At 43.4% G+C, this 1038103-nt stretch overlaps 8 protein-coding genes across 13 annotated transcripts; 6 read left to right on the plus strand and 2 right to left on the minus strand.

Moving 5' to 3' along the window:
- The first annotated feature begins 79123 nt into the window (after positions 1-79123).
- Positions 79124-706781, plus strand: TENM4 (teneurin transmembrane protein 4). The gene is made up of 32 exons (XM_065629610.1): positions 79124-79209; positions 171910-172052; positions 280306-280396; positions 334470-334758; positions 339524-339793; positions 427801-428010; positions 483905-484157; positions 489259-489357; positions 491403-491638; positions 515564-515734; positions 520620-520834; positions 526925-527135; positions 545956-546057; positions 551107-551301; positions 555476-555676; positions 575903-576088; positions 590920-591066; positions 607623-607839; positions 624519-624638; positions 631654-631915; positions 638310-638577; positions 641239-641382; positions 642390-642639; positions 651973-652205; positions 661370-661524; positions 665683-666560; positions 676916-677088; positions 682045-682280; positions 689142-689438; positions 690721-692335; positions 696727-696869; positions 705379-706781. The coding sequence occupies exons 4-32, from the start codon at positions 334536-334538 to the stop codon at positions 706135-706137; spliced, it is 8469 nt and encodes a 2822-aa protein (XP_065485682.1). The 5' UTR covers positions 79124-79209; positions 171910-172052; positions 280306-280396; positions 334470-334535; the 3' UTR covers positions 706138-706781.
- A 76735-nt stretch (positions 706782-783516) lies between these two features.
- On the plus strand, positions 783517-841775 carry NARS2 (asparaginyl-tRNA synthetase 2, mitochondrial). 2 transcript variants are annotated; one of them, XM_065637860.1, is made up of 14 exons: positions 783517-783716; positions 787366-787475; positions 788345-788465; positions 789723-789863; positions 793545-793625; positions 803206-803306; positions 818293-818425; positions 825636-825734; positions 826172-826209; positions 828252-828318; positions 829563-829700; positions 831344-831441; positions 833887-833913; positions 840976-841775. In XM_065637860.1, exons 1-14 carry the CDS (start codon positions 783594-783596, stop codon positions 841118-841120), a joined length of 1422 nt encoding a protein of 473 aa, XP_065493932.1. In that variant the 5' UTR covers positions 783517-783593; the 3' UTR covers positions 841121-841775. The 2 variants fall into 2 exon arrangements, with proteins under 2 accessions (XP_065493932.1, XP_065493940.1); XM_065637868.1 differs by lacking the exon at positions 840976-841775 and adding an exon at positions 834719-834764.
- A 13510-nt stretch (positions 841776-855285) lies between these two features.
- Positions 855286-964030, plus strand: GAB2 (GRB2 associated binding protein 2). The gene is made up of 10 exons (XM_065651591.1): positions 855286-855538; positions 918481-918781; positions 942905-943145; positions 946809-947395; positions 948456-948550; positions 949297-949579; positions 950502-950592; positions 953962-954064; positions 954946-955071; positions 956863-964030. The coding sequence occupies exons 1-10, from the start codon at positions 855467-855469 to the stop codon at positions 957004-957006; spliced, it is 2043 nt and encodes a 680-aa protein (XP_065507663.1). The 5' UTR covers positions 855286-855466; the 3' UTR covers positions 957007-964030.
- A 4295-nt stretch (positions 964031-968325) lies between these two features.
- Positions 968326-984926, minus strand: USP35 (ubiquitin specific peptidase 35). Its single transcript, XM_065652934.1, has 10 exons — positions 984245-984926; positions 983594-983729; positions 978786-978915; positions 977487-977588; positions 973818-973976; positions 973206-973399; positions 972991-973084; positions 971291-971397; positions 969495-970710; positions 968326-968496 (listed from the first exon to the last, which is right to left on the minus strand). The coding sequence occupies exons 1-10, from the start codon at positions 984924-984926 to the stop codon at positions 968326-968328; spliced, it is 2991 nt and encodes a 996-aa protein (XP_065509006.1).
- Positions 984927-995872: 10946 nt separating this feature from the next.
- On the plus strand, positions 995873-1009439 carry KCTD21 (potassium channel tetramerization domain containing 21). Its single transcript, XM_065641097.1, has 2 exons — positions 995873-995920; positions 1003581-1009439. Exon 2 carries the CDS (start codon positions 1003611-1003613, stop codon positions 1004391-1004393), a length of 783 nt encoding a protein of 260 aa, XP_065497169.1. The 5' UTR covers positions 995873-995920; positions 1003581-1003610; the 3' UTR covers positions 1004394-1009439.
- A 2631-nt stretch (positions 1009440-1012070) lies between these two features.
- ALG8 (ALG8 alpha-1,3-glucosyltransferase) lies at positions 1012071-1023967 on the plus strand. Of its 5 annotated transcripts, none has more exons than XM_065629530.1 (13): positions 1012071-1012172; positions 1012759-1012837; positions 1014396-1014589; positions 1015295-1015404; positions 1016319-1016392; positions 1016944-1017070; positions 1017652-1017755; positions 1017867-1017987; positions 1018286-1018425; positions 1019230-1019369; positions 1021059-1021156; positions 1022138-1022210; positions 1023354-1023967. In XM_065629530.1, exons 1-13 carry the CDS (start codon positions 1012093-1012095, stop codon positions 1023583-1023585), a joined length of 1572 nt encoding a protein of 523 aa, XP_065485602.1. In that variant the 5' UTR covers positions 1012071-1012092; the 3' UTR covers positions 1023586-1023967. The 5 variants fall into 5 exon arrangements, with proteins under 5 accessions (XP_065485602.1, XP_065485610.1, XP_065485628.1 ...); XM_065629538.1 differs by having other exon boundaries at positions 1016319-1016386; XM_065629556.1 differs by lacking the exon at positions 1016944-1017070 and having other exon boundaries at positions 1015295-1015412; positions 1016314-1016392.
- Positions 1023968-1028040: 4073 nt separating this feature from the next.
- NDUFC2 (NADH:ubiquinone oxidoreductase subunit C2) lies at positions 1028041-1031115 on the plus strand. The gene is made up of 3 exons (XM_065647709.1): positions 1028041-1028236; positions 1030086-1030229; positions 1030931-1031115. The coding sequence occupies exons 1-3, from the start codon at positions 1028098-1028100 to the stop codon at positions 1030978-1030980; spliced, it is 333 nt and encodes a 110-aa protein (XP_065503781.1). The 5' UTR covers positions 1028041-1028097; the 3' UTR covers positions 1030981-1031115.
- A 3408-nt stretch (positions 1031116-1034523) lies between these two features.
- LOC136001644 (thyroid hormone-inducible hepatic protein-like) lies at positions 1034524-1035568 on the minus strand. The gene is made up of 2 exons (XM_065656177.1): positions 1035110-1035568; positions 1034524-1034830 (listed from the first exon to the last, which is right to left on the minus strand). Exon 1 carries the CDS (start codon positions 1035530-1035532, stop codon positions 1035128-1035130), a length of 405 nt encoding a protein of 134 aa, XP_065512249.1. The 5' UTR covers positions 1035533-1035568; the 3' UTR covers positions 1034524-1034830; positions 1035110-1035127.
- Positions 1035569-1038103: the final 2535 nt, after the last annotated feature.

Genomic DNA, 1038103 nt, shown 5'->3' on the forward strand with positions numbered 1-1038103 from the left:
CCACAAACATTTAGCCTGGAGTCTCAGCATTGTCCCTGGGTTGGAGTCCCAGGGATGCTTTCATGGGGCAGATTTTCTGCCTAGTGCAACAACAGTGATTCACTGGGAAAAGGAAGGGAAACAGGAGCTTTTCACTCTTATTCTATCTTTTTTATTTCTCTTTCCCCAATTCCATAAATCTCTGTCCCACTGAGAGTGTTCCCCTTGTCATTCACACAAAGAAACGAACATTGAATCAATGAGGAAAAGGGAGGCGTCTTAGACCAGTAGCTCTTCTTGGAGTAGCAGATCTCTTGAGTGCACTCCTGGGACTGGCTGGCTGGGGAGACACTGCAGTTTAACAATACATTTTGCGTGATGTCCTGTACGTCTTGAGCTATTAAACATTATAGGAATTCGTACCTTCTTCATGACACTCCATATTTTACAGAGTTCTATACTGTTCTTTCGTCTCAATGGCCTGTCTTCCAGTATCCATCTTCCAGCTGGTGACCGAAGTACATCACCTCTTTTTACCAGTAATTACTGTGAGAGCTGACTGCTGAGTTGAAAACACAGCACTCCTCTATACAAACAGTTCTATAGGAGACCCTGGAAACTACAGGCTGATAAGTCTGACCCTGGAAACTACAGGCTGACAAGTCTGACCGTTGTCCCTACTAATTTGTAATGAGGAATAAAATCAGTGAGCATACACATAAGCACCACCTGTTGGGAAAGAATTGGCACAGTTTTTGTAAAGGGAAATTCTGTCTTACTACATGCTGGAGTTTTACCATTTATCTGTAAGCACCTCAGTAAAAAGGATAGAGTGGTCATAAGGAATTCAGATATTGGAAAAACAAACAAACAAACAAAAAAAAACCACCCACAACTTTGATGGGTCTTTATGCCAAATATTAAAGCAATTCAATTACTATGAAAATGGAGGAAATAATTTCTTAAAGTTAAATAAAAGATAGAAAGGGTTATTATTATAGCTGCTTTTCAGGATGGAGACAAGTCACTATTCAGTTGCCCCCAGGACTGGTATAACCATCAGTTTTATTTGATGTTGTCATCAATGCCCTAGAGAAAGCAAAGAAGAGTGAAATCTTTAGGCTTAAAAATGACATTTAGCTCTACCAGGTAGTCAAATGCTGAAGCTTTAATGAGGAACTGCAGAAGAACCTAACAAAACTGAGCAAAGAGGCCCATACCTGGTAGATGAGTCCCTAGGTTAAAAAACACAAGGCAATGAATGAATCTAGAGAAAGAAGTCTGAAGCACAGAAACATGATGCTGAACTCAGAAAAAACAGCTTTAAGAAGGAGATCTTGGAGCTGCTGTTGATGTTTCCCCTGAAATAATCATTTGAACATGTACTGACACCCAAAAAAGTCAATAAAATATTGTTATCATGAAGGGAACAGAAAAGAAGACAGAGGGCAATATTTTGCCACTTTATAAAGCTGGTGTGCACCCACATTGTGAACGCTATGTACAAGTCTCATTTCCCCAGATCAAGAAGGGTATAGCCGAAGTGGACAAGAAACAGAAAAGGACAACTAAAGTGATCAGAGAAATCAAGTGACTTCTTCATGTCATGAAGATAGTGGGTAAAGTGAATTTAGAAACGTTCCCATCCAACAATACAGGAACTGAGGGATGCTTAACCAGGGCTTGCAGGAGAGGAGTTTAAACAGAGATAGAAACCCTTCTTGAGCCCCCAGGCAACAAATTAATGCAACTTCCTTCATGGGAGGTCATGGAGGCAGACGGCAGCATCAGAATCAAAAAGGGACTGGACAAATTGACATGAAGTTCATGAACAGATATTAAGGGGAATAAGCATAGATACACCTTCCAGCTTCCTTAGTACAGTGACTGCAGGTGCCTGCTAAGCCTGGAGAAAGTTAATTATTATCAGTGGCCAAGTTTGTGTGCTCTCTTTATTCAGCATCACCTATCACTCGTCAGGTTTCCTCATCAAAGACCTTTAAAATATTAAGTCATCAGAGTATTAAAAGCAGCAGGTATAATTATACGCCTCTAGAGTACATACTTGTACAATTGAAGATTGCTGGCTCCTCACCTGTACTAGCACATAACTTGATTAGATACCTCATGAAGTCCACTACTTTTGCACCTCTTAGGCAAGTTACCAAGGTCTTCTTGGAGATCCTAAAGTGCGGACAACGACAAAACTTCACTCTGTTGCTGCCTCTTTCTTCCTACCCTGGAAAGCCTCCAATATCCTCTTTTCTGTGTACTCCTCAGCAGAAGATTACTCTTCTCTCCTTGTCCTCTACCTTTATTAAGATAGTTAGCAGGAGGTGAAATATAATAAAAGATGTCTTTTAAAAACCCTTAGGAAATGACAAGAACTCTAACAGATTTGGAAGGCACAACTTCCCCTGCAAAAAAGACTTGTCTTTTGCCACTGTCTCCCATTTTCCATGTGGCTCCTGTTTCTATTCTTTGTTATAATTTCTATCAAATTGGCAAGTATGATTTTATTGATCTGTGGTTTACACTACCTCTTCTGAAAAAAAAAAATCGACATTGGCATCCCATTCTTATAGAGGACACTCTTTTAGACAAAAGATTACTCAGCGTAATTAATAGTTTAGCAATTTTATCCTTGAGTTCTTCTGGAACTCTTGGGTGAATACCATCTGGTCCTGGTGATGCAATACTGTTAATTTTATTGATTCAATCTTAAGACCTTTTCACTGATACTCTAACTTGAAACAGGTCTTCAAATTCATCTCTTTCTATGGAAAATTTCTGGTGTGAGAATCTCCCTAAACATATCAATATTGATCATGGAGAAGATTTCTTTTTTTCTATAGCCTTCTTTTCTGTATATGATCTTTTTACTTCTTGATAATCTCTCAGTCCTACAAACTGTCTGGTATATTTCCTTATTCTGGTGCTGGGAAAAAACTTTTCATCTTTATGGTTTTAGCAATATGTTCTTCAAAATGATTTTTTTTTCCTTTTGTCCTGCTCTATTATGCTTTTATATTTAACTAGTTCTCTTCTGTTCCCCTTTTTTGGAAGGTTTCATTCAGCTTTCTGAGGGATCTCTTTTCAGTTCAAATAGGTTTTTTTCCCCTTGCTTGTTTAACCATGTCATCTTTAGGGTTTTGGTCTTTTTTTTTTTTTAATCTTTCTAGTCTTTTTGATGGGTTAGCCCTTTCACAACGGTGTCTACAATTCACCCCCAACCACGATGTGAAAGGACAAAAAATCCCACATCCAAAATAGTGTCTGCAGCCTGACACAGATACATATAAAAAGCTCCCACTTTCAAACAGAACTCCTAGGCTGTACAGAAATTCCCTGCTGAGCTTTTAAAATGATTCTCACACTTGCCTTACTATGGAAATCATAATCTTCCAAGGACCAAAATTAAACAGTAATAGGTTCCCTTTTTAGTTGTTTAGATATTTGATGGAGGTGCTGTTTCTATAAATGCACACCGCAATTGCTTTAAATTGATTCCATTGCTTATTTAACAACTTTAATTTTCACTGAGTACAGAGCCTAAAATGCTAGCACATGTCCTGTTCGTCTGGGTCAATTTTAAGGATAACTTGATCTTCTGTATTTGCTGCCTTGTTAGTTTAGCTTTGCCGGTGCAGGTTGAAACCTGCCCTTGAAGGTGTGTATGGCTCCCATTGATATTAATGGGAGCCATGTGTGCGTGCTGGAGGACTAAATACTAAATTTACCCCCTAAGCACCTCCCCCATAGTGACTCAGTGTCCTGTTAGAAAGTCATTCTTTAATTACTATTTTTAGCACAAACTTTTTCTTTTAATATATTCTGACGGATGATACAATTAAGTCACTGAAGTGCCATTGCATAGTAATTGGAAACACCGCTGGTATTTTTATGCACTTTCCACAGTCAAACAGCTTTACAAATATTTACTTACTTTTTCTCATAGCGTTTTTTGGACTGCGATGATGTAGCTAGGTGAATATTTCTCAATTTTATATTTTAATACTTGCCTACGGCTAGCGTTTCAGAAATATGTCAGAATACATAATTTTTCATTGCCTGTAACTTTTTCCTGATTGAAGTGGGTTTTGACTCTTTGTGTTTTACAGAGCTACGCCACAGCCACATCTGTGTTTTCATTTTGAATTGGATTCCTTCACAATCATAGACACTGCTTGCAATTAAATGCATAGAACCTGCTGCTTTAATTGAGTTCAGTCCAATTTGTCACTTCAAACTTCGGAAAATTATGTGTAAGGAAAGATTTACTTGCCAGTTTGATTCAGCTAAAGTTGATGGAAAACCTTTTGATCACTCAGCCATTAAACACATTTCAGAGTTGTGCCAAGCTAATTGCTTGAGCTTGCTTGAGTTTATTTGTATTTAAAACAATCTAAGCTGATATTTTCCAGGGCTGCTCAAACCATTATCTTTGCATGCACTTGTATTTCCTTCCTTAAGAGTTTTGGGGGTCTGATTTTGCTCCTACGCACCCACCGGTGTAGATGAAGCAAAACTCTGTTCTCTTTGGGAAAACAAGGAGGGAAACGGTGCAGTAGTGGGTGCCAACCTGAATTTGTGTGTCCATCTGTTAACGGGTGCAATCAGAAACTGTCAGACCCACAGCAACATTTATTCATTACAGAGCACCTGCTTCTGGTTATGACAATAAATCTAATGGTGCCTCAGCAGCTGAAGTGTAGACATGGCCTTTGGGATCTTACTGGACCAGGGTGGAAGGGTCCACTGGGAGCACAGCTGTAGATGGCTTTAGGAGGCTTTAGGAGGCCACGGTCAGCATTGCTGCTGCTTTGCTTCTAAGAAATACAATGTTTGTTTTTAATTCCTTGATTCTTGGATAAAACCAGTAATAGGAACTGCAAATTGATTTTGCTTTGGTCTCAGTACTTTAAATAGAGGAAAAGCCGATGTCGAATTCAAAGTTTTGGTGCAGGGACACAGTCTTTACCTTTAAGACATCACTACAGAACATGCAATGGCAACTTTGTGATATTTTGTTGAATGGTATGAAAAAGATTCATGTAGCCAGGCCAATTCCTTGAAGAGAGATAATAAAAAATAAAACTTCAATACTTAAAGTGTGTAAATCTCACAAGCAGGTCGGAGCTTCTGGGTATTACAGAAATACACAAGATAATCTTCCAGGTTGAGATAAGGAGGTGTGAAATCTGTATGCAAGAGAAGGAGGTGGAGGGGACAGTCATTACTCTTCTATGTATTTCCATTAGATACGTTTCTGAAAATAAGGACTGGAAACTACCATCACTTACCTAAATTTCAAGGATGGGGATCTGGTCTGCCTCTTATCTGGTAGTGGGCTACAGGTCTTAGAGTAACTAGAAAAATTAAACTCTCAGTAGAATCCCTTAGAATAACTGACTTGCATGAACAGAGACTGAGAAAACAGGTCCAGCTCTCCTCTGTGTGCTTTTTAGTTGATCACTGGATTATGTATGTCATATAGGCCTTTTATTTGTAGAAGGAAAATAACACCACTTCCTTACCTTGGAGATTTCTTCATACGGTATCAGCAGGCCATGGAAAATTTCTCAGGTATCTTGATAATTCATAAGGTCATTCAGACCATTCATGTAAGCACTTCTTACCTCAAAATTCATTTTTTGTAAAACTGACAGCAGCAACACAGATTAAGGCTCTGAAGTTCAAGAGATGCTGTCTCGACCTGATTCACTTGCAAAGTTATTTAATCTCCACTAAGAGATAAGCCATCTCATTGTCTTTTTGGTCCACAGATGACACACAAGCACATTGACAGACACATTAGATCTCAGTAATTCAGCAACTGAACTGACAGTACTCCCCCCGACCCTTAAAAATTCAACATAAAGGTATCATGTAAAGAGAAAGATAATTCTTGACAGTGACACTTCTGTGTTTCCCTTCTCCTTCCTTGATGAAATATGAAGGTGTTTCATTAGAATTGCAAGTAGTCATCCTTTGGCATAAATATTCTCCAGAGCGATGCTTTCTGTTCAGGGACCAGTGTAGTTGAGCAAGCTAATAGGGGTGGCACAAAACCACCAGTTTTAGTCAGACTTCCTGAAACCTGTTAGAAAATATACAGCAGTTTTTAGATCACACCTGCATACCCAAAGATCTGTGCAGACATCTCCTTTCATTTGTTTTTATGGATGTAAAAGCACAAATAACACAAGACTGAATTCTGTATATTATTTCAGACTGGCATTTACACTGTGTTCTCATTAAGGTTCTCTTTCTATTATTTTACATTACTACAGTGTCTATATTTATAGTCTTGATTTCCTGGGCATGATCTCTTAGGGTACAGATGACCTGGTGCATATCAGTTAGAAATGAAGTTTTGAGCATTTAACTACTATCATGTGGGTTGTCTAAATTACCATAAGCAGAATAAAAGGCCCAAATGCAAACTCTAAAGGCAATTCTGTTTTGAACCCAGGGAAGCATCTGGTAAAATGTTCTTAACAATATTTGCATCTGAACTACATAAGCAAGTGTTTACTAGGCAAAAAAAAGAAGGAAAATAAAATTCTGGCAGCATCCCAGATTAGCAGTCAGCTCAAACTGCTGAAGATAAAATAAAAATATCTTGGTCTGGAAGACTTGCAAAAAACAGCCTCTCATAGTATTTTTGTATTCCTCCGAATATCTCACAATCTCAAAACTGTCCTCGTTGTCATAATTTCTTGATGTCCTGCTTGCCTTTATTATTTTCCTTCCTGTTCTTCTTTATCTTCTGTTATCCTTTATATAAAATCCATATCAACAAAGTAGGAAATTTCTTTTGCTACGGTAGAAGAGCATTTGCATGCACCTACATACCTGGACTAGCATCACTTTTCTTTAAACTTTCCTTGGTACAGTTCTTTTCTTAGTCACTGTGGTAAGGCTGTTTTGGTGGGAGAGCTGGTATCTCACCTACTCAGAGCAAAACTAGGCAACAGTTAAAATGTGGATCTGTCTGCACAATAATCCTACTCTTATGACTGTGATTGTATCTTGCACTTAGGAAGGTTATAACAGAAAGCTTGAATAGAACAGTAGTTTGGAAAGTGTCAAATAAGCTCTATTAAATCTAAGTGCTAATCAGACGAGCTTCCTGGCACTTCAGCCAAAGTACATATCCTGGAGGGTTCCCTTGTCTATCCCCTTCTCATGGAAGGCCTTGCTAGAGGATAAGGTACTGGCTCTGAAATGTGGCTTGTTCATCTTCTCCAGCAGTAAATGTAGCCCAAAACCAAATAAGATGGAGCCGTAGCTACACAGCTCCTATATGACGACACAGGAGCCTATCCCTCACTGCCCACAGTTGGTGGGAATGTTCCCCAACTTCTTCATTACTTCAAGTCTACACTTTATGAGTTACTACAGGTTTATTTCTGTGTGTTTGTACTAGGAAGTATTTTATCGTGTATAGAAGGGGAAGAAAGAGTTCTTTGTTTTGTATGGTGTTTTTAGTCATGTAAAGAGCCTCCCTAGCAAAGTGCTACCTTACACAAAAATGATAGGCACTTTTATGTACAAAGAAATAGAAAATACAGAGTGAAAGAACCAGCCTAGGGGATCTGATATAAAGAATTAGCTCACCGTTCTGGAAAATTCAGCAAGTGTATCTGCATGTGCATGTGTGTGAGTGCATAACTGTACGCAGGAGTGGTGGTGGCTGTTATAGCGTAAGTCTCCTAGAATATGCTCTTCTCTGCTTTTGTGTTTAAGAAGTAGGAATAATTAAAAATCATCATTGTCTCCAGGCACTTGGCTCCATTGGCACACTGCCTGAATGAAGAACAGGGGATGTGTTATTCTATAATCACCCACTTCCAAGTCCTCCAGTGGGACTGGAATCCCATCAGCTATCCAGAAAGTTTTGTCTCTTTCCTGTTAGCCTGGAACAGCCTGTAGCAGCAACTGAGCCTACACTGGTACAGTTTCCTCCTGGCCTTCTTAAACAACAAGAACAGCTTCCACAGGAGCTTTCCTACTAGTAGGAGAAGCTTCATGACCATGTCAGTCAGCATTCCTATTAACAAAGGTTTTTGTGGAATCTGTACATCGTACAGATTTCAGTGTATCCCTTATACCCCTGGGTAGAGAGAAAAGACCCTAATGGAATCTCTGAATACACAAATGAAACTTTCCTTCTTCCAACCCCAAAAAAAGGCTTTCTTCTGCAAAAGCAGTTTTAGTGGCTTCTAGGCAAGTTTTTCTTGGAGATTCTGTGACACAGATGACAACAACACTATGAAAAAATGTCAAGATAACAGCTTTTCAAAACAAAAACTGTCACTAATCCTAAGGATAGATGTTTGGACAAGGAAAATCCTGGCTTCCTTACACTGCTCCTTGAACGTCACTAATCCACAACAGAAGAGGTAGTCCATGCTCTCTGTAATCCATACAGTTGGCTGAAAATTCACCATATACTGAAATTATAGCAAGGATTAAAATGCTAACAGTGTAGGAGATGCAGAGAAAGAAAAGTGAAGAAGTCAGCAGCAACATAACGTGGGGTTTTTTGTTTTGAGATTGTTGGTTAGTCGTTTTCATATTTTCAAGATTCAATTAATTTGATATATACATATATTAATTTATATGTATATGCAAATAAATTTTATGCACATATGTAAGATAGAGGCATGAAATGCCTAATTCCACACCATATTTAAAGCTGTAAAGTTATTTCATGATCCATCAAGAATTATAAGAATAGGGCTAAAGTTACATCTGTGACTTTCCTGTAGCCACCCTGAAATGCATGTTAAACTAACCTGTTAATTCACATTTCAAGATTTATGTATGGAAGTGTTTCTGAAACAGCATCATTTAGATTTTCCAATTAGCTTCCTCAGAGGGGAGTCTGATGGCATGTATCTGCTTCTTAAATTATTTTTTCTCATAAGAAGAGTGTATAATGGGACTTGTGAAATGGTAGTTAGGAGTGCTAGAGAGCACCTCTAAACAAATTAGACCTTAAAACCACAACGACACAAACCAAAACAAACAAAACAAAAACCAAAAACCAAACCAAAACCACATTAGCATCATTAATTTCATAACATTCCTGAAATAACTGACGGTAGCAAAGAGACCAGCACTGACGAAGTATTGCCCTAACAAGGAGCTTAAAAGACATGTTGCAGAGAGACCTGAAAACTGAATTTATCATTTTCTTGTTTGGAGAAGGAAGCGTGCAGCTGCTCTCTTCACCCCCGTGGCTAATTACTATAGCCCTAAATTGAGGTTACAAGGAATAAGGAAAACATGTCCAAGAGAAGAGTCTGGACTGCAGAAAAGAGGAGATGGATGGATGGATGGATGGATATGTAGACGTGGATAGATAGATAGATAGATAGATAGATAGATAGATAGATAGATAGATACAGCACTTGAATGCCAAATTCAGGGAGACGTGGGTAGAAATCCTGGCCCTTATGAAGTGTATTGTATTTAAATGGCAAGGTTTTGATAGCAGAGGGGGCTGCAAGGGTGGCTTCTGTGGGAAGACACCAGGAGCTGCCACCATGTTGGACAGAGCCAGTTTCACCTGGCTCCAAAATGGACTCACCGCTCTCCAAAGCTGAGAAAATGAGCAACTCTGGTGGTGTCCCTGTGAAAACATGCATAAGAAAGAGTCGACAGTGCTATTCAGTAGCTGTGAGAGAGGTGAGTGAGAAAAAATGTGAGAGAAACAGTTCTGCAGACACCGAGGTCAGTGAAGGAGTGAGAGGAGGTACTCCAGGTACTGGAGCAGAGTTTGCCTTGTATCCTACAGAGAATAGCCTGGTGAGACAGGTTGTCCATCTGCAGCCCCTGGAGGACCACACTGGAGCAGAAATTCACCTGCAGCCTGTGGAGAGTCCATGCTGGAGCAGGGTCTTGGCAGGAATCGTGGCTCATGGAGACGAGCCCAGCAGGAGAAAGTTTTCTGGCTGGACCGGTGGCCCATTAGGAACTGGCCCATGCAGGAGCATGTCTCTTCCTGAAGGACTGCACCTCATGGAAGACAACCCATGACTGAGCAGTCCTTGAAGAGCTGCAACCCATGGGAAGGACCCATGCTGAAAAGTTCATGAAGTTCATTGTATTTTCTCCCCCTGTCCTGCTGAGGAGTGAGATGGCAGCTTGGCGGTCATATGGAGGCAAACCACGGTCAATCCGCCACATAAAGTCAGTAGAAATCTTGCCATTTGGTTCCCAGAGGTCTGGTCTTGGTGTACAGAGAAGAAACAATCTGAAGGATAAATTGTCCATTTGAGTTAGCCCATTGGAAAAGCCAAGCAGGTAGGAAGCCCCGACCTTCCTGTCCCTCTGAAGAGAACCTTCATGAAGACAGTCCTGTGCACTCATTTAGACCTTACTTCGCACATACACAAAGTGATCACAGGGAATGTCTGTACTGCTACATATCGAGACTACATCCTAAGAGCAGACTTGAACCCCTCCTTTCTGCCCTGGAAAGGTTATTGCGTCCTGCAAAGGGCAAGAACTTGGGCATGTTTGTAGACCTTTTGACAGTTCCTGCTCTGCAGCAAGTGCCATGGATAGAGGCAAGGCTCAGAGTGCTCCAGAAGGGTTGCACAATTTGGTGAAATTTGAATTTCACTGAAAGACTCTTTGGTCCGTAACTAGCAGTAGATGCTGGGTGCTGAGGGAAAAGCAAAAGGACAAGGCAAGCATGGAGCCGTGTTTCCTCCAGCTACAAATGATCTGTAGCTCAGGAAATACCTGAGCCAGAGGCAGTTTCTGTAGGTCTAGCACTCTTCAAGGTTCCCTTTATAGCCAACAGAAATAATTAGGCTTTTCTAAGGCCTAATTATCTCACCATAAGGTAGCTATTTGAAAACAGCCAAATGAATCATTCCCTAGGAGGACTTATTTCTTTCCTGTGACTGTAAGGAGGAGAAGGTGAAAACTGGCTTGCATGCAAATATCTACCTTGGAGATGAGTGAAGTGTGGTGAGAAGACTCCTACAGGTGTAGGTGTGCAGTCAGGAGAGTGGAGATAAACCTTCTTGAGACGTGGAATATTTAGATCAGAGCAGAGCTTGCAGTGTAGCAATTGCTGATGGCCTCCCTACACAGGTACAAAATGTCAAGGAATATTTTATAGCCATCCTTGCCCTGAGCACATTGGAAGAAGGCTGGTAAAAATAGGTCTATATTGTCTAAGGAAAACATATAAAATATCTCCCTCTGTAAAGTAGGTGGAGAATAAGTAGCAGATTGGCAGAGTACCCAGTGAAGAGTACACAACTGTGCTATGCCTTGAACTTTCAGGGGGCATGATAGGGCTGTGTGTTTCATAATTCATCTGAGAGTTTGTCTGCAGTCAAGGCAGAGTAGAGATCAGACGTCTTCAAACTCTTCTGTTCCATTAGTAGTTCCTCTGATCAGTATCAGTTTCCCCGCACTCCCTCCCTCTCTCTGTATACTTCATGTGATTTAAAAAGTAAAATTCCTGTTTCCTTAGCTCAGAGCTGCAGGGGGGCTCACTTTCCCAGCCAAAGGATGCACAGTATGGGGATGTGCTTTGCCGATCTTTTCCTTTTGAACGGGTTTTGAAAACTGATGATGTGATTTGAGCAGATTTTCGCTATAGGACCTTCCAGGGTCTGCTGTCTGGTGAGTTTTTTATTTGGGTGATTTGAAAACAAATATTTGGAGCCAGGTGGCTTGTTGCAGAAAAAATGTTGACATAAAGGAGGAAAAAGAGCAATTATTTTAAAGTTTGCTTTCTCTCCTGTGGTTAATTCACCCAATTATAAGCTGATGACTGTTTCCTTGGTTCAGGAAATGGGTCAATGAAAGGTTTCCTACAGGCACAAAGAAAAACTTGCACTTACTTTAGATAAAGAAAAACAAGCAAAACCAAAAATAGTTACAGGCTGTTCAGCCAGCAAAGTCTTAACAGAGAGAAGTCCAGAAAGATGAGCACTGTTGTCCTCCAGAGATCTCACTTGTAAAATAAGCTCTTGAAGTTTGAAACTATCCTTTTATTACGTGTTTATAAAATGTCTAGGATTCTGAATCCCCAGCCCACATGTGAACTTTTAGGTAGTTGCGGTACGGGAAAAATACGATAACAAATCAAGTATCTGCATTCTTGTTGGACAGCATAAGTGAAGTTCAATTAGATGAAGTGAGACTTTTGTTTGCCTTCAGCTTCGGTTGGCAAAGCAGGACTAACTCGATTAGTCCAGAGGCAAATGCCACTCTGGGGTGTGTGAATAGGATGAGTGGCTTTGAGTTGAAAGCTTGTTCATATTTTCTTGGCTTCGTTCAAACCTAAAAATCCAAAGCCATAAGAAAGAGCAAAAAATGAAAATAATAATTCTCTGGCATGATTTAAAAAGCTTGGCCTGTTTTCAGGTGAATGCAAGAAAACAGTGATTTAAGCCAATACAGAGCTGAGAGGAGAAGGAACCAAATGTGAAGAGGCTGAGAAACAATGTGCTCCCTCAGCATGATCTTAGCTGCCACCTTTGCTCTCCCCTGTACCACCTCTTGCTCTGGAAACTCACAGGTCACTGTTAAGTTTGTCTCAAGTCTATCCACCTTTGTAAATGTCATGTGCACAGAATTAAACTATTGCAGTTCATTAAAGCACAAGAAGGTGAAGGTAACTATAATTAGTATATAATTAACTTTTTTTTTTCCTCATTCCTTAATAGTTGAGATTATGGATCTTGTTTCCTCAGTTTGCAGTAATGAGGACTCAACTCTCACTTTCTTAAAAAAAACCAGAGTATAATAAGGTAGCTGCTAGATCATTTGTAAAAAAATACATTCTTCTACATGTCTGTGTCTTTGCAGAAAATTCCACTCTGTAGTGGGAGGATTTCTTCTCCACAGCTATAATCTGCAGAGTAGACCCAAATTGATCATGATGAAGCATGGGTAGGTCAAGCAGTTGAATTTACTTAAAATTACTTAAAAACTACTGCATACACCTCAATGTGTCAAGAAGTCATGAGGAAATCCTGGAGCTAATACAAAAAAATAAGTAAGAAAAGGAACCATAGAAGGTGTTAGTTCATTGTTGCGTAATTATTTCAGGGTCCAACTAGACTAAGCCCATTGGGAGGGCCTAGAGCACAGATATTTTTGTTGCCTGTAGGTGTAGGCACACCCTACATCAGTGTGCCTGATCTTTTAATTCATGGAATCATAGAATCATAAAATGGTTTGGGTTGGAAGGGACCTTCAAAGCTCATCCAGTCCAACCCCTGCCATGAGCAGGGACATCTTCACCAGCTCAGGTTGCTCAGAGCCCCATCCAGCCTGGCCTGGGATGTCTCCAGGGATGGGGCATCTACCACCTCTCTGGGCAACCTGGGCCACTGTCTCACCACCCTTATTGTAAAAAATTTCTTCCCCATGTCTAGCATAAATCTCCCCTCCTTTATTTTAAAACTATCAACCCTTGTTCTGTCGCAACAGACCATGCTAAAAAGTCTGTCCCCATCCATCATTGTTATCACAGGGTACCAGCTTCAGAGCAGCAGAAGCTGTGGGAGATGGTCCTCTGAGCTCAGTAACTGGCCAATTTAGATAGCTTGGCTTCTTCCTGATCCTTCTCAAGGTCTTTTAAGTGTAAACAAGACCGTTAAACATTTAATTTGACATTTATTACCTTTAAATATTCATAAGCAATTGAATATTAAGGACACACCTACTGCAGAATTCAAGCCTGATTGAACCTCTCATTGTATGTATGTGAAAGCCAAGGCATGTGCACCAGCAGAGCTGTGGTGTGTGTTGTGGAAATCTCTTGTGTGACTGAAAGAAATTGACTTTTCTTCTTCTGGAAGGGCTGAAGGGGCAGCTGGAGTTCTGTCCTTTCCCAAGGAGGTTGTCTTGTGGTATCCAGCTGAGATCCCTCTGACCTAAAGAGTTCATTTAAATATGACTAAAACCATAACATACTTTGTTATGTTGGGTTTGGATTTCCAATGCACAAGGGTCTTTCGGCCAGCACAAAATCTGAACCACAACATAGTCTGGAATCTGGGCATAGGAAGCTGTGTATGAACTAGAGCAGCCTTAAGGCTGCTCTAATTTACGCTGGCAACCAAAGGAATTGCTGGAGTACAAATGTGGCATTAAGCGTAATTTGCCTTGAATCCATCCCCAAGCAAGCCATGCCAAATGCTGTGATAAAATCAGGACAGAATCAAGGTCTGACTGTTGAAAGCATCTCTCTGGCATTTTTGCAACATTTTTGTAAGAGTATTTCTCTGCTATGTTTTTCTGTTATCACTCTTTGAATGCTCTCGTATTATATACACGCTTAGAAAGCATTTTGCCTTCATCATAAAACTAGCACTCACATGACCAATAGCTTTTTCATTTAAAAAAAAAAAAAACAAACCAAACCAACCAACCAAAAAACCCTAATGCAAAAGGTTTTCTTTCCCTTGGATAGTTGGAAAAAATACATGAAATAATATCCCCTAACTTTTTTTTTTTTTTTTCCCTTATGAGCAGGAGACTGTTTAAATGAGTGAGATGATATTCTATAGATTAGGAAATGTGAGTTCTTAGCAGTAAAGATGTTGGATGCATACTAGAGTGGGCATGTAAACTGAAAATGATTAATCCTGAAAGCTGAATACAGCAACAACACAAATCCAAAAATATTCCACTTTAAGAGTTGTTTGCTGTAATCAGATTACAGGATTCTCTGTAAGATTTCAAAACCTTTTCAAAGAAGCACTTCTGCAAATGAAGCTCTATAGAATCCTGGTAGGGAGGAACTTACAGGCAGCTATTTTGTTTTAGCACATAATTATATGCAATTTGTCTAAATATTTTGTTAATTGCTTAAGTTCTTAACATATTGCAGTGTGTGTGTTCCTTTTCAGTGCTTTCTCATTCACTTTTTAAATAAGACAGAAAATGTCATGTCTGGGTTCCTCTTTAAAATATACTCCTTTTGTACGTGATAACTTGATTTCCTTGGCTTAAAACACCTCGAATTACAAAGCATGTGCATTCTTCAGGAAACATATACACCCCCACACACAGAGTATATCAGATGAAATTGCTTTAAAATAATCCTATAATTTTTCCTGAGCAATGACAGATTTAAAAAAAAAAAAAAAAAAAAAAAAGAAAAAAAAAAGAAAAACTGTTCCCAGGAGACGTTTTTGATAAGAGCTTTAAGTTGATTACTTTTTATATCCTGTGTCCTGTTTGGCTGATAAGCTCCCAATCTCCATCCTTTCACATTGTTTTTATCTTCCTGTGCTGAACCCATCTACTCAATGTCATCTTTCAGTTGCCAGCGTGAAGGTGGTGGTGGAGCGGGGGGAGAGAGGAAACATGAGAGTGGCACAGTCCTGCACCCAGTCAGAGATTAGGGGCCAGTCTGCCTGCACAGATAACTGCTACACTCTCAGGAATTAAATTTGTTAATCTTTGGAATGCTGTTCATCTTTCATTAATCATATAAGCCATACCAGAGTCTTTGATCTAAATGCAGCGTGGCCAGAAACCTCCTGCTTCTTTTGGCTCTGATCTCTGAAATCTGAGTTATTGAGAGGAATACCCTCCCCAAGTCTTTTAAACTTGTCTCCCAACGCTCTCCTACTCCATTTGCAGAGAAATGGGATGGTTTCATAGCTGAGTCGTTGTGCTGGACTTTCAGCAGCCTGGGTTTGGTGCATGTCCCTTGGCAAACGCTGTCTGCCACTATCTGATCTCTGCTGTACAGTATCTGAACTAATTTGTTTGGTAGACCCACCTCCATTAACTTGGCTCTGCCAAAAGCATGGTCTTCCCAAAAGAGGAGAGAAGTCCTGTCCTGTTACGCCAATACCAATATGCTTTGATGCAGACAGTGACTTGCTTCTTTGGTGTAAGAGGGCACTGAGATATTTGGAAGGACCATGTTGTATGAGTACCTTATTAATTTAATCAGGCTGGTTCTTTTTCTAACCAGGAAAAATTAAAAAAGTGATCGACTATGAGGTTTTACTATTTAATCTAGCACGGGTCCTTGGAGCACAATTAAAATTGTTTGCTGGTCTGTTTTTTGTAAATGTATGATATGAAAGCACTGTGAAATTATATCACAAGTTCTCAAACACTGCTGGCGCTCTGAGATACTGTCATTATGCTGTTATGAATTGGGTGTGGATTATTCACACAACCAAAATAGAGTTAAATTGGGTAGCTAGTAAAAAAAAAAAAAAAAAAAAAAGAAAACAACCAATCTCATAATATATGCACCTGTGCTGCAAAATCCCTGCAGGTAGTATCTTGGTCGAACTTCACCGACTTCTGAGGGACTCAGAACTTCTTTTGAGGGATCATGCATCTGATTTCAGTCCCATGGTGGATTCTGCTTTCTTGAACTGCGCAATACACATGGCAGGATGATAGGGTCAAGGAGATGGAGTGACAGGGAGGGGAGAAAAACTATCACAGAAACTTGACAGAGAGGAAAAGTAGCATGGAAAATTTGTGGCAGAACCAAATTAACTGAACTGGTGCCTTTCAACATAGATGCTCTATGCCGTGTTCCAAACTCTCCTCTGCAAGCTATTCTCACCAAAGTTTTTCTCTCTGATCTTTGCTGTATAGATAGAAGTGCTGTCCCTCTAGGAAGAATGACTCTTTATATTTAATTTCATACTTTGAACTATTTACTTTACAGATTCACTTCTTTGATCGTGTTCAGCAGCTATAATAAATAGTCCTTGCTAGAACACTGATTCACAGAAAATATATATATGTGCAGTCTCTTACATTTTCAAGTAATATAATCGATATTAATTGTTGCACAGTAAAGTAAGATTCATTCTTCACTATGAATGGGGTGGAATATGAGTTTCACTAAATCTTGTCTATTTCAGTGCAATACAACAAAAGCCAAGTTAAACTGCAGTTTGAGAATTTCTGCAGATGGTACAAATGAAATATATAAGAACCTAGTAAAAAAAGTCATGTTTCAAAATTGTCAAAACATAATTCAACATGTTTAGAGTGTCCTTGTAGAAAGACAGCGAGAGAGAAAATATAATCAATTGATTCGTGATAGAGACAGAGTTGAGACCATCAGGTTTACCCTTGGCTCTGCCACTATTTTCTCTGAGTGACTTCTGGCCAAGCCATTTAGTTTCACCATGACTCAGTTTCCCAGTTGTAAAACAAGGAGTAATTGTGTGCCTACAACACCCAGCTGCTGTGAAGATCATTCCTGCAAAATGCTTGGATAAGCGCAGAGTCCTGTGAGGTTGGCAGTGAGATTTTTGCAGTTTGCCTGAATTGAGGAGACACAAGATGATATGAAGAACAGAGGTGTTAAACATCCTTCCTGAGGGCTGGTTCCATTCTGCTTCATGCGTTTATGGCACATTTAGATTTGGCAGAATCTAAGGAATTTTGGGTTTTTTTAAATATCTGAAGAATATTCTTTAGTTGTGAAGAGCTTCCCAAACATACAAAGCCACTGACTCAGTATTTATTTTACTGGATCAACAGCCTAAAATCATGTCTTTGCTATAGGCATATTTCTTACTTTTCTTTGGGATGTTGTGCTAGAGTCTAAGACTTTCTTCTGTAATCATTCACTACGAAATGATTAATCTTTCATGAGATAAAGGTAGAGCCCAAGCTGGGAAACTATGGGTTGCTATAATAAAGAAATGTGAAAGAATTAAAAAAAAGGAGAGAGATGAGGAAAGAGAAGAAAGGCATAAACAGAAAAAAGAATATAAAAGCTGTGATTATAAAGGTGAAAATGCTTTCAAAAATTGAGGTGATTAGTAAGATACATTTGTTAGTTATTTGGATAATGTTTTATTCTTGGTCTTTACACAAGCCTTTCATTTGCAACAGGGGATGACTGACACCCAAAGCCAGCATGGCTAGTGTTAATGCCATGTCACCCTGGTTCACAGAACCCCAGTGCAGAAATATTGTTCAGCCTTCCCTAACAATCAGTTTAAAATTGCTGACAAAGAATAAGTTCCATGAGCCAATGAATTGTATTGAATTCCACCGCTGTTTCTACTTCAGAAAGATGGAGTCAAGCATTCCTGATTAAAATAATATTTTAAATGCTATGATTGGGAAAAAAATCACAGCTGTGAACATTTTGGAACAACAAAAGCCCCATCAGTCTAGGTTGTGATGCAAAGTACCCACAGACCAGGGCAATGCATCAGAATATATGAATCTGTTGCTTATATTTACAATATCTTGTTATTTTTTTCTTCATATTTGTATATGCAAGAGGACAATGTAAATCATTCATATTTTTCAACATAGCAGGCATATTTTTATTATACTTTTTGTTTTGAAAAGAAAATTAGCTCTTTGTTTCTTTCTGAATTTTCCATTTTCCCTTTTTGCATACCACTTAGGTGGCTATCTTGTTGTTTTCAACTTCATGGAGAGGTAGAGCTTAGTAGTCTATTCATGGAAATGACAGAAAGCAATGCCTAAATCTCTTCCTCCTGCAGCCTCCTTGTTAGACACTGGGAAATTCACTCAATCTCTCTTTCAGTATGTTATAATACATTGGATGATCAGAGGTGAAGCCTAGAGTATTACATCCAGAAAAGATTCAGGCACCTAATACCTACCTTACACTGAATTTTAGTGCTGACATCCCTCTGAGCCATCCAGAAATCAAATTAAATGACAAGCCGTCTATGCTGCACAAAAGAGAGCGGCACAGGGAAACCTGACTTGGGAAACTGCACCAAATCTGAGATTTCTGTAGCTGCTTCAGCACTGTGTCATGCCCAAAGTAATGATTTTTTTTTCACATGTAGCACAGCCAGAAATGCATTGATGTGACTCATTAAACCAGAACAGATACTGGAACCGGGGGCTCCTCTCTACAATAAAATGTTCATGTCACTGAGTGATGTGTTTTACTTCTGGTCATCCAAAACTTGCTTTCTTCCTACCTCTTGGTCTACCTTCAACAGGGAAACATGGCAGACCTTCAATGGCCTGTTAGTACTCAGGGCATGCTACAGATCTATGATTTGTGTTTCCCACAAGCTGAGAAGGCCATTTAACGCAGCTTTCCTGCTTGCTGAACCAGGCTGAAGTTGGACATCACCCTTGCTCATCCACTTGTCTACAGCCAAAGAAATAACTGAGGTGTTAAGTGTTGGACACAGTTTTGGCACCAAATCTCAGCCTCATATTGGCTCAGGCCAGCAGTGACATGCCCAAGAGGCAGGATTTGAAATCTTCCATCACGCTTTCCTTTTGGTTCATACAAGCCTCTTCTGGCTCAAAGCTGTGAATTGTGTTATCATGGGCTGAACTCTTCCTGGCATTGTTTGAGATTTTTTTTCTGTAACACTTTTAAGATAAATCAAAGCTTTGAAAAATGAATAGCCAAAAAATATCACGGCTCATTGCTAATACTTCTTAGAAATTATTAGTGGTTCTCGGCTTTTAATGCTGCTTCTTATGCTGATTATTTTTTTACTTCAGTCCCGGTAGTCACTGAGCTGAAGTGCTGAATGAAACACAAAATAAGAGGAAACCTGATGGAAAAAAAAAAAAAAAAAGATTATATTCAACAGGATAAAAAAGGGAGTCAGAAGTTGGTCCTTCCATGTGCTGAATGCCTTCCAGAATTATCATTGGAAGGAGAATGGGGCACTTCCATTAAGCCTACTGACAATGGAGCTAGAGAAGTGCCTGACTAAATAGAGTTAGGTGGAAAGCTGTGTTGTATGGAGACTGAGCAAACACAAAAACAAAACAAAGCTCTGGGAGGTCATCTTAGAAAAATCCAGTGATTAAGAAAACGATTATCAGGAATGAAATACTGACATTGCATTGCTGTTGAAAGCTGGATCAGAAAAGGAGGTAGGAGATGTGTTCTTCATATACCGAAAGTATTAAAAGGGATTACCATTGTGACCTGTAGCTGAATATAGTCTTGTCCTCTAAAATAAATGTGCAGACTCCTGGAAGTTAAACTGAAATGGCAGAAGGCTTGTTATTACTTGAATGAGTAAAGGGTCTTCATGATACTACCCTTAAAAGAGCCTGTTACATATAAAAAAACCACATGGTAAAGATTTTCTCTGAGCTGAACTGCAGTGTGCAGCCCTGATCTGTTAGAATCATAGAACCGAAGAGAAACTTTTTGGTTGGAAGAGACCCTCAGGATCATCAAGTCCAACCATAACCTAACCTACCTCTAGCACCAAACCAAGTCCTAAGAACCTTGTCTAAATGCCTTTTAAACCCCTCCAGTGATGGTGACTCCACCACTGCCCGGGGCAGCCTGTTCCAATGCCCGACAACCCCTTCCGGGAAGAAATTTTTCCTGATATCCAATCTGAACCTCCTCTGGCATCACCACGTGAGGCCATTTCCTCTTGTCCTATCACTTGCTACCTGGGAGAAGAGACCAACCCACTCCATGCTACAACCCCCTTTCAGGCAGTTGTAGACAGCGAGAAGGTCTCCCCTCAGCCTCCTGTTCTCCAGGTAGAACAGCCCCAGTTCCCTCAACTGCTCCATGGCACAGTTGTGCTCCAGGTCTCTCACCAGCTTCGTCACCTCCTCTCCACTCTCTCTAGTACTTCAATATCTTTCTTATGATGAGAGCCCCAAAACTGAACACGGTATTCAAGGTGTTGTGTTATAACAGCTGAGTTAGGGACATTCACTAATCAGCATAACTCTGTGGAGTCCGAACCTGATTTCATCTGTTTAATAGACACATTAAAATTGTAGTGTGGGCCAGCTCCTGTGGGTTCATTGTAAAATACTTTTCATTGCTTACCTGTAGCAAGACAAATGCAGCTTCCTTTGCTTGATTTATGAGGGATTTATGATGACATAAGAAGTATCTGAGGCTGACAAAACTAAGTTACCAAAGGTCTAAATTCTTTCTTACATCAAGATCCAGTCAGCAGAAGGTGAAAGCAGGCTGAGAAGGAAGTGTGAGGGCAGTAGAGAATCTTTTGAAGCACAGTCTGCAAAATTAATGTAAAGATTAATGCTTCTTATGACAGCTACTGTTGGCCTCTCAGGAATATTTTATGGATCATGGTCTTATTTTACCCCATTTGCCCTCACACATTCACATGGATTTGGTCCTATGTGGGACACCAGACTTCTTAGGCTGATTTTATAGTAGCTTAAAATATTTACCTCTCCTGCCTGTTCTGAGAATGTTTTTATAGAAGTTAAACACACTTAGGAAGAAGTGTGTCTTTAATTAAGTCAAGATATAGTCATGAGTGTGAAAATTGAAATATTTTAAAACACAGAAATGCAACATATAAATGAGGTGTTAATATATTTATACGGGGTTGTGGATTTTAGTGTTGTTCCAGGTATCTGTAAGCACTGCTACTAGGGACTGCATTTTCAAAACAACTAGTTATTTTGAGTACTCAGACCAAAATACTTCCTAAAAGCCACTATATTTTATCGGAGCCAAAAGGAGTTCTGAAAATCACCCTCTAATTGTTTCATCCAAGTTCATCAGTGTTTTGAAAATGTAACCTCAAATAATCAAGCCTTACTTTTAAAGTCCTACTTTTTTAGCTCTCATTGAGATGCATCCTTTGTAAGAGAGGAAGGGTGTAGCAAAGATAAAGTGAAACTGCTCCACATTCCTCGAAACATTGTGGGATAGAATTAAACTGAAATCAGTTGTTGGTTCATTGAACCATAGGAAGACATCGAGCCTTGGGGATTTTTTTTCTTTTTTCTGTCTGTAGCCACATGAAATTTAAGTATCTTATCTAGTCAGAGGAGATAGAGGGAGAAATGTAACTCCACAGGATGATATCTCAGGATGGACTCAGTGGTTGTCTGTATGTAGCTATCTCTCTCCATTGGCCAATTTGGATTAGGTCATTTCTCTGATAAGTATTTTCAAAAATTTGGGGTCTGTTGCCTTGAGATGCTGCTGGGGAAGTATCAGAAGCTACCAGGCATAAGATTCACCTCCCCTAACTTTAGATATCTCTAGGGTAGGTGACTGTACATAAGCTGGTTGACTGGACTCCCTCCAGCCAAGAAAAACAAGATAACATTCATCTAACTTATTTCAGAAGTTTGTTTTAAGATAGAGTGATTCTGTTTCTGGAGGTATATTTGCTCTACATGAAGTCAGAGAAGCACAAAGGAAGCCCAGGTTGCCTAACTCAGATGAAGACATCTACATGTTGCAGAAATTTGTGTCTGGGCAAATATTCCTCCTCCCTAACCATATCTATTTCCTTTAGATAACAGACTACAATAGCTTCCCTACCTTTAAATGCTAAAGTTAAATAACTTGTAAATTGTGCTTGTTTTGGTAGATCAATAAAGCTGTTATCCTTTGTGTATTTGTATGCTTTATCATGTAATTTTTAAATTCATGCCACTTGTTCAATAGATTGTAACATACCTTGTACTGCTATTACAACCAAAGTCTATACAGAAGTGCATGTAAGTATACAATACCCAACACACAGGCCCGGCTCTGGTTTAACAGACAAACAATGTGAATTCTGTATGTTACCATTTCGTAAAATGCGATTTGAACAGGGTGGTTTTTTAACAATGAAAATATTCCTAAAAACATGTACAGACAGTGTCTCAGAGATATTTCTTCACTGTTTTCATGTCAATATGAAGGAAGAAGAGTTATGGTATTTCTTGTACGTGGCATCAAGTGTAGAAAAAAAGAAACAGAGTTAATTACATCTGTATTCAGAATTATTTTTCTTAATTTTGTCTTACAGCTGTACCAAATATTTAGAACATTCAGGAAAAAAAAAAAATCTCCAAATGTTCCGCTTGACAAAGTGGCCGTGTAAACCAGGGTACTCACTGTGGCCAGCATAACAATGGTGGGAAACCATAGATAAGCGTTTTAGATGAGCTTTTTCAGTATAGTCTACAGAAAACCACTTTGGGGTGAAGTTCTGGCTTCACAAAAGTGATCTAACCATTACCGAGGTCAACGGGGCCAAGACTTCACCTTCTTCACCTCTCTCCCTGTCTCTGCAAGTGGACAATCGTTAATGAATGTGTTAATTAATGTTAGCTTAGGGCTTTGGAGAGGCAGTGTACCACCAAAGTGCTCATAACTGGGGTCCCCACTTCTCGCCATGGAAAGCACAGCCCTTCTCACTTTTCATCCCTCGACTTTAAACTCTGCACTATGCTCTGGGTCATCTGAGTTGTCCAGCAGCAGCAATTCCATCAAATAAAATTAATTATCCTATGGTAGGTATTAATCAGAATCCTCCTGCCACCCTCATTTCAAACTTCAAATACAATTTAATCTGGTTTTGCTTCTTATGCTGTAATGGGAGGGATAAGATTAAAGAAAAATACACAAGCTGTGCAGAAAAGGGGCACAAGTGAATCGAATTCTGTGCCAGCAGGTAATAATTATGCCAGTAAAATATATTTCTAGATGAACTGCAAGTTTAAATATTAGGTTTGGGCATAACCAGAAGCCTCTGCAGCCATGTTCTGAACTCCTGAGAAGAGAGATGTTTGATGGAGTTGCTCAGGAAGCCCGTAGCTGGAGCAACACTGGTGGGAGCTGTACAGCGTGCCTGCATTCCCCCCAGCACCTCCATCTCTTTCGATTCCACGTAGGGTCTCGTGAAGTATTTGAGTGAGAAGTACTGGGATGGAGATGACACAGTAAAATGGGAAGAGGTAGAGAGAGAGTGTGCCAAGCTCTAGGGAGTACATAAATATATTATAAAGCCCTGGAACACTCAATAATTAATCTTGAGCAAGAAGACTCTCTCACTTTCTCTTTTTTTTTTTTTTTCACTGTAGAAAGAACAACAAAACAAAGGCTTAGGAATTCACTTCCTCCACTATCCTCAGTCAATAAAGCAAAAAAAAAAAAAAAAAAAAGAGTTTCGTTTAACCCTTGACACACACAAAGTTGTCTTATCTGCTATTTGCTCACACATCTTTTTACTTCTGTTCCCAGATTCCTTCTCCTTAGCTCTTGCAGCTTTTTTTAACCCATGACAGGAGACTAACCTGCCTCCTACTTTCTGGTTTCCCTCACACTGTGCTGTGCAGGTTTTTAATCAGAATCTCGGAAGCAATCCCAAACGCCGCTTGTCCTTGTTTCCTCGTGCAGTTTAACCTTCCTCAGCGGCTCTGGCTTTCAGCAACGCATGCCGCTGGTGATGTCTGCATCAGCCTTTTTTTGCTGCTGAACACTCCGCGTTGTCTCATTTTCTGTTCTCCGTCTTGGGCTTTGTCCTCTTAATTTGACTGCGAGGTGATAAGGCTGCAGGAGGTGTCTTAATGTAGCTGCTCCCAAGGCAGGTCCAGACGAGCCGATGTGGTTATGTGACCCTGGGAGATTTGTCAACCACGATGCAGTGGCGAGATAACGGTGTCTGGTGTCCCTGGGCTGGCGCTGGCTCGTCTTCTGCTGGTCCGTGCTGGCTAACAGGAGATGCAGACTTGGGAATTTGGTTGGATTTTTTGAGAGATTTGTCTCTTGTACTGAAATATAGTCACCCCTTCCCAGAAAATGCCACTTGGGTCTCCTAATTTTCTTCCTGTGTTGTTTCGCAAGTAGCTTGTTTGCACCCATATGCATCAGCAGAAAGACTTGCTGATAGTTTAATCAAAAGTATAGATAATGGAGCAGCTCTGTTAACTGTCAGATCTTCCTCCTGAAAATAAGCTCCTCTTAATATTGGCAGTGTATATAATTTCCTTTACACTAGAAAAACACACTGAATTAGGTCTCTCTTATGTTAGGCAACAAGAATAAAAATCCTTGACCTGGAAAAAAGATCTTCGCAGGTTAAATAAATAAAAGCCAAAAGAGGCAGGAGGAACGCCTGCATAAATGAGCAGAAGGAGGAATGTTTCTAATGTCATGTTAGATTTACAATGCTGGTACCTCTCATTTTTGCTCAGTCTTTGTTGAATCTGTCTTTCTTGTGTTTGTTCATATTAATATATTCAATTGTGTGTTGTCAGCTGATTCAGAATTGGAGGGAAGGCTGAAACCCATGGAGTTATTTTAAGACTCAGATTCATGATGGTTAATGGAAAAGGGGAATTACTCAGTTTTGTCTTCAAGGCAGTCCTGTGGTATGGCTCTGTCAATGTAACATTTGCCAAATAAAAACCTATGTATGTGAGGCAGTTTAAATACTATAACACACCAAACCAAACCAAACCAAAAATAGGAAAATAACATAAATAAAAATAAAGTAAAATAAAATAAATCCAGAACAGCCTATTATTGCTACACATCTCAAACCAGTCTGTCTCATTCGTGATACTGAGAGTAATACCTTTTTATTTTACCTACACAACAAGAATTTATACAGAAAACCTGGTAATAACTAAAGATTTTCTTTCTTATAGTGATGCTAATGCTGAGTATAAACATTACCTTCATTGTCAGGCAATAGAAAAGTAAGTTGAGAATAAGCTGATGCATTAGTCTATTCAAAACTAATCATAGCATGATGGTATTTATTATTACCCGAGGTATTTCCATAGCTAATTTTTCTGCAAAAGCACATAGAGTAATGATCCTCGGTTTCACTTGGTTCACACCCTTTGCCTCATCTTCCCCATCCATAAAACATCTCTAACGACTCATTATTTTTTTTGTGAAGTACTTGGAGATTTAGTGATGAAAAGCACTAATAAAAAAGGGGTAATAGGAACAGAGCATAGGACCTAAATTTAAAGAAGTTCAGAGAAGGAAGAAAAATATTGCCATTGATTGCCTTACAACAAATCCGTCAGGAAGTAAATGTAGTGTGAAAGAAATTTAAATCACTGAGTTGAAAATTCAGCCTTATCAAAAATGATTATGTCTGACTCAGACTGTTGGGGTTTTTTCTCATCATGATAATATGAGTAGCCCTGTAAAATGTGCAGCATTGGCCAAAAAGTCTTCGTTAAACCTTGCAGTGAAGCAAATAATTTTGCAAGTGGCACCTTGACTTTGCTAATTATTCAGGACATGGCAAGAGACAGAAAAACAGGGAGCTGTCATAAATCAGAAGGAGAGCTGGAACAACGTGTAATCCTTGTTTTTACCAACATAAGCTCTTTAGGGATTAGGAATTGTTATTATATTTGTGCCTTGTTAAACTGAGTACCCTGGCTGTACTGTATAAATAATAAAATAATTAAGAACAGCAAGCATCTAAAAACATGAAGAAGAGCAGAAACTGCAGAAAGTAAAGGTTTTGTTATTCAGTCTTGTGTGACTCGTGAACTTTTAGGGTTTTCATATATGCAAACTAAAGTGTAAATGTTTGATTTGGGCCACCAAGGGTGCTTTCCCTCGTCCTGTGTATTCAGCTGAGTGAACGAATGAAATCAATAAGTGTGAATATTTGTCAAATTACATTTGGACCTAATGAGAGAGAAAGCTGATCATCATGCTCGAGAGAGAGCAAAGGATGAAGACTCCAAAACATGATGGAAAAAGAAAGAATTATGTTCTGCTCTGCTTCATACCCAGTCTTTATCACTGCACGATCTGACTGCTTTCCAGTAGCACATTAAGCAGTATGACTAACATCTGTCACATCAAGATCTTTTCTCCCTGTCATTTTTTTCCATCATCACCACTCCCCTTGAAAAGTGGGAGCATTTGATGTGCAGGAGACAGTTTCATTTTGGTTGGTTTGGGGAGGGGGTTTTGTGTGCTTTCCTTTTTCCTCTCTCTTTTTTTTTTTTTTTTAATTTTTTTTATGTGTAAATGGCTCTCTGTTTAGGTTGGAGAGTGCAGTGAAGTCATATTTAAAACAGAGATGGTAAGGTCTGCAGGAGTCCTGCAGAGGTTTGTTAACCTCTCATCAGTTCCTAAAGGTAAAAGGCTTCTCTGTGGACTTTGAGAGAAAAGGCCAGATTTTGAGTCTGACCCAGGAGTCTATGGGAGGGTGTCATCCACAGATCGAATTACAGAAGTGTTACAAACCTGAAAGTCCCATCAGTAGGGTTGTGCAAGGACTTTGGGGAGACTCTGAGGATGGCTGAGACCTTGAGGTTCAAATTCTGCCCTTAAGCCCCACACAAGTCAGGAAGAGTTTTGCTGCAGAAGGAAGAGACTAAAGATTTCACAATTTGGCCGTGTTAATGACAACACTGATAAAATTCCAAGGCTTGTAGACATCAGTTCTGTTATACTCTGTTCTCCACAGATGATAGTGCTGATGCTGATTTGAGCTGCATTAGTATTCATAAAGTTATTTCTCATTTTAACACTCAGATAACTGGAAGCAGGACCAGGACATCCGGATTTCAGATTTGCCCTGAAAAGTGGCTGCTGGGATTTGTGTTGTTGGTTTTTAAAAAGAACAAAATATATTCAGTCAGACTGCTAAAGAGAAAATAAACAATTCCAGTGATTTCAAACCTTTTTTTTTTAAATTTAAGAATCATTAACATCTTCAGTTGGAGCTATTCCTCTCTAAGAGATGTCACCTATTTGTATTTCACTTGCTTTCTCTCAGTTTTCTTTTGCAGATCTGTTAGAACTTGTCTACATCGTGGTCTGTGGACTGCTGCTGAAAATTATTGATCTGTCTAAATTAAGACTTGTATAGAGATTTCACAGGCAAGAGATCCACTTTAACTGTTGTGATTCTATTGAAAATTTTGCTTTATTTGGGGTTTTTTTTTGGTAATTTGCACCTTCAGAAATTATTACTTCATGTGAGGACCTGAGCTTTCAGTTATGTATAAAAGGAAAATTTGAAAATATGACCCCAGTACAATCTTTTAATAACTTCTGATATCTTCAGGAGAATAACTAATGATTTTAGAATATTCGGGGTTAACCATACTGCAGGTATTTGCAGCAATTATGAGGAAAAAAATGCAGCTTCTACTCTCCCCTTCCAGAACTACCAGGAAGGTTTGGGACAAGTAAGGCAGAAAGAGTAGGTGACAGTATTGGCACAGAAAAAGAGGTGTGAGCTGAAGGCATTCAGGAGCCCAAGGTATATCTTATGGTTCCAGTCCCCCAAATCCTTTCAGAGTACGTGACTTAATTCCTCATTATTACTGATATCAGGCTTGAAACTCAGAATGTGTTAAGGTGAAGAATGGAAAATTAATGTCATACTAAATGATGAAGACTCAAATTGAAGTGGTGGAGGGAAGAGGGATATATAGTGAGCTGCTGCAATATAACTGGGCTAGCAAATAGTACTTTAGAGAAGCACATAATTATTTCTCATTGGGCATTTTCATTGGAGGGAGAAAGGTGGCTACACCATCTGGCAGCTTTTTGTGGTTTAGTCCCAGCTGGTTCTTCTAGTGAGGGCTCCCAAAGAGACCAGAAAGCTGGCCTTGTTCAGTAGAAACTGCTGTGAGTTGGCTCATGTGCTCAAAGTCAGAAGAGGCTGTTCAAAAAGCAAAATTTTGGAGTCTCACACAGCAAATTTTGATAACTTTCAGGCCAAATCTCATGTACTTGGCAGTTCAGCTTATCAGTTCTGGAGTTCATGGGACTGCTAGTCTTCCTGCCCTGGCAAAGCTTAAACACAAGCTTACTGCTATACGCTGCATAAAGCCCTACAAACATTATGCCATGTATAGACATACATCTGTGAGTCTTTGCAGAAATGATGTCTTAACTATAAAGTCTTCAACAGAGGTGCCAAAAGTTCGAATGAGATCATTTATTTATATGTTTATATGGACAGAATACTGAAAAAAATGCATTGTAAAGCATACGTTTCCATTATTTCAGTTATTATTGTTTATGTAGAATTTTTTTGTCCATCATTGTGTCTGATTCTTGTCATATCAATGTGGTGGAATAAGGGTTCATCCTCCTTTGAAAAAGAAGCAACCAAGTTTCATTGTCTCTGTGGTTAACACTCAAGTACCACCTTTCCAGTTCAGCTCCTGTGATTTCCACTTTACTTTTAGCCCCTCGGAATTCTGTCCAAGCTGCTGCAAATAGAACAACCATTGTTGCTTCTTGGTATAGACCACCCCCTTTCTTCTCCCTTCTCTTTCATCCCTAAAATCATCTGCAGGATCCAGATCCTTTGCATCAATTTGAAGCACATTCTTCAGGAGCCCACATGGCCCTCTCTGGCAGCATCTCATTTCAGCTCGTGTTATCTCATGTGCGCTGCCTCTCGCGGGTAGTTTCACTCTCATGTCAGACCAAGCTTCAAGCCTTGCATCTCCCTCTCTTCTTTCATTTGCCTGTTTTCAGGCTCCCTGCTTCAGAGAAGCGATCACTCTCCATCTTAACAATCCTCCCTCAGTCACTGTTGATATGGTAATAATTCAGTACTGCAACATTTGAATATAAAAGTTAAGGATTAAAAAAAGATTAAGAATAGCAGCATAATTAAACTTGTCATCTCTTGTTTCTCTTACCCTTTCCTCTCCCATTTTTCCAAGAACCACTCAGACCGCTACTCTCGCATTGCAAGGCAGAATTCAGTATGAGAGCAATAGGAGTGAGAATGTGTGTGTGTGTATTGCAGGGGGACACTCAGAAACACAGCATCAAGCCCTGAGAGCTAGAATCTGGAAAATTATCTATAAGAATATTCCTTTTTACATCCTAAGAAAATTATGACAGTGCCTTCTCACTTAGAGTCCCCAAATTCTTGTTGAATAAGAGTCATTGCTTGTCCATCTGTTTGCTTTGTTTTTAATTAGTTAGACTGACAAGAAGCTGCCTGCCACATTTTTTGTTGAATTCATTCTATTTAGCATGGGTTGGATGCAAAGCAACTCCCTTCTTCAGTCAGATGGAGAGACCTGGCAGATGGGACATCTTTCAAGGTCGTTTTTGCATGTGTCTGTGGGTACATGTGGCCAGAATAACCTTCACTGTGTCACTTTTATTTAGACACTTTTTCCTCCCCCTCTTTGGCTGTAATATATTAAAAATATTACAACTTTAAAATATTCTGCAAATACAAACTCATTTTCATAGCCTTGGCGTCTTTTAAATATGTCATCGGAGTTTATTTTGTTAGCAGTAAAACCATAAAATGTGATAATTTATGGAAGTACTGGTGTCAGTGTATGAAATTAAGGAACAAGTGGTGAGTGGAATCAACAAGAGAAACAAGTAGTAGCAAAGACCCCAATTTTTATAATTCACAATCCCATCAGGCTCTGCCCTTAGGCTGTGACACAGCAGCAGCAGCTACTCAGTAAAGCCGAGACATCAGCTGGTTTGAGAATGTCCAGTCCGCCCAAAGGCTTTCGTCTTAGATTCCTCTCTATTGATACAATTCTTCCTTCATGCAAGATGTTTGAGCGAAGTTTTCCACTTGACTATATCAAGTTTTATGTCCTTGGTGAGGAGCATTGGGTGGTTTACAACCTGGGATCCTTCATCATAGAATCATAGAATCATAGAATCACAGAATCATTTCAGTTGGAAGAGACCCTCAGGATCATCATCCTCCCTTAATGACTGTCCAAACTTCGATATACACAAGGTCCTTTCAGGGATTCAGCAGAAGAAATCTTTCGATATCTACAAAATACATGAAGGTGATTGTGCACATATGCACACGTCTACTCACAGTCACATGGCGCATCTGTACATATGTGCTCTACAAAAAGGAAAAAAGGTAGTGATTGCTTGTAAAGTGTATAGCAAGTATAGAAGCAGAACAGCTTTTCCATTCAGAGCCAACAGAGAAACAATGCAAAATCCACGCAGTTTATGTGATTGAGCAGGAAGCTGAGAGATCATCACTTTTTTTGAAGTGCAGATGTAGGTAAAAGGTATAAAGATAAAGACTATATCATCTTGAATCTCTGAAAGGGAGTCGGGTTGCAGCTGACCTGGAAATCCCAGGGTGATTCTCTGTGTCCCCTGGAAGGTCAAAATCTTCTGTGCTATTTTCATCTTGTGCAATAATGCAGTATTTCATTTTAACATGGTGACTTATGTCTGAAACAAAAAAAGTTAACATATTTGTTCATTATTAAAAGTGTTTCCAATTATAGCAGGTTCTATATATATACAGCATTAGTCCTTTTTTGCTGTTCTGTTTTTAAAACATACACATCATTGTTGAATCTGTTTTTAACACATCAAAACAAGAAAACCCAAATTAATCAAATGGATTACTGAGGATTAACTAAAGTGGATAAGGTCCTTTTTACAGGTTCGTAATCACTTCTGGTTGCATAATTTACCTATTATGCTGTACCAAAATAATTTATTCATACTTAGAGAGTTTATAAGATTTTGTCTGAACATCTTCGTTCTATCCAACAAGAAAAAAGAAACACGCATTACTACTTAGTAAAACTTGGTTTTACCACAATGTATGAATGAAAAGAGTAATATGCTATTTTAACACTACTAATAGTTACAGGCCTGAAAAAAGATCTGTGTATGAGAAATAGCATCTTAGGACTTACTGGAAGTAAAATATGAAATTATGTATGTGTACACATGTATATTCATACACACGCGCACACACACACATTTACACAGGTTTTTTTTCCTTTTTGTCTTCCAAACACATAGTGGAGAAAAAAAAAATTACATTTGAAATATTTCTGATAATACTGAAAACTCCGTAACTAAAAACATCCAAAATTGCTCAGTGTAGCTATGCTCTCCAGAGAAGATTCTAGCTACAACTGAACTTGTTTTGGATACCTCAGTCTGTAAGAATAATAGTGATATAAAATCTGACAATATCTATGTGTCTCTAAAGTTCATTCTGTAAACGTAACTTGAGATGGGGTTTCTTCTAGACTACAAAACCAAGCTGATTGTAGTAGATAATTAACGTATTTCTAAACACTGCTTTTTACTGACTAAAGGTGAAAATTGTATTATTTGAAAATGTGTTATCTGCTGTGGTTAAACAATATGTTTTCAAGATGTACTAATCCGTGCCAATGCTAAATGGATGATGATGAAAAAAAATGAGCATGAACACATCAGGTAGTTTTCTGAATAGACGTGTTTCTCTAGTCTGGGCTGAATCATGAAGTGTAAACCACTCCACATCTCAGTAAAAGAAAAAGGAGCTGAATTGTAATTTTTAAAGATGCAAAATAGTGGTGAATGAGAATCAGTATGATTCTCTGCTGTGACTTTCCAACAAGGGAATGTGAAGATGAGGAGCAGTCATGCATCATGTGGGCGGTGGGAGAGCTGAGTATCTTCTCCCTCATCCTTGTGTGACTTGGGAGGATGCTGGACAAGGCACTGGGACAGGGAATTTCCCCTGTGCACCCTCGGACAGCAGAGGTGGAGGTGGAAAGAGGCACAAGTCCCTTGTTTTTTGCAGTGGAGAAGGTTCTCAGCCACTGCAGGAACCCATGAGTTAGGACCAGCTATTTTCTTGATGAGCTGTGTCTGGAAATGTGGGTCAAGGACTTGGAGGGAGTCCACAGTCTTGTGCTGGGGGAATGCATGCTTCAGCATCAGTATGGACGCATAGAATCATAGAATAGTTTGAGTTGGAAGGGACCTTCCAAGCTCATCCAGTGCCACCCCTGCCATGAGCAGGGACATCTGCACCAGCTCAGGTTGCTCAGAGCCCCGTCCAGCCTGGCCTGGGATGTCTCCAGGGATGGGGCATCCACCACCTCTATAGGAAACCTGTTTCAGTATTTTACCACCTTCATTGTAAAAAATTTCCTCCTCATGACTAGCCTGACACCCTCGGTTCCTTCCTGCTACATCATTCAGTGGTATAGTTGTCCACAGGGGGCATAATGCTCTGGCAGGTCTCCTCCAGTTTCGTGCAGTCCCGTAGCATAGCAGTTACTCAGAAATTTCTGTGCCAATTCTACAACCTCTGCCTGTGTGTTTTGGTTTTTCAAATGGGTATGATGTAGTTCAGTCTGAAGTTAAACAGTTTAACTGATGAAGAACTAACATGAAATCTAGATGCACTGTTTGAGGAGCTAATCACACTAATGGGTTAGCCTGAATTTATCTAGTTTGATCTTCCAAACACTGGCTGGTACACTTCATTTGTTTTTACTTCTTCTAAATTAAAGATTAGTTTACAGTCAGAAAGCTCTTCCTTCTCTAAGCGCGTATCACCCGTGACCAGGTCAACTCCCGGTCATCTGCAAGTATACTAAATAGTTTGGGAAACGATGATTTGCCCTTAAAGGCATATTTCCTCATTGTAGATTATCCTTTTAAGATAATTTCCAAAATCTTTCTTAATTAATATCTTTGTTGGAAGTGTGATTACTGGAAACAGTCCAGGAGAAACCTCACAAGTCCTATCACTAATAGCGCGTCTACACTTCAACTTGCTGCTTAAGCACCCAAAGGTTTTATTTGCATTATTTGTTACAGCATCACAACTTTTTTACTCTTTTTTTTTTTTTTAATCATTCGGTTACCTAGGAAGAAGCCTTAGATCTTGTTTCAACATAGCATATCCCTGCCTTTTATATATGGTCTGTATCCCTGGTTCCTAGATGGAGGACCTTGCATTTGTCTGAATTGAAATGTGCTTTTTATTAAATAAGTCACTCTCAATAAAATACTCACAAGGGTCAGGGCATCTAGAACCCTCCCTCTTTCATAGTCTGCTGATTTTTATCCATAATGAAACTGAATGAGTGGGAGATGAGCTTTAATGTTTTTTTAGTAACTTCTTAAATTCATTTCACTATTTTTAAACAAATGCTAAACTTCATTTCCTCTCCCTAAAATGATGTAATCAGACTGTCGAGTCTATGACTTGTTTTGATGGTAGATAGTCCTTGATTATTATTAATGCAAATGGTTTAATATCCCCCCAAGCCACAGCCAACCTGCGTGAAAAGAAATGTTCCCTGGCTATAATGTCAGGAAAGCAAACTGAGCTGGCCTCCTCATTGTTAATTTGGAAAAGAAAACAAAAAGGCTTGCAGCTGGCCACAAATTTCTCATTTGTACACCAAGCAATGTTTGAATGTTCAGTTATTTTTATTTTTAGAAAAATTTAAGTGTGATCTGTTAAATACTCAAACTTCTTTTGAAACATATTTATCTTTTGAGAAAGGCTTTTTATTTCATAATAAAAATATTATCCAGAGGAAGCAGAGTTACATACATTCAACAAATTTACAAGGTGATATTGTTAACATAGATTTTACTACCAGAGGTCTTGCCAAGGGCCATACTTTTTCTCCCTGATTATATGATTTCCTCCCTGTTTGTTCAGCACACTCTGGTCCGTTCTTCCTCCTGGTCTCTCTCCAGCCCATTTCTCATGCTGCTGGTCTGCTGCGTGAGCTCCCATTTCAGGCAACATAAAACCAGTCACAGGCCATGTGCTCGGTACTTTCCTGCTCTATGGAGTGACTGCCCATGCTGGTACCTGAGCCTAGAGGATTGTAAGTCTTTATTTTTCCTCCTCAGTGAATCCATTTTCTGCATAGCTAGTGTTTTCAGAATAAAATCCCACCTTTGCTCCCCCTGCAGTCAGCCCCTGTCCTAAGGAACACAGGAAAGTGCTTAGGATGATGCACCAACGTTTCCAGAAAACCAAGAGAGACCCTATAGCTGGTCATCACTTACAGAGTCTTCCCTTGCTTTTTGCATGGTTTCACCAACACATTCAGGATTTTTTGAGGGGTTCCTGAAAACAGTGTAGATGCTGTGATAGATCTAGTAGGACATAAAGGAAGTATACAAGGGGATTAAGGGCTTGCTGCTTTTAGAGAATCAAACACGGAGGAGACCACCAGCATTGGTGTGGAGAGTCTGGAATGTCACTGGTGTAAATGTTCTAACAAGTCTGTACTGTTTGTCTGATGTGAAACAGAGAGAGGTCTACAGCAGCTCTGCTAACTTAGCATGGGAGCTGTTAACTTACCAGGCTCTAATTGCTTAATCACTACTCCTTGCTTAGGGTCCACTTCCATGCAACCCAAACAGATGGACTGCTTTGATATCAGTGTGGAGAAACTACATTTTTTTCTCCTATAAAATATTTTTAGAAGACTCGTGAAATTTATATTTCAGTTCTCGCTTACTACGTTTCTGTGCCTCACCATTTGTCTATTTCCTTCCTTCTGCGTTCTCCTTCATGTATTTCTTTGGAAACAACCACTTTAATACATTACACACATTATCCAGAATCTCCACAAAGAATAAAAGAAAGCTAAGTACTGTAAGAAGGAGAGACACAACAGACACTTTGTAACGTGCACGAGAACTAGGGCTAGCAATCGTGACACTTCTCCCAGCTGCTTATAGAATATCTCATCTGCCTTTTCATCCTGGTTGGGTGGTTTATAACAGACTCCCACCATGATATCTACCTTTTTGACCTTCCCCCTGATTCTTACCCATAAACACTTGGCCAACCATCACCATCATCAAACTCTAGACAACCAAAACATTCCCTGATATACACATACAGGGCTACTCCACCTGCTCTCCTTCCTTGCCCATCCCTTCTGGAGAGTTGATAGCCATCCATTGCACCACGCCAGGTACGGGAGTCATCCCAGCATGTGTCCATGATGGCAAGTACTGCTTAGTCTTCCTGATGCATAATGGTTTCCAAGTCCTCCTGCACGCAAAAGGAGACCAACATATTTCTATATTAAAATAAATCTATTAAAATATTTCTGTATCCAACACTAACATTCTGTATCATTTGCTGCAGTGTCAGAAGAAAACTTGTGGCTTTACTTACAGGCTTCCGGGGAATAGCAGCTTCTCAAGGCTAGAAATGCCTTATTGCCATCAACATGATTTCTCCTGCTCTCAGGGTTTTTCTGAATCATATAAATAAGGATCAATGCTGAGAAAGGCTCCATATCTTCAGTAGTCATTGACTCTTGTTGAACCGGGAGCCCTCGGGTCCTTGCAGGATCCAGTTACTCACTAATCATTAAGCTGATAACAACTGTCTCTTCTTAGAGGTGGTCATTTTTCTTGTAATGCTGACTCTCCAGACAAAAAAAGAAACAAAACATACACCAATCAATTAAAAAAAAAAAAAAAAAGATAATAAATCTAAATTGAAAGAAATATTGAACTAGATTTCCTTCCTATGACTCCTCATTATTCATAATTTAAATATTTGGGGTGTTTTGGGTAGGAGTACATAAACAATGGATAATAGAGAGGCAAAAGATGAGAAATGGTGTGGCACTTTTTCACTGAAAAGGTCAGCAGTTCAGATAATGTGCAGCTCACTTTTCATCAGATGCCAAATTCACCTCCATACATAGAAGACAAACTTTCCCATAATGGGATGTAAGACACAAACCTCTCAAACCTGACCTGCAGCTATATGTTTATATTTTTATATTCAGGGATCTTATCAAAAAGTCATGCCCCTTTTCTGCCTAATCCAGTAGGAAAGTGTACTCCACGGTAGGGCCTACCTGCATGTTTTTGAGGTAAAAGCACTTGCACCTTTCAGTATTTGCTCTGAAGCTTTGACAGTGAAAGAGGACCTTCTGGTTTTGAAGATCTCTTGTTTTGGATATACTTGGGTCAGAGGGCTTGGACTTGCAATAAAGATAACAAACTGGAATCTGGACTTCAACTCCCACAATCAACTGACATTTTTTCAGAGCCCTGTCCAGGCTCATCTCCCAGGACTAGGAAAGCTCAGTTTCCAGGCTATGTCATGTCAGTTCTTCATACTTTTTCCGCAAGTGAAGTTAACTTAAAATGATCAAAAGGCATATTCTGTTCCATGGGATTGTTCCACTCATTTTCTCTTCATCATCATTTACCTGTTATAAATTCTGACATTTGAGGAAAGTTCACTTCTATTTTTTTCTTTTCTAATTCCACCCTAGTTCTGTTCTGTGGCTAAATATTCTTTTTCCTTTGCTTTTTTTTTTCACACATTTTGAACATTTGCCATTGATTAGCATACCTTTGTCCATCAAGTTCCCATTGAAACCTCTGCAAAACCTCCCATAAAAGTCACAAAGAGCCAACACAGTGCCTTAGTCATCACTTTCCCAAGTTATTCAGAGGCTGTTTCCTCCCAGATCAGTCCTCCTACCTCTTTAATTGTTTGAGTCAATGCCTCTGAAGTGCCTCCAGCTCTTTCTGGTAATGAGGTGTTTCAACTGAACACCTTTCCAGATGTTGTGTCACTGGCACTAGGCACAAAGGGGAGGTTGTTACCACCTTACAGAGAAACATGGTGGTGCTTCTGTTTACGTACTCTGGAATAAAGTTTTGATAGGGCTTTTTGGGGTTGGGTTTTGTTTGATTTTGTGTGTGTGTGTGTGTGTGTCATGTATCAATTGCAAATTTATGTCTAACTTACACGCTAGAATAAGCAAATTACTTGAGCACATTTTTGGCAGCTGCAACCTGCCATTTGAGGTGGTGTTATTTAATTCCAGTGTTGGTTGTTTCTCTTCAAATTGTCGCTTGAGTTTCTGTTTTAGAACTGCATGTTGCCCTCAGTTTTCTAGTCACCATTTTGAGGATCTGGCCAAAGCCCTTAGCAGGGTGAAATTTGCTATTTTCTGCCCCATGTTGATGCTTGTGTCTGCTTGTCTGGTTTTTCACAAATACTTGACTTATTATTTGACCTAGGTGACTAGTACAGATCAACTCTGAAATAAATGTTTCATCAGTTTTAAGGCCAGAAGGGAACATTTTGTGCATCTAATCTGACATTCTACAAGCAAAAGGCCATGGAGTTTGACAGGTAGCTCCCATCTTCTCGCTCAGCTGAAATATGTATTTTAGAAAGCCTTCTCTCAGAGATTTGCAGGAATAGGCAGTCTGCCTTATCTCCAGATAAGTTATTCCAATGAATAATTGCCCTAAATGTTCTTAAAAAAAAAAAAAAAAAAAAAGGCAGCGTATTCAGAGACAATTAACCCAGCTTTAGAGTCCAGTCATTAGATCTTGTTGTTTCTTGATATTTTAGATTGCTATAATAAATCTTTTCCTCATGTAACAAACTGCACTTGCAAAGAAAATGACAAACTCAGGGGTTTAGATATATTGTCTACAGATGTGTGTTAGGCAATAAAAAGAAGATTTAAGCTGAGGAAAAAAATATATATTAAAATTTTGATCTGTTTGTGGAAAATGCATTTTCCCCATAAGAGTATTAAAAAGAGTGGATAAATTGCTCATCATAAATAATTGCAGAAGTCTGACTAATGACCCAAATTTCCTTTGGCATTTCTGATTTTCTCCTCCTCTTGGAAGACATTACTTCAAAACTTGGGTAGTTGTTGTTTCATGGGGTTTTTTATTATTTTCCCCCAGATATAATTCAGTTCAGTGATGACTTCCCAATGAAAGTGTTTTTGTTTTGAAAAGGAATTGTGAAAGAGGAAAAGAAATTGTGAAAGAGAAAAAGAAATCAAATGTTAATTTCTGTTCACGTAAACTAATGGCATCAATGAGAAGTAAATTTGAATAGAAAGTAATTCAGAAGCACAGCAGAGGTCTGGTTTTCTGTCACTGTGGAATGTAATTAAAATGGAGCTTTCACAGATATAAATTTGGAGCAATCAGAATTTTCCATCTGTTACTGCATCCATTTCAGAGTGGTTGCAGAGCTGGGGGATCTAGCTTCTTCCAAGACAACTGTTTCTTGACTAAAGCAAGCTGCCCAAGCAGTGGCCATTTCAATTCAATTGCAAGCTACACAAAAAAATTATCATTTACTTTGAGATGGATTGTTAAGGTAGGTCTTCTCTGCAATAAATGGGGTGAATGTGTGCTGTGTTTCCTTACAGTTTAGACTTTCATAGCTTATTCTGGCTCTGTAGAGTTCCTCATATTTTGGAAAACAGCAGAGCTGTCAGCCTCCAAACTCCATGCCAGCATCCTGTGCCTGGTCTGCCAAAAGGCAAATGATGGCTTGAAGACCAGCAAAGTGATGCAGAGCTGATCCAACTTCATGATTCCTTTGGGCAGGAGGGAAGACTGCTTTGGGTTCTTATTCGTACTAGCTCAAACACATGCCCTAAAGCCCTGGCGGGAACATAAATATGTGCTCCACTAATCAGAACAGCTAATTAGTTACGAGCCTCCTGCCATTTGTGCACTGGGCAAGGAGGGCAATGGTGAGCACCCTGTCCTTATAAGCCCACATCAGACATTAAAATATGAACAAGAAGAAAAAGACAAACTCATGAGGAATTCAGGGAGAGGATGAGAATTGCTGGAGAGGCTGGTGGTACAAAAGGTATCAAGACCACAGACCATAAAGACACAGCTCCTGTGCTATAATTAGATTAGGTGTCTGTGGTTTCCATATACCTGCAATGAGTCATTAACAGTCCCTAGATAAAGCAACATTAATTTGATCCCATCACGTCTGGCACCTTTCACCAGACCATGAGATTAGTTTGGGACAAAACACCTGGAAAGAGATTTGATGAAAGCATGCAACGAAAATCCTTAATGGGTGGGATTTAAACTCAATGGATTATAAGCCTTTATTAACAGCTCACCTGTAAATCCTGATAATTTTCCTTTCTGCGAGTTTCCAGTGTAATATTTGCACACCCTGATTATAAATTTTGAAGAAATAGCTTATAACTGTGGTTAAAATGCAGCATTAAAGCAGTTAAACAGTCTCCTTATTAGCATTAGAACTATAGTCAAAACACATTATACTTGGCTAATAAATTTATTTTTTATGTAATGGAAATGCCATCAAAGCATAGTTAATCTGAATTGAATTAGATTATAATTGGAGCTCTTGTGCACATGGAATGAAAATTATTCTTTATTGTTGCAGACTGACAATGCAGCATTTGTTACTCCCTCCTCACTACCCTTCTAAGTGGCAGCTGTAATACTAGTGTGCGCATCTCGTAAGCTGTGTATATAATATTACTGTGTCTCTGAGCATGGAGTTTAGCAGTAAGACAGAAGGAAATGTATGGCTCTGGATGGAATTCATCACACTTTCACCGCAGTTATTCAGAGGGGCATACACTTGAGAAACAGTCTTGTGCATAAGCATCCTCACTTTTTGCCCGCACAGAAAATCACAAAACCACAGAATGTCCTGAGTTGGAAGGGACCCCCAAGGATCATCGAGTCCAGCTCCTGTCCCTGCACAGGACAACCCCACAGTTCACACCGTGTGTTTGAGGCCGTTGTCCAGTCTCTTCTTGAACACTGTCAGGTTGGGGCCGGGACACCTCCCTGGGGAGCCTGTTCCAGTGTCCAGCACCCTCTGGGTGAAGAACCTTTTCCTCATGTCCAACCTGAACCTCCCCTGGCACATCTTCCTGCCATTCCCTGGGGTTCTGTCATCGGTCACTAAAGAGAAGAGCTTGGCACCTGCCCCTCCTGCTCCCCTTGTGAGGAAGCTGTGGCCACCATGAGCTCTCCCCTCAGTCTCCTCCAGGCTGAAAAAAACAAGTGACTTCAGCTGCTCCTCATACGGCTTCCTCTCCAAACCCTTCACCAACTTTGTGGCCCTCTTCTGGACACTCTTCAGTAAGTTTGTATCCTTTTTATACTGTGACACCCAGAACTGCACATCTGGCTATATATGTTAGTGCAGGTGGTGTGAATCTGAGTTCCCAGGACCCAGAGGAAAGTCTCAAGTCCTATTTTACAATGTTAAAGGTTGAGTGGTAAATATGGACCACAAGGCTTAACCACACACATCAGACCCACTGCTCACCCAAATAGCTTATTTCCCCAAGAATTTATATGTGCAACTTACCTCTCTAGTGAACACAGCATGATAAAGGGATGTTCATGTCATGGTGGTTTTGGTGTCTTTTCACCATCTGCAGGGCACCATGGAAGGATCCATACACTACTGTAGTGTGCACAGGTTCACCCTTACACTGACAAACCAGTAGACTCACTGCAAAGAGGCGACGGAGCAAGGGCAGGATGTGCAGTGCTCTCCTAATGAGGAAAATTTTGCCTAAGAACATGTGTATCTGGTGAGGATAGAACGTCTCTGCTATAGGAGGCACATCATCAAGGAAAGGACCTTTCTAGCAACAACTGTCACTAATATAACTCTTCTCCTGGTGTGGGTTTGAGGTCTGTGAAGGAAGAAGAGGAAAGCAGCAAGACGTGATTCTCTTTTTCCCTTCTTTTTTTTCTTGTTTCCCTACGCTAGACCAAAACAAATGAGTAAAATGTACTTTACCCACTCATTAAACCAATTGGTGCTGTAAACAAAGAGAAAGCAGGATATTAATAAAGTATAACACAGCTGAGAGCAAAGGGAATATCCCCAGTAAGTCTATTTGATTTCTGTGTCATCTATCCCAAATTTACAATGTATCAGTTTCTAGTCGCTTATAAACCATTAAAATTTGTAGCACAGTAAGCTGCTAATGTAATTTTGCCTGCGAGTGGTATCATATCTTGGATCCGCAGGGAGATGAGCATACTCGTGTCTTATCATTGTCTTCTGTGGTAGGTAAAAGTGCCCAGTGCTGTTGGGCTTAGGCCCAGTGTGAGTCAGTTGAAGTTCATTACTGACAACCTGGGGCTCAGTTTCATTTATCTGCAAGTTCTCATTTAGCTCGAATCATCACAGTATCAGAGCATCTTCCAAAATCACGTTAAGCAAGCAGATTAATACCCAGCACATCTGGTTTTATCTCTCTTTTCTCTTTTTCTCCCCAATAGTAGCACAGGGCAAAGAGGCATTTTACTTAGAAAGATGACATTGTTACCAAAAAAACCAGAATATATCCCAAGCCAGCCTGGCAGAATGTTGTTAATGCTTCAAAGTCAAACGCCAAAAAACATAGAAAATCTAAAATGAAGGCTGCCTGTGAGACGTTTATTGTCTCTTTCGTTTAGTATTCATTAAATACACAGGGTTTGTAGGTAGGGGATTTAGTTTTTTGACTCCTTATTTCATTCAGAACTGTAGGTGGAGAGTTCTAGGGTATTTTTTTCTTTATGATTTTACTTTCTTATTTGTATTAATTATAATAAACATATTATGTACATATATATAAAATTTTCACTTTTTTGTGGCTTATTGACTAGAAGCAAAGAAATTAATGCCTGTGTTCTTTTCTGAGGTGTTCAGCAGTTTTGTCCCCTTGTCCTTGAGGAAAGTTAATTAACTGATATTTATATCTTTCTGAAAGGCAAAGTAGAGGTGTTAGCTCTCATTTTCCCTTCCAGTGCCTGGCGTTTCAAAACATGATGTCACATACTTTGGCCCAGATTTACCCTATCTGCCTTGCCAGTCCCTGTTTGCTCTTCCCACCATCGAGCCCAGCCATATCAGATTACTGTTTTCTGCTTTACTTCTTTCTGGTTTGGCTTTTCCCCATTTTGCACTTCAGCCTTACGGTTTTGATGGTGGCATGGGGGTCAAGATCAACATAGCTCCTGACCTCAACCTGGAAAAACTGAGAATAATCATTACAGCGGAAAGTCTGGCTTTACTCTGTAGACCAGTTTTGAAAATACTTAGCCAATTTGCCCAATGTCATGTCACAAATCTAGACAGTGCTAGGAGCAGTGAAAGGACTCATTTGGGGCAGAGGTGGATTTTTTGGGGCAGGACATGTATTTTTATAAACTAGAGCAATATGCAGTTCACCAGTAGCACTGAGCCTGAATATCTGCTAGATTGTGCTGAATACCTTGGATTATTGCTCTCGACTTCAGTTAATGCAGTATTAAGCTCTGATTGTCTTCGGCTCCCACAGACATGCATGAGAAGTGAATTTGCTCAGCATCTTGCAGTCTCTCACCATAAAGAATCCATTTCCAAATGCTGTATTTTATTTTCTAGAAACGATTTTACAGTGTGTTTAAACACCTTCATTAAACTATTTTCTTCCCAAGTACTTACTGCTGATTCAGTGACTGGCATTGATTGCCAAACCCCTTTTCTTTTCTTTTCTTTTCTTTTCTTTTCTTTTCTTTTCTTTTCTTTTCTTTTCTTTTCTTTTCTTTTCTTTTCTTTTCTTTTCTTTTCTTTTCTTTTCTTTTCTTTCCTTTCCTTTCCTTTTCTTTCCTTTCCTTTCCTTTTCTTTCCTTTTCTTTTCTCTTCTCTTTTCTTCTCTTTTCTTTTCTTCTCTTCTCTTCTCTTTTCTCTTTTCTTTTCTTTTCTTCTCTTTTCTTTTCTCTTTTCTTTTCTTTTCTCTTCTTTTCTTTTATTTTCTCTTCTTTTCTTTGTTTTGCTTTGTTTTCTTAGTACACCAAAGTACAGAGGAATGAAAACAGACAGAAAAAGTAAGACTAAAACCAAGGTTGATTCCTGGTAAAGACAGAAAATAAATAAATAAATAAATAAAAGTTTAAAAAAATGACATGGACTTCTATTGAAGAAGAATGGACCTGTGGAAAACTACACCATGCAAATCCTACCTCCAGCTTGTTCATATATCCCCAAGTTACATAGCTGCCCAAAGCAAGAGGACAGCTCAAAAACTCATGGAAGCAAGTGCTCCACATGACACCCTCCTATTCCCAGCAGTTGTCCTGTGTCTGCATGTCTTGCTGCAGGGCTGCAAACTATTCAGCTAGAAAGTCTGTGCTGACAGAGATAGCTTAAAAATACTCAAAAACATTTAAAGTTCAATTAGATCTCTCAAATTCATTTCAAAATGCTTCTTCCTGTTGCAAAGAGCTGGAGTGAGAGAGTCTTAAGAAAACTTGGGTGGCCACCTGGGAAAGTGTGAGAAGAAAGTTTCACCAGCTCTAGTGCTGTCAAAGGAGATGTGCAGAACTTCATATTGTACATCTGCTTTGCTCCTCAGAGATAAACTTACACTTGCCTGGTTTCTCATCCTATGGAACACTAGCAGCAAAGAATCCTGAAGCCTAGTTCGGTCTTGGCCGCAACCATGAACCTGGGAGAAGCTTTGGCAGGAAACTTCATCTCAGCTGTGCTCCTGCCCCTGAAACCTCCTGCAGCACAGACCCCATCCAACCTGAGCTTCTGCTGAAATATGTTTAACCTGCTGTTGGATATGGGTCAGACAGAGCTAGTCAAGTGATAGCAGCCCCGCACCTGCAGCCATGTGGTGTTGCAGCAAGAAGGATGCTGAGATGGAGTCGTACAGTGGGTGTCAGCAAAACAAGTCTCATACATCACTTCGATAAGTTAGTAGGGGTGGGGAAGTCTGGAAAACCTCAAATCTCTTTGTGGCCTTCACTTTTCAGTGTTTCTGTTTAACCACCCCCACACACTACTACTGTCTGTCTTGTCTAATTTAGAGTGTAAATTCTTCAGGGCAGGGACTGTCTCTCACTGCGTGTTTGCGTGGTGAGGTCCTGATCCTGACTGGCAGCTCCGAGTACACTACAAATCTATTTTAATATAACCCCAAATTGAAAATTCTGTATATCTGAGCCTTAGGGGATGTAGGCCTGTATTCAGGGAAAGCAGAAGATCTGAAAAAATATCGAAAGGTCATTGCAGACAATGTACTGAATATGAACTGTGAATGTGGAGCTAACGGCTAAGAGACAAGGCTAATTTTGCTCTTGGTCAAATGCAGGCGAGTTGAATAGGATGATGGAGGCATTGCTAACCATATATTGGGAGACTGAGGGAAGCTGAGGCTGACACGTGTCTCCATTTCTTAAGTCTATCCTTCTGAAAAGTTGTTGAGAAAATGGAAAGGATTTCAGAAAGAGATAAAAGATAATTTAAAGGCTGGAAATCTCACTAAATTTCAGTCACTTAAATGAAGTATCCAAGTGAAGGTCATAGTTTCCCTGGAATAGTTAAATAGTTACTGGAGACAGACAGACACCTTCAGGGCATATTCACATTGAGGTTAGTTAAACTGCCTTCTGGAGAGGCTTCCTCTGATTACAGAGGGATGCTCAGGCAAGTAGGAACAGGTACTTGCCTGAGCTGGGTACCATCAATCTTCCCACCCCAAGAAAGAAAAACTTTGACACGGAGTGTATTTAGTTGGTTGGAAAGAAGGTTAAGAGGAGACTTGCTGACACTGTGTAAGTACTTACACAGGAAGATGGTTTTCAATAGGATAGGGCTCTTTCATCTCTCAGACAAAGGTATAACAAGATCCAGTGACTGAAAGTCAAAGCCAGACAGATTCAAACTAAAGATAAGGTGGAAATTTTAGCAGCAAGAGTAATGAACCTCGGGAAGAATTTATAATGGAGGTGTTAGATTTTCCATGACTTGAAGGCTCTAAATCAAGATGTGATGTCTCTCTAAAAGATATGCCGTTAGTTATGAAACTACAGAAATTGCTAGGTGATATGTATAAAAAGTTACATTAGATGGTCATAAAAGCACCGTCTGGTGATAAAATGCACTAATCTAAATAATGATATTAAATATTCCATCGTAACAAATTGATTTTGCATATATTGCACTGGCTCAGTGTTACTCAGTTGATACTGCCTGCACTTTTAGGGCCTGATGCAAGGGGACATGGCTTCCTCAGCACCTCAAAAACAGTTGTGTATTCATCCCTCCCCACAGACTGTTTACAGCCTAATCCATCATCTCCCCAACTCACCATTTCTCAGCCTAAAGGCTGTCATATTGCTCATTCATATCCATATAATATAGATATACACACACATACATGCATCAAGAGTGTCTTATGGAGTTTAAAAACCACATTTAGGCTCTTAAGAACAGTTTTCAGAACTGAGGTCCCTCTGGTCTGAAGGAATTGCCCATTTCCTAGAGATGCTGTAATTCTCCTGGACTGCACTGTCCACTCTTGATGGAGTACATGAGAACTTAGAGAGCTGGAGCTAGTGAAACACTAAAGGTGAGGAACATGCTTTCCTGAGCTTTTTTAGTTGATATAGCTAAAGGAGAAGCATAATCACAGGAACTACTGGTAATATTTCACCCGCTGCTGCAAGACCAATAGCTATTGACGGTTTTCATTGCCCAGGTGTCTGGAGATGAACCTGAAAAGCCCACTGAAGTTGAGACAAGTTGGTGTTTGCTCTAGAGGGCACCTCTTCTAGGTGGATGGCATTGTGTGCTGCTCAGCACTGAAGCTGTCAAAGTACATTTGTCTGTGATATGGGGGATTAAACTTTGTTTTGCTGTGCATGCAGGACAGCTGTCAATCATACGTGCCTGAAAGGTGTACAAGGTATTCAGATAGGAGGAAGCCACAGCCAGCTGCAGAATGAGAACAGGATTTCAGGTGCCAGGACACTCTGAATATTCATTACTGTGGTTTTGGGTTTGGTTTTGTTTTTTAAGAAAATGATGAATTTGAGGAAAATTGAGCAAATAATTGCTGTCTGTGACAGCTGCAATTAATGTGCTAATAAGGCAAGGTTTCTGAAGCCCTTCTTTTCCAGTAACTCAGAAATTTCAGATACTTACGCCACTACTTCGTGTTGTCAGTGATCATTCTGTAGAAAAAAAGTTATTTGGGGAGCGTGAATACTCTGAAAACGAAAACTTAACCATGAAGAAAAGTTTCCTGGCAATGTCTATTATTATTAATCCATAAGGACATTATAGCAGTCAGGAAAGAAGTTCTTGTGGTTAATTCACTAACCTGGAGACCAGGACACCTGAACTTCATCACAGCTTCTGAAACATCTGACCTTGGTGAGGCAACTCAGCTTTTTATTGCCCTCAGTTTCTGTGGATATCACTTATTTTCCACCGCTCTGTTTTGACATATCTTTAATGTAAGCTGTTGTGCTGCCCATCATTGCTATGAGGCTGTATGGTACTCAGTCCCAGAGAGACTCAATCCCAGATGTTGTACATCATATTTCTGAAAAACTGTAGGAAACGGTGCTACCGTCAATGCAAATGAAAACTCAGACACTGCAACCAGCAGGAAAATGTGTTTGGGTTTACACTCCTGGAAGCAAAGGAGCTTCTCCCCATGGAGAGTGTGAAAACGATTAGCAGTCACCATAATTTTCACCCCTACATCACAAAAGCACTTTACAAAAGCCGATAAGTATCATTAACCCCATTTTACAGATGGGTGGGAAACAGCATCTTGGTGCAGCAAAGTGAGTTGCTCAAGGCCATGTAGTAACTCAGCAGAAGCTATGCAAATAGAAACCAGGTCTCCTGATGCCAAGCCTTATTCCTTGGCCCACACGGCTTCTGCACAGGAGACCTGACCTAATTTGAACATCCGCGAAAGCGGCATCCTCCTTTGCAACAAGCCTAAGCAGGTATATGGAATGAATGAATGAGCTTGCTTCTCCAGTGCTCACCATTCTTATGCAATAATTGCTCCGCAGACGTTTTTGTGAGCTTGATAAATGTTTTATTTACATGGAAATGTCTCAGCTAACACCCACAGTAAACATGAGGCGGTAGTCAAAACGTTCCTACATCTATTATCACAGAGAGTGGGCTAAAAGATACGCCTGCATCTGCTGTGAGCAGGCCTGATTTTATTAGCGCTGCGGTACTTCGGTACTGGTATGGGAGATGAGCCATCCACTTTCACATGATGGTGACCATGATTTAAGATCTCCCACCCCTTGAGGCTGCTTATTTCTCTGCTGTTTATCTGAAACCATTTTTAAATGACATTTGCAATTAGGACTCTAAGGCGGATGCTTATTGGAAGGGATGGTGCATAGTAAATCGAGTGTCCGGGTTTGGCAGCGGTTTGAGAAGTGCTGCAAATAACTGGTGCATGGGTCTCTCATGCAGGCTTTGGCCTGCTGGAAACATGGTATGATCATTACAATGGTGGGCAGGGAGCCAAGAGGCTGTTTCTAGTCCTGGCTTTGCCACCATGCCTGCATGAGTCATGTAAGGCTGGGTCCACCCTGCTTAACTTCAGGTGTTTCACCAAGCAGCATGATTTTAGAGTCTCAAGGTTATTCTGTAGTTGAACGGATCCATAAGATCTCAATCTCCCATTGGAGCTGCCTGTCTATATTGACCGGCAAACAAAGCTTTTACACTCATAGTTACTCTGTTCCTTTACAACTAATTGGTTTTGCGCAATTCCAGTCTTCGACGCTTATTTTTTGACTGCATAGTGTAATGTTACTAGGTCTCTCTCATTAAATGTGAAGATCATCAGCCTCAAAATTTCACAGACTGACTACTCAAAAACTGAGGTCACTGCGACTACTTCTTTGGGACTTCCTCTATAGATTGCACACATAAAATGGGCATAATGACATTCTGTCTAATTAAGTGGAGACTGCAACACAGAGGAACTGAAGCCTACATTATTGATATATTTATTCTAACACATATTTTATAGCCTGCTTCATATTAATGGTATTTCTGCAGGATAAAATTGGGTCTGGTAGTATCTTATTTAATAATGACCAATACCACATGCTTCAGGAGACCAAAGGACAATTAAAGCGATCAGGATTAAGGGCATAGTGCTTTCCTGCACTGGAGAATACCAGCAAGAAAAAACATGGATGCACAGAAACCTGCTGCCAAAGTACAAGTCCATGATGGATGGAAAGTGCTATGGAAATGCTAAGTAAAATATTATCATTTGTTATTACAGCTGCACTGTAATGTGGCCATTTTTTATAGCTGAATATGTCATCTTTTTTCTTCTTTTGTCTCACTGCAACTTTCAGGAAGCTATAGCTGGTCTGCTGGCTGCATATCTGTGTGCCCGAGTATGTACATGCATAAGTACAGGTTCTGATTTGCATGAAAGAACACAATGGAAGTCTTCTATATTTAATGTAGGAAATCTAAGGAGGGACTGCTTTGTCAGCAGTCTGAAGTCCTTTGGAATCTGGCTATTCAAGACAATTTCTAAACATATTCTCTGAGACACACACACAAAAAAACCTGCACACTATTCCCGAATAAAGTAATACCTAGTGGTGATAGCCTGGGGTGAGGATAAGGTGTGGAGATGGCCTAAAATGACTTGGAAAAATTCTCTATTAATGAGAAATCATCTATATGACTCTTTCCTAGTCTGTTTGATTTTTATTTGTGGATTTTTTTTTTCCCACTGACTAATACCTATCCTTCTCTCTCATTCTTGGTTTAACATTATCAACACACCTGGTACCTGATGCTGCTGTTTCACAGAAAATACCTTCCTTTGCAAAATTCAAGAGCTTAAGAATGTTTTGATATTTTAATAGTACACCATTTGAGCACTATTATTTACCTCAATAGTGATACGTATGACCCGCCTACTTTGCTTACCAGTTATAAATGTGGGTGGTACAGATGAACACAAATTTGTCAGAAACAGGAGAGTGTAAACATAAAGAAACAAAGGAGTGATGAAAAGAAAACTGCTGGGTCAAACTTCTGAACATTTTACATGGTTATACTCTAATGAAAGATGTATGGGGAATAAACCAGAAGAACTGGGAATCCTAATACTTAATTAGAATTATGTCTTAATTGGCTTAGCAGAGGTTTGCTATACTGATTCACATGACCGGAATATTGATGTAAAAAGGTACAGCTTGTTCAGAGAGGACAGGAAAAAAAAGAGAGAAGATGTGGTTTATGGATCAGGGACATAACATTGGCTCTGACAGTCAGAATACAGTGTGAGATGGACTTGCTGAAACCATCCTGCTGAAATAGAAAGGAAGCCAACACAGCAGTGGGATGAAATCGTGGTGACCATCAAAGCAGGAAAGTGAGACAGATGTCTTGAACAGTTACTGGACTATTTCAGACTGGGGGGATGTTGTCAGTGCAGAACATTGATACCAAATACCAGCGAGGACAGAAGCACAGAAGGAATAGCAAATTCTTGGGTTGCTCTGGGAGCTGCCTTCTAGCCCCCAAAATTGGTATGGTTGATGTGAGAAAAAGCTCTTGTAGGTTTTCTTTCCAATAGATATGCATTGGTTGAGGAAGTAAAATAGGAAGATAAGAAAGAGAGAACCAGAAAGTAAAAAACAAAGAAGATGTAAGAAAGGAGACATCAATAAATCCACCTAATTGGTAGAGGAGATCTCATGGGAAGAAAGTCTAAGGGGACAGAGTTCCAAAAATCTGATTGAGACAACGCTGGGGCTCAAATTGTCATATGAAGGTGTGGGAAAGTTAATAAGAACTTGTCTGATGTAAGATCATCTCCATTCTACAAAATTTAGGGAAAAATAACAGAGAAAGTGGAAGGTAGGTCAAATCAGTGGGTAAGTACAAGCATATAGGGACAAAATCAGAGAGGACAAAATGTTATGCAAAGGATTTACAGCAATATAAAAGCATATTGGGTAGGTGCGTTAGTAATAATAAGAAGAGGAAGGAAAGAGAATGAAGAAATAACCCAGGAAAACATGTTTATTTTTAACTTGAATCAGTTAATTTGTTCACCATGCGGTCCTGCAAACTGTCGTACTGGCACAAATGAGTGGTAATGCAAGAGAAAGAGGGATGGCAAAGGGAAAGGAGCAGGAGGGGCTGGGAGCTGCCTAAAGCAGTTCTGTCACTAGAAGAAATGTAAGTACAGGACCATTACTCAGTGTACAAAGAAAGAAAATAACTGATGACGGGGCTGAAGCATCTAATGCCTTTTTGCTTTAGTCTTTCCTAGAAAGATTAGCTGTGATTTAAAGGACTAACAAAATTAATATCAGGGCTGAAGGAGTGAAACAAGGAAAGTATTGTAAGAAATTATTTGGACCAGTTAGATGTTTTCAAATCAGCAGAATCTGATGTAGTTCCTCATAGAATATTTAAGAAATCAGCAGAAGGGGTCCGTTAATACTTATCTTTGATAATTCTGGGACCATAAATTCCCAGTGCAAACCTTATTCCTTGACTTCAGCAATGCTTTTGAAAGTCTCTGAGACATCAGTCTTTTAACATAGCTAGGCTTAGATGAAACCACAGTAGAAGTAGGTGTGCTAGAACCATTTTCTGTTAGTGAAAAGAGGTTCCACATGAGGATTTGGTCTTGGTCTGATTCTGCTAAATATTTCACCGATAACTGGGAGGATGGAATAAACCCCCTTTTCTAGTCTTGCAGATCACACCAAGCAAGGAGAGCTTGCAAACATGTAGAAAAAAACAATAGTTTTGTAGAATTTAAATTAATCCTCATAGATACTCTGAAATAAGAAAGGTAAGTGTGAAAAGCCAACTGGGGAGCAACCAGCTGCACTATTACGGGGAGCAGTTCTGCCTATCTGTGTCTGAAGATCATAGCAAGTTTAGGCCTAAACATGCAACAATATACTACAGTGAAAAAAAAATCGTATTGGGATATGTAACCAGATAGACGTGCATGTCAGGTGCATCAGTTACTCCTGATCAATACCTTAGCAGAGGTATCATGGCTGCTTAGGCACACCATACATTTGAATAAGCAGCAAAAATATCCAGTGAAAGGAAATTAAAATTATCAGAGACCACAAAATTTGTCCACGGAAAGACGGTTGAAGAAGTAGGATTTGTTCAGCCAAGAGAAGTGAAGACTGTGGAACGGTTTTACAGTTCATGGTGTGAAAATACTGTTGCAAAAAAGGACATGAATACATACAGTACATGATCACCACAGACAATACAAAGCAACTATCCAGGTGAAAAAACCTAGTTTAATAAAGTTTTATGCAGCTAAGTGTAGATAAGCACTGGGTAATTTTCCTAAAGAGGTAAAAGACTTTTCTAAGAACATGCATCTATGTGGAATGGCATAGGCATGGCTCAGATGGGATGTATTAGATGGCATCTCAAGGCCCCTTCCAGATCATTGTTCTATCACACCATAGATTGTATCTTCTGAGTTTAGAAAAAAACAAGACATGGAGTTCAAAAGAATTATAAAAAGTTACATATTACACTGTATTTTTCACTTGGTCGTTTCCAAGCCCTTTAGAAAAGAGACGAGTATTACTGGGTATGGACAGAACAGAGAAGCAGTACCCTCCCAAACAAGTAAAACTGGATTAAAGTCTGGACCAAACTGTAAGTCCCTTAAATCCTCAGGTACTTGAAACCAACACTACTTCTGCCAGGATAAAATGTATTTTGGAATAATTGCCAATTGGATTTATCTCAGGGAGGAAAGGCTCATCTAATACATCCTGAGTTTGCAAAACTGGCTAGGATGCGGAATGTGTTTTCTAGTCCATGCTGCTTTCAGGAGGATCCCTGAACAATGTCCAAACCATCCTTCATGAGATACTTGGCAATCGTGGCCCTAAACCTGACAAGAAGCCAAAAAATCTCATAAATTAAGAATTTTTTTTACCTTTTTTTTTTAACAACATGATGTACTCTGCTGATTTGGACCAAATCACTTGATCTGTTCTTTAATGATAAAAGTTATTTATCTCTCTAAGTAGCAAGATATGGGGGGGGGTTGGTGGAGGGGAGGGAAGGATCGTAAAGATGAACACCTCTACATCGTGCAACAGCAAAACTCTGTTGAAATCCAGAACTATTTGAGCTGGGCAGTAAGAGAATCTCCTGGCAAATACATTACGGCATGGAGACCTTTTTGCCAGAAAACACATATGCAACCATTCGCAGCATGTTAACAGGCAGGAATCCCCAGTGCTACCTATCACAAAAGCAACGGTGTGAATTCCACCTTCCTCGAGCCAACCTGGCTTGCCACCACCTATACAACTGGCATTGCTGGGAAAACATTTGCCTCCCTGGGTCCATACACAATCCATCTGTCTGGTCTGAAAAAGCCAAGACTTTTTCAAGGAGAATATTTATACCTGCAAGAATAACCACTGAGGCTCTCACTACAGTCAGTAGAAAAGGATAAACTGTAGAAAGTCAGGGAAGACTCATTTAAAGGGAAGGTCTGAATATTTCCTCACATGTATACCTGCCATATCTTTGTATATTTGTGTATGTGTGATAGTTGTCATCATGAGTAAAAGAGGAGGGGCAGGCAGGAGATGTCTATGAAGATACCTACCTACGATAAAAGACTGGGAACAGAAGGACCTGGCAAACTGCAAAACAAACCATTCTCAGGGAATTGCTAGCCCTGCTTTGCCAAAAGGCTTTTGCAAAGCAAAAAAATCTTGGGTCTGAGTTAATTTGCATGTATCTGGGACAGGTATGACCCTATAAACCCTGATGCTATTGGCCCTGTTTAAAGTTCTGGTTTTGACGTAGCTGTTGCAGAAGCAGAGTAACATGCTGGTCCTGTGAGATTCCTGAAAATCCCAGAAGTTGGCATCTTTCACAGCACGCTATAAGACTTCTGTTTTGGTTTGGTTTATTTTCTGAAGTTTCAGCCTATGATTAATTGGCTTAATTTTGCTTAGCAAAGTTCAATTTGTGCTTTACAGGCACCATTAGTATTTGAGCGCCTGCTTCTGTGGTCACGGATGCCATGTAGAGTTGGGTGGGAAATGATTTTCCTGTCACCGCAAAAAATCTTCTGGATTTAAAAAAATGTTCATACTGAAGTCGTACCAAACCTTCTTAAGAAGAGGGAGGAAAGGAGCAAGTAGGTGTTGTGCCATTAGTAGTGATTTGATTTTCAGAAAAGCCACTTTGGACATCAAGATCCTCCTGGGTTTCCCTGAGGCGAGTCTCTCCCTCATCCTCTGGTGCCCAAACTCTTTTTGTGAATAAATACATGTTTATTAGAGTAAGGACTTCGATGTGCAGATTTCTCAGATCCTAAATTTGTTTTTAACCACGGGACTAAAGAGCTTGTCTCTTTTCTAGCCAAATGAATATTTCATTATCTATATAGCTGTAAGAGGACCTCTCTGGTCACCAAGTAGCCAGGTCTTTTGGGGTGAGTAACTTTGTGCTTCACAACCATGTAACTGTAGCTAGAAAGCTTTTTTCTGACAAATCTTTAGGCTGAAGCTGGTGAGTTCTTTGTGATTGGTTCCAGTTTTGACAAGCTAATATTTTCACATGAAGTACGGAAAAATAGGATTTTATGAAAAATTGCAGGCCAGCAGTTGTGTTAAGTAGGAGGTCTCATGCAAATTTACAGTGACCACGGTTGATTGTCAAAGTGTTATAATGTGGATTATCTGGAAGTACAATGGACATGCACAAAGCTCCTGATAGCCAAATCTAGCTGCTCTGAGGCATTTGAGAATTGCTGTTCTAGAAAATCCTGAAGTGGATTGGATGTGGCAGGCTCCTGGTTCAGCCTCAGCCAGCTCTGTGAGCTAAATCCTGTTAACTGAGGAGTAGAGTGCTTGCTCTTTAATTGAGAAAAGTAGTTAGGAGATTATCGTATCTCATAAATGGCTAGAATCCTCAAGTGGCAAGATGGTTGGGTGAAAATATGTTTTATTTTTAGTACATTGTTACTGTGCTCCAGTAATAAAATGCAAAGTGCAGGAAGGCAGCAATTTCAAGGGGAGCTTTTAGAAAGAACGGAGAGCTGCTATTCACACCATTACTAAATTCTTGTTCCTGTCTGAAACAACTTGATCTGAAATATGGTGGGGTTGCTCATTATTTATCTATTTATTTACTTGTCATGGGACTCTCGAAGCTTTTATTTTTGCACAAAATGATTGACTTAGCACAGCTGACTGCAAAGTTTTGATTGCAGAGTCCTGCATTGCATTAACACTTAGAGGCATCAGTTGAGATCAGGACCGTATGTGCATACATGGCTATAGTGACAGTCAAGGCTTGTCTGATGATTTATTTCAGCCAAAAAGGCAAGAATATGTTTAAATACTATTTTTTAAGTTGAGGAAACTGCTAGCATTTTCCTTCCCTTCTGTCTTAAAAATAAAAGTCACATTTCCTTTTATATTTTTTTTTTCTTTCCAGTGGGCAAACCTACATTTCAGGAATGAAGAAAAGACACTTTTGAAATATTTGTGGCCTATTAAAATGACCTGAGATAGTCCCAAAGCTATCTTTTTGCAGGACATAATAATAGGGAAAACCTAGCAGCCACTTAATTTGATTTAAAATAATTAGACTCATAAGTGTAAACATGTTTCATATTGTGAGGTGTAGGAAGATCTAAGCACTGTGGTTTAAAATACCGATAGCTGTGCAAATCACAGAGTCTTTCATGGGGTTCATTGAGTCCTTAATCATACAAACTCCCAGGGGTTTAAGAGCCATTCAGTCTGGGAAAACAAAGCTGAGTCTGAAGGACAGAGATTTCCTTGGTAAACATCTCTAACCTTTCTTTATGATGTGTGTGAGGAGGTCAGCAAACCAAATCAGGAGATAGAGACTGGGGGATAGGGTAATACCCGAGGAGTTTAAGGAATTTTGAGATGGTTGTGGTGAACAAAATGCGCAATAAATCCAGGGGAACTCAGCTGAGACCTAGGCTTTTCAGAACAAGGGGTGCAACTCCAGGCAACGAGACTCGTGGGATTAAGGAAAGAACCGAGGAACAAAATTTTTGCTGTTGATTTCACTGAGAGAGAGAATTTCATATTAGGGCTCCTGAGGTTTACTCCCTTCTCATCCAAGTCTCATGTCCCGTGGGGGTGTCTGGCAGCAGGGAGCTGTCAACTGCTTCAAGGAGAGGAAAGCTCTAACAGAGAAGGCTTCATTAAGAGGATCTGAGGAGGTGGTGCAAAGGCAGTCTCAGTAGCAAACACAGTCACAGGAGAAAGTTGGACACGGCCAGTATCAGTGCAGGAGGAGCCCCAAGGAAAGAAAGGAACTGAGACATAAGCCCATGGCAGGATCTGAGGATGGGCTGCTGAGAACATACAAGGCAAACATAAGGAGCCAAGGGCTCACAAGATTGATGTCAGAAGTTAAAAATGTAACCTTCAGAAACCTAGTGAGTCTGCAAGTGCCTTCTATGTCCCCTACACCCTTCTGCCCTTCTCCCCACGCAGGAACTGTGGGTCAGGTGACAGTAAGTGCTGCCCGTGAGAGGGATGGGTCAAGGACCCAATAAGTCAGGACATGCCAGCTGTTCCATAAAGTTCTCCATGGTTTGCACCTTTATTCCTGGTCCTACTTCATGGCAAAGCCACACCGTCACTAAAGACCCAATTAGGTGCAGTGGCTTTCAGGTTACAGGACAGGCCAGTCAAAAAAATATCCCTGCCCCTGCCACAGACTTGGGCTAGGATCTTGAGAAGTCTCCTAACCTCCTCATGCCTCTGATGATCCATTTATAAATTAAGGACAATAATATTTATCCCTCTGATAAGATGATGTCATGAAGTAGAACTCATGAATAGTTATCAAGTCTCCTGAGCTCCTTAGAGCAGAAGCTTCATGACAGTCTAATTGTCACTCTGGGTTCCTGAAGCCGTATGCAGTTGTTCTGTCTGTCCATCTGTTGATCAGTCCCCTTACTAAAAGCTGAAATGATTGTTGAATTAATCATGTCAGACAAGGACTACAAGTCTCCAAGAAGATATAATGAAGTACTGATAAGTTTCATGAAAATTGATGGGACAGTGGGAGGAAAAGGCTGAAATTAAAGCCCTCCAAATGTGGGAGCAACCCTCAGCATAGAAAGTCTGTGATAAGATTTTTTTTTCTGCTGGGTCTGGCTCTGCACAATCAGCCTATACGTGGTGACCAGCCAGTTACCACATGTATATTTTGGAACCAGGCACAGCATGCAGTGCCTTTTGTCAGGTGGTAATTGCTGGAATTAGAAAAGAGCCCAGAGGCACAGAGGGGAAATTATTATCTACAGGATATCTGCAGGCTTTGGAAGTGGGAGCTGAGATCACAGGGAAATTGGGAAAGAAGGAAAAAAAATGGGACTGTTGTGGTGCAGGGAGGCTGTAGATAGAGTAGAACAGAAACCTGCGGGTTTGAAGGCTCTATTAGTTCTCCTACTTGCAGAAATGTTTGTTAATTATTATCAGAACATCTGTTTACTATTTCGAATGGTTGATTTTTAAAGAGTTTACAAAATGACAGGAAATGAAACAGAAATGCGAAACAACTTTTTTGGTGACACTCAACGTTTATTTCTTAAAACACTCATTAGTAAGGGAAGCCTCAGAAAGACATTTCAAAAATTTATATTTAACTCAAAAGCCCAAAATATAGAAATTAAATCAGCTTCATCTTTGATACTGACATTCAACAGACAACTTTGAAACCGTGTTATAGAATAAATCTGAAAAGCATAATATTAATAGCTGCTAGTGGGTTTTTTTCAAGGAATGAAGCCATTGTAGCTGTGGGATCAGGTACCGCTCCTGCTTTGACAAGGAAAGATTGGGGATGTCAAACATTCCACATGCTGCAATGCATATCACATGTTCAAGTGATGTTCAGTCAGCAAGGAAAGGTAATTGCCAGCAGCTTTATAACCCTGTACCTCCCTTTGTGCAGTGCCAAAAAAAGATCAGTATTGATGTTGGCTTCAAATAATTCTACATGCTCACTACTGTATGATAAGGGGATAAGAAGTGTTTCGCATGAAAGCTGAACATTAGCTGAGATGAAGCTATGTGGTGATGGTAGTGGTGTTTGGATGGTAAGGTTTAGTTTTCAGGATCATAAATGATGTTTTATGTCCAAGATCACAATTAGAAAAGGAGGGGGTTTTGTGTGTGGACTCATTTTTTTTAAATTATTCTCTCTATATATAATATTTCAATCTGGCAGAAAGGTGATGACAAGTCAAAACAACCAAATAAACTGAGACACTAGGAAGTTTGCTATGAAGGTCAGATATCACAGATTAAACTGAATTTGAATAATCTCAACCTCCGTGAAAAACAGGGTGTCCTATGCTTTGTTCAGATACATCTCTATTCTAAATTCAGATGCAGATGTAAGTCCAAGGTAACTTCATCTTTTTTACACCCAAAAATAAAGAGGAATGGCAGGGAGAAAGCCGGTAGTACAAACTATTTGTCCGTCCTTGGCTTCATTTTGACAATGTGAGGAAACTGTCCTCTAAAATATGCACTTTGTGCATGTTTAGCCTAATGTCATGTCATTGACTGCTACTCATGCAATGCATAAATGTTTACTTCTGGGAAAAACACCACTCCTGGTATTAGGAATTTGGGTTCAGCCAAAACACTTGTGGTTTTGTCTGTTTTGGGTGTTTGTTTTCTGTTGTGGGTTTTTTTTTTTTTCTTTATGCAGTAGATCAACCAACTTACTACCTATGTGAAGAGACAGGTGTAAGTGCAAATTATTTTAGGTTAGCAGACTAGCAGATTCCTAAATGCTGTTAACCTGCTTGTTTTCTATGAAGCAAACTGCCTGATCTCTATAATTTCCAATAACAAGAGTCCAGTAATAGAAGAAAAATGACAAAGAAACAATTACTCTACTACCTATGTTTGGGGGAAAGAAAAGTTTTATGATTCAAACTCAATGGGAATAGGTGGAATATGTTTATGTCTTGAATGTTCCAATTTGTTTTTGTATCATGGAATGAAGGAAAACTAAAAATTAGCCTCTCAGAGAAATGCTGTGTTTTGTTCCAACAGAAGAATTGCTACTGCCCAGTTTGTGTCCTAAATCTTTCATAGAAACATAGAACGGTTTGGGTGGAAGGGACCTTTAAAGATCATACAGTTCCAACACCTCTGCCATGGGCAGGGACATCTTCACCCAGATCAGGTTGCTCAAAGCCCCGTCCAGCCTGGCCATGAACGCTTCCAAGACTGGGGCATCCATAGCTTCTCCGGGCAGCCTGATCCAGTGCCTCACCACCCTAATAATAATAAAAAAAAAAACCTTAATCCACAAGTCTAATCTAAATCTACCTTATTTTAGTTTGAAAATGTTACCCCTTGTCCTGTGACTAAAAGTCTGTCTCAATTTTTCTCAAAAGCCCCATTTAAGCATGGAAAGGCCACAATAAGGTCCCCCCAGAGCCTTCTCTTCTCCAGGCCAAACAACTCCGACTCTCTCAACTTTTCTTCATAGGAGAGGTGCTCCAGCCATCTGACCATTTTCATGTCCCTTTTCTGGACCCTCTCACACAGGTTCATGTCTCTCTTATGCTGGGGTCCTCAGAGCTTGTCACAGTAAGCCAGATGGGGTCTCATGAAAAAAAGAGACACAAAGCACTGTCCTCTTTAGCCTTCCACTAAAACTTTTTTTTTTTTTTTTTGGTAACATACCAAATACTCTCTTCCTATGAAGTTCACAGACCTTCCCATCCCTTTAAGGTTCTTCATCCTTGTGTTTGCCTCATTCATAGACTATTCCTACTATTTCTCAGCCAATTTTACCCTTTCACTCCATTTTTCCCAGGCTCTCCCTACCAAGGAAATTTGTCTGAAAATGCTACCAAAAGAACAAAGATCTTCAGAGAGGTCCTCTTTCAAGAATATCTCTTCTTCAAACCTTTTTACAGCCTCCATACATTCAAGAAACAATAACTTCCAGAATACCCTATATCTTGGTCAAGAACAGGCTCTGCCTTCCAGGTCTTCACACAGTGAAGATCTACACAAGCCCTCTATTTGCATGAACAAGTGCAAGGGCAGCTTTTTGCACAGAGTTTTCCATTCAGCCCTGCCAAGCAATTGAGTGCTGCCATGCCCCAGAGGGATCTACGCAGGAACTTTTGTGTCATCGGGTCTTTCACATCCGTAAGCATTTCCATGCATAAAAAGGCTGAGGTGCACTGTTGAACTAGTCTGGGGGAGTTTCCAGTCCCAGTGCTTGTACACTATTTCTTTTGAAGACATAGATTCTGGGACTATCATTCTAAGACGTTTTCAACATCTACTTTTATTTTAAATTTTATTGAAAGGGAAATGGGTAAAAAATAGGTAAATCAGCTAGAAATATAATCCAATGAGGTGAATTGGAAAATTATACTTTAGACTTCATACCTTAGGGCCGTTTGAGATTAGCAGATGAGTTTATCTTGTAATCCTGTGTGCATAGTTTGCATGCATGTATATGTGTGTTTGTGTACATATGTGTGCATATATATATATGTACAACTACATAGAAATCCTCAGGAGTTTATACAGCGATTTTACTTCATCTAACCAGGCTGTTTTTCCCTTCCTATATTTAAGCTGTGTTTCTTCAGTTCATGAATCCAAGTCATCCTCAGAAGTATCTGCATGTGAACTTGAGCCAAGTCCTAAGGGAGGCTTGCGTGGCATTTGCACACCCTGTTGACATTTAGAACAAAAGTCAAGCCCTGAAAACATAACAAAATTATGGGTTAGCTCTCTTTTCAGCTTCTGCATAAATTAGGAATACTGTCATCCTTGTCATTTAACACTATGGCTGCATCAACATAGAAATTCATATTAACAGCACTGACCCACTGGTCATCGAACCTTAAGAATGGGGAATAGATTTCACAATGGGTTGCAGTGACTTTGCTTCAGAACTCTTAGCAGAGCTGCAGCAGCTACCACATATTATGGACTTTTCAACCAGAAATCACTGGTGATGAAGAGAAAGAAAAAATACTGGGCTGTTCTATGTAGGAACTCATCTTTACTCTTAATTTTATTAGTAGCCCAAAATCCTTGTTGAAGTTCTAGATCTCTGCTAGATCATAGAATCATAGAATTGTTTTAGTTGGATCCCTCAGGATCATCGAGTCCAACCATAACCTAACTCTTGCACTAAACCATGTCCCTAAGAACCTCATCTAAATGCCTTTTAAACCCCTTCAGGGATGGTGACTCCACCACTGCCCTGGGCAGCCTGTTCCAATGCCTGATTTAACTTTGATATAATGTTTAATATCAATCCTCCCGATTTTAGTGGCCAAAGAGAGCTCCGCCAAGGCCACCTGCCTTTTTGACAGTAGTCCCTTCCTTCTTGAATTATCTCACTGAATTCAATGCAGATGATTTGGCAAGCTTCGAAAGGATTCTCGCTTAGATAGAGAGCCTGAGATTTTCAGCATCCTTAGTTTTAAAATGTGCTTTTGAAAGAGCTTGGCTCCAGCCCCTTTAGCTGCCCAAATTATATTTATAGTCATGCTTGGCATCTACCTGACACTTCCCAGCCACAGATCTCAAGGCAGTTTTACAAATCACTGCTCGCCTCAGTTTACAAGGAAGTTGCTCAGTAGCAGTTGTCCAGACTCCTGGTCTGAAGAGTTATGCTCTGAACCACAGTGTCCCTGCAATCTTAGAAACTATATGGTCTGCAACAAAACTAAACAAAGCTATCTTGATTCAGTTTGAACACTACTGTGGTAGGTCTAAAGAAAAAAAAAGAAGGTATAAATATAAATGCAACTGGTCCTATGGTTTGAATGTCAGAAAGGACACTTTAATACTATAGACAGAGAAAGTGTATATATATAGTATTAAGAATATAGGTGTATTTCATCGTCTGTCAATGCATAAATCTGTCTGAGTGTAATAATAATTCTCATCTGGGCCTACCTCTGCATATATTGCTTACAAATCATTGCAAATGTTTGTACAGAGCAAAACACAAGACACAGATTAATAGAAAAAAGCTGAAAAAAAAAAAATAGAAAAGCTCAGTCCTGAGGAGGGACATCCCTGGAGAGACCCTTACTGCATAAAGCCAAGATCCACAAGAATGGTGAAGTCATGATTATCTCCATAATATTTCCTGTAGTTTCCAGGTCTGATAGAGCTTTACAAAGCTGAGAGTCAAGTGTTGCAGCTCCTCTGAAAAAACTCTTCTCCTGTGGATGGGAAAATATTTGGTATTAAATATTTCAGCAAAATTGGCCTTTATAGAAGAGGATATCAAACAACTGTGAAAGGTTCGGAAAGCATGTATTATTTAATTTCTTTGGATGAGGGAAACTGAGGCTCAGAAGTGCCTTGTGTAAGGACTGAAACTTCACCATGGCATCTGCTGCTCAGAGCCCTGTGAGCTTCATTGTCTTGGGAGACAAAGAGGCCATGGAGGTTACAGTTCCACTCTGCCTGTGCATTAGTATATACAGACCAGCATAGCTTCAAATTATATATGCTGTATTATTTTGTATTTCACTTTTACAAAAAGTATTGTGCTTTTTTTTTTTTTTAATCAACTTAAGGAATAGCATCTTTGGAAGCAAAATTAAGGTCAATGTTTCCTCCTTCATCAGCCTCATGGCCTCATTCTTTCTCCAACAGGATGATGGACTGGTTGTAGCCCTGCCAAATCTCTCTGTCCTCAGCCAAATGTGACAAACCCTGGGAAGCTCCTGGTCCAGTTCTTGCTTTGCCTCAGGTCTGCCCCTCCATCACTGTCCCTGCTCAGGCTCACCCTGTTGCAAACAATCACTCTAATGAGAGGAAGATTATTTTCTTTTTCCTTTCCTTTGCAAGGGAAGTGAACTGCATTCACCCTCTGATTTTATTTACATGCCTGTTGTTTTTCTAGTCAAGGGAGAGTAGTAATGGCAAGGAATGCTTGGAAAATAGGATGGAAACAATTTTAAAAGTTATTTATAGATATTTAAATGTTAGTATTATTTCCAGTAGCATACCTAACTGCAGGGACATTCATTGACAGATTAATGAATATACTGGGAGATAATCAGGGATATCAGACATAGAACAAATCCTATTGCAAATAAAGCATCTGTACCATGGTCAGTATGTTCTATCATTTACTTATTTTTCTTTGGCTGGAGTAGGAAAATCAGAATTTCTTTATCAAGATAAAAGAAGTAAGAGTAAAATCTGTTGTTTCCTATTCATTCAGAGAGCAATCCTTTTAATGTACGTCTTAAAACATTCTGGCTACCTTTATCTCTTTCCTTTTCCTTCCCCTTTCCATTTTCCTTCCTTTTTTCCTTTTTCCTTTTTCCCTTTTCCTTTTTCATTTTTTCTTTTTTCTTTTTCCTTTTTCCTTTTTCCCTTTTCCTTTTTCATTTTTTCTTTTTTCTTTTTCCTTTTTTCCCTTCTTCTCCTCCTTCTTTATCTTTTTTTTGTTCTTTTCTTTTTTATTATGAATGGAGTGCCCATGGAGGTTGTCATTGATTTGACACAACAAGTGCAAGCCTAATTTTACACACTTCCAATGAGATTTCAATCTATCCCAAAGGCATGAATGACCACTGCAGATTAACCTCATTTCTCTAATTTGTTTGGCTTCAGTGCAGTTGTACATGGGATAAAAGTAGTCGTTATTTTCAAATGTGAGCTAATAACTCATACTTCCTGTTTTGTACAACTGTCATCGTGTGATTTCTTGAAATTCAGTTGCAAAGCATTTAGCTGTAGGGACAGTGCTTAGATAGATCATCATCTTCTTTCCCTAATTTTTCCACTTCCATTTGATAGCTTTTTTATGACAACTCCTGTCTGTGTCATAGATAATCAGGAGGAATTACACCTTACTATCTAATGGTTAATATCTTTATAATAAATGTAGATCTTTCCTCTCCAACTGTGTATCCTGTTGTGAAACATGCGTCTCCTTGCAGTAGTGCTCCGGCTCTTGAAAAAAAGATCTTTACAGGGTTGGGTGTATTGATGGTAAAGTGCTACCAGGTTACAACTCCTCCTACAGGAAAAATCATAGAATCATAGAATCATTTTGGTTGGAAGAGACCCTCAAGATCATAGAGGCCAACAGTTAACCCAACACTGGCACTAAACCATATCCCTAAGAACCTCACCTCCACATTTTTTAAACCCCTCCAGGGATGGTGGCTTTACCAGTTCCAATGCCTGAAAACCCTTCCCATGGAGGAATTTTTCCTAATATCCAACCCTGGTGCTTGAGGCCATTTCCTTTTGTCCTATTGCTTGTTCCTGGGGAGCAGAGCCCGACCCCCCCTGGCTCCAAGCTCCTTTCAGGCAGGTCAGAGATCAGAAGGTCTCCCCTCAGCTCCTGTTCTCCAGCTGAACCCCCAGCTCCCTCAGCCGCTCCCATCACACTTGTGCTCCAGCCCCTTCCCCAGCTCCGTTCCCTTCTCTCAACTCGCTCCAGCACCTCAAGGCCTTTCTCGGTGTGAGGGGCCCAAAACTGCCCCCAGGATTTGAGGTTTGGCCTCCGCAGTGCCCAGCACAGGGGGACAGTGACTGCTCTGATCCTGCTGGCCACACTATTCCTGATACAAGCCAGGATGCTGGTGGCCTTCTTGGCCACCTGGGCACACTGCTGGCTCATGTTCAGCTATGATGATAGGGATGATATCAGCAAAATGGCAGAGTATCAGGAGGCCACCCACGGGAGATGCAGAGGCTGCTGGCCAGCCCCAGCTCACCAGGACTTTCCCACTACCTGTACTTTAAAAGCTTGCGGAGGTCAGTGGGTTTCCAGGGGTCATGGTCCACTGGGGTGTGGTCCCACAAATCTAATAGAGCAAGTCACGAATATTTATCTAAGGGGAAATTTAGCACTTTAAACATTAGGAAGTGTTCTGCATACTTGAAATAGAAAAAAACCAAACCAAACCAAACCAAAAACCAGTTTCTATCTAGGCCTATATATTTCTACAGCCTATAGCTGGCATTGGTCATAAAAACACTGATGTTTGCAAGCTATAAGTAAGGGATAGGTGGGGAAAGCCATCAGTTACGCAGTGTCACCCTAGATATTTTAATGCCTGAAGATGATGCAAGAAGGGAGCAGGGAAGATGGCTTGCAAGCAGATTCTTCTTCTCTCCACCAATTTATTCTGTCTCCCACATTCCCTCGACCTGCAATCTTGCACAAGCCAAACCTAAGCCTGATGGGTACGTGGTTATATGGATGTCAATATACTAAAAAACCCCAAAGTACTCCCTGACTGATACTGCAAAGAGTGTTGCGGGGGGGAGTGGGTGGGTGTGCATGGCTGTACAAAGCTATGAGCAATCAGGGAGTTCATTCTTCATTTAAGTGTTACATGTCCAGGCTGTGGTATTTCAGCTCCTTTCGAAACGTGTCAGCTTAAACAATCTCTGCAGCACACATCCCTTCCCTCTAGTCCTATTTTTCACGCGTGCTGTAAGAGCTGTTCTGTTCCATCCCACAGTCAGCACCGTGATTTTCATGGAAGCGAAAGTTACTGAAATGATTCGTGGCCACTTTCGTTATCGCTGCTGTGCTGGACGATAGGGGTTGGAGCGTTTTTGGTACCTATAGAAATATCCTCAGATGGAGGGAGGCAGGTAACAGTCTGGGCTGCCTCCAGCAGAGGGAAGTGGTACACACGCACTTCCCAGCGTGCTACATCCCTCCGCTGTGCAAAGCAGACGGGAAAAAATGTCAGGTCTTGTGTTTGCAGAGCTGAAATTTTCTCTCATCAACACAAACGCCTAATTTAATCTCCTTTGGGTCCTCATCGCAACGGTCTTGCTCCGTTTCCCCCAGACTAAGAAATGACATGTCTCATGTACACCCCCCGTGCAATAAGACTTAGGTAGACAATGGATTTTAAGTCCCAGAGTACAGGCTGGGAAAAACAGGTGCAGCCAGGGCTCCAAACACAGTTTTGATTTTAAGTGTAAGGTTTTAGTGTCATATCCCAGAGGCTACTTTGAATTTGGTTGCCTTTCCTCTGGAACTCAGCAGGGATGACAGAGGGACCCCCTCCAAGGGTCTTGGGCTCCCAGCAGCACATCTGTGTGTGGATGTACACTCATATTCCTGCACACCAACACACAGCTGAATACTGCCCAGGTACCTCGTTATGGCATTTTTTCCCTCTCTTTTTGCTTGTCACTCATTTCTTTGTCACAGGATCCCTTTTGGGTATACATACACACACACACATATGCCTGCACAAACTGAACAATAATGCACTTCTGTCTCACATGGAATAAATCCTTCAATTACTTCTCCTTGACAGTTACACACTTCTAAAACATGTTGGACTCTTCCCTTAGCTTCTGTGCCTTTAGAAAGAGTAGAAGCCTACTGCAGATTAATTTATAGGGGAGATAATGTCCTTAGCCTACACTACCTTAACACTGTTTGCAAAGCAACCAGATGACTTTGTCTCTCCCTTATCCCATCTAGAGCTGCAGGGAGGCAAGTTTTGCCTCAAGCTTTCAACCTTTTGATGCACAGATTTTCCACACTGAGCTACGGTAGGTGGGTAACAAGAAGATCCTATTAAAGTGAAATCAAGTAGGAAAAGGATTGTCAGCTCAGCAAATCAGAAACATATAGTACCTTTTGTTCCTTCGTTGCATTCCTTCCAGCTCATTGCAAGAAAGAAAGAAGGAAAAAAATAGAAAAGGTGGTAAAAGGGGAGAAAAGAACAACAGAGAGCAATAATAACACTGGCATGTCTTGATTTTGAATGCAGGAAATTAATTGTTGCTGCTAAAGTCACAGTCTCTTTAATGAAGAGGCTGCTGCAATATCATCGCAACAACTAGCAACCCACATGTTCGATTACAACAGGTTGAGCCAGTGCACGCTCCCCTGTGCCACACTCAGAAAAAATAAATCAAATGTCTATACCTGAGGCTCCTTCATTTCCTACGCAGAGATCTACTTTAATGCAGGCTTTCCACAGTACCTTTCTTTGCCAAGAAGGGGATGGTGATGGCTTATTTACCTACTTACCTGCCCTTGAACTATGTGGCTTTTATTTGAAAAAATTAAACCGGCTGTTTCAAGCGATGCTTTTAGCTTCTGGAATCTGGATCTAATTCTCAAAAGAGTTTTTGCTTAAAACCTGATTTTCAAGTTTTCAACCAAGTAGTGATGGTCTGCAAGATGCAGCTCTGTTAAAGGACCTTGTTGCCTATGGGTAAGAAAAATATCACCCTATCTTGCTACCTTGCCTGCTTTTAGGTTTGCTATATATCTATGAAGGAATGAGGACTTGTTAAAACAGGGAAACTTGCCCTTTTTTTTTTAAGTTGCTTTGCTTGTTTGCTGTGCGTGACTATGGGACAAGATTTTCAGCTTCTGGGAATTATTTTCAATCCTCTGCTAGAATATATGTTTATTTTTTAATGCTGTAATAGTACTTTTAATATTCCTGAGTGGATACATATATTTACTTTGCTTTGTGAGACCGATTCTGTCTTCCAGGACATCAATGGCAAATAGCTGAAAAATTGATTATAATATTTAAGCAGAGCAAAATCTCAATTTCTGCTTTTGGCAGGGGAGGATGGGGTGGGGTGTGTAATTTATTTTCTGGGATCTCAACAGCAGCAAAATTTCAGGGGCGAAATGCTCAGCTGTGTAAGCTGACATTTCTGAGGCAAGGAAACATGTTGTTCATCAGAATATCTGGCTGTTGTTATGGACATGGGGTGATTTTTTTCTTCCCCTGGGTGCCTAGGAGAAGAAATAAAAAACCCCAGTGTGAAATAGAAAAACATGCCTTAAAAATATGTGTGAGAAGATGCCTTTTCTTTTTAATACATTGTGGAAAGTTTTAAAGGTGTTGACCCAAACACACTAATACATAACATTAAATCTGGCATGTTTCTCTAGTGAACTGGTTTTTTTCTCTGTAGTTTAGCATTTGGTTTTTTTCTCCATGCTATGCATTATCATGGTGTTCAAGCATATTTTGTTTTCACATGTGCACATACATTTGAAGGGGGGAGAGAGGAAAGCGTAAGGATCGTAGGGAGTAAAAAAAGAGGAGTTCCTTTTGTTGCTAGTTACACATTCATCAGGACCAGGTACAGTAGATGCCATCAAAGTTCTTAGCGGTACTCAGGACGCAAGAACAGAGAAATATCCAAGTTTAGGCCTTGCTTCAGAAACGTTGGCTCACTATTTACTACTGCGAGTAGCTAGAGCTCATTGTACACCATGCTGGGCTCTTCAGCATCTGCAAAATAGTCTCTGACTAGGGAACCGCATGCTTCAGCCCACATAAATTTGGGATAGCTCTGTTCCAGGCAAGCAGTTTGTTCCAAATCTGGTCTGATGCACCTCATCTCAGAATTTAGACCTAAATAGAATAGGCATTATTAATACTATTATCATCATTGCTGCTATTATCTCTGTGTAAACAAAATACCACATACCATGACGAAACTTATGCTTTTATCTCTCTTTGTAATGCTCCAAATCCTGTAATCTAATTGTTACACATCCTTGCTCAAAAGAAAGGCTCAAATATTAGCTTAAGGTTGTAATAACAATTAGCACTGCAGAAGCTTAAGCTATCTTTGTAGATCACAGGGTTTGCTTACCACATATTTTATCGGTAGGTTAGCATGGGCACCTTATCATCTGACACTGGAAATCCCGAATTCAGCTGATTTTTTAGATGTCTGTCTGTCCCAAATATTTCTACTTTATGTTTTATGCTATGGGTGAACATGCATTAAACACAGAAAGGACCATGAGGGGTAAGAGGAGGCAGGGGAGATGGTGAAAACCAGGTGTTCTGGGAGGGCAATGGTACTAAATAATGCCAAGAAATATTTGAAAGAGGAATGACAGTGAGATCTGCTTCACTGAGAGCAAGACCAAGCCAGAAGTAGGTTTTCACTCTCCATTGTCGGACCACGGGTGGTAATTCACTCCCGAACACCGTGTCTGTCATCTGAACGCCGAGGTGCGCAGAGCAGCCCGGCTGCCGCTTCCACCACCGCACCAGAGATGCAGAGACTGGATGCTCCGACTTTGACACTGTGGCAAATTTACTGCATGCCTTTACTAAAAGCATTTTAAATTGAACTTTCGAAATGTAATCCAATTTGTCTTCTGGCGCATCTGTTTATTGGCTGTGGGGAGGGAACAATAAGGCTCCTTCCATAGGTTGTTCTCTGCTCACGTTGTGTTTTTCTGCTCTTTCCTTAACCTCTCCCTATTGGTAACCATCTCAAACAAGGTATAGGATTATAAGGACCTCTACTTTTAACCAGAGTGGTTGTTCTTAGGCTCTGAAGATAACAGAGAAGGAAAGTCCTCACTGGAGAAGCTCAGTCAAATCCTGTTCACTAGCACAGGAGGAACAACCAAGTTGTTCCATTAGCAATTTAACTCACAAATGCCTCCTCCACAAAAATCATACCCTCCACCCTTTTTTTCCTTTGACATTTCAATAACACTGTTTTCTCTCTGACCTCAGCCCTCAACGCATCTTCATTTCCATGTTTTATCTACTCTCACACACACATATTCCTTCCACAAAGGTCTCCTCTCCTCCTTTGCTGGCTGGCCAGATGCATCGTGTGGAGAGCCAAGAAGTCACTAACAGGTAGCTGAGCTGGCCAGTTTACACGTGATGACTGGCCAGCTGGCAGCCCGAGCCAAGCAATTAGCTAACGAGCTTATACTGCCGCCTTTCACTCAAACGAGCCATGCTTTGCTGTTCTCTCCCTCACCGCTGATTTTCATAAAACATGTGGGAAATTTATACCTTCTAAGCTTTTGCCCCTCTAGAGAACAGGGTGAAATTAGCCACCAGCTTCAGAATATATTGCTGGGTGCAGGACTGACAGATGGGGAGCCAGATGGACAGACGGCACTTCTATAAAAGCCTTATTTCCTTAGTAAAAGAGGCTGTCGGGTCTAAGCACTACTAGTTTGGGGTTACAGAATGGGGGGATTATGACCCTCATTAACAGATGTCATGTGTCAGGCACTTTTGCAGAGAGATGCAGTGGCCAAGTAAGTGAAGTACCTTGTTTTGTTTTGCAGGTGTGAGTTTAAATCCTGTTCTGTCTTTGGTAAATTCACAGCAAACTAGGGTAGCAGCTCCTTCAAGAGGGAGAATAAAAATAAGGCAGATTTGTCACTAGCTCCATTACTCCTTTGTGTATTGTCATTTAAAGGCATTCGTGTGGCTTTTCTTAATCCGACCCAATAGGCTCATGAAACCTTTCCTCATGCTTTTCTTTACCCAGCCCAATAGGATAAATTAAATAGCATATTAAGACTGTAGTCTCTCATCCTGCAAATGACTGAACCCATCCGCTGACCCAGTTGCACTCTGAAAATGGCTGGATCAGGCATGATCAAGCCTAACAGGCAACACAGCCTACATCTGGGGATTTAAAACCAAGAAAAAAGAGTGTTTCAAAATCTACTGTCTATTGAATCCTAAACCTACCTCTTAAACATCACTCTCTAAAGCTATAGTCACTAAGTGTGAAAAGGCTACAGCAAAAATTCAACCTCTGCAATCCCCTTCTGGGGTTTAGTAGTAGTGGTGCACAGTAGAAGTTTAGGTTTTGGACTCTTTAGTCCCTGTTAGACTCACGATTTCGTAACAGTCTACAGGATCAACCACTTATTCTATTTAGCCTCTTAGATACAGATGGCAATTTTTGTAGCGTCCCTCCTTTAGTGGCATCCTCTGGCCCCTTGTGAGCTGGCATGTGAGGTGGGCAGTGTAAAGGAAGCATAAGGTGAAATGCCATCGTTGGGAGGATTATCATATGCAGAACTGATATGAGAGCAAAATCAAGCTCCAGTGGTCATGAGATTCCCCCAGGAAAGTGGGGGGAGCCCTTGGCCTTGCTCAATTTCCCGCTTGAGGAACTGTTGATAAACAAGGATGCTTTGAGTTGTCCTCCCTGCCGTGATTATCTGAAGTCTGGATCCTTGTTTGTAGATGCTGACTGCAGTGTGGGGCAGGCCTGAAATGGAGAGAATAAAAAGTTTCAGAAAGTAATGTCACTCGCAGCATTTTTAAAAGAATGGTATTACTTAGAATTTTATTTAAATTTGTAGAATAGCTATGAAAACATCTCATGTTCTTTATGCTATGTCATCACAGCTAAGGGTATCCAGTACAATAAAATAACCACAGATGCTGCTGGAGCATTTCAGAACAACTTTCACTCTACATTTTACGGTAATCTGATGTGCCTTCAGTATCACAAGCTTTGTAATCATTCTCGTTTCTTTTCTTCCAGTGTGAAAGTTCCTCTTAAAACAAAACAGGTCCAATCTTGAAAAATATTCACTGACTTCTGGGGGATGTTCTCATGTCTCTGAGAAGTTAGTGCAGAAAATTTACTTATGTGGGATGGCAGTCCAAATAATCTGAAAGTGTATAAAGGTCATATCAAAATTTCGTTGGAGCTCCATCCTACGAAAAAGAAGTTGCTTGCTTATGAAATTCTATTATAAATGAATTTTGCATCCAGTCCTACAAATGTATATGATTATTTTTTTATGACCCCTCGCAATGAATAACGGCAAGAGATGTGAATAGTGATGTACAGGATTAAATCTGTTTCTTTTAATTTTTTTTTTTCCTATGGCATTTTAATGATAAAAGACCAATTTCTGCCCTTGCTTAACCTCCAGCAACCCCACTGATTTCCTTGTTCATTCCAAATTGTAATGAATGACTTTACACACTGGAGCCCTTTTATTCTTTCTTTTCCAGATTGAGTGTCTCAACCCAGACAATGGGCTCCTGCCTACATGAGTGTACAACTGGGATAAAATCACTGGCTTTAGCGGACGTGCTCCATCGTGACTGAGAACCGAAGCTGGTCTGTGATATACAAACATTAATGGAGTGTAAGCCAGGGAAAAGCATGTAAGTAAGCATCATTTTTAACTCCTTAGCAAAGTTTGTGTTTGTATCAGCCCTGACTCATGGTTTATATACATAGGTTATGTATTAAATATCACTGTACTTGCACTACATGTATCTATTTGAGATAATTGTGACTATTGTAATACTGGTGGGACTTGCAGTCTTTAATGCATTTATCCTCACAACATCTGATAAAGTGAGGAAGTATTTTTATCTGTATATTAGACAGAGGAAACTGAAGTCTAGATCATTTTTTGCTACACCAGGGAACTGAACCTGGACTTCCCGAGTTGAAAGCTTGCACTCAGACTGTTGCTCCGTCTTGATATAAGCAGTACAAACAGGCACTGAGAACAGCGCTTCTTGTAAATTGGGGATACTGAACTACTTGGTCGTGATACATCAGACATGATAAATTGCTTACTGTTAAATAAAGTGTTTGGGAATTGTCACGTAGCTACAGAGAGGCCACGCTATTATTAATGATGCACAAGGCATATATTTCAGCTTATTCTTCCATATCCATATTGACTCTGAAGTGTAAACAATAGCACAAACTAGATTTTGCCAGTAAACTAACACAATTTATCTGGAAGACAGAGCAGAAAGTGAGAGAAGAGCCAGATTTCTCCCTGTTTGTGTGCAGTGGCATGTCTGCTGATGGAGGCAGCCCAGGGAGGGAACAGAGGAAATATTGATGCTATTTACTTATCTACTGAGGATTCATCGAGACAGGCTCTTGGTTGAGCCCTAAGAGATGAAAATGTGTATCAGAGCCAGTAATCGTACTCAGATCTGCTGTGCCGGTACCATGAGCTCACCTTTTCCCTCTGTAATCATACAATAATGTGCTTACTTTGCCATCTCAAAGGTCAACGATTGGTTCAATGCATGGAAAGGAGATGCCTGAAGTGAAGGTGGTGGGGAAGTGGGGGCTTTATTTTGCTGTCTCAGAGGTCGTTCTTTAAAGGGGAAAGGAGATGTCTCCAGTTCAGACCTGCTCTTTTATTAAGGCCAGGGCTGTCTACAAGTGAAATAACTGGCTTTTCATTTCCCAAGAGCATCTAGCATGTGAATGCAACTATTCATACTAATTTTGCTATTGCACAAGCATAAATCTGGAGTGAGTCATTTAAAGTTAGTCAAGGCAGGTGGCCTTATTGGAGAATAAGGAAATATTACACAGTTGTCTAAAACAGCAGATTTCATCAGAAAAAGTCTCCTTCCCAATGAGATTATGGCTTGAATAGGAGTGCAGATTTGCCTTCCAAGTTTTATTTGATTTCAAATATTGTTTTATGTGCTACAGTATTTCATTGCAATTTAACAGCAATTTCCATTCACACAGCTATTCTAAATAGGTTCTTATATGTACCTATTACCTTAGTATCCAGGTTTCTATATCAAATCCTGAACATTTCATTATTATTAAAAAGATAAAAGTCATCTATTCCATCCATTTTTATGGTGAGGTGAGCAAAACTGGATGTGAAGTCACAGTGCAGTAATAGAGTAATTATTGTTTGGAGGATCTTCTAATATACTTATGGCTAGTTGTATTGAAGATGTATTATATTACAGTTGTTCGTGGCTGTTTTATTATGCACTGTGGATTAAGAAGTATTCTATCCTATCCCATGGCTTAAAAAAAACATACTTTGCATTTTTGGCGAGGAAAATGTCTATGAAAAAAAATTGATCCTCTCGGCAATTTATTCTCTTCTTGACATGATATGCACCTTCTTGATGCAGAGCTTCTTCTTTCATAAGACATCAGTGAAATTCCTGGAGACAAAAGAGTCCTTGATCTACTTTATTAGGATGAATGAACCAGTATCTTATTCGAAGTTTGCCACATATGGTATATGCAGCATGTTTACACAACACCAGAGCACTTACTTGAAGAGCAAGTGTCTTCCATGAAAGCAGCCTCCTGAAAAGCTTTCCATACTTTAAAAAAAAAAAAAAAAAAGATGCATTTACAGTGTTAAAATATAAATGATTCATAGGGAAAAAGAAAACAATAAGCTTAGAGAAGGGAGAATAGAGACCTGCACACTTACTGAACCTTCCATCTAATTGCCTATAAATAATTATCTTGTACATATTACCCACAACAGAGCATGGTCTCTGACAGTATTATCAGCCTGGATGTCAGCTGCAGAGCTCAGCTGCTGTTTGTAAATGGTCTTAACTGTGCTCTTGATTTTTCTGTGCTTACTGTATATAGTTTTGTTTTATTGGCACTGTACTGTAAGCATATTCTGCACTATGCAAATATAAGAGCTGAGAAGCATATGGGCCGAATCCTGCAACACTCACTCAGGCAAATGTCCAATTCACTTGATGGGAACTTTTCCTGATTAAGCAGGAGGAGCAGACTCTCAAATCCAGCGTATGGCCCCGCTGATTTCTCAGGTGTGAAAACAGACACTGGTGTTTTGCACACAAGGAAAGGAAGGGTACAAGATGGTACTGCGGGTGAATGCTCAGCTCTGTCCTCCTTGAGCCTTGAGATGCGCTGGGATGCTACAAAAAACATAGTCAAAATAGAACGACCCTCTCCAGCCTTTAGCATCCTGCTAAAAATCAGCTAATAAAAGAAAAGGCAATTTTAAGTGATAACACTTCTCTGTCCCCGCTCTTGCATCCACCTCATGGTACCAGCAGTAGATGTGTCTCTCTGAGTCAACGCAGACAGAGTCAAGGTGCAAATATCCTTGGAGTGAGGAGGAAGAGGAAGGAAATCCTACTTTTTATACCGACCCCCTGTTATTTCTGCTCCTCCACTCTGCTCAAGAGCTTTGGCAGAGACACGTAACATAGCTCAGAGTGGGAACTTAGGATTCAGCTCTGCATCAGGCTCTGGTTCAGCCCTGCTGTCCATCACACAACAATGAGTTTTCAGCCCTCAACTGTGCAGGTGGTTAAAAGCTCAGTCCCATATCCTGACTCTGGGTTACATGGTCCATTCTGCAGTGACAAGGAACGTATTGTGGACTTCAGGTCCGAGTCCCATAAAAGCTCACACATATCCTTGACTTCTTATTTAACTCTAGTATTGTCTACACTGCCCATGACAGCCTGATATATGTCAGAGAAGCTGGATTTCTTTGATTTAGCTACCATGGGAACCAGCGCACCAATGTTGCCATAGTACAGCATGAGTCCAATGGGGACCCTGGCTACACACCTGAGACTGATAAAGTGACCTGAGGGCTGGGCTGTGTGTTTTCAGTGCTAATGTCATCCCTAATAGATGGACTAACATTAGCAGTGGTACCCATATCTTCCTTTGTCCTGCAGCCATATCCTTTCAGCAGTGCCTGATTGGAAACTTAAGCCCTTACTCACATGCCTCATCCTCATCCTCATGTGACTATAAGCCATAATGACTAATTCAAATAGAGGTTTAAAGGTCAAACCCTCCAGACCTGGTTTTGCAAAACCTTTTGTACATGGCTTTTCCCCCTGTCTAAAAAAAAAAAAAAAAAAAAGCTTTTCTCATCAGGAAATGTTGGCAAAAAGGGTTTAATTACAGAAATAATTTTGCTCCCTATGGAGAAAGCAAGAAGAATGGCATACTTCCACATTTGAATTGCACATTCATCAAGAAAAGAGTGATTTCCCCTTAAGAATGTTCAGGAGGAGTAGGAAAGAGCATTGAACCCTGGGGTGTGTATTATTTTATAGTCTCTGAAAGGCAAATGGTTTCTCTTCCATTGATTAAAATATATGAGTTTTTCCCTCTGGATTACTCTCTTGGAAGTAGAAAAAAAAAAATCTTTAGCAGTGACTGTCAACTAGTGCAGCACCTCTTGGCACAGGGCTTACCTAACCAACCAAAGACACTTCTCCGCTGAACTTCATCAGCAAGAAACCTTTGACCGCAGCAGATGTTGCTACTTTTTTGCTTGTTGAATGGGGACTTTACGATAGGTGTTTTCATTGTTTTGTTGGAGCAAATGTCAGTGTGGAAACACAACCTGACATCAGGACTATTAAGTGCTAATTTGAGCAGCAACTCCAGGACTTGCTCTCCTTGTCTCCTAGCACACAAGGTCTAATAGGCTCATGCATTAGTCTTTTCAATCACCTTCTTGTTCCACAGATGTAGTTTCTCTACAAATTCTGCAAAAACACTATTTGGAAGAGAGTTGGACTGAGTAGTCTCTGTTCACAAGGAGCATTTCAGCTGTGCAAAGCTACTGTGGTGCAGGACACAGGCACAATATGGCAGGCTGGTGAATATTGACATTTTGAAATGTATATCTTCATAAAATATGCTTCAAATTAGCCTGTGGCACACTTCTGCAACCATGGTAATTCACTGTGAATTGAAATGGGGATTTTCCTAAGCAAGGCTGTTTTTTTCCCATTAAATTACGGTTTTTTTCTTATTCCAAGAGCATCGTTGTCTACTTCAGGTAACAGGGAAATGCCAATTACACAAACAGTGTTGTTCTGTTAAACCCAGATTTACTAACCGGAATTCAAACAAACAGTATTCTACTCTACACTTGAGTTTACTAGTTTTCTTTTAATAATGTTGCTGGAGTCGAAAAACAAGTAAATAAATGGCTGGAGTGAACAGGCAGATCAAATGGAAGAATTTCCAAACTGCAGAAAACTACCTCAAAGAAGTAAAAGCACTAAGAGCAAGAAAAAGCAAAAGTTATATGCAATTGGAAGTGAAGATGTTCCATTTCCTTTCTAAAATCAAATGCAAACTGCTCATGTGACTGATTTAGTATTGAACAAGAGAGGGAAAATTGCCTCTTGGCATTTAAATGGAAATGTTTCTTGTTCAGAAATTTTGGAAGCTTGCATACTGTATGATTTTTGAAAAGCTTATACAATTACCATTGAATTCAGATGAGGTCTATTCCCAACAATATATATACATTTCTCAATTAAACTTTGTCCTTCCAGAGACCCAAATTACCTTTGTCTAGAGTCTAGATTCCTGATGTGGAATATATTCCAGAGGCAATAAGGCCAATGCAAATATATTTCATTTTTTAATATGTATGACCGAAAAAAACAGTGAACAGCAGCAGCTATTTTGCAAAGCAGACCTTTATGTTGAGAACTCTGCTGCTGAAGATTATGTTCTGATTTGCTGTGTACCATTTTACCCTGATTTCTGGGACTGGAATAAAACACAATCTTACCTCTTGCTTTTCACAAAGGCTGGAAAATTTAGGACAAGGGGGGAAAAAAAAAGACAGAATATAGCAAACTTGCACCTGGCTGATTTACAGGTATGCCGTGAAGAGGACAATTCCTGCGTAGCTCAAAGTGCTGCATGGAGTTCTGCAGTCTGTTATGTTCAGCAATTTTCTTGCAACGCAGTTTTAGGGCCTAATCCAGCATCGCTCCAAGATTTGTGATGTCAACGTAAACCACGTAGAGACAGTTGCTGAAAAGTTTTGTAAGACTAAATTCTGAGGAGGGGCTTGAAACAGGAAAGTGTGATTATTTGGTGAATGAGAAAATGATAGGTTGAGTGGAAACGGCAACTGGTGGTGAATCCTGGCAGGGATAAGCTATCGGGGACTCGCCCAAGGTCAGGCAGTGAAGCAGTAGCAGGGCCCGACACTCAGCAACACCACAACCCTTCCTCCCTTCAGACCACACTGAGCAATAGCATTAAATAGCTCTAATTTCCTGTCGTCTCGGTTTAAAAAACAAACCAAACCAAACCAAACCCCCACAAGTATTCAAAAGGCAGAAACTGGTAGCATTGCTCTTCCTCCCAAAGAAGTAACCTTAGGTTTTGCAACTGAAATCTCACAGGCCTTCTTCCTGAGAATTTGATTTTAATTATTAAACAACACTAATAATAACAATAATAATAATAGTAGTAGTAGTAATAATAACAACAACAACAACAACAACAACAACAACAATAATAATAATAATAATAATAATGGAAACTCCTGACACCACTGCAGATGATGCTTCCTGACCCCAAAAGCAAGACATTATGCAACTTGTCCAACTAGGGGCAGAGGAAGAACAGAGGTTTCTCCATCCTTACCGCATGTGCTGAAGTTGGAGCCCACCCGATCTTGGGAAGAGAGAGGCTCATCAGGGCCAGAATATAAAGGCACCACCCAAGGCAGCTCTCCATCCCGTCCTTGTCCCCATCCCACTCACATGCTGAAGTCAATGCCCATCTCATCTCCATGCCTGCTCCAGGCCTATGCTCAACCTGTGCCCAAGCCCACTCCATGCCTATTGTGTGCCTAAGCACAACCTCTCTCCTCCCTATTACCTTCTAATGCTTATGTCCATACTCGGCCCATCTCATCATCATGTCTGTACCTATGTCCATGCCAATGTCCAGCCCTCCTCATGCCCCCGTCCATCCCTTCTTTGTGCCATGCCCATCCCCTCGCCACACCATGTGCACATCCACATTCTCTCCACACCATGCCTGTGCCCGTGCCTGTGTCCATCCCCTCCCCATGCCTAGGCCATGCCCATCACTTACCCATGTTGATGTTATACCCATGCCTTCCCTATGCCCACCCTCTCCCCATGCATATGCCATGCCCATGCCATGCCCAGTGGCACCCTATGTCCATGACATGCCCATGTCTATGTCCACTCCTGCCACATGACTATGCCATGACTATGGCATGACCATGCCTATGTCCTTCACTGCCCTGTGCCTATGCCATGCCCATGCCTCACTCCTTCCCTTCTCTATGCCAAACCCATGTCCATTTCCACCCCTCCCCCATGACTGTGGCATGCCCATGCCTATGTCCTCCCTGCTGTTCCATGCTTATGCCCATGGCCATGCCCATACCCAGCTCCTCCCCATGTCCATGCCATGCCCATGTCTATGTCCACCCCTGTCACATGACTACAGTATGCCCATGCCCATACCTATGTTCTCTCCTGTCCCATGCCCATCTCCTCCCCATGTCCATGCCATGCCCATGTCTATGTCTACCACCGCTCCATGCCTATGCCATGCCCATGTCATGTCCATGCCCATGCCCATACACAGCTCCTTCCTATGTCCATGCTATGGCCATGTCTATGTCTACCTCTTCTCCATGCCTATGCCACGCCCATGCTATGTCCATGTCCATGCCCATGCCCATGCCATGTCAATGTCCATGCCCATGCCCGTACCCATACCCAGCTGCTTCCCATGTCCATGCTATGGCCATGTCTATGCCCACCCCTGTCACATGACTATGGCATGCCCATGCTTATGTCCTCTTCTGTCTCATGCCATGTGCATGCCCATGCCAATGCCCATCTCCACCCCATGTCCCTGCCGTGCCCATGTCTATGTCTACCCCTGCTCCATGCCCATGCCATGCCCATGTCCATGCTTGTGCCCATACCTATGTTCCCCCTGCCCCATGCCTATGCCATGACCACACCATGCCCCTGTCCATGCCCGTGCCCATCTCATGCCGATGCCCACCTCCTCCCCATGCCTGTGTCACCCCAGTCCCCTTCCCACCCAATGCCCATCTCCATGCCATGCCCATCCCCTCCTCATGCTGTCCTCCATGCCCACGCCCGAGCCATTCCCGTGCCTAGCCGAGCCAAGCCTAGCGCAGCCATGCCCAGCGGAGCCGAGTTTAGTGGAGCCGTGCCCAGCCGAGCCGAGCCGAGCTTAGTGGAGCCGTGCCCAGCCTAGCTGAACCACCGGCGGTGCCCAGCAGCCGGCCGCATGTGCGCCTGTCATTCCCAGCCCGGGAGCGGCGGCTCCTGCCTCCCATTCATGTAACCTGTGTGTGTCTCTCTTTCTCTCTGTGTGTAACAGAGAGAGGGAGAGAGAGAGCGAGGCAAGGAGAGGAGGAGGAGGAGGGGGGAAGCTTTAAATAAAGCCTTTGGATTGCAGCTGCTTATTTTGGGCAGTCCTACCAGGGACGATTCCTGCCAGGAAAGAAGCTGGACCGGTCTTTTTTTTTTAAAAAAAAAAAAAAAAAAATTATTTATTTTGATTTTGATTTTTTTTTGGGGGGGTGGCGGCGGTGTGTTGCCGAGCTGACTGCTGAGATGAGCTCCGGTGCCTGGCTGTAGTTGCCCACTTTGGGATCGCTGGACACATAAGTGGCATTTCGGTGGGGGAAGCCTGCAGACATGGTAAGCTTTGCGTTTTGCTCTGAAAAGTGCATTTCTGCGATCGCCTCCTTCCAGTTTTCCCTTCCCCCCTTTCCTCTTCCCACCAAGCAGACAGGCACACGGGTTGGGGTTGCGGAGAAGCTCCCGGAATCCCTGTCTTTTTTCCTCCCCACCATCCCTCCCTTTGCCCAGCTCGTTTTTCCCCCCTTCGCATCCCAGCCCTGCTGCTCCCTCCGCACACAGTTTGCAGCAATTCAGCAGGAGGCAAAGATGCTGCTGGAGGCTCCTGCCTGGGGCGGTGGGGACCAGCCACCCTCAGCCTGGCAAGACCTTGCTCCAGGATATGTTTGGGGTGGCTTCTCTCATCTGACCCCCCCCTTCCACCCCCCAAACCTTTCCTCTGCACCCTGAGCGGTGCGGCTGTACTGAGGAGGGAGGAGGGAGGCAGAAGCGCAGATTTGGAGGCACTGGAGCAAGGATGCAGCTTAAAGATCAATCGGTGTTATTTATGTAATAGTAAAAGCGGGGTGGGGGGGGAGCAGAGGAGAAAGAAAGAAGAAAATAAAAGAAGTGCCTGGGTATTTCTGAGCTGCACAAAAGCTCCTTTTGCTCTGTCTGAACCCTCCGCCCCGTCCCCATGTCCTGCTGCAGGGTGGTGCGTGGTGGGAGTGTGTGTGTGTATGTTTACATTCGGATCTGCCATAGAGTCAGGGATGGGGATGGAGAAGGGGTCTCCCATTTTCCACTGAAGGGTGGGTTTGCCTCCGAGAAAAAAAAACAAACAAACAAAAAAAAAAAAACCAAGGAAAATACGCTCGACTGCAACTTGAGTGACAATTCCGTAATTCTGTTTCTCAGGCATTAAATGTTAAAGCCCTGCTTCAAGCCATGCCCTGCCAGTACTAAAAGCTCCCCCCAAACAGTGTGTGGCGTTTGAGAAAAGATGCTAGAGTGCCTGGAAGAAATGCAGTGGTTCATACTCGTGCTCACATTCTCAGCAATTTGCATTTTGAAATACAAATTTTGGCTGGTGAACATAAAAACCAGACTGATACCAAAGGGCACTTATATCTCTGTAGTTATGTTGGCTAGAAATATATTCTTTTTTTCTTGGTCTAAAATATCTGGGGTTTTTTTACTTTGAAATAAGTAGTCATTAAGGACTGACAAATTTTTAAATAATAATATTAATTAAAAACTTGAAGTCTTAATGAGGCAGTATGTATTTACTTTTTCTTACAATGACCATGCTTAGAAATTTGCAGTAGTTACAACCATGTAAGCACATGACTTGAAAAAAAGATTCATATTTATGCCACAGTATTTCTTGTCTTATGGGATACACAGTCTGCAATACATTTTTCACCCAGCCAAAACAGAGCTAGCTAAATACTAATCGAGTAGATTGGCAAGACCTTTCCTTGTTTTGAATGCATTTGCTGATGGCTGTTCCAAGAAAGTTCAATTCTTTATGATTAAAAACAAAAAAACACAAAAACCCAGAATCAAACTATAAAATAACCTCTGCACCACCACCCCATCCTCCTCCTTAACTTTTTGCAGTTACGTCTCATCTTGGATTTGTAGCTTATCTATTTATTTATTTATTAGAAAACTCCCGTGTGAAGGGAGGGACAGAAAATGAGAAAATGAGAGCAAAGCTTTGAAGTTGGAAGTTATGTGGGTTTTTTTATAGGTAAACTTCTGCTGGAGCCTGGCGAGTTTTTCATGTGCTGCTCCCTGCTCTGGTGCGCAGGAGTTGGGCAGGGGAATTTGGCAGCTCCCAGCCTATCCCAACCCAATTTCTTTCTGCTTCGCTGACCCTAATAAAATTGCTTACTAGTAGGGTGGCCCCTCCTCTCCTACGGAAAGTTCTCTGCTCCCAGCATGTGTGCCATATGTGCCCACAATACACAAGGTTTACCATTTACGCCCATACTACGCCAGCAGCCCCGCTGGGTCCGGCAAGGGCAGAGTATCGGCCATCGGAAAGCCTGACATCGTCTCCCCGCTTCGCTGGGGCTGAGCCAGTGATTTGTATTTAATTTATTTCATTGGCCTCTTCAGAGCCAGGCGCCTCCCACTTGGTGTCTCAGCCTGTAGCACTTTTATAGGATTGAGTGGAAAAAACAAGGAGTGTATAAATATATATACATGTTTAGTGTGGTGTGTGCATGGTGGGGGGGCATAAAAGTAGGAAGACGCATCTCTGTTGCACTGTTTTGCAGTGAGACAAACCTTTAAAGCAGCTCGCTTGGCTCTGCCTATGTTACAAGGCTGTAGGAATTTGCTGGTTTGTGGCCATTGCGAGCTGCCCTTCCCTGCTAAATTCCCAGCTCCCAGCCTGTGCCACACTGCTGGACCAGTCCTTGCTGGTGTGGGGTGTTTCATGGACATGAGGATTCCCTGCTGCCACCACCCCGTAAGAATGTGACTCCCAAGCCAGCGCATGGGCAAGGAAAATTAGCATCTGTGCTGGTTTCCAGCAAGTTTGGGGATGGGGAGGGGACCGTGAGGTTGTGGTGTGTGGTTTTCCAGGTACATGGAAATGTTACTCCAGGGAGCAGAACCCCCGCTCTGCACTAGACCACCCTGGGAAGAGGGTCTGCACCCCCAGCTGGGGCAAGGACAGGAGACAAGGTGCCTTTGCAGACAACCTGTTCCAGTTTTTTTCCCCTTTCCCCCCAAAAAAAGACCTCACCAGAATAGGGAGTTATTGCTACTGCACTTTGTTTCTGCATGGACTCCTGCCTCTTTGCTTCACCCTCCTTTCCCGTACACACGTGTGATAAAATAAATAAACCCAAACATGTTTTGGTGGAGAAAAAGGGTCTTTGGTGTGGAAATCAGTTCTCAGGCTGGTCTTTGGCAGGGGAAGGGGGGGAAAGGTAAAAGGGGTGCACAAGTCAACTTCATAGTTTCCTTTTTTATTAGCAAGGGGTCCTGCTTTAGAAAGGCTTCTCTGGGGAGAATTTGCTTTCTCTGATTTTAAAGGATAGGGAAAAGTCATGGAGAGAAGAGAGTAAAACTGCTCCTCTGGTTTTGGTTGGGAGCGAGGGAATAGACCCATCCACTCCCCCATGATTTATTTTACTACATAGATGGAAAAAGGGAGACATCACTCTGGTTTCAGTGGGTCTGGCGACGAGTGAGATTTGCACTGAGAAGTCTGTGGCTTTTTGAAGTTCTCATAGCTTAATTATTTTCTTTGACTCATTTAAATTAGATGCTTTCCTTTTGTTTCGGTGAGGAGATAGTATGTTGGCAAGAGAAAATGTTGTTCCCTTTTGTTTTACAAAGTGAGAAATTTTTTTGCTTTCATTTTGTTTGATTGGTTTCCTGGAGTGCATAATAACTAAAATGTTATTTCATTCCCTCTACAACATGTACACTACTGCAATTAAGAGCCCGCTCTGATTATTTTTAACCTGGTAGTTTACCATTTCTCTGCTCAGGAGAATAAAATGTTGATTTCTTGCACTTTAAAATAGCTTAGATGCTTAAGCAAAACTGTCTTTTTCCTGGGAAAGTCATTTCCAGTTCTGTTCGAGTTCCTGCTTCACTGGTTCGTTTTCTGACAGAATCACATCCTTGCAAAGAACAGAACTAGGATCTTACGTAACTTGATGTTTCCAGATCAAAAGTTACAAATACTACGGCAATAGCACAATGAGAGAGATTTGGCAGGATGAATGTTGCATGACATATGTGACTTCTTGCTGGGATTTCAAATCAAGGCGGTTTTAAAAATTTAGCGGGGGTGGGGGGAAGAAGAGTTTCAAAAGATGAATAAACAAAACTCATTCGATATCTTCTTTGATACCACTTTGTCCTTTTATTTTATCTCTGTAGGCACTTGAGGCTTATTTTTTTTCCTTTTAAAGCAAACTCTTCAGTGTTTAAGAAACGCGTAACTGTAATAACAAAAAGTGAAGCGGCTTGAAACTCTCTCAGATTTAATTCAAAGAGATGAAACTCTGAAAGTCAATGTCAATTCAGATTTAAAGACTGATTGTTACCTGGCCTGTTACAAGGTCTATCAGCACAACTTATTGTAACAAAAAGCTAAAATATTCTGTTTCTGCTTTGAACTGTCAGATTGGCATTGCTGGGCACATTGACAGAGTAACGTGTGCCACTTCTCAGTGAATTGGGTTCTTGTGGATCCCTAACCAATACGTTTCAGAGGAAAACTCCTGTAATGAAATACTTGTAAAATTATAAATATATATTTCCTCTTTGTTGTAGATTAAAAGGAAAAAGAATCATAGATAAATGTTATATCTTAACTAAATCAATATAGTTTGAGGAGCAGTGCTGTAGTATGGCTATAGGACTTATATTTTCACTCAGGAATAAATGTATAGTTTGCATTCCTCTGTGTCATTTCACTGTTGCTGCACTGATAGTCAAATAATTTTCCTAGAAATTTATATATCTAAAGGTAGAGCTGAAATCTGAGTAGGAGGGCACGTTTCCTTGGCTATGTGGAGCGACAAACACTTCTTACAGAAAGTTCAAGTTTCTAGGGAAGTTTGAGCCTAACTCACTGAAAACCTTATGCCTATATACCAAATTATTGTGAACGAAGCTGTTTGTGCTGTAGGGGGATTCAAACTTCATCCCATATTGTCCTGCTGAGTATCAGCAGGGTGATCTTTTGGATATAAAGATGTCCATGAAAGCAGCAGACACAGAAACCTATGTTCTTCCAGTATGTTGGCAAAATGCACCATGAAATGGAATAGGGCTGGCAGTTAAATTTCCTATTCCAAGTAAGACTTTCTTTCTAGGATGCAACACATCCTTATTTTTTTTTAAAGGGGGGAGGAAATAGAAAGAGAGGAGTTGCTGATGGCATATTTAGGTGGAGGAGCTTGCTGAATCGCATTTATCAGTCCGTTTAAATGGGGATGATTCAATTAGATTTCACTGATATGTCCTCAGGCTTTAGTGCAGTAGTATTTGCTACAGTCTAGGAAAACCACTGCAGTCCACAATCCTGCTTCACCACTGTAACTGCTGCTAAGGCACCGGTGGCAGATGTGCTACCCAGGCAGCAATAATAAACGTGAAAGCAGGAGACATCTCATTGTCCAGTGATTAAGGTTTTAGATGCCGGTTTATTCAGTGTAGTTTATTCTTTAAGCACTGAGCAGAACTGTCCCGCTCATGTGTTTGCACACACTGAGTCTTCTAGCATTCTGGAGGTCAACCAGTTGAACAGTCAAAAGTTAGAAAACAGAAGGATTAACTCTTATTTTACTGTTTTGATTCAACACTGTGCTATGTGTGTAATAAGGGCTCATAGTCTGTCTTCTCCACCTTGAAGTCCAATAAGTGCACTGAAAATCTTAAGAATGCTTAAAACTTTCAGTCTAGGGCTGTGCCTTGTGGGCAATATTTGGTCCATGTTTAAAATTGATCTTCTATATCGTGCTGTATGGAGGGAAAGAGAAGCCAGAATTCCATTCCAGAGCAGGAGTGTCTTCAAATACAACCTGTTCGCATGAAAACCAAGTCCCAGAAGCCACCAAATCACAAATCATCTCTTCCATTTGGTCAATTAAATCTTATAAATGAATTGAACTCCCGAATATGATAATGGAAATTTTTCAGCATTCTGCCAATTCCTTTTGAACTGCCTCTATGTCTTTGGGTGCCGAAAACCATTTTGTCCTCACCTATGTAATGTAATGAAGAACAGGAAGGGAGAGTTTGGTTAGTCAAAAAGCCTTCAGAAAGAATTGCCAGAAGCAGTTGGAAAAACTGATGGAGCATGAGAGACAGTGGAACTGGCTTCCTGCTTGTTGATACCCACAGTAGTGGCTGGTTGGGCTTGGTGCAGCACAGATCGCATCAGCTGGGAACACGCAAATGCTGCTATTTCTAGAACATTGCCCTTTGTGCAGTTGGGTTTAAGGTGTGATCAGCTTTTTGGCATTGGCACAGATTTTTGTACTAGAAAGCACAGAGCAAACTCAAGAAACAATTCCACGATGCGTTCCTGCAAATAAAGCCATGATCAGGGGTTACTTACGGCACTAAAGAAAAGTAAAGTTCACACGGCCTTTAGCTGCTGGTGTGGGCGTTTGACACGTAAGCAGATCAGACTCTGAGCTATCAAGATGATCATCCAGAGGTTGCAACACACTTAGATTTGACACAGTTACGAAATGTTGGGTTGAACTGACTTGCCCAACATTGCCCACAGTCTTGGGCATCGTTTGGCTGCCTTAATCTGAAACATATTTGTTCTCATTCCTCTTTCTTCTGCTTAATCACTACAAACCTTCCAGCACTGCAGTGGGTGAGACAGGGATCGTAAACCTCATCTTCTTCTCCTCATTCTCATTTTTTCATCTCCAGGCTGGACTGGGTAAAACACAGTCTTGTGAATAATGGCTGCATCATAATGAGGGCCGACAGGGAGCTTGATTAAGGCAACATTCATTGTGTTTTTTCTTAAATTCTGGGTCTTCAATTTATACTTTGAAATATTACTGTTGGCTTGTTAGTCTAGCCTTTGTTGGATTTTTTTTTCTAAGTCCTGCAAAAGGTATTAGCTTTGTCACTTTGCATCGTTTGGGTACTTGTATGTGTCTATAGCTTAAATTAACAGATCATCATTGCTTGCTTTAATAGCATACTCTGCTCCCCTGAACAGACCCCTCTGGGTCCACCTCACTCAGTCTGGTCCTCTCTTCATCTCCTGCCTCTTCCAGCTCTATTCTGCAATCCCATTTTCATCCCTCTAATCCCTGCTCTGCAGGTCTCCCACCCCAACCTCGCTCAGCTCCCGCCGGCTGGGGATGATGCCGAGCACCGGAGAGAAGCTCCGATTTCAGTTCTAATACTCGGATGCAGACCTGGCAAGTCCCAGAGCACAAAGCATCTTCTTTAGTCCCACACAGGTAGAAATTTAAGTGATGGAAGCTGGCAAATATGTGCAAATGCACCCAGGAGCATGTAGCAACAGTGTTTTTATCAAAGATGTCTAAACTTGGCCGAATTCACACAAAACTCATTAAAAGAAAAACAGACCTCTCCCAGGCAAATTTCAAATCTTCCTAGAGATCCCAGAGGAGGTTTTAGAGAGAAGGCTAAAGGCATTTTTTCTAACATGGGTAAAACAACATATTTTTCCCTAGCCTTGTTCTCAGAATCTGCTGAACTGTTTTGACTGAAATTTTCCAAAAAACTTCAGCCTGAGGCAGACAGCTGGCATGGAAATTTTCAGCCCAAACAATTTGCTTAGTATAGTTATGAGAAACTGCGAATGCCATTTTATTATTAAAGCTGCCTCGCTCTTCCCATAATTGACAGCACTACCAACTTTGCCTTTCCCTAATAAACAGATAACTTAAGATTTTGTTACAAACTAATTTTGTGTTTGTGTGTTTTATAGATATTTTTATATATTGGAAATTTATTATAAACTGACACATGCATTTCAGCATGTGTTAGCAGATGATGAAATCTCAAGCTTCCTGGAAACAAAAGTGAATACAATTAATGAGAATCCCACAAAGCCGCATCAAAGCGATACAACATTGCAGGATTTGTAGAATGAGATTAAAGCCAAAGAAATCTCAGGAGATGTTGCATTGACAGAGCAATCACACAAATTCTCATGTATCCCACCTTCAGGCTCATGGTCCTTCTGAGAGAATTTGCATTTAATATAACAACATTCTCTTTTAGCACTAACTTTTACTGCAAATCACAGAAAGGAAAGGAAAAAAAAAAAAGAAAAAAAAGGGTGGGGAAAAAGGAAACTCCCACGTCTTATGACCCAGGTGATTTTTCCTGTGTTACCAACTGTTTAGAGCAGTTGTATTGTGCTGATATGAAGCCTATTTTTACTCATATTAAAATACAGATTGCATTTTTCATTACACTCTTCTGTCTTCAGGACAAACTTTTGGACCATCCTGCTCAGTAGGCACTGAAGCTGTTGTCCTCCATCAATTTGCTGGATTGTTTCTGATCCCAGTATATTGTTGTGCCTGCCGCAACGAAAAAGTTTCAGCATTTAAAATCATGCGATGAGTGAAAAAGCCTTCCTTTTTTTCTGCCTTAAACTCACAATTTGGTAATCTCATCAGATGACTGCTACTTTGTGGGTTATAGGCATCACGATTTAATAGAGGTCTGCTCCTGTCGCATTTTGTTGTTCTTTTGTAAGCTAAAAATCCCTACTCTAGTCCATCTCTCCTGCAAAAGACTTTGCACGTTCCCAATAAGCTTTGCAGTGATTTTCTCCATCTTTGTTAATTCTACTATATATTTTGGAGATGAGTTGACCAAAAATGCATGTGGCATTAAAATAGGAATGCATCATTAGCTTATACAGCGCTGTCCTGATATATTTTTCTTCTGTTGTTGTCTATTTTTTCCCTAACATATCCTATGATTTTCCCTGCATGTTTGAGTGGCACAAACAGAGAGCCAATATTTGCAAAGGACATCCCATGGTGAATCCCCAGCCACCTTCTTGTGTGGTAACAGCTAATTTAGAGCCCACATTGCGTATGTATTGTTAGAGCTGGTTTTCCTTTTATGCGTTACTTTGCTTTTATTGACAATGAATTTCATCTGATGGTTTTATCACCCAGCTAGTTACTCAGTATTGTTAAAGTAGGTTATGGTGTAATTATTGGATGCTTTGGGAAAGAATCAGAAAGCCCTGCAATGAAAAAGGTTCTCATTTCGACTTTCATTCTTGTCCTGGGGATAATAGGAACAACAATATAACCAACAAAATATGCTTAATATCAAGTAAGAACAATGAGCCTGCCTATCTTGTGGCATCTGACTGTGAAGTTGTCTATGGCTCAAACTTTTTTTTTTGCTTCTCGTCGACAGCATCTAGCAAAGTCTTTTTTCTTAGACTCCTTTCTAGCCAGCACCTGCTCTTCCCTCAAACAGCAAACTATACCCCTCACTTCATCCACGCTGGAGCATCTGAGTCCTTAACCAAGAGACAACTTGAAGATCATCTGCTCATAGCCTGACATGTTTCTCTTGCATGTCCATCTCCTAAATTTCACTCCTTCCTGTCCTAAAATCCGTGTTGTGTTCATGATGCCCTGCAAAGTCACCTAGGATTCAGAAGCCTGCAATACTCTCCTGTTTTTGTTTTTATCTCACAAGAAAGTGTGAGCAGGCAAAGCTACCTATCTGTCACTTAAAGCCCTGCTTGTTGATGGGCATTTGGGTCTACCTGAACAGTACTTGCTTTAGGGCTTGGGGTTTATAGCTTATTATTGCTGGTGCTGTTCACCACATTCCTCAGGACTGGAGGGATGCACAAACGACTCATAGAAGCTACGAACCATTGCTTACATCCCTGCATACTCCCCATATGCTTTAAAATGTCATCTGTTTGCGGCTGTCTGTGCCAAACACTGCTGATCAGAGGCTCTGGAGAGCAACGCTATCGTACACCTGCATCATTTAGTTTTGTATTATTTTATACCTTCTGCATAATTAATGTTTCGTTGAATTTTATGGATTTATTTATTTTGGCCTTTTATGTCTTCTCCTGAGATTGTCAGACAGCAAGTGTCAAGTTGAGAAGATGGTAACAGGGGATGTTAGAAGCTGATACCAGGGAAGAAAAGTAGATCTTTTTAGGAGGTGGCATTGGAGGTGAGGAAATGGGGAATACCAGGAACGGAGGGATCTGTGCCAGCTCTTTAAGTGCTAGAGCTGGGTTGCTGCAGCTGGTGCTCTGCTGTGTTCTGTGCTGTAAAGACATTTTGATTTTTTTTTCTTTTGGGATTTTTTTCCCCCTTTCAGAACAGCGAAGGCCAAAAATTCTGTAGCATCTCTTCTGCACATGAAATAAGTTAAAAAAAAAAAAAACAAACCAGGCTTCTTTCTATTTGTCAGTCACTATTTCATTTCCCCACAGCCAGCCCCAGCAAAGCTGCTGATCAAATGTGTGTATGTGGGGTTAAATATTCTTCATCTGTAAACACTCCTGTTTGTTTCTGTCTCTTTCCCTCTGTTCAAATGAAAATACCTTGAGTTAACTTTACATGGACTATACGGTAGCTCACCTTGCATCATGTTTCCTTGAATATTTCATGAAGACCTTTTTTAAAAACGTGCACAGCTCTTGCCGACTGAGCATTTGCAGGTGGACATTCCCAGTGACAGAGATTTTTGGAGATATCAAAAGCTGGTCACATCCACTCTTGCTTGAATCCCCAAAGCACTGCAACACTTTGACCTAAACCAGGGCCAGATCCAAGAATCATTACTGTTAATTCAAAGGCTCCTGTTGGTTTTAATGGGCTCTGGATCAGACTTTTTAACTCCTGCTGTGGATCTGTGCTGACTCCCCCAGTGCAGAAACATAAAATGGCCATGAAATTTGAAGGCTGGTTTGGAAATTAATGTTGTTTCAACTGCCAGACTAATTGAGTGTATGAGGCTGGGAGGGTGATGGGTTTGGGGTTTTCTTGATGCTTCCAAGTAAGTCAAAGTTCCTATAATGAAAACATGTAGAGTGGCGTTTTGTAACTATTTTTATATCTACATCAGACTTGCTGTTAGTGGCTTTGAATTATTTAACGTTTTTCTTCCTCTGCCATCCTCTCCAGTGAGTTCCCATTGCAGGGCTTCATGAGTTGTGTAAGGAGCAATGCAGCAGCCTGACGTTGTCTGCTGAGGGAATGTTGCCTGTTTTCATTTCTTTTTCATTCCTTTAATCCTATTTTGTCTTTCCTCTTGCTGGTGAGAGGGACATCATGCCACGTAGTATGAAGTAAATGAAGTACATGCAAGCTAAAGACACAAATGGGGAGTTTTCTGCTTAAACCACTGAGCGCTGATGTCTGTCACATAGGAGGAGCCAACTATTTAACATTCAGTCTATTCAAAAAACATTATTACTTCCCAATGGTAATTTAAAACCACATCTGTTAGGACCATATGTGGGGGAAGTATACCTTTTATTTTTTTATTTTTCTTTTTTCTTTTTTTTTTTTCTTTTTCTATGTCCCTAGTTATCCTGCTTATATGGTTATCTTCAATGTGGGCCTCTTACAAGATTTCATACTGACAGCCATGAAATGCCTGGAACAAAGGAACTAAAAGAATTGAACTCTGATCTTTTTACCTTTGTAATTAATGTGTGGGCTTTTAGTGGATATCTGCAAGTAGACATCCAGCTTTGAAAAGAAACCTTCTATAGATCAGGATCATGTCTCTGTTGTCTATCACCTGGTATTGTTTTCCATCTGAGATATTAGATATTTCGCAATTTTCTCCTTGCTGTTACTCCAGCTTTCCATTAACAATGTATGTGACCTTTGAAAATAGCTCTTTTGGTCAGTCCGAGCATCTAAATTTTACTTTGTGGAATTGCCATTAGACTATTCTGTTCTTAGATACAGAAGATAAAGGTTTGTTTTCAAAGCATCCAGTCATTACTATCTGACTAGTACTAACTGGCGTAATCTTAAGATCCTTAAACCTAAACAGTGCTAATAGCTTATCTGACATGGCTAGAGGAAGCTGGGGGCACAGATCCCTCACGTCGAAATATCTGCTATAGGTCCCTCATTATACGGTGGGGAAAATGCTGTGTGTCACTTCTACATTGAGCGTAACAAACTTTGCCATGTCTTTGCATACTCAAGTCCCGATTCATTCCAGCTAAACGTAAGCACCTGAATGAATTGCTTTGAGCGAGGGCAATTGGTGGCAAACAGTTGCACCTCCAGAGTTCCAGCTCAGAATTTAAAGAAGTTTCTTATTCCTTCACCCATGTCACCTGCTCTCTGTATCTGAGAAGGGTCTGCAATAAAATCTGGACAAAGCTGAATTCCTGAGTGGCCGGCAAACACTGACTTTGTCCCTGTGCTTGTTGAGACTACACACTGGGTAGTGGTAGGGAACAATCCCATTACATTGCCTCTCTTCTCAGATATGCAGTTTTGGATGATGATGATGGCGAGGAGAGTTGTGCTTCCGTTATGATGGTCAGGCTGGACCATCCAATACTAGTGTTCAAGCTGTGATCTCCTGTTGTTAACTAAAATTGTACCTGTTAAGTGATGAATTTGAGCACTCTCAGACCTCAAGATAACACTCTAAATGTATACATTGTCTAAATTGTCTACAACTAGCTGAAAGGAGATTGTAGCTGGGGGGTGTTGGTCTCTTCTCCCAAGTAGCAGGTGATAGGACAAGAGGAAATGGCCTCAAGTTGAGCCAGGGGAGGTTTAGATTGGATATTAGGAAAAAATTCTTCATGGAAAGCGTTGTGAGGCACTGGAACAGGCTGCCCAGGGCAGTGGTGGAGTCACCATCCCTGGAGGGGTTTAAAAAGCATTTAGACAAGGTTCTTAGGGACATGGTTTAGTGCTAGAGTTAGGCTATGGTTGGACTTAGTGATCCTCAGGGTCTCTTCCGACTGAAAGAATTCTATCATTCTATGATTCTAAGTATCCCCCCAGAATAAATAGCAAATAACTGCTCTTCTGAGCCTTTTATATAAGTGCCAAATGCTCAGTCTTGTGTAGAGTACCATAGACATCTTGGCCCTTTCTTGAAGCAATGGATTTCACCATTAAGTGCATCCACATCTGTTTGCAGCATTGGACTTTCTACTGTTTGTCCTTTTCAAACAGGCTGAGTATCTCAAAGAGAAATAATCAGAAAGTAAACAGATAAGAGTGCGAGTTGTATTCATGAAACCACATCTTCCCATTGGCATTTACAGCATGGCATATTGTGCATCTCCCTCCAGCTGTGTTTTAAGCACTGAGCGATGAATTTCTTAGCTAAACAGGATGTTAGTGATCCCAATGTACAGAGCACCTGAGGACCGAAGAGTTAAATATGCAGCTCTAACTAACGTGCCTACTTTGATGGCATGCACTGTAATGCAATTTTAACTCTAATTAAAGTTTGGTTGTAGGCATGAAATATCTCAGCCTTTTAGGAACACGTGTAAATCTCTGAAATGAAGCTGGGGTTTTTTTTGTCTCAATGTTTTGGCACAATTGTGCCATTGCCTATGAAGTTTTATGAGCAGCAATACAATAAAGATGGTTTTGCATGTCAATGAGCAGCATTTTTTGTTTCATTTTGTGTTAATCAAAGTGCTAAAGTTAAATCGGAATGCGTTAATTTGTTCTTGGTTTAAAATGGAACTCCTCTGTGTCCTAAAAAACTTGTGCCTTCCTGTAGTGAGTTTGATGTTGAAAAGGCTTTGTGGGTTGATTGCTTCCAGATAAGTGGGAATGTAGCTATGCTGAAAAAACCCTTTAATTTGAATGATGTGTATGGAAAATGTGGGGGAAAAAATGAAGAAAGCTACAAGAGAAACAACACTTCTTTGTTTTTGGCACAGTATATTTCATATTCCTACTCTCTGTCCTTGTGTGATCCCTGAGCACTTGATGGATGAGAAAGATAATTGTTGATCATTTCATGAAGCTCTGCTAGTAACACATACCAAATACAATTAAACCTCCAATTTTATGCTTTTAAATACATTTTTCACCAAATATGGCAATTAACCACTTCTCTGTCATAACAGGAGGAGACAAGGTGTTTTCAGTCCTGCTTTTTAGCCACACTTAGCGTCACACACTGTTTTTCTTTTTTCAGAACAGGTCCCCATTTCTTTTAGATCATTTCACCTTTGGGGTTTCATGGGGGTCATCCTGGAACTCCAGGAAAACTGCCACAAATGATGCTTTTGTTTATTAGACTTCTTTGCATGGTGGAGTTGAACCTGGTCCAGCAATTCTTGTCTCAGGAGGTAACTCACTGCAAGACTCCCACAGCTGGGATGACAAACAAGGGAAGTTTAATGTTGTTCATCTCTATACCTCTGGTGTAGATTTCTTGGAGGAAGGCTTTTAACAATAACTGTTGTTAAGCTGATCCACCCCATACAAGGTTACCTTTCTTCTGTTAATGGTATAGGCAAAAAAATCTGATCATGATCAACTTTGACACAGCTGTGGTCTTACTCAAAAGGAGACTAGATGTTATCCTTTTCTCTAATCATAGAATCACAGAATCATAGAATAGTTTGGGCTGGAAGGGACCTCCCAAGCTCATCCAGTGCCCCCCCTGCCATGAGCAGGGACATCTGCACCAGCTCAGGTTGCTCAGAGCCCCGTCCAGCCTGGCCTGGGATGTCTCCAGCGATGGGGCATCCACCACCTCTCTGGGCAACCTGGGCCAGGCTCTCACCACCCTCCTTGTAAAATATTTATTTCTCATGTCTAATCTCCCCACCTTTAGTTTAAAACCATCACCCCTTGTCCTATCACAACAGGCTCTGCTAAAAAATCTGTCTCCATCTTTCTTATAAGCCCCCTTTAAGTACTGAAAGGCCAGAATAAGGTCTCCCCAGAGCTTCTCTTCTCCAGGCTGAACAACTCCAGCTCTCTCAGGTATTTCAGCCCTTGGGTCATTTTTCTGAGAATACTCAAGGAAGTATCATTTTGGAATGACAAGCCTCAACCAGAGGGATAACCTTTAAGGGAAAACAAGGGGGAATGACAGATTGATATTGAAATTTAACACCTGATGGACTCTCAGCACAGGTTGTCTGCGGCGGTTGGTCTCCGACTCTCCGAAGCCTAATTCCACCGGGAGATGCAACACGATGCACTTTGCTCTCTCCTTGACCGCGAGGGCATGCTCCATTAGCTGAAACTTGTTTTTACAGCAAATGTGCTAGACAGCTTGGGCAGGAGCCGAACAACCCCCAGCCTGCAGATCATGTCCCAGAGGGCAAGATAGCCGATCCATTTTCTATCACTATTTCTTGATCATCGTAGAGATATTTCTTCCTGTTGCTTCATTAAATGACACGTTCCCCAGCCCTCTTTTCCCAGTTCCTGGGCCTTTAGCACTGGATGAACCTGAAGTTTGAATCATAAATATAATGCAAGTCTAAATGTCCTGATTAAACTACATACAGTTGTGGTTACACTAATTAGTCATTGAAGAGAAATTTTGGCCTTAATAAGTAAATTAAAGGAGAGGACATGGGGACTTCTGTACACAGAAAAGATCTTCTAATATCTTCCTAGTTATTTTTTCTCAGCCAAATCATTTTGGTGTCCTGGCAGCTCGTCTCTGATTCTCTGTTCCTTTAATATATCACTGCGGTGTCCTGACAGCACTCACTTTAGGCTACAGAAATTCAGTCCATCATTCTTCATACAAAATTATTGAATGGGAATCACATTTGCAGTCAAGCTGGGAAGTGGAAAGCTACTTGACCTATCTTTTGGGGCATTTGGTTTTATTAGGTTTCTACATGTGTTTACTTTGATCTCTTCAATGCTATCCCAGAAGATGATTCCAGGCCAGATTGTAAAAATGTCAGGTTTTTCAAACATGTGCACAAAATCCTTTCTAAGTTTGTCATATCTCCTCAATTACAAATCCATTGTTCTGTGTGAGGCACAGAATTGTTCCTTCCACTTGGAAAAGATTAGCCATTCAGCTGTCAGGAGCTCTCAGGGTCCAGCACTGTCTATAACGCGCTGCGTTCAATACAGATGCATTCCCAAATCTATATCATCCCAAATGTCAGATTTAGAAATGAGCTGAATTCTACATTGTGACAAAAGAGCTGAATCCTGGATCATCCCAACGATACATGCATAGATCCCATTTTCATCAGAGATTGATCATTTCAGAGCATGAGCGTGACCTATGCTCCAATATATTTGGGTGGGCCCTTTCTTGGCTGGAGAGTGTCCTGTCTTCTAGGAAAGAGAAAAAAAGGAGATTAAGAAGGGAACAAAAGCAAATCAGACCTGGGTACAAAATCACCCTAGCTACTGCCTTTGGCTATTGGATTTTCCACCTTCTCATCCCAAGTATAGTCTTGAAAGAGAAATGTTTCAAAACTATCTCAGATCCAACATTAGCAGAGTGTCAGGTACCTATCCCATTAAATCAGTTTAGATATAGTCTCCTCATATAGGATGTTGATAGGTGGTAACGATTTGGTTAACTTGTTTTATCAGCAATGACTCAGCTTTTTCTAACACCTGAAAACTGGGGGAGAGACAAAAAATGCCAAATGAAACTGGCTAGTTAGAGTGTAAATAGAGAAAAGATCCGCAATGAAAGCATGTCTCTTTGTTGCTTTAATTTAGCCTCATTGGTTTGACAAAAAGACCGTGTGAAGGACAAAATCAAAGCATACAGTTATCTCAACTGTTTGCTCAAATACCACTCATTCCCAGGCTGCTTTTTTGTCTTTCTGAATGAAGGTGTTGGGAGTAGTATGTGGCTGGGAGGTGGAGAAAGACTCCCCAAGTCTAAAAGTTTCAGATTGGTCAGAGGAACTGAAGTACTAAAGCCACACAAATTGGGTAACATATAAAAGGTCCGTACAGGACGGCTTAGATTCATTCATATGAAAAGAAGATCAGCTCTTCAAACCAAAACACAGGGAAGCGTGAGGAAAGCAGGATCCCAAAATAAGTCAATAAAACCCGAGTATTTTCAAACCCTGCTCATAACAGTTACTGTTAGTTTAGACATCCTTTTGGGGAGCCATCCAGAGAAGAGGAAAAGAACAGGAAAACGTTTTTAAAAAAGATTAACACGAGCAACCTCCATCTTTTCTTACAAGCTGCGCTGGGAGACACAATGAAGACAGATTACGAAAATCCCCTGAGGCAAACATGCCAAAATATTTTTCAGTATCTGTGCAGTTAAAGCATCTATTTCGTGAGCTTATCCAAAGCAGATGCTGCTTTTCTCTTTGATAAAGGACAGTGCAGGAGCTCTTGATGGGGACTATTACCTTGTGGTCACCAGGGAGCTGCTTGCAAATAGAAATTAAAGTAACCACCACAGCCCAACAGGTACCAAATCCCTTTTTTCCTCCTCCAATTCAGCTTAGGGTGGACATGGTGAGAGAAGGTTCCTTGTCAAAACCCGCCGTAGTAAGAGTCAGAAAATCCTGCGGGTAAGGTTCCTTTCTTCTTCAGATCTCCTTAGCAGGACACTTACATTGGCCAAGGCCCAGGGATTTTTAGCTAATAAATTATTATGTTGCAGGGAGTGCTCACCCTGTAGCCACGCTAATTAGGCTCTTACCAGCAATTCAGGTCGGTTTATATTCTCAGTATTAATGTAGGACAGGCAGGTAGGACCATATGCTGTAGGTTTTTTTTCTTATTTGCAAAATAAGGCAGAGTCACAGTTTGTAAGGAAATCCCTGTCAAATTCTAGGTTTTCAAAGTCTCTTTGGGGCAAAATTGGAATATCGGTAGCTCCCTGTCATGTCTCATTATTGGCTCTGTACCTTGATGTTCCTAATTAGAAATACTTAATGACTGATAAGATAGCTAACATCTAGGTAGGAAGGTATTGGAATGACATGGATGTCCTTGGTATATATTCTTCACACCCCAACTACTCTTTGAAAAAGTTCCATATGATTATTAATAACTCCAAGGCATATTATTTCCCACTTGAGAAACAGTGACTGAAAGTCAGAGATAAAGACGGAGGAACTGGCAAATAATATTTTGCAGGAGGACACGGAGTATATTTCAACCAAAAAAAAAAAAAAAAAAAAGAAAAGAAATTCTACAAAAATGTTTTACAGTAAAGGGTGTAGTTTTTAGAGTTGTCACAGTATCCAGTATTGCCAAGGACTTATGATGACAGGAAAACTGCTTTAGTAATCAAACTATGTTAGAAGAAAACTAGGAGGTTAAAGACCCCTCTGTGAGATGAGTAAGTGTATAATGGTTTCAGTATTCCTGTTACTTGTCTTTAGTTATCTGCAGGTGTCAACTGACCCTTAATAACCCTAACACATTAATTCAAAATGGTTTTTAACCTTCATAAAACAGATTAACTAATCCCTATCTGTATAAGAAGGGCTATTTCTGACTTAAGTTTTATTTGTAAATGGAATTGATCTGGTACAGTATGTAAGTCTCTCTCCATAAGTTATTACTGATATTTTTACTTTCTTATGTGTCTTTCCAAGTAACATTTTACAAGATTATGAGACACTATTTCCAGGACTTATGTTGCTGTCCATGTTTATCAGTGGCCTGGGATAAAAAATATGGTCATTGCCAATGGTTTGCAGGTGATATAAAACTTTGGGGGAGTTAGTGATGAAAGAGTAGGAGATACTGGTGGAAATTTAAATACCTTAGTAGGCTATGCACAGACAAGTAATCTCTTCTTTAATGTAGTGAAACATAAACTCATATATCAAAGAAAAGAAAAAGCAAGGCATACTTGCCATTGGGGCTAGTCTATCCAGACACTCCAATACTGCAAAGCACTTCTCTGGCACAATGGATAATTAAGTAAAAAATGAAGGTTTTAGTTTAACACTGTGGCCAAAGGGTTAATATGAACCCTTACTCATGTACATGAACAGTGACATCTCATGTAGGCAAAGTGAAATCACCTCAGTGTTCGGTATGGGTTAACTGCTGTTGAAATGCTTCTTTAGTTTGGTAACCATGGTAGAGGAAGGATGTTGATAAACTAGAGAAAATTTAGAAAACAGACATGAGAATGATTAAATGCTTGGTAACATCACACAGTGAACAAGAAGAAAAGCTCCAGTTGTTTACCTCCTCAAAGCACTAGTTAAGGATCATTTTGACTACTTACAGAGGCGATAGAAATTCACTGGCAGAGGGGTCTTCGTAATGTGTGTGACAAAGATGCATCAGACAGAAATGTCAGGAAGCTGAAGCTAGGCAAAAAGACCTGAAGCAAGCTATGTATTATTTACTGTGAAGGGAAGAACTTGAGGAGGAATATAATGATTCTCTAGACACAAAATATATTTTGCTTTTTAGTGGTTTTAGTACATATTTTCATTCAAGCTGGAATTAACTCAGCCACATTCTACACTTCATGTTACATGAAGGGTCTGGCTAGTGGTCCCACTTATCTGTATGACTTCTGAGTACACAATACGCATATATTTTTATATTCAGCACCTCATTCTTACAATCTCCCATGTAGATAGCATTGGTCTTCTTTGTCCTCTGTATATTTTTAAAATAGTGACAATTGCATTTCCTGAGCAGAGCTCTGATTTCCAAAATCATTCAGGTTTTTCTTTTTCTTTTTTTTTTTCTTTCTCTTTTTCTTTTTCTTTTTCCTTTTCTTTTTCTTTTTCTTTTTCCTTTTCTTTTTCTTTTTCTTTTCCTTTTTCTTTTTCTTTTTATCAAGAGCTTGATTAGGGGTACTCACATGTCCAAAATCTGAATTAATGAAACTGAACATGTAAGAAAGCTAGTTTTCTTATAATCATCTGGATTGTTTGCCATTCTTCACCTTTTTCAGTAATCTACATCTGTACAAAAATTAATGCAAATCTCTTACAATTTGATAGCAGTTTACACCCCTATATACCACAGATATGACAAGAGATAGAGAATGTGAAGCAGCAGAGACTCATTTCTGCTGCTGGATCTAAATTGAACTGGAATTTATGAATAGATAAAAAAGTGAAATAAATCTTCTAAAAATGGTCAACTCTGGAAGTAAAACATGGTTCTTTTCTGCTTTTGAGGGTTTTAGAGTGGAGAAAACATGGATATGAACACACAGCATTTATTTAATCTGAAATTTGTTATCTGTTGCTAATTCAGAGAAACCTCAGTACAGACACTTGGGTCCTATTATGCACCAGATTTGCTTTTTGCAGCCTAAGGTCCACTCTTAGTTTTCTGACTGGGCCCAGCCCACAACACTGCTTTCACATCATATAGAGATGTGTTTCGGTTTAAGAAGAATAAGAAACAAATCTGTTGACCTTATTACCAGCCAAAAGAAGAAGTAAGGAAAAGGGAAAACTACGTTCTCTCTTTGAGTGGCTGAAATGCAATTCAAGCCTCTGATCTGCTCCTAGCATCAGTCCTTACCACCTACGTATCTCTCAGTGTAACTATTTATAATAACATCAAAGTTAAAACAAGGATCACTGAGACATAAGCACCTGGGAATGGCTGTGAGTAAAATTGTGGACAGGTCTGGAGGCAGAAGTGGGTGCCAGCTTCTTAAAACTACTGGGCCTTGGTTGGAGTTGCTCATTTATTCATTCCCTCAAACTGCAACCAAAATAAGACAAGATCAAGCTGAAAATATTCGATCCACCAAAGGGTTTCCCTAACTTGAATTGCTAAAAGTAGATGCAGACTGGATTAATGTGGCCTATGGATGGAGGAAATCTTTGTCGTTCGTTGGTCTTGCCAGTTACACCAGTGCAAAGTAAATTCTGACAGAGAATACTTGGTCAAAGTAACTTCATAAGGCTTTGGACTGTATGGATTCAGTCCCCTTTGTGTACATATGGTTGAAAAGCTTTATGAAGTGCAAGCCAAATGGGAAGGTAGATTGTGGATAGTGGCAATGAATTTGCATGCATTTGTCCCTCGACGTTTTTCATACTTTGAAGTCAAATAGAAAGAAAAGAAAAAAAACCTTAATAAGCTGGAACACAGAGAAATAAAGATTCCTGCCCAGTTTGTACTTCCAGCTGTTATGATTTCAGTCCTCCCTGGTAGGGCAGAGATCAGCAACATTTTGTTTTCTGTCAGAAGAGGGGAGAGAGCATGACGAGGGCTTTGGCTTTATGGGAATGAATGGGAATGGATAGGATTTTTGGAAACTGAGGTGGCAGCGGCAAACTCAGTGTTGTGAGACCATGTCATTTTGTTTCCATAACATTGTTGGGCTCTGCAAACTGTAGCAGACCGTTGGTTCATGAATATGACTACAGGTAATGGTAACTTATCAGTGCAGCCGTGTTCAAGACCTTATTCCTTTTTTTTTGGGTGGGTTTTTTTTTTCAGTGTTTGCTTTGGCAAGCGATAGCTTTCATTGCAGCTTGAAACTCCTGACAATTGATTATTGAACCAATAATTGCAGCATCGTAAAATACCTTCTCCTTGCACAAAGCTTTCCTTATCACATTCCAGGTTTTGCTGACATGGAGCCAACTTTATGTACTTACACACATTCTTTCAGTTTTTCTTCACTGCATTCCTGATTTAACAGATAATTCCCAAAGCACTTAAGGAAGTGCAGAATTAATGAAGAATGATACAAAAGTTTCCTCCTTTTCTCAGGGACTCCCAAAAATTGGGACCCAAAATGCCTAATATGTTGATTTTAGAAACACTCTATTTTTTGCAACAGAGTGCCACTGGCAATTTAAAAAGGGGATGGTTAGTCTGAAAAGTAATTGTTTCTCTCTGATACCTTCAGCCATATTTCTCATTGCTTTTATCTTTATCATTTTCCTTTGTCCCAAGAATTGATTCTTCCACATGAAATTTAGCCTCTCCTCGCCGTGTAAAATTTCCCATGAGTAAAAGTAATAGTAAAGGCTATTACCCAACCTATTACCCAAGGCTGAGATAGTTATTCTGACTGTCTATTTTTATTTAATACTATATATCTTTTTATCTTTACTCATGGGATGGGTTTTCATTCCCATTAGTCCAGTTATAACCTAGTGTGACTCCACTGACATCACTGCAATCATGTTCTCACTATCAGTGGTATTATCGAGTGGTGAATTTCTATACCCTGAAAACTTAGGTTTGATCCATACAGACCCATCTGTGTTAAACAATGCAATACAGCCTCTTGTGGAGTTGCTTATGAGTCTGCTATAGCAAATGAGTAACAAGATCCAGATTCATAGGTGCTCTTTTCATTTGTCAGAGATGATTGAAAAGAGAGTTGCATTGAGCACATGTTATCAAATCACTGACAATCATTCTCTGCAGTCTCTGTCCCTTGTGTGAGAAACACAACCATGCCACAATTTCTTTGCAGAGTGACTCTGCCTTATGAAGAGAAGAAGATCATTTGGTGGACCTGGTATTGACAGCTGTTGAAAGGGAGTCCTTAGATTTGTTCAGTGCTTGTACTATAATGACCATAAAGTTTAAGGTTATGAAGAAATGTTTTGTAATCTATGACAGGCCTGTAGGACCTTCTTACACAGGAAAGATAATTTTATCTATGAAGCTCTTGTGGGTTAGCCCTGGCAGGTAGCTTACTCCCATGCAGCCACTTGTTCATTCCACTTCGGTGGAATGGGGGAGAGAATCAGCACGGTAAATCTGAGAAAACTCATGGGTTTCAGATGAAGACAGTTTAATAGATAAAGCAAAAGCCATGCACACAAGCAAAGCAAAACAAGGAATTCATTAACTTGTTCCCATCGGCAGGCAGGTGTCCAGCTTTCTCCAGGAAAGCCAGGCTCCATCATATGTAACTGTTACTTGGGAAGACAAATGCCATCACTCTGAATGTCCCTCTATTCCTTCTTCTTCCCCCAGCCTTTATTGCTAAGGACAACATCATATGGTGTGGAATATCACTTTGGTCAGTTGGGGTCAACTGTTCCAGCTGTGTCTCCTCCCAGGTTCTTGTGCACCCCGAGCCTCCTCACTGGTGGGGTTGGGTGAGAAGAACAAAAGGCCTTGATGCTGTTTAGGCACTCAACAATAACTAAAACATTCCTGTGTTAGCAAAACCATTTTGGTCACAAATCCAAACCATAGCACCATATGAGCTACTATGAAGAAAATTAACACTCTCCCAGCCAAAACCAACACACAAACTCAGAGATAAAATGAGTGGAGAAGGGAATCGAAGTAAGGGTGGAGACGGCCTTAAAATCTGAATCTCAAATGGCTTGGATCTTGATCTCTTACATATGTCTACAAACTTTCATTGACTTCAGAAAAGTTGTCTGATATATGTCCAGCTAAAATCTGGCCAGAAATGAATACTGCTGTTAGCTTGAGTAGTCTGGTTGTTGGGACATCTGTGAACTTCCATTATATGGTAGTTTGAGGTGCAGTGCAGCACAGTCCTGCAGCACGTGATGTTAATCATCCATTTAAAATTACCAAAACACTTTATTACCCTAAAAAATGGGAACTGAATTCTGCATCATGACATCTTAAGTCCAGAGGAAACACTGAAGTTAGAAGGGTTTCACTCAGTTTGTGCAGAGCAGAATACATTCCAAAATGTTTGTCATATTAATCTCATTTCCAAAATCTCTGAAATACAGGGCTGAACAGCAAAGAAAAGTGCTGGGGCTTGTACCCTTCCTAAGTTGCATTGTACATCAGAGACCTGCAAACAACAGCCATTGATCCAGAAGCTTGTGCAATATAAGTGTGTTTGTGTCACATCAACTGTGGAAGGTCACATTTAATTTTCTCCCAGAAGAGCACCCTCTGGGCTGACACACGGAGATAAAGATGCTACTCATTATAGTGGTTGTGATTTTTCTACCCAAATAGGTTCTGTGGGAAGGAGATCAGACTCCAGTCCCTCGAGTGCAGAACAATCTATACAGCAGCCCCTCAGCTGCTGAAGCAGCAGAGCAGCTCCTGCTTGCTTCCTAATTTCAGATAAGAGTTAAGCATAAATAATAATAATACCAAAAATTCTGATTATCTTGCAAGACAGTTTAAGTACTGCATATAATCTTTGGGAAAATAAAAAAAAAAAAAAAAAAAAAAAAGCTCCAAACTGAGTGTTTAATTCCCTGGTACTAAAGTATCCAGAATTTAGTCCTCTTTATATCTAAATTAAAGATGCAAAATACAAACCAGGGCATTTTTAAAATATGTGGGATGATGTTGACTTTCCAGGTATATTCAGTATTTCTATCTCAGGGACAGATCCTAGAGTGGCAGATCCTTGACTGTCTTCTGAAAGAACTGGTACAACTGATCTTGTCACGTTAGAAAGCATCTCCTGTGATTTTCCTAAATGAGTCGTGTAGTTGTCTTATGGCTTGCCACCAGGACTTCCCCGATGTCTACTCATTCAGGCCACTTTCCCTTTATCTGCAGGCTTGGCAATAAATAATTGCCTATCAGATTCCCAGCATGAATTCTGGAAGGCTTTTGAAAGGGGGATATAGGTGGGAAGAAGGGAAGAGGGGGTAATTAATACGGTATTCTTAGGGAAAAGAAAGAGAGTAGATATAGAAAAACAGGCAATGGAACCAAAGAAAAGAGAGTAGGAGAGATGCTTCTGTAAGTGGGGAACAAATTAGGACATCTCCAGGATGGGAAGATTATCTATTTGAGGCAGGTTCCTGGAGGCAGCAAGAACGTGCTCAGCACACAGGGAAGGTGACAGACAGCTGAGAAGAACAATAGGGATCCAAAACTGGTGAGGAGGGACTGAAGATTGCATTTCAGAGAAAGCTTGTGAGCAGACGAACCTCAAAAGTTTTCATTCTTAAGCGTGCAAGTGCCAGGACGTGGCACAATTTCCAGCTTTACCTGAGAGCCTTTACACGGTGTGTCACAAGGCACAGTGTTAGACCTTGAAGGCCAAGTGACTAACTGCTTGAAAAAAATGCAATAATACCCTGAAATGAGCTGCCTGGGGAATCTCATTGCCTTTGTAAAATAGAATTTGTACACAAAAGACAAGGAAGAATAGTCAGACCCTACATGCCCAGACCAGAACTGCTGAGGTGCGTAGGCAATGAGAAACAGAGTGGTAGGTACAAGCTACCTTCTGTGTCTGTAATGCCGGGAAAATAAGATCCTTATCTTTCTTTTTGTGCTTCTTGTCTGTATGGAGGAAGGAAAAACAAAACAACAACAACAAAACAACAACAAAAAACCCACAACAAAAAAAAAAAACAGAGTGTTTTTGGGAGACTTTAAAGTTTCACTTTCTCTTGGTCTGTTCCTTGGGCCCCTTTGACGATCTTTCATGGGCTACTCAGATCTGCAGACCTAAATGAGAATGAAGAAACTCCAGGGCTCAACTTCATAGAATCATAGAATACCAGGTTGGAAGTGACCACAAGGATCATCTGGTCCAACCTTTCTTAAGGTTGGAAATGATCTTCTAATTAGAAGGAGACAAAACTTTTCTTTCCCTTGAAGGCAAAGACATTTTTCAGTGGGAATGGTGCCATGTTGGGTGCCAGTGATGTGGTGATACCATGGCTGTGGTCCCGTGACAGCCTCCTCCTCCATTCCCAGCACATGAAATTCTGCAGAACCAGGAGCCGTGTCCACCCATCGCTGCGTTTTTTTTTAGTTAAGCGCTAAAATACAGAATTGTTTATGGAACCAGCACTCTGCTCTCACAAGGCATGTGTGTGGAAAACAGAATTATAGTTTTTTACATATTGCCTCTCTTTTCACACTCTGGGGAAGAGGCTTAGGAAGGAGAATGAACAAGTGAAGTGATTTTTTTTTTTTACTCTTTCATTGCTATACGTGGGGATGATTCCATAAAGCAGAGTAAAGTGTTTTGGATTCAGAGCAGTATGAGAGTGGGTTTCACTGCAATATCTTTGTTTCATTATGTGTATTCTTACCTCTGTTCCCTTTCAAATGGAAATGCATTTTGTTTGTTTTATTTTTAAATGCTTTTTTCAAGGTGCAATTTTCAGTTATATATATGCTAGGCTTACGGTAGCAATCATCTGGTTTTCATTTGCACTTTTAGTATGGATAGATCTGTATGTACTTTCTTTTTCTATTTGCACATAAAAAGAATAGTGTTTAAAATGGTAAATGCAATAGATTTGCTCTTAGGAGTCTTCAGGAAACGAAACCACTATGATGTAGCAAAATTCTGCTTTAAGCTGTTCTCTCTAGTCTGATATTCTGTAGCGTGGAATTGACAATCGTGTTCACTATGTATGATTAAAGAACGAGCACTGAAGCCTGGAGAAGGAAAACAAAGGAAGGCTTTTTTTTTTTTTTTTAATCCATGAATGGCCACAGCAATGAGGAGAGGAGGACCTTTTTCAAACCAGAATGTTTCTCAAAGTTTTTCCATGAGATGGCAGCTCTTTAAAACATGAGGATTGATGAGGGGATCATGGAGACAAGAGATGCTTATCTAAAAGACAGGAAGAGTATTGCTAAGCAGGGAGAAAAGTCAGCACAAAGCCGTCTCTAATCCTTTCTGGTTCTTTATTTTCCAAGATGGAGCAAATGTATGTTGCCTTCCCACTGCAAAAGAACAATAGAAAGGTATGGTTTAGATTTTATTTGTTTCTGATAGTAATGCCTCAAGTGTCTGAATAGAAAACATTTAGAATCATAGAATCATTTTGGTTGGAAGAGACCCTCAGGATCATCAAGTCCAACCATAACCTAACTCCAGTACTAAACCATGTCCCTAAGAACCTCGTCTAAATGGCTTTTAAACACCTCCAGGGATGGTGACTCCACCACTGCCCTGGGCAGCCTGTTCCAATGCCTGACAACCCTTTCCATGAAGAATTTTTTCCTAATATCCAATCTAAACCTCCTCTGATGCAACTTGAGGCCATTTCCTCTTGTCCTGTCACTTGCTACTTGGGTGAAGAGACCAACACCCTCCATGCTCCAACCTCCTTTCAGGCAGTTGCAGACAGCAATAAGGTCTCCCCTCAGCCTCCTTTTCTCCAGGCTGAACAGCCCCTGTTCCCGCAGTCACTCCTCATCAGACTTGTGCTCCAGACCCCTCACCAGCTTCATCGCCTCCTCTGCACTCTCTCTAGTACCTCAATGTCCTTCTTATGATGAGGGGCCCAAAACTGAACACAGAATTCAAGGTGGGGCCTCATCAGTGCTGAGTACAGTGGCACAATCACTTCTCTAGCCCTGCTGGCCACACTATTCCTGATACAAACGAGCATGCTGGTGGCCTTCTTGGCCACCTGGGCACATGCTGGCTCATATTCATCCGGCTGTCAATCAACACCCCCAGGTCCTTTTCCACTGGACACTTTCCAGCCGCTCTTCCCCGAGCCTGTAGCCTGAGGTTGTTGTGACTCAAGTGCAGGACTCAGCACTTGTCTTTGTTCAACCTCGTACAATTGGCCTCAGCCCAACAATCAAGCCGGTCCAGATCCCTCTGTATGGCCTTCCCACCCTCCAGCAGATCAACACTCCCACCCAACTTTGTGTCATCTGCAAACTTACTGAGGGTGCACTCAATCCTCTCATCCAGTTCATTGATAAAGAGATTAAACAGAAGTGACCCCAATACTGAAGGAATTAGGAATTAAGAAAAATACCAAGTATAGTAGGTCTAAGTAGGGGGAGAACATGCTTTTTCATTGTGATTAATATCCCGCTGTTGCTTACATGTGGTCCACATTGAGTGAATGGGCAAAGGCAGTCAACCTTGAAATCAGTATGCAAACGTAACCTTAATTAGATGTTTCAAATGTTCAATTTGCCTGATTGAACTTTCTTAGAAACTCAAGGGATAATACTAGCAGTGTTGTATATTTGTGCGGTATCCTAGAAGTACCAGGTGGCTTTTAACCAGAAAGCAAATAGGGGAACCCAAAGCAAAAAAGAAAGGGTCTATCAACTGGCTTACTCATTAACCGTTATAATGTCTTGTTTCTGTGAAATAAAGGAGAAGGTAATCCTCATGGGTACACGCTGCCCACAGAATATCTGAAGTCCCTGTTGTTGCTGATAGCTCTCTTCACAGATTTCCCATGGGGAGTGATGCTGAAAGCCAAGGGGGAGGTACTGGGGCAGGGGGGCAATACTGGGCACTGTCACCAGCCTACTTGAAGGAAAAATGTCATTTGTGTGTCTGTAAAGGACAGATGGGATTTAACTGTGATCTTTTTGTGGGCACTTCGTGTTTATCATAAATCCTAATGCTTTCCTCCATCACTGAGCTCCACTAAACCCGGAGATCTACTAAGCTTTCTCTCAAACACTTGCCTATGCTTAAGGATATCACTGTAGCTCTTTTTCTCCCCTTCTTTTCTAAGCTCTGTATCCATACTTTGTGGGGAGGACACCATAAACTTATTTCTCTTCTTCTCTCTCTTAGTATGTTAAAAATGAGGGCTGAGGAAAAAAACTAGAAGAGAAAAATTAATATACTCCTTCAACCGAAGACACGGTGGAAAACAAATCACACATACTATGCTTAAATTCATTCATACATAACTTTTTTCTGTCTGGTACCTTCTGTTTTCTCATTTATAGGAAGAAGCACTATTCCCTCTAGTCCCCAATACTTTTCAAACAACAGCAGTAATGCAATAGGTATTGCTTTCCTTTGATCTGCAAGCTTTTCTTCTAGATGGCTTTTTGTTTGACTAATTTTGGTAAAAATGAACAACCCAGGATGCCCTTTTTTAGGGATGAGGATAGTTTTTTTCAAATGTTGTAGCATGCACTTATCTTGTGTTTCAGCGCAATAAAGGATAGAACTAAAATGAACATAGTTATGCCCTTAATTCTTTGGGGGATTGGACTAGATGATCTTTCGAGGTCCCTTCCAATCTCTAACATTCTGTGATTCCGTGATTCTGTGAAAAAACTGAAAATAAGTATAATTTGAAAATAATGTTCCTGGCTCAGGCATTGACTTCAGACGTTCAGCAACTCATTTGTCTGACTCTGTGCCTTCTGCAGAGCACCCTTTCTGCAGCATAGTGATGCAAAATAAACTGTTTGCTAAAAGAATTTGAGGTCACCAGAGAAAAAGCGTCATGTGAATGCATCATATTGTGAGACAGGGAAATATTCATGAATGGCCAAAATGACCTGGGAAAAATTGTACCTCAGCAGTTAGACCAGTAAGAAAGTAGCAGATCTTTGGCACCACTGACTTCAGTGCATCTTTCCTGTTGAGTGATGGAAGTTGATAAAGATACAATGAAACATAAAACACTCCCCCCACAGCTTCTTTTGTTTGGGGAACAATGACTTTCAGATGCAATTAAAGGCAGCGGCCTGGAAATTGTGTGCTTGTACTGTGTTTCTGTGGGCACAAAGTTTTGTGTCTCCAGTATAGCTCCCTCCACTTAATGAAATATTCTTTAAAAATATTGTAAAAGTGACTTTTTCATTTTTGTTTTAAAGTAGTCACTAAATATGGACTTTCTGGCACATTATTGCTATTATTAAACCACTCCTAATCACATGTATTACAAGGCAAAGCCTGAGAGGAGATCGAAACACGATATAAAAGACACTAATTTGATAATGAATGGTAATCCACAGTATGTCTTCTGTGCATTTTTCTCATATAATTCCTCGTGATTCCTTGGGATATCACGTGACATATGAAGCAGATGAGTTAATTTTAATTCCCCATATTCTCGTGTGATTTTTCTTTTGGTCTTCACAGAAAATTTTAACTGTGGCTGGTTTTGATTCTGTAACAGCGGATGTTTCTTGATTTACGCTGTGGATCAGAACAGTGGTTTAGGCTGTGTACATTGTCCAGCTCATCACTAGAAACTCTGGACCCTGGAGCTTTCAGTTGGTGTTTGAGCAAATCTTGTAGACTATGTACCCCAGGAGGCAACATTTCTACTTTATTCAACTTCACAAGTTAAAGATGAAGGTGGCTGTCAGATGGGCTACTGAAATGCAGTGTCTCTAGCAAATCACTCTTGTATGTTTTAGAAGTGCAGAATTGTCTGTCCTGCTTTTTCTGTCACTATTTGGCTTCCGGCAAACTGTCAGCACGATCCACATTTGGGTAAAAATCTGGAGTCTGACGAGTAACTAAAACTCTATAACAAGCTACTCTAAAGTGTAAGTGAAGGCAATACCAGGAAAAGGTTTTCTCCACTGAATTGAAGGCTCTATGTTCCTTGCCAGATTACTTGCATCCCTACAATTGACTGACATGGGACAATCTCCAAAAATGCAGGAGATAGCCTCTAGGCCCTGCCTTGTGGAGAGATCTTTAATTAAAAGGTATCAAAAATACAATGGACCTATGCCTTAGTGTGGCAAGTTCTTAGGGCATCTCCTGTCTTCGTTGTATGAGGGCTACTCAACTGTTGTACAAATATTGCCTGGTATTTACAGTCTCTGATCACTTGTCCCTCAGTACACAGGGGCAAGGACTGCCATTGCTTGGGAGTATGTTCTTAAATTTGGTGGGAAAACACACCACTTAGACTAGACTCTTCATCTCGCCATCCTGCAAAGCAAATTAGATAAAGCCTCACAGACTGGTGGTAGCGATGTGGATGCCCCTCCGTATTCCCTGGTGGTTCTATTTGCTCATAATTGAGAGCTTGTCAGTGAATGTGTGGGAATTTTTTTTTAGCATGTATAGGAGGCACCCTTATTGCCTTGGGAAGAATATTTGAGCTTTTGTAAGAATAGACAAAATTTAGAAATACTGAAGAAAGTGAGAAGTTCTTTATCATTAGAATTGCAATTTGTCATTGTGTATTATGTTGACAACTATGACACTGTGATTCTTCATCCAAGACTGTGCCTCAAAATCATGATCAGGGCATTGTGGATCTTAGAGAGACCAAATCAACTGCACAGAACTCAGACATCCCAACTTAGGGATGTTTTATTCAAGCCAGTCAACGGGTCCTCTTAAAGGTTCACAAGCTTTTTGTGTGAGCACAATCTTATTAATACGTTCATTGTAACAAATCGATAGCAAATGAAAGAAGGGCTAAGATGAAGCAGGATGCATGGTATGGTCTGAGGAGGTGGCAGCAGACTGGGAAGTACCAGCTTTTGTTCTTGATTGCGCTTCTTAGTCAAGTAGCAAAGCAACAGTAATGAGAAGTCTTGCAAAACAGCCTTGGCATCAAATGTAATGATTAAGTTTCCATTCCAAGGAATGAAACCCCGGGAAATCACTAACCAACTGAACATACACAGTAGGTAATGCAAAACAAAGTATCGTAGCAATTTTATTTTGTACAGCTATTACCATTTGGTGACATGTGTGAGCCATACTTTATCCCTAAATATTGAACATGCTAAATTTGTTAAAATCCTGGCCTCAGTGGAGGGTCAGGCCAAAGCTCCCTTTCCCCTCAGGAATGCCAAGATTTTACTCATCCAGAACCTTGATCTACAAATGTTCCCCATGGAGCAGCAAGACTTGATGAGGAGTCAGGTGCAGACATTGCATGTGGCCCGAGTGCAAAATGGACAATAATTGTTGCTTATTATCAAGCGAAGGTTTGCAATGCTGTGGCAACACCTCTAGTGGCTCTGTCCCGTACTAAGAAAATATTGTCCGAACTTTGGTTACAACCTATTAAAACATTTCGACTTCAAATTCTTGGACATTTTGCAGCTTCTCTTATTACCCATTTCACATAGAACAAAGTCTAATGGCAGGCATGAAGACACAAGAGCCAACTATGCATCAATATAGTGTGTGTGTTCTTGACTGTAAGAAGGATGACAACAAAAAAGATTTGATCTGCATAAGCTAATCCCATCAAAATCTATGTGCAAAGGGTGCTTATTTGTTTAAAAAACAAATATAAAACCAAATTATTCGTGTAGGATAGAAAGCGAGGCAGAAGAAAACACTGAATAACATTCTGGAGAATATTTCCCTCCATGGCTATTCAAAAGGTGGAAGCAAAAGGAAAATATAGGTATGACCTTGCCCATTTTTCACCTAAAATTTTATTCTTTACTCTAGAAAGAATAGATTCTCAGGTAAGAATTCTGACTGGTCTGACATCCTTCTCCATCCTTTGCAGTCTTCAAAATCTTTTTGTTTCTTTTCCCAAAATCCATTTGAACTACTGAAATATTTGGGCCTGTGCTTAGACTGCCCTATGTTTCAGTAACTATAGATTTTCTTTCTGCCTTTTAGTCCTTCCATCTCCATAATTACCCTATCTAAAATGTCTCACATAATCAGAGGGTCATGCAGGTTGGAAGGGACCTCAGGATGTCTCTAGACCAACTTCCCAACCACAGCTGGGTCAACATTGAAATCAGACCAGGCTGCTCAGGGCTTTCTCCAGTTGGGCCTTCAAAACCTCACAGGATGAAGGCCCCACGATTTGTCTAGGCTTGAATATCTCAGACTGGATTTTATTTTATTTCTTTTTATCCAGATGGTTCCTTCCCTGTCATGCAACTCAGCTTGGCTCTGTCTTCTTAATAACTTGCTCACAGGTGCTGTAAGGCTGCTATGAAGTCCCTGCTGAGTATCAGGGCTGAACAAACCCAGCTTTCTCAGCCTTTCCTTGTCCATCATGTGTTCCAACCTCCTGACCACCTTGGTGGCCTATGCTGGAATCCCTCAAGTTAGTCAACAAGTTTCTTTTGTTGGGGACCCAGCTGGATACAGTATTCCAGATGTGGCTGGATGAGTGCTAAGTAGTGGGAAAAAAGTATTTCTCCGGAAATATTCATTTTCCCTTATTCCAATCACCTTTTTTTTTTTTCATTCTGGTTTCAAATCTCTTTTTTTTTAGGAAAAAAAGAAATCTAGTAGGCATTTCACCTACTCCGCACATTTGCTTTTATTATACCTTATTTGCATTTTACATTCATTTTGTCTGATTTCTCTTGCCACTATTTTTCTTCCTTTTTATATTTCCTCCTTTCTTCCACTGCTTGTCAGGTATTTTCTTCTGTGTTTTTTTTTCTTTTTAAAATTATTTTTCATTTCCGTATCAACCTTAGTACCTTTAAAATAGTGAACTTCAGAGTAGCTATAGGAACTGTTAAAGCATGAACCATCCTCTGTCTTCCAAAAATCTTGTTTATTTCTGAGTATTTACCTTCTAAGTTTAAATATTCTCAGCATCCTTCAACAACCAGCGTCCAATTCAAAACATTCTCAGTATGTTGAGAAAATAAATACTCATTTGTATTTTCCTCCTCAAATCCCTGGGTCTCAACAGTATCTTGTGGAAGGAGTTCCATGTGGAGCTGCCTATGGAAAATGTCAAATTTCTTGATGAAAGCAGAAGGCTGTCCAGTGGAGAAGAGAGAATTCCAGCTTTCTACTCAGCAGAAGGCTTGGGGATTGCAGTTCCTAAGCAGACATGGGGGTTTGAAGTACTATGATTTCTCTCCCCCAAAACACTGTCGAAGCAGGCAGGAAAGTAATTAGGCCTAGCATGCTTTAATTACTTTTTCCATTTTTTAATTTTTCTGAACTTCAGGGGTGCTGGCAACCACTGTAATAAAAGAAAGTAACTTGTTCAGCAGCACATCTTCTTCCATGTGTCACCTCATGGTATACAGATGAGGAGGTAACCAAATACTTGCTGGGATAGTGCTCATTATTTTGTTTTTAGCTAAATTAAATATAACATATTTCCAAATCAACACGATCATCATAATGGCCTCAGAGTCAGAAGAGTATCTTAGTTATCAAGGAGATTCTTGTATTTGTTAACTTTATAGATTCATTTTTAAAATTGCAGCATCTTAGTGAAAGAAACATCTGTAGATAAGTGATGTATTTCAGTGGTGAAACCAAATTTTGACCTGTCTTTTCCATGATTTGTTTGATTTCCAAAGCTTAGCTCAACAGGAGTCAGTGAGAACACACTGGGCAGCAGAATGGCAAAACTCAATGTTGAGTTTTGATTTATGTTTTTTAAGTGAACTTTACTGTTGTACATCAATTCAGCTCTGACAGAAGGAGGCTGAAGACACTTTCAGTGGCTATCTTCTAGCTCACTAAAATCATGTCCTGTATCTATTATTGTCATATCGAACCTATTATTGTTAATTGCTTTTTGTGCTCAATGAAGGACACAGCCTGGAAGGATCCTGTTTACTTGTTTATTATTCTGTCACCACATGTTCTCAAATTCCCTGCCCCTTTGCTTTCCCATTTAGAAAACAATGATAAAGAAGCCTGCCAAAACGTGAGATCTGCAGCTGAAAATCTCTGAATATTGGTTTGATTTTTGCCTATCCTGTCCTGCTGCCAAGGGGATGATCTAAGTAGAGAGGCAGAACCTTTGCATATGCTCTGAACATGCTTTTCTTGAAAAGATTCCCAATTAACTGGTAGTTTATCCCTCTACCATTTTGTCTCATCTTCCACCATTTTGTCTTACAAAAGACAGAATTGGGAAAGAGAACTCTAAAGGGAAGTGTAGACAGGGAAAGAAAAAACAGGTTAATTAGAGTTGTTGCAGGAGTGGATATTTTTGTTCCTTTTTCTCTTTCAAAGTAGGACACTTGTTGAGCTGTGAAGCTTAACAAGGAGCAAGTGGGAAAAAAATAAGAAGCCTCTCTTCTTTCTTACTGGTTCTTTCAGTATTCTACTCAAAGTTCAAGTGGCTGCTGGAGAGAAGCACTTCACTCTCTTCTTCCCTATTTCTTTGTGCCCCCATTTGTCATCACCAGGGAAAGGGAGGATAAAGACTGAAAGAAAGGATGAAAAGCAATTGGCGATCACAGGGATGAAACTTTCAGACTGCACCTGCAAGACCAGATTGTAAACACTGGTTTCATCTTCCCCTGCAGTTTGGGATGACAAAACACATACACAGAGATGGAGTCAGGTTATGTGCCTGCAAACCTTTTGATTAAGTTTCTAGCATTGCCTAGCCTGGAAACTGGTTCTTCCCTTTCCCTCCTGCTGTTTCAGCACCTTTGGTTCTTGGTGACCAAAATTGCTGTCAACATGCCTGTATTTTACTTTGTGAAAAGAAAAAAAGCCTATGAGGAGCTTCCCTGTTGTATCCTTAGAAGAGGAGCTTGGCAGAGATTACAAAACGTGAAGAGAGAGAAGTGAAAAAAATTGGTGAAGACATGTTCTGGAAAAAAGTTTTGAAAAGCATTTTAGTGATAGCAAGGGCAATAAACACCTTGAGGCTTAGGCACATGTGGGAACAGGGGATGTGCATTCGTTTTTCCCAGGCCCTTTTTTTCTCCCTCTATTCAGCCTCCCACATAAAAATATTCAATTTTCTCCTATTGCTGCAGGGGGAGAAGAGAGAGCTGAATTTCCAGGATCTGAACATAATGCTTGTTTTTCTTTGCAGAAGCGATAGAAATTCTTTTCCACCTCCATTATGTCTTATTAGGGAAAGAGACTCAATCATTACACATATTAATCTTACACAAAAGCATCTGGGAATCTGTGAAACTAAGAAATACAAGAACCCTCCAAAAGGAAGCTTGATGTCATCACAAATTGTTGGTTTTGCAAAGGCTTCAGCAAGGAAGAGGGATCTTCATTACAAGTAAACTATATTAATTTCATTCCTTTTCTGTAATCTCACTCTTTTTATAGTCTGTCCTGAGCTTTTTGACCAGATAAATTAGATAACAGTTCAGATTAAAAAAAAAATATGTATTGTTTTCTTTGCAAACTGTTTCACCTAGCTGTTTTTCCAAAGTTTTGCTTTACTGAGTTATTGCCAAAAAATCGATCCTAACCCAAATTCTTCTGTAAACTTGGATGGTATGTATAAATTACTGGGCACGTTTCTCTGTTTTCAAGCTGTCCCAGTCATGAAGCAGCTGATCATCCTGTAGTGTCTGTTTAATAGACACCTATTGGGAAGAGCGAGTTATGTGCTGAATTTATTATCCAGTTTAACCCCATTCTTTGTAAATACTTGCTCTTCGTCAGACTCCTGTCGGGATGCAATCTGTAGTAGAGAAGGGCTGTGTGCTGAGGGCCCCTGGACTGACAGAGCTATGAAATTCAAGGGCTCTCTTCTCTTTCCCTATCAGCTTTTCATCACTGAAATTTCACTGGTGTCGGTGAAACTGTTCATGATTCACGCTATTTGAGAGAAGGATGGGGTCAGTAATTTCTCCCTGGTTCTACACAAGGCAGAGACTCCCACGAAGTGTCCTGAATAGTAAAATAACTTATAGATAGGTACTTGTGAGTGGATAGTTTATAGGCAGATATCATTATGCCTTCCTTGCAACAAATCAAAGTCTAATACTACTGGTAAAATATGCAAATATCCATTTCCTTCTGAGAAAAACTTAGTTAAGAGAAATGATCCTTCTTAACTCATTGACCAGATCATCTGGTGGCCCCTGAAGTTCTTGTAGTAAGGACATGATTCCACGAGACACACCAGCATGAGCTTCTCAGCCGCAATCTCAGCTGAATCGCTAAGTAGCTCAACTGCTTTGCAGGCTTGAGCAAGATAAATCAAACCATCAGATGAGGGATTCTGCTAAATCTAAATGTTCAGGATTGCATAAGAGGAGATAAAAAAAAAAGATATTGTAGCAGCCTTCATATCTGCAGCTCAGTTTGAAACTGGCTGCAGCCTTGCTTCTGGTGGAGTTAATTTCTAATTTTCTTTGGTGTTAACGAGAGGACAGAAAATCCTGCTGACTCTGTCCCACGTAGTCCAGTCTTAAACCACAGACATAAGTGAGACAAGATACCAGTAAAAGATGCTTAGTGGGATGGTGCGAGCAAAGGAACTATAATAGTCTCAAGCTTGCTGGTATCTCTGCACGGCCTAGATAGTATGTTGTACTGAATCAAAAAATGTCAGAGCACTACTCAAGCCTTGACAAAGGCTTAAAACTTCCATGTGATTAAGTTATTATTTCTGCTTTACAGATGTAACATACAGACTAATTGGTTTGTCCAATGGGGAGGAACACGACCCAGGTGTCCATCTCCGTATTCCTGTCCTATAATTATTAGGACACTGCATATGTTTCTAATTAGATTAGGTAATATGCAAAATAGGACCCTTTACAATGTTTTTCAGCTATGTTAGCTTCTTAAAGCTGCCCTGCCAATACTGTAGGGATGACTTATTTCACAGTCACCAAAACAACCCCCCTCCACCCCCCGCACAAAAAGCTGCACTGACACAGTTTAAAAATTCAAAATAAATCATGAGTTTCTGTCATGTGGAAACAAAAAACTAATGATACAGTGAAAGGCTACATTTCCATAACTCTGACTCGCATCTACATATTTCCCATTTGAAAGTCAATGGGAACCGTGTGGCTAAGTGCGATGTGACTCCAAAAAAAAAATATACAAAAGCAGCCTGCCTCTTCCTTGGCAGCCCCAGCTCTGTCCTCCCGCAGAGGAATCACCTATGTGATTTGCATCTGATTTCCTCGCTAACCTGCAAAAGAACTGGAGCCAAACAGTAGGAGATGCACCAACGGAATCTGAATATTTAACAGCATGGGAATGATAAGTAATTGATTCCCATCTTGGGCACGCTGAGGTAGCTCCCCTTTGCATAGTCAGGAGGGGAATGGAGTTGATTTGAGCTAATATATTCATCAGCTGTTTGCTGCTTCAGAGAAGGAGACTTTTAACCTCATAAAGATCTTCACCTCAACCCTTCGCATATGGAAATAATCTATTTTTCCATCTATAACAGGTTGGCCAAAACTACACCTGGATGGTGGGACAATGTTCTCTAAAAACAGACAGTTAAATAATAACATGATGGCTTGGATGCATTTCTAGTGAATATAGCTGATTTTGTCCCACTGGAGTCCCTTCACGTCTTTAAGATGTGAAGAAGATGATCAAGTGGTCAACATGTAGATAAGCAAACTAAAGCCACAATTTGTTTTTACTCTCTGCGAAATCTTGTCAGGTAATGTGAAGCTGGTTCTTTGAAGGTGCACTCTCAACTTGTTGAGTTTTTTTATTCATTAAAGGAAAATCAATTTCAGACTGTGCACAATTTGTCCTGATTTCTTCAGTACCATTTGATTAAAAAAAAAAAAAAAAAAAAGAAGAAGAAGTAAGTGTTTAAAGCTTTTTCAGTTCTTTTGAAAGCTCTGTTCAATGAGGGAGAAATACATTAAATCCCTGTTGCTGCAGTGAGAGCAGAGCAAAGACTAACCAGCCACAGACGTGTCCAGTACAAGACTCTGTTGGCAAGGACCACATTCGAGTCTTGCAGTCTATCTGGTTGCACTACAAGAAAATGGAAAAAAAAAAAAAAGCCCGAATTTGTGAAATGCACAAATAGAAAGCAAGAATTATGTTTTTAAACTTTATTTCTTAAAAAAAAAAATGAGGCTTATGTGATACCACTGCTCTTCTCGTATGTGTGCCGTTTCTCTTTTTGTGTGTGCCCCTGCTGCCATTCTCAGTCAATGACACCTTTCTAGACACACTGGTAATTAATTACAAGACGCAGCTCCATAGAAAAATAGGTTTCTATCAGTTTCTATCAAAATAAGCTTTTCTGGCTTCAATCCTGCCTCGTACTGCAGTGGACCTGGTGGCAGGATACAAACCATCAGGTTTGTGTTAATGTTGTGGTTTTCACTTCTGCAAAACGCAAATGTCTGATTACTTCCCAGGGTGTTCTGAGCGATGGTAAATTAATTTTTGTTTAAATGTTTTGAGATCCCAGGAGCTACACAGATGGGAAACCTTTTCATTCATCCTGGAGGGCCCCTGACTCAGAAAACCATTCTCCCCCATCCATTTACTAATTCATCATCATTACAATTTCAAAATCAACATGCATTTATAAAATAACCTGAGTGACAGTCAGCAATCAGGACTGTTATGGACTTTCAGGTTAGCAATTAGGGAATTATTAGCAATGTGGATTTAGTCATTTAAGTTGTTTGTGGTTACTGTTATTTTTTTTTCCTGTGGCTAATTCAGCAGATGTAAAAACAACAAGTGTTTAGCCATCAAAAAGGGAATTTGAGGTTCCTGCTTGAAAATCCGCACAGTGACTTCAACTTGTACTGACTGATTAAGCTGAGCTGCTGGAGGACTGCTGGATTAGCATGTCGCAGGGCCTCCTCTTCTAAGGACCCTTGTAGGGCCACAAAAGATTAAAAGAAAGCCGAGCGGAGGGCAATTTCACTGCATTTAAACCAGTCTGCTTTATTCATTATTCAAGTAGCCGTGTTGTCCGTGAAAATTTTCAAGTAGTGATTTCCTGGGGAAAAAAATAAATCATTCCTTTTAGCCTTACAACCTGATTTTTCATTTTAACCTTCTATTCTTATTTCCCTTGATTTTAAAGCATAAATACGTACTTCCTTGCTTCTTTGGGAGTGAAGTGCACCTCACTCTTAAAACACTCCTTTAATGCATTTACGGATGATCAGAGTTACCATTAAGGCTTCCATTATTAATTTTACTTTAGCACTGAAGCCCTTTGCTGGTGAACATGGGAGGTTAAGCAAGCGAGGATGGTTGCCTTGAGGAGCAGGGGATCTGTCTGCTAAGCCGAGGAGGGAGTGCCCAGAGCAGCAAGAACAATATTAATTGCAGCCTTGGGATCTGGGTGGGCATAGGATGGTGGCCTTTGTGGCAAGTACTTCATTATTAATTAAGCCTGCAGCTGGTGGTATTGTCCATGAAGGCGCTGTACTGCACTCAGGTCCTGTCATGGGACAGGAGATTACCCAGCACCAATGAGAAAGATCTGGGGGGGTTGGTTCCCTTGCGTATAGCTGAGGTTTTGTAAGATTTGTCGTTGCATGAATTCCACTCGTATATTTTTTTGGCAGTAAAGGAAAGGCTCTGCCTTTTGGCAGTGTGTTCAGAGTGCCAGAGAGTTCATCTTTCTGTTTAGTACCACATATTGCACCATCAAAATGCCTTCCTGAGGCTCAGCGGAGAAGGTGCACGGGGAACTATCGCAAGGAGCACATTTCACTTCTCATAGGGCTGGCGGCAAGCAGAGGGAAGAGTCTGGCTTCTGCGTCACCTTTTCCTTTGATGAACTTCTTTCAGGCTTAAAAGACATCACTTTCAGGTGAAATGGCCAGTAAAAGCATTGAAAGATAACTCCACGCTCTGCCTTCATTAGAGTCCAACAGTTCACATGTGCATTTGATGAAATTGAAACTCAAAATTTGTGAGCAAAAAAAATAGCCGGAGGAAAAGCTACAGGAACACTGTTGATTCAGAAATCCTTATCATTGTACAGAGTTTATATAAAGAAAATCATAGAATCAGAGAATGCCCTGAGTTGGAAAGGACCCACAAGGATCATCGAGTCCAACTCCTGTCCCTGCACAGGACAACCCCAGAATTCACACCATGTGTCAGAGGGCGTTGTCCAAATGCTTCTTGGATATTTTCAGGCTTGGCACCATGAAAAGGTAAAGGTGGTTGGCTGCTGTATGGATTTGAGGTCCATGCAGGTGGAGATGCCCATGGAGGGCATTCCATGAGCCATGATGCATCCATGTCCTCTGTACAGAGGGACAACTGAGAGAGCTGAAAGTCTCAGCTCCCAACAGAGCAAACCATCACAAACTGACGGGGTTTCCAAAGTGGTTCAGAAGAAACACACATGTTGCTGGCTAAATCTCAGGGAAGGACAGGGAAGAAAGAATAATATGGGAAAGCACATGCTGAGGTCTGTCAGGATTGGAGACTTTCTGAAAGACACAATTGGGCTGTTGGGCCCACTTCAGAAAGGATGTGTAAGAGGATCATGTGGTGGTGCTTACACCATTCTTGTCCTCAGGCTGCAGGCCTAATCGGGGTTATTTTGATTTTGCCCCCACTTTTCTTTATATGCAACCTGCCATGGTAGAAAACATACATTTGGATTTGATAATTGCCTTATTAAACATTTGAATATGGGAAGCGTTTTGTTCCATTTGGGATACTTTCATCTTTCTGCTGCCAATCACAGGGTGTTATCACCCATCTGGGACAGTCCAGGAACCGCCTATCTAAAGAGTGCAGTATTCACCTCAAAAATTCGGGTCTGCCTTAAGCCCATGATCTCCACAGAGGTTCTCATAAGCTGATGGGTTGGCTTCCAGTATTTACGTGAAATGAAGGGAAAAAACAATTCCAGTGGGTTGGCAGAGGGTTATTTTCTGAACATGAATGAAGATAGACCACTGTTCCAGCTGCTTTTGAAGGAGCAGAGGCAAATAAAATTATACTATAAGCAAGTAGCTTTCTTAATTTTCTTTAAAAATAACCATGATGGTTATTAAAACTTAAAAAATGCCAGTTTACATGTTTACTTTCTTTGTTTTTGACTGAACTTGGAAAAGAATGATGTAGTAAATAAAGGAAAGCAACCAAATAACCTTTTCTTTGTGCTTTGTAGCCAACTTATTTTTCAGATTTTTAGAATTGAGAAGTCTGGCTTTCCTATATTACAGGGAAAGACAGTTTAAATAACTTCTGTGGATATATGGGAACTTTTGTTCTTTTTATATTTGAAAAAATATTAATATTACTAAATATATCAATAGAGTTTTATTGAAATGGAATGTTTCCATTTAGCAGACCTTCGTAGCAGTGTAAAACTATACAGTACAGACTGTGTCTCACAGTGTCTCCTCTTTCCCCTTTCACAGGGTGCCCTGTTACAGGAAATTGAAATTAAGTTTTGTTATGTACCATTTTTTTTCAACGTGGGCATGTTGTACGATGCAAGCAGAGATATGTTCTTTGCTGTCTTGTTCTCCAGATCTTGTTTACAAGATGGAAACAAAATAATTAGCTGATGAGTCTATCCATAGTCTTTGAAAGGGGAAAATAGCAAAGGTATAAAACCTCTCAGCAATTCTGTGGTTTGGAAAAAAAAAATACCACACACAAGCAAGGCTAAAGCTCAATTCCTTTTAAATTTTAAAGACGTCCTGAGCAGTGTTTCGGTCTACAGCCAGAAATACTGCAGACCAAAGCTTCATTGGGCTCATCTTCATAAAGCTCAAGATTGAATACAATTCCCTGGGAAGCTCAGGAGACAAGGGCAAAGCAATTCAACAGCAGCACGTACATTTTTAGAAGCTTTTTACAGCCCTGTCTATTCTGACCTCTGCAGTGGTCTTGCAGTTGTTTAGGATAGAGGAGGTTTCTTTTTGCTCCCTTTCAGAAAGTTGTTTATGCGACATGCTGCTTTCTTCTGTTCTGGACCATCTTGTTCAAAAGCATTTCCTCTGCCCTGCAGAAACCGTGGGTCTGTGAAGGAAACGAGCTTGCCAAAATCAGGGCCAGCCACTCTCACAGGTCATTTAAGTGTATAACCTCATCTCACGGAGGGCAGATGAGTCCACACACTTCTTCTGAGGACACAGATATACTTTGCTGCAGTTATTTCTCACAGCCTTATTCCAGTTAAGATGCCAGCCAACACCAGAACCTCCAAGATGAGCTCATTTGAGCATGGGTAATGGGAGCCGTTTGCTATTCCCAACAGGTGAACATGAGGCTACACATGAGGAAGTTCAGGCTAGACGTGAGGAAGAAATTTTTTATAATGAGGATGGTGAAACACTGGCTCAGGTTACCTGGAGAGGTGGTAGATGCTGCATCCCTGGAGACATCCCAGGCCAGGCTGGATGGGGCTCTGAGCAACCTGATCTGGGTGAAGAAGTCCCTGCTCATGGCAAGGGTTGGACTGGATGAGCTTTGATTAAGTGGCATGACAGAGGCTCTACTAGACATCAGTGGCAGGGCATGAAGTGAGTCCTGCATCTCAACGCATGGGATACTCAGCACCATTGCTACTACACTTGGAGATGGTCACTGCAAAGGGGGTGACAGAGATCATGGGGCTTGCCCAGCTCTTCCCAAAACATTGCGGCCGCACACAGCCTGAGAATCGCCATAACCCCTCCGTGTTGCTTGACTTCTCTTTGCTGTGCTTCAGGACATGCATCTAACAGTCGGTGAAAGCACCTGGAGGCAAGGAACCTGTTGGTTTTGTATGGTTAGACTGTCAAGTAGCCTGCATGCTTTAGGGTTCTGTGGCTGAGGCTTTGAAAGATGCCTGTGGCAATTAGTTGTCCAGATGCCATTGAAAGTCAATGAGAACTGGGTGAAATCCTGAGAATGGGTGAGCAGCCAAATGTTACCATATGCTCATAAGATTTTCTTCCGTCTAGCACAGTGATCAGCACAAAATGGCAGCTGGAGTAAGGCTTCAGACTGTGAATAGCAATTGAGATAAGCATAATAAATACAAAAGCAAGTGCCTTTCTCTAATTCATGTGTAGCAGGCTAATGACATGATTTTCAGTTCAGAAAGTTATGCATTAACCCTACATTGGAGCTGAAGAATTAACAATATTACTTTTTTCCATTCCTTACTTTGGTGACAGTGAAGGAAAAAATAAAAAAAACCACAAGGGGGACAAATTAGAACTTGGTTTGTACTTCATCTTCTCCCTGCTTGGGATCAAGAACCAAATCAAAGCAGAAGAGAAGTGCACAAGAGACTTCTCTCACTGTCTCCCATTTCCTCCTCAGATGCAAAATTTGGTTTCCATTGAGATGATGCTAGCATTTATTCTGTTTGTTATACATGCAAAAGCATGGAAAAAGAAAACATCTGAAGGTAGAAAAAAATAAAAAGATAAATTGTGGATTTTCCAGATTCCTTGCTATCCTGTTTGTTTGGGGAGCATTTTGGAAAAACCCCAATGAGTTTAAGATTAAGAGGAACTACAAGAAACCTGATCTCTTTTCTCCTTGCACATATGTCCCACAGCAGGGGAGGGATGCTTCAGTACTCCGTAAACACCTTGCTTTTGTCTTGCATTGTTCTGTGAGGGGTTGCATCATGCCTTGTAAAAGTGACACCACTGGAACTGTGCTGTACAAGTACAAGGGAAAACAAAAACACAACCCCAAGCTTTAACTGCACATGTCTGACAGCAGCTTATTAAACTCAGAGCAGTCATCAGAAAAGAGACAACAAGCGTGTGGATGAAAAAGAAAGCTTGTTTCTCTCAGCGTGAAGGAAAAATATTTTCTACTAAGTGAAAGAAAACAAGGCAGGGAAAACAATTCCTGTGCTGGGAGAAGGTTCTTTTTTTTATGGAACTCAAGTTGGGGATGTCACTTGCTAATATGGTCTCTACAATTTAGATCTCCATCAAGCTCATCAACCCAAATATTTGCACATGCTAATTTGTTCAGCTGAGGCCCCTTGATCTGTCATATTCCTGTGAATCATGCTTTCTGTTGGCTCATTCTTTGGGACAGCTTGCCTCCTTTTGGATTTGTTATTAAAAGATAATATTGACTTAGTTTCTTTTACACTGAGCAACAGCCTTGTCTCCTAAAGCCTGCCTTGGCTTGTGAGTGCATGCATGCATGCGTGTGTGTGAGACAAGCTGCTCATGAAGACTCATTTCCTGCTGCTCTTAATGACAAGAATAATTAGCATCATCTTCCCAGGACTATGTGGTGCCCTGTGTCCCACTGGCATGTTGTGTCTGTCAGGATTTCAGCCTAGATTTGAGCATCTGCCCAAACTTCGGGACGTCAAGGAGGAGTTTGCTTGATCTTACTCCTCCTGATACTGACTTCTGCTGGATGCCACCCAGGGTAACGAGACCACCAGTGCTAAACCTCATTGCACCACTGGCCACCAGCAGGATAAATGCCACGAATCACAGTTCAGCAGCCCTCTGCACGCAAGGTCTAGCTCTGTAGCCACCTTCTGCTCCCAGAAACCACAGCTCTGGGGAATGCTTCAGCTGCCTCTTCTTGATTGTACTCAGCTCTCCTGTCCTGAAAATCCCTCACTGACCATCAAAATTGCTGCTGGCTGCTTGCTGCCCTACGCAGCTCCAGGGCTGAGTGCTGCTTCTTTGACTTCATTGTACATGAATACGTGCAAGGGCAGCACTCCAAGAAAGGAGTAGCAGGATCTTTCACTGTTCTTCTCCCCATCATTTGCCTGCCCAGGGCTGGGCAACCAGGAAAGGTTCATGCCTTAGCTGAGAAGCTAAAGCATGACCTTCCATGGCTTCCTGGTCCTGGGATAATGGTTTTAAACTAAAATAAAGGAGATTCAAGCTAGACATGAGGAAGAAATTTTTGACAAGGAGAGTGGTAAAATACTGGCCTAGTTTTCCCAGAGAGGTAGAGGATGCCCCATCCCTGGAGACATCCCAGGCCAGGCTGGACAGGGCTCTGAGCAACCTGAGCTGGTGCAGATGTCCCTGCTCATGGCAGGGGTGGCGCTGGATGATCTTTGAAGGTCCCTTCCAACCAAAATATTCTATGACTCTATGATTCTGTGATTCTACGGTTCTAAGCATCAGTGTGTACTACTGCCTGTGCTCAGCTCCCACTCTCACTGCAGACCTTGAAGGCTGTAAATTGTGAGACTGATGAGTAATGATTTTTTTTTTTTTTCATTTCTATGCTTGTACCGGTGCACTTAGCACCCATTCTCTCTCTGAGATTTCTTTACGTTGTCGTAGAAAGCATCGGAGGGGAAAGATTTAGGATTGCCTCTCCCTCTGGAGCTGTGATGATGGACAGCAAGCCCTCCCTCTGTATAAAATACGTGCAGGCACAGCACACTCCTCTCTGCTGTGCCCCATGGATGCTGCCACGTGCTCAGCTATGGGACCAGCAGTACCCAGATGGGGTGCAGATGGGGATTTGGGGAGTTTGAGGGGTGATAAGATTCTTTACTTACCTTTATTTTAAATTTATTCACTTCCTTTACCAATGACGTTAGATAACGTAAGATAAGTTTTGAAATTCTGTGATCTGTTGTCATGTTTATTTTTTTTTCACTTAATTTCATCCAGTTTTGACCATAGCTTCAAGCCCAGTTAATTTCAATTCTGTTTCTTATTGCCTCCTGCTTATATCTGGGAAAATAAAGTTAAATTCTCATCTAGACCAGAGTATGTAGAATGGATTTTCAAAAATAACATAGATCTGGATAGTCAGGAGCCTTTTTCTTTTTTTCTTTTTCTCTTTTCTCTTTTCTTTTTTCTTTTTCTTTTTCTCTTTTTCTCTTTTCTTTTTTCTTCTTCTTTTTCTCTTTTTTCTTTTTCTCTTTTTTCTTTTTCTTTTTCCTCTTCTTTTTCTTTTTCCTTTTCTTTTTCTTTTTCTTTTTCTTTTACTTTTTCTTTTACTTTTTCTTTTTCTTTTCCTTTTTCTTCTCCTTTTTCTTTTTCTTTTCCTGTTAACTTTTTCTGGGACAATGACAAAAGCACTTATTAATTTGGAGAGTGGTTTCAGTATCCACTTAACCACACAGAGGATTTGAGTTATCTCATGGGCTCACCCCCCCTTCACACCCTCCCTCCTTCTCCTAGGGAAATCAGTAGTGTCCAATGGCTTAAAAGACAATTCAAAGGAATTGCACAACTTTATTCACTTATCAAAGAAATGTGATGAAGTTCACACTCCTCTTTTAAAGCACAAATTCTGAAATTGAGTTTCTCAGGCTGCATAGGAGTGAATTTCATTAAGCAAACAGCACAGAAATTCCTCAATAACAGTAGGATTTATCTACTTTCTTCAGCTAAAAAACACAGATTCAAGCAGAGAGCTCAAGAGGTCATATTTACATCTTGCCTAGCAGCTTGCTTTTCCTGAGATACTGTAATATGCTTCCCGCTTTGTAGAAATCCCCCTCGTTCTCCAGCTTCTTTTCCTTTACTCCCAGACTCCAACAGAAAACCAGCCCACATAACACAAATACAATTGCTGTGCTTCACTGAATGCAGAAAATAAATAACTTGTCTCCTGCACCCGTTACTTATCCTTGCTGTGTGTTTTTAGCCTACCTCCTATAAAAAGACGAAGCTAATTTATAATCATGTTGTTTGTCGTGAGTGTTTGTTCACATCTGTCTGTCGGCAAGTTTTATAAATCAATTAGCCCCAGACAGACACACTCTGTAGCTTTCTGTGTTCCCACAGATGTCACCTACTCATCAGCAGAAAAAACACTAGCCTTCACTGTCTCCTAATTTGGGTGCACATGAAAAACAATTAAGTATGTCTTCTGCACATGTATATCAAAAATGTTCCAGTTACCTGGCAACCAACCGACAAACTACCCTGGAAATCCAAACACCTGAGTACAATACTGTACCTATTTGCATTTATGTGCGTATATATGCCTGAAGAGATATATGTGGAGCTATTTTAATATTAAAGAAACAGGACTCGGGGAATTTCTTAAAACAACTGAGTTAGTTTACTGCCATTTCTGCCGATGTGAACTCAGCGGTAAGGTGGGGGAAAATAAAGCTGTGTATGAGATGGGGAGGGATTTTGGAAAGCCACAGGGTGCGCATAGCAGCCGCAGTGGTGTACTGCAGTCGGACGGATTTACGGGGAACGTGGAGGTGACAGGTAAAGTTTACAAGCTTTGCGCAGGAGATAATTGCACTCAGCTGGTGCTTTACAGTCCTACTAACTTCTCTAGTTTGCTTGAGGACTCATAGCCATATATTCTGTTATTTCTCAGTACATACGGTCTCAGATTGATCTCTCTTTGGTTGCAAAGTACTCGCTATGAAAATCTTAGGCTGGTCAGTCCTTCTGCTCCATCTTCTCCTGGAAACAAGAGACGACAGGAGTGGGCAAGGTATGGACAAAGATCTCTGTCTGATGTAACCACAGAAAGAAAAGGATTGGATTAAAACATTGGTTTTCTTGAACGTGTGTAAGTGTGTGGTTTGAGGCAATGGCAAAGAGTGGGATCTGTGGAGAAGAGGACAGACAGCAGGTGAGATACAGCTGAGAGCAGGTATGGAGAGGTGTGGGTGGAGGAGGAGGAAGAGGAACACAGTGGGAGCATGAAGAGAGGAGAGGCTGCTCACTGGTAGATATGCATCTTCAGCTTTTGAAACTCCTGCCCACAGACGAGGTTAAAAAAAGAGGGTAGAAACATGGAATTATAGAATAATTTGTGTTGGAAAGGATCTTCAAAGCTCATCTAATACAGCCCACTGCCATGAGCAGGGACATCTTCACCCAGCTCAGGTTGCTCAGAGCCCCATCCAGCCTGGCCTGGGATGTCTCCAGGGATGGGGCATCTACCACCTCTCCGGGCAACTTGGGCCAGTGTTCCACCACTCTCAGTGTAAAAAAATTTTTCCTCATATCTAGGAGATGGGTATAATGTGGATTGAGCCCAGGTAGTCATCTCCAGACCAAGCAATACAATTAGACTGTGAACCTTGGACAATTACAGCACATAGTGTGATGAAAAGAAACAGTTGTAGTGGTCATTCCTGTGTGCTCTTTTATTTGGTTTTGTAAGCCGCCTATTTCCTCACCTTAACCTTACTACTTTATTTCCCATAGACCAGTGGAGGGGTTAATCTTTAATACCTTGCAGTAATAAAACTGTTTTAATTAGCATGAGCTTGGAATGACAAGACTACAAGTAATTAAGTTACACTGGGATCTAGTTGGAATGAAATTGATACCAGGGGATAGCATAAACATAAATCAGCATTTAAATAAACTTAAATCAGATTGCTGTAATTAAAAGGAAAATCCATTGGCATTAAGACATAAAAATAACAGATACAGATTTAATAAACATAGAGAAGGAGGGGGACAGAGCCTGGAAAAATGTAAATTCTTCCTGCCCACATACCCACCGTCAAAAAAAGAAAAGAAGATAAGAGATCACTGTTTGGTTAGTATTAAAGAAATACAAATACATTGCGATGGGAGAAAAGTTAGAAAACAGAGAGAAGATTATGAGCACTTGTACAGAATGCCATTAACATTAACCTGATGCATTGCAAGTGAGTTCTAGTTATAAAAGTAATTACTGGCTACCGAACCCATCTGGAATCTGCAATCAAAGGACAAAGAGAGAAGAACGAGTTGAGGAGAAAGTGATTACTTCCCTGGAGTAAGGCATGTGCAGTCAGGAGCCAGCAGCAGGCTGATGCATTTTTTTCATGCTACGGAAAGAGCAAGCCAGCATATGCCTACCAACTCCTACTGTTTTCTTTAGGCTGCTTACCACTATAAGACATGGCATTTTTGTATGATTAAAAATGATTCATTAGCCTTTTGGATTGAGGGAATCATGTATCTTCTTTAAATGTTATGGTCATTAAGATATACTAGATGAAGTGCTCTACTTTTTTTTCTTTGGAAGACAATAATCTCCTTTCAGAGAAGATAAAGCATTTGGAGGAATTGATGTAGGCAGGAAGATTTAGAGAACTCTGCATGAAGTGATTCCTCTTCAGTTGTGACCTCTCAGGTAAGAAACCCCTACCAGAGCTGTGAGTAACTCACTGGGAGCAGCCAGGCAGGTTACGGTGACAGTCACAACATAGTAAACACTGCTTTATGCTCTGGGTCCTGGTCGTGCCTTCGGCTGCCAGGTCACACAGAATCACAGAATGGTTGGGGTTGGAAGGGACCTCTGGAGAACATCCAGTCCAACCCACCTGCTAAAGCAGGATCACCAGAGCAGATCACACAGGAATGTGTCCAGGCGGGTTTGAATGTCTCCAGAGAAGGAGACTCCACAACCTCTCTGGGCAGCCTGGTCCAGGGCTCTGGCATCTCAAAGTAAAGAAGTTTTTCTTCATATTCAGACGGAACCTCCTGTGATTCACTCTGTGCCCATTGCCCCTCATCCTATCATTGGGCACCACTCAAAGAAGTCATCCAAGATGAAGTCATCCAAGATGAAGTCATCCAAGATGAAGTTGTAAATGCCAGAGTGGATCAATGTGGACAGGGCATAGAACCAGGATATTATTTAAACACTATTCAACAGAAAGCATCATGCAAGCTTTATAGGCAGAGCAAAGATGTGGCTGTTTCCAGAGCTGTGCTAGTTAACGCGAAAGTTTGTTCAGGGCAAACTTCTCTCTGGGGTATTTCTAGTCTGTGCCGATGACCTGCAAACAATGTAGAGACCTAGCCCATTACATCCATTTCAGATTTACTAGTTCTACCTGGTGAAGACATGGGAAGTCCATGTTTCACAGGACTGAAGTATTTGGGAACCTTGAGATTCGCTATACCACTGATTGTAGATATGTCTAGTAAGTCTGATATCTACTATTTACTGTTAACACGAGTGGGCTATTCAAGGTACGTGAGGAATGACAGGGGCATCCCGGCTGAGTTGCATTCTTTGTGCATCCACCAAAGAGTTGACCTGCACTATTTCAGAAGACATTCAGTTGGGATTTCAAGATACTTTATAGTCATAGAACCGCTTGAGTTGAAAGGGACCTGTGGAGGTGAATTACCCAACCTTTTTTTTCTACTCAGACATGTTTTTCCAGTCATGATAGTGGACATTTTGAACCCAAAATAAACAAATCTTCAAACTGTATCTGTTAAAAAAACCAAACCAAACCAAACCAAAAAATCATGAATAAAATAAGAAAGCATGACTAGTGAATTTTTTGAGGTTAAGACTAACTGGTTTATTTAAGCTAATGTAAAAGGATGTGTGCATGCTCCTATTCTGGGTCATCGTTGGCTTAATTTCTTTATGATATTTAAGAAAAGTATAAAGTCAAAGAAAGAGGAGCAATTTCTGACCCAGTATAAGAATCTGAAGCAGCATTTGGATCACTTAAGTATCATGGTACATGCATGTTGTGGGCAGAACCATGGCTGGATGATGGTAAGATGGGGTGAAAAACAGAGAGATCTGATTTTTAAAATTGAGGCCAGAAAAGAGAGGGGTTATAGAAAAAGGAGAAATAAACTCTTTGGCAGCAGCACAACCTCATTTCATTTTGCTTTCTCAAATGTTAAAAACAGTGAAATTAGTGCATTTTTATAAAAGTGAACAATACTCATCTCATTTTAGTTACTGGGAGTTTTTTCCATTAACTTAATGCAACTGAGATTCCAGTTCCTGTATTTAATCATCAGAAATATAATTTTATTGAGTAGTAACATAGCAATTTTGCACCACATATTAGATGTCACTTGCATACATCAAAGCTGTTCCTTCCACGATGATCATATTACTTAGCCTAGAATAATTAACATTAATAATAGTGTTGTCATTTGCAGGGAAAGAGTCAGGATCAAACAGAGAAATTAACAGAATAACGTTTTGACATAAAACAAGCAGGTGTTATCGAACCTTTCTTGACCACACATTCACCTCCTCAAACTAAATGACTGCTCATAATACAGACCTGTACTTTAATATCCGAGCATCAGACCTAAATTGCTCTTTACAGATCAGTGGATTTTTCTAGACATGTTTTTGCCCCTGGGTAGAAGGGAACAGAGAAGTAGTTCCATGAGGGTCCTTCATTTGGTTTTAAAATGACAGCCCGTGGAGCCATCAGCTGGCAAATGCTAATTGGGATGGTGAACTGAACAATCATACCCTGGTTATGATGACTGTGATCTTGCATCTGTACAACCCCGTCTGGAACCTGCCGTGTTTTACAGACATCGCTGGCTGTGAATGTATAATGTGTCGTGTTCAGTAGCGCAGTCACCTTATGGGTGAATCGCAGCAACTGATTTGACAGCATCCTGCCTCGTTACATGAGAAATTTGGAGACAGAATGAGAAATTCTCCTGCCAAGTGGCAATACAGGGAAAACTTACTTAGGTCAACTGTAATTGCTAAATGCAACATCAGATTGGGACAATTCAATGAATATCATTACACACAGTGAGAGAGTGAATGAACCAGCTCTTTAGTTTCTAACCCCCTTTTCTTTCAAAGGAACTTGTTTACAGTATGAAATTGTCTCCATCAGAAGGAACCAGAAATGATAGAGGACAGATATTCAATTTCTTACTTCACCTTTTGTTCCTTGCTCACCCAGCGTGAACCAAGGGATTGACTCTTGTGTATCTTCTGCAGTATCCTTGTTCTTTTTATACAAATCCTTTTTTAAACCAACCATTGTTTTCTTGGGGAATTTCACCGAACCACAGCTTGCAATGATAAAGTTGCAAAATGGATGGAATTATCATTTGCTGTGTTTTTGTAGCAGGGAAAATCAGATGGAAGCTTTCTGCTAGGCTACTCCTGCATAAGAGGGTCAGACTGTCATTTACTGCAACACTGCTATCTCATCTGGACAGAGTTTCTGTCTTTCTCCTCATGTCAGGAGGCAGTAGCACAAGTTTACCACTACCTAGATTAAAAAGTCGAAGCGAAAAGTCACATTTCATAGCAGAAGACACAGAGTCTCTAGAAGACTGGGGACCCAGTTCCTTCCTGATGCCGGGTTCTTCTCACAATATTCTCTCCCTGTTCGTTAAATGTCTCTTGCTGTTCATTTTTTTTTAATTTATATCTTGAGTCTATCCAAAATATAGAACAAAGCATCCTGCTGAAATCACTTGCATTGACAAAGTGTCAACAATCCTGAAATAGTGTTTTCATCCCCTATCGTGCCAAACAACAGAGTATGTCTAAATACACTGACAGATCCTGAAGTACACCCTGATGGATAATAAGGACTTGTTGCATGGAAAAGCAATTTTTTTGCTAAAGTCGAGACTTACTTGTCTGAGAGTTCCCTGCCTTATAATAACATACATCTAGAAGTTATCAGCAGATTGTAACTTTTGAACAATAATAAAAGCAGGCAAGTGATCTTGACTGTCACTGGAGCACAAACCATAATTCTAAGCAGTATGAAAAAAATGCATTGAAACCTGTCCATGGTGTTTTATCTTGATAGATACATAAAATACTGTTAAGGAAAGTGATCATTAGACTTCCAGATCAGATGAGGTTTCTGGGCAAACTTTGGGTTTAGACCTAAATGGAGTGCAATGCAGGTATCTAGCCTCAAGGCCAGAGAGGATAAAAATCTTCACAGAAGGAATGACACCACCAACACACACATATTACAGTCAGTTGGCAGTTCAGTAAGACTGGAGAACAGTAGATGGGCTTTGCTATGTTAAATGAAAGCAGCATGTCTGTGCTTTTGCAGATCATCCACTTTGTTTCCTTCTTACTTGAGTTGAGCTTCTTTGGCCAGGTGGGAATGTCCTCCCCTCTCCCTGTTCTCCATTCTCAGCCTGAGGAGTGACTGTCCCATCCAGGTCTAGTGAAATAAGCAAGGGTGTCTTGTTACATTACATCCCATATCTTCAAATAACTCTCTGTGCACATTGGGAGGAGCAATGGAACCTCAGAGAATCCCGTCTATGCCACAGCTATGTTGTGAACAACAGCACTGCAAAAAACATCCAGTTGTTGATGTCAACAAGGCTATCAACGATGTTGCTGAGTGAGAGGTTTTTCTTCAAGCGGTTGGCTATTCCCAGCTTTGCCATCAGTACATGACCTTGGTGAACTCACTACACTTCAGGGTGCATCAGCTAGTCAATGTGCAATACGGGGATAACCATACTTAAAAAGCCTTTTTGAGTTTCACGGCATTCGCAGAGGACAAGTGAAATAGGCAAGCTGGATATTACTCATCTATGGTAAGGGGATATGATAAGAGGAGACCTTATCACATTCTATAGCTACTTGAAATGAGGTCGTAGCACGGAGGGTGTTGGGCTCTTTTGGCCTCAAGTTGCACCAGGGGAGGTTTAGGTTGGATATTAGGAAAAATTTCTTCACAAAAAGGATTGTCAGGCATTGGAACAGGCTGCCCAGGGCGGTGGTGGAGTCACCATCCCTGAAGGGGTTTAAAAGGCATTTAGACAAGGTTCTTAGGGACGTGGTTTAGTGCTGGAGTTAGGCTATGGTTGGACTCAATGATCCCGAGGGTCTCTTCCAACCAAAATTATTCTATGATTCTATGATATTACTGGTGATATTAGTAGCATTTTCTTCTGCATGCTCAGGAAAATCCTGCATTTGATTTTGCCATCTCTAGAGTTGTTTTGTGCTTATTTTGATATGCCAGTCCCTGGAATTTTCCAGTTACCCCATAACTTCAGTTCAACTAAATGAGGTTCCCAGGGAGATGGCAGTGCTAGGTTAATGACTGGAGTCGATGATCTTAAAGGTCTTTTTCCAACCAAAAGGATTCTATGGTCTTACGGCTGCTTATCTCAAGGTGTTGTATGATTGAAGCATGCTATAGCTCCTGTTTGCCTCCGTTTCCTGCTGTAAACACGATGTGTATGGTCAGCACTGGGATCTGACCTCTGGCATCTTCCCGGGGACAACAGAGCTGTTTCTGTTGTCATAGGGTTTTCCTGAAGGGTTACCAGACCTTTTGGAGAAACCTATGGCAAGGACGCATCTTTCTCTCTCGTTCCTGCTGTCTTGCCCACTGTGTGAGTTTAACCACAGGGCACAATGTTTTCTTCCTTGCATCTTGCTGATGTGTGAGAAGTGAGTGCCTTGTTAGAAAATGGCTGAGCAGGTATCAACAGCCTGAATGCAGGAAAACAGGTTCACTGTCATCTTTCCTATAGAGTGCATACACGGCAGGGAGAAAAAAGGAAACTCCACACCTTTTGGGAAATCAAATTAAAATTTCATTGACATGTGCAAGCTGTTCGTTGAAACAGTCTGGTTTGGGGGCGTGGGGGAGGAGACGGTTGGAGGGATGGAAAGAATTAAAAAATGACATGTCCAAAAAACCATTTCAGTTGAACCACAGAATTCCTTTGCCAGGATGGAAAAGTATGAAACCTAGCCTTGCTCTGCTCTTGTAAATCTCTGCCTGTGGAGGCCATGATAGAGGATGAAGTGTTGTGTAGTGCTGGCTCAGAGCTGAATCAATTTCTCCATGTGGATTTTATGTCCCGCTATGTGAAATTGAAATATTATTTCTTTAAGATTTCAGTTTTCTGGCCTTTTCTCTCAGGCTTATTTAGGAAAAAACAGCACTGCCCCCACCTCCATTAGAAACTCTCACCATCAGGTGGATCTGGCTCTGCTCCCAACTCTCAAGAAGTAAATGTCCCCAGCCAGGCCTGCTGACTAGCTCTTCATTTCTTTTCTGCATGTTGTTGTTTTCTTGTTGATCCGCGCCGTGGGATGGAGCACAATTAAATGAAGAAAAATGAAAACGTGGTGCTATGCTAGACAGTTTTGCTGCTGTCTTGCTGATTATGAAAGATGAGTGTGATTCTGGGCAAACAGACAAGAAGGGATAATGCTGTGTCCTTGATGTACTCAACCTCGAGCAGCTTCTTCAGAGCTCTGGTCCTCCCCCAGAACCCATGAGAAGAGTGGCAGTGCTGATGTAGGCAGGAGATGCCCTTGTCCCTGGGCTTGTTTCTTACAAACTTTGTCATAACCTAAAGTGCATGATGGTTTGGTATTCCTAGACAGGCATTATTTTGAGATCTATCTTTGTATAGGATGTAAATCTAACCTGTGCTGAAAGAGTCCGCTGTTGCTTTGCACAAGGATTTTCCTGTCATAAACCAGCCCATCTTCTTCTACTGAACCTAAAGTATCTCGTTCCCACAGCAAAAAACACAAACTTGCACATAAGATCTTAGTACTATTATTTTCTATTACTATTTGCACATCGGCTTAGAATTTATTCCCATGCCTTTCCTTCTTCAAGGCCTCTGTTTTCTTCCTCTCTCATCCTCACTCTTATTTGTACCCCTCCGTCTGTCTCCAAACACAGCCATTAGTCCATCCTCTGAGATCACTTCATTCTTCAGCTGCCTTCCTCTGAAAGTTTCCTTTTCCAGGTCTCTGATCTTCCACAACTTCCACTACATTCTTCATTCTCCATTCTGAACCCATCACTCATGCACCCATAAAGCCATGAATCACAGAATGGATGAGGCTGGAAGGGAACTCCAGAGATCATCTTGTCCAACCTACCTATTAAAGCAGGTTCACCCAGAGCAGATCGCACAGGATTGCGTCCAGGCGGGTTTGAATGTCTCCAGAGAAGGAGACTCCACAACCTCTCTGGGCAGCCTGGTCCAGGGCTCTGGCACCTCACAGTAAAGAAGTTTCTCCTCATATTCAGATGGAACCTCCTGCATTTCAATCTGTGTTTGTTGCCCCTCATGCTGTCATTGGGCACCACTGAACAGAGTCTGGTCCGTCCTCTTGACACCCACCCTTGAGATATTTATCAACATTGATGAGATCCCCTCCCAGTTTTCTCTTCTCCAGGCTGAACAGATCCAGCTCAGTCTCTCCTCATAAGAAAGATGGTGCATGTCCTGAAGTTCCATTTGCCTGGGCTCCTGCCCTGTAACCAATATCACTAACCTCTCAGCCTGCCTTTGATGCCCGTCTCCTTCTGGATGGCTAATCAGGGGAGACAACCACAAGATAAAAGTTTAGTCGAGTTATCCCTGATTGACTCATTACAGTGTCCTAACATCATTCAAGGTAGAGGGCTTCCATGGAGAAGCCAGGTTCTCACAACTCTGCCTTCCCAGGAAAATTTAAGTCAGCATTCAGCACCTTATTATTAAAGGGCAAGTCAGACTGGGAGGACTGTTTGGCCACTCTGCAATTTCGGGGCGGGGGGGAACGGGTAGATGTGGCCTCTGGGCTGCTTATTGAGAAAAAGTGCCCAAACAATCTTGGGTGTGGGGTACTACCAGATTTGGAACTGGGTCTGCTGGTTACCACAGTAGGACCTGCAATTCTGAAGTATTTTGGCAAAATTATTTTCTTTATTTGCAAAATGGCAATGCTTCCCTTACCAGAAAACAAGCAAAGGAGACTTTAAAACTTTGGACAAAAAAAAAAAAAGGGTAAATGTTTGGTAGCAATGATCTGAAGTATTTTGGGGATTGCTCATCTTGTGACACACTTTGTGCGTTTTTTTCTCCATCTCTCCCAATATTACTATCGCTGGTACTAGCTGAAAATAAGATATTTCAACTCTAGAGAAACCAAGACACATACATCAAACGTAACAGAAAATACCAAGAAATCCAGATTATTTTTTGGTCTAGTAAAGTAGACTTGTGATCAAATATTGGGACACATCTTAGCTAACAAGGCAAGTTTTTACTACTCCGAAAAATTGCTTAAAACCCAATCTGCTGAAATTAATCATACTTTTAATCATTGTGTTCCTGTGGAGAAATGGCAAACTTGTAATGATGACGCTTTGCCTGTATGTCCTTTTCAGGTTTTTGGGCAACTCAGCTGTTTTTTCTGATCTTGTATTTCCCATCTGTAAATGATGGATACTAACACTGGTGGCATGTACAAAGACTTGGAAATGAGGTGGTGGCTGTAGCTACACTTTGTATTTATTTGGCATAGTTGTTAAATGCTGGTGGGAACGAGACAGGACAATGGAGGAATAGCGAGAAACCATGTATTTCTTCAAAAAATGCATCATTTTACAGCTGCAAATATTGTAGTAAATCTTGGCATGACACTTTTGAGAACAAACCCTCCACTGTTATTATCAAAAAAATACAGATCCAGAACTCACTGAGCAGAAATTAGGGGAAGGAGAGAATAGAGCAACCCAACAGACTGCACCTTGATGTTATAATTGTAGCCGTGGCAAAGGAAAAGTAGGTAGGAACAGCTGTATTCGCACTGCCGTCAGAGGTAACGCTGTGGTACAATATTACAGTGTGTAATTGTATTATCATGCTGCCAGGGAAGTCAAGGGCTTTGCAGAAACTTCTGGGTATGTTTGCCTCATGTCCTCCATCAATGCAGCAGTTGCCATGACCAAAAGGAAAGGCAGAGGATTGCTTTTCAAAACAAGGGGGATGAGGAGAGAGTGAGTCTCAGGAGAAAAAGGAGGCGAAGAAAATCTCATTTATATTCCTGGTGAATCATTTCCTGCTACTTCGGGCTCACTCAGGCCCTGCTGTCGTTTTGACTGTGCAGGTGAAGGTGTTTGTATTTTCCTTCAAAATGCCACCTCCCACAACAGACGATTAATCTTTAAATAATGTTCTCTAATGCTTTAACTTGGCTTTGAAGCTTCCATCTCCATGTGATTTCCGCTGCAGTCACAGCCCTGCCACATGTAGGATTACCCACCACCCGTCAGTCGACATTCTTAGAAATGATAATAGGAAAATTGGGTGAATTTACTGATGATGGAAGATATTAGTTAGACAGCTGCTGTAACTGGAGTCGTTTGTGCACTGAGCAGGTACAAGGTGATTAACGCATTTTCCCTTTGCTCTCCATCCTTGCGCTTCAGTGCCAATCTTCAGACCAGTGAACAGGGATGATGGAACAGATTAAGGCTGTGTTTAATGAGAACCGGGTGCAAATCCATGGCAAATGCTTTTGGATATTGGCAAGTCACGTAGGGCTGGATGGAAAACACAATGAAATCCCCAAAGCGGAGGGCAGAGCTGAGACCATCCGACACAGTGCAGGCTCACCAGATGCTATCAAAGTAGGGCACCATCCATCCCACTCACTGGAAATGTCTAAGCTTGGGCAGGATCACTGGTGTCCCAGAAGCTTCTTTTTCTCTGCAGTGACTATAAAAAGAGCTGGGTGACTATCACAAATGCAGACACCTACGCTGCCGGTGGCTGACATGAGGTGCAAGGAACTCAACCCAGAGGGGAGAACTCGCTCAGGATTTCGACTCTGCTACAGAAAGCAGTTCACTTGGCTGCTATGCCCAAATAACAGTATTTTGCTCCCTGTGCCATGTGATTTTTGGGAAAAAAAAAAAAGCTCCTCTGATCTGGATACAGTCATAATTGTGACTTTACTTGCAGTTGTCTACCCTGATGAGTATCTTGTGACTCCTTGGTCAGAAACCCCTCGAAGCAGCTTGGCTTCTGCACTTTTCTGTTGTAGCATGAAGGGCTCTCAGCAAAGATAAACTGGGGTAGAGGGGGTAGAAAAGTGAGTTGTTTTTTCCCCTAGTTTGCTCACAATCTCTGACCCGGATAGAGTGCAACCAGTGGATGAAATGGAGAAACTGATAAATCATCACACAGTAAACAGAGTTTAGAATAAAAGCAAATTTTTCATTTCAGCTCTGCTTAAGCAGGATCGTATTCACTCGTGGATGTTAGTCCAGGCATTAGTGGGAAGTCTTTGGAAATCCTATATAACTGTTTGTTGAATGTCTTTTCTATTTATTTAGTATTAATTTTATTTATGCTATTTAATGCTTTCCAGCCTCATGCGTGTATCCGAGTGTCATCGGGAACTTATGTACATAAGAAACACACACAGCTTCCAGCCAAAGTCCTACTTGATCAGGCATAAATTACAAAACCAAAATGAATGCGATTACAAACCCACCTATTTTTAAAATTATTTGGAGTCAGAGAGACTTGCAGGCACAAGTAAAGTTTTAAAAATGGGCTTGTAATGTGTTCAGAAGTACTATCTACAGCTACCTGACAGTTTTTACTTAGCATTTGTTATCTGGGAGATCAAGTCCTTTCCAGCCTTGAAATCTGTGAATTCCTTTGCTACAGCGGTTCAAAAACATAAGGCCTCTGAATAGGGTTATTGCTTCTGCCTCTCCTTCAATACCTACACTGTTTTATTAATTTTAAAATAACACTTGGAAGCTGAGCTTTCCCTACAGAAACTCAAATTATTTAGCTCAGAGAACTCTCTAAACCCCAACTCATTTCCTGAAAAGTAGGCAGTAACCCCTTCAGAGACGGAGAACTGAGGATGTTCAAATGACATCAAAGGGAGCAGATATAAAGCTGGTAGAAATTTGGGAATAGGATCTTGGGTACTTGCCTGAGAACATTGTCTCAATCCAAAGACCATTTTTCCTGGCCTTGCAACCCAGAAAAGCCCACCTCCAGCAGGTAAGCACAATCTGCTTGCAATTGTCAGCCTAAGTAGTGATTTCAGTCAGATTTTTCTCACCCTTGAAGATGTGTTGCTGTTGATCCCCGTGCTGGCTTGGGATCTGACCAGAATAAAAACATAGCCTTGTCTTCTTCCTCTTTCCTGATGTTTCAGCTGAAATTTGCATGGAAACAGAGGATTTACTGAAACTCAGAATAGACTGGTCATTTTTCTTTTTTCTCCAGATTGTAATTTCTGTTGCTTCTAGGGCTTGGCTATTCACTGTGTTCTATGTCATCAGAGGCTTTTTGTACTAGAAAGCTCTATAGAAATGAGCACATCCTAAAATATGTTAAGACAGGAACTTCTAAATTCTGTTTCTAGCTAGTGATTTAGTTTGAAATGAAGAAAACACTAATGGAGGACCGGGTGTAGAGCAGCTTTCTCATGCAGGGTGACAGCAAGGCTTGCAAGACACAGCCAGGTGCATGCATCCAGCAACTGACCGGCTTAAGTCTTCTGGAAATAAACCCACATGAGTCAATTTTCATTTTTTTCCATGAAAGGGAGAGGCATGGATTTCCATTTTTAAATGCCAGTTGGGTTGACTCAATAAAGTGGAGTGAACGGGTCAAAAAAATGACTTCAGCTTTCAAGTGATGGGTTTGTACACATCGGTGCAAACAAATTCTCCATTGTACTCACCACAAACAGACTTTTCTTCCCATATCAGCCTGCAAGGGTCTTTTGTTCCAAGGATTTTTTTTTTTTTTTCTACCATAGAACAAACATATTTATTGTCAACACTGCAAGAAAACCCTGCTTTCCTTATGTCTGAGTTCCCATGTGTCTCTTTTACACTACTCCCGTGCATTGATAGACGGTAGGGTCTTGTTCCAGGACCTTATCTGGTTTTTATTTCAGTAGTCCTTTTTGAGTCTATCCCTATACAGCAACTTACTGTGTATCTGTCTGACCTCTGCACTAAAAGCCACTCTGTCCTTTAAGCACTGAAATAGATTTCTCTTCTTTCATCAGCCCGCCATGCAAAGCCCCAGAATTTGCCCCTAGCCCCAGCTCTGTACAATTTGTATCAACATCGCCAGCAAAGGATGTCGAGGCAATGGCTTTCCAGGTCTCAGCAGTGATATTATCAAACCATTAACCTGAGTAAGCTGTATCTCTATGCCTGCGTATTTTGACACCTCTGAGTTACTTTGCGCTCTCTCTTGGAGCAAACAGTTTCTTCTTTGTAGTCTAGTAGCTGCTCCATGCACTGGCTCCACATTTGCCTTTCAGGATGTGTAAAGCTTATCTGCTTCCCCTGTGTACGTTTTTTTTTGTTTTTTTTTTTTTGTTTTTTTTTTTTTTGTAAAGCCAGTCGGTGTAAATGCAGTCAGTGGAACTGCAGTGATTTACAGGAGCTAGCTCCACAGCCCCTATTTGGAGAGCTGTTAACCATTTGCTATTCTTTGGAAACAATTAAGTATTCTAGGTAAAACGCAATAACACAACACTTAGAGCAAACCATGCATTTAACGGAGTGCGTTCCTAGTAATGGGTGAATTTTAATAGGATTAAGAAAAAATATTTCTTCACGTGTCTGTGCATCTTAATTACTGTTTGTAGGTAGGTGGGAAGACTGTCATTATGTCTGAGACACTGCTTTGCAACTGATTTCTTGTGTGCCTCTAGGTTAACCACTTGAGTCTATTATATAGTTGAATCTAATACATATCTCCAAATGGGCTCAATTTTTAGAGTTAAAGGTGACCCATATGAAACAACTTTTAATAGAACTATGCAGTCAGGTATTTTTTGTTTTTTCTTTTGTATTTTTTTAAATTTTATATCTTAAACAAGAATAGGCTAATTCTTGCTCACAAATCAGTAAGCCATTTTAAATAATGTAAACCTTACTTATTTGTATGAGATCAGACTGATTACTATCCATTTTTAATTTAGGTGTCATGGTTTCTTTTCTTCTGTCAATGGATTGGATGGGTCAGGATCTGGATGCCTTTAGTACTGATGATCTGAATTGCTTGCTGCTGAGGCATCATAGTAGTTACTACCTGGAAGAGAAGTGTTTAGAGTAGTTGCTGTGCATATGGACTTTGGCCTCTAGTTTTAGTCATCAAAAAAGGCACAAAACTTTCCCTCTCTCTACCAGAGGTTGTAGGATCATCAGTGTACAGCTTGTGTCTTGCTGGGCATTTGTGGATTGTGGAGTAGGACTGGGTTCCCCAAGGGCTCTATAACAGAAATTTTGCTACATAGTCCAAAGGTGTCTTTGTTCTTGTCCTGCTGGATGGATTTAAATCCCTCATCACTAGAGACACAAGCAGTTTTTGTCATACCAAGAGCGATCCTGGATACATGATGTTAGATCTGAAAGGTGACTCTGCTGTTTGATCTCAGCAGATACATGGTTGATCTGAAAAGGATGGTCTCCTGCTTAGGCAGGCAGCACTCATCATTTGATGATCAAAAGCAGGAGAGCTGGTCAATCACCGAGTAAAGTTGCAGAGAGCTACGGAATTATCACAGAGCGATGTGTTGCTGCAATCCAGTAACTTTCTTTACAGATTCAATGCTGTGATGAAAACATTGCTGCACGTATCAGGATATTAATTTTGACCATTTTGTGGTTCCAGTGCCCTTTATATTACAGACCAGCTCTCTTCTTCCAGCTGCAAGGATACAGGGAAGGATCATGCGCAACACCGCTAACTGATGAACACAAATAGACCAAATGCTGATCTGTTCACTTGAGCTATTATTCTTCTTCCCTGCCTGTGCCTAAACTTTATGAGGTTGCAATATTTTATCTACCCTAAAGCCAGTCACTTTCTTTTTAATGTCACTAAATGTTCAAAAACATGTTGATTGAATTTATAAAGGCTGTACTTCACAGCTGTGGAGCAACTTTTTTCTTTCAAATCAGGCAGAATTTGCTTACATGAAATCAGTTACAACTGCTGCAATTCTGGGATACGCATTTTGGCACACAGATAGCTCTCTCAGACGTATTTTCTCCTGGATCCTGTTGCATGTACAGGTTAGAACAGCCTGTGATCTTCTTCAATGTATATCCATACATCGTGACATTCAGATCTGCCAGCTGAAGACAGCATTTTCCAACCACTCTCTGACTCTGAATTTATGAGCTAGCTCAACCAGGCTGCTGATGAACATCTGGAAGGGTGGCCTCACATCTTTCTTTAGGATGTTAATGTGTCCTGAGTGCAGCAGAGAATATCTGAAACTCTGAATCCAAACCCTCAGATACTGAGAAAGTGTGAGCATCTTTCTGTATTGATCTCCAATCTGAGGTGTGATCTGGCTCTCAAATGTGTTTTTGGAAGTGTTTTGAATATGGTTGATGTGATGCTAATGACAGATCTCCCTAAAAGGGCATTTATTATGGCAACTTCGGAGTATCCCTAATATTTCTGCTACAGTTGTATTGAACTGCTAAAAACCAGCTCTATGAAAAAGAGCATTTTTGCCAGTCTCCAGGGAAAATCTTCCAAGATGAATTTTGCTTCCTACTGCATGCTGCGGCAGTCCAGATGTTTTTTCTCAGACAGATGCTGCTTTGCCCAACACCAGGCATCATCGCTCCTGAGCTGCTATTTTGTGTGTACACAGCGTCTGTTCCTGGAGCTGCAGAAGCTGCAAGTCAGTGGGGTTTTTTGTCTCTCTTTGTCATTTAGACTTCCTGCACAATTCAAATAATCAAATGGTTTCCTATTTAGGAAACACAGTAGTTAAATGATGAGATTTGTTTAAAAACTTCTGCAGGACTGAAGCCTTAGATAATAAATGCTCCTTATTCTATTTTAATAGACTTCTTAGTTCCACAGCATAGCTGCCTGCTGTGCAGTGTAGTTACATGCACACAAATCCCCTCCCTTTGGTTTCTACTTGCCACCTGGCTTAATTTGCTATTTGCTAAGTCTAGTATTGAAAAGGACCATGAAAACATCCAAAATCTGGCTCAAGCATAGTCTCTCTCAGCTGTATCTGGCAAGCTGAAGAACCTCAGTATATTTAGATGGTTCTTGTGTGCAGGCTCACCCATTCTTTTGATCATCTGCATTTCCCTTACAATTTCTGGTCTTCACATGTTTTTGGCATAGAAAATTCTGCTGTTTGTCAATCTTCATTTTTATATGTGAGGACTGGACATACTGTGACTTCATTCTATGACATAATAATACTTTTTCTTTTTTTTTTTCCCTCTATTATTTATGGATCTGACATTCTGTTGCTTTCACCATGTGAGTAGCCACAGGGTCATAGAAGTAGTCATCATTACTCCCAGGCATTTTTTACATGTTCGAGGTCATCCTTGTGTATACGAAGAGGATTTCTGCACAGGGCAGCTCATATCCTGGCCTGATTTGCCCTCATGAAGGGTAATTACTTTCCATATACTCTAGTGCACAAAGGATCAAAGATGGCCATTTCATAGGGTGCTTCGTGTTACATAGGATGAATCCGGATCTACACAGTTTAGCCAAACTGAATTTTTGAAATTAAAATGGTGTAATGCTTAAATGTAATGGCTTGTGACATGCATGCAGTCAGACAAAATGATCTAGCATTCTCTTCTGCCTTACAATAATGTGTATATGTGATTACCAGAGTAGTTTTTAGACTGTGTTTTCAGACCCTGCTTCTGAAAGGGGAGGCAGGTATCTAAACCAGCTAGTGACAGTGAAAAGAAGAGCAGTGCCTGAATCAGTGCCAGTCAAAACATACACTGAACAGCCACTCTTGGATAACAAATACTGTTTCTCAGAGGATAAAACTAACAGGACTGAAAACACCATCAAGAAGCTGACAGCCATCCCCTGTCAAGCCAATACATGACTTGTGGGTCTCCTTGAAGGGATATAAAATTTTCATCCAACAAAGTTACAGGAATGGTTCACAAATCTACTGCACCAGCTGCTAGGAGGAAATAAATTAAAAATAGAGGGAGTCTATCAACACAAAAGTCCATGCCAAGAAATAGTCTCCATATCTGACTCATACTTCTCAGATTAAAGATGCAGAGCTGGGTTGAGCTGTTTTCATGAAGGGGATCAAACCTCAAGAGCAGAAAACTTTCCCCCTAAAAAATATTTAAAGGAATGGCATTTTCCTCCTAATTTTACATAGTTCGGAAAATAGTAGAGATGTAAATATTTCATTTTTTTCATATTAGATACCTGCATGTGTACAGCTTTAATGATTACATCTAGTTAGGAAAGAACATTTTCTATAGCCTTTCGGTTAAAAAAAAAAACATACTCAGGGAACGCTTATATACCAATGTCATGTGTCTGTGGAACTACAGTTCTGCCAGTCTGACCTTGGTACCAGGGACAGTTATGGAGCAGGTCATCCTGAGTGCCGTCACACAGCACATATGGGACAACCAGGTGATCAGGCCCAGTCAGCATGGGTTTGTGAAAGGCAGGTCCTGCTTGACTAACCTAATCTCAGGGTAGTTACTTTCCTCAGATCATGTATGATATCCCAATATGTTTCCAAGAAATAGAAATCTAAGTGAGGGGTTAGCTGTCATACAAAAAAATTAAAAAAAAAACCCAACTTGTTCTTTCATAGAAAATTTCCAGCTCTGTTTCAAACTTATCAAAGATTATTAGCTTGATTTAAAAAAAGTAATATATATTAGGAGAATGTGGATGGTTTTTTATGTAGTGATACTTTAGACAAGCACTTGAAATGATTGCTTCTGCACATAACTGATCAAAACAGAAAATGACAACTAAACCTCAAACATACATGGAATGCAATAAAAAGTGAAAGATTTAAAAAAAAATCAAAAATCAGGTGCATAGGTTTTTGGAAGAACCTTAAACTTCTAGACATTACAGAAGAATAAAAGTACATTATGAAGCAACAATATCCACTTAAATTCCAGGAAACCTTCTAAAAGCAAATTTCCAGGACGGGGCAGATTGAGCATTGACTTGTATAAACCTTCATGGCAGCCTCTGGTGCCTCAAACATTCCAAATCTTATAACACTCCATTGAGCATGGAAGACTGCCCGATTCCCTCTTGGAAGCCAACAGAATATCATTCTCTTAACCATTATCATTAATTAATCCAGGCAATAAAACACGACAAACATCTTAGCAGACCAGCTATCTCTTGGCATGCAACTACTAATTTACACTGAACCAGTATGACTTTATTCTAAGTTTGAGCTACAAATTCTTGTCTTTTGTAAACATCAAGTATCATTAATCATATTAAGTGAAGCAGCCTTTTCCTACTATTTATTTATATCTACACATATAAGTATACATATATATGTATGTATACATATACATATACAAACACACATAAATTCAAAGTGGTTTTTGGAATTCTCTTTTGAAGTTATAGAGTCTGGGCTGTAATCTCCAACAAACTGTTTAGCAGTTTTTAAAGTGTATTTCCTTGAGTAGCTTCTGAGCACATATTTTCTTGTTAAGGACTAATACAAAATATTTTTTGTTACCTCTTCTAATTTTTTCAGTCCTGTTACAGATCCACAGCAGCTCACACCTTTTTCTGTAACTTCAGTCATGACATTACAGTTTGCAACCTGAAATATAATATTGCAAACATAATGCAGAAATGGTATTGATTTAAGAAAGACATGGACTTGTTGAAGTGGGGCCAAAGGAGGGCCACAAAACAGACAGAAGGATGGAACACTTCTCCTATGAGGAAAGGCTGAGAAAGTTGCGGTTGTTCAGCCTGGAGAAGAGAAGGCTCCAGGGAGACCTTACTGCTGCCTTCTAATACTCAAAAGGGGCCAATAAGAAAGAAGACAGACCGGTAGGGCCTGTTGTGATAGGACAAGGCGTAATGGTCTTGAACTAAAAGAGTGGAGATTCAGGCCAGACATGAGGAAGAAATTTTTTACACTGAGGGTGGTGAGACAGTGTCCCCGGTTGGCCAGAGAGGTGGTGGATGCCCCATCCCTGGAGACATCCCAGGCCAGGCTGGACGGGGCTCTGAGCAACCTGAGCTGGTGCAGATGTCCCTGCTCATGGCAGGGGGGGCACTGGATGAGCTTTGAAGGTCCCTTCCAATTCAAACTATTCTATGATTCCATTATTATGGTAGCTTTGTCAGAATTCAGCAGTTTTTGCAGTAGCCTTTGCTATGATACAGGAACGAATTGCTTCTGTCAGGAAGATCTGTTACTCTGAAGTCCTACAGGTCTCAGCCTCTAGGACATTTTGTTTGTTTGTCCATGTGAACGGCTCGCAGAATGTTAAGAGGCAGTAAAGGCTGATATCAAGCATTGACTCCTTCTTCATACAAGTAATATCTTAGATGGATTTCATTTCCTCAAATGTTGGGCATTTGAAGGTTTAATATTGTAAGTTATTGTTCGTTATGCTGTCTTTTACTCTTGTTCTCCTCTTGTCCTGCAATTTATGGAGCTGGTCACATTCCAGTGAACATCCCTTTCTTTATCTCTCATTAATAATGACTGAGGCCCTGCACTCTTTGAGTCTGCTTTGTTTCTTTTTTAAAAAATTTTTTCTCTTGTGTTGATTAAATCAAAGGATATACTAAAAAATATTACTTAAGGTAACTTGTAGCATTTAGGATTTTATTTCTAAATTCTCTTCTCTTTTAGATAGAGTTGAACATTTGCACGCTCCCTCTTAGGAACGTTCCCTTGCCCATACAATCCCAAAATATTCCCCCAAATTAGTTTTAAGTAAGTGCTGGATCAAAACTCTGCCAGGGGCCATATCAGCAACTTTCCAGTGGGGACAATCACAGGTTAATGCTCGTACTTTCAGCACTCTTTAATTTATCCGGCGTAGCTGTATCTTCTGGTGATCAAATCCATGAAGCTACTATCTCAATTGAGTTTTGCTGACTTAGATAAAACCTTCTGGGTTCAGTGAGTACCCTTTATGCCAGAACTGTGTTCAGTGACTGCATGCCAATGCGTATCCCACCTTTGGCCTTTTAAGTCAGAAATAGATCTTCATCTTGCAATGGCTCTGAGCAATAAACTGATGGGTCTTCTAGCTCAGTTACATCATCCAACAATCAGGCGTTCAGCTTTTTTTGCAAATCCTTTGCCAAAAAGCATTTCTGATTCTTGTAGAAATATTGCATCACTTTCCAAATGGTCCCTTGTAAAAATGCTTGACATAAAAGGCCAGATCCTAGACTATACTATGTTGCTTTTGTGCTCATTTATTTGCTTCTTCAATAGTAGATAACCCCATAGAAAGTATGGGATTGCCCCAGGAAGAATATACACTCTTTTAATAGTGATTCTCTTGAGCTAGTAAAAAGATGTGGCCAGCACATGCCCTGTCAGGATACAAAAGCTCCATAAAAACAATTGTAAATTGTTTCATTGCTTATTCTATGTACTTACAGCATGTTTTTTAGAGAAAAGTATCATTACCATTGTTTTACAGAGAATAAGACCTTAAAAACTAGATTCATAGACACAAAGGATAAAAAAAAAAGTAATTAATTGAGCTTTCAACACCATGTCAGCTGCTTTTCTCTCTGGAGCTACCTGGTCCTCTGTAATTCTCAGTCAGATGCTTCATGCAAGTGCTCAAAATTCAGGGTGAATCTGTGACTATCTGTCTTGTCCAGATATGTGGGAACTAAGCAGATCAGAGGGTCACCACTGGGTTGCTGGAGCGCTTAAAAGAGCAGCATCCTGAACCCCAGACCATCTTTGCCGGGTGGCTTCGTCCTTGGAAGTTCATTAGCACGGAGAAGAGCTGCTCACTCACAGTCACAGCTCGTGCTGATCTGCGACGGATAAAGCTCTTGCCCTAAGTGTGGCATTATATGTTGTTCACACAGAAAGAAAGCGCTAGAGATGCAGTTTGTGTTTTGATAACTTGCGTAGTGGGAATAATCCTGATTAACAGCCTTTTGTGATGAAATAAGCAAAATGAATGTTGGATCACACACTTCCCTCAGCTCATCTTATTTTTTTATTTACCATTCTGCTCCCAGTATTTTGCTATTCCAGCATTTCAAAGTCCATTGTGCAGCCGGTTTTTTTCTTTTTTTTCCCCTAGTGTGAGCAGTAAAGCACTACGAGGGAAACCTTCTTTGTAGACACTGTATTCTGTAGGTGATTAAACAACTTTAATGTGTGCTGTGCCTTTCCCACTCCTCTTTTTACTTGTCACAAGTTGTGAATTTATCACTATTACCTGCAACTAAGGAGAGCCATCAAAGACAAACAAATTGCAAGTTGTTTTCCACACCAGACGGGTTTCAAGTTTCCTGAGGGCTCTGAGTGTTTGTTTATTTCCTGGAAAGAATTAGATAGTTAACTCCCCAGCATTTCTTGCTGGTCTTTTACATCAGCTTCTTTGATAAATCATTTGGGACATCATATAATCGAGTGTTGTCATAAAACCTTTATACAGATCTATAAACTAGATTACGTTGTGTGGGAAATCATTAACCTCCTCTACTTGAATAGTGCTGTTTATACTAAAAAAGTACAGATAAGCATGGGTACAGGACAGCAGCTTTCACATTTATCCTCTGGCTCAAGGGTTAAATCCACTCAACAGCATAATCAGAGAGAACATCTGGAAAGAAACACCTGGTGATTCTAAATTCCCTGTTGGTTTTGCTGATGGTGCTGGTGGTGCGGTTTTAATCTCAATTTTCCCTGCCAAGCCCTTGTCTTTCATCTGTGACAATGGCGGAGTTGTTCTGAATAATTAAAAAACGGTGCATTACTGGTTGGCAACTACTTTAATTTAATATTCCCAGGCCATCCTGCAATGACATAGTCATGGCATGTATTGAATAATTTTTTGCTCTACAGTGGATGTTAAATCTCATCTCACTGATGGGAACAGTAAGACCATCTCCAACAAGTAAATTAAACAGCATCTGGGAACAGTCCCAGGCAGTAGAATACAATCATCTCTTCTGCTGCACTGTTAGAAGCATCTGCGACATGGTGTTTGCGTACATCTAGTGGTGCTCTCCCAAATAATTTCCAAGTCTGGCTCAGGAATTATTAAAAACTAAAGATCATTCCCACCAGGCTCTGTTTATGCATCTGTGTTGTTCATGAGGCTAAGAGAGGTTACTAGCTTGGACACTTACTGCTCCATGCCAGTTGGCCTCAATTCTCTCTAATGTTTTTTGTACATTTAAATTGCCTCTGTAGGTGTAGCCTGATTTAGTACAGCCCTTATGAGACCAGCATCCTTGGGGCCAGGCGTCACAGCTGTGGTAAGCAGAGTTCAGATGTCACCCTTCTCCATCAGCATAGACAGGGCAGAACCTTGGGCGTATCTTCCCAGCCTCACAGTGTAGAGTAGTACTGAGCAAGTGAACAAACAGGGCTTAGATTCAGTACTGTTTTACACCAGGTTTACAGCATTATTTCTGGTGGAACTCTTTGTAATCTGTTACATCTAATTTATTTGATAAATAATGTCTCCGTCTTTGGGTTTTGCACTGGTATTGATAATTTTAACAATTTCGCCATCATACTGGTGCAAAGTCTTGACTGATGGAAAACTACAGTTACATGGATGTTATAAATGTCTAGCACTCACCCAGGAAAAAAATTCTTCCAACATAACATAAAGTTTGTTCAAAAAAAGGACATGCCCTCTACTCCTCACAACTGTGACTTGAGTAAATCAAATAATGGCAAAATAAATTAAGTTACACAGTAAAATCAATCAACCATCAAAACCACAAATCAAAGCAAAAGCAAAAATGGAAAATTCTCCCTTCTAAAACCTAAGAATTATTGCCAAAGAGAGACACCATAGCAGCACCTTGAAGTCCCAGATCTTTTCTAACACTCTTGGTTGTTCATGAAATATTATGTGGGATTTTTTTTTTTCAGATACTGTGATGATGGAGAATAGGATAATGTAATGCGTTAAACAAAGGCAGATTATTGCTATGTTGAATCCAACTATTAATATTTATGTTCTTCATGAATAATTTCATGTACTCTTTTGAAAACTTTGCATACATTTGCCACCCTGTGGAAGAAACAGCTGTTTTCCTCATTTAGTAGCAGGGAAATGGGGAGAAAGAATATATGTCTTGCTCATTCTTTCCAGGTTAGAGTGGAAGAGGCTTTCTCCCACTTCTAGATCCTGAAAGACACTGGTTGAGCTTCTTGATAGATGGTATAATAACAGTGTAGCACAGCATCCCTTTTGATGTCAGATCTACATGGAAATACCGGCCCATATAAAGTGAAACATTGTTTTGTATATACAATAAAATATTTCACAGGTATGACATATTGGTAAGTGCAGAGCAAGGCTGGCAATTTATATCCACATGTGGAATATAAAGATAGGATTGTACATTCAGAACTGCAAGCAACTGCTGCTGGAATTGTGTTTCCAAGCAGATTGGTTGTTTATCCCCATTCCTGTGCAACTTGCTTTGGGAAAACATCATTCTTTTTCTTCTAGGTTCTCCTGTAGCCAATCCCTATGCAGCACCTAACACTGAAAACACTTAAGCAGCTAAATCTCATTTTTCAATATTTATTTAAATAGAGGTCTGAAATTAAAACAAAAAACTGTCAGCTCCTTATTTGATTTATCATTTCTCAATAAAAAAGGAAGAGAGAAAAGTCAGTTGTTCCCTTTGCAAATAATTCTTGTACTCCTGTTGAGAAAAAGTCATTGGAACTGTTATCTGCTCCTCTAGATCATATGGCTTTTTCTAAACTGGAAAATGATTAATCTGAACTTTCAGTTCATTTTTACTCCTGAGTATTTTCAATTTTAAAAAAGTAGGATCTTTTGTTTCTTCTTCTGATTTCATGATTACAGCATGAGACAGACCAGGTGAAGGTATTAGATGTTTATGGGAGAAGATTTCAAAAGTACATTGGTTGATATCTTAGAGGAAACTCTGTTTTGCAAAGGAAAGAATAAGGGTTTATTCTGTCTACTTTTTGGCTTCTAACAATGGTAATTCTGTTAAAAGTTCAGTTGTTCTAGACTGTCTCTTTAGCCAGTGGACAGAAGCACCTTCATCTGGTAATGGGTTATTTTCATTCACCAAAAGGATTATACTTTTAATTTAGCAGCTCAATTAAGTGTTTGAAGTCAGGCTGGGAGGAATCTGTCCCCCAAAATCCTAAAATGCCAGGCTTTAGCTGGATGTTGAGCTATTCATTTTGGTAAATCGTGTAGAACCACCTGGAAAAAGTCTTGAAATGTGCAGAAGGCCTCTGGAGAATGTTAACCTCATCCCTGGACTGGAAGAGCTCCACAGTTTAGGAGTTTATTGTGATTTTCCTGCTCAGCTCGTGTAGACTGTGCAGGCTGGAACATTTTCAGTGGATGGAAGAGGATGTGTGCATGCCAACATGTAGTATGTGAATCTTCTTTTCTCTAGTGAGTCATAAAGCTTTATGTGGACTATTCCCACCTGGAAGCTGCTCTATTGTTTCCAGTAGGATGCTGGCATCACACTGTTCCTGGGATTTTTCAGTGCAAATTTGTCCCCTCATACTTGACTAGAATAGGCTGGTCCTCATTCTGTCCAAAGTGCCAGTGTTCACAGTAATGGTGCTTTCACTGTTACATCCCTTTTACGTGCAGAATGTTGCTATTTGGGGAGTATGGGCAGGAGTGGATGAACACTCATAATGCCACCATCCATCCAGTCTTTCGAAGGTGATTATATTCTCCACAAGGCATAATGCTCTTGGCTTTTTCAGTTTTTCTCTACTGTGCTGAATTGTCAGCAGGGTAAATATTCACCTTTCTTCGTAAACAAGTAGTGGCATTATATCAGACCTAGGTCCAGACACAGACCAGTAAAGCCTTCAATAGCACTGGAACAAGGCAGCTGCACAAATCTGAGCAGCTCATGCAATTTCTTCTGGTTAGGGTTCACTTTGAGGTTGTTTACCCACCCTTAAACACAAATAGGGAAGGTCCATTATTTGATCAGACCCGACTCTCAAACAGAGATCTCATTATAGTGGCTTTCAACAGCACAATTGTGTTTTCAGGCTTTGAGAGGTGCAGCAGCTCTTCATTATTACCAAAATGGGGGGGAGGAGTGGGGTGGAGGAAGATGCTCATGTCCCTTTCTTTGTCATGCCTGGTCAAAGACTGATCCAGAAAGATGCTTCACGTCCCACCATGCTCTGGGAGATCAGTGGATAGCTTCAGATATTCTGGCTGAACCCTATTTTTCCTGAAACTACATACCTGAATTATGATCCGAATTAACAAAGAAGAAGAGCACTTGGCACTTTAGCGAATACAGAGAAGCCTACAGTCACAAACACAACCAACGCTTCCCTGGTACTACCTTAATTTTCAAATCAATCATATATAAATCTCTGCCCAAATCTTTCTTTCCTTTCCATCCTTTCCTTTTCCTCTATTCCTGATTCACTTTTGCAGATGAGATCGGGGTCTTTGGGAATAAAATCTCATTTGAATTCAGAAACCAACTTTTAAAAGTAACTCAGTACATCTAGTGAGACAACATCTGATCTGTTCAGTCTTTAATCGATTTAATAGGGGCAAGGGCATAGGCAGGCAGGACTTAGGATTTTTCTTCTTATTTCCACTGAGCCCTTCTGGGTATTTCACAAAGCTACTAAAGTTCATGTTCTAGGACAAGGTAAAATGTCTTTGAGGCATCGAGTAGCACACATTTAATGAAGATAGAAAGCCAATCACTTAACATCAGATGAGGAACAGCAATTTCCTTCAGTCTGGCACTTTGTGTATTGAACAAAATTGCATGAGAGCTTTGAGCACTAGGAGAGCTGTCAAGCGGCCGTTTGTCTGGGAGCTGGAGCAGTCCCCTTGGAAACAGCTTAAACCTTTTAAATGAAAGCATTACAAAATGTACATCTGTGTGCAATATATTGTCCATAGCCTCAACTGTCAAGGGCCAGGCAACACCATGTATATATATACATATATATATGTATTGGGTTTTTTTTTTCCTGATAGTCATTTTCACGCTTTCACATGTAAACAGAACCTCTTTAAAGATTGCAGAGCACTTGGTTGCTCAATAAGCAAGCATCTTACAAAACATTTGCCCTTAAAACTGGTTCAGCTGGGTTATGTGACCTTATAACATTTACCTCAGAATTTGTGATACTCCCTGGGCTTTTTTATTGCAAAAACATAGAGACTTCTTGTTAGATAAGGCAAAATGAGAAATTTGACAGTCACCCTCTGAACATTATGGTGGGAATTAGTGTTTGGGGCAGGAACCTGTTAATAGACATACTTGTTGTCATATGTGATCACCTATATGTAGCACTGGTCCAAATTAAGAAGGCTGCATCATAAGTGATGTGTGAGTGCGAACTCTGGGGAAATATGTTATTTGTTTTATTTTTCTGTCTTTTTTATAAAACATTGTATTTGCTTTACTCCTTGTATTTTTTCTGGCAACTGTGAAAATGGCTAACAGAAAAGACAGGAAAAAAGAACACCAGTGTGATACATATTATAAAATATATTCCCCTGGAACACAGTTCATCTCGCAGTCTCATACTGCTGTAAATGTGGGGCAGCCCTTCTGAAATCAACTGAGTAAAACTGCTTTAAGTGAGAGAAAAATCAAGTCTGGTTTTTTTCTAGTCCTCTCTTTCTCTCTGAGATTTTCTTGATCCTCTCTCTGCTCATCTTCTCCTCCAAAGCCTCCTTGCAACTTGTACACCCATCAGCCACTTTCCTTAATGAAAAGTAATGCTGAGCACCGAGCAGATTCCACTTCAGCTTTGAAGCTTCGAAATGGATTTAAAGTATCTGACAGAGCTGCAAACTACAGCTGATTGGGCATTTTGGCAGTGTAAAACTATTGCTTTTCTTTCTTTTTCTTGCCTTTGGTGTCTCGCTTTTTTCCCCTCACTACTCCCATCTCTTTCTTTTAGTCCCCACAGCACATCTTCTCCAGCTTCCTCCAGAATTATTTGGTAACAGATATTCTTGGTCTTCAGCAGTAAGACCCTCACCATGCCCTGCTCAGAATTCATCCCATCAAAAAGATATTTGGCCAACAGGATCCTAAGTCTATACAACCAGATCACAAGGTCAACATGAGCTGGTGTTTCATCACAAGGTCCTTCTCAATGGCTTTTGGGTAAGGGTTGCAGGGGTTGGTCCGCCCAAGTGCATGGCATTGACCGTCCCCACACATATATATTTACAAGTGAGAAAAATGAGGGCTGGCCAAGCATCTTGATGAAGAATCTACAGTGGAGTTCTCATCTTCTGTTACAAGCACAAAGACATATTTTCTGTTGAATTATATTGAGCTTGATGCAAAATAGTAAAGAAAAACTATGCTTCTTAAAGAAAATCCCATTCCATCTCTCTCCCTAGAATAACTTTAGAAAGTGCTTACACTGTTATGATCTTCATTGTGAAATATTGACTGTTTATTGGCACTAAAAATCCAACTCTTCCCTCATTTTCCAGCAGGGCTTTCCTGTTGTTTTCCTATAATCACGGGGAAAGTGATGCCAAATTTGGGAGAAAATGCGATGAGAATTGGTCCAGTAGTTCACAGAAGAACAGGAGAGCTGTACTGCTGCTTTCTGAGAGTTTTTGTGATGATAAATGGGATTGTGGTTGCTGTTCTGAAGGTGTTATTCATGCCACGACAGCATTCCATTGGGATTAAAATAAATCCACAGCAGCAAAATAAACAAGCATAAAACAGGCCTATTGTAAGCAAGTGTGGGAGAAAATAGTAATTATATGACAACTGGGTAGGTTTTAGAAGTTAAAAATTGGGAAAGCCTCCAATCCATGATTTAAAAGACAGCTACTGTATGGTGTAGAAGTTTATAGATCAGCAGAACAAGCTATCAATTTTCAATAAAATATTAGGAGTAGTTTAATGAGATTAACCTCCTAGGAAGCGTGGTGGACCAAGTTCAGAGGTGCGCTTGGAAGAGACTCCTGGCTCCAAGCCACACCTGGAAAGTATGGTTGTTTGTTGGGTAGAAAGAAACCACATCTTTTTTTCATTCTCCTTACCCCTCAATTCATTCTCCAGCCTTTAATCTTCAGTTACTCTGCTCTCCCTGCAAGTAATCTGACCACACGACCCAGTCTCTCCCAGGGAAATATCCCACCATCCTTCCTCGCAGAGGGCATTGAGTAGTATTCAGGCTGACAGTTCTTGTGACATCGTGGCTTTCTTGTCCTGCAGAAGAAGAGGGGACTGTCCAATTCCATCAGGAGTAAATAAGCAAAATTACTCTAGAACACTGATAAAATACAGGTGTTAGAGAGTGAGTTGCTTCTTGCTAATATTAGCCATCTAAAGATTAATTATCTAGCAGGTTGTGGTTTTTTTAAAACACCTTCATGGAGAAACATCCTTTGAAAGCTGTTAATCACAGCATCTCTTTCCCTGACAGAAGAGGTCCCTTGAGTCACAATTTGTGGGGGTCTGGGAGAATATTCATCAGACTTAACTCTTGGTATGCTTGCCTGTTTTCTTACTGTTTTTTTAGACGTCCATGTTGGTCACTTGACTTGATGAGTCACTGGTCCAACCCAGTGCAGTCATTCCTAGGGGAATCACTTGGGCCTCTTGTATCAATAATAGAGAGAAAGAAAATTATTTTCTGGAGGTTGTTCTCAGTGCTCAATTATAGAAGCAGCCCAGTGACTAAAAGAGCAGAAACACCCATCTCTGAGAAAGTTTTGTCTACTACTGGCTCTGCGTCATGAAAAAGAGCTGTTAAGTGGTGAAGCTCTTCAGATGTTGGATGCTGGTAGCTGATGGAGCACTAGGGCAAAAGAGATGAGCAATGAGTTTCTGAGAGTCATGATCCTTTCACTTGTAGATGGTTAATTCCTTTTAATATTGACAGTTTTCCAGGGGTGTAAAGCTCTGGGAAGTGATTGTGTTTATTATTGAACACTTACTGTCAGTCCACCCAGTCTATTTGAACAAATCTGAAGGAAGTAAATATCTAGTTCTTCCCTGGGAAATGGTTTACAGTTTTCTGGATATGACTGGATTAACTGTCTATACTTCTTCCTTTTCTAATTTCACCCCATCACATTTAATTCTCCACCCTCGAGCAACCCTAAATAATTCCTACATGAACTACTATTCAGTAATCTAATAAGACAGTAAAGTGTGCCTTGACATCCTAACCAAGATAGTAAATATTTAATTTAATGCACTCTCTGAGAAGCAAAGTAAAATTAAATGAAAAGTCAGATAAAATGAGCTTAAATGCAATAAATACCAGCTACTATTCAGTGCCGAGAAGTTGCATGTGTGTTTGTTTCCTCTCACTTAGCACTATTGGCAGCCTACTTCTTTGTGGTTTTGAAATGGCAACAGACACCCACTTGCAAGACTACTTCATCATGTCTGTTACAATAATTACTGACATTATTGGCTTTATTGTTTGGCATCCCAATTTTTTTTTTTTTTTCCAGTTAGCTGCAGGAGTTCCAAAAATCTGTGTTGCTGGTTCTTTTTTTTTTTTCCCGTTCGTTTTTTTGGTTTGCCTGAAAAAGAAGCCATAGAAAAATTGCAATAAATATTGAGAAATTACCCATTTTTATAAAATATATTTGGAAAACAGAAAGTAGATTTAATCCAATTCTATCTTTAACCCACGAGGTAGAAATATTCAAACACAGAAAAAATTGCCCTTACGCTCTCGTGCCCACTTTCAGTTTGGTAGAGTATTATTTATTTATGGTGCCATATGGTTATGTACTCCTCACCAAACATTGTGCTCCACCCAGAACCACCTATGCTTTACCACTTTGCCATTTTCTTTTGGGAAAAAAAATCATTTTTATCCGCTCATCATCTAAATCTGAGAAACCTTTAATTGGAAGAGGAATTTCCTTGTTAGCATGTGAAGAAGCAATGCTAGTTAAGATCCAAATTAAGGACTGTACAATCATATCTTCAAAGCTTCCTAGAACAACTCATGAAGATTACTGCAGGCGTCCAGTCTTTAGTTTTCAAAATTTTTCTCTAACCTTGATTATTCAAGATCAACTATATTTAGATTTTACACCTGAGAGAAAAATATTGTCTACAGATATATGCATTTTTAGGTCAGAATCTACAATTAATGAGCATGTCCTGCTGTCCAATGCAAGTACACTAGTTGGTTTAATTATTCTAATTTTAAAAGCACTGAAACATCCCCATCTTTTATGCTTTATTCTGAAACATTTGCTTGAAAACTGTTGAATTCTTGTATCAGAAATTTAATCCAAATTGTATTTTTCTATGTGATGATATCTCTCGTATCACACTGATGTTGTTGGGAGTTTCAATAGCACAAGAAGGGGATATAAACATGCTCTGTGTATCCTTTTAATGAATCCCACCAAAGTCTTAGTCCCGTGGGACATCATGGCCTTTATTCTGGTCTCCAGTGATGTTCGCTCCTAGAGAAAAAGCCAAAGTCTGGAAAAACTTGTCCCTTTAATAAAATTCTCATAAGTCTGACTGACTGCCCACACCACCCAATATACACTAGCATTAATGGGGAGGTGCTGGGATTCACTCTCACATGGAAAATTTTGAACTACTGAAGTAGTTTCCTACAGAGTGGCCACTTCCAGTAATAAAAGCATTGTTTCTAAGATACTATCAGTGATTCTACTGTTAATTAATTCAAGGAAATGTCCTGACCTGCCTTTGGATGCCTTGCTCAGTCATTAATTTTGCTTTAGAGTTACAATTAAATTAAAAAAAATGAACATCACTGCTTTCGCTTGGTCCTATACTTTTCATTTCGAAGGTCAGTCTAGTACAGACTCATAAACTGGCCTAAATTAGGGACCTTTTTCAAACATGGCAGGGTGTCTCACAGTAAAGCAGGAGTCTTCCAATCTTTCTGAATGAAAGATGCTTTAAAAGGATAATTTTCCCTTGATTATCCCCAGGTAAATGCTTCCTCTTGAAATGATGTACTCATTGATAGATAGTCAACCCCCTGCACTGCAGACTGGTTTATATCAGTACAATTATTTGGAGCATAATTAACAGTTATTTTGAGGAGGCATACACAGGAACAGAGTCTAGTTTGCATCCATGTTGAAACTGCAAAGACAGATATACAATAAAGATTATCACTGAAATCAATAGGAACACAGTGGAAAAAAAGAGGGAACAAACCTGCTAAATAAGGCATTGTTTCTGCATAGTCTTTGTTCATTTTAACACCACATATTAATAAGTTATTTGTTGCTGTCACTGCAACTTCTACAAAAATATTTTGGATATTAAAAAAATATGCAGCTTACCTTGTAAACATAATTTTTTGAGACTAGTGACAAAACAGGATCCCACTGGCTTGTAGAGCTACTTAATACATGGGATTTGATTCCTTCTAAAAAGTATGGGTGGGAAATGGCAATAGATAACAAAAGGCCCATGGCTAGAACCAGAAGAAGAGGATTTAAGATTCCATTCCAATGAATTCCCTTGAGGATTAGGTAGAGGAGTGTAATTAAGGTTTCTGATCTTTATGGAATGTTCCATGTTGTTAAACAAACAATAAAATTCATAGTTATTTCTATAATAAAAGTTAAAGAGATTTCTGCTGTTGAAATAAACTTGATGTACAGTATCATATGGTGGGCAAGTATCTTCATGTTTGGTAGATTTAATTGGATTCAGGGATTATGGCATGGCAGTGTTTGAGAAGCCAGGTTGCAATTAGAATTTCACCTCAACTTCTTAAGTTTGTTATAGATTAATGAAGCTTAAATTCGATAATGAATAACAGAATAATGGAATACTTTGGATTAAATTACAAAGGCTAAAACACATCAGTAGGCACCTGTTGCAGGCCTTGAAATGAAAGAAATTTTAAATTCCTTAGACGAGTACTATACAGGATATAGTATTCGTGTAGTACTTAAACTTTCTAGACATCTGCTGGGTAAAATCCACTGTTAAACATGGACCAGCAAAAATATCCCTAAATTACACAGAGGAAAAAATTTATGATGTGGAAGAAAAGAGAACTGAATCTAAAGAAGCCGTTACACTTTTACATTTTAGCAGTTAGAAAAAAATGAAAGTGGAAATTATGAAGCCAGTCAAACAAGATGTCCACAAGGGTCTACAGTTGTCTATAGCTGTTTACGTATCTACAACTACATCTAGTGGGCTCTCTCCATGTCCATTGACAAGAAACAAACACTTCCAGGGTGTAGTTTGTTAAACTGGGTTTTGATGTCTGTTTCAGGATGAGACTAGTTTTAACCTGAACACATCCATTTTTAAAAATTCCATTGACTATAGGAGATCTTAGGCTGGTTCTAGTGTGGATTGTCTATGTTGTAGACACCAAAAGTTAGGTAGAAGGGTTACATTTGTCTTTCTGGCTAGTGTGAGAAGACAAAAGAGTGTTCCAGGGCTGCCTTTTGGCACCTGTACAGTCAGCCCTACTGATAAAAAAATCAATGTCCTAGCAGTGAACAAGGGTGTAGCACTCAGTAGGATCAAAGCAAGACATAAAAGGATAAAAGGACTGAACTACTCTGATCAATTCTTATCCAAATCTTAATAAAGGTCTTCCAGCTTGTGCCTCAAAATAATAAGCTTTTTTTAATTACCAGGAAATAGAAGGAGAACGGGAGATGTCAGAAATACCTGCTTCAAGTAACAAAACGAGATTTGACCTAGAAAAATGTAGGCTAATAAATCTGAGAGGGAAATAATCTAAACCACAGTTATTAAGTCAGACAAAGATACCTGGAAAGCAGAAATGTCAAAGGAGACCTTGGGGTTTTAGCAGACAGCAAATAATGTATATGCATGCTGGAATGCTAGAGAATGATAAAAAGGGGTGGTGTGATTTGCATCTGTACGTGCAGAGTCTTCATTCCTTTGTCCACAGGGAGATGATTTTCTTGCTATACACCAGTGATGAGATTGCACCTTGAATCTAGTGTTGGATGTTGACAAATTGAAGGGAATTCCAAGAACAGCAGCAAAAATCATTAAGGGGCTGAACAACCTGACTTGGTAGGAAGAAGAAAGTCATGCACTCAAAGGATAAAGGAAAAAGATTGTTTCTCTTATCCCAAGGTGAAAAAGACAGGCAGGATGGGATTATGTTAAACAAAAGAAAATTTGATCTGCAAAGCAGGAAAAAATTCCTGGTGCAGCGTGACTTAAAGAATTTCCCAAAGTATATCATAAAAGACATTTACATAATTATAAGGGGATGTCAGCATGAAAAAGTTAATCAGAACGTAATTTGTTCTGGCATTTGTTACAAGTAACTTTTGTCATTATTAGAATGAAATTAAATGAGATTCAGTAACCCATGTTTTCAGATACTGTGCATTTTGTGCATTTGATGACATGCAGTTTCCTGCAAGTGTCACTGGTTTATTGCTAGTTGTATTACACACATCATGATGACCTTGCATGAAGTTATTTTTCTGATCTGCTCTGGGGAATAAACATTAACATTAACTCCTTGTGATTTTCTGCCACCTTCTACTCATTGTTCAACACAGAGGTTTATGAATTGCCTTTTAGCTGATGCACTACACATATACAATTTTCTATTCAGCAGAAAAGTATTCAAGAATCCTAGAGTCAGATATCTAAAGAACGTGGTTTGAACAAGCTCCTCAGTATTTATTGAATAAAGTAGCATCAATGCTAAAAATGAGAAGGAAGCAGTTAGCTGTTTGCATTGAGAAGAAAGGATAAGCTCTGTCACTTGGACTGAGTTCAAATGTCTTTCTAATAGAGAATATATTTCTTATTGGGTATGGATATATAGCAATCAATACTTAAAGACTCCTTGCTGAGAGGTTTCACTAAAAAAATAATTTAGTCAATTAGCGGTAAAACATTCTAAATCACTGAGTCACTTTAAAGCTTGTTTGAGTGGGATACTTCATCAGATACTCCATGGTAGAAAAGAATTTGGAGTGGCAAGGGTACGGATTAATAAGGCTCTTCCAGCCATAATTTCAGTTATCTCTTTTTCACTGTTTTACATTGGCCTCCCTTCACAGCTAGAGTGTATGGCCAATAATACAGGAATCTCATTTCTTCCGCTATTTAGCTATGAAAAATTAATGGCAATTAACTTACAACAAGTTGACAGGAAATAGAACCTTAATGCTATTAGAACCTTTAAACTATGGAAGCTCCATTTGCTTTTTTATCTCATAATCTGTTAATCTGCTTTAATATTTATGGGTAATGATAGTTATATTAATTTCTCATTATTTTCTCTGCCTCCCTCCTTCCCCTTGTTAACTGAATCTGTTTCTTAAAGAATAAACATACTCATTTCTATAGTCATTTTCCAAATGTGTGCTTGACAGAATCATCACATTGATGTTCGTCATGACATAAATTTTATGTGTGAGCATCTCAGGAATTTCTTTACCCCACTGTCATATGCGAGGCTGAGATCAGATGTGATCTGGATGGGAAGGAGGAAAAAGATGAGGACGTGCTCCATGGCTTCTCTGCAGTCACACAGGCAATAACTAGGGCTGCAGTGGTTAATGCTCTAAAATGCTTGCCCACTTCCTATACGTCGTAGTAAACCTGCTACTTTACAAAGAGATCTCACAGTGAAAGGACTTTGAGTCAAGTTCATCAAGTTATATCAGTTTTCATGTAAATGTGGTCTACAGTTTCCAGTGTATTGTCTTTATTGCCAGAAGGATTCACTGTGAAATGGTGTTTCTCACATTAGTTAGATTACATTTTAACTGAAAATTTTCTGTTTATCCTAAGAGAGGGAACAAGAGGTTGTGCTTAGAATGTGCAAAGTGGCTCTGCAGCCAAGTTGGCTAGCACAAATTTAGTGGACCTTTTTCATTAGTTGTGGAGCTCATATCCCATTGACTTCCGTGACACTGCACCAACATAATTGAAAGCACAATTTGTTCCAGTAAAGTTGGATTTGATCTCCAGTTCTGGCTTTTAAACTATTTAGTAGTGTGAAGTGAGTGTAAAAGTTTTGGTGGGGTGATTGGTTGTGATTTAAGATTTTTTATGCATTTACTTTCTGGTTCATAAATGATTATTCAAGGAAGGCAACAGAGGAAAAGCTCTTTAATTCCATTCATTTGATCATTGCTTGATTCTATGCCACGTTAATTCCTAGAGGAACGTTCCACATGTCTGAAAATATTTAACTTGAAAATATTTCCTCCATTTTACAATTTGAAAAGTGTTTGAATCCACATCTTGGATTGCTAGGCTCCCTCTGGATACTAGTTTGATTTAGCTCAGAATTTACATTTCACATGTAAGACAAACACCTTCAGGTGGAATTAAGGAGCAACGTGGCTTTTCATTGGTTTGGCCCAGTTTATATAATTTTAGATAACTATACCCAAACAGTTCTATAACCCACAAAAGGCCAGTTTATGCTGATGAGATGAATTCATCTAACAAGAAGAAGAGCAGGTTGCTGCTCTGGACTCCTGTCTCCTAGGGCATATCTCTGCCCCATGTCTCTTCACTGTAGAACTGTGGGACTGCCAGCACCTTATATACTTATATTCAAATGCCATACAGGATTTCCTAACTGAAAAGCTAATTGATAGATTTTTTTTTTTTAAATGATACACTAGTTCATCCAAATTGTATTTTCTAGCCACTGCTGAAGAACTATAAGGCTTTGAAGAACATTAAATAGTCTAAAAAAAATCTAGTAACAGTGAGTTAAAACACCTTGTTGATATCTGGTGCCAGAAAAACAGTGCTGCCTGTTATATTCAGCTACAGACAGATTGGATTCTTGTAGCTGAACAAGTACGATGTCGTTCTGCCTCCTTGTTTAAGAGGCAGACCAGCTCCTTTTTTTTGTTGTCGTCGTTACATTAACATCCAGGACGATTTCTTTTGTTGCTGGCCTATTCCCCAGATGATTGTTTTCAAGTGAAGGGGAGGTAAATCTGACAAGAAAGCAATAATTCATAGAGAAAATGACAGCCATAACGAGGTGCTGCAGTGATGGAAATATTTCCCCAGCAGAAACGTACAGCCCAGCTCACCTGCTGGAAGTTCATTGACTTCAGTGTGTCTCCTCCAGACTTGACTTTGCCCCAATGCATTTTCTTAAGCATAAAACGCATTTGCGATTTGAGAGCTCTCACTCACTGGTAAAGTTGATCCGAGTCTTAACAATTGTTGCATGAATCAAAGCATAATACCTTATTACCCAAGTACTGTTCTATGAATTTGCTGCCTGATGAATTGTATTGTGTATGGCGAGACGCAGTGGCCTTCAAATAAAAACCATGCGTGTGAATTGCTTGTTTGCATGAGCTGATCTTTTGGCAACGTTACAGAAAAATGAGAAAAGCACCTCCTTAGCAAGGACTTAAAGACACTTGCCTCTCCCTGTCAGGCCATTCATTCTAAAGAAAGAAGTAGAGAGTCATAATTCCTCCATGAAACCAGGTAACAACCTTTTAATAAGCATCATTAAGTCTTTAGATTGAAATAAGAGGCTATCTACCCTTTTATCCCATATTATATTGCCCAAATTCCTCTTTGCCATCCTCACTGTGGTTAGATGAAAGCCGCCTGTTTTCATATTGATCACTAAAAGCACTTTCCCCTCGTACCAGTTCACTGCGTCACTTCTAAATGCAGTTCATCTGATCTCTCTTACTTTGGCTGCTGCTCATTTACATCTACAAAAACTGTAGTTTCAGGCAGGTCTTGGAACCAAATGATCATATTTCTTACCTCATTCCAGGGGATAACATTAGGATCTTTGTTTAGGTGGGATTCAGAGTAAAACTAAAGCTCACTTTGCTTTCCCATGCATGCCCTCGCACGTGCACACCCATATATATATATACAGCACTCTTTCTCCAGAAGGATTATTTGAAGCCAGAACAGTAGACATCTGTGTGTGTTAGTGTCATTTCTTTTCACTAACACACTTTACAAATGCAAGATACTGGGGAGGTGTAACTGCACTGAAATGTTACCCTAGGTACAAACTAAGCTCTTTGGAGCTGTGGATTGAGTGGTTCTCAGAGTTATTCTTTTTCACTGGCAAAGAGGGAGTTGCTCTTTGACAAGGAAATTAAGTTATACAGGCAACAAAGTTATTGGTTTAGGGGGTATAAAGAATGTGTTTGTTAACAGGTCTTAGCTTCAGTTGCAGCGTTTCCCTGCAGTCACTTGCGTGTGGCTGTAGCTCTTTTGTCCACTTGCAGTTTTTGTGTGTATGGAATTTTACCAGTGTGAGACTCAATGGAGCACTTCCATGTCTATTTTGCCGCCTTCTCTTTTGTCCCTGTCGGATCAGCACAAAAAAAATCCATATTCTAGCTTGAAGGAAAACCATCCACAATGATAAGAACCAACCTCACATGCCAGATAGACTAGAAACTCAGACCAGCATTTTAGGAGACTGTTCCTCAACTAAAGTAAAATGACAAGCACAGACCCACACCGCAGGCTGTATTTTATGGACATACATCAACAGGGTATCTGCTGTGTGCATAGCAGTCTGCAAGCTGCAAACAAACAAAACAGAACACACAGAAAACTTGTTTTTTTAAAATAATTCAACCTTTCCATAGCCCAATTCCTACCAGTCTGAGGCAGTGCATGTCCCCATCCTGTTTACATTAATGTTCATCACTGTAATGATCCCCAGCTTCATTTTATGATGACACAGGCATCACTTTCTCTCCTGTGTTCCTCATGGGCAAGTAAATTTCCGTATGTGTCTGATGCCTTGGATTAGGTTGTCAGTAAATGAGAACGCTAAGTCCTGGCCAGGCTTCACCCTCCCTTTTCTTCCCACAAGATTTAATTGATCGGTTTCATCATATGCAGCTTAACCTTATGCAAGAACATGAAATGGCATATGGTTTCCATCCCAGCAAGATAATTGATCCCCAGGTGATTTCAGTCAAGTGTGAAGAAAAAAAGGCATGGTGGGGTTGTTTTTGGAAGGGACAAGAAAAGGAAGAAGGAAGGGAATGATTTCACCTCCGGTAGCTTTTTGAACTTTGAGCCCTGAAATCTCAGGTTTGATGAATGCACTCAATCCACTCATTACGGGAAAGCTGAAGCAGGTCTTAGGGTCTCCTGATCATGAAATCAATGCCCCAGGGCGTCGGTGTGCACAATGCTTCCTGCACCAGAAAACCCAGTTGCATATTCAGCAAAGAGCTCTCTTGTTCTTGCTGGCCTGATGGCAGAAGCACCATCTCTCAAACAATGTTTGCGTTTAGAGAGATAATATTGTTCCTGGCTTCCCTTGCATCCTCTAGGGAGACTAACTCCACATTGGACCTTCAGTATAAATTGTTTTACTTGGGCTTCTCTTCCCCATTTGCAAGTTATAAGCTAGTTTTTATGTTTGTTCTCTCTCCTTTATGCTTTCCTTTCTGTGACATTGCATCTGTGCTGTACTGGCTGATGTATGATAGGAGAAGAGCTGTTACATTTGTACATCAAATCCTATATCCGTAGTCTGCCCTACACAGTCAAAATATATTTGTAGGCTTTACATCTGATAAAGGTCATCTTCTGAAATGCAGAGGTGCAGAAGAATCTTCCTGAGTCTGAAGACAGATTAGCTGCAGTGATCTTTGCTACAGTTCATTTTTTTTGTAGGAGGAGGCTCAACATGTTCTGGACAGGTTCACCATTGCATGACAAGAAATGTGAATCATGTCAATACATTGCAGTTGCAGCATAGAGAATTTTGAGCAGCAACAGGAGCAAGTAACGGAAAACTTCACAGGGAAGAGAATTAAAGAAAACAAATTAACAGTGTGGCGCAAAGGCCTCTAGCCTTCCTCCTCTGTCTTCTACCAAATTAAAGAAGGAAAGATGCAGAAAACAACATTTTTCTTTAACAAATTCAGATGGGAGATAGAACTCCAAGTATGTCACTTTCCTGCTAGAGGTAGGATGACAGGAAAGATGAAGCTGTCATGCAGGGAGCAGGACTGATCCAGCTCTGACAAGTCTAACTGAGCTCAACAATCTTGACTCCCTCTTCCCCAACCCCATCAGCAAGGGTGACATCTCAAGTGTTTATGCAGCGCTGCACCATAAACTGTTGTGCCTCTCTTAAAAAATGGCCCCTGGCATCAAATGCAGTGGAGTGGCAGATGCTATGGTCCTGGGGATCCATGCTCAAAGGAGACCTGTTGTGTAATACATCTCATATTTGAGTTACTGTTTCATTTGATGTCGTATGTTCTCATTGCTCCCCCTTGTTCTCACAGACTGTCCTGCTTTGAGTCCTGGAAGGTAAAATGCTGGAGAGATCTGTCCTCTTGCTATCAGAAAGTAACAGAGCCAAGGTTGGAGATGCTGTCCTACACCAGGCGGTTGCCCTCAGATCTCTTTGTAAGAGCATCTCACACTCATTTGCCGGATTTTCTTCTGGCTTGGAGACTGAGCCTTTTCAAGTCAGTGAATCCTGGCAAACATTTCAAGCACCTGCCTTGCTTCTGGCTGAATTCTGAGCAGAGCTATGGTTGGGCTGCTGCACAGCATCTTTTAGGCTCTGAAATTCTGGATCTGTTGAGACAGTTCTCCTGCAGCTCCATGGGATGCTCCTTTTGTCATCAACCATCTGCCGGTTCCTTTGGCTCCACAGGTATAAGCATGTGTGCCAGCCTGACATGGTGTCAGCACTGAAATTTCCCCAGTAGTGTATGTTATGTGCAAATAAAATGCATCATTCCAAATATGAAGCAATTTTTTTAACATTCGGAGATAAAAGGCTCCAAGATCCCTGGAGAGAGTGAAAAAAAAAAAAAAGAAAAAAAAGTAATTCTCTTTCTTGACAATATCAAAAGATCAGGTGATAAAGGGACGGGGGAAATGTAATTTGTGATAGGATCAACTCATAATTAGTCAACAAGCTATATGAAGGGGGGTTGATAACATCAAAATCTATGTGCATCAAGTGGCGCCATGCTAGCAACACATGACTACCAGGTAGAAATTGTGTGCCAGTGCAAACTTCATTAGGATTGACAAAATGGACCTGACCTAACTGGTCCTTTCAGAGTCTCAGGAAATGTTAGAGTATTACTTTTGAGCTCTTCCCCCAACAAAATGTGTCACAGCCATTTATTGCCAACTGAAATAAAAGTAGGGGAAAGTCACACTTGAAAGAAGCAGTTTGCTTCCACTGCTTACAATGTGTGCTTGATACTCCAGTAAAATTATCGATGTTTTGCTTTGCCCATACTGATGCAGAGCTACAGGATTGTATCCTTGCATCTGGACTAACCAAGGTGACAAAGATGACACGCAAAACCATTACTCCAGCATGCCTGGAATGATACATGATGTTTGCATAGCAGCTGTGCCTGATCAAGTGAGGTAGTTCCCATTTTACATAAAACTTCACTTAATTGCAGGGAATTCTGCAGATAAAATATCAAGCAATGGCCACTGGCTCCTTTTTCACGTGCCCAGGTGACGAGTACCCCAGAAAATCGGTATAAAAATCTCTCACTGTGAGATTTCTCTTGCCGTAGTGAGGCAGGTGACAGCAGTGGCCATTTATGAGTATTTCGGTTTTTGTGTGGGTACATGGAAGAGCCAGGGACAGAAACCTGGGAATCCACTTGTGTGGCTTCATCTTATGGACTCAGAAGTACGGAATACCATAGAGGCTGGAAGGGACCTTGGAGATCATCTAGTCCAACCCACACTACTCAAAGCAGGGTCAACTACAGCAACTCGGGACTGTGTCCTGTCAGGTTTTGACTATTGCCAAGGATGGAGATTCCACAGCCCCTCTGAGCAGCCTGTTCCAATGTTCAATCACCTTCCTCCAGTCCAGAAGCTTTACAGGACTCAAAGGTTTTTGTTTCTCTGCTGTTGATTCCATAATGCAGAAGATGCATATGTTCAGAATAATAATCTTTATTCAGTGGACCAAAAAGTTCTCTTTACAAGGCTTAGTAACCTGTTGGTGCCTTAATGAGTGAAGCACCCATAAATAATTGAGCTTTCTCAGCTGAAGCAGGGTGACCCTTGTCCTCAGTATTATTCATCTTATTTAATAAAGGATGTTCTGGTAGTACATTCAGGATCAAGAAGAGTTTTGTTAATGCTGGAGGACGGCACTGGTATTGTAGCCAATTAATGTGCCTGTTCCTGCTAATGATAAATGGGTCTGTCGTCAGTTCATCTGGCATTCCGCCTCTAGCCTTACATAACTGTTTGTGGATATACCCAAGGGTTTTAATAGCTAATGTTTCAGCTTTTGCAGGTCATCAGAATACATGAAGAAACACGGATTGGGTAAATAGTAGTCTGAGGCAGAAAACAAGAGGTCAAAAAAATAATAAAATAAAAGTGTTCAGGTGATGGTAAGCTCTGTAAAATGGGCCAAAACTTGTCCGAAGTGGAATCTTTTTGCTTCTATTTCAGTTAAAGTTCAGGGACAAGAGGAGGGGAGAAAAGGAAAATGCATCTAAGGAACACTGGTGGGTCCAGGCTGATTTAGCCTTCGTGGGCTAATAGCTCATTCAAAACTGGTGTTTTCAGTGGTTCTCAAATTGCAGGAAGTGGTCTGAGGCTCAGAAGGAATAATGACTGGAGGAGACATAATTTCTAGGGAAGAACTGAGGTCCTGCAGTTCTGCTTTGAAGGGAACACAAGCCACAGAATGAAATTCCCCAAATTTCAAGGTTAGCAGAGGAGCTGGTGGCTGGAGGGAAGAAATCTGTAGAGGGAAGCAGAAAATATGAAACAATCTTCGTGTGTCTGTGTGCGAGTGATGTTGTGCCACGTAGCCAATGCCTTTTGTCCTTTAGCCAGGAATCTGAGCTGAAAACCCCTTTTGCAAGGTCCTTGCAAGATGCATAGCAGCTCTCCCATTCAGGGTAATTTGTGTTAACTAACAATTCCATGTTAATTTATAGAATCATAGAATCCTTTCAGTTGGAAGACACCCTCAGGATCACTGAGTCCAACCATAACCTAACCTAACTCTAGCACTAAACCATGTTCCTAAGAACCTCGTCTAAATGGCTTTTAAACACCTCCATGAATGGCGACTCCACCACTGCCCTGGGCAGCCTGTTCCAATGCCTGACAACACTTTCCATGAAGAATTTTTTCCTAATATCCAATCTGAACCTCCCCTGGTGCAACTTGAGGCCATTTCCTCTTGTCCTATCACTTGCTACTTGGGAAAAGAGACCAAGACCCTCCATGCTACAACCTCCTTTCAGGCAGTTGCAGACAGTGATAAGGTCTCCCCTCAGCCTCCTTTTCTCCAGGCTAAACAGCCCCAGTTCCCTCAACTGCTCCTCATAAGACATGGAAATGTTGGGATCTGGACTTTGAATTGTTTTAATGGTTACCATATTCAGTTAGATAAGTGAGCAGTGGAAGAAGGAGGTAGGGATATGCTCTGCTCATCTTGACATTCCACCAGATGAGAAGACAGTGATGGCCATGCCCAGCTTGCACCGCTCTTGTTGATGCTTCTGATGGTTTTCTATCAATACACTCACATCTGAGAATTATGGGACCAGCTGTTCACAACGACCAAAGCACACCATTACAAATCAGCCCCACTAAATTGGAGAGGCACAAAAGTTAGCTCTAGCCTAAATTTAATCAGCAAATCTCCCTGGAGTCAATGGAGAGACGCACCTTTGGAGAGCAATTCAGAGTAAGAACCTGACTGCAAGGGCAGCATTAACCTTTATGACTGTTCTCCCTTTGCCGAGAGTCAACGGGATCAATTCGTAGCTGAGTGGAGAAGACTTAAATTGGCCAAGAAGCTGTCCCAGTATCAATAAAGCTACCACAGTGTGCTTTCTGTGTCACAGAACTACCATATGTCTCCACTTATGGGGACTGGGCATAGGGGCTGTGAAAGGAATTGCTTTCCTGGGCGGGTTAATGTAACAAAAACCGAGCAGCTCTGCAGCCCTTAATCTCCCTAAAGCCCATAGTCTCAGCCCTCCTGTGCTTTACTCTGTCCTGTGCTTCGTTACAGAGTCTTTAAACACATAAGCTAAAAATAGAGAAAATAATTTCAAAAGAAAACACAACTTTTACTCCTTTAGTTCGATGTTTGGAGAAGAAGTAAGGTTCCTCTTGGGTTAAACTTACCAGATTTTTATAATTTTTTTTATATAGTATTATGAAGCCCAAGCACTATGGAGTAAGCACCCAAAATTTATACCCAACTCTAGAATATTTAATAACTCAAGATAAATTAAGGTATTTAGTATTGAGAGTTTTAAACATTACATGATTTTTGTTCTTTTTTCTTCCAAGTGTGGAACTCCTGTTTCCAATTTAATAACAAGATCTGACAGTTCTGCTGTTGTTTTTAATAATAATCTTACTTACAGTACTCCAGGAACTGCAGCTTCAAGAAGAAAACATAAATGAATGTTTGGAGTATATAAAAATACTTTCATTTAATACCTTGGGGTTTGGTGGAGTTTTTTTGTTTGGTTTGGTTTGTTTGTTTGGAGGGATTTTTTTGTTTGTTTTCTTTCTTTTTTTCTGTTGGTGGTGTTGTTTTTCTTTGGTTTTGGTTTTTATCATTGAGAGGTATCTGATACCAATTTATTTTATTTTAATCCTGTCTGGAATATACTACTCACTGGAAACAAAACACATAGTTACTTAACATGCAGATTTTAGCTCAGGGATTTGAAGCAGTCTAGTGAGCTAAGACACATACTCTATATTTCCATTAACTTACTCATGGAAGTTTGTCGGGACTCACCAGATACCTTTGAATAATTTCAGCTTTTTTTTTTTTGTATTGTGATTTTTTTTTTTCCTTATTGAATTAATATTTTAAACACATTAATGGAGCTGTTGGTGGAGAGAAGATGCGCTGTTTTAGTTCCTTCACTGCTGTAAATCAGCACAGTGCCACTTAAATCAGTGAGGCTAGTATTTACCCCAGCTGAACATATCCTCCTTCGGTTCTAATATTAACCCAGTTAAAAATAGGAGATTTATATTTAAACCTCTGCTTCCTGAAGTGACAGTAGGTGGGCCAACTTGTAACATGATCAACATTTACAGCATTATCTCTACTGGAATCCATTTATGCCAGCTCCTAACAATCAAAACATAATGGCTTTTTGGAATTGCCACCGCTTTAATTTTTACAAAAAAACGCAAAAAATGTTAGTTAAAAAAAAAAAGCCCTGATAAAACATGCATTCATGTGCATAAAGAGCATAGAATTTGAAAATTTTTGCATCATCATATGCAACCAATTCCCTGAAGCAGTACTTAGGGAAAGGGATGGTGTTCTGGCATTTACATGGGAAGCAGCAACAGTGGTGGGGGACGATCTCAGAGCCCTGTTGTCAATGCATAACTCGTAATTTAGTGCATGATTTAGTTTTACAACGAACTTAGAGACATTTGAGATGCCCGGAGCCATTTGAGATGCCCAAACTTATTTAAGAGAGTGGCAGAGAAGACGCAGGATCTGCAGGAAAGCCATGTCTTTCTAAATGGCAGCTGAAGGACAGTCAGGATAACTGCGGCATCTCTAGTGGCACTGGACAGCTGAGCTGGGTTGTGTCTTATATCTGCAGTCACAATTTCTCAGGTTATTTTTTGATAACACGGAGGGGCATGCAAATCGTGACCTATCAGAAGCTGTTGGCCTTTAGCGAGATAATATATTGGCTCATTTTCAGTGCTGTGCCACATACTACACCTGTGAGTGCTGTCACTAAACTGAGTGACATTACCCAAACATGCTTCATGGTAAATTTATGTATAGATTTAAGTGCCTACAAAATCAAATTTGGGTTCAAAACTCCATTAAATATTGAGCTGCTAAAAAAAAATTCTCAAGCCATAACCAAATTGGATTTAAAGTGTCTGAACACTGTGGATCACAGGGCTGAGACAGTAAATTTTATGTACGTTGAAACAATTGGACTTGTCCAGGTGTTGGACACGGGTCTCTTTCCTCTTATATCTTAAAAAAAGACCAACATAAGTCCGTAAAAACTACAATATTTTAGTGATATCTCTAGATAACAAAATATGCTGTATTAACAGCATTATGCATGAAATCTAGCCAAAAAAAACCCCAAAACAACTGTTGTCCTTAGAAGGTTTGTTCCGTGGAAAGCATATTTTCTCTTTCTCCAGATTTAACTATGTATGCATACTAACTCAGGTCCAATTTCATCCCACTCAGCTTGAAGCACCTCTCATTTGCTCCTTATCCAGCCTTTGAGACCACAACTAAGTTGTGAAGCCACCCTGTATATCTTGGGCAGGAGCGACCCTGGAACATGCCACATCTCTGTTTTGGTTGCCATATCTACAGATAGCTAGGGAATTATCAATTTCTCTGTATCAATACAGACATAAAGACAGATACCTGTTGCTATCTGATGAGGTGGTAGCCTGGGGAGAACATGCTTCTGTTGTAGGTACTTTAGTTAAGTGCTCACAGATAGTGAGAATCTGAGTCTTTGAACTTACGATCTTACATGGACAATCCTGATAGCTGCCATGCAAACAACCTTTACAAATCCTCCTAGTCTTTTCTGACGCCCAACACCTGGCTCCTTTTCTGTAGTGAGAATGGCTGGACCATTGCAGTGGCGAACTGATTTTTGTGGATGGTGAACACAAGAAAGGGATTGAGAAGAGACCACCTGAGTCATTCTGACACATGACTTGAGTGCTTTCTGTTCTTAAACAGATGAGGATCTGAAATATGTAAGTACACTATAATTGGTTTTTAGATTTATTTGTAAAAATGAGAGAAAAAATAAAATTCTTAACCTATAATGGTTACGGGATTTATACATTTGTCATTTTCTTTCAATGTGTGTTTATACTGAAGTGGAGCTGATAAATCAAGTTATTTCTCGTGATATTTTAAAGCATCATTATTTGTCTCTTGATTCCATCCTTGTTTTTCCTAAAAGAAATGAAAATAGGAAAAAAAAACCCACTAAATTATGTTTGCAGTGTCATTTCAAATTTATTGTCTAATAAATAGTGATCACTTGGAAAATCCATTTATTTTCTGTATTGTTAACAGGAGATTTAACCAAAGTGATTGAATCAAGATGAGAAATGATCCTGGGTTCCTGAAGCTTGAATAAATGACTTTGTCAATGTCAATGTGCCGTTTTGGAAGTTCATTTGAAGTATAAAAACTAACCTAAATATAATTTCATGGCAGCTCGTATACTACTTAGCATAATTTTTTCTTGACTACAGAGCCTCTGTTCTCTGTATTTCACCAGTATTTCCAACTCTCCAACTACTCTCTGACACTTTTTACTCTTCCACAATCCCAGTACAAGCAAAGATAACACTTCTTTTTTTCCCAACAAATACAAACTCATGTTGACTTCCAAACTGACAAATTTATCTTGACTTCCACTAACACTTTTGCTGAATGAGTGTAACCATGATTTTATAAAATCGTGTGGAACAACTACTTCTGACTCATTTAATGATGCTGCATTTTTGAACTGCATTTTCCTCCATAGAACATTATGTGTGCCTACCAAATACTAAATAGAACTTGTCAGCCACAGAATACTGTACCTCAGCTTTCCAAATGAGTGCACATTCCCAAGTAATTCAAAAAGGACAAAAGAAAATCAGTAGAAATTTGAAATGTTTTTGAAGTGCTACATATACCAAGGCTTTAACTAGACATATAAACAGATTTAGAAACACAACTGAGTTTATTTCTACAACTTCCTGTCAAGAATTCCATATTTCAAAGTACAGAAATTAACCAACAAGAGCTGTAATGGCCTGACTTGTACAGACAAAGCTAAGACTCATGACATTTCTGGGTTTGAAATCCAGCACAGGAGAATGTCTTTATTCAGATAGGGTTCAAAGTGTAGCTTATGTTCCAAAGATGTACGAATTTCAAGTTGGTTTTAAACTATAAGCAAATGCTTATATTCTTCCTTTGGTCCAGGCTATAATTATGCATCTCAGATTATAGTGTTTACATAGTAATGAGACTAGCCTGAATTCTTGCAACTTTTGGGAAGTTCTTGAAAATACAAATTGTAACAGTGACAGGCTGATTGTTCTTGATGTGTCTTTATTAAAATAAACGTGTTTTAAGGAAAGTTTAGATTTCTGACTGTAGCTGACTGATTTGGTAGAGATTGGTATAGCAATAACGTCATTATACCAAGCATATTTTCTTTTTCTTTTAAGGATTCTCAGGGATATTTAAATAAAAGGAAACATAGCGTGGGCATCTCCACTGTGTTAGAGGGAGAAAACAAGGTTTACCAGGACAAATGAAAACTGTGGCGAGGCAATCGTGAAGCATTTTAATATCTTTTCAGAAAATAAAAGAAATGAAAGCCTCCGAGTGGCAAAGTGGAGCAGTTGGACTTTTCTTAGACATGCAGATATGCAAGGGACATTGGTGATACTGTGAAATATCTGCATATCTCCAGATAGGGGCTTTTGTATCATAATTTGTTCAGCAGCTATTAAAATACCTCATTCTTGGAAGAAAAGACCCTTATAAGTATCAGGACTTTCCTAAAAGGAGAAACAAAACTCAGTTGCCACAAATTGTGCTTTTTCCTTTCAAGAAATCTATTAACCTAACATAGAGTTTTTGACAGCTATGGAAACAAGCCAAGATCATATTAAAAATTGGTATTGTGCTGGGGGTAACCATTCCCTGCCAGATGTATTGTGTATACCCTGCTGTGTGCGTGGATATTTATGGATATGTCTATAAAACATATCCAGTTAAGGAAAAAAAAATATTTATGGGAATGTGGGCTATTATAATATCTGGTTGTCCATGGTTAAAACATACAATGTTAATACATTGTCCTAGCAAATGAAAGTGAAGGATGTACATTAATGGTTATTCCCATAGTGATTCAGTTGTTCAAAGTCATTAATCAGTACTACATATCTCCTGGAAAAGAGTGAATGGAGGATCCATTCATCCTGGTTCCCCATGGTTATTATCTGAGAGTAAATTGTGTCCATCGCTACCTGTATGGGGAACCCTGACAACTTGGGGGATATTATCTGAACCATGTGTCTCCCCACATGCCATCAGGATGGGAATTTACATTTGAAATAGGAATTGGTTTCTAACCTTGCAGAAATGCACGAGAGTAATAAATGGAACGTATCAGTATGTCTAGCCAGTTTTGAGAAATGTTGCCACAGAAGGATCTCCTCTGAGGTACTCAGATATCAGTGTGATCAGCCTGGCAGACAGACCTCTGTATTGGGGAAGCAAGGTCAGTGCTCCTGGGACAACAGGACACATAGAGATTCAATAATAATGTCTTATTATTGTATCGAATGATGTCTGCAGAAGACTTTAAAATCACCATGTGAAGGACAAAAGATGCAGTACATATATGTAAGGTAAGGGCATAAAGGCTGACATTTCTACAGTGCATTTAATTAACTGAATTCTGTACAAGCCTGGCCTTTGGAAGAAAAATAATCTTTGGTTGCACACTGGGCACATTGAGCTTCCATAATAAGCACAGAGGGAACCCCTGTAGGGCATCTATTGCATCAAGGCTATTGTTTTGCTGGTGCCATGTCCTCAAAGACCCCGAGGTTGAAAGACCTATAAAAGTGAAATCTGTTTTGCTTACTACAAGTAGGGGGTTGATGGAGACAAGAAACAGCAGCAGTAATAGATCATTTTTATTAACGGTACTTCTCAAGCTGTTGGAGCTCTTGACATAGCTGAATTTCAGTGAGGAAACTGAATATGTCTAGGTAGGAATATTTTCCCCAAGCCAGTACACGCAGTGTTCATAGGAAGTGTTGTGGTTCCTTTTGATAAAGAGTGGTCAGACAAGCACTAGGTAGCACATTTTTGTTAGTTCCTACTAAGCAGTTGACAGTTTCTTCTTCTGCTGACAGTTGCCATCCCCTGCCTTGAGACATGGTGCTTCAAGGTACTGAGACTGCCAGATTAACGAACTACAAAATAATGTCACTTATTACTGCATATCAGGGTTTACCACTGTTGTTATGGAAGAGGGACATAGCCAATGATCAGAAATTATTATCAGACCATACCCTTAGTTCACACATTTTATCCCATATGTTTTGCTCTCTTTACAATCACATTTCAGTTTTGAATCCTGCAGCAGAAAATGAAGGGAAGTGGTGTGGCTTACTGTGGAGGCCACAGGGCTGAGATGTGATAAAGCAATCTTACATCTACTCTAGATTTACAAGAGTTCGATACATTATATCAGTCTATCTTGCCCATGTATACGATGAAATTGATGAGATTGGATGATATTCGTAAAGGAAATTGAGACAAATAAAATAGAAATACCCTTTAGTAGTTGCGTGGTTTTATATTTTTTTTCCTTAATCATAGAATCATTGAATAGTTTGTTCATCTAGTCACAGATCATCCAGTGCCACCCCTGCCATGAGCAGGGACATCTGCACCAGCTCAGGTTGCTCAGAGCCCCGTCCAGCCTGGCCTGGGATGTCTCCAGGGATGGTTCATCCACCACCTCTCTGGGCAACCTGGGACAGGCTCTCACCACCCCCATTGTGAAACATTTCTTCCTCATGTCCAGCCTGAATCGACCCTCTTTTAGTTTAAAACCATCAGCTCTTATCCTATTGAAACAGGCCCTGCTAAAAAGCCTGTCCCCATCTTTCTCATAGGCCTCTTTTAAGTACAGAAAGGCCACAACAAGGTCTCCCTGGAGCCTTCTCTTCTCCAGGCTGAACAACCTCAACTCTCTCAGCCTGTCCTCATAGGAGAGGTATTCCATCAATCTCATTATTTTTGTGGGATACACTCTTTCCAAAAAATGAGTCCAGGATGGGAATAGGTAATATACTCAGACCCTCGTAGCCTCCACTGTATAAATTGATTTCCAGCACCCTGTCCTTTAGTTGAAAATATTAAAGTACACTACCTCTTTCATTAAACATGGATCATTTCTATAGCGCGCTGTTGACATTGCTGCATGATAATTTATCAGAAAGGCTTGAGAAAGGCATATAATGCCACAAAGCCAGCAAATAAAGCTGATTCTGTTTTGAGAGGTGGGACAAGAAAAAACATTTTTGCTGATGTGCACAGTAATTCTCTTCCTCAGATATAAACCGGTTGGGATAACGACATTATGTAGAGTGAGGCATAGAGCTCTTCTAGAAACCAAGAATATTTTCAGAAACTGAACATTTAAAATGGAATTAACAAAACTGCCACTGTGGTAGCTTCAGGTTAGAAGTCACTATCATTGCTAGTATAAATTGAGAGTATAAATTGCATAATAGGTGCAAGGTGGTTAAAAAATAAAAATTGCCAAACAGTTCTTTTAAAACTTTTTTAATATGAATGTGATCAGATGTTTGAACAGGTTGTCCAGGGAAGCTGGGTAATCTCCATCCTTAGTGACTTTCAAATAGTGGGACAAATTCTTGAGCCACCCGATCTAACTGGACTTGCTTTTGAGATGGAGGATTGACTATAGATCTCCAGAGGTCGTACTCAAACCCAAATTATTTTGTAATTCTAGGAAAGGAGGCCATCAAAGAAGAAAATTCAAAGAATAATCTGGGAAATTCATCTTTGTCATAATCCAAAGGCATATCTATAGCTACAGATGTCTTAGTGGGACAAGGAGTTTTTCTGTTTAGATATTTCTCAGAGAAAAGTACAAGTCCACCTTCTCTTACATCTCTTGGAAATGGTGTGAGGAGAGGTGACTGAATTTGCTGATACCGCATTTAACTTCAGCTAGATGTTAGCTTAAGTTTCCTTCCCGATGTCATCACTTTTAAAGCAGGAATTTAGCACTGTGTATTCTGCACTAGATATCCCTATGCAAAGAAGTGAGGTGAGATTCCTGGCTGGAGACTTTTCCATCCTTGTAAGTTGCCTACCTATGTAATGCCATCGCAGTTGCTGTATATGAACAGTAAAGTGAACTGTTGTCAGCCACTTCAGAATATCCCTGCTAAGGAGGAGGTTAATCCTTCTGGGTCCTTGACTAAGGTTTGTCATAACAGCAATATGAACAACAGTAGGATTCCTGTATTGCGTTTTCTCCTCAGGTTTTACTGAACCTGGATCTAGGCAGACAGACTGCTCCTCTCTTGGTCACTGCTCTGAAGAGAACTGTACATTGTGTTGTCCTTTCTGTATCTAGATCTGTGACATCTTTGGTTCCTCCAACCACTATGGCTGTGTGAGATGCTCCTTGAAAAGTTTTCTTCCACCTCTCAAAATCCATGCTTGATGCATGAGTCCCAGGTCACCATGTTTTAGTAAAACATCTACAAACTTGGTATGAATAGTAGAATCATAGAATGGTTTGAGTTGGAAGGGACCTTCAAAGGTCTTCTAGACCAGCCTCATGCAATGAGCAGGGACATCTTCAACTAGATCAGGTTGCTCAGAGCCCCGTCCAGCCTGGCCTTGAGTGAAGGGTGTTTGTGACAAAGAATTGCTGTGGAGCTTGCAAAATAGATTTTTTAAGCAGTTTTCTGAAGCCTCTTTCCACACCTGTGTGGCCCAGATATCACAGTCCTCAGTGTATCAGCAGATAAAGCAATTATGTATTTTAAGCTGGTCTTTAAAAGTGCACCCAGCCCTGTACAAATACCTTTAATCTTTCCATATAATAAGGATGCAAGACCTTTCCACCTGCCTCTTATCTTCCCATTGCAGATAGGGCAAGAGGGAAAGAGGCCTCCTGCCACGAGAAGGTGAGCTCTGAATTTGGTACGTGATCTGCAGGACAGAAACAGTTAATTCCTCTGAATGCATTCTTTTAGATAGAGATAGCTTTTGAAAACAGAAAGTAATGAATTCCAGCATCCTTTTCATAAAATATTTGAAGGAAGTCTTGTTTGCTAGCGCTTGTCAATCAATCCTTTGCTATTGTTAGGGTTTTTTTGCCTCTCTCCTTTTTTTTTTTAATTGGCATCTGTCTGGAAGGACGCAAACAAATCCCAGGCTGGTATCTTAACTAGGATATTCTGGAAATGTTCTCTTTCAGGCCTTGAACTTCTCTGCTGATAGAGATAAATAAATTGAGAAGTCTGTATTAATAGGTGCAAAGCCAAAAGCATAAGAAAAGCTTTGAAAAGCTTCAAAAATCATGTGCAAAAAAATCCTTGAGTATGTTGAGAGGATGTTTTTTGAAATCATATTTACCCTATTACTATTAACTTGTCAAAATATATGCAAGATTCTGCAAACTCTAAAATCATGAGACAATTAACTTGTCTTTTCTCTAAATAAGTCAAACTTAAAATAAGCAGATATTTAACCTTTGGTTATTTTATGTTCCCTTTCTGTTAGTTATGGTATTACTAGCAGTTTTCAAAGATTTAGTAGAACTGGTTTATTTATTTGCTTATTACTTTTCAAAAATCAGGCTTAGAATATGTATAAAAGTCTGTAGCAATGCTTCCTACAGACTTTGCCATTCATTTCCATTTCACCGCATTATGAAATATTAACCTATATTGCATTTGCTGTTTTTCCTGTAAACAGGTGTACTGCATTTATGGTTTAATTATCTGGGACTTCTTATACTTCATCATACTCACTTAACCTCACATTACTACATACTGGGCTTCAGCTGCTATTTAAAACCATTGGTACACAACTTAAATAGTTCATAAAGATTCAGCTTAAGTACATCAAGCAGGCTGTTGTAACAATAAGTGAAAGTATGTATATGTCCAAGGGATTGCTGAGCATCTTTTCTAGCAGAATAATTATTACGCACAAGAAAACAATTTTCTTACCAGCCTGTGCAACAGTATCTTTTATAATGGCATTTTCTATCAATAATCATGTAAGATAGAAAGATACATTTTAAATTCAAACACTGCAACCTGCTAGATTAATAAACCATATTTATGAAATAATAATAACCTCCCTGGATGTGTTTTTTTAACTCAGGAGATTGAACACTGATATTGAAGAGGTGTCTTTCTTCAGGATCTGCACAGTGATATATGGCACGATGTTTGCTGTGATATTGATGTACCGGGAGCCAGACTGAAGAATAGGGTCAGCACACACAAAACCTGCGTGTTTCTGCTGCAATGTAAAGTATCACAGCATGGACAGATGATTTGCTGAGAGTTTCTCAGATCCACCTTTTCTCTTTGTTCGTGAGTGGAGATGCAAATGAATCCAAAGTCTCTAGAATGTCTTTAAGAGCCCACACAAATGTACACAAGTGCACAAAATCAAAACCACAAAAAACTTAAAATTTCACCAGGTTTAAGTACGAGCAGGGACAGATAACTAGGCATCATCAGTTTCTGGTTTGCTCAAGGAGATCAAGAAGGTAGAACTTTCTGCAGGAAAGAAAAACAACCAATCAAACAAACAAAAAAAACTGTCTTGAGAAAAGTTTGTGACGAAATATTTTTAAAAAATGGTTTCAGAGTGAAGACTATAACATCTTTTTTTCTAGCAGTCACATGTTCAACTTTTTAATATCAAGATGGAATTGCGACTAACAGGTTCACAGTGACCCTAGCAATTTTTGCTGATCTTTAGACTTTGTTGTAAAGTAAGTGGATGGTTTGAGCAGAAAAACTTCTAGTTGTGACCTCGATTAGTGCATCTTGACTGAAGGCTTCTCTGTACTTCAAAGGTGTGGTGCTTTCGTGGTACAGCTGTAGGTGAAGAGATGCGTCTCTTCCTAGTGGGAATAATTGGCTACCAGTGTAAATACGCCTTATGCCACTGCTGCTATTCTTCCTCTGTTGCAAGGGGAATACGGTGTAGAGAGTTGTGACACTTTTAAATGGGTTTAATTGAAAACTGGGTTCTGTATAATTATAGCCATACAGGTAACTATCTGCCCTCAAAAATGACCAAGGTATGTCGGTAAATAACTGTGGTCTTGGATCGTAAAAGCCTGAAACAATGGTTCTGAGTGATGCAGGAAAGCAATGATGGGAATATGCAGCCCTGTCATCTCACCAGGGAGCTTCAGCTCCACATCCATTTTATAATAATTTAAAACCACAGCTGTCTAATTGTTTTAGCAAAATTAAAGTGCTAGGTCTTTCAGAATTCAGGATGAATATTTGGGCTGAAGTGGAACACCACTGTCTCTGGAGGTCTCCTAGCAGACTCCCCAAGAGACTAAGATGCTTTTAGCAAGACAACAGATCTTTCGTCATGGAAATACATAGAGCCACATGCCTTTTCTGCTGTGCTTAGGGAAAGCACTACACAAGTATGTCTAAAGAACAAAGTGATCTTGAAATTTGATTGGTTGCAAACTATCACAAATCTGAATCTGAATTAGTATTAAATTGCGTCAAACCGCTGCCTGGCAAGGCTTATCAGCAAGTTTGTTTTTATCTCATCAAGCTTCATCTGGTAATACTGATGACAGGCAGGGAACAAAGTGAAAGGCAACAGATCCCCAGCACTGCTGGCCACCAGAAAATGAAGAAGGGAGACTTGAGAGAGCTGAATTATAAAATAAAAGATGAAATAATACATTCGAGCATGAGGAACAGCACAGAAAAGGGTAAGGGACAGAGCAGTGAAAAAACGAGAAAGAAATAGCAAGGAGAGCAAAGCCAGTGCTGAAATGAGGGAGATCAGAAGGAGATGGTAAAGTACTGTGAGACCCCAGTTGTGCGGTCAAAGTAAAAGAGCAGCTGAGTTTCTTCGCACATTTTGCAGCTGCTTTTTAATTAAAAAAACAAATTATGCCAAAATAAAGTGATGGAACACCTACTTTCACCTTCTGTGTAACAGGATCTTGTTGGTTAATCCTGTGTTAAGCCTGGCTGTTCATGCCGTTGACCTTTTCTCCCAGCCTCTGTCTATTCACCACTCTTTGGAGCCAACGTCTTGCTCCCTCACTCTACTCACAGCTCTTCCTTTGGGAAGGTGTGGAACCAGTACAGCAGCACTGGTGATAGAAACTGATCCCTGAGGAAATATGATTAACACAAGTGATAGGACAAGAGGAAAGGCCTCAAGTTGTGCCAGGGAAGGTTCAGATTGGATATTAGGAAAAAATTATGTAAAGAAAGGGTTGTCAGGCATTGGAACAGGCTGCCCAGGGAAGTGGCAGAGTCACCATCCCTGAAGGGGTTTCAAAGGCTCGTAGATGAGGTTCTCAGGGACATGGTTTAGTGCTAGAGTTAGGTTATAGTTGGACTCAATGATCTTGAGGGTCTCTTTCAACCTAAATGACTCTATGATTCTATGCTGTGGGAGAGGTGCTCAGGCTGAGGGCATCTCAAATTAGAGCAATTTTGTTGATCTTTTCTAACTTTCTGTTTTACTTATGCACTAAAATGAGCAACAGGCCAGCACGAGAAGACAATATTGATAACTCAGATGCTGCTCTGTCATGGAGCAGAAGTAAATGTACTCTACTTGATCTAATTATTCCAATCACGCCTTCCTTTCACACTGACAAATAAATTCTCAAAGGTGAACTGGCCTTGACGATCAAGAAAATTGGGGTAGTTTGGATTGTTGTCTGACTTAAAGAGCTGTTTGATGATTTAGTAATCTTGAACTCAAGATCTAAGTCTTAATTTCGTAGATTGGTCTCATTTTTCATGTCTGTAGAAAAGTTTATGTACAACCAGATTTTCCCTAAAGGTTCAGTAGACCATTATGAATAACCTCATATCAAGTCTGTCTAAGATTCCTTAAAGAGTTGTTTTCATTTATTTTTTACTTTGTTTTTATGAAACATCTATCCTAAAGCCAGATCATTAAAGAATTTTGTATCCTTGCATTCACTTGCTTAAGCCACAACACATATCTCTGCAAGAGTGCTCTGCTTTTCCTGCATCTGCAAAACCCTTGGTGACAAGAATTTTTGCTGGATGGATTGCAGAGAATGAATTTAGCTTTAAAAAGGCAAGTAAAATTAAACTTACAGCACTGGGAAGAATGCCAATCTTTAGTATTAATAATAATTCCATTGTTTTTAATTCAGTATAATTACATAAGTTGATTTTTCTTTATTGCTGTCAGTTAACAAATATTTAATTGATTCAGTAATTCACTAATGTTCTTGATGACAAAATATTTAAAAGAAGATGCTGTGTAGAGAATGGCTTTAAGGGATATCAAAGACTTTTTTTTTTTCACATTGTAGTTACTGAATGCCAACCAGCACTTACAATCTACAAAAACTGCTTGTTTTTAGAAAAGCTATGTCTTGAAAAATAGCTAAAGGTTAATTATTGTCTCTATTTCAACTATAGTAACTCATATGCAATATATTAAATTAAAAAGCCGATACAAAATAACCCCACAACTCCCAGTGACCCAGACAATTAGATCAGCAACCTAATAGTTTCATAATTTCAAAGATTTTTGAGGTCAGAGAAACCATTAGCTCTTCCACCTTGACCTCCCATTTAATGGGGGTGACGGAATTTCATTCATTCCCAGTTGGAGCCTGGCAGCTTCTGTGTGGACAACTCTTATCTTCCAGAGACGCTGAGCACATTCAGAGGTAGATCCCACCCTGCCTATCACAAGTGTGCTTAAGTGATTAAGTGCATTCACAGTTAAGCATCTGTACCTTTTTTTCCTGGTGCGCATTTGTTTAGCTTTACCTTTCAATCCTCAGTTGGTGCCTTTTGATACTAAACAGAGCATGCTCCGGTGTCTGTCTCCTCCTCTTGAATTTATTTATGCACCCAAATAAATTTTTCTCTTCGCTGTCTTTGCCAGGGCTTTTATTTTTCTTTGCATTTCATTTACCTGGGACAGAGGAAGTTAATTGATCAATTCTTCTATTGATTTCAGTCTGCTTCTCATTTTCTAGCACAACAATGTCTGGTAAATTGTGGGGACTTTATATTTTTTAGAATTTTTCTTTTTTCTAACATGAGAAAATCATTTCAGTTTTTCCCAGCACCCCTGTTTTCTTTACTACCATCTGTTATTTAATTTTGAAGTCCCGGACAATATCTCTATAAAGTTAAAATGAGACTCTTCTTTCATGACACAGTCACAAACAAAAGCCTGTCATTTAAAAAAAATATATATATTTATGGGTCACCTGCTTTGCTCCTATAACTGCTGATAACAAGCAGATGGTAAGGAACTTACTTTAGCCAACTTTTACCTTCAGCCCAAGTGTTTCCCATTATTGTCTAGCTACTGACCCTATGTGAAAAGAATTCTTATCTGGTATTTCTGTGTTAGAACCACAAGAGCCATGATTTAATAGAAGTGCTTATAGCACATTATACGTCACAGGCGTCTTTTCAAAGATTTCAAAGCCACATCTTGACAGTTTCATTTTTTTTAAGAGATGCCTTTAATAACAATTTCTTGCTGACTTAAGAAATGAAGGAGGAAAGTGTAACTTCAAAGTGTTGGCAAAATAATATGAATTATCTAAATGTACTTGTAAAGTTGTTTCCAGTTACAGCAGTAGTAACTCAAGACTGATAGCTGATTTCCCCTTTCCCAACTGTTTCCAATTTAAAACGATATCTTTTGGAGTTTTTCCATGTGATGTTGCTACTCTAGAACAAACTAGTTCATTCAACTGTATTTTTTAAAAGTATCAGAAGCAAAACAAGAAACAATACAAAAAACCCCCCACTAATTAGTATAGTAAGTAGGTATGATACTTCTGTTTCTTTTAGCTAAAGAGCTGAAAGATATAATTAACATAAGTGGAATTAAAGAGATCATAAAAATTTGAATCAGAATATGAAGACCTATGTGTCTTTCAATACAGGGTTGAAAATCTACCAGCAACTTTTATATGTAAGCTATTATAGGCATAGATTTTTTTCTCCCTCTATGAAATCAGGCAAAATAAGAGAAAGTAATAAAAGATATTAATAATTAAATGATTAATCATACATTATTAATAACATTGTAAGTGGCATTAATTAAGATACTTACATACCTTTTCCCATCCTCTCTCTATGTTGCTGTCCAGACTAATCATGTAACCTTACTCTACTATTGACCTTTGACCAGATGCATAATTATTATTAATTATTATTCCTACTGCTGGCACTGGGCCCATGTCCTGGTTTTGTTACAAACAAGTTTCTCTTTTAGTGAATTTCCCTGTCAGCTAAAGTCTTCTTACTAACTGCAGTTTTCCTCAGTTAGGTACATGTTTTGGTAGACATAGCAATGAAATGCAAGGTCATTGATAACGATGCATCCCGCGAGATGTGCGAGCAGGAGGTGAACTGAAAAATTGACCAACTAAAGTATTCCATCCCATTCATGTCATACTTCATATAAAAGTGGGAGATCACGAGGATCTCATCCCTTTTCCTTATGGCCGACATTGGGAGAGGACCTTGCGAGTTGTCCCTGCGAACTGAGGCCCAGTGACAGACTGAATCCAGCTCCGGTTGGCTGCGGAGTCCAGTCCAGGACTTCGGGTGCCGGCCCCACATCTGCCGGGACTTTCTAGATTGGTTTTGTATATTTTGTATTATTTTCTCTATTTCTATTAGTAGCATTAGTAAAACATTTTTAATTTTTCCAACTCTCTTCTCTCTGTCCTTTTCCTCCCAATCGCCTGTCCTTAGTGGGAAGGGGGGAGATGGAGGGGCTGAAGGGGAAAGGTGGGGGGAGAGGAGGTTAACAATACATCTGCCACGGTTTTATTGTCGCCCTGCAATCAAACCATGACAGCCCACTAAACTTTCCCCTTCAGTGATGCTTTCGAAGTTGCAAAATTTTGAACTATTGTAGATCAGCCTAGGGATCCTGGTAGGTTTTTTTTCTTTTATTCCCCTTTTTCTCCCCTGGATATTAATTTTTTTCCCCTCATACATTTTCTTGCATTTGATCTGTCCTTCTTCTTGTCTTACAACAGCAGTAGTAGATTTATAACACTGGGAAGGAAAGATTTCTAGCGATGAGGACGCTAAAGACCAGGCACAGATTATCTGCAGTGGTTGTGGAGTTTCCATCATGATGAGAGCAAGTTAAACAAACATCTGTTAGGCATGACCTCCCTGTAGTTAAGCCTACCTCGGGGCAAGGGGGTAGACCAGATGACCTCTGGAGATCTTCTATGGCCCTAAGTTTCTCCGAGGGGAATAAAGCAGGCTATGATCATTCCCATGCATGGTTGTGACCTGGTCCTGTCCCACGCACATGCTCACGTGCCTCGTGCTGCTCTAGAAGCCCAGGGAGCATCCTGACCCTGTCTAAAATACATCACATATCTGACTCCTGCCGCTGGGTCCTAGAAGTATATTTGTCTTGACAAGAAGAGGAGCAATGATTTTGTAGTAAATAATCTTCTGAGATCACTTTTCAACATGTCTATTTTTCCTCTTGGTCACCTGCAGTAGAATTTATAAAGAGAAAGAGTTTGCTCATTTTCAGACTAGTAGGATACAAATACAAACACACCAATCTCCTCACAGTCTTGTAAATACTCTAAAATATGTGTTCCTTTTAATGGTTAAAGATGTGCGTAATCCTATGGACAGAAGAGGATGATATGCTATAGTAAGTCCCATTTGTTAGGGCATTTGGGCTAGCAAATATTTTGTGTATTCAAACCAGTCCCCTTCCTTTCTCCAGCAACACCTGGTACTGTTGCATGACATGAGAATTTGTGTGTTCTGCATTTTTACATAGTCTGTGAGAAGTCTGCTGAGTAACTAAAATAAAATCACCCCATATTCTCTATTGCCAAATGACTTTTCCCTTATTCTCCCCTTTTCTTGCTTCCATCCTCTGCCCTACAAAAATTTTAACAAATAGACCAAAGAAGAGGTAAAGCTCAGCTCCCCGTCCCTGAGGTCTCATGACAGAGGCAGGTGTTCCATTATGCAAGGAGAGTGTGTTCCTGAGTAATATTATCCTGGGAATTATCTTAGGGAGATTGACCTGTGAATAATAGCCAAGGCTCAGGATTAGCCCAGCAGTAATTATCTGCTAGACGTTTTCACTAGCCGTATCCTTTCAGGTCAAGAGGCAAACATGAGGACTCATACCCATGCTTCACGGCAAATTCTCATTCAGTTACAGTGACTTTTGAACCCCATCAAATATAAAATGAATTTTCCTTTCTTTATATTTTTTGGTATGAAAAAATCCGGGGAATTTAAAATGCAGGATACATATGCAGCCCAGACTCTATACAGATCTGGGACTGTAATGAAATACTTTAGAAGTTTTCCATCCAAGCAGTTTTGGAGGGGTCTGTGTGATTCACAGATACAGGCTGTGCCTTCATGGTAACTTGAGTTACTCAGTGTTAAACGTCCTTCAGCAAGCCAATTCGTGTGAAAGGAATCACCCCAGTACAAGCATCTTCTTGCACAGAGATATATTAGGAGACAATCACAGAATCACAGAATGGTTGGGGTTGGAAGGGACCTCTGCTAAAGCAGGGTCACCTAGAGTAGAATGCACAGGAATGTGTCCAGGCAAGTTTTGAATGTCTCCAGAGAAGAAGACTCCACAACTTCTCCGGGCAGCCCGTTCAGGGCTTTGGCACCTCAAAGAAGTTTCTCCTCATATTCAGATGGAACCTCCTGTGTTTCAGTCTGTGCCCATTGCCCCTCATCCTATCGTTGGGCACCACTGAAAGGAGTCTGTTCCCATCCTTTTGACATCCACCCTTGAGATATTTATAAACATTGATGAGATCCCATCTCAGCTTCTCTTCTCCAGGCTGAACAGATCCAGCTCTCTCAGTCTCTCCACATAAGAAAGATGCTCTAGGCCCCTCATCATCTTCGTAGACCACTGCTGGACTCCCTCCAGTAATTCCTTGTCCTTCTTAAACTGGGGAGCCCAGAACTGGACACAGAACTCCAGATGCAGTCTCACCCGGGCAGAGTAGAGGGGCAGGACAACCTGCCTCGACTTGCTGGTCACACTCTTCTTGATGCACCCCAGGTACCATTGGCCTTCTTGGCCACAAGCGCACATTGTTGACTCGTATTCAACGTGTTGTCAACCAGAAGTCCTCTGCAGTGCTGCTTTTCCAGCAGGTCAGCTCCTAAACAATAGTAGTAGCTTATTTCCATCAACAATAAAAGGACTTTAGGGTGTCTAGCTCACAAGAAGATGTCCTCAACATCCAAAGTTTAATGAGAGATGAATCCTACCCTATGCGTTTAGTTCATGGTACATGTCTCCTTGCATATACCTGGCCTGCTCTCAGTTTTTGCCAAAACTTGCTAGGCTAAACCCTAATTGTGAGTCAACTCTTGGAGTCGGAGCCCAGATGTGGTGAGGTATCATAACTCAGTAAGCTGGAAGTGTGTATAAAAAGCTCGGGAAAAAAGGGGTTAGATGTTGGATTAAGAATAAGAACCTCATGGTAGCTCCTTTTCTGTGACAGAAAACATTTTACCATTAAGATACACAGGCAATAGAGCATTGTACCTGGTTAACAGCTTTCAGGCGATATAACTTCCTTTGTTCCATTGAGGTCATCAGCATGAAAACATATTGAAATGAACCCTTAAATGGATATAATCCACTGCAAATCATAACTTGCAGCTATCTTTCTTAATCTGAATTATTGCAGGAATGCCTTAGACCATGTAGAGGGAATTCATTTGAAAACACACTCGACCTGTTGTTAGTTATTGATATTCTGTGTTTGATTTTGATTTTGCATGCAGCTTAGCCTGCATGGGGAAAAATCAATAAAATCTGTTTCAGTTTTGTTTATAGTCTGTTTCTCCCTCTGGCTGCCCAAATAGTGGTGGTTAGATTTCAGGGTCTATTCTGGGACATGAATGTCTAAAAACAGGAGGTTTCAATTTGATTTTTTTTTTTTTCATCCTGGATTTTACAGAAGTTTTGTTTTGAGATAGTATGAAAGAGGTTACTTAATGAAATGAAAGTTTTGTTTTGAAAAGAAGATGACAAAGTATACAGAAAACCAGCCTGGATTAGGTGCATCTGATCAAATGTAAATATTTGCAGCTGAGACAGTTACCACAGACTGGTTTTTTTAGTCAGTGGAGGGAAACAGGCCCATCCAGGGTACAATATTTTCATTTTAAGAACACACCTAAAATAAAAACACATCATATGTGTTCACTCTGAGGATTAAAAAAGGAGCCCAGGGTGACTAATTTGGATGAACAATGGAGATGACTGAAGCTATATGAGTTTCCTTCCTCTGTATGGGATGTGTCTCTATCGCTCATGCTGAGATTTCTCCACTGTGCAGAAATGACACTTCCTTAGGTGAGAAATCAGGAATGCAGATTAGTCTTCTAACTACTTGGCTACAAAGTGATGATCCCGTTCTTTCAGGTAGCTTGGCTGCCTTGAATTCTTGCCTGCAAAGGTGAAAAACTTCAGCGAGAAGGAAAAAGACCATTCCCTTCTACACAACCTTTAAACTGGTTCTGAGATCACTTGAGAACAAAGAAGTGAGGTCCTGTGTTAGCAGAAACCCTTTCTCACCTCTGCTTGCAGAAGCAAGTTTTGAACCTACATCTTCATTTCTTCTGTGAAAGTTCAGGTCAATATGTTACTGCATAAAAGCGTAGGGAATAGGGCAACATGTCACTATCCATGTCTTGGAAGAACAGAGTTACCAAGAGGTTGCAGATACTCAGGCTGAGGAGGGCTGGCCAACCTGTGAACCTCAAGTTGTGATGAACCAAATAATTTCAGTTCTTAAGCCACGAATGTGGGCAGAGCCTAAGTGACGTACTCTCTTCAGTGACATCCTTCTGCTCTCTTTCTGGAGATGACTGGGAGTCTGTAAATCCTGGGAACTCAACAGGTAACAAAGAAAAAATAAGAAAACATTTTCAGTGGACTTTTAGACATCACACAGAAGTATTTGCTGCAGTGGAAAATCTGTAGGAGGATAACAGGATAACAAAGGTTGAACATGACTGTTGCAGAGAAAGTATAAGAAGATGCCTCTCCTACCGTAAGTTCATCCTTTCTCTGACAAAAGATAGGATGAATTTGTACTGAGTCTGTGTGAGTCTTAGTTCCTTGCTGCTGCTGGTGGTATGTTCCGATCTTATGGTTAAATGGCTGTAAAAACAGTATTGGGTATAATACTTTGGAGTAGTTTGTTTGCTGTGTAGTGTGCTGTGACATCCACGTATTTTAACAGCTCTCTGCCTGAGAGAAGAAAAAATGAAAATTAGGAAAACATTGACATGAAATATTTCAGTGGCTTGCTAGAAACTGTTGGTTTAAGCCTGTTGGCCTAAAGAAATAATAATGTAAAATAAAGAAGGCAAACTCCAACCTCCACAAATGAAAACATGGTATTTCAGTCCAAGTAAAATGTTTCAGTTGATCCCACTCCTTTTTTCTTTTTTTTTTTTTCTTTTCTCCCTGTGCAATTTTGTAGCTGCTTTGTTAGTAAGAAGAAAAACAGTAAGAAAGCTTATTTATCTCAGCTCAAGATATAGTCACTCCTTTTTGATTTTTGGGGTTCAGCTTGTGAATAAAAAGGTGAAATGAAGGCAGAGAATTGCAAAACTCCTTTAGTAGCATAAACCAATAGCCATAACATGCATGACTGAGGTAAGATCAAATAATAATGGTAGTGTTTTGTATTTATTTTAATTTTGCAGTGAAATATGTTTCTACTTTATTTTAAATTTGAACCCAGGCATATCCTCATGCGCAAACTTACACTGGTTGGAGTGGCTGCTTGAATGAGGTTCTCTGTATGAGAATGCTGCTCAAAATATACAGGGAAAACTGGGAAATGAAAAGACAGTAAGGACAGCAATGACAAAAAGTCAGCAGAGCGGAAGTCAATAAGGTGTCCACTGTAGAATATAGTTTGATTAATAAATTTGACTAAGTGGTGTAAGACTATATATTATTACCCATAGATATAGAGAATTCTTGCTGCAGAAAAGTTGAAGTAGTAATAATAATAAGTCCCACCAGGAATTTTGTATTCTATTATAGCGTAAATATTTTCTCTTGATAATAATAATAATTAAAAATGCAGTCATCAGATACATATCCTGGCTAGATTTTTGTGAAGTTAGATGATTTAGTCAAATTTCCACTGGAATGATGTGTAACTGTGCTTTTGAATCAACATTTACAATTGTGATTTAAAAAATAATTTAAAAAATGTTTTGGCTTTCAGTGGTAAGGAGAGTAGAACTGCTTATAATATTTAGCCTTCAGGTAACTTGATTATTTCTTTGGTTTTTTGTGTCTTCATTAGTAAATAAAATAAATTCTATTTCAATGAAGAAAAAAGTAAATGGAAGGTTAAACTTTACAAAGTAGTATGTGAAAGCTAAGAAGGGAGAAAGAAAGCATGATAGCTGGGAGGTTTAAAAAAGCCTCATTGTAAGCTTCACTGGTTAAAAAAATTGAATTTTTGTAATTCTTTGGCTATGTTATCAGACAAGGCTTATAGTAATCCTCCCAGAAGGTAGATGATCTATAGGCATTTAATGTATTCATGGAAGTTGTGCAGGGTATTGGCAGAATTCAGAGCCTGGAGTGGGGAGTTCCCAAGTGAGCGTTGCTGAGCCAGGGCTCCCGTTGACTTACAAATCCAGCCTACAGAAATACGTGCAAAGCAGCATCTGTGCTAGGTAACTGCGCTGTGTGTATCAACACATGTCAAAAACTAGGCTTTTCATTAGTTCCCACCTCAAGCTGTGTTGGACACACATGGAAATACGTGTCCAAAAGTTGGACGTGACTCACAAGGAAGCAGGTGAACAACCCTGATGCTATCGCTGCCGAGCATGGCAGGAAATTTATTCTGCATGACATTAAATTCCTTTTGCCCTCTGCAGCAGAGCGAAGGCAACTCTTCCACCCACCATGCCATTTCAGCCAACCTTGCAGCAATGTAAGAAAACGTTGCCGAAGTTTGGCAACTAATGAGATGGCATCTGTTTCCATTTCTGTGCTCTGAAGTTTTTTGCCTTTTGGTTTTTGCTGTGCATCGAAGGGATGAGACACTGTGCCCAGAGTGCAAGACCCTGGGCTGAGAGTCAGGAGATGGAAGAACTGCTTTTCTTGTTCTTAATACAGATCTTTCCAGTCCTGCAATCTATTTGACATCCACCAGTCCCTGAATACACGAAGGCTCTGAGAACTTAAATATTTGATCTTACCTTGATTTCTAAATTACTATTTAATTGCTTTATTTGCAAGCCAAGAAGCTGAAAAACTCTCCTATATTCTCAACATATAACTAATTTGAGAAGCTGTGAGGTTTTCCAGTCAGAAGTTTATTGAGATAACTACACTGAGATTCGTAACTCCTATACAAGTAAACGGTCCTTCTTCCATTGATACCAAGAGTGGTGAAGCTGATTCAAACCAGCTGGACCTGGTCTTACAGTTTATTTAACAGTAAACTATCTAAAAATATTGATTTGCACTGTCTGTGCTTCTGCTCTCTGCCTCTGACCCGTGGCCTCCTCTTATGTAAACACACATTCTTTGGTTGGTGAGAGACATAATGATGGTCTGGTTCCATAAGCTGAAATCAGGTTTGTTTAAAAAGCCTCTCCAAGGACACTTCACCCACTGATGGTCCTTATAAATCTGATGCTAATAACAACATTGTGACCTGCCTGGCGATGTGGTAGTGCTGACCGAAAAAAACAGAGGCTCGAACTACACGGAGATCATTTTAACACATTACCATTTGGATGCCAAGAGGTTTTTAAGTTGAGAATGCAATAGAAAAACTTCTTCCACGCTGTGGACCTGCAGTGGAAGGGGCTAGCTCAATATGGAGGACCAGCACTTAGCTTGACCATTTTATGTCCTCTGAAGTGATGGTGTACCAACCTTAAAAGGATGATGGATAAATTTTGAGGGGCCTGTTCCTCTTCATCTAAAAAATTCAGGACCTGAGTGCCCTGGTGGAGCGACTGGCCCTTTGATGACTCAGATCCAGTCCTGCCAAGAGACCCAGACTGGGACAGAATAACTGAGTGCCATATGGGGAAGAGCACTAATGCATGTCCTGGCTTACAGATATTTAGGAAGATTTGGGAAATATTTATTTGTTTGCTTCACAGATGAATCTAGGTCTTGGTGAGACAGTGTACAACGGACTGAGGTTGGAGTTGGGGGCACCCAGCGCTGCTGGCGGAGAGAAGGGAGGAGGGAGATCATTAGTCACAGGAGAGTGATTTCTGTGCTCAGATGAGCCTTTCCCAGATAACATCATCAAAATCTTCCATCCCCTTTGTTTCTAGGAAAAAAAAAAAAAAGTACTTTCTTCTGTTGGATAAGGCCAGAAGGGCATTACAGGATGTGTGAGGACTGGGCCGTGGTCTGATTTTCTTTTAGCCTTCGGTCTGGTATCTCTGCAGAGATACCTGTAAATCATCCCAGTCCATCTTGTTTGCATTCCAGGTCAGGCTGTGCACACATTTCAATGCTTGCAGAAATAATCAGTCCCTCCAGATTTTATTAATGAAGAACTGTACATCAGCCTCCTGCAGGAGCTGGTTAACATAACCTGCATGTACTTTTCTACCTGTGAGCCTGGATCTGCAGTGGCTTGTCAGAGACACTCCACAGTTTCTTGATCGAAAGCACAATGTGATGTATTTGGGCACAAAGAGCCTAACACGTTGGGGAGGAGCTACTGCATAAACCCAGGCACTTAAAAGAGGTGCATCTTAGATCAGTTACCTTCTGGAGGTGTCTATTCCCACTGGTTGCAAAGTAAAGCCAAGGAACACTAGCTTATACTCAGGTGTCTAATGCGGGATGGTCAGCAATCTATTAAAAAAAATATTAATATACGCTATATTCATAACTTTGTTATAAGAGACAGGTTCAGGGTTTAATGCCTGAAACCATTGCACCTTTCTAAAAAGATCAGCTGAATTAAAAAATAAGGAGAAGTAACATGTCAAATTTCTGGAAGCGAAGGAAGTTTAAGGGAAATGTCCACTAAACTAAATTCTTAGGTATTAGGAAAGCAGTAAAATTCTGCAACTGTGGATGGAAATACAGGTGGCTTCATATGTTAATTTTAAGCTGACCAGTGAAAAGCAGAACTAACATCCTTGTAGCCTGCTACAGAGGCACTGAGATCCTTGTCACTTATTAAAGTTTTATTTTGTTCCCCCACGAACAAGGCAATTAATTATTTAGAATACCAATCAATCAGGGGTTAGATGTACTAATCAAACACATTCCAGCTGCTAAGTATTGCTCACTTAAGACATCGATCAGCTGTAGGATGCTCTGTAGACCATTTAGATGAGTATTTTCTGACAACGTGCTTTAAACCCCCTTGAGGTCAAATCTTTGACACCGTCTGCTGGACCATGTGGAAGGTTGAATGCCAGACTGTCTGACAGACTGTAATTATTTTCTGTCCTGATGCCCTTTCTGTAGTCATTAGGGGATCAAATTTCTGAGAAAGCCAGAAAAGTTCCTTGTACTGCAAGCAGCTAATGGCCTGAAAATGAGTCTCTTTTGTTATGTTGATGATTTGCCACTGGATGTTGTTTGAAGCCCAGGATCGATGATTTAGGGCTAGTTCCACTCATATCATCTATTCTTGGTCTTGTGTGGCTCTATGCTTTCTTGCCATTTCCCTCATGGTGAAAAATATATATGGCCCGTATTGAATTGCATTGGGTTTGCTGGTAGTACCTTCGGTTGCTCTGGTAAGGATAGATGTCAGTGGGGAGTCAGTGGGGAGCCCCACAGGAGTGCTGATCCAGGACTCTCCAGCTAGATGCTGAATGAGCATGATTTTCTGTCTTTCAGGACAATGCCCTGACTGTTCGGAGAAACAGCTAAGAGAAATTAAGACGACATTTCCCAATAAATAATTGAAGAATGAAACACATTGTTTGCAGTTGTAACATGACTGCAAATTTAAGCTATTGCCTAGCAAGTTACTATACGAATTCGCCTTATGTTGACCCCTGTGGTAATTGGAATTTCAATTATTCATTTTCAATTACAAGCATGGCATGATGATCACAAATGTCATTAAGTATTAAATTACATCTAATGATAGATGGATGGAAGGATAGATAGATGCCTCTCCAGATCTTTTCTTTATTTAATGCCAGTAAATCAAGCCCATGTTTTTTATGGAAGAACTTTTTAAAATACTAAAAAGATGGTAAAGTGGCATTTATTTGTACCAAATAAAACCTCTTTAACGCACATTACTTGAGTGCAGTGCAAGTTTTCATTGTCTGTGTCATTAAGACGAGTGGTACCCAGCGTGTGTGTACACAAAGGTGAGTACTTTGGCTTGCAGTAGTGGGGAGAAGAAGGCAGGCCATTTGCTTCCCGCCTTATTAGAGATGATAGCCCAGTACTCATAATTGGGATCTTTATTTAAAAGCCTTCTCAGGGTCTTTCCATCGTGCATTTGCATGTAGACTGAACTCAATCACATGCTGGTTTTTAGCATCCTAGAAGTCTGGGTGGGGAAATTATCAGGGGAAGGTGATGCCATAAATATGTTTGACCTGTGCTAGGTGACCTGTGTTCACCTGTGTTAGTCCTTGTGGGCAATTTTTACACCCGCAAGCAAAAAAGAGGTTGAGAACAGGGTGTTTAGGCCAGATTTTGCCCTGAACCAGCTTTAGAGCCGTGGGGGGGTGGGAGGTGGGAGACAGAAAACCACAGGAGTGCTCTTCCCTTGAAGCACGTGCAAAGGGGCACTTACCTCACGCCTTAGGTACATTCTGCTATTCTCCAGCCAGAAAAATCTGCAAAAAGACTCTGGGCAGATGAGAGAACCCAGGACTCATTCTGGCTGTCTGGGAAACGTGGACATGAAGCGTTGGCTTTTGGAGTCACTGAGGTCAGTGAGCTTTGGGAGTACTGGGGAGAGGCTTGCAGCTCAAATCCAAGCTGGTTAAGCTCCTGCAGGAGGCAATGGATATTGGCAGTGATCAGAAAGATGCAGTGTCAGACTATGATCACTTATGTTAGAACTACAGAAATTCCTAGTTTACATTCTTGGCATTTTTTTAAATAGAGCACGAACCCCACTTTAGGGAAATCCTGTTTCTACCCTATTGCAATGAACTCCCGAACAATTAGGCAACCAGTCTAAATTAGAAGTCTTGAACTATTGACTTTAAAATGTGCATGGATGTCAAATTTCTGATCTTATATTTCTTGTGCCTTACTTTCCCCATTACTAAAAACAATGATACAATTTACTCCCCGTGCTGTCATGATGCTTAATTCTCCCATAACTGTCTGTAAACTGCTTGATGTGCCTGACATGGTTCTCTTTTATGCAAAACAGAAATGAGACTCACAATATTAAAATAGCTTTCCCATGGCTGCATATTGGCAGAGGCATTATCATGGTAAAGAGAGAAACTAGATCTTTTTCTTAAATATCCCTTTTCTACCAGCCCTTATTTTCTCATTGTCCAATGTGGATTAGACTATTCTTACCAAATCTAGATATCCATCATTTACATATACCACTTTTACTGTTTACCCATGACCTTTCTACAGTCGTATCTCTTTTTTTTTCACAAACACCACTCCTTCTGATACCCTTCAAATATTTATTTCTTTGTTTTGTTTTTCCATTTCCAGTGGCATCTTAATGTTTTCCTTCTCCCCTCTTACCCCTTTCCTCTTCTGCACATGACTGGGAAGCATTCTTTTGCCACTTATAACCACTTATAACCTATAACGCCACTTGGTTATCAGTTCCTCTGCCTGTCTTCCTCAGGTTTTATTTATATATTTATCCACTGTCTCCTTTTTCATCCCTCCCCTACCCACAACCTGCTTCCTGCCTTTCTGAAACCCTTCTTGCAGCGCCTGTAGCAGCATTTGGGGAATCATCCATCACTGCGGTCACGGTGTTGCTCCTGCAAGGCACGCCTTTCGCAGCATCGCCCACAGCATCACGAAGCTGATTAGAGTTGCAGGGCCCCAGTCAGGTTTGTGTTGCTGCCAGCGCTTCCCAGGAATTGCTACTGTGTAGATTTTGCAGATGCAATCTCACCTGAGCTGATGAATAATTTTGTCAGGATTTTTTTGCTTTTCCTTTTTTTCTTTCCCCCTTGCTCATGTCGGTGGCAAAAATGCTAGAACTGGCACCCCTTTCTTATGCAAAAATACCCCTTCTTCCCACCTTATAGAATCACAGAATAGTTTGGTTTGGAAGGGACCTTCAAAGCTCCCCCAGTGCCCCCCCTGCCATGAGCAGGGACATCTGCACCAGCTCAGGTTGCTCAGCGCCCCGTCCAGCCTGGCCTGGGATGTCTCCAGGGATGGGGCATCCACCACCTCTCTGGGAAACCTGGGACAGTGTTTCACCACCCTCATCATAAAATGCTTCTTCCTCATGTCTGGCCTGAATCTCCCCACCTTTAGTTTAAAACCATCACCCCTTGTCCTATCACAACAGGCCTTGCTCAAAAGTCTGTCCCCATCTTTCTTCTTGGCCCCTTTTAAGTCCAGAAAGGCCGCACTAAGGTCTCCCCGGAGCTTCTCTTCTCCAGCTGAACACCCCAGCTCTCTCAGCCTGTCCTCCCAGCAGAGCTGTTCCAGCCTCGCATCATTTCTGGGGCTCCTCTGGCCCCTCTCCAGCAGGTCCACGTGTGTCCTGTGCTGAGGACCCAGAGCTGGACCAGCAGTGCAGGGGGGTCTCACCAGAGTGGAGCAAAGGGGCACCACATATCTATATCCATGCTCTGATGTATCATTTCTACAGCCTTGCTGCCACTGGTTTCATAATTTAGTTGCAACCAAGGCTAAACTTCAAAGCTCTTAAACAACCTGAATATGAGAAAGCTGATTGCAGGGTTTTTTTGAGTTTTCCTGATGTATTACCTGATTGCTGAGTGACTGCACACCTGCACCCCAGTAAAAAAAGTTCATTCTGGTTGTACAGAATGAAAACTTCTATGCATAATAGATTAATGGCAGTCAAAAAGGCAGGCAAAATATTACATGTTATGTTTGCTATCTATAAGAATAATACTTAAAAATTTTTGAAATAATGGTATAATTTTGCATGTGTTCAGTATTAACTTCAGACAGATGCAGCAGAAATAGCAGAGAAATTATGAAATTTGCTATAGTTGAGGAGAGACTTTCTACACAAGAGAAAGAAGATTGAAACTGTAATTCAGAGAGAGAAAAGATGTATGATTAGCTAGTCTTGTATAGGAAAAGTTTTGTATTGAGAAAATGAATCAGGTTTTTCCATTTAACCTGGCAGGAACCATATTAACAAAACAAAACAAATGAATTATCCAATGAAATTGTGTGACAGTAAATTTAAGCCTGATTTTTTTTTAAATCATACAGTGTAACAATTAGCCTCTGTATCTCAGAGGGAAAAAAAAAAAAGTAAGTACAGTTAAAATCGGAGAAAGAGGCAGTGAAAAAATCAGAGACTTATATGGAGAGCATATAACCTACTCTAAAATAAACAGAACGGTGTGGTTCAACTAGAGAAGGGCAGGTCCTAATGAGGCTTGAATGGAGACAGAAGAGAGTTAAGCCAGCAAGTGAAACCCAACAAGCAAGTTTAGTTCCCGTTTGGCACATTAAAGGTCAAACTCTACCAGACCCACCTGATCCCCCACTGTCCCAAGCCCAGTCATCCTGTCCATCTCTCCTCCTTTGGGGTGGAGAACAACGGAACACACCTTCAGAGAATTGAGAGGAAGCTCAAAAATAAGAGCCGGGGACACATCCTATGCAATACAGAGGTTAAGGAGTTCACCGTCTGCTGTTTATCAAAGTACAGATTGACACGGACTTGGTTTCTGTATGCAGACACCAATGCCTAAACAAACTTTTACACGGGGAGGTCTTTTTTGTCTTACAAACTATGGCACAAAAAAGATTCATTGGCTGGAAAAAGAAGTTAAACAAATTCAACCTTGAAGGAATGTGTAATTTTCTAACAGTGAGCGTAATTAAGCATTGCAACACCATACCAAGAGAGGTGGCAGACTCATCATAATTCTGGTTCTTTAAAACAAGATTAGCTATCTTTCAGAAAGTCTTAATCCACCTCCTGGGAATAGCTGTTTGTCTGTGTGTTGGGAAGGACTACTGAGAGATCCCTCTGGCCTTAGAGTCTGTGCCTCTCCGAATCCTTTTGCAGATGATGAGCTGAGGCACCAAGGGTGAAATACACCCTGCTGTACAATGATACAGCTGCATTCGTGTACTACTTAAAATCCTCTCTGTCCTCAAACTAGAAGTGATGTTGCACTCCTGGGATGTAGACACCCTGCTTGGTACTTACCCGAGGAGATGTTCAAATCCCACGTGTCTGCCCTGTCCCTGGAGGCTGCCTGAAAGGCAGGTCCCAAATGGCTATAGGTTACATCTTAGTTATTAGAATTAGTAGAAGGTTGATTTAATAAGCTGAGCAATAAAAAGAAGAAATTCAAACAGTATTGTATATGGTTTTTGGTTATTCCTGCACGTGAAGCTGTGAGCACTGAGGGACAAGTCGTAGTCTGGGATAGTTTGGCTACCAAACTTACCCACCTGCTGCATAGGTCATTCCACCCATCTTCTGGGTGGGCCATGTCTTATGTGGCCTTCATTCTCAAAGGCTGGGGTTTATCTTGCTTAAACTTAGATGTCTCCATCTAAGCTGGGTACTTTGGGCTGTATTTATGCTTGGTGCTAAGGCCAAGGCACTATTAAAGGAGTGATCGGTCACAGCTATTGTGGATGTTGCCTTTAAGGATGTGATGAATCATACTTTAGCAGTGCCTCTGTTTCTCCACGAATTAAAGAGGGAACCTAAGGCAGAAGCTTGGTGGTCTTAATTTGGTCATGTGAACCTATCGATAATATCTCAACACCTCTTGAAATGTAACATTTACTTTATGTTTGGTTAGCTAGTTATTATAGATTAACGATAATAATCAGCTATGACTCACATTATTTATTCATTCTCCTGCTGCACTGCCTGCAACTGATTCCTGCCTGGAAAATGAAGTGTTTGGATGCTTAAGATTCTCTGCAAATACTTTGGTTTGGTTTTTGAGAAGGGTTTTAGTGAGATACAGCTGTGCCAAAACTAGGTCTTCCTCTTGGCTGTCTCAGTATTTTGCATCATTGTGTGGCACATCCAGTTATGTCCTGAACTTTAAAGGGAATCTGTCATTCATTGTTACCAATTAGATGCCTTTACAATATGACCTGGATACTGTTTTCCCAAAAACTTGGTGTTATTAATAACATGCACTACAGCTGGGGCGTGCCAGTAGTTCAGGAGTCACAGAGCAGCATGACGGTTTAATTTGGTACCTAGATGAGATTTCTGCCTGCAAAGTTGCACAGAATATAAAAGACTCCACCAGTACAACATTGGTGGGAGCACTTTAAGGGATTTCCAGACTGTCCTTACTTATTTGAAAGTATTCACACTGAACAATTTAAAAAAGCGTGTATCATAGATTAGAAAACTGTAAGGGACATAAAAATTATTATTTGTTTGTTGTTTGCTACACATACATTTTTTGACTAGTCAAAATAGTTCCATCAAGGCAAGTAAGAACCATTAATTCCTGTGGTTCCCAGCACTGATGGAGTCCTCTTCATGAAGTTCTAGTCTTCTAAGCTTATCAAGTCTAGTATGCAGAGCTGAAGAGCTGTAGGTATACCAAAGCACTGGCTAAAGTCCATCACTGGAGCAGAATATGGTTTAAATACAACTATAAGACACTGTCTACAACATATCCCAGATTCGGCAGATAAATCACAGGTTTGCTCTTTCCCCTCCAGACTGTCTTCTGCTCTGGTGCCAATCCACATCAATCTCACAGCTTTGCTGTGGGGAGCCCTGTGGCTGGAATCCTTACTGTGGTTGTACTTTAGGACTGCAAACCCACTGTGGTGAGCACCGAGCAAAGCAGAAAGCAAATCTCTGCTAAGACATTTATCAACTTTCTAAAAGATACACAAAAAACCTCATACAAAACTCCCATCATTGCTGTTCGCATAATCAAATATAATTTCAATCCAGTTAAGGACAAAACGAATGGACGTCTGGCCTGAACCACTTATGAAGAAGCTGGGAAAAGCTGGAGCATTGACAGATTTTTGTTTAACTGTTCACTACAGACTATGCTTTAACAGTTGGTCTGTCCATGTCTGCACAAGTCTGCAAGAAACTCTGAAAGACTATGGAGTTGCTCTCACTTTATTGCAATGTATGTCAAATTCGAAAACTAATTCAGCACGGGACTTTTTTAAAAGCTTGAGGAGACAGAGGTGTCTAACTCCATACATCAATGTTATTAACTCTATTACGAATAAGTAGAGTAGCAGAAACAGTTGTGCAATGACTATCATCTCTGAATATTATCTAGATATTTTCTATAGCATCACAAGATAATCAAGCACCCTAAGAGCTTATGAAAATCTCAGGGAAAGTACTGATGGTGCAGGAAAGTGTCATCATGTACCAGCTTAGAAAGTTTTCTGAAAGTTTGCAGCTTGCAGTATGTCAAAGTAAACACAGAAAACGAGTGAACAAATGAATCAATGGGCAGATGAGCTCTCCTTTTTCCTCTCTTTTCTGAATGAAAGCAACTACTGTACTTATTTTCCAGCTGAGAAATGAAATTAAATTGTCTGGGTACTTGATGGCCCACTGTTTTTAGAAAGCTATTAAGATGCTGCTATCAAGTAGAGGACAGCCTTCTTGACCCTCTTTAGCTGGCTTATCTAGTGGCCCCCTGGTGACTTTATCACTGTGCAGAAGGCAGATCATCAGAGGTGACCATGTTTAACAGTGTCTTCCTCTAAGTGGCAATTTAGTGAGCAAGGGAACACACCAGCTCCTCAATCCAAGGGAGGGGAGAGTGGACGTAGGTGAGGAAGAGAACATTTTGTGCTGGTTATCTCGTCTCTAAGGAGCACAGTGATACAATGGTTTTTCAATTACTCCAGCTCATGCTTTGGCTGGGACTGTGAATTAGAAACACTAAAGCTATGAAGCCTGTCTGGAGTCTGAAGGGTCTAACTCTTTCTTATAGAGGTTCTGAAGTGAAAATATGGTCTTATATACTATGGGCTCTTCATGAAATATATAAGTCCTGGATCATCACTATCAGCAGATCCCTGTGATGCTGGTAGTGGACAACTTGATTTTACTAGTGAGGTCAGTCAATTGGACACATCAGTCTAAGTTCTGCTCACTTTGCTTGTCTCTTTATTATCCTTCAGTCAAGGGAAACCTATTTTTTTTTTTTTTTAACTGAGAAAGGACCGTATGTATAAATAGCAAAGCAGATTTAATGCTCAAAGCGTTTTTTTTCAGTCACGTCTTTGGCAAGAACATTTCGACCTGACCTCGTTTCAAGATCCCTGGCAGTCTGAGCCCCCCACATCCATGTTACCCTCTTGCCAGGGGTGGTGTTTCCCATCAAGGTTCTTAAGCAAGGGAAAGCAGCTAGGTGGGCACTGGATCAGACAGCATCTTACATTTTGGGTCAGCAACCAGGATACTCAGATGTGGTGTGAGGTCTCTGCTCACACAAATACCTGGGATCTGGAGAGAGCTGCTTCTCGGGTCACAGATGCATCCCTGCCAAGGCAGCGACTACTCTGGCACCTGCCTCCACATGTTAGTCAGGCAGAGATTAAATGTGATGCTTCAGGGGTGTTAAGGGCATGGTCTTGCGTTTTCAATAACTGATCAATGACTGAGACCCAGGTTTTCTCTCCTGGACATCCAACACTTTCTGCCAGAGGTGCTTTCCCTTTTTTCTTTTATTTTACTTGCCGGTCTTTACTCAACGTTGAAAGGGCATAAAGGTTCGCCTTAAGGGGAACGGTGGCAGATAGCAATCATTCATCAAAAAGAATCCTTGCAGAGACAGAGGGAAACCGAAAAGACAAATGGCAACAAGACCCTCTAGGCAAATTTCTGGTTAAATACTTCTGGGGGCCCAAGTTCAGGCACTTGTTCTGGGAGCAAGCAGCCCTTCTCACATCCCGGCTTTCGGTGTATTTGTTTGCTCACAAGCCACACAAGAGCCCGAATTTTTCTGATCGTGGAATGGATGAGTGATTATCTTCTCCGTCCAGCTCTGAACCTTTCACTCAGGATTTCTGAACTGTTCTTTTGCAAAGAGCAAAGCTGCCCATCAGACAATGTCAGCAAATGAGCCAAAAGGAGAACTGGTTTCACTCTGAAGTGAACCTATTGTGTGGGCACTTTAGAGCACGGTGACAGCGGCTTAAGATGCTCCTTTATTTTTCCTTCTGTAGATTGTTCTTTTTAGAAAGCTGCCCTGCATCCGATTATTTTTTTATGATCTGAGAAAAGCCTATGGGAACTGTTTGTCTTTTTGTGTTTATATAAGTTCTCTAATCTAAATCTGACCACTCATCCAGTCAAAAACAAAAGAGACTTTTACGGTACTCTGAGAAAGATCATCCACTTGTAAATCTGCATATCACCATTGAATCTCAATTAATTTCACCCTTGGCTAAATAGACTGCAAGGGATCTAGGTAGCTGAGTGATCTGGCTTTTTGGTTTAGTGGATTGTAATATACAAACTTGTAGGAAATAAAGGAATGGATATAATTATGGGGCATTACTCTGAGATAACATAGCTGTATATTTTATTTGAGCTATCCAAGTATATTACTCCACAGCACAAATTCTTCTTTCTTCTTCTCTCTCTCTTTTTTTTTTTTTTTATTTTTGGTAAAAGTCATTACAGATCCAGTTTAAGAAAGGTAATAAAAATGAAGAAGAAAATTCTTTCCCTGTAATTTTATAGGAATGCAGCATTTGAAGCAGCAGTATTCTTCAGACTCAGAGGACTACCTTGCACCAACACAAGTTGCTTTCACAGTGAAAATATCCTTCAAATGCTTGGCTGCAAAATAAAATAATCATCAACTTGTTGAAACCATGCCTCCTTGCTGCTGCACAAAATCTAGCTTTAATTGCCCAGAAGTAAAGGGAGGAATCTTATTATTACGGGCAGTCAAATGCAGTTTCCAGTTCTGTTTCAGTTTTCATTCATTAAATGGTTGTAGGATCAGACTTGAGAAGTCTCTGAGCTGTGCAGATGAGTACAAACACAAATAAGAGGGGAAAAAGACTAAGAAAGATGATAAAAAAGAGTGTCGGTCCTATGTGCCACTGTCATGCACAGCTTTCACAGATGTGTGCAAGGGAACAGTGTTTGCAGGATGCACAGACTTCAGATAATTGACATTAAATTTGGAGGGACTTTTTTTCTGTAGACCAGTGACCTTTTGCCTCTGTCATGGTCCTTATACCTGCTGCTGTAGACACCCAATCCAAACACCTGTGTTAGAGATCATGGTTATTCACTGAGGTTTCCATTTAGGGGAAGGGCCCTGGGGACTTTCTGACGTGATGTGGCACTTAATCCTGCCCAAACCCCACCTCAGAATCCTCTCCTGGCTGGAAATGACAACTTTTGTCTCCTTTCTCCTTTTCATAAATTAAATTGAGGGGGAAAAGGTTACATTATAACTGAAGTCAAGGGGAAAATTGGTCTTTGTATTCTGTATAACATCCGCACATGTAGGTGCATTAGTCAGAGCCTACTTCTAAAAATTAGTAGTAATAATAACTAAAACAGTAATAATGTGCAGGTGAGTTGATCGCCTTCAGCTGAAAACTAGGTAGTTTCCATGGCAGTTAATGATGTTTAGTGGGGCTCATCATGAAAATGGTCTCAAGTTTCACACAGAAAGATGAACAACCAGAAAAATAAGGAAGGCTTTAAGCCAATGCATACTGAGAGGATCTCAGAAGTGGTACTTCTGCATCAACCCTGACCACGAAAACAGAAGTCCAGATGTAGTTGTCAATACCAGCATCATTTTCTAACAAATTCAGAATAAGTGTCAGTAGTTTGAAGTATCTCCTGCCACACAGACCCATCTTACTGGGGACAATCCATAGCCCAACATCCTAAACCCCACTGAAGTCAAGCAGAGTTTTCTCAGCGACATAAGAGAAACGAAGATTTTTCTCTGGTCTTCTGACTCCAGCCCTGGTTCTATCCAGGAGACTAGGCTTTGTTGGTTACCAGTGTGCCACATTCAGGACAAACTTGTTGAACTCAGGACAACTATGAGCAGTTCTCAGGTGTATTTTCCCCACCTAAATACAATTTTCCAGCAGTTGGGAGTCTGCTGTTACTGTATTAGGGAAGCTCTGTTTCCTGTGTACATCCACCTTGCTATCTTCTTGAAAAAGAGATAATGGCAAACCATTTAATCATCTTTAAAACTTTTTTTTAACTCTATGTCCACTCTCCTTTTCCCACTAAGTCTACTAAACTTTGCCTTGCTAGCTCTTCTCCATTAGTTCCTTTCAAGCCATGCCCACAGTTTCTGACTTTCCCTTTGGCACTCTTGGTTTTTGATCAGAGGTCCAAGGACCTTCTCACTGGTTTTGGTGCCTGGTAAAAGAAACAAAGGCACAATCAGGAAGATTAGGGCAGGAACTTGGGATCTGGGATCTTTAGTTCAAGTCCCCTCTCTGTACTTTTCCACTGCAACTTTAAACACATTCTTTCCTTTCTTGACACCTTTTTTATTGATTTGAAGCAAAGAATTACAGTGATTCCTCTATACACTGGAGTTGAGAGGCAGCTAGCTTGTCTAGGAGCAGGGAAAGGAGAAAATGAGAGACGTTTACATGCTATCACATTTGATAAGGGAAATCATACTTCTGTGCTGCTACTGGAGGATGACAAGAAACGCATTCCCTCCTGTTTTCTAACGAATAATCAAAGCCAGTTCACTTGGGGATTCATCCCAGCTAACACATGAAGCAACAGCACAGTGGATTTTTTAATGACCCAGAGAGGAGGACAATGACCCCAAATGCAGGTTGGGAGCACAGCCTTATTGTCTTTTTTAAAAAAATTCAGCCTCCTTAATCTCTCTCTTTATTTTTTTAAAGCCTTTGTTCTCTGCCTTTCAACAGATAGTTCTGTTGTGTGGTTATAAATAACTTTACGGGCTGTTTTTACTTACACACACACACACTACATTCTGCCAAGTGAATGGCGACACCGAAATCAAGAACCATGCTCCTCCAACTCTGAACAAAGGCGTTGCTACTTCTTGGCAGCACCAGGATTTGACCTGGGGGTCCTCTGGAGCAGAGACTACAAAAGATTAACATTTCAGTCTGCTGAGCCCACCAGTGCGGTCTTGCCTTATCTCGTAAGCTCTGCCGGAGGAATGAATTACCCTAGTTCATTAAGACTCGTTTTGAATTGTGGTGAGAGGTCATCACATAAGTCACCTCCAGTCTATTTTGCGAATAATATGGATTATGATAAAAGCCGGCTGGGAGGTTGAAGTCCAAGGATTTTGTTTTCTTTATTCTTCAAGGTGGGTAGAATACAGGGTGGGGAAACCCTGATCTGGACATTTCCTAACACTGCATAGTAGACTATAGAAAAGTCTTTTTTGTTCTTTTTTTTTTTTTTTTTAACCCATGAATGAGTGACCTCTTGATCTCTCTGACCCCTTTATTTTTACCATGAAAGAACTAAAACTAGCTGTGCCCATACAAAATCTTCTTTCACTTCAGTTTTCTCATAATTAAATTCCCTGCTGTGTTTTTGTTTAAGTGCTCTGATGCTGCCCTTTGGAATTGGGCAGATGTTTGACTCTTTGAAATGGCTTTTTTTTTTTTTAAATTTAGCAGTGGTCTACAGTTAAGGCATGTTCACCTACGTCGGAATAAAAGAGAAATGTTTCTGTAGTGGCATTCATGTCTCACCATCTAAAAGTACTTTGCAAGTGATACACTGGGTTACAGTGAATTATAATTTGCATGAAAACATACTTTGATGCACAGAATGCTGTACACAATAAAACAAAGGCTCTCTCCATGATGGGTAGATTACTGGGAATACATCAATTACAGTTGTAGACCTCTTCAAACCTAACCATGTCAAACGTAGGTAATGGAGGTGAAGGCTGAAGGCAGATGGCATATGATCTGCTTTAATAACTTATGTAAAAGTGAGTGGAAGCCAGTCATCAGGGAAAATATGTGAAAATATTGAAGAAAAGGGATATGTTTCAAATATTATCAGTGCATGCATAATCCCACTGGCTTTGTGAGAGCTGTGTTAATTCTTTACTGTTGAAAGCACAGTCTTTAAGAGAGGAAAGGTAAACTTGGATAATGTTTAAAACTGGTATTGAAAACACAGTTTTATCAGGGTTGAACAAAATCCAGATTCTCTTTTACCTTACCGTTTGTCAGGCCTCCATAGACTATGGTTATTAAGGATGAGCATTCATATAGCATTAACAGCTAATTGAGATCAAGGCATCATTTTGCTACTCGCTATACAAATAGACTGAATTTTGCCCCAGAGGAAAGACAGGCTTAAGATTTACCAGACGCCAGTAATATACTGGCTGAGGTAAATGATTCAATGCTCAGGTTCTGCAATGTTGGACTTAGAGTTGCTCTGAAAAGACCTATGAATCCAATAGATCTGGGCAGAACTTCCTACATTCCTCACAGAAGCAAGCCAAGCCCTCTGGCATCCCTCTCTTGGCTGCATTTCAGAGGTGCTCTCCATCACACTATTAAACCTAATGTCTAGGTACACCCTTGATCAATTTGGGGACCCAAGACTGTGTATGCCTCTGCCCCATCTTTCTTACCCATGTAAGTAGTCGGTATAACTTTAGGTAATGCCTGTTACCCAATTTACTTTCAATTCCATGCACTCAAATACAAGCCAAATAAACCTGAAAGAAATAACACACAATCTATTAAATAGACATGTACTGGCAAACAACTTGCACTAAAGGCCACCCCTCTTGGGGACAGTCTGGTTTAATTATCCACTTGAAAACATGTCTAAGGTTTCCAGCACAATTTTTTCAATCTTGACTTGAAAAACAAATTCTGCCAAAGGACTGATCTTGTTCTTATCCCTCAGGAGGGTGCTTAGGATAGGTTTCAAAATGTAAATATAGTCCAAATATTTTAACCAAGAAAAAGTAGGTTTCATATAAAGAAAAACCTCTCCATCTTCAGTCTTGGTATGACTTGTATTCAGGTTCGTCTTCCCATGGGATGCTATTACTGGCAATATTGAGTGTAGGCAAAGTGAAGCACAGGGAAGGTTCAGATCTCAGCAGACAAGGCAAGAATAGCTCCTGTTCACCTTATACCTAGGAAATAATGGCAGTGAGATGTGGCTGTGAGTGAGTTGAACAGTTCTGTAATCTCCTTCTTCCTCCCCATATTTTTCAAGAAGGAGGATCATTGTCCTTTCTCCAGCCCTAGCTTACAGAAGGATGGATATGTGGGAGGGGAGGGAGAGAGAGAGACTTAAATGTGTCAGCTTTAGCCTGGGAATGGCTGCACTGAAATAAATTATTGCCTAGCAGTGAATTATCATTTTTGTGAGATCTTAAAAACCAACAGCTGTGAAATTGACTTCTAACCGATTTTAATTGAGATGGGCCAAAACTTAAAATATCAGAAATAAAAAGTCTGGATGCTTATTCCCCTTGTTGATGTGTGAATTTCTTTATAGCGTTTACTGTATGCCCATTTCTTCCAGATATACAGAGAACATGCAGTTTGTTATGAAGTGGTACTTTAGACATCCTCAGACTGTGCTGAAGTTCAGAAACATTCTGGCCACATTATACGTAGCATTATATCAAGATATCTTTTTTCCTCATCTGAATTCTACACTGTTTACTTATTTACTTTTCTCTGCTTGCTTGGAAATGTCACATCCCAAGAAGTAGTTCTTGGAATACCTGACCACGCAGAAATTTTTAAAAATGGTCACATAAGAAGTAGATCAGAATAGATCAGAAAGAGTGTGGCCAGCAGGCCCAGGGCAGTGACCGTCCCCTGTACTGGGCACTGGGGAGGCCAAACCTCGAATCCTGGGGTCAGTTTTGGGCCCCTCATGACAAGAAAGGCCTTGAGGTGCTGGAGCGAGTTGAGAGAAGGGAACGGAGCTGGTGAGGGGCTGGAGCACAAGTGTGATGGGAGCGGCTGAGGGACCTGGGGGTTCAGCTGGAGAACAGGAGCTGAGGGGAGACCTTCTGATCTCTGACCTGCCTGAAAGGAGCTTGGAGCATGGAGGGTGTTGGTCTCTTCTCCTGGGTGACAAGTGATAGGATGAGAGGAAATGGCCTCAGGTTGAGCCAGGGCAGGTTTAGATTGGATATTGGGAAAAAATTCTTCATGGAAAGGATTGTCAGGCATTGGAACAGGCTGCCCAGGGCAGTGGTGGCATCACCATCCCTGGAGTTGTTTAAAAGACATGTAAATTAGGTTGTTAGGGACCTGGTTTAGTGGTGGACTTGACAGTGCTGGGTTAACAGTTAGACTCGATGATCTTAAAAGTCTTTCCCAACCTAAAAGATTCTATGATTCTATAGCATACATAGTTTACATTGTCTTTTCCTCACTCACCAGGTATCCAAACTAGAAATTAAATCAGTCCCTCAATTATATAGAATCATAGAAAGGTTTGGGTTGGAAGGGACCTTCAAAGATCATCTAGTCCAGTGCCCCTGCCATGGGCCAGCACATCTTTCACTAGATCAGGTTGGTTGAAGCCCCATCCAAGCTGACCTTGAACACTTCCGGGGATAGGTTATCCACAACAGTGCTGAATAACGTGTGCCAGTGTCTCACCACCCTCATCATCAAAAATTTCTTCCAATCTAAACCAAACTTATTTTAGTTTAAAAACATTTCCCCTTGTACTGTCAGTACAGGCCCTGGTAAAAAGTCTCTTTCTTTTTTATAAGCCCTCATCACGTACCAAAAAGCCACAATAAGGTCTTCCCGGAGCCTTCTCTTCTTCAGGCTGAACAACCCCAGCTCTCTCAGCCTTTCTTTATATGGGAGTTGTTTCAGCCCTCTGACAATTTCTCTGGACCTACTCTAACATGTCCGTGTCTTTCTCGTACCGGCAGCCTCAAAGCTCACAGGACAACAAAGCAAAAAGTAGCTGGCTTCCCAAAAACCAACCCTTGTCTTTTTAGAAGAAAATTACAAAAATTCTATGAAGAGCATCAGTGATCACGAACTGTGACAGGTAACTATGGCCTTTCAGAGCCTTGGAGGTGACCACTGGCCATGCTGGACATTGTTGGGGCTACAAGAGCTGATGTGAACCCAGAAGGAGTGTTACCTGCCAGTAAATGACCACTGAGCTTGAGCTATTACTGGTCTGAGCTGTAGCTAAAGCTATAGCTAAAGGCTAGGTGTTAAATGTTTTCTTTCAGGCAATTTATGATTCCTTTTACTTTCTATGTAGGTATATATTTTTGTAGAAAGAGCTGACATGTGACAAGCAGGACCCATTTCATTTTGGTAAGTTTATAGATGTATGGCTGTTTACCTCTTCCATAGTCATACTTGTTCAGTCCTCTTTCAAGTGACGAGAATTGCTTGATCAGGCTCAGCTCATCTTGTTCTGCATCTTGGGATATGCACCATTACCAATTGCTTCCTTGGAAATTCCGACATTATTACTGTAGATGATTATAAATTAGCTTACATATAGGGGGAATTATTTTCATACCTGAGTCTGTTAAATGATGGATTATCTTCACTAACATCACAAGTAAAGCTTTTTTTTGGTGACAAAATTGTGAATATTAAAACTTTTTTTTTTCTCAAAACCGTAAAATTTGAGAGAAAATACTTAATCTTAGCATAGTTGTTAAGACATCTGCATGGTAGCTACAGCAGCTATTGAGTGTAAACACAAAATAATAATGATAAAAGCAGGGTCATAATTTTCACAGGTTAATGACACAATACACGTGTATATTCAAATTCATTTATTAACTATTTTCTGTTCACAAGACTTAACTTTGAAAAGCAGGTTTCCTGAAATTCCAAGCTGATTGGTTTTGTTTTGTTTTGGTTCTTTGTTGTTGGTGGTTGTTTGGTTGGTGGTTTGTTTTTTTGGGGGGGTGGTTTTGTTTGGTTGGCTGGTTGGTTTTCATTTGTTTTTCTTTTCTTTTCTTTTCTTTTCTTTTCTTTTCTTTTCTTTTCTTTTCTTTTCTTTCCTTTCCTTTCCTTTCCTTTTCTTTCCTTTTCTTTCCTTTTCTTTTCTTTTTTCTTTTCCTTTCCTTTCCTTTCCTTTCCTTTCCTTTCCTTTCCTTTCCTTTCCTTTCCTTTCCTTTCCTTTCCTTTCCTTTCTTTTCCTTTCCTTTCCTTTCCTTTCCTTTCCTTTCCTTTCCTTTCCTTTCCTTTCCTTTCCTTTCCTTTCCTTTCCTTTCCTTTCCTTTCCTTTCCTTTCCTTTCCTTTCCTTTCCTCTTTTCTGAACATCACAGAAAAAAATTCACTAAGTGAGAAGCACACAAAGTTGATAGTGCAGAAAGACACCTGGATTGTATTATTCAGGAGTTAGTAAATTGAACTGAAATTTGGATGGCATCCTCTGTGGAGCTGTAGGCTTCCACACAAGCACTAAGGTTTGTCATTGCATTCAAACCGAGTTCGCCATTCTTGCTACCAAAACAGCTCCCCTAGGGATCCAGATGGCTATGGCCACTCTCCGTGAGACACTTTCTGTTTTGGTTTCATAACCAGAACAAATGACGAGAGTGTAATAGAACACAGATGGCAATTCAGAAATTACAAGCAATCTATTAATCTTTGGGGGCTACTATCACAAAGTAAGGAGTGTAACACTACTCCCAATTTAATTGAAAATGCTCTGCATAAAGGACAATTAATGAGAAATGAACAATTTGGTGTTTCAGGAGAGACAAAATGATGGAACCTCGGGGTATATCAAAGATTTAAGCATTGGATTTTACTCTCTCCTGTGACAGGTGGGAAATTACTTAGTTGTACAGATGTATGCAATATCTTATACTCTGTGGTGCTGTTCTGCAAAACAGGCCTAACTTCTCCCACTTGTGCTTTTGTTTTCCCCCTAGCATACCCTGATGTCAGTGGAAAAACAACAGGGTTGTTAAAACCATTGGAACTGACGCCATGAAGAAAGTTGGGTTTTGCAAGTTGATTACTAGAGCTAACAATGTCATTGCTGTTGTTTCGCAACTCACCGGGTTTAATGGGTTCCATCTCATATCAAAAAGGGTGTATTTGACCTCCTTTATAAAAGTACCTTGGAAGAAATAGGACATAAAAGTGATCAGTTGGAGAAGGCTATTTTTTTTTTTTTTTTTTTTAGTGATTTGAATGCAGATTTGAATGCAGGAGCTCCTGAGATTTTTATCTCGCTCTCTTTTAATTATTACATTTGCTCTCAGTCTATATAATTATAGGACGGAGTACATAAGAGCTCCTTTTACCAGAACACGGTGGTGTGGGGATTCATTATTTTGTTTTGATAGCTGCAAAGAGTTTGGCACGTTTCAAAATTTTAAATGTCAATACGATGACCAGTTTTGGCCCAAGTTTTGGCCTTTTTTGTCTTCAGTAAGAATGCTGCCTTTGATTCTATGTAATCAGTGCCAAAATGCATTGGCGTGGAGACTTTACAGAAACAAACAATTTTATTGAGCGCAGTGCTTTCTTGCTAGCAGTCTGTTCAAGGACAGCATAAGCTTTCAGAAAAACTACAGACAATTTCCATTAATTTCCTCCTGGTGTACTGTTCTAGAGGAGGTCAAGCAATCTGTTTGGACATCATATGCTCTCACTTGAGATTTTTCTGATTCAAGGTGAGGAAAGATGAAAAGCTGTGAGTGCAGGTTATTTTGAATAACATTTGTTTGGCAGCAGTTGCTGCTTTTTGTTCTTTACAAAGAGATTTCTCTTAAAAAAAAAAAAAAGGGCAACCAAATAAAATAACCCTTAACATACAATAAAAAGTGTTTAGGTTGTTGTAAGGTGCGTTTTATTGATTGTGTTAGATGTTTGCTACAAGTTCTGGAGAGGTACTTGTATTTCAGTACTCCACTTTCATTGCACTGGCCTTGGTTTAGTATCTCAGATCTATATATTTGTAAGTGTGCATGGGAGGAATTTCATTAAAGTGCGATAAGCTGGGAGATGAGTTTGAAGGAGGGAGAGAGCACTATCAGAATGAGGAGAATGTAGGAAAGGGGGAAACGTTTTTCTGTTTGTCAAAAATGTGTTGCTTATTATCCTCCTGAAAGCCTGCAGTTGCACAGCAATCAAGGCAGCGTGCAGTTTTTGACTGCCTTGTAATATCGAGAGAGGCACCTGTAATATCACGGTGAGAATGCTGCTTTAGGTAAATGTCTCAGGCATTCTGCACCTGAGCCGTTTCATTGCTTCATCTTAATACACACATGCAGATGACCTGGGAATTGCCACATTGAAATAAATAAATATATATTTTTGTAAAAAAGCATTAGGCAGAATTCATCGGCATGTTCGAGCACATGAATTTTAGTGTCTTGTCAATCGAGTTGTGAGTTCGATGGCAAAGCTGCCTTTAAACTCGATCTATTCGATGCAGGCAATGGAGTCTAGAGAGCTATTTATCTGACCCTGAGGTAGACACCTGCATTTGACCAGCCAAATGGCTTTCTGGACTCTGCTGACTGTGCTGATTAGGTCTCCTCTGACTGTAATTGAAGTGTGGACAGACACCTGCCTCTTGTCTAGAGGTCTAATTCCAGGTGTCTGAATCTGAACCTCAACCCACCTTTGCTCTACCAGAGCTGAAACAACAACAGCTACACACTTCAGACGAAAAGAAAATGATTTATATTTCATGATGGCCCCACTAGTTTTTCCTGACTTTACCTGGTGGTCAGTGTACCACCCCAATCATGAAGATCAGTGATTTTTAGCACTATTCTAGTTGCTGGTTTGTCTGAAAATTAGCCTCTGATGCTGTTGACTTTTCCTTATTGCCTTTGCTCACATTCAGTTTACCTGAGATGTACTGGGCTTCTCTACAACGTTAGCAGATTCAGCAATAAGATTAGAGCACCTGCTGGGATTAGTCCAGCAATTAATAGCTAAAATATATGATCAGACTTTGCTCACTGATCATGATTGCCATTTTTAGCTCTTTCAGTGGCAGTTTTACAACAGACAAAACTATTTTGTTTCATTTCTTTGCATTTGTGTGTGTGTATATGCAGGTATGTATGTGTCGTCATCATTACCCAGGGCTTTACGTGGTGGGGAGAATAGATTGTGAATCATGCTTAGAACCATTAGGCTTTTCCTTAAAACCTTATCTCTTTCTTCCGTACTTTTACTCGCAGGCTCAAACTTACGACTTATTATGTTAAGCAAAAATTGCTACTGTCTGTTGCTTCTGCAGTTGATCTGTTCACTAGATCATTAATCCGAAATTTGCACAGGAAGACAATTGAGATTTTTCTTATGGTAAGATAGAGCTGCTAAAAGACAAGAAACATGGAAACTATACAGACAACAGGATTTTAGAAAGCTGTTACTTTTAAACCAGCATAGAGTTGTTATTTACATTTCTTGCTTGACAGCTGTAGTCAGGAACTTTGTAAAATGTGGCTGCTAATACAGACTGCATAGTGTTTTAAAAAGAAAAAAATACTGTTTGTTCTGTACCCTTCTGCAAGTCTGTGCACAAATCAGATGATTTTTTATGTTATGGTGGCAAGGATACACCAGCAAACAAAAAAATATCTACTGGGCTGATGTAGGTTCACTGCCATAACTTCTTCCCCAGATCAAGGCCCAAATTCACCTAATTTGTCTTGAACCACTTTAAGATGTGATGACACTTTTTAGGCAGGTATTTGACTACTTGATAAAAAGTTCAGTATTGCTGTGTTGGACTCATGATTTATGTGTCCATAGGTCCCCATGCTAAAACATGGTTAAAAATTAGGTCATCTAATGAACTAGAACTCAGAAGATTTTGATTAGTGCCTCTCTAACACCCTAATACAGTGCAACAAACTTTGGGGAAGACTTTTAATAGAGGATATTGAGCTCCTTGTGCTCTGGCAAGCAAGCAGATGGACGTTCATGCAGCCAGTCTCCAAACACCTTCAAATGCAAAACGGGAGCTTGCATCTCAGAAGCCACAAAAGGCTTTATCTTCTTACCAAGATTGCTTGTTTTCAGCTAACTGAGCAGTTAGATGGAGACAGGAAATTTATAAGAGCCAGCTTGGAAAGAGAAGCGAGGAGTCTATTTTAAGAACTACTCCATAGAGTAGGCCCCCTTCGCCAAGTATATACAGATTTTCCTGAGTGTTATATATATTAGATAGCCATCTACTGGATACTAATATCAATAATCATGACTTATCTACTTAAAAAGGGGATGGAAATGCTTATATGAGCTGTGTGATGCCGTGAGTAGAAATTCGCTTTAGTCTGTGGATGTCTGTATTGAGTGCTATTGAGTTGTCAGTATAGCTTGCAGCAGGATCCAGGTTATTTGCATGCACTACTTAACGAACCTGAGCCTGTTAGCTCCAAGTGAGCTCTCATTACCTCAAATGGATTCTTAGTCATCAAGAACCTTCCCCTTTTAGGAATCATAACATACAAAAGTTAACCAAATGCTCACGGCTGATGCACTCTTGGCTGTGAATACCGGTGCATAAAGCTTTTAGCTGTAACCTGACTCACATCTGCTCTCAGCACTTAAGCTGATGAAAAGTGACAAGCCTGAACCACTGCCACTGACCCAGCCTCTTTCTTTTTGTTAAGTAAAAGGCAAAAAATCATACTAATTATTGATAACAATCTGTAGTTTCCCAACTCTTTGCAGCATTACACAGACCATTTTCTGTGTGTTTCTAAGCACAAAGTACTGGCTCCAAGGGTCATAGTCCAGTTAGTCAAGAAAAAGCATCAGGACTCATTATGGGGATATATGCCAATTCGGAGAAGGTCATATTTGTTCTCTCCTGGCAGCCCCAAAACCAAAAAAAATGACCCCTAACCTCCTCCTCAGGCTTGAAATGGTATTATTTACTATCTGATATTACTGTATTATTTACTATCTGATGTTTGAAAAAGTTGGGGTTACCTGAAATGTGCACATGAACAGCCTTCCAACCGCATGGATAAAAATCTTGCAATAAAATCTGTGCATCCTTCAGCTCATACATGTGCTAAATGCTCAGAGACCTGCCAGTTGGATGTGCTGCCATATAGCAGGTCACTGAAACCCCACAGAGAGTGGATAAACATAAATATATTCACCTGGACTGCAAATCTGCAAGATCCTCTTTGCTTTTGCTCTTCTCTTAAGGCTTTTTCTCGGGTATCTCTTGATTTTGGAAACAACTCTGATTTTCTTTTCCAAAGGGATGAGTATCCGTCACTGCACATCATCATGTGCCTCCTGGTGTTCTCTATATGTAGAAGAGATGACTCCTAATTTAGTGCCATTTGGGAAGCATAAATCTTCTATATACTCTGGTGCCAGTTCTGCTCCCTGGCTGTAATTCTCTCTGCATTATGGTATGTGGTGGGTTGATGTGTGCACCTGGGGTTTGCGTTTCCAAGCCAAGCAGAAGCTGTGTCACCACGTAGCACATGGCCAAACTCATACTAACAGGTATTAATGGAATATATTAGCTGAGAGTTGTGGGCTTGTCAACACAGTCACACTTCTTGACCTGGAGCTGAGCTGAGTTTGGACTCAGTGATCTCAAGGGTCTCTTCCAACCAAAATGATTCTATGAATCTGTGATTCTGTGATTCTGTGATTCTATGACATGGCAGTATGATGTCTGCTCACAAGATATTGCCAGATCTATGAACACTATAGAAGTTAGTGACTGAAAGCTAAAAAAGGATTCCCTTTTACCTAGAGTCTCTCTTTTCCCAATATATATGTGTAAAAATTGAAAAAAAAAATGCTATTGGAGAACATTGAGGAGCAATTTCCAAAGTTAAACCCTTTAACTACTCCGACTCTAAGAGTGAAAAGCATAAGATGCTTCAAGGGAAACCCAAACCAGTCAGCTGGCATGACTTACAGAGCCATGAATTTGCTGTCACTATCAGTTGGAATAGCAACAGATTATGCTACCGGACTATGAAAATATAGCCTCAGTTCAGATCAAATGATTAACAATCGAGACTGACAAGAAAGATTTTTAAGCCACTTAGGATATTTGAGGACCTAGTCCATGCTTTTCATATATTTGGACTTAGGGAGGTGATGGCATTTCTTTTAGCAATCACAGAACGGTTGGGGTTGGAAGGGACCTCTGGAGATCATCCAGTCCAACCCACCTGCTAAAGCAGGGTCACCAGAGCAGATCACCCAGGAATGTGTCCAGGCGGGTTTGAATGTCTCCAGAGAAGGAGACTCCACAACCTCTCTGGGCAGCCTGGTCCAGGGCTCTGGCACCTCAAAGGAAAGAAGTTTCTCCTCATGTTCAGATGGAACCTACCGTGTTTCAGTCTGTACCGGTTGCCCCTCATCCTGTCATTGGGCATCACTGAAAAGATTCTGGTCCATCCTCTTGACACCCAAACTTGGATGCACATAGAGTCAACAAAAGTTGCCAACAGTTTCAAAATACTCCATTTCTAATATCCTGGATTCCTGCAGCAGTGAGTTCCACCAGGGATTCAAGGCTCCTGTGTTCAAATGACATTTGAGATGAGTACTGGAAATTAGTCTGATGCTCTTTACTTGGCTGTAGGTCACATCTTTCTGAAATCCCTACTGACCATTAAAGTTAACAGGATGGGAAGAGTAGGAATGTTGTTTATGGAGTCTGTGACATATCTTTAGCAGTAGCAAGGGAGTATTTAACTACTGCCATGTGGGTGTGCATCCAGCTCTCTGCACTGCTGCTGTGAGCGCAGACGGCAAATAAATATAAACAAAGGGGGAAAATAAATTAAAAAGGAAAACTTCATAAACCTGGTTGGATGCTGTAGCTGAATGACATTCTCTATGATATAAAGGCAGAAAGTCAGGCTTCCCTAACAAAGACAGTAACTTTCTGTTCTCTGTAAATGTACCCTGAGTAGTTGAATCTACTGACAAGGCACCTATTTTGGATAAACCATTTTATCATCAGTATTTTGATGGCTTCCTCCCCCAACAGCCCTAGTATTTTCATTTCTTTAAAACATTCTTTTGCTTCAAATATTTTGTACCATTTTAAACAACTCCCTCGTCTCAAAGATGCTGACATCTCCCAAAGCCTGTGTGCTCTTTAGACACCTTCTTTGTCATCATATACTCGTATTCTGTATATTTACCTTCAGAAGTCATTCCTCATTAGTGAATCCTTATACTTTCCTGTGAATAAAGTGCTACCACAGTGACAACATTTAATGAACCCCTGCTGTTTTGACATATCTTAGACTTCATGAGACTTGTGGTTATGAATGCGGCAATAGTCCCAGAAAGCTGCGGTCCTCACGATCTTCTGTGGATCATCAGAGCAGGATTGAAAGCTGACAATGAAACTTTGACAAATATAATCTTGGGAGAAGAGACTCCCTTCTTGCAGGAAATCCTTGAAGTTTTTCATCTCTTACTCCTTCAGATGTCAAGGATGGATGAATTCCTGCCATAGCTTGAACCAATTATTCACTGATCCAGAAGATAAAGATGCACAATCTGTACACTATGATACTCGTACTATGTAAAATGATTACACTTTCATCTTAGATAAGGAGCATCTTCAGGATAATCCCAACATGTTTGCCACTCCAATAAAAAAATAATGGTGATTTTAATAATGATTAGAGTTTTCTGAATAATTTTATTTTATTATTGTTATTATTTCTAAAGCTTTCTTTTTTGCGAGCATCTAATAGGCAAAGTCTTCCATTGTGATCTGCCCTGCATCCTGCAGTTTTCAGGCTTCTGTTGCACAAAGCCATCTGCTTGCACGACCAGCAAGCTGTCAGTGAAACAGTGAAATACGCTGCGGAAAAGGGAAAGAGGGGACTGGTGTGCAAGCAAAACACGTTTCACAAGAAATAATACTGCATCCAACCTAAAAATAATATAAAGAGCTTCATTTATGTACTACTGTAACTCAGATGCTAATACTATTACATACATCTCTTACGCTCAGACTGTATCTAAGTAAAGGGTCTCCAAGTGCTTTATATATAAATAAAGAATGGCAGTCCATTTCATATGGGGTGAAGGAGGTGGTGGTAATTTAAAATAACTAGAAAAGTGAGTGGCAGAGAATGCACAGATGAGCTCAGCATACAAGCTTTTCCTCCCATACTTGAAATATATTTTTCAACCATGTAAAGGTGGTTTGGGAGGAGAAATAAAGCTCTATCCCTTTTCATAGAAAATCTGGGTGTTGGGGTTCTTTTTGTTTTGTTTTGTTTTGTTTTGTGGGTTTTTATTTTGTTTGTTTTCTGTATCACTGGATTTATGGTAGGCAAAAGGTTGACTTTGTAGTGGTGAATAGTCTCATGAGTTTGTGTGATATTTTAGACTGAATTATTTTCTGTTAGTGGCTACACCAGCCAGGAAAGAGAAGTCTTCATTTTCCTCATAAATGGAGGACATAAAATAAATCTGACTCTTTAGTCTCTTTAAAATAAAAACTCTAAAAAAGTGAGTTTCACTACGGCTTGTGCACAGGACCTTAAAGTCAGATATAAAGAAAACATTGCAAATGTGTAGGCAAGAAAGGATGTGATATGGTTGTTTTTATCTGCCTTTGGCTAAGTCTTTGGACTCCCTTGGATCAGTTGTACCAGTTCGTTATACATTGCTTTTTCTGAAGACCATGCTGATTGCTTCCAAGCACTGGAGCCTGCCTGTTAATTGCTTCCTTTTGCTTCTTGTCTCTGTAAATTCTTGACACCCTCTGGCTGTATGAGGCCCATGTCTATACGGCAAATGTCATTCTCCTGTAAGTGCAGAATAACTTCAGAATTATTTCTGAATTATTACTGCATTAGTGCCAGACTTACACCACTGTAGCAAAGAAGAATTGAGTCCATAGTAAGCCCTACGACAAGATATTGGTAAGAGCAGTGATGTTTTTGCAATGCAATCCAGCGCTTAGATCTAAATCAGTAATAGCTATCACTCTCTTCAGGCGCAATTGCATGGAGCTACATCCTCGTATGCATTTATAATTTAAGCTTCCATGTGTAGAGCTTGATATTTGGTTATGATTCATTCTAATAGTAAAAGCAAATAAAGCCCCATGAGGGAGAAAATCAAGGTGCTTGGGGTGTATAGGACAGATCTCACAGGAGACCTCTCCAGATTCAATTCAGGGATCTGCAGGTAACACTAGAAAACAGAGCTTCAGATAATCCACCTTGGGATGAAAACTAGGATCAAATCTCTCTAATGTTATTGGGTTTTTCTTCCATAAGCATTTAGAGAGTAAGTGTAATACAAGACAAAGACAATTATGAAGTAGGAGCATTTGAGGGTGGAAATGCTCTTTTCAGAGGAATGGTTTCAGTGCTGGAAATGCTAGCAAACATATTGCAAGTCCAACCATATTTGGGATTTTGCAAGTCCAACCACATTTGGGATTCTTCAAGTCTTAGGAACAGATAATTAGTCAAAGATCTCACCCCTCATTTAAAAAGGAAAAGGTCCCCAGATTTTCAAGTCACAAAGAACTAGCTTGAAAACATCTGTTTGGCCCATAATTGCGATTACAGAATGTGTCAGCCCTTTTGGATGGCAACACCACCACAAATGGTCTCTTCGTCTCTTCAGGTTTTCTCACCCTGTCTTCTCAGCTCTCCTGTCCATTTGGCTGAGAAGAACATTACAGCAGGTCATCCTTAATGGATAACAAAGAAGTTTTGCCTTCTGGATTTCAAACTGGCACAGCATCCTGGCTTTTTTGCTGGCTATTTAGCAAGTTACCTCCTTCTCTCTGATTCTGTGTCTTCCTCTGTAAAATGGCCTCCTTCCTAAACCACTTTTGAGTTCCACTGATTGCTGAAAAAGGTGAATATGAAGAGTGGAGCCGACACGTTAGAAAGAGAGGGCAGCCACTTGGAAAAAAAAAAAGTGGGAAAAGCAAGGAGTTCTTAAATGTAGCATTAGAAAAACTGAGTGACAGGATAGGGAAGGAAGTTGAAAGCAAAGGAAATGGATGAATGTGAGAGGTCAGTTTAATGTGGGAGCATTTATGGGGTGGTAGCTAAGTAACAGAGGAATCTCTATTGATCAGCTCTGAGGCTATGCTAGCAGTTAATAATAAAGGAATCACCACATCATAAGTCTGGAAGGGACTCAAAAGACCCCAAGGCAGGATCAGCTGTATCTCTGTCATTTCTGGCACAGGTTTCCATAATTTGTTTTGAAGATTTCCTTTGAAGGAGACTCCACAGTCTCTCTAGACAATCTATCTCAGTATTTTCCTTCACCTTAGAAAGTTACCCTTAAAGTCACATCTGAATCTTCCTTGCTTTATTTTAAAGCAGTTACTTATCCTCCTGGCCTCAGTGGATGTGAAGAAGAAATTATTCTTTTCCTCTTTGTGGCAGCCATGTAAGCATTTCACCACAGTTACAATGCTCTTCTTCTAGCAATTTTCTGAGTCTTTCCACAAAATACTATCTCCCGGAACCTTTCCAGGTGATCCACATCTTCTTTGAAGTAGAAGGCATAAAACTGGGCAAGGGTTTTTTCAAACCTGCTCCCATGTTGAGAGTCATCTACCATCTGGTGTTCTTAGATACCAGCAGATGCTCAGATATCAGTTCTTTAGGAGGAAATCTCCAATATATCATCATTGTCCTTAGCTGGACCTAGGTTCTCACACCTGCTGTTGTTTGGACAGAGACAAGAACCACAGAGCTCAATCCACCAGCAGGGCCCCAGGATAAATTTCTCCTATGCAAAACCAAGTTATTTACAATGCAGTGTACAATGTATATCTACTCTTCTGGAACTAGCGATGCAGGCAGAAAACGAATGTCAGTTAAGGCGGAAGTAAATTCCTCCTGATGCCCTGCATACTGACAGATGATATGTCAGGGAGGATGGTCAGCATATATCATCCTTAAGGATGGACTTTTAGAAAATAAAATTGTCTTCTTTCTTTCTTTTTCTTTCTTTCTTTCTTTCTTTCTCTCTCTCTTTCTCTCTCTCTTTCTCTCTCTCTTTCTTTTTCTCTTTCTCTCTTTCTCTCCTTCTTTCTCTCTTTCTCTCTTTCTTTCTTTCTCTCTTTCTTTTTTCTTTCCTCCCTTCCTTCCTCCCTTCCTTCCTTTTCCTTCCTTCCTTCCTTTTCCTTCCTTTTCCTTCCTTCCCTCCCTCCCTCCTTCCTTCCTTTCTTTCTTTCTTTCTTCCTTTCTTCCTTCCTTCCTTCCTTCCTTTCTTCCTTTCTTTCTCTTTCTTTCTTCCTTTCTTCCTTTCTTCCTTTCTTCCTTTCTTCCTTTCTTTGTCTTCCTTTCTTCCTTTCTTCCTTTCTTTCCTTTGATTTTGGGAGCACTTTGCAAGAAAAGAAGTGTAGGAAGCTGTTTTTATTATACTTATGCAGGACTTCACAGAACCCTCATGTCCTGGCATGTCCAGAGGAGACCAATTCATCCATCCTGCTCATACATCCCTTTGTTTTTCCAGCCACGAAACTGTGATGTTTAAAGTCAAGAATACAAGCCAAGTGCCATCCACACTAGCATCTACTGCAGAGCAGTCTCACCTGCGCTCGCTGCGGCTTTAAAGTACTGCATGCTTCATGCTAGCAGGCTTTAGCCACAAAGGACCAGTAAAAAAGCTCTTTCTGTCCGACATGAATCAGGACGCTCAGTTAAAAATTCATAGGAAGATTACATAAAACCATATGCTGCCTTTATTTTCCCCCTTTTGCATTAAAAATGTACAGCTGCTCTGCATTAGACATTCCATTAGCCTACAAGTCTCACAATCTGGACTTTGTAGTTAATGATGGGGGGAGGACTAACAGAAAGGGGAGAAGGGGGAGAATGAAAGTGTCTTAGGCACAATGTTCAAGACTTCCATAAAAAAAGGCAGCACATAAGGTGGATTGAGAGTTTAAGTGTGGGAGTAGAAGGTTTGCTGAAGAGGAACTGCATATTAGAAGAGACCTGTTTTCGGAATTATTGGCTTGCCCTCAGAACCTCTGAGCACCATCAGCAATAATTAAAATGATATAACCTGTTTCCTGTGGTCATTTGGGAAGAAAATTTTTTAAAAAATCTATATTACAAATGGACACAGGAAATGTTTAGACTTATCTAACAGTGTTAAGTCACAGAGAGTTTTATGGCCACTCCGTTTCTTCTGCAAGAGACCCTTTAATTTAGTTGGAAGACTTGAAGGGTCCAGTTTTATTATTAGATAATTGACTGTGTTGGGCAGTTAATTGCTTGGGATTGAATATGTGACCACTTAATGTACTGACAAAGTGAATAATTTTGCAGTAATCTTTCTATACTTTATAATGAGATGCATTCCAAAGAGTCGTCTTCATGATGTTGTGTCAGGAAGTGTCCTAGAAGGTTGTATAGGAAAGCCTGTGAAGATACTGGTAAGGTATAGGTGTGCACAGTGTGATGGCAAGCTCAAAACTAGGTGATTTAGCTATATAGTATCTAATAGTCCACTTACTTATTTACACACACTAGGCCTGAGTCTGTCTTTGTCCATGGGGCAGAAGAAAGAGGAAAACTGGGAGCTTCTGGATCTGTCAGAAGCGATGGGTCTTATTTACACTGTGAACTCAGCTACATGTATTCAGTCATTCCAGGTGCCATGTGCCATCCCCATATGAACAAAAAAAAACCCCCAACAAACCACACACACACACACACACACACACACAACCCCCACAACCAAACACAGCAGGTTATCCAAACAGTATTTAAAACATCCTCAGCAGCCAAAGAAAGGAGTATTTTGTTAATAATTTATGAATTATGAAGGGGATGTCTCATTTCTAATCTAGTCATATTTGAACGTCTCTTTTTTAATTGTTTTTCATTAAATCACAGAATCACAAGATGTTAGGGATTGGAAGGGACCTCAAAAGATCATCTAGTCCAATCCCCTGCCGGAGCAGGAACACCTAGACGAGGCTACAAAATATAAAAACAAAGTATAACACCAGAGCCTATTCTCTCCCTACATGGTCAATGCCCAAAGAACTGTCTTGTATTTTCAGCATATGCTTTTTTCTTCTTGGTCTTGTCCAGTATTAAACACCATAAACATTGCACTTTCTTGGATTGATTATAGATATTCACACTTACATAAGATGAGAAAACTGAACAAATTTTTTTTTTGTTTGAGTCACAAATAAAATTTTAATACAAGGCATTGTGACATGTGTGATGCAGTCACCATTGCTAAGCTGCATGTTTAATTAACCACTGCCTGAGTGCAGGTACTAGGCAACAAGAACACAGGAGCACATTAAAGTGTCTTAATTAAATTATATGCACTATGGCCATATTTAATTGTACGCAGAACATGCTTTCTCCCTTTTTTTTATTCCTACCTGTCTTTGTTTTCTACATCATGAAGTACATGGAGTATTTTCAAGGTACATTTTATTCATTAAAAAAATACAGATTTTTTTTCCCACATTTTTGTGGTATGGATAAAATTTTCTATGGTGCTTTCTCTAAGCGTGCTGCAGGATGATCATACTGATATAAGGAGCATCACAGTGAGTAGCATGAATGAATTCTCACTTCAGACCATACTCTTTTGACATTTAACCTGCTTATCATGCACCAAATACAGCTTTCTGTATTTTTGTCTTGGTCTAGCAAAAAATTTCATACATGGATGTATGTAATGCCCATGAATTTGTGTCTGATAACCAGTTATTTTGTAGCTTTATGCAATCAGATAGGTTTCTAATAGTTTAAGCAAGTATTTTTTTAAAATTAGTAGTGCTGGAGTCAGCCACTGTAAACAACGCTGTGGATAAAACATATATTAATAAAGCAGATATTTCAAAGTTTGCCTTAATAATAGAGCAGAATAAAAAGAACTGATCTGGAAGGCTGAGACCTTGGTGACAGCCCAGAGCAGATGTCATGGCCAGACATAATCTCTGCTCTCCTCGGTAGCACTGCTGACGTGCTGCAAAACGTGCAGCTCCAATAACTGTGAAAACGGACCTGTTTCTGCAGGTTTTAAGGAAGCATCTTGACCTTTGTGTCTGGGGAACGCAGTTTTATGCGACTGTGAATCACTCTGAGTGAGCTGCTGTATGCCAGAGAGACGCAGCACAGCTGCCCTTATTCAGGTCAGTGCATTGAACAGGAGAAATGCTGATGTGAACTTCAGCTAAGCTGAGTTGTTGCAGTAGTGCCTGTTTCTGTCAAGCTTGAACTTGGCCACAGTCTTAAAACCGAGCCTGATACATCTAGATTGGATAACACTGGTTTTGGCCAGATTTTCTCTTTGTGCTACAGGGAAACCTTTCCTTTGTTGCCAAGGCTGGATGTAGTAGCCTGTACTTCACCCCTGTGTTTGTGGCAGCATCTTAGTCCCTTTGGAGGGGCAGAAAAGCTAAACAAAAAACTTTGCTCTCCACTGCAAAACCAACTTTGAACGTCACTCAGAGAGCTTCTTAGAAGCCCCTCCAGTGCAGCACAGGTCTTATGAGGAGCAGTTGAGGGAACTGGGGCTGTTTAGCCAGGAGAAAAGAAGGCTGACGGGAGACCTTCTCGCTGTCTACAACTACCTGAAAGGAGGTTGTAGCATGGAGGGTGTTGGTCTCTTTTCCCAAGTAGCAAGTGATAGGACAAGAGGAAATGGCCTCAAGTTGCACCGGGGGAGGTTCAGATTGGATATTAGGAAAAATTTCTTCATGGAAAGGGTTGTCAGACATTGGAACAGGCTGCCCAGGGCAGTGGAGGAGTCACCATTCATGGAGGTGTTTAAAAGCCATTTAGACGAGGTTCTTAGGGACATGGTTTAGTGCTAGAGTTAGGTTATGGTTGGACTCAATGACTCGGAGGGTCTCTTCCAACTGAAAGGATTCTATGGTTCTATGGTAAGGGAAATATGATGAATTAGCCCTTTCCAGTACTATCTCAGCCCTGGCTTCTCTCCAGCTAACCTCTCCCATGCTGGAGCTTGCTTTGACCAGTTATGGCTTGACTGACCTTCTTCAGAGGCAAGACATCTGCGGCAATGCAGGGCAGGAGGCCACTCTTCACTGGTGACTTCACTCTTAACCAGCTCCTGGTTCATGGTCCAGCCAGAAAAGTGTGAAAGAGGACTACGCAGTGAACCCTGGATGCTTACGGTAGAAGTGTTGGGATGCAGAGTGATGGGAGCATGTGAGGAGGTATCAGATCAACGTCATTCTCAATGCGTGAGATTTCATATACTATTGTAAGACTTTCCTAGGCTGGTGTTCTGGAGAGTAACATTGACCTTTTAATCTTTGCAAGCAGAGATGTGAAATAATAATTATTGTAATGGGCACTTCACCCATAGAGCCATCAGTCTCTGTCACAGTCTCAAGATGTCAAAATGGGCAGGGAGGATGTGAAAAGTCCCCCAAAACCCTCCATCCTTTACAAACCTTAGAGAAACTTAATATTGCACCAGCGTTTTAAAAGGGTAAATGGAGCAACCCAGGTAATTATAGTCTTGTCAGGTTGACATTGATCCCAGGCAGACTAATGGGATGGCTGATGCAGGGCTCAAATAGTAAAGACATACAGGAGGCTAATGTAATTAATGCCAATCAATGTAGTTTTCTGAAAAAACTATATATCTTGTCAAATCATCCTGATGTCTTTTTTATGAGATTACAAGTTGGGTAGAGAAAGGTAATAGTTTTGATGTAATAGACTTAGACTTCTAGAAGGCTTGACTTTGTGCTGCATGACATGTTGATTAAGAAACCAAAATAATACAAACTCAAACCACAATTTATTAAGAGGATAAAACCTGGCTGAATATTAGGTCTGAAAATGTGTTTGTGAATGGGAATATCAAACAGGGCTGTTTCTAGTGGTCCAAACACATACGATTTGCTGAGCCTCTGCTGTTCGATATTTCTAAGAACAACATGGGAAGAAGACGCACTTATTACTGATAAAGTTTTAAGATTTCACAGTTTGAGAGAGTGATAAATCATGAATAGGACTGATTACTGATACAGAACAATCCGGACTACTTCACAGCAAGGTATGAAACAGAAGTCAAATGTGTAGGAACAAAGGCCGCAGATTGATTCTGTTTTCAGGGACAGTGATTCAGAGATATGTTTGAGGGGTCTTGCTCTATCACTCACTGAACATTAGTGCCAAAAATCACTAATGTAGCTTTTGGGGGATCTCAAGAAAAACTAAATGTGTCACCTTCATGTTTTGTGCTGATAGGACTGCTATTAGAATATTGTGTGTGGTATTGACAGGAATGTTAAAAAAAATGAGATGGTTAAGGCAAAATTCCCAAGAATGATTAAGCAATTAGGAAATATGCACATAGTGGAAGATTTCTGAATACCATAAATATGGTTTGAGTTAAGAAACCTCTACATGTACTTTTGCAGAAAATAAACATTATGAATAGCTCTTCAATCTGTTGAAAAGAGCTGAGAAGATCTTGAAGCAGCCTGAACCTAGACAACTTCATCCTTGAAATTACGCACCAGTTTTTCAAGGGTTGTATTTAATCCTGCAAATAACTGGGGATTTTAAAATCAAGATAGGATATCTTCTTAAAAGCTAGGATATAGTTCAAAGCCATTATGCAGGAATGGTGATTGTGAATGTCCTGTAAAATCCATGAATCTCTGAGTATCAGTATATGGCAATTCCATGTATTCTTGTCAGAGTCTGTGGCAAAATTCAAATTATCTTCACTGACAAAAGATCCATGCCCTCCTATACCTATTGCTATGTTATCTCGTCCCACTCCTCACACTGCCACACATCACTGCCTCCTTTTCTACTGGGGGAAAATTTGACCTGTTCAAGAAAGTAGACCTTTGAAACAGTTCATTTTCCAGAAAGACTGAGAAATATTAAGCACTAAATAAAAGCACTGTTGGGTGATTTTTGCTCTGGGTCAGGGCTTTGCCTTCAACTGCTGGAGCTTCATTTTAGCCTCTGATAGCTCTCCCTTTGGACCCTCTCTTATTCCAACCTTTATGGCCCAACTTCCATCACTTTTGAGGTGAACTCCCAGTCTTCTGACTGTACTATATAGAAAAGCAAGAGAATAAGAAGTGATCGGAGCTGGTATCTATTGCCTGCATTTAACAGTGTTTCTTTAGCTGTCTATCAAAGACCAAGGTCAGGTTGGATGGGGCTTTGGGCAACCTGGTCGAGTGGAAGGTGTCCCTGTCCGTAGCAGGGGGTTTGGAACTAGATGATAGTTAAGGTCCCTTCCAACTCAAACCATTCTATGATTCTATGTTTCTATGTTCTGTGATTCCATGACTGGTCTTCAGAGGACACAGAGAGAGAAAACCCTAACTCCGCATAATGATACCTACACCTAATGAATCAGTTAACTACACATATGCTCCTACTAATAATGACAGCTATTTTTGGAGAAGATCGCGGCCCATATTGTATCTCTAAAAGCTGATACATTCCTGGGCTTTAGCAGAAAGGCTTTTAACTTGTACCTAGAGGAAAACAATCACGTGGCTGTTGGGAAAAATCTTCAGACTGAGTTACATAGGGTATTTTTCTATAAGAGCATTCTTTGCTTTCCGCCCTTGATGCTTCTCTTTCTGGGAACCTCTGCCCTTATATATAAATCCAAGTTCAGTGATAATATTTAGCTTTCATGACATCAAGAGTTGCACACATAATTTCCAAAGCACTTTCTGAGCATTAATTAATTAAGTCTCTCCTTCCTGGCATGTGGTAAGGATTTGTGATAGTCGTCTTCTCACTTAGTAGACACAGTAAGGTTGTGATCTGCCAAGAGCCTCTGCAGTAAGCAGCGTCAGAGCCATAATTAATATCGTGAGTTCCAGTTCACTGTCCTTTGCTCCGATCCTTTTAGTATCTCAGTAGTGTCATTTAGAAAAAGAGGTCTGGAAGGAACAAGTATCAAGGTAGGTAGCCAATAATGAGAAAGTGAAGTCAAGCTCTCTGTAGGTCTGCTATGCATTTTGTCATCTCCTCAAATTATCACTGACTTTATTTCTTTGGTTCATATATCCCCCAAAATATAGCTAGGCTTTGTCTAGGAGATTGCCTGTTATTATGGACTAAACCCAAACCAAAGAGGGTGCTGAAATTAAACAATGTGGGCAGTCATGCTCGGGTTCTCATGTCCAAACCCTTTCCCTATTTAATTTAGTGAAATAGTTGTAGCTTTTGTGTCTGAGTTCACCATTTATTAACTTGGGGAATATTTTGGGCCCCATGTGATTTGATACCATAAGAAAATAAGGACCCTGATACTAAATAAGCTGGATGGTGGATGTAAGAAAGGATGTGTTTTTCTTTCTTTTTTTTTTGTTTGTCTGCATGTGCTCTTATGAACCGCGTTGTTCCTCCTTGGTGCCACACTGCTCGCCCCTGCTATGACTTTGAGGCTGGATAGCAGCAGTGTGCATGATACTATCAAAACCCAGGGACTCGTCTGGTAAATTGAGACTCATTTTCCTTCATCTGTGACCAGGAGCAGGCTATTATCAGTTTGATCCAGGGCTGCCTCTGAGCGCCGTGCTACCCGTCTGCAGCAGGAGGAGATTCCATGTGGATATTTATCTTCATTTCTGGTTTGACTGTCGCAAGCACCCTTTTTGGGTGCTAGCCACCCTTGAAAAGAGCAAAGCTGCCTCTGTCAGCTGATCCCAGGGGTCTTTCACTAAGCATGAAGGTCATGACTCAAATTTCCTTTTAGCCTATCTGTCTGTAGACGGGGAAGCATGGGAAAGGGCAAGGAACGTTTCTAATTCTGGTCCTTGTGTCTCCTTCCTCTTGCTGGAGATGATACGGCAGACTCGATGATCTTGTTCATGAAACAGAAGCCGAGGCTGACAGCAAGTGATGTGGGCTGATGGAGCCTGACTGCTTGTTTCCTGCAATGGTGGATGAGATGGTCCCCCGCCTCCACCACGTCTCTTTCTCTTCACCAACACCGCACAAAACGAGGCAGTTCAATGCCTTAGTGCTGAGCTCTCGCTGCCGCTATCACTGCCTTCATCCCCAGGGTTCAAGCTCCTGTCCCTGCCATGTTGCTCTTAAATTTCCTTGGAAGCTGAGCCTGGTGTGGAGGGGCAAGGGAGAAGAGGCAGCGTTATACAGCCAGCGACAAGCTCATAGTGTGTTCACAGAGTTTAACAAGCTCTTAAAGTTTGCAACCTTTGAATTGAGTAGTTGTTCTTAAATCTGCTTGTATCCAGGAGCTTGGAGATGGGCTAAGGCTGAAAGAAGAGGCTGATAAAAGTCTCTTCCATTGTCTGGAAAGGCAAAGGACCATTATCTAGACTGAAGGTTTCACTTTTGTGCTCAAAGATACAGATTTTTTTTTTTTTCCTGGAAGTGATCTTTATGCTTTCTTTGCCTCCCCCTCATGTGAGAGTAATGATAGATGTATCTAACCACTTGGACTTGGACTGAAACCATCAATCCATATTGTAAACAGCAGAGGGTGGAAAGTAACTAATAAAAACTTCTGGTTACAGTGATCCTGGGATGGATTTGACCTCTGCATCACCTTACAAACCCCAGACTATCATGGTTCCCTCCTACAGTCATTCTAATGAGCTGAAAAAATGGTTTTGGACATACTTTCAGAGTGTTGTTGAGACATAAATACACTCTAAGTGACGACTACATAATGTTTTCCTGTTTGTGCCTAAAAAAATAATGGAGCAATAAGCCAGTGACCTAGAGGTGAAAGACTTTGCATTCCATATTGCCAATTTATTACACATGCAAAATGTAAGTATATAACTTAATTCCAGTGCAGTTATAGAGCTTCGATGTGATTCCTCTCATCTATTTTTAAGTAATTTAGATTCTAAGTACTTCCCTTTCAGCTCAATGATCTGCCATAGAACAGCCATCTGTGTTTCTCACTGTTGTGAGTAGTTTTTTGGTCTAGAACCACCAATGAATGGTCGCCCACCTGTGTGTCCTAGCAGAGATGGAGCAGTCAGTCTGTCCTGGTGGACGGACACTCCAGAGATGTTTCTGCAGATCTGGATCTCATGTACCCTGCCTGAAGCCAAACTGCCAAAGTTTGCAGTGCTTGGGTCCCTGAGCTATTCCTACAGACATCAGTCGTCAGCTTTGAGGGCCAGGTGGAAATCAACCTATGACTTAGTTTTATTTGGATCAGGGGGTAAAGGAAAAGAGAAATTAAGCTGCAGTATTTCTTCCTGCCATTTTCCAGGCATAAATGTCTGTGAAAATAGCTGTAAAGTGTACAAACCTAATGCTTACGGAACACATTGGGATTTGCAATGCATATGCTGGACACCTTCCCAGGCGAGTCCTGTGCGTGCCTGGTGTTTGCTGCAAGAATTGGGTGTACTGCTTTTGCAGCCTGGGACTATGGAGCATGTGTAAGTCTGGCATTTCCAGGGGGAAATGTTTGTTTTCCATGCCTGCATCACAGAGCTGATCTGTTCAAGCAACGTGGAAACATCTGTAATTTCCAGACCTGAGGATCCCACATCTGACTGGGGCTGACACATCAGAAATCTAGCAGAAATGTAAAACTCCTTAACCTCTTTTCTTCCAGAATAAAAACCAAATTACTCTAGACAGGCTGTAGTTCTAGCAGAGACAATAGCTAGGAGGCCATAGATATCACTTCGCTCCCAGTCGGCAACATATTTTTGCTGTGGCCCTGGGAACCGAAAGCCATACAACTTTCTCTAAGTCTTGTTTAGTCCTTATTTTTCTCCTCTGTTCTCTGACAAATTTGTCACATTGCAGACCTGGAAACATAGACTTGGTGGTACAGTATGTAAAATTATGCCACAGGCTTTGAATTGAGGCAATTTTGCCTTCAAGGTTTAGGAAAAAGAATCACAGGTGGACTTGGGGGTGGGTTCATAGGACTGAGAACTGGGTCACCTTGCATTGGAGGCAAGAGGTCAGATTTAACACACCAGTGGTTTGTTTCTGCATGACAAATAGCCTCTGTTCTTGAACTACAGTAGTAGAACCAAGTTAATAGCTTTGCAAAAGAGAATCACCTCAGAAGAATACAAAAATATCCCCAGCAACCTGTGGTTTGGAAGATAGTTCAAACGATGCCATGTCTCCAGGATAAATATTGCATTTATCCATCCAAATTCCATTGCGTTTCCAACCTTTTGGAGCCCTTTCTTCCTTGGAAGATGGAAGGATAATAGATGAGGAAAGAAACCAGCTGTTTTATGAATTAACTAGCTACTAGTGTCTTTGATGTGGGTTTGTGAGTGGTAGACTCTGTAATCATAGAACCTGTTGGGTAACTTCTCGTTGTGGTTCACACAGCATGAGCTTGTGCACCTCAGTGAAAATGACAGCTCCTAGATATTCAAATTTTAGTTTTATGTGGTCCAAACACCATTGCTGTAAGCAGTACTACTTTAGTTGTTGTTAATAAAACACTGTAAGGTAATCATTATTTACCTGTCCCATGTCCTCCCAGCAGCAGCTCTGGGTAGACATGTCTATGCAATTAGAATTAATGCAAACCACTTAAAACTTGAATGTCTAGCTTATTTTCAAATGGGAAGGTCAGCATCATTATCCTTGGTGTATTCAATTACCAAATCCTGCATAATCACAGACCGCGCTTCCCGTCTGCTAATCATGACTTGCTCTGCATACATTATGTGCAAATATAACCAAAACAAGAGATGGCATTTCCATATGTTTTGTGCCTGTAATTACTTCTTACAGGTTGCGTTTAACTTTCTTAGCATAATGTAAATTCCTTTTATTGGCTTTGTTTTTTAAAAAAACACAAAAGAATAAGAAAAAAACAGTGGCAAGCAAAAACAGGAAAGCATCTGTATGCAATTAATCCTTCTGCTTCGTTTAGACCCCACAGAATCTGTGAACATTAAGGCACAACAGTAGAACAAAGTTGTTAGAGACTTTGCATTTGGAAATGCACAAAGAACAGCATGTGTAATTAATGGCTTTGGAATTACTTTGTTGGTTTTCGTTTAGTTTTGCCTAAGGAAGAGAATTCTAATAAATTTGTATTCAACATTTTTTTTGTTATTGAAGTGTTCACTGCTACTGTAAACAAAAATTCTAATGGCAAGAACAGGGAGAATTAACACACAATAAAAAATACAGTCACCTAATTAAGTGTAAACATCCTTTAATGAGACAAATTGCATTCTCATAGGGAGAGCTTCATCTATAACCAGTGTAAAATCAACAGGTGTCTTTCTCAGAGCTCAGTCAGTTTGGAGTTGGAGTTGTTAATATGTGGGTTCTCTGTGCTATATTTCATGCTCTGGAGGGTTAGGAGCTGGTAATTTTTTAAATATTGTTGAAAATATCATTTCTCCCATCCACACTCTTTGGGTATTTGTGTGTATGTACATGCACACATGCACAGGCACACTTTGTGGAGCTTGTGACTCTGAAGCAGAGAAGCTTGCTTAGTTTTCTGTCTGCGACTCTTGTTCCTCTGACATCCTCAGGCCATGTGAACATCCCCCCTTTCATAACACTGTGGTAATATGCCATCTGCATGGAAAATATCATATATTAATATTAGGGCACAGCAGATCTCCAGTTTCTACCTTGCCATGACAGTTGTCATGAAGCTGCTGTCACACCTGGTTTTGTTCTTCACTGATGTGTGAAAGACTTATAACCCTGCAAACAACAGGTATACCAGCTCCTGTGACCATCAGAGAGGTGCTGACCATCATGGTACAGCCACACATTGGGAAGTTGGATGGGCTGAGAGAGAGGCTGTGCTCAGTAGTACTTTAAAATTTTAAATATCTGCATTCTCTGTAGGTTTTATTAAATTCTGTCTTTACATTTTTTTTTCTCTTTTCCTGAGATAAAGTTTTGAGCCCAAGCTAACAACAGTTGAATCTTTCAAGTAAATTACATTTTCAAGAGAGTTTCACTAGAAGGGAATTGAATATGTTTTAAATGTACAAATGAGAGACAGAGGGTACTAAGTTACAATTAGCACAATTAAGTGAATATCAAATATGACTTTTATAGGACTACGCTCCTGTATGCCATCAATATTTCAACCATTTTGAGTGCTGAACATAGGGAAAACTTAAAAATCAATGTGTAATGGAATAGGCCTGATTCTGGGTTTCCTTTCTCTCATGTTTAGACCAATATAACTGTAAAGATTTTGGTGGTATCACTTCTCATTGCATTAGAGTAATTTAGATGAGTATAAGACTCATTAGCTATGGGATTCTGCATATTTGAGAGTGGGACCATGTCAAGCAACAAGCAACAGATCACATTCCCTTTTCTTTTAAACAGGAATCATGTGAAACTCCCACCAGGTAGTATCACTACAGTGTGCAAAGACTTCCTTTGAAACTGAGTCTCCAACGTGTCAATAACTCTTCAGTCCTGCAGTAAGAGACCACCTAAAGCTTTGTAGCCTAAATAATTCCCAGCCTCAAAGAGTTTCAGTGAAGAGCTTTGGCAGATCTTGGGAGAGATTAGTTCTAGGGTGGGATTTGCCTCCTCCACTTTCAGACGTTTCAGTGCAGTTTTCTGCATGTGAGCTCCTCAACTAAACTCTTGCAGTCAATTTAGGGGCAAAAATAGACAGTTTTCAGGTGTGATTTCTCTGACCTGTTTTAGATGTCTACCTTGGGATGGGATGAATCATGCCCCAGAGGCACCTTCTTTTGCTCTAAAGTGAATATCAAAGGACCAGCTCAGACATGATGTACTTTGTAGATGTCTAAAGATAGGAGAGATGAATCTTGTCAAAACCCACAAGACTTGTATTCCTCTGAACATTACAACTGAATTGAGATGGATAATGTCCTTTAAAACTGAGGCTTCAAAATGGTCAAAAAAATCCTCTAAGGAGGGTGGTGTGGGTTCCTGTAGCAAATGAAAGCAGAACAGAAATTCTCCACTGGATGACACTCACCTGGGTTGCAATTTTACAAGCTGGAGTGACATGTTGGCAGGTTGCAAGTTTGTCATTGTGCTTTTTTTGCCCCCCAACTTCTGAACTTGCCAGGAGGGCCCTTCTCAGGGTCTGTGATCCCATTTTTGTGTCCTTTGTCTGAAGACAGCTCCCACTTTGTTCACCATCATGTGTCTTGTCAATGGTTAGGAACTCTTGCTCATCACCTTGCAGTGCCGGCTACTGCTTTTGCTGCTTTCACACAAACTTCTAACGGGGCCATCTAGTTCAGCTGCTATATTAATATCAGTGACAAACAGATGTTGGTGCAGTGCCTCAAGAAGGTTAAAAAATTCCCTGCAGTTACTTCATGGTGAGAGCAGCAAACGCCTTTTCTTCTGGTGTTATCCTGCTCCCTCTGGCCCTTGGTGCTCAACGTGGTGTTGGGTATCCATCTGGCTTCTTGCATCTCTCTTTCACAGTGGGGTCAGGACATTTCTTCTCGGCAGGGGGTTACTCTTGATCCTACCCTGTTGTGAAAGGAAGGCAAGATGGGTCTTGCTCACAACGTAATATGTTTTTCTACCGGTAAGCAAGCATCTAAAGAGAATGAGATCGTTGTGGGAAGGTCAGATCACACAACTTCCTTTGACGGTTTAAAAAAAAAGAGCAATTCAGCTGCTTTTAGAGAGCAGCTTATGAATTAATTACAGTTCAGACTTTGGATTGTAATTAATGCTGCATATAGAGTTTTATTATATATAAATGCAAGAGTCAGGGTCCCTCTGCAGATTCCAGGTATAATACGTACTTGCTACCCTTGCCTGGACAAGGGCATTTCCAATTAGTCACTCAGTTTCACCTCCAGGGTTTTCTGGTTGTGAATAGATTAATGGCACGTGTCCCTTCACTACAGTAACCTCTTGTGGTGCTAACCCTCAGTTTCCATATATCTCTTTACAACCTGCCTTACACCTATGCCTCTCCTGTTTTAATAAAGACTTTGCACTTTTTTTTGTTTTAATATACATAATTTTGTGAAATGCTGAATACTTACAGCTAACAACAAGAAAAGCTGTTGACCAAATCATGCTGAAATTTCAAAGTTAATTTCTCACCCTCTGCGTACTTTACATGCCAGCAATGTCGTGGATTTAAATATACTCAACAAGCCTCATGAACCACAGGACTATGTTGATTTGCCTTTTCTACGTAGGGAGGTTGTTTCTGCACACCTTTATTGACCTGTAGACTTTACCTGTTTCTCTAAGTTCTGGGAAACTTACAATGTGTTTTAAGCTATGTAGAGGACAGAGGAATCATTCTACCAAAATGCACTGGCAATATAGCATCTGTTCCGTCCACTCATAACCTCTTTGATCAGAGGTAGGAGCTGATGAACTTAGTGCTGGTCCCATACATGGTCAGAAGTATTGAACAGATTGGGTTTTGAAGTCTTCTGAGAGATATATCTTCACCAGCACACTGTCCACAAATACTCTGCTTGGACATTTTCTTCTGCTTCACTAGGGAGGAAAGATTCTACTGGCTAGCTAAACCTGCTGGCAAAATACAGCAGGTTTCCTTTCAAAGCCTTGCTTTTGGCATTTATCTGACTACTTCGAGTAGTTTTCTGCCTCTTTTCCCTGGCAATAGATTCCAGATTTTGAGCTGTTTTCTTGACATACATTCCTTGGTGGGTGGATGAGCAGAACAGAAGCATGGGTTAGTTTTGCTTCATTTGGTTTTCAGCTTGTATACAACACTCTTATTTTTGTAATTGAGCCATCTTTGCCAGTTCTGCTGCTCTCACGACACTACAGGGAAACTGTTGAATTCCCTTAACATTAATTTGCTCGTGCAAGGGAAAAAAGCAAAAAGATTTCCTGGTTTTTTATGCAAACTGTGCTGTCTTTCTGGTCTGCACCAATTGGAAAGCATTTGCAAATGCTCCTGTCTCAGTTGCTGAAAACTGCCTCCCCATATGTTTTCCTGATTAAGAAATTCAGTCCACCAAATGGCAGAGTTTGCTCAGCTGGAGTTGACTGTTTGGATGGGATTAATAGGCGGTGTTCCTCTTCCCATACATCTTCCTGTTTAGCATAAAAGAAAACAAATTACTTTGGGGCTTTCCTGCTTATTTGTTCTTACACAAAAAGTGTATTCTGGGAGCTTTTGCAGTGCGTCTGCCTCCTAGAAATGCGACATGAAAGCAACTTGAAGACAGTCTCCATTGGCCGTCATCTCCTAACAAGGTCCATGCCTGGGCAGCACGAGAGCCAGCTGGTTGAGCCATGAATGCTGAGCGAGAGAGAAATAACTGACTGATCTGGGTTACACAAGCTCTTATGGGGATTTATTGGTAGATTTTCTTTAACAAAGACAAGACGTGGCAAATTTAGTGCCTGGATTGATTGCTCAGGAAGCTGGAAATCCTTTGAGGAGAGGACAAGCACTGCCCAGGCCAAGCAAAGCCATCGTTTCTCATTCTGTCTCGTACGTGTGCCTATTTCTTTTCTACCTTTTCCCATATGGGACCTTCTTTATGGACTCCAAAAGTCTGTGGTCTGACATCTGTTCAACTTTGGAAATGTCACTGAGTTTGACAAAAAGGGTCACACAAGTTTCTGAAGGAGCAATAAATGGCCAGAGCTTTTAGGCATTGACACCTGCAGTTGGACATTAAAAGAGCTTATAGCTCTTGAGTGTCCCAAACCCAGCCTAAACTCAGCAGGGTTGGGGTGCCTAACACTAGCAGTGAATTTCCAAAAACTCTTTCTTTTGGGACCGCTGGCCTGAACGTACATCAACTGTGATTGGTGCATGATGGAAGTTTTAAAAGGTGATGGTTAGGTGATGGCTTAATAAATATTTCTGGGTTTTTTTCCCCTACTATTTCTTTCTAAAGTTTCTCCTTTTCATCTATATGTGTTGGTACTTTAAGTTTCTGAATAACTTTGGCACATTATTACATCGATGTGTGTATGTGCATGTACAAATACATAAACCACATTTCTACTGTCAGGGCCCACTGTTATATTTCAGGTTACAGATGATTCTTCTTTATAATTCTTTATTTTTTCCTGCTGATAAAGTTTCTGAAAAGATCACTGCACCAAGTGAAACTTTCTGAGGCTGGCAGCTGCTTAAATGTGGAGCTTTTCACTCCCAGATTGGAGAGCAAATTATTTTCAGGCTTTTTCTCACATGTGGAAGAGCAAGGAAAGAAAATAGTATTCTACTGTCTAAATAAGCTAGACCTTTGTGGTTAGTTTTGTTTGTTTGTTTGTTTGTTTTTCCTTTTCTTTTCTGAATAGACTACAGGAACTTAGCTAAATGTTTGGTTAAGTGTGGGGTTTGAGATGAGAACTGAGCCCTGAATTGTAACAGCAAAAAGACGGGCAATTTGTAAGTAGAGGCTCACCTGAAAGAGCTTTCCCTTCCTGACATCCAAATACCTTTGCACTTTAAAATACATTATTTTAGGATCTGTATTTTTCAGTGGGATTCAGCCTCTGGCTGTATAACCATGTTTGATGGGGATTTAGCGTGGAACAAGAGACAACAGCCCGTAAGCCCCTGCAAAGGGTAGATTTCACTGAATGTAGAGGTACTTTTTTTCTGAAAGGCACTTTAACTGGTCCAAATCATTCATGAAAGCATCTTTATAAAATGTCCTTTTCAAAATGTGCCTAGTGAATGCGATATTACAAAGTCCTCACATAACGCCAGAGCATACAAAGAGCCGTGTTGGGTGAGGGCAGAAGTTGCCAGCGCGGTACCCAATCTCCATTGTACTGAGATGCAGGATGGACACGCGGTACAATTCCCCTGGACTGCTTCCCAGCTCTCAGCAATCTGCTATTCTGGGACTACTTGAGCCAGAGGTGGTATCTTTGTGTTTAATAGCCCTTGATGGATTTTTCTGCAGCTGTCTGCTCCTATTTCTGGCATGTGTTTATGCAAAAGAACAGCAATGGAGAGCAGCCGTAGTGTCTCATTATATACTGGCCAGGAGAAACAGAAAATAGTTCTCAACCTCCAAAGTTAGAAGGTTTCCAGACTTTTCCATTTCCAGTTCCCATTATAATTCTAGCTGTTAACCAGCCACTTTAGACCACTCATATTCCTTGCCAAGCAGCCATGCAAAGCTGCCAGGTTTCATTCTTTTGACTTGAGAAACACTTATGTTTTGTTGTGCCTCTTTATTGAAGGTAGTGTTACATGGGTGTTTCCTAATATCAGCTGTGTTCAGGAATCTCTGTTGTACAATCAAAGGATAATTTCCCCTTAAGAGTTACACTGGTCTTTTGAAAGGCTATAATATTTCCTGTTTCATCTGTCTGTAGCCTGTGGTGTTCTGCAGGGGGAAAAAAAGCAGCAGCAGCGGAGTCAGGTAAATTCTGATATATGGGCTGTTTGGCAGGCAGCGCGGGTTTCATGCTGACGCCCATATGTAGAAGTGAGCAGTGAAGCCATGCTGATGCACCGGTGAATGACCTGGAACTATCTTCTGAAGGATATTTCGATACAGGACACAGGTGAACAGAATAAATGTTTTCGACAAAGTGCAGTAAAATCCTCACACTAGTGCCTTGGATAGCTAAACCAATCCTTGTGTCTCTTCTATCAAGGCAAATCATCTCTCTTGTGGTCAGCAGCTCCCTCTGCTCCAACAGCACTAGCAATCTTTTTTTCTCTCAGATTTTCTAATTGAGTAACACAGATTAATTAAACTTAATTGTGTAATAACCCAGCATATTGCCTTTGGCACTAAAACCACTTAGGAAATTCTTATCCCCAGCTTCTCGTTTCTTCTGTGGAGTATGATGCCCAGTTTTGTTGTGCTGTTTGTAGGCATTTGTGTTGTCACTCATATAATTCAGGTAAAAAGTAAAGGAAACAATACTTTAAAATCAACAGCACTCAATGCACTTCTTTACATCACAGTCATGCAGATGGTGGTATTGGCCTAACCCAGTGAACGGACAGTAGTGGGGATCCAGCAGAACCGAGTGTCTGGGAGTACAAAGTCTTACACCAACTTTTCTGCCAAAGTATTGTAGAATGACAATTTTGGAACAATTATTCTCGGTTTTGATTTAGCTTGAATTTTCTTGCTGCTTCTTCAAGCCTGAGCCTGTGCCTGAGCTCATTTATTTTCTCCAAGTTTATCTGTTGGACTAATAAAAGATAAAGTCTCTCTCCACAAATTTTGTCTCTTTGAAAGCATATTTTCAGTTTATTTCAGCATTTATTGTTTTTCTCATAATAACTAGAAAAACCTGAAGGCAACATGACTGTGAACTATTCGTATGTGGAGTTTTAAGAGCCAGTACTGGGCACCATTAGCTCTGGATGAAGATTAATTTGTGGAAGTCGAAACTGAGGGTAATTTTGAAGTGTAAGATCTTCAGTTCCTGATGTTATAAGTGCCTAACTTGAGGCAGGCTCAAAGCTTGTTTTATGGCAATGAATGCTTCGCATTATCAACTCCCTTTGGAAGCATCTCAGCTGGAGCAGCTAAACCCTGAGGCCCTATAAACAACCAAACACTTTTGCAAATCTAGCCTTTCTTTTGGATCCTCCCTCATGACAGCCTTTTCCTTTCTGTCGTATTCTATAGCACAGATGCATCTTCTCCCTATTTCTATTTGCCTGCAGGGAAAAGACTGTCCTTTGTCTAGGTTTGTATGGTAGGCACCAATAATGCTGTTTAGAGTCTCTAGACACTGTTGGAATGTGCATAAATAAAATCAGGAGGAACTGGAACTATGGATTTACAAAACAAAACCATTTCAAGAATGAGACAAGTTGTGGAAAGAGGACAGCTACCTAATCCAGCTGGAGGTTTTTAAAATCATCTGTTATAACTAAGCACATTTCCAAGGTCTTCCTCAGCACTGTCTGCTTTTATAGACATTTCATTGTTGTTTCTTTACAGGACTATTTTTCTACCACTAGAGTTATAGAAATAGAAGTACAGCTGCATCATAGTTCTACCTGCGATACCTTTTGAAGCCATTCTTCATTGGATGTTAAAGTCCCAACCATTGACCAGCTGTGGGTCAGCTGTGATTGGAGCACTGTGCTAGAGTTCCATAATTTTCTTGTGCTCACCCTTTTGCTTGCCCATTTTCATCTCTTCCCTCTTGACATATAATTTTCCAGTGGCAGGATTCCTCACTGGAAGGGATCTCCTGGTTTTGCGTGTGTACTCAGTGGGATTCTTGTGCATAAACATGGATATCTCCTGCCTTTGTAGAAGTCCAGCAGTGTCTGAGCTTTCCAACGTGAAATGAAAGCTATGATGCAGGATCTGTAAGACATTCACCACCCTCTGGGGTGGCAGATAGAAATCCAGTAAGGGTGACTAGTATCCACCTTAGCTTGGGACCCTAAGAATATTAGTGATATGAGTAATAGTTAATAATCTCATCATGGGAATATTGGTAAGATCCTATTTATAATTAGCATTTGTTGTATTTCTACACAACTTTTTGACAGTTCTACCACATATATCACAGATTTTGCTTCCTTCCCCATACAAAGTTGTGCTCATATTTTTTGTTTAAGGTACTGATTGCATTTTGATGGGAGATTCCAGACATCAGACTTGCCCAGGGGGCATGAGCTCTCAAAGAAAGTGTCCTTGTCTTCTTTGTTTGAATAAATGACTATGATTTTTTACCAAATGGCTTGCTCTGTGTGGGGTCTAACAAGAGAATGAAGCACTGTTTGGTGGTCTGTAAGGAGAGATGACCTGAGTGAAAAACCCAGGCATGAATGAATCTGAGCACTGGGAGGAATTCCAGGTGGGATCTGTATTTTGTGTGGGGGCATGGGCAAAGGACCACCAGTATTAAGGCCCTCAGGCTCACAAGTGGAGAGTTTGGGGAGGAAAAAAAACGAAACCAAACACAAACAAATAAAAACACCCAACAGAAATAAACCCCAAGCTATTTTTTTTTTGTTGTGTGGGTTTTCTAAAAAACGCTTGAGAACGGACAGAGAAGATGAAGGCGCTGCAGATGAATGCAAAGTGGATCCTACCATACAGAGTGGCTGCACAGCAGAAGATACATTTTTCAGCTCTGCTCCCAGCTCAGAAGCCGCTGGGTGCATTGATTCAATTTGCAGTGGAAAATGATGCAATTGTTTTACTAGTTCAGCAAAGATAAACATCTGTATTTCATCAGAACAAACACATAAATGAGCAGCAGCTCCATAATCTATCCTTCTTGATGGCACTGGAACTGAACACATTTGGCTCTGAAATTATTGGCTTAGCTAAACTGGCAAGTCTCTCATTTGAACAGAAACAACTTTAAAAAGAAGATTTTAATAAGCCAATGGAAAGTTTCACATTCTTCTTCCTACCCCTTCTTCTTACTAAATCAAGTACATATTTTGACTTCATTTTACTTTCTGGAGCATGTGGCATTTCTTTAGGTTAACGATGAGCATTGTGAGCTTCCATGGAGCCAAACACATCTGCATGAGCTGGCTTTGAGATGGTCCTTTGTCGTAACGCAATTCCAGATGTTGCCACTCTCCCAGTTCGCAGTGTGGTGTGCACTCTCCAAGTAAGATGTGGCTTTGGTGGTTCTTTTTTCTTAAAGCTCCTTGTTAAGTATAGTCCAATGGGCTGACAGCCATCCATCCCGAGAGTTTTAAGATGCTGAGGTTGGTTTGTAAAAGTGTTGGGTTTAAGTGCATGACATTAAAGGGGGGTGGACATTAATGTTTTCCATGCATCGGTACTCAGCAGGAGTTTGTTCTCAAATAACAATGTTCACTCTTTTTGCACAATGAGAAAAGTTTCAGCCAGATGAGTACCGAACTTCTTTGCATGGCCCAGCCATCCCTGTCAAGGTGAGGTCGTGCCAGACAAACAGCTCCAAGGAATTCAGAGTTTACAGGGAAAATTTTGAGTAAGCATTTCTCTCCAGAAATGGGTATCTTGAAGAGGACAGCTTATCAAATCAGAGTTACATGATTGGAGAGCAGCAAAGAGAGGGGTAGGACAGGTCTTCTCTTATGAAAAGAGAACTAGGAAATGCTATTGGAGTTCTGCAGCCCATATTGCTCCCCAGATAACTCTGCCCACTGTCTGCGTGCTCAGCATATCTTCTTTGTAACTTGTGTGCTCAGTGAATGACAACAGATTTTATCTAACTAGGCTTGCAGGAGGAACAGAGGATATATTTTACTACTCTGTTATTGCTGCCACTTTAATAAAAGTCCTCAGACAACCACAGTTTCTCTGTCCGCATAGGCAGCTGTCTTATTTCTCTGACATGTCATGCCTTTTGCAGAAGAGGAGTAGCATTAAAATAAAAGCAAACCTCTCCATTAGGTATGTGCACATAGCAATGAGGGGACCATAAATGGGTTCGCTGTGCTTTGAGACAGAGATCATCACACTGTGCTGCGTGAGTTGCTGATACTGTGTGAAATTGTTGGTAAGCTGCTTATTTACAACCGTTGTGCTATATTTAAAGGTGGGTAATAATCCACTGCAGTAGGATTTCTCTTTTAAACAAGATGACTTGCCCAGAAATAAGTTTGGTAGTGATATCTGAGGCAGGGAGAGCAAGGAGGGATTACTGGTAAAGCAAGCTTCCTTACGAAGATGTGCAAGGGCAAGCTCTGACAACATCTCTGGGCAACAGCATCAGGTCTGCACAAACACAAGTGCATGTAACACAGAAATCCATGCACATGCCAGATGTCTGCTTTGTCACAAGTCTTAACAGAAAAGCCAAGGACTTTGTGAGAAATGACTCTTCCCTGGAGCTATATTTTGAAGTGTTTGGCTCCCCTTGGTTTCTGAATCAATCCCACATCAGTGCCTAAATAGAAACACACTGACCATAATGTTCAAAGTCACTGATTTCCAGTGTGAAGCTCATAGTGAGATTTTCAAAGGAGTTAAAGAGTGATGGGAATTTTTGGCCTATATTTGTTGGTATATAGTAGCGTGTACTTTCAAGCTTAATGGAAATCAAGTTTGTTTTAAAATCCAGTACCAAGGAAGTGCACTGCTTTAGGATGAAATTTTCAAAAATTAAAAAAGAAAAAAAAAAAAGAAAAAAACCTAATAACTGGTCTGCTAAATTGTGTAAGCACCTTCAGAAATGTCTTTAGTGCTGGAGATTTAAATGCAGGATATACTGGGAAAGCCCCAGCTGGCAGCACCTCCATCCTTATCCATCCTGTAGATATGTAGGGGCTGTTCTTCCCACACCTTTCACATTTCAGTTTTTCACTTGATTTTTCATTTGTTTGTGATGAAGGCTAGGCTGTCATTTCCTATCCCGTTAGATGCTGCCTTGCACAGCATGGCCTGCAGACAGTGTGGCAGCGTGGGTGTCAAGGACTAGAAAAACTCTGAGAGAAAAGAACAAGCGAAATGGAGAGGACGGCGTGAAGGGTAAATCTCTGTATAGCAGTTAAGGTTAATTATTGGGGTCATCACGGGAGAACTCTGAGCCCCAACAGCTACTTATTAAATGAAAACAGAATATTTTCTTCTTGTATAAGATGAGACAGAGGCCTTTTTACTCTGGAGATCTGGAAGAAACACGTCTTGACCTTAACTGACAGCATCTGCTTCTGTTTTGACTGTATTGATGAATAAGACAACGGCAACGTGGTGGTGTGTAAAGCCCTGGGGAATATTTATAAGGCACATTAGTATGGCAATGCAAACTAAAACAGCTATTGACAAGCATGAAGTTCAGAAGCTGTGATTTTGCCTGTAGCCACGACAGCTCCCCTTGCCTTGAAAACCCTTGTCAAGCCCTATCATTACAACATAAGGAGGCAAGAACAAGGTGCCATTTCCATGAAATGAACCCAGTGGTATGGTGAAGGACAAAAAAGGGCTTGGGTAACCTTAATGCTAATTCAGAGAGAACGAACGCAAGAGGGAAGAGATGTTTCATGTCTGGATTTCCTTCTCATGGGAATGTTTAGGAAAGAGGTCTCCTGGTTTTTTTGGCAATCCATCACATATAGGAAATTTCCGTTGAATTTAGTAGGATGTTACTTGCTTTCTATGTTTTTTCCTTTTGTAGTTTTTAACAAACGCTCTTCTGGAGTATATGTAGAGTCATAACTCTTGTACGGAATCTTATAGGATGCTTTAAAAAGTTCTGTAGCAAGGATTTCTTTACTAAAATAGGAGTTAGCATAATTTCTGTAGAATCCGAATTACACTTCAGTAGACTTTCAATACAGGAGCACTAAAATTTTAATTAAGACAAAAGTACTATCATTGGTCCTTGTATTTAGGAATCTTTTGTGCACATACTACAGTCACAGGTCTAGCATGCAAAACTCAAGAGTTAAGTAGTTTTTGTTTCCAGATTTTAATGTCTCCATTTATTTTCTTAAATAGGGGTTAACAGTTAATTTTCCTGTTCCTCAGTTTCCTCATCTGTAAAATGAAGATAACACTTAACCACACTACAGGGGTATATTTTCAGTCACATTTGGTTACTTCTCCAGTGATTCATATGAAATTTTATTTTGTTGAAGCAAAAACCTGAGTGAGAAATACCACAGCATATTATAGCAAATCTTTATTTGTGTCTTACAAATTCTGTAAGTTAGCAAGTGAGAACATATGCCTAAAAGAGTCCCTCTGCTCTGCAAATGTAGAGTGTCAATTGTTTTGGCAAGCATGACTGACTTTTAATTGTTTAAGATAAATTCCCACTGGCTATTTGTATATTTTCTCTGGTATTTTTTAAAGAAAGAATCTTGTAGTATAAAGAACAAGCTTGAGGGTAAGGCCCTTGGATTCTACTTTCACAACCAAGTTCCCTGTTTGACCCCGGCTACGCCACTTAATCTTTGCATTTTCTTCATGCATAAAAAAAAAAAAAGTATTGACTGAATTGACTGTAGTCTTTAGGCACACTCATACAATTTACATGTTACAAAAATATTAACTCCAAAACAAAACAAACCTTCTCCTTCACCTTACACTTGGAGTTTCACTCAGAGTTTTGACTTTTCAGATTTAAGATACCAAGTGCACTCTTGAATAAAACAATGTGACAACAATCAGAGCACAGAGATTTTTCTGTTTGGTAATTATATCTTCTCACATTAATGTACTGAAAAGTAAATTGAAACTCATTGTGCCAGATAATTTTCTCATTTTGTGATCTCACTTCCTCATTTTCACCCTTCTTCTGGCAGCATTTATTTAATCTCTTCACTGATCCAGACAGCATATACTGCTTGCAGAACATTTTTTTTTTAACTTTTTTTGTCCAACATATACAGTGAAAAAACTTTGATTCCAGATTGTTCTTCCTGTTAGCTACTGGAAGATGAAGAATAAAAAATAACAACAAATAAATCTTAGAATTAAAAAAAAAATGTGAGAGGCTGACTTTTAAAAGTTCATATCAGAAAATATTTTCTAACAGCCCTGGGAGAAAAAGCTAGAAAAAGAAATTAAACTTAGCAAATTACAGGTTCTCACAGAATTCGTATTGCTCTCTAGCAAAAGATATGGGGTATTTGAAGGCCAGGTTTATCATTCTTCTAATAAAGAGTATAAATCTTTTACTATACCTGCACATCTTGTGTACCAGCTATACCAACCTGATGGTGTAAGACATTTTTTTAAATAATTTATCCACCTACACCAGAAAAGCAGTGTTGCATACAGCATTCTACTACTAAGCACACATCCATTATGCACAATTGTTTCATTAATTTTCTAGAAGTTAGCAAGCAACCTCGCCTGTCCATTTCTCTGAGATTCTGTTTAGCAGGAACTTTTTACATTTTTACTCTGTATTCAAACACCACCTTTGCATCACGGCTATAAAGTTCATGTCTTTTTTGAGTCAAATTCTCATTGGCTTTGGTAGGAACTGATCAGGCCACAAGTGAGGAAGGATTAACAAAGGATTTTTCAGAGATTAGTAATAGATCAGCCCATGTTGGCTGGTGGTTTTGAAAGGTTTAAGTTAGCAAGAATGAGGGAGGAGGGTGGAGAGTGACATGGATAAGTTGGGCAGCATGCTGTCTGAGCATATCAACAGGAGCAGATAGCGTAATCTCATTTACTGCATTAACTAACATAGGGAAAGTTGCTGAGAGATACCACTGAGAAGAGGAATAGGAGGAAAGAAAAAGAAAAAAAAGGTGTTACAAATGGATTCCACTGAAATTACAGCAATGCTTAGATACACCACCCCACACGGGAGCACATCTCTGAGGTGTAGACACATATACAGACAGAGTGTTCCCAGAAGAGTACTCAGCCTAAGACAGGTTACAAGAGGGAAGGGAACAGATGCATGAAGGTTGTCTCAAGGTCTAAAAACCAGTGTGAACAGGAGCTCTCTGCTTCATAGACTTGCTCAGGCTGAAGGACTCACAGTCAAGAAAGCCACAAGAGCACATCGTTGACATCTGTTTTGTCATGAGGACTACAGTACTTCCCTGAGCAGCTTCCTTTCTGAACTACAACATACTATGTATTTGTGTGGTGGAGAATTTATCATCCAAAGTCAAAAAATTGGCATTGTTGGTTACTTCACTAAAACTTTTTGGCAGTTCTTAACTATTCTCATTGCTCCATAAATGTAAATATTTTAGTCTGAATTTATCTAGCTTCTACTTTCAGCCAATAGATTTTATTATCTCTTCTTTTGATAATTCACAGAATCACAGAATCACAGAATGTTAGGGATTGGAAGGGACCTCGAAAGATCATCTAGTCCAATCCCCCTGCCGGAGCAGGAACACCTAGGTGAGGTTACACAGGAAGGCGTCCAGGCGGGTTTTGAATGTCTCCAGAGAAGGAGAATCCACAACCCCCCTGGGCAGCCTGTTCCAGTGTTCCGTCACCCTCACTGAGAAGAAGTTTCTTCTCACATTTAAGTGGAACCTCTTGTGTTCCAGCTTGAACCCATTACCCCTTGTCTTACTGTTGGTTGTCACTGAGAAGAGCCTGGCTCCATCCTCGTGACACCCACCCTTTATATATTTATAAACATTGATGAGGTCACCCCTCAGTCTCCTCTTCTCCAAGCTAAAGAGACCCAGCTCCCTCAGCCTTTCCTCATAAGGGAGATGCTCCACTCCCTTAATCATCTTTGTGGCCCTAATTCCTCTGCTAGCAGATATATTTCACCCTTGTGATACAAGTTAAACCTGTATTGAAGGAACAGAGCTTTGAAATTGACATAGAAACAGGAACTGCTTATCAAGAACTCTTCCAGTGTTCAGCTCATGTCTTTGATACTGGAAGGAATTTGTTGACAGAAGTGGATCAGAGAAATATGACAAAGAATAAGGTCTTCTTTAGCCTGTTTTGTACAATTTCTTTAGTAATTCAGATTGCCATACCTAGTGCTTTCTGTGAGAGTAAAAATTTTTATGAGTCTTGAGTCCTCCAAACTAACTTGTAATTAAGTGTCTATGTCTGGTGTTCATTTCGGGTAAGTCATTTCCCTTTAATCTGGAGAAAAGGAGGCTGACGGAAGACCTTATCACTCCTTACATCTACCTAAAAGGAGGTTGTAGTGAGGTGGGTGGTGGTCTCTTTTTCCCAAGTAACAAGTGATAGGACAAGAAGAAATGGTCCCAAGTTGAGACAGGAGAAGTTTAGGTTAGATATTAGGAAAAATTTCTTCACCAAAGGGTTATCAAGAACTGGAACAGGCTGCCCAGGGAAGTGGTTGAGCCACCATGCCTGGAGGTATTTAAAAGATGTCTAGATATGGCACTTAGGGACACAGTTTAGAGGTGGACTTGGCAGTGTTACACCTATGGTTGGACTCAATTATCTTAAAGGTCTTTTTCAACCTAAATGATTCTATGACTCCACAACAGATAGCTACTAAGTGTATATTATGTTGGATGCTAGTTTGGGTCCAAATGTTCACATATTAAGTCAAAGACATAATTCTCAAAATGTGATTATGAAAGATGCAGAAGATGGAGTTCCTTCAGCGGAAGTCAAAACCTTAATCCGATTTTTTTCTTCCTTGCTCAAGTTCTTTCAGCTGATTTTAGTAAATTGCCTTGGGAAATTTCGATACAAACATGCCAAACACAGTCAGTACCCTCCCTCATCCCATCATTCTGTAGATGGTGAAAGCTTGTGGACTCTGCCCAAATGAAAATAAATAGATTGATTTAGTGCATTTGGAGACCTAGAAGAATTTGCCTTTCCTAGAGGTGATTTACATTTCCATTTGTTTTTCTTCTCAGAGCTATGGAACATGTTCGACAGAATTTATATGAACCCCCTAAGAAATTGTTTGGTTTGGCTGTTATGATGCTTAATCCTTCCCACATTGGGAGTCTATGAATTCTTTACTAGAGGCTATGTGTTCAAGTTTTTTGTATTCTATCAGGATAATGCAAGCTGACAAGCACACAGGGAGATGATAAATCTAGACTTGAGGTCATTTTCATGGTAGGCGAAGAATGAGCTAGAACTGTTTTGGTGGGGAGGAGTAAATCTCAGTGATAATTTTTTCAAGCATCAGGCAGTGTCATAGCCATGTGGTTGCCATGAAAAGTAGTAGAAGTAGTATAAAAGACTCACGTGTCTAATAACTCCTACAGTATAGGTCTTCAAAATGTTCCTGTGCTTCAGAGGTTTAAAGATTTGAGTGTATATTAACTGAAAAGGGCTAGGGCCTATATTTCCTACACTTGTGCCAAATTTCAGGACTTAAGGGGAATTCAGCATAACCAGAAGCAGGCAAGTGAGGTCTCAGGGTAAAATCCTAACAAAAAGGTATTATCAAAGCTTCATTCAGCTATATGCTCAGAATTAGCTTCTTGCAGGTTGATACTTTCAGGAAAGTTTCCATGAAGCTTCAGTATCTCCTGTCTTGATGACAGTAGCCTCTTCCTTGCCAGATCATACACCTGTGTTTTCTGCCCGCTCTAGAAATTTCTCTTTACTGATGTTTGGCTGTAAAACATCTCTCTCTCATTTTCCTTCATTCACCTTTTATCTCTTTTGCCAGCTCCTTTTCACACCACCTGATGTTCAAACCTCTTGTATTGTTCAAAGCCTCCACCCGCCTCCCCCAAATACCTCAAATATCTGTCATTCTCCAACCTCTCCCTGAAGACCCACTTCTATCACTGTACCCATAAGAAATGGATGAGATCAGCCACAGAGATAGCAAATAGCACCTGCTGATATTTCTCAAGTTGAAATGACTGACATGCAGAGATTTAGCTTAGATAAACCCTTGCTTTTATGACTGTGACCTTCTCCACAAAGCTCCCTTGTATTAGCTCCTTGAAAAAGTTATGCTTCTGTTTTTCCTATGCAAAAAGTCTCTGAAACTGAGCCGCGGGTTTCTTTACATTTTTCTACCCTGGGAGAATAAACCTCTTTTCACCCCACCAGAATGTGTCCCTGTGAATATCCGAAGCAGAAACATTTTAGATTTGAGCCTTAGCTTCTCTTTCTGGCTGTGACAACAAACGAAAAACTTTTCTATATATGAGCAACGTATATATATTGTATCAGCCTCAAAAGCTATTGACTTTTCCTCTCTGTGTACCATGTCCCTTAGACCATATTGTGCTTGCAGATCTACAGTTGGGAGACGCCACCAGCTTCAGTGCTTTCACATCTTGAGTGGAGCTCCCATTGACCTCCATGGGAGCTGGTGTGGGATTCCAGCACAGCATGCACAGGAGGACAGATAAGAGGGTGCCTGATAAGAGTTCACACGTCTGATAAGAGTTCTGCGGACCAGACAGGAGAGCAGCATTTTCACCTTAATTATCAGTCACCTTCTTTTGTGCTTTAATGAAGGATGCTCCATTTTAATAGAACATCAACCCAGGCACCTAGGAGCTGGCTGAAGTCCCACAGAAAATGGCACTGATACCATCTTTAACGAATGCATCTCCCTTCCACTGTGAATTTTAAATAAAGCACTGTGCATCCTAAGCAGCACTCAGCAAGCAAGGGAGCACTGAAAAACCCAGTGATCAAACACAGTCCTTGGTGATAATCTCTGCAAACTAGTTCAGTGCTGAGCAACAAACCACGGAGAGTCTTTGGAAAGGGTTTACTTTTTTAGTACGTACCTTAAAAATAAATTCCAATATTTCAGTTTGTATGACAGAAATGTGGAGGTTTTTTTGAAAGGCAGTAGTGATAACAATAGGCTTATTAACACTAAAAAATGAGCTATATAATTATAATAAAACCATTGAGTCTCATTTCTTTTATATAGATGGCAGTATGCAAATAGGGAGCCATCCACCTTGATAGCTGCAGAAGCTATTAAATCCTTATTTGAAGAATTTCAGTCTGTTTTTCTTATAGCATTCAGTAGTCAAAGTTAGAAAAGAAGCTTCCCCCCTCCTCCCCTTTTCTTTCTCAATATAACAATGCGTTTTAAACTGCTCCAAAATTGCAAAGCTATTTCACAGTTTCATAGAGAGGAAATGGCTTGAGGGAACCATTTGCTTTTTTATGCCTGGAACATCAAAATAAAATACCAAATGGGAAAATGAATTCTGTTGTATAAAGGACTGGAGCAACACAGAAAGGGCTTTGTGGTGGAGCGTGAGTTGGCTGGGGAGCCTAAGTGGGATTGTAGAGCCTATCGAGGGACCTCAGGGGTTGGCTTAGATATGTTGAGGATGCCTAAGTATGGCAGGAGACCTTACAGGAACTCACAGCTCTTCGTTCCCTTTTCATCTACAGACATGCCCAGCATGGTCCTCGCCACAAGAGGAAGGCAGGGTATGTGGGTTATTAGGATCTCAGTGCTATAAAAATCAGTATATTTGGGTGATTCTCTGTCTCTGCTGTTGTAAAATAAGGGATGCTAGGCAAATCCACTCACTTCTTTATGGCTTTGCTACCCCTTTGTGTGTTTCATGAGTGATGAACTCCGCTTAAAGTAACAAACTATCAGGAAACACTAAACTTCATTGAGAACTTGAATAAGTTCATTCCTCCAAATTAAAAGTAGCTAATAAACTCTTAAAGGCTTCATGGGAAATCAGGATTTGTTTAGATGTCTCAAGAATGGGAATGTTCTCAGGAAAACGAAAATGAGATCAAAGTAGAAATTAATTTCAGGATTAATGAAGAGTTTGATGAAGCATTCATTGGTGACCTGATAATCATACATTAATCAGAGGGGAAGGCTCAGAGCTTGGCTGCATCTTTGAACTCAACTGCTGCACATTGGCCAGTTTGAGACTTTAACTAGTTTGTTATTGTGTTCTCTTGCCTAGACAGAGGCTGCAGATAAATTTGAATTCTATTCTTCTCCAGGGTACAACACGTGTAATTTAACACTCTAATTTTGAGTCTCAACCTGCCGAGTGACCTTGGGCAAAGTACTTTGTCTCTCTACTTTTGCTCGCTCTTCTGTGCAGATTGCAGGAGAACCCTCCCACTTTTGAGCACCAAGAATTGTAGTCAAGGGCAATACATGACATCAAGTACCATGAATGACATGTAAGTGCCCTCTCCTGGGCCAGCTGGAGAGAGCTGCTCAAAAGCTTGCAGGATCCTCCTAGTGCTCTTCATCTCTTGATAGCCAAAGCCATCCCAGTCAAGAGAAAGCAGTGTTCCCCCTAAGGTGTAATACCTCTTACCTGCAGATTGCTTTGCAACATTTGAAAAGGTCTTGAAATGACTCGCCTTGGGTTTGTCATTTATCCTAAGGGGTAAGACTGATTTACTTTATCACAAACTCATGGTGTTTTGGGAACGCAGGATAGAATTCTAGAGCTGAAATGTGAATGGCCACTAAAGTGAAAGGGAATTGAGTATGTACAACCTCTTAAATACTTCTGAAAACCTGTGACTGAGTTTTTTCCATGTGGCTCCTCATCTTGTAGGGGAAGAAAAAACACTTGTAAATAGTACAAATTTAGAGACATCCATGGGGTTTGTTTTTCCTTTGCGGGCATAAGCATGGTCTGCAAAGGGACAGATTTGCTAGTGTAGCTGTACCTACAAACCTGTTTTATGAAGGCATATGTTTATACTGGCAAGTAATTTTGACCATTCCATTTAGCACTGGCTCCCTGAATGCTTTTTTTAGTGTCAATGACAAAAGTGATTAGAGGTGTTGTAACTACATCATGGCAATAGGTCTTGGTGGTATAGATTAATAACATCAAATCATGCCCTATTTATATACCTATATAAATACATATTTCTGTGCATATTTCTATACATTGGCAACTGATGTACATATAGCATTATATATAAAGCTTATTTATATATATATAATTCTGTATGTGTGAATACATATTTAACATAAATCTACGTCAAGATGCATTAGAGAATTATATACCCAGTGTTCAGTGTCTTCCCTTGCCATTGGAACTCCCTGCTTAATAGCCATACTTTATAAAAAAGTCCACGTAGAAAGTGGCTTTTCACTCGTGCATCCAAAAACATCCTTCAGATGTGCTTGAATTTAGGCCACCAGATCTTCAAAAGCACCAGGCAGAAGCACTATGTCCCAGAACAAAATGATTGTCACAGTTTGGTTCTCCTAAACAGAACAGACCTTCTTACACCATGTAGCTCTAGAAGACAAAGGGCACATGGAAACAGAAAAATTGTAGCTGTTTCCCAGCAACAAGTGACATCCTGTCTAAAGAAATTTTTTAAAAATCCTCATATATTTTAATTAAACATTTTTTAAAAAGAATTGTACAGATGTAATATGTTATTTAAGCTTTCTCTGAAATATTTTTTGGAGTACAAGTGAACAGGACAAAAAAAATCTGGAAGTCCATGAAACTTCTTTGGTTTGGTTTGGTTTGATTTGGTTTGGTTTGGTTTGGTTTGGTTTGGTTTTTTTCCAAATGAGCTGTAGATCTCATAAGGAAGCCTGAATTTTTTTTTTTATGCCTCTCCTCAATGACTTATTGAGAATGCCTCTTGAGAAACCCTGACTTAGTTTGCCTTTTGTCAGTGCTAAAACACATCAACAGCTGAAAAGATTAAGATAGATACCTACAGTAGCTAATAAAAACATGGCTCTGCTCTGGGTTCTGCAGGTAAAATTATATTTTCCTAAGTGTGGACCGCAGCAGTGAGAAGTAATCTTTCCCATTGGTGGATTGAACTTAAATCTCAAAAACTTGAATAGTTGTGGCAGAAATGTTACTTATGGCCCTGTTTCGAGTGGGGGAATTTCTGAGTTTAAAAGAGAAGGAACTGGGAAGAGAACCAGATAAAAGGAAACAGGACATTTTCAAGGGGGGAGAGATCAAGGGAGAAAGTGGTTCTGTTTCAGGACTATGGTATCTGAGTTGATTGGGAAAAAAAGGAATTGCTAAGATGTAGATCATACATATTTTGCTCCAGATAAATGAGGAAAAATGGAAATAAAAGACTTGCGCTGCAGCATGTATCCTGGTTCCACATTGCCAGTGGGAGACTGACCTTGAAATCTGCTACCACACAGTAAATGTGATCAATATTGATTCTTGTATTCAAGGTGAAAGGATGGTTTTCAGTTTAGTACCATGCTTTCAAATAGCTGCAGTTCTTCATAAGCATTCAGAGATACCTCATTCCAAAAAGATATACGCGATGAAGTTAAATAAAGGATGATTACCCACTTCTAGATACTTTTCAAATTTTTTTCTTCTTCACAGATAGGCATTCACATGCAGTCCTTCTAAACTACATGCAGATGCTGGAGTTTAGCTGTGTCCCAAAAGGGAGCTATTTTACAGATGTATTTTCACTGGCTTATAGAAGACATGACTATTATTTATAATTTCATGGTCTAGTTCAGAACTGAAACTGGATGGAGACATTTTTCTACATCAACCAGCTTGCTTTGGTCAAACTCAGTTTAGTGATATCAAATTAGAATAATGAAACTTATTTCTCTGGGATTTACCACATATTCAACATCTCAAAGGAGTTACTAGATCAAAATCAGTGTTAGTTCATTTTTCAGTTAACAAAACCAAAGAAGAAAAAAAAAAAAAAGAAAGGGTCCATATATTTAGTGGATTTTAGCATTTCTAATGTAGGTTTTGCTAAATCTTCCCATCTCTTTTCTCTGCTCCTTCCCTCTCTGCCCTCCAAAAGAAAACACATCTAGCTGCCTTAGGAAGAGATGATCTTTTAAATTTACAAAATAAACCAGAGCCAAATTACCTGCAAGGTATGGCTGGGGAAACTCTATTGAAAATCAGATACCTCAGACACCATCACAACTTCCAAGTCTGTATCCAAAATATACGCACTGAGGCAGGTGAGGATTACAGCACAAACTTGAAGTCACAGGTTGGAGACACCCATCATCAAGGCACCACGGGAGCATAAAGCCATAGAAGCAGCAATGCAAGCATGATGAAGAGAAAAACTGGGATGAAAGGCAACTGGCTTTGGGCTCATTTTAAAGAAGCCTCCTCATTCAGCTGTAAAATATTCTGATTATTCACTACAAATATTATTCGGCTGTCTGCAGAGACCAGGGAGGAGGAGGACGAGGAGAAGAAGACCCGTCTGGATGCACTTCAGCAGTTCCCAAGCTGGGCTCCAGGTTTCAACCCCTGGGCTCTCTGGCCAGTTAGGTTTTTGACCTAGCTCTGGCCAAACCGCTTGAGTCCTTAGTGCACGGATTTGCTCTGGATGCTCTTAACCAGGCAAATCAAAGGTCCATCAAACCTTGTATCTCTCTCTGACAGTAGCCACTTGTCAGCGCTTAGGGAGGTGTTTGAAAACAGGGCACAAATGTCGTGGTATTTCCCAAATACTCTTCCAGCTCTTTGCCTGGTCAGATTATAAATACTTCAGGACAGACACAACATCTTACACTGTGCTTCTACACCAGGATGCCAGTCAGTTTTGAGGCCAGGTAGTGCTCCTATCACATAAAAGAATTATAATTACTGGCCCATGACTGGCAGCTGGAGTTGGATTCACAGCTGCATGTTTGTTGCTGCTGTTTTCAGGCAGGATGGGATCATCACTTCCACGCTATGGACAGTTTATTGTTCTGTCCCTATCGCAGGGATTAACACATCCACCGCTAGCAAGGACCAACGGAAGGTCTAAAAGTGTTGCAGATGATAAGTGTATAACAGGAAAGTCAATTATCTGCTAGTAGATCCCGGTGTTACCTTCCAAGGCACAGAATTATAGCCTGCCACTTGCCTTTTGCAGGTCATCTTTCACGGTGTTACAGACCCACATTAAAATGACTTGTGACTAACGACAGAGCAGGGCTTAGTGCCTCTTTATCACTCTGCAGTGAAAGGAAGGTCTACTCTTTAATATTGCAGAGAAAGCTTCGCGATTGAGACTTCAGGCTGACTACAGAAGATTTGCATGGCTAAAAAGAATTGCTTGGTTTATGTTTTGACACAATTCAGCTCACTGTTTGCATTATTCACAAGCCTGACAAAATCTATGTATTATTTTTATTTTTTTCATTTTACACACACTATAGTAACGGTTTGATTTGCTCTGTTACCTGCTTGGACTAACCTTTGCAGCATAAATTCTATATTAAAACACTTGAAGAACCAGGGGTTTGTATGATGCATTTTAAAAAGTAGGTCAGTGGTGCAGCTTCTGTAGGATATGCATTTAAGAAAGGTAAAGAAAAAAATAAATATGATCACAAAAAAGGAAGATATTGGGAAATGCATGTTCAGGGAAACCTCCCCTGGAAGAAGATGGTTTGTCTGTGATCCCAGAATAGTAGACTCACACAATAGTTTGGGTTGGAAAGGACCTTCCAAGCTCATCCTGTGCCACCCCTGCCATGAGCAGGGACATCTGCACCAGCTCAGGTTGCTCAGAGCCCCGTCCAGCCTGGCCTGGGATGTCTCCAGGGATGGTTCATCCACCACCTCTCTGGCCAACCTAGGCCAGGCTCTCACCACCTTCATTGTAAAAAATTTCTTCCTCATGTCTGGCCTGAATCTCCCCTCCTTTAGTTTAAAACCTTTGCCTCTTTGTCCTATCACTAAAAAGTCTGTAGAGGGGCAGCACATACCAATATTAATGCTCGTATGTATCATTTTTACTGCCCTGCTGCCACCAGGTTTCATAATGTAGATGTGCCCTGTGATACAAGAGGCAAGATTTGCATCCATCTAGAAGAACAGGTTGGAGCCTGGGCCGTGCATCATCTTGGTACAAGTCACCATCACTCTATTGACTCATTGACTCAGTGGGTTTGTACTAACATCTACCAGATGTGAAAGAGTCATCCAGTTTAGTGTACAGACCTCAACATGAGTTGGTTACACCAGCCCTAAAGAAGCCAAGAAATACTACAAAGTGTTCATCCTGAGTCACAATTTCCTCCACGCTTGGCTCTTTGCTACAGCTAAAGCAACAAATAATCAACATTTCATGTGCCACCTGTACGTACCAAGAAGTGTTGTAAGTAGAGCTCAGGCTCTGTTCAGGCATGCTCTCCCCAGCCTGAAGCAAAAGGGAATGAAGCAGTGCAGCTGTGTAATAAATTTGGGATTCACCTCATGTTCCAAAAATAGAGGGCAGAAATACTATGACAAGCAGATCTAAAGCAGACATACAAAAGACTGCTTAAGGAAAAAAGAAACCAAATGCATGTATTTGGGGTCAAGTAAAACATCACCGTTCGTTTAGAATTTCTAAAAATTTTGCAAAATAATATTATTAATAACTTAGAGCAAATTTATAATCTAAGACTTGCTTTGCAAGGAAAGTTTGAAATCAATTTGTTTAGAAATAAGAAGAGCCAACTCACAGACCTGGTGACCATGTATCACCAGATTTGGTTGTTGGTTTTTTATTTGATTGTCAGTTATAAGGTTATGGAACCCAACTGAAGATGGACTTTTGAAGAAAAATGACCAGATCTTCAAGATGTGGTAAATCTACAAAAATTTATAAAGAGCAATCATTTTTGATCTGCTGAAGAACTGAAAATTGCTCCATTGGACAAAATGAATATTTTATTTGTTATGTGAGCATTAGAAAAGTGTATTAGTTTAGAGACAGCAGATATATTTCAGTCACCTTACAGTGCACATTAACAGGGTCTTTTTCACAAAATTCACTGTCCTGTTGTTAAGTGTTCTTACAGGATTGCCAGAGTTAGTCAGATTGCTTCTCCACAAATTTCAATTCGTAAAGATCTTCAGGATCTTCTGAAATGAAAGACACTCCAGCTATGCAAACTGTTACTACCGTTGCTTTCACAAAGCTAAAATTGTATTCTTAAACTGCTTAACAGTGTTCTTTAAATCCCTCAGAGATACTACTCCTGTTCCAAGATTGAGTAACAAAATAAGAATTATCTCCTTGTCTTTTTTTCTGAAATGCAGTTATTGCTTTATATCATCTGGGAAGAATGGAAAGAAGAGGGAAAAAAAAGAAAAAACAATAGTGCAAAGCAAAATCAATTGCATGGTACAACATTTACAGGCTGGTCTTAATTCAGATCAGTATTGGCAATATGTTATTTAGGGAGTACTTTCTGGACTCACTGGCCTGGGGGATTAAATTTTAAAATCCTATCAACGGGCCATACGACAGGAATCATGAAGAAAGTGTAGGCATAATAGAACTGAATGCAAGCATGTAAACTGTCTACAATCTGGAAGTATGTTATTTTTTTGCCTGCTCTTAAATGTCCAATTAGTGAGTCCCTAGTGACAGAGTTTACCATAATACATGACCTGCACGTAGCTTATAGTGCAATGGTTAGAAACCCCACCCTGATTGTTAGAGTTCCCAGCCTGTGAAGGTATCATCCTTTTCCCGCAGCGTGGTATTCAAAATATGTGCCCATCTACCTTGATCTGGGAAATGTTTCCCTCCTGTTCTCATTATAACACTCTGTTGGCATGAAGTGCCTTCTGAAGCAGAAAAAAAAAAAAAAAAGTCGTTATTATCAATTAAGAATATTAGCAATGGATTGATAATGAATTTAACCAGCTGATGGCCTTGTTTTCCCTCCCATTTTGTCTAAATAAATGTCAGCGTGCAGTGGACCCTCTGGTTGCAAGTAAGTGGTGGATGGAGACCACCCCTTCCTTAGCCCTGGAAGACACATGCAACTCCAAACAAACCCTGTAATGAATAATCAGAATATGTTACGACTGAATGACGAAGCTTCTTTAAAATGAGCCCAAAGTCAGTTGCCTTTCATCCCAGTCTTTCTCTTCATCTCTCAAGGATCTCTCAAGACTTCAAGGGGGAAGAGATGGGTCTATCCAACTGCATCTTTATTTTCTCAAAGAAGCACATTTGCAGCTATTTACTTCTAAGCCCAATAAAATATGATGATGAGACGAGCTTAGGTTGTTGCTTCCTTCCTAGCAGTAGAACACAAGGGGGAAACTCGACCTACCTGGGCAATGTTACAGAAAAGTGGAGGAGGCGTCAATGCTGCACGTGCCCATGAGCAGCTACTGAGACCTGTGTGTGTTTGCAAGGGCTTGAAAACAAAGAGTTATTTCTGTTTCTATATCCCTCATGCACAGGAGAGGGAGGAAGATGATCATCTGCCACAGCCTGATGAAGGAAGGTGAGTGAGGCTTCAACTCAGAAATGATAGAAACATGAAGAGGACTTTGAGTCACTTCTGGAATAGGAGTAGATCCAGTCATCTGGTGCAGTGACTTAAACATCTGAGGAAGCAAATAGGGCAGAGAAGTGTATTCTGCTACAAGCAAAGTATGTTCTGGCGTGGAGACAGTGTCAGAAAATAGAAATAGAAGTTGTGCTATAAATCTGTTCTTGTGCAAGGAGTTGGGCCACCTCTAGGAAAATCCCATGGAAAGATCTGGATCAGGGTTAGACTGAATCCTTTGCTATTTTCCCAGCTGCTTCCTGAGGCTGTTGTTTTGCACTTTTGCAACACAGCCCAGGTGCCACATCTGTCACACCTGTCATGGTCTGAGAGATGGCCAAAGACGGGGAAACAGTGTCAAGTAACTCTCTACTGTTAATCTGGACCTGCTATAGTCATTCCCTTGTGTAATGTGCAAAATAAACCGTCTAGCTAAATTACTATTTATCATCTTTACTCTGGTCATATGGCAGCTTCCTTCTCCCTAGAAAGCTCTCTTTGGCAAGTGGTAAGCCACCATAATGATAAAAAAAAAAAAAAAAGCTTTTTTCATATGCATTGAGTCTTGCATTGTGAAAAGACAGGAGAGTCAATTTGCCTTCAGTCATGTAACAGCGTAACTCATTGCAGTGCTGAAGTCGGCCATCTAATGTTATTGCTGAGCATTGTAGTGGGGAGGAAAGTTAGTGTTTTCTTTGTGTCCCACAGGCTTTTAGGAGACAAAAGCAGATCAGCTGAAGAAATAAAAGAATATGCTGATGAAAATCCTTTTTTTTTTTTTTTAGCTGAGGGTCACTACATCTGGCAGATATAGTGAGAGGTTTTTTGTTATTGTTGTTTCTTGAGCAGTACAGTGAATTTTGCTTGGAGGAAGACAACTGAATCCAGGTCAATCTGATTAGAACAAATAAAATAGGCTTTGGGTATGATGGAAAAGAAATTTGCCCTAGCCCTTAGTTGCAAACGGCACAAGATCTTTCAAACTTGGGCAGGTTAAAGCCTGAAGAGCAAGGCTGCAGCCACTTCCAAGTTATTTAAATACCCTGAAGTATTTGAAGTTATTTTGATCTCCGTTTCTGTGGTAGAAGTCTGAAGCCTTCACGGGAGTCACTCAATATTCACAGCAGGGTAACAAGGATCCATAACCTGTCGTGTGTGCGGCATGACGGGATGTAAAACAGCATTGCCTGTCCAGCTAAAACAAGGTCAGATAATTAAAATACAAATCAATCTGTTATTGTTTAATGTGCTGCTCACCGTGACTGGCCGTGCACGACTTACCAAGAGAAGCACATCGTATAAAAGCGGGTGCTATGTGTAAGTCATTTTAGGTAAAGACAACCCGTCAGGGACAAGCTGGTTAAGGGGTCTGCACTTTTCAGGGGAATGGCAGAAAAATCAAATTTGATTCGTTTTCCTGGGAGGAACTGAGGCCAAAAATTTAACAGGGTAATGAGCTATTTATTAATAATATTCCTTTGCACTTTCATAGCTCTTTTTATATGACAAGTAATAGCCAGCTAATCCCCCTATGCACTTTGAAAAGTGATTATGCAAGTACTGTTCCCATTCTGTAGGTGGGGAAACAAAGGCAGGGGGAAAAAAAATCTATATATATTCTCATGGCAACAGAGGGAATGTATGCAAGAACTGGAGTCTGCAGGAATTTGACTTCCCCTTTGGTTTATTCTTACATGTACAGGGTGTTCCCTTAGTGGTGGTTTCTGAGCTGTTTTTCTTTCATTCTTTCTTCTCCCTGTCTTAAGTGACCTGATTTTATCTTTCTTAACATGAAGAGAGAGGCGCAGCAGCATCTCTTGTTTGTGTGCATATGGAGGCTTAGAGAAGCACTGCAAATGTGGGGCATCTGTGGCCGTAACCCTTCCCTATCCGTGACGCCTCCTTCCAAAAAATGCCCAGATCTGTCTGCCTGGCAAACCCATTTAAGGGGTCTGTCAGATGAGGAAAATACAAACTGGTTGTGTGTGAGCTCATCCTACACTAGGGATTTTCTTAGAGGCTGGACAGTTTTCTAAATTCTCATAAATTAACTCCGTAAGTACAAGAAAAATCATAGTATCTTTTTCTATCGCATCTACAGTCAATCTGTTTTCTCTCTCCCCCTTCATGTGATTATTTCACCCTGAAGAAGGGTTTTCATGATCAAAACCCTGCTGCTCGCTGCTCTTTGTAGCAAGGTGTAAACACCCTGCTGGCAGCTTTAAAGGTTTTGGGAGTCTTTATTCTGCAAGTGTGAGGAGTGAGGAAGAGCAAAGGAGCCTGTTATGCACTCTTGTCCTGCTGCAAATGAGGAATTTTCAACCAGCCCACATGCATTTAATTCTCTGTAGCACCTCTCAGAGAGGAGCTGCACTTGGTACAAGGATTCACTTACTTATTTGTGGGTGTTTTACCACTTTTTTAGGTTACCCTTCACATAGGGAATAATCTAGCTTGATGATGCATAAGCTCAAAGGAGTTTTCAGGGCATAACATGCATTATCAACCGAGCCCTTTTTGGCAGATAACTTCCCAAGTCCCCTTTTGTTTTACCCAGTGTCCTATCAAAGACTGCCGTTTAGCTCAGGTCTCTACTTGGAGAGGCACCACGGAAGCGAAGGGTGTCAGATACGTGTTCCTTGCCAAAGTGCTTTTGAACTTATCTGTCCTGTGGAGTTAATGAGACAGAGCTCTGGGTTGCTTCAATTTTAAAGATAGCACTGGATCTCTTTTCTTAGAACAAGCATACGAGTTCTTGGGAAGTTGCCGTGAGTCTGACCAAGCCTAGGAGTCAAGCGATTCCCAGGTGGACATGCTTGGAGCTGGATGTGAAGAAAGCCTTGAGCAGAACCTGCCAGTCCAGTCCTCATGCAGAGCACAGAAGCCTCATTTTTTCACCCTGTGTCAGTTTGCTGTTAAAAGAGAAACATTAAACAGGTAGCTTGGGGTTTCCTTGTCTTAATCAAGGATTTGGATGGACCTTCAAAAGTTTCAAGTCTTGAAGCTGCCTCTCTGCAGCTAGATCTAATGCTTGCAACGAAATTAATGTGGAGGTGGTGCCCCAGTGGTGCAAATGTGGAAGCTAACTCTGTCATGCAGGTGTAGAACTGGTATTAGAGCAGAACTCAGTGTGCTTTATATGAGGCATTAGGCAAATCCCTGTTTAGGAGGTTACAGTTTTGAACCTTCAGCCTACCAATAAGAAAAATCTTAAACCCCTGACATCCAGACCTAAGTTTTTTTCTTCTAACACTCGCTATGGGTTAAAATGCCTGATCTGCTCCCCACAATGCCAGTCAGAGAGGGTAAATGAGCTCTACACTGGTCACACATTTTCATCCTGCCCCTGCAGTGTTTTGTTCTCCAAGGACTGACTGCTATTGCGATCCAAGCAAGAAAATGAAGTTTTCTGCAAACTCTGCTATCTCATCATAAACTAGCCTTAGGCTGAAACTGTAGCACAGTATAGACTGAAGAGCAATCCAGGTACCTAGACATAGGCATTCACTGCTATATGAGATGCCACAAGGTATTCCAAAAGATGTGCATGAGATGAGCAAGAAGCTGTGGGATACCTCAGGAGATCTCAAACAGGACTCAAATGTGCCCCTGCTTAGGCAAATGTGTGACTATGTTCCAGTTTTACTGTTGAACTCATCGAAGCAAAGACTTTTTTTTCTCTGCATATGAATCCTGTAGTAAATATATGACATAAAATCTGACTTTCAGAGAGAGGCAAAATTACTTCAGATTTTTTAATAGTTTTGGAGTAATTTCCTCCTTAATCTCAGCCACTGTGGGAAAGACAGGGTGGAGTCTGAGTGTGTGCAGTGATGGTTTTGTGAAGCTGATGGAGGGTGTTGAGTTGACACCCCCCAGCCTTCCCTGGCACCTCATTCATCTGAAGACCCCTGAGCATATAAGGTCTGTGATAAACAAAAGGGGTCTGTAGTGTGCCTCTAGGTTTCCAGTGGCTTATTAAAGATTGGATTGTTTAATGTTATCCTTTAACAGAGATATATTTCTGTGAGAAGGGAGACTCATGTGTCACTGGACAAGAAAGAACAAGGCTTTCATGTTACTTGTTTAAACCATTAAGCACTGATGTTTTGCTGTTTGACATGCCATTGTTTCTTGCTCTTTCTAACCAGAACAGTTTCTCCATTCCTTGTGGTTAATTATTGCTCTCATTCTCTTTCCGGCATGTCTTCTCCTGCTCTGTTACTGGATCCGTAGGGGGAAAGTGACTGAGGGAACTAAGCACAGGACCAAGCAGCAGAGAATTAACTGTCCCCGTGGGAAGCTTGAGTTACCAGCTGCCGCATATGCACATTTTCATTGCTAACAGTGAAGGAAAAGTTAACAAAGAGCTTGTCACCTAGAGCAGAATACAGAGGAATAGGAAAAATTTCTGCAAGTCATTTGTGTTGCTTACCCATGACAGCACAGTGCATGTAGTTCATGTCCAATTATTACTTTTTATTATTCCTTATTTGCGTTATGGTAACATCCACAAGCACCAGTCAAGACAGCAGCAGCATTGTGAGAGATCCTGCTTCAGAGGTCAGCACTGGAAGTTTTTAACGAAATAACTATGTCAGCTGAGAGTAAAAATGTCCTACTAAAACAAATACATGTTACAAGCCATATTACTGCCTCATAGCAGACCTGCCTTGTACTTCTACAGTTTATTCCCCTTCCCACACAGGAAAGACAGGATGCAGGCGTAAACATTTTCCTGCCATTTTGAGTACTTATATTTGAATGCAGCTGCAGCAGTTTAATGCTGCTAAAGTTTCAGGCAACGTCAGTCCACAAGTAAATGCATGTAAGACAGACCCTGCCCTAGAAGGCATCACAACTCTGTAGGCAACCAGTGGGAAAGGAATCAGAGCCATAAATGAGTCATAAATATGTTGAATGGTGGTGCTCACCCAGGATCTGGGCTGGCATTTGCCTGTTACAGGAGGAAACAAACTAGTCTTCACTCTAATTCTACATTAGTGGTAATACAGCTCTACTGAAGTTAATTAAAAGTCGGGGTAATGCTAATTAGGCCCCACTTGTCTATAGGTCTGGTTTGTTATCTTCAGCTCTCATGAGTTAACGTGCCAGGGGCTTCACAAAAAGTAACTGGCTGGCACCTTAGTTTTGCAGATTGAAAAGTCACTTATAGCCTGATCCATCTTGAAAAGTGTCTTGGACATCCTCTTCCCTATCACTAACTAAAGTAGAAATAAGAAGGAATTCAGGCCCTGTTACAGTTTGATGTGGTTTCTGCCACATTTGGCAAGTTGACTTCACCTTGTGACAAGAGGTACTCGAGAAAGTGTGAGAACAAACGCTCCTGCAGAATTCTCTTCAAGGCTTGGTGCGAGAAATAATAAAGCAATCTACTTCTGTTGATTTTTTTTCTCCAGGGTTTTAATACAATTGGCTGACGGGCAGCTCTGGAGCTGGCTGCTCCTTGCAACTGGGCTGGCAACTTTTTAATAGGACAGATTCCTGACTCAGAACTGATAGCCTGATCTGTGCAGCATATGGGCATTATTAGTGCTTTGTATATCCAGTGTTTTGTGCTTGAGATAAGTTCCATTACTACTAACCTCATTCTCGGGATGTTATCTTTTTGGCTAGCGCCAATGGCATAGCACTTGTTTGTGATAGGTATAGAAGCATAGGGAAAGACTGAACAAAGTATATAATCCTGTCAATTCCCAGCAAAAACGCCAGATTGGATCAATGACCTTTGAGTTTTGCTGAATTTCTGGGATGTTTTGTTCAAATACAGTTATGAAAGCAGCAAACACTGATAAAATTTTGTGGGCTATGTGAAATATCTTTATGGATCTGTATGTTTTAAACAAGCTGTCTGTACATATGGATCTATTGAGACATATGGATGCTTTATCACTTTCTGATTGATTATGATCTCTGTAGTCCTAATCGATAAACTCTGTAGATTTAGGAAGTTATCTGATCTGGATTGTAGTCTGAAGCAGAGTGATGTGTTGACTTGGTACCTGGCAGTGGGTGACAAACAAGAGTTAGGAAATATCTGCTATGAATTTAAAGCTGAGAAAGCAATGGGTTGAACTATCAGTGCACGGTATGGCATGGCACTGAGCTAAACTACTTGGGTGGTGAAATAGTTGCATGTGGTGTTTCAAAATATGTCAGGTACGCATGACAAAGATATGCTGCTGAAGTATAAGCAGTTACAGGACAAGAGAAAGGCGAATAACCAACGGGAGAATGATTGTTGCAATGTCGTAAAGATAAAAAAATAACTGAAAAAGGAGCTCGGATCATAATCTTTAGGCTGAACTGCTGGAGTACTAGAAAGGTCCTGAGCTGCCAATATGCCAGTTCTGCACAGTAAAACTTGTTTAGAAACATCTGAGCATCAGATTCATCACAAAAGTGTCCCTGGTCATGGGAAAAAGAGAGAAGTGGGGTAACAATTGCTTGTGACTAGTAGATGGGCAACAGCATCCTTTATTAGATGGAGTGCCAGTAGGGTAGGACTGGGAAACTGGGCTAATGTCCCTGGAAAGATTAACATATGGAAGTAATTCGATATAGATGAGAAAGAAATCCATGTATCCTGCTTCCCATTTAGTGCTCTGTCTCTAGGCAAGACTGACTCTTATTACCTCCTTGTTGATTTTGTCAGCAAAGTGGACAATTACTGGTGCGTTCACGCCATCTGATTTTAAATGTTAGTTAAATGTTAGTTTTAAATGTTAGTTTATCTGGAAATGTCTCCATTAACTAGGCAGAGGATTTCAGTTCCCCACTTCAGGTGTTTTGTGTTGCATGTAATTAGATGCCTAAAATATCCTGAAGTGTATTATATGAATTCTTGCTTACTGTGTCTGTCGTGGTCACCTTCTGCATATGGTCACCTAACCAGGAAAAAGTTGTCTGAAATATCCATTTGCCCTGTTACGGTGTAACTCCTAATCTACTTGTGAAGGTCCTTGGTTGGTTGTTTCAGGTCTATGGCTACAAAAACCGGCACAGCTGACAACAAAGGAAATACTGTGTGAATACCATTATTTGGGTATGGAAAACACACCCAAACAGCTGGACATTTGCAGAGACCCACATACTATTGTTCAAGATTACTTAAAAAAAACCCAAACAAAACAAAACCACCCCACCAAAAAAAACCCACCTCTTTTTTTCTGGATTTCTGTTTGATGTCCTAACTGTAGGCTGTGGTGGGACCACAAGCAGTGGTCGATCTCTCTTTTCTAGAATACATGATATGACATTGTCAACAGGACAGCACAAAACTTGTTACCCAGGTCCAGATCTTTTCAGTGGTGAGCAGCTCCTATAAAAAGGGAAGGGGAAGAGAAAGACTGGAGATGGTTCATTGCTCTGTTAAACAGAAAGCAGTAAATGATCCTTTTACAAAATTTCACCTGTGTTTGATGTCATCTATTGAGTCTGCACTTCGCACAACTGAGTTTTGGACTGCTGTCTACTGACTGTTCTATCTAGAATATAACAGCCCAAATCAAGTACCAGGGTTCTAGATCAAAGAACATCTTACTTAAAATTTATTTTTAATATTAGCATTAATTATGCTATCTTTTTCTTCCTTGGATAGTCTGTACTGTACCACAGGTCAGAGCCGATTTTCATCTCACACTGATTCAATGCAGAAGTTTTTCTTCTGGATTAGGTGAGGTATGATGCACTTTGGGGGAGAGGTCCAGTATCTCTGAGTGCTACTGCTAAGAAATATTTCCAGATTTAAGACTCATTTGAGGACAACATAATTTCCAAAATAAGCTTCTCAGATTCGCTGAGCATTATCTGCGTACTCTACAGGCAGGCAGGGATCAGCTATTCACTACTGAGCCTGAAATGCCTGAGGCTCTTGTCTCTGCTTATATCCATTAGAGGTAAACCAGAGCTCATTATAGGGAACACTGTACTTCTGATCATGTCAGTGAGCATTGCTAGCAAGTGTTCTGGGGGCAGATTCTCATCGCATTTGCATTGGTGCAAATCAAGAGTAATTGAGTTATTTCAGATTGAGAGCAGGCAAACTGCCTTAATAAGATTTTCTGTCTCAATAAAAATATTATTGAATTCAGCCAGTGACTCTGTTTTGTCACTGTTTTCCTTTGATTTTATGCTGATATAGTGTTTAGCTTTGGTTCAGAGCGAAACCCGCAGCGTGTGAGAAGAGAAGGTCACTTAAGAAGGAAATACGGTTCAGTCCCAGTTCTGGGACCACTTGTTTGCGAATAGGCTTTGCAGCAGTTGCTCCTAAAACAGATTGTTTCTAGCAAGTCACGTACCTGTCTGCTGGCCCTAATCAAACCCAAACTCAGGGGAAAGCAGTAGCCTCACGAGCCACGTCACTCATCGCAGAAATGGGTGGAGAGAAATGCAACCCATGCAGCAGAATGACATTAGACTAAGAGATAAAAGGCGCTCCTCTTTCTTTTTTCTTAAAAAACAGGACCAGCTTGAAAGATGATTTAAAACCAGAAAATTCTTCATGCAACCCTTTAAGGCAACATAAGCCCCTTTTTGTTTCCTGCCTATTTCAGCCTGTTCCTGGTCAAGAATGCCACAGCTAATAATTGTGTCAGAAAAACCTTCCTGTCTGAAAATGATCTCTTCCTAATGGACAGATGATTCCATATGGTTTCATATGTCATAGACAGAGAGAGAACATATTGGACGACTGGCCACAGCTGGCAGTTCGTGTTAGTGCCATATGGATAAATGCACGAGCTCTACTGCATTGTGTATTTCAAGTAAAGCATTTATCTAAACAGGTGCTGACCCAATGGGAATGTATTTTTTTGGTCAAAATTGCAGCATGTAGTGATACCAAATGCTCTGTTCTCCCCTCCTTTTTCTGCAGTGCAAACACAACACACTTTGGTATCATTTGGTTCCATTGTGCATTGCACCATGTAACTACATCAATGTTCATAAAAGCACACCTGGGCAAACCCTTTGTAAGTGAGACCAGAATGTGGCTCTCTGAACCGCATGGGTATTAGAAGACCAGTCCCCAAAATCCTCTTTGGGAACCAGACTGTGCTAATCACTTCCAATAGATATTGCTATTTCATATTCAGATTAAAATCACCTCATTTATGAGGCTGCATAAATAGAGTATCAGACCTTCCAGCTCCTTTAGCTACTGTGCTCCTTCCCCAATTCAAACTGAAATTTTTGCACTCCTTTTCTCTCTCCATGCCATAATCACCTCTTTGTCTAAACATGCTTCATTTTGGAATTCCTCTCGCTTGCATTCCTAATATGTGTGGTTCAAGGTACTTGCTGACTGATTTATGCTGGGCTTGTGTGGCTTCCTTGGAAATGGAGCAGAGCACATTCCATCCACCTGTGTAATAAAACCAGCCAGTGCAGGGTGGGATCACTCAAACTGCAGCAGAAATAATCTTCAGCGAAGTTTTGACTCAGTTATCTGTCTCTCCATCAACTCTTCTGATTGTCTGTGGTATTAAACTTATGCCTAGGGAGCAAACCGTCATGAAGAAAAAGTCACTAATTGCGCTGTTTGTTCTAGAACTGTGTCACTGCCACCACCAAGAGACTAGGGTGAGGGAAAATGCCTCGTCTGCATTTCTGAGCAAGTATTTTGATATGAGTTCAACTCTCTGTTAATTTGATCTTAACATCCAGAAATGTATAATATCAATTAAACTCTCTGGGCTCCTTCACCTCCTTCCATCTGTTTCATGAGCAGTGTAACTCTCTTCCCTTTATTACAGGAGGTAACATTTTACACAAGAGTGTATTAGGTCAGTTTGAGGTTAAACCAATCTACAGTCCAAAGCTCAGACTGGCAATTTCATTAATGAGGTAATAGCTGGATTCTCCACTGACAACTGTACCAACCCCAAGACATGCGAAGGGGCAGAGAGTTGTTTAGGATAGGAAAATCGGGAGTTAGGCAGTGGTTCAAGGAATAAGCCTGACAATCACTCCATCCTTTTTCCTGCTCAGCGGTTTCACTTCACTAATAGTTCACTCCTGGCTCTGGAAAGGTGAAAAAACAGAGTCAGTTTCAACCCGTCAGAAAAAGGAGGGTGACACTAATTCTTATCTCCCATTATGTACGTAACTGTAGAATCACAGAATAGTAGACTCACAGAATAGTTTGGGTTGGAAGGGACCTTCAAAGCTCCCCCAGTGCCCCCCCTGCCATGAGCAGGGACATCTGCACCAGCTCAGGTTGCTCAGAGCCCCGTCCAGCCTGGCCTGGGATGTCTCCAGGGATGGGGCATCCACCACCTCTCTGGCCAACCTGGGCCAGGCTCTCACCACTCTCATTGTAAAAAATTTCTTTTTTTTTTTTTTTACGAGTAAAACATGCACGTGAGGTACACGTACCTTCACTTCAGTTTATTTGTTCTCATATATTCTATATATTTGTGTTCATATGTTCTAAACATTAGTTAAGCTTTGAAAGCGTAACAGTAATAAGGCAGCTTAAATAGCAAGTTCCCAGCTGTGTTTGGTGCCCACTGTGCTGTGGGAGATTAAAACGAAAATCAGAAAAGTGCGTGACAGAGATTAAGATGATTCCGAATTGCTGTGTATAAGACTGAGTCCCCTTTGTGCCTCTTATCTGCTGTTTGAAGTACTGTTACTTAAGCTCAGTGTTGGGGGGGTTTGAAGTCTTTTTGAGAGGACGTGAGAAGCCATTTCAAAAGATGACGCCTCTTCAGTAAATAAAACACAAAAGTTTCAGGTCAGCATTGAAATGGTGGGTGAGATGGAGCTGCACCCGAAAGAAAGCTTGTTCATCCAGGAGGCTTTCAAATCTTGTTGCTGAGATAAAGAAGATCAAAGTGTTTAAACACGTTGATCCACTACTGAGGGAAATTTAGCGCTGGCAACAGAGAGCAGCTGCAGTATAGCTGGCGCGTCTGAACGCACAGCGGGGGACTAATTGCTCCTATGGATATAGGTTTGCTTTACAAAAACAGGTCTGAAGGAACGTCATTCTCATTGAGAGAATGATGGAGATGTACTGATAAGCGGTAAAATGCCGATCTACGGTACCCGGCATCGTCAGGAGGGACGCAGCATCAGATGGAGCTGCTGGGAGCAGGGCTGCAGCGTGGGCAAGGAGGGTGCGTGAGGATCTTCTGCTTTTATTCAGCTTCTATTGTGCAGAGAAAGATTCCATCAGTTTTCTCAAGATGATAGCATTTGCTTCAAGCCCTCCTTGAGATGTATTAAATAATGAAAGGAGTAGGAGCAGCTCAAAGTCAAACCTTAATGCTATTTCTACAATGTATTGTCCTGGGGTGTAGCCTGAAGAGGGGGGCTATTGCCATCAGAGAATCCCAAATTTTCTACAAAAACTGAAATGTTATTTTTATACAAATTATTAATTGGGCAGAGGGTGGAGAATAATGAGGTTGGCTGTACTTAAAAAAAAAAAAAATCCAGTGAACTATTGCTGGTACGATCACACCTGTAAAGATACTTATGATAAGTCTGGTGGACAGGCTGTTGCAGCATCTCATTAAACAGGATCCTTCTTGCAGTCCCAGCACTCGACAGAGGGTGTTTTCTTGTTTTATTAAGACACTGAGTAGAAAGAAGGTCTGAAGCAGAAGTCAGTGGTGCGGCTTTTCCCCGGTTGTTTCTGGCAGAGGTAGGAGCTGAATGGAACTTTTGCATTTGTGTCTGAGTATTGAGAGGTTTGAGTTCTTCTATGTAGCTAATACCTGAATGCCAATTTTTAATTATTCTGAGGGAAATTAAGAAAAATGCTGCAATTCTGATGCACAGCATCTTCCTCATAAAAATATGGCCCTTAGCATCATTGTATGTACCCGGTAAAAAGCAAAGGCAGCTTAGCCACCCCAGTCCTTCTAGCTGAGAAGGTGAGACGTTTCTAGGAGGAAATTAAATATTCCTGTGCTGAGTCACTACAGTACAGTACAATATGTCAATCTAGCTCTAGCTGTTCCGCCCTCATTTGGTATTTGTAGTTCTTTTGATAACAGCGAGTTTCACTATGTGTGTATATATATGTGTGCATATACATATGTAGATACATTTGTATGTATATGTCCAGACACAGAAGTAAAGAGTATCCTTTGACCTTTTTTAATACCACCTCATTCTTGGGACTTTCTGGAAGTATCTAATTTATTCATCCTGGCCTTCCAGAACAGGTAAAGGAGGGAGAGGAGGGCATTCAGAGACGACAGACCTCTCCTGTCACCACAAATGAAAACCTTTCCACAGCTCTGTCCTTGATTGCTCCTTTGCAGTGGGGACCCTCATTAAAGTCATTCGAATGTGAATACGCCTCCTCAATGCAGGAGGCAAATTCTTGCATGGTTTCCAGAAAGGGCTTCACAGCATGCCTACCTTTGCTTCAGTGTGATGGCCAGCAGGACAGGCTGCAAAGCACGCAGCGGTGGGGTAGACTTAGCATGTGGTGGGCTGCAGAGAAAGAATAGGGTTATGAATTCCCTGATGGATTAAAGGTTTGATTGAGGGCACGTTATACCATTTGAGGTGTCCTAGGATAACACACCTGGCCTCTCTTCGCTTGTTTGGAAAGACGCATGTCTTTCTCAAGTACGGTGTAAGACCTGCCAGCCCAGGAGATGCCTCAGGTAGGTGGTGGTGTCTGTCAGGGTCAGAAGAACCTTTGGTTAGTCCCAGGAGAACCACTGCCCATTCGTCTTTGGATCTGTGTTGTGTTGGGGTACAATCACGTTGAGCTAGAGGAGAAAGGCTGTGGCAGAGGCACAGGGGATGGTATGTGAATTCCCCATGTGGTCCACCTTGAGTGCATCCCTTTCTCAACACCCTCCCCAGCAGTGTCACACACTCTGGAAGCCAGGAGACAACAGTGAGGAGAATATCTTCCCAACCCAGGAGTACTGAGATTCAGGAACAGTGTCGTTGCCCTCTGTTCACGTGGTGCTGGTCTCACGAATACAACAAGCAGTTGATTTAAACCAGCAAATCAATTACAAATAAAGGAATGGATTCAGCAACACATTTTGGGCACAATGTGCCCCCAAGCAGTGCAGAGCCATCTAATGCAACCTACCTGTTGGTCCAGTCCAGTTGTTACGTAATGTTTTAATTTCTGAGACAGCAGCTTTTAAAAGTATGTTAAAATACTATTTAATATATATTTCATGTACCATTAATTTGTTATGATGGTTATTCTGGGAGCTTTTGCTTTGTACACATTGTTAATCATCGGTGTCTGGCATTTTTTATGATCTTAAGAAATTTGCAAACAGAAACGTTTCAGTGAAGTTTTTGTGGAAAATGTGGTGTTGGTAGCAAGTAGGATAAAAACATTGCAATGAAGTTGCAATTTTCCTCAAATCAAGGATTTTCAAGCCAGAGTATGTCAAAGTTCCGATGTACAAATAACATACAAAATGACCAGATAGCATGTATAAGGTGATTCGTAGGAGTGTTTATAGTCTATGAGAAACGTGGGCTCCACATGGCTTGGTCCACAATTGCCAGACTTTATTAGGGTCAAGTTTTCCATCCTTGAGCTCAATAGTTGTGCTCCTGTAAACTTCTCAATGTCAGCTTACCTACTGACCGGCAAAAAAATAGGGGCAGCAATTACCCTTCACTGCAAAGCATCTGAAGAGTTTGGGATTATAGATCAGCACTGGATAAAGAGCAAGATTGTTGCTTCCATTTAACAGCTTTAACGAAAAGTGTATTGATGCTGAGATTATGTTTTATTGTTGGTCAAGTCTGTGCTGAAAGACCTGAAGCTGTTACAGAACAACAATTGAGCAACAATTATAGAAACATCTGTTGTGAACTGGGAAACATACTGTGATACTTTTTTAGGCAATAGAGGAATTCCTTCTTCTACAAGGACATTTTTAATATGCGGTTCAAATAGACCAGGAGGAACGTTTTTAGTTATGAAATAAACCCAACAGAAAAAAAAATATTTTTTCCACGGAGGAGTAGCTGAAAAAATGATCCTGAAGCCAAAGAATATTTTTTTTTCACAGTAGTCCAGGAAAATATTTATTTTGGAGATGCCATTGCACAAAAGGCATATTTTAATGCTTTGAATTTAGCAATAAGGATTATGAGCACTTCAAATCAAATTTTGCGGTAAGCTCTGAAGAAAGGTTTCACATATGCCAGAAAGCTGGCTTTCTAAACTGCCTCACAAGCCTTGATCAGATGGGTATGTTAATTTTAATTTTAAGCTCTGCATATATAGGACCAACTTCACTGTGAGAGGGAGGCAGTTGCATTTTGGTACAATTACTTAGCCCACCTGAAATCTAAAATCAACGCATCAAATTCCCACAGCAGAAGCAACACAATTAACTTCACTACACTTCAGACTGACGAGAGTTTACCTTGATAAAATAGGTTATTTACTGGGCTTTTTATCGTGGACAACTGTAATGGTTTTGAGCAGTGTCATTACTGAAATACTGCTTATCCTTTGTCAAGGCAACATGACAATTATTGGTTGAAGGTGTAGGTACTCATTTGCAGTGAGAAAACAGCTTGGGGTGAGACTCGTTGACTGTTAACTTATGCAACTGAAAACTAGACATCTAAGTGAGTCTAGCTTGATAGCTCTTTAACATCCAATATGTAGATGTCTAAAGTTAACTGAGATAAATCTATAATGACCAATGCATACACAAGCAAATGAAACTTAGATATGGCACGATTCAAAGCAAAACATGAAAATCAGCTTTTTGCACGAAGCCTATCTGGTGACCCGGCAACAAGTGAGGAAGAAGAGCCTGGTACACAAAGGGCACAGAAAAGTAATTCCTTGATGAACATTAAAATGTAATTCTGCCAAAGCTCAACAGGACATATTCGACATCCTTTACTTCTTTCACCATTTCCTAGAAACCGAATTTTTCATATGAAACTGCTACACACTGAGAAAATCATCTTAATTCTGAGAAGCCTCTAGTGTGTAGCCTTTTCCAGCCTGTTCTATAAGTGTAGTCATCCAACTACTTAGAATCCAGCCTTGACATTCTTAAAAAAAAAAAAAAACAACAAAAAAACATACACACAAAAAAACCCCAAACAAACAACAGAGATAAAATACTGTGAAATGGCCCCTGTACACAATTGGAACAGATTGGGATGTGCAAAACACTCACTCTGCTGGGAGCCATCCCAGCTGATGAGGTTCAAAATTGACTTGATGTGTGGGCTAAAAAGAAGAGGTGCTTTAGGAAAGAGCAGCTCTCCAGGCTTAACTTGTCAGCAGTTCCTCCCCCAGGATGGCTCAGCCTGCACTCTCTGTCCTCCCTCTAATGGCCCCCCCTTGTTTCCCTTTTATCCAAAAGACGGATGTATAACAAGCCTTAACTCTTTCTCAACCAAACCAGTGTCCAGGGATGATGGTCCCTCTGGGCAAATCTTATCACCTTCTATGGTTTGGTTATGAAGCATCTCTTGCTAGATTTGTAAGTGCTGCCTTCCCTATGTGTTTCCTGCAAAGAGCTGGTTGGTTAGACGATCATTGTGATAATTACAATAATTTGTTTTTCTCTGATGACAATCTGTCAGCCTATGGCAATGAAACATTAGGTCAAAGCCAATAAATATTTCTACATGGGGTGTCAATTTGGTGTGAAAAGAGAGGGCATGCAAGCCTGGAGTGTGTTTATAGAATCATAGAATCGTTTAGGTTGGCAAAGTCTTCTAAGATCATCAAGTCCAACTGTAAACCTAACACCGCCAAGTCCACCACTAAACTATGTCCCTAAGCACCACATCTACACGTCTTTTAAACCTCTCCAGGGATGGTGACTCCACCACTTCCCTGGGCAGCCTGTTCCAATATCTGACAACCCTTTCCATGAAGATTTTTTCTTAACATCCAACCTAAACCTTCCCTGGTGCAACCTGAGGCCGTTTCCTCTCATCCTGTCGCTTGTTGCTTGGGAGAAGAGACTGACTCCCCCCTTGCTACAACCTCCTTTCAGGTAGCTGTAGAGAGTGAGAAGGTTGTGGTGGTGATTGGGCTACAATCATTGCAAAGGAATACGCTGCCTTACAGAAAGACATCCTTTGACTGCTGGACCCAAAAAGACTCTCTTCTGCTTTCATTTGCTGCCTTTTGGAACATACCTATGATCTCCAGACACATCTGCCATGCCTTTCCATTCTCCATGGGGGAACAAAATAATGAGAGGTGGTTCTGTGAGCAGGGCTTCATTTGGGAGGATGTTTTTTCAGCTCATTTCTGTACCCGCTGCCTCCGCTTCCAGCCTCACTCCGCTCAGCTGCTGTGTCAGACAGCAAACCCCCAGTCGTCCCTTGCAGCAGAGGGTGAAAATGGAAAAAGAGACAGAGAGAAATGTGCAGCACGGAGGAAATCAGAAACAGCAGTGACCAGTTGATGCGTGTTTGTATTTATATCATCCTGGTCATGAGTAGATGCCTCCAATTCATCACTCCGTCCCCGTTTAGCTGTGGCACTCTGAGGGAACACTTGACTTTGGGCACATATTGAAGCTCTGCTGACTCCAGCGAGACTCAAACTTGTGTTTAATGCTAAATACCGGCTAAAAGCGTTATTTGGGGATGGAAGGGACTACACGACGTGTCTAACTGCTTTGCAGGATCCTCGATCAGGCCCAGAGATGAAGACTAAAGTACTCCTGGCCAGAAATGCACAGTTAGCCTGAACGTCCTCAGTGAGGACGTGTCCATGATCTATCTCCTTCCCTTGGCCTCTCAGCGGCAACTAGGCCACCTATGACCATTTCTTGTGCTGTTGAGGATGGCACTAATTACTGCCATCTCAGGGGGAGGTGTTTTCTTGCAAAGTGGACACTGTCATTAGGAATTCAATCGGTACCACAGTAATTCTGGGACATCACACCTACTGTGAGTTAGCCAAGGGTGGACCCAAGCAGCAGGCTGCCCAGGAAAAGCTCTGCTATTGCCAGAGCTCAACGCTGCTTACACTCCTCAGTTCCTTTTTGAATATTTGGAAATAACATATCTGAAAAGCCCTCAAACAAGCAAACCCCCAAAACAAACCAACCATCAAAAGTCTGAATTAAAGAGCACAGGTGGCAAGAAATTGTCCTCTCCATGTGTGTGATCCCTGATGCAGATGTCTTGTTTTCACAGCACTGATAATGAATGCATTTTTATTTTTGGATGCTCTTTAGAGTAGAATGTAATACATCAAAATAAATCATTGTGTTGCATGCCTGTTATGAACGAAAGCTGGTACACCAAATGTCAAGGTTGCTCACTTTCATTAACCGATGAATATTGCTAATTTTGTTAGCAGGGTTGAGAAAACAAATGGTAGTGAAGGGGGAAATGTTGACTTGAAACAAAGATATAAACACACAGATAAAGATTTGATAAGTTTGAATAGATTTAGATATATTGTTTCAAGTAAGGTGAAATCTCCCTTGGATCTGTGCTTTAGTAGAGAAACTATATACCATTTTCCTCCTTATTTTCATGCGTTAAATGAATTCAATAATCATCATATTTGAAAAGGCATTCATTTAAACTGCTGTGGAAAAAACTTCTGATCAAATCAAGAGCATTAGCTTCAAGACCACCCTTCTTCCTATGAGAGAGGAAGTATCTGTGTGATAAATTAACTATGGGTGAATGCTAAGTCTTTAATGAGAAAAAAACATGCTCTGCTGAATTCAGCCTTTCATGTGAAAGCTATTTGGGACCTTAGTGAAAAGAATGTGTTAATCAAGAGAAAAGCGTAATTACTGTCTTGTCAACAGACACAAATGGGAAGGCCTGGTGAAAATGAGGTTGAAATTAACTCCAAAAAACACACACAAAAGGAGTTTTTCTATAAGATTTTCGGAGAGCTTGCTTTACACTGCACAGTGATTTATGACAATTAGAATCTCACTATTTCTGCAATTAATATTGCTGGATGCTTCCTATTCAGACGAATGTTAATCATAATAATGCAAATGGAAGTATTATTGCAGCTATGCCTCCAAGTTCATATTTCATATTGAGCCAAAGGTTCAATATTCAGCATCCTTCTCAATGGAGCGTTCGCATTGTATGGATAGATGAATGTGCACCAAAGGTAAAATAACTGAATTAAAATAAACCAGAATAATATGTCTGGCACATAGCTTCCCATTTTCCTGTAAGGTCCTGGTTGTTCAGGCTTTTTAAACCAATAATATATTATTGAAATGCACCACTAATTACAATTCATTGAAGTTGTGTATGGTATAAATTGCACTGACGATGGACTTAGATTGAATTTCTTATGCTTATGTTTAGCAATTCATTTCCAACTAGGCCGTGTTTAAAAGTTTAGAGTGCAAAAACTGTGCAATTATTTCCTAATAGAAGAAGAATATTGGTGGCAAACATTTTGTCCTACATGTCTTTTTGCACTACATTTATTAATAAGAAAGGTAGAAGCAAAACCACATATTAATTTTGACATGTGTTTAAAAAATATAATGAGCATTTATAAATTTTTCTTCTGCAAATATTTTCTAAATTGTTTTCTTTATGTTTTTAGCTCCCTCTGTGCTCCCTTAGAACATTTCTTAACTCACGATTAGTTTATTTGTGACTGCTGATGCTCTTGGAAATATTTGTTCTTTTTTTCTTTTTCCTCCTTTTTCTTTCCTTCCTTTTTTTTGGTTTTTTGGTGGTGGGTTGTTTTTTTTTTTTTTTTTAGGTTTTGTTTGTTTTTCCATGAATTTTGATTGGTGAGGGGAGTTGGGGGAAGAGGGGATAATTGTATTTTTTTTTTTTTTTTTTACATCTTGCTGGCTTTTATTAGAAAACACATAAAACCAAAATTTCTGAAAATATTTCAGAGCTGATTCAGAAACATCGATTAATATTTCAGGAAGTAAATAACCCACATAAAGTAAGCCCCTACTACAAATGCCTTTTTCTCTGTAGCAGAAAGGTGGTTTCTATTTTCATCTGAAAGCATAGTAACTACTGCATTAAAACTGTTTATCAGGAGGTGACAGTGGAAGAAGTTGTGCATGTGGACAGGGTAACATCCTACATTTTGGGGAACAAGGGAGAGCAATCACAGAGCGGTGACTGGAACTTAAATGTCCATCACATTACATTACTATCCTCTAGATAGAAAAGGAGAGAAGTCTTGAGGTAGAGAACACATTTTAAACTGTGTTCAAGCCCAGTACAGGCTTCCTATATAACATCAAAGAAAGCACTTTGGCCCAGGTCTTCAGAAATATCTGAACAGCCAGTTGAGTGAGAAGAAAGCGCCTAAATTATTTTCCAAACAATATCCAACAAATAACACTGTTTGTCTTGTTCCATATCCTGTGGTCTGGATTAAACATTTAAATGCTTTGGGTACCTGATGCTCACTTTTTTCTGGCATTGCTTTACATCTCATTGGGCTCAGTCTTTCAAAACGGCATTCAGGTCATGATATAGATACATACATATTGGCATATAAACATAGATATTTTATTTTTTTTGAAAGAAGAGATGAAATCACTTTGATGGTGCATTTGACCAGCTATCCCAGAGATACACAGGCAGGCGTGGCACAGTAATTTCCAGAAGACAGGTGTAAATGCAAAAGCAATGGTAACCTCTCAATTCATAACCATGACTGCTAAAGGAACAGAGCTGATCCCCCTCTTTATTCTCTCTGTGCTGGAGTTTATTCACAAAAGTGGGAGTAATATCACTCCACTACCTTGCCAAGTAGCTTAAAAATACATATATTAAAAATTAGGTGAAGTATAGATATTATAGTGGTGGGGGACCACAAGTGTACCAGCGTCCTAAGAGTGAAGAATGAACAATTTATTCTCGCCTCCTCCTCATTTCCAGATCTCCCAGAAAAACATTCTGGTGAGTGATGGCCTCTTCTGCCTTTGTTTTCCCTCTCATTCAAGTGAAGACCAGCGAGAGAGGAGACTCACAAAATTAATTCAGATTGGCTTAGATAAGGACCCTGTGATGTTGATTAAAAATCATGTACAGGGCCATTAGCAAAATGAGGTAATAAATGAAAATGCATTGAATCATACGAGTTTTCTAGTGGGGGAACATCAGGGAGTAGTCTTGAGTCCAGTCTTCTTTAAACATCTTCATTCATTAGCCAAGAGACAGGAAAAAAGTACATGTTAATTAAAACCACAGATGATCCAAATTAGGAGGCACTGCATAAATCAGTGAAGATAGAGAGATTAGAAACCTTAGGCAGGAAATCACAAAATGAGATGCAGCTTCAAAAAATGCATGTGGGGGAGAAATAATCTGTATGAGGACACAATCAGCAGAAAGGAGGGCTCTTCAAGAAGCAGAATTAATGGGAGGAAGCCAAAGGATGTGGACCATGGAATAAAGGGCAATGTAGCAGAGCAGCTATTTAAAGGTGACCTTTGTACCTTTTCAGTGGACAGCTTGGATTTGAAATTAATTTAGAATTGGCAAGATTAAAAGGTCAGTGTAGTTTTGGACTATATATGCAGAAACAGGTTGCCAAGGAAGGGTGTGGAAGCCCACCTCTATAATAGCCTGCTACCACATCATTCAGACTTCTTAATTTGGTTTTTTTTTCGTTTTTTTTCTTCAAATTCTGCAAGACCTGGTGCACTACAGTACACATAAGATAGATGCATATCAAGCAAAATGGGTCACCTGGGAAAGATGCTGGCCCTGACAAATGTAGTTTTCAATAAAACCATGCACACCCAGCTGCTGCCCTTGCTTCTCCACCTCCTCAGTCCTCATGGTACTTTCTCTCCCTGAGACAAGGAAAGGAGCTAAGAGAAGAGGCTTGAGGCTAATTAACTAATGAGAGGTGTAAGAGAAGAGGAGCCCAAGTGCCGTGCTACACTTCCTTTGAACCTCCTGCTCGTGGTGTGACAGGTTTGTCACAAATGCATCATTACTTTTGAACTGGGGCTCTTCGATACCACAAGCAACTCGGATAACACAAAATTTACTGCCATGAGTGGAAGCAATAAGAAGCTTCTGCGTAAGATCATAGTCATTTTACTCTAGCAAAAGTAAAAGATTTAAGGAAGGAAATATTTCGGTTAGCTACAAAAATAAATTCTTTCACCTTTTGAGGACAGTAAAATCACAGAGCAGGAAGCAAGCAAGTACCACGTTTCTCAGAAACCTTCAAAATTAGAATAGAGAAATTGGTAAATTACTCTTTTGGCAAAGGGATGGATATTCACACAATTAGTCAAAGACAGGCATTTAATTCTAAATGCTCTACAGAAAGCCTTAGCTTGTATTTAACAGATATATTTATTTCCATGGCATGAAGAAGCATGCCTCCATGCAGTGCAGATTTGACATTACCCTAGTAACCACATAGGTATAGATGACTGTTTTATGTGCCCTATCAAACTGTTAGCTGTTGGTTTTAATTCATTTGTCATAGAAAATAAGTTAAAATCACTAAACAAAATTCTGACTTTATTTTTTTTGGTCTATGTCTTTTTACAGGTAGACTGAGAATAACAGACATCCAGGTTAAAACTGTGTCCTGCAAGAAGAAGTAGTATTTGATGGATTATTCCTAGATTTTTCTAAGAAGGTAAGCACAAAAAGTGAGTACTCATTCCAGTACTTGGCATGTTTTAATTATGTTTGGTTGTTTAAAATCAAATTACGATAGTTCTTTCTTGTGCAGATTTCTCTAATTGGAGTTGTGAGGAATTTCTTTAGAATGTGTCTATTATTGATCCATGTTTATTTTTATTATCTGATAATGATAATTTACATTACAGTCCCAGTCAAGGATTCATTTACACTGTGTCAGGCAGTCTAGAAACATAGACATTCTGTACATGAAATGACTTACATCTAAGTACAAATCAAGAAGTGACAAACAGCTGAAGACCCATGGATGTAATAAGACAGCGCTGGCCAGTGTGACAGGCAATGCTAACAGAGCATCTGCAACCCAGCCCTTGTAAGTGCTTTCTAGATATTACTGCAGAGAAAGAAAGAGGATAACAAGGTTATTTTATAGAAACTTATGGGGAGGAACACGGAATAAAATAGCACTCATTTGAAAATCTAGCACATGGACTGTGGAAAATGGTTGTGTGGGTTGGTTGGATGCAGACAGCCTAGTTTTCATATAAATGGGGTGAGGAAATCAATACTATACCTGGGCAAATGGCCTTTGCATACAGGAAAAATCATCAGGGCAGGTATATATATATATGTGAAAAATTAAATAAAGGGATTCTGTAGTAATTAAGAAGGCTGAGAAAAGAGATTTACCTGGATGAGCAGATAGAGATGAAAGGTTTTATATTATGTGTGTTATACAGAACAGATCTGCAAGACTTCCATGTAACTGGGAAGTGCCACTTGGAAGAGGAGAGTGAGTTGGAGATATCAAGGTTATGGGCATGTAACAGGATGGTGGCAATGTCCACAGTGATAGAGAAGAAGGTTGCTTGAAGGTCATGGCTGGGACTCCTCAAATGGAAAGCAAGCAAAGATGAGACTGTTGAGTACACAGAAAGAGAAAAGGAGAGGGTAGAGAACTGGAACCATCACTCAAAAAATCACAGAATATTTGAGGCTGGCAGGGACCTCTGGAGATTGCCTAGTCAAACTACCTGCTCAAAGCAGGTTTTCTTAGAGAAGGTTGCTCAGGGTTGTGTCCTGTTGGGTTTTTAATATCTCGAAGAATGAGGACACCACAACCTCTCAGCAACCTGTTCCAGTGTTTGACCACCCACACTGCAAATAAGGTTTTACTAATGTTCAAATGGAATTTCCCATATTTTGGTTTGTGCCCATTGCCTCTTGTCCTGTCACTGTGCACCACTGAGAAACGTGTGTATCCATCTTCTTTTTCTTTTACACACATTAATAAACCCCCCCAGCTCTCTCATCCTCTCCTCTTATTAGAGATGCTCCAGTCCCTTAAAATTCATCATAGCCCTTTATGCAGCTTGCTCCTGTATGTCCATGTCCCTTTTGTACTGGGGAGCCTGGAAAGGGACCCAGCACCTGGATGTGTCCCACCAGGGCTGAGTAGAGAGGAAGGATCCCTCCCTCAACCTGCTGTCAATGCTCTGCCTAATGTAGCCCTGGAAAACGTTGGCTTTCTTTGCCTCAAGAGCATGTTGCTGGCTCACAGTCAACATGGTGTCTACTAGGACTCCTACCAGGTCCTGTTCTGCCAAGCTGCTTTCCGGACAGTTGTCCTAAGACTGTGGTGATGCCTGGGGTTATTCCTTACCAGAGTCAGGATTTGGCATTTTCCTTTGTTGAGCTTTTCTGTGAGCTCACTTCCTTAGCTTGTCCAGGTCCCTCTGAATAGCAGTGCAGCCCTCTGGTGTAGCAGCCATTCCTTCCAGTTCTGTATCATCTGAAAACTTGCTGAGGGTGCAGACTGCCTCATCCAGGTCACTAATGACAGGTTTAACAGTATTAAACCCAGTATTAACCCCTGGGGTCCATCACCAGTGACTGGCCTCTGACTGGATTTTGTGCTGCTGATACTTTGAGCCTGGCAGTTCGGGCAGTTTTCAGTCCACCTCACTGTCCATTTATCCAAGCCATACTTCATCAGTTTGCAGCAGGGATGTTATGGGAGACTGTCAATGCATTACTGAAGTCAAGATAAGCAACATTCTTTGCTCTCTCCTCATCCACTGAGCCACTCATCTCTCTGCAGACAGTGACCAGAATAGTTAAGTATGATTTCTCCTTCATAAATACATGCTGACCACTCCAAATCAACTTCACGTCCTTCATGCGCTTAGAAATTATTTCCAGCCTTATTTGCTCTATCATCACTGGGGTCTGAGGTGAGACTGACCAGCCTGTAGTTCCCTGAACCCTCCTTTTTTCACTGCCTGAAGATAAGAGTGACATTTGCATTCTTCCAGTTCTCAGGAACCTTACTCAATTGCCAAAATGCTTTCAAAGATAATTGAGAGTGGCCTCAAAAGGACATTGGTCGTGTCTCTCAGCACTCATGCGTGCATTCTATCAGGTCCCATGGACTCGTGCATATACAGTGTGCTCCCTAACCTGATCCTCCTCCATCAAAGATATGTCTTTCTTTCTCCAGATTTTCCCACCAGTCTCAGACACCTGGGATTGCGAAGGTCAAGTCTCACCAATAAAGGCCAAGGTGAATGAGACATTGAGTATCTTCTCCATGTCCTTTGTCACAAAGTCCCCTGCCCCATTCAGCAGAGGAGCAGCATTTTCCCTAGTATTATCATCTGCCTATTGTTAATATTGAAGTTATGTATGCGGGTTACATTACAGAGGGAGAGGAGAGGAGAGTTGGAAGGAGGAATAAGGCAGATTTATCAAAGAGGAAAAAAATAGACGAGATAGCCAAAGGAGGGCAAAACAACAAAAATTAGAGACTGAATAGTTGGCTGTTTCAGGCAGCTGATTAAATAGGGAGGAAATATATGAAAAGCATGTTCTTAAGATCTGGCAAAGGAGACCGACTCTTTAGAAATGTTGGCAGGTGTGGCTTCAGTGAGGCGCAAGATATGGAAGGCAAACAGAAAAAGTCTATAATGCAGCTGGAGGTTGAGGTCTGCTGTGATTGTAAAGAGTGTGCTGACTTTAGTTAGACATGAAAGGGAGAGGAGAAAGATTTTTTTTTTTAACCAGTGTTTTTGGAATTACTGTCCTTACGAGGAAAGTCTGGTGGTTTTGTATTTTGAAAGAACAAGTGGAGAATGAGAAGTTTTGGAGGGGATTGGAGAAAACAGAGTAAATGAGAGGTCTGAGTAAGAAGCAGGTACTGCATCTCAGATAAAAGAGTAAAGACGAGGCAATCAGAGAAAAATAATGGAAAATGGCATGCAATGGGAGTCTCTTATATTTTCTCACAAAGGAGACTGGTAAGATCCTGTACACAGAGAGAGGTGGAGACAACAGGAATGAAAAGCCCCAAGGACAGAGTCAAAATGGCACAAAGTTTTCAGAAATTTGCATTTAGGCCAGAAAGCTAGGGTGGATTTTAAGTGGGTAATAGGCAGAATTAAAGAACAGAATGAATTAGCAGCTGGGAAAGATCATCTGATCAGATTTCCCCTCAAGGTGTTTCAACATGTGAGAGAAATACCTGGGTGTGCAGATATTTTTTAAATGGTTACTGAGACCTAAATTAAGAGCTGAGTAATCCAGTCTTCCTGTTCAGGCAGTGGGACAATGTTGGATCTCTCTAAAATATCTAGTCGGTGCAGCACATGAATTGCCTGCAGACAAGTCTGTCTCTCTTGCTTTCTCTCTGCTCGTAGACTACTGTCTAGGGCAACTAGGCACCTGAATTATGCATGGCCATTGTCCAAAGCTAGATGGGGTGATTGCAGGAATTAGTGTCCCTAAGCCCTTATTTCTCAGCTGTGATGTGGGGTCGAAGTTCCCTTTTGATATTTGTCTTCTCTATTTAGATTTTTAAGAGCTTTTCACCTGGAAGGTTTGCATACAGCATCTAGCACTGCAGGTGAGGGCTGGGGCACCTACAGGCTTCTGCCACACAAAGAAGTAAGAATCATAAAATCATAGAATGTCCTGAGTTCGGAGGAAATGTTCATCTCAACCTGGAAAGTCTTGACGTGAACGATTAATGAAATGCCTGCTAAAGATAAAACTACAAGTATGGTAGGGGGGAGTTCTAAAACTCATAGGCTTGAATATTCAGTAATATTTAAATGAAAATGATGTAAAATTATGTTGATTTGCAAGACAGAATGGAAGTGGTTAGTGATCCAGCACTTTAACTGCCAGCACTGTACAGATACTGACATAAATAATAGGAGGCAGTTCCCAAAACATGATAACTCTGCCTGAGGGTTATGTCCAGGAGTTCATTTTTTGCTCTCTGGGCAAGAAACATTCGCTGCTGTAAGGAATTAAATAGCTTCTTTCCATAATAACAATGATGACTATGAATTCAATGGGAACTCAGAACCTGTCTCCTATACATACACATGTATGAAACATGTGTGTGTGTGTATATATATATATATATATATATATATGCAAATCTAGCCTGCCCAAAAGAAATATACAGTGTGTTGGGGTTTGGGTTGATTGGGAGTATTAGGGCTGGTGTGCACTGAAATGTTGTGTCTGCAGCCAGGATTCAAAAGAGAGAGATCTCACAGCAAGATAAAGACAATGCATCAAAGGAAAAAACGAAAAAAATAGGTGAAAAATTGTCAGAAAAATAAGTGTTTTCAAAGTCTGGATTTCATGCTAAGTGGTAACAGTATAATGAGGTGATAGCCTACAGCAAACTGAGGGGAGTGAGGAAAAGGAGAGGATATCTCTAAAATAAAACTCCTCAAATTGCTGGGAGTCACTGAACATGACAAGCTCTGTTTACTACGAGGTAGGTAAGTTCACAGGACATATCTAGCTGGCTTTTCACTGCAGGTGCATTCTTACTTGTCAACATAATCTGAAGAAGGTTTTGTTTATAATATTTACTACTCAGTTTTTCTTAACTTTGATGTATCTAATAACCTTTTTGCTGCCAGCTGATCTGATTTGTGACGAAAGGTCCGACGGTCAGTAATAGACCTCAAATCAATTATTGTCTGTGGAATGATGGTATTTTTCCCAGTAACGCCCAACTGGGCAGTGGAATCAGCCATGCCAGCTGTGTGGCAATCACATCTCCACCTCAAAGGACCAGTCCATAGACACCTCCCAGCACTGGTCCAGCGCTGTCTGCTGAATGGAGCTGTCAAAAGGTAATACACAGAGAAAATGAGTGTGAACAGTACAAATAATAGAGGCTTTTAGTTTACTGTCTCGTTAAAAGGAATAAAATGCCTCGGGGTAGGTAGAGTACTTCTCAGGGTGCATTTCAGCCAACATCTTTGTTTTGGAGCAACCAACATTGATCTGGAAACAAGCTGATTCTCAGAGTTGTTGTTCACTTGCAGTTCTTGATGGAAACTAGTTCATTGCTGATCAGACTATTTTTACTCAGGTGAGAAAAGACAACATTAGCTGGTGGGCATTAGGTTCCCAACTTGAAGACGCTGACTGTTGTTGGCTTTCGTGCCATTCTGCTACATCCTCTGCACTCTTTTCCTATCTATTTTCTTGTTATTACCCCATAAGGCAATCTTACACATTTTAGGATGTTTACAAATGCTTTACATGAATCAGTTTTTGGGAATAAGTTTTTGTAAAAAATCTCCTTCATCAGCCTAATTAGAAACTGTTACATAATGTGTACATCTTTCCAAATTTCCTTAAGTCCCCTGTTTTCTTAGCCTTGATCTACCTGTCACAGGATCTATATGGCATATCTTCTCGTTTACACTACAAATCCAAGATAAGTGTCTTTACCAACAGTATATTTGTACAGCATCTAACACATTGGGCTAGTGATGCACTTAAAGCCTCCAGGTGCTACAGCTGTAGAGATGGTATATAATAACAGGGAGCTGCTCATTCTCCCACAAGGCATCTTGTTTCAACCCACAATAAAGAGAGACATTATTTTAAAATGTTCTATTTATTCAAAACAATCTGTCATGCAATGTTAATTAAGCATTAATTGATATTTATGTCTCCGAGGCACAGATCATCATTTTTCTTGAATAACCCTTGAAGTCTGGCTGAAGATACTAGAGGAAGGATGAAACAGGCTGGTCTTTGTGACTACTAGTGGCATTATTTATTTATTTATGTATTTATTTGCTTATTTGTTTTTGCTGCCAAGTGCATCAGCCTCCATAATCCTTTCCCCTCCCTCCCATTATTTGCCAGAGGAGGAACTGGCAAATCAATAGGAAGGATGTAATTAGCAACTTGGCTGTGGGGTGCGTGGAGTGGTGGGCGTAGAAACCAGTATGAAATCAAAAGTTTAATACAAGAGCTGTTTGTACATTGTCAGTCAATCATTTTCTCCCTGTTTAGATTTACGAGTGAGTTGCAGATGTATTTCTTGGACACATCAGATTTTGTTTTTCTTTTGCTTTGCTGGAGAAAGCTATTTTCAGCCTAGGTTTTGTTCCTCCTGTTGTGACATGCAGGAGATGTGATCTCACACCCTCCAAAGAACTCATTCACAACAGCAATGCCATAACAAATATCCCGTCATTACACTGTTTGGAAAAAGAGGTAACTTCATACCGGTGGAACCACCTTTAGCTGAGGATATGGAGTATCTCGGAGAAATATTCCCCTGGGGATACTTAATGCTCATCTCCTTGTAGTTTAAAAATGCACCAGAATATCATAGCATCTTCCTTCTGAAAACCATGTGCTATTTGGGGAGCATTAATGACACAGGCTTAACCCACAGCCTGCACAGTGCAACACTGACTACACATACCACCCACCTCCACGAACAGACTGACTTGTCCAGACGCTCTAACATAGTTTTTTTCTGCTCCCAGGATCTTACTGAGTTGCTTTCAGGGCTCCCTTATGTATCTCTGCATGATCTCGCAATGTACATTATAGACAGATCTAACAGTGCCACGCATGAGGCCAGCACAGCTGGTACATCAAAAGTGCTCCAGTCACAGCCTGTGACACAGGACAGTACAAATGTCTCAGTGGCAGCTATTGCATCCTCCGTTCCCTCTAGTTTGTTGTATATCTTTCCTTGCAGCAGGGGGAAAGACTGTGTAGCTCCTATTAGCACTGCAGCGTTGTCTCATAGCAAGACTGAACCCCAACTTAATGTGCCTAAAGCTCCTCGACAGTCCTCCCTTTGCATGTCTGACTGATCAGCACGATCCATGGTGCCATATGCCACCCTTGGACACCCTGTGCAAGTGCCGGTTTGTCACCTACAGCCATGGTACAGACAGTGGAATTCACTGCGGGCTCCGGTGGGATATATGTATCCAGAGATTTTCATCCCAGTTTGCCCCTGTGGGCTCCAGCAGGAACTGTGTGCCCAAGGATTTTCACCCCAGTTTGCTTTTGCGCATCCATGTTGGTTGAGGTAAACTGACTCTCTTCATGGTAGAGCTCTGGCTGTCCCAGGCTAAACCTGTTTTAATTTACAGATTCTAATTAGATGTTGACTGATAAGGTGGGGAGGATGGTGGGAAGATGGAGTAAAATTTGCTGTGGGCTATGTAAGAATTAATTTCCATTCTTCAGGAGAGCACAAAATGTTTCTGTATGAATCACAGAATTATAGAATCATTTTGGTTGGAAGAGACCCTTTAGATCATCAACTCCAACCTAAATCTAGCACTGAACCGTGTATCTAAGAGCCTCATCTGTATGTCTTTTAAACGCCTCCAGGGATGGTGACTCCACCACTGCCCTGGGCAGCCTGTTCCAATGCCTGACAACCCTTCCCATGAAGATATTTTTCCTAATATTCAATCTCAACCTTCCCTGGTGCGACTTGAGGCCATTTCCTTTTGTCCTATCACTTGCTAATTGCAGAGCTTTTCCATCTAATTTTATTCCTAATTTTTCAACTGTGTACGACTCTATACACAGCTTTGCTTCTGGGGAAGTTTTATTTTTTCTTTTCGTGCCTTCTTACTGGAGTTAGGAAGCCACTGCATATCATACAGCAAAAAAACCAGGAAGGTGAGAAAGGGGCATTCATCTCTCATGCAACCGGATAACTCAAAACACAGAAGTATGGAAAAATAAATGAAAATGAGTTATAGGATCTGTCTTCACCTGGTATAGGAAAGCACCCTTGAGTACAGCTGCTGCAAAACTTTTCAGCGTGTGTTTTGCTCTGGTGAGGAGTCCTATTAAGTCTAACATGAAGGACAGGCTTAAATAAGGAAGGCAATTTAAAATATACTTCAGCAGGCGAGATCCTTCCCATGACTACATTTTGTAACTACAGCATAGTATTACCAGGGATAATAATGGACAATCATAAATTTGATAAGGTTTATGTGCCTTTGAAGTGAAGCAGTTACCTTTTTCACTGTATTGCTAAATTAAGGCTAGTTGGGTTTTCTGTAATGGATTCCAAGGAGACATGACTCTTATCTGGTCCAGACAGAGAAGCAAGTTCTTTATTTTAACACATTTAACCTGTTAGCAGGAATGGACAGTCTGACTCAGCTGAAAATACTATCCTGAACTACTTACTATTAGCAGTATATTAACCTAATGCGGCCTTGTTGGGAAAGATAAGTACATTAGGTTTTAATACAGAGATCAGCACTTCTGAATTACAGTTCAACTCAGAAAAGACAAGTAACAGTACGCGGCAGCCTCCACAAAGATCTTCCAAATCTAGCTGGGAAAAGAAATACAAGTGCCTGTGAGAATGGCAGCCCAGGTACAGAGAATCCAAAGGCTGGAGAAATGTTTTTTCTGAGCTAGACATCTGGCTCAGGGAGGTTTGTTCATCCCTGCATGATGGAAACAAATTGGTTTCTCCAAGGATTGCTAAATATAAGGTGCTTGCGGGGAGGGGAAGGGAAATGCATGCCTAAGGCATGCACTCATTTCTATGGAGCATTCAGTCCTTTCGGGAAAATAAAAATTAGCTTGGCCAGGCTCATGCGGAGTTGCTGCCCTGTTCCAGGAAGGCACACAATCCACCTGCAATCCTCAGTTTTCACTGTATGTGCTGAGGAACTGGCACTTTTAAGTGCAATTAGTGGGCGCTAAGGAGTCACTCTTCCGGCAGTCCCATCAAAGCCAGAACAGAGGGAGGTCCCTAAGACACTTCTTTAACAGGCAAATGTGGGATATTCTGCTTATTTTTTTACAGGATCTTAATTCACCCATATTAGACCATGTGTAAAAAATCTGCAGCTGTGCTGGGCAGTGCTCAGCTGCAGTATTTGCTCCAAGTGACATTCCCAGTTCGGGTCGGCGACGCTGCAAAGGATGCTGGTGAAATGTCCTTGCTCTCCGTAAAATGTGTGATTTGCAGTCAAAAGTGGTGGCCTTGATGAGGTTAAAGGACTTTTTAGCACTTCTCCTACACATGTGTTTACAAAAGGAGGCCATCCATGACCCTGAGATTCTGAGCACTTAGGTTCAAGCTGTCATTTATCTGTATGGTGTTTCTGAGTTTCTCTTCATTTTCTTAATTTTGTTTTGTTTTTATTTTAAAGGTGTGGCTTTTGCCTGGGAAAACATTTGCAGCCATAAATCTCATCAGAATCTCAACCGATATCTCATCTATTGCTTGACGTTAATTTTGACCCTTTCCACCACAGCTCTCTCCCCACAGGTTTCATCTTTGTGCTGGGAGACGGGGATTTGCTCATCCCACTCCATTGCTCTCAGAGCAGCCTCTGGGTGTTACATAATGGGAGGGCACAGAGGAAATTTCATATTTTGGTAGTTAAATGTAGTGGCACAATTTCCATGTTGTTCCCTCTTTTTTTAACCTTTCTGATCTCTTCAACTGATTCACCACCATTTCTTTGGTGATTTGTTAATGCACTTGCCCCACTATCGGAAGCTCCAAAAAATCTGAGAATAAAACCATTGGCAGCTGTACAAGTGGGGCTGTTTTTCCTGTTTGCAATTGCCCTGCTTATTTACAGAATACGCAGCAATCATCTCTGCTCCAGGTGGCTCTCGGAGAGGGGACGTTGTCCTTCTCCCATTGCACAGACCAACTGTGGTAAAAGCAAAAAGCATGTATGTAATGACAAATCAAAAAGCACATATGCAGGGACATTGTTTTCTGTTTGGGCAGGAGGATTGGGTAGCTGCAGCGCTGAGCTTTCCAAGGAAGAAAGTGGGCAGATCTCTGTGGGAGGTCAAAGAGCTGATGGTATCCTAAAAGCCACCCTACCAGGCATTATTCTGTAAACATTTTTTGGAAATGAACTCAATAGGCAAGCCCATTCAATGAGTGTAAAACTGAAAATCTTAAAAATGTTAACACTGAGATTTGCTGACAATACTTTGGGGCAGCAGACAGGCATCTCTGGGGCACTTCTGAGAGGGATATTTTGCTTTCTATGTCGGTACGCCAGATTCTTCTTCACCAAAATATGTTAGCTGGACCTGCCACATGTTGAAAATGAAGCAGTGGAATAACCAAAAACAAACAAACAAAAAACACAAGAGCCAGCTGGTTTATTTGTTTTCTTGCTTTTTTTTTTTTTTTTTTTGAAGTCCGAAGTTACATCCAGGGGGTGAACTGAGGGATACAACTGGGACATGTACTGCTTCATGATGGCAAGACTTGCTGAAGCGACAAAATGCATGACGTTTTCTGACACATGCATATTCTTAGCAGCTGCTGATGAGACGGGATGAGTGGTAGTGCAAATGTTTGCTAACTTGGGGATGGCTTCTGATATGGAAGGTATGCAGAGCTGTCTTTGAAGTCTGTAATAGCCAGGCACATATGCAACTGGGATCAGCAGTGGGTGTTCATTTTCCAAGGACACCTCGAAGATTGTGTCAAAAAAACCCAGGAATACAAACATAAGTGTGATGTCTTTGCAACCCTCGCCAAGTCATGGCCATCTTGGAGTGCTGAAGGTCCATGTGGATGTAGGGGTTGCAGGAACTCATGTGTTGGTTGTAGCTTTGCAATATCCAGCAGCAGGATATGGATTTGGGAGTTGACTCTGGGCCCCAAATTGAAAAAGAGTCTTTTTGTTTCCCCTGAGATGTTTTTTCCATAGTCATGTCAGAGGAATTGTAGTAGAACTGACAAGTTCATGGCTTTCTGAGACAGCTTGGGCTCTCTGGGAAGACACCTGTGTCTTTTTTTCCACTTCTCCTTTGGCCATTGCCTTTATTTTTCCAGGCTTTCACCCAAGCTCCACAAGTGCATTTTAAGTCTTACGTCAGTTATCCCTATTGAAAAGAAACGTATTTAGAAAATCATCTGGAGACCCAGATCAGATATATTTTTTTTAAAATGCACTGCACTTCAGGTCGCCCAAGCCTGGACCACTTGTGCCTCCTTTATTTTCTTTATAATCTTTACAAGAATTTTCATAAGAAAAGCTAGCTGTTCTCAGACTAATAACACTTCTTCTCTCTGTGTCTATCTGTTGGATGAGGACGCTAATAGCAGAAGAGAGATAATTGTGCTTTAATTGGGTTCTGCTTGTTCAAAGAAGGAGGGGGCAAGGAATGGCTTTTGGTTCCCATGGCCTTCTAGATAAGTTTCCACATAATGCCAATTAACAGTAAAATAAAGAGTATGCAAAACAGATGACAACTGCTGCTCTCCAGGAATCATTCTTTTGTGACTAAAACAATGGGGCCTTCAACCAAGGGTGCACTTTTTTGATGCTGTAGTTTCCCTTGATTTATTATTGCATTTTGCATAAGATTTGCTGCCGAATGGATCGAGCATTGAAAAATTTAAGATGAATGTGACAGTGGGAGCTTTCAAATTGTATATATGTGTGTGTATATTTACGTGTGTATACACTTGCCAAAAGCAGAAAGGGAAGTCAAATTAAGTTGTTTTTTCCCCTACAAGTTATTCTTATTTTGGTTTTATTTTGTTTTTATTTCAAAGGGAACTATTGTGTATGGGGAGGGGTCAAGGGGTTTTTTTCTTCTCTTTTTTCTGCATTTTTTTCTCTTTCTCCTTGTTTGTTAGTTTTAAGGGTAATTATTCACCAGGGCCTTTTCAACTGTCAAACACAACAAAAGGTAATCCGGCCTCTTCTCTTCCCTGCCCCCACACCCGCCTTTTCCTCCGACAAAAGCAGCCTTTGTTGGGGGGTGTCATCATTTCACAAAAATCCTTCTTCGTCCCACAAGTTAGAAACACTCTTCTACTTTATGTCAAGGCGGCCTCTCATGAATGTTTGGAGACTTGGGATGTTGCAGCTAATGCTCTGCCCATGGACAATTTCCAGCTTGACAAATTAGGCTCTGATAGATGCTCTCAATGCTTTCTTTTCCTTCAAGCAGGATGTCTAGCTGACTACATGAGCTGGTTATCAATTTCTCTACAATACGCAGCCTGGCATTACTCAGTCTCCATCTAAAGGGTGGTCCTTAACCACTGGCTTGAGTTCACAGCTCCATTTGACTTCCTAAGTTGTGTTTTCTTTTTTCTTCATGACTTGCAGCTCTTTGCTGTTGAGGAAGTGCATAGTAGATAGAACACCTTTCAATGCCAATGCGTTTTGCAGATAGAATTACGCTACTTCTAAACAGATCAATATATGCCAATCTCCACCTTCATATAAATATTTGCTTAGATACTGAATTGCCATAATTTCAGTCTACGAAGCTATAATTGACTCCTTGATAATAAAAAGAATGCATCAACAATAATACTCATTCTCTTCCCCATATTCAAGGCTATTGTAGCATTTTACAGATAAACTCCTGTTGTCAATCAAATTTGTGGTGTGAAAATCAACACTGCACACCAGTTAATGATGCTGGAGTGTTTCATGTGCGGGATTTTGAAGTTATAGCAGCGTCAAGGCACAAGTGATTTCTGCGGGGCTTTTATCTGATGTGGAAACTAGATTTTACCAAAAATGTACCTAAAACCTTCTCTCAAAACTCACACTGAATATTGTCCTTGCAGATATGAGTGTACTTTAACATTTCTGGAGGTTTCCAATAGACAATTTCTTGGAAACTGAAGCATCTAAATATGTGTTTTTCATATATTTCTCATCACCATCTTCATTTAGCATTTTTAGCATAGAACTACCTGTTAGTATTGAGTTATATGCACTAAATGCTGGACTTCCCATCCCCAAATACTTTTTTTCTGTATAGACAAAATGGACAGGAAAAGTGTGTCTGTTAAAGAATGTTATTTGTGTTCTGCAAGTGGAGAATGTGGTCTGAGGGAGATTTGAACTCTCACAGTGTCATAGGGGAAGCTTTTTAAGGAAATAAATTGAAACTTCTCAAGGTTTGTTCCAGTCCATGTTGCAACAGGGGAATTTTTTTTAGTCAAACACAGGCACAGGAGGAAATTCCATACTTGGAGATATTACAAACTGGTTTAGGCAAGGCCCTGAGCCACTTGATCTAATTCCCCAGTTAACTCCAACTTCAAACCTGGCTCTGCTGTGAGCAGGAGTTTGGACTAGGTGTCCTCTAAAGGTTCCCTTCAAGCTAAATTACCCCATGATACTCTGAACTTCAGAAGTTCCCCTTCTGCTCAGCAGATATATATGTGCTTGTGCATATAATAAAAACTCGAAGGAAGGAATATCTTAGTAAACAATAATGAGACAAGTTTTGTAGATAGATGCTGGTACGCACATCAGATGACAAGTGTCATGGATTATGCTAACCAGAGGAAAGACCTAAAATCCCTTCACTTTCCCAGTGACTATGTGCTCGACCATAAGACAAAGTTCTGTGTTCTTATGGTTTTTCAAGTTTTAAATTATTGTTATTTTGAAAGATGGCATTTTTTAGGTAAATCCGTTGTTATGGTTTAGCCCTTGCAGGCAGCTAACCCTTACACAGCCGCCCGCTCACTGTCCTCTAGTGGGATGGAAGAGAGAACTGGAAGGGCAGAACTGCAAAAGCGCATGGGTTGAAATAGTTTAACAGACAAAGCAAAAGCCGCACACACAAACAAAAGGAAATAAGAAATTCCTTCACTACTTCCCATCAGCAAGCAGATGTTTAGCCATCCCAGTGAAAGGAAGGCTCCATCACACATCATGGTTGCTTGGGAAGACAAGCATAGCACCTCACCAGCTACTATGGAGAAATTTAACTCTATCCCAGCAAAAACCAGTACACCTATCCCTGGCTAGTTTTATTTTTTCTGAGCTAGACTTGGCTTCATGGGGTACATCCTAGAATCTGAAACATCTGTCCTCACCCTTAGCAATTTAACAAGCCTGAGAGTGCTTTTCAAATATGTGTATTAGGTGATCTTCTGAATCCATCCCCGTATCTCTACATGTATGGTTGCACCCTTTATTGAAATGGACCTCTGGTGGGAGTGCTGTACAACACATGGTAAAGAAAATCACCCTCTATAGTGATGAACCACATGTAAAAATGAAAGCTTTAGGTGGGTCAAAATATTACGCAAGTAATGAACAAATTTCTAATCATGTCAAGGGATAGCCTGAACACTTTAATTCCCAATAAAGTTTCCTTGGGATTTTTATAGCTAAACCAAATAACATTTGGTTTGATGTCTCACTTGAAATTCTTTCAAACTCCACTACACCCTAATAGTTTTTCCTAATTTAGAAAAATAGCTGCTTAGGCCTGGCTTTTCCTCTCTAAACTGCCGTTAGCATCCTATATGGATCGGATGCCTATTGTATACCGCAGGGTGCACACGTGCTCACAGCGCTTCCATCACTGCCTGAGGATTTCATTTTTCATAAGGAGACTGAAGCACCCAAAACCATTAGTAAACCAAATGTGTTGTGCTCCTCTGAAGGAAGACAAATAGACTTATTTTACAGATAAGAAAAGTGAGGTCGTTTTCCAGCTGATGTCTGAAGTTAAGCACCTATCACACAGCTTTCAACTGTAAAACGATCTAACCACTGATGGCCCCACAGTGCTGGCTCTTTACCTTCACTTTTGATACTCAGACTTTCAGCTCCTGCCGTCCCTCGCTCAGTCTCTACTGGAGGCTGTGACAATATTTCAGGTTTAATTGTCAGGAGGGCAGAGGCCCCTGGTAATCATCAAACACAGTGGATGTGCACCACCTTCCCAGTCCATTTAAAGCCTGGCTTTGCACGTAAGCTGAAGGTGACTTTTCTCAGGCTTGTCACCCAAATGTGCTGCAAACAAATGAGATCCAGCCAGAAGAATAAGAACCGTGGAGGGGCCTGTATGCATTTGCTTGCTTGGTCTCTGAAAGGCTTTGCAAACTGTTTGGCTGATAATGTGAACAAATTGGTATTTAGGGCCTGGACTCTAAATCAAAGAAAACACATGGAAAAGCACCTAATAAGTAGCACTCATTATCAGATTACCACTGGCTCCAGAGCCTGCAGGCCAGGATCATATTCCATTTCCTTTATCAGTCCCACCAATAGTTGGAGCCAACACTGACATGTGGAGTTATCCCTCGGGATTACTTGCCACCTCCTTATGTCTGATCATTAAAAATAAATATCCCTGACTATTTCCATAAAAAACACAAGTGAAAGAATTTTGACTTCGGTTTCTATACCAGCATGCTGGATACAATCCAGAGATGTTGCCCATAGGTGAAGTAACGAATTTTGCAGAGCAACTGAAAACTGGGGGTATCTCTGCTGGTGCTGTAGGGTTGTGTGTGTGTCACATCACATCAGAAGAACCATCCTGCCCCATGTACGCCTGATCCCGCTTTCTCTTGCTTGAGGGTCAGCTCCCAGCAGCCAAGCTGGCACCAGAGGTTAGGGATTCAGCTGCACAATAGCAGGTGGAGGGCTTTATTCTTTACTGATGTTACAAAAGAAATGAAAAATACAGGCACTTCCTTTCTGAGTGTTGCTCCCTTCATGGTCAGCAGTTGTCAGGGTGGAAAGGTGGAACTGATAAGGGGTTGTCATCTCTTGCATGGAGGGTGGTGTCTTCTTTTGCAGAGCAGCTGTGTAGCCTTTGGGAGCTGAGCAAGAGGAAGGGGACGTGTCCTGGAGTAGGGATGTAAGGCGTAGAAGAGCGACATCAACACTGGCTCAGGTCGCCCAGAGAGGTGGTGGATGCCCCATCCCTGGAGACATCCCAGGCCAGGCTGGACGGGGCTCTGAGCAACCTGAGCTGGTGCAGATGTCCCTGCTCATGGCAGGGGGGGCACTGGATGAGCTTGGAAGGTCCCTTTCAATCCAAACTGTTCTATGATTCTATGATCAGAGCAGTCTCTTCCAGAAGAACTGGCTCCTGTTTCTTTTCTTCATAGAATTTTTATAACCATTTTTTCATAGGATTTTAATAACCATTTTCTGATTAGAAGAAACAATCTAATTCCATTTTCACAATACAATGAAATAATGAATAGAAGAGTTACAGCCTGGAATCACCCCTCTTAATCCTATTTGAGGCAGTGTTCATCTCACCTAAAAACCCCTAAGTATCTCCTATAAACTTAAGGAAGAAAATGCCATTTTAAATGGCCAGTTCCTCTCACCTTCAGTGAACATATAAAACAGGCTAAATCGAACAAAAGGTGTATCTTTCTGTCTATTTTCCATACATAAGGGGAGTCTAGAAAACTAGCAAGGTGCAGCTGTCTCACGAGATGAATCCCATTTCCTACATCCCCTGGGCTTCCTCCAGATATAGACACCTCCAAAGGAGATTCATGGGTCTTAATGAGAAAACCACCCTCAGGAGTTTCCACTCTGTCTGCACCGATTAACAGAGGAAAATCCAGGCCAAACCATCTTCTTACCCAGGTGCATCCGCCAGGTTGGGTGAGATGAAGCTGAACACTACGTTCTCCAAAGGCGATGTGGGTGTGAACATTGCCTTAGCGTCTTCTTTGCCTTCCTCAAGACAAAGTCCACCACCTTACACTGCGCAGCTGCACAGCCAGCACTGCAGGAATGCTGTGTCTTGGTTACCGTATGGAAAAATCATTTAAAATTAACCTCGAGGCTTCTTGATGAGCGTTGTGCATTAATTGATTGAAAAAACTATAAGTAAGTGATTGCTAACGGGTGTATTAATCATAGCAGGGCACACAACTTGAGCACATTAAGATAAAGACGCCATTTCAAATATAGAGAAAGATCAAAGCTGGCTTGCTGTCCTTTCATGCTGATGGCTTTAAGGGGATGTTATCCAAAGAGTGGAGAATTGGCGCAACTCAGCGTAGACTATTTTAAAAAGGAGACTAAAAGCAAACAAAAAGCAGTAAAAATACCAGAATGTGTTGATACGAAAACCTGTGCTTTTCGCAGTGTGCTTCTTAAAAACACGGAGGAATTAAACTTGGTTTTGAAGTCTTGTATTTCACACATTTGTATGTTCATCTCAGGGAAACACATGATCTGGAGGTGTCAAACTGAAGATGTTTTTTCAGTTTCATCAAGTAATAAAATACTGACATGTTGATTTTTCCAGACTTTGAATAACTCCCATGGGCTTACTGAATGCTTACAAGACCCATCAAAGTTTTGGGACCCAAGGAATTCAGTAGATTTCAAAAAGCACTTGGTGATTCATAGAGGTAGAATTTGCCTTGCCTTCTTTTTCAGCTCTCTGCAGTGCAGTCATCCACGTTTTGGCTACTTACCCTGGATGTCACCTACAGTCAATGAAGGGAGAGGGACTTCTGCAGAGCTCTTTAGCTGACATATTATATGTGTGTATATTAGGATAAGATGAATTGCACCTGTAAAACCCATGCAGATAACTATACTGCAGACATTTTAATGTGAGTGGAAAATCTGCACCCTTTTTATTATTTGAACTGGGGTCTGATGTTATCATTGCGTCACATAGATTTGTGGTCTCTGTAGTCTACCTTTCTTATGATGGTTACGTGTCTTCTAACCAAAATAAATACAACTGGCTTTTTTAATGCCCAATTACATTGAGGAGTAAAGCTTGTGCCTTTGTTCTTTATCTCAGCGTTGCTCTTTAACCTCACAAGAGGCTCAATACTAATAATCAGACCTGTTCCCCATAAATTTTAGCAACATTGACTCCTATTTAAGCTTGCGGGAGCTCAGGTCATTCTTTGCTTCCCATGGATGGGCTATGGGCAAAGAGAGAGCTTGAGGAGCTGGAGAGTTTGAGGGACTCACATTTTGATGGTCTGAATAGGAAGAGCTGAGGATATTACAGCAAACAACCTCTTTCCTGAGGAGGTGGGAGAAAATTTTCCTCAAGAGTTGCCACTTACAAACTATTTTCCTCTCCACAAGATTTAAAAAGAGGCATTTTTAAATAACATAGCACACCTCCTCTTCACTTGGGAAGCTGAGACGCAGTGTGAATAAGTGGTTTTGAGAAAGCATTTTCCTGAATCGGTGTTGAAGCTGCAGATAGTACTAAAAAAAAAGCCTAACTCCCAGTAACAAAATTGCTCTTTTTCTGTTGATCCTTGCGACCAGTCACAAAACCAACGCACATTAAAATTTCCAAAACGGCATGCTACAAAAAAAAAATGCAGATAGCTGCACTTCCTAGTACTTTCCTGGTGGTAGCGAAGATTGGATGTGAACATAAATACCCATTTTGGGGAGTTAGACAGAAGGATGGATGCTCAAGTGGATGTGGTGATCTGAACTGCATAGTGTTGCAGGTTCATGATTAAAGGATGGGCTGAGCGTTACATGCTGGGGGCTGAATGCCAGCTTGAGGACCCCTCTCCCCCACAAGTTCAGTATGGATATGATGGCTAGTCCTCCACACCTTGCTAGGAAATTGTTTAGGAAGAAGATTCCTCCATGGGCTTTGCCGCTGGCCACCATGAGTCTCCTCTGCGGTGGCAGCAGGAAACATGGTAGATAAGACATGGGTTCATGGGCTTCATTCAAATGCTGGGCTGACTTGATCTAGTATGCTACATCAATGTCAAGTCACAGCTTTGTTAAACATTTACGTATGCATACATCTATATGAAGCAGAGTCTTGAAAATACACACATACACCAAAAAACACAAACCTTTTTGGCATTCATACAGATAAGGCCATTTTTATTGGCAAATATTTTGCTTGGCACCGATTCAGTGTGTACTAATAGCTTAATAATTTTGGCAGACGCACCAATGAAAAATGTTACTGAACCAGACCCAATTATATGTATAAAATGTAAACAGTTGTGTCTGCTGGGGATAACTGCAGTATGTTGTCAAGCCACGGCTGTAAATTACATATGGTAGACTGCTCTAAATTTGTTTTTTGACAAATGACCGTCTGATGAGGTTGTTTCAGGGCCACAGAACTGATAGAAGGACATTATCAGCAGAGCATAATACCGGCATGGCTTTTGTTTCAGCTCACGGTCCAGCTTTCCAAAGTCTGGCAGCTCTGACACAAGTTTTGGGCTGGTGTTCTGCTGTTCTCTTTTAGTAAAGCCTCCATAATATCCTCATGCTGAAGTTAAAATGAGTTAATTCTCAATAATTATTTCTTGTTCTCCATAGCAGCCATTAGTGGAATATCCATTTAGGTTATTTCTTGCTCTGGAAAAAATCCTGTGGCACTGGCAGAAGCTGAAGCTTTGTAGCAGAGCTTTGAAAGCACAACAAGGCTCTTTCTTACCTCCTTTATGCACCCATTTTGCTAAGCTGGATATGCACATGATGTTGAAGCGACCATTCAGCCCTCATAGCTAAAAAGCAACTCTGGAACTGGCTAAAAACACTTTCAGGAAGAATTTAAGCCTGGGCTGCAATTAGAGAATGGCCATGCCGAAGGCAGGGGGATGCTGGGCGTTGGAAAAAGAGGAAAAAATAATGAAGCTTTTCAGAACATGGCAATGAGGAGACCCCTCCAGCCCAGCACCTGGTAAAACCATTGAGTACACCCTCCTGCCAGCTTAAATTAGAGTAACACTGCAATGCAGCAGGTTCCAGCTAAAAGCAGGCAGGGAGGGAAGAGTCTTAAAAAAGGGCCTTTTCTGACGCATTCAGGTAGAAGAGTGTAAAGTAAATAACAAAGCCGAAGGGCAGAGCACAAGAGCGTGACTTTGCATTCCTTTCGCTCCCGCTGCCCCGTCGCCGAAGGAGAGCACAAAAAATGAACTGCTGGAGGATGCAGAGTGGTCTGCATCGGTGGGGAAAGGAAGTTTTGAGCATCAGCTGTTTTGGGCAGAAACCACCACCAATCACCGCCCTTATCAGACTTATCCAGAGAGCCTATAAACACACTCACTTCAGTAAATGGCATGTTATAAATATGGGTGAGTAACAGCATGCGGAAAAGAAGACAGGCTGTTATTTATCACCACCTTTCTACGATCATCATATTCTCGTAGAAGGAGGTACTTATTAGAAGAGGTTATTGACAGGGCTTTCTCAAGCTTCATATGAGTAAGCTTAATTTTTAAATAACAATGGCTTATTTATTTAGTAGTTCCTCAAATCTCATTTTCACCAAAAATTCCCCAGCTTTGGAAGTTAATTTACTTCTTTAGTTCCACAATGGCATTGCATTAATTGTTTTTAAGGTATCTGCTGACATAGGTAGAGAAAGCAAAGGAGAATTATTGCTGTGTTTAACTGGAAAATATGTTTTTGGTATTGATCCGATTGGTTTTTCACTTGTATATGATTACACACATTGTAAAATACATCTATAATAAGGAATGAAAATTGAATGTGGAATAATAATTATATGACACAGAAAATAAGAAAATATGCACTTGGCTCACTTTGTGTCGAGTCCAATGTTTTTTTGAGCCAGATGAGATAAGAAAATATAAATAAATTATAGGTTTAGACAAACACAGTGTAACTCTTTGAGTGTACTGATACAGAATGAGGAATTGTGGTAGAGTACGATTAAACTTCAGGCAGAGATTCATTAGAGAAGACAGGACTGAGAGCAAAAATTTTCAAACATAGGGAGTTGTTTGGTTAGTGAGGTTGATTTTGGTGCAAATACCTACTCCTCCATGAAATGACATATAATGACTCCCAATATGCTTTAAATGCACATCTTTCTTGCCTTGATGCACTTTCACTTCTGAACTAGGCTAAGAAAAAATGAAAACTACACGGAAAATGCTGAAATGAGCAGCAGTTAGAAAATTATACACAGCGCCAAATTTCTTGGACTAAAATACAAATTCCACTGGCTGGAGCAGAGCTGTGAGTAACTATCAGCAGAATGGGAGATAGAGAAGGGAAGAAACCAGTATCACCATAATCACTTTCAACTGCTACTTCAGCTGTCAGTGATAAATAGATTTTATCTGGATAATCCTTGGACTCGTGACTAGGTCGAGTCTTGGATTTCTTTGTCACTCCTGTTATTTCATCTCATCTCTTCTTCGTTTGCAGAATGAGCTTCACGTAAAAACTAGCTGGGGTTTTTCTAATGAGGTTTTTTACAATGAGGGTGGTGAAACTGTGGCTCATGTTGCCCAGAGAGGTGGTGGATGAACCATCCCTGGAGACATCCCAGGCCAGGCTGGACGGGGCTCTGAGCAACCTGAGCTGGTGCAGATGTCCCTGCTCATGGCAGGGGGGGCACTGGATGAGCTTGGAAGGTCCCTTCCAACCCAAACCATTCCATGAATCTATGATTCTATTGTTTTAATTGCTACTCACTAGTAGACAGGAAAGTCCCCTCCCCTGTTGTCTTCACCTTCAAAGCTCTGCGTAAATTATCAGCTTCCTTGTCTTTCCAAACTTATTCCTTTCTCTTTCCTTGCACGATTCCTGTCTTTTTCCTCTTGCCCAACCTCCATTTCCAGGTTACTCTAGACTTAGATCTCCATTTCCACTGAGCAGACACATTTTCTTCCCTGGTACTTAAATGTGTTTATATGGAGCTATATGTTCATGAGGAGATATTAATAATAGATCTATAAAAGATGAGAAAACCCCCAATATTCTTAAACTGGGGAACTAGACCATCACATTATGCTTTCTCAGGTAACAACAATGCTGGAGCTGAGAAACCTTGACAGAGCTGCTTTAACATCAGAATATAAATCAGATATATTTCAATTTAACAATATTTCAATTTAATACATGTGAGGAATTTATACTCTGCAAGGAATTTATACTCTGTTTTAGTTTTAAACGGTTGAGTAGGGCTAACTGGAGGTTACTGGCTAGTTGTTTTAATATTAAAAGTAATGTTTATCTACGTATAGGTAGGTATGAAAAATACAGATTAAAAGGGAGGAAATTAAGTAGAGAAAAGTGTTGGACGTAATAAGTGTTACTGCTTACTTGACAGACAAGCTAACTTCTTTCTCTGTGCCTCATACATGATGCAGAGATCATAGTAATTGTTATTTTCTGGCCTATGGTGGGAGAAAACTTGCACACTATCCTAGCTTTTAAATTGCATTGCTTTCCAACTCGGCCACCATGGCAAAATTTTGGTGGTTGTAACCTCTTAGACTGAGCCAGTTAAATGGGGAAAAGTGTCAAAGTCTATCAGCGATTTGCAAATATGTGAGGAGTATCTGATTACATAGTGACCTGATAGCACAATGCAAACATCAATAGACTGATCATCAGCAAGAATGATTTACAATAAAGGCTGAATCCTGTCTCTTTGAAGAAGCTGATATTGTTATACAGCCATAATGACTTCTATTCTATATTTACTGTACTGACTTTTATTTAAAAGGATCCTTAGAATTTTTTCATGTGAATTGCTCAAATGTTTTTAACCCACCATCGTTTTGGGGTAAGCAGGTTTACAAGTAAAAAATAAATGGTTAGAGACAGAAAATTTTACCAAACATAGGAAAAAAAAAATTTAAGAGAAAAATGCTTATGGTTGTTTAAACTTCACAAAAAGTCCGACAGATTTAGTGACACTTTAATCTTCATGTGGAAAAGAACAAAACCACACATCCAAGGAGCTGCATGCAACTGAGTTTGTATCAGAAAGATGGAGAGCTGACTCAGGAAACAGAGATCTACCAGCATCTTCACCCATCATACACAAAAACTCAGCTCCTCTAATTACAAACATTTTAAGCCTGTCTAAGTCTGACTTTACCTGCCTGTTTCATGATAAAATTATTAATCTACTGAAAGTTCCTGTTCCACTTCAGAGTCTTGATTCTGAGCATACATCAAATATAAACACACAACTTCTTGATCTGTACATTTGAGAGATCTGAATCCCACTCAACTACTCTGGAGATGAGGTAAAATCAGAAATTGTGGGTCATTTTCTGACTTATCCATGATGGGAATCACACGTTAGAAATATTCTTAAGTCAGTATTTGGTGACCTGCTGTAGGATCTGAGGTATTCCCCAAAATCCCTTCTTCCTCCTTTAGATTTTAGTAGGAACTAGCAGTTCTTAGGGAACAATTTTGCTGCACAGTCCCCTGCTGAAGTCAGTGGGAATTTTTACTAAAAACCTATCAGATATGCATTAAAGTTGCACCGAAGCCTGGTCGTGCACAGCACTGTGCAAACATATAGTAAACTATCCGGCCTTGAAGAATGCGTAAGATAAATAGGAAAAGCATTGCATTCAGACGCGAAAGCTGTGCCAGGCTGTAGACAGCAGCATCCCTGGGAGAAAAGCAAGTCCGCTGGGCTCTCCCATAACACCCTGTCCTGAAGTTTGTGGTGCATCGCTCATTAACTGGATTAACTGATTGACTGGAGATGCAGGCTGCTGTGCCAGGAACACTGAGAGTCTCTCAGATTCCAGGTTGCAAAAGAATTTTCCCTGGGTGATATTAGCAGGGATGACAAAGTTTTTTCTGAAAAAGATGGTGGGTGGTCCATTGAGGCATTTTCACAAGATGTTTCCCACCCTTACAGGGGATTTACAACACTGGCCATGCCCTTAGTCTGCCCTGTTTTTTATCTGTGGCCCCATATAGATTTCACCTCTTGTGGTTATAGGTAGTGAAGGTCTTCGCATTGTTACACTGTCTAGAGGAGTGATTTACGACTTGTGCTTGGTGTGTGCAGGTGGATGTTGTGTGGGCAAGGGCTTGGTTTTGTTGCTGAATAACTTGGTGTTTGCATTAGAAACCTTCCTACCAAACCAGGCATCTTCGGGGTAGGGTTGCTACATCTGATGTGGATTACGTTGGTCCCTGGGGGAACACTGGATACATCAACTGAATGCTTTAATTGAGGTGGGTCCTAGCATTTGACATAATTGCCTGTGACTGTAGGGGCCTAGGCATGAAGGCAGTCCCTTCTGGTATTCATGGTGATAATGACAACCTACAAATGGTGCTGTGGCTCTTTTTTACCCAATTCTTTCTGCATTTGCTACAGAATAAAACAATAGAGTGTGGCGTTTCAGCTCTCTCGTGAGTTTATCCAATTACTGTTTTCCTTCAAGCTATATAAATTGTGTGCATTTAATATTTAGTTATCTCCAGACTGTTTACACTAATTTTCAGTTATACAATGCATCTAGTAACAGAGGTAGAGTGCATTTCTTTTTCTATTTCTCTTTTGAATGAAAGCCTTGAGGGAAGCCCACAGTTTTTGATCGTGCTCCACTTTGATGTAAGCAAATGTTTAAGTTATGCTCTGGCAGAACGTCTGAGACTCATGTTCATGAATGATGCAGGATTTGTCCTCCTTCCTCAGTGGCTCTATTTATAGCCATGAGTGTTTTTATTTTCCATGCAGTCATGAGAGAGGTGAGAAGGAAGCAACCGCAAGTCCTTTGTCTAAGCACAGCTAAATTCGTTCTTGCGCTTTGCTGTGTTTTATATTCTTCCATGCTGTGTTTCATCCATCTCTCTATAGACCAGATAAAGGTTGTTTCCCAACCCTGGGCTCCAGGGACCCAAATCTCTACTGCTCTGTACTCCACAGCATCACATGCTGTACAGTGATGTGGCTGCAAAGTGCTGCCAGAGGAAAACAATGAACCTATTTCTGTGTTCCTTTACAGCACATTCACTCCCCTGACCTATGCATTGCTGCTGGTTTTGTCAGCGTGTAAATCCAAACCAGCCTACATCTATACACAGATGAGACCAAATCACAAATTCTCTTTTGTTTGTTTGTTTGCTTGCTTTTTCAGCATGTTTGTTGTTTGTTTTTTTCATTTGTTTCTTTGTTGTTGTTGGTTTGTTGTGGGTTTTTTTTTTTTTAATGCTTGTTTTTTCCCTTTCAGAGATGCTCTTTTTCCTGTTAGACAGCAACCCATGGCTCTGTCTGGATCAAAATGGTCTTCAGTGTTAAGGGCTGGGATGGTGTGATAAGATTACACAGGGTGCTAGGAATGGTCAGTGATTCCCATACGAGGATGTGCAGCTCTGAGCTGATGCAGGGTAGTAGGAAAGGAGGTAGGATTGCTCCCAAAGTGCACAGATTTGGTAGTTTCGGTGTGTTGTTTTTCCAGCATTTGATTGTGAAGCTTCCTCTTTGTTCCCAATTGGAAAGAAAACTGCCTATCCCTGGCAGAAACCATGAAATACAGCAATGTACTAGTAGGGAATTAGCTCCGGTGCACCTGGATCTTTCGTGAAATAAAACCTCTGCTTTTCCATATCTTTCTGTGATTCAAGATTGCTATAAACATCTGTACTGATGTTATATTGGACCCTAGGAGGCTGGGATCTGACCAATAGATACCTTTAGAAAGGGTGATATATAATGACAAAAGGAGACAAAATGGGTTATGCTCAGTTCACACTCAAAAGTCAGTTCCCCTAATCAAGGCAGAAAGAGGTGGAGTTGGGTACATCCACAACACGGCTTTTTCTTCAGCACAAGAACAGTAGGAAGCAAACTCTGAACATAGATGCTGCTTTCAGAGACACAATAGCAAGATCCAAGAAAATGTGGCAATTAGAGGCCTAATTAAAAACAAGTGACTCAGAAATGCAAGTTAGAGAAGAACCCAACAATTAAGTTGTATGTAACAGAACAAAAGCTTTGCAAACCCTGCAGAGTTTGTTTTGCCACGATGCTGTCCTTTTTCTCCAAAGAAGCCCTGCCTGATTCTGTGAGTGATCAGATCCGTGCCTGGAGTTTGTAAGTCAATTTGTTTTCCAGCTCCTTTATATTTCACTCTTTCTCCTGCTTTTTGCTTTGGGAATCTGGGTTCAGCAAAGTCCAGTGCTCAGATCCTATTTTGTGGCCAGGAAAACAGTATTCAGATGAATGGGAACTGGAGAGAGCCTCAGCATCTCACAAAGCTTGATGTCTCATGGCCAATTTTAGAGAACCCTCAGTGGAGATCCAGCTGCTAAGAAGATATTTTGCAGTCTCACATCTTGGGAGTTTGCTACACTAAAAAAAAAAAAAGCACACATTTCCTGAGCACAGTGCATTCTAACTCTTCACTTTGTTGGCTGTGTTTTAGTATTCTGCATGGCAGTTTGACATTTGAAGTCTCTCAGCTATCATCTTTCCAAATAAAAACTTCTGGCCTGACTTACTTTCTCCCAAAACTTTGGAGGTTGCCCTTCATTAAAATGGAACCATTTAACCTTTGTTGCAACTTTTTGAGACAAATTCCTGGCCCCTGTATCTTCTGGATTGTTTCTCTACCATTTTTTTCCCTTTCTTTTTGTTCTGTTCTTCAAACTTGGGAAAGTTCTTGTTCACTTAGTTATTGCTACATGGATATAGTTTAAACAGACTATTCCCACGTCAGTGAGCAGCAGTTATAGTGACATTTATAAAACATGTACTATTAAATATTGGCAAATACAACTTTTTAAGGGTATCCATTTGCTGTTGACTTGCCCAAGGTCAAACATCAGGGTGATGGTAGGGTGCAATAGGTCACTTACCTGGGAGCCCTTTTCTTTGAAACCTTTTCTCAAAGCTCTGGCTGACAAGCTAAGTCAGGTAACAAAAGAATATATAAAAACACACAGTGAGTGTAGGGTCAGGGAAAGGATTTAAATAGGGTTTTCTTTAGGAAGAACTGATGACAGACACTTGCTGTAGGGAAAGAACAGAGACAGGCCTTAAGAAGGACCACGAAGCAGATTTTGCGTTTCAGAAGTGGGGTTGTTACTTTACAAAAGACTGAAGATGATAGCGAATTGCTTCTTTCTGTAAAGAAATACGATGACGAAGCTATTGCATTTCCACTACTACAGGACTTACTGTTTGAGATACCATAGAGTGAGACAGCCTAATGGACAACACAAAGGTCAGACCCTCGTTTCTCCTTCCTTCTTATTTTCTTTTCATTTCCCAGAGGCAATACTGATGAGTTCTCATCAAGAAATATTATAATAGAGAACAGAAGCCAACAGACACAGGCTTCCCAGCCTTCCTTTGAGCCTTGACCACCTCTGAGATTTGTCTTGCCACGTTGCAGCTCTGTAGAGAGTCAGCTGCTGTGTTTTTCCTCCCCTCTCCCTTGTAATAAAACAAAAAGCAATAAGAAAAACGAGTGAAGAGAAGAAACCATGTGGGGAGAGATGGAGGGAGAATGTTACACGGTCACTGGAGACATCAAGGCTGCGTACATCTGCGAAACACTGTTCTCTGAGCCTCACAATTGTAGCTGCACCATGAGTGCACTCAACAGGGTTCTACTTGAGTTTCAGCTGATACAATTTTAGAAGCAGTTTAAAGTGCTGAAACCCACTAGAAATAAACCTGAAGTAACCCAGTGGACTGATTTTTCTTCCACCAGCTTCCACTTAAAAAATAATAAACATCCTATAACAGGGAGATAGATCCTGTTTCCATTTACACTTGTGGAATGAATCCCACATGATTCTATCAATAAATAGAATTAAAATATTGAAAAGTGTCACTCAGAGAACTAGATAACAAATAAAGTTTATTGGTTTTATTTTTTTCTTGTAGAAGTTTGTATTTTTTAGCTTACTGTTTCATTGCAGTAAAATACAATGATGAAAGCATCGTGAATAGCAAATGAAATTATTTATGTTCACAACCTTCCCAAAGCAGCAGAATTTAATTATGTAATGCAAAAGTGAAAGAGGCTGCTTGATGTGCTTTGTTTTTCAAATATGTTCCTGAGGAGATCACTGATCCTCTAATCCTTCTATTCATTTCCATGTCTCAGCAATAATACCTGGTGGTGGTTCAATACGGAAGTGTGATGATACTTCGTTAATGTTTTGAAGAAGGCACACAGAGTTAGGGATTATTATATCAAATTTTGCAAGACTCATGTAATGTGTCTGCTTATCTTTCATTTACTTCACATTAGCTGAACAAATTACCACTCTCTACAGTTTAATCAACTGCTGTGGATCACACTATCAAGCTAAAAATAAATGAGGGTGGATTAATGAAATAGTCAAGGAATATGTCCAAACACTCAGCTGGTGATTTTTTTTTCCAGTGTTTTTCTTTCTGTATTGTTGAAAGAGCAGTGGTGTACTATTGAATTTCTACTGTAAAATACTATCGACCCTTTTTTTACCACTTTCCATCTCCTGTGCTCATTTACTTCTGTAAAATGATATAAAAATCTATCAGATAGGAATGGTAGGCACCGGCTTTCCATTTGCATTTGCCATCACTAGCTGCGTGGCTTTGCTCTCCTCCCTGCTCTCCCTGCTCCTGGACATCTCCTTTCCAGCCCATTCTCATGACTGGAGACATCTCAAATACCTGACGAGACTAGTTTTAGCATCAGACTGGCCTTTGTTTTCCTCTTATTTACCAGTTTAGAGGGCAATCTCTCTTACACCCTTCTTCTAATGCTCTTCAGATCTTCTCAGTAGCACGCTAAGGAGCTTGCCAAGGCGTGTCTTTAATTGCTCCAGCAGCACTCTCATGCAAAATTTTTCATACACAGCATGCTTTCCACATGCAAAACCAATCTGTAGCCAAGTGCTTGCCATTACTCTTTAACTGGAAATGATCGTGAAACTTTTCAGTGGCTGACTTGCATCTGAGGAATTGTGTCTTCAATACACGTGGCAAAGACCCACACATCTGATGCTGAACTGGGCTTGTCTATGATCATCTCCAGTCCGCCATGAGAGTTTTCATGCAGTTCCAGAACCACTTTAGATATAGGATTCTGCATTCTTCTCCAGGAGACACAACATATAGCCATGGTCATTTTAAATAATATCTCGTCATAAAGCAAATGGTTACCAGATATGAACAATTAATTGCACCCCATTTTGGCATGGTGTACATAATAAAAACACAAATCAGGATATAAGGACGTGATTTTCAAGTCTGTGTCCATCTTGCTCACACCAACAAGTGGGAAGATTTTTAGTGCAGATGAAGTCCAGAGATGCTTAGAGGTTAAACACTTCAAAAGATAGAGGCTAGACAAGATAAATTTTGATTTTGTTGTGAATAGATCAGCAGATTACATGTTGTGGTCATCTGGATAATTTGTCTCAGATATATGTTTCATTAAAAGAAAGTATTTTTAGCTATGCAACACTGAAATACATGGGAAGACGAGGTCCACAGAGTACCAGCTAAAGAATAAAACTGACTCCTCTTCTCCTGGCCAAACATTATTAAAAAAAAATAAATAAATAACAACCAAGAGTAAATGTCTTCTCTTGCTAGGCTGGGAATAGGGTTACAACACATTTACACTGCCATAAATGAGATCAAATTTGGCCCTTCTTAATTAATCCTGGGTCATAGTGAGACTTCACAGTTCTTTACTCTAGAAAGCTTGAAATGACTTCAAAGAACATATTTTAATTGACAAGTGTATTCATTGCCAGAAAGGGGTATAACATGAAAAGGGGATTAACACCCAGCTGTGCTCTAGAGGAAATTTAAGACACAGACATACTGTAGATCAGATAAAGTCTGCATTAATGCTCGCGAATGTGAAATTTCATTGTCTTCACTAATGCTAAGCAGTGCACATCTGCCAATTAAAAGTCTCTCCATTCTGGTGTCCTCTCCGCAGTGGTAGGTCTGTTCACCCTGACTCACTCTTGCTATTGAATTACTGCAGTTACAGCCGCACATCTTCATCGTCAGCAGAGTATTTGCTTCCTCCCTGAGGGTACTACAAAGCTGGAACAAGCTGACACTTTCCAGATCTCCAGCAAATATGCCTCACGAAAGCAAGAAAGCTGGGACATTTTGAAGCTTGGCAATGTTACTCGGTGGCTCTGACTCGTCTCTCTGTCAAAGCTGCTATGAGAAGCATCTTCTGCCTTCAGTTGAGCTATCATCTCAACCGCCCTCCTGGGCCGCCTTCCAACAGCTGTTGTGATAAGTTAAGGATTATTTAGGGCCCATTACAAACTGCTGGGGATTGCCATTGAGGAAGGAATCTAGCCCACACTCCATACAAATAGCACGCAGATGTTTGAGGGGGAAGGAGGATTGTACAGCAGTTCTGCAGCTCCAGAGGTTTTTTTCATCCTCCTAATGCCAAGACTATGAATTCAGACTTGCTTTGGGTCAATTAGTTGCATCCTTGTTGTATGGAGGGTACCACAGCATTTTGATGTGGGTATGGATCTCGATTAAATGGAAAGAGCTTACATTCTTTCTCTCTTACAATACTGGGTGGTTAGGAGCTTGACCCACATCTGCCTGGTTTGGGGTACTAGGAAACAGAGGAAAAGCTTTTGCAGTCGTTGGTACAGATTTATCTACCTCTGCTGTGAATTATCTAGTATAACAAACTGAAGTGGAAGAGTATCTATCAGGCTACTCCCTTCCCAGTCCAACATAAGGCTGCTCATTTATATAGAACACCGTGTTTCTATAGCGCTTAGGGAAGTCAAGTTTCAAATGTTTGGTATCTTTTTAAAATTATTATTATTTATTTTATTCTACTTCCCTAAGAGATCTGATCATTAGAAAAATATTTAATTATATTAATCAGAATTTTTATTTTTCTTAATCAAATCCTCTTCTGAACTAAATAGTGGCACAGATATCCATTCCTTTTTTGCCTTGATGCCTGAATCCTTCACATTTCTGTGGATTTTTATAACCCCTTTGTCTTTACTGCTTGCCAATCTGCATGCATTTATTGCAGATGTTTAATAGGTCAGTAGTTCTTACCCATTCCCTTTATGCTTTCTTCCACACACGCTCTCTTCAGCATATTGATATATTTTTGGTAACCACCTAGGCATATATGACACTTTCTAAACCTGCTCATAGCAAAGTCACATAGAGGGAGACACACACTTCCCTGCTGTAGGAGGTACTAATGAAACTGTAAAGAGTTAGTGATGCCACCATGAACTGAATGGGAGAGGACACTCTGCCTTCCCCACCTGCCCTCCCAGGAACACCTTACAGCACATGTAGGAAGCAGTACCACCACTGTTACAACTGTTCATGTCCTGCAGTTCGGCTGTGATGCAGGATGATAATACAGGGAGTGAACCCCTCTCACTGGGCCACAACAGGTTATAAGGGACCTATAAGAAAGAGGGGGACAGACTTTTTAGCAGGGCCTGTTGTGATAGTACAAGAGGTGATGGTTTTAAACTAAAGGAGGGGAGATTCAGGCCAGACATGAGGAAGAAATTTTTTACAATGAAGGTGGTGAGACTCTGTCCCAGGTTGGCCAGAGAGGTGGTGGATGAACCATCCCTGGAGACATCCCAGGCCAGGCTGGACGGGGCTCTGAGCAACCTGAGCTGGTGCAGATGTCCCTGCTCGTGGCAGGGGGGGCACTGGATGAGCTTTGAAGGTCCCTTCCAACCCAAACTATTCCGTGATTCTATGATTCTAAGATTCTATGATTTTTAAAATGCTGAGGAGCAGCCAAGCAGCTGGGACATCTGCCGAGAACCAGGAGATCTTGGTGTACTCGCCCTTTCAGCCTAAAGGGACTGAAACTCACATTCCTCAAACCAGAAATCATACCCATCAACAAGCAATAGTGCAGGAAGTGTGGAGGTGGGGTTGTCCTTGGGAGAGAGAGAAAGACAGAGAACAATTCATGGAGAAAAAGAATAACCATTGATAGTGCTCTGCTCAATGGAGAACATATAGAGAAATGAGCAGTCCTTGGTTCTGTTCTGCTCATAAGATTACCACCTCTTTTACAGGTAAGGAAGGTAAAAGCAGAATTTCAGGCAGCCCTTTGTAGGTATTGGGCTATAGAGAGATAATGAAACCATTTGATTTGTATTAGTAGTAGGGCCTGGATTTACATGCCCTCCACTGGCATAACTGAGACTCAATTGAACTGGACTAGGTCAACATTTCCTGATCTGGGACAAGGCAACAAACATTTCTGGATGGATTAAGCCAGCTTTTCCTGACCTCAGAGCTTCTAATGTGCCATGACAAGCTCAGACATTGTCTTTCACCTGTTTCTTCTATTCCCAAAACAAACTCTGTAGTATATGCACCCTTCTCCCCACTGTAAGCTGACAGATAAAAACTTTTTTTTTTTTACTATTGTTGTTTTAAGGCAATAAGCAAGCATCCATATATTTCTGCTATACTTAAGAAGATTTGATCGTTATTAGGACCCTGCTATCACTCTTTACCTGCATTTTAGTGGGTCAGGTCATAACGTAAGAGAAGTTTGAAGAACATCACATTGCAGCAGGCATAGATGGATTACCTCCACCGCACAGTCTTTTCCAGGCTGTTCTTCAAGGTCCTATTTCTTATCTCCAGCAATGACTCACAAAGCAGTGACACGAACAGCATGGGCTACGTGGACCTTCCACTCCACACAAATCCCCCTCTCTGTTTCATGGCCAGCACCCCAAGCCCAGCGTGACAGAACACATCTGACCCATTTATCAGCCAGCTCACAAGCAGTTATCAGGGCTTGCCAGCCTCAAGCTGCTTGAGCCTTAAAGAAACAAATGCACTTGATACACATCTCACAATCCTGCTGTGAATTTCTTCCATTGTGCCAGTCTCTTCGTTTGTTTGGGCAACCTTTACTCCTTATAGCTCCAATATCAAATTTTTCTCCTGTTTACATTTCAGATCCTGAAGCACACCCAATTTTTTAAAGCTCCTATGCGCCTTCAAGTCCTGTTTACTCCTTTCACATTGTTCTGGAGGCTGATTCTCTTGATTTGGGAAGGTGAACTCCATGGTGGCTGTAAAGAGCCCACACCCATTGAAGGTTTCTCCTTAGCTTCCCTTGGTTACAATACATCTCACTATCTCTCTATGCCAACCAAACGATCAGGCTCCTTCAGCCTCTGCATAAACTTCTCTCCTTAGATGACATGAAAATATTTCCTGCTGAGGTCTGGGCCCTGCAGACAGAACCTTCATACATTGTCCTGGGACCACAATGTCTGATCTTCTCCCCATGAGAACTGTGAAACATGACCATGCCTGGAAGATGCCCACAACCAAATCACCATGTGTGGGTGCCTCCTAGAGACAAGGTTTGTCTTTGCGTGGTCTTTAGAGCTCATCCAATCTGAAATAGCTGTGGTTATTTTGCTCTCTGAATCAGGCTGCTTCTGACTTTGGAAGTTGCCCAGTCCTCTGCTGTCAAACTGGTGTCTTTCTAGAGAGGTAAAACATATGTCTGACAATTGCTGTCTGGAGTCTACATATTAAATGAGGTCTTGAAAGCAATACAGATAAAAAGAAATGTCCAACGACCCAGCCCTGTTTTATTTAAAAGACAGTTAAAGAAAGAAAATGGCTTAATGGTCAAATTTAGAAGGATCGTGTAAAGTCACCACTGAAATATCCACTCTTGGGTTCATTGAAGCATCTGCATATTTGAATACATTTAACTAGGAAGGAAAAAAGCCAAGACATGTGGTAAGGGAAGGGAGGAAGGGATTTTAGCTGTTAAGCCTACAAGCTTGGGATGAAAATGTGCTCTCCAGCGGATAAAGCTTCCCTTGTAGTGACAGAAAAGCATTAACACCTCAAAATTGAGACTAGCCTAACTGGAAGACTTAGACTAGGTCTGGACTGGGAAACAGAAGATCTCCATTCAGTTCCTGGTTCTGCTGCCAGCTGAGGCATTGAGTGATTCACTACATGGACTTGTCCTTCAGTTTTATCCCTCTTTGCCTCTGCTTCCCCAGCTGTAACAGGAGCTCTGCTTTCCAGCACACCATCTGTGGTCATTTCGCAGGCTTTTTTTACTGACAAGACATTTTTATTTACAACACGGACAGCTTGACAAGGAAAGTTCTACTACTAATGAGTGCACAGTGCTTTAATTATTCTATCTTTCTGTTTACCTTGGTATGACATCTATATTTGAGAATGACAAAACTGATAAAAACAAACAGAACCTTATCAGTAGAAAGGGTTTAGCCAGAAAACAAGGTAGTCCTCTTTATGGTGATGGATAAGCAGGAGCACGGGCCGTTGCTAGGAACAGCACTGCTTAGCTGCCTGCTCTTTGGCCAGGGCCAGAGCATTTGACCTGCCTTGCCCACACGTTCTATCATCTTGTGATTTGTGATTAATTCACTTGATGGATGGCACTTTACGGATGTCAAGCAAAGTCACAGCCCTGGCCTCCAGGGAGAGCCCACCTCTATATCAACCATCCTGAAGATAAACAGCAGCATAAATACTGCTGAGCTAGATAGCCTTGATCCTGTTAGGTCTCTGCTAAGTGGTTTTTCATGGAAAAATGTACAAAGACCCCATGCTGTCATTCATTCATTGGTACGCCCCTCCAGTACTTGCTTATTCAGCTTTCATTCAAAAAAAACAGTTATGGGTAATGTGTAGTTAATTTAAGATAATGTTGGGAATTTGGCTTCGAGACAGGCTTTCGGAATCAGGCCACCAAACCGCTCTGAACAATTGTGGCTCTGAGGGAAAGTTTTGTTTAGTTTTTGTTTTGTTTTTCCTCTGAGAAGTTTCTTATACTTATGGCTGGCCAGTGTTGATGAAAAGGCCAATTCTGCAAACATGGGAGCATTAAAGGGCCCTGTCTCCTGGTGGATTCCCTGTGCTTATGGGCTTCCAAATCAATTGTTCATAATGCACCGTATTAAGGTGAAAACTTGAAGGTAGAGAGGGAAGAGAGGAGAGAGAGAGAGAGAGAAAAGACATCTGTTTCAGTGTGTAATGTAATCAGAGCTGCATGCAGGCATGGGTGAGATCAAGGGATGCTTTTAAAATATTAACAAAATTGTAAAACAATCCCTAGGCGTGCTTTAGGAATATTTGATTTGATGACAATGCAATTCCAATTCATTCTTTGCCAAGAACCGGGAGAGATAGCATTCACATCCACTAATCCCCCAAAATGGCATCTTTCTTTCTTAAACACCCCTTCATTATTGTTGGCATGGTTTGTTGATTTGCAGGGCTTCATGTAATAGCTTGAAATCAGAGATTAGAGTTGGGATGGCAATCTGGCAACATTTTCTCTCTGGCTGGTATTGCCTTCGCTCCTAGACAACCAGCTCTAAATGATATCTGCTCCATCGATAGACTTCTTCTGATGAAAGATCCATTCCATTTCATTTGCTATTTTTACTCTAAAAAAAAAAAAAAAAAGAAAAAAGAGGAAAAAGAAAATTAATTAAATTGAATGCTGAGAAAAATTACACTATTCAGCAATCTTTGGAGGAAACGGAAAGAGCAGGGATTTCCTTGAAAAACAAATCCAAGGTCCCAATTATTGTTACATTCGAGCTTGCCAGCTGTGAGAATACCACCACCCTGCCCTTCCAACATCTCTGCAATGTACCTAAGGCAATGCTAACATGGGTTAAAGAGCAGGAGATCACACTGATTTCATGGCTTGCATAATTACGTTACAATCAAAACAAGGAGCACGTTTTCTTTTGCAAAAGAATCCACAGACTACTCTAAATATGGAGGTACCTATTTCTTTACAGTTTGGTCAGCTGCAGTTTTGGTTCTGTCTATGCTAGTAAATTAAGAAATACCAGGGAATTATTGTTAAATAACCACTGAACAACAATTAACAGAGATTCTTGGCAATGTTTTGATCTGGGCCAAATATTTTCTGATCATGGTTCAGGTGTCAGAATGGGCCAGAGACCAGTCCCAAAAGGCAGAAGACTACATCCACCCTATTTTGAATACTAGGAGGGTTTATTATATAGATGAAGGCTTCTGCATGCCAGCTGGCCTCCGTATCAGGGAACAGTCCCAGGCTGTTATTTACTGTAATAAAATTTTTCATTTACTAGTGTAGATACCTCCTTTGTGTCTCCGATTTCAGTAGAGTTGTTCCCAGATTAGATTGGTGAAAAATCTGGTTGAGGACCAACACATTATCAGTATTCCTCTTTAGCAATAAATGTAACCATCAAAGCCATTTACAGCTATTGTTGCTATTTGCTTTTTTAAAAAAAATTAATTATATTTGTTTCCAAACTTACAAATTACTGAGGCCATTTCTTATGTCTTAGTGAAACGCTTTAATTTCAGCCTTAGCCTATATAAAACTCTGGGCCAACTGGAAAGCTGCTATAGTTCTCATGTTGGTTTACAGAATGCAAACTTAGGCCTGTAAAGGGGTGGGAGCTGTTGGCTGAGGAAGGAACACAGATAGACTGGCCAGTAATATTGACATAATTAATAAACTACTTAAGTTTCTCCCTCTGCAGTCCTACAGGAGACAGTGCTGGCCTGACCCTGAGCCCAACGCTGAGACTCCAACTGTTGCCTCTGCTCCTTCCCCGTCACTTCTACCTTGTTTCCAAAATCCTGGAGTCAGATACATGGTCTGCACCTTCTCTCCTCCTTCCTCCATGAAACAGCTGCCTGCTCCGATACAGATCAGCTAATGTGAGCTGAAAAGCATGAAGCAAGAGAGCCACAGGCATGTTCTCCTTAGGCCAGGATCTCGGTGGTGTTTGTCTGTGATCCTAACACCCCTTCCCCGTACCTTTATGCAAAGCCCTCTTGGTGAGAGCATCTTTGCACGGCAGTATAAAATCAGGGGCTTAAAATATTACCAAGCCCAGCTCTCCTGCCATTGCCATCCTCATGCCAACCCAGCTTGTGCAGGGTTAATAAATCGAATTCTTACTCTGGACTTTACACCAATGAGGCTCCAGGGAAGGCACATTTCTTTATTGCTGCTGCCCTTATAGGTCCATCAAGCTCTAGAGGAAAGGGCGATGTGGAAAAGTGGGCTGGGAAGGGAATACTCCGCGTCACCACAAGCCTGGACAGATCACCTCTGTCTCACCCCTGGTCTCTGTTTTTGGCATTGATGCCATCGCGTGCTTTCAGACCTGCAGCTGGCAGACCCTCAGCAGGGCAAGGTGACCACTTGGTGCCACATCTTGCTCTTTATATACTGTCTGAGGAGATGCCAGAACAGCTGTCGACTGCTGTTAGGGTGGGCCGGGGAGCAGAGCGGAGCCCCTAAACCATGCGCTTCTACCACAACCGGTGCTCTTCCAAAATTCCATCACCCCCTTGGCTTCTGCGTGTTCCTCCCTCTTCTTCCTCAGAGTCAACTACTTAAGAAACAATCCTCTCCAAATCTAGGCCATGGAGACCTCTGCTTGTTTCCATTAAGCATATAATTACACAGAGAAAGTTGTTTGACTCATTGGCTTCAGTCCAAGCCAGCTCACAGACACTAAACAATGCCAGGGTAGGAGGTAAAACACATGTGAATAACATTTCCATTTACAGCTCCTCGCTTTGATGCTGTACTCGTCCCCCCTTTACACACATCCTTCTTGGAATTACAATTTGTAGCCTAACATGAGCTCGGCTCAGCCGAGAAAGCTCAGCTACAGGCTTCTCCTCCACATTCCTGGATGGACTGAAATGTGAGGGAGGCAAAAAGATCCTTAAGATCCTCCAGTCTGGCTAAAATCTTCACACCTTCTCGGTCCAGTTGTTGCAGCGTGTGGGGATGCAGAGCAGATGAGAATTGTGGTGCAATTCTGACCAGGACAGCAGGGTGACAGGGACATGGGACATACCTTTACCCTAAACACAGCATTATTATCTCTCATAAATCCTCCCTCAGCCCATAGCTTTGGCTGGCAGCAGATCCTGGCTGCCCCACGGCCAGTTCCACTGTGCAGCAGTGAACCAGATTGAATGCTTGATCTGCAAAAATGGATTTGAATTATTCTCATTTCTGCGATCATTTTATACCTGGTGAGAATCCCATGGGTGCCTGTATTATCTCAATGAAGAGACATGCATAAGTAAAACTGACCAGCCAGTATGGTACAGGGAAAGGTCTTTGCTTTATTTTTTTTTTTCTATGCAAACATTTCTCTGTCTTGGAAGACTGTGAAGTGTACAAACCATGTGGTGCCCAGGACCACTCAAAAGCAGTCGCAGGAAAAACAAATAAATTCAGAGTTTCCTATTACCACGAAAAGAGGAGAAACAGATTTGAGAGAGGAAGACCACAGAGACGGGGGGAAAATGTCTCTTACTTATTTAGATTTATCCCCAGACTATGGTGCATTCAACTGACCTACAGAATTGGCTTTTTATAAGATTACCCTCACCAGGATATCTAAGTGCCTCGATATTAACCCTTGACAGAGGAAAGAATTGAATTATCTTCAGTTTATGCCACAGCACCACAGCCCCAGTACATCTGGGACAGAATGACTGAAGATGCCGAAACCACTCTCAGATGAGAGAAGAAGCCAAGGAGCACAGATCAGCCTCTGTGTTTCCATAGGAGCAGAACAGATTTTTTAAAGAATCGCATATTCCCCCTCCTTTTGCTTTTAATCACCATTTATGGTGCACATCTGCCAGCATCAGGACTTTACGTGCATGCCCATGTAGAGGAGCAAGGGTCAGTTACACATCCACGAGACTCAAGAAAGCTCCAAAGACACCACAACCGTTGGCATCGGCAGGGCTGAAATATTTTCCTCTGCTTTGGGGATGCACTAATTGCCATTGCATGAGCTCTGAAGCATCTGGTGTATACTCCCCACCTTTAGCATCGTTGTTGGTGTTTGCCTCCAGCCTGATGTGCCTATCAAGGACGGGAAGAGGCATTTTCTCTTTCATTTCCATTCCCATTAATACAGTTGTATTTTGTGAGGTATTTGTTTACACGAGTCTTCTCCGTTGGCTCCTCTCAGGGGAGCCATTAATTTATCTGCTTTGCTTTCCGTCAACAGGAGTTGACAGAGGGAGTTATGGGTTAACTGCTCTGTTTAGAGCAAGTGGCAGGTGCTGGTATCACTCAAGCTAAATGAAAATATAAATATCCCTTTGCCTACCCAAGAAATCAGCTTAAATGCACAGGTCCCAGTGTTTAGGTTCAACCTGTTTATAAGCCTAATGACCCAAAAAGTCATTGAACGTGTTTAGTGACAGCTTGAACATGAGGCTGACCCAGACCCCAGCTACATATAATTATGGAATGAAAATTTCAAAATGTCTTAATTATAGTAGGCACTATGCTTATAATGCCAGAACGGAGCCTAATTTTGGAGAAATATCTGCTCCATCAAACACGGTGCCTCTTGAAGGTCCTCAGGGAGATCCTTGCAAATCGGAGGTTCCCAGGGTCACATCTGAAAAAATCGCCAAAACACATTCTTATATGTTTCTTCACAGGTGAATTTTGGTTCAATCTGGGAAGGAGATTTCCAAAAGACTCCAATTTCTTAATTTTATTCCTTTTCATCCTCAGCATTGACACTTTTGAGGCTGAAATATGATGCAGTGCAGCCCATACCATAAATGTGAACGTTAAAAGGTTCCACACAGGGACCTGAACTTATAAAGCCCCACTTTACTCCCAAGGAAAAATGAATGGAAAATCCTTCCATGTAATTTAATGGGCTTTGGATCAGATGTACAGTTCACAGAAGCCATTGCTGGTGTGAAACCCAATGTCAGTCAGGAGATGACACAAAAAATTCACTCATTTCCAGTTAGAAATACAGGGAGGAAAAAAAAAAATTATGTCTTTGCTTAAAATATAGTTTACATGCAGCATGATGTACAAAAGAAAAAGTCCCAAGGCAGTAGGGAAGATCTAATTCTTTTTTTTTTTTTTTCCCATTTATTTTTCCCATACGGGACACAAATAATTGAAGTAAAAGAGAAGAAAAAGAGGTAGAAAACGCTGACTGAATTTGACTGTTTTGCTTTCGACAGTTTTCAGCTTTTCTTGAAAAAAGTGTGGTAAAGGCATGGCAGAGAGAATGAAGTATTAACCGAAATTCCAGTTAAAGACACAGAAACTTTGGTCTGTAAGCAAGCAGAAATGGATGAGGTGTGGACATGAAGCAGAGGGGTTTCAGCAAGGCAACTTCCACGAAGCAGCATCAGCTCTCTTGGCAGAAACAGAGCGATATTATCTTTCAGAGCTACAAAATGTACATCTGATCATGGGTGGTAGGAACTAGAGCTGGAAAAGATATATTAGAAGGGTTATTAGAAACACCCTGTTCTGCTGCCTGAAAACAGAATAGAAACACAGATTTTTTAGATCAGGGAAGGTACTGCATGCCATGATGTAAAATGGATATGGTTCCATCCTCCAGTTCAGATGGTGGAAAAGCATTTCCCAGTCTGTTTTCCTTCCCGCCCCAGTCTGCTGCCCTCTTGTCTGAGCCAGTGCAACTGCTCGTGAAACCACACTATAAAACCAAATGGATCTTAATCTAGCCCAATTCAAGTTGGGGGAGGCTTAAAAAAAAAAAAAAAAAAAAAAAAAAAAAAAAAAAAAAAGGTAAGGGTTTGGCAGGTAAGAGCTCTTTTTCTTTTTATTTCCAAACCATTTCCCTGATCTGCTTATGGTCTGGTTTTACAAACAGCTGCACCAGTGTCCCCAGGGAGGCAGCGAGCAGCAGGGTGGCTGAGTCCTAGCAGGAGGGAGCATCTCAAGCTGGGTTTGTCATCAGAAACATTGAAATGTGGAAACATTCCTCCACTGAGGTTGACATTTTCAAACCCAGGAACCTGAACTTTGGTAAAAACAAACTTATGTTTAAAGGATTCTTGGCAATTGGATTTCCTGTGGATTTTTGCATCCAACAGATGTAAGCATTGATCCAGCTTCACTTGGGCAATGATACGTGCAATAAGACATTTGGCTTCAGGAGATTATGACTGAGGATGTTCTGTCTCCTCTGTCTCCATCTGTATCGCTTCCTTCTTTACAGATATAATTGTTAGCTAATAAATTAACATTTGTATACCCCTTTGAAAACCATGAGCACTAAATATAGTTTTTTATTAGCTCATATCCTGGCAAAATGTTTCTTTCATATAAATTAATTTTTAAATTGAATTATGCTTTGCAAGTTTTAAAACATACAAAGTGGTTGGACCCCTGCTATTTATCATTCTTCCCTGCAGGAGTTTGCCAAGGTAGGAAGGAAATTGGGTCAAGAATTTATTGCAAAAAAGCAGATAAGCTTTTTACTTTAGGATTCTTTTATGTTCATGATTCTGACGAGCCTAATAATCTTTGTAAATCATTAGCATGTCATGGCCTAGAATCCATCCTGAAACTGTATGATCTCACCTAATAAGTTTCTTCTTAGACTCCTAGACTCTCTTGGTCATCTTCTTAATAGTGATACATGTCTCATAGATTATTTATTGAAATGACAAGCTTAAAAGCATCAAACAAGACCCTTTACTTGGCTGTGAAACAGCTAAGAATGGTTATATCTGTTTTTCATAAAACAAGTCCAAAAGGTTAAATGCCTTGTTCAGGATCACACAATGAATTAGTGCTATGGCTCAGCATAAGGAAACTGGTGCTGTTTCCCAGACTCTTGCTTATCAACAGTGGACATAACTATCTCGCCATCTCAGGAACAATTGCATGGGCCAAAATGAAGATGGTTCACTTGCTACTTAAACCTTGGTCTCTTAAGTTGTCTTGATTTTTGACCTTGTACAGGATCAGAAACGCACAAAGTACACTGCAGGGATAGTGGCCCCATTATAAGCATCTAGCCTTGGTGGTTTGGGTGTTGTTTTAGTTTTTTATTTTGTTTTGTTTTTCTTTTTTTTTTTTTTTTCATTTTCCAGAAGATGGACTTTCCAGAAAGTCACCTTATGACTTCAACTGAAAAGTTCATGATTCAGAGATAGCCATTGAATAAGACTCTGTTTTCCAGAATGTGCCCTGCTATGTCTCAGTTAAACGGTGGAGCTTGTTATTGAGTTTTTCTTTTTTGCCTTTTACCTTGTAAGACATACAAAATATCTTGTTTGTTGCACCTATTTGAAACATATAGTAATAATTAACATTTATACAGCACTTTGTGCTTTCTAAGCACTGCACAAACACTAACTAATTACTCTTGGTTTAGTGTAAATTAATGTAATCCTACTCTGCTTTACAATCTATTTGCAGCTTTTGTTGACTGAGAGCTAGTTCAATTACTCCTAATCTTTAGTCTAACTACTCATTAAAGGTATGGCTAAGAAGGTCCATTTACATCTTCAGCTGACTTCTCCCCTCCACAGCTCCTTCATTTGCTTTTCCCTTTTCTTCCCACAACATCTTTTTTGTGGAATATTCCTCAAGCTGGATAGCAAAGCTTTCTTTCAGCAGACTAGTGAGCCTTTCCACTCATTTTGTTAAATGATACAAAAACTTCCTCTTCATTATAAGAATGACTCAAAAAGTCATTCTGTTTCACCAAAGAAAGTTATATACAAAATGTCTTTCCACGGCAAACTGAATAACTTATCATTTAGTCACTCATTTATAGATCTTAGTAGCAATAATCCAGAATTTAGTTTCCAGTTTGAACCTGGATAAAGCACTTCATCTCACAATCGTGCAACCACATGAATGAAGAATTCTGCAGTGTGGTTAATCCAACCAAATTTAGACTCCTACTCCTGAATGAGTCAACCTAGGATCCCCTTGGAGTCAATAAAGAGAGAGTCACTTCCAGGTAATAATTCATCTATGTCTGTAATAGATGCCTACAATATTTTTTGTAACGAATCTTGCCCTAGAAATGACTTTTTTTCTTCACTGATTGTAGAAGGAATCAAGTGTGACTAGTTTCACTTTGGATACTTGCAGGATTGTTATTAAAAGTTAGGTGAGAGAAATTCTACTTATATGGGTAGCCTGTTCACCCTGCCATGGATATTTACAATTGAAGCATAAAATCAGAATCTAAATTTTACTTTATGTCTTAAAAAAACAAAACTAAACAAAAGAAAAAACCCAAACAAACAATCAAACAAACAAAAGACAAAAAACAAACCCCTGATATTATTCTGATATCTTTGGACAAGGAAAGCAAAATTTTGGAATGCCAATATAAATGCAAGGTTTTATATTTTCATCTGAGCTACAGTATCACTTATCATTACCTTGTTAAGTCCTCTCCTTAGTACATCTTGCAGTCCTGCAGCATTTATACATCTGGAAGAGTGTTTTGAGGTCTATTTTGGAGGTTCATACCTGTACATGTCAGCACTGAGCTGCAACCCAGCAATGAGGTGTAAGTCCTCTTGCCAGGCTGTATTCAGTATCAAGCAGACAGCGATTTGTGGGGATGTCAGATGAAGTTCTCTTTGTAAGAGGGATTGTATCTGCTTAAAATCTCTTCTTAGAGGTGGTAACCCTCCTTGTTATTCTGATGAGGGAGCCCTTTGTTTAAGAAAAAAAACAAATAGCAATTATTTTCTATTTCAAATTTACTATTTTTATCTCTCTGTTTTCCCCACATAGGCATTTTACCTGAGAAAAATATACTGCCTACTGCATAAGCTTGATGTGTAATTGAAAGTTAAGCTTTGGGCACAGTAGGGGTTAGACTGATTAATCAATCTCTAGCATCTCTCAATGCACTCTGATTATCTCACAGAGAAGTCCTAAAATAAGCCCATAGAAAATCAGAAATCAATTCATGGGCTTTTGCAGTCTTTTTACAGATAATTCATATTTTAATAAACTTAGTTAGAAGTCAGATTCTTTGGGAGATTTTATCAGAACAAGAAAACAGGCTTGTGTCTTTTGCTGCTGAAGGAAAGCCAGGACAAATCACCCAGTACTGCAGCATCTGCGACAAGAGCAGGGACAATTTCACACACGATACTGTAGTAAGACAAGGACAGGTTGGCCTTGTGACTAATACTGCAGGAGTATGGGATGTTAGTTACTTGAATCCTGTGATCTGGACAAGATACTTTACCTGCAAAAGAGGGATGGTAATACTCTTTTCCAAATGTTGTTCATTCTGTGTGTTTTGGTAAGAGCTTCCCTTTGCTGCAGGAAGTTCTCTGTCATAAAGGTCTGCAGAGTATCTATATAAATAGTGTTAATAAATAGGCAGGTATAAAATGAATCTGTCCCTAGCAATGTTTTTTGAGTGTACCTTTGAGTATATTCCTCCAAATTCAGCTGATCCTGTTGTAGTCATTACTACTTAAAAGACTGAATTCTGTCTGCAATTGCTAGCCTAATGATATGTAAATCATCTCTACTTTTGGTCAGTCTGCTCCTCTAATGAAGAAAAGAGTGACTTACAAAACACCTAATCAGAAACTACAGACACTACTGAGATTGCAGGTTTAGACATTCTGGGGCCTGCACAATTAGATGAGTCTTGTTTTAACATATATCTCAAGGCTGTTGGATAAAGTGTCCTTTAGGTGATTGTTGCTCATCATATGCTAAAATTATTATGTAACTAATATGCAAATGTGTAGCCAATTGGCTTTTTAGGACTGCCTTGAGGGTGTGAATGTAGTGACAAGGTTTTGTATATCATGGCTGTTACTCTTCTTTCTGGTGTGCTGGCTTTATTCCAGTATCCAGATTCATGCAACTCTGTAATAAACAATATCTCGTTTCTGTGTGCTAAATTTGGCTTTTTTGCACACTGGGTGGACCCTGGTTTTGAGACAATACTATGACATCCCCAGTCATTCAATTGCAGTAGTGAAAGCCAGTGCAAGCATAAATTATTATTCTATTATTTCACGGCCAAGTCAAAAAAAAAAAAAAATCGTATATTCTAAGGTTTAAATTACACCACACCTTCAGTTCAAGCTGTCACCCTGTGAAGAGCTCAGACACTGGGCTGTATAAAAGGATGTCGAAGAGGAGGTGAGGTCTGAGCTCTGTTTCACATATAAGCCCCTCACCAAGGTGATACTTTTACTAAAGGATACAGATACATGACAAGGTTTATGGTTTACACTTTATCTACCAATGGTATTATCTTTCTCAGTTTTCCTGCGGCAAATACAGCCACTCCTGATAGTGCTGATGTTTTTAGAAGCAGGATTAAATGGTGACTGCAGGGAGAAAATGCAGACATGCCTTCTTTTGTGAAAGAGTCCCAGCCTTCATTCAGTTTGCTTCCGTGAGAGCAGAAATAATGCATAATAGTGATAAATAAGATATGTCTGAGAGTGGGTGTGGGTTCAAAACTTTGTTTTTATGGAAAGGGCTGTAAGCTCATCAATATCCCCGTGGAAGAGACAAGGCAGTGAGTTTAAAGGAGACAAGCTCTTTTTCACACAATATTTAATTACATTAGGAGACTACTCACAGGTTGTTGCAAAGGCCAAAAATATTTAACCGTCAAAGGGGATATGACAAACTCTCAGATGACAGGTCCATGAAGGACTGTCAAACCCAGTGGTCCAGCTAAGAAACTTGCTGAACAACCAGTCTTCTCGAAGTGTATCGAGGGGATGGACCAACCTGATTTCTAAAATCACTGTTCCCAACCACTTTTCCCTTCTGCTTTTCCAAAGCACACACAACACTGGGAGAGAGGATACTGGGTTTGATGGTCCCTCAGTCTGATCCAGTGCAATCATTGTCCTGTGCGTGATTTCAGGAGCTCTTCAGAGGATGGTCAACATTTAGACACAATTGCATGGCACACAACAAGCATGAAGTTGTTGAGTATAGTCAGACATTTGAGTACAACCCTGGGAAAAGTTTTCCTGTGTAAAAGAGAGTTCAGCTGGCCTCTGACGCCTTACCGAGATTGCTAGCTCTGCTTTGTGCATATGTGTATATATACTATATATATATATATATATATATGCAGATAAGAGCCTTTGGTTCTTCCTATTTTAACCAGAAGATCACAGAAATCAAACATTGCCTTTGACTGCATAGTGTCCATACAGGGGCAATGAAGATATATATTTTCCTCATTCAGTTCGCTTGGCAGAGAATCATGGATACAGAGGGAATATATCTGGGTGTGGGTATTCCCTCACCAAATGGTGGGATGAAGAGGTTAAATGACACAAGATATGTATGGGAATTGTCTTGGAATTCTTGCCACATGTTCATATGGGCCACCATTTTATAATAAAAGTTCCTTGTAGGCCATGGCAGACTACAAAGCATTAGATACAAAGTTTACCCAAGAAGTCTTTTTACCACCCTGAGTGAGCCTTGTACCGGTCTTATTGTCTAGGAGATGAATAGAGGTTATCAAATACATTTTGTTGTTTTTCGGAAGACAAAACAGACTCTGTTTTTCTTTTCTGGAGGAAAAAGACTCCCCTAGGCAGACTGAGGAATCCTGTGCCTTGGACTTTCACCTGGGATGTTTGCGACTCATTCAAGATTTTGTCTTCTCTGATTCAGACTAAGGACTTAAATCTTGGTCTCCTGTATCCCAGGTAAAAGCCCAAATCAGCAGATAGTGGGTGATGGAGGAAGAATGGGAGTGCTTTAGTGGGGTTCATTCAGTGACTACCTGCGTTTGATGCCACCAGCTCTTTCTCACTCCAGGAGTCACTGATACCTAGGCTGGTTTCACCAGGTTTGTGGATGTCTGGCACATGGCACACCCAAACCTTGAGTCTGACAGAGTGAGTCAGGAAAAATTTGCAGGCTAAACCTAAATCACTCTACATGGTCAGGCTGGTTCTTCTTGCATTTCTTATTTAATTACCTTTATGTGGTATCTATTAAATTGAAGTTCTGAAGAAAACCCACTTCATCTGAGAACGGCTAAATAGACTCATAAAGAATATTTCCATATAAAAACAAGGTTGTTTCCAAAGTAATTTCCATTTTGGAGGAAGCCAGAGAAGGGTTCTGATGACTGCAGCTGCAAACTGCTTATAGTAGTAAAAAAATATTTGAAAACTTTTTAAAATTCTGGCCCCAAAATCTTCCCCTAGCACAGGCTAAAGGCCACAGTCCATGAGGGAAGACTTAGGGGTTTTCAAACCAGAAATAATCGCAATAATTGCATTCTGGCCCTCTTTATGCTTTCCTGCCATACTTTAAACCTCAACTACTGTTTCAAGCTTTTCTGGGCCTCCAGCTCATTGCAATTTTAGATTTATTCACAAAAAGGTCACAAACCACATCTTTTGAACAGGACATTACCAATTGCCTAGCAAGTCTCTTACCAGTAGAAGAAAGGCTTAGTGGTTCAGACCAGAAAAGGGAGTTTTTGTTAAGTTTCTTTGAGCACTGGGTTGTAGCCAAGCAGAGTTAACCTGACTCTTCATTCTTCTCTCTTGTGCCTGCTTCTTTCCAAAGCCTTTGCCAAAAATGTGAGAGGATGTTATACCTACAGCTTAATTTATTTCCTACAAAGTCCTCCTGGGATTTGAACCTCTTATAAATCTGAATCTTAAAGTTTAATAAAAAACACAGGAGTCTTTTATGTTATAGAGGAATCTCCCAGAAAGCTGGTAAATAGCATCACACCGCTTAAGCCATGGTTGTGTACGTGCTAAGATCAGATCATTGCAGCCTCTGATCACCAGGCAATACAAATTTGATTTGAATCCCTAAGTACATGCCTAAATATGTGCTGAATACATCAGAATACTCAACTTTGTGCTTTGGACCAGGAGTGGAATGGCAGGCAACATCACTGTTTTGGGGGGACAAATGGAAATGACCAAATAAGATTTCCCAGGTTCAACATTTTGTGTCATGAGACCAGAATATGGAGCCCCAAACCAGCCATTTGCGTCCTCATGGAAGTGTGGTGGGACTGTCACAGTGGACCGCGTTGTTTCAAATAAGACGTGAAACGTCAGTGATGGCTTAACTTGGTGTAGGACATTATTAACCACAGCCACAAAGTCATTTAAGCATCTGAAATGGCAACATCTTTGGTTGCATCTTAGGATTCTGAGTTGGAGCTAACTTCCCAAATAACATCGCTGGTCTGACGCAAATATTTGTTGTTTTGCAGAAGATTAATGTACAATGTGGTGAAAAGCTGTCTCCCTTTTGACTCTGAGTGGGGTTTTCATCATTCACCATGGGATTTCACGTGTCAGACACAACTGCAATTGTACATGCTCCACAGTCTTTCTGACTGAAGCACAGTACCCAAACATGAAAGAGCATCTTGTTAATAATAGCTGAGGTTCATACTGCTCTTCTCACACAAATATTTCAGACATGCATTGGCCAAGATTTTTTATATTAAGTATTTTGCTGTGCTTACGTGACTTGACTCTCAAAAAATCCAGGGCTCAATATCAGACTCTGGGAGATCACAATTCCCCTCTCAGTTCTGTTGCTTTCTTCTTGTCACACCTTATGCAAGTCACTTTGACTTCCCATGCCTCATCTCCCCCTCTATAAAGTGAAGAAAAGGATCCTTGGCTCATGACTTACCAGCATTAGGTCTTAGTTAACGATTCAATTTGTGGAGCCCCAAGGATGGAAATAAAATCCAGCTTGCTGCTCGGTATTCTGTGGTTGTACTCATTCTATAAAGGGCAGCGGCAATAAAAACTAGAGAAAAAAAATTGCCCTAAGCAGTGGAAGGGGAAGATCTACTTTAAGAGACAAAAAAAAGCCTTGCCAAGTAAGACAATGGCATTTTTGAATAGGCAGTTTTGTGAAGGAAAACAAATGACTATGGGAAGTAACTTCCTCCAGCACAAAAATGGACCAAATCAAGCCACCGGGGTCCATGCTCACCTTTTCACGGAGACAAGACATTTCACTCTTCCGGCTTTCTCATCACTCCATTGCCATAACTTTGTAGGAAAGACATAAAGAAATCTCTACCATTTAAACACTCACATTTTGACAGAAAATTGGATGATATGACATGCTGCCTTCCAGAACAGGCTCTGTCTATCACCTGGCTGCTAATCTCTGTGATTAGTGACCTGCAATGTAAGTCAGCTATCAAAGACCACCTGTCCCTTTTTTATTGTAAGTGCCTCCTAGCATATCGCTTTGCGGTGTCACACTCTCTTGTCTGTTTTTTGATTGATGGAAGTTTGTCTTTTGAGTGGTGACTCAGAAAATAAATCATTCCCCTTGCCATTCACTGAGTGCGATTCTGCAGCACAAAGCTGGTGTGGTTAATCAAAGCTCCAAAGAGCAACAAAAAGCAACAGAACTGAGAATGAAGAGGATAGATATAAAGGATAAAACATAATAAAAAGGATTACTTGGGAGCCAACCAAAGCAAAAGCAAAATAAAAAGAGCTGCAAATAAGCATTGTGTTTACTGCACTACTGCACCAGAACCAGAAAGCTTATTTTTTTTTTTTTGTTCCGCTTCTTGACATATCTGCAAGGATGCGAAAAGAGTCCCACACATCTAAAATATATAACTGTGTCAAGGAGTCTGATTTTTCAGGCTTTAGCATGAGAGTAACTCTTTCTGGGGTCAGCGGGATTTTTCTGCGTTGAGTATGTAAAGCCTGAAGGATGTTTCTGTTGCGAATTGTACTCCAAACCAGCTTGTGATCCAGCTGGGACTGTATGCTCAGAGGGCTGACAAAAATAAGAATGGCTATTGCCATTAATTGACCTGGAGGAAAACAAAAAAGGTGAGATTTGATAATTTATGCAGTCAGCAATATCATGAAAGAATCAAACTGAGCCAGAAACATTGAATTATAGGACAAGAAAGCCCTTTCCGAATAGAAATGCCTCAAAGCAAAAGGCTTTTTTGCTTTTATGAAGGGAAAAAGAGTAAAGGCATGGAAAGGACAATATTAGAAGCTTTGGTTTTTTATATCAGGTCCAGCAAGTTTATAGAAGCTTTTAAAATTATGAGGAGCAATCATGAAGCAGACGCGGAAAGAAACTGGTAGTTGAGTATGTAACTGAGACAAGCGTGATCCTTTGTATTCACTGTGTGCCAGAGAAGTCAGGAAAAATGTGACTTGTTGATGGCATGGATGAAATTGTAGCAGAAATGAAATCAAGACACAATGAGTAGCAGATAAAAAATTAATAATCTATCATAGAAACACTATGAGGCAAATTCCCTGACAATACAACTCCATTGAAGGCAAGATATCTAAACCACCTGGGAATTTGGCCATAAAAATGAGATGACAAGAACTGCATGTCCATGGAGAGGTGCTGGAAACCTACTTAAGTCAGTTAAATGCAACAGTTTCTTCTTTAAAAAAAAAAAGAAAAAATATTCTTCATTGTGTGTTTTGGGGGTGACCTTTCTAGTTGAAAAGTGTCTCCTTACAAGCAGCGAGAGAGAAAAAATAAAAAGACTGAGGAGAGTTAAATTTATAAAGACATGAATGAATTGGGAATTGAAGGCCTGTTATAGAGGAATGTGTATGTGAATGGTGCAAATTTACAGGGCTATTTTTGATGAACTGTAGGAGGAATTTCAGTTTTTCAGCACCTTCCTTTACAAAAAGAAAAACCTTCAGCTGGTGGGAATTCAGACAATTTCCTGATAGTTTTTTGGCCATTTCCTAAGCTGCAAGGTTACTAATGGTAATTACAGACCCGGCTTGTGCCTTGTGGCTCCAACCGTGCAGAAAGGTTTTCTTGGCACGTGTGCCTCTCCCACTAAAGGGTTTTTAAATAACTGGCCTTTGGTAGGAATTGCTGCAATACTCATGGATGGAGAGAAGCCACCTCATTTCTTTCTTATAGAATATAGCAACCGCTTCTCGCTCACATTTTGCTATCTCCATCCCCTGTGACAATAAACCACAATTTCAGTGTTCATTATGACAGCTCTTACTACAGAGCCATTGTGAAGGAGCCTGTTTTAAGGTGTTTTATTAAAAGGTATAACAAACCTGCTCCTTTTGAAGATTTGACACAAACAGAAATGGTATAAAGGAGACAAACCAATTCAATAAAGTCACTATTTTTAAAGCCAAAAAAGATACTCTATAAGTTTTACCTCTCTCCATTGTTAAAGTACCAATATGTTTGATTCAATACAGCAAAATATCTACCAAAATTTGGTAAATCTCTTACATGCTATTACTATGTTAAACTGCTCATTGACGTAACACCATTTCCTTCACTATTGCTTCTAAATTCAGGCCTTAGTTTTTGCACCTCTCAGGCCTTTACTCTGCAAAACATTTAATGTGTGTAATTTTTGGCCCGTGAGTAATTCCATTTGTATTCACCATATTGAACTTACATAGTTTATGAATGAATTTAAGTCAGTGAGTTCAGTGGATTTACACATATCTTTAAAACCAAAGTGGTGCTCAAATCTCTGTTATGACTTAAGTAAAGCTTAATTATAAGAAATCTCCCTTTTCTCCATTCTTCCATTTGTGTTCAATAGTTCATATGCATTTTGCTGACAAATAGGGAGTGTGAACTTGATCTGCTGTCATCATTGGAATAGACTGGGAAAGAATTAAGTGGATTTTTTTCTTTTTTTATAGTGTCTTAATTTCCAGGAAGAGTGCCACAGAAACCATACAAGTTGTCAGAACTGGGTTCTGTCATTGCAAAGTTCATTTTGGAGGTTAAAGAGGCAAAACCCAGAGAGCAGTCAGCAAAGTCACACAGAATCACAGAATCACAGAATGTTAGGGATTGGAAGGGACCTCAAAAGATCATCTAGTCCAATCCCCCTGCCAGAGCAGGAACACCTAGGTGAGGTTACACAGGAAGGCGTCCAGGCGGGTTTTGAATGTCTGCAGAGAAGGAGAATCCACAACCTCCCTGGGCAGCCTGTTCCAGTGTCTGTCACCCTCACTGAGAAGAAGTTTCTTCTCACATTTAAGTGGAACCTCTTGTGTTCCAGCTTGAACCCATTACCCCTTGTCTTACTGTTGGCTGTCACCGAGAAGAGCCTGGCTCCATCCTCGTGACACCCACCCTTTATATATTTATAAACACTGATGAGGTCACCCCTCAGTCTCCTCTTCTCCAAGCTAAAGAGCCCCAGCTCCCTCAGCCTTTCCTCATAAGGGAGATGCTCCACTCCCTTAATCATCTTTGTGACCCTGCGCTGGACTCTCTCCAGCAGTTCCCTGTCCTTCTTGAACTGAGGGGCCCAGAACTGGACACAATATTCCAGATGAGGTCTCACCAGGGCAGAGTAGAGGGGAAGGAGAACCTCTCTCGACCTACTAACCACCCCCCTTCTAATCCACCCCAGGATGCCATTGGCCTTCCTGGCCACAAGGGCACAGTGCTGGCTCATGGTCATCCTGCTGTCCCCAGGACCCCCAGGTCCCTTTCCCCTACACTGCTCTCTAATAGGTCATTCCCCAACCTGTACTGGAACCTGGGGTTGTTCCTGCCCAGATGCAAGACTCTACATTTCCCCTTGTTATATTTCATTAAATTTTTCCCCGCCCAACTCTCTAGCCTGTCCAGATCTCGCTGGATGGCAGCACAGCCCTCTGGCGTGTCAGCCACTCCTCCCAGCTTGGTGTCATCAGCAAACTTGCTGATAGTACACTCAATTCCCTCATCCAAGTCATTGATGAATATATTGAACAGTATTGGTCCCAGAACTGACCCTTGAGGCACTCCTCAAGTCAGAATTGCAGAAACAGGAGCGGGGACTTCTTTTTCCTTGCCCAGCTGCAGGTTTATCTCACAGCCATCCTGCAGCTCTTGTGCAGTCACTTTTCAACTTGAGAATTTGCTTAGTTATGCTTGTGCCAGACAGCCTGACAAGTGAGAAATTCAAAATAAAGTATAGTCTTCAAGCTTCTGCATTAGCATTATGATCTGTAGGTTATCAGAACCTGTGCTAAGTGTCTTCCATCCTTCACAGGCTCATCGTTTTGAGAGCCACAAATGTTATATTACACCACATCCCTTTCCATCGACCTGCAAAGCTCAGGGTGCATCCATCCTCGACTATAGCACCAAAGCCAGGGCACAGCATCTCAAGCAAGTCTGGGGTCTAAGAGTCTTGCAGGAGTAAGATTTCATTACTATGTTCAGTATTTAGCCTTTCAAGAGAGAAATGCCAATGGAGTGTGATTCAATCCTTGCCAATACGTTTCCATACCTATTTGCTAAGAAGGATTGATAGGTTTTTTCTGACCCTCTTCCTTTCTGTTTTTAAGTACTGGTAGTAAACAATAATATCCTGGTGTGGCATTTAGAGACCTGATTTCTGTTCTTTAGAGGTCAGGAGGACTCTGTTCCTGAGAAATTCAGCCTGTAATCACAGATTTCAAGGCTTAGTTTGTGGGTTCTATCGGTATTTTTCCTCATAAACCAGTTTATGTATTTGAAAACATATTTTACCATCTTGTTGCAAGTCATTGATCTTTTTTTCTTTTCCTGTGCCTTCTGTTGCATTTAATAAACTTAAAGTGAAAAGCCAGTTTATTAATTATTTTGACAAAATCACTTTTAATGCATGTTTTATTTCTGATATCAATTTTTTCTGTGTGCAGGTGTGTATGCCTGCATATTGGTGCATATATACATTGGTTTTCCCACAGGCATAAATCCCAGGACATGCTGTTACATGAAGCAGAGCACTATCATTTATTTACACTTTCTCAACTCCTCTAAATTGTAATGTATTTCCAGCTGAGTAAAGATGAGCCCTCTGAATAGGAAGACGTTTTCATCTGATTTCTATCCATATCTCACCTCTTCATTCCTCTTTCTTCTGTTTTCTTTCCCACTTGCCTTCTTACACTTTCTCTTTTTCTTTTGTTCATTCCTCCAAACCTCACGATCTATCAAAACACTTTTAAAAATATAGGATGCCATTTTTCCAAAGTCCTCTGGCTGCCCAAATAGACACATTTCAGCATGGCCTGATTTCCCAGAGATTAGGTGACTGATGTATCGAATACGTGCCTCCTGGAGGTGTCTGAATCAGTTCCCGTGGAAAGAAGACACAGAAAATCACCATCAGTTTCAAATCTCCAAGTGTGTGACGAGTTCAGATCAATGCAGGTTGCTGCGTTCATGTGTCCCGCTAGCTGTGGCAATTATTAAATGAGTCACACATAATTGAGACTTGCTTTCCATTGGTAATTGTTCTAAGAGGGTTTTCCTGCAGTCCATTAAATAACTTCTCTTTTGTTCCTTGCAGGAATGTACAAAGAAGGCAAATTAGCTTTCAGGTGCTCAAAGGCGTGAACTTAGATCCCATTTCTTTTGTTCTCTCTTTCAGGTTATTCCAATCTGACCACCACACAGACGTCATTATTTTAATGTTGAATACTCAGACAAGGGTGCCATGGATGTAAAAGAAAGGAAACCGTATCGATCTCTGACTCGGCGCCGCGACACTGAGCGCCGCTACACCAGCTCTTCAGCCGAGAGTGAGGACAGCAAGGCACCCCAGAAGTCCTACAGCTCCAGCGAGACCCTGAAGGCTTATGATCAAGACTCCAGGCTGACCTACAGCAATCGGGTCAAAGACATGGTGCACCAGGAGGCCGATGAATTCTGTCGAGCAGGTGAGCACGTTTCAGCAGATTCTGCTGTAAGCAGGATGAGCTGAGAGCTGGGGCTGTGTGGGAGGCAACCTTTGAAGCACTTTGAAGCCAAAAGCGAGATATAAAGAAAGAGAGCAGCAATGAACATCTTCCTTGTATTGCACAGACATGGGATGTGTGCAAACCAATGTCACAGAATCACAGGCTGGTTGGGGCTGGAAGGGACCTGTGGAGATCATCCAGTCCAACCCACCTGCTAAAGCAGGGTCACCAGAGCAGATCACACAGGAATGTGTCCAGGTGGGTTTGAATGTCTCCAGAGAAGGAGACTCCACAACCTCTCTGGGCAGCCTGTTCCAGGGCTCTGGAACCCTCAAAGTAAAGAAGGTTCTCCTCAGGTTTAGATCATTTCCATCTTAAGTGTGATACCACTAGCCTGTGTTTCTTAGCATCTACTAAGACACATCTTCTGTGTCTTAGTCTTTCTGCTTCCAACAGCCCTTTGTCACGTCCCACCATGAGACCAGACCCCCTGTGCACACACTGCACAGTGCTGACATGGCGTGGAATGTCCCTACCTGCCCAGAAGACCTTTTCACTGTGTCACGTGCCTGCTCTGTCATGATGGAAGTCAACAACAATCCAGAGGCAGAAGACAACCAAAGGAGAGTGCCACTGTCCACACTGTCCATCTGGGCTACAGCAAAACCCAAGAAGCCTGGAGTAAGGGAGGCAACTGAGCTGCAGATGGGACGAACCACCCTTGGCTTGTAGGATGTAGATTTGAGATAGGGACATGCTCCAATATTAGAGGAGTGGTAAAGAACTACTTTTAGGACTTACAGGAGTCCAGTTAGTCAATCTGGGCCACAGCAGCGGTGAAGATGTAGAGGTTCAAGGCTCAGCATGGGCTCCACAGTCTTGATAAGAGATTCCGGATATTCTTCTTTTTGTCACTAGCCTGAAGTCAGTGCAGTTATATTTTCACTGCTGTTGTTGCCTACGTGAGGTAGATTTCTGGCCCCTCTCCTGTTTCATCTTCATTTTTCTGTAGAGACATAAGTGTCTTAGTTCAGAAACCCAGCAGGGCTTCACATAAATTATTTTTAGAAGTCCATCAAGAAAAGCATAAAATGGCAAAGTGAGTCAGATGGAGCAGGCAGCATTCCAGACAATGAACATAAAATAGCTGACCCAAGGCTGCTTTGATCACACCCTCAGCAGTTTGGAGAAGCTGATTCCCCAAGGGGAATGCATACAACTGCACTCATTTAGCTTGAGGGCTGCTTAATTTCACTCTTCAAACACCACAAAAATGTGGTTTTGGTGCAAGGCTCATCTTTAAGGCATGCACAAGCAAAATCACTCGCAGAAGTATCTTTGTGCACGTGGCTTTGGTGTTCGTATTTCAGGATAACTGCAACAGGCAATAATTATCGAAAGGGCCAATAGGTGTTGTAAGTAATACTTTGCAATCATACAAGGAGTTTCCCTCTTAGCACCTCTGAAGTACTTCATCCTCTCTAAGGAATCCACGAGGTTATAAATAAAAGGAAGCCTTTTAGGTCATTGAGTTTGCTCACTTCATACAATATATTCACCATGCAGGATAGATGTGAATTAGTGCAGGTCAGCAGTTTTCAACCTGAACGTCTATGAGGCCATGCGGGTCCACAGAGTTCTCCTAAGAAGGCCACAAAAGATAAACAAGAAAAGCCAGAGTACTGATAGGGAGTATAAATTTGCTATACACAAGTTCATACTTCCCTAGGAAAATTTTGTAGGGTACCGAGAAATAGTAAAAATCACTCATCTAAGTGGCTGAAATTAACTGAGAAGTTAAGATTAACCATGTCAGGGCACTCGTTCTACTTCTGATATGTCACTAACAGATTTTTCAATTTATAATTTTCTCCCAGTTTATCTTAAGAGTCCCAAGACTGGCCTGTGGACTATCAACAGTTACCCCAGATTTTCTGTGCCACATTTTCCCCTGGCACAAAGCCATGAATGGACCTCACTTTGTGGTGCTGCTTGGGCTCGTGCCAACTGAAACCAAGCCTTATTATCCAGCTCGACATCAACAAGGCACAGTGAATTTCTCTCCTGCATTGGTTGGAAGGCAGGGGAGGGAAACATTTCAAATTGACCAAATAAATTCAGTAAATAAACAAGTCAGCATTTAAATGGTTTTAGCTAGAGTGAGAGTGCCAGCAAACGTGCAAGTCAGCACGGGAAAAAATAGACCAGATCTGAATTAAAAAGTCTTAGATATTTATTATCTTCCTTTTATTGACTTGAGTTCTTCCAGCTTAAAAGGCAACAGTGAGCATAGAATATGAAAATCGATGCATCTCCTGCTGTTTATTGCAAATAAATTTGATTTTCAGTTAATTGTAGCAGTCATTTTTCATAATTTATGAGCTGCTGTTACTGGAGAGGATCAGTCACGCTGCACATTGATGTGTCTGGTGATGCTAAATGTGGCTTGTTTCAGGGGAAGGTGGAACTTGCCATCAGGGACTGAAACATGCAAGCAAAACCAAAAGATTATGTTTTCCAGTACTCCACGGAGGATGGTTTCAAAGCTATCTGGCCTTGGACAAAATTAAAAACTGGAAGTCTCTGGGGAGATACTGCTTCCCTGCATTTATAACTTAAGTCAAGTTCATCTGCTAACTCATGCCATGGAGTAGCAGAGGATGCTCTCTCAGAGCACTTTGCAGTCAAGTTAAATGGATTAATTTACCACAAGCTTGCACTGTGCTCCCGGAGTGAGGCTCTAGAATTTCATGGAGGTGTGAGGCCCAAACAATGTTCTCTGTCCACTCTATCTGAAAGCTTTAATCTTGTTTGGTCAATTAAAAAGGTGTGAAGTTCATGAACGCTTTACATAGTTTGAGTTCTATCAGCCATACATCCGGAACAAGCTGAACAGTGGTTATCTCCTCTTGACATCAAAGAGATCCTTCTCTGAGCTTTGCATGGAAATGTTGTCCAGTCCCATTATTCACCTTGCATTCAAACCCTGTTAACTATGAGCTGCAAAGTCATCTGAATGAAGCAATGTAGTAAAGCAACATCTGCTTGGAGCTGGCTGATCATTTGATGCATGTGTGCTATAATATGAGAGACCTTCCCTATGCAGCAGAGCTAAGGGACAAGCCAGGTTATTTCCAGAAGCATCAAACCAGACTGTGGAAAAGTAGAAATCTGACTGTTTTCTATTGGATACACATTTTCCACCAGATAATATTTAACATCAGCAAATGGAAATGTGGGGAGAGCCACATGTGTGGTTTTGAGCAGGGAGAGAATCATAATTTAGTTTTGGATACAACCTTGCGGTCCAGACCAGATGAACAGATCTCAATAACACGTAGATATGAACTTCACTGTTCAAGGCTAGGTTTGGACCTGAAATTTCATGTTCAGATTATCTTGTCAAAAAAATGCCTGAGCTGCAAACACTGCTCTAAAACTGAGTCTGTGGCCTGGGTGTAGATTGGGCAGGTTCCACCTCTCTTTTTATTGTCATAGATTTACTTATTGAAGTAGTGGGAAGAAGCCAGCTAGGGTAAATTTGATCAATGGTGTTGGTATTTGGCCATGATCCAGGGTCCGATGCCTCCTACCAATTACAGATAGTTCCTTAATCTACCCCATCAAGACGTAGTGTAACAGGAGCAGGGGTGCATTGTTCCATATAAATGCATGGTGCAGCTAAAGGCCAAAATCTTTTAAAGGCATTCAGGGCTTAAAAAAGAAAAGCATGCATTAATAAACAAACGTGGATTAAAATGGAGCCACTAATTGCTCTCCACAGCTTTCTTGTGCAACTTTCCGAACAAAGTGTGCTAATATTTGAAGCCTCGTTTGCATGGATTCGATCTGATTTTGAAGCTCTGCAGGTAACTAGACATGAACTCAGGATTCATTTTTCAGGTTATATTTTTAGTCAGCTAAACAATTGCATTTATTTGCAGCCAAATAACCTCTGCTGTGACTTGTATCAGAATGAATAGCTAAACTGAGTCAAGATGTGAGTGGTCAGCAAGGCGAAAGTGAGATCACCAAAGGCAATTTAAATCCCCAGTATGTAATTTCAGGAATTTCAATGAGCAGAGCTCACTCAAATTTCCTAATGTAGTAGAGCTGCCAGGTATATGGTCAGACTTGTGATCATTGCATGCCTCATTTTTCTTTTCTCTCAAGAAGATTACTCTTTGCCACTCCTAAAGAATTCCACCATTTCTGCATCCATCTTTGCTTTCAAATTTGATTATTTCATTGAACACACCCTGAGTATTTGTCAGCTTCCAGAAGCAGGAATTCAGCTGCTTTTTGGTCTTGGCATGGTCACTTGGTCTCCCACTAACCAAGAGCACAAAACAGGAAATTTTGGTGTGACGTCAGGACTTGGGAACTGCTCTGCTTCCCTTGTAGGCAGAGGATGAATGGTTCTGCCATTGACTTGTGCCAGGTGAAACCATCCTCTATTAGATGTGCCAGGGGAGGTTCAGATTGGGCATTAGGAAAATGTTCTTCACCCGGAGGATGCTGGAGCACTGGTGGAGCACCCCACTTCCCAGGGAGCTGTCATGGCCCCAAGCCTGACAGTGTTCAAGAAGTGATTGGACAACACCCTGAGATGCATGGTGTGAGTTTTGGGTTTGTCCTATGCAGGGGCATGATTTGGACTCTATGATCCTTGTGGGTCCCTTCCAGAACATTCTATCATTCTGTGATTCTATTAGACTAACCAGGCTGCTGTGTTTTCTCCCAGGAGCCAACTTCTCTTTACGAGAGCTGGGTCTCGAAGACATGACACCCACACACGGGACTTTGTACCGCACTGATATCGGGCTGCCTCACTGCGGCTACTCCATCAGCGCCGGCTCGGATGCCGACACGGAGGCAGACGTGGTCATGTCACCCGAGCACCCGGTGAGGCTCTGGGGACGCAGCACCAAGTCCGGACGCAGCTCCTGCCTGTCCAGCCGGGCCAACTCCAACCTCACCCTCACCGACACGGAGCACGAAAATACCGAAACTGGTAAGTGGTGACGGCGCATGCGGTGTCAGCCTCGAGCTCTGCCAGGAATGCCTCTTCTTGCCGCTCCACCTTAATCTTCCTTAGGTTTTATGTTGGCTTTTTGTTGGGTTTTTTTTATCGGGCGCAGTGAAAATACTCTTCTAATAGCCCCACGCCGTGGCCTTTTGTACTGTCCTACAGAGTGTTTGTTAATAAACTGCTGCAGAAGCTCCTACTTATTTATCACAGCGACAGAGATCATTAAGTGGCTGTAATACTCTCTCTGCTTTTTGTAGCGACCTTTCAGAGAAAAAGCATTTAAATCTCCCCTCCCCTGGCCGATGCTGCTCTTATCTTTGCTACAGATTTTCAGGGCAGATAATTTCCTCCTTTTCCTCGCCGGTTCCTTGACAGGAGCCGTTTCATTTATGTAAATCAGCTGACTGCTCTCAGAAGGAAAATGACGGTGAAATATTTTTAGAAGCCTCTTTCTTCATGCGAAATAAAAGCTGAAGGTCACAGATATTTTTTTTTTTTTTTTTTTAATCTCTGTAACTTTGTGTCCCCAGCTGCGGGGACTCCTGCGTGTGTTTTGTAGGTCTGCAAACCTTTTGGTCAGCAGTTCTGCCAGGCAGTGTAGAAAGGAGAGAGGATTTTGATTCAATTGCAGCTTGACCTGGGGGTTCACACAGCCCTATATGCCTTTGCACCTTTAATTCAATTATGGCACAGCCTGCTTCTTAATATAGCCGCTGCGTACAAGGCATCGGGAGCTTGAACTCCGTACAGAAAGCTGATGTGAAATGACTGTATTGCTTGATCTCTTTATGCTTTTTTTGCCACAGTAGTATAGTGACAAATGATGATAACTTTTCCTTGGGAAGCCATGACACGGTGAGACATACACCACCCACATGATTTTATGTTTAACTCCAACAAAATTACAGGAGAAGCTTATTAAGTTTCTGCTCAGAGATAATAATATAGCAGGCAAAGTTCAAAAATAAATGGCCTTGTTTTTAAAGGACGTACAGAAGAATCTTTTAAAATTATCTTTAGAATTTTTTTTTAAGTTTCATAGTGTAGTATCTTACAGCTGTGCACTCATTAGAACAGGCAGATATGCAGTGCCAGGTTATATAATTTTCCTTCCAAGCCTTGTGTTTTGTTGAAAAAACGAGGCATCATCAAGGTCAGAGTTTTGTGCACTCTTGAGGAATCACTAGAAAACAACCAAATGCAAACACCTTGCACTTCCATCCCATTCTCCTGTACTTTTCATGGTGGTGTATAAGCAGCTACCTCATACATTTTTCTTTCCATGCTTACTAAGAAAAGCAAAGTACAGAATTTTAGCCTTTTTTTTTCTTCCTCAAGTGTGAAGAATTACATCAGCTGCTAGAGTCTTTTTGCTGGTTTCCTTAATGCTATCTCTACATGTGCAAATGCAACTTTTTACCTATAGGTCACTTAGAAGTGAAATTATATTAGCAACAACACATTAGCAACAGCACGTGCCTTGAAAGGCTTTACTGAAACTAATAACTGAGGCAGTAATACTCATGTCAGGACTGAGACAACCTCCAATTCCTTTTCCCTTACATTCAATGACACACTAAGCATTTGTTGAATCACCATTTCATAGCAATCAGAAAAGAGAAGGCAGAAAGGTGAAGAAGATACCTGCAGGTATTTTAAGTGCTGTACAAATATAGAAGGAGTTTATATGGGTCCTGGGCTTTTGTAGTTTTAGATGTTGAGCGTTTTGAATGAGAAAGGCTATATGATACTCAAAAACAGAAAGTGTTTGTAGCATAAATAAAATCTAGAGATTTATTGGTGTCCAGTATGTAATTGTATTATTCATATTGACAAAAAAAAAAAAGGGTGGTGGAACTTGAGGGAAAATATTACTATCCAAACTGGCTGTTTGGGAGGTTCATCTGATGCTTAGACTTCCCTGGGAAAATAGGAGAGACATTAACCAGGTTCAGGTCACAAAAACTGCTTCGGAGCTAAGAGAAAGACATATTTCAGTATAGGGATTACAGGCTGAATTGGTGGTATAAACATATCCAAGCGAAGGTTGCAAGGGAAGAAGAGAAGAAGGACTAAGGAAAAGTCTTAAATGTACACAAAATCTGGACATTTTCATTCTGTAATTGTGGGCCACAGATAAAGGTGTGAGAAACTTTTGCACGCAAACCCCTCACAACCTGAAAACTGCCGTTGGAGAAAAAGAAGCCTGAGATCCCCTCAGAAGTTTTGTCCAGCAAATGCAGAGGTTGCTCTGGGTTTCCTCCCTCTGCATGGAAGCTGTGTTAATCTGGACTCTGCTGTCACACAAGCTATTCTGAGAAATCCCAGATTTATAGGAGAAACATTTTTAAGAAGACATGAATTTTTGCTAATGGCAGCATAAAGTAACATAATGCTATGACTCAGTTTACAGGATACCTTTATTGGTCAATATTAATTGTTGACAGTATTGATAGAAGTTATAGCCTTTAGCTGAAGTCAATATGGAGCTTTATGAACCTGCCATCAATAGAAGATTTTATGGGGCCCATTAAACCAACTTCTCCAACAAAGGTTAACGTCAGCAATTTTTATGCTGTTCATTATTTATCCAAAATAAATAATCAGAATTTACTTCTGATGTTTGTAAATCCAAAGCCATTGAAGCGCGATTCCACTGAGACGTTTATTTTGTTTGTAGGAAATGAGAGGTCTGGCTCCCTCAAAAAAACAAGTTTGCTTTTATTTGAGGAAAGGTGATGCCTTGAAGGAACAGATAGGCTGCTTAGTAAGTGCAGCCACAATCCACCCCTCTGTCTTTAAGGAAACCGATGAAATGCTCTGGTTCCATGGCATATTACAGTCCATAAATCACTTGCGTAGGCAGCTGGCATAAAAACCCACGTGTTGCTTTATCTAAACTGTTCCCAGGCTTTCCAGGAGGTGGAATACTTTTACTAGATTAAGAGTCTGTTTTCACTGAAGGATTAGTTTGACTTATAACTCTGGTGTTGCCCTCAGTTCAGATCCTGCACACCCAACCAGCCCTAATGGCTTTTAGCTCAACCTGGACAGTGACTTTGCAGAGTGAGGGGACAGAGGGGACAACGCAGGTTACTGCACCTTGTCCAGGGACAATGCAATCACTCTATGCAGCTAATGTAGCAGACACTTCATGTAGCTCAAGGGTTATTCTGCAGCAGGACCATCTAAGCTAAGCTGAAATTTCCATTTACAGTTCAGATCTATGCACAAGGAGGAGTCCGGTTCCTGGAAGGCTAGCAATGAAGTTAGGAGAACCTCTTTCCTCTACTTGTTTGCAGTGTTTCTCAGCAAGACTGAGAAGTTCCTGAAGTGGTCATTTGGATCTGAGCCTGGAGTTAACTGGCATTACCTTAGGTAACCCTGAACAGTTTTGTACTGAGCCAGCAACTATTTAATATAGAGAAAAGCACAATGGAGGAGAACAAGGTAATAGTCTTCCAGAAATTGACTTATTTTGCAGCAGTTCAGTCACATACTAAAAGCAAAATACTTCAAATCATAAAAACATCATCATAAAAATACAGTGCCACGGAATAATTTATGTTAGAAGGCATCGCTGAAGGTCTCTAGTCCAGTCTCCTGCTTCAAGCAGGGCTAACTTTGAGGTCAGATCGGGTTGCTCAGGGCTTTGTTCGGTTACACTTTGAGTATCTCCCAGGATGGAGAGGTCACAACCTCTGTGTCCTGGTTCTGGTGCTGGCCGCGCTTGTTGGCAACAACTCTTCTCCTAAGAGCTAGTCAGAATTTCCACTGCCGCGACTTGTGTCTATTGCTTGTCCTCTGCTCTCTGAGCACCTCCAAGAACAGTCTGGCTCCATCTTCTGTACATCCCTATGCCTCAAATAGTTAAAAGACAGTTAGATAGCAGACGGTATCTATCCCCACACCTAAAATAGTTAAAAGCACCTAGATTTCCCTTTAGCCCTCTCTTCTATCAGCCGAACAGAGCCACCTAGATCCTCCTCATAAACAGTTTGTAGGCTGTTAGGCACTGGAGGAGATAGACAGATGGGTTGGAGGAAATCCAGTGCTAAAAGTTTTTAAGTGTAAACTAGACAAATAACTGCTGAGAAAGGTCTAGATTGGATGCTGCCTCAGTCAGAGTGGCTGTATGTGTTGGCCTCTTGAGCCTCTCTCTTCCTCCAGCTTCAATAATTTGTAGCATTTCTTAGATTTCGGGGGCATTCGGGACTGTTCAGACTGAGCTTTGAGCATCTCAGGCTTTTGCAGTGCTTAGAGCACCTCTAACTGATGTAGAGATGGACAGTGTTTGTGTGCAAGCACCCATGCAACAGGCTCCGAATATTTCCATTGGGTCTGTATGAGAGATGGTACCCCAGATCCAGCCAAATTGTTGTGTATCATACTGGTAGGCCCTGGATAGATCCAAGTGTGAGAGATGGGCAGAAAACGTAGCTATTCCCATATAGAATCCTTTCCTCTCTGTCCTCGTCTCCTCTTGGGAAGAATGTGAGCAGTATCAAGAGGCCAGAAGGATCTCACAGGCAGGATGAGTAACATCAGATGGCTCGAGACAGTTCAACCGAGCTGGCGATGCTCAACTGTGATATATTGTGTACAGAAATCCTTGCAGCAGAAGTGTTGCTGAAGTGCAGCATTTTCTTATCTAGCGAACTGGGAGATTAGTAGACATGGACTGAAATTCCAGATCTGACCACCCTGGAAGCCAAAATTCAGGCTGCAGGGCCGTTGCTGTCAAATTGTGCTGCGCTGCTTCTTTCCATCTTCACAATTCAAAAACATGTAGGAAACATGACATCCTGCAGGCAATTCCGCATGCTTTTCATGTGTGCAGAAGGGGTGAGAACGGCACTGCTGGACTCAAATCTCGCATTTAATAATCAACTGGATGCGGGTACAATCAGTCCCAACACTTCCACCACGCATCTGTTGGTCACCTCTGTTTAGGAAGAGCAGTTTAATCTCAAGGTCCATTTGTCTTTGGCTTCATCTCTGAAATCACCAGTCAGTGACTATAGCGATATAGACACTTACTCACTGGTGACAAGATTAAAAGCACCAATTCATTTTACATTGCTGGACCCGCATCCTACAGAGAGGAATAATTTTTCTTTTAGTCACTAATGTTCCGGGATACATTTAAATGAGCTTTAAATCTGTCAAGCAAACTACCAGCCCAATATCCAAACCTGCTCTCCAAACCTTACCAACTTGACCAGAAAGACAGTGGACATGTTACTGTTAACTTTTGCTTTCCCGTCAAATAAATTGCCTTTCTGGAAAATTCTCGTAGTTTTTTGTAAAACTGAAACATCCTGGCAACCAGGAGCTGGAAAACTCACGTGATAGCTGTGGCTGCTCTACCATCACAGACCCAACTCTTAGCCGTTTTAATTGACATAATAGATGATTTAAAGAGCATTTCTTGCAGTAACCACCACACTTTCTGCTTCCACACTGCTTAAGCCATTACTGCTGCTGGAAGGAGTGCTTAAGAAACTGCACAGGAAATTAGGACTCAATAGAATTGAATGCTTATGGAAGATACTTAGAAACACAGAGGTACATTACAGCAGGAAATAATTAAATAGAAGCCTTTCAAACAAGGAACGCCAAAGAAGCGATATAATTTTGTTTCTCCTGGGTAGTTAAGAAATCTAACTAATGCTTTCACTTGTTCAGTGGTGTCTGATACAGAGTTCATCAAAGCCTTCAAATACTCCCATGGCCATCAGCGGTGTTAGATCAGGTCCTAGGTGTAGGGTGGTAAATAGCTGGTTTTCCAAATTACACGGAGTGCCAGCATGGTGTAAATCCCAGTACTCCTGGTTAAACACAGCGCTACGTGCTGTTTGCTGCTGCGCTTCCCGTATCCATTTTGGCTTCTTATTAAATCAGAAAGCTGTCCTGATGCTCAAGCCACATGCTCCAGAATTTCAGTGGCTTTTTGCAAACATTTTATCTTCAGAGCTGTTTTACAATAGCTAGTGGAGCTATAGGAAAATGGTAATTATGTCTGTGTGTTTTTCTTGTTCCATGTGCTTGTCCAGAGCTCATTTCCTAATGTTGTCCATACTTGCCTCAACTTGACAAAGGCCTTGCAAGGTTCTCCCAAGTAGCTCTGACCCTCTGCAGAGGAAGGATTTTTACTCAGTCTTTACATCCACCTTGCTGTTTCCCAAATCATGTTGACCCAAATCACTGGCCCAAAATACAATTCAATATATCGGTGCAATTAGCGGTGCCAGAATTACTGTGTAATCTTACCAGTACAAATTATTTGTTAATACCCCAGTTGATAATCCATGGTGACTTTTCTTTTTATTACGGTGTTTTGCTGAGTAATTTCCTTTCAGGCTTCATACACTCTGTTGTTAATATTGTTACCGTGGTTGCAGCAAGATCTTTTTTTTTCCTCCTTTGAATTAAATAGTGCATTGTAAAGTACTTCCAGTAAATGAGTGTGTGCTTCAGACATGCTTCTTCTGCAAACTATGTAGGCAAAAACGTGATAGTCAGAGTCTGGAGAATTCAGAAGGGAGATTTAACGAAAAAAAAAAAAAAGGAATGTGCTGTGATCTGTACTTTATTGAGCTTCCCTTATGCCTTTTGAGTAGGGGAAGACAAGAATAAATTAGAATTACCCAGTCAAGATCAGGCATCTGTTGGCTGTCATCTTTCACTTGCTTTCTATCAGTTGTAACCTTAATATTAACAAGATGTTTCAGCTTGAAATAAAAATTAGCCAGAACTCTTACCACTAAAGATCCATCATCAATTGCAGAACTTAGTAAAGAACTACAAAAATGAGTAGCAGATCCAGAAGGTAATTTTCATTAATTCTCTTCCCTGTTTCAGCTCCTCAAAACTCTTACACTGCTCCTTTCCAAGTAGGATTTGCAAACAATTCCGCATTTTAACACTACATGGGGATTGCTTGGGTATCGCAGCCTACTGAAGCCACCTTATAGAGATATTCAGAGACCTGGTGATCACTTGAAATGTGAAGGTCAGGGGAAGGAATGTGCCTTCAGGCTCTCCAACCGTAAAGATACTAATATTCCTATGAAGAATATTAGTACTAAAAGGGAGACTTTAGCTGCATGACCATCCCAAATGTTATATTCTCAACTGAAAAATGGCTCCCTTGAAGGCTGTTACATCTTCCTGACTTGTGATCCGACATTCTAACCACTGACATTCTTGCTGATGGATTCCTCTTATTTTCTGTCCTCTTATCTCTTTTGTCCTTTTCAGACACCAGCCCTGAGAAGCTTCTTGAAAGTGAAAAAGTGAGGCACCACCTCACTTCTTCACAAGAGTCTCAGAGAATGTTTAGCCCTGATGGGACAATAAATTGATGGGGTTTAGGGCAACAGACCCTTAATCTCCCTCCACATTCAACTAATGCCCCTGTCCACTGGGTGTAAAACAGCCTTTTAGATCAGGAAATAAGTGGATCCCACTGTCTCCCGTGTGAGGAAAGGCTGAGGGAGCTGGGGCTCTTGAGCTTGGAGAAGAGGAGACTGAGGGGTGACCTCATCAATGTTTATAAATATATAAAGGGTGGGTGTCAGGAGGATGGAGCCAGGCTCTTCTCAGTGACAACCAACAGTAAGACAAGGGGTAATGGGTTCAAGCTGGAACACAAGAGGTTCCACTTAAATTTGAGAAGAAACTTCTTCTCAGTGAGGGTGCCAGAGCCTGGCCCAGGCTGCCCAGGGAGGTTGTGGAGTCTCCTTCTCTGCAGACATTCCAACCCGCCTGGACACCTTCCTGTGTAACCTCATCTGGGTGTTCCTGCTCCGGCGGGGGGGTTGCAATGGATGAGCTTTTGAGGTCCCTTCCAATCCCTGACATTCCGTGATTCTGTGATTCTGTCTCTTGGGCAGGATTCAACCCACCCAAGAGCTGATTGTCCCTTTAGTAACACTGACCCCACCCCAGGGACCGCAGAGGGAGCCAGCGGCATCCCTGCTCCCCATTTAGGAGGTGAAGATACATGGCATTAATCTGAGTTTAGTAATCCCATTGCTACATTAATGACCAGTATCTAGATTTTATTCCACGATGAAGGTATTTCCACTGATTTCTAGGGTTGATCTATCGCATCACTTGCCTGTTTGCCTCTAGAGGAAAATAAGTCTTTCCATTTTCTTTTTTTTTAATATTTTTATTCCCATATGGTACGTCCTAGAGAGAATGTATTTTCTGTATTACTGTAATCTGCGTCTGAAAGGATGCTGACATTAAAGCCCTTCTCAATGTTATTCTGCTGTAATGAACTGCAGTTCAATATAGGTTAGTGTGTAGGTTTCACGTTATTATTGTGATGATGGTGAAGCCATTAAGCATGAAGAAAAGGCCCAAACTCTAGAAGCTCATTAATAGCCTGAATATTGGGAGAGAGGGCATGTAGAAACAACATTAACAGGTAAGAATTTACTGTTCTTTTCAATTACGCTGTTAATTTTTGTCCTTACCTTTACCACTTTAAACTGCCTCGCCATGCAGGGTTTTTTTAAGGAAAATAATTGCTTTTAGTAATATTGCTGGCAAGCTACCAAGTATTCTGGAAGTAAATCTGTGCATTTTTTACATTATTTCCGAGTGCCATGAAATAACTTATTTTGTTGTGAAACACCTTAGGGAGAATACAGCCAGGTTCAGCAGCAAAAGATCTATTGCTCTTTTAAGAGTAATACTTTGCTTCACGCCTGTTTTTGGGGTGGGATTTGTGTGCAATGACAATGGGGAATGGCTGATGTCATGGACCGTGGTTATGGTCAGGACACTAAGGACCATCAGAGCTGGTGTGGACATGAGTGCTTGGGTCATGATGGACTTGCAGCTCGATGGGCATTTGGAGAAGGATTTTACTTTTACGGCCAGACATGAGATCCATCCTGAGGAAAGGATTGAGCCCTCCTGGGACAGATTAAAGGATGAGAAGAAATGGCCTCAAGTTGCACCAGGGGAGATTCAGATTGGATATTAGGAAAAATTTCTTCACCAAAAGGGTTGTCAGGCATTGGAACAGGCTGCCCAGGGAAGTGGTGGAGCCACCATCCCTGGAGGGGCTTAAAAGACATGTAGATGAAGTTCTTAGGGACATGGGTTAGTGACAATGTGAGGTTAAAGGTTGGACTCGATGACCTCAAGGGTCTCTTCCAAACAAAATGATTCTATAATTCTATGAAAGAGAGGCAGCGTGGAGAAAAGCAGAGATTATAAGGAACAATAAATCCAAAGAAGGAAGGGTTGAAGGCTCCAAATGATCTGATATCAATCTCTGCAGCTGATAGACTCCTGCCTTGCAGAATTAAGCCTGCTGGTTAAGTACGGATCAGGGAGCCAAAGCTTGTTTTCCTTTTGCCTTTTCCTCTCTTTATGCTTCATCTTGGATGTGTAGGGGTCACAACAAGCTGCAGTGGGCACAAGATGTCAATACATCACCCCAGCCATTCAAAAATGTTCATCACTATTCCCTGCACAGGGGGAAGGGGTATCAGGTTTGTCCTCAATCAGGAATTTCCAGATGCTCACATCTGTATTTCTGAATTTCCATCCATCTGCTTCTAGATCCAGCACACAGAGTGTTAGTCCACATCTGGTCCAGTCTCCTCTGGTGCCCCTCAAGGTATCTGGCTTTGCTTTTTTCAGTAAAGATGCATCTCCACCCATAAGCAGCATAAAGTGAGAGGAAAGACCACATTATTTTTGTTTTACCCATGCTCAGAGGTGTGCACTGAGCTCTAAATAAAGAAAAGCACAGCTCTGCCATGAGAATTTGTTCATTAAAATCTCATTGCTTTATTTCTCAGAGGCTTTTAATTAACTTTTAGGCAAAAAATGCCATTTTATTCAATCCAGGGCAGTGATTAAAAATGCAGTGCTGCCCTAATTCTGCAAAGTTTTCAGTGTTTCTTTGAGTTGCCCCTAAAAACTTTAATTATATGCTCTAAGGCAAGTTGTTGTTTTGTTTTGTCAATCCCAGCACAGATCATTTTGAAACATGTATATAAAGAGAAAATAATAATTCCTATCAGGTGTTCATGTAGAGTAAACATTTTACAAACTTTGTTATGGTTCAATCAAATATAAGTCTTTGCCACATGTCCAAATTAAAACAAGATATTTGGGAAGCAGACGTGTTATGGGACTCAGAGAAGGGCTGCTTTTGGGTGGGCACTAGACCCCAGGAGATTTAATCCATGGTCTGCTATAGATAGTGCTTTACCTTGGCTGCGTCACTTCATTTCTCTTTCTTTCTTTATCTCGGTTTCCTGTTAGAAAATCAGGATGTTCTTTCTTTTCTTTTTTTTTTTTTCCCCACCCCCTTTTAAGCTGTGAAGCCAAATATTTTCTAATCAAAGATACAGATAGCAGCAAATAAAGCAATCATACTCCGGTTCTATCCGGTAATGCGTTAAGTGAATTTTCAGTGCTGAAGTGTTGAAAATATTGGCTACTAGACAGCCGCTTAAACAGGCACTCAATATCTTGGGGGGGGGCGAAAAAAAAGATGCTTTGTTGTTACTGTTGCTGCACTTATTTATAAGCCATGGGTTGAGTGACGGTGAGACAAAGAGTGTCAAACAAACTATGCAGCACGAGACATTATATAAAAAGAGACATTATATGAAAAAGCTTCCCAGGTTCTCTAATGGTCACAGGCACCCAGGACCCTCACTGAAACAGTAGAAAGGCTCTGAAATACCCTAGAGGTATTTAAAAGTCATGTAGATGTGGTGCTTAGGGACATGGTTTTGAGATGGACTTGGCAGTGTTGGGTTAACAGTTGGATGCGATGATCTTAAAGGTCTTTTCCAACATAAACGATTCTATAATCCTACGAAATGTGCCATCTCTCCCCCACTGCAGCACCCAGGCGGTGGCTTTTTTCTCCCCTTGCGACTCTCTTTGTAGGTGAGACCTTCTTGTGCCAAGCAGTGTGAACTGGCAGTGAGCACAGCCCTCCTCTTGCTGCTGGATTTAATGACCCCTCCACAGTGCTACAGGGCTCCAACAACCAACCTCAGCGGTGGCAAACTCAGAAACGAACTACTTCATCAAACTGACAGCTTTCTGCCGCATTCAGAGACACCTGCTTTGATTTCTGTCCTGGTTTGGTCACTTTCTAGTGGGGGACACAGAAACGTTAATTTTATTTTTTTTTTTTAAACTTAATTTAAGTTAAATACACATTTCTTCTTTTAACAGATAAATTGTTTAAACAAAATGGGAAATTATGGCAGGCTCAGCTAAGGCTTTAATTCAGAATAATATGTTAAAAGACTTGTAAATCATTCTTAGATCATTTCCAAGCAACTGTGTCTCAACTGCCAAAGTTTCAGGGAAAGTCAAAACAGTGAATCGGCTGCAGTCTCTGGGCGAGCACCTAGACCCAGTCTGTGGAGGTGCCAGATCAGCTCCTGAAAAATTGCTTCTTCTGCAGGTGGAAAGGGAGACCTTTTTTTCTTTTGCATCAAGTCATTTAAGTAGACCAATGAGCATGTACAGAAGTCAGAAATCCAACAACAGTTGCAAAAGGAGAGGAGGGGAAGATCTGCATGAGTAAAACCAGAGATAAGACATGTTATAGTGATTTTTCAGGACACGTTACATCTGAGGCGACAACTGGTTTAAAAGGTTACCACCCCGATTATCCGCTCCCGTCCTCTTGCTGGGGTTCTCCATCCCCATGGTCACTATGGTGCAACTCCTCATGAAGTCCAACTGTGATTTACCTCCAAAAAATGTGTGATTTAGAGGTGTGATTTCACAACTCCCGTGCTGCTGTCACATGTCGAGAGATCACTTCGACCCGGGGTAGAGCAGCAAAAATCCCACCCAACCGAAAACCTTCTCAGTTTGGGTCAAAAAAGGGCCAGTGGCTGAGGGTGGGGTAGCAAAAACACCTGGGAGCTATTTAAGTCGGTGTTGCCAGCAAGGAAGAAGCATTGCCGAGCTCTCTTGGAAATGCACCTCTGTTCCAGTTCCCCAGCGACAGCTAGCGCTGTCTTTGTTAATGCCAACTCATTTTCTGTGCAAGACTTATTTTCTCCTCGTATCTCCAGCAGGTTCAAGTGCTTTTCTTACAGTCGCTTTGGGAGGAGGGGGGGTGAAATTATGACTGAGTTCCAGTTGCTGTTTAAATGCAGCTTGACGTGAATTCTAAATAAATGAAAGGAAAAAAAAAATATCCAGCAATCATCTACTGAATGAGAAATCTGTTGTTCACCATTTTCTCTTCATAAAAAATGTAAAAAGTAGGAATCTGAATAAATGCATGCTAAACTATATAATTGCTGAAATAAATATGTATAGATATAGGATATCCTTTGATTTAGCATAAAGAAGCAGCAAATTATACCAATCAGTGAGAATCAACCAGTTTTAAAAGAAAATAACTGAAAAGCACACATGCAAAACAAGATTAAAACTGATTATTTAAATCAAGATTCTCTATTTGCTGGTTTAAACCATGATTACAATTTAAATGAAGCCACTCTGTCACAAATAGTTTAGGGACAATGATTTCTCCCTCTTATATAATGTGTGGATTTTATATCCAACAGAGCCTCGTGCTGCTTATGAGGAACACGGATGTACCAAGCTTTCATCTCCAGCCATGTTCTTCGTTTGGTTATTTTTCATTTTAGATATTTGAAACAGACAAATGGCAAACCTCAGCTGAAAGAATGGGAATCTAGAAACCCACAAAAAAATCTCCAAGATGCTTTTTTTTTGGGAGGTTTCAGATGGAAATTAAATTGAGATTCAACTGCAACCCTAGAGCCAGGCTGCAATGCAGATTCCCAAGTAACACGAGGGCTGGAAAAGAAGCCACAGCCCAATATTAAAGTGTTAAGGGAAATGTCTCCCTCTCTCTTAGGTACCACTGCTCTGGATAATTACATTCCCCTTAACAAAATTCCCTTTGCACCTGCAGTTGGACGGGGTGTTTCTCCTCCATTAAATTGCCCTGTTTTGCTGCTCTGCTCTACCGAGCAGCTGTTAATGTTCCACCCCAGAGGTGTCTGCAGCTCAGTGATGGGTGAAATGATTAAGGCTAGCGAGGCACTTGATCATTTGGAACGAAAGGTGCTACATAAACATACCCCCATCAGTTTTATTAATGCTCAACAAAGCAAACTTTTTCCTGTAGCTGGTCCTACTCCTCCTCGGCATTTAGTACAACATGTTCCCTTTGGTAGAGGTGGCAGGTAAATACGGTGCGTACATGGTTTGCTCGATGCATTCGTCAGCTTTCCTTAAAGAAGCCTGTTTCCCAGACTGATGATTTGACCCATCATGTGCTGGGACTGCGTCTGTAGAAGTTGGAAGGAGTGTTTGATAATCTTGGGCCACTTCTCAGGAAAAGGCAGGCAATGACCTCGGGCATTGCGGACACTCACCTTGGCTTCAGAAGTGTAGCAAACTTGGCATGGGATCAGTCTATAAAGTGAATAATGGGGAAAGGGCTCAGAGAAATGCCACCTGACGGCGATATAGAGAAAACAGGTCTTTTCAGACAAATCAGGGCTCAGTCTTTAAGCATGTTAGAAGTTTGGTTGATAAAGAGAGGGTTGTTTACATGTTTGCAAAGTGCTGATGTCTGCATGGCATTGGCTCAGGCATCTAGATAAAGTTTGACATAGACATTTATACAAAAGAGAATATAGATGTATCTATTTGTAAATTACATGCCTAAAGCAGACTTGTTGTGATACACATCAGTGGGAGAAACATGCTGTCCTTGTCCCCTCCGAAGTCACAGTCAGCCCCACCTGAATATTTTTGGCTGTTGACTGTCCATCACGTGTTGTTTCCACTGAGGAGAGTCCTTGACATTCCATCTTCACAGGACCCTTTCCACTGGTTTGATGTCTGCTCTCGAATCATGACAAATTTGCTTTCTTTGGTCATTTTCCTTCCACTGGAGCTGTGACTGGAGAAAGCAGAGACTAACTCACAAAAAAACTCAATGGCTCCTGTTAAGGCTAAATGGGATATTTTGATAACTCCCTTTGATGGGGGTCATGTGTGTTTGTGGAGGGGTATCTTCTTCCATGTGAGCTGGTAGAAAATAGGCTCGGTCAGATATTAATTTTGGATTATTAACCCTCTTCCTGCTCCCGTTAGGCCTTGGGATTTGTGTGAATTGAAGCAGAGCCCAGCTGAGAAATCAGTGGACAGTCTTACCCCTTTAGTGTAAGTTCAGTTGGTCAAAAAACCAGCAAAGTTTTGACAAAAAAAGAAAAAAATACTGCATCTCTGTGAGATGCTCTTTGTGTCTTTCAACTCAATGCTGGATGTCTTACTGGAAGGCAAACAAAATTAACAGGACAACTGGGTGAAAGCAGCTGTGATTTGGAACAGTGCAGGCTGCCTTTCCTCTGTAAGCTGCATGACTGTGGAAAAGATCAGTTTCCAAACACATATTTTAGAAGAGATTAGTGCTTTCTCTTAGGGAGGTATTTTACCACCTCAGAACAGAAGCTTTATTTGGAAACTTTTAGGAAGAGCCGCAGTCTGGACTCTGAAGCAAATGCAGCTCCCGATTGTTTTTATCTCGGTCAGTGGCACCAGAGGTTTGCTTTCTCAGCATCAGATTGTGGTTGGTCTCACATGAGCACAAAAGGTAGGAGAAGATATTCAGGAAGAGTTCCCAAAGACACCATAGACCTTAGCACCTATCAATTCCCCTGAAAAATACCCCAATAGATTCATGTCCCCATAGACAGTGACAAACTGAGTCCTTGACCTTCTTTTAGTCCTTCTGGACTGCTTCAGTTTACGTATTGTTTTCCAAACCTTTAACACTCTCACGAGCCATGCCACTGTCCTCCCTGAACTGGATTTGGTTAATTCATTCTTGGCTTTGCCTAAAGTTCTTGCAAATACATTTGCATCCTTCAAGAGAAGAATGTCCAGACCACAGTAGAGATGAGGAGATGTCAATACCCCTTTTCCCCAGCAGACACAGAAAGCAGATAGATTCTGCAGAGGAATCGCTCGGATGCTTTCCTGGAGAAACAACTAAAAAAATCGCTCCCGGAGCTGCTTCACAGATTGATGTCTTATCAATGGTGGCATGTGGGGGTTGAGAGGATAGGAGGGACAGATGGTCCATACGGTTCCTTTGAGCTACAGCCAGACCCAAAGAAGCAAAAAGAAGATTGGTGAATTTCTGGAAGAGCTTATTTCCTCCTTGGATTTGAACAGAGCATTGAAATTCATCCAAAAGACTCTGTAAAGCCTTTTGGATTCTAAGAAGACATAGATCTACAGCCTCATTATTGCTTATTCGGCTGTAAAACCAGGGCTGTAAGGAAGGAGGGAGACAATAGGGTTTGCTTCCGTCCTGTATACACGAGCTCCTCTCCAACTGGAAATTTACTGATATGGCTGTTATGAAATAATTATTTCAGCATCATTTCTTTTGGCACAAGTACCTGTCCGATCATTTGGATTCCACGTAGAGTTATTTCAAAATGAATATTTCCAAGTAATTTTCCAGGAATAATTATATTGGTACATTTCCAAGTCCAGATAAGCCTACGAACAGGATTCCAAAATAGGATGAAAAAAAAAAAATAGCAGATTCTTTACTTGCATGTTTTCTAAAGTATGCAGACATACCTTCTAGTTGCAAAAATACTGTCTGAAAACTGGTTAGTGACTCTGTTGTCTAGTATTTTTAAGAGTGTTAGAAATTACAGGAAGTTCAGATGGTCACTGGCAGGGAGGATTCCAAAAATATCACTTTTAAGAAAGCTGGTGCAGTAAGACCAGGAGTTAGGATTTGTCGAATTCCTGTGCAGCCCTGCAGGGAGGTAGGAAGCAGTCACTAATTGTCTTCACCATGACGCACCATAAAACCTCTGAGGTGCTGCTTGAAACTGTTGAGATTGCAAACCACTTGGGCAAGAGACAGAAGAACAGAACTTGTCTTTTTCCGTCTGTTATTGGAAGGTAGGTGTTGGTGGCTGGATACCTGTTGCCTCCATGAAAATGGCATCTCACATTCTTCCGCACCAGCCATCATGCCAGGCCCTGCAAAAAAAAAAAAATAAGGCATGACCTTGTCCCGGGGTCATTTTTCCCATAGCAATTGCATGAAGGGTTTCAGTGGTGGATTGTTGCAGTGTCTGTTTTACACAGCTTCAGGAAAAAAAAAAAAAAATCTGTTGCATGACTCAGAGTCATCCAGCTTCTTCTCAGCATTTACTGTTTCTTCCACTCGGATTTTGCATTCAGTATCCTTACTCAAACAACTCTATTTCCTCCCTGCCTTTCTTCACCTTTATTTCTTCCTGATGAGCAATTCAGACAGCAAAATGTTCCTCTCCTTCATTCCCATCAGTGACTCCATTCAAAGTCCTGCCCATGTTCTTATTTTCTTGGCAGAGCTATACGCAGTGAACGCATTTGTTTCTTTAGCTAGAGAACAAAAATATCTACAAGCAAACTCATTTCCCTTCCAAACTGCTTTAGGAGAGTAGCGCTGGGAAGGGGGAGAAAAGTGCTTTGTCAAGTGTTAGAGGAACAAGAGAGACATCTTCTCCCCCCTGACATCCTCCCTTTATTATTATTGGGAAGACTCTGTTAGTCTCTCATTTCCTTGGGGACTAGAAACATCTTGAAAAGATCTTTCATGCAGGCAGATAACAAACTCACTGCGGAGCTGCATCAGAAAGGGAAAAATTACTTGCTAGTAATGATGTTTATCACAATCCTTCCTCCTTTCCCAGCTCTACAAAGGAAGCTATCTCTCATATAAAGGCCAAGTCTTGCGTGCTTTTTTTCTTCTTTTTTTGTCTGGCAAACTACCCATTGCACAAATTCAATACATGTAAGCTTGGCTGATGGAAGTTTTACCTAAAAAGTGGGTTGAAGGAGACAACAGCGTGGGTGCTGTGATTTATTTGAGATAGGCATGATCTGATAATACATACCACAAAAAAAGGCCAGGTCACTTCTGCTCGATGAATCGGTGCAAGGGCTGTTCCTGCAGAAGCGGTGAAGCCTGGGCCAGATGTCGGGGGGACTCACACTTCCAGCGGACTGAACTCGTTAGTGGAGTCTGCTCGGCTTTTCATCCCACCAGGACAGGAAAACACAGTTATGTGGCTCTCTCAGCTGCTGCTTTGAAGACGACTTTGATTCCGTCTGCTCTGCATGGATGATAAAAAAAAATCTCACAGAGCTTTAACGGGAAGGCTGACCCAGATGTTTTGTCCTACAGTGTCTTTCTCATCAGCAATGTATAGTTAGCACTGAACCGTGTCCCATCCGCAACTTTGCAGGCATCCACATCCCAGAGTAGTAATGACCTGTTGCTAAAAGTTAAGAGGAGTAAACCTCATGAACCCGCTGCAAGGTGGTGATGTGCAAGCCTGCAAAGTCTTCATGTGCATGGGCAGCTGCAAGCTGAGGTGGTTTACTGGGATGAACTTCCAGCCCCGTTAATTATATTTGCGTGACGTTGCATGTTCTGTCATTGCCAAGACTGGGACTAGAGCTCAGGTTTCTGACATCCAGTCCCCTGAGCCTACTCAAAATCCTACTGAGATCCCCAGTGAATTGATCTGGCACTACTGACTCCAGCTGTCTGAAACACAAAAGAAATTATGGTTTACACCCCTAACACAGTCAGTCCACTGAATTTATGAGATTTAAAAAATACAGGTTTCTGGTTTTGGTAGATGGTGAATCTGATTTATTAAATTCAGGGGAAAAGTACTTGTATATCAGCTGTCTTTTTCACTGATAGAAAAGAAAAAGTACTCTAAAGTAGCTGTTAATGAAAATGAAAGTACCATGTTAGTTGTATAAGGCCCAAGTAAGGCCTTAAAGAAGGTGTCCACCAAATAATATTTCACCTAATATATTATTATATGACGACTGAAATATAAAGATCAGCCAGATTTAAGATGCTGAAGACTGTTAGCATGTTGAGAATACAATTATATTTTCCTGGAGATGTTCTCAAGAAGAAATTAAATAATTTAGATATACGCATATGAAAAAAATCCAACCAGCTCCAGAGAGCAAATTTCTGGAGGACCAAAATTCAGTCTTCGGTATCCCCCAGTCTGGATTTCTCAATAAACATCAGAGTGCAATGGCTGAAAAGAAGGAGCAGGTATGCAGAAGACAAATCCAAAGAGGTCAACTTTTCTGTTTTTAACAGAGAGCTAGCTTCCTCTTTCAGGAGCAAGATGTTTCTGCTAGAAATGTACATAAATATACGACTTTTTAATAAGGGCATGTAGCTCATTACCCTCTGCAAATTAACCATGTCTAATCATATATTTCCTAAAAAATAAAATAGCACGTTGCATCTGTTAGTCTTCATTCAAATACAAACCAAATATGCATGAGTACTGTAGTATAAACTGTTCCATCTGTTTCCATGAATGTATAGTCACGCCGGTCACCCCCACAAGCACAACAGAAGGGTCTTTCGCTCTCAGCATCTGTCTTCACTGAAGAGCTGCGTTTCAACTGGTAGTAGACAAAATGGATGGAGTAAGAGCAGCACTACTGTGAAATAACTCCTGAATCCCGGAGCCCATGCTACCATGGTCATCATATGTCCATGGCTTTGGGATTACTGGGGACAAATCTTGTGGGTTTTTTAGCAATACCATAAAACAGAGCTTCACTCTAAATCCTTAAAGAAATTTTAAAATAAATCGTTTGTTCTTTCTGAGGATGTGAGGGAACTGTGGGAAGGTGTTGGAGGACTGGCACTACTTGAGAGGCTCGCTAGATGATGGTCAATGTTAGCACTTGGCGTGTAATGCTGCTCTGAGTTTCATCCTGTACGTACATCTGAGTAGGTCACTTCAAATTTATTGCATTGCCACATTTGAATCGAAGAGTTTTGTGTGTGACGGAGAGGAGATTTACAAGAAAATCTGAAGCTGCAGCACAGGTTGGTGTCGTGGGAAAGACAAGATACTATTTTTAGAAGACACAAATTTGCCACTCATCGTGTGAGAAGATCAGCACTGTTCTCACTTTCTCCTGCTCTTTCCTTCTGGCCTGCACATCTCAGCCACTCACATCTGAATTACTGCAAAATCATAACAGGCAACGGCTCTCCAAGAACCAGTTCCTACTAATGGATCGAGAGCAGCGAAATGTAGCTTATTCCTATATGGGAAGGAGAAATCGCAGTCCGTGGAGACCATTGCATCCATCCCTGGTACAACTTCAGCGCTGAAAAAGAGCCAACCTCCTTCCTAGTTGAACGGTTGTCAAAATTTAAACTGAGATCCCCTTCTTCTTCCTCAGGCTTCAGGATTTGTCTCTCAGCACAAAAACTTGCTTTTCGGGTTTGAGAAAACTGAAGGTCTGCCTGGGGCTTTGGGCTTAGCCTAGCGAGAGCTGTGGCACCCAGTGCTCATGAGATGACCCTGGTGTGACCAGAGCAGTTCAGCAGAGTAAAACAGTCACAACTGTTGCCCAGAACAGTTAGTTTTGCTTTGAAGATCTTAGATAATACCCTGGGAGGACACTGTGCTATATCATCTATACGTGTGTTGGCCCGGTACTCGGAGGTGTCCCAAGTTCAGCTGTGCAGAGCAAAGCGCATACATCTAGAGGCTCTAGATGCTTCTCTGAGATACTTTTCTACCCTCTAAAAATACAGTGCTTCTGCAGATAAATGTGATCACCCCATTTGCTCCAGTTACCATCTTCTTTTATGTTTCCAGTAACATAGCTATTGCAGTCCTGTAAGTCTTTTTAAGTCTATTTAAGACACTATTTCTGGGGAAAGAGGATCCTTCTTCTCATGGCCTGGACTTGGTTCACTGAGAGTACATTAAAGCAGACAGAGAAATGGCAGCTTCATAAAACAAAGCCAAATTCCCAAGCTGTGTCTAGACAGATGCCCTCAGACATCACAAGACTACAAAAAGTAGGTCCTGTAACAGCAGGAATGGTGGGGGCACATCAGGGACTGGCGACCAGCTGGGGGGAGCTGATGAAGAAAGGTGCCATGGAGAGAGATCTGTCCCAGCTGGCCACTGGTGCCAGTGCTGTCATTTTAATTAGCTGTATGTGTATACACACATACATAATACACACTGTACCTCTTTATCAGCAGGATGGGTTCACTAAATATATGTCAACTGAAATTACTTTAGAAAGAGCCTCAGAACTCGGTTTCCCACCTGCTTCTCTCCAACAGCTGCCCGGAGTCTGTAAAACACATCAGATGAAAGGCACCGTAGAGCTCCAGCACGATGCTGTTATTACATCTAACAGATGAGCAATCAGATCTGAACTGACCGGGGACCGAGCATCTGAGGCAAGAGGAGAATCCTTTGGGGAGACCGTTAGCATGAAAGTAATACAATTCAATATTTGTACCAGTGACTCTGAAATTCAACAGCAGTCAACCTAGTAAACCTCATCCTTTTAAATATCATCTTTCATTTCTTAGCAAACAGCAATATCCTATAACAACATTAGGGCAGGAAAAGGAGGGGAGCTGCACAGCAACCAAACACACACGCAAGAGGCAATACGGGCAGGTAGAAACATTAAAAAAACCAAAGTCTTGGTGAATTTGTGGGCATTCTGGAAAACAAGGACAGTGATATCACAGGCTGAGGTGAATCTTAAGGAACAGAGACCACCAGTGAGATGGTGGGGGAGGCGGCGCCCAGTCAGAGGTCACAGCCCCGCTGATACCACGAGCCCAACGTGCTGTTTCTGTACTTGGGACCCAGCAAGCTGGAAGGCAGTCTAGAAATATGCATGGAACAAATCCAAGTGGGAGAGCTATCTGAATATCTGTGTGGTGGGCATTTGTTTCATATTCAGCAGAAAAGGGAAAAGAAAAAAAAAGGAAAGAACGAAACCTGCTTTGACCATTAGACACAGCTTCAGGGAAAAGAGAGTGTAGAAATAAACGAAAACAGCTGCCCAAGAGTTTTTAAAGCTTTGACTTGGTAGTGGAAAGACACTAAAGGTCTCTTTAAAAAATTTATTTTACTCTATAAGGTTATCTTTTTAATATGCAAAAAGAGCAGCAGGCTATTGATTAGCCTTACATTGCACTGCACTGATTTCCTGGACAAGCTCAATATCAATAACTCAAAATCTGGGAATAAACCAATAAACATGGACTGTGGTTGACCTTAGCTATAACCTTCACACTACCTCAGTGGCAAAAGGGAAAAGCAAGCATTGAAGATGATAATGAAAGCTCTTGTTTTAGCACATATTAATATGCACAGCCATCAAACACTCCTGCTAGATTTTCATTTCATGAAATTTCAGCAAATTGAGTGAGACTTAGAAGATCATAGGGTAAAATGCTGTTTGTGAGATCCAAGTGTCTCGCACCTTAATAACCCTTTGCTATGATGGAGGTGTGCCATGAATAAAAGTGTTTAAATGTGGTGGGCTTGGTGTCAGCGGACTCAAATTGTCCGCTTGCTTCAGCCAGTTCTTGTGCCAACATGTATGAATCTCTTTCTCTCTCTGGACTTTCATTTTCTTCATGGCAATACTGACTCTAATGCTTTTTTCTTCCCCCCTCCCCCATATTCTAATTAACATGTTCAAGAGAGAAGAATTCAAATGGAACCCATTGCAAAAAAATGGCAACTTGGATGGCCATGGCATAGGGGAGGCTGGGGTTATTATAAAGCCTATCTGGATTTCATCTGTCACAGCAAGGACGGGAGGGGGAAGGCAGGAACAGATTTGGTTCCAAGATCTAAATATATCAGCCAGGTAAACACCAAGGAGGGAGCAGGGGTCTTTAAGCTAAAAGATGACATTGGCACAAGAACAAATGACTACAAACAGGTCAAAAATTAATCTAGACAGGAACCTAGAAATTTTCTAACTGTTTAGAGAACGAGATCTGGAACTCCTTCCTAGTCAGATTAGACAAGAAAATAGCTAGTTTAAGGTAGTCGTGAGCAGGCTTGTATGGGACAATGCCTCTTATATTTGAGGGACAGAGTTGGTGACCTTGAACATCCCTCTTAATCCCACATTCCTCTTTCATTCCTGTGTCATCCAATGCCTGCAGTGTCCAGCATAACATGCCAGGGAGGGCTGTGTCAGACAGGTCACTTCTTCAGACCAGCAGCCCCTGGTTTAACACACTGCCAGTTCACAGGGCTGAGAGCCACGGCGGTGGGAACGCATCAAAGACAAGCCGTATTTGACGGCTTTTTTTTTTCCCCATGCAGGAGAGCAGAGAGCTTTTTTAATTGTAAACCATCCCAGACAGAAAGGATATCTCTCTGCATTCAGCACGGGAATACAGGAACAAGGGAAATTCGAAAGCAGCTTGAAATTCATCTACACAAGTACTGTTATCCTTTCGGTTTATGTATTTTTGCCTTGCTGCAAATTCGAGCCATTCAATGAAAAGTCAGAGCCCTGCTGGGCAAAGCACTGCTCATTTCACGTTAAGGAACAATCCTCGTCCTAAAGGAATTACAAAGCAAGAGGTTATTGTCCCCACCTCGCGCATGGGGAACTGCAACAGGGCTTCATTAGGGCTTTATATTTCTAAAAATGGCCTCAGCTTGGGCCCTTACAGGCTCGATCTGATTTTCAGCTGCTCTGAAAATAAGAGCAATTGAGTATGAAGCCCGACACCAAAAAAATGTGGTTTTCTTTTTTGTTTTCTTTTTTTTTTTTTTGGTTTTTTGGTTTTTTGGGGGATTTTTTCAGTAAATACATCGCTGTTCTGCTTCTTACACCTTTTGACTCCTGGACCCAACCCACCCTCCTCCTGCAGTGTGTTTCTCCTCCTCTTTGATGACTGCCAAAGCCACTTTTGACCTAGTCCAGGACTGAGCAAAGTGAAGGATTTCAATGTGCCTCCATTAGACAGAACTGCCTGGCCACGCTCTGTGTAGTTTAAGAATGAAGCCAAAAACATGGCTCCCAGTTTTCCTATACAATAAAACTTTAATCTGAACACTATTTTGTATTTTTTCTCTACTATTTCGAGCTACCCAGTCTCCATATTTTTATATGCCTTCATCACTGATGGTCCCTGCTTAATAGAATTACCATCACCTCTGACAACCATTTTGTTCGGTAGTGATGGCTCTGTATTTTTAGCACTTGCCCTCAAAACTTTTGACATGGGATAAGAGAGCAAAACAATTAAAACATAATATTCTGCTACATGATGGTAATTTTCCCTCATTGGTGAACATTAGGAAATGGCATTATTGTAAAGACCCAATTACCTTTTTTATGAGCATTGTATATTTGGAAAGTAATAAAACAGTTATAAAACTCAGATGATTAGGAATCTCAGAGATGCTCTGCATTTTAAGAAGGGGGTGGAATATTCTTTTAATTGCATCTGAGCACAGCCCAACTAACAATTAGTTACTTTCAAAGCAATAAACATTACCTGGGAAGCAATAAAAGGAAATGCAGGAAAGTCGTTTGATGGATGATTCCCGGAAGACATAAGGCAAAAGAAGGGAATGTGGTTTAGTGGTTAGAATAACAGCCTAGTAGTCAGGACTCCCACCAGTTCATCCAGGCTGTGAAGCTGACTTACTCGATGCTCTTGGGTTCAATATTTTGTTTTATTTATTATTAAACTGGGTCTAATAGTACCCAAAGAACTGATGTGAAACTAAATATGCAAGGTTTTTTGTCAAGGCTTTGAAAGCCAGAATGAAATAAGTCATTCTAAATAAAAAGCATAAGTGGCTGAACAACATGGAAGGTATTTTGTTGAAGTCTGATTAGGTAAAATGCCAGCACAAGTGATAATGGACTAGACAAGCTCACATCATCTACAGGTCAGAGACGGACTACTTAATTTTGTCAGGGGGAAAAACAAACATTTTTAATTTCAGCTCTTGGAGAATTTAGTGAAGCCTCATCTCACTCATTATTTTTGTAATGCCAGCTTTGGCTCTACAACCTGAATCCTTTTAATGCCATCCCATGCCCTCCACACCCTAAAAATACCAGCTTCTTTTTTGCTAACACAATCTATCTGGGTACAGGCAGAACAAGAGAGCAGAAAGCATAAAAAAGGGATATGCACAAGTTCCTAGGACAGAGTATCCTTGCAAAGCATCCTTAAAAGCCAAAATCAGAATAAGAACCACCCATGACTCGTGACGGCCCAAGAATCGCACCACAACTATTTCCAAATTTCAGTTAGGACAATTAAAAAGAAAATCCTAAGAAAGAGAGGAAAAAAGAAAGGCACACAAACAAACAAAGCAAAAAACAAACGTGTTTTATATACGTTTGAAAATTATTCTGTTACCCTATTCTTCAAGGCTAAGAGAGGACGCAACACAGTGGTTGTTACCCCATTAGTCATCTCCATTCCTAGAACTGTTTTGGAAGCACTGATGAGCACAAATAAGGAAATGAGGATTTAGATGCCTTAATTGAGTGATAAAGATAAATCTATTGAGAAATATGAAGGAGAGCAAGAGGCAGAAGCAGCCAGAGACAAGTCTAGCCCTTATGTTGGGTTCTCATGTTCTTGTCAAACTTCAAATCTGCTTTTTCCAACACGACTAGAAAAATGTGGCCTCTGGCTGCACTTTTTGAGCACATGGAGGCCATTTAAAAGTGCAGAACTGAGTTGCTGGGTCCCCCCAAGAATACACATCCAAAAAGAGGTAGGTCTTATCATTCGCTGGACACCAAAAAAAAGGGCTTTAGGGGACTAGTTACTTTTTCATGCATACAAGTCCCTACGCAAACCTGGAAACAAAACTATTTTTAGAGTCTTTGGAACTGATTGCCCTCATTTCCTCCACCATAGCCAGGTTTTGGGTGTATATCTTACTTTTTAAGTATTATTTTTACTTCGCATAACTCATTTCACAGATATCAGGACTCACTTAGCATATGAAAAACATGAGCTGCTTCACATGGACTTTTTTTCCCCCAAGTCCAGGCTGCGATCTTCAGGGACAAACACTGTCCATAGACTAATTAGATAATTTCTTTCCACAGATACGAACAGCCTGGGAGAAAATGAGATTGCATTGGTTCTCTATTTTTTCTGTTTCTGTGCCAAAACATTTATTTTCCTTAATTACAAATAAATTTGACCAGGTTTATACCAGAATTATGCCATCTCTTTGTATGTAGCTACCTGAGATTGCAGTGTTTTACTCTGTAATGATGATGCATCTTTCTGAGTACTTGACATAACAGTGTCTGTATATGTTTTGGGATAAAATGCCTGTACAACAGCAGAGGGAGAAATGTTCTGATCAAGGCCACTGAGATGTTCGAGGTCATACAGGTTTGTCCTTTTAGTGTCATCATTTTTCATAAGTATTCACACCACGTAAAACACTTCAACAGCTCTAATGCAAAATACAGAAAATATCCTGGAGCTTTTTGTCTTTCTCCAGTGAAGATGAGGATCACTGCTCCTCCCTTCTCTGCTTAAGTGCCTGTGGTTAGATGGCACAAATCTGGAGCAAAAACCCTGTTGATCTCATTGGGACACAAGCAAGAGCTTAAAATTAACATAGCCGAAGTCCTCTGCAAGATCAGGACCTCAGAGCATAATGCTACATGATGCCAAAAAACCTTTATGGTTCATTTAATCATCGGGAGCGTAGGATATTCAGCATTTTGCCAAGCTGGCCTCTCCAGCTGTGTTATATTGGTTTTGATTGCTCTTAGTTCGCTCATGTTCATGCCCCGTTTCAATTTGATTTGAACAAAAACCAAGCCTCTAAAGGCCCTCTGCTGAGAGCTCCACAATCTACCCAGATCTGCCTGGAAACGTGGAAAAAATATTTGAGCTGCAATTTTAAAGCACAGAATTGCGACGGTTCCTATTCAAATGCTGTTTTTGCACGCGGGGCATTGACAGCAGAAAACTTGAAGGGAAAGGAAGTACAGAAAAATCAGGGAAAAGTCCTTTGAAGAGAGATTATGAGAAACTTAGAAGCAGAGTGGAGGAGAGAGAAGAAAGCATATAGTTTGATGGTGTGCTCATTACAGTCAATGGTAAAAATCCTCTTGACTTTAACAGCACGTGATCAGGCTTCCTATGTGCAAAGTTAATATTGAATAGGAAGCAGCCCAGCTTTTGAAGGATTCTTCTGCTGCTACCAGCTAGAACCTAAAAAGCCCATATAGGAGCGGACTTTTCATTGCCTCATACTTTAACTGGCTGTCTATTAGTAAAAGTCAGGTTCAGAGTGGGTATAAAAGGTTCAGTTTGATATAGCAGCATTTTAGTACAATTTTAACTCACTTTGCACTGATATAAATGATTTCTCATGTTGCAATGAATCAGAGAATCAAGTCTGAACCTTTTTTAAGTCAGCAGCTCTTGGGATACTTCATGCTCTGCCAAATTAGCTGAGGATCTGGCCTGAGGAGCGCAGATTACAGGGGACAAAATGAAGGATTCATAGATTTAGATTTCTTTTGCAGACATGGAGTGGTAAGGAAGGAAAAAAATACGTAGCAGATTTGCAGTCATTCAGCTTCCACGAAGTTAAACCACCTTTTGTTGAAACAAGACGAAAACACCACGTTTCAATTATTTGTCTCCATAATCGTAGATGCTGTGACTTAGTCCAGATTCAGTCTGCATTCTTAAACCTCTGAGCAATTGTTGGCAAACCCCATCTGAGTGCTGGGATTGGAACTAAACATTTTTACAAACATCTGCTAGGGCTGCCTGATAATAACTTTTTTTTTTTTTTTTTTTTGGTGTGTGTGAGGTTCTTAGAGTCAGGAATTTATTTTAAAAGCTTCAGAACAATAGCATTCAAGCCACGGCATCCTCTGTAGGAGCTGGTAACTCTCATTGCTTAATCGCAAGGAACATTCGGGTCTTGGACATCATCCCGGTTCATGCTGTTATTAAGTTGATAGGGGAGCTGTAAACTAGACTTATTATATCCACATCCTCTGATCCTCTGTATCTGACATTCCTAGATACAAATCAGGAATAAAAATGCTGGATATTTCTCCTGTTCTCCAGTAAAGTCCAGATGATAATAGAAGAAATAAGTTAAATGAGAATGTAGCTCACATTTCCCTATATTATTTCAGTGTTTCTTCATTTCTTTTCCACTGAGCATATATTGCTCTTGACTTTTTATCCTAATCTCAAGTACTGTTTGTTCTAGACACTGTGTCCTACTCCAGAAGTAGCTGCATTTTAATGGATAACGATTTGTCTCTTAGACGCTCTTATGTCTCTTTAAAGAGGTTCTTTCAGAGCATTCAGTCATATGCGCAGGGATTTAATGACCGTGTCTTCAACCTGCTCAGGCTCAAACATGAGTCAGTATATGACAGGGAACGAAAATAATTTACTTCTGCAAAAGGCATAAAAGATTGTTGGATTAATTTAGTTCATGTAAATAATTTTCCTGTGTCCACATGAATGTAATTCCAGTGTGTAAGCATAAACAGAAGAGAGATTATTGCCAATGTATGGAATAGGGTCTGTATACTCTCAAGATTATCACCTAATAATGGTTATAATGAACAAGGTCATGAATTTTTATACACACACATACTTATGGGCAAATACTCAGAATCCTTCAAAAAGCCTGAATATTTCTAACTCATCAGAGGCTCTTCCCTCATCATTTTGTGTTTTCTGGGCTGTTAATTTTAATTTTCTCAATCATTTTGTTTAAATTGTTCATTATCTCATCACTGCCAGAGTAAGTTGAGGCTTGTTGAAAGCACTCACTGTGAAGTTGTCTAACATCCAAGGCTTTGAAAAGTTGAAGGCACTTCCAAAACTCTTAAGAATTACATTTTCTGAGTTATTTGACATGGCCAAGAAAACCCCACATCCAAAAGCTATTGTGAGGATGATGAAGAAATACAGAGAAAAAATTAGCTTCAGGTCTATACTGGTTTTGCACAGTTGGTAAATGCTGTTCTTCAGATGTCCTGGCATTTGCATAACTCCATGCAACACGTCAGATAAGAAGCAGAATTTATTTATGGCCTTTTTTTGTTATTACAAGGGAAGTGATTTTACCATGTCATTGAAATTTTTTTTTTTTTTTTTGTATTACAAAACTTGGCCTTACCTAGATCATAGTGAGAATGCATCTTATTAGCATATGTAACCTGATAAGTTTGTAAGGCAGTTTTCAGTTGTGCTGGAGCTATGTCCAGGCAAGAAATGAAGTTGGTTTAACAAGGTAAGGAAAGGAAAGGAAAGGAAAGGAAAGGAAAGGAAAGGAAAGGAAAGGAAAGGAAAGGAAAGGAAAGGAAAGGAAAGGAAAGGAAAGGAAAGGAAAGGAAAGGAAAGGAAAGGAAAGGAAAGGAAAGGAAAGGAAAGGAAAGGAAAGGAAAGGAAAGGAGGAGCAGTATTTTAACTCAAAAAGTGTCACAATTATGACAAGATCAATGTTTTCTGCTGGGCGGATTTCAGCTCTGTCTGAAGGAGAGAAGAGATAACAAGACTCATTTTGCTCCACCTCCAGTTTCCAGGTTCCTCAGCCTACATTAAACTTTGCTGCCCTTCAGGTAGGGAAATCCCACATTGCTGGGCCACCTCCAGCATCCTTCCTGCTCCTTACTGAGTACAGAAGACCTCACTGGTGTTTCTAGTCTTATCCTCCTTATTCCTCATGAGCCCATCATTCAACAACCATGTCTTGTGCAATATCTTTCCTTCTCCCCAGGTATAAAGAGGAATTTAGCTCCCCTTTTGCCCTTTCCCAGGCAGTGAGGGGATTTGTTTCTAGCTAGGTCATGAAAGACATATCAGGAATTCTCGGTTATTTCCTTGCTTTGCCCCTGAGTCACAGCATGACCCTGGAAAAATCATTTGCATCCACATTTAAATGCACTAAAGCTGCATACACACAGTGTGGGTGAGGGGCTGTAGAGCTGCTCCTACCTGATGTGACCCGTGTGGCAATAGGAAAAGGAGTGAAGCAAAAGCAACACTTAGATTTCTCCTCTTGCAACAAGTCCCTCTCTGTGCAGCTCTCCAGGGTTGGTACAACATTCCACATACGAACAACTGCAAAGTGCTTTGAAATATTTTCAGCCTTGCAAATTGATGTGGTTGTTAGTGGGCCCTGCAGGGGAATATTTCCCTATTCTGGCTCCTTTGATCAATAACTTTCAGAGGGAAAAAAAAAAAAAAAGGGCCAAAATCAGAGGAAAGAAAATAAATACATTCCTTTTCCCTGTGCCCACACAAGGTGAGGCAGGTGGCTGGATGATGGGCAACGAGGCAGGTCCTTTTAGCAAACCGTGGCAGAGGGATCACGGGTGGGCGATGGAGTGACTACACATGGGCTTTGGTACTTTGTCTCTGATGATGTGACCTAAGGCAGAGAGTTAATGGCAATTACCAATGGCAAAAACCACACAAGGGCTCCTTTTCCCATCATTTTGCTTTCACTTTTCATCCTACCAAGAGTTCATTTGTACATCCTGGAGGCAATCAGTTTTTCTCCCCGGTCCCAGTGAGAGCAGATTGGGTTCACATTTCAGTCACCACTCTTGTCTTCCAAACTTGCAGGGTTTCTCCTTTCTCCCCCCACATTTGTTGTTCTTGTGTTGCAAACCACTGGTTGAGGTTTCTCATCAGGGCTGGTTTGGTTTGGGCAGAGAAAGGCTCTTCAGGTCAGCCCAAAGACAGCAGCAGATGGAACCATTATGTGAGACTGCCCTTGCACACCAGCATCAAAACAGCTTTGTTTGGGATGCTAATACTCAAAAGCCTTTGAGGTAATTTGGCTGTGTCCAACCCCTGGTTGGCAATAGGGGAATGATGATAGCTCTTGACCTGGGAGTTGACAAAAAGGCAAGGAAACACTAGAAGAATCAATGCTTTGATTGTGTTACTCCCATAAACTCATTTTTCAAGTGCGGCAAATACAGAATATTGTGTCTGGACCTTCTTCCACACACACAGTTCTCATAAAAGCACCATTGACAAACCGTTGTCCTCTGTGGGCTTGCTTTACATTTCCTGCCATTTAGTCGTGAGAGGCCTTTCTAGGCTTAAATCTGTGCCTTTGCAATATCTATGACCTCCTGTTATCTTCAGTTTTCCTAAATGGGATTTATGGTGGGGAGGAGTGAAGAGAGCGAGTCAGTATCGGTAAGGATAGATAAGCAGATACACAAGTAAGCAGATATCATGCAAACTTCTGGGATTTTTATGCTCATAATGAAGTCTGCTGGTCCACGCTATATAAAACAGGGTACCACTGGCTTTCAGCAAATGCACAAGGAAGATCTGCTCCATCTTAAAGCACTGTCCAGAAAGCAACATCCCCTCTGTCTTCAAATTAGGCTGAATCTGCTGGGGCTTCAACCACATTAATCACAGGCAACCATAGAAAGATGTCTCCCAGAGCTCCCAGTAGACCTCAGCAAAGGTTTGTGCCTTATGGCATGATGGGTCAGCCCATGGTCTCCTCTAGGTCTCCTCCTTGTGAAACCAACTTCATTTCTTGCCTGGACATAGCTCCAGCACAACTGAAAACTGCCTTGCAAACTTATCAGGTTACATATGCTAATAAGATGCATTCTCACTATGATCTAGGTAAGGCCAAGTTTTGTAATACAAAAAAAAAAAAAATAATAATTTTCAATGATATAGTAAAATCACTTCCCTTGTAATAACAAAAGGATGAGACGGGGGAGTCCAACATATCCCATGTCAGAGCAAGGACCTCTGGAGGAAGAAGAGCCATGAAAAAGGAGGTTCTACCTTGGCAACGTGAAGACCTCCCTTCTTTCTCCTCTCTGCTTGTTGGGTCTGGCACACTGCAGGCACCACGAGAAACAAAAAAACAAATATCAGTCAGGTCAGAAATACCTATGATTGTGTTTTTGACAGCGATAACACAGCCAGATGGCAGGCTGGTAGGAGATGCTTGGTGCAACAGCTTTCTTGTGCCAACAACGTTTTCACGGAAGTCTGGCATAGCAGTGATTTGATTCATGCACCCTTTCCCATCGCCGAGTACATGCAAGGTGGTTCGTTCTTGTTTCACAACTGGCTACATAAGGTTTCTGACAATATTTCAGTTTTAAAATGGGCTGCATACATTTCAGAGGATTCCTGGGGAGCGGCTGACACATAAATAACGCCTCAACTAGGACTAACTTTTGTGCGCTTCAAAGCCTTTCTTAGTTGCTCCATATAGGGATTATTACTGCTGCATATTCAAATTTTGGAAACTTTATATTAAGCATCCAAGCCTGTCATCCCAATTATCTCCTAAGTGCTGAATCAGATACCTTAATACAGAGCCTGTCTTTCACAAAATATTCTGGTTTGAAGCTGGATTCCTCTCTGCAGGGACTATTTAACCCCTTCTGCAACCTCGTTTACATTTCCAGCTCTTGCTGCAGTGATCCAGGCCTTAAAACTGAGACAGCGCAGCATCTTCCCCTTCTTTCTCCTCCTCTTTATGGTGACTTAAGCACCAATGCTGCTTACATGGACAAAACCTGCTGGTTAAAGTCTGGGTCCTGCCTCTTTACCAGAAATCCAGCTGGGATTTCCTGCCCTGTCACTGGATGGGGATGGGAATAAACAAGATAGTTAGAAAAAGTGGATAGAAAAAGGGACACAGACCACTGCTCATGTTGTTCAGGCAGATTAGGATCAGGATGGCTCTAGTATTGAAGCAGAACAGGAACACTGACAGATTTCTAAAATATGAGAAAACAAAACAAAACAAATAATTTTTTTTAAAAAGGCAAAGGCTAGGGTTTTTCGTTATTGTTTTTATTCTTCCACACAGGCATCAACAAGTTAGTGGTTGTTAATTAAGAAATGATCCCAGCGAAAGCTGCTTCCACCAGTCTAATAAATCATTCATTAACAGGCCATTTCAGTGGGGTTGTTGTTTCCAAGCACTGTATTTAGCTGTTTGAAACAGCCTTCATATACTTAAGGGGGAGAAGCAGTTACGGCTTGGTCATTACCTGATGTTTAATGATGCAGGGCTCTATGAGCTGAGCTGGGAAGCGATGGTTGTGCTCTTTGATTTTTTTGCAGATCTGGATGGTTTCAAGGGAGCGTTGGGGGATTTGTGGGGTTACTATGGTGATTGGTGCCCGATAAGACCACAGATGGATGATGGACGTGTGTTGCAAACACAGACACGCAGACCCTGCTTCCCTCTCTACTTTTAATACTCAGAAGATTACGACATTGCTAGACTATCAATTAGGCTGAAAATACCACTTGTGCTGCTCCCCCAGATTAACAGCCCTTGAAATGTAAACAGCTGAACGCTTTTCACTGCACAATTACCCTGAACCGCTATTACTCTTTTTTTGCCACACAACATTTTGTTTGTTAGGGTTTTAAAAATGGCAACACACCGCTTTGATTATAAATTTGTGGGACCTTCCTTCCCTCCCCACCTTTGCTCCTTGGCTTGCAGTTTTGTCTTCTCGCTCAGAAATCAGACGTTGGATACAGAGATGCTGGGTCGTGGGACAGCGGGACCATCTCTGCTCTCATTGCAGGGAGAAGTTGTGTCATTTCCTGTCTTAACAGTAGCGATGTGACCTTAAATGCCAGTCCCTAATTTCCTCAACTGTTAATTGCATCTCAAATTTGAACCCCCATTTCGGCTCACATGAGAACCGATTCCATGGATGCAGCGTTTCCATTTCCAAAAAGCTATATTAAAAATTTCACACCAAGTAGATTGCAAGTGTACGGATGGATGTATATGGATAGCCCACCTGTAGCCTGTAAATAATTCAAATGTTAATTGTTGTGCTTGGCACTTCAGCGATGGCTTTTACTTCAGCAACACCTCAAGCAATTAGCAGCGTCCCGCTGTGCAGAGTGTGATACCCTCGTTTAGAAAGGACAAGCCATAGCCCAGAGAGTTTGCTCTCTAGTTGCAAAATCCAGCCTGCAGAAAAAGTGTCATTAAAAAATATATATTTTATTCCCCTTCATCAAGTCCATTAGCCATGATCTACTTCTTCTGATTAAGAGCTGCGTTTAGTACATTGCTGGGCTGACAGAGAAGTGCTCGCTCTTATCCGTCACCGAGCTTAATTCCAAAAATGCCCATATCGCTACAAATGCTGTGGCACATAAGGATGCTGCCCTTATTTGATGCTCCAACCCACAGTATTTCTGGGAGCAGGGAAGATCAATCTCGGTCATTCAGTGTTTAAGATCCATGAGGCTCACCTTAGCTTTATTTGGTTTGGGGTGGTTTGCTTTTTTTTTTGTCTTTAGTCATGGATGTGAGTAAGTGCCTTGTAAAAATGTAGTGTCTACCCTTGTCGGTGTAAGAGCAAAGAAAATGTGAGTTTCAATTAAAACTCAGGACAAGTGAAATTTGTTCCTGGTTCTGCCATTTGGTTCTGCCATTAACTTCACAGCTGTCCCTCACTGAAGCCTTTTAGTTGCACTGTGCCTCAGTTTCCCATCTGGTTTGCAATGTCGGTGTGCAGGCGTCTGCCCGCTACAGGACATGGTGCACAAGCACAATCACCCAGACAAAAACCAGATAGCGTGGGGATGAGTTCTTAGAGATCCTTCTGCGTTAGAGCTTTTTCTTCTCTTTCAGTCAAGTCTAACATGAAGGTGAAAGAGCCACACTGGCCTTCACCACATTTTCTTTGTTGACTCATCAGCCTTTCAGGGTCCCCGTTATACCTTTAAAACACGCCGCTGGAATGTGTTCCCCTTTGTCTTGTGTGTGGCTCAGGAGCTCTTCTCATCCGACGCGTCTTTATTCCAAGAGGCCAGATTTCCTGGGCTGTATTCTGGGGATTCTAAATAAAACACACAGGTCTCTGCAGAGCCTTTTACACTCTTTTCTAGCCCCGTGAGACACACACACAGGTACCCTCCCTTGTTAGCCCCACTGTTACTATCGTATAAAACCTTCGTGTCCAAATTTATAAAGGCTATCGTTGAATTCTCTAATCAACTTTATCCCATAACACTGCAGCTTTTCCCTGTGAATTATTTATATCTTGTTGTGGGGGGTGTGTGTGTATTTTTTTTTTCCATGCTGGATGGCACCATGGTGTTTTCTTAACTCATGAGTGGTTTGCCACTCAGAAAAAGGCTTTAAAGCATAGCACTGTTACAAAAAGAGGATCAAAGTCTTATCCCAGCATCCTGGTTGGTTTGCCCCTTTCGAAACACTTGAAAACAGAGACAATATCCTGCCTGTGATTTGATCCTACCCACTCTGGGGCTTTGTGTACTTTTCTTGTTCACATATCATATTTCAATGATGCCAGCCCAGCATTTTATTTATAAAGCTATTCAACCACCTTTCTTTAAAGTGTGTATTTTAATACATGTCAACATCAGATGAGCTGAGCCCAGGCATCCTGGTGATTCCAACAAGTGCAGAAATAAATAAAAAAATAGGTCTTGGTCTAAATAAATATTAAACTATATTATATTCGAGTTCTGCAGGAAAATCAAGAGAAGTTTTGTCATTGACCTCGGAGGGACTAGATTAGCATCTTTGGGTCACTACATCTCCTTCCCTATTTCTACGTTCAAGATATGTGGGAGGTTTGGCGCAGATAACTTACTTTTCTTAATGGTGCACAGTCTTTTTCAAGCCATATGTTACTAACTTTTCTGAGTCAGAAGAATTAATTTATATTCCACTTAGGAATATTTATTGCACTTCCCAAATTATCTCAGGATCTGTAGATCAGTGCTCATACATACGTATACATATATACATATGCCGTTGAGAATATCTCACTGTTAAAAGGTCACAGCAAGTTGGAAAGGGGCGGAAACACACACACAGTGGCGTAAAATACACTCGCCTCCTCTTTAGACCAGAAAAATCACAACAAGGAGGTTTTCCCACTGATTTCCATTCTGTCCCAGGATTTTGAGCCACCTTCTTGTGGAGGGTTTCTTGTTTTTTTCCTCGTCCTCCTTCCCATCCTAGTGGCCTTTGCATCCTCACCAGCCAAAATTCAGAGTTCATCATTGCCCGGCTCCACCTGTGCACTTAACAAGGATTCAAGCACTCGGGAGCACACAGATGCCTACCAGCACTGTTGGCCCATGGCTTTTTCTTTGTTTCTACAGATTCCAGATCAAAAGGATGTTTCCTTTCCGGTTTGCTTTTTAAATGGAAATCTGCTCTGTCAACATCAAAAACAGCTTTTAAATGGATGTTCAAAATCAGGTTTTAAATGGATGTTTGTCGTTCAGTCTTGATTGTTGCAACACCACAAAGGAGAAAAGTGGGTGAAAAGGCAGGAATCATCAGCCTGGAGAAGAGAAGGCTCTGGGGAGACCTTATTGCGGCCTTTCGGTACTTAAAAGGAGCCTATAAGATGGATGGGGACAGACTTTTCAGAAGAGTGTGTTACAACAGGACAAGGGCTAATGGTGTTAAACCAGAAAAGGGGAGATTCAGGCCAGACATGAGGAAGAAATTTTTTACACTGAGGGTGGTGAGAGCCTGTCCCAGGTTGCCCAGAGAGGTGGTGGATGAACCATCCCTGGAGACATCCCAGGCCAGGCTGGACGGGGCTCTGAGCAACCTGAGCTGGTGCAGATGTCCCTGCTCACGGCAGGGGGGCACTGGATCAGCTTTGAAGGTCCCTTCAACCCAAACTTTTCGATGATTCTATGATCACTTAGTCACTGGACATTTAACAGCTCTGTCTTGACTCACCCAGGTGAACCCCCTGTTAGACGTGGGACTTCCCGAATCCCATGAGCAATTACTTTGAGCAGTCACTACGTAACAAAGAATTTTAACTCAAGCTAAAGAAATTATGGTGAAATTCTCATTTAAGAATGAAAGGGAGAGGAACGTGACATGTAACAGATATCAAGGACAGTAGGACAAGCAGCCACGTCCTCAGCTGACACCGGTCTCTGTCACTACCCTTCTAGTGAGACGACAACAGTTTGTGCCATTGGAAAATCTGGTCCTGTGTCTTCGCAAAACAAACTGGCCACCATAAGGAAAAGGCACACCGCATCATTTCTGATCTGTGCTTTCTTTCCAAGAGTCATTGCCAGCTGACCAGAGGTAGGTGAGGAGAACTACCAGGGTCATTTTTCTCCTGCTACCCCAGACAGCACATACGGTATCTTGGGGAGCGTGGCCCTTGGGTCTTAGAGAAGACAAACTGCAGCCTCATTCCACAGAAGAAAACTTCTTGAAGCATTGCAGAAAAATAAGTAAAAACAGTGCCATGAACCCTACAGGGAAAAAAAATACTTCTTTCAGTCTTCACTATATGATAGAACTGCCATCCTATACTGCACTTTCCTGGCATGCCAGATTGCTGCATCATATAGGAGATGGGTCTTTATGTTAAATTATGCACTGCAAGGGAAGAGGATCAGAGCACTAAAGATAGTGGTAGGCGTTATTGGATTTACTTTATAGCCTATTGTATATATTGGAAGTAACTTAGAAGTGCATAACTCCTCAAACAGAGGAAATTTTGCCACCCCCAGGCTGAAAATTCTGGTGGGAAACTTGCTCTCATTTCACAAACAAGTGGTTAAAATAACCGTTGTCTTTGTTGAAAAGGACCAGCACTCAAAGATCTCCAATCTCCTCTAAAAAGTTATGAAATTCACTTTATAATCATGACAGTTTAACATAATGAGAATACAGATTGCCTCTTTTGCTTTACCTTGTGATTTTTGAGCTTGCCAAGCATGTGTTTTCTGGCTTTCTCTTGTAAGCCAACAAAAAACCCCTACAAAGTCAGGCAACTGAGGGAAGTGCCAAAGTTTTAAGAAATCATTGCCTAGACCAAGGTTTTCAGCACAACTGTGAAGTTTACAGCACTGCGTTATCTCATACCTAGGGAGCTGGCCTGGAGCAGGGACAGAGTGACAGGGACATATAGGATAAATGCATTAGCTGCCAGAAATTACTCTTCTGTGTTACAGCTGGCAAATGTAGACATGGTGGTAGTTATAAGGTGTTCAGCAAAAGGCGAGAAACGAATCATTTTAACACTAGACCATTAGGAAACTGACGGGAGAAGAAGAGAGAAAATTTACCTGTCTACTCTAAAAGCATGAGCTAAAGCCAGTGTTAGATATAAAATATTGAATAAGGTTTAAAAGCCAAAATTCTCTTAGCAGGAAAAAACATGTATATGTGTGTTTCTGTGTACACATACAAGCACACACTCTATTTTTCAAGTATCTGGTTGGAAAAGGTATATATTTACATCAACTGAAGGTTCGGCTCAGTGGCTAAAGTTACTCATGCCCATTTCTCCTCTATGTCAGACCTCCTGAATCCAAATTGCTCTTTTTCATGGTATTTCATATTTGGAATTACCAGTTTCTCAGCATTAGTGAAGCCAAACCGACCAGTATCATTATCTTGTTCTTATACACCAGGGCCCAATCCTGCATCCTCTGAGATAGTGGAATGGAATGGAATGGAATGGAATGGAGTGGAGTGGAGTGGAATGGAATGGAATGGAATGGAATGGAATAGAATAGAATAGAATAGAATAGAATAGAATAGAATAGAATAGAATAGAATAGAATAGAATAGAATAGAATATTTCAGTTGGAAGAGACTTACAATCATTATCTAGTCCAACTGCCTGACCACTTCAGGGCTGACCAAGTTAAATCATGTTGTTAAAGGCTTTGTCAAAATGCCTCTTAAACACTGACAGGCTTGGGGCATCAACCACCTCTCTAGCAAGGTTGTTGCAGTGTTTGACCACCCTCACAGTAAAGAAATGCTTCCTCATGTCCAGTCTAAACCTCTCGCGATGCAGCTTTGAACCATTCCCACACGTCCTATCACTGGACCACAGGGAGAAGAGCCCAGCACCTTCCTGTCCCCATCCCCTCCTCCGGAAGCTGTAGAGAGCAACAGAGTTGTCCCTCATCCTCCTTTTCTCCAAGCTAGGCAAGCCCAAAGTCCTCAGTTGCTTCTTATAGCACATTCCTTCCAGCCCTGTCACCAGCTTTGTTGCCCTCCTCTGGATGACTTCAAGGACCTTCACATCCTTCTTAAAGTGTGGGGCCCAGAACTGCACCCAGGGCTCAAGCTGAGGCTGCATGAAGGTTGATGAAACCCACTGATGGCAGGAGGTTCACAGCAGGACCCCGCAAGTGCCACTCAAGCTGCCAAGACTTCTCACTGTATTTATATTTACAGCTAAAGATAGATATGAAATTGTACCTTGACACATACATGAAAACCTTTCTGTTTCTGTTCTATTATTAAAAGAAGTTAAGTCCCGCAGACAAGGTATTTACTCGATTCTTGACAGTTTGCATTAACAGTTCAGGCAACACAGGTAGCTCGTACACTGAAGGGACTGCAAAGCCTTGAAGAGACGAGAACCCAGCTGCCAAGCACAGAGCCAAATTGCTGACATTTTGTTTCTCCTGATCATATAACTCACTTTTATATTTGATTCTGACTTTGCGAGGATTTTGTGAACAATGAAGAGAAGCAAAATGTGAGATGGTTCAGTAAACTCTCAGCTTCATCACTGCAGCCCCATCGTTTGCTGTGTGATATTTTACTCAAACCAATGGTGCTGAGAGAGGATAATTCAGCTTAATTCTTATAGTTTTCAGGAACTTTTCTCTCCATTACTTGTTTGTTTTGCTTAGGAAAAGGCACTGCTTTTCCTGTGCTTTCAAGGTGAAATATATTGATTAAATCCATGTGATTCCTGACCCGGACTGCAATGCACAGGCTGAACCCAAGTGCCTGGTAATGATGAGCTGTGCATTAAGCCAGAACATCAAAACAAAACAACAAAAACTCCACCAGAAACTCCGCTCTACAACAGAGTCTTAGAGGCTCACGCTGCTTTTGCCATTTAATTTGCCGCAGGATAATTAGAGCCTCCTACGACGATTTTCACTTTGCAGAGAGGGAGATGGAGACCCTTCAGCACACTCTCCCTTAGCACACAAGGGGTTTCTCTCCTGTAGCTGTTTTCTTGCCAGCATGGGGTGCAGGGGCTGGCAATTGCCCACAGCATATTGACAGAGCACTTTTACCCACAGGAAGAGTGTTTTTATTTTTCTACGTGAGATAAGCTTATTAGTTTTGTTAGCAGGTCAGAAAAACACATTAAATAGATTTGGAGTGGTTGGAGAAGAGAGAAAGAAGAGTTTGTATTGTTTGTGACCCCATAAGGTTTCATACCCACTGCAGTGAAGACTCATTTTCTCCCATGGATTTCTGTATGTCTTGAATTTAGCCCTTTTAATTTTTCTGTGGGCTAATGACCTCTCTCTGGAATGAAAACAAGTGCGTTTTCCTATATTGCAATATGTTACAAAGATTGTTCTTTTTCCCTTAGGATTTTGGCTCTTTACTCTTCTTAGTGGCAGGTTTAATTTCCAACAATTCATATTTCTGAGTTATAATGAATGACATACATACATTTGATCACCTAGACATGAATATGGACATGGATCTGAGCAATGCCACCAGCTTTGATGGCAATAGAACCAATAAGGGTTAACTTTTTTTAACCTACTTTGTGTTAGACACAAGCAAGTGATCTCTAAGCAGAAATCTGTGTGTGAAGTATACAGAACTATCCTTGTTCTTAGCTTCTGGTTATTTTAATCCACTTAATGAGATTTATTTCCAATCTTTTTTAGTATATTACATTCAAATACTCCATTTGCTTCTGTTTACTTAATGGACTGGTTAACATTATTATTGTTAAAGAAAGTCCTTACATTGTGTGAGTCCTGCAACTCTCTTCTCTGGTAATATTATACACTTTATATCGGGCTTGATTTGCCCATATGTATCCCCATCTTACGCTAGCACTTACTTACAATACGAAATATAAATTGCATAATCCGGCCTCACAGCCACTGTACATCTTGCCTTGCGTGTTGCAATAAGCTAATCCTTCTGGTGACTCTCAATTTTCCCATGGATGCAAATGAAAACTAGTTCCTAAGTAGCAACACTAATTTTAAGAAGAAATTCCTTTTAAATCTCCAGAGATGTGTGGAGGTGCCGATCACATTTTTGTGGTAGATAAACCTCTGCCTTTTTTTGTACATTCCAGTAAGTATCAAATATACTGCATTTATAAAGTGAAATAATCTGCATGCATGTGTTGGAGGTACAGCAATATAGAAAGTGTTACGTTGGTTTTTAAGTCTATGCCAGTAATGGATTAAACCCAGTTTTTATACTTAAATCTGAGAATTAGATTTCTCCGTAAAACTTGGCACAGACATCATATGATTTCTCAAAGCCACGGTTTAGTCTAGTCACGGCATTTCCAGATTCTGGCTCTGGTCAGATGTGGATTAAAGATTCTGGGACCGCAGGCTCCTCACAGACAAACTCGGTGAGGAAATCTGCACTATATTACATACTGAGAAAGGAGCTCTTATTTCAAATATTTATTTGAAAGTAACTTTATGCATGCTGGAGAGAGAAGCTCTTCCAGGTTACTTAACATAGAAGTGGTAGACGGTGGATTTGATGTGAATTTTGGAGCCAGGAGAGCCAGGTACTCCTGTTGTCTCTAAGAATGGCTGATTGGGTCGGTCTATGGTGTTGGTCTGAAGACTGTTTCACTGCAGGGTCTGCACAGATGGCACACAGGAGACCGTGTGGAGTAATGCATCCAAAGACTTTGGTTCAAGGGTGACTCCAGAAGGAATATGGATAAGGCAGTCCATATCTTCATTATCAGTGATATGCTGGCTATGGGGCAGCCCTCTTGGGCGTGCTATAAAGAGATATTAATTCTTTAACAACTTGAAAAAAGCCGTTAAACTGCCTGAGTCCCAAGGCAAGCCATGAGGAGCTAGGAGGAAATGTGGATGCTTGTAGCAATGTACCTTGAGCTACCCCAGATGTACTGAGGAGGGAGGAATTCATGCTCCTGACCATCTACGTGAGGGATTCAAACAATTCCTAGCAGTGCTGCCCATCCTTTTTAAGATGTTAAGCAAGAGTGAGACAAAATCACAAGACTCAGCTGGTAATATGGCAGGCATGGCAAGGAGGTGCAAAGGTGTGGGTAGGTTCCTGGTGAGCCATCCATGGCTTCAGGTCCTCTCTGGAGCAGCCAAGCTGGCTGTCCCAGATGGGCACAAAGAGCCAGATATGGGTCAGTCTGCGTCAATAGGCACTGGGATACACGCATCCCTCTCTGGGGAAGACATATGAGGAGCAGCTAAAGTCACTGGATTTGTTCAACCTGGAGAAGAGGAGACTGAGGGGAGAGCTCATGGTGGCCACAGCTTCCTCACCAGGGGAGCAGGAGGGGCAGGGCTGAACTCTTCTCTTTAGTGACCAGTGACAGAACCCCAGGGAATGGCAGGAAGATGTGCCAGGGGAGGTTCAGGTTGGACATGAGGAAAAGGTTCTTCACCCAGAGGGTGCTGGACACTGGAACAGGCTCCCCAGGGAGGTGTCACGGCCCCAACCTGACAGTGTTCAAGAAGAGACTGGACAACGGCCTCAGACACACGGTGTGAACTGTGGGGTTGTCCTGTGCAGGGACAGGAGTTGGACTCGATGATCCTTGGGGGTCCCGTCCAACTCAGGACATTCTATGATTCTGTGATTCTATGGAGTATAACAGAAATACAGGCCAGTCGCACTGAGGTGGCAGCTGAAATAGATATAGTTTTGCTCGGGAGCCCAGACATCAGACATTCTGGATGCTGCCCCTGTCCCCCAATGTAGGAGCTGCAAGCTCTCCACATCTCTGACAAGCTTGTCTAACACCCACCCAGCCATCCAAATACCAGCATTTAACAGCTCACGCTGTCTCACCTGCTTCGCCTGTGCATCATGTTTTATTTTTATAACTAGAATTTACAGCTTCACCCTGCAGCACCCACAAAAGTGCACAAACATATAAGAAGAAATCACGTTTACTGCAGCAGTACTAACTTTGGTAAATGGAGATGACGACTGCCTTTCCTCCCCCTGGCTGTCCATCTCCTACAAGGAAAGGAAAGGCATCTCTGCTAAAGGAGAAAGTCACATGAACCAACACCTCACACAAAGAACTGACACAATCACCCAGGCAAGTGACCTGGTGGGAGCAACATGCCCACCGTGCTGCCAATCACAATGTGACCGAACCGCATTGTGATGGAAAATACACTTTTTTTGCCTTCTTAGAGCTACTTTGGTAATAGGCAATTTCTCTTAATAACAGTGTGAAAGAAAATACTCCAGTGGAAGTGGCGTACAGCAATTGACTGTGGCCCCATCAGTCTGTCTCAGCTGTTGATAAGGTCAGCAAGAGGATTTGATTGCTGCAAGTATCATTTAAAACAGCAATGTCGCATTTATTTGAGGAGGCAGGAGCATGATGCAGCCCCAATAAGAGAAGCAGGCAGAAAGCAATACAGAAAATAAACTTTTGCTGGAGCCACCATGGTTCTTGCACACCATACAATATTTCCTTAAAAAAAACAAAAGGGTGGAGGCTGGGGATTTTTTATCTTGCTTTATGTTTGCCCCTCCCAGGCCCTAAAACTACTGTCTTGGCAATTAATGCAGAAATTCAGATGGCTGAATTTCACAATTTTTGCACCTGCATTTGCAACACCGTCGCAGCACCACCAAACCCAGTAGCACCCAGTAGGCCACTTCTGTCTGCCTTGATCTGCTGTTCCTCTGCTGATTTTGTTCTGCAATGGGATCCCCAGGAATATTCTGGCCTTAGAGAGTATTTTCACTGTTTGACCTGCCTAATGAGAACCAGTTTTCAAACTCCATTTTTATTAACTTGAAAGAAAAAAACAAGTGTCAGACGAAGCTGATGGTAAACAGATGCTACCCAGCTAATAGTGCTCGGTTCTCTAGGTACTCAAACACAGGGATGGGTCTGAAAAGAACAAAACCTTCCCAGTACTTGTTTTAATGAGTAGGCTTTCTTGCATTTGATCATCTGTTTTCTCAGGGGAAAATGTTAAGTAGGCTTGCGATTAGCCAGAGGCAGTTCAATCCCCGATATAATGCAGACGTGGGGGAGTGAACCGCTGATGCTCCATGTCAAACCGTCCCGTTCCCCCTCCCTCCCCATCCTCGCTGCTGCTGCAGCTGCAGCCAGACACTGGATGTACAGCCTGGAATCATAAGTTCAAAATAACTGAGAAACAATAACTTCTGTAGCTAAGCAAACCGAGGCAGCTTGCGGAGACTGTCAATCTCCGCACTTACAAGTCCCAATCTATTTTCACCACCGTAGGCTGCCAGGTTAATTAAATGGGACTCCTCGTGGTGTCAGGAAGCAAGTCAAGCAGCAAGTGTTTATAGAAACGGGCTTTAAAGTGAACAGTATATGAGAAAAGGAAGAAATTTCCTGCGCACACGTGTTTTTGCACATTTCCTGCAAGATGCATTATGCCTCGGCTGTACCGCCCCTTCCTAAGTGATGTCCTGGTGAGCCCTGGTGCGGTAACTCTGCTGGTCCTCACATCTAGGGGTGAATCCTCAGCTCTAAGGGTTCTGTCGTCACTGATACTCCCTGACAAAACGTCTGGCCCACAGAACTGCTGAACACCTTTAGCTTCCACGTTATTCAAGATAAGCCCTAAAAGCCTCCACATCATCTTTTTTACAGCCGGCGAGCTGACATTCCTGTGTTTCCTCCTCTTTTATGACTCATAAAATTCACTCTACCTTTAATGTAGAAGCAGCAGCATCCTCCTGCTTTGTGCCTGGAAAAAAATGCATGATTACGACAATTAAGGCAGCAGTATGACATCTGACCACTTTATTTTTCACATTATGGTGAGAATGCTGCAGGGTTTTCCTAGACTTGCTATCAGGAAAAAAAAAAAATGGCTACTTTCAGCAGCTGCCATTTCCTTATCCAATATCTCCTCACCTTGGCTCCTCTAGGAACTCAGTGCGCTAAAGTCACATGAGTAGCTGTCTATTTTTATTTTTAGTCATATCAACTTCATTAACTGCTTGGTTTGGTGTAATTGCTAACACCTGATGAAATTCTGCCAAATTAAGGTGCACCCATCCTGCCCTGAGTACTTTTCACAGCAGGCTTCTGCGATTAGACAAAGGGAATGAATATAAGGTTATTCAGGAACATATTTCAAGTCATATCACTCGTGTTGTACACTTAATCCACAAAGCTATGTAAAAGCGCAGTGGACTACCTGTTGCATCACTAAAATTGTCCAATAAGTTCAAAACACTGATAGAAAAAAGACACATCTAGATTTTTGGACATGAGGTTAAGCTGCAGGAGTGTCTGTTGAGGTGGGAGGTGAGTCTGATGGCTGAATCGAGCAGATCAGGTGTGAATTAGTCCAATCCACCTCTGTTCATCTTTAATATAGAGTAATTCTGGTGGAATTGCTGTTGCCTTGGCAGACACCTTTGCACTGCAGAGCTGAACCTGCCTTAATAAATCATGATCCCTGCAATATCCTTTAATGGCAATTTTTCCATAAAGTAAGCAAGTTCTGAGGGCACGTCTTAAAGGCTCATCTTGATTCTTGATATATTTAAAGCGGATTCCCTGTACCCTCCCATTACCTTCATCTCTGACTTCCCTAGAATAACTTATTTTTGATATTCTTAATATGTAGACTGTTTGTCTGGGTATGAAAACTCACTCTTCTTATTTACTGCACAGAACCACTTTGTACTACTAAGCAGACAGTAAACAAAATCCATCCTTTCTCCTCATATGGAAAAATAAAGAATTTAATGGAAAATGATGTCTTCTCTATACGTTTCTGAGAAGTCTTACTGAATTTAGAACAACAACAAAAAAATATCTAATTCTCTGTTACATTCAGAGTTGTTCCTGTGAAACCCTTTGGCATAATTCCTGTTCACCCATTTTACACTTTCCATAAGAGCTGTAATGCTCTATATGCACAAGAAAGAAAACCCTGACTGCTTTTAATGCTTCATTCCTTTCAAAATAAGTACAGAGGCTCAGCAAAAATGGCTATCAGACCCCAAGTATCAATGACCATTCTTTATGCTAAACTTTCTATTTCCTGCTATTACCGGTACCAGGGTCAGCAGTTAAAAAAAAAAACAAAAACTCAAGTATTGTAAAATCATCTGTCATTTTATTTTCTCCCCCAAGTCTCTTAAAGAGTGTCTGCAATGAATTACCTCCGTGTCTGAAATGAATTACTGCTCCATCCCACACAAACACACCATCATTACCTGCCCCAAGCAAGGTCTGGAACTATATTGCTCTTGTATGTTAAACAATAGTCAAGCAATGGTGAGATGCAATTGATTATGTGAAATGTTAGAAAGCTTTAGTAAATCAGCTTCTCTGAATTCATATGGGCTTTAGGTGTAGCTGGTTTTGGTTTAAAAGGTTATTACATTTTCTTTTTCTTGCTTGCTTGCTTGCTTGCTTTTTCTTTCTCCTTTCCTTCCTCCTCTCTCACTCTCTCCTTCTCTTTCCTCCTCTCTGTCCTTCCTTTCCTTTTTTTTCCCCTCGTTGAAAATTATCTTGATGATGACACTGCAGAAAGGAAATTGGTCAAATCTTCAAGAACCAGCCCCTGTCATTCCCGAGACTCAAAGACACCTACGGCTTCCCCTGGTCCAGACCCACAATATCGACAGGAACAAAGTCTTTCTCTTGAAGACAAATCAGGGCTTTGCTCCCATGGCTTTTACTGGAAATAGTTGCTTCATTCTTCAGATGCTTGGAAATGTTCATCTCATTCTCAACCTCAAATTATTCATATACCATTTTATACTAATTCCTTCCAGCACCAAAAATCTCTTTTAACTCAGTTGTTTTTCTCTCTAGTCGGTGTTTACCTATTTGAAATATTACATATTCCCTGTCTGCCTTTGTTTTTCTACATTAGGCAAAGCAAGTTAGCTTAACAGGTAGTCCTTTTCTTTGGATTTTTGTTTGTTTATTTGTTTAGGAGTGGTGCCCTATTGTAATTTAATTTTATTTGTTTTGGAGCAAATTTACTTAAATCAGAATAAGCCACCCATCATGGCTTGTCATTCAAATAACACCACACTGATGAAACTGTATTCCAGAGGCAGTGCTCCACACTACACTGCAATTAAAATACCCTTAAACTACTAATTGCAATTAAACTATCCCTTTCCTATATCAACAGGCAGCCTATTAAGTGTTAAAGAGCCTGGGAAGAAGACCGACTGGCACGTATCTTCAATTTTTAGCATGTAGCTGACTAAACAAGGTCAGGTTCAGGTTTATGTCCCACTTCAACTTTCAATGCAATCAGATTCCCAGCACCGTTATACAAGCCATAAACAACACCCATACGTTTCCATTTGCTTATTGAAAACCACGTATACTCACGCTGGTGAAACAAGATCCCACAGACCTTGTGTCTGTTCCCTTTACAGATGGTATAAGTGTGGGATTTTCTTTTGATGCAGTGCTGTCCAAGCACTTTGTTTCCCACTGTTTCAACTCTCATTTAATTTCTCTGCTCAGGTGTTGCTTCTATTTAGATGTATCTGAGTTAGTCTGAGGAGAAGCTACGCTGGAGCATAGCATAAATAAGAATAATCTCTCCTAGAGTCACTGTATAAGGCACATAAATCATGCCAAGAAGGGGTGAAGGCTGAACTGTGTTGGTGTTATTACCACTCCAGTATTAGGCACGGAACGCATGGAAATGAAAGAGGAATGAATAGCATGTTTTGCACCTCAGCACCTTTATGGCCAACACAAATAAGAGAGTCAGTGGAGCTGCTGTGTTGCATCAGTATAGCGGAGGTCAGGATCTAGAGCATCCGCACTGTATCTATTATCGGGAAATAACAGATAGACACAAAGGAATAATCAGGCAGCGCTTTGCCCTGCAGAGCTCTTACTGGTTTCGGTGTGTATTTGGATCAAAGGGCAAAACCTGCTTTTCAAGTGGTGTGCTGGGAAATGCACCAGGTGAGAGATTTGGGTCTGACGTGCAGTGAGATGCCTAAGGCAGATTTTAAAAGCCTGTGTGATAAACACTGCAGGTGTGGGGGAAAAAATGATTTTCAGTGTGGTCTTCTCTATTCTGCGATGTTTCCACGTTCTAGTTGCATATCAAGTGCAGCTCAAAAAAGAGCTTGCAGAGTTGTTTGTGTCATCTGTTATTTGACCAGTTGAAAAACAAATAGGTGAAGATCCTGATTCAAAAGCAGATCCAGAATTCTTTTGAATGCTTCGGAGTTTTTCATAGGTTTTATCCTCAGCCCACACCTGCAAGGAAAGGAAGTCATGACCATCTCTGTGTCTGAAGTACACTGTACAGTGAGATGAGGGGACTTGCCAAGGTTTGGCACAGGAAAGGGTGAAAAATCTCCACCTTTGGGTTCTTGCTGACAAATAGAAAAGACGCGTGAAATATCCTAAGATATCTACACATTGAGACCCTGATGTATTTTATGCAAAGCAGGCAATGGCACCAGCAGTGCTGAAAAGCAAAATGCTCCCATTCAAACAGAAAAGCTCTTTGCTGAGTTTAGCTGCTTTGCTGTGTGAATGTAGGAGACAGATAGTGGAGGTCATAAATGTACAGGTACGGATGTACGGATTTTTTCAATCATTAGCCAGAAACAATAATTATGCCTTAAGAAAAAAAGCCTGAAACAAGGACTGAACGGTGCAGGGATGGTGCAGGGTTATCATATTAAGTATCTTCACTGGTTTATTTCTAAGCCAGGAAAAAGCCTTTTATACAGCTGTGGCTGAGCCCTGACTTTATAACTGAACTTCAGATTTCATCAGTGATTTATCAGTGATAAATCGAGTGTCTCCCGAAGAGTTCTGTTAAACCACTAAGCACCAGGAATTGCGTCAGATCAGCAAACACGAACAAGAAGCCGAGCCTGTCCACAGAGTGGTGAATTAACCTGGCAAGGGCTCAATCGCTTGGGGGGATTCCCGTGTTTTTTAACAGCAGAAGAGCAGCAATGCTCTCTGCTCCCCGTCTGCACACCCCCGTGGGATGCTTAGCACCTTACTCCTTCTGATCAGCCCCCAACGCTGCTTCAGAGCCCTTCACCCTGCTTCCAAACTTGCCTTCATTATTTACTGTTTGCAAGAGAAAAACTGTTCTCTGTAAAATAGCCATCGGGGAGTGTGAATTTTTACAGCTGGCTGCAGATATCTCCTTTTTTTTTTTTTTTAATGCTCTTTATCATCCCTACTTATTGTCACCTCCTCACACCGCTCCAGGGCCTGTCTGTTTGCCTCTCTGTTTACTTTAGGTACATTAATCTTGCACCGAATAAATGCGCATTCACCAAGGGGCAAACTAGTTTCCTTGGCTGGAGTTTACGGTGATCTGGCCCCTCTCCAAAACGTCCGTCCTGACCCGTTTACAGCATCGTGTGGCCGGCGTTCAGACACGCTGCGGGGCCCTTAATGCCGTTGGCCACGGCTCTCAGCGGCTCTCATCTCTATAACGCAGCAGAGCGGCAAGTCAAGAGGCCGCCGACACGGTCTGCGCCGATCGTGAGGTTCTTTGGAGGACACAGGCAGACAGTCAAACCTCACTGAATCGGTAGATTCTGACGAGTTACCACTGTGTAGCTGGGGCAGCGGTATATTAGCTCAATCCCTGTAAAACAGAGGAATTTAGCACGAGGAGAGAATTGCAAAGCAACGCTTTCCGTCTCAAAATCAGGAGGACGCCTCTAGGCAAGAGCAGATTTCCCAGGGAGGGAGATACCAGGAGCACATTTCTGTCCCTCTCAGCATCTTCTGCATCATACGGCATCGTCCCCCCGAGACACACGGGACCTACACCCACCCTTTAGAGCTACCATGGCTCAGCTGCTGGCTTGGTATTAGGTCCCCGTAACTCAGCTGTATCTGACTGTGTGTCCTTTCCTAGAGACAGTCCTGCAGTCATGGTGGATTCACTCCCCAAAGCAGTTATTTTTTCTTTATGAATGGCATAAGTCACTAAGGCTGCTGTCCCTCGAGGAGACTCGTGTCCTCATTTTCACGTGCAAACTTCTGATGGATGCTAAGGAGGGGAACAGGACGGTTAAGGAAGTCTTTGAGAAGAACAAAGGAGCGTTTGCAGTCAAGAAAAAAGGAAAATTCACAAGAAAAGAAGGAGTAGCTCAGAGAAGGTGATTGGGGAGCGTCTTTCAAGCTCAGCAAATCACTTTCTCACCAAAGCAAAGGGCTGTGTTACTTCCATGGCACTTCTGCAGATATTGAATTCAGGGCATCCTCACTAAATCTACTCAGATCACAGTAAGGCAATGGTACATCCAATTGTTTTGTACAACAGCAGTATCCTCTGAATTGTCTGCTGCTTCTGCCTTAATCAATAAAGGCCATTAGAAGCTCACTTTTCTGCTAATACTACTCTGAATACATCTTGTTGGGTAGTATTTTTTATGACATTAAAAGACACAGTGCATTGATTTCTCGTGAGACATACAGCTTCGGGTTTTTTCTCATCCCATCACATAACAGTTTCCTTGCTGTTTCTAACTACTGGGATTTAATATATTCACAGTCAATGAAACACCTTAGTAAGTTGTTTGGTTTTTTGTTTTGGGGGGTTTTTTTTAGTTTGTTTTTGTTTGGTTGGTTGGGTTTTTTTAATAGAGAAATGAAAGCAAATGCCTTTAAAATATTCATATAAATATATATACAGCTGATGTGATGATGTGTAGCCATCATACACACACACATATATATAACACTCCCCTCCCCTGCCATTACTTGATTATTGTTCTTTTAAAAAAATGGATCCTAAATGTTCTCCTGAAAAGCATCCAAGAGAGACTCCTGGAGTGACATTCTCTGATTGACAATATATTACGTATGGTAGAGCACGGTACTTTTAAAACCTTTGTCCTTCCATAGCAAGTTGGACAGCAGTTCTGAGAGGACGAGTGCAGATCTCAGGACTCACACAAACTTTGCCCACAAGGCTCTGAGATCTGGAGTTCGGCTGGCAGGTTCTTAACTCCTTTCCCTCTGTTGTGGGACAAAATAGTGCACAAAATAATTTAATGTCTTCAGGCCATCCCAAACAGAGTTTAATCCAAAATCACAGAATCATAGAGTGGTTGAGGTTGGAAGGGACCTCTGTAGATCATCTGGTCCAAGCCCTTTCCTCAAGCTGGGCCACCTAAAGCCAGTTTCCCAGGACCATGACCAGATGGTGTTTGAATATCTCCAAGGATGGAAACTCCAGAAATGCTCTGGGCAACCTGTTCCAGCTCTTGGTCTACCTTCCAGTGAAAAAAAAAATGCTTCCTTTCTTAGGTTCCATAGCCTATTGTCAGTCTTCTGAGCGCTCCAGTTCCTCACACATTTAAATATAGCATCATAGTTGAATTTTAATGCCAGGAAAGACCATAAAAAAGGCATTACTATAAAGAGTCTCAAGTCACTTAGAATAGGATCTAACCCAGGCAGCTATAGTCAGGCAGAACAGAGTCTTTAGATCCAAGCTGGTCCTCTAGGCAGTCCTGATATTCAGCAGAAAGAGATGAGCATCTCTAGAGAGTGATTTACGCGACCAAAACAAGAGCCTCGGGGAACAACTCACACTCCAAAGGTGCTACAAGATTTCTGTTCTTATTATTACAGACAGTGCCTTGCTGCTGAGACTAGACAGCTAAAATCAAGTGCCCTGGATGTCTCTCCTAACAGAGATGTGCTTATTCTCTGACTGCTGTTGGAAACGGAGCTGATGCTGGCCACAGAAAGAGGAGCTACTTACTCAAGCTTAAGGGGCTGGAGGGCTGAGCATCTTCCGCTTGCTTGTTTGAAAAATAAACTGGGATTTCTGAATGAGGGACCGATGAACCTTATTCCATTTGCTAGAATGGGAAATAGTGTTATAACAGTGTCATAAACGATTGCAAATAAGCCATATGTACACGATGGAACAGATGTAAACATGCTTTTCCAGTCTGCTAGTCTTTTCCAGTCTACTTTGAACTTAACTAAAAAACTGGATAAAGAGAGACTTGATTCTGTTTAATGGGGACTTTCAAAAAAAGTCTTTGACAGAAGATATTGAGGAAAAGGAGTATGAATGGAGTCTATTTAATACACCTTTTACTGACTTAGAAAAGCAGTGATGAGGGAAGGGGCAACACCGGCAGTAGGTGCAAAAGCAGGGACAGGACTAGACGAGGCTAAGGAGTAAATCCAAAGTCATGTCCCAGCGCAAGGGAACAACTGAACCATCATCTGAGGAAACGCAGATGAGAAAATCAGAGGTGAAAATGCACGGGTTGGAGAGCCAATCACATTGCTAGCTTCTACAGGATTTTAGGGGAGAATTGGTTGGTCAATACAAAAAAACAGTTCAGGGAAATCCTGTGCTCAGTGCAGATATGCCTTTTTGAAAGTAAATACATTGCTAGAATATTAAAACTGGATTTTAAGAATAATACCACAAATGGCCTTAGAGCACACCTGGCCATGGTGGCAGGCGCTTGGTGGGAATATAGTGGCTGGTTCATTTTGAATCAGACCTTCAGAAATCAGATTTCAGTGCCAAAATCTTTATAGCTTTTAAATAAAGTAGAGCAGAATAAAACAGAACTAAATGAATAACTAATTTCATATTAAAGAAATTGAAAGATTTCAGGGTGGAAGAAGTCTTCCACGGCTCAGAAATTGTTAGGAAGAACTCAATGGCGAGAGGGAGACAGAAAAGAGCAGGAACAGTTAGTTTAAAGAAAATGTGGATAAAAAGGTGCTTCGTGGAAGTATATTACATCCTGAGTACTACAGAGAAGGTAAATTGGCAGTCTTATTTACTCCCACTCGTAAAATCAAAACAAGAACCATCCAGCGCAACTGAAAGGCAGTAAGTTTAGAAGTGATAGAAGGCACACTTTAACCTGTAAAATTCACTGCAACACTATATCATTAATCCAAAACTTAATCAGATTTGAAAAAGGAACAAGTATTTATATGAATAGTGACTATAACCAGGGTCAGGTTAGACAGGAGCTAACAGAAATCTTTCAGGCTTTAAGCAAAAAAGCTCTACTTTCTGCCAGACATCAGGATGAGCCTTCCTCTATGGAAGGTTGTTCCATAATTGGTCATGAAAGGTTTCTTACATTTTCCCGTGATGTACCAAAACATATAGTATTAGTCACTGTCAGAGAAAGAATACCGGATTATATGGACCATTGATCTGACACATTATGGCAATTTTTATGGCCCTGTGAGCAAAATCCAATGGATTTGCAACGAGACCTTACAGAATAACAACTTCGGATTGAATTTTTCTTACCGCTACAGAGGCCATAGAAAGAGCAACTAAATTTCTGGCAATGACATATCTCTGCAGGCAGGCATAGTGGCAGTGCAGGTATCTAATGCTTTTATGCTGTTTGCTAAGGATTATACAGCGGAAATCTTTCCCATTAACACTTTGTCTCATTCTGTGTTGCAGTTCCCATAATCTTCTCCCTCCCTCCACCCTCTCAAAATGTACCAAAACAAAAAATAAACACTGAGTGCATGGACCAAAACTTAATAACTGAGATTAAATACCAAAGTACAGACCTACTTCCTATTAATCTCACATAACTTTTCAAATCAGCTTATCCTCCCAGAAGCTGAACTACATCAACTGTGGTTTTCTTTCCTTTTCTTTTTTCTCTTTCTTCTTTTCTTCCTTTCCTGCCTTGTTTTCCACCTATTGATTCTCTCCTCCAAGGAAACGCAAGTCTCCGTCACTTCCAAGTCCCTCTCTTGCTGGCCAGTGACCACCTGTAATGTTCCCGGGGTGTCAGATGAGATACACATCCATCTATTTTTCCTTCCATCTCAAGGAGACACTTGTTTGACAGAACAGCACTTCTGAATGCATCTCCACAAAAGTTAATAGCTGGCAGGTTTTAATTTTTCCTCTGATTCTAAACTAAGCAGAACTGAGTACCGTCCTCTGTTCCTCAGCTCAAGGGCAATCAAGCAGTTTGGTGCAAATTGCTTTAGGGATGGTCTACATTTGCCTTTTGTTAACGAAGCCCTGGCTAACGACTTTTGCAAAAATGTTGCCTATCAGCAGATATTTTTTCAGTGAGATGGGTCAACAAATATTGTTACTTCATTATAAATGAGTAGGCACACTCTGGGCATGAAGAAATAAGTGAGGAAGCTTCTTCTGGCAAACTGCATGGATGAGGATGGATTTGCCCTCAGATGCAGCCTTGAGCTGGGCTGACACAGTGGGGTCAAACCACGACCAACCTGAGCCTAAGCCACATTGACATTAAGCAGAAAATTCATGTGAACTGGAGTTTGCACCTTCTTTTACTTTCCACACGAACACAGACACAATATGTTCATACTGAAACTTGGTAGAGATTCCTTGAAATTGTAAGTCTTGGAGGTGAACTTAATCCGGGCAATATATTGCTTGCAGCATTTCATTTTTTTCTAAGTACAAGCTTTCCTTTTACAGGATCTCATAAAAACGAAACAATATGTTGGTCTCTTATGTTAGATAACCTAAGAGCAGCAGTTGGGGAAGTAGCCCCAGTGTCCAGAGCCATGTTATATCTTTGATGTCTGGTCCTATAGCAAAAATATTTCGGCAGAGCAAGACATAATGAAAGTTTAAGAGCTTATTAAGGAACTGACTATTACAAAGAGCCATGCTCATTTTGACTCTATTAGAAACACAAGAAAAATAATTTGTCACTTTCCCGTGACTAGAAGGATCTCAGGGGGAATCTCAGATAAGACATCAATGTTGTTGGTGATTACTCAGCCTTTTTTCATTACAGCTTATAAAGCCCTGAATAAGAAACCGGTTTGTACTGGTGTTCCAGTCCTGCAAATGTGTCTTTACAAGATCCAGCTGTGGGAAGGATATTTATTTCCACTTTATAGATGAGGCAAGTGAATCATAGGTGACTGGTGACTTGCACACGTTCACGCTAAAAGGGTTTTGGTGCACTGTGGATGATCCTGTGACAATAACAATAATAATTCTAGTAGATAGAAATCCTGGGTTCCCCTTCTGGGTCCCAGTGTGGAGATTTTTCCTCTTCTTTCTCACCTGTTTCTATTTGATTTCTATTTTATTTTCCTAAACTGAGCGTAATGTAGGTGAAAAAACGCTTCTTTCCTTGGGACCTAAAAACTTTTCAGAAATATACAGCTACTGGATGATGTTCCTATCTGACTGTTATTTAATACATTTGTACTGCTGTAATTGAGAACGTAGTCACGCTGGAGGACACGTTCCAGCGATAACATTGCAACAGTTTGAGTGTTCTCTCTCCATTATATGCCTTTACAACAGAGATAACCTTTTGCTTATTGAAATATAATTGCATAGGGATATAGTTGTTTTAAAACAGAACTAACAATACTAGCTGAACATTTTGTAGGAACTTTCCGTAATAATCTGTTTTTATGTCAGCTTCTCTGGAGCACAGCATCACTTGTACTATAAAATTAATTGAAAATTGAAAACTGAACAACAGGAGATCTTTACTTCTCCTATAGCACATTCCTGGAATTATCTGCAGTATAGAAACTCCATTTAAATGTCAGAGATTTCTGTGTCAGCAATTGCCTCACAGCAATATTAGAAAGGGATGCTCCCACACTTCCATCACCCCATATATTGATATAGCAAGATATTGATATAGATGTGGCAACTATGTATTTATAGGTGTGTTATTGTGCATCAATAAATTTTCAGAATGATCAAAATACAGGCGGGATGTGCCACTGCAATTATTTATTTGAAAATCTTCGAGCAATCCTTTTTTCAGCTTATTAATGAATTAATTAAAGCATTAATATGTTATTATTAAATTTAAATGCTGTCATAAACTTGTTTTACTTTATTACATTGGAGAGCAGAACACGACCATCCATATTCCTTTTCCCCAAGTGATTTTGCATTCTGCTACTGCGAAGTTTCTGGAAAAAACATATTCAGAGCTGAATATGAAAAACCTCTAGTCCCTGAGGCTGCTCTCAAGAGTAAAGCTGCCTGCGGTACTGATCGCAAACCTGCAAGCACAGCCGCAGGCCTGGCCACGGTCCCCTTTTGGGTCTTCAGGATGCTGGCATGTTCTCTGCCTTTTGCTCACCAGTAGTTAAATTTAGTATAACACATGCATTTGAGTTTGGTGCATGTGAGGAAACTCCCTGTGAGGTGTAATCATGGGATCAGAGCAGCATGATCCAAGGGCATGCTGTGGCTACGCGGGGGAGAGAACTGCTCTCTGCACCCACTCGCCTTCTGGATTTCAGCTGTGATTGATAACCAGATAGGCCAATGCTATTGACTGCACCATGGCATGACTGAGTTGTAACAGCACCCACAGGGTCCACTTCTGAGCTTCCAAAGAAGAACAGGTCTTGGTGTCTGATGTCCTGAAGACCCTTCCTTTCATGGGAAGACCCTTCTCTTTCTAGTGTGAGTTCTCCATTGTCATTCCTGTGTGATCAGCTCTAGGTGACCCTGATTTAGCAGGTGGGTTGGACTGGATGATCTCTAGAGGTCCCTTCCAACCCCAACCAGTCTGTGATCATTCTGTGATCAATCTGTGATTTACCCCAGGCATTTCTCTAGCCATCTCTTCAGTCAGGGTTCTGGCCACCGTCATTCTCATGAGCTGCTCTCCTTGCACTTTGTCCTGCCCTTTCTGTTCACAGTGTTGATGCCAGCCCCTCCCTACGAGTCCAGCAGCATCTCTGCTGATCAATATCTCAAGGGTGGGTGTCAAGAGGATGAACCAGACTCTTTTCAGTGATGCCCCATGATAGGATGAGGAGCAACGGGCACAGACTGAAGCACAGGAGGTTCCATCTGAACATGAGGAGAAACTTCTTTACTTTGAAGAGCCAGAGCCCTGGAACAGGCTGCCCAGAGAGGTTGTGGAGTCTCCCTCTACTCTGCCCTGGTGAGGCTACATCTGGAGTTCTGTGTCTAGTTCTGGGCTCTCCAGCTTAAGAAGGATAAGGAACTACTGGAGGGAGTCCAGCGGTGGGCTACAAAGATTATTAGAGGCCTAGAGCATCTTTCCTATGAAGAGAGACTGAGAGAGCTGGGGCTGTTCAGCCTGGAGAAGAGAAGCTGAGAGGGGACCTTATTTATGCTGATCAATATCTCCAGGGTGGGTGTCAGAGGATGGACCAGACTCTGTTCAGTGGTGTCCAACGACAAGATGAGGGGCAACGGGCACAGACTGAAGCACAGGAGGTTCCATCTGAATATGAGGAGAAACTTCTTTACTGTGAGGTGCCAGAGCCCTGGACCAGGCTGCCCAGAGAGGTTGTGGAGTCTCCTTCTCTGGAGACATTCAAACCCACCTGGACACATTCCTGTGTGATCTGCTCTGGTGACCCTGCTTTAGCAGGTGGGTTGGACTGGATGACCTTCGGAGGTCCCTTCCAACTCCAAACATCCTACGATCATTCTGTGATTCTGTGACCAAGGGAGTGCTTGGCCACAGCTTTGCACAGACTCTCCTGCTGCCAAAACCATACAGCTTCACCTTCAGGCTGCTCGTGTGATCCATCAGCCATCGCATGAGCGAGAGGTTTCTCACGTGGCCACTGTTCATTCTGGTCACCAAGGGTATTTGACAGTGATAGGTCCCAATACCTCACAGTGGTGGTTTCCTCTCCCACTCCAGCATCATTTAGAGTTGGGGGTTTGCTGTCAGCAGGCTGTTGGGGGAGTTTATTTTCCTTTGAGTCAGGCATCACTAATCAGACCTAGCAGTTCCACCCTGGCTTTATTAAAGAGAAATCTCTAATCCAGAAAACATTTCCAACATTAAGACTAATTGAGTGTCATAATGTCAGCCAAGGTAAATAAGGCACAAAAGGAAAGAAATAAGCTCTGGGAGTGGAACGTGCTTTATTCACCACACAGCTGCTACTCAGACCCACGCCTGTCACTCAGGAAGACATCATTCAGTAAACCCAATCAAACAAATCCCCACTGAACTGATAAAGCGGAGCAACTCTTCAGGTGGCTTAGCTGTCGCTTGAAAACCAGCTTGCAAGCCTGTGGGCTGACACTTGTGCTGGAAGGCAGTGAGGGTTTGAAGCTCACAGCTCTGGACTTAGAAAGAAGCAAGGTCAGACCCTGAGAGCTCTCTCCTGTTCCCTCGTTTTCCCTTGCAAATGTTTATTTCTTCTCTTTTTAAAAGGCTTGTGTAAAATTCAGGCAAACCGAGCGATTTCCATCCCAGGTATGGCTGTGTCATTTCGGCTGGAGTTTTAAACCTCTGCTAATATGAGTGTTGACTTGTAGTGAGTACAAATGTCCTGTTTATTTTGCTTAATCTTATTCTGTCTGCCTGATAGTATTAAAAAGAAAAGAGAAAAGAAAACTTTCAAGAAGTAAATTGCTTGAGAAATGTTATTTACTCATTCTTAGTTAAAAAAACTACAACTATATGTATCTCCAATCTGGCTTTTTCCTGCCTTTCCTTAGAAATATCTTACTTGGTGCTATAAATAATGAGCAGAAGGGAAAGTGATGCTTCATGCAGGAAGTGAAAAACAGCAGTGGTTGTCTTAATCATGTTCAAACACAAATCCCGAGAATGAATGAATGTCCCTCCACGCATTTCCAGACTGAACGGGACAGACTGAGTCCACAGGGATTTTCATTTCAGACCTTGGTGTCAGCATGCATTACTGTGGGCTTTGAAAGATGCTCTTAAGATGTTTCTAAATAACCAAATGGAGCAACTCTTTCCAGCGAGATAATCTGTGCTGTTACTCCCGCAAGCTCTGGAGAAGGAGGGGGCAGGGAAAGAGGTAAGGGAGCAGAGCTCTTTTCCAGCTGTGCCCCAGAAATCCTTTGCCACAGTAAAAAATTAACATCGGGTTTGATCTTGCACAGCATCAGGATGGTAGATCACGGTGTAGCCTCTGCACGTGGTCTGGATGCACATTTTGCGCTTGCACATTTTGCATCCAAGCAAGAGGGACAATAGCTTTCGAAGTCAGTGGCCAAAACAAATGGCATTAAGGCATTATGCAGGATTTCTCGGTGTGTGGGTGCCGCGGTGGAAAGGGTCTCTCACACAGCTCAGTAGCTAAAGAATGAGGTCAGGCTTTGTTTAAGCAACATAAGAAGACTGGTGTGGGTTTTTTTTCCTGTAATCAACATGAAGCATTAGGCATGTGGCACTCAACTTTGCTGCTCTTGGGACAAAAAAAAACCCCACAAAGATGCAGCACGAGGTATGATACAAACTTTAACAAACTCTTCAGAAATCTCTATCTTGCCTTTCAGTGACTGCATTTAAACTAATGTTCTAGGGCCCTTTTATGCAAAAAAGTCTTATTCCTAGGAAGGCTCTTGCAAAATTCATGGCTGGTACTGTTCCATGCCCTTATGACATGACAGTAACATCCATTTGTATCAGTTTGGCACTGTGCAAGTAGGTCACGCGATTATGATGAAGTTAAAATGAATTTTGCCTTCTTTCAAACTGTAGTGGAACAGTTACCAACTAATTAAGGAAAACATTAGTAAGTACCATTTTAATTGATTTGAATGCATGTGCGTTTTGCATTGTTTTAGTTTGAGGGCATTTTTAAACAAATAGCACTGTCATTGTGAGCCTTAATTAGATAATAAATTAATAGATAAATGGATTAGAAAGTTCAGTATGGCTTTCACAATCACTGCCAGCAGCATAAAAATGAGGTGCTTGGTATTAGCAATGCTAATAAATGGCATAAGGAATGCACTTGGGGAGAATGATGATGTGGCAGCTGAGTGACTGGTGAGGACCACGGTCTTTCCTTTGCCCACACCTATTTTGGAAAACAAAGGTGCTCCTGTGCTTCCCTAGGAAAGATAAGGGTGGTGCTGATCTGGAAGGGTAAATATGTCAGCTCCCCAGTGCACCTCAAAGCCTGCAGATTTAATGTGGGATTCATGAAAAATTCAGTAAGCACATAGGACATGTTCTAGGGGTTGGGCTGTGCGGGGATCAGCTCCGAGATCTGCCAAGGAAAAAGGCTCAGTACATGCAGAATATATTCAGTAATGGGAAAACTGCTTAACAGGGAGGGAAGTCTGAATCAGTTGCATACGAAGTGTATAAGAATCATTAGGATATTTCTGGAAAAAAAAAAAAAAAAGGCGATTTTGTGGATGTTGTGCTGCTTATTTAATTCTGTCGAGCAGTAAATCCAGCCATATGGGTCTCGGTGCTGTTCAGAGGTAGTGACAGTAACTCAGAGAACAGACACACAGAGTGCTGCAGGTTGGAAAGTGATGCAAATAATCACTGGCATGAGTTCAGGCTGAGTGTGAAATACCTGAAATTAGAAAGTTGGAAGAGCACTTTCAATGCTATGGATTGCATGCTATGCAGCTTACCTGAAGTCATGGGGTAACTTGGATTTGGGTTTTTTTGGGGTTGATTCCCCCTCAGATATAACTGCCTGCTCCATGGATGGCATTAGCCTGCAGCATTTGGTCACCAGAATTAGAGCAAATTCTCAGAAAACATTTGAAGCCTGAATTATGTTAAAGTTACTTTTATGATTCTCATCAGAGCATCAAAGAACGGCAACTTTCTGCAAAAAATCCCTACTGGATGGCCAGGATGGCTGAAATGTGAATAATGCTGAAGTGCCTTCAGCACAGAAAATAAAATACTGGGATAGACCTTATTCCTATTTTTTAATGCTTTTGATGCAATCTCTTCTGCTGCTCCCCTGAAGCTTGAGTCGTTATGCAGATGATTTTTAAAGTGAGGTGAACTTCTCCAGCAATCAGTCCAGCCTTTGTTAGAAATTAATCACGGTGACAGAAATATCTTTTGGTATACATTTCAGGAGCATTTGGATAATGCTTTCTTTTATGGTAGTATTTAAGCACCTTGTGTACGGCATTCTGTTGCTTTTGTTAATGAGAATTACAGCTCCATCTGAATAAAGGCCAGCCTGATAAAAAGTGAGTAGTGTTCTACCCCCTCAGCTACATCATTAATAGGTCTTATGATCAATCTATCTAGTATATAAATGTTCATTCACTGCAATTACTGTACAGCATATTGCATGGTGTATAGACCTTATCACTTGAGTAATTTGAATCCTATCAGAGTAAAGTACATGAAAATATATGAGGACAGAGTCACAGGTGATCTGAGGTAGGAAGCGGTAAACAAGATGCAAATGGTTTTTTTCACCTCTAGTTTTCAACACTGGAGACATTTGTCATCTGTTCGGTTGTTTAGCAAGTTTCTAATTAGTATCTTAAGTATCTTTCCCAAGTCTCTCTCCCACTCGAAGGGCTTCCATCCAAAGAAAAGCAAAATGGGTTCAGAGATAGTAAATACATTACGCTGGGTTGATGCATAAGCTCATGCAACTCCAGGTCTTTGCCAGCCCTGTGTACGTCTGTTGTAAACATTAAAGTCATGCAGCCACGTACCGCAGTACTAATGCTACCCGGTTAAACCACATTAAAAGTGAGGTCCATGACTAAACTGCTTCTGATGGGTTCAGTGCATGGGCAGACCAAGGCCAGGTCATATTGCAAAGACTATGTCAATGTATTTACTGATATATTTAGTCTGACACTTTGAGAAGAACAGGGAGAGTACTCAGCCTTAGGATCCAATAGCAAAATCAGTCTGTTTGAGAAGAAATGCAGGTTTAATGCAGGCTGGGAAGGCAAGAGAGCACGCCTGGTAGGAAAAACACAGTTATCATAATCAGATTCTCAAGAAACATGGAAAACAGAGAATCACAGAACAGTTTGGGTTGGAAGGCACCTTCAAAGCTCATCCAGTGCCACCCCTACCATGAGCAGGGACATCTGCACCAGCTCAGGTTGCTCAGAGCCCCGTCCAGCCTGGCCTGGGATGTCTCCAGGGATGGGGCATCCACCACCTCTCTGGGAAACCTGGCCCATTTTTCACCACCCTCCTCATAAAAAAATTCAGTATTCTGTTTTTGGATTTTATTTCATGTCTTTCTGCTCTGAGTGTGCAGTCAGGGCAGTTGTTCATTTAGACTGACTCTCCAGCATTGTACTTCTATCTTGCACCTTCATTTCTGATCGGGTTGAACTGCTGCCAGTCACAAAGTCTGTGGCTTACCTACTCCCTGCTGTCTGCAAACTTTTACATCAAGTAATGGAGTCAGAAGAAAGGTTGAAGTCCCGTGTGTAGAGATTGGGCTCTTGTGACCAAAGAGAAAAGCTGAGGGAAACTTTGATCAGAAGTTGGTCTCCAGAATCCAAACAACAGCAAACTTCATGGGATTTCTGAAGGGCAACAGAAATAACGCTGGCCCCCTTGTGAATAAATTGCTATCACTGTTGCACGTATAGTGATGACTCTTACAACTTCTCTTGAAATTTCTCTCTAATTGTGCAAGTTGGTTGCCTTGAAATGCCATACAATAAAATGTTGGGATAGGCATTGTTCTCCTGCTCAGTTTCAGACACAAGTTCTCCTGCAGGCTGTGTAAATCAGCACGTGTAACATAGCACCATATTGAGCTTATGAGTGCCACACGTGGCCACAAGCTGATATTTCTCATAAATATTCTTCGCATGTTCTTGCACTTCCTTCCTCCCCTCTGTCCCTGGTTCCATAAGGATGACTTGGAGCAATTTCCTGTTCTTGTAAGATCTCACCTCTTTTTTCTTTTTTTCTACATACCTCACTATTTCTACCACTAAAAATCATGTCCTGGGGGAAAGGATCTGCACTCTGCATTTAGTTGGTGAAACAGCTAGTTTTGTTTAGCAGATTTTTGTTTGGTGTGAATCCCTGTATTGTATATACCTGTTTCAAACACTGGAAAGAAAATGTTTCCCTTCTGGAAGAGAATATTTGTTTGGCCTTGTAGGTAGTTTAAAACACGCTGGTGTTCAAAACCCATTAAAAAGAAGAGGCAAGGGTAGGGAAGGCAAGACAAGGCACAAGGAAATGAATAAAAATCCAGACCAAAAAGCTCTTCTTGCTATGTAAATCCCTTTTCATGCTTTACAGTTTAATATTCCCTCTACAGGAGATGGACTCAGGGCCCTAAACCAAACTGATTGTACAAGGCACATATTAAAATCTACATTTGGGTCAGAGAAGTCTGTGTCCAGTGTGAAACACAGGACAGAGCACCGAAGCAGAATAATCACACTTCACTCTGTAGGTCTTTTCCATTCCTAATGCCTCTGATTCTGTGAACCATCAACTAAGTATTCATATTTGGGCCATTCTTATAGCTGGTGCTCTTTCAAACCTTTCCTCTTTGCCCCAGGGATCAACAACATTGTCCACCTCGCTGATCTTAAAGCACTTTTTGTGCTTCAGGACTTGGCTTATGCTGAAGTTCACATATTCCCCACCATGCCAAGAGAGCTGTTTCTCCAACACATGCTTTTTAACCATTTCTCTAGGTGACCCCACTCCTTCTGTGGGCCAACATTGTGTATAAAACAGCACAATCCATGACATAATTGAATTGGAAATCCCTGAGTGGTGGGAATAAATTGGTTTGAGATATTTTAATTGGTCCTTTCATATCTGGAGACTTGACCTAAGCCTTGGATGCATTAGGTGTATATATTCACATCCCTGTGAGTTGCTTGGTTTTGTTGCTTCATCATGCCCCAAACAAACAAAAAGTCTGTATGAGAAAATTCAGAAGTGACCATTCTCTTCAAGCAAGTGGGAAATTTGCTTCACTTCATATCTATACTCAAAAAGCCAAACAATTGCTTAGGAAAGCAATTGTTAAATGGGTTTAAAGCTGTGCGTAAATCTGGCCAAGCAGTTAACTTTCCAGCACCTCTTATCCAAATCTGTTATAGTGCTTACCAGGAACCTGCACTCACTGAACCAGAACAATTCAAACATTTTCCTGCAAACATCCCATTCCCTCATTTAACCCTAATGGCAGACCTCACCTGTTCTGCAAATAAACACAGGTCTCAGTTCTCCAAGGGAACCTTTACACCTAATATAATCATTTACCATGGGGACATTTGACTCAGGTTTGAACATGCTGGGTGTTGGGAGAGAGGCAGGGTGGACTTTGTGCAGTACGCGCAGGCCTGGTGACTGGTGCTGAGCTGACAGCTCTGAAAAGTGGTGATTTGCGTTAATTCAAGAAACAGGACGGGGTATGATGAGATAGTGATGGACTAGGAGAGAACATCTAATTCTTATGAGTCCCCATGGAGAGGTGATCATTCATAGAATCAGAGAATCACAGAATGTCCTGGGTTGGAAGGGACCCACAAGGATCATCGAGTCCAACTCCTGTCCCTGCACAGGACAACCCCACGGGTCACACCGTGTGTCTGAGGACGTTGTCCAGTCTCTTCTTGAACACCCTCAGGCTTCAGGCTGTGACACCTCCCTGGGGAGCCTGTTCCAGTTCCTGTTCCTCTGGATGAAGAACCTTTTCCTGATGTCCAACCTAAACCTCCCTGGCACATTTTCCTGCCATTCCCTGGGGTTCTGTCACTGGTCACTAAAGAGAAGAGCTCAGCCCTGCCCCTCCTGCTGCCCTTGTGAGGAAGCTGTAGCTGCCATGAGCTCTCCCCTCAGTCTCCTCTTCTCCAGGCTGAACAAACGAAGTGACTTCAGCTCATATGGTTTCCCCTCCAAACCCTTCACCAACATCCCTAGGCACAGGCTTTCAGATGGGGATCTGGAGGGGCTTCAGTTCCTACCAGGCTGTTGCTTCTTCCATCACGCTGTGTTAGCATTTGGTTGTCCCAGCCACCCAACCAAACCTCCTGGGCACCACAAGGGTGTATTATGGGCACCCAGCCCCTCAGTCCCAAAACAAGCCCTGGGAATGTGGGTGTCCTGCCCTGCAGATCTCACATCCTTCCAGAAGGATGCCATATTATTTTGACAAATGGGGCAAAGCAGGGTGATGGCATGGGCTTTTTCGAGTTGAGATGTGGCTAGAAAGGAGAAAGATAAACTAGTAGCTCTTATGGATTAACTTCTCATTTCTAAGAATAACATAGATAAGGCAGTCTCAATTAGACAGAGCTTAAAATCACATATAACAAATCTGATATGGAAGAGACTGCGGCATCTGAAAGAGAAGTTGCTAATGTTCTTTAGATAAGCTCCCAGATTTGCAGATGAGAAAAAAATAAATATTGCAAAAAAGTGTTTTCCCTACTTAACCTTCCCAGTCAGACTCACCAGGCCCCTGCTCTTTGCCTTGTTCAGTTGCCCAAATCACCTACCACCAAAAAACGAAATCACCTCAAACACAGGGATGATTTTAGCAAAAATAATTCTGTTTATTCTCCTATGTCTTTTTTAAAAAACTATGTCAACAGGTTGCCCTTCTCCACACATTTGGGAGAGTTTCAGAAAGGTCTCTCCTCTCCATTTTAACAAAAGGAAGGGTCCAGTCAAAAATGTGCAACTAAGACAATCACACAAACAGGCAGAGATGTCTCACCCAAAACAGTCTGCATAAAATCTGCACAAAAATGATGTCTGTTTCTTATCCATCATGGTAGTCGTTTATTTTTACGAACACTAGCATTCGCTCACAAAAAAACAAAGCGGGGCAGCATTTCATCATGACTCTGTTTCCTCGAAGGTATTTCCTACAAGGTGTTGGATTCACTTTCTATATGATCAACAGCTATCGCTGTGTAATTACCGGTGAGCAGGTACCGGTTCTGAAGGTCACACTGACAGCCTACATGTCCCTAGCACAGCTGCTTCTGTTTAACATGCCTAATAAAGGGAGGGAGACATTTGATTTTGATCAAGGTTTTAAGAAACACCATATCTACAGAGGCCGGACTTTTTCTTCGTCACTTCATCAGGAAACTTTTCAGGATGGAAATGCAGGACTGAGCAGTTTATCACCGAGATGACCTGGTTTTGGCAAACTTTGGATAGGTCACAGGCTTCCTACTGCCCCTGTGGGAAAGTTTTTTATCCTCCAGTTGAGCAGAAGTCACTAGTGTCCATCTTCTGGGATGTATTTTGAGCCTGCTGTAGTTTTTCTGAGTCTTTGTAGTTCTTACTGCAAGTTTAAGACAGAAGTGTATTTGTTAGTGGATGGATGGTTCATTTCTTGCCATCTTTTCTCTTTTTTTTTTCTTTTTTTTTTAATTTAAACTGCTTCGTTATAAAGGTCATTCAAGTCCAGAGCAAAAGAGGATTAATTACCAACGACCATAATTTAGAGACAAATTACCCTCCTGATATTTCGGCCGTCTGGGATACACCATGGAAAAGTCATCTATCTGAGAGAATGACATGGGTGATTGTAACCTACAGTCATGTTGAGCACTGGCGTGCTTCATTTTCCTTGAAGAATAATGTGGATTTTAATATATTAATAAGGAAGGGTATAAAAATAATGCCATACTTCTATGCAAGTTTTCTCATCTAAAGAAGCTAGTTGTTGTTTTTTCGTTTTTGTTTTTGTTTTTTTTTTCTTTTAATCAGACTAAGCAAAAAGTGATTCTACAGGGATGCACATTGATTTCAGTGGGGTTGTTCACAGAATAAATGTACCTCTGCATGAACACTGCAAACAGGATCTGGGACACAGTGATTTCCAACCCCCTCTTTCCCTAGGTCTCATTAAAAAGAGCCTTATGCTATTAGTAATTCAATTAAAATCAATAAGATTGGTCCATGTGGAAAATGACCCTAGGTAATCAGCTCTGTCGAGGCACGATACGCATTTTGCACATGGAAAGCAAAGCTCAGATGCTCACACTTGGCAGTGGTGGATCTCGAACTGAGAATTTTAGAAATCCACCTCCCTCCCAAGCCCTGATCCAGCAAAGGACACAGGCACACCGTGAAGGATTTTAATCTCAGCCTAGTCTGTACTTCTCTAAAGACCAAAAAAGCCTGAAGGTTTATATGTGCATGCAACAGTGCATCAGGGTTTTGTGACGATGCTGCTTACAGATACATATGTACTTCTTATAGCAAACTTTTCTACCCACAAGTCTGTTCATAAAGGCCAGATTTATTTATTTATTTTTACCACCATTACCAGATAATATATTTTTTCAAAGGCCAATCATAAATGCACTCATTCCACTTTATTATTTGTAGTGGTTTCTGCTTGATTTCTGGCAAGTTCAGGCTCTGGGATGATCTTAGAGGTTCACTGTGCTATTGCCAAGCTGTAATCTTTTAAGGATAAAAATGGCTGTTGAGAGTGTTCACAGGAGCCTTATATGAAAAGGCAAAATAATGGGAAAAAGTTGTCAGACAGGAAAAGTCTGGGTATACAAAACACCTGGCCTAGACATTAATCAGTGTGGTGTACTCTTCAACACTTTCCATGCTCTTTATTTGGGAATAATGTAGAATTCTGTTTGACGTTGCAAGGCAGTTAATTAGTATCCATAGGCTTATAAATAGGATTTCACAGAACAGCCGATAAGCTGGTATTATTAGTGCCCATTTCACTCGAGTTCTAGTACCTTTTGAAACGAAGGCAGGTTTTTTTAAAACAGACCTTTCATAAAACACATCTATTCATTACAGATTCCCATTAAATACAAAGGTGTGAGTGGTAGATTGGTTTCATTTGCTTTCTTTTCAGACTCAATGCCACTTTTTCTGATAATAATACAGTTCCTTAAGTGAATAGGGTGATCAAATGGATAGAACCCTGTAGCAGGAATCAAGCGATGTGTTGCACTCTAATGTGATCTGTTGCAAGATTTTGATGTGGTAGTTTTACTGCCCACGGATTTCCTTGTCTAGGACGCACACTTGCTTCTGCCAGTTTGTCAGATAAGGTTCAACAAGGCCAAGTGCCGGGTCCTGCACTTGGGACACACCAACCCCAGGCAGCGCTCCAGGCTCAGGGAAGAGTGGCTGGAAAGCTGCCTGGAGGAAAAGGAGCTGGGGGTGCTGGTGACAGTGGCTGAACATGAGCCAGCGTGTGCCCAGGTGGCCAAAAAGGCCACCAGCATCCTGGCTGGTACCAGCACTGGTGTGGCCAGCAGGACTAGAGAAGTGACTGTGCCACTGTACTGGGCACTGGGGAGGCCAAACCTCAGATCCTGGGAGCAGTTTTGGGCCCCTTACGACAAGAAAGGCCTTGAGGTGCTGGAGCGAGTTGAGAGAAGGGAACGGAGCTGGGGAAGGGGCTGGAGCACAAGTGTGATGGGAGCGGCTGAGGGAGCTGGGGGTTCAGCTGGAGAACAGGAGCTGAGGGGAGACCTTCTGATCTCTGAACTGCCTGAAAGGAGGTTTTAGCATGGAGGGTGTTGGTCTCTTCTCCCAAGTAGCAAGTGATAGGATGAGAGGAAATGGCCTGAAGTTGCTCCAGGGGAGGTTTAGATTGGATATTGGGAAAACTTTGTTCATTGAAGGGGCTGCCAGGCATTGGAACAGGCTGCCCAGGGCAGTGGTGGAGTCACCATCCCTGGAGGGGTTTAAAAGATGCATAGATGAGTTTCTTAGGGACATGGTTTAGTGACAGTGTTAATGGTTGGACTCAATGATCTTGAGGGTCTTTTCCAACTAAAATGCTTATATGATTCTATGATAAAACTTGACATGTAAACACTAATTATTGTTCTGCTGGGACAGCTTTGGAAATTGAGCTTGGAAACTGAGTTTGGAATTTGAGTTTTTTCCAGGGATTCCTAAGACCTTGGTGAACAAGTGGCAGAATAAAATGTTGTTATTCAGAAAACATTCAAATCAGTTCTAGAGATTTGCATAGTGCAATAGGGATTTGCAAAAAACTTCATGCTCAAGGGCATGTGCTCATCACCTGTCAGGAATCTGAAGGGAGTAATTCCTGCCTGTACAGCAATCTGCAATTTGCTAGATGGATCATTTCTATATGGATTTTAGTACTGACTGAAGGTAAAGAGACTACTGAATTAATGAACGAATGAGATTGGGAAAATGTAATGGTTAGAGAAGTACTGCTCCAAGAACTGTAATACCAGTTCCATCAGCGATGGGTACAGAAATCACTCTTCCAGTCCAGTTTTCCATTACATGGTTTAACAGCCACCTTGTACCATTGGGAAGGATAAAATGGGAAGTGTAAAGAAGATATTCATTGATCCGTCTCTTGGCTGACTTCACAGCATTCCAGCAACAGCAACTAAGAAAGAAGAATAGAATACATCATAAAATCTTTGCTGTTCCTCCAACTGGCCTTTGCCCACAGCAAAAGCAGACCTTGAATTATTTTTTATTTTACAAAAATCAGCAATAATTTTTAAAATAGTTGGCCATGCAGGTTTGAAATTTGTCCTGGTTGCAGTTGGGATAGAGACCATTTTGTTCCTAGTAGCTGGTATAGTGCTGTGTTTTGGATTCAGAATGAGAATAATGTTGATAATACAGTGATGTTTTAGTTGTTGTTAAGATGTCAAGGACTTTTCAGCTTCCCATACTGTACCAGGTGCACAAGAAGCTGGGAGGGGGCACAGCCAGGACAGCTGACCCAAACTGGCTCAAGGGATACTCCATACCATAGGATGTCATGCTCAGTATATATTTTTGGGGAAATGAGCTTGAGGACCCACTGCTTGGGGATGGGCTGAGCATTGACCACTGGGTGGTGATCAATTGCATTGTGCATTGCTCATTTTATATCTTCTATTATTATTATTATTATTATTATTATTATTATTATTTCCCTTTCTGTCCTATTAAGCTGTCTTTACCTTAAGCTGCAAGATTTACCCCTTTTTTTTCCAATTCTCTGGCCCACCCAACTGCAGGGGGGCGATGAAAATGACTGGCTGTGTGTGGTGTTTAGCTGCTTGCCAGGTTAAACCACAATAGAAATTATTTTAAATATACCTATGAGACACAACTGCCTTCTTTAAAATAAACATTGCCCCTTCCACTTTCCAACTAGCATTAGCAAAAACAGCAGATAGGTCTGTTGCTGTGGAGATTTTGAGCCACAGACCAATCTCTATTCTTTTACCCAACTTAGCTTACAAGTTACAGCAGCTGATGGTTTTTTCGCCATGATACATTTTCTGAACCTACATATGTTTTACTGAGTAAACCAGATGGAAAATCATTTGCACGTGCTATCCTTTCCCATCCCGTGAATCCAATGGCCAAGTTCATCACCATCGTCTCATCAATTACCTTTCCGTACATCATATTTTGCAGGGCCATACAAAACTCTCCCACCTTTCTCTCTCTTCCCCACACGCTGTTAGTTTTCCCTAGCAGCTCCTGGTGGTATTCTCCACTCTGTTCACAGCAGATTTAACTGTCACTGTGCTTTTTATGTTTTCAGCCTTCAGTTCTCCACTTGTTCAAAGTAGTCCAAATGGCCTTTGCTTCTGTTGCCTGTGTTTACATGGTCACGTGGATGTCATCAGTGGTGCACTACAACAAAGGTCAAAAATTAAATATGTGTACAAAGTATAGAACATTCCATAAATGCACACATTCAGGTTGCTGACCTTCTCTTTTTATCTGTGCTGTTTGAGACCTGCAGTAGGTTTTCTTATATTTTCATAGAATCATAGAATTATGGAATCATTTTGGTTGGAAGAGACCCTCAGGATCATCAAGTCCAACTATAACCTAACTCTAGCACTAAGCCATGTCCCTAAGAACCTTGTCTAAACACCTTTTAAACCCCTCCAGGGATGGTGACTCCACCACTGCCCTGGGCAGCCTGTTCCAATGTCCAACAACCCTTTCCAGAAAGAATTTTTTCCTAATATCCAATCTAAACCTCCCCTGGCACAACTTGAGGCCATAGAGTTATCTCATGTCATTCACATCAGGTTTCTACATCCTTTTTTTACTTGATGTGAGTGTTCTCCACTAAAATTGGGAGGAGGTAAAGAAATCTGTTTGGTGCTTTAATGCCTGAAGAGCTTTAAATGAATATAATTGTTACCAATAGAGTTATAAAACCTACATTGCAGTAGAAAACTCAAAATGAGCAAGCATCTGTATGCCATTTGTGACCTTGAAATATCAGCCTAGTGGCATATTTTTGTATGTGTGATAATCTGAGGAGTTAGTCAAGAAAACACTTATAGGCAGGGTAGTATCTTTTATTAGAAGTGATATACTCAGAAAACGTAGACAAGTTTTCTTCAAACCTGAAATAGAAGCAGCAGACTTCACAGCTAAGTGCAAGTTTACAGCAACTGCTTGGAGTTTCTAAGAGAGCTTGTACGAGTGTGTATATTTTTCTGGGGTAAATGGCATGGAATAATGGCTACCAGAACCCTTTTGTGTGTGTCAGGACTTTAAATGTTCACACCAGAACGACCACTTTGATTATGAAGTAGCTCTGTTGCTCCCAGATTCCAGAGCCTCTGCTTTCACTGACTGGAAGGCCAGAATACTCAAATAGTACCAGGTGCTGGTTCAGCTACCTGGGGGACATACTTAATAAAAATCACAGGCATATAACAAAAAGGAAATGTCATGCCTTTTCACATTTATCTTTGCATCAGCCTCAGCATAAAAGAAAGTGAATAGAAAAAGGAAAAAGAAAAGAAAAAAATAGAATAACCAGAAGACAGCACAATTATTGTGGAACAGCAGACAGGTCCAACCAGAATTGCCTTTGAAACAGCATTAGATAAGGAACGCCTTTGGGAACCGTCAGATGCAAAACCGCTTGTCAACAGCACCTTTACCTGTCCATTGTTAGAATCCCAAACGTCAATGAGATTTACTGCAGCTTCTGTATACACTGAGCCTGTGACAGGGAGCAATGAGCTCTTTTTTTTTTTTTTTTTCTTAAAACATCTCCAAATGTGTGTTGTTTTCCCGTAGGCATGTGGTGGGTTAGTTTATGCCCAAAGGCACAGGGATAGACAGCAGCTTTTTTTTCAGCCAATAACACTAAAAATACAACTCGTTCTTTCTGTACAAAGTCTGTGCACAGGTGACTCTTGATCTTTTAAACGTATTTGGAAACAAGCCATGTTTAGGATTATGCGTGTTAACAATTTCAAGCATCGGCTCTTAAGCATAATTTTGTTTGTTTGATTATATGAACAGACACACTTCAAAATCCACTTTCTGTTTTCACCATGAACTCTGGGTTCTCTGCACCTGCAAAAAGATCAAGCTCCAACATAAACAAAAAATCTTGATCTTCTTGCTGTCAAGGCCTCAACACTCAACGACTTCAGCATTTCAGTTTAATTGAAGAAAGATAAATTTTGGTTCTTTGCCCTAAGGACTCAGGTCTGCAAATTGTGACTTTTATGCAAACTCTATCATACTTAATTTATGAGCCAAAGAAACTTAGTGAAATTTGGGACATTTGATGCCAAACGGATTGGGAGAAATCCAGTTAATATGAAAAAGCCATTTAAATTTTCCTTGTCATACTTTGTATTTGAAAGTGCAAGGAGGCAGATGGCCCCAAAGATAAGCAGGGGAAGTTCTAGTCAACCTACCATATGGATTCCTGTTCACCTCGATGACATGGAAAGCTTGGGCGCATCCTGTGTGTCTTCCCACACAAATATCATAGACTCATAGAATCACAGAATCATTTTGGTCGGAAGAGACCCTTAAGATCATCAAGTCCAACCATAACCTAATTCTAGCACTCAACCATGTCCCTAAGAACCTCATCTATACATCTTTTAAACACCTCCAGGGATGGTGACTCAACTACTTCCATATCTCAAGTCTTCTAGTGAAATTAATAGGAAGCCTTTGAGTGCCAGTCTTTCACGCCATCTTCTGAGAAAGGGTGCGTGATGACAACACCCATCCCTTCCCAAATAATTTAGCAATTGGAGCCTTTCCCCTAGAAGTGGGAAACCCTGAATCTTGGCTCCATTCAGTTTGGGTAGGATTAGATACTTTTAGGCCATCTGAGAATTTAAGAGCGCTCTTCATCTCAGTATATATTGCAGGAAGCTTGAGCAAGAGGCAGGTTTCTCTCTCTGCTAATATTCTTTTTAATGTTAAAAAATCAGGGAACCAGCAGGTTAAGTAGGAAGATACTTAATGAGCATGGAAACCTATATGACCGGCGATTGACGACCATCTGGGACTTCAGGAATCTCCCCAGCATCATTTACATTCATTTTGCTGTCTACTGTGATTTTTAACACTTTATGAACAAAAGACAATTGATCACACATAGAACCAAAAAGTCATACATTTTGAACAGCTTTTTCCACTTCTAGACTTTTCAAGTTCATTTTAGTTATTCTTTCCTGTCTTGTTCTAATATCATTTCACTTTATACATCAAGGACAGTTCTTAGAGGATATTGAGCAATTAAATGGCTTAATTACAGTGCCTAAATAAATATACCAAGTGAGGAAATTGAAGGTCTGGGTAATTATCCTAACACAAAAATCCTTGCTTATTTTATCTTTCTTCTCACTGATAAGCAGTAGCTGTTACGCTTGTTTAAATTTTTCCAACTAATTTTTAACACTTCTTTCCAGTCAGCCTTTGAATTTTTACAGGTAATTCAGTGAAATGCTTCAGAACTGGTTGGTAAATGAATTTTCTAATCATTCGTATAAGGCCGTGATAAAGGGACACTTTAGGAGTTCAAGTAGGAGCTAAGTTTATATTATTATCTTCACTAATAGGATCATTATATAGGATGTGAGATCAGGAAGGAAGTATATTGTAAGCTCAAGGAACAGCCCAGAGAAATAACATGGCTACTGAATTTTTCTGTACAGCAGACAAGAAAACACTGTAATAGAATATTGCTGGGAACTTTCATAAGTACAAGATTCTTTGTGTGTAATTCTCCCATGAGAATTATCATACAGCCTTGTGGAAAACTGGGCTTTAGATTAAACAGGCTTTTGTTGTAATGAGTTTGGTGAGTTGTTCTTTTCTTTACTTTTCTTTTCTTTTCTTTTCTTTCCCTTTTATTTTGTTTTCCTTTTATTTTCCTTTTCTTTTTTCTCTTCTTTTCTTTTCTCTTATTTTTTCTCTTCTTTTCTTTTCTCTTCTTTTTTTTTTTTTTTAAATGAAAAGCATCAGTTGAAAAATCGTCCCAGAGAGAAAAAGAGACTCTTCTCTGTTCATGGGGGTGCTGTGCAATCAAACTTTAAAAGAGTTTGGGGAAAACATAGCTCATACGACTGTGTGCAGAGATAGCCAAAAGGTAAAAATTAGGGCAAAACTGAAGCCAGAGTCATTCATGAAATTGTGGTGGAACCGCTGTAACATCTGCAGAAGTGTCTAGAGGGTTGTTTATTAAGAGCTTCTCTGCTCCACGCATTTGGCCAACGCACATGTAGACCATGGAGCAATCTGATGAAAGGCAAGCTGGGTCTGCATGGTGCTTGTAGATCGGTGCTTTATTTTGAAAATAATTGTAAGAATGAAAATTGCTGTATAAAATACAGTGTACAGAAGGTCAAGCCTCTCAAAGAGATCAGGCATCATCAAAATTAGAGAAAAAAAGAGCCTACCATATTACTTAATCTGTTCAACAGCCTACTGAAGAGCATTCAATGCAGTATAACATAAACACGTCTGAGAGGGGACATCATTAGATCTATAGGACTCTGGAACAGGCTGCCCAGCCTAATTGATCAGGAATTTAAAATTAGACTGTTTATAGAAGGGCCTTCTATGCGATAGGGAATAGCTACCTCAGAGATGGACAAGAAAACCAACAAGGGCTGTTTACCACCCAGAGCATCCACTCCTGTTAGCACTTTATCATGATCAAAAAAGGAAAGCGGGGAATATTTCATCTCTAGTATGTGAAGCTACCTGTTACATGTTAGTTTTGGGACAAACACCTTAGACTGAAAAAAATAATCACCTATCAGTTGTACACATAGCACATACTCTTTCAACAGTCAGGAAAAATAATAAAGGCTATTAGTCATCTTGCTTTATTGCATAACTTTCATTACTATGTCGCACCAGAAAGAGATTTCTCCCTACACCATAGGGTGTAATAAACTGTTTTATGGGAGCCCCCCCATGGCTGGAATTAGCCAGTGACGGGGAAAAGTTGGGAAATCAAGGGGACCAGGAGTTTGTTCTGTTTGGGCAAAGCTTGTAGCACATTTTTGCCTGGGTTCAGGTGACCTATTTCCAAGCACAGAATTCTTTTCTTATTCTGCCCTCATCTCTCTAAAATGGCTTTTTCTTGAAGATAACCAATTCCTTCAACTATCCTCAGAAAAACAGACAGAGACTGGGAGAATGAGAGGCAGAGAGACTCTTAAGTGAACAAGAACATGGGTCCACCTTTCTCTGTATTTAGCTCTATCGCTTATAGCCCACACTGCTGTGAATCCTTCTTCACACTACTGGGATTTTTTACAATAATACTGATATGCCTTTTATGTGTTTTGAATTATCATTACCTCCATCTGTCCAGAAAAAAAAATCTGTCATATTTGGGACCTTTCTTTGGATAGTGACTTGAAAAATTTCACATTTTTCGCTGAGCAGGGAACTGAACAAAAGTCAAGGTAAAGATTTTTCTGCTATAGGGCAGAAATCAGTAAAGCAAGTATTAAGGTATTCAAATTGCAGCTTTAAAGATCTTAATCAAGCCTTTGGAAAAAACAAAGCAAACCAAAACACAAACAAACAAATAACAACAACAACAACAAAACCAGCAACATCAACTATGTCTCTGGAATTTTCTGAAGTCCTGCTATCACTTTTGCAAGTTGGTTTGTCGTCTGCTGAAAGACATACAGTCATATTGGAGGAAAAATAATTGTTTCCACTGTAGGACTGGAAATGCCATTCAATAACCTGAAACTTTGCCTCTACCAATTTCCTTTTTTCTCGCGGGTGACTGTTGCTCTTTACTTGTTAATGTTGTTCTAAACCTGAAACAAATGTAAAGCAAATCATATTTTTTGGTCCAACGCCAGTTTTTTTCTTGCATAATATTGTCAAATTCCTGCATTAACTTCTCGGGCAATACCACTGACTGAGAATCTTTCCCAAGAGAGAAGAGCATCACCTACAGAAGCAAAGCTATATTTTGGCTCTTTGCCTTAGCAAGAATTCTGGAAGTTTTCTGGGAAAATGAAGCTGAAGTGTGTGTTTATAAGGGGAAACTTTGGATTAGAGCCATGAAGGCTGCACATCTTTACGGCTTTTTCAGTAAGTATGTGGTCTTCGCTTCCACCTCCCTGGAAACGTAGCACTTGTCCTGCCTTCAGATTGTAGCAAAGGGACACTCTCGGCCTCTCATTGCCTGCAGAACATTGTGAACAGCTCTTCTCCATGATAATTACAGCTACTCGAGCACAACCAACCTCCCCACTCGTTCAGCTTCCATTGCAAGAACACCTAATGGCCAAACACAAGATCAAGGTCCTGCTGTTTTGCCAGCTTCACATGCACACAAGGAGAAGCACCGTATCTCAAAACGCCTGCAAAATAAATACACAAAAGAGATTGAAATTATTGGACAACAAAGGATAGGTCTGATTTTTAACGAGCTCTGCCAGGCACAGGGTATGTGGATGATCCAAATGCATTCTTGGGGGAGCAGGAGGGAGATGCCAAATGTGAGTCATGAGGATCAGACCAGACAGGCCCAAAGAGTTCTTGCCCATATTACACAGCGGGTCTCTCTCTGAGTCAACGGGAAAGGAAATACACCCACCATCAGCCGGGGTGCAGAGACAGCTGTAAGGGTTCTGCAGAATCCCAGGCTGGTTGGGGTTGAAGGGACCTCTGGAGATCATCCAGTCCAACCCACCTGCTAAAGCAGGGTCACCAGAGCAGATCCCACAGAAATGTGTCCAGGTGGGCTTGAATGTCTCCAGAGAAGGAGACTCCACAACCTCTCTGGGCAGCCTGGTCCAGGGCTCTGGCACCTCAAAGGAAAGAAGTTTCTCCTCATATTCAGATGGAACCTCCTGTGCTTCAGTCTGTGCCCGTTGCCCCTCATCCTGTCGTTGGGCACCACTCAACAGAATTTGGTCCATCCTCTGACACCCACCCTTGAGATATTGATCAGCATAAATAAGGTCCCCTCTCAGCTTCTATTCTCCAGGCTGAACAGCCCCAGCTCTCTCAGTCTCTCTTCATAGGAAAGATGCTCTAGGCCTCTAATAATCTTTGTAGCCCACTGCTGGACTCCCTCCAGTAGTTCCTTGTCCTTCTTAAGCTGGAGAGCCCAGAACTAGACACAGAACTCCAGATGTAGCCTCACCAGGGCAGACTAGAGAGGCAGGACAACCTCCCTAGACCTGCTGGTCACACTTTTCCTAACGCACCCCAGGTATCGTTGGCCTTCTTGGCCACAAGGGCACATTGTTGACTCATGGTCAACCTGTTGTCAACCAGAACTCCCAGAGGTGCGAGCGTGGGGTGCAGCCCCTTTAGCACAGCACCATTCCCTGCTGCGTGTGTCTGGAGCACATCAACTCACACTCAGCATCACCCCGGTGCAGCCATCCTGCTCCCCACTCTGCGGGAGCCTCACACTTTCTACTGTTTCCAAGTCTGAAGCCTCAGGGCTGGCTCACAGAATGAAACCTATGGAAAATAACTTTCCTCCTTCATCAGATCTCTTTAGGAGTTCACCTAAGAAAAGTCTTTTAGCAGTAGGTTGCCTTGATCTCTCCTCTTAGCTGAAGCAAGAGAATGATCTTCTGAACTGTGACTCTTAGATGCTGAAGGGAGGCCGTTGGCTCTGTTTGAAATTGTGCACTGGAAAAAAAGGTCTTCCCAAAATTAAAGGAGATTGCTTAGAATATAAGAAGAGTCACTGGGAAATGTCCTCCGTACAGTTTTAGGATGCAAGTGAGAATTAAGGGTGAGAGTCACAGGCTCTGGTTGTTATGGGGGATTTTAACTACCCTGATGTTTGCTGGAAGGACTACTCAGCCAGCCAGCCTCAGTCTAGGAGGTTCCTCCAGTGCATTGACGATAACTTTCTCATGCAAATGGTGGAGGAGCCGACTAGAAGAGGTGCGCTGCTGGATCTCGTCCTCGCTAACAAGGAGGGTCTGGTCGAAGCAGTAAAGGTGGGGGGCTGCCTTGGTTGCAGTGACCATGAGATGGTGGAGTTCAGAATCTCCTGTGGTGGGAGCAGAATACCGAGCAGAATTGCAACCCTGGACTTCAGCAGGGCCGACTTTGGCCTTTTCAAACAGTTGCTGGAGGAAATCCCGTGGGCAAGGCTGCTTGAGGGTAAAGGCGCCCAAGATAGTTGGTTAACTTTCAGGGACTGCTTCTACCAAGCTCAAGATCAGTGCATCCCGACGCGCAGGAAGTCAAGGAAGGGAGCCAGGAGACCTGCGTGGTTAAACAGGGAACTGCTGGGCAAACTCAAGTGGAAGAGGAGGGTTTACAAATCATGGAAGGAGGGGCTGGCCACTTGGGAAGAATATAAGGCTGTTGTCAGAGGATGTAGGGAGGCAACTAGGAAAGCTAAGGCCTCCTTAGAGTTAAACCTGGCGAGAGGGGTCAAGGACAACAGGAAGAGGTTCTTCAAATACATGGCAGATAAAACTAACACCAGAGGCAATGTAGGCCCACTGATGAACGGGGTGGGTGCCCTGGTGACAGAAGATACAGAGAAGGCAGAATTACTGAATGCCTTCTTTGTCTCTGTCTACTCTGCCAGAGGCTGTCCTGAGGAGCCCCGTACCCCTGAGGCCCCAGAGGAAGGCAGGGCAATGGAGGAGTCTGCCTCAGTTGATGAGGCCTGGGTTAGGGAGCAATTAAGCAATCTGGACATCCATAAATCCATGGGTCCAGATGGGATGCACCCGAGGGTGCTGAGGGAGCTGGCTGAAGTCATTGCTGGACCGCTCTCCATCATCTTTGCCAAGTCTTGGGAAACGGGAGAGGTGCCTGAGGACTGGAGGAAAGCAAATGTCACTCCAGTCTTCAAAAAGGGCAAGAAGGAGGACCCGGGCAACTATAGACCGGTCAGCCTCACCTCCATCCCTGGGAAAGTGATGGAACACCTTATCCTTGGTGCCATCTTAAGACATATCAAGGATAAGAGGGTCATCAGGGACAGTCAACATGGCTTCACCAAGGGGAAGTCGTGTTTGACCAACCTCATAGCCTTTTATGAAGACGTAACAAGGTGGATTGACGATGGCAGAGCAGTGGATGTGGTCTACCTTGACTTCAGCAAAGCATTTGACACCGTCTCCCACAGCATCCTCACGGCAAAACTGAGGAAGAGTGGACTGGATGATCGGGTAGTGAGGTGGACTGCAAACTGGCTGAAGGAGAGAAGCCAGAGAGTTGTGATCAATGGGGCGGAGTCTGGTTGGAGGCCTGTATCTAGTGGAGTGCCTCAAGGGTCAGTTCTGGGACCAATACTGTTCAATATATTCATCAATGACTTGGATGAGGGAATTGAGTGTACTATCAGCAAGTTTGCTGATGACACCAAGCTGGGAGGAGTGGCTGACACGCCAGAGGGCTGTGCTGCCATCCAGCGAGACCTGGACAGGCTAGAGAGTTGGGCGGGGAAAAATTTAATGAAATATAACAAGGGGAAATGTAGAGTCTTGCATCTGGGCAGGAACAACCCCAGGTTCCAGTACAGGTTGGGGAATGACCTATTAGAGAGCAGTGTAGGGGAAAGAGACCTGGGGGTCCTGGTGGACAGCAGGATGACCATGAGCCAGCACTGTGCCCTTGTGGCCAAGAAGGCCAATGGCATCCTGGGGTGTATTAGAAGGGGGGTGGTTAGTAGGTCCAGAGAGGTTCTCCTTCCCCTCTACTCTGCCCTGGTGAGACCTCATCTGGAATATTGTGTCCAGTTCTGGGCCCCTCAGTTCAAGAAGGACAGGGAACTGCTGGAGAGAGTCCAGCGCAGGGCCACAAAGATGATTAAGGGAGTGGAGCATCTCCCTTATGAGGAAAGGCTGAGGGAGCTGGGTCTCTTTAGCTTGGAGAAGAGGAGACTGAGGGGTGACCTCATTAATGTTTATAAATATATAAAGGGTGGGTGTCACGAGGATGGAGCTAGGCTCTTCTCGGTGACAACCAACAGTAAGACAAGGGGTAATGGGTCCAAGCTGGAACACAAGAGGTTCCACTTAAATGTGAGAAGAAACTTCTTCTCAGTGAGGGTGACAGAACACTGGAACAGGCTGCCCAGGGGGGTTGTGGATTCTCCTTCTCTGGAGACATTCAAAACCCGCCTGGACGCCTTCCTGTGTAACCTCACCTAAGTTTTCCTGCTCTGGCAGGGGGATTGGACTAGATGATCTTTTGAGGTCCCTTCCAATCCCTAACATTCTGTGATTCTGTGATTCTGTGATTCTGTGTCCAACCCTCATGGGGATAAAGAGTGGAATCAGGAGGAAACTGTCCCACTAAGTGTAAGGGGCTAAACAAGTAAGTTCATTAGTTCTGTGCAGCACAGAAATCCAAAGCCAAAAGTTATTTTAAGCAAAATAGGAACAGAGACAATCTCTTTATTCATGCAACATTCCTCTCACCCCAAATTTCCTCCCCAGAGAGCTTACAGATAGACGGGTTGAATTCTCACTGCAGTATAACTTTGATACCCCTTTGTCGCACGCCAGAGATCTGCAACCATATGTTTTCCTTGGACTGTATTTACCCAGGCAGACTATGTTTCTCCCCAAGAGAAGCATAAAATATCATGGCTTCAAAGTTCTCCTCCACTGCAACTTTTATCTCCAGCTGCCTATGTGTTAAGTCTCCACTTCCACCGCTACCATACAGCACCTTTGTCTAGGACCGTGGACGGGAAGCGTTAAGTCTGCACATATGATGGGGCCTTAGGTATTATGGAGCAAAACGAAATATCACTGCACAAAATGTCTCAGGGAGATTGCCTTATCTTCAGGTAGGTTCCAAACATTAAGCCCAGAGTTCATGCCGCTTTAATCAATGCCCGTGTAATCAACGAATAAGACACTCCGACTGAAATTGCAGACAGGAGAAGACTCTGGAAGACAAGGCTGCACTTCCCCTGACTGCAGGGAGACCCTATAGTGACTGTGCTGCACAATGTCGCATTATCCTTTCATTTCCCCAAACAAGTTGCATATTTCTCTTAACAACCGCAATCTTCTTTCTTTTCAAGATATGTTCCTACATGATTGTCTAGTTAACAGAGGGAAATACACATTTTATTCCTCAACAGCATAATTTGCTTCGCCACGTACTGTTTTACACGCAATGTATGTAAAACCCATCCCTACAGGCCTGGAGCTGAACATGTGTGTGGATTTTTTGGTGCTTTGGCTATAGCATGAATTAGTTTTGCTCCCTGGCAGGTGGGCTCTAGTGTCACGCAATTTTACTTGGTTACTAGTGTTCCACAGTTTTGACTCCACTGGCATTACTTCAGAAGTTAATTTTAGAATATTAGGGCCAACCACCCTGCAAGATATTTGTGTAAATGTTATTTGCTGTAGCAGGTGAAAAACTCTTGCAATGGCCCATGTATAATAACTCTTCCCTGCGAGGGTAACAGAAACATGAAAGGGCGTTTTGCCTTGACCAAGCACATCAGGAAAAGTTTTGCAAGGCTAGTGTAAACCTTTTTTTGTTAGCATTAAGCTTAGAGAAAGCAATTTCGACAAACCCTACAGTGTGGTGTTCAAATAAAGGAAAATGGACCTTTTAGGAGATTTGCATGTAATCATTTGCAGACAACTTCATAGTTTATATTGGGTGTCTTGGATCAGACAGAGCATTTGTGTCAGATTGAGAGGGGCCATTTCACGGGCAGCTCATCAGCCCTCCTACTGATTACATTGTTCTTTTACAAGTTGGGTTTGAATAAAGCTGCACAAGCTTTTGTAATGCTGATCCATAATTAGGGGCTTGCATTTTCCTCAAAACTTTAGATGTGAATTACTCGCGTAAATATTTCACAAAGAATTATATAAATATTCTGTGGTGATTAGGATTGTTTATACTGTATCAGAAGACAGTCTGTCTTCCTTGATCCTTATTTCTTTGATTTTGGAAGATACACGAGCAATCCCCCATATATTTGGAAATTACATTACCTGTTTGTGCTTTTGAATAACAGCACAATCTCAGCCTTGGAGACTGATATTTCAGGAAATCGTGGAGCTAACTTACACAATCTGTTTCTACTGTTGTGTCTACAAATGAGCAAGCTGAGTATGCGGCCCAGGCAATTGCCCGTGTAATTTTCTGAAAAACTGCTGTATTACTTTCTTGTGTTGGTAAAAAATTATAAGGGCGGCTGTGCTGCTCCAGAGCACCCCGAGCCCTGGAGGAACTGCATTTCAGAAGGGAACAATTTCCTCCCTGCTCCTCTCCATCTTGCTCAGTGGATAATTGTTTTCTGCTGTTTGGGGTCAGGTTAGCAACCTCAGGAGTTGGGGGAAAGGAGATCTGAGGTCTGGGTAATTTCTTGTCCTTTTCTGCCTTCTGCTTCATTTGGGGAATAACCACCTAAACTCTGTGATCTGTGTTGGGACGGAGGCAGATAACAGGCATACAGTTGTGCTTTTATATATCACAGCATCACATCGTCCCTCACAGAGCCATCACCGTTCTAGAAGTTTTCCACCCAAAACAAGGTCTCCCCTGTATGAACAAAAATGTTCCTGCGCTCCTGCTGACAGTGATTTTGTGACTTCCTTCGCTGAAAATACACCATCCTGGCAAAGGGATAGAGAAAATCATTACATCTCTTCATAGCACAGGCAAGGGGAAAAGCAGAATTTGGAAAAGTAACACAAATCACCCACGAAGCAGGTGAAGTCCATGTAACATATGTTCTTCATACTCCACTTCAGTCCAAGGGAATTTATTCATTCCTTCTTAACCTTGCATGGCACTTTTTTCCCCAATATGCCAGTCTTCATACAGGGTATGTGATTATTTCTCATTTTCGAGGCCCAACTACTCATTTCTTAATTCAGGTGACATGGCAGCTGCCCAGGTTTTTCTTGTTACGATGATATTAATTTGTCCCCTTTATTTCATTTATTTTCCCCTCTAGCTCCATAGCTATAAATCAAATACACGAAATTAAATTATATAAAATAAACATAAGTGCAGGTGGAAATTCAGGAAATATAAATAACTAAGAGTAGTTTCCCAAGACTGCTTTTTTAATCAATTCTAAACACAAGATATATACTCCCTGCTGAACTAACAATGTCGTGACCACCTATTGTTAAAGAACAGCAATAAATCTGCACCACAATTCCTTACCCCTATGATTCACTGACATGTTTTGCCAGACAGCTAGTTCAGCTTGCTCTTTTTCCAGAGGTGTTTTATGCTGTCCACAGGAAAGGCACGATATGCTGCCATGAAAAAGGCACGAATGTTGTTTGTCTCTTTAGGAAAATTCCTTCTTTCCCTGTCTCTGAAGGAACGATGCTCCTGGATGCTAAGAAAGCCATCATTTATTGTGTGATAATCAGGGCTCGTCTTCAAATAATATGTTCCCCTTCACCTTGAAAAGCAAAATGCCAGATATTCCCCTGCTCCCCTCCCCTACCCAGCAGGATGCCTGATGCCCTGAAATACCAGGGGAGCAAATCACCACCTTTGATATTCTGCACTGTCCTTCCCACCTTGTCCCCCATGTCATCAGCAATCTCAGAGGTGCTGCGTGGGGACGTCCCGATGGCCACACTGCCTGTCACCTTTCGAATATGACTCTTTCACAGAAGTTCTCACCCTTGCAGCACTGCTTCACCCTTGTGGCATTTTAATCCATCAGATATGCTGTGCGATGAAATTGCCGGAGGTTTAGATTTACTTATTAATTGATTTCTTACCTGTTGGAGAGCAGCACAGCGAAAAGGGACCTGGGGGTCCTGGGGACAGCAGGGTGACCATGAGCCAGCACTGGGCCCTTGTGGCCAGGAATGCCAATGGGACCTGGGGGGGATTAGAAGGGGGGTGGTCAGTAGGTCAGAGAGGTTCTCCTGCCCCTCTACTCTGTCCTGGTGAGACCACATCTGGAATATTGTGTCCAGTTCTGGGCCACTCGGTTCCAGAAGGACAGGGAACTGCTGGAGAGAGTCCAGCACAGAGCAACGAAGATGCCAAAAGGGAGTGGAGCATCTCCCGTGTGAGGAAAGGCTGAGGAGCTGGGGCTGTTGAGCTGGAGGAGACTGAGGGGTGACCTCATTGTTTATAAATATGTAAAGGGTGAGTGTCAGGAGGATGGAGCCAGGCTCTTCTCGGTGACAACCAATGATAGGACAAGGGAAAATGGGTGCAAACTGGAACCCAAGAGGTTCCACTTAAATATGAGAAGAAACTTCTTCATGGTAAGGGTGACAGAGCCTGGACCAGGCTGCCCAGGGAGGTTGTGGAGTCTCCTTCTCTGCAGACATTCCAACCCGCCTGGACACCTTCCTGTGTAACCTCACCTGGGTGTTCCTGCTCCAGCGGGGGGATTGGACTGGATGAGCTTTCGAGGTCCCTTCCAATCCCTGACATTCTGTGATTCTGTGATTCTTTGATCAGACAGAGTACCTGAGTGTTGCTGTCATGTAAGCAGGTCATGGTTTTCTCCAGCAGAAGACTAGCTACGGTTTTAATATAGATCAATAAGATTTAGTTTGGATGTCAATAAAAATCACTCAAAACCACTGTGCAAAGTGAGGGGAAGACAAAAAAAAGAAGTGCATCTGTTTACACTCTCTTTCTTTTGACAGGATAATACACTCCGCTATCACTTACACAGCCTTCCTGTCAACCCACAATGCACATCAGTGCTCTTCATTTTAAAGGCCCAGAGCTCTGTTGTGATGTATGTTGTTTGCAACGATGCCTAGCATTACTGGTGCACCAGCACCTTTGTTAGAAATGTTTCATATTTTAAGGCTGTATAAAGGTTAAGCATTTTTAGTGACTTAATGTAAAAGTTCTTAGGTGAGACCTACTGGAGTTTCTGTACTGAGGTAATTGCGATGACAGTACTTCTGTCTGCCCCCCATCCTTCCTTCATGGTAGGAATTCTGCTAATTTAACTTATCTGAGTGTGACAAACAGCCTTTTAGACTTTTTCAGTGGCTAGACAGACAGTATGCAGCTACAGGAAACAATAGCATTTTGAAGCAAATTATTCAGCTCTCTGTGCCTCAGTTTCCTTACCTGTCAGAAGTTCAAGTCTGCTCCCAAGACAACCCAATTTTATCAGCCAATTTGATAACAGACCCCATCACATCCGATAACAGTATTTCAGGGCTTACATACTCAATGCTTGTAAAGCTCCTAAAGATTCTTGGTTGAAGCTTCACAGAAGGTACTATAGGAAAAAACTGATATTAATGATTTATTGATTGCAGATAATACCATTCTGTGTATATTAAACACTATTAAATCCCATTGCCTTGTGGTATCAGTTCTGTGAAAAGCCAGCGTTTGCATATCCAATCTTTTTCACCTCTTTTGGGACAAATTGCAAACATATGAGTATAATCCACTGGATATAGTCTATGAAACAATTTACTGTCCTTCATCTAAAAGTACCTCCTTGAATGTTCTGTACTCCTGGCAGCACATGAGCATGAATCCACCTGTTTTAAATCAGCTCTTGATCTCTGAAGGCCAAATCCTGCAAGAGACAGAGTAATTCTAGAAACACAGAGTATTAAATATTACAGCCAAATGTGTAGCATAAACTGAAGGCATGTTTATTGTTTGTCTTACTTTCCCCTAACTATCTGGAGTCTGCTCTGGTCTGTCTCTTTCCTAAATTTAAAGTGGTTGCCTGAATTTTGCAGAGTTCCTTGGTTAAGCTGGGACCCAGACTCTTCGCGTTAATCTATTTCCAAAGTTTGTGCTTCCTAAGTACTTTCATAAATCTACCAGAGACTGTAACATATCATCCCCTGATTTTTTTTTTAATCTTAATCTGAAAAACCGGCACATAGATAAAATAGGAGTTTATGTTCTGTTTTCCTCTGAATATGCGCAAGTAATGTATCATTCATACAGAGACATTCAACTTATATTATTCCTGCCTCACGTCCAAAGAACAAAATTTTGACTGTTCACTGCAAGCGGATATATAAGATTGTTACCAATTGATGCCAAGGGGCCCATACTTGGAATCTGTTTTGTTTTTCTTTGAGTTGGCTTCCAAATTGCAAGAGTGTGCATAATGAATGTGTTATCTAGTCCTTCTGTTTTGTATTTTTGAAGGAGAAACAGCACATACCACACAGTGACTTGGCCTACTTGCTCAGGTTCCATAGCAACCCAGTATTGCTGCAAATTCATTTTGTACTAATCAATTAGAAATTTTGCTCTGGCAGCTGGAATCAAAGTTTATGGGCCGAATCCTGCTTGTTTTACTTGGACCTGCAGTCGCAGTAAATTCAATGAGATACTTGTGTGAGAAGGATACCGATTTGTATCCTTCGTTTCTCTCTTGGTTTATTTTTTGTGAAAAGGTCAGATTTAATTTTTGGTTTTCTGTCCAAGCAGAGAAAAGAAGGCAATTCTCTTAAAGGATCCAAAACTTAAGACACCCTTATCTTACAAATAGAGTTGCTGTTAGATTAAAAAGGATCGTATTGCTTTGCTCCCCATGCATTTTACCTGGATGTTGTCTGCACGGCTGACCAGTGCACACCTTCCATCCAGCAGCTTGTAAAATCTGTTACATCCACCCCAATATCACATGCCCAAAAGGGAATTTTCCAGGGAACAGGGAACATGTGCCAGTGCCCTTCACAGCAGCGCAGCCCTCAATAACATGGTTATTATGCACGATTCCTGGGGAACCTTCCTTTGTAAAGGTCAGCTCATGCGCTGCTGGAACCGCACGTAATGACCATGAATGCCCACAGGAACTTCTCATCTGCACTCTGCAATGGTGCAGCTGATTAAAAGCCAAAGTTTTCATTAAAGAGATTTTGGGTTGATTTTTTTTTTCACTCTTTCTCTTTTATCGCAATACTGGGAAATGGGGAAAGCTCATACCAAACAACTCAACCTGCAGCCACGTAGAAAGGGCAGAAAGTTTCTGATGTGGGCTAAGAAAACCACTGGCATTTTGGTTTTAGGGTCACGATTCCAAATTCAGCTCATTCTGCTCCTGGTCTTTATGTCTAGACTACAGCTTTCTCGTATAGATATGCCAAGCATCCTCTTTGACCAAAACACATGGAGAGTATTGGGGGCCACCTGTCATTTACCACCCACATTTATTTTGTCAGGGATAGTCATACCATTAAGCTCCTTTTTATGCATTTTTACTGGTCTTTGGGCGAGTCAGAGGCTTGAAATAATTTTTTTAAGCTAGTTCGTCTTTCTGAATAGCTGGAAAAACGTGTCCTCCAGTTAAAAAGTACACTAGAAAGCTGAACAGGTCTACAGGAAGACACAGGTTTAATGCTTTTCTTTCCATTTCACTCATCATCATGCTAGAATTCAGGCTCTGACTACACAGTCTTCAAAATACATATTAACCTGTTTCGTAACAAATGCATAGCAAATCAAAGTCAGGATTTAAACTCTATTACACGTCAGGGCTCATCAAATCTCCGTTGCATCAAGGAGGATGACGCAGAGTAGATTTTGTGCCTTCAAGAGCACATCGGAGCTGCAGCTGAATCTCCATCTGCGTGTCAGGGTCTGCGACAGGGAAAGCTGCGCTCACCCACTTGCACGTGCTCCTATTTTTGCCGTCTCTCCCACTGGTAGTTAACACAATGGGAAGGTTATAGCCTTGGCACCGTAAAAAAGGGTCAGGGAGCGTGAAGTGGGGCTGCGGATTCCTTAAAAGCCGCATTCCTACGGGAGGAACTTCTCCGTCAGAAGGAAGGAGACCCGGACAATTCCGCTGCTGATCGGAACAAAACACACACAGGGCTCACAGACTGCAGTTCATGCAAAAAAAGCGTAGGCTCTTTACCAAGGTTGGCTTCTCCTTTGGGTCACCACAGTCACTTCAGTGTCTCTGAGCACAGGAACCATCCTAAATTCTCCCCCGTTCCCCAGCTTTACCTCCAGTTTCTGCTATGATTATAAGGTGCAATTTATAAGATCTGCTTATGCCAGGGAGGTGAGATCCAAGGGCTTATAATGAGCAAAACTGATGAGCAAGGCGGAAAGGAACTTAGCAGAATCAGCTTTGGGGGATTTAAATGTTAAACCTGCTTTATTGTTTTGGGTTTGTGTCCTTTCCTCAAGTGTTCATGTTGTGTTTAGTAAGAAATATTGTACGGCTATGTCGCGTGCTATGTTATGTTTCAAATGTGGGGTTTTTTTTCACAAACAGATCGTTCTTTAAGTTTGCTAGTTTTCTTGTGCTGTTATTCTTTTATTTTGATGGATTTTGCATGATAACTTTTCAGCATTTGGGAAAAAGTGGGAGATTAATCATTACGACTTTCAGATCAAATGTATCAAGAAGCTCATGTTTAAATGCATTGTCCTGTATTTTAACCTATTATATGTCTGTGTTCATATTCCCCCTTGTTTTTATTAATGTACTGCACGGATCTGACCTCCACGTTTTTTCACCCGTTTGGGGTTTTTGGTTTCCCAGTTTCGTTTAAAAACCTGATCGGAACAAGACCCTGATAACCATTAATTAATTATTTACGGTGTGCTTTTCCCCCACCTTTCTGCGTGAAGCAGGTTTCAGGCTGTTTTGCCTTATAAACTCCGTGAGGGGATGGTTAAACCCAACCGCGAAGCGGTCGTTACCCGTTTCCACACGGAATCTGAAATAATCCACCTCGCCAGAACGTCGGGCGAAACTTTTCCGTCAGTACGACGCAGCCCGGCGTTGGCAGGGAATGCCTGCTTTGTCACATTAAGAGTATTTCACACCAGGGGCTCACTATGCCATGATTTTATTTAAAAAAAAAAAAAAAACCAAACCGGGGGATGTGGGTTTTAAGCGCGATCCCCTCAGCGCAGCCGGCGGGCAGATCCGCGCAGTCCGGGCCGCCCCATTGGGGCACCGGGGGGAGAGTGGAAGCGGGGGGGGGGGGGGGGCGGCCTTCCCTCGTACCTCCCCGCTCAACTTTTTTTGTCTCTCTGTGTTTTCTCATTTTTGTTGTTGTTTATTTTATTTTTATTTTTGTGTTCCCCACCCCGCTCCCCTCCTTTTCTCTCTCTCTGTGTGTGTCCGTGTGTGCTTGTGCCCCTCAGGTCCCCCCCTGCGTTGTTCGTCCGCCTCCTCCACCCCCCCCGAGCAGTCCCCCTCCCCTCTCCCCTCGCCGCCGGCCAATGAGGGCCCGGGGCGGTTGCTGGGCAACGGCGCGGCCCAGCCGGCCGCGGACTCTGACTCTGAGGAAGAGTTTGTCCCTAATTCATTCTTAGTTAAAAGTGGCTCTGGAAACCTCTGTGTCGCCGCCAACGGTGAGTGACTCCTTCTCTCTCTCTCTCTCTACCTACTTTTCTTGCTCGTCTGACAGCCGTGCGTGGGGATGGGGGTCAGCTGGGGGCGCGGATGTGCCGGTTTGGGAATATTGTTAATTAAAAAAAAAAAAAAAAGAAAAAATGGGGAGGGGGATAAAAGGGAGAGAAAAAAAAAAATCACCTCGTAAAGGTTGAAAAATGCAGTTTGTGCTGGGTGGCTGTGGTGAGGGACGAGCCACCCGCTGCGGTACCTGTGCAGAGCTTCACCTGAGCTGCAGGTTGGAGCCTCTTGAGCTTTTTGAGCGGGGGGGGGGGGTTGGTTCTTTTTGGTTCTTTTTTTCCTCCTGGCTGACAAACTCACTCTCTGTGAGGGCGGCGGTTTGCAGCTGGGGGGCTGGTGGGGTGCAGGGCGCCGCTGTCACAAACCTGTCACCCAAGGGATGGCAAAGGGAATGCCCAAAACTCCAAGAGTTTCGTCGCGAGTTGTGACGGCGGCGTCAGCACCGTGTGCTCGGCCTCAGAGGCCAGAGGAGGGTGTCAGTGCCCACATCTCCCTCATTGGGGCTGGGAGATGCTCTCAGGGTAAGTATTTGAGGCAGCAGCACGACTCCGTGGTTTTGGGACGCTCTGAGACTCCCCAGTTGGGTTCTCAGCCCTGCCAGACGGACCGTGCCGCTCAAACACATTTCAAGACGAGGAACGAGGTTCGCAGCGCTCGGCCGCAAAGACAATGAGGCACAAACCGAGAGGTAACGCTCGTTGGCGAAGAACCGTGACATTTCATCAAGGGTGGTGTAACCTGATGAAGTGCAGATTACAGTGGTGGAATAGCAGTGGCCACTCAGGCCGCTGCCATCCGGCTTGAGTGATAATTGCTCGCAGGTCTGATTTATGACTAAGGAGAAGGCATTCAAAGATATCTTGAAAGAGAGAAAGAAAGGTGAGAGAGAGGTTTACTGCAGCTGGCAACAGCTTAACTCTATTTATGTTAAGCTTCTAAGAAAGTTTCCTAGTATGCTGTTATCTCCAAGTAAGGAGAGAAAGTTTGACATTTAATTTGTCCCCCCCCACCCCCTTCCCAGCTTCCCTCTTTTCTTTTGTTGCATTTGTTATGGTAAAAACAAACTTTCCCTTCAGGGTTTTTCAAAGGAGAAGGTTATCTCCTCTGAATTGTCATCCTAAGGAGAGCAGGGGGAAATACAGTGTCATATTCATTCAGGAAACTGCTTAAAATTCATATCCTCTGTTCAGCTTCCCCCCTCCCTTCCCACCCTGTAACACACACGCATGCATTGGACTCCTTGCAGTCGCAGTACATTGAAATCCGAAATCATGTAGATGACCCTTTTCTCGGAAATAAAGCCAAGCTCACACTCAACCTCATGTTTTCAACATCAAATGTATGTACGTTCTCTTTGTTCATTTAGGGAATATATATGAACACATACATTCACACTCTCCAGGTAAAAAGAGGGAAGAAAGAGAAAGCAAGTGAGATTAAACACCTTAATCTCTTCTTTTGCTAATTAGCTGAACAACAGAAAAAGCATTGTTCAGAGTCCACAGTGGGTTGACGACATTATTGTATTATTGATGTGCTGGTTAGTTAGACTTTAGGCTTTTCAGCTGCCTGGTTATTTATCCTCTTTTTTTTCTCAGCACTTTTTGCATCGGCTTGTAGACATACTGCACTCCCTGAGGCCGCCTTTGTGTGTAGGATTCAGCAGGTTGGTAATAAATCTGTCCCGCACAAAGACAGGGCATCTGGGGTCTCATTTGGGTGCTTATTCGAGTTGTTCAGTAATCAGAAGTGCAGGTAATGCCAGCACACTGGTGACCTGTTAGGCTCAGCTCAGCGTCACTCTGCTATCAGGTGCAAAACAAAGGTGACTTACTATGTCAACTATCAACCCATAATCTGCGAGTTCACGTGAATAAGAAGCACAGACCATACAAGCCCATCATGTCTAAAACCCGGAGACTCTTCTGACCTCATAAATGGATTTAATTGCTTTAGTTCTTTAACGTTTTGTTTCTATGAGGCTTAGTCAGCGTAAACTTTAAATGACAAAGGCAGGTCTCTCTGTTCCTGAAATGGTGAAAATTAGTAAAAGCTTATTTTGGTTAGGACTGAGTTTAATACAGTTAGAGCACTCATTCTTGGAGAATAGTAGCTGTCTCAACAGCAGGACAGCCTGAGAATGCTGTCCAAAGGATTTGTGTTGCACTTTTTAATTGATTGTGGCTAGGTTTTCTTTCCACAGCTGTGTAAACTCAGCCTTAGAGAAGTCCATCCAAAGTAAGTAACACCCAGGGAGCAGCAGCGCTGTTACAAATCCCCATGTAAATTGCAAATATAATGCACATGGAACTTAAGAAACATGCTACTTTTTGAAGATACAGTAAGCTATTCTTTCTCTGAGTTCCTTTCATTCCAGAAAGGTACTAATGTCCATAATATTATTCCTACACTTCCAGGAAAATATCCAACTAAACTTTCAAATGAAGGCTGGGACAAACTAATAAGTAGATAATTATGTAGGCATCTTTTAGGGATTTTAATTTTGTATTGGATGTATTACAAGCCATTGTTTTGGTTTTTTTACTTATAAAGTAGAAGTAACTTAGAACATTAAAAAGCCCTGTTTTTATTGTACCTATACAATCAACAGGTACTTAATTTCAAGGAAAAAAAAAGCTTTTCAGACTTGTACCTTTTTGATTTTGTTTTTTGTACATGTCGACTCCAGAAGATTATTTATTTTCCCTAAAATTACCCAAAGTAACTAGGATGTGAACATCTCCATTTCACAGAATCATAGAATGGTTTGGGCTGGAAGGGACCTCCCAAGCTCATCCAGTGCCACCCCTGCCATGAGCAGGGACATCTTCACTCAGACCAGGTTGCTCAGAGCCCCGTCCAGCCTGGCCTGGCATGTCTCCAGGGATGGGGCATCCACCACCTCTCTGGCCAACCTGGGACAGAGTCTCACCACCCTCATTGTAAAAAATTTCTTCCTCACGTCTGGCCTCCTTTAGTTCAAAACCATCACCCCTTGTCCTATCGCAACAGGCCCTGATAAAAAGTCTGTCCCCATCTTTCTTATTGGCCCCTTTAAGTATCGAAAAGCCACACAGGGCCTTCCCTTCTCCAGGCTAAACAACCTCAACTCGCAAACACCTCAGGCTGTTGCCTTTGAGAAACCTTAAAGTTTCCTGATTTGAGGATTTCAGCACTATTTGAAAAGTAGGCTGCCTTGGGGTATCGTGGTGGACATTCAGGAACACTGATTAGTTCTTCAGGTTTCTCATCAGTCAGTATACATACTAGGTATATATGTATATGACCAATGAGAAGCCGAAACTGTCTGAATGCCTCAAATCTTTAATCTGAATGTTTTAAGAAATGACAAATGGCACGTTGGCTCAGCACGTTGGTCCGCGTTAGTTCTGATAGTGGTTTGGGAGGAGAAGCATGAGATGGTGGGATTGTCGGGGGATGCTGATGGGCTGGGAGAGGATGAGCGCCGACCAAGGAGAGGAATGTAGAGGTTGGTGACTGGCTTGCAGGCAGCAGCTCTCTTCCATTTGAACCAGTAAATAACACAAAAAATAAATGTAAAAAAAAAAATGGAGCGTTTCAGGGAATGGTGTTTAGGAAGAGCACATCAGCCTGAGCATTGCTGTCCACATCCCTCAGCTGTGGCACTGGGGACATTAGCAGGTACATCTCTGCTTAGCACAGCTGTGGGGTAGGGAAATGGCTGTTATCCCCCAGGTGGGGCTGATGTGCAGAGTGACAAAGAACAGATTTTGAAAAATAGATTAAATCTGTGGAAAGCTGACATCTAAATTCTTTGGAGAACGCTGACCGTGTTGCCTCTTAGGCAAAGCCGAAGTGCTTGACTTCTTCCAGCTCTTTCATCGGTGAGCAGGCATTCCATATGAAACGTGCTTTTGTCATTTTGGGGGGTCTGGTGTGATTCTCGAAGATGTATCGGGCAGACAGGAAGGCTGGATGTAGACATTTGAAACAACCGCTGCAGATGGGAGCCACAAAATCCAAAATCACTTCTCATTTTGAGCATTTTAATATTCTCAGACACAATTTCAGAGACATGGGCATGGACTTTATTTAATTCCTGCCGAAATAAGGATACATCAGAAATTCGTAAGAATATCTAAAACTGACGCTCTGGTCCTAAAAATTACTTCACTTAGGTGACACTGGAGGCACCATCTACTAAAATCTGTCTAGGAAGGAACTAATACATTTTATTAGAGTCTTGCCACCCACTTCTGAATACGTGCCCCCCAATTTCTTTGGCTTCTCCCTCAAATACATCCCTATTCCAACAACTCTTGTGTCTCCCCACTGAACCATTCCTATTCCTTTGCTACCGCTAAGGGTGTTTATTCACCAAAAAAGCAGCAGCGGAGGGTCACGCTGCCAGTCACCCAAAGTGACATTGCTGCTGGAGAGAGAGAGATGGGAGGTACCCGTGATTCTCTATGTTATTTATTAGACTTTGAATTCCTCGAGGGGTGCTCGGTGTTGTGTGAAGCACGGACAATGCAGCCCGCACCTCAGGCACAGATTTGCCTTGTCAGTGGAAGGGAGGAGGAGAAAAACGTCTTCAGTACATACATAAATATGCCAGGGTCAGATCCTAGGAGACAAGTGTGACTTCCAGCGAATTCTTGATTTCAGTGGCAAACACACCATATCAGGACCAGTTTGTCCCCAGAAGCCCCCAAAACCACAATGTGATGCTTCTATTAATACTTAGTGGGATCTACATGAGTGAACCACTTGGCCAACAAAATCAGTGTCCAGGGAATTAATGCAGATTTGTGTACTGTCTTTGACACTTTTTCTTTGTTTGGAGTGCTGGACAATTTGAAGCAGTGGGTTTCCCTAAGATCTTAGTCTCAGTTCTAACTGAATTGGACCAGTCTAGGCCTCCTGAACCTAAAGAATGTGTCCTATTTTCTGTTGAGGATTTTTTTTTATCTTTCATGATCAGCCTTCTGCTATTGAAGACAATCAACATTTATAATTTACCTCCCTTTTCTATGTTTCAGAACTTTCCACCTTTTTGTTAAATTATTTGCCCTAGGTTTATGAAGATAAATCCTTCACAAAAAGGCTGATGAGGACTGCTACAGCCTTCTTGGTGTTTTGTCAAACAGTTTAATTTGATATAAACTGTGGATTGCTGGTAGTTTACAGTAACTGGCCAGATCATCTGCTGCTAGTGCTGCTATGGCTGGATTCCCTCAGTATCTAAAAAGAATCTTCCCGAAATACAGGGCACTTTCTGCTGGAAGTTTTTAATCTTTGTATGTTCTTTTCTTTAGTATCCTTGATGTGTTTGGCGCTGCATAGTCTGGCACACAGAGACTGCTGTTTACAGACCGGTGTGACCAGCAGAAAGGCTGAACTTGGCGTCAGCCTCCTTTGCATCAGGCATCTCATCTCCGTCATCATCTTCTCATCTTCAGGTCCCGCTTCAGCCACGGGACTTGTCCTGTCAGAGCCTTGCTCAAGCACAGGGTGAGGTGTTTACAACACCAGAATGGAACAGAAAGTCACAGGGAAATCAAACTGCAGCGGGGAGCCCGAAAGACACAGAATATTAAAGCATTTCAAAGAAAGAATGGTATCGTGTAAGGCTGCTTAGAAGTGGAGATTTTTCAGGGATCTGACTGAGGAGAGCAAAAGAACCTTTGATAATGTAATCTTAATAATTGATATTTTGCTCATCTAATAATTAATAATAAATCCCAATTAAATTCAATTTTCTTTTACGTAAGGTTTTTTTTTTCTTTCCAAAAAGGCTTGTGGACAGAGGGTCTATTATCTTGCTGCATTTTGTACTTGCACAGTGCTTTCTGTTGCTTCTTTCTTTACTACTCGAGTAAGTGGGTTAAGTAAGAATAACAATTAAAGTCTGCATCCTTTATCAGAGATTTGCAGAGTCCATTAGCAGTCAGTGTTACTCATAATAGTAATTCATAATTACAGAAGGGAAACTGAGGAATAGGAAGAAATAGCCAATCATTTTTCAAGTGTCTTTTTAAAAATTAAAGATGTTATTTGGATTGTTGTGTTCCATATTGAAACTTTTTTAACAGCAACTCCCCCCCCCCCCAACATTTCAGAAGTTCAGGAAAACACATATTAAGGAGAGGAAAGGTTTAAAAAGATGTTAATTTAGCAACAGTTTTAAAATATTCTTTAATAAAAGCCACTTTTTAAAAACAGTGGCAACTAAAAAAAAAAAAGTAATAATAGAGATGCTTGGAAAAAAATATTTTGAAAACCAGTTTTACATAATTTTTCACTGAATTTATCCTCTAATTTGGGAACAAGTTTAGAGTTCAACCTGAGAAACTCTGACCTAAATTCCTCCCTTTTAATTTTAGTCAGAAAACTAAACAAGAGACATATTAATCATAAGCTTTCAATTTAGTTAGAGAGGCATTTCAGGCCATCAGGATCTGGATCATCCTGAGGAGATTCTCCTTTTTCCACTCGTGGTGGAAATTGCTGTGGCTGACTATGGATCCATAGGAGCCTGAGAGGTTCATTAGGAACCTCGATATGGTCATTTTGGCTTGATTTTCAGCGTGGTCATTACTTGAACTCACTGAAACCATGCAAAAATTTACTGGCATATTTGAAGATTTGCCCTCAAATCATTCTTCGAAATTTAGCTCTGTTTTAAAGGTGGCAACAAAGTTCAGGTTTTGAATTCCCAAGCATCAGCCATTGCCTCTTAGAAAATCAAGTACAAAGTTGTAAACTGGCAGACATGAGGAGGATCGAGTGAGGTATTATTCCTGCTCCTGTTCACTTAGTGGTGGAGCCGTGCTGTTCAGTTTTAGTTCCTCTTATTTCACTCTTCCTACCAGCAGGAAAGGTCAGAAAGATTTCAGTGTGCAAGCGGCAGATCTTTTGGAAGGCATGAAGCTCTAAAAGTGCTGTCACTTAAGCTCTTACCCCGTGATTTCACTTTGCATCCTGAGAGTATTTGTTTAACCTGGCAGTTGTTTGGCTTCAGGATGAGCCAAAGGTGAGAAGCAAATCATTTGCCACAGAGCTAGAGTCTTATCGCCAATATAGATGGGAGGCATTTGGACTAGATTCGTAGCGTAACAAGGGTCAAATCCTGACCCAGCTAAAATCCTTTTGGCTCAACCTGGGGGAGGTTTGGTCAGGAGCGGATAATATGAATACACAGAAAGTTGGGGTGGTTTTTTTTTTTTTTGCAAAGAATAAATATCCTGAAGAGAACAAAGCAAAGTTCCGATTGTCACATTCAGTGAAGGGCAGCAATGAAATGAGTCACCTTTCCAGGCCAGTAGGGAACACACTGAATCAGTTAAAGCAGATTTATAGCTTTTTAGCTGTGATAAAACCGTATCAGTGTGTATATGAATTTACATAGGAGTAGGTGTTTTTTCTTTTTTTTTTTTTTTCACCTTTCTTTTAATGCAAGCCACATTGGAAAGTGTGCACAAAGGAGCCTCACTCTGAGGAAAGACAACTGGAACAAATTATATGCATTCAGACCTGTTAATCTGAATTGGCAGCAGAAATATTCCTGGTAACCTGAGCATTACAGCAGCATTGGTATAGTTAAGGTTATGTCAGCATTTCCATTAGAAACCCCTACTTTCAGAGGTTTATATTTGCAGTAAAAATTCACTGTGGGTTGAAACTTGACAAGCTGTGCAAGGTCTTATGTGAGATGGATTTTTTTTTACCTTTTTCTTTACAAAATTGGGCAGAAAAATCTTTTTGAAGAGTCAGGCTACAAGAGCACAAACAAAAATAGCAGCATTCTGGCTTTGATCCTTTTCCATGTTAAAAAACCCTGTTTCTTTCTTTAAAGTGTAACTATCAAATGTGCAACAAAATCTTGCTCTGAAGAAGGAATTAATCATTACACTATTAAAGGAAATGAAACATTAATTTATGGCCCATTAGATGCTTTTTCACTGCAGGACTGCCAGTGTTTCGGTCTACTTCAGGTTATACTGAGAGATTTGTGACTAACATGAAACAAAGCCCCCAAAAGAGCAGATTCTGTGTGGAAAAGAGTGCTTCTGGGCGGCTTTAGAAGAACAAAACATTGAAAGCAGAGTTGTCCAGAGACTGGAGCAAGAACAGGAAATTCAGCCTTCTGGTTTCTGCCATAGGCTTCTCAGCTAAAATCTAAACCTCGGTTTTCTCCATTTTAAATTGAAGATGGATATAGCAAGCCATTAGCTTCAGTATTCTTCCAAACTATTTCCTCATCTGTGTGATATTACTGGAGCTACTCATGGTTTACACTATGGTGAACAAGTAGACAAAAAGGGACTCATGGCTTCAGACTTGCAGACATCAGATTTCAGAGAGAAAGTTTATCTTATTTCTAAATCTTTTCAGATTTCTGGGTGCACAGCACTGAACCTGTTCTTTCTGGGTATGTCTCATCATTTGCACCCTTAGTAAGTTTTCAGATGACACCAAGTAGGGTGGGAGTGTTGATCTGCTGGAGGGTGGGAAGGCCATACAGGGGGATCTGGACCGGCTGGATCGTTGGGCTGAGGCCAGTTGTCTGAGGTTCAACAAGGCCAAGTGCCGGGTCCTGCACTTGGGTCACAACAACCCCAGGCAGCGCTCCAGGCTCGGGGAAGAGCGGCTGGAAAGCTGCCTGGCAGAGAGGGATCTGGGGGTGTCGACTGACAGATGGCTGAACATGAGCCAGCTTGTGCCCAGGTGGCCAAGAAGCCGCCATCATCCTGGCTCGTACCAGGAATAGTGTGGCCAGCAGGACTAGGGAAGTGGTTGTACCACAGTACTCAGCACTGATGAGGCCCCACCTTGAATCCTGTGTTCAGTTTTGGGCCCCTCATCATAAGAAGGACATTGAGGTACTAGAGAGAGTGCAGAGGAGGCGACGAAGCTGGTGAGGGGTCTGGAGCACAAGTCTGATGAGGAATGGTTGAGGGAACTGGGGCTGTTAATCCTGGAGAACAAGAGCTGAGGGGAGACCTTCTTGCTGTCTGCAATTGCCTGAAAGGAGGTTTTAGCATGGAGGGCGTTGGTCTCTTCTCCCAAGTAGCAAGTGATAGGACGAGAGGAAATGGCCTCAAGTTGCACCAGGGGAGGTTTAGATTGGATAGTAGGAAAAAATTCTTCCCGGAAAGGGTTGTCAGGCTTTGGAACAGACTGCCCAGGGCAGTGGTGGAGTCACCATCTCTGGAGGTGTTTAAAAGGCATTTAGATGAGGCTCTTAGGGACATGGTTTAGTGCTAGAGTTAGATTATGGTTGGTCCCGATGATCCTGAAGGTGTCTTCCAACTGAAAAGACTCTATGATTCTATGATTCTGTGATCTCTGATGATGTCTGTAAGGCAGAGGGTCTTGTAGGAGTCAGTTCCTGCAGGGTTTTGTGTCTTCTGCACTTTGAAAGGTCATAGCTGATGTTCATCAGAACTTTTTCCATTCACCAGATAAAAGCCGGTGTGGAAGTGCGAAGTATTATAAAATATAGGAAGGAAGTTTGATGCTCGTGTTCTCGTGGCTGCGTTGCGTTATTACTGTGAAATGGATCTCTCAGCTGGGAATGAGCTCAAACTTCGGGAAGGCTTGTTCCATTAGCTGTTTTCAAGCCATATGTCTCCATTTTAAAACGAGGACCTGGAGGTTTCGAACTTTATTTATAAGCTGAAATTTGCTGGCCACTGTGAACCAGTGATTAATTCGTAAGGGAGAAGATGCCAGAAGTCTCGCTCTGACCTGTGTGTTCTTTCAAACTACACATCCAATAACTGCATAGCCTCAGAAGATGTCTCCTCCCCTTCCTCCTCCATCGTTTCTGTGCTTTGCATTATTCACTGTGTTTATTGTAACACGCTATTAATCTCAACCACAGCTTTCAAACCATCATGTGACCCCAACAAATTCTTCAACTACAGCAGCGATCGCTTTGGGTATTCTGGATGGAAGCTTTGAGGGAAAGGATCAGGTTAAAATGTCTGAGGCGGTAACTCAGAGGAAAAAGCGCCTTCTGTGGATACAGCGCAAGCTTTCTGAAAAATGATATTTGGAACATGACACGAGGGGGTAGCGCAGCTTCTTGCTGTGTGTCTATGAACCACAGTGTGTCCTTTGAAGTCACTTCCCTTGTGTACCTGGGCGCAAAGCAGGAGGGTGGTTTTGTTCAAGAGAGGGCGATCCTCACCCATGTGTCTAACAGCAGGACCAAGCCCTCAGTGCCTGCACTTGGTAGTAAAGCTGATGTGATAGACAGTTATGGCACAGAAGAAGCCTTTGATCTTGGAGGGATTTATGAAAGACTGCCACAGTTCCTTCAGAGTCAATTGGGTTAAGCCTTTGAGGACTGCAAGCACCAGTATACGCACCCCACATAAGAATTAATTTTGCTGGCAGTTTGGAAAGCACCAGCATCTGAAGGGTTAAAAGTTATGTTTGTTTTTAATTTCCCGCCATGGAAATTAAGACAAAAACCCCAAATACAGATGGACTAGCTGGTATAGTGTTTTAAATGCGTGATTGGCACTATCTCAAAGTCTACGACTACTAGGTCACTATTTTGTAGTAAGCAATGCCTGGAAATGAGAGTCAGAAGGCTGGTGGCAGTTTGTGACCTTGGCCAAGTGACCTCAAAGCTCGTGCCAGATTTTCCATGAATAAAATGGGGCATAATGATAATTGCTCGATTTTTGCAAGCTTTGGAGATTTTTAGGTTCTCGAGTGAAAATGAAAAATCCTGTTGTTGTGCTGTGTCCGTTCTGCTGATCCATCCACAGCACCACAGGGCTTTACTGGTGCTTTTGACACGTGCTCACATTGCCGTAGGTAAGGGGTGGTGATCCCAAAAAGTTTAGGCATGCTTTTTGTAACGTGTCTTCAAAGTCTGCCCTGGATTTTAACAGGGAAGGTATAATAGATCTTTTTTATTTTTCCATATAATAATTAGGCCTATTGATGGAAGCCTACTTAATTAAAGCCTTTACCATATAAAGCAGTCAAAGTGTAACAAAAATGGTTCAAATAATAAGATTGTATGACAGAAGCTGATAAAATTCAGACATACAGTGTATCACGTCTGTTCACAAGAGGTCAGCTGATGTTGATGTGTCAAAATAGTGTGAAAATACACAACCATTCACTGAAGGCAGCGATGGTGGGGTGAAAAAACATTGATTCCAGGTTACTTGAACTACTGAAGCCTCAATCTGCCCCATTTACTCATCAACTGTCTCAAACAGCAAGTAGTCTTACTGGTAAGAGTGGTCAAAAAAAGAAGGCTGGACCAGCCCTCATTAATTGCCTCCTAATTGTTCCTAAGCTTTCACCTCTTAGGACATCTGTATCACTCAGAAATTAACCCCACAAAATATAGCACGGGTGTTTGGGATGCCTTTCAGAGTAGTCTAAAAATCACTGTTGTCACTTCTTGTCTGTCATACCTGTCCTAACTAATGATGCACTGACAAGACAGTAAATTACCAGCAATTTTTATCTGTAGTCTTAACATATAGTGCTCCTTTCTGGATTATCTGAGTCTTGTTTGGTCCTGTTTGACCAATCTGGTTCTCAGGGACATGGTTTAGTCCTAGTTAGGTTAGGTTGGACTCGATGATCCTGAGGGTCTCTTCCAACCAAAATGATTCTATGATTCTATGATTTTTCTGTTATGTTGAATTTCTGAAGGTTTTCAGAGTACTTGCAGGTGTCCCACCAGTTTAGTTTCTTAATCTCAGTGCATTTCATTTTCTTTCTGTCTAAATAAGCCCAGTATTTTAGTGACAAAAATCTGCATCTCAGAATTATTGAGGTAAAGCAGGTTATAATTTCAGCATTTTGGACACCTCAGGGTAATTGGCGTTTGATAAGTACAACATGCTGAAAATAGGGAAAAGCTTTCTGGAACTGTAAGTGCCCATATTTCTTTCCAGTGTTCGAGGGGGAAGGGGTGTTGTGGTCAGTAATATGAGGGTCTCTGTCATCAGATGCACTATTCAAAATCAGCCAGCTGTGGCAGCTCAGGAATTGGACTCCAGGTTCTCCCACATGAGGGGAGGGTTGAGCTTTTGTGACCTGCTTCAGAAAAATTAAAGTAGCGACACATGTCTCATTAGCGTGACAGCTGCGGGAGTGGGCTCGGGATATAATAAAGCGCTGCGAGACCTTGGAGTGTAAAAGCTCATGAGTGTAAAATCGATGCTTTTGATACATTACGTGGTAATGGAAGAAGCACAGCACAGAAGTGGTATGATGGGATGATTTAGTTACAGCTATAAATCCAGCGGCAGCATCGTGGCAACATGACAGGAGACAGCGTTTCATAAGGAGCATGGCATAAAGATTCGGGCATTAGTCAAGTCTGGTGTTGAGGCACGTGTGGGTGGGGGTGGCACTGCAGATGTAAGTGACAGAGTGGTTCATCCTGGCGAACACCCTGAGCTGGTAAAACAAGGGTACTTTGTAATAAATGAGCACTTTAGACAGGGGCGCTGATATTTGGATTCTATACAGGTATTTCTGTTATGAAATTGTTGTGGTGAAACAAAAATCAGCGTGGATTACTCTGGGTTAAATCTAATGCTTACACACTGACCCCTTCCTTGCCTTACCCATCCTGGCCAAATGTAGAGATTTTGTGAAAATTCTCCAGAGTCACATTTCAACACTAAAACTATTACCACTTGATGACTGCTTGTGCTATGTTTTAATGTAAACCAACTCTTTTCCTTGATACCCAGTTTAAATAAATCCTGCCCAAAGCACCTTAAACAACTCATCTCCCTCAAACTGAACGGCTCCTTGAGACTATCACAAGGATCTCCATTCTACCTCAAGCCTCATTTAGACATCTTATTTTTAAATTCATTCTTCCTTTCAAATTACTGTCATTTTTGCTGCCCTTCTTTGTATTGCAGGCGGTTTTTCTACACCTCTTTAATAGTGTAGGACGACTGAGGTTGGTGTAGCTTCACATATGCAATGAGTACCCAAAAAAAGAAAGGTCAGGTAAAACCAGGAGGGAGTGACATTGCTTCCTGCCATTAACATTTAATTGATTAGGAAAAATATCATTAGGGTTGCTAGAGATGAGTAGCAAGTCAGAGGAGACAAAGGAGATTTTAGTGTTTTTGTAGAATGAGTTACAGAAATCCTTGCTCTTGCTGCCTGTAACTTTTCTGATAGACCAGTGAAACTTGAAACAAGAGGTCGTCTCAAAGGGTAATAGCTTCCAGGCAAAATGTGCTGCAGTCTACCAGACCACCCATCCTTTCTTTATCAATGAGGTCAAAATAATAGCGATGCTTGACACTTTTACACAGATGGGTAAAATCTATCGTGTCACCAGTAGATCTTTCCAGAAACCTAACCCCTGTAACTGTTTTTAATGGCAGAAGGAGTTGTATTGTGCCTTTCCTGTGTATATCTCTAAGCAATTAGGAAACAGAAGGTCTCCTGGTACTTCTTTGAATCAGGTAAGTGTGATTATCTCCATTTTACAGAGGTTACAAGTGACTAACCCAAGGTCACCCGGGCATTCTGCAATACCGTCACGGCACGATTCATCTCCCTTTATTCTACCTTTCCTGTAACAACCAGTATAAGATGTTCTTTCCCCAAAGCTACACAGAGACACGTAACACAATTGAGCACTTCCGTGCAATTGATTTCTGACAATCTGTGAGCCGCTTTCTAGACCCGATTTCACCTGCTGAAAATGGTTTAGTAGGATCAGGAGTTTTCCTCCAGTTTACAGGCAACCACCATGTTCGTGCATGGGATTCACATAAAATACACTGATATGGAGACAGACATCAAAGTACTACATCTATCTAGATCTGCATGAACTATGCTGCTTGCTAACTGAATGAGAAATAAATTATTTTTAAACATAGTTGTGAAATTTGCAAAGGCACCTTAACTGTGTTGTAATTCTGTAACTCTGTTTAATTTTCAGTCGTGAATTTCTGAACAGGGAATTTAGACTTGAGCTGAATGTTGTGGTAGCTTCTATTTAGAACAGTTTGCTTTGTCTTCCATTTCTTCTCCGTAGAAACTCTTGAGAGGTTTATATCCGTGTCAGTCCATGCCAGAAGTTCCTTCAATCCATCTTGGAATAAAACACAAACAGTTCTCCTCTGGCTGAACTGTGGGTTGGTTGCTGTCACGTGGAAAGCTGACTAAAGCCCTTTAATTTATGAAATGCTACGTAGCCCTCAAAAGATTGCCTAAATATTTTACTGCATGTCACTTTTTGTTGGAAACCAGAACCCATGTTTGCTGTGCCGTGCATTAAGAAGAACCTCTTCACATTACTTCTGCTTCGAAATGGGAGTTTGTATGTGCCAACTTTTATCTGACAACTTCAAACACGTCTCAGGGCTCTTGCATCTTTTGGACTATTTGTCTCCATCTTGGTTTAGTGTAATATTTATGTGCAGGATTTAGAGGTGGTCTTAAAGCTTTCTTTTTTTCCCCCAAATTGTACTGTGCGGGGTATTAGAAGGGAGTAGTATTTAAGGTCTCTTTAAAGAATATGGATGACTTTCATCTGCTCAGGTGCTAAGAGAGTAGAATGTTTGCATGCTACAATGACTGATAAATTATCGTGTACAAGAGGTAATCATAACATTTGAAGTTTTACAGAATTAATTCCCCTGGAAGTTTTTCAGCACAGTGGCCATGGAAAGCTTATGTCAGATAGACCGAGGAACTGAAAAGAAAGAGAAAGAATCCTTAGAGATTGCCTTAAGTGCCTTGTGTGGCAGCAGGATAATCCCTGAGCGCACCTGTGCAGCAGAAACACAAGGTGTGGATTAGTTTTGTATTTAATCTGTCACTCCGGCATTCCCCCCGTGATTTTGATACCAAACAATGCGTGGGTTTTTTGTTCCTTTTCAGTCTGGTGTCTGAGGTGGAATTTTAATGGTGTGAAAAATGAGGGGAGGGAAGAGAAAATAATAACTTGAGCGCCGAAACACAGCCCACGATACAATTTCTCAAACTTTGCTTTCACAAGCAGCTCCTCGATCCATCCCTTATCCCAGTGAAGTGGAATTCTGCTGTTTGTTAGTGTTATTCTGCCAGAAAGCAAAGTCTTAAATGCCTAGTCCCGCAGTTTTAATCCGTCCATCTAGCCCTTGCACTTACTGAACTACAGTTTCTCTTGTGTTACAGCTTTCCTTGTCTTTTCCATTTTGCACTTTCAGAGTCCAAAGTCTTGCAGTAGGTTACTGCATGTCTATAAAAACCATGAGTTTTGTAATTTCAAGAAAATTCTTCTCGGCTCTCGGAGCGCTTCATATAAAAGGTGGAAAGTAAGAAAAAGGGAAAAAGATTATAAGGATCTGTCTATGATTTCTGCCACCGCTGTGCATTTTGGAGGAAATGGCTCACCTGGATGAAGTACTTATTGCAAAAGCCAAACCTCTGGCAGGAAAAAAAAAAAAGGAGCATTAAATTCCAACCTGAAAACATTAAAGAGAGGAGGAAGAAGAGGGTAGAAAAAGACTTAAAGGCATTGAAGAAAGCTTTATTTCAAATATATTTGAGTTTCAGACTGGCCTGGTGTACTTCCCGTGGTGTCGGAGTGCTGTAAATTGGAAGCGCTTGGGTTGGAAACAGGTCTGAAGTGCTGATTTCTGAGCCCAGAGTTGCACTTACTGCCCGAACAGTTTATTCAGCTTTCTGGATGGGAGCCAAAGGAACCGACCGCCCTGTGAGCTGAAACCTGTGCCAGCCAGCCCAAGAATAACATTGCTTTGACTGAAATGGCAACTGTTTGTTTGTTCTTCCAGCAAAAGGAGGGGGAAAAAAAAGCAGCTTTTAGTGCTGGTGGTGACAGAGAAGGTTAAAAATCAAAGAGAAAAAAATAAGATCACTGTGAAAGAGGATGAAAGGTTAGGGGCAAATTTTTCTCCTTGGTTGCACTTCGCTGGCTGCTTGGTCTTCGTTGGTTTGTAATTAAAAGAAAAGCTTGCTCTTGATTAGTTTTAATATACAGGTTTTTCCTTCTGCTAAAATGTGATAAATTCTTCTATATGATAAACAACCTTTACTGATGATGATTATAATGTACCCAAGCCACTAGGTAGTGTAGGCACTGTCACAGCAGCGTGTGATATTAATAGTTGTGGTTACAAGTCACACACTTTCATGTGTTAACAAGAGAATACTGAATAACGCAGCAATTGAATGTGACTTAGGACTTAATGACTTTAGCAGGAGTTTAAGGTGAACAAAATATGCAAACTCAGGTATTTTCTGGTCTTTTTTTTTTTTTTTTTTTAAGTGACTTATGGAAAGGCTGATGATTTTGTGGTCTGTCCCATCGTGAGTTTAGGGTGCATCACTTCTTGCTCTCATTCTGTAGCGTTCAGCAGCTCCCTACATGCTGGACCACAGAGTCCGAAGCAGCCTTGGCTGGAGAACTTCTTGCTCGATGCTGCCATTTAACACATATTGTTCGACTTGATCTTCTTGCTTATTTATCCTGAGAGCTTTCGTACCATTTGGATGCTAATACCCGGCCTGATCGCACGCAAGAGGCGCTGGCAGAGCACTGGGAATTGCTGCCTGCTGGGTCGTAGCTGGTCTGAGGTCGGGCTGGCACCACCAACAGCCTCTGCTGGAGCCGAGTTACCGTCTGCACCCTGTTTGTGCCACACTCATCCTCGGAGAACATCCACCTTGCTTTTTCTGGTTGCTATGCAACTGTCGAAACTGCTTTTTTTTTCCCCCAGAAGTACTGTCTTAAGGGTTCCAGTTAGGTGATATTCATGGAAAGGGCTGTCGGGCATTGGAACAGGCTGCCCAGGGCAGTGGTGGAGTCACCATCCCTGGAAGGATTTAAAAGGCATTTAGACAAGGTTCTTAGGGACATGGTTTAGTGCTAGAGTTAGGTTATGGTTGGACTTGATGATCCTGAGAGTTTTTTCCAAACAAAATTATTCTATGATTCTATGATATTACTGGTGATATTAGTAGCATTTTTTTCTGCATGCTCAGGAAAATCCTGCATTTGATTTTGCCATTTTTCTTTTGTGCTTATTTTTATATGCCAGTCCCTGGAATTTTCCAATTACCCAATAACTTCAGTCCAACTAAAAGAAGAATAAAATAAAGCTTCTAGTGCTCTTTATTTTATTTAAACAGGTTTAAACATGGGACAGCTTCAGACATTCAAACTGAGGAGGAAAAAAAAATCCAAAATATGTTATTAAAATACATTTTTAAAGTAATTTTAATGAAACATATTGAAGTAGTGACAAATTTAATTACATTTTTAAACTTTGGAAATAGAAATCTTGACGAAGTCATGTCAATGAGTTGGGTAGACAAGGGATGGGACAACAGCTGGTGAGGGCAGGTGAATTAGTCTCATTACGTGAACGAAGCCTGCAAAGTAGAACATGGAAGATGGAATTTTTCATTTCCATTTTCCAGATACTGTTGGAGAGGAGCAGCTGCTTATACACTTATTATAAAAGTTACTGGTGATTTCAGAAATGGGAGATGGAATAGGGAAGCAGAAAGGAGATTAGGTCATCCTCTGGTTCCTTTTTGTCTTTAAATACCCTTGAAGGTCCTTCTCTTCCCTCTGTATTCCAGGACTATCACATGGGTTACAGTCTAAATTGTCTGGTCCTTCCAGCCTCCCCATACTGTCAACTTTCCTTCTGTATCCCAGTGGGACTTTGGGCCAATTATCACCGTACGTGACGCTCCAAGGTTCAATCCAAATCACAGGTTGTCTGTCCGGAGGTGTTGTGATTTGTGAGCTGCAGGGCCGTCCTCTCTGGAAAGCGTGAACCCGCTCCTGCAACACCATGAGCACCACTTCACACTCCATTAAGGGTTAAATGGAGCACAAGTGTGATGGGAGCGGCTGAGGGACCTGGGGGGTTCATCCTGGAGAACAGGAGCTGAGGGGAGACCTTCTGATCTCTGAACTGCCTGAAAGGAGGTTGTAGCATGGAGGATGTTGGTCCCTTCTCCCAAGTATCATGCGACAGGACGAGAGGAAATAGCCTCAAGTTGCGCCAGGGGAAGTTTAGGTTGAATATTGGGAACAATTTCTTCCCAGAAAGGGCTGTCGGGCATTGGAACAGGCTGCCCAGGGCAGTGGTGGAGTCACCATCCCTGGAAGGGTTTAAAAGACGCAGAGATGAGGTTCTTGGGGACATGGGTTAGTGATAGTGTTGAGTTAACAGTTGGAGTTGATGGTCTTTAGGGTCTCTTCCAACTAAAACGATTCTATGATACTAAATCATATTTCTGTGCAGTGATGAACTCCATCACGCTATGTAGCACAGCTCAGCTCTACTCCATGTGGGTAGAAAGACAAAGATTTGGCCCGTTGAATTTATACTGCTCCTTTTTCGCCATGTGCCAGAAGGCACATTCCTCATTGCACCAGATGTTCTCTGGTTTAGAATTTCCATTCTGGGCATTTAGAGGGGAGGCAAATGACAGGCTTAGCGCTAGCATTGCTAATACCTCAAACAAATGATTTTCCAATTAATTAAAATAAATTGACATAACAAAAAACAAAGTGTGCGTCCTCAAAAGTGCGAAGTTGTTTTCTAATGCAGCTTCCTGTTACAGCAAGTACTTTAATAATCTCTGTTTGTGCTTGAAAGCAAATTTAGATTTTTTTTTTTCCTTAGAAATCAGCATTGCTTGGTTCTCATTGCTGCTTAAAAGGCAGTGGTGTGAAAGGCAGTTGTCCTTAACCACAAAGTGTGTTTTCTCCTATGCACACAGGCTGTTCCCTTCGGTCTTAGGAGGGACCTAAGCACGGCTCTAGGTAAAGGACTTTAATCTGTGTTTGTACAGAATCACTCTCTTGGTTTGAGTTATTTTATTATTTAAACATAATAAGCTTCAGTACTTGATGAACAGCACGCTGAAAGGCAAAGAGTTGTGACAGTAGAAAAAGCAGCACTTTTTCCTCATTTAATATAGGGCCTAAAAAAAGAATGGAAGGACTCACTGCACTTGTCAGACCCATCATTATCAGTAGGAATGGGATAAGTCATATTGTTGTAGTTACTGGCCAATTCCTTATACAAAACGAAACAAGGCATTAATATAAAATTATATTTCTTATTATTACTAGATTCCAGACTGGGATGAAAATTAATTTGCTAATTGCTTCTTTGTGTGTAGAGTGTTTAGCAAATTACGTGCTACCTCCTTCACCATTAGCAGCACTGGTTATGTATTTTTTAAGTTACCCCAGCTTGTCCTAACAAACTCGTTGTGTATTATCTTCTTTGGCGCTGTCAGATATTGCACTGGATCTGTCCTTGAATGGGAAGCCTCCCAGGAACGCTCGCCGATCCTGCCTGAATTGTAGCTGTTAATTCTGAACTAACAGTTTTGTAACCAGTCAGAGCTGAGCCAATACCGCAGGAAAGTATCGGGTGTTCTCTTCAACTGAGACATGCAGCTAAAATCTTGACCTAAATCAGGTGGTCCTTTTTTATCTTAAGACCCGTGGCTGTTCCGTGGTCTTAGGCAGCTGCCACGTATTTCGCTGCAGACACTTGAATACCAGTGATGTGGTTCCAGTGTCTTTTCACCTGCTGCAGAACAGGAGGAACGGTTAATTAAATTGTCACCAGACGGTCTAAGATCATCATCTCTAACGAAATGCAAAGCAGTGTTATCTGAATGGTTGAAAAGCACCTGGCCACTCTATGCCTGTCACTGCCTTTCACAGAGCCCCAAAAACCTCTCTCACTGCAGCTAGGCTGCGTTTAAAATTCACAGATTTTCAGGAGAAGTTAGTGGATGTACTATATATTGAGAGAGCAAATGCCAGAATAGGCAGGTTTCTGTGGTATAAAATAAAATCTTTCTAATGCTCTTCATTATGCATCCCAGCTGTCCTTATTTTGCAAGTCCAATGATTTTCGTGAAAATGTTTGTTTATTTTTTTTTTTCCCTCTCCCTGCCTCATACACACACCAGGAATTCTTTTTGTATCGTAGCTCAGCTTTTATTTCCAGCAAAATAAAAGAAAACAAACCACAGCTAATTGGCTCTTTGTTCTCAATTTTTTTGACAAGTGACAAACACTGAGATCAGATTGTAGTGCGTATCCTGCAGCGGTCATATGGAGCCTGAGTTAGTGAATCACAAATTCTCCGTAATAGGCTCCCACTTATCATAGAATCATAGAATGTCCTGAGCTGGAAGGGACTCCCAAGGATGATCGAGTCCAACTCCTGTCCCTGCACAGGACAACCCCACAGGTCACACCGTGTGTCTGAGGACGTTGTCCAGTCTCTTCTTGAACACTGTCAGGTTGGGGCCGTGACACCTCCCTGGGGAGCCTGTTCCAGTGTCCAGCACCCTCTGGGGGAAGAACCTTTTCCTCATGTCCAACCTGAACCTCCCCTGGCACATCTTCCTGCCATTCCCTGGGGTTCTGTCACTGGTCACTAAAGAGAAGAGCTCAGCCCTGCCCCTCCTGCTCCCCTTGTGAGGAAGCTGTGGCCTCCATGAGCTCTCCCCTCAGTCTCCTCTTCTTCACGCTGAACAAACCCAGTGACTTCAGCCGCTCCTCATACGGCTTCCCCTCCAAACCCTTCACCAACTTTGTAGCCTCTTCTGGACACTCTCCAGTAGCTTTATATGTTTTTTATCCTGTGTCCCCAGCCCTGCACACAGTGCTCCAGGTGAGGCCGCTCCAGTGCAGAGCAGAGCGGGACAATCCCCTCCCTGCCCCGCTGGCCGTGCTGGGCTGGATGCACCAGGACATGGGTCCCTCTTGGCTCCAGGGACACTGCTGGCTTAAAGGGATAACCTAGATGAAATGGCCTCAAGTTGCACCAGGGGAGGTTTAGACGGGATATTAGAACCAGAAAGGGTTGTCGGGCATTGGGACAGGCTGCCCAGGGCAGTGGTGGAGTCACCATCCCTGGAGGGGTTTAAAAGGTGTTTAGACAAGGTTCTCAGGGACATGGTTTAGTGCTAGAGTTAGGTTATGGTTGGACTCGATGATCCTGAGGGTTTTTTCCAACTGAAATGATTCTATGATTCTATGATTCTATAATCTACTAATATTATGTGGAAAATAGCATTGAGCATTTAGACTTAGCTCCTATTTTGTGTATTTTCTTGCTTTATTTCATAGTTTTTGAGGAGTGAAGAGTATGAACCTTGTTGCCTGGAAGTTGTGAGGGTTTGAGTAGTACTTCTAAGGCTGAACTCATCCCAGGACAACCACTCATGAGAACTGCTGTTGTCTGAGATCTGTATGTGACTACATCAAAATGTCTCCAGTGCTTGCGCTTCTGGAGGGTCTGATCTACTCAAGTTTATGTCAAAAGCAAAATTCCTATTGTCTTCATTAAGACTGGACAAGGCCCAAAGTTTGGGTAATAGAGAAGGAAGACATTTCACTTAGTGAGTTAAGGCAGTCGTTGCTATAATTTTGTCTCTTTCTAGTCATACCTTGTAAAAGTCAAATGGGTGTTTTGCTACTGGGGTGAACATTGCATCGGATAGACCGTGGAATTAAGGAGTTACTCATTGTTGCGATAGGACATGGGGTGATCATTTTAAACTAAAAGAGGGTAGAATTAGGCCAGACATGACGAATTTTTTTTTACACTGAGGATGGTGAAACACTGGCCCAGGTTACCCAGAGAAGTGGTGGATGCCCCATCCCTGGAGACATCCCAGGCCAGGCTGGACGGCCCCCTGAGCAACCTGAGCTGGGTGAAGATGTCCCTGCACATTGGACTAGATGACATTTGAAGGTCCTTTCCAAGCCAAACTATTCTATGATTCTATGTTTTAATTCTCCTTTGCATAGGACAATATCTCCCAGCCATGTTGTTAAAGCACTGGAAACTCCAGTGGAACCAGAGATGAAATTCCACAGTGGTTTAGTTGAAGTCCTGCCCCTCCATGTTATCTACTTTATTTTTTAGTTATCTTTACCAGAAATAGTCTTCAGCAGCAGAGATGACATGTTTTTCTCCTTTTCATTTACAAATGCCCTGCTTTCTGCCAGTGCGCAGCTTCTATAACCGTGTGAATGAACAAGAGTGGATCATGAAAATTTAATTTAAAGATCCTGCCTCATCCACTCCCAGAAGTGGAGCCAGCACCAGGTATTCCACAAAAAAACATGATGATTATTTTCAATAATCATTTCTTTGCCCCTATAATTCTCTCCTCTCTCTCTGCTGGGTCTCTTTAAGCAAAGGGGAACCTCTGATGACTGACTGGCGCTTCCCAGCACAGCCAGCACTGGCTTTGCCCAGCACATTCACTTACATTATCTGTTTGGTTAAGCGAGTATCAGGGAAACGGGAAACTGGGACTTTGCTTGTCAGTTTTGAGCAAACATCATCCTTCAGTTTTAAACTGCAGCTCGTCTCAGGGGAGTTGTCTCAACCTTCACATTTGCTGCTTGAAGCCACGTATTTAGGTGTCAGATAACCCAGAAAAACACCCAGGGGCCAACTAGGCATTAGCTGGGTATTTTTTTCTTTTAAGGGAGAACTCATGGGGCATGTGTGAGGTTTTTCTTCTCCTTTATCTATTCTGTCCTCTCTAGACTATGCAGAGACTGTAAATCTCAGCTTGCTGAAGAAATAGCGAGCATGGTCAGCTGGTACGTAGTTGGCAAGTTGTAAGAAAAGAATTTTCCTGGGTTGTCGAACCTTAACATTTCATTTTCAGTGCTCAGAACTTTATTCCTTTCTCTTTAGTAGGATTTAATGTCGAGGCAGAAGTCCTGTGTTCCGACAGCTGCCATCAGTTACGGTCTGAGTTAAGGAGAGAGGATGTTTCTGGCCAGTTTGTTGTGACTGTAAAGGAATGGAAATCTCAGGAAGACCAAGTGGCACAGGATTTTTTTTTCACAGTGGGGATGCCAGTACCAGAGAAATGCTGTCCTCATGGTGCCCAAGAAAGTCCATCTTACGACCTCCTTGCACACCAAGGGTGACAATTAGTGCTTATGGCCTTAATCACTGTGCGTTCATTGAATAGCAAGAGGAATATGCTCGTTGCAGTGGCGAGAGCCATCAGGCTGCCCAGATGTGTCTCTGTCAGCAGAGCTCTTCTCATTTTTGCAGATCACCTTCGAGATTATTGGTCAAATTGGGCTGTTGAGGCCGGTAGGATGCAGTCAAGCTGGCGTTGCTCCAGCCTTAGCAGCCAGTTCATATCAGTAATCACTGGGGGATTTGATTATCAGGGATTTATCGATACTTACACAGTGGCCTTGCATGAGTTGTCCTGTTGCTTTTCAAGGGCACCAGAGGACGAGGAGGGATTTATTTACACACATAAAAATGCAGAAGGGTTCCCAGGGGATTTATAAAAAGTGCCTAGCAGGCAAGCAGCCTCAGTCTCCTGACACTTAAAGAGAGGTACCTCGCTGGTACTGACACTTTTATACATTTTACTAAAAGTATGCTTTTCAAAAGTGCCCGAGTGATGTACGAGCCTAAGTCACAGTAACTTTTGGGAACACTTAGACTCTAAAATGCATGGACCACTTTTGAAAACGAAGCCTAACTTGGGCCCAAGGCTTTCTAGAAAATACTTCTCCAATGCTTTCAAAAGTACTGACCTCATCATTTCTCTCTTGCACTTTCTCACACCTAAATATATTTGTAAATTCAGCCCTGCACCACATTAAACCTTATAATTTACCACTGCGACAGTAACCAGCTTCAGCACTTCGTACGCACAAACTGCAAACCGCTGCTTAAAAGCAAATGAAAAAGAATGAGGAGTGATGTCCCCACCAGTGTACCTTGTGTCACAAATCACAGCCATAGGGGAGCTGATAATTTAGAGGGAGCTGTTTCTGTCAGATCTCTAACACCGACTCTATGCCACAGAGAGGGAAGGTGAGCCCACAGGAAAGGCTTGCTTGAAGCTTTCACAATGATGAAGTGAAATTTAAAATTACTTTAGATGTTTGCTTAAGAAACAGCAGATGAGGCCCTGCGGATTCTCAAATCCTCCTTGCTACACTGTAAAATGAAACCATAACCATTTGTTATTCTTCCACTGGCGTCTAGGAAGCCGAGGCAGAAAGGGATGACCTTTTAATGATGCTTTGCAGCTTTTTAAGGGTTTGAGTGTGTCGCTATTTTTGGTTCCATCCAAGAGTTCTGGCCATACAACTATATGAAACTGGCTTTTCTTCACTTGAAAGTTTGAAGTATTTCTGGTGATTCATCGGTGCGGTCTTAAAGGCATTTCAGCCTTTCTTCACAGAGTTTGCATGAATATATCAAGTCATTTGAAGTAATATGGTGAGAGCTTAAATTAAAATCACTTATAGTGGCAAGGGAATTAGGAAATGAATTTGGAAACAGGACCTCTGATTACTCTGAAACTCTTCGCCGATGTGCAGAGCGAGTGGCCCTTCCTTCTTTGAAGGAATATCACTGTTGACATAACTTACCTTGTAAAATATAAATTAGGGCTCTGAAGGATTTAAATGGTTTAGATAAAGGTTTGCAAATTCCCCCAGTGATTGCTGTATAATTTTTCCCATCGCAATGGCTAATTTTAATTCGACGTGGAAATGGCGACTTCTCAGTGAAACAGGATTCCATGAAGGGCTTTTGTTTTCTCGGTGTTGTGACTAGAAATGGCACATTTTGCTCTAAGGTGATGTATAGCCAGCCAGAGTCTTCTAGGTTGTGAGCTTTTGACACCAATAAGAATGATTCCTGCCAAACAAAAATCTATTGGTGTTCAGATTACTTGCGTGACTGTATTCATGCAAATGTTCCTCATAGTCCAACGCAAAGTAGTGTATTATAAACCATTATAACACAGTCATCCTTCTCTCTCAGTTTCAGATCATTAGCATAGGTCCAAGAGTATAGAGGACCAATTTCCATGATAAAGAAAGTCCTCTCCCATTTAATCACTTACCACCAAATGAACCATTTAATGCCACATTCAGACGCATTGTTTGAGGATTTCCCAAGGCTCCCCTCGATCCACTTACACTCCCTTATCTGCTTTTTGTCTCTTGTTAACCTGCTTGCTTTTTATAAGGGGAATGGAAGGCGGTGGGGGGAAGGAAAAATCAAATCAATTGCAAGAGGCCTGCAGCTGTTTAATTAAACTTTTTTCCCCCTTCAAAAGTTGTTTGAGATTTCTTGGGGCTTCTTCTTAACAGCAGCTAATTTAACAGATTCTGTAATTACCTGCCTCACATGGAAATGGCTTGGTTGCTGCTTTTTTGTCCGATCTAGTTCAACTTTAAATGACAGCTGAATTTATTCTAGATGAATGGCTTGTGCAGTGGGAGCCGTGGCAGGGTGGTCTAGATTTATTTGCACCCTTAAAGCTTTTAAACCAAGCGCAAAACATAGTTCTAAGTTCACAGAAGAGTGAAGGTGCGAGGCTTCTGTATTTATATACTGAGGGCCAGCTCCTCTAACCTTTGCTTTGAATAGAGCATATGTGGTACTCATTTGGGAGGATATGGGATGTAAATTCTATTCAACAAGAGTAAAAAGCTGTGGAACGTGCCCCAGAAGGTGTATGGAAGCCACCGACACTTTGAATAATGATTCCACACTCTCTGAGATCTTTGGGGATGTGGTAATCATGTTGGTTAAGCCAGAAAATCAAGCCTTTGACTCCAACTGTATTTAACTTAATTTTGGCTGTGCCTGAATAGGGTTTTCTGTATTCCAAGAGCCACAGCTGCCATCAGTATGTTGGTGCAGCACTTGACAGTGGTTGACAGGATTACAGAATCACAGGATGGTTGGGGTTGGAAGGGACCTCTGGAGATCATCCAGTCCAACCCACCTGCTAAAGCAGGGTCACCAGAGCAGATCACACAGGAAGGTGTCCAGGCGGGTTTGAATGTTTCCAGAGAAGGAGACTCCACAACCTCTCTGGGCAGCCTGGTCCAGGGCTCTGGCACCTCAAAGGAAAGAAGTTTCTCCTCATATTCAGATGGAACCTCCTGTGCTTCAGTCTGTGCCCGTTGCCCCTCATCCTGTCATTGGGCACCGCTGGACAGAGTCTGGTCCATCCTCTTAACACCTACCTTGAGATATTGATCAGCATTGATGAGATCCCCTCTCAGCTTCTCTTCTCCAGGCTGAACAGCCCCAGCTCTCTCAGTCTCTCCTCACAGAAAGATGCTCCAGACCCCTCATCATCTTTGTAGCTCTCCCCTGGACTCCCTCCAGTAATTCGTTGTCCTTCTTAAACTGGGGAGCCCAGAACTGGACACAGAACTCCAAATGTGGCCTCACCAGGGCAGAGTAGAGGAGGAGAACAACCTCCCTTGACCTGCTGGTCACACTCTTCTTCATGCACTCCAGGTACCGTTTCCCTTCTTGGCCACAAGGGCACATTGTTGTCTCATGGCCAACCTGTTGTCAACCAGAACTCCCAAGTCCTTCTCTGTGGTGCTGCTTTCCAGCAGGTCTGCCCCCAACCTGTACTGGTGCCTGGGGTTATTCCTCCCCAGGTGCAGGACCCTACACTTGCCCTTGTTGAACTTCATTAGGTTCTTCCCTGCCCAGTCCTCCAGCCTGTCCAGGTCTCGCTGGATGGCAGCACAGCCTTCTGGTGTGTCAGCCCTTCCTCCCAGTTCGGTATCGTCACCAAACTTGCTGAGGGTGCACTCAGTCTCTTCATCCAGGTTGTTGCTGAACAGGTTGAACAGGACTGGACCTAACACTGACCACTGGCGGACCCACTAACTAGAGGCCTCCAACCAGACTCTGCACCGTTGATCACAACCCTCTGAGCTCTGCCATCCAGCCAGTTCATGACCCATCTCACCGTGCATTCATCGAGCTTGCACTTCTTGAGCTTGCCTATGAGGAAGTTGTGAGGGATGGTGTCAAAAGCCTTGCCGAAGTCAAGGTAGACAACATCCATTGCTCTTCCCTCTTCTGATGTCTGTACTTGGAAATGAAACTGTCCTGGGCGATGAGGAACAACCTGTATGCCCGCAAGTAAACCTGCTGGCCTAGAAAACAGGGTGATGACATGTGCATTGGGCATTGCTCCCGGACTATGATATCTCATGGGTGGCCAAAATTATGGTGACAAATGCTCGTGATATTGTCCACCCCATTAACAGGAGTGCTGTGCCAGTGGGTGTGCAGAACAGAACGTCTTACTGGTCAAAGCTGGATGGGATGCTGGGTTTCTAACATGGGCTTTTTTCGTCAAAAGAACAGGAAATGTTTTTGTGAAGGCACAAGTGAGTGAGAACGTTGTTCTCCCCACTGTGTATTATTTGGTTATAAGGTAGGAATGGTACAGCAGAGAAAGAAAAGATGAAATAGAGCAGCTCCCATTGCAGGGTTGCATCCTGCAGTCCATTTTTAGGTACTTTGTACTATTTTGTTTTTAATGTCCAAAGCAATGAAGTTTCCTTTAAACTTAATGTGGAATTAGATAACATTAAAAACACATCCAAAGATGCAGAAAAATAACAGTCCATGCTTATAAACTAATAGATAAAATAATATTTATTTAAACACTGCGCTCCCTAGGACAGCCTCGTTTCCTAAGGGTCTCAAGGGGAGAGCAATCATACAGTATAATCTTTTTAATTTAATATACGTCAGTGCAATGCAAACAATAAATACAGAACATTCAGACCAGAAATTACAGTAACTATATTAAGCAATCACAATTTCAGTTCATTATGTAGTGACAAGCTTCTTAAGATAAAGATATACTATTTTCTTTAACTCAAACAATATGTCACATTTTTAGTAGTAATAATAATATTTAGCAATCACGTAGCATGATTCATCTTCAAAGTACTTTAAAAATAATGATTTTTTAATCCCACAGATGTGCGTAGGTAAATATTGTTAACCTATTGCACAGATGGAAAGATTTATATGGGTTAAATAGCTTGGACCAGCAGTCACAGTCTGTGGTGAGATGAGGACTCGTGCTGCCCTGGTCCAAGTTTAGACCTTTTATGACTGGTGAATTGCTGGAGGAATCTCTGGAGCCATTCAGCCTCTTCCATGATTTGTCTCCAAACTCTATATATTCCTGAAACTCTCCTCGTTCTTCACTGTTGTTTGTTTGGGTTTTTTTCAGCTGAGGAGGCCTGTATATGTCCTTTTTTATGCAAACATAAATCTTCCTGGAAGGCCAACTATTTCTTGACTTTGCATTAAAGTAGCTGTTTAGATAAGGGGAGAGATAATTCCCCTGATTAGTATCTTTGGCTTTATTTTTCTTATAATCTTGTAAGAAAATCTAGCCAGATCTCCCTCTCTCTTTCACCCCTGCATGTCTTGCGATACAAATTCAGGATTAACATTTCTCTTCATCTTCTCTTTATCAAATGTTTATTCAGGCAAGGGAAACAAAGCAGCATGGTTGTAAGGTCTAGGACACCTACTGAACCTTAGACCTACTCCTGTAGACTTGCAGAAATGATTATGTGGGAGATTATTCTTTATTTGGAGCTTTCTCTGAGTGTGTTTTACTTTCTTAATAGCCACACATCCAGTTGTCAGGCACTGCCGAGACTAAGAACATTGTAAAAGTAGCTGCCTCTTGGTATTCCCGGGAATCCTTCTGGCAAAAGGATTAGTCCAAATGATCTAATGGATTTACATGGTAAGAAGGTGGATTGTTCAAGGACAAAACTTTTCTAAAATACAAGCAGAGCTCACACAAGTCTTGTGGTTTCAAAATGAATATGAAAAAAAGAAAGGCTACATTTAAGACCAGGCAGAACACATTTTTGTCTTAACTATGTAGATGTGGAGTAAGGAGTGGATGAGGAGTATGAAAATGACATTGCAGGTCAAGAAGTGCTATTAAAAGTACCTCATAAACACACTTTATATCTTCTTTTTTTTTTTTTCTGTTTTGTACTTGAACCCAACTCCTGTCCCTTCAAGATTTTTCGACACTGAAGAACCTGATTTTCAGAGTTGATCAATGCCCCTGTTTCTCAGAAATTTCAACAGGAGCTGACTTGTCCTGTGTTTTACTATCGGAGCTCCAGTCTGTGGGTAGCTGTCATGTAATTAACCTTGGCTTGTACGTAAGTTTGTGATCTTGTGCCATTGAACCTTAATAAATATAATAAATATTTCCTTCACTCAAAGGCAAACTGGACAGGCACTAGCAAAAAATGTTTTGATGGCACTCTTCTTGTTCTAGTTATTCTTGAAGCATGAAGAGAGTTACCTCCATGAAAAATATGAAATAAGAATGGTGATTTAGTTTGATGGCTACAGAGCATTGAAATCCTGTTCGAGATACACTATACACTGAGGCTTTTTCACTCTATTTATCCTTGCGTTGGTATTGAGAGCTGCTGGCGACAATTATAGAAATATTACCACTAGCCCGTGGAAGTGGACGTTTATAGATGGGTTAAAAGACAGCAGAACTAGGGGACTATGAAATACTGAATTTAGAAGTGGCTGTTAGCAGGTAATAGCATAGAGGAACATTGTGTCTGGCATATGATAGAAAGATGGTGCATAAGGTAAAGCTGATGAAATACAACTGAGGAATAAGGCTGTGATTTACAACAATATCTATACTATTATTTGAAATGTTCTCTTCAAAATAAGTTATTTATCTTCCAAAAGTGTGAGAATCTGGCAATGCAGATATCAGAGCTGATGGCTGCCTGTGGTTACACGTGCCCGGCTTTCATGAACTCTTCAGTGCCCGTGACCAAATGCAGCATCTGGCTTTTCCTGTCCATGCTGCTTTTCTTTACTTATCTCCCTTATTTCCTTTTCTGTTTTCTTCTCCCCTTCTTTTGTTTGGGCTCCTCATCCCACAGACAATTCCTTTCTCTGGGCTCAGACCTTTGTGGCTGGTACTGTTTATCATTAACCCCTTCTACTGGCTTTCCTTTGGTTGCTTTTCAATCTCCAAAGTATCTCTCAGACCCTTGTCTTTCACCTCGTTCCCTGTAATCCTTCCAGCCTGTCCGCAATGCCAGCTCCAGGGCCACCTTCCCATGCAGGCTCTCCTGTCCTTCTGATGGCTTCAGGGGACCTGCCTAAGTTTGCTATGTTTGCTAACCCACCTCCTTGTGCCAGAGGAGGTTCAGGTTGGATATTAGCAAAAGGTTCTTCACCCAGAGGGTGCTGGACACTGGAACAGGCTCCCCAGGGAGGTGTCACGGCCCCAACCTGACAGTGTTCAAGAAGAGACTGGACAATGTCCTCAGACACATGGTGTGAACTGCAGGGTTGTCCTGTGCAGGGACAGGAGCTGGACTTGATGATCCTTGTGGGTCCCTTCCAACCCAGGACATTCTATGATTCCTTCACATCCTTACTGAAAACACGTTTCAGCCATCTGTCCACAAGAAGCTAGTTTATCCCCTTGTCCAAGTAAAAAACTCATAAACACCAAGTTTATGGGTTGGAAGTCATTTATGTAGTCAGAAAGCACAAGTCAAGGTGGTTCCTGTCATTTTATAAAAGCATCCAATAGTTTTTGAGTCCCTCCACTGTCTGTAGAAGGAGCCTAGAGAACTGCCTGCTCACGGCAGGGGTTGAATTGGATGAGCTTTGAAGGTCCCTTCCAACCCAAACTATTCTGTGATTCTGTGTTTCTCTAAAGTCCAGCCTGCGTGAGCTCCTCAGTGCTTTGCAAGCAGAGGGAAACTGGAGTTCTCCAAAGAGCATCTCACCGACACAGTCTTTACAAGCTGAGGAACTATGATTAACTGGAACCACTATACCCTTGAGATGCCAAGCGAGTATAGCCCAGTACGACCGGTATGGCTGAGCCTCCTGTTTGCTATGTGAGTAGTTCTATGGTTCCTATCAGCGATGTGGTACCTGAGGACTTCACATTATTTTCCCACTAGCTGGTTGACATAGGACAGTGCAGGCCAGAGGATTGTGGGCTCTGCGACCCATCATCAGCAGGTCTGGTTCCCTCCAGCAGCGAGTGGTTTTATTAAGACACTCTCAGTCTAACTCACATCTGAATTACACCAGTTGGCTGAAGTTTAACAGATTTATTCCAGGCTGATGCTAAGTGTAGCACAGATCAGATTCTCTCACACACAGAACTGAAGTTCTCCTCTGGTCAGACTCAGTAATAACTGCGTAAGTTACTTTAAAGTATGGTGCAGCATGTGAAATAGCTCCACAGTGAAAACTGCTGCAGTAACATACAATTAGTCTGTGCATTGACACTGAATAGCAAAAGGATGTTGAAACAAAATCCAAACTCTGCAGGAACAGAGACATTTAACATCTCTGAGAAATACCTTGCAGCAGCTCTTGCCAAATTCCTTTTCAGCTGTAGTTTCCCCTGTGTGAGCATGCCTACTAGATTTTTTTTAAGAAACACTGTTGCTCAAGGCCCTACCTTTTAAAATGTCTTTCAGTGGATGCTAAAAAGAATTCTGTCATTGTCATTACAGACTTGGAGTGCTGGATCAAAAGTTGATTAAAATATTTAGCGCCACAGAGGTGATTTTCTACATTCTAAAATTGCTGATATACACAGTAGTCCTCATTATTGAAACTTTTTGAGCCTCATTGTGTTCTCAAACACTTTATCTTAGTTTTGATGAAAATCTACATTTTCTTCTCAGTTATTCCTGTGCAAATCGGTACCTCTCATAGAGACAGGAGTAGGATTTTGAGATTCTGAGAGCAGCTTCAGTGCTACGATGTAGGTGCCTCAGGGCCACCACCAGCTGGTGGAAGAAAATGTGAAGGAGATCAAGAGGCAAGGACGGCATCTCGAGGCTTCCGCAGCCTCTATTCTGTCTTGAGCTTCCTCAGTAGAAAAATTAACCAAATTCCAATCACATACACTTAGGTAGAGCCAGTAAAATCAATAAATTTTATTTACATCAACGTGGCTTCAGATGTTCTATTAGTGATAATATCTGAGTTTCAGACAAGCCAGTTTAGCTCTCACTGTCCAGGTTATGTCAGCTGGTTTAGAATCATAGAATCATAGAATCATTTCAGTTGGAAGAGACCCTCAGGATCATTGAGTCCAACAATAACCTAGCCTACCTCTAGCACTAAACCATGTCCCTAAGAATCTCATCTACGTGTATTTTAAACACCTCCAGGGATGGTGACTCCACCACTGCCCTGGGCAGCCTGTTCCAATGCCCAATAACCCTTCTCATGAAGAATTTTTTCCTAATATCCAATCTGAACCTCCTGTGGCGCAACTTGAGGCCATTTCCTCTTGTCCTATCACTTGCTACTTGGGAGAAGAGACCGAAGTATAAGTAAAGTTAAACTTGCAAACTGGGTATGCTTGATGTGAAGCTATAAACACAGTGTTACTCTCTACCTGAATACTGTTGCAAGTATTCCAAAACAGCGATTTAAAGCAATTCTACGAAAGCATCTCAAATTCCAAGAGAACACAAACGTCTCAAACAGTGTTTAGTGCAATACATTTTCAATTTCTTAGCTATCTGACTTTGAAACTGGTGAAAAATAAAATGCTTCCACTTGCATTAGTGACACAAAGTCACAGCACATCCATGTGCTCATTTTGTAAAAGTTCTTGCATTTTCTCAGACCAGGAGCCTTCACAGAAAGAAGTGGTAATTACACTTGTCACCCTCTCACTTGGCTACAGCTGCAAAGATATAATACAGTAGCAGGCTCGTGTTTAAAATGGCATGGACTCAACTGTAACTCCCAAAGGTCACCATCATTAAAATCTAGGGCATGAGTTTTACACATGTCACTAAGATCATGCAGATGAAGAAAATAATCTACAGCGAAAGAGATTTCAGGAGCCTGTAATTCTCCAAGCTTTCAAAGCACTGCTTATATAATGCCTAAGCTAGCAGGGGCTGAAGAAAATAGAAATATATGAAAAAAAAAGCAAAAAAATGCGTATGAGGTCAGTCAAGGCAAATAGCGCTTGTGTTATAAGGTTGAAGCTGACCCTGGTCTTCAGTGCCTGGACTTTCTCATGTTTTCCTTCATGCCGTAGGACAACATTCAATATGATTATTCATATGATAGTGACTCACATGTAACAGGGAACTGTCAGATGTAATCGCTGAGCCTCTCTCCATTCTGTTTGAAAAATCATGTCATAGAATCATAGAATCGTTTTGGTTGGAAAAGACCTTTAAGATCATTGAGTCCAACCATTAACCCAACACTGCCAAGTCCACCTCTAACCCATGTCCCTAAGAACCTCATCTACGTGTCTTTTAAACCCCTCCAGGGACGGTGACTCCACCACTGCCCTGGGCAGCCTGTTCCAATGCCTGACAATGTCAGTCAAACTCCACAGTGACTGGGAAAAGGGAAATATCACACCCGTTTTTAAGAAGGGTAAAAAGGGGCACCCTGGGAAGTATTGACCAGTCAGCTACGTGCCCGATAAGATCACGGAACAGATCCTCCTGGGAGCTGTGTCAAGGAACATGGGTGACAGGGAGGTGATCAGAGACAACCAGCACAGCTTCACCAAGTTCAAATCATGCCTGACTAATGATAGAATTATAGAATCATTCCGGTTGGAAGAGACTCTCAAGATCATCGAGTCCAACCATAACCTAACTCTAGCACTAAGCCATGTCCCTTCTGTGATGGAGTGACTGTGTTGGTAGACAAGGGATGAGCAATTGATGTCATCTATCTTGACTTCTGTAAGTCCTTTGACATGGTCCCACACAACATCCTTGTAGCTCATTTGAAGGGATATGGTGTGGTGGGCTGACCTTGGTAGCCATCAGGTGCCCACCAAGCTGCTCTGTCCTTCCTCCTCCTAACAGGACAGGGGGAGAAAATCTGGTGAAGAGCTCCTGGGTTGAGATAAGGAGAGACACATCGCTCAGCAATCACCATCACAGGCAAAACACACTCAGCTTGGCGAAATGAATTTGATTTATTGCCAATTTAACAAAGGATAAAGAGAAATAAGAACAAATGTAAAACCACAGTTTATGATTCTGTGATAAAACAGAAAAGAAAAAAAAAAAAAAGAAAAGGGCTTGAATGTGTGTTTGTCCAGGCAGTGACATGAGCACATAGGACTCAGCATGTTTGTTTCCTTGGCATATATTGATTCCTGTGCTAAATACTGACTGTCAGATCTCTTGCTTGTCATTTCATATATGTTCTATGCAATATCCAGATAAGCTTTTGTACTGTCTTACCCCCTGAAATCCTTCAATCTGCTGCCGACACCTCTGACACTGCATCTCAAGTCAGGTTACAATATGAGGACCCACTGAGTCAGTTGCTTTAAATCCATATTGGACTATGCATTGTAGCGTTCATGTTTTTCATGGGATTTTTGATTGTATGTGCACCCGCGTTATAACTGAATAAGAAGTCATAAAGTCTTCAAATATTGATGGATTAATAGTAGGTATTACATGGGAAAACATGCACTGTAACTGTCTGTGCAAAGAATATAGAGCCAGGAATTAATAAGTATTTTGTTATTGATTAAAAAATGGCAAGGGTGGCACAGAATGGTTCGTGAATACGTAGAGAGAGAGTGTGAAGAGGAGGGGGATGGAAAACAATCAGACAAAAAAAGTTGTAATTGCTATAATAGCCTGTAAACGATGAAGCGGATAATCTGACTAATAGTCAGGAAATTTTCTTTAAGATCCATCTCTCAGCTTGACCTCAAAACAGCCAGGTCAGCCTAAAGTCCCAGACTGGTGGGTAAGATACAATTTTGTATAAATAGTGGGAGAGGTTGACTGTTAAGAAGAACCTGATAGAAATTTTGCCACTGATTTAATTATGATCAGGTTTGGGCATAATATGTTACCATGGTAGTTGTCTCTTAATTACTGAGTTCTCACAGGGATAGTACGAACAAAAAACAAACACAAAAATCAGCAGAAATGTTTGATCTTTCCTACCACAACTGCAAATGACTGGGCTTGATGTAGAAATGATTGGGAGATATTCTATGACCCATTGCATCTGAGTTTCATTTAGATGATCCTCATAGTCCTGGAGAGTCTATAAAGGGAAAAGGAGGAGGCAGATAAGAAGAATATACCTAAGAATGTAATCATTTACAATTTAGTGAACTAGATTGTGAACTAATACCTTGGCTTCAGTGGAATTTATTTTGGATTTGCATTGGTGTAAACAGGATCATATCTGATCCAGGTCTGGATCACTGAACCTTATCTACCCATAAGAAATATAGATGGCATTTCCCGTAATGGGGTATATTATGTCGTGGTAGTATTTGCAAAATCACATCACTTGAAACTTATTCAACCAGTTTTAGAAGGGCTGTTAATAGGGAAAGACAATTTTTTTTAATGCAAAGTTTGATATCTTTTTTCCAAGAGTAACTTCTAGCCTCAGTCAGATTGCAGTTTCGTTCTAATTTGAATCATCAGATTCAGGAGAGGACAAGGTAATCCATCCTGAAGAAAAAAAATAATCAATGCAAGTAGGTGTAATTAGTAGTACTTTCCGCTGGTAAGTCAATGGTGTAGAAAGCTGAAAAACCACTGCAGACTACATTTGTTCTTTCTAATGTATTGTGACTCCCTCACAGCTTTTATAATGAAGTTGTTTAGATCTCCTCTAGGAATTATACATCTTTTTTTTTTTTTTTTTTCTGGTTAAACATACTGACAGGCTCTGATATGCCATGAATAATTTTATATATCAGGAAAGATCCAGACATACAGACTCATGTGGGCAGCAGGAGTTTTAATTTTCTTATTTGTTGAAAACCAAAATAAGCCTTTGATGAAGTGCTTACTTCATGTTTTTACTGAATTTATTACATATATTTATATGTGTAAATCCTTGGAGATATTCTGTCTAAATCTGAACTCTCTTCCAGTCCCTCGGAGGCTGGGTACAAAGATTTGTGTGCTATATATGTTGCCGATTGCTCCTTTGCATTCATTCTGATTTGCCAAGAGGCTACTCTTTCCTTGACAACTTTAGTAACATAAATTAGAAAAAAGAAAATAGTAGTAGCTGAAAGATGAGAACATGACTACTCCATGTGTTTCAGTTTCTCCACGAGTCAGATTATTTGTTTCATAAACTTGATCTAGTGGGGGTAGGTGTAGCATCTGAAATGCAAAAAAACCCAACCTACAGTTCTTTTTGGAGTGTTCGTAAGCTGCATCTCTTCTGGATCTTGATGTAGAAGATGTTTGACGAATAATATCTTAAAACAATTTTGCACAGATATCGTCTGATGATTTTAAGGACTCGTATTAGTTCGGGATACTTTGCTCTGGATGCCTGGCAGTTTTGGAGTACTCCACCCACGTTCTTTTCCTCCCTTTTTACATCTTGCTGTAGTCCCTTTTCCAGTCTTAGCTTAACTTCTCCAGCCTTGAGTATTACCTCTAGAAATTGTATCAGAGCAGTATCTGCTCAGATCTTCAGAGAGGCAATGAAGCTGGGGAAGGGGCTGGAGCACAAGTGTGATGGGAGCGGCTGAGGGAGCTGGGGGTTCAGCTGGAGAACAGGAGCTGAGGGGAGACCTTCTGATCTCTGACCTGCCTGAAAGGAGCTTGGAGCCAGGGGGGTCGGGCTCTGCTCCCCAGGAACAAGCGCCAGGACCAGAGGAAATGGCCTCAAGTTGCGCCAGGGGAGGTTGAGGTTGGATCTGGGGAACAATTTCTTCCCAGAATGGGCTGTCGGGCATTGGAACAGGCTGCCCAGGGCAGTGGTGGAGTCACCATCCTGGAGGGGTTTAAAAGACGCAGATATGATGTTCTTAGGCACATGGGTTAGTGCCAGAGTTAGTTTATGGTTGGACTTAATGATCTGGAGGGTCTCTTCCAGCCAAAATGATTCTATGATTCTATGACTCTATAAAATGCCTAGGATCAGAAAAGCATAAGAACATGGTATGTACATGTATAGAGCAGCCTTCACAGCTACAAAAAAAAAAAAAAAAACACTGAGGGAAGTGCCCGCCTGGGATTTTTCCATTTAAAGAGACACAATTCTTCTTCTTGCTGCTAATCAAAGGTCCCCGTGGCTCAAGCTGTGTTTTGCTGTGAGGAATCGTGTTGGTGTAACTCTGACCGGTTGCCTCTGATACCGAGATCTGAGCGGTAGATACCAGCCTGGTGTCACAGCCCCCATGGGACACTCAGCGCCAGCTGTCACAGCGCTGACCCCTTTGCCAGGAATCTCCTTTGCTCAGGTAAGTGTATTTGGCGTCCGTCAGAGCAGGCAGGCTGTACCCTTGCATGCCACAGCTTAGAGCACCGGGTCTTCCTGTATCAGGAACTTCCAGCATATAGAATCATAGAATCGTTTTGGTTGGAAGAGACCTTCAAGATCATCGAGTCCAACCATTAACCCAACACTGGCACTAAACCATGTCCCTAAGAATGAAAGTTTATGTTCAGATCACTAGTGAGATGGAGTCTTTGCAAACTTTCCCTCAGAAAACCACTCTGTTCTCTTTGTTGTGCCAGATGCTGAGTTTCTGGATACCCTTCCACAGCTCATCCAGCTCTGACATCTAAGTTGCCTTCATCGGCAGATAAGCTATTTGAGCCACAACACTGTTCCACATCAACCAGAGCTTTCCTTGTGCTTCATACCTGTTCATTTCATATGCTTTGTCAGTAGAAACCCTTTTGGAGTCAGCAAAATATTTATCAGTAGTTCCAAGTCAACTAAGAGGTAGAAATACTATTGATACTTGTGCATGGATCTTCACTTGATCTGCTGGAGACAGTGGTATCTAATGAAGGATGCCTGCAGTGACAGCCAGAGACAGCTTCTGGAGGGGATGAATCAAAGTTTCTTGATTTATTTGGATACAAGTGTTATTAATCTGCCAGCCTTCAGTTCTGAATGGCTAATTATCAGACATCAGTGGCGTGACACAAACCTTTAATTAATGTGAATTCTCAGAATCCGTTGATTGCCGCTGGACTGCAGAAGTACGTTTAGAGTTACCACAGCGTTTGGTAACTGCAGTATAGAGAATACATCTCCTCCAGGCAGATTTGGTGATTCTCAGTGTTTCATCCACACTTTTAATGTCTTTCATCATTACAAGGTGGCCATTTGACTGGAGAAGTCCCTCTTCATAAGCTGTATGTTCTTCTCTGCCAGTGATCTTCTGGAGATCCTAAGTCTTTTAGAGGGAGAAAGAATAAAAGTTCTTCTTGCACTGAGGGTCACTTCGGTGAAGGACACATCAGCTAAACGTCACTTCACTGGAGCTTTTATACCGATTCCTCCAAGACAAAAAGGTGATCGTCCCTGCTTTTCTTTTTCTCCCCATAAAATCTTTAACTCTTCAAAGTGGAGGCAGCATTTTACCTAAAGAAGACCACACACTCTCTGCATATGAAGTGACTAAAAAAAGGCAATAATTTTGGCAGCTTTGTTAAAGAATGTTTCATACTTCACACAATTCATGTGTTTGTCCTCCTGATGCAATCACCTTCATTTTTAACTGAGTTTCCTACGAAAATAAAGCCTAAATAACTGTATTGACTGTCTGCCTGGCACCCTGCATGTATTTTTTTAAGCTGTTGGCCAGTTTCAGCTGCTTGATCGGGGAGCAGAGATTTCAAAGATGCCAAATTCGTGCAAGTTTTGTAGAAATCAGTGCCTTTGTGGAAGAAAGGACAAGCAGAATTACAGTAATGCCCATTCTTTTTGTCAGTAGTCTGCAGGTCAGCCAAAACACAGATGCTACCAACCAGCCACCAGAAAGCCACACATTGTTACTTCCGCTGTTTTGGAAACAACTTGTTTCCAAGAGTCATGAAGAAAACACCTCCAGAAACCTGGGTTCCAGCCATAATCTCACAGAATCACAGAATGGTTGGGGTTGGAAGGGGCCTCTGGAGATCGTCACTTGTAGCAAGTGATAGGACGAGAGGAAGTGGCCTCTGGTTGTGCCAGGGGAGGTTCAGATTGGATATTAGGAAAGAATTCTTCACAGAAAGGGTTGTCAGACATTGGAACAGGCTGCCCAGGGCAGTGGTGGAGTCACCGTCCCTGGAGGGGTTTAAAAGGCATTTAGATGAGGTTCTTAGGGACACGGTTTAGTGCTGGAGTTAGGTTATGGTTGAAGTCGATGATCCTGGTGGTCTCTTCCAACCAGAATGATTCTATGATTCTATGATCTGGTCCAACCCAAATCCTAAAGTAGGTTCACACAGAGCAGTTTGCACAGGAATGTGTCCAGGCAGAATCACAGCATCACAGAATCACAGAATGTTTGGGGTTGAAGGGACCTCTGGAGATCATCCAGTCCAACCCACCTGCTAAAGCAGGGTCACCAGAGCAGATCACACAGGAATGTGTCCAGGTGGGTTTGAATGTCTCCAGAGAAGGAGACTCCACAACCTCTCTGGGCAGCCTGGTCCAGGGCTCTGGCACCTCAAAGGAAAGAAGTTTCTCCTCATATTCAGATGGAACCTCCTGTGCTTCAGTCTGTGCCCGTTGCCCCTCATCCTGTCGTTGGGCACCGCTGGACAGAGTCTGGTCCATCCTCTGACACCCACCCTGGAGATATTGATCAGCATTGATGAGATCCCCTCTCAGCCTTCTCAGTCAGGTATTCTCTGTAGTTCTCTCCTCACTCCATTTGAAGGACTCTTGACCTTTGGAGAAATCTGTCCCTTGGCCACCCTACCCTGCCACAGCAGCACCTTGTTGCATTTGGATTCAGCAGTTACAGAGGGACAACACAACTACTGGTCCACACTGCCCTTCGCACATGGGAATAAAAGCTTATTCGAGGTGCATCCTCATTCTCAACAAATATATCTGTCTAAAAGATATTGATCCTGAATGCATGCAGGATGTGTCCATCATGAATGGAACCGAAATGGGCACCAGATCTTGAAGAATTCCTCTTAGTGACATCCAAACCATTGCCTTTTGATAGCCTGAAACATTTGAGCTCAGTCATCCAATTTTAATTCCCACCACAGAACCCTGTGTGCCTTACTGGTGTGGGGGTTTTTTGCTGTTTTTCTGGTGTTAATCTCTGTACCACAGCAAAGCTTTTACCAAATCTTTCAGATCTCACACACACATATTCTGAGCTAGAGGCAGGATTTACCTAGAGAAATGAAGTTCACATGTACTTAGTCACAAATCTTTGTGCTCGACTTTGTTTTTGTTACTTCAGAGTTCACTATTTTAATGTACAAATTGAGCACAGGTCCTTTCATCATTTCATTACCTTTAATTATAGTAATGATCATCTTAATATGGAGTCATTCTATCAGATGCTCTTAACTAATTAATGCTGTAAATTACTTGGAGAATCTAGGGTGAAAGTTGCTATGCAATAAAAAAATACTATTTTACTGGCTCTCAGTCGGTTCCAGATAGATTATTTTACAAGCATCATGTCCCAAAGAGGGAGAATATCACTTTACTCCTCCACTAGACACTGTGCAATTACACAGAAAATTTGGGGGGCTGTAACTGGCAGCTTTACTACCATGAATTTAAAGAAATGGAGAGTGTAAAATCTCTGCTGCCCAGAGTTCTTCTAGGAGGTCAGGATACCTCTTACTGACCCATCGGAGTTGAGTCTGTGGGTTCATTTCAGGTGCTTTGCCTGTGAATCTTCCAGTAGGTGACAGACTGATTGGGTAGGAGAGAGGTGGAGAGAAATTTCAGCGTCTACTTCTAACCCCCCTGATTTATACAGCTTATTAGAACTGGTTTTAAGGACAGTTTGCCTGATGGGGGGAGATAGGAAAGGTCCAGAAGAAAAGTGATAGTTCAGATTAAGAACTGTAGAAGAGACGAAAACAATCTTGTCCTGTCAATGATCCTTTCTTCAAGGCTCACCTTCCCCTGCCCCACTCTTGCTCTTCTTCTCCGTCTTCATTAGTAATTTTTCAACGTGATGGGTTTTTTTCTGGCTGCAGTTGCGTGTTCCTCACTGACTCTGTTCACAAACCTGCTCATTTGTTTTTCGCCAGTGAGGCATCAAATTAATCTCAATTCATCCCCAGCTTCTGAAACTTTCCTTTGGCGCCATATACTGCCCACACTGCACAAAACTGCCGCTGACATCAAGAGTTATGTTGCAGATCAAGGTGAGGATTGACAGGACAGGACTTTTGTTGCACATCAAGAGCAGAGTATCTCGGAGGGAGTTCCTACACGTTTCTTTCCAAATGGTTACACCGACAGGGAGGCTGGATTCGTAACGGCGAACACACATCTGTCCCTGGCGTGGTTTGATCACTGGAACTCAAGAATAAAGAAGGTCCTGCCTGGCGTCCACTATTAAAGTTCCTCTCAAGTATTCAGGTATTATTTTGCAGAAGGTGCGTTGTAAAATTCCAGCCTTGCTAAAGTCTTTGGAGTTTTGCAGTTGTCGTCAGCCAAGTCAGGGCTTCGTCCTTGATGCGGCATCTGTCTTGTTCTTTGGCAGGCATGATGGCCTTCTAGTGATTAGGTAAATGATTCTTTCCTATAATTTGGATATCAAATTGGTAAACAGGTGAAGTGCTTTAGGAAGCTTGTCGCGGGGGAGTCATTTAGGGTTCTGCTTGCTGCAGAACAATGTTTAGATTTCTTAAGGAGAAGCGCGACTTAAAAGAGTTCGGTGGTGGATTTACTTTATTGTTTACTGCGTGGGGGAAATATGCCAAGCCAAATGCTGCTTACCTTCTCTCCAGATGCCTGTATCCGTTCACGAAGCAAACTTTCAGGTGTCTTCCCTCCCTGATAACCGTTCGCTCCGGAGTCTGTGTCCTGGAGCTCCAGAGACAAACTTTCAGGCAAGGCCGTATCCGTCGTGGTGCAAACTTTCAGGATTCTTCTTTCCCTGATAACTGTTCGCTCCGGAATCTGTATTTTAAAGCTCTGAAGGCAAACTTTCAGGGGAGGCCTGTACCCGTTCGCAAAAGCGAACTTTCAAGCATTCCCTCCCTGATAACCATTTGCTCTGGAGTCCATGTTTAAAGCTTCAGCAGCAAATTTTCGGGCGAGTCCTGATAACCGTATGCAGAGCAGTCTTTCAGGAAACAAAATTCTCAGAAAAAAAAAAAAAAAAGAAGAAATTTTAATGGAGTGGTATAGCAGGAGGGCTGGCTCAAGCTGGGTACCTGCGCAGAGGTCCCCCCAACCATAGAAAACCATAGGCCTTTATATCTTTACAAACCATTCATACCATGATTGAGTCCAATACTTTACTTGAGGTCTTCTTGCTTCTCATTGGATCTTTTTTCTGATTCCACATGGGCCCTTGTTTTGTTCAGCTGTAGACATTGTTTATTGTCCATAACCTTGCCGGTACTGTTTTGTCTGAATAAATCCTTTTTTCTCAGCAAAGTGCGGAACAGGCCCTGTTTTGCAGATGTCTATAATGTCTCCGCGTTAGCCTTGGATCGTTATTTTTCCCAGTCAATTCTGTTTTTCCCAGCGAAGTGCAAACTATACCTTATCTTGCAAGTGTTCAGCATAGTTTGTAGTTGCTTTTGGTAAACATGAGCAGAACTCTACAGCTTAAAATTTTAGCAAATCCAGCTTACCAAGTAACATGAAGCAAAGAGTATATTAAAAATCATGCAACCTTATGTCTCTACATAATTCATTATGATTAGTGTGCATCTACTTAAGCTAAATGATTAATATTAAACTTTAATTGGGCTCTCCCACTGACCTGTGAGTAGTAAAACCATTGCCGTACAGCTCACTTAGCAGGGAGAGCTCAAAGTGGGCTCATCCAGACTATCGTATTTATAGAATAAAGTGGTTCTGCTGGTGGTTTGGCTGGGGGGAGGTTGAGTGCATCCGCCACAAACCTTTAGGATAAAACTAAGTAATCCAAAGTTCTATGCATAAATATATGCTGTGAAATGTAAGCCTTCTAGCTAAAAATATCCAGTAGTTATTCATTTAGATCATGTTATTAAGTAATTGTACTTCAGAAATGTATTTTTTGAAATAAGTTCCCTCACAGTAGGCTGAAGAACATGTTATGTTAGCATTCCTAAAATCCTCCAGCCAATTATTCATCCCACTGTTTAATTTACAGCCTGTGGTTTATCATGGGTCCATTCCAGATCGTGCATTATTCAGCCATTGGAGCGGGGAGGCTCTTGGACTATGAAAGGAACAAAAAACCAAACCAAACCAAAACCCAAGCCCTTATCACACACAGTTCTTGAGTTACAGATAATAAAATATATCTTTATGGTCATCTCTTTAATTAAAACAAAAAAAATGTGCCATCCTCATGGAGTTGTGCCAGTTGATGCCCAGGGCAGATAGTAAACTAGTTTTAACAAGATTGTCCCTAAAAAAGCAAGGCAGTATTTTAATATGACTCCATACTGAACTTCATTTGTTCTGTTTAAAAGGAGTTAGAAGGGGTATACATTTTATAGCAAATGCTTCCAGTATGAAGCCAGTATAAATTATTTTGCTCAGTGAATAATTGCCAATGTTTGAAACAGAAGTTTCATACATAGTTGAAATGTATATTGTGAGGATAGTTGAAGGTCATATAAAATCCCCTTTCTACACTGACCAGTTGTTCTAGTTCTTTGACGATGCACATGTGAAATTATTGTTTATGGTCTTGATTACATTGAAGCCCTTGATATTATATAGGTGTGCGCACGTGTGCACTGTCTTCATAAGCTGCTGATCTTCATTTCTAAATCATGCCATGTTCACATTCTGTTCAACAATATTATCAGAAAATTATTACTTTATTTTGACATTTTTCCTAGGAAGCTCTCCTAAACTGCTTCAGAGAATGTCAAGAGCACTTACAGCAAGTAATGAAAAGAACCTCAGAAAATTCATCTTTCATGATAATCTGACGGAGATTTAGTCGCACATTTCGTGCCAAAGTGTTATCTGAGCGCGTTGTCACTCCTGAACTGGGAATCTTCAGCTAATATTGGACTTCAGTCAGTGCCAGGACTGTATATTTATCAAAGTACATTATTAAACAAGCCGAGCACCTGGCTTGTGGGTCCTGCACTAATATCGTTAACTCAGGACTTGATTTTAAAATGGTCGTGGTGAATTTTTCGAGGTTGCGGATGTCTCTGAGTGGCACAGTGCCACAGGTGCAAATGGGAGATGGTGCCCAACTTCTGGTCATGCGTCTGAAAACCTCCCTCTTGGCATATTTAGAGCTATCAGTAATCCAGCAGCACTTCCACACACGGTCTACAAAGTAAGACTTGCAGAAATAGATATACCTGTCTCAAAATATTTTCTATCTTGTGCACTTGACAATGACTGCTGTGTAGCCTGGTACAGTGTTTTTCCTCGGTTTCTCCTGTACTGGAAAAAACCACAGTAAGTGCTAGGATAATAAAGAATAATTCTGATAATACCTTCTTTTTTTTTTTTTTCTTTTTTTTTTTTTTTTTTTTTTACAGAAAACCTAGGACAATCTTTTTGTTCTACCAGAACCCATTTTTATTTATTCATTTTAAATTTGCCTGTTCTCCAAGATGAAAGTTTGTGGGCAGCAAGCATCACATTTATGTAGGATGCCAGTAAAAGCAATGACTCCCTGGTAGGGGAACAAAAAAGTTAAGAGCAGGAATTAAGAAAAGATCAAAATCTTTTACATCTAGCATGGTTTTTCTGTCTTTATAGTCCTGTCTACATATGTACACATCTCTCTAACAAGACAGAGAGATATACAAAGGTGGTACATTCAGAATAATAGGCTAAATTAACATTAGAACATGTATAAATGTCTTTGTGATCTATAGATCTTTATGATCTATTAATATTTAGGTGTATGTGTATTTATAGTTCTGTTGATATTTGTTACGCGCCAGAGATTCATATCATAAAACATAAAAGAAAAAAAACAAGGAGTGTGATAAATGAGACTAACCATAAATGAGACTCATCATGAATATTTCCTCTCAGGAGTGTGTTACCAGAGGGACTGTATTAATTAGTACTGAGATAATCAGGGGTGGAGGCATTATGAACAGATAGACAAACGTACACACCGGATAAACTGCATTGCCCTTCCGTCATGGTATTTTTGTGAACAAAGTGCAGCGTTGCTGGGGGATGTCTTGACAGATTCATAGTTTTGATTTTCTTTTAGTGGCCTCTTCAAGTGTTAATAAAAATATAAAAGTTTTATGTCTGTTTCAGAATTATTTGGAGTGCAGCCTTCTGCCGTCGTGCTTCCGAGAATGTCAAATAGAACCTGAAGGGAAAGGTCACGGAGCCCGGCTCTCACAAATCAGATTCCTTTGCCAAAGGGAATAAGGTTTTCCACCTGTGCAGAGAGATTTTACACTTAACTGCACCCATGGTTTCCACTCAAGGAAATCACTCAGCTTTTGTGTGCGCAGCGAATGGGGCGGGGGGTGTAGGTATTAATCGACGTGACGGATGTCATGTCATTCACAGCTGTCAGATAGAATTGTCGCCGGCTTATATTGGGCTTTGGAGGTATTTAACAGAAATGGCTTCGTTAAAACTTTAAAGGCAGCAAAACAACAACAAAAAATTAAAAGGAGGATGAGGAGGGGGTAACTCTGTTTGGTGGCACCTGGTTGGCAGCGTGTACGGACGTTGATCCGTAGTCGTGAAGAAAAATACATTTGCCAACAAAGACTTGAAATAGTTTGTTTCAGTTGTTGCCAACATGAAATTTCCCTATTTCTTTCTCTATATTAAATAATTCACATCATCAGTGCTTGTTGGCATTGTGCTATTCCACATCATGCCACATTCCATAAGCACTTTGCTGTGAAATAATGGGATTGTGCGTTTCCAGAGGCTGATTCATTCACAAGCCTGGGATGTGTACAAATTAAAAAGGGACAAACCCCTCTGATGTGTGTGCTGTAAAACTCACTGGTGGCTCTGAGAATGACATGGCCCTTGGAGGTCGGAGTCCAGACCCAAAGCTTGCAAGTTAACAATGAATACAGTAAATTTTTAGAATGTTTTTGCAGCATATAAATCTTTCACCTTGACCACTAAGAGCGCATACCTGGTCCTGTCACACAGTTCAACTGCGTGGCGGTTGTATCCCTTCGTATTTGTGGACCGTCAATGCTAACAAAATTGTAAAAAATATATAAAACAGGCTATTTCCTCAGCTGCTATAAATAAGCAACTTTGCTGATGGAGCCGGGGATGTGTCAGTCCTGTTTGTTTGTGTACAGCTCAGTCACAACAGCGCTGCGGTTTAGATAAGATTTTTGAAGGGCATAAGCAAAATAGAGACTGTTCATTTTATTTTTAGGGAGAAGCAGGGAAAGTCTGGGTCTATATTTCAAAGCTTTTCCAATATATGTATATGAAAAAAAAAAGCTAATAATATTTGACAGAGCTGTGCTGGCAAAATCCTGAGTTTATTTGCTATTACAGCAGCCAAAGACACCTTTTGCAAATGTACTTTAGTTTGGGGAACTGCTTTACACAAACAATTCAGAAATTTGCCAGTGTGACAATACCACTAATCACGTCTGCTTTGGACAAGGCAAAACTATGTGGTTTTCTGTTCATTTATATATTTGTCTGCACATGTTACTGTGTGAAAGAACCACACAACAGGCACAGGAGGCAGCATGTGCAGGGAAACCAGTTCAACTACAACAGAGCTCCTCAGCGCCGCAAGTCAATACACTGCAGACATCAGAGAAAAGCGCCACGTTTCTTTCAAGACGGATAACCTTAGGTGTAAAACCGGTTGTATTTCGTACATGTGCAGTGGGGGGGCTGTAAATCTGAGAGTTATTTCAATTTCTCCAGGCCTTTTTCTGCATGAGGGATGGCACCCGGCTGCGTGTGCTGAGCCTGGGCAGGTTGGACATCATGGAAAGGAGACTTGTGAGGAGCGATCAGCCAAGTGGCATAGACATCGCCTAAACCGCAGCCAGCGGCCTGTCCTGGCTGACTGCAAATGAGTTCTAGGGTTTGTATAGCATACATTGCCAGATATAAAACACAGGGAACTGAATACACCTTTTGACACTTCAAAAAAGCACACATATTCAGAAGTACTGGCTTCCTATGTATCTTACTTAGCACAGAGGGAGCTGCAGGCTCCCAGTTCTTCAGGAGGTAGGTTGCAGTTTTAGCCACATGTGATTAAAAACATTTGATGAGTGTGATTTGTAACAAGTCAAACTCAGAGCACAGATGCACCACCCTTCTCTCAAGCCAATGGATTTTTTTGCCCCACATTATGGGGGGGAGGAAGGCCATACAGAGGGATCGGGGCTGTCTGGATCGTTAGACTGAGACCAGTTGTCTGAGGTTCAACAAGGCCAAGTGCCGGGTCATGCACTTGGGTCACACCAAACCCATAGTGCTCCAGGCTCGGGGAAGAGTGGCTGGAAAGTGTCCGGTGGAAAAGGAGCTGGGGGTGTTGGTGGCAGCAGCTGAACATGAGCCAGCGTGTGCCCAGGTGGCCAAGAGGCCACCAGCATCCTGGCTGGGACCAGCACTGGTGTGGCCAGCAGGCCCAGGGCAGTGACCGTCCTGTGCTGGGCACTGGGGAGGCCAAACCACGAATCCTGGGGGCAGTTTTGAGCCCCTCACGCCAAGAAAGGCCTTGAGGTGCTGGAGCGAGTTGGGAGAAGGGAATGGAGCTGGGGAAGGGGCTGGAGCACAAGTGTGATGGGAGCGGCTGAGGGAGCTGGGGGTTCAGCTGGAGAACAGGAGCTGAGGGGAGACCTTCTGATCTCTGACCTGCCTGAAAGGAGCTTGGAGCCAGGGGGGGTCGGGCTCTGCGCCCCAGGAACAAGCGCCATGATGAGAAGAAACGGCCTCAGCTTACGCCAGAAGAGGTTGAGGTTGGATCTGGGGAACAATTTCTTCCCCAAAGGGCTGTGGGGCATTGGAACAGGCTGCCCAGGGCAGTGGTGGAGTCACCATCCCTGGAGGGGTTGAACAGATGTGTAGATGAGGTTCTTAGAGACATGGTTTACTGAGAGCGTTAGGTTAACAGTTGGACTCAATGATCTTGAGGGTCTTTTCCAACCAAAATTATTCTATGATTCGGTGATGGTATGAGTAGGTGCTGTCCCCCATGAAGATTTAGTCGGGGTGGGTTATCCCCCATCACTTAGCTGGAAAGGAACTCACAGAAGCCATTGGTGCTGTCAGAATGGCACAGCAACGTGATCTGAGCATCCTCCTGAAAACAGAGTTCTAATTAATAGGTTTCTAATTATGGGCTTCCAGACATGAGAACCCTGACCTGAGGAGCTGAGGGCACAATGTGGGGGATGCAGCATCTCAGTAGACTCAGGGTCAGCTTCTGTGTTTGGGGCGTTGCTGAGAGGGAAGGAGCTATAATGATACGTTGTTTTATATAGAAATATATGCTTATTTGTTTGTTCATATGCCTAGACCAGAAGGGTCAGCAGTGCAACAACTTGGTCCTTCAATGGTTGTCATAGCCTCCAGTATATAGTATCAGGGTAGTTAGAGGATTTCAGTAGAAAATCCAGAATCTCCAGGCCTGCAATAAAATTTGCTTAGTTGGGCACTGTAAAGGCTGCTTTCCCATGTTTCCAGTAACAGTTTAAGGACTTAAACATTATTTAAATTTAAGTAAGTCATTTATACCCTGCCAGATATTCTCTTTATTTTCCACTTTCCTCTGTGTTTAAGGCATTGATTCTTCATGAACTGTCAGAGTCTAAATAGTAATACTCCGCTTTGATTTTATTACTCTCTGATTTCCTTTTATGAAGTTAAATAATGAACACCATGGGTTAAAAGTCTGTATATCATCCTTTGACAGTGACCTGGACTTTTTTAAAAGCGTTACTTGTAGGGCGTTCAATTCAATCAGATGCATACTGATGGAAAAAACAACCACCCAGAGCTCTCGTTGACTATGTACAAGCAAAGTTTGACAGCCCAGCATCAAACAAAAAATTGATTTCAAACCCAGAAGTCAATATTTTGCTTTTGCAAAGGCACTTTGGCACTTGAGAGGAAAGTTTGCATGTACACATTTGATGAGAAAAATACAGAGGCGGTGGCTCGTTTGGACTTGATTGGGAGCAGTAAAGCCAATGAAGGGTCAATCTGTGCAGCTAGAGAGGAGCTTCAACTAGTTGTAGATGTGCACATATACCATCCAGGTGCGCCTGATTTTTGATGTAATTCATCTAAAGAAAAGATGTTGCTTAATTATGTTTCAGAATAAAGTACTCATGGTTTATAAAGCTTAGTCTTGTCAGTCCTCTGGTTTCTAGGTCCTCCGTTTCCACTTGCTACTGGAAGCATTCTGTTTGCAAGATGAAGGATAGTTGCATTTTTTACACATTTTACACTACTGGAGGTCCAGTTTAGATTTTTTCACTGGTCCTGGTATATGTAGCTTTACCAGCAATGTCTAAAATAGTTATTGGTTGTGGCTGGAGACACACACAGGAACACTGTAGATAGCGTCGTCATGAAAATTCACTACGGTTTTTACGTTCTGCAACTTTTTCGGTATCCACTTATTGTAGCGCTGCTTATTTCAAATCCTATGTCCGAGTGGCATATTTAGAAAAACACTCAAAACTCTTTACATCTGTATAGCCATTTTCTTCCAAGAAATAGTCTCCGATCCTTGTGAAATTTTTCTAGACAAGACTGCACCAATTTATAAAGCAGGTGCACACAGGAAGGTATTCCTTAGACCTTAATCATCCATAAAACATAGTTGCTTGTCTGTGCATATAGAATGATGCAGTACCAGTGAGATACAAGGTTGTAAAGATTGGGATTCAAGGGGCCCAACTTTGAGAAGACTCTTTGAACCAAAATAGTCTCTAGAACTCTACACATTGCTGATTTTAACTGCATGGGGAGGACAATGCTTTTCTCTGGTGAGAGTCCTTGATGGAACAGCAGCTCCATATTGTGCTGTTACTTAAAATAAAATAGAGAAGAAACATCAAGGTAGCATTCATATTGTTGTTTTGTGACTTAACAGGGATTATACATCAGTTCTCTGTTTTCTTTTATGATTCACTGTTATTTTGTGGCTTAGCATTTTGAAAACCAGCAGCACAAGTTGTTGCTACAGTGAAAGATGCTTTTCACAGCATGGTACAAACACTTCTCTTGATGGCAGGAGAAACTAGTCTTCAGTCAAATTTGGTGGATATGCTTCTTAAGGAGAGATGGAGTCACTCAAATTGTATCACTAATTCCAGTTTTTAAGTGATAGTGAAGGAAAACAGACTCTTTGCAGCTAAATAATGTGGATACTGAGTTACGTGTTTCACTCCATCTCTGTCACTGTCCTGGGGGTGGCTTCCCAATTAGACTACCTGACTGTCCCAAGTAGACAGAGCTTGTTGTAGGACATTCCTTGAAGGAGGAAATCTCCTCTAGTTTGCAGAATATCAATAACAGCTCTGAGAGGGACATGCTTGGTATGACACAGGTCCCACCTTTGCACGTTGCTTCAGCTCAGTCCAGATGTTGCACATTCAGCTGGATTCTATGGAAACGGGAGAAAAGTTCGGTCTGGAGTTGCTCATGGTTGTCACTAGAAGCCACCAAAGTACTCTCTGAGCAGACACCATCTCCCATTCTGATTTTTCACCTTTTATTTTTCCATTGTCTGCCAGCTTGGGGGTTGAATATTCTGCTTGCTTTTTATTTTGCGGATGCCATCGTTGGCTTGCCATGTGTCTGACAAAGAACCTGTTTCTGGCAAGCTGTCTTACTTTCAACAGCAAACTCTCTGTGCCCCCTACAAGGGTGCTGGGGAAGACCCAGTTCCCTCTTTCATCGTTTGCCTGACCTTAGGTGGCACATCAGATTAATCCAGTTTCCATAACCACCGGCACCCAAAGGGACAGGGAGCTTGGGACGGTGATTCCAGCTGGCTGGTGGTGTCGATGCTGCGAGTGTTCATCTCTAGCAGATTGAAACGTGGTCCTGGAGCCGAAGCAAAGCTCTTAGCTGCTCTGTCAGTCAAACGCAGAAGTTCATTATTTTTAAAAAGGATTGTTTGCTCTTCACCAGGGAGGATTTCTCGGTGTGTGGGTACAAGCACGATTGCCCAAAGTGACACTGCCAAGTTAGTCAGCACGGCTGCCGTGGAGTTTGAAGTTCAAGGGAGGAATGAATGATCCATTCCACCTGGTGCTAGATACAGTGAGTAAAGAGAAATATTCCCTGTACCTAACCCAGACACCAGCCAGGCATCGGGCTGTCTAAATATGAGCAGACATACAAATGACAAATGTGTGGAGAAACAGGAGAAGCTGGGGGGAAAAGAAAAGAGATGAGGATGTATTTTTCACTCTGAGGTTAGCACATTGGCCCTGAACACAATCCCAAAACCTAATGAATCACAAAGTGTAATTGTTACGTGGACTAATTTCGAAACAGTGCTACTCTTTAAAGATTAAGGGAGAGAAAAGGAACATGGGGTTCAGGCCTTTTATTCAAATTTTGTCATATTAGCTCCTGATTGGTAATCTTTTTACAGTTCACATTTATTCAATACTTCATTCATGGTATTCTGTCAAGGCTCTCTCATATGTGCCAAGTACAAGCTTCATTAACTGAGTTATCTTTCAGCTCTGCTTTATCTGTGGTTACCAAGCCAGTGTTAGTCACTGACATTTTAACGTTAAAAAACAAACAAAAAACCAGCATAAAGGCAACTTGCTTGGTATCGGTGTCTTTTGCAGTCACATTTCCAATCTTTCATTACATTTGAATACTGACATATTTCATGTTTGACACACTTTGGAGACCTGTTAGAGAAAATGAGGCTTACAGGGGTGTTCATGAAGTTCTGAGCTATTTAGACTTCCCCAGTGCCAGTGAAATGTTGAACTATATCACTGGGACCCTGTTTCGTCGGCACCTGGTGTCTGAGGCTGTGAGGACTCCTTTGCTATTGAGAGATCTTTCTTGCTGTCTCTTCAAAGCAAAAGCCATCCCCAAGGCTGTGGTGTTTGGGTCTGGAGGCTCTCGGAAGTTTGAGGGGGGTTGTTTTACGAGGTGTTTTATTCCTCAGTGCTCTGTTAGCTTAGCTTGTCCTTCTGTAGAGCATATGTCAGGTTTTTCATTCCAACAAGTGGAGAGGGAATGATGAACTCCGTGTCTTTTTGGAAGCCAAAGAGGAAAACTGTGAGGAGGAAAGGTTTGAAAATTATCTTTTTTTGAGTAGGCCAAGTTAACTTCCAAATAGTCGCAGGTAGTTATTTTATAGTGGCTTAAGAAAGGTCTTGGGGAACCCAACTTCCTTACAAGGGGAGGAGAAGGAGCAGGCACTGATCTCTTTAGTGACCAACGACAGAACCTGAGGGAATGGCAGGAAGATGTGTCGGAGAGGTTCAGGTTGGACATGAGGAAAAGGTTCTTCCCCCAGAGGGTGCTGGACACTGGAACAGGCTCCCCAGGGAGGTGTCACGGCCCCAACCTGACAGTGTTCAAGAAGAGACTGGACAACGTCCTCAAACACATGGTGTGAACTGTGGGGTTGTCCTGTGCAGGGACAGGAGTTGGACTCGATGATCCTTGTGGGTCCCTTCCAACTCAGGACATTCTATGGTTCTGTGAGTACAGTTTGTGCAGAGGCCACAATGTCCTGCTCCTCTGTAATGTCTTCTGGATTCCTGTGGTGCTGTTGTCCCACTAAAGGCTTGCTGTGAGATGTAGAAACCTGTATCTGACTTCCCCTGTATCCCACCTATGCGGTGGGATGGGCAAAAATTCACTGCTGCCTAAGCAGCTATAAATATAGAGCATTTATATATAATATAGAGCAGGATAATCACAGCGCCTTCCCACTGTATGAGATTCACGCACATACATGATGTAAGAAAGGCACTGCAGCCAGCATTAAGGTTCTCTTTCCTGTGGGTAAACATAACCACACACTTTATATCACTCCAACATTGTGGAACAAGTTGTAAAGAGCATGTTCAAATGAGAGGACAATTGCAATTTTAGGAAATCAAGAAAGAATTCACTTTATGGGATTCCCTCATCCTTTGCAAATCCTGTAGGATCTCTGGAGACCTCAAAGGGCAAGAACCTCCATAGTTTTGTCACATAAAGAAAATCCTGAACAGCTGCAGTAATTTTCAGTAGGAAGATTTCATAGCTTGTGCTTTCATCTACACCTTTTTTCTAATGTTCCTCAACTTGAGAAGAGGGAAAAAAAAAAGATAGTAAGGCAAGGGTAATAGTTGCTAATCCTAGTCAAGGTATATTAAATTCAGTAATGCTCAGGCATGACAGAAGTGTTCAGAATTTGTATATGAAGTAAATTAAAAATATTCTGGGAGGAAAAGCTACCTAAATGTCAGAAAAAAGAAATACAAGCTATAAAATCTGGTGAAAAATCACATAGAGCAGAGTAAGATAGATGTGCTGTCTTTACTTAGCAAAGAAATCACAGAGGGTATGCAAATAGAGAATGAAAATGACACATTTTTACTTGATTCGAAAGCATTATCCATAATAGCATCTGCAATGTGTCTGCAATAATAGGGTGTAAATTGGAATTTACATAACAGATCTTTGGAAACAGGCTCTGACTCAGTCTGAAAATGGTGTAGGGAAAGTCAACCCATGGCAGGAGAACTTCACGAAACACCTTTTGTATATTTCAGGATTCACCCATTTGCCCCCTTTCCTCTTTATGTAAAGGATTCATCTCAGGCATCAGTTATAACGAAAACTTGAATAACTGATCTTGGAAATGTTTGATATGTTGCTCCTGATTAGACAAGGCATCGTCTCCGGAATTAATTAAGTTCTGGTGAACGGTGATAAACTGGCAGCCCTAAAAACTGGAAATCCCCAATTTACGTTCTTCTCCCTCAGCCTGGAATTGATAAACTGTTCCGATCTTCCTTTGTCTGCACGCAAATGCGTTCCTGAGACCGTGGTTTTTGGTGGGTTCTGTGCCATCTCCCGTCTTCCTTCTGCCTCCAGCAAAGGGGCCCCAGCCAAGCAATGGTGGCTGCTGGATGTTGAGTGGGAAAAGGAGTCACTAATTTAACTTTGCCAGCAATGGGGTTCTTCCATTCTTTTTTTTGTCACCTCCACAGTCAGGATTTCAGTTAAATGACAGTCCCCAGTAATATCCAGTCCAGGGATGGCTAGATGTGTTGATTCACATGGTGCTGCAGAGCTGGGGTGAGACCTGTTTAATTCTGGTTTTCCTCCTCCGTACAGTCCGTGGTCGTTGCTCTGTCCTTCCCTTCAGTTTTCTGGCTGACGTACAGAATTAGCCAGGACTAGCTCGTGTTAGGTCAGAGTCCATTAGTAATGTGGGATGAGCTTTGCTAAGTCAGACTTCTGAATACTCAGATTCCAGAGGGGAATCTACCTGTCCAAATGCACATGACCAGTATGGATCTCTTTTTTCAGCTGGTTGTTCTCTGTTGTACTGATATAGAGAGAGCAGCACTTTTAAGTTGTTCCCTGACTCTTCTCAGAGTCCAAGGTAAGATGGATTGGGACCCTAAAAGCATTTAATTCTCCCTGTGGAATATAAACCCCCTAGTCCCATGTCTAACCTAGCAAAGCCAGAGATAAATACACGTTCAAACAGCATAATGGCACCTTCATAATTAACACCTTCTATTTTTTTGCTAGACCACCTCAGCCACCCTCAGGTTGTGATATAATCACCCATGGTTAATGGTGAGGTATCATAAATCAATACAGGGTGAGGAGGGAATGGGTGGGTTGGATCTCACGCATCTTTATATTTTATCTTATGTGTCTAAATATCCAAGAGGTTCCAGAGATGTTGTAAATGCTTCCTCTGTTCCTCTCCTGAATCCAAGTCCTAACCCAGATTTCAAACATGTCATTAAATATCATGGGCATTTCGATACCATTCATTGTAATTTAGGATTATGCACAGTTCTTTCAGTTCTGAGCTCTCTAATTATGAGAGCAGATGAGTGTTAGTTTTTCATGATACAGAAGTCTGGTAAGTATTAAATTGATAGGATATAATTAATGACTTATGAGCATAAACTTACTAATATCAGAGAGGAATGGTTCCTGTATCACATATGCAGTATGCTGAACTGTCAGTCTCCCTCCAGTTCCATCAAATATTTTAGTTTCCCTTTCTTTCCAGAAAACATGTGAAAAAAATCCTTGATGGTTACTTAAAAAAATAAAAATACAAATATAATCAGCACTAGGTTGGTCTTTCCTAAGTGTTTGATTTCCTCAGTCTACCTGCTTCAGATTCTTGGCTAACAAATACTTTGAGTTTTACTCCAAGTAGCCATCACCGATCTTTATGTCTTTCTTCACTGTATGTTGTTTCATTTTCCTGACACCTCAGTTTTTATGCCACATGCATTTTTTACTCAGTTTGAGTACATCTCCAACACTACAAACTATTGGATTTTGTTATATTGTATAACCCTGACACAGTTTTATGGCTTTCCCTAAACTCCGTTTATGACTATATGTATTCTCAGTCTTCTTGTTGACTTAACTGTTGCAAGTTCTCAGGCAGAACAGGGAGAACAAACTTCACGGGGAGCTGTAAATCCATCATAAAATTGCTCTAAAGTGTTATCTCTCCAGGCCGGTTGCATTCTTCATGCTTTATCACAAATCAGCGTCACAGATAGATTGCAGTTTGCAACCTGCAGTTGTTCATCGGAGTTAACTTGCCTGTCAGACGGCCTTTTTGCGGTGCTTTAAGCTTTCATGACTTTGGTGCATGAAACCAAACTATTTTTCTAGCTGGCTGGGGGATCAATGTATGTGTCATTAGAGCCTTTGGAACAAGGCTATGGTGCCCTTTTGAGCTTGATTTAGGGTATGTGGCATCCCAGCCTTCATACTTTTTTAGAAGCACCTGCACGTAAGTGAGTGCAGTATGGAATAACTCAGATCCTGAACTGTAAAAAATATTTGACTTATGTTTCAGATCATCCTCCGAATCTTCAAAATCATTCAAGACTTCGAACTCCGCCGCCTCCGATATCGCACGCTCACACCCCGAATCAGCATCACGCGGCCTCCGTCAATTCCCTAAACAGAGGGAACTTCACGCCACGCAGCAACCCCAGCCCGGCTCCTACGGACCATTCTCTGTCTGGAGACCAACCAGCCAGCACCCAAGAGCCAGCCCATGCTCAGGACAACTGGTTACTCAACAGTAACATCCCGCTGGAGACTCGGTAGGTCGTTTTCTTCAGTGCTTTACGATGTTCCGACCGTGTGTGCGGAGGATGTTATGGAAAATATGCACGTCTTTATAGCTAGCTGTTCAGTTTGTGAACTGGTGTTTGGCTGAAGTATTTTGAGTTGTATTTATTATTCATTGTGTCTTTTTATTTGGACTAGGAGAAGAGGAAAATGCTCTTCTTTCATAAACTAAAAATATTGTCTTTAAGCTGCTCATAAGGTTATTTTTCTCATTTGAAATTGGAATCAGGATCATAGATTAAAATGTTCATGGTTTTCATTCTTTTTTTTGCCTTTAATGTCTTTTCTTCCTATGTGGTAGGATAAATCAATACCCTATTTAAAAACTGAAATCAGTCAATATATTGAAAAGATTTAGCCTTCTAGCTGTGCCTCGTCAAGCAGATACTTTCGTGATACATCATTCGGGAAAAACTGATCTTGTTTATCTAATAAGGAGAGGTTGGCTGTTAACGTTTCACTATCCTACAACATCGCTCCAGCAAGCGTGGAACACTGGATAGCAGGGCATCAGTCAATTAATAATAATTCCATTTAACATTTATATTCTTTTCCACCTATGCAACACACAGTGGGTGTGACAAGAGGTCACTGAGTTTTTCTAGTTCATGGCTTTGTTTAGGTTCTGTGTAGCTTCTGGAGAAGGGATTTGTCAGACTACCTCAGCCTTAGTCCTCCCATCTGATGGTTCACGTACCTATTTCTTGCTGTCCCACTTGAAAGTCGGTTTTTGCATTCTCCAGAGGCTTCGCTGCTGAGAAACTGGAGGTGCCGGATTCATTAGCCCCCATACCTCGTGTCTTTTTCAGTCTGGAGAGAAATCTTCCAGTCCTAACACTCACTTAGCTGCCTTTTTCTTACCTTCTCAAGCCAACAAGAAAGATTTTAGACAACAAAGAATATATACTAACTGAAGGCTCAGCCAGGGACCAGATTCGTGTCTGTGGGAGTCTCACAGAGATCAGCAGGTTTTGCCAGGTTCTGCTAAGAAAATAGTTGTTAAAAATGAACATGTCTGTCGATCATCTGAGAATGAGCTATGTCTGCTGGCCCTCTGAAACATCCAAAACAGACCTGAATCTAACATTTTCTGGCATTTAAGGATAATTAATTTCACTGCGACTGCTTGATTAAAAAGACCCAACTAAGAAGCTGGATCCGAAAGATTAAGACACAATTTTAAGCAAGTACTGCAAGTGTGATTTGGCAACAGTTTCAGTACTTAGATTGTGTTACTAATTCTTGAGCATGTATACCCAAGAAGTGACTTCCATGTGTTATTTCTTTTGAAAAAAAAAGATTAAAAAGTACTTAGGCCCCACTCCTGCAGCCCTTTTGTGAATAATCCTCTATAGTTCTGGAGGAAGCCCTGTGCCTTTTTCTAAACCAGGGTGTGAATTCTTTGGCAAAGAGATAAGATACTGTTTTACTAGTGCCAAGACATCCTCACATCTGACTGGAGTCTCTCAGAACCCACCACCGTGGGGGAACATCCTTGCTGCTGGATCAGTGGAGGAATATCAGAGATAAAAGGTCTTTGCTGAAACATCCTGTCCCCATTTGTCCCATTTTGTTGGCAATCAGAATGGAGATGGAGACACAACCCCACCACATCTTAACGAAGGCAGGAGTTCATAGAAAGAATTATCTGGCTAGTCCTGTAAATGTGTACATCCTGAAGACTGTCCTCATTTCTTCTCCACAAAATTATTGTGGATTAATATTGTTCAAGATCTGAAAGTCCTTTCTGCAGCTTGGGTTGGTCACGTTATTGCTGTTAACTAAACTGGATGTTGGAGATCTACCTGCACGAAGAGATCCTTCCGCATCGTTCAAAGATTTTACTTGCATTACGAATCAGTCACATGTGTAATTGATCTCAATTTAACCATTTTATTAATTATGCAGAAAACAAGTCATTTCAAGACTGATCTTGTGGTTTTTGACACACTGGTTGGAATGGTGTCATTTTGCCCAGCGTCCCTTCAGACAACGAACATGTTGGAAAATAAATTGTCATTTTATGCCAAACAGCAAATGAACACATTTACAGAGCACAACTGACAGGCTTCTGTTCTTCCACTAAACAACATTAAGAAAATAAACTGTTATGATAGTGTCATAATGCAAAGAGTCTGTGCCGCATAGATAATCAGTAAATCTGTGACAAATGTCCTCTCTACCAGTCTGCTCTTCCCTTTCCTTTGCTGGAAGTTCTGTAGACACAAAGGATCAGGATTCAGAGCTGTTCAGCAAACTTGGATGCCCAGTTCCACCTCTTCCATGAGGTCGACCTTCCCCACCACAAAGATCTTTAGAGCCGAAAAAAAGACCTCCACCTAAGAGAATAAAATGTCCAATATGTAAAAAAAAAAATAAATCCTGGCCGAGAGACATTAATCCAAGAATTAAGGCCTTTGAAGTATAGCAATAGGAGATTATAGTAATCTCATGTCAAAAAATGAATTGTATTTCTGTTGAATATCCATTTTTAAAAAAGTTTTGTATTAGTCAACAGAGAGAGAAAACATGAAGAAAGAGCTGCGACTTTTAAACAGGGATTGTCACAGGCTGTGAAACATGCCCACAGCTACAGATTTTAAGCACCCCAGAGTTTGAAGAGGTTTGATTTTGGCTGCTGTGGACTCCAAGCAATGTTCAGAACTGGGAATTGAGGATGGTTTGTCACTGCCTGGAAATTTCTGTACCGTAATCCAAAGGCAAACAGAGATGTGTAGCACAAATATACAGTTGACACGATAAGTGTATCCTATATCTGAGAACTTTACATGTGGCAAGAGGAAGAGCCCTTCCTCTTCTCTCTCTCCTTTTCATTAGTTTCCCTTTACTCCCTTTCTCTGTTTCTCCTTTTTCCTCTTTCTTTTCCTGTCTGCTCCCTTTTTATTGTTGCTTTAAAAGCAATATATTATCAAGGTTGTGATGAGAAGATCTTTGCTCAGCAGTCAGTCCTGACAGGTAAGTCAGTTCCCCCTCATATTTATACCTCACTCTTCCTTCTGTGGCCTCTTTTCTGTTCCTTTACATTTTACCTTGCGGGAGCAAATAAATGCCAACTAGATGAACATTTCGTTGACAAACCAATGGCTTTCAGGAGACTTCCATTCCCAGGAAATTCCATGTGGTAATCACAGAAGGTCAGATTCTGCCACCACAACTCGCCATGAGAAGGGAGAGCGGTTTGTGGCCGGACAGCTGTTCACAGGTGATCTCCAGGGGAGCAGATTCTGACCAAACTTCAGGGACGAGGACACTCACACATCAATCACCTCGGTGACCCAGCGACCTCTCCGTTACAAATACGCATGTTAGGACGTTATATAACCCTCCCCTCTTCTGTCGTATTGACAATCCACAACTGAAATTCATGGAACCAACATGACATGGATTTTAACTGCCGATGAACTTTTATCGAGGGGCGTGTTGCTAGGTGCCTTGCCTCTTACCCATTAAATGCTCCGTGCATGCACATACCTTGCTTCTTTTTGCTTTGAACCCAACACCGAACCTTTTTTGCATTCCCAGGGAATGCAAGGAAGCCGCCAACACTTGGGGCTGGGTTGGTGTCCCAAGTGCTGTGGCACACAGCTCATGCATGTCGACCCGTTTTACACCAAAGCTATGAACAGGAGTCACTTTACTTGTATTCAGATCGAGTAGATCCGTTCTGTCAAAGCAGCCCAGAGGCCTCCAAAAGCAGTGAGTTGAGCTAAACAAGTGCTGGCATGAGCAGCAGGAAGAGAAGGAAGCAGAAATGAGACGTTAAGGTTGAGGACAGTTTAGAAGAGACAGTATGAAGGTTTGTATAATGTGACAGGGCTGGTTTCTTTTCATATAGCACGTTACCCAAATCCAGTTTCTTTGACAGAGGAGTTCTCTGTTGAGTTCACATCATGTCACTTCTATCCTGTAAGCGCTTAATCCTACACGAGTGTTAAAGTCTCACGATGCTGTTACGTTCCTTTTGCTGGTTTTAGCCAGGAATTTATTCACATTCAGGCTTAGATTCAGTTTTAATGCTGAAAACAGACATGGGCAAAATCAGGACTGTATATTTTGTTTTAAAAAAGATGGGAAGAATGTTCTTTTGCCAGGTATTGACAAGCAAGCCTGAAGGTGAGAAGGACACAATGTGTTTCCAGCTGTGCCTCTGACTTAATTCTTTATGTTTTTGCTCTCGTCCTCAAAAACTACAAAAGTTTAGGATGTATAGGTCAAAATGTGACTCATCAAAGTATATGCTGGGGAGGCCAGATTTTGCAAAATGCCACTATTGTGTATGAAGTAAAAATTAGGCTTTTTCATGTTCAGGCCCTAACTATCTCACCTATGGCCTGTAACATCCAGATTACAGCCAATGCTCTGGTATTGGAATTTGGGTTACAGCATAACCTTTTTCCAGCTGTTTGTCACTGAAAGACTTTTATTTGGAATACTTACATTGAGCAAAACTTGCATTTTGAAGCTTCTAAATAGCAAGCTATTGCTCCACAAAGGAAAACAAAATTAATCAAATTGGTAATTAAAAAGTTCTCAAGTGCAAAACTGAAATGTCGGCAAAGGAGTGACAGATTTTCACTGGAAATCCATGAGGACGTGAGATGGAACTATGCTACCAAGGTCTTGGCCACAGTGGGCAGTAAATACTGCGCTGTGCTTTTTCAGAGTAACAATAATGCAGATGCAGGAGTGTAACAAGGTTACAGCTGTGCTGGATTGAAATCCAGTCTTTTGAGTAGACTTCTAGCAGTTCAGAAGGTTTCATGTGTCAGTGGCAAATAATGTGAAATGAACAAAGACACCAACATTTTTTTATACATGCACGTGGGCGTGTGTGCTTATATGTGTGTATATGCATATATATAGTGTATACATAGAGAAGTGAACATTCTTAAAAATCTATATATGTATATGTGTAGCATCTTATACATATAAATATATGGTCCATCATTCTAATTCCATGCACAACTGCACTATAACCATTGTGCTTTATAAGAATCACACTTCATATATGCATGACTCACTGGCTTCATTCATGTTTCCATATGTATGTAGAAACATAGCAAAGCAGACATTCCTAGAGACATTGCAGGACAACCTCATTGAGATGGACATTCTCACCTCCTCCCGACATGACGGTGCTTACAATGATGGGTATGTGACACTTACGTGGTCTCTCTGTTTACTGTACAGTCCTTATGATCCTTGCATGAAAGCATTTGGTCGTATCAATGATGTTGAAGGGCAACATCATTGCTGGCCTCTTCCAAGATAACTTAAAAAAAATGAGGTTCTGCAGCTTAGAGCATTGTGTCTTGTACATATTAATGGCAGAGTCATTAATATGCTAGTGAGCCACAGCATGCCTTTTCCTTTCTTTCCCTTGTTGTTTGGAAAGTAATTTCATTAGGAAGAAGTACCTACAGCAATTTTGAGTCCCATATAAACTAAGATTCGTTTATTTTTCATAAAAATCTTACACCGTTATTGTGCTGGCAGCCTGATACCTCATTGTTAAACTGATATTTTTCCACATACCTTATCTTACAATTGCCTACTGGTGGTGTTTGTAAGCCAAGCCTTTGATTTTGACTTAGCCACCCATTCTGGTATCTTTACCTGATTTTTAATCGCTTAACTTTGAAGTTATAAGCAGCTTTTAACTTAACACTCAGTGCCAAAAGTATTGACCTTGTGTTGGCAGTTTCTAATTTGGTAGCCATCATTAACCAAAGATCTAATTGGTGCACTTGAACACTGCAGGTACCTCTTTGCTCCCAACAGATACATCCGTGTCTAAATACTTTCCAAAACACAGGATAGTATCTGACTCTTTGCAAAAATGAATGTTTTTATATAGAACATTAGTAGAAATAATGAATCTTTCTCTGGTGCTCAGCAGTCATGCTTTGAGTACCAATAAAACCATGGCTGTAATACTACAAACACCTATTTTGTAGAATTATGTGTTAGTCTATGCTGCATGAATCAGTGGCTTTTCTGCATGGTGATGTTTCTGCATGTGACATTTTCTCCTGTGACTGCACAAATCACTTCAAGGGGAAAACAGACTCACGTCTTCACCTGGTATAATCCACCGGCTTGACTGACTCCCACAGACCCGTGCTGATGGCACTGACGCTGGCTGCAAACCTGTCCCCATAAACCATGGCAGGATGTGCAAACTGCACTGGGGCTGCTTCTCAGTCCTCACAAGCTCCGTGTTTGTTTGATATCAGCATGCCGATAGACGGGTCGGGTCCGTTTCCCAAGTCTTATTCCCGGAATGCGAATGCCTTGTCCTTCATGATGTCTCACCGAAATGAGGTTTCTCATTTAGGATTCCCGTGGAGAGAACTCCCATTGGGACATTTCATTTCAGGAGCTCACGGACTGCAGCGGGTTCTTTTTTGTGCTGACTTTCATGAGTCTCACGCAAGGTCCTCACAGGCTGCGTTTGTAGTAACGGTGCCTCCCAATGTGTCACTGTGCAGGAAACGCTGTTGCCTTTGACAGTAATTCACACTTTTTAAAGGCAGGCATCAAACTGTGCTGCTCTGGACCGCTTTCTGGAAGCAGGTGCCTCTCCCCACTAGCGATACACAGGACTTAAATTCTGGACTTTGATGCTTTTAGCCGTGCCATCGTCCGGCGCTTAAATTTGCTGGGTGGGGACAGTGTGAATATTCCCCTCTGTGACAATTTGGGTGCTATGGAATGGCTTAAGCTCTCTTTCCCCATCACCATTCACCGATGCCATGCCAAAAAAAAAGCTCTCATGCAGTGATCAATGAATTCATAAATGCCCTCCCCTCTTTAATCCGATTACGTTCCCCTTCAGGCTCCGTAGGGCATTTCTCTGGGAGCGTGAGCAGGTCCCTGGCGCTGCCTGTGCCACCAGTTTGTCACAGCTCTGCTTGGGGTGGTCGTGTCCCTCCACCGCCAGCTCTTCCACAGAGGGGACTCCTGCCCTTGCCGAGTTCTCTGTGGCATTGTTGGCCCTGTGATTCGTTTCGTTTTGTTTTCCCTTTACTCTGTGTGACTTGCCTTTGATTTTTACTCTTCTCTCCCGTGCATGCCGTCCATGTCCGTAGCCAGCGTTGTGTGGAGCTGCTTCCCTCGTCCCGGCAGCCGCCGCCGTCCTCCCTCGGCTTCCATCGCTGTGAGGAGTCACTTGCTCTTGGTCTTTCTTCCCTCAGGCACTTCTTGTTCAAACCTGGAGGCACTTCTCCCCTTTTTTGTACAACGTCGCCGGGATATCCTTTGACGTCCAGCACTGTGTACTCACCTCCCCCTCGGCCCCTTCCCAGAAGTACCTTCTCTAGGCCTGCCTTTAACCTGAAGAAACCCTATAAATACTGTAACTGGAAATGCGCTGCTCTGAGCGCCATTGTCATCTCAGTCACGCTGGTGATCCTGCTGGCGTATTTCATAGGTAAGCTTATTTCTGATTTTTTTTTAAATTTTGTTTTCTGCTTTTCTTTAATTTCTCTAAGACTCACCCATAATGCAAATGTTTAGGAGCCAGAGGGTCAAGATCGTGGAACAAAGTAATGCAAAATAAGACCTCTGTTAACTTAGTGGGATAGTAGGGAGCCTAACACATGTCGTAGGGCCAGAAGAGCTTAGTAAAACATGAGTCACACGTTGTGCTCCCTTTAATGGCGTGGGCTGTTTACTTTCTGCAGAGGAAAATATGCCTGGAGTGAGACAAACCCACCAGGTTTTCTCAAAGCAGCCCATTAAAACAGGCAGCGAGGCCCACATTCCAGTTAGAGTTGCATCCAGGTCCGTGGGGATTCTCCACCGTTGACTTTGACGGGAGCAAGGTCAGAACCAAGATGCCGACACACCAAAATGTGATTCTATTCTGTCTTTTGGTGGCACATCTGAGCCATTTAACCAATGATACTGAAGTTTGCGGGGTGACCTGGAGGATGGTGAAGGACCGAGTTTAAATTGTGGTACTTTGTTGAGTAGAGGAGTTGAGGAAATCTGCTACTTGGGTGGAGCAGCAGTGGATTTTTCTTGCACTGTGCATGGTCTGAATTTCTTCAGTTTATTAGAGTTGTCGTTGTTCATTGCAAAAAAGTGTTCTCAGTGTTTGTTGCAAAAGTAATTGAAATGTTAGAAGGCAAAATGGTATTTTTCAGCCTGTAAAGTTGGGGTGTTGCCATTACTTCAGTTAGATTTGATATCTGTGTTATAAATGTCTTACAAAGATCCATTCCTAGACATCTATTTCAAACTGTCAGGGGTGCAAGCTCTAGTTGTCAGACACTTACAGATGTGATCATAGGTAAAAAAGCCCATTTCTCATGGCACAAATGAGTCTTTTTGATTTCGCCGTGACTTCCTGTGCACTAATGACCTATAAAAGCTTGTGGTTAGAATTACAAATCTTAGCCCGGATCGAAAGATTTTTGCTTTCATTTCACATGAGTATAATTAGCACTGCCACAAAGGATTGCTTTTACCGTGTTCCTTTTATGTGCACCTCTTTAATGACTGATACTTTTCCACTTCTGCCTTGCATCATACTCTGGTCACTTTTATGCCTCCTGCAAGAGGAGCAGGAATGATTAATTAACGAACATTAAACCAGCAGCAGTTTGATGAAATACGCCGTCAGTTTTCATCATTTGCTACGTACATTTGGACTTGCCTTTCTTGTTTGTCTGGTATTCTCCTTCTGCCCTGAACGTGGTTCCTTTGGACATTATCTCAGTGTGTCAGAGGAGCGCCGTTATAACTCAGAATAGCGGTGCCTGTTAATTCTGATGAAGGAGGCGTGTGCTGCGTGATAGACTGAGAAGAGTTTGGTTTGCCCTCGCTATTCTCCAGCTCAAAAACCTTTTTCAGAGTTCTGAAAAGATCGCTCTCCTGCTAAAAACCACAGTTCATGTGGTTAAAAGGTGGGTCCACTGAGTGCTCTCCCATTCCTTTTTTCCTCGTTCGGCTGAATTCTGCAGCATTCGTCGGGCTCCATGGGTGGCTGGCAAGGTGCCAGGAATGCTAATCAGGTCGAACTGCTCTAATTATGGGTCATAATTACTAATTTCTAAAGGAACTATCAATTATTAAAAATCAAATTTGATGGTTCAGTTCAGCATAAACATATTTAGCAAAGATTGTCTCTACCAGATCCAGTGTTCTAATCAACAGGCGAAAAGGCAGATATTTAATTAGATTTTGATGAAAAATTGTGTTTAATTTCAAGTATAATCAATTATTAATTACTGTAATGAGTGACTCTGGCGGGGTTTACTAATTAACTCATTTAAAAATTATGAATAACCTTTTCATTTGTAATTATTTTCTACATCCTGTCAAGTTGCAGACAAGAATTGTATCACCTAACCCAAAACACAAAAAATGAATCAGGGAGTCAAAATGTTTGTACTTTCACTAAGTTAAGCTGAGATATTTTGCATTCTGATAAAAACTGTGCAGTTCTTAACAGGAACTTGTTCATTCTTTTAAATAACTTAGTCTGTTTGAAAAACAAATTACTGTTTTTCCTGCAGTTTAGGGTGTTTTTTCCGTATATTTAGATAGTTCCATTTTCTTACAGATACCTGTCCTTATTTAAACAGTATCTCACTCTTTTCTATGCCATGGGGACTGTTTGAGTGATAAGGTACAACTTAATCAAGAGTAAAAAGGTCTAATCTATATAACAGCTCATGGGTGTTGGGAAATTGGCTGGTTTCACCCTGTTCTTGTTAGTTAACCATAGAAATTATCTTTTTAGTGACCATTTTCATCCTTCAAAGCAAACTGAGGTCTTTGGAAAGACTCCCATTTAAGTGAAAGGACTTTGGATCAGGTCCTATGGTAGTGACTTGGCATTTACTCTGTTTTTTTGTACACTGATAGGTTAATGGAAATCCTTCAGGCCTTCAGGATGCTCTTCACAGCATCAGACATGTCACAGTTTTCTGTTTAGGTACTAAAAACTACCCACGGCAGGCCTTACCTACCTTTACAGAATCACAGAGTCACAGGCTGGTTGGGGTTGGAAGGGACCTCCGGAGATCATCCAGTCCAACCCACCTGCTAAAGCAGGGTCACCAGAGCAGGTCACACAGGAATGTGTCCAGGTGGGTTTGAATGTCTCCAGAGAAGGAGACTCCACAACCTCTCTGGGCAGCCTGGTCCAGGGCTCTGGCACCTCAAAGGAAAGAAGTTTCTCCTCATGTTCAGATGGAACCTCCTGTGCTTCAGTCTGTGCCCATTGCCCCTCATCCTGTCATTGGGCACCGCTGGACAGAGTCTGGTCCATCCTCTGACACCCACGTTGAGATATTTATAAACGTTGATGAGATCCCCTCTCAGCTTCTCTTCTCCAGGCTGAACAGCCCCAGCTCTCTCAGTCTCTCCTCATAAGAAAGATGCTCCAGACCCCTCAGCATCTTTGTAGCTCTCCCCTGGACTCCCTCCAGTAATTCCTTGTCCTTCTTAAACTGGGGAGCCCAGAACTGGACACAGAACTCCAAATGTGGCCTCACCAGGGCAGAGTAGAGGGGGAGAACAACCTCCCTTGACCTGCTGGTCACACTCTTCTTCATGCACCCCAGGTACCGTTGGCCTTCTTGGCCACAAGGGCACATTGTTGACTCGTGTTCAACCTGTTGTCAGCCAGAACTCCCAGGTACAAGTGTGTGGAGCTAGACATCAGGACATCCACGAGCAAGTCTGCTATTGCAATACTTTTTGTGTGACAGATGGGTGGGCGACGACCTGAGGCAGAGCTGCGTGGAAACAACGTGGCGTTGGGTCATCTCTGAAGGTCTTTTTTTAAGTTGTCCTGAAATACTTGCAAAATCGTTCGTTTAAGGCTAGAAGGCAGAGTTGCCATTGTTTTGTGAAAGTCTTTATGGTATTTAATAGTCTGAGGTTCATTTATCCTGCTGAGCTTTTTCAAAGAAGAGGAGAGGAGTCATAAATAGAAGTCCATGGAAGCCGAATGGCTGGATTCATGTGTCAACGCTGTGATCAAGCTGAAGGTTTTACAGCACTGAGTCACTGGTCTGGAGAGATAAGGACAAACAAAATATAACAGGGTGTATTAAGCACCAGAAGCTGGTTTTCGTTTGAATTAACCAGCTTTTGATTGACTCGTTGCCACCTTTTCAAATATTCCAAGGCCCACATGAAGGCAGTGGTGACAATGCACATCAAAGTTTTACACACACAGAGCTTATGCAAATCTCCGGAGCTTGTCTCGTGGGGTGAGAACACCAAAGAGAAAAGTGGTGGCAGATCGAGGCTGTGACATTAAAATGGCAGGAACGACACCGGTGGAACCAGGGGAATAAAAGGCCTCTTTAAGCAGCTTGTAACTGACCTGCAAATCTGCTGTTCCAGGAGGTCGTGAAGAGACACCACTTTAACACTAAACTCCCCATTTTAGAGTTGTCCATTCAGTTGACAGCTAGACAAGGAAAACTTTTCATGGCTTTTACTGGGATGCGAAGGGGTCTGTGAGCCTTGGAGCTCTGCCTTGGAGGGCTAATTTATCGTGAGATTCTTATGTTGCTATCCAAATACATTTCCAGCAGAGTTTCCGTACCTGGTAGGTGCCAGACCTGCTAGCAAAGCACTGTCAAGAATTTCTGACATTGCTGCAGTGCTTGGGAGAAAGATTTCTGGGTTTAGAAACAGAAAAAGACCTGTTGGATTGTCCAGATCTCCATGCCCAGCAGCTGTTTGGCTGGATCCGTGGAACAGTTTCTAAATGAATTAGTGATGGAGAATAGTTTCTTTCTTCTGAAACAGGAGGTATTATCCTCTGCCTGATGTAGATTCCAGACTAGATGGAAGTACAATTTGATGTAGTTAAGCACTTGCAATTTTCCTATACTTAAGCATGTGCTGCGGTTGCATTGCACGAACAGCAAGAAAGATGGGCATTTGATTTAGATTAAAGTTAGGGATGGAAAACATATTATGAAGCCAAAAGCAGTCATTCTTTTGATTGGAGTCAGAGCTTGCTCTACTTTTCAGCTCTGTGTTCGTTTGAACTCCTACAGATGCAGCTTCACTTAGAGAACAGTGGTGTTTGCTGCAGGCAAAACACTTTGACAGTAAAACTGAGCTGGGACTGCGACGTGTTTAGAAAGTGTCTTTCTTTTTATTGTCTAAAAATCACCCTGAAAGCTAAATTTAGCTCAGTTTGTCTGTGATTTTTTGGATGCTATGTAATAAAGCAGCTCTGCAAAGCTCTTAGCTATCTCACTAGTTAGCCAGGGATGTATAGTATACCAATTACCATGGTGTATACGTGCCACTTGAGATCAGTAACACAAGTTGCTAATGCTTAATTATTAAACTTGAGCCATATCCATTAATCCTGCATTTATACCTTGATATTAACATTTTTATTCAAGTTAAAATATAAACCATTTCTTACCCTGCCAACAAGTTTATTTAATTTTCTGCTTTAATATTTCTTTTCTCATCCCAGATTAAGTTCTATTTTGCTACTGTTGCCATTTGTTCTTTTGATTTATAGGGATCTTTCACTGTTTTCTATTTCCATCTTAGATAAAATGCAGAAATGGTAACTAAACAATCTGTTACAGCAAAGCTTCTATATTATGAAGGCAATCTGTCACCTAAAGAGGAGCTTCGAGTCCTTTCTTGGTTCTTTCAGATCTTCTCAAAGTCACTGCACACAGTTCACTCAGTAACTTTGGGTCTCATTTACTTCATTTTACCCTTAATCTACAAAACTGTGAAATCCAGTCTGAAAGGTGCTATAGTGTTATCAGTAATATATTTTATGTACTATAGATTTTTGCAAAGAGAACATTTCAGGATACTGGTTAGAAGGGACCACCATCATGACCCAGCGCTACGATCTTTATCTTTTATATTAGAACTCAAATATGTGGTTGTTGGTTTTTTGGGGGGTTTTTTGAGTTTTGGTTTTGGTTTGGTTTTGTTTTGTTTCTGTTAAAACTAGCTCCTATTGTACCAAATGCATACAAGCATTCTTAGTGCAACTCCCTCACTAAGTCGTACAGTTTAAATGACATCTGGCTCTTTCTTTCATACCCAGTGATATTTGGGAAATACGGGCCTTATTCTTGTCTTGCACATGCTCCCCTTTAACTGGAGCTACCCCATTTACTTCAGCATTTGTTCACATGCAGTCGGAGTTGATGGCATCGGTCCCAGTGCTTTCCCTGGGAAAGTGATGGAACACCTTATCCTTGGTGCCATCTTAAGACATATCAAGGATAAGAGGGTCATCAGGGACAGTCAGCATGGCTTCACCAAGGGGAAGTCGTGTTTGACCAACCTCATAGCCTTTTATGAAGACGTAACAAGGTGGATTGACGATGGCAGAGCAGTGGATGTGGTCTACCTTGACTTCAGCAAAGCATTTGACACCGTCTCCCACAGCATCCTCACGGCAAAACTGAGGAAGTGTGGACTGGATGATCGGGTAGTGAGGTGGACTGCAAACTGGCTGAAGGAGAGAAGCCAGAGAGTTGTGATCAATGGGGCGGAGTCTGGTTGGAGGCCTGTATCTAGTGGAGTGCCTCAAGGGTCAGTTCTGGGACCAATACTGTTCAATATATTCATCAATGACTTGGATGAGGGAATTGAGTGTACCATCAGCAAGTTTGCTGATGACACCAAGCTGGGAGGAGTGGCTGACACGCCAGAGGGCTGTGCTGCCATCCAGCGAGATCTGGACAGGCTAGAGAGTTGGGCGGGGAAAAATTTAATGAAATATAACAAGGGGAAATGTAGAGTCCTGCATCTGGGCAGGAACAACCCCAGGTTCCAGGACAGGTTGGGGAATGACCTATTAGAGAGCAGTGTAGGGGAAAGAGACCTGGGGGTCCTGGTGGACAGCAGGATGACCATGAGCCAGCACTGTGCCCTTGTGGCCAAGAAGGCCAATGGCATCCTGGGGTGTATTAGAAGGGGGGTGGTTAGTAGGTCCAGAGAGGTTCTCCTTCCCCTCTACTCTGCCCTGGTGAGACCTCATCTGGAATATTGTGTCCAGTTCTGGGCCCCTCAGTTCAAGAAGGACAGGGAACTTCTGGAGAGAGTCCAGCGCAGGGTCACAAAGATGATTAAGGGAGTGGAGCATCTCCCTTATGAGGAAAGGCTGAGGGAGCTGGGTCTCTTTAGCTTGGAGAAGAGGAGACTGAGGGGTGACCTCATTAATGTTTATAAATATATAAAGGGTGGGTGTCACGAGGATGGAGCTAGGCTCTTCTCGGTGACAACCAACAGTAAGACAAGGGGTAATGGGTTCAAGCTGGAACACAAGAGGTTCCACTTAAATGTGAGAAGAAACTTCTTCTCAGTGAGGGTGACAGAACACTGGAACAGGCTGCCCAGGGGGGTTGTGGATTCTCCTTCTCTGGAGACATTCAAAACCCGCCTGGACGCCTTCCTGTGTAACCTCACCTAAGTTTTCCTGCTCTGGCAGGGGGATTGGACTAGATGATCTTTTGAGGTCCCTTCCAATCCCTAACATTCTGTGATTCTGTGTGATTCAGTGTCTGCAGCAGAGCTGGACCAACCCTGGAAAAGTTTGCATGTATTTTTATGCATTCCTGACTCTGGAGATTGACCTGACTAAAGACAGAATATACATCAGGACAGACGTTGACTCTTAAATCCAGTGTTGAATGATCTTCTTGTCTTTTTTGTTGTTGAGCTCCAGATTTTGCCCCTGTAATCACAGAATCCCAGAATCACAGGATGGGTTGGAAGGGACCTCTGGAGATCATCCAGTCCAACCCACCTGCTAAAGCAGGGTCACCAGAGCAGATCACACAGGAATGTGTCCAGGTGGGTTTGAATGTCTCCAGAGAAGGAGACTCCACAACCTCTCTGGGCAGCCTGGTCCAGGGCTCTGGCACCTCACAGTAAAGAAGTTTCTCCTCATATTCAGATGGAACCTCCTGTGCTTCAGTCTGTGCCCGTTGCCCCTCATCCTGTTGTTGGGCACCACTGAAAGAAGTCTGGTCCATCCTCTTGACACCCACCCTGGAGATATTGATCAGCATTGATAAGATCCCCTCTCAGCTTCTTTGCTCTAGGTTGAACAACCCCAGTTCTCTCAGTGTCTTCTCATAAGAAAGATACTCCAGACCCCTCATCATCTTAATAGCCGCTGGACTCCCTCCAGTAATTCCTTGTCCTTCTTAAACTGGGGAGCCCAGAACTGGATGCAAAACTCCAGATGTGGCCTCACCAAGGCAGAGCAGAGGCATGGAAACAGTCCCAGCCCCATGGATGGCTTCAGTGTGAGCTTCCAGCTGATCATTCAAAAGTGAACAATTTCAGACAAGTTGCAGGAATCTTTTTGCATGGTTTGTTCCGTAGCAGAGAGCTGGGAACATCAGAGCTCTTCGTGTCAGCCTCAGTCACACCTCCCTCCTGCCAAGGAGCAACGAGGGCAGCTGCTGTGGGTACAGTTTACAAGAGGCTGGTTGAGTAGCCCTGAGCTCGGGAAAGCTCCCTGTGGGAATGTGGCAAAAGAAACTTTCCCTGGTCAGATCCACAGAGAATTAGTGAATCACTCAAATGCTTCAGCATTTAATGACATTCCTCCCCACTTTCTGTCCATGTACATGTACACACAATGTGGTATAAAACACAGATCGAGCCCCAAAGGACAGCTCAGTAGAGCTACCTTAAAGAATATCATGTATACATTTTGCCTGACATGACCAAGAAAAGGCATTTGGTTGTCAGCACTGTGCATGTACACACAACTGTAATTGTCAGAGACATGAGAAAGTCACAAAATTAAACCCAAGATGAGCTATATTTGGTCTTATATTTCCCTATGTTTTGTTCTCTCATTGCAGCTTTATGTGCATGGTGCTGTGAATTACATCTCAGATTTTCTTTTCTATCGTCTGCAGACTCAGGATGAGCTGTTTGTATTTTTAGAGCATTGTGTGCATCTTTTTTGGTTTGGATTTTGCATTGTATGTTTGGATCGCAGCTACTGTGAGCTTTATAGTATAGAGGAATACAGGTGATTTAACTGTGGCTTTAAAATAAAGGTGATAAAGGTACAAGATCCCACTTTAAAGCTATTCCTCTGAAGATCAGTTAGTTCAGGTGCATGTTAAAAAACTCACTATAGAAACTCCATTAAAGAACATTCACTGTTTTGACCTAAATATCTGCAACCTGACATTAAAAGTGTTGGGGTAGGAGAAAAATGCAGTGATGTATACACCACTGAAAGAGAGACACTGCCAGAAAGTATTACTGGAAAAGGATAATAAAAGATACTATGAACCAAATAATTTTGTTAGAGTTGCCCAGTGTGGGCAAACTGGGAACTGTTAAAATTCAGGTATTCCATTTCACGGCAACATGTTCTGAAACTCAGCGGCAAAATTTCTGTTTTGCAAAGCAGTTCACACTTATTCAGAGTCTACACTGACAAAGAGCCTGTTCAAGTACTGCATCTTCTAGAACCTAATTCAATGTTTATTGGAAGCAAGAAAAAAAATAGGAAGATTCCCATCATTTTCATTTAAATTTTTTTTCTTAATTTTCAATGTTAAAAGCCATTAACACTATCAGATCACATAGACTGACCTCTTAGGACACTGCAGGCCAATAAACTCCAGCTCCTTATTCTCCCATTTTTACACAGGTAAGTCACAAATCTACTTCAGTTCACTATTTCCCATCTTACACATGTAAGGATCTCATGATATCCTTTCAGCTATAGAAATTACATTAGGATTTTGTTATACAGCATCTTCTTATGCATTTTCACTCTCTGCTTTCTAGAAGCCTGTTTCCCATTTCACAGACACAACTTGCGATCCATTATCCTAAGCGTACACGCTCGCCTTGGACACATTTTGTTTGAACCTCACGCACATTTTGTTTGAATCATTCAAATTTAGGAGCTGCCCAGCTCTTATGTTTATCCGTTCCATCCTCATCATTGTCACTTGAATAGCCTTTGACTCATCAGCATGTTTAGTCATCCATAATTTTGCATTTACTTAGGCAACATTGATGTAAATGTTGAATAATTTCAGGCCAAATATCAACTGTTGAATTTCCCAGGAAATTTTAACATTTGATGGTTATTTACCAGTGATGATGATTTTAAGTTCTTTCAGTTTTTAAGCACATGTATACACTGCTTTTTACCATCGGAATGTGCTCATTTCTTTAATTGAAAATCATACCAAATGAAATCGCATATCTTACTAAACTGTAATCTTGTCAAAAAATGAGTAACTGTTTGCTTGTTAAAATCTATTTTTCAGAAAAGCAATATGGTTGGCCTGAGTTACCATACATTCACTTTCTTTATTCCTCATCAGTTGAATTCTGTGTTATGTTTTCCATTATTTTGTCTGTGATAGATGTCAGGCTACCCGATACAAGTGACTTCCATCCTCTTCTTTACCCTTCTTAAATATTTGTACAGTATTAACCTTGTTCTAATCTCTTGGTAGCTGGTTCAGTATTAATCAGCGGCTCAGATTTCTCTTCTGCCAGCTCGTCTCATTTACTGGGTACAAGTTAAACAAGCCTGCAGATTTAAAAATGTTTGTCCTTGAATAGATGTAGTTTAATATAATTCTTGGTTATTAATGGACTGGAAAAGAACTGATTTCCTGTGAAATAATTGCATTATCATAGTTATTTTCCAAGAGCAGAACAAGAATTCTAACTGAACGCTTCAGCCTTTACTATAAGATTATTAACAATTTCCCCGTCTCCATCAAGTAAATAGCTATATTGTTGCTCAGTTTACTAGGTTTCCATACACTTAAAAATGTTCTATTGTTCTTTGCATTTTTCAAGCCATATCTTTTTTCTTCACATCCTCAGCTTCCTTTATCATTTCCCTGCATGGTCTTAGATTTATATAGATTACTCTCTGTTTCCCTTTTGTTCTGAGGTTTTATCTATTGCTTTTTCTTATTTCTGCTTATTGTTTTGTTTTGACACTAAGTGAAGAGGTCCTTTTGTCAAAGTCTGCTCCTCTTTCATCATTGTGGGATCACTGGAAGAATAACTTGTATTTAGAAGCAGACCACCAATATGAGTGATTCTTTCATGGGTCGAAAGCAGGCTGGGGCTGTATATCCAGGTCTTGGAGTCTGCATCAGTCCTTCATGAAACCCGTCACAGAACATCACACTCAGCCCTTTAGGTGCCTGATCCTTCCATAAATTTAAGAATCTTTAATACGAGGAGGGATGAATTTAATTGCATCTTTTTATTAAATGGTAGGATGCGGGCTCTCAGCTTTTATACCCTTTTATCAGTTGCTTTTAGTGTGTTTCTATAGCTGCTATAAGCCCCCAGAAATAGAAAATAACAGCACGCTGACAACGAAAGTGCGTGCTGGCCTTGCCTTTATGACAGTGGCACAGATGTGCTGCGATAATCTTCATTTCACGGCTCAGATTGACCTTTGCACACAGACGCTGCAAAGGAATCAATTTTACAGATCTTAATATCTACTGGAAGGAGTTCTCTTCGAGCCCGTGTTTTTATTTCATACTAATTAGTGTGAAATAACAGCATTTAATTGCAGTTAAGTGGAGACAGAAAGAAATGTTTCCCCTAATGGGCTTTCTTTCAGTGTTTTTAAATACCGTACATTTTTTGTGGGTAACTAGTCATAAGAGTAAGCTCTGCTAGGGATGTCACTGGCAGTGAAAAATATTCCTCAGTTAGAGTTTAGTGTTTCTCTCCCATCCTTTTCTAGCATAAATTAGAAGATGGTTTCAAAAGCCTGATTTGCAGCTGGGTCATACATTTCTACTGGATATGTGCAGCGATGCATTTTCTAAGGTTTGCACCTGGAGTTAAAGTTGAGCTATGTGGTAGATATACATCTTTATAGTGTTAAGTGAAGTGTTGTTGTTAAGTATATTACCTAGGGAACGTGCTAGGTGACCTGTAAAATAAAGAACAAAAAGTCCAATTGACTCTCTCTCTCTGTGACAAGATTCCCACACCACTGTTTATGCTGAAACTTAAAAGCTCCAAAAGGACCACTTACAGAGTTCACTGTGAGATATCAGAATCTGGTGCTCAATAAATAGATATTTAGAGGCTGTTGAATCTCTGTGTTTAGGTGAAAAACTAATAAACTCTCCCACCGTCACCAACACTTCCTATCTTGTGCTTTATTTGATTTTATCATATTTTAACTTCCAAGCGTGTCCTTATTGCAGTCAGAAGCTTTTGCCTGGAAGGATGCTGAGAACAGCATATGTCAGCTGTTTTCAAATATGGTAGCACATCACACACCAGCAGCATCGCACTTTGCTTGCCTGGTACAACTGCAGCATCGCTTCATCACGCGAAGAGACTCTTCAAGAAGCAAAGTAGAACAAGGCAATTTGTAGAGGTGATGGCTATGCTCGCGCTAAGTATTTTAAAAGAAACTCTAATTGGACTATCAGTGGATCTTGTTTAATTATGGCAGAAATGACAATGAAATCAAGCATCAAAAGAGCTTCCTGAAGCTTTTGGTGAAAAAAATCCCGCAATCTAAGCATAATAATGTTCCAAACAGTATTAATGCAAGTGGTGAGTAACAGTTTATTTATATTAGTGCACCTTCTCTGGTCAAGCTGCATCATGGGCTACTCCGGGTTGTGAAACACGTCCAAAGGACCATTCTGGGCACCCAGCTGATCCAGAATAGGTGCATTTCTATACTGTTAAACTCTTATGGATGGTCACACCCAAACTATCCATTGAGAATGATCTCTGGTCCTTGCTAGCGGAACTGTGCACGGGAATTCAGAAGGTGTTGGCTGACCAGAGCCAAACCCATGGTTGGGTCCGTTCTAACAAATGGTATAGACCAGGGGTGTCAAACTCATTTTCACCAGGGGACACATCAGCCTCGCAGTTGCCTTCAAAGAGACAAAGGTAATTTTAAGACTGTATAAAGGTAGGAGTGGTTACATTTATACAGTCTTAAAATTACATTTGGCCCTTTGAAGGCAACTGCGAGGCTGATGTGGCCGCCAGTGAAAATGAGTTTGACACCCCTGGAATGGACTATCAGGTTCCACTGCTTGCTGCTGTTTAATTCACTGCTATCAACATAGTCTTTGGGGATGAAGGGGCAAGATGGTGTACTATGTCCTGGACAAATGTCTGCTATGTCCTTTGATAAATTCTTATCTGATGATGAGATAAAATTATCACGGCTTAAGTGATCACAAGTGATCTTACCCTAAATAGACCTGCGAGAGTCAGGATCTGGAATCCCTACTGCCAGTGTAGTCTTATGCAAAACTTTGCTGTTGGATGTACTGTTATTTTATATTTTTATTGCAGAAATATGGAGGAGAGTAAGAATCATGGCATCTCTTTTCTATTAGGAAGAACAAACAATTGTCTGCTTTATCACAGCACCGATCCACCCAGAGCTGGCTGCCACAAAACTGGAAAATCTGAGTTCACACATGCTCAGTAGGGACCTCTTTAGATTTCAGCAGCAAAATTGTCTGCACTGAGTGGATTCCTTCCCTTTCCAACCCCGTCCTACTGCTCCCAGCCAGGCTGCACATATGGCATCCCTAGAAAGCAATTGAACCTGCTACAGTGCCGGAGTTGCGAGGGTTGAGTGGTAATTTCTGTGCAATTGTTCTGCTCAGCACTGGGCCAGTGGAAAGAAAAAATAGCCTGTGATGAGGGAATTAAAGGCTGTTACAGAGTACATATGCATACAAGGGCTGATGTGAAATCACACAAGCCATCTTAATTCTGTTCTATGCTCACTTTTGAGTGCTTGACTTGGCGAACTTTGAGTTTCTTCAGCAAATGCTTTTTTTTAGGTGTAATTAAATATAAAGATGGCTGTGGGCCTTTTAAGAGAACACTGTGGGTTGCACTTGCCAGCACTAGCCTTAATCTATGTGCTGGATTTAGTTCTAAATCCAAGCGAACAAATCATCAGGTTGTGTTAAGTTTCGTTCTTGAGAGAGCTTTTCACACTGATCTGGACCATTCACTTGGATATATAGTACCTGAAAGTACTGTGCTGGATTTTACCCATGGTCTCTGAACAGAAAAAAAAATTTTCTAGTGTCATTAATTGTGCTGTGCCACCCACTTTATCAGCTTTCCCAGACTGTACGTTTGTATCCATTTTATACAGGGAAAAAAAAAAAAAAAAAAAAAAAAAAGAGGGATTTTACCCTCTTCAAATAAACTGTTGGAACAACCTACTCGTTTTTCAGGTTTGTGTAAAGAAAAAATAGAAAATAAATTAAAACGTTCTTAACCTGCTTTAAACATACCAGTGCATTTGTCGTCCAAAGCAGGTAAAACGATGAGATGCTCCTGAATAAATGTGCAGGTTAAATTTTTTCAGATCTCTTCCAAAAGTCACCAAACTGATAGGATTCTGCTTCAGAGCTCAGCTTTGATGACATTGATGAACACTCTATCCCTGATCTACACTACCTGTAAATTCCTACTGAATTTGAAGCACTTCTGTCATGCACTTGAAGTCCCTAAATCTACTCAGGCTGAGTAAAGCTCAAGTGCTTTGGACATCAAGGGATTCCAAAATTGGCATTTTATTAATTTTTCTTATGCCAACTAGCACAGCCCAGCTGGGGCTCCAGTGCTATTAGAGTGTGCATGGTGATAACACTAATGCAGTTTTCAACTGATTTTAGGATTAAATCACAGCACTTTAAAATCCTGTACTTGTCTTTAGAATAAAATCACGTTCGTATTCAGAAGGACAGATGAACAAACAGCCCTCTCAGAGATCAGCTCACGCATCAAATTCTCCAACAATATTTAGATCTTAACCCTTAAACAAGGATAGTGGATTTAAACTCTGATCCCACCTCTGTTGTGCTGGGGTGACAAAAGAAGCCAGGTGTTGTTTGTGACTTTTAAACAGCAAAACCCTATTTTTTAGGCTTTCAGTGACCTATTATTATATTAATTCGGGAATGCAGGTTTTCTGACAATGTCTGGTAGTGATAATAAGGAAGGAAACATGCGAGAGGTGGTTGATTTACCTCTGTAAATTACACCCTTTTTAATTAGGGTCTCGCAGTTCATGTGTATGTAATGTAACGGTATTTGTAAAATTATACTGTCCACAACAGGCTAGCCCAGAATTTCAGTAATTGCAGAGCAAGGTAGGAGGCCCTTTGGTACGGCTGCCTGTCCTCATTTCTCTAATTGAAGTGAGTACCCCAATGGGAAAATCATTATTTCTAATATTATACACACAAATTAAAACTCCATTTAGAGGTACGGTGGGACCATCTTATAATTGACTTTGATCTTGAAGAAATATCTCAGTAATATTTATAGTAACATGGTCTGTGCCAGAAAGGGTATCTAGAAGGGAAAATATTATTTTACTGAGAAAGGCCTGAGCGTGTGTAACACCAAATTTACTAGAGCTGTGAGGGCTGAAATAAGTTTATTCGGTGCAGTAAGCTGCCGAATAGCAGCAAAGTGTTGCCGAGTTCCATTTTTCGACGCCTGCTTTCACAGTGGTGTAGATGGTGAAGGAAATGCCTGATTGTATTTAAGCAGGGTGAGCCACACCACTTTTATGTCTCTTTTTTTCTGTAGGTTAACACTTTTAAAAAGTCCTCCTAAAAATACCCATAAAAATATTTAAATCTGCTCATTTAAAACTGCATTTTTCCCTTTCTTGTGGGAAACTACAAGCATCCAGCTACTGTAGCACTGGAGGGGCCAGCGATCATCTATTAGCGGTTCGAATGGACAGGCAATCACTCCAAAGTCTTTGATCCCCAGGGGTAATTAGGAAGACACTGAATAGGAAGTGCTGACTCTTTACATTGTACAAACACTGAGTTTAACTGCTTCATTTTATAACATGTCTTTCTAGTCACTTCCTTGAAGGTTTCAAAGAAATGTGATGCTTCAGCTGGAAGCTTTTTTTCTTCCCTATTAAGAGCAGTTGGGAACTAAATTAAAATATAAAGTGTTTTCCTAAGAAGGAACTAATACTATTTGGTAGACCATCTGCTTCTATCTAGGAAATCTTTGATAGAGCTCTTCAGTCAGGAGGGGTGAAAGAATAACTGTTTTGTGTCAAATCACAGCAAGTAAATGCATTTGCAGCCATGACTTCGGGTAATTACCACAATGCTTTGTTTTCCCAAGAGGGTCTTCTCACTCTGGTGGCAAAATTAAGAGGTAGGAAGCTCGCCATCGTTTGAATTTCTCCTTTGTATGAGGTGATTCTGATTGAGGGAAGAGAAAACCTGAATTATCTCTGGAAGAAGGACTTCTGGTACTTGCATGGTTTGAGGCCGGGATGTGGAGGAATGGTCAGGCAGCAGACAGAGTTCCAGGTAATACTGGATGTATCTATCCCGTAGCATGTGTCTGACTGAGCTTTAGGACATTTGAGGTCCTAAAAAAACCCCACAAACCAGCACAACACAGCTGTCTCTCTGTTTTCTCATCTAAATCCCTCATTCTTCTCCCTTCATCTACGGCTTCTCCAGTTCTCAGTGTGAAGAACTCGCAGCCCAGCAGAGAGTCTCCATCCCCAGTCGCTGCAGAAGGCTTGTAAACCCTTTATTTTTTTCTCCTTGAAGGTGGATCACTGAGCAATCAGGAAAAGGGGCAGACGGGGAATTTACAATAGGGAGCATTACCCTAAATGTCCCTCCTTGTGCCTTTTTTATATATAATCTCTAAACTATTGTCTTGTGTCAAATCAAGAGGCCAGGAAGCAGAGCCATGGGACCTCCCAGCCACAAGCTGCAAGTCTTCACTTAAACAACCTGTAATCAAGCTGCTTTTGGGGCTCCATTCCTTCGTGACCTCTTAATTTTACATTTCTAACGGAACAGCAGCCCTGATCCATCTCAGTTGTGGAGAGCACTGTGTGCATTCGTTCAGGCAGAGGATCATTTCCGAAGTCAGGTTTTTATTCCTCAGGGAAGAGCTTAGAGCCATGGAAGGAGAGTATTTACTCACAGGAAATAATTTTAAATGCTGGAAACACGGAGTGCTGTGCCATTTTCAGTCACAAGGTAACTGCCAAATTCCACGTAAGAGCTGGCCTTGCAGGAATCCCTCTCTCCTTCCCCACAGCCTCTGGCTCAGTGACCTGGGTTACATATGTGTAAATGGTGTGAATTCCTGATGTTATGGACTATTGGGATCTTTACGCGTAGAATCATAGAATCTTAGAATTGTAGAATCATAGAATAGTTTGGGTTGGAAGGGACCTTCAAAGCTCACCCAGTGTCCCCCCTGCCATGAGCAGGGACATCTGCAGCAGCTCAGGTTGCTCAGAGCCCCGTCCAGCCTGGCCTGGGATGTCTCCAGGGATGGGGCATCCACCACCTCTCTGGCCAACCTGGGACAGGGTCTCACCACCCTCAGTGTAGTCAGGATCCTCAGTTTCAATTCCAGAACTAAGAACCTGTTAGGTACTTGGGTATTAAATTACTCCAACACTCCAAATGTCCCATGCTCTTAGATGAACAGCAGCTTGGATCTGTCTGGTCCAGGACTTGATCTTACAAACAAGGGGAGTGGGTACAATATGCTGCATCCAGACTTGCTGCTTTTACTCCATTCTGAAACCAGTAGGGCTTCAGTCCTTGGCTCTTGCTGTGTTGGTCCACACTGGGACACAGGAGCCATGTCCAGCACTGAAATGGAACAGCGGTGTGAGAGAAAAACAAACCTATTGATTTCTTTTTTTTTTTTTAATATTTGTTTTACTGTTTCTATTCTCCTTAGTCTTGCGTGCCTCTTCCTTGATTTATTGAAGATTGACAAACCAGTGATTATTTCATGCTGAAAGGCTCCTTTTCATAGCATTGAATGTCACAAAAATATGATTAATTCTGCAACAGTCAATTCTTGCACTTCTACAGAAATCATATAATTTCAGTGTAGAGAGAGACAGTTATCCAGATAATTACAGTCAAGTTTATTCCGGAGACAGGAGTGAAAGCAATACATTTTCTTGAGTCAAAATTAGCCCTGAGTAATTCAGTGGTGGAATTCAGCTTTTTTTCAATCAGGAGAAAGACCAAACCTCGGGTCTCATTTTAGAGAATGTGTTATTATAAGTCTGACTGTTGAACCTGAGGGTTAAAAAGAAGTATGTAACCACCACATATCTTATGCTTGATTCCGCTAAAAGAGGGGAGAGCAAAGTAACAAGCTGTGTAAATGTCTTCTCAACCACTGCCTGAGCTGCAGCTGTTTTTCCTATTCCAAGTCTCTTTTGCTTTTTTCCTTCGCTTTGCTTTTTCCTAGCCTTCTTTTTCTCATTTTCTCTCATTCTGAATTTTCCTTACATGGCTCCCCTTTCTTTCTCATTTTTATTCTTGTTCTTTATGGCATCGGTGCATCTCAGCTGTTCCTTCCCACACTGTTTTTTTCCCATTTTCTCCTTTGACCCATGCTGCACTAGGGGCTTTGGAAAACCAGTGTCCTACCAGGAATGGTCCTTTGGCTTGTGTTGGCTTTGGCTTTGCTGTCACCAGTGTGGGGAGGTGCCTGTAGAAACCGGTGGAGCCAAATTCTTCTCCAGATCGACCCCAGTGTTCGTACAGCTGAGCTGAGGTTGGACCAGCTCTGGAGGGCCGCTTGTGTTATTTCTGAAAAATACACTGACATCCTTCGATAAATATGAATTCAAGATATGGAGCATCCTTAGTGCAAAGAGACTGACTAGGTTTATCAAACGAGAAGCCCGAAAGACTTTCTGTCTTGCCAATGTGCCGTGTACTCTCTGGGCTTGCTGTAAATCCAGGCTTACGCTCATAGTGGTGATGATTAACTTGTTTTTTTGTTGAGTTTCCATTCTGAGAGACTCTTGATTCATTGTTCGGGGCAAGATCCGTTGCTAACTGTAAACCAGTTGTTATTTTGTTCATTGGCTTCTCCAGGAGCTTCTCCTGGGGGAGGAACGCCCAGGAGAACCTGCAGGACGTGGTTCTGACGGGACAGGCAGAAGGCGACACTGAATTTCTGTGCAAACACATTTAGCAAACGCTATCAAAGCAGCTGGTGGCTTCAGCCGTAGCCTTAATCTCAAACATCGTAACTGATTGGTTTGGTTATTTATTACACTTAGCTTGCTGCTTCGCGCAAAGCAACAAGCTAATAAAGGGTCAGCAGTGTGGTTTTCAATGTTTTGCTGACTGGTGTGGTTTCTGGGGGTCTCGGATGCTTCAGTAAGCACATCTCATCTTTTCTTCTCCCTGTGATCTATCACACTCATCTGCCTCTCTCTGCGAACTCCTTCGCTCCATCAGCTTGTCCCAAGAGATGTCCGTTCTGTTGACCATGTGAATTATTATCTTTGTTTGTCCTTTTTCATCCTAAATGCTGTACCGCTTTCTTTGTTCCCCACTCCGCTGAGTAAGTTGGTTTGACTTCAGTGTTTTGTTGTGTCCTAAGCAAGTGACAATAACACAAAGATACCCAAAACCCAGGGTCTCTTCACAACAAAACTTGGAAACAATGTTCCCCTTTATTTGGCTTAAAAGCATCACCTTATGGCCTCCACAAATAGCTCTGCAGTAGGAATAATGCGGTACAGAAAGAGATAACGTGTTAAAACCCAAAGAATCGTGATCCTGAACACTCAGTTCTACCCAGATGAACTTTGATTTATTTGGAATGTCAAATCGCTCAGCCGATGCTAAACTGTTTGTAAATTTGCTTTGCTGAAGTGAATCTGAGTCCAGCAGATTCACAGTGGAAATGCCGAACTCAGCAAAGTGATCAAACCCTGAAAGGGCTGGAGTTTGGCTTCATTCTTCTCCCGGCCACCGAGGTGGCCGGAGGTGACTTAGGACCAAGTGTAAGGTAGTTTATTCTGCCACAGAAAATCCTATTACCCACTCAGCGAGTTTCAGGGCACTTTTTGGTCATGCTTAACTCCGGTGAAAAGGTTGTACAAGTAGAAGATTTTATATCGAAACATGAGCATAATGGGCCAGAGGCCCCAGATACCTTTATATCATTGAAGTTGTTGGTGCTGAAACAACCCCAAGAGGACACATGCAGGGTTTCCATTCTGAGAAAAGGAGACAAGAGTTTGATTAGCCATGGGAAATAAAACCAAAGCTTCTGCAAAGTGCATGTCATGAGGCTTCCTAGGCACTGAAAGCCACATGGTATTTTACAAAAGGGTACGCTTTAATGATTGTTAATTGGAGTCTGCTCTTTTAATACATGGGGAGCCTTCAATATCTGAATTATCTACTGAGTACCGTGTTGTAGAGGGAGAGGGGGAAGGACATGGGGGCTTTTAGGAGGGCATTTGCTCTTTGTGAGCCACATCTAGCTGAGCAGAGGAAAAAAATAAAAAGAGAAAATGTCAACAGTGAGTTCAATTGACCTGGAGACTGAGAACATCAGGAATCTCAAACTATTTTTATGGCTTCACTTTACTTTTAGGAACATTAACACTTCAAAGGATGTGATTGTGCCTCTCATCCATGGTTCCACAGTTTTTCCCTGGTTGTGGTCTTTTTTTTCACCACAAGACCTTTGTATCAATTTAGCACAGAATGAGGCTGATTTGCGTCTCTCCTAAAACCTTTAAACAACAGTGTGCATCAATAGTTTTACACATCCCACAGAGATTTAGAGACCCAAAACATCCACTGCTGTTACTACTTGGCTTTTTAGCATGAGTATGTTAGGGGGAGCAAGCTGAAGACTTGGTCTTCCACCAACTTGCCAATCAGGCGCTCTTGGTATTTGTAAGACAATAAAGATAAACACTTAGCTGGGTGATTTCCTAATAACATACCTGCTACAAGAGTGTGTTTCCAAATCCAATCAGACTCTTTGTTCTGGTTTCAGGAAGGTTTTTGTGGTTATTAAATACCTCCAGCAGAAATTGCATGATGCTTCTTTGCCTTATGGCTTTTATTTTCTGCTTGGAAACATCAAATCAGAAACCCTGGATGGAGCACTAGCTTCAAGTTTTTGCTTTCTGAATTCTTTGAAAGCCACTTAGTAATCAAAGTGCTTTTTAAATAATTCTCTGTTTCTCAGATTTTTGTATTTTGGTATGCATGGTGTGCATGCATCTCATTCTCATGGGTCATCATTACAGACCTTCTTACAGCCTTTCAGTACTTAAAGGGGACTTAGAAGAAAGATGGAGAGGAACTTTTTACCTTTACCTGTCCTATTGACAGGACAAGGGGTAATGGTTTTAAACTGAAAGAGAGGAGATTCAGGTTAGATATAATGAAGAAATTCTTCCCCATGAGGGTGGAGAGGCACTGGAACAGGCTGCCCAGAGAAGCTGTGGATGCCCCATCCCTGGGAGTGCTCAAGGCCAGGCTGGATGGGGCTTTGAGTGACCTGGTCTAGTGGAAGATGTCTCCTCCCATGGTAGGGGGGTTGGATGGATCACATTTAAAGGTCCCTTCCAACCCAAACCTTTCTACGATTCTCTGATTCTATGATCTTTGTCATGATGGGATCAATGTACGCAAGAAGCTTTTTACTTTAGACAAAATCTATTAACCAAAGACAAAATGCAGGCCTTTCATCTCTGTGTGGTAACACAGGCAATATCTATGTTACAGATAATTCTGTCATATTTTCTGTTTTGGGACATTGCAAGACTTTGAAACATTTAGGAACAAATGGTGACGTGGAACGGTTGATTCACTGGCGCAAGGGGAAGGAGAACGTCCAGAAAAGCCGTAGCATTTCCAGGCTACCAATTCTGTCCTTAGATTGAAGCAAGATTTCCCCCTCATTAGACAGTTCCTCTCAGGTGTTTTGAAATACATTTTGCATGCCCGGAAGAAATGTTCGTAGCCTTCGTGCTACACCCATAACAATGCCAACTTCTTCACTTTTATTATCTTGCTGTAAGGATGATTTATAAGCAATGAATTCCTGCAAAGGAGAGGAGGGGAAACAATGGCCTTTTGGGGAAACAATGGCATGTGTTCCTAAGAGTTCATGTGGCACTTTTAGACTGCGATATCCAAAGGACAGAGAAAGTCAAATGATGTGGTGAAAAACAACAAAAAAAAACCAAAACCACTGGCTCAGTTCCTGCCTGAAGCAGGATGAGCTCATGCAAGTTCATTGTAATATGAAGATATCTGGTAGGTGGAGTTGGGGTTGAGCATTAGTGCCAGCAGAGGCACAGGGACTGCTTGCTGTCTGGGACTACCCAGAACCGTTGTCATTTTGCTTTCAACTACAAGCACCTGTGTGGTTAAACGTGGGAACTGAAGCCCCTGAGCTGTGTAAGAGCTCAGTGGCCCCTGGGTGACACTCCGGTCCATGGAGAGGTCCAGCTGGGATGGCATTTGCAGGGACCATCTGTACTGAGCTTAGCACAAAACCTGCTGGTCGAGGGGTGCATGAGATGCCTGTTAGGGCTTGTGGACCTCTGAGCGTAGCGTAAGTGAAGTGAATTAACACACAATTGCATTTTAATGGCCAAAGAAGTGAATTGAATCAGTCTTTTAATGTGCTGTAGTTCTCTTTTTGCTTTCCGTGAAGTAGAAACAACAGATTCCTACCTGATGAGGTTTTCTGAGGCTGATAGCTATGAAGTGCCCAGGCACTCTGACAGCGAGGGCCATATGAACACAAAGATATTATGCAAATGTAGCAATGCCAAGTGCTCGATGCAAATTCCTTGCTCCCAGTCTGATTTCCTTTCTTCCTTTGCACAGTTTCTCTGCCAAAAACATGAACTCCTTTCAGATGAAAACACTGGCCATTCTGCCTAAAGCGTCTTGGTTGGTAGCATTCCATTTAGTGTGTGTGCCTGTATAAAAATGTTTGAGTTCCGAACGGGTCCTCAGGAGACCTTCCTTGCTGTGCGTCCTGGCTGTTTGGGGGTTTTAAGCGAGTATTTTCTTTCTTAATGGTTAAAACTTTGTTAACAAACCCAGTCCCTGCTTACACACTAAAAGGACAGTTTTGTTCTCCTTGTGTTTTGTGATGTTGTAGTAGTGCAAGGACAAGTTATTCGTGTTAGTAAATGGTAGATGACCTAATTGAGACTGAAGTGGAAAAATCACTGGTTTTTCTAAATTGCCTAAACGTGCTGGTTTTGGAGAACTACTCAGATTACTTTTCAGTCCTCTTGAAAAGACTGTTCCTGGTGCAGAGGTTTAAATAAACTAACCACTTGTCTCTGACAGTGTTTGCCAAGTTCAGATGTGTCTTTGTGAGTAAAATGAGAACTGTAAGCCATGGAAATGCTCTTTCTTTACTGGTTTTGTTTATATTAAGTGGCTGTGATGCTAGTGCCATTGTGCAGTTCCTTGGAGAAATTCTACTGTAAAATATCAAGGCGTTACCTTAAAAAAGAAATGTCATTCCAAGTGTAGCAAATATCGGATCATTTAGCTGTGGAGAGCCTGAAGCTAAACTGGATACTGATTGAGTATGAAATGTTTATGTTGGGGACAGAAGAACTGATACGGGAAGGCACATTCTTTTGCTTTATATTTTCAAGGGGCAAGGATTAGTTGTATAAGCATATGATTTTCCGTACTCCTCATACATGTGTTTGCTTTTGAAGTATTCTGTCTTGTTCCTTAACTTCACTTGTCTTTATGCAATGCCTTGAAATAGATTCACGTGTGCACTTTGCGTGGCCCAGAAACCTACAGAGAGCTGTGCCCTGATATCACACAAATCTAAACGGTGCTGCTTGTTTGCAAATCTTGAGGACGTGTCTTTGATCTGAATAGGAGACGCTGAGTTGTATTCAGGAGTGCTCAGTCATAGGCGCTCGCATTTGCGGCGCTGAGCACAAAGGCACGTGTGCAAGACGGATCTTAAATTGCCTTAGTTTTTCCTTGGTGTTATTCAGGAAAAAAACTGTCAGAGGTGTCTGAAAGAGCTTCTGGGTATAATTGGTGAGTAAAAAAATAAAAAAAATAAAAAAATAAAAACCTGTATAATAAGCTATGAATCCAGCAAAACATCCAGAGTGCAGTTCCGTAGGTTTTATGTATATGTTGATAAATATTAGTCCTTGTACTCCTGTGTTCACCACATTGCCACCCCAGCCTTGAGAGCTTTCTGAAGCACCGTGCCTGGTTATTCTCTGCCACAGGCCACAAGTCAGGAGTGGTTCCGCTGCCAGAAGCAGAGTGGATTGATACAGGTGGCCTAAAATGAGCTTAAATGGGTGGCAAGACCTAGGGAGCTGGTATGGTAGAAGCAGCAGGGGTTGTCTGTTTATATTAGTCCTATTCTTGTCCCAAAGCAATGCCCACTAATAAGGCGGTGGAGCGAGGGTTTAGAAAGTCCCCCTGTAGTTCTGCAACTCTCCCAAACAGAAAAAGATGACTTTTCTCATTGCTCACCACAGCCATGCACCTGTTTGGCCTAAACTGGCACCTGCAGCCGATGGAAGGGCAGATGTATGAAATCACGGAGGACACAGCCAGCAGTTGGCCAGTGCCAACGGACGTCTCCTTATATCCCTCGGGGGGCACAGGGTTAGAGTTACCTGACAGGAAAGGCAAAGGAGCCAGTGAAGGTATGGTTGGTGTCTGTCCATGTTGTGAGTCTTCTGTCCGCCTCTGAATTCCGGTCATCCGATCGCATGTTCCATTACCCTCAATGCTGCCATCATCAGGTGCTTCTTCTAGTCTTTCACATCTAGAACTAATAGTCGTCAGTCTCGTTTCCATGTGTTTCTAAGTTTCATACCCTTCTGTTGTCCACTAATACGATAAAGCTGCGTGCAAGCCTCACCACACATCTAAGGCATTCTCAAGGTGATCCCTCTGTACCATATAGAATCATAGAATAGTTTGGGTTGGAAGGGACATTCAAAGCACATCTAGTCCAACACCCCTGCCATGAGCAGGGACATCTTCAAGTAGATCATCAAATCATAGAATAATTTTGGTTGGAAGAGACCCTTGGTGTCATTGAGTCCAACCATAAAATCATAAAGATCAGGTTGCTCAGAGCCCCGTCCAGCCTGGCTCCAGGGATGGGGCACCCACCACCTCTCTGGGCAACTTGGGCCACTGTTTCACCCCCCTCATTGTAAAAAATTTCTTCCTCATGTCTGGCCTGAATCTCCCCTCTTTTAGGGGACAGGCTATAGAAGGCCACCATGAAAACCCTGCCTCGAGTGGCTGTTTTCATGGGAAAAAATTATGTCTTGAAAATTAAATGGTTCCTGGACCATTGGATCAGGCTTTCTCTACAACAGCACAAAGATGTTTGAGTTTGCCTACTCGTCACCCAGTACCAAATGTTTTGAGGACCAAAATATCTACTAAGAGCTATTACACTGTGAGTTTTGGCCCTTCAGAATTGGACACCTCTTTGCAAAAGCAGCCACATGAGAGTCTCCACAAAGTATCAAAACATCAAAAACTTGCAATTTTAACTGAAATGAGAAGCAACTGATGGGTTGACAATTCAGCAGTGCATTACCCAGCAGCTTGACATCTTACTATGCTTTGGATAGAGGTGGCACTGCCAAATCTACCTGTAAGCCCTGCAAAGGAGAGGTGTTTTATCCCTCCCGACACTTAGCTGAAGAAATAAGAAATAGAATTTTTCAGAAAGCTCTTTTGTTTGTGTGTCATCTCTTCTTTATAGGAGGTTAACAGATTCCAGTAAAATTGAAGTAATTGGCTACTTTGGGTAGTTATTTTGGGGAAGGAAGTTTTGTGGGTAAGAGATAAGAAGTGTGCTACTGTTCTGGCAGCTCACTGAATTCAAAAGTTTCCACAGAGTTCCCTAGACTTTGGCTGAGAGCCTATGTTTACATGTTTAACTTAAATTAATTGTAGTATTTTTTTTTCTTTAAGAGCTTATCTGTCTTTATTAGTCCAAATAAAGGCCATAATTATGTGTGTTCCTTAAAACAGTGCATTTACTAGCAACTGATGGCTGACATCAAGTTGCTACAAGGAAAAATCAGCTAAGCAGATTATTCTCACCAAACCTTACTAGTACAGCAAGCTGCAGATATCCCTGCTGTTGCATTCAAAAATACTTCATGACAGATTTCTTTTTTCCCCCCCTCTAACTTGCCTTATGTTTCATCTCTAGTTTTGATCTGTCCATTTCCTTTTAAAAGTCAAAATGAAAATAAATGGATGCATCCGAAGCTGCTGTCCAAATCAAAGACCTCCACTTGATTTCTTTTTCAGCCACGCTTATGGTGACACCCGTAGAAGTTATAAATGCTGCCAAAAAGCTCTGTTAAAAGAGAAATCTGGGAATCCCCCTAGTTATGTCAGTAGGAGACCTCTCAAGTTACTGCTTTGTATAGATCTTAGGAAATCTGTAGGCTTTCCAGGAGAATACCTTGTCCTGAATAAAGACCACGTCAGAACATCCTTATTGCAGGAGTAACACTGTCCAACCTTAAAATGCATCTCTCTCCCCATGGAGTGACTATGCAATTAATTCTGGACTAGAAGTGTTGCATTTACCTGTGTTTTAAGCCCATCGCTGTTTAGCAAAACATTTAATCACGTGCTTACATTTAAGCATGTAATTAACTGTGATTGAAGTTAGAGAAATATAAATGTATTCTCAAGTGGTTTGATCAGTCAGTGTACCTCGCTGTCGAATAAACAAGCAGATTCGGCAAGGCCTGAAATGAAATAGTTCATTTTGATATCCAAATAAATTAGGAATAGTTGCTACAGCAACTAAAAAGTTCAAGGTAACGTGTGGAAAGAGCCAAGCAGTTGACAGCCCAATTAAGAATTCAGACCTGAAGTTAATTTTAAGGAGTCAGATATTCTGATTAAAACCTAATTTGTGATTAGAAGCTGAAATGACTTTCTTATTGCACTTTCTTTATGAAGTATCCAGTCCATAGAGCCTGATCTTACTGTGGGCTAAAATGGATGAAACATGGATGGATTTCAGGAACCGAGTTCAGCCTGGAGAAAAGAGCCTTTCATTGGACTCCTGTACCAAACATCAACTGCTGGCACCTCATGCAAACAGCTTCTCAGACATACAAGTGTCCACCAAGAGGAGACACCAACTTTGTAATTGTCTGTACAAGCAATTATTTCCATGAAATTGTCTTTTGCAATCACAGGAGCTGCTCTCTGCAGAGGCGGAGTACGTCCCAGGCTCATTTTCTCCAGGCTGTCTCTTGCATAGCAAAATCCATCACGTTAAGTTCTCACCTTCCCTGAGTCACTCCGAGGCACAATCTTTATTAATGAACAATCAGGGTGCATATCAAATACTTTAGGTTTTCATCTAGATTTCTAAGAATCTACAAAACATGTCAGTAGTGATCAGAAAAACATATCCTTCATTTGAACAAAAACACGTGATGTTTTAGCTCTTTTTTTTTCTAATAGAATTCTGAATCTTTTCATCTTACAATAACGGAATAAGAAACTTTGCACAAAGACATGGGAACTGTTTCCTTTAATCCTGGCAGTATGAAAAGTAATTTTAGTATGCCAAATAAATATTAACAAGCCAGTTGATAAAGTAATCCCCTTCGGAATCAAGCTATTTGATTTTTGTTGTACAGTTGTACATTTCCAATTATATGGAAAGAATGTCCATTTACCTGAGCTGCTTCTGGTTATCTCTGTTAATATACACTTTGACTAAAAAAATAAAAACTCAGCAGATTTTCCCCTTGTATTTAATTGAATGAGATGAACAAAAAATAAATGAGGATCTTATAAAATGGCCAGTAGCTTTTTTTCTATGAACGTGTAAACACCTTTGGCTTTCTGTCCCACTCCAACAGTGTACTTAAAAAGCTGCAGACTTTAAATCAGGGTTAGTCTTATTCAGACCAAAAGTTCTGCTAAAAGATTTTCCATAAGTAAAAAAAAAATAAAATAAAAATTCTCCATTGAACAAAGAAACACCTTCAGAGACTTATTTTGTTAACAGTTAATAGGCACATAATTTCTATATGGATTTTCCGACAGCTGACAATTTACATCTGTTTCTCCTGGAGACTTTATGTTGGAATGGTATATGGAGAAGTTTAAGGAAATATTATAATTAATATTATAAAACATTAAAGGGAATATTATAATTTGAACCAATAAAATGAAAGATGATTCTACCAATCACCTTTTCAACATAGCAATTAAATTCTGAGACTATTTCACTTGAATTCATGGGAGGTGGCAAAATATATTTTTGTTTCCCTTTCCCCAAATGTAGGTTGTGGAACAAAAACATCTCACAATGTGATTTCCCTACAAAACATTGTCTGTTCTTAAAAGTTTCCTTCTTGTTTTGTTAGAATTGCTTGATCTGTGAAACACAGAGTGGTGTGCTGTGATGGCACAAAGATAACAAATTTATTTAAATTTCTAATATACATAAGTCCTTGTTGGTGACACGATGTTTTCCTTACTAAAGTCAGAATCTTTCAGGTGACACTACAGCAAACTTTTCAACTTGAAGTGTCTTTAAATAAAGGCTGTTTGCTAAGCAGTTGCTGTCTTCATCAGCTTTATGCCCAGCAGGTGAAGCTGTGGCCACTGTCCATAGCAAAGCCCCAAAATGCAACTTTCTGGGATTTTCTTTTCCATTCTGCCCTTCATTCCCTGGGCTGCCTTTGAGTCCAGATTTTTTGAAGTAGCCACCAGTTTCGAGAGCTGCGAGTGTGTGAATTTCCAACCTGGCATTTCTCAGGTGTGTTTTCCAGGGATGCCAAACTCCCCGCTGACTCCCTGGGACATTATGGGATGTATCAGTTGCCATCCAGCTGCCCAGGCTCTCCAGCCTGGTGGTCACTTCAAAAAGCTGGACTGAAACCCCATTAAAACTTCTCACGTTTCTTAGTACATACTATTCAAGCACAGGGTATGATTTCCTTCATTTTTCTCAGTCCTTTTTTTTTTTTTCCTTTAGATATTTTTTTTTTGGACTGTTGAACAAATTTCAAATACTGGTACAACTGTCAAGAATTAATTTAATAGAGAAACATTTTCCTTTCCCCACTTAGGCATCGTTCATGCTGCTGTTCTCCGCACTACCGTTCCATTCTGTGACACATGTCTACCTCACTCTTACTACACTTCTCTTTGCTCATTTAATGATGCCTTCTCCATCCGTGAACTTACATTCATTTGGGATATAATGTCAGATGATTTATTCTTATCTTCAGAATGTAATCACACACTCTCTGATGTTATAATTTAAACAAAAGGCCGTTTTTCTCCAGGTTGCTCTTCCCACATTCATGTTTTCAAACAAAACAGTTACTGAATCCAGGAATAACCCTGCTGGTTTTCCTCCCGTAATCGTATGGATCGGCTATACAAAGTGCTCTGGAGACCTCAGGACACTAATAGACTGTTTCTCAAGATCGACGTCACAGATACCGGTATGACTGGATTACTTTTAAGATCTAAGGCTAATCCAAGATTTTTGTTCCTGTGTTTTGGCAGGAAAGCCCAGTAGTTTCTTTCCAGACGACAGTTTTATAGACTCGGGAGAAATTGATGTGGGCAGACGAGCCACACAGAAGATCCCTCCTGGTATCTTTTGGAGATCTCAGGTGTTCATCGACCACCCAGTGCATCTGAAATTCAATGTGTCTTTAGGAAAGGCTGCTCTGGTTGGCATCTACGGCAGAAAAGGCCTCCCACCATCACATACACAGGTAATGGGACCTCAATTAAATAATACCTGTCTTCAATTGTATGTTCTTATTGTTTTTTATGATTTCAGCTATTTCTTTCAAGAATTTGTTGCGTGCTTGCAAGATGTTAAAGGTCATCTATCCAGAGAAAGAGAATCAAGTGGCAATTGTAAGATATTTACATGCATTGGGCTGTAGGCAGCAAGATGCCAGAGGAGGAAAAGGATTTTGCGGGCTCATGGTCGCTGAGGGTATAATCTGGTTGCTCCTGGCAGTGTGAGGTGCCACCTTCTCCATCCAGTGCCCCTCGCAGCAGCAGCCACGCCCAAACTACATCAGAAAAAATCCTCTCTTAAGCAGTGTCCTGTATATCTCAGGTCTGTCTCCCTCTTCCAGCCTCTGCCTTTCCCTTCTCACGGTAAGAGCAGCAAGACCTCAGTCTCTGAGCCCCATGAGAGCAAGATTCAGTCATCTTCTGTGCTGTAAAAACCTTGTGCCAATGCTTCACATTTTGCATGTTGACTGTCAGATTGGACTGAGATTGGTCAGGGCCCAATAATTGGTGTATAACCAAACAAAATCAAGTTTTTTACAGAAAGCCACTGGCTTACTTAAGCAGAAATCAAGATATAGTTATCGTTCTGTAGGACTAAAAGGAAAGCAGTTGCTTTTCTTGAGACACCTTGGCAAAAGCTGTGGCAAGAAATCACTTTCTGGGACAATCTCTGGAGAACCATCCCCTTAGATAAGGATTTTATATGTTATTTTCTCTACTTTCCACTTCATTTTCTAAACTCCTTTTAACCAGATTGATTAATACATTAAGACATAATTCTCACTGGCAACGTAAAGCATCTTACTCCCACTAGTTATCAAAGTATTACCAGGTTTATATTAATGTTGTACTTTACCCATGCCCTCCACTATTAACTGAAAAGCCGAGCAACCAACACAGCTATTTGGGATTTATAGAAACACCCTGCCTTTGTTTTCTTTTCAAGCAAGCAAATATGTTTATTACAATCTTTCCGGGTAATGTGGTATTTTCTACATATTAACACACCTGCAACCTATTTATCTTAAAGAGGTGTCATAAATCTACACTTTCTCTGCCTACTTTTCTACGGAATTAAAATACTTCAATAGGATCAGCAGGTCGTAAATTCAGTGACACAATAGTGCTGTTATTGCCCATTTTTAATCAGTCTCTTTTTATGGGGAGATTCAAACATTTAAAACTTCAAACTCCTATTTTATTTAAATAAAAAACTCAAGTCACGGTCACATAATAGTAACTGTAGATCAGAATTCTGTATAAACTCTGATTTTACTTATTTGTTTTCATTATTAATTTCCGTTATGGAACAGGAGTTACTACATGAATAGTTTCAATTGTGTAAAGAATAAATATAAAATTTAACACCTAAACCTCAAGCCTATTGAACTTAAAGCAAAATCTTTCAATGTAGCAGGGCACTACACCCAACCATAGTAATCTTTTAAGTAATTAAGCCCACACTGACTTCACCATTGCTGCTGTTTTTTCTTTAACTTCATTTTTCCTGGGATATTCTGAGTGACTTGACAGTGTCAAAACCTTTCCCATTTAAAACAATATGGTTCTGTGTCAGTTGAAGCCTCAGCTGAGAATGAGATGTTAAATGTGGGATGTGGCATGTGTTCGTCATTATTACATACTGGAGGAGGTGATGCACTTGCTCAGAGTCCTTTTAAATGCTGGTTTTTGTGTTACCACTAATTGAGAGCTACCAAATATATATTTAAAAAAATCATCATCTGGACCAAAACATCACCAAAAATGACCAGAGATACTTTTTTATTCAAACAATAAAAGCATGGTACACTAACAGAAATAGATCCTAAAACCTCCCCTGTTCTGAAGAACTAACTTAATGAAACTGCAGATATTGAAACAATATTGATATATTACTTGTTAATATTTAATTTAGTTTTGAAATGATCCATTTTCCTAGATTTCTTATTTTATAAACCTGCCGTCAATTAAAACATTGCTCTCCTTCTATATATTTTTATATGGTGTTTAATCCATAGCATTTAGTCTCACCATAGTTTGTCTCAGGAGTCATTAAATAGGTAACCTGTTTTCTGTGTTGAAATGTCAAACTTGTCTCTCATAGCTAATATACATTACACAAATCTTTTCTTTTGCATAATCCAGAGTATCTGCTGCATAACATAAATCTACCCAATGAGGTTTATATTTCCAAATTTTGTAAGGATTTTCATAAATAAGGCTTTGGCAAAATGTATGCTTAGAGCAGTGATACAGTCTCACCCAGAAGAACTTAAAAAAGGTCAATTATTTTTCCCCAGCCTATCTAGTTGATGGCAGGAGTAAAATTCTAGCTGATGCTCAAGTTTTCTTCTGTGTTAGATAATTAGATATTTATTCTGCATAGATAACGCACCTTCTGTAGTGTGACCCATAATGTAGTCTATTCTCTTTCGGGGTCTTTGCATTGATCCCAAAGCTGTAGACCCTTAGTGTATATTCCTGAATCTGGTAAAATGTTAAAGTCATTTTTATCCATCCTAGAAGAACAAACTACTCCAGATTCTCTTTGTGAAACTTTCTCTGCCTGTGGTGATCTGCCTTCTAGTCAAGGCTGCCAACAACCATGGACACTAATAAGTAAGAAGAAAGTGTAAGCTCCAGATTTCTTTAGTGCTAGAAACAGACCCTGCAGGAGCGTAAAATAGTTCACTGTTAACTAAAGGTATTTCTTTTCATTCTTCTCAACAAATCATAATAAAAGTAACACAATTTTATTATGGTTATTAGATTTTATCTTCCTAGATCAAATCATTTTTTTTAAACTCGTTTTAACCTAGGCCAAATTTTGTTAAATCATAAATTTTAGAGATTGGCCATCACAGCTTGTGGGAGGTATTTTTCCATTTGTACAATTTCAATTTATTAACATGGTATTTTATCTACCATTTCTTTGCTTGCAATAACTCTAACTGCGTGTTAAAAATCTCTGAATGTATTAGACTGCAATAAAGTGCAGTCCATTTGTGGTTCAATTAATATTTACAAATAGTAACTAGTAATTTTGCAAAGTCATCAACATCCACAGCAGCATCTTGCAAACATTTATAAAAAATAAACTTTTACTTTTGGCAGGAAAGCCCAAATAAGCCCAACCCAGATTGGACTGTAACAACAGCAGCTCACCATAGCCGGGTGCCTTGAAATTTTTTTCATGTCACTAAGTTTTTAAGCATCTATATGTAGTATGGAGCAAGAAATCAGAATCATTTTGGTTGCTCAAGATCATCAAGTCCAACCATTAACCCAACACTGTCACTAACTCATGTCCCTAAGAACCTCATCTCCATGTCTGTTCAACCCCTCCAGGGATGGTGACTCCACCACTGCCCTGGGCAGCCTGTCCCAATGCCCAACAGCTCTTTCCAGGAGGAAATTGTTCCCCAGATCCAACCTCAACCTCCCCTGGTGCAACTTGAGGCCGTTTCCTCTGGTCCTGGCGCTTGTTCCTGGGGAGCAGAGCCCGACCCCCCCTGGCTCCAAGCTCCTTTCAGGCAGGTCAGAGATCAGAAGGTCTCCCCTCAGCTCCTGTTCTCCAGCTGAACCCCCAGCTCCCTCAGCCGCTCCCATCACACTTGTGCTCCAGCCCCTTCCCCAGCTCCGTTCCCTTCTCTCAACTCGCTCCAGCACCTCAAGGGCTTTTTTGTCGTGAGGGGCCCAAAACTGCCCCCAGGATTTGAGGTTTGGCCTCCGCAGTGCCCAGTGCAGGGGACGGTCACTCCTCTCGTCCTGCTGGTCACACTAGTGCTGATGCATGTCAGGATGCTGGTGGCCTTATGGATGTCCTTAGGGCACAATCCACCGGACATTTCTTAGATGTCAACTTTAGGACGAGGCAGGTTGCATTCTAGAAGTGTCTGTTTCTTTGTTTGTGATCCAGTGGTTCTAGAAAACTAATTCAAGCTGAGATGGACTTTACCAGTGGTGTCTACAGTTACCTGTGCCTTTCCAAGATCTACTCAATCTGTCCTATCATGCTCCAAAATAGAAATGGAAATACACAGGTTTTTCTTTTACTGGTTTTAACTTCTTCTTTAGACATGGCCAATGTGTTCCTCAGTCAGACTCAGCCCCGTTGAGACACCTCCAGCAACCAAACAACCCTGTGACATCCTCTGTCCTTCTCAGCTGTCAGTCATGGCCACGCTGAGAGCCCATGGGGAATCAACCTGGACAAGAGCTTGTCCTCAGAGGCTCTACATAGACCTGGCTCTGTCTGACACTGTCATTCAAACCAGCCTCCCACTTGTATCATTTTTATGCTGAAAATCACTAAGTCATCATATCTTTTTAGAACAGAAACTTGTATTTTTAATTATATATTTTTAGAGTTTATATTTATGTGACATTTTTTGATTTTATGTTTTTGCACTATATATTTTTATAATGTGTATCAACATTACATTTTTTCAGAATGTCTTTTGTCTCTGACAAAGCTAAAGCCCTCAGACACCTGGTGTGAACTGTGGGTTTGTTCTGGGCAGCGACAGGAGTTGGACTCGACGATCCTTGTGGGTCCTTTCCAACTCAGGACATTCTATGATTCTATGGTCTTGGATAGATGCCCAAAGGGATGCCCTTTGCAGGTGCGCCAGCTTTTACATTCTCAAAAGATGCTTCAGCACCAAGTTTGGGAAATATATATACTTAAATATGGAAAAAAATGCAAGGCTTATTTCATGTAAATAGATAGTTACAAATAATAATTAAAATACTCTATGGAAAAATGTCATCATTTCATGTGCAAGCTATGTGAAATATAGCTTATTTCTCAAAATGTTGTTGGGAATAAACCTTTCAATTTTTTCTGAACTTAGCAATGACTGCAGAGGAAAACAACGTGTCATCAGCTCCTTATCTTGGTTGACTTTGAAGACCATACCAGACAATAATACAAAAGAATTTTGTTACAGTAAAGTCAAAAGGGATAAGAAGCCTAAATATTGTTGCCACACTCAGCCAACACTCAGCAACCATTCAGTGCAGTAGCATTTACGGGTATAAAAATAAGTGTTGTTGCTATTTCTGCCTGTTTTCCTCCTTCCTGCCAAAAACTACGAGCTTATTTGATCAACTGGATTAGAGAAGCAAAACCAAGTGAGTCAGGGAATGGAAAGTCTGGGCTGTGCCCCAGCTGCTGGATTCTGCTCCCAAGGTGTCCAGTTCACTTAAACACACAATAAAAGTCAGATTAGATAAGGTTCACTTTACATTTGTGATGTCTGCTAGGCTTTATCTGGCTCATCCCATTAATATATTACCAGACAAAATACAATTATTGTAGAAAGTCAGTGGAAAGTTATTCAAAGAGGGGACTATAGGTAGTTGCAATACTAGTAGCGAAATCAAAGCAATTGTTCAGCAGAAGTTACCCTGGCAATAAATAGGTCGTTTTGAGGAAAACTTCCAAAAGCACCCTCCTAAATGAGACTTTTATAAATTACCTAATTTCTTTTTGATCTTCATCTTCTCTGATCTTTTAACCACTTTTTGCTATTGCTTTCAGATAAAATCCTTGCTGGCTAAGCAAAATACTTCTGCAAAACCTCTACCAGAATTTACTTACAGATGCCTCTTATCTTTTCCTTGGTGACCTGTAGCAATTCTGGCAAACAACCCAGTTAGGCTAGATATGTTTTTCTCTCTATTTTCCTTATTAGCCAAGACACAAAGAAGCTAACAAATAAGCTTCTTATCATGATGCTTATAGTGCAATTTAGGCATGGTCCCTGGACCTACCTCATGTTTTTCTCATTTCTGCAGAATGAGAACACATCAGCAGGGTCAATATGCCCCAAGTCACCTTCTAAATAAAGATGATTTCTTGATTCATGTAATTACAGAGAAATACATTCATATCCTAGCTATTTCCAAAATGATTGCTTGCAGGTGGTCCAGGAACATACTTGAATTACCAGAGAAAATCCTGTTTATGATGCTTCTGTAGGCCCAGAGCGAGAGACCAAGCTCGAGGAAGCCTGAAATGCACATGGACATCACTCTTTTTTGTGTTGCAGTTTGACTTTGTCGAGCTCCTTGATGGAAGACGTCTACTGACGCAGGAGGCGAGAAGCTTAGAAGGACCTCAGCGGCAACACAGAGCTTTCGTGCCCTTGTCCAGCCATGAGACGGGCTTCATCCAGTATTTAGATTCAGGAATATGGCATCTGGCCTTCTACAATGACGGCAAGGAGTCGGAAGTGGTTTCTTTTCTTACGACTGCTATTGGTAAGGATTTCCTGGATTATTCCTAAACTCCTAAATATGCCTTGAGGCCAGGTATTAATGCACGTACTCAAATTGCACGGTGGCTTTGTGTGGTTTCAGAAAGAATGTTTGTAAGGGATTGTATTTAGCAATGAGCTGAATATTGTTGGGCCCTACATATCTCCTAAGTATTTTGTAGACCTTTTCAGTAACTATATCCCTAATGAGATTCTACCCGGTGCCAAAGATGGATGACAAGCTTGACATTCCCTGCTTCCTTTTCTTCCCTTGATCTTATTTTTATTTAGTTTTTTTGGTTGGTTGGTTGAGTATTTTTTCTCTCTCTGGAGCAGGAATGATTGAAGCAGCACCATGCAACAGTTTTCTGCGACAGTCGTGCCTTTGAGCGCCATCAAAATTACTCAAGCTGGAGTTCAGGCAGAGTACTGGGGTTAAAACACCAATAAAAAGCCGTGCAAGGCTTAGTAGGAGGAACCACAATAACAGGAATCTCTGTTTCTTCTTGCTAACAGAAAGAAGCTGAGATTTCTTAAGAACAAATTAATTAAAAAGGCCTTTCAGCTTCTCTGGCAGTAGAGTGCCCTGCCAGTTCTGTGCACAGGCACCGAATTGTTGCTGTCCAAGGAGGAAAAGATGCTGCCTGTGGGCTGCCTGACACCCCAGCACACTGGGTATTCTTCCTCCACCCTGTAAATATCAGAATCTGTTGCAGATTCGATAATATTTAGTTTTAAATTTGACTGACCTGCTGAAACCATTCACATGCTCGAATTCATTTGGTTGTAATTTAAAGATTGCTCTATATAACTAGCACTCAGCTTTCTTCTAGCCACAGTGATTGTTTAATGGACTTCTTTTCTTTGCTGAAAAAAGCAGATTTATTCCAAAGCTTCCATTAATCCCTCTCCCAGAAGAGGCATTGGCGTTGAGTCTCAGCTGTCTGCAATAGTTACCTAAGAGCTATGGGCTGTAATTTGTCTTGGCAGGTTAATTAAAAGTTTAAGTCTTACTAAAGCGAAGTCATTAAGATCCAAATATTCCATTTTAGCGCTAAATTTTATCTAATGCAGAAGTGGAAACACTGCTATAATACTCTTGTGTTGAATTTAAAACCTGGAAATGCAGATGTTCAGTCCTGCTCGCAGTTAAGCAACACCAGAAATAGCTGCATGTCAGCTTGTGAAATTGAAGTCTTGCTCTATAGAATGTGGATTTACTTCCATTTAGTTAACTTCAGCAATTTAAGTTTTTACTTACACTGGCCACCTTCTGCCCAGAAGAACCTCCAGGTATTCTGTGAAAGTGACTTTTTTTCCTTGTCTAAGAATTTCTTCCATTTAAAATTTCACATCACAGGAAAATCGGTAAGGCTTTCAGAGCAGAAAACACTTTTAAAGCAGTCACTAGTTGTTCTTTTTTTCAAAGTGATGCTTAGTGTAGTAGACAGACTTTTCTCTTGGCCTCATAGCACATATGTAGGCAAAGAAAAAAAATAAGAGAGAAAACTTTCTTGATTTGCCTTTGGACAGTAGGGGAATGGTGTGGGTGAGAAGCATGTCAGACTGTCTTTAAGGCAATCCTAGTTTTTTTGTTTATGTACCTTCATGACCACATGATAAGCAGAACAGTCCATGGTATATAGTCCATGGTATATTCCATATATCCCCTGTTGACCTTGAATCATTCTGTGTTTCGATGCAAGGATGTTTTCTTTTGTTATACAAGAGAGAGCTTTGCTCCATATGTGGGGATCACTTTGCCCACTGGCAGCTGTAGATCAACACTCATCTGTAGTGTACAGGGAAAACTGTTTAAGTACAAGCTACATACTTTGAAACGTGCTTGAGATAAGCAAAAATTTTAGGTAGGAAGATGTGGCTTCTTGCCTAGAATTTGGCCAGAGAAGTGCAGCATTTTTCTAAGTACTCTAAAAAAATGTAATAGTCTTGTCAAGTCGGTACCTTTCTTGTTAGTCTAGATTTCAGCAGCTTGTTTAAAAAAAAAAAAAAATCAAGGAAGGTGTTTTGAATAAATGTACCGTAATGCTTCAGAACCTTTCTAGTGTATTCGTGAGGTCTGGCAAGACATGGTTGCTGGATTTTAAGCCTATAAGTACTATGGTACTGTAGTGTTATAATTTTTGTCGGTGCCAGAGTAAAGAGGATACAGCAACCTGACACAGTGTTTATGAACCATGGTGTAAAATTGCAATGCCAAACAAATAAAACAGGTCACACATGATGGCAGCCTTAGATCTATCTGTGTGGGGTGAGGAACCTCTAGAGGAGTTGCGTTGACTTTCAGAGGCAAGCTGCCATTTAATTTGATTTCTGTGGCGGCAACACAGAGAAAAATCTCCCTTTATTATTGCGCTGACATAGGGCTTGCAGTGAGAGTGTGTTTGAAAAGTACTACTGTGATGCAGGAAGAAGTAGGATCTGGTGATCTGAGAAGACGACCAACAACCTGGAACTCCAGAATTCTGACTGATGTGCAAATTCTGACCCAGCCCAAGTTCATCTTCGGCTGCTCACTGTGCAAAACTGAGGAGAGTGACATTTCCCCAGAGAGGTGGTGGAACTGCTGGGAAAATGCGTTAAGCATTAATTAATAATCACGGGTAATAGTAGGAAACACAAAATTGATAATGGTGATCATAATGGTAAGTTCGTAAAGCCAAACTCTGTAGTTATTTCTTCAGGCAAACCTCACCCGTGAGTACAGACTCACCTGAGTAAAAGACCGGAGCTTTCACATCAGCAATAAACATGTTGAACGGAAAGAGGGCTGATTTGCCATGTATATCTCCTAAGTTCCAACAGACTGAACTTTTCAGAGCCAGTAAAATCACTGCAGGCTCTGCATGACAATATCAACTGCAATTACTGTGCAGTGCTTGTCTGGAATGATGTGGCTTCCATTATTCTAGAGAAAACTGGAGAAAAAACATGGAAAAAAGCATCTATATTCCCAGTTTGATAACATACAGTTAATTTCATAAATTGTGAGGCTGTCCGTCATACAGTTTTAGAATCCGATGTAGCTATAACTAAATCCACTCAGGAGCATTAGCACTGATTTTGAGGGCAGGAGACGGCAGTTTAGGGTGTTTTCTAAAAGGATGGGGAATCATCAACACTAAAGAGTTAGGTGATGTCAAAAATGTGTGCCTGCTACGTGCCACTGCATGTAAACCTGGGGAGAATACAGCATCCTAATGCCTGTCAGAGCTTATACTTGTGCATAATACAGGCAGTTCAGGTGAAGGGAAAGAAAGATTATTCTAGGAAGCTTTTCATCTTTTAATATCATTTTTATATCCCATTCCTCTGACTTACGATGCAAGACATTATGAAGGAATGGACAATCAAGGTCTTTCAATAATAAATTAACCTTTTTGTAAATGACATTGGTGGCACTTTGTGAAGTATCTAATAGAAACACTTCTCTGAAAAGCACCTTGTGGATTCACCTCTGTCTGAGAATGGTAATTTATTCAGAGCAATCTTGTATAAATGGAGCAAAATAGTAGGCTGAGGAATCAGCTGGAATCAGCACATCTGAGACAGAGGTGTTGGCCAAAAATCTGCTTGGTAGAAGCAAGAAACATCTGAGAGCCTGAAAACAACATCTACGGAGTCAGAGAGAAAGCGTCTTCCAGCAGCTGTTAATGCTGAGCTCAGGCAAGCCGGGCTGTGCAGGGCCACTGAGAAATCCAAAAGCAAAGCCAAGGCAGCTGTTGGTGAGACGAGATCGTCTCTGTTTACCAGGACATCACTCAACAAGCAACAGGAAACACATGGAGAACAGCTGTGATGGGATGCAAGGTTTTATCTCACTTTTAGCTTCTGCAACAGACAACACTTAAGTTTAAGAAAATGACCATTGTTCCTCCTGCCCCCTCTACTATCGCTAAAGAAAACTATACTGGGCATTTGTGAGGCTGCATTTCAAATCCCGGGGTCAGTTTTGGGCCCCTCAGGCCAAAAAAGCCCCTGAGGTGCTGGAACAAGTTGAGAGAAGGGAACGGAGCTGGTGAGGGGCTGGAGCACAAGTGTGATGGGAGCGGCTGAGGGAGCTGGGGGTTCAGCTGGAGAACAGGAGCTGAGGGGAGACCTTCTGATCTCTGACCTGCCTGAAAGGAGCTTGGAGCCAGGGGGGGTCGGGCTCTGCTCCCCAGGAACAAGCGCCGGGACCAGAGGAAACGGCCTCAAGTTGCACCAGGGGAGGTTTAGATCGGATATTGGGAACAATTTCTTCCTGGGAAGGGTTGTCAGGCATTGGAACAGGCTGCCCAGGGCAGTGGTGGAGTCACCATCCCTGGAGGGGTTGAACAGCTGTGTAGATGAGGTTCTTTAGGGACATGGGTTAGTGACAGTGTCGGGTTAATGGTGGGAGTCTATGATATTCACAGTCTATTCCAGCCAAAATGATTCTATAATTCTATGACTACTGTGAGCAGTTTCCTCCATCAAAGTGCAAAGCGAGCTGGTTGTGTTATTTATAAGGGACTGCCGGCACCTACAGCACTTTGCAATACACATCAAAAGGTAAGCTCCCTGCCTGCAATACCCAAAAATATAACCCCCTCCTGTACAGTCCCCAGGACAGCAGTTCACACACAAGAAGGGGACCACAGAGGAGAACTTCATGGTAGGACTGAGCTTAGAGAGAAGAAATTACAGGGCACAGTGGCAAGTGTGGGACTGGGAACCCTCCTTGGGTTAGACGTGGCAAGAATGACTCTGCCTTAGCTGTGAGTGAAAATGCCTTTGTGTTTATCTTGTTCTTGGAAAAGGAAGAGCCTGAGTAACTCAGATTTGCTTCCCTTCTTTTTACTGCCTCTGTGTAGGCTAACTTAAACTCTTTTAACTTCCAATTCAGAGAGATGCAGAAGTGTGATCCTCTTACAGTCTCAAAGCCATTCACATCATTTACACTTGCTTTGCTAATGCCTGGAAAAGTCTAAATTTGTTTCGTGTAAATATTGAGGAGTCAGAAGAGTGTGCAGACTAACAGGGGGTGTGATCTCTTCTGGCTTACACTTTCTTTTAGCTCCTTAATGCCTGAGTTACTTGACTTAAAACTCCCCCATGTACGATTAGATCTTCAGGTCCCTGAATGAGGAAAAGTGATTTTAGTGTCCCAGCGAACTTTTCTGAACTTCTCGGGCTATATCCAACAAAAGAGGATGAAAGTTTAGCAAGTGCTTCACTGAATCAGGACCCTTTTAACTGTTAATGGGACACCAGCTGCTCCATGGAAGTGCTGAGTTACTACAAGTGTTGCTCTCCGCTATTGCATGAGCATGGTCAACTTAGCCCTTGTCTTGTTTCACAGAGGGACTTGTGAGCACTTCCACCTTGTGGTAACCTTCTACTGGTAATTCATTAGTAGCCTGTTTCTTCCCAGACTCACAACCTTTTCCTTGCTCTGCACAGAAAAAAAAAATACAGCAGCATATGAGAACATGGCAGGGAGGAAAATTACAACTTCATTTTTGATGTTATTGATCTCTCTCCTGCAACATAAGAGCAGAGCTTTGCATGCTCTGCAAATAGGTTTTTGCCTTCAGCTCTGTGTGTCCCATTACAAGCCCTTAATGACAGACACTCGATCAGATGGTCAGTGCCTTTTTTGATTACCCTCTTGTTGCCATCACCTCTTGTTTGATGGGTTGGTTCCTGTGTTCAGCTCTTACGTAGCTTCTCTGGTAAAGCTTGTAGGTCTCAGTCAGGTAGTTTTTAGAAAAGATACAGTCACTCAATTCAAGCAGGAGGCAAAAAGGGAATTTATGATTCCCTGCCAGTCTGTGTTAGTTGGTGGTTTTTTTTGGTTCCCCTTCTGAATTTGGTCTCATGGATGTCATTAGGTTGACAGGTCTGTTGGATTGAGAACTTGCATTTATCCACAAAGTAGGCTCAGGTTCTGCCACAGCACTGCAAGGTGTCTTCCAACTGGCCACAGGACCTAACGTCCATCGGTGAGAGCTGAATTAATCCATGCAGAAGGATGGCAAGAAGACAGGACTTTGCCATCTCCATCCTGGGTCAATCCAGCCCAACCTGCTAGGTGAGGCATCACCTGGGGAGATGGAAATGTGGGGCAAACTCCCTCTGCTTGAGCTTTCTATAAGCTGCAAGAATTCCCCTCTCCAAGCAGGTGTAGTCGTGTGCTTGGTGAGATTTCACTTTTTCATCCAGCCTGTGTGTAAATCTAATCTGTTGGCTTTATAGGGCTTAATAAAAAAGCAAATATAGCCTGAGCCTGGGTCTGGAAATGGAAGGAGGGCTGTGACAGGGTGAAATTTTTCACCTTGGTTTGCACTCCTCACGGCCAGAGATTTTTGTTGACAATTCTTGGTAAAACAGTGATGATGTTTTTAGATTAATAGTGATACGGCCCTAAAAACTTCAGCCCCTGGAAGGCAAGAATAGCTTTATCAGTGTCGCCTTAATCTTTTCAGCTTTTTCCCCAGAATTGGTGATCAGTCTCATTTCCCAGTGACATGAACGAAGGCGATGAGCATGTCCTACTGTTGAAGTTTATCTCCCTGTCTGCCCTTTCAGATGACTCCTAACAGATCAAACATTGCTCCTGGTTCTTAAATCCCCTTCAGCTTCAGTCAGTAATGTCCATGATCCTATAGCACACCATTCTCTAAATGTTACCTGCAGCTTTCTGCCCACTTCTGCTGAGCTGCAGCACTTCCAAGAAACCTGAAGTCAGACCAATTGTTTCAAATCTAGATGTTATTTGTGGTGGCCTTTCTTCTCTCTGCAAGTGTCTGAAACAATTCTTACGTAATAACCCTGCTTCCCAAGCCATAATTACAGGCAAAATTATTATTTCAGGATTTTTCTGTTGAAAGCTTAAGGCATCTCTAATAAAGGAGAAATTAGGGACACATCTCAAAGATAATTAAATAATAAGAAGTCTGTAAAGGTCAGATACTTGTCTATAAAAACTTCCACAGCTGCTCTTACCATATAGAGTGTATCTCTTTATTGATGAGTAAAAGCTAGTAGTAGAAAATTACAGTGGGTAAAGCTGGCTTAGCTTTAAAGCAAAGGTGAAATAATTTATTTAATATTACACTTGAGCCTTTTTTTGTTGTTATTTTGTTTTGTATATGTACACTTCTCTTTCAATAGAGCTTACAATTACAAGTGATAATTTGTAGAGAACAATAGAGAAGCAGATACAAACATTCATTTATATTGTTGTACAAAAGAAATTAAGCCATGTTTGTAAAGATTGCTTGGATGCCAATAAGTATTTATCTCAGTAGAAGTTAGGTGTCTGAATGTCTTTAATAATCCAGATTTTGTCTGGTTTCAATCATGCTTTAAAGTGGTAGAAAAATGAAGGTAGATTTGTCTTTTCTGAAAAGCTTTGCCTGCGTCTGTATTTACATGGGCTGGTAGCCTTGAACTTGCTTGTCAGTGTGTTGTTTGCAGGCAGGCACGTTCTCTTGATCTGACAGAGCTTGTACAAAAGATTTATTGATTGGGGTAATTACTTTAGTTTTAGGGTCAAGAAAACGTTTATTTAATAGTGAAGTTAAAGCTTTTTTCTTTCTTTCTGTTATTTCTTTCCCCCTTTTTCAGTTTGACTTTTTTTTTTCCCAACAGCAGAATTCTGCATTAATAACACAGCATAGAGTGCTAGTTGAGGGTTTCTGGAGAAATGTGTAAAACAGTGCATATGGTTTTCGTTTTTACACTTTTGTATATAGCTCTTTCCATGCACCCCAGACTGCAGCCTAATGTAAGCACAGCTTGTTTTATTCCTGTGTCCTATTACCAGCTCTGTGCAGATTTTTCTTTCCATGAAAGCTCCCCTGCTAAAGCACAGAAATGAGGTTGTGGGAGTTACCCGTCCAGTTTGGCAAAAAAAGGAAAACCCTTTCTGTACTAGAACAAAAGTCTTTTTTAAGACTTAATTTTCCAAAGATTGTATTAAATTGTATGTACGTGTATACATTTAATTGACCACAAAAGAGAACAGAAGCCAACAGCATCAGGAGTTACTGGAGCAATCTCCACTTTCACAGCGGGCCGGGTGGGATGAGAAGAACATTGTATGTTGTCCCAAAACCAGGGTTTTGTTAACCGGTGTGCAATTAAATGAGCCAAATTTAGCACACAGAGACGAGATATTGTTTAGTACAGAGCTGCGCAAGCCTTTATGCTGGAATACAGCCAGCACACCAGAAAGAAAAGTAACAGCCATTATATACAAGACCTTATCACACTCAGGGCAGTCCTAAAGAGCCAAACGGTTACACATTTGCATACTGGCTACATAATCATTTTAGTGTATAATAAGCAACATTCAGCTAAAGGACACTTTATCCAAATCTCGAGATCTGTGTTAAAACCAGTGTAAACAAATCATACAGGCTTCAAAATGTCTGAAGCTGCAAGGTCAGTAGTGTCTATAGTTTCTGATTAGGTGTTTTGCAAGTCACTCTTATCTTTGTTAGAGGAGCAGACTGACCTAAAACTGAAAGGATTTACATATCTTTAGGTTAGCAATGGCTGGCAGGATTCATTCTTTTAAGTTGTAATGACTATATGTACAGTATCTCCTGGCAAATGTTGACTTCTTAAATGCTAATGGCTGGTCTCTGTGTTAGAAGTATTAGATGCGTAACTGCTTTCTTTATCTAAATGCTACAAAAATCTCAGAAAAACAGTTAAATAAATTATGTTAAACTGATGTCTCACTGGAGGCCCTGAAAAGGAACACGATTTGACCAAGTTTGTGTGGCGAGTTCACTAGGGGCAGAACCGGAGCCACGAGTTCTGCTTTTTTCTCTGGTCCTGATCCAAGACCACTGAGAACATCTCACAACACCTGAGACACCCCAGGGAGCTGAGGGCATCTCTATAGGGGGACAGATGTGACCTAAAACCTGGAAGAGTACCAGTCGGTACATCCTTATTTATCAGGCTGGGTATATTTGCTAAAGACTCTCTGTAAAATGAATCTTTAGTGCACCCAAAATTATGACATTGTCAATGCTTCGTGGCACTTATTTGACCAAAGCAGACCACGTTTGAGGTCACCTCTGTATGTGTATGCAAGAATTATTTGGTTTGGGTTTTTTTTCCCTTAGAATACACCAACTTACAACATCATTTAAAATGAAACTCAAGGCCAGCTTTAGCCTTACCTGGAGCTACAAGAGCAGAAACTGTAATGTACTGAACATGAAGTAACTTCCCACTTGCTAGTGCAGCTCTAGAACTTGAACCCTGAAGGCTGAATAATTGTTGTTGCCTGTATTAGTTTGTAACAATTTATGAGAGTGAGAAGGAACAACAAAAAAATTCTTCACAGTCCCTTGGGCAAATTTGGGATATGAGAGTTTCATTTACTGGAGTGAAATCCAGGTTTAAAAATATTCCAGCTGCAAAAAGGGAAACTAGGAGGAAAATAAATGTTCACAAGGTGTCTTTCTAGATCTCCACAGTTTCATCATATGTATTTTACAAATATGGGATTAAAGTGTTATTTTGCTTAGAAGCTGCATTGTAGAAAGAGGGATTCAACCTGACAGCTACTCTTTGTTTAAAATCATTCACTGATATTTTTTTTCCCACCTAACATCTGTGATCACATTTCAAGTGATTTAGAACAGAAGGCTTTTTTCAGATGGTCAGTGTGTGATTCCGTAAGAACTGTATTTCATAGACCCTTTCATGCTTTTAGCATTGCTCACGTTCTCAGGGAAGAAAACAGCATTCCCGGTATATCCCTATGAACAGCAGAAATGCATTAGCAAGATTTTCTAAAAACTGGTGAAGTCAAAGGAGATTTTACCATTAACTTAAATGGTGGTATACATAGAGCAGAGTCTATGTATGAGTGCTAAGTGGTTTTGAAATCCCATTGTACCTTATGCTTTCAACCATCTGATAGCTTTAGATTATAAGGCACTCTGCACTGGAAAGATTTCTTCTTAAAAAGGCAGCAGTAAGAGAAAGGAATGAATCAGTGAGATAAAGCCCCCTCTCAAAGCGCAAACCAAATTCAGACCAAATGTGGTGCAGGCTTCTGAAATGGTTGGCTTTATTCTCTTTGTTTACTCCTCAAACTATTCCCACTTGGTCCCTGTTTCTGTAGAGCAGAAGTTCAAAAATAATGCACAAAAAAGCTGGTTTTGTAGTATTTCCAGCTGCACTTGGAGACGAATGTGCTTGAAATAGCGTGAGAAAGACTGACATTGTGGTGAGAGCCGTTCGAGTACCTGGAGATGTATCTTAAGCCAGGCCTAGAAGCAAAAGTACAGACATCTCAAGGGAAGACGTGCTCACGTGAGATACTGTCAAATTTGGCAAACTTGGCACCTCTTGACGATTTCAATAAGCAATGCAAACTGATCCTGAATGGCAAACCTTTTGTGCTTCACCATCACCTTTTAAAATGATCCAGCCTCTAGAATTAGTGCTGGTATTTGCTGTCAGTATGCTGATGGAGATGGGGGATATCTGCCATTGCAAATGACTTTTTCGTTTGTTTGTTTAACGTTCTTACAGAAAAAAAAGTGTGGTGAGGATAGTAGACAACCGGATACCATGATTACTGTATTTCACTCTTACTTTCCAGAATCAGGAGTGATTTAAGGAGCTGTTTAAAGGATTGCCTACCTGTTGCCCTTGTCATAATATAGCATCAGGAGACCTACATGTGAAGGTTATCCACTGGGGTATGAGAGCAGAACAGGGTTATACAAATGGATCTTTAACTAAAACAGACCTCCCAGCCTTCAGAAAAAGAAAAAAAAAAAAAAAAAAATCAAAATCTGGCACAACATCAAGTGACATTAGCAGTATCAGCATCGCACTGGGTGCCCTACAGAAAGGGAAGCTGTGAAAGAGCACTCAGAAATAATGACTGAGTTTCCATGATGCTGTCAAGACTTTCACGGCCCCGGCTGCCAGGTGTGGATTGCTTGAACTAGAAATGTAAAAGCCTTATAAAACACAAATGAAGCAGAAAAATCAACATCTCAGCAGGTGAGGATGTACCATGAGAAGGAATCAGCCCTTTAAAACTTCAGCTGGGGAAAGAAGAGGTGGAGCAAGAGAAAACCAGACCCAGCATTTCCACGTTTCCTTTGTTTCTAAGGCATTTCTTCCCCACTTTTTTGGCTCATAATGTCAAATCTGATGTTTCAATATCTCTGAAACTTGTTTTAGCCCCTCTCACCTCCATGTCTCCCTTGGCATTGTTATCACAATTACAAGGGCAGGTGACAGTTCTCTAGGCTTAGAATCCTGTCTACCCTGCGGTGAAATTCAATTGAGTAGCATCATTTCTTTGAAAAAATAAACAAGACTGCAAGCTCTGCAACTGGGAAGTAAATTAAATGTGTTCACAGAGCTTCAGAATCTTCTTTGCCTTTCATGTTCTATTGCCTGACTTCTTATTAAAATTATTGCTAACGTAGTCGAGGCAGTGACAGGGAGCATTTTTGTGCAGGAGAGATGTTCTTGCAACGAGCTTGTAGGTGACAGCTTCATCCTGGCCAAGCAGGTCGAGGAGAAATAATACGTGGCTTGCTCAGGTTGCTCCGGTGCAGCTGCAGAGAATAAGGTGAAATAACGTGGTGTCCCGTCACCCTCCCATGGGATGTAATTCATTGCGGGGTGAGAGGGATGCTCTGCGCTCCTCATGGCCCTTTTGCTCACGCAGAGGATTTCAAGGTTCAATATATACCTACTGCTCTGCTCCATGTGCACTCCCTCCCTCACAGCAAAGCATCTTCTTTAGCCAGGGCGACATGATGAGGCAGAAAATAAGTCAGAGGACAGTCAGAACCAATTTCTTTCAGTGTGACAATAATTACACGTATTTATTTTATGCAGTAAAAAATTCTCCTCTAAATATTTGATTTACCTCCACTATATTTTTTTAATTTACCGTGGTTTTTTTCCTTTTAATTAATGCATCTGTGTATACAGAGAGTTGACATTTATAGGGAAAGAACCTTTATTATCCCAATCGGTACGTATACTGCATCTCTCTGGGTTGATAGATTGAAAGATGTGGCAATGTACCTCAGGCTCAGCAGCTTCATATATCTTCTCACCAGCACAGGGCAAAAGATCTTGAGGCCGTTTCTTGTGTAGACTAGTTGAAGAGGCCAAACAGTGAGGTGACCTAAAAAACCCAGCTCTTCTCTTTGCATCTCACTTCTAATATTGACCATTCTCGTTGGCACAAGTTTCATTTTCTTTAAACCTTAATTTGAGAAACTGAGATTTAACATTGATTCATCGAGGTATAATTATTTTACTGCGACGCTATTCCTGCATGTTTCTGACACCAAACACTGCCAGTTCCAGCACAACTCATTGAGGTTATTGAAGGAAAAGATTACATTCGAATTCATAGAACCACTGCAATGAATGGCATTTAATCAGTTTTAGAAAGTAGTCCTGGTACTTATTAACTCTCAGAAAAGCTACTGCCTTCAATTGCCAGCTAGATAACTATTTTTTCTTTGCCAATAGATAGTTGCCTCTAAATGCCGAGGGAATTATGAGGTTTGGTGGCAAGTATAGGCTATAAAATATTTATCTTTAACACACAATTGTGTTACTGCAGCCTCTAATAGGATTTAGTGTCAGGCAAACATCTGCCTTGGCCTCTGGCCCAAAGATATAGAAACAAGCTATTAAGTTGAGTGTTGCATAGTAAATAAATAAGGTGGAAATGCTGTTGAAGTACTGCTGACCAACAAACATGGTGAGTATATAAAAGAGAAGTCTATCAAGAGTCTAACAATTTGTCTGCCTCCTTAATATGTTTATTGCATTTCATCTGGATAAAGGTATTATAATTCATGTAGCTAATTGTAAGCCAGCTCTTTATAGAGCTCACCACAGCAGAGTTGACTTTCAAAGGGCTTTTTGTCAGCAGCAAAGTGCTCCCCTGAGCAGCCCATTAGCCTGGGAGCCTTGTCGCTGTCAGCTGAGTCACTTTATGATATGAAGCGATCGGTGTCTTTGTCTATACCTCAGATTTCCAGCCTAAAAAACAAATGGGAATGGTAACAATTAGCTATTTCGGAGTGAACTTGGTAAAAAGTCGTATGGACGACGTTCTTAGGGACATGGTTTCATGCCAGTGTTAGGTTATGGTTGGACTCGATGATCTTGAGTGTCTCTTCCAAGCAAAATTATCCTATGGTATCCTTAAATGCAAGACAGTGTAGTGTCAAGTCTTCCTATGGGTACGGGCAGGATCACGCCAGTTTGTAGCATCTCTCAGGGTAAGGAGTGACAGCAGCGGGAAAACAAGCAATGAGATAAAGGTTTCAGCCAAGTTTCCCTCAAAATCTACCAGCTGTGAGATTACTCATACTGAAAAAAAGTCCCCTGAGACAAATGGCAAAAATCCCGAAGTATCCTCAGCAGCTGGAAGTCAACGTGGTGCATGAGGTAAAGCTGGTTTGCTCCAGACTATGAGCTGTTTCTTTCTCTGCTTTGATAATTAAAGCTCTTGAGCAGGAAGGACTTTAAAGAGCACTTCAGAAGAAGAGTTTTGCTCTCGGAGAAGTGTAGGCTTTCTCATATAGTGAATATTTTCCATCTCTCATTTCTATGCATCTAGAAGCACTTTGGTGCATCCTCCTTTTCCTGGATCGGTAGCCTGGATTAGTGTAGGGAGTAACTCTGCCTCAAGATGAGCCATTTATGTACCGTTCTCCAAAAGGAGACAACGTGGATCTGAAGGCGATGTGTCTCGTTCTCTCATTTGCTCCTTCTCCCAGAGGAGAGCTGGATGTTTACAATATTTACTCAAGAAATTACTTGCTTTTTCAGTCACTAATTAAATTTTGAAGCTGGTGGGACGATTACTTCCATACGCAAGCTTCTCCAGCCCCCCTTACAAGCCACACCGCCTCAAATTTTGCAGGTCTGTCCCCAGTATGATTTGTTTGCTTTTGGGAAGTTTGCTACTGCTGCTGTTGGTTGTTGGGATGTGGCATGGGAGCTGCATTTCCAATATTCTCCTTGGACACAACAGTAAAACCGTATGGAAGCATCATGCATCATCCACTGGCTCCAATGAATAATCTTTGCCCTTCCCAGCTGGTGTCAATCAGATCACTTCAGAGATTTGGAAGCCAAGAGAGAACTGTGGGAGTCAGACAGAAAGCAGAGAACATATATCTCTTTCTAAAAAAGAATCGTCTATGGTCTCACAGTGAACTTTAACAATTAGAGAAAACAAAACAAAACATTCTCGTGATTCTCTAAAGCAGTTCCCATGGCACTATTCATAAAAAACCATATGGAATTTTGTATATATTGGAAAATAGCCTTATAATTACATGTTACAGCTTACAAGTAAATTGTAGAATGGAGACTAGAAATCAGCCATAACTGTGGCGACCTGGTTTTATTTGTTGATTGACAGTTGGTCACCTCCATAGCAATGTTTACTATGGATATACTTAAAAGACAGACATTTCGTTTGTACCACTAACTTAGTTAGAGTTTGCTCTCTTCTATCATCTAAGCCCCATTAGACAATAATTTGGCTAAGTCCTAGCTTCTGAATATTTGTCCACTCAATTCTTCATTCTTTCTAGGGTTCCCCCATGGCTCCCTAATTTCTGTCACCCACCTCCTCTTGTTGAGTTTGAAGTGTAAGGATTAGAGCAGCGTGCATGGATGTGTGCACACATCTTATGTGAACATTTCAGAAGGGCCAGAAAATTGACTCAGCTGTCCAGCTGGCACAGTCTGTAACCACTGAAATGAAATTCAGTCCTGGGATGAAGACACAGGTTTTTATGGGCAGTCTTAAGTATGACTTGCTAATGTCTGCGATCTTCAAAGTAAAAAGAAATTCCAGTTTATGATTGTACCTAGGAGTATAAATAGGAACATGTATTGCACACACAACTCTTAGACTTGTTGCTCACAAGACCAAATTACGAGCCTTGTTTGTTCTCATTAGCCCTGGAGTTCGTGAGGAGAAAAAAAAAGCAGATTCATTTAACATTTCCTTTATGGAAATACTTTTTGAGCTGTTTTGGAGGAGCTTTGAGACAAAGATGAATCTTCATCGCTTCTCAGAGTTTATTCTCAGTAGTGAAGAATTTTTGGGAGCGTGCAGAGACCTTCATTGGCCAGAGTCACACCAGGCAAGTTAGTTCCCAAAACTGCTAAAAAGTGGTAAGTGACACCTGTAACGGGGGGAGAAGAGTTTCTTTTTCTCTTCATTTCATCTCCTCTCTATCAGGCAAGTTATTCCAGGGCAATGTGAGCAGTGTAAAATGAGAGCACGTTAGAAATGTTACTTTTAGCTGTATTAGAGAAACAAGGAGCATCAGAGAAAGCAATGAAGTAGGATGAAGGGATTTTTAAGGACTTACTCTATTATTAATAGTATAGGATGGTCAGGCCACAATTAGGAGCTACTGAGGTGCTTCCATGAAAAAGGGGTTTCCTTTACTGGCTTTTTAATTCCTGTTTTGTGGGGCACAGCATGGTATGATACACTTACAGTTAAGGGCACTAACTTGCCTGGTGCAACTCAGGGCAATCAAGGTCTCTGCGCACTTCCAGAGTTCTTCACTATTGAGAATGAACTCTGAAAAGTGAAGAAGATTAATCTATCTCAAAGCTCCTCCTAAGACAAAGAGTTGTATGTGTGCAAATCCCTGCATTTTTGTGAAGTAAAGCGCCAGATCTGTAGATGGACCACAAAATATACCTGAATATTTTTTTTTACAAGCATTAGTTTCAGTCACTGTGGATGGGACCTGACCAGTTATAGGTGTCTTTGATCACAATATCTCTAATACGATGAACTAGTCAGAGGAGGAGAGGAAGCATCACTGCAGTAGAATTTGTTAAATGGATTCACCCTAAGATTCAAGAAAATTTGGTTTTTAACACAGGTACTCTCCATTTCTATGGTCACTCTGAACTTCTAGATCCCATTATACGTAGTCCGTATAGTGGACGACAGTAATTCGGTTTAACCTACAGTAGACATCGAATTGGCATACTGAGTCTTGCCCATCTTGTCCTAGGCATCGCAAATACATCAGCTGAACCACACTACACATGCAAAATATTGTTTCCAGTAGCAAAGATCACCCTTTAGCTCACGTGGTGCATCGTTACACTTTGGAACAGCTGCTATGCCTGATGCCACATTGCTTTGACTTTTTATTATTTCACACACATAAACATATCAATAAAGTTATGTGGATATTTTACTCCTTTTCAAAGACCCAATTTAGTCCTTTAAAGGAAAACCTTAAAAAAGCTTTTTAAAAAAGTCTTTAATCTACTATAGGTATTGTCATAACACTGAGAGTCTGTCCTGCGTCAAGCACTGACAGAGGTATTCCTGTGGACTTCAAAGGTCACACGTGTGTAACCTCTACGTAGAGTTACTACAGCTTGTAGACCCAACCATGTGCTGGTGAAACTTCACAAGACATCGAAATCCTGCGCTGATGCTGAATAGTCTGGCCCTACTCCTTCTGCGCACAGTTTCCAGGCACTAGAAAACAGTTAACTTGTTTTTTTCTCTGCTGCATTGATTTTTTTTTTTTTTTGGCCACCTTTTGAGCTTAACCAGCTCATTGAAGGGTCTGACAAGTGCCAGACCCAGCACAAGGAGAGGGAGCTGAGGCTCGTACCGAGGATGGGGGGATTAAAGGAAAAGGACTGACCCTTTCAGCAGCAGGAGCTGTGAAATCTCCTTGCCCATCTCATTATCTTGTTTGACAGTACTCACACTCCTTATGTTCCTCTTCTGTATGTGTATGTGCACCAACAAATAGCTTTTTTTTTTTTTCTAAATTTCTGCATATATTTCTTGAAGACAAGAAGGTTGCAAACATCGTAAACAAAAAACATAGAGACGAGATACATAAAGCAAAATTATTTTCTTTTTGTTTTCAGCAGTGAAATTAAAGCATTGCAAAGTTCTGAAGATGATAACATACAGGTTAATCTTAACTTTTCATTTACATGATACACTTGTGACTAGTCCTGCTATTAAGTGCAAGTTAATCTACTGAAATATCAGTACAAATGCCCAAGGCCTGAGCTGCTATTTCTTTTTTCTAGGAAGTGTGGCTATTTGGAATAAAGGTGGCAGGTCAAGCTCAAAGTGTTGACCACATGCTGTGATTTTATTTCCATGCTCTGTAAAGTGAATATCTGCTTAACTGAAGAGCTTAAGTGTTAGAAAACAGGCTGCACATCCTCGTATCTTCCTTGCTGCGTGGAGCGATCAGATTGTGAGATATGTGATGCCAAGACTTAAAACATAAACACTTGAAACTTTTTATTATTTACAACTCCTGTTGCCCTTTATGAATGCTTAAATTACACCATGTCCTTTAAGATGTCCTTCAGAAACCTCTGTTGTTTGGAGAACACCCATCCAGAAGCAGGCTCCCTTTCATTTGTGATTAGAAACCGATCTGCACATCTCTGCTGCAGCTGCTTCTCTTCACTTCCACCGATAGGAAGTTTACAAATATCTTTGCTACTACAAGGCCTCCTGAAGTAAATCTATGGAAGCGTGATCATTATTCACATGGCTGAGATTTCCACCCCACTCCATGATAGATGGAGCCCCGGTGCCCCTCCTGTATGACTAAATCCAGTTTTAATCTGGCACGCATCTCCCTCAGAGAACATGTGAAATAATAGTTTGGAATGAACCATGCTATTCCATCATCTTTCCAAGCCCCACTCACATTTACTCAGCCTTCGCTCACAGTTTAGTCAAGAAAATAAAATTCTTTTCCATCTCTTTTTGACGTGTAGCATTTACCAGCTTGTGTTCTTTTATGAAAAATAAGTTTTAGCCCAAATATTCTGAACTGTCCTCAACACAGAAGTGCGAGATAACATTTTTGCTTACCTGTTAACTTCCCTTGAAAGATGAATAGCCAGTGTTTTTGCGAAAGTCAGGGAATCTAAGATGATAACTAGAAGCAGAAGAAAATGTGGAATAGTCCCATTTCTGTTCCACCAAGATACAGTTTTAGCCCCAGCACTTTGGACTGTTTGTATAATATTGCAGAACAAACCAGAAGCCATATGGTTAGAAATAATACTTCAGCAGGCACAGAGGATGAACCACGGGCCTATGTCCGGTGAACTTCATAAGGAGAAGTATGCATGGCAAAACACTGTCCCAGGTTGGCCAGAGAGGTGGTGGCTGAACCATCCCTGGAGACATCCCAGGCCAGGCTGGACGGGGCTCTGAGCAACCTGAGCTGGTGCAGATGTCCCTGCTCATGGCAGGGGGGGCACTGGGGGAGCTTTGAAGGTCCTTTCCAACCTAAACTATTCTATGATTCTAAATTTTTATCCTAGCTCAGCTCTATTTGCACAAATAAATGCCCCAAGTTCACTTACGATTTCAACAAAGTCGGACGAAAGCTGCGTGTTCTGCCATGAGAACAGCTTGTATTGCTTCTCTCTGATACATTCAAAGTTGGAAAATGGTTGGTAAAACAGGCAGGAAGAAAAGGCATTTGGAAGTTTTCAGATACTGAGTGAGGGCAAAGCCTGGTGGGTGCTGAGCAGCTGCGATTTAATTGTAGATTTGCAGTCACGCTGCACTGATGCATTACGGTTGGGTCGTTCATTGCTGTGAATGGATGAGCACCCTTTGTGGAGCTCAGACTACGGTTTTTGGCCCCAAAAGCAGTGATTTCTTTGAGGTTCCGGCTGTCCTGCCACCTAGAGCCCTCCAAAAATCAGACGTGTTTTCTTGCCTAAAGAAGTATCTGAATTCTCTTTTTGTTTTCCAGAATCGGTGGATAATTGTCCCAGTAATTGCTATGGGAATGGAGACTGCGTGTCTGGGACTTGCCATTGCTTCCTTGGCTTCCTGGGCCCTGACTGTGGCAGAGGTAGGAATTTATACTTGATTAACTCTTCCCCTCCTTCGGTTAACATTTTTTCTTGTGGAATTTATGTTCATGCCTGTGCCTTTTGCAAAGTACACGTCACCCATCTTGTGGATGGCACAGTAGAATGGAAACGACTCGGGTCTGTGGATTTTTTTGCCACTAGTCGGGATTGCTGTGACCTCAGTAACAACACAGCCCCCAGCTGCACATGGACAGGGGCAAAATGTCACAGTGGGAATTTTCCCTCTGAGAGCAACTTTAGAAAACATAACTTTAAAAAGTGGCATTCTTGTTTGTTTAGCCGACCGCTCTGTCATTGTGCAGCGCAACTTTATAGTCATACTTTCTTCTAAGAGACTGATTATTAAAAAATTAAGTGGCTTTTTCATTGCTTCAGGCCTTGCAAGTGTGCCTGAGCTCTGGATGATCGCTGAGAACCTGGCTGTGGGGAGTGGGGCAGGGGCAGAGCAAGGCGAGGAGGGGAGTAATGGCAAGAGGAACTGGGTACTCTGGCCAAAAATGAAAAAAATTTGGACGACTGGTAAGGAAGCTTGTCCCAGAAAACAATATAATATGTTTTTCTGCTCAAGTGAGAAGTATTTTTAATAAATGATTTTGGAAGGATTTTCACTTGACCTGAAATTTTTAGGTTATTTAAACATTTAAAAACCAAACTAAATTACTTTTAGTAAGAACACGTTTTCAGACCAAGAAATCCAAACGTTTCATGTGGGAAATAGCAGAATGCCATGCGTCAACCTCTTCGAGGCCTTTTTTTTTGGCTTGAAGCAGTCCCACAAACAAAGTGCAGGTTTCTAAATGTGGGGAGGGAGGCAGTGTAAAAAGTTAGTGCCCACACAAGGAGCTTTGCAAAGGCAACGGGTCAGGACTTCACCCCGGCCCATTGCTTCTCCGGACAGCGAGCTGGCTCCTTCCCAAGAGACAGAGCTCAACTCCGTCCAACCCCACGTCCTCTCCCCTCCAGGGTCACATCCCTCCAGCCCAGCCAAGAGATAAGGGCAGCCGCCCACCCTCAGCTCTCCGCTGAGACGCTGTGGTCCAGGCTAAAAACCCCGGAGGGGTTTCAGAGTTCACAGCTCAAGTAAGATGGATGTGTCCATCTGCATCCCTGGGAGCTGCTCTGTCAGACTTCTTGCTGACTCAGGTTACACTCGGTTTGCATTTCCTTACACTTGGTTCGCATTTCCAAGCTCCTTTTCAAATCTGGAGAGCTGGAGACAAAAGGAGGGTTTTTTTCCGTCTCCCACAGCATATTCCTACTCATACCTCCTAACTTTTAGTAGGGGAAGAAGTTCAGGGTTTGTTCCCCCCAAGTCTTCCAGTAGATTCTGTGGAGAAAGGGAAGATCCTCCACTGTGCATCGGAATATTTAAACTTCTGTTCTGAATCCACTTTCAGAGGAGCTTACCTCCTTTTTTGGGTTATATACCTTAGTTTTTCAGGCACATCAGTTGAGCCACATGAAGATCTCCCATTTCACTAGGGTGCTTACTCTGGCTGATACAATCACCTTTTATTCGAGTGAATCTTTTGGTTCAGAATCTCCTGGGTTTAGATCACAAACTCCTGTCTCTTTAGGAGGACAGATTAATACTTGGAGTGTCAAAATCCTATTCGTATATGCATTTCCACCCAGTGGGCTTGTTAAATGGATCAGTTTGCCATGAGAATGGGATACGAGGGCCCCAGCGTTGGCTTCCAGTTGGGTTTTGGGGGAATCTAAGATGCTGCTTTTGACCTACAAATCCCTCAGAGGGCAGCAACTGCAGCATGTGTAAGGCTGCTACAGTATCTGTCTGCAGCTGTATATCGGTCCCTGTACAGAACAATAAGCCTTAAATAAGCAGGTCTTTGCCCACGTGAAAATTTCGAGGTCATAGATGTCCTGGGTGTTCCTTTGTTTCAATTCCACCTTGTAATTCACCATCCAAATGGATGGGAAACTGGGGAGCAGAAAGCCCTTCTGGTTTTAGTAATTGTTAGTTATTAATGTATTATTAACCAATTACTTTAAACCAAGTAAATGAAAGCAAATCACCAGACGTGTATTCACAGACCTTTTGAAGACCTACTCTAACACAGGAGATGGTGTTTTAAAGTTCTGCATAAAGAAAATGAAGAAATGAATGATCTTATTTTCTGATGCTAAACTTTACAGGAAGAGTGTTGTGCATTTGGGTTCTTGCTACCATAACCACCCTAGAGAATTACTACCATATCAGCATCTTAGATACTGTTTGTTGGAATCTGAATGATCAAACAATAATTATCTATCTTTATATATGGAAAAGAGTTGTACATGTAGCAGCGGAAAAAAATCCAGAAACCTCTTTTGTCTTTATTCATTGTGGTGTGTTACAAAGGAGGTTTTATTCTCGCCGTTGCCTTGACATTTGCAGCAGCACTTCCCAGGTTATGCCGAAGATGTTCTCCATAGAGGGCTCTGAGGAGCACCAGTCTCATTGCAGATGGCCAGTAATTTATCTGATCTTGTACTGAGTGATCAGCTGCCTTGTCAGAAAACATCTAAGTCTTTCTCAGCAGCCTCTCTCTAGTTAAAGGCAATTATTCTTTCTTCTTGTTGAAAAGAGCTGCAGACTATCCTCTTCCAGTGCCTTGAAAGAACAGGCTCCATTACTGAGCATTTGAAATTTGAGACAGGGGGGCGGAAAATTCCATCAGCCTAGCTGAAAAGTGAAATTACAGAGTGATTTTGCTGTGAACCGTGTACACAACAGTGTATCTTAAACAATTTATATCTCGTGTTGTATAGGTAAATATCTCACTGAAAATGGTCCACTTGAAACGCAGCACTGCGATGTGCTGCCTTTAAAGTGAACAGTGGGCTCCTTCGCAGTAATAGTTACTAAATTCCTTTATTTTCTAAACCTCTTTTATCTTGGACAGGCAAATATAGTTCACTGCATATCAAACTGGCTTAAGAGTCAGAGCTGGCAGTGCTTTGTAATGTGTTGAGGTTGCTGTAATTCTCTAACGCCCAAATTGACTTGACTGTAACGACACAGGGAAACAGCACGGGGTGGGCACCGTGGGATTATTGTCTGAAAAGATGGGAAAAGAAGGAGAGGAAAAGGAGTTTACATGTTGCCCTTAGCCATGTTAACATCTCTTCCTGCATATATGCATATATATATATATATAAAAATAAAGGAGCTGGTCCAGAGGAGGCCACCAAGATGACTTGAGGCTGGAACAGCTCTGCTGGGAGGACAGGCTGAGAGAGTTGGGGTGTTCAGCTGGAGAAGAGAAGCTCCGGGGAGACCTTATTGCAGCCTTTCCGTACTTAAAAGGGGCCTGTAAGAAAGATGGGGACAGACTTTTGAGCAGAGCCTGTTACGATAGGACAAGGGGTGATGGTTTTAAACTAAAGGAGGGAGATTCAGGCCAGACATGAGGAAGAAAGTGTTGCCCCTGAGGGTGGTGAGAGCCTGTCCCAGGTTGGCCAGAGAGGTGGTGGATGCCCCATCCCTGGAGACATCCCAGGCCAGGCTGGACGGGGCTCTGAGCAACCTGAGCTGGTGCAGATGTCCCTGCTCATGGCAGGGGGGGCGCTGGGGGAGCTTGGAAGGTCCCTTCAACCCAAACTGCTCTATGATTCTATAATTCTGTGACACACTCAGAGCCAGGAATGAAGCAAAAGAGGTACATTGGGTACATTGTATTCATCTCATGCTTAATGCAGTTGAATTAAGCAGCAGACTGGAATATTGCTTTCACATTCTCCTGCATAAAAATGTCCATAACTTGCCTTTTCGAGGGGCAGATGAGAAGCCCGGCTGCTCTCACCCAAGGATGATGTGCAACAGTGAATGAGACAAGTCTGTGGTGAATATATGTCCTGAGTTTCAGCAGAATGAAATTGAGGAGAACAGGGCTTAAGCAAGAGAAGTTTCAAGGGATAGTGAATAGGGGAAGGATATTGTTTCTGAGGGATGGAAATCAGCAGCTTCCTCAGAAAAATCAGGACAGAGGACAAAAGGAGAGTAAGGCACTGGGTGTTGAGAATGGAAAAGGGAGGAGACATCATCAGAGAGGAGCTGAAGGAACTTAGAGAGCAGTGATTACCAAAGCTTTGGTCATGGAGGCTGAGGTCTGGTCCTTGATGCCACCTCCTTCCCTGGGGAGCCTGCTCTGTATCCTTCACTTCATCCCATCCCACTCTGCCTGACTTTTTCCAAATTTAGCTCAGAAAATGCTTCATCCATCATGCCACGGCTTGAGCTTGTCATCTTCCTCTTTCCCCTTCATCACATGGAATAAATCCTGTAGCTGGTTGGCCTTGAGAATCAACCAACTTTGCTGCAAACAAGGACAATTAAAAAATCATTTTTTCGACTGATTGGAGGATAGATTTGGAGAACTTTTATTATGAGTGCCCAGTTCTGCATTGTGTCTGATGGTGAATGGAGTCCGGCAGAGGTGATAACCAAAAAAGGGGGACCAGAGATTCAGTTGGTGGCATGACATGAGCGAAATCAGAGAAATAGTCTCAACGTGGCATTCTGGACTCCGAGCAAAGCAACTGAAACCCGTAAAGCTGAGAATTACAACAATAAAAACAAAACAAAGGAGTGATTTGTGTGCAACTGAGGTCCACGGCAGAGACCGTGTCAAGGAAAGTCTGAAGTCTGGCAGCGGGTCAGGGATAGCGATAAGCAATCTAAAGTCAGTGGTGCTGCCGAAAGAAGGCACCAGTACGTTGGAAAGTCAGAATACAAGAAAATTCCGAGTTTAGTTAGTGAAAAAAAGTGTTATGAGACACAAAACAAGGCCGTGTTCTAACTCAAGAGTATTGTTTGTTTGTTTTAAACATTCATAGCAGGATGAAGTTACCAGCTGGGTGTCATCCATGTAAAAGACCCGGTTTTGGCAAAGAAAATAACAACATACCCCAGTGAAGGCTGTGTATGAAGAACATAAATCCCGAGCTGGACTCCTCTGCTCTTTTTTTAAAGTGAGAGCCGCGTACAGCTGTGTTTTAAGGTGTTTTCTGTTCTCTTTCCCCAGCGTCCTGCCCGGTGCTGTGCAGCGGCAACGGGCAGTACATGAAGGGCAGGTGCTTGTGCCACAGCGGCTGGAAAGGGGCCGAATGCGACGTCCCGACGAACCAGTGCATCGACATCACCTGCAGCAACCACGGCACCTGCATCATGGGGACCTGCATCTGCAACCCCGGGTACAAAGGGGAGAGCTGCGAAGAAGGTATTTGCAACACACATTCAATTAGCCGCTCGCTTTGATTGTCGTTCTGTAATTACGTGGATGGAGGTGATTCAAACACTTAACAGAACAGTAATAGGCACCTTAGAGATACCACGCGTAGATGCAACATAAAAATGATGTGTTGGAATAACTCGTCGTTAGCTATCATATTTGTCCAATAATTGGATGAAAAGCCGTCAAATGCTTCAGACAGACAAATCTAGTTGAAAGACCAGAGCATCTAATCATATATTCAAATGTTCTTATTAAAGCATCATTTCCATTTGTGCAGTTAAATGTATAATTACTTTTACAGTGCTTTCTTCTCTGCTATGCTATGCCAAGTGATTTCAGTTGCTTACAAACACAAAATGGTGGCGCGTGAGAGAAAATCCGTGATTCTTGTCAGCTTTAAAAGCTTGAAAATGCTCAGGACTTGAATTAAATTCTACTTCAAAATCAGATATTATTTTAATGGCTCTTCCAGAGCTTTTTTCTCACATTAGCCCTCAGACCTTTTTCATTTACATTTAGATTTGTGGCTCAGAAATACGGTGCCTTTTAGCACTTATCTTTAATCTCTTTGTGAAGGAAGCCACCTGCCACCATAAACCTTTATCTTCCTGAGCCTGTGACTGCCGCTTATTGCTAAATGAAAAAGTGGACAGTTTTGTAAGTGTACAAATCATTCGGACATTTACAAAAATAGATCCAAAAGTCCCTGATTTACAGAATAACGTTCAGCACTTTTGAAAATTATTCTCAAAATTCTATGCAGATGACCCGAAAAATAATTACGTTTAAGTAATGCTTCTACAAATACATATATAAAGCCTCTGCACCACTTGATAGTTTAAGTCTTCCATTTGATACATGCATAAGAATCAGAATGGTTTGAATTAATTTATGGTTGTCCTCATGTATGCGGGATAAAGATTTATCTGAAAAGGCTTTATTTTACAGACAATCAAAATAGGCTGAATTGGATTCAGACGTTCAAATGGCATCTAATCTAGCGATTCTTTTGATGCATTAAATGTGTTGGAGTGGGACATCTCTGATGTAACGTGGCTTCAGTGTCAGTAAATGTTAGAGATGAAGACAGTATCAGCTCTGGAACAATAAACCATCTCGTGAGAAAGCTTCATTTTGGCTTAAGAAAACACAATTCAATGAAGCCACGGGCCATGCTAAACCCAAAGATTGTGACTGCTGGAGTATCTTTAAAGCATCTCTGTAGACCTCGTATTTACTAGATCATATCTTTGCCGGAGAAACAGAAATGAAAAGATCATGATTTTGCCTCCAGCTAGACGTGTTTAATGTGTGTAAATCAGAGTAATATTTGGTCTTTTTCTAACAGGAACCGTTTCTCTCTGGTCACGTTTAAAGCAGAGAAGCCAGGAACTACTCAGTTATTTCATGTTATCACTGTAGCAGGGGACAGTGTCAGTCCCACTAGGTAAAAACTTGAAAAAGAATGAAGAATAAAGAGAACATGATTTTTCACATGAGGTCTTTAGGATATTTCCAAGTATGCATTTGTTTTTCGTATTCAAGGCATAATTTGTATGGTCTTGTGAGGGGGGAAGTAACTCAGAAATACGCCATGTGGGAAATCTTCACAACATATATATATACACGTATATATTTTTAGATCAAGTAAAAAAGTTGATTTATACTATTTTAAAAATTGCTTTTACTTTTTAATTTCTCTTCTAAGAAGGACCATCTGGCACTGATTACCTTTTATTATTCCTCAGTTTTCGTAGCTTCACTGCTTAGTCCATGTTTATAATGGGTTTTCATTCCAGGGTTTCTTCAGCCTTTTCTTTTTCCCCCTGTAGAAGTTCAGCAGTGTTTATAAAACATCAGCCAACAATCTTACACGAGTTTTTCTTTTCCCCTTCCTTAGTTTATTGGCCCATATTTTATAAGGCATGGGCTAAGCCAGTGAGACATTAAAGGGAAGGGAGCAAATTTAAGCAGTGAAAAATGAGAACTTACTCTTTGGGTACCGAATAAGCCTAATAACTTGTGTGACCAATGAAGCATGAAGCATATTGGGGAAAAGTGTAGAAGAGGCACTAGCTTTGCTTGCTGCGTGATTTATCTCCCCGGCAAAGGTTCTGCACAAGACTGAACTATAAATGGGTCATTTTCCAACCAGGAATTAGACCATTTGGGACATTTTCCAAGCAGCAACACAGATATATTAAAACCTTTTTTTTAATTTTTTAAAGCATACTCGATATTGTCCTCCTGCCCCTCTCCCCATCTTGCTTCTCCCAAAGCTGGGCGGCTAAATTCGTCAAGCAGAACTCTCTAAAAACATACCATTGTACTCCAAATCCACTAAGCAATTGATTAAGAAGAAAGCAGAAGCCCCTAATCCTGTCCCAGGGCTCTTCCGATGGTGCAGAAAGCCTAAAGAGATACAACTAGTGAGGCCAAGATTAAAGTCGCCATTGTGTGTGACATTTTCTGAAAGGGCTCATTTCAACATGAAAAATGGCCTTGGGATTATGATAAATGGGGGGTTCTGACATGCACATTCCCCTCCTATAATCGTCCGTGTTAGAGCTGAGATAGCAGATTGTCCGCTCCTCCAGTGGAGCCCCCTGTAAAACTCACCTTTTTCCCAACTGACCTTCAGAGGGGATGATTAATTGCCTGGAGGCAGCCGGTTGTCAGTTAGGCTGTGATCTTTGTTCTCTGTGTTTAAACCATCTGCTGAGAACCGACGAGCCCATTCCTTGAGTCCTTTTCGTACTTATTACCGCTGAGAAAGAACCGGGCCAGGGCTCCAAGGGTCTCCTGCTAAAATTGGCACCCGAGCTCCCCGCTCGCTAACAGTGAAGGAGATTTATAGACTCATCCTTTCCAGCCTCTTACAATTTTCGGGGATTGTTCCAGCTATGAGCAGGGCTCCGGGAATCAAAAAAAACAGAAAACGCTCTCACATGCCTTGAGATAGTAATTGCTGAGCCATTACTTGTCAGGCTGAGGAGGTTTTGAGGATCCAGGGAATTATCAGGGCAGCTGTTGTGTTTCCTTTTAAGATTTCTGGATTTTAAAACAGGTCATTGGGATTCTTATTAGCTTTCAGAGGGGGAAAAAAACACGAACCACAAACCTGCTGTGTGTGCGGCGGCCACGTTCTGCTCTCCTGCGTTAGAGGCAGGAGCTGGACAGATTTCCTCTTGCTGCTCAGACAGACTGACACTTGCCACCGGTCCCCAGGGCGCTGCCACACACCATTTCAAGAGATGGGGAGAATCTCTCTATATTCTTTTATACATAAATAGTGATGATCAACTCCTGCAGTCCTTTTATTTGGGGAGGGTGTCTGGTGCATTTCATATTTTTCGATTGCTGGGTGAAATTCCCCCGTGGACAGAGAAGCTGATGTTTGCCTATAAAACATGTGATTCAAGAATGAGGCATCAGCACATTCGGTCTATACTGTACACCTAATGGAATGGTCTCCAGTCTTGTTAGGAAGGTGCCTCTTTGAGGAAAGAAAAAGAAATAATTTAAAGAAGAGTATTAATTGATCAAAAATAAAACCAGAAGAACACCAACATCCAAAAATATATTATTTTCTTGTAATCCTTACTCCAGAAAACTGTCTGAGGATACATTGAACGTGAAATTTATGTGTCTGTGAAACCTGTATAAACTTCAGCACATTCTTCAATTTAAGCATGTAGTTTGCTGAATAAGGACATCGACTTCTGCTGAATCTTTATGCAAAGTTCTCTTTCAGAAAACTAGAGCTCAGCTATGAATTCATTAGTAACAGTAATTTAGGTTATTCTAATAAAATAAATGGAGGTGCAATATGTGTGCAAGAGAATATTGTTCTTATTCTTTTCTTAATTGAAATTAGCCTGTTCTTACTGCAAAGGTCATTTATTAGTGTAGGCCTGGATAAAAGAATGAATTTAATAATTAATTTTTTCTCTGTTTTTCATGGCAGTGTTTTAGGTCTCACTGCCTTTTGGGGACCCTGTTTTCTTGCATCTGCTTTGTGCACAATGGGCCTTTGCTTTCTGGTTGAGACATTAGATAAATAAGTTTGTGTAGGTGGTAGTCTGATAGTTTGGGGTATTTTTTTTCTGAAATTCCCATTTGCTTTCCTTGTCTGCTTCTTCTTCCCCCGGGCACGCAGTGGACTGCATGGATCCGACCTGCTCGGGACGCGGCGTGTGCGTGCGAGGAGAATGTCACTGCTCGGTCGGCTGGGGAGGAACAAACTGCGAGACCCCAAGGGCCACCTGTCTGGACCAATGTTCTGGTCACGGGACTTTTCTCCCCGACACCGGCCTCTGCAGCTGCGATCCCAACTGGACTGGACACGACTGCTCAATCGGTAACGTCAGCGGTGACTTACGGTTGTTGGTTTTTTTTTTAAATTTTCTTTAAACTTTGTAAGATGTTCAGACTCAGATCTGCAAGGAGAGTGCTACAAATGTGTTCCAGTAAACCGCATGTAGGGCATGACTGGAAGCAGAAATGCCATAACTCAGCTACATAAATAATTCTACTTCCATTGCTGAGCATAGAGAAGTATAATAAATAACTCCATTAAAGCCACTATTGTTCATTATGTTGCTATGAATGTAATTGATGATCTACTTATAACTGCTTGTTCTGGTGTGAGTTCTTGATGAATCCCAGTAGCCACCAAAGGGTCTGTTTTGATTTTTAGGAGATGGCTAACTTTTCTTTAGGTGGCTGTAAACGAGAAGGAAGAGGTTTTGATCCTTCAGGTCTTACACCACTCTGAATTTGAAAGCTGTGCTTATCTAGACTCAGCTAAAGGAGGATGAGTATCACATGATGTTCATATTAAAAGATCATAAGCACTGTCCTCAATCAAGTAAACCATAAGTTTCCTAAGTAGAAGTATTTTATAGTACAAGCACCTACCAAGAGGACAGATTTTTATGGGCGGTTTTGTGCCGAGGTTTGGAACTGTGACCTTCATTCCTCAGCTGAACGGGCATCTTGCTCCAAATCTGCATCAGGTGTCTGAAACAAAGGCTAAAGAAAGGATTCGGGAGCCTTTTCATTTCTTCCAAATGCAATTAGCCCTTAGAGGCCATGCTGAGAAAGGCTGTAGTACATTAAACAGTCAGAACCTATGGAACGTTAGTCTCTTGGCTTTTGTGCTGTACATTGTGCTCACGAACAAGAGGCCACAGCAACAACAGCTTCTTTACACAGCTGGGGTGGAACTAGGCCAGATATCCAGGGCAGCTCAGTATAGGCCATGAAATGAAATGAATTTTCAGCAAAGCGACCAAAGAAAATCTATTAGGAGAGCGGATATAGTAGAAAAATTACGTAAACAACATTTTCGCCGAGGAATTACTATCGTGTACAGAAAATCATGCAAGTACTTTAAGAGAGTGACTTCCAACGACGGGACAAACTGAATAAACTGGTACAAAGGATGTAGAAAGAAAACCTTTTTGACACTTGTCATTTAGGTTAGATATTAGAAAGCTTCTCATAAAGTAAAATCAACTGGATTGAAAATAAGCAAAAGAAGAGGCCTACTTGCCTGAGACTAAAGTCAGGCTGATCAAAACTTTTGCAGATGTAGGCAGGGAAGCTATCCTGCTTTAAAGGAGGATAAATCTGGTGTCAGGCTTTCCCTTTCCCTATATTAACATCTTCAGTCCCCTACTCTATGAGTTCATTTAGAAGACCACCGTAAGTGGAAAGGTAGTTGTGTATTTCTAATGATTTTGTAGTGTAGTTCATAACTGAGTCATTATTCTGAGTTTATGTGGAGGTTTGGGGATTGCAGGGATGGATTTGGAAAAATGTTCATTTCTACATGCAAACAGAATTCGCTTTCCCTTTGTTAACCTGCAGGGTCATGTACAGATGATTTATAAGCTTTCTTTATACTGCTTTTGTAAATCCATCACGTGCAAACTTTCTTTGGCAGTGTGAGGTTATTTGAGACAAACTTGAGCATCGTTCCAAGACCTTTTTCCTCGCTGAGCTGCCTGTAACATTCAGGTTATTGTGCCTCCCAGCTAAAATCACAGCTAAGGTGATTTGTAAACTTCCATTTGTAACCCGGACCTTTCCACTGGATTGATGACTTGATTTGAAAGACAGATTTACTCACAGGATGCCGGTACCCTTCTTGCGTGATTAAAATAGAGTGAGCAAGTGTATTAGTACACCTAACAACACACTGCCCGACCCAGTGGGGTGGAGGTTCTGCAGAAGGGACTAAAGGGCCCAGATTTTTATTGTTCTATTAATATAAACGAGGACCAAACAGAACAGAAGAATTATTAAGTGAAAGAATTAAGTACTTAAGTGCTTAACCTCAGCTCAGCAAAGCAGTTAGGACTGTGTTCAGTCCCAGTGAGGTCTGTTAGGACTGTGCCTACATGGGCTCATGCCAAGGACAGCCCCTTATATAAACCACATTGAACAGCGGATCCACCTGGAAACACGGAATAAAATACGAGGAGGCGCAGTGGGTTTTCCAGCTCTTAACGCCTTGAAGTTGGGACTGATACCTATCTGAAATGCTGTGTGCTGTATTCTTTTAGAAGGTATCATTCAGTATGGAGGCAGCTCGGTGAAAAGTCTGTGGATTGCCAGACGTAGAAAGTAAAACTAGACTATCTTAGACTCGTTTTTTCAGCTAAGGAGATAGATTTCACCTGCCTTTAGGAGGAATCTTAGACGAACAGAGATTACTGGCTAGAACTCTTATTTTTCAGAAGATAATAATATTACAGATATTTCTGTTTCCTGTTTATATTATCTTTTTTCATTCTGCTTAGCCTGTATCTTCATAGACAAGCGATGCAATTCAATTTCTTGTGAATTCTACTCTGCACTGGACTGTAGGAAGAAGTAATGATATTACTTTTTTTTGTTGTTTTTGCTTTATGTGTGTGCTGGCATACCTTGAGATAGGGCTGCAGCCATACTACATCAGATTTTTCACTCAGGAAAAAATGATTTTTAAACATGCTTCACCTTTTCATGCAAGGCACAGTTTCTTAGGATCCCCTTCCCCTCAGTATGCAGTTCTTTTTTGGTAGATCCCCAAATATATATATTAAAAAAAAAGTCTTTTAGAGAAAGGTGCAGGGAAAAGTCCAGAGATAACCTGTAGTGAGCAGCAAAAGTGTCATTTTGATTTCTCCATGGAAGGATTAGATCCCTTCCCTTTTGCATCTAAGTACAGTTGCACAAGCAAATACAAAAAGATCCTTTATAACCCAGCTCAGCTAAAAAGTCCAAGGCAATGCTTAGTACAAGAAAGATAATTATAGGAACTGCTCATCCTAACCCCTTTTCTCCAGAGTCTGCCATTGCAGATCCTCTGTATCCCAGGCTTTGACTGTGCTATCTCCCTTCACCTCTTAATGAGCCCCAGCAAAAGATTTCATTCTCCAAGTTCTGGCAGCTAATGAAGCCATTAAAGGGCAGCTCTCTTAACCTCTTATTGTCTGGGTATAGTGGGAAGAAGGAAACAGAACTTAATATGTGATTTAGTCTCACTCTTGACCTATTTAGACTGGACCACGTATTTCTAGCTAATCAACAGGCAACAAACCACGTACCATAAGATGTATTTGCTGAGTGCACTGAAATGAATAGGTGAGTCAAGTTTTCTGCATTTGGAGAATGCACCAGTTCCCAGAGGGATCTCACTGATGCATCAGGACAATCCCAGGCCCATCGAAGCAGTATTATGCTTGGATGCAAAATAATTATTTAAGGAATTAAATTACCTGGTGTTGTCCTTCACTCTCCTCAAAGTTAAATCAGTGATTTTTGCACTGTCCTCTGTTTGGTAGTTGACATCTTGACATGCGTGATATTCTTTAGAATCATCAGAAAGATGATTATACAAAGCAGCGATAGAAATTATATTCTTTGCGTAATAAGCTCACTGACTTTTTCCGAGCAGTTGACAGTGGCTGTATATTGACCTGCATGCAGTTAAGGATTCCTTCCCAATCAGTCATTCGTAATGACTCACTTTACGCACGGTTGACATCCAGGCCCTTAAAAGTACAGTGGAGAAGAGCACGAATAGGTAGGAATATATATATATGGTGGTCCTAAATTGTCAGTGGGGATACAAAATCATGGGCGGTACATTTAAGGCTAAGAGTTGGGAAGTGGAAGCTGAGACTCGGTAAAAAAGTGAGAGGTTATGACGTTCTACTTTATATTTTAAAATGGCTAAGAGAGAATGCCCGACCAGAGCCTGAGCCTGAGTTTGCACAACCGTATCTCGTGAAATCCAGTAGTTGGATCCTGTTCATAGCTTCTCTCATCATTTCTGCTGCCAACAGTGTTTTCTGAGGACATGACTTTCTGAATGCCCTTTTCCCACTCTGGAACAGTGTCTTGTCACCAAACTTCAGCCTATAATCACAAAGATCTTTAAGCATTTATGATTTACCTTAAGCAAATGCAGATTATCCAACTTTACTACAGCATTGTGGAGAACTTCTCAGCTTCTGAGTCGTCTGGAGCTGCCTATTGAAAAGCTGCCTTTAGTCCTTAAATTTCTTCTTTGGCACATACAGGAGGTGTCTCTTCAGTCTGATAAAGCATCGGACGTGCTCTCTAGAGTATCCCACCTGCCAGGTCAGTGCAGATGCTTCAAGCCGTCATCTCAAAGAAAAGAATGAACTGGCTGGGCCGACCCTAAGAGCTGCCAAAGTTGAGGACAGAGGTTTCATGCCCTGAACTTTAATTTCACCTGAGTATCGTTCTAAAGCACAGAGTGCCTGTCAGTTGGGACGGGAACAGGGTTTTAGACCATCCATCTCCTCAGGATTTCCAGCACTGCATCACTCATCCGGGACACACTTACTCTTCCTAGAAATGTGATAAAAATCCTCACCGGAAAGTAAAAAAAAAATAATAATTCTGGATTCCTGCCCAGTTCCATGCCATCCCCTCCTGCTTTTAGGCTTCCCATGACATTGCTAGTTTAGTGGGATAGTTGTCCTAGAGCAGAGAAACCTCTGCAGAGGGCTGTTCAGATTTTAGCTAAGTGGAAATCCTTTAAAGAGAGCTTAGTTGATTCCTCATCAATTCATCTGCCATCTTATTTGGGTGCAGTCTGGTTTCAGCTTTTGAGAGGTTCTCAGTTCTGCTAAATAGCCGTAGAAGTCTCAGCAGGCATCATGATCACAGATTCCTCAGGAGAGAGACAGTTACAAAACTATGGCATTTTACGTAAAAAAATAGGATACTCGCTCTTAGCCTGTGTGACTGGTTAAGAACAACTTAGGAGGGGCTTTAGATGCTGTGTAGTGATCACAATTCTTGCAGATACGTCTAGATAAACCTGGGCTCCAAATACGGTGGGGAAACAGCGTGAGTGCCCATAGGGTATTTACCCACCAGTGGTAAAACAGTCCTCCATGGCTTTACTGCTTTTGATAGGCTGAGAATCTGGACTTAAAATAAAACGAGCATGGCGTGTGTGTCCACGTCTCATCGCAGGGAAGCCGTATTCTTATAAATGCTTGCACAGCACGTTGAAGTCAATGGAAAAGCTCCTATTTACTTTGCAGGTGGATGGGTCAGTTCAAATCCATTCACAAACAATTATAAGCTTCAAGATTGCATATCAGCTAATGGTAATGACGGAATTTTTAGTAGCAATTTAGTTGTATAAATTAACAATTCAGAAAGTTTTTCAGATAGCACCCAATGGAGTTCCCCACCCCAAAGTTGTATAGTTCATTAAAACAGGCATATTTTCTGTATTCCAATTAGTAGATAAGGAGACCAAGAAGAATAAACTTCTGAAAAGGCAGAGCAAATGCACCTTTACTTTCCAATGTCTTTTTTAATCATGAATTGTGCAGATTATTGCACACACACACAGACAGACACACAGAAACCCAGTTTTCATATATGTTACCAGACAACATCATATCCTATTGGTCAAACAGCAGCAGGGTTACCACAACATATGTGATAAAAATTGATTTTGTTGGGCTTATTAGTGTCAACCTTCCAAAGCAAAATCTCTTGATAAATTCATGTCATACCCAAGGCCACCAAGATGAAAATCCATGCTTGGAAAATGTTCATGTAATTCCTCTTTTAAATCATCATTTTCTTCATTAAGGGGTAAAAATGTCACTGTAAAAGATGGATATTACATCAGCTGTCACATGATACAAGCTCGTACCTTACTACAGACTGGAGCCCCCTTTAATGCCTAAGAAATCTCTGATTCATCTTTTTCTTAGCTTTAAAACATGTGGGGAAGAAAAAGGGGACTAAACCTCGGGATACAACACCTGAAATTGATAAACATCAATATATTTTAGATCTTAAGGGCTTAAGAAGAAAATATTTGGCACAGCTGTGTAATCAAATGCCACTTTAAATTATCTTCCTTCAGCTTGTAGCTTGTTCGTCCCGCTACCCTTGCAGTATAATAAGAAACATCAGCCTGGGGCAACTGAAATCATGAGAGCAGAGGGTCTTCAAAGGTAGACTTCAGAAGATACCATCAAAATCTGCTCTGGCTCTATACTAAAATTGCAAACCCACTCCTGAAGGTCTTAATTCGGTGCTTTAACAGTCATCGAAGGCCAGGAAATGTTTTGCATCAGCAGGGATTTCATCCTCAGCCTTGCAGAACCGTAACATGCTGATTTGTGAACTTGTGAGCTTCCCCATTTTATTTGCTTGGAAAAAAAGTAAGTTTTCTCTCTGAGGGAATAAAGTATGTGCAGCCCAGCGCTGTTACATGAGGCTATCACAAGCTCTGCCTGGCAGATATCTGATTTGTGAATTGTGGAGGAATAAGTGAACCCAGAGAATCAACAGTGTTAACAAGAGCTATCATTGTACAAAAACAAAAAGTTTTTGATGTAATTGGGATTGTCAGTACAGATATTAGCCTTACCCATTCCCCAGATGAACTTATCCTTTAAAGTCTTCTAAGCTTTCTATTAAAGATGCAATAAAAGGCTAAAAGCAGCCAAAACATTTCAAATAAAAGTATTCAGGAAGGCTTTCATTTGAATACCCTTTCCCTCTGGTTACCGAAAACATGTATAAGGAGGCCCTGGTGTAGTGGGAAAAAAGAGTAGCTGAGATGGGCTGTAGTTATTTTTGTAGTGAGTCTAATTCTTCAAAAGTCCAAATATCTTTGTTGTCAGAAGATGAAAAGGACGAACTAAAGGGAGAGAGAAAGTTGTCAATAAGATAGAAAATAGAACTTGTGTTTCAAATATGGATTCCTACTTACAATCTGATTGTTGAGAAGTTCTCTTAGCACATTCCCCTGGCCAAACAGAGATCCATCAAACTTCTGTCAGCTCCAGGGTATGCTTAGGATCTTACTTTTAGCCACTTCTCCACCTGCAGCAATCCATGCAGTCTTGATCAGATACAATGACCAAGGGAGGGATTGAAGGAGCTGAAATCTTGCGTTCTAGCTGTCATTTCAAACTTGGCCAAAACCAGTGGAAATGGTGAGATCATCAGTCTGACCCTGACCATTAGATCACGAAACGTTTGGTCTGATTAGGTCATGTCTCAGGCGGAGAATAGTGTATGTCCAGTGGTGTAACGAGCAATCCCTGGTCTTCACTGACCTTTGGCGTACTGGGACAAGTAAAGCTTCTTTCTCTCACATCAGCTGCACCAGCATCAGCGCAAATTTATGGACCCCCTCAAAGGGCAATGGGCAGATTATGCCATTCCCTATTAGGGCTAATTCCCAGCATGCAGATTTTAGTTCAGCATTCTTCACTATCTCCAAGTGTGACCTCAGCAGTCACACCATAAGCTCAAAAGTTCTTTTTGTTTGGATCAATTAAGCTTTGTATTGTGGACTTTTCTGACTGCAAACAGCAGTAATGTACTGGGCACTCTGGGGTTTATGTTAACTTGGCTAATTTGTAGAATAGATGTTTCTCAATGCCACAACGAGCTGTTAAATTCCAGGGTTAAAACAAGTTTTGGGACGATGCCCTCAGACACATGGTGTAAATTTTTGGGATTGTCCTGTGCAGGGGCAGGAGTTGGACTCAAGGATACTTGTGGGTCCCTTCCAACTCAGGACATTCTGTGATTCTATGATTTTAGACTACTATTAAAATAGTGTGTTTTGAGGATGGCAATTAGCCATGTACTTTTATCACTGAAAACTTACGAGTCTCACATAACCAAATTTTGGCTTATTCTCTGAATTTGCTTTTGGAAGGTGGAATCTTAGAGTCCGTGCAGTTTCTGGACTTACATCACGCCAACATGAGGACTGGGCATAATTTATGCCCGTCTTTACAACAGAATATCTGTTATGAAGTTGCTGCTTTTTTAAACAATATTAACTCACTTCTTTGACACAGTAAGTGTAATCCAGCTGTCACTGAGGACACAACTACTGTGCTACAAGAGTGATGTGGACTGGTTCTTCAAGTTCTTTTGGAGATAGAACCAGTTGATCAAGCCAGCTGAGAATCTGAAACGTTATACTCACTGCATGGAATAGGTCACGCTCCAAGTAGAAGTGATAGGATGAGAGGAAATGGCCTCAGGTTGCACCAGGGGAGGTTTAGATTGGATATTAGGAAAAATTTTTTCCTGGAAAGGGTTGTCGGGCATTGGAACAGGCTGCCCAGGGCAGTGGTGGAGTCACCATCCCTGGAGGGGTTTAAAAGATGCATAGATGAGGTTCTTAGGGACATGGTTTAGAATTGAACTTGACAATGTTAGGTTAACAGTTGAGCTCAATGATCTTAAAGGTCTTTTCCAGCCAAAATTCTATTCTTGTAAAACTGTATGATTCAGTGTATATTTCTGCAGGTTTGGAATTGCTCTATGGCAGTTGCGCAGCTTTTGAACTGAAGATACATGACATTCAGTAAGTTTGGCCGCTCAGTTTGTAACCAACTCACAGAAAACCATATAGGCATCCACATAGTCTTGTGAGCCTAGACCTCTGCTTCTGACTCTTCCCTCTTTTAACCAGAATACTGCTGGAATAGCAGCAGGGTGGATACCTAGAATCATAGAATCGTTTTGGTTGGAAATGACCCTCAAGATCAGCGAGTCCAACTGCTAACCCAACACTGGCACTACCCCATGTCCCTAAGAACCTCATCTACTCATCTTCTAAACCTCTCCAGGGATGGTGACTCCACCACTTCCCTTGGCAGCCTGCTCCAATGCCCGACAACCCTTTCCGTGAAGAAATTTTTCCTACCTGTGTGTAGTCAGGCTCTGCCTGTGATCTACCTTGATGAGGCGGGATCAAGACTGTCCTCTCACACCTTGTTTGGCTCAACAAGGATGGTCGTAGGTCCCATGTCATGGCTTCTCCACTTGCATTCATTTTCACACTGTTGGTGTTGAATAACTCCTGTGACTGTGACCTTACACTCTGACCGAGCTCATCATGATTGCTGCAAAGGCTTTTTTGGATGTTTTCAGCTTCATCACATTTCATTGCAATTTAAAACGGCTGAGTTAAGTAATAGGGGAAATAATCAGTAAAACAGAATAACAAAAAATAAGCAGGCAAAAATAACGTAAGACCAGTGATTGTCACATAGTGGATCAGTGTCTACTGAAGACCAGAAATCCATGATTTCATAAGCTGCTTGAAGTGGATGCACTGGATTTGGTAAAACCTCTCTGCCCCCTTCCAAGTCATGAGGGGTTCATACTCTAAAAACTATAATCGCGATTTGCACTAATGAGCACCTTTCTAATGACCTTGGCAGATGAAAGTTTGAAAGGGCTTTGGAGGGAGCTTTGCCTCTTCTCCATCAAGGTGATCTTTCTAGACCAGTGGTGAGGCATATGGACCGCACAGCAGACACAAAGCTTTTGGAAAAGGTTAGTAACAATAACGTTTTGAAGTTCCTCCATGAAATGTTGTCTGAAGAAGAAGGAAACCATGTTGGGGCTGTTTGTATAGTAGTGCTGAGCTCTGAATACGGAAATCCCAAGCAAATCTAGTTTGTGATTACTTCAGCACACACATTGGTAAATGCTCTGTTGAATTTATTATAGACAAACCCAAACTGCACAGAATTGGAAAAGAAATTAGTTCTTTTTAATGACTGTAAGCATAAGCAAAAGACTTTTTTACTGTCAAATTGTCTCCTCCTTACGGACACAAGACAGGAAATTAAAATTAATCCAGAGAAGAATCCTTGTTAGGAACTTCATTTAATACATCAGGAATTGTTTCTTCTCTAGGAGGCTTTAGCTGACATCCCAGAAAGCATAGAGATCCAATTAAGCATCAAAGAGAAAAACATAATCCTGAACTTTGGGATATTTATTTTTATTCAACAAATCTCAGCTCCAAGACTGAAGTCCATCAATACCTGGCATTTCATGTCCTGCTATTCAACTGCAAGAGGCAGTTTAAAATAAAGTTCAGAATAATAAATAAAGAGAAGATTGACACGAGTACAAAAGTAAATCACAGCTATAGAGGAGATGCTTTAGACACAATGTGATGGTCAGTCCCTAGCATTTAAGGCAAGGATGAAAACAGGGTATAAATATTGAAGAAACTGGAGGCAGATAAAAGGCAGGAGACCCGTTTAATGGAATTTCATCTCACAGAGTTATAGCTTTTCAGACGGGAGCTGGAAAACATTTATGCAAATATGAAGCAAGCTGAAATTGCACTGAGAAGTGAGATCTTTTTTGACATCCCAGCTGTACCACTGCACATTGTGCAGCTACACAGATTGTGATCCATTAGCAGGGGGATTGCTAATTTCTATTTTCTATTTCTAGCAAGAACTCCTAAGAGTCCCCATGTGTTGGGTGCTGTGTGTTTGCAGAGTAAGAGACTCAGTCTCGGAGGACAGACATACGTCAGCTGAAGTATTTGACTATACCAAACTCATTTGTTACTCATTTTAGAGATGGAAGGTGGGTTCCAGGGCAATTATAGGACAGATCTCCTGGATCTACTCAGCAGCAGGTGAGAGATTACTCTGTGGACTCTTTATCACCAAGTTACGCAACTCAGAGCCACCTCGATTCCTGATTTGAATCCCCAGAAAGAGACGAGACCTAGAAGAGGATTTGCAGAAGCCTTTCAGTTAAACACAAAGCTGCTTGTGCAGTCAAAGAACAAAATACCAGGAGGGAAATGGGGGAAAGGGATGAAGTGGGGTTAACCTTTGTGTCTAGATGAGGGCCAGAGATGGATGTTTTCTTTTGTCAGGAATTTCCACCAGTCCTTCTTCTAGAGATAGACAGCTAAGACAGCTCAACTTGCTTAGAATACAAACTCTCTCCTCTTCTTCATGCACGTTTTACACATCTTCTGTGTGTCTCGGGGCTTCAGGTTCAGCAGGTGAAAACTCAGGTGTCCTGAGTCACATTTCAAAACCACGGCTGAAGGTCAGTGATCTTCCTGATGAAGGATGGTAGCAAAGCTGATGGATTCATTTTTGGTGTCTGGAGAGCATCCTTTAATCTTGATTTCCTCATCCATAGAAAGGAAAGAAATAATTGTCGCCTTCCAGATATATTCAATTTGCTGAATGCATTGAGATCCTTGAGTGGAGTGGACAGTTGTCTCAGTGCCAGAAGTTTAATTACTCTCATAAAAGCAAACAGGTTTTATATTTATTGACATAAATAATAATTATTATTTCTAGCTTAATAATATTTATGTAATGGATGTATGCTTTTAAAATAGATAAACATGATTTATGTAAAGGCATTAAATTATGCAGACCTTGCTTTTAGGATATGATCTCTGAAGGAAAAAAACACACGACCTTCAATCAGTGAGAGTGACATAAGTGGTACAATCATTCTCCAGTCACTACTGAAATGGGATGTTTTTCAGAGGATTCCATCCTACAGATTTTTTACTGGCAAGGACAGAAAATTCAGACCTCTCCTTTCAGGTTTTGTCTTGGTCCATAGTTTGAATCTTTCCTTATAGCATTTGTAAAAAGGGATGATTTTAAAAGCTAATGAGCTTTATGTCTTCTTCAGTTCCAGCAGAGAAGTTCATATGGCACTACAGAGTTATCAAATCACATAAATTAGATTCTCGTAACACTGCAGAAGGCATTTCATTACAATGAGTGTATTTAGCCCTTCACTGCTATCTAAATCACGCCAATCATGAACATTCTGTTTTTTCCATCCATATCTTTATATTAGATGCTTTTCCCAGATATTCCCCATAACTTGCCTTCTGAAGCAAACGCAGGTTATGAAAACGAGGCTTATCTCTTCGCCAAACGCAGCCTTTTAGCCCTGTGCAGTGCCTCTCTCCCGCGCCGCTCTTCTGGAAAAATCTGTCTGAGGCTGGAAATGGCCTCAGAGGACCCAACTTGAAACTGGAAAATCCCAGTTAAGACAGATTTTTAATTATTAAATTTTCTATTAATACGTTGAAGGTCAGTGGAACTGCCCCAGTTTTCAGGAAGATTTGAGCAATTTCACCTGATTTTATATTTTAGCACTAAGTCCGTGTTTATTAAAGGATTTAGCAGGAAGGCCAGAAGCAGCTAAATCTCTGATTCTGCATCACATGAATGCTAAAGAAGAATTTTCATCTGCATTGCTCTTCTCTAAGCTGGACAGCTTTAAACTGTTGTCAAGCCAATTTTAGGATTTTGGGGGGATAGGGGTAAACATGTTAAAATGGATTTACCTTAAATGAAGAACAAATCGACATCATTATCCTTTTCCCGACCTAATTCTTTAATGTAATGTGATAATAATGTGAAAATCTGGATTATGACCGGCAAGATCATGGAGCAGATTCTCCTGGAAATTGTACTAAGACACATGGAAAATAAGGAGGTAATTGGTGACAGCCAACATGACTTCACTAAGGGCAAATCATGCCTGAAAAATTTGGTGACCTTCTGCAATGGGGTTACAGATTTGGTGGATAGGGAAGAGCAACTTGATGTCACCTACCTAGACTTGTGCAAAGCATTTGGCACTGTCCAACATAACATTCTTGTCTCTAATTGGAGAGGCAGGGATTTGATGGATGGACTGAATCACAGAATCACAGAATGTTAGGGATTGGAAGGGACCTTGAAAGATCATCCAGTCCAATCCCCCTGCCAGAGCAGGAACACCCAGATGAGGTTACACAGGAAGGTGTCCAGGCGGGTTGGAATGTCTGCAGAGAAGGAGACTCCACAACCTCCCTGGGCAGCCTGGGCCAGGCTCTGTCACCCTCACTGTGAAGAAGTTTCTTCTCATATTTAAGTGGAACCTCCTGTGTTCCAGTTTGTACCCATTGCCCCTTGTCCTATCATTGGTTGTCACCGTGAAGAGCCTGGCTCCATCCTCCTGACACTCACCCTTTACATATTTATAAACATTAATGAGGTCACCCCTCAGTCTCCTCTTCTCCAAGCTCAAGAGCCCCAGCTCCTCAGCCTTTCCTCACACGGGAGATGCTCCACTCCCTTCAGCATCTTCGTTGCCCTGCGCTGGACTCTCTCCAGCAGTTCCCTGTCCTTCTGGAACTGAGGGGCCCAGAACTGGACACAATATTCCAGATGAGGTCTCACCAGGGCAGAGTAGAGGGGCAGGAGAACCTCTCTGACCTACTGACCACCCCCCTTCTAATCCCCCCAGGTCCCATTGGCCTTCTTGGCCACAAGGGCCCAGTGCTGGCTCATGGTCACCCTGCTGTCCCCAGGACCCGCAGGTCCCTTTCCCCTACACCGCTCTACCACTCAGTAGATATGGAACTGGCTGGATGGTGGCACTTACAGAGTTGAGGTCAATGGCTTCATGTCCAGGTGGAGAGCAGTGACAACTGGGGTATCTTCAGGAGTCTCTTTTGGCAACAACGCTAACATCTTTGTCAGTGAGATGGACAGTGGGATCTAGTGCACCCTCAGCAAGTTTGTTGATGACACCAAGTTGTGTGGTGCAGTCAACACACTGGAGCGAAGGGATCCATCCAGAGAGACCTGGACAGGTTTGAGAAGTGGGCCCATGTGCACCTCATGAGGTTCAACAAGGCCAAGTGCAAGGTCCTGCACCTGGGTCAGGGCAATCCCAAGCACAAATACAAGCTGGGTGGAGAATGGATTGAGAGCAGCCCTGAGGAGAAGGACTTGGGGGTGCTGGTTGATGAGAAGCTCGACATGAGCCGGCAATGTGCACTTGCAGCCCAGAAATCCACCCGCATCCCGGGCTGCATCCCCAGCAGCGTGAGCAGCAGGTGGAGGGAGGGGATTCTGCCCCTCTGCTCCGCTCTGTGAGACCCCCCTGCAGTGCTGGGCCAGCTCTGGGTCCTCAGCACAGGACACACATGGACCTGCTGGAGAGGGGCCAGAGGAGCCCCAGAAATGATGCGAGGCTGGAACAGCTCTGCTGGGAGGACAGGCTGAGAGAGTTGGGGTGTTCAGCTGCAGAAGAGAAGCTCCGGGGAGACCTTAGTGCAGCCTTTCTGTGCTTAAAAGGGGCCGATGAGAAAGATGTGGACAGACTTTTGAGCAGGACCTGTTGCAATAGGACAAGGGGTGATGGTTTTAAAGTGAAAAGGGGTAGATTTAGATGAAATATAAGGAAAAAATTCTTCCCCATGATGGTGGAGAGGCACTGGAACAGGCTGCCCAGAGAAGCTGTGGATGCCCCGTCCCTGGGAGTGCTCAAGGCCAGGTTGGACGGAGCTTTGAGTGACCTGGTTTAGTATAAGATGTCCCTGCCCATGGCAAGGAGGGTTGGACTAGATGAACTTTAAGGTCCCTTCCAACCCAAACCAGTCTACAATTCCACTTCTGTATTAGAAGTCACTGTGTCTGTTATATCAATTAAAAAAGCCCATGAACAAAGCATTACACTGGTGGCTAGTGTTTGATAGGTTTCTTTTCCCACTTTTCTTCTGAAATATCAAAGGCAACAGAGCAGCCTTTTTATTCTTCAGGGGACAGATTTGGGTCAATTTTCAGCAGGATACGAAAAAAAAAAGAAAGAAAAAAGAATCAGGTACAAGGTTTTTATTTGTATGAGTAATTGCTTTAGCATTCTTACTTCTAAAGTGCTGCTAATGGACTGTGACCTCATTACACCTGGTGCAGTGCAAACGCAGAACAAAAAGGATAATCTTGGCCTCAGATAGCTGAGATACTTAAGCATTAAGTGAACAACAACCGAGACATGCTGGTGGAGGCAGAATAAAATGGCAACACAATTTCGGTCGATGCAATATGCAGAAGTTGAGGCACATAAGCGGCCACTGTCAAGACTTTGGGTAGGTTTCAAGGTGGATTAGGATTTTTAAGAGAGCCTGGAGGAATTCTGAGGCAGTCTTTACAGATTAGGGGGAAATCTTTCCCCCAATCATGAGTGGATAATGAGAAAAAAATGGGATGGTTCCTGGTGAGGGCGAGCAGCGATGGAATAGAGCAGGTTCTGCAACTGAAGATGAGTCATTTATTTTTGATTATTTGCATGAAAAGTAACCAGAATCCTTTTGGAATGGAAAGGCATAATCCTTTTCTAAGGCTAATGTCTATGATGCACCTGAGATCTCTGGGTGGACCATCCAAAATTCAACAGGGCTTTGAGCACAGTCTGCTCCACAAGTTCCGCATGAAAGAAGTTTCAGGTGAATCCTCCTCGGGAGCTACATTTCCTCCTTGACCCATGGAGAGCAATAAGGTCGAGTTCAGTTATTCAAGTAAGAGCTGAGGTGGAATCCAGGCAATGGAAGACATCAGTCCTTAGACAGCAACATGGCAAAAAACCCAGATGGTAGAATAGAAATGAACTTAATTGCTTAGACAAAACCCCAGGTCCATGAATCATTTACCATTTCTCAGTGCCCACTGCAAGTGTTGGGAAGCAAAATACATAATTACTCAAAGTCCAGGTATTTCCCACAGAGGCGCGTGGGCTGGCTGTACCTTTTGAGGACAGAAAGCCTCATATTTGCACTGAGAACCGGGCACCACATTTTCTCAGAAGATCCCCTTCCTTCAAGAAACTGCAGGCGGCTTTGAGAGCTGCACGACAAGACACGTAAAACACTCTAGGAAAGGATAAGGAACGGCTAAGCTGTTCATACAAACAGCGGAAGAGATTAAAGATGAAAGGAAATATTTAGTCACCTTTTGGGAACAGCTGGCGTGAAAATATTTAATGGGCAGGTCTTTTATGCACCAGCACAGCGTTCTAACTCAGCTTAAATAGGCAGGAGCAATATAGTACAGCTGGCCAGAGTGTGAATACTGTAATGGGAGAATTAAAAGCTTTCCTTCTCATTTGCTCACGCAGCTCAGATGGTAGCTAATCATGTGCTCTAATTTTAACAACAGAATTGGGAAATGTACCAAAAAAAAATGCAGCTTGTGATAAGAACAGGGGTGGCAAATTCTGTCGCCATGACTGAATGACGAAGAAGCAATTCACCTGCCCTTTTCTGTAAATCAGCCTTAGTCGTCTTGAGCTGCCTGATAAGACCCATATTTAAGTGGAAATTTAATCTGAAATCCATTTTGATCATTTCTTTGAGTGCCACCAGAAAAGTAAAAGCTACTCTGTCTATTTAATCACCCATTAGAAACCTGTGAGTGTTTAAGAGCCAGGGCGTGCGGCGGGATGTGTGTTGTAAAGCTATTTAAATTGTATGGTTCCCATCTATCTTTAAACTGGCAGCTAAATGGAAGCTTCAGATTTGAGAGTTCCTGGCTCCTGGTTCCCTGTCAGAAGTAATTAAACTACATTTTAGGGAGACTGTCGTAAGCAGTTTGCTTCATGAGTGTTTTTCACAGCTGAGGGTCTTTATCGCAGCTCTTGGGGCCTGGGAACACAAACCACCTTATATATCCACTATATATGAATTATACATTCGTAACCTGCAGCCTGCATCTCTGGTGTGCGTGGGTGGTGGTACAACTGGGGTCTCAGCTGGATGGGGGATGAAACCCAAAATGTTCCCTGTGTTCCCGTTCTGGGTTAGCCTGAGATCGGTGGGGTTCAGATCCTGCAGTGCGCGTACGGAACTGTTCCCTGGCAGCGTGTTGTCTGGGGAGTATTTCCGTCGAAATGTAAATGTCCCAGTGGGTTTTCCATCCCTTTTCATAGAAATAACTCCACAGAGATTTTGCCTTTCAGAAAGTGCTTTTTTTTTTTTTTCTCTCTCTCTCCGCCATTTTTGAATGTTACTCCATTATCCTAGTTCCACACCTTTAAATAACTCCGAGAAGGCTTCTGACTATCACTCAAAATAGCTTTCTTTTGTCCCTGCTCTTTTTCCCTGCACCACCAACCAGTAGATATCTGACTTTCTGTCATTTCCCTGATTTATCGACAGGACACAAGACCTTAGGTATCAGGACATCTCGGAGGTCCTGTACCGGTCACAGTGTTCACACATACCTGTAGATCCACCACTTGACTTGTTCATGCCTTGTTTACTTCATCTGTGCAAACAGAAATAACATCTTAACATCAAAAAATAACCACACATAGTCAGACTCATTTACGTTCTCAAACCAAAGAGAAAATATTAAGTAAATAACAGTAAAGTCCTTAAGATGTTCACATGGACTTTGGAGCCACAAGGAGCCAGGTCCTCCAAGATACCAGTTTTCCTGTCCATTGCTGGAGATATTTGTCTCTTTGAAATTTCAGAGCTTCACAGTCAGCAGTAGAGATTATTCACAGTGCACGTCATTGGGCTTGGGAATACTGGTGCTATCCCCAATTAGAGATGAGACCCTGAATCTCAAATCTGGGGAACAGAACCTAATGAAGATGTGAAGTAACCAAGCTGGAATTCTCCGGGTTGCTTGGTGAACTGGGAACGAGAAAAATTACATGTTATTTAGTATTCTGAGGTGCAAAGTTCAACACGTATGAATAAAGAATGTAAAGCAATAACCAGAGCAGCCCTATGGTGAAAGGCTGCTGGAGGCACCAGAGGCCACAACAAGACTTTTCTAGTTTGGGCTTAAATATAATACCTGCAGTCTCAGGCTTCGTACTTTCTCGATGTGTTTCTTCTCAGCTTGCTGAAATTTTAGTACCATAAATCTAGTTTTTTGGTTTTTATCTGCTGTTTCCTTTATCCTCCCCCAGACTTTATAGATCAGGTCAGCCAAGGAGAGACTTTTTTTATACGTTTTTTTTTTCTTTTACTGCAGCTTTATAGCTCCATTACCTAACTTGCAGCCCTGTATGTTCACATATCATCCTGACCAGCCCACACTCCATTCCAGTGCTGTCTGGCGATTGGGGAAAGGTGTAGAAAACGCACATGTCTGGGCTCTAACCCATTAGCGAGTCGATAATTACCCATCCGTTGTGTTCATAATGGGCACTGCAGTAGGATTTTACCTCCCTCGCATCTAGGAGCTGTGAAAATCTGTGTCTCAATGCCAGATGTGGCATAAAAACTTCTGAGAGCAACTCAAGAGTCCTTCCTCAGCCACGTCTTAAGTGATAGTGTAACTTCTACTGACTTCCAATAAAGTTTACATTAGATTCTGTGACATTTAGGGAGCAAGTGGTATGTGCACAAGGTGCCCAAAGTTTGATTCTAAATGGGACAGACAAGTTCCTGAGTGTCTTAAGCACATTTGAAGTCCAAAGTTCTTTCATTAGAGATTTAAATCTATAAGGCTAAAAGCTGGAGAGAGTTTGGAGACATCTGAGGCGCTGCAGCAAAAGGAGTTCAACTGGAAACTGTTCTACCACCCTGAGCTGTATAGTGAGCAGAAGCCAGATGTTGTGTTCTTGTTGTACTTGGAAAACGAGGTATTTTCTAGACCTAGGAAGCATTATTATTAGTAGTATCGTAGTTATCACTGCCTAAAGAACCCTCTGATCCTTGGAGACGAGCGTTCGTTTCAGTGTAAGGGGCCGAAGACCTTCCAGCTCTCTCCAATGGAGTTGAAGTGGATGTTCCAGCCCCGAATCAGGAGCGTGCCAAAAGTCCCCGAAGAGCCTAAGCTTCCTCTTGCCAGCGATATTAATTAGCAAAAGACTAAAGCCCACTTAAGTAAGGCTGAATTTCAGTCAGATGTGATGTTAATGCAGGTCGAGTAGGTTTGAATATTTTATGTGCAGCCAGTGGCCCGAAGTAAATGTCTTGTATAATACCGGTCGCATCAGAAGCCTTGGGGCCTGAATCCTGCGCCTAAAATGATCAGAGGCCCAAAGAGGGGCACTGGGGATGGGCTGGTGCCTAAGATACCCATTCTGGGGTAGAATTTGGGGGAATGGAGAGAAAATGTGCTCTGCGGAGTACCCTGGTACCCCTTTCTGGGCTTCCAGCCTTGCTCAGCATTTCTTCCGATCACATCTCCCCAAAGGGAACCGTGTCCCTACCTTGTAAAAATCCATAAAACGGCTCAGTCAAGCAGAGGGCTTGAGTCCAAAACATTTGGGAACGTTCGATCGAGTTTAGGTGCACCAAGGCAGAAAGGGCAGGGGGAAAACCTGAAATACAGCCTGAATTGCCGCTCCTCTGATCGCGGAGAGTGCGGTCATGGATTATGGGAGATCGAAAGGGAGCAGTGAGGTGATGAGCCTGGAGAAGAAGAAATAGATTCATTTCATTCGAACTGCAGTATAGCACCACATCACTATTTATTTTATTTTTATCTTGAAATCAGCCCTATATAGTGATGGTGGTTAAAGGCACTTTAACACCTGACTCGTGGGTACCTGTTCTCTACAAAGTCTCAGTTTTTCCAGACAAATATAGTACAGATGAAAACATGAAATCTCCCAAATTCATGCCAAGGGCATGCCAGATTTTAGCCAAAAGCCTGCTGCTGGGCTAAAATATTATATACATCTGTGTCATCATTCCTACTGGGGCTCATGGAGGGTGGGAAGGCAGCACCTCTGAAAAGTCAATGTCCTTTAGGCCTTCTCTTTTTTGGAGGTAAGTATGGAAATGCCCAGCCTTGACTCCATGTTTCCATTAGCTCCAATGAGACTTGGCAACAAGCACCATCCTATAAACTCCAGCTCATATAGCTCATAAAAAGAGCCTGGTGGTACCTCTGAATGCTGATTTTTAGTGGGGTGGTAGGAGAACAGAGACAGAGCAGATGCACAGGCTCAGTAGAAATAGAAATATTCTATATTAATTAAAAAAAAAAGGTTTTAATGAATGCCATCCCCAAAACCACGGGTTAACAAGCTATAAACAGGCCTCACCGGCACTTAACTTCAGCATCAGTAGTTTATCAGCACATTGTTTCCTTGCTTAACCAGATTTTAATTAAATGTGACTTTTGTTCTGTTTATTGGAAGAGCCTTCCCCTTCGGATTTGCTGTTCGCAAAAGCTCAAGGAGTGCAAGAGAATTACAAAGCAAATAGGAGGCTCAATCACAGCAGACCCCTGCAATCCATGTCCGTCTCTTTTTTTTTTGTAATATACTTATTAGATTCTTATTGTCAGGAAGGATTAGCCTTATGAGCTCCAGGAATTCCTTTCATTGCCCCGTAAGGCGAGGTAGTGAAGTGTGGCTGCTTTTCTTAACAGTAACACCCTGGATTTTTTTTCTCTCCCCCTCTCCCTTCTCTTCACCCATGTCCCCTCCTCTCTCTCTTTTCTCTCCTCTCCCACAGAGATTTGTGCAGCCGACTGCGGAGGACACGGCGTCTGCGTCGGGGGCACCTGCCGCTGCGAGGAGGGATGGATGGGCACAGCCTGTGATCAGCGAGCGTGTCACCCGCGCTGCAACGAGCACGGGACGTGCCGGGACGGCAAGTGTGAATGCAGCCCGGGCTGGAACGGAGAGCACTGCACCATTGGTAGGGAGAAAGAAAAACTGGCTACTTTTCCAAGAGTAACTGATGATCAGGGGAGGAGGAAAGGCGCATGCTTAATTGGATATGTGTGACTTAGTGTAGCATGAGCACCTTTGTTCTTGGATTTCGAGTTCTGACATCATACATTTTCATGTGGGAGCAAGACAAAATGTCCTTTCATTTGTTGATGACATGGCTATACATATATTTTATTATCAGACATGGAGTGCACCTATGTGGTGTTTGATCTTATAGAGACAAGCTGTCTAGATGCTTTTAAAAACATCCTACTTTGCCTCTCTCGAAAGGTCTTTCTGTGGCCTCCAAGACTTCTCTCTGTTCATGTCGACAGCATTTTCAAAAACATGCATCTGACTGAAAGTTTTCTTTCCTTTTATTTGCTCCATTATTTGCATGGCCACTTTGCTTGCCAGTATAAAAGAGGAAACCACAGTCATGTTACATCTGGCTGATATTTAACATCGTCTTGCTTATCCCTTGTCTGCTCTGCTGCCTTTCTACCCATTTCACTTCCTTCTCTCTTTGGTTCTGTATTCCTCATGCACCTGGCACTTACATTTAGCTCTCGGTGTCTTATCTATTATTATTATTACTAATAAGATGCCACCAATATGCTGAAATCATGCAAAGACTTGAAGTTCCCATGTTAAGCAGTTTGCAGCATCATTAATGAACTGGCTTGGCTTTACCTTCCTCCTTCGTCTCACTCAGCTCCTTGATGCATTTTCCCTTCTTCCTTTTTTCTGACTGTTCAACCACTTTAGTCCCCATTCCGTAGTCCTGCTATAAAATCAGTAGTATTAGAACTCACCAGTTGCCATTTATTATACATTAACAGAAAACTAAATTAGTGAATCCAGTTCTGCTCTCAATAGTGCCTATGTGAACCTGAAAAAATTCAGATGTTACTCCAGAGTAAGAATTCTCCTCCAGACTTTTTATTTTAATCAGCTTCCTTTAAATATAAGAAAATTTAACTCTTTGTGGCTTTCATTGTGCTGTGATACATATATTAATAAATTACACTACATCAAAATTAACCACTAGGAATACCTAGGCAAACACCAGCATAGTTATCTGTGTGGATTATTAACTTAGTTATATGTAGATATCACTTTTTTTTGCTTGAACACCAGGTAAATTTGCCCACGCAAAGACACACGGGAAATGAAGCCTGATCACAATATTTTAATTCCAACATTAGGGTGATGTTACAAACCATATCTGTGGCTCATTTCTACTTATCATTTATTAATATTTATGCTAATGCCACCCTACCAAATTATGGTCTCCACATGCATCCCCTAATGAAAAATATCTAGCTCTTAAAACTTCCTCTGTCTCATTAGATATTACATTCTACTTTCTTTTCTATGTACCTAGCAGATTTCATTTCTTTTCATGAGGAAGATATTAAAAAAAAAAAACCCTTTCTTAAATGACTTCAAAATGAAAAGAGAGCAGTCCTGTGTTAATTGGAATCCTGTGTTTCTGTAATACTGTTTTATAGCCTTGTGTTCAAGCACTTCCCTTTGGAAAGCAACACAGATTCATGAAAGAGTTTTAAAAGAAAAAAACAATTTTCAGCCAGAAGGCCCCAAATCCAGGGGACAATTTTATATGAAAGGCATTTATGCACCAAAAAAAAAAAATCCTTATTCATACCCTCAGTGCCATTTTATTAGTTCTGCTGCAAAACCAAAATGCCACTAGTTTGCTGTATGATATTTCTCCACACAGCTGATATGTCCAGACTGTTTTCGAACAACATGCTTTTATCTTTCCTGGTAATTAAGTTTACCCCATTATTTGTAGTATTCCTCACTGTAAGTGTAAAGAGCCCCTGTTATCAGGGAAAAGGCCGGCACCGCAATGCAGTCAGCAGTGAGATTTTACTGGTGCACGCTATCGTTTTGGGTGGTGCTGCCTTCCTGTTGCGGTAAGAATAATTCTTTAATACTTAGAGTGCTGGAGCAATTCTATTTCTTTTCACTTCCCACCCACCCCCCTGCCCTGCTTCATCTTCTTGCATGGTGATTTAGCAACAAATTCGTACATAGTCTCATGCCTCTGAAGCTATAAACCGTATTTCCTACAGAATATTTCATTGATAAATGTGTAGAATGTAAAAGAGATTTGGCAAAGTCATAAATATCCAAGAAAATTGAATAGCTTTAGAGGGAGTAATAAGCTAGTTATATTGGCACAGATGAAAGGACATTGACTTGGAATTACATTAAGTATGTGGAAAGCATTCCCCTTGTCCTTGTGTAATTTCCCTGCATGGCAACTTGTTCTGTTGACAGTAATTCCGTATCTGTCCGTGTCATGGCCCGGTTTGCTTTAACATCGACAAGCATAAAACCCCATTGCTGAAGTGACGCTTTAACAATATCACTATGCGTGCAGGTAACAGGGTAGAAATGGATGATACGAGCAAAGGACACTTGATCCATTTCCCATTGAGCATGTTTGAGAGTAAGAAACCCTTTTGTTTTGTAGGTCGTAGGAGGCTCTTTCTTACGGTATTCAGGGGAACTCTGATCCCAGTGGATTAATTTTGTTTGCTCATACAAAGGGTCGTGTTACCAAATATACTGGCTTGATTGCTCACATTCAGAGATTTCATTAGAGGAACCCCAGTTAATTCCCAACCAGGAAATTGAGGCAGAAACTTACATTCATCACCCTAATTCAGCAAACTTAGTCCATCCAGGAAAAGAGCAGAACAGAAAGTTGATTATACAACTGCAGGAATCCTGAAACCCAGCAGAATGGTTGAATTGGTTTACTCTAATTTCTTCAAGGAAAAAAAAATGATTACAGCCACAATGTAAGACTCCTATGATGTGCTCTCCAGCATATTCCAAATTTGCCTCCAGTTAGAAATGTTTTAAGAATTCAACTTTCTTCTATTCTGCACTAAACCACATCCAGTGAGCATGCTGAGATTTAGGAGAGTTGAATTTAATGGTGAAATAATCCCTCTTACTGTGGGCTTTGAAAGGCCAAATTACAACTCATCTCTGTGGTAGGTTACTCTATGGGATTGATTCACAGGTAGCACCACAGAAAATGTCCTGGGTTTAATAAACAACTTTCAGAAATTTCCCAGGCTTCAAATTTAATACAGTCGATGTCACCTGGATAGTGCCCTAGGTACTGTGCATCCAGCCCAGAGATGCAAAAAGGAGATTTCACTCTTCCTATGTGGGCCTTGCACTGAGACTAATTTTATCTGATATGTGAATCTGTACGATATTTTACTAGCAGCAAACCTTAATCCTTCTATTCATATTAGGGTTATTTAGAAAAATAATAGCAGAGGGGGCTTCCCGGTGTGGAGGAGTTGGGACGTTCATCATCGTTGAACAGCCTGACACAAGACCAAAGCCATCCCTAGAAGTTCAGTTGCTGCCCCCGAATACTACAGGGTCTCTGGAGCTGTGAGGGACCAGCATTTAGCTCTCCAAACACACAACACCCTACCCAGCAGGATTTTCAAAGCACCTCAGTGCCTAATTCCCATTGATCTCTGCAAAAGCTACGTGCTTAACTCCTTTGGAAAACCCGGTCCTGGCACGCACTGGTGCTGTTTGCAATAACAAGTGCCGAGACAGGCAGGCAGACGGACAGACAGGCAGACAGCCCGTCCCACACAGGCTTCTGCTTATGGCGCCATAAGGCTGGTTTTTGTTTTACTTAGCAAAACTCTGATTTTTGAGAAATCTGCCCCTTTAAGTTTGCCTTTCATCAGCCTTCTTGCATAAATAATCACATATGTTCTGAATAGCCGGGGCTGTAATCAGTGCCTCTCGGTTTCTGCTGGAGCAGCTGGAATCCAGACGAGGCACATTACAGGTGGATCCTTCTCTCTTTTCCCCGGCTAACACATCACTTGTGCCAGATAAATCCGTAAAGCAGCTCGGTCCATGTGCAGCCCAACGTAAAACAATCCCACCAGTGTCTGGTGAGGGTTCCTGCTGCCCTCCGCCCAACGGGGCAGATCCTCAGCTCAGGTGCGTCCTCAGCAGAAGCTGAGCTGGGTTTGACCCTCTGATACCCACCCTGCCTGGTTGGGATGGACACCTTTGGGCGAGAGAAGGCCACGGTTATTGCAGTCATTGGAAAAAGATGCTCGTGCTGCTTTGTTCTGACATGATTTTGCATCAAGCTGAAGGTAATCTGGCCTTAAGAAGTTTGGCAGCATATTTGACAGTAAATGTTAAGCACAGGTGAACTTTAAAGACAGTCCCCGTGGCATAAATTTGTGCCGTCACTGGTTCAGCAATGAACGGCCACTTTCTCCTCTCCTTCAAATTTATGCGATCCCAGTTTAACTCCAGAGATTTCACTGAGGCTCTGTCCGCTTCACCCCACAGGGAAGATAAAAGGAAAAAAAGAAAATTTAGAAAATGCAGAAGGAGAATGTGCTGGGGGAGAAGTCCTGCCCGTGCCCCAGCATCTCTCACTTCTCTCTTCCCTCTCAATGAGCCAAGAGAAATGCTCATGGGATCCTTCCCAATATGCTTTGGATAAAACAATCCAAGTTAGCTCAGGCTGGTGAAATTAGATGGTTTTCAGATTGAGCTCCCCCCATAGCAGATAAGAAGAACCAGTGGCTTCCAGGAGTGACATGGAGCTGAGTGCAGTGCCTTTGGGTGCAGAGGACACCTTAGAAAAGTACCTTTTCTTCTGAGCACCCACAGAGTTCCTCAGCGTGTCCCACATGCCCACAGGGTGTCCAAAGTCTGTAGATAATAAGATGATATTTTAAGGCCAAGAAATAAAACATGGAAATGAAACTCTACAGTTTTAGAGAAGAAAGGTTCGTGCTACCATGGAATATTCCCGTAGACGGCTTCCATTGTTTTTCCAAATTACAAGAAAACATTGTCTCATACCTGACATACGGCTGGCGTTGGCAACTGCCACCACTGCCATCACCTGCACAGCAATTGCTGCCCAAGTTTAGCAGGCTGGGCTGCTCTGGATGTCAAAATCCAAGCAACACATTCCCAAGCTTCAGCTGTCGTCCAAGGGGACGGTGATGCTGTTCCTTCCCATATTGCTGCCCCTACACAGGGGTGATTATTTTATATAATTCCCCATATATTTGATATAAAACCCCATAGCTGCCCCACACGAGGTTAGCTCTGACCCTCCCAGCCCTCTCCGCTTACTTACAATAGTGTTTCGAGGGGATGCATCAGATTCGCAGGACGGAAAAATAATTTCTGCAAGGGCTGTGACCTCCCAGGTGCGCGGTTGGCATGAACAAACCTGGAGCAAAAACCTAATGAAAAGTGTGCCAGGACACAACAGAGAGAGAGATTGCAGGGAGCGAATGAGAGAACGAGGGAAATAACATTTAAGCAGGTAATGAAAGACAGAAATGCAAGACTCGGAGCCTCTTATTTGTTAATAAGAACCAGCTGCTGCCAGGACAGAGAGTGCCGCCTGCTGGCATGTGCAAGGGCTCTCCAAGGCACGACTTCTGTCTTTGCCACCAACTTTCTGTTTGAGCCTAAAAAATCAATTAGAAGGTGGTTTTCCAAATTAATATTTCATGGGAATTGGGCACATGACTGTTCCCTCTACATCTAAAACTTTTTTTTTTTTTCCTTAGCCCTCCTTGGAATGAGTATATTAATACTTACTTATCTGTTAGAGCTACCATGAGGTTAATTTAATATTTGTAAAGTAATTTGATCTGGGGCTAGAGGATGCTGTATAAATGCAATGTATTACCTTTAAGAAGGTCCAGGGAAAAGCCTCTCCCAGTCTGGTAAGGTCACAGAACTGTGCCTCTTTGTGCAGAAAAATATAAGACAAGTGAGGTGGAGCACTTTCAAATGACTCTGTTTTTCCTGATGAAAACAAAAGCAGTCAGTAAAACAGAGGTAGACTATTGCAAATAAGCAGAGCATTACAATATTCTGCCCTTTATATATATAGATATATTTATGCATATATATACCTATATATATAAACACTTAAATATATATGTAAAACTTTCCTGTTTCTCTTCCTGATCTTAATGAGCAAAGATGCCTGAATGCAGCCGCCTTGAGCTCTGTGACCGAGGAGGGCTGTGCTCCACCCTTCTCCCTTTTTTTCTCTCCTCATAATCAAGGTTTTTCTTTTCATATCACAGCGAACTCTCCTTTGCCTTTCTAGCACCTGCACAGTCTCGTAGTAAGCCGCAATGCACTTATTCAATCCTACCTTAAATGTCCTGTCTTTTATCTCCCAAGCTCACTATCTGGATAAGGTAGTGAAAGGTATGCTCTTCCTTCCTATTTTTCCTATTGTCTTTGTGTTTCTTTTTAAAAAAAAAAAAAAAAAATGCACCGTGAACATGCTGTGTTGAGGTTACATCTCTTCCTCATTGTCACCAAAGTGCTCCCTAATGTCTGGAAGGGTGAACTTTCCAGTCATTTAGGTAGGAAATCCCTCTGTAAGTGCTGTGACCCCGTGTTGACATCGTATCCGTGTTCCTACCCATCCCTTTGTCCCTGCCCTCCCCTCCCGACCATCTCTCATCCTCACCCCTCCTACCCAGGTAAGGCGAGTCAGGAGGAAACAAAAGAGTCTGTGAATACAGCAGGAGCCCTGTACACTGATGTGTTTTAAATTAAATGTCTATGGTCCATTTTGTAACAAGCAGGTGAGTGCACTTTCTATGTGGAGTCTTCGTGGTTTTGACCCATGAGTGCAAAGTCTTACATGGGAATTTTGACTAACGATATATTTTAATTTTTTTTTTCTTAACACAAAAACGTTATGACCTCAAAGCCTCTGGTTGTATAGATCTGCAAAATCTCTTTAAATTAGTGATGTTGCATTAATGTACACTACAACGAAATCCAACCCTGTGTTCCTATGTCCTAAATGTAAAGCAAGTCTAGGACCCAGGTCTTTCTTCACCGAAGAAAAAGAATTTAACTGTTACAGAATAGTGGTAACTGCAATCTTAAAAGAATCTCAGTTGTTTATTAATCAGAGCAATGAGGTAAATTAATGTAGGGCTTTGAAAAAGAAATAGACAGTTCCACAATGCACTTTGCTTTTTGGAAATATTGAAATAGCACACATCTAGTTAAATACAACAACCTGACAATAAATATGATTGAGTCAGACATAAATAACTTTCTACATGGCTGATTTGACGCTAACAGCAACGCAGTGCTGACACCACGCAGCATCGTATGTTTGCTGGTTAAACAAACCAAAAAATCAGGTTGAACAAATCCGTTTCTTCCATAGCATTACCCTCCTTTTCAGGTTGTGAGCAATCAGAAATAACAGCTGGGAGAGGCTGATCAAGAAGGACAGAGAAGACAAAAAATTTGCTTGGTGAACAGTTAAAATGAAGGGTGCTTGTGGTGGGACAAGAAATACAGTTGCCCTATGACTTCACTTCTCTGGATGAATTTACAATCTAGTGTTTCTCTTTTGTTTCCGTTGAGGCTTAAAGGCAGGTTCAGGTACAATCACAGATGGAAAAAACTTCGAACAGATGAACAAATATTAATGATAAGGAAATGTCCACGGTTTAAATAAGGAGACATTTGTCTTCTGTGTGATGCAGCAACTGGTAGCTGTCCTTGGACCCCTGTTTATAGATCAGTGGATTGTTCAGTGGCACTTAGCTTTCTCTTATTGCTTAGCATCAGTAAAACATGCTTGACTTTGTTTAAATTAGGAGAAAAAAAGTATATTTTCCTTCTTAGATCAAGGAAAGAGGATCACTTGTTGTGCTCTTACAAAGCAATAGTGGTGGCATCTTTAGAGGAAGATCTGGGCCATCACTAGGGAGTGCGATCAGAACCTTCTGTTCGTGTTTGACATCTCCACGTTTTGCATTTCAAAGCTCCAGGGCTTTTCCTTTTCATCTCAACATATATTGGAGAAGGCTGGATCAAAAGGTAGCAGATAAGCACCAAGGGAATAGAAAAGATGGGAAATCAACCTGCAGAGCCTGGGTCCGGGGACCTTCAGTACTAATTTGCCCATTCAGTAGCCCAGGGGTTTTATTACTAAGTCTTCTGTAGCTGCTGTTTTCCCTCTGGATAGTCTTTTGACTCACCTTTATGCTCCAGAGTAAAGACATATTATATTTAGTGAGTATTTCAGTGGGTAACAGGTTAAGCAACATACTAAGAATAAAAGATTCTCTTACCATGCATGGCCTCATTTGGAAAGATTAGCGATAGCTGAAACATTAAAAGTACATGTTTTTTACTTGGCTAACTGCACGACGTGCATTTTTCAGAACTAAATTACTCATGCCCTTTTGGCTTTCTTAATTATTAACATCTTTCTGGTCGAAATCCCTTCCCAGTAATCCCCTGTTGTCAAGGGTGAACCTGATTTACTGCTGAATCTTTCCTACAGCTTTACAAGAAACCACTAAGTCAGAGAAGATGCAGAATTGTTTCTAAATTGGAGGACAAATTTCAACAGCAAACATCAGCATGATTAAAACAAGAAGCTCTAACTAGAATTGGAGTGGAGTCTTCTAAATGAAGGCCTAATTAGCACTGGTAATGCTTGAAATGAAAAGAAGTGCCTACTATTAAAGAGGTGCTGATTTTAGAGAGACATTCTCCATCCAGAATGCCATTGGAGCTGATGGTCCATCAACGTAATTAATTTCTGTTGTTAGTTATCAATTCTCACTCTTAAAAAATAACCACACTAACACCGTAGTGAGGCGTATAAACAGCTTGTCTGAAATGTAAAGATGCTGAACAACACTTGAATTCAGGGATGGCTGCAAGGTGACTTCTCCGGGCTGCTCCTGAAGTCTGAGAAGTGGTGAGAACCCAAGGTCCGACCACAGTCAATGACCTCGTTTGTTCAGTTATAAGCAATAGGAGCTCTGACAAGTGACTTTTTAATCTTCATTTTACAGGATGCATCTGATTAAAGGTTTCTGGATTCCCACCACCACAAAATATCACAGTGGTAGTTTAAGAGTTGAGGTGTTTTTGGGATATTTTACTGGGTATCTAATAATTTGCAGGGATCAGCTGATGCTTTACTCCTCCTCTTCAGTCCTACAGAACTTCTGCAGGTCACCTACTGATTGTTGTTCTTTCAAGCTCCAGGTGTTTGCATCCTCACATCTTGCATTCAGCCATGTCCTCCCCATTTCAGAGCTCAATTCATATCTACTGGGACTTGCTAGAACATCCATCAGTGTTTTCCTACTGACAATGGGGGATAGATAATCACCTTTTAAGTCCAATTTCAAGTGGCAATGAGGCTTGGCTTGAAGAGAAATCTCATTGAATATTGTTTAGAGTTGGACGAATTAGAGAAGACCTTAACTGTATAGATCATTAAGAACAGATTATTTTATCAACAATCATAAAATGGCAGGGTAATTTCCTACTCTGGTGACAGTCTCCTTTGACCCCAAGCTGAGAGAGTGGGGGTTGTTCAGCTTGGAGAAGAGAAGGCTACAGAGGGAATTTACTGCGGCCTTTCAATACTTAAAGAGGGCTTATAAGAAAGATGGGGACAGACTTTTCAGTAGGGCTCATAGTGATGGGACAAGAGGTGACGGTTTTAAACTAAAAGAGGGGAGAGTCAGATTAGATATAGGGAAGAAATTCTTCCCAATGGAGTTGGTAACGTATTGGAACAGGTGGCCCAAAGAAGCTGTGGATTCCCCACCCCTGGAAACATTCAAGGTCAGGTTGGACGCCGCTAGTGGAAGGTGTCCATGCCCATGGCAGGTGGGTTGGACTGAATGGTCTTTAAGGTCCTTTCCAACCAAAACTATTCTACAATTCTATAATTCTATGACTCTGATACTCTTTTCTTCTCTTGAACGTCCCACAGCATCATCATCTTTCAGCAGAGCTTTCATGTGCCTCAGTTGGAAACTCACATAAAGTGGTGTGTGTCCCCAGCCTCAAAAAGCCCTATTCATATATTTAATTCTCTTTGTCACCCAAATACTGTTAACAAACATAAACAAGATCAATGGACCATTAGTGACTCTAGCGATGAGAAACCAGAGCTGCAAGGTTATGGTGGTGTAAATCCGTGGGGATTAAGCCATCCCGCTGTGTTGATGTTCAGAAGCACTTTGGAGCCAAGATGATCTTTTTGCTTTATTCCCCAGCATGGGGGAGACGAGAGGATAAAGTTTATTTGTATCATCTTTTTGTCAAGTGCTTTGAAGTGCACTGTTAGTGGAATGGGCAATACTGTATGTTCCTGTCTCTGTGGTGTTAGTGATGGTCAAGTCTTCATGCAGTGAACAAGTTTAGAAATGATAGTACTTATAGGTCCATTCTTCTAGATATACTGGCCTACACGTCCATGTTATCTTCTGACTTTCGGAAGGTACAAGTCCTCTGACAGCTACTCTTTAATTGTTCTGTTTTCTGTCAGTGGTTTCCTTTCTAATTTCTGAAAACTGTCTGCTCTCCTACCAGACCCCTGACACAGAAGAGCTATAATTTAATCCTCACAGCACTGATACTTTGCTGTACCTTGCAATGTGATGGTCAATATCTGAAAACTTTTATGTCCATGAATCTGTGAAGAAGAGTTTTTCTCATTAGGAAACAGTTCTCTCTGACTCCTTGGAAGGGATTTATCTCACCAGGAACTGGAGATGACTCTCCCCTTGGTGGGAAGGGATGAACTTACTTTCTAGACTTGAAAGATGCCCAGACAGTGGAGTATGAAATTACAGGTGGGAGTTATCCTCCTTTAAGTATCTACAGCACAGATGCTTATCTTTCATCTGGTCACCCTGGGTTCCCTTAATAATCAAGGAGAGGAATAGATGCTGTGGGAAGGCATAATATCATTAAATACTTTCTTCTATCTGCCCTCTCCTGACTGATGCTTTTCCTCTGTGTGCTTTCTGAGGCACTTGACTTAGTTTCTCTGGATCAAAAAGATTCAGAGGAATACCTGAAAGTCCATTCAAATACACATTTCAGATAGACAATGAATTGCATCTGAAATTCAAAGACATAGGACTGAAAGGACTCTCCTCAGGTAGAGTCCAGTCTTCTACTGTCAAGGGCAAGCACATTGTATAAAACTTTATCTAAATTTACCAAGCTCTTTGGATAGATAAGTGAGACTTCATTTCCTTGATGCTCATACTGGGAGGCTACTCCAAAACTTCATTCATTTGATCCTGGCAAATGGTTTTTTTTTTCTTTCTAATTTCCAGCAAGGATTTATTAGTGCTTGGTTTATGTCTATTTGTTCTTATGCCAGCATTATTCTCTTTAGCTTAAATAGCTGTTTTCCCTTCTCACTGTTTATCTGTTTCATGAATTTGTGGAAAACAATCATAATCTTTTCAGCCTTTGTTGTGCTAGAGTAGACAAGTCAAGCTTTTCTCATTTCCTCAGATGCAGAAGGTGCCTCATCCAAATTATATCAGGTATTTTCTGCCACACTGAATTCCCGCTTTCCTAAGCCTGGGAGAGCAGAGCACATGCAGTTCCATAGGAGCTCCTAATTTTTACTGTTACATTAGTTTTTCCTTATATTTGACAGACACTCTTCACATGAGACATCTGAAGATCATTTGCTTTTCTCAGTCTCAGAGCAAATGATCAATCACCACAGTATCTTTTCTGTCTAATAATGTTAGATATTTGCTTTTGAGGTCTTAGTTCCAAATATTATGTAATGTGAAATATAATTATAACAAAACTGATAAAATGGAATCCTTTTCCCTCTGAATTTTCATCATGTGAAACCTCATAGGCCTAACTTAAACCATTTCCAGGATTCAGATTTGTTCCTACATGGCTTGGAACCAAACCCATGAGACTTTTTGTCTTTAGCTCCCAGCAAAAACTTCTAAAATCTGTCTTCTTCCCATTGCAGAATATAAGAGTCTGCTCCAGGAATTAAACACTACTTGTTGGGTTAAAAGTCTCGTGGTATCCAACCCTTCTTCTCTCATCCTTCTACAGTGGTGTCTTCAACTTCTCATCACCCAACTCTTTTTGGTACAGCACCTTTGCAAGGAGTCTCCTGCTCGTCCTCTGCAACTGCAGGATGGAAAAGAACTTCTTAGGATGGTAAAACCCATCTAAGAGTTTAAGTAGTAAAAACGTGAGGTGTGCTCAATGTTGATGCCCCAACCAAGCTCTAACAGAGCCATGCAGAATACACACAGAGATTTCTTCAAAGGTTTTTCACCTGGACAAATTTAGGCAGATTTATAAAAAGGGATTAAAAGTCGTATCTCTACCGTCAGGATGGTCCCATACAAAGTGAATTCATCTACTCTAAAGTGGGATTACCTACCCAGCTAAGTAAGTTTAGCACGTTATTTTAACACTGCACTTCTTCTCTCATTCTCCAAAAGAGCTGAATGCTTTCTGCTTATACTGGAAGTAAGCAAAGGGAACAAATGTAAACCAGCTCTAGAATGGAAAAAAAACAGAATAAATGGTTAAAAATTTTGCACTGTTGTAAGTAATTGAAGGCCAGTTATTAAAATGGAGAATTTCAAGTACTCTTGCCTATAAATAGGTCTTCTGTACTATAAAAATACTGATATAGTGTATAAATAACAAAATACATACACAAGCCTGCTCACACATACACATACATTTTATACTCCCCTCAGAATACACATTTTAAAAGACTGAAATATAACAAATATGTCTTTAAATGAAAAAATTATTTAAGATCCTTTTAAAAGACTTTTCCTTACCTTCCTTTGTTCCTTTTTTTCATTTTTGGCCCCTGTAAACCTCTCACTTGTTAGAAAAACAATCCTAGAAAGTATGTTAAGTTCACCATTAAAAAGTTCTTTAGTTAAAAGGCATTTCTGGACGATGTTTCCCTAGCGCAGGACACACGATGATGTGATGTGCTCCACATGCTGTCTCAGCATTCCTTGGGCAGCCCCTCGTGCATCATGTGGTCACCCAGATGTTGCAATGACACAGACCTTTCAGGTCCCTTCGCCATCGTGTTGTCACCCTTTAGGACAGGATAAAACCTTAAGGGAGACCTTCTCACTCTCTACAACTACCTGAAAGGAGGTTGTAGCTTGGAGGGTGTTGGTCTCTTCTCCCAGGTAACAAGGGATAGGATGAGAGGAAACGGCCTCAAGTTGCGCCAGGGAAGGTTGAGGTTGGATCTGGGGAACAATTTCTTCCCCAAAGGGCTGTGGGGCATTGGAACAGGCTGCCCAGGGCAGTGCTGGAGTCACCATCCCTGGAGGGGTTGGACAGACACGGAGATGAGGTTCTCGGGGACATGGGTTAGTGCCAGTGTTAACAGTTGGACCTGATGATCTTGAGGGTCTTTTCCAACCAAAGTGATTCTCTGATTCTATGATTCTCAGTCTGTGTTGTTCGCACAGTGTCACAAACAAACCTGTCTTGCAAAGCTGAGGGCCTGAAAAAACTCAAAACTATATGGCAGGACTGGGCAACAGATGTATAAATAGAGAGAGCTTTAAAACAGGGCTCAGGAAGACTGAATTGTGCTCCTGGGGTAATCAGTCCTGCTGAGTGACCTTGACAGTCACTTCAGTCCTTTGTACTTCAGTTTCCTAAGGTGTAAAATGTGGCTTACATTTCTGACTGCTTCTCGGTACAGATTTTTGAGCTCTGCAGGTAAAAAGCCCCCAGAACCATGTGAGCTCAGCAGCCTCCCTCACACCGCTGCTTACTGTGGAAATTACTCTGCTATTTTCTTGGGGGACAGAAAAAAAGGATGGAGATCTCGGCAAGAAGTCACCAGATGAGAAAATCAAACCCTAGTGAGAGACTGGGAGCTTGGTGTTCACCCTCCCTAAGTTTTATTGCCTGTAAAAGAAAGGCCTGCCTCTGTGCTGGGCTCTCTCTCTAGTCCATGGGGAGAAATGGGTGTTTCCAGAGCATTTTTCAGCTCATTATGATGGGCATCTAACACAGAGGAGGGGATTCATCCCATGGGACAGTCCTCTGCTGACTACAGAGAGAGTTGAAGTTACATCCGTTATAGATGAATTGTAACCTGATCAGATTAATCCCACCCAAAATGACTACAGTAGAGAAATTGGTTGTTCACCAAATGTTTTCTTACATACAAACTTAGCCCTCAGCACAGGACACACATGGACCTGCTGGAGAGGGGCCAGAGGAGCCCCAGAAATGATGCGAGGCTGGAACAGCTCTGCTGGGAGGACAGGCTGAGAGAGCTGGGGTGTTCAGCTGGAGAAGAGAAGCTCTGGGGAGACCTTAGTGCAGCCTTTCCGTACTTAAAAGGGGCCGATAAGAAGGGTGGGGACAGACTTTTTAGTGGGGTCTGTTGCAATAGGACAAGGGGTGATGGTTTTAAAATAAAAGAGAGGAGATTCAGGCCAGACATGAGGAAGACATTTTTTACATTGAGGTTGGTGAGAGCCTGTCCCAGGTTGGCCAGAGAGGCGGTGGGTGAACCATCCCTGGAGACATCCCAGGCCAGGCTGGACGGGGCTCTGAGCAACCTGAGCTGGTGCAGATGTCCCTGCTCATGGCAGGGGGGGCACTGGATGAGCTGGGAAGGTCCCTTCCAGCCCACAATATTCTATGATTCTGTGTCTCAATAGCTGGGGCTGACCTTCTGGGAGACAGTACCCCATGGAGTGGTCACCACTGTTCTGATGCCAAACTGGGACAATTCTCTCCAGGTGGGAATACACCAAGTGAGAGCAGAGAAATAACCCGAAGGCAAAGCAAAAAAAAAAAAAAAAAAAGCCGTTTAATTAGCCTCTTTCAAGGCTGCGTTGCTTTCTCTTTCCAGTGTGTTTGACCATGTGGCTGCTTGCTTTGCAGAGGGATGCCCTGGCTTGTGTAATGGCAACGGCAGATGCACCCTGGACATGAACGGCTGGCACTGCGTCTGCCAGCTGGGCTGGAGGGGAACGGGCTGCGACACTTCCATGGAGACGGCGTGCGGCGACGGGAAAGACAACGACGGAGGTAGGGCATGAGCGCATGTGGCACGTCAGGCTCGGCAGAGCCTATAAACCCAGTGACGAGTCAGCTGGGCTTGATTCTGCAGGGCAGATTGGTTTTTTGACAGCTGGTGGAGAACAGGCAGAGATGTCTGCCAGGCTGACTCAGCCAGGGTGGATTTGAATTCCTATGAAATGGGTTTGGACTTGGGGTGCCAGGGCTGAGGCGTGGGGTTTGTTTGTCCTCAGATCAAGTCCGTACACCAGAGGGCAGGCAAAGGTTACGTACTCATCCTGTCACCCAGACGGGTGGCTCAGCAGTGACACAATGGGACCACCTCAAACAGCAAACGCCCCCGAGCGTTCAAACTTTGGCCTCAGTGCCTGAGGTTTCCAGCAAGGCTCTCTGGTAGGTCACTACTGACTTGGGATGGATGTTTTGCAGAAACTTAGAGGCTTCGGTGACTGATCCCCACGCCCACAAGCCATCCAATCCCTCTCAAACCATGTTTTATTGATTACAGTTCCATATGTAATGATGTCAGGCATGTGAATAATAGCCCTGCGTAATGCAAACTTAATATTCAGAGTTATCTCATTACAAAGGAAACCCTGGTGCAGTGTGAAGGTTTGAATTAGAGGGCAGGAGACGAGATATTAAATTTAAGGCATAAGGGAGACTGCATAATTTGTTTTGTTGTCACTCAGCGAAAGGCTTTGTAAACCACAAGTCTGGGCCAGGACCCAGACTGTGAAGTGGAGACTGCATTTTGCAAGCCTCTGTTTTATCATATTCACAATAACAGTACAGTTAAAAAAAAAAAGAGTACAAAAATAGCCAAGCCAAGACTGTGATTATCTGCTTCACAGCAACTGGGATTCTGATTGAATATTTAAAATACTTCTGCACATCTGGCATGGCAAATGGACCAAATTATCTCTTTAGAAAAGATGGAAAAAACTTGGAGAACCATACAAAGAGTACACACTGTAAAACAAAGGTCCCTTTTTGCCTCACATGAAACTGAATATCACTGTAGTCATCTTTCCTATTTACAGCTGACACAGGGCAGCAATAAAGTTCATCACATGAAATGTGTAAAAATATGTTAAGTAGACCCAAGGATAATCCCAGTTCTGATGGAAAAAACAACCAACAAAAAAACCTGTGAAGTTTTCAGAAAGAGAGAGAGGGGAGAAGGAGTAATCCAGCCCAGCGTAGAAGGTAGACCACATCTGTATAACATCAAAAAGCGCATGAGAAGACTCAGAGCAGGTTGGTGGAACGCCGTCTCCTCGTATCTCCTGGTTCAAGGTGCTAACTTTATAACTGGGTTACCCTCACCTTGAAACGAGCTGTTTGTCACCTCCTGAGCCTGCAGGACAGCAGATGTAGACAGGAGAGACAAAAGGCATCGACATGTTTACAAGTTAGTAGACATCAGCTGCTAACTTGCATTTGGTGATCTTGTGCGGAGCAGTGGTGTGCACAGCTAGCGCAGAGCAACAGATAAGTTGTACCGTACTGCCTTGTGACAGCTTATTCATGTATCAGAGCCCACAAATGAGTGATGACTTTGCTCTTCGTACACTAAAAAAATACAGGTACATGGTGTGCATTGCAGTTTACAGATAACCCATGTCATACACTGTGCTATTGCTTTGGTTTTGTTGCATTGCTGCTAGGACTCTTCTCAGTTGGAAAGCAGAACAGGTGCATGTTTACCTTCTCAACTTGATTTTTATACGTATTTATGGATAGCTTGTGCTGTTCTTGTGGGTGCAAATCTAGAATTTCAACCTCTCAGATGGTGGGGACATCAGCAATGGTGGGGCACTTCTGCTTTGAACCCTGAGTTCCTTGTTTAGCAGAGGGATTTAAATGTAGTTGCACAGATTGGTAAAGAAAGGCTGATTCTGGTCCTGTTCCCTAGTTGTTATGCTGATCCTTATAGCAAGACAGCTGGAGACATTTGAAGAACATCCATAGAGTAATTCAGATTGGAAGGGACATCCAGCAGTTGTCTAGTTCAACCTCTTGCTCAAAGCAGGTCTAATTACATCAAGTTGCTACAGTCAACTCTCGAACACCTCCAAGGGTGGAGGTTCCACCTCTCTGGGCAACATTTTTCAGTATATGACAATCCTTACAGTAAACGTTTTTCACCTAACATCTAATCATAATTTTCCATGTTCCAACTTAATGCCTGTTGCCTTTTGTCCAGCACCATCTGGGACACCCTAAAGTCCCCCAGCTGGCTTCTGGCTTCCCTTTCACAATAACTTGGATCTCTAGTAGAGCTTCATGTGTGACAGCTGCCTTTCGATTTCTCAGATATCCAAAGACAATTAAAATGACACCAGGCACCTGTCTTTAGGGAGCACAAATTGAACCCAGTGGTGCAGCCACTTTGTCACCACAAACTTTGTCACCAAGAGCACTGAAGAAATGTAAAGCTGAACCGTCTCTTGAAAGAGCATGTAGTATGTGTAAGAACACTATGGCTTCTTCTTTTGGGGCCTATCAGAGTCTGGAGTGATATATGCTAAGGGCCATAGAAAGATGAGTTATTTGACCATGGTTATCAGGGCTATTGCTGAATTTGTCTTCAAATGCACATGAATGTAGGCAATGGAGAGGCCTTTCATTACACTCCAGAAGTCAAATATCTGAGCTACTTAGTTACGGTGGGTACCATCAGCAGAGAGAAACAGATTTAGGGCATCATCTCTCTGAGCTATTTCAGATATCATCTCACAGGTCCCTACTTCTGGCTGGTGACCACTGCTCTTCGAGTCAAATTCTGCTCAGAGCAGCGTCTCTCAAAGCTGAGATGCCACGTGGAAACATAGAATGGTTTGGGCTGGAAGGGACCTTCACAGCTCATCCAGTGCCCCCCCTGCCATGAGCAGGGACATCTGCACCAGCTCAGGTTGCTCAGAGCCCCGTCCAGCCTGGCCTGGGATGTCTCCAGGGATGGGGCATCCACCACCTCTCTGGCCAACCTGGGCCAGGTTCTCACCAACCTCAATGTAAAAAATTTCTTCCTCATGTCTGGCCTGAATCTCCCCTCTTTTATTTTAAAACCATCTCTCCTTGTCCTATCACAACAGGCCCTGCTCAAAAGTCTGTCCCTATCTTTCTTATCGGCCCCTTTTAGGTATAGAAAGGCCGCACTAAGGTCTCCCCGGAGCTTCTCTTCTGCAGCTGAACAGCCCAACTCTCTCAGCCTGTCCTCCCAGCAGAGCTGTTCCAGCCTCGGGTCATTTCTGGGGCTCCTCTGGCCCCTCTCCAGCAGGTCCATGTGTGTCCTGTGCTGAGGACCCAGAGCTGGCCCAGCACTGCAGGGGGGTCTCACAGAGCGGAGCAGAGGGGCAGAATCCCCTCCCTCCACCTGCTGCTCACGCTGCTGGGGATGCAGCCCAGGGCACGGGTGCATTTCTGGGCATTGCTGGCTCGTGGCCAGTCTTCCACCCACCAGCACCCCCAAGTCCTTCTTAGTGCTGCTCTCACTGACCACAGTGGGGCCGTTCACACTGTGGGGAGTTTCACCCTTCCTGGGCTCATCAGAAGCCGGTTCCTGTGCTGTGGTATCGAGTGTCTGCTAATCAAGATCCCTGCAGCCAGAAATTCCTCGGCATAATGGGAGCTGAACTCAAAATCTTTTTCATCAGATCCCAGCCTAATCACACCCCGAGGGAGAGGGGTACCAAATTACAGGGCGTGTTTGCCTCTTAAATCTGGAGGTTGTTCAGATAAATAATAACAAGTTAAGCAGGGGTCAGTCAGAGAGAGACCTGATGAAATGTTATCTCCCCTCAGGTTAGAAAAAAGGTGTCCGGGAGGGCAGTCCCCTCTCCACACACAAGAGGCATTTGTCAAAGGTAGCGCTTCGGTTTCACGCCCAGATCCACTTTGTTTACGCTTTTAAACACAAAACCCATCAACTTGAAGGGAGTCGTAGCAAGTAACAGAGAGCAGGCGATCATCCAATATCAGTCAAGGGAAACCAGTGCAGTGACAGAGCTTTAACAATCTGGGTAAAAAGCTAGGATTTTGCACATTTGACCTAAGAGGCCACCTGTGTTACAACAAACGGGAAGTTTTTCCTTAAAACAAGCTGAAAAAAGTGATCGTTGCTTCTCTTTGGCAGACAAAAACCTCTAATTCATGGCTGCAAACACTCACTACCTGAGAGTAGTCGTGTCTCACCCCACACTGAGTGCTCTGTCGTGTGCTTGAAGAATACGTTTGAAGGTTTAAAAGACCAAAGAAATTGTCTTCTGTGATAAGTCCTAGAGGCAGAGTTGATGGCATTTGACAAAGTCTTGAGAAGAGGCTGATATTCCGTAGGCTAAATATGGGCTCCGTTGCATTTGTAGACTCCTCTGTTAGCAACAGAGTGTACAAGAAAAATAAGGAAGAGGAGAGAATGTTCTTCACAGTCTCACAGATACGCTGTTGAGCAGCAAAACTGTGTTAAACATCTTTGCTCCAGAGAAAGGAAGCAGGAAAGACATGGACCTGTTGGAGAGAGGCCAGAGGAACCACAGAAATGACCCAAGGCTGGAACAGCTCTGCTGGGAGGACAGGCTGAGAGAGTTGGGGTGTTCAGCTGGAGAAGAGAAGCTCCGGGGAGACCTTAGTGTGGCCCCATCCCTGGAAACATCCCAGGCCAGGCTGGATGGGGCTCTGACCAACCTGATCTGGGTGAAGATGTCCCTGCTCATGGCAGGAGCATTGGACTAGATGAGCTTTGAATGTCTCTTCCGACCCAAGCATTCTGTGTTTTTATGAAATCATCTAACTGTATGACTCCCTCCATATCGAGAGCAGGAGAGCTGGCCAATTCACCATATCATTGTCTGGATACACCCCACTGTCCTGAAACCATGAAGGAATTGCAGATATTAAACTAAATTGTTCTTTTGGTCTAAAAGTTCCATCTGATCAACACAGCAGCTTCACTTGAGGGCCTTTGTTATTGTTTGGGGATTTTCCAGAGTAGCCAAGTCTTCCAGATGGGGTAAAGCTCGCCAGTTCTCTGTGAAGTAGAACTGACCACGTCCTTCATTTCCTGCTTTGAATAATTCCAGTTGCTAAATAGCTGCTGAACTCTGCTTAGAGAAAGTGAATCTGCTTTACTTGTGAAAGGCGAGAGTCTTTCTAAGATGAAAATTCAAATATAAATGCTCCTAATATTGTCTAGCCTTCATGTTACTTAGAGGTTGATGCTTAGTTGTCTGCTGGTCTCTGCTGCCTCTTCCCAATTTAAACTCTTCCAAAAGTTTGTGTTAGTGATTACTGCAGGATGATTTACATAAACAGATATATGGATAGGTAGAAAGACAGATAATCTTCCCATTAAAATAATGCTGTTCTTTCCTGAGATGTATTGCACACCATTACATAGAAGTATAGCAACTTCATTTTTCTTACATCTCATCTGCTCGATGATCTTCCTTTGGGACTGAAGAAATGACACCATCCCGTTCTCTTGTGCAAGAACTGTAGCAGCAAAGCTTCTGCCCCTCAGTTTGTGTCCTTCATGACAGCTACATGCCATGCATTTAGCCGAGCATGAACACAGGGTTCCAACACACACGGCCCCATTTTTCCTTTGCAAGTTCAGTCTGTGTTCCACCAGCTGCTTCCCAAGAGCTCCCAGGTGGAGCAATCCTGATGCTTTCCTTCCCTCTGTCCTCCTGGGCCAGAACAACTACAAGTCGCCTTGGTCTTCCAACCCTGGAGCAATGAGCAGCTCAGAGCCACCGAGCCACTGCACATGGGATTTTCACCTTTCCTTGCAGCCCTGAGTGTTAGTTATTGCTGCCACTAGAAACCAACTCTCACTTCAGAGACGATGCAATTCAGGAATGGGTTCTCTGAGGCAAATCAGTGCTGTTGGTTTGACTGTACCACAGCCCATTGGTGCAACTCCACGGAGTAATGTTTTGTGTCTTGCTCACCCCATTCAAGCATCACGTAGTCCTTGTAGTAAGGTGAAGACTTGCAAGATGCTTTGGGACAGCAGCATTTCAAATTCTTTGGCACGAGAAATTTTGGTGCTGCACACTGGCCTTCTTAACACCCATGTGTCCACCATCTGTCCACCACATGCCCAACAACGTGTCAGAGAACTGGCAGGAGTCTGATTTGCTCTTTGCCAGTACGTAGACTTACACCTGAAAGTAGCGTCAGGGTTGTAAAGGGAATTGCAAAGAATCCAGGAGAACCCCCGAACACAAACCTTTGTCTTTGCAAATGCTTTGGCCGCAGAGAAGGTGGTAGGGTGCTTTCAGATATTTTCTTTTTCTTTTTTGCACACTGTTGTGAACCTTTACTTCATGCCTGCAAGGCTTTTATAGCACAAGAAGATTGTCTCGTGGGCATGGTGTGGGAGCTGTCTGCTTCCTCGCAACCATAAAAAATGATGCATTAATGTGCTTGCTACATTTATGAAGGGAAGTGTTGAGATCTGAATGCACCTGGGAAAACAGCTGTCGTAAATTAGCATTTACCATCACAGATAGATCCAGTCAAACAACAGGGTCATCTTGGAGGAACCACAAAGCGCTGCTGAAAAGATGAGAAAGTCTGCTGTACCTGAAAAGATGGGCTAGCTGGTATAGTTTGTTATAAATCACTCAGCTTCTCTTCCGCTGTTTTATGATGACTGTTAATCAAACTTTCCTCAAGTAAGAGAACAAAATGACCGGTTCCCATTTCCAGGTTTCAGCTCTTTGCTGGTTCCGTGTTGGTTGGTAACATGTGGATATCAACCACGGCTGGTTTTTGACACTGGGGACTGTCAGGATCGGGGTGTGAACCCCCAAATTACAGCATCCAGGTGTTGGTTGTGCCATGGCTGAGGATGACGTGGTGTGAACTGAGGGTCTCACAGTGGCTGTGGGTTGTCTTGACAGCTTGGGAGAGTTCCCGGTACTTTTGACTAGTCCTTAACAAAATGCCTTTGATTAATAGATTCCGAAAGAAACCATGAAAGTGTCCTCTGAGTTGAAAGAAACGTACCGTTGTCTGCTGAAATGAGGGAAATAAGTGATGGGAAAGAGGCACTGCTGGTATATTAGATGTAAGAGAAGGTGACATGAACCTTCTTCAGAAAAGACAGGCTTGGACACGCATTTCACAAAGCATTTCTGCACTTGCAAAGATGCTTAAACAGAGTTTGGGCAACAGTGCTCAAAGGAGAAATTCAGGAAAGCTCTGCCAGACCTGAGGCAAACTCCTGCTTTCTCTTTGGGGCAGAAAATCCCCTTAAAAACCCAAGGTGTTGCCTCAAGTGTGCTCAGGGTGCATAGGGTGTGTGGCCACTTTTCTCTTGACTGAGATTTGAGAAACATGCCCATATCCGAGTTACCTGAGACCACCTTCCCAACTGCGCTCAGATGATTGCTTGAATTGCTTTGGATTCAGTCAACAGAATATGTTAGGGTGAACTTTTTTTTTTTCAGCAGTAGCTTAACACTTGCAACACTTGCCAGGAAAGCGAGAGACCTTGGTGACAAGAATATCTCAGCTCCCGAGAGTGTGAACCCATTGCTCCCACAAAAAATTTCTAGGCTCTGAGTTGTTTTTTCTCAGAGGAATCATTTTTTGGAGGTGTTTTTGCTCTTGAAAGAGGCAGTTTCAGGTACGGTGTTGCATGACCATTGATCAGGTTAATATTAATATTTACTGCCCTGTCTGAATGCCAGTCTCTCCTCTGCTGAGAAGGGCCCTTGCTCAGCTTCATGAATTTCACTCCAAACATAGATTGCCTGGTTTCTGCACTGCTTTGCAGGTTGTGCAATACGTAAGTCTCTGTGTTATAAGCCTGCCTGGAGAATGCAAGAATCCCTTGAAGACAGCTGCATCAGCTGCATCCTCCAGAGCAATGATGAGCTGGGGGATGCCGTGAACTTGTAGACTTTAAACACATAATTATAGCCCTGGTTTATGCCCAGATTATCATGTGTTTTTTGTGATTTCCTCCTTCTGCCTCTTTTTTTTTTCTTTTCTGTTTTGTTGTTGGTTTTTTTTAAACAAGAATGTAGGTCTGAATTAGGATGAACTTTTTGCAAAGTATTTCTGTAGTGACTCTTACTGCAGAACTCTTGCTTCTCCACAAGAGCCCAAGGAGTCCTGTAGTTCAAATACATTACTATTACGTATGACTACATTATTTTGAACTTGTAAACATGTGCTGAGCACTTCGAGAAAGATGTGAGGGCAATTCATTTCCCAAGAAACCAGCAATCTAGTAGAGCCAGAATACAACCAGTGAGAACCTTATTCAGGCAAAATCAAAACGGAGTAGGTGGGATAGAAAGAGCAAAGAGAATATTAATAGCTAATGTGATCACAGGGTGCTGACAGTCACATCGCTGTTGTTCCTTACATTTGTGTTCTGTTTTCATTTGATTCCTTCCAGTGGGGCCAAAAGCTACAACACTTTTGTTGAATAGGTAAAATTGTTCTCTGCAAAGTGCAGGAGTAAAACCTGTTCATTCCCCAAATCCAAACGAAGCAAACTGAGTGTTGGTCCTCAGCTCAGGTCAGAACATCATTACCTTCATAAACCTTCATCAGCACAAGCATTCACTTGAACAATAACTTGTGTTTTGTGCAGAAGTACTGAGTCATTCCTTTAGTTTCCATTTCACCAGAGTGTAGACTAGAGCTGGAAGGATAAAATCTGTTTTGCTCAAGGGTAAGGCTCATGCTTTGTTAGCTTTACTTTTGCACACCTAGATATTAAACCCTCCCCATCCAAATTCTCCCAGTAATACAAGACAGACAGTGTCCTCACAAAAAGTGATAATGTCTGGTGAATGGCACAGAAAGGAAAGTTAAAGAACTGGATGAGGTGAGAGACGCAATTATTTGCGTAGAATCATAGAACAGTTTGGGTTGGAAGGGATCTTAGAGATCATCTAGTTCCAACCCCCTGCCATGGGCAGGGACACCTTCCACTAGACCAGGTCACTCAAAGCCCCATCCAGCCTGGCCTTGAGCACTCCCAGGGATGGGGCATCCACAGCTTCTCTGGGCAGCCTGTTCCAGTGCCTCTCCACCCTCATAGGGAAGAATTTCTTCATTATATCTAATCTAAAGTCTCATGATCTTCAGCAGGAGCAATCCTTGAGTTTGTCATGTATGCTTTCCCAGATTTGACTTCAAGTTGCACCAGGGCAGGTTTAGATTGGATATGAGGAAAAACTTCTTCCTGGAAAGGGCTGTTGGGCATAGGAACAGGCTGCCCAGGGCAGTGGTGGAGTCACCATCCCTGGAGGAGTTTAAAAGACACGTAGATGAGCTTCTTAGGGACGTGATTTAGTGCCAGTGTTGGGTTAACAGTTGGACTCTGTTCTCTTAGGGGCCTCTTCTAACCAAATAATTCTATGATTCTATGATTCACCCTAATAAGGGTCCTTAGCCTCACCTCCTCCTCCTGTCTGTGTGTCCAGGACTGTCGATGCGTGTCACAGTCCACAGGATGCCTACAAACAGCTCCATCCCTACCTGTGTCCTGCCTGTTCCAGCCCGACACTTGACATGCTGCACTGTCAGAGTCTGCTTAAACTCATAATAACACCTCTGCCTGAAGGTTATTTGCATTCTGTTGTTGATGTTAGCATGGCAGACTTTTGGTGCAGCATCCATAGCTCTGTAGAAATGTTCAATTATTCAATCTCAGCGAGGTAAGACGCTGCCCATTAAATCAGCCAACACAATTGTGGGGCCATGAAAAGTCACAGCTAATTTGAAATTTTATTAGCTCTCGGCTGATCTTGTTTACTGCAGAAGCAGTCTCTCAAAACCAGCCTCTTTGCTTCTGTACAAAACTCTAATCCTTGACACCTTGTTGGCGCTGAGAGGTGGCAGGTGAGGGACTTGGAAGCTCGATTGCGTGGGATTTGAAAAAGGAATGAGGCTGCCGTGGGACTTGTGAGCACTTTGCAGCCAGCAAGTGCAGCTGCAACCCAAGGAGTGCAGGGACAGGAGCCCCATTGCTGCTGGAGAGTAATTATTTTGCAGGATAGTAGTGGCTGTGAACATGAAAATTAGGTTTTTTTCTGAGGAGAGAATATGTCGCCCTCATTCTGGTTTAGAAATAAGCCGAACGATCTGCCTCTCCTCATAAGTAGTGATGTTCCATAGGCACACTGGTTCGCCTCTCAGGAAATGGCTGGTTGTGGGCCTTAGAATCTCAATCCGGTGCAGGGCCTGTTGCGGCAGGATAAGGGGTGATGGTTTAAAATTAAAGGAGGGGAGATTCAGACCAGGCATGAGGAAGACATTTTTTACACTGAGGGTGGTAAAACACTGTCCCAGGTTGGCCAGAGAGGTGGTGGATGCCCCATCCCTGGAGACATCCCAGGCCAGGCTGGACGGGGCTCTGAGCAACCTGAGCTGTTGCAGATGTCCCTGCTCATGGCAGGGGGGGCACTGGATGACCTTTGAAGGTCCCTTCCAACCCAAACTATTCTGTGATTCTAGACAGTCTCAGGAGGGAAGCAGCATGTCCCATTTAGCCAACCACCTGGCAGATATGGTGCTTACCATTCCAACTTTGTTTCTGTCACAACACACCTGGAACAGGTTCAGTTTATTTCTTGTTTTCTTGAGAAGAAAATTACTTTTGACTTGGATCCTGCATCTCCTTGCATGGTAAATACCAGAGAGCATGAGATAGTGATGTTCCAACCCACCTGAAGCTCCGGTGGGCAGAGTAACCAAGACACAGCCTTGAGTCCTCCACACTGACTCCAGTAGCTCCAGATTTTCCAAACTTCTGGCTGGCTTTTTTTTTTGTTTGTTTTGCGTGCTATTTAAACATCATGAAGGGCTCAAATTTCAGAAAGTGTTGGGTCACACGCAGTGTTTGAAAGCCAAGCAATTTTAGCCCTTCTTAAGTTTGGCATCCAAGTGACTATGGAAGGCTGTTATGATATTGACTGTCTTGTAAAACTCCATCTGAATAAGGACAATCTTCAGATCTACTGTCATTGTCTAAGGTAGCTATCTGAGTTTCTACAGTGAGAGTGTTTAAGGTCAGTTAATACCAGTTGTTTTACAGCTGGTATTAAGCAAGTGTCATGTTTGTTAGGCCAAGGTCCTTCTCCAAGAAGGCACAGGTAGCTTCAGAGTCCAGTCTCTTCCATTAAGCAATATTTACATGGAGAACAGGCTGAAAATACATTACAGATACAGGTCTTTAATGAGAATTTGGGTTATTTCATTGGGTTGTGCTGGCACTTCAGAGCCCTTTGGTACTGAAACAGATGTTTTGAGAACAGAAAAAAAAAAAGACAGTCTCAGCTCCCAAGGAGTTTATAGTCTAAGGTAGTGTTTGGAAGAGTTCACTACTGAGATTGATGGATTTGCAAATGGATTGTAGACAGTCTCAGAAGGGAAGCAGCACGTCCCATTAGGTAGAGTGTCTTTCTGAAAACAATATTCCAAATCCACCAACAAGAAAGGAGCTAGATGTAGTAATCCCAAAGTAAAACTGGCTGTCTGGTGATATACAGAGTGCAGATTATCTGAAAAAAAAAGTGGACTCAGCCCCCTAAAACATACTGTTAGGTAAATAAATTGGAGCTGCTTTATCCTAAATGGCAGAAAATGACCATTTTCTGCTGATCCTATTAATTGTCGTCATGTATGTCCCTCTCTGAAGGGGATGAGACAGGGCTCACAAGGTGACCTCCAGAGGTCTCATCCAGTCTTCCTTACTCTATGATTACAAGCCTTAATGAAAAATGCAGCCCATTGATCACATTATTTACCAAATGTGGCAATGTCCTGCCAATGGCTCCCTTTTCACAAAGGCAGTGATTTGATTCACTCCATGGTAACTCTGAGATTGCAGAAGGTATTTATTTCGTGGCTTTATACAAAGGAGGTGTGACAAAAGAGTTTTATTTTTGGCAGGACTGTCAGCCTGGGCGTTATGGACACATGTGTCTATATGAGGTGCATAAAATGTCTTCAGGATGTAAAAACTCCTATTGCATGGAAATAATAAGGAACACGAGAGATGTCTTAAAATCTGGCTCAGTGACAGATGTCCAAATTAATTTCTTAATTGGAAGGCATCCATGATTGAAGCTGTTTCTGAAGGGATCCCTTGGAACTGGTTTTTGTATCCAAACTTATTCAGCATTTTCATCATTGTCTTAGAATGTAGCTTAAATTTCTCCTGGTAATGCCTTCAGGTTACCTAAAGCTTAGTATGGTGGTAAATTATGTACCCAGATCATTTTGATACAGAGTGATCTGGCTCGCATTGCTACAAGGTCACAATCAAACAATATGTGTCTTAATGGAGGAAAACGCAAGATAATAGCCCGGGAACAAAGCAAGTATGTTATATTTACAGGTTGGGAGACTCTTGAAAAGCAATGACTCCGAACAGGATTTAGAGGTCACTGAGGAGAATTGTCTCGACACGAATTCTCAGGGCAAGGCTGTTGCTAAAAGGCTTCTGTGAACCCTAGGAGTATAAAAACCCCAAAGTTGGGAAGTGGTCTCTCTTCTGTACCCAATATTGCCGCCACAGTTCTGTGCCCACACATAACAAAGGATGTGAAATTCCTGGAAAGAGATCAAAGGATCTTATTAAAAAAAAAAAAAAAAAATCCAGCGGCTGGAAAACAAACTTTATGGTGGGAAGTTTCATCTTCTTCATCTGTTCAGAGAAAAGGTTTGGAATGGATTGTTGCTCTGTGTGGAGGAACTTGTGCTTGAAAAAGAATCTGAGCATGCAGGGCAGAAGGAAATGTTAGTAACCTTGCAGACAAAGGCAAAATGAGTTCCAGTGGTGGGATATTAGAGTTAGGCAAATTCAACTTTGAAATAAGATGCAATATCCTAGCAGTAATTAAGCATTTGAATAGCTTACCGGAGAAAGTGGTGGACTCACTGTAATCAGCTGTCTTTGATATATGAGATATCTTTCTAAGAGACAGGCTTTACTGCCATTCTGGAAGGCGAAAGAAATGAAAAAGAAATGTGTATGTAAGAGTTCGGACAAGCTGATCGTAGCAGCCTCTTTGACCTTACAGCATGTGAATTACTGTAATCCCTTTACGCGGGACTTGCGTGGAGATAATTCAGCAACACATTTGTTCTCTGGTCTGAAGTGTCATGGTCGTATTATGCCACTTTTTAAAACCAAGAGCTGTATAAACATGGCCATAACTGAGAACTTATTGTGCTGTGTATCTGTGCCCTGGGAGCTACCAGAGTTGGGAATCCAGACATGGATCGTGGGTCTCTGTGGCTTTGCTGCTGCAAAACTTGGGATGCAGAAGCCACTGATCCCATGTTCACCTCCTGTTAACTCTCTCTAAAAATTTTGCAGTGAGTTCTAAGGAAAATTGACCTTTAAGCTCTATAAATTTCAAAGGAGTTTGTATTATGAATTCACATTGTTCTGTGAGATCATACCTTGCTGTATTTTCCCTTGCTGATGGTGCTGGCTTCCCACGTTTGTTTTTGTCTATTTGGAGCATTAAATCATGAGGTTTATTTTACTCTGATTTGATTTTCTATTAATCCATGCGGGTGCCTGAATGCCTTGCTCTTTGTGGGTAGGGAGCTTCTTGCAAATGTCGCTTTATCCTTACTATTCTGATGGATCCAGTGAGAGATCTCAGGTCACGAGAAGTCATAGCTGTGTACAATTTCATTTTATCTCCTTACAGCTCACTGTAGGGCACCACTTGGGTCTATTTATGATCTTTTTTTTTTAACTTAAGTCTTGTTGTTCTCCGTGTCACAGATAAAAATGGTCTTTACATTTTCTAAGCTAAAGAAATGCTTTGCCCTGAAGCTGCTGTTGGTATTAGAGCGAGTTGAGTAGTTAAACCCTGTTCCAGCTCTTGAGGACCTAAATGGCTTTAAGACGTCAATGACAAAACCTCTCCGGTGTGATTACACCCAACTTATTCCGTACAGGCCTGAAACCCATTAGTTGAAAGGCTTATTTGCAGATGAGGCTTCGACATTCCCACCTGTACAAAACATTGTCCTGTGTATCTGCTCTTCAAACATTTATCTGCTGTTTCTGGCAAAGGCAGCGTTTCCTTGCTGCCTTGCAGCTTCAGGTCCCAAAGCACATTTCCGATGCCTGGAATAAAGACAGAGTAATGAAGAGCTGTGGTACAGCTGGTTTGCTGTCCTCTCAGCAGAGTGTCTGTAGCCTTAGAAAACATTATTAATGTGTGGGAGAAAATGACAACTTTTTATCTTGCTTGAAATTGTAGTCAATAGAGTAACAGGGCTGGTTTGTTGTTTCTTTTCCATCTTTTTTCTCTATTAGGTAGCTATGGATAAGCGTGTTACATCTATGCAGGTCTTAATTCTGTGAACTGTCTCTCAAACTCCATCTGAGATTTGACCTTCCGGAATCCTACTGGCCTAATCATCTGCAGCAAGTCATTTTTTTAATGGACAAATAAAACATAATTAGTTCTTTTTCATTATCACTAGTCATCAAGAGAAAAGGCAGATGGGTAGGTTTTGTGCCTGAGCTGATAAATTTTTTGTGGCAATTTTGCGAGGAGTTATATAGATGTAGAGATATCAGACCAGACAGAGGTAAGGATAATGGATGGGATTTTCAAAAGCACTTTTGCTAATGTAACACTGCTCCCATTATCATTAGTGGCAGGTGCAGAGCACTTGTGGAGATGACTCGTGGTGTGTGTGTGCACATCTACATGGAGCAGATCCTCATTCCGCTTTGACCCACACGTAGACTGGAAGCTCTGGGAATGAAGAGGCATTTGGTTCAGTTTACTGTGTGTGGGCAACCACATGAAATGATGTTGCCAGTGATCGTAGGATAGTATGGGTTGGAAGGGACCTTCCAAGCTCATCCAGTGCCACCCCTGCCATGAGCAGGGACATCTTCACCAGCTCCGGTTGCTCAGAGCCACATCCAGCCTCGACAGGGTTGGAATCATGATTGGATGATCTGGCCTGGACTGGGATGTCTCCAGGGATGGTCCATCCACCACCTCTCTGGGCAACCTGGGACAGGCTCTCACCACCCTCATGGTGAAAGAACGGCACAGGTATATCTCAACACAATCCTAGTCCGTGACATGCAAGACATCGTTAAGTACTACAACAATAATAATAGATCAGATTGTCATCCTATTCATGTTACAGTAAATTCAAAGTAATGCAAATAACATTACTGAAAGGACTTCTAATTCCTATTGGAATAACTGGGATGAGACTAAAGCTCATGGCCTGTGATAGCAACAAAGTGGCTTGTTTTAATTTACTGTTTCTTTGAGATAAAAAATACATTATCCTGACAACTCCAAATCTCATCCCACTTCAAGAAAGACCTATCTCTCAGGACAGTTTTGCTCTCCAAGCACATTCATTTCTTGCCTCTGTGCTGAAATCGCCAGTAAGATGTAGCTGTAAAGGTGGTTTCTCTGATACATAACGCTCCCAGCAACTACGCTGAGACCAGCTGCTCCTTTCACATAGATCTTTGTACAGCCATCACATGGTAACAATTTCCATTCTCTATCAAAGTGCCTTGCTTAAACTGATGAGCTGGAAGTGAAGGGCTCCATATCCCATTACCCCAGAACAAAAACATCCAGTTCCCATATCTGATTTAAAGATCCATCTCTGCTACATGCTAACAACTTTTATTTCTGACTGTGATGCTTCATCGAACCTCTTCTGAGCTTTTTTTTAATGTATTTCCTTTCCTGTCACCGCTTTTTACTAAGCGGTTTGCAATGAACAGTGGCATCTCAAAATGACTTTGGAATGCTGCTACAGCTTGGGGGAGGGAGTGGAACTGGAACTGTCTGTGTGTTTGATGACCTGACAGATATGCAAACCCTCATTTTACTAAAGTACGCTTGGCAAGCTTTTCTCACGTGTGTCCACTGCTATTTTTGTTGTTATTATTAATTTAGTAGTGCTGAAAGTACAAGATTTATATCCTGGGAGTTTGAGGTCATCTGTTACTCTGCATCTGCGTGGAATAAAGGTGAAAAAGGCCAAAAAGAGACCAAATCTTCCCAGCAAAATCTCACTTCTCATCTGTCTAGCCAGGATCTTTATTGGGCTGCACGCATAGATCTCTCTGTAGCCATGGTAGACACTGTGGCTTTCTTCACTGTCTAGTCTTGCTGAAAGTGACCCTGATAGCTTTGGTATGATGCAATGTTCCTGTGGTTCATACAGGCGACAGGATCAATGTACAAAAGCCATTGGTATGTGCACAGAAAAAAAAATAATAATAATAACACAGCATCCGGGGCTCTGGAGTTATCTGAGCGACTGAGATGTGAAATGGCTTATCCCAGATTCAACCTCAAATATGGGGTTTTTTAGCTTCTAATCTCATATGTATGTGGGTTTTTTTCACATATACACACATATTAATGCATATTTGGGGGTCTTCATTGGGACTTTAAGGAAACATGCCTTACTCTGCGCACATTTCTCTGTTGTGTGCATTGGAAAAAGTTCTTTGCGCCCTGGAGTCCATGACATCCCATTGCTCTAAACCCTTTCTTACCCTTCTGCAGATGGCCTGGTGGATTGCATGGACCCAGACTGCTGCTTGCAGCCCTTGTGCCACGTCAACGCACTGTGCCTGGGATCCCCGGACCCCCTGGACATCATCCAGGAGACACAAGCCCCTGTCTCCCAGCAGAGTTTGCATTCGTTCTACGATCGGATCAAGTTCCTGATTGGCAAGGACAGCACTCACGTCATCCCAGGAGACAACCCCTTTGAAGGAGGGTAAGTGAATTTTGGCTTTGATTCAGCAGGAGGTAAAGATTGAGACACTTGGCTGTGGTGAGATGCGGAATGGCAGCAAGATGCAGAACATGGAAACTGTCTAGTGGAAGGAGGTATCTGAAGAATTTTGTGGCTGATGTAATTCTACTGGCTGTCCCCTCGTCTGCAATGTCACACATGAGCAGCTGCATCTCCCCTGTCTTCTCTTGTTTCTAGGAATAAAAGCCATCCATTCACCAGGACTCTTCCAGTTCAAGTGACTGTCATTTTCCAGAAGTACCCAGTAAATACCAATGGCAGAACTTCTTCCATTGACAGAGCCAAAAGAGAGGAAAATTAGAATTATATTTACAATCTATAGTGTGACTATTACAGGCCTCAAAGGAACTGAAGACAATCTGCCAGTTTAGGGAGGGTAATTCGAGTGATTTCCAATGCAAACTATCAAGTTGACTATAGACTGGTTTTGATACTGGGACATTCTTTATCACTGCAACCATCATCAAGAGTCAGGATCTGGCAAACAAATCTTATGCAGTTCACTTCTGTGACTGCATCTCAGCCATTTGTTTAGGTACATGCCTGGCTGTCAGGGGAGGTCATCTCTTTAAAGTCGTGTCCCTGTAGCAGGACACCATAACACATACCCTGAGGTATCTGATTTTTAGATCATTTAGTGTCTGCCCTGAGCGTTGCCTTTCAGAAGTGCTGACCCTGAGCCAGGAGGTGGTTCTCAACACCTGGGTTTGGACTTCCTTGAATTCCACCCAGTCGTTACCTGCTTTTAGCTTTCCCACACACAGCAGTGAAGAGGTTGGCGCTGAAAATATACAACCCTTGTGTTCCTGGGGGTATTTATCTCAGCATTTGCATCTCAGCAGGCTTCTCAGGCCCTTCTGGGTCTGACCTAGGGCTTTTCCATTGCCAGCATCCCTTGGGCACCACCACCCGTGCATTGCCATCTCCAGTGGTCTACAAGCTGACCTCAGACATGCACCACTTGGAAATACACCAGTGTCAGGGAGTTGGCCTAATGCAATAGTTTCCCTTATTTCTCTTGCTGCCAAGCCCTTTGGAGTCCAAGAAGGATGATGACAGTGATTCAGATTAAGGCCAAACACTCATCTGAGAAGGACAAGAAACTAGCGGAGGGAGTCCAGCAGTGGGCTACAAAGATGATTAAGGGTCTGGGGCATCTTTCTTATGAGGAGACACTGAGAGAGCTGGGGCTGTTCAGCCTGGAGAAGAGAAGCTGAGAAGGGATCTTATTTACGCTGATAAATATCTCAAGGGTGGGTGTCAGAGGATGGACCAGGCTCTTTTCAGTGGTGCCCAATGACAGGATGAGGGGCAACGGGCACAGACTGAAGCACAGGAGGTTCCATCTGAATACAAGGAGAAACTTCTTTACTGTGAGGTGCCAGAGCCCTGGACCAGGCTGCCCAGAGAGGTTGTGGAGTCTCCTTCTCTGGAGACATTCAAACCCGCCTGGACACATTCCTGTGTGATCTGCTCTGGTGACCCTGCCTTAGCAGGTGGGTTGGACTGGATGATCTCCAGAGGTCCCTTCCAACCTCAACCATTCTGTGATTATGTCACAAAATTGTTGTATTTCATCAGCATTCTGAAGACTGTAGGTTCTGGATGCTGAGCAGTGCATGCTCTAGACTAAATGTTAGCACCGTGAATTCTCAGCTGTCCATTGTTGTAATTTGTTGCTGTAAAATGAGGCCTCAAAATATAAAGTAGATTATACTCACAATTTCATTTTTCTGATATATTTAGGGTTGCAACTCCTCAGCTGAGCTTGCAGTCAGATGTGTTTCCCCAGAAGACTCTGGTATCAGGTCTGTCTATATCTGTTCTGACAGGCAGAGAGTTTTGGTAGACACATGTCTGTGTCGAATGAACTTTTCTATTCAACTAAAGAATTATAGGAGTCTTCATACACGTGTGATAAAATTAAAAAAAAATGCAACTTCACTTTAAAGGCTGCTCGCATTCAGCAGCACACAGAGGTGGGAGAAAATAATAGGAATTTATCATTGATACAGTGAATTTGCTTCTGGGAGTGCCAGCAGAGGACCAGCAGAAAGACTGTCACTTAGGGTCACATAAACAGAAGTTATATGCATTTCATAGATCTGATGATCTGTGTAGGAAGGACTTGCTAACCATCTGCAGTCATCCTGCTAAAGAAAGATTCGGATTCAAAAGGAGCACCTGCTAGCAGAAATGTTTATCTGGCATATAGATTACTAGAGTGAGGGAATGCAGAGGTTTGAATCAATAGGAAGGGTTTTAATGATTGCTTTTCATTAACTGCTGCGGAACTAATAAATGGGACTCCTTGTTCCATTCAAGTTAACACGAAGAATTATACAGAGATAGTGATGATTTATGAAGTTGCCATTCTTAAAATATCAGCATAGGTTGTGTATCACTAAATATGGTCTACAGATATGTCACCTCAGGCTGCAGTTGTGTTGCATCTCTCAGATATCTTGACTCATCACAAGAGTGGTTGCAAATACCAGTAGAGGACTTCAACAGAAGGTATATATTCCCCTGAGACTGCACCGTAGCACACAGTCCGTGCTTAGCGGTCTGTTGGGTTGCTAAAAATGCTGGGTTTTGGTTTTTTGGTTTTGTTTTTGTTTTTTTCGATATCAAAAGACACCGTGCATTCCTGCTAGCTCTTAAAGATCCTATAGATCTGGATAAACTCAACCATTGCAAGTGTTTTCTGCTTACTTGGCTTCTCTTTGTAGTTTCAATTGTCTGTTTTCACCACCTAAAAGCTGAACCTTAACACAGGTGTCTCTTTTCACCCTGGAAATGGCAACACTTCAGCAGCAGGTACAGTGACTTCTCCATGGAAGAGCATGGCCTGAGACTGTCTGGGACCCAATTAGCCTGAGCAAACGAGACTGACTGTATCTGCACATGTGGACATGTCCTTTCTTCAGTAGCTGTTGAATCTCATCCGTAGCGTGGAGGGTGTTGGTCTCTTCTCCCAAGTGACAAGCGATAGAACAAGAGGAAATGGTCTCAAGTTGCACCAGTGGACATGTAGATTGGATATTGGGGAAAATTTCTTCCCTGAAAGGGCTGTCAGGCATTGGAACAGGCTGCCCAGGGCAGTGGTGGAGTCACCATCCCTGGAGGCATTTAAAAGACCTATAGATGAGGTTTTTAGGAGCACGGTTTAGTGACAGTGTCAGGTTAATGGTTGGACTCGGTGATCTTGAGGCTCTCTTTCAACCAAAATGATTCTATGATCCCTCTTATCTGTGGAACTGCTTAGTGTCTCCACAAAGATCACAGCAGCAGCTGGCAGCAAGATGAACCATTTTCATCTCCCCTTCCAGCTCCTGGCTCAATAGTTTGTCCAACAGGAGGAAGAGCAAGAAATAATTTTATTCTTGTGGAGGACTCCAGCCTCCTGCCTTGGGACAACCCTCTCCCTTCTGTTGCTGCTGTGATTCATGTGATCCATGAAGTCGTCGCCTTGGGGTAGATCAGGATTATAGACTGCTAGGCATGGGAAGTCCTACATCTTTCTGTCCCAGCTCTGGGGCCTCAAGTTGCGCCAGGGATGGTTTAGATTGGATGTGAGGAAAAATTTCTTCACAGAAGGGGTTGTCGGGCACTGGAACAGGCTGCCCAGGGCAGTGGTGGAGTCACCATCCCTGGAGGGGTTTAAAAGATGCGTAGATGAGGTTCTTAGGGACATGGTTTAGTGACAGTGTGATGTTAATGGTTGGACTCAATGATCTTGAGGGTCTTTTCCAACCATGATCCAATCATGATTCCAACCCTGTCGAGGCTGGATGGGGCTCTGAGCAACCTGAGCTGGTGCAGATGTCCCTGCTCATGGCAGGGGTGGCACTGGATGAGCTTTGAAGGTCCCTTCCAACCCAAACTGTCCTATGATTCTATGATAATCACCTCTGGAGGAGCCACAGCACATTTACATTCCCGTATGGCCTATGCAGAAGCGGCAGCAGTGTGAAGGAGATGACTGAATATCTGTGCAATATATTTATTGAGTTTCACAAACGCAGCTTAGCTACCCTTTAGAGAGAACAACAGTGCAGATCACCTAATGGATACAAATAAATGAATGCTTCGTGACAGCTAGCCCTTGAATGAATTTATTATTGAATTACACTCCAGCTTTTAAGGAACAAGCTGAGCTGACAAGCTCTCTCACCACTGCACAAGAAGAAGAAAGACAATGATAAATTACTCTGATGGATAAAGGTAAAGACCTTGTCTCCTCCAAAATACCAGCAATTTTATATTATTCATGTTTGGGAAGAAAAAATAATCATTGCTCATATTGAAATGAGTGTTTATGATGATAAAGCAAGTAGCTAAATTAAATTCTGAATGCACAGAATGTCTTTTCACATCCTTTTGATGAACAGATAACAAGTACTCTTCTGCTACTTGATCGTTCTTGTATTGATTTTGAAACCACTTACTCTTGCTGTTTGCTTTGTATTTTTAACCCATTCTTAGTTGTCCATCACCATAAGGAGCAGCACAAGATTCAGTGGTGTCAAGTTGTTGACTTTCAAGCAGGACACCTGATATATTTGTTCTCTCTTGAGGGACAGTGTCAGAAAATTGCAAGAACAGGCTAAAGTCCTGATCCACAGAGTCTTTTATGTTAAATGTTGGCATAGGATTAAAGTGCCTCAGAAAACCATAAACCATGCACAGAATTGGCATTTTTGTAAAGATTATTTGAAACGAAATTAGGCGATTTTTAAGTAGTTATATTTCATACCCCTTCTTTTTTGAGTCCGGTTGTATATATGTACCTGCTACCAGCAGTATTAACCCATCCCAGTTACACGGCCAGCTAAAAATAACCAGCTGAGTTATAAAGATGCATAAGAGAGCAGAATCTGCTGTCAGCTGCAAGAATTGTCCCTGATTGCCCTCGGGTCAGTAATCCAAGTACAAAAAGTAGTGAGTTTTCATGGTTTAAAATTTTGATCAGAATTAAATTTGCGAATTTCTTTTTCCACTACTGAGTAGCAAGGTCTCTGCAAACATGTCATTCCACCCCCCTGTGTCCCCCCAGTCCCAGGCATTACAACGTACCTTCCTTATCCAGCTGGGGAGGGTTACACAAGCATCATTAGATACTAAGATAGACAGGTATTCTAAAAATTAATGTGTGCACTATTTTACTATGAATAAATAAACGGATGGGGTTTATTGTCAGAGTTAAACTGCATCAATCCCAACTCCCATCAAAATCAAAATTGTGAGTATTGATCATGGCCAAAGAAAAATTAAGAGAATAGAGGAGGATCAAAATGGCTTTCAAAATGTTTTGGTAGTCCATCTGGCTCAGTTCTGAGTGATTTAGAAGAATGTTACCATGATATCTTAATATCCTTGAAGGAGGATGTTAAAAGCACATTCTCTTTTCATTTCACCCATTTCTTCCCACACCTGGAGAGCTCTGGGTTCACCCCGGCAGATCTTCTTAAGGTTCCTGGACTTTCACAAAGCCTTTGACACTGCCTGCAGGATGTCCTTGTCTCTAAATTGGAGAAATACGGATTTGACAGATGGACCACTCAGTGGATAAGGGATTGGCTGGACGGTCGCACTCCAAGAGTTGAGAGTCAACAGCTTGATGTCCAAGTGGACACCAGTGACGAGTGGAATTCCTCAGGGGTCAGTGTTGGGACCAGCACTGTTTAACATCTTTGTCAGTGACATGGACAGTAGGATCAAGTGCACCAGCAAGTTTGCCAACGACACCAAGCTGTGTGGTGTGGTCCACAGTCTGGAGTGAAGGGATCCATCCCGAGGGACCTTGACAGGCTGGAGAGGTGGGCCCTTGTGAACATCAACAAGGCCAATGCCTTCAACAAGACCAGGTGCAAGGTCCTGCACATGGGTCAGGGCAATCTCGAGCACAAATACAGGCTGAGTGGAGAGTGGATTGAAAGCAGCCCTGAGGAGAAGGACTTGGGGGTGTTGGTTGATGAGTAGCTCAGAATGACCCAACAACACGTGCTTGCAGCCCAGAAAGCCAACCATATCCTGGGCTCCATCACCAGCACATAGAGGAAGGTGATTGTCCCCCTCTACTCTCATGAAATCCTACCTGGAGTGCTGTGTGCAGCTCTGGGGCTTCCAACATAAGGAGGACATGGACCTGTGGGAGCAAGTCCAGAAGAGGCCATGAAGGTGATCAGAGGGCTGGAACAGCTCTGCCAGGAGGACAAGCTGAGAGAGTTGGGGTATTCAGCCTGGAGAAGAAAAGGCTCCAGGAAAACATTCTAGCAGCCTTCCAGTACCTAAAGGTGGCCTATAAGAAAGCTGGAGAGGGACTTTTTACAAGGGCAGGTAGTGATAGGACATGGGGTAATGGCTTTAAACTGAAAGAGGGGAGATTTAGATGAGATAGAAGGAAGAAATTCTTCCCCATGAGGGTGGCAAGGCACTGGAACAGGCTGCCCAGAGAAGCTGTGGATGCCCCATCCCTGGGAGTGTTCAAGGCCAGGTTGGATGGGGCTTTGAGTGACTTTATCTAGTGGAAGGTGTCCCTGCCCATGGTAGTGGGGTTGGAACTAGATGAGCTTTAAGGTCCCTTCCAACCCAAACTAGTCTGTGATTGCTTCACAGGAAAACCAAAGTGCTCTGTCGTTTCTGTACTTTTTCCTCAAGAAAAGTGTGATGTGCAAAGAAAGAAACACTTCTAGCCCAAGACTAAGTCAGAAGACAAAAACCCCGAACTCCTCAGGTGTGGCTTTCTGCTGATGATTTCTCCCGAGATGGCTGGTCCAGCCCATGGCTCTGGCCCCACTCCAGAAGCCGTTTATTTAAAAGATAAACAGTGCATCTGTTTAAAACTCTGCCATAGATCTTAGACACCATTCAGCCTTCCTGAGAGTGAGCACTCACAGCCAGCACAGTACCTGCGTTGATGGGAACAGAGTCATATTTTTCCATATTTTAAACCAAGCCAACATGCACCTCTTCAAACCCTTTCCTTCCCAGCATTAGTGTCTTCCAAAGGCTTCGTTCTGCTTTTATTGCTTTCTGCTTAAATGAACTACTTACTAGCTACAAATCGTAGCTTTTTGAAATGCAGGAGAATAATGAGGAATTTTCAAAGACTTGGTGTTTTTTATTTTGGTAATTATTCCTTTTAAGTAGAGGAAAGCATACTTCTAAAACTTACCTTTTCAGTGTACAAGGCATATATACATGTGTATGCCTTTTCAGTGTTTGCCTTTTGATTTTAAATTATATAGTATGGCATTATTTCAGCATAAATTGGCTTTTGGTCGAACATGGCATTATTTCCAGATAACAGACTAACACAATATATGCAGCTTACTTCCACTTTATGGAACTTGTACCCACAGGACTCTATGAAAGCAAAGTTCCAAGCCATTTTTATGTTTCTTTCCATAACATAGCATAATCATAATGTAATTATATTCCCCTTTCACAAGCAGCAGTAGAACAAAGTCCTGTGCACAGTTGTTACAGAAACTGGGATGCAGTTTTTAATAAATATTAAAAAAAAAAAAAAAGGATATTTGTTACCAAGCAGAAACCCTTGAGTAGGATCTTCCTAGATTTGGGCATGCTTCCAGGATCAGACAAGGCAGCCAATATTAATGTTGCACCATTCTGTACGTGGAATTAAAAGGTCTCAGGTGATACCTATGTACCTTGGAGCTCTTGGGATGCGCAGAAAGCAAACCTCAAGCCTTCAAAACTCCTAAGCAGAAAAACAAAACCCCTAATGAGTTAAGTACCTCCCAAATTACACTGGTGCTGATGTGCAAATTTGGTTTTAGGAGTTTAAACTATGAGTAGATGCTGGTGTATTCTCTTGGATCTACACATAGATACTTGATTAATATTTATTCAATATTCAAGGTACAAAAAGAGCAGCCCACATGCGCATTGTTTTACATTAGTTGTTGCTGGACGTCTGCCGTGATAACTCTGAGCTCAGTCAGTAGCTCTATTCAATATAACAACACTAATAATAATATAATTACACTAGAAACTGCATATCCTGTTCAATGGAGAGATTTGATTATTTCATTACTCCATAAGGCTTCTTCAAATTAAATACTCGTTCACTGTTGTAATGATTCTCGTGGGGGACCCTAACATGTCTATTCTGAAAACAAAAATGGAGTTTTCTGTCCCCAGCTCTTTGCTGCCTCCCTTCTGTGGAGATTTTCTGACCCCAGACCAGACTGAAGAGCTCGACCACCCCTCGACCGGCTCAGTGTAAAATCTCCTTTCCCACTTAGAACTGCTGGGGAAACTGGTGTGAGCTGGTCCTGTTGGCTTTGTACTGGCGGGGTAGAGTTCTCCCTTGCTGCGTCAGCTTTGGAGCAGATAATAACAGCTGGGTCCAAGTATTTCAACCATCGCAATATATCAGGATGAGTCTGTCCTTCGAGTGTGACATTTACTTGCTAAATTGGTTAAAACCTCCTACATTTTAAAAAAGCAGTTTTAAAAGCCCAGTTGTAGAATCTGATATCTTTTATTGAACCTTTTTTTTTTCCTGATTCCTTTGAATCATTACAAGACTATCAGATAGTTTATATGTAGTTAAAGAACTTTCCCTGTGATCATCAAAAAGAGAGCTCATTTTATAACTAACCTGGAAATAATGTATTTTTCCTTCTGTCCTGCTCAGTTTTGCTTTCATGGTGCCTCAAGTTCAATGGAAGGAATTGCTTTTCATTTGGGTCTTCTGCAGAGCTGAATACGTGGCCACAGCTTACAAAATAAATACCAGACATAAAATACTACAGTAGTACAGAACCGCTAAGTTCTGCAGACATTTTTTTGTGAAGACTTGACATGAATACATTATTCATCTCTGAAAGTTATTGCACTATAAAGTCTTTGCCTCTCATAGAAATAATGGTTACAGGATCACTTCTGAAAAATTCTGAAATGAGCATAATTCAGTATTAGGTGGAAAAATTATCTTACACTTTACAAGCTGATGAATGCCTGACTTGGACTTTACAGACCTAAAAAAATAGGAGTGTTTCTTTGAGACCTTGTGCAAAGCAGTAAAGTGGGGTTTTTTTTTTGTTGTACTGGAGTAAAGGAGAGAATCATCAGCTTTTAAAGCATTACTTAGTCAGTGACATTGTGAATAAAAGAATTCTTCACTTTAAAAAGTAAAGCACAATCCAACTTTATTATGTGTTGCATTTCCTATAAAACTCTGTTCTAAAATAGTTGCATTTAGATAGTATAGTTGGAACCAGTTTTGTAATTTCAAAGACCAGCATCAGTGCCTTTTCCTCTTTATTTCGCGTTTGCTGAGCAGCCTTCCTGCATCCCTCATCCTTCCCATTATAGCTCAACTGAGACATCTTGGGTTGCAAAAATAGTGAGTCAATGAGGCACAGAGACCCGAGATGCTTTGAATGGCAGAAGCGGCGTCTCTTTCCAACGCTGGCCAGATTGCTCGGCAGATCACAAGGAAGATTGCACTTTCATAAAGACACACATCGAGGAGGTGAATAACATTCAAAGCTTGGGAGAAGTTTTCAAAGCAATAAGGGCCTGAGTCCTTCAGGGAATTGTTTTCAGATCAAAAATAATTTGATCATGGGTTTCCTAGATGTGGTAGGTAGTCCTTGATGCTATATTTTGTTAGTAAATACACAATAAAGATGCTTTCTTTTCCTTCTAGAGGAGTTACAACTACCAGTCACTAATATTGCTAAAATGACGACAGCAAAGGAGGTTGTTGAGAACTACCAGCTTGTAAGACTTCACAGCACAGAATGCAGACACATGCACTCAGAGGTTGAGAAACTGGGCAACAGCTGGTCATGAAACCAATCTCGCTTGTGAATACTGAAAATATTGTAGAATCACAGAATGTCCTGAGTTGGAAGGGACCCACAAGGATCATCGAGTCCAACTCCTGTCCCTGCGTATGACAACCCCAAAATTCACACCGTGTGTCTGGATTTTCAGATGAAGGCGACCAGCTGTTTGGATATTGTGAGGTTAGACTCTAAAGAGACAAGACAAGAAGAACAAAAATCTGATTAATAAGCGCTTTCCTCTGTACTTCAAACACCGACTTCATTAGCCACATTTGTAAAAGTGTTGCTTTCCCCCTTGTCCTCCTTAGGACAGTTTAAGTAATAGGTTTTCATTGAAGCATTTCGTTCAGTTGCCTTTACTGTGTGTTTTGTAGAATATCTAAAAGACTGTAGAAGGTTTCTTGCAAAAGGATAACGGTTAAGGACCATACACACTTAAAGAAACATCAGCATCTCCTGACTCTTCAGTGATGCAACCTTATAAATAGCTTCACTGAGTAGGTTAAGCAAACAGAGCACATGCTGTTTTTTGCTGCAAACACCTTAGAATTGAATTTCTTGTATTAAGCCTGGTCAGAGCTCTTACAAACTTTGCTCTTCATCGTACGCTCTTTTTCTCCTGGGTCTCCCACTGCATCAGCTGCGCAGAAAGTTGAGTGGTAGGATCTGTTGCAAACCACGTCTGATAGTGCCACTGTAGCAAATTCCCATTTGGGACCTGGTTGAATGTCAGCACGTTTAGTCCTTTGTCAGGTTGACACTGGCATTCTGGTGCTTCCCTTATTAGCGAGCTTGTCTGCTCAGCCTAATTATCGATCTGTATCCCGGCTGCCCAACATGGGCCAAACCCTTTCAGAAACTCACTTGTGCCATCCATGGTGGCGTGGAGGGGTGTATTTGGATGACTATTCTTTAATTTCCACTTCTTTCATGTAAGTGTGCCTTTCTTGTTTATCAAGGAACCCTAAGATGGGTCTTTTCCCTTCTTTTTCCTAATCTTAATTCCTTAATTCAGATGAGGGTGAAAAAATACTGGCCCAGGTTGCCCAGAGAGACCCTGTCCCAGGTTGCCCAGAGAGGCGGTGGATGCCCCATCCCTGGAGACATCCCAGGCCAGGCTGGACGGGGCTCTGAGCAACCTGAGCTGGTGCAGATGTCCCTGCTCATGGCAGGGGGGGCACTGGATGAGCTTTGAAGGTCCCTTCCAACCCAAACTATTCTGTGATTCTGTGATTCTCTGATGGCAGCTAAGATCAGTAGGTGGGTTTCCAGTTTAAGCTCTTCCCACAGCTAAACTGGACTGAAGAAGCCAGACAGGGTTTGTCTCAGTTCAAGACTATCAGGAGTTTTTTCTGCACAGTTAAGAGACAAGGGACAGGGATTTTGTACAGACTGCTTTTGAGGGAAATACTGCCACAAGCAATGAACTTGAAGGTCTATATGTTCAGGTGTTTCCTCCTCTTCTTTTGTCCTTCATCTGTCAACTCAGGCATTTTCTCTGTGTCCCTGCATTTGATCATGATGCCCTTAGCTTTTCCCTGGCTTTTACCAATTTTCCTCTTCCTCCTAGTAGTAGCCTGCCCTGAGGTTGTTTAATGTGAGACAGGTGCATTCAATCCAAAATGGGCAAGGTACATTTTGCTGCCTCCTGTGTTGTTATCAAGCAAAAAGGTCAGAGCAGCTGAAGCCGGGAGACGGTGTTTGTAACAAATGACTGTATTTATAGGCACTTATCAGGAAGGTGTCTGAGCATGTCACAGGTGAAGTGCCATGAGGATGTAAAAATCCCTGTGCAAGGGATTAGCAGATTACTACAATTACAAAGACACGTCCAGACTGGCCAGCGTGACCAGTGTCACACAGAAAGTCTGTAGCAGAGGAAGAAATAGAACTGAGATCACCTAATTTTATTAATAATAAGCTTATCAACAAGCAATAACTTTCTAGATTTTCACTCCATGGTGCTCTGTTGATGTTTCGTCCCATATATATCCTACATATATCCTGTATTTATATATATAAATAAAATATGAAAGAGGTAAATAAATTCAAAGAGATGAAGAGGTTTATAGTGGCAAATTAAAATATTTATGATATTAATAACTTGGCTGAGGGTGGCTAAGCGGTCACAATAACCATCTCCACACCTCTGAAACCTTTAAAGGAGAATAATGAGTAACAGAGGAAATATTTTGAGGAGCTGCAGAAATTCACTGGGGTGAGGTTTCCCATGGTGCCTCTCCCCAGTCAAGGAAAGAATATACATTTCTTGCAGCAAAAGACTTTAACATGCATGGAATTTTCTTTTCCCAATGAAAAATGTTTAGCAGAAGCAGTATTTTTGTCTATTTCCCAGTGCCAAGCACAGTGTCAGCAGAAAACATCTATGAATGAGAAATGTTGGAAGAGCCAATGTCTAAGTTATGAAACATTGGATCAGAGTCAGTATTAAAGACAAATCTTTAATGTACTCCCATGATGTGTAGTGGCTTTTGGGGAATTTACTTTTCTGGCTTCTGTTCTAAAACTGTTCTTGTCCACTTCAATTCTGTTGACAGCCTGTCAAGCTTCATAGTTTAGCAATGGGAGTGTAAAGGTGTCAGTGCACCCCTCTCTGTTTTGCCACTGTGGCCCATATCTTACTAGGAAGACTTCATTTAATTTTGTATGCAATAAAGAATGATTTCACCGAGTGATGGTTTAAAATTGTCTGATACGCCATCTGGCATTCTAGATAGCATTTTGACAATGATTTAGTGTTTCAGGGAAGCCTTTATGGATGAATCAAAAAAAAACCAAAAAGGAAAGGAAAAGCCTAATTAAAGAAGAAAAAAAGCCCAGACTGCTGTTCGTTGTAAAACAAGAATCCATAGAGCCTGATGTAAAAGTAATGAGAGAAAGAAACAAACAAAAAAAGCCAGAAAACAGAGGCAATAGGTGGAATCTGTTAATAATTCAATGGAAAGATGAGGCTCCAGCTATGAGAAATTCAATTTCGTTCAACTGCAGAAAACACTCTGAACGGGCAGGCCTCGACTGGTGGAATACATGTCTTCTATTAACATGAGAGATAATTTTATGTAAACATATTGGGAGACCTAACAGAGCTGAGCGTCTTAGCAGTACCACTTAACTTGTTTGTAGTGTAATTGCATTTAGACCAAGGTCTTCTGAAGGAAACAGCTGACTAAATTAGCATTAACCAGGTTCCTGGGGGGCTCGCTGCCTTGTGGGTTGTTGATCTTGCCTCCAGAAAGGACACGCTGACACTAGAGAAGCCAGCTGCTTCCAACACACTGTATTAACTGTCCTTCCCTAGTGGGGCAAATTTTGCCACCCAGGGAAGGAGAAGATTTGAGACTCCAGTCAGGCAGAGCCTGAGCTTTGGTTTTCCTCCAGTTTCTCTCCCTCCTGCTTTTAACTGAATTCAGATTTCTGCGTGTTGCTCCAGATTCTTTTTATCACTGTGCTTCCGTAAAGATGTCCCCTTTGTGGGAACATCTTTCCTTATTGCATGTCAATAAAGCTATTGTTATAGTCCTGGGGAGGATGGTGGATGCAGCTGGGCTTGCTGACGAGCTGCATCTCTGAGAAGAGATGCCAGCAGCATCCCAGTTAGTCAGCCAGTAGATGAGCTAACAGATTTGGAAGCCAGCACTGCAAAGCATCATCTAGAATGGAAACCGAGTCTCTTCCTGGAAGGTGGGACTTCAAACACATTTGTTACAGCTGCCAAGGTGAGAGGAAGCTCATTGTCACAGAATCACAGAATGTCAGGGATCGGAAGGGACCTTGAAAGATCATCTAGTCCAATCCCCCCGCCGGAGCAGGAACACCCAGATGAGGTTACACAGGAAGGTGTCCAGGAGGGTTGGAATGTCTGCGGAGAAGGAGACTCCACAACCTCCCTGGGCAGCCTGGGCCAGTGTCCATGTTCTGATGGTCCTTGTTATTGAAGCAATAGAATCGTAGAATCATAGAATAATTTGAGTTGAAGGGACCTTCACAGCTCCCCCAGTGCCCCCCCTGCCATGAGCAGGGACATCTGCACCAGCTCAGGTTGCTCAGAGCCCCGTCCAGCCTGGCCTGGGATGTCTCCAGAGATGGTTCATCCACCACCTCTCTGGCCAACCTGGGACAGGCTCTCACCAACCTCACTGTAAAATATTTCTTCCTCATGTCTGGCCTGAATCTCCCCTCCTTTATTTCAAAACCATCACCCATTGTCCTGTTGCAACACACCCTGCTAAAAAGTCTGTCCTCATCTTTCTTACAGACCCCTTTTAAGTCTGGAAAGGCCCCAATAAGGTCTCCCTGGAGCCTTCTCCAGGCTGAAGAACCCCAACTCTCTCAGCCTGTTCTCATAGGAGAGGACACTTGTCAGTGATAAATAATGGACCAGATGTTTGCTGATACAAAACACATCCCGCCCCATTAACTTGAGGTGAGGATCTAGGCCAATGTGCTTGTAATATTGCTGAGAAGTTTGCAACTGCTTGGACATGTGTTTTATGTAGGACAACAGGAGAGACACCTGCAACATGTATTTTTTTTTCCTTTGCTTGCTTTCAACTCTTGGAAGGAAGAAACAACAGGTGGAAGTATTCTTTTAGTGTTCACAAAAAATGTATGATCATGTCTTTCAAGTATTTTAAAACATTCATAGTTCCAGTGTTGGCTTGAACATACTGTCAGTAATTCAGAATACTGAGTCCATCGTGTTCTGCAGCTAGAAGCTCTTTGTCTTCAACGAACAGTCCGTAGTGATTCCTTGCCTTTCCAAAAATGTGGAGCCATTTGATGAGAAGCTGAGAAAAGAAATTTTCAAACCCTTCCTCAGGCCTCTCTGAGATGGGATGGGGTGGAGGGGTTCATGGAAATATCTGGGAAGAGAAAGCCAGGCTTCTGCTCTTAGCTCAGATGTGATCAGACACATTGAATTTGTCCAAAAATTGCACTGTGATTCGTGACCTGTTGACTTCAGTGGGACTATTCCCAGCACTGACATTTTCCAAGCATATTCCATGGCATCGTGATCCTTTGAGTTTGCTTTGCCTGCCTGTTAGAGAGTGATGTGCATGAATATTACTGTAAATGTATTACTGTATTACTGTAAATTTATTGTGTGGGAAGCTGAGTTAGAGCCTTCAATGGGAGAAGCAACAGAAGTATTAATATTATTAGTTCCAAGCCGGGTCCAAGTCTTTTCCTACATGACTCCTAACAAGTCGGTGATGATATATCAGAGAAAACTTAGCGACAGAAAAGTCATTTCCATTATCTCATTTTCCTGCGGCCTGTTCCAAAATTGTGTATGAATCTGGTCACATTTTAGATTGCCAACACATTCTGCTAACGCTTCAAGAATTTTTGTTAATATTGGAATTCTCCACTTATATCAGTAGGAGTTTTGTTCAAGACTCCCTGACAACTGTCTGGTTTCGGTACTGTGGAACTTACAACTAGTGAAGCCCTTATTAAATAGAAATTATACTTTATCTCCTTGTGTTATACAATATCAGATTTTTAGGTAGACTGTAAGAAAGTAACTTGGTCTTTTGTTGGGCTCAATGATCCTGAGGGTCTCTTCCAACCAAAGTGATTTTATGGTGACCAGTGTTTATGAAATCATATTTCCAAAACATTGCAGATATCTTCTTTTGCTTTGGTGAACCAGTAGAGCAACATTTCTCAGTGGAAGTGGGTAGACAGCAAGTGCAACTGCGATGATTTACTCAAGCTGAGATCTGGTCCTGCACCTGGAGGAACATTGGCTTTCAATCTCTGCTCTCCAGCAGAACAGCAGTGAGGGCAATCACTCACTGGGTCACGTTCGCACACTGACACCACAATTTGCTGTTGCTGCTCAGAAAAATAGTCACCTTCAGCCAAAAATTGGGTTCAGACACTCTCAAAGACGTGTGATGCTTTGTCTTTATGGGAAGCTCCTAAGGTAGCGATGTAGTAATGACTTAGAGGTCTGGAAACAGACTTTGGAATAAGAACCTAGAAAATCTGTCTTGGGCTTTACTGCAGATTTTCTGAGTGACCTTGGACAACTGAAAATCACCCTGTGCTTTATTTCCTCTCCCTGTAAAATACCTATCTTGCAGTATTAATCAATGTTTGTAAAGATCCTTGAAATCCTTAGATAAAAGAGCACGTTACAGAGCACAGAGTGATTGGAATAGATGTAGCCTATAAAATAATGCAATCTACCAAACTTGGAAAGAAAAATATGGGAAGAAAAAGCCTGTCCTGTTATCGTGCTCAGTTTCCCAAGCAGTTTGCAGGGAAGCTATCTGCACCTAGCAAATTATCTGTTGTGGTTTTCCAAAGTGTGAAAGAAATGAGCCGCCAAGCCTTGGTCAGGGTCCTTCTGTGGTTTTTGTGCCTTAATATGTCCATGAAGTGCTTGGTAGGTTTCTGTTCTGTTTGGTTCTAAAATGTGCTTTGCCCTTAATTAGGGCAATATTGTCGAGGCACTGCGAAGCCTGGTTATAGCAAATTCTAGTGCGATGTTGCAAACCCTACAGAAGTCCATAGTTAATGAAATCTATGCTGCAGCAGTTGCTTTTCGAGAGTAGGATAAATGTAAACCCCATTTTAGGGATCGAATGTTCTTACACTGCTCCTTTCGTCTTCAAGAGCAGAATCTCACCATCAAGACACATGGCAAGGTCCCCAGCTTTCCAGAACATCAAGGCCTGTGCCTTCTAATCCACGGGATTCCCAGCCACAGAAGTAGAGGAAAAACCTGAAATTGTCCAAAATACTTACCGTTTCTTATTATTTTTCTCCTTCTTGCAGACATGCCTGTGTGATTCGAGGCCAGGTGATGACAGCAGATGGGACCCCTCTAGTTGGAGTGAACATCAGCTTTGTCAACAATCCTCTTTTTGGATACACAATCAGCAGACAAGACGGCAGGTAGGATGTCTGTAGAGGATTTAGTGTCCAAGCAGCAGTTACAGGATTATTACCATCAATATTAAACAGAAACAGCTTCCAAGAGCACGTCTATTCTATTGTTGATGCATTTTGAAGTTGTTGAGGCATTATTGTTTGTCATTATGAAGCTACATCTGGCTGGAGAGCGGTCACCAGCCATGTTGCTCAGGGTTCAATTCTGGGGCCAGTCCTGTTTGATGTATTTATCAATGACATGGATGAAGGAGTTGAATGTGCCTTTAGCAAGTTCATTGATGATACCGAACTGTAATAAGAATTGGTGCGGCCTCAACTTGAGCCCTGGGTGCAGTTCTGGGCCCCACACTTTAAGAAGGATGTGAAGGTCCTTGAAGTCATCCAGAGGAGGGCAACAAAGACTGGTGACAGGGCTGGAAGGAATGTGCTATAAGAAGCAGCTGAGGACTTCAGGCTTGCCTAGCTTGGAGAAAAGGAGGATGAGGGACAACCGCATTGCTTTCTACAGCTTTCTGAAGAGAGGAGGAGGAGAGGGAGGTCCTGGGCTCTTCTCCCTGAGATCCAGTGGTAGGACACATGGAGATGGTTCAAAGCTGCATCAGGAGAGGTTTAGACTGGACATGAGGAAGCATTTCTTTACTGAGAGGGTGGTCAAACACTGGAACAACCTTCCTAGAGAGGTGGTTGATGCCCCAAGCCTGTCAGTGTTTAAGAGGCATTTGGACAATGCCCTTAACAGCATGATTTAACTTTTGATCAGCACTGAAGTGGTCAGGCAGTTGGACTAGGTGAGGATTCTAAGTCCCTTCCAACTGAAATCTTCTATTATTCTACTCCTATTCTATTCTATTCTATTCTATTCTATTCTATTCTATTCTACTCTACTCTACTCTATTCTATTCTATCCTATCCTATCCTATCCTATCCTATTCTTATTTGTAGTTATTATTACTGATTTTGTGATATCATCTAGAACCTTTAGCCAACAACTGGGCAATGCACTGCCCATGCACATAAAGAAAAGATGTCTCCTGCTCCTAACAGCTCTATGCTTGCTAATTCACGTTGAAATGATTAGGAAGAAGTCATTAAGATTAAGGCTGCGTTAGAGGCAAGTGCTTAAAATCTGAGTAATCACGCTCAACCAAAACAAAAGCATTGCAAATTGGGTATGTCTTTCATCTTATCTTTTGTCTGTCAGTGCTAATTGGCTCTCTTTCTTTTAAGAACAAAAATGAAACATAAGGGATTCCAGCTGCACATGCTCTATGTGTTGACTACTAACCACTAGCACTTGGGAGGATTTGTAGATTTTAGCACCTCTCCAATCCAGAGCTTTCATTAGAGGTTGGACTTGGCCAGAGAAGCCGGTAGAATTATAAAGAATGAGAGGAACATGTGGTAGCAATGTGTGCTTAATGCTGCCTTGTTCACGCTCAGGGGAGTTTGCACCTACAGTAACACCGATGGTGACTTGGAGGCTTTCCCAGCGATGCTCCACCTCTAGGATGACATGATAATAAAATCTGAATGATAAAAGGGATAATCATAGTATTACAGAATAGTTTGGTTTGGAAGGGACCTTCACAGCTCATCCAGTGCCACCCCTGCCATGAGCAGGGACATCTGCACCAGCTCAGGTTGCTCAGAGCCCCGTCCAGTCTGGCCTGGGATGTCTCCAGGGATGGGGCATCCACCACCTCTCTGGCCAACTTGGAGCAGGGTCTCACCACCCTCACTGTAAAAAATTTCTTCATCGTGTCTGGCCTGAATAATCCTGGGAAGACTAGTGGTCTCCTTCACAAAAGGATGCCTCTGGAGCTGGCACCTTTGTATTGCTCGTAGCTTGGACATTCCTGCAAAAAGGAGAAAGTCTTGAACATGATGCCCAATGATAGGATGAGGGGCAACGGGCACAGACTGAAACACAGGAGATTCCATCTAAACATGAGGAGAAACTTCTTTCCTTTGAGGTGCCAGAGCCCTGGACCAGGCTGCCCAGAGAGGTTGTGGAGTCTCCTTCTCTGGAGACATTCAAACCCACCTGGACACATTCCTGTGTGACCTGCTCTGGTGACCCTGCTTTATCACGTGGGTTGGACTGGATGATCTCCAGAGGTCCCTTCAACCCCAACCAGCCTGTGATTCTGTGATTCTGTGATTTATGCTGTGAGTACCTCTGTCAGCTTTACTGAACCTGCTTTACATAAAAGCGAGATCCCCACTGCACTCTCAAGATCAGATCGCTGTGTATAGACCAGCACAAAATCTGTGCCTATTAGAACAGATAAATATGCTTGCAACATTCCTGGACAATAATGCTGCCATAACCCTTTTTTCATCTGTTTCCTTGTCATATAGACAATACCCAACTACTGCGTGTAATCTTTCATTTAGATTGCAAGTATTTTGAGGAAGAGACCATCTCTTTGCTTTGCAATTGCTCTGTATCTGTCACAGAGGGGCTTTATCTTCAACTGTGCCCTAGGAGCAAACATACCAATAAGCTAAACAGACACAGTGCAGAGGTGAGCGCTGTTATCTGAGCTCCAGACCTTTGTAATATTTTAGTAACTATTTATTTCCAATTCCTAAGTGGTGAAAGGGAACTCCCCTCTACTATAGGCGTTCTTCTGCTGGCAGCTCAAGCCAGGGATGTTCCTTCCACACCATATCTAGCAGAGAGGTGGTGGATGCCCCATCCCTGGAGACATCCCAGGCCAGGCTGGACGGGGCTCTGAGCAACCTGAGCTGGTGCAGATGTCCCTGCTCATGGCAGGGGGGGCACTGGATGAGCTTTGAAGGTCCCTTCCAACCCAAACCATTCTATGATTCTGTGAATCTGTGATTGTATGTCCATACCAACCTCCAGCTAAGCAGAGGACCTAGGGCAAAAGCAATGCAGCTGGAGCATCAGCGTGCTCCACCAACCTTCCATGGACTGCTGGTTCCTCAGGACAGGCTGCCAGCCTCCAGAAATTAAACGAGTTTCAGGGATCTCAGCACTGCAGTTTCCTGACTCAGCCTCAACAGATACTCATGTCCAAATGATAAAAATGACAGAGATCAGCTGTCTCGGACAAGGGAGTCTGTGACCACGCAGGATTCATCCTGAAGCTGGGATTTGTGTTGGTAGCTGCTGGTGGTCAGTCTAACCCCAGACTGCATGGTGTCAGCTCTTCTGATTTCACTTTTTTTGCCATCCTCTCAAATCCCTCTGCTTCTACAGAAACCTTGTGCAAGTCTGGTGCACAACCAACAGTGAACAAATTTCCCAGTTGCAGTACTGAGTCTCTTGAATAATAGTAATAATAATAATAATAATAATAATACCTTCCAAAATTGGCTGAGGGACACATGCAGATATTTTCTCAAGTGAATGGGCACAGCAGTGCATTCACTCCATACTCTGGAGGTAATAAATGGACAAGTGAAAGCCCGTCTCTTAAAGAATACTTCCTCAACGCTGAGGTCTTCTAAAAATTACCTTGAAGTCTTTAATAGCATTCAAACTAATACTGTCAGGGTATAAAATGATGTCGGACATGACTTATTTCTAAGCCTAGTCTCAGTACTGATTTAGCAGGTAGCATTAGATGCACCTCTTAACCTTCCTAGGCCAGCCAACCAGCCTGGGAAAAGCAGATAATGTTCACTTGCCTTCCTCACTGACTGGTATACCATTTATTAAATACCATGTGTAAAGCACTTTCAAAATCACCTAAAGAATTATTGCTCTTACAGTTTCTGTTCTGTGTTTTGATAGTTTTCAGTAATTTTCAGAATAGAGCATGACTCTTCTCGTCAGCTTCTTTGCAGTGCAGTTTTCATGTCATTGAGTCACATTTTTTATAAGAAATTCATGCTCTTAAGCAAGAAGTATATTCTCCTGAACTCCAGTAGGAGGCTGCGTGCGTTCCCAGTCCATACCAGTGCACAGTCCTAGGGGTCATTGGGACTATCTTTGATGTCATTCTGGTTGGGAGGAAAAATGGGAACACACATGCAAGCAGTTACCTTGTTCCATGGGTTATGATATAACTGCGTAGAGCTCACTGGCTTTATTACTTGGCATATTCACTATACGAATACATATTTTTCAAAAAGTGCACTGAGTTGCCTTAAATTGATTTAGCAAATAAGTTTACTGATAGCAGGGCAGTACCTTGTGTTTTTTTTTTTTAAATAAGGGAGTTTAAAGACAGAATTGCATCACATTAGCTAGATTGGTTCCAAAGCTGATTTTGTTGCTTGAGGTTTGGGGTTTGGGGGTTTTTTCAGGGTTTTGGTTTGGTTTGGTTTTTTGGCATGACGAAGTTTCAAAATTAGTATCATGAGTGAAATTTCAGTTTTAAAATGACAGTGAACTGAATTTTTCACCCCTGTAAGTGGTTTCACTCTATCCCAGGTCTCTGCAAGTAGGTCTCACTCCTATTGGAGTACCCAGGTACAGCCCCTAATAGTGAAATCCTGGACCTATCTGAGTCACATTACATGTTCTGAGAAAAACTTTGATAACTTCAAGGCTTGTGTGTGTTTTTAGCCTAATTATTGTGATGCAGACCTTTACCAGATACCAAGGCATGAAGATAAAATGACAGATCTCAAACCACTCTATTGTTTGCATGATTTCTTTGTAGAGCAAAGTTAATAGATGGATCGAAGTATTGCAGCAGGATTATAAACCACGTATTGAGATAAAGCTTTAAATTTGTTTAAACTGTTAATTTATAAAGACTTCAAGTCCTCAGTATCCCATTGTTGTAGGCACAGTGTTAATAAAACAGCAGGAAAGCCTCCAGACTTTTCCATATTGTGTACCTGCCATGACATTCAGCAACTTTGGCTGAGAAAGGCCAAATACATGGAATTCCAGAGCAAAGAGATGAGAAAGGGTTATACTTTTCCATGGGTTTTGTTTTGTCTTTTTTTTTTTTAGCCTGCTTTGTGGATAAATAGAGAATTTCAGCCTCTGGCCTGTCTCTCCAGAGTCTTTTAAGAAAAACAAAGCAATATGACTGTGCAACAAGTGTGATTTTTTTTTTGAGAGTGATAAAAAAGACATAAGAAATCAGCAGCAAAACTAGAAATAAGATTATCTTGTTCCTTAAATCCCAAGGCGGTTTTGCTCTTGTTAAATTTAATTTCAGTAAGGGAAGCTGGGAGAACAGTGTTTTCAGCTGGGGTTTTTCCCTTCGGTTTTGGTTTTAGCTTTTGTTCAGTTCATCAAGGTAACTTCAAAGCTGCACCCTGTGACTCTGGAAAAAAGTAAACGGCTCGTGAGCAGCAGCGCCTGCTAAAAATACTGCGCGTCTCTGTGTTTTCACAGCTGCTGGAGCCTGACGTGGAGGTGATGCTTTCCCTTCTGCATCCCGTTTTGGGGATGCGGGAGAGGCAAAGATGTTCCCCCCGAGCAGGTTACCAACCCAGCCAAGCACCTCTCACAAAAGAGTGAAACGAGAGCTTTTTCCAAGTAAAACCTCTTCCCGCTTGCCTAAAAACTTGCTGAGCATCATTTGTAATGTTTGTTTCTTTCCTCCCGTTGCCCCTTTCAGTGCCTGGGATTCACGCAGAGCAATCTTCTCCCTCCTAGCTGAAGGGCTTGCCAAATGCTAATTGACTGTTAAAAATGTTCTCATCAAAGTACAAATGCTACGCAGCTTTGCTGGCAAGGACCAGCGAGTTACTTGTCAGGCTGTTGCAAGCCAAGCTCCATAGGTCTGGGAAGCTCATGCCCCTACTTGAGTGGTAGAATAAACATGTATTTAGCTTTTTAAAATGCTTTCCGGTCCCTCCCGTGGACTCAATTTAAAATTCTTTCCTGAATAACTTTCTTTTCGTAATTATATTTACTAAATGGCACCTCAGTCTATCAGCCATTAAAAAAAAAAAAAAAAAAGTTCTTCTGAATGATAGCTTGCAAAAAAAAAATTTTTTTAAGTCGTTCATACCCCTCGTTGCTCCTCTGGGATTTTTGTAGCCAATCTGAAAGCCTCATAATTAATTTAAAAATAATTTCAAATACATTTTTCAGTTTCTGTCTCACCTTGTAATTACAAGGTGCATCAGAGATGGTCTTCAAATTGCCGTGCCTCAAAATGAGAGGTCTTCAAATTGTGCTGAAACCCCTTCCTTTCTCAGCTAACGCCTCTTTTTTGAGTCTATACGTAGTAGATACATCCTGTGGTACTTCATAAAATCTCCGTCTCCGACAATATGTGAAGTTTAAATGCAAAAGTAAGAAAAACCCCAAACCTTTACATTAAGAGGAGGAATGTTTTCCTTATGGAGTAACATCCTTCCAAACAGCTCTGGAGGGCCTGACATGATATTATCCAACGTTACACAGGCAGAAAAGCCACTTGGCTGGAGGTAATATAGGGTGAAGTTGCAGACCACGGGCAGTGCGTTACCTGCCCTGCTTTAAGTGATTAAGAGTCAAAAAAACCTATATGTGCTGGCTGCTGTGGTACAGACACTGCCTGTGTGGTGTTGATTTTGTCCCCGTGCCTGCTCCAGTAGGTCCGTGACTGGGCTCCACATGTTCCCTGGGGTGCATTAGGTTTTAGTCAGGTTGACAGTGATGCCAAAACAATTTATGTGATGGTGTGTCAGAGAAACAGCTTTCCAAAAAGTTTATTTCATCGTGTGAACTGATCCAATCTATGACTGTGTTTGGATGATAGATGCTTCTAAAAAAATAATAAAATAAAATAAAATTAGTATGCATGATCAAATAACACTGGGAAAGCACTAACAAAGAGAAACATTTTTCTCAAAAAAAGAGATGGGTATGTTTTTAATATAGACGAGGACAACATGCAAAGAAGCTGAGTTTGTACTCCTGCCTCGGGTACTTGCTCTTACTCAGCTAAAGCCACTTTGGGCTGCAGGTTTTATGCTTGTAATATGTGGCTGATGATATTTCTTGCGATGATTTTTCTGGGAGTCCTTGCTACAGTATTATTACAAACAGAGTGGTGCTTGCACTAATTTTGTATTCCATCTCTCAAAACAGCTTCGACCTCGTTACCATTGGTGGGATCTCCATTATCCTGCACTTTGAGCGCGCTCCCTTCATCACCCAGGAGCACACGCTGTGGCTGCCTTGGGATCGCTTCTTCGTGATGGAAACCATAGTCATGAGGCACGAAGAGAATGAGATCCCAAGCTGTGACCTCAGTAACTTCGCCCGGCCAAACCCTGTGGTCTCCCCATCTCCTCTGACAGCTTTTGCAAGTTCCTGCTCGGAAAAAGGTCCTATCATTCCTGAAATCCAGGTATGAACCACCTGAACCAAGGAGAAAAAATTCATAGAATCATAGAATAGTTTGGTTTGGAAGGGACCTTCAAAGCTCATCAATGCCATGAGCAGGGACATCTTCACCAGCTCAGGTTGCTCAGAGCCCCGTCCAGCCTGGCCTGGGATGTCTCCAGGGATGGGGCATCCACAGCTTCTCTGGGCAACTCGTTCCAGTGCCTCACCACCCTCATGATGAAGAATTTCTTTTTCAGATCTCATCTAAATGTACCCTTTTTCAGTTAAAAGCCATTACCCCTTGTCCTATCACTACCTACCCTTGTAAAAAATCCCTCTCCAGCTTTCTTCTAGGTCCCCTTTAGGTACCAGAAAGCTGCTATAAGGTTTCCCCAGGGCCTTCTCTTCTCCAGACTGAAGAACCCCAACTTGCTCAGCCTGTCCTCATAGAGATGCTGCTCCTAATCCAGCTGCTTTCTGTGCGTCTCTTGCCTACTTTGAGCAACATGATTGCTACTATGCTGCTCTTTCTCTGCTCCTCTGCTTTCCTAAAAAAAAGCGTTCCCCATTTGTTGCACCATTTTTCAGATGTTTGCCAGCAGCACCCGCTCCCAAGCACACCCTTAGCCAGATGGTTTGTTTTCCCTTATCCCTGAGAGTTGGAAGCAAAGCACTTGTGGCCAACAATGAAAATCTACTTTGGCTCTGCTTTTCTTCCACCTCTCAGCCACAGGAGATGGGCTGGGACCATCGTGTGGCCCTCAAGAAGTCTTCGGGCAGCCCTTTGGCATTCAATATGCCCAGCTCGAGGCTTGTGGACCCTCTAATGCCTTTCTTCTGTTCAGAAGGAGCTTTCACCCACTGGGCATTACAGACCTCAGGGGAGGAATGTTGAGTGTGAATGTTCTCAGGGTTGGAAGGCATTCTCCTCACCCTACAAAGATGCTGAGATGTGCAGTCAGCCAGAAGACATCTGGAAGATGGCCAGTGTGTGGAGCACCTGGGTTTTATTGCATTTCATGACATTTGGGACAGATGAGCAAAGCGAGAAGGTTACTTTTAATTTCTCATCCCCATTTTCCTTTTCTTAAGGAAGCATGAGGCAGGTAAAGTAGTTTAACAGTCTGCTGTGGATTCAAAGTATTTTGATGAATGGAAAGGTGGGTTTAAAGTGAATTGGCCAAACAACTGAATTATCCATCTTCCTCAAATTACTCACTGTGTTGAAATACATGGATGTAGCAGCATTCAAGCTTTCCTTGGATGTGTTGTCCCCTGGGTTTTAGATGCCAGCATTTGCCATGTCCTGGGTATTGCTTTTAGTGACCAACAACAATCTGCCAAGGTAAAAGCAATAAGAAGTGCAGCAACCAATTGTGTATTTCCTGCTTGACTCCATTGGAGTTGCAGTAGCATTAATGAGGAAAGACGTCACTTTATATCTTCTAATTTTAATACACCAGGTGCTGAACCCAGACACAAATAAAACTTGTGGTGTCTTTACATTTCCCTCAGGATCAAATCCTGTGATCCTTTCTCACAGTAATTTCGAATTACAGTTGTGGGGTTTGTCCCAGTGTAATTACTAATTAAGTCCTGTATATTGTAAAATCCATCAGATTGCAAATTCTTGGTTCAGTTTTCACATCTCTTTATTCCTAAACCAATGAATACCATGAAAGGTAATGTTCAGCACTACCTAGGAAAGAAGCAAATATCTGATACGGTGCAACTATAATAATAACTGCACTCATTATTTGGTAGGCTACTCGTGTTAATTGTGTCTATTGAACTAAAACATTCTAAACTCTTCTTCAATAAGAGTGCGTGTCTATTGACTGTGAAAGCAGATCATAAACAATGGTTCGATACAGGTTCTTGACTATAGATCATAGAATTAGGGAATAGTTTGGGTTGGAAGGGGCCTTCAAAGCTCATCCAGTGCCCCCCCTGCCATGAGCAGGGACATCTGCACCAGCTCAGGTTGCTCAGAGCCCCGTCCAGCCTGGCCTGGGATGTCTCCAGGGATGGGGCATCCGCCACCTTCCTGGGCAACCTGGGACAGGGTCTCATCACCCTCATTGTAGATGTTTAGTGCCATTTGCAGTGTCCTGAAGATACCGTGTGTGGCCTCTGTCTCCCAGTCTGGACTAATCCTCTGTCAGTGTCCTGCATTGTATCTGCCAACCCCTTGTGAATCTCACACATGACTTGAACATCTCAAATTGCACTAGACACCTGCACTTGTGTAATCTAATTAAGACCTTAGTGGGATTCTCTTTGAGGTTATGGCACCTAAATAAGGTGCTCACGCACAATCATCTGGATGTGTGCTAGATGTCTGAGCTCCCATTAAAGCTGACAGGAATCTTATCAATACTGTCAGCAGAGCCTGTAGATCAATTAAACTGACCATCTTGAAGGTATCTAGTTCCCACTGACGATATCACTTAGATCTCCACTGACTATAATTGATGCTTACGTTCCCGCCTCACATGCACACGTTTGTACTTTGACATCTGTATTTAGATGCTGTGAACTGAAATTGAATCCCACCCTTAAGTTTCTGTGGCAAGAACAACCTTCTAAAGAGCCCTTTGGCCATGAAGAGACCCAGAAGAGTTCAGAAAAGACCCCTAACTTTTAGGTTCCTAAGTTTAGATAAGATGAATCCCATGAATGATGAGCAGTACTTTTCCCACATGCCAAATTATTGAGCTAAAACCTCTAAAACTGTATTCGTCTTCAAATAGTGGCAGCTGAAGGGTAACAGAGTTTGTGTTGCAGGAGTATATGAGACAATCTGATTTTATGGCAGAGTCCTGACTGTACTTTATTTCATAAATTAACTGGTTTTCATTCCTATACTGGATATATACACAATAAAAAATAACCTAGCTGTCAGTTTCTGCAGCTGCATTTTATAAAATGTGTTTCTCGATAGAGAAATGTTAAATATAAAAGGTGTGAGCACAAAGCTGGGAGGAGGTGACAAGTGGATGGCAGGGCTGGGAAAGAGATTTTGACAAGTGGGCAGATAGGAACCTCATGAGCTCAAACAAATAAATGCAGTGTCCTCTACCTGTTTGCATTCAAAAGACCAAAAAGTACATTTTAAGTGTTTGATTCAGGTGCCTAAAGATGAATTTGGTGCCATTTAAGATGGCCTGAAGTGTTTCCTCAGGCCTCCAGCTGTAGCTTCAGATCTCAGGAAGGTCCATGTCAGATCTGTCATCCCCATGCAGAGGTTTTGGATCCCAGAGAACATTTCAGCAGCACTAGGTGCCAGTGTTAGGGCCCCTGAATCAGGTCCTAAATGACTTTCTTTCTCAAAATTCATTCTGAGCATCGTATTCTAAAAGGAAAATAAAAAAAAAAAAAAGAAGATTGATTGTTCCTTGCCTTGTCTACTGGCAGAGTGAAGAGCAGCTGTAAGAGAAATGTGTAACCCACCACACAGAAACAAGATTTTCTACATTGTCTCATGCAAAAAGTGGAAGAATTGCTACTAATGCAAGCACAGATCAACACCCAGGAGGGAAGGAAACACGGCAGTGAAAATTACTAAATTGTGAAAATCCCTAGAAAGCCTGAAGAACCAGCTCTTCTGCCTGACTAGCCTGGTGGCTGGACAGCTTTTAAAGAGTAGATTATATTGGTTAGGCTGTAATAAACTCTAAAGAGCACTAGTAGTTCAGAAAGACCCCAGACACAACATATGAATTTTTCTGGTCCAAACAGCAATTATCAAATAGAAATAAGGGCACAGTTCAACTGTCGTTACTTTTGGTGCATTCAGAGTATTTTAAAACTTATTCTTCCCCTCTTCTCCCACCCATGTCCTACGGGATTATACTCCCTCCTCCACCAATGTCCTGCTTTGTTGCTGGTTCAGCGCTACTTACAAACTACAAATGCGTCCCAGATAATCGGAATTATCATTTGAACCCACTCTTTAAGCAGGTGCCTTTAAACCCAGTCCCTTGTGCTGCTCAGGGCTCTGGTACCGCTGTGCTGACCCTTTCTCTGGAGTGGCAGACAGCAGAGACAGACTGTGACAGGCACAAATAATTATTTCTGACAGGGATTTGAACCAGATATTGCAAATAGTACCTCTGTGACAATTATTTCTGCCTGGCTTTTTCCTAGAGCGGTTACAGATGAAGACAGATTTGATACGAGGGACCACCTTTACTGCAGCTCGGCTCAGCTGGTCTCTGGTTCAGCCAGGTCCCAGCTCAGCTTGTTCCTGAGCTCATAAAATATATTTTTAAATTCCTGGGTTTTCCCAATTCTGTCATTTCTCAGCCTCTTAAGCACTGAGATATGTAAATCGAAAAGGCTGCATTACAGAAAGTAAATATTTATGAGCACAGTGGAACAGCACTTGAACTTCGGGATGTGTCTGTTTGTCAAGTGCCCCAACGCTCAGAGACTGTAAGTTATCACTTGAAAAAGTGTTGGGCCTTGGATGATAGCTTAGAAGAGGTCTTCTCAGGGGGCAGGTTGCGAGATTTGTCATTATTGATAATGCTAACCAGAAAACCTGTAAGAGATGAGCAGCTTGTCACTCCAGGCAAGTTTGTTGCTCCCATATCGAAGGGGTTGAGTACAGGAGCCATGTAGCTTGGAGGACACCAGGATGGCTGTGATGAACCTGTTGGAGAAGGTCCAGAGGAGCCCTAGAAATGATGCGAGGCTGGAACAGCTCTGCTGGGAGGACAGGCTGAGAGAGCTGGGGTGTTCAGCTGGAGAAGGGAAGCTCCGAGGAGACTTTATTCTGGCCTTTCTGGACTTAAAAGGGGCCCATGAGAAAGATGGGGACAGACTTTTGAGCAGAGCCTGTTGTGATAGGACAAGGGGGGATGGTTTTAAACTAAAGGAGGGAGATTCAGGCCAGACATGAGGAAGAAATTTTTTACAATGAGAGTGGTGAAACACTGTCCCAGGTTGGCCAGAGAGGCAGTGGATGCCCCATCCCTGGAGACATCCCAGGCCAGGCTGGACGGGGCTCTGAGCAACCTGAGCTGGTGCAGATGTCCCTGCTCATGGCAGGGGTGGCACTGGGGGAGCTTTGAAGGTCCCTTCCAAGCCAAACTGTTCTATGATTCTATGATCCCTTCCTGATGAGTGGATCTCTTGACCCACCTGCCTTCAAGCTTCCATGCCCTTAATATTACAAAAGCTGATGATTGCTGGGGAAGTATTTTCACAGCTCATTTAGGGTCCAGCACACTGAAGTATTTCAGAAGTGGCACAGGAAAGAACAGTGGCAACTGTGACCTTCTGAATACATCCCGTTTACAGACCAAGTTTTCCAGCTCACTGCCAGGCTTCTGCCTTTATCTTTCACAATTTGCCGGAGGTTACTGTCTTGTACTGACAATGTCCGTGTTGCATGCTTACCTAAGAGTGAAATTTTCTGGAAATCGATAATTAGGTTTTTTTCTCATAAAACTTCAGAAAGAAATGCCCTTTTTAATAGTATTTTGCATGGAAGAATCAGCATGGTGCCGGGGATGTACATTGGATCACTTTCCAGAAAATTTGCTTACATTTCATAGAATCTTAGAATCACAGAACAGTTTGGGTTGGAAGGGACCTTCAAAGGTTATCCAGTCCACCCTCCCTGCAATGAGCACTTTAGCAGATAAATTCACTGAAAATTCCATCTTTACTGAGACTTCTCTATTCTCAAAGCAGAACAGGGGCAGACAAAACTTTCCCTGCTCTTTCTCTGATCTTTTGTGAAATGTGGGAATCAAATGAAGACCTGTGAGTTAACTGTCCTAGTTAGTCAGAAATACCCATACTCATGACTGGAGGAGAAAACAAAGCAACTCACCTAGAATATAAAGGAATCTGGAAAAGGAAGGGAAGGGAGAATGAAAGGGAAGGGAAAGGGGTTGATGGTGGTGGGTCAGGCCGAGACATTGGACTCAATGATCTTGAAGGTCTTTTCCAACCAAAACGATTCTATGATACAGGCCAAGTAGGGCTTGATTTTCTTACTGGGAAAAAGAAGCCAGGAGACAAAAATTAGCAGCCATAGAAACCTCCCAAGATAAAATGAAGGCTAAACTGATGGGCTGATCTCAGACCCCAAGCTCCTTTAACTGTGAGTCCTGGAACTCCTTTGAACAGTGAGTCCCACTGAGAACACTGACTTAAATGTGATACTTTGGTCTCCTGTTCACCCATGTAACAGAGATGGAGAAAGATGGGGGCATTCCTTGGCTTCCACAACTAAGCCTATAAATTACAGATATGATTTCATATTCAATGCCTACTAGGTGTGCTTTTTTAGACATGTCTACCAGAGCTTTTATAAAGGTGTGTTTGATAAATTACAGCTTCTCTGCCTTTTCCTGTCTCCTCGCTGCTGATTTAACACCTCCTGGATTGCTTTTCCACAGGCCCTACAGGAGGAGATTAATGTTTCCGGCAGTAAAATAAAAGTGAGTTACCTGAGCAGTCGCACAGCTGGCTACAAATCAGTGCTGAGGATCAGCATGACCCACCCCACCATCCCTTTCAACCTGATGAAAGTCCACCTCATGGTGGCCGTCGAGGGACGCCTCTTCAGAAAGTGGTTTGCAGCTGCTCCAGACCTGTCCTATTATTTCATCTGGGATAAGACAGACGTCTACAGCCAGAAGGTGTATGGGCTCTCAGAAGCTTTTGGTAAGTGGCCTCGTGGCCTGTGTCTCTTTTTAGAAGCAGCCAAGTGGCACTGCACAGACCTTGTCCTACATCGGTATGGTCCAACTGCTAACACATAAAAAAGGCCCTGCTGTTTCCTTGGAGAGGGTTTGGCCCAGCTGTTCAGCCAGCAGACATTTCCCCAACAGATGAATACTTATCTGTTCTCTGGCTCATGGCCCAGCACATACATCCCGAGCTGCTACCATCATATTCATACAGAAGGAATGAGCTGGGACTACAGGCTTTTGGCTACATCTCACATACAGCCGAAAGCTGTCAGCACTGCTTTGAAAGAAATCCCTAGAACTGAGCCCTGATCTCCACTCCTCCTCGTGCCTGATCTTCAGGATTGCTCTAATTTTAGCTTCACCTTCGTTACTCATGCAAGAACGCCATCCCAAACTGCGGCATGATGGTCTTTTCTCTTGTGCCTTGTGAATTTATTGACATCTGCAAAAGACTGTCATGGGCTGCAAGGCAGAGAATAGGGAGGCTCTGCCCACTCAATATGCCACATCCCCAGCACCAAGCATTGTGACCCATGCCACCCACTCCCCGGGGGCAAAAGGTGAAGTATATCATAGAATGTCCTGGGTTGGAAGGGACCCACAAGGATCATCGAGTCCAGCTCCTGTCCCTGCACAGGACAACCCCACAGGTCACACCGTGTGTCTGAGGACATTGTCCAGTCTCTTCTTGAACACTGTCAGGCTGGGGCCGTGACACCTCCCTGGGGAGCCTGTTCCAGTGTCCAGCACCCTCTGGGGGAAGAACCTTTTCCTCATGTCCAACCTGAAGCTCCCTGGCACATCTTCCTGCCATTCCCTCGGGTTCTGTCATTGGTCACTAAAGAGAAGAGTTCGGCGCCTGCCCCTCCTGATTCCCTTGTGAGGAAGCTGTAGCCACCATGAGGTCTCCTCTCAGTCTCCTCTTCTCCAGGTTGAACAAACCAAGTGACTTCAGCCACTATGGTGGGGCAGGAAGCTGTGCTGTGCATGTAGCAGGGAAGTGATCGTACCACTGTGCTGGGCACTGGGGAGGCCAAACCTCAAATCCTGGGGGCAGTTTTGGGCCCATCGCACCAAGAAAGGCCTTGAGGTGCTGGAGCGAGTTGAGAGAAGGGAACGGAGCTGGGGAAGGGGCTGGAGCACAAGTGTGATGGGAGCGGCTGAGGGAGCTGGGGGTTCAGCTGGAGAACAGGAGCTGAGGGGAGACCTTCTGATCTCTGACCTGCCTGAAAGGAGCTTGGAGCCAGGGGGGGTCGGGCTCTGCTCCCCAGGAACAAGCGCCAGGACCAGAGGAAACGGCCTCAAGTTGCGCCAGGGGAGGTTGAGGTTGGATATTCGGAAAAATTTCTTCCCAGAAAGGGTTGTCAGGCATTGGAACAGGCTGCCCAGGGCAGTGGTGGAGTCACCATCCCTGGAGGGGTTTAGAAGTTGTTTAGACAAGATTCTCAGGGACACGGTTTAGTGCTAGAGTTAAGTTATGGTTGGACTCGATCTTGTGTGTCTCTTCCAACCGGAATGATTCTATGATTCTGTGATTCTATACAACCAAGTTTGTAGTCCACACTGAGAAACATGTCCTGGTAGCATATCTTAAAGACTACGTTGACATGCTTTTTAAGATACTAGATCAGCAGTGGGTCCTGGAGTCCTCCACAGTGCAGCTCTGCAGCCATAAAGGACTCAAGTAGGGCTGAGGACATGAGCATTCAGGCTTTCAATGATTCCCACCTCTAGAAACCCTCATTTCCTAAACTACATCTTCCTCTGATACTATTGGATTCTGTAAAAGGCTATATTTGATGAGGGATCTGGAGTTCACTCAGTGCTCATCACTTTTCAAGGATGCTAGGAAATTTGTGAGATCCAACGTTTATTTTTATCTAATGAAAAAAAAAATGAGTTATGTAATTGCTTTTCATTTGTATAGAACTTGTAGTTCTGCTCTGCTTCAGCTGTTAGCACTGAAAAGATCAGGTAGGGCAGAAGAAAAGCAAACCAATGAAAACGGTCCTGCTTCTTCTGAGAAAATCATAAAGGAGTCATTATTCTGTCAAAAACATGATTTTCCTTCTACTGACATCATTTTACTCTTAAGCAACTCCAATGTGTTCAGGGGAGTTACTCCTAAAAGGGTCTGATTAGACATCATGGCAATCAAACCTTTTTGACGTTAACAATGACCATAAGTCAACCTGGTCTAAGATTTCTGTCTCTAGGGGACTTGCTGTCCCCTGTCTCATTTGTACGTCTTAACTTTCCAAGAAACGACAGGATTTTTAGCAAGTTCCTGACATGCAGTATTTTATCAAAGATAGTAGATAGGAGTAAAATGCTCCGATTTAGGAGTTTACCCTCTCACATACCCATTGTTTTAAAATGTGTCTTTAAAATGGTGCCTTTTAAATATTTAGCACATTTACCCAACATCTCTGACTGTGTTGACCTTTTTAAATGCGGGATGGCCTTTAAAGAGAAAAATATTAAGACTCTGCGTTGTGATGATGACATTTTAAATGAAATTGGCAGTTTCCTCTAAAAAAGCTCTTAATCCTGCTCGGTTGAAACTCTCTGTGTGTTGATTGTGCACTTCTGGGTTACTAATCTGGAGGGGTCTTTTGCTTCTTGTTCATAGTTTCAGTAGGTTATGAGTATGAATCCTGTCCTGACTTGATCCTGTGGGAGAAGAGGACAGCTGTGCTTCAGGGTTATGAAATCGATGCTTCCAAACTGGGAGGATGGTCCCTGGACAAACATCATGCCCTCAACATACAAAGTGGTAGGTTGACTGTAACACATAACAGTGTTGCAAGTCTCAGTTGCTTCTTAGTGTTGAGAATTCAAGAAAATGAAAGAAATGTGATCAACACGTACTCTCTCATGTATTTTACTAATAAGTTATTTCTGATAACCCACATTTAGAAGTAGTACGGTGTGCATAAATCCAAAAGAAGCTGGCCATCATGAAGGAGTTGAATGTCAGCATGTATAGCTTTGTAGTGTCTTAAAAGAAGCGGATTAGCAAGGAAAATATTCCTAAAATAACAAAGTCGAGTCTGTTCAGGTTGGACGTACCACTGACCATAAATCCACCCAGAAACGTCCTCCAATGTGCAAGCGTACTTGCAGAAATTAATGTCTTCATGGGTCATAAAGGAGAATGGAAGGTGCAAGGATCCTTGAAGGTTGCTCGAGACTAGAGCAGGGAGGCTTGGCAGCTGATCAGAACACGTACAAAAGATGGAAGCACGGTGTCCTTCTGGATGATAGCCGTGGTATGGGAGCAACCATCTCGTTCAGCCCACTTCACCGCTGAAAACACTACACTTACAATATAAGGAATGTAAGCAGAGCTCCTCCAAAGCTGTGCAGATGAAACATTTCTCTACAGAATGCACCATGGTCTTTCTGTCCCTTCTCTTTCTGTGAGCCATGTAATTTATTTTTTACCTTATAGACTGCAAAATAAAGGGCAAGGGTGGACAGAAAAAGGCAGGCGAAAATTCATGAGATGCTGAAAAGTGTATTTAATTCAAAGGTAAAGACAGTCTTGTTCACCCTACATACTTTTGTTCTCCAGGAAAAGCAATAGGTCTATAAAAACTTACTTCAGATAAGCGACTCCTAATTTGAAACTGTCACAAAACAACACTATGAAGAATGATAAACCTCCTTGCCTCTTGACAAATTCCCCAGCTGGCATCCAGCATTGCCAGTTTGTGCTCCCTTTGGTCTCAGTTTCCCTGTCTCTCTTTTAATTTCCTTATTACTGTTTTCTCTCTCTAGGCATCTTGCATAAAGGAAATGGGGAAAACCAGTTTATTTCCCAGCAGCCGCCTGTAATCGGAAGCATTATGGGCAACGGCCGCAGACGTAGCATTTCATGTCCAAGCTGCAATGGTCTTGCAGATGGGAACAAACTTCTGGCTCCTGTTGCCCTCACATGTGGGTCTGATGGAAGTCTATATGTTGGAGATTTCAACTACATCCGAAGGATCTTTCCCTCTGGCAATGTCACCAACATCCTGGAGCTGAGGTACGCTGTGCTGAATGGGGCCATTATCGTTACACCCTTCAGTTCTGCAGAAATCTTATGTATCTGGAAGGAAAAAGAGCAAAACTGTTTAAAAGAAAACACAGCAAAACAGAAAAAATGCTGTCCAGATTTGCCTCTTCTGCAACTCTGCTGACTTTGATTTACACTAGAGAAACACAGGCCTAACAAGTTCTTCCTGAATTGAATCACACACCAAAAATATTGACACATTTCTGTGCTGTTAAACCAAACTGTGTTGATGTCTGTCTTTTGGTGTAGACAGAGACTAGTGGGTATTCTTAAAATTAACAATCAGCCTCTGAGATAACCTGAACTTGGAAGGACACGGCACTGATGATAATACATAGAGGTTAATCGAGATAGATGATCATTCATAATTAAGACAGGGTGATCACCTAGGGAGTCACGGACTGGATTTTTCTCGTTATTTTTGGGGGGACAAACATATCAGCCCCCCTCAGTTCCCAACTGAACATCAGTGTCAAGGTGAATATATAGATGGATCATCTGAAAGCAAGTGTTTCCTTTCAACCCCAAATAACAAAGGGGAAAAAAATACTAGGAGAAATAGGAAGGCTTGTGAAGGAATATCCATTAAAAATAAGGGGGGAGGAAGGAAAAATATAGATTTGTCACAAATTCTGAAAAAATGAAATAGGTTGTCACTGAATCAAAATTTAAAATTGACCTCACTGAGGATACTTTTCCCATGTAAAATTTGAACAACAAATAAAATTACCCACTTCAAAGCAACAGGGCTTGATTCTGGACTCTGTGACCAGGCAAGACTCACTCCAGGAGAGTCAATAGAGTCAAGCCGGTGTTTGTGAATGAGGCTTCTCTGCTTAAAGGACCTCACCTAAAGTCAATGTGAGGTTAGCATGGTGAATGGGAACCTTCCTACCACCTCTCAAGGCCTGGTCTGAAAGTGAGAGTCTTACAGAAAGTCAGAATCTCCCTGCCTTACTCAGATTTAATGTCCTGGCTTCTGAGGACAAAAGTAATGCTCCATTTCTGTAAGGACTGTCATGTGGAAGCTTATTAGAGAACCGCAGTAATTAGACTTTGCTGAAGGTCTTATTTGGTACAGAGAACCATCATCATAGATCATAATATAGGAGAAAAAGGATCCAGACAACCATTACACTTAAAGAGTAGCTGTCTTGCTATGCTCATGGGGTGACAAGGACATCAGGAGGAGTCGCTGAGTTAGGAAACTCCCAGTGAGATGTTTACAGCCATATCCCAGAGGGCTGCGGAACCTTTTGAGTAAATAAGCAAGAACCTGATTCTTGCTGTTGTGTTTTATGGCATACGAGAACATAATATCTCTCATGTTTGTAAGGTGAGAAGCTGGGATAAATCTTCAGCCCTGGTCCACGTTAAAGAATGTAATGTTCTTCCAGTGCCAGAAAGTTATTTTAATGACCAAAGGTGAGATTTCCAGAAGAGCCTAGGTGATTTGGGGCCCAAATCCCATTGCAACTGAGTGGGATTAATATCTCATTCCCACAAGTGCAACTGTGAAAACCCGATCCCTGTTTCATTGTCAGTGGAAATACCAGACCCATGGAGGTTTTGCAGAGTATTTCCCGATTGGAAAAGAGAAAATTGGAAACCTTGACAGAGTGGCCTTCCTGGCTCTTGTGTAGAGCCACAGAGTTAAATTTACTCCAGAGTTAAATCTGCTGGAACGATTGCTGCTTCATCTGTGCAAACACTTAGGTTACTGGATCTAATAAACGTTTCTTCACTCTGGTGTGCTATAAAGTAAGTGGGTTCAGATGCAGGCTGACTAAAAGCGATGGAGGAAAGCCATCGCTTTTGGACTAAACGGAGTTTGCTTGTGTCTTCTCAAATCAGCATCTCCTTGGAGATTAACACCCTCGCTATTTGGCTTTTGGGTTTTGTTTGGAGGGAGCGTCTTTTGAGCGTAGTGTTCTGTTGGGGAGAGGAAAGCAAATGCATTGTGGGTCACAAATAACTGCAGCTGGGTATGCGACTAGACCCATGAAAAATGTCCAGCTCAGCATAATTTCACTCTCCTGGGCTACAGTTCATGAGGTTACGGCAATGAACTGCCACCCATAACTGCGTGACTGTTAAACTTTGTAAATCACAAGGTTTTGCTTTGGCTGAGAGTGAAAAAACTGTGAAGATATTTGCATTTACATATATTTAGCTCAGTACTGCTCTGAACGATAAAGTCTGTTGGGTCCTATCTCCTGCGTAAGGGAATAACTCCAAGCAGGTGAGATCGCACTTGCTTTGTGATATGCGACGGTACATAAGCGAGCTCACTGCCAAGTAATATCCGATATAAAATATATCAGTGTCATTCCAGCTAAGTCTTTATTTATTATTGCATTGTATGATACAGATACTGTCAAGTTTTCAATCTGCTAATAATGCATCGAACTGAGCTGCTAACACCTCGTTCTTTCTTCTGTTCCCTGCTTTCCTGTCTTCTGTCAGAAATAAAGATTTCAGACATAGGTAAGCCAACCAGTAGAGAATTCTTATGCCGCTCCCTGTCTTGTTGCATGTTGTCACGCAGTAGAGCCGCAAGTGCCATTTCCAGATGATTCAATAGCAAATGAAGCTGGCGTGATTAAAACTGGCAGAGGCGATCAGTCATCAGAACTGGGAGCCGTTAATCACGGGGCAGAGTCGCACAGATTTCTGCATGAGCTGTTGGAGATGTAGACAGGGGAGGTGCAGACACGAGGGTAACAAGAGGAGGAGGGTGGGAATTAAGCAAGAAAACAAAGTGGGGGAACCATCACGATACAGGTCACTGGAACAGCTACGATGGGAAAAATAATTCTCATATGGTGAAATGTCTTCATTTTGAGTTTTGGAGAGTGTAACTGGGATAACGAAGGGCCAGGTGTACCCCAGCATCACCCACCTAGGGGAGGAAGGTTTCATAACTGAGCTCTTCATAGAAAGCCTTCGAATTTTGTGAAAGGATGTCAGGCTGAGACAGGAGGTAGAGTGACTCAGAACCTTAGCCAGGAAACGCAATAGTAAAAGAGAAAGAGTAATGACAAGAAAACAAGATGAAAGAGAGAGTCCTAAATTGGAGCTTTGTCACTAAGAATATTTGTCATTCGGGTTCACTGGAGTTTCAGTGAGTTTGATCCAATCAGTTGCATTCAGGAAGATGTCAACCTCCTGTCACTGTCTGTGTTCACAAGGACTTCTCTGGCTCTGACAAGTTTCCCATCCTTCTCCCTGGTTGCTTTCTAAATTAGAAGCTTAGATTGTGGAGTTGGGATTTTTTTTTTTTGTTTTATTTTCTTTTTACGTTTGGGATTGGGGATTTTTCTTGCTACGTGGGTTTTATTTACTTTTTCTTTGACTTCACAGAGGCCGTGCAAACCCAGAAATGTTCATTTTATCTGTATGCCTGGAAATGCAATGGAATAGAGACTGGGTTTATTTTGCCTTATTGCCAGAACATTAATGAAGGGCTGAGCTTCCACGGTGTAGCAGGATGGCCCAAAGCATCTATTAGCAGGGCTGGGAGGTTGGTACACAAGACCTCCGTGCTGACCGTCCTCATCAGGCTGAGTTCCAGCCCCCCAGCTCCTCTTTCTCGTCACTCAAAGGCAATAGAAAAACTCATTTCTCTTTGAAACAGCCAGGGTGTATCCTTAGAGCCCTAGAAATACGCAGCTGCTAAAGTGCACCTGCTCTGACAGTGAAGGGCAGGAGCTGAATACCTGTTCCGAGAAGAGTTTTTTATATATGAAGGCAACAACTGAGTGAAGATATATGGACTGGCCACAAATGATGCCACCAGAGCCTTATAAAGTTGGCAGGGCTTCAGCCTTTTTAGGCAAGTCCTAAAAACTAAGAATTGAAATGAAAGAAAGCCAAGACCTGCTGGCTTCAGTGCAGTCCAAAGGGGACTGGTGAGGGAGGAAGGAGGTGAGGAGCTCTAGACCAACTCTTCCCATCTGTAACCGCATTAAGGGAGGGATCCATGTGAGTTAGCAGCTGTCCTTTGTCATTTGCCATAATACTTCTTGTTAGGAAGCCTTTTCGTTCCTGAGCCACAGGAGAATGAGTGGGTGTAGCCTTAGCTAAAGCTCCAGTGCTTTGAGTTCCAGAAGGTCCTCAGTTTGACACTGTTGGTGGGCAACAGTTGGAATGGGTGAGGTCCCCAGGACTGAATCTTAGTGGTTTGGAAAAGCTGCGATCCATATGAAAAAGCTTCAGGGGAAAGGATTCCTCCCCACTATGTAGGCTGTGGTGAGCTTGATCTCCAGAGGTTCTGGAGCTACCAGCTAAGAGGCTTGGCTCTACAGCACAGCCTAGGTAGCCAAGGTCTAACTCTGCAACAGCCAAAATGGCTTTGTGTCAACATGGAGGATGTTAGCTAACCCAAAAAGCATCACCAACTCGTGATGCCTCCAAGTTTACCCCCATCTGCCATTCGGTAATAGATTAATAGGAACTTACTCTAGTATGTCTGTGTGTGGACCTGTCTCGATGGGCTTACAGAAGCTAATGACGTTTTCCAAGCATGGCAGTAACAATTTGCGGTGAATTACCATTATCTTTTCTCTGCAGGAACATGGAGGGCAGTGAGGCATTGCTGTCTTGCAAATATGCAAAACGTGGCCACATTTAAATGTATTCTTCCTTTCTGATTTCCATTCATACCTTAGAGAGACAAATCTGCAATTAGAGGCGGAATATCTCAGAAAACTGCCCTAGGATCAGATCAAAAGTCCTTTGCAGTCCCTGGGTTGGCTTATGGCGCTGCTATGAAATTTTATTATCCAGCCTGTGACACTAGAAGAGCTTTGAGCATCACACAGAAACTGAAAACACTGAAAAGGCCAAGTGTAAATTCAGCTTACTGCACTGTGTGGCCTCCTTGTGTATTAATCTATTGAATGTCACCCAGGAAAAAAAAAAAAAAAAGACCCGTTCCTCACACCAGCTATAATAAAATCCTCTATTTGTGAGCTGCAGGGTGCTTAGCATGGAGCCATGGAAACACAGCCCTGATGAACAAAAAACCCTGGCTGCAGGAATTCGGTAGTTCTTTAGTCACCAGCAAATTCATGCGGCCAGCAAGCATCAGAGGGAAAGAGGGCAGCTAGGATAGAAAGCTTTGCAGAGGTGGTCTTATGAGATATCAGATCCAAAAAAGCCCCAGGGGTTTATTCGGATCAGCTGTTTTGGGTAACTCACTTTGGTGTTGTGATCGCTCCTGTCTGTTGAGCACAATGGGAGCCAGAACTGTACTGTTACCATTAACCGAAGTTGTCCTTTTGAGGAGGTGGTAGATGCCCTTGCACTTGATAAACTAAAATGCGGTTCGTGTCGTAAGATATATGTTGAAAATAAGTCGGATGAACCATACCTAAAAAGCACTATTGACAATTAAGGGAGTTAATGCAGCCAGTTCAGATGTGAGCATCCACCTTGCAGACATCTGAAGCTCAGTGAGATGAATATGAACAGAAACACATAAAAATGTGCAGTCTGCTGTGCTGACATATTATGGAAAACCTGCTGAAACCAGGGACCATCTCCCTTTTCTCATCTTTATTGCTTAGAGCCTGGCTTCCCACGCTGGAGCAGGAGGTTCCTTCCTCAAACTACTCCAAAACATGGGCTCTGGAGCCCAAGGGGATAATAACGACTTTTGCTCAAAGCCTGTGCATTGATTCTACTACAACAGGAGCAACCCCAGTGTCAGACATCTGCCTGTTCACCCACTTTCTATCACTTTCCTTCCTCATGCCTGTGTGTAAGGAGTCACGTCAAGCATAAGCGCTTTAAAATCGAGTTGGGATCCCTTAACGTATCTGCAGAGCTCCCCAAATGGTGCTGCCACCGTCCTGTCCAAATAACGAGAGTGAAAAAAGGAAGAGGACGAGGCAGGTGCATGGGAGAGCCTATATGCAACCCCAAACAACTGGGATCTTTGCGGATTTGGAAGAATTCCCTGTGCTTCCCCAGCGCATCGTGGTATCACAAGCATACAAAGACACAACGTCACCTCCACGTCACTTTGGCCTCCAGAACTTCTCCTCAGGTTACTCTCCTCATTCCCAGTGACTACACCATCATGCCCACTAGTACCCACTGAAGTGCCTGTTCCTGGCTTGGGACCAGCCCACCCCATCCCTGCAACTTTGGTTTGGTGCTTCAGGGGCTTAAAATATCAGTGCGATGCTCAGGGTTTCTTCTAAAAAACCTATTAATAGCTAAAGGAACACTCTGAACAGGAAATCAGCTCTTCACCCACAGCCCTTTTCTAGTGGTGGCGGCGTCAATATTGGGGATAAATATTCTAAGATTGCAAATACTGTAACTGATTAAGTCTTCTGAGTAGTAAAAAGTCCCATCTGTTGACTTGGTCCATTATCTAACTGAGAAATGAGAGAGGATGAAAGCAAAAAAAAAATCTTTTCTGCTCCACCCCAGGCAGATTTATTTCCCTTGTTGATCTGTCCAATTTACCACTTGGATTTGCTTATTGATTGTGGCTTTAAATAAAAAGCAAAGCCTCAGTGTTCCCAGCTCCAGTGCTCATGCATTATCACAGATAAAGGGAAGCAGTTTGGGAACTTTTACGTTACTGACACATGTTTATTTAGCACCTCTCATCCTGAAGGATCTGAAAGCATTAAACAAAAGCTCCAGATTTTTTTTTTTCACACAGAGCCATGCTGCAGAAAAGATATAGTTTGTGTTGGGAGCGCCCATACCATTAATAACATTAGATTTAGAAAGGTAATTTTATGCCTTGGAAATTTCACTATCAGCTCACCAGGTGAAATCCAGACCCAAGTGACCCACAATTTTAAGTCACACAAGATTATTACCATCCCATGGGTAGTTTAACCAACACAAGTTTCTACCTCTGCCTCTTCCAAAGCACATTTGCTAGTAGAGGTGTATGTCCCTCTGTGGAATCCAGATATGCAGAGGATTAAAAGTTTAACCAGTCAGAGATAATTTATTAATGATTGTGAACTTTGAACTCGTCCCTACTCTGTATTCAGGACCTCGTTAATAAAACTAAGCTTGGGTTACCAGCAACTATTGAAAGTATTAGTCTGTAAATTTAGGTGTGAAGTACCATTCAGCTTTTCTACTGGATTAATATTTTGCTTTTACTTGGCTCTCTGATCTGTGGTTAAAAGTAACCAGCATTTGTTTCAGTGTCCATTCCACACAGGAGCTGGGATTAGAAAATAGTTTTAAGATCTGTCTCTTCCACAGAAGGTTATAATGAATAATAAAGTCCACTAGAGTGAGACTATGAAATTTAAAAAAAAAAAAAAATTACATCTATAGTGCTGGGGGAGGGGAGCAGGAATTTCCACTTCTTCCACCATTTCTCTCCATTGTTGGGAAAGTCATTTGCTTTTGCCCATCTGCTGTAAGACTCAGTGAAAGCTATCACTGCTTTCCAGGCTAAGATGCTAAAGAATTGCAAAGTGCCATTAAAAACGTCCTCCTCTTGTTCACCTCTCATGCAAAAAAGAGATTATGAAGAGCTCAAAAGCTGACTGACGCTCAGCTGGGCTTTGTTAGGACAGTCAGCGGAAAATGCAAGGCCCTGATCAAAAAGGGTGATGGATTCCCACAGGGAACTTCATCCGCCAGGGTTGAAGCCACTTGCTTAGTGTGAGTGACGTGCAGGTAAATGAAATAATACCCGACCAGCCTGCTGTCGTTGGGAAGGAATACAGATGGAGACTCAACTGTCGGGCTGGAGCTGTCTTGAAGGTCAGAGCATTTTATTTAGCAAGAATCAGTGTCATTTGTGGAGATGAAATCTGTTCAGACTTTAATAGGATAAATCACAAGGGATATTCCAGAATAAATCAGAAAGGCTTTTATTTTTTTGTTGTTTCCCCAAGTATTAAGTAATTTGAATGAAGAAGCAGCTTATGGCTTTTTAAGCAAAGAATAATTCAGTAGTTTTTATGTGTGTGAAGAGTTGTTAATTTTCCTAACATAAAGGTTGAAGGAGAGAGGAGATTTCTTATTATCAGGGACACGCTCAGGTTTCTCATCAGCTTCTCCTGGAACAATTCCACTAAGTGCAAAATTGTAAACTATGGCCTATACGTTTATTATGAATTCTTGGGATCTGATGAGTTTGAACAGCTTAAAAGTGTTTTGGAGAAAAGTAGAGACTTTTTCTTACTTGTTCTAATTACTACTTGGTCTTTCTTGGAAGGAGACCTGTGTCCAGGCAGCAGGTGTTACAAGTTTAATCTGTTGGTTTCAGGCTTAGAAAAGATGCAGCTCAATACAGACTAGTAGTAAACACTTAATTTTCATAAAGGAAGCTAATAAGTTTAATGTCTATGCTAAACTATAGGTGGAATCTGTGAAAGGGAATTTTTTAAATTGTATCTAAACTCATATGTTGTTTTTTGGTTTGGATTGGTTTTCGGTTTTGGTTTTTTCTGGCCAGTCCCATCGGATGTTTTCCATAAAGTGGATGCTTCTTGACCCATTTCTTCAGTTTTGGGCTCGTTTAGTATTGCAGTGATGGAGCTAAAACATTATCCTTCTATCTGCTTACCTCATTTTCGCAGCCACCCTTTCTTGTTTTTGAGGAAGCAGTGAATGAACAGGATTTATCACAGTCCTGATGTTGGGGTTCCTCAGCCTTCCTCCTAGTTCATGTTTTACTTAAGCAAAATGTGACACTCCAAGGACCATTTGATTTCTCTCTTCATTGAGGTCAAGCTAAATTCAGTGGCAGGACTTCCCCAGATCCCCACGAGAGCAGGACAGGACTCCAGAGTCTTTGCTGGAGTCAGCAAGAGCACCAGAGAAGCCTTGATGCAGTGATTTTAAAGAGTATATCTCCAAGTGCTTTATACTTGGGACTCTGCTTTTGGGTTTTTGTCCTGGGGTCTTTCTTGGGAGGGCAGATTTTATTTTATTTCTTCCCTTTGTTTTCTGCCCCTGGTGTGCAACACTTCCCCTTCACTTTCTGGCACTGCATGAACACCAGTTTCAGGACTATGTCTATATTAAGTAAATTAAGCAACCCCCAGCATTGGAATTCAACCTGTAGTAGTTCCTGGCATGATTTAGGCTCAGGCCAGTGGGCACTTTCCATGCCAGAGAGCACCCCAGACACAGCGATCAGTGATAGAGCTCAGGATCCTGTGCTGTAACACACCCTGCACTGCTCCACTTTCCCAGTCTGTCTGCCCTGTGTATTTTTATTCTTTAAAGTGCTTGCATTGCCTGTTGACGTGAGGAAACAAATCCTCCAAAAAAAAATAATAACGTCATACCCTTTTTTTTCAGCCACAGCCCAGCTCATAAGTATTACTTGACCACAGATCCCATCACCGGCTCCATCTACCTCTCCGACACCAACAGCCGACGTATCTATAAAATCAAGTCAACCACATCAGTGAAAGACATTGTGAAGAATGCAGAGGTCTTAGCTGGAACTGGGGATCAGTGCCTCCCTTTCGATGATACCCGCTGCGGAGATGGAGGCAAAGGCACTGATGCTACCCTTACAAATCCCAGGGGTGAGAACAATTCTTCTTCTCAAGCTTTTTTTAAAGGGGTCTATTTGAGAGGGGCTTGTTTAGTCATGCTGGAGACAGCTCTCCTCTCCAATGCAGAAAATACCCTCAGATTTTTCAAGCCTTCCCCAGTCAACCCACAAACACATCCTAAGTGCTTGCCTCTGGAAATAAGTGGGTATGTCCCACCCTCAGCCAGTCCGGGTTCTTCTTACTGAGGTGGTTGGGAGGAATGCCAAACCAGAGGGATGTAATGATGGACGCATGTCCAAAGGGCAATAGAATAAATCCACCCATCAGTTTTATACCCACTTAGCCAGTACTCCTCCTTACCAAATAATAGTGTTTGGTCCTTCTCAATCTGGACTGGATTCACTTGTGTTCTGTTCACTGAGTCATTAAAAAAATAAACAGCTCTATAAGCATTGCTGTATACATAAAGTAGCAACAAAACCAGCATACAGGTCAGAGATAAGTAAATTGAGGTTTATACACTGACATTATATATCACAGCATCCAACTTAAATCCTACAGAGAGGTAGACACTAATTTCAATATAGGAACGGTCTAATTCAGCTCAACTTCACCTGGTTCCCGATTAGCTTATTTAAACGTGATAAAAGCACAGCGAAATCAGAATCAAAGCTTCACACAGCCTTCGTGACTGTGAACTAAATTGTTCAAAACAGGTTTCGCCAAACATATGCAGTCCTGCATGTAGCCAAGACTTCAGTCTGGCAGTCTCGAGGTAACGAGCTCTGCAGATGGAGGATGTCGCTCCTCCCAGCTGTCCACAGCTCCTTGGAAAAAAACACACAGAGGGTGTAGAGATGGGGTGGAAGATACGGTTGGCATATGCACTTTGTGCAGTGTTTGTGAAGAGGGGCAAGAAGGATGCCCAGGCAGGAATATTTTTAGAAATGTGGCATTTTTGCCTGTTGGGGGTGTTCAGCCTGGAGAAGAGAAGGCTCTGGGGAGACCTTAGTGTGGCCTGTCCATACTTAAAAGGGGCCGATGAGAAAGATGGGGATAGATTGTTTAGCAGGGCCTGTTTTGATAAGGACAAGGGGTGATGGTTTTAAACTAAGGGAGGGGATATTCAGGCCAGACATGAGGATGAATTTTTTTACGCTGAGGGTGGTGAAAAAATACTGTCCCAGGTTGGCCAGAGAGGTGGTGGATGCCCCATCCCTGGAGACATCCCAGGCCAGGCTGGACGGGGCTCTGAGCAACCTGAGCTGGTGCAGATGTCCCTGCTCATGGCAGGGGTGGCACTGGATGAGCTTTGAAGGTCCCTCACAACCCAAACTATTCTATGATTCTTGCCCAGCTGTTAGGATTTGAGGAGCTATTTATATATTCTTAGCTTCAGCATCAATGTGCTGCAGGTTTCCTTTTTCCTTGCATCTGGCAGTGCGAGCTCTCTCCTTCCTCACCACAGCAATTTCCAAGCCTATCCCAACCTCCCTGTAAAGCAACCTCTCAGCAAAACCTGGGGATCCTTTAACAAGTTATTTCACAAAGAGGGGGCAAGATGAAGACAGCTGAGCTGAGCTGTCGTTTCTCTTCTTGGCCAGACTTCTCAGGAAGTTATTTTTCTTGACATAGAGATGACATTATTGTTACCGAATCCAAGAAACCCAAACTGATTTAGTGACCTTTTGTGTCAGCTCATACGAATTGGGTTTTTTTTGTTACATGCTGGCTGGTTTTTTCCTGGCAGGATGCAGAAAAATATACCTTGGGAGACCTGTTTTTTTGCCAAAAAGCACTGAAAGCCAACCTGCTACCCTCGTCATATTCAAAGGGCTCAGCATGGTTTCCAAGCACTCCAGGCTCCCATGAGGGGAACATTATATTGGGATAAAGTATTGCCAGAGGCACAGAAATAGAAAGGGAACAGCTACCTGTGGTCAGGTTGCAGTGTCAAAATTGTCTCACTGAAATGAGAGGGCTGAGTGAAAAGAAAATTAAGTGACTTGGGCAGAGAGATTCAGGGAGTCCAGCAGATGAGTCATGAAATCAGGGAACCCAGAAGTCTGTAATCCAATTTTCTTCATCATTTTGATGTTCAAACAGTGAAAAAAAAACAAAACAAAACAAAACAACCCACAACTTTTGTTGAACCTCCATTCTCCCTTGTACAAAATAAGAAAAATATTATTCATTTCCCTCCATGGGTGGATGTTGCACGGTTTAGATGACTTAATTTTCTGCTTTGCTATGGGAAACAGACCTCCGGAGTTCAAAGCTTTCAGCACTGAAATCCTTCTTGTTGGTAATTCAAGCTCTCCACCTCAATCATGTAACGACAAAATGCATGCATTCGTTCCTCACAGCTCTGAAATTTCACAAAACAGAAGTAAATTGAGGGTGAAAGAAGAAATGACATGAAGCAAAAATGGCAACAAGAAAATAATAATCCAGAAAGCCCACGCTGCCAATGGAAAGTTCGTAAACAGCGTTCCACGCTCTGGTTCTAGCCTGAGTTTGCAAAGTCTGTTGAGACAAAAGCTTTGGCAGGTGTGACTCACTTCTCATTCACCTCAATAAATGATTGACAGTGAAAACTCACACTGATAATGTAATGTCAGCATTGTTTATACCTTCACAGAGGTTCATCCTACCAGAAAAATCCAGTGAATGCTCGTCCTTCATGTGATTGTACTTTATAATAGTTCAAAATAAAAATAATTTATTGTGTGAGTAACTTGTAGTCCTCAGGCTACTCACTGTTTCCCTGTCTTGGCAGGGGAATAAACACTCTTGAGTGATTGGTCAGAGGAAATTAGAAAATTATTCTGTAGCTATAGAGATATCAGCTGGCCAGGGATGGGCTTGGAAAGTTCAGTTCTTCAAGAACCACCACTATTCATGGGACTCTGCTTTTTAAGGCTAAAGCTTTTTTTTTTTTGACTGAAGATAATTGCTTCATGCAAAGTAGGATTTATGTGTTTTTAGGACGTCTTTGCACTTGTTCAAAAACTGTAAAAAAACAAGGTCTTGTCTCTATCCTCATGATGTTTTAATTAGCTGATATTTGCAGCTTGCTGGGAAATGCGGAGGGAATACACTCCTGCCAGATGAAAAACTGCAATTCATGGACTGGAGAATCAGCCAACATCTACTTTAAGCCTCTTGGACCAGTCAAGCATCTGGCCCAAATAGATTTTTGGCTCTCTTCTCAATGGAAAGAAACTGGTACCCTGAAGGTGGTTCGTTCAATGCATGTGTCCAAGGTAGGATGAACCACATTCTGGGAGTGCTGATCCCTCCTGGAGACAACAGCCTGAAGGATGAGGTCCCCACCCCAGCAAACACTGTACAGAATGGTTCTCGACTTTCTGAGCAGAAGCCTTTTCCTCACAGTTTTGGTCACTTCCAGTTCCCATCTCACCTCCCATGAGTTCGGAGTGGATAATTTCCTAGAATCATGGAATCACAGGATAGTTTAGGTTGGAAGGGACCTTCCAAGCTCATCCAGTCCAACCCCTGCCATGAGCAGGGACATCTTCACCCAGATTGGGTTGCTCAGAGCCCCATCCAGCCTGGCCTGGGATGTCTCCAGGGATGGGAGATCCTTATATCCAATCTAAATATACCCTCTTTTAGTTTAAAACCATTACACCTTGTCCTTTCAATATATTTCTCTGAAGCACCTTCTGGATAGAGGTTCTTGTCTCTCTCCATTGAAGGAGAGAGAACTGCCTTTAGATGGTCAGCTTAGACAAGCCATTAGGAGGGATAAAACCCACTCCAAGGATTTGACCCTTCCCTTGTCTTTGGCTTCTCTGATAAAGGTGAACTGAGGAGACAGAGAACAGGTAGACCAGGTTACAATAGTGGTGACAGTTGTTTGGTCAGGGTACTTACCACAGCTATTAGGAATCTGTCTGATACTTCCAATTCTTTCACCACAGAGCACAGCAAAGCTTTCAGATGCTAATGAATTTCAATATATCCTTGCAAATTAAAGTGTTACCACTTTCTAATTATCATCTGCTAATAATGATCCTCTTCTACAAGCAACCTAAAGAAAAATTAAAACTCCAGCTTGTCAGAGCTTTTGTTTTCATCTGAGTAGTCACCAGTGGTTCTGTTCACGAAAATGTTGTGGCAGAGAAATTACCAAGGAGCCTGCAATTAAGAGAGATTGCAGTGACAAGTCTGACACAATAGGAAGAAGGTCTCAGGAGGGACATGGTGGGGAGGAGGCACCTCATTCATTTAGCACCACAAAAACAATGCAAAATGAAGTAATTAATTTGGGGACAGATTGGCTCCTTCACTGTGTCCTGCTGAATGTGTAAACAAAATCTCAGTTGTTCACTAAATGTTTGTGCCCTGGATGGAAGAAACTCAAACCTCCACAGTCTGTTAACAGTTTTGTTGTCAAGCTACAACGCAAGGGCCATTTCAGGGAAGACCAGAGGCTGATTGAACAAAATATCTTGTCTCTTACTGTGGCCAGAAAAGACACGCAGAGAAAGGGGCAATGACAGAGTGATCTCTCCCTGCTAACACTCATCAACATTTGGGGCACTTTGTGAAGCGGCTGCACCTACACCTGTGCTTGGATGCCACCGTCAATTGCTCTAGAAACCTCCCTGAACACCTAGTTTTGTCACCGAATCACAGAATGTCAGGGATTGGAAGGCACCTCAAAAGCTCATCCAGCCCAATCCCCCTGCTGGAGCACACTCTTGTCCTTCCAGATATCCTGTGCTAATAATTTCCACAGGTTGTTTAGCCACGGCATGAAAACACATGGTCTTTTTGAGGCCAGAACAGTGTTTTCTGTTCTTCTCTCTGTGCCTTTCCTAATCCATTCCTGTCTTCCAGCTCCCCGCTTGACCACTGCAGAGCACCAAGCTGATCTTTTCGGAAAACCTTTCACAGAATTTCCAAAATCTTTTTTTCCTGTGAGCCATTTTACAGGTTGTCATTGCATATGGGTAGTTAGACTTACTCCTTCCCTCATGAATTCCTCTGTATTTATTGACATTGATTTTCATCTGCCATTTTATCACTCAGTCATTCAGCATCCAGCCAGACAAGAAAGCTCCAAATTTGGATTCCTTTAGCACCTATTTTTGTACTTAAAAGGTTTTTTTCCCCCTTTTTTTCCCTAAGTAGAGCTACATGTGCAACGTGATAACTTTTAGCGGCTCATCTTCTAGAACAAAACCACCATGTCCCAGTAGCTATTTGCAGCGGAATGTTGTGCTGTCACCTCCTCATGCTACAAGGTCCTGACATTTCAAGCAAATGTCATCACGTCACAACTTTCCATCAGCACAACTTACTGGTGTGACGCACATGGAGCTACAAGCCCTTGTTTCTTATGGGTTCTCTGCCTATCCAAGAGGAGCCAGCGTGATTTCATAACCGATGTATTTCATATCTCAGAGCTTAAAGCTGGGATCTGCAACGCTACCTGGGTAGTGGCAGCAGATGTTTTCTCTCAATAACTGTGAGATTGAACTTCAAGCTGTGTGTTGAAAATCTTTAATTCCCTTATGTTCCTATGGAAACATGAGAGGAGCCTTCTGCCAGAGCAAGCCAAGGCCTTTGGCTTTACACGCATAATGTGAATTACCCATTTCTGTGCTCGTTTGCGGGAGCTACCTCCCAGCACTGGAACTGTGCCATTATCAGAAAGAAAACACAACCTAACCTCTACAATCTGCCACAAAGAATCTGTGAGATGTTTCCTTCCCTCTCCACAGAAGTCATCCATCCAAAGACACTTTGTTGGAAACCAGGGCTCCTCTCCATAATTAGATTTGGTTCCAAGACAATCAGCTAAAGTCAGGAAGGGATTGGAGCAGTTGCCGTGTGAAGGGCGTGTGCAAATGGGAATTTAGGGCTTTGACAGACTGAAAATTCTGTTACCCTGCAGAGCATCCGAGGAAATGCAAGGCAATTGAGAGTGCTTAGCCTCCGTGAAAGAGGGATAAGCAGAGAAGTGCCCTGTGATACGAACACATGCACATGCCATTGCCCTGGAGCAGGGTGATAAGTGGCAACTTTGCTGTCCCGCTTTAACTTATTCGGGTGTGCAAGCTCTTTGTCTAAGCTGGAATTTGAAATAAAGTTGTGCTCTATCAACTGATCAGAGCCGGGTTGAGAGCCAAAGTATGTACAGGTTGTTATTACTGTAACTGGTTAATCAGACCAGCCATCAGACCTCAGCACCGAACACCGTGAGCGACTGTCAGCATATGCTGCTGATAAGTCCAATCCAATACATATGGAACTCACTAAGAGAGCAAATTCTGCCTCATTTAAAATCACATTATCCAGCCTGCCACCCTTCACTGGCATTTGGCCTGTCACGCAGACTAATGGACAGGCACCCTGAAAAATGCTCCTTGCGAACCTAGGAAGGGGTAAGAGCCTCTTGTGTTTGACAAAAGCCAGTTAAGATCAACTAAACCTTCTATTATGCCTCTTCCAAAAAAAAAAGCAGGTCTACCATATCACTTAAAGGGCTCAATTGTGCTCCTGCTTGTCAAGCAAGCACGAACAAACATTAAAGAACTTGCCATTTGGTGGGCAAAATAATTAGAGGAGCAGTAACATTCAACAGTAGATGCCAGTGACAGGTGACGTGCCAGTATCTTGGACAAGTCATAGAACAGGGCACACTGATGACAGATCTCATGGCAGGTGAAGACAACTTCCAGAAAGCCATGGATGCCAGTGGGATATTGATGCTTATAATGCCAGATCCCTCTGCAGCTTTTGATAAAGTGTTGAGATCCAACTGGTGTGTTTGCATTGTATAGCGAGAATAAATGGCCACCACTGCTGTGGCTTCTCCCATAGCGTTCAAATGCGCAACAGGTACCCACTGCTCGTCTTCAAGGGTCTTGTTCCATGGTCCTGCAAAGATCAGTCCTGTCTTGGCATGAATTAAACACAGGTACTGTAACGTAGGACTAGAAGCAATCTTTTGAGTCGTTTAGTCTTGTCATCCATTATATCAGCAAAGCTGTCATATAATCCCCTCCAAAATTAATGAACTTCATCTTAAAAGGAGCAAGTGATTTTCTTCTACACTTCCCTAGAGGCTATTCTGAAACCTCACTGCTCTGATGGTCAAATACCCAATCCAGGTCAAAATGATGCCCTTCAGGCAGGGAGATGCTGCAAAGAACTAAGGAAATGCTGTTTTTACCTCCTAGCAAAAATACACAGCTCCCATTCAACTCAGTGATCTGAAACTTCAGTTCCCTGACTCCTAATTGACTTTGAGTCTAGCTTACAACCCTGCCTGAATCCTGTCCTTTACCTCAGCTCAACAGAGAAGTTTATTCTTTCTCTCACACAATTGCTTAGTCCTGAGGTTTTCCTGCCATTACTTGCAGGCTAGATTATCTTCTGTGGATTTCTGTATGACCAAATACGAAATGCTTTGCCACGTATCATCCACCTCCATGGCTTCCAGCCCATGCAATAGTAACAGTGCTGGCTAAAGGCCATGATTTTAATTGCCAAAGCAATCAGGGGCCTAGTCCCTGCTACGTGAAAAACTAGAATTTTTGATCTGTGAACTGCTGCATCTGTACTTCACAGCAGAGCTCACAGTGGATGAGGACTGAGGGTAAATGTTTCAAACAAGGGGATCTGGCTGTAAAACAGAGTTTTGGAGAAACACAAGATCTGGTAGCTTCTCAGAAACATTCTCAAAGGTTTCTATCCCAAGCAGATTTTCCATCATTTCTGTCACTATGATGACAGCCAAAAAACATTCTAGCGAGGATTCATCTCACTAATTTAATCTGTCTACAGTATAAATGTTTCCTTTGGAGATACTTGCTGTAATCTCCTTTTATAGTCAATGGGGAGGAAAAGGTGTTCCTAGCAGGATTCGTATAATCTCTTATGGATATCTGCTTTAGGGTGAGATGAATTGCACCCTAGAAATAGGTATTTCTCTCTACTGATTGGAAAAGCTCCATATAGTTGCTTGGATGCACAATGCAAAAGTCTGCTTTTTGCCAAGTGATTGCTGCCCTGCCAGTGAAAGAAACTAAAGAGGAAGATCCTAATATCCATATATTCCAAGCAGAGTGTTACAGACTTCTACATTCTTTTACTGTTCCTTCACGTTCTTTTAGTGTCTTTAAGACACTCAAATATCATGCTGTGCAGCATTCTGCCACCATAGACTATGGATGAGATGGATGACTCTATTAGTATCTGTAGAGTTATTTTTAATCCATACTAGCATAAAAGAGAGGTGAATGGGGCCCTTAACTTCTTATTACTGCCTTAGTCACGGGCTTTCTCTGTGACCTTCTGAAAATTGCTTTATCTGTTTTTTTCCCGATATGTAAAATTAGGATGATCACACTCACAGACTGTGAGGTCTAATTAGTAAGTGTAAAGCACTATGAAATCCTCTGATGGAAGATGCAGAGTATAGCTAGCCTGGGATAAAGAGGATTAAAGGAGGCTGTGCTAACATAACGAATACTTGAGGAATGATGTTTAGGGGGAAGCGAAATGGCACATATCTGACAGTGAGGAAAAAAGAATCAGCCGTCTATGGTTATTGTCTGCTTGCATCAAATCCACTGACAGGAGTATGTCTACAAAGGAGGTTTGGACAATGAAATGAATCCCCTGGCAGAGTTCAGAAACAGGTGAAATGCTATAGATTAGTAGGATGATCCTAGGAAAATCCCTTCCACATTATCCATCTGGAATTTGATGGACCTGATGGATCTTTCGCAGCCTATTTCATTGATATTTCTGAAAGATCCACCAGTGCAACATTTTCATGTGCATGGCTTAATGTTCATACCATGAGCAGTAACACCATGTTTCTGAAGATGCAAGACACGTAGTTATTAGAAAATCTTTTCAGCATTTCACCGAATGACATGCCCTTTTCCAGAACTGAACAGGGATTTCTAAATTACTTCATGTGTCAGTTGAAAGTGCCTTCTGTGGAATGGTGCCAGTTCAAAGCTCCTAATAACCAGGACTCCCATGTGTCCAACCCTCATCTCGTCCCTTTTGAATGCCATAAAATATATTGCTCCCAACCAAACCAGTGGTCTTAGTCTTCCATGAACCAGACATCGTCTTCTATTCATCTCATGACTGTCAGGTCACTGTTGCCTTCTGACCATCTGGCTTTTTCTCCTCCCCAGGCATCACCGTGGACAAGTTTGGGCTGATTTACTTTGTGGATGGCACTATGATCAGGCGGATTGATCAGAATGGGATCATCTCAACTGTGTTGGGTTCCAATGACTTGACATCTGCTCGGCCTCTCAGCTGTGACTCTGTCATGGACATTTCTCAGGTAAGACAGTGTTTTGGTTGGGTTTCTACACAATAGGAGCCTATGCCTTCACCCTACCTGAATGTCTGTGTGCCTTCCCGGGTTTGACAAAGAGGTAAGGGCTCCAGGAGAATTACATCTCTATATATTTTATGGTATGAAAATGACTGAGTCAAAAGGAAAGATTCTGTAAAAACCTAAGGAAAGATCTAACTGACCTAACTCAGAAATCTCTGGGAGGGAGATTTTAGAGATGTCCTCATCACAGAAGAGACTCCTTTCAGAGCTCCCAATATGCTAGGAGACACAGATTTCTGGGAAGGCAGATTTCATTAGCTCATTTATCAATAAACTAGTTGCTTTAAACTAGAAAGACCAGGCAGCAGAACTCATTTTGGTAGGACTATATAGAATCATAGAATCATTTTGGTTGGAAGAGACCCTCAGGACCATCAAGTCCAACCATAACCTAACTCTAACACTAAACCATGTCCCTAAGAACCTCATCTAAATGCCTTTTAAACAATATGCCATGCTCTGTTATAAAAACTTGGCTAACCATGGGGTTTTTTCTTTGTTTCCCCCATCCTAATTTGGCCCAGTACAATTTTAGACCTGAATCAAATTAACATCTAGGAAATACTGATTGGAGGCCATGGTGCCCAAATTAGCAACAGCAGGAAAACAAGAATCTCGAATCGCATCAGATTGCAAATTGGTTGCAGCTACCATCATGCTGGGCTTTTAAGTCCTGCTGCTTAAAGGTGGAGAGAAGAAAAAAAAAAAAAAGTTAAAAAGAAATCTCAGTTTGATGATTGCTTTGCTTCTGGATGGCACAGAAGAGAAATCTGTGACAGCCCAGCACTCGATTTTGCAGGGCACTGGCCAAACTGTCAGATTGTGCCAGGTTAGAGATAGCGTCCTCTGAAACCTTCGTGCCCTTTGTTGTTTGTCTGGCTACAGGAATGTTGCCCTCGGCCGTGAAAATATAGATCATAGCTGGAGGGCTAAGTACTGTTATTCAGCCACGATAAATGTCGATGGGGTTTCCTTTTTGTAACTACCTAGATAATTTCCGTGCTCCCATATGAAATCTGTTCTTGTTTTTTCCCTTTAATTTGAGAAGATTATTCTTGCTTCTTTGCAACTGATTCCCACTGTCCGCAATTTATGAACAAGCTAAAATTATTAGTTTAAAAGCTCTCATGCCTTCTATAGAAGCAAATTCTGCTGGTTAAAGGCCATCTTGTAGTATGTTTCTCGTCTTACAGGCTCAGGTTTTTTTGTTTAACTGAATTTCAGGGGCAGTTACCACAAGATCATTGTGTATTTAGGCTTTAAAAATCATTTTCTTGCAGGTTATGTGGCTTATATGTATACCAATGTCATTTTTAAACACTTCTGAGGTGACCTAAAATCTATCAGCTGAAGACTCTTTCTTTCTCTTCATAAAATGACAAAAGCCATTTTTAGATTAACCTGTACTGTGATGGGCAGATTAACCACTACTGTTCTGGACAAATGCACTGAAGACAAGTCTAATTAAAAAAAAAAAAAACCAAAAAAAAAACAACAACCAAGCCGAAACAGGCAAAAAAACCCTCAGCTTGGGAAGTAGCTTTTCATCATTTACAGTGGCTAGAAGGGTCTTTTCTGTCAGGTCCCTGAGGCTCCTTGGGGCATGAAGACATGAAATATTTAGCTGCAGATGTTGACAAGGAATGTTTTTTAAGAAATTGAAAATTCCCTAGTCAGTTCAGAATAAATTCTGCTCTTGATGCTAACTCAAGGCCGCAGAGCTTAAAGACCACTGGAAGGGATGGAGGCATGCATTATTAAAGGGAAAACCACAGGCTATAATGTTTTACCACAGGAAGGGTTAAAATAGGCCAGGAGCTGAGAAAAAGGAAGGCAATTTTGCAAAGAGAGAGCTCAGCACACTGCTTAGCCATGAAAATGAGCTTCACAAGCCCAACCATTAGAAGGCACAATGAACTAAATACCTTGCATCTGACACTCTTCAAAAAATGTGTTGAAAAGGGATTTAAACATGAATAGAAGCATCAATTCATGGTGTGAATTTAAAGGTTGTCATATGCAGGGAAAGAAGTTGGACGCGACGATCCTTGTGGGTCCCTTCCAACTCAGGACATTCTATGATCAAAAGTAGAGCATGGCTGTGGCTTAGCTATTCAACTACAGACTTTAAAAATATGAATTTCCTGTGTGCCTCTAGATCCTACCTGGTTTCTCCTTCTTGGTTTTAAATAAAACCACAGTGAGGGATGAGAGCGTGGGGAGAATGGCACAAAGTGACCAGCTTCTCATTTCACCATTAGATACCAAGTCCATATGTTCTAACTTTGAGTTGCCTGACTGACAGAAAGGGAATATACAACCAGAATAGCTATTCTTTTCAACCAGTTGAAAAATCTCTTTAAAAGCCTGGCTGGAGGTGACCAAGAGCATTCTCCACAGTTATTCGTTTCCTATCACAGTTCACACCTCTACTATAGGGAAGGTGCAACATTATGAAAGCATTGAAGCATTGGCTGGTTCCCATCAGCACAACGTTGACTTTATGTATATGTATATACATATATAAACCTATCGTAAAATAAAAAATAATTAAAAAATGCACACCTTCTTCATTAAAAAAACTAAATAAATTACTCTGAATTCTATTGATAAAGGTTTCTTAGGCTTGGCAACCAAAAGAGCAGACTCACTTGAAAAGACAGTGTATTGCAGAAGTAGAGCTAGAAATGGAGACATTCAACTGACTTATGGTGTTACCAGTCACTTTTTTCAATTTATTTGTGTATATAGATTAGCACTGTAGAACTGTGATGTGTCTCTATTATTTGAACACCTTCTTCCATTATGCTCAAAAAGAAGTGAAAACCACTGTGAAGACACAACTATTTTATGGATTGGATTTCCTGAATTTCCATTTTGCATTTTTTGTAGCATCAAGCACAAAATAGATGGTTATAAATTGAACATACACACATGCTGACACAGCTGCCAGTTTTGCGTCTATTCCTCCTTGCCATTTACCCAGGGCAGTTGGGCCACTTGTCTGGAAAATCCTTTAGTAAAAGTATCATTGTTTTGTTTCAGTGATTGCACAGCATTTCACACAACAAAATTCCCAGTCCTGGGGATCAGGTCCAGATTCTGTCAATTCAAAGAGCATAGAATGGTTTGGAGAGGGGAAATCCCACTTGAATCTTTGTGTCTTCTTGTTTACTCCTGCATTCCCTGGGCACTGATGGCCCTTCCCGCAGCCCCTGACACCTCAATGATGAGGTGAAGAACTAGAGAGAAGCCAAGGTCAGAGCAAGAGGTGAGGAGAGTCTGTCTCTGCCCATCACCCTGCTCCCACCACTGCAACAATGAGAAGTGTGGGTGTCACCGTGTGTGTCCCTTGTGTGACCGGGAGCTGAGCCCCCTCACGCACACCAGAGTTGTGTCCTCTATGGCCACCATATCATGCAGTAGTAATTAGTTGTGCTTAAAATCAGTGAACACTTCGGGTTGGAAGGGAACTTCCAAGCTCATCCCGTGCCCCCCCTGCCACGAGCAGGGACATCTGCACCAGCTCAGGTTGCTCAGAGCCCCGTCCAGCCTGGCCTGGGATGTCTCCAGGGATGGGGCATCCACCACCTCTCTGGCCAACTTGGGACAGTGTTTTACCACCCTCATCCTAAAACATTTTCTCCTCATGTCTGCCTTGAATCTCCCCTCCTTTAGTTTAAAACCATCACCCCTTGTCCTATGGCAACAGGCCCTGCTCAAAAGTCTGTCCCCATCTTTCTTATCGGCACCTTTTAAGCACTGAAAGGCCACACTAAGGTCTCCCCGGAGCTTCTCTTCTCCAGCTGAACAGCCCAGCTCTCTCAGCCTGTCCTCCCAGCAGAGCTGTTCCAGCCTCGCATCATTTCTGGGGCTCCTCTGGCCCCTCTCCAGCAGGTCCATGTGTGTCCTGTGCTGAGGACCCAGAGCTGGCCCAGCACTGCAGGGGGGTCTCACAGAGCGGAGCAGAGGGGCAGGCTTCTTTTACCCCTTCTCCCTTTAATCCATGTTGAAACATCATCATGGCAATTGATTTATAGCAATCATGCAGAGAAAAAAGATCTTGCTATAACAATTTTCTTGTGTTGTTTTACCATTAAGGTTCGTCTCGAATGGCCTACAGATCTGGCAGTCAATCCGATGGATAATTCGCTGTATGTGCTCGACAACAACGTTGTGTTACAGATTTCTGAGAACCACCAAGTGCGCATCGTGGCGGGGAGGCCCATGCACTGCCAGGTGCCAGGCATGGATCATTTTCTCCTTAGCAAGGTGGCAATCCACGCCACCCTGGAGTCTGCCACCGCCCTGGCCGTCTCACACAACGGGATCCTCTATATTGCTGAGACCGATGAGAAGAAGATCAACCGCATCAGGCAGGTCACCACCAATGGAGAGATTTCTCTCGTTGCTGGTGCACCAAGCAGCTGTGACTGCAAGAACGATGTGAACTGCGACTGCTTCTCGGGTGATGATGGCTATGCCAAGGATGCCAAACTCAACGCGCCATCCTCCCTTGCGGTGTGTGCAGATGGGGAGCTGTATGTCGCTGATCTTGGAAATATCCGAATCCGCTTTATTCGGAAAAACAAACCATTCCTCAACACACAAAACCTCTATGAGTTGTCCTCACCCATAGACCAGGAGCTCTACTTGTTTGACACCAGTGGTAAGCACCTTTATACTCAGAGCCTTACCACGGGAGATTATCTTTACAATTTTACTTATTCTGGAGATGGAGATATAACCCTGATCACTGACAATAATGGCAACTTAGTGAATATCCGAAGAGATTCCACGGGGATGCCTCTCTGGCTGGTGGTGCCCGATGGCCAAGTCTACTGGGTGACAATTGGTACCAACAGCGCACTCAAGAGCGTAACAACGCAGGGGCATGAAGTGGCCATGATGACGTACCACGGCAACTCCGGTCTCCTTGCCACCAAAAGCAATGAAAATGGTTGGACAACATTTTATGAGTAAGTAGATTATGAATATTGTGCTGCTGACTTCATTCTGTGTTCCCTGAACCTTGCAGGGTTGATAGAATTGAATTCCCTGGACAGAATTATTGTCTAAATAAAATGGTCAGAGCAGAGAACAGTCGATCTCACACAAACACTTCATACTAGAAGTAAAGGTGTCAGTGTTTGAATAAACTCTATCAAGTCAGGAGTCAGAGCTTCTACTGAGTTTTTCTAAGTCAGCCAAGTAATTTGGACACCTGGTTCTCCTTAACTATAGTAGGAACTGGTGATTTATGCTGCATGTCAGATAATTTTCCTTGGCTTTGAAAGCCTTGGAAGTGTCAAAGTTCCATCAAATCCTTTTTCGCAACTTTTCAGCCACTTCCTATGTTGCAGTGTCTTTTTTGAGCTTGTTTGAAGTGACTGATGTAGAGTGACACCTGGTAATGACTAATGACTGCTTGCTCAGAAAACGATTCTGTAATTAATGGACTGCTTGCTTGGTTTCTGCTGTTGTAATTGGCCTCACTGAGCTTTAAAAATAGTCTCAGAACTGTTCAAGACCATCCCTGCCCCAAAGAGTTTCTGAGCTGAGAGAAGACAGAATGCATTGAAAAACCCAAGGATGGCAGTGACTTGAAGATTTGTACTTCTTTTTTGTATTAATGTCAGCAATTCCCTGCTTATAAATACCATGAAGACAACACACTTCTGATATCAAATAGGAAAAAGATAGATAACTGAATGAAGGGCATCTAGAAGGACGGCCTGGAAATTAATCCTGCTGTTGAGAACCCTCTCCCCTCCCTGGTTTCATTTTTATTTTCAAGTCTAACCTCTTTGAAATGCTCCTTCTAGTGCATAATTTCTCATATGGTTTGAATGGTTACATGAAAGTGTTCAGCTGCCATAATAATAGACCCATTGTAAGAGTCCAATTTGGCTAGAATAGACAGTTCCCAAGATTACAAAGAAAAAGAAATGTTTTTTAAAAAATGAAAAGAGACTCCGGGAAGGAAAGCTGGCTAAACCCACATATCCGTGTGTTCGACATGCAGTTGCTTTGGTTCTTTCTTTCAAATGTTCCAGGCCCAGTTTCAAATTTCTTTGCTTGATACTCACTATTACTACTCCTGCCTCAAAAAGAACTGGTGGAAACTCTGTGATGAAGCTTTTGAAAGCTTATTTGCATTCCATCAATGTTCTGCTTGCAATAACTGTAGCAATATTCCTCAGTAAATCAATGTTAATACCATTCCATCTCTTACATTGAATTTGCTTGAGGGAAGCTTTAAGGAGGAACGATGGGGTGTTTTTCTCTACAGGATTGGAAGCCTATGATATCGTCAGAACCATCATGCTAAATCAAGGGGGTATTTTCTTTTTGCAAAGAACCTAAGAGTTCCTGTGCTTGAAACAGATATAGCCATGGACAGTGAAGCAAACTAAACATTACAGCTAATAATGGTCAGATTTATACCTCAAACATATTCTTTTATTTAAAAGTGTGACTGAAAATATAAAGGAGATTAAATGAGACAGAAGCTAAAATCTAACTTACTCTGTGGATATATTTATAACAGCGATCCATTATTTCTTGCTACCCAAAAAAATAGAGCATTTGTGAAAGTCATCATCGTTCTGGTCCTTTTATGCACTTCAGAAGAGTCATAAGAAAGCTTTTTAGAGCTAAATGGAAGACAGTATTCTCCAGCGGCTAGACTATGGAAATCTCGGCTAGAGCAAGTCAGCACTCTATGATAGCACAGCATCACTGAAAATAGAATTGGGAATGTGTCTTCAGAGATATCTCCTCCAAACCTGTGATTAGTTGTCTCTATTTAACCATTCCTGTCAGATTCTGATGCAACTTTATACAACTACAGGGTAAAAGTCTATATCTGAGTTGGTTACCTCAGCCTCCCTTTATAGGCAATGGAGAGAAACAGGCACTTTCAAGGTGAGTTTCTTTTGAGTTGTGTGAGCTTTAGGATGAGATGAGACAAGATGTATTCTTAAAGTTTGCTTCTGTAAAGGTAGTCCAGAATGATTAGCTCAGATACAGATGTTTACCTCACAGATGTCTACAAGTTGATCAGATGGATCCTATCAAAGTCATCTAAGTTATTCATAAATACTGCTAGTGATAACAATGTATTTACCTATCTTAGTGTTATTGTTAGAAAGCTGGTTTATAGGCTCAGTCTAAATCTTCCTTGATGAATCAGAGACTTCATCCTATCCTATCCTATCCTATCCTATCCTATCCTATCCTATCCTATGCTATCCTGTCCTGTCCTGCCTGTCTTGTCCTGTCCTGTCTGATCCTATCCTAACTCATCCACTGGGGACTTAGGAAGCAGTTCAGTCTGCTTTTCTTCTCAGCCGTGAAAAGTCCATATCAAATGGCTCAAGAAATTGCTCTGTGATAGGTCTCAAAAGATAATCAGCAATACAACCCAATTCACCTTTTGGGTGAATTGGCAGGGATTGATTCTACCAAGGTTTTGCATGCATAATCTGAAAATTAAAAAAATCAGAAGTGATAAAATGAGAAGATAAATAAATAAAGGTAAGATACTTAGATTGCTTGATAAAGTAGGTTTCATTTAAACAAAATACATTCAGTCTAATGCCAGGGTGCACGTGTAATTCCATGGCAAGTCTGTCTAACTTGTTGCTTGGATGGACAAACAAAATTAATACATTTACACGTCCCCCTCTGCTTGTAGTGGGTAACAGGAAGCTGATTTTATCCCTCTACACCACTGATGAGGCTAAACTGCCAGTTCTCCTGTTGCAGTTTATGAAGGACAGTGAAAATTGAAGGCTGTGCAGAATAACACTACAAAAATGCATTTGTGGGGAGAAAGTGCTTTATGCTGGAAAACTAAGAAGACGTGATCTATTTATCTTAACGTGAAGAAGACTGGGAAGTGTCTAGATCACAGCATGTCAGGACAAAACTACCACCTACAGAGGGACTCTTAATCTAGCAGAGAAAAGCTTGAGAAGGGTCAGGGGCTGGAAATCAAAGCTGGAGACATTCAAGTTGACAGGAAGGTGTGATTATAGGGACCAACCATGAGAATCATTGTATTCTTAATTTCTTGGTATCTTAGATCATTACTCTGGATAGCTTTTTAAAGTTATATTCTTACCAGATTTGCCTGAGTCAAACACAAACTGCAGGGATGAGTGCAGGCATGTCAGGATGAAATCTAAGTTCTTTGATATCCAAGAAGCCAAAGAAAATGGCATAAACCAAATCAGTGTTCAATACCTTCAGGTTATTGGTTTCTGTATCAGAACATCGGGAAATTTGCATTGGGGAAGTTTAAGTGTTTTAGAGAAATCCTGTGATCCTGAGCAGCTGGAAGGTGTTCTGAGTAGTTTTCAGTCCCGGCTGAGGGGGAAGGTGAGGCTCATATTTCTGTTTTGCTCATGGCCAAGGAAATAAAGACGTCAAATCTGACTCTGAGGAAAAGCTTCATGTTTCTTACAGCACATAATAGTTGTTTATGGGCCAGGACAGGCTGGACACAACTGTTTAAAAAGTTAAAGAGTAAACGTAAATCCAGCTGGCAAGTTGACACCGCACCAGTGGGCCCATGAAGAACATCTTTATAAGATTTACCTTTACCTGACTCTCTACAGAGGACCACAACCAGACACCCAGCGTGAAAGAGCAATGGTGTAGCAAGACTGGCAATGCTATGTGTGTACATGTCCAGCATATCTGGTTCTCCTTCAGTGTTTGCTCTTACCAGGCCATTTCTCAGCCTTTATCATAAGGCTGCAAAAAGCTGTGACATATAGCCCCACATGCCAAGAAAGCCCTTGAGATGCTGGAGCGAGTTGAGAGAAGGAAACGGAACTGGGGAAGGGGCTGGAGCACAAGTGTGATGGGAGCGGCTGATGGACCTGGGGGTTTCAGCTGGAGAACAGGAGCTGAGGGGAGACCTTCTGATCTCTGACCTGCCTGAAAGGAGCTTGGAGCCAGGGGGGGTCGGGCTCTGCTCCCCAGGAACAAGCGCCAGGACCAGAGGAAACGGCCTCAAGTTGCACCAGGGGATGTTGAGGTTGGATCTGGGGAACAATTTCTATCCGGAAAGGGCTGTTGGGCATTGGAACAGGCTGCCCAGGGCAGTGGTGGAGTCACCATCCCTGGAGGGGTTTAAAAGACATGTAGATGACGTTCTTAAGGACATGGTTTAGTGAGAGTGTTGGGTTAACGGTTGGACTCAATGATCTTGACATTCTTTTCCAACCAAAATGATTCTGTGGTTCTGTATGGGCATGTTGGTGTGACTGTGGAGGAGGGACGCATTAATGCAGTACTGGAGGTCTATCTGCAGGGAATCCAGGTCCTCCAAGGGTTCAGGCTGGGCTGGCACATTGTCCCTTCGTCTCTGTAGGCGAAGGAGCCAGGTGCCATTTTCAGGTGGTGGCAGACTTGCCTACAGCACTCACAGCTCTTCCTTTTGCACATCCTACCCCAAAGCCTTTCGTAACAATCCTGCTTCATTGGGTTCAGCACTGAGTAAAGTTCAGTATATAATGCTGTGCAGTTTCCCTTTCTTTTAAGAGTAAAACTTAACTCCCTGCTGTAATTAGCCTGTCCCCAAAGGCCTATCTAGGACTTCTTTGAGGGTTTTAGCATTATATAGACCTTCTCTGCCTCTGCAGAGGGCTTGACATTTGCTGTCAATTAATGCAGTGCAGCTCAGCTTGTCCAGTAACTGGATTAAAGACTTGCCTTCCTGTTGAACCTGTGACAGTGATAATCAGCAGCAAAGGAGGCTGATCTGGAAACTCTGCCAGGGGAACGGCTTCTTGTTGTTCAGCTCCTCAAGCCAAAGACAAAGGATGCTGTGTGACTGCTCGTTTTCTTGTTGTTGCTGCTTTTTCACTTGACATGAAAAAATTGCTACCAGCCTGTACAAAGATTCTTACCAGTTGCCCTTTATCTACTTCAGAATCCGGAAATTCTGGTTAATATATTTGTTTAAACCAAGAATACGGCAATCATCTTGATTAGCTCATTGAGATGATATCACTGTACGTTAATTCAATTTCCCTCTGAGCCAAAGTCAAACCTTCCATGCATTATTTAGCCCAGATGAGGCTCTTTTGCTTTGGTCCTTTGTCTGCCCAATTAGTTTCAAAGGTCACCTCCTCCCATACAGAATGAAATACTTACACATCGCTGCAGCCAAGCCCCGAAATTCAAAACCTTTTCATGGACTGCCCAAGAAACGGCTCACAGCTGCCTGGAGGGTGAAGGGTACCAGATCTTCAGATAGGCGGTAAGGGGAGCTTTGACCCGTAACATAAGATGCTGTTTTACAGAGAACCAAACTCTGCCAAACCTCACACACCGTAATGGGTGGAAGGCAGGAGCCAGCTGGACTGAGCATGCAGGAGGACCTTGGATGGCTTCCCAGGAACCTGCAGGACTCAGCAGAGGTCCCACCCCAGTACCAGCAGTGTTTGGTGCCCCAGCCAATGCCCTGGTGTGGGAGACTGGGGTACCAGAACTGAGCATCGCGGTCAGCATCTACCCCATAGTGAGATGCACACTCAGTCTGCCTTGCACTTGGCGTAAAGGCTTTGAAGTTTTTTCTCACGTAGCCAAAACGAGAGGTAAATGACACTTGTTTAGAGGAGCGATCACCTCTTGACTCAGAGAAAAGCTAGCTTACTGCATTATCATAGATTCAGAGAATCACAGAACAGTTTGGGTTGGAAGGGACCTCCAAAGCTCCCCCAGTGCCCCCCCTGCCATGAGCAGGGACATCTGCACCAGCTCAGGTTGCTCAGAGCCCCGTCCAGCCTGGCCTGGGATGTCTCCAGGGATGGTTCATCCACCACCTCTCCGGCCAACCGGGGACAGGGTCTCGCCACCTCAGCATAAAAAATTTCTTCCTCATGTCTGGCCTGAATCTCCCCTCCTTGAGCTTAAAACCATTATCCCTTGTCCTCTCGCAACAGGATTAATAACATCCCTTTATCATCTGATGTCTTAGGTCATGCATTGACTATTATGGTATTTTGTGGTATTCTTGGTTTTCAATAGTTCATGTGAGGATCTCTTTCTGCTCCTGCAGCAGATTGGAGTGTGAGAAACACCTTTGGCTTTTGCTCTCCCTCCTCTTCCTGTAAGATTTCTTTGCTCCTCAATTTATTCATGATGAAATAATTAGATTCTCATAATTGTTCCTTTGAAGAAGTTACAGTGATACTCCAGTAAGCCCCATGATAAAACAGTACTTCTCCAGTACTCTCAGTTGTGAGGTCAAATTTTGAGCCATTGGCCTGGCCTAAATGAATGCCTGGTGTCAGATTTTAGTTGAGAATGAAGGGAAATATGAGATGATAAAAACCAGGGAGAGAGAGAGATCTTCCTCTTATTTGGGCAGTCCAAAAATTCTGCAGACAGGGGCTGCAACTTGGCCTTGTGTCATTAGGGAGAGGACTTGCCCTCATACATATTTGAGTAGCATCAGTTTGTCTGCTATAGATTTCTTTTTAATGCCCTGTTTAATGTTGTTTGGAAAATTGTGACGAGGCGAGCTTGTTCAGAGGCGGCGGGTGCATGTCTGTATAATTGCATGCAAAATATACTTTGCAAAGTACATTAGGACATTTTGGCACTAAATGCAATGTTATTATAGTGATTCTTTTCCAATCTATTTGACTTGTAGTTTTAAAAGGTTGATGAAATATGAAAAAGCTAAAATGAGGAAACCCAGAGACTCAGGCAAGGAATTGATTTCTGAATAGATGGTACTTAGGATGCTCTTTTTAATTCCCAAGGCCCAGGTCTCTACACAATGGTAATGTGATAAATGAAAGCTCTGAATGTTTACAAGCTAACAATTAGGCCTCATAAGCACCAAATACCATTTTAATTCTGTGCATTGAACCTTGGCTAAATATGTTTCCAATTGGGAATGGATGGCAACGGCTTCCCTCACTGGCCTAATAATTGTGGCTGTAATTGGAAGTGCTGGGGCCGTGCGGCAGGTTGGGCTGGGAGGCAGCAGCTGTGTTAGCAGGTGATGGATTCATTGCTCGGAGTGGCGGCTGTGCGCGCTCCCGTGTTTCAGTATTTAGTTAATTCTGGTGCTTTCGGAGCATTTGGAGAACACGGGAGTCTCAGGCTGTGGTGAAAACTGGCCCACTCCTAAATCCCGGGACTGTGGAAACAGGCCTAGGCAGCTTAGCTGCAAAATGAGGTGACTAGGAGAGATTTATCTTCCTGCAAATACCAGGGCACACCTGTGGCTACATAAGAGCCAGTCGCTTGGCCTTCCTGCGCAAGCTGAAGATGTGCCCTATAAATGCCTTTATAGGGCTGAAAGCAGAGGTAGAAGGAACCAAGTAATTTAACTTGTTAAACACATTATCTGTTTGGGATGCTCAAGCCTTCGAGCTGATGTATCCTGGGACACTGTGGGTATGTGATACAAGATACCACCGATGTGCTCTGTGATCTGAATCAAGGGAAAATAATAAATTTTACTGGAGCGAGTTGAGAGAAGGGAACGGAGCTGGGGAAGGGGCTGGAGCACAAGTGTGATGGGAGCGGCTGAGGGAGCTGGGGGTTCAGCTGGAGAACAGGAGCTGAGGGGAGACCTTCTGATCTCTGACCTGCCTGAAAGGAGCTTGGAGCCAGGGGGGTCGGGCTCTGCTCCCCAGGAACAAGCGCCAGGACCAGAGGAAACGGCCTCAAGTTGCACCAGGGGAGGTTGAGGTTGGATCTGGGGAACAATTTCTATCCAGAAAGGGCTGTCGGGCATTGGAACAGGCTGCCCAGGGCAGTGGTGGAGTCACCATCCCTGGAGGGGTTTAAAAGGCGTTTAGACGAGGTTCTTAGGGACATGGTTTAGTGCTAGAGTTAGGTTAGGTTATGGTTGGACTCGGTGATCCTGAGGGTCTCTTCCAACCGAAATGATTCTATGAATGATTCTATAAATAAGTGTTTTCTCTGCTCAAAGGAGAGACTGCATCATGTCCCTTGTGTCCTGTCTCAGCAGAAGGGATAAAGATGTGATTGTCTGTGATGTTTTCCGTTTCAGACTCACCTACAGTTTAAGGAGGAGCTGTGCAGATGATTGTGTAGAAAGCACAAACAAACCTCATACTTCAGTGCAAATAGGACATCGACAAACACAGAGCAAAGCGCTCGGTGCTCAGAGCTCTTCAGTTCTCGCTCTTGCAAGATTCCATTTAGATCCAAGCTGTGCGCTGCTATGGCTGCTTGGAAAAGCTTCAGCTGGTCTCTGCCAAACTCCTGCAATGCAGTCCTGAATCCATCCCTTTCTTTTTTTCTTTGTTTTTTTTTCTTTCTTCTTTTCCATTTCACAAGTGGCTAACTGATTGCCCAGATCTTAGAGAGAAGGGGCAAGGCTGCTCCGTCCTCCATGCGTGGATAATCCCATGACTGATAGGCTGACACCATAGGGGGCCAAATGCTTTCTTCTGCCTTCCTACCTCCTCCTCTGCCCAGTGGGCAAGAAAAGTTTCACCTCATGGTGTCCCCAAATCCAAGGGCTGGAGAGACTTGCAGTGAGCTCACCCATTTAGTCACTATAGCTTAAATATTGAACTTGGGCAAAAATCACCTTTTCAACCAGCCCTTTCTCATGCTAAGCCACTGCCAGCAGATTGTCAAAAGGGAAGTACCAGCACTGTGTGCAAATCTGGAAAAAAAAAAAGAGAATGGAAGAGGAGACAAATTGCTTTTTCTGTATGGTGCAGAGCCAGTCCAATGGCTGCTCTTGGGTCTCTTATGGGTTGCAGTTCAAGAGCATCTTTCCTTTCTTCCTTCCCTTCCTTCCTTCCTTCCTTCCCTTCCTTCCTTCCCTTCCTTCCTTTCTTTCTTTCTTTCTTTCTTTCTCTCTTTCTTTCTCTTTCTTCTTTCTTTCTTTCTCTCTTTCTTTCTCTCTTTCTCTCTCTCTTTCTCTTTCTTTCTTGCTCTCTTCTTTCTCTCTTCCTCTCTTTCTTCTCTTTCTCTCTTTCTTCTCTTTCTCTCTCTCTTCCTTTCTCTCTTCCTTTGTCCCTTCTTTCCTTCCTTCCTTCCTTCCTCCCTCCCTTCCTCCCTTCCTCCCTTCCTTCCTTCCCCTTCAGTTCAGGGCTTTTTGTTATTAGATGAGGTCTATTGTCTTATTCCCCAGCTCAGAGTAATCCTGAAGATCAAGATTTCCTCAAATATCTGCTCCCTCCAAGGTCTGATCAGTTGTATCCAGACCCTCTCTGAGACATTTTCTCTCCTGTTCCTAAAAGTGTCAGGCAATGATTTTTCCAGTGCTCCATCTGTTCTTCTGCTTGGACCAGCTGTGGGCCTGGAGAATATTCTCCAGCTTCTGACGTGAATCTTCCTTGTTTCTGTTCATTGTGTTTTGTCACATCCTCAGTAGACATTATGAACAATTAATTATAATCCTCCTCAGACCAACCATTGCCAGGGTGGCATCTTCCCACTTCCTTGTTTCTCCTCTTCTAAATCAACTCATTTATTTTGGCTTTGCCTCTTAGATACTGTTTCCCGAGCTTGTTATCCATAATGTATCCTTAATGTACGTTTTTGGTGAAAAATAACCTCCCAGCTTGTTAACTCCTATGGGACCTGCATGTTGGTAGCTTATTTCATCTGGGTCCTGGTACACAGCTGTCCACGTCACAGAAACCTTCCCGGATGGTGCTTATGTTGACTCCCTCATTGGAAAAGCCAAGGACACAGTAGGGGTGAAAACTGGACTGCTTTTCTGGACTTTTAAAATCAGTCCTTCCAGATGGTCCTAGGAACAGTAAAAGGTAGACACGGGGGTCTCAGCTGTGCTCAGGGCTCTACACCATGTTCAGAAAGGACAGTTTTCTACCTGGTATGGCCAATCTGGCAGGTCTTTGCTTCTACCTTAACATTAGCTTTTAAAATAAGATAGAAAAAAAAAACCTCAGGACACAAGCAGGCAAAACAGTTGGTGGCCTTCGGAAACTCTTAGTTCTGCTGGACAGGATACATGGGACAGTGCATTTCCAGAAGTCACAGCACAGTGAATGGGAAATAAAGTTACTCTTGTAAACAAGAAGCACAGTGCAGGTGATAAGTATCAGAAAAATGTTGTAAAAATACAGGCTAATACTCATTTAGTCATTTTCTGTTCTTTGCTTGATTTTCTTCAGCTAAAAGCCATGATTTTCTTCTCATGATACCAAAAAAGTCAAGACAGTCTGACAGAGTGACAATGCGTTTTTTTCTGGGAAAAATCTGGCTGAAGACTTCAAGATTTGGTCTCTGCTTTATAGGATGATTACTGTATCCCACTCCTCTGTTGACTTCACTCCAACCTCCCTTTCAGGTATGACAGCTTTGGCCGCCTGACCAACGTGACCTTCCCCACGGGCCAAGTGAGCAGCTTCCGCAGCGACACCGACAGCTCCGTGCATGTCCAGGTGGAAACCTCCAGCAAGGATGATGTTACGATAACAACCAATTTGTCGGCATCGGGAGCCTTCTACACCCTGCTGCAAGGTGAGTTGGGCCACTGTCCCTCTCCCGGCCAAGCTGGACACAATGGATTGTCCATCAGGAAACAGGCATTGTCTTGATACTGGATACTGCATCCAGTTCTGGGGTCCTCAGCACAGGACACACATGGAGCTGCTGGAGAGGGGCCAGAGGAGCCCCAGAAATGATGCGAGGCTGGAACAGCTCTGCTGGGAGGACAGGCTGAGAGAGTTGGGATGTTCAGCTGGAGAAGAGAAACTCCAGGGAGACCTTAGTGCGGCCTTTCTGGACTTAAAAGAGGCAGATAAGAAAGATGGGGACACACTTTTGAGCAGGGCCTGTTATGACAGGACGAGGGGTGATGGTTTTAAACTAAAAGAGGGGAGATTCAGACCAGACACGAGGAAAACGTTTTTTACAATGAGGGTGGTGAAACACTGTCCCAGGTTGGCCAGAGAGGTGGTGGATGCCCCATCCCTGGAGACATCCCAGGCCAGGCTGGACGGGGCTCTGAGCAACCTGAGCTGGTGCAGATGTCCCTGCTCATGGCAGGGGGGGCACTGGGGGAGCTGTGAAGGTCCCTTCCAACCCAAACTATTTTATGATTCTGTGATCCTATGATAATCTCAGCACCACAGAGCTCCCCACGTGCTGGTGCAGACCCACACTCACACCTACTCAGCCACATTCCGTAGCGCTGTGGTGGCTCTGCAGCTGTTTTCTGCTTCGTTCTCAGCCGTTCCCCTTGCCGTGCAGCCCTCATGCAGTACATCATCATTACCATTATTGTTATAACAAAAAAGGTTGCATGAATCTAGCTGTGCTTCCAGCTGACCCCTTTGCTTCGTTGTCTTAATGACTCTAACTTAACAGTTACTCTCGTCCTGGAACAGGCTTCCAGCTGGTTGCTGGAGAGCTCTCTGATTGTTCACTGGCTGTTCAAACATTCGCAAGGCAGCAACCAGAAAAGTGACCCTCCCTGTCCCCAGAAGGTCTATGTTTGAGCTAAGAGGCTGGTGTGGAAAGGCACAAAGGAGGAACAGAGAGGTGGACGGCCAGACTAGGACTGGTGGGACTCATTTGTGGCTGTTAGAAATGAGCACAGTTCTGCCAGTGATGGTAAGGTGGGCAAGTGGATGATGGATGAGGTGGAGGAAAAGGTGATGAAGTGGGAAGGAAAAGAGGAATAAATACCAGGGAATCACTGTGCTGACATCCTGGTAGGGGCAGAAGTTGTGCAGAACCTGGATCTCCAGGTTCTGAAGGCTGAAGCCTCCTTAGAGTCAGGGTGAGCCATCACCCCTGTTCCCTGGGGCTTGGAGAAAGCGAAGGGACTTTCAGACTCTTTGCTTTCTTCACTTCCCAGCTCTCTTTCACCCTTAGTCTGTGCCTGATGGCAATGTGGTGTCAAACACCATTTCCCCTTGTGAGGAACAAAGTGCTCCGGGTGAGATCAACGTGTTCCAGAGTCACATTTGTTCCCGCGTCTCTGGGACACACATTTCTCTCCCTCTCCCTATAAAGAAAGTGACCACTATGCCTGAATTCCGCCTTTCCTTCCTCTGCCAGCCCCTTCAAGCCATCCTCACTGTTCCTATGGAGAAACACAATGACTTTCTCATTCTTTCCTTCAGCCTGCAAAGCAGATCCAACCTACCCCACCTCATCCCAGCCACTCTCATTGAGACGTCTGGCAACCGCACAGACACGAGGTTGGCTTCACCTCAAGAGCCTAATTAAGCAATAGAGCCCACTGTTGGGGGCCCTTTAGTGAGATAATTGACTGTGATGTGATTTATACACCCAGAGCTGAAGGCACAGTTACATAATGGTGCCACGGTCAATTATCTCATGGTGCTGCCCTCCAGCACAGGGCACTCTTGCCGTTAGGACATTCACTATTCCAAACACCTCAACCATCTTCAGAAGTATAAAATTGCAAAACTGTTTGGATCTGAAGAAACGCCCTTATCTTAAAATGAAGATCTAGATAATGTTGGAGCAGAGGTGGCCTGTGACCTGCTGAGAGTGGCTTTCCCGTGGGCATTAGGGACTGTGAATTCCCAAATTGAGCTATTTGTTCATGGCCAGCACTGTAGAAACTGAAATAAGGAGTTGCCCAGGAATGTACTGAGCATGGCTGAAATGCAATTTGCCTTCCAAGTGCCTCTCCAGCGGATGGAGCTGGAGCTGTTCTCCAGGTCTGTGAGTGTCTCGCCTGCTCCGTTGATCTCCAGGGAAAATGCAAATTGCAGATTCCCTTTGCATGAGAGGTTCTCGTGAATTTTCCTTCCAGACTTCTGGCCAGCTTTCACAAAGCCTTGGTGAACCTTTCAAGAAACCTGGATCACACTGTGAACAGGTGAGGTCTGAGAAGGCATTTTCAGAAGGTTACGGATTGCTGCATGATGGATTTAGGAGCCTTTACAGCTAACAGGCACCTCGGGACCTCTGAGGGATTTTGTCTTCTGGTTTAATGACATTTGTTCAAGGCCAAAATAGGGCACTGGTGCCCTAGAGCCAAAGCAGCATAAAATACAATATCCAATGGCCCTTGGGTTTCATGTAGCCCTTGAGAAACGTCTTCCAAAGCCAAGGAAGAGTCTTCTCTTGGGAAAACGTTGGAATCAGAGGATTTACATTCCCCGCACTGTACCACACCACTGGTGACAATCCACAGTGACAATCCACAGTAACCCTTTGGTGGTGCTTGTGTGACACAAAAGGAACATCACCTGTCCAGTGAATTTCACAGAGAGCTTCAAGGTTTCCCCTGCTTCCTGATGAAGGATGGAGGGGAGAGGGATATATTAGCTGTGCAGTGATACTTCACTGATTTGATTTAAAGTGGATCTCCACCACTTTCTCACCAGACCAAGCATCTAAGAATGAAAGTGTGACAGCCACCTGACCATTCCCCTCCTCCCCGTTTGCAGAATCAAGCTTGGGGTGTCCATGGGCTTGATCCTGCTGGAGTCTGTGTCAAAAGACCATCAGCTTAAGTACTCAGTGGTACAACTAAAATACTTGAATCTGCTCTGTGGGTCACTGCTGTATGTTTATAGTGGCAAAATCCAGTGCCACAGTGTTTTACACCATCACTGCTGGGTACAGTAAGTTGAGTTGTGGTCCTGCTGAGATCAGTGTGGCAAGACTCCAGCTGGCTACAACAGGAGCAGGATCAGACTTACAATAAAAAAAAGACCAACTGATGTCAGCTTTCCTTTCCTAATTATACCAACCTGTACTCTTTGCTGATCTATGTCATCCGGACAAGAGATGATAATTTTGCTGTGACCTTGTTTCCTGCTGAGCTATGGCAGAGCAACTAGTGAACAAAACCCAACTTGCCTCAGAACGGAAAAACAATTGACATGAATTTTTAATGGATGTTTTTATTCACAGTTAGGTATTTATGGCAGCCTGGGAGACAGAAAAGGTAATATTTTCCAGTTTTTGAGGAGCTTTAGATAAAGCAGTCTTTGATTAATGTGCTTTTAAAGCTAGTCTGCACTGGCTTTGAGTAGAAGGGTAAGAAAGCAAGTCTCATGCTTTCTTATCCTTCATGAGCTCCTCTCTGCAGATATCAATGCCAGCTGGAGATTCCAAGGGTGAGGTTTTAGCCTGCCCAACTCCTGAAGGATATGGAAGGGATATTGCTCTTCTCTTCCACTCCTGAACTCCCAAATCCTGGCCTCAAAATCTGCTGATCCTTCAGGAGCAAGTGAAGGCCAGACATACAGAGATGTGTGGGAGCTTAGTGCCTCTGCTTTCTCTCCAAACATGAGGTCTTGGGTCTCCTCCTGAAAGCTTTCCCTAGTCAAGGGGTTGGGCCGTTGTTTGGGGAACTGGTGAGCATTAACTCACTGTGCAATTTCCTGCAACTTGTGAGATGCCAAATAAGCTGGAGAAAGTAGTTGGCCCCACTTTTTCATACATTGTGATGAAACTGGGATCTTTAGGATATAAAAGCATGGAAAACTTTCAGCTGGACTGTGATTTAAAACAAATATCTCACCACCCAGTGTTTTAGCCTAGAGGACGAGGTTTGAACCTGGGTCCTTTGCTCGGATATTATGCAGCTCTTCCACTGGTGCCTTTTTTAACCTGTGTAAGACTTTTCTGCAAGAATCTGAAGTGCAGAATCTCATCAGAATGAAAAAGAGATTGCCCATCTTTACTTTCACTGATTCACCTGGCTGAACGTGAGCCAGCAGTGTGTGCCCAGGTGGCAAAGAAGGCCACCAGCTTCCTGGCTTATATCAGCACTGGTGTGGCCAGCAGGCCCAGGGCAGTGACTGTCCCTGTCCTGGGCACTGGGGAGGCCAAACCTTGAATCCTGGGCTCAGTTTTGGGCCCATCAAGACAAGAGAGCCCTTGAGGTGCTGGAGCGAGTTGAGAGAAGGGAACGGAGCTGGGGAAGGGGCTGGAGCACCAGTGTGATGGGAGCGGCTGAGGGAGCTGGGGGTTCAGCTGGAGAACAGGAGCTGAGGGGAGACCTTCTGATCTCTGACCTGCCTGAAAGGAGCTTGGAGCCAGGGGGGTCGGGCTCTGCTCCCCAGGAACAAGCGCCAGGACCAGAGGAAACGGCCTCAAGTTGCACCAGGGGAGGTTGAGGTTGGATCTTGGGAACAATTTCTATCCAGAAAGGGCTGTCGGGCATTGGAACAGGCTGCCCAGGGCAGTTGTGGAGTCACCATCCCTGGAGGGGTTGGACAGATGAACCTAGATGAGGTTTTTAGGGACATGGGTTAGTGCCAGGGTTGGGTTAGTGGTTGGACTCGATGATCTTGAGGGTCTCTTCCAACCAAAATTATTCTATGATTCTATGATTAAACAAGATTTTGCTCACTGTGTGTGGGACGGTGCATTTGGTTACAACCACCAGAAATGCTGATGAAGCCTGGGTAAGGGAGAAAACGAAAACCTGGAGCTGTATCATTGGAGAGCCCCTTGAAAAGATCTCTTTTCTGTCTTCAGACCAAGTCCGAAACAGCTACTACATCGGCGCTGACGGCTCTCTCAGACTGATGCTCGCCAACGGCATGGAGGTGGCCCTGCAGACCGAGCCGCACCTGCTGGCTGGCACCGTCAATCCCACGGTGGGTAAGAGGAATGTCACCCTGCCCATCGACAACGGCCTCAATCTCGTGGAGTGGAGGCAGAGGAAGGAGCAAGCGAGAGGGCAGGTCACCGTCTTTGGACGTCGGCTGAGGGTAAGTGAGAAGCGTGAGCAGTTTTGGACTCCTCATCAGTGCGCAGTCTCATAACAGAAAGGGACGGGGCTGATTTGTATCATCTGCAAAAGGGAGGAGTCTGCAGGACAGAGAACTAGCTGTTCATCCTCAGTGACACAACCTTTATGACTTGAATATACCCTTATATGTCCCCTTATGTGCTGACGTTCTCTTAGCCGTCACAGGTTGCATTGCTGATTTTTCTACGAGTCCTCTGCGTCACTGGGAATGTGTGACCTCCCGTCAGACACTGCAGGTTTAACCATCATGTCAGGCTGTTTAAGCAAGGAAAGGACGATCATAACTATAAAATACTGCAGTTAGTACAGGTATTTTCTACCTGTGCTGCTGGCACTAATAGACCTGAGCACCAAAAGCTTTGTAAGCATATGAGAACAGGCTGAGGGAGTCGGGGTTGTGCAGCCTGGAGAAGGCTCTGGGGAGACCTTATTGTGGCCTTTCAGTACCAAACCGGGACCTACAAGAAAGCTGGAGAGGGACTTTTTAGGTCCAAGGACAAAGGGTTATGGCTTTAACCTGAAAGAGAGGAGATTTAAATTAGATATAAGGAAAAAATTCTTCCCCGTGAGGATGGTGAGGCACTGGAACAGTGTGCCCAGAGAAGTTGTGGGTGCCCCATCCCTGGAAGTGTTCAAGGCCAGGTTGGACGGGGCTTTGAGCGACCTGGTCTAGCGGAAGGTGTCTCTGCTCATGGCAGGGCTTGGAACTAGATGATCTTTAAGGTCCCTTCCAACCTGAACCATTCTGTGATTCTATGATTATCATTCAATGGGCAGCCTCAGAAAAATCTCTCAATTCCTGAAACTTGCTAATATGTTAAACCTGTTGAAGAGCTCACAGAGCATTTCATAGCAATTGCCTTTGTTCCCCAAAATGAAGTGTTATAAACTGCTCCAACCCGATGGCCGTCCCTCCTCCAGGAGCGCGTGGTCCTTTCTGTGCTTGAGACTGATGCATTTTGTTCCACACAATGCACCGCAGACTTGTCAGGGCTGTTTAAAGATCTTGCCCAATAAGCCTGTAATTCCTCTGCTAAATTCTGGCAAGGCTGGTAATTTGTAATAGCGAGTCCTGGGCAATCACCCTGTACCTTGCTAGTCTCTGAGTCACGGGCTGATGAACCGTTCCTGGGAAGCTGCTCAGCACCTGGCACGTTCAGACCCTCTGAGAAAAACGCTTAGTGCTGCCTAATGCCACCACAGCAAAAGGACTGCAGCTATTTGTTCACACTTCAGCTCCGCAGGAAATATTAACGCTCTGGTTTCACAATAAGTGTTTCCCAGCCTTTACTCTTCACCTCTCCCTGTTCCCTGCAGCACAACCCCTGCCACCTCGGTGTGATTTCTCCCGTCTCTCCTCGCTCACACTTGTCAACTATTGCTCTTCAACCTCCCTAAACCAGCTTCTGCTCTTTTCCTCTTGCCTTGATAGCCTCATATTTCGGTATTAGGAGAAAAACTGCAAACTGTACTGAAAGCTAAAGCTGCTCCTTCAGTGGGAACTGCTGTACATCTGCAGATCGGTTGGCATCACCTTTCTTGTTTGGTTTGTCTTGGGGTTTTTATTTTATTTAATTTTAATAACCAGCAAAATTATCAGACAGGTCTTTCTCTGAAAGGAGAGAGCCTTCTGAAATCTGCAGCTGTGTCACAGCTATTTGGTGTTCAAAGCAGTTTCCATTCATTTAGCCGCAGCTCAGCTGCCCGTGTCAGTTTTATCTTCCAGAATTTTCACAGTAGATTCAAATGCAGAATGTGTCTTTGTTTTATATTGTGCTGCATTTGGAAAAACACTTGCAAAATGAGCCTTCAGGCTGGTCACTTGTGTCCCCGTAAATCTGCCAGCATTTATTCACATTTTGAGCTTATCGGGGCCCTTCTGGTGAAGCAGGAGATCATCTTTCATGGTTGAAGGACTCAGTTGTGGCTGTGTTCAGGGGCTCAAAGTAGCTGAGGGTGTACAAGAGGTTTCAAGCTGCCTGTTTGTACCTGCATGGCAGCATCTGCACCCCTAAGACATAGACCTGCGAGATGCTAATTGCCTCCCTGGGGACTGCCCAGTATTTTAATGTATTCTGTGTGTCATGTTCTCCTCTTCCCTCATACCAGTAATTGCTGCTTTCCCTGGCAAGGGAGAAGCTCAAGGAAGTTAAGTTCAAAATGTTTTTGTTCATTTGGGGAAATGTCATCATTTTCTGCCATATGTGAACAAATCACTGCCTTCCTTCTCCCCTCACCCCACTGCTCACATGAGACAGCAGCGAAGACATGATGCTCCTCGGAGAAAGAGCAATCCCAGAGAGGCTGCAGCATCACTCCATGAAGGCTTTGAGATGAGGAGAACAGGATCTGACCACTGTAAAAGAGGGAGTTGCCCTGAAAATAGCATCTTTCTGCTGCCATCGCATGGATCTGCATGTTTTTTGTGGCCCTTCCTCCCATGGTTGCAGGGTGTTCCTGGGGACTGAGAGTCTGTTGCCTTGAGCTCGACCAGCTCCCAGCATGATGAAGCTGGTTTCATAGCTACCTCCTTGACCCTCCCTCCCTCAGGATAGACATGAGGAAGAAAGTTTTTACACTGAGGGTGGTGAAACACTGGCTTGCCCAGAGAGGTGGTGGGTGCCCCATCCCTGGAGACATCCCAGGCCAGGCTGGACGGGCGCCTGAGCAACCTGAGCTGGTGAAGATGTCCCTGCTCATTGTAAGATGCTTGGATTAGATGATTTTTAAGGTCTCTTCCAACCCAAACTATTCTATGTTTCTGTGAAATAATACAATGCACATGTTTCTTTATTGCAGGGATAAGGCACAGGGCAGGGACTTCTGCCATGGATGAAGGGAGAGGAGCCAACCCTGATGCCTTTTCCCCAGTCTCCTCAATGCCGACCTGGCTCTGCACTTGGCCAGGCAGCAGTAAAGCAGCCCAAATACGTTAAAGCAGCACAAATATGTTAAAGCAGCCTCCGTCCCTTCTCCTGTCCCACACATCCTATGGAAAGTTGTGATGCTCTGTTCCACCCACCCAGTGGCGAGATATTTCCACAAATTGGCTGGGTATAAATTCAACCCATCACTGGCCTACAGCAACACAGGCTCCAGCTGCAGTGAGAGCATTAAGTAAACTCTGCTCCAAGGAACAGAGCTCCTTCTTTCTGTTTGCCCTTTCTTTTTTTTTTTAATCAAACTTGAGTTTTTCAATAAAGAAGGATGTAAAATAATCTCTGAGAGTGGAGCAGAAAGGACAGCCAAAAGAGACAGAGCTCCTGGCTCAGCTCTTGTATTTATTTAACCATGGAAACTCCCATTGTATTTCACTTTGTTTTTCCCAAGACCTTGGCAGCAGGTTAATGGTGGCATTGAGACCAAGTGTCCCAGACAATCCCCAGAACCAGCAGGACCACAGAGGTCTCCTGGGATATGCTGCTAACCATTCCCAATGTGTTGACTAACGAGGACAGTCCAGCATCATCTCCACAATTCCTGCAAAGTGTCGAGGTCTGGATATGGTCACCTCAATGGTTTTAGCAATTCACTGGGGAAATTGCTTTGTAGGAGGCCATTTATCACTTGGATGCTGTTGGTCCTGGAGTTCTCATTGCTGAAGTATTGTTTGGCCTCCTCTGCTGAAGGTTGCCAGAGTGTTTTCATGAGAAATCTTCCCCTTTCATTCTCTTGTTCTCCCGGAGAGGTCAATGGATGCTTCTTAATTATAATTTAAGATAAAGGAGTTCCATAGGAAGCATTGGAGAAATCAGAAATAGCGGCGTGTTTATGCTCTTGCTTTTCCAGAGCAAGCTAAATGATTGAATAAAGTACTGTGGAGTTTGGGGTTAAATTCAGTCTCTCACACATTGTAGAGAGGAGGTCAAATACACAGTGAACTGTGGATTTAAATTTACCCTTCCTCAGTCCTGTGCTGATCACAACTGTTGTTAAACACTCTGAGGAGCAAAAGCTTTTTTCAGGAATTTTTCAGACCCTGTTCCAGGATAAATACTCCTGGATGTAGGATGGCACCTTATTTAGCTGCTCACCATAAAACACAGTTATTGGACTGAAGCCTGCAGCCCTGTCAGTGCGTCTGCAGAAAATTCACTTCTATTCAAGGCATGCCCTTGAACAAGGATGGAAAAAGATTTAGCCCCTGTTCAGAGGCTATCTGGCAGGATAGGGTTCACTTTGTCCATCACCTTGAAGGGTGGCTGTTGACACTGCAGCACTTCTCAGAGAGAAGAGAGATTACACCGAGCAGGAGAAAACAAATCATTAAAAAAAAAAAAAAAAAAAAAAAGTGAAAAGGGAGCCTGGTTCCAACTAGTCCTGCAGAAATTGCTTGCCAGAGCACAGGGAGGGTGGAATGACTTAGGGCACCAGTAGTGGGATGCAGAGATTTGGACGGAGCTTACGAGGGATCTGGGACGGGTTATTTGGTCCTTCCAGCACGGTGCATGGCACTGCTGCTGGTAGATGGAGCAGGGAGGCCACTTGCAGCCCGGATCCCTGTCCCAGCCCTGGAAGAGCTCTTCCCAGCTCTTCTGGCAGAGACCAGTAGCAGAAGATGCTGCGGCTGCTGGGCTGGAGCTGCTCTGTGAGTAGATAGAAAGCAAAAATGCTATTCCTTCCTGCTTTGCTGCTTTTTTTTTTTTTTTTTTTTTTTTGCAAGCAATTGTCACTTCTGTTTATTTATAGCAGCAAGTACCTACAAGATATCAAATTGCACTGTTAGTTACATATGTGCATCTGTGCTTAGAGTTTTGATACCTTTTTAATTATTTCCCAGCTTGTCTGTTACAGTGGGCTATTGGCTAATTCCCTCTTTCTCCCATTGCCCATTTACATTCTATTTTACGTACATTTAGTTGGAGCTTTATCTGCCTTTCCATGCCGCTGCTTTCCTCAAGTCATACCTGTCCTTTAGCATTGTTATTCGTAAGCTGAAAATCATTCTTGTGCTTGCCTCTTCTTACATCATCTTCACACTTACATCACAGTACCAATTCCTTCTCTCTCAGCTGGCCACGTGCATTCTCAGCTCAGTTCCACATTTTCTCAGCTGTGCTTTTGCCTCTTCCAACCCCAGCTCCTGAGATGGTTTCTTCTGAATTCTAATTTTACAGTGTCCGCGTTCTCCAGGTTTCAGCACAGACACCTGCCCAAAACCATGGCAGTGGTCCTGCCCTTTCCTCTCCCATCCCTCCAGGGATGAGGAGGCCCTTCTCCATTGGCTCTATCACATCCTTTCTCTCACATTACTCAAAATATAGAATCATTGAATAGTTTGGGTTGGAAGGGACCTTCAAAGCTCATCCAGTGCCCCCCCTGCCATGAGCAGGGACATCTGCACCAGCTCAGGTTGCTCAGAGCCCCGTCCAGCCTGGCCTGGGATGTCTCCAGGGATGGGGCATCCACCACCTCTCTGGCCAACCTGGGACAGTGTTTCATGACCCTCAGTGTCAAAAATTTCTTCCTCATGTCTGGCCTGAATCTCCCCTCTTTTATTTTAAAACCATCACCCCTTGTCCTATCACAACAGGCCATGCTAAAATGTCTGTCCCCATCTTTCTTATCAGCCCCTTTTAAGTGCAGAAATGCCACAATAAGGTCTCCCCAGAGTCTTCACTTCTCCAGGGTGAACACCCCAACTCTCTCAGCCTGTCCTCATAAGACATATAGCAGGAATTCAATCGCACACCCTGAAGTAATGGCCAAGGTCAGGGCTGAGAACAGTTCTCAGGTCAGGAGTGTTTGCTTTACCCACAGCAGGACAGGGCAAGATTTTGGACTTGCAGGCTGAAGACCTTGCAGGGACCTGCCAAACCTGGTTTATTGACTGCAGCCGAAGAGCTGCCAAGGGAACCGAAAACCAAGTCAACTCTTTGGAGCCTGAAATTCATCCAAGAAGAATCTGCACCTTTCTAGAAAAGGGACGTTCAACACCTGAAAGAGGTTCAAAAGAGGTGGAATGGAGAAAGAGCTGTCTTCACTGGCAAACTCATACTGGGACTGTGGGGTTTTTGTCCTTGCTGAGTACTTTGCTGCTGTGGCGATGTGGCTTTTTGAGTTTCCTTGAATGCGTAGCTAAATATGAGTTGTATTACCAGCTCCTTTTCGTATTGCTGTGTGCTACAATCCCTGAATCAAAATGTATTCCTGCTCCTGCCTTTGAAGTAGATACCTTTGATCTTTGGAAAGGCAGAGGCAGTGGAGGTAACAGAAGTGTAATTATGCAACACCGAATAACCCCAGGACAATGAAGCTAACACTCCAGCTCTCACAGAAAAGTTCCTGCTCTGTGTAACATCTCCAGTGGTCAAGGCATCCATATTTCATCTCAGGGGAAAGGCTTGACCTCCAGTGCATGCAGTATAGCCAGTATACTCAGAGAAAAGCTCTGCTTTCCACTATATTGACACAACATCCATCTCTTTTTCTACAAGTATCTTTTGATATTCATGAAAGGAAAAAAAACGATATATCCTAGGTTTGACAAGCAGAGTACCTTGTAAATATTCCTCACAAGTTCTCATCTTCTGTAGGTCTATAATCACATCTGCTGTAGGAGTCCTAAGGCTAGGTTTGGGATATAGGCAATATTCCTTCACCATGGCAATGTTTCAAAAGTATCTTCTGGTTTTCTGCCTCCTCACTGAAGTCAACAGAAGCAACATTAGGAAAATTCTTTGCTTTGAAAATCTTATCCAGAGTAAAGGAACATCTGGAGACTCTCCAGCGTGGCCTAAAGAGGTGTTTGGTGAAACGAGGCTACTCTTTTAAGCTTAAACTTTTTCCAGCTTCCTAATTCTCTATCTCTGTCCTGTAGGTTCACAACAGAAACCTGCTGTCCCTCGACTTCGACCGTGTGACAAGGACAGAGAAAATCTATGATGACCACCGCAAGTTCACGCTCCGCATCCTCTACGACCAGGCAGGGAGGCCCAGTCTCTGGTCACCCAGCAGCAGACTGAACGGGGTCAATGTCACCTATTCCCCAGGAGGACACATCGCAGGGATTCAGAGGGGCACGATGTCAGAAAGGATGGAGTACGATCAGTCTGGCAGAATTACATCCAGGATCTTTGCTGATGGCAAATCATGGAGCTACACTTACTTGGAGAAGGTGAGAATCCTTGTATCTCTCAGATATGGTGTGTTTGGTGCAAATGGGCTTTAATTCTTTGACTTCGGGACAGCTGCGCTCCTTCACATCAACTGATTAATGGTCCTTATGGTCCAATACTCCTCTTCTGCCTACACTGATGTGCACCTAGTAACTTTGATGCCAAACCATGAAAGAGCAGTTGAAAATAGCCTGAGAAGTTTCTTCCCAGTCACACCGAGAGAATGTCTTAATGCTGTGAAGCTTTGGCATTTGATTTTTTAAACACAACACTCCTTTGCTGAGCTAGCTGCAATATAAAATATCTTCAGGTAAAGTCAGAGAAGTGAACAGTAGGAATTTCCAGTAGGCTTTTCCATGTGAAAACAATCCGTACAGTCTGACATCCTGCCTTCTTTGAGTGACCCGTTCCTGCTTTGTAGGAGATACACATCATAGAAAGTGCAAGGCACAAATCCAGCTAGACTGTCGTAACACTCTTTGCAATGTTTTCTGTAGTCTGCACTCTGTACGTTGGCATGGGAGTTAAATTCTTCTGGGTATTACCATTCATCATTACACTGCCCAGTGTCTTACAGATCCATATGCTCCATACCTGGGACTGGAGTTTTTTATTCCTGAGTTTTATATAAAGCCTATCCCTACAACAGCTTAAGGAAACTACAGTAACATGGCTTTTAAAAAGCAAAAGATATTGACTTGCTTCTCGCATCATACAATCTGCGTGGATTGTTTGTTACATTAAAAAAAAACCCACAACAAAAAAAACCCACAAACAAACAAACAAACAAACAAAACCAAAAACAAACAAACAAAAAACCCAGACCAAATAAGCATTCAGGCAGAAGTTTGCATTAAAAGAATAACGGAAGATACGGAGACACAATGAATTAATTGGGCATTGGAAGGTGTCGAGGGCTCCTTTTTCAAGCATTGTTTAATTCACTCTACAAATGTAATTTATTTAGTCTGTAAAAGCTATTGGCACAGAGAGTTTGGGTAGACACAGCTAGCTACGGAGTATTGATTCAAACAAGTGAGCATTCTGAACTTAGACCTTCCTGACTGCATTAACAGCTTTTTCCTCTGACCCACTCCTCCCTGGGGATGCTCGATGTGCTGTGCAGCTACATACCTCTCACCATTTAATCCTATGGGTGCAGAGATTTATCTCACTTGCTTTGTTCTTTGGATTGGAGAATTTTGCAGGTTTTGTGAGAGTTGAGTGTAATTTCACCTGAAAACCAGGAATATAATCTATACTTTTCTCCTTCCCATCCAGTCCATGGTGCTACTCCTTCACAGCCAGAGACAGTACATCTTTGAGTTTGACAAGAATGACCGGTTGTCATCGGTGACCATGCCCAACGTTGCCCGTCAGACTTTAGAAACCATTCGTTCCATTGGTTACTACAGGAACATCTACCGGCCACCTGAAGGCAACGCCTCGGTAATTCAGGATTTCACGGAGGATGAGCAGCTCCTTCACACGTTGTACCTGGGGACAGGGAGACGTGTCATCTACAAGTATGGAAAGTTGTCCAAGTTGGCCGAGATGCTCTACGACACCACGAAGATCAGTTTCACCTATGATGAAACCGCTGGCATGCTGAAGACAATAAACTTGCAGAACGAAGGGTTCACGTGTACAATCAGGTACAGACAGATCGGACCGCTCATTGATCGGCAGATTTTCCGCTTCACTGAGGAAGGCATGGTGAACGCGCGCTTCGACTATAACTATGACAACAGCTTTCGGGTGACCAGCATGCAAGCAGTCATCAACGAGACACCTTTACCCATTGATCTCTACAGGTATGATGACGTGTCAGGCAAAACTGAGCAATTTGGTAAATTCGGAGTCATTTACTACGACATCAACCAGATCATCACCACTGCTGTCATGACTCACACTAAACATTTCGATGCCTACGGCAGGATGAAGGAGGTGCAGTACGAGATATTCCGGTCGCTGATGTACTGGATGACGGTGCAGTATGACAACATGGGGAGAGTGGTTAAGAAAGAGCTGAAGGTCGGGCCTTATGCAAACACAACTAGATACTCATATGAGTATGATGCTGATGGCCAGTTGCAGACAGTGTCTATCAATGACAAACCACTCTGGCGTTACAGCTACGACCTAAATGGAAACCTCCATTTGTTGAGTCCGGGGAACAGCGCCCGCCTTACGCCGCTCAGGTACGACCTCAGGGACAGGATTACTAGACTGGGGGATGTGCAGTACAAAATGGATGAAGATGGCTTCCTGAAGCAAAGGGGCAATGATATTTTTGAGTACAATTCGGCTGGCCTGCTCATCAAAGCCTACAATAAAGCTAGTGGGTGGAGCGTGAAATACCGTTACGATGGCCTAGGAAGGAGGGTCTCTAGCAAAACCAGCCATGGCCATCACTTGCAGTTCTTCTACGCAGACCTGACCAACCCAACCAAGGTCACCCACTTGTACAACCACTCAAGCTCCGAGATCACCTCCCTCTACTATGACCTCCAAGGCCACCTCTTTGCAATGGAGCTCAGCAGTGGTGATGAATTTTACATCGCCTGCGATAACATTGGCACCCCCTTGGCCGTCTTCAGTGGGACTGGCTTAATGATTAAGCAGATACTGTACACAGCATATGGTGAGATCTACATGGACACCAATCCCAACTTCCAGATCATCATCGGCTACCATGGGGGGCTGTATGACCCCCTCACAAAGCTTATCCACATGGGACGGAGAGACTACGATGTGCTAGCGGGTCGGTGGACGAGTCCAGACCATGAGATGTGGAAGCATCTGAGTAGCAATAACATAATGCCTTTCAACCTGTATATGTTCAAAAACAACAATCCCATTAGCAACTCTCAGGATATCAAATGTTACATGACGGGTAAGACATTTAAATTAATTAGCATATTCACAAGCTTGCCATCAGTGGATAAGTTTCTCCTCTCGCAGAATCCTGGTCACCATGAGGTTTTCCAGTGTTTAATATAATGAACACAAGATTTTCTTTGCCAGTTGACCCCTGTGTCCAGGACATGTTTAATTCATTAGCATAGATGGATGTTGTGATTCCCAAACCTATTTCCTTTTCTCTTCCTTGCTGTTTGTTCTCTTTATTTTGCTTCCAGTTTTTCGTTCCCTCAGCTATCCCAAGTTTAGCTACCAATTAATGTCCTGATAACCTTTCTCTTTGTGGAAGGGCAGCTCTGTTTACACGGGCTTGCCTAGCAATTTATTTGCAACTAAACAAATGACATGCAGATTTGTTTTAGAAAAACGGCAACAGCAACTTAAACCTTTTATTACAGTCAGCTATTTCAGAGCACACTTCACTAAACCATGTAGTTCAAAACTAATCTGCCCCACAGAATTAACAGTTTCTATTATAAGCCAATAAAAGCAGGTTCGTTAGACTTAAAGGCCAGGTTTTAGGGCATACCTACCCCACAGCTTGACATAACCTCTGAACTGCTTCCCCTGGGACTTTGCAAAATGGCAATAACATGAGCTCTATGTATGGGGTTTTTATACAGAAAGTTGTTCTATAGGTTAAATGTCTTTCCTATATTCCTACTTTGTGCGAAACTGGCAGTAATGTTCGAGAGGACTGTCCTGGTGGGACTCTTTTTTTAGATACTTCCTATTGGAAGGTGACACAGGTGACGCAACAACAAATCAAATGTACATACTTTTTAAGGAGAAAAAACTAATTTTTAGATGCTGCTGCTGCGTCTATCACAACATTCCCATAGGCAACAATATTTACATTCCCCTAAGTTATGAGATCGGCTTAATAGCAAAAAAAAAATTACAAAATAAAAATGCTGGATTGTTCTCTACCACTTGTTTTTCCAGCCGTTAGGATTTGTGCTTTCAGGTTCTTCTGCAATAATCATGAAGATTAGATTGGTGGGTTTTTTAATTAAAAGCTGTTTTCTCCAGAGCTGAGAAGATGATGCCATGAGGGAAGTAAAATACGCCAAAAGATGCAGACTAAGATCCTGTGTGTTGGCCTCAGTCTGATAATTAAGGTTGGCAGGGAATATTCTGAGATAACTTTTCCTATCAGAAAATGCTCATTTGTCAAAACTGAATTTGTTTATGGGAGAGGGTTGAGCTTGAGAGATTTCTCAGCAGAAATGCTGTAAACAGCGCTCAAAATTGTATGAATTAATTCCTTTTTGGTTTTCAAACTTTTGAAGTTAAATGTAAACTAATGATCGAAAACTGGAAAAGAAAAATTGAGGGGTGAAAACCTAAGCAGAAGATCTTAATTTGAGATCGTTGTCTTGAACTGATATATTTTTGAAGAGTTGCTTCATGACATATTAACAGATTTTTACTTTCCTGATCAAGTTAAGACAGGACAAAATTTCCAACCATCTTGGAACAGGCGAAAAATTTCCTACCCAGCTATGATGATAACATCCAGAGGTCCAAATCTGATACTTTACGAGGTTTTATATGCATCGAGTAACTTTTTCCACTGTCTTAAAAGTTTGTTGTTTTTTTTTTTTATTTTAATCTTTCAAGAATACGGAGCCCAAATACATTTTTTAAACTTCTCCTCTCCCAGTGCGTGGAAGGACCAGGTCACGTTATGGGATGGATGCTGTGATGCAAGGCTGGTGCTCTCGCAGTTCTTTCTGCTGAAGCTTCCAGGCATCTCATGGGCAGGACCCAATGTGATTGTGTCCTTGCCATCACAACCAAATCTGCCTGGATTTGGGCACAGAAAACCATGTTCTGTCCCTCCGTCCCCTCCCTGGGACCCGCCGTCCTCAGGGGAGCTCCACGCCCAGGACACGGGCGAACGACACATGTTTTGGTCTCCAACGATGAGGTTTCTGAGCTCGTGGGTACAAATCAGAGGTGGGCGGAGGGGAGAGCAGGGGAATCAGGTATTTGTATTTTGAGAGGCCCATTGTTAAACATGAATATTTTAGCGATTGTGCACTTCATGGCGCGGAGCTTTGCTGCCAGCTTCGGCAATCCTGATGGATTGAACTGACATTTCCATTACGTGTGTCTGCATTAAGCACTCCTTTTCTTTGCCCTCGAATTTACTGTGAAATGTGTTGGCAGGGTTACTGTAGCTGAAAAAAAAAAAACCAGCCTCTGTGATGTGAAATGTACTTTTCTGTCAAAAAAGTTGTCACTGCCTCTTGACAAACTAATATTTTCCCCTCTGTTTTCTCAGCTCCACACCTTCCTCCCATGTTTTGGGTTTTTGTGTTTTGGGGTTTTTTTTATTTTATTCTGGGTATTCCTACACCTATTCCCAAAAAGAATGGACTCCTGTTTGCAAATGTTTTGAAAGTCAGTTTTCTGGGAAGTAGCAAAAAAAGCCTGTCTTGAATCTTTCCAGACATGTTACATATTTTTCAGCTGTTCAGCATCCCTGCTCCGTATCCTTCTGAACATTTGTGAAGTGCTCGGAAAAAGGTTCCTGCACCAATGCCGACCTTCACTGTTTTACTTTGTTCTCCTGACCACCTGGCCCACAATGTGTACATCGAAGGTCTTCATTTCACATGAGAAGGATTTGGAAGCAGGCTGGCTTAGCACTAAGCAAAAAAATAATCAAATGAGCCTTTTAATTTCTTTCCTTCCCCCCGCCGCAACCTCCCCGTTCCAAAGACACTCCAAAAACAATCTGTACATTGAGTGAACAGAAGTGTTTTTATTACAGAAATCCTCCCCCTTCCACATGGATCATCGCAAGGGCTTTTTGGACATCTGCCCAATCTCAACATTTTGGCCTGTAAGAAAACAAGCAACAGATAGTGTGTTTGTTTGGCTCCTGGTTCTCCAGTCATCTGGAAGTGCTGCTTGCACTTATTTGCTGCTTGCATCCGTAATTTCTTTTCTGACCAGCTCTTCAAAACATTCATTTAGGCTCATGGGGAATAGAGAAAAAATATTCAAAGATGCATATTTGATTAGTTAAATCGATCCCTTTTTCAGATTGTTTCAACAGCGTTTGTTGAGTTTAGCAAAATGAAAATCAAGCCCCTTGCACATCCAGCTTGAAGCAAAGCAATCACCAACACAATCCCAGTGACGTGCAAAACACTTAACGCCCCTGGGAGCTGATATTAGTTAAACTTTACCTTCATACCTTTCTTTTTTTTGCAATTGCTGTTTGTGTGCCAAATGCACGGCGTATTGCTTGAGGATTGGAGCAGGTGTGTCCTCTAGAGTTCAGTGAAGGCAAACGAGGTGAGATCATCAAATGCTCTGAAGTTAAGAAGGGAAGCGATGCTGATCCCAAGCAGATCTCGGAGTTAGCCAGCATCGTCCCTGTTTCCTCCAGTGGACTGACATTCAGCTGCTATTTCTAATAGCTGTAAAATCAAAATCAGAGAAGACTCTGCAGTCTGTACTGTCAAGTGAATGATGTCCCAAATGGCTGGGGTTTCCATCATGTCCCCTTTAGGGCCACTGGTCCTCCTTTTTGCATAGGACAATAGTTTATCGCTTGTAGCCAGCAGTTTTCTCACCCTCCATGGCCTTCTAAGGGGTTTGTGAAAGGTACCCAAGCAAAGTCGTCTTCTATCTGTACACTATTTGTACTATAATGTACCTTGCAGGTAGTGTGGAGGCTGATTTTAAATGTCACTATAAACGATGACATATGACTTTACACTGGTTTCATACTCAAACTACACCTTCTTATGAACAAGGCCAAGAAAGTCAGGACTGAGGTGGAAATTCCATGGAAAAAGCAGATGATGTGTCCAGAGTCTCCTCCACGAGCACCTGCCAAATGACCATGCTGTTTGTCCCGTATGTCCTGGTGTTCTGGCTCACATAGCTCTAAATTTAGTCTTTGAGAGTCCTCAGGAAGAGAAGTACTGTGGCTGAGATGTTCAGAGCTCACTGTAGGACTGGACAACCTCTCCAGTTTGGAGCTTCTCAGCCTCCATCCATGTATTGTTTCCGTGGTTCTCCTGCGTACCTCAGAGCAGTACCTGGTGCCTGCTGAGAATGGCAGACATTGACTTGGCTTTGATTTGAGCCATTTGGTCGCTGCTAAAGCTGCTGTTTCAGAGCTGACCAAGTGCAGACTTGGACTGTGGTTGGAGGTGGAAATCCCAGCTTTGGCACACGCTTCTTCCAAGGATCATTAAGGTTTCTGCTCTTCACATGAAGTAGACGCTTATCATTTTGGCCATATCGCAGCTGTACCAGGGTCCTGCTCTGTGCCGTTCTCCTGAGCCACCCTGATTTGAGAGATCAGATAACCTGATTTATGCTTCTCTTCCATTCCAGATGTCAACAGTTGGCTGCTCACTTTTGGGTTCCAGCTACACAACGTCATCCCCGGCTACCCCAAGCCAGACATGGATGCGATGGAGCCGTCCTATGAGCTAATCCACACGCAGATGAAAACCCAAGAATGGGACAATAGCAAGGTGATTCATGCAACTCTATACTGTATCTCACACCCTTATCAGCATATCCAGTTGCAATATTTATTAAAAAAACATATATTAGCCTTTTCTCCAAGATATGCTGGGAGATTAAGAGTGAGTCAGTCTCTGTTACAGTGATGAAATCTGACTGAATAATTGCATCATAAGTTGCTTACTTCCATGGTGCTTTTTCCAGTGAGGTTTTCTGGTGGTTGCCCAATGAAATGGTGTGTTACTGTTTCTTTCTCTTGCAAGAAACCATATTACAACATATTGCAAGCTAAGTTCAAGGCCTTTGCACCAAGTATTCTTAGAAGCAAAAAGAAAAGCAAATCTTAAACCAGAATAATTTTCTACAGATTTTTTTTTTCCAGAAACTTATTCAGTCTGGTTTAAAACGTCTTAAGCATCAAGTCCCAGTCCTTCCCCAGGAAACTGTTCCGCATTGCAGTGGGTCTTACCAAAAAGAAGTTTTAACTGAAAGCTAACTTTCATTTTACCTGAGTGGATTTAATCCCAAGTCACTGTGTCCTGCTTTTAAAAACAGGCCTGCATCACAAGCCACTTTGGTAGATGCTGCCACAAAATTCAGTGATGAAAATTGGCAAGAAAAAGCTTTTACAGCCCAATCATTTCCCCCTCCCTTCCTATGGGGAATTACTGAGCTGAAGGATGGAGGCAGAGCTGTCAAAGGTGGGCACACAAGGTCAGGATGCCAGAGCCCTGGGTTCCTCCCAGCCCTATTGCTTGTCAGTCGTATGACCTTGAAAAAGTCATTTACCTCCCAGGATACTCTGTCACCTCCTAGCCTGATTTTATTCTGAGGTTGCTTTCATCAGTTTAGTCCAAATCTTCTTTAGTCTGAGTTCTTACTTGCTTTTGCTGCGTATTCAAATATCACGAGAGCAGCGAGGAATCCATGTGTTTGGGGACATCAGGACACGCTCTTAACATTTCTGCTCATACAATGATGCCAGTAGGAAGTGGAAATGATCCCAGCTGCCCTCCGAACCTCTTTATCTATGAGTTCACTGGAATCTTACTGTCCTTCAGCAGATTCTTGAGGGTCTGTACACATATTAAACCAGGAGGTAAAATAGTGTCACATTTCTCCAGCCACAAAAGGTATCACTCAGAGGTATGAATAAGATACTGTGGCTAAATGAAATAGTCATGTGTCAGCCCATCCATGGTACTCACCCTCATAGCTATGGTGAAGACAAGCTAAAATGTACCAGCTTCAACTTCAATGAGAGATTTATATGAAGACATATCACTTTATAACAGAGAGGGACCAAAAGAACTATGCCTTTTGCTACCGTGGCTGAGTTGATGCTTTAAAACCATTACGCTGCAGTCACTCTGTTGTCTTTTGGAGCTCAAAGACTCCTTTTCTGTTTCTCTCTTCCTTGGATTAAACAATAAAATGCTAATAGAGATGTTTCCTGTAATGAGAAATAGCCTTGGGATTTTTCCTTCTCTCTGATGTGACACAGTCTCCCCAGGCAAAGCTGTACAGGAGAAGGCAAACAGGGCAGGCTCATTCAGAGACCACACAAAAGATTGTCTCTAAATTGTTGTAACTCTCACAGAACCACGACAGAAATTATTGCTATTGGTGGTGTTATTAGTATTCTTGTATTATTATTTTATCGTTAGTCCATTATTATTATTAGTTTTATCGAATAGCCAAGTAATTTGGGTGACAGCTTGAGATGAAGACTGACACTTGCTCATATAGGCAGCTGATCTAGAAATAAAAAAAAACCAGGGAGCCCTCCCGTCCATCCACCCGTTTTAGGTGAATCTGCCTGATCGAGCAATGAGAAGAAAATAAAATCTCCGTGTCCCCTTCAGGTTTTTAAAGTGAACAGCTGCAGTGAGGGCTGTGCAGGGACCTGCTTGGTAAAAGAGGGTTTATTCAGCCACCTCGCTTCCAGATGAGTCACTTCACACTCAAGTGTTGAAAGTGGAATTTAACTATTGCAGGTTGTTTCATATTCTTCCCTTGTGTTATGACAGCAGCGAAACATGAGCATTTTTATTTTAGTCTACAGCTGCAGGATCATGCTGTGTTAGCAAGTGGCTCTCAGATGCTGTAGAGCAGGATTCCCTTCCTTTCTGTCACATCCAGCATATTGCAGGCATATATTTGCATAAAACAAATTCTTTCACATATGATACCTGAAAATATGATCCATTTTCTCCTAAGCCTATCTGTGCATTCAACACTGATGTTTCACATGTGGTTCTGTTCATTCCCAGTCCTTCCAGCTGCACATACAAGCTCCCAGACACAATCCAGCCCTCCTTCCTACTGATTTGCTGTGTATTTATTGATGAAGCATGTGGAAGAAAACACAAACTTCTGAAAATTTCACATAGCAAATGACAGAATTAAACAAAGTTAAATGGAAGCACGGGAAATATTTTCAGATAATAAGACTGATCAAAATGTGAAATGATCTTCCAGGGCATAAGGAGGAAGCTCCAAATCTTTTGTCATTTTGAAGTAGCCTGGACAAGGCATTGGACAATGCTCATCCTGCTTGAAATCCAGGGATATTCTCTGAACAATGTACCACAGGTTTCTCATCTCCGTGTCTTCCGATCCCTGGTTTCTCTGGGTCACATACCTCCTTGTGACAGACCAAAGTAAATTTGAGTTGCTCCACTGGCTTCACTGATCAAAGCTGTAGCCCAGCAGATTGAGTCAGTTCTTTTATCCGAGAGGAATGAATAACAAGAGCACAACAGCAAAGCAACTAACCCCACATAAATGGCTGCTTCATCTCCTCAGAGTGCATAACCAGAGGGCCCGAGCATCTCCTTCCAAAACATTGTTGGTATTTGCCTTGCAGGGCTGGGAGATGGGAGAGATAATTCTGATTTTGAGCATCCACCAGCTCAGAAGCAGCCAGCGTGTCATAAACCTTGCACTCACCCCCTGCAGCTCCGGAGTGACATTTAAAATCCAATACTCTGTTGTGCAGCACTTTTCCCCCCCACTCCTCCCTGCAACCGTGTGGCTGCCACTAAATTGTTTGTCGAACAAATTCAGTGTTATTGGCCACCAGGAGACTCTGGGTGACCTCTGGCATATTGTGGGGCTGCTGCACCTGAATCCAATTTCTCTTTTTTTTTTTTTCTTCTCTTTTGTCTTGTTGAACTGTCAGGTAATTGCTGGAGCCAGAACAACTCTATTTGCAGGGAGGGGTGTTTTGGAGTCGGCACTTATATTGTTAACTACATCATATTATTAACTGCCCTTCTTTCCATCCCATCAACACTGCCTCCAGGGAGGGTCCCGTTTTCCACAGAGCCCATTACAGTCTGTTCTGGAGAAGCTTTTGGCATCCCTTATGGAGCAGCATTTTGGAGACGAGGGCTGCTCGGGGATGCTGAGCCGGGGACTGAGCTGTAGGGCTGTGCATTCTGGCAGAGCTTCTCCCAGGGACAATCTGTCGGAAGGAGCGGCTCTGCCAGCGTTCATCATTCAGAGGAGGCTTCCTCACATTGCGGATGCTTCGTCCTGGGTTTGGGCCATCGTGCTATCTGCACGTCTGTCCATCAGCCCCTAGTTATGTTTTGCGAAAGTAGCGGCCAGTTTTCTGTGTATCTGTTGCGGAGAAGGGAGTTTAAGTCTCAAAGACATTAAGCTCTTGAAGCTTTAGGAAAATAGATGAGCGAGAGAAGGAGACAAATCCTCTTATTTCCCTACAGATGGAAATCTGCTTGATGAGCTCAACCTCGTTATCCCCCTGCAGATGTGCACGCTGGCGGCGTGGAGAGACCTGTTCTCCAAGCCCAAGAGTCAGCACTTGGGTTTCACTCATTGCTAACCAATCAGCATCTACAGCAGTGGGCTTGCTGGCCAATCACTCACCTCCGTTGCCCCACTTGCATTGTGGTTGGCAGGTTACTGAGTAGACGCATTGCCTCTCAGCCAATCAGCGTGCAGTGCAGCCATGCTGATGGGTAGGGTCTTCATAGGATGTAGTGGGTGATGGGCTCATCTTGCACCTCCAGCAGCTGGGAGTTAGAATCATAGAATCATAGAACAGTTTGGGTTGGAAGGGACCTTCAAAGCTCATCCAGTGCCCCCCCTGCCATGAGCAGGGACATCTGCACCAGCTCAGGTTGCTCGGAGTCCCGTCCAGCCTGGCCTGGGATGTCTCCAGGGATGGGGCATCCACCACGTCTCTGGCCAACCTGGGACAGGGTCTCACCACCCTCATCATAAAAACTTCCTTTCTTATGTGTACTCTGTGAGCAGAGTTGGTGGGGAACATCCACATGGGGGACTCATCTTTAGCTGATGACCAGGTGGAATGGAGGAAAGAGGCTGATGTCTGAAGAATGGTTTTGTCAACAGAGAGCCAGGGGGTAAATAGGAAGGAGTTAATGCTGAAGAATATTTCAGAGAAGTCATAATTTCCACGCCTTTTTGAAAGAGTGGCTTTCTGCATTGTAAGCCATATGGTGGTAAGAGAAACACCTATCTGTGTATAATGGCACAAGGATGTAGAGAAACTTGGAAACATGTTCACTTATTGCACATCTTGGATCCTTGATGGGAAATTAAAGCTTTCAGTCTCACAGTGGAAGGCGGTATTTAAAAACAACAGATGATAGTATCTGGCTCTGGTATTTCAAATCCTCAAGAGGTGCAGGCGAAATGCAAGAGGCTATTCAGAGATCTCTGCAACGTGCCATTCTCCTAAGCTCTGTGCAGCAGCAAACAAATGATGAAGGTCATTCTCTTCTCTCCAATGGGTTGTTACTAGATAAAGTGAAATGTCGCCTAAGGACATCTGATTAAAAAAGGCTGTGAGGAAAAACAAACCCAGCATATTTGTCACTCACATCTAGCAACAAATATTGAAATAAAATAACTGTTAATTCCTTTCTTCCGTAAAACTGGTTTTCTAGGTACCTTGGTTTACAGTTGCTAAAAGCAGCAGCATTTTTTAGAGAATAGCACATGCCACTGCAGCCTTGGATGGAAATTTTCTGTTTCTTTTCCTTGCCAGTTCATTAAAATGAGTTCTAAGATGAAACAGAAATGGTAATTTCAAAGTCAGGGATACGCTGCCTCTTTGAACTCCAATCTGTTTGCCTCCATCCCCTCTGTATTCACAGCAGAGCATATAAGCTAGCTGTACTCTGATTTGCCTGAATTCCTTATTGTTTTTGGGGGGTTGGTGTTCTTTGTTGTTCTTGTTGTTTGTTGTTGTTTTCTGTTGGATGTTTTTTCCTTTTAAAAAGTGCTGTTCCCAAATACATTCTTTTATCAAAGAAATGCACTCAAAAAGTCATTTTAAGTTGTCCTGGGCTCATTTTCAAGACAATAGAACTGTGTTTAGTTACAGTAATAGTTAAGTGATGATGATGTTCAGCATTACGGCTTTGTACGTGTCTGATCTCCTACTTCCCTACATGACAAAAGATGGGGAGACCCCAAAAGGCCTGTAACCGATCCCCAGTGGAAAATCCTTTGGATGTGATTTTGTTCTTGATTAAGACATCTAAATTTATGTCTCTGCCTGTGAACTTGATATCCAAGCTTCCATTTTCACGAGCAGAGATCTACAATGAATTCGGTTCCTGGTGCCATTTGGGATACCCTAGAGTTCCCTGGACTTCTTCATGTCTACAGCATGGATTGCCTGTACCTTTCTGGAGCAACAATTGGTGGCCCATCAAGGCTCCCCATAGTGTCAAAAATGCTACTCAACACCATCCTTTTGGGTGGCTTGTCAATGGAGCCCAAAGGACAGTTCAGATAATGAGCTGCTATGAGCTAGAATTGAATTCAAGACTAAGACATGAACATATAGATGTCTCCATGTGTTCTAGATGTGTGCACTCACTATAGTCTGTCAACATCTAGTTCATACAGTGGAGCTCACTTAAAGAGCTGTCCACCTCCTAGGCATTAATTTTAGACTAAGCTGAACACACTGTAGTCTCCACTGACTGTGCAAAGTAGGGTTTTGATTCAGTTGCCCATGCAGGAACCAGGTACATGAGGTTCTTAGAGACATGGTTTAGTGCCAGTGTTAGGTTAACAGTTGGACATGATGATGTTGAGAGTCTTTTCCAACCAAAATGATTCTATGAAAAGGCACTAAAGTTCCTGCAGCTCATCATGAATAAGATAATAAAGATAAAATAGAAGAGGAATGGGGGAGATTTCTGATAGGAGTAATTCTGCCAAGCCTAGTGTGGTCTGACCCCCCCAGAGCTCCCTTCCCCAAGATGATAATCAGTAGAAGGTGCAATTCATTCCAGGGACCCTTATCACACAACTGCTGGTACACGTGGTGATGTATATCTAGCTGATGATAGACAAATGACCACAGGACATAAAGACCTGATTTATATCCACGAGTGAAGGAGCCCGCACCAAATGGTGTTTCAAGATGAGTAACAAGCAATGCCTTTTCCTATCACTTGTAAAAGTTACTGAAGTGAGTTGGAAGAGCAACATGGTGTGCTTGCGTAGTGGAGAAGGACCACCTAGAGTCAATCCATATGCGATGGACCTGAGAAGAAAACGCCACCATTTAAACCTCCCTGAAAGAGCTAACCAAGGCTGTGCAATATACACTTATTTAGAACAGTGTTTCATGGAGACTAGAAACCTAATTGTTCCGTGTCCATCATGGGTGACACCTACATCAATTACGTCCATTTTTTGCATAATTCAAGCACTTGTGCAGTTGGCAGGGGAGCTCAGCTCGGCTCCCGATCAGTCTGTTAATTATATCGCTCTCTAGGCTGTGGGCAAGATCCCCCACAGGCAACATGGGGAGCACCAGAAAGAGCTTCTCTGTCATAGGCGACGGGTTCCTGCTCTGACTCCTATGCTGTTCATCAAAAGGGGAACAGGAGGAGCTATTCCCGCCTGCTTGCCACTTTGAATAAAAGTCAGTCCTGGGTGTTTGGTATTTTAACACTTTACAACCCAAAACATGCTCTCGAACTTGCGTACCTCTGTTCCTTTATAGTTGTCTCATTTATCAATCAAAACTGATCATCCGGCAATGCTAAATCCTTTATTTCATCTCTTTCATGCTTTGAGACCCTTCCCTGGAAATGGCCACCATGGAAATGAGGGTTTATTTCCCTTCACTTTGTACCTTACAAGCCTAAGTTGAGAGGTCCACGCTGAAAAGCCTGAATCATCTGAATTGTCCTCTCACACCCAGGGAAGGATGCGACCCTTAAGCTTGTGGACAGTTTAAGGCAATATCCTTCATGGATGTTAAATTTCCTCGAAATAACTGGACTGCAGCAAACTTTTCTTTGTAGGCTATTTTTAATCCTGGATGTCATTATATTATTGAACTGAGCCATTGGCAGTGCCAGGAGAGTTTTGTCGTAGCATCCTCTCGCTTCTGTGAAATTTGAGCAAATAATTGTTCATGGACAGGGGTCTGCAAGAAGCCTGCGCTGCCGTGAATTGATGAGAGCATTTCCAAAGACATTTTTGCAGTAATGATGAGCTCCTGACTCGCTGTATGCTTGCTCCATTATGCGCAAACAGCAAAAGTGACTTTGTATTGTACCTGACTACAAATGATCCAGGCTGTTGTCTCGCAGCAGTTTTGCTTCAGTATAAGCCAAAACTTGAGCATTGGGTGCGGCTGGTCTTGGCTCAGGGAGCCTGGCACGTTATAGAGGGTTTGCAGGAAACAGGATTTAGGGTCTTCCTTGAGTTTTGAACAACCAGCTTTGGCCAGGTTGAAATGGGATATAGAGTTTATGGCTACTTTGAGGGTCATACCTGTGATGCAGAGCTTTTGAAGGTTCCACAGGAGTTACAAAGTACAGTTAAAATAGAGAGAAGTTTTACAAATACTTTCACACTCACAGAAAATCTGAAAGCATTTTATAAATCATCACAGCCAGCAGATTCGCTATGAATAGGTGCAGATGAAGAAGACTGAAGCATAAAATAATTGCATGTACCCAGCCAGGTGGGAGAGTACAAATTAGACCTTCACACCACTGAGGCAAAAAAATTCTTTGGTATCTTTGCCTTCTTCAGTCTGTAAGAGTAAATCAGTTTGGTTTCTTGAAACAATGAGCCTTAGAATCATAGAATCATAGAATAGTATGGGTTGGAAGGGACCTTCAAAGCTGATCCAGTGCCACCCCTGCCATGAGCAGGGACATCTGCACCAGCTCAGGTTGCTCAGAGCCCCGTCCAGCCTGGCCTGGGATGTCTCCAGGGATGGGGCATCCACCACCTCTCTGGGCAACCTGTGACAGTGTTTTACCACCCTAATGGGGTACCATTCCTAGGGTGAATAACCTGACAAAATGCCTCTTCCATTAAAAATAATGTAAAATCTAAAAAAAAGATGATAAGGGAGAAAAAAATGGAGTGTCCTTAGATGTTTCCAGGACGTTCTGCTGGTTTCCAGCATGCTAATAATGCCTCTGGGCCATCAGGCTTCTCTTTCTAACACATATTTCTCTTCTTTCTCTCCCTGCTCAGTCAATTCTGGGTGTCCAATGTGAAGTGCAGAAGCAGCTGAAGGCCTTTGTCACTCTGGAGCACTTTGAGCGGATCTACAGCTCCAGCATCGCCGGGTGCCGGCAGGTCAAGAAGAACAAGAACTTTGCTTCTGGAGGCTCTATCTTTGGCAAAGGCGTCAAGTTCGCCATGAAGGACGGGCGCGTGGCCACCGACATCATCAGTGTGGCCAACGAGGATGGGCGGAGGATCGCGGCCATCCTGAACAACGCCCATTACCTGGAGAACTTGCACTTCACCATCGACGGGGTGGACACGCACTATTTCATCAAGCAAGGGCCATCGGAGGGCGACCTGTCCATCTTGGGCCTCAGCGGCGGGCGGAGGACCCTGGAGAACGGCGTGAACGTGACGGTGTCCCAGATCAACACAGTGCTCAATGGAAGGACTAGACGTTACACGGACATCCAGCTCCAGTACGGCGCGTTGTGTCTAAACACTCGCTATGGGACCACCTTGGACGAGGAGAAGACCCGCGTCCTGGAGCTGGCCCGGCAGCGAGCTGTCGCCCAAGCGTGGTCCCGGGAACAGCAGAGACTGCGGGATGGGGAGGAGGGTGTTCGCTCGTGGACAGAAGGGGAGAAGCAACAAGTGCTAAACACGGGCCGGGTACAGGGCTACGATGGCTATTTCGTGATCTCAGTGGAGCAGTACCCCGAACTCTCAGACAGCGCCAACAACATCCACTTCATGAGACAGAGCGAAATGGGCAGAAGGTGACAGAGAGGGTTGACGCGGTGACTTCTTGCCAAAGACAGCTACTCTTTTGTGGCCACTTACCTGACTGTGTTGTACTCAATCCTTTTTCTAGACTGAACAAGGCGGGGGGGAAGGAAAATAGAAAGAGAAGGAATAATACGGTTGCACTGTAACTCATGCAACATACTTTTTTTTTTTCCCTCTTTAATTTGGCCTTCAAGCGTTTTTTGCAATGAACAGAAGGTATATTTTGCCGTAGTGTGATCACAGTGAAATTTACTGTCTCTTGTCCTTTTTTTTGGTTGGTTGGTTGGTTGTTTCCCTCCCCACCCCTCTCATTGTGAGGAATTTGAAGTGGGGAGTCGTCAACGTACATCCTTAGGTGTGAAGTGCAAAATGGGTGTCTGTGCTGACTTGTGCCATCCTAACCCTTTCTGATTTGGGGCAGGGACAGATAGCCTTCCACCCGAGACATGGGGAGCCCGCGGCACGCCGGAGAGCTCTTCCGACAAGAAAGGAGATGGAAGACAACGCTGATTCCGATACTCTGAAAGTGACCGTCCGAATCATGTGCCTCAAAAGAGACCTTAACAAGTAGTTTTCACGTTTCACTTGGGACATAAAGTGTTTTTTTGGGGGGCTCCTGTTGAGCAGAAGTAGATTATAGAGGCAAAGGAGCTAATTATATTAACTTGCAAGATGATTCTCTTCCTTCCTGAACTGGAATAAAAAAAAAAGAAAAAAGAAAAAAAAAAAAAAGAAAAAAACCAGTCTTTTTTCATTATGAGAGTAGATACTTTTTGGGTTTTTTTTGTGTGTGTGCAAATTCTGGTTTTAGTTAAAAAAAAAAAGAAAAAAGGCAAAAGCCAAGAAAGGCACTCCTGCTCTATTGAGAAAAGCTAAAATAAATCCTCTCTCTCATACATAGAGCTGTTCTATAGGTGGATTTAATGCACCCATGTTGTACATTTGCTAATGGCATAACTTCATTAAATGTAAAGTGTTTCAGTACATGAGGCTACGTGTTTACCAGTCCACTGTGCTGTATCTGATAAAACCAGTTAATTTTTAGGAAGCTGATTTGAATTTAAAAGTAGTTATAGTATCCCGGTGACATACCACTGAAAATTAGAGCAAGCCAAACCCTGCTTTTCCTGATTCTGGAGCTTGTATTTATTGGCTGGGAAACGCAGTTTTGAGTAGCATGCTGGCAAGTCGTTTATGACTATGGCAGATAAATGTCTCCTGGGGACTTTGGCAGCAGGGATTTTAAAATGTTTAATAAGTAGCAACAGCTTGAGCGTGGTGGGACGAGAAGGGGAATATTGGAATCAACCTTCTCACTGCCTCTTACACGAGCTTGAATTAAGCGGAGAGCCCAGTTAACTGTTCGCCGTGAAGAAGGGGGAGGTTGAGGGGCCCAAGTGCTTTAATAAGAAACTGCTGACAAAGTTGCTCGGCATGCTAATGTAATTTGTATTCACATAACCTCTGTGCTCTGGTATTTGCAAGAGTCCTTGAAATTCAAGGAAAGGAGGAGATGAGCTTAGAATGAAACGGTCCTGTGGTAGCAAGGGCCGTTCCTGCAGGCAGAGGTGTTACCCACCTCTGCACATATCCCGACTCACCCTGTCTCTCTGAGAACATCTCCATCCTGATTTTTTTGTTTGTCTTTCATTCCATCCGCTTTGGTTTTTGCTTCCCGGTTCTGCAGAGAGATAACCCAAGATGTGCAAATGCACACCAAGGCTGTTTCCTTACTCGGAGCCCTACAGCGCACCCGTGTCCCCAGAGCCAGCCCTCCTGTGCCTGTGCCACCACCACCGACATCCTCCAGAACAGCCTGAGACTTCTCTGCAAACTCCAGCCCCCCAGATAAAGCCGGGGCGCACGTTGGGCATGCTCTCCTCCAGCAGCAAAGTGTTGGCAGCCCCAGCGCTATTGCGGTTTCCCCGTAGGTGCCGGCTGCCAGCTCCGTCTGCCGTGCCTGTCTGTTCCCAGGTGCCTGCCAGGAGGAAGGCAATGGGATGGAAATTCCCCCAGCAGACTGTTCCTCCTCCAGTTCCCAAGCCCTAATACCTTTGGCCAGACTTTTGGCAGCTGCAGAGCCACAGGGCTGACCCATGTTGGGGCTACCCCCTGCTATGGTCCTGATTTTCTGGTGGTCCCTCCTGCTTGCAGCAAGGGTGATGAAGCTGGTGCTGTAACCCGGTGCCGTACTTTGAACCTCCCCTTGCAGCACGCAACCTTTATTACTTTTGGAAGGAATTAATCACAGGCAGCTGGGCTAGAAAGGGTATCCAGCTCTGGCAGAAGAGGTGCGTTGGCCAGGCCGGCTCTAGACTTTGGCAAGGGAGCGGTTGCTTTGGGCAACTGTTAAAAGGCCACGGCGTTACCGCTTGCCTTGCTGTTATCAAACTCTTCTCAAGCCTGGGTTGCCCTAAGGATGCTCTGGTGGAGATTAGGGGCATCATTAGCCAAAACAGCAGTTGCCACCTACTCAAAGTAGACAGCACCCTCTTCCCAGGGCTACTTTCCCATCCCCAAACCACACCAGGGACACATCCCTCCCAGGACCTCAACCTTGTGATAGCTTTGAGTGTCTAAAAGAGCACACATGGAGCTAAAAAGACTGGTGGGAAGCTGGGTTGAAAGGTGTAAACCCCTGGTGAAGACCTGCAGTGCAGAGAGAACTCGACGTGCATCCCATTTACCCTGCATCCATCTGAGCGATTCCGAAGAGAAATGGTGCTTCTATGTCCATCCCCATCTATGTGTTACAGTGCTAAGAGGAGTAGTGCAAGAGTAAATGGGCCACTTTTCCACGCAGCCAAGGAAAGGGATTTGAGCATGAAATATTCCTACTGGAACTCCGCAGGCCTGAGATGGCACCTCGACAGCCTTACACAGACTCTTCAGGTTATTACACGAGCTAATGACTTAGAGGAGTTCACCCATTTTTTCAAGAGTCTTACGGTCCCTCCGCACGTGACACTAGACCCAGGAGCTACCCTGCTCTTTGCCAGGGCAAAAGCAGCTCTGGCTGCATTTCTCAGCATCCTCAAGCAGCGACGGGATGCGACTGTGCCTGGTTGCCTGCCAGGTCCATGGGGTCCTTCTCCTGTTGTGGGACTATGGACATTATGTCAAAAAAGGGGGGGAAAAAAAGTAAAAGTATATATATATATATATATATATGTATGTGTTGCTCTTCTCTTTATCAAAGCCTTTAATGAAAAGTATTAAAAGGGACGGCTGTCAAGTGTTGGGGACAAACCTGTTCAAAGACATGAATCCTCAGCCGCTGTGAAGTCTTTGCCCTTTCCACTTTACCTAAATGGCAAAACCAGAAACAAACATTTTGAGTCCTGAAGCCCTAAATTTCCCCCTTCGTTACTGAAAAATGCTTTTTCTACAGGGCCTCAAGTGCATTCCTGTGGAAGTTGCAAGAATGGGCTGTGAACAGAAAGAGCCGTGCCCTCCTCAAGGGACGGCGCTCTGCTATCCACAAGTGTTTCCTCTCAACTGGTGGCCCCACAGCCCCTTCCCAGCCTTTCATTGCCCCATTTTCCTCCCCATGGGGCTGTGCCATGGCTGCCCGACCCTTCTTGCTTCACTCATGGGCAGCAGGGTACCAGATCCTTGCTTCTGTCAGACTGGGAAGTCCTGGGTGCAAACCCCACGGCACCGTCCCCAAAGTCCCATTGCTCTAGGTGCTCTTTCAAAGGCCAGTTGTGTGCCAGACCACCTCCAAGAGAAAATGTCTCTGTGGCCTTGTGTGCTTTTATGGCTTGACTTTGAGAAGTCACTGTTTTCTTGACCCCAGAAAAGAGGCCTCACTTCTCCACCAAAATGGGTTTCCCTTCAAAAATGCAAAGGCGTAGCTTAAATTACTTTGAACTCCTGGGTTTGTCTCCAGTCTGAAGGGTGGTGGGAAGGAATTGTGGTCAAGACTCACAGCTCGGAGGAGAAAGTCCAATGGTCTGGAGCAGGGCCCAACAGCGGGTAAGGACCGACCGCTCGAACCCTCAGTAGCTGGTGCTGGCATCAAAACATGCTCCATTGGAAGGAACAACAGTGATGGGACCAACTTGCCGTGGCATCCAGAGAAGAGTCAGTGCCATGAGGGCTCTGTGGCTGAGAAATATCCAGCGTGCTCAGCCCGAGGGGGCAGGAGCAATATCAATCTGGCATTGCGAGAAATGCTGCAGTGTTTGCTTCCTCCGAGCCCTTTATTTTTTTTTTTTTCCCTTTCAACTGAAGATCGGAGCTTGCAAAATCATTAAGCCGTGGTAACCGGAGGGAATCACGCAGCTCATCATACCTTTGTCATCACAGCTATTGATCAGAGCCGCGATGAAAATGGGCCAACAACTCCAAACAACGCCAGGCGAGAGCCGATGAGATGAAGGTCATTAAGAGCCCCGATGCTTGATTTGGGTTTAAAAGACACAGATGATTGGGAGCAGTCCCTGGGACACCGTTTGGCCATAACTTATAAACAGTGAGGGAATTCTGTAATATATCTGTAGATGCTTTATTGAGCGTAGGGATCGGCGTGAGATTCTGCTCAGTCTATTATACAGACAGCCTAACCAGAATAAATCAAAATTGTTTTGAAAAAAGGGAAAAAAATCTAATAAAGCACTTTTTCAGCTGTGACTTGTAAGTGTCACTGTGATAGATGGCAGTGCAATCCATTATGCAAAGACAAGGCTCTTAACATGAAATTTTAGAATTTAATTTTACGATTTACAGAGAGGGCCCCCCTCATATTTACGGCACAGCAGTCTGTTTTGATTCAATCCACGCGTAATTGAAACCAGGGCCAGGGATTGCGGTTATTCCTACGGTCGCTTTTTAAACGGGGAGGAGAAACAAGGGCCTATCACGTTAATAATGGAGCTAAAAAGTTCGCTTCGCTTGTTAAACCTTATTTGCTTTATCTCCTCACTCTGGTGGCACTGCAGAACCTGGGAAATATGGATGTGGTGCCTTCGTGCTTGGGCTGGGGTTTGACGGGATAAAATCCAGCTCCCATTTAACTGGCAGCATCCTCCAACCCCGCGGCGAGCATGTCCTGGGGCATTTTTGCTCCAGTTGTTACAGTCCTCCACAGGACAGCAAATTTTTCAGCATCTCTTTTTATTATAATCCCTCTTTTTATTACAGTGGCTAAACAGTTAAGATATTTTAATCCCCCCATTACGCCAAAGAATTTTCATGAATTTTGGAAAAGAAAAAAAAAGCTTTGTTGCAGTGGTTTTTTTTCCATCTCTGGGGTATATTTAAATAAAATTACTTGTGACTGTAGAGCAAACTTTAAACAGACACGGCGGGGCCATGCGGTGCCCTGTCCAGGACCCCCCATCTCGCTCCTGGATGAAGGGCCATCGCATGTCCCGGGGGCCATTTCCCGCGGCGCTTTTCCATCATCTGCCGCCCGAACCAAAAACAACCCGACCCGCCCGAGGGAAACCTTTTGTGTCTCTTGCCTGCTTTCCTTTAATTACCACAAAACTTTGTGTTCCCGACAAAGTATTACATGGCTTAACTGTTAACTCCCATCCCAGAGGTCAATGCTTTCTGGGCAAGGGAGCATAGAAAACCACATGTGAAAATTAACTAAAAATATATACATATATATATATATATATAAAACTTTTTTTTCCTCAGAGCTGGAAACTGTTCAAGCGAACAATAGAACTATTCCAAAAAGAAAATTAAAACCTTTGCGGATGTTGCTGAAATAACCAATCAAAGAATCACACTTTTCTATTGAAAAAAAAAATAATGTTTATTTTGTGTGAGGACTTCTAATGCAGCTCCAGCCGAGAAGAGGACTTTGTATCAAAGCTGCATCTGTAAGCCCAGCACTGAAGACTCTTGTCATTACCCTGTGTAATAATTTTCCTGAAGTCTGGAACTAATTTTTTGAGAAATTTTTTTTCTCAACACTTTGTGTTTCTAATACTGTATTCTTGACTATGTAAATACAACCAGGCTGTAAATAAGTGCAGATGTAGATACCTTCTAGAGAAAAAAAAAAAAAGCAAACAGACAGAAGTGACCGTGTGTAGCCTTCGGTGACAAATAAAAGAATATTTTGTGTTTAATAGTGCTTTTTTTTTTCTGTGAAAATGTTGAATTTCTTCACCTCCACTGCTTGGTCCTTAAAAGGGAGATGGACCTGGCATGAAAGTTGACCAGGATGTCCCTCCACTCCTCGAATTTGCATCGCCAGGAGCATCCCCCGCCTGCAGCACGGTGCAGGATCGCAGATGCCCCCAGGGCTTTGCTGATCTGGGAGGTAATTCCAGGGATTTGGAGCATCCCTGTGGCTCTGGGGAAGCCCCCATCCTAGCAGAAAGTTAAGCAAAGTGGGGAAACTCCATTGTGCACAAGAAAAATCAGGTTATAGAATCACAGAATCATAGAATAATTTTGGTTGGAAAAGACCCTCAAGACCCTGTTAACCAAACACTGTCACTAAACCATGTCCCCAAGAACCTCATCTACACAGCTGTTCAACCCCTCCAGGGATGGTGGCTCCACCACTGCCCTGGGCAGCCTGTTCCAATGCCTGACAGCCCTTTCTGGATAGAAATTGTTCCCAAGATCCAACCTCAACCTCCCCTGGCGCAACTCGAGGCCGTTTCCTCTGGTCCTGGCGCTTGTTCCTGGGGAGCAGAGCCCGACCCCCCTGGCTCCAAGCTCCTTTCAGGCAGGTCAGAGATCAGAAGGTCTCCCCTCAGCTCCTGTTCTCCAGCTGAACCCCCAGCTCCCTCAGCCGCTCCCATCACACTTGTGCTCCAGCCCCTTCCCCAGCTCCGTTCCCTTCTCTCAACTCGCTCCAGCACCTCAATGCCCAAAATCCAGTGGGGACCTGCATCTGACCCTTGTTCATCCAAAGGGAGAAGAAAAGCCACTGCAGCACTTGCCACAGTGATCCAAGGAAACCCTCGTGTGATCCTTGGTGCTTCCTGGTCCAGCTCTGCTGGTGGCTTGTTCTGATGTGTCAGGAAAAGATTGAGAATAACTTCAGAAAACATGGCTAGATGTGTATGGAGGAAAATATTCTTGCATGGTCTTTGCGGACAACCTAATGGGAAGATGAACCATAGGACTGGGTGGCAGTCACTGAACGAGGACTGGGGAGTACCTCCATGGCGGTCTGGAATTACTGCCTGGGCACAGCTCTGCTCCCCAAAACCAGGTGAACTTGGGTCTTTTAGGACAAAAGGTAGAGTCAAGCATTGCTGGGTGTAATTCCCCTCCTGTGAAGGCAGATGTCTGTGATAGATAGAGCAAATCAATGGCATCTCTCGTTCTCCTTTGGCACTAAACTGAGTCTGAGAGACCAGTTCAGATCTTTCTGTACACAAGTCTTAAGCTAGGTGAGAGGAGTCCAACTGCTGGTATACTAGATATTAGCACGTACAAGGTTTCCATAAGCTTTCAACCCATTTTCAGCCATTCTTGGTGGGATGTTGTTCTCTCCACCAGCAACATGTGCTTTATTTCAGGGCCAGGTTTCTCAACTTGAGCTTCTACCGACCAGACTTGGTGCAGTTTCTTTGGGACATGGTTTAGTGCAAGTGTTGGGTAAACAGTTGGACTCGATGATCTTGAGGGTCTTTTCCAACCAAAATGATTCCATGAATCTCCAGCCATCCCACAAAGCAAATGTCCCCCGACACCAACTCAGTGTCCTCTATGCTGTCCCATTGCTGCCCCAAGAAGGATAAACTCCTTCAGCCTCACAGCATGAAGACTGCTTTCCAGTTGCCAGATATTTTTAATTTTTCTATCCTCTGGCACATTTAGCATGAGGGTGCCGCTTACCTTGTGCAGAAAGGCAGGGTCTTGCTCCGCGTTTTTATCTGCAATGAAAGCGTCGGTCCCTTCTTTTTTGCCATAGAAAGTGCCTATTGAAACAACTACACAGCAACCTTGAAGTTCTCCCTTGAGCCTCTTCTTTCCCTTGGGTCTGATTTGTAGCCTTTGCATCGGGCTGTTATTCACAAGTATTTTCTCGAGCTGTGCTTCGCCAAGGGATTCAGATCACCCTGCGACAGCGACCTGCTCTGGCCGGTACCCACCATCCATCACTCGTCCTGCCGCCTGCGGTTTATCATCTGAAAAGACCCTGCTTTAAATCTATGATAACTATATTGAAATGCATTGGACCAAAGACTAATCCCCGAGGGCAGCCAAGGAAACAGCCACATTTTAAGTTGTCGGTGAGCCAGGTTCGGCTCTGCCTCCTGTGGTCATGCCAGATAAGACCAATGTTTTAATCAAAATATTATGTGTAGTAAATCAAGTGCTTTCAGGACAGCCACCCTGCCATGCCAGTTCAGTAGGCCCAAGCAGACTTACCGCACCATGTTTTTAATAGGGGCCATAGCTGGAGGCCTCTGGCTTATCTTTCAGGAGACCGCAAGGAGACTCTCCTTGCTTTTAACATGGTACCGCAGGAAAATTTGTCCTCTTCTGCATTCCTCATAGAAAGCAACTAAAACCTCAACCACAGAGGACTGCATCTCTTATATAGTTGAGAAGTACTGAGAAAAATGGTGATTCTATTCAGACAGGAGAAGCGGACACATGGAGAACCCAAGTGATGTGCCTTCAGCTGGGACATCCCTGTAACTACAAGCACTCCAGCCTGGCACTGGTGAGGCTGGTGGCCCTTCCCAGGGCCAAAAACAGAGGCTGGTGTAGCACATCATGCAGCCCAGGTGAAATATTGGTCCCTCCAGGACTTTTTAGCTGGGGCGACGTGTGTCTTGAGACGACATATGCACCCAGGCAACGTTGTGATGCGACAGCCCAGGTACGTAAATACCAGCAGCAGCATGGATGGAGCAATGCCAGGCTGGGGAAAGTCCAGGGTTGCAATTGAACACTCTCAATGCCTTCATCTCTCCTCCAGAAAGATGCAAACACCGAAAAGCTGAGCTGATGCTGACAGCAGGGACAGAAACTATTTTGCAAAGATTGACCTGCTTTAAAAAGTTATCTAGTCATTAGTGTGTCCTTTTGAAGCAATTGAGCTTAGTCTTTCTCAAAACATGACTGTTATAGTTTGGACTAGTTGTTTTTAGGTGGTGACTATTTGTAGAGAAATTTCCAGGGCCAGAGGAACTCCTTTGAATGCAGCCTGCTGAAATGATGGCAGTCTGGGCAAGGGAATCGCAAGAATTATTGTGATTTTGGATGCTTTGAAAGCATTTTGTGGGTTCTGCCTGGAAAACTGCTTCAACCACCAGGCCACTACATAAACCACAAGCCTCAGCACCACCTTGTCCTCCAGCAAAATGTTTGTAAAAACACAAGCCTTCCTAAGCCCTGTCAGCACATGCTTGTCTGGATTTGCTTGGTGAAAGATGGGGAGGAATACAGAAACAGAATCATAGAATAGCTGGGGTTGGAAGGGACCTCCAAAGCTCACCCAGTGCCCCCCCTGCCACGAGCAGGGACATCTGCACCAGCTCAGGTTGCTCAGAGCCCCGTCCAGCCTGGCCTGGGATGTCTCCAGGGATGGTTCATCCACCACCTCTCTGGCCAACCTGGGACAGGCTCTCACCACCCTCATGGTAAAAAATTGTTCCTTATGGCAGGGCAGGCATTGTGCCCTTGTGGTTAACAACTCAGTGTTTTCAGGCTTCAAACCATCTCATCTCCCACTCTCTGAATCAAATAAAACAGAACCACAGCAAAAAACACAGTTTTGAGTTTGGACTTTGGCCTGACACATTGCTTGGGCTGCTCAAGCAGCTCTGAGTCCACCTCTTGAGTCACAGAGCAGAGTTTTTAACCCCAAGTTCAGAAAATGTTTTCTTACCCCAGGGTTTCTCAGGCAGGGGAAGCTGGTGGCCAGATCATTAGAGAGAACTTCTTCAGCCAAGCCAGACCCACAAGTGAGATGCTCTAAGCTGGCAGGACCGTGCGATGGCTTTGATTTCTACCTCCAAGAGCAAGAGATGAGAGGGCTCTGTTAGCTCATCATTAGATTGTTATTTTCCATCCAGGAGATATTCGTGTCCTCCAGGAGTTTTACATAACTCGACCTCATCATCTACTATCAATCTGAGCTCCAAAACCCTGAGGGCCTAAGTCTGAAGCCGGAGTGTGAAAAACCTGGCAGAAAAGCATCCTTAACAAGCATGGCTGCTCATCAGTAGTACAGAGACAATCAAGGCAGTGGGTTAATAAGCCACGGCAGGTCACGGACTGGCAGAAGATTGTGCTAATACACCCCACGATGCAGCCGGAAAGGTGTTCATGAAATCACTTCTACAAATCCTGGAATTTAATGAAAAAATGGACTAAAACTGATTTGCAAATGAAGCATAAAAATAAATAAGGATTTTGAGGTCACTCGCAATAGCTGCGCTTTATACCTGTGCTTTGTTTCCCCTTAGAAATCTCCTTCGAGCTACAGAAAATATTACCTCCATTTTACAAGCAGGACTAGAAAGGCACTGAGGTTAAATATTTGGCCTGAGATCACGCAGTTGAGGGATAAATAACGAAAAAGCCGTGACTCCAAGGCCCTGTGCCACTCACTTGCTGGCACAACGACTTCTGAGCTGAGTTTTCTTCTCATTGAATCTCATTACTTTGCTATCTGAGTCATGGTATTTTTAATTAGAGCTGTTCCCACACCCCCATAATAAAGTATTATTTAATAGGGGCTGATTTCAGACCGCAAGGATCAAAGAGCATTTGGGAACGGCACTGCTGCTCACCATTGGGCTGGCCAGGTGTCTCACTACTGGAGGTGAGCAGGTTCTTCTTCACACCAGGGTGGGACTGAAACCCAGGGTTTGCTGCATTTCAGAAAGTCTTTGGGGAAGAACTGCCTGGTTTTGGATTCCTGTGTGTAATCTTCACTGTAAAATAGAGCTTGTTTGTAAACAGGAGCAAAAGGTTCAGCAGCAGAAATAATCTGGAGTTTCTGATTTTCCAACAACTTTAGAAGATAGAATCACGGAATCATAGCATAATTTTGGTTGGAAAAGACCCTCAAGATTATTGAGTCCCACCATTAACCCAACACTGCCAAGTCCACCTCTACCCATGTCCCTAAGAACCTCATCTACATGTCTTTTAAACACCTCCAGGGGTGGTGATGCTTGAATGACTTCCTTACTAGATGCCCAAACCCAACACATGGCAGTCCACATCCACATGTAGCCACGAACCAGCCACAAACAAGCTCATGGCAGGAGACACTGGAGCCAAGACATCACCAAGGGTCAGTCAGGAGTTACCTATTTCTATACCTAAAAAGCTTCTGTATTTATACTGCCCAGGATAAGCATCCCTGGGGCAGGAAGAAAGTACCCCAAACCTTGTCAACAGTCAAGGAGCAGGTCTCAAGGGTGGCCCAAAGGTGTGACTACCTTGAAGATCTTACTGACTTGCCACTGGGACCTTCAGGGCCAACTCATGGATGGCAATGAGATACAGGAGTTTTTTTCACCTGTAAATACAACCTGTTAGATCTCAGTGATGCCCGGGTTTTGATCTAGGGTCCTAAAACAGCAGCTGTAAGAGGTCAGACCCCATGAAAGTGTCTTTTCTGTAATTCTGGGCATGTTCTGCACCAGTGTCTTCTTCTGTTCATAGCATAAGTCCTTGTTTGTGCCAGCTCTGCTTCAGGGCAAACAGTTGGGTCAAGAAAATACTGCCCATCAGCATTGCTCTGCCTCTCCTGCACACCCTCATGCTGCCCTCCCAAGAATTCATCTGCCTCTGGGTGTCGCACCAGAAAAAGCCACCTCCAGCACTTGGTGAGACAGCACCAAGGAAGGTCACCTGCATGCCCACCAGCTTTGGGAAACTCAGAGCTTCACACCTACATGGCACTCAGGCACACCAAGCTGTGTGAAGTCGGTGGGCTTCTCACAGCCCACTACTGAAAAGGCGGTTTATATTCACATAGAAATACACACATGTAAATAAAAACATGTATGTTTAAGAGGAGCAGCCACAAGAGGCATTTTTCAGGTATTTATTAGCATTTAGGAGGATCTTCCACCCCTTCCTGCTCTCCCTCCACGCTCACGCAGGCACGTACTCACAGTCCCATCGCTGCTCTCCTCCCCGCGGGGGCACTTCGAGCAAGCAGAGCACCGTGTGATTGCTCGGTGCCCTACATCCCCGGGTCTCGTCATCCGGCAGCTTTTCTAAACACGGCTTTCTTCCTCTCAGCAATTCTGTGGGGACCTTGAGAAATGACTGCAGCAAACATGCCCTGGCGCTTCAAAGTTGGAAGGCTGACGACTCTTAAAATGCACTTTTCTTCTTGTGTCTTTTTTTTTTTTTTTAATATATTCCTCACACATCTAACAAAGCCATCTGTGCTGGCAAATGCTCTGGCTCTGGCCATGAACCTGTGCAAGAGAGTGATCCATGTCCAAGGATGATTTTAATATTTTCTGTGATCAAGTAGGAAAAAGCAGACTCGCCTATGAAAACCCTTGGGAAGGCATGAAAAGCAATCTTGCTTTTACGTTTTGCAACATAAAACTACTTAGAGATGGCCAAATTAATCCCCCTAAATGTAGACTTCCAGATGAAATACGTAGAGGAAGAGCCCACTGCCACACACAATGGAGAACAAGTGATTGAGCAATTAGGTGGGCTGGTGGCTGGTTGTGTCTTATCTGTCCATGGGACCATCCTCCCTGGACAGGCACCTCAGATACGAGGAGGACCTGGCTGTACAGTAAAACAAAGTCAACTGAACTTGGAGAAAACCCAACCCAACCTTTTGAACTTAGCCATTTCCTCTTTGTCTCTTGTCTTCCCCTCCTGGAATAGGAAATTAAATGTTACACAGACTCATAGTAACACTCAGTGAGGATCTCATTTCCAAAACTAGGCAACAGGATAAAACTGCAAGCCTGAAAATGTCTTTTATGAAGGTCCTCATTCAGGAACAGGCTGAAGTATCCATTTCAGATGGAACTGGAACCAGCATCAGAGCCCTACTAGTACTTGTTCAGACGGTTTTATCTCACTTGCTCTTACCATAGAATCATAGAGTAGTTTGGGTTGGAAGGGACCTTCAAAGCTGATCCAGTGCCCCCCCTGCCATGAGCAGGGACATCTGCACCAGCTCAGGTTGCTCAGAGCCCCGTCCAGCCTGGCCTGGGATGTCTCCAGGGATGGGGCATCCACCACCTCTCTGGCCAACCTGGGACAATGTTTTATCACCCTCTGTGTAAAAATTTTCTGTGTCTTTTCTCCAGCTCTGGCTGCTGTTTACCTCCTTCCTCTCATCCCAGGGTCTGTGATCTTCCAGAGCCTCATTAACACTTAATATTCCTCTGGGGATTTCTCAAAGACAGGAGCCCATGAAAGAGCGTGACACCCCCTTATTTAGACATATTTCTTTCCTTTCCTTACAAGACCTTCTTCCTTGTGTTTTCACACCTGTTTGTTTTGCTCCTTTTCACAGTCTCCAGTGGATTTACATCTTCCTGGGCATGCAGTGGACTGGAGTCCAGCTGTGACATTAGTGGGCTGGCCAGGCCATGAATTAACCACGGCAGCTGCACTCAAAATAGCCTCGAAAAGACTGAATTTCAGCACAGCCAGTATTGCTTTTACACGGCTATCGTGTGAGCTGCAATCCAAATCCCCTAACTGATGAAATTTTAATGTTTGGTAATTCCTAAGGCTTATAGCAGAAGAAAGAGGCTGGACTAGGTGACCTCCTATGTCTACGCTGATGAGCTGAATTTTAGCCTCCTGGTAGCAGACCTTTCTGGGTGCCATCATTGCTCTGCTGAAAAAAAAAAAAAAGTGGAGGAGAAATGAGGTCAGGTAGAACTAAAAGGGAGAAATTTGGCTTATTCTTGGATGAACAATGACAAAAAGCTCACTCCAAACCTTTAGTTTCATACAGAATGATTTGGGCATGTTTAAAAAAATTTTCTTTTATCCTAAATCAATCTTTGTAACCAAAATGCTCTGATGGAACTAGGATTTATTTAAATATCACTGAAAAATGCAAAACATTCATTTTCAGTAATCTATAAAGGAAAAATAATTGATGTTTTGACATTTACTAAGTTTTCCCAGCATCTTTTACTGAATCTATTCAAACTTAACTCAAATTCACAAATCGTTTTTGTTGCCATGTATGTCACTTTGACAAGTATATTCTTTGTCCAAACAGCATGGTTGGTCTCTGTCTGCTTCAGCCTCTCGCTTGTAGAAGGAGGCTGGCAGAGTGCCCTGGTTCTGGCAGGTCCATCTTCCAGACCATCTCTGCTCCTGGCCATGGTTCACCACCACATGCAATGAAGCTGGGGGACTTAGAATCATAGAATCATAGAATTATTTTGGTTACAAAAGACCCTCAACATCATTGAGTCCAACCATTAACATAACTCTGGCATTAAACCACGTCCCTAAGAAACTCATCCATACATCATTTAAAACCCTCCAGGGATGGTGACTCTGCCACTGCCCTGAGCAGCTTGTTCCAATGCCTGACAACCCTTCCTGTGAATAAATTTTTCCTAATGTACAATCTAAACCTCCCCTGGTGCAACTTAAGGCCATTTCCTCTCGTCTTATCACTTGTTCCTTGGGAGAAAAGAGAACCTTACCGGGTTATTTCTGATTGCCAAGTCTGCCTCGATGTCCACATTCTCTTTACACAATGACACATGCTTGGACAGCACAGAACAAATGTCGAACACCAGCAGGTTTCACTTCAGTCCAAACCTAAGGGTTTACCTTGATGTTTTCTTCTAACACCACTACTGTGATGCTCTGTGGGTGCTCCACACCGTGCCCGTAAACCCAACAGTGGATCTGCTGATCCAAGAGATGGACAACCACTCACACCAGCTCAGATGGGTTGTGCTCCATGGCAAGATCCACTGGAGAGATCGTGTACCATTGTGCAGGATCCAGCCATGACCGGGGTCGTCAGGCCCTGCTGCAATTCCAAAGACAATGGAATTGCTCCACCTCAGCTGGGAATCTTTCCCCAGCAGCAAATTCTTTACAAATCGCTTGCAGGAACTTAAAAACACCCCCCCAACATTTCTTCCCAATGTTTGGAAGGGGCAAAAAATAGCAGCTCTCGAGTGATGATTGCCCCTTTTGTGGGTTCTTCTCTTGAAAAAGAAAATCTTTACATGTTTGTCAGTCTAACTTTTGATATTTGCTGTGCCAATGGATCAAAATACCCTGATAATAAAAAAGAAATAAAATCAAAATGTATGAAGGCTCTGGATAAACCCCCTTTTTGAAAATAATTTAAATGCAAACAATAACATAGCCCAAGTCTGCAGAAGATGTCCAGTATTCCAATTATTTGAGATAGATTCTACATAGCCTGTACATTTTTTTTTTTAATATGAGTTTATTTTGACATGTTCTCTGCATTTTCAGCCATCGGGAAGGAGTAAAAAAAATCCTTCCCAGGGCCATTCAAGATAAGCCATGGTTGCCTATTTCTTTTGACTGAAAATACCAATGAAACTTTTTCCAGTACTATTCCACATCTTCCTCTGGTCTCTTCTTATTAGTCTTATCACTTTAGTGTCCATTTGATATATAGTCCCTTTATGTTGTCCAATGATAAATCAAAATAAAGTGCACCGCTGAGTGATTTTATTGTTATTAAAAGGTCAGCTGTAAGAGGGTCGCGTCCTGTCACGTATCCTAGAGAATTCATGGGAGGTACATTAAAAAAAAAAAAAGGGAGGCGTTGTGCTTCTTGAATATGTTTAAATATTACAACATCCCTTCAGCTGAGCTCCATGATGGATCTCGTGTGGTCCAGGTGGGGCTGCAAAGGCTGCAAGAAGCACATCCCTGTCCTTTGCAGGGGGCTGTGAACATCGTTCTGTGCTAACGGGAATGCTGAATTAGTAACCAGGTCTGCTCATCAGGCAGGCGTTGTCCCTCCAAGCCCTTCAAAGTGATCAGGGTCCATTATGCAGAACACAGGTCTCCATTATCCCCATCGCAGCTCCCTGTGTCCCAGTCCCGCTGCCTCGGCAGCAAGGGGATGCTGTGGATTGCTCAAGGAGGGTTGTTTTGGGGGCAATAAAACCTTCAGCAGAAGCCTTATCACCCTCCGTCTCACATGGCACTGACATCTGAATGGGCTCAGAGCATTTAATACAGACCTGTCAATAAGCTTTTCCTGAAAGTGATTTTAAAATACACCATCGCAACTTTTCCCATCACTTGCACAAGTGCAACAGCCCGATCCTGCAACAGCCTCCTTGGTTAGTGTGATACCCAGCAGCAGATCCTCTGAAATTTCAGATTTTATTCTTGCCTGTATTGCAGCACTCTTCCAAAGCACAGCCAGGTCAGGGCAGAAGGCATCAGGCAGCGGTGGAAGACAAAAAGAAAAGGAAAGCAAAAAAATGTAACACATTATATGTAGTTTCCTTCCTCATTCTCTCGCTCCTTTTCAGTAAACCCACCTGAACTGAGGACCGCACAAGATGTGGAAGGGAATACGGAAAATGCATGTTTCCTCACTACTGGGAAAAAAAGAAAAAAATGTGATGAAACACTCCCTCAGAGTGGGAATTGGCAAAAAAAAAAAAAAAGGGATGGATTCCTCCCACTGCATTTGGAACTTGCTCATTTTGCCAAAAAAATTAGCAAAAAAGAATGAAGGTGCCCGTGAATGCTAATCTCCCTTTTTTTGTTGTTGGGTTTTTTTTATTTTTTACTCAGCTCAATTCGTTCACTGGGGTCACTTAAAAAAAAAAAAAAAAAAAAAAAAAAAAAGAATAATCCAGGAAATGTTACTCTCAGTCTGGGTGGAAGAACACACCAGAAATCAATACCCAGGAGCAATCACACTGACAGAATGAAGTGCTGGAGGACAGGCGGTAACAGGCAAGTCAAAATCCCCAAGTCCCTGAGCAAGCTGAAGAGCATGGCATGGATGCAGACATCCAGCCCTACCGATTTGGGCAGCAAGAGGTAATCCACCACCCTTGCTCCTCCAGGAAATGTTCTACCTGATTTCTGGACACCCGGTAAGCCAGCTGCCAGATGCGTGCACATCTAGATCTCCTGCCTTGGACCAGCCTCCAGATAATTGCCCAATTTTCAATGGTTCTGCCTCATTCTCCTGCCCTCTGCCACCAGACGTGATGCACAGAGCTTCAGGAGCTCCATTTTCTGCAGAAAGGTCCCCAAAGGGCTGCGACATGGTGTGCAAGCAAAGCAAGCAATGGAAGAAGAAATTAGCAGTAAGGTGGCGTACGCCTTGTCCCCATCGGTCATATATTAGCAAAGCACAGGGGGTGACTGAACAAAACAAATGCATCACGTGGTATTTGCTCAAAAATGGCTTGGGTGAGCTATTAACACTTCATTAATACGTGATGAAAGCCAAATTTAGAGTGCTCCCCGAAGTGATTGAGAGCTCCGAGGGGCCCATAAATGAAATGATAATGTACTGTAAATAAGCTTGCATAATATAAAGATTGGGAATTAGCCTGTGATCTAATAAAACCAGCTAGATATTACCAGAAATGCGTTCCTCATCTTCCCTCCACCTTCCCCAGTTTTGTGCAAATGTAACATCGCAAGATTATAAGTTGCAAGTACAAAATTTTCCACCTTCACAAAAAAATAAGGAGGAGCTGAAATACAACAAATGCAGGGTTATTTAGGTCTATCAAATCCTCCTACCTTTGACTTTAGTGTTTTTTGTTTTCTTTTTTATTCTTTTCCCTGGGGTTATTTCTGAAAAAAAAAAAAAAAAAAAAAAGAGGAGGAGTAGAAAATACACTGGTATGCAGGGGACATAGCTCTAGCATCTCAAAAATTTGTTTCGATGTGTTGCCTTGGACTATTTTGAAACAATCTCGGTCCTTATCTCACTAAATATTTTACAGCTCTGCCACCTGAACTCCCTAAAGTCCACATTGCCCATTAACTCAGAGAGAATTAGCCCAGGCAATATTGTCTGCCTTTGGCCAAGGACACCAGACAAATTTTAGGCAGAAAGTGGACAGTGAGCACAGAAGTCCATTAACGATAATATCTTCCCAGCCACTGAAGAGGCCATTAGTGTTTGTGCTTATTTTCGGTATATTTTAAAAGGACTGAACGAATCTGCTCTCAGCCCCATAAGTACCTCTCTGTCCATTTTCAGGTATTTATTTTGCATTGCGATTTTGTTCCACACTTGAGGTCACTGTGCCACCAGCCATCCAGGAGTATAGATGAAGTTTTATGCACACTTGAACCCAAAACTCTCACTGATTCTCTTCAGACCTCGAACCACAGAATCATAGAATAGTTGAGGTTGGAAGGCACCTTCAAAGCTCATCTAGCCCAAGCCCTGCCATGAGCAGGGACATTTTCACCAGCTCAGGTTGCTCAGAGCCCCGTCCAGCCTGGCCTGGGATGTCTCCAGGGATGGGGCATCCACCACCTCTCTGGCCAACCAGGCCCAGGGCCTCACCACTCTTAGCGTAAAAAATTTCTTCTTCATGTCTGGCCTGAATCTCCCCTTTAGTTTAAAAACATCACCCCCGCATCGCAACAGGCCCTGCTGAACTCTGCCCCCATCTTTCTTATAGCCCCTTTTAAGTCACATAGAGTAGGCACAGCTCCTTCTCCAGCAGAAGTGATCAGAGGAGGTGTCCATCCTGTCCACCATTAGGCTCCTGAAGCACCACCATTCACTCAACTAATTGCGCTACTCTCCCTTTACAGTCAATCAAGAGAAATCAGGCTATGATCCATCTCACCCTAAGACAGAAGGCTCCATTAGGGCAGATGCCTCACACTCTAGCAGTGACTATTTCTCTTCATTGGCTATAAAGGGAGGTAAAGCTGAGCTCCGATGGTGGTTGCCATTGATTGCCATGAGTCTCCCCCTCCCCAACAGCTCCTGGATGTGAACCTTGGCCACGTGCGCTTATCCCAACCAAATGAACAGACTGGTGCCATGGCCTCGCGGAAGATGTCTGCATGGAAGGAAAAGCTTGAGTTATTCTTCAGCAGTAAATCTATTCCCTAAAAATAGATTTTTAGCAAGTAGCTGGGAGAGATTTTCTGGGAGGCTTTGTGAAGAGTCAAGGAAGCATGGAAACTTATGCATCTTTGGGGGGAAAAGAAATTCCTGGCTTTCCAAAGGGATATTAACGACTAGCAGATGGATAAAATACTAGAAAAGATGGATATTGAAGGGTGCCATAAAATGGCAGGACTCCAACCTGAGGCCACCCATTAAATTAAATTATCAGGTATTCCTTTTTTTGTGAATATGCTCATTCCACATCCCTCTGCATGTCGGCTAACATGAGAATGGCAGATACTGCCTGTGTCCAAACCTGGGGTGAAAGTCTGGGGTTTTTTCATCTTTCCATGAGCCAGTTTGTTTAACCTTATTTTTGCTCTTGTCGCATAGATCAACCGATATCAATAACCAAATGCATAGCATTTGCCACAGCTTCTCAGGGTGGCAAATCCCAGCAACAACAGCCTGCTATTTATTAAATCAACTGCACTCAGTTTTATTTCAATTGTCAGATGTCTGGATATCCGGCACAAAAACACGAACTGTATCGCCATGAATGCACAATTGTGTTGAAATATATGTTAGTCAAAAATCCAGTTGCCTTCATATGAACACAAAAACCTACTTCTTTCATGATGAGCAGCAGCTTTTCACATCCTCATATAAATTAAGTACATTAATTTCCTATCTCCAGGAAAAAAAGGGGAAAAAAAAAAAAAGAAAGAAATAAAAGAGGTCCAGAATCAAGTCCAAAGCTTAGCAAGGCCAGTTGCTGACTAGCAGACATCTGTCCTGTACCCACGCAAACCCCAGCAGGGCAGTGGAGTCTTCCGAAGTTTTGGAAAGGAGGAAAGCAGCACTGCTGGATCCCCAGCTGGAATCGGTCCATGCCGTACACATGGCTTGGATGCAGAGAGCTGCAGGAACACCACTGCAGTTTAACACCAACCAGCAGCTCGTGTTTTCATCCATTTTTCTGTGCACACGCTGCAGGGTTTATAAATCTCCACTTTACATCCAGAATATTCCTGGAAAACAGATTGCTTCTGACAAGGGTTTCTTTTTTATTATTTTATTTTTGAAATATAGATTTTTTTTTTTTTAATCCAACATGCTTCCATTGTGTTATATATTGCAGATGACAAACTTCCCAGCTGGTAATTTCCAATCATTTATAACACTGTCGTGAGACTCCATATTTTTATATCACACCATATATCTGAAATACGTTAGAAAATATAAAATTATATGAAACTGATAATAAATACATCTCAACAGACAGACATACGCAGGAGAAAACTTTCAGATTTTCTTCTCTGCTGTATTACGTCTTTTATCTATTCTCCACAGATCACTCTCCGAGGCTCTTGCTGGGAGTTTGCCACTGGGAAGCCAGCAAACGTGAACAGTCTGTGCCGAACAGCCTCTGTTAGGTTACAGAAGCTATTCTGTCTTTGGCTCAGAAAACCTCAGGCTTTCACGAAGCAAATCATAAAAAAAACCCCCTCTGATCTTTGGTTGACATTGTCCAGAAAAGAATAACATACCCAACACTCGCTGGTTAGAGGTGCGGCAAGCAAAAGAATTGGAGCACAAGACAATATCGGAGCAGCTCTGGCAGCTGGGGTGAATTAACTGTGCCCACGCGGAGAAGAGTTGTGACCCACTGATGAGCCCGTGGTCGCGTTATGTATCTTCTGAAGTTAATCTTGTTCTGTAAAAGTGGCATCATTAGATGCCTATATTTACCGGCTCTTAAAAAAAATATTACAACCAGAACTGGCTGAACAGCAAGCTTTGCTAGAGGTACGTGCTTGCAGAAAGGAGAGGGAAAACTGTTTTGTAGCTCAGATAAGTGCCAAGTCATGTACCATCCATCTCTCCCATGATCTCCAAGCCCCTCACAGACAGCACGTCCTCAAGGTAAGAGAAGCTTTAATATTCCCATAAGAAACTGAAACACTGAGAGATCAAGTAACTATATCAAAGTCATACGGAAAATCTGTGTCAGAGCATGGCAACTGAACACCAAGTTCTTGCAGTTGTAGAATCAGAGAATCATAGAGCAGTTTAGGTTGGAAGGGACCTTCAAAGCTCATCCAGTGCCCCCCTGCCATGAGCAGGGACATCTGCACCAGCTCAGGTTGCTCAGAGCCCCGTCCAGCCTGGCCTGGGATGTCTCCAGGGATGGTTCATCCACCACCTCTCTGGGCAACCTGGGACAGGCTCTCACCACCCTCAGTGGAAAACATTTCACACATTGACTACAAACCTTTCCACCCCTCAAAAAAACGAGGGTTCAGGTGAGAGACAGAGCCCGTCCCGAGCTCCATGGGAGCAGCAGCACAGTCCCAGGAATTCACTGCCTCTCCAGTTTGGTAACAAGCACTTTCCCATGGCAAAGGTGGTTTGGATACAAAAGGGGATGGATCCATTAATCAGACACACCAAAGTGATCCTCACCATCTTTTCAGCAGGGTGTTGTCCACTTTGTGAATTTGACGCAGTCAGGTATCACCGACAAATGAGTATGACAGAAATGGCACCCCAACAAATGGACTCAATTAGCAATTAAAAACCTGGGGGTTTCTCTCCACTGCCAGCCAGGACACCTGCCACCCAGGTGGGAATCACCCCCCATCACTACAGGTTCAACAGACCAAGCTTAGCTCTTAACCAGGTTGTTCCCGTTACAAAAGGCACCAGAACAGCTGGAAACAAACCCTGTGAGACCCATCATGGAGTCAAGAGTCTGCTCCAGCATTCACAGCAGAACTCTCCCGTGTCACTGCGGGGCACCGCTGCTCCCCAACATCCAGCCCCTGTTTCCTCCACCTGCTGCTACCCCACCCATGAAAATGTCCTAGCTGAGGTTTTTTCCCCCCACATTTTTCTCCTTTTTTTGGCTGCTGCAAAGCTTTCACAGCAGGAGACACCAGTCTCTGCTTGGGGTGGGAAATATTTCCAGATGCTCTTGGAAGCACCTTTTATTCACAGCAGGCTCCTCGTTACGCTTAAGCAGGGAGAAGGGAAAGGCAACTCCCTTCCATGAGTGCTTTTGTGGGATGGAAAAACTATTCAGACTCCAGGGTGGAGAGAAAATCTACCAGAGATTCAATGTTTTCTTGGATTTTACCCTGTTCCAGCTGCTCAGATTCATCTGCCATCAGTCGTTGCTGCTTCTTCCTGTCCTGCTGTGATGGGGGAAAATAATAACATTTAAGTATGAAGCCCCAAAGAGACGCTTCTGTGTAGCTTGTTTTAATTCCACCCTGAAAGACCCAAAAGAGAGGTGGGGGTTTTACAATCATGTATTATGCGTTCACTGACAAACTCTTTCTACAAAGAGAAGCAGGCAGCGAGATCTTCCAGTCACCGGAAAATTTTAGGGGTCTCTGTGTGAGCAACCTGACACATGCCAACAGGCTTGTGATCTATCAGGAAATTGTAAGGCGGGTACACAAAACTAGAAATACCTTGAAAAAGTTTGGAAAACCCTGGCTGTAGTTACTTTTGGTGCTTTATTTGACATGACTCAAAAAATGCTTTTAAACTAACGGAGGGAAGGTACAGGCTAGACATGAGGAAGAAATTTTTTATAATGAGGGTGGTGAGAGCCTGTCCCCGGTTGGCCAGAGAGGTGGTGGATGAACCATCCCTGGAGACATCCCAGGCCAGGCTGGACGGGGCTCTGAGCAACCTGAGCTGGTGCAGATGTCCCTGCTCATGGCAGGGGGGGCACTGGATGAGCTTTGAAGGTCCCTTCCAACATAAAGTATTCTATGAAACTATATAAGTAATCATTTCATGTTAAGGAGAGATACAAGTGATGCAGAAACTATTTTGGGTGGCTTTTCTAGAGCAGACAAATATTGCTCCATTTCATGGAGCTGGCTCAGGGCTCAGAAGGGTTTTCCAGCAGTCACCCCTGCTGGGCAGCTGTAGGAGCAGAACGTGTCATTAGGCACAGGACACAACACCCCATTCACAGCATGTCTAATTTACAAGTCAAACCCTTTTGCACAGCAATCCAAGATAATTCAGGAAAGGACTGGGCTGCTCCGGAGGTTTTCCCCTTTTTTTTTTTTTTAGCACAACGGATACCACACAGGTCAGATCCTGAACTGAAGGTACCATTGGCACCTCCAGGATTAACCACGGCAGCCAGGATCTGCCGAGCCCCTTGCAGTCCATGGTGTGACAGTGGCACAGGCTCAGGTGACATGAGCTCTTTACAGAACAGCAGCCTGGGAGCAGGCAGGTTCAGAGGTAACGGTGTGACTGCAGGATCCTTCATCCCAAACCTGGGGTGTGTGGGGATTTTATTCCAGCTCCTGCCTCTGGAGTCACACTGTCAAGTGAGCATCACAGCCTGGAGATGGTGGTGAAAAAAAAAGAAAAATATTTCCTAACCTTGAGGGAGAATTAAACACACTCTAAGGACATGGGGAAAATATTTTACAGCCACAAGCCAATAATCACAGAATCACAGAACGGTTTGGGTTGGAAGGGACCTTAAAGATCATCTAGTTCCAACCCCCTGCCATGGGCAGGAACATCTTCCACTAGACCAGGTCACTCAAAGCCCCATCCAGCCTGGCCTTGAGCACTCCCAGGGATGGGGCATCCACAGCTTCTCTGGGCAGCCTGTTCCAGCGCCTCTCCACCATCATGGGGAAGAATTTCTTCCTTATATCTAACCTAATCTTCTCCCTTTCAGTTTAAAGTCATAATTCTTTGTCCTATCACTACCTGCTCTTGTAAAAAGTCCCTCTCCAGCTTTCTTGCAGGTCCACTTTTAAGTACAGAAAGTCCACACTAAGGTCTCCCCGGAGCCTTCTGTTCTCCAGCTGAACAGCCCAGCTCTCTCAGCCTGTCCTCCCAGCAGAGCTGTTCCAGCCTCACATCATTTCTGGGGCTCCTCTGGCCCCTCTCCAGCAGGTCCATGTGTGTCCTGTGCTGAGGACCCAGAGCTGGCCCAGCACTGCAGGGGGGGCTCACAGAGCAGAGCAGAGGGGCAGAATCCCCTCCCTCCACCTGCTGCTCACGCTGCTGGGGATGCAGCCCAGGGCACGGGTGGATTTCCGGGCTGCAAGCACACGTTGTTGGTCATGTTGAGCTTCTCATCAACCAGCATCCTCAAGTCCTTTTCCTCAGGGCTGCTCTCAATCCATTCTCCACCCAGGCTGTATTTGTGCTTGGGATTGCCGTGACCCATGTGCAGGACCTTACATTGGCCTTGTTGAACTTCATGAGGTTTGCATGGGCAATTTCCAAGCCAGCCTACGTGACTGGAGATGGCAGGATCACTACTGCTTCCTTCGAAAGCCAGCACTTGCAGCTGCTTCTTCCCTGGAAAAAGACCTCGTCGTACCCTTCCTGCTTAATGCATTAAGCCACGAAGTTCAGTCACAGTCCCACCCTGAACACACGTGTCATGAGTACTCACGGGAGTTCCATACAGCTTAAACTGAGACCACTTGGGCTTTTCCAAAAAATGCCATCATGAATCACAAGCTTCTCCTGTAATGCAGTTAAGGATGAATGTGTGTTCCTATAAGACATTATTGTTTGTAAGTAAAGCAGACATTATGGGTGTTAGAGTATGTTAGAGTAACATTAGAGTATGTTAATTTAAAATAAAACATACATGTTAATTTAAAAAAAAATGTAATATTATTATTGTTTGGTAATTGGTGCACAGAGATAGTCCAGTTTAAGACAAGCTCAGGTGATCATGGTAATACTTACGGAGATGCAGCCCCTGGGCCATATCCCAGTCTCAACTTCATTGGTAGCGAGCCAAGGCACCTTAATAAATTTGATTGAATTTACTCTGTGTAACAGAAAAAATTGGGCCACCAGATCTTTTTTAAGCATATGTGTGTATGTGTATGTGCATTTTAGATGGTTTGATAAATCCACAGCTATCTAGATTTGGAACTAATCTTACCCTGTGTGTAACCAACATGCTGGAAAAATTACTTTATGGGCAGCAAGAATAATTCTTAGTCATAAATCAAAGCTTTTTAGGATGGAAAGATGCCTCATGGATTTTTTTTATTCCTCTTACCAAAAAGTTTTACATGCATGGCCGCATCAAAAGGTGTTTTCAAATGAAAACTGAAAATAGTTTCAGAAAATAAGACAGCAGAAAGCACAAGGCTTGGTTTGATACTAAGGAAATATAGGATGAAGGAGAATATTACCAGTTTTGATTCATCTGATGCAAGAGACTTTGCTTTCAAAAATAAGCTTGGTACAGCAGAAGGGTCAAAATTGTACCTGGGATTTAGGATTATGTTATCTGCTGTTCTGCAACATGGTGGCAGAGAGAAAAGTCTTGCTGATAGTGCTGATAGTGGGAATTGGAGACCGAGGATTAAGCAACAGCACAGATAGCAACCAGCTTTCTTCTGTTAGCTTTTCATAGATTGCAAAAAAAAAAAGGGTGCCTGCCCACATGATGCAGACACAAGCTACATGCCCTGTTGATGAGGTGATGGGTAGGAGACAGATAACTACCAAAAAGTTTACATTATTATCCAAACTAGGGGGCAAAGGAATGGCTGAGGGCTTCCAAGATGGGTGTGGGTTGGAGGAAAGTTTCAAAAGCCCAGGAAAGGCAGATGTGAAGATGAGGATCGAGACCTGCCCCAGACCTCCCAGCCCAGGCTGTCCAAGAGGTTCTCTCAAATCTAGGGCACTCCTCAATGGATCTCATTGAGAGATAAGGCTTGAGTTGTGTTGGAGACCTGGTTGTGCTGGACAGACTTACGATTGGTGGTGTTGCCTCCTCCAGCTGCTCAGCTCTGCCTGCACCTCAGAGCAGCAGAGCTGCTTGGGCTCCATCTGCCCAACCAAGGGCTGTTATAGAATCATAGAATGTCCTGGGTCAGAAGGGACCCACAGGGATCATCGAGTCCAACTCCTGTCCCTGCACAGGACAACCCCACAGTTCACACCGTGTGTCTGAGGACGTTGTCCAGTCTCTTCTTGAACACTGTCAGGCTGGGGCCGGGACACCTCCCTGGGGAGCCTGTTCCAGTGTCCAGCACCCTCTGGGGGAAGAACCTTTTCCTCATGTCCAACCTGAACCTCCCCTGGCACATCTTCCTGCCATTCCCTGGGGTTCTGTCACTGGTCACTAAAGAGAAGAGTTCGGCGCCTGCCCCTCCTGCTCCCCTTGTGAGGAAGCTGTGGCCACCATGAGCTCTCCCCTCAGTTTCCTCTTCTCCAGGCTGAACAAACCCAGTGACTTCAGCCGCTCCTCATACGGCTTCCCCTCCAAACCCTTCACCAACTTCATAGCCTCTTCTGGACACTCTCCAGTAGCTTTATATGTTTTTTATCCTGTGTCCCCAGCCCTGCACACAGTGCTCCAGGTGAGGCCGCCCCAGCGCAGAGCAGAGCGGGACAATCCCCTCCCTGCCCCGCTGGCCGTGCTGGGCTGGATGCACCAGGACACGGGTCCCTCTTGGCTGTTCATGGCACAGGGCTTCATGGCAAAACCAAATGGGTGGCGTCTACTCCAGATTAGGAGCTGGCCCTCCCATGGCTCAGCCATCTCTCTGCAAGCGCTGTCATCTCCCCTCATGCATCGGAGCCCTCAGATATCAACTCGGTCCCTCTGAGGATCCACAGGCTTGAAATCTGCTCCGAATCACACTGTTTTCCAGGCATTTGTCCATGGAGCAGAGGGTGTGCTGAGGAAAGGCTCCAGTCTGCAGTTTGGCACGATTCAACCGAAACAGCTCTCTCAAACTCAGAAGATATGCAGACCAGAAAGAATTTTGCAAGGAAACCATATTCAAACATTCAAAATTCACTTAATCATGCACAACCAGTAAAGAAAGTGCTGAAAGCTAGCCGTACAACAAGCAAACTTTAATCTTTGAGTGTCAGAGGGTTGACAGATGACCTCCAGACGTCCCTTCCCACCTCAATTACTCTAGAAATTAGGGTTATAATAATGCTTTGGCTTTTTTGAGGCCCATTTCACCAATAAACCAGCCTTACACTTCTTTCCAAATGCCGCACCCCATCAAGACCCTTTTGTGCATTTTAACACCCGGAGAAAGAGCTTAAGGCTCTGCTGGGGCTGAACTGACAAATCCAAACCTCACAAGTGAGTGACACAGGGCAGCTCTTGCAACACCCAACCCCATGCCATAACTTAGCTGCTCCCGCCCCGGTTGCAATCCCAAGCGTGACTGTGCTCTGCGGGCACATGTGCTCTTGGCTCGCTACGCTTGCTCTTCTCGCAGCCGGCCAAAAAAAACCCCAGCCAGACCCTGTGATGGGAGACAGATGCAGAACCACTCCCAACATCCTGCTCTGCCTCACGCGCTGTCTACCACATCACCACCTAAATTGGTGCCAGCATCATCCTCGCTGCTGCTGAGGTGCAAAGCAGACGCAACACAGCCAGATCTCCCCGTGCCAGCTGGAAAGAGGTGAGCTTTGGTGTAGAGCAACACGCTCGATTCGAACGGGCGCCATCAGTCAAATCTAGCACCAGAAGTTCAGAATACCTCTTTATGACACAGGAATCGTTTGGGCCTTGAATTTGTCCTCAGTGCTGCATAACATTACCCATTACCTTTATAGCAATAGATAGGAATTTCCAGGTTGAGCAAGAAATTGCTTGAACAGATACCAACACATCCTAGAGTAAGTGGATAAGAAAGCCGACATCCATCCACCCCTCGTGCTGTGTGCCAGCTGTAAATTCGTGTACCATCTACCCCACCACACCGAGGCCAACATGAAGGTGTGTGCTGGCCATCAGAACCAAAAAAAATGTATGAGTTTGGGGCATGTGTTCAAAAAGTCAAGTGGAAGAAACAAGGTTGTAGGCTCTTCTTCCGAGGAAAGGCAACTGGAGGTACTTTGGGACCAATGTGAGCTGGAGAACAAGGCTGGCCCTGGCTCCTGGATTAGTGGTGAGATGGCAGGGAGGTTGCTCGTGAAGGTCTGCTTCAAGTGAGGAACATCACATGCAGACAGTAGATAGGAAACAGACGTGGGAGACAGCAGGGAACCTGAGAGGCAGATTTTGGCTGCTTGCAATGGGGCTGCAATGAAGAGGAGAGGCTGGGCCTGGGCCAGGACTCTCTGCAGCTTTTGGTCCCTGAGGTAAATTTTGGTTACAACCTCCCCAACTAGCTGTGCGATTGGGTTGAAAGCCTGTTAGGAAGCCACTGGATTTTCTAACTCTTCTGGCACCAAAGTGCAGCAGGAGGAAGTTGAGCTGCAAAAAGACACCGTGGACCACTGTGATGCTCAGCCCCAACAGGAATCAGAGCTGGTGTGCTCAGAGCTGTGGTGGCACCCTGCCCGTCCAGCCACCAGGCACAGGACCTTATGGAAGAGCATCTCTTACGCTGAGATCAGCCGACGGGGACTTGCATGCAGAAGGTGCAGCGGCTGCACTGGACTGGACAACTGGATGAAGCTGGAAGAAGTTTTCCAAGAGGAGGTGGCAGAGCACATTAGAGCACACAGGACATGATTTCAGTGTTGTTTGTAAGGACTTGGCCCCTTGTGCAGAGGCTGAATTTCTGTTCCTGTCCAGTCCCATGCTGCCATGTGCCTTCTCCAAACTATTCATCTGTACATCATCTATGTATAGATGTATAGATGCAGTATAAAAAGATGTAGTATATGTAGATGCAGTATAAAAAGGATATTGAGCTACTGGAGAGTGTCCAGAACAGGATCATGAAGTTGGTGAAGGGTTTGGAGGGGAAGCCGTATGAGGAGCGGCTGAAGTCACTGGGTTTTTTCAGCCTGAAGAAGAGGAGACTGAGGGGAGAGCTCATGGAGGCCACAGCTTCCTCACAAGGGGAGCAGGAGGGGCAGGCGCCGAACTCTTCTCTTTAGTGACCAATGACAGAATCCAAGGGAATGGCAGGAAGATGTGCCAGGGGAAGTTCAGGTTGGACATTAGGAAAAGGTTCTTCACCCAGAGGGTGCTGGAGCACTGGAACAGGCTCCCCAGGGAGGTGTCACGGCCCCAACCTGACGGTGTTCAAGAAGAGACTGGACAACGGCCTCAGACACACGGTGTGACCTGTGGGGTTGTCCTGTGCAGGGACAGGAGTTGGACTCGATGATCCTTGGGAGTCCCTTCCAGCTCAAGACATTCTATGATTCTATGACATGCTCAAGCATCAGCTACTTCAGCTGCTGCACCACTGGATCCAGCTGTGCTGGTTAAGAATTTATATACCTCCCAAAATGGGTCTTGGCTGACCAGGACTATGAAGAAATAGAAAGGGATTTATAATTAGTTTAGCTCACGTGTCTGTTCTGGGGTGCTCAGGAATAGGACGATGGTGTAAGTGACTTTGAAGCACTGCACAGAGAGCCAGCACCTACCTCTGTACTGTTTCTTCTGTGCCATCCTCATAGCCAGTCACCCAGTGCCACAAAATAAATATAAAGTGGTACCTCTGGCTTAGCTGGATGTCAATGCAGAAGAAAAAAACACTGACATGCCTACTTATTTATTATTTTATCTAAATTTCTGAACACACACACACACACACACACACAAGCAATAATACAAGGCACAGATTATCTGTAATCCACTGACAGCTATTGATCCATGAGGCTATCAACAATCCAGAACAATACATACGTCTTATTCAGTGTGCAAACATTTACCCATGATAGCATTGGCAGCGAGAAGACCCAGATAAATTTTGTGACTAACACAGTAGTTTGAATAAGACATCAAGGCTCTTTCTATAGGTCCTTAAGCTGAGTTACTGAGAAACAAGGTATTTTCTCTGTAAATTACTTGCTGCTATAATTCATGGATAAAGAAAAAAAAGAAATCCACTGCTTGAGAGCAATAATGGCCCAATCCTTTCCTCTGAGATGTCCCCAGATAGACTCCTTCAGAGCATCAGGAGAGCTGTTCTGCTGCTAAGCAACAGGCAGACTCCCAGACAGATGATAATTTCACCAAATAGATGAGTGCCAAAGGTAAAATATGGGCAAATGCAGCAGTAGATTTCTTCTCCCACACTTTTTTTTTTCCACACCCAGCAAGTTCATTCAGATTTGACAGCCAGCAGGTGTTGTTTCAGACTTTCAGCCACGTCTTCAGGCGAATGGAAACAGAAATCCAATGTATTCATCCCCACGCCACTAACACCTAGACCTAAGCAGAGTTTCTTCACTTGCTGGGAATGAGATGCTTCTTTGCACGCCAAAGTACAAAATTAGAGGGCAGTCTTGCCAGCTTCTTGGAGCTGGCATGCTCCAAGGAAGCATTTAACTCTTTATGCTGGGTTAGATTTTCCTTCCCTTGCCATCTGATTTTTTTTTTACACAGAGACACAGCCCTGTGTGTGAAGGCAGAACAAACCATGGTGAGACAGCAACAAAACAAGTTGCCTGTGAATGTGCATTCACGCATGCTTCTGTGTGCCTCCTTTGCAGCCATTTCACATGCCAAGGAAAAAGGCTTTAATCCAGGACATAAAGCACAGTCATAATCTATACAAGTCCATACGCACAAGTGGCATGACTGAATTTTCTTGCAGCCACTTCAGCCTGGGACTTTTCCCCTCTGAAGTGCAGGAGAAATGCAACTTTCCGGAGAGCACCGCAAAATCAATAGTCATCTAGAGCCATATCACAGAAAACTCACACTCCATGAATATAAAGTATCCATGTGGAGTATAAAATATTCCTTGAGCATAAAACCAGGTACAGGGCTGAGCATCCAGAGCTTCCATCAGTACCTTTGGAAAATGGGATCTTTGCAGGCTTATTTGGAAAGTGAAGGTTTTGTTTCCTTTCACGGGAGCTTGGGAGTTATCTATTTGTGTAACTCAGAGAAGAGTCAACTCTTCGTGACATCACTTCCAAAAAGTGGGTAATCCAGAGGCTTAAACTGAATCTGGTGGTTGTGCTGTGAGTCCTTCACAATGGTTCAAGCCACATTTTCCTCTGCTGCTTGGCTTATAGAGTCATTGCAATGCAAGAACTCTGTCTTCTTGAGATCAGCTAATATTTTTTAATCAACTGCAGAATCACCAGAAGCATGAAAACTGGTCTCTCTCTAGACACTTTCTTCAAGTTAGGCAAGTTTCCTTTTACATTGTGACTTAAGCAAATGCTCAAGAGTGGTACCCATGTGAAAATAAATGCTAAGCCTGATTGCCCACTATGTCATTGCTCTATCTTAGCCTTGTCTTACCATGGACACGGTACAGATAGGTTACTGTTGGACAATATGGACATGAGACAAAAGGTAGATACCTTCTAAGAACCTAAATCAGAACTGCTATTGATATAGCAAACTAGTCAATGTCATTTCATGTTGGTTTTCAGTGTTGTGCTATACCCAACACAAAGTTAGTTCATTGGCTGTCATTAGTTAAGGGGAAGGAAATCCATTACACATTTTTGGTTATGTGGCCTCCCTTTGTATGAGGCAGAAGTTCATTATAATACATAAAAGAAAGTATCTTATCAAGAAGTCAAAAGCAGTTTATCCTGATCTCAGAGCTCCTACACTCAACAAGGAAGCAGAAAATTGTATATTTACTATCCACTTGTAAAAAACTACAGCACAGTGCAACCAGCAAACACCTCCTGACCCGTGACAGAAATTGTCCCTTAACCACAGGGGTCATTGCATTCCTAACTTTGCATCCTCTTCTTTTGTTAAAGTGTCAGCTCTTCAGAAACAAGGCACTGTGATAATGCTCCCATCTCAGAATATGATAACTCACCAAAAAAAGCCTAAAGAAGCAGTTAATGAATTTTTGGCATATGTGAAGTCACAGCCAGTAGCAAGAATATTTGAATTTCGTAATTTAGAGAGTCTGATAGGAAGGCTGTTAGGTCTTCTGTATTATTCAAGTTTCAGATCCCAAACATCTCAAATCTATATTGAGCTTCTTGCCTGACAGCACAGGTCTGGAAGTGCCACTTGCTGGTGAAATTTTCTTGCGTTCTATTTGTTCAAAGTTATTAGCACGAATGAACAGCAATCCATAGGGCTACACAGACAGACTGTTGATATCTTTGTTTTCAGCAGCAATTTCTTCTGACTCTGAAAGAAATGTTGTACTCGATCCTCTCTGCTCGAGACTTCTGTCTAGAAATAGTTCCTTCACAGTACGTGGAATATTTTCTTCCTATTAAGTCTCTGTTTCACCTACCTCAAAATATTGCCAGGCTTTTCTAACTAGGATTTGCAAACTTCTTCATAAACAGGTGTTTTGGATTCTCTCCTCCTGTCTTTGTATTTTTTATTTTCCTGGAGGTAAGTTTGATGTAACCTCTGCTGAGCTTTTGTAGCTTTTCAGAAAGTGGCACTGAATGCCTTGAGACACCCAGAAACACCCTTGTAAGCTCATACCATTGCAGAGTCCATCTCTTAAGAATTAGTGGGACACGGTAAAATTTAAATCTGTAAAAGCTTGGTGTCCTGAGCTGGAATTTTGCCTGCATTGAGGGACCTGGTGTGATTCAGTAAATGGTCCTCGACAACACCAAAGTCAGCCTGGAAAATGCCCCTTCATTTTTGAATCTGTAGTTGCATATCCCTAACAAATTCATCACCACCTTGCCACATGAGAAGTAAAATACACAGAGGACCAGATGATGCTTAGCAACCATATTTCCTGTTTATCCACAGGGAAAGATAAAGACAACAGAGAAAGAGGGATGTAAAGGACCCAGACACCCATGTTCTTCATGCAGCATCTAAAGCAGTTCATTTCCTGGGGCAGAAAACCTTCCCCATCTGTAATGCTGCAGAAAATAAAGCAACTGAGATGGTGTTGAGCTTCAAGGGGAACAGTGTGTAAATCAGGGGCAACGAGAGGTTTTTGCTTTGCAAAGGAATGTCTACATCTCACCTAGAGAACTGTATATAATACATGATCCGTGACCTTGTTTCAGATACTCTGCATTTACCCTGGGGGGATAGAGCTTTGGAGAACGACACAAAGCATTCGGAAATTCCTGGGTATTGGTATGAGGGAGAGTAAAGGAAATGGGAGTTTATTTTGACTGCAAGAGGCAGTTGGGAGGCAGTGATCTAATTCCCACCTTCGGAAATTATGAAAAGGCTTGAAATTCCTCCTAGCAAACTGCTGTACACTGGGAAAATATTGCAAAGGTAGAAGTGTGCGATGTGAATGCTGGTGAAACTTCCACTGGAGGGATAATAAACATATGGACCATATTACCAAGGAGATCTAAGCACAAGAGAAAAAAAAAAAAAAGGCATGAATGAGATCAAGAGGGAACAGGTGAAAAAAACCAACTGAGTTGGGACACCAGCAGTTCTCCTTTCTCCAGGGATGGGCCACACAACCTTACATAAATGTTTTGCTCAGCCTTTCAAAGGCATTTCAGAGCTTTCCTGCCAGCTTGAATTTTAAGCATGATTTGCAACGGTGCTTCCCCCACCCACATGTAAGGGAAGAAAAACTCATGCCAGTGGATTTTACATCTAGTGCCGGATGAAAAGAGAGGCTCTTTGCAGGCTAAGGCTTGAGCTGCCCAGAAGAAGATCTGAAGGCCAAGTTAGACCCTGCTGACTCTGACTTAGCATTGAAAATTTGGCTTGAGAGATGAAAGGGTAGCCAAATCCTTAGATGTTTACTTCACAGAGAAGAGAACCATCCAACATAACACACAAGATTACAGTCAGCTCTCCAGGGAACCAGGCAATCAAGAAGAGCTTATTCTGTATCAGGACACCTGGGAATTTGGAGAGCAGAAGAGAGACAAAGAGAAAAGTAGCTGGTGGAGAAACATCTCCCTGGGAGCTGAATCAACAGTGGAGTCTGGCACGGAGCTCCTGGGACTCTCCACTGTGTATCTCAACTCAAGTGGGTCCCCTAGGAGAAGAAGAGCTGAGACTGGTACCATGGGATGCACGTGAAGAGCGTCTCTCAAACAGCACCAGGGTTTGCTGCTGGGGACTGAGCCCCATGCTGCTGCCGACTGGCTCGCCTCCAGAAATCACTTGGCCAATTCAGAGCCTGCTAACAGCCTGCTGACATGGGAATAAGAAACTAATGAGGCCTTAACTCCTGTATAACTACAGGCCAGGGTTTGGCTCAGAGCGTAGCTTGGAGCCTGGCCAGGCTACGCGGGAAATCACCGCCCGCGTTTGGAGGAGGAGGAGGATATTGATCGAGTAGCATGATGATACAGCTCCATTTAATGGCAGAGAAGTCCCCATTGCCGGCTCCAGGTATCGGGGCATCAGCATCACCCCCTTGAGCATCTCTTTGCTGTGCCTGCCTTAAAACTGCAAGCCTAGTAGTGCCATTTCAAGTTTTCTCTGAATTTCTCTCCATTTTTGTCATTTTTCAGCATGGCAATGAAGTAGCAGCAATTTTTGTAGCAGCAATTTTTGTTTTGAAAGAGGCAAAGGAAAAGCAGTTACTGCAGACACACCAGTAAAGTCCCACTTTAGCACAGAAAGCAAAGCAAAAGGCCTGATTTTGCCCATAAAGCAGCACTTGGCTTGTTTTGCTGAGTGCAAGGCAAGAGCCAGTGTGGTGTGACTGTAATCTGCTGTATCTTTACCATCAATCACATTTTAATGAAATTCCAGGCACACGTTAATAATGAATGGATGAATTAACTCTGAGGAATCATCTGATGATGCTTCCACTGGGCTGTGATGTCTACAGGCTAACATCACATGAGATTACTTTCTGGACATGTATAGGGAAAACTTTGAATGGAAATATTTGCGCCAAGACACAAATCTGCAAAGGTTCTTATGCACTCACATTTCAGTTAAGCTGGAGTTTGGGAAGCCAGAAAATACAGTGACTCACAGAAAATACACCTACCTGCCCAGGCATCTCAACATTCACAGGCACCATAGTCATTGCCATAAATATTCCTTAAATTTTCACCAGCAAGTTTCACCAGAGATGTTGCCCCTTGGAGCTATTAGTATTTGCAACAACATCCCCAAACTGGGCTATCTTTTGCCTGAATTCTCAAAAAGGCCTGTTATGGCCAAGGTGGGGAGAGAAGTCCTGAGCTAGCTGAAGAAAAGATGAACTATCACCTTTCCAAGACAGACAGATCTCTATAGTGTTCATTCAGGTACCAAGAGAGCTTCATTTTCAGAACAAGCAATACAGGGCATCTAATGTTTCCTTTCAGTTGTGAATGATGCCAGGCTCCAGGCAGTCAGAGCAGACATCAAGAGTTTGTTGTTAGGACAAGCATCAGAAACACCCTATAGCCCATCAGTTGCATTCCCTGTAAGTGCGACCCACCACTAACACGACTTAAAATCCCAGTTTAACAAACCTTAGGTTCTCGCTCTGAAGATTCCCAGCTCATTTCCCACCACAGCAGCCAAAACAGTGGCTGCTATAGCTGATAAAATTAGTTTGGCTGGATCTGCAAGTATCACAGCATGGGATGTTTCCTCCATTTGGCCTGGGGATGCTTGTCCATGTGAAGATTTCAGGAACATCCTCCTTTGCAAAGCTCAGGACTCATCTTTTGTTTAAGTGCTGGGACTTTCCAGTGCAGAGTTATTAAACAGGTCTGTTATCCAGCAAAAAAATTACTTAAAAGCTTGGAGACTGGTGGCTTTGGTGGACTTCAGTCACACTTTAGTTCCTTATGAGATGGTTGGCCAAGGCAACCAAAAAACATCTGCTACACCCAAGTGGTTTACTTGAATTCACCTCTCCCTTCTCCCCAGGTCTGTTGACCACATATCCCAGTAAACAGAGAGAAATTAATATTTTTGGAGGCTGAGGCATGAGTTTGCTCTGAACTTTCTCACACCAGTGCTGCACATCCATGTCTCCATCAGCACCCAGGCACCATCGCAGTGCAACTCCCCTCCTGACACGAGACTTTACTCCATCACGACATGACCTCTTCATGCTTCACTGCAGAGGAGCGTTGTATGGAGGCTTCTCTGCCCTTTGGCACTGCTCCTCACCAAGGTGCTCCCCAGATCCCCATATACCTTCACCCACTCCTCTCTCAGCAGGATGCTGTGCAGGAGACATCCCCATCCCCCAGATGTATTTCTGACTGTGAAAGCCTCCAAACCCACAACATCCACCCCTTAGAGTAGTTCCAAAACCAGAGGCGTGTAACACCCGATTTCTTACACCACACTGCCAACTCTCTTCAACACCCTCCGATTTTACAGGGAAAACCTGCGTTATGCTGAATGAACCCATCACTTCTGGCTCAGACACGTTGATCAGAAACAGCTCTCTCCTCCAACTCACAGCACTGCTGGAACACGAAGAGACCAGACTGCTTCTCCATCATATTTTCCCTTCATCATAAGCTTGCCATTTGGGTCCCTCCACCTCCATCTTAATATCCTCAATCTCTTCCTCTCCACTGTTTTTTTTTTTTTCCTCAGCAGCCTGTCGACATGCCTCTTGAACTTATTTATAGTCTCATTTATAGCACGGCTTCAGCCACCTCACTTGTTAACCTATTCCATATGTTTATTCTTCTTAGTGTGAAAAAGGGCCGCGCGAGTGCGCCTTTATCCCTGGGGCCTTTAATTTTCAGATGGTGCCCCCAGCGGCCCTGGCCCTCACATGAGACTTGCTTTTTGCTCCAGCAAACAAAAGAGCAGCTCAAAAATGGTCCAGGGTGATGAGATGTGCCAGCTCTGTGCCAGCTCTAATAAAGATGGATAACCAGCAGAAAGCTGGTACAAGCCGTGTAGTGGGCTTTGCTCCTAAGAGCATCCTGATGGGACGAAAGTGGATGAGGTTCACCTGTATCCAGAGGGATACAGAGACTGGGAAGCAGCTCTCACTGGGGATTGATCCTTGTTTTTTCCCCCCACTGAGTCTCCAGCACTGTTTGCAAACTCTGTTCTTAACTTCTCCCATCCTCTGTTGGATCATCCCTGGGGCTGCTGTGATCCAACCTCCTAAGCCACTCTGAAGCCACCACTTATTTCTGGTGTCCCACAGCTGACCAGTTGCCCTAGCACACTTTCTTCCTGCCCAGATCTCAGGGACCAGCTTCCCAGAAGCAGCCAGGTTTAGGGTGGCATTTCCTACAGCTGCATCTGCAAGTGCCTGAACCTCCAGGTCCATCCAAGCTGAACGATGAGCAATCTCCAGGCACCACTATCCAAATGAGTGTCAGAAATTCATGCGACAAGTTGGGCCACTATTTTAAGGAAGAAATTTTTGTACGATGAGACTGGTGAGAACCTGGCCCAGGTTGCCCAGAGAGGTGGTGGGTGCCCCATTCCTGGAGACATCCCAGGCCAGGCTGGACGGGGCTCTGAGCAACCTGAGCTGGTGCAGATGTCCCTGCTCATGGCAGGGGGGGCACTGGATGAGCTTTGAAGGCCCCTTCCAACCCAAACCACTCTGTGATTCTGTGATTTGCCCAGCTCCCCATTTCACTTGACTTGTCAACAGAGGTGGTTGTTCAACCTCTCACATTTGTTCTTCATGCCTGGGGGTTCAGTGGCTGTGTGGCAGGGTTAATTTGCACACAGGGCCCCATTAAAAGGCCACCGTGGAGGTACATCTGTCCTTCCCACATTGTACGCAAGCCCAGCTGCAGCCGGGCAGAGCTCTGCTCTGCAAAGCAACCCCCAATGTGCCATAAATGTGTGAAATAAGGGCTTTCTTAGAGGACCGCCAGTGATTGCAGCCAACGGTGCGAGCCCAAGGTGCAACATGGGAGACACAACAGGTCCATGTTCGGCATCAGGGCAGCTTTAGAGGCAAGCAAGCTAATACAGTGTGGGATCTCTCCTTATTGATTTCTGCTCTTTATTCTCAGTTCTCTCCCCAGCCAGCAGCAATAACTTATCCTGCAAAACCCTGGCCAGAGCCTGCCAGCACCTGCTTTCCTTCTTAGCAGCTTTTTCCAGCCCTCTGCATGTGGCATTTTGGTTTTCCTCCTCCCGACTTCCAAGGAATACATTGCTGGGGCTTTTCCTAGCACCTCCTTGGAGTTTGCATTCCACATGCCCTAAAGCCACGCTGTTGTAAAACCCAGCATCTCACAGCCGGCCTCTCCTCCCCTAACTGCTCCAGCAGCTGCTCTCTCTTTTCTTTTTTATCATGCCAGCCTTTGTTCCCTTCAATGCACAACTGTGAAACACCCTGCGCTTTTCCAGCCTCATAGCATCCCTTCCCCATCGATTGCCGAGGCCTTCAGAGCAGGCTGTGAGCAATCCCCTGTTCTTCTCTAATTTTCCAAGAGGAAATCCTCTCCTCTTTTTCCAAGAGAGAGGTTTTCTATAGTGAACTCCATAGTCATGGTGTTTCTTATGCAAAATGAACCAACAAACAACTCCCTCCACCCTCCAAAAGATGTACAGAAACTATAAAAGTCACTTTGGCCACCAGAAAGCATCAAAACAGGCACATGTTCCCTCTGCTTTCTTTTTCTCCCCTTTTTTTTCAGGTCAGCCTTAGACAGGAAAAATCCTCAGGCTGACAGTGATATCTCTAAGGCAATTCAAGAGTCTCCCCTGGGAAGCCGCAGGAGTCTCATTATTTTATATTCTCCCAGACAGAATACTAAATTTGGGGAAAAGCTTGTCCCGGCCTTAGTAATAAGAAAGGAAACTTCCCAAATTGCTCTCTGGAGCCCTTGGGTTCCTGTTTCATTACCTTGGCGTGAGCAGCCCCAGGTGTCTTTTTTAATCTCTGTTGATCAACAGGGGCAAGGCTCAGCACGTCTCTGGCCAAAAGGCTCATTCAATATTATAAGCAAGACTTAACATGAGCACGGGAAAGGGAATATACACACTCTGCAAATTCACTTCACCTTTTCTGTTGTAAAACATGCTGGATTTTAATGATTTCTGTTTACCAGGAACCTTAGATTAGCTTTAAAGCATTTAGCAGTAATTTATTTTCTTTCTTTCTTTTTTTTTTTTTTTTCCACTATGAAAGAACAAAAAAACCCACAGCTCTGCAAGCTGTAAGTCAGAAAGCAGACAAGATTGCAGTGTCTCATTTTTCTGGAAAACCACTGTGCCAGCAAGGCTAGAAAGAGATCATTCAGATACAAGGAGGGGGGGAAAAAATCAGATTCAAATATATCTGCAGATAAATATTTCACACTCATTGCGAATAGCTGGATGGGATCAGCCCGAGAACCCTGTGCTGTGCGAGGCTGCCACCTCCTGGGGCGGGCAGCCCCCAAGCCAAGGCATCCGCCAGAGATTGGGCTGGATTTGATATTTCAACCGCAGAAATAATCACCTTGCTGGGAAGGCGAACTGTTTCCTCCATCTCCAGCTTTTACAGAGAGTGGAGAGGTTTTCTAAGAAGTGGGGTTTGAGTTTAAATGCACAGGTGGGGAGCAGAGAGGGCAATTATTTTGGTTGGAAGAGACCCTCAAGGTCATCAAGTCCAACCGTTTCCCAACACTGACACTAACCCATGTCCCTAGGAACCTCATCTCCGTCTGTTCAACCCCTCCAGGGATGGTGACTCCACCACTGCCCTGGGCAGCCTGTTCCAATGCCTGACAACCCTTTCTGTGAAGAAATTTTTCCTGATATCCAAACTAAACCTCCCCTGGCTCAACTTGAGGCCAAGCTCATCATCATCAGGCAAGCTACATGTTTCCTCATCTATTTCAGCTGCTGTTCTTTTATTGCAATTGCATTTCCCGCGCGCCCGTCTCCGCCCCTCCTGTTACAGTTCCACCAGCCCATATTCGGTGACATCTTTGTCCCTTCCACCAGAGCCTCCTGATGGCACCACAGAAGTGGATATCAAGGGTGTGGCAGGTCTTGCTGAGTGAGCCATGGTCTATGGGAGTGAAGACATGAGAGGTGGTGTCCCATTACCTGACATGACCACATAGCCCATGGTGTCTTCTGGGAGCCCTGACTCCATCTCTGTGGCTCAGAACATCTCTGTGCTGGAGGAGGAGGATGGCTGCAGGCATTGGACTAGATGATCTCCAGACATCCCTTCCAACCGCAACCCTTCTGTGATTGCTCACAGGGATGAGACCAGTCTGGGGACCTTTGCCACGGTCATTACCTTGGCAGAGGGCAACTTTGGTGCTGGTCTGTTTTAGGGGCTTAAAGACATTGTCTAAATGCAGAAGTAGAATCACAGAATCACACAGACTGGTTGGGGTTGGAAGGGACCTCTGGAGATCATCCAGTCCAACCCACCTGCTAAAGCAGGGTCACCAGAGCAGATCACACAGGAATGTGTCCAGGCGGGTTTGAACGTCTCCAGAGAAGGAGACTCCACAACCTCTCTGGGCAGCCTGGTCCAGGCTCTGGCACCTCACAGTAAAGAAGTTTCTCCTCATGTTTAGATGGAATCTCCTGTGTTTCAGTCTGTGCCCATTGCCTGCTCTGCACATGGACAAACATTAAAGGGTGAAGATCTTCCCTTGACCTTAGGATTAGAGAATATCCAAGTTCAAGACCAGGAGAGGACTATTTGGTCAACTAGCCCCAACCCTCCCGTATGTCACAGGCACATTGCTTTCGCACACATTGTACATGAAGGTGCTGAAAGCTTGTGTTAGGAGGTCGTAAGCAACTAGATCCCTTGCTGCAAAGGACAGGAAAGCTCGTAGGCTTCAAATGTCCTAATACATTGGGGAAATGCCTGCGTTGCCCACTTGTGGGCTGCTGGCTGCTGCCAGACTCTCTTGCACAGGCACAACCTGAATGCGATGCTGCAAGAAGCCAACCTAGAAGCAAAAGCGTGAAATGCCCCCCACATCCTGCAAATAAATTTCTGCCTCCTTCTAAGGAGTTTTATTTACCAGACCCCCATAATCACTTCAAAACTGCTAGCAGCTCTCTGGGTTTCAGAGAGAAGAATTAAAAACAAATTAGAGGTAATGAGCTCTTAAATTGCTTCTGAATCCACTGTGTGGCTGAGAGTTTGGGTGGATTTGGATAATCAAATCAAGCATGCAGAAGGGTGACATGGAGTTTAAGAATATTTTCAAGCTTCCCATTGAATTTTAGATGTGATGCAACTGCCCTTTCTCATTGAAAACAGTAGCAAGAAACTCTCTCAAAGCCAAAGACAAGAACCAGACTCAGCCTGAAGAAATGCTGTTTCCCTCCACAGGAACTGTGCCAGCACAGCACTAATTGACTTCTGTTATTAGTTACTTCTATTCTTCTAGAAGAGTTATATATAGTTATTCTTCTGTTATTAGTTACTCCAGATCTAAATGGTTGCAGAGGATCTCCAGAAAAAGAGACAAGGCGATGGGAACTAAGGGGATTTTCAGTTCTCTCCATCCTTTTCTGCATAGTAGCCCTACACTGGTTGTCAAGGTTTACGAGAATGATTTGTAGAACTTAGGACAGATTTTCGGAATGGGGAAATGTGCCCCACACCACGGATGGGGCTCCCAGGGATGGGGCCATGCTTGGCCATTCAAACACACGTCAGCGTGGACACCCTGCACCAAAACCACATCGGTTCAGTTCTGAATGTCAAAGGACGACATGGTGGGGCACATCTTGCTTGTTAGCAGATGGCTAAAGCTTATCTGTATAAACTCATTTACTAATCAAGATCAACAGTTTATGTGTTTTGGAAGGTGAAAACAGCAGAAATCAGTATTTAGAAGCAGGACAGGCTGAACCCTAAGCCACTTAGCAAAAACTTGTTTACAATGCACTACTAATCCCCTCCTATCCTGTCTTCATTAACCTCATGTACACGGTACCTGTGCTACTGATAACACAGGGGTGTTTAGGAAGCAGATTTCAGACAGCCCCCTCTTCCCCACCAAGGGAGCCCATCCAACAATGTTTTAAAGCAGGTTTTGTATCTCATTTGAAGTTTTTTGAGCCCTAAACTTTTAGGGAAATAAAGCAAGCCGCTCCCTTGGGAAACGCGGTCTTTGCCAGCATCTCCAGCGGTCACCTCTGCGTGGAATGTCCTGCTCCGGACAGGTGTGAGTCAATTCCTGCTGCAGCCTCCTAGGTTTGGGTTGCCATCCCAAGGAAAATGCATGTACGGCTGCCTTAGCAATGCCAGAGCAAAGAAAAGCAGATTACCTCCAGGACTTAATCTTCCTACTTCCCATTTTCCTCTTTTAAAACTAATCTTCCCGCGCACTGGGACGGGGGCACCAGGGCTTTATGCTCCCTGCAGTCTGGGCAAGGATTTTGTGCATCCAGTCCTCTGGCAGATGTATGGCACTTTCCCTGTGTGGGCCAGGATTAACATAAAGCGGTTAACTTAACTAGCAACATATGTCTGCGTCTTTTTTCCCACTGCTATTTAGTCTCTCTTATCCACTGGCCATGCAAGTCTCCCATAATCGCTGCAGAGTAATTATGTGATTATTCCAGCCCTCTAAATTACAGCTGCAGCTCGGACCCTAGCAATTGCAGGTGACACAGCAAGGCTGACTTTCTCAACTGTTAGTTAATTAAAATTACACAGAAAATAAATACAAAATAAAATAGAAACAACCACACACTAATAATAATAAAACAACCTGCCAGAAAATGCAACTTCTGCTGAGAATTTTCACCTCCATCTTTCTCATCACAAGGAAGATTGGAGTGGGAGCCATTAATAAGGTGGCAATTTATGTTAATTTATCAGCACCTAAGCCCAAGAGCCTTAATAAAACTAGCTAAAGGAAATTTATGATAAACAAAGGCAATTATGTTTTTGCTGTTATTACAGTGGCCTTTCAAATCCTTTTGTGCTGGGTATTATTGTCTAACCAGCTCGGGCAAGAAGGAGGATGGAGCATGCAGAAGGAGGTCTCCAGAAGGCTGAAGGCAATATCAGATGGACTCTGTAGGTCCTCATCAGATCTTCTCTTGCAAGTCCTGCACACCCAGCAAACCACATGGCTTAAAACCCCTCAAAATTTGTAGATATTAGGTCTTTGCAAGGGAGGAGATGGACTGCAACAAGACCAATTTGCAGTCTCTCCTTTCCTTTAGGACCCTTTCCTGAGTGTGGTTTCCCTCTGGGGTCAGAGTCTTTCCAATGCCATTGAGCTGGGGCTGAGATCTCGCCTCAGGGAAGGGAGAGGAACAAAGTTTTTAAGATAACTGAAGGTAGAGAGATAAGAGCACATCCCCCCAAAAGTCACAGGCCCTTTTTTTTTTTTCCCCTTTTTTAATAGCAGTTGGAATTTCCGATGAAAATTGCCAAAGTGTAAGTGGCTTCACAACTGGTGAAAAAAATGGTAAAATATTTGAAATCCGCAGTGGGTTTTTTTTGATTGCTTCACTGGTTGTTGCCTGAGTGCAAAATGTCCATGAATGTTCTTCCTGAAAGAGCAAATTCTGAAGAGTTTTAGCCAGCTGTGTGGCAGGCTGGAGTGTCCTGATCTTCCCTTCCCCTGCACGCCGATGTCCCCAGCCTGGGGAATGAAAATTAAAGAGGAGGGAACATATCTTCTCTGAGGACCTTGTTAAAAGGCTACAGGCGGACTCCATCAGAGGTGGAGAAGATGCAGTTTTACTCCAATGATGATCTAAACACCATCCCTGAAGGTGTTTGAAAGACACATAGATGAGGTTCTTAGGGACATGGTTTATTGGCAGTGTTGGGTTAACGGTTGGACTCGATGATCTTAAGGGTTTTTTTCAAACAAAATGATTCTATGATTCTGTGATTCCATGATTCTAACCTCCACTGAAAGCAGAGAGACTCTCAAGGACCCCCGAAAACATCTGGACTCTGATGCAGCACCCCACACTCCTCTGCCTGGGTTGAGCTGGGCACACAGTGGGTCAGATGCTCCATGGATGTAAATCCTCATAATCTGCAGGATTTGATCACGCGTTTCTGTCTGTTCTCCACTTTCTTCCTTTCCATTCAAGCTCATCACCCTGTGCCGCAATATTACTGAAAGCAGGTCCTCCGTCACACTTAAATTTATCTACCAGGCACATCATGCTGTCCAGTCACTCCTGAGTTCTTTAAGGGCTCACAAAGGGACAATGAACTGGAAGTGTGGCCCAATCTGTAAGTGTAATTGATGGCATCAGCAAATTCAGAGACACGTTTGGGACTGAAATACTGTAAAAGGCCATTTTAAGAAAGAAATAGTGTTGGGTCAAGTGCTTTATGGTGGTAAAGAGCAGAGCCCTGCAGAATAGCAAACATCTGTATGTACAAATAGCTGTGGGTCACTTACATTTTCCCCATAGTGTGTCAAAGAGACAATGTTACAGTTTTGCAACGTGACATCACAGGGCGATAAAAATCAAAGGAAAGGGAGAAAAAAAAAATCTGGTGATGAATTGCAAAATAAACTGGCTTTCCAGCAACCCAATAAAGGGAGAAGAATATCCTCCATTTCCAGTGGGAAGATGGAGAATGGCAAAGATGCACTTTACAATCCATTCTGCTGGTAGAGAATAGGAGCCTACTGACATTAATTTTACACATTCCCTTCTCTTCCCTCAATAGAAAATTGAGCAAACCACTATGATTTAAGAAATGATAGCCCAACAGACTTGCACTGCAGGCAACCTCCATCAAACGTTAGCCTCTTGGCTGCACTGCAGAGCAGTCAGTTTTCAGTCCGTTTTAGAAGATCCTTATTCTATCCTTTGTTGTTTATGATCAGAATATCCCACCTGTTTCCACAAAAGCCCTCTGCCAAACTTCCTATTCAAGTGGAAGTAGCAGGAGTTTTCCAGTAATATTTGGAAAATGCTCATTAAAGTTCAGAGGGACTCTTGCTATTGGCATCATGTTTTAAAAAGAGATTAGAATTGATTTTGCTAAACCACACTTCAGAAAAATAAAAGAGAAAATTCTTCAGCTACTCTTCTAATCTGTCTTTGTTTGCTTTGTACTAATTTCTAAAGTGTTTATGTCTGAATTCATGTTAAGGACAAGCAGCCGCAGCAGTTAATAATTTCATGTATATACCACATTTGAGCTATAGAGTTCAAGGACCTGGGGAAATGGAAAAACATCAAAGTGATCCATCCAGCCAAAGATAACATGACTCACTGGTGCAAATGGGAATGAAAAGCAAGTCTTCTGGTTTGCCAGGACTCCTGTGAGTTATTGGCAATATCTCCACAGGAGGTTGCAGACAAATGAGAGTGTTATGTATTCATGAGATGACCAAGTGGTTCAGAAATGCTCCTGGCCTTATAACAGGACGAGAAGGGAACATGGAAATACCAAACACCTCCAAGGCTTTACCTACACCAAAGAATTGAATGTTTTCTGGACAGAGGCCAAGCCCTGCTTGTATTTACAGTCTAGGAGGATGCTGTGTCCCTCTTATAGCCATGACATGGCGGTGAAAGTGTCCATCCAAGCTGTGGGTAACCCAGCTTCTGCTTTGCCTCAGTCTAAATCTGAGTACCTTCATGGCTATTTTTAGACATCTGGGTTTTTTTAGATTTGCTAGCTGGAGGTAACGTCGTTTCTCCCAACTTCACCTGGCAAAGAATGGCTAGAGTAGCTGAAACACAGAAAGCCAGGAGTTATCAAGAATCCAGAACCACCTCAAAGGGATGAGCTGGTGGTGGTCTCTGCTGTAGAGGCAACACTGTGTAGAAGAGAAATGTTTGCTGAAGCAAAGCCTGGGCTCTGGGCGTCTTGTCTCCCCAGCATCTCCCTCAGTGCAGGGCTACAGACTGATCCACACTTTTGCTCTGGCCACGTGACAAGGTGCCCCCACATCCTGGTACAACCTCAGTGAGAGGCACTGAGACCACTAACCATGGGACAATGGACAATAACAGCCATGAATCCAAATGCAAACCCCAAATGTGAGTCTCTCTCTTTCTGGAGGGGTGCCCCAACCACCGCACGGTGGAGGTAGGGACCCTCCACTCCTCCAGCCCTGCTCAGTGAGGAGCAAAACAGCACAAGGGAGATACACAACGTCCACATCATCACTCAACCTCAGCTCATGCTCACTACCCTTAATGCTGGCGAACTTTAGGCTGGACACAGATGCTAGGGGAGCATTAAGTAGCAAAAAATAAGATTGTGAAGAGCGTGGCTACCTGCAGAAAGAGCAGCAACCCAGCAGGATAGCAGGAAGGTCTCTATTTTGCATCCAGTTGCATGTAGGGCAGTTAGACCCTTCAATTAAAGTAGCCTGTGGCATTTTAAGCACCTACAGAAAATGATGCCTCCACCTAAGATATTTGTTTAGTTGGGCCCAAGTGCTGCAGCCTTTGTCCTAAGGGCACGGCCAAGGGTGCTGCTTGGGGCTGCATTATCTTTCCCTGATCAGCTCTTGCTGTTCTGTTTAAAACATTAGTGAGACATATATTCCCAATCAAGAAGCTATTTCAGAAGCTCTTACTTCCAATCAGTTTTACAGTTTGGTTAGTAGCATCATCCGCCCTTATTTTGGTTGGGAGTTTTAGCAAAATGATTTATGGATATTTATTTCCCGGAGTAGCATTTGCACGTTGATGGACTGAATATTGATGGTGCTAAAGCTGGATAATCAATGCACATCTAATGGCACATGGAGTGTGCTAGAGGGCCCAACAGTAATTTGGGGTAGGAAGGTGCAGAGATGAGAATACCTGGGCTCCTTCCTTGAGTGACGTGTGTGTTTGCAGTTGAAGAGCACATGAATGTAGCCGAGAGGTGAATAAAAAGGATGTAAATAACAGCTGAGCATCCTACCACCTACAACTGTAGATAAACGAAGATCCACAGATGGTGGATGTCACCAAGCTGAGATGAAAAGCACTTCTTCCACTCGACAAAGTATTATCCTATTTTAAGAATTCATAATTTTTGTTCAGTGGATATGGTCTTGTCCATACCGGTGCTCATTCCCCCATGTTATGTCTGGCTCCAGTACAAATCCTTGGGAAATCTTCCCGTCTCCATGCAGCTCGGCATCAAGCCATGGCAGCAAGATGTACAAGGGGACACCACCAGAGCAGCATATTTCTGTCCTCTGTAAAGGTAAGTTGAAAGAACTACTAACGCTTCCACTCTAGACACCAAAAGTTGGGTTACATGACTTGCAGCTAGAAGACAGGAAGCCAGGGGCCACGTCCTGCTCTGTCACCAGCCTGGGATGCTTGAAACAAAGGCCTTGAGCCAGAAAATGATTTTTTGGTGGAGGAAGAACTGAGGCACTGACTAAAGGTCCCATCAAGAAGGCAGCATGATGCTGAACTTGCAGTAGAAAGTCAAGTTATAGTTAAAACATTTACCTGACTTCAGAAGCCTCCTGGCTGCTTTTGGGGCATCTCTGGCCAGCATCACCTTGTTTCTTGTTCTGGAAACAGTCAACATCCTCATAAAACAACTCCCAGTTTTTCAGTGGCAAATTAGCTCACATTGCAATTTGTATTACAGCACTTAGGAAAACAAAAAACGAACACATTCAGCTCCACTTTAACTGTTTTAACAGCACTCAGTAAGTCCCTCAGGAGCTCCCAGAAGCACGGTGTGTGCTGGCTGCTCTTCTAAGAAGCCCATCCATCTCTGTCCCTCTGCTCATTCCTTTACAGCTCTGCAACGTTTTCATTTTTTTCTTTACTTTTAGCGCTATTTCTATGGGTTTCATAAGCCTATTCCTCTTACTCAGAATAGCTTGCAAGTGCACTCTGATGCTTCCACAAATCTTCCTCAGGAGTTCGTAGCTCCTGAATCCTCCACAACCACCTGAGCCTCTGCAGTACCAACATGTAAAACAGCTGCAGGATCTTGAACCCCTGGGTCCTTCTCACCAGATTTTGGGGTCCACAGCGCAGACATCTACCTTTGCAGATGACCTCTACCAGGTTTTCTGCATGGTTTCGGACAGAGATGAACTCAAATCCATGAGCTACGGCAGGTTGTTTGAAGACGTGTCCACTGAACCGGCAGGCTGTTATTGCTTGTAATTATTGCTGGGATCCTATGCCTGGCAAATATCAGATTAACAAGAGTCATGATGAATTAAGTTCTGTTTAAAATCTTCATCAGTTAAATGGATAAGGGGATTAAGTGCACTCACAGTAAGTTTGCAGAAGACACCAAGTTGGGTGGGAGTGTTGATGTGCTGGAGGGCAGGATGGCCATGCAGAGGGATCTGGACCAGCTGGATCGTTAAGCTGAGGCCAATTGCCTGGGGTTCAACAAGGCCAAGTGCTGGGTCCTGCACTGGGGTCACAACAACCCCAGGCAGCGCTCCAGGCTCGGGGAAGAGCAGCTGGAAAGCTGCCTGGAGGAAAAGGAGCTGGGGGTGTTGGTGACAGCGGCTGAACATGAGCCAGCGTGTGCCCAGGTGGCCAAGAGGCCACCAGCATCCTGGCTGGGACCAGCACTGGTGTGGCCAGCAGGCCCAGGGCAGTGACCGTCCTGTGCTGGGCACTGGGGAGGCCAAACCGCAAATCCTGGGGGCAGTTCTGGGCCCCTCACGCCAAGAAAGGCCTTGAGGTGCTGGAGCGAGTTGAGGGAAGGGAACGGAGCTGGTGAGGGGCTGGAGCACAAGTGTGATGGGAGCGGCTGAGGGAGCTGGGGGTTCAGCTGGAGAACAGGAGCTGAGGGGAGACCTTCTGATCTCTGACCTGCCTGAAAGGAGCTTGGAGCCAGGGGGGTTCGGGCTCTGCTCCCCAGGAACAAGCGCCAGGACCAGAGGAAATGGCCTTAAGTTGCACCAGGGGAGGTTTAAATTGGATATTGGGAAAAATTTCTTCCCAGAAAGGGCTGTCGGGCATTGGAACAGGCTGCCCAGGGCAGTGGTGGAGTCACCATCCCTGGAGGGGTTGAACAGACACATAGATGAGACTCTTCGGCACGTGATTTAATGGTGGACTTCGCAGTGTTAGGTTAATGGTTGGATTTGATGATCTTGAGGGTCTCTTCCAACCTAAACAATTCTATGATTCTATGACAGTTTTGGTGTTCTATTTTCCACTAAACATTCCTAGGACAGAGTGAATAAGCCAAAACTAATAGTCACATATCATGAACATGTGGACCATGGCTTCAACAATTTTTGATTTATCAGCACAAGTTCTTGTCCGCACTGCAGTTTCCAGCAGATTTCACGATTTTCTCTACATCCACTTTGCATTTTTGGGCCTGAATAGTTAATCTTAGACTCTTCTTTAGGCTTTTTGAGGTACATTCACTTAGCCTTCCTGTGGTTTTTTCCGAGCATTTCAAAGAACACAACACCTCTGAGCCCAATGTGGTTACCTTCAGATAGATTTTCCATGAATTGCCACAATACTTCAGTTGGAACTGGAAATATTGATGAGGTGTGTGATTCCCTGGCCAGGGCACAATCACAACCCTGATTTCTTCCAGTGACATCTCACCCACTGCAGCAGCTTCTGTAAATTTATTCCACGATGGTTTTGAAACTGGATAATTCTTTTTGATCAAACACGCATGTGTTACACTGTTCCATGTATCACTTTCAGGTATAGCCTCATCAAATACTCTCACAAGTATATCTGCTATCAGTAGGCGTTGTCTTGGTTTATTCTCTACTTTAAATTCTACAACTGACACTGGAGCTGCAACCTCTGTATTATGTGAAGTATCAGTCAGACCCGTTGGTGCTGTGGATATACAGCATCCAGGGTCAGGTTTGTGCCACAACCTGTCACCCATGAATTAATAAATAAAACCATGCCATAGTTTGCATTATCCCTGCTGCTCTTCTCTCTGCCTTTCCTTCTTCTCTTAAATTGGTTTTGAAACAAGGGAAGCAGAAATGCACACGGTATTTCAGGGGGTTTTGCACAACACCAAGACGATATCTTCTGTTTTGATCTGCATTGTTTTCCTAACAGTTCCTAATATTCAGTTTGGGTTTGGTTGGGTTTTTTTGACAACTCTTGTGCATTGAGGTGGTGCTTTCTCTAGAAATTTACCAGTTCAGCCCTGAGAGGTGACAGTCAGCTCAGAGCCTATCACTGTAAATAGAATCATAGAATCATTTTGGTTGGAAGAGACCCTCAAGATCATTGAGTCCAACCATTAACCCAACACTGGCACCTAAGAACCTCATCTCCGTGTCTATTCAACCCCTCCAGGGATGGTGACTCCACCACTGCCCTGGGCGGCCTGTTCCAATGCCCAACAACCCTTTTCAGAAAAAAAAAAAAAAAATCCCTAATATCCAATCTAACATATACAATTAGGACACAGTTTTTCTGAGCGCATCACCTTACGTTCTCACATTTTTGCAACAGTATTGTACCATGCAGCCCAGAGACACCTCCTAGAGACACACAAGACTCATTATAAGAGGAACCACAATAACCTCTCTGTTCTCCCGTCAATGAGAAATGCAGCAAGAAATTGCAATATGAAAACCCTTTCCTGGTGACACCAATGTCCAGCTGGATCTGACACCACTGGGATCCAGGGGATGACACTGGTACCCCCGAGCAGTCCCAAGGTTTTACTTTGAGAAATCCTGTTGCGTGAGATTACACTCTGAAAGGTAAAGTCTTAGTATCTGCAGAGGGAGATCTACCCATGAACGCCACGATACGTCTCCTGATGTTTGTGTCTTCTCCAACAAGTGTCTGTGGAAATGGTGACCAAGAACTTTCTATCTTCCCACCTTCCCTGTTTGCTTCTTTTGAAGTTCACTGATTTTTGTACAATATTCAGTCCTCTCACTACTGCCTCTTTTTCTCCTTGCTGTAACCTACACTTAGCTCCTGATGCTTTCTATCACCTCCATGATCGCAGCAGGAAATTTGAGCAAAAATATAAATTCCAAACATCTATTCATTTATTTTTTAAACATTCCCTTGTAATTTCAAATAAATAAATCTGCAGTGATAACTTATTGAAACCAATCTTTACTAATTTTGTTTATAATAAACAATATATCCTTTATCATTATATATCAAATAAAAAATTTGATGCAGCTATTCAATTCTTTACTTCCCAATAATGACAAATACACTCCACACATACAATAATACCGCATACTAAAGTGCTTGTATATGTTTTGTCTTTATAAATACTGATAAAATAGGCAGGGAAATTACAAACTTGAAAGTAAAAAGCATCAATATTGTTGACTTGCAAAGAAGGAAAGGTGACATCCTCTCATATTGTCATGCAAATGGAGAAGAAAATCTTCATCATTCAGGAGGAAAGCTTGAGGAAAATGGCATTGTTGTATATATTCAGTATAACGAAGCACTGTGAAGTACCAGTAGTGAAGTCTAAAATCTGTAAAAATCATTACTATTCATATTATACATTTTGATATACACTGACATCACTGGGAATATTTATCGGTAAAAGATAGAGGTGCAGTAGCAGCAATGTCATAACAATTACTCTAAAAATGTCCAGGTTTTATTCTGAAGGTTATATTTCACATAAAGTGTTTTTTCCACATTTCCCCAAATTTTCAAGTTTTCTACATTAGACTCCAGAAGAAAAAAAAAAAAAAAAAAAAAAAGCCAGGCAGAGGACAAACTGCAAAAGTTGGGCTTTTTACAGGTTTTTCTGTCTCTACTGGCAATATAGTGCAGTGCTGAGACTGCAGTCCAGGCCCCTCGCCTTGTTCAGTCCTGCCTTTCCAAGGATAATCTCACTTAGAAAAGTCGTGCTGCTTTTATGCCTAGAATGGTCATTTGGCTTTGCCCACGCTGAGTTTGCCTTGGTTTTAGCCAGAGATGGACTATCTGTGCTGTGGTGCACCCATAGGGCATGTCTACTTCAGTAATGTCAGCCATAAGGAAGATGATTTCACTCATGTAATTTTAACCATCAAAAAAATCCGGCTAATGATCATAATTAGCTTCTCAGGCAACTTCCACAGTGAGCAGAGAAGAATCATTTAAAGGAGGGATTGGTCCAGTCTTAAACACCCAGAGCTCTCTTCTGCCAAGTTAGATCATGGGTTTCCTGGTGAACCAGTTGAAGGCATCTCATGTAGCTTCCAACAGCAAAGCACAGAGATATCGTTTGATCACAGAAGCAAATTCAGAAGAGCCCAAGTGTGGAGCTAGCTCAAGATAAGCTTGGCAATGTTGTGCAACAGCATCATCTACAGTTGGACACTATGGCTGCCTTCACACCTACCAGCCACCAGTAGACAGAAAGGACTTGCTGACCCAAAACAGTGGCCAGCAGATGAGGCACTCCTAAGATGCAAAAAAATACTCGCTTCTCTATGCAGCATCCTTAATGCAACAAAAAGTTATTTAAAGCAGTTTTACAGCGCAGGTTATTTATCATCTTGAGCCAAGTGAGCAAGGTTTCACGGCACAGTCAGCAAATTCAAACGTATTTGAAGTAATTCCTCAGAATAATTTACAAAGTCAACTGTGTTTTGACTGTATATCCTTTAGACCTCTTTTTTTTTTAATTAACACATCTTAAATAATTAATCACATATAAAACCATGGCTCTTTATGACTGGTTTATTACAAATCAAATTCAAATCCTTACACTTTTTAAAAAGGACTTGAAAAACTTAAAATTATCTTTATCCTTTCTTAAAATGCATTAAATATGTATTCCTTCTGCTCTCCAAGGTGTAACATCATTACTTGATGTCCTCCTATCAAGATGAAGCATCTTTCAGGAAAATATGCTTTAGTCAACACCAGGTTTTGGGCTCAAAAGAGGAATAACGAAGTGGAATGCACTGGTCTGTTATACATCCAGTCACATCTAATGGTCCTTTTGGCCTTAAAAATCTGTAAATGTAAAATTCTCCCTTCTCTTTCCCCTCCCTTCTCCAAATCAGTAGTTAAAAGATGGCAATCCACATGAGCTAAACCTTGTATTTTAATTACTAGACTTATGTTTACATAGAAAACAAGTAGTTCAAAGTTGAACGTGCAGTAATTAAAGTATTTCCAGATGTGTTCAGTGATCCTGCTCTGTTTTTACAGCCTCCAGTTGTCATACATTTTCCTTCGGCAGCTGTATTAGACACAAAAGTTAACAATTTTATTTTAAATTGTGGCTTTTTGAACAAGAAATATTCCCGGATGTCAGGGCTGATGGGACCAGTATCTTGATAATGAAAGTTCTGATCCAGCAAAGCACTTCAAGATGACACTAACTTTCAAAATTTGAATTGCTCCCTATTGACTGAAATCTCTAAAAACCTAACAAACAGAGCAGAGAATTCCACAGATAATGTGAACCACATTGTGGAATTAAAAATGAGGGAAAAAACTTTTCCACTAAAATCCAGTAAAGGAAAAATTCTATTTTTTCTTTTAAAGTTGTGCTGGTTTCCCCTTTTTTTCCTTATATAATATGATTATTTATCATGCTTGTGTTTTACATTGCTAAGTGAATACTGGGGACTGTTGACTTCCAAACTTACTTTGCAGATGGCATTATCAGTACTCAAGTAAAAGCTTCTTAGCACCAGAAAAAAACAAAAGTGCAAAGTGAAAATCTAATCTCCACCCTGGCAACACCTGAGTGCTCCTGCCTATCCCAGCAGGAAAATTACCAGTTGAGCAAGCGGCAAAGATGACAGAAGAGGTTTCTCATGCAGAGAGATGTGCTGTAAGCAAGGGCGCACAGCTGTAAAATCATTAGGATGAATAAATTTGTGCGCAATGCAAAAAAAAAAGAAAAAAGAAAAAATCCTACAAATTCTAAAAAACCTAGTGGCAGCTAACGACTTGACAAACCTTTTTATTTTCCTGATTGGTTTTGATAGGCCCTAATTAAAGTCCTATCTGGCAACTTTCCATTAAATCAGAAGAGCTTAAGAAAGTAATCTCTCATGTTTTCAGGCTTCTGAGCCATTCCCCTCCACACACACCTACCTCCACCCAAGCAGGAGATTAAATATAACAGTCCAGACAAGACGAAATGCAGTGCTCTTACAGTTTTATTTGATTTATTAAAAGGAGAGAAGTAACCAAGTGGGAGGAAAATAGGTCAAATGTTCTAGATCCTTGTGAAAAGCTGAAAGCATCACTCTTGATTTTCAACATTTCTTTCGAATTGGTGCTGTGTGTTTTCAAGAAGACGTTAAGCTACGGGACGGGGCTGGAGCTGAGGGAGGAAGCCTGGGTCACTTAAGGCTGCTGATGAGTGGAGGGGAAAGAAAAAGATGATTTTTTGGTTGCCAAGGGGACATCCCGCAGCCCGGAGGCACAGCAATGGTGTCACACTCTTGGCCAAGAGACTGGACAGCGGAGCGAGGCATTTCTAGCAGCAGCCATGCCCACGTCTATGAGACAAAGCTGTGACCATCTCTAGTTTCCTCCATGAAGTTGTGTGAAACACATTCTGGAGGAGCATTTTATCCTGGGTGTTAAAAGGGATGCAGGGAAATACTGAACAAGAAAAACCCACTTCCCCCCTCTTCTGCCTCTCTGGTTTCTGTGGGCTTCAGCTCCACCTCTCTGATTTGTCACCGTGTCCCTTAGTTCTATTTTTCTTCATAAAAACATTCAGCTGTGTTATAAAACTCTCTTTGCTCCAGTGGCCTTATTTGTTTTATTATTCCACCTATTATCACGTGCTGGTCCTCTAAAGAGTACATCCTTTTTCTTCCAGGTGCAGACCCTGGTGTTATCAGTCCTGGCATGTCCTGCAGGTAATATTGTCCTCTAATTGACAACCAGAGGAAAATAGCTGGGGACCATGAACAGCTACTGAGTTTATATTTTGTGACTGGTGTTAGCAGAGTGCTCCTGTTTGACCACGTTCAAGTCGGCTTTCATGCCTGGAAAAAAAGGAGCAATGACATCTGGTGGTTAGACAATGAAGTCAAGCCAGAAAGAAAGTTCAGGTGGAAACACAGAGTGATTTTCCTAGGGGGTTCCTGGGAAATGACCTACCTAAGAATAAAACTGCTTCTCCATTAACTCGGAGTCTTTAGATGATGGTTTGATGTGTGTTGGTGACTTCAAGAAGGTCACCAAAAGTAGACGCAAAAATAAACTGCTGCAAAAATTATTATAAGTCCCTTCAGAGCACCTTTGATCTGGATTCAAGCTGGTTCTCCTAGCTCTGTATCCTCAGGGCAGATGCTCAAGCACAGCCCTTTCATCTCAGTCTTTCCTCCAGGCACAGCACTCCGAATTTTCTTCTTTTCAGAGCCTGACATCTCTCACACCTAGTCACAGGTTCATTTTCTCCATGTGTCCCATCAGGAAGCAAATCCCTTCCTCCCATGTAGAGTAGGGGAATAAAAAGGCCTCAAATTTATGACAGGGAGTGCACATCCAACAGAATAAGAAAAATAACTTCAGACTACGTCAACTTTTGCTAGGCAGAGCTTTTGCAAGAACAAAATCCTATCACGGGGGATAACACAGTACCGCCTGTCACATCATCAAGCAACAAAACTTAACCTCCTTTGAAACATGGCTGGTTCTCAAAATAACAAGGTTTTCAGCATGTGTGAACTACTTAATTCAAGAGGCAGCTCTTTCACCAAGTGTATTCTTATTGTCTGTTAAACTGGACTCGCAGGGTACCTTTCCTATAAATATGATTTTGGCCCATCCATATATATTCCTACGAAGAAAACCCAGGAAGTATTATGCTTATGCATGAGGTTGTCACATAAAGATTATCCTCACTTTCTTGAGGACAATGAAAAGTAAAACCTTTGTCCTTTTAAATAGGGTACATGAACATAAAGCTAAAGATGAATTAGGTGGGCTAAACCCAGAGACCCACCCAGTTGCAAAGAGTAATAGTTCCTGATGCCATTCACAGCCCGAGGAAGAACGTTTTCTGCTATATCACTCAGCTGGTGCCAGGGCCATACAGGGTTATATTCACAATTTCCCTGTGATGATCTCTCAGGGATGTGGCAGACTTGTTTTTGATCAGGGTACTGACCGGGTGACATTATTCTGACCTTGCAGTCAATAAGGTGTAAGCATAAAATCAACAGATAACACAAAGTGGTTATTTTACTCCCAAGGTGAATTTATGAATGGAAATTACAATGCTGTGTGTAAGTCAACAGAGAAAATGGGGTTCATAACTCCACACACATATATACAGATGTCATATGAATATCCTTCTAAGACGTGCTACAAACAAGTAAAAATTATGAACCCAACACAGACATTATTGGCTGATGCTCTTTACACTTCATTATGCAGAAGGTGGGACTATATAATCATAGTGGTGTCTATAAAATCTATAAATACGAGCTTCCCTTGTCATTAAATCGTCATACACCTCCATGAGGAAAGGGAGTTATTGTCTCCCCTTTATGGAGTGGGAAATTAGGCACAGCTTTACACCAGCCGTAATTATCTTCTCCACCTATGGGTTCATAATGGCTCGCTGTGTGGAAAAACTCTGTTGTGCCAGTAATTCACGAAAAGGACCGTGACTCATTTTTAACCTATCCCCACGACAAAATAGCCTAAAATGTGTAGTTGTAGATGTGCCCTTTCAGATGTCAGCGGGAAGGCTCCAGAGATGGAGACGGAAAGACGGATGCGGTCCTAGGGTGTTTCCAGTGGGCTGACGAAAGCAAGAAGGTGGTTCTGCCTGTGGACCCTTCGTCATGTTCTGAAGGATGGAGGAGACAGGGTCTCCTCAGGCACCCAGGAGGACCACGGGAAGGGGAGGCAGCTCCTGGGCTACAAGCCTTTCAGGCCTTCAGCACGCTGAGAGGAGCGGTCTGAACATAAGGAGCTGCCTCTCCTCACCAGAGGGAATTGCAAAGGGATTTTGTACTTCACACAGCCCCTTCTAAAGAGGGGAATGCTAGCTATATAATTTACATTTCATATGCCAGGCCTCTGCAGAGATTCTGGATTCTCATCAGAAATGCCTCATAGAAAGCAAGCCCTGCAGGGAAGGGCTATTTTACTTGCTTTTGAATTTTAATAGCAGACTATTTTGTGCTGTTACCAGGCACTTGGAAAGCATCTGGATTCTCTAGAGAAAAAGATCCCTGGGAGACGCGTTGCCATTGTTTCTTGTGTAATGTTCCGTATGGGAACGGTGGTCTATAAATGTCAACGTGTTCTAATCCAGGAGTGACCAAAAGTCTTTGTAACTACATTCGACCTTGGTGACTGCAGTCCATTTATTGTGGGACAGACGTGATTATCAGTGTGTTATGGCAAAAGGAAAAGTGGAGAGTTGGTACGGGGCATGAGGTCTTGGGATATTTGGAACAGAGGCCTTGAGTTTCTGTGTTAGATTTGCGATGGAGAGGACTGCAGGGAGGAAGAGAAGAGATGTAGGGAATTACAGCAGAAAGGGCTCCGGGCAGGAGAGATCGGACATTCTCTAACCCTCCTGACCTGGAAAGTCCTAAATGGGAACCTATCCAGGGGCAAAAACAAATTCGCTGAGACCCCTGCTCCCACCTCATTTTGCTAAGGGAAATATGGTCGGCCTCCAGACTAGATCTCTGTTCTGTGGAGGATCTCAGCATTGCTGCTGAAGGATCTGAATTAGAAAGAATGCAGAGGCTGGTTTCAGGTCCGCACATAGGTGTCTACATGCAGGTGTCTACAGTAGCCGTGTGTGGGAGTTCCTGCTGAAGTACATGAAGACCGAGTCAGGGCATTCATGGGGTCAGGAGAACGACTGAGTCACAGAATCACAGAACAATTTAGGTTAGAAAAGACCTTTAAGGTCATCAAGTCCAACCTTTAACCCAACACTGCCAAGTCCACCACTAGATCATGTCCCTAAGCACCTCATCTACACATCTTTTTAACACCTCCAGGGGTGGTGACTCCACCACTGCCTTGGGCAGCCTGTTCCAATGCCTGACAACCCTTTCCAGGGCCCTTTCCAGAGCCCTGTGGGCCCTGTATTGCACTAAGTGCTTCCACCTACGTAATGCAATAAGGCTTAGGCCTTTGTTGACTTAATACAATCCATCTAGAAGTGGGTACCTAGTCTACGCCAACCCCCCGGGCTTCCTCCATCAGCACTGGAGGGAGTGGTGAGATGTTCACGCCATCATCCAGTCACACCACTTCCTGCACTGCATCTTCTCCACCACAGCATCCTCTCAGTTGTGGCCCATGGTGGCCTCTACCCAACCTTCACACAGCCTGTCCACACTTGTCACTCATCAGACCCACATGAATAACCTGTCCCAAGGACTTCTGTCTCAGCATGTGTTGGTGAATGACAGCTCTCCTGTTGGAACATGGCCCAAGGGCATGAGATATCTGCTGGGCTTCTGAAGAACCATCTCCTACCAACACCCACCAAGCAGCAAAAGGAATCAGTCCTCCTGTAATCAGGAGTACAAACAGTGAATACTAACAGTAATATTATGGTCAAATTCTGCACTGCAGTACTGGCCCCCAGGACCTCAGGTGTGCTGGTCTAACAAAGGGTAAACCTGAGTCTCTAATGATTGTGAAGCCTTTTGGTCTCCACTAAACTAATTAATTCTCGTCTTCCCCATGGAAAATGGGGGGAAAAAATTATGGACCAGGAAATGGGAGCACAAAAAAGATTGACGATAATGTTACCTGGAAAATTATGATCAGACGCAGGAATAGATCTCTGGACCACTTGACTCCAGGCCAGTTCCTGATCCAACCTTAGCACAAGCCTTTTGCCTGGTGGTACAGCAAAAACTGCACTGCTTCCAGGCTTATGTGAGTTTTGCTGCTAGCTCAAGGACCGCAGCCTCCAGGGCTGTCTAAGCACCTTTTGCCAAAACCGAATTGTAATGTGGCTTATGCAGTTTTGCTTGATTTACTTTGTTCCTTTGATGTGCAAGGATTTAGTGACATGCTTAGCAATACGGTAGCATGAGACACATTGCATAAAATCAAATCACTGCCGGGGCAGATGCTTCCAGATTTAAAAGCTCGATTGGTACCACAGACACGTAGTTGCCTAACTGCAGGCTGTTTCTCCTGAGACAGCCTGTGGAGGCTTCTCAGGACCACTTCTAGTCCCAAAACTGCAGTAACAAGGCTTAGAAGTCATCCTTTGAACCTCAAGGTGAATGTTTTAGGTCAGCAGTAGCTGATGTATAACATTCAGGCTGCACCAGTGTCTCTGAAGGTCTGCTTTCAGCTCTGATTCATCAGTAAGCGTCACCCTTCTCCCCTCCCTTTGCAACTCTGCCAGCTGTGGACATGGCCAGCGTGACCTAGATACTTGTCACCTCCAGGCTGGATTTTACCTTGATTCACAGTTTCTAAAACAGGACACAAAACAGATGGACAGATCCTAGCTGGTTCACAAAGGATCTGCTTCGTGCTCTGGGGCATGTCAAGCAACGTTTGAGGTCCTCTGCTGGTGATGGTTCAGGTCCCAAACACAGCCAGGCTCGCCCCATGATCCATCAGACACCACCTGAGCTACATTTCCTAGGGACAAGGCAGCTCACAAATCTGAGGATGAAGCATGTGACATTGGCAAAAAAGCAAAATGGTCCCAAGTTGTGCCAGGGGAGGTTCAGATTGGATATTAGGAAAAAATTCTTCATGGAAAGGGTTGTCGGGCATTGGAACAGGCTGCCCAGGGTAGTGGTGGAGTCACCATCCCTGGAGGGGTTGAACAGATGCGGAGATGAGGTTCTCAGGGACATGGGGTAGTGCCAGGGTTGGGTTAACAGCCTTCAGGGTCTGTTCCAAACAAAATGATTCTATGATTCAGTGGGAATGAGGTATCTGTGTGGTTGTTTATTAATATTCCACCTAGCGATAGCCATAGGAGCTCAAATATCTTTTTCGGTCTATGTCATCCCATCCCTTCCCATCCCTTTCCATCCTCTCCTCTCCTACTCTGACCTATTCCATAGGATTCAGGTGGATACACCCTGGGCTGCTCAGGACACACAGCAAACAATTTCTGAGCTCTTCCTTCCCAGGGATGGGATTCATCTCGCCTGAGAATCAGGATTTAGTCTGTCTCCTCTAAGCTTTCCCTTCATGGCCAACTGAGAGATACAGGCTTCTTTTGATGCCTCCTAACTCCTCTTTTAGATATTCATCTTGGGAAGGGTAGAAGCATTTTGGGGAGTTATTTACCTGGTTATTTTGTCATGTGGGGATCCTATTCTGTCAGCTAATATCGAGATGGCTACAATGAACTGGGAGGCATAATTCCCTAGAAAACTCCATCTCCACCAACAGGAACAACCAGAGAGTGACACCAAAGAAACAGTATAATCTTGTATCCTTCATCCGGCTATGGGCTGGAGATGGACTGATCAGAAATGAAAATGCTGACGATATTAGGCTTTCACCATAATGCACTACAACAGCTCTTTAGGGCTGTGATCCTGGATGGTTCAAGTCAATAATGGGGTGGTGGTTTTAAACTAAAGGAGGGCAGATTAAGGCTAGGCATGAGGAAGAAATTTTTTGCAACAAGGGTGGTGAAGGTTGTGATGGATGCCCCATCCCTGGAGACATCCCGGGCCAGGCTGGACGGGGCTCTGAGCAACCTGAGCTGGTGCAGATGTCCCTGCTCATGGCAGGGGTGGCACTGGATGAGCTTTGAAGGTCCCTTGCAACCCAAACCATTCTGTGATGCTATGGTAATAGGAGCAGAGGGCCAAGGACTGATCATGACAGGCTACCAGTATCTGTAGGTTATCGCTGCATTTGACAGTAAAAATGATACCGCAGGGAAAACAAAGGCAACAAGCACAATCCCTGTAGAAAACAATGCAGAAGCTTCTTCTAGTCACTGACAAGAAGCTTGAAATACATTTTCTAGTTTTGCAATATCTGAAAGATTCAAACGGTCTCAGGACCTCCTCTGCTCCGGTTTTGACAAGGACAAAATCCTGGACCATGCCCAAGAGCTGCAGGCACTGAAGATTGCTGTTGGGGATTTAGGTTTGATAATTTTGTAATGAAAATCCTCCTTGTGAAATATTGTCCCAGAATCTCCTATGAAACTACAAATAAATCACAAAGAATGTCTCCTAAAGTGTCCTGGCCTCTCCTAAGAGCATAGATCATACCCTCCCCCACAGAATACCTTTGTACAGATCGGAGACACGGGTCAGTTAATCATCAGACAAGGTCCATGTACTCACGCAGAGCTCTTTGCTAGACCGTGGTCTGAATCAGCCCCCTTCATCTCGTCCCAGGTACAGAAATCACCCGTTTGATTGACTCATGTTTCAAAACCTCAGCCTTTTCTTCCTTTTTATCTGCACGTCGTAAAGGCATTCCTGATAACAGAGTAATTTATAATTAAATAATTCTTTTTAAAAAAATCCCCCGTTTTACCGCTTATCTAACTCTCTCAATTATCTGGTCTATATTCCACTGAGAAGCAGTTACTGTACGCACTAAAATCCATCCATCCATCCATCCATCCATCCTGTCTAAAGTATTTATCCTCATATTTAGGTGCCAATTCCCCATTATCACAGAAATTCTCCTCCCAGGAGCCACTTATTCCTTGGGAGCTCAGCTCTGTGCCTGTAGGTGTTGTACAGGGCTGGAGGGTGTTCTAGTTTCCAGCTCTGACTGCCCGTATCTGTGAACACTCCTGTTAAATTAAATGAGGTGGGTAGTGTCCATCTTTGGAGAGCACAAGTCTAGTTTAGAACAAAATGTATCACGTAGGTATGAGAGAAATTCTTAAAAATAGGATGGGGATGACACAGGTGATGACGCAGGAAAATGGATTCAAGTAGCTTGACACAAAAGGTGGCAGCTTTGACTTAAATAGTGTATTTGTACATAATCTGCCAGAAAAATAAGTAAATAAAGAGTTGTTAAAAGTCATCAGGATGATTTGGGGCACCCAGCAGGCTGTCCCAGCCATGAACTGCTTGGTACAGAAGCCGTACCAGCCCTGGGTCGCTGTGGTCCTTGGTGTGATGTTATGAGACCTCTGCTGTCATCTAGTGACAAAAAGGGAGAAGTAGCCGAGAAAAAAGGGAAAATCTTGAGATGAAAGAAATGTCAGCACTAGTTGTGATGGGGAAAGCAGAAAACAGTGTACTCTGAACACCTGAACCTGTTGGAAAGGGTCCAGAGAGGCCAAAAAACTGATCAGAGGGCTGGAACAGCTCTGCTGGTAAGACAGACTGAGAGAGTTGGGATGTTCAGCCTGGAGAAAAGAAGCTCCGGGGAGACCTTAGTGAGGTCTTTCAGTGCTTAAAAAGGACCGAGAAGAAAGTTGGGGACAGACTTTTTAACAGGGCCTGTTATGACAAGGGGTGATGGTTTTAAACTAAAGGAGGGGAGATTCAGGCCAGACATGAGGAAGAAATGTTTTACATGGAGGATGGTGAGAGCCTGTCCCAGGTTGGCCAGAGAGGTGGTGGATGAACCATCCCTGGAGACATCCCAGGCCAGGCTGGACGGGGCTCTGAGCAACCTGAGCTGGTGCAGATGTCCCTGCTCATGGCAGGTGGGGCACTGGGGGAGCTTTGGAGGTCCCTTCCAACCCAAACCATTCTATGATTCTGTGATTCCATGACTAGCAGCAGTGAGGTCTCACCTGCACATACAGAGCCAGTTGAGATGTTTTATAAGATATTGGCTAACATATATCTCTCCTAACAATGGAGGCTTCGCCATCTGAGGTTACCATCGCAGGCACTCCTGTGAGTATGCACCACAGCTATTTTAGATGTCTGCTTCAGGAAGGGACATCTTGCTCTCTAGAGAAGCTCATCTGTCTCCATCAGCTATAAAAGGAGTATGAACAACAGCTCAGATGTAGACACCTGCATGGCAGAGCTCTAGAGTTAGGTGAGATGGCTGCTGTGACTACTGGGAGGTGACACTCACCTGGAGAAAGGGTCAGAATTTCTCCTGAAACCTTTTTATCCCTATTTTCACCTTTGCTGATTTTGCAGTGGAAACAATCAAACTGGCCACCCCGCAGAGCAGCTGACCACAAGGTGGCTTCTTCCTTTGCATGGAGCAAGGAGGTCCACCTGCATTTTGGAGACATGTCCTGTACAGGGCCATGTCCTGTGTGGGGACATATCCCCTGTGGGGGACACACTGGAGGCAGCAAAGAGCGTCACTGGCAGCTGGGAGAGGTTGAAGGCAGCAGAAACGGTCTGGAGTGAAATGAGTCATGAGAAAAACAAGAGCTGATGGTGCGTGCACAGAATGAGACATCAGAAGGTTGGAATTCAAATCCCATGCGTGACCTTGACCTTTTGTGTGATTCAGGACATGTTGTGTCACCAGCGTAGCCCGGTAGCACAACGGGATACTGGTTTCTTATGGGAAATCTCCAAAAGCATTAAAGTTTCATGGCTTAAAACATCACAGTGATGCTGTGCACAGTAGCCCACATGTACTCCAGCTTCAAAGAAAATTTGGGTTTCACCAACAAAGAGCTGGTTTTCTCTCCCCACTTTTTAAGTACTATGGGTTCATAGTGGTTAGAAAGGCTCAGTTCTCCTCTTGTCAGCAGGGCTGAAGCAACTGAATCTGAATTTTGCCTTCGTTTGATTTTCCCCCGCAGTATTCCTCAGCCGTGCTGCAAAAGTGGGTATGAAACATGACCAACACTGTCCCACTCTGCTGGTAACGGGCCCTCGGTTCCTTCTGTATCTCTATGAATCACTTCATTAGGTTCACAGATCTGCCAAAGGATATTTCAGAGATTTCCTTTTACGTCTTGAAAATAAAATATTAAGTGCAATCAATCATTTCTCATGACAGCTTCTTTGTCCATGAACTATTTCCATTCATTAGAAACCATCTATTTAAAGGCCACAGTGCATGGGAGAGGGGTAGGTATTAAAAAAAAAAAAAAAAAAAAAAAGGCCAATTCTTGATCCTAATGCCAAAGCATGGTCTAATTTTCTTTGTTTTCCTGCTAGAGTCACATACTTGAGGCACAGTCATGCCTTGAATAAGGCAGGAGCATTACAGATACTCAACAAGGTCCCAGCATCTCAGGCACCATTCCAAGGGCAAAGACTTGGCTTTCATGGTGGGTAGTTTTTTGCTCACACCTTCAGCAAGAGAAATTCAACAACAAGCTCCAAAATAACTAAGAAACACCTTTCTGTGTCTGCCAAGGTCCCGATGTGAGCTCTGAAAGGATGAGTTCACGCCGGGAGCTTAAATCTCAGGAGGTCTGAAGAGCATGAACATCTTCAAGATGGACCAATGCTGGGGACCACACTTGGCCTTAGCAGTGACTGAGGATCATGCATCCAAACAAATTCTTCCTGCCACCCCAAGAAGTAGCAGAAAATCAGCTGCCATCTCTATGTTTTCAGGGCAAGGGGGATATTTCTGAGCAGGATTAAGGGCTCTTATGTTGTCCTGCTTGTCAAGGCAAGTTGAGGGTGGGGACAGGGCCAGGGTGTCACCTTGCCGTGTCCTTTATGTTCCTCCACAGCAAGGAAACACAACACCTCTTTGCTGACAAGGGAGTTTCTAACAGCTGAAGGGATGCTGTGAGAGTCAGCAGTGTCCCCCACATCGCCTTGGAAGGGGCTGCGAGGCCCCCCAACCCAAAATGGTTGATGTCTGCATGGAGAAGTGGAAAGACACGGTACACGGTAAACAAAGGCAACATTTCACAGCGGTGCATGGCACAGGCAGCTCAACCTCAGGTAAATATGCCACGGATGAATAATAAAAAGTGCCCCGGTTGCTTGAAGCGGAGGCTGTCATGGAAACCCTGGCAGCAAGCGGCATCGTTTAGGGGAATCGCTTAGGAGTGACAGAAAAAAGGACATCGTTTCGTGGGAGGTGGCAGGATTCGGAGAGTAAACACACTAAGCAAGGTTGAAGTTTGAGCTCGGGAACTCTTCAGCAAGTTACCCATCCAGCCTGGGACACCTCACAGGCTTTCAGTGCCTTTCATGCAAACTGAAGTGGATTTTCCCGTTAGACCTGTTGAAAGAGCGTAAGCCCTTCAGGACAACAAACATCCCTGTGTGTTAATACAGAAGCTACCATGGGGGAGACTCCTTGTAACCAGAAAAGGTGGTTGCTGCGGATATCCACCATGAGGTTTGGCAGCAGAGCACGAAGGGAAAGTGGTGGAAGAGCTCTGTGTGCACCACTCTCCCTCCTAAATAAGCGACAGGACGAGAGGAAACGGCCTCAAGTTGCACCAGGGCAGGTTTAGATGGGATATTGGGAAAAAAATATTCCCAGAAAGGGTTGTCAGGCATTGGAAGAGGCTGCCCAGGGCAGTGGTGGAGTCACCATCCCTGGAGGGGTTTAAAAGATGCGTAGATGAGGTTCTCAGGGACATGGTTTAGTGACAATGGTTAACGGTTGGACTTGATGATCTTGAGGGTCTTTTCCAACCAAAATGATTCTATGATTCTAACCATGGTCCCAAAGGTCATGGTCGGTGCTGCACCCTCTCCAGACCTGCATCCCTCAGTGCTGAAAGATCAAGGCAGCTCCATGCTCCCCATTTAACACTAACCTCCTTTTTTTCAAGCCTAGGTTTTATCCCCTCCTCATTGAAAGATCGCAAACCAGGATGCTGCTTTTGCTCCGCCAGCTCATCGGCATGCAAGCGCCCTCCTCCTGGCATTCGGTGCCGGGGTTTATGTCTTAATTGGCATCCCCCAAACCACTCCAGCACGAGGGCAGACAACCTGATAAATATAAGAAGCTGCCCTCCCTTCAGTGCCTTTTCCACCGTGCTTCCCCTTCCAGGCAGCCTGAGATGTTTTATCACCTTCTCGAAAGGAAAGCGCTGCCGAGTCCCCAAACCTCACAGCAGCAGGGCGCTGGAGATAAGGCAGGGAAAATATTTCACTCGCAAGGAAGCTGTGCTCATCTCGCGCTAACGTCCCCATCCTCTGGAATCCAAGGCAATAATTACAGCAATTTGTAGATAATTATTTGTTAATTAAAAACAGGCTTGCTGGGTACAGTTACCAATTTCCTCTGCTGGCTGCTTAGGGCTGCGCAAGGAGACGCTGGGGGATTGACGGTTTCGTAAAATCATTTGCTCATTCAGTTTGGAAAAAAAAGGCACCGGTGGGTCGTCTCTCCCCTCTCCCCATATCCTGGCAGGTCTGATTCATTTTTCTCAAACATCCTGGAGAGATCCGTGCCTGGATTTCCCTTGGAGATTTCCAATAGAGGTGACTGCCACGTCCCCCCACTGCAGCCTGTTTCTTCAGGTAATTTAATGGCCCCGTGCTCACGCAGACTCATTTCCAACCACATTTGAATTAGTAACTCCTAAAGAAGGAGTCATGAGCACAAGTTGAGGTCATGAGCCCGAGAGAACCTCACCTCCATCCCATGTTTGTGTTAGCAGCAATAAATGAACAGTGTGTAGATGGAGTTACAGCTGGGAGCAAACTGAAGCTGCTGGATTAAATAGCGATGTTGGGGGCAGTTGTGCCACCTAGGTTGGGCAGTCTGTGGTTCTTAGTAGCTTCCCAGGACTAGTTTCCACGACAGCTGTGAGGAGAGGTAATGACAAGATTTCAGATGTCTCCCACTAAGTACTGCACCCACAAGGAGTGTGTCTTGGGATGATGTCCTTCATGATGTGCACGGATTTTGGATCCTGCGAGTCCTCTATCTCTGTTTCTCCTGTGCAACACACCTTCTCCTGCGCCTACCACCATCCATTAGCCCAGCAACCTGCTCTAGGGTCCCCCACAGCTCCAGAACCAGCAGGAATTATCAAATCTTGGAAGCAGGAAAGTCACATTGCTGCTGGTCTATTGCTGGATTGAATTGTCTCTGGGTGGTCACTTCAGATGTCCCTTCTTCTGTGGCACTGAGGAAACAGCTCATGGAGAAATGAGAGCTGGCTGTGTGGGTTGTACACCTAAATTCTCCCAAGTAACAAGCGATACAACAAGAGGGAAGCACCAGGACAAGAGGAAACGGCCTCAGGTTGCACCAGGTGGGGTTTAGATTGGATATTAGGAAAAGTTTCTTCCTGGAAAGTGTTGTCGGGCATTGGAACAGGCTGCCCAGGGCAGTGGTGGAGTCACCGTCCCTGGAGGGGTTTAAAAGACACATAGATGAGATTCTTAGGGACACGGGTTAGTGCCAGAGTTAGGTTAATGGTTGCACTCAATGATCTTGAGGGTCTTTTCCAACCAAAACGACTTTATGATTCTAAATAGTACCAGTAGCACCAGTATAAACCCTCACAGAAAAGCAAGCCCACGGGGAAGCGTGGTAAGAAGAGAAAGTGAGCAGCCTCTTCCTCCTGGTTGTAGCAGAGCAGCTCGGAGCCACAGTGACATGGATGGCACCATGGAATAACATGGTCATTTTGTCATCACATTGCCCAGAAGCAGATTGTTCCCATCCCCCTTAGGAAAACAGTGGCATCGATGAGAACGAACTGGTGATAATTGGGTGGGGAAACAAATTAGACTGTCAATATCCTCTTCATGGTAATAATCTCACAGGTTGTTAGTCACACAGGGCTGGCTTCGCCCCTCTAATTTTCTCCCGTACGTGGGCTTTCGTGTTCCTCTCATCACCTCGGCAGCTGAGTGCCTCCACCATGTGCAGAGGAATTGCAATTAAGCAAAGTGGCTGGATGTCATGATATATGGGACTACGTCTCTGCTTCAGCAGCACAGAAAGCTAGTGAAGAGCTGAGATTAAACACCGGGTTAATTAGTACATTTAATTAGCTCCCAGTTATTAAATCCTTTCAGACCCTTAGATAAATCGCTCAAAGTACAAAACATTCCTTAGAAATGCTATTATGTATTCCCTTCTCCTCTCCCCAGGTGTGAGCAGGGCTGGGGAGCTCCAGCTTTCCTCCCGCAGCTTCGCACAGGGGCAGAGTCCATCCTCAATGGCCCAACACCAGTCCCGGAGATTATTCTTGAATTTCCACACCTGACAATTTGCAAATTCACAGTTCTTCTGAGAGGAGAAGAGGCAGTACCCTGCTAATGTGGGCAGCACTAGGAGGAAAGGGAAAGGTGTTGGGAAAGAGGAGGGAGCAACAGCTCCTCTTAACTCTGAGAGACGGAAGAAACAGATTCACAGAGGTTTGCCATGAGTGACCCAGCAGCGTGTCCCTTTCTTTGTTGCCTTCCACTGTGGCTGCAGCGGACAGATATGGCAGCTCTGCAGGAAAAAAGAGCAGAAATCGTAGAATCGTATAATAGTTTGGGTCAGAAGAGACCTTCAAAGCTCATCCAGTGCCACCCCTGCCATGAGCAGGGACATCTGCACCAGCTCAGGTTGCTCAGAGCCCCGTCCAGCCTGGCCTGGGATGTCTCCAGGGATGGTTCATCCACCACCTCTCTGGCCAACCTGGGACAGGGTCTCAACACCCTAACTGGGAAACATTTCTTCCTCATGTCTGGCCTAAATCTCCCCTTTTAGTTTAAAACCATCACCCCTTGCCCTATCGCAACAGGCCCTGTTAAAAAGTCTGTCCCCATCTTTCTTATTGGCCTCTTTTAGGTACAGAAAGGCTGCAAACGAAATGGGTGGATGAGCTTCTCATGCAGGCTTTGGAACATTGTCCATCACCGTGGCAGCCAGACTGAGGGACAGGAGAAGCTCCTCCAGGCTCCTGTGAGCAAAGTCTCTTGCATATACCCCACCCACCCGAATAATTTTCCTGTCGTTTCCATGTTCATCCTAACAGTCCATGGGTGCATTTCTGCTCTTACGTCCCGGAGCAGCTACCAGTCTGCTCCATCTCTCCGTCATCTCCAAGTGCATGGTGGTCCCATGGTAACCCACCACAAAGAGCCGCCAAGATGCATGGGGTCAGCCAAGCTTCAGAGAACCCATGGCATCCCTGCCAGAGCCTGTTCTGGTAGGGGATTTATTTATGGCAGGATATCCACTTTCTGAGATGACCTTAGAGACCTATCCAGAGCATTTATCACTTGGATAATGAGGGTGGCTGAATGACACATGTGCAATGAGCTCAGGCTCTGAGCAGGCTGAACGACTGATTCCTGTAGAGTCAAATCCGTGTGCCCTTCTCATAGTTCACTGGGAAACTGCTCTTTGGGTCTAGGGAAGGGGGTTTCAGCATTTTCAGCACCAAGCCTTTTCTTCCCTAGTTATTAGGTACTGGAGCGAGTTGAGAGAAGGGAATGGAGCTGGGGCACAAGTGTGATGGGAGCGGCTGAGGGAGCTGGGGGTTCAGCTGGAGAACAGGAGCTGAGGGGAGACCTTCTGATCTCTGAACTGCCTGAAAGGAGCTTGGAGCCAGGGGGGGTCGGGCTCTGCTCCCCAGGAACAAGCGTCAGGACCAGAGGAAACGGCCTCAATTTGTGCCAGGGGAGGTTGAGGTTGGATCTTGGGAACAATTTCTTCCCCAAAGGGCTGTCGGGCATTGGAACAGGCTGCCCAGGGCAGTGGTGGAGTCACCATCCCTGGAGGGGTTGAATAGACACATAGATGAAGTTCTTAGGGACATGGGTTAGTGCCAGGGTTGGGTTAACAGTTGGACCTGATGATCTTGAGGGTCTCTTCCAAACAAATGATTCTATGATTAACATCTGTGATGGTGGGCAGGAAATTCATGTTCTCCTGATGCTGGTGACCTAAACCTGTATGATGAGAATTACTGGGAGCAAAGGGCTACACTGGTTGTGCCTTGCTGAAGAGAGTTTGCTTAGGAAATAGTAACAGTACAGGATTAAGCTAAGCGATATTCCTTGTTGCACCATGAAAGATATCATACAACGGTGACTTACCCAGTACTTTTTTGTGATTCTAATAATCTTAAATTATTAGAAAGGAGAAAGCAAAGGCTGGAATAAGGTGCTCTTACTCAGCAAGCCAACATTTTGAGAATAAGAATGCAGCTTTATGGAAGATAATGTTCTCTCTTTTTTCCCCTGCACAGTTTCAAAAGAATGGTATTTAATCCTTCTACAAATAAATATGAATATATTTGCTTCTAGAGTCTACAAAATATGTCTGCAACAAAGCAATGTGCAGACATTTGGGAATGAGGTAGCTAATTTGATACTCATAAGAAACCATAACCATAGCCTAGGACAGTATCTCAGAGGACTAGGCTGACCTTTCTGCAGCTGATGATAGCTCTAAAATGGTTTCTCATCACTGAAAGCCCAATCTAACATCAGTTAAAATAAATTAAAAGCTATCACTGGCTTCTGCGGATATTGGATTAGACCATATAAAACCCACTTGAATGCTGGGAACCCAAGGAAATTATCACGGTAAATCTAAATTCTAGTGAAGCCTTACAAGCTTTAAAACATCTCTCTGCAGCCCCATTAAGAACGGGTTTCTACTTAGCTCATGAATAATTCACCTTTCTTTTTCTTCTGATAGATGACGAGTACCACCACGATGAAGCTGAAGCCCAGCACAAAGCCCAGCGTTTCGCTCACCTTCTTGCTCACAGCAGATCCAGAGCACATTTCTGTTGGAAGAGCAGTTGAGAGAGTAAAGGCCCAGGCTAGACATTGCTTTCTCCAGAAATATCCTTTCTAGTTTCCTGCTGTCCCCATAGAGCTAGAAGTGACTATCTTCAAGACTTTCTGATCTCCACAGGCCATGGTGCTGGGCACTGGCAGGCTGACGTGCTCCACCTGCCAAGTATAGATATCCCCTTGCTTAGGCGCGACTTCCAAAGCGACCAGGATCTGGAAAGACAAACCTTCATCTAGGAGGAGATCCTCATATACAACTTTGTCCATCTCCTCCTGCCAATTTTAGAACGATCTGATCTTCATTTCAGAACAACAAAACCTTGTTGGAGGAGCAAACCAGCTACTTGGGAGAGCCACATGGGTCCACTTACATGGGAGAAATTTTCACTCTGCATTTAACTGAAAGAAAGAGAGAGATGGAGAGTGCTGGCCAGTCCTCCTCAGGAATCATTCCTAGCAACTGCACCTACGGACATCACACGGATATTTCCTCCAAACCCACTTCTCAATGCATCCTTTGGTCCAGATCCACTGCCTTCAACGTGACCTGGCATTACAGGTGTTCCAGCCACATTCACCTTTAATCCTCTTTCTTTCACCCTTTAGCAAAGGACCAAGCTGGAAGATGAACTCTGCTTCTATCAGAAACATCTAGTAGGAGCATTTAATGTCTTCTCCCACCTCTCAGGTGGGTCCGTTGCTCCAGGAATTGGCAGGAGGGGAGGTCCTAGAATCAGAGAATCACAGAATCATAGAATGTCCTGAGTTGGAAGGGACCCACAAGGATCATCGAGTCCAACTCCTGTCCCTGCACAGGACAACCCCACAGTTCACACTGTGTGTCTGAGGACGTTGTCCAGTCTCTTCTTGAACACTGTCAGGTTGGGGCCGTGACACCTCCCTGGGGAGCCTGTTCCAGTGTCCAGCACCCTCTGGGGGAAGAACCTTTTCCTAATGTCCAACCTGAAGCTCCCCTGGCACACCTTCCTGACATTCCCTCAGGTCCTATCTTTGGCCACCAAACCATGCATTTGTGCATGGTGCATTTGTTACACTTGGGAGTCCTGTCCCATGCTCTTCCACAAGGCTCCTGCAAGTCATTTCCTTCCGTTTTAAACTCAAAGATGTCAACTGCTCCAGTCCATGGCACTCATTCTCCTTCCGCCACACTGAACTCAGACCTCTCTCCCACCATCCACTAAGCTCCTCTGACATCCAGAGGCTGCCAAAGAGGGAGGTGGCAGAGGAGGGTAAATGTGGTCTCAAGCTAGGGAAACCAAGTTTCCCCATGCCACTCCCCTCTTCTTCTTCCCTCCAAAGCCTCACTTCTCCTACCTACTACACTCTGAGTCCTCCTCCAGTTACAGCTGCAGTATTTCTCCCTTGAAGCCCACAGGTAGCCAAGCCACTGCAGCCTGTTTCAATACTCAGCAATTGCCCGTCCCAGTTCTACACGGGCCACATAGAAACTCACCTCACTGTCATAGGAACAGATCTCCTGCCAGTCCCAGATGAACCTGTCGTGGTCGACATTGGCTGAATATGAGTTGTCAGAGTCCCCAGGTGGCCAAGAGGCCACCGGCATCCTGGCTGGTACCAGCACTGGTGTGGCCAGCAGGACCAGGGCAGTGACCATCCCTGTGCTGGGCACTGGGGAGGCCAAACCTTGAATCCTGGGATCAGTTTTGGGCCTCTCACGACAAGAAAGGCCTTGAGGTGCTGGAGCAAGTTGAGAGAAGGGAACAAATATGCTTCATTTCAGATACCACTGAAAAAAAAGCCAGCACTTTCTAATCACAGCATCCCCATTTCCACACCGAGGGCATAGCAGGATGGTGACTATCTTGTGCACCCAGGTTTCATCCTAGGACCTTTAAGGACACCAAAAGGCATCCACTGGTACAGTGAGGAGACTTTATATCTGTGGGGAGTCTGTCAGATAGAAGAACTGCCTCTTATCCAGCAGTTAACAAGCATTTATCTGCCTTACTCTTCTCCCTTTTGGGAGGACATGCTCCTGCCCTGCACGCACAGTCCTTTATCTGCCCACAAGGTGCTATGTCGAGCTTCAAGTAGAAGGTACAAGTTGATCTCCTGGCAATGTAGTCAAAAGGATGCTGGACTTTCTGGGGATGCTCAGGACTCCAGAGGTCCGTGAACTGTGGACACTGCTGCTGATAAAAGCCCTCACTGAAAAAGCCCTCAAAATCAGAAAGAGAGGCCACTGCTGGGAAATACCTCCTCAGCATTCTCAGGAGAGATGGAAAAGATTTCCACGTGCCTAGCCCCAAGGAGAGGGGTTTTCTGTAACGCAATCTCCAACTATGTAGACAAACCAGGTTTGTGTCATCAGTCACCAAACAGATGAGAGTCATCTTGGAGGATGTAGAGTCATCTTGGAGGATGTAAGATTTGATTTCTTGCTCCATACCACTCCCACCCTGTTCTTTGTCTTTCTTAGGAGACCTACTCCCTGGCCAGATCTGGAGGATCTGAGGTTAAAAGCCTCAGAATCAGAAGGGAACACGGACAGATTCACTTCAAAAGCACAACTGTATGTAGCTCCTCTACCTGTGTGTTCCTCCTCCACCTCATATGTTCCTCCTCCATCTCATATGTTCCTCCTCCACCTGTATGTTTCTTCTCCACCTGTATGTTCCTCCTCCATCTGTACGTTCTTCCTCCAAGTGTATGTTCCTCCTCCACCTGCTAAAAAGGACAGAGTGAAAGAGCAGAAAGATGTAGAGGGCATTCGTGAGGAGGGTCCATGTGGAAACAGTCTGGAGGTAAAGCTTCAGGCTGAAACATCCACAGGGGAGACATTTCAGAGCACTTCTCCTGCCAGGTGAAGGCTGGGCATTTCTATACGGATGGTGTCAAGGTGGTGATGCCCTACAAGGATGAAGCTGATTCTCCACCCTCACCTAAAAACTGACACTACCTGTTTGGAAGCCCTTTCCCACCCCTGCTTCATGCTTTCTCTGCAGCCCCCATGTCCAGCTGGGAGTAGAGAAGAATTATAATTTCTCGCCATCCTTTAAACTTCCCTCCCTGCAGACACCCTGACAACCAGCTTGTTGCCTTCCAGCCCAGACTTTCATTACTAATTTGATCCACAAACAGACCGGTGGCCTCTGGAGAGTTTTCAGAAGAGGTCTGCTCTGCAGGGAAAGAAATAAAATATACATTCAGACACTGCTGCGTCTTTGCAGACACACAAAATGGTTCTGAAACACAGAGTTCATGTACTAGAGAGGGAACAGAGCTACGAGTTAGTTCCACCGCTGTATGGACCCATATGGACCTATTGAAACCACCTGAGACCTGGGGCCATACCAAGGGGTATGGTTCATGGTACCGATGTTGCCAAACTGCTGGCCAGTGAGAAGAGCATCCAGCAGTGAAAAGAGGATGGTCAGCTCTGGTGAGAACAAATCCGTGTTTGTTGGAGAGCTCTGGGAACACCGTAATGCCCGTCTGTCTCCCTCTTAAAAAAATTTCTGGAGAGTGTGCCAGTCAGCAGATGGACACTGTCTGCAGTCCAGGAGCTTGGAAGGGCTCACAGCAACATAAATAAGCAACAGCCCCAGGTGAGGAACACAATAAAAAGGAGTATGGAGCAGACAGGGGTGTGTGGAGCAGCAGCTGAGGTAGAGCTGAGCTCCAAGGCCAGAAAAAAAACATCCAGGAGACCAACAGCTTTGCACTCTGTTAGTGCTTCATCCTCATTTTCTTTTGGGGACCAACAGACCAAATTCCTGACCACTCCAGTGATACCATGTGCTCTTCAGAAGGAAGGCTATTCAGCTGGATGGGAAAAGTTCAAATCCAGTTGCAGAAATTTAAAGTCAGATTTTGCCACATTAGCCCCTTCTCTTCAAAGCCCCACGGCTGGCCCTGGAGCAGATGAGTCTGAGGGAAGAACCTTAGCCTTTTCTGGTGCATTTAGGCACCATCATTGATGTTACTCCTTAATTATTCCCTAAATTAATTGTTCATCTGGCCTGGAGACAGTTTTGTGAGTCAAATAACCCTGGAAAAAATATTTTAGGACACTATGGGCCAAACAAGAGAGGAAAAACCTATAGGTGAGAGCAGTAATAAAAGCAACATCTGTGACCAGGCAGTGAGAACACATAACGTGTGCTAAAAAGTCATTACACACTCATTTAATTCTCACATTAAGCCAGGAGTTCCCTGAATGATAAGAGCACTAATTTCCTACCAATTTACATTCCGCACCTCTGCCTGACACCGCAGCAGCACCAGCTCCTTCCTGCACTGTGATTCCATAAGAAACCACAATGCAACACAGCAAAGCTCTATGCTGGCCCTTGCAGGAGGGGATGGTGATTTGCAGTAAAAACAGAACTAATTTTGCTCACTCAGGAGCACCAAGAGACGTGTGTCCTTTTGTTTCCATCCAGTAACCTACGTGTGTCCAGGCGGTCTGCCCAGTTCCTTGCAGTTACATGGAGGATGGACGTTGGACAAGTTGTCTTCATTGTCCTTGCAACCTCCTGTCCTTTCCCTGAGTGTCTTTATCATCCACCCAGTTATGCCCGTGCCCCTTCTCTGCAGCACTAATTCCTCGGGACGACCTTTCAAGGCAGCTCGGAGCTCAGGTCTAGCCTGAGAGCCACGGCTGGGGACATGGGCTCAGCAGGAGCAAAGGCGGAGGTGAAGGAAGGCCCTGGCAAGCAGCGTGGGGACTTTGAGGACAAGAAGCTTTTCAGGCACAGATAAAAAGCACCATGGGGGAAAGTTGAAACCAGCCGTCTACAAAGCTTTCCTCTTCTCTTTCCCATGAGCTCAGCTTGTTTCTTTTAAATGAGGTCTCCGGTCAGCAATTCTTTTCTTACCTGAGACTTTACAGCCAGGCGGGGATCTGCCTCCCTACAGGCAGTGTCACCGTCAAAGCTGCCTCCCAGCGTTTCCTGGCCCTGGGGCATCACACCGCTGCCGTCTTTTGTTTCACCCACCATACTCCAAAGACTGATGCACAGGGATGGGACAACCTCTGACCAGAAGCACAGCAGAGACATTCAGTCGCTCCCTTCCTGCAGGAGAGGGACGTGCATGGACGAGGCCAAGGGCAGAGCAGAGCGGCAAAGTCCTGGCTGTGTGGGGACACAGCGCTGAGTTTATCCCTTTTTCATAGAACTGTAGGATGCTTTGGGTTGGAAGCGACCTTAAGGGTCATCTAGTTCCAACCCCCCCTGCCATGGGCAGGGACATATTCAACTAGATCAGGTTGCTTAAAGCCCCATCCAAGCTGGCCTAGAACACTTGCAGGGATGGAGCATCCACAGCCTGTTCTAGTGCCTCACCACCCTGACGATAAAAAATTTCTTATGTCCAATCTAAATCTACTTTCTTACAGTTTAAAACCATTGCCCCTTACCCTGTCACTACAGGCCTTAGTAAAAAGTCTCTCCCTATCTTTCTTACAGGCCCCTCTTAAGTATTGATAGGCCACAATGAGGTCTTCCCGGAGCCTTCTGTTCTCCAGCTGAACAGCCCAACTCTCTCAGCCTGTCCTCCCAGCAGAGCTGTTCCAGCCTCGCATCATTTCTGGGGCTCCTCTGGCCCCTCTCCAGCAGGTCCATGTGTGTCCTGTGCTGAGGACCCAGAGCTGGCCCAGCACTGCAGGGGGGTCTCACAGAGCGGAGCAGAGGGGCAGAATCCCCTCCCTCCACCTGCTGCTCACGCTGCTGGGGATGCAGCCCAGGATGAGATTGGCCTTCTGGGCTGTGAGCACACGTTGCCAGCTCATGTCCTATTTTTTCCCACCAGTGTGTGCAAGTCCTTCTCTGCAGGGCTGAAGACACCTTGAGGGCTGCTTCTCAGCTGCCACTCAGAGGAGCTGGAAGAGGCGGAGGGTCATGAGGCTGAAAAAGAGACAGGACAGGGGTGTTGCCCCTCAGCAAGTCTTGCAGAGCAGAACTGAGTCCTGCATCCCTGATTAGGAAAAGCACAGACTGACACAGGGCTTATCCCTCCAGGCCGAGCGAGGAGCGGAGGCTCCGTCCTGGCCTGTCCCAAGCCCCCTCTTGTGCAATGGAGGCAGTGGGAGCCCAGCTGGGGCTGCTGAGGCAGAGGAGGCAGCGAGGTCCCAGAAAGCAGCAGAGTCATAGCATCATAGAATGTCCTGGGTTGGAAGGGACCCACAAGGATCATTGAGTCCAACTCCTGTCCCTGCACAGGACAACCCCACAGTTCACACCATGCTTATGTGTGTGTGTGTGTGTTCAGAAATTTAGATAAAATAATAAATAAGTAGGAATGTCAGTGTTTTTTTCTTCTGCATTGACATCCAGCTAAGCCAGAGGTACCACTTTATGTTTATTGTGTGGCACTGGGTGACTGGCTATGAGGATGGCACAGAAGAAACAGTACAGAGGTAGGTGCTGGCTCTCTGTGCAGTGCTTCAAAGTCACTTACACCATCGTCCTATTCCTGAGCACCCCAGAACAGACATGTGAGCTAAACTGATTATAAATCCCTTTCTATTTCTTCATAGTCCTGGTCAGCCAAGACCCATTTTGGGAGGTATATAAACTCTTAACCAGCACAGCTGGATCCAGTGGTGCAGCAGCTGAAGTAGCTGATGCTTGAGCATGTCATAGAATCATAGAATGTCTTGAGCTGGAAGGGACCCACAAGGATCATCGAGTCCAACTCCTGTCCCTGCACAGGACAACCCCACAGGTCACACCGTGTGTCTGAGGACGTTGTCCAGTCTCTTCTTGAACACTGTCAGGTTGGGGCCGTGACACCTCCCTGGGGAGCCTGTTCCAGTGCTCCAGCACCCTCTGGGGGAAGAACCTTTTCCTCATGTCCAAACTAAACCTCCCCGGCACATCTTCCTGCCATTCCCTCGGGTTCTGTCGCTAGTCACTAAAGAGTTTGGCGCCTGCCCCTCCTGCTGCCCTTGTGAGGAAGCTGTGACCCGCTCGTCGCCATAACCCAACCCCAACTCCAGCCCATCCGCCTTGAACTACATTTCCCAGAGACCCTTGCGCCGAGGCGGCGGAAAAGGCGGCCCTTCGAGCTGCGCGCTCTTTCGTTTCGATTGGCTCGCTGGGGCAGCCCGCAGCGGCCATTGGATGCAGGCGGTCACGTGAGGCGGTGGGAGGGGCTTCGCCTCACGGAAGGCGTGCGGAGCGGTGCGGCCGATCGGGGCAGGATGAGGCCGGGTTGCCGCGGGGAGCAGCCCCGCTAGGTCTCCGCCATGCTGGGGGCCCGGGGCGGCTGGCAGGCCCTCCGCCGCTGCTCCTCCCTGTCTCGGGCGGTGCGGCTGCGGGTCCGTGAGGCGCTGGGGGCCCGGGAGCCGGCTGACGAGGTTAAAGTGCAGGTGTGTGGGCGGGAGGTCGGAGTTTGCCTGGTAGTAAATGCTGAGGGGTCTGGGGCATCTTTCCTGTGAGGAGAGACTGAGAGAGCTGGGGCTGTTCAGCCTGGAGAAGAGAAGCTGAGAGGGATCTGATCAATGTTTATAAATATCTCCAGGGTGGGTGTCAGAGGATGGACCAGACTCTGTTCAGTGGTGCCCAATGACAGGGTGAGGGGCAGCAGGCACAGACTGAAGCACAAGAGGTTCCACCTGAATATGAGGAGAAACTTCTTTCCTTTGAGGTGCCAGAGCCCTGGACCAGGCTGCCCAGAGAGGTTGTGGAGTCTCCTTCTCTGGAGACATTCAAACCCACCTGGACACATTCCTGTGTGATCTGCTCTGGTGACCCTGCTTTAGCAGGTGGGTTGGACTGGATAATCTCCAGAGGTCCCTTCCAACCCCAACCACTCTGTGATTCTGTTGTAATGACGTGACCCAGAGCCTTAATGGACAAGAGAGGAGCTGGAGTGGCCTGGCCCAGCCTGGCTTCACTGCCTGTGCTTCAGGGAGAAAAGTGAAAACCTCCACAGCACGTTTTACTAAACTTCTACATCTCCTTTACAGTCTCGAGATCTTGCTACATTTGTTCGGTTTGTCATCATTAGTTCAGATACGAAGCTTTGGAGTTACTCAGGGCACGTGCAGGCAAGGACTGTTACTGTGATGGGTTGTACTGAAACATGCTTCGTCCAGTTTTGGTGTTATCATCTCTTTGGTTTGGGAATATGAACCATTGCCTCTGCGCTGATGCTTTTAAAGATTTGTCCTCCCTCTTGGTTTATAGCCATGTCTGTTAGAGCCAGCAATAACGGTTTCATTCATGTTCGTGTCTGATTCCTGTTGTGAACCAAGGTAGGCTGAGATAAATGGACTTTTTAGCAATGGAGCTCTCCCCCTTCCCTCAGCACAGAGTTGTGTGTCCCTCCATTTTCTTGTGTTCCTGACTGACCGAGCAATGATCGCTGACACTTAGTCCCTGTTTTACTGCAAGGCCCTTCCTTGGCTAGAACTACAGTTGTCAGTATTTTTGGATGAATCTGTAAAGGACTGAGGTGCTTGGTAACAGTTTTGAACTAAACTGGAAGAAGGTAGATTTAGATTTATAAGGAAGAAATTCTTTACAGTGAGGATGGTGAGGCGCTGGAACAGGCTGTCCAGAGAAGCTGTGGATGCCCCATCCCTGGAAGTGTCCAAGACCAGGCTGGACAGGGCTTTGAGTGACCTGGTCTAATGGAAGGTGCCCCTGCCCATGGCAGGGGGTTGGACTAGATGATCTTTAAAGGTCCCTTCCAACCCAAACCATCCGACAATCCTGCTGACCCCAAAACCAGTTTGTAGCACACTGGTATTCCTGCACACCCATAGATGAAGCCCAATATGGTAGGAAGATGCTCATCTGGTATCGGTGCTTTTCAGCTGTAGTTTTATGAATAATGCAAGCTGGAATAAACTGATGCTAAAATTGGCAATACCACCCTTCTTTATTTTTCTACCCCAGGTCCTTGCTGCTTTGTTGTTCTGGTGCTGGCAAAAATGGTGGGGTTTTTGTATTAAGCTGGTGTGGGGAACTGATGTAGCTTAAAACCAGTCCAATTATGGCCAGGTTTTTGGAATGTGCAGACTAGTCTGAGTCGGGATTGTCACTACACATTGCTTCTGCTGAGGTTTGAAGTGGTCAAAACATGTTGCCACAGCTGCTTTTCAGTACAAGCCTGTGGGTGCGCTCATATTTCTATTGCAGGATGCAAAACTACTTAACAGATCCCAGAACAGCCTGATGAGGTGGAAAAAAGCTCTGGAGAATGTTTCTTTGTTCAGGGATTTTGTGAATTTTGTTAAGGAGCACTTAAGAGGAAAGAAACTAGGAAAAAACATCTGCCGTTATACATTAAACATCGTGCATCGAGTATAACATAAATGACATGTTCTGGGGATTTACTGGAACACAGAGGGTAAGCACAACAGCTTCAGACCTGGTATTGTATGAAATACCTTTTAAACACCTGTTGCTTTAGCCGTAAGAGTATGAGGATGCCCAAGTGGTCAGACTTTATTTTTAGATTCTTGTTTCTTGCGTTATTTCTTACCTCAGGTAGGATGCCCTGTAGTGGTTGTTTAGGTAAACGCCTGTCTGAAATTGTGAGGCTGGAGCAAAAGCTGAAGTTTCGTTAATCTTTAGGTTTATGGCTTTAAAATCTTCTGTAGTTCTTTTATGCAATTGTCCTCCCTGCCATTATACAAGCCTGCCTAAGGCCTTGTCTGTGTTGGTCGTGCTGTAATTTTAAGGATGCTTTTGGTACTGTTTAATTCTTGGAGTTTGTTCAATCTGGACAACAGAAATAGGTGAATTCGCATTGGTTTGCCGAGTATAAAATCCCTAAAGCACCTGTGCAGTTTGAAGTCATTTGAACTACTTGGGCACTTAACAGTTAAGCAAAAGACAAAACTGATTGGAAAAGAGGCAGTTTGGTTGTTTAATCAGCACTGTTTTCAGTTGTTCTCTACAGTGTTATTATAAGATGAGCTGGAATCTCCCCAGCGCATAATTTTGCTTTTCTGGGCAGATTTTCCTCAACTCTTGTGGGCTGGAGAGCAACTAAGGGAGTTGTAGTTTGGATGCTATTACTTTTACTTGATGTCTGGGTACTGACTTAGATTTTTTAATTTCTTTTTAAGCGAAATATTGTTTCCCATTGAAAACCTCAAATTAAGACACTAGTCTGATGCATGATCAGTTCTACTTTAATGAAGAGCTCCTGTATTACTGTTTTAATTCTTCTTGTCAATCTAGACAAGAACGCTTCTAGATTTCTTCTTAATATATTTTATCCATGGGGACAGTGTAGTGGTCTTGATTTTGACATGTAAGGAGAAACATCTAAAACTATCAGGGCATTAATTTTGATTTTTGCTTTGCGTGAATATGTAATTTTTCACCCGAATCTATTGGCTGCAGCGTCATTGTTCTAGCAGTGCAGTGGCTTAGGGCATGTAAGTGAACAAATAGGGCATCTAGTTGGAACCTTCCTACAGGTGATACAGCAACAAAAATTGGTACTAAAAATCATCAAAACAGTCTCGAGTGTGTTAGAAAGAACTGTGCATTACTGGTCTCTCCGGTTGCAGGAAGACACATGGATGAGGTTCTTAGGGATGTGTTTTAGAGGTGGACTTGGCTGTGTTGCGTTAATGGTTGGACTTGATCTTAAAGGTCTTTTCCAACCTAAACAATTCTATGATTCTTTAAGAAGTGTTTTGAAGGGACGTCGCTAATGTTGTATACTTTGCTAAAATGCTTTTCATCTTCAGAGCACTTTGCTGCTTTCCGTATTCCCAGCTCCCCAGAGGCGCAGGTAGATTTTAGTTATTCCTGCTGTACTCAGGAGGAGAATCGATGTGTCTGCCTAAGATTTAGTTTCTCTTTGCTTTGAAGTCAATAGGAAAACTCACTGACTTTTTTTTTTTTTATTGCCCCTAAAGAAACATTTTCCTTGATTTCAACAGGAAGTTGGAATAGCCCTGAAAGTAGCATGTCCAGCTTAACTGGGAGAAGAGCAAGTCTATGTAGAGCCCATGCCAAGAAATAACTAATTTCTTTTTCTTTTCCTTCTAGGGCTGGGTCCGCTCTGTCCGGGCCCAGAAGGAAGTTTTGTTCCTGCATATAAACGATGGGAGTTCTCTGGAAAACCTCCAGGTGGTTGCTGATCCCAGCCTGGAAAATAGGTCGGTTAATTCAAGATACTGGGAGAAATATCTGTGTTGATCAGTGCTTGGAGGGGTTTGCTCAGGCTTCCCATCCCAGTGACTCACCAGGCTGCTGGTTGAGGCTCCAGCAGCTGGTCCCTGACCACAGGAAAGGCAGTACTGCAGTGTGGGCTCTCTGAATGTGTTTTTTAGGGTGGAAAGTGTCTGATTACTCTGTCTCCACTCAGCTGAGGCCTTGTGGTTCAGCTGCTTGTCCTGTGAGATTAATTTGGGCCACATTTTTTAAGAGCTGTAGCAACATGGGCATTCGGGACTACGGTTGGGCTTACTTGGAAATCACACAACATAGCCAGGGGTGACTGTTCCCCAGAAATCTGGAGACCACTGTTGCTATTCCCTTAACAACTGGAGGATGAGCTTGTTAGCTATACCCCCTAGATAGGCATGTCCGTTCTGTTATAATAAGAAAATAAAATAATGCACTTGTTTTACGGCTTCATTTTGTTTGTTACTTTTAATTTTTCTTTGAGCTAGGGTTGGGAGTTTCAGGATGATCCAGGAACCTTCTGTGTGTAACTTGATTTTTTTATTTTTTTCTATTAACCTGGTTTGTCCCCACCAATAACCCCTTCTTAAAAAAAGCCTGTTTCTTTTTCCTTCACTTGCCCAACACTCCTACCTTGTCCTAAATTATTCTATAGCATTGTGAATCTATTCACGTTCCCAACTATGCATGCAATAATTTTTCATTTCATCAATTGAGCCCTATAGCTACAGTATCTCTTGTAATCTCAAATGGTCCAGCTAAATAACAGGAATCTCACTTCTGAATGTAGTTGACTTTGTATCAGCACCTACTTAGTTGTTGTTTTCTCTTGCTTTCTTAGAGACCTGACTTTTGGAAGCGCAGTAGAAGTGGAAGGGAAACTGGTCAAAAGTCCTCACAGGATGCAAAACATGGAGCTGAAGGCTGAAACCATCCGTGTGGTGGGACCTTGTGATACTTGGGTATGTTACTGCAGGATGAGTCCAACCAGTAGGACCACTTTGGAAATTAATTTCAAAAGTCTGAGTATCCAGCAAAACATGCTTCAAACTCTATGTTCTTTAAGTCTGAGTGTTCCTGCAGGCTTTGATTTGTCAGCAGTGTCTATAGGGTATGTCAAAAGAGAAATGAGGGATCATCATGGAAGCTCGCTTTTGGGGCAGAGCTGCTTCTAACGTGGAAACTGGTGCACGTATGGCAGCTCAGAGTGTGTATTTTGTAGAATCATTTTGATTGGAAAAGGCCCTCCAGATCATGGAGTCCAACCATTAACCCAACAGTGTCACTAAACCATGTCCCTGAGAATCTCATTTCCACGTCTGTTAAACCCCTCCAGGGATGGTGAATCCACCACTGCCCTGGGCAGCCTGTTCTGATGCCCAACAACCCCTTCTGGGAAGAAATTTTTGTCAATATCCAATCTAAACCTCCCCTAGTGCAACTTGAGGCTGTTTCCTCTTGTTCTGCTGCTTGTTACTTGGGAGAAGAGACCGGCGCCCTCCGTGCTCCAGCCTCCTTTCAGGCAGTTGCAGAGAGCGAGAAGGTCTCCCCTCAGCTCCTGTTCTCCAGGCTGAACCCCCCAAGTCCCTCAGCTGCTCCCATCACACTTGTGCTCCAGCCCCTTTCCCAGCTCCGTTCCCTTCTCTCAACTTGCCCCAGCATCTCAAGTTCTTTCTTGTCTTGATGGGCCCCAAACTGACCCCAGGATTCAAGGTTTGGCCTCCCCAGTGCCCAGTGCAGGGGACGGTCAGTGGCTTGGGCCTGCTGGCTGTACTGTTTCTGATTTATCCCACCCTGAAGCACTTACCTCTGTCAGGTGTTTTACCTGGTAAGTCTGGCTGGGATACAATTGGAGAAGCGGTGGGACTGGGAAAACACTCTAGATTGTGCAGGTGGAACAACCGTATCTGCCACAGGTGCATGTGGAACCTGCTCGTCGTTGCAGTGCTGAGATGAACAGTTGGCTTTCAAGGGGGCTCAGCATCCCAAATGTGGAGTGTTTCGGAGTGCTACTACTTTTTTTTTTTTTGTGCTGATGGCTCTTGGTCTGCCGCAAGCATTATAAAATCCACAAAATAACTAGAAAAGATAGGCATCTAGTTCTCTCATCTGTAATGATGACTGAGTTTTAGTAGGCAGATGGTATTCCATGGGTAGCAATAAAACTATACTAACTCCAAGTTCTCATCCTCTTGGTTTTCTTTCCTTATTGTTTTCAGTCATTCCCGCTGAAAATGAAGGAGAGGCACCCGCTGGAGTACATCCGGCAGTTCCCTCACCTGCGATGCAGGAACAACACACTTGGCTCCCTGTTGAGAATCCGCAGCGAAGCCACTGCAGCCATCCACTCCTTTTTCCAGGTAGTGCCTTCTGTACCGAACCTTGTGTGCAAAACGCTCCTCCAGTCTGGCTTCACAAGAGTGTGTTGGGAGGGCAGTGTGATGTTTTGCCTGCGGGGTCTGGATTTTGGACATGGTGGTTTTGTTTCTGGGCCTGGGCCTGGCTGAGGCCTTGGCCAGACTGTTGCTTATGGTCAGGTTAGCACATCTGTGGTCTTGTTACCATATTTCAACCTGTTTCCTGATTGGTATTTTATCCCTTTCACTAAGTTGCAATGTAATTGCCTGTGAGCGTGTGTGGTCTGTGGAACACGACGTAGTATGGAGTCATTTAACCCGCCCTCAGCAATGACCTGACGGTCCTTGGACAGAAACCTCCTCCCACACAGAAAAAATCTGTGATGCAGGAAGGCTACGATCAAACCAACTCAGAGTTTCATGGTTTTTCCTCTCAGTTCTTACTTTTCTATTCCTGCATTACAAGTCTGTCTGGATGCCGTTAGCTGAGATTAGGACACTCCTGTTTTGATGCATTTCGGACGGATGGGTGGGAGGCACCTGCATTTTGTGAACATGTCACTCTTAGGCTGTGACAATGGTACAGGCTTTGTGCTGTTCATGGGGACAGTGATTAACTGATTCCAGATGCCGTATAGACACCACACCATTCTACAATAAAGGTAGCAAGTCCTCTAGCACACTTGAGCCCTTTTAAAGCTGTTCATTGAAATAAATGTGGCTTTAGTTTGAGTAGAATCATCTTCAGAGCATTCTCATTACAAAATTCATATGTAATAATTAGGACGGCCCAAAGAACAGGTCAGAATCGTTGAGACTGCGTTTCCGGTTATGAGTTTGCTGGTATTTGTTGACTGCAGTGTCAAAGAAGACTTGCGTGCTCTAGGAGTTATCTGTATGGAATTGCATGGTGTTTAAAAGTCAGGTGGTTTGGTTTTTTTTTAAGAACCTGATAGAAATATACTGTGTCAGGTAAAGCTCCTGCTGGTGTCAGGATTGTGTCAGCTCGTCAGACAGAACCCAGCTCTGTTTGGACTCCGGTGAAGTGCCACTAGATGGCATTGCCTGCCAGAATTTGTGATTTCAAACAGGCTCCAGGGAGCCAGCTGAGCTACAAAAAGCATCCTATTGTGACAAAGGCTTGACTTCTCCAAATTAACTCCAGCTCAGACTCTGTCATGTCTTCCTGTTTAAAATGCTCAAAGAGCTGGCCAGTATTAAGAAATATCAAGTATGATTAGTTTAGCAGCAGCTACACTAGAGTTATTTTTAAAGGGATAAGGAAGATTGGTCACAGACCTGATATTTGCGAATGCTTATGTCACAACTCTCCTAATGCCAGGAACGTCTGCGGTTTGTCCCGTTTTTGATGGAACGAAGTCTTTTTAAATTGCCACCTACATCATCCCAAGAATGTTGCAATTTCCAACTTGACAATGGCAGAACATATCGTAACTAGAAAGTATAACAAGAGTGTTTTTGCTGTGCAAGGCTGTAAAGAGCTTAATGGTGAAAGAAAATAAGTGGGTTTTTTTGAATACATTCTCAAAATTACATAGACTCTCTGTAACTTTAAACATTTTTAGCCTATTCATTTCCAGCAGTGAATGACTCAAGCCTTTGTTCATGGAATCATTTCGGTTGGAAGAGACCCTCAGGATCATAGAGTCCAACCATAACCTAACTCTAGCACTAAACCCTGTCTCTGAGAACCTCGTCTAAACGTCTTTTAAACTCCCCCAGGGATGGTGACTCCACCATGGCCCTGGGCAGCCTGTTCCGATATTTAAGTCTAAAATGTCATCTTCAAATCTTCTTCTGAGTATTGTGCTCCATGTGGGACAGGAACGTTGTTCCTAGGCGCAGTGAAACAGTTGCAATTTGAATGGCAGCCTCCACTTGGCACATTAACACACTTCCAGGTTTGTCAGAGCCAGTAATGTCATTTGAAGTATTTTAGGAGTTTTTATAAGGGGAACTATGCACGAGGTTTTTCTGGGATTCTCGTCTTTCAGACCTGCGTGGTTCACATTCCTTTCCAAAGCATGTGAAGGGTCTTCTGTGTAAAATGTGCTTCTTTACGGCAACTGCTACCACTGTATGAGGAATTTGGCCAATTTTCCAATTTCTTATGTAACATTGGGAGGCCATATGACCAACAGGTCTCTCAGGTGTGTGTGGGATTGCAAGAGAGAGCTGTGTTTTGTGCTGGTGGGCTGAAACTACCCTCCACAGGCAAAACAAGTGGTTCTGGGCTCCAAAACTTCTTTCTGTGCAGTAACTGGATCTCGGTGAGGAGCTCCTGCCAGGCACTTGGCAAGCCAAGGTCTTTGTACCTGCAACCAAGAGCTCCTTGCAGGGACTTTGCTCCCTCTTGGTTATGTTATGGTACTTCACAAAACACATTGCGTGTCTGTATGAACTATTTGTTCCAAATTAATTTTAGTTTGATTCTCAGGATGGGCAGTAAATACTGCTCCTGTCGTCTTAGCCTTTGAGGTAGCTGGTGCTAAGACCAGGACCTATCATGTGAATGATCAATTTGTATTATTGTGGTAAAAGCTGTGAAACTAAGCTCTCACAAACATTTGCTTTTTAATCTTTTTTATAAATTAGTGTTTTGTGTAAATAGACAGTGGGTTATGACACATCGTTGCCTGTATCATGGTAATGCTGGCACACCCTGATTTTAAAGGGGTTCCCTTAGTGCCAGACATTACAGTGATGCAAGAGAGAACAAATCCTTTGTTCACAGCTGAAATCGGCCACTTCCCAGTTCTCGTTTGCCTTGACATGCACAGGTATGATCTCTGTGCTCCACCAGTGATCTCTGTAGTGAGACTATGGTGGAAAGGTGACAATTAGTAGAGTTCTGTTCCTGGTTTTGCCTCCAACATGCTGTATGTGATTGTCTGAGCTCTGCTCGATGTACCCATCCACTGAAAATGGGATTGCAGCTGGTTTAAAAGCCTATGGCTGCACTGCAGAGAAACCCAGAAAACAGAGCTCTTTCTTCCTATGACTTTCCTGCTTTTGGAGGCTTCTGCTGGATTGATGAACTGTTACATGAGTGGGTAGTTCTCCAGGTACCCAGAACGTGACCAAGCCATGGTGTACCCTGTCTCTAAAATCAGTTTGACTTTGATATCTCAGAAGATGCGAGGTGGGACTGACATTTTCATGGTGAATTGGGTGTTTTTAAGGCCTCTCTCCCATGCAGTGTGTGATTTCTGTCATCTAACACACTTGATCATTTCTCTTAGTGGGGAGTGCTAAGAGCATCTTCTGCCTAACCACCAAGTTTCAAAAAGCTGGAAGAAACTGAAGTGTTAAGGCCATAGGGGTGAATTTGATTGAAACTGCCCCAAAATTTGAAAATACTGGAGATGGTGAGGAGAAAGGGAAATGGTGTGGAGATGCGTGGTTGCAAAAACCTATAATAATGGCATAAATCTCATTTCTTTATGAAGCATGGAGGGAAAAGCACAAGTAGTAAACATTGATTTGTAAATTATGCTAGCTTTTGGTTAGTCCTCTGTCATGTAAGGCAAAAGTTGCCTAGAAGAGTGCATAAGCTGTCCTGGTTGGGGGCTAACAGCTGAGTTATGATGCGTGCTGGGTGATGCATCCTCAAAGTTGACATTTGATATGTTTAGTTAATTTTTAGTGTTTTATCTGTTCCAGGATAATGGCTACGTGCACATTCATACCCCCATAATTACATCAAATGACTGTGAAGGTGCTGGAGAACTCTTTCAAATAGAGGTAAGTTGAGTTGCATAAAGTTTGTTTTGATTTTTGCTTGCAGAGCAATTCTGGAGTCATTGAAGGTAAGAGGAAATGTTTGTCTTCACAAAACCTTTCCTCTATGTACTTTCATGATTACATTTTTTAATGTATCAGTCCTTTGCTTCAGCTAGTAATTCAGAGTTAAACAGATGCATTACCTTTTTAATCTTATTGCTGTTTTGTGCATTAATCAGCACTTTTTGTACTGATTGTTTTTTTCTGTCCCTGGTGCTGTGGAAAAGTTTACAAAGAACAACAGAGGGAGGTGCAACATCTTGGTAAACAGGAAGATGTGATCATAAGAGCCCAAGAGGTGGGATGGGACATTGAGGACAGCCTACTACACACAAATATTTCTTAGCTTTGAAATGAAGAATATAATTCACCATGTGTTAACTCCTCAAAAGAAAGTCAGCAATACCTAAAACCCTTATTCGCCTGTGTACATATTCCTCTCTACATTGGAGCAATTCTCCTCCAGTATTGCCCAGTCTCCCCATTCATCCACCAAATTGCTGCCACAATCTATCATTATGTAAACTATTTTATGTCTTGGATCAAAACCTCCTATGAAACTTAAATACAGCTTTAACCATTAAGATCTTGCCCACAGATTTCTTATGTTTCCTAACCCCCACATCCATGAATCAGAAGAAATCCCATCTGCCTTTTATACTTCTATATTTGAAATTCACTGTTCTGTCTCAAACAATTACATCCATCGCCACTTATGCTTGTGGGCTCCAGCCTTGCTGGTGAATCATCTGTAAGCAAAAGGAAAAATTGTTGAGGTAGCAGCTGCTTGCTGCGGTATCGCGTCCTCCGCTCCCTGCACAACCTCATGACAAAAAGCCTCCATGTGCTGGTTTTTCAGGATTTCAAGGTCTAACCTGTGCTACTGGTGATTCCCTTCCAGACCAATTATATGTGGATCAGCTTTTTGCTTGCTGGGACAATAGAGTTGATTAGCCAAACTAAATTGTTTCTGTTTAATTGAGATCCCTTAATGCTACCGAAGGTTCGTTCCAGGCTGTTGCATGCAAATTAAGATGTGAAAACAAGTGGCACTTAATGATGGGAACATTATACAGTTTGCAGCTGTACAGTGTATTACGTCTTTGGTACAAATTGTATCCACTTGAAAGCTGTAGAGGATGCAGGACGGCGGCGTAGGTGGCTGGTAGGAACAGAAGCGCTGATGCAAATGTTGATTGAGGTGCTAAAGTGCGAGTCTGAAACTTGTATAACATGGATCTTAACTAAATGCACAGTTTAAGGCAAGTCTGCTCTCTCTCTCCAGTGTGGATGCTTAGGTGTAAATAATACCTGTTTTGGAGAAACGTAGAGACAGCTCTGCTGGAAAAGTGTGGAGTGAGTGCCAAGTCAGATCCCATCAAATTACCTGTGCCACAAAGAAAGGGCTCACAGAAGCCCACTCGCTGCTGGGGAGTGGGAAGTTCTTCCTGATTTCCTGTTTCTTCTTTGAGCACCAGTTCATTGTCTGGCCTAATTTAGGACTTGGTTTTGTTTCTGCAAAGCTCTGTTCAAAATTGGTCTTGACCAGCAGATATGCAAGACCACTTGCTATGCTGCTGCGAGCACTTCACTCCGCTGGAGCAGTGATGCTGTTTCTTGACAGTAGAAATCTGGGGAAGATTAAGCCTTCTTTGGGCCATGCATGTGAGGCTGTCGGACATAAAAGTAAGGGTGTCAAAAATAAAAATAAGGGTGTGATATTTGCAACAAGCTCAGGATCTCCTCATGCTTTTAATCAAACCAAGCATCAATGCATCCCCTGTCTGCTGTCTGCTGTATTCAGTCACTTTTAAACTAGCCCTTAATTCACTGCTTGCACAGACCAAGAGTGAGAATAAATTTCTCTTCCTCTTATATTTGAGCGGTAGCCCAGATTTATGGTGATGGGAATTGGTGAAAGCAACCTGTAAATTAGATTCTTCAATTTAAAAACTGTTTAATTCCTGTACTTAAAACTTTAAGATCTATCTTCCAGTTGTGGCCAGAACAGAAATTGGTCTCCTATATTGCTGTTGAATTTGTAGTAGTTACACCTGCTGCTTACCAGTTGTTTTTTCTGCCTTTTGTAGCGTGTTGTTTGTTTGTGTTTTGTTTTTAGCTCCCTTGAGCGGTGTATAAAACTGATAATCCCACCAGTTTAGCTGTCCTGCCGGAATTGGAATAAGTTGAAAACTTTAGTTGAGTAGACTTTAGGACCCAAGTAGAGGCTGCTTTTGCACCCACTGTGAACCATCGCCTTTTAATAGCAATCTTTTGAGTGGCACAATTTTAATCCTCTGACTAATGTCTGGTGGCTGCACATTCTTTGGAAATGGTGGAAAGTGAAGTGAGTAGAAATCTGTTTTTACATGAGACTTAAAGAGATGAGGGGAAATGTATCTGGAGTTAGGAAGAAAAGGCTTTTTGAAGACATATGATCTTTGATTCCTAGACCTCTTAATTCTGTAGGATTTGTGTTTGTTTATATGTTCAGCTTCCTCATTATGTTTGTTTGGTTTGGGGCGCTTTGATTAGTCTGTACATAGCTTTGGTTGGGATGTTCTCATACTAGGGCTTGGGATGAGAGAGAATCCCTTCCCTTTCTGCTGGGCAAATCAGTTCAGCTGAATATTTTTAAAACAAAGCACCATAACAGTGAAAAGAAGGTGGTAATCAAAGAAGGTTTTTAAGAATAAAACAAGGTGGTAGGAACTCCAGAGAAATCTTTTTGCACTTGAGACTTTCTACACTTGAAAGGTGTAGATTTGAGGAGAAGTTTGAGCAGAAACTACTAGGAGTGTGAGAACAGCCAGGCAGAGCTTAACGCATATGGAGACCGTCAGCAGCAACGATTTGTGGATTTCTGCACCTTTGACAGTGTCAGCCTTTGGTGGAACTCTGGAAGGGGGAAGGCTCTTGCTTGTGCTGCCTTCCTGAAAGTAAACTTACTGAAAATGGCAAAAAGAGTGGTGAATATTGAAATCTGGGTTTTAGTAGAATGCAAAGCAGGTTGAGGTAATTTTTGAAATAAGGGCAACTCGGGTCAGCAGGGTGAAACTTCCCTTTTTATTTCAATTTAATCTGAGAATAATTCCTCTGTATCAGCTCTCTCAGCACCTCAGGGCAGATCCTTTCCCCGCATGTTTTTCTACTGAAGTCTAAAATTCTTAGCAGCTTTGTATGTCGCAAGAAACTTTCCCCTGTCCCCTTCTGGGGCTGTTTCCTAGGAAATCTGCTTTTTCTTTTGTCTTTGTGATCTGGCTGTACGTCTGTTCCCTGCTATTTTCAGTAGCCTCCCACTCTGTCTGCTGCGTTGAAGGCTCCCTGCTCTCTAGTTCTTGCTCTGTCTTTTCCACTTCACTCCTTGGAAAGTTTCCTTGCTTGACTGTCCTCAACTGCTGTGGAGAAGGTGGAGGCTCCTTTGTGCTCAGGAAGAATCTTTCTGGCCCAGGCCACCCCAGCCAGTATGATGAGGCCCTGGACAGACGCTTTCCCTGCTGCCCAGCTGCATCCTTTTAAAAGAACTCAGCATGCAGCGAGTTTCAAGACACAACAGCTGTATTGGCATTCACAGGTCTTTAAAGTAGATCTTCCCATGTGGTTTTTGTTGCCTGGGGCTTTATTCCTTCCTGGGGACTGTGCTGTATGTGTCGGGAGTGCTGCACTCTACCTGTTGGCTCCAGCAGAGGTAAATGTGCTCTGCATCAGGCTTGTCTCTTCACACACACGGACCTCATTGTGTCTGGGTGTTATGTGACTGAACCCAGTACCTGGATCAGGCTATTTCTTTATTTGAAAGGATACTAAACACCCAAAAAAACATCCAGGTATTGTTCTTCTCTGAAATGTATCTAGGGATTGTATGGTGTTTAGCTCTTGGGGACTTTTTTGCCACACACTCACAGGAGTGGATGTAAAAGCTTCTAGATCCCTGAAGGGTGCAAGTTCATGGCTGTGCCTGCTGTGGCGTCAGAAATCTGTGACTGCTGCTGTAGATGCAGAAACTTACTCCTACCATTCGTCTGGTACTGCTGAAAAAGAGCCTTGTCAGTGCCAAGGAAGGCTGGGATCTGCTGGGGAGAGTCACAGTTAATTCACAGGATGGCTGGGGTTGGAAGGGACCTCTGGAGATCATCCAGTCCAAGCCACCTGCTAAGTCAGGTTCACCAGAGCAGATCACACAGGAAGGTGTCCAGGTGGGTTTGAATGTCTCCAGAGAAGGAAACTCCACAACCTCTCTGGGCAGCCTGTTCCAGGGCTCTGGCACCTCACAGTAAAGAAGTTTTTCCTCATATTCAGGTGGAACCTCCTGTGTTTCAGTCTGTGCCCGTTGCGCCTCATGCTGTCGTTGGGCACCACTGAACAGAGTCTGGTCCATCCTCTTGACACCCACCCTGGAGATATTGATCAGCATTGATCAGATCCCTCTCAGCTTCTCTTCTCCAGGCTGAACAGCCCCAGCTCTCTCAGTCCCTCCTCACAAGAAAGATGCTCCAAACCCCTCATCCTCTTCGTAGCCCACTGCTGGACTCCCTCCAGTAATTCCTTGTCCTTCGTAAACTGGGGAGCCCAGAACTGGACACAGAACTCCAGATGTAGCCTCACCAGGGCAGAGTAGAGGGGCAGGACAACCTCCCTTGACCTGCTGGTCACACTTTTGCTAACGCACCCCAAGTACCATTGGCCTTCTTGGCCACAAGGGCACATTGTTGTCTCATGGCCAACCTGTTGTCGACCAGAACTCCCAAGTCCTTTTCTGCAGAGCTGCTTTCCGGCAGGTCCACCCCTCACCTGTACTGGTGCCTGGGGTTATTTCTCTCTAGGTGCAGGACCCTTCACTTGCCCTTGTTAGCTTCATTAGCTATGCGACGGTATTAATGGCTGTCAGGTTTTTTCCGCTTTTGAGATGTGTCACAGTCTGAGACTCACCAGTCCCTGGGAGTCTGGGACTTCAGAGAGGTGCTCAGCAAGGATCGGGGTGAGCTGGAACTGAGCCGAGGGAGGGATCTCTCTTGCATTTTGTAGCGCTCCCCGTTTTTCCTCATTTCTACGTGCTTCGTCTCTGCCTGTAATTCCAGTCCCTATTTATGAGATGCTTCTCTCAGCAGAACCAGCCGCTTTTGCCCAGTTCAAGTCCAGCTGATCAGAATTAGGACTGCAATTGGAAGGAGAACTTCTTGGAAGTTAGGAATTTTGCAGTGGTGGCCTAAAAAAGAAAACCTGCTCATGTTTATAATGGGACATCCCAGAGGACAGGTCCAGATTCGAGATGTGGTGCTGTGAAGCTTCGGCAGCGTGGTGGTGTGAGCCAGGGCTAGGGCAATGAATTCTATGAGCGTTTCAAGTCTTTTCGTGCATTTGGCTTGCATAGAATGAGAGACAGAATCAAATGGTTTATACTCTCCTGAAGCTAACTGCCTCAAGTAAAAGTTAATACAAGGCTGACATCAAAGGGAATAATTTTAAATGAAATCATTAGACATTTGAGGAGATGGAGAACAAAACATGTACTAAATCCAGTTGTTCTCATATTTAGAATGAGAATAAAAAGCCTTTGATGTTGATGTTGAATCCTAATATGTTTGTAGGACGTTTACTCGGAGACACTGAAGATGTTTTATACAGATTCCCTCTTTCCTCATAGTAATTTGAGTAGTTTTTGACTAGAGAATGGAGAGAACTTGAAAGAAAAGACATTATTTCCCCCTAATTTTTTACAAAGTAGGTGTTTTGGGGTTGGGAAGTGGGAGAAAAGTCCATCTAATTGAAATAAAAGCACCACAATGTTGTCACTTCATTTTGCTGGTCATGGACATGAAAAGCAATCTCGCTTAGTGTCAGCAGGGAAGGGATAGCATCAGCTACTATTTATTATTTGTTTTCTACCAGCGGCTGTGGTTGTTTATAATAAAGAAGCAAGCTGGATCTGAGAAGCTGAGCATAAATCTGGGGCACAGCGCTTGAAAACTTTGACCCGATCCTGTGCTTAAATGTATGAAGTGGAGGAACCACCTCTAGTGAGTTAATCGATATTTGTTCATGTGAAATGTGACATCGCTAATTACGGGATGTCTCCTTGCTGAAGGGCATCCTTTCTGAAGGAAAAGGGAGGCATTTCATTTTCCCTGCGTGGCAAGTGACTTTTGCAGCTCACAACACCCATCTGTCAAGTTTTGAGAGAAGAATGGGGAGCTGTGGAGAGGCGAGACGATCAGATGGCAATGGGGGAGTAAAATTTTATCAAGATATTGCCATGTTCGCTCTTCACCTTCTGTTGGAAGCTGCCCAGGAGCTGCTCGCAATGCAGACAGACGCATCTCGGGATCTCTCCTTGGCCTCTCAAAGTGGCTGCAGGTTTTTATGAGTCCAGTTGAGCTGTGGACTTTCTCACACTCTTCCTCCAGTCACTTACTGTTGTGTCTATTTTCTCTTTGCCTGCCTGAGATTACATCTGATTTGGAGAATGAAAAATGACACAAAGTCATTATAAATAAACCAAGCCCCAGCTCCTGGAGGCAGCTGTATCCTGTTTGTGGATTTGGGGGGAAGTGTTGAGATTTCATGGCTGATTTCTTCTGTTCTTTTCCTGCTTCCAGGCTGTCTCTTTCTCGTTGTTTAGAAGTTGCATCCTACAGGATTAGGTGGGATTTTTCACTGGTGGAACAAGGAATGTAGCTGAACTAAGCTTGCTGTAGGAGAAACTGGAGTGGTACGTGGCTCTTCTCGTTAGTGTTCTGGCCACGGGTCTGAGGCTGTGGTATGTGGATGTTTGTATGTTTATTAATATCCTTATTGTTTTTGAGCAAATACTTTGGGTTTATTTGAAGAAAACAATAGGGGCCTGCTTCTGCATCCTTGGGTGGTGGTGTTTGGGTTTTTTAGAACTGCAAAACCCATGAAACAAAGGAAGCGGTCCTGGGATTACAGCCACAAATTGTCATATTTCCATTGATCTCTGTGGAGCAAGGCAAAGCTTTTCTTCAGTGTGATGCTGCGAAGAGATAAAACTGCCTTGTGATCTGCAGCCTTTGGCAGTCCCCGTTTTATCTTTGTGATGAGCAGCAGAGCTTTTTGAGAACAAAAGCAACGTCTTCTGACTCATTGAGAAAAATGGCAGGTTGTAGAATATCAAAGGCTGGTGAACAAGCCGGAGCCTCAGAACCTCCCTGTGACAAGTTGGGGAGCAGGGTGGCTGGATCAGTGACACACTTAGTTGAGCTGGCAGCACTTGGCATGACTCCTAGGAACTCCGCTTTGAAAAGTGGGTATTTCAGACTTATCTCAGAAGAAAGGATTTGTCTGGAAGTGAATGTGGATCAGCCAAACCTCATATTATCTTCGAAGTTTCCTTCTGTCTTTCTCCTGAACCTTTGACTCCTCCAAAGCTTAGGGATGACATTGAAATATAGAAAATGCTGAAACAAAAACCTCATTTATCGTCATTTTTTTTTTTTTAAAGTCATAGAATTGTGACCTCTAGAGATCATCTAATCCATCTCCCTGTGCTCAAACAGGGTCAGCTAGAGCAAGTTGCCCAGGACTCTGTCCTGCTGAGTTTTGAATATCTCCCCAGATGGAGACTTCACAGCCTCTCTGGGCAACCTGTTCTAGTGTTTGACCACCCCCACAGGAAATAAAAAAGTTTATTCTTGTTTTCAGATGAAATTTCATGTGTGTTTTTTTCAAAATCTGTGCCCATTGCCTTTTGTCCTCCTCGTGAGCACAGCTGAGATGGGTCTGGATCCTTCTTCATTCCCTTCCATCAGATCTTTATGCCCATGTGTAAGATCTGTCCGGAGCTTTCTCTTTTTTGTGCTGAACAGTCCCAGCTTTCTCAGCCTTTTCATATGAGAAAAGCTCCAGTTCCATTAATCATCTTCATGGTCCTTTGCTGGACTCACTCCAGTATGTCCAGGTCTATCTCATACATCTCGGTGAGTCCCCAGTGCTGGGCAGAGGGGAGGGACCTGCTGGCAAAGCTCAGCCTAAGGCAGCCCAGGAGGCTGGTGCCTTCTTTCTTGGGTCAGCTTAGTGTCTGCCAGGGAACTGGTGAAACATGGTCCTTCTGCTCAAATTACTTTTAAAGTGCTTGACAAAGAGGTCTTCTAATTTTTGGTTTGTGCCTGTAAATTAAAAAAAAAATAGCATCACTCTAATGGGACACTTTTTTTTTTTTTTTAGACCATTTTTCATACTGAAACACTAAACATCCTATTATGTTTTCCATCACTTGTCAGGTTTTTTGCTTAAAATATCTGGTGACATGAAAAGATATGCAAAAGCTGAAACAAAACATAGTTTTTCAGTGCCTCTATTATGTGTAAGCTCTGATGTTTCTGACTCCAAGTTGTTTCAGTTCTGCTATTTTGTAGGCTGAATAACAAGTCTTAAGACAATATTGACTTTTTTTTTTTCTGATTACTGTTGGTCTTTTTGCAATGGAAACAAATTCATTTGTGTGTGGAAAGGAAATAGCACCAGTTTTAAGTATTTGCTAAAAGTTAATGCACCTGACATGGAAAATACTCCGTTTTCTCATCTGACTTGAAATTGAATTTTGAAGGCAGTGCTGTGTGAAGCTTCAGATTTCCAAACAACAGAGATTCTTCCCTTTCCCCTCACTGTTCGTCTTGGCAGTAAGGAAAGAAAAATCAATACATACATTTAGAGACTGGGTTGATAGACTGGCATCTTTCTTTTGTATGTTGCTGGGCAAAATGTTCTTCAGCAGATGTTCCAGAGGGATTTTCATTTGGTATGTCTGCATTTCCTAAAAACATGAGATGTGGTTTCTCCACCTGCTTGTGTTTAAACACAGAAGTTAACAGAAGTCTTTGAGTAAAATTTAGAGCTCCTGACATACCTAAATACAAAGGCAAGAGGTGAGAAGTGAAGAGCCACATGTTCTTTTAGCTTTGTACGAACTCTGTGCTGCCTGCAAAGTTTTGGGTAAATAGTCAAACTTCATGAAGCTGTGTCATCTTAACACGTTACCGCCCACTCAGCTGAACTGATATAACTAATTTCTGAGAACCCAGTTTACAATCCCTGTAAGAACTGTCCAAAAGAACTGCGTGTCCTTCCTCTGTGCTGACATGTCCAAGCTTTGCTGGTGATAACTGGGGGTATGTGCCACAAAATTGTTCTGCAAGTTATTATGATACCTACAAACCCATCTCCACATAACTCACTGAAAGTGAAGGCGGGAGCTGTGATGTTTCCCACTTAAAATGTGGCTTTTCACTACCCAGATGCATTATTTGCATCGGACCTCTAGAAAGAGAAGTCCCCAAGAATGCTTTATCTTGTGGTGTTTTTTATTAATGTGTTTTGCTTGAATAGGTTTTAGAGCCCGTCGACAGCCTGAGAAAAGATGGGGAGTGTTGTATTATGACTTACCACACTGTCAGAGTCCATCTCAGCACCAATTGCGTTGAACCTCATGGAATTTTTTAAGAGAAACAAGGGAAAATAAACCAGGACTTGTGCTTTTTATTCAAATGCCAATAGTCTGACTTCTTGCTCATTTTTTGACTTACAGGCGTCAAATGAGGCAAGGGAATCTGCGGAAAAGACCCATTTCTTCAATGTGCCTGCCTTCCTGACAGTTTCTGGCCAGCTCCATTTGGAAGTGATGGCGGGGTGAGCAAAATGAGAAGTTTTTGGTTCGGTCTGTAGCATCTTCTTGGTTGGTAATTTTGCCCCGTTGGTATTTGTTAGATATCTGCCACGTGCCAGAAACTAGTTGAGCAGCAGTGGCTGGATGATGGTATGAGAGGCCAGCCTAGGAAGGAGAAAATTAGGCTGCTTTTTAATTCTGGTCTAGGAACTATTTTTAAATACTGGGAGTCTCCTTCTGCTTGCCATGGATTGGGAATATTGGAAGGAGACGACATCTTTGTGGGAATGACTGTAGGATTGTGACTAATAATTGTAGTACCTTAAGTGTCTTTTTGTTGCTCACAGCTGACTTGTCTCAGCAAGAAAATCTCTTTCATTTTAGCCATCACATTCCTTTTCTCCTTTTTTCCCAAGCTTCCTTCTTCTGTCTCCTTCAGTCTTCCTGTTACATTTATTCCTTCTGCTAATTCTCCTTTCTCCTGTTGCATGGCTTTCACGCTTGCTGCTTTGTTCATTCTCACTGCTAAAGTGATCACAGTCAAAGAGTTAATACTGACTTGGATAAGAAGAAAATTATCCTTAAGCTTATCCTTTAATATTAATATTTCACTGAGATTGTTAGGGGTGAACGTGTCAGTCTGTCAGAGAGACAGTTCCCTTTGATTAGGGGGTTTGGTCCTCATCTACACTGAATTTTCCCAATAAATTAACTAAATTAGTACATTAAACAAGTGGAGTCAAGTTGGCACAATCCCTTATTTGAAGGCACAATTTTTTGAGCACTTGCAATGTGGGTTCTCCTTGGATGTGGCACTTCAGCCAAATCACCTCTTCCCAGCTAAATGGCCAACAAAGCCTGTCAGAGGCCACGTCTCAGGCAAGTAGCGCTGCAGTTGTTTGCCACTTGCCAAGGGCCTTCATCATACACTTCTAGTGACTTTAAGATCACTTTTAAAGTCATTAGTTACTGTCCAGTGCAAATCTCCTGAAGATGAGAGGGATAAAACCCTGGCTTTAGAGAATGTGAACATAGGAGATCTGCCTTTTCGTGGAAGTGGAGGTTCTAATGAGTATTTCTGATAGTCTTAGTACTTGCTGTCCATGCCTCATATCTGACGTTGAGAACCAAATAATAAACGTTTAGCTGGTTTTTATTTAATTAGAGTTGCACAGTTTAATTGGCTGCTGGTACATAGCTGCAGGGAAATTGTTCAGAGGGCAAGTTTTCTGTATAAATCAAAAGGTATAAATTTCTTCAGAAACCTGTTTGCTGCCTGGTTTTTTTATCCCTGAGAGACAGTGTCTCTTCCCAGACCGCCTGGGTGGCTGCAGTCTGCTGAAATACTCGAGCTGAAGGTTCTCGATGGACGGGATGTTTCTCATGTGGCTGCTGTGACAGAAGCACAGGTCACTTGGCAGCCAAAAGGCTGATGCGTCATCCCAGACATTAGCTGGGGAAAGTTAATGAGGGAGAGGTTTGTTTAACTGTAGGGTTGGTGGAGGTTTTTTTTGCGTCCCCGAAAGAAGATGGGATGAAACGCATTTGTACGTGTTAGGCTTAATCGACTGTCATGCGTTGTGACCTTTATTGAAAGACGTAATTCCACAGATCAAATATGGCCAAAGAATAAGTATGGATTGTAATGATTAACTTGAAATACAATCTCACTCTCTTACATCAGTCTGTTCCCTTTAAATAGTACACAGCCTGCTCTGGGATAGAGCAGAAGGCGAAACTGGGCAGATGCGAGACCTGTCTGCTAAATATTTTTTCCATTGGTATCACTCAGGTGCACCTTGTTCTCTAAGGATGGCTTAAAAAAAATATCGGTGCTTTTCAGCATGCAGTACATTACGTTAGAGCTTCATGTTCCTATTTTGCAGTAGCATGTTGTTCTTACACGCATTTTAAATGGATCCAGTGCCATCTAAATTTAGGTAAGCTGTGTTTATTCATAATGGGGTATAGCTGTTCTGCGAACCTGCTCCTCTTATTTTTATTTTATTTGAGCACGCTGAGTTTTTGAAGCCTACAGTTCAAGTGCTGTTGAATCCCTTCAGTTTTCAAAAATAGATCAAGCTTTTCTAGATGCAGAAGCACCATAGTGATGTATCACAATATTCACCATATAGATACGGTGAAACCCGTTAGATACTGTGAAGGTTTTGTTTGTTGGTAGCACGTTGGGCCTTACTCTGTGAATGGGACTCCTACATGATCAGAGCACATAAGTGTGTGATGGTAACCAGAGCTGCTTGACAAATGAACATGTTCTGGTGACCCTTCCAGAGCAGTAAAAAGTGGGAGTCCTCCTCCCCACAAACTGGAAATGTTCTGGTCTTCTCAATAAACAAAGAAACCGTAACAGTAAAGATTTATGTGTTTTGGATTGGATCCTATGAAATTTACACTGTTGCTGCCCTCTGGTTTAGCCAGGCTGAATTTTTCATGCCCAGAAAAGGAGCTATTCTTCAAAAATTCCCTTTAGCTTAATTAAAACGTTGACTTGCTGCAGTCTCAGGGCTTTCAGGAACAACTGGTCCATGAGAAATTGTGGGAGGAGACCGAGGTAGAAATGCTTGGGACACCTTTCTCCATCCAGTCTTGGCCTGTATCCTGCTGTGACTTGCTGTGGGACATGGGAGTGCAGAGACAGGTCCTGCAGAAGTCCATGAGAAACCAGGGGTGGAGCAGGACAGGTATGAGAGCCAGGAAGGAATTTCTCCGTGGGCTTTAGGTAGGAGGGAGCAGAAAGTCAGCTGGGCAGCTGTGTCTCTTTGGAATTTGCTTTTAGCTTGACAGAGCTCATGAGCAACCTCCAAGCTGTGGCTGGAAAAGTCTGGGTAGGGGAGATGTGGAGAAGACTTACCAGATGTGTCTGGAACCAAGTCTTGTTCTGGCCTTGCTGAGAGTTCATCTGCAACCCGCAGGGTATCATCTGAGGACTTGTGTCGTCCAGGGCTGCATTTCATGGCAAGGGCTGTTTGGTGCTATTGCTGATTACAGGACAGTCTGCCACTTAGAATTTCTGAGTTGTTAACCTTTTTCTTTGAGGAGAAGTGGGAAGAGAGGTCTTCCTGTGTTTATTGACTGTCTGCTGTTCCGTGCGTGCTTGTTATTGAAGGCAAGGTCGGAGAAGTTCATCTTGTCTCTCAGTGTGACACAAACGGCCCAGTTGGCACAACTTCTCATTTCATTGTACTTTGTCTTGGCAGCGACACCATCTAGGTTGACTGCTCAGGGGGTCTGAGTCATTGTCAGCTGCTGTAAATCTTCAAGGCTCTTTAAGGTCTCCAGAAAAGTCTTTATGCAGTAATACAAGTCTTCCCTTCAGTCTTCTCAGTCTCAGATGAGTCAGTAACCAGTGTATGTGGTAGAAGGTTGTAGGAATACGCGTGTCCCGATAACTGGGTTTAAATGTCATCGGTTTGCTGTGAAGTCCTCGTGGTGTTTCCTCGCCTCGTGAGGATAAAGACCCCTTTGGGGACCTGAACTGGGCTGGAAGGTCCGTGACAGCTGAAGATGATTCAAAGGCCTACTGGCAACAGCCAAAGCCAATCCTTGCCAAGAAGTACAGCTCACTGGCTCTATTTCTTTCTTTTTTTTTTTTTTTTTGCCTTTCGCTCATCCATACTTCTCACAAGCTCCACCTGCTCCTCTCAGCCCCTCTTACTAATAGTTCACATCATTGTTTTGCATTGGTTTTCCTTGCACCACGTTTTGTCCCAGGCACTGTCTGTTTTGCCTTTTGCCTCAAGAGCTTAACTAAAACTGCTCTTCCTAGAAGCTCTGGCGGCTAGCCCCTCCCTAAATTGCACAATAAATTCTATTCTCTTTCCTTGGCCTCCCTAGCTCTAGATATCTCCTCTCTTGTTCATTGTATGTTCTCTTGAAATTCCCTGCAAATGGTTAAAAAGCTCAGGGGCAGCCTCATAGCAGCCTGCTAGGACCTGTGAGGAGGTTATCAAGAAGACAAGCCAACTCTTTGCAATGGTGAACAACAGAAGGACAAGAGACAACAGGGATCAGTTGAAACTAGAGAAGTTCTGAGTGGATATAGGGGAAAAAGTCACTAAGAGATCAGTCAAGCATTGTAAAAGATGCTGGGAGAGGCTGTGCACTCTACATCCTTAGAGGTATTCAAGACCCAGCTAGATAAAGCCATGAACACCCTAGTCTGGCCTTCTCGCTCACCCTGCTTTGAGCAGAAGACTGGACCAGCAACCTCCTGAGGTCCCTTCCAGCCTGAAGGGCTGAAGAGCCTTCAGGCCAGACATGAGGAAGAATTTTTTGCCCCTGAGGGTGGTGAAACGCTGTCCCAGGTTGGCCAGAGAGGCGGTGGGTGCCCCATCCCTGGAGACATCCCAGGCCAGGCTGGACGGGGCTCTGAGCAACCTGAGCTGGTGCAGATGTCCCTGCTCATGGTAGGGGTGGCACTGGATGAGCTTTGAAGGTCCCTTCCAACCCAAACTATTCTGTGATTCTATGAATTATTCTGATCTTCTAAGTTTATTCTTGTCTTCATTCTCATTTTCCTCTCCACCAGTCTCATCCACAAACCATCTCTCTAGTTCACTTCCAGTTCAACATCTCTCTCTGGTCTTCTGCCTAACTTAAAAGCTCAGCCTTTCTTACTGCCATCTGCCTGTTAACACCTCGCTATCAAACTTGGTTTAGTTGAAACATAACTAATCCCACTCCCTTCTGCTCAAGCACATCCCCGTGATTTCAACACCATCATGGACTTTGCTGCTCTTCTACCTATTCCAAATATTCTCTGCGATCCTGCAACTGTTGTTTCTGGTTGCAGAGAGGCTCTAAAAAAGTCTCAGTCATCCAGATCGTTTTAGCTGTGTCTGCCTGAGTCTGTAGAGAGCTGAATACAGTGAATTTCCTGCTGGTTTCAGAAGATACTGAAATCACACTCTTTTCACTTCAAAAATGCCAGTACTTCCCCGTGTTTCAAAGCATGAAAGAGATTGAGAGATATAGCTGTCATTTCAGGTTGGTGTTCAAGAAAACACTGCAGAGCTGAAAAGAGAGATGTTTGAGGCTGCCTTCCATAAAAGAGTTTTCATTTCCAGCAGTCTGGCAAATGCTGCCTTAAATTTGATTCCAAAATGACTTGCTGGTGATGGAAGAGATTGCATTGTCTTCGGGCAAATATTTGCTCTACATCGTACAATTTTAAATACTTCTGAATGCAGCTGCAGGAATGATGTCCAGTTGTGTAACATTCCTGTTGCTAAGAATTGACAAAAATAAGCACAGTTATTTATCTTGGATGCCTGAAAAAAAATCTCCAGCATCTCTTGCACAACATTTATTTGAGTCTGACTCACAACGCAGACTCTTATAATTAGCACGCTAACTCCATTAATTAGGCTGACACTTAATTGGAGCTATAAAAAGCAACCCTGACATGTCTGGTTTTAATCAATTACCACGTGCTTCAGTCTGGTTCATGACTGATGCAGTGATTGTTAATGACTTTGTATTACTGGGAAGCTGAACGCTGAACTTGGTAGGTACAACATTGAGCTTTACGGTCCGCATGGAGATGCTTTTGGTCCTTTCTCCCTCTCTGATTTTTTTGGGAGGGGAAGCACGTAATTCCCTTGCAAGAAGTATGGTGCATGTGCTGAGAATCATAGAATCATTTTGGTTGGAAAAGACCCTCAAGATCATCAAGTACAACTGTTAACTCAACACTGGCACTAACCCATTTCCCTAAGAACCTCATCTACGTGTCTGTTCAACCCCTCCAGGGATGGTGACTCCACCACTGCCCTGGGCAGCCTGTTCCAATGCCTGACAACCCCTTCAATGAAGACATTTTTCCTCATATCCAATCTAAACCTCCCCTGGCGCAACTTGAGGCCGTTTCCTCTCATCCTATCACTTTTTCCTTGGGAGCAGAGCCTGATCCCCCCCTGGCTCCAAGCTCCTTTCAGGCAGTTCAGAGATCAGAAGGTCTCCCCTCAGCTCCTGTTCTCCAGGCTGAACCCCGCAGGGTTCTTGCTGTGATTCATATTTGCGGAGTTCATAGAATCAGTGTCCATCTGAAAAAAAAATGGATTAAAAAAAAAAAAAGTCCCCTTCATAGCTATTACAATACAGTTTCTGGAGAGCATGTGGGTTTTTTCCACTCTGAAAGGAAAAAAAAATTTAACAATTGCTCCGTCCTTCCCCCATTGGTAATGTATTTTTATGGCTTAGAGTAGGAGTCACTGGGATGATTAAGTTGTGAAAGAGATCTTTGCTCCCTGTTTTATTTAAAACATTTTAGATTGCCCCTTTGTAGAAGATTTCTGTCAGCTAGGGCATGGGAAATGGTTATTCGAATAAGTGCTTTAACTACTCCGGTGGCTTTCGTCAGCCCAGCTTGAGTTATCCTTGCTAATTGGTTGTTTTATTGACTCTAATTAGAAATAATAATATCAAAACTGGGACAGAACAAGACTCCACTGAGAATAAAGTACAACAGTGTCGCGTAAAAGAGTGGAGGGGCCCAGGCTGATGAGATCTTTGAGCCTGGAGCAGGAGCCATTGTGTGGCTCTGGGTAGCTCTTCTTTTTTCCTTTGTGTCTCAGTTTTCTCCTGTTCTCCTGCCATCTGTAAACTAACAATGCTGTGCCTAGGTGTGCTGTGAGGTTTAATAAATAAACTGCAGGGTGCTTTGCCAGGTAATTAGGATATATGGGTCACAATGTTAATTAGAATAGAATCATTTCAGTTGGAAGAGACCATCAGGATCATCAAGTCCAACCATAGCCTAAATTTAGCACTAAAACATGTTTCTAAGAACGTCATCTAAACACCTTTTAAACCCCTCCAGGGATGGTGACTCCACCACTGCCCTGGGCAGCCTGTTCCAATGCCCGACAACACTTTCCATGAAGAATTTTTTTCCCAATATCCAATCTAAACCTCCCCTGGAGCAACTTGAGGCTATTTCCTCTCGTCCTATCACTTGCTACTTGGCAGAAGAGACCAACACCCTCCATGCTCCAGCCTCCTGTCAGGCAGTTGTAGACAGCAATAAGGTCTCCCCAGTTATTGAAGCGTGCCTGGATCGTTTTCAAGCAGAGGTGGATGAGCTGGAGAGGATCCCTGTCCCAGCTTCTCCTTTTCTTGCTGCTGGAGCAGAGGATGTGACGAGGGAGCCGATCTCGGAGCGTGGCAGAGGGTCCTGCAGCCCCCACAACCCTGCGGCCATGGTAGGACCTTGCCAGCTTCGGCGAGGGAAACCGCTGCGTTATTTCAGTCCAACAGGCTGGAGGGGGAAGTTTGGCACTTCCCTGTCCCTCTCTGGGAACTTAGCGTTTTTGATTTTTTGTATTTTATGTATTTATTTTTGGCTGCTTACAAAAGGAAGTGCAGTCCCATGTCCTCACAGCATGAATCGAAACCTTAGTGCTCAGCGCACCAACTCTGCTGCCCAGGCCTAAGCCACACATACTGCTGTAAAAGCCCTGGTCAAGATGCAGCTTTTCTCATCTGCACTTCCTCCAAGGGCAGACAGAAGTGCATTTTCTATAAGGGATCTTTTATTACTCCTTTTTTCTGCTTTTTTTTCTGGATAAAACTGAGTCCCCCCTGCCGCCTTTTCAACAGAAACTTCGGTTTTCATTGTGCAAAATCCAAACCAGCAAACAATAGTATTGAGAGTATTATTTTTACATTGAGGTTAAAAATCAGGTATTTCTGTCCAATGCTGCGGTTTTATTTAAACGCAGTCTAACCAGCTGAAGGACGTAAAATATTCTCCCTCTTCTCCAAGCTGCTGGGCACCTCACTAACATCATTAGGAGCCTTGAGTTTCCAGCTCTTCCGAACCCTCGACCCTGGAGGCTTTGGATCAGTATGTTTGGATGGTTTTCTTTGTGCGTGTGGTTTCTTGGGCCAGGCCAGAATGTTTTCAACATAAAAATTTCAACATCCCCAAACAATCCCAGTCGTGTTTGGGTCGAGCGCTGGAGCCAGCTGGTGTTGCCTGGCAGCCGAGCAAAGTCATCTGCTTATTTCGATGGAGTGGGAAGGTCCTCCATGCTCAAAATGAATATGGTCATGCTGGAAAGAAGCAGAATTAAATCAGATGGCTCACTTTATGAATTTATTTGCTTCCTAAGGGAAAGGACAATGTGGCTGATGAAGGTCAACTCTCGGGCTTTAGGGTCACCTTGCTCTCCTGTCCTCCTCTGCTGACATCATGTCTTGTTTGGTCCTCAGGTTAGAAGTTACTGTTTCCAGTTTTTCTTGCAATCTAGATTTTAAGGAGGATTTCGGATTGGTGAGCGATGCTACGGGGGAACATATTGTATTGAAGGCTGAGAGAGGATCTCATCAATAGTTATAAATATGTCAAGAGGATGGACCAGACTCTGTTCAGTGGTGCCCAACAACAGGATGAGCGGCAGCGGGCAGAGACTGAAACACAGGAGGGTCCATCTGCATATGAGGAGAAACTTCTTTCCTTTGAGGTGCCAGAGCCCTGGACCAGGCTGCCCAGAGAGGTTGTGGAGTCTCCTTCTCTGCAGACATTCAAACCCGCCTGGACACATTCCTGGGTGACCTGCTCTGGTGACCCTGCTTTAGCAGGTGGGTTGGACTGGATGATCTCCAGAGGTCCCTTCCAACTCCAACCACTCTGTGATCCTGCGAAGGGTCACACGCTGTGTTCATTTAGCACAGCCAAAGGTAAGATTTGGCACAAACAGCCTTTCAGCTTAACCCTTTACCACAGACCTTGTCAGAGTCATCCCTGTACTTGTGTTTATGCAGACACCTGTAGTATTTTGGGGTGAGAATGAGGGCACCCTACAAATGAATAACTGTGTGTGTTGGTGTGGTTTAGTGCTTAGTCCTGAGTCATAACAACCGGCTTCTGCCTCCAGCTGTGTCACTACCATGTGGTGTGACCCTGGCATGGGCTGTAAGCTGACTGTGCAGGCGTCGCATCTTCTTGATTAATAGCCTTGCTCAGAGTTATATCCCCTTGGTTCGACAGCACAAATAAATCTTTATTAACTCGGTAGCAGCGTGGAGTCCTGGCTCGGAAAAGGAGCACAATCCATTCCTGGCTTGGGAACCATCAGCACAATTAATTATATTTGGATTGCAGTGTAAAAATTGCCAGTGAGGCAGAGACACTCGGGCCTACAGACATTGCATGAGTTTAATTAAAAGGATGATTTTAAGCAGCTTTGGGCACAGATACTTTCTACTTCTCTATTGCTTTCTGTCACTGTCTCAATAATGAATTGTCAATGAGTTCAAATGAAATGAGCTTTCATTCTGCGTGGTATAAAGCTCTCCAAGGGGGAGAGGTAACTGGTTCTTAAGGTTTTAGTAGCATGTAAAATAAGAGTGAAAAGGGAGAAGTTTCTCTCTTCCTGGGTGTTCATAGGGTGGAAATCACAAACACAGCCTGTGCGGGAATGAGCCTCCACCGAGCGATGGTCCGTGCAGAGGACGCTGAGCTCCAGCAACGCACCCAAATGCTGCTGTCTGTGTCCAAAGGGATTCTTGCGATCCTGAACCTTGAACGTGCTCCAGCAACACACCCAAATGCTGCCGTCTGCCCCCAAAGGGACTCTTGCGATCCTGAACCTCAAACGTGGCTGAGCTCTCCACTCAGCATTTTGCAGGATGAGGCCCTGGCTTTTGCAGCGTTTCCATGTGTCTGAGGGAGCACTGTGGGTATTTTCTCTTGACCTCCGCATTAAGCTCGCGAATTTTCCCAGAGAACTGGGCAGAGCAAAACACAGTCCCCAAAAAGGGAGCAATTAATTAAGTGGCTCTGTGCCGCCTTCTGGTGTCGACCCCGGCAGCGCCTGTGAACTGCATCAATGCTCTCGGCCTCGCAGTCCAGAGCTCTGATCTGGGCGAAGCCGCTGCAAAGGGGCTCATTTCAAAGCCTCTCTTGTGTTCTTTGGTAGCACGTACAAGGACAGCGTTACAGACGTTACTGCTCTGCCTGTAATGGCTGAGGGAAAAGGCTCAACAGATTATTTGGCTTACTTTTTATTTCCCCCCAGCTCCTGTGTGTGTCCTTTTGTTGGAGATGGGGGATTGGCACTACTGATTTTTTTTGTAAAGACTCTTGCGTGCCCACAGCCCCAACTGACCTAGGCGCTTTTGGAGACTTAGCTAGAATTTTCAAGTTATTTTTAGATGCTGGAAGCCCTGCAGAGGTCTGGGAATGTTAAATGATTGATTATTTGCATCGTACAGCACAGGAGTCCCAGCCCTGGACTGAGGCTCCATTGTGCTAGGTGCTGAATGCACACAGAACAAAATGACTAGTTTTGCCCTTGGTACCATGAAATCGGAGCAGAGTCAGCTCCTATCCCTCTTTTTCAATATATTTATGCACGCTCGATGTGGTAGAGCAGCATATAAAATCACAGATACGATTTTAATAGCAGATAAAGTACAAATAAAGGTCAGATTTGTGTAGCATGCATCTCTTGATGTCTTGAATGGCAGAGCACAGTAAACAGTGTATGAATGGATGAAAAATAATTGTTCACGCTCGGAGCTGATAACAGTGACTATATGTATTTTCAGCTGCATTTCTGTGTTACATCCAGGCCTCTGGTCAGTGCTGCGTTGCTGTGACCAGATGCCTTGCGTTTCCAGCGCTTCTTTGATGGCTTTGCCAGCGTGACATCTGGCTGGTGTCCCTTTGCCAGGGTCCCAGGATTATGGTGAAATTCTCACAGTTATTTATATTTTTTCCTTTTACAGATAGCCTGAGAAATTCGTGATTCCTTCCCTCCTTGCAGTTGTGGATTTATACTGGGGTTTGCTGTTTTGTTTTGGTTTTTTTTTTTCCTTTTTCCCAGAGGCAGTCAGGGAAATTCCGCTCTACCCCACTGATGCTGGGTTCTCTGCAAGCTGTCACAGAGCCCTTACCCCTGCTATGGTGGAACACCTTTGGATAGTCCCTGAAGTTGCAGTGCTAACGGTTCGTTTTGCAAACGTAGGTGGTGCTCAGTGTACAAGTTGGAGAAGGTTGGTCCTGGCAGGATGCCTGCAGCTGAGAAAAGACTGAAATCGGTTCCTGTGGGAGCTGTTCTGCACTTGTGCTCCCAAAAGCTCCATCTCGGGCACAGAGGGGCTTTGTTCTTGCAGCACAAAACTGATCTGTGACTGCAAAGTGTTTGACCATGGCTGACATCTTGGAGCAGTAATTTTTTTTTAAATTATTTTTAGGTATCTTGCAGCCACCCAGCCTCTTGAGAGAGAAATACCTAGTCGTCATGCTTGGGTTGCTCTTCAGTAGGAAATAAGTACAGTTCAAAGTGCTCATGGTCATAGAATCGCAGAATAGTTTGAGTTGGAAGGGACTTTCAAAGCTCATCCGGTGCCCCCCCTGCCATGAGCAGGGACATCTGCACCAGCTCAGGTTGCTCAGAGCCCCGTCCAGCCTGGCCTGGGATGTCTCCAGGGATGGTTCATCCACCACCTCTCTGGCCAACCGGGGAAAGGGTCTCACCACCCTCAGTGTAAAATATTTCTTCCTCATATCTATCCTGGCCACCTTGGATTGCTGGAGACTGTCATCAGTGCCCGTGCCTGGACAGCCGCTGAGAAGCGTGTCTCTCACTGAAGGCAAACTGCTGCTCTGTGGGATAGGATCTCCCGACAGCTGTTATCACACTTAAAACTGTTATGTTGTGGAGACTTAACGCCAGGAAGAAATTAGAGACCTGTGCACCAGCACTACTGTGGCCAGCACGACCAGAGCAGTGACCATCCTGTGCACTGGGCACTGAAGAGGCCAAACCTGGAATCCTGGGGTTGGTTTTGGGCCCCTCGCACCAAGAAAGCCCTTGAGGTGCTGGAACGAGTTGAGAGAAGGGAACGGAGCTGGTGAGGGGCTGGAGCACAAGTGTGATGGGAGCGGCTGAGGGAGCTGGGGGTTCAGCTGGAGAACAGGAGCTGAGGGGAGACCTTCTGATCTCTGACCTGCCTGAAAGGAGCTTGGAGCCAGGGGGGGTCGGGCTCTGCTCCCCAGGAACAAGCGCCAGGACCAGAGGAAACGGCCTCAAGTTGCACCAGGGGAGGTTGAGGTTGGATATTGGGAAAAAAATATGCACAGAAGGGGTTGTCGGGCATTGGAACAGGCTGCCCAGGGCAGTGGTGGAGACACCATCCCTGGAGGGGTTTAAAAGATGCATAGATGAGGTTCTTAGGGATGTGGTTTGAGTGACAGCATTGAGTTAATGGTTGGACTTGGTGTTCTTGAGGGTCCTTTCCAACCAAAATGATTGTATGATTCTATCAAACCCAGCAGTCCTGGGTGGGTATTTTCAGCAGTTGCAGGCTTTTCAAAACATTTTTATCTCGTGTCATGTACTGCCCCAGTCACTGTCTGAACTTGTGACTAAACTGATTTATTTATGGAAAATTCTTTCTTTAACTGAGGAGCCCCAAATTGAAATATTTTAGCAAGAGCCTGAAACATGGACACAGATAGCACAAGAGCCTGCATCTCGTGTTTCCCACTGCAGACCAACCTCTGTACCCTGGCAAGAAAAAGTTTTTGACCAGTTCTGCCTTAAACATTGAACAATTTTGGCTGAGTGAGTCATTGTTTCATATTTGTATGTTTGTATTGCTGTAGCAGTTGAGGCTCTTAAGCTTCAGATCCAAGACCTTGTTGTGCCAGGTGCTGTAGGAACATGGAAAAACAAAATAAAACAACAAAAAAAGGCCTTGTGAGGAAGAACACGCATTTCTCTATAACCCAAGACAACAGATGGCTACAGTTGGGGGAGCACAAGGAACCGATGAGATAATACTGACCTTTGCAGTGAGTAATAGCCTTGGTACATCACTTATTTAAACATTGCTAATGTTTTATAGATCCTATAGTAAAGGGCAGGTGGCATTTTGAAGGCGAATGATCAGGGTTTGTTCAGCCTTGAGAAAACAAGGCTTAGGGGAGACCCTGTCACCATGTTCCAGTATTTAAAGGATGACTGCGAAGAAGAAACTCCCTTTCTACAAGGAGTCACACGGAAAAGATGAAGGTAATGGGTACAAGTTACTCCCGGGGAGATTCCGATTGGACAGAGGAGGGAAATTTTTCATTATGAGAACAATCAGCCTTTGGAATCATCTCCCCAGGGAAGTGGTGGATTCCCCAACATTGGACACTTTTAAGTTTCAGCTGGACATGGTGCTGGGTCATCTTTTCTAGACCGTGTTTTTGCCAAGGAAGGTTGGACCAGGTGATCCTTGTGGTCCCTTCCAACTTGGGATTCTGTGATTCTATGACCAAGTGATGGCAGAAGTTTGCAGGAACATCACATCGAGCAAGAACAGCAGCATAGGGAAGAGAGGCATGTTGAAAATGATGCTTGAGCAAAGATGTTTCCTGCGATCGTGTAGGAGAGAGAGCAGGTACAGGAGGAAAGTAGAGACAAAAAGTGTATTTGTTTGAGCAGAGAAAGCAGAAAAGGGGAAAAGGAACCTACAGGCAGGCTGCGTATTTGAAGTCTTGACCTGGAACTCTCTTCTGCTGTGTTTACTGCCAGCAACTCAAGGAAAAAGAAAGTGCTGTTCCTTTGGATCGTAACCTTTAACCATCGTGTGACATGAGGGAACAGACGAGTGAGGCAGAATGTGTGTGTTCCTTCATTCGCAGTGCAGATGCTTCCATAAGGGGCAAAGGGAACATGCTGCTTTTTGTAGCATTTATTTAAGCTTCAGTTTAACAAAATTAGCCTGTGCAGAAACTTCAGCGAACATCCTCTTTGAGCCAAAAGCTTGCAGAGCAAGATGCAAGTCAAATGCCAACCCCAGCAATTAGCACGCGTCCTTTCATGAGTGTTAAACTGTGCTTAATCTCTACTGATCAAGTTCTTTTTCTCCTGCATGCTGTCTACGGCTACAAATAACGTCAAGTTTAAGATGTACCAAAGATAGCAGCTGCCCCGTCCATTTATTTTTTCTGAAGCAGCTCACTCTCTCCCCAATCATGGTTTGCTTCCCATGCAGCATGGAATTAAAAGGAGCTATTGCAGAATCTGTTCGGGAAGCTCTTGCTGGTTTGAGGAGCCCAAAGTGCTCGTAGCCCACAGTGTGTAAAAGGTATTGCTTGGAGTGCACCTTCCCTGTTGTAAAAATAAACCATTTCAAGGTGTGTTGCTGTTTGATAGGAAGGATTCTTAAGAAAGGAGAAAGAAGAAGGCTTTTGTATCCTGCATACCGCAACATGATGTGACTGCAGAACAAGAAAGAATGTATTTAAATAGCCTCCCCAGAAGGTTAATGGAGAAATAGCTTCGTAATAGGAAATGCATTGGTTGCTCTGGCATAAAATGATATCCCAGATGTGCTCTCTGCAGCAGGGACCCCTTATAGCTGAACTATTTCCAGCTGTGTGGAAGGAGCCCAGTTCTCTATCTCGAAGGCTCTTTCGGCAATAAACTTGGGTGTTGCCACTAGAGGGGGACTGCAGGCCGTACACCAAACAGCATCCTGCTGGGCTTCACCAGCCTCCTCCAGCGCTGACACCAGCCCAGCAGCACCAGCACCAGGACCTCTCTGCAATGTGGGGCTCGGGTGTCACAGCACCCGTAAAGTTTGGGTACCTTGCAGCCAAACAAATGCGAAGGGGCGTGGATGAGGGGAGCCTGACTGGTGCGATGCCTGGGTGCTTCTCCAGTGATCTGGTTCTGCACGATGTCATTTTTTATTCTCACACAGCTACAAAAAGTGTCCTGAGTGTGAATAGTGTTCAGTGAAAGCTGAACAGCATTTGTACAACCCCACCGAGTCATGGAGGGGTGTGAATAACCCCTCTTAAAGCCCAGCTGAGGCAATATAATAGCAACATACCAAACAGTGCCATTAAATTGCTTAAAGAGGAAATGGAAACGTGAGTGCTTCCAGATTCTGGGAGAAACCTGAGCTTGTGGATGGGGCTTTCAGTATTACGGACTCACTTGGGTGCTGGGCCTGACCTGCCTGTTTATTGTCTCTTTGCAGGGCTTTTACCCACGTGTTCACCTTCGGCCCAACGTTCCGAGCGGAAAACTCGCAGAGTCGCCGGCACCTGGCAGAGTTCTACATGGTGGAGGCTGAGCTGTCCTTCACTGAAAACCTCCAAGACGTCATGCAGGTGAGCACCAAATGTCTGTGCAGGACCGTTGCCAGACCATCTTCCTCCTCCCAGAGCTGTGGTCCTGCCTTCAGCTGAAGTTGCGGTTCCTCTCACAGAATCCCAGGCTGGTTGGGGTTGGAAGGGACCTCTGGAGATCATCCAGTCCAACCCACCTGCTAAAGCAGGGTCACCAGAGCAGGTCACCCAGGAATGTGTGCAGGTGGGTTTGAATGTCTCCAGAGGAGACTCCACAACCTCTCTGGGCAGCCTGGTCCAGGGCTCTGGCACCTCACAGGAAAGAAGTTTCTCCTCATATTCAGATGGAACCTCCTGTGTTTCAGTCTGTGCCTGTTGCCCCTCATCCTGTCGTTGGGCACCACTGAAAAGAGTCTCACCTTGTGGGATCCAGATAGAGGTTGCACAGGGACTTCCCGAGCATCAGGGTTTGCTCAGCAGAGCTGAGGCCACAGAGGGGATTTGGAAGGGACCATGTAGGTGCGAACACAGCCCTCATCTGAATGGGGGGGCTACACAGTTGCTGGATTGCCAGGAAATGTGTAAATGTGCTTGACTGGCACTAATGAAAAGTAGCATTCTCCCCTTCAAAACGTTCAGCATCTCTCCATGAATCTGAGCCATATTTTTGCAGTCTTGTCCCTTGGTGTGCTCTGTGAAGAGCTCCTTGAAAGCTGCATTGAAATCTCAAGTAGAAACAAGAGTTCCTGGTGTACGCTATTCACTGGGGCTTTAGCAGAAGACTGAAAGAAATCCTTAGTCAGCAAGCTTTTCATTTTTCAGGATTGACCTCTCGGTTGCAGTTTAACCACATGATGGATGCTAATGCATCTTAGTAGTCTCAGCATAAGCCAGCTTATGCCCAGTAGGACTTGCGAGTAAACATCCACATGCGCTCTCATATATCAAATAAACTCCTTGGAAAGCTATTGCAAAAATAGCTTTAAAAAGAAAAAGACCTGAGGCACTGGCTACAGATTTATAAAATAACATCCAGGTGGTGGTTTCTTCAGCCTGGGTCATATACAGGCTGCTGAGTCAGTATGTCCCAACAGCAGAGTTGATGTGCTCTGTCTCTTGCGTGTGCTCTTTCTGCATCTTGGATGTCGGGATGGCATTGGGCTGCCTGGACTGACCCTTTGGGAATCTCTGTGCTCCATCATTAATAGCATCCCGCTCTTTCTTTTTGTAGAATCATAGTGTTATTGCACAGTTTGGGTTGGAAGGGACCTTCAAAGCTCATCCAGTGCCACCTCTGCCATGAGCAGGGACATCCGCACCAGCTCAGGTTGCTCAGAGCCCCGTCCAGCCTGGCCTGGGATGTCTCCAGGGATGGGGCATCCACCACCTCTCTGGCCGACCTGGGACAGGCTCTCACCACCCTCAAGGGCAAAAATTTCTTCCTCATGTCTGGCCTGAATTTCCCCTCTTTTAGTTTAAAACCATCATCCCTTGTCCTATCACAACAGGCCCTGCTCAAAAGTCTGTCCCCATCTTTCTTATCGGCCCCTTTCCAGAAAGGCCGCACTAAGGTCTTCCCGGAGCTTCTCTTCTCCAGCTGAACACCCCAACTCTCTCAGCCTGTCCTCATAGCAGGTGTATTCCATCCCTCTTGATGATTTTTGTGGCCTCCTCTGGACTTTTTTCATATCCAATGTTTCTCTTCTACTTTTCTCCAGAACAGCTTTGTGTGTTCTTAGAGCATAGCATACGTGTATGTTTATGCCTTACTTCCTAAGCCCCTTGTTTCTCTAGGTAATCAGGAGCTGATTGAAATCTTCACTGCTTTTATCTGGTATAATAAGCAAGGTCTTCTGTTAAGTGGTGTTTGAGCCCTTGAATGCAGCATGAACATATATGTACTCTTGTGCTGAGAACCCTGATTTCTTGGCTTTTGAAGTACAGACAGCCAGTTCAGACAATTCAGAGAATTAGTTTTGAGAACTGTCCTCAAGTGTGTAGGGCTTTTTATTTGTAGGGAAAGGAGGAACTTCCCTCCTTTACTTAGCTTTTATTGTTGCTAAACGTCTTGTGAAGTCTCAGCTTGTGCTCTCCTCTTTCGCTTCTTGCCTCTGTTGCAAAGTCTTTGACAAGAATCTTTCTCTATAACAGAAAATCTCAGGGCAGCCCTCATTTTGCACTCCTCATAGCGAGCCTACGTTGCAACATACTTACTTTTGTGATGTTCTCATTTGCAGAAGTGGAGTTCCTGTTTCATTTGTTTTCAAATCCTTGGGCAATCTCTCTTAGGAAAAAAACAAAAAACAAAAAACAAAAAAAACCACCACCCTAAACCAAACCAAACAAACCCCAAAAGTGACAGCTGCACTAAAGGCTAAGTTAAGTTTCTTTTTCCCCACATAACTGACCTAAATTCAGTGTTCCCTCATGTATCTGCCCGTTGGGCACTTTGTCCGTCGTCATCTGCAAGTTCTTTGTTCAGTGCAAAACGCCCAGTTGAAAGCCCTGGGGGCTACTGGCCAGGGTTAGCATCTGAACTTTGTCCTCGCATAAAGAGCTGGATTGTTTAAAACTTATTTTTAAAATTGGTATTCAACATTTGGAGTGAATACCTCTAACTTCAGCAAGTTAGTGTGCTGGGAAGGCTCCGCTTCTTCAGGGACATCTTGAAGTATTTGGTTATATATCATTAAAGAAGAGCCTTGCTACAAGTTCATTGGTGAGGCTTGAGATCTTTCAGCCAAATCTATAAAAGAAACATAGCTTTCCTTACAAAATAAAAGGAAAAAAAGAAGATTTAATAACAAAGTCACATGTATTTGGGAGCAAAAGGCCTGAAATCTTAGAGCAACAGCCTTTTTTTCCCCACTATAATCGCAGAGTAGTGCTCAATTATTCCCAAATTAGCAGCACAGTTGTTGTGAGGACTCATGTGTCTTGATCATGCAATCCAAATTTCTGTTCTGTGCCAAAACGTGTTTCAGTGCTACAAAGGAGCTTAAACTCTCACAATGTTGACTTTGTGTGGCAAGTCCCGTGTGCTCCATGCAGTTCTCTACACTGCATGGCTGCGTGATGGTGTTACTGCTTTGGAATCCAGGGTGTATGTGAGCGTATCTACAAGACTCTAGTCAGGAATTTGAGCCAAGTCGCCCCAAGGGACTCTTCCCCCAAACTGGGTGAGAAAGAGAGGGAGTTGGAAAAGGTCAGATAAGACAGGGGAAAGTGTCCAATTTGTATGGAAGTGCCTGGACTCACTGCAGCCATCATCCCTCCAGTCCCTGAATTGAAGTCCAGTCTCATCTGTCCTCTGAGATACGTCCTGCCACCCTCACTTCAGTGCTGTGTTATGTAGCTGTATTTGTAGGTCATTATCTTTTATTTTTCATTCCACTGTCTTGGCAGTGCAGTGGGTTTAAAGGATCTCACTTCACTCATTGACACTAATGACGTCTCAGAGAGGCCATATGATGCAGTCAGTATTGAATTTCACCCAACACACACAAAACCATGCTAAAGAAACATAATTTAGGCTGTAAAGTTAGGAAATGTGAGAAGGAAGTGTTCCTGAGAGCACTTTTGGGAGTTTATCCTGTGTGATCTACTCTGTTGACCCTGCTTTAGCAGGGGGTTGGACTAGATCATCTCCAGAGGTCCCTCCCAACCCCAGCCATTCTGTGATTCCTTAACAAGATCACATCCTAGCACTGCTGTCTCTTTTAGAGAGGGAGCCTATATGTCTTTAAGATGGAGAGTACAATTTAACACACAGTATTTGAGCTCTGTCCTGAGGGCAGAAGTATTGTCTTCCACTGGTTATGTACTTCATCAAAATTAATTTGCTGTCATTACAGCCCAGTGACATGGAGTGTTATTACCTCCGTTTTACAGAAGGGAATTCAGGCATGAAATGAAATCAGTAGCACTGATTTTGGGTGCCAGTTTCAGGGACCTTAGGTCTGAAACGTGGATGTGGTTTGATGTCCAAAATAGTTCACACTCAGAGTACTTTCTGTTTTCAGTGCCAAGGCTCAGGCAGTTGGGCAAATCCGCCTGCAGTCTCAAGGGAACAGGCACTGGTAGTGACATGGAAAAGATTTGTTCCCAGTGTCTTGGGCAACGCTTTTTAGGGACATTGGGGGATCTACAGGGCTATAGGTTCCTCCTCTGAAGTGGCATCCAGCTGCCATAGCTGAGGCTCTTTCCATTTCTTAACTTCCATCAGGGTTTATTGTTCAGCTTTGATGCTCAGTGGAGCAGTGATCTGACAGACAAGAGCCTCCTTCCTTTCATAGCAGCAGCATGTCTCCAGAGAGGGTCCTGAGCGGTTGGTTACAGAGCAGAAAGAAGGGATTTTATGAGCAAGATCAGATGCAAATCTCCCCTCTGTGTCTGTGTGTATGTGCGCGCACGTATGGTGTGTGTGAGCAAGCACGAAGGCGAGAAATTATGGTCCACTTGGTGAATGTTTCATATGTAAATACCCTGTGATCTACACTGCATTCATATGCATGGCCCAGGTAAATGCATAAACAAAAATCCTGCTAGCAGTTCTTGTGATTTTTCTGAAAGTGTCATATATAATAAATAGGACTATCTGATCCCTTCTCGTAGTGCACAGCACCTTCAATTGCTGCTGCCGACATTTACCGCTGTTCTCTTGCTGATTTCCTCTGTTTCGACTCTGGTCATAATTTTATTTGGGAAGAATATAAGTTGCAGTATCGAAAGATCCGAGCTAAAATTAAACAATACAGCTGGGAGCTGCTCCTGATCAAAATCAGCGAGTTAACCATTCAGTGGCACAGCAATAGGATTGATACTGCTGAACTACTTTGAAAGGTGCAAATCAAGAGATAAAGGCTGGGAAGGATGAGAGAGAAGGGAAAACTTCTACCTCTGTCCTCCTACCGGCACAATTGCTACATTTCCTTTATGAAGCAACCAAATTAATGGGCTTTTGGGAATCAGGAGACCCACCTCTGAGATGAGCTCCTTGCTGTGATTCCCGTGGCTTTTTCCCTCTGTAAGTCTCCTATCAAACTTGTTTCTTGCAGGATTCGTTCAAACCAATCTCTTGGTTATATTTCCAGCTCACGCAACTCCCTCAAACCAGCGAGCCAGTGGCTGTGCTTCCCCACTCGTTTTTCATATAGGCTGCTTTCTAGTCCTTCATTATGTTATCTGCTTAAAGCCATAACTTCTGAGTTGAAGAGCTTTTTTTTTCCTTCTTTTCCTTTTTTTTGGCATAAATAAGAATAAGAGCAGTGAGGAGGCTGATGCATGACCCACGTGTCTGTCTTCTTTGCCAGGATAAAACCTCAGTCCCAAACCTGGAAATATTTCTCAGATTGTTTTTCCCATACCACCCACATCTTTTTTCCACAAGAGGAAGCCGCGCATGTTGAATGCTGTGGGAACCTAATTGTTACTTTATCGCACAGCGAGGGAAAAAAAGTGCTAATTAAACAACGTGCTTTTCTGAAACCAGATGATACTTTCATTTTCTAGAAAGAGGAAGCTTAATGTAAAATCCCTTCGTCTGTGCTTGGTGAAACCAGATGACTTGCCAAGAAGTTTTCTAATTTTATTTGCATAAGCTTTTTTCTAGCTCCTTTGAAGAAAGTTCAAAGCTGACTGGTTATTTGCCACTCAGCAGCAACTCTAGCTTTTAATTTCCTCTGCGTTTCAGTACCAGTAGGGGTAAAATTGTTTATCTCCACATGATAATTCTGTTCCTTTATTTGGATCTTCCCCTTTTGAAACAGATGGCCCAGATTGATGCAGGAGTCTAGAGGCTGAGTTTGGTTCCAGAGGTGTGAAAACGGGCTGATTTACCAGCTTCTCTAGGCTGGTGGGATGCCGAGGTTTTTCATCAGCGCTGAGCAGCGTTTCAGCAGTTCAGGACAGGTGATGAAGGATGTTCTACACACGAGAGTTCAAACAACATGCCTGAAATCTCATCTTGGCTATGTCAGTAGCTCAGCTTCTTCCTTTCTGTGCCTTTTGTTCTTCTTACCCTGTAAGATCTGATTCCTTGCACGGCAGAGACCTGCTTCTTCCTCAGATCTGAACATCAGGTTCATCTTTTCAAAGTTAGTTTTCCCTTGGCTTTGCAGTGTCCGGGGACTGCTACTTGCCCAGGGATCACTGGTGGATACTTCCCTTCTCTCAACTCTGTAATTAATGAAGCAGTTGGTTTGCTCACGGAAAAACAAATAGGAATGTGCCAGGACATTCAGAGGTGCTTTTAGTTGAGAAAAACCTGGTCCCATCCCAGGCTGAGGTGTCGTGCAGCCCAGCTGCATTGCTCTGCTCCTTACAAAAGAGATAAAGAGGGTGATTTTTGAAGAAGAGTTGGGATCATCAGTATTACGCAGGTATCAAATACCTACTTTGTGCAGGCGTAAGACTATGAGGAGTCATGGGAACGCTTCATCTGCGCAGCAGCAGGTGTCTTGGATGGTCTGCTTTGCTTAACCAAACGAGAAAATTACTCTGAAAACAGGTTGGTCAAAATGCAGCGGCATCCCACGTGGGGGCTTTTTTGGTTTAGAACCAAAATGGCATTTTAATTTCATGGGCGAAGCCAATTTTGCTGGATAAGTATATCCAAATTGGATGATAATGTCATGTAGTTAATCCACATTAGTTTAGGGAAATGAAACCACATCTTTCTTTAGTTTCTCAAGCATCCCTGCATTGATGTGTCCTTCGCTTTAGCTCTCTACTCGTCTCTGGACATGTTCTCTTTGATTTGCTCTTACTGCACAGAGTCTCTCTAGCTGGGATCTATTTGATGGGCTGGCTCTACACAGAGTACGTTTATTCTCCTCTCGTTTAGTTCTACCTCTTCTAACAACAAAGCCGAAAACCAGAATTGCTCATGACAGGACAAACACCTCACTAATAATTAATCTGAGACTACTCACCACAAACGATTGTAGTTTGTGTGTTTGTGGCTGACCAGGGCTGCTGCTTGAATATTTTAGCTGTGTTTTTTTCACCGGAGACACCTGACTGAAGATACTGAGGCCATCAGCAGACACCGAAACCCTGAACTTGTAGCAGAAATGCCGGTTCTTGGCCTGTTCAGCTACATTAGCAAACTGGTGCCCTCTTATGCAGTCTGACCATGCAGAAGGACAGAAACTCCTTCCGTACCCTTCGGCTGATGTGTACCGTGTTTTATTTATAGCCTGGGACATCTAAGCAGTGTTAATTTTTCATGGACTCCTGTTTTCTCTGTTAGGTTATAGAAGATCTTGTCAAGACAGCGACAAGCACTGTGCTCTCCAGATGTCCTTGTGATGTTGAGCTTTTTCATAAATATGTAGCTCCTGCCCAGAAGGTAATAAATATGAGAAGAAAAAGCTGCAATCCTGTTATGCATTTTGGGGGCTCTTGGCTATAGGGAGGCTTAATTTTTTTAATTTTTTTTTTTAACTGCATTGTCCTGTGTTAACAAACTGTGAAGAGTTAGAAGTCATCCTGAACTTAAGTGCTTCTTCAGGCCAACAGAGAGAGGATGCACAACTTTCTGTAACCAGTAGCAAGTGTGGTAGAAGTGCTGTTGTCACATCATCGAGCAGCCTCTGAATCATCAGCTCCATTAATCAGGCACCCCTTTAGCCCTGAATAGCCAGGAGTGGATTTTGACCCATATTTAGATCACGATGCAGAGCAACAAATTAAAACTTACAGGGAGGTGGCTTTTCTGAGTTTACTCTGGGCCCCTGAACCCTTAAGAGTAGCTTTACATTTTCATTTTTTCTTGTTTTGACCAAGGACAGGTTGGAACAAATGCTGAAGAACAAATTTGTGACGTAAGTACTTCTATTTCAAAATGATCTGGAGGAGGGCTTTTGGGGAAAGGGTTCCTGTTTTGTGTACATTCTTTTTCTTTCCCAACTCAGTGTCTTCTGGGTCAGCATCGTGTCTCCAAAGGAGCGTGAATTGCAGTTCCCTGTGTTCTGTTTGCCAGTTGCCCTCTCATCTCTGCATGAGACTGGCAGCTCAATCTGCTGACCTTTGGCTTTTGCTTGCCTGGACAAGATCCTCTTTCCTTCAGGGTGTCCTCCTTCCAGCACAGACCTGCGCAGTGCTTCACTCACTGTCTTGCCGGGTTTTGGCTTTGCTGCTCCGCCTTCCTTCACACTTCCACTCTGATGGCTCCCTTTTTATGAAACTATTTTTGGATATTTAAAAATCCCAATTGAGTTTCTATTCCCGATTGCTTGTGCAACTCCTTTTCCCAGTTCTCTGTGTGCTAAAGGAGTGATGGGTTTTGTTTTCCCTCCTTGGCCCCCAAGAATACCTACTCTTCCCCATCTTTTCAAATAGTGGTGCTCTCTGTTTATTCCCTTTATCCCACAGAACATTGTAGGGCTGCTCAGCCCGGGGATGATGTTTTTGTGGGGACAGACTGTTTAGCAGGGCCTGTTGTGATAGGACAAGGGGTGATGGTTTTAAACTCAAGGAGGGGAGATTCAGGCCAGACAAGAGGAAGAAATTTTTTACAAGGAGGGTGGTGAAACACTGGCCCAGGTTGCCCAGAGAGGTGGCGGATGCTCCATCCCTGGAGACATCCCAGGCCAGGCTGGACGGGGCTCTGAGCAACCTGAGCTGGTGCAGATGTCCCTGCTCATGGCAGGGGGGGCACTGGATGAGCTTTGAAGGTGACCCAAACTGACCCAAACTATTCTATGATTCTGTGATTCCTATGATTCAAGATAGATTCTCCTTGTGCCTTGTGCCTGCATAAGCACCATGGGACAGCTCAGTAGAGTCACTCTCTCCCCATTTCAGTCCTTCTCTGGACCTCACTGATATTCCCGAGGGGACAGAGTTGCAAGGACAAAGAGTCAGCCCATCTCTCTCTCTCTCTGTGTCTCCCTCCACCAACTGCTGGCAGATCCGGGGCATTTCCAGCTTACACATACCAGTTATGTGTGTTGAACCTGTGCCAGTGATAAATCTCCCTTGTACCATGGCCTCACATAACCCGAACACATGGAGCAATATGTTCCTTCCGGAGGTATTTCCTCCAGAAGCCTTGCTGTATTAGTGAAACCTTGTAGCTGGGTGTAAAGAGCTCGTGCTTTTTAAGGAATTTGGTTTATAATCGGATTTAGCCAATGATATAGAGGGATTAAATTATTGTGATCGGGTTATTCTTTCTTCTCTCTGTCACAACATGTGGTTGGTGTGTGGAAAACTGGTCAGGAAAAATATCTTCCTTTGAGTCTCAATGTCCAGTTATCAAACCTGCAGCATCATTCACTGTGCTTTTGCTGTTTGCTCTGCCAGATGCTGCTCTTTTGTACTGGTGGAAGCTGGTGGAGAATCTGCTCTCAGATCTGTCAGAGGAGAAACATTGCTGTAAATAAATCCCATGATTTTTGCAAAATGAAAATATTTAAGCTACCATCCTTTTGTGCTCTGGGCTGTTATTTTTGCCTAACACCATCCTGAACGCCAGAGCTGTATTTTTGGAGCTATGCTGATGAGGGCACGTTGTTTTCTTAAAAAAAAAAAAAAAAAATCCCCAAATTTCTATGAAGCAGTTCTCTACAGACCTCGCTTCTCACTGAAATGCATCGTTGCAATAATGCAAAGTGTCTTGAGAGCTTTGCGCTTCCTGCCCTGCGTGTAGCTGAAGCACAGGAAAACGTAGAGTTCTTGCCGTATAAAATGCGTTTTGGTTTCTGTCCAAAGTAGCATTGCTGGGAATTCTGACATCACAGCACAAGTTGGCATGATGGTGGGGAAATGCCTCCTTAATTTTCTAGTGCGGCACTTAGCCAGGAAGCTTTGTTGCTATTCCTTTCATAGTTATCTTAAAGACTTTTTTTTTTAACTCTTGCAGAATTTCCTACAATGAAGCAGTGGAAATTTTGAAGCAAGCTTCTCAAACTTTCGCTTTCAAGCCAGAGGTAGGTAGTTGCCTGGTGGCTTTTCCCCTGTGCCTGTTTGTGCACACAGCCAGCCTGGACTTTATAGGTCTCATTTCTCTGACGCTACAAAAGTTGTCACTTTGCACAGGTTATCTGCCTCCTGGGGTGTTTGCTGCATCGTAACCCAGGTTTTATTTTTGCCCTTTGGGCTTGAAGTGGGAGCAATATAAATAAATATAATATAAACCAAAAGTTCGACAAGGACCGATAAGCCAAAACCATGTCAAAATACCATGTAACCTAGATGGAGGTGAAGAGAATCCCTCGTCTTTCCAAAGCACAGGTGTTGCCCGGGAAAGAGAATCTCATTCTGGTCTTTCTAACACTTTCAAACACACAGACCAGTAGGGAGAGCATTCGTGGTGGTGCTCATGTGTATACTCATTAATCTTTCCCTCGTTTTGATGCTTTGAGGAGAATAACCCTCTGGCTGAAGCCACCTTTGTAGCCGGTTGGGTAACTGTCTTGCTTCTGTGTACAAGTGAGTGTAGAACCTCAAATCCTGTATCTGTACTGCCTTGATCTGAGACAGCAAACTCAGGATATTTTCAGATGAGGAGAATCTGCAGAATATCTGTTCCCCGCTTCTCCTTCTGCTCCCCCAATAATCTTTGCACATCGTATAGTCGGCTGGAGGTCTCCAGTCAAAAGCTACATAATTTATAATGTCACTGGAAGAAAGGAGAAGTGAAGGGCATTGCAAATGTCCAAGGTTTCTGATAACAAAGAATGGGTTGATAGGATGCTGGGTTTTCTTAAGTGAGAATTAATGTAGCATGTAACAGGACACAGCAGGGAAGAGAGCAGTCTGCCTAGCAAAGCTGCTTTGTGTATACCAACAGTAATTCTGAAATAAGGCTGGTTTCTGGGTTGATTAAGCTGAATTTGGATAGGTGCCTATTTCCCTTAAGCTATGTGCAGTGTGAGTTTTGGGAGTTTGGCTTTTTTTCCAATTTGATACCAGATGCTTGGGCTCGATGCAGGGACGGTGTGGCCCTGTTCTGTGGAAGTTACACTGTGTTATTTTCATTGCTCTGCCTTAAAACTCATGAAACTCACTCTGTTTAGCAATTTTTCCCGGTGGCCTGTGTGAGAAGTTGCTGTGCTTGATTTCGTGTTATTCAAAGCCTCACATCTCTCCTACGCACAGATTTTGCTGTGTCTCTTGCCACAGGCAAGATGCACCAAAGCAGGATCCCAGGTCCCTTTTGTTGTCTTTACAGTGGGGCTGTGACCTGCAAACGGAACATGAGAAGTATCTGGTGAAGCACTGCGGGGAGGTTCCCGTGTTTGTGATTAACTATCCATACGACCTCAAACCTTTCTACATGCGGGACAATGAAGATGGATCTCAACGCACGGTGAGTCCATGGGTCATGCTTCCACTGCTTTTTTGGCTAGGCATGTGTCTTAGCCTACTGGTAGACAGACAGATGAGGACAGTCTTCTGCTGGGCCTCCACTCAACAAGTCCAAGATAAGACGTGACCATCACATCATCCTGTTCAGTCTTTTTCCTGTTGTAGATTCTGCCCCACTGCTCTGCTCTGTGAGACCCCCCTGCAGTGCTGGGCCAGCTCTGGGGTCCTCAGCACAGGACACACGTGGACCTGCTGGAGAGGGGCCAGAGGAGCCCCAGAAATGATGCGAGGCTGGAACAGCTCTGCTGGGAGGACAGGCTGAGAGAGTTGGGATGTTGAGCTGGAGAAGAGAAGGTCTGGGGAGACCTTAGTGCAGCCTTTCAGTGCTTAAAAGGGGCCAATAAGAAAGATGGGGGCAGACTTTTGAGCAGGGCCTATTGTGATAGGACAAGGTGTGATGGTTTTAAACTAAAAGAGAGGAAATTCAGGCCAGACGTGAGGAAGAAAGTGTTGGCCCTGAGGTTGGTGAGAGCCTGTCCCAGGTTGGCCAGAGAGGTGGTGGGTGCCCCATCCCTGGAGACATCCCAGGCCAGGCTGGACGGGGCTCTGAGCAACCTGAGCTGGTGCAGATGTCCCTGCTCATGGCAGGGGTGACACTGGATGAGCTCTGAAGGTCCCTTCCAACCCAAACTATTCTATGATTCTATGACATCCCCAAAGCAGGAACAACAGGAGAAGGAGGATTCAGGAGTCGGATAACATTGAGTTTTTGCTTAAGTCCCTTAAGGTTAAGTTTGCCATAGTTCTTTTTTTGCCTGGTAAACATTTCTGCACTACCAGGTGAAATGCCTTGAATTGCACGACTCCAAGCGGTCAGCAGTTCTCTTGTCATCCAAATGTAGCATCCATGTACTCTTCAAATAGCAGATGGGCACAAGAAGCTCCTGTTCCACCAGTTTCATACGTCAAAGGTGTGATTCCCCATTGAACTGAGACAACCTGTAGCATTGCTTCTGCTAAAAAGAGCAACTACCCCACCATGTACCACTGTCTCTTTGGTGGCTTTAATTCTAGCAGCAGTTCAGCTGTGGGATAAGAGAAGTAACACTACAAAACAAAACAAGAGAAGGCAACCAGCCCAAACCTAACAGATCCTCACTCTTGGATCCAGCACAAGTGCCATTGACCCATTGGTGTCGTTACCACTAGAGCTGGCTCAAGGAACGGGAGCAGACAGGGGGCAAACACAAGTTACAGCATCAGAGCAGCTTAAAGTCTGAGGGAATTAGGGCTTTAGGAAGCGTGCCCTGTGTGTCTTTGCTTCCTTGTGAGCTGCTCTTGGGTCCTTACACGCCGTGCAGGCTTGACTCTACACACAGGTTGTCACCAGAGTAACCTGGTGGGATTCAGTTCACACCACCTGATGTTCTACAGACTTACTGATCTGTATCACTGTAAAGTTCCCTCACAGCCTTCTCCTGTCAACGAGACACTTTTCAAGCGTATGCAAATACTTACCTAAGTGCTCTGGGTTCTGGAAGAATTACAGTAGCTTTTTACAAACAACCGTCACTGTCCACTGTACTTCTGCCGCACACTGTGTGGCTATATGGCATGACTCAAATTAGTTTTCTTTCTTTTAAGGTTGCAGCTGTTGATCTCCTTGTACCAGGAATAGGGGAGTTGTGTGGAGGCAGCCTGAGAGAGGAGCGACTGCCCTTCCTCGAATCACGCTTACAGAGGTACAGAAAACCCCATCTAGCCTGTCTAAGAAGGTGTTTCAGCAGCCCCCGATGGGTAGGCAAGGAAGAGGAGTGGGTGGGCAACTGATGGTATTCAAAATAAGCATATTTTTGTCTTTGAGATATCTATCCAAGCAGGTGACTGCAAACTGGTGAAATTCTTGTGCTTCTGTTGTAGAGTAGGCACTGGTGAGGTCCCACTTTGAATCCTGAGTTCAGTTTTGGGCCTCTCATCATAAGAAGGACATTGAGGTACTAGAGAGAGTGCAGAGAGGATGACAAAGCCGGTGAGGGGCCTGGAGCACAAGTGTGATGGGAGCGGCTGAGGGACCTGGGGGGTTCAGACTGGAGAACAGGAGCTGAGGGGAGACCTGATCTCTGAACTGCCTGAAAGGAGCTTGGAGCATGGAGGGTGTTGGTCTGCTTTTCCCAAGTAGCAAGTGATAGGATGAGAGGAAACGGCCTCAAGTTGCACCAGGGGAGGTCTAGATTGGACATTAGGAAAAAATTCTTCCCAGAAAGGGTGGTCAGGCATTGGAACAGGCTGCCCAGGGCAGTGGTGGAGTCACCATCTCTGGAGGGGTTTAAAAGACATGTAGATGAGGCTCTTAGGGACATGGGTTAGTGCTAGAGTTAGGTTGTGGTTGGACTCGATGATCCTGGTGGTCTCTTCCAACCAAAATTATTCTATGATATGCAAACTGTCTCTCTCTTTTAGCTCATCACGGAAGAAGAGTTTATTTTATGCTAGGAGGCCAGGGCAGCAGAATGTTGGGACTGTCTGGATCTAGTGTGAGACACTTCACCCCTCGAGCCTTTTCTTGGCAGCTTTTGTGGCTAAGAGTGGATTGCAAAGGTGGAAGTTGTCACGTAGACAGAGCTCAGATGTATTTGTCATCATATTGTGTAACTGAGGAACTGCAGTTTTGGTAGGAAGCTTCGCTAGTGGTGATGCCACTGGCCTCAGTGGCATCATTTCAGAGAATGTGGTTCTTTGCTAACAGTTTGATGAGAAGCGTCACTGGACGTGCCTGGGACCTGTATGGGCTCTTTCCCTGCTGCTTTGTTCTGGACTGTGTGACTTTGAGTAATTTTAGGCTAAATTCAGTGTCAGAATATGAAAGCTGCTGTTTAGTTAACAATAATCGACGTTATAGATGGGGTAATTCTCCACAGACAATTGCTCCCTGGATCCTGTCTGATTGTTCAAAAGAACTTTTTGTAACTCACATGGGTCCATTTGTGCCATTCATACACTTGTGCAAAGCAATTTTGGAGGAGGGTTAATCCTAGAGTACACCATTTGCACGTTGGGAATGAATTTGTTGCTTAAATCAGCTACGTGCTCACAGAGATATATCTGGTCACTGGAGAAGAGAAAAATCCATTTTGACATAATGAATCCAAAAGGCGCAGGGCAATTTAAACCCCCAGAACACTGGTTCTCAGTTTGTGCTGTAGGATGATATTATTCCCTGTGCTTCCTGCTACTTCCCCTGCAAACTCTCCAAAATCAGGCGTGTTTCAGCCAAAGCAAAATACGCTGTTGGCTGCTGCACATTTTCACTTGAAATTTTTGCCAGTAAGATCTGGAGCCCACAGCCCTCGAGGTGTGGGGCGGAGGAGAGTCCATGTGGAGATTGAACCCAGACTGAGCCCAAATACTTCGTTAAGGCTTTTAAATTCTTCTTCCTGTGGTCCCAGCATAACTAAGAGATAAAGAACGTGATTCTTGTCTCCTCGTACGCATTTCATTCAATAGCTGTTCACGTCCCAGTCAGGGACAGCTGCAACGCGCTGAAGATGAGAGAAGTGGTCTGTCTTTGCATACAGTTTTCTCTTTGTTTTCAGAAAACTGGGGAAAGAAAACCCAGCAATTTTGCTCTGACTCTGCTAGGGCAGGAAAAGAGGAGAGGATGCACTGATGCCGATTAGAAAAGGATATATTTTGGTTATTAATTTCACAGAAGTCGACACACATTAATGAAGCCATGGGGGTTCAGTGGTTTTACACACTGTGGATAGGGAACCACGTAGCCACACACGAAGAGGTTTTGACTCATTCATAAATGAGGTTGGCTGCGTGTCATTGTAAATTTAATATTCAGGCCTGTGCTCTTCAGACATTCACAAGCAGTTTCCTGATATGGTTAAAGTTAAGAATATGCACAAGTCTTTCCCTGAAGCTGGGATCAACCCTGTACACTGACAAAACAAACTTTACATTTTAAGCATCATGTTGGGAATCTGTTCAAGATTATCTGCTGCTTACCAGAACTGACAGCCACTGATTGTGTCTTCCCCTAATTTCCTGCCTTTCCTTTTTGAACTGAGTTTAGTTATCAGACCCTCCCTTTTCTTGTAGCGTTCTGTTCCAGGCAAGTGCTGCTTGTGTGCATCTCCTGTGTTCCTTTACTTACAAGGGGTTTTCTTTTTGTTCTACAGATTAGGACTCGCAGATACCTACCAATGGTAAGACACTATCTTGCTCTGCAAGCTATTTTCTTCTTTTGAGACTCCTTAAAGAACTATTTCATTTTTTTGATCCTGTTCTTGGGGGCATGTTTCTTGGCCTGGTTGCTCTGCCATCGCTGCCAGTCTAAATGGAACAGCCAGTTCATTTAAACAAAGTTTAATCTAATGCTACTTAGTTTATCTTCCCAATTTGTCCACTCACAGCACAGTTCTTTCCTTTCAGGACCGCATTAAATGGATTAATTTACAACCTGTTGGTTGTTTTTGATATTAAATCATTAAGCTGTGTTCCACGTTGAACAGATTCTGACCACCATCACACGAGATAAACAGGTTACAGAACCACAAGCAATTTGTGACCTTTAACAGCTCCCTTTGTGATTGATGGCGCAATTGGGTCGAAAAATCTTCCCTAACAAAGCTGCTGAAACAATTAAAACTGTCCTGCTAAGGGGACACAACAACCTTTGAATTAACAGTTTAGCCTATTAAAATGACAGAAGGTTCTTAATGTTCCCCTTGACAAGTGTTTCTTGGTATGTACTTTGTCACAGCTACTGAGAGGTCATAGTGCTGAGGGTTTTAAATTTAGAAGGGTATATTCAAACAGCCTACAGCATTTGGAATGATCGTTAGGGAGGCTGCCTTGAAAAAACGCAGAGTAAGTGTCGCATTCTTCACACTTCTTCCCACAATATGAAATCACGTAGGAGCAGCCTGAAGCACGGCAGACCTTTACATCATCCATTTGCAAATGGGGTGAATGAAATATCTTCATTTATCGTTTGTGTTTGTGGGCCAGAATACACTTATCACTGCATCTGCGGGAAGAAACATCCTCACCAAGGGTGATCATGGCCTGAGGAATTTCGGTGTCCTGTGGCTGAGCCTCCCAGCCCTGCTGAGCCAACTCAGTCCTGCCTCGTGCTTCTCTCAGGAGAGCAGGTTAAGACATTGCCCGTCACCCATTCGCATTTTCATGCGGTATGTAGCAATCACATTCTGGAAATTCTTTCCCCCGTGATCTCGTTTTGGAGTCTCTTTCCTCCCGTGTTCCCTCCACTCCATCACAGATGTTGTAACTTCCCAGAAAAGATTAAAGGTTTCCTCTGCTGCCATAGCAGGGTCTGGTGTCCTAGGAAGGTGCAGGGTAGGAATAATCCTGGCTGCTTCTGGACAAGAGTCCAGAACCTGCCAGAAAACAGGTAGGTAGTTTGCCAGCATCCGTTTTTTTCAGTGTAAGTGGCAGGAGAGACAGAAATTAATCTCTTCCAATTTAGTGATTGAATTGAGTCTCCAAAGCTGGCTCACAAACTCTCTGAAGAACAGTTGAGTCATTCCTTTTTAAATATAATATTTGCTGACTTTTGAATGGGCAGCTCTATGAGATGTGGTCCCTTTTGAAATCCCTTATTTTATTGCCGTATCTCTGTTTCTACCTGTTTTCTTCTCCCACTAAACACGGGGATATTGTAGGGGCCGACAACTTCTCGGTCAGCTTCAGGAGTGCCTTGTTTGTGGGAGAATCATCGGGCGAAGAGGCAGCTGATGATCTGAAATACTCTTGTGGTCTGCCCATTCCTACATTTTAGAAAGCTTTTCAAAAAAAAGCAGATAAGGAAACACTGTCAAAGTTCTCTGAATCTTCTTCAGTTCACTACATCTCTCCTGTTGTGCAGGTTTCTTTCCATACAGAACATGAGTTGCAAAGGATTTGTCTTGATTTTGCAGAGTTATTTTATTTTCATGCTCCTTCCTTTGAACTGTAGACAGAAAAGAGCTCAGTGCTGTGGGTGCTGATCTGGGCTGGGCTTGGAGAGCTCTGTGGAAGTGAGGTGGAAAAGTCGGGCGATCAATTTATTGTGGGAAGTCACTTTCTCCACGACCGGAGAGCACTGAGTGTATCACCTCGTAAATGAGGGTCCTGGTCCTGTCTGCGGATCTCCGGGCGCCAGCTTAGCACGAGCGATAACAAAACAGGTACTTGGTAATGAGCGTGTCCCCACTGCCGGCAGCCTGAGCAGCATTTCAGACAGTCGGGCATCGGAACAGCCTGCCTGGGGCAGCGGTGGAGTCACCGTCCCTGGAGAGGTTTAAAAGACGTGTAGATGAGGTTCTTAGGGATGTGGTTTACTGATGGACTTGACAGTGCTTGGTTAACAGTTGGACTTGATGATCTTAAAAGTCTCTTCCAATGAAAACGATTCTGTGATTCCACCTGTAAGGCACCCATTTCCTCCCTCTGGTTATCATCATGCGCATAGAATCATAGAATAATCTGGGTTGGAAGGGACCTTCAAAGCTCATCCAGTGCCACCCCTGCCATGAGCAGGGACATCTTCACCCAGCTCAGGTTGCTTAGAGCCCCATCCAGCCTCGCCCTGAATGTTTCCACTCTGCTGTCTGCAAGTGGATATTTCTGTTGTCTTGGCCTTGCTCCTGCTCTACATGGAGAAGACTGAGCTGTGTTGAGCTCTTTGATTTCTTATTTTCTTTGAAGTTTGAATGCCAGAATGTTCTGTTGTGTCCTTGTGTGGCAAGGTAGAAAGGAAGAGTTGGGCTTACAGACCAGCAGCACTGAGGAGCCACTTGCGATCCATGGCCAGTGACAATATTCGTGTCATCCTCCAGCCTCCTCCAGAGCCAGTGAGAACAGGTAGAGCCCATCGCTGTCCTTGACAGGCGCCTGGTCCTGTTACTCCTGCTCTGGGAACAGAAAATCAGTGCTAAAGGCAACCAAAACATGCCCAAACCCCCCTCGTGTCCATGGCAGTGTTTTAGGTTGACATCCCTGAATGCTTTTTTGTGGATTCCCAAAAAGCCATAGCAGAGCAGAAGCTGCCTGAAACCAAAACAGCGTTTTACTCAGCATCAGAACCTGGCGATGCTCTGTGTATTTATTTCCTGAAACATCAAACAAAATAATCTTTCAAACGTAATTTCACTGGTTGTTTTTCATTAGCCTCATCTTTTTCGTTTTTTTTTTTCCCCAGTAGAATATTCAACTTCACGAACTGCGGTATCTTTGTTCTTTCAGCCTTTTTTTCAAACTGACTGCGGAGGCTTCCGTATGACAAGGGGCTTACATAAAAGATCAAGATTGCATTTATTTTGAAAAGAGACAGAAAAGAACACATTCTGCTTGTGAATGGTCACTAAGAGAGCCCTGATCTTCATAGTGCCTTGCCGTGCAACACAGGAGCTCATGATGATGATAAAAGGATATGGATTTTTAAAAGGATGAAAGGAAATGCTTTTCTAGCTTGGCACATAACAAGCTCCTGGAATTCATTGCTGGGGGTTGTTGTTGCAGCACATACTTTAGTAAGATTCAAATCTCTGAAGAACTACTAGTCCTCTAGGTCCAGAACATCAACTCTGGGCCGGGCTGGGGTCGCAGAAACTTATTTCCCCCATGGAATAATGTTACACAGTCCCCCAGGTGCCAGTGGAAGGCTCAGCTCTCCTCTTAAATATGAGCTACTGGGAGAAATAGTTCATGACTGTTTTTGAGGTGAGAAGCATCCAATATCTGGAGACTACTGAATGTAGGAAAACATCAGGGAGCATTTTCCAGCCCAAAAGCAATTTTCTCTTCATCTGCAGGCAGCTACTTTTTCTTTCATCTGGGAAGAATGGAAAATTTCTCAATTCCTTTGCTTCTTTTAAGCACAGTCATCAGAAAGGATTCACAGGCTTGATCCTTAGCACGTTTAATTCAATGGACTTTTTCCATTAACTTTAATGGGTTTTGTTTCACGCCTGTTGCCAAAATGGCTTCTCAGAGTGCTTTGAGATCTGCGGAAGAAAGCCCTGGATAAGCAAGGATAGAATTTATTATTATTGTTCATCTGGAAGAAGCCGAGTTATTTCATCGCCTTACAATGACTTTATAAACTCTGTTGCCAGCAAAAGGGGAGAAAAGATGCTAGGCTTAGTCTAACTTGTCTTCGCACTGGCTGCGATACGCTTCTAGATGTCATCAGAAATGTTTGTGCTGTTGTTTAAATTACTAGTCCCAGTCACCAGCTGGTTTACCAGTTCTGCTCAGAACCACTGAGTTGGTACAGGTTGATCTGCCATGAGCAGCACCCATGTCCCTCACACTTACCACGTCATTCCTTTCAGGCTGAGAGGGTTGGGGTGTTCAGCCTGGAGAAGAGAAGGCTCCAGGGACACCTTAGTGTGGGCTTTCTGTACTTAGAAGGTGCTGATGAGAAACATGAGGACAGACTTTTGAGCAGGGCCTATTGTTATAGGACAAGGTGTGATGATTTTGAACTAAAAGAGGGGAGATTCAGGCCAGATATGAGGAAGAAATTGTTGCCTCTGAGGTTGGTGAGAGCCTGTCCCAGGTTGGCCAGAGAGGTGGTGGATGAACCATCCCTGGAGACATCCCAGGCCAGGCTGGACGGGGCTCTGAGCAACCTGAGCTGGTGCAGATGTCCCTGCTCATGGCAGGGGGGGCACTGGATGAGCTTTGGAGGTCCCTTCCAACCCAAACTATTCTGTGATTCTTTTTCACAAGTCACCTCCCTCAGCATCAGATCTGCCCATCATTTTCCTTTCAAACCAGTGAAAAGCTGCTAAGCTGGAGCTCCACAGGAGCAGTTCTGAGTGTATTAGTAGAAACTCAAGTTCTCAGTGCAGTGTGTATGAAGTGGATAGAGACAAAGACCACAATCCTGTTCACAGCCATGTGTTCATATCCTAAGCAAGCCCTTGAGGTGGCGAAGCGAGTTGAGAGAAGGGAACGGAGCTGGGGAAGGGGCTGGAGCACAAGTGTGATGGGAGCGGCTGAGGGAGCTGGGGGTTCAGCTGGAGAACAGGAGCTGAGGGGAGACCTTCTGATCTCTGAGCTGCCTGAAAGGAGCTTGGAGCCGGGGGGGTCGGGCTCTGCTCCCCAGGAACAAGCGCCAGGACCAGAGGAAACAGCCTCAAGTTACGCCAGGGGAGGTTGAGGTTGGATCTGGGGAACAATTTATTGCAGGAAAGGGTTGTCGGGCATCGGAACAGGCTGCCCAGGGCAGTGGTGGAGTCACCATCCCTGGAGGGGTTTAAAAGATGCAGAGATGAGGTTCTTAGGCACATGGGTTAGTGCTAGAGTTGGGTTAATGGTTGGACTCAATGATCTTGAAGATCTTTTCCAACCAAAATGATTCTATGGTTGTATAATCTTCATCACAAGGTGTGGGGTGGATAAAACTGAGCCTTAGCAAGCCAGGCTAACACCCAGCAGCATAGACAGAAACATGTGGGTCCCAGGGGTCACAAACCAAATATCTCACTCTTTAGCTGGCTGTTCAACTTCCAGTAGAGGCGTAACTGCACTTCATGTGCCAGTGCCAGTAGGAAGAGGTAAGAAGTTCTGCTTGTTGTTTTACTACCTGGGCAGTGGGGTAGAGGGAAAAAATAAAAAACAATGCACACCTGAAGATTGGATTGAGTATAATAAATGGCTTCCACAATTTTAACTACTGTTAATGAACTGCAAGGAAAGATAATATGTCATGGTATAAAGGGTGTACTGTCAAACTGAGTCTGCCCGGGTGATCTCTTGCAGCTGTAGAATTTGTTGGAGAGGATTTCGGGGTTGCAAATAGAGGTGGTTGGGACATTACTTTGGCTTCAGTCTGCTCAGATATAGTCTTCAAGCCAACAAAATTCTGAAGCACATGGAAGTCCAAGCAAGTACACTTATATGTATATATATAAAAGCAGGTACACTTAAATACATATAATATATATTTTACATATATATAATATATATATATAAATACACACTATAAAATACACTTTTTCCTTGCAGGGTATTGACAGTAGTTAAAATTTGGGAAGCCATTTATTACAATCAATCCAATCTTAATTTCTTTTCACAGTGCTTTTTCCCCTCCACTCTACTGCCTAAGTAGTAAAACATATATATGTATTTATGTTTATGGGCACTTGATTTTTTTTTTAAACTGAGGTGATAAAATATTCATACATGAAGGTTAGAAGTATGTAATACATCTGGAGTCACTCAATCCCTTACTAGTGCACTCATACAAAGAAAAAAAACTTTGTGGCATCAGCGAGCTCAGAAGTGGCCCTATAAATCAATAGAACCACCGAGATGTCTTTCATTCCTATTAAAATAAAACGGTTGGTGACCATTTATAGCTGGAAATATAGTTTTTGTGTATCACATCAGCTACAGTCCACCTGGGAAATGGAGGACTCTAAAGAAAAAACATCATAATCCTATTGACACCCATATATTTGGAATATCTTCTTCCAAACATTTTCTGAGTTTTCCGTGCACAACAGGTGCTGTTCTCCAAAATGAAATGTCTTGTCCCAGATCTTGTTTTAAAGAGGAAAGGTCCAAGATTTTTTGCTGAGTTACTGTGGAAGTAAATGAATCGGTCTGTACGAGTGATTGGGGGAAAATGTAACAAAAAGCCATCTTAATTACCTTAAAAGAAAAACAAAAAATCTGAAGGAACAGTCAGCAGATGGCAAGACCTGAAGAAATTACTGGAAATGAAATGACGTAGACTAATGAGAAGAAGACAGAAAATGAAAGAATTTATTGTAGAGCAGATCTCAGCACCAGCATGGCAAGGGCTGAATGAGCCCAAGCAGGCGACTCCATCTCCGACAGTGGAAATATTTTGTGTTTCTGTAGGAACCTGAGTTCGTGCCTGTGCTCGGAATATTTTAGACACTAAAATTTGCCAAGAAGCCTTCGGTATGAGCAGAGCTGTGATGTTAAAGCTGTTCTTTGTACCCCAATGAGTTCTTGCTCCTAAACAAAACAGGCTCTAGCGTATTGGGAAGGCATATCTATGCTGGTTTAAATGCGTTTGCACTTGGGGTTTCTGCTAATATAATATTGCCTGTCGGAGCCACAGTTCTTTGCAGGCCTGACCAACGCCGGCTGTGTTGGCAGAAACCCACGGTGGTTGGGGTCAAAGGGAAGTAATTAAGATGGAAAGCAAAACCCTAGATAAAAAGCTCTCTGTAATTACATCAGCGTAACCCAGCTGCGAACGTAACTGTCTGTTTAAATTACAGGTATCTAGACCTCCGAAAGTTTGGCTCGGTTCCTCATGGAGGCTTCGGAATGGGGTTTGAACGCTACCTGCAGTACATCTTGGGAGTTGACAATATCAAAGACGTTATTCCTTTCCCCAGGTTTTCTCACTCCTGTCTCCTGTAGCTCAGCAGCCGACTCACGTGGAGCAAACTGCTGGTGTGACTGTATGTATGGACCATATTATATATGACTCAGTTTGTTTTAGTAGGAAATCGAGACGGGTTTTCAATCAGTGAAACTCTCGGTAAATTTAATACTGGCTTATTGGACATAATATACGTTCCGGTGAGATTATGGAAGCACATTTGCAGTTAATTTGATAGCAGTTCATGTCCTCAATGCACGTCAGGAGTATTAATAAATCCCACTTAACTAAAGGGTTAAGATTCTCGTGAGACCAGTACAAGCCATGGAAGTACCGAATAAGCGTTGTTGGGAGAGAGTTTTATGTGAAATATTATTAAGGAGGTGTGACCTAAAATGGACTGGGAGCCAGGACTGCTGTGAGGCTTTGATAGGCTTTAATTAAATGCCTGCACGGTACTTTGAAGATTAAATGTTATAAAATTGTGAAGTATTGTCATGGCTGTGATGCGCTCGCTCTTATGAAATGGCTACTGTAAAGTGTGATTCTCCCCACCCCGAGTTAAAAGCAAATGCTCTTTACCTTGAAAAAAAAATCAGCCAAACCTGGCAAGGCAAAATGTCACACTGGAACTGCTGGAGTGAATTAGGTGAATGATGTTCGATTTTGTGAATCATTAATAAAGATGTGCACTGGGTTGTTTTGTAACTCTGTATGGTTTCTTCTTCTGTTATAAAACCGTAGCGCTCAGCATCGTAGTTTTTCCTTCAGTGTCTTGGGTAGATGTTTCTTTTTCCATGTACCCAGATTGGTTGCACAAGTTCTGCAGGAGATTTCTGGTTTCTGTTTCCAGGAGAGCACATGTTCATAGCAGAAAGAAATATTCAGCTGGACGAGAGTTCATTCATCTCTCCAGAGCCAACTTGCAGTTTATTGGTGGTTTTTTCTTGTTGCTTTGCTTTTTTGTTGTTATTATTGAGAAAATCTCTTGTGTGCTTATCAGACGAAACAGTTTTGTCTGTATTTTGAAGCAACAAACATACACTCCTAACCATTGCGTATGTATTAAGTAATTAATTATCATGATAGGATCTGAACTCCTTGCAGTCTCTGTTGGGTTTATGGTCTCAGCTTCCCTGCCAGGTAAGGAAATATTCATTTCTGTTTTGAGGGCAGGATTAAGGGCAGATCAAGCAACATGCCCAAGACAATTGGAAACAAGTGGTTTATTTGGGACTCAAACTGAGGGTTTCCAGCATCCTTCTTCCCTTCCAAATTATCACAATACAGCAAAAGGACATTTGCATGGTGCTTACTGCTCTGGAGCCCGAGATGGCCGCAGTATAAACATTATATATAAATTAATAAAGGTAACAGCCTTATTTCTGATGAACCCCATGTACAACGTGAAGTGGCTGCAGAACAGCCCTGAAAAAATTCTTTTCCAAGTAGATGAAAGAGGTGGAAAAACAGTAATCAAAGAGCATTGCACTGGTAATATTGCAGTCACAGTTCTCACTGCCAGGGCTGTATAATGCTGCACCTGCAGTATCTAAAAATACATATTTATGTCACGTGGCACCTGCTGGGTTTCAGTTTGGTCCACGGTTGGGGCTTTTACATGTTGCCATCATGCAAACATCATCACCACAAGGTCCTTACTTTGGGGTGTTTGTTGCATGCGCTGAGACATCCCCTGCACATCAAGATTTTTTTGATATCTCCTGCGTCTGCTTGGTTGGGCAGGTGTTAACTGCGCATTTTCTGGTTTGCATTTCTCGGTAGAGCCTTGAGTTGGTAAGTCTGGTTCCACAAAACGGTTCAAGCACCTGCCTTCCCTTTGAAACCATCAGAAGTTCCTATAATACATCAGACAGCCGAGTATCTTCCTGCATTTGGACCAGCTCCTTTTAATTCATTTTCTTAAACATTGTTGCTGGCCTTTGTGTTTTGGAATTAATTTTCTCAGCAGGAAGATGTGGAAAGAATGCAGCTGCCAAGCAGCACCATCCATCCCATGTTCTGAAATAGCTTGCGATGAGCAGGTGTCCTTATTGAGATCCTTCGTCCCTGGTTCTGTCACACTTGCTGTAAATGACAATGCTTGAACTGGGAAGCCCGTCTGCTGAAAACAGAGTGGCTGGATGGCAAAACCAGCTCCCGGCCACGCTGCTCTGGTCCCCACAGCAGCTCTGGGCTGGTTGTGTTGGTTTTGGCATCAACAGGAGGTTGTTGAGATGCCAGATCTGATGGGCAGGGTGTGGGGCTTAACAGTGACAGGTGACAAACAAGGTGTAGAGAAGAAGACAATGGAAGGTGCCAAGAAGTCATAGGATGGTGCGGCATGGGTCACAAGTCACAGGGGAGGACACCAGGACTCTTTCAAACAGGTTGTCAGGGCCTGAACAGGAGGTGACAACTTGCAAGAACCAAGGACTGGTGTGATCCACCCTTCATTCTTTGCGTTGGTAAGAGGTTGTTGGAGGAGAGAAGGAAAAGGTTGACCCTCTGATTTGTTTATAGGTAGGTATAACATAGAACCATAGAATGTCCTGAGTTGGAAGGGACCCACAAGGATCATCAAGTCCAACTCCTGTCCCTGCACAGGACAACCCCACGGTTCACACGAGGTGTCTGAGGACATTGTCCAGTCTCTTCTTGAACACTGTCAGGTTGGGGCCGGGACACCTCCCTGGGGAGCCTGTTCCAGTGTCCAGCACCCTCTGGGGGAAGAACCTTTTCCTCATGTCCAACCTGAACCTCCCCTGGCACGTCTTCCTGCCATTCCCTCGGGTTCTGTTGGTCGCCAGAGAAGGTATATGGTAAGAAAGATGTAGCGAGGATGCACTGTGAGCAGTTCTTCATGCATTTCCAACTAAGTGTCCAAGAGAAGCAATCTCCTCAGTCTTCTACAGGTATTTCTATTTAATTCAAAGGTACTGGGTGTGTTGGAGATCCAGTGGGCAGGGTTGAGCTAAGGAGGCATTGCCCTTGGGTCTGAAAGCTCAGCCAAAAAACTACTCCTGATAATCTGGCAGAAGAAGCAGGAGGAGAGCAGGCTTGTTCCCAACAGAACTAACCAAGCTTGGAAAGGAGAAGAAAGAGTTGTCCAGCCTTTGAAACAGCCTTCACCATGTGTTGTTTTTCATAGAATCATTGAATAGTTTGGGTTGGAAGGGACCTTCAAAGCTCATCCAGTCCAACCCCTGCCATGAACAGGGACATCTTCACGCAGATCATGTTTCCTAGCGGTGGGAGAGAGGAGAAGGCAGGGGCTGGGCCCCATGTGCGTGATGATGCTGCTTAGGGTCAATAACGAGATTAGTTTTCTTGTGAGAAGTTTGATTTATGGGCACCCAGTGAGGGTGGGAGCCGCTCTTTCCCTCCAGGCTGGCATTGTTCACCTCCTGAGATGTGTATGTAACGTCGGCTGGTATTGCCAAGGAATGCGATGTGTTTTCCCTGGGATTTCCATGTGGAATGTCATGTATTTCCTTCAAATCTCCTCTCCCAGAACAAAAGGGAAGTTAATCTGGAGGACAGGGGAGGTCGTTCGTCTTGGACAGGCAGGGAAATGCACTGAGACTTTCTTAGATTTAAGCCGTTTTCCTTGCTACATCTTTGTTTCGAGCCTGCAGTCTGGCTATGGCCAAAGCCAGATAAACCCTCTGACACTTCTTCAAATAAACACTGTTATTTTTTGCACGCAGGAGTCATCTCTTAGCCCGAGCACGCAGCGCGGTAGCTCTCTTGGGGGTGTTTTCAGTGCAATAAGCCATCGGTTCTCCAGCCCAGGTGACCGGCACGGTCTCGTCCAGCATCCTTTCGGTAAGTTATTTCTCCAAGTTTCAGTTCCTCAGCGGCCAGTACTGCCCCTTTTCAGGTTTGTCCTCACTTTGAGCTCCAGGTGGAAGAATTGGTGTAGCTGATTACAGCGTCCGTAGCTTTGCAACATTAGGACAGAGCGATGGAAGGGCAACACTGTGGGGAATAAAAGAGCAATGCCCTAAACTTTGCATAACCAAATGCCAAGCTCTCCGAAGAGTGTTTAGCAGGAAACCTTTGTTTTCACCTCAAGTATATCAGATAATCCCTTTGCTTAAGACCTTTATGTGCAGGATCAAAGTATCCCGAAGTACTCTATTTTTAATTAAAAAATTAATACCCGCAGAACTAACACCATGTGTCAGTCTTTTCGGTTTTAAATCCCCGGGAGAGCAAATTCACGCTCTGAAGTTAGTAGAGATTGCCCTTCTCCCCTTTATGATTTATGTTTTGATACCGTGGCAGTGTCCGCATCTCGGACTGTTGTACGAGCTTCTGTACAAGCGTAGATGAAAAGATACATTGCTGGGCCAAATGTTTAAAAGTCAGCAGGCCAGCGCAGGGATTTTTTTTAGCTAAATTACCTGAATTCAGGCCCCCAGACCTGGGGGAAAAGCAGCGAGGTGCCCAGCTCAGCACTCTTCTCTCCGGTTTATTTGGTAGTAGCTGCAATTTATAAAGCATCACTTGTTTGAGGGAATGCCAAGACTTTGATGGGAAATGTAACGTACAGTTCTGCTTGCAGGGCTAATATTGATTGTTTTGGAAATAGCTTATAGATGTGTTTTTCTTGGTTGGGGAGAAGGGGACTAATTTGCCAAGAAACACTTTGGTCATTGTTTCCATTAAATGTGTGTATAGAGATAAATGTGGCTGCTGAAACCAATAACAGCCATTTTTACTGTTGTTTTAGCCTCTGCCTTACGCTTAGGGAGAATTGGGAGATGGGTCCAAAGGAGAAATAAGAAAGACGTTGTCTAAAGATTGTCAAAGTCCTGATTTCTTCAGATCTAACCAAAGCTGCCAAAGCCACCAAAATGGTGGTCTCAGAGGTGAATTTATTGTTTTGTCTTAACTGCTTGTTGCAGAGCCGTGACCTTTGGAAGGATTGTAAAGTTTTATTTTATGATCCTGCTGGTAAAGAGACGCATGTAATTTACTATACGAGTTCTTACAGACTTGGCTAACAACAAGTTTGACCCCAGAGTTCAAAGAAATTATGGCTCCCGTTGTTTTATTGCTGCTGTGAAATGTATTATTATCTGTCCTACGACTGTGTCTCGGTGTCTGCTGCACAAGTTGTTCGGCGGAGACGCTGTAAAGGAAGAGCTTTCACATAAAGGGCAAGGCTGTCTGGCCGTTTAAATACATATACTGGCTCCATCAGAAATTGTAAGCACGATTACGGGTGAAATGTGGATGAAGTGACTTCAGAATCCGTGTTGCTCTGATTGCCGACGCTCTCAGCGCAGGAACTTGAGGCATGGAGCAATTGAGCTGCTTGCCCAAGGTTGTGGAAGGTGTGGGGCAGAACCATGGAACTCCCCCAAATAAACCAAATCTTTGCTCGGTGCCTCCCAACGAGGCTTCCCTCTGCCTTTGGGAGCACTGCCATACCAGAAGCAGGGCAGGATGTTTGCCAGCGATCCGGTTTCAAAAGCATTTCTGGCATTTCTAAGTTCCTAGGCTCTGCTTCAGTGATTTTTATCTATCCCTGTATGTCCCGAGGCCTTTCAGAGACAGCAATCCTGCTGTTCATTTTCATTACTCTTACAATTGATTTCTGTTTCTGAATAATGTGAGGCAGCCAGCAGAGTACATTTTTAATTTTCTTTGCAAAGCTTGATCTTGCTTTTTGCTCTTCACCAATAGCTGGATATCTTACTGTCTTCAGCAGATTATGCACTGATACTTGTATGTGCTGTAAAAATTGAGGTCTAAATTTTCAGAAGTCACCAATCATATGGGTTGCTGGCAAAAAAATATGCAAATTGCTCGTTAAAAAAAAAATCTTTCTGTGGTCCGGAAGATGGCCTTGATGAATCATGTAAACACTTAAGTTTCTATATTAGACTATTCTGTACTATTATAGAATCACAGAATAGTTTGGGTTGGAAGGGACCTTCAAAGCTCCCCCAGTGCCCCCCTGCCATGAGCAGGGACATCTGCACCAGCTCAGGTTGCTCAGAGCCCCGTCCAGCCTGGCCTGGGATGCCTCCAGGGATGGGGCATCCACCACCTCTCTGGCCAACCTGGGACAGGCTCTCACCACCCTCATTGTAAAAAATTTCTTCCTCATGTCTGGCCTATCTGCTATGACTTCCAGGACATGCTAGATTTCCAGCTACAGGGGACAAGAGTTATATATCATGGGCAAAGTGGCTTTGCAATGTTACTTCTCTGGTGTCCTTATTGCCAAGTGATTTTTGAGCATTAGTTCAGTACTATCTTTCCCACCCTTTGAAGATCCTGGGCTCTAAGTGCTCAGTTCTACGAATAAGCTGTTTTAAGGAGTCAAGTGATCCATATTCTTCTGAAACATGGGTCTCCCGTTTTCCGTTTGTCCCTCAGCTTTGCCGCTGCCCTGTTGATGACTGCGTGGCCATGGGCTGCCCATCCAAGCAGGAGACAGCTGGGGATCTTATTTATACTTATAAATATCTCCAGGGTGGGTGTCAAGAGGATGGACCAGACTCTGTTCAGTGGTGCCCAACGACAGGATGAGGGGCAACAGGCACAGACTGAAGCGCAGGAGGTTCCATCTGAATACGAGGAGAAACTTCTTTCCTTTGAGGTGCCAGAGCCCTGGACCAGGCTGCCCAGAGAGGTTGTGGAGTCTCCTTCTCTGGAGACATTCAAACCCGCCTGGACACATTCCTGTGTGATCTGCTCTGGTGACCCTGCTTTAGCAGGTGGGTTGGACTGGATGATCTCCAGAGGTCCCTTCCAACCCCAACCACTCTGGGATTCTGTGTGGCACCCACCCAAAACAACTTCCAGGCTTACTGACCTCTCTGTGTCGGTGCTGCCAGGGCTTTTCACACAACTGCGATGCTCCAGGTGGGTACAGAAAACTCAGGGGCAGATGAAGGGACTTGCCAGAGGCTACGAAGGAAAGCAAAGCCAGAGTTAGGCTCAGAGTTAGATTTCCAGGCTCTCCTACCTGACTTGAGAACAGATTTCTCTCATTTCTGCACAAAGTTATGGAAAAAGTTCGTCCCCCTACACTTGTCACTGGGGAGGCCAAACCTCAAATCCTGCGATCAGTTCTGGGCCCTTCATGCCAAGAAAGCCAGTGAGGTGCTGGAGCGAGTTGAGAGAAGGGAACGGAGCTGGGGAAGGGGCTGGAGCACAAGTGTGATGGGAGCGGCTGAGGGAGCTGGGGGTTCAGCTGGAGAACAGGAGCTGAGGGGAGACCTTCTGATCTCTGACCTGCCTGAAAGGAGCTTGGATCATGGAGGGGGTTGGTCTCTTCTCCCAAGTAACAAGCCATAGGATGAGAGGAAATGACCTCAAGTTGCACCAGGGGAGGTTGAGGTTGGATGTTGGGAACAATTTATTGCAGGAAAGGGCTGTTGGGCATCGGAACAGGCTGCCCAGGGCAGTGGTGGAGTCACCATCCTGGAGGGGTTTAATAGCTGCATAGATGAGGTTCTCAGGGACAGGGGTTAGTGACAGTGTTGGGTCAATGGTTGGACTCGAGGGTCTTTTCCAACCGAAACGATTCTATGATTCCGTGAAAATCAGTGCTCATCCAGTAGCCAGTCAGCAGCTCCAGCAGATCTATTACACGAGCACTTACCTCCTGCAGAGATTCTGGCATCGCTGTAACCGATGAGGCCTCGTTCTGACCGGTCGGAGTCACTCAGTGGCATCTCCATGAAGCACTTGGAATGACCTCTGCAGTTGTTTAGTATAAATACATCACCGTGTGCGTCCAGGCTTGCCCAGCAGCGTGTACACACCATCTGAGCCATCAGAAGGAGCTCTGCAGGCAGCTCCAGTGCTGGTGTCTCTGTAAACACGCATGGGTGGTACTTTTCCTATCGCCCTGCACATCCCAGCGTCGCCACCCGCAAAACCCAAATAACCACGCAAATCAAATCCGAGGGCCTAGTTTATCCAGTGGCTTCAAACAGTCTTTCATATTCCATTATTATTAATAGCATTAATAAATGATTAGCGTTTATGGTGATTTAGGAAGCACGGGGTTCAACTATTTAACAAATTCCGTGAGCCTATTTGTTAAAAAGAACTTGATGGATGACTTGCCAGGCAGGATTACATTAGCGTCTCCTTGGAGTAAGTGCCAAAAACACGATGTTTTTAGCACCAAATTACTCCAGTCCCTGACTGAGACCTGATACCATCTGTAACAGTGTTGGTTTAGGAAAAAAGGAAGAAAGTTTGTGCTAAACCCTCTGAGATAGAACATTATGAAGTGTTTATTTCCCAGATCGTTAGAAACTCAAAATAGCCATCTGGCCAAAACCAGAGATGCGTATTCCTGCTGGGAGAGCATCCTTTGCTGCTGATCTTAGGGCGGTCTCTTCGCACTTTTGTCTTTTTAACGGTTGATCTACAACTCAAAATTGAGCTGAATTTTAGCAGGTGTCTGTCTAAAATGAAGTAGATGTTTCAGCCAGCAATATAATACGCTTCCTATGCTTGCAAATGGCCTAAAATGCTTTGAAACCATAGGAGTGTATCACCTCCATGTGTTGCTCCAGTAATTATTTTCAGTGTTAAAAAAGTGTTGTATTTCAGTCTCTGTTTGCTTGGCCTCAGCCTCTGTCAGGAGGATCTTGGCGTGTCTTAACTCTCACCATTTCAGGGTCATTAGAAAAGACCACAGGGTCTTGAATTTTCAAAATTTGACCCAAAGTATGACGGTAACAAGCTTTCACATACTGCTTCATTGACAATACTGGTAGGAGCTGGGTGTGGGCTGAAAATAAGGTCTTTATGCTGCTGGCTTCGTTACGTTTACCAGGTGCCGTTCTCTCACCTATAGATTACCTGTAGTAGAGCTATGTCTGCTGTAAACACAGCATTTTGTATATTCCTGGTCATGTGCAGCAGAAAATGAGACCTGAGGAGGCTCGTCAGCCATTCACTCCTGCTCGTGGCCTCGGCTTCCCTGCTTGTACAGTGAGGATAATAAGACTTAGATGTCTCAAAACTCATGTGCATCGTAGGTCTGTCCTCCAGTAGCTTTAGCTCTAAGCCATGCATGGTCTAGGCTTGTAAACAAACGTAGAGATACATACTCTAAATAATTTATGCTTTCTAGGAGAAGCCTGAAGGTAATATGACAGCAATGACTTCCTTCTTCTAATAGAATTTTTAGTTCGTTATGTTGACCGTACAGCCCAAGCTCATATCCCGAAGGGGTGTTGTTGGAAGGAGGAGCAGGGGGAAAGCATCTGTTTTCATTCTGGCTTCTGTTTTGACCAGCAAATATAATGGCACATGACCGTTGATCCAACAATAATCCAGTTATAAAAGTCTTCAGAGTTACTGCACCAACCAAATTAAACTCGATTACATCCAATTATACTGAAAAGCCAGACAACAGCTCTTAGCTTGGGGTGAAGTAACTTCTTGCGATCACACGCGGGGAGGCCTCGCGGGGTGTCAGGAGGATAATTGCTCGTTTGCTCTACCACAGAGCACCATCTGCTCTTCAAGTAATGCCTGAGGATGTGAGAGTACACCAGGGTCGGGTGAGCCCAGCAAAGGCTTCTCCCTGCTTGTTTTATTACCATTTGTTTTATGGTTGCTTGCGCTGGCGGGTCCAGCTGCGGTCAAAGCCCTATTGTGCCAAATAGTGTCCGTAGAGGGAGTCCTTTCCACGCAGAGCTTCTCATCTCATCAGGAGAAAAAGAAAAAAGCTGAACGTAGCTCCTAAAAATGTATCTGGACCCAGGCAGGAGGGTGTGCATGGGGAACTCATCCATTCTAGAAGGAAGGACCAGGTATGGAGAAGCTCTGTCTGGGCATGAAACAGAGAAATATTTCAGTAGCATTCTGTCCCAGCTCAGCACCAAACGAAATTATTTGTAACTGTCCAGTTTACTGAGGGAAGCAGGACTGGGCTGCAGCTTGGACTGTGGCTCCCGAATAGAAAAACCCGTTTAATTATCTTTGAGTGTGAGGACTGGCCGTGCCCTCTGCCTGCATCCACAGACACCGTCCCGCTCAGCACCGGCCCCCTCCCCATGCTGCCCAGTCATCTGCATCTGTTCTTGATGGGATCTGCTGGGTTTTGCCAGGATTTCCAGTGGAGAAGGGACAAAGCAGGTTTAACCCGTTGTTTTCCCGTCGCCACCACTAGCAACTGGACCATCAGGTCATAGAATCATAGAATAGTTTGGTTTGGAAGGGACCTTCAAAGCTCGTCCGGTCCAAGCCCTGCCATGGGCAGGGACATCTTCACCCAGCTCACGTTGCTCAGAGCCCCGTCCAGCCTGGCCTGGGATGTCTCCAGGGATGGTTCATCCACCACCTCTCTGGCCAACCTGGGCCAGTGTCTCATCACCCTCAGTGTAAAAAATTTCTTCCTCATGTCTGGTCTGGATCTCCCCAAGTCCAAGGGATCGTGTGCGCCTTGAACACTGCAGACCTGCGAGTCATCCCTTCCTTTCTCTCTTTATTGAATCTCTATTACGGCATCAGCTCTGATGCCCCCATCTTTGACGGAACACGGTTGTGAAGATGCTTCAAACTGTCTCATTATCTGATCAAAGCATCCTGTGCTACTATTCCCCCCGTGCGTGGAAAGCAGCCAGTGCTGCTGGAGCTGCTGTCTTATCATGTGAAGGAAAGGACCATCTTGTGGTTTGGCTTCGATTGCGGTTGTTCTGTGGGGCTTGCTGGGCTCTTTTAGGGAGGGTGCAAAGCATGAAAAGACTTGAGTTCTTGAAAGATACTATTAATTTTTTTTTTAACCTTGAAAAGTCTTCATGAAATAAAAAAAAAAACCAAACCTGCTTCCATCTAGCTCTGCGGCAGGAACTGTTTTGTGAAGATAAAGTCAGGTCATATTGTTGTGGAGCTGGATCTCATGAGATGCAGCGTTCGCTCAGAATTGAAAAGCAGGCATATAGCGCCAAGCAGCACAGCAGATTTTTAAAGCCTCCCGTCCCAGCCCCCAGCATAATTCAGTTTATATTAACCTCAATATAGGGCATTTGCAAGGGATTAGTGCCTGACTGGGGTGAGTAGCCCAGAGCATTTCAGCCAGCTGGTCCCTAATCCCTGGGAAATGCCCTGTGTCTCCATCCATCCGTCCGTCCGTCCGTCCATCCATCCATTCCCGCTGCTCACACCACCGACCCGCTCTGCCTGCTGCTTTCCCAGCTGCCGGTAGATGGCACAGCTCATTTAAATAGGTTTGGAGCAGGCAGGAGGAGCGGTGGGCATTGTGGTTTCTTTCTTGGAACTTGAGATTTTTCACAGGTTTCAGTTTCAGCCGAGAACAGGGAAGCACGCTGAAGGTTACCATTCAAAACCCCAGCGATTTCTATAGGAGAAAGTGTCACTTTTTTGCGCACCCCGCCACATTAAACACGCGGCACAAGGCCTTTTTCTTAGAAAAAAAACGTTTTTCTTTCCGCCCTACCCTTGTGCGAGGATTATGATTTCTTACACGGCATCTCTTTATTTCTCCCTTGCTATGCCTGCTAATTCTGCTGTTCCCCCTCCAGTTGCTCTGGCTGGCAGAGACGGATTCTCGATGGTTTCGTATAACTCCCTCGTCGTGTTTTTCCGACGCAGGGATGTGGTTTTCCACAGTTTTCCGCCAAGGCTGCTGGCTGTTCGCTCCGACTCCGGAGATGTTCACACTCAGCTGGGGCCAGCCCGAGTTCAGGCTCCGCCGCCGCTTGGAGGAACAGCTTGAAGACGGTAAAACTGTTACGAACGTGCAAGCGCTGCCAAATCAGAGCCGCCTTCATGACATACGTCGTCTTTAACTCCAAGAGGCGTTTGGGGGTAATATTTGTATTCTTGGCCAAATGCTTTAAGTGGGGCCAGCATTGTAACGTCGTTACATGCGTTGGATCGTATGTAATCTGGCAGCTCGGTGCCAGAATTAACTCGCTGTTCCCACCCTGCGTACAGCCACAGTGGAATTAGGGAGGCACGTTCACGTGGAGCGTCTTTGTTTTGAGCGTTTCTCTGCGCAGAGCTTATATTTCACGTTTGAGATGGCAGCATATTTAAGTGTACAGAAAACACAACCCGTTTCCCATCCAAAAGTCCCAGCAATCCGGGGTACTTGTATCAGGCATCACCAAAAGCAGGAAAAAAAGAATTCATGGGGTACTTCATGTTTTGGACACCGTTCAGATATATCTGGTGATATAACCAAGTCAGTAAATGTGATGCAGATTAGGGGATGAGCGGAGAGAGAGGATAGTACAGCAAGAGAGCAGGGTAATAAAACAAAGGCTGTCATGGAATATGTAAAATAATTCATTCCAGTTCACACGATGGTAATTACGGAGCATTTCTTTAAACATCCATCGCCCAAATGAAGTGTTTCAACTCCACCTGGTGAAAGCTGTTAACATAAAAATGCGGACAGGGTTCTCCGTAACTGGTCTTCAAACTGATACCACTTTGCATCGGTGTCAGTATGAGCGAATTCCTAACCTGTGAATCATTAACGTACCCCGTGGAACAGCTTTGCACGATACCTGCGTATTAATCATGATCCTCTGCTCTCCATTAGGTCTTTATAAATCCCCAGCAGGTCACCAGCCTCCCTGAAATTGCTCTGGGTTTTGGGAAGATCTCTCAAGCGCGGGTCACCAGGACGCGGTTTTCCCTGCGAATGCTCTACGTGTTTCTAACCCAGGAGAGTTTTCGGGTGAGACTCTCACTCTCGCACGATGTAAATTGATACGGCTGGATAAGGCAGCGCTGGCCATTCTCCGCTGCGCTCAGCTGCATCGCACACGCCGCATCGGCAGAGACGGGCGAGCTGATCCACGCGGAGATCACCCAGCGCTTAAATAGAATCAGGCCCTTCCTTTGGGCATTGGAAAGGTAGAAAAATCTTTTTTAGCCTTTGCGTTTCACTGGCAGAAAAAGAAAAACAAAGCTATTGGGAAAAAAAAAAAAAACACCCATTCCTAACAAATGATGGACTTGTTCTTTAAGGGGTTATTCCCCTCCTCTATGTATTCACAAAGATGATAAACAACATATGGCTTAAGTGTGCTGTCCCCATCTTGAAAAGAGGTGTCGTGCCTCCCTCCCAGAGGCGAGCGAGTTGTAATTACGGCTCCGAAGTGACGCAAGATCCCTGGGCGAGCAGCGTTATATAAAGATTGTTGTTGTTTGACATAGAGCAGAGCATCCAGCCAGCGCGGAGCTGTTATTGCACCAGCCACGGCACAAACCACGTCAGGAGGGACCGTCCCTGCCCACGGAGGTTGGACAGGCAGGGAAATCAAGGCAGGGAGGACTGAATGTGCCCAAGCAGGTTTGGGGCAGAGCCGCCGTATAGAGACAGGTCTTGGAAATCCATCCCCGAGTTGTATTTTCCTAATTAGTGGGCGGCCTGAGAGTGTCTTGAGCTGGGAGGACTCGGCTTTTCTGGGTGCCCTGCCCAGGTTTTTGCTTTTAAGGATGCAGCAAAAGGAGGGTGAGAGCGTAATACTGCTCGCAGGGAAGTTTTAGTGCTGCCTGAGCCGCGGAGAGGATCAGACTTTTAAATGTACGGTGTTTCTAGATCTGGAAGGTGATAGTTAATCTCAGCCAGGGTATAAAACGCTGTAATACGAACCCTGGCTTGTCTGTGTGAGACTCCAGTGGCAGTCAAATCCCCTTTCAGTGGGCACAGCTCCATTATTTAAAAATCAATAATAAAATATGAAGCTTTTATCGATTCCCCTCTCTTTTTTTCTTTTCTAAATCCAGGAGGGTTTTTTGCTGTCTTTTGACATTTGGCTGTTTCTTGCCCAGCCTCTTTGTTTTCTTTCCTATGGCACTTGCATCTCCCACACAAGCCCCCGAGCGCAGCGGGGCGAACCCCAGCCTCTCCTTTCTGGGGTGAGAAGAACCTTTTTCCACCCAGAGATGGGAAAGATCCTCGGGAGATTAAACCTTAGAGGGGTTGGGGCGGGGCGGGGGGGCGACTTTTGGATGGAGATGCCGCGCTGCGCTATGGATAAAGTTTCTCTGTAGGTAGCGTATGAGTGCGGGGGGTGGACGGGAATGAGAACCAGCCCCTCCCGGGTGGGAGGGAGCCCTCGGGGGGGGCCGGGCAGCCCCTGTTCCCCGCGGGGTTTGTGTCTTTAACGCGGCGGGAGGCGTGGTGAGCCGGGGAAGGAGCCGGTTTCCTGCTTCCCCGCTCGCAGCTCGGCGGCGGCGGCGGCGGCGGGGGGAGGCGCTCGTCGCCCCCCTCCCATCCATCCATCCATCCATCCATCTATACATCCACCCACCCACCCGCTCATCCATCCCTCCATCCACCCGCCCACCGCCCTCCATGGGCCGGCGCTGCCGGCGCTGAGCGCCCGGGGAGGCAGCGCCCGGTTGCGGCCGCGATGAGCGGCGGGGAGGTGGTGTGTTCGGGCTGGCTCCGAAAGTCACCGCCGGAGAAGAAGTTACGGAGATACGTAAGTCTCAACCTACCTCTATCTTATCGCTACCCCTGGCTCATCGCTACCCCCGGCTCCGGGAAGGGATCCCCCCTCCTTCTAATCTCCCTTCCACCCCCGGCAGCCGCTGCCCGCCCCGCTGCACCTGCCGCAGGGCGGCGGTGCCCCCTGCCCGGGCTGGGAGGGTTGATCGTGGTTGATATCGTGGTTGATCGTGCTTGATCGTGGCTCCTGCTGCTCCGGGAATTTGGGTGGGAGCATCTCTGAGCCCCCCCGGCTCGTCCCATGCTTGGCAGCGGGGTGACGGGCACGGTGGGAGCGGTCCCCCCCTCGCCCCCCGGTTTTGGGGCAGTTTTGCTGCGCCCCGCGGTGACCGCGACCTGCGGCTGTCACACCCCCTCCTTTGAAGTGGTGCGTTTTAGGGGAGGTCGGGAATACCTTTGTCCCAAAGACTAAAGGTAATACATCTCGGATCCCCCCCCCCGCAACATCCCCATAACGGTCGCTTTCCCCCTCCCCGCGCACGGTTCCTATTAATCATTGAGCGTTCCGAGCCTTTGAAGATATCACCAGTAGCTCTTCGATAGCCTTTTGTGTCGCGGGCGGCTGACATCAAACACTTCAAAGAAGTTGTAAAAAGAGGGTCCCAGTGCCAGCCCTGCCGCGCTCCCCGCTCGCCCAAAGAAATAACTGTTCTCTGTGCCCTCCGCCCGAGCGTCTCGCCCGACGTTGGAGCTCAGAGACGCGGCCACGTCGAGCTGCCGTCCTATGACTCGGCACATCGCTCCCCGGGGTGACGCCGGGGTCCCACTCCCTGACTCCGGTGACCAACCTCTACCGGGTTTCGGTTGGCGGGGACGCAGCCTCGGGGAGGGAGCCGGATGCTCTCCCTTGCCGGGGGGGGACACCAGCCGTATCGTCCTTTGGTCCTGTGGCTTCTGCCTGCATGGATTTTGGGCACAGTGGGCGGAACGAGTGCAGGTGGTGGCTCCCCAGCGCCTGTTATCGATTGACAGCAGCGCGAGAGGGAGGTGGGTGTCTGTAGTCCTGTATCACAGGCTAGGGCAGGGCTGGAGGAGTATCTGATGTGTGATCCAGAGTTTTTAGTCTGGTCCAAAGTGGGTGCAGCCCCATAGGCTGCATCTCCTTGCGTTAGGCTGCGAGTCTGGTCGCTCTCGGCGATCCTTGTGTGCCTGATCCCCTTCTGCGGGATGTAGCTGTGAGGGAATCTGGTTCTTCCCTCTCCCTGTCGCCCAAAATGTACCGAGGCAAAGGTAAAACGGGGTGTTTACGTGAGAAATATCAAACCTCCAATGTATGGGGCTTTGTGGGAGATGGGCAGAACGACTTTGTGCACGCTGAACTGTGGAGGATGCTTTTAGCTTAATGGAGCAAAGCACCTTCCTCCCGCAGAAATCAACTAATTGCCGATCCTGAGTCACCGGTGGCCTTAACTCGTCAAACATCATTAGCTCCCCAGCATCTGCCCCGTGAAAGGGCGCTCACATCACCTTCTGAATATCCAGCTTGTGCTCCGGCATTCCAGCGAGAGCCAAATAAAATCTGCCAAGCTCTCTACACGAGGGTGCGACACACCGGCGGCCAGCGCTAATTACCGACGTGCATAAGAGCGCTTTTCATCCAGACGCATCCCAAAGTGCTTCGCAAGCCACCTATGTTCCCAAAAAACATCCCCGTTCCCCCCCAGGAGGAAGCGGTGCCGTGCCGATGTCCCCGGGCGTCCCACGCGGGCTCGGCGGGGCAGGAAGCGACGCCGGGCAGATGTCACTCGTGGGGATCGCCGTGTCGGAGCCGTCCCGGCGCTGTGGTCGGTGGGACTTCCCTTCCAGGCACACCAGCTGTGCCGGCTTCCTGCATCGGGGGCTGGATTTGAAAGCGTTGGGCTTAACTCGGGCCGCGTCTCGCTCGGCGGTGCCCCGTCCCCTTGCTTTTTAACGCATTATTATTAATATCGTAATATTTATATAGCTGCGGCGCGCGTTCAGGGCGTTGGTGTGTTGGTCACGTTCTCTTTGGTGGTGGTTCAGAGCAGCTCGATGTGGTAGAGCCCGAGGCTGATGGCTTTGCTCTCCCAAAACCTGCCTTCATCTACAACGAGCCCACATGGTTGATCATCGATTTTTGTGCAGAAAACGCAAGTTTTCAGCCACCACGGTGTTACGCCGGCCTTTGTACGGACTCAAAGGCAAGGCGCTAAATCGCTGGCTTTGCCACTTTCCTTGTGCCTTCGGTTTATGTTCTGCTTTGAGACCTCAAAGGAGAAATCTCAGGCTGCAGGATGCTGCTAATCGGGTTTGAAGTTCCTGCTCTGGCTGTATTGACACAGGGTAGATGATAGATTTATTTTTTCATTTGACAAATGCATTTCAAATGTACGTGTCTGCACATGGGTGTGTTGCTGACTCTGCCCTTGAAGTGCTGTGCTTTTATAAGCCTGGCTTCGTTTTGGTTTTACTTTTCAAGGAGACCCTTGGCAAGAGGGGAGGGTGCTAAATTTTCTTTGTAACTTCCATCCAGAGTGGTTGGGGAGGGGACTTTTCTCCACACCTGATCCACACAACATTAATCTACATTTACGGCACTACCTGCTTGGTTTGACCTCAGAGGATTGCATTTATGTGAAATTGTTGGATATTTTATGTTGGGCCTCTTTGTACAATGCTCTGGGAAATACCGAGGTCCAGAGTCCCTCGTGTTGGGTGACATCCATCTGATCAAACGATGACTGCTTCAAGGGTGAGACGGATTGTGCCTCTTTTCTGCCTCATAACTGGGGACAGGGAGTCATGTAGACCCTGGGCAGTTTGGCCATGATCTTGGACAAGCCCTTTAGAGGCTACTATAGTATTGAAAATAAAAGGTAAGCAAACAACTGAAGGTCAAAAGTAATGGCAGTACCAAAATACCACCTTCCACCTCTGTCCTGCTCGGGATGCCAAGCTCCGTTGTCTGCTTGATTTTTCTTTTTTTTTTTTTTTTTTGTTTTCAGACAAACCTTCATAGAATCACAGACTAGTTTGGGTTGGAAGGGACCTTCCAAGCTCCCCCAGTGCCCCCCCTGCCATGAGCAGGGACATCTGCACCAGCTCAGGTTGCTCAGAGCCCCGTCCAGCCTGGCCTGGGATGTCTCCAGGGATGGGGCATCCACCACCTCTCTGGCCAACCTGGGACAGGCTCTCACCACCCTCAGGGCCAACAATTTCTTCCTTGTGCCTAACGCAAATCTCCCTTCTTTTAGTTTAAAACCATTTCCCCTTGTCCTTTCGCAACAGGCCCTGCTAAAAAGTCTGTCCCCACCTTCTCCCCTTCTGACTTTCACGCATGGAAGGATCTCCTTGAACGCAGCCACGAAGCACAGAGCTGCCCTTCAGTTCTCCTCCTGGCTCCTCCTTAAAACACACATGCAAAAATATAATAATAATGAAAAAAAAAAAAAAAACCAAACCCAACACAATCCCTAAACAAAACCCTTGGCTGTAGCTGTGTGACCGATGAGCCGAGACCAGCGCATGTTGTGCTGGTGTGTTCTGACTCACCGCCTGCTGGTGCTCCCTCGCTGGACGTGCCTGTCTGTTGTCTCCCGAGTTAGACGTGGCTTTAGAGCGGTGGTTTGTGTCTCTCCGCTGCCCGGCACGATGGGGTTCGCGGCGGGGGGGGCTCTCTGGCTGAACAGCAATGTAAAAAATAACTGCTGGCGTTGTAGAGGAGCTCTTAGCTGCCTCTCATTAAATCACTGCGCTTTGCCTCATTTATGTACCGTGAAGTCAGAGCGTTTTCTGTCTGGCTGAGACGTGTGTCTACAGTTCCGACTAAAACAAAAGCTGCTCGTCTTGCACTGGTTTTACAATCTTTTAGTGCTTCCCTCCCCACACTGGTTTAACTGGGGGGAGAGTTTGGCTTTGTGCATCAGTGGTCATTTCTACATCAAGTAGAAACAGTTTAATCAAGGTCATGAGAAGACCTTGCTCCTCTCCTGCGGGGTGTACAGAAGAGGTTAAGGGGGACATAACAGGCTGGTTTACTGATTGCAGCCCTATTCCCAGGGGTAACTCCCCGATGAAGGACTTAGAACCATAGAATCGTAGAACAGTTTGGGTTGGAAGGGACCTTCAAAGCTCATCCAGTGCCACCCCTGCCATGAGCAGGGACATCTGCACCCAGATCAGGTTGCTCAGACTTCTTTTGGCCCCCAAAGTAGATCCTTCACATCCCAGTCGAGAATGCATAGCGAGGATGTCCTCCTGAAATGAAGACATAAGATGTGGACTGAAGTAGGACCACTGGAGCAGAGAAGTCTTTGGCTGCTCAGATGGTGGAGGTGCCAGGTGGACTTCGGCATGATGCTAATTGGGATGAAATTTTAGAGATGAAAGGAAATCCCTTTAACTCTGCATCAAAATACCAAAAAAAGGGTATTAAGCAAAGTGGGCGTTTTGTTTGTGTTTGTTTGTTTGTTTGTTTCTCTTTTCTCTAAGGAGTTTTAATGGATAGATGTCATGATCAGCTGTGCCATGCCTGATTCAAGATGCTCCCATCTACCGAAAATAGTAAACAGTTGCAGAAACTCAGGAGAAAAGCACCAAAAAATGGGCAAGACTGAAGGAAATGAGGTTGTTTAGTCTAGGGATGAGAGGACTGAGAGGAGAAATAACAGTCCTCAAGTATGTCAAGTCTAGCTGTGGAGGGGAATCATCGAATCATAGAACAGTTTGGGTTGGAAGGGACCTTCCAAGCTCATCCAGTGCCCCTCCTGCCATGAGCAGGGACATCTGCACCAGCTCAGGTTGCTCAGAGCCCCGTCCAGCCTGGGCAGGGAGTGAACTGTTCTCCTTGGCCTGTGGTGGGAGGCCAAGTAGTGCTGAGCTCAAGCTGCAGCAAAGGAAACAAGAGTTAGGGAAAATCTTCCTCACCTCTGATTGCCAGAGGAGCGGAGCAGTGGAACAGATGGTTTGGGATGGGCTCGGAGTCTCCATCGGTGGAAGTTTCGATGGGCAGTTTGGCCAAAGAGCAAAGTGCTTCAGGAGAGCTGATCCTGGTTTGAGGCAGTGGAATAAATTTGACAAATTCTCCAAAAGTCCCTTCCAGTGCTGGTTTAGGTGAACTTATGGATTTTGAGCGTCAGGGAGAGAGAGCAAAGAAGGTTTTGGTCACAAATCATGTCACCTGGATCTGCTCGTGGGACTCTGGAAAGTCTTCTTAGCCAGTGCAGACAAGTTTTGACAGTTTTGACAGCACTGAACTCCTTGGCTTTGCGTCTTACTCCAGCTGTCAAGCTGCACCCTGCTCCTCCCACATCATCTCCAGGCTTGATTCAGAAGAGACCATCCGACGTTTTAGCTGTTGTCATCTGCCCCAGGATTCAGAGGAGGGTCCAACACTTGCTCCACCGGAGAAGGTTTTGCAGGTCAGGGGGTGCATTTTGCCTGCAAGGGCAGCGCCCTCCAGCACCACCTCTCTTGTGCAACACCGCACAAAGGTCACGCTCCATAACTTGTTTCTCTGCTGCATCATTGCTGATGAGTCAAAATCGACAACTTCTTCCCCGCAACCTTCTCTCAGGCTTGTTTTGTTTGGGTGTGGGAGTGGGTTCCTTCACCCGCCGTAATATTTTCCGGGTGCAATCAGACGGTGGTGTGTTGTCATCGTGATGCTCTCAATCTAATAACTCGCAGCTACTTGAAGGGTGGTTACGGAGATGGTGGAATCAAACTCGTCTCAGCTGCGGCAGGTGACAAAAGAAGAGGCAACAACCGCAACCCAGTTTGCGGATTCAGGTTGGGTGTTGGGAAAACCTCTCCACTGGGAAGGTCGTGGTGTAGAGGAGCAGGTTCCTGCAGAGGCTGCAGGGTCCGTCTTTGGAGATGTTCAAGCCTTGTCCAGGAGAAATCCCATCTAACCTGATCTAGTCCCACCTCAAATGCAAGGCTGGACTAGAGACCTCCCAAGGTGCCTCCAACCCAACGTTTCTGATACCTCCGCGCAATGTGAAGCCACCAAACTAGCAAGCAAAGTAGCTGCTTTAGCGCAGCTCCCTGGGCAGGTGGATGGTCCTTGTTCGGTTTTCTACCAACACGAGCAACCTGGGGGAAGTGCTGTGCTGGGGCAGCTCTTCAGCTGCTGCAACTCAAACTGGTTTGGTCAGGGTTAACCCAAACAGCTTCCCGAGGAATTGCGTCGGCCGAGGGGGACGTGCCCGTCAGGAGTCCATGTGTTGTGTGGGGAGCGAAACCGGTGGATTTTCCTGGTGCTTTGGCTTTGCTAAGGCAGCTTGAGTGAATCTTCAGCTGTCTGTCATGACTTCAGAGCTGGCCCGTGGCCCTGGCAAAGTCCCTGGTGGATGTGAAAGATTGATGGTGGCAAAGCGCAGGTTGAACTTAAGAAAGACAAACAATACTTGAGGAAAGTGTAAGAGGAAGCTGGCTTCATTTCTCTTTGGAAAACAGCAGAAGCGATACTGAAACCCTGCTCTTTTTTTTTCCCTATTTTTTTTCTTTTAGCGATTGTCAAATGCAAGAGGTGATGTAACAGTGTTTACCAGACTGAAGCACATAATTTATAGTAGTGACTCAAAGGCAGAGCAAGTATTATTTATTTGGATTACAGTAATATCTGAGGCAACTGGGATTGGGGCTCAATGCACTGGGTGTTTTGTGAGACCGTATCTGCCCTGAGGGATCTGGCGAGATGGGGAAACTGAGGCACGGAGCGAGTCAGTGGTTTGGCTTCACTTGTGTTCAGGGTCATTCCCACAGCTGGGAGCTCAGTTTGGCTTTATCTCCTCTACCTGAGCCAGGGGTTTCCGAGCTGCTCGCAGGCTGGTGGTTTAATGTGTGACGCTATGGAAAGGGCTTGCAGCTGGTCCGCAGAAGTACGTAGTGCTTACAGCAGGAATTTAGACGGCGAGGGTGCCAAGGTCATCTGGGGGCTCTCTGAGATGAATTCATCCAAAAAATTTGGAAATTACTGCTTTTAATACAAACTGCCCTTCCTTCCAGTACTCCGTGCAAGTCTTTGAAGCCTCACTTCCCTATCGTAATGCTTAAGTGGATCTTACACTTTGTCATCACTATGAAGTGCTGTATTTATTCTGATTGCGGGAGGTGGGAGAAATGGGGAGGAGAGAGTTTGATTGACTTCACGGTGAGCGGAGAGCAGCAATAGAGCTGACAGGTTTTTGAACTGCTGTCATTCTGCGCGGCCTCTCCTTCCCTTCTCAGCCCTTCTCCGTGGGATAGTCCCATCCCGCCAAGGACTTGGGCAAAAAAACCCCACTAAGCCGAGAATCAACAGTATGCAAATGCTTATTATCCCACACCGTCCTTTGGCTGGGTGGTTTTACGGCGTTTTAATTGCGGCACACCTAGGCATATGGTTTGGCGTAAATACAGGCTGCTGTGATTTCCTCACCCGGAGCTGCGAGCGAGACACCCGGCCCTGTCACCAGGGCTGGTGAGAGCCTGGCCCATGCCACCAACTGCGACACCTGGCTCTGGAGAGGCCCCCAAAGCTGCCGAGCATCCCCAAAGTCTCCCGGAGCATCCTGGAGCTCTGCTATGGGCACCCACAGTCGCGCTCCTCGTGTGGGTGAATCAGCCAGGAGCAGACCTACCCTCCAAAGTTCCATTTGTTGTCTGCACAGTTTAGCAGTGGTTCCCGTAATTCCACTTTAAATAGTAGAGAGAGCTTGAGAAAGAGAAATCCCCGCTCTTGTTTGCACATCAGATGATCTCTGTGCCTGGTCTCTGGTCCTTCCCCGGCACGCAGCACTTCAGGGTCGAAGGGAACCAGGCGAGTAAAAGCTGAGTTGGGGTTTTATTTGCCTTTTCCAGTCTCTCATCCCAGCCAAGAAGTCATTTGTGTTAGAAATGACTAGTTTACACCCTTGCACACCACGATGTAAATATCCCATCGTGGCTGGATGCTTTTAGGCAAAAGCTTTTGGAGCTGCTGGCCTGGGGATGCTGGTGCAAAGCGATCCAGGTCCCTCTCTCTTGCAGAGGGATGGGTGGGTTTGCTTCTCCTTCAGCTTTTTCAGCCTAAATCTGGAGAAACTGGATCAGCACCTGGACGCCTTGCTGCCAAGTGAAACCGGTTTTGCGGTTATCACGGGTTAAACCAGCAGCAAATTGGCAGCGAACACAAGAGGCTGCATAGATGCAGTCGGCGCGGAGCATCCCTTTTCCTTCTTATTCACCATTAGCAGCAGAAAAGGCAAATATTCGGCATGTGGAATTGCAGAGAACAGACCTGAGGCTTCAAGAAGCCATCCAGAACACGTGCGTGCCTCCGGGCAAACACGCTTGCACCTCGGATATGCCTGCAAGGACCTGGTTTTAAAATGTACAAAGAGGAATTCCTCGAGGTCAGCACACAAACGCGCGCAGTGCAGTCGTACCTATGTCGCCCATCATATCTAACCACACAGCAACTTAAATATGTGTGGTGTTTGTATTGAAAATAATAATAATAATAATAATAATAAATAAATAAATAAAAATCTGCCTCGGTCCAAATAAAGCTCATAGTCATCTTCATCCTGCAAGCCGTGCCTTTAAAGAACGGGAGGAAAATATGAGTGCTGGAAGCATATGTTTCTTGCTGTGTGAGATAGCCAACGGTGCCTGTTTTTCCAATGAATCTGGAATAATTCGATGCCAGCAACCTAGGGGGGGATTTCGTCTCTGGATTTATCTTTTCCTATTCAGCTCTTTTTAAAATTTATTTTCTGAGCTCTTGCGCAGTTTTCCTGGAGAAGGTCACGATCTGGGAAGTCTTGCATCAGGCCGGTTGTCTGCATTACACTAATGCCTAGAAATGAACTTCTCTGTCCAAAATGTGAATATTCTCACCCCAAAATGATGCCTTCTCAGGATGGGAGGTTCACTTTTTGGGCCAGAAATGGGACATTTTTATTTATAGTTGAAATGTGGCTTGGAGGCAGGACCGGTTGAGAACAGCTCTTAGACATTTCTGTATTAAGTGTTCGGATTGCTTCGTCCTTTCCATTGCTTGGAAAGCTTTTCCATCTCTGCCTGCTCTGGGCGCTTCTTCACATGGCCTCTGAATTTTTCAATCCTGTATGTTCAGTCTCTCTTTTTCCTATAATCTATTGACAGAAATACCTTGTGTTCGTTTGTTGTATTATTTCTTTTGCTCCCCAATGCCTTTTGGACAGGGCTGAAATATTTCCATCATGTCTCCTGGATCTAAGATGCTGTCCTAATAGCATCTCAGTGCTTGTGATGCATCTTATTCCATTTAAACCTGGTATTTTCCAAAGGCGTTTGCCTTGGAAGGCATTTAGACATCTCTTTGGTGGAGTTCCAGCTCCTGCATCCATATGGTAAAATGGAAATAACATTTTGAGTCAAAGATTTGTGGTCTTTTGAATTTTGTAGGTTTTCGGTGATTAAGTTTTGCTGATGATCACAGCTGCAGCCTCGCCCGTTCAGGTTCCCCACTGACCTTCTGAACATCCCCGTGGACTTTCACGTGACTGCCAAAGGATGAAAGTTGACTTGCTGAACAAACTCCTTGGCCGCTTAATGCAATAGCCGAATGGGGACTACATCTAATTTCCAGAACTGATTAGTAAACCTTCCTTTCCCTCCTCTTTTCTGGTGACACTGAAGCGTCTTTGAAATTTTCAGCTTCAGAGAGCTGTGTCACACGAACTTTGTAGGTCTGGCACTGCTGTTGAGCTGGGTGATATTTGTGTTTGTCTGCATTTTTTTCTCTCGTAGTCATCATAGAATCATAGATTCATAGAGCAGTTTGGGTTGGAAGGGACCTTCAAGGCTCCCCCAGTGCCCCCCCTGCCATGAGCAGGGACATCTGCACCAGCTCAGGTTGCTCAGAGCCCCGTCCAGCCTGGCCTGGGATGTCTCCAGGGATGGGGCAATGTCAGTAACCATGTTAAATGGGGGTTACCAGTCATTGCTACCAATCTGTTCTGCAGATCTTCATCCATATACTTATTTAAGCGTCTTTCGGGGGTTTTTTGTTGTTTATTTGTAGGGGGACGTGGTATTTGAGAAGCTCTTGGCTTGAAACAGTGCCCCATGGAAAAGGGGTGACGGGGAGTGTGTGGGGTCCTCCTGGGTGTGCCAAGGGGAAGGAGATGCTGAGAGCTGATTCAGCCTCGTCCCCGGGGGAAGCTAGAAAATGGGGATGGAGGTTTCAACCTAGCCCTGTCCGTACGGATCCCTCTCTGAGCTCTCTATGCGTGTGGAGTGAGGCAGGACAGGGAGCGGGGAGGTTTCCTGCTGGCGATCAGAACTTTATCCTGCAGCAATGCGTGTGTGGGTGGACCTCTGACACCAGAGTCTTTGGAGAAGGGTGACGAGAGTGATTAGGAGCCTGGGAAAGCTTTACGTGACAGGCCTCCAAAACAGCGAGGGACGGCCACCTTCCAAAGCAAGTGAATGAGAAAGTGCTCTGGTAAAAGCCCCCAGGGCTGCCGTCCATGCAGAGGGGCCCCGGCGTTTTAGCTTGGCTTGTGGGACCTCTTTTGGGAGCACCCCAAGGTCCTTCTCCCGGGAGGTGGCCCAAAGTGTTTGGCGAATCACCAAAGAGAGGGATGTCCCACCCCATCACCTGAACCCACTCGTGGAGAGGTGGGATTTGCACGCAGGAGAGGTGATCAGATGTTTCTGATCCCTCCACGTCAAACGTAGAAGGGGAGCCGGTCACAGATGTTCACGCTTGCAAGATCTTTTTGTCTCCCTCAGCAAGTTCTGCCTCCGCTATAGATGTGTGATGGGAGAGCAACATGCCTCCTCCTACCAACTCTGAATTTGCACCTTTTAAAGGAGACGAGACATGAGTAATGCAGATATTCACAGTGGTAGAAACTGATACCATGAAGAAAACATGGGGGGAAAAAAAAAAAAATCAATGTTTTGAGGTTTAAACCGGTCAACCAGTTGAGGACAGGTCTTTCCTAGTGACAGGGCTCCCTCCACCTGCCTTTTCAGAGGGATCCCACCTGCAATGGGCTGTGCTTTGGTCTGAGACTAGCTAGGCCCAGCACCATACCCATGGAGCTGCTCCCAGAGCCACCTTTTGAGCTCTGGCCTTACATTCCCTTCAAAGTCAATCCGAGGGAGGACCTGAGAGGATCAAGCTGTTGTCTCAAACACTTGCAAAACACGTTGGCTGAGGCTTCGACTGGGAATCAATCAATACGCTCTTTTTAGCATCAGATCAGTACAGCCAGCTGGCGTGCAGACGGGCTGATGTATCATGTGCTGTCACAGGGAGGCGTACCGGGGAGCGAGGTTTTAAGACGGAGCTATGTGTAGAGAAGAAGGTTATCTAGAGGAGGTTTTTTAATACTGAAGGTGCTTCACGTGCAGCAGAAGGCAGAGTGTCCTACAAATTGGCGTTGTGGACCGCGCTTCACAAAATACTCCATGCTCAGTGGTGTGTGTTAGATGTTCAAGGCGGAGCTAAAAATTAGTATTTGTTTGGGGCAGATAGAAACTGGACCTCACAGAATCATAGAATAGTTTGGGTTGGAAGGGACCTTCAAAGCTCATCCCGTGCCCCCCCTGCCATGAGCAGGGACATCTGCACCAGCTCAGGTTGCTCAGAGCCCCGTCCAGCCTGGCCTGGGATGTCTCCAGGGATGGTTCATCCACCACCTCTCTGGGCAACCTGGGACAGGCTCTCACCACCCTCAGTGGAAAAAATTTCTTCCTCATGTCTGGCCCGAATCTCCCCTTCTTTATTTTAAAACCGTCGCTGCTTGTTCTATCACAACAGGCCCTGCTCAAAAGTCTGTCCCTGTCTGTCTTATCGGTCCCTTGTAAGTCCGGAAAGGCCACACTAAGGTCTCCCCGGAGCTTCTCTTCTCCAGCTGAACACCCCAGCTCTCTCAGCCTGTCCTCCCAGCAGAGCTGTTCCAGCCTCGCATCATTTCTGGGGCTCCTCTGGCCCCTCTCCAGCAGGTCCATGTGTGTCCTGTGCTGAGGACCCAGAGCTGGCCCAGCACTGCAGGGGGGTCTCACAGAGCGGAGCAGAGGGGCAGGATCCCCTCCCTCCGCCTGCTGCTCACAGTCCTTTTAACGCAGCTCAAGTTATGATTTGCCTTCTGGGCTGCACTGGTCTGAGTTGGAATTGAAAAATTGACTTAAAGCAAATTGTCCCGTGCTGCATGTGGGATGTTTATGAGGCTTTTTGTATGAGTTTTTAGTTAACTAGGGTGTTTGATGAAAATATTCTGTTGGCGATGTGTCTCTGTCCATCCTATTTCTTGGACGAGTCTGCCATGACCCACTCAGTGCTGTTAAATGCTGTCGTTAAGGCTGGGTGGGGTGAAGCATGGCCCCGTCTCTCTGCTGTGCTCATAATTTCAGATAGGATTGAGTTTTTGAGTACCACTTGGGAATGAAAAGCTTCAGGATTTGCATTTGTAATTAAGAAGAAAAGCTTTTAAAGACTATTCTTTGCATTTCTTTGTACCTGAAGCCTCCCACTAACCAACCATGGCTCTGTTTGTGGAGAAAGGTGAGAAGCCGGAACGACGTGTTTGGGGTTTACACGCTCCCCTCTGCTCCCTGCGTTACTGCTGAACCAGCTGTGACTTAGGCAAGGTTTAACCTTCCTTTTTTAGTGTGGAAGAGCGTAGCTAAAACCTTGGATTTGTTTCCTTCAAAGCATGGGAGAGTTTCGACTAATTAGATAGATACTAAAAAAAAACAAAAATCAGTTTGCTAGAAAACCAGACACCAAGACATGATCAGAAACGCAGCTGCAGTGCTCTCCAAGTTGTATCTCAGATATCCATTCCTAGTCTGTGTATATTTTGTATTCCTCAATCTTACAATATCTGCTTCTCCCATTTTCACAGAATCACAGAATTCCCACCTTTATCCTTTTGTACCCAAAGCCCAGTGGTGTGGACTGGGCTTGGGTTCTTTTTCTTTCTCCCAAGCTTTGGTCCTTGCACTGTCAACTCTCTCGTGAATATTCATCCATCTATCCTGAATATTAAAGGGTCTTGGCATCATAGCACAGAGGTGGGTTGCAAACACAAATGATTTTAGCCTTGCATGTCCCAACAGAGCAGAGAGTTGGTGCAAGGGGTTGGACACCCCATGGGTTTCCAAAGAAAAATCATTCTTATGCTGCCAGGTTGCGTGCTGGGGTCTTTGCTGTCGCCGCTTTATAAGTAGGAAATTAAAGTGTATATGGATTAAGTGAATATTCTGGAGTCTGCAACAAGTCCATAGAGTCATAGAATAGTTTGGGTTGGAAGGGACCTTCAAAGCTCATCCAGTGCCCCCCCTGCCATGAGCAGGGACATCTGCACCAGCTCAGGTTGCTCAGAGCCCCGTCCAGCCTGGCCTGGGATGTCTCCAGGGATGGTTCATCCACCACCTCTCTGGCCAACCTGGGACAGGCTCTCACCACCCTCAGGGTAAAAAAATTCCATCGCAGAGCTGGGAACTGGACACCAACATCCTTCAGTCCCATCTTCATCTCACCTGTTTTTGAGCGGCATCCTGACGTGCTTTGTCCCTGCCGACCCGTGTTGAGAAAGCCCAGGTTTTCTAAGCCAAGTTCACCTCACGTGTGCCTTGCCTTGAAGTCCATCGGATGAGGTTAGGAGTGAATTCGGCCTGTTTAAAAACTCAGTTCGGCTGCCAGATGGGAAAATCTGATGAGCGGAAAGTGGATCAGACGTGGGAAAGGAGGGGGAAAAGGCGAGCGGTCGTTGCCGGCGCTAAGTTCGTTGTGGGCTTGGCAGTGGGTTTTGGCCACATGGCAAAAATCGGCGGATTTACGTTGTTTTGGGTGTAAACACGTGGCAGTGCACATGTGTGTGCTGGTAGGTGGACTCGGTTGGGTAACAGGAGCAAATCTTGCTCTGCTTTTGAGAGGCCAAGTCTAAAACATGGTATAAGAACGATGTGTATAATTTTGTACGGTGAGACGGTAATTTACTTTGCTGGTTTGGCCATCAGTGCAACAGCTAGAGACTGTTAAGATAATTTAGTGGTGGTTTGTGGTTATAAATACATTTCCATTGTGACTAAGGATTCTAATAGATATTAAATTCAGCCAAGGGGGTTTTAGTATTTTATTATTTTTTTATTGCATACTCCCCAGTGTTTCTGTTTTGACTTATTAATCTTAAGGAATAAGATGAGGGATGGCTGTTAAATGTTTTTTAATGTATAAAATAGGAGTTGTAAAAGAAAAAAAAAAAAAACACTAAGCAGACACTGGATGATGCAATTAATTTAGTGTAATCCCATTGTTCAACAGTGGGTCTCTGGGGTGTCCTGCTCTTGGCTGGTGATACTACAGGTATGTTGGGTGTTGTGCAAAGCTATTGTAGTGCAATTCTTGGTCATATCCATGTTTTCCACTTGCAATATTTTGGGCAGAAGGGAAAATAGTCTTCTCTATCCATCTTGGCCTCATGCAAGATAAGTTGCGCAGAATTAAGAACTGACTTTTGAAATTTAAACACAACTGTATCCAAATGTCAAGGTACCCACATATCAGCTCAGGACCTCAAAAACCCCCATGACTTCATCCATGGGTTTCCAGCCGTGTCCTGCATCCATTTGAAGATCTCCCTTCCACCGCTGAGAAGCAGGCGGTGTGAGAAGCGATGTGATCTGCTGTGGGAATGCCTCGTCTCTTCTACTCTGATGTCTTAATCCGAGTAATAACAACAAGAAGTTTGAAGGCTTAGCGTGGAATTGGGTTGCTGTCCAAAAATAGGCTCTCCCTGGAGATATCTCCTGTTTCCTGCTGGGCTGGAAAAGCTGTGCTGACAGTCTTCGCGCTTGGATATTTAGGCATCTCCTGGAACCTAGAGCACGAAGGAATGCAAAATAATAGAGGAAATCAGTTGAACTTCTTAAATTTCAGAAGAGCATTTGGACTGAGCTTCAGAAAGTGTTCCCCGCCTCCACAACTCCTCCTGCGTAGAAAGGCACCTGAGCCAAACCCCAGTGTTTGCAAATATTTTTGAGGTTTTCCAGATCTTGGAGCTCAAAAGATTTTGAGATCTTCCAGACCAGACCCTTTTTCTCTAAATAATAGGTCTTGGCTTGAGCACCTCTGGGCCCTTGGAAAGTGTGGACCCCAAACAGGGCTCCTTGCACCCAGAGCTGGGTTGGCTCCAGCTCTGTCTTCGTGTGCTCAGAAGTGGGGGAAGGCGTTGCATTTAAAAAAAAAAAAAAAAAAAAAGCAACAAACTGGTGTTATTTTGTCATGTTGGAATGTCTCTGTCAGCCTCGAGGAATAGCTGATACCATCTGGTGGATCTTAGGAGTTTGTCATCGGGAGCTTTATCTCCACTCACCCTCGGGACGATGGGCTGAGCCTGGAGGTGACAGGCTCGGGGGTTTCCCTCCCAAGCTCTTTGCGGGCTGCATGTTTTGCTTCCCTCATCTTTCCATTTTATTTTAGTCTTTCTCTCTCCTTCTCATCTAATTCCTAACGTTTAGGGAGCTCTCAGCACAAACTCACTTTTCTCAGTGCGTGGCTTGTATTTTGCTCACTGAGGACCTGGCTTTATGGCACTGAGTAGAGCCACCTCTGCAAGTTATGAAGAAGAAATTTTTGACATTGAGAGTGGTGAGAGCCTGTCCCAGGTTGGCCAGAGAGGTGGTGGATGAACCATCCCTGGAGACATCCCAGGCCAGGCTGGACGGGGCTCTGAGCAACCTGAGCTGGTGCAGATGTCCCTGCTCATGGCAGGGGGGGCACTGGATGAGCTTTGAAGGCCCCTTCCAACCCAAACTATTCTGGGATTCTGTGAAGTCCATCTTAGGATGAATAGGAATGAGGACAGAGAGGCTGACATGGCCATCCCCGTGATTCAGAGCATCCCAGAAACCCACCCTGGACCTCCACCTCGACACACAGCCATGCACAAGGAGCAAACCCCCATTCCAAGCAGAACTCCACAAAACCAAGGCCAAGACACAAAACAAGCGATATTATTAACCTGACTCGACACGTGGCTAGCCTGGGCTTGGGAAGCTGGAAAAATCTACATTTCCAAAGTGGTTGGATTAGAGATTTTAGTGTGAAACACTTCCCTTCATCCTCTGGCTTTAAGGTTTCCACAGGGATTACTGGGCTGATGCGGGCAGCTGGTATTTCGCCCCACTGTCTCCCCAGCCACACCAGCACCAGCTCTAAAACCCGTGTTGGGAACAGCAATTCAGAAACTCAGTCTCAACTTTCCTGGTTTGTTTTTCCCATCTGTTTTTAACAGCGTGTTCTTGCCACTTGGACCTTTCTGGACTCGATCTTGTGATCCCTGATGTAGTATGACATTTCCAGTTTATTAGGAATGCTTTTGTTTATTTGCTGGGTGGGTTTTTTTTTTCTTTTTCTTTTTTTTTTTTTTTTTCTTTTTTTTTCCTTTTCCCTAGGTTGTGTGGAGGCTTTCTGCCTCGGCTGCCAATACAAACGTCCCCTCTGTGCCAGGAGGTGCCACCCACACCCGTCCTCTCTGAAATCAGGACAGTTATCTCAGCAGTTGCAAGTCCTTGGAGTGGTCTGGGAGCTCTTATTAAATGAAAAGCAAGGCTGATTATTTTTTTTCCTGTCCTTTTCTACCATTTTGTACTAAAAAGCCAGCTCCTAGAGAGCTGAAGCAAGTGAGTTTTTAAAAATCTGTTGTCTTATTTTTTTTTAGCTTGCTTAAGGAAAACCAGCAAGAAGGGACACAGGGCTTCAGTTTGCTGGTGGCATTTTCCATTTACCCAGCCGGTCTCTACTTTTCTTAGCAGATTGAGTGCATTGCCTGTTGCATGCAAGTGTGAGTTTGCTTCTAAACCAAAGGTGGCTGGACCAGCCTTCACGTTGCTCCGTCTTTCCATTTCGTGTAGAAATCACTGCGCTTCTCTCCAGTGGTGGATAAATATCATCAACAGATGAATATCAGTGCCAGAGCAATACTTGGGGTTGTGGTAGTAGTGTGCTGCTCTCCGTAACCTACATGTCCTTCTCTAAAAACTCCCTTATTTTCCTTGAAATAAATCAAGTGATACCTTCCAGAGACCTGGATTCAGTTCCTGACTGATACAAATCCCACTGTAAGACTTCAGAGATGCTTATTTGCCTTTTTAAAGTACTTTCAGCTGTACCGTACCAGCCCGTGAAGCGTATGGTGGTGTGAGAAACTGCAATCGGAGTCCACAGCGCTGGTGTTTCCTAGGGGTTTGCATCAAAAAAGCATTTTTTAAGTGGGCGGGGGAGTCCTGAGAGGATCTGCCTGCAGAAGGACGGGGCTCATGGTGGTGTGGGCTCTCATGCACCTTGCTGGACCCACCAGCCCTTGCACCAGAAGGAGCAGGAGCTCCAAGTCATCTTCCTGGCCCATGGGTGAGGAAGAAATGGGGGACAGATTGAGCATCTCCGTCAGGCTTGCATTTATTAAATTGAACCAAATCCCAGCTACGTTCCTAAGCCAGGAGGGTAAATCTAACAAGGACCACGTGGCTGCAACGAGCCAGGAGCAGAGATGAAGCTGACTCGTTTTGGGTTGGCTCAGCTTGCGCTTCAGTAAAGCTTCAGGACCAAATCTTTGGTTGCTGTGACCTGTGAAGGCTCCTTTGATCAAGTGAGGGTGCTGCTGAGCCCCTCTCCTGCACCCGTGATCCTGTACAAACACAACCCACAGTCATGGTCATTTGGTCAATGTGCGGGAAATCTTTGTTCTTTGCCTTCAGGAGCAGAATTTGGGTCTGTAACCATAAGGGTTTGCAAACAGAAATCGTTCCGTAGTCAAAACTACCCCAAAAAGCTCTCAAAGTCCCGGAGAGCTCAGAACCGCTCTGTCTGCGTTTTGATTCTTTAAGCGTTGGCCTTCCCAGGAAAGCAGAGATCCCTCCGGAGACCCCGCATCTCTGATTGCTTCCAGCCAAGCAGCAGGGGCACATTTCTGTCCGGCGAATCTGGTTTCTGCATCAGCTTTCCCAGCAACAAGCCTTCGCCTCGCTCTGTCTTTCCATTTCGCGCAGAAATCGCTGCACTTCCCTCCAGCGCTGGAGGGATATCGTCAACAGATGAGTTTCGATGGCAGAGTAATACTTGCTCTAAGGCAAAATGAGCTTTTTAATATCCTCCCCCAAATGAACTGGAGTCCGTGCCCACTCCCAGGGGTCGCCTGGGACGTGATTTGGGCAGCATCTGCCCAAGGATGCTCCCAAAGACCTTGCCTCCTCCCGTGCAGGTTAAGATTTGCTGGTACCCAGCAACGCCGAGGTGAATCTCATCTTCCTGTTGCGTTAATTAGTCTGGTTTAATGGCGTGTGCTGTAGAAATAAAAGGAGCCAGCTATAAAAAGGACTGATTGCAAATGCAGGTGCCCTGGAGCGGGGTCAGGAGGACAAGCAGTCGGTCCTTAACTGTGTGCCCCGTCTGGATTCACGACCAAAGGATACAGAGGATAAAACACCAGGCAGTACCAGACCGCTTGGATGGATTCATCCGACTTGTTGCGATGCGCTGAATTAACCTCTATGGGGTTATTTTTAACGTTGGGGAAGGCCTTGTCTGCTGGAAATAAAAGTGATCGATATGCGCTCGGGGTCGTCGTCTGGCGTGAAATGGCTCCGTGATGGATTTGTGTCGCAGAGCCCTTGACCATCACCATCCAGGGAGCTCAGGGGGGGATGAGGATGGGGCAGAATTGCCCTCTGGAGGCTTTTGCCCCGGGCATGCTGGGGCTTCGTGCCCACTCCGGGCTGGCTTTCATCCTGCAGCAGGATATTGAGAATAATAGGGTTTTCTCATCCTCGTGGCCGTTTTATGAGCCAGCCTCTAACAGTGTCCCTGCTCCCCCAGGGGAAGCGGCTGCTAATTTTTTTTGTTCACTTGTTAGACTTGCTGTCCTCCCTGCCAGAGGATTTCTGAACAAGGTCTTCAATATTCATAGACTTAACTATGTCATGAAAAAGGGGCCATTAGTTCCTCCAGTTTGATCTCAGATCATTAACTCCGCACTACTATTTTCCTTTGCCATCTTTTATTCTCCCTGTCCTTTCTAAGCGATGTTTGGTTTTTTTATCGCTCTGTGTATCCTTTCAGGAATAGCGCCAGCATATTTATTAGTATTAATTGGCATATGTGCAACAAATGTCACGTAAGGATCACAGAAGCCGTTGCCCTGGAGAAATCAGTGTATTTATCCCACATGGGGAATCAGAGGCACCAAAGAAACCAGATGGGCATCAGCTGCAGGCATACCCTGATGAAGCCGGCCGTGATTTCTTCCTAAAAGGCAGTTTGGACCTGGCAATCGTTGGCACACGCTTGCTTTGAACTAATTCAGCTGTACCCTGGAAACCGGGTCTTTATTCCAGCAAACTTCCCAGCTTTCGTGCCACCTTCAATCCTGCAACGTGCGTCACTCCCGCCCCGTTGTGCCACCCGGAACCTCCCAGTCCATAGTGGGCCGGAGTGGTGCTGAGGCAAAAAAAGGAGAAAAAAAAATAGTCATAATAGGAGAGACCTGTTCTGGAGGTGATAATGATAATAATTTTCTCAAGGTGTCATTTCGGAGCTACGTATTGAGGTCTGAAAGCGAAGCAGGCAGAAGGACCGAAGCTGAGGCTTTATGCTGAATTGGAAAGTAAAAGTAAAGCCAAGAGGGCAAAAGGGAAGACTGAAGTCCATTTTTTTTATTATATTTTTACCCCACTGAGCTGCCTCTCAGTCTCGAAGGGGGACAATAGGCACTTGTTCCCAGTAAACATCCCGCAGCCCGTGCTGTGGAAGGGGCTGGGAAGGCGCTCCCGGGGCTGGGCCCAGCCCGGCCGCTCGCCCGCGTCCCGCTGCGCCCCGGGAGTTTATTTTTCCAGCTCTCCTACTCAGAAACACTTGGCTAAAGGAAAAATTGTGGAGGAGGTTTAGCTCAAGTGAGCACAAAAACATGTGTCCTGGTAGTATATTGCTTGCCGAGTGGTGGTTTGTTTTTTGTTTTGTTTTTTTTTTTCTTTCTTTCTTTCTTTTTGTTCCTTTCGTCTTTTTTTAAGTGTATCTGAGAACTTGGGAATCATGTGAGAAGGGTGGGGGTGATGCTTTTCAGATGGACGCAGGGCTGTGTAAATGCAAGCAAGGGAAATCTTTTCTGACTGATGCAAGTTCTCCCGGCCTGTTTTTTTTCTCTTCTTCAAACTGATTCTTTGGTGAACGAGTATGAGGATGGCAGAGCCAAAGCCTTTTTAAAAGCCTGAACTAAACATCCCACCTTAAGCTACCTTTGTCCTTAGGGTGACCACCCATCCTCTTCCCACGAACCCCAGACATCCCTGCCCAAGGAAAGGGGCTGCAGTGTCACACCAAGTCCCCTTTCTTTGCCCCATGACCCGGTCACCATGGGAAAATAGGGGAAAAGATGCAAGAAAAGTCATGTTGTAGACTTTAAAACTGGGGAACAAAGAGCTGTCCCCTTCCCTCTATCCCCAGTCTCCTCCTCCACACAATCTCCTCTCTTCTGCAAGTGAAACGTTGCTTCATCCAGAGACAAGATGCTGAGCAAACAAATCGCAGGTCAAAATCTCCCACTCCTTCCCCCCCGGCCACGTTCCCATCCGCACATTTTTGTGCGCCATCCCCGCTGCCTTTTCCCATGCCCTTTCGGGGGGAGCAGGGCTGGTACACTGGCTGTCAGCCCCGCAGATGTGAGCCGAGCTGCTTTCTTGGCAGGCAGAGAAGGGGTTTGTTTGGGGAACGGCTCGAAAGCCTGGGCAGATGGTTTCCACCCTTCGCCGCGAGCTGGGCTCGGCAGAGTTGTTCTCGAAGGGGAAACGATGGCGCGGCGCCGTTTGGTTGCAGGCGCTGATGTTCACATTGAATCCGTGCTAAACCCTTTCTTGGATTTGTGCAGTGGCAAGGGAGTGACAAATAAATCCCCTCTAGCCCTGTGGGGATGTGAGCAAGGAGCGATGCACGTGGATTTGTCTGCCCTGGGACGGCGCATTCTGAAGAGGAGCGGTGAAGCCGGGCTGGCAGCAAAGTGGGGGCTGTAAAAATATGTTAGATGGAAACCTTCAGCGTGTTGAGACATCTGTGTTAGGAAAAGAAGGAAACACAGGATTTTAGCAATTTTGGAGAGGGAAACAGAATATTATGGGTGTGTCTGGTAGGGGGCAGTGGGTTAGCAAGGTGATTGCCTTCTGGCTTTGTCCTTTTCCCTGTGACACAAGGACTATTTGCTGATCAAACCACCTTGTGAAGTTAAATTCACACCACACAAGGAGTCTGGTGAGCTCCAGCTGATGTCTCCAGCCGGTGTGAGCCTGAAGATATCGCTCTGGAAGGTGGAGAGGTAGCGATGCAGAACCACTGCTGCCTCTGCTAGTCCTTGACATCTGTGCTGCCTTGGCCAAAAAATAAAATCCATGACCCAGGTAAAGGCAGAGATGAAGGTTTGCAAACTGGCTTATTCCTCTGAGTTTCCAGTACCTGCCGTAGCCATCTGAGTTCTCCTTGGGCTCTTTCTTTAGAGAGTTATTTTGTTTTCTGGCCTGGAGCTCATAGGAGGACACTAAATGAGGATTTAACAGTGAACTGACTCGTCTTGATTTGATCATGCTACAGGCATGCAAGTCAAATCACCGTCTAGGAGGCTGTGTGCGTGAGACTGCGGTGATGCCCACTCATGGATGAGGAGAGCTGTGGTCTTTACATTCACGAGCCATTCCAGGGATGGGACATCCCATGAGCTGCTTTCTAGCTGCTCCACTTGGTTGTCCTGAGGACTTCACAGTTTCTTTTATGCCATTGCTGTGGGATTGACCGGATGTCGTTGGGTTACCCTGGGGTAAAAGATGATGGTCTCATGTGAATCCATGGGAGGTGCTGGAGCGAGTTGAGAGAAGGGAACGGAGCTGGTGAGGGGCTGGAGCACAAGTGTGATGGGAGCGGCTGAGGGAGCTGGGGGTTCAGCTGGAGAACAGGAGCTGAGGGGAGACCTTCTGATCTCTGACCTGCCTGAAAGGAGCTTGGAGCATGGAGGGGGTTGGTCTCTTCTCCCAAGTAACAAGCCATAGGATGAGAGGAAATGACCTCAAGTTGCACCAGGGGAGGTTGAGGTTGGATGTTGGGAACAATTTATTGCAGGAAAGGGTTGTCGGGCATCGGAACAGGCTGCCCAGGGCAGTGGTGGAGTCACCATCCCTGGAGGGGTTTAAAACACATGTTGATGAGGTTCTTGAGGACATAGCTTAGTGCCAGTGTTGGGTTATCATAGAATCACAGAATGTCCTGGGTTGGAAGGGACCCCCAAGGATCATCAAGTCCAACTCCTGTCCCTGCACAGGACAACCCCACAGTTCACACCGTGTGTCTGAGGCCGTTGTCCAGTCTCTTCTTGAACACTGTCAGGTTGGGGCCGTGACACCTCCCTGGGGAACCTGTTCCAGTGTCCAGCACCCTCTGGGTGAAGAACCTTTTCCTAATGTCCAACCTGAACCTCCCCTGGCACATTATCCTGCCATTCCCTGGGGTTCTGTCACTGGTCACTAAAGAGAAGAGCTCAGTTCCTGCCCCTCCTGCTCTTGTGAGGAAGCTGTAACTCCGATGATCTATCCCCTCCAGATGACAGACCTCTGCACTGGTCTGCTGGGCGCAGAGATACACAAGCAAGGGTGCCAAGTCTTTTGAAAACTAATTATCTGTTCTTATAGTGTCATTTTCTTTTTATTTTCATCCTCTCCCCCACTTTTGAAGCGGCTGATAAGTACCGTCTCTGATGGTGCTTCTCAGAAAGCATCATTAGATGTCTAACTTTGTCCTTGGGTTTTTTTTTTATTTGCTTGTTTAATATTTTTGGAGAAACCATCATCTGCTAGAGTACATAATTGATCTGGAGTAAAAGGGACCAACTTGGACATTAGCATGAAGATCTAGCAGGACAAGACCCAGTCCAATCTCAGTGGCTGCAAGATGTCATCTTGGAGTATAATGGTTTAGACTGACTTTTCAAAAGGATGTCTGAAAATGGGTGGGAAATCCAGCAGAAGATGGGCATCCCACTCTCCTGCACTTATCTAGAAAGTCATGTAGGAAAAACAGCTTATCTCTGACAGCTCCCTGCTGATGAGAACCTCATCGGCTGCTCATCCCTCACCTCCTGCCCTGTGCCTTCAGAGACTGCACATCCCAGAGAACTGCTGGCTAAAATAGGCGATTTCCTCTCTTACGAAGCCTAGAAGCTGGACATATTTTACATCAAGTGCTAATGGTGTAAAATCTTGAATAGAGAGGTCAATGCGAGCTGCTAGACTATCCCGGCAGAGAAGGAGAAAGGGACTTTCACTTCTCGTATCCCTACCTTGCCACTTCTGAAGTCTTCCCGCATGGCTCAGTCAAACCAGTCCTTTCCCCAAGAGCACACACAGTGGAAATCTGACGATTCGGCTTCTTCCTGCAGCTTTTGTTGCTTCATCGGGTCCGAAGCGTTGACTCATCAGTCTTTCTTCACGTGATTCCCTCGAAATAGCTCTCCTCGGGCAGACAGCACGAGGACTGGGCAGCCTCATCGGCACAACTTCTCTCCGAGAGGCTGCCGTAGCAGCTGGTCTCTCTGAGGGGATTCTGGTCTCCAAAAGGTTTTAAACTTTTCCTAAAAGCACGTAAAGGTGTTTTTTCAGCCGTGTTCTTGCCGAAAGGAGGACAAGCCCTGTGAGTGACTTGAAGGTACGGCTGGCGCTGTTGTGTACTGCGCGTCATCTGTGTCTCTAAAATGTTTTGAAATCCTGGACGAAAGGTCACTCATCTTGAAACATCCTTCCTTCCTCCCGTTGGACACGGTGCCAGCAGAAACCCTGACACTGTACACGAGCTTATAGAATCACAGAACCATAGAATCATAGGACCATAGAATCATAGAATAGTTTGGGTTGGAAGGGACCTTCAAAGGTCCTCTTGCACCACCTCTTGTGATATTATCAAAACCTTTATAATTTAGACTTCTCTTGCCTTTTAAGTTTCCTTTTCTGGACCAAACCCAAGGGTTTCCTGCAAAAGCCCAGGGTGGTTGTCCAGAGCAGCGACTTCTGCTGATGTCGGTCTTTGGGATGACCCCCACCCGTTGCTCATGGCTTTCCCAGCGCTCTGGCCCCTCTCTGAACGTTTCCACGCCGCCCCGGGTGCCAGCGAGCATCACTGTCTAAGAATGAGAAGTAATTTAGTTCCTAAGCAACCTCTCGCCTGGCCTCTTGCTAAAGAGTGACTTAGCATTTTCCGAAGGAAAAAAAAAAAAAAAAAAAAAAAAAAGAGGCTGTGGATATCAGTGTGTCAAGGCAGGTTCTTCTAATGTGCTTAACCCTCCGGATGCCGATTTAATGAGCTTCCACTGAGCACCGGCCAGCTGGGTCTCTGCCAAGGGGGTCGGGGTGCTGCAGGAAGCCAAATTCAGCTCATCTGGGAGGAGTTCAAATAATGATTAAAATCTGTAGCTGCTAGGAGTGTTTCTAGGATCATGAGGACCGGCTTTTTCCTTATTTCTTCTCATTGTTTTCATTTTCTTCCTGACCTTAAGACATTTTGCTGTCTGTTGTCATTTTATTTCATCTTCTCTCCCACCCTTTCAAAAACCCCGTGAACTCGACAAATGTCATTCTGTAGGGTGTTTCTGCTGTGGTGACTATTGGTTTTATTTCAAATCTATCAGTGCCCAGCCTGAAAAATGAATTAGCAGGTCACAGCCATGTCCTAACCATCTCTGTCTATCTGAGGTATATTCCTGCCACGTCCATTAGAGCTGTACCTCAGTAAATCAAGATCTTTACTGTGTTTATCTTTTTCTCATCCCCGTAAGGAAAAGCTTCAGGTGAATCATGATTTTTTCCCAGGTTACTGTTATAGAGCCAAAGCATTGGACTGAATTTGTACCTTCAGGGTACCCAGCTCTCACATAGGACTTCACAGAATCACAGAATAGTTTGGGTTGGAAGGGACCTTCCAAGCTCATCCAGTGCCCCCCTGCCATGAGCAGGGACATCTGCACCAGCTCAGGTTGCTCAGAGCCCCGTCCAGCCTGGCCTGGGATGTCTCCAGGGATGGGGCATCCACCACCTCTCTGGCCAACCTGGGCCGGTGTTTCACCACCCTCATCATAAAAAATTTCTTCCTCATGTCTGACCTGAGACTTGCTGACTCCTGACCTGCTGGTTTCAGTTGATTTCTTCTCCATCAAGGATCTCAACTCCACCATTGAGCTGGGAGGTTGGAGGGTGTTGTGTTTTGAGACATGACTGTAGAGAAAGGACAAGCAGCTTGAAAGGAAGATGTAGTAAGTGAGATGAGGGAGATCATCTGCTGGACCCCAGAGTCAGTGGGGCTGGAAGGGACCTCTGGCAATCACCTAGTTCACCTTTCCTAAAGCAAGGTCACCAAGTGCAGATTGCTTAGAATTTTGAGTATCTCCATGGGTGGAGACTCCACAACTTCTCTGGACAGCCTATGCCAGTGTTTGACCATCTTCACAGTTAAAAACAACCAACTAACCAACCAAACAAACAAACAAACCCAAACCAAACCAAAACAAAAAACCACCGTCCTTATTTTTAAATGGAATTTATGGAATTTCCTGTATTTTTAATTTGTGCCAACTGCCTGCTGTCCTGTCATTGGGCACCACTGAGGAAAGTTTGACTCAGATGGGTTTAATTTCCCCCCATCAGGTATTTATACACATTGATGAAGATCCCCCTGACCTTTCTTTTCTTCAGGCTGAACAGTCCCAGCTCTCTCATCCTCTTTCGTATGTCAGATGCTCCAGTTCCTTCATCACCTTCATGGCCCTTTGCTGTTCTTTCTCCGGTATATCCGTGTCTCTCTCGTACTGGGGAAGCCAGGCTGGACCCAGCACCTGCAGTGTCCCACCAGGGCTGAGCAGAGGAGCAGATCCTCTCCCTCGACCTTCTGGCAACGCTCAGCCTAACACAGCCCAGGAGGCTGGTGACTTTCTTTGCTGTGAGGACATGTTGGTGGCCCATGGTCAACTTGTTCTCCACCATGACCCCTCCAGTCTGGTGGATAAACCTGTTTTCCAGCCGGTCAAGCCCAGTGAGACCCATCCCGCTGTCCAGTTATCCAGGCCATACTTCTCCAATTTGTCCATGAGGACCTTATGGGAGATATTTTGAAAAAAAATAATTTCCAAAGTCCTTATAAGAAGCACCCACTGCTCTCACCAAGCCAATCATCTCCCTGTAGAAGGCCATCAGGTTGGCCAAGGAGTCTTACCACAGAGGCCAGCAGGGTCAGAGGGGTTTGCAGAAGGTTGAGGTGACATAGTGATGGCTGCAACAGATATTTCAGTTTTGTCAGAGTATTTCAGCCATGATATTCATGCTCTAGTAACATCTAGCAGTGGGGCAGGTGTCCCTGGGCAGGCATAGGGCTTCTTTGTGGACGTCAGCAACACATGGGGTTTATTATTAAGGATTTGCCCCCATGGTTGGCCTTATGATGGATGTGATGAGGCCAGCACGTATGTCCTGGTCCATTCACATCCCCATCTGTGCCGGGAAAACAGGTCTTCTCTCTCCATGCTGCTGTACACGAAGCCCCATCTCCCCTCTGTCCTCCGTGCAATACAACACGCAACTCAGTTGATATGCAGCGAGGAGCAATTTCTTTTCTTTTTCTTTATATTTTCCCCCTCCTTGAATCGCTTTCGCAGCGCTAAGAGAAACAGAAATAAGAGCGACAGCTCAGTACGCTCGTGAAGCCAACAGCCAGGAGGGGCTTTGCCCGAGGGGCAGTTCTGCCGAGTAAAATTACGCTTTCTAACCCAGCTGATTGAAGCCCAAGCAGGCACAAGCGTGTTCTTGCATTAAGCAAGAGCCTCGCCAGCTCTCGATCGTCAGGTTGAAGTCAGGAAGAGCTCATGGCAGATTTGGGAGTAGGACCCAAGCATGACCTAATGGGTGCTGATGACCCCCACTGCTGCAGCAAGTTGTCTATATATATTAGGAAAGAAACACTATTAATTTTTTTTCTCCTTTATTGAAAAAAAAAAAAAAAAACAGCCTGGCAGAGAGCATGCAAGGAATGGGCAGGCACACTGCCTCGTTTGTTGGAATGTCCAACAGATTAAATTAAGGTTTAAAAAAAAAAAATTAGAGAGGGAGAGAGAGAACAAGTGTTTTCTATGGGCAGAGTTCATTCGCAAGTCACTCATTTCTCTTGCTCTTCAGGGAGTGATATGAGACAATTAGCTAATTGGTTTGGGGAGGTGACCTGTCAGTGACTCAAGGAGGAAATGTCTCCTGTGCAGTTTGACATAAAGAATATATTTTCAGCCTGTTGTGACAGCTGCAAGCACCCCCCATTAAAGTCAAGCGTGTAATGGCTGTAATAACGACAAGCGTGGAATCCATCACAGCAAGGGAAAAGCAATGAAAAACCTCATAACATGCACTAAATTGCAGCCGGAGCTAGTATGTTATGTTGTCAGGTTTGAAATATTTCTGAATTAACTTATCGTTAGCACTGTGTAAGCATCCAAAGCCTTTCTGAGTTTGAAATCTGTCCCAAATTACCTTTTTAAGCCCTTCGGTTCAGCGGCTCATCTGCCTTCAGAGCCAGGTACCTGCGCGTCCTCATAATGGAGCTGATGATTGTGTGTGGAGTTTGGAGGACTTGAAATCCGGGATTTTAGCCCAAGCCTTTTGAAAGAGGAGCTGGTTGCTCAGTTTGCTAAGAGGATGTGGATTTTCCACATTTTTCCGTAAGTTCTCAGGCCATGAGTGTCAACAGGGTTGGCCTCCTGAGTTGGTGGCATTTGGCGTAAGACCTGGACTGAGGTCTTTGAAATGTCCCCATCAACCTGCCCCTTGAATTTTGCACCTTTTTGCAAAAAGCAGTAGACTGGCGGGGAAGCCATGGGAAGGGAAAAGTTTAACCAAGAAGGCAACGTTGTCCTCATGCCTTCAGACACGGCTGATCCCACAGACGTAGCAAAAATCAAAATACTGAATCAAGTGTGTTGCAGAGAGACAGCAGTCATGAGATAATTAGACAAAGAAAAGCAGGAAGTCTCCTTCAACCCGAGTGATGTAATTTTCCACAAACAGAACTTCATTCACGTGAATGCTTTCAAAAAAAAGAAAATGCAAGTAGGGCAACTACAGCTTTTAACTACCAAGGGTTGGAAGGAGTAGCAGGTCCCAGGCTGGTGGTAGGAGGTACCTGGCTTTCCTTAGGGAGGGGGTTGGTCCTTTCTGAATATCATGTGCCTGAAAATTATTAGTATTGTAGGGTTTTGAAAATTTTGGCTAGCAAACAAGTCTCCGTCCCTTCCCAAAGCCCCACCAATCATTTTGTGTGCCATGCTCCAGGTCCACATGGGACTGGTACAATATTCATGCAGGAGGAATGGCTTTGCTGATGTTTGGTGGGTCTGAGTTTCTACAGTGACAACAATGAGGGCGTGTGAGGATCAGGCCTGGGGACGGGTACAGTAGAAATTGAAGATAAAGTTAATAAGCACATAGTGTATTGGAGGCTTCTGGCCAACTAGTACAGACAAAGACATCTTCCCCATCCCTGCCCCTCCGCAAATCCCGTGGAAAAATACACTGCCTGGTATCCCGCATGGATGGGCAGAGCTTGGTGCTCATCGGCACAGGACACACACGGACCTGCTGGAGAGGGGCCAGAGGAGCCCCAGAAATGACCCGAGGCTGGAACAGCTCTGCTGGGAGGACAGGCTGAGAGAGCTGGAGTGTTCAGCTGCAGAAGAGAAGCTCCGGGGAGACCTTAGTGCGGCCTTTCCGGACTTAAAAGGGGCTGATAAGAAAGATAGGGACAGACTTTTGAGCAGGGCCTGTTGCGATAGGACAAGGGGTGATGGTTTTAAAGTAAAGGAGGGAGATTCAGGCCAGACATGAGGAAGAAATTTGTTACGCTGAGGGTGGTGAGAGCCTGTCCCAGGTTGGCCAGAGAGGTGGTGGATGAACCATCCCTGGAGACATCCCAGGCCAGGCTGGACGGGGCTCTGAGCAACCTGAGCTGGTGCAGATGTCCCTGCTCATGGCAGGGGGGGCACTGGATGAGCTGTGAAGGTCCCTTCCAACCCAAACTATTCTATGATTCTATGACTGGTGGAAGACCCAGGAGCACTGGGTCCATCCAACACCTGCTTGGGTTGATGCGTTCAGGCAAACAGTGTTTATGTGATAAATTAGAAAGGGCAACATTTTTCGTATTGATGGTGCGTCTGTGTTGGTGTCAGATGGTTTTGCTGTGGCATAAACAGGAGACAGCTGCTATTTTAATCATTGCTACACAAGAGTTTCTCGTAAAGGTCGTAAAATTAAAATAAACCTCAAGAGACTGACCCATCATTAGTGGTAAAACCAGCTATGCAGCACTACAGGCACATCCTGCAGTAGGGTAATGGGACAGAAGAATGATTTACCCAAAAAAAAATAAAAAGGAGAGACCTTTTCCACAGCCATTTATTTTTATTTGTTTTGCAGAAAACTTCTAAAATATCTAATTTACTTCCTTTTCCCTTAAGTATCAAAACTGTTTGAACTGTATGGACAGCTCATGTTTCCCCATCCTACCCCTCTGACTCCCTGGTTTTCATGCCTGAAGATTACAAGCCAGACAGAGTGGCAGAGCTGCACCGTGCGGGTCTCACGGGGACTGGATTCGTGTTGAGAGGGGTTTAGGGGCAAATAAAATAATTACAACCACATAGAGACCAGAAGAGAGCACATAAAGGGGTATTTTTGCAGCATCCAAAAGAGGTTATTGCTCAGCCACTGGTTTATCACTTCATGCAAGTGGTGTTGATTTGATTCGATGACCAAAAGGGTGAAGCTCTGATTTATCTAATGACCCCATGCAATGTTTGGGGTTGAAGTTCCCAAATCCCTAAATTGTAGCTGCACAGGAAAAACTCCCTCCTAAGTGCTGAAATCTATGTGGGGTCTGTTTTCTCTATTCCAAATACCGTCCTCCAGAGTACTCCAGTAAATCTCCAGTGTGTTGTACAAGAAGAGGGATCAAAGCTCTTGTCAAAGAGCTCTCGAAACGTCTCTGTGCGGCCAAAGGGAAGTTTCTGGCTGCTAACCAGCTGTTTTTTCTTAAAAGTTTTGTCTGCAAACCTTAAAGTTAGGTACCTTTCCCAGAGCCTGTAAGAGGCTGTCTTGAACCCTAGGGAGCTGCACATCAGGACTTACACTTAAAACTAGATGAAGAGCTAAAATCTCAGTCGTTTTAACAAAGTGAGGTGGGAATTTTTTGGTAAATCATTTTTGGGGGCCAGGAAAAATTAGAATTTAAAAAAAAAAAAAAAAGATACAGGGAAGCTTTGCTGTTCCTTACTCAAGACAGAAATTCGGTGGAAGGTGGGAATAAAAAACTCCTTTCTGGCCAGACCTGGACACCATCTCCCTGGATTCAGGACATCCCAAATGTGGAGATTTTCCTACAGGGATCCACTTAAACTTTATGGATCACTGTGGCTATTAGGGGACCTTCTGCCTAATTTTGGCAAGAGTAGGATGTTGGTTTTTTTATGTTTGCCTTTGGTTCTTTCCCTGGGGCTCGCTCTAGTTTGCTCTAAGGGCACTAACATTAATTAAAGCTGTTTGCTGGGAGATATTTGCTGAAATCTGCACAGAGGTACAGCCACGTCGGGAGGTTTCTATACATACCTCGCTCTGGGCTCACTGCAAACATCCTGCCGGGAAGAGGAAACATTTCCTCTGCCCCAGGATAACCTGCCTTCCTATAGAAAGAGAATTGATGTTTCCGGATGGAGCATATGGACGTGGAAGAGGAACCCGCGTGTGCTCTGGCTGTGCCCCAAGGGCCAACTCCACCGTTGGCCAAAGTCAACGAGGTGTCTTCACGTGTTGAGTGGCATTTGGGGTGGGTTCTGCATGAGGATGCTTCTTGGGAATGTTCTCCAGGCACTGGAGGAGTGTTGCTCAGGACATTTGATTCTTCCTGTGCGGCAGCCGTGAATGCAACAGAGTCTCGTGCAAGAAGAGGAGCTCGATGTAGAGAGAAAGCTGCTGTCATGCCCCTAAAAAAAAAAATATCACAAACAACAGGGAAAACGGGAAGAAATAAGTGAGGCAGAGAGGAAGACTTCAGGAAATGAGGTGATTTTTTTGGTTGTTTTGTGCTCTTTTTTTTTAGATAAAATGTCCAATAAAAGATTTCCTGCTGCATGAAAGGGACAACAGAGGAGGGAAGCTCTTCCTAAAAATAACCGGGAGCTGCCTGGCCTCTCTAGACAGCTCCTCCGCAGGGACCCTCGGGTTTGACAGGAGATGGATCAACCAGCTCCCAAGGGCACGTCCACTGTAGCCCTCTCCTTCTCGTTCGATGGCGATGCATTGATCCAAAGCAGAACTGACTCCTCACCCCTCCCTCCATCTCCCCAGCGCTTCCCCACTCTTCACACCGAAAAGATCTGGAGGTCTCTCATCACAAGCTCCAGGCGAGGGGCTAGAAATAAAGAAGGCGAGATGAGTTGTCTCGCAGGGTGTTCGGCATCCGAGAGCAAAATGTGACTGTGCAGGTGTCGATGCTGTGAAGGTGGGTTAGCAATAGGGCAGAGCTTTGGGTAATGCAACCAGCAGGTGAAATAGTGTGATAATTGGGATTTTGAGGGTGTTGACACTTTGTGTGGGCAAGTGGGAGTATGTGGTGGCACCTGGCTACCTACTTATCTTACTGTTGCTGCTATCCATCGATGGAAAGAGGAGCAAGGTGAGATCGGGGTGCAGAAGGTGAGAGGTGAGCACTTCTCACCATCTCCCCACCCTGTGCCTGGCGGTCATCCAAAAGGATGCTTCTCAGAACCACCCTCTTCATATCATAGAATCATAGATTCGTAAAACAGTTTGGATTGGAAGGGACCTTCAAAGCTCACCCAGTGCCCCCCCTGCCATGAGCAGGGACATCTGCACCAGCTCAGGTTGCTCAGAGCCCCGTCCAGCCCGGCCTGGGATGTCTCCAGGGATGGTTCATCCACCCCCTCTCTGGCCAACCTGGGCCAGTTCTTCACCACCCTCATTGTAAAAAAATTTTTTCCTCATGTCTAGCCTGGATCTCCCCTCTTTTAGTTTAAAACCATCACCTCTTGTCCTCGGAGAGCTGGCAAAAAAACACGTACGAAAGGTAAAATAACACCATGCAAAGAGTTAACGATGATTCCCAGCTGTGGCTGCTGCAGTGGGCATTTCTTACGAAAGAAAATGTAGTGATAATAGTAAAAATTTCACCATATTTCCAAAACACTCATGACAAAGGAGAAAAACAAGGAGAAAAGAAAACAACATGTCAGTCCTTCCTGCTGGGATTTTGTGGCACTGGAGGGGTCACTGCATGTTAAATAAATGACTGACAGCTTTTTAGGGGCAGGGCTCCGCTGCTGCAGCTCAACCCCAACCCTGCAGATCCTGGGTTGAGTTTCTAAAATGCCACTTCCCGTTGCCGTCTCCTGGCTGGGGACAGAGCCATCCTCGGCATTGCTCCGGCTCAGTGCAGCAGCCAAAGAGGCTCCCAGAGGGAGTCGGTGCTTTTATGGAGGAGGAGATTGTCCACTTTTTAATGATGTTAAAACATAGACAAAAAGCTTTGTTATCTGATCCACTTCCCTGTGCCAGCTGCAGCTGCAGTCATGGGTCTGTTACGCGTGTCCTCGGCTGCCTGGATCTGGGGGATGCTTTTCCCAAAAAACAAGTGATTTCACTCTTTTGGTGATTCCTTCGCCTTTCCCTGGGATGTACAGTACTGTCCACACTTTGGGGATAAGAAAGTTTGGTCTGTTCAGCCTGGAGAATAGAAGCTGAGAGGGGACCTTATTTATGCTGATAAATATCTCAAGGGTGGGTGTCAGAGGATGGACCAGACTCTGTCCAGCGGTGCCCAACGACAGGATGAGGGGCAACAGGCACAGACTGAAACACAGGAGGTTCCCTCTGAATACAAGGAGAAACTTCTTTCCTTTGAGGTGCCAGAGCCCTGGACCAGGCTGCCCAGAGAGGTTGTGAAGTCTCCTTCTCTGGAGACATTCAAACCTGCCTGGACACATTCCTGTGGGATCTGCGCTGGTGACCCTGCTTTAGCAGGTGGGTTGGACTGGATGATCTCCAGAGGTCCCTTCCAACTCCAACCAGCCTGTGATTCTGTAATAAGGTAGAGCCTGGACCCAACCTGAGCTACAGCCCAGTTACAAGGGTCTTAATCTGAGAATAGCTATCAATTCTTGCTTATGTGTGGCATCCTAGACAAGATTTTCATCCAATCTTGATCAACAAAGTTGCAAACAAAGTACATTTGATTCATCCTATGAGCCTGTGCACAGGAAATACAAATCCTTCCTGGGGTGCGGTTCTTATGTGCTCTTCTTATATAACCTTGGATGGTTCCCGGATGCTCCGCATGGTGCCATGTGATGAAGTAATGTTTGGAATCATCAGTATTTTCACATTCTTACCCAAATAAACCTCAGGGCTCCCTGCAGGAGCTTCCCAGCTGCTGTGGAAACCCTGCTTGGGGAGCACACAGGGGTGCCAAGACATGTGGGATGGGAGAAGATGACTTTGTACAACCAAAGTCATACTGAGAGAGGTGAAAAGGGGTGAACAGGGCAGCTTTGCATGGAGCAAACATGGGGCATGTGGCTTGCTTTATAATCCTTAAGGTGACTGGTATCTCATCCTAGAACCACACTACCTTCCTGTGAACCTACAGACAAGAAAATTCATCAAATCACAGAACAGTTTGGGTTGGAAGGGACCTTCCCAGCTCCCCCAGTGCCCCCCCTGCCATGAGCAGGGACATCTGCACCAGCTCAGGTTGCTCAGAGCCCCGTCCAGCCTGGCCTGGGATGTCTCCAGGGATGGGGCACCCACCACCTCTCTGGCCAACCTGGGACAGTATTTTATACTACGCTCATTGTAAAAAATGTCTTCCTCATGTCTGGCCTGAATCTCTCCTCTTTTAGTTTAAAACCGTCATCCCTTGTCCTATCACAACAGGCCCTGCTCAAAAGTCTGTCCCCATCTTTCTTATCGGCCCCTTTTAAGTCCAGAAAGGCCACACTAAGGTCTCCCCGGAGCTTCTCTTCTCCAGCTGAACACCCCAGCTCTCTCAGCCTGTCCTCATAGGAGAGGTGTTCCAGGCATCTGATCATTTTTGTGGCCCTAAAAAAAAAAATTCCTTCCACCGCTACATAAGAATTGCCCCTAAAGTCGTGAACATGGGTTCCTGGAGCCTCTTGTGGTCTCCTGGTCAAGCACACAGGCTTCTTGTTCCCCCAAGCACCCCAAAACACATCAGGTTTTACATCAGATGTAGCTGAGATTGTTCCACCCAGGGATGGGATGAGGGGTTGGGCTCCAAAACAGCAGCGCTGGGTTGATGTAGGTCGGTGATGTTCAGCTTCCCCACCGCAGCTCGCCAACGCGTCAGGAATCCAAGGGGGCAATTAAATCACAGGAGCAGTTTACTGTAGACCCGTTCCACGCAGCTGTGAGGTGGCTGCTGGTAAATATAAGAATATCAATACTGCAGAGCGACCACAGGTTTGGAAATCAGTGACGCAGCGAGCGCGAGGCGTTTTAATGCCGCAGAGGAGAGGAGGGAGGGATGCCAGAAGCCAAAGACCTGCCGTTCGCAGGTATCAACACACTAACGAGCGACGTGTTGGAGCCTCATTAGCTCCCGAGGTAAATGCACAGCACTCAGAGGGTTTTAAAGCTCCGTTTTAAAGCTCTGTCATGGAGATGGGGTGGCACCTCTGCAGCCATTCGGGGAGCACAAGTGTCCCAGGCTGCGCAATGGCACTGTGGCGAAGCTGATGCTACCTCTGCCTTTTAGGAGAGCATCTCTGTGGCACCTTAATTTTGGCAAATTAAGGCATAAGCAGCTGCTGAGAGTTGAAATCCTGGCTCCAGACATCCAACAGATCCATGCACCACTGTCAAATCTGTGTCAGAGATGTCTCACTCTGGCCAATGGGCAACGAGGTTCTTCCAGCAGTTCTGCCTTGAAGCAGGAGCTGAGATCCGGGTCTGGGAGAGTGCAGGGTGGTGGGGCTGCCTAAACCCTCTTCGCTGAGCAAAAAGTGCTGGTTGAATTCTGCCCAGAGCACTCTGCGAGCAAGAAAAAGATGAGGAAAAAAAAAAAGGTTTTAATCTCACCTGGGACATCCCTGTTTGCTCCTGGATGACTTTAAGGGAGGGAGCGGTGGCTCCTCTCCTGCCACGAGTGGATGCACTCAGATGTCTTCAGCCCCCCTGCTGCCACAAGCTGTGTCTTGTACCAGCTCTTTTCCTCCATAATCATCCATTTTTCAGCACCGTGCAGACAACCCCGGCCCTGGGATAATTCAAGACCTTTCTGCCCCAAGAGAGCAAGAGGTCAAGACCGCATGAGTCATGCAGAAACTCACCCCTTTGGGGCAATTTGAAAGATTCTGCCTCTCGTAATAAATCCCTGTGATTTCCAGGTGCATTCTGCCCCATGTGGCTTTCCCTTGTTTTTCTGTAGCTGTGTAGAGCAGCTGAAATAGGGATTTGTCCCAGGTTGACATATCTTCTCGCAACTGGCTGGTAGGTTGACGTCCATCAGCCCATTGGGAACAGGCACAGGCGTGTGCCATGTGTACATCAGCAACTGTGCGTCGCTGCTTCTACCAGAAGACCATATAGGATCTGGCATTAGGATGTCCCATTGGCTGATCGTTGGGCACCACTGAGAAGAGTCTGGTCCATCTTCTTGACACTCATCCTGGAGATATTTATCAGCATACATAAGGTCCCCTCTCAGCTTCTCTTCTCCAGGCTGAACAGCCCCAGCTCTCTCAGTCCCTCCTCATAAGAAAGATGCTCCAGACCCCTCAGCATCTTTGTAGCTCTCCCCTGGACTCCCTCCAGTAATTCCTTGTCCTTCTTAAACTGGGGAGCCCAGAACTGGACACAGAACTCCAAATGCGGCCTCACCAGGGCAGAGTAGAGGGGGAGAACAACCTCCCTTGACCTGCTGGTCACACTTTTCCTAATGCACCCCAAGTACCATTGGCCTTCTTGGCCACAAGGGCACATTGTTGACTCATGGTCAACCTGTTGTCGACCAGAACTCCCAAGTCCTTTTCTGCAGAGCTGCTTTCCGGCGGGTCCACCCCTCACCTGTACTGGTGCCTGGGGTTATTCCTCCCCAGGTGCAGGACCCTACACTTGCCCTTGTTGAACTTCATTAGGTTCTTCCCTGCCCAGTCCTCCAGCCTGTCCAGGTCTCGCTGGATGGCAGCACAGCCTTCTGGTGTGTCAGCCCTTCCTCCCAGTTTGGTATCGTCACCAAACTTGCTGAGGGTGCACTCAGTCTCTTCATCCAGGTCATTGATAAGCAGGTTGAACAGCACTGGACCTAATACTGACCCTTGGGGAACCCCACTAACTAGAGGCCTCCAACCAGACTCTGCACCGTTGATCACAACCCTCTGAGCTCTGCCATCCAGCCAGTTCATGACCCATCTCACCGTGCATTCATCCAGCCCGCATGAGCAAGGAGAACAGGTCCTTTGCTGACCAGCATGAGCCCAGCCTTGCTAAAACCCAAATCACAGTGATTTACCTTTTACCCTTCCTGCCCTGTCATCCTCTTGGCCTGTACGGCATGATAATAAATTCGGATCTGTTAACTGAAACGGCTGTGGCTTTGCTGAGAAGCTGAATTTAGGCATTTTCCAGGGAAAGTGCTGCCCGTGTGCACAGCTGGGTTTGCAGGCTCGCTGCCTGGAAGGACAGAGACATTGGGTCAGCACCGTCACCTCCAGACATCCCTTGGGAAGCCCTTTCTCCCCGCCAGGATCCTCCCTAAGGTGGGACATGAAGATAATTGAGACCTATTTAATTCTTACAGGCAGGATTTAACCGCCTTAAATTATTGTAAATGGCTGGGGAAACATCCTATGATCTCCAAGCCAAGCAGGTCACCTTTAATTTCCTTTTCCTTCCATCAATAACACTGGTGGATGGGTGTTTGGTTTATTAAGCGCTGAATAATAGGGCTTTCATGTGCATTCCTGTCAGAGACATAAACAGGCTCCTTTGAAGGCATATTTCTGGAAAATGGCTGTGACTTTATATATATATATCTCTCTCTCTCTCTCTCTAAAGCAATGCGACCCGCTGCTCCTTGGACATCCCTGATCTTTTGGGCTGCTCACGGTTCTCCCCCAGCCACCCTGCACTGCGTTACACGCTCGGAGCGACGATCCCCAACCTGCCCCGCTGGGAGGATGATTAATGCTTGCAAAGTGCTTTGAGAACATCAGATTAGTAGGACAGAGCCTCATTATTATATTAGCAATCACCAGTTCCTTGGCCTTTTTTCACTCTCGGCGCACTTAGCGCAGCATCTAAAAGCCAAATGCTGTTTACAAGCAAACCCCCGTGCATTTGGATGCTTCGGGGAGAGTTTTTCGTGCTGTTCACAGGTTTATTTTTAATGATGCACCTGTGGTCCAGACTCCGACGAGGTCCCTGCAAACCGCTGCCCTGCTTTTCATGCAAACACGCTGCGGATTAAAAATAAAGACCACGGGGTACTCACTGTTATAACTATAGAAACCAAATATTTGGTTCAACTATAAAAGGCAGAAGTGTTTATGACTATGAGGCCAAGCGCATTTCCAGCCAAAGTGGAATGTATTTTAGTTCTGCAGACTATTTATAGATAGGCAGCCACTCTAAATTTGAATCTTTCCTTCCGTAAGCAATTTTTTTGGTGCCTACTGGGATATATCCTTCTCGTCTGGGATTTAGCAACATCACTATGGTCAGTCAAAACAGTTTGGAGTCACCCTGTAAGACATAAGGACTTGTTTTAGGGTGTTTCTCTGGCAGTTCTGCAAAGCTGGAGGAGAACTTTGCTTGAAAGATGAACAAATACTTCCCTTGACTGTAAATTAAATATTTTGATCTGGAGCTATTGTTTTAACCCTTCCAATTTGAAAGTAAATGAGTGTTACTTTGAACTGAGAAATCCAAACATAGTTATGAAACACCAAAATTAATTGTTTCAGGAGCTTGGAAGGGGGGTTTAAAGGATGTTTCCTCCAAGTAAATAATTTTGCAGAATTGGTGCAGATTAGCAAATTATTTCTTGTGATGTCTGTCCTTCTGACATTTCAGCTGAAAACCATCACCCATCCCTATGCTTTAGACTTGAAGCTGGTGGTGGCAGAGGAGAAAAACAAGGTGTAGGTGGGGAAATGTGCTTATTATGAGCAGCCTGAAGACCTGCTGGGAGCAGGGCCGTGTGTTGTTCAATACCACTTGCCCTGGAGAGCTTAAAATCGCGCCAACATCTAGAAACCTTCTCTTTGTTTGCAACCACAAAGATGAAACCCATTGTAAGGGTTGCGTGTGTGTCTCTGAGTCCCATCATCCCGCAGTGGATGCTACAGAGACCTATAGAGCAGCTATAAGATGAAGGAGTTTGAGCAAATTGTACATGGAGAGACCCAAGCCCCAGTTAGTAATCATTGTGGGTTAGTGCCTTCCACTCATTTCTGTTCGTCCTACTCTGTAAAACTCCCGCAGTGATTTTCCTCTTGTCCTTCGTGTTTACACCCTTCAAATATTTGCAGACAGCCGAGTTGCCGAGCCCCTGCTAAGCTGCCGTTAAGCCAAGCTAAACACATTAGCTCAGAAAGTCAGTCTCTCTGACTCCATAATAATATTTTGCTTTGTTCTTCCCTGAATTTCCTCCAGTTTATTGATATTTTTCTGGGGTGGTGGCACCTGGCCCTGATGGTGATATGGGAGGTGGAGAAAACTGAGCGGTGTGTAGAAAATCCAGGTGCCTATAGCATATGAAGCTGTAAGAGTTTCTGGGTTTCATGGGGTCTAGATGTTTCCTTGCCTTTTTTGAGTAATTATAGACTGGAGGTGGCCCCATGGCCTCTTGGATGAACCCAAGGATCAGCTAATATAGGACCACCCTCTGTGGAGGTCAGTGGGTGCCTGTCTGGTGGCCCTTCCCTGGGCTTATCCCTCCCGTCTTCTCATTAGTGAAGGTGGAAACTGAGCTTTGCCAGGCTCAAACGCATCTGCAGACCTTCAGTGCTGAAGGGGTCTTCAGAGGTTCTCTCCCAACTCGTCTGTGTGTGTGGGGTGGTTTTCCCAGTAGAAAAAAAAAAAACAACTAATAAGCCCTATCTCTAGACATAAGGATACAATATTTGAAGCCCAGCCTGGTCCTGCTGCCATCTCTCCAACCTTCATTCTTCCATGTCACTGCTACCATCTCTCCAACCTTCATTCTTCCATGTCACTGCTACCATAATCTCTCACTCGATCTTGCTCGCCAAAGCAAGATGTTCTTGGCTTGGTATAGGACTTCCTTTCTTCTGCATTCCTGGACACTAAAAGTGGTCATCAGGAGCACCTGGGCTTCACATGGAGCCCACCCTCACCAGGAAGGAGAGAAGTTCTTCAGTGTTTTCTCAGGGTGGAGAACCCAGCAGTGTCCTTATTGTTCATCCTTGCTGGTGAGAGGGCAAGGAGGCCACATGTAGGCAGGGCAGGGATCCACAACAGGCTTCGCTCCTGTTTATTCAGCTGCAGAAAGAGCTTGGGTCAACACAAACCACCTGCAGCAGCGTGGTGGGGCAGCATCAGACCTCATGGGCCTGGACAAGGGAGCAGGGGTGCATGGTGGGCTTAAGAAGCTCACAGCAAAAGCAAAGCCCAGGATCCCCTGCACACCAGGAGTTAGTAAGGAGTGGCTTTCCTTGATCTTTTGCAGAGCACGGGGTATATATATCCTTGGAAACACCGAGCAAGGGAATTTTTGGTATTTTAGCCCAGTGCAGACTACTCATCTTCCCCAAACCCAACAGCCTACGCGAGTCAGAGCAGAAAAGCCATGTAATCCAGGCATCCTCCAGCATGGACCAGAAAGGTCCGGTATTTTAGTAATCACAGAATCATAGAATCATTTTGGTTGGAAGAGACCCTTAAGATCATCAAGTCCAACCGCAATCTAAATTTGGCACTAAGTCATGTCCCTAAGAGCATCATCTATATGTAAACACCTGCAGGGTTGATGACTCCACCACTTCCCTGGGCAGCCTGTTCCAATGCCTGACAACCCTTCCCATGAAGAATTTTTTTCTAATATCCAATATCCAATCCTAATTCCTAATATCCAGTCCTAATTTCGTAACATCCAATATCGTATGTTAATTCCTAATATCCAATGTTGGTTTCTAAAGATGAACGGCCTCCCAAGGAGTTTGGAAATGAGATTCTGTGTGGCAATACAGCGACTTTTTTTATCACAGTGCCCATAGGTGCAATCCCAATGTGCCCATGCCCGCACCTTGGTCTTCTCCTCGCTGCTGTGAGCTAGGGGGAACTGTGTTGAAACATAGAGGGTTATAGTGACGCAAGAGACATGCAAGTGGGATCAGAAAAGCAGGGAAATCTGAATGCCGGAATGCCGGAAGGAGGTGCAGGGTGCTGAAGTGTAAGGGAAGATGTCTTTTGACTTTGCTGTGCACCTGCCAGAGCCACCACGCCACCAAGCTCAGCCTGGCACACCAAAGGATGTGGGGACAAGGGCTCCCGCTGAGAGGTGGACCTGTTCTTCCCCGGCAGCCCGAGCAGGGCAGTCCTCACAGCCTCGGAGAAAAGCAATGGCAGGAACTCTCCTCTCCCTTTGGAAAGCATCTGCGGTAGTCCACGACCCCAGGTCACTCGAGGGGCACCTCCAAAGGCCACTCTTTGCTCAGAGGGTTGGGTCCTTCATGCAGGTTGGCCACAAAGAACATTTTCTTTGGGCCAGAGACTGTGTTCCTGTTCCAGGATGGATCCCAGATGTGAGTTAGCATTACAAGTACAGCTCAAAACCCTCGTTTCCCCCAGCTGCCAAATCCTCCACCCCCATCCCAGTCCCTCTTCTAGAGGGATGATTAACACATGCTACAATAAGACCCATCAGTTACTGCACTTTCCACCCCTCTCTGCTGCAGGTTCAGGTTCCCACACACTGTTTTCTACCTCTCGGATTGCAGAAATGTTGCAGGCAGAAAAATTACTCCCCACCCATCTTGCAACTACACTTTCCACCCCCAAAGTATTTTTGCAGATAGCAACTCAGTCTTTTTTTTTTTTTTTTGTTACATCCATCTGAGATTGGATCTTGATTTGGCACTTGGAAAACTGCGGCATGACAGGGTAAAACCCCTTTCTCCAAGAGTTTTTTGACAGATTAATGGCAGCCACAGCATCACATCTCACAAACTTCTACCTCCTGATTTTGCATTCAGCTTTCTGCTGCAGTTTATTCTATTTAGTTCCATTCGATGTATTTTGTCTCATCTAACACCCAGGACAGATGAGCCTTAGGAAGTTAAGAATAAGCAGGGATTAGCGTGTTTCATGTCTGTCTTCAAGATCTCCTTCCAGGTCTTCTAAGAAATTTGGCCCACTGTTTAGGCATCTTCATGAGCCTTTGTTATATCCACCCTTAGTATCAAAGTTAGTCAGCAACCCATTTACTTGAAATAAAGAGCATCGTGTGAGAATGAGCCCCAGAAAAACATTTGGGGTTTAAAATACGCTCCAGCACGAACCTGGTGTGACTGTCAGGGCAAGGAGCAGGGTAGAGGTTGGAGCTCCCGACCCACCGAGGTATGAAGGCACCTTGCAGTGTCCTTTTGTCCTCGCTGCACTTTCCAGGTGCTCTCCTGGTGATGAAGAAAATGGAGCTTTTGTGTCCTCTCTAATAACCTGAGAGTCCTGTAGAGTCTGACCAATTTGCAGACCGCTTTTATGGGAGGAGAGCAGCTTTATCTTTGTGACACTAATGGAAAAACAAGACCTAATGACAACTAATCCTTCTCATTTCACTTACAGGGGCTACTTTTTGTGCCAAATGGTGTTTGTGTGTTATCAATTTGACTTACCCAGTTTTGCCCTGCAGTGCCCTGCTCTTCCACACCCCATTCATTATTTTGAATCAGGGATTGCTGTGGAGCAAATCTAGTGATATCCTTACTGGAGGAACCAGAGCAGAGGACAGTCCAGGTGCAGGTCTGGACACCTTTGGCTGGAGGACATCCAGAATGCACCTTTGCTGTCTTACGAGCACTGTGATTCCCAACATGTGTGGATGGGCTCATCCACCAACCATCGTCATATTTCCCGTTTGCATTTTTAGAGGAGCCAACATGGGGAAGACTCAAGGTTTCTTCCTCAAAACCTCAAGGTTTCTTCACTTCAAATCCTGTGTTCAGTTTTGGACCCCTCACACCAAGAAAGGCCTTGAGGTGCTGGAGCGAGTTGAGAGAAGGGAACGGAGCTGGGGAAGGGGCTGGAGCACAAGTGTGATGGGAGCGGCTGAGGGAGCTGGGGGTTCAGCTGGAGAACAGGAGCTGAGGGGAGACCTTCTGATCTCTGACCTGCCTGAAAGGAGCTTGGAGCCAGGGGGGGTCGGGCTCTGCTCCCCAGGAACAAGCGCCAGGACCAGAGGAAACGGCCTCAAGTTGCACCAGGGGAGGTTGAGGTTGGATCTGGGGAACAATTTATTGCAGGAAAGGGTTGTCAGGCATTGGAACAGGCTGCCCAGTGCGGTGGTGGAGTCACCATCCCTGGAGGGGTTGAACAGATGCTTAGATGAGGTTCTTTGGGACATGGTTTAGTTGGACTCGATGATCTTGAGGGTCTCTTCCAACCAAACTGATTCTATGATTCCCCAAGCCTACAGGTCCAGGAAGGGATGAGCACAGCGTAGGAAGGAGGACCAGGGAGTCTTGTTTCTCTGACTGTGTCCATGCAGCGTATGGGCTGAATGTTTCCTTTGTGGTTTGGTCTATGAAGGCTTGTGTCTCACCCTTTGCTCTCGTGCCAGGGAGTCCCAGCACTTCCATCCTGGAGCTGTCTCGCTGGGACAAAGGACATCAGTCTCTGCACAACTTCCCTCGCTCTCCCCTTAGCCCTTCTGACAGTTTTGTGTTGGAGTGGAGCATGTTTAAGTGGGTCAACAAAGAGGCCATTTTTCTCAGCGCAAAGTACCCTAATAAATTAACCAGTGAGGATTTTAATAATACATGAAAGGAGAGAGATTCGCTGCTTTTGTAAAGGCTTTTCAGCTACTGGCAGGGTCAGCAGCTGGGTCGGTGGCCGCTGGGATTCCAGCAGAGGGAGAGGTGGTGGGCATCATCCTCCACTGATGAGCAGATCTGTGCTGCTGGACCAAAATAGAGCTGCCCCCGTTTCAAGCAACTGCTATAAGTGTCGTTAATGGCTTTTCAACACACAGTAACAGTCAGACAGAGGAGCTGCTGTGGGGTGAAGTTACCATCCACTCTTCTGTCCACTCCTCTGGAGCCCGAAGCACATGGGCTTCCAGCTGGGTTTCTAAAAAGATGAGGCTGGTGTGATCAGTCGGGGGGAACAGTAGGCTACTGCAGTTGTGTCTAGCTGCAGCCACTTTTAATGGAATAATTTAAATTTAAGGAGAAAAGGCTAATCCACAGAGTTCACACTGAACAGTCCTGCTGATCCAGTAGCTTCTCAGCTGTTGTAAAGTGTTTTTCAGCACCTCAGCTGATTTATTCCCCTTTGGCTTCCTTGGTTTTAAAGAAGTCTTTAAACAACGCAATCTGTTACTGTGACCCCGGGTTATTTTTCTGCCCTATTCAGGCAGATTTGTGGACATTCTTCAGGTCACAGTAGGAATATTTGATGTCAAGAACCTGTTCTCACTGTGGTGTTGGTCAGGCAGGAAATAGAAATGACCAGAAATCCTGTAACATCCCAAATATACTATTGCAAGGGCCTCTATAGGCTATAATTTTTAGAAGACAATAGACATGAGCACTTCCCTTAGGAGTAGCTTTTCTTTGAGTAGGCCACCTTCTCATCTGTTTGACCTTCTCATCTATGTTGGTTAAACCTTACCACTGTTAATCAAGTGACTTACTATGCATTTGAGTTCCCAAAGCCAAATAGACTATTCTGTGCTCAGGAATATCTTCCCCAGGCTTTGCTTGCTGGCAGAAGGCAAAGGCTGGAGCAGAGACGTGGTTAATAAAGTGCGTCGGCACTACGTTGACCGCTGTTCCTGAAGGCCACGATGGACTCTGCCAATGCACAGTTGTACACCAGAGTATCCATCAGACCCTAGACATCTGCATTTGAGGTGCTACCTTCTGGAGAAGATCTCTTTCTTTCTGTGAGGAGGCCCATGGCTTTCCTTGCTCTCTTCCAAATTCTGGGTGGATAATCTCTGGAGACTGCCTTCTCAAATTCTCAATGGCTACTTCCCCCTGATTTTTGGAAGAGATGCCATCACTGAAGGACCTTGGAGAGATTTGAAAATCTGGTATTTGAGGAAGAGGTGAGCAGAGCAGTATCCAAAGTTCCTGCAGGGAAAGCTCATGGAGGTCCTGGAAGCAGCTATCTTCTTGCCTTTCCACCAAAGCATGGGAAAAGAAAACAACAGCTTTCCAGATATGGGGAGAAGGGATTTGGGTTAATCCTGAATAAAGGTGTTACTTCCAGTCCAGAAGGCAGCAGAAATATTCAGAAGAGACTCCCTAGGCAGCAAAAGGTCGATGCCCAGCGTCAATCCTGGGCCAAATGGTGGAGCCCACAGTTCTGTTGACGGCAGGTCAGCCATAGGGTAGTGAGGGTAACCTGTACAGCCCTGAGCATGTGGCAAGTGAATTAAAACCTGGTGGATCCCAGAAAGATGTCACCTAAAAATGTGGGTTTTCTTCATGCTGTTTTTCAGGGATCAGTACTAGGTCTCAGCATTTCCCTAAGTGAAGCAGATCCGATGGCTCCTGTGGGGAGAAGCTGCCAGTATCAGAAAGGGTAATGAAACGGTAAATGTCGAAGACAAATTCATCAGACAAGGCAGTCTGGGTCACTTGGCAAGCAGAGCGCATTTGAAAAAAACCAAACAAACAAAAACCAAAACAACCCAAATGTTAAAACACAGCCCAATGCAAAATTGTACATCAAAGGAGAAGAAATTAGGATTGTTCCTACGTAAAGTGGCAGTGAATCACCAAACGCAGGGTTTTCTGGGCTTAGCAGAAAGAAACCACACAAGCAGCTCCTGACGTGAGTTGAAGCTGAGGCAGAAACAGCTACTGAGACCTTTGATGTCTAAATGAAGGGGTAGGACATGCATTTGTTTTTCCTTGTGTGCAGCAATGGCAAAACACATTAGAGTGGCTGGCTACTAATGTCGATGCTGAAGAGGAAGAAAGGGAACATGAAAATATTGCAGTAATAGTGTTTAGCACAGCAAATGCTTAGGCTGGCAGCTGGTTAGTTTTTTGGAAGAGCTGAGAGGTTGGAGTTGACAGATGATGGTGATATTTTCTCCCCGTGAAGGTGTTAGGGACACTCCAGTCTGGTGGAGAAGGGCATCACGAGAGCCCTTTGCAAGATGCCAAAGCCACAAAGTGACAGATTGGAAGCAACCCCCTCCTTGCCTTTTCTTTCTGGAGATGGTGGCTAAATACGAGAACAAGTGAGCGGTTACTGGTGTCCATATGGGCATAAATGTGCATTTAATTAAGAGCCTGTGACACAGAAGAAATCAGTTTATAATCATTGAATAATTCAGGTTGCGAGGGACCTCAGGAGACATGGGCTGCCTGAATCTGTGATTCACAGAGGTTGTGGGGAAACCTGGAGAAAATGTCCTTCTGTAGGCACGGGGTTGTGGGACTGGAAGGGCTGTGAGGACTCAACACACACCCCAGCCAACTGTTGTCACTGACAGCTGTTTGGGCTCTTGGGGACATATGGAGAGATGTACCTTTTCCGAAATTGGACAGGGCTTTGTTTCTTTTTTCCCCCCACCTCACACCCCAGGGTTCTGCTATGCAGATACGTACTTTACAATCTAGTACAATCAAAGCTTGAAACAGATTTTTCCAAAAGGTGCTTGTATACCCATCCCGCTTCATTTATTCGGTTGTTCTCAGCACCACTTAAAATATCTCCATTTCTCACCACGTATTTTGTTCCTTTAACACAGCCAAGAGGAACAGACCTCAATATTGCCGTTAAGCAATCAACAACACACAAAACAAACAAATACTTTAAAATCCTTTTAAATGGTAATGGTGTGCGTACTCCGTTCTGGTGCAGAACTTGGTTATCTAGTAGGTGAAAAGCGCTCCAAGGACTGGGAGCCCCCTCACCTGCTCGCACCCCTCTCCTCGCATCACTCGAGTAATGGGAGGAAAAACGAGCAAGAGCCGAGGAGGAATTCCTCTCTTTCCTGCTCAGAAAATCGCCAGTGTCTGATATTAAATGATTCACGTTCTCTAGCACAAATAAAGCAAAAAGAGGTTGTATAAACATTCCCTTCTCCCTCTCTGAAGAGCACACCCAACCCTGAAATAGTCTGGGCAGCTCTGGGCAACGCCAACCAGCAAGAAAGGAGAGGCACTCACTGTGGCAGGCTTGAAAGCAGAAATGTGTGTATTTTAGCCGGCCACCTTCAACCCAGCTGCGCAAGAAGTGAGATTTGGACCCTTGTGTTGTGGAGATCTGGGGTTGTCCCTGTGTACACCTGAGTTATCCAGCCCAAGAGCGTGGTACCTGCTGGGAGAGCTGTTGTGTGGGCTGGGGTGGGCATGGCTGATGGAGGAGAGCCCTGGGGAGCATCAGGATGTGCATGTCCCTTCTGCGAGTGTCTCCTGGAAACCGGTAAATCCCTCAGCAGGTTTCAGTGGGGCCTGGCAGCAGGAGGAGATAATTAGGTCTCTACAAGTTTCATCTAAAAAGGGTGTGCTGGAAGAGGAGATAACTCTTCTTTTAACTAAGGAGAGGCTTTCGCCTGAGCTCACTCATTATGAAACACCAGGGAATCTGCTCATTAGGGTGCCCTTTCTAAGCTGCAGAAATGACCCCCAGCTCCCAAAATCAACTAAGCCATGAGAATATAGTCCATGAGTGAGTGCTATTGTTGCTGGTCTCCATGGAACTATTTTTCTTGTAGAATGAATCATAGAATGTCCTGAGTTGGAAGGGACCCCCAAGGATGATCGAGTCCAACTCCTGTCCCTGCACAGGACAACCCCACAGTTCACACCGTGTGTCTGAGGACGTTGTCCAGTCTCTTCTTGAACACTGTCAGGTTGGGGCCGTGACACCTCCCTGGGGAGCCTGTTCCAGTGTCCAGCACCCTCTGGGTGAAGAACCTTTTCCTCATGTCCAACCTGAACCTCCCCTGGTACATCTTCCTGCCATTCCCTGGGGTTCTGTCACTGGTCGCTAAAGAGAAGAGTTCGGTGCCTGCCCCTCCTGCTCCCCTTGTGAGGAAGATATAGACCACCATGAGCTCTCCCCTCAGTCTTCTCCAAGCTGAACAAACCCAGTGACTTCAGCCGCTCCTCATACAGCTTCCCCTCCAAACCCTTCACCAGCTTCACCTTTGGCAATGCTGTGCTCGATGCACCCCAGGACACGGTTGGCCCTCTTGGCTGCCAGAGCACGCTGCTGGCTCAACTGTAGGGCCTTTCAGCTCCATTTCTCACTTTTGCCCACATTTGCTGTGTTTGGCCTCACAGCCTCCTGCCCTTCTGTCTTGCCAAAGTACCAACCACGCTCATGTTTCCCAGAGCAAAGCCAGAGCAGCACGTGAACCCATGATGGACTCTGCCACGAGGGTCGGTGTGGACAATGCTGGCCCCCTTGCTGCTTCCAAGCCTGGCACGTTTGAACATTCATAGAGGGTCAAACCCAAGTCCATCTAGTGTCGAATGTTGCACCATGGTCAGTAAGCAGGTGTCTAGAGAAGACTCCCTCCTTGTCCTAATATTTCCTCTGTCGTCAACAGCTTTCAGTGCAGACTTCCATTGCTACAAATCATGGCACTCAGTAACCTTTGGGAGATTTGGTTTCCACCATCTTTTCCAGTCTCCACTTAGGGCCAGCTAAACTTGAAGCCTCCAGAACATCCTTCAGCAAGGAGTCTCACGAGTCATTTCTGTGTTGCCTGAATGAAAATATCTTTTTGTGTGCCCTGAGCCTGGCTCCTGTTACCTTTCAGTGATGCCTTATCACTCTTCTATTAGACGAGAGTGAGTAGGTCATCTCCACCACCTTCTCCCTGCCATTAATGGTTTCCTCATCATCTCTCCTATCCCAACTCTTTTCCAGACTGAGGGGTCCTGTCTCGCTTAATAGTTCCTTGCAGAGAATCATCCTTGTTTCCCACTTTGTGCCAGCAACTGTGATGCTGGCCATGCCACTTGGCGAGCTACTGTGAGATGCAAAGGGTTGTCCAGGAGACTGTGAGTTCAGTGCAAGCCAAATCAGTCCAATTCCTCCATTTTTCCGTAGTTTACAGACACAACAGGGCTGCTTCTCTTCCCCCTTCACGTAAATTATCCTCTGATGTTTCTGGTGTGCACTTACACGTTTGTGTTCTTTTCACTCTGGGATAGCTACAGGAGGAGCACCAAGCTACCAAGTTGGGCATGGTTAGGTATGGTTGTTCCTGATGCACTCATGAGATATTTGCTCACTCTTTGGACTAAAAGTGTTCCCATTTCCTTATCCGATCTGCACCATAGACCCCCTAAAAAGTGCCCAGCTGTCTTCTAAAGCCCATACTGAAATGTGTGGTCTGTTCCAAGTCCCAGGAATCCACCGTTGTCACCATTGCCTTTGCGAAAGGCCCGTGTTTGGCTCAGGCTGCAGCAACTTTGCTCAAAATTGAATGATCTTAACCCGTTCACTGTCATTTGTCGGTCTCAACCGCGACAGTTCACAAAAATCTTGGGTTTACTTAAAGATAATCTACATGGGGACACAAAGTCTACCATTTGTCCAGGTCTAAGAGGAGTCCCTTGCTGCCACAAGAGCAGATCAGTAGCTTGAAGGTGTTGAACCTCCTCCAGCCTCCTGTATTTTGGGGCAAAATTTGTCTTCTGGGCCTGATACCAGCTGGAGGACATCCTGGTGGTCCAGCCCCACAGCAGCACTATAAATGCCTCCCCACTTGTCAGGGGACATTTGGACAGGGATAAATGGCTTCGTTTCCTCCAAAAGCGAGTCCGTCTGGATGTGCCAAAGTCACTTAAATACCTGAACCCACATCTAGAGGCGAGCACATTTTTCTGTGTCAAAAAAAATTATTGCTGTGAGCAAATGGTTTGTGCAGACACTTGCAACTTGACCACAGCTAGACATAAACTAGACATGAACAGTGGAAATTTCCTCAAGGAAAAGACTGTAGAGGCAGCGTGATGGTAGCCAAGGGGTAGAGAAGTGATTTATTGGCTTGGGAGCCAGAAGGCAAGTTAAGGACCTCACTGCTGCTGCAGATTTGAGTAGCCCTGGCTGGGTTGGCTCTTCTTTCATTCCTCCTCTGCCTTTTCTCTTCCACTCTGGCATCTCTGAGCTAATGTTTCTCACAGCGTCTGGCACAAAGCGGCCCCAATTTTGCAAAATGTCTCATGTTGGGGCTGCCACGGTAATGTCTCCTTGACAAAAAAAAAGCTACAGCAGGCAAAGATGAAGGTCGAAATTTTGCAAAGGCATGAGGATGCCCAGTTCCCATGGTGTTCCTGGGGATCTGGTGTTATTTTTCAGAAGATTTGTTGGAATGTGTTGTGGAAGGCAAAACAAAGTGAGACTTGAGGGAGTGCGTTTAACCGAAGGAAACCTAAACTCTGCAAAACCTTGTACTGCTGGACCCGGTGCTGGTTCCTGTATGTCAGGTGGAAGTTTTGGCAGTTTGGAGCGCAACACCCCTCACTCCGCTCCCAGCCGATGTCCCGATGGTGCAACTATCTCTCAAAAGAGGAGCTGGGCACCACAATACTCAAGAAGTGCAGTTTTGTCACATTATCTCACTCTTGCAGAGGTTAGTCCGGCTGGAGATAGTTACGCACTGAGATAATGGGACATGAAAGTGGCTGAAAATTAACAAGCTTCCGAGTTTTTCTAAAATCAGAAATCATTCCTGGAGAGGCAAGTGTATCCCAAATATCCTGCTAAAAGCCAGGTAAACCTGGAAACCAGTCCTTTAGGTGATGGGAGAAACTTCTTGATGCTTTACTACCATCTTCAGCCTCACGATACCTGCAGCTCATCATCTCAAACTAAGCAGGGGACTGTGATTTTTGCTGTGCATAGAGTCTGTTAAGCTCAGAAGAGGTTCGGTATCACGTCTTCCGAGATGTGTCCTTTTACATCGTTGACTTGATCTTCCTAATCATCTTTTTTCTGGATAACCTGATAACCCTTTTTCTGCAGCCTTTGAACGAAGGAAGTGACATGCTAAGGAAAGGGGGAGGCGTCCTGGCACACCTCTCATTCCTGTTGTCCACCTCTGTGTCCATCTGTATTTCCATCTGCCTTCACCCGAGAGACTGAGGGCAGACCAGTTTAATTATGGGATTCATTCCTAGAGCTGACACAGGTGCCTACCCCCAAACGACTGAAACTAAGCCTCAAATCGGCCTTTTCAGGTTCTTTTCTTGGTTCAGAAGCGTTGTTTTAAATCAGTTTTGCTTTGAAACACAAGCAGTGTTCAGTGTTTGGAAAGAGTTCACTGTCTGGGAAATATGTTTCTTATACCAACCCCTTTCCCGCTGCCTCTGGACCTCATGGATGCTCATGCATATGGGACAAAAAAACCCCAAATGCAATGCCCTGCCTGGAAAATGTCAGAACCTGGCATAGGTTTGCTGAGAAAGTCTGGGGCAGGATCCATGGCCCCTACCAGCACAGAGTGTGGCTTTTTGGGAGCAGATCTCTGTTCTTGGGTTAGCAATTTGGGGTACCCCAAAGCTAGGGGCGAGGGAAGGGAAACCACTGACGGTGCTGTGGGATTTATTTTGCTCTTGCAGAGGCCAGAAAGCTAGAAAAACTCAGTTATCAAAACGTTGTGCTGGGAGTCATTTGTTCATGCCGCGTTCCCATGTCCAACCCTGCTTGTGTAATGGCCGGGAAGGCGCTTATCAGGGCCTGATACCAAAGTCTCAGGAGAGAAAAAAAATCTCCGAGCAGTCTGCTTTTTCTTCCGAAAGCCTCAAGTTGAAAAAGCAAAGTAAACTCCACTCTCACTGTTGGCATGTTCGCGTGGCCTGGGCTGACATACCCCAGCAGGTTGTTTTGCTCTTGCTCAGCTCTGCAGGGTTGAATTTAGTCAATGGTGGTGGCTGAGTTTTGCAGAGAGGCTTGAGAAGCACCAGTCTCGATGCGCATCATATAAAATGCATATAACTTTAGTATACGAACATATATGATAAGTACAATGCAACGTAATAAGTCGCTGGGGCATCCTGTTTGGTTATCACAGCCCCTTGTCCATGTCAGCCCCCAAAGAGGCAATGAGGTACAAGCCAGCCCCCGCAGCACTGTGCCGGCACCGGTGATGGTGAGGGACGGGGACCGCGCAGCATTGTGCTCGGTTCACCACTGACATGGTGGAGCCACGTGCTTGTGCCCAGGGAGGTGACACGGCAGTGCCACCACCCCCAGTCTGCCCCAGCATCGAGTCAGGATGCGGCCGGAGTGGATGCAGGGACCAGGTAGCATCCCTGGGATTGGCATCGCTGAAAACAAAGCACCTCGAGGCCAAGGATGAAAAATCCTTTTAGTGGCCCTGGCCTCTGGATCAGAACCAGACTAAACAGTCAACTGGAGACTCGCTGCAATCCCGTCAGGGCCCCGAGGGTGTTGTCGGCAGCGTTGCTTTTGTAGGACACGGTCCCTCTGGCTGTGCTGTTTTTCTCAGGCTGGCTGATGGGGGCTTGGGGCACGGGCGATGAAGGTGTCATCTCCTCCCTTCGATGGGTGTCCTGTAAATCCCTGGGGAGCCGCCAGCTCTGCCCGTCCCCACGCAAGGACACTCATCTGCCTGCATCTCCGCATCTCCTTTGGGTGCCACTCTCCTCCCCATGCAAAGGGTGTGCCACGACGGGGCAGGGAGAGATTTGGGCTAGGAATAACAGAGTGCAACACGGAACAGAGCTGAATAGCAGGAAATACTTGCAGATAACAAAATCCATGGCATGGCAGCAGGGACACAGTGAAGGCCCCACATGTGGACCATTCGCAGACAACCCCTGGCAGGAGCTGGGCTCCAGCTCGCTCCTTCAATCCCCACATTTTCCCAGCACCTTCTTGCTTGCAAAGATGCCTTGGAGCTTTCAGCAGAAGAAATTACCCGGAAAAGGTTGTTTTATTCAAGGAAAGTTAAAAAATGCCGGTGCTGCGCTTTGTCATGCTAAATACTGAGGATGGGTGCACGGCCAGGGGATGCATTGGTCCCACATGGGGGCTTGGGGTCTGAGCGGTCTCACCAGGTCCCCGTATTACAAGTTCAACACTCTTTGCTGGGAACTGGATCTAATTATGGAAAAGTTATTTAGATTTGGAGATAACTGAGGTCAGAAATGACCTTTGGTGGTCTCCAGACCAACCTCCCGCTCAAATCAGGGCCAGCTTGAAGTTAGGGCCAACTCTGAAGGTAAATCACATTGTTCCTGGTCTTTTCCAGACAGGTTTTGAATATCTCCAAGGAGGGACATCACCCTATCTATTTTTTTTTTTTTTTTTTGACCTGCCGCTCTCCATGAAGCCTTTTCCTTACACCTAATTTGACTTTCCCCATTGCCTCTTATGCTGTCCTGGTAGGGTTTGGCTCCATCTGCTCTCGACACTCCAGGCAGGGGCACTCCTGGCCCACCCCAGGGTCTCCCCTGCGTCTTTCTTTCTCAGACCGTCACAGCTCATCTGGCAGTGTACACACAACCTCACTACTTGGTATTTTGTTTTCACAACCGATCCTTAATCAGGCGCAGAAACATGGTCAGCGCCCTCACATCCTGGAGAGACATCTTTATTTTCCTAAGATTGACCATGAGCATCACTGAGCTACTGAAATCTTTCCAACTGGAGAACTCCCGTAAAATAAATACAGAGGGAAATGTTTTCCACATTGTGTCACTGCTTTTTTGCCTGTCGCATTCGCAGACAGGGGGTCCTCCAGCTCACACCAGCATCCCTTTAGCTCCAAGCCATCCCAACCCCTTCCTTCCCTGGTATTAAATAACTGATGGCAGGAGGTGGTTTTAAATATTATGAGGTTTTAAATGATCTTGCAAACAGGTTTTAGTGTGTGCTTAAGCCTCACCTGCTTAAAATCCTATCTCAGCCAGCCATGAGTGATGCTCGGTGCGGGAAGTCTCGCACCAGCCGTGCTGCCCTGGGGTGGATTTCGCACGTAGCGATTCAACGTGCGCTCTGAAGTCTAATTACACCTCTGACAGCAGGAAAAAAAAAATCCCAGCGAGGGAAAGGTCAATTTGACAGCCTGAGATACACACTGAATTGGGGGTTTTTCGCATCGCCGTTACTTCCCCCGACCCCGCAGCGAGCTCAGGAAGAGCCACGTTGTACCCCAGCAAGGTTTCCTGTGCCCTGCGGGGTCTCGCCGCTGCAGCACGGCTTTATTAACGCTGCCAATCAAGCCTCCCCAAAGCGATGCCGCTAACGAACTCACCGTGCACTCAGCCACAGCAGACGCATGATTAGCAGCCATCAGTCTCCGTCCCTTTGAAGGGTGAGAGGACCGGGGTTGGGACCTGTCTGTTCCCAACAAAAGGTGCCGTGAGAGGGTGGAGGGCAAGGAGAAGGTGCTTGGAGAGACATGGGGGGGTCTGGGAGAGCAGGAGGGGGCTCAGGGTGCTCCTGTTTGCTCTTGGGCTTAGGGACATCAGGGTCGGATGGCTGTGGTGCGTCCCCAAGGTGCTTTGTGGGGACGACCAGCCCCCATTTACCTGAGCAGACACTGGGGAATTCCACGCTGCTTGCAAATCTTCTTCCAAACTACATTTCCTTTGAGTTAACGCTAACACAGGGAGACGAGAGACTTTTTTGCATGAATAATAAAACCAGCATCCATCTGTCCATCAGCTGAGATAAAAAGCCTCCAGGGACACAAAGGAAGACAACATTATTATACAGGTCACCAGTAGGTTATTTTGCAATCCTCCTGTATAGGGCTTTATTCCCCGATGCTGATGGCACCAGTGGCAGTAGGGGACCGTGTCCCTTCTGCAGGGCTGCAGGGATGAGGTGGCTGGGTAAGGGTCAGCCTTAGCACAAGGTAACACAATCCAACAACTACAATCAGCGTCATTGTTGCTCACGGCAAAAACAATAACAGCACTAAGCAAGTCAAGCCACTGGAAATGTGCTCTCGGGATACCCCCGTAATCTCTATGCCTCCTTCCCCAGGATGATCTTGCCAGGATGGCTAAAGTGGTGGCAGCCAGGAGGGGACAGCAAGGGGACACGGTGGCTGGAAAGAGCAGCGAGACCTTTCCAGGCATCGCGGTCCTTCTGGCGTGCTCCTGGAGTATGAGCTCCTCTCCGCCATGCCAGATGCACCAGGAGCCAGGGGGAGAATGTGCTCGATGCAGTGCAGTGTGAAAACTGGGGGCACATGGGCTGGGACAGGCTCGGGGCTTTCAGTAGGCATGGTGGCATCCCCACCGGCAGCTGGTGGCAATGGGGACAATGGCAGGAAACATCCTGCACCCAGCATTTCTCTGGCTCTGGGCAAATCCAGGGCACAAGCACCCACTTGCCCTGCTATGGGGTCTTCCGCTCGAATTGCTCAGTCCTTGACTTCATCCCGGTGTGAGAAATTTGCCCAGTGTCACAGCTAGGTCACTCATCCTGCCTGCCAGCTCAGATTAGATCCTGTGATTTGTGTCAGATCAGATTTTGGAAGGTTTATTTCACACTGGTGGTGTGCTACACTCCCAGGGACAAAGGTGGCGGTGGGGGGAGAAAGAGCAGGACAGAGAGATTTCATGGGAAATGTATCTTTTCTTCTCTTCTCTTCTCTTCTCTTCTCTCCTCTCCTCTCCTCTCCTCTCCTCTCCTCTCCTCTCCTCTCCTCTCCTCTCCTCTCCTCTCCTCTCCTCTCTTCTTCTTCTCTTCTCTTCTCTTCTCTTCTCCTCTCTTCTCTTCTCCTCTCTTCTCTCTTCTTCTCCTCTTCTCTTCTCTTCTCTTCTCTTCTCTTCCCTTCTCTCCTCTCCTCTCCTCTCCTCTCCTCTTCTTCTCTTCTCTTCTCTTCTCTTCTCTTCTCTTCTCTTCTCTTCCCTTCTCTCCTCTCCTCTCCTCTCCTCTCCTCTCCTCTTCTTCTCTTCTCTTCTCTTCTCTTCTCTTCTCTTCCCTTCTCTTCTCTTCTCTCCTCTCCTCTCCTCTCCTCTCCTCTCCTCTCCTCTTCTTCTCTTCTCTTCTCTTCTCTTCTCTTCCCTTCTCTTCTCTTCTCTCCTCTCCTCTCCTCTCCTCTCCTCTCCTCTTCTTCTCTTCTCTTCTCTTCTCTTCCCTTCTCTCCTCTCCTCTCCTCTCCTCTCCTCTCCTCTCCTCTCCTCTTCTTCTCTTCTCTTCTCTTCTCTTCTCTTCTCTTCTCTCCTCTCCTCTCCTCTCCTCTCCTCTCCTCTCCTCTCCTCTCCTCTTCTTCTCTTCTCTTCTCTTCTCTTCTCTTCCCTTCTCTTCCCTTCTCTCCTCTCCTCTCCTCTCCTCTCCTCTTCTCTCTTCTTCTTCTCTTCTCTTCTCTTCTCTTCTCTTCTCTTCTCTTCTCTTCTCTTCTCTTCTCTTCTCCTCTCTTCTCTCTTCTTCTCCTCTTCTCTTCTCTTCTCTTCTCTTCTCTCCTCTCCTCTCCTCTCCTCTTCTTCTCTTCTCTTCTCTTCTCTTCTCTTCTCTTCTCTTCTCTTCTCTTCTCTTCCCTTCTCTTCTCTTCTCTTCTCTCCTCTCCTCTCCTCTCCTCTCCTCTCCTCTCCTCTTCTCTCTTCTTCTTCTCTTCTCTTCTCTTCTCTTCTCTTCTCTTCTCTTCTCTTCTCTTCTCTTCTCTTCTCTTCTCTTCTCTCTTCTTCTCCTCTTTTCTTCTCTTCTCTCCTCTCCTCTCCTCTCCTCTCCTCTCCTCTCCTCTCCTCTCCTCTCCTTCTTTTTCCTATCCCTATATAGTCTATGAGGGTGTGGTGGTAAAATCACTAATATTTAAGATTTGAGAGGTCTGACTCAGAAGTTTATCCTAACTAAAAGAACATTCCTTTTGACTAAAAGCTAACAGTCTCTGACTCTTTCAACTCCCCACTTCGGAACTAAGATAATACTGGGTGGGCCACTCCTGTAGGCTCCACCAAGAGCCACCTCTCTGTACTGTCACTATATTTGTTGTTTGAGTCTTTCTTAGGATTGTGGCAGTTAGCAAGCTCCCTCCTGGGGATGGATACCTGGCTTTTCAGACAGTTAAATTATTGTTTTCCTCACCTCTTTCTTTGTTTCTGAAAAAATATACAGACTGGGGCTCTGCAATCACTTGGCAGAGAACAGGAGAGCAGAGGCGGAGATGCTGTTGGAATGTCCTGTTGCTATGATCATAGTTAATAAAGCTTCTTTTTGACCTGTTCTCAATTGTATAACACTCGGAGTTCCCAGCTTCTCCAGCAAGGGACAGTCTGAGCCCTCTACACTGGTGCCACCAGCTCTGTCACAGCATTTGGCCATCAGGACAGCCACAGGGGGCATAAGCAACCTTACTCATGGTGTGATCAGAAGATCTCCCATGACAGCATCTCAGTTGCTCAAGAGCAGCCACCTCTCTGGTTTGGTTCTTCCAAATTCGGACCAGTACTATTTATTAATAATATCTTCATCAATCACATGGACAGTGGGATAGAGTGCACTCTCAGCAAGTTCACAGATGACCCCAAGCTGAGTGGTGCAGGTGACACACCTGAGGGACGGGATCCATCCAGAGGGACCTGGACAAGCTCGAGAAGTGGGCCCGAGTGAACCTCATGAGGTTCAACAAGGCCAAGTGCAAGGTCCGGCACCTGGTACAGGGCAACTCCCAGTATCAATCCAGGCTGGGGACGGAGGGATGGAGAGCAGCCCCCAGGAGAAGGATTTCAGAGTACTGGTGGATGAAAGATTAGACATGAGCCGGCAACGTGCGCTTGCAGCCCAGAAATCCACCCGTGCCCTGGGCTGCATCCCCAGCAGCGTGAGCAGCAGGTGGAGGGAGGGGATTCTGCCCCTCTGCTCCGCTCTGTGAGACCCCCCTGCAGTGCTGGGCCAGCTCTGGGTCCTCAGCACAGGACACACGTGGACCTGCTGGAGAGGGGCCAGAGGAGCCCCAGAAATGATGCGAGGCTGGAACAGCTCTGCTGGGAGGACAGGCTGAGAGAGCTGGGGTGTTCAGCTGCAGAAGAGAAGCTCCGGGGAGACCTTAGTGCGGCCCTTCTGTACTTAAAAGGGGCTGAGAAGAAAGATGGGGACAGACTTTTGAGCAAGGCCTGTTGTGATAGGACAAGGGGTGATGGTTTTAAACTAAAGGAGAGAGATTCAGGCCAGACATGAGGAAGAAATGTTTTCCCCTGAGGGTGGTGAGAGCCTGTCCCAGGTTGGCCAGAGAGGTGGTGGATGCCCCATCCCTGGAGACATCCCAGGCCAGGCTGGACGGGGCTCTGAGCAACCTGAGCTGGTGCAGATGTCCCTGCTCATGGCAGGGGGGGCACTGGGGGAGCTTTGAAGGTCCCTTCAACCCAAACTATTCTATGATTCTACATTTCTAAGATGCTATGATTCTGGCTCCTCACCCAGCAGATGAGACGGGAAGGGTCCCAGCTGCAACCTGAGCTGCTCAGAGCTACTGGGGTGCTCCAACTAATAAAATAACCAGTTGTCTCCACCTACCCAACATTCCAACCCATAAAACAACCAATTCCAGATAGTATCCACCTGGGAAACATTCAATTTTTTTAAACTGTAACTTGCCACAACAATGTTGAGGTGGAAAGCAACCAAGCAGCTGTCACAGTTCTCGGCACCCAGGCAGGATTTACATCGTACTGGCAGCAGGATGGGCCTGTTTTTATCAAAAAAGTCTTTAAAATACATACTTGCAAAGCGTCAAAATATTTCTCAACGGTTCTAAGGGCCTTTAGCAGCTGTAATTTAACTCCGAAGCAACCTGAAGCAGGCAGAGGACCACACAGCTGGAAGTCTGTGCTATAAAGGCACCATTTTATGGATGTTAAGCTGTTTGCCTCTCTAAACTGTAAAGCTCTTAAAGAAGCACAGCCGTTGGCTCACACCACGTGGCGGCGGGGCACGGTGTTTTGGCAGGAGCGAGCTCACAGCAGGAGCCAGGAAGAAACAGAAATGAGGAGAGGAGAAAAATTCCAGTGGAGGAGAAGATGTGCGTTGGCCATTACGGCCCTGTGATGGGAGAATAAGGTCTTGGAAACGTGGCAGCAGAGAGTGGAGGTTCACATGGAGTTGCATCATCTCATTCACCGTGGGCTGCGATTGCTGTGAACATATAGATCCTATGCATCCCACTGCTGTCGCAGCTGGTGGCTGGTAGGCCCTTAAATCGCCCTCTTGAAGGAAGGTGGTGTTCTAGGGAAGTCTAAGCATGGAAGATTTGGATTATATTGATAGCTTTGACTGGGGAAATAGGTGTCCCAGAAGGTTGGGCCGCATGCTGCAGGCTGTATCTAAATGTTGTTGCAAGCTCCATTAGCCCATGAAATGCTCCAAGCACAGCCCTGGGCCAACAAACACAAGCTGAGCCCTTTCCCTAATAGAGACATAGCAACTCCATGGTTAAGAACCAACATATACTTGCTAAGCTTAGTGCTCAGAAATTCAAAGAAACAGGGAAAATCTCCACAAAAATAAGAAGGTTTCTGGCTGTTTCTTTATTATTTCCTTCCATTCTCTTCTAATGGCCAACACTCACTGTGCCCTTGTGGCCAAGAAGGCCAATGGCATCCTGGGGTGTATTAGAAGGGGGGTGGTTAGTAGGTCCAGAGAGGTTCTCCTTCCCCTCTACTCTGCCCTGGTGAGACCTCATCTGGAATATTGTGTCCAGTTCTGGGCCCCTCAGTTCAAGAAGGACAGGGAACTGCTGGAGAGAGTCCAGCGCAGGGCCACAAAGATGATTAAGGGAGTGGAGCATCTCCCTTATGAGGAAAGGCTGAGGGAGCTGGGTCTCTTTAGCTTGGAGAAGAGGAGACTGAGGGGTGACCTCATTAATGTTTATAAATATATAAAGGGTGGGTGTCACGAGGATGGAGCTAGGCTCTTCTCGGTGACAACCAACAGTAAGACAAGGGGTAATGGGTCCAAGCTGGAACACAAGAGGTTCCACTTAAATGTGAGAAGAAACTTCTTCTCAGTGAGGGTGACGGAACACTGGAACAGGCTGCCCAGGGGGGTTGTGGATTCTCCTTCTCTGGAGACATTCAAAACCCGCCTGGACGCCTTCCTGTGTAACCTCACCTAAGTTTTCCTGCTCTGGCAGGGGGATTGGACTAGATGATCTTTTGAGGTCCCTTCCAATCCCTAACATTCTGTGATTCTGTGATTCTGTGTGATTTCTCTGGCCCAGAAGCTGATCTCAGGAGGCAGAAATGGCTGGTCCTGCTGTGAGGATGTGCGGTGGGAGATGCATCCAGCTGTGCTGCTTGCAGCCACTTGTCCAGGACAGGCAATTCCGGCAGCTGCTGCCATGAGCTGTTGCTCTGGGTTAGAAGCTGTTTTAGAAAAACACTGGTGACTGTTTGTCGTCATGAGGGCACCAGGCAGAGGTGGACAGGGTGGTTGTCCCAGTTTGGTGGGGCTGTTGCTCTGTCCAAGGGTCCCACCCCCCAGTGATACTCCAGCTCTTGAAGCTTCCCAAGAAATTTTGTCCGGCCAAAGCAGCTGTTTTGCAACCAGCTTATGTTAGGACTTAGCCAGTACCACTAGACTGCCTGTGTTATATTGTTTTCTCTGGCAAATATTGACTGCGTGGGGCTTTCCATTGCTACCAGACAGACTAAAGAGAACAAGAGAAGTTGTGGCTCTCGCATTGACTCTAAAAAGGGAAGCCGTGGTGGCATTGCTGGCCTTGCTTGCAGCATTTCCTCCTATTTTTTCCCATGAAAGCTCTAAATTCTAGAGTAGCTTCTGTACTTTGTGGGGTTTTTAATGCAGCTTCTCAGCCGTGAAGGGATACTGCAAGACTTGACTCTGAATGGCTGGAAAGCAACCAGTCAAGTAGCAAGAACTGGTGTTGGATGTCCCTTAATTCAGGTGGTGCTTCATGCGACTGCACAACTTGATCTCCTTTCAGACCCCCTCACTGATGTGTGCTCATGTCTTAGTCCTGCTGAGCGGCTGCAAATAAATAGTTTGGTGTTAATAGGAAGAAGCTAACGGGACATTTTCCACCTAGAGCTAGAAAAAATGTTCATGAGTTTGTTTCCCCATATTTTAGGTGATCCATTTTGAGAGGATGGACTAGCAAATTATTGCTGCTGCCTGGTGAAATTGTTTCTTTCCCTCCCTGATGGATGAAGCTCCACCACGTGTGGGGGCTTTTTTTTGTCTAAGAGCAGCAGTTTTGATGAGAAGTGAGTGAGCATCTCCCAGATAAAACCAAAATCTGCAAGCCTTGCACATCCTCTTGCTAAGCAATTTGCTGCTCCACTGCATTTGGAAGATTGCACTGAAGTTGCTTTCCTGGCACCAGGAGCCAGTTTGAGAATTAGTGCAAAACTAATTCAGTTACAAATCTCAAAGACACTAACAAAAGCTATTTTTAAGCCTTTGAGAAATACAGGGCAAGTTGGATCATTCAGAGAAAATACCACAGAGGTTTCTTATCCTTATTTCAGCAACCACATTCTCCAAAATTGTTGCATCCTGGTGCAACTGGGTGTCCAAGATGGCACAAGCCCAATCGCCAACATGCAAAGTCACCTCCTAGCACACCACTCTTCTTGCTGTCTCTCTTGCATTACTAAAGATGTTTGTGTGTGTCTGTTGGCTCTTCCTTCTTAGGAACGTCATGTGCTTTCTCATGACCCAACATCTCATAATCACACGAACCCAAAACCCGGTAATCTAAAAAAAAAAAAAAAGAAATAGACCCTTAATGTCCACAGCTGGGGCAGGGCAGTGGGGATCACATCCCCTCCCTTGGCATCTTTTGCTGCAAACTGAGGTCTGTGTCAGGTGAGGCAGGACCACCAGCAATACCCCGTATCACCCCACACATCCACACGGGCCATATCCAGCCCACATTGTTCATGTGGTTCTCAAACTTTCACCACCTTCAGAGGGAGCCTGAACAAACTCAGGTGTTTTAAGGGCTATGCTTAGACATAGTCCTTCCCTTCTATCTTTCGGTGCTTAAAAGGGGCTGATAAGAAAGATGGGGACAGACTTTTTAGCGGGTTCTGTTGTGATAAGACAAGGGGTGATGGTTTTAAACTAAAAGAGGGCAGATTCAGGCCAGACATGAGGAAGAAATTTTTGACACTGAGGGTCATGAAACACTGTCCCAGGTTGGCCAGAGAGGTGGTGGATGCCCCATCCCTGGAGACATCCCAGGCCAGGCTGGACGGGGCTCTGAGCAACCTGAGCTGGTGCAGATGTCCCTGCTCATGGCAGGGGGGGCACTGGATGAGCTTTGAAGGTCCCTTCCAACCCAAATTATGATTCTATGAGTCTGTGATTCTATGATATGCCGGGGAAACTGAGCCCTCTGCAAGGCAGCATAGCTCTGCAGTGGGGAACAGCTCCAGGACTGTCCCTCCTACAGGATGCTCATACGGAGCTCACTCCCCAAAAAAACCCTCCAACTCATGAGATGGGGAGTTACACCTGCATGATTCTCTGTGTAATGTAAATTGCAGCATTTAGCACATTATCGTTGTGGCTGTTGCCCTTCCTGTGGGCTCCCAACTGCATTTGGAGTGGGGAGAACAGAGGGGCCACAGATCTCGGTGCCAGGGCTGATGGCTGACATTTATTTTTTCCAGTTTGCTTCAAAACCTGTAGCCCTCTGAGTCTGTCCCCTGAGGTAGTTTGGCCAGGGGCCGCTGTCAGCAGCGTTTCAAAGAATCGGTGATAACCTTTTCCTTTGTAACGGCTTTCCTATGTACCAGGGAGCAGAAGATGCTGGAAAACAAATGAAGCTTGGATTCTCCATGGGTCTCTTTGGCATTATTCCTCATATTTAAAAAATTAAACCAGTTCCCCGCTGGCTTTATTAGCCTTTCTATCCTGGCATTTAAACAGAGATGGTATTGGCGTGGTCGGTATCTGCCGATGCGTGCTGTGATGCTCTCGGGGGTTTCTCTGAAGGGCAGGATACCCGGGGCACTGTATCCAAAGCACGTGAGCTCCTCTGAGCTGCTGGAAGGTATTTCAGCAGTGCGATTGCCGGTAATGCTGCCCCGCAGGTTATCTCACATCAAGGAGCAAAGGATATTCAGGTTCTGGGAGGGTAACTGGGCTGTAGAGTAGGAGTAAGCTTGATATAAGCTTCAAGTGAACCTCTTGGGGTCATTTTAAGCTAGAATTGTATTTCAGTATTTAATTCACTCAGATAACTGGTGAGATTTGAGTACTGAACTGAGCTGAGTCTGTGCACAGCTTGCAGAGATGTCCTGAGCAGCATCTCAGAGCATCCCGGGGCATCTACAACTAGTAGATGAGTAGATGAGTGTTGATCTCTTCTCCCAGGTAACGAGTGATAGGACAAGAGGAAATGGCCTCAAGTTGCACCAGGGGAGGTTTAGATTGGATATAAGGAAAAAATTATTATAGAAAGGGTTGTCGGGCATTGGAACAGGCTGCCCAGTCACAATTGAGTTGAGTCATAATCCCTGGAGGGGTTTAAAAGATGTGGAGATGTGGCATTTAGGGACATGATTTAGAGGTGGACTTGGCGGTGTTGGGTTAACAGTTGGACTTGATGATCTTAAACATCTTTTCCAACATAAATGATTCTATGATTCTATGTCCATCTGTGTCACCCTGTGCATGGCAGCGGTTTCTTGGCCTTCATGACTTGAGCGATGGGGTTCACACTTCCTCTCTTCTCGGTTTCAGGCATGGAAGAAACGCTGGTTCGTCCTGCGCAGCGGTCGAATGAGTGGCGACCCTGACGTTCTCGAGTACTACAAAAATGACCACTCCAAGAAACCTTTGCGTGTCATCAACCTCAATTTCTGTGAGCAAGTGGACGCAGGCCTGACCTTCAACAAGAAGGAGCTGCAAGACAGCTACATCTTCGACATCAAGACCAGTGACAGGACCTTCTACCTGGTGGCTGAGACTGAGGACGACATGAACAAATGGGTTCGCAGCATCTGCCAGATCTGTGGCTTCAACCAGTCCGAGGAGAACACAGGTACTGTGGGAGCTATGTCCATGGTCAAGAGCATCTCCTGTCCCCTCATGGGGCCCAGCTCCTCTTTCAGATTCAGATCAGGGAGTGGAGATGCAACCTGCCACAAGGCTGGGAGAGCTGGGGTGTGAAATGGATTGAAATTTGTGAAACCTCCACGAGGTTTTCCTACCTTTGACATCTGAAGCAGAGCAGGCTTTGCCCCAGTGAGCAACCTAAGTTATTTTTCCCCCCATAGATGTAGACTTTTGAACCACTTATAAGAAGGTGGTGGGGTCTAGGGACTTTTTTAGGTGCAGCCTTTGTCTCCATCCATCAACAAAGTCCCTTTGAAAGTTGTGTGAACCAGCAGTGAACATCCCTCTCATTCAGAAGTTTCAGTCCCTTGATGGGATGAGGGGAAAGCTTTACTAGGACCATGGTGCATCAAAAGCAGCATGGCCAGCAGGTGGAGGGAGGGGATTCTGCCCCTCTGCTCCGCTCTGTGAGCCCCCCCTGCAGTGCTGGGCCAGCTCTGGGTCCTCAGCACAGGACACACATGGACCTGCTGGAGAGGGGCCAGAGGAGCCCCAGAAATGATGCGAGGCTGGAACAGCTCTGCTGGGAGGACAGGCTGAGAGAGCTGGGGTGTTCAGCTGGAGAACAGAAGCTCCAGGGAGACCTTAGTGCGGCCTTTCCATGCTTAAAAGGGGCTGATAAGAAAGGTGGGGACAGACTTTTGAGCAGGGCCTGTTGTGATAGGGCAAGGGGTGATGGTTTTAAACTAAAAGATGGGAGATTCAGGCCAGATATGAGGAAGAAATATTTTCCCCTGAGGGTGGTGAGACACTGCCCAGGTTTCCCAGAGGGGTGGTGGATGCCCCATCCCTGGAGACATCCCAGGCCAGGCTGGACGGGGCTCTGAGCAACCTGAGCTGGTGCAGATGTCCCTGCTCATGGCAGGGGATTGGAACTAGGTGATATTTAAGGTTCCTTCCAACCCAAACAATTCTATGTTTCTATGATTCTATATCGCTCCCCACTGTGGCTGTCCCCACCACCAACAGGATCCCTTGTGAAGGGCAGATGAAACCTCCTCATCCACATCCCCATCTCCCCCTGGGACCCACTGGGAAAGCGCTGGGAGGGGAGAGGAAAACACCAGGTGGTTTTACGCAGCAACAGGACCTGTTGCACCGGTCATGCTCCACTGTCCAAACCCAGCTGCACTTTGGGATACCTCTGCAGTGAGCATCAGCAAGGTGCCTTCATTTCCCCAGCATCACGAGGGCTCCCAAGATGGGCAGGGATGGGGATGAACACGGGGTGCAGCACTGCGGTTCTCTGCTGGTCTCATTACACCAGGTAGCACCTGTGGACATGTTTGCTTTATCTCATCCATGGCCCAGTTTCATCCAGGGGAGCCCAGTCCCATGCTTTGTCTACACGTAACTCCCCGTGATAACATCCAGCTTGAATCTGTTTTGGTCCCTCGTGGCACAGCTGCCGTCGGCGCGAGCTGAAACCCTGCCAAGAGCTTGTCAGGCAGGACAGCAAACAAAGCATCGCAGCAGCGCGAATGCGATCTTCACCCGCTGACGCACGAAACAGGACGTCACCTTGGCAATGGGTATACAAGTGGTAGAAAGGATCCTTGATAACACCGCCAGCACGGTCTCGTAGGGAAAGGTCAGGCTAAATAAATTACATCACGTTCCGATGTCAGCAGTGCAGTCCTCGAGGTTCAGTGTAATCGCTCAAGCCCCTTTTTAACAGCTGTTTTCTTGCAGGATTTTCCACTTTGCGTGCGTTCAGCTGGGGAAACTGTTTTCTTCCCATTTAGTAAAATGAGCTTTTAGCCCAGTGGCAGTGGGATCAATACTGGACTTCAGTGAAATATAAATCTGGGCAGCAAAAGGAAAAACGATCTCCCGCTTGCAAGTACATCTGTCCCAAAGGGCACATAGGGCTTGTCAGGCTGCAGAGATCTGAGCGCTATTCCCTGCAGGATCACCGAGTGACATCACCAAAAGAGGAACAAAAATCCCTATTTGTAACAAAATCACAGCTCGTTAATGCTGTAGGGAAAGTACCCCCTTGAAACAGTACCCAGCTGCCAAAGCCTGTTTTTCTGAGTCAGGCGAGAAAAAGCCTATGACGGCAAATGCAGCAGATGTGTCCAGATGCTGCAGAAAAGAGGGAGCATGAATTATTCAGGGCTGGTGCTTTGCTTTGGTGCTCACCGAAGAGGTGACCCCATGCTCGCCTTTTTTTCACCAACCCTGCTAAGTAATGCCAAATAAATCATCGATTTCCCAAAGTATATCGTGTTTGTTTAAAGGACCCACAGCCCAGCGTTTAGCAGAGAGGTTGCAGGATTGCTGCAGCATGATGGATGTTGGGAGTCTTGTCCATCTTGGTGTAGATAAACCCATCACCCATAAGGAAGATGGGGACAGAATTTTGAGCAGGGCCTGTTGGGATAGGGGTGATGGTTTTAAACTAAAGGACGGGAGATTCAGGCCGGACGTGAGGAAGAAATTTTTTGCACTGAGGGTGGTGAGAGCCTGTCCCAGGTTGGCCAGAGAGGTGGTGGATGCCCCATCCCTGGAGACATCCCAGGCCAGGCTGGACGGGGCTCTGAGCAACCTGAGCTGGTGCAGATGTCCCTGCTCATGGCAGGGGTGGCACTGGATGAGCTTGGAAGGTCCCTTCCAACCCAAACTATTCTATAATTCTATGATGCATGACGGGAGGAATAAAACAGTTATAGTCAATATTTGTAACTGCTGCGCTCCCTCTACATCACCTCCTTGAAGCGCTGTGTTGATGGGCAGGAGAGGATGAGGAGTTTGCATGGGAATAAGACAGTTCCTGGGTAGAAATAGAGCTTGGGACCTTTTAATATTTCTTCGCTCCCTCATCCTCAAGCCCCTCTATGCCTTGTTGTAGTCTCTGCCTTGGAGAATGAATGAGTCAGTAACTGGATGCACCAAAAAGAAGACGAAAAGGTAACCATCATGGGCAGAAACAGCTCCAAGCTAATTGTAGCAATTAATTAACTAAACCTCCCTCTCCCAGCAGACAGGCAGGGTGGCGGAACGGGATCAGAAACTGCTGGGGAAGCCGCTGTGCACATTTTTCTGGTTGTTCTTGTTCCTGAGTGCGTGACTGCTTTACGCTGACCTGAAAGCCTTGCTGGGTCCAGCCCCAAAGCCAGGCTGTTCCCGGCTGGGTTATATTTGCATCCTAGCTAGAGAAACTCTCCATCACCAGCAAAGGCGTTTACTCCAGCTGCCATCACATCCTGAATTACCTCCTGCTTGAAGGGATACCCCACATCATCTGAGCCCCAGCCACTGGTCACGAGTGTGTTTTTAACCCACTGGTGGTGGAAAAGAAACCCATTAGCTTTTGGGGCAGTTTAGGTAAAAGCCTATTTCACCAGCTCCCCACAATGGTAGGGAAAAGATGGGGGTTTGGTTGCTTTTTAGCATGGTTTACTGAGCAAACGGGCAACCTGAAAGCAGCTGCACGCAGTGATGCGAGCTGGCTGCAAACTCTCTGCACCAGTGTGGGATCGTGCTTAAGTGCTGCCTGCACTCCAAAAGGCAAAAAAATTAAAAGGTGAAACAAATTTATACCCTTTGATGCTTCTTTCTGTTTGCAGCTTAATGGGAGAGTGTAAATTTTCTGTCGCTTGGTTTTTGCATTAGTCCTTCATGTCCTGTCTAGACTGGGGGAGTCTAAGGATTAAGAAATAGGCTGGAGTTTAGGGTGGTTTAACGTCGTGCTGCAGTTAGCTGCTGGTTTAGCTGATCACTGGCTGCCTTATACATCTGGTTTATTGAAAGGAAGCCTCAGGGACCCAAATGTCAGTGAAGCAGCAGGTACCACTGGCTGCCCCAGTGCAGCCATTCCACAAAGCCACCGTGGTGGCTTCACTCCCTGCCCCGAACTGAAAATAATTGCAGAGCAGTGCGATTACATCTGCCGGGAGAGAAGAAATTAAATTGACTCTAAAGTGTTTACCCAGACTGCGGCGAAGCTCTTTGTTTCTGTTAACACCTATTTACTTTGAGAGCTAATTACTATTTTTGAACAAGCGGAGCCTCTCAGAGTCCCGGCTCTTTGGCGGATCCGAGGAAGCTGACGGTGCTCAAGGAAAGTAGATTTTCTCCTGGCTCAGCGCTGGTTTTACGCTGCAATTTGCACCGTTGCCACCTCAGCTGACTCAAATACGAAGAGGGGAGACCTGCCAGGGACCCTGAGCCACCGGCTGCGGGAGTAACACAGGCACGTGGGTATTTCAAACCATCTGCATTTTCCCTGCCCTAGTGGGCAGGCAGCCAGGGCTCAGCTGTAAACTGTATTTTCTCATACGCTTTGTCTGTTGAAGTTAAAAAAAAAAACCACCCAATCCACTAAACACATCTCGTGTGCTATTAACCCATTCTGGAGCTGATGTTTCAGCCAAAACCCCACCGTGTCCCATTCGTGATACGAATCAGAAGTGCAGCTATGGCAGCATATAATTTGGTTTCTCATGAACTGCCATGCATCCTTGCAGTATGTGTGTCCTTGCAGGCATCCCATGCACAGGTTAGTTATTCTGGAGAGGTCGATACCTTTATTAACTTCATTCCGATTTACTGTGCCACTCCTAGTGCATCCCTGTGGCTCTTCTTCCACCTCCTCCATGGGGCACAGGCTCTCTTGGGGGCTTGGATTTGTGGGTGCTGAGCAGACACCCAGGGGAGTTTAAGAGCTTATTCACATGCTGCATTAATGGTCCTGTGCTAGAGGTTTAACTCAGCCATGGAAGCAGAGAAGACAATATTTGCTGATGAATAAATATCCTTACTCTGAGCTTGGAGAGGGTGAGCAGGTCGTGGGAAAAGGATGGCGCTGGGCTGCTGCCCCGATGGGTTTTGTTTGCCAGCGGTGGCCTCTCCCACCCAGCCCGGGCATGTCGTCTTTTTTTTTTTTTTTTTTTCATCTGGAACTTTATTTCTTTTATTTATTTCTCTGACTTCTTGGGCTCTGTCTCACTCCTTGATCCATCTCCAAGGCTCAGCGCTGGTGTTTCGCGTCACGGCTGGGATCGATCCCCAGCAATCCTGAAGCTTTTACTGTCTCGCCGAATGCAAGTCAGGGCCGTGCATTAATGTTTAATGGAGAGCTGAGTGTCTCTCCTTCCTCCTTCAACTCAGCCACGCTCACTCCAGCAGAGTTTGCTGGATCAGCCCTCAGCCACCAGTGACTTTCCACTCACATCAATGAGATCTCCTGCATCCCACATGCACGATCTCCACTGTGGGTGTCTTCGACCTGATGCTGCCCCAGACATTTCACCGGTTACTCCCTTCCAGCCCTTGAGAGCAAATTTATTGCATCAGTATCCACTCGACTTGCTTTGGTCAGGGGTCCCATATAGTTGCTCCCCAGCTGCTGCCTGCTTACATGAGCTGCCTGCAAGCCTGTGCTATGAGCCCACATGGCTGCTCTTGCTCCCTCCTCACTTCTTCCCCAAAAATGTGTTGGTCGCAGCATCAGACCAGCAGTGTCTCTTGCCCCATTGGTTCCTTGCAGCCAGGTTTGCACAAGTGATTGCAAGGGAGCTTGAGGTGGGCCGGACAACTTCTTGGGAGGACCCTTATGACTTGTTTGGGGGACCAGAGCTGCCCAAAAGCTCAGTGAAGAGGCTGCAGATAGCAAAACCAGAGTAAAAACACATGTTTCCATGCCACATACCACCCACCTCCTCCAAGTCACCAGCGTTCACCATCCCTGCATGCAGGAGTGGGGCACCGGGGACCCCAGGCAAGATGATGGCCCCAGGGCAGCCCCCGCCTTCCCGCTGCCACATCTCCCATGGCCAGGCAGAACCCAAGCAGAGGGGCAGCGTTAATGATCACCACAAGGCCAGGTACTTCCTCGCTGTTGTGTCTGGCACACACCTCTTTCCTCCCTTGCTCGTTCCCCGGATGAGCTGCAAGCCATGCACCATGCTGGAGGATGAGAAACAGAGGCCGAGAAATGGGGGCACGGAGGGAGATGTGGGGGTGTCCTGGTGCCCCTGAAAGCACACAGGTGCCAAAGCGCTGTGGTTTGGGATCTGCAGGCAGCACTGCCACCTAAGGGCAGCTGAGCAGGCAGCCCCTTGCAGAGCCCTGTGCCCTCAAGCTGGGCCAGGACTTGACTCTTCAGCTTCTGCCCACGCAAGTCAATTGGTCTTGCCTTTATCTTTAAGCTTTGGTATGGGTTGTACTTGAATATCAGCTCACTGAGAGGCCAATCTGTCCCTTGGAAGATGGTACAACACTCTAAGACAAGTGATGAGCAAGGTTACAGTTGAGTTGACCTTGACCCATGGGGTGGATGGGGCAGATCTGGTTGAGTTCTCACCATGTATCCCCGTTCCCCTGTCTCATTCATCTACCCAAAGATCTAATGTCCCCTGCCCCATTTGGGACTTGGAGGTGGCCTGCATTGGGACAGCAATGTGGAGTCCTTGAGCCTTGAGCCCTTTCCTCTCACCCAGCTTCCAACCATCTATATAGATGTAGCCTTTTCCTCAGTGTTCCTATCAATACTTTCTGCACTCAGTGGTATGGAGCTCATTTTAAAATACTATAAGTCACACCTCGATTCACTGGTTGCACATCTTGAGGGCATTTGTATCAGTCTCACCCATCCTTCTCTATGATGTGCTGAGCTTTCCTAAGAAGAGAAACAGTCATGGCTGCAAATTCACTCTGGGTGGACAAATGTGGATGTCACATCTCAGCCCCAGGCTTGACCCAACCTCACTGGAATGAATGGGGAGACCCGGCGACCCCAGCTCACTTTCCACCAGGCAAACATCTCCTTGTCTGAGTCCCAGTTATAGAATCATAGAATTATTTTGGTTGGAAAGACCCTCAAGATCATCGAGTCCAACCATTAACCACTGTCAAGTCCACCTCTAAACCATGTCCCTAAGAACCTCATTAGTTCATCACTTAGTCATCCTGCCTCTTTAAATTTATTCCAAACTTCCCTGACCCTGGCTTTCCTGCTCCACAAACAGCAAGTTATTTTAAGATCTGACACTGTTCAGCTTTTATTTCAGTGTAAACAATACCGGAGATGGAGAGGTCTTGGCACAAAGGAGCGGCTTGAGAGCAGTTAAGTGTCTGCTGCCTTTTTCCCCCTCCTTTTTTCCCTCTTTTCCCTTTGGAGATGAGCTAGTTCAGGTGCTAATGAGTGCTGAAGAGCAGAGAGACACTAACAATGTGGAATTTGTTTCCTAGAAGACCGAAACAGGGGGAGATCATTGCTGATCCTTGGAGGTGTGTAAAACGTGTTAGACAAGGTTCTTAGGGACGCGGTTTAGTGCTACAGTTAGGCTATTGTTGGACTTGATGATCCTGAGGATCTCTTCCAATCGAAATGATTCTATGATTCTATGATCTCTACCAACTGGTCAGGGTGTCCTTGCTGCGGTTCCCCTGGCATTTTGGAGAGGGAACTGATGCCACTGAGAATGAGACGTGCTGCTAGTTATAATCTGTTCACGTTTGGGGAGAAGAGGGAAAAATATGTCTAAAACATGCTGAATCATTTGCACCCTGAAAGGGTCCATTTATTTCTCTTGGCTCTCCAGAGAACCAGGACTGATGAGCTCAGATGGACATATCCACTTTGCAGACTCCTAAAACTCTGCTGAGATGAATCCCACCCATCTCGGGATATCTGTCAAGACCTTTGAGATATTTCGATCTTCAAATTGTGTCATTTGTCATCATTTCATATACACTAGATGAGGATCAACCCCTACTATTCTTCCTTACCTTATTCTTCTTGCTGTACTCAGCTTTTCATCATGTTGTGTTACCAGAAGCATTGCAGGACCAGGGTCAACACTGCGTTGCTGGGATGGTCACATCCTCAATACCAAGAGAATTTTCTAGTCTATCTGGATGCCAAGGAAAGGACTGAACAAGGATGCAGAGGGCTTTGGAAACCAAAAGCAAGAGAAAAGGTCTTAAGCTATCTACAAAATAAGAAATCCAAGCTTCTGGCTTTAGAGTGTCTGATGCAATTGAATATCTGAGGTTTGTAATGCTGGATCGACATTTTCTTCAGAGTCTGAGATTTGGGAATTTAAGAATTTTTAGGATTTTATTTTTTAGATTTTTTTATTATGGCTGTGGACATTTTGGAGAGGTGGGGATGGAAAAAATCCAGAACCTTGTGATTGCAAACCCATAACTCTGCCACTCCAGAGAGACCACCCGGAGATACGTGTTAGTAGAGCCCCCTTTGACTGCACTGATAGGAACTGGAAGAGGCCATTTGTGGGAGCACAGGGTATAGAGGCAAAGAATGCTCTTATCTTGTTGCAAATAATAAAACCATCAACCAGCAAAAAACCACAGAATTTATGCTCAGCTTTCAAAAGAGACCAACAACCAAATACCCCAGTTCATCGTGACTGTTTCCCAGCAGGTGCCCAGCACAATGGTATCAGACCAGCCTCTTCTGAAGATAAATATGGAGCTGGAGGACTAGGGCCTTTGGGGAAAATCCTGCCCTTTCCTGGCCAAAGTCCCACTGGGTTTGCTGAGCTGAGGCTGGGATTTGAGCTGGGAGGGAAGGAAGAAATGTGAAGTTCAAGAGGTTTGGGGTTTTTTTAGAGCGAAATGCATTGCCGAGCCTTTTCCAGAATAAGTTTCCCAGCAGAGGTTGGCAAGCTGTGTTCATACCTCTCATCCCTGCCCAGGGCTGTCTCTTCAGCCAGGTACCCAGAATCAGAAATCCATTTAAAATAATTCTTCATTTTATAATTGGCTTTTATCGCTATGAGCCCTGTGCGTGTCATGTCAGCTCCATCAGTTTAATGGGCGCTGAGGAATTTTTAGGATGACTTACTGACCGTGGAAAAATGAGTGCAGCAGATGATATCAACATCTCATCAAAAAAGCAAAACCACGCAAAGCCTCTAGAAGCAAAAACAGCTGATGGGCTTGGAGTGAAGCAACCAGTGAAGCAGCCCTGTCTGAGCAAAACCGAGGGAGGGAGGGAGGTATTTTGGGTGTTGGCCAGCTGGGAGGAAACTTGCAGATTTGCCTGCATTTGTATTTCCCAGAGGAGCCCTGGGACTGTTTTAGCCCTTGTGCCCCAGCCGTGCCGCGTTGGGTTTCACGGAGCTGTACCCCGTGTCTGCAAAGCTGCTTGGCCATCAGGATGGGATGCAGATCTGCAGGCGATGCCCAGCACGTAGGGACCAGGCCGGGAAACATGGATGCAAGACCTCAACATATGCATGCGAGCAAGCTGGAGGACAAGGGAGAAAATCACAGCGACCTTCACAGAGGATAATTTCAGGCAGTTTTTCACAGCATGACTCTTGTTCCCCTCGCAGTCAATGTATTTCTCCTTTTCTTCCCTCCATATATTTCACGTTGTTCACTCCAAACCTTTGACAGGAGCCATGGTTTATACACCCTGAGCTCTGCTTTGTAAAACCTGATAAAAGCCAGGACAGATTTAGACTCTCATTTCCCAGACCCCAATGCCTGTTTGTTTACTGGTTTGTATTGCTTTGTATTTCCAATTAAAACCGAGCCTGAGCAAAGGGAAAGCTTTGTAAAGCCTTTAAAGCCTCTGAGCGAAGGCACACGGAGCAGGAAGGAGCCGTGAGGCTGTCGATTGGTGTGAACTTTCCGTGACACCACTCAGGGTTTGTTTCCAGACTGATTTTTATTTATGAGTGCAGTAGCATTTATTACTGATTTTATCTGTAAAGATAACACTTCTTCCCTAGATGGTTTCTATGCTTCAGTTATAATTACTGCCTGCTTCTCAAACATGCTTCTGCATTATTTAGTGTGGTTCAATGTCAGAGCTGTAATGTTGGTGATTTATTACTTGGATTGTGGGGTTACACCTGATCCAGGGATGTCCATGTTCCCATATGTGCCCTGGCCACATCCCGGCTCCCTCCAAAAGGCTGAGAACTTCTCTCAGCTTCCCTCATGGTGTTGATGTAGCCATGAAACCAGCCTTCTGCTATGCTAGGTGCTGCACAAGCACTGAGCATTGGATATTAGGAAAAATTTCTTCATGGAAAGGGTTGTCGGGCATTGGAACAGGCTGCCCAGGGCAGTGGTGGAGTCACCATCCCTGGAGGGGTTTAAAAGATGCTTAGATGAGGTTCTCAGGGACATGGGTTAGTGTCAGTGTTGGGTCAATGGTTGGACTCGATGATCTTGAGGGTCTTTTCCAAAGAAAATGATTCTATAGTTCTATAAAGGCAGTCTCTGCTCAAAGGGATTCATCATTGAGGCACAGCATAGACATGTTGGTGCATCTTCTGCCTATAGCCATTTACTGCCAGAGGCAGCTCCGTGATGGTACCTGCTCCCTCCAAGCAAGGAATGGTCTTAAAAGGGACACTTGGCCACAGCTCCTGACAAACTCGATGAAAAATGAGACTGTCCAGGAAAATAAGATGTCATTTATTTCTCTGATGCCCTACTTGCTCCCAGCCTGCTTCTTCTCTCTCTGGGAGTCAGATCTAGGAGGGGGTTAACAGTTTCCACCAGACATTCAAGAAGCAGCTTAACTGTTGGTCCATGCTTATGATCACTTTAAGTCAGAGAGGATGAGGCAAATATTTTTACTTAAGCATGAAAAAACATCTCAGCTTGAGTCTCCATACTTGAAGATACTCAAAACCCAACTGGACACAGTCCTGAGCTACTGTAGCTGCCCATGCTTTGAGCAGAGGCTTGGACTAGACCATCCCTGCAGGTCCTTTCCAACACAAATATTCTGTGATTGTATGAATTTTATGAACTTACGCTACAGGGAAATACCAGGCTTCAGAGTATGGGGAGGAGCTGAGATACCTCAGTCATCCCAGCAGGTAAAACTGGAGCTGCTCCCTGTTAGCATCACCAAGAAGGTGGGAGGGAAGAGGATGAAATGAGGTATTGCCTCGTCTGTGTCCATATCACAGCATTTTGTTTGATACCCCTTGGCACTGGGTAAGTCCAGACTCATATTTTCCTACCCTTTTTGCTCTGTGTGGTGTCCTTCCTAGTCCTCCAGCTGCTCCATGGTGGGTGGTGAAGCTCTGGCACATCTCGGCCCTTACTGGGGATTCAGCTCCCTTTCATACTTACTAGGTCGTTGTCACATGCCAAGGAATGTGTCTGACTCGTTTGCACCTTTGATTGATTTACTAGGATGGAAAATAGCATTTCACCTCAAAAATTTCATCATGTGTTCTTTCAGCTCCACGTCACCAAATCCCATCCTGGCCAGCACAGCTGCTCCTTGCCAACTTTTGGTACGATTGCCTTTCATCTTTTCACTGCCAAATATATAAACTGCCCCTGCTCTTGTATGCCATTGCTTTTGAAAGTAAGCTGCAGTTGAGTGACTCATTGCATTTGCTATTTTTTTTTTTTCCATAACCGACAATGAATCCTCTTTTTGAAGTGTCTGGGCACTCGAGCATTTGCAAATACTTCATCACGTGTAAAAGTGTAGTGAATGGCTGTTGCACTGCCCATGGCTCCATCCTCACCTTTATCTCACAGCGGATCACCTGCCCTGTCAAGCACCACCTTGTTTGACATTGCCATCTGTGTAAACCCTTTCCTCAAGCCCACGTATCCTTTGCATGGGCTCAACCTTGATGTAAAGCCTTTATGATAGTAATTATTTTTGCTGGCTTACCATAACGGTTCAGATTGCTCTCCAATGAGTCATGATGAAGCCTTTCAAATGCCCACTTGAAATCCATAAGTTCTGTGATGAGTCTTTTTGCTCAGTTGATGGTTGCTTTGATGATTAGTGTTAGGGTCAACACCTGGTCAACATATGATCTTCCAAGTGCAAATGTTGTCTTCCTCTCCTGAGATTCATCCGAAAAAAATTCCTGATAGAGCAGAAGACTTTGTCTTTCTTGAAGAGCACTGTTCTGTCTTTTCGGTCTTTACATTTTTATTTTTTTCTAAGTATCTCAGTCCCCATTTCTTGACTTTCTTGGCTTTTCCTCATCCCCAAGATGAGCAGATTTGTGATTTTTACTTGAAGCTCATTCACCCCTTTACAGCTTTATTACAGGTTTTACATACCATTATATCTGTTCTTCGGCATCAACATAACTCCTTCTGAGGGTCTGAGATCCTACTGGCTTTCCTGTGGTGCTCCAAAAACTCCCACCATTTCTGCTACCTTTAAGAAGAACTCGGAGTACAGGCTTTCAAATGCTTTGAATTTCTTTGGCACGTTTCTCGAAGGACCACCCTGTTTTCATCCTCTGCCTGTCACTAATATTTTTATGCAGATAAGCCCATGATGTCCCAGCCCTGGACAAACAGTGCTTCTTGCAGTGAAAAAATCCACTGGCATATCTCAGTAATGAGAACACAAGCTACTGTCTGGTGTCTCCTGGTGCAGTTTGAAGGGAAGACCAACCCTGTGTTCACAGACCCGTATGACACAGAGCGGTTTGTTTTACAGATAAAGCGGCTTAAAGAATTAATACTCTCCTGAGTACAAGAATGCCCTCAGTTGTGTTAGATAAGTTAAAATATTTGCTTTAATAAGGTTTATAAATGATGAATTGAGGCATAAACCAGTTTTCCCTGCAGGTGCGTTGCTGCATGAGTGATCGCTGTGAAGTTCTCAGCTGTCTCTGAAGTGTTTGGAGATGGAAAGCTGGAGCAGACTGGCGTCTGGTCTGGTCTGGTCCTGGTAAATCCAGCATTCTCGTGGTCATAGCCAAAATCCATTATAACAGGGCTTATTCCTCCCAGCATCTGCAGGAGAAACAGATCCAATGCGCTGAGTACTTGTCACCAATCCACTTTTCACCCAGGGGTGAAGGACTCTGAGAGTGATGAGAGGGGCACCAAGTGTTGGGTCTCATCCAGATCTGTTTCATCACCAAAATGCACCCAGTTTGGACATGGGTCATGTAGGTAATTAAAAAAAAATCCCACTCCTGTGAGGAAGGAAGAATATATGGAGTCTGAGGAAGCTGATGCTGGGGGAGCGCTGCCCTTGCAGTGAGCCAAGCGAGTGAGGAGCCCATCACAAACTGCTTCAGAGGTGGCAAAAATTCAGCATGTTCGTTTTCACTCTCACTGGAATTCATTTTCATCCACTTTCAGCATTGATTTTTCTTCACACCCTTTCATTCCGAATGTGAATGAATTTCAGAATTCACTCAGAATTGCGCTTTCGCATCTAAAAAGCACATGATGATGATCTTCGGTCAGAGCAGTGCAATCCACCCCGAAAAAAACTATCCACTCTGATGAGAACAAATTAAAACACCTTGACCTTCTCCCCTTTTACTTAGAATTCACTTTTATCCTCTAAAGGTTTATTGTAATTTCTGGCTGCGAGCAACCCCTTGGCAAACTCCTATTTTGATGAAATGGCATTTTCCAGCTGGAGGTTGTCAGAATATTTTCGACTGGCCCCAAGCCAAGCGCGAAGCATGGGTGATGCACTGGGCAAGGAGATGTGGATTTTGGTCTGGGTGCTGGTACCATCTGTGGTGCCTGCGAGAGTGGGCACAGCCGCAAGGGTGATAATGTAATCTGGCTCTTCGGGGTTTTAAGTATGGGCTCACCACACTTCGCGAGATGCGTTTGAGTGAGAAAGAGGAGGGTAAGGAGCTGCTGAATAAACTCGTGATGGTTCCCAACCTATGAGAGAACATCAGGAGAGGGAGGGTGTGCTCCAGTCCTCAGATGCCGGAGGATGTTTTATTTCTGAGTCAGGGGATAAGGAATGCCAAAAATCCAAAAATATTACCCTCCAGGAAATTGTGATAAATCTGCCTTGCCCAAGTCTCCTGAGGACCAAGCTCTATGTTATGCTCCATTGCGCCACTAAACCCAGCTCTGCTGCCACTGTGCATTAAAAATAACCACAAAACCAGCCTGTGCTTTAGCGCACAAGGTTCAAACGTCCGTGCTGGGAGTTTGCCCCGCTGATCAGTGCAGAAATATCCAGGGGGGTGAGGTTTGCTTGTCCGTGACCAGATGTGACGGGGACATGGAGGGTGTCCAGGTGGAAATGGTCACGCACAGAGATACGAAATGCAAGAGCGTGACGCGGAGCCGGACCGATGGTGACCGAAGTCCAGCGGGAGGTTAAACCCAGCAGGATTCAGGACTCCAGCCAGCCCTGCATCTCCTTTAACCACCTTCAGCTTTTCCTTGGGATGGTCCTGGAAGGGTCTGAGCTGCGGTGGATGGGGCGTGTGGGGTCAGGGACAGGAACAGGGCTGACCCCAACCCAAAAGCACTTGTGGGAGAAGCTGCCAGCCCCATGTTTCTCAGCATGAGCACTGCGCTAACGTACTGCTGCGCTGCTTTCAACCCACGCCAGTTCTTGCCTTTGGCACAAGCCGTGCTCCCCAGTCCCTGCCAAACCAGTACAGATGTTTTAACACCCACCGGAGCCCAGATAATCACAAACAGAACCGAGAGACTGGTCCGGGCTGTTTTCCTTTCATTGCCTGCATTCTCAGCCATTCTCAAGCAAGGCGCCTCCCACTTTCTGACATTGCTTTCAAAGACATTTTTGTGGGCCACATTGCTAATACTCATTTTATTAGGGGAATGCCAAGAAGCCCCAACCAGGACGAGGATCGCACCATGCCCGCTGATGTAATGGTGACCACAGAGTGAAACAAGTGCAGGGAAGACAAGTGGAGTAGCTGGAAAAACATTTTCATGGGAAATTAGGGCTGGTTTATAACAAGTAGCTTTCTAGCCATGGCATTACAAAGCCCAGCTCATTTTCAAATGGGTTTGGGGAGTGTTTTCAATGGGATGAAACCATGTGATTAGCTGGTGGGCACTGGCCAGAGGATGCTGCAGGTGCTTCCCATCCTAGATCCTCATGGGAGACAATGGTCATGGTGATGAGCTTGTGAGCAGAGCAGATGAGATGTAGGAAGGAGCAACATCCCCTATTTTAACAGAGGGAAGCTTGAAGCAAACACCTTCTTCCTGGTCTGTGCTTGTACAACACTAAGATATGGGAGTTTGGCTCAGGATCAGGAGCTACGTTCCCTCAGGCCATTTGCAAATAGCCGGGTTTGAGCTTAACAGATGAGAACTGATTTAGCGTGAACAAAGCCAGGTGTCATATGCATGTCCCCTGGGGCCACTGAGAAATTATCTGTGGGGAGGAGGGCCAAGAAAGCCTCCTCAGGCTTCACGTCTACATGAATTGCATGTCTACTCATCCCTTCTCCATCAGGGTGCTTTGAGGTCCTCCTGGATGTGCAGGTTCATTTTGTCCTTGTTTTTGTTATCACAGCTGATAACTGGTTGGGTGGAAGCTGACAGGCACAAGGCCACCAATGGTGGTGGGCTTGAGCCATCTCCATTGCTCTCCCGTCTATCCCAGCTGTGAAATTCCTTGTTCACTCTGCCCAGCCATGAAGATTTTCGTCTGACATTATTTCAGTTCATTTCTGGTTGCTGTGGAGACCAATTTAAATGAAACTCTAGTATTTTGGAAGAGAATATGATCCTAAGTCATTTGCGATGCAAGGTCCCATGCTAATAGCATTAGCATATTATTTGATTGTGACGATGTGTAGGGAATAAATTCTGAGTCCTTTTGCCATCACAGCATCTTAAAAGAAGAGGAAGAGAAAAACCTCCAGGTTTTAGCTGATACCGAAGACCTTTGCTGCAGGTGAACTCATGATTTCTGAATGCATTAAGCTTTGGGGGCCACAGGCATTTTTAACCCTGCAGCAATGAGAATAGTTCCCTGGAAGGAACCTTTTCTCTCTCTGCTTCCACTGAGCACTGTTAATAGACTGCCTAATGGGCAGGACTCGGGTTTTTAATGATGGATCGAGAGATGCAGGATGGTTTTCTGAGCTGTTTGCATTTTTGCTGGAGCTCTGGTGCAGCAGAGCCCAGCTAGAGAGTGGCTGTGCAAGATGCAATCCTCACATCGCTTGCAGAGATATTTCTTCTTGCATTTTGCATTTTGGGAATGGTTTTACCTTCAGGACTTCTTTAGATAATTGTAGTATGTGGTCAGGGTATGCCTGTACCCCTAAATGAAAAAAAATTGCATGGAAAACCTTTGCAGAGGGGCTTCTTTTGAGAGTAAAGGCTGCAGAGATGGAAAGGGGAGAGCTGAACTTCCAGCAAGAAAAAAGCCCAAGCCAAACTATTTTATTTTTTTGAGTCTCTATCCCTAAGGGCTTGTTTTCTGGGGACAAACTGACCCTTGCTCGCACTGACCCCCTGGGCCGCTTTGCTTGCCAGTTCAGGGACATGGTATTGCAGCCATGAGGATTAGTAACTCCTTTTGTCTCCTCTGTCAGCTTTTGCAGTCGGTGTGGCTGATATTGCCCCATCTGATCATGCTGGCCTCCCCTGAAGCCATGCAAAAAATCTGGGGCTCTACAACAACCTCTTGTCCCCATGTTCCCCACTACCCCCTGCACATCACCCACCCCCCTTTCCTTTTAACCCATCAGCTAAAATACCACCTGTGGAGCAAAAAGTAACATTAATCCCAGATAGAAGAGGGAAAAATGCAGCCAAACTCTGATGGTTTGGTCCCACACATGGGAGGAGAAATTTGGGGATCCTCTTCCTTTCCCCATCGCTTTCTTGCTGAGTGATGGTGAAGCAGACCCATAACAGCGCTGCTGTTTTATTGACTCCCCGGCAAACCAAGAGTTATAACGTTTCTCCCCCAAGGTAAGGAAAGATCGAAATAAATTACTTCTGTAAAGAGCCGGGAATGGCAGTTTTTCTATAACACCAAGTGCAAATATTTGGGCCTCTTGCGCGCTCCCTTGAATAGAAATGGTACTAAATCATGCATAAGTAAAATGGGTTCACATTTCCTCCGAGCGAAAGTTTTCCTTTGCTCTCCTGGAGCATGAAAGACCTATGCTCCCATCGCCATAAAAAAGGCTATAAAATTTAAAGCGAGCCATTAAGAAGCCCTGGCTAGGATTAGGCTGGGATTCATCCTTTCTCCTTCTCCATCCCTGCTAAGTGAAGCATGCATCTATATTTGCTTAAGCAAGGAGAGGTGCCTGCATCCTGCTCCCATTGAACAACAAGGGGGATGCAAAGACATTTGCTAAGGACCTAAAAACAAGTTTTTTCCTGGGCTAGGGGATGCAAAGTCAATGGCACACCAGCTTCTGGCTGCCCATTGGTGGCAAGTTGGACCACAGCAGTGGGTGAGACTGTGTCAGAGTGATGTCCAAGGGAAAGCCCAGTTAGGAAAACCCAAAAGCACTAATCATCATCATAAATAATAATAACTAATAATAATAACCAATACCATCCCCCAAAACAGGATGCCAGATCTTCATCTCATGTAGTGAGGAAACCAGCTTGATGCAGGGCCATCATGAAGCTGCCTTTGGACAGGGAAAGAAACTTTTTCTCGTATAAATGTGTCATCTCTTTCAATAGCTCTTGGGAATTATTTGCTTCAGCCCTGTCCTGCAGCACTGGGCTCCGCAGACCCCTCGTACCTCCAGCCAGATTTGCTAAGGATGCCCCTGGCATCCACGGGAATCGCATTTGCTGCATGCGGACAGAAAGCAGATAATTCTGCACATCCCCATTGCCTGGTCTTTGCTATCTTATATCTACCCTGAAAAAGGCAGAAATACACCCCTTGTGACCACTTTGTGTTTTATTAATATACAGTTACAGCCCTTTCCCTCTGTTCCAGCCTTTTTTTTGTCTTGTTTTGTTTTTTTTTTTTTCCATTTAATCCCTCATCAAATTGGTTTTGCGATGTCAGGATGATGATTCATGAAGCAGAGGGTCGGAGATGAGGTTGGTTCTGCGGAGCAAATGAAGCCTGTCCCAGCCTACGCTGCCGTCCTGGGATTGTCCTTCATCCCCAGCTGTAGGTCATTGTCCTACTCCAGGGTTCTCAGATAAGGATGTCCCAGGCAGAATGCTCAAGGTCACATGTAAAGGGCTGCGAGCATCCACATTCATCTGCTTTTATCTCCAGCACCGAAGCCCTTATAACAAAAAATAAATAGGTGCACACCAGGCAGCCCTGTCTGGCCAAATGTTGGACCTCCAAATATTGACACAAAAGGTTGAGATCCACAATCGAGCGGCAGATTTGCTCTTTAAAGGGTAGCCGCTGCACACGGGGCATGCTGGTACAATACAGAGAGGGGTCAGTGGTGCCAAGGGGTGTTTCTCAGGGCAGGGATGGGGTTTTGGGCACAGCCTCATCTCACAGAAGCAAACCTGTGTTCTCCAGGGAGAAGCATCGCGTCATTTCTGTGGCAGTCTCTCTCCCTTCTGCCCCGTCGTCCTTCAAATAATTGATTGCTGTTAAAATAACTGAGATATATAATGCTTTGAGGTCAGGGTGGTTTGACTTGGCTCCTTTCCCTCTCTTCTCACTCACTCACTCTCGGCACTGTGATTTTTTCTCCTGATTCCCATGCTCCTCCAAGGCAAATGCTTCTACATTACCACTGTTTTTTCAGTTGTTTCATACAAATGCAAGCAGAGCACTGACACTAATGGGCAGAGACAAAGCCATTTATTGCCACTCATCTTTACCTCACTCTCTCTCCCATAAACTCTTTCTCGAGTAATTCTCCCCATCCTATGTTGGATGCTTAAATAATTGGAGGATTTCACTGTTGTTGGTAGAGGAAACCTAAGGGGACCAGCTCAGGGTAATATCATTTAGATGGCTGAAATTGGGTAATAGAAAGGATGCCCTTAGCCCTCTGTGCAGCAGATCCCTGTCCATAAAGTGATGATGCTCCTCCTTTCCTTTGTCCAGTCTGTCCTGACCAGTTTCTTAAAGCAAATGGAAATAAGCAGCAGAAACTGGAAAGGAAAAGCTCAACAGCCCGATGTGGCTTTTGTCCACACCTTTCAGGTCCTCTGAAGTGGAGGGTGCAGCTGTGGTGAGTCCTACCTTGCCCCATCCTCACTTTTTGGGAGCTCCCCCTGCCCCGTTTGGCACCCAAAAATCATGTAATGTCAAATAGTAGGATACCTGTGTCCTTGCATGCAGCTCCCCACCCTGATGGAAACTGGAGAGGGGAAATTATCCAAATCAGATGCCCTTTCCAATTAACCTGCTGGAGGAAACCTTTAGCAGGTGACCTGCCAAGGCATCCTCAGACTGACAACAGCTTTTCCAAATGCCATCCAACTCGGAGGCGATAGGGCAAGCTCAGTAAATAAACCTTCCTCAGGTGCAACACTCATCCTCGTGGCATCCCAGGGCCTCCTGGCAGCGTGGTGGCCAGTGACTCATGCATTGGACATGTTGTTTGCTCTCCCCTTGACAGGAGAACCATGTGGAGGGCTTGCTTTGATAGACTTGTTTGTCCTTTTTTTTTTTTTTTTTGGTATTTGCGCTCAAGGAGTGAGCTGGCAGCAAAAACAGAGGTGCGGGCAGTTTCCCATTGGAGAACGTTCCCCCTTTTTTTGCTAAGAAATGATGGAGCTGGTCCAAAGAGTGGGGAAGACGATAGCACGAGTACGCTCTGCCCCATGCTCTCCTATAGATTATTTGTCGTAGATTTCTACTGTTCCCTCCTGAAAAAAAAATCTCATTGGCCATAGGTTTTAACTGGCATAAAGTCAGCAGCCTGTTCCAAGGCTTTTCGTGGCGTTATTTGCCAGGGCAGATCTTAGGAGCCCTTATCTGCGAGGCTCCTTGGACCAGCTGGCTCTTGCCAGGGCGGTGTGGGCATCACGGGGAAATTCATGGCACTCAGGGATGCCAAGCAAACCCAGCACCTTTACCGCAACCATCGACAGGAAGGCAGGAATTGAGCTACACCCAAAATTTGCCACCTTCCCAAGGGCATCATTTAATGTCCATGGGATACAGAGAGTTGTAGTCCCGGCCTCTGCCTTCAGGAGGGCGAAGCTGACATTGTGGCTCCGGTGCAAAAGGTGGTTCAGAGCAACGATTTCCAAAGGAGGCTGAAGAATTATTTCGCTCAGATAAACCCGGGAACATCGTGTGAAGATATGTGCACACAGCAACAGCCGAGCGCTCTGAGCAAGGGAATTCAGAGCTGTCAGCAAGGAGGGAAATACCACTTCAGGGGATTGAAAACATTCATAAAAAATTCCTGGCTCTCAGCCTAATCTTGTCCCGCTGCTGGCCATGCTCACAGTTGTGTGTTTTTGCTTCTGGGCTAGAGTCGCAAGAAGGTTTTTTCCCCCTTTTGCTACAACATATGGCCAAAAAGGCACAGCTTAACCTGGACCAGTGAGCGCCCAGCCTTTGGCCGACCCAGGTCTTGCAGGGCCCTGCTGGCTCATCCCCACTGAGCCTCTGGCTTATGTTCTCACATGGACCAGCACAACAGCTGTAGCACGAGCCCAGCGAGATGTATGCATGCAAGTCATGCTGCTGACATCAAATTTGAAGTTGTGGGCGTCCAGCGCTGCCTTTATCCAGACCGTGAGAGTCCAATTCCCTGAACTCAGAGGAGAACCAGCCAGGAAATGTGGGGTTAAGATGACACTTCCCACATGGCCCCACTACATAACCTTAGCTCTGCCCCCCTGGGAATGGCAATAGGAACTGGAACAGGATCTTATCCCTCCTTGGCTGTATTTGATACATTCCCTCCAGATAAGTTCAAGATCTCAACATAAAGCCAAGGGATTTGAAGGCTGCATCTATGCTGTTAAATAAATGAAGGCCACAGGTTTATCCATGGCCCCAAGACAGATGGCCATGAGGGATGGAGAAGCATCATTCTTCTTGGCTCATGGCTGGATTGCATCTTTGGTCATGATATGAGTGGGACCAATGCCCAGAGGCATCCAGATGGGACCCCAGGAGGTTTTCACTGAGTGTCCCATGGGGACATGGGAAAGGAGCCTTAGTGTTCATTGCCTGGGAGCCAGGAGCTGCGGCATGGCGAGTTGGAATGACTTTGGGATGTCTGGCTCATAATTCACCGTGTGCTTTACCTTCATGACATCCTCACTCCATTTCAGGCTACAAGACCACAAATGTCTTGAGTTTTTCCTTTAGCATGTATAGCATCTAATACTATTTTTCTGCTGCAATTTCCTTTCTTGCCCCCTTTTCTGCCCCCTCAGCAGGACCTATCATCAGCTTGTGACCGGGATGCACGAGCTGTCCTTTTTTTCCGGTGAAAAAAAACTAAACCAAAACAAAACATAAAAAATACAGACCAATCTTAGCAGTCCCCTTCTGCAGCTGTAGGATTTATCTTCCCAGCCCTCGCAATACCCTCCCATGCCCACGAAGCAATCCATCTCTCACCCGCTATTACAGAGTTCATTTCGCAGACCTAATGGAGTACATGAGTCCTGAATTTGCTCCTGCTAATGCTCTCGGTGGCCGAGTCGCTGCGGGAAGCAAGCTGGGAATTCATTTTGAAAATCAATGCGGACGTCGATAGAGCGGCCTCCCCCAGGGAAGCGACGTGCTTTTACCAGGCGTTGCTGCTTGGTCCCTTTAGTCCCCCTTTTTCTTTTATGCTGCTGGAGTAACCATGGGGTAATTCATCCTGCTTCCAAAGAGCTTTTACACTGTATTCTCCAGTTTCCCCAAATCAGACTGATTTTGGGGAAAAGATTAGCCCCCTCCCCGGCAATGCGAGATTCACGGTGCTGCTCAAAGTGTTGTGGTTTGAATTCGCTGTGCCCCAGCATGATGTTGGGGACTGTCTCCTCCATGCAGCCCCAGATCTCCCCTTAGGCTGTGTCAGCACAAATAACTTCATGTAATTTCCAACTCCTGGGTGTATTTTGGCCTGATGTGGCTTCTCCACGCCATGGCAAGTGTAGAGCCTGCAGGGATAGTGTTGAAGGATTGCTCAGGGTAGAAGAACCTCAAGCCAGCGCAGCTCACAGTTGTCCCCAAAGGCGACCTTCATGCTGGGATGGGGACGCAAAACCAACCTCCCATCCTCCCACCATCCTTGGAAGACTCTTGGCCAAAGCCAAATGTCTTGGGCAATTCTTGGCTGTGATTTGGGTGGTAGCAACACTGGGGGACTGTTCCTGAGAGGCACTTTGAGTATATTCCCCCTGTTTTTGATAGAGAGATAGATATGGGCTCTACCATACTGGTTGACCTCAGATCACTAGATTTAGGACTAAGATTTAGGACTCATAGAGCTCTCAAGATTCCTTTTCCAATGGGGATCATTCTGCACTACTACAGGATGAATATTTAATAAGAATGAGGGTCAAGGCACTGTTTTGTCCAAGGACACTCCGAGATAGCCATTTTACTCCCATGAAAAGCACCGGGGGATCTTTAATGGCCATGCAAAGAAGGCAGGAATCAGAGTTTTAAGCCCTCATCCCCCACCATTAATGTCGCTGTTAAATATTGATCCTTTCTGTGTTTTGCACAAACGAAACAACAGAGTCGAGCCATGCTCTTTGCCTTTTATTAATGTACTTTTCTGCATCGAGTGAAGTTTGCAGTAACGCTAGGAAAAAAAATGTAGCGGCGGTGAATGAGCGGCAGACAGATCGATTTTGTATCTTGACACGATTCAGAAGGCAGTGAAAAATCACCCCATGTGGAGCATCTCCTTGTCTGAGCCACAACAGCCATTCCACAGAGAACTCGTTTCTCTGCGGTATGGGAGAGTCAGGCCCAAAATTTCTGGTAGGATCTGGGATTTGAGGGAATGAATGGAAAAAAGAAGTTGGAAATCTGTAAAATCCCCCTCGTCCCCATAATGGAGCAGGTTCCCTTGTGGGTGTCTGAAGGCAGATTTGAGGAGCAGGTGGACATCAAACTGGAGCAAACAACGAACCAATCCTTAAATCAGTGGTGGTCAGAAAATGGGTGGATTTACCAAAGAAAAGGTGTCCTTTTTGCTAGGGTTTAGGGTTTTTTCTGTGTTTTGCATCAACACCAATAAATCAGAGCTATTATAAAGGGTGACTTAAGTGAACAATGATGAGTGGTTTTCACATGGCAGGGAGACGGCGCATGGTCTTCTGCAGCCAGAGATGGAGCAGCTTTCCCAAAATATTCTGCAGCTTGTGAATTTTCTGGGGGTTTGGGGGGATTGAGGTTTTATTTGTTTGTTTGTGGTTGGTTTTTGTTTTGGTTTGGTTTGGTTTTATTTGTTTATTTACTTATTTATTATTTTTCTAATGGGAGTTTACAGCTCGACTCTAAAAATTCATGCCTGGTTCAAATTCTTGGAACACACTTATTAGAGGGCAGGAGTAGCCAGGTCATTATTCCTGACCTCTAGGATATTCTCCATTGAAATAAATTTAATATTTTAAAGCGTATTTCTCCTTGAGCAAGGAAAGCATGTGCTGGGAATCACGCCTTGGGTCTACTTCTCGTTTTACTAGCAGAAAACAGCAGGGGATCTTTTGAGGCCACAAAATTAATAGAGAATTGGTGGAACATCAGAATAGTTTTCATCTCTATTGTCGTTATGTCCCTTCATATTTCCACCTCGTGCCTCAGTTTACCTGACTGCAAAAGGTTAGCAGTGAAGCTCTTACACAGATGGATGGGCATGACTTAAATTACATCTCTAAAGTTACCTGCAAAAGGTCTCTAAGAAAAGACAGAAGCAGAAACTGTACTGTGGAAGGTCGTCGTCTTCTTTTTCTCTTCTCTTCTCTTCTCTTCTCTTCTCTTCTCTTCTCTTCTCTTCTCTTCTCTTCTCTTCTCTTCTCTTCTCTTCCCTTCTCTTCTCTTCTCTTCTCTTCTCTTTTCTCTTCTCCTCTCCTCTCCTCTCCTCTCCTCTTCCTTTTTCTTTTTAACCAGGTTTTAACAACCCACTGATCTCCCCATGAATTGGTCTGACAACCCCCAGACATCCCTGCAAGCCACTGAGCATGTGATAAAATAAGATAAAATTATAAAATATGATAAAGCTATAAACTATGATAAAATATTTATTCCCCTACATGGTGCCTCTAGTTACATGTGCTCCAAGTAGAGGAGCCTTCTGTTCAGTGCATCACTCAGAGCCACAAGCAAACCTACCAATCTCCATAAATGCTGAAGCATTTCAGTAACGAAAATCCCAGGAACACAGGCTGTGGGGTCACTGTGTCCAGCCTCTCACCGGCGTGTTTTTTCCCTGCGCAGACACCCTGAGGAGCATCGCCTCCATGAACCACGGGCCTCGATCCTCCCCGGCAGAGCTCAGCGGCGCCAGCCACCACCTACTGCGAGAGCGCAAGTCCTCAGCGCCGTCACACTCCAGCCAGCCCACCCTGTTCACCTTCGACTCGCCCGCCGGCCACCTCCAGAGCACCCTGTCTGCCAGTGCCCCCCAGGATTACCTTTTCCTCCACCAGTGTATGAGCAGAAAGTCAGAAAACGCAAGGTATTGTAGCCTAAGGGATGGCTGAAGGAGGGGTTGGGGTGAGCGGCTTAACCCACCTCCATCCTTGGAGGTCTGCAAAACCCAGCTGGAGAAATCCCTGAGCGAAGGTCTCAGCTCATTGCGGTTGGAGGAGGAGGTCAGAGCAGCGATCTCCCAAGCTCCTGGGTTTCCTGGCTTTCTGGGTTGTATTAAAAACTGGCTGAATGGCCGAACTCAGAGGATGGTGATCAGTGGCACAAGGTCTAGTCAGAGGCCAGTCACTAGTGGTGTACCCCAGGGGTCAATACAGGGTCCAGTCCTGTTTAACGTCTTCATTGATCCTCTGGATGATGGGGCAGGGTGTACCCTCAGCCAGTTTGCAGATGACACCAGGCTGAGAGGAGTGACTGATAGGCCAGAGGGTCTTGCTGATAAACCAGAGGGACCTCAGCAGGCTGCAGAAATGGACCAGCAGGGTCCGCATGAAGTTCAACAAAGAGAAGTGCCAAGTCCATCACATGGGGAGGAACAACCCCCAACACCAGTATATGCTGGTGGCCACCCAGCTGGAAAGCAAGCTGGAAGAAAAGGACCTAAGGGTCCTGGTGGACACCAAGTTGAATAAGAGCCAGCAAAGAAGGCAAATGGTGTCCTGGGCTGCATTAGGCCAAATATTGCCTGCAGGTCAGGGGAGGTGATCCTTCCCCTCTGCTCAGCACTGGTGAGGCCACACCTGGAGTGCTGGGTCCAGCGCTGGACTCCCCAGTACAAGAGAGACATGGACATACTGGAGAGAGTCCAGCAAAGGACCATGAAGATGCTGAAGGGACTGGAGCATCTCTCCTAGGAGGAAAAAGTGAGAACTGTTCAACCAGAATAAGAGAAGGCTCAGGAGGAATCTTATCAGTGTACATAAATACTTGAAGGGAGGGTGCAAAGCAGATGGAGTCAGGCTGTTGTCAGTGGTGCCCAGTGCCAGGACCAGAGGCAATGGACACAGACATAGGAGGGTCCCTCTGAACACCAGGAAACACTTTTTCAATATTAGGATGCCCAAGCACTGCCGCAGGTTGCTGAGAGAGGTTGTGGAGTTTCCATCCTTGGAGATATTCAAAAGCCATGTGGACATGGTCCTGGGCAACTTGCTCTGGGTGGCCCTGCTTGAGTAGGGGTGTTGGACCAGATGACCTCCAGAGGCCCCTTCCAACCTCAACCACTCTGTGATCCTGCAGATGGGGCCCTAATTCTTACCTTTAACCAGGAAAAAAAAACAACCAGAGAGATGAGCAGGGTTTGCATCGTTCTTCTGTCCATCTCTGCTGTAGCCCAGAGCTCTCTGGGCTTCGCAGCAGCCCATGGTGCACCATGTGGTATTTATGAGCAGTGGCAGCTCTTCGCCTCCAGACCCAGCCGGTTGCCTTAAATAGTGAGGAGGTTTTTTTTCTGGTGTGAAGAGTTTTGGCTCGCGAGAGTGGCGAGGAGGGAGGAAGGGAGAGATGGAGCCCAGCTGGTGTGGGGTGAGAGCAGAGCCCAGACTGCAGCCTCTGCTGGGCTTTCCCGCTGCAGCTGCATTCCCCTACCCAAAAAAACTTAAAAGCAACAGAAAAAGGCTCAAAAAAATGAACTTCATATGGAGTTAATGGAACGGTGTTTAAAAAAAAAGGCTGTCTGATGCTCCAGCTGCGAGGACACCTAAAAGCCATCCTCTGAGAGCCCACATGTGGTTGGGACACCAGGGAGGAAGGAGCGAGCACCAACGCTTTGGTGGCCAGAGACAAACTGGCCAGTGGCAGCTTCTGCAACTGGGCCAGAAATAATGGCCCCGATCGATGCCCAGTGCACAGGGCCAGGCTGCAGGACTGCTGGGAATCCCTCCCCTTTCAGCGCCAGAGCTCTTACTTTACTCATCCATAAAATGAGGGTAATAGTAGCTAATTGGCGGGCAATGCTGAATAATTAACCCGTGAGATGTTTCAAGTCCTCAGCCGAAAGGACCCTGACAAAGCCCAAACATCTCCCAGGTGCAGTGAGCTGAACCCCCTGAGGGTCCGTTTGTCATATCGCAGCATCACTTGTGTTTTTTTCCCCAATGAGCCATATTTCTGAGCGCCATCTCGTGCTGGCTCCATGAAGCAGAGTCGCTGTTGTCCCTGCATCAACCGCACCAGAGTGATGGAAACCAGCATCTCCCAGCTTTTCCCGTAGGGCTGGCACTTCCACAGTGATTTGCCACAACTGGAAACCTTCCCCATAACCATTTCAATTTTTCCCAGCATGGTGATTGACACAGGGCAGGACTCTCTTCCATGGGGAGATGTTTAAATGGGCCTGGCTGAGCCTTTTCTGGCTGTCACCACGTGGTCCCCAAAAGCCTGACCTACACGTGGTTATACCTCTGTGAGCAAAAATACCCAGCCCAAGACTATCTCTCACCCTCTCCGTGTGTATACATTAGCTCTTCATGGCAGGGTAACTCTTTTTTGAAGCTTTGCTGTATTTTCTACTTCCACACTGCTTCAGATGGCTTAGAGGAAGGTATCATCATCATCATCATCATCATCATCAACATCCGGCTCTGCCATGGCTCATCCTCATGTCCCAGTGCTTCATCAGAGATACTTGCGTTTCCCTGAGTCTTGTGGGATGGGATCAAGGTGGGGGGAAAGAAAAGCCCAAGTATTCAAGCATTCCCTGACTTGAGAAAATGTCATCTGCTGAGGTTAGGGGTACAAGCCCCATAGGGCTCATGGTCTTCTGCAACGTTGGAGCCTTGAAAGAGGAATTAGCAGGAGGGGTAAGACAGGAGATGAAACAACTTGAAGGGAATTAGCAGAGGAGCAGTGGCTAACAAGCAGTCATTAGAGGACCCAGGTCTCCCCAGTGCTTGCCCTCTGTCCTGGCTGGTGTCCCCAGGTGTGACCACAATACAAATCAAGGAGCCATTAGCAAGGCAGGGACCTAATGACCACACTGCCTCACTCAGCCCAGGGCACTCGAGTGCTTTTATAAATCTGAATTCAACCCTGAGGTTCATTCTTCCTCCCCTGCAGATCAGGGCTGCAAACCCAAAATCTCAGCTGGGAGTGTCCTCAGGGCTTGCCCTGCAAGATGAAAGGTTGGCGGCATGGCTGGAGGCTTTGAAATAGAATCATAGAATCATAGAATCATTTTGGTTAGAAGAGACCCTCAAGTTCATCGAGTCCACCAGTTAACCCAACACTGGCACTTAACCACATACCTAAGAACCTCATCTACGCCACCAGGAATTTTTCAAGTCTCTCTCAAACACATTTGCAAGACAGACTAATCCTCCATCTTGCACTGCAGACAGGTGGCCAATGCATGATGGCAACGCTGATGGGGTAATGCTTTGCAGCCATGTCTTGGGTTGTTGTCAGCTGATGCAAAAAATGCCCTTTTGGAGCTATTTGTCTGAATAAAAGGCTCATTCCTGCCCATATCCGCACCATGGAGCTGAGTGCTACCAGTCGTAAGTAGGTCATTTTGAAGGTGTTTTCAGGACAAAATGGGTTGTGGGCACGTTTGAAGGGGTCTGAGATGTACCCATTGCTCTGGGGTTGGGCAGTGTGGGTTGGGAAGATGACAAACTGGGGGAGCAGAGCTCAGTGCACCCCAGGAATGTCTCTTCCCTCATCTCAGCCCCTTTCTCCCCCTCTTCTGCAGGAGTGCCAGCTTCTCCCAAGCCACGAGGTCTGCCTTCTTCATGCGGAGCGACACGGCGGTCCAGAAGCTCTCCCAGGGCAATGGGCACTGCGTGAACGGGGTCGGCGGGCAGCTCCATGGCTTTTACAGCCTGCCGAAACCCAGCCGGCACAACTCGGAGTTCAGGGACAGTGCGTACGACCTCCCGCGCGCCTTCACTTCCTACACCCACCCCAAGTCGAGCCTCACCAGCTCTGAAACGGATAACGAGGAGGTCTACACCTTCAAGACTCCCAACAACACCCTATGCAAGGAGTTTGGGGAGCTCTCCACGGACTCCTACGACATCCCTGCCACCCCGCTCTCCGTCTACCAGATCCCCAGGACATTTACACTGGACAAGAACCACAATGCTCTGGCTGTGGCCGCCAGCGACTCGCCTGCCACACCACCCCCACGGCCCCCAAAACCTGGGCAGATGGAGCCACGGTGGGGCAGCCCACCCCAGCGGCCCCAGCCTGGTGAAAACTTAGGGCTGGCCCCCATGGCAGCCACCATTCCCCGGAGGAACACGCTGCCGGCAGTGGAGAACAGCAGGCTGCATCGAGGTGAATTTGGGGATGGGGAGTTCTGGGGTGGTTTTGTCCTACCCAGGAGCCTTGGACGGGTCAGTACCACTGGGTTGTGGTAGGGTGGAGGTGGCTGATGGCATCAACTAGGGGGTTGGACACAAAGAAGATCTCCCTGGTCAGGATCTGACCCTGTTTTTTGTATGTAATGGGCATGGAGAGGCAACCCCAGGGCTCTGCCCACCCAAGCTGCTCACCTGACTCTTGGTTGTGTTGCTCCTTCAACCAAAATCTCAAGCCTGCTTGCCCATGCAGCTCTTCACCAGATTTTGGTGATTTCAGCCATTTTTAGCTCACTTCTAGTTCAGTTCATAACCGTGGTTAACAGAACGCACTTCAGCCTGGAGCTACCTTGGTTTTGCTCACCAGACAGGGTCATAATTTTGCAAATCTCCAAGGTCTGATGCCCCCCGTGCAGCAGAACCGCACTTCCCGTTGGCCATGGATAGGTGTGCCATTTCCAAACCTTGTGCCTAGGATTAGATAGTTGCAAAATAACTTAGAAGGGGCAGTTGGAGAGAAAACATACTGTAAATGAGGCACACAGCTCCCTGAAATGCCTCTTCTATCTTCTTCTACCTAAATACCAACACTAAGGCTGAGATCAGACCCATGCTTAGCAGTAGACAGACGAGGCTAAGAGCTTAGCACCCCATCTTCACCCCATCCTCCCCTTACCAGAGGCTGCCAGCCCTTACATCTGCTGAGCAAGCTGTAACAGAGCCCTCCCTTAACCCAGTTTTGTCACCGTGATCTACCTTATCTGACATCTTCACCCCTGGGTTTTCGCAGCACTTTGACAGAACCAGGTTAGGTCCGTGTGGCACGTGCAGTTGCGTTGACACATCAGAGAAATGCTAATTGGGAGGGAGCATAGCAGGGAGTCTGTGACGGGCTAAAAACCACATCTTCCCACCAGAGTCTCAATCACTGAGAGTAGATTCTTCCCTCGCAGTACCCGGATTTTGTTTTCAGGGGCCCTTTTTATTAGCAGTTTATTAGCGCTAGGACATGTTGTGCATTTGTGGTTGTGTTGCAGCTTCTTCTTGTGAGACGTACGAATACCCCCAGCACGGGGGCGGCAGTGCTGTGCAGTCAGTCGAGTCGATGAACGACGGGTACAACTCCTACCTGGTGAGTTAGCCTCGGTATCAGCCACCATGCTATAAGCACCTTTTGCACATTATAGATTCAGAGACGAGTCAGTTCTTGGTTGAACCTCACAGACCATTACTTCAGAGCTAAGTCAAGATGGGTTTTATTACTGATTTCAGTTAAAACCATGGTGGCCTGCAGGGTAAAGATGGAGGGACAACCACATAACCCAGAACCACATGCAGAGCTTTCCTTTGGGTGCTTCCACAGAGTGTATCTGCCTGGAGCTTTGACCCAAAAAAGAAAAGCACCCAGGAGTCTGGCTTCTTCCTGAAAGCCTGGGTTGCTGCTGAGCTGAATTTTGACATGTTGCCAGAACAGCATCTTTCGTGCACTTTCTGAGAGTTCCTGAGCTGGAAATGACATTAAAGCAGCCTTTCATATTGCATTTTAGTCATGGCCAGAGCCCAGGGAAAAATGACTTTCCAGGTGGAAGCATGCTCCTGCAGCTCACTCTGGTCATGAGAAGAGGCTCAAGTCTGGGTTATTAAGACCTTTCCCTGAACTCAGGATGTCACAATGTCTTGGAAACAATGGAGGTAGACCTTCTCAGTGCAAACTGGTGGTCAAGGAGCGGACAGACCATCCCTTCCCTCTGTCCTGAGATCTTAGAGCTGGTCCCACCTCAGGTGCATGTTCAGTAATGATGAGATGGTGGGGTTTATAGCAGGATGGGGTTGAGCAGTGTCCGATGCTCACAGTACATCCCCCCATTTGTCCCACAGCAAGCCAAAGCAGTGGTGGCCCGCTCCCACAGCACTGACTCCGAGGACAACTACGTCCCCATGAACCCCGGTTCCTCATCCCTGATCCACACTGAGAAAGCCAACGACAATGCCCAAAATCTCTACATCCCCATGAGCCCTGGACCGCATCACTTTGACCTGGTGGGGTTGTCCTCAGCCACCCTTCCCGTGCATAAAGGAGGAGCCATGGCTCAGTGCCACAGACGGTTGAGTGAAATCCAGCCCCCGCCAGTCAACCGCAACCTCAAACCCGACCGGAAAGGTAAGAACAGTTGTTTGTGGGCAAATCTCTCCAAGAACTCTTCTATTCTTGTAACATTTTGGATTGCATCTCTCGTCTTGTACACACTCAGCAGAGTCATGTGGGATATGATTCGCTACTGCAGCACAGTTAGATCTTCAGATCTTCCCCATCCCTGTTTTTCAAGAGGACTGTGGTGCAAATGCAACTTTCACGGTGCTCTCTCAAACCCTTCCTGGCCTTTACAGGAGATGCATGTCACAGGCAGGATCTCACCCTCTTTAGCTGCACCCCACCCTATGGTCCATTCAAAAAATCTCTATGTTGTATTCAGATAACCCAGATTTCTTCTACTGTTCCCTATTGGCTGGCTCTAGGCAGTTCTTCCCTCAGGGCTTTGCCTACATCCTCCAAATTCCTCTACAAACCATTGCCCAACATGTCACCAAGTAGATGCAAGGAAAAGGGCTCCCATTGTTAGGGTGTCAGCACCTAACCCCATCAATGTGCTAGACGAGGGCTGGGGCTGGAGTGAACCACTCTTCTTTTCCACCCAATGAACCACCAATGATGAAAAGAGCTTCCATGTTCTCCTGCAGAGGTCCTTTCCCATTCTCTATGAGGAAACTCTCTGGTCGGAGGCATCTCAGGTCTGGCAACGCCTGGTCTTGTCCCCATATAATGGATTATCACAGGTCCTTAATTAATTGATTTATTGTACTCTGGGGTTTGGCATTTTTAGCAGATCTCTGTTCCCTGGGAGGCTTAAATGATTGTAGAGATTTTGGTTGAGGGAATTTGTCATCAGCAAGGAGGGCTGGGGCTTAATTAGCAGAATGGGACGCGAATAGCGAGTTGTTGAAGAGCATCCTCTCTCATGCCAGCCATAGATGCTTAATTGTAGGAACGTGCTGCCTCTGAATAAAAGGGTTTTTGTCCCCAGCAAAGCCATCACCGCTGGACTTGAGAAACAACGCTGTCATCGAGGAGCTTCCCTTCAAATCGCCAGTCACGAAATCCTGGTCCAGGCCAACGTGAGTAATGGTTGCGGTAGTAATTCTTGCTTTGCTCTAACAGCAGATCTCTGGTCTCACTCTCGCTGGTGTTCACCTGTAGCCACGCTGTCACCTTTGCTGTGGATTAAACATCTCTGGCTGAATGTAATGGGGATGTCAGCTGCACTTCTGCTCACTGCAAAGGTTTCTTCTGGCCTGCCATCTCTTTTTGTTGAAGGCCATATTTCTCATGGGCCATCTTGCATCAAGCTAGAAGTGAGCCCAGACTTTGGATGCAGAGCTGAATTTCCCCAAAAGCTGGATGTTCCCTTCAGCCCTCCGTTTGTTCTTTGCCAATTTTAGAAACAGGAGTTGCAGAGCTGGGTCATGCTATGCAGACATCTCCACTGGGATGAAAGCCCACCTTGCCCAACACCCTTATCCCCATCAGGGACCCGCAGAAGCTATCTGTGAAGAGGAGCATTTATGGAGTAATTATTTCCTAAAATATCACAGAATCACAGAATGTTAGGGATTGGAAGGGACCTCAAAAGCTCATCCAGTGCAATCCCCCTGCCGGAGCAGGAACACCCAGATGAGGTTACACAGGAAGGCGTCCAGGCGGGTTGGAATGTCTGCAGAGAAGGAGACTCCACAACCTCCCTGGGCAGCCTGTTCCAGGCTCTGGCACCCTCACTGAGAAGAAGTTTCTTCTCAAATTTAAGTGGAACCTCCTGTGTTCCAGCTTGAACTCATTACCCCTTGTCCTATCATTGGTTGTCACTGAAAAGAGCCTGGGTCCATCCTCCTGACACCCACCCTTTATATATTTATAAACATTAATGAGGTCACCCCTCAGTCTCCTCTTCTCCAAGCTAAAGAGCCCCAGCTCCCCAGCCTTTCCTCACATGGGAGATGCTCCACTCCCTTCAGCATCTTCGTTGTTCTGCGCTGGGCTCTCTCCAGCAGTTCCCTGTCCTTCTGGAGCTGAGGGGCCCAGAACTGGACACAATATTCCAGATGAGGTCTCACCAGGGCAGAGTAGAGGGGCAGGAGAACCTCTCTGACCTACTGACCACCCCCCTTCTAATCCCCCCAGGTCCCATTGGCCTTCCTGGCCACAAGGGCCCAGTGCTGGCTCATGGTCACCCTGCTGTCCCCAGGACCCCCAGGTCCCTTTCCCCTACACTGCTCTCTAATGGGTCATTCCCCAACCTATACTGGCACCTGGGGTTGTTCCTGCCCAGATGCAAGACTCTACACTTTCCCTCGTTATATTTCATTAAATTTTTCCCCGCCCAACTCTCCAGCCTGTCCAGGTCTCTGGATGGCAGCACAACCTCTGGTGTGTCAGCCACTCCTCCCAGCTTGGTGTCATCAGCAAACTTGCTGATAGTGCACTCAGTTCCCTCATCCAAGTCGTTGATGAATATATTAAACAATACTGGCCCCAGCACTGACCCTTGAGGCACTCCACTAGGTACAGGCCTCCAACCAGACTCCGCCCCGCTGACCACGACTCTCTGGGTTCTTTCCTTCAGCCAGTTCGCGGTCCACCTCACTATCCTGCCACACCATGGTGATTCGGAGCTCAGGGATTTCTTTGGTCACATCATGGCCAGACTTATGACCTGGGGCAGATGCTGTTGAAGCAGAGAGACTCCTCTCTTGGACCCCTCACGAGCTTAGCCAAGCATTGTAAGAGCCAGAGTTGTACTCCCCAACTTACATGTGGTGGCAGGATGATAAATTGGTTTAGGTCAGGATTTCACATGAAAGCCCAGCATGTGGCCAAGCAGCTAATTAAGATGCCTTGAAGATATTTCCTATTTCTGGCATCTGACACCACCCGGAGGGCTGTGGCTCTGAAGCAGGACCTGTAGTCCACCATGAGTTGTGACCCAGCTCAGCCACCCCAACTCAGCAGCACTCGGGCCACAGGCCATGATTTCACATCCAAATTTTCTCCCAAAACCCCTCTGTAGTCTCAAACCACAAAGTGACATTTGCAGGGTCTGACTGAGCTGTGTTTTGATTGCCTTGAAAGCAAAGCCTAGCCTGAAGGAAGTCTGCAAAATGAAACCAAAGCACTTCAGAGCAAAATCTGCCAGCCAAAAATAACAGGATTCACACAATTCCAGTTCTGCTGCTAATTCGTGGGCTGATGTTGCCCAATGAAAGGCAGAGGGAAAACTTGGATGCTGTGACTCCTCTAATAAATTGGATTGTGTGGAGACTGACTGCAGGGCATGAGCACTGTGTACTGAAATCACTGCAACGGGAAACAGCAAGCAGGGTTTGATTGACAAGACGTCCAGCCCGGGAGAAGCTAATGGATTTTTCCCTTATCAGCTAATCATATGACCCTGCCTTCACTGCAAGGCAACAAATAGCTTTTTAAGACACAAGCTTTAATGCCAGATGCTGATTGCATTATGTTATTCTGTATAATCAGATTTGGCCAATTGCAAGCAAGACAATGCCTCAGAGGTTTTGTTTTTCAGCAAAAAATTCAGATAGAGCCCTGCATGGTAAACAAATCCTGGAGCTGTGGTGAGGCTGGGGGTGAGAGGCTCCGCTGAGGCTGGGTCTGCATCCTCCACAATTAATTCTTTCCTGTGAGATAAAAGAGTTCATGGAGCCCGATTTATGTAGCTGATAGCAGGAGTGTTACGGGTATATAACAGGCAGGGTGTTATTAAAAAGTCCTAGAAAGAACAAAATGAGAACACCAAACATGGTGATTTCTGACTCATGGGAAGGTTGGGTTGGAGAACCTCAATGCCACCAGCTCTTCATGCCCAGGCCCCAGGTTACAGAATCCCAGGCTGGTTGGGGTTGGAAGGGACCTCTGGAGATCATCCAGTCCAACCCACCTGCTAAAGCAGGGTCACCAGAGCAGGTCACACAGGAACGTGTCCAGGCGGGTTTGAATGTCTCCAGAGAAGGAGACTCCACAACCTCTCTGGGCAGCCTGGTCCAGGGCTCTGGCACCTCAAAGGAAAGAAGTTTCTCCTCATGTTCAGATGGAACCTCCTGTGTTTCGGTCTGTGCCCGTTGCCCCTCATCCTGTTGTTGGGCACCACTGAACAGAGTCTGGTCCATCCTCTTGACACCCACCCTGGAGATATTTACAAACATTGATAAGATCCGCTCTCAGCTTCTCCAGGCTGAACAGACCCAGCTCTGTCTGCCTTTTCTCATAAGAAAGATGCTCCAGACCCCTCAGCATCTTTGTAGCTGGAGTTTCTCCAGTAAATCCTTGTCCTTCTTAAACTGGGGAGCCCAGAACTCCAGATACGGCCTCACCAGGGCAGAGTAGAGGGGGAGGACAACCTCCCTCGACAAGCAACAATGGACAAGCAGCACCTGCCACCACCATTAACGCATCGACCCTTGTCCTTACAGCCAGAGCTTCAACGCCGGCTCTTTGCAATACTGCCGCCCTGTCTCCTCCCAGAGCATCACCAGCACTGACTCGGGAGACAGCGAGGAGAACTACGTGGCAATGGTAAGGGCCCCACAGCTGAGATATATGGTCCTGGCAGGACATATACATTCCCCAGCTCTGCAAACACATTCCTAGCTTGTGACATGGAAGTGCTCAGATAGCACCATGAGGAATGTGGTGTAATCCTTATGTACATCCCTACAGGCAGAAACAGTGGCTTTCATTCCCAAAATGACACGTCCCATTGGGGTTTTAACTGCATATGAGATCAGGAACATATATCACCTACTTTGGGAGGAATTAAGAGGGAATAAAAATGTCTATGGACTGTCGCAGTCTATTTTCCTAATTTAAGTTGATTTTTTTCAGTGGGTTTTTTTTTTTCTGTAATAGCTGCTGACCTCATATTTGTGTGGAGGGCAGGGACTATTGGAGCAGCAGCTGGGAGTGGCTCTGCCTGCAGGGAGGGGGTTTTGTCTCTCCTCGTGAAGCTGCTGACTTGAAGCATATTTTTGAGGCTGTGTAACGAAGTAGGCAGAGGGAATCTGTGCTCTGTGTAGCGTGGTTGTGTTTAGTGAAGATCCCAGAGCTGGTCTGGCCTCGCTGAGGTGTGGTTCCTGCGAAACGCTGAAGTCCACGTCTGATGTCAGGCTTGTGAATAAAATCAGCACAAAGGCAGCAGAACTGCTCCGACGCATAAAATCAAGAGCATGAACTTGAAATATTTGTTATCACAATATACAAAACATACAGTCCCCCAGCAGCTCTGCACGGCCTGGTCCCAGGGAGGCAGGTGAGCACATATCCAGGCTGGGACCTCTTTTAAATATACAACCAAAGCCTTTTGTTGCCAGATTTGTGTTAATTCCTTTTTTTCTTTTTTTTTTTTCCTTCTTCTCATTTTAATCCTCATTATCTCTCCTGTCTCTTCCCTGCATTAGCAAAACCCCATTTCTGCTTCTCCTGTTCCTAGTGGCACCAACAGCCCAGCACCTAAAAAGAGTTCGGGGAGCGTGGATTATCTGGCCCTGGACTTCCAGCCAAGCTCACCAGGGCCACACAGAAAGGTACGGGGGAGTTTTTTTTAAACTTCTGATTCAAAAGGGATGAATTTTTTAAGGGTTTTTATGCACATTGGCAACAGCATGGTCCAAAGCCCTGGGCAGGGTTGATAAGCAGCACTGTAACCTCAGAGGCGTGATTTTTCCTGCAGATCCACTGGTGTGTTTATTCTAGGTCAGACTTGGTCTGTGTTGCATGTCTGCAGCTTTTCTGGAAGTGTCACCAGAAGCATGGATGTGCAGGGCTTCAGGGATGCTGATGAGACCAGAAATTCAGCTGCAGATTTTATATTCCAAAGCTGTCAGGAAGTATCCCAAGAAGTATCAGAAATTTTTTGTTTTCCTCCTTCAGAACAACAGATCCTCCAGAACCAGACTTGGGTTTTCCACCTGAGATAATTTCGGGAGCTCATTCAGAAAATGCTGGGCACCTGCCTCCTGACAGTCAAGTGCTTTTAAAGGGCACCATTTGGGCAGGAAAAGGACAAGCTGCTTTTGAAAAGTGAAGCTGATATTTAAAAGCTAGATTATGTTGAGCTAATCAAGCCGTTGCCCAGTGAGAAAGAGCTGTGAGGAGAAGGTGGGTCAGGAATGGGATGCCTCTGCCAAGTTTCATATGGAAATGTGGAAGGAGAAAGCTCCTAAAGACCCACATATTGGTGACTTTTCTCCAGATTTGTACACAGGGGCAACAAAAGCCATCTTAAAGTGAACCACAGGAAAACAGAGCAAGGGAGGACCTCAGGGCATCCCCATATCCAAAGGAAACCTCTCCTGAGGTGACAGGGTTGGACTAGATGACTTTGAATGTCCCTTCCAACCCAAACTATTCCATGATTCTATGACAGACAAGGCTTAAAAGTCTCATATGATATGAGGGACCAAAGGCAGATCTGAGCAAACTGGGAGGGAGAAGCAGAGACTGGCTCAAGCAAAGCAGCACCTGAGTGAGGGGATGGTGAAGGACAGGGCACTGGATAAACCTTGATGGGAGCCACCTGTGAGTTGGCCTCAATTTTCTCGAACACTGCATTGTTTCCTAGGCGAAGCATCTCACTGGTTAGGTCTTTTTTTTTTTTATTTGACAGTTTTCCCTTGATTGTTTCTTTCTTCCCACCAATATTTGCAGGTATTACCAATTTAAATTATATGCCAATCTGGAAAGGTGATTTTTAGACCCTTGAAAGCACCATCTGGCTCTGGTTGCAAGTAGCTGGAGGGTTCTCTGAAATGCTTGTAGAAGCAGATGAAGTTCCAGGACTCAAGAAACTACAGAAAAAAGTATCTCCTTCCTCCTCAACAGGTCTCCTTGGTGAACCTGCAAACACATCTGTTGTTTTGGGGATGAAAATAATCTGGTGCCATAGGTGTGTAGAGTCAGCACAGCTAAGAGGGATGAAGCTGGGATTTTTATGTGTACCTATAAGAGGTTTTGAGTTCTTTATAAGAAAATGAGCAAGACACAATGCTGAGTTTTCAGTATCAGCAGTTAGACACCAAATTTGCAACCAAACATTCACGTCCCAGAGTTGGTGTGAAGGTGGAAAGCCAGGTACTGTTTCCACCCTCCCATTGCACTGCAGTCTCATCCAAGCAAGATGCAGAGTAGACTGAAATCTTTCATCCAAGACCCTTCGGGAAGTTAGAGGGAGGGCGATGAGCTATGGAGTCTGCGAGAAAGCAGGGGAGGTGATGGTGAACTTGCAGCACCCATGGTGCTGCTACGGGAAGGAGCAAGAGGGAAGAGCAAGGAGCTCATGAGTGACCAAGCGGTGGCCGTGTTTCTCCTCCCCACAGCCTTCCACCTCATCGGTCGCCTCGGATGAGAAGGTTGATTACGTGCAAGTGGACAAGGAGAAGACGCAGGCGCTGCAGAGCACCATGCAGGAGTGGACTGATGTGCGACAGTCCTCGGAACCCACCAAGAGCACGAAGCCGTAGCGATCGGGGACAGGCAGCGAAACAGGCAAATGTCCCACTGGGCTTCCAGCTCCACCTGGGCTGGATTTCTGAGACTTGTCTGCAGAAGGGTGGGAGGGTCTTCATTATTTTTTTTTTCTTTTATGACAAAAAGAAACTTAATTTCAGGGGAAGACTTAGCAGATACTGTTTGCCAGTGATAAAGACCAACGATGTTTGGTGGCTCGGTTTGTGCTTTAGCTGCTGGATGCACTATCCAGGAGCTCCAACTTAGCAATACCAGGTTTCACCTTACACATCTTTTGCTTACAGCTATTAAAGCCACCTTGTATGTGCTAACACTGCATCATCTCTCCCCGTCTTCTTCCACACCATACCCCCAAACCGTGCCATGCAGGTTTGCAGCATCTCTCCTAGGAGATCATTCTCCAGCTCTTATTCCCCACTCCTTACGGTCGCACTCTTCTCTGCCTCCTCCCAATCCCAAAACTGAGCAAGGATCATTCATTTTGAAATCACTTTCGTCGTCCCATCTCTTGTAAATAATATGTTCAGAACCTCTGAGGGCTGTTCTCCTCCTGGTGGGACGGCCCCCATGTGCTTGGCTGTGGTTTTCAACCTTCAGGAGCTTGAAGAGCATCCAGACTGTTCCATTGAGCTGACTTTGAATGCTGCGTCTTGCCCGACCAACATACACATATATATGAGCACATGCTCACACACATGCATGCATGTGTGAAGCAGCCAATTTTGTTGGGCTGTCTTCTGATGATGATGATCTCCAGCTTCTCTCAAAGTCAGTGGGCTGGAGAGATTGGCTTTGAATGGCAGAATTTAAGCCCTGACCCACTGCCTATCTGAAACCAATTTCTTGTGAATCTGGCCCTAAGAACCAAAATCTGCTCTTTGAGGCACCAAAAGAAGCCCACAGAGTGAGAGTGTTACATTCTTGGCCATCATGAGAAGCTCTGTGGTTGAGTTCGAAGGGCACAGGGAGGCTCTGGAGACCCTTTGTATCTGGACTGGTGTGAGGATGAGTGACAAGGAGGGAGTGGGAGGCTGATGTGAGGACAGGAAGAATGTGGATGCTGAACTGCAGGGGTTGGTCTTGGGTGACGAGGTCTAATGGGGTGTATATTGGAGGAAAATAGTAGAGTCATTGAAACCTGAAAGGGGTTTGTAGCATTGAGGGTATTGGTTTCTTCTCCCCAGTAGCAAGTGATAGGACAAGAGGAAATGACCTGAAGCTGCACCAGGGGAGGTTTGGATTGGATATTAGGAAAAAAATCTTCCTAGATAGGGTTGTCGGGCATTGGAACAGGCTGCCCAGGGCAGTGGTGGATGCACCATCCCTGGAGGGGTTTAAAAGATGTGTAGATGAGGTTCTTGGGGACATGGGTTAGTGACAGTGTTGGGTTAATGGTTGGACTCGATGATCTTGAGGGTCTCTTCCAACCAAATTTTTCCTATGATTCTAAATGTTGGTTGGTGGAGGCCTTAGACTTGGGAAGAGGATGGTCAGGAGAGTCAGGGCAAGGTGTTTCAGTGTTAGCTTTCATGTAGCATTATGGTTGGTTTGTGGTGGGTGCAAAGGGCCAGACTAGATATTTTCTCCCCATCTTCAGCAATGTTTCTTCAACACAGAAATGGGGCCTGTTGACGTTAATGACCCTAGGCTCTAATTATGGACAGGAATCCGCTGTTGCCCCTTGCCAGCCTCCTTGACACATCCAGGCTTTGGGATCGCTCCTCAGGCAGCTGCCAGGCACAGAGAGCCGAGAAGGAAGAGACAGTTTATTGCAGAGATAATAATTCATGATCTCATGAAAACAGGAAGGACTAATGATTGCCATGGAGCAGCCTGATTGCCAGACAGCGAGCGCTGACACAGATAAACAGGCCGTCCGCAAACCAAGAGCCAAACTACAAGACATTAGAAAGATTAGGTAATAATATTTATTAAATAGCTGGAGCTATTCTTTCTGCAAGCTGAACCACTCCCAGCACCATGGGCTCTATGTTCCACCAACACCACTGAGTTGCATTGATTATCGATGCTTAAGCGTTAACACATTTGTTTAATCTTGGTCTGAGTTTGGAAAGGGCCAAATGTGGTGCACATGGGCATTGGTTACCAGTCCCTGAAGGGCTGTGTGCTGGTAAAATAAGTCTTGATCTTCCAACACCAATTTATATTTTCTTCTTGAATGCCATGAAAGGAAAGGATATTAATGGAAAAGCTCTGACGACCCTTTTAAGACACTGAAGTATTGTCCTTTTACAGCAATAATGAAGTAGATATCCTAATATTCATGGCAAAAATAATAATCATCTAGCAGAAACAAAAAATACCCAAAGGGGAAGATTTAGCACAGCCAGATGCTTTCTGAAGGTCGGGGACTGTGTTACAGCCTGCAAGGGCCTTTGCATCTCATTGGGGGCTTGCACATTTGCATGGTGAGATAATGAAATGAAGACCAGAGTACAATGCTTCATATTTCTATAGCCTCTTTCATCACTGCATCTCAGGGGAGACTAAACTTTGGGCCATATCCAGAGCACACTGAAGTGTGCGTTCACCCGGGTGAGCTCCCCATCCCCACCAAAAAAGCAAGTGTAACTCAGATGGGAAGCTGTTTTTTTCCTATTTCATCCTCTAAACTGTGAAGCGGACAGAAAGGAAGATGAGGTTGTGGGAGAAGGGTTATGGTGCCCGCTGGATGTATTTCCCTGCCAAAATTGTGATGTTCTCCTCACAGATTTTGAGAGTAACTCTTTATGCTGCCCTGGGTCCGTCTCAGTAAAACAGTGCAACTATTCTCAAGCTGAAACTGAGCCCAGCTCCAGGCTAAAAAAATCTTGAACCGGACCAAAAGCCTGGAGAAATCAAAGGATAACCCATGTTCAGATTGAGTCTTTTCATCCATGCGTGAGACGGGGAGGTCAACAAATCCCAAAAGCACCCTGAAAGTGGGCAGGCAAGGGGGAGGCAGCAGGGCAGTCGTCATTTCTGGTGGTGCAGTGGCTTGAGAGACAATGCAATGGGTTGGGGTGCATTTTGCTGAGTCTGTGCCCTGTGCTTCCACACTGGGACTGGCTACACCCAGTGCACACTCTTACATTTAATCCAAAGAGTTAACTAAGATTGGAAAAGCCCTTTGTGGTACTGGAGAAACTAGTCCTTTTTCTCTACATCCCACAAATGTCTGTATTTGTCCATGGGGCAGGCACTGGTATGGGGTAGCTCTTTTCCCAGGCTCAGACCCCCTGTTTTGATGATTTTCTTTCATGAACATCCCCAGTAACTGTCTCTTTGCATTTGGTAGACCAAGGACCTAAGTAGCCCAAAAGCGGCTATTTTGAAACCACTGGTTGCTGGTCCCTCTCTGCTCTGCAGTGAGGCCTATGTTTTCCCAGAAACAGATATATTCCTCCATTTTTTTCCCTGCTAAGCACCAAGCAAATGGCCCCTCCAAACTAAGCAGCAGCTCATAGACTTTATGCGTTGCCGTATAGACATGACTATATCAACTCCTCCTGAAAGCCGTTAAGTAATCGATGGCTGCAGTGGAAACACTCATTCCTGATGGTTGTCGAGCTGATTACAGCAGTCCCTAATGATTAATGTTTGTGCAGTATTTAGTCTTAAACCATGTTGAAAAGCAGCTGGTTTAATTACACGGACTGCCAAGAACTTTGTCCTGAAGGCACTGAGTTTATCACATCCACTCTATCCTTGGATGCTCAAGTATGACTGATTCTTTTGTTAGAAATAGGTATTTTAGGAAGCTGGGAACATTGCAAATGATTCATTTTAATTGCAATTAAAATGGCTTGAGTCTTCACGTCAGAGCCTGCTCTTCAGCTTTACGGTCCCATTTAAGAAAAGGGTGGCTCTTACGTGTGTGTGTGCTCATGGAGAGGGTTGTCTATGGGGCAAGCATCATGACCTCAACATTTAGTTTTATGAAGTACCAGCGCCATGGCCCAAAGCTCTCCCCAAGCTTTAAAATTACGAAGCCGGTGGTTTGAAAGGCAGAAGTCTCCAAAAGTGTGCAACCCTTGATGAGATTGTGTGACTGCTGCTCATGGTTCCTCTGTCTGGTGCAATGTATGAGCTACCTTGGAGCTGATTTGCCCAGAACTGACATTTGAGTGTTTGGTGGGAAATACATTTCTAGCTCTATATGGGTGCAAGGCTTAGGCTTAGTCTCACGCAGGAGAAAGAAAATGGGAGGAAGGAGGCAGGGGAGTTTGCCAGCAAGATTTGAGTCTTGGTCCTCACCACGTACTCCTTTAGCATGAGTCTCAAATCAGATATACAGAGATTTGTGAGTTGTGGAGTGGGGTTTTTGTCGGTAAAAGCCAGGCACTGGTGGAAGAGGAGCTTCCACCACTCTTGCCCACTACCCAGGGCACTTCACTCGAGGGGGTCATCCTACCCAACAACATGATGCTTCGGCTCTCTGGCTTTCAGGTAGTGCTGGTCCACACAGCCAGCTCTGAGCTGGGCAGGAGAAGCCCTACCAGAAATATGGTGGGGACCTGGACATGCTGGGAGACGCCTTGCTCCAGGGCTCCCGTGAGCTGGTCATGAGGCAGCAGTGCCATGACTTCACAAGGTTGTCCTGTGAGGTGCCACCTCCATCCTTGAAGCTTTTGAAGGCCAAGCTGGATCAAGCCCATAGCTGACCTTGCATGGAGCAATGGGTGGGACTAGAGACATCTGTTCTCCCCAGTTTACCCCGAGACCCTGTGCTGCTGGGGCTGAGTGGAGACTCCTCCATGTGAGGGAAGGGTACAAAGGTATTGCCTAGAGTCCTATAACATCTGAAACAGGGTCAGGGCCTCTTTTCTGTCCGTGAAACCAACTGGCAAGGCACAGGTCAACCCCTAAAGCCATACCCCCCCTAATCCACACTGGGGCCATCCCTTGCACCTGGGAGAGGGCTGACTGGCCCAGACCAAGTCATCCAGAGCATGGACAGTCCAAGCAACAGGGGGACAGCTCGAACCTGTAAATTTGTTAAGATAGACATCAACCCAGAGCTCTCTGCAACCCCACGCCTGGGAGGGGTAGAACCATGCCTAGGTCTGACGCAGTGGTGGACTTTGGTAGGAAGATGTTTAAATAGCTCCCACGTCTTGTCTGATCTTCCCGGCCTAGGAGGTGAATAAGAGGATGGTTTTCTCAAGTCATGGTGTTGTTTTCCCACCTGGCGATGTTGCTGTTCCATGTAAAAATTGACACTCACCCACACTGTGTGTCCCGTTGGAAGGTTGTTATCTGGATGAGATGGGTGCCTATGGAGAAGCCCTGCTTGTAATGGGAAGGGTGAAGAGCAGAGCCTAAACCCAATCCAAGCCAGACGACACCCATGGCCATCAAAGACCCATCAAGAAAATCAGAGGGCCCAGTCCAGAATTAAATCACAAGGGCCAATAAACCAGTTTAGGACCCCTGGTGAGTCTGCATGTCTCCACTGCCCTGAAAGCACCAACGTGCTCACATGTACACAATGATCTTGCAACTGTTAATGAGGCTCTTGCAGGTAGAGATGTGCACCTTTTGGTCAGTTCATCCCTCCATCAGCTTGTCCTTGGTGTCTCATCCTTGTAGTCGCAATTTCATCTCTTCGTTCACAACTCCTAGAGTTGTATTGTTGATCAGGTTGCTACTTCAGTGGCTGATCTTGAGAAAAGTTGATATGTAGCAAGGTGTCACCAAACAGCTCTCCCTATGCCAACCCACAGCCTGGCACATGGTGTCCAAATTTTGAACACCAGCCGACAATGTCTGAAAGAGAAGCTGGGCCACATGGCTTCATCTCTTGAGTTAAAAGAGCTTCTCAGTGGACTTGCTTCAAATCAGCAGGATCTTAATTTTTTATGCAGCCAACTGCTAACATATAATGGGTTCATTTGTAGGCCAGTGGGTAGACTATATGGGAGAGGTTTGCCCCAAGACCAGGAGACAAGACATCATCATTTTTACTGTCATTCTTTGGGTGACACCACACTTTATCCTCAGGTGGGATGAGAGGGTTCATTTGAACTCTGTATGCAGCTTTTTCTCCAGCTTGTAAAATGAAGATTTTCAGTAGTTATTTCCCCACCTCACATATGCGTTATGAGATGTAATTAATTTATGTCTAATAACGCAAAGAGCTGTTTTGAGTCTGCGTGCAATGGTTGGGCAGCATGTGGTGCTGCCCCCATGTCATGCCCAGCATCACACACAGCACCGCACATCCCGATCTGCAAAACCCATTAAAAACCCCTCAATCCTTAATTACCAAGGTGGAAAAAAACTCAAGAGGACTTTTCTCCTGAATGGGGGGGTGGGAAGGGTGAAAAGCCATTTGCACAATTTCAGCATTCTGCTGCCACATCGACCCTGAAAATACGACATTTTGTTCGAGAGCCCTTTGGACATTGTGGAGAAGGGAAGAGAGCAGGACCCTGGGCTCCAAGGGGAGCCCAATGATGAATCCCGTAGGGTTAGGACCAAACCTTTAGAGTAGTTGTGTCCCACTCAACCCCACCCTTGGTGAAGTCAAGGGATCCCCATTGACTTTGGGCATCGTTGTGTGGGAACAGACCCAGCCAAATTAGGGTAGATTTCTCCATTTGTTTCTTAACCTGCTGCAAGGGTGGGTCGGAGTTCCGGCTCTGAAGCCGCCGCATCGACAGCCAATTCGCAGGGATGTTTTGTGTGTTTCAAAGCCTATGACTGTTCTTAAAGAGAAGTATTTTTAATTTTTTTTTTCCATTTGTAGAAGGAAGGACAAGAGTAATCTGTGGCAAACTGTACAGTACGTGTCTTCTTGTGGTGTCACTGTTTGAATGGTTATTAAGTTTTCGAATCACTGTGGACAGCTAATCACTTAAGTTATTAATTTATTCTTCGGGGTTTTGTTGTTCGTTTTTGTTGTTTGGTTGGTTTTTTTAAGTAATTTGAAACAATTATTTATCCTGTAAATCAGTCTTGAGTGAAGCCTAGATAATACTTTTTTTGCTGTTAATAAACATGGTACATGCCTGACATGAAGGTGATCTCGTTTTTAAGCACTGTATATGCAGTGGGAAAGCAACAGGAAAATAAAAGAGTGATAATAATGAGACATCTCTTGCTGGTGACTCCCAGCATGGATTCAGAGTGGGGAGAGAAAGGGGGAATTAATGACCGGATCAAGTTGAATTATGCAGCAGCTTTAAAGATTTCAGAGCATCTTCCCAGCGTGTCGCCAAGTATCTCCTACAGCTTCAGGTGTCCTGTCTGTGCAGTCAGGCCCTTTAGGATGTGGTTAGGGTTTTTCTTGATAGCAGAACCCAAAATGTGTGGGTTTCAGCTGTTAAAGAGAATTTCATACGATATATCTGCTCCAGGCATACACTTCGGTGTGTGGAGGGTGAAGACCATCAGCAGCTTGGCACCTGTAAGCCCCAGCTCAGGACACCAAATCACCCATAACGCCTAAGCACAAGAACAAATCTTTTTGCCCAGAGTGAAAATTTAACCCCTGCCCCACTTCAAGACACTCATATCTAATTAAAAAAAAATTATATAGATACCTGAGGAAAAACACCTCCCTACAGCACAGCCTCTGGATCCCACTTTTTAGACGAAAGTAGCATCACCTCATGCCTGCAGCACATCTGGGATCCCAAACCTGGAGCTGAGGACTCTACTGCAAGCTCTCCTTGGCCAGAGGCATGTGTGACTCTCCGGGCCATACTATCGGTTATACTGTAGTATAGACTTTACTAATATACCAGATACAAATATTACTGTTATTACTAACACTAATATTAATACAGCATATGCTATAATTGGTATAGCATAAATACCATAGATACATACTGTACTAATGCTATACTAGACTTCTGTAAAGCCTTTGACATGGTCCCCCATAACATTTTTCTAAATTGGTTTGATGGATGGATTGTTGATGAATGAGGAATTGGCTGGATGGTCGCATCGAAAGAATTACCATCAACAGCTCAGTGTTCAAGTGGAAACTGGTAATGAGTGGTGTTTCCCGAGGGCCCATACTGGGACCGATACTATTTAATATCCTCATTGGTGACCATTTGCAGACAACACCAAGCTGAGTGATGTGGTTGATACTCTCCAGGGAGGGATGCCATCCAGAGAGACCTTGACAGGCTTGAGGAGTGGGTTGGAGTGAATCTCGTGAGGTTCAGCAAGGCCAGGTGCAAGGTCCTGCACAGAGGTTGAGGCAACCCCCGGTATCAATCCAGACTGGGGATAGAGGGACGGAGAGCAGCCCTGTGGAGAAGGACTTGGGGGTTGCTGGGGGGTGGAAGATTGGCCATGAGCCGGCAATGTGCACTCGCAGCCCAGAAATCCACCCGTGTCCTGGGCTGCATCCCCAGCAGCGTGAGCAGCAGGTGGAGGGAGGGGATTCTGCCCCTCTGCTCCGCTCTGTGAGACCCCCCTGCAGTGCTGGGCCAGCTCTGGGTCCTCAGCACAGGACACACATGGAGCTGCTGGAGAGGGGCCAGAGGAGCCCCAGAAATGATGCGAGGCTGGAACAGCTCTGCTGGGAGGACAGGCTGAGAGAGCTGGGGTGTTCAGCTGGAGAACAGAAGGCTTCAGGGAGACCAGTTTGTGGCCTTTCAATATATAAAAGGGGCTTATAAGAAAGACAGAGAGAGACTTTTTACCCAGACTTGCAAGGACGGGGCAAGGGGCAACAGTTTTAAACTGAAAGGAGATAAGTTTAGACTGGGCATAAAGAAGGAATTCTTCCCCATGATGGTGGAGAGGCCCTGGAACAGGCTGCCCAGAGAAGCCGTGGATGCCCCAGCCCTGGGAGTGCTCAAGGCCAAACTGGATGGGGCTTCAAGTAACCTGGTCTAGTGGAAAGTGTCCCTGCCCATGGCAGAGGGTTGGAACTAGGTGATCTTTAAAGGTCCTTTCCAACCCAAACCATCCTATGGCTCTATGATTCTGTAATATTAACAGTGTATTACTAATATCTTACATATATTTGTCTCATAATTGTATATATGTGTGTATACTGTAATATATATATGGATATAAATACATATTCATACTATATACATATATATAGTAATTATTTGGGGGAGAGGATCATGGAGCAGCTGTAGATAATGCTGTGAAAACAGAGACTCAGGGCTGAGTCCAAAAGGTTAGTCCAGTGCTAAGAATTGTATGAAATGAACTGGGACTAAACCAGACCACCTCATTACACCATCGAAACTGTCCAGGCTGCCATCCGTGCGGAGCACTGTGTGCAGTTTGCCTCTTCTTATCTAAGAAAATCTTGGGGAAAGAAAGGAGACATATTCAGGGAAGAACGTAGCTGTGATTCAGTCTTTTCATTTTCCATGTTGGGTTGATTATCTGCCTTGATTATTTAGATGAGGATCTCATCAAGGCAGAGATAGTCTCCTGTAAAAACACCTTCCAGTACAAGGCCCAGAAAATGCCTCGAGGTAACACCCCAGCACAAAGCAAGGAGCTGACACAACAGCAACAGGAAAGCTTTTGGCAACCTCTTTGGATAGGAGGTTCATAAAAGTCTATTAATAATACCAGGAACCACCATACTTTTTGTTTAACTCCAGCTTTGGGTCCGTATTTATTTCCTCTTGGCACCCCTTGAAGTCTAGCTGGCCTAAATGCAACCAACACACTCCAGTGCTCATCTACAAAACCCCACTAACAGGATTGTGATCTGCGTTTGGAGGGCACCCCATCCCACCTCTGCCTGCTCCCCTCTTCCAAACCACCACTCTGCAGGGTTATACCACGTCCATGAGTTTGGATGTTTGTCTCCCACCAGCTTCCCTATCTCATTTTTGACCCATCAGCCTGATAGCTGTGAGTATTGCAATAAGACACGAAGCCTCTATGTTGAAGTAATTAATTTCCTTTATTTATATATTGGAAAGGCAATAAAATAATACAATAGTATACACTAGAGATTTGATCCCAAGTGTCCTGTCTAGCAGGCTTTCTGCTCTCATTATCCTCAGCAATGTCTGTGCTTTGCCTTTTCCTCCACGGCAACTCAATATTCCCGCCCCACCACCCCACGGTCAGGATTAGGCCCTGCACCCAGGACCTAAGGCACAAATTTATGCCACTTGAGCTAGAGAAATCTCTACTACAGGCACGAGGGAAGAGCAGGCAGGGACAACGGCTGGGGAGGGACATGGGAAGGAGTTGCGGTCCTGCAGACCACAAGCCTGGGGCTTGCGTTGTCCTCCTGCCGCCAAAATCAGTCCCTGCTCCCTTACTGATTTATATAATACATTGGTTAACACGGTATGTATTTATATTTGGTTGATATAATATATCTGGTTGGGCTACTCTCCTTGCAAATCAGCATTTAAAAAAAAAAATAGCTAGTGAGTTTAGGGGTGTTCTGTCGTTTGCTACTCAGTTCAAGGTATCACAAAGGAAAGCCCAGGTTTTAAAGGGCAGATCCAGCCTAGAAAGCCATGAGATGACAGCAGCAGAAAGAGGTTGACTGTGTCCTAAAGACTCACCTAGAAAAACAGCTGTGTGTCTGGGCCTGCCATGTACACTAACAGCATCCAGAGGTCACCAGTAACTCAATGAGGCTTTGCTGGAGCCCAAAAAACCCCGACTGGACCAGGTCAGTCTCTCTTGGCTGGAGGGGTTTGTGCCCCTCGGTCTTGGGTGCTTTGCAATGCTGTATAAAAGCCCTCTGGTCAACCTGCCATTGCTCACTGTGAACAAGCAGGCTTGCAAACTCATCATCCCACCAGATCAATGTCGCCACATTGGCTGCCTGGCATTTTTCAGCCTTTTCAGCCTTTTTCTACCTTTAGAAGTGTGTCACGGTGGGTTCTCAAAACCACATTAACAAAACAAAAAAAAAAAAACCAAAACACCAGGCAGAGGTCCTCTCAAAACCGACTCAGCAGCATGGGAAGGGCTGCGAATGGGACGTGCATGGGACACCTCCATCCCTGCGGCCTCACTGGGTCTGTCGTCATCCCGGTCCCTGTCCCCTCCCCAGGCTGGTGGCACAGCTCACAGCAGGCGAGACATGGCTGTGCTGAAGCAAAAGGGCACTTCTCCGAGCTGTCAGCAGCTGCTTCTCTCTGCATTAGCGTAATTACATTAAGGCGTGAAGAACAAGTGCATAGGAAGCGGTGGGACCCTCCAGGTGCCTCCATATCAGCCCCTGAGTCCTTTTCCATTGAAATGTTCCCCAAATCCTCCTCCAAGATGCTTGTTGTCATCAGGGTGAGGAAGAGGAGCCTCTGGCTTCAGGTTGGCCACATGGACATTGACTATCTGGTTTAACCCATTGGCTAGAAGACGAGTCCATGAAAGGAGCCGGATCCACCTCCGCCTGCTGCCGGGCTGCAGCCCCCTGATGAGTTGTCATCGTCCTTGTCCCTGTCAAAGTCTCTCCACCACAGCGGGGATTTCGGCAAGGTGGAAATGTAGGCGGCTCTGTTCCTCGCTTCCTTTTCCTGCTCCTGGGAGAAGGAAGGGGGAGAAATAACACAAAGATCTCTGCAGCTAAATGACCTGGGTGGGGGGGTGCTCCCACCTTCCCCGAGGAGCCAGGAGCCTGTTTGGTTGCTCCTGGGAGCCTCCTCCAAATTAAACCAGGGTGAGAAGGTCATGTGTTCATGTCTAGAGCTCGGTGGGAGGGATGCAGTATTTAAAAGGGGCCTATGGGAAAGATGGGGACAGACTTTTTAGTAGGGCCTGTTGTGATAACGCAAGGGGTGGTGGTTTTAAACTAAAAGAGAGGAGATTCAGGCCAGACAAGAGGAAGAAATTTTTTACAAGGGTAGTGAAATACTGTCCCAGGTTGGCCAGAGAGGTGGTGGATGAACCATCCCTGGAGACATCCCAGGCCAGGCTGGACGGGGCTCTGAGCAACCTGAGCTGGTGCAGATGTCCCTGCTCATGGCAGGGGTGGCACTGGATGAGCTTTGAAGGTCCCTTCCAAACCAAATTATTCTGTGATTTTATGATTCTATGATTGCATCTCTCCAGCAAGCAAAAAACAACCATTCTGTGTCACCTCTGGAAGAAGAGGGTCCCCTCAACTTCCCCTGGTGCTGCTTACATCCTATGGGACGCTGCTGTTTAGAAAGCATTGAACTCCACTAGTTGAATGAAATCTGTTCTAGTTTGTATTCCCATCTCGCCCATCTTTCCCAGGCACTCAGGAGAAAATTCCAGGCAGAGCTGCCATGGGCAGGCAACATCAAGTCAACCCCGAGCACAACCATGAGGTGTCCTGCACTAACCTCAATGCCCAGTTTCATCGGAAAACTGCAATCTCTTTATACCTGGCTGCTAAAAAGGAAAAGGGACTTGGTTTCAGGGAGCGGGTGGGTATCTGCACACGCCGATTTATCCACAGGACGTGACTCTGCTGCTGCCCGGGTGGGTGGGAACGTGGCCCGTGAGCCGGGCAGATGCAGGATCGCAACCTGCCGTGCACGGCAGCGGGAGTTACCTGCAAGTAGAGGATGTTATCTTTGGAAATGGCTTCCATCAAGTCCTTATGGAGGGCGGGTTCGCTGTGCAGGCGGCCGGCTTCGGCCAGAGCCTCGTGCAGCAGGCAGCCCTGCCTGCCCGGCCGCTGCCTGTAGAAGAGGACATAGGCAGTGTCCTTGGGGAAGAAAGAGGTGACGTTGCTGACTGATTCGAAGGAGGAGAAGGAAACCCTGGTGTCGTTGAAGAGGTACCATTGGATCTCAAAGTCCAGCTGCTTGTCGGAGGCTGGTTTCGGCGTCGCGTCCCGGGGCTGCCCATGGGGGACGGTGTCGGTGCACTCCCTGGAGTAGCAGTAGTAGTGGCCGCTCTCGGAGGAGATGCCTGAATGCACCACCACGCTGCAGAGATCGTACACAACAGACATGAAGCCACTTCCCGGGGCAGCCCTGTCCTTCCCACACCGGCAAACCTCCTCAGTTTCCTCTGGAGTGACAAGAACGGGCAGCTTGAGCACCACGGGGATGGAGACATTGTCCAAGATCTTCTTCCTCTTCATCGTCCGTGGGTCGAAGGAGAACCGCAGCAGCGTGAGGATGAGGTAGTGTGGACCCTCCGTCAGCTCCGCCACCTTCTCAGCATCCTGTAAGGACGCGCATTTCTCACAGTGGTATTTATTCTCTGCTGTCAGTCTCTCCGGGGATAGAAAATAGTTGATTAGATCTGGGACGGATCTGGAGTCCTTGGGAGCACATGCCTGCTCCCCGAAAGCCGAGAGAGGGTCTTTGGCTGTATCCACGCCAACGGCATCACCCCTTAAGGGATCTGCCGCTTCTCCTGGCTCCTGGAAGCCCAACGTTTCCACCAGCACTGGTGGGGCTGCAGGGTCTCCAGCCTTGGGAGCCTTCCTCTGGATCCAGGGAGAGCCTGTAAGCTGGCTTGGGTTTTCAGGAGGCTCAATAAGCCGCGGGCCGATTTCTTCCACCGGTAAAACAGATGTGCGCCCTCGCGTGTGCCTGTCTGGTGGAGGAAAAGCCAGGGACAGGTCTGTGAAGGCTTCTTCCCGAGAAGAGACATTCAGACACTTCAAGCAGCGGATCTTTGTCATCATTTTACCCCCAAACATCTTCTCGATCAATGTCTTGTTTAAGTAATGATGCTCTACTGCCTGAGACATCAAGCTGGATTCCTTGAGTTTCTGGTAGATCCTTTTTCCAGTTTTTTCTTCCTCATGTAATCTTTAGCAGGGGGAAAAAATGCTGTGTTATGCACTGATACAACACCAAGTGGTAGTTTCTGAAGTGGGGTTTCTGTTCTTCACTGCAAGGGGTTAATCTGGATTAACCTGCCTGTGCCCAGGGGCCTAGTGCTGCGGGAGGAAGGTGGGGAGGAGTTGGGCAGAATTTGCGAACCTGAGGTCTCCACGTGCCATTAATCCCCCACTTCTAGAGGGATCACTGGGACACCAGAGATTTGAGATTTCTAGGTAAGAGAGAGGCAACAGTCAGCATTTTACAGAGGAGGCCAAGTGGCTTGTCAGGCCAGCCTCTAAACTTGGTACAATTCCCTTTGCCTTCAGCGTAAAGGCAGAAATTTTGAAGCTGAACTAAGTTCTGACCTCACCCCTACACCAGCCCAAATGGAGTTTTATCAAGGAGCCCTAGACCAGTCTCACCATCTTTCACCCCAAACCTCAACTCTCCCAGCTCCTCCAGGTCTCAGCCACTTGCCCCGTTTGCACATGCAGTGCTAAGTATTAAGTCGGGTCTGGGGATGTCGTTGTCACCAGGATCCGAAATCACAGTGTTTGCCACATACCGGTCCAGCAAGTACTTGAGATACTCTGAGCAGTCCTGCTGAGCACCGGGGGTGAACCAGGGTGGCCAGGAGGCAGCGAGGAAGCTCTCGGGGGAGATGGCAGGTCGCTGGCAGCAACACAGAAGAAGGAGAAGTGGTTTTAACCCTGGGGGGATCTGGTTTTCATTTCACATAGGAGGATGGAGAGGGAAGAGGAGAGTCTTTCTGGCTGCTCCACTGGGAGCAAGGTGTGCTTGTGTGCCTGATAACATCCGCTTTTCTTCCCCTACAAGGGCTAATCGCAGTGCACGGGAATATTATCTTGGTTTGCTGCAAGCCAGGATTGTGAGGATGAATTTCAGCCATTATTTTACATATGCTTCTATAAAATATCACATATTAATTCTTCCTTCCTGACCCAGAGACTTCTGCTTAATTCAGCCTGAATTTAATTTGATGCTCCATTTAATCTGATCAGGATCTCTCTCACTAAATCCCTTCTTAAAAAAAAAAAGAAAGGGCAAAGAATCAACTAAACTCTAAACTTCCACCTGTCATTCTGATCACTGCAAGCAGGTAATATGCCTTACCTGATAAAGTAATCACTGCCATTAGGAAACTACCGTCTAGTCAACATGCAAAAAGACCCATCTTCAGCAAGGAAGTGATTTTAACAACAGCCTGATGGAGAAAAATAACTAGAAGGCTATTAGGAAACTATTAACCATAAAGCACTCAACAAGCAAATATTCTTCTGTGTTTGCTCATCAGAGAAGCAGACACCCTAAACTGCCATCAAAAACTAGACTCTTCTATGACCAAATATTAAATTTAACAGGTTGTCTATATTTTTTCCCAAAAACTCAGGTTAGATTAATGGTTGGACTGGATCATCTTGAGGGTCTCTTCCAACAAAAATGATTCTATGATTCTATGATAATACCACAATGCAACAAGCCAGCTCTGCCAGTCAAGACTTGGAAAATGAAGGATCCCAGATGTCTGGTTTCACTGCAAGGGAAAATTCACTGGACTTCCAAAATCATGTCTTTCTAGAGACAACAGGATATATTTTCAAGAGAGGAGATAGATATGACCTAGTAGTATCTCCGGGAGTCACTCATATAAAATTTCGTGTTTGTCAAGAAAGCATTCATAATTAATTTGTTTAAAGATGCTATTTTTATTTTACTTCCCCTCACATACAGAGTATTCAAAGCACCTGGAATCTGTGGGGGTTTTTTATTATTATTTTTCTCGTAACAAAACCACTTTTAGGGCAATATTAACAGATTGCTTGTGTTTTGCTGTGAAGCAAGGGGACTGGCGAGCTGCTCCAGTCTTCTTCCTTGCTGCATAGCAAGAAACAAAAACTTCTGCTTTATACCAACAAGCTTTTCAGCTGGCCACATATGTAAACTATTACCAAATGGACCTCATTGTCAAAATTATTAGTTATTATCTCAGTCCAACCTGGGAATACCAGAGGCTGAAGACAGGCAGTCTGGTGCGAACACAGCTTGCTTTCATGGGTGATAGGAGCTTGCCTCCTCCACCCCCAAAATTAGCCTTTTCCATATAAACAAAATTTGTCCCGTTATAAAAACCCACCAAGATCCACAGCTCCTTATCAGCACGTTGGAGTCGGCAGGAAGCAACTTGGAGACGAGCCTTTCCGCAGCCGACAGTCCAAACAAATAACTAGAACATGAAATAATTACCTGACTGTGCTCCAAAAACGCAAAGAGCCACTGGAGCTTTGTCATCAGGGGCTGGGAGTTGCCCTCGGTTAAATTCAACACCGAATGCCGAAAGCTGCAAAAGAAAAGCAGGGATGCAAACCGTAAGATGGAAAATCAGCACAGGACACACAACACCAGTGTGATGAGCGACCCCTGGAGCAGTCTTGAGTGGGGTCAAGGGAGCAAAAACTCACTCTGAAGCCATGAAAAGAGACTGTATGATGCTGTTCATGTAGCAGGTGTTCCCCAAGTTAATTAACCCGATCTTTCCTGTCTCTGATTTGGACACCAGGCGTGGGTAGAAGCAGGCCAGCTCGTTCTTCTGGGAGGTCCATGCATTTTGTCCCAAGAGATGTTTAATCCGGTCTTCGTTTGGAATAGGAAGAGCCTTGGAAAGAGAGAACTGTGTTATGAATTATCTTTCCATGTGAAGAATTAGTAATGGGCAACTGCACGATTCCTCTGCTAGAGGTGTTCAGGCAACTCATGAACATGCATACACGGAAATAAGTGTTTAGCTACTTAGTATTAGTCCTTTAGAGATATTCAAGATTAAAATTATAGCTAAAACCCATAGGCATGGTCAGGACTTCTGCAGGCTCACCATAAGAGAAGTATCTTCCCTCAACTTGTCTACATGGGGCTCAAACTCAGAATTGTAAATCCTTTCTTCTACCAGAATTTGAGGTGTTGACGTTAGGACATCCCTACCAGTAGGACAGTTCCTCTGCGCTAGGCTGCAAACTAAGATGCTGTTTCAATATCAAAAAAAATAAAGAAAAATGGCCAAGAGGTGCGTGTCTTACTTTAACTGCTTCCAGGACTGGTTCGTAAAGATCTGGAAACCCCGAGAAGCGGAAGAACATGCAGTGGATGAGCTCAGCCAGCTGCTCCAGGGAGCTGGTGGCAGAATTGGAGTCCTCCTTCTTCAGAGAGGCCACCAGCCTGGGGATGTGAGGGAGCAGCTGGAAAAGGAAAATTCACTGCTTCAAGAATGGCTCCAAATTATGTGCAGAGCTTTAACACACATGCTTGGGAATAAAAATCACCCACCCCAGACAGAAAGGACAGTCAACAGGAGTTGACTTCAGTCCTATTCTGGACTTCATCCTTCACCCTATGAACTCAACATCAACTGTTCTGTTGACTTTAGCAGTACAAATGGAACAGACGTTAGAGGATTTCATGTTGCGTGGCACCTGCAGGTTTGCACGGCTGCTTTGCTGTGTTGCAATCCCCACGCTTTGTGTAGCTCAGTCTCTACTAAATCGCACATCTACGGTGGAAAGGGACGTTACATGCTGACTGCCAAGTGCAGGGATTCAAACCTATAAGACAGATTAATTAGCCTATGAGGAGTGTTGCCTGGTGTGCTGTATTTTATTTTGTACTGCATAAACTAAACTGGAATTGGTACAGTCAGATGGGTGGTGACAGGCCTGTGAGCAGCACACTTGTTATTTTGCTTTCGTCTAGAAAATTTCAAAACGAACAAGCAGACACAAACACGAATGATACATTGCTCACAGGCACCCTCTGCTGACCCTGCAGCTGCACAGAGAATTCAAAACTTATTGCCAGCCCTGCAGATGTGCTAGAGTGACCCTGGGTACTTACACAATCTTTTTCATATTTACATTTTATGTGATTTTTACCCCAGAACAATCCTGGAGTAAAGTCTCAGGAATCCCAGTCTGGCCACTGCCTGGTCCTCCCTTCCTCTTCCTCTCTTCTTTCTCACTCTCTTTCATTCTCCTCAAAATGCTGGAGGTTTTAACTATTTCCTTTCCAATGGGAAAGTTTTGTTGGGGAAGTAAATCAATCCCAGTACCATTTTATACATCAATATTTTGCCAAGCTGTGATGGGAACGACGCTCAAAACCCTTCCAAAGTGCCAGGACAAGCACAAAAAGATAAGAAGAAAGACAGATTTGTGTCCTGTTTTTTAAAAAAATAGGGGGGGAAATTTATGCTCACTGGGCTGCAAATGAAAACTTCAAGCCAAGAGCAAACGAAAGCTTTTGGAGTGTTTCAAAATTTGGACGCTCAACCGAAGACAATCCATTGGAATGACCCTATTTTTAGAAACCGAAGAGTTTCTCAAGAAATTCAGGCTCATTTAAAATGTGTCTCCAGCTGAGGAATGAAAAAACATCAGTTGAAAATGTTGGCTAGCTTTGCTTTTTTCCAGCCTTATCTGTTTATTCTGTGAGCTTTAGGTGAAAAGCCAAATGTAAGGGCTTTAACAAAAAGCATAAAATCAAACATTAATAGGAGTAATTTCCATTACTGCTTTTATCTGTTCCATCACTACAAGCATGCCTTTGCCTTCAGCCTTGTTTTTTAATTACAGCATTCCAGGGGCAACAGCAGCGAGAAGCAGAGCCGTGCCTTGGTGTCAACAGCAATATTAAATATAAAATATCACTGTGGAAATGAAAAGAGGAGATTAAAATGCTGCTAAAAGTGGGGTTTGCTTTTAACAGTGGAGAATTCATGAAGTGGAAGCATTCTGATCCAGTCTGCAAGTCTTGGAGCATTGTGTCCAGCTCTGGGTCCTCAGCACAGGACACACATGGAGCTGCTGGAGAGGGGCCAGAGGAGCCCCAGAAATGATGCGAGGCTGGAACAGCTCTGCTGGGAGGACAGGCTGAGAGAGCTGGGGTGTTCAGTTGCAGAAGAGAAGCTCCAGGGAGACCTTAGCATGGCCTTTCTGGACTTACAAGGGGCCGATAAGACAGATAGGGACAGACTTTTGAGCAGGGCCTGTTGTGATAGGACAAGCTGCGACGGTTTTAAAATAAAGAAGGGGAGATTCGGGCCAGACATGAGGAAGAAATTTTTTCCACTGAGGGTGGCGAGAGCCTGTCCCAGGTTGTCCAGAGAGGTGGTGGATGAACCATCCCTGGAGACATCCCAGGCCAGGCTGGACGGGGCTCTGAGCAACCTGAGCTGGTGCAGATGTCCCTGCTCATGGCAGGGGAGGCACTGGATGAGCTTTGAAGGTTCTTTCCAACCCAAACTATTCTGCGATTCTACTGTGAAAGGTGACCCATCACTTCAAGAAATGGTAATGGGTGTCACACATTGGTGACAATTTAAAGTCACGTGTGGGATGGGGCCCACGGAGTCCAACAGTCAGGCACCTGCAAGGGCTGTTTAAGAATATATTGCCTGTTTTCCAATGCCTGAACCCTTAGAGATACTCTCAATGCCAAGGCTTCACGTAACACACCCGAAAGCCAGTGTGACAACATCTACCACACCTCAGCTGAAAGGATGAGAACAAATATGGGGCCATATCTTCTAACCTGTCCAGGAAACAACATCCTAAGCCAACCTGGGTCAGTACCGCCCCGCTCACCATCCTGCTCCTGGCCACCCCTCTAGCTCTTCCCTCTCTCCAGGCAATTGCAATAGGACAAGTTTGTGGTTGGCCCAGACCAAGACCAAGCTGGGCAGTCATAGAATCACAGAATAGTTTGGTTTGGAAGGGACCTTCACAGCTCCCCCAGTGCCCCCCCTGCCATGAGCAGGGACATCTGCACCAGCTCAGGTTGCTCAGAGCCCCGTCCAGCCTGGCCTGGGATGTCTCCAGGGATGGTTCATCCACCACCTCTCTGGGCAACTGACCATCAGGATTTTCTGCTAGGTCAGGTTTACCTGGGCTCCTTTTACAGCACAGTTCAGCACACAACCATACGAATGGCTCAGCACAAGGAAGAATGATTGGGAGAAGCAAGTGGTCTAAGTGCAAGAGCAAGGGAAGAGGGGAAACTCCTCTTCCACCTGCAGGGCTGGAAAATGTCAGGTTAAAACTTCTGCAAGAGCACTACAGCCACTGCTGCTGAGACCCTCAGTGTGGCTTGACAAGCCATCTAATATATCTGCATTAAAAGCATCCTCCACTGGTGGGCTATGAAGCTGAGAGAAGACCATGGAGATGCATTTGTCCATAGAGATCACTCCTCCAGCTGGTACAGCACCACAGAAGAAAAGTGGAGCATGCACACATTACACACATTTCAAATACAAAAGGCCCAAGCCCCAATCAGCTTTGTAGTGATTTATCCCTGGAGATGACCCATGCAGCTGGTGAGTCTCAAGAGAAAAGGGAAGAACCATCAGAGGAGAAAGCAAAGCCTCATTTCTCCTCTGCACCTCACTCTCTGACATAGGGTGGTTGCTCTGCCTGCGGCAACCAACCCCTTTTAGACTAAAGACTTGCCTCCACATCTCAGGACTGGCTCCATGGTGCCTAAAAAGCTGCTTGGGCTGCAGGAGAAGCTACCAGAGCCTACCTGCACCTTCCAGGACAGGCTACAAGTGGATGGACAGGGTTGGATTTACATGACTCGGTGAAATCAAGCAGATGAGGGAAATATTCCCCGATATCTCGGCACCTTAGGATCCCTCCCACCCGTGTTGCCCCACGGCACGGTTACACTCATCCAAGCGCTGGACGCAGCCTTACCAAGTGAAACGCCTCGTGGGAGTGCTGGAAGCTGAGCAGCATGTACTGCAGGACGGACAAAGCCCCCTCTCTCACGATGGGGTACAGCAACTTGGAGAAGACCTGGTGCGGGAGAAGAAAAGTCAATGAGAAGGCAGGAGGGCACTGCAACACGCAGGAGAAGCCTGCAGCCAGGCCTCCAGAGTCATCTCCTGTCCAGAGCATGGTCTCAGGGCATCCTAAAAATACCGTGTGGGTTATCCCCCCTCTTTCAGGCTTGTGCAATGCCTGGCACAGCGAGGTGCAGACCTCTGTAACACCGCTGCATCTCCATACCTCCTGATGGACGAGGCCGTGCAAGCACAGAGGGATGCTAGATTTTCTATAATGTGCCTTTTCGGTTTTATCATGATATTTGGAACTTTATCACTAATCTTCAGGTAACGAGATAGAAAGCAAAGGCTTTTTCCAAAGGCTAAGTGATGATATTTATCCTACTTTATAGAAAAGAGAGTAAGTTGACAATGTCCTCTACCCCTTTCCAATCATACTTCTGAGAGTTTCCAAAAATCTCATGTTATTTTAAAGGCTGTGTCCCTTTCCTATGCATTAACAATGAAAGGAAAGATAAAGAAAAGCCAGAGACGCTTGGCTACTCTCCCACTGCTCATTGCACGTAGGGGATCACAGGGACATATGAAGTTATTGATAGTGTTCCAATACTGATAATTATGGTCTTGATAACTTCTATGGTGACTTCCACTGGAGGTTCAGCCAGCTGTTATCCCCATTATACAGAGGAGGGAACAGCAGGACCAGCGCATGGAAGATGTTTTTGAAGTGGTGACCAATTTCAGCCAATTAATCTGCTCACTGGTATGTGTTAGGCCTGTGCCAACCAGCACTGATCCAGGCACAGCTGAAGAAGAGCGTGCCACGTTCCCAAAGGCAGGTTTTGAAAGTGCTCCATAATTTGGGAAGGAAAGTGGTTGATTGGCTTGAAAATCCTTGGCTTCTTTAATTTCATAACCTTTAAGACATCGGTACCTCTGCATACCAGGACCTAAATAACTCCAGATTGTTCTGGAGAACATCAGTCCTGCAAAAATAGTATCAGCCCACCACCCCATACACAGCAATGCAGCGTTTGCAGAAGATGCAGGGGACACAATGGTCCCTTCAAAACCCCTTGGGACAGCACACTCTTTTCTATACACCTCAAGTCACATCTCGTCCTCATTCAGTTGAAAAGCAAGAAGATAATCTCAGGTGCAAGGCGAAGTCTGTTGTTCACGTTCATGTTTAAAAGAGCCCACTGACCTTTTCAATTTTGGAAAGAGTAACTTCAATCAGGATGCTGAACTTTTTCACTGCGGCCAAACCCTTCAGCAGAGCAATGATCCACTTGTCTATGTTCTTTCCCAGGGGCCAGGATACCCAGTCAATCATCCTGAAATTAAATACAGACTCTTAAAGTAAATTTAATGCACATACTGTGAAAGCGAAGTTCTGCTATGGGTCAAACCTCCTCCAAATTAATGTCTCTTCAGGGGGATGACCAAGTAAGACATGGGCTTTTCATAAGGCATTTCACGTGTTATTCAAAGCACAACAGAGCCTGAAGTGAAATTACCTCAATTTCATCATCACGCTGTGGTTCATCAGAGGACCAGACCTAAGTCCATGGAAGAAAGTGGGGATTTCTTCCCCTAAATTCAGTCGACTTGAGTTCCAGTTTTTCACACTGGTACAGTGCTCTATATACCACTGTGTGAGGTGTTGATTGAGGTCTCTGCATTGTTGCCATTAGAAAACATGTGATACTGGTGTGATCTCTGTATTGTTACTGGTAAGGAAGAAACACTCGGATTCAGATCTTTTAGTTCTGTGTGGGAAACAGTGATTTCCAGAAACATATTAAAAAAAAATACTGGTAACCCTAATAGAATCTGCCTATTCCTGATTACAGCTAACAAATTTCATCTATAGCCACTGCACCAACATGTTGTCATGTTTCTGCAAGTAAAATGTACTTCACAGAAGTCACTCATTAAAAAAAAAAATAAAATAACCACAGACTAAGTGATGACACATTGCTTCAGTTTAAATTTAACGCTAAACAAAAATGAGGAGTAACCAAAGCTTGGGATCTCCAAGGGTCAAACTTTACTAACCATTTCAGTACCTTTGATTTGAAGATATTCCAAATCTTCAGTCTCCCACCTCAGTCCAGCTATCTTACCCAACCAGCCCATTTTGTTTATCAGCTTGTATCTCATACAAGATGTATGAAGGGACAAAGATAACTAATGAGTGCAAGGCAAAGAGCAAAAGGAATAACTGAAGTCTACAAGGAACTGGAAAAATCAAAGGCTAGCCAGTAAAAAAGCTTGAAGAGCAGAATATGTTGGAATGTTGAGAAATACCAAAAGTCAAGCCAAGTTGGATAATTAAGCAAATACCAGAAAAGATTCTGCAGACATTCGCACCAGAGGAGAATAAGGAAAGCGATGTAATCACTGTATACAAAGGATGTGATGGTGATTAAAGATACGATACAGCCTCTAAATGTGACTTCCAAACTAAATACATCCTCTGCCTCCATTTTCAGCAAGAGGAAGGAATTGATCAGGGTGACAAAGAGGAGGCAGATAAAAGATTTGAGAATGGAAACAAGAGCGATGACAGCTGATATGAAAATGAAATATGAAGAGCTCGTGAACTCCAAACAAGGGGAGCAGGTGATTTCCATCACATAACATTCAACTCTGGTAAGTTTTAACAACTCTATTAACTTTGGCATGGTGCTTTATGTAGGAAGAATAGGAAGACAGTTCCTATAATGAATACAGGCAATGAGGGGGTGACTGGGAAGAAGTGACATCGTGACATAGGGGATTACCGTGGGTGCCAAAGTTGGGTTTGTGAGGATACATAAATTTATAGTCAAAGGAAAGAAGTAGATCCTATCTGACAGGCAATCTGAAAGGAGGTTGCAAGCAACAGTCTTAAGGATCTCATCATGTTAGCACAAACATCCTGAACATGGCTGTGAAATTTGTGATGATGCAAATCTGAGAGGCATCATCAACACAAGAGGAGGATCAAGGTATCACAAGAAAGACCCTGAGGATTAGAAATGTAGAACTGGGAGGAAATGTGTTGATTGAAAATGCATGCAAGGCACAAGAAATGGATGCTACGTGACGGTAACTTGTCTGCTTGAAGACGAACAGCCAGAGAGCAGGTGACTACGAGTTCCCAGTGTAACAGTAACCATCGGAAAAGACCAGCACAATGCTATGGTACAGAATAAAAGGTGCTTTCTATGGCAAAACAATGATCTCTCAAGCAGTTGTCTAAGGCCATGATGGGCCGCACCTTTTCATGAATGTTCCACTACACTCCTCAAAGCAGGAATTCCTTTGCTCCCACTGCTCTTCTTTCATAGCCGTTCCACTGGTGGGTTGCTTTAATGGTTCAGATCTCTCTTCTAATAGCCAGCATAGAATCACAGAGTCATAGAATCATTTTGATTAGAAAAGATCCTTAAGATCATCAAGTCCAACCATTAATCCAACACTGGCACTAACCCATGTCCCTAAGAACCTCATCTACATGTCTGTTCAACCCCTCCAAGGATGGTGACTCCACCACTGCCCTGGGCATATATATATTTCTGGCTGTCTTATAGTTTATTTGATCTTATGCCAACATAAACAGCTGAAATAGCTCTTTTCCCTTCCCGTTGTTTATTCCTTCAATGTATGCAGGCAAAGCCGTCCCTTCCCATCTCTGCTTTCCTGTGGCTGGGCTAAACAAGCTAGGTTATTTTAAGATTTCTTGCAGGAAATGTTCATTTCCCTGACCACCTTAACAGGCTTTTTCAACACCTGCTCCCACTGCAGTTCTTTGGTCTTTTTTCCAAAAGAGACAAAGGTCAATTTTCCAAAGGAGCCATTGATTTGATATGCTAAACTTCAAAAAGTTCAGATCGTGTTTTCCAGAGATAGCAAGTGCCTGCATTGCTGTGAGACAGCAGACACTTTCTTCATGTGAACCTGGGCTCTTTGAAACAGATACACCCCCAGGAAAAAGGAAAAAAAAAAAACAAAAAAACCCAGTGACTGCTTCTGAAATCACAGACGCACATTAATAGAGTTTGTCTGAAAAGAGACGAACTGTAAAAGAAACTCTAAAAGAGCTTGTTGTGTACACTTATACCACCAGGTGCCAGGCTCGCTTTTTTTTTTTAACTGTTTGTTCTTTAAACGCTTGATCAGAAGCTCCACTCCACATCCAATTTATTCCCCTGCTGCTAACCCCTAAGCCCAGACTTTGGAGGAAGGGACTTCTGCATGCAACCAGTTTGTCAGGGATCCTAAGCTGAAAGATCCTTTCAACTCACACGTATTTCTTTGATTTTCCAGGCATGGAGCATACATTCACCAAAAGGCCAATGGTTGTTGCAGTTTTGTGGGGCACCATCTGCTGTAAACTCCACCAAAACTTCTGCATTTCTCCTCAGTGACCTTAATTACATTTTGCAGGCTCTGCTTAATGTTTTGCTAATTCTGAGTAATCATTTACTCATCCTTCTGCTCAACAAAGAATGTTTTAAGGAATGAAGCAATTGGTTTTGCAACCTTCATATTAAACACTGGTGCTCTTAGAGGATTTATCACCTGGAGCTGGCAGCAGCGGGTTCCCAGAAGGAGAAAAAGATGGAGAAGACAGTTAAGAACTGAGCTGATAACTTAATCTTTTGCCTTGGGTTGCTCCGGACCATGACCTTCCCCAGCAAGTCAAAAGGAAGCAATCCCTTTCTGCATACATAAAGTTCCCATCAGGAATCAGCCTGGAGAAGAGAAGCTGAGAGGGGATCTCACCAATGTTTATAAATATCTCCAGGGTGGGTGTCAGAGGATGGACCAGACTCTGTCCAGCGGTGCCCAACGACAGGATGAGGGGCAACGGGCACAGACTGAAACACAGGAGGTTCCATCTGAATATGAGGAGAAACTTCTTTCCTTTGAGGTGCCAGAGCCCTGGAACAGGCTGCCCAGGGAGGTTGTGGAGTCTCCTTCTCTGGAGACATTCAAACCCGCCTGGACACATTCCTGTGTGATCTGCTCTGGTGACCCTGCTTTAGCAGGTGGGTTGGTCTGGATGATCTCCAGAGGTCCCTTCCAACCCCAACCAGTCTGGGGTTCTGTGCATAATGTGTGTTTCTGTCATATAACCTCATTAGGAGGGGACAAAAATCCAATACTAAAAGAGATAACCAGTTGTCTCCAGGCATATCAAGTCACAGCCACTCCATTGGGTTAAGTATGTGTCCTACTACATGTGAATGTCACCTGTTTAAATGGAAACCTCTAAGGTGAGAGTGGATTGAAGACACTCCTGAGCAAGTTGGGAGGAAGGCACTGGAGTGTAGAGGAGCTGTAGGACATGGACACAAGTGTCCAAGGAAGATCTGGTGATGCCAAAGAGGACTCTGGTCTGAAAAGACCAGGTCTAGCATATCAGGGAGTATCAACCACTACTCTTCACCATGCGTTGGCATCTCCATTGACTCTGCCTGCACAGAGAGGAGGGATAAACATTGTATGGGACCAACATCCAGACCAGCAGCATCGCGTTCATCTGACAAAATAGAGATGCGTTCATTGAAACAGCAGGGCATACCTCCCTCTCCAAGATTTTTAGCTGTGACTGATGACTTAGGATGATGTCCTTATGAAGGGAGACAGCGAACAACATGAAATTCTGTAAAGATGACTTTTTTGTGAAGAAAATGTGCCTAGCAGCTTCTGAAAAACACCCCATAACTCTTCAAGATATCTTATGTTGAGCATCCATAACACTATTTATTTCTAAGAAAAAATACATCAACCAAATAGTAATATTATTATTATTATATAAATAAAAGGTCTTTATTCTATTCTCTAGGCCCTCAGGGATGGAAGGAAGGATCCACAAATTCCCTTTTTCCCCACACATTCCTCACTAGAGAGCACCAGCCATACTGGTTGAGGTAAAACCACACAAAGGGACTGAGTGCAGCTTTGAGAAGGGTTTTTCTCTGAACTGAGAATGATGTTCACTAATGCAGCTTCTCCTACCTGCCCATGGCAGTCATCATTTGCACATCAGTGATGCTGTCGTCGTTGGTTAGGTTTCTTATGACGCCGTCCATGAGCTCCAGAGGGACAAACTGGACCACACTGGCCAAGGCATTGGATGGTGCTTCCTGTTCCTCTGCAAGACATGGAAGAACACCAGCAATGAAGACTTTAGTTGCCATGAAAACCAGGCACATGAGGGCATTTCTTGTCTCTAAAAGCCAAATAATTTCTGCCTACATAAGTGGAGCAGATAGTCAGCTGCTGTAAATCATAGAATCATAGAACAGTTTGGGTTGGAAGGGACCTTCAAAGCTCATCCAGTCCAAACTCTGCCATGAGCAGGGACATCTGCACCAGCTCAGGTTGCTCAGAGCCCCGTCCAGCCTGGCCTGGGATGTCTCCAGGGATGGTTCATCCACCACCTCTCTGGACAACCTGGGACAGGCTCTCGTCACCCTCATTGTAAAAAATTTCTTCCTCATGTCTGGCCTGAATTTCCCCTCCTTTGGTTTAAAACCATCACCCCTTGTCCTGTTGTAACAAGCCCTGCTAAAAACTCTGTCCCCATCTTTCTTGTAAAGAACCCCATGAAATTTGACTTCATCAGAGCTAATATTTACATTCCCAGGCTTTTTTTCTTTTAATTACCTGTTGAAGAAATGATAGTGAACAGTTCCTTCAGAGAGGGCAGGATGGCTGAGGTCTGAGTCCTCCAGATCCTCTGCAGCAGACCGCTCACTTTGTTCACCTGCTCCAAAAACTCCATGATGGCCTCTTCCCCCTCGGAGACGCACTGGAACTGCCCGATGCACCGGATCAGCTGCTGACAAAACAAGACCTGGTGTTTACCCGTGGGGATGCACTGAGGGTGCTGGGTTAAGAGCTTGCTGATCTTCGCGCACTGCTTGGGGCTGGGCCTCTCACAGACTTTCCGGAGAACCTCAATCCTCAATAAGCTGAAGATGCTGTTTGCTGATGGGCTTTCCAAGACGAACTGCAGTCCTAACTGGATGTAATCAAGTACATAATGGCTTCTCTTCCCCAAAGGTCCATAGCCTTCCTGGAGGAGACTCAGCAGGAAGCGGACGTTGAAGAACTCCTCAAATTCCTCTGGGTGATAGTGGCCATAGACCTCCAAAACCTCTTTCCCGATCTCTCTTTTATACTTGGTGTCCCCTGTGAGATAAAGCTTGGTAGACAGCTCCAGCATGGACCAGCATTGCTCACTGTCCATGGGCTGCTTTGCTGCCTCGATGACACGCCTCACAAGCCCTTGCTTCACATTGTTGGGGTATGAGGACATCACCACAGCTTCCAGTATCTTATCCATCTCTGCTCCCAGCTGCTGAAAGAGAGGAACAGAGCAGCAGATTAGTTCAGGCAGGGCCTGCTGAGCTTTCAAGCGCAGGTTGGCAAGGGAGGTCAAAGAAGGAGAGCTTGAGACCTGTCTGGGACCACTACGAAGATAATTCTTGTGCCCTTTTCATGGTGGCATTCAGAAACGTTTCCACTCTGGTGATGTTTTACTGAGACTAAAGCCCCCATGAATACAGAAAAATACAGAACTTCTTCAGACTAAATACACATTTGAGCATTTTTGTCTTGTAAACATCCAAGTACAACCTTACACTTGACCCTGGGGATGGATGATCTCCCTCTCCTCAATGGGTTCAGCAACTCAAGTTGGTGCCCCAGGTTCCACAAAATCCAATCCCCCCTGGAGACATCCTGCCACAGACCCACAGAGGGGCTGAGCAGGGAATTAGAGGAGCCAAGTTCTTCCACTGGTGTCTGCTGGCTCAAGTGTCCTCAAGAGGCAAAGATGCTCCTGATGGTTGTCTTCAAAGTCAGGGAAGGAAAGAAAAGCCCTGGGAAGCAGAGAGGGGATTGCAGCCTCTCTGTGCAATATCAGAGGTGAACATTTGACGTGTACGCTGTGCTACCAGCCACTCCGGCTGAGTGGTGCAGTCTTGGCTGCTCCCCAGGGACCTGCCGCATTTGTATGCGGGACCAACGCAAGAGAAGAGAGAAAGTGCAGACTCAGGAAAACTTTCCCATCCGTCACGGCCCAAATTCAGCAGCAATAAAGCGTTAGAGGAGAGAGTGCTTAAAAAAAAAAACAGCCCTAAGGATTTCCCTGAAAGAGCTCAGAACAACATTTATAACCAGGTGTTGGATGCACTACTGCACAAGAAACCCCATTACAGAGTGATAAAATTACACAGATAGAACTTCTTAAAATGTATTACAGGGACTACCAAAGGCTCACCCACAGCAGGTCCCCCCCGGGATGATGTGCTGCACAAATAACAGGGCCCAGAGGAGCCCCAGCAATGATCCGAGGCTGGAACAGCTCTGCTGGGAGGACAGGCTGAGAGAGTTGGGGGGTTCAGCTGGAGAAAGCTCTGGGGAGACCTTAGCGTGGGTTTTCAGTGCTTAAAAGGGGCTGAAATACAGATGGGGACAGACTTTTTAACAGGGCCTGTTGTGATAGGACAAGGGGTGATGGTCTTAAACTAAAGGAGGGGAGATGGAGGTCAGACATGAGGAAGACATTTTTTACATTGAGGGTGGTGAGAGCCTGTCCCAGGTTGTCCAGAGAGGTGGCGGATGCTCCATCCCTGGAGACATCGCAGGCCAGGCTGGACGGGGCTCTGAGCAACCTGAGCTGGTGCAGATGTCCCTGCTCATGGCAGGGGGGGCACTGGATGAGCTTTGGAGGTCCCTTCCAACACAAACTATTCTACAATTCTATGATTCTATGATTCATTTAAACCTGTCAAGGGGCTTGGGTCTCTCTCAGGCTGATCACAGAAGGGGACTTGAGGATGGGTCACCCCAGCCTTGCTGCCTGGAGTGCAACTAGGTCTCATCTGACAAGGCTGAAACAAACTCCCTCCATAGTCAATAGAGAGACAAATCCAGTGTAGAGTATCTAAGATCTGTAAAGGCAAATGGTCTTCCTCATTGGGAAATGCCATGATGTCTCATCTTGACATAGAATCATAGAATCATGGAATCATAGAATGTCCTGGGTTGGAAGGGACCCCCAAGGATCATCGAGTCCAACTCCTGTCCCTGCACAGGACAACCCCACAGTTCACACTGTGTGTCTGAGGACATTGTCCAGTCTCTTCTTGAACACTGTCAGGCTTGGAGTCGTGACACCTCCCTGGGGAGCCTGTTCCAGTGTCCAGCACCCTCTGGTTAAGAATCTTTTCCTCATGTCCAACCTAAACCTCCTCTGGCATGTCTTCCTGTCATTTTCTTGGAGGACCCTGAAGACACACAGGGACAACTACTTGAGTTGACCTTGTGGTAGAGGGTCCATGCGCTTCTCACCAACAAAGGACTTTGCAGTACAAGGTTGGGCTTTAGGTAGCGTGGTAGCTGTAGGTAGCATGGTTCTAACCACCCCAGTGTCAGCAAGAGGGGACAAATCAGCCCGTGTTTCTGTTGTATCAGGGTACACCAAGCTGCTCCCTGGGTGTGGGCAGACAAAGCTGGGATGGAGCCAGGAAGCTCATAAGAAGGAGAGACATTTATCATATATATTACAATCTTAGAACTACATTAAAACAACATTCAACTTACTTTGTAATATGTAATAATAAATATTTCAGGCTTAAAACTACATGAAAAGAGCATTCTACAGTAAAAGATCATTCACATGTCAAAGGTTAGGAATTAAGATGTCTAATTTGACCCCTGCATGGCTCCAGATGCTTTCAGAGACATATTATTTAAAGGATCTCATATTAACATTAATTTTTTCCCCAGGACCTGCCTGGAGAATGAATCAGGGTTTGCAGTGAAGAAGACTGTTGTCTGTACGATCACTGTCTCATTTATTGAAGAAACTGGAATTGTGTCATAAATAACCCAGGGAACTGCAGGAGAAGGAAGGACATTTTCATTGCTGGGCAGCCGAATGCTGCCTTGGAGATCTGGTCCCTGGCTCTCCTCTGCTTAATACTGAAGTAAAGGCTAAATATTCAGATAATCACGTTTCTATAATGAGTGCTCATGAAGTGGGACAAGCTTTCTGCATGTCATCTTTCTCACTGGCAATAACAACTCCTGGAAAAGTTGAGAGTTCCTGGAGCACAGAAGGATGTTGCAGAAGGTCAAAGTGTTAATTATTAATCTGAAGAGCTGCTTCAAAGTTCCCATCTGTTCTGTAGCTCACATAAAACAGCAAGTACACGACATGAGCTTTGCAGCGAAAAAGAAAAAAATCCCATGAAATTGCAAAACTGTTCTGCTTCCCTGGTGAAAGAACGGCAGGAGCAACATGGGTAAAATCACAGAATCAGGAGGGAAGGGACCTTGGGAGGTCTCTAGCCCAACCCCTGCACAAAGCTGAAATCAAAACAAGCTGCTCGGGGCTTTGTCCATTTAGGTCTTAAAAACATCCCAGGATGGAGATCACGCGACCATCCTGGGCAACCTGCCTCGGTGCCTAATTACCTCATAGTCGGAAGGTTTTCCTTATTTCCAGCTGGAAACTCTTGTTTCAATTTATGTCTGTTTTTCCTCATTCTCCTGCCACGTGAAAAGCTTGGCTCCATCTCCTGAATAACCTCCTTGTAGGCACTGGGGAGTTAGTCCATCCCAAGTGCATCCATCTCAGGTGAATCCATACGAGGTGCGTCCAACCTAGGTGAGTCCATCCCAGGTGCAGGACTTTGCACTTGTCCTTGCTGAATTCCACGAGGTTCTCGTCAGCCCCAGCCCATCAGCCTGTCCTGGTCCTCCTGTATGGCAGCCCTGCCCTCAAGCATGTTGACTGTTCCCCAAGTTTGGTGTCACTTACAAATTTGATGAGGTGAATTGCATCTCCTTCTCCAGGTTGATGATAAAAATATTTAAAATGAAAGGTTCCAGGATTGTTCTAGCCAGTTTCCCACCCAATTAGCAGTCCAACCACCTAGACTGCAGTTTCTCTTGTATCTTTAATACGAGGATGGTGCAGAACATAATCTCAAAAGCCTTGCTGAAGTCAAAGAAGACAACACCCAATACTCTCCCCTCATCCACAGATCTACCAGTTCATCCTCAGAGGCCATCATGTAGACCAAGCATGATTTATCCTCGGTAAATGAATGCTGGTCATTCCCAGTCACCTCCTCCTTCATGTGCTCAGATACAACTTCCAAGAGGATGTTCTCTAGGATCGCCCCAAGAACAAAAGGGAGGCTGATAAAACTAGGTTCTCAAATAATCCTTCTTGACTTTTTGAAGATGTGTTAGAGAGGGACATGTGCTTTGGAAGAGGGAGGGATGTTATTCTACCTCATCCTTGTCATGCAGATGGTCAGACATACAAAAATGTCCTGAAGACGCTTTCTGTTCCACCTGGCAGATCAATGAGTGTTGATGGCATTGGGTATCACACACTGCACTCCCAAATACACACCAGGCTCCCATGCCCTTTCAAAACAAAAAAGGTGCTGTAAAGAGAGCATCCCTGGCTCCAGACTTAAATTCCATCTAAAACCACAAATAAAATAAAGTATTTCTTCAACATTTGCAACACGTGTTGCTGATGATGAGATGTGTCCCTGCAAGGACAGATACTCAGCCACGCTCTAGGAAACAGAGAGGGAAAAGGATTTTAAGCAAAGAGCAGCATCGGCCATATTAACTTCACTCTCCAAACCAAGTAAACTGGAAAAAAAAAACCAACAACATACACACACACACGTACAAAAAAAAAAAACCCCACACATAAAACCCAACCTCAGGATGAAAAGTCACCTTGGGCTTTGCTCGAGTCTAATCTTCTTAATCTGCACTGTTCAGAGGTGTCCTTATATTTCTCTTCTGCCTGCGTTTTTTCTTTAATTAGGATTCCTTTCAATGAAGTCTATCCAATTACTTCTGAATCAATTCATTCCCCTATCCCTGCCAGCAGCAGATTTCCAGTAAAGGCTCCTTAGTAGTTTTTGCAGACTGCAGTATCAGTTCCCACACCCCAGATCTTACAAAGCTCTGGAAAAGCAGATCTGAGATGCACCTTACCTTCAGGAAATCTTGATAATAATTTCAGCACATTTCCTACAATGTCATCATATATAGTTCGATAAATACCACTAAAGGAGGAAAAAATCCCGCCCTCCCAACACAGATTGATAAATAAAGTGATTTGTTTCATACTTACACAGAAGAAGAAGAAATCATTATCTACTTCCCTGAATTCCCTGGAAGTACAGAAACAAGATTCACCTTTTATTGTCCTTAACTCCTACTCAAATGGTTTATGTCAGCCAAGACATTACTGTTATTCTTGCTGCATCCTCCAGGCAGTTAGGCAATTAGGGCTCAATCCTGCAGTCTGCTGAGCTGCTGCAGGATGGAAGAGAATATACATAGTGCCTTGCTGGAGCACAAAATACTGCACAAAATATACTGTATTCTTTAAAATTTCTACAAAATTTGCCATGACTTGGCATGCAACTTGTTAAAAGGACCATCCTCTGTTGTCACACACCCCTCTAGGTCTGTGTTCCAGGAATATCAAAGCAATTATGTCCTGGGTTTTGGGGTTTTTTTAATGGAACAAATGTCCCCTTAATTCATAGGCAAAGGGGATTTTTTTTTTTTGCTCCAAAGTACCTGCCTGTTCATCCAGCCAAGAAGGGGAAACCACAGCCTGCAACTCGTCATTACCACATCCAATAGATACAGCATGACCAGCAGGTATCGGGCAGTCACAGTCAGTCATTCTTACCATCCCCCATAAGACTATTTTCTAAAATGCTAGAAGTCCTGTAAATAACTAGGAAGAAATTGCAATTTCCCTACAGAGTTGGAAATCATCAAACAAAGGCCACTGCTGGGCCCTCATCCATGTTACTGCACCTCCTACTTCTGCCTCCCCATGGTCAAGTATCATTTTCACATCTGGTTATACTCATTTAGCTGAGAACTGGTTTCTGACTAAATAACCTTAATTAATGTAGGTGATGTGATTCCAATCCAATGATCTCCTGTGTATACGTCAAACGCTCACAGTGACTTAATGCTGTGGTTTCTATCTAGAGTCCTCCCAATGACACAATTGCTGCTTCTCTCTTTGCCTCTTTCTTAATTATTTCACACCCATCTACTCATTCTCTGAAGCCTCATCCTCCCTTATATATTATTTGCACCATAATAGAATTGTAGAATCATAGAATAGTTTGGGTTGGAAGGGACCTTCAAAGCTCATCCAGTGCCCCCCTGCCATGAGCAGGGACATCTGCACCAGCTCAGGTTGCTCAGAGCCCCGTCCAGCCTGGCCTGGGATGTCTCCAGGGATGGGGCACCCACCACCTCTCTGGGCAACCTGGGACAGGCTCTCACCAACCTCAGGGGCAACAATTTCTTCCTCATGTCTGGCCTGAATCTCCCCTCTTTTAGTTTAAAACCATCACCCCTTGTCCTACCAATAATGCCTGGAGGCTTCAGCTGAGATAGAGCCCACCGGCCTACAAACTATATCTATAGGAATATACACAAGGGAATATTTATATCTCACTTAAGCGACATGGCTATTGTAGCAATATGAAATATCGAGGCACATCCAGATACAAGCATTTTCTCAAGGAGTTGCAACAGGTTGTGGCAGAGCCAGCAGCCAAACCTCCTCAGATCTGCAAATACATTAAGGGCAATGCTCCACCGGACTTCGCTTCAGCTGCTCTCCCAGTTGCTCACAATAAAATGCCAGAGCAGAGCAGAGGATCGGGTCCATATTTATGAGGTCCAGGCAGAAACTCAGAGCTAATAACTGCAGAAAAATCCACTTAAATACTCTCTTTAGAAACAGAAGTGAGACTCTACCCACCGGCAGTCAGAACAGGGAAAAAATTGCCAGCACACAAGCCTGGCCAAATTTTTTTGCATGTAATTCTAATTTGCCATTCTAAATTCACCTTCTCTTTTCAAGGAGATCACAGATTCTTCGCTTCCTGTCCCACACTGGTTTCCAGTGACAGATTGCGCTCGTGTTGTGCATCTCCTACTCACTAGAGCTAATTACTTTTGGCTGGCGAGGCTCTTGGTGCTTTCCTGTCCTCCGTTGCACTGAATCAGAACCGCCCTTTAGTTCAGAACCGCCCTTTAGTACAGCACCGATGGAGATTCCCTTTCAGCCACAGGCAGATTTGGAGCAGGAGGTTGTCCCTACATTCAGCAGGACCTTCCACCCTGCTCAGCAGCTTTCTGTCCTCTCTGGGGGATAGAGATTTATTCGAGCATCATCGCCCAACTGGGCTGTTGGCATTTTGCATGGCTTTGCTGTACATCAGGAGCTCCACCTTGGGAACAGCGAGTTTCTCTCCTTTTCTAAGGGGTCTCTAAAAAGTAACTAACCAAAACCATCTATTTGCAACCAGCCTAAATTTACGATATTGTAGTCCCTACCTTTACTGAAATCTGTTGATGTTTTAGATCCACAGATCATTGCAGACCTGTTTCCTTTCTTCTTTTTGGATATTAGGAAAAAAATTATTCCCAGAAAGGGTTGTCAGGCATTGGAACAGGCTGCCCAGGGCAGTGGTGGAGTCACTATCCCTGAAGGGGTTTAAAAGATATTTAGATGAGGTTCTTAGGGACATGGGTTAGTGCTGGAGTTAGGTTATGGTTGGACTCAATGATCCTGAGGGTCTCTTCCAATCAACATGATTCTATGATTCTATTCTGCAGTACCAACTATTTCATCATTTGTTTTTTCCTCTAAAACATTGTAAATATGTTTGGCCGCACCATGTAGTTCTATCAGCCATCTCCAAGTGATCTACGATGGCCTTAATTCACGGACAACAGTCCCGGGCTGGCTGACCTACCTGAACCCATCCACCTTAGTTACCCTGCTCTTATTTCTCCAGTGCTTCTTCAAAGAAGCAGCAAATCCCTTTGCTTCTGTTTTGCTTCGGTTTGTTTTTTTTGGTGTTAGGCCCTCAGTCATCAAACAAACAAAAAGAAAAGGTTTTGGCTGGATGTCAAAGCCATCAGCTCAATAATACCAAATAAAGCCCAAGGCCCCAACATTTCATCCTCTCTTATCTTCCAGACTCCTCCTCCCAGCTCCGTTCCTCCCCTCCAGTAAACAGCAACATACACACATCTCTAATATCTACCGGTATCCTTTCCTAATAAAGCATTTCAAACCCATCGCTAGCATATGATCCGCCATCCTGGTATGGACGCAGAAGGCAAGGCACAAGGAATTAAATTATTCTCTCCCGTTGCCTTGAAAACCAGCAGCAGAGAAAGGCTCACAAGGTAGGGCTTGCTCTAACCACTAGACCAGCCCTGACAAACCACTGGCTCTAAGGCTAAGCCCAGCACCAACCACAGGCAAAAATAAACCATGCCAGTTCCTTTTTAATTTTCTGAATGCATTTGGCATTAGATACACAAAAGCTTTATCCTGCCTACACAAGGTAAGTTTTTCCCAGGACGGTCATGCTTCCTCACATCCCCCAGACGAACATATCTTCTTTTTCTTCCCCCAAAAGCCATCTGCTTTCCTCCTTAGCCAGAGCTCTCAGCCAGGGCTGTGCTACTTTACTTTATACTCGAAGTGCCCAGATCCTGCACTGACCTTCACACCAGTGTCCTTTCTATTATCATCCCTGGAAACTGTAAATACATCTACTCCGGAAAGCTGGTCGTTTTCTTGGGGGTATTTATAGCACTAACATCGCTCTTCTTTCTTCAGATTTCTGTCTGCTTTTGTCTGTGTATAGAAATTAAACTCCTGGATATAACCCAAGGAAAAACCACGTCCTGTTCTTCAAAGCACAATGGACTGAGGGACAAAACTGCCTGGGATGCATCAGACACTCCCTTACCGCTTGGAAATAGAGAGATCTCCAATTTTTGGTGATGCCTTCAGGAAAAATGGGATATGACACTTACTTGAGACCTCAGTTTCCCTCCAGCCCACAACATGTTTGGTTTTGTATCGGCCAATCCAGAAACCAGGAAGGTGGAGTGAGACCATGGCAAACTTTACGGGCTCCATCACAACATGTCCAAGGCATTTTGAACTCCCTCCCCAGGCGAAAGCTCAGCCCCTTGCTACATCCCTTCAGCCTGAGGCAGGGCATAAAGTTGAAATTTCTCTGCCATGAGTTCCGTGATATGAATACAGTAGGATGTAGTTGAGTTCCCAAAGTGTTTTGAAAACCTCGCAGAAGTGGCAAATACTCCGACATCTGCTTTTATCCTTCGGTAACATGTATGAAGTCCAAGCCAGGGTAGATTTAACCTGAATGGAGTTTGGATATGGACTGCTTTGAATTTGACCCTCACTTTTAGGGCTTTTTGGCTCCCTATGGGATGGGAACATCCCTAGGTGTCTTCCTTGGAGAAAACCCCAACCCTTCTTGGCCAGTTCCTCCTAACAAGATGCTGCCTTGCAAACAGGGTTGCAAAGCCCTGCAGGCACTGGGGAAATGCACGCACACCCACCTGCCAATGTTCCTACTGTATCCCTCCCTTCAAGCATCCTCCTGTAGCTTGACCCTCAAACATCCAAATCCTCAAGCATCCTTCCTCCAGGGTTCCCTCCTGCATCCTGACCACAGAGCATCCCTCTCTCTGAGCATCCTGACAGGAGTCCTGGCTCCTGAGCACCCCTCCTGAATCCTTCCCTCCAAGCATTGCTCCATCGAGCATCCTTCCTGTACCCCGACCCTCCAAGCAGCCCTTACTCCAGCCATCCTGCCTGCATACCCCCCTCCAAGCCCTTTCTCACATCCCAATCACCAAGCATGCCTCCCAGTATCTCTCCTGCATCCCGACCCCCAGGCACCCCTCGTGCACCCCTTCCCTGAGCATCCCAGTTCCTGAGAACCCTGACTGCATCCTGACCCCCAGGTATCCCTTACTCCCTGCTCCTTCCTGCATCTTGACCTTGAATATCCTCCCTGTATTGTGACCCCGAGGATCCCGCCTGAACCCCGACCTTGAACACCCTCCTGCATCCCTCCATCTGTGTATCCCTCCCTCTAAGCATCCCTCCTGCATCTCTTTCCCCAGCATCCCTCCTGCATCCTTGCATCCCTTCCCTTTGAGCAGCTCCACTCCGAAATATCCTTCCTGTGCTGTTTTCCGTGAGCATCCCTCCTACACCCCTTTCCCCGAGTCTCCCTTTCTGCATCCTGACTCCCAAGCATCCCTCCGTCTGAGCATCCTGATCCCTGGACACCCTTCCCTCTGAGCATCCTTCCTGCACCCTTTCCCTGGTCACCCTCCCTCTGAGCAGCTCGACCCCTAAGCAACCTCCTGCATCCCTTCCCTGGCCACCCCTCCTGCATCCCTCACTCTGAGCATCCCTGCTGTATCCCCGACCCCAAGCATTCCTCCTGTACCCCTTTGCCTGACTAACCCTCCTGCACCCCTTTCTCTGAGCACCCCTCCTGCATCCCTCACCCCAAGCATCTCTCTTCCCCGCCTTTCCGCAACTATCCCTCCTGTACCCCTTTCCCTGATTACCCCTCCTGTACCCCTTCCCCGATTACCCCTCCTGTACCCCTTCCCTTGAGCATCCCTCCTGTACCCCTTGCCTTGATTACCCCTCCTGCATCCTTTCATCTGAGCACCCCTCCTGCATCCCTCATCCCAAGCATTTCTCCTCCACCCCTTTCTGCAACTATCCTTCCTGCATCCTTCTCCCTGAGCATCTCTCCTGCATCCCTTTTCCCAACTACCCCTCCTGCATCCCTTCCTCTGAGCATCCCTCCTGCACCCTTTTCCCCAACTACCCTCCTGCATCCCTTCCTCTGAGCATCCCTTCTTCATCCCTCACCCTGAGCATCCCTCCTGCACCTCTTTGCCTGATTACCCCTCCTGCATCCTTCCCTCTGAGCATCCCTCCTGCATCCCTCACCCTGAGCATCCCTCCTGCACCTCTTTGCCTGATTACCCCTCCTGCGTCCTTCCCTCTGAGCATCCCTCCTGCATCCCTTTCCCCGATTACCTCTTCTTCATTCCTCCCCGAGCATCCCTCCCGTACTCTGACCCCAGACCACCCTCCTGCACCCCTCCCCAAGCACCCCTTCCCCCGCACCCCCCTTTCCGATCACCCCAACCCCTGACCGCCCCTCCAGACCCCCCCCAACCCCGGTTCCCCGCGTTACCTGGGGCCGTGGCCGGCAAGGAGCCGCAGTCCCTCGGGCAGCAGCGGGGCAGGGCCGAGGGCGAACAGCGAACTACAACTCCCAGCTTGGCCGGGTCCGGCCGAACCGCCCCCCCGCTTCCTCCTCCCGCCGCCTCCGCCTCCCGCGGCGCCCGGCGAGCGGCGGGGCCCGGCGGCTGGAGGGGGCGCAGGTGGGTACCCAGGGATGGGAGGGGGGATCCGCCCGGCTTGGGGGGGCGTGGGAAACGGGGCGGGGGGGGGGGGTCACCCCATAGTAACCCCCTCCCCGGGATGGGGAAACTGAGGCACGGGGCGGGGCGGCGACCGAGGGTTGCGGCTGCTCCGCGGAGAAACGCAGTGGGATGGGGGAAGGATTTGTGAGCCACCGCTCGGGGGGGATTTGGGTTTTTTTTTTTTTTAGTCTTCTAAGCTAATTTAGTAGTGCGAATGCCTGGCTGCGTAGGGAGGAACCGTCCCTATGTTTGCCCTTAACTGAATAGGGCTCAGTGCCACCCTGCAAACTTTGCAAACCCCCCCACCCGCTTTCCATAAAACATCTCCAAAATTAAAGGATTTACCGCGGTTTAGCAAATCCGAGCCCTGTACCCCTACACCCGGGGCTGTGTCCAGCCCTGAACAGTGGCGTGGGGCCAGCTGGGCAACCTGCATGATCCATAACCCTGCGGAGGGTCTAATTCTGGATGGCGCCCACCGTGTTAGTGTTATTTTGGGGTGCTTTTCGCCAGCGTGCGGCAGCATCCGTGCTGGCAATTAGCTACCCTCTTAATTACAGGGGCAGCCTGGAGGTACTGGTGTCAGTGGGAGATGGGGTGGATGCTGGATTGGGGTGGATGCCGGATTGCTGATCCACCCCATCGAGCATCAAGCAGTACGCAGGTGGTGGTCTGCCCCGTGTCCAGGGAAGAAATAAGAGTATATCTGGAAGATATTCCAAGAGTACCAAGTGATACCCCTGTGGCTACCGGCACAGGACACGAGAAATCAGAGAAAAATTTGCTGAAGCTGGGTTTAAATTGGTATATTGGACTGTACAAAGGGTTATATCAGCTGCTTGGAAGGAAAAGTGTTGCTCCGGCCGCCAGGAGACCCCTGAACGGGCTCCGTCCTGGCAGTGCCCCCCAGCAATCTGCGTGGCCCACACAGCGGCCCCTGAGCCCGCGGGTGTCGGAGGTCACACCAGCAGAGCACCAAGCACCGTGGCACTTTGGCTTTTATCCTCCAAACCTCGCAGCAGCCGCATCGCTCTGGCTCTGCGCTCCCTCTCCCCCTCCATCTTGTATCCTGCCGTTCTCCTCCAGTAGCCGTGAACCTTCATTTCGTTTTCCTCCTCTCCACCGTGCGCTGCTGCTTTCGTTCCTGTTCTCTCGGGAGGAACCTGACCTTTGTTTTATTTCGCTTCTTCCTTTTACTAAGCACCAGCTCTATTTTCCTGCCCTGGCCTCCCTACCCCCTTCTCTTTATAGCTTAAATTCAGCCTGTGCAGAGAGCTGCACACACAGCCCTTCGCATTCACCTGCATCCCAGGAGATGCTCGAGAGCATCGAGGTGCAGGTCTGGGGAGGAATGGACACACAGCATCTCGCCCGCCACAAACCAGGGATGTTGTGAAACTCCTGTTTGTGCTTTCCCATTGTTCACGCGTCTGGTTGGCAGGCGAGGGTTTCTGTGTCTAACGAAGCACGGTTAGAAAATTAAATATAAATAAATATAAATAGCTGGCGGCTAAGCAGCTGCTCTCCGAAGGTGAACAGTCGATGTGTCTATGGCCGGGGAGCGCAGCCACCGGCGGATCGATAGGGATGGTTCTCTCTGACAGCACGAAGGGAAGGGTGAGATGTGGTTTCCTGCCACATGCCTGCTGGGAGTTTGAGTTCGCTCCTGGAGCTTGTCACCCGTGTCACCCGTGTCACCCGTGTCCCCTGCACCAGCCTCGGCGGCGAGCGGCCTTTCCCCAAACTGGAAATTTATAGGATCGTTTCAGTTGGAAGAGACCCTCAGGATCATCGAGTCCAACCACAACCTGACCTAACTCTGATTTCCAGTGGCTCACAGAGGACCCGAAACAAAATTGCTGCATTTTGGGATACATTGCTCCTGGCAGACACACCACGCTCTACTTCACCGCCTGAGTTTTAAGCCTCTCAGTGCTGCACTTTATTTATTGGACGGGATTATATTAAACAAGTGTCCAAGATTAGGTGGGTCCATCCCGCAGCAATGGGAAAACACGAGATTTCCTCTCTAAGATTACTATAAATAAGCAAATAGGGTGTAGAAACCATATTGTAAATGTTTAACCTTCTGTAATCGAGGATGAGCTGAGCTAAGTGAATGTGCATCAGGGATACGCGAAGGGAGGGTGAGTCCGTCCCAAATCCTTCCTTAAACCCAGCTCTCACTTGATGTCTGCTGGCTGGGTAAGTAGTCAACTGAGGTTTTTTATCTTTTTTTTTTAATCCCTTAAGTACTGTTTATTTCGTTTCTGCCCTCCTTTTGTTGTTCTTTTATTATTATTTTCCTCCTGTCTTTCCTGGAGTGACTTCCAGGCTTCAAACCGCCTCGTCTGCAATCCCTGCAACACAGTGGGGCACAAACTGGGAAATTGTCCCCTGCAGAAGGGACAAGGCACAAAACTTGTCTGCAGGTACAGTCGCAGCAAATGCCACGGGGTGGGTTGTGCCCAGATCTGGAGTTCACGACTTGATGGGGTTTTTTCTTTTCTCGGGGTTCAGGTGTTTTGTGGAAACTGGAATTTTGACCTCAAACGGAAAAGTGGGTTTTAGTAAGAGGTGGTGGAGTGAAGCGATACGTGCCGAGTGTGGGGAAGTTGAGATAAAACCCGACACAGAATGAACGTTACACAGAAATAAATATTTTTGGCTGATTATGTGGTGCCATTAACACGCTCTAACAAAACAGACTGGAGCCTCGTCTCGTGAACAACCGTCTTCTCCTGCTGAACCACGTTTAAAGTCACCACCTGCCATACAGGTGCCCAGATATTTCTGGTTTTTGTGCCTCCTTTTGAGCTGAAATCAATCCCACCCCTCCCAATGCGGAATGACTTCCTATAATGCATTATCTGACCGGCCTCGCGGAACATTTATCCGCCTGATGCGGCTTTCACCAGCTCTCTTGGGCAACACTCAAAAAGACAGAGAGGATTTTAGTCTGGCTGCTCTTAGCAGAAATGGTCCCCCGCTTGCTTTAATTTTATTGCCACTTAGGCATCCTTCATTGCGCTGGCCTAAATAATTTATCTCCTTTTCTTTATTTTTTTAATTTTTTTTTGGCTGTGTGTGTGCTTTGCAGTTCAGCGTTACTCCTCAACAATTTCTTAACGAAGCCGCACGTATTTCATTGTCTTAAATACAGGTTTCTAAAGTTTTGGTCGTGGAGGGATGTTTTACGGGTGAGATATTGAAGGCTACGCTATAAAATTAACCAGCAGTTCAATACATTATGCATAAAATGAAAACCGGGGGCGATGACTGTGGAAGTGGCCACGGATCACTGTGTCTGGCAGCAGAAGACCCTGATGTGGTCACAACATCCATTAATTCTTTTTTCAGGGGATGCTACAACTTTTAATGCGTTTAATACCACACGTAAAGGCTCCAGAGGCCATGAACAGCCTGCGGGGTGGACTTTGTAAACCCTATTTTAACAATATGTTGTGATCCACTCCTACCAAATTACAGATCCCTCTTGCTTAGCTTGACTAATTTCATTAATGAGATCCTCTGAACGACACTAGAATCATAGAATTATAGAATGGTTTGGGTTGGAAGGGACCTTAAAGATCATCTCAAGGCATTACTACACTTTTTCCCAAATGAAAACTTCTTGATCTGTTTAAAATCTTTTCTCTGCCTTGCTGGTATTTACAGCTTCAGCTAAACTAGTATTAACTTTAATTTGTTAATGCAGAGACAGTTTTCTTCTGATCTTCAATGAGACTGTTAACAGAACCAGGCTTACCTTATTTCTGGTGTTTCATAAACTTGGTGTTTCAGGGTAGGTTATTTTTAACTGGAATGATATAAGTTATCAATTTTTATCTGAATAAGTAACCAGAAAAATCCCATTTAAAAAGCCTTTTAATATATATATGTCTTAAGGAAAGATCCATGTCTCTTTGAAAACAATAGAAACGTATTTGTAACTCTAGACTTTCCATTAAGCTGCATTTTTTGGCTAAAAAGCATGGACTACATCTGTACCCATTTCTCAGAGTGGTTAAAAACGTAGTAATATTTGTGCCATTTCTTTACATTTTACTTATGTTGGCACATTGTGACTGATGCTTTTTTTTTGGATGATTACTTGTACACTTGTGGCTTTTTGCCAAGTCGGGAGAAAGACGCACTCAGATTACGTACATAGAATTTTATTTATTAGCTAATTAAAGCACTCTTAAATGTGCTGAATATGTGAAGGGAAATAAGCTTATCCAAAGCTGTTCTACATTCCAAATGATTAAGGAAATGAAGTGTTGTGATAACGAAGGGACTGAGCTGATGGTTCTGAATACGTGAAGGCACTAATAAGTGAAAACCGGTAGATTTTGTCATTTTGCAAGCTCTTTCATACCTTCCTGCTGTGTCAACCCCCATCACTCTCCCAGGTTCGAACTACTTATTTGCTGAGCTAAAATCCTGGGGTAGAAGGTTGTTACAGAAATGTTCTCTTTGCGTCCTCTGAGGATGCTGTGAGAAAAACCCACATTTAAATTTACAAACCCTGGTCTGCGGAAATGCTCAGATGCTCCGACAGCAGCTTCTGTTCAGTAGTTTGATTTTTCCAGAAAGTTCACCAGTGCTTCTTTCTCTCAATTTAAATCCCCTGAAAACACTATGACTTTAAATCAACCATAGATTTTTTTTTCCGTAGTGTTAAATGCCTCTGTTTTAAAAAGGAAGAAGTATTTAAATGCAAGTCGCTCTAAAAGCACAAAATAAATCCTGTGCTCTTTGACCAAATTTGCATCTTCAACTCTCAAATTAGATCTCTAGCTTGTGGCCTCTGGAGCCTTTATGTGTGGCATTAAATGTGCTAAAAGTAATCTGAATGAATTTTAAGTGCTACTTGGGGAGCAGCTACACAAAAGGCTTTAATGTAATTCTCCGCTTCCAAAAACCATAACCCAATTCGTACTTGTCCTTGGTGACTTCAGGTTATAGCCACCCGTCTCCAAGATCAGATGTTCTCTTGGTATCTCCTTGTTCCAGAAACGCCACCAAGCAGGAGTATTTCCATGCTGTATTCTTGGGGAACCTTTATATTGACTTAGAAAAGTACCCAGGTGTGATAAACTGGGGTAGGGACTGCAAATGCTGGTTGGATGTGCAAGGAGAGAAAACTGACAACCCATTTAATTTTCATTTTTACGAGTCTATGAAAAACCTTTTTCATAAACAAGTTTATAAGAAAAAAGCAGCAAAGATTGACTTTCTTTCCCAGCTACTGTCAAGTACCTTTGTTGGTCGATGCATCAAATCCAGCTTGATGATGATGGATCCATGTATGCGCGCTCATTTGTGCTGTGGTTTTGGGTCTTCCGAGGCTGCCAGATTATCATCAGATTCACCTTCATGCTCTGAAGATATAAACTTGCAAGTAATGGGATGAATTAGGCGAAAGGAGTTAATTAACTTATCATATGTTGATTCCACTTTATGAATGACAGTTGTCCTGCAACCGTATCCATGGGCCAGATGTTTGCATTGTTAAATGTTTGAAATTTAATCCAGTGCAGAGAGAAGTGGGAAGGTCCAAAATGAAAGCAAGCTGGTGTCCTGGGAGCCCGACATCGCACCCGTGTGGGTCTGTAGACTGCAGAATAGCCATAGGCAGAATGAAGTGGTCAAATTTCCGATGCTGTTGCTGGCAGCATAGATATGATCTTCATCTTGGAAGAGCTCGTGTCACTGCCATATTTTGTTGGCAGCCTCCCCTTTGAGACTGCTGATAAAGAAGCCAGTTGCAAGATATTTTAACGTTATCTGTTCAGATGGGACCGAGATGTCTGCCTGTCATTCAATGTGTATCATAGAATCACAGAATCATAGAATAGTTTGGGTTGGAAAGGACCTTCAAAGCTCCCCCAGTGCCCCCCCTGCCATGAGCAGGGACATCTGCACCAGCTCAGGTTGCTCAGAGCCCCGTCCAGCCTGGCCTGGGATGTCTCCAGGGATGGGGCATCCACCGCCTCTCTGGCCAACCTGGGACAGGCTCTCACCACCCCTAGGGGCAACAATTTCTTCCTCATGTCTGGCCTGAATCTCCCCTCCTTTAGTTCAAAACTATCACCCCTTGTCCTATCCCAACAGGCCCTGCTAAAATGTCTGTCCCTGTGTTTCTTACAGGCCCCTTTTAAGTCCAGAAAGGCCACGCTAAGGTCTCCCCGGAGCTTCTCTCCTCCAGCTGAACAGCCCAACTCTCTCAGCCTGTCCTCCCAGCAGAGCTGTTCCAGCCTCGCATCATTTCTGGGGCTCCTCTGGCCCCTCTCCAGCAGCTCCATGTGTGTCCTGTGCTGAGGACCCAGAGCTGGCCCAGCACTGCAGGGGGGTCTCACAGAGCGGAGCAGAGGGGCAGAATCCCCTCCCTCCACCTGCTGCTCACGCTGCTGGGGATGCAGCCCAGGGCACGGGTGGATTTCTGGGCTGCAAGCACACATTGCCGGCTCATGGCCAATCTTTCATCCACCAGTACGCTGAAATCCTTCTCCTGGGGGCTGCTCTCCATCCCTCCATCCCCAGCCTGGATTGATACCAGGGTTGCCCCAACCCATGTGCGGGACCTTGCACTTGGCCTTGTTGAATCTCATGAGGTTTGCATGGGACCTCTTCTTGAGCTCGTCAAGGTCCCTCTGGATGGGATCCTGTCCATCTGTTCCAAAATGTAGCAGAAACATACCCTGAAGAGAAAATGACGGCCTTTCTCCCTAAACTGGCTCACTGTGGAGTCAGACAAGTGCCAGAGCTGGCATAAGAGAGGAGGAAGGTATGGTGGAAGTTAAGGGAGATGTGTCCCTTCCAGAGGCCATGATGCTTAACTGCACCATAAAATCGCATCCTCCGCTCATCTCAAATGGGTTATGGCCTCAGTTAATTAAAAGGTAATGCACATTAGAAGCAGAAAGCCTGGTGGGTTTTTTTTTACTGAATGGAGCCACAGATTGTCGCGTGCTTACAGCAGCACCGCTTGCTGGCTCTCTGCTCGGCTGACCACACTCAAATGAGCGTCAGGGGATTCTGCTGCAACAACTTTGTCGCTTTAATTATATCTTCAGATGCCACGGAAGGTGTTGGGATGTGTCCAGTTCTTTTCCCATCCTTTTTTCCCCTCTAAATTTTGTGATCGTGAGGGAGATGGGATCAAGTGAGCCCAGGACACAACTCTTGCTCTGAAGTCAGCAGTCATTCTGCCATAGGCGTCCAAGGGAGAGAATTCACCTTTAGCATGATTGTAAGACTCATTATTTTAGCACGATTCTGGAAGACTCATGATTTCCGGCAGTAAACTGAACTAAACAATGCCCTGTTCAAATCTGTTAGGAGAAAAAAGATCTTTGCACTTGTTCTCAAAATCCAACCTCCAAAAGTTATTCCCTACTTCTGATTTCTGTGATGAATTATTACCATGTGGTTACCCTTATATACAGGGCGTTTGAAAAAGATGGACCCAATTTCAAAGATAAAGTGATTTCAAATTGGGTCCATCTTTTTGAAACACCCTGTATTTAGGACTCTTTACCTCTGTAGTTTAACCTTTCAAACAGGGAAATGCAGCTAAATGTGCGGTGTTGGAATTTTTTTTTTTTTTTAGAATTAGTCTCAGCATTGTGGCTTTTCCACCATGTCAGAACCCATCACGCTCAACGTTGGAGGAAAACTCTACACCACCTCTCTGTCCACCCTGACAAGCTTTCCTGACTCCATGCTGGGGGCCATGTTCAGTGGGAAGATCCCAACCAAGAAGGACAGCCAAGGCAACTGCTTTATCGACAGAGACGGCAAAATCTTCCGCTACATCCTGAACTTCTTACGAACTTCTCACTTGGACCTCCCTGAAGACTTTCAGGAAATGGGTTTACTTCGACGGGAGGTAGATTTTTATCAAATTCAGCCACTGATTGAGGCCTTGCAGGAGAAGGAGGTGGAGCTCTCCAAGGCGGAGAAGAATGCCATGCTCAACATCACCCTCGATCAGAAGACCCAGACTGTTCACTTCACCGTCCGAGAAGCACCCCAGATCTACAGCCTGTCTTCCTCCAACATGGAAGTGTTCAGCGCTCATATCTTCTCTACGTCATGCCTGTTTCTGAAGCTCCTGGGTTCCAAACTTTACTATTGCTTCAATGGAAACCTCTCTTCAATATCCAGCTACCTGCAGGACGCCAACCATTTGACCTTGGATTGGGTTGCAAGTGTGGATGGTCTTCCCGAAGAGGAGTACACTAGGCAGAACTTAAAGAGACTCTGGGTGGTGCCAGATAATAAGCAAATCAATAGTTTCCAGGTGTTTGTGGAAGAAGTGCTGAAAATAGCCATGAGTGATGGTTTCTGCATAGATTCTGCTCATCCACATACTTCAGATTTCATGAATAATAAGATTATTCGCCTAATTCGGTACAAGTAGGAATGGCTGTTTATTATGGTGCCAGCACAGAGATAATACAGGTTAAGTGTTTCCCTTTAAAACACGCTTACAGCCTAATTCAGAATCATGCGTATCTGGATTGAAAGTCACTAACAGGGAGATGATTTTCCTTTAATATATTTACCAATACAACCTTTCAGAATATGTCCATATTCTAGACGGAAGGAATATTGTCAAGCACCTGAATTAAGGATTGGTTCTGTCTCTGCCCCCGCCTCTGACCTGCTGTACAATTGTGGGGAAAATCACTTCTGTTCTTCTTACACTTTCCAGTTGGAAAACGGGCATGATCCTTAACCTATATTCCAAGGGTGATGTGAAGGATGAGAAATCAAGGTTCGGAAGGCTTTCTGGAGATCAGATGCTGTGGAAGATGCCATGAAGCTGCAGCACGGCGGACAGCCCAGGGGGCACATTTTCGATGTCTTGCCATCTCACCTGCGCAGAGCATCCAAGAAGCTTGGTTGGCTCCACAGAGAGACGTCACCACGTGCACACACCCATTGTGACTGTAAAGAATGGTGCAAAGTGCAAATGAATAATGGTTCCTGTCAGTTTGGGCTCAACAAAGGATTTCTGTCACCATCTGAAGCTGGTTTGGGTTTTTTTTCTGAACCCTGTGAGGAAGCCCCTGCTCTGTTCTGCTTTCAGGAAAGCTGTGTTGGAATGATGTGACTGGCACAGGGAACAACCAAGGAAGCCATAGCAGAAAGAATGATGTTCTTACAAACTGAGAAGATTGTGGCTGCTGGGGAAACTTTGCTTTGGATGCTCTTAAACCTTTACTTTCGTATTCCAAAGGCATCCAAGACAACTGGTCCTTTTCTTTCTCTTACAGTGTCATGTTTCTCTGGAGGATGCTCCTGAAGACACTTTCTGAGGTGGAGACATTAAGAGGGCAGAGGTCCCCAAATATCCTTGCAACATTTGAGCCTCTTCTGCCTGGATATGACCTTCCTTTGGGCACGTCTCCCTTCAGCAGTGCCTGGAGTGCATGGGATGCTCTCTGGGTAGGATGGATTCCATCTGAAAAGACAACTTCCCAGTCAGGTTACACGTAGTATTTTTAATTACAGAACCAGAGAGTAACTTTTTCTCTCCCAGTACATTGAGCCATTTTTTTTTTAACATCATTGCGAAATGGTCAGATCACTGAGGTAGCATTTTGCCTGCTTGCTTGGCTTTGGTGTCAGATTTTCGGAGGTGAGACACTGGGAAACCAGAGGTGATGACACTAGTTGTGCTCTTTCCTACTTGCCTCATCTGTGCTATAATGAAAATCATCATCTATTAGCTGCCTATTAGGTCTAAACAGCATTTGTGCCATATTCAAGGTGGTTACTTCTCAGCTAATTATATTTAAATGTATCTTAGCTGTCTTTCCCTAACCAGTTTGCTATGTGTGCATGAGAGACACTCTAGAACATTTCCCATTCTCTCTAATGAGATACGAGGGAAAATGCAATTACCACGTTTTGCATTTAGAATTTTAGCACTCCCAGAAGTTCTTAGCAAAGGGCTGCAAAGCTCAATATTGCTCGTGTTCTTGTTTCCCAAAGCAACTAGGCTGTCGTTAATTAAGCTGATCTGCAAACAAGCATAAAGAAGTGTTTTATTACTCTTGGAAAATACAGTGAGATAAATATATTTCTACTGTCCCAAGCTGTAACTGCATGAACAACACGAATCAGCACGCTGACAGTAAAAATGCACATTCTGCAGCTGTTGGCAGCCTGATACAAACCACTTCCCCTGTCTGACTTGGTGCTAAACCACCACGATATACGTGGGACCATGTTGTTAGGAAGCACTGACTGGGCTTCAAGCCCTCAGAGCCATTAAGCCTGGCAAGTTTTGTGAATTTTGAGGATTGTGGACAGGACTTTGTGGCTAAATTCCAACCTGAGTCACCACGTTCTTCTAGTTTTAGTTGCATTGGGAAGAATTCTTTTTATTTTTTTTCCCCTATTCCTATCCTGAATGATAAAGCAGGAGTGATCTGCTCCAGGGGCTGCTGGATGCCACTGAGCAAGCAAAGCAATTCCTGTGTGAATCTTATTTCTGACATGAGTTTTCCACTCAGTTGGATGTTCACAGTGATGCTCCATGCACGTAATATGATTATGATCTGTAAAATACCATCCATGAACGCTCTTTCATCAAATCTATGCCTTGGAAACAGGTATGCCTTTGCTGTATTTGTGCTAACAGAGCTTTTGGGGGCTGTTGGCAGTGTTTCTTGTTAGCCCATGCTCTTAAGAGTAGATTTTAAATGATCTGCAACAGGAGTTCTTGTATGTCAGGACTAAAATAGTATTTATCTGGAGTGCTTTGTTTCCTGTCAGCTTGAGTTTATCCACAGGTAAAAACAGAGGGCTCAAATCTCGTTTGGAAGGAGGCAGAAGTCTGATCTATGCCCTTTAAATCTCTGGATCGATGCTGCTCCATTCTGTTACAGCAAAATAAAAGTATTCCATAGGAGAGTTGAATCATTACTGCATTTTCTGGCGAAAGGCAAGTCGGAGGAGTCCATAAAAGAACTATGCATAGCTTAATCTAGAGCATTTTTTAGTCTTTCTCCTTTGCCTCCGCCGCCTTTGGACTAAACTAAAAGCAGTTATGCAGTTTCTTAGAAGTCTAAACAAGAAATACAGAGTGCCCCAACCTGGCCTGCATGGTAACTGGGGTAATTCTGCTGACATGGACATAGGGCTTTCAATCCCCACAGACTGAGGAAAGAACTAAACCCAGGTCTTCTGCTGGATGGCTTTAACCCATTAGTCTATTATGCAAAAGAAAGACCACTTGAATACACATTTATCTGGGCTCAGGTAACTAAATCAGGCAAAGGTGTGGCTGGCCACACATCTCTGGCATTAATTAATATGCAGAGAGATGCAAAATTTCCAACAAGTATAAAGACATGAGTGAAGACAGGCATTGGGAGGAATAGAAAAACTGGAGATACCTCTAAATTGCTAAGCAGAATAAACGCCTTTGAGCATGAGGTACTATTTATAATGCCACAGTCATTCTGCCTGCTAATCGAGGATGTGAAATAAGCGGTAAGTGTATCACTTGCCATCGAAAACATATGTTATACAAACACAGTTGCTATTTCAGACTACACATTAAGCTAAATTTACAGCCGCTCCTTAATTTTGCTGTCTGTGAGTTGTGTTATGATGACTGTTTACAGGAATGTTCTCTCTCCAAAACATTCGTTCCCTTTTTATCTAGATAGCTGGCTTTTGTTTACCTTCTTTTTCTAAGCCCTGGAGGTGTCACTTGCTTTTGTTCACAAGTCAACAGTACCAATGATTCTTCTTCTCAAGAGTTTTCCTGAATTAAAGACAAGTGAACATGCACATTAATTACAGCGCAACCCATTGAAAACCACTTGGCACTTATTAGCAGCAACATCTAAAAATTATTTCACTGTTGAGTGGAATATTCAATCTCAGAACAAACTGATTTTTCTTTCCTGTAAGAGCCTGAGAACAAGGAAAGGAGATTTTTGACCTTGAAGTCTGAAGGGTGTTTTATTCCACATGTCGGTGCAAAACTCCTGTTCTGGTTCTGCTGTGTCCCTATGTCCCTCAACATCTTCATCTACAAAATGAGGCCAAGTCGTGCGCTTTATTTTTTTTTAATGGCCTGAACACTGAGAGAGCCACTGAATAGAGCGATCAATAGCGTTAGAGAAAAAAACCCATAAATAAGTTATTAGCTGCAGTTTAATGGCATTTTCAGATATGGGCATGTGCATAGCACAGTGGGATTTCTTATATGACAAAAGTATGATTATGAAGCATCTTAGTGGAGTCCAGAAAGAATCGCTCATGGATTTCTCTATGTGCTTTTTAGGCTTGATAGCTCTTAAATATCTAACAGTATCCAGTTATAATGAAGGGACTAAAACCGTACATAAATACTAAGATATCTTTCATTCATGCAGCTATTTTTAAAGGTTATTTGGAGTAAGTGAGAGGAGTATTTGTTGCTGCAGGTAATGGTAGGGAAATCAAATAAATAGGTGTAAAAAGTTAGACCTGGAAGAATTCACATGTTAACAAGAAACCCAGGATTTAGAAGGGGGAGAATAAAGAATGTTGACGTGTTCGGGAAAAAACCCAGCGAGATAACAACAGAGACAAAAGATTTCGCTACGGAAGGAGCCTGCGGTTGGAATGACTCACTGGTCCCTTTCCAGTTTTAATCTCCTATTATGCAACTTAAATATTGGTCATGCCAAAAGTTACGTTAGTAACTTGTCAGGAGGAGACAGCTTTGTGGAATAAACCAGGACAACCTGCAATCGATCAGATTTATTCCCACTCCAGGAAAGGCTGGTGGGGTCCACATATAAGGTTGATAGGAGTGATAAATGTTGCCTTCAGCCATAGACTGCGGAAAATAAACCTGGGCCGATACTTCACAGATAAATGGAGAAGTTATGAAAAAGATCCTTTGAGGAGTTTCGTTTTCACCCCATCCCTTTGAATTTGGTGTCGGTGCTCAGAATTTCAGTATATTTTGAAATATTTGACTGCTGTTCTGTAATGACTCCCATATCCACGCACTGATGGACACAAACGTGCAGGTGCTAATGTGTGGCCCTCCCAGTAAAGGTCTCGTATGTGCATTAGCAGAGCCAGTCGTGTAGACATTCTGTGCGAGAAGGGCTGGATCAAACGTAAATATGCAGATCACGCTCTCAGGTTCACTTGGGACCAACATGAGGAATGTTTTCCCTATGAATTCAGGAAAAAAGGAGCTTTAGGGGAGGGCTGTATGGAATAATTCCTTTTCTCTTCCTCCTCTTGCTGTTTCCCCCTTTCATTTTCTTGCTCCGACGCCTAACCGTGGGATTCTCCCGTTGATCAGATCCCAAGTTCACTAAAATCCATGTTTTTGAATGAATACTATTTGTCAAGTGTCAAAAGATGGTTTTGATTTCTTACCACTTTCATAGAGAGCCTGTAGGGCTATCGCATTTAAAAACCTGCTTGCATTTCTCTGCCTGTAACTCTTTTGTGAACTTACCAATATGCATTTTAGAAAACAGTAAATAAAATGTGAATGAAGCAAGAGATGCTCTGCCTGACGTACATTTCTTGAGAGAAAAGCATACAGTGACGCTTGCTGAATCTGTAGTTTTTTCTCTAAGGATTTTACAGAGTGTGTCTCTGTGGCTTGGAACTGTAGGAAGCTCTCCAAAACAGCACAGTTGTAGAAAACTTGGATGAACAAGCCATCCTAAAAAATTTAAACCATTTTAAATGCATTGGCTCATTTATGTTTCGAACATTTCTAAACCGCACATCACCCAGGCCCCACACCACCCAACTGCACATCACTCAGGTCCAACATCACCCAACTCCATACCTGGTCCCACATCACCCAACCCCACATCACCCAGGCCCCACACCACCCAGCTCCATACCTGGTTGCACACCTCCCATGCCCACTGGTGGTCCCACACCACGTAACCCCTCATCACACAAGCCCCTTAACACCAAACCCCACCGGTGGTCCCTCGCCACCCAACTCCACACCACCTAACCCCACCAGTGGTCCCTCGCCACCCAACTCCACACCACCTAACCCCACTGGTGGTCCTACACCACCCAACCCCACATCACCCAGGACCCACACCACACAGCTCCATATCTGGTCCTACAACCACCCAACCCCACTGGTAGTCCCCCACCATTCAACCCCACATCAGCTGGGCCCTACACCACCCAACTTCACACCACCCAACCCTACATCACTCAGGTCCAACACCACCCAACTCTACCTCACTCAGGTCCAACACCACCCAAATCTACCTCACTCAGGCCCAACACCACCCAACTCTACACCTGGTTCCATAGCCACCCAACTCCATTGGTGGTTCCTCACCACCCAACTCCACACCACCCAACCCCATAGCTGGTCCCACAGCCACCCAACCCCACTACTGGCCCCACACCACCCAACCCCATGTCACCCAGCTCCATACCTGGTCCCACACCACCTAACCCCACTGGTAGTCCTACACCACCACATCACCCAAGGCCTCACACCACCCAACCGTACATCACTGAAGTCCAACACCACCAAACTCCATACCTGATCCCACACCTCCCAACCCCACTGGTTGTCACTCACCGCCTAACCCCACATCACCCAACCCCACATCATCCAGGCCCTATAACCACCCAGCTCCATACGTGGCCTCAGACCATGCAACCCCACACCACCCAACCCCACCAGTGGTCCCTCACCACCCTACCCCACACCTCCCAACCCCACTTGTGTCCTTCACCACCCAACCCCACATCACCCTGCCCCACACCCGATCCCATAGTCACCCAACCCCACACCACCCAAACCCCACACCTTGTCTCACAGCCACCCAACCCCACTACTGGCCCCACACTGCCCAACCCCAAACCACCCAGCTCCATACCTAGTCCCACCCCACTGGTGGTCCCACACCACCCACCCCAACCCCACACCACCCAGGTCCATACCTGGTCCCACACCACCCAGCCCCACATCACCAAGGCCTCACACCACCCAACCCCACTGGTAGTCCTACACCACCCAACCCCACATCACCCAGGACCCCACACCACCCAGCTCCATATCTGGTCCCCCACCACCCAGCCCCACATCACCCAACCCCACACCTGATCCCACAGCCACCCAACCTCAACATCATCCAGACCCCACATCACTCAGCCCTACACCTGATCCCATAGCCACCCAACCCCACACCTGATCCCACATCACCCAGCCCCACGCCTGACCCCACATCACCCGGCCCCATACATGATCCCATATCATCCAACCCCACACCTGATCCCACATCCCCTAGCCCCACACCTGACCCCACATCCCCCAGCCCCACGCCTGATCCCACATCACCCGGCCCCATACATGATCCCATATCATCCAACCCCACACCTGATCCCACATCACCTGGCCCCACACCTGATCCCATATCATCCAACCCCACACCTGATCCCACATCCCCTAGCCCCACGCCTGATCCCATAGCCACCCAACCCCACACCTGACCCCACATCCCCCAGCCCCACGCCTGATCCCACATCACCCGGCCCCATACATGATCCCATATCATCCAACCCCACACCTGATCCCACATCACCTGGCCCCACACCTGATCCCATATCATCCAACCCCACACCTGATCCCACATCCCCTAGCCCCACGCCTGATCCCATAGCCACCCAACCCCACACCTGACCCCACATCCCCCAGCCCCACGCCTGATCCCACATCACCCGGCCCCATACATGATCCCATATCATCCAACCCCACATCTGATCCCATATCACCCAACCCCATACCTAATCCCACATCACCCAACCCCACACCTGACCGCACATCACCCAGCCCCACGCCTGGTCCCACAGCCACCCAACCTCAACACCACCCAGCCCCCACCCAGCCCTGCCCCCACCCCACAACCGAACCCCAACCCCAGGCCCCTCCCACAATCCCCCCGAGCAGCCCCGCCCCTCGCCCCGCCCACACCGCCCCGCCAGCCCCGCGCATGCGCGCACGCCGCGGTGGGCGGGGGCTCGCGCTTCAAACCGGGCGGGCGGCGCCGCCGTGACCGTTACTGCGCGTGCGCGGCGGGCCCGTCAGCGCGGCGCGTGCCATGGCGGCGGGCGGGCCCAGCGGGTTCCGCGCCCTGGCGCTCGGCGTCTCCTTTCTCAAGTGCCTCCTCATCCCCGCGTAGTAAGGAGCTTCCTCGGGGCTGAGGAACGAGGGGGGGGTTGTCGGTACGGCCTGTGAGCACCTCCCGGGGCAGCGGTTGGTTCCTGCTGCTCCTCAGGGCGGCCGGGGGTGGGGAGAGGCCGCCGGTCCTGAGGGGGCCCCGGTGACCTGAGGGTCCTTATTTCCTTCGGGTGCTTGTGAGGAACGGGCTGGGGGTGTCTCCCCGTGTTCTGGGCGGTGTGTAGTAGCTTCGCTTTTGTGTCTGAAGCCGTGCCCGGTGGGCTGTTGTTCGGGAGGGCCTTTAAAAGTGATTTTTTTTTGCCCTCCCACCCCCAAACAAACATCAATTCGCTGTTAAATAAATCAGAACCTGTAGTTTTGGCATTAAATGTCAGGAAAGGCGGAGGCTATAAATAGTTCTTGTGCTATAGTTGCCTGTATGTGCCCTTGGCGCAAAGTTTGTGCAGCATCTTTGCTATCGTTTGAGTTACTTCATCAAAGTCTTGCCCTGGAGCTGATCAATTCCTTTTTATCTACCTGTGGTGATGTGCTCTGAAGTGGTTCTCCTTTAAGTGATTTTATGGGACTCAATATAAACCTTCTGTAGTTATTCCACAGACTTTGAAGTGCACAGGAACTGGCTGGCCATCACTCACAACCTACCCCTCTCTCAGTGGTACTATGAAGTAAGTATGTGTTTTGGGGGTTTTTAGCCGTGTATAAATTATAGGTATATTTGGTATGTCAGCCTATGTGAATGCTGGAGGAATCATAGAATCGTTTTAGTTGGAAGAGACCCTCAAGGTCATCGAGTCCAACCGTTAACCCAACTCTGGCACTAACCCATGTCCGAAGAACCTCGTCTCTGTCTGTTCAACCCCTCCAGGGATGGTGACTGCACCACTGCCCTGGGCAGCCTGTTCCAATGCCTGACAGCCCTTTCTGGGAAGATTTTTTTTCCTAATCTGCAATTTAAGCCTCCCCTGGTGCAACTTGAGGCAGTTTCCTCTCATCCTGTCATTTGCTACTTGAGAGTAGAGGAGAAAGCCTTTTATTTGCAGAAAGTACATGTCGTGGGTACTGATGGTTGACAGCTGTAATGCAGTGGTTCTAAAACATACTGATCACAATTTGTTTGCCCTGTGTAGCGTTTAGTTAAAAAATGAGAATTGTTTGGGGAAGCTACTAGTACTGATGAAGGTGAAATGGAAAAGACAATTAAGGAGCATGAATTATTAGGAAGGCTGCATAACACAGCGCTGTAGAATTAAATAGCTGTTCTCTACACTCTTGTCGTTAATGATACGTAGTTATCACGATAAAGAATTAATCATATAAATGGGTATATGCATTATGAAATCAATCACTGTATTAAAGTTTTGAGTCTCTGCTAGTGTGCTACTAGCATGCATCGATTTTAATCTAGATGAATCACCTTTAAGTTGATGATAGACTCAGCCTACACAATTGGATTTAATCTATTTTGCACTATTTCCTGGAGTTGTGGGATAAATATCATAGTCTTTAGTACTCCTCCACATAAGTGTCTGGAAACTGTTTATCCAGGAGTAAATTATTTGTGCTGGTCAGAAATTTGAAAGGCTAATCCAATACTGTAAAACAAATTTGTGTGATCCCAGTGCCCAAGCATAGGATGCCTTTTGGCAGCATGACATAAGCATTTGGGAACATGCACACTGACGAATATACCCCATCCCAACCTGCTCTGTTCCTATTTCTCCCCTCTTATTTCCACAGCCAAGGAGTTAATTCGTCATAATAACTGTCCTTGTGGGAAAAGATCAAATAATACTCTTTGATCTTGATAAGGTCTTATTAGAATTAGGCCTGTTGACTAATGAGAGAAAAAAAAATTATTTTTAACTGTAACAAGGTTGATTGTGCTGGTGATTCCTCTAATGTAGCCAGATATTCACTGTTTTGAGATTTTTTTTAATTTTGGCCCCATTACTGTAAATTGATATATAAAGAGCAGTTATCTATTGGTTAGGTGCAGATTCACAACATGTTTCGTCTCTTTCTACTAATCAAGAGAACTTCCATCCCTCTACCAGAAAAACACCTCAAGTCACATTCAGGACCATACGGCTGGCAACTTTATTGTGTGGTAGTTTCTGTTAAATAGAGGCTACTGAGATAAAATATATCAGCTGATTTACTGTGATGAACTGTACCTGAATAAACAGCATGGTTTGTGGTATATTATTCTCCTTTTGTCTTTAGGCAACTTCAGAATGGACCCTGGATTATCCGCCATTTTTTGCTTGGTTTGAATATGCGCTTTCGCATGTCGCCAAGTACTTCGACCCCAAGATGTTGGTTATCGAAAATCTAAATTACACCAGTCGTGCAACCGTCTTCTTCCAAAGATTTTCTGTCATATTTACAGATATCCTTTTCATATATGCAGTTCGTGAGTAAGTCTTAATGTTCTAATTTTAGGGACAGTGGGTAGTCACTGATATATAGACTTCTTCTGCAGTAAAAACAAATAATTATTTGTACAAATAGGCTTGTAAATGTATGGAAATATCAAAGTTGCTTTAACTTTATTCAAGGAGAAATTTGGAAGATGCTGCTAAACACAAGATAACTTTTTATTGTTCTTGGAGATGCTATTGTGGTACATGTGATCAGATTAGTACACATTCAGAAATGAGCTGCTGTTTCACACATTATCAGTGTTTTGCTTCTGTCGCTGGGTTCATTATGTAGGAGTTGCAGGACAGCTTGGGTGCACCCGGCTGTTTTTTCCTATTATTTTTCTCATTACCCTGTTTTTCTAGAGTAGAAGCATAAAGGAAACTTGTGACAAAATGCCAGTATCATCAAATATGCAAAGTCACTCTGGTATTCTTGGTGATAAACTGATTATTCCCAGTCTGATTTACCAACATGAAGATTGCATGCGTGCCCTGACTTTGTGAAAGAGAAATGTTTATCTTACACCTAAACAGTACAGGGGGAGAAGATGTTTTGAGAATTATGTTGCCTATTTTACCTCCTGTAACAATCTAAAATAGTTACCTTCAGGTTAAGTGCACTTCTCAACTCTTAAAAGCAACAATTGTTTTTTGTTGGCTGTTTCTCTTAAGACTTCTGTTTCTTCTGCTCTTTTTCAGATGCTGCAGATGTGTAAATGGGAAACGAGCGGCAAAGGATATCCTGGAAAAACCAACATTTATTCTTGCTGTTCTGCTTTTGTGGAATTTTGGCTTGTTAATTGTGGATCATATCCTTGTGGGTTGTTTGTGGGTTTTCTTAATCTGTTACAGTGTGTGGTACAAACCCATGAATGTTGTTATTACTATTATCACAGCACGTAACACTGCTGTTTGTGTTTCTGGGCTTAGTTGAATAACTTCATGTTTTCAGTACAATTCTTATTTGGAAAAATGCAAATTGTGTAGTTTTTGGTCTGATTTGCCAGAGCTGCAGGAAGACAAGTCTGGTAGCAACATGCCTGTTCCTGCTGGCTGCTTCTCCATCTCCCTACAGAAGGATTAGCAGAGAGCCCTTTTTTTTCTGCGAGTGGTTCTAGGTTTGTCCCACGGCAAGAAAAATCTTACAAGTGCTTTATTTTCAGACTGTATTCAATTGGTTAATGTTACATGAGAATTAGCAAGGGTTTTTTTCAAGAGGATATAAAAACACCTCTGGAAAGTCCAATCGTGGTGAGTCAGTCTCGGTTCAATGTGCACTGATGTAGCTGAGGAGGTAATACAGGGGGAAACACCAGTAATTCTTTCATAGAAAGGACTAGTTTTGTCTGCCACAGTCCTTGTCTAAGTTTCCTGCTTACTGTCTCCATCCATTAGCCAATGCGAGGTAAAAACTAATATTTAAAAACTCAAAGTGGAGTATTAACCTTTTATTTGTTTTGGTTTATATAATATAAGTTGCATGATACGTATGTGGTCAGATTGTTTTGCTTCATTTCATCAAGATAATGTACTAGTATTAGTCGACTTTGTGCGTAGACATGAAGTCATTACTTAACCATACCTCTATGTAGAGTGAATTTAAGGCTACTTTCTTGATTTAAGTTCCATTTTAATTTGAATTTGTTTATAAGTTTGAGTCTTCCCCAGAAAACTGATAGTAGTAAAGAAAGCTTGCTTTATTCTTTCATTGACTCCAGTTCAGATATTCACTTTCAGTACAACGGCTTTCTGTTTGGGCTGATGCTTCTTTCTGTTGCCCGACTGTGTCAGGTAAATGTGAGTGGCTCTTCCTCTTGTCACCACATGTATTTTCGGTGCATTAATTACCCTTAATATGAGCAGCCTGATGAAGTGATTGAGAGCTGCTGGAAGTTGAGGTGTGCTAAACTGGATGTCTAATTGTCTGTTGAGTTTGGGGGTAGAGGAGTGCTTGAAACTCACAGCAATTGCTTGCTGATGCTGCAGCATTGCAGTTCCCTGTGAGAAAGCTAAATTCTGTGTTTTACCGGAGCAGTGTGGCATGTTTTCATACTGTGTTACCTTCTTCCAAGTCACCAGTCCTTAGAAAACATAACTCTGAAGCTTTGGGGAGGTGAGGCCTATCCCAGATTTTCATTTATTGTGTGACAATATAGTTTTCTTCTCCATGTCTGTTGTACCTAATGCTACTGAGTTCAGAATTTAAAGTAAATACTCTTTTTTTTTTTTTTATGCCTATGATAAGTGTCCTGTCACCTTAGGAGGAGTACAACAGAAAACTGTTAAAAGTTAGTACAAAGGGAGAGCAAGTAGAAGAGCTTGGGGTTTTTATTTTGTTTTTCCTTTAGAAAAGATACTTGGAGGGCGCTTTTCTTTTTGCTGTTCTTCTGCATTTCAAGCACATCTACATATATGTGGCCCCAGCATATGGCATTTATTTATTACGATCCTATTGTTTTACTGCAAATAACGCAGGTAAGATGGGTTTTTCCTCACTTGCTTTTGGGGGATTGTGTTAATTAATGAGATTTGGGTAAGACTTAAGACATGCAGGTATTACTGGGATGAAATGGCTGTGGGTCAAATGAAACAACTCTGCTACCTGAGCAGGATTTAAGATCTTTGAAATTTATTTATTTATGTCAAATTCATGTTTCTAGGCAGTTCTTTGTTAAGAAAAAAACAACATGAACAAACTGCAGATGGAAGTTTGAAGCCATAAGAACTATTTGGGATCTGAAACAATTAAATAGTATCAAGTAAAGCTCTTCTTGGAGTTTATCTCCACTTTTTAACACTCAAAAACCTGTTCGATATTCCTCTCTTTAACAGCACTTCTCTTGAAAGAGAAAAATACTAAAAGTTTGTAAAATAGAAGAGCTACAATGTGGAAAAAGTAAATGTAAACTGTTGAAGGAAGCCACTGAATTTATTGATGTAAAGAGCTATATGTTCCTTTTAGATAGGTGCTGGCAATTCACTATTAGTGTGGAATGTTTAGTCTCCTTCTCTGCTTACAACAGTAACTGTTTTCATAACCTGTTTGCTTCTTGTAGATGGATCCGTGAAGTGGAGAAGCTTCAGTTTGCTTCATGTGACTCTTCTGGGATTGATTGTCTGTCTTGTTTCTGCTCTTTCATTGGGCCCCTTCATAGTATTGGTAATAAACCCCTTTTTCACCTGTTATTCCACTGGACTGTTAAAAAATTGTGTTATAAAACTATAAACCATGTCTCATCTAAAGAGATTATTTCTTTTTTGTTTTCTGTAGGGTCAGCTGCCTCAAATAATTTCACGGCTTTTTCCTTTCAAGCGAGGCCTCTGCCATGCATATTGGGCCCCTAACTTCTGGGCTTTGTACAATGCTATGGATAAAGCATTAACGATTTTCGGTACAGTGTGCTAATCTTATTATGTGATGCCTAAATGCAGATAGAGCTCTCTGGATTTTAGTCTTTCATCCCCATTTGAAATGCAGGTAGTAAACTACGTTTTCAGATTGCCTTAAATCACCTGATTGTCCACAAAATCCAGTGTGTGGTAAGTGTAGCAGTAGCTCAGAAATCAAATCATTCCTCTCTGCTGTCCTTTAAAAAAGAAAAGACTTGGCCATGTATTGAGTTCAACAACTTTGTTTTTGTTGTTAACATTTATCAGTTTGTACTTTTTTTGTGTGTGTTTTGTTTTTAGGTTTAAAGTGTAACTTTCTCGATCCCACAAAAATTCCTAAAGCCTCAATGACAGGAGGGCTGGTTCAAGAATTTCAGCATACTGTTCTCCCTTCTGTGACTCCACTGGTGACGTTAATCTGTACTTTCGTATCTATATTGGTAAGAATAAATAATATTTTTTGGAAAGTTGATGTGTTTCATATCCCTATAGATTTTGATTAGTAAGCACTTCACATTAATTTTAATTCCAGGGCAACAAATACATTTTCTTTAAAAATAATAAAAAACTATTATTAGGATAAATGGGGGATTAATATATTTCTGGATGCATAATATTACTTTCCTCAAGTATGGATAAATTATGGCCCCTGTCAACTCTAGAATGGTTAAGAGATTATTAAAAACAGTCTGGGATCAGAAGCACCTTTTGTGATAGAAGGTAATTGAACTGGGATGTGGGTAGGGATACTGGTGGAACCGTTTGGTCAGCTTACAGTGTTCCCAACATGAGCTACAGGCCAGCATACTGTTCTTCATGTGACGAGCAAATAATTGAAGGTTCAATAAGTAATTACTTGGATACAGAGCCTCTTTCACTCTAGCCCTTAACTGGAAATCTTTGTTTCAACACCTTTTATGTAGTAACTTTCATAAAATTAGTTTAGTGGAATAGATACAAAGACAGTTCTTGCAACACTAATAACAGGGAGTTGGCTGTAGTCATTCAGTCTACTTTTCCCCTTCTGTTACATTTATTAAGACCTTAAGGCTCTACTTATATGTCCAAATACATACGGTTCCTCCAGTGTGATGGAATGCTTGTGCCACACAGGCACAACCTGGGTGCAGTGCTGTTTATTAATGCCAAAAAAGAAAAAAAAAAAAAAAACTCACTGGGCAATGGCTTGTGTTCAGGATTGCCAGACTTTTCACTGAAGTCCTGTTTCTGCCTGTTGTTTCTAGCCCTCTGTTTTCTGTCTTTGGTTTAAACCTCAAGGGCCCAGGGGCTTTCTTCAGTGCCTTGTTCTTTGCGCGTTGAGCTCCTTCATGTTTGGCTGGCATGTGCATGAAAAAGCAATACTCCTTGCTATTCTGCCTTTAAGGTGAGTGATTTTTGTACATCATACTTGGCCAAATGAACCTGCAGCTGCTTGTTGAGGAATCCTCAAAGAGGTTCAATTTGTTTTCAGTATATTTCAGAAAATGAGCATGGTTATATAAAATGCCTTAAGCTGTAAAGTTTTAGCACACTTCAAGTAAATTAATTTTGGGCACAATAAAATGTGGCTACCTTAACATTAGAATGTGCTGATGCTAGTATAGCACACATAGGAAACTGGTGTGGTGTTAAACAGTATCTTTTATGACATGTTAACAGCAGCTTATATTTTACAATAGTTTGCATTGACAGAAGCTTAAGTAGAGCTTTATTGGTAGCAGCTCAGTGGGGCACAGCAGAGCTTTGTACTAATTTACAGATGTTCGGAAGAACAGAAGCGTATGGTGTTGGGAGGATGAAGCAATCGGTTTAGGAGTCTGACACACATACTTTCCTGCTACGTACTCTTTTGTCTCTCTGTGAATGCTGAGTTGTATTAAGAACACAGATTTTCTGTGTACTGTGTATCTTATGAAAGAATGGGGTTCAGACTTCAGGCTGCATGTGAACCCACAGCTCTGAAAAGAAGTTGTTTAGCTTCCCCTTGAAGCCTCCTTCTGTAGAAAGGAGAAAACTTGGGGAAAACTCCAGGTATTTCTGATGTTTGTGTTCAGTAGGTGTGTGGTTTTCTGGGGAAGGGTTTCCTGGCTGATTTTTCTGAAGCCTCCTTTTCTCAGCGATAGCTGCGGAGCAGGCTTGATAATACATTTCACCTGTGATGTGGTGGACAAAAGCAGGCTGCTTTCTTGGGGTCTTTTGTTTCCCCCACTGTTAATACTGCATCTGTGCTGTACTTTCATTGCACCTGAAAAGTCCAAGACCTATTTGTTGTGTGTCTTGTGGCTTTTCCGTTTTAAGAAAAAAAATTCATTGGCTTGCCTGGCTTGAAGCATTTGACGCTGCTGTCATACCCCAGTTTGGCAAACATGCATAGTTCTTATTCTGAATATGATGTTCTTATTCTCTCTGAATAGATAAGTTTAGAGATCTACTGTGGCAAGGACAAATGTAAAAATATTGTAGTCTTTGAGCTGCTGGTTCGTATTTAAAATGCTAGGTAGGTTGTTCAGAAGCAAACTGAGGAAAGGGACCTTCTGCATTATGCTTTACAAGGACAAAATGCAGTTTGTACTAAAAGGATGTAATGCCTGGTTTTGGGTAGAAGTGAGGCTATAGTTCATAAGCCGCCTGACCAGTATTGCCACAAAATGTATTTTCCTGTTGAGAGATTTGATAATACTTAAACTCCTGAAGTGGGAATTGTGGGAAGGGGAGAATTAACACTGGAAAAACAAAAGGAAAGAGAAAAAGTAGGATGACGATGTTAGCAGCCAGCTGGCAAAGGAAAAAGACCGCTTATAGAAAACTCCAGGCCTTTCTGATATTTGTATTCAGTGGGTGTGTGGTTTTCTGGGGAAGGGTTTCCTGGCTGATTTTCTTCTGCATTTTTATCTCTGAGACCATGTGCTTTGGAAGCAGGAGAGTTCAGCACATTTCCAGTGTTTGGAGGGACTTGGGGTATTACGAAACTGTTTCACCTGTTCTTCAGTCTCTTGTGAATTGTGTGGTGCTTTGCTGAAATTAAGTTTCTTCGTTAAAAGACAAAGGTGTAACAAATTCTTGTCATTTCTAGCTTGTTGTCTGTTCAGAGAGCAAAGGATGCTGGCATCTACTTGATTCTGACAACCACGGGGCACTTCTCACTTTTTCCACTGTTGTTCACGCCACCAGGTAAAGTGTTTTCCTTCTTTCATCTTACTGCTTAGAGGGTTGGGGTTTGTTTTGTTTATTCCAGAGATGACATACAGGTAATTGTTTTGGAGGCTTTAAGTTCAAGTAGAGATGGGAAATTGTCATAGTCAATACTTGTTATCCCTCATCCTCCCACAGTTCTAGAAACTTCCCCGTGTCTAACGTAACGATGTGATAAAAGTGATAAAGACAATTGGAAACTGCAAACCTGGTAGACTGTCTTCCAGTTGACTGCTACCTCTTGCTATCAGTAATGCACTTAACTGATGCTGCATGATTTTTTTAGTTTAAATTGGTGTGTGGAGGCACAGATTTGTCTTTGTGACCAAAGGCTGTTTTCCTCCTCCTCCTCCCCTTTCAATTAATCAAGGGTCTGTTTGCTTCACTTAAACCTTTTGCCTTTGTAATTACGACACTATAACATGGTATTTATTGTCGTTCTTCTGGGACAGTTCAAATCCAGACACTCAAACCCTTCTGGTCTGGTGATGCTGCTTATTTGCAAGAGCAAAGCTGCTGCCTTACGAAATGAGAAACTTCCTCTGCTTTCTCTATTACTTAATTTTCATCTACCACGCAACCTAGAACTAAGACAGCATTGATTAGGCTGTCACATCTGTGTTTTAAGCTTCCCAGCCCAGTAATTTCTGATTTTTTTTTTTAATAGGAAAATCTGATTTGTGGTGTTATCATATTGTAATTATAATTGGCATGTTTGATATGTTTACAGATAACTGAAGTAAATGTATTGCAATTAAGAACACTTGGCATTTACCTTAGTAAATACCGATGCTTACCTCGAGGTGTCCTAAGCAGTAAAACATTTTGTTCTGTTTGGAGAAAATAATTAAGTTGGACAATGCAAGTATGATTAGTAGGATTTAAAGATACCGCAATTTACATGGCAAAAGGTTTTTTTGTAATTAGTTTTAAAAGTATGTTATGTTCCTTTTATTTCAGAACTTCCAATTAAAATACTGCTTATGCTGCTGTTCACTGTTTATAGCTTCTCTTCGTTGAAATCTCTATTCAGGTAATTAAAGAAACTTGTTGACAAACCCAAGAGCACAAAACCATTTCTTCTGTCACTGACAACAGTGTTGTCATAAGGGGCAAACAGCACAGAAAACTGAGGCTGAAGTATCAAATTGAAGTGTTACTGGTCAAAAGATGTTGCTGCCTGTTTCCTCTTCTCAGGAGGCAAGTCTTAGATGAGGATTATTGTAGCATATCCATGAATTTGTTTGAATTGTTGCAGCTGCCTGCAGGCTGTAAATCCCCACCTGCTTGATGCACTGGTAAAGAACAAATTTGTAATGATGTAGCCTCTGAGGGTTTAATTCGATATTACAGCACTTACTGCAGCAAATTATCTGGAGTGTTTGTCTGTGCTAATAGTTATAATTACTACTGCGTGTTTTGTTTTGCAGGAGTACTTAGTATGTCCTGTGTGGAAGGGGCAGGTGACAAATAACATGCATTTACAAGCTGTAATTTGTCAACAAATCTCTTGCAAATACTTGGTTGTCAGGACATACGATTTCCCAAATTATCCTGTGTATTTTTACAGGCCACTGATATCTTACCCACTTGATCAGTGTTTATCCTTACAATCTCTGTAGTCTCCATTTTCCTGTTTCCCAAACTTTTCATGGCAAAACCAAACCATAATGAAGGATGTCGGAAATGCTGTAAACCTGTATTCACTACTACAGTCACCTGCTTTTTGTAGGTGATCCTCTTTCAACCAAACTGCTTTTTTCCTCTTCAGGTTTCCAGAACTCATTCTGTCTCAAGAGTTCTAACTAAAAACCTCTGTAGGAGCTTAGTTTCTGTCTAGAGATAGAGTTTTTGCAAGTTTCTTGTTTCTAACTTCTAAAAAAGCCCTAAATTCCTTCCAGAATAACATGAATTTTGTAAACCCTTTGCAGGAGAGATTGGCTCATACACCCTACAGAAGGCTTGGGGCTAGGGGGCAGAGATTAAGATAAATCTGATATTTCTCAGTGGAACAAATGTGTGTGCGAAGGTCTCTTGTTCACTGGAATGATGTGAGGTGACACAGAGCAGCTGCTGAGATTTCTGCTTTGATTCCAGGGCATCTTGGAACTTGGTGTAGTTATTTTAATTAACATCGTGTATTCTAATACTATGTCTTTTATTTTTATTCCGACAGGAGAGAGAGGCCTCTCCTTAACTGGCTTGAAACAATCTACCTCATTCAACTGGTGCCTTTGGAAATCTTCTGTGAAATGATATTTCCTCTGACCCCCTGGAAACGACACTTTCCTTTTGTCCCTCTGTTGCTGACCTCTGTGTACTGTGCTCTGGGTGTCACATACGCTTGGCTGAAACTCTACGTCTCCGTCTTAACCGAACGAATTTCTGTTAGACAAAAAGCTGAGTAAAGCCTTGGTGTTGGGACTAGTCCCAGGTTTAAGGGGGATTATCTGGCATGGTGAGGGGTTGTCACAAGGACGTACAACTCTTCATAAGACACAGTGTACTTTTTTTTTTTATTCCAACACTTCTATACTGCCCAACGAGGATACCTCTGATCAGAAGCGCCTCTTACAATAACACGAGGCGCAGTGAGATGCCACTTGCCGTGGATGAACTGTGAATCTTAACGAGGTCCAGACTTCTGTCCCCAGGAAAACCTGTCCGGCTTTCCCGTTACTCTTTGTATTTGAATAAAAATCGCTGTGGCAAATTGCAAGGGATCATTGCTGCGTAGAAGACAGCGTTGTTACTGCATTCTGTTGAATATGTACATTAAAAACTTTTTTTTGTTTGAGCATTTATCGTGGGTTTTTTTCAACGCTACTTTTGAGGGACACCCACACAAGTCAGGATGTAGTATCTAGCTGGAAACTTGTCCTGAGGTGCTTTGTCAAACTCTTGAACACCCAAATCTCACGCTTTAAATTATTCATCTGTGTCTCTTTGACCTCTGTCTTTCATAGTCTTTGCAAAGGGGTTTTAACATTTTTGTAGTAACGCTTATTTTTGTAGACCAGATTTCCTCATTTCAGACCCACGCCTCAGTTTGCTGTTGTTTTAACACCCTTAAATGTATCAGCTGATGTGGCTGGATAATTGTATTTATTTGCAGTTCATATAAAACTCTGCAACAGTGACGAAAGACCAAGCATCTGCAGTTCTCCAGTAAACTGAGGAGGAAGAGGCTTATTGTGCTGTCTCTGCAAAATCGTGTACCCTTAAAGATGATGGTTGCCTACAGCTTGATGTAGTTTGTTGTACTTTTTTAAATCCCGCAGAACTGTCCATAAAAGATTTTGCTCCAGGAATTGGGGTCTGGTTTGGAGCCCAGCAGTTGATACATGAAGCTGGGAGGGGAGGAGGGATGGGATGATGTGGTTTTTTTCCTAGCACTTTCTGAACATTTTTCCATGTTAGTTGAAGAACGTGACCCCCTTCAGAGGGGACAGCCCAGCGCTGTTTGTGATTTCTGTGGTTTTGAATATTTTGGATGTTAAAATAGAACATGGCTTTCCATGACAGACTAGTCACCGTGGCCATTTCTGTAACCAAATACGTTGCACATTTAAACTTTTCACAGCCAGTGGAGCTCACTTCCAGACTTTTTCACTCTGGTTTTAATTACTTTTTCGTAGTTGCTGCTTTTTCTACTCCATTAACTCCTTTGCCACGGTCTTTTTAGCTGCTGTGACCCCTGACAGTGCCTTAGTACCATTTCCACCTCTGTTTTATTTTTGATCTGAGCCTCAAAGCTCTGCACAGGGTGGGGCATCCTTAATGCTCATGTTTTTCTGTGTATAGGGGTTGTCCTGTGTAGGGGAACGGTAATATCTCAAAAAAAACCCCAACCCTCTCCCTGCTCTTCTCCAGTAGCACCTTTGCAAGTTGAAATCCTCCAAGGGTTCCTTGCCTCACCTTCAGCATCTCCTGATAAGGAGTGGTGGCAGCCAAATCTCTTCATTTGCAGAGGAAAAAAAGCTAAATATTTTTGTCAGGAAAGAGGCTGGGAATCCTTTAGGACCTGTGATGTGTTCAAATATGTTTGGTTTTTTAAATGGTTATATGAATCATAGAATCATTTTGTTTGGAAAAGACATTTAAGATTATCAAGTCCAACCATTGACCCAACACTATTCCCAGTGGTCACGGCACGACTTAATGGGACTCAACCAGCACCTAAGTCACCGAAGGCACTTAAACCCTACTAAAGCATGTCTCTCCTCACTTATTTACCCATTTCTATACATCTACTTGATGTTTTTTCTTCTCCCTCAATTTTTTGTCCTTTCACATTTTTAGTTGAGATGCGATGGGCAAACCCAGTGTTTAAATGTTGGAGGATCTAATTCCACAGCACAGTATTGCTGTCCCCTGCCTATGTCCCCAAGCAATGACTGGAAAAGCAGCAATGCTGCTGCTCCAGACCTTAATATTAGGTGAAAATGATGCACATCTTTAACTATTTCCTCAAGGCTGATAGTGCTGAGCAGTTTCTCCTCCTGTCAAGAGGGCTAAGACTGTCAGCTCACCTTGTAGGTGGGACAGACAACCCCAAGCGATGCTCGAGCACCTTCATACCTGTCCTGCTCGCTGCAGCCTATTTGCATTAGCGATAAAAGCAGTAAAACTGGTTTATTGGTGTTGTGAAACAAAGAAATAAACTTAACAGCAGAGTCAATTATACTGTTAAGCGGCATTCTTTGTTTTATCAGCACTGGGGATCGTCCTCCATAAGTGCTCCAAAGACTGGATGCTCTTGCATTGCTTATATTCACATAATTATTACATATGCATTACAATTTTTGAAAATTTTGACATACATCTATACTAAGAAATAATTGATGATGTTAGTTATAATTGTTTAGTTTCTTACAATACATTTATTAATCATTAGTCAAATATAAGCTAAGCACTCTGCTTCTAAACAATGTATCACTCAATCTTCTGTCTCGCTCTTGTCGTGCAGAAGGATGTAAAACTTGAAAAATATCCCCTCGTTTTGCGAGTGGTCAGAAAGCATTTGTCTCATGTCAATTGGTTAATGATGGGTACATCTTTTATAACTTAATCACAATATACGTTAATTTAGCAGCTTCTCTTCAGTTGCAACTGGTTTAACATGGTTTTTATAGTAATTAAAAAAACCCCACCCTAACACTGTAGGTCTTAGTCTTTAATTTGTCGGCAGGAAGAGCTCTGAAACTGATTTGGTTTTGATTTTAGGGTTTAATTAGACCCCTAATTTAATTACAGACAGGCCTCCCTGGCACTGCACAGGCAGCAGGGCCGAACTGTAAGGGGCCATTGAAGGAAAAATGTTGTTTTTACACAACTGGGGACCTGGCACCCGACCCCAGAGACATCAGACTATGAATCCTTAATGTAAAACAAAGTCTCTTCGAACTAAACCCGGAATACAAACCGATTACTGTATTTAAAAAGTTAAGCTAGGGGGAAGGGTAACCAGAGAGCCAAGAATCTGTATTTTAAATAAATCAGTAAGGGGAGGGGGTTGTTAGATGAATGAGACAGGCAGGCATTGCGTAGCCTGTAAACCCTGAAGTACCAACTAATGGGGAACAGGGGAGGGAATTTGCGGCCCTATGCCGTGTGCCTACATTTAGGTAGAACCAAAATCGTTATTAAAATACGCTTTGCTGAGAGATCCTGCCTGGGCCTATTCTATTTGTGAAGTAATTGGTTCCTACAAAGCCCCTTCACCTGGTGGGCTCAGGACTATGGGAACCCCCACCTGAACCTCACTAAAGCTGCCTGATTTGGAATCACAGCACGTCAGGGGTTGGAAGGGACCTCAAGAGCTCATCCAGTGCAATCTCCCCACCGGAGCAGGAACACCCAGATGAGGTTACACAGGAAGGTGTCCAGGCGGGTTGGAATGTCTGCAGAGAAGGAGAATCCACAACCTCCCTGGGCAGCCTGGTCCAGGCTCTGGCACCCTCACTGGGAAGAAGTTTCTTCTCATATTTAAGTGGAACCTCCTGGGTTCCAGTTTGTACCCATTGCCCCTTGTCTTACTCTTGGTTGTCACTAAGAAGAGCCCGGGTCCATCCTCGTGACACTCACCCTTTACATACTTATAAACATTAATGAGGTCTCCCCTCAGTCTCCTCTTCTCCAAGCTCAAGAGCCCCAGCTCCTCAGCCTTTCCTCACACGGGAGATGCTCCACTCCCTTCAGCATCTTCGTTTCCCTGCGCTGGACTCTCTCCAGCAGTTCCCTGTCCTGCTGGAGCTGAGGGGCCCAGAACTGGACACAATATTCCAGATGAGGTCTCACCAGGGCAGAGTAGAGGGGCAGGAGAACCTCTCTGACCTACTGACCACCCCCCTTCTAATCCCCCCCAGGTCCCATTGCCCTTCCTGGCCACAAGGGCCCAGTGCTGGCTCATGGTCACCCTGCTGTCCCCAGGACCCCCAGGTCCCTTTTGCTACACTGCTCTCTAATAGGTCATTCCCCAACCTGTACTGGAACCTGGGGTTGTTCCTGCCCAGATGCAAGACTCTACACTTTCCCTTGTTATATTTCATTAAATTTTTCCCTGCCCAACTCTCCAGCCTGTCCGGGTCTCTGGATGGCAGCACAGCCTCTGGTGTGTCAGCCACTCCTCAGCTTGGTGCCACCAGCAAACCTGCTGACAGTGCACTCTAGTCCCTCATCCAAGTCGTTGATGAATATATTGGACAATACTGGTCCCAGTACTGACCCCTGAAGCCCTCCACTAGGTACAGGCCTCAACCTGTGCGCGGTGTGGGGGGGTTGGTTTTTGGTTTCGGGGGCGTTTTTTCGCTTAAACAACTACAAGCGGGGCGGGCGGAACCCGTGAGCGCGGCGGCGGGCGCGGCGGAGGGAGCGGCCGCAGCACCGCTCCGCCCGGTCACCTTGCGGGGGCGGCCGCCATGGTGTTCCTGCCGCCCGAGTCGCGCTCGCTGCCGCCGCCCCCGCTCGTCAACAAGGGCTCGGTCTGGCTGGGCTTCGCGGGTTGGGTGGCGGCCCTGCTGGATAACGGCTTCAACCACCGCCCCGTCCTCCGAGCCGGTGCGGTGGGGCTGGGGGGGGCGGCCCTGCGGTGAGGGGATTAGGGGGGGCTGGGGAAGGGGATATGTGAGATTTGGGGTGATTTTGAGGGGTATGGGGGAAGGGGAGGCAGCCCTGAGGTGAGGGGCTGGGGGGGAGTAGAGGGGATTTGGGGGGCTGGGGACGGAGATATGTGGAATTTGGGGTGATTTTGAGGGGTATGGGGGAAGGGGAGGCAGCCCTGAGGTGAGGGGATTGGGGGGCTGGGGACGGAGATATGTGGGATTTGGGGTGATTTTGAGGGGTATAAGGGGAAGGGGAGGCAGCCCCGAGGTGAGGGGATTGGGGGGCTGGGGAAGGGGATATGTGGGATTTGGGGTGATTTTGAGGGATATGAGGGAAGGGGATACAGCCCTAAGGGGAGTGGTGTGTGAGAGGGAGCCCTGAGGTGAGGAGATGGGGAAGGTATGTGGGATTTGGGGTGATTTTGAGGGATATGGGAGCAGGAGGAAGAGGAGACGGCCCTGAGGTGAGGGGCTGGGGGGTGTGTGGGATTTCAAGGGGCTGGGGAAGGGAGTATGTGGGATTTGGGGGTGATTTTGAGGGATATGGGGGCAGGGGAAGAGGAGACAGCCCTGAGGGGAGGGACTGGGAGGGTTAGAAGGGATTTGGGGGGCTGGGGAAGGGGGCGTGTGGGGTTTGGGGGGCTTGGGGTGATAGGTGGGATTTTGGGGTGGTTCTGGGGATATAGGGGCAGGGGGAAGAGATGACAGCCCTGAGGTGAAGGGCTGGAGGGTGTCAGAGAGGGTTGGGGGGCTGGGGAAAGGGGGTATGTGAGATTTTGGGGTGATTTTGAGGGCTATAGGGCAGGGGGAAGAGGAGACAGCCCTGAGGTGAGGGGCTGGGGGGGTTAGAGGGGGTTTTGGGGGGCTGGGGCAGGGGGCATGTGGAATTTTGGGGGGCTGAGAAAGAGGGTGTGTGGGATTTGTTGTGACTGTAAGGGCTATGGGGACAGAGGGAAAAAGAGACAGCCCTGAGGGGAGGCGCTGGAGGGGGTTAGGGGTGCTGGGGAAGGGGGTATGTGGGATTTTGAGGTGATTTTGAGGGATACAAGGGCAGGGGAAGAGGCTACAGACCTGAGGTGAGGGACTAGGGGGGATTAGAAGGTGGGGGGGGGCGGAGCTGAGGAACAGGGTATGTGGAATTTAGGAGGGTTTATGTGGGATTTTGGGGTGGTTCTGAGGGATACCGGGGCAGGGGAATGAGAAGACAGCCCTGAGCTGAGGGGCTGGGGGGGTTAGAGGGAGCTGGGGAAGGGGGTATGTGGGATTTGGGGTGATTCTGAGGGATATGGGGGCAGGGGGAAGAGGAGACAGCCCTGCGGTGAGGGGTTAGAGGGGACTGGAGGGGCTGGAGAAGAGGGTGTGTGGGATTTGGAGTGATTCTGGATGGGTTTTAGGGGGTGAGTGGCCTCTGAGGTGAGGGACTGGAAGGGGTTAGGGCAAAGGGGTGCTCTGTGGGATTTGGGGTGGCTTTGGGGGGGGGCAGGAGTGATAGGAAGGGAGCCCTGAGGTGGGGGGTCTGTTGAGGGCCTGGAGGTAATTGGAGGGGGCTCAGAAAGAGGCATTTCATGGGAGTAAGGGGGATTCGGGGTGACTTTCTGAGGGATATGTGGAGGGAGCCCTGAGGAATTGGGGGTCTCTCTGGGGGCTGGCAGGGGCCACGGGGGGTCTGCAGGTGGGGACCTGGTGGGGGTGATGATGGGGAGAGAGGAGCTGGGGCGTGTAGGGCCAAATTGAGGAGAGCGGGGGCCCAGCTGGGGCCAGGAGATGGGTTGAGACAGGGAGGACATTTCCGCCCCCTGCTGCAGGTGTTCACCGCCAGGTCCTGTTCACGACGGTGGGATGGTTTGCTGGCTATTACCTCACTAAACGTGCGGAGTACATACACGCCAAGCTGGACAGGGAGCTGTTAGAGTATGTCAGGCATCACCCGGAGGACTTCAAGAAAGCAGGTACAATAAATTGGTATTTAATTCCCCTAACGTACCGGTTAATAAGTGCTAATTATGTAGAGATGTTGCTGGGCTGCTTGCAGAATCAGTTCTTTGCTAGCAAGTAGTACTGACTGCTAACTCCGTCCTGCTTGTTCACGATCTAAATTGCAACAGTATTAAGGATTTTACGATATAAAACCAGGTATTTTTTCCTGAGCTGATCACCTGCCTTGGTGAGCAATTCTGCTTCCTACAAGCTTATTTTAATGTAAAAATTGATTGCAGAGCCAAAAAATATTGGTTTGGACTAGGTGATCTGGGTTGGACTAGATGATTTCCAGAGGTCCCTTCCAACCCCAACCATTCCGTGATTAAAAATAGACCAAAACTTGTGCCCGTGAAAGAGAAACAAAGTAATGAGAATTAGAAATCATAAGGTTTATTCTTCTAAAATCAAATTCTACTGTTTGTTCTCACAAAATTGCGGTCCATGTTGATTTAAAAATGATGTGATGAATGTTCAGAAAATAAGTAGAGCAGGTGAAAAAAAGAATAAATAGAAATGGCAGGAAACCTGAAGTGCTGTTGGCTCAGAGCCTTGATGAAGAACAGCGTTTCACTAAATGTAGTGACTACACCTAGCAATGCAGGGGCAGATTTTGGTGAAAATTACCGATTTTTCTAATAAAATTCCTACCTCTGCCCCTTGCTTCTTGCAGAAAGGAAAAGAATAGGAGAACTTTTGGAGGATTTCCACCCAGTTCGCTGAGGATTTCTCCAGCAGTGACGTGTTACAGGATGAAATAATTCCATACCGAGACCTGGGGCGGGCTGGCTGTAACTGTTCATGGCTTGAAAATGAACCGTTAGTCGCTTTCACATAATAAAAGCTATGATTAAGTAAGTTGTGTTCAATTATTTGTTCTTCTCTTCCATTATGGTATATCAGTATATAGGTGACTGATATTTGTAATAGGATAATAACTTTCATTCAGTTCTTTTTCAGTTATTTAATAGTGAAAATGGAAGATTGTTCATGCAACGTATATTTTATAAAAATAACCCAGAAAGTGCTCCATCTCTGGTCATGTTCAAGGCCAGGTTGGATGGGGCTTTGAGCAACCTGACCTAACACAAGGCGTTTGCTCAAAGCAGGTGATGATGAAGAGGAAGGTGACGATCCGCTGGGCTGACGAGTGACGAGGGAATTACAACCCTGCTCGAGCAGGTCCAGCAACAGCTGGTTGCCCAGGATTGTGTCTGCTTGAGTTGTAGATAATTTCCAAAGAATGGAGACGCCACCACCTCCCTGGGCAGCCTGTGACAGTGTTTGGCCACCCTCACTGTTGAAAAAAGTTTTTCTAATGTTCGTAGCTCAATTCCTGCATTTCAGTTTGTCCCCGTCAGCTCTTGTCTTGTCACTGGGTGGCACCATGAAGAGCCTGGCTCCATCTTCAACCCCCATCAGGTATTTCTACACAGTGATAAGTGCTTAAAAGGAGCTGATAAGAAAGATGGGGACAGACTTTTGAGCAGGGCCTGTTGGGATAGGACAAGGGGTGATGGTTTTAAACTAAAAGAGGGGAGATTCAGGCCAGACATGAGGAAGAAATTTTTTACAATGAGGGTGGCGAGACCCTAGCCCTGGCTGGCCAGAGAGGTGGTGGATGCCCCATCCCTGGAAACATCCCAGGCCAGACTGGACGAGGCTCTGAGCAACCTGAGCTGGTGAAGATGTCCCTGCTCATGGCAGGGGGGGCACTGGATGAGCTGTGAAGGTCCCTTCCAACCCGAACTATCATCCTATGATTCTATAAGATTCCCCCTCCCCTTCTCTCCAAGCCGAACAGTCCCAGCTCTCTCAGCCTCTCCTCATATGGAAGATGTTTGCCCAAAACTGGTCATGTTAAGGAGGAAGGTGACCATCAGCTGCATTAAGTAGTGACCAGGGAATTATAAAATGGACTTTCAAAACTGAGAAAGGGCTAGCAGCCCACCCATCCTGGGGTCTGTGCTGGGTGTTCAGGACTTCTTGGGGCTGGTTAGGGATGAGTATTTGTTATTTCTTATTTATGTAACATTTTGGGCGAAACTGTGCTTTATCCCTGGTCTTCCTGAGCCTGCGTGCCCAGGTCACACCTCTCTGCTTAATTGGGTGTTGTTAAACAGCTATAAATAAACCTGCCATCCTGATTGGCCTCAACCACGAGAAGGAAAAACTTCTTTTGGGGCCAGTGTCCCCCTGCCACACCAGAGAGGGGCGGATCTGCCCCATCTGCCCTTGTCCTGCCAGGGACCCACGCTGGGTTTTCCAAGGACAAAGACCTTTCCAGTGACCACCTCGTGTCTCTTATCAGCCATGTCCAGCAGCGGTGGCCAGCAGCAGGGCAGCGTGGGGCATTGACACGTCCCCGGGGACAGCGTGATGCAACATCTGCATCCTTCCAGTGGTCCCAGGTCATGGACCGTTGTAGGGGACATCTCATGTCTCTTGTCAGTCATCTTCAACAGTGGTGGTGAGGGATTCCCTGGATCTTTTCCTACGATACTTTCCTGGGGCACCACCAACCTCTCCAGCCTAAGCCAAAAGGAATTGATGGAGGTGGCCACAGGCCTTCCTCACTGTGACCACCATCTTCTCCAGGGGACATAAGTCCCATTCTTGAGCTCTAGCCATGCAGACCACCAGAGGGACCTCACCTCCTCCATGGTCCTGATCTCACTGGGAACCAATGTCCCTCCATGTCTCATGGTTTTGACACCTGGCTTTGCCATCAGCATGGAGGCAGAGGAGCTCCAAAGGTGGTTTGGAGACCTCATGTCCATCTTCCAGCTTCACTTCTCCCATAGCACGAGCCATTGTGCCACAGCTGGAAGTGGCACTGCAATGAGGACTGCTTGGCTGTCTCCCAGTATTCCCTTCGTGCTCCGTTTTCTCTAGACACGAGAGAAAGCTGTAACTTTGCCAGGAGTGAGGAGTGACACAGAGCAGATCTTCTCTGAAGTCCTTATGCTGGCTGGGGGGACTTGTGTTTGCCCACATTTTGGGGAACTTTGTCCTTGGCAACTGCTTTTGTAGAAAATCAAGACTTTTGGGCCGTGGTGCGATGAGGCCCTCAGGTTGCGGCAGCCACAGACCTGATGTTAGGTCAAGGTTCCCCCTGACCTGCTGTCCTCCTGGGGAGCCCTTCCACAACCATGGCTCACCACACACGTGTCCCCAGGTGTCCCCATGTCATCCCCAGCACCTCCTGCTGTCAGATGCCCCCATGTCTCTGCCTCCACCCCCACCAATCCCCTGGGATTGTCCTTGTCCTTGCTTAAACCTGTCTGGTATTGTTTCAGGTGTGGGAAGGCTCCAAATCTGTCCCCAGCTGCTGTCCCCTCCCGGAGCAGTCCCTGCTGTCCTTCCTGGAGCTGTGAACTTGCCACAGCCCCTCTCCAGAGCCCCCATGCCTGTCCCCTCTGCCTGCTCAGCCACAGGTGGCTGGGGACCATGTCACCGCTGTGGGAAGGTTGACTGGACGCCAAGGTGGACTTGACAGCCAGGAGAAATGTCCTGAACAGGCAAGAGGAGATGGGAACCTCCAACGGAACCCAAACCTGGATATGGGGCTGGGGTCCCGGGGGTGGTTGCTTCCCAGAGGGGCTGAGACCTGCAGCTCCACTGGCCCTTGGGGACGGTCCCCAGGCTCAGCCCCACTCGAGGCAGATCTGGGTCAGAAACCCCAACAGGCTGGGAAAATGTGTGTGGAGCTGTGGGGCACAGGGCATCAGCAGCCATGGGACACCCTGGGGAGGTCTTTAAGGACAAACCTAAATCTGGGGAGTCTCTCTTGCATGGGCTGATATCTCCCACCTTCCCTTCTGAGTGCACACCAGGGGGTTCAGGAAGAAATTTTGTAGGATGAGGGTGGTGAGACACTGGAAGAGGCTCCCTAGAGAACTTCTGGCTGCCCCATCCCTGGAACTGTTCAAGATCAGGCTGGACGGGGCTTTCAGCAACCTCGTCTAATAAAAGATGTCTCTGCCCAAGGCATGGTGGTTGGACTAGATGGTCTCTGAAGATCTCTTCCAACCAAAACCGCCCTGTGACTCTGTGATTCTTTTTCCCTTCAAACTCCCCATCACTGCATGAGAAAGTCCCCTCCCAGCAGAGCCCGTGTCCCCTGCCCCACACCAGGTCACTCCCTGAGGGCTCCAGCCAGAGGAAAGCACCACACCACCAGCAGCTTCACAGGGCTCGTTTTATTGGGAAAGATTGGGGAAAATGTCCCTTGGAGTCCAGGTACCAGCTGGAAAAGGGCTCGGCAGTCACAGGGACCATCGGAGGTGGGGGTCACCATGCGATGCCGCCGCTTTTGTGCTGCTCTTTGAAAATAAAGAGGAGGGCACGAGGTGTGCGGCTCTTCCGATGGACCCCCCCAGCACCACCAGATGCTTCTTCCTATGAGGATAAGGCACCATCTGGGTCTCGGGTGGTCACAACCGTCACCAGTGTGTGGTCCCAGTGCTGGGAGATCAGCTGCCGTGGTGCAGGGCGGGTGGTCGGGGCTGGGGAAGAGCCCGTGACGGTCAGCCGTGGGGACGTCCTCTCCTTCGTGCCACCAGCACCCAACCTGCAATGACAGCTGTCCTTAACCCCAAAGGCCATCCCAGGATGAGACCCGGTCCATCAGCCCCGGGTCCCTGCACCCTGGACTCCCAGAGTCTCTGCACGGAGGGATGGGATGAGTGCCCTCCTTCAGCATGGAGATCTGCTGGCATTTGAGGGACAGCCCCCATTTCAAGGCACTTCCCAGGAGCTCCCACCCCCCTGCAGTGTGTGGGACCTCCCCAGAGACATCAACCACCCCTTGCCCTTGTCCCCCTGGGCTCCATGTCCCCCCAGCTCCTACCTGGTGTCCGGGGCAGGGTCACCAGCTGGGCTGTCCCTCGCTGGGGCTGATCTGCTCCAGGATCTGGCTGTACCTGCGCGTGAGGGCGTTGGTGTCCCTGGTGAGGTGGGTGAGGACCTGCTGCAAGCCGGCCAGGTGGTGGGACAGGCGCTCCTCCAGCTGGGCGTCCATGGTGTCATCGCTGTCGTCCGAGGACGTGTCCACAAGGATGTCGGCGCTGTTTCGTCTCTGGTCGGTGACACAGGCCAGGCCTTTCTCCACCACGGGCTTGATGGCCTTGAGGAGCTGGTAGCGCTCGTACAGGTCCGTGTGGCCGCCCGCGGCCGGGGCCTCCCCCTCCTGCTGCGGGAAGACCCCTCGGAGCAGGCTGGGGAACATCACCTCCTGCTCCATCTTCTGGGTGGCCGAGAAGTACTGCTCCATGGCTCCCACGGCTCCGGCAGCGCTGGGATGGGCTCTTCTCGGGGTTCCGCCTGCTGCCCGTCCCCACCGAGGGCTTTTTATTGTGGTTGGGGCACGTCCCTCCCCTGCTGTCCCCTGCTGTCCCCTCCTGCCAGCCCTGGGCCGGGCTGGACGGCCATGGGGCCGGGCTTGGCTGCAGCCCAGCTGGGGCTCGGCCCCGCCGCGTCCCTGGCTCTGTGTGGTCTGTCCTGGACCAGCCCCACCATGGCCTTTGCCTGAGCTGGCCAGGGGTCCCGCTGTGTCCCCATGCTGGGAGCGGGGTGGCAAGGAGAGGAGTTGCCCGGGACCTCTTCCATCCCAGCCTGTCCCATCCCATCGCATCCTCCCAGCTCCGACGCTCCCGGGGTCCCAGGCAGTGGTTCCATCTCCTGCCCTCGGTTTGGGCAGGCTGCACACAGCAGTCCCGGGAGGGGTGTCACCTCTGCCCTCTCCTTGCTGCCTTTGCTGGGGATGTGAACCCTCTGGGAACATTGAGCAACCCCTTCTGCAGACATATGGAAAATCCCCCTGGGGATGTGCTACAACGTGGGGTCCCACGTGGGGGCCTGGGGACATGTCAGCCAGGTCGTACCCAGCCATGGGATCCCCAAAAACATCCCCTTCCCGTGGGCAGGGACAGGGACCAGATGCCATGATGTGAAACTCCTGTGGCCATGGCAGGGACCCATTGCTGCCCACAGCTGCCACCCCCCCAGCTCTGCCACCGCCATCCTGGGGCAGAGGCCATGGCTTGGGCAACAGCCAGCGCTGCTCGTCCCCACGTGTCCCTGTGGTGTGTGGCAATCGGGGAAAACTCTGTTATTTTGGGAAAGGCCACAGGTTCCCTTGTCCCTTTTGCAAACCTCAGCAGTGGCTGCTATCTCTCCACGCCCCCCATATGTCCCAGCCAGGTGCCCACACTGCCACCCACCCTCTCCTCCCCTGAGTTGTCCCCTCAGCTCCTCTTGTCCCCTCCCACGTGTCCCCGGCATCTCTGGGTGTCCTTCTGTGGGACCCAGCGCTACACCGATATGTGTGGGTGCTGCTGGCCCCATGCAGACATCAGCCGGGAGCTTGGCCATGTTGTAGGTCTGGGCCACTGCAGAGCTGCTGGGAAGGGCAGGGACATTGCAGGGCTTGGGGGGCAGAGGGACACAGGGGACTCTCTGCCCCCTGCTCCCTTGTTTTGCCTTTGGCATCATCCCCCTGAGGTGACCCAGCCCTTGGGGCAGCGGGTCAGGGGGGTTGCAGGGGATTTGTAACCCCAGGTCATTCCTCAGATCCCCGTCTTTGGGACATGAATCATCCCCAAACCCTCCCCATGCCTCCAGGGACCCCATCGGCTAAGAACAGGCCCGCCACATCCTGCTGGGAGAGGTTGGGGGGAGTGACCACCACCATAGCAATGGTGGGAGCAGCGGGGAGAGGGGCTGGGGCTGGGCTGAGCTGAAACAGGTGCCCAGCCTTTGGTGGGGGCCTGGAGGAAGATGCTCAGCGACATTGGGGCTCCTGGGAGGTGCAATGAAATCCTCGGGTCTCTGCCGCCACAGACCTGGTGTTTGGGAAAGTCATCCCCCAACCCGCCATCCTCCTGGGGTGACACCTGCCCACGTGTCCCCAGGGGGAAGGACATCTCCCAGCAGAGGTTGGTGGCTGTCACTAGAGTCTGCAGACCGACTTCCCCCATGAACCCCACGGTGAAGCTCCGGTCTCAGGGTGAACGCAGCCCACTGTGCCCACCCAGGGGGGGACACTAGGATGTCCATGAACCTCCATGGTGGCCCATACACCCCAAAAGCATGGGGCCAACAGCACCTGCCCACCTTGGTGCGCTGCTGGGCCACACAGCAAGACACCCAGAAAGGCTGAGGACACCCTGGAAGGGACAAGAGCTGCAGAGGGGACAAGTGAGGGGGACAGAGGATGGGCAGCAGCGTGAGCATCTGTCAGGGACACATGGGGGAGAGGTGGGAGAGCTGCCACCATCAGTATTGCAAAAGAGACAAGAGACCTTGCAGCCTTTCCCCAAATAGAACATTCTTTCACGATTGCAACATGCCGTGGGGACACACGGGGACAGGAAGCACCGGCCATTGCCCCAGCCATGGCCTCTGCCCCAGGATGGGGGTGGCGGGGGTGGTGGTGGTGGCACCATCCGTGCTCCATGTGGGCAGTGACAGCTCCGTGTAGTGGCTGATGGAGTTTTCCGCCTCAGCATTTGTTCTCATTCCTGTCCTCTGCTGTGTGCCCTGGGTACCACACAGGACCCCCGTGCGTCTGTGCGTCCCCAGTGAGATTCTCCACCCTGGTGGCTGACGCCATCTCCAAACCAGCAGTCGCAGACAGGGGTTGCTCAATGTCCCCAGAGGATTCACATCCCCAGCAAAGGCAGCAAGGAGAGGGCAGAGGTGACACCCCCCTGGCAGCACTGCTGCCGGCAGCCTGCACCGGGGGGCAGGAGATGGATACACCGCCTGGGGCCCGAGAGCATCAGTGTTGAGGGGACGTGATGGGATGGGATGGGATGGGACGGGATGGGTCAGGAGAGGTCCT

Source organism: Caloenas nicobarica, chromosome 1 (assembly GCF_036013445.1).
Source record: "Caloenas nicobarica isolate bCalNic1 chromosome 1, bCalNic1.hap1, whole genome shotgun sequence".
Classification (NCBI taxonomy): Eukaryota; Metazoa; Chordata; class Aves; order Columbiformes; family Columbidae; genus Caloenas; species Caloenas nicobarica.

What these genes read in the sequence shown, in the direction of transcription:
- LOC136001644 (XM_065656177.1), bottom strand. Translation starts at nt 1,035,532, where the DNA reads ATGGAGCAGTACTTCTCGGCCACCCAGAAGATGGAGCAGGAGGTGATG.
- GAB2 (XM_065651591.1), top strand. Translation starts at nt 855,467, where the DNA reads ATGAGCGGCGGGGAGGTGGTGTGTTCGGGCTGGCTCCGAAAGTCACCG. An exon ending in AGAAAGTCAGAAAACGCAAG is followed by an intron (nt 943,146 to 946,808) that starts GTATTGTAGCCT and finishes CCTCTTCTGCAG; the next exon opens with GAGTGCCAGCTTCTCCCAAG. An exon ending in GAACAGCAGGCTGCATCGAG is followed by an intron (nt 947,396 to 948,455) that starts GTGAATTTGGGG and finishes GTTGTGTTGCAG; the next exon opens with CTTCTTCTTGTGAGACGTAC.
- NDUFC2 (XM_065647709.1), top strand. Translation starts at nt 1,028,098, where the DNA reads ATGGTGTTCCTGCCGCCCGAGTCGCGCTCGCTGCCGCCGCCCCCGCTC. An exon ending in CCGCCCCGTCCTCCGAGCCG is followed by an intron (nt 1,028,237 to 1,030,085) that starts GTGCGGTGGGGC and finishes CCCCTGCTGCAG; the next exon opens with GTGTTCACCGCCAGGTCCTG. An exon ending in GGAGGACTTCAAGAAAGCAG is followed by an intron (nt 1,030,230 to 1,030,930) that starts GTACAATAAATT and finishes TGCTTCTTGCAG; the next exon opens with AAAGGAAAAGAATAGGAGAA.
- ALG8 (XM_065629530.1), top strand. Translation starts at nt 1,012,093, where the DNA reads ATGGCGGCGGGCGGGCCCAGCGGGTTCCGCGCCCTGGCGCTCGGCGTC. An exon ending in TTCATATATGCAGTTCGTGA is followed by an intron (nt 1,014,590 to 1,015,294) that starts GTAAGTCTTAAT and finishes GCTCTTTTTCAG; the next exon opens with ATGCTGCAGATGTGTAAATG. An exon ending in TTTTACTGCAAATAACGCAG is followed by an intron (nt 1,017,071 to 1,017,651) that starts GTAAGATGGGTT and finishes TGCTTCTTGTAG; the next exon opens with ATGGATCCGTGAAGTGGAGA.
- KCTD21 (XM_065641097.1), top strand. Translation starts at nt 1,003,611, where the DNA reads ATGTCAGAACCCATCACGCTCAACGTTGGAGGAAAACTCTACACCACC.
- NARS2 (XM_065637860.1), top strand. Translation starts at nt 783,594, where the DNA reads ATGCTGGGGGCCCGGGGCGGCTGGCAGGCCCTCCGCCGCTGCTCCTCC. An exon ending in ATGTAGCTCCTGCCCAGAAG is followed by an intron (nt 825,735 to 826,171) that starts GTAATAAATATG and finishes GTTTTGACCAAG; the next exon opens with GACAGGTTGGAACAAATGCT. An exon ending in CTCGCAGATACCTACCAATG is followed by an intron (nt 833,914 to 840,975) that starts GTAAGACACTAT and finishes TTTAAATTACAG; the next exon opens with GTATCTAGACCTCCGAAAGT.
- USP35 (XM_065652934.1), bottom strand. Translation starts at nt 984,926, where the DNA reads ATGGATAAGATACTGGAAGCTGTGGTGATGTCCTCATACCCCAACAAT. An exon ending in CTCTTTCCAAAATTGAAAAG is followed by an intron (nt 977,589 to 978,785) that starts GTCAGTGGGCTC and finishes CTCCCGCACCAG; the next exon opens with GTCTTCTCCAAGTTGCTGTA. An exon ending in CGTTTTTGGAGCACAGTCAG is followed by an intron (nt 971,398 to 972,990) that starts GTAATTATTTCA and finishes TGTTGCTGCCAG; the next exon opens with CGACCTGCCATCTCCCCCGA.
- TENM4 (XM_065629610.1), top strand. Translation starts at nt 334,536, where the DNA reads ATGGATGTAAAAGAAAGGAAACCGTATCGATCTCTGACTCGGCGCCGC. An exon ending in AGGGGAGAGCTGCGAAGAAG is followed by an intron (nt 551,302 to 555,475) that starts GTATTTGCAACA and finishes CCGGGCACGCAG; the next exon opens with TGGACTGCATGGATCCGACC. An exon ending in TGGACACGACTGCTCAATCG is followed by an intron (nt 555,677 to 575,902) that starts GTAACGTCAGCG and finishes CCTCTCCCACAG; the next exon opens with AGATTTGTGCAGCCGACTGC.